The sequence below is a fragment of the Pongo abelii genome, chromosome 8 (genome assembly GCF_028885655.2).
Source record: "Pongo abelii isolate AG06213 chromosome 8, NHGRI_mPonAbe1-v2.0_pri, whole genome shotgun sequence".
Classification (NCBI taxonomy): Eukaryota; Metazoa; Chordata; class Mammalia; order Primates; family Hominidae; genus Pongo; species Pongo abelii.
The window spans coordinates 16,548,942-17,690,121 of NC_071993.2; the positions used below are offsets into that span (position 1 = coordinate 16,548,942).

Consider the following 1,141,180-nt stretch of genomic DNA (forward strand, 5'->3'; position numbering starts at 1 on the left):
GAGGGCGTGACCTCGGGCCAGGGGCGGGGAGAGAACCAGAGGGCGAAGTGGGAGGGAACAGGGGAGACTAAAAAGGCCAGGGAAGCTGGCCTGGCGGAAGTTCCAAGGGGAGAAAGCGGCGCGTTGTGACCCGAGGTAAGGCTCCTAGGAGTCAGAGCAGGAGCCGGAACTGTGGGCCCAGTAGGAAGAGTGGGGCCCGACGGCGGAGGCCGCGCCGCCGGGGCTCGCTGCGGAGTTCCACGGGAGGGTCCTGCCAGAAGGAAGGATTTTCTAGCCGCTGGCGCTTGGGCCCTGCCGCCTCTCCCTAAGTGCTTGAGGGACGTTGCAAAGAGCGCCAGTCCCGTGCGGCGCCAGCTCCCTGTGGCTCGACAGCAATGGCCGGGGGCGTCATCGGATAGCTGTGCTGGGTGGGGACGGCTATTCCCTGCTAAGCCTCCTTTAATAAGCTTGCTTTTTTTTTTTTTTTTTTTTTTTTAAGATTCAGGGTCTGGCTCTGCTGCCCAGGCTAGAATGCATTTGGCGCGATCACAGCTCACTGCATCCTGGAACTCCTGAGCTTAAGCGAACTTCCTGCCTCAGCCTCCTGAGCTTCCTGAGTAGCTGCGACTACAGGCATGTGCCACCATGCCCGGTTAATTTTTGTATTTTTTTATAGAGAGTGTCTCGCCATGTTGCCCAGGCTGGTTTCGAACTCCTGGGCTCAATCAGTCTGCCTGCCTCGGCCTCCCAAAGTGCTGGCATTACAGGTCTATATTTTTTGACAGTTTGTAAAAGCTAATTACTAGCAGTCATATGTCTGAGTCCTGTGCACTCTTGCTTAATCCACTCTGCAGCCCTGTGAAGGATTCTAGTGATAACGGCAAAGCTAAGGTATAGAAAAATTAGGCCACACTGCTGGAAAGTTTAGAGATGGAAACAAAGTTTAGAGGTGGAGTCTTTCTGACTCCATAGCCTGTGTGCTGTTACTCTCTTAGACTACCTCATTCTTTGTACATCACAAGTCAACAGGAACTAAAGGTATACCCTTACATAGGCAGTAAGAGGGGTTGCTGATTTAAAGAACTTTGGTCCCAGAAAGAGTAGACCCCTATTCTAGTTCTGGTTCCAGCTCAGTGACTTTCGACAAGTTGGTTTTCTTTTGCTTTTTTTTAAAACAGAGTCTCGCCCTTGCCCAGGCTGGAGTGCAGTGGTGCGAGGTCGGCTCACTGCAACCTCCGCCTCCCGGGATCAAGCGATTCTCCTGCCTCAGTCTCCTGAGTGGCTGGGATTACAGGCGCGCGCCACCACACACAGCTAATTTTTGTTATTTTTAGTACAGACGGAGTTTCACCATATTGGCCAGGCTGATCTCGAACTCCTGACCTTGTGATTCACCCACCTCGGCCTCCCAAAGTGCTGGGATTACAGGGGTAAGCCACCGCGCCTGGCCTCTTTTGCTTTTTAAGACTAGGTCTCATTCTTTCACCAAAGCTGGAGTGCAGTGGTGCTATCACATCTCACTGCAACCTTCACTTCCCTGGTTCAAGTGATCCTCCCAGCTCAGTTTCCCACAGGTGCACACCACCACACCCGGCTAGTTTTTTTCTATTTTATTTTTTTGTATTTTTGGTAGAGACAGGGTTTTGCCATTTTGCCCAGGTTGGTGTCAAACTCCTGGGCTCAAATGATCTCTCTGCCTCGGCCTCTCAAAGTGCTAGGATTACAGGTGTGAGCCACTGCGCCTGGCCTGCCTATGTTTTCTAGACACATTAAGGTGAGTGGTCTCAGGCCAAGCGCGGTGGCTCACGTCTGTAATCCCGGCACTTTGGGAGGCTGAGGCAGGTGGATCACTTGAGGCCAGGAGTTTCAGACCAGCCTGGCCAACATGTGAAACCCCTTTCCTTCAAAAAATTAGCTGGGCATGGTGGTGGACGTGCCTGTAATCCCAGCTACTCGAGAGGCTGAGGCAGGAGAATTGCTTGAACCTGGGAGGCAGAGGCGGCTGTGAGCTGAGACGACACCACTGCACTCCAGTCTGGGTGACAGAGCAAGACTCTGTCTCAAAAAAAAAAAAAAAAAAAAAAAAAAAAAAAAAAAAAGGTAGGTGGTCTCTAGGTCGCTAGTGGATCTAATAATCTACGGATTTATGAGGATAAGATCCTGATTTTACCATTTAATGACATTTTGGGCCAGTTTTTTTCCTTTTTAATTGGGCAGCCCTCAAACCAGAATAGATTGAGAGAGTCTTCCAGTTTTGGGTCATATTTGCTGCTGAAATTACAAGGTAGTCAGGAAGGGTCTGTTTATTCAATCAAAGATCAATAAATGTGTATTTTAGAGGTCAGTAGGGGAGTATCCAGCCAGAAGGTGGCTTGTGAGACAGGAGGAAAATCAGGACAGTGGCTCTTCTGGAGGGACTTATGGAAAGATCATTTTCACCGGGCAAATTTCCCCTTCCCTGTGAAGGACAGAAAATACCTTGAATATGGCTAAAGTGAGAAGCATTTCTGAAAAAAAATGCAATTTAATATCCTTTGAAGTGTCAGTAAATTTTGAGCCAAATAGAAGCAGAGAGCAAGAGAACACAAAAATAGATCATTTAGAATCTGGAGAAGTACATGACCGTGTACTCAGTGCCAGGGCTTGGCCATAGGATCCCTGTGACTATTTTAAGTTGAGTAAGCAGCCCTGATGCAAGGATTTTAGAGATTGTCTCAGGTTTAAGCTTAAAGACAGAGTGATGAACTGTATAGCATGAGAGGAGCTTGGTAAACGTCCACCTTTGCTTCCATGTGCTTTAAAGTGTTCATACAGGAGAAATGTTTATCCTTAAATACTTCTTTTAAAAATATTTGTTTATTTATTTTTGTAGAGATGGGGGGTCTTGTTTTGTTGCCCAGGCTGGTCTTAAACTCCTGGGCTCAAGTGATCTTCCCACCTCGGCCTTCCAAATTGTTGAGATTACAGGCGTGAGCCATGGCACCCAGCCAACTTCAAATCATTAAATACCCTAGTAAGCCATATAGTAACAATATTGAGAATTTCTGATCAAGCTCTAGTCTGCTCAGTATCCCTATGAACTTCACTGAGATAGTTGTTGAATATTTTTTCATACATCAAATGTGGCTTCTGTTTTCTTTAGCTGTTCTTTCTAGTGTATTTTCAGTGGTCCAGGTTTTCCTAATAAGATTTTTTTTTTTTTTTTTTTTTTTTTTTGTGGCAGAGTCTCACTCTATTGCCCAGACTAGAGTGCAGTGGCGCTATCTTGACTCACTGCAATCTCTGCCTCCCAGGTTTAAGTGATTCTTCTGCCTCAGCCTCCCAAGTAGCTGGAAACATAGGTGTGCACCACCACGCCCAGCTAATTTTTTTGTACTTTTGGTAGAGACGGGGTTTCATCATGTTGATCAGGCTGCTCTTGAACTCCTGACCTCAGGTGATCCACCTGCCTCAGCCTCCCAAAGTGCTGGGATTACAGGCATGAGCCACCACGCCCGGCCCTTAATGACACTTTTATAACAAAAGGCTTCTCATTCATAGACATCATCTCTTAAAAAAAAAAAAAAAAAAAAGAAAACAAGAAAAATAAAATATCTGGTTCCATTTGGCATAAACTGACTCTGTGGTTCTATCTATTTTGTCAAAACGATAACCACCTGAGTACAAATACCTCCCTGCCTGCTCAGCGTGAGAGCTGTGAGTGTTACCCATTTCCCTGTCTCCTTCCAGGCAGGTATGTCCACGTGATTTGTTTGGCTAATGAAACGCAAGTGGAGTGACCTGTGTCACTTCCAGGTAAAAGTGTGTTAAAAGCCAGTGAAAGATTTGTCACAATCACTTTCCCTCTGCCACAGTGACCATCCACATAGAGGCAGCAGTCTCAGCCTGGGTCATAGAGGACAGTGAGTGGAGCCCCCTGCCTTCCTGTGTTAGACATATTCGATGAGTTAGAAATAAACTTTTGTTGTGTTCAGACCCTGAGATTTGGGGATTTGAGTGTTACTGTGGCCTAGCCTGGTCAAGCCTGTGTAATGAATATTATCAGATAAGCTGCATGTATACAGGGATTTCTGGCTCTGGTTTACCAGATACCTTGGGAGCTCTGGGGAGGGCCCTGAAAGAGGCTTGTCCTATGAATCATGCTCCTTTTACTGTGTGGGAGATGGCAGGTGTGCTGTTCCCATCATGCTCCAGTCTGCTTTGTGATTTTAATCAAAAGTGGCAAAAATGGCATTTAGATGTTTAATTGCATTCTGTAAGGGCAGACCATGTTAAAGTGTAAAATAGGTAAAGGCTCTATGCCTGGAAGGGATAAGAATCAAGGCTTTCATTTTTACTTTGAAAAACACAATTTATATATTTTTAACAATTTTCAATGCACTTCCAAGTTTTCCAATACAGAGGATTGTTCGTGGGTGAGTTGTGAAAAGATGATTCTTCCCAAATGCAGTTATCAGTGGATACATTTCAGAAATTATTTTGTCACTGAAGGACATTTGAAATGAATCATCCATACTTACCATTGACTAATACATTTTTTTTCAGGCAGTTTCAAAGAGTATTTTAAATATGATTTCCTGGCTATCTGATTTCGGATCTAAGAGTATCAGACTTGGGTTTTGCTGTTAATGTCCTGGAGGCAGTGTATTCACTCTTTTATTCTGAGTTAAACAGAAGGCAAGCCGGGAGCATTGTGCTTTGGACAGAGCTGTGCTGCATTCTTAGGGGACACTGGCTGTAAATCCAGTCTCCCTAGAGGTTAACAATCAAAGTTCTCCCCTTCTCATACTAAGGCGAGTGATATGATGATGATAAATTGCTTGGACATGACTGCCCCAAGCGCTAGTGTGATGAATTATGTTGTTCAGGGCATGACTGAAGATCTCCTATTGTCAGCTGGCAATGCTAAGTATTGGCAGTATTCATAAATAGCCTTTTGCCAATGGTGGTCTCTGCTTTACATATTCTCAGTTTTCACAGGTTGTGGTTCTTAGTCATCTCTGTCCTCTGCTGAATTCACTTACATAATCAGCCTTTTTTTTTTTTTTTTTTTCCTGTTCCCTACTCATTAAAAGGGTGGGATGTGCTCACTTGTATATGGTAAACACTGAGTTCTTTCTTCACAGAAACTGTTAAAAGAGTAATTATTAGTTCTTTTTACTAAATCCAGAGTAATAGCAGCTTATCTTGCAGTGGCTTAATTGGGTAATTATTTGGTGTCTGAAAAGCAGTTTGAAGAGAATATTGGTAAATATTGTTAATTTCATGCTCTTGTGTAACTGAAAGCCCATTGTGACCACAAAATCCTTGGTGTTATTGTGTACCCACAAAATTTCTTTCCTTATGTGGCTTACTATTTTCAAAATTATTTGTGTGTTGATTTTTAAAAATATTTTATAAATTTTCATAAATTCTCAAAGTTATCTCATGTTTATGCCTTCACAATTCAACATGTCTCATCTCCTACATTCCTTGAGTATCTGAAGGGTTAGATGTATCAGTGTTGCTCTCTAACAGTTTGGAGGACAGATAAAGCCTGACCATGTAATTGAGTAATTGAAATAAAGATTTCTTTGGTCAGAGCCCATACTCTGAGCTGTCATCTGATTGCCATCAGAATTTGTTTAAAAGTGTTAGGTTGGCCAGGCATGGTGGCTCACGCCTGTAATCCTGGCACTTTGGGAGGCCGAGGTGGGAGGATTGCTTGAGCTCAGGAGAGTTCAAGACCAGCCTGGGCAACATAGTGAGACCCCGTCTCTATTAAGTAAGTAAATAAATAAAGAATTAGGTTGACTTGCATATGCCTTACCTGCTCTTTTAACAGATTTTCTTCTCACTTTGTAAATTCAGAGCCTGCAGGCCAGGCGTGGTGTCTCACGCCTGTAATCCTAGCATTTTGGGAGACCAAGGCGGGCAGATCACTTGAGGTCAGGAGTTCCATAACAGCCTGGCCAACATGGCAAAACCCCGTCTCTACTAAAAATACAAAAATTAGCCAGGCACATGCCTGTAATTTCAGCTACTCAGGAGGTTGAAGCAGGAGAATCGCTTGAACCCAGGAGGCAAAGGTTGCAGTGAGCCAAGATTGTGCCACTGCATACCAGCCTGGGTGACAGAGTGAGACTCTGTCTCAAAAAAAATAAATAAAATAAAATTCAGAGCTCCTAGGTGTAATTAAGGGCCATTTCTGTAGCTTAGATTAGATGACCTTCATTACTCACTATATTTGTTTTTCTAGGGCTGCCATCACAAAATACCACAAACTGGGTGGCTTAAACAACAGACATTTATTTTCTCACAGTTCTGGCAGCTGGAAGTCCCAGATCAAGGTGTCAGCAGGGTTGGCTTCTTCTGAGGTCTCTCTCTTTGGCTTGTAGATGGCTGTCTTCTCTTTATGCATGTCTGTATACTGATCTTTTATAGGGACACCAGTCCTATTGGATTGGGACCTACCCTAACAACCCCATTTTAACTTAATTACTTCTGTAAAGACTATCTGCAAATACAACCACATCCTAAGGTGCTGAGGGTTAGGGCTGCAACAGACAAATTTTGCAGGAAGACACAATTGAGCCCAAAATGCTACCCTGCGATAGTAATGGTCTGTTTGGAAGCTACTGTTTTGGAGTTATTTTCTTTGATTGTTAAATTTGATCTTCTAAGTGATGACTACACATCTTTGGAGAATCTCCGCCGTTCAGGAACTTCTTTTTAACTAACATTACTTGGAGAAGAGCTTAATGCTTGTGACTTTAAACATTTATGTAATTAGGTAAAAAGGGAAGCCACATTGTTAAATGAATTGGATAGAGTTCATCAAGCAGTTAAGAAAAAAATGTACATAATGAAGCATGCCTTGCAATCTGAACAACAAACATCCAAATATTTGCTATAACAACTCGCAGATATTTTTACCAAAAATTTCCTCTCCGAATCAGAAACTTACTATGATGAGTCCATGTGCTTCCGTGTACCATCAAAAAGGGCAAGAGGATCTCTAGAGTATGCTGTGGTCCTATCTGCTCTTTCTATAAAGTGGTATCTTGTGCTCATCTTGCTTAAATATGTTGTGTCTTATAATTGTCACGATACTATCAACTGAAAACAGAAAGGTCTCTGAGAATAGATGTGAGCCTAAGAAGCTAAAAAAGCTCTTTTTCTTTTTCTTTTTTTTCTTTTTTTTTTTGAGATGGAGTCTCGCTCTGTTGCCAGGCTGGAGTGCATTGGAGCAATCTCGGCTCACTGCAATCTCTGCCTCCCGAATTCAAGTGATTGTCCTGCCTCAGCCTCCCGAGTAGCTGGAACTATAGGCACTTGCCACCACGCCCAGCTAACTTTTATATTTTTAGTATATTTTCAGCATGTTGGCCAGGATGGTCTCAATCTCTTGACCTCATGATCTACCCGCCTTGGCCTCCCAAAGTGCTGGGATTACAGGCATGAACCACCGCACCCGGCCTCTTTTCTTTTTTTTGAGACAGTGTCTTGCTCTGTTGCCCAGGCTGGAGTGTGGTGGTGATCATAGCTCACTTGAGCTTCTGGGCTAAAGTGATATTCCTGAGTAGCTGGATTACCGGTGCTCAATACCACGCCTGGTTAATTTTTTTTTTTTTTTGGACAGAAGACCTACAGGGAACTTTATTCTCGTGCTTTTGTCTTCACTGGGGCACTACCCCTCGGGAAGACCAGGTTGGCTTCTGGCACAGGGATACGCCTGGTTAATTTAAAAGTTTTTTTTTTTGTAGAGATGGGGTCTCACTCTGTTGCCCAGGCTGGTCTCCAACTCCAAGGCTCAAGTGATTCTCCCACCTCGGCCTCTCAAAATGCTGGGATCACAGGCATGAGCCACCACACCCAGCTAGCAAAGCTCTTATATTCAAAGAAATATTGGGGAATGTGAAGGCACAGAAGGCCTCAGTTTGACATTATCTGTCCATATCTATAATGCATACTATCTTTGATTCTGACGAGCTTTTACAATGTTCCTTCAGAATAGAATAATAGGGTTTTTTTTTATCCTTAAAAGAATCTTGCATAGTAAATTGGTAGTCAGAAATATTAGAGGGTTGTTACGTGGGTATGTAAGAGTATATAAGTAAAACTTGGGGTTTTGAATGGGCTGTAAAACACTTTTCTCTTTAAAAGTGTTTTAAGTGGAAATGTATTGTTGAAGCTGTGTGATGGATGAGTAGGGGTTCACTATACTGCACTCTCTACATTAGCAAATTTTTGAGAATGTCTATTATTAAAAAGTTTAAATAAAAGTTATTTTTTAAAAAGGAGAATAAGTGAGTGAAATATATGGCCTCCTGTGATGCAAAATTCGATAACTATATAAGGGACACATTAAATGAGGTATGCATGCCTATGTTAGACAATAGTAAGTCGAGTATGGTTTTAACTACCAATGGCTCTGTAGAAAAGTATTGTTGAGGCTGGGCGTGGTGGCTCATGCCTGTAATCACAGCTACTCAGGAGGCTGAGGCAGGAGAATGGCTTGAACCTGGGAGGCGAAGGTTGCAGTGAGCTGAGATCGCGCTACTGCACTCTAGCCTGGGTGACAGAGTGAGTGAGATTCCATCTCAAAAACAAAAAAGAAAATTATTATTGAAACCCTTATCCAAGAGTAGCTGGAAGAGCATCTTTCCTAGTTTTGGCCTAGATTATTTGAGACATTTTTTATTTATGCTTCTCTGACATATGACATGTCTATTACTTCCGTGAGTCAGTGCCTTTCTCCCAGTTAGCGTTTCCCAGGCTCTTAGGCTGCAGTGTCTCTAAGTTCAGTCTTTGATTTCAGAGCCTATTAGCCATGGCGCAAATCCAGTGAACACAGAAACTTACAAAGGGGCCACTTGTCTCCGATGCACCGATGCACCATGCACAGCTAGTGCCTTCTGCTCAATATCTTCTCTAAAAACATTCCCTGCTGTTGTAGGAAGGATCCTACAGGCTGACACCAAGGAAGCCATGCTCTCTCCTGGGTGTTCTTCAGAGGACACTGCCTCCTGAGGGGCTGACATGGCCAAAGCCCATCCAAGTCCTCTCAGCCTGCATATCTAGGATTAGAAGTTGTCCTGGGCCTGTGAGTCTCGCTCACATTTCTGCATAAGTGTCAGGCCTGGCATAGATGATTCCCTTTCGCTTTGGTGCTGCTTTGAGCTTGCCCCATTATTATTTAGTAAAGTGCATCTTCAGGAGTGTTCGTCTTTCTCCTGTGTGCCAAATATTTCGGAGCAGCTCAGTGCATAAGTGGTAAAGAATTTGCTATTTCAAATACTGACATTACTGAGACTTTGACTTGCAACCATAGTTGATCTTGAATGTTCGGGGGTGGGGAGAAGGCTCTTACAAATAGAGGTGCAATGCATGCCACCCCACCCCAACTTTTTTTCTTTTTTTTTCTTTTTTTGAGACAGAGTTGGTCTGTCGCCCAGGCTGCAGTGTGGCAGTGTGATCTCGGCTAACTGCAACCTCCACCTCCCGGGTTCAAGTGATTCTTGTGCCTCAGCTTCCTGAGTAGCTGAGATTAAAGGCGTGCACCACAATGCCTGGCTAATTTTTTGTATTTTTACTAGAGACATGTTTCCACCGTGTTGGTCAGGCTGGTGCAGTGCCCCTTGTTGACGTTCATTCCTCCCAAGTGTTATCTTTTCACTCTTTGCCTGTTACTATAGTTGGATAGAGAGATCAAAATATTTCAAGCTAAAAGTTCAAGTTTAAAATGTTCTCCATGAAGACTCTACATAGTTCCATTTGTGTATTGAATTTAATTGTTAGATTTGTTATATATATTAAAGAACATATGCAGTTTCTTAGCATTAGAAACATTTCATGGACCATTGCTACTAGTTATTGTTGCCATGGTGAGGTCAAAAGGCTTAATTTTTAAATTCTTTCTGTTTTATTTTGATAGACCACCAAGACTGTAAAAGCTTTTTTTTGTTTGTTTGTTTTTTTGGTTTTTTTTTTTTTTGAGACAGGGTCTCCCTCTGTTGCTTCGGCTGGAGTGCAGTGGTGCAATCTCGGCTCACTGCAACCTCTGCTTCCCAGGTTCAAGCAATTCTCATGCCTCAGCCTCCCGAGGAGCTGGGATTACAGGCATGCGCCACCATGCCCAGCTAATTTTTGTATTTTTAATAGAGACAGGGTTTTGCCATGTTAGCCAGGTTGGTCTTGAACTCCTGACTTCAGGCGATCTGCCTCCCTTGGCTTCCCAAAGTGCTGGAATTACAGGTATGAGATAGCATACCCGGCCTTTTTTTCTTTCTTTTTTTTTTTTTTTTTTGAGTCAGAGTCTTGCTCTGTTGCCCAGGCTGGAGTGCAGTGGTGCCATCATAGCTCACTGCAGCCTTGAACTATTGGGCTCAAGCAATCCTCCCACCTCAGCCTCTCAAATAGCTGAGACGACAGGTGCATGCCACACCTAATTTTTTTTTTTTTTTTTTTTACTTTTGTAGAGATAAGGTGTCACTGTGTTGCTCAGGTCAATGTCTTGAACTCTTGGCCTCAAGCGATCCTCCAGCCACAACCTCCCAAAGTGCTAAGATTACAGGTGTGAGCCACTGCACTAAGCCTGTGAAATATTTTTTATGTGGAATTTTCATAATGCATTATGTAGTGACACCAGCATTTTGTTAACCTGTTTTCACTTCTCTGTTTTTATTTTTGTGTTAGTAATACCTTGGTCAAAATAGGTTTACATTCATTATTACTATATAACATAACAATTTCACATTAGCATTAAGGACAATTTTTTATAAGTTGTTTCTATACAAAGAACGATGTATTTTAGTGTTTTTATCTATAAATATTGGAAAGCTTTGTAAGTGGCTATACTATCTCTGACTATAAGGTCTTTGTCCATATTCTTTACACCATACATTGTATTTATATATATGCCTGCATATATTCATGCCTGCATATTGTGCGGAACCACCTGTGAACCAGATCCTAGTCTTCTATTCCTCTGTCAACTGATCATAGGGAACTCCCCATGATACCACTGGTGCAGGCTGGGGAGAGAAGGCAGTGTGGCCAGATTGGAGACCATGGGCATTTGAGCCACTTCCTCATATAATTTACTTGTGTCTTCAGGACCTTTTCAAGCCCAATCACTTATATACCACTTCCATTTGATGATGGAATGCTGCTGTGCACACCCTACTTTCTGGCTAGGTGGGTCAGAAAGCACTCAGTTCATGATAAGCAGTTCAGGTCACACGGCGACTTGATGACCCATAGTTAAACGTTCAGTTTCTACCAAAGCCCAGTAACAGGCCAAGAGCTGTCTCTCAAAAGGACACTGGTTATCTGCAGAAGATGGCAGGGCCTTGCTCCAAAATCCCAGAAGCCTCTGCTGTGATTCCCCTATGGGAGCCTGCCAAAGGCTCCAAACAGCATCCGCATCTGCCACTGACACCTCAGGCACCATTGGATCTGCTGGGTCATATGGTCCAAGTGGCAGAGGAGCTTGCATAGTAGCCTGGCCCTATTGCAGAGACTTCTCCTTTTCTGGACCCCACTCAAAACTGGCAGCCTTTCAGGTCACTTGATAAATGGGTGGAAGTAACACACCCAAATGAGGAACGTGTTGCCTCCAATAGTCTAAATAGGCCCACTAAGCATTGTGCCTCTTTCTTGGTTGTAGGAGGGGCCAAATGCAGCGACTTATCCTTCATCTTAAAAGGAATATCTCGACAGGCCCCACACCACTGGACCCCTAGACATTTTACTGAGGTGGAAGGCCCCTGAATTTTAGTCGGATTTATTTCCCATTCCCTGGCATGCAAATATCTCACCAATAAGTCCGGTGTGTTTGTTACTTCTCACTCACTGGGTACAATCAGCATAATGTCATCAATGTAATGCACCAGTGTGGTATGTCATGGAAGGAAAAAGCGATCAAGGTCCCTCTGAACAAGATTATGACACAAAGCCAGAGAGTTGGTATACCCCTAAGGTAGGACAGTAAAGGTATATTGCTGGCCTGGCCATCTGAAGGCAAATTGCTTCTGGTGCGCCTTATGGATAGGAATGGAGAAAAAGGCATTTGCCAAGTCAATGGCTGCATTCCAGGTACCAGGAGATTTATTAATTTTCACAAGCAATGAAACCACATCTGGTACAGCAGCTGCAACTGGAGTCACCACTTGGTTAAGCTTATAGTAATCCACTGTCATTCTCTAAGATCCATCTGTCTTCTACACAGGCCAAATAGGAGAGTTGAACAGGGATGTGGTGGGAATCACCACCCCTGCGTCTTTCAAGTCCTTGATGGTGGCACTAATCTCTGCAGTCCCTCCAGGAATGCGATACTGTTTTTGATTTACTATTTTTCTAGGTAGAGTCAGCTCTAATGGCTTCTATTTGGCCTTTCCCAGCATAGTAGCCCTCACTCTACCATTCAGGGAGCCACTGTGGGGATTCTGCCAGGTGCTAAGTATGTCTAAGCCAATTCTGCATTCTGGTACTGGGGAAATGACCACATGGTGAGTCCAGGGACACACTGGACCCACTGTATTTCAGACCTGAGCTAAAACTCTATTAAAAGATGTTCTTCCAGCTACTCTTGGATAAGGGTTTCAACAATAATTGTCTTTTTTTTTTTTTTTTTTTTGGAGACGGAGTCTCACTCACTCTGTCGCCCAGGGTACAGTGCAGTGGCACAATCTCGGCTCACTGCAACCTCTGCCTCTTTGCTTCTGCTGTCCATTACAGTAACAATGCCCACCTTGTCTTTGATGGTTGAGTGTTGCCACTTGGCCTCTGCCACTTTAGGATCCAATTATTCCCACTGTATTTAAATTTTGTAGTTGAGTGACTGCAGTTCCCACTGTAAGATCTGGCATACAAAGAAGAGCAATTACAGAGCTCTTCAAGGATGCAGGTGCTCCACTCACAAATCTATTTCACAAGGTATTGGTGAAGGACATATCTTCCCGGCCCTCCCAGCTGGGATGGGTAGGTCTAAAGTGACTAATCCACTCTAGCATCTTAATCTCCCTAAGCCCTTGGATCCCTTCCTCTACATTAAACCAAGGGAGATCAGGCATTTCTAGCTCACACACAATGGGTCATCTTTTGATCCACATTTCAGCTAACCAAACAAACTATTAGAACCTTTTCTAACATCCTGAGTTGCAACATTAAATGCAGAATCACTGCTTAGTGGGCCCAAATCAGTAAGTTCAGGCTGATCCAACTTTATGTTCCATCCAACATTATCTCATACCCTTAATATCCATTCTCATGCCTCTTCTCCAGATTTCTGCCTATATAAGTCAGAAAACTAAAGCAATTCTTTTGGAATGTAGTGCACCTCCTCATGGGTCATACTCTGAACCTCATCTCTAGGAGCCTACTGGGACTTTAGTTACATATCTAGAAGCAAACGGGTATTGGGAGTGGGTCCTGAGGAGAATCGACATTGTCTTGCCTGGCAACTGCCTCAGGAGAGGCCATCACTGTTGCCTCAGGTAGTGCATGGTTAATCTCCTCAGACAGAGGTGGAAAGGCTGATGGCAGTATGGGTGGAAGAGAGGATGTTGCCACCACTGGGGATGGGGAAGCTGTTTCCTCTGGTGGAAAAAAAAAAAAAAAAAGGCTCATGAGAGTTTATAAGCTCGGTGTCCCCAGTTTCATCTGGGTCCTCCCACATGTCCCCATTCCAAGTTGCAGGGTCCCATTCTTTTACAGTCAATGCCCTCACTTTGACAGCAGACATCTGATGAGACTGAGCATCCAGCTTTCATTGCAGATCAGCCACTCACATGATAAAAGCTTGTGTCTGATTTTCCACAATTTCAGCCCTTTGTCTACAGGAGATAAGACTCTCCCTCAAGGCAATCTTAGAAGAGGCTCAGTATGTGCTTCTGGAGCTGCAAGTTAGAATCCCTGAACTCATCCTTTACTTTCATTACCTTGTCCAGAGAACTAAGTAGAAACCAACCAACTTTATTGTATTCCTTGGTTCTCCACATATGGTCAAAGGTATTATGTACAGAGTCACTAAACCCCTTGCCCCTCATGAGTGGTGAATCAGGAGTATCAAATGCATCTATTTTGCATAACTCTTTAAATAGTTTGCACTAAGGACTATCAGCGTTCTCCATACTATTAGAAGTAGAGTACTTAGCATTTTTGGATGTCATTAGATGAAGCAGTCAACTCCGGAAACCCCAAAATGCACTAAAGAACTCCATCCTTAAAATTCTGTCTGTGACCAAAGGCCCAAGAGCCCCTGGTAAACCACTGGTGTAAGTACAAGAGTCCAAAAGCTGAAGAACTTGGAGTCTAATGTTTGAGGGCAGAAAGCCTCCAGCACGGGAGAAGGATGAAGTCCAGAAGGCTCAGCAAGCCTGCTCTTTCATCTTCTCCTGCCTGCTTTACTCTAGCTGCACTGGCAGCTGATTAGATGGTGCCCACCCAGATTGAAGGTGGGTCTGCCACTCCCCGTCCACTGACTCAAATGTTAATCTTTGCCAACACCCTCACAGACATACTCAGGAACTATACTTTGCATCCTACAGTCCATCAAGCTGATACTCAATATTAACCATCACAAGGGTTGAGAGTTAAAATTGGATAATAGGCCGGGCATGGTGGCTCACACTGTAGTCCTAGCATTTTGAGAGGCTGAGGTGGGTGGATCACTTGAGATCAGGAGTTTGAGACCAGCCTGGCCAACATTACAAAACCCTGTCTCTACTAAAAATACAAAAGAAAGTAGCTGGGTGTGGTGAGGCACTCCTGTAATCCCAGCTACTCAGGAGGCTGAGAAAGGAGAATCACTTGAACCCGGGAGGCAGAGGTTGCAGTGAGCCAAGATTGTGCCACTGCACTCCAGCCTGCGCGACAGAGTGAGACTCCATCTCAAAAATAAATAAAATAAAATTGGACAATAGTTTTCTCTGCCTAATTAGAAGTCAGTCTATATATCTGATGTGTTGGGAGGGTTATTACCCCCCAGAAAAGGACTTCTTTAATAGATGAAATAAAATGAATTCGTTACAAGACATTGTGGAGATGTTGCTAAGCCCTTTAATTTTTGGAAACAGTATAATTTTCATCAGTTCTTGTGAAATTTGATTTATGCTCATATCATCTTCCAGAGTGTTGGCTATGCCTGTGTACTACCTTTACCACTAATTACATAATAGTTTTTCTTTAAACCAATCCAGTTTTTTACTTTAGCTCCATCCTAAGCAATAATATCTATGAAATCACAGGCTTGCAATGTTGATTACTTTCTTTTTTCTAAAACACATTAAAATAAATAACAACTTGTTTAAAAAAGTTTTAAATGCCCATACATCACCTAAAATCAGTTTGAACCACCAGTGGGAGATATATATATATACACACACACACACACATACATATACAGATACATATATATAATATCACAGTTTTTGAAAGCACTGAAAAAACCAAGCAGATTATTGACTTTTTTTTTTTTTTTTGAGATTGAGTCGCTCTGTCACCCAGGCCGGAGTGCAGTGGCGTGATCTCGGCTAATTGCAACCTCCGCCTCTCAGGCTCAAGCAGTTCTCTTGCCTCAGCCTCCTGAGAAGCGAGGACTATAGGTGTGCATGACCACGCTCAGCTAATTTTTGTATTTTTAGTAGAGATGGGGTTTTACTATGTTGGTCAGGCTGGTCTTGAATTCCTGACCTCAAGTAATGCATCTGCCTAAGCCTCCCAAAGTGCTGAGATTTACAGGTGTGAACTACTGTGCCCAGCTGTGACTTTTTGTTTTCTCTCCTCCTCCTCCTCCCTCTTCTTCTTGTCCTGCTGCTGCTGATGACGACGATTCTCCTCCTTCTCTTTCCTTTTCCTCTTCCTCTTCCACTTCTACTTCTTCCTCATTTATTATTATTATTATTATTTTGAGACAGTGTCTTGCTCTGTTACCCAGGCTGGAGTGCAGTGGCATGGTCTTGACTCACTACAACCTCTGCCACCCAGGTTCAAGTGATTCTCCTGCCTCAGCCTCCCAAGTAGGTGGGATTATAGGCATGCCCTCACACCCGGCTAATTTTTGTACTTTTTTAGAGACAGAGTTTCACCATGTTGCCCAGGCTGGTCTCAAACTCCTGACCTCAAGTGATCTGCCTGCCTCAGCCTCCCAAATTACTGGGATTACAGGCGTAAGCCACTGTGTCCAGCCATTTCTTCTTATTTTTTAATGTAATAGAGATGGGGTCTCACTATGTTGCCTAGGCTGATCTTGAATTCCTGGGTTCAAGTGATTCTTCTGCCTCAGCCTCCCAAAGTGCTGGGATTATAGGCATGAGCCACTGCACCTGGCCAGGTTATTGATTTTTTTTTAACACTTATTTCACCATCTACTAAAGAATAAAATTATTCTTGGTTAAGTTGGTACAAAATTTTCAGAGTAGTTTCTGTACTTGTGTTGTGATTATTGGAAACTAAAAATTGTGCATATATACAGACACACATATATACATATATATAATATATATATATAAACACACACATATATACATATATGCCTAGATAAATAGTGGATTATATAAACTTTTATTTGGAATATAGCCAGCCGTTTTCAGTTGCTTAGGCAGTCAGCATCACGTATTTGAGGGCTACTATAAAGACACCATTATTTTATACCTGTGCCTTTATTCTTACAAGCAGTATGAAGAATGATAATAAATAATTAACAATCTGGAACTTCTGGGTTGTGAAGTATTTTTATTTTATGCATCTGTTAGTAATAATCTGTTGTTTATACTAAGTTTATAGTAAAGTAAATACTAGAATATGGTTCATTTAAGTATGGTTTGCCTAATGGGACATCAGAAAAAATTCATATAAAGAAAGATATCAATAGTTTTCACATTCCTTGTAACAAAATGATCTCTCTGATTTTCTACTATACATATATCCCCATCCATTTAATATTTAAACAGATGTGAACAAATGGAGAAGCTTCTGGAGAGGTCATTGAGAGCCCATGTAACATCTCTACACATAGACTCATAGAACTTGTATCTGGAAGGAAACTTAGAAATCACTTTGTTCCACTCCCTTGTTTTATTAATGAGAAAACTGAGGTCCTCAGACTAAGTGATTTGCCCAAATATGTGCTTCTGGCATATCCACTTTGTCATATTTATGCAGTTGGGAAAGTTTTAGCTTTTCTTCCTCTTGGGGAAATAGTGATATGTTCAGAAAGCATTATGTTGTCCCATCTGTGTCCATTTTTTTGTGAGGGAGACAATTTTTTGGAGTACAATGAAATAGCATCCACTTTTATTTTAAATTACAGAAATTCCATGGTCAACCAACTCCACTTCTAAGCCATTTTTGAAATACAGTCAGTTAACATTAATTTTTGGTGGCACAGAAGAGACTTTATAACTACTATTATTTGTATAAATACAAAATTAACCTGCCAAGCACAGTGGCTCATGCCTGTAATCCCAGCACTTTGGGAGGCTAAGGTGGGTGGATTGCTTGAGGCTAGGAGTTCAAGACCAGCCTGGGCAACATGGCAAAACTCCATCTCTACTAAAAATACAAAAAATTAGCCAGGCGTGGTGGTGCACGCCTGTAATCCCAGATACTTAGGAGACTGAGGCATGAGAATTGCTTGAACCCGGGAGGCAGAGGTTGCAATGAGCCAAGATCACACTACTGTACTCCAGCCTGGGTAACAGAGTGAGACTGTCTCAAAAAACAAAATTAACCTATTGAATTGGAGAATTAGCCTATTGAATCAGGAATTACATGTGTTTCTAATATACGTGAACAAGAGAGAAAAACATATTTTTCTAAGCAATGTCAAGACACAATATAATTTCCATTTTTATGGCAAGTAAGTATACGTACATTTAAACATTCCAAGTTCTTGATTTTTAATCTACAATTATGTCTAATAACAATAGAACAATAAATACTAATATATAATAATTGATAATAAGCACTATATAGTAATGAAATAATAAAAGCTGATAATCAAATGTAATAAAAGAACATTTTCATATTAATGCATAATGAAAACTGTATGAAATAAGTTACCTAAAGACTAAACTGGCCAGGTGCAGTGGCTCACGCCTGTGATCCCAGCGCTTTGAGAAGCTGAGGAAGGTGGATCACTTAAGCCCAGGAGTTGAAGACCAGCCTGGGGGACATGGTGAAACCCTGTCTCTACAAAACATACACAAATTATCTGGGCATGGTGGTATACACCTGTAGTCCTAGCTATTAGGGAGGCTGCAGTGGGAGGATCACTTGAGCCTGGGAGTCGGAGGTTGCAGTGAGCTATAATCATGCCACTGCACTCCAGTCTGGATGACAGAGAGAGACTCTGTCTCAAAACAAAACAAAGCAAAAAATGAATAAGCAGAGCTGTTCTCCTGAAGCATCAGACCAAGGGCCAGAAAAAAGAGAAACTTCTGTGCAGAAAAGTACTGCCCTGGCCGCAATAGTTTCCTTGGTTTGCTTTCCATATTTGCAACCGTGGTATAAAACGATTAGCATGTGTCAATGACAAATTAACAGGTGCAGTGACGCATGCCTATAATCCCAACACTTTGGGAGACCGAGTCAGGAGGATCGTTTGAGCCCAGGAGTTTGAGACCAGCCTGAGCAACATATCAATACCTCGTCTCTATTAAAAATAAAAAAATTAGTGAAGCGAGATGGCATATTTCTGTGGTCCCAGCTAGTAAGGAAGCTGAGCGAGGTGGATCACTTGTACCTGGGAGGCTGAAGCTGCAGTGAGCCATGATCATGCCACTGCACTCTAGCCTGGGCAAGAGAGCGAGACTCTCTCAAAAAATAAAAAGAGCAAGCCAAGAGGTAAAGGTTTAACTTCATCTGATACCTAAGCAAAAACTCAAGAATAGCATAGCAAGTGCCATAGAGACTTTACCTATGAAGTGAAAAATAATTTCAAAGGAAGGACAGCTAATTTTGTGTTTGTAATAGGTTTATACTGGATTGCTCCACAGCTTGTTGGTAAAAGTCACTTTGAGCACTTAGAGAACACATCTTTATACTTAGTGTGTTCCCATTTAAAAAGTGTTATTACTTTTTTTTTGAAACCGAGCCTCCAAGTAATTCTGAGTTCTCCCAGGCCAACAGAAACTGAGACAGGGAAAATGAACAACCATCATCCCCGGAATGCTGTGATTTGCCATAACCAAGAAGGCAAGTAAGTTTTCACAGTGCAAAAGACGTTGCCAGTTGTTCATTCTTCTGTTAATGCTACCAGAGAGTACATATTCTAAATCTGTTCACCTGTGTTTTGAGACTCAAAGCAGCTCTAAAACATGTACATTCTTTCCCGTCAAGTTCATTTATCCATCCATCCATAAACATTTATAGAATCCTGCTATGGGCCATCCATTGTACTAAATGCTGTCTGTGATGCTGTTCTCACTTAAACATTGAGCAGAGATGATTCTGTAAGAGTTATGATAATCCTTCTGTAGTTCTCCTGTGGTGTCCCCAGAGAATACCAGAAGATTAGAGGCCCCTCAAATGAACACAATATCCTGCCAGTCTCTGCAGTGTGCATCATTTGTCATTGACATAGGGTAGTCATTTTGCACCATTGTTGCAACTATGAAAAGCAAACCAAGGAGACTTTTGGAAGCTGGTCAATGCTGTTCTGCATAGGAGTTTCCTTTTTTCTGGCTGTTGGTCTCAGGCTTCAGAAGAACAGCTCTGCTTGTTCTTCTCTTAGCAATAAAGAACAAGGTCCCACCTTCAATTCTCTCCACTGAAAGCAGTAGAGGTACCCGCAGGGGAGAAGAATTCTGCGCATTACCTGTTCTTGCTCCCTTCTTGGATAGGGCTGTGGCTGTGTCCATTGCTAGTGTCTTTGGTGGCTGATATGGTTTGGCTGTGTCCCCAACCAAATCTCATCTTAAATTGTAGCTCCCATAATTCCCACATGTTGTGGGAGGGACCTGGTGGGAGGTAACTGAATCATGGGGGCGGTTTCCGCCATGCTGTTCTCGTGGTAGTGAATAAGTCTCACAAGATCTGATGATTTTATAAGGGGTTTCCACGTTCACTTGGCTCTCTCATTCTCTCTTGCCTGCTGCCATGATTGTGAGGCTTCTCTAGCCACGTGCAACTGTGAGTCCATTAAACCTCTTTTTTTAAATAAATTACCCAGTCTCGGTTATGTCTTTATCAGCAGCATGAAAACAGCCTTCTTTCTTCCCAGAGTGAATTAGTGAATACAAAGACTTCAGCGAGTTACATGCGCTTCATTTCTGCCTCATAGTCATTATCTTTAATACGTTTAACCCTTTAGTTGTTTTGTTTGTTTTTGTTTTTTTGAGATGGAGTCTCGCTGTGTCGCCCAGGCTGGAGTGCAGTGGCGCGATCTCGGCTCACCGCAAGCTCCACCTTCCGGGTTCACGCCATTCTCCTGCCTCAGCCTCCCAAGTAACTGGGACTACAGGCGCCCGCCACCACGCCTGGCTAATTTTTTGTATTTTTTAGTAGACACGGGGTTTCACCTTGTTAGCCAGGATACTCTCGATCTCCTGTCCGCATGATCCGCCCGCCTTGGCCTCCCAAAGTGCTGGAATTACAGGCGCGAGCCACTGTGCCTGGCCCCTTTAGTTGATTATTAAGCATTTCTTCTTTAGGAAAGCCTTGTTTAGTTACTGTCACCGCTGTGTAATGCCAGTTACTTCAAAGTACTTTGTTTTTGTTTTTTTGAGAAAGAGTCTCACTCTGTCACCCAGGCTGGAGTGCAGTGGTGCAATCTTGGCTCACTGCAACCTCTGCCTCCCAGGTTCAACTGATTCTCCTGCCTTAGCCTCCCCAGAAACTGGGACTACAGGTGCGCGCCACCACAGCCAGCTAATTTTTGTATTTTTAGTAGAGACGGGATTTCACCATGTTGGCCGGGCTAGTCTCAACTCCCAGCCTCAGGTGATCTACCTGCCTTGGCCTCCCAAAGTGCTGAAATTACAGGCATCTGTCACCATGCGGGGCCCTCAAAGTACTTTGTTTATCATAAGTGTATTCATTCCATTTACCTACATGCTGTATAAAATTTGTTATAAACCTGATTAAATTGCAAACTCCTTGAAGACAGGCACCATGTCTGCTTTTCCTGTGTCTATGGTAGAGAGGGTCTGACCCAACTTATTACTGTTGTATGAACTGTCAGCAAACAAAAATAAAAACAAAACAAAAGAAACCCTAATATCTTGTGGAAGGACCTTATATTCAATTAAGGATTGTAGGAAAACCTGACTGCAAAATGGTTTGAACTTTTGAGAAGTGAAATGCTTTGCTGCTGCCCAGCACTTTTTTTTTTTAAGCTCTCATATCACAACAACTTGGCTCCATCACAATTAATCTTATATGGTAATGCAGTGACAATGAGATGATTTCTCTGGAGAATCTATGCTAATACTATTAAAATGCTCTTACAATGTCAAAGTGATTGCAGTGTATGCATGTGGGGACTGTGCTTATGCGATTATGATATTATACTGATGGACGATTACCATAGGAAACTACTGATTCAACCCTGCAGGGACTTGCGTTATGAAGCCATTATAACATGAGATTATAATGACACAATAACTTGGATGCACATCCGTGATGTGAAAACCAAAAGCTAATTGGAATGCAAGTCATATTTCCATTAAATTGTAATTAAACACTGAAAGCAATGCTTGTTTAAATTTGAGACGGAGACGTGCAATCCAGGAATGAAAGTTGTGGGGAAGGAGTGCATGGCGAATGTAAGCTTAGAAGTATCTAGAAACCATTTGCAACTCTGCCCTTTAGTATTTACTGGATGTGAAAGCTGTCACCAAAGGTGCTTCTCCAGATTTGCTCCCTTTCTGCTGGTCCTCTAAAGCAAGCAAAAACAGCAGTACCAAGACACAAGAAGCATGGGTCCAATTTCCATTCCTATCACAACCGCTAACATTGACAGCCTTTTTGTTTCATTTTTGAAGTGGGCATAAAGCACCTTACCTCCCTCAATACAAGAAACTAAAGCACAATTTTTTTCCGTGAATAATAACCTTTTTTATATACAACAAAATTAGTCCATATTCAAAATCAGACAGAACAGATAAGTGAAAAGGGAAAAAAGATTTAAAAAAAACCTTAAAAATTCTATCCCCAGAGATGACCTATATTAGCATCTCTGGGTATTTTCTTTCAGACTATTCTCTATGCATAGTATCAATGTATTTTTCTTCAAAAATTTGCATTCTACAACACTTTTAAAACCTACTTAGTGATTCTTCTCACCCCTTCCAGTCGCAAGATCTATTTCTTATCCAAGAGATTCCAGTTGATAAGTTTTGTTTGTTTTTTAAAGGTCAGCTCAAGCTGGATGATTTTACGTGTCACTTGGGCAAGTATATTTTACTATTAGAGAACCATACTTGCAAAGGTTTATACTCTGCATATATCAGTTACGGGGTGGGTCTATAGTAAATTCTTCAGATTCTACTAGCAGTGCTATAGCTACTCCACATTTGTCTCTGTTTAAGGAATCAATGGGGCCTTTGAGAAATCATAGGGCTCTAATTTGTTCTCAAACTGATAATTATTGTATGGTTTACATAAACATAGATTATTTTTAAAAAACTAGGAACATTTAGGAACTACAGAACTTGTTAGATACACCCCTACATCTGCTAGTTCAGACGTTCTAAGGTCACACAGCAGCTCGTATGTATTCTCTCCTAATTATGACTCAGAGTAGTTCTTGCTCCTTAGTTTAAATATAGTTGAGTTTATGTTATTAAGTATTTGCTTTGCACTTAGATATGCTGTATATTTCAGAGTTATTTATTTATTTATTTATTTACTTATTTGAGACCAAGTTTCTCTCTCCTTAACCCAGGCTGGGGTGCAATGGCACCATCTTGGCTCACCACAACCTCCGCCTCCTAGGTTCAAGCGAGTCTCCTGCCTCAGCCTCCCGAGTAGCTGGGATTACAGGCATGTGCCACCATGCCTGGGTAATTTTGTATTTTTAGTAGAGATGAGGTTTTTTCCATGTTGGTCAGGCTGATCTCGAACTCCCAACCTCAGGTGATCTGCCCACCTCGGCCTCCCAAAGTGCTGGGATTACAGGCAGGGGCTGCTGCGCCCAGCCCAGAATTATTTTTATTACCCCTTCTTGCAATGACCAAATGAAGAAGACAATTTAAATTACTAGAGTCTTATTTTTCTAATTAGGAAAAGGAAAGCACACTGCAGTTAAAGGGCTTGCTTCGTGTCATTCAGTGAACAGTGGAATTGAGATTAGGTCTTCTGGTCCTGGGTTAGCATAGCCTCTTTTTTAGGCTAAGATGTGATGTTACCTTGGATTAATACTTCCGTATAAATAGAGACAAGAATAACTAATTTTGATGTTTATACTAAATACCTACATAGCTTAGTAAAACGAACATTGGACAAGTTGAGAGACTGGGTTCTAGTTTAGGCTATCTGACCTTCAAAAGATTAAGGATTCCATTTTAGCATCTAAAAATGAAGTCATGAAATTAAACGATCTCCATAGTTTATTCCAGCTCAAAAATTCTAAAATCAAATAGTATTTAACATTAATTGAAATGCAAATATTTTCATTTTAAGCATTATACATTTTAATATTTAATAATATATTGTACCTACTTTAGAAACCATTAATCTCAATTCAAAACCAGTTCTTACTTGGATGGCATTTAATAATTTGACATTTTTTAGCAGTAGATTTGTGATTTGACTTAAACTTTTTTTTTATTTAAGAAATTTATTAAAATCATTAAAGTTGCAGATATAAATCTAATCAAAAAGAGATGAAAATTACAGTCTTTTTATTTTAAATAGAGTCTCACTCTGTTGCCCAGGCATCCTACTGCAACCTCTACCTCCCAGGTTCAAGCGATTCTCCTGCCTCAGCCTCCCGATTAACTGGGATTACAGGCACCCGCCACCATGTCTGGCTAATTTTTGTAATTTTGATAGAGACGGGGTTTCACCATGTTGGCCAGGCTGGTCTCGAACTCCTGACCTCAGATGATCTGCCTGCTTCAGCTCCCAAAGTGCTGGGATTATAGGCGTGAGCTACCGCGCCTGGCCAAAAATTACAGTCATTCGATATATCAGCAATATTGTTAAATTACAGTTAAAACTACAGTGAAAGGAGATTTTTTGCTTGCATAATTATATAAGTATGTAGATAAATCATTGTGTCAAATAATATTTTAAATATATGATTGTGAATTCTTAGGAAGCAGGTGATAGCAATGATTGAGGTGCTCAATTAAGCTATGGTGCTAGACAAACCTTTCTAATATTTTACTGTGGCTTATTTTTATGGGGAAAATATATAAGCAAATTAAATTTAAGCAAATTAAATATAATTAAATTCCTTTATATTTAATTACATATATAATTATATATATATGAGTTAATAAAAATTTGTTATTTGATAGTGGAGATTTTTTCTGTTTTTGCGAGACTTCTTCTCTAGAGAATTTAGAATTCATTTAGAGTATTTTCTCAGCCATCTCAAAGACCAGGAAAGACTGATTATTGCTCTATGACACATGTAGTCGTTACAGATTTGCCCTTGACCCCATTGTAGTAAATCAGCTTTCAGGAGTTGAAATTAGCTGTTTGTTACCTTACTTTTAGTACGTCAAATACTAGTCTTTCCCCAAAACACTTCTCTCTGTTAGGTGCCACACTTTCTTAGGACCAGACAAAATTTGTTACTTTGAGTTCTTTCCTAGACCATTAATAAAGGCTACCTCTAAAGCAATTTTTCTCAAACTTGGAGTTCCACAAACTCTCAACAAAATTTTGATTTTCTTTTTGTTTTTTTAATCATCAAACCATTTTAAGCATATTCTGAATCAATATACCTATTTTATAACCATATATTGCCCTAGGGTTTCTTTATATGCATTTCCATTACATTTTAAGACTTGAGTGATACCAAATTATTACCTGAAATAACAACATTTATCTTTTTCATGACTTTTTTTTCCACACTGGGGTCTCTGTTTTACTGGAAGCCATGACCGTATTTCCTAGGACTTTTTTTTTTTTTTTGAGACGAAGTCTTGCTCTTGTCGCCCAGGCTGGAGTGCAATGGCATGATCTCAGCTCGCTGCAACCTCTGCCTCCCGGGTTCAAGCGATTCTCCTGCCTCAGCCTCCCGAGTACCTGGAATTACAGGCGCCTGCCACTCTGCCCGGCTAATTTTTGTGTTTTTAGTACAGATGGGGTTTCCCCATGTTGGCCAGGCTGGTCCTGAACTCCTGACCTCAAGCAATCCACCCGCCTCAGCCTCCCAAAGCGCTGGGATTACAGGTGTGAGCCACCATGCCCAGCCTTTTCCTAGACTTTCTGAGAGGTGGTTGGATTGAGAGAGCAGTGGATAATCTGTCAAAGTGGTTTACTTCCTTTATTTATTTCCTTTATAAGAAGTACAGTTGGTTTACAAATTAAATCATATATGATGGTGGCGTGTATGTTTGTTTTCCTGAGTCTGACTTTAGGGTTTGTTTATACCAGTATCCTAAGGGTAGAGTCAAGAGTTAAGACTTGTTGTGAGTTTTCTAGTCTTTGCAGTTTTTCCAGCCCTGCGATTTGTATTGTGTCTTCCACATAATCTACTCTTTTTTTGAGACAGAGTCTTGCTCTGTTGCCCAGGCTGGAGTGCAGTGATGCAGTCTCAGCGTACTGTAGCCTCTGGCTCCCAGGTTCAAGCGATTCTCCTGCCTCAGCCTCCTGAGTAGCTGGGATTACAGGCATGCATTTCCATGCCTGGCTAATTTTTGTATTTTTAGTAGAGACGGGGTTTCACAATGTAGGCCAGGCTGTTCTCAAACTCCTGGCCTCAAGTGATCCACCTGCCTCAACCTCCCAAAGTGCTGGGATTACAGGCATGAGCCACCGTGCCCGGCCACATAATCTACTCTTAACATTACCTCCTTAAGATTGACGCCTGCTGGGCGTGATGAGTCATGCCTGTAAACCCCAGCACTTTAGGAGGCCGAGGCAGGCAAATCACAAGGTCAGGAGATTGAGACCATCCTGGCTAACATAGTGAAACCCCGTCTCTACTAAAAATACAAAAAATTAGCTGGGCTTGGTGGCAGGTGCCTGTAGTCTCAGCTACTTAGGAGGCTGAGGCAGGAGAATGATGTGAACCCGGGAGGCAGAGATTGCAGTGAGCCAAGATTGTGCCACTGCACTTCTTCATACTCCAGCCTGAGCGACAGAGTGAGACTCCGTCTTAAAAAAAAAAATACTGATGCTCACTCATCTCTCAAGCTGAGGGAAACTTGGAGACAGAGGGAAGAACTCAGCCAAGCTCCTGATAAACCACTTAATTAAAGCTAAGAGATTATCATGATAAATTGGGATTCTTGTCCTGTGTTCTTTTATAAGAAACAGGTGATGCATATTTTCTTTTCTTTTTTTTTTGGAGACCAAGTCTCGCTCTTGTCACCCAGGCTGGAGTGCCATGGTGCGATCCTGGCTAACTGCAACCTCTGCCTCCCAGGTTCAAGGAATTCTCCTGCCTCAGCCTCCCGAGTAGCCAGGATTACAGGCGGGTGCCACCATGCCCGGCTAATTTTTGTATTTTTAGTAGAGATGGGGTTTCACCATGTTGGCCAGGCTGGTATCGAACTCCTGACCTCAGGTGATCCGCCCACCTCGGCTTCCCAAACTGCTGGGATTACAGGCATGAGCCACCACGCCCGACCAATGCATATTTTCTTTGGCCCACATTTTAGGTGTTTATTAATAAGTGTTGGTCGGCTCCCAAAGGAGAAATCTCAGAAGTCATGGTTGTTATACTATTTTTAAAGGTCTCCCGCGGGATGCTTATGGACCTATAGCAGTGGATTCTGCCTTTAGTGAAAGTGGAATACAGCTCATCATCCTTGTCTCAATAATAACCCCATTTCCTCATTGGTGAAATGGGAACAATAATAATAAAAGTGGATTTTATCTCAAAGTACATCCGATGATCTGGTCTTCCACTGTTTTTGATGACTCACCTTCTGTTGATCCCTTGCCTACTTCACCGGTACATTAGGAGATTTAATTAAAGTGTGTAGAGGATCTAAGCTCTTCAGAGAAACACAGCATTATTATGGCAGATAACACTTCTGATCTTCCATAATCTCTTGAAGGTAATGAAACCACCAATATAGAAAGCTGAGGGTTTAATATGGTCAGAGTTTTATGAAGACACATCCATACAATACTTTATTAATAGTGGTCATCGTTGTCAGCTTGAGAGTTCAGAATTCAATTCCTAGGAACTTTCTAATTGTTCTAAGCATTTTGATTTAACTTTTTTCCTGTCAATAAACACATTCGAGAGATCAGTTAAGTATTCACGTCATGCTGGTTTCACTCAACTTTGAAGGCTTTCCTATTTTGTTTTCAAACTATGATTATTACAGTACTTCTGTAAGTTGGAGCAGTGGGGAAAAGAGTATTTATCCAGGCTTGTGTTTCCCTTGAAACACAGTCCTGCTTTTAAGATCCCTGAGGAACAAGGAAAATTACTTTTGTTTCCTGACTCGTCTCCTGGTCTCCGGTTTCTCCAGCTTTCAACCTGTACTCCAACTGCCTAAAATGATCGCCCTAATATAGTTCTCATCCTCTGGGCCAAGCCCTTGTGTCAGTATTTTTCACTGTAAGCTAATGTGCAACCTACAATCAGCCTTTACGGGATGCTTTAAAGTCTGGAAACATGTTCCTCTTGCTCGTATCATCAGAATGTCTCTGTGACATGCCACCTCCTCCAGGAAGCCTTCTCATTCCTCCAGTATCAGTGAATGTTGTCAATACCGATCTCACAGGGCACTTGCTTTGTACCTGTATCCATCTATTTTTATGCTCCTGATAAAGACATACCTGAGACTGGGTAATTTATAAAGAAATGAGGTTCAATTGACTCACTGTTCCACATGGCTGAGGAGGCCTCACAATCATGTCAGGAAGGGAAGGAGGAGCAAAGTCACATCTTACATGGCAGCAGGGAAGAGAGAACTCGTGCAGGGGAACTCCTCTTTATAAAACCATCGGATCTCGTGAGACTTAAACACTATCACGAGAACAGCATGAGAAAGACCCACCCCCATGATTCAATTACCTCCCACTGGGTCCCTCCATGACACATGGGAATTGTGGGAGCTACAATTCAAGATAATATTTGGGTGAGGACACGGCCAAACCATATCAGTACCTCTCTCCTAACATTTACTGCACTCTGCTTTATATCGTAAGTATCCTATAAATATATAAAAAACAATGAGTGTCTCATTGAATGCTTCGCATATATGGGCTAGGCACTGTGTTGGTGGCTCCTCTCCTAGGGCCAGGATTGTTTCTTTTTCATCTTTGTTTCCCTGCATATCTTCAGTTGAAGTTATTAGATCCTCAGCAAACATTTGTAACATTAAATTGAAATGTATGCAGGTGAAATTAGCACATGTTTGGAAAGCTGATTTCCTTGTATTCCCTTCCTATGCCCTGAGAACTTAAGACCCAAGTTGCCCCCTCAGATCTGTAAATCAAAGCAGTTTTTCTTAATATTTCAGGAAGCATAAAGATCGTTGGTCACAAGCCTATTAAGAGGACATAATGCCAATGAAAACATAGGCTTGCTTGTGGCTGAAATTACATTCCATCAGTGTGGAATTGAAGGGTAGATGGAACAGAACCAAATATTTGCTTGTTGGTTGAGCAGACATTTATTGAGCATCTGCCTCTGTGCAATTGGTGTTTGTATTAGTTCATTGTCACACTGTTATAAAGATACTACCCAAGTCTGTGTAATTTATAATGGAAAGAGGTTTAATGGACTCATAGTTCTGCCTGGCTGGGGAGGCCTCAGGAAACGTAAAATTGTGGTGGAAGGGGAATCACGCATGTCTTACGTGGCAGCAGGAGAGAAAGGGCAAGTGAGAGCAGGGAAAACTGCCTCATAAAACCACAAGATCTCGTGAGAACCCACTCACTATCATGAGAACAACATGGGGAAAACCGGCCCCATGCTCCAATCACCTCCCATCTGTTCCCTCCCTCAATATGTAGGGATGATGGGGATTACAATTTGAGATGAGATTTGGGTGGGGACGCGGAGCCAAACCATATATATCACTGTTATAGCTTAGAGTTGTACATAGTGTTCCAAGTATGGGAATAGAGTTAGTTATCAAAACAAAATCTAGTTACAAGTACAACTCTCCTTTTCATCAATTATGGTGTTGAGTTTCCCAGACAGGTGTCCAGGCAGGCAGCAGACCAGAGCAAGGCAAGGGCTAGAGTCAGAATGGAAAAGTCTCTGAGCTCCCTGCTAGTGGCTGTCAGACCTTTTTCTGTTATAACTACCATTTTTTTTTTACACCAAACAGGCTAGGTTAGACCATCTAAAAACAGGTACCTGCACTGATTGTTTGTTTGAGGCAGAATTTTGCTCTGTCACCCAGGTTGCAGTGCAGTGGCACCATCTCAGCTCACTGCAACCTCCGCCTCCCCTGTTCAAGTGATTCTCGTGACTCAGCCTCCCAAGTAGCTGGGATTACAGGCATGGGCCACCGCGCCCAGCTAATTTTTGTATTATTAGTAGAGATGGGGTCTTGCCATGTTGGCCAGGCTGGTCTCAAACTCCTGGCCTCAAGTGATCTGCTTGTCTCTGCCTCCCAAAGTGCTGGGATTACAGGCGTGAGCCACTGCACCTGGACTGATTCTTTTAAACTCTGGATTAGCAAAACATAGTAGCTGAAATCGAGACTTTTCTCAGAGAGTCTACCGTGTGATCTTCAAAGGACCTGGGGAGACTTGTGTGGGAAATACCTTTTAGATATACTGTATTGTTATTTGTGCAACTGCATCATACAGCCTTTCTGGGATTCAAAGTTTATTTAAAAATTAAACGGCCTTAGCAAGAAATTCCTATGGATGGTCTATACATTTAAAACATTTGCCTAAGAGACATTATCCAGTTTTACTTCTTATAAACGAAGACCTATGGCCATGAGTCACCTGCAGTAATTTTACTAAGTATTTTTAGTTTTCTGATTTTCAGTTGACTTCCACCAATGCAGATAGGAAATGTCTTTGGAGATGAAGTCACTTGCTGTTATTTTTTTATATGCTCAAGATTCTGGCTCTTACACGTCTCCCCTTATCCATGGTTTTGCTTTTTGTGGTTTCAGTTACCTGTAGTCAACCACAGTCTGAAAATATTAAGATATTTTAAGACAGAAAGAGAGAGAGGAGAAACCACATTCACGTAAGTTTTATTCCAGCATATTGTTATAATTCTTCTATTTTATTATTAGTTATTGTTGTTAATCTTTTACTGTGCCTAAATTATAAATTAAACTTTATCATAAGTATGTATATATGGGACAAAAACAGTCTCTACAGGGTTAGATACTATTTGCGGTTTCACGCATCCACTGGGGGCCCTGGAACAGATTTTCTTTGGATAAGAGGGCACTACTGTGGATAGTAAGGGAAAGTTAAAAAAACAAAAACAGAACCAAAACATAAAAAGGCTATGTATTCCTATGTAGTTGGGTACAGAAGAATAATCTAAAATAGCCCATTTGCTGCCGGGCGCAGTGACTCGCCTGTAATCCCAGCACTTTGGGAGGTTGAGGTGGGTGGATCACCTGAGGTCAGGAGTTCGAGACCAGTCTGGCCTACATGGTGAAACGCTGTCTCTATTAAAAATACAAAAATTAGCCAGATGTGGTAGTGGGTGCCTGTAATCCCAGCTACTCGGGAGGCTGAGGCAGGAGAATTGCTTGAACCCGGAAGATGGAGGTTGCAGTGTGCAATTATACTCCAGCCTGGGTTACATGAGTAAAATTACATCTCAAAAAATAATAATAGTAAAATAAAATAGTATATTTGCTGCCTTCTGAGAACTTGGAGTGTGAAGATACAGTAAAGTTGAAAAACCTGGCTTCAAAATCCAGAGCCCAAACACTTTTGGAAAAACATTTTCCATGCTTGTTAATAATTTTTAGCTCTTCCGATTTGGGAAAATAATGTGATATTCCATAAAAGGGCTGTGCTGTGATCTCAGAATTATCTATTGTCAGAAATATATTAAATAAAGATTCCAGGAAAATGGCCAGGCATGGTGGCTCATGCCTGTAATCCCAGCACTTTGGGAGGCTGAGGCAGGCGGATCACTTTAGGTCAGGAGTTTGAGACCAGCCTGGCCAACACGGCGAAACCCCGTCTCTACTAAAAATACAAAAATTAGCCGAGTGTGGTGGCAGACACCTGTAATCCCAGCTACTCGGAAGGCCGAGGCAGAAGAATCACTTGAACCAGGGGGGCGGAGGTTGCAGTGAGCCAAGATCAAGCCACCGTACTCCAGCCTGGGTGACAGAGCAAAACTCCATCTCAAAACAAAAAACTTCCAGGAAAACGTTTAGCTCTTTTTTTTTTTAATAACTTTTAACCTCTATTGACTACACATTTATGTTGTTCTTTTCTAGTGTTAATTCCACTTCTATTTATAATTTCTTTGCTTCTGCTTTAATTTTTGTTTTCTTACTTTATTATATGCTTCCTTTGTGGATAAAGCTGGACTAAAACAAGCAAGCATCTAGATGTTCGTTAAATACATACTATGTACCAGGCACTGCAGGGAACTGAGGACTGAGAGGCAAAAAAGATGTGACTCACCCCAACGAGCTCAAAGTCTGATGGAAAAGACATAAAACAGAAGAAGGTAGCTGGGTGCAGTGGCTCATGCCTATAATCCCAGTACTTCGGGGGCCAAGGTGGGAGGATCCCTTGAGTCCAGGAGTTCAAAACCAGCCTGGGCAACACAGGGAGACCCCTTTCTCTATAGAAAATAAAAAAAAATAGTTGGGACTTGTAGTCCCAACTACTCAGGAGGCTGAGGTGGGAGGATCACTGGAGCCCAGGAGTTTGAGGCTGCAGTGAGCTACGATCATACTCCTGTACCCCAGCCTGGGTGACAGAGTGAGACCCTATCTCTTTAAAAAAAAAAAAAAAAAGCCAAAAAACAAAAATCAGAAGAAGTGCATTATTAAGGTGAAACTTGAGGTGCTATGAGAGTACGTAGAATTGACATCTTACCTGTATTGCTTGAGCAACAAGGAGGAACCACAGGACAGTCTTCTAGTTAGGAAGAGTGCTGAAGGCCGAGTAGAAGTTGGCCAGGACTGGGAAAGGGTTAGGGAGGCAGAGTGGGAGTGAGCTGGATTTGCAAGCTGGGAGCAAAGAGGCAGAAACCTGCTCAGAGACCTTGGGACAGGGGAAAAGATGTGAAATCCACGAAAGGGCAGGTGAGTGCAGAGTGCGTTCACAGGGTACTATCAGGCTCTGTGTTCAGATTTGTTTTTTAAGATTAGAAGAAGACTCAGGGAGAGACACATTCATGTCTGCGTTTTAGAAAGAGCACTGTATAGGCTTCCTAAGGTGGATTGCAAAGCCAGAGAGACTGCTGAGAAGCTTTTACTGGAATCCATCTGTGAGATGATGGCGGTTCCTACTAAGATCGTCACTGTGAGAATGAAGGGGAAAAGATGAATCAAAGAGCTATTAAAGTGGAATTTACAGGATTTAGAAACTGAGTGGGTGTGGGTGAGGCAGGAGTCTTGGATGAAATCTGAGTTCATTCTGTTGTTTGTTTGTTTGTCTCTGAGAGCGTGAACATGGCTCATTATAGCCTCGAGTCCAGGCTCAAGTGATGCTTCTGCCTCAGCCTCCTGTGTAGCTGGGACCACAGGTGCATGCCACCATGCCTGGCTAATTTTAGGATTTTTTTTTTCTAGAGATGAGGTCTCACTTTGTTGCCCAAGCTGATTGCAAACTCCTGGGCTCAAGCAGTCCTCCTGCCTCAGCCTCCCAAAGTGGTGCTGGGGTTATAGCATGAGCCACCATGCCTGGCTGTTTTTTGTTTGTTTGTTTGTTTGTTTTTTAATTTAAATAAGAGCATTTGTAGATGTTGCATCAGAGAGAATGTGAAAAATGTAGAAATGTCATGTAAATTACTAAGTGCTGGGCTTGGCACATGGTAATTTTACAATAAGGTTGCTATCTATTGTCACTGTCGGCTAAACTGGTCTAATTAATCTTAACAGAACTCTGTATGAAGTGCTGTTCGTAGTCAATATTTGGCATTCTCTAAGCAGACTCAGGTTGGAATTGCAGCCTTTCAGTCCAGGGGCAAGTTCCTTAACTTTTCTTGGCCTTACTTTCCTCATAGAATATCAAGCCAGCAATGCATTCGTGAGAATTTGAGATAAGAGATGTAAAGTGCTTTAAGCAACACAGTAGAAGCTTAGTCAATGAACAAAAGGCATTATTGTTGGTTCCCAGCCTCCAAGTGAGGCCACAGGACTCTTATCTATCTTTGTATCTCCCATAGACCTTACCTGCCTCGAATAGCATCTTACACTTATTAACTGCTTAATACATATTTATCAAATCCATAGTAACTTTTTATTTCATCTTGTTGAGGCTTTTCGCCCTCCATTAAAAAGGTTTCTTGGGAGGGAGCGGTGGCTCACGCCTGTAATCCCAGCACTTTGGGAGGTCGAGGCAGGCAGATCACTTGAGGTCAGGAGTTCAAGACCAGCCTGGCCAACACAGTGAAACCCCATGTCTACTAAAAATACAAAAATTAGCTGGGTGTGGTGGCGGGTGCCTGTAATCCCAGCTACTTGGGAGGCTGAGGCAGGAGAATCACTTGAATCCGGAAGGTGGAGGTTGCAGTGAGCCAAGATTGTGCCACTGCACTCCAGCCTGGGCGACAGAGCAAGGCTCCATCTCAAAAAAAAAAATTCTTCTTATGGTTCTATTCTTGAAAAAGGTTTTTTTCTATGGTTCTATTTTTATGGTTTATCTTTACTTAAAATTTATTGTTCTTGATTCTTTTTTTTTTTTTAACTTAAAAATGATGACTGACACTTCCTAATTTATGATTAGGAAGTTCCCTTCACAACACCCCCGCCTCCATTTCCGCTGCTAACCCCTCACATGAGTGTGTTCAAATGAGATCTTGTTCCTGGTCTGGCTTAACTGTGATAAGAATTATTCAGGCCCTGGAGCTTTTTCCAGAATTGTCACTGGGCTTCAAGACTTCCACCAAAGTCAAAATCAGTCAGCGATGGACTACCTCAAACAGCTTGAATTAAATTAAAATGAACCATAGCACTAGAAAGGCATGTAATTTGATCTGAAATATTGCTCAGGAACAGTATCAAGTCTCAGGCAAGACAGGCAATTAGCAACTTTGTGATAATAAAGAATTTGAAATAGCTCTTGAGTTCATAACTCGTTGCCTGCCTGTGTGTTTTGGTTGGGGGATTCAAAATCTATATTTTACTATTTTACCTGTGACATTAGTATAAGCATCTGATGGATTTACACTAGTAACATTGATCTTTTCCCATTTTACTCCCTTTTACTGATTATAAATGTTGTAAACATTAAAAACTGGAAAATACATTAAATTGTAATGAAGGAATAAAAATGGTCGATCTTCACTCCTCCCGCTCAAAGATAAGCTTAACATTTTAGTATCTCTGGCTGTTAAGTCCTATTTATGTGTAGATACATGCATTCCGTATAAACTTTTATTGCACTTAAAATACTTAAACTAGTTTTGTGTTTTGCTTTTTCAGGTAATAAGAGCATTTTTCTTTATTTTCCTCATTTTTTTCTTTACATCAAAGAGCATACAGAATATAAGAGCATTTTTCTATAATGACATAGACATTTGACATAGACACATGTCTAATGACAATGACATTTTTCTATAATGACAAATATTCTTTGCAAATATAATTGAATGGTTGCATAATGTTCCATCCTGTTTATATGTAAACTTTCCTATGTTATAAGACATTTTGTTGCCATTCTATATAATGCCATAATGGACTCTTTGAGCATAAATCTTTCTTACACGTGTCTAAATATTCCCTTAAGAAAGAGTCTCACCAAAAGAGTAATATTTTTAAGACTTGGGATCCTTACTGCTAAATTACTTTTCAGACAAGTTGGGCAAATTTGCACTTTTGCCAGCGTTGTGGCTAGGAGGTTGTCATACCTCCACGCTCACTACAATCTTCCTATTTTCACGTCGAGTCAGTGAACGGGCTGTATTTGTTGTAACTGTCTCTCAAGTGATGCTTTCTATTGGATTCCCACAATATGACTACTGCTAACTTTTAAGGACTAAGTTACAATTTTAAATGGAAAGATTTTTTCTTGAATGTGAAGCTGGATATCTATAAATAAAAAATCGCAATTGGTTATTTGGTGTTTCTTGCATTGCTAGTATAAGTTCCTTAAATATTATATAGATATTATTTTTATTATTTAGCATTTATCCCACGATAAAACTGGAATCATGTATGCCTGATACGGATTGACTGTGTCCCCACCCACATCTCACCTTGAATTGTAATGATCCCCACGTGTCAAGGGTGGGGTCAGGTGGAGATAATTGAATCACGGTGGCGGTTTCCCGCATACTGTTCTCCTGGTAATGAATAAATCTCACGAGATCTGCTGGTTTTACAAATGGGAGTTCCCCTGTGCAAGCTCTCTTCCCTGCTGCCATGTTAGTCATGGCTTTGTTCCTCATTAGCCTTCCGCCATGATTGTGAGGCCTCCCCAGCCATATGGAATTGTGAGTCCGTTAAACCTCTGTCCTTTATAAATTACCCCGTCTCAGTTATATCTTTATTAGCAGCCTGAGAACAGACTAATACAGTCCTTCTCCCCCACCATGTTTTGGGGCTTATCTGGGGATAGTAATTCCTAATAAATACTTTCTTCTTTGGCATTTGGACCTCTGGACAGCTTTTTGAAATTTGAACAGTTTTCTATTATGTTGTGCTCTCTGGAATTTATACAAATAAAATACACTGTGCTTCAGGTTTAGTTTATAGAAGTGAGAATTTTGTGTACGTAGCTTCTATTCTCTTCATTTCTCACTAAGAAGTCAACATTTAAACCAGACTTCATGTTTGTCTGGACATAAAAGATAAAGTAATTATTTGTAGAGTAATTTAATCGAGTAGGTCTTAGGGCATAGCTCTCCATATTACATACCCAATTTCCTTGCAAACTTCAACCAAAAAAAAAAAGGAAAAAACTTTATTGGAATTTTAGAGTTAGAGCACATTGTACTTTATTCACTTTGGAATAAACCGTTTGGCTCTTTCATTCTTTAATTAAGGTATAAACTAGTTATTACACTTTCCTTCTCTCTATTCAGCTCAATTGAGCCTCACTGATGCAAACTAAACACTAGATACTATGTAACTATTGGGGATAAAGGAGACCTTCTGCCCACCCCACCTCTAACCTGAGGAAGCCCCTGATGAAGTCAAAGGAAGACAAGTCCACGCAGTGCTGGGATGTACTGTGGAACCTCATGATGTATTTATTATGAGTCCTCCTCTCCACCACACCCGAGTTAGTAAGTTACTTAGATAAACGAAATCTATTCACAAATGAACTCACTATTAAAAATTAGTTCTCCTAGCGCTTGAACCCGGGAGGTGGAGGTTGCAGTGAGCCGAGATCGCACCACTGCACTCCAGCCTGGGCGATAGAGTGAGATTCTGTCTGAAAAAAAAAAAAAAAAAAAAAAAAAAAAGTTAGTTCTCCTGTAAGCATTCCTATGTCCTTAATATCACTTTCTGTTCCTGCCTTGCATCTCCGCGTGTTTTTCTTCGTCTCTGGCCGAATGCTGTAAATGCTCATAAATATCAAGTAATAAGATGCAAAGAAATTGCAAACTAAAACTGAAAACCTTAAAGATGCAGTTTGTCATGAAGCTGCTGAAACAGATACTGGAGAAATACCAAAATACCTCCAAAGCCAAAGTCTGCCTGTGTGACTATAGAGCATTTAAAAGCTTCTCATGGCTTAGTTTCCTCACTTGAAAACTGGAATAATATCTGCCTGATTAACCACATAAGATTTGAAATAAGAAGCAAGTAAAACGATACCTAAAAGCACTACTTAAATAATAAAGTGCCTGGCTGGGTGCAGTGGCTCAGGCCTGTAATCCCAGCACTTTGGGAGGCCGAGGTGGGCAGATCATGAGGTCAGGAGTTCGAGACCAGCCTGGCCAACACAGTGAAACGTCATCTCTACTAAAAATACAAAAAATTAGCCAGTTGTGGTGGCACGTGCCTGTAATCCCAGCTACTTGAGAGGCTGAGGCAGGAAAATTGTTTGAACCTGGGAGTTAGACCCTTAAGAGCCCAAGAGGAGAAATTGGTAGGAATGGTATCAAGACAAGTGCTTCAGAATAGAAGAAGCTGCATAACAGCCAGTTAATAGAGGACCTTGGTAAAAAAAATGATTGTCTTCAAAAATATTTTGCAAAACTTTTTTCATCACTGGGGTACAAAAGTCAAGAAAAGAATGTCACCTCACATAATTTTGTCAGAAAAATGATCTTCCCTCCCCACCAAATCTAACACTCAACTAATTCTTTGTTCTAACCATTAGGGCATATTTATAATGATGACTTATTTTGATTTTCTTTAGTGTAAAATCTTAAGCCCTTTAAAAATGACATATTATTCGGCATTACTCTCTATATTTTGATTATCTACTGCTATGTAACAAACCAACTACCCATTTGGGGTGCTCTAACAGAATAACATAGCCTGGGTGGCTTACAAAAAAAACCCAGAAATTTGGCCAGGCGTTGTGGCTCACAACTGTAATCCCAGCAGTTTGGGAGGCCGAGGCAGGTGGATCATGAGGTCAGGAGTTCGAGACCAGCCTGGCCAGCATGGTGAAACCCCGTCTCTGCTAAAAATACAAAAAATTAGCTGGGCATGGTGGCGTGCACTGTAATCCCAGCTACTCAGGAGGCTGAGGCAGGAGAATCGCTTGAACCCAGGAGGCAGAGGTTGCAGTGAGCCGAGATTGCGCCACTGCACTCCAGCCTGGGTGACAAAGTGAGACTCCATCTCAAAAAAACAAAACAAAACAAATTTATTTCTCATCATTCTGAAGGCCCGGAAGTCTAAGATCGAAGCCCTGGCAGATTTGGTGTCTGGTGAAGGCCTATGTCCTCGTTTGTAGATGGTCATCTTGCTGTGTCTTCACATGGTAGAAGGAAGGAGGAACCTCTTTGGGGTCTTTTTTATAAAGGGACTAATTCCATTTATGAAGCCTTTACCTTCATCAGTTGATCACCTCTCAAAGGCTCCACCTGCTAATACTGTTACTGGAGATTAGGATTTCAACATAGGAATTTTGGAGGGACATACACATTTATAGCACCATCCCTAAGCCAGAGGTTACAAACAACCACCATTTTATTGTCCCTCATCATTCTGTGGGTTGGTCAGACTCTGCCAGTTGCATTTAGCTGGGCCTGACATCATTTGGGATCTTGGCTGGACTAGAATGTCCAGGGTAACTCACTTATCTGCTACCTTCACAGGGACGGCCGCAAGGCTGAGATGATTGGGTGCCCTGGGATGGATGGAGCCTCTCTCTTTCTCTCCATATTGTCTCAGGGCCTCTTCTTCTCTATGTAGGAAGGTAGCCAGACTTCTTACATTGCAACTCAAGGTTTCCCAAGGCACAAAAGCAGAAGCTGCTTCCAATGATATGGGTCCCAAACTGCCTTTGCATCACTTTATTCACATTCTGTTGGTTAAAGTGATTCACAGACCAGCTCAGTACAGGGTAGAAGGGGGCTACACAAGGATTTGAGTATTGGAATGCACCGAAGGTCATCATGGAGACTAACCCACTGTAGGAAGCACATTCATCAAAACCGTCATTTCCAGTACTGCTTATCCATGGATAATGAGGACCTCCTGTAGCTGTAGTCACTTTGGTGCATCATTTCCAAAAACCTAATGTGTTGTGATGTCAATTGCAGCTGTCAATCTACTTTTAATAATCACAGGCCTTAAATGAAGAAATTCATTTATAGGATAAGCAAATTACAGCTTCAGTTTGGTTCATAAACTTAAGCCCCTTATTGCTTATTTTTTTGAAAGAACAAGTTTACGCTGATTTGTCCAAGGATACTCAGCAAATATTTGGAAAATAATCCAAAGTTTAATGTATAATCATAATCCTATCACTTCTTGGTCTTTTGGCTAATATCAAGTGTAGTGTCTGTTCTTACCAGTTTAATAATCACAATCCTGAACATTTGTATAATATTATTATTATTATTTTGAGATGGAGCCTCGCTCTGTTGCCCAGGCTGGAGTACAATGGTTCGGCCTCGGCTCACTGCAACCTCTGCCTCCCAGGTTCAAACGATTCTCCTGCCTCAGCCTCCTGACTAGCTGGGACTACAGACACATGCCACCACACCTGGCTAATTTTTGTATTTTTAGTAGAGACAAGATTTCACTGTGATGGCCAGGATGGTCTCAAACTCCTGACCTCGTGATTCGCCCGCCTCAGCCTCCCAAAGTACTGGGATTACAGGCCTAAGCCACTATGCCTGACCCGGTACTTTATTATTTAAGTGGTGCTTTTAGGTATCGTTTTACTTGCTTTTTATTTCAAATCTTATGTGGTTAATCAGGCAGATATTATTCCAGTTTTCAAGTGAGGAAACTAAGCCATGAGACGCTTTTAAATGCTCCACAGTCACACAACCAGAAAACATTGGAGCCAAGACTCCAAGTTTTGGGTTCTTCCTTTTTTTTTTTTTTTTTTAAGACAGGGTTTTACTTTGTTGGCCAGGTTGGAGTGCAGTGGTGTGATTAAGGCTCACTGCAGCCTCAGCCTCAACCTCGCAGGCTCAAGTGATCCTCCCACCTCAGCCTCCAGAGTAGCTTGGACCACAGGAGTGCCCCACCATGCCCAGCTAACTTTTGTAGAGACAAGGTGTTGCTATGTTGCCCAGGCTGGTCTCAAACTTCTAGACTCAAGCAATTGTCCCACCTCAGCCTCTCAACGTCCTGAAATTGCAGGCTTGAGCTGCTGTGCCTGGCATTGGGGTTTTGTTCAAACCATCCCTCCATCCTAGAATTCTCTTTTTTTTTTTTTTTTGAGACAGGGTCCCACTCTGTCACCCAGATTGGAGTGTAGTGGTGTGATTTTGACTCACTGCAGCCTCTGCCTTCCAGGTTCGAGCAATCCTCCCACCTCAGCCCCTCAAGTAGCTGGGACTATAGGCACACACCACCATGCCTGGCTAATTTTTGTATTTTTAGTAGAGATGGGCTTGCCTTGTTGCACAGGCTGGTATCAAACTACTGAGCTCAAGCAGTCTGCCTGTCTTGGCCTCCCAGAGTGATGGGATTACAGGCATGTGCCACCATGCTGGGCCTAAAGTTATCTTTTAAACTTTGAAGGACGTGAAATGGAAATTCATTCTGTCTTTCGATCGATCGATCGATCGATGGATGGATGGATGGATGGATGGATGGATGGATGGATGGATGGATGGATGGATGTCTGCACATGCATATAAAATACACATTTTATTTTATTTTTTTATTAGAGATGGGGTTTTACCATGTTGGCCAGGCTAGTCTTGAACTCCTGACCTCAAATGATCCACCCACCTCGGCCTTCCAAAGTGCTGAGACTACAGGTGTGAGCTACTGCGTCCAGCCTAAAATATACATTTAAAAATCCACTCTGCAAGTATAGCTTTCATTGTTTGTTAATGATCTATAGGTGGTCAATAATATCCATTTCAAGCTAAAGGAATCACAGATGCATGGATGCCATCTGGAAGTTATCTGGTCAACCCCTTCATTTCACAGACGGGAAAAACAGGTGTGGAGTGGTTAACTAAGTTGCCCAAACCCACACAGCTATTTAGTAAAGAGCCATGGATTCTTGCCTCTGAACCCATCATTTTACCAACTAGACCACACCACCTCAAGAATAGCCTTCCAGATGAAACTATGAGAGGAATATAGATATTTTACATGTTAAAACATTTGTCTATGGCTTGCCAGGACTTAAAAGTAATACAAATTTTAAGCACTTTACTGAACAAATACAGCTAAAGACCAGTTGTGCAGCTGGCTCGAAGTATCACTATTTCTGGGAGGCAACCTATGACTAGGGTTCCATGGGACAGAAAATCCCCTGTAGAAAAAGCAGAGGACAGACTTCAACGTGGAGAGTTCTTCATGAAGAAAAGCAGGTGATAACCATTGTATTTAAGTAACTTGGTGTATGTTTCACTCTCAGGAATATATGTTGCTAGCAAAATCAAGAATTTTACATCAAACATTCTTAAGGCATTGAGTGTGGAACCTTCTGAGAATGAAAAGGGCAGAGATGAGATATCTGTTTTTCAAATTAAGTAAAATTTAAAGGTCAGTTATTCCGACAGTGTCTTGACAATAATATTGCACTTGTCCCAACTCTAGGATGTTACTATAGTGAGTAATGTTGCACTTCGATCTGGGTTGAAATACTGTTTTCTTCCTCCCTCTCCCTTTCCTTTTTTTTTTTTTTTTTTTTGGAGTTGGAGTTTTGCTCTTGTTGCCCAGGCTGTAGTGCAATGGCACGATTTCGGCTCACTGCAACCTCCGCCCCCCGGGTTCAAGCGATTCTCCTGCCTCAGCCTCCCGAGTAGCTGGTGTTACAGGTGCCTGCCACCACAGATGACTAATTTTTGTATTTTTAGTAGAGATGGGGTTTTACTATGTTGGCCAGGCTAGTCTCAAACACCTGACCTCAGGTGATTTGCCTGCCTCAGCCTCCCAAAGTGCTGGGATTACAGGCGTGAGCCACCGTGCCCAGCCCCATTTAAGAAAAAAAAAAAAATGTTTTCATTTGGCCACTAAACAGAGAAATTTGGGAAGCCAGTGGTACTAGTTACAAGTTTGTAGACCACAGTCTACACAAAGGCCATCTGCTCAACCCTGGTGACTTGAGGTTGACTGGCCCATGTTAAATTGAAGAGTTAATGAAGCCACAAGCTGATTTTTTTCATTCAAGGAGCCTGATGTGTTTTCTGGGTTTTTAAATGGCTTCAGTGGATTTACTTACCAGTTTAAGATGAACAGCTCACATCAAGGAATGCAGGACGGCAAAAGCCTGAGCTGACCCAGAGGAGGAGACCTCTCCCAGGCTGACCTGTCTGCAAAGGCCTTTTCCCAGCGCTGTCACTTCCTGGGTGCATCACTGCCATAGTCTTCGTAATTGTTTAGAATTTGCAAATTTCCTCAGGTTTTCTTCTTACATTCTTAGTCAATTTGAAAAAAAAAAAAAAAAAAGGAAAGCTTGGGAATGAAACCCAACATTTTCCTCCAACGACAAGCTGCTCATTTGTGTCTCTGAGCAGTTTTGCTTTATTTATGTCACAGTTTAAAGAACTTGCTGGGTCCCTTTATTGCTCTGTATCCTGAAGTGGTGGGATTTCTTTCTCTTCATTCAGGCATGGTTATTGATTCTTTTGACAGTGTTTAATATTAAAAGTTATAAATCCACATGCAGTAGGGCCATTACACCATAAATATCTGAGAGAGTAGAAGCGTGGTGACTATGTCCAAGGAGGGACTCCTGGTGTCACCGTTGGTCAACGTCCAGGCCCAGGCTGCTTCAAAGAAGACACGTTGCAGGTCTGAACCTGCATGCACAATGGAAGTACTCAAACAAGCTTTAAAAAAAAAGAGGATGCATTTAAAAAATATTTTTGTCACAAATGTCAGTGTTAAGTGCAGTGTTTCTAGAGTGCAGCCGCGCTCTGTGATGTAACACTTCAAAAAATAGAAGTGCTGATCTATTTGGGCCAGACAGCACTTTTTTCTTAGAAGTCCATTTATTTGGAGGATACTTTTATAGTACCAGCAAGTCCAGTTAGAAAGTTCCATCTGCTCTGCCTCTTATTGTTTCTGGTTTCTTGCCATCTCCACTGGTGTCATCTCAGACAAGGCACTACCTGATTTTTTTCTGGATAATAGCGACATCCTATGGGGCTCCCTGCAGGTACAACGGCCCCCCTCCCTTCATCCATTCGTGCACGGCTGCCAGGCTCTTCACTTCATATCGTCTGCATAAAACCCTGAGATGCCTTCCCATTTTTTTGTCAGTTAGGGTTTCTTCAGAATCATAAAACTATTAGGTTGGTGCAAAAGTAATTGCGGTTTTTACCATTCATTTTACTCATAGTATTAGGTTGGTGCAAATGTAATCACGGTCATGGCAAAGACCATGATTGCATTTGCACCAACCTAATACTATGAGTAAAATGAAACAAGGGATGTATGATAAGAATTAGACTTTTCGTGATTGGGGGAGGAGTTGGGAAAGTCAACTGAAAACTGATCCACCAAAACTCAATTTTCTAATTTGACTATTGCATTTTTTTTTTTTTTTTTTTTTGAGATGGAGTCTCTCTCTGTTGTCCAGGCTAGAGGGCAGTGGTGCAATCTTGGCTCACTGCACCTTCCACCTCCCAGGTTCAAGCAATTCTCCTGCCTCAGCCTCCCGAGTAGCTGTGATGACAGGCGTGTGCCACCAGGCCCAGCTAATTTTTGTATTTTTTATAGAGACGGGGTTTCATCGTGCTGGCCAGGCTGGTCTTGAACTCCTGGCCTCAAGTGATCTGCCTGCCTCGACCTCCCAAAGTATTGAGATTACAGGCGTGAGCCACTGTGCCTGACCTAATTTGACCATTGCATTTAAAATTGTTAGACGAGTACCTTCAACCAGGTCGAGGGCTGGGTATAAAAGAGTCAGGGGTGGGAGAAAAGCCTATGTTTATGAAATAAGGACAGTGTATTGCAGTTAAGAGAAGCTCTCCTCATTCACAAGTAAAATAGAGTTCTGGAAAGTCCTACCCTCTGAAATTCAAAATGCCACTGAAAAATATATTCAATCTACACAGACAGAATCATCTTAAGTATAATGGCCAGGGTGAAATAGCTGTGAGGAACTGTCAGTGAAACTAAACTAAAATTGCCCCCAAACTACCATCCTGCACACCAAATCTTCAACAATTAGGTGAATTGTCTAAATATTTTGTAGAAGTTGATTTATTCATATAGTTTTAGAATATACATATTTTAAACCTGTGTATTTTAAATAAGACAAATCCTATTTATCGTTTCTGGCTTGCAGCTGTGCTGGAGGACTGTCCTCTGATTCTCTTCTCTTATCCCTTTTATTTTTTGTCTTTAAACCCTCTGTTCTTTTTCAGTTCTAGATGCATCAGAATTAGAAAGGTTATTCCCCTTGGCTAGGCTGTAATAGTAATTGCAGTCTATCCTCAGTCTCTCAGATTGTTCAAATTTCACATATGAAGTGCAACAGAACTTTTGACCCATGTGTTTATAGCTCTGGCTACCCACTTTCTCACTAGCTTCTGTGCCAGTGTATGTGAGTGATGCTTAAGCTTCTCAGGCATACTCTGGAAAATGCCAGAAGCCTGCTTTGTTTGTTGGTAACCAGTCCTGTTTGCACTATTGGGTATAGCTGCTCTCATCGTTCCTTACCTTCCTCCTTGTTCTGTGAACTCTCTTCTCTATGGGGGAAGGCCATGAATAGCCCCTTGCCTGTATGTTGAGAAGAGAACAACCTCCAAGCTGAATGCAGAGGGGAAAGGGCTCCCTCACTGCACAGGAAGCGTGTATTCTAGATACACACTCCACCCTACTCAAAGACATTCCAGCTTAGAGCAATGTTGGCTACAGTTTGTTCTTTAATCGTTTCTTATCCTTTGAGTGGAGGTTACATTGTGTGTGATCATAGGAAGTGCCAGCCAGTTCTGCTTGAGAGCATTAGAGGAATCTCCCAGAAGGGATGACATTTCTTAAGTGATTTTTTTTTTCAGAAAGACTCACAGCTTGTGAGCTTGAAACATACCAACATTGCTCTTTCAAATATACATCAATTAAATATGCAGTTTGGTACTTTTCTAGCAAAAGTGATAGCATTTTATCAATTTAGCTCAGTTTCTGCCCCTCTGTGACTCTCTGGAACATGTCTGTAAGATGGTCAGCCAGAAGGAAAGAAACGGCAAATTAACCCATATGGAAGCTTGCATCTACTATTAATGGTACTGTGATTTCATCAATGGAAGGCGTGAACTACATACTCCTTGCTCTCAGTAGCAAGGAATAAGACATTGAACAGTAAATTCCTATCTATCATCAATGGAAAATACTGCCCTGTATAGTGCCTGGCAGCTGTGTGGTGATTCTCTGAACAGACACTGCCTGCTTTTCTCCTAGCCACCATTTGAATTGCCTAGCTGATAGAAGTTTGGCTTCCAGAAAGGTACTATCAAACAAAATCAATGGCCATGTTAGCCACAAGTCCTAAGTTCTGTCCAAAAGTCTAAATCCATCATTTATGTCTTATAAGCCAATATATCTCAAACACCTGAGTTTCAGATAATTGCAGTGGCTTGTTATAAATTGGCATACAATTCTGTCACCCTCTGACCTGTGATGTTGTTTTCACCTTGTCTTACGTGTGTACTATACCCTTCACAAGTTTTCCCGTTGTTCCCCCAAATCATCTCCCCTCTCATCAGCCACTTCCTCTGAAAAGAAATAACCTAGGAAATACATGAATAGTTCCTAGAATTCGCAGAACAAAGCTATTTGTTGAATAAGGGCTGCGTGCCAAATACATCTACAGGTATTTTTACCTGTGGTATCTAATTTATTTTTACGACAGTCTATGAAATGTGCTTTGTTATTTTAATTTACAGATGACAAAAATGGAAGTCAAAGAAGGCTTTCAAGGGATATGGGGGAAATGATGACTTCAGAACGTTGTTTGAAGGAACAGTTTGAGAGCTTGGAAACACGTGATGCTCCTTTTCTTTAGTTCCCAGAGTGTGGGACTCGAATCCTGGTTTTGCTCTTGGCCATGCAGGAGTTTGTCCTCACTATTTTCAGTAGCTCTTGTTCCTTTATAAACCCTTCGTTTAGGAAATGTACTTTAAATTTTTTTTTGAGACATAATCTCGCTGTTTCCCTGGCTAGAGTGCAGTGGCGCGATCTCGGCTCACAGCAACTTCTGCCTCCTGGGTTCAAGCAATTCTTCTGCCTCAGCCTCCCAAGTAGCAAGGATTACAGGCACGCTCCACCACGCTCAGCAAATTTTTGTATTTTTAGTAGAGATGGGGTTTCACCATGTTGGCCAGGCTGGTCTCAAACTCCTGGCCTTATGTGATCTTCCCACCTCAGCCTCCCGAAAGTGCCGGGATTATAGGCATGAGCCACTGTACCTGGCCATTTAATTTTTACTTTAAACAAAATTTTTAAAAGGAAATGTACTTTTAAAGGAAAGCACTGGAATTGGCGTTCTTGGTATCACTGATAGACATTGGTGAACACTTAATTTGTGCTACAAATGAAAGCAAATCGAGAATAGAGAGGGCTTTGCTCTTTTTAGAGATAGCCGATTTCAGTTTCAATAAATCACAATCGCTTTCATTATGGCTAAGAATCTTTGCTTTTCAGTATTTTTGAAGTGTGTTTCTGTGTGCCCTAGACAATCAAGCATTCAACCTGAAGAGGTTCATTTGTTGTTGTTATTTCATTATTCAACCAAGTGCACTCCTCAGTTGTTTTGGGGAGGGGCGTATTCTATGAAGTCATGTGAGTCAGAGATCTTGTCTTTTGTTTCTTTATGGCTCTAATTTCTGACACATAATGGACCTTCAACAGAAATTTGTTTGTTTGGGTAGTGGAAGAACACTAGAAAGATCAGTTGTGGCCAGTCGCGATGGTTGACACCTGTAATCCAAGCACTTTGGGAGGCCAAGGCAGGCAGATCATCTGAGGTTAGGAGTTCAAGACCAGCCTGGCCAATATAGGGAAACCCTGTCTCTACTGAAACTACAAAAATTAGCCAGGCTTGGTGGCACATGCCTGTAGTCCCAGCTACTCAGGAGGCTGAGGCAGGAAAATCCCTTGAACCCGGGAGGCGGAGGCAAAAGTTGCAGTGAGCTGAGATCCCACCACTGCACTCCAACCTGGGCAACAGAGCAAGGCTCTCCCTGAAAAAGAAAATAAAAAGGAGGAAAGATCAGTTGCTTCGGGATATTTAATTTTGCTAAAAAGTGACAAGTGAAACAGTACTGATACATGGTTAGTTTGGATGTAAGTTATTGATTCTGAATACTTTTTTTTAATTACAATTACTGTTGATGTGTCCAAGAATGCATAGCTATGATTACAAGATACAATTAAGTTAAAGAAAAGTGAAATGAATATCAAAGAATATTTCCAGTAGATAAGGTTAGGACTAACTCAGGCAGAGGACTCCCAATAGAAGGGGTGGGAGGCAATTAACACCACGCATGTCACTTAGATCTGCAGTGGGGATAGATTCTGACGTCGGCGGGATCATGAGATCGTATCTCTAGTTTTATTGATTTGCCTTCTTACATGGATATATGTTCACAGCCTCCCATACCTTATGGACAAGAGTTTATGTGCGTGTTAAATATTCTGATTGTAGTTGTTTGTTTGTTTGTTTTTAGAAAAAAAGAAAAAATCCTCTTTTTAGAGCATCTGTTGGTGGTACCATCAGAAATGTCTTCCTTAAGTGGAAAAGTCCAAACCGTTTTGGGCCTTGTAGAGCCAAGCAAACTGGGCCGCACCCTGACCCATGAGCACTTGGCCATGACCTTTGACTGCTGTTACTGTCCACCTCCCCCATGCCAGGAAGCTATTTCCAAAGAACCTATCGTGATGAAAAATTTATATTGGATTCAGAAAAACGCCTATTCCCATAAAGAAAACCTTCAATTAAATCAGGAGACAGAAGCCATAAAGGAAGAATTGTTGTATTTTAAAGCTAATGGTGGAGGGGCTTTGGTGGAAAACACAACCACTGGGATTAGCCGAGACACGCAGACGTTGAAGAGGCTTGCAGAAGAGACTGGCGTCCATATCATATCCGGAGCTGGGTTTTATGTGGATGCAACTCACTCCTCAGAGACCAGGGCCATGTCAGTGGAGCAGGTAAAAAGCCTAAGTTCTTTGACAGTATTTGTTCATAAATTCAGAAGAGCCAGAACGTTGGAAATGCCCTGGGTTCAGAGGTAGCTGGGCATGCTACAGAAATTTGCTAGCTAGCAAAGACATCTGCCAGTTGGGGCCCCAGTTAGTAACACTGTATTTCATAAAGAAAGTGCCAATTTTGCAAGCAAGCCTTGTGGTAAAGAAAAAAGAAAATAATAATAATAAGTGTCAAAGAAAGAGATCTTCGTGCACTGGTCATTGGAAAATCCAACATGGTAATAGTTAGATTTGTGTATATCGTATCTGTCCTCAGTATTGGCACCACAGTCTATTTGTAAACCTCACTTTTCCATCTTCAGTTATGCTACCTCGATTTTTTTTCACCCTGGATTTTATAATAACCAGCAATGAAGATTCACTGTAGGGTGAAACTTGGCAGGCAAAGACTTGGCACATTTGTGAATATGTTTCACTCTCCTTTCACAAAACAGGAGAGGTGGAAGAAAATTCATTCCCCTGTGTTTTGTCATAATATGGTCTTAAGAATGGGCAGAAGGAAGTAAATTGTTTAGGGACAAAAAGAATAAGCTGCAAAACCTTTTTTTGCATGGGTATGTGTTCTTTTTCTAAACACACATGTATCTATTTATACATGTTTACACATATATGTATATATTCGTATGTATCTTCCATTGCCTGCATGACAGGCATAGGGTGTCAGCTAAGTCTTTGCAAAAGATCACTTACTCTCTAGAATATTTTTTATTTCAAAATTTTTTCTGCATTATTTTCCAACCAGGACTTTATTTTTTTTAATGTATTTATGTTGTTTAAAGACTATGCTGATGATGAGGATTATATATTCTTTCAACCACTCTTAGTGGTAACTATACATATGAACCCAAAAGTGTAATAGTAGTATAGTGTGCTGTGAATTTTCTGTGCTGTCTATGATAAAAGACTGAATAAATAGGAGAGAATTAAAGCATTTCTTGATGCCTTGTGCAGTGATGCAAGCCTGTAGTCCTAGCTAGTTGGGAGCCTGAGATGGGAGGATCACTTGATCTCAGGAGTTCAAGTCCAGCCTGAGTAACATGGTGAGACCTCTGCTTCTTTAAAAAAAAACAAAGAAGAAAGAAAAAGAATGAATTGATACACGGGACATAGATTCAATTGATTAGCAGTCTTGTATATTCTAGATGCTGCTCCCCAGGTTAAGTTACAGATTTTTTTTGCTTCATCCTGAATGTACTCTCGTTAAGTCACTTTGTCCCCCTCCAGCTTCCTAAAGCTATAAATTTCTTGTTAAATAATCACGGTATGATATTATCTAATCTTGGATTTAGTGAAACTTATTGATTTGCGATTTGGCCAGCAAAATGCCTTTTTCCTTGGCCAATATTAATTGATAAATATTGAATACATTTTTAAAAGAATGAATGACAAAATAAATAAATTCATTCCCATACTGTGGTGGATCTATTTTGATAAATTTCACAACCTATAAAATATGTTCCTTCTCACTCTTCCTTAGCTTACCGATGTCCTTATGAATGAAATTCTCCATGGAGCTGATGGAACCAGTATCAAGTGTGGCGTTATTGGAGAAATTGGTTGCTCTTGGCCTTTGACTGAGAGTGAAAGAAAGGTTCTCCAGGCCACAGCTCATGCCCAGGCTCAGCTTGGTTGTCCTGTTATTATCCATCCTGGACGGAGCTCCAGGGCACCATTTCAGATTATCCGAATATTGCAAGAAGCAGGTGCAGACATCTCCAAAACAGTCATGTCACACCTGGATAGGTAAGCAGGCTATCTTACAAATGAATGCAAACCACCATATAATTATTGCATGATCAAATTAAGAATCTACAGTAATCAGTCAATGCAATACTAATCATGTAGAGAAAACCACTAACTATATGGAAGGTAGTATTTATAAAGTTTCACAACTGACATGAATAAAAGTCAATGCTGCCATTTTTATGTCCCTCCTCTGTGTTAGATAGTATCCTAGGTATTTCACATAAGGTATTTTGCATAAGCCATTTCCTTTTGTTTACTCAATCCTTCATAACTCATAACAGGTGTCACTGTCTACTTCATTTCTTTGTCTCATGGGATGCTATCAAAGTAGCTGCCAATTCCACTTGCTCAATGTTTACCAGTAGTTGGAGTAATAAAATTATCACACATATAAAGGGAGGGAATGTCAATGGTTTCACCCAGAGAAGAAAACCGCAAATATAAGTGTTCACATTTGTGTCACTTGTGGTTTGAATCATCTGAATTTTGGAAAATACAATTATAAAAATAATGGTAATAAGTATAGCATTTGTTGGGTAGTATCATGCGTTAGTTTCCTATTGCTGCTGTAACAAGTTATCACAAACTGGGTGCCCCCAAACAACAGAAATTTAGTCTCTCAAAGTTCTGGAGGCCAGAAATCTGAAATGAAACATTGTCAGGGCCCCGCTTCCTCCAAAGGCTGCAGGAAGAATCTTTCCTTGCTTCTTCCATAGCCTCAGATCCAGCTGTTCCATGGTTTGTGGCTGCATAACTACAGTTTTTGCCTCTGTCTTCGCATAGCGTTTTCCTCACTGTCTATGTCTTCTCTTCTGTTTGTTACAACAACAGTTGCCATTGGATTTATGGCCCATCCAGATAATCCAGAATAATCTCATCTCAGATCATTTACTTAATTATATCTGCAAAGACGTTTTCCCCAAATAATGTCACTTTCAGAGGTTCCAAGAGTTAGAATATGGACCTATCTTGTTGGGGTTCACCATTTAATCCCTAAATATTATTTTCGATGCATAGGGGACAGTAAAATAAACGACGAAATGAAGAAATGCCAGCTGCTGTTAATTTTATGAACAAGTCTAACAGTGTTGCTAAGGCTACTCATTAGCCTTAAATTGAATTTATTACAGAATTAATACAGCACCAGTGAGACTAATAATATATTACAGTTACTTCTATCTTGCCTATTGGAGTAAAGCCATATTAACATATTGATAAATCCTGATTATCAGACCGGACACATTGTTATTTAATAAACAGTCCTACAAAATGTATTGATAAAATGCCTCTCCTTATGAGGCTGCAGTGAACCATGATCACACCACTACACTCTAGCCTAGGCAACAGAGCAAGACCCTGTCTCAAGAAAAAAAAAAAATTCTTCTACTTAATAAAAAATATTGTAAAATCATGTGCAGGAAATATAAACAAGTTGTAGTTATAGCAGAACAGAGAAGTCAGTATTAATGGGGAAACTGAGGCACAATAGGATAAAGGCAATTCTCCTGGCAACCAGGTTGGTATCAAGATCCATACTTGGCTATCTGGAGGAATCTTCTGGTTGCACTGATAAAGTAGAGGCATGCTTCTATATACTGGTCACAGAGGCAATGCATCAGACTGTGAAAACTAGACTCTTTGGACCCAGTGAGATCTTTAAATTCTGACTCTCATTGGTGGAAGATCTTGGACAGCTTAATTTGAATTTAAAACAATGTATTTTATAATGTTGCCTTGTATGATGTGGGATATATGTAGCACATTTATTGAGTAAGGATGATACTTTTTAAACATTGTGAAGTACTTCATACCTTCAAAAATGTATTACACTAATACTTTTAAATTTTATAAAATGTTTTAGATTCTTAAAAGCATTGCATTCTGCAGTTATTACACAGTGTAAGTGTTCTATGTCTATTAGAACATAATTGTTTATCATGTTCAAGTATTCTGCATTTCTACTAATTTAAATATATAAATACATAAATATATAATACATAAATATATATAATATATATAAATATATAAATATGTATAAATATATAAATATGTATAAATATATAAATATGTATAAATATATAAATATATAAATATGTATAAATATATAAATAAATATATAAATATATAAATAAATATATAAATATATATAAATATAAATATATATGTGTGTATATATATATGTATATATATATATATATATACATATATATATGGAGAGAGAGAGAGAGTCTCTCTGTCTTTTGCCCAGGCTGGAGTGCAGTGGCATGATTTTGGCTCACTGCAGCCCCAACCTCCCAAGTTCAAGTGATCCTCCAACCTCAGCCTCCCAAGAAGCTGGGACTACAGGCATGTGCCTCCACACCTGGCTAATTTTTATATTTTTTGTAGAGATAGGTTCTTGCCCTGTTGCTCAGGCTGGTCTCAAACTCCTGAGCTCAAGCAAGTCACTCATCTTGGCCTCCCAAAGTTCTGGGACTATAGGCATATGCCATTGTACCTGGTCATAAATTTATTTTAATTGCGTGCTTGACATTCCTTGGGATTCCTGAATGTAAGGATGTATCTTTCATTGTTTCTGAAAGGCCTCAGTCATTATCTCTTTAAATATTGTTTCACTCACATGTTGTTTATCATCTGTATCACAAACTCCAATTTGATATATGTAGGGCTTTCTTACCTATACTGTATATTTCTTAACATCTCTTTCATATTTCCATCCATGTGCATCACTGAGCTATAATTTCTTCAGTTTGATCTTCCTATTTACTACTTCTCTTTCCAACAGAATCAATCTGTCGCTTAGCCAATATATTTGGTTTATAATATTGAGAACTACATAGTTTTTCTGTTACCTGTTAAGTTCTAGTTGGTTACTTTTCATATCTGCTTGGTTAATTTTGATCATTTATTTTCCTTTCAACATGGTTTCAATTCAACCTTTAAAAAATATTAAACATACAATGTATAACTTGTAATTGATAAATCTAATTTCTACTGCCTTTGTTTTACTCTGATATAGTTTACTAGTTCTTCTGGCTGTCATTGATAGGAGGTTATTTCCTTATGTTTTAGAGTACAATTTTTTGTTGTGAGATCAGACTTCTTGGAAATTATTATGAGCGTTAGGCTGGTTTCCTCTTATCCCTGTTTTTTTTTTGGTTATTTATTCTTTATTTCTGGTAGGAAGTTGTGGCACTACTTACGTGGGACACTTTATGCTAAATTTTTTAATTGTGGTAAAATGTGCATAACATAAAATTTATCATCTTTTAAACATTTTGAAATGTACAGTTCAGTAATGTTGAGTGTATTCACTCCCCATGGCCTGTGACAAACGCCATTCTACTTTCTGTCTCTATGAATTTGACTACTCTAGGTACCTCATGTAGATGGAATCACATAAAGCTTTTTGTGACTGTTTAAACTAAATTTTAGACTTGAGAGACTTAGACCCACACAGGTGCTATGAGTTCTGACCCCTCAGCTTAGCAAGTGCAGGAATGGGGCTATGGATTCTCAAGGGAGATTTTTTCTCAACTTACCTTCCTTTCACTAGAAGACAAGACTGAGGAAGGTATATACAGATACCCATTGACTTAAGATGGGTTATGTTCCAATAAACCCATTGTAAGTCAAAAATATTGTAAGCTGAAAGTGCATTTAGTATACCTAGCCTACTGAACACCATGGCTTAACGTAGCCTACCTTAAACGTGCTCAGAACCCTTACATTAGCCTATAGTTCCACAGAATCATCTAACACAAAGCCTATTTTATAATAAGGTGTTGAACAGCTCATGTAATTTATTGAATACTGTACTGAAAGTGGAAAATGGAATGTTTCTCTGGGTACTTGAAGTACGGTTTCTAGTGAATGTGTATTGCATTCATGCCATTGTAAAGTCCAAAAAGCATTAAGGCAAACTAGCCAGGGACCATCTGTAATCTCCAAAAACTGTTTGTGGGGCAAGTTTTTACCTACTTCATCCTCAAGGATGTTGCCTTCCATATAAAGGGAGTAGCCCTTTATATGTCTCCAGTCTGATCTCCTACTCAGTTCAAGCCCAAGCTCTGTCTTACTTGGTTCATTAATTCCTTTTAGGCAAATGCTAGCTCTAGGTCTCAACTTATTCCTCATTTTCTCAGCTCTCTTGTTGTCTCTGTCCCCTGAGCAAGTAAGTGTTACTTTCCGATCAGCTAAACCAAACATTTCAAAATAGGGTGGTTTTTTTTCCCCTCTCTTCAATATAATGTAGTATTTTACATGCATTCTGCTGGAAAGTTTTTCTGTGAACATCTAGTCTGCCATACTGCTTGAAACTGGCTCAAGATGATTCGTAAAGAAGAATCTTTCTATCTCCATCTATTTACAGTTAGACATGTATGTAAGTTAGAAAATTATGCTTGGCACAAATAGAAAACAAGCTTTCATTGGAAAATGTGAAATAAACCTTTACTTCTACCACAGTAGTATTTCCCTGCTCATAAAATCAAACAATATATAAATTGCAAATGTTTTCTTTATTGCCTAGTGATATACATATATGTATACACTACACCTATATATACACATATGTATATATTTATGTATATACACACACATATGTATTTTTTTTCTGTTAAACAATAAAGATACATTACCAGATTTCCATTTGGCTGCAGTTTCAATATATCTCTCTAGAATGGCTCAGAACAGAATGGAAAGGTTGACCTGACATCAGACAAACTCAGAACATTCTAGAAAATTCTGAGACCATCGCTAGAGCAGCCATCCATTCTGTACCTATCTGATGGATTATTCAGGGTTCCAGTGCATGAAAAAGTCATACATGAAAGTATGAGCATTTCAGTAGGGAGGCGGCTAGGGAACATGGCTTTAGAAAAAGCAGTGCATTCGGAAAAACATACCAAATAAAGTAACAGAAAAAAATAATCAGGGAGGCAGATGCAGGCATTGTTAGCTCTTTGAAGTGGCTGTTCACAGCAAGACAGTGGCCATGCTGAAGTTTGACTGGGTCAGCCTCTCACAGACTCTCTGAGGTCTGCAGGGCTGTGCATACAATCTGAGCCGTACTGAACGGCCAAGGACTTCAGCTTTCTGTAATGGGGACAAATCACAAAAGGCATGTATTTCATGCAACGAAATGCACAGAAGCCTCACAAAACAGACCTGCATCCCCAAAACAAGGCCTCCAAAAAATAAAAACCAAGACAAAATGGCAAATCATTTCATTTCCCCCATCATGCCTTTTCAGACATTAAAAACCAAAAAAAGGCTCTGAGGCTACCCTGTGATTGGAAGATAATCAGGCGGTGGCTCTGCTTCATAGCCACCTCCAGAATGCTGGGACTCTCCAATTGGACTGACCCTCAGTCTTACCTACCCATGATCAGTTTATTTTTCCCCGTTAAAGTAGTATTTCCATCATTTGAGTATACAAAAATAAAATATTACAGTATGCCCCCAATCACATTGAAGCAGGTAAATATTTTTGAAGATATACAGTCTTCATTAGGATTCATGCATTTGTGTGGGTGCACACACACACACATACACACATTGCGACAACAACAACAAATTGCTACATGGCTATCCAAAAGGGGCATTTGGGACCCTGAGAGGGAAGAGTTAATGAATGGCCATCACCTTAGGAGACCTCCGAACTACATTATTGTCATGTGACCATTGGTGACCTGCTTAAGGTCATTTACTAGGAGATAACAGCTTGACAAGATAAATCTGCTTCTGTGTCTAGGCCGTCCCCTAACCATCTGCTCCCTTTAAGAAACATGGGCCTGTTGGCTGCTGTGAATGTAACCCTTGGGAACATTGCAGGGGGCTACCCTTGATGGTTACAGCCACCCAAAGTCAACATTTATTGGAAAAGAGCACCTGGCACTTAAGTGTTCGTGCTTGGTCTTAATCTATGAAGCCTTTCTACCTTTCAATCACTGATTATAATTTTACTACTTGTTAAAACTCTACCCACATGTCCAGGTGACGTGTAATGATAGCACTGCCTTGGCTTCCAGTCTAATACAGGCTAGATGAGATTGAAAAAAACAACACCCCACATATATCCTTTTTGCCATTCATCTTCAAGGAGATTTTATCCTTAATGGACTACTAGAGTGGCAATAGGTATTTTTATGACAACAAAATTCTTTACCTATGAAAGCTGAGTAAAACAGCATGGCTGGCAGGTATTTGGGTAGCAACTATTTACTGATTAAGTTTTTTAGCCCCCTGGAGGGGCAACAGACAGGTGCTGTGTGCTTGAATCTTTTTTCTACTTGGTTATCTATTCAACAAGCCAAAGGGCTTTGACAGAAATCCAGGGCCTAGAGTTTGATTAAGGGCACAATGATAATTAAGTGAAGGAAAATAGCGCATCACTGTCTTTGAAAATTCCTAGCTGAGGAAGGTAGAGGAATTGACCTAAGGGTTTCTGAAAGACAACAAGAGGGAAACATTTAGGGAACCGGCCAACAGCACATTTTATTCCCTTTGCCTCTGATCATTCGTGCCAAATTGGCCAAACTCTTGGAAAGCTATAATTTTGATATTTTTTTCATGCTCTTAATTAGATGAAAGAAGAGAGTGGGATATCACATCATTCATTCATTCCACAAATACTTGCATGTCTAATTACCATATACCAGATGCTGGGCTGTAGCCTGAAGAACAACCCACTCTCTGCCTTCAAAGTCATTATTTAATTATAATTATGGTGATTTTTAACCTTAAGGTTTTCTGTGAAAAGTCACAAAAAATAATTATGTGGTTTCCTTGGAACTTACACACATTTAATCCCTGTGAATATTCGTGAATTAATGGGAAGTCATTCAAAAACAATTCCAAGCAAATGTTTGACAAACTGAAATTGAGCAAAACATACTGATATAGTTAAGTAATACAGTGGTGTTTAAGAACAATTGGAATGCTATGTGCATGTATTTGTTTGTAACATCTAGAATCCTATGAATATGGCACTGAGTTTCTTTTATTCTTAAAAACAATTTTTTTTTTAATTTTTAAGAGTAAAAGAGATGGGGACTTGCTATGTTTCTTTCCCAAGTTAATTTTCAACTCCTTCCTCAAGTGATCCTCCTGCCTCGGCCTCCCGAAATGCTGGCGTGACAGGCGTGAGCCCCTGAGCCGGCCAGAAAAATTATTTTTAACCCTAAAGTGTTATGCAAATGTTTCCCACCTCTGCCCTAATTATTGCTTACTATGTATTTTCTCTCAACATGTAGAACCTATGGAAGGAAGAAAGGGAAAGGCGGAGGGAGGGAGGCAGAAAGGAAGGAAGGGGAGGGAGGGAGAAAGAAAGAAGAGAAAGAAAGAAGGAAAAAAGGAAAGAGAAAGAAATCCAGGCAAATATTTGACAAAGTAAAATGCACCAAAATTCTTTATATTCATAAATAGTGCCAAATAAAATGCAATAAAGTTATGGTGATAATTAATAATTAATTGTGGAGTATCCCAAATTATACCGTTTTGGACAGACTTGCCTTCCTGGTGAAAGGGAAATGCTGGCATGTGCTCTATCCAGTACATTCCACCCACCAAAGCCTTCCACGAGTAATTTTTTTTCTAAAGCAATTTTTCATGACTCTGACACCATTCCCATGAAATGTGACATTTTAACAAATAGGATTGCCATGTCTATGAGATTTGTCTTCACTCTCCTCAATATCGTCATTCCCTGAACCGTGTATCGCCTTACATGAAAAACGCAACCTCTTTTGTGCTATGTGGTAGCTGAAGAGTTCATATGGTAAAAAGCTCTTCCTGGGATGTATAAACTGTGAAATGCATTCTAAAATAAAGTTTTAATTACACTTTGTAATTCGGAGCCAACTTCTGGGTTTAGTCTAATTTAAACAAGGGTTTTTCTCTCTTGCAGCCATCTGTTCCTTTTGCTTAAGCCTACACTTAAGTCATAATATTGAAAGGGTGACGTCATTCCTTCCTATGATGTCATTAAACATTTCTTTAGCGACCCAAGCAGTCAGAGAACTGAATAAAGTGGTGGGGGGAGATGCTTGTTAAAATACAGATAATAGCATACTGAATTTTTTTATTATTTTTCGTTCCCAGTTATTCTCCAATACCAAAAATATTGTTCAATAAAAGTCATGCCTTCATGCAAAAAGAATCCCATAAAAAATAAATTTTTAAAATACCTACGTATTTGGGCATAAACTAGTATATTAATGCAAACGTACCACTCTCATTTATGGCTTGAGTCTGGATCAAACTAAAATTCTTGGCAAATTGTTAGTAGAAGTAGCAAATTATATATTTTTAATCATAGGCAATGTTTAGACCACACATTAAAAATTTACATCATCTCTATTTACTTTCTATTTTTGACATTTAAATTTATTTTTAATTGAGATCAGTTAAATTCCATCAATTAAGAATTTCTCAGATCTCATAGTTGCAGTGGAGCTGTCATTAGCAGTGTAAGAATATACAAGAATAATGTTTTAAAATTATGTTAATATCAGAGTATAGTAAATTAGGTTATAATCACTCAATTATAGTAATTTGCTTTTTTAAAATATTGCATTATAAACATTTTAAAATTAATTTTAGGTTATTAAGTGTATAATTCTAGTTGAGTTTAATAATTATTTTAAGTAGTTGTTGAAAAACTTAAAAAAAATAAGAATTCCACATAGTTGTACAAATATTCGTTGGTTCTAAATTGATAAACTCAAGGGAGAGGAGTACAAAGATTTTTTGGAATTACTTTTTTTTTTTTTTTTGAGACATTGTCTTGCTCTCTTATCCAGGCTGGAGTGCAGTGGTGCCATCTCAGCTCATTGCAACCGCCACCTCCCAGGTTCAAGTGATTCTTGTGCCTCAGCCTCCTAAGTAGCTGAGATTACAAGCATGCACTACCACGCTCAGCCAGTTTTGTATTTTTAGTAGAGATGAGGTTTTGCCATGTTGGCCAGGCTGGTCTCAAACTCTCGACCTCAAGTGATCCACCCACCTCAGCCTCCCAAAATGCTGGGATTATAGGCGTGAGCCACCGCGCCCGGCCTGGAATTACTTTTTTGGTAAACAATTTTTAATGATCAGTCATTGAAATTCAACAATTTTTTCAATAAATCAGTTGTATATATAAGCATTCTATTGTTATTTTATTTGTATGCCAATTTTTAAAACATACTTAATCAAGTCTGTAAGTTTTATCAGGGAATGCAATTTATGATTCTTCAGATGTCAGGGCCTGAGCTAGCTCCATGAGCCACATAGAGCTGCCCTCACAGGCCCACCACTTGCCCAAGGAATTCACAAAGTCAAATGGGTGATGAGTTACAATTAAATCAAAGCTCAGCACAATGGAAAGGGCACTAGATTAGGAGTTGGAATACCTGCATTGTTGATCACTTTAAAGAAGACCCATGTTTTTGTTTCTTTATTTGTGCAGTGACATTAATATGTGACATAATTATTTCACCAGTCTATTGTGAGTTTCACAACCTGCTCCTTGTTCTTGTTATTTAATGGTGCCAACATCTAACCAGTTGCCCAAGCAAGACAGGCTTGTGATTCTCCTCCTGCATGGCTGTCCCTGTGGAGCCAATGCCTCATCCTTCACTCTTGCTGCTGTGCTCCGTAATCTGGCTAATAACAGCGCTATTTACCCAGCTGTTAGCCTAAAGACCTCCAAATACAAGCTCTCCTATCCACTCCTCTGGTGTTCTCTGAATTCAGCCCCTCATTTATCATTTGAATTATTATAAGTCTCCAAACACAAATCCCTCCCTTAGTTTTGGTCCCAGATCTTGCCTCCACAATCCACCAGATCTTTCCAAAGGCCATTCTAATTATATCCCTGATCCTGACTTAAAACCCTCCAATGGGTCACCTTTGCCTCAGGCACAAAATCTGAAGGCCTTGGTCTTCTGGTTCCCTCGCCTCCCTCCACCTTATCTCTCGTTATTCCCAGTATGCGCACAGTCTCTGGGCCAAAGCCACACTGACCATGTCTTTGAGTGCCCTGTATTGGTTGTCCTTATATGCATCTCACACATGCTATTCTCTCTGCTGTGAATGTTCTATTTCCCCTTATCTATTTAGCAGAATCTTTCTTCAGAATGCAATTCAGCAGGGGTTTTCTCCTCTATGAAGCTTTTCCAGAACCAGCCAACCACTGTTTGATATCTCCTTCTCTTTGCCAGCCTAGTTCCTAGCAGCACTCTTACCATGACACTTGGTAAATTCTGTACAGCAAGTGTTTGTTTCCGTGGCTCTTTTCCGTAGTAGATACTGAACTTCTTCCCAGATGGGACTGGTGTTATTTGTGTTTGCTTTCCCCGCTCATGGCTGATTGCAAGTAGGTGATCAACAATTTATTGTTAAATGGATGGATGGATAGATGGATGGATGATTCCCCTCTCTTCTCCCCTTTCTCTGATAAACTACACCCTTTTTGCCTCTCAGCAGGTGATTCTCTGGATTTTTTTTTTTTTTTTTTTTTTTTTTTTGAGATGAAATCTCACACTGTCACCCAGGCTGGAGTGCAGTAGCGCAATCTTGGCTCACTGCAGCCTTTGCCTCCTGGGTTCCAGTAATTCTCCTACCTCAGCCTCCCAAGTAGCTGGGATTATAGGCACCTGCCACCACGCCTGGCTAATTTTTGTATTTTTAGTAGAGACAAGATCTCACCATGTTGCCCAGGCTGGTCTCAAACTCCTAACCTCTGGTAATCCATTCAACTTGGCCTCCCAAAGTGCTGGGATTACAGGCATGAGCCATATGCCCAGCCTGTCTGGATAGTTCATCTTGAACCCTGCCAACATTTGTCTAAATAGTGTCCTTTAAGACTCAACTCAAATGAATCAAAGTGAATCAAGTGAAAAAAATTAAGTGTTTCATTCTTCTTTTGTAATACTTTGTATTTATTTGTACTTAAATGTTTTTAGCACATTTAACTATAATTATTAGCTTAAATATCTTCCTTCTGCAGACTTTAATTTCCTTGAGATAGCATTTTAAATTTCTTATTCATGTCTATATTCCTAACACAGAGAATAGCACAAGACAGCTGATAGTAGATGTTCACTGAATTAATTTATGAAGGTGTGTTTCAATGTGTGAAATGAAATAAAGTACCTGAGAGTTATTTGAAACTGTAAAGCCCAAGACAAATGGTAGGTGCTTTCGTTATCTTGATCCTACCCACGGATCAAATTCTTTCCTCTGCTCCTCAGTTCTTTCTACCTAGGGAGCCCACAGACCCTTGTCTAAATTATCACTTCATGCAGACTTCCTTTCTCCCACACAGAGTGCATTTTGACATTAAACTAAACCCCTCAGCATACGGATAAGATCTAGAATATAAAAGGGGGTTGAAAATAGAATCACCTGTCTTGCATTATAGTACCAGCCTTAAGAAACTGGGTAAATGATAACTGTATTCTGAGAATAAAGAGCCAAATCACTTTGGACACCATTTTTTTTTTTTTTTTAGCTGATGGCAATTTATTTTCCCTAAATTTATGCCTGTTTCTTATATACAGAAAAGTTACTTACTAGTTGAGCAAAAGTATAAAATATGCAGCAGAAGAAATGATATCATATGAATGACATGAGCAAGTACTTGATACAAAAATCTGGTCTTCCTTCTGGGAAATCCCAGGATATTTTGTAAATGACATTGCAATCATTTCATCCACCTTGAAGATGGGACTTTTTTTCAGTGTGAAATGCGGTAGCTCTTCTGTGTGTCACAATCACTTCACTGACTCTTCAGGGGAAGAAGTGAAAAATACTGACCTTAAAAGCTGGGAAAGGTTGGAGTAAGAAAGAATAGAATTATTCATGGATGGCCGGGCGCAGTGTCTCACATTGTAATCCCCGCACTTTGGGAGGCCGAGGCAGGCAGATCAGCTGGCGAATCAGCTGAGGTCAGGAGTTTGAGACCAGCCTGGCCAACATGGCGAAACCCCGTCTCTACTAAAAATACAAAATTAGCCGGGTGTGGTGGTGGGCACTTGTAATCCCAGCTACTCGGGAGGCTGAGGCAGGAGAATCGCTTGAACCCAGGAGGTGGAAGCTGCAGTGAGCCAAGATCGCGCCACTGCACTCCAGCCTGTGTGAAAGAGCGAGCCTCTATCTCAAAAAAATAAAATAAAAAACAACTCTCAAGAAGTATTCATGGATATAGAATGCAGAATGAGGAAAACTGGCTGAGGTTAGCACCTCCACTCTTCTAAGATGTGCTATGAGATCATTGGTGACTGGGAGGGACAGGACCTCTGTTTAATCCTCATCTGCTGGATGGCACACAGAGTTCATTTTCCCATGGTAATATACTGACATTTGGGGTCAACCCTCTCCAAGTGAAAAAGAAAGTCACTTGCATAAATGCAACTTCAGTAGCGCTTTGGCAGTCCCTGGAAGCCATCCAGCTGAATGTCAATTTCACATGGGTAAGTCACCTTGTTAGACGTTCACGGTGCAAGGTGCTTGTTCCTGGGTGTTACTGCGATGGTGAGTGTGTCTCCGTGGTGTGAGTGCCTTGTAGGAGGAACGGAGTTGCCGTGGTGTTTGGGTGTTCTCACCCCTGGAGGGGCAGCCTGGTCTAAGAACATGGCCTCTGAACACAAAAGCAGTTTGGGTTTGTTTGAAGCTCTTCAGGCTGAGACCTGAGTTTATCTTTTCTGAGACTTAAAGTCCTCATCTGTAAGATGGGGACAGTCACACCTTCCTGATAGAGCTTCTGTAAGGATTAAACGAGCTGGGGCCATATTAAATACCTGATGACTATCAGGTGTTGATTTTCTTGTTTCTGGTCCCACCCCTTATTAATATCTCATACCACATTCTACTTATTTTCAGGACTTCCCTTTGAAACCCATGTGTGATCACTCACACTATTTTCTTCCCCTGAATTTTCCACTCAGTTTGTTTTGTCAATAAGAAGAATTTAAAGGAATTCATTCCCATTTTTATTTTTAATTTAATTATTTTATTGATTGATTGGTTGATTTATTTATTGGAGACAGGGTCTCACTTGCTCTGTCACCTAAGCTGGAGTGCAGTGGCTTGATCGTGACTCACTGCAGCCTTGACTTCCTGGGCTCCAACAATCCTCCCACCTCAGTCTCCTGAGTAGCTGGGACCCCGGGCGTGCACCACCCTCACCTGGCTGATTTTTTGTATTTTTGTTAGAAATGGTTTTTTGTTTTTGTTTTTTTTATTATACTTTAAGTTTTAGGGTACATGTGCACAATGTGCAGGTTAGTTACATATGTATACATGTGCCATGCTGGTGTGCTGCACCCATTAACTCGTCATTTAGCATTAGGTATGTCTCCTAAAGCTATCCCTCCCCCCTCCCCCCACCCTACAACAGTCCCCAGAGTGTGATGTTCCCCTTCCTGTGTCCATATGTTCTCATTGTTCAATTCCCACCTATGAGTGAGAATATGCGGTGTTTGGTTTTTTGTTCTTGCGATAGTTTACTGAGAATGATGACTTGCAATTTCATCCATGTCCCTACAAAGGACATGAACTCATCATTTTTTATGGCTGCATAGTATTCCATGGTGTATAGGTGCCACATTTTCTTAATCCAGTCTATCATTGTTGGACATTTGGGTTGGTTCCAAGTCTTTGCTATTGTGAATAATGCCGCAATAAACATACGTGTGCATGTGTCTTTATAGCAGCATGATTTATAGTCCTTTGGGTATATACCCAGTAATGGGATGGCTGGGTCAAATGGTATTTCTGGTTCTAGATCCCTGAGGAATCGCCACACTGACTTCCACAATGGTAGAACTAGTTTACAGTCCCACCAACAGTGTAAAAGTGTTCCTATCTCTCCACATCCTCTCCAGCACCTGTTGTTTCCTGACTTTCTAATGATAGCCATTCTAACTGGTGTGAGATGGTATCTCATTGTGGTTTTGATTTGCATTTCTCTGATGGCCATTGATGGTGAACATTTTTTCATGTGTCTTTTGGCTGCATAAATGTCTTCTTTTGAGAAGTGTCTGTTCATGTCCTTTGCCCACTTTTTGATGGGGTTGTTTGTTTTTTTCTTGTAAATTTGTTTGAGTTCATTGTAGATTCTGGATATTAGCCCTTTGTCAGATGAGTAGGTTGCGAAAATTTTCTCCCATTTTGTAGGTTGCCTGTTCACTCTGATGGTAGTTTCTTTTGCTGTGCAGAAGCTCTTGAGTTTAATTAGATCCCATTTGTCAATTTTGGCTTTTGTTGCCATTGCTTTTGGTGTTTTAGACATGAAGTCCTTGCCCATGCCTATGTCCTGAATGGTAATGCCTAGGTTTTCTTCTAGGGTTTTTATGGTTTTAGGTCTAACATTTAAGTCTTTCATCCATCTTGAATTAATTTTTGTATAAGGTGTAAGGAAGGGATCCAGTTTCAGCTTTCTACATATGGCTAGCCAGTTTTCCCAGCACCATTTATTAAATAGGGAATCCTTTCCCCATTGCTTGTATTTCTCAGGTTTGTCAAAGATCAGATAGTTGTAGATATGCGGCGTTATTTCTGAGGGCTCTGTTCTGTTCCATTGATCTATATCTCTGTTTTGGTACCAGTACCATGCTGTTTTTGTTACTGTAGCTTTGTAGTATAGTTTGAAGTCAGGTAGCATGATGCCTCCAGCTTTGTTCTTTTGGCTTAGGATTGACTTGGTGATGCAGGCTCTTTTTTGGTTCCATATGAACTTTAAAGTAGTTTTTTCCAATTCTGTGAAGAAAGTCATTGGTAGCTTGATGGGGATGGCATTGAATCTATAAATTACCTTGGGCAGTATGGCCATTTTCACGATATTGATTCTTCCTACCCATGAGCATGGAATGTTCTTCCATTTGTTTGTGTCCTCTTTTATTTCATTGAGCAGTGGTTTGTAGTTCTCCTTGAAGAGGCCCTTCACGTCCCTTGTAAGTTGGATTCCTAGGCATTTCATTCTCTTTGAAGCAATTGTGAATGGGAGTTCACTCATGATTTGGCTCTCTGTTTGTCTGTTATTGGTGTATAAGAATGCTTGTGATTTTTGCACATTGATTTTGTATCCTGAGACTTTGCTGAAGTTGCTTATCAGCTTGAGGAGATTTTGGGCTGAGACAATGAGGTTTTCTAGATATACAATCATGTCATCTGCAAACAGGGACAATTTGACTTCCTCTTTTCCTAATTGAGTACTCTTTATTTCCTTCTCCTGCCTAATTGCCCTGGCCAGAACTTCCAACACTATGTGGTTTTGCCATGTTGCCCAGACTGGTCTGGAATTTGTGAGCTCAAGTGACCCTTCCACCTCAGCCTCCCAAAGTGCTGGAATTAATAGGCATGAGCCACTGTGCGCAGCTGAATTCATTTCTTAATTGCCTTCACATTAATATTTAGTTACCCGAAGGAGGTCATATCAATAAATGGCAGTTAAAAAATCAGAAAAAAACCCTGCATATATACGTATGTATGTCTTGGTTTTTTTATGACAGCAAATTTCTCCTCCCCTCTTTTTCTTTCTATTTGTTTGTTTATGTTATAGAGGCAGGGTCTCTCTGTGTTTTGTCTCAAACTCCTGGGCTCAAGCAACCCTCCCAGAGGCTCATCCTCCCAAAGTGCTGGGATTACAGGCATGAGCCACTCACTGCATCTGGCCTTGCCCCTTTTTTCAACTGCGTTTTCCTGATGTGTAAAATATCAGCCTAATTGCTTCCCTTCTGAAGCAATCTCCCCTCGCATGTGACCGTGAAATTTTTAAGAGCATTTTTACAGAGGAACCAGCTTCCCCAAAGTCACACCCCTTTATATAAGCTTTTTGAGTGGATAAGCATTCACAAGGATTACTTTTTTTTTTTTTTTTTTTTTTTTTTTTGAGACAAGGTCTCACTCTGTCACCCAGGCTGGAGTGCAGCAGTGCGACCATAGCTACTGCAGCCTCAAACTCCTGGGCTCAAATGATCCTCCCACCTCAGCCTCTTGAGTAACTGGGACCACAGGCACATACCACCACGCCCTGCTAATTTTTAAAGTTTCATTGTAGAGACAGGGTCTTGCTTTGTTTCCAAGGCTAGTCTCAGACTCCTGAGCTCAAGGGATCCTTCCACCTTGGCTTCCCAAAGTGCTGGGATTACAGGAGTGAGCCAATGTGCCCGGCCAGGGGTTACTTTTGAAACTTACATGTGTGGATGAATCTTATTGAACAGTGTTAGTCTTCCTCTAGAAAGACATCTCTGCTTATTGTGAGATTCTTCAGTTAACTTTTATAACGTAGGTAACATTTATATTTCATTGCATCTGGAGAATTGGGTCCCTACAGTCCCCATTCATCTTTTATTTTTTATTTGTTTATATTTCTTTTTTTAGAGTAAGGGGCTCACTCTGTCTCCCAAGCTGGAGTATAGTGGTGTGATCATAGGTCACTGCAGCCTTGAACTCATGGGCTCAAGCAATCCTCCTCAGGCAGCCTTGCAAGTAGCTGGGACCACAAGCATGAGCCACCATGCCTGCCATCTCCTCATTCCTCTTTTATTTTATTTTTTTATTTTTATTTTTTGAGACACAGTCTCACTCTGTCATCCAAGCTGGAGTACAGTGGCACGATCTCGGCTTACTGCAACCTCTGCCTTCCAGGTTCAAGCGATTCTCCTGCCTCATCCTCCTGAGTAGCTGGGACTGCAGCGCATGCCACGAGACCCAGTTAATTTTTGTATTTTTAGTAGAGCCAGGGTTTCACCATGTTGGCCAGGCTGGTCTTGAACTCCTGACCTCAAATGATCCACCTGCCTTGGCCTCCCAAAGTGCTGGGATTACAGGTGTGAGCCCCCATGCTCAGCCAATATTTGTAATATTCATTTCTTAGTTGACTTCACACTAGTGTTTAGTTATCCAGAGGGGGTCATATCACTATATGTCAGTTAAAAAAATGAATAACTACACACACACACACACACACACACACACACCATAGTAAGAAAGTAAGCAGTTGTCATGATTACCATAGTTCCTTTCTCTTTGATCATGTCATTCAGATTGTCTAAAATAACTGTAAAGATTTAATCCTGCTTACTATATATAGTTACCCTCTGACTTAGCAATTAACAATCTCCACAAGCGAATCCTTTCTTACCTTTCTGGGCTTTTCACTTTCTTCCCCCCATACTATCCTTTGATGGTAAACTCTCCATTTTTCAAGTGCAGTTTGAGGGTACCATGGGGAGGAAATTTCAAATTAAAAATTAAAGCACACTCTGTCTACATTCAGTCATTGTAATTCTGGAAAATGTCCTTTGAGTAAAAAACAATATTTAGCAATGGGAGAAGCCATACAGTATGGTGGTTTACAGCGTAAGTTCTAACTTTGAGATGAATTTAAATTCTAGCACGTCACCTTGAGTGAGTATCTAATCAAGTCCCAGTTTCTCGGTCTTTAAAATTGAGAGCTGCTGGGATCATGGAGAGTATTAAATGAGATAATACATGTAATGCACTTCGCACAATGTCAGACACATAGTAAGTTCTCATAATTGTCATCATGGTGATAATGATGCTAAGTGACTTTACTTTTTATTTTCAATTGGAGCTAAGGCTAAGGAGTTTTCTAAGGCTTTACACTTACCACGGACTTTTCACTAAGTATATGCCTGGATATAGCACTGAAAATTTAGAAAAGTTATTCTCAAGGCATTGGCCCAAAGGACAGAAAAAGCCATGAGGAGCAGAAATAAGAGTATGATCCAACCTGTAACTGGTGGCTCCATTTCCCTGCTGACTCCTCCCCTCCCCCAGTACCCTGCCCATATTGGATAATTAACACACTGAATTTACTCAAAAGGAAAAATACTAAACTTACCTCTCCCCGCTTACGTTACTTTAATTGTGTATATTTTGTTTTTTTCAAGTATGGTTCTTTGGGGAAAACAGAATATGTTTTCTATAGAAAAACACATATTCTTTCAGCCTAGTAATTTTGGAAGCAAAAGATGGTCTCCATGGTAAGAAGATGGAAAATGAGTAGTATTAATAGAAGATAGCACAGAACTAATGTACATTTTATAGTATAAAGGAAAGATTTTTTAGCCTCCCTGCCTAAAACAACATCGTGAACTCTAAATTATGCTAATTTGGTGAAGAAAATGAAAATGAGCCAGCCAGGGTATGATAGCTCAGAATGAAAGTCAGTAGTCAACTCCCAGGAACCTCACAGGAAAGGAGAAACTTCCCGCACCCATGGCACACGGAGGCTTAATTGGTTCTCCTATGGTTTATAAGAAAAGCTTTGACCAGGCACGGTGGCTCACGCCTGTAATCCCAGGACTTTGGGAGGCTGAAACAGGTGGATCACCTGAGGTCAGGAGTTCGAGACCAGCCTGGCCAACATGGCAAAACCCCGTCTTTACTAAAAATACAAAAATTAGCAGGGAGTGGTGGCACACACCTGTAGTCCCAGCTACTCGGGAGGCTGAAGAAAGAGAATCACTTGAACCCGAGAGATGGAGGTTGCAGTGAGCCGAGATCATGCCACTGCACTCCAGCCTGGGCGACAGAGGGAGACTCCGTCTCAAAAAAAAAAAAAAAAACTTTGAAAATACTTCTGACCTCTTAGAAGTAGATTCATGGACACATGATAGGGCTTTTTTTTTTTTTTTTTTTTTTTTTGTATTTTTAGTAGAGATGGGTTTTCACCATGTTGGCCAGGCTGGTCTCAAACTCCTGGCCTCAAATGATCCACCCACCTTGGCCTCTCAAAGTGCTAGGATTACAGACGTGAGCCACCACGCCCAGCCACATATTAGTGCTTTTTGTTTTTTGAGATGGAGTCTTGCTCTGTCACCCAGGCTGGAATGCAATGGCACTATCTCAGCTCACTGCAACCTCTACCTCCCAGTTTCAAGTGATTTTCATGCCTCAGCCTCCCGAGTAGCTGGGATTACAGGTGCCTGCCACCACCCCCAGCTAATTTTTGTTTTGTTTTTGTTTTTGTCTTTTGAGATGGAGTCTCACTCTGTTGCTCAGGCTGGAGCACAATAGTGTGATCTCAGCTCACTGCAACCTCTGTCTCTCAGGTTCAAGCAGTTCTCCTGCCTCAGCCTCCCAAGTAGCTGGGATTACAGGCACCCACCACTATGCCCAGCTAATTTTTCGTATTTTTAGTAGAGATGGGGTTTCACCATGTTGGCCAAGCTTGTCTTGAACTCCTGACCTCAGGTGATCCACCCACCTCGGCCTCCTAAACTACTGGGATTACAGGTGTGAGCCACCACATCCGGCCATTTTTGTACTTTTAGTAGAGACGTGGTTTCACTATGTTGGCTAGACTGGTCTGGAACACCTGACCTCCAGTGATTCACCCACCTCGGCCTCACAAACTGCTGGGATTGAGCCACTGCACCCTGCCACAAAATAGTGCTTTAATCCTCACATCGTGGAGTTCCCAAAGTAATAGACATATCAACATGGATAAAAAGCCAGTAAGACAATGACTGTCTAATGTTCGCAACTCATCTCCAGGCCAATTTCCAATCCCAAACAATCCCTTACATTTCTCTAGGTCCTTCATTCCTTTCATGCAATGTCTAATGGGGTATACTTTTCCTTCATTCCCTTTGTGCAGTGTCTTCCTTCCCTTCATGAAATGTCTAATGGGTATATTTTTCCTTCACTTTTTTTTCCCATATTGTCTTCTGCTAGGATGTTTTTATTCCTTCTTAGCTCTCTGTGTGATTGGATCTCTACAGTGGTATTTTGGGGTTACCTTAGTTCATCTCTTTTTACTTGTTATAATGCAAATTTCTTGATATAATCTACTCTTGCTCTGTACTCTACTCTTGTCTGTAGCCTGTACTTGTCTTACATTTCTCTCCTTTCCCTTTCATTTACATAATCTTACATCCTAAAATAGTTTTATTCTTTATATGATATCTATTGAAATGAGAAGATATCCATAAAATTTATCATAAAATAATAAATTTTATTTAAAAAATAAGCACTCCAGAACATAAATATCTGTATGAGTATTGTGCCTTAAAGAAAATGTTGGAATGATATTCTTTAAAGGCTTTAGAATTAATTTTAGAACCACTTTACAATCTTCACAAGAAAATCACCCTGCTACCATAGGGCAAAGCCTCATGTGTTACCCAGATTCGCATTATTCACCTAATTCACCAGACCTGAGGCCAGATTTCCTTTGATAGTTTTTACAGTTCATAGCAGTCCTTAGAGGATGAAAATTTACCCCATTAAGGATTCTCAAAATAGTGTGGGGGCATATTCTGAACACAGTTCTGAGGGAGAATTCCAAACTTGCTTTGGAATAATGGAAGCATCATTAAACTAAGTCTGTAGTACCCAAGTACTTTAGAGGGGAAAACTCCTTTTTAGATGAGTAAGTTCTGTTGTTTCTAGTAACAAATTGAACTTACTGTTTTATACTCACATCATTAAGAGCCATTTCAGAAGTTTCTGTTACTTGACTTCAACTATGTTCTTGTACATAGTGTGCTTGAAACTTCTAGTATGTACATGTAGAAAACGGGCTCTTCATAATAACAATTTATCTGTCATATTGTTTCTAGGACTATACTTGATAAGAAGGAGCTCTTGGAGTTTGCTCAACTTGGCTGCTACTTGGAATATGATCTCTTTGGTACTGAACTACTTCATTACCAACTCGGCCCAGATATTGACATGCCTGATGATAACAAAAGAATTAGAAGGTAAGTATGGTAAAGTCTCTCATAGCATTCCCTTTCCCTAGCCCTTTTTGATTGTCATATCTAGGGAAGTATTAGCAAAGATTCAGAAAACAGTAAGCAGGCTGAAGCACAGACTTGCAGAGAAAAATATATCTATGCTGTTTCAGGGAGAAAATCTCTCTATATTATTTTAAGGAGAAAATGAGTCATCCTAAGTAGGCTAAAGCTTAGCAGAGCCTTAGAAGTTCAGTGCAGATGGGCAGCTGACAGGAAACACAGATAATACCCAACCCCTGCCATGAAAATCAGAGAACAAGGGACATTTTCCTCTTTTTACCCCTAATGAAATAAGCTGTTCCTCTGTCAGGTTGACCACACTAAAGCCATAACTTCCTACAAGTAATATTTGAAATGCTTTATCAAAAGTTTTCATTAAAAAGGTGATTTCAAGTTAAATGCTAAAAGTATAAGGTTTAAAGACTAAATATCATATAAAATGAATGCAGTCTTCCAAAATCGTATGTGTGATGCTAGCCAATAATTGCAGGAGTCATTCTTCGTAATCAAGTAGAAAGTTTTAGGCGTCAGTGACAGCTACCTAGTTTGGTCTTGGTCACATGGTGATAAGAAGATTGAATGAACCAAGTTAGAAAATCTAGGAGGAGAAATAAATTGGAGATTGACAAGGAAGACTTTCGTTTGGGAATATCTAAGTGTTGCTATCCAATGAAGCCCTAAGATATGGTTTGTATGTGATAGTCAAACCGTGGGAATGAATGACATCACTCAGAGAAGAGGATGAGGACAGAGACCTGGGGACAGAGACATTTAAGGAATGGAGTAGGAACCGTTGCTCAAGGAAAGGTCGAGGAGAAGTTTTCAAAATGATAACATGAGAGACATATGTTGTTATGGAAGTCAGTAGAGAGGAAGTCTCAGGGCAGAAGGGCTTGAATGCCAGTAATAAGTGACAAATATCAAGGGAAATAAAGACTGAAAAGCATCCATTGGATTTCACAATTAGGAGGCTCACATTTTATAAACAGTAAGTGCAGTCTCAGTGGAAAAGGCTTGAGAAATGGGTGGGCCATGAGGAAGAGGAGAGAGGATGTTGAGGTGACTCTTTCAAGAAGCTTGGCAGTGGAGGGAAGCAAGGAAATGGGGCTGGAGTTAGAAGTCAATAAAGGATCAAGGGAAGCTTCTAGTAAGAGTTGAGCAATGTTTATGTGACTTAAGAGCAAGAGCAGAGCCAGAGCCAGAAAGAATGAGTCCAGGGAAGTGGTGCCCATTCCACAGGGTTACTATAGAATTGACATGAAATAATGTTTTCCAAGTCTTTGTCTGAGTGTCTGGTGCAGAATATGGAAGTGTTCAATAGATGTTGACTTTAAAAACTCTGGATAGATAAGAAATATAGAGCAAGGTTTCTAAGGCGACAAATAGATGGAATCTGTGGAACAAATAGAAAGTCAATTAAAAGGATGCTTTTTCCATGGAAATGAGAGAGCACAACACAGCAATGGGGTGAATGCAAATAGAAGTCTTAGTGAGGGAAACAGGAGACTGAGGACACATGGCCACTTGTCCTCTAGTGTCTCTGTGAGGTGGACATGGTTATCTCCTGAGAAAAAAAGAGTGGATTTAGGGCAGCACCATGTAGAGCAGGAGGAAGGCTAGGAATGGCTGTCAGGTCAGTGAGAGAGATCTTGACATGGATGTGTTATGTACAAGATGTAGTTGAGTCTAGAAATCATGATTGCATGCCTGTGTATTGGCACCAATGCACATGATTTGGTGATTATTTTCCAAAAGCAAAACCGTTTTGCATTTTGGTAGTGGAACCAGAGAAGTTGTGTGCATACAAGCAGAAAATGGGAACAGTTCAAGAGATTGAGAGTTGGGATTCTATCTGAAAGAGATGGATAACAAAGGAAGGGTTGAGATGAGGGTCATGGGATCCAAGCTGGAGGGAAGAAAGCATAGAGAGGAATGGGCAGATAGACAGGAAAAGCATAGCAGGGCAAATAACTGGACTGCAGGCTTTAATGAAGTGGGTGGAGCATATATATGTGTTCAAATATATATACTGTATGTGTATGTGTATATATATATGTGTGTGTGTGTATATATACACAGTAGAAGAAGTGAGTGGAAAAAGTAGAAAAATGTAACATGATCAGAGTGGGAAACTGAAGATGGAGATTTCCGAGGGGGAGCAGTAGTTCCCTATGATAACAAGAACTAGAATATAATTATGAGAACAGAAAAGTGGTTGCAATGGAAGTAGCAAAGCGGGAATTGAGAAGTGATGTCCAGGAACCATGAGATTCAAGTATTGCTAGTTGAATAAGGCACGCTGGGTTGAGGGGAATATCTTGAGCCAGTGGTCATAGTTGGGACATCCTGAGGATCTTTCCCTGGGAAGTCACATTTATGTCTGTATGCCTTCTGCTGTCTCCAAGTACTGGCATTTGGCCTTGATCACCTCATTAATAGTACTATGCTTCAAGTTTAGTATCATTAGGGAAAGCTAGTTAATCAGTGTTGCGTTAGTTAAGTAAGATGGCAACTCTCAACTCTACATGAGCAAATGACTTCACCTGTCTTGACCAATGAAGCTGTCTTTTCTTTTAATACTCAGATCAGTTATTTGACAAGTAGATATATTGTTTCTTTGTTTATTTTTGTTTTATTATTTTAATGTACTTGCCGAGGAACCCGATTCAATACAGGTGAACCTGTTCCCCTAAAGCCCTACTAGTTAGTTTATACTCAGAGGAGACTATTCCTTGCCTAAGGGCATCTGGAATTTAAAATAGGGCAGTGCATTCAGTCATTCTCATCTTTCACAATCTCAAAAACATGATTTCCTGATCAATGCCCTCAACATATGTTTTATTTCTTTTTTCTTTCTTTCTTTCTTTTTTTTTTTTTTTTTGAGATGGAGACTCGCTCTGTCGCCCAGGCAGGAGTGCAGTGGCGCAATCTCACCTCACTGCAAGCTCTGCCTCCCAGGTTCACGCTATTCTCCTACCTCAGTCTCCCGAGTAGCTGGGACTACAGGCGCCCGCCACCACGCCCGGCTAATTTTTTGTATTTTTAGTAGAGACGGGGTTTCACCGTGTTAGCCAGGATGGTCTCGATCTCCTGACCTCGTGATCCGCCCACCTCAGCCTCCTAAAGTGCTGGGATTACAGGCGTGAGCCACCGTGCCCAGTCTCAACACATGTTTTCTAAATCATCTTGGAAATGGGAACTTTGCACTCTGGATTGCCTTTTCCCAAGCCCCTTTGTGGTAGTGAGGTGCATCTTTTGCACGCCTGTGTCTCGTATGAGGCTCCCAGACCTTCTAGAACAAGAGAAAGAAGATCTGTAAAGGAGCATCTGTGAAGGAGATAGAAGGGTCAGATGACCGATGGCTCCCCCAGCATTCCTTCTTAGCTCCTTTTGGCCATTTGTTTATCCTTTACTGTGCTAAATATAGCCATTCTGGATGTATGGAAATAATAAAAATTATTATAATATGAATGTGTGTGTATATATGTAATGCCTGTGTGCTATTCCATACATATGTATATGTATGTGTGCTTAATCTTCCTTAAATTAAACCATGCATTATCGTTTGACCCAAGGACAGCCCATGTTAAGCACTGAATGCCCTTTTGGGTTGCATGTGCTCCAGTACCCCACTGTCTTGCACACTTGGTTTTCATCATGCATCTGCAGTCCTTTTCTGAGCCATTGTAGTCTTAAACCTCTGAAGTGCATGAACACACAAGCACGCTTCTGCCTACCTCTGGTGTTCAGCACCAGAAATTCTGTGTCTAACACCTGTTTTCAATCTTCTGCTCCATTTCTCAAATCTTATTATATCTCTGCCTTTTCACACTTTGTAGTCTCTCTCTAATATTTGTTTGCAAACACTAACTCATTTGTATTTCTATAATTACCGTGATTTTTTGTCTTCTCGTCTGTAGTGGCTCCCCCTTTTCTGGCAGCATCTCTGTAACTCCTGTTCTTCCATATAATGGCACAACAGGAGAGATGATCTTTTAGTGTAAGCAGGATGGGGCAGGTTTTCTTGATAGTCAGGATATGATTGTGTGTCCAGAGCCATAACGTTATCTTTCTCATGAGATAAGTAGTCTCCAGATTCTTGACTTGATGGGCTCTAAGGATTCCCGGTTTTAAGTATGAGTATCTTGTCCTCTATACTCTTTCATTCTACTTCATGATTTGATAACATTGTGTTTCAAGGTCTTACACAAGACATCTTAGAGGAATTTGTTTATCCACATGATCTGCCTTTATAATATGAGAAATTGTATTTATCAGATAAGAAACATAGGCAAAAATTTTGGAAAATGCCCAGAAAATATCAGGGAGAAAGTGTTTCCTAAAACCTCCTATACCATGATACTTCTTTGCAGTTGTGGATCAAGGTTTGTCACCCTAAGCTTCAGCATTGTGCATGCATTCTGTCAAATCTTTGTCTTTTTATGTGATCATATAACTTATCTTAGATAATTCCCCTAAACTGAGTGTGTTCCAAAAGTAACTGCAGATCAGAACTTCAGGATATTATACAAATTTCAATGAGGCAAAAAATCTTAGTGGCACAAAAGTCATTACATGCACTTATAGGACAGGCATGGCTCTTCCCTGCTGGTGCTTGCATTCCTTTGACCTGCAGATACAAAGTCTATTCTTCCATTATAATTTATTTTAAAATATGTGTTCTCAGAGGGCAGGGCTTTGTGCTTCAGTTTTTTTGTGTGTGTAGTACCCCACGTTTTGCTCACTGTAGTAGTTATTAAATATGACTCATGTACTAGGACACCAAGAAATGCTTTTGAAACAAAAAAAGATACCTTTCAAATAATCAACCTCTGGAGGAAGGCACCGTCCATCCGTCTAGATCCACTTTAGATTCTAGACGCCAAAAAAACTATTCAGAGAATCCCATAGAAGAGCCATTGTCTGCGAGTGGCATCTTCTACCATCAAAGACCCATGGAAGTCACGACAGACACTGCCCAGAGTCCAGACACGTACAGATGGTGGCTGTCAGGAGGTGACTCACTCTACAGATTCCAGCATTTAACAAAGCAAAGAGGATTTCATTTTTAGAGAATAGTCAGGAAGCTGTTCTTTAGTCCACCGACTATAAATTTAAAGGAACAGCTTATTATTTTAGCAATCTTGCTGACATGGAAAGAAGACAGAATATATTTGTATTGGTCAGTTTCATCCAATGCTCAGAGACTACAACTAAATCAAAATTTCCATAGACTTCAAAGGGGCGAATGGTTAAAATACTGACCAACCTTTTTTCAGTGGCTTTGTAGCTTATCAAGTGCCCCTCACTTGCAGACCAACTGATTTTGCTCTCAGAATACTTTACTTGTAGTGACATTCCTTTTGTTTCCCTATTTTAATCGCAAATAGTCCTTGATATTTATTTGGTAGATAAAAGGAGAGAGCAAGAATGAGATCTGAAAAATGGGCCCACAGAGAGAGGCATTTGAGAGAGGATTGCTGAATACAAATCCAGAACAAAGTTATTTAGTGAAATGCCAAAGTGGTCATTCATCCCAACTGGCACATCCTATCAGAAGCTATCTTTAATGCAGTATTGCCAGGCGTTGTCATAAATATCACAGGTTAGAAATTTCTGTGTGCATGGAATAAGGATGTGTTCCTGCTAGGATGCAGCAATATTTTTATCATCACCACACAATATTTATTAAAGGTCTCTCAGTACACACGCCACAGTAGAAGGCAGTATCTTTACGACAAGCACAATAGGTTAATGAGTAAAAAGTCGAAAACACCCTGAAAAGCGAAAATGAAAGACAAATGCCATCTAATGAGTTAACATTTTTCACAGGGTGCGTCTCCTGGTGGAAGAGGGCTATGAAGATCGAATTCTGGTAGCACATGACATACATACGAAAACCCGGCTGATGAAATATGGAGGTCACGGCTATTCTCATATACTCACCAATGTTGTTCCTAAAATGTTGCTGAGAGGTATAACTGAGAATGTGCTTGATAAGATTCTGATAGAGAACCCTAAGCAATGGCTAACTTTCAAATAGGACGGTTGCTTATGAATTCACACCTTGAGTATAAAACTTGCAGAGAACATTCAGCGATTTCCAGTCCACTGTGAGATACTAATCAGTTACCTAGGACTAATGACTGATCATTTCCTTCTGATGAGAACTAGGAGGGTTTGCCTTCTCTGAGACCAGCTATTACAACTGTGCCTCTAGGGAGTTACTCAGCCTAATTGAGCCCTATTATTTTGCCTTAACAAAATAAATACAGAAGTACCTATTTCTAAACAATGATTTAAAGTCTATATCCTCTAAGCGGAGTTGTTGTTTTTCTCCCTAATCTATCAGCTGCACTACTTGAGAAAATTTAAAGTGTTTCTAGTTGAATTATTCCCTTCTTGAGCGATGTAATGTTTCTTGTAATATTGATGATCCTACTAATTATCCTGCGGTTCTTTAATTAATGGTTAATGAATAATATGGCACTGTAAAATAGCTTCTGCAACAAGGGAAGTTAAATTTTGAGACTTTTTCCCCAAAGGATACTGACTGTAATACGATTACCAATTCACAATGATAAAAATACTTTGAAAGGTTAATTTTATACTGTCCACCTATCTATATATTCTTCTAATAAAGTGATTTTGATATCTTTGGCTTTCTGGTATCTATTTTGCCATACATTTTGCTGTTTTGCAAAGTTTGTGTAAGAACACATAACACTACTGAATTATAAAAATTCAATCATAAAAGTCAAAATATATTACATAATATAGTTTAATGAATCATTACATTTATAACAAAGGCCACAATTTAATTAATTAGTAAGATATAATGCAAAAAAAAGAGAAATGTTTGCCTTATATATATTCCCTTTATTTCCTTTACCTTTTGTTTTTCCTTGGACCTAAACAGAGAAAATAATGCTTATTTATCTGAAGAAAAGGTCAGATCTATTGGAAATGACAGCCCGATACTAGAGCCTCCTCTTTAAAAGGTATCCAGCCCTGATATTTTGTGTAAATAAAACGTTTTTAAAAACTTTTAGTTAAAACACTTAGGTGATGGGCACTGCTGCTTATAAATTCATCTTTTGGTTGAATCCTCACTATGCTATTTGGTACCTAAAAATATTCTCCAAACCCTTGCTGCCAATTCCTCTTTGATAAATATATAGTTAATTTGAAATAAAATCCATTGCAATTCATTTATGAGTTATCTTACATATCACAAAGGCCAGTTAGAATTCGTCATTATTCTTGATGAAGAGTCTGTTTTTAATCATAAAAATCATGACAGTTACTCAGACCCAGGCATTTCAACAGAGCTAACACTACCTTCAGATAGGCACACCATGCATAACTCTTGGGAAGTTGAGCTTTGCTAAATAAAAGATATTTCTGCTGATCAAAGATGATCAAGCTTTCTGTGTATTGGAACAGAAAGTAACAAAGAGGAATGAGCCAGGAGAACAAATTAATTCCTTTAAATAAAAAAAAAAATGCAAATGTCCTTCACCAGTAAAGCAAGCAAATTTTTATAATCTCTGTTTTTGAAATCTACTTGTCACAGAGTTTTCAAAGGCAATGAAAGGGGAACAGATTTTTCATTGTAATAGTGAAAGTTGTGTGATAATTAGGAGATATCAACATGCATTTTTAATCTTTTCCTTAGATGAAAGAGATGGCTTTTGGCAGTGTGTTCTAACCAGAAAGAAAGGATTTGTATTACTCTCCAAATCTACTGTTCTGTCAGCTTCACTCCACCTGAGAAAAAAGAAAAAAAAATTGATAGCTCAAATGCATGTAATTCATAAACACTGCAAAGGAGAGCCACTTGGTGTCTGCAGTCCTCATATTAACAGTCTGTCACGGAATGCAGTTAAAGTATTGATTGGCATATGGTAATAGAGCAACTATAACCTTAACTTACAGACCTGTGAAATAAGGGGCATTTTAACCTAATACAATTAATTTTCTGGATAACTCTTAAAGAGAAGTCATTTTAACTGTTTTTGCTACTCCATATATTGTCATTCAAAATATATTTTAACCCAAAATAAGTTAAATAATTTGTGCATGTTTGTGTGTGTATATATGCATACACTTTTTTATATTAAAATTTTGAGGCTATACAGCCACTGTGCCCTGTGGAATAAAGCCATATATATATGTTTTATATGTATATGTTTTATACATATATAAAACATTTCATCTAACATATATATGTGTGTGTGAGTATATCTGTGCATGTTTAGCAGATATTTGTATAAAATATAAACACTCTGTTGTCATATCGGTTATATGCGAAATTGTTAATTTTGAAATAACCTCAGGCCACAGACTTGTAGTAATCATTTGAAGGCCTCACCTAGTGTCCCCTTGGTGACGTATGCAGCAGCTCAAATTAAACCTTTGTGCATTGGGTTATGAATAATCTTTTGTTCCAAAGATGGCAAAAGCCTCGGTTTGATTTGATACTAAAGAATAAATTTCTCTGACTTTCCCAGTGAATCTAAATGTATTCAGTTGACAAAATGGACACATAAGGGCTTTTTCTAAATACCGTACATAATTACACATTTTCACACTTAGAGGGTAATCCTATGATACACTGTCAATCTCTATTTTTAAAGACTATCACCAGAAAAGAGAGAAAAGAAAATTCATATAAGAAAAAGAAAATATGAAAATGATCATAGGCTTGGGAATTCCCTCAAATCCAGAAAATTCCAGGTTAAGGCTTGAAGTTGAATCATTCCCAGGTCTAGCTCTAAAGTTAACAAGAGTACAAGGCAAACAATTTCTTTGGGGACAAGCAGCATTATTTCAATTAGACCTTCTCCTGCAGGGTAAAAATCATTCTTCCCCACACTATGAATGGACTCCAAGTATCATAATAAGCAGGTAAACTCACAAGAACCAAAGCTGACATATGGATAAAAGCAGCAAGATCACAGTACACCAAAGTATCATATATATAGAAGAAATAATTCAATGTCTTAGATTTGTCTATAAAAATTTGTGATCTATATAGGACTTCATTCACATGGACACTAACGATAAGGAGTATTTGCTTTGGCGGTAGTGGATCACACATCTGCTTATCTTGCTTTGATATTTTTTACATAATGTTTCTGAGTGATACAGATGTGAGTCAGGTAGCATTTGATTTCCCCACATATACACAACTGAGGTGCCCTGCCATTGGCATCCCCTGGGATCCTTGATTCACTGACGTTAGCCATACGAATCCAGTGTTCAAACTCAGAATAATAATCTTAGTTTCTGCATTATCAGTCAGCATAAATAATAAATCCAGAAAACGTGCTGTATTTGTTGTTGTTTCCTCCATGGGCTTTCCCGCCATCTAATTTGATATAGACTTCGTCTCCCGGCTCCAAATGAAGAACCACACTGTTACTGGCATAGTCGTAATTCTGATCAGCATCTTGGGCAATTGCACTAGCACGCACCTATGTGAAACAGACAAGAGTTAGGATGCGTAAATGAGAATTCTCAAGTTTTCTTTTTTGCCATTCGTGTAGCATCACAAGCTGACTTGCTGCCATAGTACAGAATTTAGCATAGGAAAGTCCATGTTGACCTCAGAGCTTTATGAGGATAGTGCTGTGGCAGTTTCAGCTACATTAGTGAGAAGGAGGACAGGAAGGGACAAAATAGTGCTTCAGTGGGGACCATTCTGGCAGTCTAACTACACATTCTAAACCGTGCATACAATTTATTATCTTCCTGTATCACTCGTTTTTCTAACTCCTTCAATCCCTATGCCCAATCACATTTTGAAAAGAAACTAATAGTATTTTTTGCATTTTAATTTAAGCCAAATAGCAATATTCTAATCAGCTGTTTATGAATACAGAAGTTCAAGTTTAAGTTCAGCTGTTCACCACAATTATTAGAAAATTGAGGTATGTAATAGCTAAAAATACCCAGGAAAATACCAACTCCTCTACTACTTACAAAGAAAAAAAAAAAAGAAAAAGTCTTTTGATTTAGGGCTTTCCAAATCTAATTCATGTAAAGCCCCCTTTACCAGGCTGCTTCATAAGCTTAGCTCATTTATACATCTTTGATTATATCACCTGAGTTTTCAGAGTTCTTTTTTTCCATCATGTCTTTTTATTACTTAACTATGACATGTGCATTTAAATCAACAATTTAACCTCAACATATCTAAAAGTTAAAGGACTAAATTTTCATGCTCTGAGGCCTCTCAAGTTTGAAGAATTTTTTAATGATTTCATTGAATACCCACTTAGGAGATTCTAAATATGTGGCTTGATTTGAGGACAGAGGCTGCTTATAATCTGCCCATGGTAAGCCTGTGATCTCATTAGTGAGTTGATAGACATTTACAAACAGTCAAATTGCCTATCGTCTCATGCATTGTGGACATTCTGTCAGATCCTTAGCTCAAATTAGGCTTCATATTCATTTAGATATATTGTGATTCTGCCTTGGAAAATCTTTCAACAGGCAGACTTAGATTTGATTTATTTCAGTAAAACATCTTCTACTTTGTGGCTTGTTTCATTTCTATTCCACTATAATGATATTTCCCTGAATAACACAGCAAGTGATTTAGTGGTTTTGTAAACCTGCACTATGTAATAATGCATGATTTGGGGTACAATATGCTGGATTTTATCACTTGGCAAAATGAGAGAAATGAGACAGAAGTCAAGAATTTCCATGCATTTCTTTCAAAATTTAAATGATGAGTTTTCCAATTAAATTTTCTTGTGATATATTCTCACATTAATGCTGAAATGTTAAAAAAAAAAAAAAAAAAGGAGAAGACTCTTTAACACTGCTGAACTTGTAAAGTCATTTGAGTAGTATCTTTAAAATGTCTTTCTGGGTATCATATAGCAAAAGGAGAAAATGGCTTAAAGGATTTAGAATTGCTTAACACTGTACTAACAGGCACTAATATAATGAAAGCAATATACCATGTAATTATGCTTGGAAGCACTGACTCCAATGTATATGCCAATTTAGTAAAGTGGTCTGTTTTGACCATTAAATAATGATGCAGTCTGACTTCCTAATATTTTCTAAAGATTAATCATGAGTTTGTAGGAGTTGAATGCGTTGATTCATTAATTTCATCTAGCCATTAATTCCCAGGGAAACAAATCTACAAGAAGGATATTGCTATTATGACTTGTGTTTTTTTCTCATCTTTGGATTTTTAATGGTGAAAAAAATTAAAAACAAAATATTCATGAGCTATGTTAGTAATACATTAGTTATCAACCCATAATATACTCCTCAGCTATTACTAATAACCAGACACATTTTATTCAGTGCTTTGGGTATTTAGGACATGTTCTATGGTTACTGGGCTTTAACATGGTTTTCTACATGCAGGTACTGGAGAAACAGGACATATTAAAATTACTTGATTTAGACATAATAATCCTTTTAAAAATATAATGCCATTTTTATTCTCCAGGGTGTAACCACAAAACCAAGTGAACGTCACCATTTTTAATTCAGTAGGTGTAACCACAAAAACCTGTGAATGCATTAGAGTGATTCCACAGACTGAAAGGTTACCCTCACAGTTTCCACCACCTTTGTTGGATCAAGCCAGTGTGGTTGCTTTTTAATGAATGTAATTCTCTAAGATTTCAACCTATACTGTACCGTAAGACTGTCCCAATTAAATAATTGCCATACTCCAGTGTACCTGGCATGATTTTGGTATGGCTGCTCACCTGATCATACTCTAAAGATATAACAAGACTTGAAATTTCAAGCTCTAGTATCCAGCTCAGTGACTTCAATTCTTTCAAGCCATCAAACTATTGAGGAAGGTAATGTGTTCACCCTGGAGACTGTTTCCAGATTCCTAAATGTACAGTGATTTCAGCATTCTGTCTGGGAATAAGATCCATCCTTTCTTCAGCGCAATCTACCGATTTCTACCTAAATTTACTCCAATGTCTTTTCTTATTACAAGATAACTATTTAGATTCTGCTTTATCTTTAGTCCATATTTCTTTAACCCTAAAAAGATTATGAATTTGACATGTCATTGATCTCTCTAATAAGCGAATACCAACCCACAAACCACTCATCCTTTTAAAAATATTTCATGTTCATCGGTGCCATAACTAATAAATTTTTAAGAGTACCAACTGGTCTTTAATTATTTTATGCTTTTAATCCTGAAACAGTTTTAGTTTTCATTCGAGTGGCTTATTTATTATAGTGGCATTAGAGTGATTGTATTCAAATAGCAATTTTTCTTCATGTTTTCTGCTAAAAGGATTACCAACATTAAAGAGATTTCCTCTTTCCAAATGTAAAGCTATTTGAGTTGAACTTTTACCTTTAATATGCACTGTCATGGACTTTCAACAAATGGTAGGATTAAGTTTAGGTTGATGGCTTCATGGAGAGTATGAGAGCTTCGGTCATTTTAGGGGTATGTTTCTGTGTCTGCAATAGGTTGCATAGTTTTAGCATTATCTTATTAGTGAGGATCTATCATTAGAGATAATATTTATGGTGACATTTGTAATTTAATGAATTGCTACTGATGTTCTCGTAATTTCATTTTCACTGTACTTCTGTGGAATCATAAACAAAAGGTTAAGTGGCACATCAGGTTAATTTACTGGTCTTTGATGTTTCCATCTGTGATCTTACATTCTACACAAAGCATAAATAAAATGGCTCTCATATGGTTACAGTCCAGAAGCATTTCTCTCTCTTAGAGGGAACTGCATTTTTAGTTTAATTTTTGTGCTTCTCAAAATCCACTTAATCCATAGAACGTTACACTGACATGGATCTCTGAGTTTCTGTTTTATGAAAACAAATTAGATCAGCTCAGAGAGGGAACCTGGCATTCTAAGAAGTGATCAGACCAGAATATAATTGAAAAGCAAGAGTGAAGTATTATTTAAAATTAATAAAAAGATTTTATAAGATTTCTCATTTGTAACTGCCTGCAGACTGGACTTGACAAAATAGTTCTAATCTAGAGATAAAATTGCTTAACAGTAGTAGTGTAGTAACCATTTTCCAAAATAGTCCACAGTGAACTAAGAAAAAAATGTTTACCACTATAGATTTATTTTTCTGAATTACCTGTTGCATACCTTTTGCAGAAGTAGCAGCTTAATATTACCAATGAAAAGCATTATACATTATAAGGTCAGCTGTTTTACCTTATTATTTTTCCTGATCCTCATGGAATGTGTATGCTAGCGTGATACAAAGGAAGATTTTACACCCCAAACAATGAAATAATTTTAAAAACAAAACACACATAGAACACCTACATGGTGTTATTTTCTTCAAATCAGCGTAATATACACAGGCTCAGCAGTCTAGACATCAACACTTAAACTAATTTAAATGTATTAATCCCTGCTTTTTTCATGCAATTGCAATTTCCAGATATTTAAAGATGTGAGCATTTTTACACATTTGCTGATAAAATTGGAATCATTTCATTTCAACTGATACCTCTAAAAATCATCTCTTCAGCCCGATTGTATTTTCCAGACCTGACCTTTGAGTCAGAAGAGAGCCAATTTGCAAATAAAGGGGTGTCTCATGGCTGCCTGCTGAGGGGCTGTTCATAAGCCTTTTTGTGAGGGTGATTCAATAGCTCCATTCTGGTACAGTGAGTCCTGCCCGTTTTAGCCATTTGCCTATAACTGTTTTACTGCTCTGTGAATAATTTTTATTTATCTTAATATTATTTTCATGCATAATAACGATAATAAACAACCCTGTCAGTGCCTCCTGGTGGCCATTTTTCCTCTTTTTGTTCTGTGTCCTGAGGGTCCCTTAAGCTATTTGTAGGATAGGGTAGAGAACAGGACGTTTTTTGTCTTTTTTCTCTCTTACGAATTTAGGACTTTTTTTTTTTTTTTTTTTTTTTTTTGGTCTGTCACTTTTGAAAGAATTCTGGCCCTGAAGTAGGTCTTCCGAATCCTGCTTGAATGGTGCTTAACAGAAACCTGGGTTATAGCTAAGAATCTCTGAATGTCCAGGGGTCGAGTTACCTAAAGCCCAATAGACCTCGTTAAGTCAAAGTTGCTGCAGGAGAGGAGGTCTCTTGATGGCGATGCCAGGGTCGCGGGCCATCCCCTATGCCACTCAATAAGCAAAGTTAAAACCGAGAAACTCAGCCCACACCGCAGGCTGCAGGCTGCAAGGCCTCGCCTCAGTGGCTACTGATTCGGCGTGCACAGAAGGTCCCATTACACTTTTAGGTAGTTACAAATATTATTTTCCTCCTCTGACTAAGAGATCAGACAAGCTTCGGTTTTGCAATGGCCTCGAATTTCTCCACAGTAAAGTGGCCCCAGCAGAATACTGCAGACCCATGCGTAGCCCTTGTAGCGGCGCCGACCGGCTCAGGGAATCAAATCCTCTTGGCCGGCTGGTCCAGAGGCCCGATAGACCCGGGGCTGGGCTCGAACCGGTCGTCCCCCAGGCCACCTGCCTGAGCGTCCTCCGACTCCACAGAGAGTTTGGGTTCTGAGTCTGGCTGCGCGCTGTGTTTCACCGCATGAACCCCCGAATCTCAACTATTCTTTTTGTTATCAGCACTCCTTGACTCTCCCATCCGCTATTTTTTGGCTGAAAACGAAACTGGAGTTTGCACCTTGAAATTGACTATATGTGAGTTTCATGGCCTGGGACACCGCAAGGACTCGGCGACGGCGGGCCCCACGGTCGCTCCTCCGCTGTGGCTGCGCCCTGCTTGGACTCATTCCTTCGGGGCCCTTGTTTCTCCCTTGGGCCTTTGTCTAACCACCCCGGAGTCGGTCACCCTGCCACGCCCATTCCGGACTCCCCCAGCCCTCTCCACTCCCCAGAAAGCCTGTAAGCGACCCTATGCTGCGGAGGATCCCACGGCCAGGGGTCGCTTCCCGCGCCGGGACTCCCCAGCGCACGAGCTGTCCCGGGGACCCAGCTCCCGGCTTCCCGCCCCTCGAGGGTCGCGCTCGCAGGCGCGCGCACCGATCGAGGGTCCCAGACTCCGGAACCGCCCTCTCCAGGCCGCGGGGCGCCCTCCTGCGCGCACGACCCCCGCCTCTCCAGGGCGGGACGGCGTTCCCCCTCGCCGTCGCTCCGGGGAGCCCGGCCGCCGCGCCCTTCCTCCGCGGGCTCCCACCCCCATTTCCGGGGTCTCCTCCCTCTCGCTCGCACCTTCCCGCGCTCCCTCCCCGCCCTCCCCGCCGCCCGCCCGCGCTCACCTGGTTGTTTTTGCAGAGATCAGCCCACATGCTGGTGCCGTCCCCTCCGCGCATCAGGACGTGGTAGGTGAAGAAGTAGATGCCCGGGATGGAGCAGGTGAACTTGCCGGTGGTGGGGTCGTAGTGGTTTCCGAGGTTGGTGACCACGTCGTCGAACTTGAGCACCTCGTAGCCTTCGTGCTGCCGCTTGAGGCCGGCGTAGAAGGCGATCTTGGGCACCGTGCTGTAGGTGGCGGCGCTGATGGCCCCGGCCGCGTTCAGGCCGGGCGCCCCGGGCGGGCCCGGCAGGCCTTGGCGGCCCGGCTCGCCCTTCTCGCCCGGGGGCCCCATGGGGCCCGGTGGCCCGGGCTCTCCGGGGGGCCCGCGCGGACCCGCCTTTCCGGGCCGGCCGGCCTCGCCTTTGGGGCCCTGGATGAAGGTGGGCAGGGACTGCATGAGGCCGCGGTCGGGTGTGGCAGCGGTGCTGGGCGCCTTGGTGCCCCCGTAGGGGTCGCAGACCATGCGGCAGGTGCCCAGCATCTCGTAGTGCGCCGACGTGCCGGCCGAGCTCACCAGCACCGGGATGAGGATCACCAGCAGCAGCACCATCACCACCCCCAGCGCCCCGGCGGCGATCAGGCGCCTCCTGCTGCCCACCAGCCGGCTCAGCGCGGGGCGATCCTCTTGTCTGCTTTTGGACAGAATTTTGAAGGTTGGGCGGGGACCTCTTCAGAGCCGAAAACAACCCCCTGCGAACCCCAACTCCCCTGGGCGGGCGTGCGCCGGCCGCTGCTGCCGACTCCTGCTCCCCCCGCGGAGGCTGCGGCTGGGGAGGGATCGCGGGCGCCCAGTGACTTGAGCCGAAGTCCCGAGCCCGGGGTGGGGGCCGGGGGAGGGGTGCGCGGGGCGCCCTCGCCTCCCGGGAGCTCCTTCGCACCTGTGGCTGCAGCCGGCGCCGGCGCGGCCACCGGGAGGGCAGAGCCAGCCACCGCCGCCTCCTGAGCTCTCCCGGGCAGCTCACACTTTTATGCCGCCGCCGCCTGCGATCGACTTTTCCGTTTTTGCAGACTGCGCCAGTTCGCACCAACTTTCCGTCTGAAGTTGCCTTTTTCTGCCTCCTCCTCCTCTTCTTTCGCTCGCTCAGTTCGCCCGTCCGCTGCCTTTTTTTTTTTTTATTTCCTCCTTTCTCTCTTCCTCCTTTGCCACCACCACAACTCGAATAGACGCGCACCCCAAAGCCCCGCGTGGGCCCGGGCGTCCCCCGGGTGCGCCCAGCGGCGGCGGCGGCGGGCACGGTCGGCACGGCGAGGCTCAAAGCTGGGGCGGAGGAGCGAGCGAGCAGCGGCGAGCGCCTCACGGCCGGGAGCGGAGCGAGAGAGAGACTGAAGGCAGAATTCTGCCTGGGTACCACCTGCCAGGAGAAGAGGAGGCTGACAAACGCGCGCCGGAGCAATTTATAGGCACCCAAGGCACAGAGGAAGGGGAGCCGCTTTGGCATCTCATTGCAGCATCTGCTCTGCTCATCCCACTCAGAGAGAGTTTGGCATTACTCTGACAATGTGGGATTTTTTTTTCGGCCTCTCTTTTTTTCTCTCTCTGCACATGGATGAGCAGTGAGATTCTGAATACTCCCTTGCTGAACCAAGCGATGGCAGGTCCTGCTGGACCCACCTGGCGGAGGGAGACAGCTGTGCGACAGCTTTCAGGGCTCAAGGGTCACACCTAAGTCCCAGATTTCCCCACTGCCGGCAGCCCCAGTTGGAGGGTGGAGGTGAAGGTTGAAAGGAGGGTGGCTGAGTTGACAGTGTTTCTTTGCTAGCTCCTCTACAATCAGTGCTTCAGGTGTTTTCAAAATGCCACTGTTAACAGAAGGAGGGCCTTTTAGAATTTTCCAGATGGTAGATGTGATTTTCTTTTAACCTGATGGTTTTCCTCCTCTGCCTTCTAAATGAATAAGATGTTACCCTAAGAACAGTGAGGTATGTTGAAAAGCCAAAGAACATTTCTGAATGATTTTAAATGAACATGTCCACCGCATCTGGGGGAGGAGGGGGTTGGTCCTTTTTACAAATGCTGCACCGTGGTGAGCGCATACATATGTACTCTACTTACAGGCTTACAGTTCTAGCAGTCTTTCAGGGGATGCTGCCAATGGCCCTAAAGTTGCATTTACTTAAAGTCGCTAAATGTACGAGAAATAATCACTTGTCAAAATGGCGTCAAAAGATCAAGCAAGGAGCTTTTACACAAGTGCTGGGCAAGGTCTTTTCCTAGAATATGGAAAGAGTTCTATAAGCTCCATAGCAGATTTCCCGAATGTACATTGAGGGAGGGGAGAAGTAGGAGAAATACAAGAAAGAAGAGCCCCCATTCTCAGTGGGTGAGCTGCAGAAGACACAGCATGGTTTATCATATTACTGGAAGGCCTCCAGGGTAGATATCAGGCAAGTTACCCCACCAACAAATACATAAGACACACAAGAATGGCTTTAAGTAAATAAGTAGAATTGATTCCTAAATCATACTTCTGCATTCAGGAGCAACAGATGTCAATCAAACGTAGGTGACATTTGCTTGTCAATACGAGGATGATGGCTGGGAAGACGGCGACTTATTACATCAGGGTGAGAATCTGCAATGAGAAAAGCAGGAACAAATAAGACTACAGCAAGCAAACAGTAACATCCTGGGTGACGATCAGCAGCCTGTGATCTTGTCTGCGGGTGTCACAGCATGGACTTCTCCTTTCCTCCCTGTGCCTCAACCTCCCCGCCCCCCCAGCCTACTCCAGTCCATCCCACCAGTTTAGTTCTTTCTTTCCTTCTTCTCTGTTTCAAAACAAAATAAGGTCAAATGAGCAGACAGAAGGAAACAAAGATTGATTGATTCTTTTATGAGAAATGTCAGTAGCTCCTTGAGGCCTTGGCTGGGAGAATCAACCCTAAAAGATGTGCTGTGTGGCTCAGCGGGGTGGGGGTCTCCACCTCCTGGCTACTGACAGAGCCACACTGCTCCTGGTATTGGAAAATAGGCCTTCCCACTTCTCAAGCCCTTAACTTTTATTTTAGGGTAGTGGTTTTATAAATGCGCGCCTATTGTGCGGGCATAATTATACACATATTTCCATAATATTTTTGTTCACATGAGCTGCCTTATTTTCATATTTTTAAGGAGCAAACACAAAATAAGTTCTCTCCTGGCCATAATACTTACTTTCGTAACACACCTTCTGGATTGCTTCTTAAAAGTCACCTTCCTTTTGGAGGACAAAATGGTGAGGTTTGCTGCCAGCACGGGGCGGGGCGGGGGTAGGATATTAATAAAACTCTGATGCACCAAATTATCAAATTTCATAAGGCCTCTCTATTGCTATGAAGAGTTCTGTAGGTGACACAAAAGGAGTTTTTAAAAGGTAGAGATGTACAGAGAAGTTCTCATCAAAACCTCAAGCTATGTGGAGTTTTCCCATTGACTAACACTTAAGATATATTAGAGTCGAATGCTCATAAAATGCTCATCAATGTTTATAAAATATTAGAATTGAAATGGACCCTCTGTTTATGCAGATGATGAGACCGAAACAGAGAGCTTCCAGGAGGATCAGCGCCATTCAACGAGCTTGCTGCTGTACTCCCCTCTACACAATATGGATATATCCCATCCCAGCCAGAGACTGGCCATACTAGTTCTAGTAACTGAGGCTTTCCTCCTTCTACTTTCTCTGACGCCAAAGCAAATTTAATTTTGCAAGTGAGTGCCCTCACATTTTAAAGCTCTGCTGAGATTTAGAAAGGCACTCAGTAGTCATCATTCATCATGAAGGCACTCCCTCCCAGGCCACGTGGCTGACCCCAGACTTTCTATTAACTGCACAAGCCTGTGCAACGCATGGATATTTGGCTCTGTAGTGAAGCAAATTTAAATTCTTGGTCTCCTTCCTCTCCTCTAGAAGTGTCTCACTGTGCACTTTGGGGGAACCTTTTGGTTCCCCCACGATTTTCGAGGATGACTTGGTAGTAAACGAACTTATGGCTGGTTATTGACACTTTCTACTGCTTGAATTTCCCAGAAGCTTCTCTGCAAAGTTACTCGCGCTTCAGCTCTTGTTCTGACAGTTTGGATAAACCATCTGATATGGCATATTACTCATCATCTTTATATATATAATAATAGAAAATGTGTCAATTAAAAAAATATTTGATTTTCTTCAGTCCTCATTAGAGAACCAAGTTTTCTCTCATATTCGATAAGAATCTTGGAAGTGGGCCCTGGAATCTCATTTCTGCAGTATCTCCCAACCATCTCTCAAGAAAACACCAGGCCCCCTACTCCCATTCCACCTGTACCTGGGCCTTGAGGACCCTCCAGAGGATGAAATCTAATCCAGAAAGCCGTGATCGTGGTTGGATCACAATCCTGTGATTTTCATCTTCCCCACATCATTTCTGTTGCTTTCGGAGAGCTGAGCAGATCCTAAGCACGCGACTCCCACACAGACATTCACGGCCATCCATTAATCATTATTGAGTATCTACGGACAGCACAGCCCTACACTGGGCTCTTACCAGGCAGACAAATATTTAGTCATGAAAATGATTTCCAAATCCAGCAGCACTTAAGCAGAAATAGCATTTCTTAGAACAGGAAAAAAAAAATAATAAATTAACAAACCCAAGGACTGTCTAGAGAATCAGACATAAAAAATACAAAAAAAAAAAATTGGGACTAGATCCGCTATTTACCTTTAATTTTGTGGTCTCCAAATTGCATTTCAGAACATATACTCCTTTGACTGAAGAATTGTACATTTCTAACCAGAAAGCGTCTGCCTGGAGTTATGTAGTGAAGCCGTATATCCTTATGGCTTTGGAATCAGATGGGTCTTAATTTGAATACTAGCTTCCTCATTTAGGAGCTGTGAAAGTTACTTAATCTCCCAGAGGCTCGATTTCCATTTCTGTAAAGTGGAAATAACACTAATACCTAAATTATAGGGTTGTAGTGAAGATTAAGTGAGTTAATGCATATAATTACAATGGTACCCAACTTATAATAAGAGCCTAATAACTGCCAACTGTCAACTTAGTATATTGTAGGACTAATGAGTAGTGTATGCCTATGAATTGAGTGGAAGAATGCAAGGCTTAGTAAAGGAAGCTGAAACCAAAGGGCCTGACTTAAGACAAATGGCATAAAATGAATGGTAAGTATGTTAGACTTAGATAAAACTGAGGGGAACATGAAAGTTCTCCAGGAGAGTTGCTGAGGTGTACTCTCCTGTAATATCAAGCAAAACAAAACTCAAAACTCAAAACAAGGATCACATGACCCTTCTCCAAAGTAAGAAGACAAAGTTTTATATCAAGGTCATTTGAATTCATTGCGCTTTGATAGCCCAAGTTTTCAGATGTAAGACCTAGTAGGATGTATTAATACATGCTTTTTGTCCTCTAGGAATTCCGCAAGTCAACAAGTTGCAAATATACTTAAAAATTATTGAGGTCGTTATTCAGGAACTGTTTCTGTGGATAACAATTCTCAAAAAAGCAAACATACCAGAGAGGGCTGCTTTGTTTTGTTGTTTGTTTTTTGTTTTGGGGGTTGGTTTTTTTTGTTTTTTGTTTTTTGTTTTTTTTGAGACAGGGTCCCACTCCATCACTCAGGATGGAGTGCAGTGGCATTATATCGGCTCACTGCAACATCTGCCTCCCAGGTTCAAGGGATTCTCGTGCCTCAGTCTCCTAAATAGCTGGGATTACAGGCATGCACCCCATACCAGCTAATTTTTGTGTATATATATGTATTTTTAAATAGAGACAGGGTTTCACAATGTTGTCCAGTCTGGTCTCGAACTCCCGGCCTCAAATTATCCAACAGCCTTGGCCTCCCTAAGTGTTGGGATTACAAGAATGAGCCACTGAGCCCGGCCCCACTTTGTACATGAACCAGAAGAGCAGTCACTCTGAAAGACACCTAAGTCATAGACACATTTCTAGGGAATTTTCAACACGAAACTCTCCATAGAAGGCAAGTTGGAAAGCTAGCTTGGCAGGTGTATTGTCAAAAATTATTGAACCGCTAAATGGAGATGGTTACCAGCACATTACAGAAGACTCAATGTAAAATGTATGGCTTCATGTTGGTCCAAAATTCTAACTATATCAGTCAAGAGAAGGATGAAATCTCAAGTATGGATGTGACACTTTATACCTGCCGTAGGTAGAATGTTCAATCTGTTGACCTTACTTGATGTAGAATTAAAGGAAAAGTTACCAAGAATGAGATCTGAGAGCTTAGCAAGTCCTCCTAAGCTATAGCCATGATAACTCATCATACAAGGAAAATAAGTGAATTCGAAGAACTAAAAGCAACTGCCATTAGATTACAGGGAACTTTCAAACAAAAGATATATCATAGGAAGTCAGGTGAGAAGCTGTCAACTGGGCAGGCAGTGATGAGAATCGTAGTTGTCTTATTGTACTGTTCTGTTTTGTTCAAAAAACCTAAAGCATCAAGCATTTTGAAAGCAGAGTTTGCAGAGAGCCCCCAACAGAGCCAGAACTTGCCAAGAGCGACTGAGATTTCTAGAATCTGGCTCTTAAAGTAATAAGGCTGGAGGAGACATGAACACCAAGGGAAAGTATATTCAGCCCCACTCCTATGTGAACGTAGCTTCAGAGCAAGTCACCTTCAACGAGGAGCGGCACATCCTGTAAACAAATACCATGCCTCTTGGGTACTTATGTGCAAATAGACATACCAGCTTTTCCCTAATGCAGGCAGTCTCTTGGGGATAGTTCTGTAACATGTAAAAATAGATGTAATTTGAAACCATAATCCTAAAAGTAAATTGTGAAGGTATTTTAGATTTGTAATAAGTTGCAGGAGGAGAAGAGAGAAGACAAAAGTAACCTATTGCAAGTGGCTGTATGTTCCACATAAGTAGTTGTATACCTCAGTGTTTCCCATTGAAAGTAGCTGTAACAATTCATGCTTTAATTCATTAATCAATAATTTAATCTCTGGCTCTGGAAAGTGGAAAAATTCTGTAAAAGTTGGTCCTACTTAGGTGGAGATTTGGAGCTTTCGTTTTTCCCGGATTAGTCAAGATACAAGTGGAAATCCTTACACCTGCCAATACCCACAAAGGCATCTATGTTTTCACACAGGCCCCTCTAATTACATATCAGCAGTTAAGAGGTTTCTCCCATTCTAGCCACTTCTAAGATGCTAATGATCCTGGGAGTTTTAGCCTTTTGTTGCCTGCTGCTGCGGTGTTTGAACCATTCCAGTAAGCCAGCAACTTTGCAGGGACAAGGACAGAGGTAAGATTTGTTTGTTTGGTTGGTTGGTTGGTTGGTTTTTGTTTTGTTATCAATGGGTGAAAAAAAGTTAAAACTATCGATTAAATTAATGGATTACCTGAACATGTCTATTATCCAATAGGATATCCATTATCCATTATGTATTTACATTTGTGTGTATGCCTTCCATTATACATATGTATATTATTTCTTTTACATTTACTCTTAAGAATTTGTTTTTGTAGGTAGGCAGAGGGTCTCAATGGCTACATAATGAGGGTCAGATATTGAGTACCCATGATGGTTTCTTTTTGTCCAAAGCCCCAGTACATAGGAACATAGTTCTGTCATGACACAGACAAGCGACTGGCCCTCTGCCCATGTTCCCCGGGAATGAGGGTGCATTCAGCCTCAGTGGCAGTTTTTGTAAAAGTTCTTGAACAGAAAAGAGAAAAAAATTAGGAGCGAATTAAAAGGGATTTTAGGAGAAGTGTCCTCAGCAAAAATGCACTGGGCCAAGCACGGTGGCTCATGCTTGTAATCCCGGTACTTTGGGAGGCCAAGGCAGGAGGGTCACTTGAGTCCAGGAGTTCGAGACCAGCCTGGGCAACATAGGGAGACTTCATCTCTATGAAAAATAAAATAAAAAATTAGCCAGGCCTGGTGCTGTGATGGTGTCACTGCACTGCAGCTTGGGCAACAAACTGAGACCCTCTCTGTCTCAAAAATAAAACATTTTTTTTTAAAAATCATGCACTAAATCTAAACTACACAATCAAGCTTTCTTCAGAAATTCTGAAAGAGCCAGTAGGCCCTAATCCAATGTTTTAATCTCATGTTTGACTGCACTGGCTAGAATGAATTCTCTGGGTATATCCATTCTATTGTCTTCTCATTAATGTGTAATGTTTAGTTCAATTTAATTTAAAACATGCAAGAAGAGAAGTGGACTTTGCTGTCCATTTCCCTTCCTCCAGCCTTTCCCATCTCCAAACTGTCTCACACGGGGCACCAGTGGTCATCTTCCTATATCAACTGCTCACAGCCTGTGCCCACTCAGCTCAGAAACAATGATATCTTTCCTTGTTGTCAACATTGTCAGAAAGCCTGACTCCGTGTTGCCAAGCCCTGCACCATGGGCGCTAAGCTTCTCTAAATTCCCAGGTTTCATCTTCATAACTGGCCCTCTCTTCTACTCCATTGTTCAGTTATCGAGTATTTACACCTTAAATGACCTTGTCATTTCTCATTTTGCCTTCCCCTTGACTCTTTCAATCCACCTCCTCCCTCTCTCTCTTTTTTTTTTTTTTTTAAGACAGTGTCTCATTTTGCAGTCCAGGCTGTAATGCAGTGGTGCAATCATGGCTCACTGCAGCATCCAGCATCCAGCCTCCAGCATCCAGGTTCAGGCAATCCTCCCATCTCAGCCTCCCAAGTAGCTGGAACCACAAGTACTTGCCACCTCACCAGGCATTTTTTTTTTTTTTTTTGTAGAGATGAGGTCTTACTTACCCAGGCTGGTCTCAAGCTCCCAGCCTCAAGTAATACTCCCGCCTCCACCTCCCAAAGTGCTACAGTTACAGACGTCAGCTACCACGCCTGGCTCTCAGTCCTCCTGATCTTATTACTCTTTCAAGACCCTGCTGCAAAGTCACCTCCTTCCCCCATCTCTCCACCCTGAGCCCCGAACTGCCAACCACTGGATCTTTCTTCCCTGTGCTCCCAAGCACGTTGAATGTCTCCTCCTGAAAACACTTACCTCATTCTGCTTTTGCCGTATACCCTCATCCTTTTTCCTGTTATTGAGAGAAATACGAAGTCTCTTAATCTCTGGTCTCCAACCCCACCCTCACTCCCACACCCAGGCACCAAGGACACATTTACTAAGGCTAAATACATGTTTGTTTATTTGAATGGCTGAATTGGGAACAAACAGCCCAGCTTGCAAAATATTCTATAAATTTAAGAAACCTAGATGTAGTGAACAAGCCTGGACAGAAAATTAGGCATTTCTATGACCCACTTTCCCTAAAGGACTGGACACTCTTTCAACTCTGCCAGGGAGGTTAGATTAAGAGCCAGCTTAGTGTCAATTCTTTACAAAAGAAGTAAAGATAAGAACAGAGAGATAACTTGCACAAGAGTTGGAGTTTAAAATGTATTAGGGCCTTGGATGTCAGACCTTATATGTGATGGGAAGGGATGCTTGCAGATCCGCTGATATTTGGAACTGGTTCTAATAGTTTAAATATATGATTGGATTTGTTTCACTATCGTATTTTCTAAATGTCTCACACCGTGTGTGTGGTGGAAGCAGAGATTGCACTGTGGTCACTGGAAGAGAACATGACTTTCTCACAGATCTCTGCCCAAGATCGTGGCCGTATGAACCATCTAAATTATGTACCTCAGTGGATATTCTATGAGGTTCTTCATCTCATCTCTTTAAGGTTTGTGGACAAGTATTTTGTCTATACCCTAGACATACAAAATAGTTTTTTTTTAATAAAAATAAGAGACCTACAGTTATGTGGCTGAAAGAAGGGCCACAGAAAAGAAGGAATTGTACCAGAAGTGCTATGTCAAGGATGATAGCTGCTATATAGGAAATAAAAATACTTTCTGAGTTTCCCAATAGCCAAGGCAAAAAGGGAAACACTACAAGTTACCCTTATCTTATGATTTTTTAAAATAAACATTCCAGTTTTGCATGAGAGAGGAGATTTTTTCCTATCACAGAATTCTGGGAAGAATTTATCAAGCGAGGGATATAAAATAATATCATGGATACTAATTAAAGGTGGTTTTATAGAAAATAAAGAAATTACAGACGTCAGCTACAATTACAGACGTCAGCTACCATGCCCAGCTCTCACTCCTCCTGGTCTTATCACTCTTTCAAGACCCTGCTGCAAAGTCACCTCCTTCCCCCATCTCTCCCCCCTGAGCCCCGAACTGCCGACCACTGGATCTTTCTTCCTTGTGCTCCCAAGCACGTTGAATGTCTCCTCCTGAAAACACTTACCTCATTCTGCTTTTGCTCATTGCTTCTCAATGAGGAACTAAAGCAGTTCAAGTCTTACCCAGTTCACCATTTCCTAGAACACCTTGAAATTCATTCAAAGAAAGCTGACATGTTGAATAAGAGGCAAATACTACCCCAAGAAAATGCACAATTAGCAAGAACAGAATGGATGGGATAGATTGAAGAGCAGAGACTGAACTTTCCACCAGAAGGAGTGACAACTCGTTTTCAAATAAAAAGCAAAAGTGCAGTAAATGCTATCACTGGAGCGATGAGACTCAGCTAGAACGAATGCAAATAAATTCCACATTTCTGTTTCTCTTCAGTAAGTAATTTGAAAAGATCAGTCAAATGTGTGTGACTAGCTACAGAAAAAAAAAATTAAACAATTTGGCAGATTTGTTCCCAAGTCATGCCTACAATATTTTGACCCGTGAATTACTACAGATATAAAAATGTTACTACTCGCATTATAAAAACACAACCTTGAGCAAATAGGAAGTTAACAAAATCACACTGAAATCTTCAATTTTGAAAACAGAAAATGATTCTCAACACTATTTGATAATGATATTCATCACCGCTGGGAACTACTCTAATAAAAAATTAACAATTGTATGCACCCTCTTTGAATTTGCAAGCACTGATCTACTTACTGCAAATATAAAAGCCATTTCCCCCTCACATTTACTTTGTAACTTATAATTAGAAAATTTATTTCAACCGCAGTAACTCCTTAATTTGCCCTATAGTAAGTCATTGCATAATTACTCAAAGTCTCCAAAATACAGACAAGGATATGCAAGGTAAAGCCATCACCGTATTCTTGAGACAGCCAATGAATTTTCTGAAGATTTTTGAGCATTCAGTATAGTAAGAATTTTAATGATCTTCAGCTCCTCTTAAATCTAGACACAAATATGGAAATGTATATTGTGCAATGCAAATGAACTGGAAATGGGTTCAGTGGAAGGTACTGCCATCCCTGGGATGGTTGCATTAATACTCAGGACCAAAAACTGCTCAAAAGGTAACACTCTTCTATCAGCAAAAGAGAACAGGCAAACTGCTCTAACAAAATAATAAACTATGTGTCCAAACAGGGGAAGTAAATACTTTTACATAACACAAAAGAGAATGGAATTAGGGAGAAAAAAATGCAGGAATGTGCCAGGCATGGTGGCTTATACCTGTAATCCCAGCACTTTGGGAGATTGAGGCAAGAGGATAGCATGAGTCCAGAAGTTCGAGACCAGCCTAGACAACACAGTGAGACTCTGTCTCTACAGAATTTATTTTTTTTTTTTAATTAACCAGGCATAGTGGCATGTGACTGTAGTCCCAGCTACTTGGGAGGCTGACGTGGGAGGATTGCGTGAGTTTGGGAGGTTGAGGGTACAAGGAGCCATGACTGTGCCACTGTACTCCATCCTGAGTGACAGACCAGCCCCTGTCTCAAAAAAAGAAAATACAAGAATAAATATGGGTACTTTACATTAGTAAAGGAGAATCTAAATGAGGGAGAAAAATGATTTGGCTGCTGTATTTGAGGGCTTTACAGACAAGCTTTCTCAGAATAACTCAAGTTTCAAACATGGCAGCATATTCAAGTTCAGTGTTTGAATCCCATCATGGTCATGGAAAGATGCTGAAGCACTGTGAGCATATCGAAAAATTGGAACCTCTTTGAAACAACGGTTACACTATTTTTCAGTGCAATTAAAAATAATGAGTAGGGAGGCCAGGTGCGCTGGCTCACACCTGTAACTCCAGCACTTTGGGAGACCGAGGCGAGTGGATCACCTGAGGCCAGGAGTTTGAGACCAGCCTGGCCAACATGGCAAAACCCCGTCTCTACTAAAAATACAAAAAATTAGCCAGGCATGGTGGCGCACGCCTTTTATCCCAGCACTTTGGGAGGCCAAGGTGGGCAGATCACTTGAGCTCAAGAGTTCGAGACCAGCCTGGCCAACATGGTGAAATCCAATCTCTACTAAAAATACAAATTAGCTGGGCATGGTGGCATGCACCTGTAGTCTCAGCTACTCAGTAGACTGAGGCAGGAGAATCACTTGAAGCCAGGAGGCAGAGGTTGCAGTAAGCTGAGATTGCACCACTGCACTCCAGCCTGGATGACAGCAGGAGCCTCTGCCTCAAAAAAGAAAAAAAAAAGAAAGGAAAGAAAGAAGAAAGAGAGAAAGAAATAAAGAAAATAACCAGAAGGCAGGCACGAGAGGAAATGTGAAAGTCTGCCATGCTATTGTGTGCCAGTTTCTTCCACCAACTCAAAATCTACTGTCATCTTTAATGAGCGCCCTGGTGGCATGATAAACCACCGTCCTTTTTACTCATCAGAAACTTGATGGATGTGTGCTCTCAGTGGAGGGCTGGGAGTCGGCAACTCCAAATTAAAATCTCTGCTGTTTCGTTAGCCAGGAGATTCATTTTGGCTGTCATCCTCTTTATATACTCCTCCCTTTGTTTCCTGATTATTAAATTTGGAATCATTCATAATTTAATTTTTTAACCACAAATGCAATCATTTTAATTATTCACATATAATTTTTTTTTTTTTTTTTTGACAGAGTCTTGCTCTGTTGCAAGGCCAGAGTGCAGTGGCACGATCTCCACTCACTGCAACCTCCGCCTCCCCAGTTCAGGTGATTCTCCTGCCTCAGCCTCCTGAGTAGCTGGGACTACAGGCACCCGCCACCACACCCAGCTGATTTTTGTATTTTTTAGTAGAGACGGGGTTTCACCATGTTGGCCAGGATGATCTTGATCTCCTGACCTCGTGATCCACCCACCTCAGCCTCCCAAAGTGCTGGGATTACAGGCGTGAGCCACCGTGCCTGGCCTCACATGTGTAATATTTTTAAATTTAAAGTAGGAGAGAGTTTAATCTAAATTGAGTTCTCTGAAACGAACTGGCTTCTTTGTGGTAGATAGCCTGTTTTAAGGGGACTCGGAGTCTTTGGGAGGAATTTTGCTGCAATCCTAGAGTCCAAGATAGTGGGGTGATTGAGACGTATCTTTATGGACTTAACTAAAATGTACATGATTGGAGGTGGAAAAAGCTTTTTGGATGAACTATTCATGAAAGTGAAAAATGATAGGATTTTTCTCCATAACAAAAAATTGGGGGCTATGGGAGGAAAATATAAATACCATCGCTGATTCTGACAGTAAGATCTTGTTCAAGTAAACAGGATTCTTTGAAAGAAGGGCCTCAGATTCGAGGGCTGTTTGTTTTGTTTCGTTTTTCATAATGATGAAGCAGCAAAATCATAAAAATATTTCTTAAGGCTGTTAAAGAAAGAAGCAGCAAAGAAGCCAGCCTCCTTTCAGTTCCCACATTATTCAGTTTTGGATAGAAAAAGTCTGTATTCAGGGGTTGGATATATTTGCAAGAAAACATATCTTCTTCCCTTTTATATGTCCCAGAGCATCTATACCAGCACCTGTGCACCAAGTAAGGCCACAGTAATTGTTTTTTTCCAAATGAGTAAAAAGAAATAGCATGTTTGTGTAAAGCTAAGATCAAAGCATTTGCAGTTCTTATGGTACAATGAAGGGTTCTGGATCAGCCACTAAAGGGACACCTTCATCCAGTACCCTGGATCCTTGTGGAGGTCATGGCCCCACTCAGAGTGACTCCTCGTTCTCCAGGATCATTGGGAAGACACTGGGACGGGCAGCCAGTAGCCATGCTGTCCTCTGTCCTTGAGGACCCAGTTGCCACATTTTCACCAGCCACATTTGACCAAGTGAACCCTTGTCCCGACATGGGCCGATCAGATTCTCTTTCCTGATTTTTGACACTTGGAACAAAAAGACATGGAAACTTAGCCAGGTGCAGTGGCTCACGCCTATAATTCCAGCACTTTGGGAGGCCGAGGCGGGTGGATCACGTGAGGTCAGAAGTTCTAGACCAGCCTGGCCAACATGGCAAAACCCCATTTCTACTGAAAACACAAAAATTAGCCAAGCGTGGTGGTCAGCACGTGTAGTCCCCAGCTACTAGGGAGGCTGAGGCAAGAAAATCTCTTGAGCCTAGGAGGTGGAGGTTGCAGTGAGCTGAGATCACACTACTGCACTCCAGCCTAAGCGGCAGAGTGAGTGAGACTCTGTCTCAAAAAAAAAAAAGAAAAAAGAAAAAAAGAAAGACTTGGAAACTGAAGACCACTGGCAGCTCCACAGAGGAAAGGCCACAAAAGCCTGCTGCCAAAGTCATCAGAGCTGCCCTTGGTTCTTCCAGCTGTCCTTTTGATCTCGTGGGGTATTTATATCTTCCAATAAGGCCCACAACTACCTTCCTATTCCACCTTAAAAAAAGAAGAAAAATCTACCTCGAGCAGGTTTATGTTGCTTACAACTGAAAGAACCTTAACAAATACAACCAAGTTGGGGCTCTAAAAGAGGGGATTTAAGCTTTCTCCTATAGCATGTCCAAGAGAACTCTCTACGATAAGGAAAATGTTCTATATGTGCCATCCAATAAGTTAGGCACTAGTCACGTGTGGCTACTGAACACTTAAAATGTAGCTACTGCAAGAGAGAATCTGAATTTTGTATTGCATTTCCTCTTAATTAAGTGGAATTTAAATAACCATAAGTGGGCCAGGTGTGGTGGTTCACGCCTGTAGTCCCAGCACTTTGGGAGGCTGAGGTGGGCAGATCACTTCAAATCAGGAGTTTGAGACCAGCCTGGCCAACATGGTAAAACCCCATCTCTACTAAAAATGCAAAAATTAGCCAGGCATGGTGGCACACTCCTATAATCCCAGCTACTAGGGAGACTGAGGCAGGAGAATCACTTGAACCTGGGAGGCGGAGGTTACAGTGAACTGAGATCGCGCTACCGCACTCCAGCCTGGGCGACCAGAGCAAAACTCCGTCTAAAATAAATAAATAAATAACCATAAGTGACCAGTGGTTATGTATTAAATGATGCAGTATGATGAGGATGATACGAATTCATTTTCTCTACTAAAGGACAGGGCAAGAGAAAATGGATTTAAGAGGAAGCAATGAAACTGTGTATTGGCCGTGAGCCAAATCACTGGAAAAGAGGATCAAGAAAGGTTCCTGGAAGCCCCTGGCATGCTCAGAAGTGGCCATTGAGTAGAATGGTGTAATCTTTTGCTTGGGCTGCCTTAACAAAGTATCCACAGACTGGGTGGCTTAACTCCAGAAATTAATTTTCTCGCTGTTCTGGAGTCTGTACGTTTGAGGCCGAGGTGTCAGCAGGTTGGTTTATTCTAAGGCCCATCTCTGGGCTTGTAGATGTCCATCTTCTCCCCGTGTTCCCCTTCATGTGGTTTTCCATCTGTGCCTGTCTGTGTCCTGTTCTCTTCTTAGAAGGGTACCCGTAGGACCTCATTTTACTTGAATTACCTCATTAAAGACCCTATCTCCAAAAACACTCACATTTTCAGGTACTGGGGGTTAGGGCTTCAATGTATGCATTTGGGAGAGACACAATTTAGCCGATAACAAGTGGTTTAGGTGTGAATATGCCTGAGAGATGAAGGAATGATGAAAATTCCAATCACAGCATGGCCGGGAACTTGCAGTCTCCTGAGACCAGAGACCTGTTCAGCATTTTCCAATCCGAGTTTGGCTGCGCCTCATGCATTTTAATTGTGGCATCAGATGAGCTGTAGATATGGCATAGCTCCTTTCTAGGTTACCATTTCCAGGGAGTTTAATGAGTGTGACTTAGTTCAAGTAACTAAGAGATTTCAATGCCAGTTTTGACTCAGTCAATTCTTCCTTTGAAATTATCTCCAGTTTTGTATTTCTCCTGCTACAATTGCGATTTAAAGCAGCCCTTTATGACCATGTACACAGGGCCTCAGAATAGCTTCCTGCACAGTCACCTGGCCTTTCAGTTTATCCCAATTCTCATTCATTCTGTGTACCGAGATGAGATTCTTCTTCCCATGAGACCATGTTCATGATTCCTCCCATTTCCCTGAAACTTCAAAGGACTCTCTCAATCCAGTTGTCTCAAGATTAATCCCAAATCTCTAACTTCTCATTAATTGTACTTTATCACCTAATTATGACTTTATTTAGTCTTTGACTCCTGACTATAATTTCTATTGCTATAACTTTAGCATATCACCCTGCATAGGATGTTAATTTCTATTGCTACTAAAGACAAAATAATATAAAACTCTTCTATGACCTCCAGATCTATTTTCTTACTTTCCATGACATTTCTCACACATGTCAAGGCCCAGGTTCTTGTTTATGCTACTCATCTAGAATGCCTCCAAGAGCTCCAGGTCTCAAGGCACTTATTCATCACAAGAAAACTTTTCATTCATTCATTCATTCATTCATTATTGTTTGTAGAGACAGAGTCTTGCTATGTTGCCCAGGCTGGTCTCGAACTCCTGGTCTCAAGCAATCCTCCCACCTCGGCCTCTCACAGTGTGGGAATTACAGGCGTGAGCCACTGCACTCGACCAAAAAGAAAGCTTTTACTCAAATGTTACTTTCTCAGAAATGTCTTCCCTGGTCCTTCCGTGTAAAACAGTGCTCCGTCAGCCAAAATCCTATAACACTGCTTTCTTTTTCTTTATGATGTTATGGGCTGAATTGTACCTCCTCACCCCAAATTTGTGTGTTGAGGTCCCAACCTCTAGTTAGCTCAGAATGTGATTGTATTTGAAGAAAGCGTCTTTAGAGAGGTAATTAAGGTCAGATACGTTCATGTGGGTACCCTCCTAAGAAGAAGCGATTAGGCCACAGACATGCACAGAGGAAAAACCGTGTGAAGACACAGGGAGAAGGTGGCCGTCTGCAAGCCAGGGACAGGGACTTTACAAGAAAGCAACCCACAGACACCTCAATCTCAGATTCACAGCCTCCAGAAGGGAGGTGATTTGGTGATAGAGTCTTTTCTTATTTATTTTTATTTTTTATTTTATTTATTATTATTTTTCTATAACCCAATCTTGGAAGTAAAGGAGGTAGGGTCTTTAGACTGTATTTGGCACACACTTCTATGTGCCAGCTGTGTCCCATCCCTGCCTCATTCTGGGGTTTATTAAAGGAAGTCCATCTGCCTGCATCCAAAAACTGCATCCTCCAACCTAGACTTTGTTGATCACAGGGTCTTTAGAGAGGTGATCTTCAAATTACAATAAGCTCATTCTTGTGGGCCCTGATCTGGTATGACTGGTGTCTTTCTAAGAAAGAGGCGATTAGCACACACACACACACATGCACACAGGGCAGGCCGTGTGAGGATGCAATGAGAAGACCATCTACACACCAGGAAGAAAGCCCTGGAACAGACCTTCCCTCGTGACTCTCTGAAGAACCCAACCCCGCTGCCACCTTGGTCTCCGGCTTCCAGCCTCCAGAGCTGAGAGAAAATTAATTTCTTGCTTTCTTTTTTTTGAGACAGAGTCTCACTCTGTCACCCAGACTAGAGTGCAGTGGCGCCATCTTGGCTCACTGTAACCTCTGACTCCAAGGTTCAGGTAATTCTTGTGCCTCAGCCTCCCCAGTAGCTGGGATTATAGGCGCATGCCACCACGCCTGGTGAATTTTTGTATTTATAGTAGAGATGGGGTTCTGCCATGTTGGTCAGGCTGGTCTCCAACTCCTGGCCTCAAGGGATCCACCCACCTTGGCCTCCAAAAGTGCTGGGACTACAGGCATGAGCCACTGCACCCAGCTGAGAAAATGCATTTCTGTTGTTTAAGTTACCCAGTCCATGCTACTTTTCTGTGGCAGCCTGATCAAAGTAACACAGCTGTGTATATCACCATCCAGCTTTTTTTTTGAAGGGGGGTCTGTATTCCCTCACTAGAAATCAAGTTCACAAGGGCAGAAATATAGTTTTATTCACTGCAGTGTCTCCTTATCCAGAGCAGTGCCTGGCATGCAGAAGGTGCTCAGTGAATGGGTTTTGGAAGATCATTCTTTGTGCTCAGCTCTGCCCGTCCATTTGTGCCCAGCTCTGCCCATCCCGGCCTTGTTCTGGGGTTTAGAAAAGAAAGCCCATCTGCCTGCCGCTGTAAACTACATCCTCCAACCTAGCCTTTGTTGGTCATAGAGGTAGTGCTTTGGTCTCTGTTGGCTTTATCTCATTTCTCAATTGGTTTAGAACTTGGGCAAGGAGGAGGGGTGCTAGCGCTTAGTACTCTTGCTCCCTAACACCCTGCAGTATCTCGCCATTGGCAGACACTCAGTGAATATTTTCCTAAATAAGGTCCTATTTACATGTTTCCTGACAATTCCATGCATGCATGTTTTGATTCCCAGCTAGCATCCCAGCTTCTAAAGGGGAGAGTTGTCCCTAAGGCCTGAAGTTCTTCCCTCTTGTAGTAGTGGCTCAATAAATCTTTAATGAATGAATGACACATATACCCATTCTGTGGAGCCCTTGGGGAATATTAATTGAGCTTCTAACAGCTCCCTTCTCTGAGGATCATCTCACTTCCCTGTCTCTTCATTTCTCCTCCACAGCGTGCAAAGCATGGAGGGAAAGTAGGAGTGTTTGTACCATGAGTCTCTGCACACTCCTCATCTTGGCTATAGTAGACTGGACCACAGATGGACACTGTACCATGCAGATTACTTCTTCCAGGAACTTGGATTGAGACCAAGAGACTCACGGCATCCTCTTCTGGCTGCAAGACTTATATTTTTATATTTAGGCAATAGAAGAGGGGCAGCAGATGCCTACCTTGTGGAACAGTGGAAGGCAGGCAGTTCACAGAGAAAGAGGACTAGACAGTTGGGCAGAGGGGAGCAGGCTTGGGAGCTTCATGGAGCCAATGTCCATCTCTGTCCTTCTTTTCCACTCGATGCTCCTGAGTCCCTGCCTTCAACCCCCGCTTCTTTGCTTAAACTGGTTTGAGTTTGCTTCTGCTGTTTGAAAAACAACAGCAACAACAACAAAACCCCAAACAAAACAAACATCAAACGAAAACCAAAACAAAACCATTAACTCACTCATCCCTGTGATTGTATTTTGAGAAATAGAGGTGATTTCCTTCAGAAAACAAAGCGTAAAAACCCTGCCCTCCTCCTCTATCTCTCCGATCGCCTATTAAAGCCCATTTGCTCCACGGTAATGTAGGAGCTGTTCCCACACATCAGCTCATGTACGGTGCTGGACAGCATTTCTTTGCAATTCTTTCCGAATCAAAGATAGTACACCTGTGCTCCCAAATCTATCAGGAACGCTCAATGTTTTTAAATCTATCTCTTTCTAAATTGCCTCATAAATTCTTGCTGTTCTCAGGATCACCTTTCTCAACTGTACCAGCTGAGATCAACTCAGGCAGTTACCCTAACAGTTCCAAGATGCTCAATCGGAAATGCTAAACAAAGATCTTTCTGGGAAAAAGGGCGTTCAGAGTGTGTGTGCGTCTGTGTGTGTGTTTACAGCAACACTGTTCAAGAGGAAAATAGGGAGGAAAAAAATCCTTGTTCATTAAATTCACATTGCAGTGAAAGAACAAAATTGTTGGACACATCTTCAAGGACTTCCACCTGTCTTCATTAGTTTCTTATTGATAACCAGTGAGAAGGCAGTTGCTGTGGATCAAGTCAGATGGTGGCTTAGACCAGGAGGTCTTGGTGGAGACAGAGGGGGCCCAATGAGAGCAAGAATCAGAGACAGAAAAGGAAGAAAGAGGTAATAGATGAGGGAATCAAACCTAGCAATGATAAATTCAGTGAGGAAAATGAGAGCTGGGGCATTGTCCTCTGGGAGGACTGACAGGTAAACTGAGACCTGGAGAATCTGGGGAGAGAAAAAGATTCCAGGATGAGGGAACAACTTCGTGTAAGGCACTTGATTTTTAACAAGACTGGCAGGCTCTAGAAACAGAAGGAAAGTCACATGGTTGGTGCAGAGTGAAGCGAACAGGAGGAGGAGTCACACAAGGAAGGGAGCAACTCCCCAAGGTCCCTGGAGGCTCTGGTCATTGTAGCCAGTCTAAGGGCTCTTTTTTTCCGTTTACATAGGATTTTTCCTTTTAAAACAAGGGCTGGGCATGGTGGCTCACGCCTCTAACCCCAGTACTTGGGGAGGCTGAGGCGGGACAGATTGCCTGAGGTCAGGAGTTCCAGACAGCCTGGCCACATGGTGAAACCCCATCTCTACTAAAACTACAAAAATTAGCCAGACTTGGTGTTGTGCACCTGTAATCCCAGCTTCTCAGGAGGCTGAGGCAGGAGAATCGCTTGAACCCGAGAGGCAGAGGCTGCAGTGAGCCAAGATCACGCCACCGCCCTCCAGCCTGGGTGACACAGGGAGACTCCGTCTCAAAAAAAAAAAAAAAAATTAATAGACTATTGTTAAGAGCAGTTTGAGCTTTCCAGAAAAATAGAGCAGAGAGTACAGAGTTCCCAGGTATTTTCTCCCCTCTTCCTCTGCCTCAGTTTCCCCATTATTAAAGATGTTAATCTTTGCGTTAGTGGGCATATTTATTACAATTGGGGAATCAATACTGACACATTATTATAAACTCTATAATTTACATTAGGGTTCACTCTTTCATTGAAGGGATCTTAGTGTAGTCGGAGAATGGGACTGACTTGGTCTGATGTACAATTTTGGAAGACCCAAGTTCACAAAAGCTGTTGTTATGGGCTGGATTCTATTCTCCACCCCCCCAAAAAAAAATTCCTATACTGAAGTCCTAACCCACAGTATCTCAGAATATGTGAAGTTATTTGGAAATAGGGTCATTGGAGATATAATTAAGATGAGGTCACACTGGAGTGAGGTGGGCTGTAATCCAATATGACTGGTGTCTTTATAAAAGGGGGAAATAGGAACACAGACAGGCATATACAGGGAAGATACTGAATAAACCTCAAGATGGATGTACACAAGCCCTACAGAGAGACCCTGAACGGGTATTTCCCTCACTGCCTTTGGAAGAAACCAGCCCTGCCAACACCTTGAATTATGGGTTTCAGCCTCTAGAACCATGAGACAATACATTTTTGTTGCTTAAGCCCCCCAGTCTGCAGTACTTTGTTATGGCAGCCCTGGTAAACTCATAACAGCTGTGAAGACCTGCTGTAAGAAAACCTACTGAGGGCCTAGTGTGCCGGCTCACACCTGTAATCCCAGCATTTTGATAGGCCAATGTGGGAGGATCGCTGGAGGTCAGGAGTTCAAAACAGGGCCTCACTGTGTCGCCCAGGCAGGAGTGCAGTGGTATAATCACAGCTCACTGCAGCCTTGGCCTCCTGGGCTCAAGTGATCCCCCTGCCTCAGCCTACTGAGTGATGGGATTACAGGTATGTGCCACCATGCCCAGCTAATTTTTTAAAAAGGATTTTTAGTAGAGATGAGGTATTGGTATGTTTCCTACGATGGTCTCGAACTCCCGGCCTCAAGAGATCCTCCCAGCCAGCCTCCCAAAGTGCTGGAATTACAGGTGTTAGCCACTGTACCTGGCCTCCAAATTTATTTTTGAAATCAACTAAGTAAAAAGAACAGCCACAAGCAAACAAATATCATATTTTTTCTCACCATTCTCACTAGAGAAATCTCTAGGGGCACCTGGTTCTCTAGGTGGGTATGCACCAGGTAACTGTATTCTCTAGAGAACTGTTTAATCATCTATATAGCGTTGGTGTAGCAAAAAATACCTTATTACCAGAAGTCGAGTCTACAGACTACTAAGCGAAAATAAAAAGTGGTCTTTATTCTATACAGGTGATATGGTTTGGCTTTGTGTCCCCACCGAAATCTCATCTTAAATTGTAATCCCCAGGTGTTGAGGTGATTGGCGCACGGGGGCGGTTTCACTCATGCTATTCTCGTTATAGTGAGCGAGTTCTCACGAGATCTGATGGTTTTATAAATGGCAGTTTCCACAGGTTTCCCTTTTTTTCCTTCTCCTGCCACTTTGTAAGGAAGGTGTCTGATTCCCAGTTCGTCATGATTGTAAGCTTCCTAAGGCCTCTCCAGCTTTGTGGAACTGTGAGTAAATTCAACCTCTTTGGTTTCTAAATTACCCAGCCTTGGGTAGTATGTTGATAGCAGTGTGAGAACGGACTAATACAACAGGTTTAAAAGCACATTTATGAGATATTTAAAAATAACAGCACTCTCTGTTCCAGAGAGTGAACTGAGTTATTTACAGTAGTCCTCACCTGTGGTGCTAGGATTATTTGGAAAGAAGGAACACAGCCTCCCTTGAGCAACTTAAGCCAAGTGGCATAGAGCATAAAAACACACATGGGCTACAGCAAAAACCATTAAGAAATGAGGCGTGTTCAAAGAGACTTTCTGCTGGCTTTCTCATCTGGTCTGTATGTTCTCTCTTAAGTACGGCTTCTTGTTTCCCTGATTCTCAGTTCTCCTGTAGGTCCTAACTGACCCTGCCTTTATCTATTCTTCCATTCCAGAGAGAATTCATTTCCTTTGTTTAGTTCATTACCACAGCGACTTTGGGAGGAGTCCTTTGTATGAGGCCATATCAGGTCATTGCGCAGGTTTATGGCCAGACTGTCTAGGGTACTTTGTGGGACTTTGTGGGTTGTGCCCAGTGGCTCTGGGGCTGTCTGTGGGCCCCCGACAAGCCACTGGTCCAGTCAGTGGCCGTTCTTGCAGAAGGAACGGTTGTCTGTGACCACGATATGCACACCTGGGGTGCCTTGCTTTCATATTCTGTTTAGGTGACTCTCAGTTACCACCTGTGTTCTTCAAAGCTCATCAGTCTGAAGTGGCATAAGAACGCGAAGAAAGCAAAAGCAGGGAGCCGGGGCGTTGCTGGAACAACAATAATCTCTTCATTGGTTATTTTCATATCTATTAACTTTATTTAGTCTACTTTGCAAATTATATTTCATTTGCACATCGGATATGCAAAACTGAATCTGTTTGAAAACTTCAAGTATTCAATAACTTAAAATTTGAAAGCTTCAAATATTCCAATAACTTGAATGCAACATCTTCATAGTAATTTTTTTTTTAGACAGAGTCTCACTCTGTCCCTCAGGCTGGAGTGCAGTGGCGTGATCTCAGCTCACTGCAACCTCCACCTCCCAGGTTCAAGCGATTCTTTTGCCTCAGCCTCCTGAGTAGCTGGGATTACAGGTGGCTGCCACCACACTTGGCTAATTTTATTTATTTATCTATTTATTTATTTATTTTGTATTTTCAGTAGAGACGGGGTTTCACCACACTGGCCAGGCTGGTCTTAAACTCCTGGCTTCAGGTGATCCACTTGCCTTGGCCTCGCAAAGTGCTAGGATTACAGGCATGAGCCACCACACCCAACCCTGCTAGTAATTTTTAAATATCTATCTTGTCAACAAATGCCTGATAGCAAATATAAAATGTTACAGTGGACACGCTGTTCAAACATTGTGAAGAAAACCGTCTTTTTAAGAAACTGACAATGAAACTGACATCTCTAGTTCCCTTACCACATAAATAAAAGCCTTTAGTACAGAAGAATCTTTTGGAAAAAAAAATCTAAAAAGTAAATGAGAGGCCTGCATTAGCTCATGATTGGAAGAAAAATGGAAAGTTTTCAGGAACGATCAACATAACTCTCTGCCCCACCCCTGCCCTTTCCACTGAAGGAGGACACGCTGTCATTACACCTCAGACAAACACCGTTGCCCCAGTCCCTTGGGCTCATTGAAAGGTAGGCAAGGAGGGAACAGCCTGTCTCCTGATAAACAAGTGCAGAGGGTTCCAAATATCATCTCAAAGAGCCTAATTTATTTTCCAGCAACTTTTCATAAACCCAAGGGCTACATGGCTCACAGTAAAAAAAAAAAAAAAAAAAAAAAAAAAAAAAAAAAAAAAAAGACAGTGTACAAACCAAAGCATTGGGATTTTAAGAATTACAGAAACATTTAGTCATTAAAAAGCATAGAGACAGTACTTGATAGATACATAAATATTTTATACATAAAATCTTCTTGGTTATTGGAAAGGAAAAAGGTGCCAAACTTGGAAAATGGCAGCTTCTACCAAATGTGTGAATGAGGAGAAAAGCTGGTTTGCTTCTCAGTGACTTCGTGAATCTTATTTTCACGGGGGAAATCCTGCCCTGTTTCTCTTTTCACGATACACTTAGCAGCCCTGCAGCCAGATTTTTTAGGGAGGAATGAGGGAGATTGGTGAGAAGCAAAGAATGAGTTTTCCAGCCATTTGGCTGGCACTATGCTTTTTAAAATGGTTTATACCACTTCATATTTCCCAAGAACCCCACATCATCCATCTAAAAAAGACAAAGACAAGAATCAAGTATTTGGTTGTTTTTTCTTTTTTTTTCAAAAGAATAAAAATAGCAGGTGAATTTTAACTTGATCTGTGATAGTTGGACTTTGGTCTTAGATGTCCATTATTTTTTATATTTGAAAAATCACCCAATATAAACTATGAGTCGTGATTTTGTCTCCTTTCCTTCCTGCTTAGCTTGGATCTCTTTGGCAAGAACTCTTCTATTCCCCTTGGCTCGTGCAACAACATATGCCAGTTATGGTGTTTCCTCTGTATTTCCTGGTTGTCAGAAGCAATGTTGGTAGACTACATCTTCAAGCATCAGTGTTGTGTTAAGGGATAGAGTTGTTGATGGCAAAAAGTAAGCTCCCTCTGCTGGTTGAGGGCTTCCTCTGCAGAAACGAATGTCTGAATATCCATTTAGAGATCGCGTTCTTTCTTCTTCCTACCCAGACACAAACGCTTTTCTGTTATTGGAGGTGAAGACTGTCTATCAGCCTGAGACCTGGAAGAGCCCCACAGGAAATGCTGGAGTGGATTTCTCTGAGGATACTCCCTGAGGTTTTACATGCAAACCCTGAGACTCTGGACAGTGTTAAATGATAAGGCTTATCGCTCTGAAAGGGACAGATGGCAGACCTACCCTGAAATAGCTTTTCTGGAAGAGTAACACATGGTAAATTGCATTAATTGCAATAATTGCTTTTTATCCCTTGATAAAAACTACCAAAGACCTTCAAAGATCTTCTAATCATGGCAAATGAGCACAGTTTCCCCTTAGCAGTGACACAGCTACAGTGCTATGGCTTGGGGTTCTGCAGAGAGGCTGCAGAATTAAGAGCATAGGAACCCACAGACTTAGGAAAGAGATGGGCAGGTGAGGCCCTGGGTGTAGCACAAGCTGGAGGAGTATCTAGTCCCATTTGGGGGCCAAGTTGTGGGTATTTCTTGTATAACATGTATTTGGTTAATTCAATAGTCATGGGGGAGGCTGGGGTGGGCAGATCACGAGGTCAAGAGATTGAGACCATACTGGCCAACCTGGTGAAACCCCATCTCTACTAAAAATGCAAAAATTAACTGGGCATGGTGGCACATGCCTGTAGTCCCAGCTACTAGGGAGGCTGAGGCAGGAGAATTGCTTGAACCTAGGAGGCAAAGGTTGCAGTGAGCCGAGATCACGCCACTGCACTCCAGCCTGGGCGACAGAGCGAGACTCCATCTCAGAAAAAAAGAAAAAAAAAAAAAAGTCATGGTACATAAGGATTTAGGGAGGCTCCTCACTTAGCATGAACTTCAGGTGAGAATTACATCGGTGTCTTGTCTTCCTTCTTTCAAACTCAACAGAATAGCAGAGCAGGGTGGAGGGTAGACTTTCCTACTACATTTCTGTGATTTCCGTCTGACACAAACTAACCATGTAACTCAAGGAGGATTTATATTCTTCAACAAAGCTTTCCAGTTTTTCTCCTTTGAAATGATTTGGTTATGTGTCCCCTCCAAATCTCATGTTGAAATGTGATCGCCAGTGTCGGAAGTGGGGCTAGTGGGAGGTGTTTGGGTCATGGGGGTGGATTTCTCATGAATGGCTTGATGCCCTCCTCATGGTAATGAGCGAATTTTTACTCTGTTAGTTCACACAATAACTGGTGCTTTAAAAGAACCTGGCTTCTCTCTCGCTCCCACTCTTGCCATGTGACATGCCTGCTCCCCCCCTCATCTACCACTAAGCTTCCTGAACCCTCACCAGAAGCCAAGCAGATGCTGGCACCATGCTTGCACAGCTTGAAGAAGCATGAGCCAAATAAACCTCTTTTCTTTATAAATTACCCCGCCTCAGGTACTTCTTTATAGCAATGCATATGGAGTAAGACATCCTTCTATGAAGATTTTTATGTCTTTGCTTTATTGTACCTCCTTTATGTTGAGTCAAGCTTCTGCTTTGTGCATGGAATCAGTCTATGACTTTGGATATTTTCCATTATTTTAATCTTCCAGGAATATTTATATCTTTTTTCATTGACTCTGCCAACAAATGCAGGAAACTTTATGGAGAAGACACTAGATTTCAGGCACTCTACTAGTGTGGGCTACTTCCATGGTATGTGGGATAAAAAGATTACTTATCACTAACATTTTTTTGTTGTTGTTCCAGACGGTGTTGGAAGCACTTTTGGTATATCTCATTTAATCCTGTCAGTAAACCTTTGTTGTTATTATTATCCCTATTTTGCAAGTGAGAAACCAGCAGCCCAGACAGATTACATAGTTTTTTCAAGGCCACACAACTCATAAGTGGCAGAGCTGAAACTTGAAACTTTCAGACACCTTGTTCTTCATGGTCTATACAAGGAAGGACTATCACTGTTGGGGGGGGTGGGGGTGAACTTGTAAGTTAGCAAACAATCTCCATCCAGGATGACAAGGGTCCTATTGTACCTATGTAATGTGTTAGGGCAGGTGATATCATTTGCATGTGTGTACCTGCCCAGATCTCATGTTGAAATGTAGTCCCCAGTGTTGGATGGAGGTGGGGCCTCGTGGGAGGTGACTGGATTTCTCATGCATGGTTTAGCACCATCCCTTTGCTGCTGTCCTTGTGATAGTGAGTTCTCTTGAGATGTAGTCATTTAAACGTGTGTGGCACCTCCCTCCTACTTCCATTGTTGCTGCTCTGGCCATGTGACCTGCCTGCTCCTCTTTTGCCTTCCACCATGATTGTTAAGTTTCCTGAGGCTTCACCAGAAGCTGAGCAGATGCCAGCATCATGCTTCCTGTACAGCCTGTGGAGCTGTGAGCCAATTAAACCTCTCTTCTTTCTTTTTTTATTTTACATTAAGTTCTGGGATACATGTGCTGAACATACAGGTTTGTTACCTAGGTATACGTGTGCCATGGTGATTTGCTGCACCTATCAACCCCGTCAACTAGGTTAAGCCCTGCTTGCATTAGGTATTTGTCCTAATGCTCTCCCTCCCCTTCCCGCCACCCACCCCAATAGACCCCAGTATGGGATGTTCCCCTCCCTGTGTCCGTGTGTTCTCATTGTTCAACTCCTACTTATGAGTGAGAACGTGTGGTGTTTGGTTTTCTGTTCCTTTGTTAGTTTCCTAAGGATGATGGTTTCCAGCTTCATCCATGTCCCTGCTAAATCTCTTTTCTTTATAAATTATCAGTCTCAGGTATTTATAGCAATGCCAGAACGGACTAATACAGCAGGTGTCAGCAGTTTTCTTCTGTCAAGTGCCACATAATTAATATTTAGGCTTTGTGGGCCAAACAGTCCCTGATGCAACTGCTTAACTCTACATACTAGCAAGAAAGCAACCACAAACAATATGTAAGTGAATGAGGTAGCTGTGTTCCAATAAAACTTTATAAAAACAGGTGGTCGGCTGGATTTGACCCACAGGACTGTAGTTTGTCAACCTCTGTTCTAGGGGATTACAAGGAATAGAAAAACCAATTCTGCCTAAACATGAGAAACAGACATTTGAATTAATCCGTGGATATCAGGCCACAAAGGAGAAAGCCATTCCAAGCAGAGAGAAATGTGTTTATAATTGGGGAACTCTGATTGAAAATTGGTATTTGGGGAAAATATGACATGTGAGTGACAAGAAATGTATAGGACAATGGCAGAATCCAAGTTTGGAAAGGGGTATTTGTGCCTAGGTTAACAAATCATGTATTTTATGATAACCATTTAGTAAGTGCAGTTTGTTTATACAGGCTTTTTGTTTTCTTCTGTGGACAACTTGTTTCTCTTCTCCTGATACAACTTTGCTATTTTCCTCTTAATTTGTGACATACAAAATGCCTTCATATGCAATTGCATCAGCAAGACAAGAAAATAAACTGTAAGGGGTCTACCAGCTACATAGGGATAAATATAGTTGATGAAACATGGTATTTCAAAGATACTGGACTGAAACATTGTAGGAGATACTCTGATAGAAAATGAGGACAAATTTTTGTCTTTTGTAAAACCCTGTGGGTATAATTTTGCCATTAGTCGAGATGGATGTTTCAATGTTGAGACATGAGAAATCTTTGAAACACCAAGGCATAACATGAATGCTGCAGGGAAAATGAAGTTGATTTTTTTTTTTTTGAGCTGTAAGTCAACTAAAGTTGCTTATGACAGCTTGCTGATGAAACGTGATTTTTATAGTGCTCACAGACACTTGTCCAAGTTACTAAGTTTATTAGAATTCCTGCATAGGTGGGAAAGTTGTTGAGTGTGGTGCTGGATTCTAGTCTCTAAAGTCAAGTGATATCCCCAGGGCTGTATCTGGGATAGTTTCAGTATGGGAGAAAAAAGTAGAGACTGGAAGATCCATCCGTTTCTCTCAAAATGTGGGCATGTTCTCTTCATGCAATCAGGAGATTCCCTTAGTTCTAAGATTCCCCATCTGGAAAAAATAAATTGCAACTGATGCACTGAGATAAAATAGATGATATTCCTTAGTTGAGTGCCAAGCCAAGCTGCAAGTTTTTAAAAGAGAAAACCAAAAAGTATTATAAGATTCTTAAGCCCCTACCCACATTGAAGGAGTAAAAGGAGCAATTAGGGTGCTAGGTGTCCCCTTTTACCACACCCACCCTAGGAGCAGATGGAGAGGCTCTGCTCTGCACTTCAAGCCCAGTGGAGTTCCATCAGGACCCCACAGTTAGAGTGGCACGGTGGGGCCCACTGGCCCAGTGTCTGACTGCAACTCCTGAGAGTGGAAAGCAGGCTGGCAAGTGGAAGGGGGAACAGTTGAGCTGGGGACTCCCTGCTCCATGAGAGTTTACTGGAGCAAAGATTTCTTGCAGATTGGAAATGGATTATGTGGGAGGGTGCCGATGGGCTGGTCTTAATCCAGTCTGAGATGGCCACACACAATGTGAAGGAACTTCAGTGCAAAGAGGCTGGTGGTGACGTCCAGATTCACAGAGGCTGAGAAAGGAGCCTTTTAGAGACCAGCGGGAAAAGAAATTCCTTCTCCCTCATTAGGGGATGATGTGGTTTGCCTCTGTGTCCCACCCAAATCTCATCTCAGATTATAATCCCCATGTGTCAGGGGAGGGACCTGGTGGGAGGTGATTGGATAGTGAGGTAGTTTCCCCCTTGGTGTTCTGGTGATAGTAGGATCTCATGAAATCTGATGGTTTCAAAGTGTGGCACTTGTACCTTTGTGCTCACTATCTCCTGCTGCCATGTAACACGTGCCTTGTTTCCCCTTTGCCTTCTGCCATGATTGTAAGTTTCCTGAGGCCTCTCCAGTCATGCAGAACTGTGAGCCAATAAAAACTCTTTTCTTTATAAATTACCCAGTCTCAGCTCACTGCAGCCTCCCCGTTCTGAGTTTAAGCGATTCTTGTGCCTCAGCCTCCCCAGTAGCTGGGATTATAGGCACTCGCTACCACACCTGGCTAATTTTTGTATTTTCAGTAGATACGAGGTTTTGCCATGTTGGCCAGACTGGTCTCAGACTCCTGGCCTCAAGTGATCCATCCACCTTAGCCCCCCAAAGTGCTGGGAATACCGGCGTGAGCCATGGTGCCTGTCCTCAGGTAGTTCTTTATAGCAGTGTGAAAACAGACAAATACAAGGGAACTGTAGGTAGGAGATACTCAACTCTGGAAACCTCTCCAAGAAACCCATATACATGTCTACAAGAGAAAGGAAGCATTAAACATCTGCCAGGCGCAGAAAGCATGAAGCCAAGCTTTGATAGCACTGGTCAAATAAGATTCCTGCCCTACCCTCCATGCCCCTCTTTGAGGCTCATCACTTCTCTCTGCCCCCTTTGTGAAGGTGTTGGAAACTGCACTGAGCAACATGGAGAGGAAAAGAAGAGCAAAGCAGGGAAACAGCAGAAACTGATCACAGCCTTAATCCAGTCTAAGATGGTCTTAATCCAGTCTAAGATGGCCACACACAATGTGAAGGGACAGCTTCCTGGGCCTGAGTTAGGAAAAGGAGGAGAAACATCCACTTTGATCAACTTAAAATGTTGGCTCTGGGCCAGGCATGGTGGCTCATGCCTGTAATCCCAGCAGTTTGGGAGGCCAAGGTGGGTAGATCAGCTGAGGTCAGAAGTTCGAGACCAGCCTGGCCAACATGGTGAAACCCGGTTTCTACTAAAAATACAAGAATTAGCCAGGCGTGGTGGCATGTGCCTGTAATCCCAGCTGCTTGGGAGACTAAGGCAGGAAAATCACTTGAACCCAGGAGGCAGAGGTTGCAGTGAGTTGAGATCAAGCCACTGCACTCCAGCCTGGGCAACAAAGTGAGACTACATCTCAAAAAAAAAAGACGCTGACATGCAACTGGACAATCCAATCAGTAAATTGGCACAGTGTGTTGTGACCTAGGCATGAGTTTAACCCTTTAGTTGATTTTTTTTTTTTTTTTTTTTTTGAGATGGAGTCTTGCTCTGTCTCCCAGGATGGAGTGCAGTGGCGTGATCTCAGCTCACTGCAAGTTCTGCCTCCCAGGTTCATGCCATTCTCCTGCCTCAGCCTCCAGAGTAGCTGGGACTACAGGCCGGCCACCACGCCCAGCTAATTTTTTTTTTTTTTTGGTACTTTTAGTAGAGATGGGTTTTCACCATGTTAGCCAGGATGGTCTCCATCTCCTGATCTCGTGATCCTCCCGTCTCAGCTTCCCAAAGTGCTGGGATTACAGGCGTGAGCCACCGCGCCTGGCCTAAACTGCTTCTTTTTTAAAAACTCAAATGGTTTCTGATTCCCGGTTATATCCCAACCATAAGAGCATCCCATGAGTCATGCATCTCTCTATATTTGCGTGCATGTAAATATATATGACACTTTTAATATATGTGTGCATGAATAAATCTGTATATATAACTTTGTTTTAGTTAAACAGTGACCCAAAGCACATCCAGTGAGCTTCCACCACTTTAAGAATGCTTTTAGCTCATTAATAAATTGCTAAAGGAAAAGAGTGCTTGCATTTAGTAAAACAACATGTTAACTGTTTTGCTAGACAGATCATTGACCTAATTGAGAATCCCAAATCCAGCTTTGCCATCTAATCCATGACGCCACAAATCCTTGTGTCCTTGGTCCTCTGGGCCAGGAGCTGATCCAGTTCCAGGGACTCTGAAGAAGAACTCTACTTCCTCCTCCTTTACTGTTATGTCATGCATTCAATAGGTACTTGGCATCACTTGCCTAAATCTACAAAGCCAGAGTTAGCAAGCACTGAAAACAAGCGTATACCGAGTGTCCTGATCATTCAAAAACATATTTTATCCAGTTATTCAGAAACCCATTCATTTGGTCGCCTTGGCACATCTTGGTATAAAGTAGAGATACTTCCTCAAAGGAGTGAATTCCTAGACTGTTATAGAATATAAACTTTCTCGTCCTTTTTATGATATGCCATTTATGGCTGGAGTTTGCAGGAAAATGTTGAGGAAGGGATGCTGAAACGCAAAGACTCAACCCACAAAAGGGGAGCTGCTGTTCCAGCTCTTATCTAATATTTGTGTATGAATATGCATTAAAAAGCCAGTTAGCCTAGGCTGTGGATTAGTGCCCTAGGTGGGCCCTGTTTCTCACAGAGGTAACACTGTTTTATGAGTGCTGACTTAATCCTTTGATGTAGCTTGGTGCCACACCCATCAGTAGCCCAATGGTAGCCTTAGGCAAACAGAGAAGGAGAGAACAATTCAACGCAATAGAACTCACAATCAGGAGCCAGGAATAAATCTGCATGATGGAGGCTCAGTAGAGGTACCTTCTCAGAAGCAAGTTGAAAAAAAATTTTGTTTTTAGTTTAATTGGCATGATTAACACTTTCTCTATCACTCTCTTAAGCCTAAAAAGATCAAATAATTACTCAAGCTCTGGGCCAGGCACAGTGGCTCATGCCTGTAATCCCAGCACTTTTGAAAGCCAAGGCAGGTGGATCACCTGAGGTCAGGAGTTTGAGACCAGCCTGACCAACATGGTAAAACCCTATTTCTACTAAAAATACAAAAATTAGCCGGGCATGGTAGCGCACGCCTATAGTCCTAGCTACTAGGGAGGCTGAGGCAGGAGAATCGCTTGAACCTAGGAGGTAGAAGTTATAGTGAACAGAGATCATGCCACTGTACTCCAGCCTGGGTGACAGACTCCATCTCAAAAAAAAAAAAATTAAAAATAAAAATATAAAAATCCAACTCTGAGTTGGTGGGTTTCCCAGTTTCCATGGTGTAAATGTTAGTGTGTAACCCTCTAGCATTAATCACTAAGCTGGAAGCTTGATGTGGGGATGTGAGTATCTGCTATACACACAGCTGTGTCCCCCAAACTTCGTACAATTTATCCTGGTCAGCCTACCCAGAGTTGCTAACTCTGCTGCATATTCAGCCCCTGCCATTACTCACCTTGCACCATGGTAGATGTTTGGTTACAAACCAACAAACAATGCAGAGCATTTGCCCTTCTGTCTTTTGATTTCAAGATCATGATGATGCTGTGGATAGAAACAACAGTGGATTCTAATGTGAGCCAACTGATTGTTCAGAATGCTGCCTTCTGATGAATACCTGTATCTGTGGCCATGCTGTGTGAATGACAAAGGAGCATAGTTCTGACATGAATGTTGATGTTTTCCTTCACCTTAATGATTAAAAAAGTAAAACAACAAAGGAAATGTATATAGGAATTTCACTCATTTGTCAATGATGGGAGTGGCTCCTTTGCTGATTTAGGTAATAAACTTTTCATTAATTTCAATGATTTTTGGGGAATGGGTGGTGTTCAGTTACATGAATAAGTTCTTCAGCGGCGATTTCGGTGTACCCATCACTCAAGCGGTGTACATTGTACCCAATGTGTATTCTTTTATCCCTCACGCACTTCCCACCCTTTCCCCCAAGTCTACAAAGTCCTTTGTATCATTCTTAAGTCTTTGCATCCTCATAGCTTAGCTCTCACGTATGAGTGAGAACATACCATGTTTGGCTTTCCATTCCTGAGTTACTTCACTTAGAATAATGGTTTCCAATTCTATCCAGATTGCTGTGAATGTCATTATTTCATTACTTTTTATAGTTGAGTAGTATTCCATGGGGTGTGTGTGCGTGTGTGTGTATTACTCACTTTGGATCATGGTAGATGGCCCACACACACACACACACACACATATATATATGCAGGCCACGTTTTTTTTATGCACTCATTGACTGATGGGCATTTGGGCTAGTTCCATATTTTTGCAAATGTGAATTGTGTTGCTATGAATATGCATGTGCAAGTATCTTTTTTGTACATTGACTTCTTTTCTTCTAGGTAGATACCTAGGAGTAGGATTGCTGGATGAAATAGTAGATTTAATTCTTTAAGGAATCTTCATGCTGTTTCCCATAGAGGTTGTACTAGTTTACATTCCACCAACAGTGTAAAATGGTTCGCTTTTCACCACATCCACTCCAACATGTATTTTTTTTTTTTTATTATGGCCATTCTTGCAGGAGTGAGGTGGTATCTCATTGTGGTTTTGATTTGCATTTGCCTGATCATTAGTGACGTTGAGCATGTTTTCATGTCAGCCATTTGTATCTCTTCTTTGGAGAATTATCTATTCATATCCTTAGCCCACTTTTTGATGTGAGTGTTTTGTTCTTGCTGATTTGAGTTCCTTGTAGATTCTGGGCATTAGTCTTTTGTCAGATGTATAGATTGTGAAGATTTTCTCCCACTCTGTGGGTTGCCTGATTGTTTTGCTGATTGTGTCTTTCACTGTGCAGAAGCTTTGTAGTTTAATTAAGTCCCATCTATTTATCTTTGTTCTTGTTGGATTTCCTTTTGGGTTCTTGGTCATGAAGTCTTTGCCTAAGCTAATTTCTAGAAGGGATTTTCCAGTGTTATCTTCTAGAATTTTATGTTTTCGGTCTTAGATTTAAGTCTTTGATTTATCTCAAGTTGTTTCTTGTATAGCTTGAGAGATGAGGATCCAGTTTCATTCTACATGTGGCTTGCCAATTATTCCAGCACCATTTGTTGAATAGGGTATCCTTTCCCACTTTGTGTTTTGGTTTGCTTTGTCAGAGATCAGTTGACTATAAGTGTTTGGCTTTATATCTGCGTCCTCTATTCTGTTCCACTCTTCTATATTCCTATTTTTATACTAGTACCACGGTGTTTTGGTGACTATGGCCTTATAGCATAGCTTGAAGTTGGGTGATGTAATGCCTCCAGATTTGGTGTTTTTTGTTTGTTTTTGTTTTTTGCTTAGTCTTGCTTTGGCCATGTGGGCTCTTTTTTTGGTTCCGTATGAATGTTAGGACTGTTTTCTCCAGTTCTGCGAAGAAAGCTGGTGGTATTTTGATAAGAATTGCATTGAATTTGTAGATTGCTTTTGGCAGTGTGGTCATTTTCACAATATTGATTCTACCCATCCATGAGCATGGGATGTGTTTCCATTTGTTTGTATCATCTGTGATTTCTTTCAGCAGTGTTTTGTAGTTTTCCTTGTAGTGGTCTTTGACCTCGTTGATTAAGTATATTCCTAAGCATTTTGTTGTTGTTGCAGCTATTTTAAAAGGGGTTGACTTCTTGATTTGATTCTTGACTTGGTTGCTGTTGGTGTATAGCAAAGCTACTGATTTGTGTACATTACTATTGTATCCTGAAACTTTGCTGAATTCATTTACCAGTTCTAGGAGCTTTTTGGATGAGTCTTTGGGGTTTTCTAGGTATACAATCATGTCATAAGCAAACAGTGACATTTTGACTTCCTCTTTACCAATTTGGATGCCCTTTATTTCTTTCTATTGTTTGATTGCTCTGGCTAGGACTTCCAATACCAAGTGGTGAGAGTGGGCATCTGTATCTTGTTCCAGTTCTCAGGGGGTTGCTTTCAACTTTTCCTGACTCAGTATAATGCTGGCTGTTGGTTTGTCATAGATGGCTTTTATTACCTTAAAGTATGTCCCTTCTATGCCAGTTTTGCTGAGGATTTTAATCATAAAGCGATGCTGGATTTTGTCAAATGCTTTTTCTGCATCTGTGGAGATGATCATGTGATTTTTGTTTTTAATTCTGTTTGCTTGGTGTATCACATTTATTGTGGATGTTAAACCATCCCTCTATCCCTGGTATGAAACCCACTTGATCATGGTAGATTTTCTTTCTGATGTGCTGTTGTATTCTGGTAGCTAGTATTTTGTTAAGAATTTTTCCATTTATGTTCATCAGGGATATTGGTCTGTGGTTTTCTTTCTTTGTTATGTCCTTCCCTGTTTTTGGTATTAGGGTGATACTGGCTTCATAGATTTAGGGAGGGTTCTCTCTTTCTGTATCTTTTGAAATAGCATCAATAGGATTGGTACCAATTCTGCTTTGAATATCTGATAGAATTCAGCTGTGAATCTGCCTGATCCTGAGCTTTTTTTTTTGTTGGTAACTTTTTAATTACCATTTCAATCTCACTGCTTGTTATTGATCTGTTCGGAGTTTCTATTTCTTCCTGGTTTAATCTAGGAGGATTGCATATTTCCAGTAATTTATCCATCTCCTCTAGGTTTTCTAGTTTCTGCACGTAAAGGCGAACATTCATAGTAGCCTTGAATGATTTTTGGTATTTCTGTGGTATCAGTTATAATATCACCCATTTCATTTCTAATTGAGCTTATTTGGATCTTCTCTCTTTTCTTGGTTAATCTCACTAATGGTCTATCAATTTTATTTATCTTTTCAAAGAACCTGCTTTTTGTTTCATTTATCTTTTGTATTGTTTTTGTTTCAAATTCATTTAGTTCTGCTCTGCTCTTGGTTATTTCTTTTCTTCTGCTGGGTTTCAGTTTGGTTTTTCTTTCTCTGGTTCCATGAGGTGTCACATTAGATTGTTCATTTGTGCTCTTTGAGACTTTTTTATGTAGGCATTTAATGCTATGAACTTGCCACTTAGCCCTGCTTTTGCTGTATCCCAGAAGTTTTAATAGGTTGTGTCACTATTCAGTTTAAATAATTTTTTAATTTCCATCTGGATTTCATTGTTGATCCAACAATCATTCAGGAGCAGGTTAATTTCCATGTATTTGCATGGTTTTCAGGGTGTCTTTTGGAGTTGATTTCCAATTTTATTCCCCTGTGGTCTGAGAAAGTACTTGATATAATTTCAATTTTTAAAAATGTGTTGAGACTTGTTTTGTGGCCTATCATATGGTCTGTCTTGGAGAATGTTTCATGTGCTGATGAATAGAATGTATATTCTGCAGTTGTTGGGTAGAATATTCTGTAAATATCTGTTTAGTCCATTTGTTGTAGGGTATAGTTCAAGTCCATTTTTTCTGTGTTGACTCTGTCTTGATGACTGTCTGGTGCTGTCAGTGGAGTATTAAAGTCCCCCACTATTACTGTGTTGCTGCCTAGCTCATTTCTTAGGTCTAATAGTAATTGTTTTATAAATTTTGGAGCTCCAGTGTTAGGTGCATATGTATTTAGGATTGTGATGTTTTCGTGTTGGACTAGTCCTTTTATCATTATATAATGTCCCTCTTTGTCTTTTTAAACTGCTGTTCCTTTAAGGTTTGTCTGATATAAAAATAGCTACTCCTAGTCAATTTTGGTGTCCATTTGCATGGACTATCTGTTTCCACCCATTTACCTTAAGTTTATGTGAGTCCTTATGTGTCAGGTGAGTCTCTTGAAGACAGCAGATACTTGGTTGGTGAGTTCTTACCCATTCTGCCATTCTGTATCTTTTAAGTGGAGCATTTAGACCAATTACATTCCATGTTAGTATTGAGATGTGAGGTTCTATTCTATTCATTGTGCTATTTGTTGCCTGAATATCCTGTTTCTTTTTTTTTATTGTGTTTTTGTTTATAGGTCCTGTGAGATTTATGCTTTAAGGAGATTCTATTTTGATGTATTTCAAGGATTTGTTTCAGGATTTAGAGCTCCTTTCAGTAGTTATTGTAGTGCTGGCTTGGTAGTGGCGAATTCTCTAAGCATTTGTCTGAAAAAGATTATCTTTTCTTTATGAAGCATAGTTTTGCTGGATATAAAATTATTGGCTGATACTTGTTTTGTTTAAGGAGGCCTTCTAGCTTGAAAGGTTTCTCCTGAGAAATCTGCTGTTAGTCTGACAGGTTTTCTTTTATAGGTTCCTGATGCTTTTGTCTCAGTACTTAAGACTTTTTCCTTTCTCTTGACCTTAGATAACCTGATGACCATATGACTAGGCGATGATGTTTTTGTGATGAATTCCGCAGGCATTCTTCGAGCTTCTTCTATGTGGATGTCTAGATCTCTAGCAAGGCCAGGGAAGTTTTCCTCGATTTTTTCTCTCAAATATGTTTTCCAAACTTTTAGATTTTTCTTCTTCCTAGAGAACACCAATTATTCTTAGGTTTGGTTGTTTAACATAATCTCAAACTTATGGAGGCTTTGTTCATTGTTAAAAATTATTTTTTCTTTGTCTTTGTTGGATTGGATTGGGTTAATTCAAAAGCCTTGTCTTCGAGTTCTGAAGTTCTCACTTCTCCTTATTCCATTTTATTGCTAAGACTTTCCAGTGATTTTTGCATTTCTCTAAATGTGTCCTTGCTTTCCAGAAGTTGTGATTTTTTTTTATTTATGCTATCTATTACAGTGGAGATTTTCCCATTTGTGTCCTGTATCATTTTTTAAATTTCTTTAAGTTGGACTTCACTTTTCTCTGGTGCCTTTTTGATTTGCTTAATAATTGACCTTCTGAATTCTTTTTCTGGCAATTCAGCGATTTCATCTTGGTTTGGATCCACTGCTGGCAATCTAGTGTGATCTTTTGGGGGTGTTAAAGAATCTTGTTTTGTTATATTACCAGAATTGTTTTCGTGGTTCCTTCTTATTTCGGTTGACTATACCAGAGGGAAGATCTGGGACTCAGGAGCTGCTGTTCAGATTCTTTTGTCCCACAGAGTGCCCCCTTGATATGGTGCTCTCCCCTTTCCCTTATGGATGGGGCTTCTGAGAGCCAAAGTGCAGTGATTGTTATTTCTCTTTTGGATCTGGCCACCCAGCAGAGCTACTGGGCTCTGGGATGGTACTGGGGAGTGTCTGCAAAGAGTCCTGTGATGTGATCTGTCTTCAGGTCTCTAAGGCATGGATACCAGTACCTACTCTGGTGAAGGTAGCAGGGCAGTGAAGTGGATTCTGTGATGGTCCTTGGTTGTATTTTTGTTAAGTGTTATGTTTTGTGTTGGCCTCCAGCCAGGAGTTGGCACTTTCAAGAGCACTTTCAGTTGCAGTAGCATAGGGTGGATTGGGTGGTAGTATGGGGGGGGGGGGGGGGGGCCTTGAACTCCCAAGGGATTATGTCCTTTGTCTTTGGCTACCAGGAGAGGTAGAGAAAGACCATCAGGTTGGGGCAAGGATAGGTGTGTCTGAGTTCAGACTCTCCTTGAGTGGGGCTTGCTGTGGCTGCTGTGGGGGATGGGGATGTGGTTCCCAGGCCAATGGAGTTATGTTCCCAGGTGGATTATAGCTGTCTCTGCTGCATCACACAGGTCACCAAAGAAGTGAGGGAAAGCAGGCAGCCACACAGAGGCCTCACCCAGCTCTCAAACAGCCTGCAGCCAAAAGGTTAGTCTCCTCTCTTTCCAACTATGACCCGCCAACAGCACCAAGTTTATTTCCAGGTAGCCAGTGAGCGGGGCGGAGAACTTGCCCCAGGATAGAAGCCTCCCAGCTCCAAAAGCAAGAGGACTCACAGTTCCTCAGTTGTCCCACGGAGCCTGCAGCAGCAGTCCACCTCCTTCAAAGGGTGTGTGGATTCTCTTAGTTTTCCTGGTATGTTCCTGCAGTAGTCCTTGGAGCAAAAGTTCAAGACGTAGGTGTCCACACACTTCTCTATCCATCAAAGTGGGAGATGCAGATTAGTCCTGCCTTCTATTCTGCCATTTCTCCCCCTTTGGTCTTCTTATCCTCTCAGGTAATAGTTTTTGAATACTAGAATACTGCCTTATGCTTCTGTGCTGTATGAAACACAGCAACTACACACACAACAGATTTTTGTGTTGTGTGTGTAGGATTAACATTTTCTCCATCACTTAAAGCCTGGAAAATCAACAAATAAGACATGAAGCTCTGATTTGGAGGGTTTGCCTATTTCTGTGGTGTAAATCTAGTGTGTAACCCTCTAGCATTAATCATTAAGCTGGAAGCTTGATGCGGGGAGGACAGACACTTATCTGCTATGTGCACAACTGTATCCCCTAGACGTTGTACAGTTTATGGTATGTGCAAGAAGCTCAACAGGAATTTACTGAAAGAATGAATAAATCTTCTCTATCCTCTCTCTTCTGAAATGAACAGAAAACAGAAACTCCTAACCTTTTGGGAGTTATTTCATTAAAATTCCTTGGTTTAGAGAGGTGGTTACTTTTTGTTCCTATTTTGTGACTGAGATCTAGCAGTCCCACAGAGGGCTGAGAGGGCTTCCCAACATCCTTTCCTTCCTTGATCAGTACAGGGATGGTTGAGGGAAAGAAGTGAATCAGAAAATCCAAATTATATTTCTGCCACTTAGCTCAGAATAAATTCCCAGTTGAAGGTGGACTCCTATAATAAGAAAGAGATTAGATATCTATTCTAAGCTTGCTTTCTTCCTCCTCATGTTTGTATCAGTCACACTTTGTCTTCATTCCTTACCATCTTCGTCCTGGTCCTGAGTGAATGCTGCCTGATTGAGCTATTTTCTTAAATGTCGCTTTGCAGGTAAGGCTTTCCTTGGCCACCATATTTAAACAGTATGCATCTCTCATCACCATAACCCCTATGCCTTTCTTTAGTTTTCTCTGAAACACTCTACATACTATATATTTAATATATGGAAATTATATTTATTATCTCTCCAAAACACTGTACATACTATATATGTTCATGGGTTCATTTTCTGCCTCACCCTACCAGAATGTAAGCTCCATGAAGATAGAGATTTTTTGTTGTTGTCTATTTGATTTACAGTATCTCCAGTTCCTCAAACAATAGATATTAAATGCATAAGCCAATGTATTGAGCATCTACTTTGAACCACAAACTGTTCTGAGAGAGTGGTAAACAAGAAAGACAAAATTTCTACCCTTAAAATTTACATTTTAGAAAATTTCAACTTACATAAGACCATAATTCATCAATGATTTATGTGAACATAACAACATACAGCATACTTACATAAGACCATAACTCATCCATGACATGGATGTATACCACAACATACTTAAGTATACCATAACATACTTATTATACTTGTTAAGTATACAATAACATGCTTACATACAACAATTTACATAAGACCATAACTCGTCAATGATTTACGTGAATTCTTTTTTGTTAAGTGGCCAAATTATTGATGAGTTATGGTCTTATGTAAGTTGGAGGTAAGGTACAGGTTGATTAGCCAAATACTAAACTCATGGAAGGCCTCTGATATGGTTTGAATCTGTGTCCCAACCCAAATCTCATGTTGAATTGTAATTCACAATGTTGAAGCTGGGGCCTGGTGGGAGATGGTTGGATCATGGGGGAGGTTTCTCGTGGTTTTACATCATCTCCCTTGGTGCTGTCCTCACTATGCTGAGTTCTCATGAGATTTGGTTGTTTAAAAGTGTGTGGCACCTCCCACCTCATTCCCTCTTGCTCCTGCTCCGGCCATGTGAAGTGCTCATTTGCCCTTTGTCCTCGGCCCTCATTGTAAGTTTCCTCAGGCCTCCCCAGAAGCCAGGCAGATGCCTGCATCATGCTTCCTGTACAGCTGGCAGAACCAGGGGCCAATTAAACCTATTTTAAAAAAAATACATTTCCCAGTCTCAGGCATTTCTTTTTCTTGTTTAAAATTGAGACAGGGTCTCATTTTATCACCCAGCTTGGAGTAGAGTGGTGCAATCTTGGTTCACTGCAACCACTGCCTCCCAGGCTCAAATGATCCTCCCACCTTAGCCTCCAGAGTGGCTGGGACCACAGGTATGCACCACCATGCCTGGTTATTTATTTATTTATTTTTGTATTTTTAGTAGAGACGGGTTTCGCCATGTTGCCCAGGTTGGTCTTGATCTCCTGAACTCAAGTGATCCTCCTGACTCGGCCTCCCAAAGTGCTGTGATTACAGGTGCAAGCCACCATGCCCAGCCCTCAGGCATTTCTTTATAGCAATTAGAGAATGGACTAATGCAGCCTTACTTACCCATTTCCCATTTAGAAAAAGTGCAGCTTGCTGCCAGCACTCATTTAATTTTACATAAATATGCTCTTTGAAGTTGAAGCAAATCTGACTGATTTTCAATGTGGACATGACATATAAAAACATGGCTGGGCATGGTGGCTCATGCCTGTAATCCAAGCACTTTGGGAGGCCAAGGTGGGTGGATCATTTGAGGGAGATCAGCCTGGCCAACATGGTGAAACCCTGCCTCTACCAAAAATCGTTCGGGTGCGGTGGCTCACGCCTGTAATCCCAGCACTTTGGGAGACCAAGGTGGGCGGATCACGAGGTCAAGACATTGAGACCATCCTGGCTAACACAGTGAAACCTCATCTCTACTAAAAATACAAAAATTAGTTGGGTGGGGTGGCAGGTGCCTGTAGTCTCACCAACTCAGGAGGCTGAGGCAGGAGAATCGCTTGAAACCAGGAGGTGGAGGTTGCAGTGAGCCAAGATCACGCCACTGCACTCCAGCCTGGGCAACAGAGCGAGATGACATCTCAAAAACAAAAACAAAAATTCTATTCTTGGGGCTATTTGTAAACAAAACTAACATCAGAACAATCTGAATCATCAGAATTGTCTGTTTCAGAAAAATCAGATTCATGAAATGAATTTTCGGCCAACGGCTGTTAGAGAATCATATTAACATCATGCGTAGGAATGCTACGTTTTCTAGAATTTGACATTTTCAGCAATTGAGAATTACTATATTTTGTAAATGGAAATACCACTACTAAAAACAGAATGCTATAAATAGAATGATGTCTTTGGTTTCCAAAGTCGATGAAGTAGAGCGATACAATAATAATAAAAGTGAGCTATTTTGTGGCAAAGTTATCTCGGGGTAAATGCTGCATCCACAAGTACTGCCAGCGAGTATTCTCGGTGCAAACAGGAAAAGGGTTAAAAATCACTACTTTTTAGGCTGAGATTTCACAGAAGGTATGTAGACAAAACCAAGCATCAGGAGTGAGGGCAACAGAAAGCTATGTTAAGCATTCAAGAACCTAAGGAACAGAGTGCTGTGAGCCCTTGTTGGACAAAGTTGCTTGCTGACAAGATCCAGCAGCTCATGAATAAATACAAATTTAAAATTTTAGCTTAGTTACCAAATTTAGTGTACATTTAGTAATAAGGCCAGGTGCGGTATCTGATGCCTGTAGTCCCAGCACTTTGGGAGGCCAAGGCGGGAGGATCACTTGAGCCCAGGAGTTCAAGACCGGCCTGGGCAACATAGTGAGACCCTGTGTCTTAAAAAAATAACTAAATTTAGTAATTAAGATGGTATAGTGGAAGAACTAGCTGTGAGCACTGAATCTATTTAGATAAAGGACTAAGGATAAACACAATGGCAATTGTGGTTAGGGCCATAATGAAAACCTTATAAACCTTGACAACATAAAAATAGTAATAAAACTGCAAAACTAGAAAGAGGAGGGAAAAATTGTGGGAGAAAGTATGAATGCTAATTTTCTAATCTTTTGTAGCAAGGAGTCAACAGAATCTGTTAAAATCAAAACATCATTTAAAAATTATAATGGGTTGTTAGTTTACTTACTGAGTTTTAAGAAGTCTTTATAAAACTTGGATACCCATTATCAGATATGTGCTTTACAAATATTTTCTCCGGGTCTGTGGCTTGTCTTTTTTTTCCTCTCAACAATGTATTTTGAAGAGCAGATGCTTTACATTTGTGAGGAAGTCCAATTTATCATTGCGATAGCCCCAAGTTGGAAAGAACCCAAATATCAACAGGTAATGATAAACAAATTGTGGTACATAGGTACAATGAAATATTATATGGTAATTAAAAGGAATAAATTACTGATGCATGCAACAACACATCAAATAATCTCAAAATAATTACCTGAGTGAAATAAGCCAGACAAAATGAGTGTGTATTACATGATTCTATTTATAGAAATCCCTTAACAAATTCAAAGTAATCTATAGTTTCTAGATAAAGCACATCTGTTTGGGGAAAGGTGGCGGGGAAAGGTGGCAGGGAAGAGTAAAAGAAAGGAATCTGCAAAAGTGTACGAGGAAACTTTTGGTAGTGAAGGTGTGTTCACTCTCCCGAGTAGGGAGATGGTTTCACGGCACGTACAAAGACAAAACTTACCACCTTCGATGCTTGGAGTTTGTGCAGTTTACAATTTGTCAAGTACAGCTCCAGAAAGCTGTTATAAAACAGAAGTAGTCTATTTACTAGTCTGTGTTTTTATTAACTTTAGGGGGATTTTCCTTTTTTTTTTTTTTTTTTTCTTGAGACAGAGTTTTACTCTTGTTGCCCAGGCTGGAGTGCAGTGGTGCAATCTTGGCTCACTGCAACTCCACCTCCCAGGAGTGATTCTCCTGCCTCAGCTTCCTGAGTAGCTGGGATTACAGGTGCCCACCACCACACCCAGCTAATTTTTGTATTTTTAGTAGAGATGGGGTTTCACCATGTTGGCCAGGCTGGTTTCGAAATCCTGACCTCAGGTGATCCACCTGCCTCAGCCTCCCAAAGTGTTGGGATTAGAGGCGTGAGCCCCCCTGCACCCAGCTGCTTGTTTCTTACATGTGAGGGAAGCTGCGCTAGATACTGACAAATGCTTGGAGAGGTTGGGGGTGGCAGCCAGGCAGAAGAGGAACACTTGGGGGAAGTATAAAGAACGGTTTATTTGCCACACAGCAGTCATTCTTGCTCCTGCCCTTTAGCTGTTTATGAAATACAAACACATCCTTACAGAGTGTGCACAGTTCCTGACTTGCTCTTACGAGGCTTTGTTGTTTCTTAATTCCAAAGTATGACATGGATTGGGATTTTTTTCCCTTACCTCCCTTGTTAAAATAGAAAACAAGCATTAGTAATTTTCAGATGGTTCCATTCGGAAAAATTTATCAGAAGACAATTGAATTTTTTTGAGACACGGTTTCGTCATGTTGGCCAGGTTGGTCTTGAACTCCTGACATCAAGTGATCTACCTGCCTCGGCCTCCCAAAGTGCTGGTATTACAGGCATGAACCACCACACGTGGCCTTTTTTTTTTTTTTTTTTTTTTTGAGACAAGGTCTCACTCTGTCACCCAGGCTGAAGTGCAGTGGTGCAGGGAATACAGGGGTACACCACCATGCCAGGCTAATTAGAAAACAATTTTTTTTGGTAGAGACAAAGTCTCACTAAATTGTCCAGGCTGGTCTCAAACTCCTGGGCTCAAGCAATCCACCTGCCACAGCCTCCCAAAGTATTGGAATTACAGGCATAAGCCACTGCGCCCAGCAGGAAGTACTTTTTACATGTATATATGTGTGTGTATATGTATTATGTAAGTAATATATATCACATGAGCATGTATAAAATATATATACATACTTTAACATACATTTAAATGTATATACATATAAATGTATATTAAATATATTTTATGTGTATGTTTGTGTATATATTTAATATGTACTACATATTTTAAACATGTATACATATTTATGTATTTGTGTATATAAACAAGGTTTGAAATAATGTTCAATGTGAATGATAGTAATTAGTGGGGAACTGACTTTTTTAAGACTATTTTGAGCTCTGTATTGCTTGAGTTTGTTGATTTGAAGCATACTGCATTTTTGGTAAACAAACATAGTTATTAGTTACTATGAAGAAGGTGAGGGGCAGGAAGTCAACTGAACAGGAGGAGGAGCATTTCCGGAACTGGGAATTCTCATGGGAATAGTCTGAAGTGGGAGAGGCTTGGTGTGAAACAAATGAACAAGGAGACAACACACAAAAAAATCCAACAGTGGAACTTGAGGGAGTGTTCAGAAATGAGGGGAGAGCAGAGAGAGATCCAAATTCGACAGGACCTTGCAGGCTGCCTGAAGCATTTAGGACTTCAAGCTTGAAGCAGGGAAATGTCCTATCATGAGAAGATCACTATGTTTAAAGCCTAGAGAGGTGACTGCTGTTTTTTTTAGAGGTATAGTCATAGGAAAATTATCAGTTTTAGTAAACTTGAGAGAACAACAATCCAGAACATATTGGGGTTTCCGCTAAAATGAGGTGTGTTCTTCAGTCCCAGTGGACGCCGCTTGGCAGTCAGTATTTTCGCCCAGGCTGATATCTGTGCCTCTGAAGGGGAGTCTCGCCATTGCTTTGGGTCCTGTCACCCTCAGAAGATCATATAGATGTAATCACACATATATATTCCTGTACGACATGGAGATGAAGCTTTGATCAGTTACGAAAGGAGAGTTCCTCATTTAAGATAGGCAGACAGAGAGAGAGAGAAAGAAAGGGAGGCAGGGGTGGGGAAAGAGGTAGAGAGGGAAGTGGAGCATGGGGAGGGAGGTAAAGAGGGAGTTGAATGGTGGGGGACTGGGGAGGGAGGCAGAAAGAGGGAGGTGAGGGCACACACAGAGGCAGAGAGGGAGGGAGGAGGCAGAGATAAAAGGGAAGAGGCAGAGAGGTGGAGTGGGAGGAAGAGAGACAAACAGAGGGAAAGAGTGAGGGAGGAGGCAGAGAGATGGGGGAGAGGCAGAGAGAGAGAGGTGGAGTGAGGCGGAGAAAGGCACAGAGGGAAAGAGTGAGGGAGGAGACAGAAAGGGGGAGAGGTAGAGAGGTGGAGTGAGGGGAAGAGAGACACACAGGAGGAGAAGAGGGAGGGAGAGGAGAGGAAGAAAGAAATGGAGAGACAAAGAATTGCAGAACCGAGCACAGCTGAATGGAGTTCATACAGAACTGAAGGCAGACAAAAAAGAATAGAGAAGGAAAGAAGAGAGGGAAGGAGGGTGGAAAAAAAGAGAAATAAAATGAAGCAAGAAGAGTCAACAGCAGCAGACCTGGACGAATCCCTCCAGGTCCCAGCCTTGCTGTAATTATTTAGCTCAGTGAGTTTAGGCACCAGCGCCAGCCCCCAGAGGGCTCGGCTGAGACCCTTCACTGTGACCAATTAGTTTCACTGCATCCCCTGCTCTGCCTCAGTCATTTTTCATCACCTCGGGTCATGGGCTTCAGGTTTTCACACCTCAGGTTATTTTTCTATGAAATGGGAGCAGTCATATTTTTTGACCTCATGGGACTGCTTTTTAAAAATGTGCATAATTTACTTGAAGCAAGAATGACAATATTTAAAAAAGAATTCTCAATTCAGAGTGAATTTTTTTGCCTTTTCTAATTTGTCAATAAACAAAGATTAACTAAGCCTCTACTTTTGTGTTCAAAAAAGCCCAGTTCCAAGTTCAAAGCTGTGGAGGAGACAAAGAAGTAGATATTGAAAAGCGTCCCTTTTCATCAAAATTCACAACTTCTCATCTTCAAATGACAATGTTAAGAAAATAAAGAGGCAAGCCACAGATTGGAGAATCACAATACATATATCTTTTTCTTTTTTTTGAAAAGAGTCTTGCTGTGTCGCCCAGGCTGGAGTGCAGTGGCACATTCTTAACTCACTGCAACCTCCATCTCCCAGGTTCAAGAGATTGTCTTGCCTCAGCCTCCTGAGTAGCTGGAACTACAGGCACGAGCCATCGAGCTCAGCTAATTTTTTTTTCCTTTTTTTTTTTTGTATTTTTAGTATTTTTTTGTATTTTTGTATTTTCACCATGTTGGCCATGTTGGTCTCAGACTCCTGACTTCAAGTGATCTGCCAGCCTCGGCCTCCCAAAGTGCTGGGATTACAGGTGTGAGTCACCACACCCAGCCTAAAATACACATATCTGACAAAGGACTACATCTAAAAAATAAAAAGAATTATTGCAATTCAACGATAAGACAACCTGATTTTTTTTAATGAGCAATGATATGAATCAATATTCACATGCCTGAGCACATGGAAAGAAGCTTAACATCATTAGTCATTACCCACAACTACATCCTTCTACAGACCCACTGCAATGGCCAAAAGTTAAAAGATTGCCAACATCAAGTGTTAGCAAGTGTACGGAACAAGTTGAAGTCTCATACACTGCTCGTGAGGATATAAAATTGTTCAACCCCTCTTGAAAACAGTTTGATAGCTTCTTATAAAATCATATTATCATGTGCCATACAACAGGGCTCCCCAACTCTCAGGTGGTGGACTAGTACTGGTCCCTGGCCTGTTAGGAACCAGGCGGCACAGCAGGAGGTGAGTTGGGAGCTAGCATTACTGCTTGAGCTCCACCCTCCGTCAGATCAGCAGGGGCATTCGATATTTTTTTTCTTTTTCTTTTTCTTTTTCTTTTTTTTTTTTTTTTTTGAGATGGGAGTTTTTGCTCTCGTAGCCCAGGCTGGAGTGCAGTGATGTGATCTTGGCTCACTGCAACCTCTGCCTCCCAGGTTCAAGCGATTCTCCTGCCTCAGCCTCCCGAGTAGCTGGGATTACAGGTGCATGCCAACACACCCGGCTAACTTTTTTGTATTTTTAGCAGAGATGGGGTTTCACCATGTTGGCCAGACTGGTCTCGAACTCCTGACCTCAGATGATCCACCCACCTTGGAGTGGAACCCTATTGTGAACTGTGCATGCCCAGGATCTAGGTTGTATGCTCTGTATGAGAATCTAATGCCTGATGATCTGAGGTAGAACAGTTTCATCCCAGAAACATCCCCCACCACCCACAGTCTGTGGAAAAAGTGTCTTCCACAAAATGAATCCCTGGTGCAAAAAAGACTGGGGACTGCTGCCCTACAATACTCTTCCTAGTTGTTTACCCAAGAGAAATAAATATGTCCACAAGAAAGATGTATTTATGAATAGATAAAGCAGCGTCACTGATAATGGCCCCAAACTGGAAACAAAAATGGCCGTCATCAGTTGAATGTCTACACACGTTACACTATGTTCTCACAAGCCGAAAAAAGAAAATGAACGGCTGATACAGGAAACGTGGGTGAATCTCAGAAGCATTGTGCTGAGTAAAGGAAGCAGACACAAAATTCTACACTCTGTAAGATTGTTTGATATAAAACTCCAGAAAAGAGAAATCTAATCCAATTCATAGTGACATAAAATAGGTTAGCAGTTGCCTAGGGCTGAGGGGTAGAGGGTGTTGCCTGGGAAGCACCAAAAAGGAACTTTTGGGGTGATGAAATGTACCTTGATTGTGGTAATGGTTATACGAGTGTGCACATTTGTCAAAACTTATGGAAATGTATACCAAAATTGGGTGTATTATTTTATTGTATATAAAGTGTACCTCAATAAAACTGATTTAATTTTCTAAAAAAATAAAAGCTTACATCAAGGGGTAGCAAGACTAAGAATCATTGCATCCTTAGGGCATTTTATTCCAAATTATATCAATTTGCGGAGGTGGAGAATTTTCTAGTAGGGGATCTTAAAGGCTGTTCTAATATTAACATACTTTCTATATTAATGTTACCATCAATCATATTTCAATCTATAAAGTGACAAAGATGCTAAGTAAATCAAGCTGCATACCAAGTCCCTCTAGTGACATCTTGACTATCCTTTATAATGTCATCTGCCTTCAAACAAATCAGATTTTGTCCTAAGAGGTACTATTCATAATATTGATGCCATCGGTTTTACATTTATTGTGTGTACTGGCTAATAGCAAGGTTTTTTTAAGCTTAAGAGACTCAAGTGACATTTGAAAAATATCTGAGATGAAGAATGTAGTAGATGAATAATTTCCTTAATCAGTATAATTGCCAAGAAATTGATTATCACAGTTTATAACTGGTTCGTAGGAATATTTTTGAAGGCCTTGGACTACTGTCAAATTAAATGTGTTACCAATGATCATTTATATTATAAAAAAAGTGAATAATCAAAAGCTACTTTTTCATATCCCTTCTCAAATTGCTTCCAATTACTGTCACTCATTCTTCTGTGGAATTTCTTGCCATTACCTTTGCATGACACACTTGAGCTCTGGTGTACCCATAAGGGCAAGAATTGTTGCACAAATGCAAAATGCTCTGGTTATAGCAGAATGACGTAGACTTTGCTTACACAAGAATGACAACATTTCCTTGCTGCCTTAATCTTTGCAAAATGTTCCTTGTCTGGTTCATCCTAGACATGCAAGGCTTATAATTCTGTCAACTAACACCTGTGGAAAGGTCTCCTTTGGTTGTTTATTTCTTGTTGTTGTTTGTTTTTGTTTTGTTTTGTTTTCAAGATGGAGTCTCACTCTATCGCCCAGGCTGTAGAGCAGTGGTGCAATATCAGCTCACTGCAACCTCTGCCTCCCAGCAATTCTCTGACTCAGCCTCCTGAGTAGCTGGGATTACAGGCACCTGCCACCATGCCCGGCTAATTTTTATATTTTGAGTACAGACAGGGTTTCACCATGTTGGCCAGGCTGGTCTTGAACTCCTGACCTTGTGATCCACCCACCTCGGCCTCCCAAAGTGCTGGGACTACAGGCGTGATCCACCATGCCCTGCCTCCTTTGCTCTTAAGATAAATCTAGTTGCAGGGGAATCTAGGCATCTCACTTTCCACTTTGTTTTTATTTGTCATTAGTTAGACTAAATGTCATTATCATTTAGTTAGGGAAACTAAATGATAAGGATGATTTAAAAGTCTTCCAGGTTACCAATGCCAATTGCCTGACTGATGTGGACAGGGGGATTTTTTGGTCTGACGTCTGCCTTCTGGCAACTCATTTTGGATCATCTTCAGTTGATAGGTTTCATTCTTGCTTGAGCCATACCCGTTGCACCCTTAGAAGGAAACCAACCAACCAACCAACAAGCGTCTTTGCGTACTAGACACTGTAGAACGAGTTTTAACTCTCCAAACCTCCCTACAAGGTAGCGATTATTGTTGTCATTTCCATTTTTGCAGAAAAGAAAACCGAAACTAAGAGAGGTCATGTCATTTCCCCAAGGACACACAGCTAATGATTAAAAGAGGTAGGAGTCAAATGTAATCTGTCTGACTTCACAGTCACCAAGGTATACTACTTTTCTTATTGCAAACCTTGGTACCTACTTATGCAGACATCAAAGACATTCCAACTCTGTTCAATGGAAGAGAGATTTTGCACAGAGAATAAGGGATAGATTCAACCCAAAACTAAAAGTCAATCTGGTAGAGAGTAGAAAGATAGTTACCAGAGGCTGGGGAAGGGTAGCAGGGGGTAGGGAGAAGGTGGGGATAGTTAACAGCTACAAATAAACCCTGAAAGAATTAATAATACCTAGTATTTGATAGCACAGCAGGGAGACTATAGTCAAAATAATTTAATTGTGCATTTACAAATAACCAAAAAAGTATAATTGGATTATTTATAACACAAAGGATAAATGTTTGTGGGGATGGGAACCCCATCTTCCATGGTGTGATTATTAAACATTGCATTCCTGGATCAAAAGATCTCATGTACCCCATAAATATATACACCTATGTACTCACCATTTTTTTAAAAAGTCAATTTGGGGTATAATTTTGACCTTATACTGCAAGCAAATTAAAATAAGAATAGTAGTTACACATGTGAATCCTTTACTAAAACTCTGCTAATTTTCAACAAGTTTGATCCAAATAAATTCATTTTTAAGAGCTAATCAGAAAATATTTGGAGGGCAGATAGATAGTATCTTACAAAATTTAGATTGTACATTTTTGATTCAGTATTTCCACTTCTCAGATCTGTCTTACAGTAAAACTTGCTCAAGTATTGAAATACATGTGTGCAGAAACATTCTTGGCAAAAGCAATTGTCGGAGCAAAAACAAAGAATCCACAAGCCATAAATGGAGATTGGTTAAGAATCTTTTGCTACATTTATTCAATGGCATTACAATGTAAATTTAAAAGAAAGAGATAGAGTTATACCATGTAGGAAGCTATCCAAAATATATTATGTAGAAACATATATGATGCATAACAATATGTATGCTATTTTTGTAAAAATAAAAATATGTATTTGCATATGCATAGAAAAACCAGGAAAGATACAGGCTAATTATTAACGGGTTATCTCTGTACGAAAATATTGATGCGATGAATATAAGGAGGGACGATAATATTTTATTTGTCATCTTATGTACTCTCAGATGTCTGCAATAAAAATGTGTGTGTGTGTTTTAAATAAAAGCTAAGTAGGCCAGGAACGGGGGCTCATGCCTATATTACCAGCACTGTGGAAAGCTGAGGCCGGTGGATCACTTTGAGCTCACGAGTTCAAGGCCAGCATGGGCAACATGGCTAAACTCCATCTCTAATAAAATTACCAAAAAAAAAAAAAAAAATTAGCAGGTGTGGCGGCACACACCTGTGGTCCCAGCTACTCAGGAGGCTGAAGTGGGAGGATGGCTTGAGCCCGGGAGGCAGAGGCTGCAGTGAGCTGTGATCATGCTGCTGCACTCCAGCCTCGGTGACAGAACGAGACTCTGTCTCAAAAAAGTAATGGTAATAAATAAAAGCAAAGTAGGCCAGGCGAGGTGGCTTACGCCTGTGATCCTAGCACTTTGGGAGGCTGAGGCAGGCAGATCACTTGCTGCCAGGGTTTGAGACCAGCCTGGCCAACATGGTGAAACCCCATCTCTACTAAAAATAAGAAAATTAGCTGGGCTTGGTGGCGTGTACCTGTAATTCCAGCTATTCAGGAGGCTGAGGCAGGAGAATCACTTGAACCCGGGAGGTAGAGGTTGCAGTGAGCTGAGATTGTGCCACAGCACTTCAGCCTGGGCAAGAGAGTGAGACTCCATCTCTAAATAAATAAATAAATGCAAAGTATTTGAATGTATAGTGCTCTTCACTTTTTACAGTATATTCAGGTATATGTAGTCATTGTTTAATTTTCATTCTATGTTTTTTATTTCAAAAGCTGTAAGGGTATAAGTGGTTTTTGGTTCCATGATGAATTGTAGAGTGGTGAAGTCTGAGATTTTAGTGTACCCGTCACTCAAGTCGTATACGTTGTACCCAATATGTAGATTTTTTATCCTTCCTAGTCCTCCCACCCTGCCTGTATACTCATTTTTAAAAACTGAATGAATAAATCAATTTATTAAGTGATTATCCCTGGATGGTGAGACCAAGATTTATTTTTAATTTTGAGCACAAAATTATGTTTTTATATTTAACATATATGTATGTTTTTATATTTAAAAGTTTTCCCTCGTGAATGTGGATTGATTTTAGAGTCATAATAAACTGTATGAGTCCCTAGGGAGAAACGTTCTCCTCTCTGGAACTTGGCTCTATCAACATCCCAAGTAGACTGAGAGAGTAGGATGATCCTTTACCTTGTTGGGCAAAACAACATATTTACAACTTAAAATACTTGGTTCTACCAAACAGAACAGAGTGTTTTGGTTTTCTGAACATACATAGGCATGTTCTTGTGTCCCGAATGTCTGGAAATGTCATTTCCCAAGGCCTGTATCAGTTCTCCTGTAACAGTTGTTAAGCTCTTGACTGCAATTAACAGAAGTTCCAAAAAAATGTGGCTCAAATGATAATACTATCTCATATTAGAAAAACATCTCAAGATGGTTCTAGAGTTGGTTAATTCAGTGACTCAGTGTCATCATGAGAGACCCCGACTTTGTCTGTTTTTCAACCCTGATTTTCTTGGGAATATACTAAAACCAATCCATTAACAAGGACTAATGTACATGAGTGAATAGTAGAAAATATGGTTACATAGGAGAATTAGGATAGGACTGGAAATACAAATGTATTTAGATATAAAAAGAAATAAGTCACTGTCCTGATGAGTGTGTGTAAGGGAGTTGGCTTCCCTGCACCGTAAGGACTGATTTCATGGGGGACAGATTGGATTCGAGGAAACAAATTGGGAAGATATAACAGTGTCCTTGGCAGCTAGGGGACTGAATTAGGTGGTGATAAGGGGAACAGAAGGGAGTGGTAATAGATTAGATGAATTTTATAGGGAACATGGACAGAACCTGGCTAGATATGGAGGGTGAAAGATGGGAATAATTAGAAGATAAAGTTTTCGATCTTGGTGGCCTCAAGGATGGGAATAAAAGTGACAAGATTTGGGGGGGAAAAAAGCCAATTTTTGTTCACAGGTGATCGTGGGTTTTTTCATAACCATGTTGAAATAGAGGTAGCAATGAAACATTCCAATAGAAATGACCACTAGGCACCTGTAATCCCAGCTACTCAGGAGGCTGAGGCAGGAGAATCGCTTGAACCCAGGAGGCGGTGGTTGTAGTGAGGAGAGATCGCACCACTGCACTCCAGCCTGGGTGACACGTGAGACTCTGTCTCCAAAAAAAAAAAAACAAACCACTAGGCAATTGCAGATGAAGACCAGAGTTTTAAGATAATCATTCCACATTTACCAGTCCCAAATGTGGAGATACGACCTGAGAACAGTGTGAATACTCTCTCCACAACTGCAACTTACACAAAGTACAAAGGTCATAAACTCACAAACTTTAAAAAAAAATCTATGTGGTTCAGTCCACAGGTACAACATGTTTCCAATCCTATTAATTTCTCATTTAGCCATTCCCTCCTAAAGAGGATATAGGATATGGGCTGAGAAGAGAAGATTATTTCTCTGCGGAGTTCATTTTATGTTTTCAGATACCATCATCATCCAGGAGGATTTATTTATTGCCAAATTAAAGTTGAGCTATATCGGGTGTTGCACAGAGATAACAGCACAGATATGGTCCCTGGCTTTAAGACCATTACTTATACAAATGAGTAAAGTATTCACAGGCAGAAAAAAACAAAATTCTAAACAATGGACAAGTAGGAAGTATGCACGTCGTGTACAGGTTGAAAGTATTGCAGAGGAGAAGGAAGAGAGAATATTAGAGAATTATAGAGAACATTCCATAATTATACAAAATGGTAAAAGAGGCAGTGCAGTGTGAAAGTGAGGTGGTCACGGGACTCCCGCCCTATCATTGAATCACTGAACTACTGCATGATCTTCAGCAAATCAGTTAAATTCATGGAGTTTTCATCTCTCCATCTGTCAAACACCGCTGACATCTGTTTGAGGAGAAATTTACCTGTTTGCTTATTCAACAAATGCTGATTGAATTTTACCTCCATATGATGGTCCCTGTGGTTGGATCTAGAAATGTAAAAATTAGCATAACATAACCCTTACCTTTGGAGAAAGTTAGTAAAAAAACATTTACTAGGAGGGAACTGTATCAGTTGGTATGCTCTTGACTGTAAGTAACAGAAGTTCCAACAAAATGTGGCTTAAATAATATTATCTTGCATTTAAAAAGTCTCAAAGTATAGAGGGTTCTAGAGTTGGTTGATTCAGTGGCCCAATATCATGAGAGACTCAGATTTTTCTGTCTTTCAACCCTGATAGGTTCCGTATGTTGGCTTCAGTCTTCACACTTGTGGATAAAAATGGCTGCCACAGCTCCAGCCATCAAATCCTGATGCAACTGAAGATTGAAACGGTGAGGATCAACAGAAATGATGCATATACAATGCATAGGCCTTGGCACCTAGAAATTGCTTAATGGATTTTAGCTTTCATTTACTTTTGATATTATGTGATACTATCTTGCTCTAAAGAAATTTCTTATATTGGATTGCTAGAGCTTTCATAACAAAGTGTTACGGTTTGGCTGTGTCCCCACCCAAATCTCATCTTGAATTGTAGTTCCCATAATCCCTGCATGTTGTGGGAGGGGCCAGGTGGACATAATTTAATCATGAAGGCGGTTACTCATGCTGTTCCCATGATAGTTCTTATGAGATTAGATGATTTTACAAGGGGCTGTTCCCCTTTTGCTCAGCACTTCTTGCTGCCACCAGGTGAAGAAGGATGTGTTTGCTTTTGTTTTTGCCACGATCCTAAGTTTCCTGAGGCCTCTCCAGCCCTGCAGAACTGAGTCAATTAAACCTCTTTCCTTTGCAAATTACTCAATCTCGGGTATGTCATTATTAGCAGAGTGAGAACAGATTAATACAAAAGTCTCAAAAACTGAGTGGCTTAAGCAACAGAAATTTATTGTCTCATAGTTCCAGAGGCTGTAAGTCTGAGATCAAGGTGATAGCAGGATTGGTTCCTTCTGAGGGCTGAGAAGTAAGGATCCATCTTAACCTCTCTCTTTGGCTTTAGATTCGTCTTCTCCCTGCGTCTCTTCCCATTATCTTCTCTCTTTGTATGTCTCTCTTTTTAATAACATTAAAAGAAATAAGATCATCAGTCATATTGGATCAGTTGCTCACCCTATTCCAGTATGACTTTATCTTAACTAAATATATCTGCAGTGACTCTATTTCCAAATAAGGTCACACTATAAGGTTCCAGTGCTGAGGACTTCAACATATGAATTTTTGTGGAGGTATAATTCACCCTAAGAGCACTACTCATTTATGTGCTTTAGTTCACGTGTCTGTTTACTAAAGATTTTAAAAAGATTTTAAAATCATCTTTCCAGAGAGAGAAAATAAGTGAGGAAGTAAGAACTTGGCCAAGTGTTCAGTATACTAGGTCTCCCTTCTTTGTAGCACATTCCCTTTCTCTGACTACGGGTGGATTTCTGATCCACTTGGAGGTGAAAGCTGTTGTGGAAATTGTGCATATACTGAGCTCTTTCTATAAATAATTATGTTATCTTCCTTGGTTTTGTTTCTGTCACTCTTTTCCATTCCAACTTCATTTCACTTATTTTCTTGCTCTTTTTAAGAAAAGGGGAAAATCATATTGTATTCATTTGCATTTCTTCCCACAATGGGGGAAAATACCAATGGCCAGGAGCTTGTGAGTGCATTTTTGTCTTGTTGCCATCCTTTTCTTCTATGAGAGACTGTGGCTGGAAGTTGGCCATGGTTTATGTAGTCCACCAATCAAAGCAAAACATAATACCTTTTACCAACTTTCAAGCTCTTCTGGATGCAAGAAGGGTTTGTAAGCTATGAAAAGTTGAGTGAGCACCCTCGGCTGCTTTTGGGAAACACAAAGATCATCTGGGTGGTCATTTAGGACCACAGTCACTTTGCCCCTGGCCTGGAGGGAAGCTGGATGGGAGGGAGCCCTGGGTTTCATTGCTGAAAAGAGATGGAAACTGAGAGGAGACCTAACAAAAGACTCCTGCTCATCAGGTGGATCGCAGCCTTCTTCATTATGCCAAGCTGAGAAGCTGTCTGGTCTCGGCTTCTTCATTTACCCCAGCTCCTGGCTACTTTCCTCTTCCTTTGTCTTTCCCATCCACCAGACCTCTTACTGTTTGTGAACTGAAGCTTTTTAATTTTGTAACTCAGAGCCCTCCAACCCAGAGCCATTTCCACCAGTGCACACTGGCACTTTACACCCACTCGGTGGGATGGAGAACTTGGCACCTACCCTGCTGTTTGATAAAAATGATCAGGTTGGTTCACGGTGATTACTCACAGATGCTTGATTCACGGTGATATGAACAATTTTTAATTTCAAACTAAGCTGTCTGAAAACCAAATTAAAGACTTTTTGTTTCTTTTTTAATGCTTACCATTAATATTTTTAAAGGAGAAAAATGAAAAAAAAAGTTTTAACATCTCCAACAGTGTGTTCCATGAGTTTCCTGGTGGGAGGTGATAAAGGCATTTTTTTAACTGACTAAAAATGGTTAGCCACAACACCATGAAAATATCTCAGAATGTTTTAAAATGAAAAAATTCTGTGACATGGAAATAGCAATTTAGAGGGGGCCCAGGGGTTGATGGCAGCTTTGAATGGCAGATTTGATTCTTCTCTAAACCTCATGATTTCCACACCAATTTCCATCTACTTCAAAAAAGCAAGCCTCCTGAGATACAGAGCAGGGGGCGGGGGGGAAATAGGGGGACCATTTGTTATTTTGGACACAGATGATTCCAACTGAGGGACGACATTAAAATGTTTCAAGAAACACAGCCTTTGAAATACAGCAAGAGGTTCACATCTATAACAGACTCTTCCGTAATGTCAACCCCCTCCACCCAGTGCAGAACCCTTTTGTGACTCTGCAAGCTTCAGAGCTCACTCCCTAGGCACCTTTGAAGCAGTGGAATTTAGCTAGAGCCTGTACCAATGCTTAACAACTCTTGCGCCACACACAGATCTAAGCATAAAATTATGGTAGACAACATCATTCTCAAAACTTCTGCCATGTTAAACTTTTCTGTCGAAAAGAGGGCAGAAGTCCACTGCTTGGCTGTGTATTTCCAGAGGGAGGAGAATGAACACCCTTAAGAGGAGGATTTCAGTTGATCTGACTGGAAAACAAACAAAAAACTTTAACCAAATTTACGTGTCCAAAATAGAGGCGTGATGAAGGCAATTTAGGATGATTTGCCTTTACTTCAAACAATACTGAATAAAAATGTGACTCCCATCATTCTGGTTGTTAATGACCCAAATTATTTTATTGTCATGCAGATTTTCCACAACAATTTTTCTGCTACCTTCACCTGCCTCCTCCATGTTATTCTGGCAGTTCTAGGCTTTTGATGCCCATGAACAAGGCCACTCAAGGGCTATCCCTTGAACATCTTTCTAGATAATTAGTTATTCTGTGGATTCCTTATTTTTTGTGGATTCAAGCTCCCTCTTAGGGAGAGCTGCTTGGGGTTTGTATCCTTGTTTTAGAGGAGATTGAGGGTTTATAGGGGTGAGAGAGAAAGAGAGCAGGGGAGGAAAAGATGTAACAGGATGCTGCTGTTCATTTCATCCAGGTTTAATGTTTGTCCCACCCTGGGTGAATGAAAAAGACCAATGGGTGGAGAGATGTAAACATACAACTTAGCACTGCCATATTATGCTGGGGTTATTTGAATTTAGCTGAAACAATGTATAAGGAGCCAGAACATATCAGAGACCAGGTCAAACAATAGTTAGTTAGTTCTCTTCCTTTATCTTCTGGCTCTGTTAGCTTGGGAGAGAAATCTAGTTCCAAATGAACAGAATGGTCTACAAGAGACCTGCTGGAAATACATGTGTCTGCTGAGGGGATTGAGATAGATTTTTAACTCAAATGTAGTTCTCTGCTTCAGGCAGTCTTCAAAAAGTATAGAAAACCACCAGCTCTGTTTCACTAGCCCTTCAGTTTACTTGATCTTTCTCATTGGTTTTGAACAAATTACGCTCATCTTTGCATGAGCTCTTATGGTGCCTTTCTGAGATAATTAATGAAAGCGGGTTGTTTTTGGTCTTTTAGGTTGTATTTTCACCCCAACCTCAATCAGTCTCTGCCGTTATCCAAATAAACATCTTGTTATATCACGTTCCAGGTATCAGGGCTTTAACCATGTGGGCTTTGAATCAGCTTGACTTGACCCCGGTGGTTCGCCTTCAAATCCAATGGTGGGGCTGAGCGTTTTGCACTGTGGCACAATAACCATATTACGCCACGTTCTTAGGCTACTGACACTTTGCTGTTGGTAATTCCATGCAGTCTCCAAATAGCAAATCTCCTAAATCACTCAACTCCTCATAAAAGAAACAAAAGCTACAGATACCGTCATTCCCACTTTTCAGATGAGGAGAGTGAGGTATATATATATATACATATATATATATGTATGTGTGTGTATACATATGTGTGTATATATACATATTACATATATACATATATATTACATAGATTGATTGATTCATGTGTGCATAGGGTCCCAGCTACTTAGGAGGATGAGGTGGTAGAATCGCTTGAGCCCAGAAGGTCAAGGCTGTTGTGAGCTATGATCATGCCACTGCACTCCAGCCTGGTTGACAGAGTGAGGCCCTGTCTCAAAAAGAAAACAACAAAAAAAATGAAATTCTGAGGATAGACCACATTAGCATACATTTCGTTGGTTTGTTTCTATTCTTCTTTAGTATTTTACTGAGATGATTCTTTAATGATGTCTGGATGTCCAGATTCTTGTCTTTATTTTGCCACTAATCTGCTGTGAGACTCTTGAATTTCTGGGATCACTCAACTTGTCTCTGTGCTTCTATTTTCTCATCAGCCAAATAAAGGGACTGAACAAGATGTTCTCTGGAAGCCTTGCCTGAGCACATCCTTCAAGGTTCTCTGACATCCAGTTTTCAGACTATGATCTTTGTATAAGAGGAGGAGGGGGATGTGGATAAGATGATGACAGTATTTTTTTTTCCCAAAACTTTGATTAAATGAAATTGGCTGAGTAGGAAACTTATATCTATCTACTCTTGTCTCCATATATAATGGCATAAGTTGCTAACTATATGCAAGGAAGCATTTCTTGGGAAAATGTGAAAAATGTAAATGTGGTAAGAACTCTTTTATAATGTGTACATATGATCTCTATAAAGTTGGTGATCTCTGTTCTCTTGAAGTCAGAAATCATATAGAAAAAGAAATCAATGAGCAGCTAGGAGGGCTGCATTAGTGCCTTTGAAGGGTAAAATGGCAAAATAAAAGCTGTCTTATAACAGGAATGTCATTATCTGATTCAGTGTGACAATTTGGTGCCTGGACTCAGATTAGCGTCATTGTAAAGCTCTGATTTTATGACAGTTTGTTAAATGCTGGTGCAGTGGTGAACTCAATTTGTGCTAATTGGTCTTCATGCTGAAAAGAAGTTTATTACCCTTTTAAAAAGTTAGCAGTCAAAACCAATAACCAGATTAAAATGCTATCTTCCCAGTTCTTGGTTTTCTACAAGAATGGAAATGGGTACGGATATACCATTGCTGTGGAATAGAATGGCTGCCATTTTGCCATTTAAGGCCAGTAAAATAAATGCTGGTCTTGTTCACTTTGGTCTCCATGCAGCAAAATGGCCTGACACAGCTCATCACCCAGGGGCTACTGTGCCAAGACAGTCTGATACATCTATTCTCCACCTCCCCCAAGTGGTCTTTTAAATAACTATATGGGATCATATGGATTCTCTGCTTCAAATCCTTCAGTGGGTTCCCTTTGGCTTTGTAAGCAAATCCAACCTCCATAAGATGGCTGGAATAGCCCTGTGTCTGTTCACTGCAGTGTCCCTGGTGCTGGGAACAGCATGAGGCATGGAGTGCCCAATGAATGCTTGTTGAATGAATAGAGATCCTGCAAGATCTTTTCCCTGTTCTATCTTTCCTACCTCTTCACTCCGCTCCAGCCACACCGACCTTCTTCCAGTTAGAGAAACAGACCACGCTCCTGTTCTGCTGAAGAGCTTCATCATGCCACTAATTTCCTTCTTCTTGTCTAGTTAACTTCTGCTTTCTTTCAGATGACTCATAATTCCCTCAACAGTTTTCCATGATGCTCTGATCTTACTTGGTCCCTTTTATTGTGCATTCTTACAGTACCAAATTCTTCTCTTTCAGATAATTATCCAATTTTGAATGACAAAATTATTTTGTGAATATTAGTTTATAGTTTCTTCCATTAGACTAGGCTATTAAGTTCCATGAGGGCAGAGATTGTGTCTGCTTCATTTGAAACTATATGCTCAAGACATGGAATCAACCTAAATGTTCATCAGTGGAAGACTGGATAAAGAAAACCTGGTACATATACACCATGGAATTCTATGCAGCCACGAAAAAGAATGAGGTCATGTCCTTTACACAAACATGGATGGAGCTGGAGGCCATTACTCTTAGCAAACTAATGCAGGAACAGAAAACCAAATACAGCATGTTCTCACTTACAAGTGGGAGCTAAATAATGAGAACACATAGACACAGACACTGGGGCCTGCCTGAGGTGGGAGGAGGGAGAGGATCAGAAAAAATAACTAATGGGTACTAGGCTTAGTACCTGGGTGATGAAATAATCTGTACCACAAACCCCTGTGACAAGAGTTTACCTATATAACAAACCTGCACATGTACCCCTGAACCTAAAAGTTAAAAAAAAAAAAAAAAAGTGTATGTATGTTCCATAATCAGTGCAGTATAGACATGTAATAAGCACCTAATAAGTATTTATTTTAAAAATATTTTAGAGGGCTGGGTGTGGTCACTCACGCCTGTAATCCCAGCACTTTGGGAGGCAGAGGTGGGTTGTTCACAAGGTCAGGAGTTCGAGGCCAGGTTGGCCAACATGGTGAAACCCTATCTCTACTAAAAATACAAAAAATGAGCTGCTCATGGTGGCACACCCCTGTAATCCCAGCTACTGGGGAGGCTGAGGCAGGAGAATCGCTTGAACCCAGGAAGTGGAGGTTGCAGTGAGCCTAGATCATGCCATTGCACTCCAGCCTGGGCAATAGAGCAAGACTCTGTCTCGAAAAATATGTGTGTGTGTGTGTGTGTATTATATATATATTTTAGAGAAACCATTGCCATGTTAAAAACTTAAATTTTATTCTAAATATTTCATATACATACACATTGATGATTATCACAATGATGATTGTCACACTGATGCTTTTTTAAAAAGGATATACAGTAAAAATAAGTCTTCATTTTCTATCCCCAGATGCAACCTCTGTTACATTGCTTAGATCTCATTCTTGGGATAATCTGTGAATACATAAGCATATATTTCACATATGTTCAACAAATAGTCTTTTGATGAATGAATTCATGAATCGCTCTTATTGCAAACCCATTGTGAAAGTTTTTCATGGGGGCAATTAGATGAGAGCTTCTCATTCTGTTCATAAAACTGTTGAGTAAGCCTTACCTAGGCAACAACAACAAAAAACCCATAATTTAGCCAGCTCAGGAAAAAAAAAAAACATGAAAACAAACCTTTTCATATTGAATCTTTTTGTCTTTGTTTATAGCTCTGGATCAGAAAATCAACAATGATGATAGAATGTCACCCAACTCCTATAAAGAAAGGAGAATTCTTTAATGAGGTAACCAAAAAGATGTTGTTTCCACAGAAGAGATAATTCTGTTCTTAGACTTTATTTTAGCAACAGAAGCTACCTGGTGAAATAAGAATCTTTCAGGTTTGGTTTTGTTTTGTTTTCCCGAGACAGAGTCTCCCTCTGTTGCCCAGGTGGGAGTGCAATGGCACAATCTTGGCTCACTGCAACCTCCGCCTCTGGGGCTCAAGCAATTCTCCTGCCTCAGCCTCCCAAGCATTTGAGATTACAAGTGCCTGCCACCATGCCTGGATGAGTTTTGTATTTTTAGTAGAGACAGGGTTTTGCCATGTTGGCCAGGCCGATCACCAACACCTGACCTCAGGTGATGTGCCCACCTTGGCCTTGCAAAGTGCTGGGATTACAGGCATGAGACACAGTGCCTGGCCCCATTTGGGTTTTTAAATGGGGAGCCAGAAACACAAGGCTGGGGTAGGGAATGTCCCCAAGGCACTTCGGGGGATTCGCTGCCCAGGCTGATTTGCCGCATCCAAGGCAGTTGGTCACACACAGTTCTGCGCCTGCCAACAACGGCATGCAGAGCCAGACAGCCCCGGTTTGCTCTGGCTTCCCTGTTCTGAGTACAGGGGCAACCACTGCAGGCAACGTTTCATGTCGCAGCATCTGCTCTGAGCTCATTCTGGGTGCCTGTATTTGTTTCCTAGGTGCACTGTATCCAAGTACCGCCAACGTTGTAGTGGCTTAAACCAGCAGAAATGTGTTCTCTTAAATTTCTGGAGGTGAGAGGTCCAAAAATCAAGGTGTCAGGAAGACCACGATCCCTCTGAAGTCTTGAGGGAAGGACCCTTCCATGCCCCTTCCAGCTTCTCCTGTTTCTGGCTGTTCTAGGCTCTCTTGGCTTATTACTGTATCCCTCCAATCTCTGCCTCTTTCATCGCGTGGCCTCTTCCCTGCATGTCCAGGGCACACAGCCTTCTCATAAGGACACGGTCATTGGATTTAGAGCTCACCCTAATCCAGAATAACCTCATTTGAACATGGCTAACTGTATCTGCAAAGACTATTTGTAAATAAGGTCACATTCTCAGAGTTCTGATGGACACGAATCTTCGAGGCACACTCTTCAACCCAGAACAGTGTCCAAGGCAGGCAAGTGTTACAAACTCTCTGCTGGGTCTTCCCAGCCAGCAGGGACACCAGTATCTTTTACATACCTGAGGTTTAAATAACTACTTTCTCATACCATTTTTTTTTTTTTTTTTTTTTTTTTTTTTGAGCTAGTGTCTTGCTCTGTTACCCAGGCTGGAGGGCAGTGGCGTGATCATAGCTTGCTGCAGCTTGGGACCACTGGGGTCAAGAAATCCTCCAGCCCCAGCCTACCTAGTGATGAAGTTAACATCACTAACTACATCTGCAAGGACTATTTCTAAATATTTCATATGAGTGTCTTTGTAGAGCTCTGATTTTATGACAGTTTATGAAACATTGGTGCAATGGTGAACTCAATTTGTGCTAATTGCTCTTCATGGTGAAGAGCAATGTTAGAGAATACAAGCGACCACATTGGTGGTACTTGAATATAGTGTGCCTAGGAAACAAGTAGCTAGGACTATAGGTGCTTGCCATCATGCCTGGCTAATTTTTAGGATGTTTTTTGTAGGCCTGGCATGGTGGCGGCTCACGCCTGTAATCCCAGTACCTTGGGTGGGCCAAGGCGCATGGTTCACCTGAGGTCAGAGGTTCAAGACCAGCCTGGCCAACAGGCCAAACCCCGTCTCTACTAAAAATACAAAAAAATTAGCTAGGTGTGGTGGCGCATGCCTGTAATCCCAGCTGCTTGGGAGGCTGAGGCAAGAGAATCACTTGAACCCAGGAGGCAGAGGTTGTAGTGAGCAGAGATTGCCACACTGCACCCCAGCCTGGGTGACAGACCAAGACTGTGTCTCCAAAAAAAAAAAAAAAAAAGAATTTTTTTGTAGAGACAGTGTCTCCCTATGTTACCAAGACTGGTTTCAAACTCCTGGCCTCAAGAGATCCTTCCACCTTGGCCTCCCAAAGTGCTGGAATTACAGGCATGAGCCATCGTGCCTGGCCTCGTGTCTTTCTATGGCCTTTCATTCAAATCCTTCCAGTTACTGATCCTAACCAGCAACAGCAAAGCTCCACCTCACACTGGAGCGGCTAAATGGTTTGATGGTCTGCATCTCAGACCCAGCCAGCCTTCCTTAATGAAAATACTGGTTTCGCAGCTGCATTGTGCATGGCGAGTTAAAAAGTGGCTCTTTGTTAAAATCCTGATTGCACAATGACAAATACAGCAGCCCACACAAACAGCGAGATTGTCCACCTGGTGTGGCAGGGCTATTTTGGGTGGCACTCTGGGGGAGTTATGAATGGATTGTGCTTCTTTCCCTGCTTTCAGCTATTAGTCAGTGGAAGCGCTTTCTTCCTAGGGCAGGAAGGAGTCAGTTTTGCTGACAACATCTGTACACTGGAAATGGCAGCGTCAGAGTGTGCTGCACAGTAGATGTATGTAGAAGACTGTGTCTCCAGAGACAGATAAAGTTGGTCCTGTGAATGCAGCCAGGAGGCTTCCTGGGGTGGATGCTGGGGCACAGCACAATTCTTGACCCCAGGGAGCTGTGTGTATGTCAGCTATGTAACTGAAGGCTTGTTGATTCTAAGGAGGGTCTGACACATCCCCTAAGTAACTGGAGATGAGCAATTCTAATTACAAGTCTTTTCTGATAATGCTATATTTGTATCCAACCCTGATCGCTTAATTCACTCCCAATTCCTGGGTCTGAAAACTTAGAGATATTGGCTGTTGTATCCCATCACAGGACATGGTCTCTCCATTTATAGAGGGAGTATAAATGCTTAGGGAACAATGTCAGTAGGGCATTAGAAATATCCAGTGGAAATGGAACATGCATGCAATAATGTTTCAATGTCCAAGGTTTCAGGTACTCACTAGCTGTGAGACCAGGATGGATGAGATGGGATCTCTCCTCAGTCTCTGGTTTTCCTTTCCTTTTCCTTTTCCTTTTTCCTTTCCTTGATAGGGTCTCACCGTGCCACCCAGGCTGGAGTGCAGTGGCAAGATCACAGCTCACTGCAGTTTTGATCTCCAGGCTCAGGTGATTCTCCCACCTCAGCTTCCTGAGTAGCTGGGACCACAGGCCTGTGCCACCACATCTGGCTAAAAAAATTTTTTTTGTACGGACAGCGTTTCATTATGTTGCCCAGGCTGGTCTCTAACTCCTGAGTTCAAGCGATCCTCCCACCGTGGTCTCCCAAAGTGCTAGGATTACAGATGTGAGCTACCTCACCCAGCCCTCAGTCTCTGAATGACTAAAAACAAAGTCTTCAGGTGGTCTGATGATGCCAGCCCAAACCTGCTTCAAAACGAAATCCAAAGCCACTCTCTACCTATTTCAGGAAGCGTTGCTCTTTGGGTGGGTCATATGAGGGAATCCCCTTTGGAGTAAAATAGTTCATTGATAGGACAGTGTTGGAAGTGAATTTCTGGATGAGATGGGGAAAGGGCAAAGTTATTCTCAGAAGTGAGGCTTATCAGCTTTGGTCAATCCATCACTGAACCATCAGAAAGATGCTGTCGCCTGACCAAGCATGAGGAACAGAGACAGCGGAAACCAAAGGTTTCTGTCATTTATAGAAATGGGGTAAAGCTGTTATCATGCAGTAACTTAAATGTGTTAATAAAATGAACACTTCAGGAACTCAAAAGCAGAAACTTCCTTCATGGGAAGGAAAATTGCTGCCTTTTGGATAGGCCAAGGGAGTCTTGATTGACAGCAGAGTGTGATGTGGGATTGAGGAAAGGACATTAGCTCTACAGTCAAATGCATGTTCTTTTCCATCCTTCCTCTGCCACTTGGCAGCTGTGGGCTCTTGCGGGAAGTTCCTTAATTTCTCTGAGGTCAAATTACCCACAAAATGAGGATATCCATTGAGTGAGAATGAAAGGAAACAAAGTGCCTGATACATGAACAGGCTTCAATCAATGAGTGCTATTATTAGTAAAAGAAAATAGATTGAGGGGGAAATTTAACAGTGGCAAATCACCAAATTCTATTGTGTACAAAATAAGCATGCGGTAAGAAAGAAGTAATACACAAAATGTTTATGCAGTCATAACAGAAACATGATGTTAGAGCGCAGGAGTCTCCCAAAGCTGTTATTGATGGGAAGATCAATTATAAAAATAAGGACACACCATATGTGGTAGGATCACATGATACTATAAATGGAGAGATACACACATGAATGATTAATGCCTAATTTTAGGTCACAAAATGTCCAGAGAACAGAGACTTTTCACTTTACTTACCAGTTCTGCTGCTTCTAAACATCTGAATTGACTCACATTGACAAGGCCAGTTTGGATTTTGCCTTTGACACGAACCCTTCTTCTGGGTTCATACAGGTAAATTGGGGTGCCAGCCTTTTCTGGTTTTGTTACTGAAGAAATTGATGGTTGTTTGAGGAAGGCTAAAGGGTCAAGTATGAAACAACTGTGTAATTATAAGGAAAACCAAACATCCAGGTAAAGGTTTCAACTCTTACAGGGTTGCATAAACTCTCACCTGTAATAATATTCATACATTTTTTTCCCTTAGGAGAATTCAGCTTTGATAAAGTAGCCTAGAATGACGAAGTATAAAAGGGATGTCTAGGACTTTTTCCCTTCCCTCTACCTTAATATTAGCTTTATATCATCCAAATCACAAGTATCCAATTTGTAGTCTATTCAATTAAATAATTATTGAGCCCCTATTTTATACAAGGCACCATTCTGGGTGCTAGGGATGTAACAGCTGATAGAATAATCAGCAGAAGTTTCTCTGGAAAGGGCCGGATAGTAGAAACCTTTTTGCTTTGTGAGCCATAAGGTCTCTGTGTCAGCCAGTCAGCTCTGTGGTGGTCACATAAAAACAGCCACAGACTGGCTGGGCATGGTGGCTCATGCCTGTAATCCCCGCACTTTGGGAGACTGAGGCAGATGGATCACTTGAGGCCAGGAGTTCGAGACAAGCCTGGCTAACATGACAAAACCCTGTCTCTATTAAAAATACAAAAATGAGGCCAGGCGCGGTGGCTCAAGCCTGTAATCCCAGCACTTTGGGAGGCCGAGGAGGGCGGATCATGAGGTCAGGAAGTCGAGACCATCCTGGCTAACACGATGAAACCCCGTCTCTACTAAAAATACAAAAAATTAGCCAGGCGTGGTGGCGGGCACCTGTAGTCCCAGCTACTCGGGAGGCTGAGGCAGGAGAATGGCATGAACCCAGGAGGCGGAGCTTGTAGTGAGCCAAGATGGTGCCACTGCACTCTAGCCTGGGAGACAGAGCAAGACTCTGTCTTAAAAAAAAAAAAAAAAAAAAAAAGTCGGGTCTGATGGTGCACACCTGTAATCCCAGCTAGTTGGAAGGCTGAGGCACGAGAACCACTTGAACCCTGGAGGTGGAGGTTGCAGTGAGCTGAGATTGTGTCACTGCATTCCAGCCTGAGCAAGAGAGGGAGACTCCCTCTCCAAAATTAAAAAAAAAAAAAAAAAAAAAAAGAAGCAGCCACAGACCTTAAGTAAATGAATGTGAATGGCTGTGTTCCCACAACTTTATTTACAAAAACAGGCGTGGGCCAGGTTTGGCTTCTGGGTGCCTCTGAGCTGTAGTTGGCTGACCCTTTTCCTGGAGGAACCTCTACTTCACTGGGGGTGGGAGGCAGGTGACAGACAAAATAAATTGCAAATTTAGAGCAGGGTAATCAGGGGAGACTCTGTTGAGAAAGTGACTGTTTAACCAAGATTTGAAGTAGATGAAGGAGTTATAGGTATACATTTGGCAGAACATTCTAGAAAAGGATCACCTGCACAAAAGTCTTGATGGGGGAAGAACCTGGAGGAGTGGGGGGATCCTAGACCCTGGTAACCTAGGCTTTCACTCTGAGTGAAAGAGACAAGGGGACTTCACTAGAAGACAGTGGGCAGAAGAGCATCCTGATGTGATGTCAGCATATAAAGATTTGCTCTGTTGCATGGAGATCTCAGTGCAAGAGCAAGAGCAGGAGTCCCACCAAAGGATACCAGAGTGGAGCAGGCAAGAGGGCAGGGTGACCTGGGCCAGTGTGGAAGAAGATGGTGTGAAGTCTTCAGTTCGGGTTATGTTTTGCAGGAAGGGCTTAGAGGATTTTCTAACATGGTACTTGTGGGATATTATGACTATGAAGCTTTATTAGAAACTGAACTATTAGTGACTTAACTTTGCAATTGGAGGCAACAAACAAGTGTGTACAGAGTCTGTAGAAGAAAGTAAAAGTACAGGATAAAAACATGGACGGGGCAACTTCTGTTTTCAGTGAATATGGCCACAATGATTGGGACAACCCGGTTCTCTATGCAGTCACAGGATTTCTGTTCTATATTTAAGTTTATCAAAGTGAAGATTCACTTCTGCAGAGTGGTGTACAAGTCGCTTCTATTCCAAAGGGCGAACCTGATGTGACTGGGGGCCTGTTACTTCGTCCCACAGAGTATTTCCCAACGTGGGTTCCACAGATTATAAGGGCGGTACAAAGCTTAGAGAAGTGGTTCTGTGGCCAAATGGCCCATCCACTTTTTCTACTTGCTCCTACCTTAATTGAAAAAAAAAAAAAAAAAAAGGCTCCTAATAAACATTATATCACCTCCAGCAAATAAAGAGAAACACTTCTCTCCTAGATCTGAGAACCATTATACAGTTTATTCTCAAATAACCTGTCTTGCCTATCCCACAAGGCTCTTAGACAAACTGTAAGTGATTATGTGCATGAAAGTATTTTGCATAACATCTCAAAGATACCTAGCCACGTGGGCAAGGCCAGTGTTTTACATAAAGGGGAGAAACCCTGGGGAAGAAGTTTCAAATAAGGAATAAAAAAATATGCACGGGTTCCCATGTGGGCTCTTAGCAGTTGGAAGACCGACTGCAAGTCATCAATGGGGACAGTTGATTTCATCATTGGGCTAAAAAGGTTAGATTATCTTTGTGAAAAGGCCACCTTTCAGCTGGACGCAGTGGCTCATGCCTGTAATTTCCACACTTTGGGAGGCCGAGGCGGGCAGATGGATCACCTGAGGCCAGGAGTTCGAGACCAGCCTGGCCCACATGGTGAAACCCCGTCTCTACTAAAAATACAAAAATTAATTGGGCGTGGTGGCGGGCACCAGAATCCCAGCTACTTGGGAGGCTGAGACAGGAGAATTGCTTGAACCCGGGAGGCGGAGGTTGCAGTGGGGTGAGATCACGCTATTGCATTTCAGCCTAGGTGACAAAGAGAGACTCTGTCTCAAAAAAAAAAAAAAAAAAAAAAAAAAAAAGCCACCTTTCAAACTTTGGATATTTTGTTTGCTGATCCAGATATCAAGTAACTAAAAACTGTAGGAAAAGACGTGAAACCCATTTTGGTAACAACAAGAGAAAAAAACCCTCCTGACATTTTATATTATGTCTTGAGCTTAAATATATTTCCTGGATTGTATAATATACCATGACATACCAATTTCATTTTGAAAAATACACGCATTTAATATTTTCTGATTACAAAAGTATATGTGTTCATTAGAAAAAACTTAAGTACAGAATGAATAAGTGTAAAATTCTATAAAGTCTTCGTTCACAATACAGAGATAATTTATCTGCCTTAAAATTGTGTTCATCTCTATTTAATTTTTTATGCATACATATTACAAACAAGCTTCCTTTTGACACAGCTGGGACCATCCTTATATAGTTAGTTTTAAAAATCTTGCTTTTTCTGTTTAATCAGATGTTATGATTCTCTCCCTTTGCCCTTATTGTTGAACAATTTTTTTTTCTTGGAAATGGAATCTTGCTCTGTCGCCCAGGCTGGAGTGCGGTGGCACAATCTCAGCTCAGTGCAACCTCTGCCTCCTGTGTTCAATCAATTCTCCTGCCTCAGCCTCCTGGCAGCTGGGACTACAGGCGCACGCTGCCACGCCCGGCTAATTTTTTGTATTTTAGCAGACGGGGTTTCACCGTGTTGCCCAGGCTGGTCTCAAACTCCTGAGCTCAGGCAGTCTTCCCACCTTGGCCTCCCAAAGTGTTAGGATTACAGGCATGAGCCACTGTGCCTGGCCGTTATTCAACAATTTTTAATGTCATAAAAGCCTCATGCAGATACACCATAATTCATTGAACCCCTTTTTCATTGACAGGCATCAGGCTTTTCTCTGTTTTTCTTGTGTATGCAATGCTATAAGGACAATTCCTAAACATTGCAGTTTGTGGGGATCTCTGATAATTTCCTCAGGATACATTCCTAGAAATAAAAATTCTGGGCCCGAGTACACAATCTTAAGGTTTTGCCACCTATCGTCAAACTGCTTCGGCCTTTCTGGAGTGAAATTTATATTCCCAGTAGCCGTGTGAAAGAATGTTTATTTCATGTTACTCCTCTTGCACTTAGTAATGCCTTAAAAAATATTTGCACATTTCTCTTTGTTACACATGGCTTATTTTTGCTTTGATCTGTATACTTTTTAAAAATATTACCAGTGAGTCTTCGATGATTGCTTCACGTTTCTGGGAGGTATTTCGTTCCTGTGCATTTCTGGAGTTTTCATCTTTTGAAAAAAATGACTCATAAGAGCCGTTCATATTGTTAGATTTTTACTAGTGCTTTCTTGCTGGTTTAATTTTAGGTTAAGTCTTTCCTATTCACAACAGCAGAGGACTTGTTCTCCCTCCTGCAATCTCAAAAGCTCAAAAGTCAATTAAAAAAATTCAGGCAGAGGCAAACATGGCACCTATAAAAATGATATCAACTCTATCCCTAAACAGGGGATGGGACCTGGGGAAGCTGCTTCCCACAGTTAAATGTTCTATCAGGAATTTGTCTAGAAGCCAGAAGTTTAGACCTTGCTCTGTGGCCTTTCTGATTGAAATGCAATGTCTGTTTCCTAATTAACTCAAACTTGTTGTTTGATTTTGATTTTTGGCTTTTTATATGCCCCAGTGGGTCCTGGTCTTGGGAGCTCAACTGGGAATCCGAAAGGACACAGCAGAGAAGGGTAGGCCCCCTGTCCCAGGCCATTTGAAAAGACGGTGCATCTTCACATACCATTTTTTTGTATCGGCCTTCTGGGGTTGGCAGCCCTTTCAGTGAGCAAAAAACCTCAGCTTGCATTTATTTTCATTTTCATAGGTATCACTGTTGAGAAGAAGGAAAGCTGCCTATCACAGATGTTAAACAATTGATTGTTTAATGACTCTGCAACTGTGGTTTCCACCCTGGGTGTGGTGTAGCGCGTGCACATTTACACAACTTCCTTGGCATCGAAGTCGCTTAGAAGAATGCTTCGATATGAGCAGATTTTCTGCCGTGACAAAAAACATAGTTGAGGTTTTTTCTCTCTCTCTTTCACAGTTCTTGTCTACCAGCCCCTGGCAGAAACCACCATTTCTTCGGCGAAGGAATGCTACTTTCCAAAATCCTTTGGCAGAATCTCCTAGAGATTTGTTTTTCTGCTTCCTAATTTAGAAAGTCTTCAAAGAAAAAAAAAAACTTGACAAATTAATGTGAGAAGAAACGAACTGTGATTTAATTTTGCATTTCTTTCATGAAAAGTTTATCATGTATAACCAATAAAATTGTACAAGATGATTTTGGGGGAGAAAAGTAAATGAAAATGTGTTATACCCCAAGATCAGACTGTTCTTTTATTCTGAGTCAATAAGTAACATGTGATACAAACTCAAGATTTTATTAAAATCATTTGTAAGTTAAATTAACATATCTTGGTGGTGAAGGAAGACTTTTAATAAAGCAAAATAATGAGTTACGTGAATCAACAGAAAGAGTGAAAAGTGTTAACAGTGACATTTAAATGGTTACATGATTTTAATTATTCTTTTGATAATAAGCAACCTTGTGATGCCTATTCAAGAAAAGCCTGAGCCCACTATGGAATTTGCAGTTGAATAAGAGCTTTGTTCCCTGCTTTTGGTAATTTTAAAGAAACAAATGGAAATGGTTTAAAGACCTTATAACAATCTATCTCCCACCTAGCAAAAGAATCTAAAAGGTAAGGTGGGAAGCATTAGAGAGTGAAAAGAAAAATAAAAAAGGCAACACACGCATTGTGTTTATTTGAGAGACAGAGCAAGAGAGAATGAAGTGTTGGAGAGAGAAGGTGCTGGAAAGCCAGCTGATGCCAATCCCTTCCTTATCTGTTCTTGGCTGCCAGGGGTTTCCGGCTGATCTTTTTCGATTTGTCATTATTCTTCTTCGGTGGTTCTGGGTTGGCCTGCATGTGTCTGCCGTAGAGGCTGCAAAGACAGAGAAAGGACACTATCAGATCTATTTTGCCAACACAAGATAGCTTTCATTGGAAGAGCTTTCAGGAATAGAAGAATCTCCAAAAATACTCAGTAAGCCAAAGAAAACCAAAAGATCACTTCTGTGTTCTCTGGGTCCTACGCTGTGTTGAATATAAAATTCTCTTCCACATGCACGGCAGGCCATGCCGTCCGATCATGGACCAGTCTCTCGGGATTTCACGCTCACTGGGAGAAGTGGTCAGGCCCTGCTCAGACATTCTGGACTGAAGTTCAAAAGCTTATGAGTGTTTAAGTCGACAATGATAAAAATGGGATTGAATGGAAGAGACAGAGTGTCCATTTAGTGAAAAGCGAGCATGATGCTTGGCCTGAAAGCCCAGGGGCTGGCTTAATGGGACAGACAGCAATGGTGTCCAAATCTGTGCTGGCCGCTCACCCGTGATGGATAGTGTGGGGCTGGCTACCACACATCAATGCCACATTAATAAGTACCGCTGATTAAATGCTGACAAAGTGCCCTATAATTACGGTGGATGGCATTCATTGCGCAGCAAAGCTGACTCCGTGGCTGAGAGGATTTAACTGAACAGCAGAAGGTAATTAATCGATAATTTATAAGTAATTCTGATTAAACCAAATTAAAAGCCACCCTAAAATAAATACAGCTCAAACTTAACTCCTTTTATTGATATAACTGTGTCTCCAAGAGAGCCTGGTGGGTGTCTCAGGTCCTCTGCAGCAAGGGCATACCCGGCTCCACAGCCCGCAGTTGCTGTGAATGAGGGTTGGCACAGAGCCTGACGTCCCTGCACCAGGTGGCCCAGCTCCAGCATCCACACAAGGAATAAACACACTCTCTGGATGCTGGCATCTTGGGCTGTTTAGCATATACTGGCGTCCGGCATTTTTTTTTTTTTTTTCCTGAGTGTCTCACTCTGTCACTCTGTTCCCCAGGCTGGAGGGCGGTGTACGACACAGCTCACTGCAGCCTCAAACTCCTGGGCTCAAGCGATCTCATGCCTCAGCCTCCTGAGTAGCTGGACTACAGATATATGCCACCATGCCTAGCTAATTAAAATATATATGTATCATATATAATATATATATGATATATAATATATATGATAATCATACATATAATAGATAATATATATTATATATATCATATATATTATCTATTATATATATCACATGTATTTTTGAGATGGCGTCCTCTTCTGTTGCCCAGGCTGGAGTGCAGTGGTATGATCTTGGCTCACTGCAACCTCTGCCTCCCATGTTCAAGCAATTCTCCTGCCTCAGCCTCCTGAGTAACTGGGCTTACAAGCATGCACCACCATGCCCAACTAATTTCATGTTTAGTAGCAATGGGATTTCACCATGTTGGCCAGGCTGGTCTTGAACTCTTGACTTCCAGTGATCCACCCACCTTGGCCTCCCAAAGTCCTGAGATTCAGGCATGAGTTACCATGCCCCAACAAAAAAATTATTTTAATAGACATGGGGTCTCACTAGGTTGCCCAGGCTGGTCTTAAACTCCTGGCCCCAAGCAATCCTCCTGCCTTGGCCTCCCAAAGTGGGATTACAGGGATGAGCCACTGTGCCTGGCCTCCAATACTAGTGTTCTTGATGACATCTGCACCATGGCTGACAGGCAGAGAGGAAGGGCTGGCAGATAGAACTGCCCAATTGATTTTGTGATCCAGGAAAGCTGGACACTATGGTTTTGAGAGGCCATACTGTATTCTAACTATTCCAGTCTTCCAAGTGTCGCCTTGGAGGCAGTACAAGCAGGTTCCATCGGCAGTCACTCTCACGGAGTGTAGAACGCAGGGTTCACAGCTGGCCAGAGACAGACCCACGGGCCAGGGCGTGCACATCCAGCCAGGTGCTGGGATTGTGCTCCAGGAAAAGGCTAGGCCATTCTTTTGCATCAAGAAGGTTCCATATGTCCTAGACAGAGAACATAAGAGCCTGCAAATTGGCTTTCCACATCTCTAGGAATTAGTTTGGAGGCCTTTTTGCTTGTGTAATGGAGACAGTAGCCCTGTCCTGCCCAGCCTGGCCATGCCTCCTCTGAAGCCACAGAAGAAACATCTCCTTAACAGAATCTGAACTTTGGGAGGCTGAGGTGGGCAGATCACGAGGTCAAGAGATCGAGACCATCCTGGCCAACATGGTGAAACCCCGTCTCCACTAAAAAAAAAAAAAAAGAAAAAAAATTAGCTGGGCATAGTGGTGCGTGCGTGCCTGTAGTCCCAGCTACTCGGGAGGCTGAGGCAGCAGAATTACTTGAACCTGGGAGGCAGAGGTTGCAGTGAGCTGAGATGATGCCACTGCACTCCGGCCTGGCAACAGAGTGAGACTCTGTCTCAGAAAAAAAAAAAAAGAATCTGCTTCATGAAAGCGCATTTTTCAACCTATAGGGGCTCCCCCAACCTGCACTTTTAAAAGGGTCACAGGTCCCCCGAAGACGAGGCCATGGGCACCTGGGGGTCCTCGGTCTCGTGTCCCAGGTCCCAGGTCCCAGGCAGGAGACCACTGATTTAGATAGGGAGTAAAGTTCAGTGGGTCCCACCTTGTCTCTGTTGCTGCCCCTAATTTCCAAAGATATCTGTGTTCAAGTCCTGAAACCTGGGAGTATGTTACCTTACATGACAGAAGCGGCTTCTGTCGAAGTTAAGGACCACCCTGCATTAGCCATGTGGACTCAACCTGTGTTCATCCTTCTTGGCATCTCTCCCAGACACAACAACTAGGCAGAGGAAATGCTCAAAGTAGATCCCTCCATTCTATTCCTCATCCTCCAAGCTCCGAAACATGCTTACTCCTCTAATAGCACCTGCCCTTGTCCTGGGATGTTGATTTACTCAGGGCCACTGACTCAATGCTCAAGGGCTTAACACTGCAGAGTAATAAACCCTGGAGGCATCAAGTCTCCAAGCTCCCCTCACCTGGCAGGAAGCAAGGGTCTGACTCTGTTCTGTGTCTTCACGCAGGCACCTATGGCCTCGGCAGCTTCAGCTACACACACAGCTTCCCTACAGCCTCAGAGATCTTTCCTCTATTTCCCAATCCCTTATCTGCACAGAGCACAAAAATATGTATGTACGTGTTTATTCAACGATAGTTTCAAACTTTAAGGATTATTCTTTTTTCAGATGGAGTCTTGCTCTGTCACCCAGGCTGGAGTACAGTGGCACTATCTCAGTTCACTGCAGCTTCTGCCTCCTGAGTTCAAGTGATTATCGTGCCTCAGCCTCCCAAGTAGCTGGAATTACAAGCGTGTGCCACCATGCCTGCCTAATTTTTGTATTTTTAGTAGGGATGGGGTTTCGCCACGTTGGCCACGCTGGTCTCAAACTCCTGACCTCAAATGATCCACCCACCTTGGCCTCCCAAAGTGCTGGGATTACAGGCATGAGCCACGCACCTGGCCTCCAAACTGTAAGGATTCTAAAAGTTGACAGAAAGATGACTCCACTGTTCATGCCCATGGAAACCTAGCAATATCCGAGTGTAAGGAAAGGGTCTTGGCAATGATAAGAGGTCAGCAGACGGAGAGGAGCAGTAGGAATTGAGAGGATTGACAAGGCCCTTCTTCCAGTCAAGTGCTGAATGCGAGAAGGGCTGAGGTGGGTGTTCAGCTGGGCCCTGACGATGGGGATCCAGGCAAGCAATTTCAGAAGGGGTTGCAAAAGCTGCAGGGCTCTTCTCCTTTTTCAGAGCGAACTGGAATGTTCCAGTGTTTCAGTCTCTGCCTTTTTATATTCAGATCCCACTGCGTGTGTCTGGACATCCTGGGGCTGTAGAGCAAGTCACTACAAAGGGCCAGGTGGGAGCCGGTGGCCCTGAACTTGCTGTTCAAATCCTGCTTTTGACGTTTATTAGCTGATGACTCTGGGCAAATGATCAGCAATGTTTGCCTCCCTCTCTCTACCTCAGTTTCTTTATCTGTAAGCTAGAGATGTCGTCTGTCTTCCTTGCAGGGTGGTTCGGTAAGCCCAGCACCATGGTAAACCTACGGGAAGCAGTCAGCGAATGCTTGTTGAAAAGTAGGACAGACGTGGGGTTGCAGTCAAGAGTGATTAAATCAAGATAATTATATGATTACCTTCCTTCTTTAGGGCTGTTTCCCCTGCAAAATAACACGGTATTTTCTATCAACGCTAAATCCCCAAACACCTCTGGAACAAAGGTTTTAATCCTTTTTGAAGAAAGCAACTAAGACAGAGCTAAATGCATGGCCCACTTCCTCAGTGAGTCATCGGCAGGGCTGGATGACGCTGCTGTCCGCCGCACGATCCTTTAACTCCTCCAGCTGTGTGGGCAGATGAGAGCTGGCGTTTTACTAAGCGGCCATAAGTGGCCATTTTCACAGGGATGTGGCTATGGCAGTGGCGGTGCAGTCACAACAAGCTCCAAAGTCTGGTGTTCCATTCCTGGCTCTGCCAGTTAGGAGCCACGGGGCCTCAACTGGGCAAGTAAGTGTGGAAGATAGAATCACAGCTCCCAAAGATGGCCACATCCGATCCCTGAAACCTGTGACTGTTACTTTCCATGGCAGTGGGGACTCTGCAGGCCTGACTGACTTAGTTAAGAACCTTGAGCTGGGAAGAGAATCCTGGATGATCCCGTGGGCTCAGTGTCATCAAAAGGGTCCTTATAAGAAAGCAGCAGGTGAGACCAGGTGCAGGGGTACACATCTGTAATCTCAGCACTTTAGGAGGCCAAGGCGGGAGGACTGCTTGAGGCCAGGCGTTCACGACCAGCCTGGGCAACATAGGGAGACCCCATCTCTACAAAAAGTAAAAAAAAATTAGCCAGGTGTGGTGGAGCACAGCTGTAGTCCCAGCTACTTACTTGGGAGGCTGGGTGGGGAGGATCACTTGAGCCTGGGAGTTTGAGGCTGCAGTGAGCCGTGATCACACCACTGCATTCCAGCCTGGCAATAGGGCAAGACCTTGTCTTCAACAATCAATCAAAAATAAAAACAGGCAGGGGGTCAGAGTGAAAGAGATTTGGAAGATGTTACACTGCAGCCTCTGAAGATGGGGAAAAGGGCTATGAACCAAGGAACACAGGTGGTCTGTGTAAGCCAGAAAAAAACAGGGAAATGCTCTTCCCTAGAATTCCTGAAAGAGGCAACCTAGCAACACTGGTTTCAGACTTCTGACCTCCAGAACTGTCAGGTAATACATTCGTTTTGTTTTCAACTACTAAGTTCTTGGTAATCTGTTAGAGCAGCAATAGAGAACTAACACAGTAGGTGAGCCTCTCTGGGCCTGACAGGGTGGCCTGTCCATGAGGATTCTGCTTAATTTCAATAGGAAAAATGAGTTTCTGGGGTAAATTAAAAAGATGGAGAAATGAAAGAACCAAGATGCAGAGAGGCAAGGTGTGTCCCAAAGGAAAAATGGGTGTTGTTTCTATGAGAGGAAGTGCAAACAACTTTGCAAACTGTCCCCTTGCTACTACGAACTGGCTGGTCCCTGTCCCACCATCCTCTGAAGCTAACACTCGTGGCTTGTGTTTTGCATGTACCTGGATTGAATTTATAGCAGTGACTGACTACAGAGGACAGAACAGTCAGTGCCATTGAAAGACATCCTATTCCTTGCAGTTGCTGAGAGGAAAGAGTGTGATATAACACGCAGGGCCATGCGGGGAAGTGCCAGGATTGGTGAAAAACTTTTGTCCTGACCTCTTGTAACTTGTGCTTTTCCCCCAGGGCCTTGGTGAACAAAGCTTCTCCATCTCCTTCACCTGGGAAACGCCAACCATCCCTCAGACCCGGGCACCACTGTCCCCTCCTAGACAGCATGTGCCCTCGGGGCCACCGCAGCTCTCTGCTCACGTGGTACCTGTCTGGCCCTACAGGAGCCCACCACATCCTGCACCGGCGATTCCTGGAGAACAGTCTCTGGGACTGACAGCCACCTCTGCCTTCCACACCCTGCTCGGCCCTGAACGATGTGTGCCCTGGGGAACCTCGCTCACCTCCCACAGTCTGATGTCTCCATCTGCAAGAGGAAGATGAAGATTCCCAGCTACCATGGAGGGCTTGGGAGAAGATTAAATTAGGGAAACGCTCTTGTCCCTTGGGCACACAGTAGGCATTTCAGAATGACAGCTGCCGCTTCTAACCTCTCAGGAAGCTTCTCTGACGCAGGCTACCAGGGCCAGCTCCTTCCACCTCTTGCAGGCTGCTGCCATGCCCTCGTGCTGCCCGGAATCTGCACTGCCAGCCTGTGCCTTTGGTGTAGATCTTTCTGGGAAAGCTTCGGTGGGCACTGCCACTCGGCTATGACAGCTGGAGAGTGATAAAGGGAGCCTGGCCCAAGGTCACCCATGGGGCTGCAGTGGCTGGTGGGTAAAATGCTTAGCCCAGGAACTGGAGGAAACCCTTTGGCATGGAGCCCTAGAACATCTCTCCCCTGATACCCGGGGTTCAGAGAGGAGAATTGGGAGATGATTAAGAAGTGGGGAAAAAAACGAGAAAGCGCACTCTGAAGTGACACAAGAGGATCGGTTGTTCTTGAGAGTCTGATGAACAGGCTTGTGTCACTGAAGACGGTTTCAAAGATGAGATGCCTGCGATGCTCTCAGTGGTGGGAGGTGAGTGAACCAGTCTGCTAGGCTCACAAGGGCTCTTGATCTCACTGTGAAGCCCAAATGCCAATGTGGGAGTGGGCCCTGCCCTGAGCAGCCACCCCAGGAACCCATGCTGAAGCCCATCTCTAGAAGGATCATTGGGAAACGATACTGGAGACTGCCTGGGTCGGCAGGCTGGTGATTTCGGTGGCGTGCTGTTAAAATAGCCTGCAGACAGGCCGCTTCAAGTTCCGTGCAACTGACCACTACCGCCCAGACAGCTAAGATTGCACAGCAAAAAATTCCAGTGCTCAGAATAAATTCCAGTACTCAGAATAAATTTTGCAACTTTTTTTTTGATTAAGCAGATGTATTATGCATGATTTTCTGACGTGTTTTTTTTTGGGGGGGGGGTGGGTTTTTTTTTGAGACAGGGTCTTGTTCTGTCACCCAGGAATGCAGTGGCATGATCACAGCTCACAGCAGCATTGACCTCTGTGCTCAAGAGATCCTCCTGCCTCAGGCTCCCAAGTAGCTGGGACTACAGGTGCAGACCACCATGCCCAGCTTATTTTAAAATCTTATTGTACAGGTGGGGTCTCACTACGTTGCTAGGCTGGTTTCAAACTCTGGGGTTCAAGCAATCCTCTCACCTCACACTCCCAAAGTGCTGGGATCACAGGTGTAAGCCACAGTGCCTGGATTTTATTTAATATGGGCATCTTCATTTTTGGAAAAATTGAGTCTTATGTCATATCCAAGGGTCTCATATCCCTTTGCTGCAGCAGCAAGGAAGACCCCCACCCCGCGGAGCCATTCATTCTTAAAAATGTCCTCCCTTGGCTCTAGGATGTCATCCTGGTTCTTGTTTTCTCTCTGGACACCTCTTTGGTCCTCTCTGTCTTTGTGTCTTCTTCCCATCTAATTTTATAACTTTAATGATTGATTGTCTCTGAGCAGCTGCTCTCCAAGTCCTCATCCTTTTCAGCCCACTGGGACACTTTGGCTATGAATCCCCAAAAGGCAGGGAAGTGTCCCTCACCCCACCTTCCACAGGTCTGTCCCTCCATGTCTCCAGAACTTCAGGAGCAAATGCTAAGTTATTCTGACATTCTCCTCTTTTTGTTTTTGGTCACCATATTAATCAGGTCTGATAGGAATTTAGTTTCCTCTACAGTAGAAGTTCTTAGCCTTGGACCCTAGAAGTGTCTGAAACTCTAAGTAAAGTTGTATATGTATATTTTGGCAGAAAGGGACGACAGTTTTCATCAGCTCCTCAAAGGGCCCATAATTCATTAATTAGCTGTTTTATGGTACCTCATTTATTTAAATCATCCATTCCTTTTTTCTTCTTTAATCAGGCCCATGTCACATGGCCATTCAATTATTATAATGGTTCCCTTCTTGGTCTTCCTGATGCAGGTGAGTTCCCTTCCCAGTGTGTCCTCCACAGGATGTCTGAACAACTCTTCCTGGTGCATGCATGAAAAACAGCAACCTCTGGCCCCTGGATGGGGTACCTAGCCTGGCATCTGGCACAGAGCAGCCACAGGGCATGCGGCTGGGGGATCTGGCTTGGCTAATGTCCACTCTCTTTCTGCACGAACAGGCGTGTGCAAGGTAAGGCTGGGCTTGAGGCAGGCAGGGCAGAGTGCAGGAAAGATGGAGTGAGTGTCAGTTCTGCCACCTATTAGCTGAGTAGCCTCAGAGTCCTGTATCTTTCCAGAACCTCTGCCATCTGAACCGGAAAAGGGAGTATTTGCTCATTATCTACCTGGCAGGTGAACTGGTAATCAGGTTGCCTTGGGCTCACTCATTGAAAAATGAAAAAATGGCTAACTCAATCTGAGGCCTGAGATAAGCCTTTCCTGACAGCCAACATTCCTTTTGGCTTGTTTTTGTTGTTGCTGCTTATCTGTGTTATTACTGCCAGGAATGCCTGCTTAGGTCCCCTCTGCAACTGAGATCTCCTCTGTCCATATTCTGAGGCCCTGAGGACTTTCACAGCTTCCTCCTCCCCTTCTCCATTCTGCCATCACAAAGCCCTATGGGATGTATCAGGATCTCATCACTAAGTCCTTGATGATACATAAAGTGACTCCTGACCTTGGCGTGTTATCTCAAAACATCAGCACAGTGCCGTGATCATAGCACAACATTTCCAATGCAGCTAACGTGCATTCATTATTCACTGTCGCAACAACCCAACGAGGAAGCTCCTATTATGATCATTATTTCTCAGATGAGGAAATTGAGGCTTAGCAGCTTGAGGCTCCGATAAACCCAGGCAATGACTCCAAAGTTCAAACTCTTAAAGCACTAAGTTACCTCATCTCCCATCTTGGTTTTGTTTTCTTAAGTCGTCTACCATTTTCTGCAGGGCAGGGAGTGCAGGCTTAACTTCTTTTGTAGTCTATACACTCCAGGCACTGCTAGAAACACATTGTGTGCTATGTAAATATTGTCTTTCAGAATGCCAGGTATATGAGAGGTGCAATATGCTGTTCTGAAGTCGTTTGCTCGTGTCATATGTATCCCTACTGTTGTTTTGGGTGTTTCCATGGCAAGTCCTCATACAGACCAAGAAAAGAACCAATTTTAAAATCTCAGGATATGGCCAGTGAAAATAATGGAGAAAAATAATTTTGCTTCTAATCTGTAATCTTCTGGTAGGTTGCTAAATTTAAAATCTCTGCAAATAGATCTGCGGACAAAGTGTGAAGCCGAGATTATTAATAAGCACTCGCAATAGCTTTATTTCTCTTATCCGGCAGCTATCGGGCTGGTGACAGAACCTGAACATGTAAATTGCTGAGTCCTAAAGAAAAAAAAATTAACAGTTACCCTAATTCCTGCGAGAAGTCTCATTAATTCAAAAGGAAATGATTTTTTTTTTTTTGAGATCAAACCTCCAAGAGATGGTTCCATGCAATTTACGAATGGCAGCGTGTGTCTGTCACATTCTTCTCCATTATAACCTGCTTTCTGTTCCCAACATAGTGGAGAAAGAAAGTATAAACATGCATGCACAAATGGCATCTATATAAACAGCCACAAGGAAATGTGTAGTTGGCTTAAGACAGATAGCAAGCTATATGAAAAATAGGCTATAATATATAAGGCAGATTTCAAAACAGCCATATATTCTAGACTCACGATCTGCCCCACTGGAGGGGAGAAATGAGGATTCTGGCAGAGCAAAACTAACAATATCATGCACAAAACGTGCTCATTAAACTTCATCATCCTGTCTACTCTAATGATGCTTTTACTTAATAAAAATTCCCGGAGCAGTTGCAAGGATATTAGGCAAGGTCTTTGGTTATGTATCAGAGGTCCAAGCTGTCACCAGCAGGCATGCAGTTCAGGAGGTATGTTCCCTGGGGAAGGAGCTTTCATGGAATACATGTGGAGAAAAATCAATAACTGCAACTTGCTTCCCTGCTTAAGCATTTAAGAAAATAGGTAATCCTTTTAAACTAAACTGCAAAGTGCTAAATGTTGCAGTTTCCAGAATAAACTCAAAGGCAAAAGGAAATCAGTCCAAGGGCCCTGGTAAGTTACTTCCCTGATAGACTTCATACCTGGAGTGGATTTCTTTTATTTATGAAAAGAAAGAATCATTTTAGTACTTGGCATCTGCAGAGACTAAAAAGAGACATCCAACTGTATATGTATGTGCTTGTAATACAACGATACACAAACCTATTCATAAATATAAGGAAGTAAGTTAGGAATTATTTTTGTATGGGCAATTTACCCATTTAAAAATTATTCTTCAAAAACACTACTATGCAAATGCACTAACTTGAATCTAGCTCTCAGAACCTAGAGAGTAATCATCTAATGGACCTCTTAAAATGGCTAGCTGGATGATGATACGATATAGTCACCAATGATCACTTTGGTCCATATTAACATAACCTGCTTCAGATTTTATGCCCTGCCAACACAGAACTAGCTGGGGATGACTCTGGTCGGGGCAAGAGTGAGGCACCACCCCAAAACTTGAACGTATGGGGAAATAAGGTTTTCCCCTGGGTGTTAAGTAATAAAAATCAACACAGAATAGATCAAAGCAGAAACATGAAAAGTCACCCAAAATAACACCAGCATAACTCCCAGACCAGTGTGCCTCGACTATAAGCAGACCAGGGATATCAACAAAGCTGGAGAGAGAACCTGCCCATCAGAGTCAGCACTGAAAACGGGGGAGAAAATGCAGGCAGTGGGGACCAGCAGCTGTGAGTTCTGTGGATGCCCTGGCGGGACTATGTGTCTACGAGGAATCACAGAAAACAACACAGCACTGCCCACCCGGCACACGTGATCCACACCTGCACGGTCCAGCTTCTGGCCAGCTCCCCTCCATACCTTCTGCCGTGACCCTCCATGCCCTGATCCCAACTCCTTAGGGGCTTGTTTCCCATTGCTATTCACTCTGCCTGGAATGCTCATCTCAAGGTCCCCCTGAGACAGGCGCTACCACCATTCCCATTTGACAGGTGGGGAAACAAGGCATAGAGTTTAAATACTGTGATGTGACCGCAGGTGTTCAGACTCTGGGGTCTGGCTGTGCTTTCCTGATGTTCGTGTCAACATGACTCAGTCTTAGGTCCATCAGGGTGTCCTGTCACACCCTGGGTACCGTAACTGGTTTACACACAAGCACGGGGCCAAGAAGAGCCAACGAGAAAAACAGGCCTCACATCGGAGCTCAAACCGCATGGGAAGAAAAGTCCTTTCTTTTTTGTTTTACTTGAAGTAGGAAGGATGAGCCCAGATCTGCCGGTACCTTGTCCTAGCACTGTGGCAAGAGAGCCTGCTTGGGGGAGAAACCAGCACACAAAGCAGGAGTGAAGGACGGAGAGAGACTGGGCCAAAGGACATTGCGTGGGTCCCCATGCCTGAAGTCAGTTGTATTGCTGGATGATGTTTAGTGTAAAATCATCAAATAATCCCCCTCCCTCTTAGGCCTTGTGTTCCTTGTAATCAAAGTAATGCTGGTCCTGATGAACACATCACCACTCTGGTCTACTGCACATGTGAGTTCCCCAGCCAGGTCATCTTTGCCCACACTTTCTATCTTTGACTACGTTCATTTCCATCATACCACTCGTCACCATCTAGTTATTTATTTGATGTCTGTTTCCTGCCTCCCCTGATAGAAGGTTCATTCCTAGAGCACCAGAACCTTATCTGTCTTGTTCAGTGTCCCTGGGACACACTAGAAATGTTTGTTGATTGACTGAATGAAAGTGTGTATAGCTGTACTTACTAGGAAGTATTACAAATATCCAAATACATGGATCCCAACTGGATCATTAGTGCCTCTGAGACAGGGACTAGGCCTACATCACTTTTGTTTCTCCAGTGCCTGGTGCCTCGTACACAATTGTCACCCCAAAAATAAGGAGTGACTGAACATCTGAGCCAAGGATCACTTCCTGATGTCCTCAATTCCACGCTCATCAGGTGACTACCATCAGCTTCCCGCCTGGAGCTGTCTACCGAAGGGATGTGTGCTGTGCAGACTGAGGCAAGTGTTCCCATCTTTGGGGGCAGTTATCCTCTGTTGTGGAATTCCGGTTCCTCCAACAGCTTCTTATGTTTTTTCCTCAGCTGGCTGCAGGGTTTCATTTTTCTTGCCTTTTTGAGACAGGGTCTCACTCTGTTGCCCAGGCAGGAGTGCAGTGGTGTGATCACGGCTCACTGTAGCCTCCATCTCTTGAGCCCAAGTGATCTTCCTGCCTCAGCCTCCTGAGTAGCTGGCACAAGCAAATGCCACCATGCCTAATTTTTTTTTTTAAAAACACCTGGCTTCAAGTGATCCTCCTGCCTCAGCCTCCCAAAGTGCTGGGATTACGAGCACACCTTGCCAGCTTGCAGGGCTTCTAAGGCTAAAGGGAAGACCAGGTACTTAGTAAAGGTGCTGCAGCGCTGCTTCGTGAGGCCTTTTGGGAGCCAGGCCATTGTCCTCTTGTGGACACTTTTTTACAGTACCATGACCAGGGTGATTCTACTAAATTCCTTTAAGGTACAAAGGACTTTTATAGAATGTTAATTATTTTTAATGTTGATAAGAACTAGTTGAAGATAGTAATTTATAAGAGAATTTAGTTAAAATTAACATTATATATATATTTTAAACTTTATTTTTATAGATTGGATCTTGCTATGTTGCCCAGGTTAGTCTCAAACTTCTGACCTCAAGTGATCTCAGCCTCCTGAGTAGCTGGGATTACAGGGACAACTCACCAGGCCCAGCTAAAATTAACATAAAAGTAGTGTTTTCTTCCCTTTCTGTTGGAAAAAAAATCAGAATGAATTTTTATTATCATGGAAGGGTTAGAGTCATTCTGGCCTCACCAAGCTGCTACATGGGCAGCTGAGGGTCGTTCATGACCTCTGAGTCATTAGGCTGGCATCACCAGGGCAGGATTCCTGTAGTGTGCGCACAGGAAGCTTCTCTGCCACGTTGTATATACTAAGTCATTGAAGCCTTAAGCAATATCATGTAAAGGAAACCATGTGGAGCACACATTGTCCTGTGGCTCTAGATGTGATGACAGTACACAGATCTGGTGTCTCATGAAAAGGAATGCCAGTATCTAGAGAGAAGCCTTTGTTTTGTCTTGTTTTACGATAAGGACAAACGGTAACAGCATATCATACATAGTGGTATTAGTATCACCACTGATATTCCTCCTCCTCTCCCTATTTGTGGCTGTTCGCCATCTGCCCTTGGCACTGGCCCTCCATCTCAGTTTCTCTCCGCCCAGGTGACCTGATGATTTCACCACAGCAGGTGACACATGGCCGTGTGATATAGTTTGGATCTGTGTTCCCACCAAATCTCATGTGGAATTGTAGTCCTCAATGTTGGAGGTGGTTGGATCATGGGGGCAGTTTCTCATGAATGGTTCAGCACTATCCTCTTGGTGCTGTTCTCGCGACAGTGAGTTCTCGCGAGATCTGGTTGTTGAAAAGCATGCAGCATTGACCCCCTTACGCTCTTTCGTTCTGGCTCTGCCATGTGGTTTGGCTGCCTCCTTTGCCTTCCACCATGATTCTAAGTTTCCTGAGACCTCCCCAGAAGCAGAAGCTGCCATGCTTCCTGTACCTCCTGCAGAACCATGAGCCAGTTAAACCTCTTCTATATAAATTATGCAGTCTCAGATATGTCTTTATAGCAGTGTAAGAATGGACTAATACACCATGTCAGTGGAAACGTGGACCTCACGTTTAATCTAAGTTCAGGCCTATAGGTTTCAGAGTGCAGGGCAGAGAATGGTGAATTGGAATTCAGAAGGCTTTGGGATTAATCCACTAGCAGGGTGATTTGCGTTTCCCCAAACAGAAAAAGGAGGTGTCTGGATCTAAACAGGGGTGGTAACTATCTGGCCTGAGCACTGCTACTCCCCATCTCATATCCACGGCAGATATCACACACTGAGCAGGTGCTCTGTTGAAATGTGCCAGACCTCACTAAGATAAAGCACTCCAGGCAAAGGATTCAACCTGGTCAGGGTTGGGCATCTAAATGGAACTTACATGCTTTGCCCAGGAACCCTGTAGAGCACATCACTTTAATATTAACCAAATCACGTTATGTGAAACTCTACAGGGCTTGTACCTCTAAGATTCCTTCTGTGCTCCGGTTAGATTATGGCATGATAATCTATAATTATCATGAGTTTTTTTTAGACAGAGTCTTGCTCTGTTGCCCAGGCTGGAGTGCAATGGAGTGGTATCAGTTCACTGCAACCTCTGCCTCCCAAGTAACTGGGATTACAGGAACATGCCACCACACCCAGCTCATTTTTGCATTTCTTGTAGAGATGGAGTTTTGCCTTGTTTCCCACGGTAGTCCTGAATTCTTGGACTCAAGCCATCTACCTGCCTTGGCCTCCCAAAATGCTGGGATTATAGGCGTGAGCCACCACACCTGGCCATTATCATGAGATTTTAGACAGCATTGTATTATTTTCCCCTCCTTCATCGCCCATGGATTTTCTGGAAGGTGAATCATGTTCCACTTATGGAGTAGGCCAGGTGCAGTGGCTCATGCCTGTAATCTCAGCACTTTCGGAGCCTGAGGCAGGAGGATCCTTTGAGCCTAGGAGTTCAAGATCAGCCTGGGAAACATAGCAATACCCCATGTCTGTTTAAAAACAAAAACAAGTAGAGTAATGATATGTTAAAAATCCTTAGGAATCAACGCCAGAACATACCCAGCTACCCTACTACCTACATGTGCTTTATCCATGAGGCTCTCACCAGGTGAGCTTTAGGCAGAAGCAGCTCAGAGAAACTGCATCTGGTACCTTTTTCCACTTCCCTGGCAAAGACAAACTTCCCCATGTAAGCCATGTTCTCTTTGAAGTGGCAAATACTATCCACAAACACAGCATCTCATTTCTGCTGGTGTGCAGAAAGAGCAAAGTGGTATTTAGGAGCAAGTCAACACCTGGCAATGGGATAATGGAGATGGCATCTCCGAGAGCTCAACAGGAGATGAGACTTTGAACTCTATCCCTTCTTTTTTCACTTTCACATTTCTGAGTTTTTTGGGAAAAAAAATCGTGAAAAAGAATGAAGAGTTTAAAGTTTAAAAAAATACTTGTAGCCCTGGGTAGATTCAGCAGACTTAATAATTTTCATCCATTTCCTCCTAGTTTAGGGACAGGGTCTTGATCTGTTGCCCTGGCTGCAGTGTGATCATAGCTCACTGCAGCCGCAAACTCCTGGGTTCAATAGATCCTCCTGTCTCAGCCTCCCAAAGTGCTGGGACTACAGGTGCGCATCATCATGTCTGGCTAATTTTTAAATATTGTGTAGAGATAGGGTCTTGCTATGTTGCCCAGGCTAATATAGAACTCCTGGCCTCAAATGATACTCCTGCCTTGGCCTTAGACCTCCTCCTCCTCAGACCTTCTGGGATTATAGGTGTGAGCCATGGTGCCCAGCCTAAAATCCGATTTTTAAGAATCTCAGAAAAATGTATGGTCTGCAAGTGCAAAAATCTTAAAAGATGTCTATGGTTTAAGGTTGATGTTAAAAATGATCTATGAGAAGATTCCATGCATCAGCAAGGAATTGAGTGGGACCCTGGCACTGCCTCACCTAGGAGCTGCCTCTGGCTAGGGGAGAGCCTTAGCTGCTTCATGCCCCCAACAGGCCCCGTAGGCTGCAAGCAAAACTGTGGCTGTGGGTGGGGAGGGAAGAGCCGAAGCTTGTCATAACAGCCCCTAGCATCCAAGAATCCAAAGTGTTTCATCTAAGAATCTCACCCACAAAACACCCCTGGAAGGTGCTAGAGCATGCTAAATACAGCTGGTGAAAGCGAGGTGGAAGTAAAAGCGTGGGGTGGAGATGGCAGAGGAGCAGGTGTCTGCAAAGCCAAGCACCTCCCGGGCCTCGTACGATGACACTGGATGGAACATTCCAAAGGAACGTGTGCACCATGGTTATTTTCAAATGTCAACAAACCATGTTCTGTAACAATCGTCTCCTACTACCCCAACAATATTCTCATGGAAAAGTATTCTTCCATGAACAACGATCATCTAAGAAAATTTCCATCCAACGTATCTCCCCAAAAAGGTAAAAGAATCCCTCTTTTATTTAGTATTTGCTGCACTGAATACCTCGAGTGAGTTAATTTCTCTTCTCATAAGCTGTTTCTAAAATCTTCTTAAACACCCATTAGTACATCCAATTTGCAGAGACACATTCCATATTCCACATATCTCTACAGAATAGCACTGTCCAAAATATAATTTGAGCCATGAATGTAGCTTTAAATTTTCTCATAGCCGCATTATAATAGTAAAAAAGACTGGATGGAATTAATTTTAATATCATATTTTATTTAACCCAATATAGCCAAAATATCATTCAACAATGTCATCAATTTAAAAATGATTCGTGATCTATGTTATCTGTAATTTGATGATGAATAATTTAGTAAATTTATTACATAAATTTAATGATTTTTTGAGTACTATGTCTTTGAACTCTGGTGAGTATTTTAGAGTTAGGGCACACTGTCTGTCAGACAAGCTACAATTCAACAGCTCAGGAGCTACCTGTAGTTGGTGGCTATGCTACTGCACAGCAGATATAGACAAGCTGAATATGGTGGAGTTGAGCCACCTTCTTGTACTTAGATGAAAGACATTTTAAAGGCTGATGGCCCCTTTCCTGTCATCCTGGCACTTGGTTACTTTTAATACTTTAGAACACGGGTGGCCAACCCTTGGGCCGTGGACAGGTACCTAACTGCAGCCTGTTAGAAGCTGGGTCGCATAGTAGGAGGTGAGTGGCAGGTGAGCAAGCAAAGCTTCATTTTTATTTAGAGCTGCTCCCCACTGTGCATGCGAGAGATCTAGGTTGCACGCTCCTTATGAGAATCTAATGCCTGATGATCCGTCACTGTCTCCCATCACCCCCAGATGGGACTATCTAGTTGCAGGAAAATAAGCTCAGGGCTCCCACTGATTGTGTATTATGGTGTACTGTATAATTATTTCATTATATATTACAATGCAATAATAATAGAAATAAGGCACACTATAATGTAACGTGCTTGAAGCATCCCAAAACCATCTTCCCCCAACCCTGCTGGTCCATGGAAAAACTGTCTTCTACAAAACTGGTGCCTGGTGCCAAAAAGGCTGGAGACTGCTGGTTTAGAGTAAGGAAGGATACACACAGGAAATCTGTTATCTAGAGTCCCGTTTACCTAGAGATTTTCCCAATATCCTTATTTGTAATAGTTGTGATATTGGAAAGGTTTTTAAGCCAAAATGAATAACTCCTGAAGCCCGTAAATGCTACTTGGTTGGAGAAAATATGTTCAGTCCTTCTCTTCCCCCAAAGCACAAAAATATAAAAGCAGCTTTAAGAGCCAAAGGTCCCCAGTGCCCAGCTGGCTACAGTGCATTATCCATGAGGCCCTCCCTGGGGGCTGAAGCAGCAGTGACTACAGGCTGGGTGCATTCATGAGTTTGCCATTTCCAAGGTGGACCAGACTTCCTCACTCAGCTGTGATCCTTCTCGAGTGGCCATACTACGTCTAGCCCCTGGGCCCATTGCCAGGAAAGACGGGCTGCAGGAAAGTCTCCAGAATAGGCTGCAGTGGCCAGGAGGAGGGACGTCCCAATCAGGCTTTTATAAACAAGGCAATAAACTGCTTAGAAGTGATAGGAAACAAACAGGAAATCCCCTGGTTATAATAGGGCTAACTGTATTTTTTAACTTCCCCATTCTTTGTTGAGGTATTTTTTTTCCCCATAAAATTTAGAAATACACAACTGAAAACTAAAGAAAAGGTGAGATCCGAAGACGCTACTACCGAGTTCCCATAGATGTGTTCATTATTCTTTTGACAACTGTTGATTTGTTTCCAAATACCACTTTGCTTCTTTCCCTGCAACAAGACAGCCCCTCACCCACTGGCCTCTTTGTGTTCTCTTGCTCTGCTTCTAACTCCCATGTACTGAGGGCTGACACGTGCACCTCCAGCTAATAGTGACAGTAAACCCTTTCTCATGGGAGACACCTGTATAGAGTTAACTTTTAAAATACACAGCAAGCAATGCTGGTATGACTCATGAATACTGGTTGAAAGCAAGGCTTCTGGATAGACTTACTATCCAGGCTGCTTTTCCAGAGAGCGAGAGAGAGTGAGATAATGAATATGAATGAATCTCTCTTTATGTTCAGCACCTGTGTGGAAGTTATAATGTACAGCAGACTGGTAGAAATGACTTTGAAATTCATTCGTGATTCTTGGCAGCTGGGTACCCTTGGACAGGTTACCTAACCTCTCTGAGAGTGCTTTATCCTCCATAAAATAGGACTGATAATAATAGCACCTAAATCAATAGGGTTGTTGGGAGGACAAAATAACAGAAATACAGAGTGCTCGGCAGGTATCAAACAGGTGCTCAGTAAACCAAGGCAATGCCACACCACGCTCAGAACTGGGGTTGTCCATTCAAATGTGGTTGAAGCCATAGAGTAGCAATATGCCTTATGGTTGTGTGCCCAAAGTTTTAGACAAAACACAGTTTCTTTCCAAAGAGAGATATATTTTTTAAATGTTGCAATATGTATGCTTGAGGAAAATAGCAAATGGCAGAGAACATAAGGAGGAGGCCTTGGATGTGAAACTACCAACAAGTTTAGTCACTCTCTGAGCCTGGTTTTCACTGAATATTACACATGACCATGCCAGTCATTGCCAAAGACAATCACCAAGATTCTGCCTGGAGGAAGGTGTAAACTCTTTTTGCTCTGTCCATGGTCCTGAACAGGCAGCTCCCAAGGACTAATTGAAAACATGAATAAGGGGACTGAGTATATCTTCAGTCCTCTGGTGGCTGCAGCTCTCCCATTCACAGGCTAAGCTGTTCTCGAATCTATTCAGATGGGAACCATATTACGTAAGAGTCAATAATCTTATGGTAACTCTGCAGTGAAAATGTCATTTGTTGTAATGAACACTGATCATAAGTTAAGCCTCTAGCTACTCTCTCTGTTATTTTTCATTATACTGTTCCTTGCTCTGTTATATTTCAGGAGTACTTGGGGAATTCATCCAACTATGTTCGCTAGTCAGCTCTTCGTTACCCAGATTAGATTCTGCTAAGATGCAATGGAGCAATTTGCAAACACACTGATTCTTAAGGAAATGCATCAGACACTGGTTATATGTTCTCCTCTCCTGATGCCAGCAGGCAACCTTCCCCCCTCCTCTTCCCCCTGGTTATTTGTCCCCTTAATTTGCTATTTTCCTCTCTATTTATCTTCCACTCAGTTCACAGTATGGTTCTCCAGGCCCAAATCTGAGAGAGCATTAACAATGCATTTCTGGGTATTTTTTCCTTCAGTAATAACTCTTTGTTCAATTCAACACCCAGAATAATGTTTCCAAAATCATCATCGCCTCTCCCCCAGCTCTCACTTGCAAACACCACTCTGCTTACATTACAGTTATTCCCCCTTTGGCTGCTTGAAAGGACACTAACTCCAAAAGGCACACCAGTGAGGCAAAGCTGGAACTCTTCCATTTTTAAAAAAAGCCAAGATGAAAAATTCATTTTGCATGTTGTATATTAAGCATGAGAGTGGAATTTCCATATGTCTCTGTGCTTCCTGCTCCTGGAATTGCTTGTAAGCAGGCTGTGAGTCTCCACAGAGACCACCTTCCTGCCACGCCTTAGTGGTCATGACCAGCACAACGGTTCAGAGACTGTGTGGGTTCACGCCAACAGTCGGCACCTTGGTCAGAAACACTAGTGGACTTCACCACTCTAACTGGGTGTAGGGCTTCATCCCATCCCCATCTGAGCCTGGGCATCTTTCGTTTTGATTAGGCTATTAGCTCTGATCCTGGTTGCCACTGTGCTGGAGAATAAAATATTACAAAAATGACACCTGCAGACACCAAGAATCTGGGCTTGCCACCTTGGTTATGATTTTAGGGCAGACTTGGCTGGGAATGTTCCCTTTTCAGGGAAATCTAGCTCAATGAACTGAAATGTATTCAGACAGGCATGTTGCAGTAATGCTATATTCTCTGTTACTATACTTTCCTCCAGATACGCATCAGAGAAAAGCTGAGAAGAAACTTTTATTAAAATGTCTACAGCTCTTTAAAAAAAAAAACAAAAAAAACCTTTCCCCAGACATGACATCGTGCTTTTGGTGAGTGCAGAAGACTAACCACTGATGGATGTGAAGATCACACGTATGTAAAAATACATGAAACAATCTCTTACCAGGCTATATTCCTTGTGAATTTGAGGTTACAAGGCAAACTACTGGGTCGGATTCAGGGGTACTTGCAGGGATTGTGGACAATAACATTAAGGCCAGAAAAAAAAGTTCAAAATATGGGTAAGGAATAATGTTAGTGCTGAGATGAGCTATATAACCCTAACATTTAGGAACAAGAAGTACAAAGTAGGTAAGCAAAGCTCCCCCGTACTTAATGGAAATAATCGTGCTTAGCAGTTAATTCACCAATATCTAAATTTCAAATTAAGTATGACATATAAAAACTGTAAACAAGCAAAAATAATCTGAAAATGTTGTAGATGTTAAATCAAGAACCAGCTAGTCCATGTTCTCACTAACTTGTGGGATCTAAAAATCAAAGCAATTGAACTCATGGAGATAGAGAGTAGAAGGATGGTTACTGGAGGCTGGGAGGGGTAGTGGGTGCTGGGAGGAAAAGTAGCCATGGTTAATGGTTAAAAAAAAAAATAGAATGAACAATAATTAAATGATTTACTATAGTCCCCCCACAAGGGAATTATAATCAATAATTTACACTTAAGAGTATCATTGGATTATTTGTAACAAGGACAAATGCTCAAAAGGATAGACACCCAATATACCACGATGTGATTATTACACATTGCATGCCTGAGCCACAGTGTCTCATATTCCCCATAAATACATACACCTACTGTGTACCCACAAAAATTAAAAATAAGCTTTTAAAAGAGGAAACAGCCACTTTTTGATATGCACCAGAAGACAAAAAGCAAGCTCCCTTAGATGACAGACAATAAATAGACTTACCCCACATTCAAGAGGACTCACTAAGGAATACATCACCATGCAGAGCCACCGAGGCAAGAATCCTGAACTGGTCTGAGCCTCATTTACTCATACCTAAAATGGGCATTCCCTGCCTTACAAGAGCTCCTGAGGAAGCACTAAATATGGAAAGGAAAAACTGGTAACAGCCACTGCAAAAATATAACAAAATATAAAGACCAAGGACACTATGAAGAAACTGCATCAACTAATGTGCAAAATAACCACCTAGCATCACGATGGGATCAAATTCACACATAACAATATTAACCTTAAGTGTAAATAGGCTAAATTCCCCAGTTAAAAGACACAGACTGGCAAAGTGGATAAAAAGTCAAGACCCATTGGTGTGCTGTATTCAGGAGACCCATCTCACGTGCAAAGACATACAAAGGCTCAAAATAAAGGAATGGAAGAATATTTACCAAGCAAATGGAGAGCAAAAAAAAAAATCAGGGGTTGCAATTCTAGTCTCTGACAAAACAGACTTTAAACTAAAAAAGATCAAAAAAGACAAAGAAGGGCATTACATAATGGTAAAGGGATCAATGCAACAAGAAGAGCAAACTATCCTAAATATATATGCATCCAATACAGGAGCACACAGATACATAAAACAAGCTCTGAGAGACCTACAAAGAGACTTCGACTCCCACACAATAATAGTGGGAGACTTTAACACCCCACTGTCCATACTAGACAGATCAACAAGACTGAAAATTAACAAGGATATTCAGGACTTGAACTCAGCTCTGGATTAAGTGTACCTAATAGACATCTACAGAACTCTTCACTCCAAATCAACAGAATATACATTCTTCTCAGTGCCACAGGGCACTTATTCTAAAATCAACCACACAATTGGAACTAAAACGCTCCTCAGTGGGCAAAGGATATGAACAGACACTTCTCAAAAGAAGACATTTATGCAGCCAACAAACATGAAGAAAAGCTCATCATCACTGGTCATTAGAGAATGCAAATCAAAACCACAATGAGATACCATCTCACACCAGTTAGAATGGCAATTATTCAAAAGTCAGGAAACAACAGATGCAGGCAAGGCTGTGGAGAAATAGGCACACTATTACACCGTTGGTGGGTGTGTAAATTAGTTCAACCATTGTGGAGGTCAGTGTGGCGATTCCTCAAGGATCTAGAACCAAAAATACCATTTGACTCAGCAATCCCATTATGGGCATATACCCAAAGGATTATAAATCATTCTACTCTAAAGACACATGCACACGTATATTTATTGCAGCACTATTTACAACAGCAAAGACTTGGAACCAACCCAAATGCCCTTTGATGATAGACTGGATAAAGAAAATGGGGCACATACACACCATGGAATACTATATACAGCCATAAAAAAGAATGAGTTAAAGTCCTTTGCAGGGACATGGATGAATCTGGAAGCCATCATTCTCAGCAAACTAACACAGAAACAGAAAACCAAACACCACATGCTATCACTCATAAGTGGGAGTCAAATGATGAGAACACATAGACACAGGCAGGGGAACATCACACACTGGGGCCCATGGTGGGGTAAAGGACAAGGGGAGGAAGAGCATTAGTACAAATACCTAATGCATGCGGGGCTTAAAACCTAGATGATGGGTTGATAGATGTGGCAAATCAACATGGCACATGTATACCTAGGTAACAAACCTGCGTGTTCTGCACATGTATCCCAGAACTTTAAAAAAATTATAAATAAAATGGGCATTCCACCTGCTACCTAATAGAATAGTTATGAGGACTGAACATCAGGTACTTAGCATCTCATTGAGAATGATTCCCTTAGAGGACAATGTTTACAATTCTGACCAAAATACTCAAAATACGTCTACTATGAAGTGCTAAGAAATTAAAAATGAATGGAAAGACAGATGGAAGCCTGTTTCAGAAAAATATTACTTGATAGAATACTCACGTAGTTTACAAAATATTCTATGCCTTCTGCCAGCAGCAAGCATCTACCTGGCAGTACGTGACACAGAGTAGCATGTTTTCACCTCACAGTCTTCTCCATGTGGTTCCAGATACGAGTCTTCACTAGGGAGAGCTGATGGTGACATGATCTACCATCAATGTCCCCTCCGTGATGGCAACAGGAACAAGTGCTGTGATTCAGAGCAGGCACATCAGGTTCCCTGCCCTTTCTCTTGGGAGGTACCACTTAATCTCACCCCAGTGTAGCATTAAAACAGAAACAGAGGGAGCGAATCAACTGTCCTGCTTCCCATCAGTAGGTATCTTCACTGGGTTCCCTAAGGAAGTGCCTCGTGTGTTTCCTTGAACAAGAGGTGGCAGGACAGAGCCCTCAGCTCAACGGTACATCAAATCAACTCTGAAAGACTCCTGAGCCTAGACATACGGACACATGGACAGAATACGGTCATTTCCTAGCTAGAGTTACAGAGAAAAAGCAACTTTGGCAGTTATATTAGCTATATCTCCCTTCACTTTTAACTTATAAATTTCATTTTCCAAAGAAGTAAAAATATATTGCAACCCATTTAGAAATTCACAAGGGAGTTCAAAAGAAAACTGCAGAAGTATCCCACTTAAACACAACTTCTGCTTCTATTTTCGTATATTTCTTTCAAGTTTTCATCCAAGGTACTTAAAAAAACAAACCAGTAACAATCACAGGGTGCCAACAGGTTTATACACTTATATAAAAATTATGACATCAGTATACCACATACTCATAATTATTGACAGGCTACCTATGAATTCATGCTATGTTTCGTAATTAATGTGAACATTGCTCTGTTTTGGGGGAAACTGCTTCAAATATTCTGCTTTATCAGAATAGCAATGTCAGTGGTGTGGCTTTGAGCAGGTTATTTAACCTATCTAAGCTTCCGGTTTTCTCATAAAAAAGTAGGGATCAATAATATTAACCTGCAACATAAAAGTGTTGTGAAAGTTAAAAGCGAAAATGCACTTAAAGTAAGTATCTCGAAAAAATGTAGGCTGCTGCTGATGTCAATAGTGGATGATAGTGAAGTAATTTCTCACTGAGTTTTCTTGAAAGCAATCACATCTACATATAAGCAAAAAACACTGAAGAGGGGAGGGAGGATCTGGTCTTTCATTTACACATGAGATTTCTTTGGGAACTGACAGTCAGTGGGGAGACCTAACTCACCTCTACAGCTGGGGAACCTGGTGCGGCCTCAGCAGGTCTCATGAGAGGCCAGGACAATCTTCCATTTTTGGGGGAGGGGAGTTACTGGCATATGTACAAAATGTTAAAAAAAAAAAAAAAAAAAAAAGTCTCGCTCACACCTGTAATCCTAGCACTTTGGGAGTCGAGGCAGGCGGATCACGAGGTCAGGAGATTGAGACCATCATGGCTAACACGGTGAAACCCCGTCTCTACTAAAAATACAAAAAATTAGCCGGGTGTGGTGGTGGGCACCTATAGTCCCAGCTACTCAGGAGGCTGAGGCAGGAGAATGGTGTGAACCCGGGAGGTGGGGCTTGCAGTGAGCCAAGATCGCGCCACTGCACTCCACCCTGGGCAACAGAGTGAGACTCCATCTCAAAAAAAAAAAAAAAAGTCTCAAAAATTGTAGTGAATTTTATTTTGTAAAAAATTCCTCCCTCTCTTCTTTCCATTTTGAACAAACCACCATGCAAACTGGGCAGTCCTGAAACCAGAATAGGTGCAGAGAGACTCTAAAAAATTCCCTTGCAGTATTTTTTCAATCTGCATACTTAACCAAGTAACAGTTTAAGACCAAGGACACACAGAAGAATCAAAGCAACATAATGATTTATGTGTCACTTATGTGTGACACAGGCATAGTCGTAACCTGTGCAATTCTGCCCCTGCCAGGGGATATTTGGCAAAGTCTAGGGATATTTTTGGTTGTCGATTGTCACACCTAGGGGCGCCTGTGGGGGTGTGTTATTGGCATCTAGCAGGTGGAGATCAGGGATGCCACTGAACATGCCACGCTGCACAGGACATCCTGGCCCAAAACGTCAACAGTACTAAGGCTGAAAATTTCTGGTGTAAAAAAAACTTACAGGTAAAATTAAATCTGAGGCCCCTACGAATATGAACACTATGGTAACTGGCTCTGTTTCCCATACCCAGCCTCAGTCCCTGAAATGTAACATTTCCTACCAGTAGTGGTTCCCAAAGATGTTCTGTGAGAAGATTCTATGTGTATACAGATACAAGCTGTCAATTTTAATGACTCTATTAGTCTGTTCTCACATTGCTAAGAAAGACATACCTGAGACTGGGTAATTTATCAGGAAAAAGAGGTTTAATGAACTCACAGTTCCACATGGTTGGGGAGGCCTCACAATCATGGTGGAAGGTGGAGTAGGAGCAAAGGCACATCTTACATGGTGGCAGGCAAGAAAGCCTGTGCAGGGGAACCCCTCTTTATGAAACTATCAGATCTCATGAGACTTATTCACTATCACAAGAACAGCATGGGAAAAACCTGCCACCCATGATTCAGTTACCTCCCAGTGGGTCCCTCCCATGACACATGGGGATTATGGGAGCTACAATTCAAGATGAGATTTGGGTGGGGACACAGCCAAACCATATCAACGACTATGTATGTAATTTTATTGATAGCAAATGAAACCTAGTTTTCATTTAGAATACTGCTATAAAGTTTTTTAGACGTAAATCTGAGAACTGAACTTATTAAAGGAAAAACATTATAACAATACAGGTGCCTTGCTTGAGGGAATGGATACTCCATTCTCCATGCTCTGATTATTTTGTACTGCATGCCTGTATCAAAACATCTCATATACCCCATAAATATACATACCTACTAAATGCCCACAAAAATTAAAATAAAATTTTAAAACCCCAACATAGGTGCTGTTTGAATATGACAAAATACCTCCCCTGAAAAAGTGTTTCTGTGCTTACTTTGTGTTTTTGTATAGATATTATTCACACTGGCTGTTTAACAGATTCAGTTGGAGGCTGATGATGACATGAGGTCGACAACCTTCTCCAAGCTCCAAAATGAAAAACAAAAGCATAGATCCACCATTTCCAAGGTTTCTTTTTCTGAAGGGAACCGTGCTTGTAAAAATATATTCAGGGATTTCAGAACCATTGCATTAGGGAAGCGTTCTTAAGAGGGCAACTGATGTTGACTTTAGAATAGCAGGCAGAGTTCTGGAAAACACTCTGAAAAAGTGCTCACGTGGGAAAACAATTTCTCTGGATATGATTTTATTGAAAAAGGCTATAAACTAGGGCTACAGAGGGTTTACACACACACATACACACAGGTGCAACCTGAACTAAAATTAGCACTCAGTGAGAATAGATCTGCGAAAAAAAATGTTGAATGGCAGAGTTAGAGGACAGAAAAGCATATCAGACTGAGCTCCCAGAAAGATGAGCCTAAATCTACAAAGGATAAGCCTTTGTGAATCACCACGGCCCAGGATCAAGGTTAAGGATCCTTGCCCTTGAAGTGTTCTTGGATGATTTAAAATAATGCTACTCATGAAAGTTTATCAAGGAGCAAGCAGAGTCACAGACTGCCTGGCCTCGGGGCCCCTGAACAAGACCCACAGCGCTCTGGCAGGCAATCTAAAAGAAGTGCAATTTTGCAGATACAATTCAGTGATCTGAATGTCTAGGTATGAAATCAGGAGAGAGCTGCATGTGAGACTACAACTCAACTTGAAAAAAACTGTAATAATTAACCCTCTGTGTAAATCAAGAAAAAGTACATTCTAATATTTTTTCTCCCCCAACTTTCATTTTAGATTCAGGGGGTCCATGTAGAGATTTGTTACCTGGACAAAAGGTGTGATGCCGAGTTTGGGGTATGAATGATCTCATCGCCCAGGTACTGAGAATAGTTTTTCAATAGTTTTTCAAACCTTGCTCCCTCTCTCCCACCTGCCTCTAGTAGTCCTCAGTTTCTATGGTTGCCATTTTTTTGTCCATGAAGACCAATGTTTAGCTCCCATTTATAGGTGAGAACATGCAGTAATCTGGTTTTCTGTTTCTGTGTTAATTCGCTTAGGATAATGGCCTCCAGCTCCATGCGTTGCTGCAAAGGACGCAATCTCATTCTTTTATGGCTGTGTAGTATTCAATGGTATATATGCATCACATTCTCTTCATCAAAATCAGCACTGATGGGCACCCAGGTTCATTCCATTCCTTTGCTATTGTGAATAGTGCTACAACAAACACACGAGTGTATGTGTCTTTCTGGGAGAACGATTTCTTTTGGATATATACCCACCAATGGGATTGCTGGGTTGAATGGTAATTCTGTTTTAAGCTCTTTGAGAAATCTCCAAACTGCTTTTCACAGTGATTGAACTAATTCATATTCCCGCCAGCAGTGCATAACCATTCAGCGTTCTCTGCAGCCTCGCCAGCATCTGTTGTTTTTTGACTTTACAATAACAGCCATTCTGACTGGTGTGAGATACTACCTCACTGTGGTTTTAAACTTGCATTTCTCTAATGATTAGTGCTGTTGAGTATTTTTTCATGTTTGTTGGCCCCTCATTACAACTTATCTTCATAAAACCCTTCTCCAGTTACAAGAGATTCAAGAAACTAGAATTCAATGGATATTAACACATCAGTGTCAAGAGACATTAAAACACAGCTTTTGAGGTGCTTCTTTTTGAGCTCTTGCTCCTGGCTCCTTAGATCTTAGACCTTGGGCTCTGAAGTCAAAATGAGTATGAAACTCAGTTCTGCTTCTCAGTCTAAGGGCTCACATTCAGGCTTCTGTTTGTAAAAAGGGACTACCCACAACTAGGTATTGTTCTAGGTCCAATTTTATGACATGCTGGGTGGTCATGTCAGCTACACATAGTGTATTCAGTCCCCTCTTTAACCACTCCCCCGTCCTCTAGCTCAGGGTATCAGGTCCCTGCAGGAGGCCAAGCTTCCACGTGTGTGTGTGTGTTTGTGTGTGTCTAAGTGTCAACAGAGTCAACAGAATCGGTAATGTAATGGCTGGTAGCTGAGAATGAGAGCTGAAGGACTGGAGTGGACATCCCAGCTCAATGCCAGTTACTTCCCTTTCTGGTCCCACTGCCCTGACCTCTTTCCTTCTACGTCTGTGACTGCCCATCACTCCTCACCTGTTGGAAATCTGATCCCTCCTCCTGAGAGCCCAGTTCTAGCCATCCCAACTATTTCTGCCCAAGACTGTCAATCCTCCCTCTGAACTCCAACTCTTCAGCCTGCCGGGTGGTCCATAACCACCCTTGTGCCCCAGACTCCCAGGGGTATGATACCCTCCCATCACTTACACTGGCTCACTACTGCAACCCCGGAGCAGGAAAGGCACCAGTGTAGTTTGAAAAGCTCCCTGACCCCGCAGTGCGACACTTCTCTTATTCACTCATAGTGTTGTGAAAATGCTTTGACCTCACTCTCTGAAATACTGGCTCTCTATCTCTGCACACTCTTTGATTAGGTGGAGATTCGGAAGGCAAAGACAGAATCTTATAAATCTCTGTCCACACACTCTGGTCCCATGCACGCAAGGTATATTTAATAGGTAATTGCTCATGGGCTGATTGATTAAAAAAGGCTCAGACTGACTCCCGTCACAGGTTCCTAAGAAGAAATATACCATGAAACTGAAGGCTACAGCTGGCTTCCTAATTAATATTAGTCACTTGGCAGTTCTTAATTAAGAACTCTAAAACAAAGACCCACCTTTCCACCATGCCAAGTGGGTATCACCTTCATTAGTATTTAAGTGATGTAGCCACAACTTCATTTTTATGCTCTTTTCTCTGCCCTGCCAGATGGGAACATTAGCTGCATAGTATTTATTAATATAATAAACAAAGACAAGTGCAGACACTTGGGGAAATTCAGGCAGAATCCGTCACTTGTATTCTTTTACTGCAAGCTTTTCATGTAAGCTGAAGGAAGCCTTCTCTTGTCCTGTTCCTGAGAGGAAGTGAACCAGACTGGACTTGGGAAGCAGACTCTCTCCCAGTCATCAACTGTGAAGAGCTTCTGTCTCGTGGGGTCTGGTGTGTCCTCACCAGGCCTGCCCCCACCAACTCTCATGATGGCCCGAGGCTCCTCTACCCCTGCCTCATGAAAACAGTGGGGACTTTTTAAACTAGAAAAGATCTCAACAGAAAAATGTCACTATCCTCAAGATAATCATGCGTTCACTGAAAGAAGCAAAGCACTGTTCCTGGGACAGCAGGGTCCCCAGTGCGTTCTGATCGGGAAACCCACGACACGTTTCCCACTCTGTACAGAAGCATCAGCCATGACTTGGTAAGGCTGCTGCCTGCTTCAAGGCCCTGAAATAGGCATCACTGAGTGACCCACATCAATGTCCTGGTGGAAGTGTCCCCTGTCACTCTCAAAAATGTCCTTGCCTGGCCAATAAATTATTTGCTCACCTTACTTATCGGGTAATGAGAAAGAAAGTGGAGGGAAATCAAGAAGAGGTGGGTGAATGGCATCAATAGGTTATACACACCTGTTGATCTTCTTGAGGGCCCATTCTGGTCTAAGGAGTAGGAGCAAGAGGTTGGGCTTTGAAGTCAACACAAGATTGAAATCAATTCAGTTCTTCTCATAGGCTGGTTGACTTGGGAAAGGGCTCAAACTCAGGCTTCCTGTTTGTGAAAAGGGATTACCCACAACTAACTACACTGCAGGGCTGTTGCGAACATTCGGTAACATACGCAAAGCACCGGGGCATGGTATTACAGCTGGCAAGAGATGGGATGGGCGCTCAGTGCATTTCAACCAATCCTTTTCCTTTTTTCCTTCTTTTTGAGACAAGGTCTCACTCTGCTATCCAGGCTGGAGTGCCAATGATGTGATCAGGGCTTGGTGCAGCCTCATCCTCCCAGGCTTAAGCGATCCTCCCACCTCAGCCTCCTGAATAGCTGGGACTACAGGTGCATGCCACCACATCCAGCTAATTTGTTATTTTAAATTTTTTTGTAGATACAGGGTCTCCCTATGTCGTCTGGGCTGGTCTTGAACTCCTGGGTTCAAGTGATCCTCCCACCTAGGCCTCCTGAGGAGCTGGGGCCACAGGTGCATGCCACCACACCTGGCTAACTTGTTTTTTTATGTTTTGTAGAGACAGAGTGTCCATATGTTGCCCAGGCTGGTCTTGAACTCTTGGCCTCCCAAAGTGCTGGGATTATGGGAATGCGCCACCATGCCTGATCAATCCTTTTCCTTTTCATAAGCACAATTCTAAAAAATGATCCAGTAAGCCTACTCGGGCTCTTCTGTGGCAGTGCTGGCCTGTCTTGATGCACTGGGGAGGATAGAACAATGGGTTAAATGCAGAGATTCTGGGGTCAGACAGATCAGAGTCTGAATCCCAACTCCTCTACTTCCTAGCTCTTTGTCTTTGGGGAAACTACTGAAGGTTCAGTTGCCACATCTGAAAAGGAGAAATGAAAATCCTAGTAGCCTGGTCTTGTGGGGTGGCAACGCTTCACTGTAGACTTTTGGAAATCTATGGGGCGGTTCATTGTCAACATCATGAACGGGGGATTCTACTAGTACTTATTGAATGAAGGTTTGGATGCCAGATGTCTTTCGTGAACAAGCCAGGCCTGGAGCACTGGGAGTGGTCTCCCAGGCTGCATACCTTCTCGATGTCCCAGTGGGTAGTCGTGGAAATGAAAATCCTGTTTACGAATATTTGTGCCTAGAACCTAAATCTGTTTTATATGTGAAGGCAAAGCATTTTCTGGCCAGTAACAATGTATACTGATATTCCAGAAATGCAATTCCTGTGCAAATTGAGGTGAGACTGAATTTGGGGAACTTTTCTAAGAAGTATTAACCAATTTATAATATCACTTCACTGACAGGACGACTAGTTCTAATGTGAGTAGCTAGAACATCACTTCTCCATCAGTCTGCAGTTACAGCTGTTAGATTCGCAGGATTTCTATGCACAGATGCAAACGTCTATTACTTCCCTCCATTATAGCCAGAAACAAATAACTTATATAATGAATGTACTCAACAGTCAATTCTATTCCCTTTATTTCTTCATTATGTTATAGTTGGGGAATTATAATGACTTTTAAAACAATTACATGTAGAGTAGGTTATGTTAGCTACAAGATCTATTTCAGGATCGTAGTGGCATGACAAGAATGTTTGTAATGAAGGATCTGAGAGGTTGCAGAATCTTTCTCATAGGGTGAAGATTAAGAAATAACAATTATTGGCCAGGCGTGGTGGCTCACACCTGTAATCCCAGCACTTTGGGAGACCGAGGCAGGTGGATCACTTGAGGTCAGGAGTTCGAGACCAGCCTAACCAAAATGGTGAAACCCTGTCTCTACTAAATACAAAAAATTAGCCAGGCATGGATGGTGGTACATGCCTGTAATCCCAGCTACTCGGGAGGCTGAGGCAGGAGAATCGCTTGAATCTGAGAGGCAGAGACTGCAGTGAGCCAAGATTGCGCCATTGCACTCCAGCCTGGGCAACAAGAGTGAAACTCCATCTCCAAAAAAAAAAAAAAAAAGAAGTAACTGAATTATGGTACTGACTGCGGAGTCCAGCACATATAGAAGCAACTGCCTAAGAAATGTTGGCTTCTCTGATGATCATTAATATTATCAGTAGCCACCCTTCTTTCCGCCTCCTGTTGCTTGACTAACTGCTAGTAGAAAATGAAATTTACTTTCTGCTTCTCCAGTTCCTCCATCCAGAGGTGAGACCAGCGATGTTGAAGAGCACTCTTCCTTGAGTCAGAGGGAGACTAATAACGTATGGCAAACTGCCCAGAAGGGAGAGAGATTTTTCCAAACAGCTCTGACACTCATAGAGGGTACTTCATTAGCCTGTCTATTACAAACCACTTACGACACATATTTATTGACAACAATCTGCCAATTGATTAAACATCTCAATATATGAAGCTGACTTTTCATTAATTAGCAGTTTGGAGAACATGATCCTAGAAGTTAGGGTGTATAGTTTTGAACATTCTTGCAACACTTTGGTTTGCTTTGACCTTCTGTAAGAGTATCAACGCATTATAAAATCAAAGACTATGTAATCTTCCTCCATATCAGAACACATTATTCATACCACGTGTTAACATACTTATATGCTCACACTTCTCAGTAGATTCGATTTACGTTCTAATCAATTTAAGTCGTGTACCTAATACTTAATTTCTTTCAATATAAACCTTAAAAACATCACTGACCACATCATTTAACTTTCTGTAAGTGAGGTGTCAAGTTCACTTATTAATTAGAATAAACAAACTGCGAGAAATTTTACATTTTAAACTCAATAAACAACTACATGAGAAAGGAAAGGCATTTGTTAATGCATGCTATATTTTTTTCTCAACGAGACACAAGTAATTATTTTATATACACACGTTATATATACATACGATTTTTTTTACTTTGTAGTTGTTTTATAAGAAATATGAACTTACAGGGAAAAAATACACGGCAAAGTGCCCTGTAGTTTAGCTGAACATGAGAACCTTGGTTTATAACTAAGTTTTTGCCTCCCTCTCTCTCTCTCTCTCTTTTTTAATTAATTCTTACTTTTTATTCATTGTTTGACCTTCCAGTCAATCAATGTAGAATGAATTTCTTCTCCAAAGGTGGAAAAAAAATTCTTCCTCAACCACACAAGCAGCAAGGTCCATGAAGAGAGATTTTTCACTTTTACAGCTTTGCTTGTGTTCAGGTCATTTTCATCCTTCCTCGCTGTCCTCCGTTCCTCATATATTCCTCAAATGCGTCATTCGTGGCCACAGCACTATCAACACCGCTGCCATGGAGTGACACTCAGGCTGTGTTCCTCTGTCTGTCAGCTTGGGGTTTGCCTGGGAGCCTGCTAGACCTGCAGAGCTCTCCACACTTCACTGTGCATAGGAATTGCCTGGGGACCCTGTGCACGTGCAGATTCTGATGCAGTGGGTCCGGGGTGGGGCCTGAGGCTCTGCATTTCTGACAAGTTACCAGGTGATATCGATGCTGCTGTTTGGGAGACGCTACTTGAGTATCAGATGTTTATGCTGTTGAATTGGCCCCTACCCTCCTTAACCTTTTGAACAGGACTGAATTGGCCAATCTCTACCTGTGCCAAGAGGGGCTCTGCAAGGTGCAGCTTCCTTTCTGCAGAACTAGGACAGGCAGGAGGCTCTGAGTCTGTTTAAACACAGAGGGCTTTCCTTTCTGGCTCAGGGGAGGGAGAATTGAGGTCACTGAATTACTGCATGGTAAGAATTAAAAGTATCAAGGAAAAGCTGGATGAAGCAAAGAAAAATGAGATTTAATAAATATAATTCCCCTAAAATTCCTTCCTTGGATGCAACAAAAAGTATCTGAAAATTCAACCCTAAATGTAATTGGAGAAGAATCTCAGGGACTGTAAAGGAGTTTCTTATAACATCATTCCTCCCTCAACCATACCTGCTCTGCTCTGGAACAATGGAATTTATGTATCTGTCATTACCTCTGTGTAAATTTTCCCTGAGAAATGACTGTATTTAGAGTGGTTCACGTGTCTCTAAAGGAAGTGGGGGAACTCACTGACCTGCTGCATCCACCGGTGAAACTAAGGGGAAATTACTGTGTCTGCCACCAGACAGTCCTGTATGATGAATAACGATTGAGCTGCAACATTAGACAAAACTTATTTTTTATCTTGTTGTAACAGCCACCCTCATTTAACAAGAAATTATAAATTACTTAACTTTCTTTGAGAAAAAAATGACTATTAAAAAAATCCCATGGAATCCCCAAAAAAGTATTTATGGATGCTCTTTGTTTACTTTTTAAAGTTTAAAAAATTTTTTTTTATTTTTTGAAAGGTGGCTTCTCACCATGTTGCTCAGGCTGGTCTCAAACTCCTGGGCTCAAGTGATCCTCCTGCCTCGGCCTCTCAAAGTGCTGGGATTACAACAGGTGCAAGCCCCACCGCCCTGGCCTTTGTTTAGTTATTTATTAAAGATTACTCTAGAATGCATGCTTGGAATATTGCCTGTATCGTATCATATGCGTTGCTAAATAAAGCCACCCATTTCAAAACTACACGAAATGATTAGGAAGTTTCCATCGTGTTCTTTACTCTGTGTTCTTTCTCCACTAATATTTGATGTCCTTCCTCCTCTTTTGACAAACTCACAATAGATTATCAGCCCTTCTAATGATCAAGGGTCTGTCGGCCTCTTTCTTATTCGTTCCAATGAGAGCTGGCGACAGCATCAGTCTTGCATCACACAGCTCCATGAAGTTATCTGCCTGCCTTCATCTCTGTATCTCATTAATGGAACTGTTGATGGGAAGGAGTGAAATGATGCTCAAAGTCGGCATTAGCACAGCCGACTCCCAGACTGTCTCTTTGTGAGGCCGGCAACTTTGTTCACATCACGACCCCACGCTACAGGTGCGTTTCATGATTGCTTCTGCAGTGGTCACAATCCATTTAATTGAAAATAATTCTTCCTGGGTGGTACTTGCTAGAAAGGCTTCACAAACCCAGGACACAGTATGAAGGCAAATTAGATAATCAAACTTAGATATTCTGAGAACACCTCCCAAATGTCATCTCCAATTTAATCAATGCCAGTCTTTTTGCTTTACGTAGAAATAGCCAAGCTCAATCCCCTCTCTAACAGAAAGTAGCAACTAATTAACCACTTCTCTAAACCTTCTCACTGTGAGCAAGGGTTTGGGTAGATTTCACTCAGATCTCAGTTAACTCAGTCCAAAAGTTTCCTGGTTAATCTGCATTGTTTTCAGTTTAAAAACATTTCTTTCTTATTTTAAGGTTTTTCATTTTTCTCAGCAACAACAAACATCGACACATTTGGGTTCCAGGGTCCCTAATGTTCCAGTCATAATTAGCATCCAACTGTCTGCTGGCAAACCATTTCTAATAATTAATTTGGCCATCACAGAGAAAACTGTCACATTCCACAGGAGAGATCTGAAGGCAGGCTCTTGCATGAGAGCTGCAATGTCATCAATTGGGGGGACGGTTCCGAGCATGTCTCCAGAGGGAAGAATTCAGGGTGCTGAGATGATTTAAGCCACAAATAAGCCCAGGGCGCACTGGCACTGGGGCCTGTTAGCACGGCAGGGACACGGCCACACCTCAGAGAGTGAGCTTGTCCGGCGGCGGCCACCATCAGAACCTCGGCTGTGTGTGTCCATGAGCCTCACGAGGAGAGGAAACACCGCGTGACTTTTACCATGGGGGGGAAAATCACACAATTGGAGGAGGATCCCTGTACCGTGCCCTAGAACATGTTTAAACGCCAACTGGGCCACCACGACTTAATAACAACTCCATTTAAGTTTTGCCATTTTCACTTTAAAAGTGAAAAGTGTCACTCAATCATTATGCTTACAAGCCAGAAAAGAAAAAGAGGATTTCACCTGGTGGGACAATTCAGAATCTCACAGTCCTTTGTTTATACTGCTGGTCTTACGTTGCCAAGGCACATGGTGGGCCCAGGACTCCTTCCTTGCCCCAACTTCCTTGTCCCTAAGGAGCGCATACCTCTTGTTCCCATTCTGGGATCTTGCACCAAGCCACAGATAAGGCCAGCACAGATGGGGGAATCCCAGAAATGTTGATTTCATCCATTTTCAAGTTTGGATTGGTCTCGGTCACGGGGATGGGGGAAAAGGGGACCTGAACGGATGTTTGTGGCAAATGTGATTGATTCTGGAAGAGTCCAGAGAGTGCTGGAACTCAGTGAAATTAGCTGCTGCCTTGACTGACAAGCTCTTCTGCCTCCTCTCTCAGCCTGGGCCCTACCCCAGAAAGCGGGTGTGGGAATGACCCAGTGCCTCTGTCTGTCATCATCCCACCACCATATAGCAACACTTGCATCACTGTCTTCTAAAGTCAAGGAGAAAAAAAATGACCTCATGTGTTTTTTCAAGAAAAATATTTTTGGTCTCCCCTGGTACATACATGAGATCAACCAAAGCAAACCCCTATCAAGCAATAAGCAATTTACCAGATTTAGAATTCTCCATAAACTACAGCAAACAAATTGCTTTCTTAAACAGGATGAATAAGCTATTGAAAAAACAAGGCTTTTTAAAACTCTTTGACTGGGACTTTGTGATGTCTTCTCCTCTAACTGGAGGTAACAGATACCGCCTTGGTTTATTAGTAATAAGTTGGACGTGTCTTACAAAACCCGAGAGGCCTTTTAAAAATAAGCTCCTGATCATGATTCAAAGATATCCACCAATCTGTGAGGAAAGTTATGGTTGAAAGCTGGCAAACTGCAGTGCCCCTGCATCCTATCACAACCACCATGCCCCACAACACCTGATTTTCCACGAATTCTTTCTACAGCAAACTGCTTGCTTCTACACGAACTCCTCTGTAAGAACCCTGAAGAAAGGCCGAGTGTGGTGGCTCACACCTGTAATCCAAGCACTTTGAGAAGCCGAGATGGGTAGATCACTTGAGCTCAGGGGTTTGAGACCAGACTGAGCAAATGGCAAAACCTTGTCTCTACCAAGAATACAAAAAAAAAAAAAATAGCTGGGTGTGGTGGTGTACATCTGTACACGTCCTAGCTCCTAGGAGGCTGAGATGGGAGGATCTCTGAAGCCTGGGAGGCAGAGGTTGCAGTGAGCCAAGATCATGCCACTGCACCCCAGCCTGAGTGAGATCCAATCTCAAACAAAACAAAATTTAAAAAAAAACCCTGAAGACAAATATAAATGCAGATGGTCCTACTGGTTGGCTATTTATGGTCCCTTTAGACTAGAGTTTCTCAGCCTTGGCACTGAGATGTTCTGGACCAAATCATTCTTTGTTTTGGGGGCTGTCTTGTGAACTGTAGGGTCTTTAGCAGCACCCCCTGGCTGTTACCCACTGGTATCAATAGCACCCCCACACCAGCTGTGGGAACCAAAGTGTCTCCAGAGAGCGCCGAGTGTCCCCAGGGGGAGTGGGGGTGTGTGTGAAATTGCTGTGGCTGGGAGTCATTGCTTTAAAGTTACAAATAAATGGACTTTTGGGTAGCTATGGAGAGCATCAGCCGAACGTGGGAAACGAGTTGTCTCTATAGACCAATTTAAAAATCAGCGCAGCTTAGGGTATGATGGCCCCTGGGTAGGAAAAAATGTTAATTTGTATCTCCAAGAAAAAACAGAAATAAAATGCTTATTGTGTCCAACACCCATCCCCACCTAGGGAGAGAAAAAAAAACATCCAGAGCTGTTATCCCCAAGCTAGCTTTAGAGTCTTTCTTCTTTATCATGGAAGAAAGGTTATTCAGCATTGGTGTGGTGAGGCTGAGTCCTCAAGGAATGTTCTGGAATGCCTGAGTCCTATACAGTGACTGTTGAGGTGGTGAGTCCCAGGTCACTGGGGGTATTCAAGCAGGGGCCAGATGACAACCAGCTCAGAGAGGCCGTGAAAAGAACTCCACCCAGGGCAAGAGTTTGGCCTAAGTGACCTCCACTGTCTTAACTCCACGATTCCATGGGCTTCTGTGTGCTTTTCAATGCTCACACTCCTCAGAGTCCCTTCCAAAAAGGCAGTGACAAGCAGAGGGCATTTGTCCTGCCCTGGGTGGGTCAGGACCTCACAACCCCAGGACCCCGAAGGGTGACCGAGACCGATTGGACATCTACCTCCACCACTGATCACCACCTGGTTCGGGGCTATCTCCAACTGGTTTTCCCCTCCCCATTCCTAATTCTCATTAACCCGAAAGACAGATTATGGCAGTGCATGATCTCACACTGATGTTCAATCTGTCTTTTCCAGCATCCTCTATTTATCAGACAGCTTCCACCAAGTGAACCATGACTCCTCAGTCTTTGGCGAAGTGCACCTTCACTAGGCAGTGCTGAAGTTTGGGAACAGCTAGAAGATTAACAGAGAAAGATCTATAGCAACACTCATTTAGATACATTTACAGACCAGAGCTAGAGCAAAGATGGCCCTGGGGCTACCGACTCTGTCTGGTGGGAGGAAACAGAAATTTCTTCTCTCCTGGCTGGAGAGAGCCCAGGTAGACAAAACACTTGCCCAGCAGTACTACAAAAGTAATAGAGGCAAATGTTTTGTCACGCTGGCTTCAAAACAAGCCACAACAATCCAAACAGTGGATAGGCAACCTTTTTTTCCTCAAACCATCCAAATGCATCTCCCGGTATTTGTTATAATTAAAACAGAATTGGAGCTATTCATAGGTATATAACTTTTTACACAAGCGTAGAGTCCTGTATCACCTTACAATGGTTGTTTTTTTTTTTTTTTTTTTGGATACAGAGTCTGGCTCTGTCGCCCAGGATGGAGTGCTGGAGTGCAATGGCGCGATCTCGGCTCACTGCAGGCTCCGCCTCCTGAGTTCACACCATTCTCCTGCCTCAGCCTCCCGAGCAGCTGGGACTACAGGCGCCCGCCACCACGCCCGGCTAATTTTTTGTATTTTTTAGTAGAGACGGGGTTTCACTGTTAGCCAGGATGGTCTCGATCTCCTGACCTCGTGATCCTCCTGCCTCGGCCTCCCAGAGTGCTGGGATTACAGGCGTGAGCCACCGCACCCGGCCTGCAATGGTTTTTTGAAAGAATATGTGATTTTCACACAAAAGTATATACTTCGTAGAAGCCTCATCCTTTTGCCTCTGCATCTTATGTTCTAGATTTTTTCTTACTGTGTCCAGTACATTAAATGCTGCTCAACTCCCATGGGATAAAAATGTATACAGAGGTGCCTTTTTATCCATTATCATTTGGCACAATTTCACCAAAAATCAAAGAATGTGGGGTCTGGAAGGGACCTTACAGGTCACCCAGTTACCTCAATTACCTGTGGAAATTGAATCCATGGATGTTCGGTGATGTACCTAAGATTTGCTAAGACTTAGCTGTGACTAAGTAGAAACTATAGAAGCTGACTTTCTATAGTGATATAAATTCTATCTAAATTTCTAACTTCTACATTTCTACTTTTCATTTATTATAGCTAATTTTCTACCTTAATGGGTGAAACATTTGCCTGGTTACTTTTACAGAACAACTACTTCAGAAAATTGTTTGGCAGTTTCTTAGCAAGTTATTATACACCTATTCTATGACTCAGCCATTCTGCTTCTGGGAAGAAAACGGACGTCCATAAATGAATGTTCACAGCAGCTATATTCATAACAGCCTCCTACTGGAAATAACAATCATGCCCAGTATAGGCAAATGAAATACACAAATTGTGGTATACATGTGCAATGGAATATTGGCCGCTTTTGCCAATATCTACACCAAATTCTCCTGATGCAGCAATGAGAAGAGAAAGTTCAATTTTCTAGAGTTATCACCTCTTGAATTATCATCTTTCTACTTTTCTTCTTCAGTCTATTCTCTATCCCTCTGCTAACCAACTATTTCATATCCTTTCCTCTCTCAGCAAAACTCTAATATGATAATACGTTCTCCTCCATCCTCCCTCTCAGCTAGCTGATAACCCTGCTTCGTATTTCACTGAGAAAACCGAAACACTCCAAAGAGAACTTCTGTCTGGTCCCCACACCCTTACCAGCCTACCATGCTGCTACTATACATTCTGCCTTTTCCCCTGTCGCTGGGACTCTGGCCAAGGCCAGTCCCTCCACTGGCATTCAAGATCCCAATCCCTTTTCCCTGCACAATGATACTGCCCCAGCAACTGGGCCTATCTCCTACCTCATTGTCCCCACTCTGCTAGCCACCCGTAATTACAAAAGACACATTGTGCTACTGCCTGTCTTAAAAACACCATTCCTTAACCCAACATCCTCTTCCAGCGATTGCAATATCTTTGCCTTCACTTGGAATAAACTCTTCAAGGACTTACCCATGTTGTACCCATCACGGGTAAGCTTCTAGCCCCATTACGTTACCAAAGCCAGCTCCTGACCTTGCTAGGACCTCCACATCCTCAACTCAAAAGGCAACCTCTCCCTCTTAATGTTACACCAGTCATCAACAGCAGTGGGCAAAGCGAACAAGGTTTACCTTCTGGAGATACTCAACTCCCTTGGTTTCCAGGACAATGCGCCCTCTTGGTTTTCTTCATGACTGGCTGCTCCTCCTCAGTTTCCTGTGCTAGTCTCTTCTCCTGCTGCTGGTGTCTCCAGGCTCGGTGTATGAAGTACTTCTCTTCTTTTTATACTCACTTGCTAAGTGATCTCTTCCAGACTCATCACTATCAACCAACAACACATCTCTATCTCCAGCCAAGATCTCAATCCTGCCTCCAGATGCCTAGAGCCACCTGCCTACTGAATATCTCCACTTAGATATCTGGAGGCAGCTCACCTTTAACTATCCCCAAACTGCCCCCTCCTTCAAATCTGTTCCACTCTCAATATTCCCCATCTTAGTAATGCCAACATCATTCTTCAAGTCGCTCAGCTAAAATGTAAAGTCAGCCCTGACTCCTCTCCTTCTCTCCCATCCTACATCCAATTCTTTGCCAAACTCTGTCCCTCTCCCCTCTTTGAATAAACACCTAGCATTTTACGACTTCTCATCCCGTCTGTGGTTGGCACTCTGGGCCAAGCCACCTTCAGCTCTTGCCTGGATGATTGCAGTTGCCTCCTGTTTTCTGCGCTTCCCTTTTTACCTCCTTGTAGCAGTGATCATTTTGAAAAAATTACTCTGATCTTGTCACTCTTTTGCTTAAAACACACCCAGGCTTTCGGGTCTCCTTGTGAACAAAGGCCAAACTCCTTAAAATGGTGCAGGAGACCTCCTATCTGATCTGTCTCCTGGCTCTCTCCTGTGTGAACCTGCTTCTCCCTGGGGGGCAGGGTGGGTGCACTTGCCAGTCCCACTGTCTGAAACATTCTTTCTCTAAATTTCCGCACATCCTTTAGGTCTCTGAGGTCTTCTTTGATCCGCTATAAGTGTGCAATCTCCTCCCCCCACATCCCCTACCCCTCACATTCTTATCACCCACCATCGGGCACAATACACAGCCATCTGTTCACTGTTTGTCTCCCCACTAGACTCCAAACTGCATGAGGACAGGGATTCTGTATTTTATTCCCTTTTGTAAGAAACAGGCACTATAAATATTGGCTGAATAAATAAATGAATAATAAAAGAACGGCTATGCTTGTATTGAGTGGAACATGTTCCTTTACTTCCTGCAACCAAAGCATTACAGATAAACCACATTATTAACAAATTAGCTCGCTGAGGCCACTGCTCTCCAAGCCACCATAAGCAGTTTCAACTGCACCAAATCAAACCATGAAGAAATTCAATCTTGCCCCCAAATGAAATGAAAAGAGCACTTCTATGATATCCACAGTTATCTGTTAATTCAGTAAACGTTGATGAACACACCACTGTGAGTGTAAACTAGTTAGACAGGAGGAATCAGGAGGTTGGAGTCAGAAGGGGGTTTACGCAGGGGCCTGCCGTCTACCAACCTGTGCAGCGGGGAATCTGCAGTGAACTTTGCTCCCCCATCCTGACTCCCTTAGAGCGGACGCCATGCTAGTTTATACTTGTCAGTTTCCTATGGATTTTTTTTTTTAACTCATAAACCCCTGGGGTTTCAGTTCTGCAAAGTCTTTTGAGGCCATGATGTGTGATACTGGAGAATCCTTAGGCGGGGATGATCTGCGTAAGACACAAGACTCCCTGTTTTTTAGTTTTGTTCTTTTAATAAACCTTAGACCATTCTGGAAAAGCAGTGTATGGAAAACAGAGGGAACACACAGATAATTATAGGGCCCCATTATAAAGAGAAGCCATTGTAGGTATTATAAGAGTGAGCATTTAGATGACCACGTAAACATGACTAGTAAAGCCACTTAAAATGAGAACTCAAGACCAAGCACCAACTAACGGCAATTTTCTACAATTAGTAATATGGATCCTCAAAAAAAAAAAAAAAAAAAAGTGATTTTCCTAGCAAAGAGGAGAGTTGGATAGGAAGAATAAAGGAACACAAAGAACAGTATCCGCATCCTTAGACTCTGAACAATTAAAGCATTGGCACATCATTTCTTCCACACTGTTTCCAAAAAGATCAAAGGAGAAAAAAATCATCATCTGTTGCATTTTTATGGTACTTTCCAGCTTGTAAATCACCTGAACATACATTGTCTTTTCTGCCCTGATAAAATTTGTGTGGTAGCCAGAATAGTGTAGCGACGTACTTTTTCATATATTTTGATTTAGATTTATATATCTTATAGGCAAAGAACTTGAAGTTAAGCTACTCTTCCAAAAAGGGTTCTATGGTCAATTAAGTTTGGGAAATGCTGCAAGCTGGGTCGGCTCCCTGGACACTCATGATGTACAACTGCATATCAGAAAACAGTCTCGCCAAGGTTTCCAAGCTCATTTGAACATAACGCCTTTTTTTCGTGTGTGTGTGTGTGTGTGTGTGTGTGTAGTACCTTTTAACATCCTTGTGTCTTACGCAGACCATCCCCACCAAAAGATTCTGCAATATCACACATCGTGGCCTCAAAAGACTTTGAAGAACTGAAACCCCAGTGGGTTTATGAGTTCAAAAAAAATCCTTAGGAAAATGACAAGTATAAACTAGCACAGCATCTGCTGTAAAGTAGTCAATCACCGAATGTTAGTTTCTTTGCTTCCGCAGAAGGACAGGGGCCCCGAGGTGTCCTCACAGGGGGCTCTTTGAGAGGTTCATTTTGGATGAGATGAGACTGTGTTCTCGGAGACGGTAATGGATGCCCAGAGGCTAGCATACACAGAGGCTTTGCAAACCCTAAGCTAAACCATGACACACGTGTCATTAAAATACACACAGCTCAATCCCGTCCATATAACAGCTTCTGAAATGCGAGGAGGCCTGGCGGGAATGAGGGGGTGCACGGAGGAGGGCTGTGCTAGACGAGAAAATTCTACAACAGAGCATTAACTCAAACACATTATGGTTTTCACAACTTAAAGAATGGATGTAGACTTCAGTGGATAATTCATGCTTATTAAATATGTGTGAAATTATTGTGATTCATCTTCCTCCTGTGTTTTAAATGACTTTGTAAAACCCAGACTTGGCATCAACAGAAATAACACAATGCAGTGTAAAATGATCTCACTATTATAAGTATCCTTTAATGCAAAACAATCTCGGACAGTTATTTCGTTGTGATCCTGAAGGTCTTCTTTCCTGTTGATGAGTGGTAATGTATGGGGTAAATTATTTCTTGGATATCATGTAAATGGAACTTCTGAACTCATTATGTATAAATTATTAAGTTATAAAACACCATTGCTAATAAAACTGTGGCTACAGTGAGAAGTGTGATTAAAATCACACCTGACTCCGGCCTATTAAACAATAACGTATTAATCCATAAAGCTGTAAGCAGCTTATCCAGTTACTATAATTAAAATATGCTTCACTACTAATTGCCTTACCAATCCTTAAATTTACCTGAAACCATTTTCAAATGATGGCAAAACAGCAGTCCTTACTATTATATCCTCTAATACTGGTGAACTAAGAAAACCATTGTAATAAAGAACCTTTTATCTCTGTTCTAAGGCAATCCTACTGATTAGTATTAAATTTATGGCTGGCAAAATATTTTGGTACAATTAATGTGGGTTTAAAGGTAGAAAAAAATCTATGCACAGAACTGGAGGGGAATAACAATGTTTCACATATTTCTGCCAACATATTAACTAATACAGCAAAAAGGATCCTTGATATGTCATTTGTTGACTGATGAGAGCACGGAGCTGAGACTCGGGCATGAAATTTTATTGCCAAAGACATTTTCATCTGCAGCCAAATCACCAGGGAAACACTTTGTCAAACAACTTCCTTCTGCATGGAGACTTTGTGACAATATTGGCATCCTAAGAATTTGTTCGGGTTTTTCCTATTGCATCTATCTGTCTGTGCCTGGAAATATTTACAGCAACACTGCAATTCAAGCGGACATTTGGTTTAGCACCTAGAAACAACCCAGCCAGCTCATGTTTTATCTCACCAGTGAGCTTCAAATAAATGCTCAGAAGTTGTATCCTTTTTAATATAAATGAGACAATATATTTTAGAAAGGTTTCATATCAAAATCCCATTTCATATTAATGGGAACTGATCTAGCATTGGGTATCCACAAAGTTATGGGCCAAAGTTTACAAACTTTCTTTAGAAGTACCCAATCTTTCTGCCTGAGTTTAACCCAGAAAATTAGAAAAATTATGACAGGGGAAGAGAGGGAATGAAAAGGTGAAAGAAAGAAGGAGAGGGAGAGAAAGAGGATAAATGCTGGACTCCAATCATTGAGAACTGCATTTTTAATTTTAGATCCTGTATTTATTTTGCCTGTGGTGGGAGCATAACCCCCAGAAACAACCCTTGATATTTCACACCTCCTCTTACCTAATCATCACTTAGGTGCTGCCAGATTCTCAACTCTAAGTAACTTTGTTAACCTCTTCATCATCCCCCTGGTCTGAGTTACCACTGTCTCTGGTCTGGCTCCTGAAATAGCCTAGCAACCGGTCTCTCCACTTCATTCTATGCAGAGTCTAAAGCAATCTTTTTAAAAAGTCAATCTGATCATACCCCTGCCCTTTCACATTTGCTACTAGAGGATAAAATTCCTGAACATGGGCCACTGGGCCTGGAATAAGGTAGCCCCTGCTTGCATTCTGACCTTCCCTGGGACCACTGGTGACTACTCCAAGCACAGTCAATTTCTCAAATGGGCCTTGCCATCTGCTGCCACAGGGCCTTCGCATGTGTGCTTTTCTCTGCTGGGAACGCCTTCTAGGCTCATACCCGGATGGTACCCGCCTTGTCATTCCTTCACCTGGTTAGCTCCTGCCCCTCTTCAGGGGTTCAGTTGGCTGTTGAGTCCCCTGTTACAAGCTCTCATAGCACAGCCTGATTCACCATGCTTTGAGTTTACATCTATTTATGAAGCTCCCTGTCTTCAGGCACATTGAATCCCTTAGCCAAGGGCCTGTCATAAACATGAAACAGGTTCTGAGGCAGTGCTGCTGATTGAAAGAATGGAACTGAACAATGGGTCCTCCCACAGCATTATTATTAGGGAAGAAGGCTTGTAGTATCATCATTCCCACCACGGCCACCATTAAAGTCAGCCTCTACGTCAGGAAAACTAGCTAATGCATGTTGTGCTTAATACTTAGGTGATGGATTGACAGGTGCAGCAAACCACCATGGCACACGTTTAACTATGTAACAAACCTGCAAGTCCTGCCCATTTACCCCGGAACTTAAAATGACATAAAATAAACACTCAGGCTCTAGGATCACAAATGGAATCACCTGACAACACTACCTTCCACCAGCTAATTGGTTATGTTATCAGGTTGTTTGTTTCCTCAAAGCAGATTGAAGACTTTAAAAAGGTTCAGCCTGGCCAACATGGTGAAACCCCATCTCTACTAAACATACAAAAAATTAACCGGGCGTGGTGGCAGGCACCTGTAGTCCCAGCTACTCGGGAGGCTGAGGCAGAAGACTCGCATGAACCCAGGAGGCGGAGGTTGCAGTAAGCCGAGACTGCGCCACTGCACTCCAGCCTGGGCAACAGGGTGAGACTTCATCTCAAAAAAAAAAAAAAAAAAATTAAGAAGGTTATTCACACACCCACACTCACATCTGTATATGGAATTGGTTGTTGTAAGTACATCTTTATTAGGACAAGCACACAGCCAGGGCTTGGGTGGGCCCATTAATGAACCTGGCTGTCTCAAACTCTCAGGCCAAATTTCCATTGCCAACAACAGCCCCTGCCTTCCCAGAATGTGACTTGGAGCCTGAAAGCCTGGATAATTCTTCAACTTCTGCTACTACCCAGGGATATTCATCCCAGGTTCACATCCAGTAGCAGTCGTGCCCACTTTCACAGCAGACCGACTTCCCATCCAGGCAGGAGAGCAGGAAGGCACGGGCTGGGCTGGGCTGTGCAGTTTGGCTCTGAGCAGGGTAAGGCATCAGAAACCTGATCCATGTAGCAGAGCGGGCAGCAGGGTGTGGAACCTGGCCCAGGACCCTCTGACAAGCTGGCTGCTCCAAGTGTGAAAAGTGTACCACAGGATTCCTTTTAGCACTGACAATCTAAGATTCAGCTAACTTTTGTAAACTTGGTATTACAGGTTTATAAAAACATCCTGCTGCTCTTGATTTTTCTAGGATATGGAAACAGAGATGGAACTGGTAACAGGCAGCAGTCTGATTTCAGTCTGATTCTGATTTTCTCTGTTACCTGACACATCACCTGATAGACAGGAATACTGATATCCACTTTCTCTTTAATAATGTTACTAAGAAAACAGTGAGATGAACTAAGGCAGGCAGGTAGGGAGGAGGAAAAGAGGCAAGGGACATGGTAATAAATGTCTGGAAAACCAAAATGGATAATCCAGAAAAGCTGTAGAAAAACAACGTGCTGCTCTGGGGAGACCCACAGAGTGCGGCATCTTGCAGGCAGAAACTGCACCAATGCCAGCTTCTCACCTTGGACTCTGGTTAGCAATAGGAATCTATTACCAGAGATAGATTTTTGAGTCTCTAACCTTTCCTATCAGTGATTTTTCATAGACTGTCAGCTGCAAGCTGGGGGAAGAGCCACCTTCTTTCGTCTTAAGTTTTCTGGCCATTAATGATATCCAGGATGGCATGTTTTCATATTGTAGGTAAACAAAGAAACATCATTCTTGGCGTTAGGTAAAATTAGAGCATTATTCTTAAAATTCAATTTGTAACATTCTCTTCTAGTCATACAGATATTCTCTAAAAGTACCCTGAAATAATATATTATGTAAAAGCACTAATCTTAAACCTATTTCCAAAAGACTAACCACCGCGTCAAACAAAATCCTTGTAAATTCCGTTTTGAATTTCTGCATACTTCTTCGCCAGTCTCAACATTTCCAATAGTTATGCATTCCTTTGCCTTCTAAAAGTCAGGTTTATTGAGGTATAATTTATGTACAGTAAAATTTCATGTTTATTCTTTAAATAACAAGTCAAAACAAAAACTTACCAATGCTTATAATTAAAATGTTAATTTTAAGAGGTGAAATGTTAACAAGTCCTTTTTGATAAGTACAAGTGTTTACTGCTTACTTAGAAGACAAAAAAAATCAATACTTTCATAATGATGGGATTTATAAAACAGCATGGCTATGCAGTGATATCACCTTGAAGGACAGTTATGAATCTGTACAGAACTAGTTTATTTAATAATCATAATACAGTATAAGAACTCAGTAATGCCCAGCTATGGGGGTCATATGGATTTGTCTGGATGACTTCGAACACACAAATAACAATTTATAGAAAAGCATGGAAGATGTGATCTGTTACTGAGACATGAAATACCATCATTGCCTTAAAAATGATAGCTACCCTTTGCTTCAATGGATTCCTAGTAGATACTTTGAAGATGTACAAGTTATTTTCAGTACATAAATAATGCTCATACATTAAAAAATTGGCTAGATTATTAGCTTAGTACTTTGTAGGCAGAAGCTTTATTTATGATAATGAATGCAAGACTTAAAATATATAAATTATATATTACATACAAAATTAGGTTAGAAACAAGTATATGTGGAACTCTGGTTGCCTTACTTCTCCTCCTTCCAAGAATTAAAATGACAAACACCTTGTATTTCATATTCACTCTCACTCAAGTAACATAAAGTGATCAGTATGCAAAACAGCCCATAGAGTTACCTATCCCGGTGCCACCTTTATTAACTCTGTGATCTTGGGAAAGTTAGCTAACTTTTCTGTGTCTCAGTTTCCAAATCTACATAATAGACTTGGAACATGGTTCTCCAAATGTGCATACTAACAGCACCTGTCTTAAAGGGTTGCTGTTAAGGCTAAAGTAGAGAATGCAAGTATATTCAGCCCTTCATATCTGTAAGCCCAATCAACTCTAAATAAAAAAATACTCAAAGAAAAAACAATGGATGGCTGCATCTGTACTGAACACGTGAAGATTTTTTTTTAAAAAACTTGTCATTATTCTCTAACCAATACAGTGTAACAACTATTTACATAACGTTGACATCATATTGGGTATTATAAGTAATCCAGAGATGATTTCAAGTATAGGGGAGGACGTGCATAGGTTACATGCAAATACACCATTTTATTTCAGGGACTTAAGCATTTGCAGATTTTGGTATTGTAAGGTAGGCAGAGGGTGGAGGGGGGGTCCTAGAACCAATCCCCTATGATTACTGAAGAGTGATTATATAGTCCCTAGAGCTGTGTTTGGCACCTGCAAAGCTGTCAATAACTATAAGCTGGGGCAATTACTATCTACAACTCACTACTATGCTCCCCAATGAAAATGACTTACAAATTATATAGGAAGTTCATGTTTTCAAAGTGAGTCATCTCCACAACAAACATGTTTCTTGATAGTCTGAGGGATCTGAATTTAAACACTCCCCTTTCCTACCCTAAGTAGACATAACCACAAATATGGTGATTACAGGCTATATGAGTGGCATTTCCCACGTGCCAGATACCTGGCTGTGTTTTTCTGCACTATCTTATTATTCTTCAAAGTAGTCCTTGGATATATGTGCTATTACAGACTTTACATGTTACAGAAGAGGAAATTGAGCCCTAAGAGAAGTTAAAGGTCTTGCTCAAGGTCATACAGCTAAAAAGTAGTGACTCTAGAACAGAAACCAGGCTCTGGGTCTCCCAGACCTGTGGCATTAACTGCTACACATAGCACAGTGTTCTGATTTTGCCTGCTAAATGGATCTGCAGAAAGAAGAAAAGGAAAGGGAATATTTATGGTGAACAGTAGAGCAATATTCATAGCAGGAGGAAGAGTGAACATTTTCTCAATGCTATTAATAAAAGTGATTTGATAAGCAAAAATATGTATTGTGACAGGTTAAATTACATTTAAGAAAACACCAGTACAAATAATTGAGATTTCATTATTTCATGGCATTTCTGCAATCACCTATTTTTTCATGAAAGCATTCCAGAAAACCCTATATTCCTGGTCTAATTTTATCTGCAAGAAAATAAAATCAAGGAAATTGTATGATAATATTTAACAGCTCTGATTTCTCAGCACGCTTCTTCATATATCTTAAAGGAGGGAAAAAGCAGTCTTGTTGGAATGGGTCCAGAAGTTTCAAGATACAAATATATTTTTCCTTAAGCCATTAAACGCCATAACCAATGGGCAAAATCATTTTATATGGCTTTCTAAAATATCATGTCAGAGTTGCAAATTTCGTAAACATAAATAAGGATTTGGGCTAGCAAGGTTGGTGGAGGTCACTTCTACTCTCATCTTTTAAACCGTATCTTGGAGAGTTTTTAAAATGCAGAAGTATTCATTCTAGGTGAGATTTAGTACCAAAGATGGTTTTGTTTGTTTGCATGCTTCCCAAAAGCTCATCTTTTCCTCCAAAATGTCATAGAAGATATCAGAATAAGAATGAATCGTAATAATGAAAAACCCTGAAAATCCAAACATTTCATTGGAAAACAAACTTTTCCAAAAGACAAAATTTGTTTCATGTATGCAACAGACCTAAGATAGTCACTTCATATCTCATAAATCAAAGATTACAAGTCACATTTTGGCTGGGTGCGGCGGCTCACGCTGTAATCCCAGCACTTTGGGAAGCTGAGGCGGGCAGATCGCTTGAGCTCAGGAGTTCAGGACCAGCCTGGGCAACATGGCAAAACCTCATCTCTACTAAAAATACAAAAATCAGCCAGGCGTGTGGTGCACACCTGTAATCCCAACTACTTGGGAGGCTGAGGCAGGAGAGTCACTTGAACTCAGGAGGCGGAGGTTGCAGTGAGCCGAGATTGCGCCACTGCACTCCAGCCTGGACGACAGACTGAGACTCCGTCACAAAAAAAAACAAAAACAAGTCACATTTTGTCTAAAAGGTTTTTTTTTAAAAAAAAAAAACATACAAATGTGCATTCAAAAACAGAAACCACAACTACAACAAAAGCAACAGCAAGAAAGCAGTTTCTGGAACCACTGGGCACAGCCCTCATTCTGGTGTTTTGTGATATCCTGCCGCTTCTGAGTGATAGGAAAAAGCCCGTTCCCCATTTGGGAGGGTTTCAGTAAAGGAGAAAGACACCAGGTCAGGAATGCTGTGTTCAACTGTGGCCTCAAACATCTTAACTGTCAAGAATCAAGACTCACAACAGCCCCTGCTCACTATCCGTACAGTCAGGAGCCATGGTTTATTCATCCTGGTATCCTCCTTCTTGGTTCAATGACTGAAACATCATTGTTTACAGATGAACCATCACCTCCTCTCTGACTGTTTTGCCCTGATCAAGTCCCTGCTCTCCAGCAGAATCAAACCCTTCCACCCTGATGTTCCCATTGGTCCCTGCACGCACTTCCATCGTAGCTCCCCAAACACTTTATTTCATATATTTAAAGTGTTTTTTTCCTTCCTCCTACCCTGTACGTCACCAAGGCAGGGCCTCAAGCTCCTTCCAGCTCCAGGGGTTACTACATGGCACATGTCAGTCAATACTTCTGAGTAACAGTCTCAAAGATACAATGGTGGCAAGCATTAGCTTGCAAGGCATTGTAACTAATAATATTAAAATATGTGAGTAAGCACATGGATAAGATGTCCAGCATCAAAGCCCTTAGGGAAATGCAAATCAAAACCACAATGAGACATCACACTGGTGTGAAATGGGGCTGGAATCAACATGCAAACCAAAACCACAATGAGATAGCATTTCATACCAGTGGGTGTGAAATGGGGCTGGAATCAAAATGTCAGATGGTAACATGTGTTAGCCAGGATGTGGAGGTACTGCAACTTTTTGTTTGTTTGTTTTGAGATGGAGTCTTGCTCTGTCTCCAGGCTGGAGTGCAGTGGTGTGATCTCGGCTCACTGAAACCTCCACCTCCCGGGTTCAAGCGATTCTCCTGCCTCAGCCTCCTGAGTAGCTGGGATAACAGATGCGTGCCAACGCACCCAGCTAATTTTTTATATTTTAAGTAGAGATGGAGTTTCACCATGTTGGCCAGGATAGCTTCAATCTCCTGACCTCATGATCTACCTGCCTCCGCCTCCCAAAGTGCTGCGATTACAGGCATGAGCCACCGCACCCAGCCCGTACTGGAACTTTTACACATTGTGGATAGGTATGTAAAGTGGTTGCAGGTGCTTTGGAAAAGAGTCTGGCTGCTCCTCAAATGGTTAAACACAGTTACCATTTGACCCAGCAATTCCACTCCTAGGTATACGCCCAAGACAAATGAAAACATATGTCCATGCAAAAACTTGTATGGAAATGTTCACAGCAGCATTACTCATAATAGCCAGAATAACTCAAATATCCATCAATTTGTGAATGGACAAACAAACATGGTAAAACCATATAGTATGATATTATTCAGACATAAAAAGGAATTAAGTACTAACATATGGTATGACTCCATTTATATGAAATGTCCAGAACAGGCAAATATAGAGAGACAGAGAGTAGATGAGTGGTTGCCAAGGGCTGGGGGAAGAGAAGCTGGCGGTGATGCCAAGGGTTGTGGCATCTTCTGGGGGGATTATAAAATGTTCTATAATTGACTTTAGGGATGAATGCTAACTGTATGAATATATAAAAAGCTACTCAACTGTACATTTTGAATGAGTGAATTGTATGGGATGTGAATTTTATCTCAATAAAGCTATTTAAAAAAACTCTACCACCACATGAGCTCTTTGGCATCTGACTATTCTTTGACTGGCACAAAGGCAGGAATTGGGATGACTGCTAAACTGTGTGCTTTCTTCTTTCTCTTGTTTTTCTTTGAGACAAGGTTTTGCTCTGTCACCCAGGCTGGAGTGTGGTGGCCTGCTCAAGGCTCACTGCAGCCTTAACCTGATGGGTTTAGGCAATCCTCCTATCTCAGCCTCCCAAGTAGCTGAGACTACAGTCATGAGCCATTGTGCCTGGCTAATTTAAAAAAAAAAAAAAAAAAAAAAAAAAATTTTTTTTTTTTTTTTGTAGAGACGTGGTCTCATCACTATGTTGCCTAGGCTGGTCTTGAGCCCCTGGGCTCAAGCCATCCTCCTGCCTCCACTTCCTAAAGTGCTGGGATTACAGGCACTAGCCTCCACACCTGGTGTTATGTGCTTTCTTCTGAATGAAGTCTCTTTGAATCACTTTTGTCTTCCATCTCACAAAGACTGATCATTTTGGGGAAACTAAGGCAGTTCAAAGGCAGCTCAATCAACAAAAGTCAGATAACCTGATTTCTCAAATGCTAATGTGATAACTCTGGGCAGAGAGCTTATTGCTTTTCTCCTTCACATTGCCTGCGAAGATAGGTCAAAGCTTGCTATGAGCCTCCACATTGGAGACAGAGGAGAAGCTGTAATCTACAATTAGCCAAGTCTATGGCTTGTTTGAAAGAGCAGGAAGGGGACAATAGTGAGGAAGGGAGATGAACAGATGGCTAAAGTAAACAACAGGAATTCTTTTTTTTTCTAAACTCAAATGGGAAATTCAATTATTCACTATTCTACTTAAAAGCACTGCTTTCCAGAAAATTAAATGTACCTGGAACATACTCAGAAGATTTAGAACAAAGAGCTGCCAGCTTTCACAATTTATTGTTGAAAACCAAGATACTTAAAATAAATAAATAAATAAATAAATAAATAAATAAATAAATAAATAGCTTTGCTTTACTATTAAGAACAGGAAACCGTGGGCTGTAAAATGTTAAACAGTTTGCCCAAGTCACAAGTATAAAAGCATTAGTATAAAAGTCATTAGCAGATGACTTTAAGATTTCATTTATTTATAAAGAAAGACTTCTGTGGTATATTCACTTTCCTCTTTCCAGTAGATACTCTATAAAATGATTCTGTTCTGAGACTTTTAAATGGTTAGGAAAAATCCATTTAAATAATTCCCTTAAAACTGATGAGAATTTTATGAGCTTGCTTATTAATCGAAGATTTAAACAATCTCATCTTCATTTTTAATTTATTTTTTGAACCATCAACGCAGTCTTAACTTAAAAAGGTTTTCACTCTTTAGAATCAAGACAAATATGCTAACAAAATGCAGATTAGAAATGGCTCTTATGAATCACGAAGGCATATTCAGCACGTATGAAAACGAGGAATTAAATCAGTCTCCTTCTCTGAGATATGCATCTTATTTCTTTATTATCCAAACAATTGGAATAGCTTATTTATCCAAATCAAGTAACAAAATTAAAAAGAAAAAGCATATTCAAAGGGGAAAATCTTATCAGTCTTTAAAAGAGAAATATTGTACCTGACAGCTTTGTAACTCCTAAGAGGTACTCAAAATCAGACTACTAAAAAAAGACAAAAGCAAATAAAAATTGCAACTTTCCAATATGCAAGGGGCACACACAAAACAGAAAATGAACTCAAATGCCTTGTTACCACCTTGCAAATCAGCGACAAAAATGCCAAAGAGGAAAATCATTATCTTCCATTTTCCCTGTTAAGTTCTTTATAGGCACGTGATTTTTCTAGGGGGCGGGCGGCACAACAGAACTATTTACTGAATTTAGTATAAAAATTCTCCGTACAAAAAATTCAACCATCTTCACAAATCACTAATGTGTGTTAATGTCCAAATTTTACCAGAAATGACCCCTGTAATCTTGTTTGAAATGAGATTTCATAAGAGACATAAGGAGATTTAATTTTGGGGGGAGAAAAACCCACCATTCATACAGCAATAAAGTCCCAATTTATCACTATGAAAAACCAGGCCCTAACACTATACTAGGACTTTTGTTTAAAACCAAAAGTAAACACATCTTGCCATTTAAAACTCTTCAAATTCCACTCCTTCCCAAGGAACTTTTAGAACTAGGCATTTCTCATCACTGAGAAACACAGTTGTAGAGCGCTTTGTAAAATTACACATATGCAATTATCTCATTTATTTTGACAATAATTAATTCTCTCTTTCCCTCAGGCTCAATCTGTAAGAATGGAATCACGTTAACAGAAAGCTAAATTAAAAAACACAGGCATGTCCATGCTGTAAAAGCTGAGACTATCTCTTCAGCTCACTGAGAGGTTATTTTTTAAATTCTGTATATTTGCAGACATGTCAAAAGGTTGACAGGAGGAGGCAGGTTCATGGGGTCTCATTAATCACCTTTCTATTACAACAGAGGTTTAAATGAAGATTATACAGTAGCATAGCTAAGCACACTTCCAACAACATTTTCCTTCCTCCTCAAAATAGCGCTGACCTATTGTTACGTTTATCAAACCTGCCACACAGTAGGTCCTCCATAAAAGTTCACTGTTATTCATAAAGACAATGATAAAGGCATCTTTTGAGAAGAGACTTACAAGTACACAGGCAAAGAAAAGAAAGAGGCAGAAGAACAAGAAGCGGATCTAACTAAAACTGGAAGTCAGCACTAATAAGGAGTCCTGAAAAGCTTTTTTTTTTTTTTTTTTTTTTTTTTTTTTTTTTGTGAGACAGAATCTCCCTCTGTCGCCCAGGCTGGAATACAGTGGCACGATCTTGGCTCACTGCAAGCTCCGCCTCCTGGGTTCATGGCATTCTCCTACCTCAGCCTCCCGAGTAGCTGGGACTACAGGCGCCCGCCACCACACCCAGCTAATTTTTTTTATTTTTAGCAGAGACGAGGTTTCACCATGTTAGCCAGGATGGTCTTGATCTCCTGACCTTGTGATCTGCCTGCCTCGGCCTCCCAAAGTGCTGGGATTACAGGCATGAGCCACTGCACCCAGCTGAAAAACTTTCAATGTTTTTATCCAAAAAGAGAAAGCAGTGAGTATTTCATAATGTATATTTCATTCATGTTTTTAATATTTATAACGGATGCACACAATTTATGAAAAATGTGGACTATGGGATTTAGATTTGATTTACTTGAATCATCTTTATTAGATAAATTAATTTTTTATTGTCACATATCCAAGATGATCTGCACATGAATTTTTACTATGAAATAGTTTAAAAATTTAAACACCATATGCATCAACGTTTTTGTTACTGAGCTATCATGTTCCTTTTTATGTATTTATAAAACTTATTTTTCAAGCTGATGTCAAACAAGGCATACAGGATTGAATCAATGATATGAAGCAACCTCTTTATTCTCTTGTTTCTAGGTTAAAAGGTGTTCTGTGTTTAATGATGAAACTTATTCATTTATTTTGCCAACTTTTCATCTAAAATTTATTCAAGGAATTGTCAGTTCAAATGTACTTTATTTGAAAGAAAAATGTCAAATGCTCAACCTTCAAGATTTTATTTTTTTTACCTTAGTTTAGCATAAGCAGATAAATTCTCAGTGTCACCACTGCTGTGTTTCCCTGCTATTTTTATTTTCCACTGACAGAATATTCAAAGCTGACAAATGCAGTAGAAAAGACTTAGTTATTAAAAGCTTCAATTTACAGCAAATAGTGACAGTTTCTTTTGCTCCTCATAAAGCAAAATCGAAGAGGTGTAAATACACAAGACAAGGTAGAACAAACACACTTTGCATACTTTCAAAAACAGTTCTAGTAAGTAGTGCTCATTTGAAACATTACTCTAAAGGTACTAGTTTAGGTCTTGATTCAAAGAATAAAAATTGAATTATGGCTGACAACTCTCAATAGTACTTTAAAAGCTTGACTTACGGATAGCTTTTGTACCTAATGAAGCCTTTAAAAAATAACAAATAACTGACTTAAAATAATAGACATAGTTTAAACTAACGTAATATTATGTGTTTGCCAAGACGAAAACAAAATAAAGTAAGTAAATGAAATATTTATTTCTACTTCAAAGAAATGGCTGGTTTGGTATTGAGTTAAATTTCCTACATATCCCAAAATTGACAGTAACTCAGACTTCTACATTTTACTAAATTTGGGGGAGGAGAGAGCGCATTTATGTACACAAAAACTACGTAAATTCTGAGTGGTGCAGGGGGAGAGTAAAAAAATTTCAGAGACAACACTAAAATGTTTCTTATTGGAAAGGACCCTTAAATGACCTCTTTGGAGTCTCAAGGTTGTGCTAAACTGTAAAATATGTCGCCAGCACCACCTGGAAATGAGGAAGAGAGATGCTAGGAAGATAATAAACAAAACAAAACAAAAAACTGGAACATTCTCATAGAAAAAGAAAGCAAACTTTTTCCTCTTCAAGAAGCATGTCATCAGTAAAAGGAGGCTGATTGAGAAATACTGTAGCTCTGAAGCTACAGGAGGGGCGCTGATAACAAGAGAGATGATTCACCTGCCCCAAAGCAAAAAAAAACCCCAAGAATCTGGAGAAATGAGCCATTCTTAAGTGGAAAAAACATTTCCCAAACTTTCCAGGATGATCAGAATGTTCTATACCTAAACTGGTATACTGGTTATACATATTTGTCAAAACTTAGGGAACTATATTATACACACACACACACACACACACACACACACACACGGTCTGTACATATGTATGTAAATTACACTTCAATTAAAAAATAACTCATAAACATGGCAAATGTATATAAGTTTATTTTAATGTATTAGATACAAAATTAAAAATCTTATTTTATTTATTTATTTTTGAGACAGGGTCTCACTCTTTCACCCAGGCTGGAGTGCCGTGGTGTGATCACGGCTCACTGCAGCCTCAACTTCCAGGGCTGAAATGATCCTCCCATCTCAGCCTCCCGAGTAAAGGGGACTACAGATGCACCACCATGCCTGGCTACATTTTTTTTTTTTTTTTTTTTTTTAAAGAGACGGAGTCTCACTCTGTTGCCCAGGCTGGTTTGAAACTCTTAGGCTCAAGTGATCTGCTTGCCTCAGCCTCCCAAAGTGCTGAGATTACATGCATGAGCCACCATGCCTGGCCTAATTAATTTTTAATGAATCTTTCTTTACACAGAGAACAGACAAATATAAAAGGGAGAGCTAAAAAAAATTTAGGGAAAAAAATACAAGTAGAGCCAAGAGACAAACCACTAAATCTTGCATTGCCATTGGAAAAGAAGTATCTTTCCAAAGGTTCTAAGAGTGCTCATGAGGCAAGCAAAGAAAGGGAAGAAGCAGGCTTCAAGTCTGTGTAACTCCGACATATGTTACCTACTTTTAATAAACAAGTTCCTGTGTTACAACAGGCTATTAACACTATCTCCATTTTAAAGTTGATGAAATATACAGAACAGTTCAGTGACATCCCTAAGAATATACAATTAGGAAAGAGCTAGGATACAAATAGATCTCTAAAACTCCTACACATAATTCTTCTCACAAAACAATACTCTGTTGTGTGTGTGCAGAGGGTAAAAATAAAAACCACTGCAAGTTTCACATGGTAGTAACACGGCTTTCCCTCCTCGCCCACACAGGATGGATGAGTATAAATGTGCTGGGATGTGCTTTGACTAAGAGCATGAACTGAAACAATCGAGATTTTTTTTTCTTAAATATTCATTCACTCCTTGGTTGAAAATTCTGCAACAAGTAATACTTGTACCTGAAAATACATATAAGCTAAATACTTAGGGCCAAAAGGGGTCTCTGGCTGCAAACACTGAGTATTATTTTTTATTTCAGTATGCAATTTGTATTATGATTTGATTGAAGCCAGCTGTACTAGATTTCAGACGAGCAGAAAGAAGATAATATCAGACAAGAACGTACTACCTGTGCATTAACAAGTGGGATATGCTTTCTAGAAATCTTATGAAAATTGGGGAGAGGGGAGATTGAATTATCAAAGGAATTTCACAGAATTTCACTGACGCCCAATGTGACACCAGAGCTAATCCCTAGATTTGTAAACACACAAGTAAAGACTCTACATTAATAATGCCTGTCTCTCCATACACCCCCAAGTAACCCTAAGTGCCTACAGTAAGAGGGTAAGTGTGACTTCTTTTTTATTTTTTTTGAGATGGAGTTTTGCTCTTGTCGCCCAGGCTGGAGTGCAATGGTGTGATCTTGGGTCACTGCAACCTCTGCCTCCCAGGCTCAAGCGATTCTCTTGCTTTATCCTGAGTAGCTGGGATTACACGCGCTCACCATCATGCCCAGCTAATTTTTATATTTTTTGTAGAAATGGGGTTCCACCATGTTGGCCGGGCTGGTCTCGAACTACTGACCTCAGGTGATCAGCCCACCTCGGCTTCCCAAAGAGTTGGGATTACAGGTGTGTGCCACCGCTCACAAGGTATGACCTTGAAACACAAATGTGTGCCATATTTGGTTTGTTGCCTACACCTAAATTTGCAAAAAAAAAAAAAAAAAAAAGGAAATTGGCCGGGAGTGGTGGCTCATGCTTGTAATCCCAGCATTTTGGGAGGCTGAGGTGGGTGGATCACTTGAGGTCAGGAGTTTGAGACCAGCCCGGCCAACATGGTGAAACTCTGTCTTTACTAAAAATACAAAAATTGGCTGGGCATGATGGCGTGTGCCTGTAATCCCAACTACTTGGGAGGCTGAGGCACGAGAATCGCTTGAACCCGGGAGGTGGAGGTTGCAGTGAGCCAGACTGCACCACTGTATTCCAGCCTGAGTGACACAGTGAGACTCCATCTCAAAAACAAAAACAAAAAAAAGGAAATGATTTAGTGTGAATTTAAGAATCACAACCTTTGACACAGCCCAAGTGCACCTTTTCCTTTCTAAATAGAGAAATAGGCCCAGCATAGTGGCTCATGCCTATAATCTGAGCACTCTTGGAAGCCAAGGCGGGAGGACCACTTGAGGCTAGGAGTTTGAGACCAGCCTGGGCAACATAGTGAGACCTCATTTCTACAAAAATTTTTTTTTGAAAAACAGGTGGGTGTGGTGGCACGTGCCTGTAGCCCTAGCTACTCAGGAGGCTGAGGTGGGAGGATCACTTGAGCCCAGGAAATCGAGGCTGCAGTGAGCCATGAATGTGCCTGGAGTGCTGGGCAACAGAGCAAGACTTTGTCCCTTAAAAAAAAAAAAGAGAGAGAGAGAAATGCATTCTGTATCATTCAATAAAATAAGTGAAATGCAATCTAATAATTAGTCAATAGATATTTAAAAATACCACTTGCTTCAATTCAATTGTGACAATCTTTATAATTTTCTCTCAAATGAAATTGCATCTTCTTCTGCAATGAGAAATGGAAGACAAGAAATGGATAAAGGCAAAACCACTGCTACTATTTAACAACAATTAAATAAAGTAAAAGACAAAAGGGCAATGCTTAAGAGCATGGGCTTGGGACTTAGGCTCCAGGTCAAAGCTGGGATCTGTCACTTAGAGGTTAACACTACTGAGGGCAAAGCACTTGATCAAATCCTCAGTTTGCTCACCTACAAAGTGGGGATGATTATGTTTTCTGCCTACCTGAAAACTTGTATAAAGAGCTTAGCAGAGTATGTGATATACAATAACAGTTTGATAATTCTATATTATATACAATTTGCATACGTATGCAGTAATATAATTGCTTATTATACAATTCATATTTATATAATTGTTAATTCTATATGCATTTAAAGCATATGCTTATAATACAGGCATACCTTGTTTTCTTATGCTTTGGAGATACTGAAAGTTTGTGGCAACCCTATGTCAAGCAAGCTTTTGGGTGCCATTTTTCCAACAGTAGGTGTTCGCTTTGTATTTCCATGTCAGCATCTTCAGCAGCACGTATTTTAAATTAAGGTATGTCCACTATTTCTTTTAGATACAATGCTATTGCATACCTAATAGATTTTAGTACAGTATAAACGTAACTGTTACATGCACTGTGACTTGCTTTATTGCACTATTTGCCTTATTGCTGTGTTCTGGAGCTGAGATATCTTTGAGGACTGCCTGTAATTATACTGAATACTACTGTGATAATAAAAATACAAGAAATGTGATGTTCTTTTTTTCTTAATATATTTCTCATCATGAAAGTTTATTAAAACATTTCTATGTTTTTAGCCAAAATGATAAATTATTGAAATTTACAGGTTGTTAGAAAAAAATAAATTAGGTTGCACATAATAATTAGAGAAAAATTACAAAGTACTGGAAAGCATAAAGAGAGAAAAAACCCACATACAATCCTACCACTTAAGAAAACTATTAATATTTGAGATGTATCCTTCAAAGCTTTTTTTTGTTTCCATACAGATTTGCCTTGGGATATAGACTCTTGGCTTTTCAAATTTATAGTATGTTATGAAAATTCTCAAAGTCATTAAACCATCTTATACATGACAACTTGAAATGGTTGCCTAGGATTCAATCATATTGTTGCATTGTTATTTACTTAATCAATCAAATCTCACAGGGCATTCTGTTGTTTCCAATTGTTAGCATTACAAATGAGATTAAGTTTTTGTTTGCTTGTTTGTTAAGAGGATTACCTTATGGACAAAATAAAGGGAACACCAGCTAAAGAATTCTATTTTATTTTAAGGTGTCAACCAGGGCCTGCAGAGTGAGATTGTATAAAATCAATGTATTTAAACAAGCGATTCTCAGGTAGCTTCACTATTCCTTTCCATCATACATCCTTGACCAACCAAGTATACACAAGCATATGTACAATCATGTATCGAATTAACAGAGGTAAAACTGGAAGGTCTTATCTACCTAACAGAATCGGCTTATATATATTAATTCTTCCATAAACACAACACGTAATGCACAAAGAAAAGTGGCTTTAACAAAAGTCGGACATTTTATTCAGGGTTTTTAAGAAAACGTTTTTGAAATATGCCATCTAATTTAAAAAATTCCCCACTTCTACTATTGAATCAACAAAATTAGTAATCAGCAGGAACAAAATGAGAGACAGTTTGGTAGCTGTCAATGTTTTCCAGTACAGTACAAATAGAAGAACCATCCACACAAGGAAAACACTGTTCTCTTTAAATCTTGGAAATATGCAAATACAGTATAGCTTTAGAGGCTCAGAAAATTGGTTCTTTATTCTGCAGAGATTTTCCTGTCAGTGTAACAAGCTGAAAACAAAATATGAATGACACGTGCACATGCTTAGCTGATGGAGAACACAGAGTGGAACAGGAGCCACATTAATCTCTCATAGAGGTTATATGACTTCCAGGCAGAGATACTGATTCAGATCTAGTCCACTGCTACCAAGTTTCACAAGTATTCAAATCCAAGCATGGAAATTTTTCCCCAAGATGGTAACTCCTAGTACTTCCTTTAGCTTCCCTGGCTAATTAGGTAACTTACTTGACTATTCAGTTTAGTTCAAGAATTAAGAATGTTTAATAAATAGGCTGTCTGGTAGTAAGAGTATGTACAAATACGTCTCACTAAATACTGAAAGTTATTTGGATACTAAGAATTTAAAGAACAAGGCAATATGATCAGTGCAGTTATTCTAGGTTAGACTTTTGGGATTTTTTTTTTTTTCATTTTTAATGTTACCATAACACCTCAATCATACTAAAAAAAAAAAAAAGCAATTCTAGGGTACATTTTATTCTTTCAGAGTAGACATCTGTGTTTGTTTGCATAGATAGACTTCAGAATATTTTCTTTATTATTCCTTTCTCATAATCTTGTTCAGTTGCCCCGGAGGTTATCCTCCAGACAGCTTTGAACCGGTTATCATCAAATTCTGTAATTCAAAGGGCCAGCTGCGGTGGCTCACACCTGTAATCCCAGCACTTTGGGAGGTTGAGGCGGGCAGAACACTTGAGGCCAGGAATTCGAGACCAGCCTGGCCAACATGGTGAAACCCCATCTCTACTAAAAATACAAAAATTAGCCGGATGTGGTGCACACTTGTGATCCCAGCTACTCGGGAGGCTGAGGCACAAGAATTGCTTGAAACTGGGAGGCGGAGGTTGCAGTGAGCCGAGATCGCACGACTGCACTCCTGCCTGGGGAACAGAGTGAGAATCTGTCTCAAAAAAAATTAATAAAAAATCCTGTAATCCTGTCTCATTGGTTCATGGCAAGATGCAACTTGATGCCCCGGGGGATTCTTCTAGGGGATAACAGGGCTCCATTGCTTGATTTCTCTCTCAAGCATGGAGAATTTTAGCAGTTTGTGCCCTTTCCTTTATTCCAATCACTATATATTTTGTGTTTTAATTTTTCATTTTGTATGTCAATTTGTCAATTTCCATTTGCAATACAAATAAAAGCAGAATATATCTAAGAGGGCTATTCCTTAAGGTTCTCTTTTGAATTATTTAACCTTGGAAATTGGGATGAAGACAAACAAAACTGGTATCCATCTGGGATGCAGGGGATTTTTCTCTGCGGGTATTTATTTCCCCTTGAAAATATAAAGCACATCTATCTCAATATTCAAGGTTTGACCAGAGAACAATTTGGCTTGAAAATATTTTGGTGTGGACGGGCACAGGGGCTCATGTCTGTAATCCCAGCACTTTGGGAGGCTGACGCAGGCAGATCACCAGAGATCAGGAGTTCAAGACCAGCCTGGACAACATGGTGAAACCCCGTCTCTACTAAAAATACAAAAATTAGCTGAGCGTGGTGGCAGGCACCTGTAATCCCAGCTACTCAGGAGGCTGAGGCAAGAGAACTGCTTGCACCCGAGAGGTAGAGGTTGCAGTAAGCCGAGATCGTGCCACTGCACTCTAACCTGGGTGACAGAGTGAGACCCTGTCTCTAAAATAAATAAATAAATAATAAAAATATTTTGGTGCTCGTTAAGAAGAACAGATAAGATTTTTGTTAAATCAGCTTCTCCTTATGTTTGATAATACCCTAGAGAAGTTAGACTATACACGTCTGCCTTGGTCTTTGCAGGGAATTAGATTGAGACCATCAGAGTTCCTGTGGCTCCGTATCCTTGCCCACAAACTGTATTGTTCCAAATGTTAATTTTGCCAACCTGGTAGATATAAAATGCTGTTACTATGGTTTTAATTTCTAGCTCTTTAATTACAACTGAAGCTGAACATTTTTCATGTATATTAGCAAGTCATGTTTTCTTTTCTTTGAAATGCTTGTTCATACCTTTTATCAATTTTTATTTATCTTTCTTAAATGTTTTAGATACTAATCAGCTGTCAGCAATGTGTGTGTTGCAGATCACTTTTCTCAGTTGTGGCTTGCATCTTTTCAACTTATTAATGGTATCCTTTGATAAAGAGAAAGTTCATTTTAATGTAGTTGAATTTATTAATCTTTCCTTTACAATCTGTGTTTTCTTGAGTTTGGGGTAAGAAATCCTTCTCTACTCTGAGGTTATATTCTCTCTCTTTTTTTTTTTTTTTCAGTTCTTTGAAAGTTCTATTGTTTTCCTTTCCTTTAAAACCTTTCTTTTGGTGATTTAAACATACAAATATTTAATATATCTGGAACCGATTTTTTGTGTACTTCAGGATCTGGTTTCATTTTGTTTCTCCACATGTATGATCTTGTAACTGCCTGATTTATTGATTAGTTTATTCTCTCCCCATTGATCTGCAATACTCCTTCCATTGTAAGTCAAGTGTGCATATATGCATGAGATTATTTACGGGCTTTTTATACTGTTCCATTGGTTTCTTTGTCTATAACTATACTGGTACCCTAATACCAGGCTGTCTTCGTTATTATAGCTTTATAACAGACCTTGATGTCTCTAAGGCGAGACAGCCCATCTCTACTACTCTGGTTCTTCCTCAGGAAGGTTTTTGTTATTTTTGACCCTTCACTCTTCCAAATAACTGCAGAATTAGCTTGTCAATTTGAACTCTTTTCTTACTGGCTGCTTTTAATGTCTCCTCTTTTGTTTTTGGTGTCCACCATGGTAGGTCTAACTATATATGTATTAGTGCTGCTTGGTATACAAAGTGTAAACTGTATCAGAGGATTCCAATGTTGTAGCATTCTGAAACGTCTCAGTCTTAAATTGTTTCTCCACTAGCGGGAAATAATTCTCCATGGGACTCACAAACTTTTGCATGTTTTGTGAGCAGAGGCCCTGACAGCATCAGTTCTGAAAAAACTATTCAAGGATATTTGGAAGATAGAGATAGTGTCTCTCTGGAGCAGACAGCAGATTTGTTTACTGTCTAGTAAGGTAATACTCTCTACTACGATAAATAATACTAAAGATAATGTCTCCCTCCAAGGTAAAGAGCACATTTGCTTACAGACCATTTTAAAAGGCTTGGGCTTCCGAAGCTCAGGTGTCTTTGGGCATGACTCAAATTCACTGCACGCCCAGTGTGTATCAAGGCCACATCATCCCCATGGGACTTGGGGAGCAGGGGGAATTGGCTTGAACATAAAGTTCATGCTACCTGTTGTACAGTGAGAAATAAAGTCCTTTGTGTTTGACCCAGGAATGTCGTGTCTTCAAACAGCATCCATGAAACTGTGGGAAGCTAATTTATGAGCTTGGAAGGAAGGTAAAATCTCAAACCTTTCCCAATTCTTAACTTCTCTCATTTTCAGTATTTTAATATACTGGATCTTCAATCAACATATGTTAAATCTTTTCAATCTGTCATCCCTATGTCTTTCTCTCTCTTTAGTGTTTTTCATCTCTTGTTACTCTGTGTTTTGTGTTGGGTTATCTTTTTCATGACTTTCCAGTTCATTTATTCTTGAACTCTTTTTTTTTTTTCTTCTTTTTTTTTGAGGCAGGCTCTCATTCTGTCACTCAGGCTGGAGTGTAATGGCACCATCTTGGCTCACTGCAACTTCCACTTCCTGGGCTCAAAGTGATCCTCCCACCTCAGCCTCCTAGTAGCTGGAATTACAGGCACACACCACTACGCCCAGCTGATTTTTGTATTTTCAGTAGAGATGGGGTTTCACCATGTTGGCTAGGCTGTCCTCAAACTCCTGGCCTCAAGTGATCCACCCACCGCAAACCTCCCAAAGTGCTGGGATTACAGGTGTGAGCCACTGTTCCTGGCCCACTTATTCTCTCTTCATTTATGTGTAATACCCTTTTTAACCTATCTACTGAAATTTTAATTGCGATGATTATATTTTTCATTTCTTGTTATTCTATTGAGTTATTTTTCAGATCTTTCTGGTTGTTTTTGATGGTTGCTGACTCTTTGCTCAACGTTTTTCTCTATATAGCTCACATGTATTTTTCTATATGCAGTATTCTGCACCTCAATGTTATAAGGCATGGGGGATGTAGATCTGTGTTTCTTGTTTCTGCTGAGTCTTGCAAATTTTGGTTTATGTTATTCCCTGTTTGGTAATTTTTCATTGCTTTCTTGAGAGTGTATGTGTGATATGTAGAGTGTGTGTGTGTGTGCGCACGTGTGTGTGTGTGTGCATGTGTGTGTATTTATGATGACTTCATATCAGCTGAATCTGTAGGAATTCTTAGGACATGATTTTGTTAATGCTTTGCTCCAGATTTATGCTTATCTCTACCAAATGCCACAGAGTTCCACCAATTTGGAAACAAGTTATCTACATTTTTAAGATTAGAGTTTCCATGACCTTGCAAGTAGCGTATACTTATACTGCATGCCCATCCAACAATAAGCTTATAGTCACAAATGGTGAGGAGAGGAGAGAAGATGACTATGATGACTACTATTTTTCCTTGATGTAGAGCAATGGCAAAAGCAGACACATTTTCCCATCTGCTTCCTTTCTTGGTAGGCTAATTTTTTCAGCTTTGACTTTCTCTGAGGGGGTAGCACCTTTGAATGTTCTAGCTTTGTGAAAGAGTTTGGTCCTCCAACTGCACCCAAACCCCAGGCCTAGTCATCTTTTTCCATAGTGGTTAAGTTCTGAGTTCCTTACATGGGCATTGCTATTGAGACAGTCCTGGTCTCCTTTAGCACATTTCTTTGGTTTCAAATTATTATAAGGTCTTTCTGCCCCTTGAGGATTTTCCTCTACTCTTACAAGTTCAGCAATATATTTATAAAGTACATTTCTCTGACTCATTCTGCATCTAGTCTACCATGGTAAGAAGGTTTTCAGAATATCTGGTCCTCATGAACTATCATTTCTATATGTATATTTTGCCCATGCACCCAAGAATCGGGCATTTTTCCCTTTTTACAAGTGCCTTTTAGAGATGGTTAAAATTAGTTGACCATACAAGTGGGCAGGAGAGACTGCAATTATAGCTTTTCTGTAAGTTACAAAATTGAGACCAAAATTCATTCTGTAACACCCTCACAGCTGGTATAACCCAATACATTGATCAGATTGGCACTCCTATTTTTACAAGACAAAGAATTTTCACAGATTATTTTACTTCATGCGCCCATGGTGTCTACAGACAGCACTTCTCTTTGAGAAATACTGGTAAATTTTTTGAATGGATTTCTGATTAATCAAAAAATCATAAATCCTTGTGAACTAATATGTGTTTCTCTGAGATACACACTACACACCTAAAAGAGAAGTTACCATATATTTTTGGTAAACAGCTTGTTCCTGACTGCCCATAGACTTCTCTTTTTCACTTTCCTAATAAAATTACACTGACACCTTTTGCCTGTCCTTATATACATATTGTAGCCTACTTTAACCCTGATGGACTCTTGGGTGTCTTAACTGTGGCAAATTAGGCACAGCATTAGAAGTATATTTTTGGTGACTTCAAACACATTTTTAAAAACTGTGAAATACAGGAAAAGAAGAATCAATAAATGAAAATGGTGCTGAAATTCTATTTTTGTTTAAACGAAAGGAGCTTCCAAACTTCAACTGGTTAGATATTATCTGATCATTCATATGCTAATTCATACAGACTTATTTTAATTACAGAAAAAAATCGGGTTATTTTTCTCCTGCCATTTTAAAAGTAAAAGACAAAATAATCCAAGAAATCAAGCATGTGATAACATTAACTATTCTGTGAAGTTAAAGATAAGATTAAATTTGACTATAGTCCATGACTGAGTGAGAAACTGGCTGTGGTAATCATAATTTCGGGGGCATCTCTCAGCAATCTTTCAAAAAAAAAAAAAAACACCCTCTAAGTTTGAAAGGATGAGAGCAAATTTTTGCTCAGCATAAAAACAGAAAGGAGCTAGAAATAATGACGTAAAGAAAAGCCCATTCATGGTGTCTCAGATGGGTGCTTTCCCTTCACGTTGTCTGAACACCTTTAAATATCTTCCAACCAGATCTGTATGCGCCATGAGAGCCTGGCAGACATGGTTAGGATTGTTCTGAAAAATTTTTTCAAGGCAGTCCATTCAAAGGCATCCTGTTCTAAACAAAGGGCCCTATGCGCTCCTGTACGCCAGGAGGAAGAAGCATGTGTGATGCTCTGTCTGGATCTGCCCCTTTTCATGCTCTCAGAGTGAAGAGAGGAGTCTTTATCCTGGAAAGATGAAGGGATTGCAAATAAAGATGGATTACTATTTAAGGTTGTAATTTGCTTACTTGGGAGTCTACTTTCTTCAATTGAAAGAGCTGTATCAAGCCAAGACTCTTTGAACATTTCCTCCTAATGCTCTTGATAATGGGTTAAAAATATTCTTCAATTAAGCCTCAAAACTGCTCTGTGGAACAAGCCCAGGGCCATTATCTCTGCCATTATACAGTGCAGGAGGCTCTGCAGGCTGGGAAGCTACGCCTACAGCCAGAAAGGTCACATGAATAGCCACTCGCCGTGCAGAACAACTACTTGTGTCGTCAGTATGCAGAGGTCACCCTTGCGTTCTCTTAGTTTCACATGTGATCACCACGAAAATACAGAAGGAGGACTCCACTCTGCATATCCCACAGATCAGCATGATGACAATCTTTTCACTTTAACCTCAACTACAAAACTGTGGCTAAGCCAGAAGGGAAGCTTCCACTCCCATGCTGTGAATGAGATGAAATCCACCCTCTTTTCAGACTGCCCTTCGGTGACAGGTGGGTCCCAGAGCCAGGAGCAGGTAGTGCCTCTAAGACAAAAGAGTGCTGGGTAGTAGTGGGGTCTTTCTTGGGCAGTGATGGGTACAGGGGCGTTTTCAAAGAAGAGTAGTTCAATTACTCTACACTCCAGGAATCACAGAAGAGACTAGGGTTAAATATGACTCCACGAACACTGTTTATGGTACCAACACTGACCTTTCCTTTATTGCAAATTTTATAGAACCCACTAAAATATACTGCACAGAAGCATCTAATGCATCTCCTTTAACACATGCCTCTATTTTATAAGGAAGAAAGGCTTTATGTTAATTTTAGACGTTTATGAGGTCTTGAGGGAAATTACAGATCACTCCACGGACATTCCATTTTCTGTACCCATACCAAAAACGATCACTACTGTTCCAATGAGGAATTCAGGGAGAACTGCTCACACGCACTGATGATGGCCCTAGCTCTGCGACAGTCAATCACTTTCTGCATGACTTTTAGGTATGTGGAAAGATATTTCTGGAGGCTTAAAAGTCACTAGGACACCAAACCCAGAGAAGCAAGGAAGTGTTACATACTGGCTAAACTTTCACGTACTGCTTATTTCCCAAAATAACTGCTGCATCTAAGACAACATCAATGAATGCTTCTTGCTAATAAATGAGTGTTTCAAAACAGGCCGAGTAGTATAGGCTTTGAACCAGGAGACCTAGGTTAGAGTCTGCAGTCCCAGATGGGTGATCCTGCAGTGGTCACTTGACCTATGGGAACTGCACTTTTTACCTGCGCAAAGAGAGGTCATTAAACTAGATTATCTGAGACTTCTTTGAACTCTACTATATTATAATTTAATTAATATTCTAGCTTAAGAGTTGTACAACTTTTCTTTCCTAACATCATCTTCTAATGAAGTCTTTAGCAGTTTAGAGACATAATACCGGAAATAAACTTCTCTTTACCATATATTCTTGCTAAAACTCTAGCCTATGCTTGCTGAGGGATTCCATGATATACTATTATTAACACTGACAGCACCTAGTATTTATTGAATGCTTATTATGTGTCTGACTCAGTTCTTTTTTCTTTCTTCTTTTTGAGACAGAGTCTCACTCTGTCACCCAGGCTGGAATGCAGTGGCACAATCTCGGTTCACTGCAACCTCGGCCTCCCAGGTTTAAGCAATTCTCCTGCCTCAGTCTCCTGAGTAGCTGGGCTTACAGGCGCATGCCATCACGCTCAGCTAATTTTTGTATTTTCAGTAGAGATGGGGTTTCGCCATGTTGGCCAGGCTGGTCTCAAACTCCTGACCTCAGGTGATCCCACCTGCCTCAGCCTCCCAAAGTGCTGGGATTACAGGCATGAGCCACCACACCTGGCCGTGTTCTAAGTGCTGTTATATGCATTATCTCATACACTCTTTCCTAACAACTCTCCAAGACGAACACTATTATCATCTAATTTTACAGATGAGCTAACTGGTGCTCAAAAAGTTAAACAACATAAACACTAAGTGGCGGGCTCAAGATTTGAACTAAAGGAAGTCTGACTCCAAAACCCACCATCCAAATACACTGTTAAATTGAATGACCACAGCAACGCATTAAATTCTCAACAAATAATACTCAAAGCAAACAGAGTTATCTCAAAATCTGCATGAAGAACACAAACTTCTATTCTTCCACAAAAGCATTCACATCTTGTCCAGATTTTTAGGTAACAGAAATATTCTGACACATAAATATTAACGATATATAATGACTTTTCGTATTGAACAAAGACTTCTGTCTAAAATTTATTCCTTAAAAAACTGCATTTTTTTCCCATGGCGATATCTTCTAAACCTATGTAAAAGGATCACATTAGGCAAAATGGAAAGAATAAAATATTTAAGAGATGCTGACACTGAAGATATTCCACGGATCATCCTAAAATTTAGATAAATTTCTATTACAGTGCTATGATAAATGGACAAGATAATATATTGGACAAAGGAACGAGGACTCAACAGTTCACCTAGACAGCTATGCAGTTATGAAAAATTTTAATAAATATGCAAAGCTGGTATTCTGCCACATAAAATAGCTAGTCAATTGTGAACCTAAAATATATTTTGAAAGTATACTGTGTCCTTGGGATTAAATAATTAATCATAACTTTCATGAATATCACTATTTTTGACCCTATGATATCTGCATTTTTGGCTTATGCTTTTTTAAGATTAATTTTGATCTCTTCACCATTTTATCTGTGACTATTTTACAGGTTATTAATATAACTCAATTTTTATTCTACAGCTATTCTAGTTCTGTATACTAGAATACATTGATGATCCCTTACTACATGTACTTTTATACCTAGAGATAACACTGCTGAACTAACTTCAAGGATATGATTTGAAATAATAGATCATATCTACATCTTTGAAATATACACAGGAAGCTACGGAATGCGTGTAGAAACAAATACATCTAAAAGGTCAAAGAAAGGGTAAAGAAGCAAGTGCCCTTCTCTTGTGGTAACTGAACAAGGACATCACAACTGCACTCTCAAATAACATGTTGATCTGAAGATACTTACTTTAGACTTTCCTAATGGCCAAAGCTTGAGATGCTGGTTCAGAGAGTTATCTGGGCCGGGCGTGGTGGCTCACACCTGTAATCCCAGCACTTTGGGAGGCCGAGGCAGATGGATCACATAGTGTTTGCACTAAAGTATTTAAAAATAGTCCAAAACTATTATAACAAGCTTGTGTTTTCCAAGGATAGACCTAACTGCCCCTGGGAAATCTCTAGGTGGGCTCGCAGCCACCTCAAACTCAAGGTGTTCAAAAATGAGCCATCAGCCGGGTGTGGTGGCACACACCTGTAATCTCAGCACTTTGGGAGGCCAAGGTGGGTGGATTACTTGAGGTCAGGAGTTCAAGATCAGCCTGGCCAGCATGGTGAAACCTCATCTTTATATAAAAATACAAAAATTATCCAGGCATGGTGACGCATGCCTGTAATCCCAGCTACTCAGGAGGCTAAGGCGGGAGAACTGCTTGAACCCCAGCGTAGGGGGGCGAAGGTTGCAGTGAGCCAAGATCGCGCTACTGCTGCACTCCAGCCTGGGCGACAGAGTGAGACTCCGCATCAAAAAAAACCAAACCAAAACAAAGCAAAACAAACAAAAAAGGAAAAAACAAGTTATCTGTTAATTACCACTGAGTCATAAAGACTCTGGGTCTATCTTCAGCTCAAGAATAAAGCTGACACCAAGGAGGGAACTTACACTTTAGCTGTCTGTTAGTTAATCTGAAATCACCTCTGGGAAGCAATATATTTTCTAAGACTCACTTTTCTAATTATGTTCATTATAGGTACCCAAAGGGGTAGGGAATAAAAGTTAAGAGCACTGAGCATTTGGATTCAGATTCTGTCTTGTGATCTTAAGCTAAATCTATTTATTACAATTAACCTCCTTTCAGTTATTGAGTACTAGCGAGTGACATGAACTAGTGACTACTCTGTATATATTATCTGAATTCTCCAAACAATGCAGTTAGTACTAGGGAACAATTAAATAGTACCATAAAATATGCTATTAACTCTATTATTTATTAATTATTTTTTGAGACAGAGTCTCCCTCTGTCACCCAGGCTGGAGTGCAGTGGTGCTATCTTGGCTCACTGCAACCTCTGCTTCCCGGGTTCAAGTGATTCTTGTGCCTCAGCCTCCCAAGCAGCTGGGATTACAGGCGTGCGCCACCACACCGGGCTAAGTTTCACATTTTTAGTAGAGACAGGGTTTCGCCATGTTGGCCAGGCTGGTCTCGAACTCCTCACCGCAGGTGATCTGCCCACCTTGGCCTCCCAAGGTGCTGCAATTACAGGCATGTGGCACTGCGCCTGGCCAAAATATGCTATTATCACCTCTAGTTTACATATGAACTATATTCAATGAGCCTGCCAGATATCAGGTACTTAGGCTCTAAGCAAAATTTGGTGAATCAAAAAGATATGTAATCTGAGCCTAAAAGTTACACTCTAGTAGAAAAAAAAAATGTATTAATCAAATAACCACACAAATAAATACAAACATATGAGAACACTAAACGCTAAAGGAGGATCAAGGTATTCTGAGAATAGAATAACTGGTAGACTAGGACTGAGCTTGGAGTTTGCAGTGAGAAATGCTTGGGTTTCAATTCTGGCTCTACCACATATTAAAACTGTAACTTTGAGCAAGTTACTTAATCCCCCTGTATTTCAGCTTCTCCTTTGAGAAAATGGGGATAAGCAGTATTCATCTCATAGAGTTATCATGATTAAATAAGTATTCAATGAACATGAGATGTGGTTGTTTTCTGTTATTATCATTATTTGACCTTGATGAGATGTGGGGGCAGTGGTCAGGGTAGACTCCCAAAAGAAAGTGATAAAAGACCTAAAATCTGCAGAACAGTGGAAATTAACTGTGCAATGAAGGAGGATGAGTATTGTATAGGAGAAACGTTTCAGACAGAGGGACCGGTGGTTGAGAAGATCCTGTGAGCAAAATATATTACCTAGCTAGATCATCTTGGGTTGGTCATTTAATCATTTTGGAATTCAATTTCATCATCTAAAAAGTAAGAAGGAAAATGAGATCATTTGTATGGTTTCCTGAACTTTATAATTCTATAAAATTTGAACATCATAAAACATTTGAAATAGGATTTAATTGAACATGTTTTTTTTTTCCCCCCCAAGTTTTATTGCTTTCCCTGGTTCTCAGTGCAGTCACAAAGGTCCTCAGATATAAATTTCAAGAGCATTCCCATTTTGTCTCCTTTCTACTCCCCTTCCTCTGATCTCCTTCATTATTAACTTTCCTAGATCTGTAAATAAAAGGAGGCACACTGCAGTGACCTCATTTTCTGTCTTTGATGGTGGTTTACACTTTTCCCACTGTGATGTCAATTTGCCGTTTCAAGAGTATCAGCCACTGACATGATTCCAGGGAACTATGTCTCCTCAGAAAGCCTGTTGTGTACAAATATGGCTGGTTACATGTTTAAAGTTAACAAACTTCTCAGAGAATCTTATATATAGTTATGGTCATAAGACATGTTCATTCACCAAGAGGTGGTGCACTTTTCCTTTAACACTATTGTGCTTTCTGTAGCGGTTCAAGCCTCACTACTTTGACCTGCAGTCTATTACAAAGAGTGTTTGTAAGTTTCTGTTGTTTAAGAGGAACATTTATATAAATGTTAGAATTGTGCTATCAGATCTTATTTTTCCCAAAACAAATGCTAGACCAGAGCTGTGCATAGTGTGACCTACAAACGTGCAACTCCTAATATGTTACAGGAGAAAAAAAATTCAGGGCATTAAAATAATGCGCTCACAATCATGTGACCACCGAGAATGTAGAACTGTCATTCAAACCCAGGCCTGCCTCACTCTAAAAGGCCCATGTGATTTCTGTTGTATTGTCTTCTTGAAATTAACATTTTCTTTTATGTTTCCCCCCTCCCCCCAAAGCACCACACTGCTTTTTAACCATTTTTCATTAATTCCCCTTTTGGAATTTCTACCAGCTGCTGATCTTTCACCATGTTTGGCTACTTACCCACCCCAGGGAAAGCCAAGCCAATGTCTTCTTTCCACATAATCAAAGAGAAACCTCCCTCTTCCTGTCACTTACACTCATCTACAAAAGCTGCCATTTCTTCATCTTCTCTTTTTTTTTGTTTTATGTGTGTGTGTTGTTCCCCTCCCTGTGTCTATATATTCTCATTGTTTGGCTCCCACTTACAAATGAGAACATGTGGTGTTTGGTTTTCTGTTCCTCTGTTAGTTTGCTGAGGATAATGGCTTCCAGCTCCATCCGTGTCCCTGCAAAGGACATGATCTCATTCCTATATTATGGTTGCGTAGTATTCCATGGTGTATTTTCTTTATCCAGTCTATCACTGATGGGCATTTGGGTTGATTCCATGTCTTTGCTATCGTAAATTCATCTTCTCTTCTTTATTCATACTTACATGCCCAAAGTCAGAACAAGAAGGCAAAAGTGCTGGTATTTAATAGGATATAGTATGTCTTTCTTACCTTATAGACTGATTAAGAGGAGTTCATAGAAACTGTGGTCTCTCACAAATGGTGTCTAGGTCCATTTTTTCCCCCAAATTATAAAACTAAGATCTAGATAAAGTTTCTACTCAGGCCCATGTAGTGCAAATCAATTCAGTAAGTTGTTTTCTAAGCTGACCAGGTGAATTGTCTACTTCCCATTGCTTATGCTGGAGAATAACTAAGGAGGAAAAATGTAGAACATTTTAAATTACAGAAGAAAGCACAGGGGCTAGCAAAGTTGGCTTGGTGCCTAAAATGAAAAGAGATAGATTTCGACAGTGTTCACTGAGCTCGCTACATAATTGTACGTGCTAAAGACTCCTTTTTATTCCATGGTAAGATCCAAGATATGGCCACTCATCTGATAAACAAAACTCCTCAAAGCAGCTAGCAATGCATACCCACAGACATGAATTGATAAACTGAGATCCTACCTCTTCAAAGCAAAAGGCCCTGAAGCTAGAATATTCTGTTGCTGCAGTGTTCTGGGCTGCACCATAATGAGGGGTTGCCACGCTGGTAACTAATCAAAGCAGGGGTTCTGGGAGGACTTGGCCACAGGAAGATAAGTTCTACCTCCAGTCTAAACTTGCTTCCTGAATTCCAAGCCCATAAAACCTTCTCGACTAGATATCTGTCCACTTAAGGGTCTCCCAAAACCTCAAATTTAGTGTACATAAGACCAAACTCATCTTTCACGCTCCCTGCTTTGCCTCTTTTTCTTCTGGCGTTCCCTTGGTCAGTACTGGTCAGCACCATGGACAGCGCCACCGAACCTCTTTTTTTAAGCCTGAGTCTTGTTCTTGTCACCGAGGCTGGAGTCCAATGAAACAATCTTGACTCACTGCAACCTCCACCTCCCAGGTTCAAGTGATTCTCCTGCTCCAGCCTCCCTAGTAGCTGGGATTACAGGGGCCCATGACCACACCTGTCTAATTTTTTGTATTTTTAGTAGAGAAGGGGTTTCATTCACCACGTTGGTCAGGCTGGTCTTGAACTCCTGACCTCAGGTGATCCACCCGCCTTGGCTTCCCAAAATACTGGGATTACAGGCATGAGCTACCACACCCAGCCAGAACCCTTTTAAAGCTCCTGAAATGACTGAAATGAAAGAACCTTGTGGTAGAACAATTTACACCTACTCCTATGTTCATCACGGCACTATTCACAATTGCAAAGACATGGAATCAACCTAGGTGCCCATCAATGGTGGGCTGGGTTAAGAAAATGTGGTAGAAACAGGGTCACACTATGTTGTCCAGGCTAGTCTTGGAACTCCTGGGTTCAAGTGATCCTCCTGCCTTGTCCTCCCAAAGAGCTGGGATTACAGGTGTGATCTTTTGACAATGTTTGATAGCTCCCTTGCTTTCTGGATTGGTAAGATGTTTGAGGTTTTGTTCTACATTCTCCTGATAGGGACCTGCAATTAGTCATTTCCTCAAAGGCCCCAAACGGGGTTGTTTTGTTTTTGTTTTGAGGCAGGGTCTTGTTCTGTTGTCCAGGCTGGAGTACAGTGGTATGATCAGAGTTCACTGTATCCTTGATCTCCTGGGCTCAAGCGATCCTCCCACTTCAGCTTCCCAAGTAACTGGGACTACATGCGCATACCACCACACCTGGCTCAAAGGTTTTTTTTTTTTTTTTTTTCTTTTTTTTTGAGATGGGTCTCCCTCTGTTGCAAGGCTGGAGGGCAGTGGCATGATCTTGGCTCACTGCAACCTCTGCCTCCCGGGTTTGAGCAATTCTCCTGCCACAGCCTCCCAAGCAGCTGGGGCTACAGGCATGCACCACCACGCCCAGCTAATTTTTGTATTTTTTTTTTTTAGTAGAGATGGGGTTTCACCATGTTGTCCAGGATGGTCTCAATCTCTTAACCTTGTGTTTGACCCCCCTCAGCCTCCCAAAGTGCTGGGATTACAGGCGTGAGCCACCATGCCCGGCTGGCTCAAAGGCTTTTAAGTGAGAAATTGTATATGAGATAATCCAGGATTATCTTATTTTACAGTTTTGCAGTTACTTAAAAAGGTAAATCCGGCTGGGCACGGTGGCTCATGCCTGTAATCCCAACACTTTAGGAGGCTGAGCGGGGAGGATCATGAGGTCAGGAGACTGAGACCATCCTGGCTAACATGGTGAAACCCTGTCTGTACTAAAAATACAAAAAAAAAAAAAAAAAAAAAAACAACAATTAGCCAGGCGTGGTGGTGGGTGCTTGTAGTCCCAGCTACTGGGGAGGCTGAGGCAGGAGAATGTCGTGAACCCGGGAGGCGGAGCTTGCAGTGAGCTGAGATCACGCCACTGCACTCCAGCCTGGGCGACAGGGCAAGACTCTGTCTCAAAAAAAAAAAAAAAAAAAAAAAAGTAAATCCATACCTGCCATGTGACCCACCCATTCCACTCGTAGGTGTTTACCCAAGAGAAACAACAGCACATGTTCAACAAAAGACTTTTACACAAAAGCTCACAGCAGCTTTATTTCTAATAGCCCCTAACTGGAAATAAGCCTAATGTCCATCAGCAGGCAAAAGGATAAACAAACTGAGTTATATCCACACAATGGACTACAAATCAGCAATGAAAAGAAATCAACTACTGATGCATGGAACAAGAATGAATGACTCTCAAAATACTTATGCTGAATAAAAGGAGCCAGTTGTTTTTTTTTTTAAATAGAGTACACATTATATGTCTATATTTATCGAACACTCTACAAAATGCAAACATACAGTCAGAAAGTAGGTCAGTGGTTGCCTGGGGATGGGGGAAAAGAAGAGAGAGGCACAAATGAGAAATATGGTTTATACATGGGCACAAAAAAACTCTTGGGAATGAGGAATTTGTTCACTCTCTTAAGTTGATTGTTTTACAGATGTATACATTTATCAAATGCATCAAACTGTACACCCTAATTGTAGTCTGTTGTATGCCAATTGTTGTTAAATAAAGATGTTAAAAGAAAGACAAATCTATCTGGCCCAATGTCACAAAGCTAGCAAAAGGTAACGGTAGGGCTTGAACCCAGGCAGCCTGTTTCCAGGGCCACGCTTACACCCACTGGTCTACAGGTAGAAGAGAATCCAGCACGTCTCCTAGGGCCAGCTTATTCTCCAAGGCTATACCTGCTTCTCATTAAAAGGCACTTCATAGTTTTTGTACATTTCCTTAGGGGGTATTCAGAAGTCCTTTGGCCCCATAGAAATGCTTCTTCAGGGTCCATAAGTCCCACTGGCAGAAGCATGCATCTCCAGTACCTGGTAGGACTCAGAGACCAGAAGCGCTGTGATACTCACTGTGGTTCTGACAACTGCTGTGGAGTCCCTGTTTCTCTTTTGCATAGCACGCAGCCACACTTATTCTCAAAAGCAGGAAATTTGCTCCAACATAAACAGAGCAGCTACAAATTTTTCTTTTTACTGGTGCCATACATAATTAAAATGAAATCATGTTATTTCCACATTTTAGGAGAAAGAAACAAAATACCAATTTTCTCCTCACCACTTAATTAACAATGGGAATTTGACTGGGAGAATTTTTCTTAGCAATATAGAAAATTAATTCCATCTGTGAGAAAATTTAAGCTCAAATGGAGAAGCCGTGTCTTGACAGGATTCTTCTGTGTGGAGAGAAGCCAAATGTTTCTTGAAGCACATGATTATGCCTGACTGTCGCTGGGTGTCCCCGTGTTCAACAGGTCAGGCTCCATCTCAAATGACACAGGTGGAAGGATGAGCAACGGCACAGCCTCCTGCAGCACACAGCTGCTTCTCAATGGGGCTGATCAGGAGACCCCTGGCACCCAAAGACTGCGCGATGACTGAGGGACTCTATGCTCCCTTCTGCCTAGGTCCTTAGGTTCAGAGATCAGGCTCTAAGTAGTTTTTCTGACTTGCCAATGTAACCCGCACATATTTTAAGGGCTGGGAAGAAGAGCTGCCTCCCCTCCCCTCTCCTCTGCTGTTTATTTTCAAGCAATTACTATAGTTCAAAGCCTGCCAATTTACCTTTTATAGGCTCTTTCACACCATCATGATGGAACACAAAAGCAACACCTGCATCCTGAGGCTCTCAGCAGCCAATATCTAGGTCCCACACACAGAGGTGTCTGTTAGGGGATGGGAGTCCTGGCTGACTCAAAAACAAAACAAAATATAAGGCAAATGCGCTGAGTCCAGGTCAAACAAAGCGTCTGTTTTTTTGTTCCCCCCGCCCCCAGCCCCCGATAATGCCCTTTAAAATTCTGTGTGCAGGAGTTTCTTTCAAAGCCTAGCTAAAAAGAGTGACTAGATTTGATGGGAAATAGCTGGTTGGGAAAGGCTGCAGCCTTGGAAACATCAGAGCAACATTTGTGGTGATGGAAGTGTCACTAATAATATCAAATCTGAGCAACTCAGACACAAGGAAAAGGGAAACACTGAAAATGTGTCACGGACGTGTCATGGAAGGTTTTTTTTTTTTTTAATCCTCTAACAGAAATGTTTACACTGCAGGTGACAAAGTATGCTTGAAAGAACAACAGCTCTCATTTATCGAATATTCAGAGTCCACTAGGTGCCAGGTAATGTCTGAGGCTCCCGAGGACAGAGCAGTGTACAAAACTAAGTCTCCCCACTCTTGCAGGAGCCTCCATTCAAAGCATAAGAAAGACGATAAAATTGGAGGCAGGAGTGGGTGGTGGGCGATGGGGTCCACTCTAGATAAAGTGATATGGAAAAAGTGTTGTTGAGATGGCATTTGAACTAAAACTTGAATGAGATAAGAGAGCAAGCCTAAGGCCATTTAGAAATTGAATATAAGTGTAAAGCTGGTGAGGTGCTGTAATCCCAGCACTTTGGGAGGCCGAGGTGGGCAGATCACTTGAGAGACCAGCCTGGCCAACACGGTGAAACCCCGTCTCTACTAAAAATACAAAGATTAGCCAGGCGTGGTGGTGCATGCCTGTAATCCCAGCTGCTCGGGAGGCTGAGGCAGGAGCATCTCTTGAACCTGGGAGGCGGAGGTTGCAGTGAGCCGAGATTGTGCCACTACACTCCAGCCTGGGTGACAGAGCGAGACCCTGTATCAAAAATAAATAAATAAAAATAAAAATTAGCTAGGCATGGCGGTACACACCTGTAACCCCAGCTGTTTGGGCGGCTGAGGCATGAGAATCGCTTGAATTCAGGAGGCGGAGGTTGCGGTGAGCTGAGATTACACCAGTGCACTCCAGCCTGGGTGACAGAGCAAGACTCTGTCACCAAAAAAAAAAAAAAAAAAGTGTAAAGCTGTTAGTGTTAAAAGACAAATATTAGTGCCCAAGAAAATCAGGAGGTAACAGACTTCAAAAGGTTTTGTAGTTATGTCTTCCCTATGTCACTGTTATTGTTCCATAATTAAATGGTATTCTATCTAGACATCAGGTGACCTAAGGCTTTCTACTACTGAGTGGCCCACGCTTTTTTTTTTTTTTTTTTTTTTTAAGTATAAAACCTACAGCGAGATCGCTGTTTCTTTTTCTTTTCAGGCAGGTATTGCTCTGTGGACAGTAACAAGGGGAACTTCCTGAGCTTACACACTTGGGAGCCAATTCCAGAACACTAGAGACCAGTGTCAGGAAGAGAAAAGAAAATAAAAATTTGGAAATATGGGATCACTATTCACATAAACACATGGTTTCAGTTAGTACGTATGGCTTGGCAAAGGGGGACTGGATTAATAAATTCTGGTAATATAGTAAGGACAAAATAAACGTAAAAAAGATAGAAGTAAATGGAGAACATCAACATGAACGCATGCTCCTTTGAGTAGAAAGTAATTTTTCTGCTTTGTCATTCAAATAGCTGGCAGACCTGACATCACCCTGCCTCTACTTCCATGCTCTAAAACTTTCTTGGGCCTCAGATTTGGATTCTAATACGATTTTCCACTTAGTGAATAAGAGCTCCCTGGAGAAGAGCTCATTCTTGGATGGGCAACAGAATTAGAGCCTGAGTCTAGAGCTAATAAAGCAAAGACAAAGAAGGGATCACGGAGAAAGCTTGGTAGACACTGTCCTGGCCAATCTGATTACAGTCAGTTGGTACATGATAAGCCAAGAAAGGCCAGGAGTCCATCCTCAAGTCCAAAAGAGACAAGTACTAGTAAGTATTCTAGAGAAAGGTCATACCCTTTAATATGCATTAACAGACTGAAGCCCGACTACAAAATAACACAGGTTGATCCCTGTGTTAGTCCATTTTCATACTGCTATGAAGAAATACCCAAGACAGAGTAGTTTATAAATTAAACTTCTTACGAAGAAAAAGAGGTTTAATGGACTCACAGTTCTGCGTGGCTGGGGAGGCTTCACAATCATGACAGAAGATGAAGGATGAGCAAAGGCACATCTTACATGGTGGCAGGCAAGAGACTGTGTGCAGGGGAACTGCCCTTTATAAAACCATCAGATCTCATGAGACTTATTCACTATCACAAGAACAACATGAGAAAAACCCACCCCTATGATTCAATTATCTCCCACTGGGTCCCTCCCACAACATGTGGGGACTATGGAAGCTACAATTCAAGATGAGATTTGGGTGGGACACAGCCAAACCATATCAATCCTTTATCCAGAATTCTTGGGACAGAAGTGTTTTGGATTTCAGATTTTTTTGGACTGACATATTTGTACTCTATTTACCAGTGCAGTATCTCTAGTCTGAAAATCCAAAATGTTCCAATGAGCATTTCCTTTGAGTGTCATGTCAGCACTAAAAAAGTTTCAGATATGGTGCATTTCAGATTTTGGATTTTTGGATTAGGGATACTCAACCTGTATAAGTGTGTGTTATATATCCACTGTGGGCTGCAGTTATACAGGTTGAGTATCCCTAATCCCAAAATCAGAGGGTGTATCTAGCAGAAAGATAGATTTGTACTTGTTGTACCAGAACCACTCAGATAAGGGGTTGTTAAATTAGAATCAGGGTAAATTGCAGGAAGATAGCCTTGAGGGACTAAGGAGCTGGCAGTAGGAATACTGTTAGGGACCCTTGAATGTCGCATGTGCCTGCAACCCTAGTATAAGAATGAGGCCTTGTAGTAGGCTGAATTTGATTCAAGAATCAGAAAAGTCAAATGATCATGTACATTCCGCTAAACTTCATACACCGGCTTCCCTTTGAGGGTATCAACATAAACTTAACATTTTCTTATTTTCTTCCCAGATGTTACTCAAAGCAACATGGAAAATGAGACAACATTCTTTTAAATTGGCCAGAACTTGATTTCTGGCATAGTCACCAGTTGTTTTACTTAAACGGTGACTGTCCATTTTCTCATCTGAAAGCAGAGGCAAATCATGAAACTACAGGAGACGAATTCTGTAAAGAACTCACCAGGGCCTGGATGTGCATGGCAGAACATAGAACTCAATAAATGTCAATTCTCTCTCCTTCGTGTAATTGAGGCAAACTGTATCACACACTAATCTACATGAAGAAAATAAAAATGGGGGTAGGAAGTTGGGAGTAGCTGACTTTATAATGCAGGTCCTGAATTTTTCTAGTAAAAGCCACTCAATACTCTTAGTACTGAAACCACAGTAAACCCAAGTCATCTTGTATCATGCATGCGTACAGTGGCCTGCAAGGAGCTGTTTCCCCATTTGCAGTTCTCTTCTAACCATGTTCCAAAAATTTATAAAGAATATTTTTACTTTATGGCCAGTATTTTTTCTTGTTGCCCTGTCTCAACTAAACTTAGAAAAATGAAGCAGAGACTGTCTTCAGAAAACTTAAAATAATATAGCTCCAAGATTGTAAGTATTTCAAAACAAAAACTTTTATTGACAACATTTACATTTCTTAGGAATTATCCAGAATTTAGCACCAAAATACATTTGTTAGTTGCAAGACACATTCTATTAAAAGATCACACCACTCACGCAGTTTCTATTGGGAATGCACAAGAACAGATTAAACATGCTCATAATCCCACATAAACAGTCTGAAACACACACGTCATCTTAGTTGACAGCTTAAAAAAATGAAGGAGAGAAGAAACAAAAAAAAAATCCTTGTCTCACTGTAGGAATCCGAAGCGCATTTCCATCCTTTAAGACACAATCAATTCTTTCAAGATCCATTCCTCCTTATTTCAAACCCTCATGCCCTTTCAAAAATAGAAAAGCCTTTCTCTCACTTAAAGTCTTAGGTGGGAAAATACCCCTAACAAAACAAAACAAACCCAACATTGAAATTCATTTTCTTGCTTTTTCTTTATTCTTCTCTTTTGTTAGGTCTTCATGAATGACCATCTTTTCTCATTTGATTCTCAAGGAAAAACAGACCGCCACAGATTCTTCCAAGAACACAGGAAAGCCTAATGTTATCTGACAGGTGTTATAAACAGTGGAAGATTTCACAATGCTTCAGCCAAGAATTGGGATGGTCCACGCATTAAGCAAGAAACCTTCTCTCAAGCTGTCTTTCAAATCGTCTCTTTCCAAGATTCGGGACTCATTTTATGAGGTGATATCACCTTGAAAATTTTTAGTGTACCTGATCAAAGAGAGAGTAAAAAGGAGGACTTCCACACAATCTCCAAATGAATGAAAATAGGAGATAGTGTAGAAAAAACCAGTTACAAAGCCACATTCTTTGTGGTTTCTTCCTTTATACCTTCATGGGGAAGTAAAAACTTCCTACTGGGGAGTATTTTCTTTTTTTAAGAAATAATCTTTTCAATAGTGAATACATGTAAAAATAGGACATTCAATATGCACCACAGGATAAAGAGTGAAGAGGATGTGCCCATTCCTCCCTGTCTCTTGCCATCCAGTTTCTTTCCCTAGAGATAACCACCATTACTAGTTTATTGCCTATCCTTCAGGAATATTCCATCCACTTACAAGCACAATCACACATTCTACATGCCCCATGGACTACTCCATCAATGGAAAAAGAGAAGGCAGACAAATGAATCACAGGTCCCTCAGATTTGAATTTAAAAAAAAAGTCTTACTTTCAAACATAATTAGTTTACTGGTTAAAGAAACGTTTCATTTGCACCTTAAGAGTAGTGTGGTAAAAAGAAAGATCTATAAAAATAATGAAGTACCATAGGGAAGACATAATCTAAACTGAGTATTAGATATTGAGAACACATTTTAATGTTTCCAGTACTGTTTATTACCTACCACCAAAAACAATGAACTATATAACTTGGAACACTCCAGACCCCAGAATGGTCTTACTTTTCAGAAATTAGGGTGACCTGTCAGAAGTTATGTAAGACACTGGGGATGTCATGTTCAAAGCTCAGTCAAGAAGGAATCTTGCTTTCAAAAAGACTTCAGTCTCTTACAGGAGAAAAAAACACATACTTAACTACTAAAATATTCACCCCAATAAATATTGAGTGAGAAACCTACATACAGTACATACAAGGCATATAATGTCTGACACCTGGGAAGTAAGTGATAGCTACTGTTATTATTAAAATTACTACTAATGATAGTAGAGGCCCTAAAGAAAGATGATAAAAGGAGCCTAGAGTTGATGGGCAGTAGGGAAACCTTCCAAGAAAAGATCTCTGAGGAAGCGATGTTTAACCTGAGACTTGAAGAATAACTGGGCATTCAATAGGTAAAGATGTGAAGAAAGAGCATTCCAGACAGACAAGGCGGCACACATGGATGTGAGGTGGAAAGCAGGTTGTATCTCTGCTGGGATGTAACCCGGCCTTGTCTTTCTGGGTCCATTCCCAGCAGCTCTGTCTGAAGGCTCTCTATTGCCAGCTCAGCTCCCACGTGGCCCACCATCACCATCCTTCTGCCCTAGAGGATACTATGATGCAGGAACACTCAGGGCAAAGATAGGGTGATGGAAAAACTCCCCTCATCTGGCACAATAAAGACCCAAGTCTTTTTTTTTTTTTTTTTAATAAGACAGAGTCTCACTCTGTTGCCCAGGCTGGAGTGCAGCGGCACAATCTTGGCTCGCTGCAATCTCTGCCTCCCAGGTTCAAGCGATTCTCTAGCCTCAGCCTCCGGAGTACCTGGGATTACAGATGTGCACCACCATGCCTGGCTAATTTTTGTACTTTTAGTAGACATGGGGTTTCACCATGTTGGCCAGTCTGGTTTCAAACTCCTAACCTCAAGTGATCTGCCTGCCGTCGCCTCCCAAAGTGCTGGGATTACAGGTGTGAGACATTGCACCCAGCCAAAAACTGGATTTTTAAGAAATCTGATCTCTTATTACACCTCTAACAGGGTATCAAAAACAGTGCCAAGAATACAGCAGACACAGGCCTGTGTCTCATGACAGAAGGTACACGTGAAGCCTGGACATAAGAAAGGCAATCTGAATACCATTTTCCCATGACATTCCAAAGAGCTCAAGTTTAAAAAAATAGTACGAAGAAGAAAAATAAAAAAACAAGGACTGTGTTAGTTCATTCTTGCGTTGCTATAAATACCCGAGGCTGGGCAATTTATACAGAAAAGAAGTTTAATTGGCTCATGGTTCTTCAGGCTGTACAAGAAGCATAGTGCTGGCATCTGCTTGCTTCTAGGGAGACCTCAGGAAGTTTACAAACATGGCAGAAGATGAAGGGGGTGCAGGCATGTCAGGTGGCAAAAGCAGGAGCAAGAGGAAAGGGAAGGGGAGGGAGGGAGGTGGCACACACTTTTAAACAACCAGATCTTGCGTGAACTCAGAGCGAGAGCTCACTCATCACCAAGAGGATGGCAAAAGCCATTCATGAGGGATCTCCCCTCTGATCCAAACACCTCCAACACTGGGGATTTCATTTCAACATGAGATTTGGGTGGGGACAGATATCCAAACTATGTCAGGAAAAAACAAAACAACAAAACAAAACAAAGATCTCAAGTTTAGCACCTTGTTCCCAAGGGAAAGGGCTGAGCTCAGTAACTCTTAATTTTGGATGACAACTCTAATAAAATCCAGAAGAAAATGGAGATACTGCTTTAAAATAAATACTACAAGCTTAACATTGGGAAACGATGCTTCCTACTGTGTATCTGTTTAACAGTGTTAGCCTTATAGTTGCACCAAACACAACATTCTGCTGGAGAAAAAGAGAAAAGGTTTACCTAAGACAGCAACTACAACCCTGCTGACTATTTGCATGAAATTATGAGTAAGTTCTTAGATACTGGTTGTAAATATAACACACAACTGACAAAAAGCACCATCTTAAATGATCCTTTACATGCCACTTTCTCTACCCTATTAAGATGCTCGTTGTTTCTTTGATTTATCTGATAATAAATTTTTGATGACTGGTAAGTCTCATAAAATTGCTCTGGTGCTGACTACACTGACTAATAAGTCTGAAGAATCGAAACTGTCAGGAATTCATGTGTAAGAATAAGTTACTGCCAAACATCTATTAGATATTCCATAAAATATGGAATAGAAAGGTTGATCCGGTAATTTTATCTTGGATCCATTTTCCTGTAACAATTTGTATTCAGGGTCATCATTGTCTTCTATTGCCTTAAAAAAATTGATAAAGTAAATCCAGATCGGAGGCAAATTTAAGAATTAAACTGAATTAAAAAAATAATGAATTGATGTCAATAAAATATGTTTCCCGGAAAAATAAAGAACTGAGGATTAGAAATCATTGCTAGGATGACCCTCAGAGATGATCTAGTTTGAAACTTGAGCTGTGCAGACAGGGAAGCTGAGGTGGGTGGGATGAGGTCATTTGCCATGAGAAAACTGACACTAGAAGCCACTTCTAAGATGAGTAATCTAAGAATAAGTCCTATGTATATGCCATATATATGTGCTGTATGTTTTTTAACAATGTTATTTTGATTTTAAAAAGTTCAAATTTAGAATAAAAATCAATCCATCTCTACCTGGAGCCTTTTTCCTCTAACAAGTCCTATATTCCTTATTTCCCCTTCTTTTTCCTTGGTGTTTCACGGAAGAGTCACTGTGTCTTTACAGCATGGTGCACCCTAGGAAAATAAGCACTCCATCTTTGATACCCCTCTCAGCATGCTGAGAAAGCAAGCCAGCTTTAACTACATGAGAAGATAATTCTGTGCCTCTTGATGCTACCCACCAATCCATAGATCTCCTGGGACAAGGTAGGAAAAATGAGACAAAAATCATGAAGGCTGTAGATGTGGTGACCAGAGTCCCAAGATGGGACAGGGAATCTCTGACTCCACACTCTATAGGGCAAAACCCTCAGAGGCGTACAAACCAGAGTGACTCCATCTTGAGTGAGGGCTAGGAAAATGAGGCTGGGACCTGCTGGGCTGCACTCCCAGAAAGCTAGGCATTCCTAGCCTCTAGATGCTTATAGTTACGGGAACAGACTGATAATGTTGACTAAACAGACCCAGAATTGGGGTGTCCTGATATCCCGATACCTGGAGAACAAAGGCATTCCTAATTTTGCTTTAAAGATAATATTGATTCTTGCAAAATATAGTAAATAAGAAAATTAATCCTTTATCAGAGACCCTTGTAGCAGAAAACATCTCCCCATGGTCTTTTAAAATCATTCATATATATACACATATGTACATACACACACACACACACACACATACGCATGTTACCTAGGGTGGACATGCGTTCCTCCTCTTACTTTTGGGAACACTCTACTCTGTCTATGGAGTAGCTGCTCTTTCACCACTTTACTATCTTAATAAACTTACTTTTACTTTGCACTGCAGACTCACCCTGGATCTTTCTTGTGCAAAATCCAAGAACCCTCTCTTGGGGTCTGGATCGGGACCCCTTTCCTGTAACAAAACTCCAACAGCCATCACACAGGACCACACAGGTCCCAGGTTCCACACCTACTGGAGAGGGTCCCATCACATGACGCAGACACAAAGACCCTCCACACCGCACATGCCCTCCTTACGAGTGAAGGAAACAATGGGGGTTGGTGCTCTGTGGAACCCTCCCTTCATGAATTCTCTACCAAATAGGACAAAGAGGCGGTTTGTTAGGTACCTTTCATTCCTAACGCATCTTCAAATTCGAAGCAGCTTTTGTTTTAACAGGGTCCATTCTTAAAAGATTAACAATAACAGACCCCTCTGCCATTCCTTACAATGAAACAGTGGTAAATGTGCATTTTTGGAGAATAACATGATGTTGAAACCCAAGCCTTAAGAGAGGGATGGGTGTGTGTGTGTGTGTGTGTTGTGGTAGTGGCTTGGATCAAGACTTAGCCACTTAAACGCATTGGCTCATAAACAGAATGTGCCTCCCTGTGAAGGTGTAGAGGCTACGGATGAAGAGAGGAAAATGAAGGAACAAATTCATAAAGAACTGAATGCCATTTCTGGGCATCTGCGTAACAATAAATATTTCATTCTATTGTGTTTGTATATTATTTCATATGTGTTTATAAGCCTCATGGTATTAAAAAATAGCCCAGAAAATACTGTTTTCCACTATAATGGTTAATTTTTAAATCATCTCATTGGGAAGACAGACAATTCTATCACCTTTGACATGCACGTACTTTTAATTGATGGTGTTTATATCAAGATTGGGTAAATTATCATTGAAGTTTTGGTTATTTTACATGGCAAATTTACCAAATACTTTTTTGTTGAAGTCCTAACCCCAAGTACCTCAGAATATGGTGTCAACAAAAAGAGTACAAACTCTGTAAAATATTTGGAGAGATTTATTCTAAGCCAAATATGAGTGACCATGGTCGTGACACAGCCCCCAGGAGGTCCTGAGAACATGTGCCCAAGGTGGTTGGGGTGCAGCTTGGTTTCATGCATTTTAGGAAGGCATGAGACATCAATCAAATACATCTGAGAAATACATTGGTTTGGTCCAAAGGCAGTTCAACAATTCAACTTCAATTCAATTGTTCAACTTCGAACAATTCGAAGCTGGGTCTTCCAGGCTTTAGGTAAATTTAAACATTTTCTGGTTGACAATTGGTTGAGTTTGTCTAAGACCTGGGATTAATAGAAAGCAAATGCTCAGGTTAAGATAAAAGATTGTGGAGACCAATATTCTTGAAGTGTCATAGTGGCTGTCCTTAGAGACAACAGATGACAAATGTTCCCTATTCAGACCTATAAAAGGTGCTAGACACTCAGTTCATCTCCTCAGGATTGGGAGGGCGGTGAAAGAAAAAGATCTAGCTATGCTAGTAGAGATTCTTTACAGATGCACATTTTCACCCACAGAGGATGGCTTTGCAGGGCCATTTCAAAATATGGCAAAGAAACATGTTTTGGGGTAAAAGATTTTTATTTTCTTGTCACATAATGTTATGCCAGAATCAGATTGGAAAGTAAGTCAGGATATGTAGGGTTAAATAAAACCCACCTGATAAGAATTTATGGTTTGTAGGGCATGACTCCCCAACTCTCTAAACAGGAATTTTGGCAAGACAAAAAAAACACAGCTTAGTCCTCAATGGTCATATTTGGAGACAGGATTTTTACGGAGATAATCAAGTTAAAATGCAGTCATTAGGGTGGGCCCTCACCCCGGATAACTGATATCCTTGTCAAATGGGGAGCTTTGGACACAGAGACAGAGATACCTAGAAAGATGATGATGTGAAGAAGCACAGGGGTAAAAGAGCCAAAGAGAGAGGCCTTAGACAAACCCTTCCCTAACTGCCCTCAGAAAAAACCAACCCTGCTGACACCTTGATCTGGGACTTCCAGCCTCTAGAACATGAGACAATGAATTTCTGCTTTTAAACCACACCGTTTGTGGTACTTGGTTACGGCAGCCCAAGCAAACAAATACAAATAGTAAAGACAAAATCAGCTGTCACCAGGAAAAGAAAAAGAAACATCCAAAAGCCACTGTACTTATTCATTAACCTGCCATAAAAAAATAACCGAAACTTCAATAATTTAATTTCTAAATAGACATTACCTAATTGGATACAGAATATAAAGTATGTGCATTTTGACAATGACAGTATTGCATATGTTCCAAATGAGATTATTTAGGCCGGGTATGGTGACTCATGCTTGTAATCCCAGGACTTTGGGAGGCTGAGGTGAGTGATCACCTGAGGTCAGGGGTTTGGGACCAGTCTGGCCAACATGGCAAAACCCCATCTCTACTAAAAACACAAAAAAATTAGCTGGGCATGGTAGTGTGTGCCTGTAATCCCAGGTACTTGGGAGGCTGAGGCAAGAGAATCGCTTGAACCTGGGAGGCAAAGGTTGCAGTGAGCCGAGATCGCACCACTGCACTCCAGCCTGGGCAACAGGGCGGGACTCCGTCTCAAAACCAAACAAAACCACATGAGATTATTTAACAATGAACTGTTACAGGAAAGGGGTACCGATCCAGACCCCAAGAGAGAATTCTTGGATCTCACACAAGAAAGAATTCAGGGCGAGTCCACAGAGTAAAGTGAAAGGAAGTTTATTAGTAAAGTAAAGGAATAAAAGAATGGCTACTCCATAGACAGAACAGCCCCAAGGGCTGCTGTTTGCCCATTTTTATGGTTATTTCTTGATGATATGCTAAACAAGGGGTGGATTATTCATTCCTATCCTTTCTAGACCATATAGGGTAACTTCCTGACATTGCCATGGCATTTGTAAGCTGTCATGGCACTGATGGGAGGGTAGCAGTGAGGATGACCAGAGGTTACTCTCATCGTCATCTTGGTTTTGGTGGATTTGACCAGCTTCTTTACTGCAACCTGTTTCATCAGCAAGGTCTTTATGACCTGTATTTTGTGCTGACCTCCTATCTCACCGTGTGACTTGAATGCTTTAACCATCTGGGAATGCAGCCCAGCAGGTCTCAGCCTCATTTTACCCACCTCCCATTCAAGATGGAGTTGCTCTGGTTCATGCATCTCAGAGAGAACTATTAAAGTGGAAAATAATACTTTCTTCTTGACTACATTTTTAAAAATATCAAGAGTCTTATAAGCAAATAATATGCAAACACAGTAGAACAAAATATGGAAAGTTATTTCCTTAATGCTTGATGAATACATTGAGGCATGGATAAATGCCTGTGAACATAACTCACATTTAAGTTTTTTATCTGATAAAGTTGATTGAAACTCCTTTCATAGCATTTTGCATTTTAATCTAAAATAACTGACAACACAGAACAACCCTTAAATGCCCAAAATTAACAATTTAAAAAACCCCACAAAACCTCCAACAATGCCTGGCCAGAATAAGAGACCAGAGCTCAATAAAACACCAGCATGTAATAAAACAAGATATTACCGTGTAGAGATTAGAAACCACAGACAGTTTTGTTTTATTATAAAAGCGCCACTTTTAAATTTATCTCTCAAATAAAAACAGCAAATGCAGGCAATAATTCATCTTAGCTGAAGAGAAAGCATCAAGCATTGAACTTTTAAGATTCTGGGAGTTAATAATCAACATGTAGAGTTGACCAATTTCACTTCATTGAGGTCAATATCCAATAGTTCAATATGATTATATCAAATGAATAGCATCCAAAAAAAGGAGCTCAGAATAGCTCCTCTTGAAGAGAACGTAACCTGACACATTTTGGGTTTTTTGGAGTATGGATGGAGTCTAGCTGATATTTATTTTCCTTCTGTCAAGTGAGACAAATTATCTATATTCTGTTTACCTTAAATTGATACTGTAATGTATCATGCTCCACTTTGGGAGCTGTATAAGGCATGCCAAATGCAGGCTTGATAGTCAACAATCAAGCGAGGGGGATGGAGAAGGGAACAGGGGAAAGGGGACTGGAATAGGAGGAGAGAGACACACACAGAGAGAGACTGAGATAGTTTTACTCTTTAAAGTCCTACGGAAAAGCCTTTTGTAGTGCAAGGTTCAGGATAAATCTCTCTTCTCCCTTTGATGTTGCAGCTGTAGTTTTTTTCCCCTATGCCCCTCTAATAGTTATCCACAACTCTTCAAAGACAAGTACACTAGTCATTGAATAAAATGCAAATTGCATTGAGTAAAAAAGGCAAGGAGCATAGAGTTTTTTTTCACTGGTCAAACCTGAGCCTACCAGGTCCCAGTCAAAGCTCCCAGGCAAGCACAGAGTGCTGGAGGATTGACCACATTAGAGGACCAGAGGGAAGTAGTGGAGAAAGCAACGTGGATACGGGAGGGTACATTTTCCAAGTCTTTGTTTGCATCTATTGCGTCTCACAGTGAAAAACACTCCAGAGGAGGACACGTATAAAATGGAGTCTTACTAGATGCCTTCAGGAATACAGCTAGTCTCCTGAAGCTGGTTTTTAAGCCCTAGTAGAGTTTCACCTTTGACCTTCATAGGATTAGGGGATGGAAGTTCCCAACTTAACTCACAGAATCCAAGTGTCCTGGAAATATCAAATGGGAACAAGCACCTTCCATTTAAAAAACTGAACCATTTTGCATGAGCTATAAAATTACAGAAAAGTAAAGCCTCAAAAGCCTGTGAAAACATCATATATTGAATAAATTATGAAAATGCAAAAAAGGGAAAAATACTAGTTACCTGTAAAGTATATATGAATAATAGTGTTAAGCAAGTTACAAGGCAGAAAAAAAAATCCTTTAAATGCAAAATACACTAAGCAATCTATCACAACACTTGGAAGAGAGTAAGAACTTATGTATTCTTCCTTACATCCTCTGTATTCCTCCTGTCATATTAAAGAGGGAGGTATCAATTTAGCAGGGTAACTGATACCTCATGATCACATACAGGAACAGTTGAACAATTAAACAAAAAATCAAATTATTATTATTTTGAGACAGGGTCTCAGTCTGTCACTGAGGCTGGAGTGCAGTGGTGTGATCTTGGCTCATTGCAACCATGACCTCCTGGGCTCAAGGCATACCCCCACCTCAGCCACCCGAGTAGCTGAGACTACAGGCAAGTGCCACCATGCCCGGCTAATTTTTTTTCATTTTTGATACAGACGAAGTCTCACTATGTCGTCCAAGCTGGTCTTGAACTCCCTGGGCTCAAGTGATCCTCCTGCCTAGCCTTCCCAAAGTACTGGAATTACAGGCATGAGCCACTGCACCCAGCCTTCAAAAGTTAATATTACATATTGGCTTACTTTTATTCAGTAAAATAAACATTCTGGAGTTTTTTGTGTTTTAAAATGTGAGGCTACCTAATTTTGTCACCGAAGTTAACATGAAATAAGAGATGTGACACAATACAACCCAAATATGACATATTATATGGGATTCCCTTTTCTCTGATACTTTTTAGCAATACTGGTTAAATGCAACATATTTTCTTGCAAATAGGTCCAGACATGCCAAAACTTTGAGTCACATATTATGGATAAAATGTGATAATGCATTTTCAACTTTAAAAAAGAAAATATAGGCCAGGCGCGGTGGCTCAGGCCTGTAATCCCAGCACTTTGGGAGGCCAAGGCGGACGGATCACAAGGTCAGGAGATCGAGACCATCCTGGCCAACACAGTGAAACCCTGTCTCTACTAAAAAAAATACAAAAAATTAGCCAGACGTGGTGGCAGGCACCTGTAGTCCCAGCTTCTCGGGAGGCTGAGGCAGGAGAATGGCGTGAACTCAGGAGGCGGAGCTTGCAGTGAGCTCAGATCGCACCACTGCAGTCCAGCTTCGGCGACACAGTGAGACTCCGTCTCAAAAAAACAAAAAAAGAAAAAATAATATAAATATGTAGCACTTATAAAGAAAACATATATCACCAGGAAGAGAATACACAGTCAACTTGTAAAATGTAAAAACTACCTTTATGTTAAAAGCCAGGTGCGGTGGTGCAAGCCTGTAATCTCAGCGCTTTGTAAGGCTGAGGCAGGAAAATCTCTTGAGGCCAGGGGTTTGAGAGTAGCTTGGGCAACAGAGCAAGACCCCGTCTCCACAAAAAAATAAAATAAAAAACTAGTCAGGCGTTGTGGTGTGTGCCTGTAGTCCCAGATACTAGGGAAGCTGAGGCAGGGGGATTGCTTGAGCCCTGGAGATCAAGGCTGCAGTGAGCTATCATGGTGCCACTGCACTGCAGCCTGGGTGACAAAGTGATACTGTGTCTCTAAGAAAAAAAAAAGCTTTAAAGAAAAATGGTTCTTCATTTTCATGTCTACTACACAGAAATATTGTTCTTCTGTGGCTTAATTTGAGCTATTTTCAGACACAGCAATGAAAAAGAAGAGTCTACATTGTTCTACATACTGATTGTCACTATGCTCAATTTACTAACCACTAGAAAGATCCTGGAAATTTCACCCTCTCCTCCATCTTTGTGAAGATATTGACAAAACCATCTGCTAGCTCTATGCACCCATTTACACTTCATGAGATGTTTATTAAGTTTTTCTTAGAGATAATTTCCTACAGTCAAGGGCTGTTTTAAAATGAATGGGCTCACCTATTAGGTTTGAAATGCCCTAGCCTTGTGGTGGACCGGTTGTATCAGTGAAGTTATTTAAAGAATTTCCAGGCCACTGACTCAGCAGTCACTAGAGGATAGTAGTTGTTTAATAAAGCCTGTGTATGTCCATTATAGCTTGTAACAGGTTTGCACAGAGTGCAGAAGAAAAATAAAACATTACTTAGCTTTAATTCCACAAGTAAAACAACGTGAAAAATAACCAACAGCCAAAAGAATGCTTCCTTATAAATCAAACAGGATGATTTACTTGGCTAGATTTCTAATAAAGAGGAATTCTCAGCTTTTATCTCATGGTTTCCCACCATTCACCAAAGACTGCTTTGTTAAAATGTTTCTGTTAACTAATATGAATAATAGTATGGCTGGTCTTTCATTTAAGGTTAAAAAAACGGAACACACAAAAAAACAAATGAGTGGGGAACTTTTCCGGAGAGAGAAAAGAAAGGTGAAAAAGACGGGCAGAATGACAAGGAAGCATCTTTTGAGTGATGCCATGCTGGAAATGAGGCTTTAGGACGGCCATGCTTGGCAAATTGCAGTTTTCATGATGACGCCTGTTTGCCAAATACCTCTTTCAATGGACGCATTTTCAGCCTAACATTTGTCAAATCTCTTCTTTTGTTAATTCGTTGACAAGAGTTAACCTGTCAGCTTTTAAAATGGCTTGCAGTTGCTATCCACGTTCCTTGATGGAAATGTGCAAAGTGTGAGTTACGCCCTTTCACAAAGAATCTTGTCAAGGGTGCTGACTTCAACCTGACTGCCTCTCCTAGGGGAGAAAAAAAAATCTACCTTCTGGAAACTTAAGTGTTGAGTATTCCATCATAATTCTGCTTCAAAGAAATAAAAGAGATCGAAGAGACAACCACCATCAAATAAAGAGTTAACACGTAACTGTATAACTCAGCAACAGTTTAAAAACACAATGGAGCATGTAGGATGTGAGCTTCAACGACCCAACCAAGCACATCATTTTATGTGAACCGGCAACTCAATGACACCAGCCAACACGTTCCCCTGTGGAAGGCACGAAAGATGAACAGAGAGCAGCTTCCACCTGAGACATGATGAAGGGGCCGTGATTAATGCCCAAAATGTTACTCCAAAGAGCAATCTCTGAAGAACTATACCTCACCATCCTACCAGCCACACCCCTCCTGCTTAATGGAACAAGTTCCCGTCTTCATGAAGCTAAGCCATCTCCAAGTATTTTAATTCTGCTGACACACTGAATTCATTGTTTTGTTTCAAGCATCCATGTGTCCTCTTGGAGTCCATTAGAGCCTACAAATCAGATCATCCATCTCCTCTGCCCTAGACTCAGAAGAAGTTGAGGATGTGCTCTGAGGAAGGTCACCGTGAACGCCGATCATGGATGTGAATGAAAAGAAAACATTCCAGTAAGTTTTTTAGTTCTTTATTCCTCTCATTTAGGTAATGGGTTAACTGGTTAGAAAGAAGGGGTTGGGGTTGGGGAAGGAGGAGGAGGTTCACAGGCATTTTAAGTGCCAAAACCAAAAGTATGCTTTCATGGTAGTTTAAAGATAGACAGATAAATACACATCCGCAACACACAGACACTGATAAATATATAAGTAAGGATTCTTTTTAATAAAGGGGAAGTATGTGGCTTAAACAACAAAGAAGTGAAAATTAGGAACTATAATAAGTTTTAGACTAGAACATCAAAAACTAAGGCAATGAATGTGAAATTTGCTTTTTTAAAAAAACCATGAGTATCATGAATAAACTGCCTCCCCCGAAGGATGCCACATGTAAAACTTTTTAAAAAGTAGCCAAATACCTGCTAATTCACATAATATTTTTCAGATGGGATACTAAAAATCCCCTAATTATGAAATGGCTGCTTCAAAGAGTTGAGTTGGGTTCTAATTACATGAGGATATACTTAATACAGCACAGATCTATTCATATAAAGGAGGCCCTTAATTTTGAAAATCAGTGTGTGTTAATCTGGTGAAACACAATAGTGGCATTTTTGTACAGTTATTATTTTTTTGTAATGACTAAGAGTTTGACTTATTGTCTTATCAGCTAACAGTCCATATTTTGGGCTAGTATGTTTGAGGAGAATGAGAGAAGGACAAAAAAACTGAAATACACAAAGTAACCAACCATCTTCTCCTTCCCAAGGAGGAGAGAAGAGAACTCACAGCAGGCCCCTGCCCTAGCACAGCTCATGTACCTTGTGACCTCCCAGCAGAGGATCATGTAGATGCCCCTAAAAGCAGCCATTATGGAACCAGCTGGTCCCTGTGGAAAGGGGGCAATGGCCCTCCTGCGCTTACTGAAGCTTCTTCTTCTTTTTTTTTTTTTTGAAACACAGTTTCACTATGTCACCCAGGCTGGAGTGTAGTGGCGCCATCTATCTCAACTCACTGCAACCTCCACCTCCCAGGTTCAAGCGATTCTCCTGCCTCAGCCTCCCAATTAGCTGGGATTACAGGTGCCCACCACCACATTTGGCTAATTTTTGTATTCTGAGTAGAAATGGGGTTTCACCATGTTGGCAAGGCTGGCCTTGAACTCCTGGCCTCAAGTGATTCACCCACCTCATGGTGAATCACCCCACAATTCACCCCAAAGTGCTGGGATCATAGGCGTGAACCACCGCACCCAGCCTACTGCAGCTTTTTAATGTGGACTTAACTGCATAAAAAGTAATCCAAGGCTCCATGAGGAAACGAAACAGAAAAAGTTAGCAGACACACTGCTTAGACTAAGCCAACCCCCCAAAATAGGATGCTAATAACAGACATAAAAACAGATACATCAATTATGTTATAGATACTTCTCATTTATCCAGAATCCTAACCACGTTCAAATAAAGTTAAAATAGTCTGTAACAGTGCAGAATGGTGATTAATTGCCTAATAATTACTTTGAGGTAATACAAAATCCATAAACTCACAATTTAATCTTTTAAAATTAAAAGCACTTTCATATGAAATGTATTCTCATCCTCTGTAAATTTTAAACTGATCTATGGAAAATTAAAAACTGTTAACCAGAATAATAAACTAATTCCAGATGGCTAGGAGTTTGTTCATGCATTTTTCTGTATACTATCATATACAGAATGACTTTTTTCAAGATACCATACAAACCAAGCTCTAAATAGCTTCCTGTTTACTAAGAAAAAATTAGAGCCCCATCTAAAATTCATGATAGCAATGATTAACAATTTCATAGGAAAAAGATAAACAATCATCTGCTAATTTGTGACTACATTTTCACACATTTTCATAATTAATTTCTAAGGGTGAGCTATATTCATTTTTTTTAAAAAAAATTAAATCTGTAATAACTGTATATATCTATATGGCTTATGAAACAATTAATACACATCCTATACCTATCTCATTTGATTCTTAAGGTAAGTCTTTAGACTTATACTGTAAGTGTCATAGTATTGTCTAAAATAATCTAAACCACGCTTTATGTTGCTTTTATATAGGAGGATACGGTATCATTTTGGCAATTTTAGTGTATTTCATTTTAAGGCCATTGTTCTTTTTTCTTTTTTTTGGGATGGAATCTTGCTCTGTCACCCAGGCTGGAGTGCAGTGGCATGATCTCAGCTCACTGCAACCTCTGCCTCACTGGCTCAAGCGATTCTTGTGCTTCAGCATCCTGAGTAGCTAGGATTACAGGTGCCCCTCCACCATGCCTGGCTAATTTTTTTATTTTTAGTTTCACCATGTTGGCCAGGCTGATCTCAGTCTCCTGACCTCAAGTGATCCACCCGCGTTGGCTTCCCAAAGTGTTGGGGTTGCAGGTGTGAGCCACCATGCTCAGGCCGGCCATTATTCTTTACAGCTTGTCTTCTCTGTTTCTGTCTGGTGGAAACATGGCCACTGCAAGCGCTAAATGTCTGACCAGGAGCATGGCGCTCAGGCTGCAAGACTACAGAAACGCAGCCAGCCATTTCTGGGAAGAGGCTCTGCCCTGCCAATCAATCCCGACCCACTGGCCTGGCACAGATTCACAGGGTTTTCTTGAGTGTGGGACATATTTCTGACACCAAAAAAAAAAAAAAGAAAAGAAACTCTTAACTAAATGTGACCTTTAGCAATCTTCTAGCTTTCTTCCAATAGTTGGGATGTTAAATTCTCAAAAGTTGGTGCCAGGCTGGGCATGGTGGCTCATGACTGTAATCCCAGCACTTTGGAAGATGAAAGCAGGATTGCTTGACACCAGGAGTTTGAGACCAGCCTGGGCAACACAGGGAGACCCTGTCTCTGCAAAAAATAAAAAAAATTAGCTGGGCATGGTGGTGTGCTCCTGTAGTCCCAGCTACTTGGAAGGCTGAAGTGGAAGGCTTGCCTCAGCCCAGGTGCTTGAGGTTGCAGTGAGCCGTGATCATGCCACTGCACTCCAGCCCAGCAATACAGTGAGACCCTGTCTCTTAAAAAAAATTAATTAATTAAAAAATAAATTTTAAAAGTTGATGTCACACACAAAAACAGATTACATTTGACTAGGGATGTTTTTTGTCTTTTTTGGGTATGTTTAAAATTATACTAGATCTCAGCATTTGGGGTCAGGCAAGTATTTGATAAATGACAGTTTGTTTTGCAGCTGGGGGCTGGGATAAGGTAGGAAAATAATGATGGTACATACAACAACAGAAGCATGTGGAAGTGGCAGAATTCCTTTCAACCTTGACACACGGAGGAAGAAAGAAGCAGGAATGGTGAGGTTTTTAGGACAGTTTTGCATAGACTCCTTTCACCTCCAGTGAGGACTTGAGGTATTTTGATGTTGTGACTTTAAGCTGGCAGATTCCGCTTCCTCTCCTGCCTTTTCCTTTTCTCTAAGAGATTATCATCTCACTAGAGTAAAAGCTTCTCTGTAATAGAATGACGCATTGCTAGTACTCTCTACTGATTTTATAAATAAACTGCTTAACAATTTTGTTCAGAACACTTGTAATTCTTTGCAGTCACAGAAGAAAAAAAATATGTTCTGATCTGAATGGTGAATTTCCTTAGTGCCATGAATATTCAACTAATTTAATACCTCAAAAATTCTCTAAAGAAAATCGGTAAAAATCCCGTTGAAAATATCAATAAAAAACAATTTACAAAGAGAGACAATGACCACATGCTGTTTTTTCTTGTTTTTGTTTTTTTCTTTTCAGAAAGGGTCTTGCTCTCTCATCCAGGCTCGAGTGCAGGGCATGACCACGGCTCTGTGCAGCCTCAATCTCCTGGGCTCAAGTGATCCTCCCAACTCAGCCTCCAGAATAGCTACAATGACAAGCATGCACTACCATGCCTGGATAATTTCTTTTTCTTTTTCTTTTGTAGAGACGGGGTCTTGCTATGTTGCCCAGGCTGGTCTCAAACTCCTGGGCTCAAGCAATCCTCCAGTCTCGACTTCCCCAAATGCTAGGATTACAGGTGTGAGCCACACCACACTTGGCCGACATGCAGTTTTTAATAAAACATTTTAAAATGCTAAGTGTTAACTGCCACCAATAGGATACTGTCACACAATATTTTTAAAGGCATAATTATAAATACTATAAAATCACAGTCTACTATTTCAGAAAATCAGAATCTACTTACTATTTGTATGTCTCAGAACGGATATACTCAAAAACATGGGACACGCCAAGCTGGAACTGGTCTGCAATGGGGGTCACCCAGGGATTGTTCTCTGCTTTGAATACCTGCTTCTGGCCAGTTAAATCCAAGTTTCCTGGAAAAAAAAAAAAAAAAAGTGAAGGTCACTTCATCCAATACAGATCAGGTCTAAGAAGTCCTTCTCAGTAATCACAGCCTAAGTACCCTAAATCAAACCCTAAGTACCTCTTGGATCATTTGATGTCTTTTAAATTTCTTTTTTTTTTTTTTTTTCATGCCTAAAGAACTGAGGGTCCTTGGAATTTTATCATGTCAATGCAGTCTTTTTTGCATTATTAACTGAAGGAGAATGGGTGCCCTTTACAGATTTTTTAAGATTAGGAAACAAAGAGAAGTCAGAAGGAGTCAAATCAGGACTGCACGGTAGATGTCTGATGATTTCCCACTCAAACTCTCACAAAATTGCCCTTCTTTGATGAAAGGAATGACCAGGGGCATTGTCATGGAGGAGAAGGACTGTCTGATGAAGTTTTCCCTAGTGTATTTCTGCTAAAGTTCTGGCTAACTTTCTTAAAATACTCTCACAATAAGCAGATATTACTGTACTTTGGCCATCCAGAAATAGAACAAGCAACATGCCTTGAGCATCCTCTAAAACTCTTGCCATGGCCTTTGCTCTTAACTGGTTCACTCTTGCTTTGCTTTGACTGGACTCCTTCTACCTCTTGGTAGCCATTACTTGGATTGTACTTTGTCTTCAGGATGGTACCAATGAAGCCATATTTCATCTCTTGTTACAATTCTTCGAAGACATGCTTCAGGATCTTGATCCCACTTGTTTAAAATTTCTTAACCCAAGTCATCACAGGTACACAGTCATGACAGTACCTTGGCCCAAGAAATTAAGAACAAAGGAAGAAAGAAGACAGATGGAAAAGGAAAGCAGAGCAGAGGGAAGGAGGTATTTGCTGCAGGGACAAAAATGACTTGTTCAAGATTAAGAGAAGTGATAATACGAAAACCATTTGAAATTCTACTTTGACCACATCAGTATTCATCACACCTTGTCCTGGCTGATCTGGGCCCAACCTGATCAACACCACTTTTTTCACCAATCAACACGGCGTATGAATGGAGAAAGACAGGAATATTACCCAAGTCAAACTGTTGTTACTCAAGTATAAGAGCACAAGCACATCTCGGAATCAGCCCTAAATGAATCTCATTAACATGGCAGTGATAAAGACTAATTACCTTTTAAAATCATTCCTCATTTCATTCTCCAGCAATCCGGAAGGTCAGATACTAATATTACTTTATAGGTGAAGAAACGGAAACTTAAGGAAATTAACTAATATGCCCAAGATCAGAAAAAGCCAGTATGAAGATTTCAAGCTGATGCTCAATCTCATACTCCTTCTACAGTGTCTGCTGAGGCCATCAGGTTACATATCAATCTAGATAAGGTTGAGTTAATGAAGGTAGCATAAAAAAGCCAGCAAGCACCCCTCATCTGGATATCCTCTGTTGATGACCAGTTGACTGTTTTTTTTTTCTTTTTGATATATTCAAAAATGGAAAAGGCAATGTGTAAAAGAACTTCCTAAAATGCGCTCGCCTATGAAAGCAAGAAGCAGAGAAAGAGAAGTTAGGCAGCAGGGATATATGTGAAGGTCTGTCCCTAAAAGTCCTACTGAGGAAATCAATTTTCAGACTTCTCGTCCATGGCCTGGCACTGTTTGAACCTAGAGACACAGCAAAGATTCTTGCTAAGACACAACCGAAGTTATGTGCTGTTGCTGTTCCCAGGCTCTACCGCCTATGTTTTCATAGGTGGTAACTCAGGACAATGAAAACATATTCTGGGACGCAAGTATAGGACAAAGCAAATCATTGCCTAGCTGATCTGAGCTTTGGAAATGAAAGGATAAATGAAATTTTTTATGAGGAAGATAATGCAATATTGCTTCTTAAAACAAAATAATAGATACTTTGAATCTTTCTTTTTTGTTCTATGAACTTGCAACTATTGAGAAAAACAAAGAAAAGAAAAACAACTACAATTTCACAAAATCTTTTTAAAGAAAACAGACACTACTAAATATCAAGAGAGAGTAATTCATCATCTTTCCAAAGCTACTAAGAATTTGTTGGCACTTGGTACAAAAACAAGCAGATCCATTTCTCTCCAAGATTATCAATATTGTCAATTTCCTCATCTTAATGGTTAAACATCGTTAGTCAGATATTAAGTCACTTGGGAAATCAGTGAGCTTGATTCTCTAAACCATGAGTCAGAAAGCTGCCTAGGGCGAATGAAAACCCAGGGGTGGTATGCATTCTGCTTAGCTGAGTATCTCACCTGGGTTTGATCTTGTTGGCAAGGGGCTGCCATTGATCTTTGTTTTTATCTTTACTTAGGGAGGGGGTTTTTAGAGTCCCAAGAATGAAACTGACCCCTTGTTTACATTTCTCTATAATTCTTATTTCCTCTTAAAATCTAGTTTGCTGCACTCAATTTGTCTTCCATATAATTCCTTCATGGTTTTTTTCTCCAATTTTTCCTTTTCCTAAAAATGAATATAATATACATTCCTGGAAAGAAGCCATTCATTTAAAAACAAGTCTATTTCTGATGTGTCGTATTTTATGCGCACGATGGTATGTTGCCCATCGTGCTTAGGAGGCAGGGCTAGTAAGGGAAGGGGTTACAAACCGGACAACAGTGACCACGGTGCAGCAATGCCCTCATCAGCTGGGAATGGCAGTGCTGGAGCTCAATATATCTCTCTTAAACATTCACCTGAGAAACAACCTATGCTTACATCTCGTCATCTTCCTGCCTCTAATCTCTGCCCACAGACATCAGCATGAATCAACTATGAAAAAAATAAACTTGAGGTGCTTGGAAAAAATATGTGTATTCTTGGCCAGGAGCGGTGGCTGACGCCTATAATCCCAGCACTTTGGGAGGCAGAGGCGGGTGGATCCCTTGAGGTCAGGAGTTGGAGACCACACGGCAGTTTGGCCAACATGGCAAAACCCAGTCTCTGCTAAAAATACAAAAATTAGCCAGGCGCAGTGGTGCGCACCTGTAGTCCCAGCCTCTTGGGAGGCTGAGGCAGGAGAACTGCATGAACCCGGGAGGCGGAGGTTGCAGTGAGCCGAGATGGCACCACTGCACTCCAGCCTGGGTAACAGAGCAAGACTGTCTAAAAAAAAAAAAAAAGAAAAGAAAAAAATATTTGCAAAGTAGATGAGAAAAAAGAAGCAGAAGCCATGAAAAGTATAAACTACATATTTATGGAATAGGACAGAAATGAATTCCTAAGCTAAGGGGATTTTCTAGTTAGTGAGTATTTTGCCCTAAATATCTTTCCTTCTGCAAAATTGGTCATCCTAATGAGAAATATAGTCGAAACTTCTAGTTGGTAGAATTTTATTCTGTTGAAGAAGCGTCCAAGATTTTCAATCATTTACACAACTGCTTTGCTTTTAACATCTGGTTCAGAGGGGGGATTGCAGGAACACACCTTTTTTATTTTTATTTTTTTTACTTTGGGAAGAGCGAGAAGAGGAGGGAAGTCAGCTACATTTGGTCACAGAGCATTTCTCACCACACTGTATTTTCAGAGCCCTTGGCGAGCATGAGAACAACGTGGAGCAGGGAAAGGATCCGGGAAGGATGACACATACAAGTCTCAGCTATTTCAAATTTTCCCTGGGAAGACTTGTTTGGGATAATGAGGGGAAGAGACTCTTCTTTTCTAGCCTGCATCAGAAGCTCCCTTCTGCCGAGTCCCAAGCCTTGCCCGATCATCCGAAACTGGAGGTATGTTATGAGTAAAGCTGGTTTTAAAGACCTCTCCTTGAACTTAAGGAATAGGTACGTATTTCTGTGGGAAAGAAGCACTCATGTTCTACTACTGACGGCCTGCAAAACCACTCTGGAACGCACACAGCCTCTTGTTAACTTATTAACAGCATCTTACTAAGCGTGCAGTCTTTTCAGTGGTAATCCTCTGAAAATAATGTACTAAAGTTCTATGCTCCCTGACTGCCACTCATGGAAGGAGAATAATGCCAAGAAAGGTCAGCCATGTTCTCTGGGCCCTTTTGTCTGAAGCCTGTAACCCCCTGGAGATCTGTCAATCCCAAGTGATGTCTCTATTTAGGTGCTGTCAGTGGAGATGGCAGAGGCATCACAGATTGCTAATGACGGCTGCTAACTGGAGCACACAGGAGATGCTGGATGCGAGCTAGACATACTCCCTTAAGGGAAAAGGAGTCACACGCTGATGTCTGCAAGTCAGAGTTAACATAAAGGACCACAGGCCATTCACGATCATCTTCACTTATATCACTTTCAACCCATCTGCACATTTTAGCTGGGATGGGGAGTGCGAAGGAGGGGACAGATGACTGGGTTACCCTTCCCGCCCTCATTTGCTTACTTCAGCATCAAGCAATGCTACTAAATTAAATTCACAAGTGCTTCCTAAAGCTACATGAACTTAAGAGCCTAATAGAAAAGAGTGATTAGGGTTCACCGGGGAAAAAAAAGGAAAGAAAAAAGCTTCCTGTATGATGTTGTTCTTTCTTTTTAACAAAGAGTCATGAAACCCAGGTATAATGTCCGTGGCAAACCTTAAAGGAGGAAACTATTATAAATGACAGAGATGGAAACTGTGCGAGCGAAACAGAGCAATGTCTCTTTGGAGTTAGAACTGGGACTTGCTGTAATAGGGCATGCTTGTTTTGTTTTTCAACTTAATGTCACCGGTGGATAACACAATACCTGTTTCTGTAGTGCTGCAATCCTCCCAGCAAGCGATTTGTCTCTGGCTTCTCTTGCCTCACTCTGCACCAGTCGGGGATGAAGCAATTTCAGAAGAGGGTTAATATAATTAGAGTAAAGCTGGCCATTATATTGTGTGAAAAGATGACACCTGACTCATATTGGCCTAGCAACAAGTTACCATTGCCTCGGCAGAGCTCGTCTGTCAGCTGTCGGAGGTAGGTTCCCTTTTAAGTAATAACATGCAGGAAGCATCTCACCCCGCTGTCAGTCAGCCTGCAATCGCCCTGACGCTGCACGCTTCAGTGTGTTGAGTTAGGAGCCCTCACCCATCCCCTTTATTAGAAGGCTGAGCGGCGCTCTGGTGGTGTTCTAACAAGGATCAGGCAGCAGGATTAAGCACTGTGACAAAGAGGATCTAATAAGCTAGAAAGTGGTGCATCTACAGACACGCTGGCTGGCTCCCAGACGCAGATTCACTTTGCTCACTCCTCAGTCGGAAGACGCAGGCCACTGGGGAAGCCAGGCAGCGCCGTGATTAGCAGTGACCCTCTGACCGATGCTGCTATGAAGATCGTATATCACTCAGAGGCTTATTCTGCAATTGCAAATTGGATTTTCCATTTTATTACCTGCAAAAGGACCACATATGCTTCTTTCCAAAGCCTCTAGTACAGCAAGCTTTGCCATGCAACTGCAATTGTGTAAACACTAAATCATGCAAAACACTTATTCTCCTTGCTGGTTATAAATGTGATGGAATGCAATAGGCAACTGCAGCCCCATTAATAAGCATGCTCATTTCCACTTACGGAAATTGGTTGTTTCCATAATCACACTCTAAGAATTCTTCCTGAGTATTCAAAATCCTGAAACATGTGGCCAGCAGCACCATTTATCACATAGTAAGCAATCGAGGCGATCTGGGCAAATTTTTCACATCATCAAAGTAGCATTCCCTCCCTTCCTAATTTCAAAATACTACCACAGAGAGCTTTTTTAAATTAATGCACTCCAAAAGCCACACTCTCTCATTCACTCATAAATATCTAAGATTGTGGTCTAACAAGATAAAACTAAAAAAAAGTGGCTGATTGGGTATAGTCCATCATTACTATACTAGATTTGTCCAAACCCAAGCAATTGATTTGCTCAGAAAGGATCGAGATGGGACATAATAACAGCTGAAAGATCACCTCCTCTCTGCAGCGAATCCTCACATGGAAGCTAACCACAAATGACTCCAATACAAAATAAAAGCTACATTTAGGGACTCTCCCACATAGACAAAGATTCTACACATAAGTCTCCATAATTCTCATTATCATGTGCTAGGCTACTAACTATAGCAGTGCATGATTACAGACAAATGGCTGACTCTGGAAAGTTCCTACTTTTTCACTTCTTTAGGAACACACTTTACTGAGTGGAAAATGATCAGAAGGCCTATAAAATGCTCATATTGTAACAGACAGTGTCTGCAGTAACTAATCATTGGAAACAACCGGAAATTTCATTACCAGGTGATAAGCAGAATAATGTGCTATAGCCATACTATGAAATGCTATTCAGTTATTAAAACAGAGTTATTTGTATGCACTGACCTGGAGGGATGTCTGTAACTATAGTGAAAACAATGAGATCTACTAAGCTTGCTATCAACCAATTTTTGAAAAAAATACAGAAGATGACGAGTTGGTGGGTGCAGCGCACCAGCATGGCACATGTATACATATGTAACTTACCTGCACATTGCGCACATGTACCATAAAACCTAAAGTATAATAATAATAATAATAATAATAATAATAATAATAATAAAAGAAAAAAAAATAAAAATAAAAAAAATAAAATGTTTATGCAATTACGTTTTAAAAAAAAAAAAGAAAAAAATACAGAAGAAATCCATATATGTATATGACTAAATGTTTATGTGTAAAAGAAGAAAAGGATAATATTAAGTTATTAAGGTTGATTTTCTCAAATAAGGGAAATATTAATGTTGGTTTTCTCAAATTAAGGTAGGGCAGGAAGTTGAACTGGCAGAGCAAAGGATAAACATTAATTATCGATTTGGAGAATTCCACGTTAACAGTATGGATTATTCTCATAATTTAAAAAGATTAAAGTACATTGAAAGAGAATGGTCAAAAACAAATTTAAAGCACATGGTGCACCCTAAGTGGTACAAAACAGTATCCCTTAATTTAAGTACAGCCTATTGCAGTGAACATCACGCTTGCGGCCCATTCTCTTCTGTCTGTGTAATAGATGACGGTCTATAAACCTAAGTGGAATGAGAATCTAGGTCTGAGGTTGCTTTTCTTTCTGTGCATCATCAATGCAATGAAAGCTGGGATGTCTCATGACAGCTCTCAAATTTATTCTGTGGGGAACGCAAGGCCACACTGTCATTCTGGCAACTGCCTGCTTGGCCTTTCCAGCAACACATTTTTAAAAGAGGCATTCTGTACATTTAATACATGCATTGCATTGCTGCTTTAAGATACATACTAAAATAAATGGTTACTCTTTGGATCTAGTCAGGGAAGATAGTACAACTTACATTAAAAAAAAAAAAAAAAAGGTTTAAAAAGAGAAAACCACCACCCTACCAAATGGTTCCAACACAAGCAGCACCTGATTTAAGTGTGTGCTGGTGTGAAGAGGCCCAGAAGTCCTTATGCCAATGAAGAAAAATAGCATTTTACATTGCTTCCATCTGATGCTCTTCTTGGCCATTTGATATCTGTGGTCCAGGTTAAGAAGGGATAGAAGGAGCTCTCAGTTGCTTATAAATATAATTAACCAGCAACAGAACAGTGCCATCCTCAACGGTCACCTCCAAGGTTGCCTTATGTTGCAAGTTGAAATGGCTGTTAAGTAAATAATTTATGTTTTAAACCTGGCATTCATTTAGGATTTCTCAAGCATTCTTCTAAATGTGGGAGGCAATCTTGTTTTTCCTTGCCAGATTTCCTTTTCATTGCTCAGGTAATGTTAGGACATAACGGACAAAAGTCTGGAGGATCTCGCTCCTGATCCCAAGAACCATTCACTGACTTGGGCAAATCCCAGAGTGAAAGAGTTGAAGATTGGAAGCCTCTGCCTAGATTTCAGAGAATGTAGGGAAAAGCCTGGATGTACAGGCAGAAGCCTGCTGCAGGGGCAGAGCCCTCATGGAGAACCTCTACTAGGGCAGTGTGAAGGAGAAATATGGGGTTGGAGCCCAGACACACAGTCTCCACTGAGGAACTGCCTTATTGGAGCTATCACAGGAGGGCCACCAACCTCTAGACCAGAGAATGGTAGATCCACTGACAGGCTGAACCCTGCACTGGGAAAAGCTGCAGGCACTCAACGCCAGCCCAATAGAGCAGTCACAGGAGCTAAACACTGCCAATGCCACAGGGAGCCATCCAGGGCTTTGGAAGGCCATCTCTTGAATTAGAGTGTCCTAAATGTGGAACATGGAGTCAAGGGAGATAATTTTGATGTCTTAAGATTTAATGACTGCCGTGCTGGGTTTTGAACTTCCATGGGAGCTGTAGCCCCTTTCTTTTGGCCAATTTCTCCCTACAGGAACAGGAGTATTTACCCAATGCCTATACCTCCATTGTATCTTGAAAGTAACAAACTTTTTATTTTAGAGGTTCACAGATGGAAGGGACCAGCCTTGTCTCAGGTGAGACTTTGGACTTTTGAGTTAATGCCAGAATGAGTTGAGACTTTGGGGGACAGTTGGGAAGGCATGATTATATTTTGCAATGTAAGAAGAATACGAGATTTGGAGGGGCCAGGGGCAGAATGATATCGTTTGGATCTGCAACCCTGCCCAAGTCACAGGTCGAACTGTAAACCCCAATGTAGGAGGTGAGGCCTGGTGTGAGGTGGCAGGATCATAAGGGTAGTCCTTCATGAATGATTTAGCAACATCCCTCTGGTGCTGTTCTAGTGACAGCAAGTAATCACAAAATCTAGTTGTTTAAAAGTGTGGGGCACCTCCCCACTTCCTTTCTTGCTCCTGCTCTTATGTTTTCAACATAAGTGTTGCTTATGTCTAGGGGGTTGGTTCATAATTATGAGACACTCAGAGCATGGTATAATATGTAGCCATATGATTAAAAATGTTTTCAAATACAATTTAATGACATGGGGCAATGGTCATGACATAATATTGAAGGTCAAAACAAAGGCTATAAAACTTATATGGCATGATCATAACTTTTTAAAACACCATAAATATATACACAGGTGTATAGGAAAAAGACTAGAAGAAATACACATATAAGTGTATATGCATATGAACAGAGAAAAAGCTGGAAAAAAATCTCAGAATTTAAAGTGGTTATTTTTGGATGACAGATCATAAATGCTACCCTTTTCTGTTTCCCAGATTTATTGAAGCAGGGGTCCTTAAACTTGAGTGTGCATCAGAATACTTTGTACAGAATGACTAAAACTTCCAGAGTTTTTAGTTTCATAGATCTTGGGTGAAGCCCTAGTGTTTGCGTTTCTAACAAGTTCTTAGTGGATGATGGTGTTTCTGGCCGAAGGACCACACTCTAAAAAAATCCCTTTTCTTTCACAAGGATAAAATTTTTAACATTAGAACTTTAAAATTTTAAATAAAAGAAAAAATTAAATCTATTTTGAGTACTGAAAAAGAAATCTGAATTTTTAGATACTATCACAAGTTCTACAAAGGATAAAAACCCACCAACTAGAGAATCATCATTATCATAATAATATCCGTTTTTATTAGTTATACATGTACCGTGTACCAGGTATCATTTCAAGAGCTTTGCATACATTATTCCAGCGTGTCACAATAATCTTGCATGGAAGGCATTATTATGATCTCATCTTAAAATTAAGAAGCAGCAACTACCATTTTGGGGGTTTAGGATTCATACTCAAGGTCATGTGACTAGTAGGCAGCCAGGCAGGTATTTAAAAACCAATTTATCTGGCTCTTTCAAAGGCCTTGGTCTTTCCAGTACATGACACTTAACAGATTTTCTCCGTCCTGTAAAAACGTATTGAATATTGTTGGTATAATCAATAATGTGACATGATTTAGGAGCACTGGGGAGTTATACACAAAAACAAGTCACTCACCTCCCTCATAGGGCCCAGAATTCTGTCATCAGAATCATTCCCTTTGGGCTGAAAGCCCTATTACCTCCATTACCTCCAGAAATTTTATTTTTAAATTAAAACACCCCAGTGGGGTAATGCATTAGGTGAATACACTTTCTTTTCTTTTTGTTTAGTTTTTTTTTTGGTTCTACTTTAAATTGATTATTTTTTAAAAAATAATATCCTCTGCTTTTATTAGTTAGTTGACTGGTTAGTTTTTCCCCCACTTTTTATTTGCGTTAAAATACACATAGGATAAAATTTATCATTTTCATGATTTTTAAGGGTATGGTTTGGTGATATTAATACATTTGTAATTTTGTGCAAACACCACTGTACCATCTGCCTCCATAACTTTTTTTCATCTTGTAAAACCTGAACTCTAAAACCATACAACAATAACTCCCCATTTCTCCTTTCCCTTATCTCTTGGCAACCACCATTCCGTTTATCACTGTGATTTTGACTGTTCTAAGTATCTCATATACATGGAATCATACAGCATTTTTTCTTTTGGACTGGCTTATTTCACTTCATATAATTTCCTCAAGGTTCGTCCATGTTGTAGCATATGTCAAAATTATCTTCCTTTTAAAGGCTAATATTCAACTCTATATACAGTCATCTCTCAGTATCCATGGGGGACAGGTTCCAGGTCCCCTGTGGATGTCAAATCCACAGATGCTCAAGTCTCTCATATAAAATGATGTAAATCTTCATATAACCCATACACATCCTCTGTATGCTTTAAATAATCTTTACATTATTTATAATAAATGTAAATGTGACATAAATGATTTTATACTATATTTTAAAATATGTATCTTTAAAATTGTTGTTCTGTTGTTTTTTTACCCCATACATTTAATTTATTTTTTTGAGACAGAGTCTCGCTCTGTCACACAGGCTGGAGTGCAGAGGCGTGATCTCAGCTCATTGCAACATCTGCTTCCCAGTTCAAACAATTCTCCTGCCTCAGCCTCCCAAGTAGCTGAGACTACATGCGAGTGCCACCACACTCAGCTAATTTTTGTATTTTTTAGTAGAGATGGGGTTTCACCATGTTGGCCAAGCTGGTCTTGAACTCCTGACCTCAAATGATCAGCCCACCTCAGCCTCCCAAAGTGCTGGGATTACATGAGTGAGCCACTGCACCCAGTCCTCACACATTTTATTTTTATTTATTGATTGGCTGATTCTTTTTTGAGAGATGCTGTCTCTCTCTGTTGCCCAGGCTGGTGGTGGACTTCTTGGCTCAAGCAATCCTTCTGCCTCAGTCTCCTGAGTAGCTGGGATTATAGGCGCACACCACCACACCCAGCCCAAATGTTTTTGATCTGTGGTTGGTTGAATACGTGAATGCAGACTCTGTGGATACGAAGGGCCAAATGTAAATGCCGTATTTTGCTTATCCATTCATCTGTTGATGTACACATGTACTGCATTCACATTTTAGCCACTGTGAACTATGCTGCTATAAATATGGCTGTACACATATCTTTTTGAGACCCAGTTTTCAATTATTTCGGGAATATACTCAGAAGTAAAACTGCTGGGTCATATGGTAGTTTTAATTTTTCGAGAAACTGTCATACAATTTTCCATTTCCACCAACAGTGCACAAGTGTTCCCAACCTCATCTTTTTGTTAATACTTGTAATTTTTTTATAGTAACCACCCTAATGGATATGAAATTATATAACATTGTAGTTTTCATTTGCACTTCCCTAATGACTAGAGATGTTGAACATTTTTTCATGTGCTTATTGGCCATTTATGTATCTTCTTTGGGAAAAAGTTATTCAAGTCCCTTGCCATTTTTCAATTGGGTTGTGTTTTTTGTTGTTGCTGTTGTTGAGTTTTAGTTCCCTATATACTCTACATTTTAATCCTTTATCAGATATACAATTTACAAATATTTTCTCTCATTCTGTGGGTGGTCTTTTTAGAAAAAATATATTTTAATTGACAGTGAAATTATACATACTTATGGGGGTACAATTTGATGTTTTGATACATATCTATGCTATATAATTATCCAATCTGGGTGGCTAGTATACATCACCTCATGCACTTATTTCTTTGTGGTGGGAACATTTGAAAGCCTCTCTTCTAGCTGTTTCCTAATATACAATATTTCACTGTTAGTTACAGTCACTCTACTGTGTAACAGAACATCAAAATTTATTCCTACTGTCTAATTGTAACTATGTACCCACTGGCCAACATCTCTGCATCCTTCCTTCTCTTCCCTCCCCTCCCAGTCGCTGGTAACCACTATTCTACTTCCTGTTTCAAGGATACCAACTCTGTTTTTGTTGTTGTTAAGAAAAAAAGATCTCATATGAGTGAGATCATGTGTTATGTGTCTTTCTGTGTCTGGATTATTTCACAAAACATGACTTCCTTCAGGTTCATCCAATTGTGGCAAATGAGAAGGTTTCATACTTTCATGGCTGAATAATATTCCACTATGTATATATACATTTTCTGTATTCATTCATGCATTAATGGGCAGTTAGGTTGATTACGTATCTTAGTTATTGTAAACAGTGCTGCAATAAACATGAGAGTTGAAGTTTTCTCTTCAACATACTAATTTCTTTTGGATATATACCTGGTAGTGGAATGGCTGGACCGTATGGTAGTCCTATTTTTAACTTTTTGAAGAATCTCCATACTCTTTTCCATAATGGCTAATTCACAATCCCACCAACAACGTGATTCCCTTTCTCCACATCCTTGTCAACACTTATTTTCTTTTCTCTTTTTAACAATAGCCATGCTAACTGGAGTGAGGTGGTATTTTATTGTGGTTCTGATTTGCACTTTCTTGATGATTACTGATGTTATTTTTTCATATACATGTTGGCCATCTGTATGTCTGCTTTTGAGACATGTCTATTAAGGTGGTTTGCCCATTTTTTAAATCAGTTTTTTTTTTTTTTTGCTGTTATGATCCTTATATATTCTGAATATTAACCTCTTGCCGGATACATAGTTTGTAAATATTTACTCTCATTCTTTAGGTGACTCTTCACTCTGTTAATAGCTTCCTTTGCTGTGCAAAAGCTTTATAATTTGACATAATCTTGTTTGTCTAGTTTTGCTTTTGAAGTCTTATTTAAAAAACCCTTCTCCAGGTCAATGTTGTGAAAAGTTTCCTCTATGTTTTCTTCCAGTAGTTGCATAGGTTTCGGTTTTACATTTACATTTTTAATCTGTTTTGATTTTTTTTTAATGGTTAAGAGGTAGAGGTCTAGACTCATTCTTTCGCATGTGGATATCCAATTTTCCCAGCACCATTTACTAAAAAGATTTGTCTTTTCCTTAATGTGTGTTCTTGGCACCATTATGAAAAATTAGTTGGCTATAGGTGGGTAAATTTATTTCTCAGCTCTCTATTCTGTTCCACTGGTTTATGTGTCTGTTTTTAAAGCCAGTACCATGTTTAGGTTCCCATAACTTTGTAGTAGCATTGACCCTTGAACAACAACTTTTGACTTCCCCCAAAAAACTATTAATAGCCTACTACTGATCAGAAACCTTACCGATAACAGTCAATTAACATATTTCGTATGTTACATATATACTATATTCCTACAATAAAGCTAGAGAAAATGTCATTAAGAAAAACATAAGGAAGGGTAAATATATTTATTATTTATTAAGTGGATGTGGATTATTATAAAGGTCTTCAACCTCATTGTCCTCCTGTTGAGTAGGCTTCCTGTTGAGGGATTGGTCTTGCTGTTTCAGGGGTGGCAGAAGCAGAAGAAAATCTACATAAAAGTGAGCCTGCACAGTTTAAATCTAAGTTCTTTAGGAGTCAACTGTACATTTTGAACTTGGTTGGTGTGATACCTCCAGGTTTTTCTTTTTGCTCAGGATTGCTTTGGCTATTTGGGTCCTTTTGTGGTTCCATATGAATTTTAGGATTTTTTTTTCTATTTGTGTAAAGAATGTCATCAGTATTTTGATAGGAATTGCATGAAATCTGTAGATCATTTTAGGTAATATGGCCAACTTAACTATATTAATTCTTCCAATCCATGAAGACAAAGTAGCTTGCCATTTGTGTCCTCTTCAATTTCTTTCGTTAAAGTTTTAGAGTTTCAATATAGAGAGCTTTCAATTTGGTTTTGTTTCTATTATCTTTTTTTTTTTTAGCTATCATAAATGGAGCTGTTTTCTTGATTTCTTTTTCAGATAGTTAATGAACTAATATTAATAATGATTAATACATAGAAAGACTACTGATTCTTGTACGCTGATTTTGTATCCTGTAACTTTACTGAATTCATTTATTAGTTCTACCAGTTCTTTAGTAGAGTCCTTTGGGTTTTCTATATCTAAGATCATGTCTGCAAACAGGACAACTTGACTTCCTCTTTTCCAATTTGGATGCCTTTTATATCTTTCTCTTCCCTAATGGCTTAGGCTGGGACTTCCAGTACTATATTGAAAAGAAGTAGCAGAAGTTGGCATCCTTGTCTTGTTCCATATATTAAAAGAAAGCTTTTCCCCATTTAGTATGATGTTAGCTGTGGGTTTTTCATACATGACCTTTATTGTGTTAAGGTACATACCTTCCATAACTAATTTGTTGACAGTTTTTATGAAAGAATGCTGAAGGATGTCAAATGCTTTTTCTGCATCTACTGAAATGATCATATTGTTTTTGTCTTTCTTTTTGTTAATGTGATGCATTACACTTATTGACTTGCATACGTTAAACTACCCTTGCATCACTGGTATGAGTAATACTTCATCACAGTGAATGATCTTTTTAATGTGCTGCTGGATTCAGTTTGTTAATATCTTATTAAGAATTTCTGCATCTATGTTCACATTACAGATATTTACCTGTAGTTTTTGTTGTTGTTGTTGTTGCTGTATCATTGTCTGGTTTCGGAATCAGGGTAATGCTGGCCTCATAAAATTTTAGAAATACTCCCCACTTATCAATTTTCTGGAATAGTTTGAGGAGAACTGTTATTAGTTCTTCTTCAAATGTTCTGTAGAATTCAGTAGTGAAGCCATCAGGTCCTAAGCTTTTCTTTGATGAAAGAATTTTAAAATTTTTTTTTATTTTTATTTATTATACTTTAAGTTCTGGGATATATGTGCAGAACATGCAGGTTTGTTACATAGGTATACATGTGTCATGGTGGTTTGTTGAACCCATCAACCCATCATCTACATTAGGAATTTCTCCAATGCTATCCCTCTTCTTACCCGCTACCCCCCAACAGGCCCCGGTGTGTAATGTTCCCCTCCATGTGTCCATGTGTTCTCATTGTTCAACTCCCACTTATGAGTGAGAACATGCAATGTTTGGTTTTCTGTTCCTGTGTTAGTTTGCTGAAAACGACGGTTTCCAGCCTCATCCATGTTCCTGCAAAGGACATAAACCCTTTCTTTTTTACGGCTGCACAGTATTCCACATGGTGTATATGTGCCACATTTTCTCTATCCAGGAAAGACTTTTTATAACTAATTGTCTCACTAGTTATTAGTCTGTTTAGATCTTTAATTTCTTTATAATTGAATCTCGGTAGGTTGTATGTGTCCAAGAACTTACCTATTTCTTCCATGTTATCAAATTTGTTGGCATATAGCAGCTCATAATATTCTCTATAATTTTCTGTATTTCTGTAGCATCAGTTGTAACATCTCCTTTTCCATCTCTGATCTTGAGTCTTGTTTTTTTTCAGTCTAGCTTAAAGTTTGTTGATTTTGCTTATCTTTTCAAAAAAACAACTCTTCGTTTTGTTGATCTTTTGAATTTTAATTTATTTCTGCTCTGAGCCTTATTCTACCTTTCCTTCTATCAATTTTGGGTTCAGTTTGTTCTTGTTTTTCTAGTTTCTTGTGGTACATCATTAGGTTGTTCATTAAAAATCTCTCTTCTTTTCTAATGTAGCTGTGTATTGCTATAAAAGTCCCTCTCAGAACTGCTCTCTCCCTGTGTCTCACAGGTTTTGGTATGATGTGTTTGTGTTCTTGTTTGTCTCAAAGCAATTTTTCATTTCTCTGTTAATTTGTTAATTGACCCACTGGTTGTTGAGGGCCATGTTGTTTAATTTCCACATATTTCAAAGTATCCAAAGTTGCTCATGTTGTTGTTTTCTAGTTTCATACCATTGTGGTTAGAAAAAAATACTTGATAGGATCTCTATCTCAAATCTGTTAAGACTTGTTTTGTGGCCTAGCATGTGCTCTATCCTGGAGAATGTTCCATGTGCAATTGAGAAGAATTTGTATTCTGCAGCTGTTAGAATGTTCTGTAAATGTCTGCTAGGTGCATTAGGTCTTTGATGCAGTTTTAGTCTGATATTTCTTTGCCAAACTTCCCTTTTATGATTGTATTGCAGTTGATCTGTACCTTTATGTGCAATTATGTTTGTTTTGTACATCTGTATATTTCAGGGTTGAGTGCATATGTATTTATAATTGTTACAAGTTTCTCTTGTTGAATTTATCCTTTAATCATGACATAATGACCTTTTTTCTTTTTCCAGTTTTTGACTTAAAATCTGTCTTATCAGATACAATTATAGCTACTCCTGCTCACTTTTGGTTTCTGTTTGTATGGAATATGTTTTTCCATTCCTTCACTTTCAGTTTATGTTTGTCTTTAATGATGATGTGAGCCTCTTGTAGCCAGCAGATAGTTGGTTCTTATTTTTAAAACCTGTTCGGCCACTCTGTATTTTTAAATTTGAGACTTTAATCCATTTATATTCAAGGTTATATCAATAAAAATTTATTCCTGCCATATTGTTGTTTTCTGCTTGTTTTGTAGATCTTTTTCCCCCTTCTTTTACTCTTGTTATTTTCCTTTGCGGTTTGGTGGTTTTCTGTGCTGCAAAGTTTTGTTTTCTTTCTCCTTATTGTTTATTATTCTGTAGTAATTTCTTTCTTTGTGGTTACCATGGGGCTAACATAAGAGTCTTATAATTACAATAGACTACATCAACCTGATAGCAATTTAAATCTGGTTGCATGAAAATATTCTAGACTTAACCCCATATACAATTAATATTTTTGTTGCCTTAATTTACTTATTTATTATATATTTGTAGCCACTAAGTGTAGTTGTTGTTTTTGACCATTTTGACTTCTAAGTCTTCATACTAGAGGATTGAGAGATTTACATACCACCATTAAATCACTAGAGTATTTTAAGTTTATGAATTTACCTCTACTAGTGAGTTTTACACCTTTACATGTTTTCATGATAATTACTATCCTTTCTTTTCCAGTGGTAGCACTCCCTTAAGCATTCCTTATAAGGCCAACCTACTGGTGACAAATTCTCTCAGCCTTTGCTTGTCTGAAAAGGTCTTTATTTCTCCTTCATTTCTGAAGGATAACTTTGTTGGATATAATATCCTTGGCTGAGAGTTCCTCCTCCCCACAAGCCCCCCTTCTTTCAGCACTTTGAATATATCATCCCATTCTCTTCTAACCTGCAAGGTTTCTGCTGAGAAATCTACTAGTAGTCTAATGGACATTCCCTTGTGTGTGATGTGACACTGTTTTCTTGTGGCTTTTAAAATTCTGTCTTTAACTTTTGAGAGTATGATTATAATGTGCCTCAGAGAGCACTGAATCTAACTGGGGACCTCTGAACTGGCTGAATTTCTATGTCCGTATTTCTCCCAAGACTTGGGAAGTTTTCATCTATTATTTCATTACATAGGTTTTCTGTGCCTTTCTCCAACTCTTCTCCCTACGAAGTTCCTACAATGCAAACATTTGTTCATTTAATGGTGTCGCATGAGTCCCACAGGCTTTCTTCACTTAAAAAAAAAAATTCTTATTTTTTTTCCCTCTGACTGGGATAATTCAAGAGGCCTGTCTTCAAGTTCAGAAATTATTCTGCTTGATCTAGTGTGTTGTTGAAGCTTTCAGTTGCACTTTTTATTTCATTCATAATTCCTCAGCTCCAAGATTTCTGTTTGGTTCTTTACGATACTTATCTTTGTTGCATTTCTCATTCGGATGATGCATTGTTTTCCTGATCTCACTGAATTATTTGCTGTATTCTCTTGTATCTCCATGAGTTTCCTTAACATTATCTTAATTTATTTTCAGGCATTTCACAAATGTCTTTTTCTTTGGGGTCTTTTACTAAAGACTTATTGTGTTCCTTTGGAGGTATCATGTTTCCTTGCTTTTTCACATTTCTTGTGTCCCTATGCTGATATCTGAACATATAGTGGAATAGTGACCTTTTCCAAGTTTATGAAGTAACTTTCATTAGGAGATAATTCTTCCTGTAGATAGGTCCCAAGGTGTCATCTGAGTGTGGTGAGTTGGCTTTAGTTCTGGGTGGACTCAGTAGCATGGTCTACATGTAGTTTTTTCAGCTGCAATCTTCATCAGCAATGTCTGCAATTGCCTCAATGGCCTATGCTGTAGGTATTTGTGGTAGTTGTAGCGTGTGGTTTTGCTGGGAGCAGGGGTGTTGGGCTGGCTGTTGGGCTGAATGTGTGGGTGTGGAAAGCCAAAACGCTCTCCAACAGGCTTCTCGGGGAGGTGGGGCCACCACTAGTCTGGCTGTTGGGCTGAGCTCAGGTGCATATAGGTGTGGCTAGCTAAGCAGCTATGTGGCTGTCTCTTCAAGAGGATGGATGAAGAGTCTATTGGTCTGATGCTATGCCAGCTGCACATAGGTGCAGCTGTGTCAGGTGGCCCTGTAGGAGTCTGTCTAGAGGAGCAGGTCCACCACTGGCCCAGCTCTTGGGCTGGATGCCAGTGTGAAATGGGGTTGGGCAGCCCTACAGTTATTTGGGAGGTAGGGCTGCTGCTGGACCAGCTGTCAGGCTAGACATAGAGTAGCATTCAGTTGCTCTTTGGGTGTCTGTATGGGGGAACAAGGTTGCCACAGGACCAACAGTTGGACCAGCTATGGGTGCACCATGCTTGGTGGGACAGGTGGCTATGATGCAGGTATGTGCAGGAGAGGTAACTGGCTGACTGTTCAGTGACTTCAGCACCATACAGATCTGCCTGTTCCCTGGGGGGTGGCGGGATGCAGTGTGTCACTTGGGTTTGAACACTGGGGTCTCAGTCATTCCATGTGACCTATGCTTTGGGTAGCTATGGTCATGGTGCGGCAGGTACCTGTGTGAATGTGGTATAAGGATAGCTGGGCCTCCAGGATGACGAGAGTCAATTGCTACTGGTGTGCAGGGCAGGATGCATTCTAGCAGCAGGAAAGGTTCAAGATGGGACAGAGCTGAAGCTGCTTAGGTTGCGGGTCCTCAATGTGGACTCTGAGGCATCGCATCTGTGTGAGTTCCTGGCTACTCTCCAAACTGGACTGGGGGCCTGTGAAGTTTAGGGGACTTCTATATCAAAGACTGCTAGCATTTCTGGTGGCAATGGGGACTGCTGGCAATCACCAGCATACCCTTCCCCATAAACAGCACCCCATGACTGCCAAGTCTCCACTGGGGGAGACTGTGGCAGAGGCAGGATGCCTCGCTCACCTGTCCATGGTGCTGTCCTGGCCTTCCATGCACTACAGGAAGTTCGCTGCTCCCCTAGTGCTGTCCAGCATACTTCCTCAGTCACTCTAGTTGAAATACAGTTGTTTATTTGTTGTTTAGATCCCCTTTTTGGGGAGGAATGAGCAGTACGCAACTCTCATTGGCCATATTGCTCTGGGTTGCCTTTTCATTGTGTTGATATTGTCTTTTGATGCACAAAATTTTTAAATTTTCATGAAGTCCAATTTGCCTATTTTTTCTTTTGTTGTCTGTGCCTCTGGTGTCATAGCCAAGAAGTCATCTTAAAGTCCAACATCTTGAAGATTTTATCCTACGATTTCCTCTAAAATTTTTATAGTTGTAGTTCTTACATTTAGGTTTTTGATTCATTTCGAGTTAATTCTTCTATATGTTATTAGGCAAGGGTCCAACTTCATTCTTTTGCATATGGCTATGTAGTTTTTCACTTCATCATTTCTTAACAAGACTGTCTTTTCCCCATTGAGTGGTTTGGGCACACTTGTCAAAAAATCACTTGACCATATATGCAAGAATTTATTTCTGGGCTCTCTATTCTATTCCATTGGCCAATATGTCTGCCTTTAGGCCAGTACCACACTGTTTTGATTACTTTAACCGTAGCAAGTTTGAAATCAGGAATTGTTAAATCCTTCGGTTTTGTTCTTTCTCAAGATTGTTTTGACTACTTGAGGTCCATTGCAATTCCATATGAACTCTAGGATGGGATTTTCTATTTCTGCAAAAAACATCAGCGAGATTTTCATAGCGAGTGCATTAAATCTATAGATTGCTTTAGATAGTGTGACATACTTTCACTAACAGGACAGAACAAATATTTTTAGCAGGTTGCATTTAAATATAGGCAAGCATTTCCCTATTCAAGAGTCAAAACAAAGTAGAAAAATTTTTCTTAATCAGATAATTTATTTACATAGTCTTTAAAAAAACAAAATCTCATGTAATATATGTTGAATGAATCTTTTTAAAAGAATAAAATCTCCTTAGTTGGAATTCTTGATGAAAATCATCACAAAGAGATTTTGGAAACCGAAACTATCTCAGAAAAAGTTCAAATGTAGGAAAAGGAAGAACAGGTCTAGACAGGGCATCAGAGAGACGCCTTCACAGGCAGGCTAAGGGAGGTGGGTGCCAGGGCCAGGGCATAAATGTTCAACTGAGTGTAGCAGGACTACGATGTTCTGTGGGAGGCTTGGAGCTCTTGGAGTTGAGGTGTTATATTTTAATCTATCTTTATTTTTAAGAGTAGAAACGTCTACACTATTGCAGAGAAAAAGCCATGACTCACTTTTCACAATGTACATGGCTGATCCTAAGCAGTTCTGAGAGCCCTCACATATTTCTGCAAGTTTGAAAATGCTGCTTTCTCTGGGAAGTTGAGTAGAGAATGAGAGGCAAAGGGGATATGCCCTCCTGATCCCTGCCACCTCCCTCCACACATGATATGAGCCCCAAAAGACCACACTCATCAGGTGAGATAAGAAGACTCCAGGGGACTGCCTCTTCAGTAGGCACTGATAAGTGTACTTCAACCTTTGATCTATAACCATGTATACAAATACACCATTGATAACATTACTTAGAAAAGGAGTCTGACCATGATCTAGATGCCTGTACAACTAAAGAGCCCTTTCAGAGAAGTTTGCAGGGTATGAGAGATTATTAAATTTTAATTTCTAAAATATGTAACTGGAGGAAATGACTTCTTAGATACCTTCATAGGAGATAAGAGGTCAAACAAATAGAGACTGATTTAATCACTGTGAATATGATCACATAACCTTAATATTCATCTTAAGAACCTTCCCTTTTTAATGTCTAACCTCAAAAACTGTTGCTAAAAAAGTATGGGAATTTTTTCAGCCAATAGGACAAATACTGAAGTTTAAATGTCATTGTAATACATTACTAGACACTTGCTCATAGGGAAGTAGGAAACGAAATTAACTTTATTTTTTTATTTACATATAAATACCCTTGAATCCAATTTTATTAAAGGTTAAGTAAGGGATCAACCTACTATACAGAACCTAAACTTAAGTTATATGTAAAAATGGCTTGTTTCAGCTTTGCTTCCCGCTCTGGGGCTTATATTTTTATTACTTTGGTGCTATGTGTTACATTCTCTACAGAGGCTGGAAATGGTGAGTGTGCAGATATTATGTCATATAAAATATGTACAAAGATAATTAAGAAGTATGAGTGACATAACTGCCAAGTCTACATAAAAACTGCAACAACTGTAACTTAAATTCCACTGAATTCAAAATTCTTCATGCTAAAAATAAACCAATCCAATTGTTTTTAGGTTACATGTTAACAATGCATTTTAATGCATTTTCATGAAACATTTTCACTTGTTCTCAGGTTTAACAAGAATATTTCAGAAGAAGCAATGAAAAGAAAACCACAACTATCTGAAAGCAATTATTTCCATACAACCATGTATGTAAACACACAGATAAATGAACATAACTTTCTTTAGGACTGGAGAAATCTGAGAAAAACAAAAACTACATGCCAAAACTAATATAAATAAAGGATGCCTTATTGTCTAGTATTACTCCACAGTCAAGCACAGGCCAAGGACATAAACTGTTGTACTTCAAAAATTTAACAGTAGGACTCAAGAAAAATGAAAGCAAATTAACTATATGACTCAAGGGAAAAAATGTCTATCCCGCCTCTCAAGGATCTACTTAGACAACTTACCAGTCCTAACACATAAAAACGCATTACTATAAATAACAGAGTGAAAGTGGAGATCTACCACAATTTTGGACGCGGGTGAGGATGATTACATCATGCATTTGTTTCCAGTATTTTTGGAAAGCCAACTGTCTTGGGTTAAAAATATGAAATACTGTCACAGTAACAAATAACAAAAAAAGAAAGTACTATGATACTCTACTCAAGAAAGAAAACAATCAACAAACACAAAGTCATTTTCAAATGTGAAGGTGTTTCCAAAGCTCAATTTATTTAAAAAAAAAAAAAAAAGAAAGAAAAGAAAAAGAAATAGAGCTTGAATTATCTGGGCCCTGGCTTGACTCCAAGCATTGGCACTTCTTGTTACTGGTTTACACAGCATTTTCCATCCCCAAATTCCAGCTTGCTACTATCAATTCCCAAATTCCAGACTATTCTAATATTCCTTAGCATTAATATAACAAAAACTGACACCAAAAAAGGGGACACAGAATTTATACTCCGTAGCAAGAATTATTTTAAACACAAAATAGTAAATAACTATTAGGCAGTAAATAAACTATATGTGACATGTTATGCATTATTCATATTTATCATTTTACTTGATTATCCTGATCCGGAAAGTCAAAGAGATGGTCACAAGGGAAAAAATTTTTGTTTGGTAGTAGTCTGACATCAACAAATGTGAACAAATGGTGTCCCTTAATCAAATGGAGAGCAAGGTCCCCTAGCCAACGATGAAAATTTAAAACGGTAAATGGTACATCTTAGGAGAAACAAAAGTAGGCCTCTCAGAATGGTCAGACTCGTGGCTCAAATTTTATACAACTGTATTTAAAAATTATAAAATAAAGTAACAAAAAAAAAAGTGGCAGCCCGGCATGGTGGCTCACATCTGTATTCCCAGCACTTTGGGAGGCCGAGGTGGGCAGATCACCTGAGGTCAGTAGTTCGAGACCAGCCTGGCCAACATGGTGAAGCCCCGTCTCTACTAAAAATACAAAAATTAGCCGGGCATGGTGGCGGGCACCTGTAATCCCAGCTACTTGAAAGGCTGGGACAGGAGAATTGCTTGATCCCTGGAGGTGGAGGTTGCAGTGAGCTGAGATTGTGCCACTGCACTCCAGCCTGGGCAACAAAGAGCGAAACTTCATCTCAAAAAAAAAAAAAATTATGTTGGCTGGGCGTAAGGCTCATGCCTGTAATCCCAACACTTTGAGAGGCTAAGGCAGGAGGACTGCTTGACGGCAGGAGTTGAAGACAAGCCTGGGCAACACAGTGACAACCTGTCTCTACAAAAAGATAAAAAATTCGCTGAGTGTGGTGGTACATGCCTCTAGTCCCAGCTACTCAGGAGGCTGAGGCAAGAGGATCACTTCAGCCCAGGAATTTGAGGCTGCAGTGAGCTAGGACCGCAGCACCACTGCACTCCAGCCTGCGCAACTGAGGGAAACTCCATCTCAAAAACAAAAACAAACCAGAAAAACCCCAATGTCATTCAAGATCATTCCTACGGCAATCCAGTTTCTTTTCCAGTCCCTTTCCATCAGACAACGGTGGCTCACTTGTATCACCCAAACACACTATGGGCTGTCTCACTTCTTCACCTACCCAAATACCCTCTTCTCCCCTCTGCTTCCTAAAACGTAACTTATTTGATGTCACCTCTTCAGAGACACCTCCTGGATGTCTCCACTAAAAGTTGCTCCTTCTTATTTTAGTTTCTCCCAGAATCTATTGGTTTGTTTCACAGTACTTACTATATTTTGCAATTATTTTGTTCACGTTTATTCCCTTTGGTCTGTTTCTCCAACTGCACTGTAAGCCCCATGGGCACAGGGGCCGCACAGACTTGCTCAGTGTGGTGCCTGGTAATGACACCTTCTCTAAGCTCTGTCTGCATCAATGGCTGCTATGTCTGCGCTGCTATCACTTGGCCACATCCCACCGTTTCCTTACCAGCTTCTCTCACTCAGTAGGGAAAAAGAAAACAAAAATGTTTGCCTTAAATGAATATCTAACAATTCAAGATTGGGGACAACGCTTTTTGCATATATACACCAGAGACTAGCCCACACGCTTTATGTATATAATCTCAGCCCTCAAAGGAACCTGCAAATTGAGGTGCTTTGCAGCTGAGGAAAATGTGGTGCAAGGATCAACTCATTTCCCAAAGGTCACAGGGTCAGTACACAGTGAGACTGGGATTCAAACCAGGGTCTGATCCTTCCTATGTGGCACAATCACGTGTCTGAAGGGACATTTGCTTTCCTTCCCTCAACTCTTTCCAATCTTTCCTTTTTCCCCATCTCTTCCCTTTAAAGAAACATGACAGTGGCAATGGCAAATAAATCTTGATGTTCTTTGGAGTCAAGGCAACTGGCTGATTATCCCTAAACCAGTACCTAAGCATAGTTATGACAAAAAACATAGAGTTTATTACATAAAATATTCTGGATAGCAGTGAAACATCTATATCTCAGAAATAATTCTACAAATATAAATACTGAACAGAAATAAATTATCAAATAGAAATTAAATGTCCAACAGAAATGTACATAATTACTAAATCATGACAGATAGTGGCAGAATTACTTAGATAATCTCTGAATATTTTACAGCAAAAAACATGTATAATATTAACAATAATATTTAGGGAAGAACTCTAATTTTATCGTTAAACTCAGGGTAAACAGAAAACCCTCTTAAATTCTTGTTCAACATTTTCTCATGCACTAGAGTTTCTCATATAAATAAGTATACTACACAGAATATATAAATAAGTATACTACTCTTAAGGATTGCAATGCCCTCTTTCACACGTGTGGATGTCTTGTGTGTGTGCATGTGTGCACACACAAATCCCCGTCCAGCTATCACATGGTTGTTAGCAGTTATTTCATATGCCACTGGATTCATCTGTTAGGGCTGCCATGACAGCCTGGGCACCATGGTGAAACCCCATCTCTACAAAAAATACAGTAATTAGCTAGGCATGGTGGTGCATTCCTGTGGTCCCAACTGCTTGGGAGGCTGAGGTGGGAGGATCACCTGAGCCCTGAGAGTTTGAGGCTGCAGTGAGCTGAGACTGGACCACTGCACTCCAGCCTGGACAACTGAGCAAGACCCTGTCTCACATAAATAAATAAATAAATAAATAAATAAAGTATCTGGTTCTGGTTCATCAAAGTACATTTTCCTTCACAAGCATTCCATTAGTACAGTTTGTGTCACGAAGATAAATAACTTGTCCGTCAGGTGCTCTTGGTCTAGTGGTTCACATGGATACTGAAGAAAGAGCTCATGAGAACACCATAGGCTCTTGACCCAGTGTAGAGACAGCAGCGAAGAGGCTCGGAATGACTTTCTGGAGAAGGAGATGCTTAACCAGATCTTAGTGAATACAGCAGAGTCTCCAAAATCTCTAGAGGTGGAAAGCAAAAACCACAATGCAAACAGGGAAGCAGGGGAGATGAGTCCAGAGAGGCAGGCAGGGGATGCACCATGAGCTGCCTTTCTGGCTGGGCTAAGCAGCTCCAGCTTTACCTGGACACGCCAAGAAATAATACAAGGGTGACAGCGTGAAAGCCACAAGGTCCAACTGCTTCTAACAGAACACTTGAGCCATTCTGTACAGAGCAACAGTCATTGCTATACACAGGCTTCCTGGCACGTGGCTGGGAGGCCTAAGCCACTTTCTCAGCGATTTGTTACTCGTGATAGTTGAGTGACTTATAAAATATTCTTCACAAATTAGGCTAGATCCAAGATTAACCCTTTAATGGTATCACGCTCATTCTCTTGCATTGCAATAGGCTTTTCTGAGTGGGAGAGATGTGGGTGGCAAATCACTTGATAACTGCAATGGAAAACCAAAGCCCTGGTACTCCTTCTCCATTTCCACACATTGCCATTAGAATCCCGGATGTACTAACAATATGAACTTGGACAAGTTCATATTCACCCTCTCTGCATCTCAGTTGCCTCATCTAAAAGATAAGGGTTATAAGTGCTTACCTCACAGCATTACTAAGGGATTAAAACATTAATGTAAAGCTGTTAGAACAAAGCCTGCTACACAGCAAGTACAACAGAAATTTGTACTATGAATTACTACCGTGACTATTGCTACTGCCACTGTACTATCATAGTAGTTGTCTCTTATCTGTGGTTTCATTTTCCTGGTTTTAGTCACCCATGGTCCAAAAATAAGTGAGTCCAGTATGAAGAGATATTTTGAGAGAGATACTATATTCACATAGCTTTTATTACAGTACATTGTTATAACTGATCTATTTGATTATTATTGTTAATCTCTTACTGTGCCTGATTTATAAATTAAACTTTATCACAGTTATGCATGTATCAGAAAAACAGAGTACTGTTTATCTAGGTTTCAGTACTATCTGCAGGTTCAGGCATCCACTGGGGGTCTTGGAACATATCCCACACTAATGAGGTGGGAATAATGTTTCAGGAAACAAATGAAAAGTAAGAACCGCTGATCCAGGAAATGGATTTGATGAAGCATGGGAGCTGACACCCAGGCTTCTAGCTGGTGGATGTATGAATGGTAGTGTCACCGACCTAAGCACAGAATTCGAGAGGAGTGGAGGAGCCCAACCTCAGGCATGTTACAATGTGAGGTGCCTCTGGAACATCAAAGTGAAAATATCCACCAAGCAATAAGATTTATCATCTGGGGTACCAGGTGAGAGGACTAGCTAGGTTGGGGATATGGAGTTAGAAATCATGAGTGAAAAAATCCAAAATTAAAGTTAAGGATATTATGGGTCTATATAGCATTTATAAAAGGGCCAAATAGACAATATTCCAGACAATGGAGGTTAGAGAAAAGCAAGCTATCTGTCTTAAGAGCACATTTTTTATATAACTCAAACTACATATGTGTGTATCTGTATATATGTGTATGTGTGTGTCTATATACATATATACACATATATACATGTATACAGCCACACATACACATATACATATATACATATGTGTATATATACACACATATACATATATACTTGTGTATATATACACACATATACATATATGTACATATACACACACATACACATATACATATATGTATATAGACACAAACACACATATATACGTATATGTATATAGACACACATACATACACACATATATATCACGTGATATATATGTACACATATATATATCATACGATTTACTGTATTAGTTGGCACATAATTTGAGCTGGGAGAGCAAAGTCCACCGCAATGTGAATTCATTATTCTTATGAGTGTTTTCAACTGTGGGTACCATTTCGGTGAAGTGGAAAGCAAAGATACAGTCAGACATAAAGGTTACATTTCTCTTTAATTATGTAAGATCCAATGTTTTTTCAAGCTTCAGATAAAAAACGTTCTCAAAAATGTTGCTGTCACTTTAAATCTTAAACCTGTGTCTCTTTTTAAAGAGATACTATTCCTTCTGTAAAGTTATGGCTCTGATTTGAAGGGGCTGCCATGTTGGCACCAAATTATACACACTAGAACAAAAAGCACCTCCCTACAGTTCAGTGAAGCATTTGAGCAAGAGCTCCAAAGGCAGATTCCAGATGCTTTTTGATGATCAATGAGAATATTAAGCTCATACTCAAAGGCAGCACAGCATACAATAATTCTCCATTCCCTGTTATTAAAAACCTATAAAGGAACATAAAGCTAGCCACATACTATAATTTACCCCCTCTGGTTAAAGCATTCTGAGTTAACCAGCCTCCGAGAAGAATGGGAAGCTTCAGATGGGTTGGCAGGTGTCAGGGCTAACACAGGACAGTGGATAGCCAGGCCTGCAGAAAGATGGACTAGAGGGTGGAGGGCAGGACACTGGGACAAGGGAGGGCGAGGAAGGCGACTGAGATGGCCCCAAAAGGAAACTCAGTCCACCCGTGCAGAGATATAACAACATGGCAAATACTCACCATGTTGGTAAATCTCTGCATTATCAGTCCTGGGTTATTAAAAAATGCACTTATTCTTAAGCTAATTTATGAGACATGCATTTTTATTTATTTATTTATTTTTGAGATGGGGTTTTGCTCTTGTTGCTCAGGCCGGAGTGCAGTGGTGTGATCTCGGCTCACTGCAACCTCCGCCTCCTGGGTTCACGCGATTCTCCTGCCTCAGCCTCCCGAATAGCTGGGATTACAGGCACCTGCCAGCATGTCCAGCTAATTTTTTTGTATTTTTAGTAGAGATGGGCTTTCACCATGTTGGCCAGGCTGGTCTCGAACTCCTGACCTCAGGTGATTTGCCTGCCTTGGCCTCCCAAAGTGCTGGGATTACAGGCATGAGCCACTGGGCCTGGCTGAGATATGCAGTTAAATAGGAAGGAATAAAAACATTTCTGTATATTCTCCTTCCTTAAAATCTACTGGGAAAGAGAAGAGAATAAAATATAACAAAATGGTTTCATAAATAGTTATTACTCCAACACCACAAACTATAATGAACACTAGCTGAATACAGGGAAACTGGACCAAAATGAGGGCGGGCATTAGCAGTGACCACACGGCTCCTTGGAATGCAAGCATGACACAGATTTTTCTCAGTCCTAAAAGACCACTGAAATGAGCCATTGGCTAAAGGGCTAACATCTGAGTGAGAACATACTAAAAGGAAAGGGGCAGCAGTGGATATCCCCAGAGAAACTCTGCTAACAGCACATGGCAGAAGAGGAGCAGAAGGGGGAATCACGAGCAGTGACTTTACTGTCCGTGAAGGAAGTGACAGGAACGAAGGAGGGGACATAGTGCTCACTCATCAGCCCACTGACAGCCTCTATTTCACTGCCAGTCCCAAAGTGGGGAATGACTCAAAAGTGACAGGGCTGTTGCTTAAGCCAGTAAGTAGCTCAAACGAGAACTAGGGCTGACACATAGATAATTCGCATATCATGGGAACAAGGAAAATGAATGAAATACTGCTCTATGCAACAATCAGGATCAATCTCAAGAAGCAATGCTGAGTGAAAGCAGCCAGAATGCATACTGAATGGTCCCGTTCATGTAGAATCCCAAAACAGCAAAAGTCAATAATATTAGAAGTTGAAGAAGTAGCTACATTTGAGCAGAGAGGAAGGCCTGCCTAATGACTGAAAGGAGACCAGAGGAAACTCTGAACCTCCAGTGGTATTCTATTTCTTCACCTGAATAGTTGTCGTGAGTTTTTGCATGTTGATCATTCACTGAACTATAAGCTTATGTTATATGCGCTTTTCTGTACATGTACAATGCTTTAATAAATATAGCAGAGATGGGAGGAGAGAGAATATGAATAAATAAAAATAACTAATCCTATGTACATCCTAGTAGAGAAAGCAAGTCATCATTAAGTAGGAAACTCAAGTTAGCCCCGAGTGTCACATTAAGGAAATTCAATGCCCAAAGACAGTATCTATAAGGTTCCAGTAAAAGAAAAGGTGACTCCAGATTTTTATACCCAGACAAATTATCTATTAAATGAGAAAGGAACAGATACTCTGAAGTGTTAGGGTCTGAATGTTTCTGTTCCCTCTACAATTCAAGTTCAAACTTAATTATCAGTGAAAGCATCTTGAGAGGAGGGGCCTTCATGATGTTTATAAGCACACCTAAATCCTTGTGAAAGAGATTTGGTGCGCTTATAAAAGGGCTTGAGAAGGGAAGTTCCTTTCTCTTGCCTTTCTGCCTTCTGTCACGGGAGGACACAGCATTTCTCTTCTCCAGAGGATGCAGTGTCACCAGATGGAATGCAGCCCTTGCCAGACAACTGAACCTGTCGGCTCCTTGATCTCAGGCTTCCCAGCCCCCAGAATGGTAAGAAATAAAGTTCTATTATTTATAAATTACTCAGTCTCAAGTATTTTGTGAAAGCAGCACAAAATGGACTAAGACATCAAGTATGCAGGAACACAGGACATATAACATAAACCATATTTGAAAAAAACAAAAATAAAATTCTTGGCAATTACATCTAGCCAGATAAGCAACCAATAAAAAAGGTATCAAAACGATTTTGAAAATTACAGTTTAAAAATACAGTTACATATGTACAAAACATACACAGAATGCAGATACATACGCACATATATATGTGTATATACATATAAAACTTCTCAATATTGTCAATAATTGTTATTTTTACTTTACAGTAATATTTTAGGAAGTAATAGCTTAATATTCTTGGACTCACATAGTAAAAGTTCAGTAATTACTTCATCTGATTTTCCTTTCTTAGATTCAAATTTACATTTAAAAATATTATGTTTCTTCATTTGTGAATATAGTTACCCACTTCTTGACCTACCTTTCTGTCTATCTTAGGAACGTATCTTTTTTTTTTTTTTTTTTTTTTTTTGAGACAGAGTCTTGTTCTGTCACCAGGCTAGAGTGCAGTGGCGCAATCTCGGCTCACTACAACCTCCGCCTCCCAGGTTCAAGTGATTCTTCTACCTCAGCCTCCTGAGTAGCTGGATTACAGGCGCCCACCACCACGCCCAGCTAATTTTTGTATTTTTAGTAGAGACGGGGTTTTACCAACTTGGCCAGGATGGTCCTGATCTCTTGACCTCGTGATCCGCCCATCTCGGCCTCCCAAAGTGCTGGGATTACAGGCGTGAGCCACCGCGCCCGGCCAGGAACGTATCTTGAATGATAGTCACCAAAACATACTTCTGATTATTTCAAGGTGGTGGGAATTTGACTGAAATGTTTTTAGCTTTCTGGATGTTTCAGTTGGTTGAAAAAATGAATATAAATTATTTTTATGATAGCAATACCATCTTTTTTCTCATATTGAATTAGTTACCAAAAAAATGGCCTGGCTGCCTTCTGCCCACCACTCTCCTACTCTACCTCCCCTCCCAAAATTTGTAGCATTTAATGTACCTAAAAAAATGGACCTCTTTATTTACTATCTGTAGGCACTGGATGAAGTGAGCCAGTAGGTTCAAGGAACAAAACAAAATCCACCATGCAGAAGGGCGTTGCATATGGTTTGACTGTTTTATAAACAAGACGACAGATTCTGATGACTAAACTTGTTTTCTCATTATCAAAAGCAACACTCCAAACTCCAGAACATTTGCTTTAACAACTTACCTGGAGTTAATGAGGCAAGAGCTTCAAGGAACTAATTAATGTGCATTCCTCACAACACAGGCTGCCAGTTGGTGGTTTTTGCCAAGATGCCTACCACAAGGGAACAGGATGTGGCCTCCCATCTTACCTACAGTGACAGGAGTCATTGACTTCAGGGTGGACTCACCTGGGCGGAAAGAGTGACGATGTTCCGCCTGGCTGCATCTTTTCTTATAATTTCACAGAGGAGATAACTTGATTGGAGGCAAATGGATACAAATCCTCCCAAAGCACCCAATTCAACTTTTATATCAAACTTAAAAACAAACATTCTACCTTTTCTGAGATAAATACGTGTTTCTGGCAAATTCACGATCACAATGAAGGCCAATTAAAGTTCAAACAGAAGCTGGCAGGAATTTCATTTCCCTCAGAAACAGCAGAAGGCTGTTCAATCGTGGACTGCCGCTACCAATATGCAAGTATTACTGATCATTTAGGTAATAACGGGGCTGGAACTTCAAAGTCTGTGTCTCTAAAAATATACAAAATGTCCAACTCGGGCCACTGTTTTTGGCACAAGTTATGGGAGACTCTTAGGGAGAACATTTCGCATTTTTCACTCCGGATCCATACTGTGAACCAGGCCCTGAAATTTCCAGTGATGACATGAGTAAACAGTAACAGTAAAGTGATAAAATAAGAAGATTTTTAAAACAGCATTCAAGACACCACTAGCCAAACGGCGTCGTGCTAATGACTTCTACTTTTAGATGACAAGTCGTGCTATTTAGACAACCAAATTTCATTGCAGACAGCCTTCAGGAACAGGTACCAAGGCAACCATACTGCTGCCAGGCTGTGGGTAGCCGTGGGGGACTAGAGGAGGGAGAACACACGGATGAAGATCCAAAACACCACCACAAACTTAAAAAAAAAATCTACAGAAAAACTAAAAACTGGACTTCATTCAACATCCATCTGGCATCTCGGAGAGAGAAAGAAATCACTTAGGGCTCCCTGTCTTCAACAAATTGTATCTTTCAAAACTGCAAGTAAGGCAGATTCCAACCCTCTGAATGAGACTATTTGCAAGAGATTTGGGTGGTTGACATTTTAGTGTTATTTCTGGACCTGACATCTTTGGTTGATTACTTGGGTATAAAATAATGAGCGAGTGGCCCCTGTCATTTACTCCGGTTAGAACAGCGAAAAGCATGCCATTGCTGCTCTCAAAATACGTCATAAAAGACTCACATTTCAAAATAGTTTGGTGTCAAAAGCTATTAATCATAATATCAATATATAGAATGAGGGAGGAGAGCAAAATAAACTTCATTTCTCCCCAATATGAAGAATAAAAGTCAGTCACATATACACCTACACCCTTCATCATACCCAGACCCAAATCCCCGTGGAATCAGGATCAGGAAGTAAGGCAGAACCCTGCAGACCAGCCAGCTCATCCAGAAGATGACAGGTGGGCCCATCGTGAAGCAGGGGAAAGAAACCATTTTCACAAACACAACGGAACTATGAGGTTCATAGGTGTGTTACTATGTGTGGGAGGTGGGGTGACGGCTCCCCAAATATATTTCTGTCCCAATCCCTGGAACCTGTGCATGTCAGCTTATGAGGCAAAAGGGACTTTGCCGAAGTGAATAAGTGAAGGATCTTGAGTTGGGGAGCTTATCTGGGTGGCCCTGATATAATTACAGTGGTGCTTATAAGAGGGATGGGAGAAGAATCAGAGTGAGAGGAGAATGCAATGTGATGACAGTAGCAGAGAATGATGTGGTAGGTTCTGAGGATGAACGAAGGGGCTGTAAGCCAAGGAATGCAGGCACTCACTAGAAGCTGAGAAAGGCAAGGAGCCATTCTCCTCTAGAGCCTCCTGAAGGAAGTGACTTGGGTGACATGTGGAGTCTAATTCAGTGAAACAGATCTCAGACTTCCGCCCTCCAGAAGCGTAAGAGAATAAATTGGTGCTGTTTTCAGCCACTGTTTGTGCTCATTGTTTATAGCAGCAACAGGAAACTAAGGCACTATGCAAACATATGCCATGTATTTATCTCCATTAGCACTTTCAGCTATTCTGCAACTTATTTTTCTAGGCCTCAAAATACTATTCATAAAGCAGCTATGGAAGCTTTTGCCTCCTGTTACACAAAGTGAGAGTAGAATAATCTACTTTTGTCTTGGCACAGAAAATCTGCAATGAAATGCAACACGTTTTAATTCTTACAGAAAGCTATGAAACATTATTAGCAATATTGCAAAAACAAAAATACACTTCCAATTCAGACCCACAAAATGAGCACTCTTCGATTATAATTCTATTCACCTCCCTGTGTGTACCATGCCATTGGTTTTCTTCTGGGTGTGGCAGGAAGTTTCAGTGAAAGAGAAAGAAAAATTAACAGATAAGCCCAAGTACCTGGCCACTCAGGCTGAACTTTTCAAAGGGAGTGGTAGGGTAACTGAAGGCTAGACAGTCAAGGAAGGCTAACTGTAGGCTAGATGGCCAAGGAAGGCCAAGGAAGGTGGTCAGTGATCTGCCCGCCCCCCTCTTCCCTACTCCTTATAACCACAAAGGCATGAAAAGATATGGAGACCTCTGAAGCAGTCAAAACATAAAGATACTATCACTCTCAGAAGGCTCTGCACTAGGATTCAGACGAATTAGGGGTTTATTTTTCTTTTTTATGGCATGGATATCACTGTTTATGTCAAAGATTGTTTGCAAAAACAGCTGCGATCATCCCTCCCTCTCCCCTGTACCTTCCATGCCCTTGGTGTTTCCTTGTACACTGGCTCTGGGCCTAATCATGTGAATTGCTTTGGTCAATAGAGAGAGCATTAGCAAATGTGAATGAAACAGACTTGGAAAGTGCTTGTGTACCTGGGCTTATGTCTTAGTCCATTTTTGTGTTGCTATAATGGAATACTTGAGGCTGGGTAATTTATAAAGAAAAGTGGTTTATTTGGCTCCTGGTTCCACAGGCTGCTCAAGAAGCATGGCGCCAGCATCTGCTTCTCGTGAGGGCTCCAGGAAGCTTCCGCTCAAGGCAGAAGGGGAACGGGAGCTGTTGTGTATAGATGACACGGAGAGGATGGAGGGATAGAGGGAAGGGAGGTGCCAGGCTCTTTTTAAGAATCAGCTCTCCTGGGGACTCATAAAGCAAGACCTCACTGATTACCATGGGGACACACCAAGCCATTCAAGAGGGATCCGCCCCAATGTCCCAAAGACCTCCCACCAGGCCCAACCTCCAGCACTGGGGATCAAATTTCAACATCAGATTTGGAGGGGACAAACATTCAAACTGTATCAACTTGCACCTAATGCATGTGAGCTGTACCTTGTACTGTCTCTGGAAGAGACCACCATGTGAACAATCCCAAGTTAGCACATCAGAAGGCATGAGAAGCCACCCGGAAGAGAAACGCAGTGCCTTGGACAACAGTCTGCCAACCATCACACATGAGTGAGACCATCCTAGGGTACCCTATTAGCCAACCCCCCAGCTGACCCCACATTCAGGAGAGAGCCCAGTAAATATAATCTTAGACAGTTCAAACAAAATTGCAAGATGGTTTTGTTTTAATCCACTAGGCTTGGGGTTATTTTGTTGTGCAGCAAAAGGTTACTTGTATAATCTATAAAGCTAACACCAACACACTGGAGAAATAATAAAAAATAAAAAACAAATAGAAAAATAAAATCACTGAGAATCTCAACATACAGAGACAGTAACCAATAACTTTTTCATTTATTTATGCAGCTATGTGAATATTCTCTGTAACTGGAATCACACTGTAAAGCAATGTTGTTTTGTTTTTTTCAGTGAGACTGAGTTTCACTCTGTCGCCCAGACTGGAATGCAATGGGGTGATCTTGGCTCACTACGACCTCCGTCTCCTGGGTTCAAACGATTCTCGTGCCTCAGTCTCCCAAGTAGCTGGGATTATAAGTGCCCGCCACCATGCCCAGCTTATTTTTGTATTTTTAGTAGAGACGGGGTTTCACCACGTTGGCCAAGCTGGTCTAGAACTCCTAATCCACCCGCCTTAGACTCCCAAAGTGCTGGGTTACAGGCATAAGCCATGGCACCCGGCCTTGTAAATGCAATCTTATATAATGTGTTATTGTAAGTATTCTCATGTCATTTTATGTTCCATCATCTACTAGTTAATTTAACCATTTTTATATCAAGGTGGCCTCAAAGCTTCTACTGTTAAAAATACTGTGGCAAATGAAACCCCGTCTCTACTAAAAAATACAAAATATCAGCCAGGCATGGGGGCGGGCACCTGTAGTCCCAGCTACTCGGGAGGCTGAGGCAGGAGAATGGCGTGAACCTGGGAGGCGGAGGTTGCAGTGAGCTGAGATAGCACCACTGCACTCCAGCCTGGGCAAAAGAGCGAGACACCGTCTCAAAACAAAAACAAAAACAACAACAACAAAATACTGCGGCAAAAAACATATTTATACTAATCTTTTCTGAGTTCCTGATTATTTCTTGATGATAGAATTCCAAGGGAGCTTACTGCAACAAAAGGCTGGAAGCTTTTACAGTGCCTGGCATATACTCCAAAAATGCGTCTAGAATTAACAGGCTAATTTACAATCCAACAGCAATGCACGAAAATGTCTATTTCACCAAACCTTTACTATCACTTTGCATTATCATTTTCTAAAATCTTTGTTAATCGATATTCTAAAAAATAGTAACTTGTTTTAATCTGCATTTCATTGATTGCTACTAAGGCTGACCAGTTTTTTATAGGCTTTGTCATTGATCTTCTCTTGTGAAATATCCGTTCTTACTCATTTTTCTTCTACTGAGGTATAAAAAGTAGCTTTCTGCCATTTATCTCCAACACTTTTGAGAGTGGTTAAGATAAGCTGATATTGCAGGGACAGGGCAGAGATATTTAATCCCAGGTCCCATGGTCAAGTATATACAATTTTTCCTAAACAGAATCTATGGCTTTCATTGACTTTCTTAAGGGGCCGATGGACTTATAAACTCTGAGAACCAACTGGGCTAAATGAGGAAGTACAGTATCAGTAGCTTCCACCAAACTGATGCCTCAGTATTACCCAACTAGTCACAGAAGACCTAACTGAATGAAAGGCAGAGGAGTTCTGATGAGTGCTCATGGAAAATACACAAAGGGACAGAGACTATAGCCTAATTACAGTTTAAATTTATATTCAAGTCATGATATGTAATATATACCACTGCTTTGCGTTTTCTTACCATTGTTGATTCTGCTATGTGCCAGCTAAAGTCTCACCTCTACTTGCTGTGGACTGAGTATTTATGACCCCTCCAAATCCATATGTTAAAGCCCTAAGTGCTAATGGGATGGTACTTGGAAGTCGGGTCCTTGGAAGAGAATTAGGTCATGATGGTGGAGCCCTATAAATAGGATTAGCACTCTTATAAGAACAGACACAAGAAAAATGATCTCTCTGCCATGTGATGATACAGAAAGGATGTGTCACCTGGGACCAGAAAGAGAGCCCTTGCCAGGAACTGAATTAGCCAGCGCTTTGATCTCGGATTTCACAGCCCACAGAACCATGAGAAATAAATTTCTGCTGTCTAAGTCACCCAGTCTATGGTATTTTTGTTATAGCAGCCCAAGCGGACTAAGATACTGCTGAAGCTTTTTTAGACTATCTCAAGCCATGATGATTTCTGCCCAGGCTACAATTCTACTGCAGTGATACTTGGTGTTCTAATTTAACAGGTTAACTATTCTTCAGGTTTCACTAGGTTAATAGCTCTGTTAGAAACAGAAGTGGGTCATACCTTTTGTGCCTTTCAGAAAGGCTTACAAAGATATTAGATAAGAATTTAATAAATATTTCATAGGTTATTAACCACTTCTGCAGAAGTGGTTAAAAGCTCTTGGTTAACTTCCAAGGTTGAAAGCATGGATGGAGTTTGATAAAGTCTACCTGCAAGGCTTTGACAGGTTACTCTAAGCTTAAGGTTCCTCATCTATAAAATGGGAAAAAAGTAACTCCACCTCATAGAAATATCTTATTTAAGATGACCTATCTTAGGGAAGATAAGCACTCATAAATGGACTATTAGTATCATCAGCCATCATCATCACTAGGCAAATACTTTCACCTATATTCATTTCTAAAAACTGGTCAATTTAAGGCACTGAAATGCAAAGTTATATAAACCTTATTAAAATAGAAAACCCGGCTGGGCATGGTGGCTCATGCCTGTAATCCCAGCACTTTGGGAGGCCGAGGTGGATGGATCACCTGAGGTCAGGAGTTCAACACCAGTCTGGCCAACATGGTGAAACCCCATCTCTACTAAAATACAAAAAAAAAAAAAAATGAGCCAAGCACGGTGGCAGGTGCCTGTAATCCCAGCTACTCAGGAGGCTGAGGCAGGAGAGTTGCCTGAACCCAGGAGGCAGAGGGTGCAGTGAAGTGACATCACACCATTGCACTCCAGCTTGGGTGACAGAGTGAGACTCTGTCTCAAAACAAACAAATAAAAACAGAAAACCCAATGTTATTCAAAGTGGTGTTTGCTACAGTTCAAGTAGTGATCAGTGAAAACTCTCATAGTCTGAAGCAACAGAAAGCTGTGATAAATTAGGGTTCAAAGAACTGTTATAAAGTCTGTAACACAGACCCAAAAATTTTTGTGAAAGAAGTAGGTGAACAGCTAAAGTAAAAAACGTATATATACTGAGCATGCAGAAATTCTAGAATATCTATTAAAAGCTTGAATGAACTTGAATGAGAAGAACAAGCTGAATCTTTTGGTCACTGTCCTAGGAACACAGCAAGTTGAGAAATAACAGTCTCCAAGATGTTATAAAGTTGGGCAACTAACTTTTCTGCATTCTCTTATAGCAAATTACAGCTGGCAAAGTCTTTTAGATAGCAATTGCTTTCAATTCGGTCAACCAAAATGACCAAACAATGAACCTTTAACACTAACCATTGATCTTGCTAATTGCGTCTGCCACTATATCAGCCTCTTTTGTTCCCCATCAGCCCTCTTCCAACACGATTCCAATTGCTAAATTGTCGGAACACACAAAGTGACAGATTTAGTGTTTCATTGGCAATTTATATACCTGACTGCAACACTGTTGTAGTGAATCATGATTTATTTGTCTCACAATGCAGCACATAACCTTTTAAATGCAAGGGGGAAGAAAGCCAACACCTCTTTAAAGTTTAATATGTGACCATCTACCACTACATCCTATGATCTGAGAGAGCAGATCAAATGAGTGATGTATTGCTTTTCCCTTTCAATAGCTGTAACTTCCTACACTACGCATTCATGCATCCTGTGCTCACACACTCTTATTTGCATGTGATTCAGAGGGAAATCTGGTAGATATACATGAATGACATCTGTATCAGTCAGTGGATGGAACCTAGAATAAGGGGTTACAATGATGAATATTTGGGGTGGGAATTCTGTGCTAAAGGGCACATGCGTGGATATGGGGGCATCTTAAAACTCTCCAAATTAGATGTAAAATTTCATATGTGAAAATATACATTGGGGGGGTCACCTCCATAGGTTTCACTTGTTTCTCAAAGATTTCTGAAAAGATTAAAAACAATCGTTTAAGGAAACTTGACTTATTGTTGCAATAATGAAAAAGGATGATGACATGAATAAGCAGGTGAACAATGAAACAGTATCACAGGATATCAAGTTTTACACCAAGGCTTAGAAGCAAAAAGTAAGAAACAAGAGAAATGGTTGGTGTTATGGGCTGAATTCCATCCTAACCCTCAATATCTCGGAATGTGACTGTATTTAGAAATGGTGACTTTACAGAGATTATTTAGTTAAAATGAGGTCATATGACTGGATCCTAATCCAATATGACTGGTGTCCTTATAAGAAGGGCAAAGCTGAACACAGACAGGTACTGAGGGAAGGCACAGTGAAGACACAGGGAGAAAATGGCCACCCACAAGCCAAGGAGAGAGGTCTAGAAAAGATTGTTCCCTTAAGCCCTCAGAAGAAACCAATTCTGTTATTTTGACATTAGACTTCCAATCTCCACGAACGCAAGAAAATTTATTTCTGTTGCTTAAGTTACCCAGTCTTTGGCACTTTGTTATGGCAGACCCAGCAAACTAATACAGTTGGTCTTGGCTATAACAGTGCATTAACAGACAAGTTAAAAAGCAACAAAGACCAAGAAATTCCTCTAGGGGTTAAAAACTTGATACTACCAAGAATAAAGATGAAAATGGTCTTAAAGAACACGTGTACATAACATGAAGACTGATATGCATCCTAATACTGCTATGTTTGCTATGGAATCCAGCCAGTGAATGCAGGGTTGAGGGGATGACCTGAGCAAAAATAACCTCTGGAGGTTGTGTAAATGGGTAAGAAAAGAGCAGAGAAATAATTATACCTTTCCACACTAGCAGTTATCAAAAATTAATCCAGACTTTTGCTTCTGGCATTCTGAAGTAACTGGACAAAATGTATAATAGATGCTTCTAGATATTGGGCAATGTATTAGTCCATTCTCACGCTGCTAATAAAGACATACCCAAGACTGGATAATTTATCAACGAAAGAGGTTTAATTGACTCACAGTTCAGCATGGCTGGGGAGGCCTCAGGAAACTTACAATCATGGCAGAGGGGAAGCAAACATGTCCTTCTTCACATAGCGGCAGCAAGGAGAGGTGCCAAGCAAAAGGGGAAAAAGCCCTTTATAAAACCATCAGAGCATGTAAGAACTCACTATCACAAGAACAGCAGCATGGACTAACAGCCCCTATGATTCAACTGTCTCCCACTGGGTCCCTCCCACATGTGGAGATTATGGAAACTACAATTCAAGATGAGATTTGCTTGGGGGCACAGCCAAACCATATCAGGAAACAAGCAGCACAGGACTATGATGCATGAGGGAAGGGAAATGAGTAAAGAAACCTCCACAATCACTCTGGTTTTCTCTGAGAAGCATTTCCAGACAGCTGTGCAAGAGTGGATCAAACAATACAGTGGCGATGCTGAATTCAAAGGACAGAAATCAGAGTTTGACGCTACTCAATGAGCTGGAATTTGTGGGGCAAGGGAGCAGGAAAGAAGGAGCTATGAAGAAAAAGAGGCCCAGAAAGCTGCACAGGAATTCCCATGAATCTTTGCCAAAATATTAACTGCAATGTTCAGGACAAGACTCCTCAAGGCTGGGAAAGAAAAAACAAAAACTACCAGGGAAAGACCAACTACAAGGAAGATATAAATACCAGGGAAAGACTAATTACAAGGAAGATATAAGCTAAACAATAACTGGAGTTTTCACAGAACTAGAAAACACTCACACTCTGATCAGTGAGAGAGTAACGATGTTACTAAGCACCCTGGTCATGAGGTAGTAATCCCAGAAGTCTTAAGATTAGGGTTAATCTAGCCCAGGAGTAAAGACTAGTAAGGACCAAGTCTAACAGGCATTAAAAACCAGCCCTGAAAGAATCAAGCTAACAAAAAATTAACGACCTGCTAGAATGAAACCCAACAGACCATAAAAAAAGACAAAAAGAATTCATACAACCAAAAATTTACTATTCTTAATGTCTATGATACAGTAAAAACCAAAAACCAAAAAACAAAAAAACCCACAAAAAACTAGACATGCAGAGTAAGAGGAAAAAAGTGGTTTATAAACAAAAGAAAAATCCGTCAATGCAAACAGAATCAGAAATTACATTACCAGATAAAAATGTTAAAACAGCAATTTAAAATATGTGCAAAGATTTAAAGAAAAACATGAACATAATAAGGAAATAAATAGTATCTAAGTTGAGAAATGAAATTATAAGAAGAGCTATACCTTGGATACACTTGAAAGTGAAAAATGCAACATCTGAAACAATAAATCTTACTGAATATGCTTATCAGGAGATTAGACACTACAGAACAAAAAAAATCACTGAACTTAAAGACAGCGCAAAAGAAACTATCCAAACTGAAGCCAAAAGGGGGATGGCAGGTGGGGGTAGGGGGAAGATACTGAAAAGAAACAAAACAAGATAAAAAGTTTTGTATAAGTGACCTGTGGAAGATATCAAGTGATCTAACATAAGAGTAATGTAAGTTCTATGAGATGAGAGAGAGACAGGAAATCAATCAATCAATTAAAAAAAAGGCTGAAAATTACCAAGCTACCAACCAATCAATTTTTAAAAATAGCTGAAAATTTATCAAATTTTATGAACACTATAAACCCATATGTCAGACAAGCTCCATAAAACTGTCAAAAAGAAATAAAGAACATGTTACATATGAAACTGCTAAAACCCAATGATAAACAGAAAATTTTACAAGAGGCCACAGAAAAATAGACACAGAGAACAAAGTAAGAATGACACTAAAACAATGCAAACCAGACAAGAAAACACCCTTGAAGCAAGGTAGAAGTAAAAAAAAAATAAAAACCTGTCAACCTAAAACTTCTCATCCTGAAAAAAAATTCCTCCAAAAACTGAAAACAAAATAAAAATATTTCAGATAAACAAAAGCTAATTAATGACCAAAAAGAACTGTACTACAATAAATACAAAAGAAAAAATTCTTCAGGATAATGATAATGATACCAGATGGAAGCGCCTATCTACATCAAGGAAAGAAGAGTGTCAGAAATGGTAAATAGAGAGGGTGCAGTCAATGCAAAAAACTTTTTCCTCCTCTCTAAAGTTATTTAAGATAACTAACTTAAGGAAAAAAAATATATATTATTGGGAGTTATATCAACTAATGTAACCTAACATTTATGGAACACTGATAGGGCACATAAAATTTTTAAGTGTGCTTGTAAAATTCCCCAACTGGAGAATATGCAGGCCCATAAAACAAGTCAACAAATTGTGAAGGATTAGAATTATATAGATTATGAATTTTGATCAGGACACAATTTAAATTAGAAATCAGTAACAAAATGTTTCCGATATCTCCAAATACTTGAAAACAAACAAATTCTCTATTTCTCAATAACAGGCCATGGGTCTTACAAAAAAAAAAATTTGAAACTGAATGATAATGAAATTACAGAATGTGTAAGATGCTGCTAAAACAATGGAGAAAAATTTCTAACTTGAAATGCTTATATTAAAAAAGAAGAGGCCAGGTGCGGTGGCTCATGCCTGTAATCCCAGCACTTTGGGAGGCTGAGGCAGGTGGATCACGAGGTCAGGAGATCAAGACCATCCTGGCTAACATGGTGAAACCTCATCTCTACTAAAAAAAATACAAAAAATTGACCGGGCGCAGTGGCGGGTGCCTATAGTCCCAGCTACTTGGGAGGCTGAGGCAGGAGAATGGCATGAACTCGAGAGGCGGAGCTTGCAGTGAGCCGAGATAGCGCCACTGCACTCCAGCCTGGGTGACAGAGCGAGACTCCATCTCATAAAAAAGAAAAAAAGAAAAAAAGAAGAAAAACAAAAAACCAACCATTTAAGCTTTCAGCTAAACAAGCTAGAAAAATCAAAGCCAGCTGCACTCAGAATGTGAAGAAGAAAAGCAAATCATTGAAATACAAAACAAAGAATAAAATAACTCAGTGAAACTACAACTGGCTATTTGGACCAATCAATCAAAGGGGGGAAAAATGGAAAACACAAATTAACAAATAAAAATGGGGACAACACAGACTAACTCAGAAGAAATGAACTTTAAAAAAAAATTATTTTAAGTTCTGGGATACCTGTGCAGAACTTGCAGGTTTGTTACATACATATACATGTAGCATGGTGGCTTGCTGCACCTATCAAACCATCAACTAGGTTTTCAGCTGCACATGCATTAGGTTTTTGTCCTAATGCTCTCCCTCTCCTTGCCCCCAACCCCTCAACGGACCCCGGTGTGTGATGTTCCCCTCCCTGTTGCCGTGTGTTCTCATCATTCAACTCCAACTTATGAGTGAGAACGTGTGGTGTTTGGTTTTCTGTTCCTGTGTTAGGCTACTGAGAATGATGGCTTCCAGCTTCATCCATGTCTCTGCAAAGGACATGAACTTATTTTTTATGGCTGCATAGTATTCCATGGTGTATATAGACCACATTTTCTTTATCCAGTCTATTATTGATGGGCATTTGGGTTGGTTCTAAGTCTTTGCTGTTGTAAATAGTGCTGCAATAAGCATACATGCACATGTGTCTTCATAGTAGAACGATTTATAATCCTTTGGGTATATACCCAGTAATGGGATTGCTGGGTCAAATGGTATTTCTGGTTCTAGATACTTGAGGAATCGCCACACTGTCTTCCAGAATGGTTGAACTAATTTACACTCCCACCAAGAGTGTAAAAGTGTTCCTATTTCTCTACATCCTCTCCAGCATCTGTTGTTTCCTGACTTTTTAATAATCACCATTCTAACTGGCGTGAGATGGTATCTCATTGTGGTTTTGATTTGCAAGAAATGTACATTTTCTTTCTTTCTTTCTTTCTTTTGAGATGGAGTTTCACTTTTGTTGCCCAGGCTGGAGTGCAATGGGTTGATCTCAGCTCACTCCACTTCCTGTGTTCAAGCAATTCTTCTGCCTCAGCCTCCTGAGTAGCTGGGATCACAGGCATGCGCCACCACACTCAGCTAATTTTGTACTTTTAGTAGAGATGGGGTTTCTCCATGTTGGTCAGGCTCGGCCTCTCGAAGTGCTTGGATTACAGGCGTGAGCCACCGCGCCCGGCCAAAATGTACATTTTTAAGACATGTGAATTACTAAAAGATACTAGAGGAAACAAGATCTGAAGAGCCTTATATCAAAAAACTGAATTCATAATTCAAAACTTTCCCACAAAGAAAATTCAAGACCCAGATGACGTCAATAATTTTTCTTTTTTGAATGTTTGAAAGAATTCATTATCAAATTTTACTCATTTTATGAGACTCGATATTCCTGAAACAAAAACTATACAAAGATACTATAATACCAGAAGAAAACTACAAACTAATATCCCTCATGAACATGGAAAAATTTTAAGTAAAATACTAACAAATGAAATCCACAAATATACAAAAAGGAAGATACAAAAAATAAAAGCCACAAAGACATAGAAAAGGCATTTGACAAAATTCAACATTTCATGATAAATCATTCTGCAAACAAAAAATAGAAGAGCATTTGTAAAACCTGACAAAGGTTACAAAAAAAAAACTTACAGATAACATAATATTCTAAGGTGAATGACTGGACGCTTTCTCCTTAAGATTTGAGACAAGGATGTCTGCTCTTGCCATCTATATTCCACATTGTACTAGAAGCTGCAGCCAAAGTAATTGCCAAGAAAATAAAATTAAAGACATCCAGATTGGAAAGGAGGAGGTAAAATAGCTCTTATCAACAGAAAATTCTAAGGAATCCGCTAAAAAACAATGAGAATAACTGAGTTCATAAGGTTGTAAAATACAAAATCAATACAATATCCATTGTATTCCCACATACTAGCAACCAACAAACCAAAAGTAAAATTAAGAAAATTAATTTCATTTATAATAGCATCAAAAATAATAAAATGCTTAGGAAAAAACTTAGCAAAAGTATAAAACAAACTCTGAAATCTACAAAACATCACTGAAATAAATCGAAGGTCTAAATAAATGGAAAAAACATCCCATGTTCATGGATCTGAAGCCTTCATATTGTTGAGATTATGATAATCCCTGAAATAATCTACAAATTCAGTGCAATTTCTACCAAAATACAAGTTGGCTTCTTTGTATAAATCAACAAGCTGATTCTAAAATTCATATGGAAACTCACAGGCCTCAAAATAGCTAAAACAATCTTGAAAAAGAATAACAAAGTTGAAACTAACATGCCCCAATTTAAAAACTTACTACAAAGCAACAGTACTAAAGATAGTGTGGTACTGGCATAAGGATAGACATATAAATAAATGAAATAGCATTGAGAGTACAAAAATAAAACTATGTATCTGCTGTCAATTGGTTGTTGACAAGGGTGCCAAGACCATTTGATAAAAAGAGAACAGTCTTTTCTACACATGGTGCTGAAACAACAGGACAGCCACAGGCAAAAGAATAAAACTGCATCCTTATCTCATATCACATACAAAAATTAACTCAAAATGGATCAAAGATATAAATGTAAGAGCCAAACTATAAAACCCTTAGGGCTAGGAGAGATGGAGGGATTGGAGCGAGAAAGAAAAGGGTACGGCGTTTCATTTTGAGGTAATGAACAATGTTCTAAAGTGGTAATGGTTTTACAACTCTAAACATACTAAAAAACACTGAATTGTACAGTTAGAATGTATGAATTGTGTGGTATGAGCTGCAAAAATATTCAGGTGAAAATTCCAAAGAGAGAGCAAAGATCATGAAGAACTGAGAGGAGGTTATTGACAGCAGCTCATGAGTGAGTGAGGGTGATAAGTAGCATGGAAACCATGGGTGCCAGATGGGCCTCAAATATTCCTAGGGAACATTAAAGAGCTCTAATTGACAAAGGCATACAATCCACTCTAATTTTGTAAGATCACCTTGACTACGGGGTGAAGAATGGATTGTAAAGGGAAGGTAGGAAGCAGGAAACCAGTTGGGAGGTTATTCCAGCAAGCCAGGTGAGAGATGAGGGTGGCTTAAACCAATGTCTTGGGGAAGCGTACATTCTAGCAGCCATTTTGTAATGTTTAACTATTTGTTTAGTTGTTTCTTTTTTTCAAAGATTTTCTTCATGAAGGTAAGGGTTATGTATGTTTCATTTAACCAGTGTTTCCCAAACTGAGCTGATTACAGAAATATAATGTATATGGGGTTGGAAGTCAGATTCTGATATGGTAAGATGGATTCAATAGGGGCTGTCCAAAGAGAAGAGCTGATATTTTTAAAACAGCAAATATAAAAGGCAACAGAGATAGTACTGGGCGTGTTAAAATCACTCTATGTATGTTGAAAAAATGAGCATAAGCTTATTTACTAATATTAGAATGCTATCACCTAAAACTTCACAGGAGTACAAATGGTACAATGAGATGCTTTTATGTAATAGGTAGTCAACTTATGGAATTAATACTCAGTTGAAAATGTGAATTCTGGAAAGGTCTAAATATAAATATGAAAGACTGATCCATGATGTCACGGTAAGGCCTAGATTTCTGGTGTTGACAACATGAGGGACAATTGTCACCCACTTCACTCCTTTCAAACTCCCACTGCACTCTGAAAGAAACTCTCACACTCACACACGCATGCAATACCATTTGGGTCTGACTCAGTATAACCTCGCTTTTTTTTTTTAACATAGGACAACTATAATATATAGGAGATGCCTCAAAGGGAGAGGCTACATAAATGTAAGATATTATATATGTATTGAGGTGATAACAACTGTATTTACAGACATGCCTCTGGAATTAAAAAAAAAAAATTAAATCTGGAACGTTAGCACTGCCGGCATTTCTCCCAGGGCAAAAATACATTTAGCATCCTATTAAATCAAAGGAAGTCCACTGCACACAGTGGCAAGCTTTTCCAGCTGGTGTTAACACAGATTGATGCACATGTTCAATCACACTGAACCTGACGCTGGGCTTCCTGAAATTTATACTAGAAAACGGAAACGTTTTATGTGTTGCAACTTCCCACCCCCTTTAAGGCAATAACTCACCAGGCAGAAATATAATTCACTTAGCATTTTAAAAATCCACGCTGAAAACATTTTCTGGGGCTAAAGATTTCACTGAAATAGAATATATAAAATGGAACTTGTTAAAAAATATCATGTAGGAGACTTGACGGGAGTCATTTTTGATTACCAGCGAAGGCCAGGGGAATCAAAGTATATGGTATGATTTTTTGTGAAGTATGGCAAAAGAAATATTAATGCAGAAATAAAATGTAAGAGCATGCAATAAAATCCAAGTCAAAATTCAAAGTTGGGTACAAATATTCTATTCCCAACATTTTCTTTTTCAAATAAAATTAAGGCATATATTTGGAATCACAGCAATCTGTCATCTAATAATAAATTAGGCCTTTTTATTGGCTCAGTTTTGACATATTGATGGGTATACCATTGGGAGGAATGCTTACTTTTGAATTAGAAAGATCTGAACTAAAAACTGGATTCTGTCTATAATAAGCCATGTCAATAATGTGACCTTAGGCAAGTCACAATCTCCCTTGGTCCCATCATCTTTAAAAAGACGCCGGAGAGCTCTCCTTGCCTACATTATACAACTGAGATTAAGGCATGAAACTCTTCTGCAAATTACGATATTCTGCATAAAAACTAAGATATGTCTGTAATTATATCTAGCTTAAAACTAATCTGAAAAATGTTAGTGATCAGTTGACAAATTCAATCTTATTCATGCGTAAGTGGCACAGTTTACAATTCCATAAAGAACATCCTTGTCACTTAGTGCTCTATCTATTCAGCTAGATCTTCTTTTCATAGTAATAGGATGTAGGCAAGAAAACCAATTCTGATAACAACATAAAGCTGCCTTGGGTTAGGGAAGGTAATTACCCTGAATCAAAAATCTAGTCTAAAAAAATTAACTTTTTTATTATGTATTTGGAGTCTGCTTATTCTAGATGTAGTTAATAACCACACCACGTCTTTTCTTAAGGAAATAGTTAAAAGATTTAGCCAGGTGGGTGGCTCATTCCTGTAATTCTAACATTTTGGGAGGACAAGGTGGAAGGATCGCCTGAGCTCAGGAGTTTGAGACCTGCCTGGGCAACATAGGGAGACTCAATCTCTAAAAAAGTTAAAAAATTAGCTAGGCATGGTGATGCATGCCTGTGGTCCCAGCTACTTGGAAGGCTGAGGTGCAAGGATCACTTGGGCCCAGAAGGTCAAAGCTGTAGTGAGCCATGATCACACGCCACTGCAAGCCAGTCTGGGTGACACAGAGCAAGACTCTGACTCAAAAAAAAAAAAAGAAAAGAAAAGAAAGAAAATATGTCATATGAGAGCTAAACTACTTTGTCCAACTCCAGAAGAGACTTCTTTTTCTATAATGCTTTTAATTTATAATAAAGATTTCAAAAGATGGATTTATATAGTGTATTTTAAACATGAAATAAATTACTAATATGTAGACAAGTGACAAAAGCATTATAGTGTAGGCACACAACTGATATTAACAAATGAAGCAATTGGTTCAGAACAGTGGTTATCATGAATTCTGGGAGAAGGAAAAAAATCCCCAATGAAATAAGTGCTGTCACAAAAGGTAACGTTAAGGCAGTGAGAAATTAAACAATTAGAAAATAATGTTGTCACTTGCAGAGAGGTAGTTTAAGATCTTAACATGGATAAAGAAGTGAGTCTAATCAGTTAGTGCAAGTCCTACAAAGTATCCAACACTTACTAGGAACAAGTTAATAATCCTATAAAGGATGTCAAAAAGAAAGAATTGAATGAATGGGCGAATGAGTGAATGAAACAATCAATGGTCCAACCAAAAAGCCAATCATAGAGCTTTTTATATAGAACAACCAGAACCTGCTCCCAGCCTCAATATAAAATTCCCAAGAAAGGCATAGACTTGGAAAATCGCTTGTTATTATAAAATTCTTAGGATTGGTGGACTGCAGGCATACTCTTCTTGCTATGTCTTTTGTCCACCCTGAGTACCGGCCATGCAGAATCTCTTCATCTGAGTTCCTCCCTCTTGCCCCTTCTTTTCCCTCGCTTTTCTCTTCTGACCCTTCCTATGTGCCTCAATTTTCACACAGGAGGATAATTCCCAGCCTTTCTTTTATCCACAGGATACACTGACCAATCCCACTGTGTGAGGTGAGACTTTGGCTTTGGATCTACTCTGTTGTTTCTTTCTCACTAGGCACTCGGTAACTAACTGCCTCTTCCCTGTCAAAAGGGTGGGGCTGGGGTGACCTCTCTGCTTAGACTGTTTCAGAAGAGCCCAGGTTTCAGAAAGCTGGCCTCTAAACAGTCAAAGTTTAATAGCATAAAAATCCACTGTGCCCGTATATGTATGTGCGTGTGTGTGTTCATTTACCTAACATTCACTGAGCAGCTGTATCCTTCCTGAATCAAGGCTAAATTCTTTAAACAGATTATCTTTTTAATCCTCACAAAGACACCACGAGGTGGGAGCTGTTATTACCCTCATTTTACATGAGGTATAGAAGGGAGGTAAAATAAAGTATCTGTTCTAGTCCGTTTTCACGCTACTGATAAAGACATACCCGAGACCGGGCAACTTACAAAAGAAAGAGGTTTAATTGGACTTATAGTTCCACGAGGCTGGGGAGGCCTCACAATCATGGTAGAAGGCAAGGAGAAGGAAGTCACATCTTACATGAATGGCAGGAGTCACAAGAGAGAGCCTGTGTAGGAAACTCCCATTTTTAAAACCATGTGAGATCCTTTGAGACCCAATCACTATCACAAGAACGGCACAGGAAAGACCCGCCCCCATGATTCAATCATCTCCCACCAGGTCTCTCCCACAAGACATGGGAATTATGGGAACTACAAGATGAGATTTGGGTGAGGACACAGAGCCAAATCATATCAATATCGGAAGGTCACAGAACAAGGCAGTGGGAGAGTGAGGTTTGAACCCAAGCCTAGTGATGGAGAGTCCAGCACTTAACCTATATCCCCTACTGTTTACATTTAAAAAATGTTTTAAACCTCTGGATAAAATAAATGGGAACCAGTTGACAGAATGACAATAACAGAAGAGAAGATAAACAAGACACTTATAATCAGGGACTTAATTGACCAAACAAAGAATACTGGATTTTCTTCTTGCCTGCCTCAGTAAAGAAAGTTATTTTTCTTTAGCTTCTTAATGTCCACAGGAAAAGGATTAAGAGATATAACAGAAGAGATTTTTGACTGTACATCCACTCATTGTTAATTCTGTTTATTCTGGAGAATATAATTGAGAGGAAATTCTCAATTCATAACATCCTTTACTCTCTGAAGGGGATTAGTATTTGTTTCCACTCTTCACAAGTATGCTAGGAAATACTATGCTTCTCACAGTTACTGTAGTAAAAAATGCTATCGATTGTGGGCACATATTGTAGGGCACTAAGCTGGCTAGCCCCAGGTGTACGCAGCGTTGCAGACATACGTCCCGTAGGCTGCTGGGATTGGTGCAAATAAGGTTTTGATGTCTATAGCACTTTGTTTTGTTGCATGCCGGGCAGACCGATGTGATTTTTTTTCCTCTTCTCCAAAGGCAAAATTATTTGGGTAACAAATGCGGGAGAAGAGGTCCCATTATTGCCTAGAAGCCAAGAAACCAGAAACGATTCCAATTCAGAACAAGCAGCAGAAACCATGGAATGCTCAGGAAAGAGAATTATGCAAAACACAGAATCCAGATCTTCAGCTCACACAACAGCGGTCTCATCGGCAGGTGAGAAAATGCAGAAGTGGAACAGAAAACTGCTAACAAACCCCAGGTGACACCACCAGCTCCCCAGTCACCCTTTTTTTTTTTTTTTTTTTTTTTTTCTGGGGCTGTTGACCTATTCTGAGGATTGGTCAAGGTATATAGAGTTTCCTTTCTTCACTACCAATGCAGGATTTTCATCCTCTCTACTAATTAATTCTTCCAAGAAATAACATATAAAAGAACAAAAAAGGGGTGAAAGTTCAGTTAGCCACATGGCTGGCTGCTTTTTAGGAGACTGGATGCTGGCTGCAAGTACTGGGCAAAAAGAGACTTCTACATTCAGGCAGGCTCTAGAGGGTATTTCAATTACGTGCATTCCACTGTCCTGCCCTGGCCGAGTTAACTGTATATGTCAGGAAAAAAAGAATAATCCCCCATCCCCCATTTGCCTCATAAGAGAACCCCTTTTTCCTATGAAGCTAAAACACACCACACAGCTCCAGCAATGGGGAGCCATCTGTAGTGTCAACCGAGGTGGCCACAGTCCCTGACTGGCCACGGATGTCTGCCTGGGAGTCAGTTCGACCCATAAACATCCTCGATCCTTCTGGCTTCAGTGTTTAGGAACCACAGTGCTTCAGGCTCAATCTTTCACTCTGCAGTCACACACAAGGGATCTCATCCAATCTGTAGCCTTAAATGTATGCTGACAATGCCCCAAACTATATATGCAGCCTAGGTATCTCTTCTGGACTCCAGATTCTTATACCCCACTGCCTTCTCAATGAGATACCCCAAAGGCATCTCAAATTTAAGATATCTGAAACTCAGCTCAGGATGACCTCCTCTCCTCAATCCGTCTCCTAATCTACTCTTCTTATAATCTTTCCCAGCCTTCCAGTTGCTTAGACCAAAACCTCAGTTAACCTTAACTCTCTCACCCCTCATCTAAACTGTCACCAATTCCTACTAGTTTTGCCTTTGAAAGAGATCCAGCGTCCGACCATTACTTGTACCACTACCACTACCATTTGGATGAAGCCAGCATCTACTCCCACCAGGATTGCTATGATAGTCTCCTATCTCTCAGACTCTCCACTTCCACCCTTGCCCTCTGCCCTCCAGCCTATTTTCAGCACAGCAGCCAAAGAACTCCTCTGAAAAACAGTCAGGGGTTGCATACCATGGCTCATGCCTGTAATCCAAGTGCTTCAGGAGGCTGAGGCAGGAAGATCACTCAAGCCCAGGAGTTTGAGACTAGCCTGGGCAATACAGCAAGACCCCATCTCCACAAAAAACTGAGAAAATCAGTGGGGCATAGTGGTGCATGCCTGTAGTCCCAGCTACTTGGGAGGCTGAGGCAGGAGGATCGCTTGAGCCTGGGAGACAGAAGCTGCAGTAAGCTATGATTGCACCACTGCGCTCCAGCCTGGGTGATCACATGAGATTCTGTGTTCAAATAAGAAAGTCAGATCATGCTATGCCTTTGCTCAAAACCCTTCAATGTCTTCCCATTTGTATCAGTTTCCTTTTGCTGCTCTAAACAATGACTACAAGCAGTGGCTTAAAATAATAGAAATCTAGTCTCTTACTGTTGTAGAGGGCACAAGTCCAAAAAACTGGATTTTATGGAGCTAAAATCGAGGTGCCAATAAGGCTGCATTCCTTCCGGAGGCTTCCGGGTTGCAGGGGGGAAATCCGGCTGCATGCCTTTCCAGTTTCTGTAGGCTGCCTGTACTTCTCGGCTCGTGGCCCCTTCCACGAGTGACTCTAGCCTCTTGCTCCTGTCACCACGTCTTCTACTCCTACGTCTGACCCTCCTTCCTCCCTCTTAGGAGGCCCCTTGTGATTACACTGGGCTCACATGGGCAATCCAGGATGATCTCCCCATCTCAAGACTCCAAAGCCCATAAGCAAAGTCACTTTCTCTATATAAGGTAACAAATTCTCACATTCTGGTGATTAGGACGGGAGCATCTATGGGAGTGCCCATTTCACACAGAGTAAAAGCCCAAGTTCTGACAACGTCCTACTAGTTCCCATGTGAACCAGACCCCATTTCCTGTCTAAGCTCATTGCTTACAACTCTCTCCCCTTCACTCCCTCTGTTCCAGCCACACCGGCCTTGCTCTTCCTCAACACAAGCCCACCCAGGACCTTTGCACTTACCATTCTCTCCGTCAGGAGACCTCCCTCCTTCCTTTAAGTCTCTGCATAAAGGGCACCACCCTATGAGTGAGGGTTTCTCTGACTACCCCTTTCCCAGCCGGACTCTCCCTTCCATGCTCCATTTTTTTCCCAAAGCTCTTAATACCACATATCTGTCATTCATATTCTCTCTCTCTTTCTTCTGTCCTCTCCCACTAGAACATCATCAATAACGCGTGTTCTGTCTCTTGTCCTAATCCCTAGCAAATACCAGGGGCTCAACAAACAGTTGTTGAATAAGTGACTCCTACTTTACCGGAAAAGGCAAGTTCCTCGGACTCAAAGATCTGCTCTCAAATAGGAACTTAACCTGAATGAATAAATGAATGAATGGGTACACGAGACTCAACCTACATCTCATTTTTATAGGTATATAGACTAATATGAAAGCAAGTGCTTTACTACTTAAGATCTAGACATAACAGTTTAAATAGTTTATTCAAAGACACACAGTAAAGGTAAAGTAATACAATCACATATTAAACCTCCAGCCAAGCCCCTGACTTTATTTTGCTGTGTCCCTGTATGTTCTCAGACCTGATAAATCAGAACTCACCTGGATTCTCTTGCTTGGCTGAAATACCAGTACCAAAAAGGTTACAAGGCAATAAACTCTGGATTTATTACCAAAGAAAATTTCACAGAAATCTCGAAAGCATTTATCTCGTGTATTCAGATATGTAAAAAATACACAGGGAGAGATCATCATCCACACTTTAAAACACCCCCAGAAGCAAACCCGCAGCATAAGCTTCATGTGCATCACCAGTGCCCAGCACTGCCCATCAGCCAGCCCGGAGCAGCATCCAGATGGTCACCTCAGGTGTTGGGGACACAAAGAAACCAAAGACGATCCCATCCTGGGGCATGTTTACTGAGGGGAAAGAGACACAGGGACAATGCAACTGGCTTGGAAAGGGCCAGCAATTTGTCTTGCAGAGGCCACCTCAGCTGCATTTTGCAAAGTGTTATGCTAGCCTTGCTCACATGCCGGCAAAGCCCACGCCAACTCACCATCCAGCAGCATCTTTCCACCTGCCTTTTCGGGAGAGTGTGCTGGGGTTGTGTTTTGTTCAAACGTGGAAACTGCATTTCTAGGAATCCTCTTACCAGCAATGGGTGGGAAAAAGGACCTCACCGTGATCAGGAAGCTGGACCCAGAGGAGGGACTGTCAGGTTCAAATCTCACCTGAGTCACTAGCTGTGTCCCCAAAGACTTGTCACCAACCAACTCTCTACGCCTCAGTGTCCTCACCTGTAAAAAGTCTGCTTACAATTCTTATAATTATAGGTGACATTGCAGGAAAAACATTTACAGTGCCTTGCAATTCCAGGCCTTAATAGATACTACCTATTATTATAATAGCTGTTACTGTATTAGTATTACATTAATCTTGACTTTTTTTAAAAAAAAATCACCATTCAAAAATAAATAGTCCATTTGCTTCATCTTGAGTTTTGCTTGTGACAGTGACTTCTAAAAGCTTATCACTTACTTACAACTAAGTGTTTGTCCATAATCAGGAAAAACTGCTATCAGGCAAATGTTAAGATTAAGCTTTTCTACATACGGCTGGCAAAAATAAAGTCATTTAAAGCCTTCCCCCTCAATTCTACACCTGAATAAAAATATACATGATTTGTTAATGGAAAGCCTTACAGAAATGTTGAACAAATATGACCTCATGCAGTATTTAAATAAGATAAGCAAAATGAGTAAGATTTTAAAATATATACATAGGCATGTGTAGGTTCAACTAGACATTTTTGTGGCAAATTACTGTCTGATAAAATAATTCTTTAATATCCTACGTTGCCTCACTGCTTGAAAAATGAAGTAAGATCAAATGACATCAAAATACACATTTATTTTTCCGTTTCTACTAACCACGCTAACCAAGGATACATGTCAGAGGCATTAAGTGAGCTTTACACCAAGTTACACAACAATTCACCTCACACATGGAGATTCTGATTTAGTAGGTTGGGGAGGGAGCAAGTGTTTGAGTTCTGCAGAAGCTCCCCAGCTATTACTAATGCTAACATCCGTGGTTATTAACCACTGTACAAGATCTCTTTTTTTTTTTTTTTTTTTCCTTTCAACAGGGTCTTGTTCTGTCACCCAGCCAGGAGTGCAGTGGCACGATCACGGCTCACTGCAGCTTTGACCTCCCAGGCTCAGGTGATCCTCCCACCTCAGCCTTCCGTGTAGCTGGGACTACAGGCATGCACCACCATGTCCAGCTAATTTTTTGTACTTTTTGTAGAGACAGGGTTTCACCACGTTGCACAGGCTGGTCTCAAACTCCTGGGCTCAAGCTATCCGCCTGCTTCGGCCTCCCAAAGTGCTGGGATTACAAGTGTGAGCCACCGTGCCCGGCCCAAGATCTCTCCTTTAACAAGAAGTTTTTTGCCTTGAAAATGTTTGCAAAAAGTGTTTCTTGATTCTGTCACCCTGCTCCCAAAGCAACACTTGACTACTTGCAACTCAGTAAAGAGAAGTGTTGAGTCGCTCCTCAGCCCTTAAAAAATCATTAAATAATCCTTTGGGTGGATTTTTAACACTAGCAAGAGAGCTAAGGGAAATAGGAGGAGAGGAGGCGGGACTTCCCAGCTGGTCCACGAAATCACGTGGCTGCCAACAGAACTCTAGGTGCTGATAGGCGTGCTCTGTGTCTCAGCCTTCCTATGCATAACCATTAGCCACAAGAGCCTGCTCATAACCTTCCTAACATCCTGTCATCCAAGGTCCTTGCTTCATTAATTCATTCAGTCAGTGTTTCCTGAGCACCTACTGTACCCCAGGGAACAAATGCAAAAATGTCCCTGCCCTCCTGGTGCTTGCATTCTAATTTCTAACAAATGGCCTCTTCAAACCGCCAGACTTGTTTAAAGAACTGCTTCCTCAATATGTTTCTTAAAAATGATGGTATTTTGATAGTAAATAAATACAGTTTGAAAAGTAAATAACTGCAGTTTGAGAAAACAATGTGGTTCAAAGGATTAAAGAAATGAGAGGCTATGAAGGGTCTGCACAAGAAAAGTAAGGGAACTCGTGAACCTTTTGCAGTGGAAAGAAGCAGTAACAGAATTACTGGCTTGGAGGTTATTTCTGGCGGGGGACAAAAACCCACTCTGGAAATAGGAACGACCTGGCAGAGGAACAGGATTAGGATTCAGCGGCCAGGAGTAGGATCCATTCCCAACAAGAACATATTTAACAATTCCTACTAGAGATGGCATCAGGAGAGAGGCAAATTCACGACCCACAAAGGTATTAACATGTTCAAGTAGCCGTTAACAACTACTTTAATTATTTGGTAAAAGTTTTTCCAGGTCAATAAAAATTTAAGAGGTTGAAGAGTAAGAGTGATACTTAAAGTTATTAATAACCAACCAAGACCCAGAAAGCTTATCCAGCTAGTCAATGAGGAGCCACAGATAAGGCTCTTACTACTAATCCCATGCTTTTTCCACTACATCACGCAGGCAGCGGAGCGGGGTCATCTTTCATCAGCAGTTTCTAAGACACGGGACACTAGAGCTGCAGAACACAGGATCGGGGAAGGTCGAACCTGTAACAGCTAACTGGTCAATGACAAATGGTTCTCAAATGATGAGAATTGGGTGCCTAGGTGGAGAGTAGTTGCCAAGAAGAGGAGACAGGTTGTTCAGAATTGCTACATTAGGATAATTGTTATTCATGAAACCCAGAGGTAAGTTCATTCATCAGCAACCTTACCTAGTTCTGGGGGCAGAACGGTGAGGCGGTTCCCCTGAATGTGGAGCTCTTTCAGCTGGGTAAGCTCCCCGATTTCCTTAGGCAGCGAGATCAGGTCATTATCCCTAAGGCTGAGCTAAACAGAAGAAAACAAGGAGTTGTCAACATATTTACACATTAAAAGGTGCTCCACAGAAACTCTCATCCTCTATGTTCTCTCTTCTACTAAAGCTCAATCCTTTCCATTTATTTACAAGTGCCGGCGGATAATCAAGAAACACTATCAGGAGTAGTGGTTTACTCCCACAAAACAAACCTTACTCCTGCTCAAATTGACTTGATTCTACCCCTACAAGACTGCAGCAGTGAATTGATTTTCTAAGAATTTAGATAAATTACTTACTATCTGCAACTTTGTGAGCTTCCCAATATCTGGCGGCAGGATTTCAAAATCGTTGTCACTTAGATAGAGTGCACGCAGGGTGGCTGCAAATTAAACAGCAATATATAAACAGGGTGGCATGGAACCCAACCATTAGAGGTCTGATCAATACGAGGGAGTCAGCTTTGATTAATAACCCTGGCTTGGTGAAAAGCCTTTGACATACCTAGGGCTCCCAATAATAACAAGCAGGTCAAACTTAGATTTACTGGCTTATTGTGTAGCTGGTGTGTCCAGGAAAACATCTACATCCAAGAAGAATGACGCAATTAACAACTGTGGGCGCCAGCATTTTGGGGCACAGAGTTTCAGCACATTTTCAGAAAAGATTGCTATTTTTCTCATAGATTACTTTTGATTCACATTTATTTCTCCATTCTCATCCAAAGTAAAACAAAGAACACTACTGTGCCACTTTTATGGATACCTAGGGCAAAAGGGTTCTTTCAAGAGAATACAACTCTGTTAAAATAGACCTTTTCCTATGTAAACAGCACTGTGTTACAAATTAATGAAAGGCTTTCTGGTGATGGAGGCCATAACCACAGCTCGTCAGTTCCATAATCTGACTAATTATTATTACTTGTTTCTACAGCCTTAAGGACAAAAGTAAATGAAGACAAAGAGGCTAAAATAATGACATGAAGTTAACAGAGGAAATCCTAACTTAAGGAGAATATCAGTAGTCAGAAATTTGTTCATAATTATTACACAACGATAATACGATTCCAATCTACTGAAGGCTAAAATTCTAAAGCATCTGTTTATCCTCAACTAAAAAAGCTGAGTATAATTAGATACATGTTTTGTTTACCAGTATTTATTTTTCAGAGACAGAGTCTCGCTCTGTCACCTAGGCTGGAGTGCAGTGGGTCACTGCAGCCTCAAACTCCTGGCCTCAAGCACTCTTTCTACCTCAGCCTCCCAAGTAGCTAAGATCACAGGCTCATGCTACTATGCCTGGCTACTTTTTAAATTTTTATTTCTAGAGACAGGGTCTCTCTATGTTGCCCAGGCTGGTCTTAAACTCCTAGCCTCAAGTGATCTTTGTAGCTCAGACTCCCGAGAACTGCATGTTAATATAACACAATAAAAATAGTTGCTCCACTGCCCAAGAAAATGTTTTATAGTTGGTTTCATGTGCTTGAGAAAGTCATAGAGAGGTAATGTACATAAGGTAAAAAATAAAATTTTAGAGACCAGCTCTGAAAATTCAGATTTTCTGAATGCCACACAAGTTACTATTTGAAGAAACAGAACAGTAATCTAAGGGAAGCGAACCTTGTCCAAAACAGTGCATGAGTTCCCAGAAGAAATCATTTTTTAATGTTCAAAAGCATCTCCAGCAAGAAATTTGTTTGCATATCAAAGAATAAAGTGTGTTCACCTGTGGCCAATAATTTCTTAATGCCTGTGTACTGGATAAATAGGTCAATAAGAGTACTTTTTAAAAGGCTGAAAATAAGAATACTGGCTGGAAAATTTAAAAATTCTGTTAGTGGTTTATTAATAAATTTTTTAATAAAAAATTGATTGGAATATCCTGGGCAAATTTCCTACAAAGAATTAATAGCAACATAGGAAGATACTTTTTTTTTTTTGGCATGCTATTTAAAATAGAAAGTCAAGTCTCTTAGCTAAATGTGAGGCTTGATCTCATTTAGGTATATAATCTCTCTCAGAATGTTAATATGACATTACTAAGTCCACTTCAGTCCAATGGTGTCACATAACGATATATCAAATGCACATACTGCTGAGCTACGAAGGAATATTCAAAAGGAGTCTCTAAAGAAAAAATTATCTCTGTCCAATAATTTCTCTTGGAGTCTGGGTCCTGGCAAATAAATTTCCCTCTCAGAACGCAAAGTACAAGGTTGAGGAGATTTATGGAATTGAAAGTTTCTTACTCAGGTAGAAGAAGTTTCCAGGAAGAGAATTTTCGCTCAAGTTGTTGTAAGTCAAGTCCAGAACCTCAAGAGCTGGCAGGGAGCCGAAGCCTCGTGGCAAAGTGTTCAGCCTGTTCATGCTGTTGCAGGGGGACAGAAATCTATGTCACGACACCAAAGACACGTTCATACATACTATCAAGGGCACCTCTGTTTCAGAGGCTGAAAGTGTAAGACAGTGCCATGATCCCAGAGTCACTTTATACTTTATTTTTATTTTTTATTTTTTTGAGACAGGGTGTTGCTCTGTTGCCTAGGTTGTAGTGCAGTGGCAGGATCTCACCTCACTGCAGCCTCAACCTCCCCAGGCTCAAGCAATCCTTCCACTTCAGCCTCCCAAGTAACTGGGACCACAGGTGCATGCCACCACGCTCTGCTAATGTTTGTATTTTTTGCAGAGACAGGGTTTTGCCATGTTGCTCAGGCTGGTCTCAAACTCCTGAGCTCAAGCAAATCTCTCACCTAGGCCTCCCAGAATGCTGGGATTATAGGCGTGAGCCCCCATGCCCATTCTATCTTTTTTTAATTAAAAAAAGCATTTATTTAATATTTACAATGACAAAGATTGTACATACTTATGGTGTACAACATGTTACTTCTGATACATGTGTAATACATCGTGGAATGGCTTAAATCACACTATTTAACATGTACTGCCTCATATGCTTGTCATTTTTTTTTTGTCTTTTATGGTGAGACTGCTTAAAATTCACTCTCTTAGCAATTTTCAAGTATACCACATATTGTTATTAACTGCAGTCACCAATGATGTACAATCCATCTCTTGAACTTATTTCTCCTAACTAAAATTTCATGTCCTTTGGCTAACATCTCTGCAATTCCCCTCTCCCTCCAGCCTGTGGTAACCATTTTATTTCCTGTTTCGACGCAGTTTACTTTTTCACATTCCACATGTAAGTGACAAGGTGTGGTATGTTGTCCTATTTAGACTAATAATTTCAGTCAGACAGCTTATACGTTCTTGAAACACTTGAAAATTTCTTAGTTGTTATTTTTCTCCAATGGTGAAACTTAACCACTGTTTTACACAAAAACTCAAACCATTACAAAATATCTTCCCTTGTAAAGAACAACTTCCTTATGAACATAGTGATAACATCTCAAAATATACACATGAAGCTTTGTAGTTTTCAGACTTTTGCTTGATTTCATTCCATTTATTCCTTTTTGGAGGGAAAATCATGTTTTTCTTCTACAACTGCTAACACTGAAAATTATCTTCAATTAGAATGGTGATGGCCAAGGGCTGGAGGGAGGGGGAATGGAGAGGTGTTGTTTAATGGGCGTAGGATTCAGGTTTGCAGGATGAGAAAATCCTGCGGATTGGATGAACAACAATGTGAATACGCTTAACACCACTGAGCTGTCTACTACAAAGACAGTACATTTTGTGTGCATTTATCACAACTTAAAAAATTCTTAAATGATACAATTGACCCTTGAGCAACATGGGTTTGAACTGCCTGGGTCCAATGACACATAGATATTTTTATTCTGCCTCTGCCACCCAAGACAGCAAGACCAACCCTCCTCTTCCTCCTCAGCCCACTCAACATGAAGAGGATGAAGACCTTTAAGATGATCCACTTCCACTTAAAGCACAGTAAATGCACTTTCTTTTCCTTATGACTTTCTTAATAACATTTTCTTTTCTCTAGCTTACTTTATTGTAAGAATACAGAATAGAATACATATAACACACAAAATATGTGTTCATCAACTATTTCTAGTTTTGGTAAGGCTTCCGGTCAACTGTAGGCTATTAGGAATTAAGATTTTTTGGAGTCAAAAGTAATGTGTGGATTGTTGACTGCATGAGTCACTGTGTTGCTCCCTCAACCATGTGTTGCTCAAGGGTCAATTGTGTGTAAGTGTGTGTGGGGGGGGGTGTGTGTGTGTGGTGTTATGTGTATGTGTATCTGGGTGTTTCGTGTGGTGTGTGAGGGGTGTGGTGTGTGAAGGGCGTGTGGGGGGGCTGTGTGTGGGGGGTATGGGTGTGGTGTGGTGTGTGTATGGGGTGTGTTTGGGGGTGTGGTGGTGTGTGTGTATGCAGTGTGGGTATGGTGTGTGTGTGGTGTGTATGTGGGTGTGTGTGTACACGATATGTGGGTGTGGTGTGGTGTGGTGTGTGTGGGTGTGTGTGGGTGTGCGTGTGTATGCGTGTCTCCAATGAAGTCTAAGGTCATTTTTTTCTACACTATCTTTTATCCTTTCTTCAAGCCCCTTATTTTTCTTAATGCAGTTCCCTGTGAGCATACTTAAAAGCCAATTTTTAAAAAAAACTTTAATAAAAGTTGACAGATATTGAAAGGCGGAAGGGACTGTGACAATAAAAATCATTCTAGCCATCGATCCTTCTCATAACACATCCAGCTCCATCCAGCCTTACCAAGCCGGCCTCACCAGAAACAGCTGACAGCAGAGGGGGGCAACCAAAAGGGAAACGCAGGTTCCCCCTCTCAGGCAGAAAACATCCCAGACAGACTACACCCAGCAAAACTACCTCAACGACTATCTACTGCCATGACAGCAAGAACAAACATTCTCCATGAAGTCACAATTTGTGGAGCACATTATGGCAAGTACTTCGCTTGTTCACTAAAACTACCTTGTAATACAGGCAAGATGGAGCTTATCATTAATGCTATGTTGAGATGAAAAAACAGCCTAAGAGAGGGTAAGGAGCCAAGACTTCAGAAGTGACTGATGAAGGTGACATGTGTCTGGAAGCACCCCGTACCTCATGGAGGCCAAAGCCACTCCAGACCCTTGGGCTCCGATACAAGGATTCTGAGAAGAATTGCAAGTCAAAGAGAGGACAGCAGAGAAGCACACACTAGGTGCTTCTGTCTTTAAATGCTGCTTTAAGTTGTTTTTGAAAACTGCTGATTCCTTAACATTTTTCTCTGCAAATAAATACACTTTTGCAATATTAGATAGAGGAAATCCACGGTTAGACAGGCTTAGAGGGAAGAGGCATCTCACCTGAGAGAGAGCTCCCACTCAATCTCCAACCCAGAGCAAGCCTGGAGCCCCTCCACCTCCTGGTGGCAAGAATCTACTTAATTGCAGATTCCTTTTTCCTTTGAGTGACAAATCAATACCCACAACATGTAAGGAATACAGCAGAGTCCCATGTGTAGCTGACAGCAGTAAGTAACAGTAGTAGGCACACTACCCTGGTGGGCAGAAAGGAAACCCTTAAACAAATGCTAAAACTTCAGAAGAACTGCTAGCAACAGCCCCAGCTACAAAGCGTGCAAGGAACTGCAGAGACTTCTGGCCACCTCTCCGGACACCAGTCCAGGTGCATGGTGACCTGGTGGCATCTCTCTCTGCAGAATGAAGGATGGAACATGCTGGCTGTCCCCCCTCCCACCAGCAGGTGCTAACATCCATCTCCATCCATCCACATTTCCACATGTAGGAATTCCGTGCTCAGGGCCCCACTCTGACACTGCTAGCAATCAAGGTTTCCATGAGAGGCTACTAGTGGGGGTAGGACAAGTATGGAGCTTTAAGGTAGGAGACAGCTAGGTGAGGAGACCGGCTCCAGCACTTGCTAGCTGCGTGACCTTCACCAAGTTACTCAGCTTCTCTGAGACTCAGTTTCCTCAACTATAAAATGAGGCTGACAACACCTTCAGGGCAAGATCACTGAGAGGATAAAAGAGAAAATATCTGAAGCACCCAACACCCAATCCATGGCTCCCACGTGGCTTCTCAGGGAATGAGAGCTGTTGCTAGAATTATTTTTCAAAAGATTTGAGAGAAAATTTTGACTCAGCCCTAAGCGAGCAAGCTCACCTCATGACAAGCCACTCTGGATAGTCCCAACTATCAAGTGTGGTTTTCTATTTGTGCCACACTTGTTTAATCTCAGGTGACTTCAGGTGTTTAAACATAAAGCTTCGCAGGGCTCAACTATGCCAAGTGGTATCAATTCTTTTGTTTGCATGGGAAGATTTTTCAAATGCGTGTTGGAAGTGGGCAAATGCCTGCATATGATGGAGAAATTGATAAAACCAGGGGGTTTCAGGCTATTTCAGCATATTTTTTCCTTTTCTTCTAAAGCCCCAGAAAGGTCTGTACTAATGCCTCCTTTTCAGAGCAGTTTCTTCTCTGCAGGATGTCCTGAGCACCTCCCACTTCAAAGAAACCTTCTTGTCTAAAGGCACTAATTTTTCTCACCTCCACAGTGACCTACTCACACTTATCAAAAATAAAAATTAAAAAAAATCCAGGCCGAGCCCAGTGGCTCACGTCTGTAATCCCAGCACTTTGGAAGGCCAACACAGGCAGATTGCTTGAGCTCAGGAGCTCGAGACCAGCCTGAGCAACATGGCAAAAACCCATCTATACAAAAAAAACCCTACAAAAATTAGCATGGCATGGTGGTGCGTACCTGTGGTCCCAGCTACTCAGGAGGCTGATGTGGGAGGATCACTTGAGCCCAGGAGGCATAGGTTGCAGTGAGCGGAGAGCATGCCACTGCACTCCGGCCTGGGTGACAGAGCAAGATCTTGTCTCAAAAAAAAAATAAATAAATAATCCAAATCCATTAATACCCAACGCGGGACTTAATAAAAACTTCTATGTGTTTATGAGACAAGCTCTAGCAACAAACGAGGTCAAACGTTATTCCCGAATAGTTGGGCACGGTGGTCCTGCAGTGAAGTTACCCTAGAAATAATCATCAACATGGATATTTGTTGAAGCCACATCAACCTATGTGGCTTCACACTTTTTGGAAAATAACTCTATGAAATAAACCGCATTTAAGGAATTGAGAACACAACTAAACTTTCTTTTATTTATTCAGGTGGCCTAAAATTCTCTCATGTCTTACAATCATGAGAATAAACTGTAAATACTGTAAAAACTTTGAAAGCCAACTCTGATGGAGGGTGCCTTTTCGATCACACATACAAGTGGCTTCCCATCTCTGCTTTGTGATCTCTTGTGTGTATGCTTTTCACCCTGGCTCCTTAGAATAAGGAGTCCTCCCTATAACTCGCCTCACTGTGTGAGTACAATTCTTTATGCCATTTGAGGACAGAGTATCCTTTAGTGAAACCCATCTTAGCTCCTTTCTCAAAGAACTGGGAGTTTTGTTCAAACTTTGACATCTCCGTCTATGTAGCTATGTAATTAAATACAAAAAGCTTTACACAATCAATACAGCACCGACAGCCAAAAATACAAACAACTCCAAAGAGAACAAGAAGGCAACTAAGATGCACTCGTTGAAAAAGAAAAGTTTAGGACCGGGCGCAGTGGCTCATGCCTGTAATCCCAGCATTTTGGGAGGCCGAGGCAGGTGGATCACCTGAGGTCAGGAGTTCCAGACCAGCCTGACTAACATGGTGAAACGCCATCTCTGCTAAAAATACAAAAGTAGCTGGGTGTGGATGGGTGCACTTGTAATCCCAGCTACTTGGGAGGCTGAGGCAGGAGAATCGTTTGAACCCGGGAGGTGGAGGTCGCAGTGAGCCGAGATCGTGCCATTGCACTGGAGCCTGGGCAACAAGAGCGAAACTCCATCTCAAAAAAAGAAAAGAAAAAAAAAAAAGAAAAGTGTACGACTCTATCCTCTGCTGCCTCAAACCAAAATGTTATTAGGAAAGTCAAAAAAGAACAAAATCTGAGCTTACTGTCTTCTTCCCAAACCTGTCTCCATCTGTTGTACTTTTCAGCTGCCCAACACAGAAATAAAGGTATCATTCCATCCCATCAGTTACTGTCTGTCAACGTTACCGCCTGTATATTTTTCATATAAAATACCCCCCTGCCTCCACTGTCACTGTCCTAGTTCACATGGGACATGAAGCTCGTGTTCTTACTGGTCTCCTAACCTCTAGTTTACCTCCCTCCACCCTCTTCTCCATAGTCTTTCATAGGGAAATCTGACCATATCTCCTATCTGCTACTCTGCTATGCAAATTTCTCAATGGTCAGTATAAAATTGGAGCCCGTTTATTTATTTATGTGTGTATTTATTTTTGAGATGGAGTCTCACTCTGTCACCTAGGCTGGAGTGCAGTGGTGCAATCTCAGTTCACTGAAACCTCTGCCTCCTGGGTTCAAATGATTCTCCTGCCTTAGCCTCCCAGGTAGAGGAGCTGTGATCACAGGCACGTGCCACCACACTTAATTTTTGTATTTTTAGTAGAGACGAGGTTTCGCCATGTTGACCAGGCTGTTCTCGAACTCCTGGCCTCAGATCACCTGCAGCCTCAGCCTCTCAAAGTTCTGGGACTACAGGTGTGAGCCACCACGCCCGAGAGGAGCTGGTTTATTTAGCACAGAGCGCTTTTCTTAGCACTTTTTACTCCCTGTCATTATTATAAACATTTATTTGTTTATAGTTGGTTTCCCCAACTGTAGTGGAAGCTCCATCAGGGCTGGATGGCCAGTAGCTAGAACAATGCCTGGTACACGGTGGGGAACTTGATAAATCCTCATTCACCGAACAGTAGACATCCAGGATTCCCTGTCTAGCCTGACCTCTGACCTTACAGCTGCCTGCCTCACACTTTATACTCAACAGTACCAAAAAACTGACAGTTCCCAGGCCCCAGGCAGGCAGTGCTGTGAGCGTTTAGTATGTCATTCTCAGCCAGGCATGGTGGCTCACGCCTGTAATGCCAGCATTTTGGGAGGCCGAGGCAGGCGGATCATGAGGTCAGGAGATAAAGACCATCCTGGCTAACAGGGCAAAACCCCATTTCTACTAAAAATGTAAAAAATTAGCTGGGCATGGTGGCAGGTGCCTGTAGTCCCAGCTACTTGGGAGGCTGAGGCAGGAGAATCTCTCGAACTCAGGAGGCGAAGCTTGCAGTGAGCCAAGATTGCACCACCGCACTCCAGCCTTGATGACAGAGTGAGACTCTGTCTCAAAAACAAAACAAAAAAAAGAGTGCCATTCACTCCATCTAAGACGCCTTCCTTCGATTTTAAGTCTGAGAAATTCTCACGCATCAAGTCTCGGCTCCTGTGCTACCTGCTGAGCTTGTGCTCCTGAAGATCTCACCTGTGGACTAAAGTGCTCCCCGTCTTGCTGTCCCCCTGCCGGTCCACAACCGCCAGCACATCTGTGACCTCACTGGTCTGTTCCTGTTTATAACCAGCCTTGCCCCAATAGGTAAGGTCAGGGACCATGACCTTCACCTTGGCTCCCTGGTACTAGGAAGATTCCTGACATAGAATAGTCACTTACATAGTCATGGAATCAATGAAAACGTAAATAAGACGATTATGATGATAACAATAGCTAACTAATACTAGGTACTGCTCAGTATGTGCCAAGCACTGTTCCTAGTGATTGACATTATATATATATATTATATATGTAAAAAATATATAATGTGTATATGTATTTAATAAATGAACAAATTAACACTAAGAATATACATCTATATGTAGTTTTAGCTTCTTTCTCACATACAAATTAAAGATCAGGATAGAAAAGCCTGTAAAACCAAGATATAAATGGAGAATCTTTTCATTTCTGCTTTGCCAGATGGGTATACAGGCTCCAAATTTGTAGGGAGAAAAAAAAAAATCTCATCTCAAGTGATGTTTCTCCCTCCTTTTAACTTCACTTTCCCTCAGACGTAAGAATAAAGGCTGCCCATGGATCTTACAAAGTTGGTCCCTAAGCCCAAGTGAACTTCAAAATAATGTGTCTGACCAAACTCCTTACGGAAAGAATAAACTAAAAATCACTCCATGAATGAGATTTTTTTTCATAACTGCTACCTATTAAATTGGCAAATACAGCCAGATGCAGTAATCCCAGCACTTTGGGAGGCCAAGGCAGGCGGATCATGAGGTCAAGAGATTGAGACCATCCTGGCCAACATGGTGAAACCCCATCTGTACTAAAAATACAAATAGTAGCTGGGCATGGTGGTGTGCGCCTGTAGTCCCAGCTACTAGGGAGGCTGAGGCAGGAGAATCGCTTGAACCAAGGAGGCGGAGGCTGCAGCTAGCCGAGATAGCCTGGCGACAAAGCGCGACTCTGTCTCAAAAAAAAAAAAAAAAAAAAAAACCTGGCAAATACCTGGCCAGCATCTATTGCCATTCCACGTCAATCACTAACTTAACCAGAGCATTTAGTGGCTACAATTTAACGAATATATGACTTTGCACAGAGACTGAAGCATGAGTGGGCAGTTTCATCTGATAGCTGCGCCAGTGAAGATGGAATTCTGATGCTGCAGTTCCAGTTGGGGTCTATGGATGTATTTGTCTGTTCTCCCATTGCTATAAAGGAATGCCTGAGGCTGGGTAACTTACAAGAAAAGAGGTTTAACTGACTCATGGTTCTACCGGCTGTATAGGAAGCATGGCAGCAGCTGCTTGTAGGGAAGTCTCAGGGAGCTTTTACTCTCGGTGGAAGGCAATGCAGGAGCATGTATATTACATGGCAGGAGCAAGAGAGCACGAGGGGGGAGGTGCTACACACTTTTAAACAACCAGGTCTCACTATCATAAGGATAGTACCAAGAGGGGATGGTGCTAAACCATTCAGGAGAGCTCCGCCCCCAAGATCCAATCACCTCCCACCAGGCCCCACCTCCAACACTGGGGATTACAATTCCACATGAGGTTTGTTGGGGACACAGACCCAAACCATATCAGCGGAGTCTGAAGGAGCCTTTAGACCCAGAACCATCTTCCCAGCTTGGTCGCTAACCTCAGGGGTGACCAGGAGCCAGGCCCTTAGCCCCTTTGAAAAGGCTTGGCTTCCTCTGTATACAATGAAAGCACTAAAACCTGCCCTCCCTACCTCTCAAATGTTGAGAGGGTCGAGTGCTGCAACGCAATACAAAAAAATAGGTTATCATTATTATTATTTACTGCTCCCTGGTTCTGCAACCTCAGCTGAATCAAAACTCCTCTCTTCACCTTTGCATAAAGAAAGACAGAGGATTGTCACCTCTCAGCTAAAGAGAAGAATTGCAAAAATGAATGAAGCATCATTAGGGAAAATATTCTTCCCTCCATGGCACGAAGGTGCTTTGTAAACTATTCCAATTTAACACAGAGAGAAAAAAAAATCAGCCATATTACCACTTGTCTGCCAGTTCATGCTATGCAAATAAGTCCCTTCTCGGTCAACAGAAGTGAGATAAAATTTTACTGGGCACAAAATACAGTAAAAATTTAGCTTCCTTATTGCGCCAACAATTAGCTTCTCAATTAGCTCTCAAATATTCACTAATGTAGGCCACCGAAAGAATATATTAAAACAATAAAATTTTTTTAAGACCCAAAACATAAAAAGAAATTAGAAATCCATTTCTGTGCAATAATATAAAAGGAATCCCTCCCCTGGCCCTACCTGGCACGCCCCTTCCACTCTCTTCCTCTCCATCCTTTCCCTTCCACTGATACTCACCCAAGGTTCAGGTGTTTGAGTTTTTGAAGGCTACTGATCTGTGTGGGCAGCTCCTCGATCTGGTTATTAAAAAAGTTGAGCACTTCCAAATTCTTCAGTTCTGCGATGTTTGGTGGTACCGCTATGGAAACAAAAATGCTGAGTGTGAATCTGGGAATGGAACTCCTAGCAAGGGATGGCAGCCGCACATTTTGTTTTTCTTTCAAAGCAAAGAAAGATATAACTTCCAAAGGACCATCGAATTCACCTACGGGTCTTATTTACTTTTTACAGGTTTTTCATAAGCAGTCGCTCACTTCTGAGTGGCCGCTTAAATGCTTCTTCATATATGGTTAGCTAAGTGCTTGGCACAGTTTGTTTCAGATGGACAATGAGGGGGGAAACAGAGCAAAAACGCACAAAAGAGAATTTCTGTACCATAAACAGCCTATAAAAATGAGTATTATAAAGCATATATCCTTATGGTTGTCATATATGATCTTGTAGGTGCAACTTTTTTTTTTTTCCTTTTGGTTTTCTTGCATTCCCACCAGAAGAAAGATGGCAACCTCCAAATCCCTTCCGGGGTGATGTACATTGAAGCTGCTTAAATAACCCAGTATCTGAAGAACTGTCCTCTTAACATTGCGTTAATAACAATATAAGCTCAATTTTAAATGATGAAATATTCAACCTCCCTAGTTTCTGATTTTGGCCTCTGGAGTAATTTATCTTGATCAATAACACACACACACACACATACATGCACAAACATATACATACACACACAAAGGTTACTTCAGATTAGCAACAGATCGATACACTGTTATTATATAGAAATACAAAAAAGTCAACTCAGTAGCATGCTATGAATACTAGTATTCAGATCAAAGGTGAAAATCAACCATTGGGGACCTGAAAGGTTCCTCCTTCCCTAGCATATATACACTTGAAAATACAAATGTAAAAGCCAAAGGCATCTTTATGTCAAAAGCACAAACTGTAAATTGGCAGCAGCAGGAGTTTCCATAGACTGTAGTTCATCTATCCCATTTGCTATTCAGTCTTTCTACAAACATTTCTATGGGTGATAAGCTTGGCCATGGTTCACGTAAACTCTGATACCAAGACTATCCAGGTAACTAAGAACATGAACAGGGGCGTGGAACCCAGCCCGAGAAAGTGTGATGTTTCTTATCAGTCAGGTTTCATACCCATCCCATGTGCTTCCTCCAGGGGTGCCCCAGGAGTCTGGGAGACCAACCTGCTTCCTGCAGTCAGACCTAAACTCAGACCCGGGAGCACCTGTGATTAGAACCACCACAAAGGTGTGTGTAAAATGCCAAACATACATCTAAAATATTTAAGCAGCTAGCCATTTCAAGAAGACCAAGTGATAACTCCCAGGGGAACAAAAGTAAAGGGACAGGCACATTGCTCATTATAGTTTTGAGTCATCATTTTCAGCTTTCTGAAATGTCTAAGGTATCACTGGCCTTTTAGAGGTAAGGTTTGGTGAAAGGTAAAAGAGATGCTTTCACTGGAAGAAGGGTCTGTGAAGAATGCAGATTACTGTGAACTGGGGCACACGGGCAGGGAGCAGTAGTCTAGTGAGCAGCCCCTGGGTGAGCTCCTGAAGTGGCTGTTGATAAAAGAAGTTTTCATTGCGTAATCTAGACAGCTCAAAGTTCCTCCAGAACCCTCCCTCTTGGATACCTGCAGGAATGCAAATAAACCCTACCTGTACAGTGTGGCTGCAAATGCACATTCTTTCTTAGGTGCACAGTCCATGGAACACTTCCGTGCAAATGAATGGTATTCACTGTGTGTAAGCGATTACCAAGAAAATCACCAGGGCCGGGAGCGGTGGCTCACACCTGTAACCCAGCACTTTAGGAGGCCGAGGTGGGTGGACTACCTGAGGTCAGGAGTTCGAGACTAGCCTGACCAACATGGTGAAACTCTGACTCTACTAAAAATACAAAAATTAGCTGGGCATGGTGGCAGACGCCTATAATCCCAGCTACTCGGGAAGCTGAGGCAGAAGAATCGCTTGAACGTGGGAGGCAGAGGTTGCAATAAGCCAAGATCATGCCACTACACTCCAGCCTAGGTGACAAGAGTGAAACTCTATCTCGAGAAGAGTAGAGAAGAGAAAAGATTGACCTGGTGTGGTAGCTGACTCCTGTAATCCCAGCACTTTGGGAGGCCGAGGCAGGTGCATCACCTGAGGTCAGGAGTTTGAGACCAGCCTGGCCGACGTGGTGAAACCCCATCTCTACAATAAATAAATAAATAAATAAATAAATAGCTGGGCATGGTGGCGCATGCCTGTAGTCCCAGCTACTTGGGAAGCTGAGGCAGGAGAATCGCTTGAACCTGGGAGGCAGAGGTTGCAGTGAGCCGAGATCAAGCCATTACAATCCAGCCTGGGTGACAAGAGTGAAACTCTATGTCAAAAAAAAAAAAAGAAAAAAGAAAAGAAAATCACCAGGCTGTGCCTTCTGGGTCACAGGATGTCATCTTCTCCCCCCAGATCATAAAGTATATATAGTATAGCGGCCCACAGACCTCATCCCTCCCCTGTCTACCTTCCAGCTACCACTAAGCCTTCATCTGATTAGTTTGAAAAGCACATTCATCTGATTAGTTTGAAGAGCAATAACGAAAGTTAGTGAAACCAGGAGAAAATGATGATCTCAATTTAGCCACAAACCAAGAATAATGCAGCCAGAATTACTGCCGTCTTCCCGAAGTTACTCTGCCAATGCAATTAAATGCTGGTCTAAAGGTATCGCCTTTTTGACAGGATGAGAGATTATTTCACTCTCCTTGCTAAATCAGTCCAATTTAAAACCACAAATTATGCTAAATGTGATTTAGGGCTTTGTTTTGTGAACGCAAACAATAACCCCATATTCAATTTACAAAACCTCTCCCAGCCTTTTGGTGAGCATGTGAATTTTTCGTTTAAGACTCCATTCAAGCTAGACGAGGAAAAAAAAATAATACACAGCTAACAGTCTTCCTCAATATATGGAATTTTTTTTAACCCCCAGCCATAGTGAAAATCTAAAGAAATTAACATGCAGACCCTTCTAGATGGGATGGTATTCACTCTTTGAACCAATATTTAGAGAATGCTGATTAGGTGCACAGTGCCATACTTTGCACACACAGCATCTCAATACTTTGGGGATAAAGTAGGAGAGGCATGTTATTTAAAGAAAGTAAGTTACAAAAGACAGGGTATCAAAGTCAATCAACTGAAACAGGCCTAGTGCTTGGAAAATAAACTACTCCCAACCAAACTCTCTGAAAAAATAACCACTTAGCGATATCAATTGTGCTATGACTAAATCCTATACATACGTGGCGGGAACAATTTTAGCTATTCCAAAAAGGCCACTGCAATACTTTACCAGTCAAAATATTCTATTGGAATTTTCTAGATATCTACAGGATGCATGAGCAAGAAGCATTTTAAAACCTAACAGTGCGTATCAGTGTATTTCTTAGATCTTTGAAACGATCCTTTTTCATCAATCTGTCCAGCTTCTGATCTATGACCCCAGCTGACCTATGACACCAAAGGAACTAAAGAGCAACGTGGTCCCTGACCCTACAGTGCTGTGTGTGCCCTCACTCAACTCATAACCTCTCTGGGCCTCTGTAAAATAAGAAGGCTGGATTATGACCATTTCCAAGGTCTCTTCCACCTCGTTTTAACATTCTAGGATTCTAAAAGGAGATGGATTATGAAAATCAATGATATGGCTTTAAATAATTCAACAAATGGGGCCCTCAATTAGGAAGCTTAGTCATGTAGAACTTTGCTTCTGACAGAGAATTGAGTATCATTTTCTGCCTAGCCAAAGATGGCTGTTTTAATTTTGAGACTTCAGTTGCTAGGTTTGCAGGAACAGTCCCAAAGGACTCACATATCCCCTGGCTCCTCAATGTTCCATTTCGCTCTGGCCGCAGGATCACAGGACTGCTGAGGATGCTCTCGTCCCAGAGCCTCTGCTGGTGTTTTGGAAAGGTGACAAGGATGTGGTCACATCACCCCAGAGACAAATCTCAAAGTTTCTTCTGGACTTTGCAGCAGCAGTTCCGCCTAACACACCCGGCATGACCTTCTTTCCTTCAGGTCCTCCTAAACTGAAGAAACTGAACACGATTCAAGAGTTTTTTCCATCTGATGTGCCAGCCCAGACTTGGCAATTCAGCACTCCCATCTCCCCCAGCAGTTTCTGGAAGGTTCCACAAGCAGCCCAAAGTGCCTGAAGGGTTCATTAACTTCTCTTTGGCCGGAAGCACCTCCACTTTGCTGGACAGGCTGGATAAACCAAAGTCCATCTGTGCGAAACACTGACACAGCCCCTTCCCTGAGCAACAGCTTTACTCCTAAAAGGACATGTATCTACGGCCATCGGTTATATCTGCAACAGGCATGAGCCAGCCGGTACTGCACCACTGATGCACATTCACAAAATCAACAATCAATCAGCTCAAGAATAGCCTTCCCCCAACTGGCCAGCAGCCCGCAAACTGTCTCCCCTCCACAGGAAGAATCAAAATCACCTACTGTTATATAACAATCGCAGTTGCAATTCTGTTGAATTGAGTAAGGAAGATTCTGTTCTATGATCTAAAATTAATAATTCCACAACCAACAACTTAAAGCATTTTAGGCGTTTACACAATAATAATTAGCAGGGTATGTTCTGGGGCTGGGCTATCTGATGGACAGCCACTAGTTACATGCAGCTGTTTGAATTTAAACCTAGATTAATCAAAGTTAAATAAAATGATGAATGCTATTGTTGGTCACAGCAGCCCCATTTCAAGAGCTTGACAGCCACATGTGGTGGCTAGTGGCTCCACTACTGCATGGCAGGGATACTGACCGTTTCCATCACCGCAGAACATTCTATTACAGAGCCGTGCCCGATGGCAGTGGGTCTCAACCCACAGAGACGTCAGAATCACCAGAGGGCTTGCTAAAACACAGACGGAGGGGTATCCCGGAGTTTCTGATTTAGTAGGTTTGGGGTAAAGCCTGAGACTCTGAATTTCCAACAACTTCCCAGGGGATGCCGATGTTGCTGGTCTGGGAACCCTATTTTGGCTCAGAAAACTTTTAATTCATTGGCAGCATCACGATTATCAATCCAACACATATGTCCCTTACCCCATGCGATAATGCAATGAGTATAATAATCAATCTGATCCAAATGAAGATGCCTCTTGAGCCTGGCGAATTGATGACACGTGAAACAAATGATACTCTAGGTAGCCTAACACGTTCAACGTGGATGCCACAATCAAACCCTTTCTAGTCAACTTCTGCTTCCCCACACAGGATTTTATGGTGAGATCACTATTGCTTAAGATGGACAACTTTCCAGAGGAGAAAAGCCTTGAATTCCCTAGCACACTGAATTAAGTCACTCAGTGGCAAATTCATCACGACCAAGGGTAGTCACACAAAGAGACGTCACCTGCTCTACTGCTCGGCTTCAAAACACTGAGCCCTAACGGCAGGATGCTGGGTGGTAGTGATGGTACAGACAGATCGGCTTGGGTGCAGCTGATTTGGGGGCTTTTTGAGCAAAAGCATCTTGTGGCCCTTGAGGCCAAAAAAAAAAAAAAACGAAGCTGTAAGGAGCGACAGACTCTGGGAGCAGCAGGCACCACGCAAAAACATAAGGACAGGAGCTCTGCCTGGGTGCAGCCCACGGGAGGGTCAGGGGATCACACTTTGGTCTTTAGAGCCATATGGTTACCAGCGACAGCCAGGCCCTCTTCAGCTCCAGAAGGGCAGCACTAGAGCCTGCACCATGCTAACGCACACCCACGGCTGCCAGGAAGCCAGAAGCTGCTCCAAACACATGGCGCTTTCCCTCTGCAGCACAGGCATGAAATCTGGAGGTGACCTCCACCCACCATCTCCACCAAACTTCTGGGGAGGTGGGGGCTGCACTACACCCAACTGTTTTTGAAGGAGCACCAAAGGATGTTTTTAGAGCTGGTGATTCCTGAGCTAGGGCTGGCCCAGGGCATGAAAGCCAGGGGACCCAGCCTCTTTGAAACAAGTGAAGTGATAGCTCAGCCTCTGCCTCCAGTGATGGATTGTGAATTACAGCAAGGGAATGAAGAGGAGGACTTAAGGCAGGTATTTCGTGGGAGGCAACTGCTCACAGCCAGGGCCAGGACAGCAGGTGGCACAGGGGCATGCCCGCCCTTCTGCTGCAATGGAGGCAACGCTACTGTCTCGTGCCCATTTCCAGGAAGCAAAAGTGCCACCAATCCTCAGAGTCCCCAAAGAAACCACATAGAATGAGTCACAGCAAAATGAAACCGAGTAGCATTGCTTCTAAAAACCTGACATACTGCTATTTAAAAAAAAAAAAGAAAAAAAAAAAAGGAAGTTTTTGTCTGTTGTCATAACAAATGAAAATGCCTGGGCAGATGTTCACAATGTCATATATTTCTACAGCTTTTTTTATAAAGCATAGAAGGATAGAGGATGGTAGAGGATATTAAAATTAGCTTGTTATTTAGATAACTTAGTATGTTACATTACTACAAACAAGTTACTAGAAAAATTACTAAAAACATGAGAATAGGTGAAAATGAGTGAGATTCTTCATTATATATATGGGAGGGGGGACGGACCATTTATGAGAAAATGGTGAAAGCAAACATTTCCTTGCCCTAGCATTTGATGAATATGATACTGAAAAACAAGTGTCCCCCTTTGGCCTGAATGAAGTAAGCGAGGAAAAAACCAAATTAGCAGAAACTAGATGAAATATGACGTGGGGCATCCGTGGTTCAAGTAAAGGCACAGCCTTTTTAATCTCTAGCTGTAATAACTGGAGAACATGAGCCCATTCATAGCACAGAGGTGGTGTCTAGACTAATTACATACATGCCAATTCTTTCAGCAAATCATAGTTCTCAATGCCATTTTAATGATTATACATAAAGAAGAATCTTCTCACTCTCGCGTAGGAATAATTACACTCTTCAGCACTTTACATGCCAAAAAAAAAAAAAAAAAGGTCATTTGTAGTTATAGTGATTAATTACCTTTGTTTTCTGGCCAAAAACACAAGGTGGATAATAATGAACTAATTACATATTACCACAAGAGTCTGATGTTCAAAAGTATACTAATGATAACTGTCTTCACAGATTTTATGGGATTTCCCCCAAAGCAGCTATTAAGCAGTGAATTACAGTAGTTCCAGGTTATTTAAAAACATAAAGTTTATGAAACGGTAAAGCAAATTCTCATTTAAAAGGTTCTACATGTTCCTCAAGGTAAACATAAAATAGCAATGTATCTCAGCATCTACCCCAAGAAAGGCCAACATCCTCCAATTATTAGCTTTATAAATAACAATGGTAATGTACTTTTGGTTAATAAACAACAAGTATTTACTGAGGACCTGTGCCCCAAAAGCACACACTCACTCTATGCTATCATAAGCCACCTCAGGATTCTATAGCCTAAGTCATTTTAGTAAACAAAAAAATCCCCTGGCTTAACTCACTGCAACACAATGGTCCTACTCTTTCAGCAGCAATGTGAAAAATCAGTTACGTGAAAATTAGAGGAAAAAAAGGCATAAGCAAGTGATAAGGTCGTTTTAGAGTATAAAGCCAAACATGCAAAAATATACGTTCCTGAGCTATAAAAAATATGTATGCATAACCAAACGAATTCCTAAAAAGCTGACAAGTATGGATTTCTTCTCCTCTGAGGATATAAAAATTAGTTAATGCCTGAATCCTGTGTTAACTCCCAAAGAATCTTCAGGAGGATGTATGAACTCTAAAATCTTGCAGGAACACCGCTTCTAAATTGCACTCCAGTTCTGATGTGCGGCCCCTCCAGCTAAGCCATACATCAATAAAGAGCTTTAATTGGGGAGCTGGGAGGGAGAAGCAGCACTGAGAGGAAAGGAAATGGCATTCAGTGGCCTGGGGAGGAAGTGACATCCAGCGAAGGGTAAGAAAAGGAAGGGTAGGAAAAATGCCTAGACAATTCCAAAATACTGGAAAGAGAGAGGAGAATATGGAAAAAAAAAAAAAACAACAAAACACCTTCAATCCATCAATGGGGAAAAGCAGGCTCAGTGTTATAAAAGGAGTGATCCAGGCTCTTTTATATGAGTACATGCCTTTACTATGTATAATATATATGGATGTATATCTACACATAAGCCTCGATTGTTAACATTACAAGGTAGACAGTAAGCAAGTCACATTCTGTCTTGCACTCTTTTATATGCACAAAGGAAAAGCACGTTTTGTCATCAGTTTCTGTCGTCTTTCACAATTAAGAATTAATCTAGGCTGGGTGCAGTGGCTCACACCTGTAATCCCAGCACTTTAAAGAGGCCGAGGTGGGTGGACTGCTTGAGCCCAGGAGTTTCCCACCAGCCTGGGCAACAGGGCGAAACCCCACCTCTACAAAAAAATTAGCTTTGCATGGTGGTGCACGCCTGTAGTCCTAGCTACCCAGGAGGCTGAGATGGGAAGATCACTTGAGCCTGGAGGTTAAGGCTGCAGTGAGCTGAGATTGCACCACTGCACTCCAGCCTGGGCAACAAAGTGAGACCCTGTCTCAAAAAAAAAAAAAAAGGAATTAATCCATCAAATCCATCAAGAGGCCACAACTGGACTGCTTCTCTTCCTACCGGCCCTTATGTTTAGGGTCATTGCATGAGGAGGGCAGGAAGGGGAGGGAAAGGAAGAGGCCCAGGGCTAGGAAAATCCACCAAATCCACATGGGAGCTTTGATCATTCTCTTCGAACTAACACTACTATGGCTTTTAACCTTAGGAATTCTCCCGTTCTTCAATTGGAAGGAGTAAGGATCCAGAGCTACAGGAACGCTTCGTCCATGGACTTCCTAGACTGACCTAACGGGACATCAAGTGCACACACAGATCACTTGCAGAGGCAGCAGGGGACACGGCGGAGCAGCCACTTGGAAGCCGTACAGAAAGCTCTGTCGCCTCCTCATTCTGGTCACTTAACCACTTTACACCTGTCTCCTCCACGTGATACAGAGTGGGGGTTCAACAAATTCACTCTTTTCTCTTTCACTTCCTGCTGAAGTTATTATATAGGTGTTGTTCTTGATGGTCCCACAGCCTGTGGGGTGCCTTGTATTTCTTTCCACACAGTACTGGTTCAGTTGGATGAAAAGGAGGGCTTCACAGAGAAAGATAAGCATTCATCTCAACTTTCTGAATAGGATAAGCCAAATTCAGAGAGAGGGGTAGGAACATCAGTTTTTTTAAAAAAAAATCAGGTGACTAGAACAAAGAATAGATAGGCAGGGGAAAAAAGCTAAAGAAACAGCAAAAAATTAGACAAAAGACGGTTCAGACTGAAAACAGCAAAACGCAAGGTCAATGAGTTTGTTAACTGGTTATCAATTGTATTTGAGTGGTTTTGGTCTACGAGGCTGACTGACGAACAGAAAGAAAAATAGAAATGGGAGAGGTATTCCATTAAAAAAAAAAAAAAAAAAAAACTGCATATTCCCATATGCCCACACACATGTCCTGTTCAACCCTGGGAGCTACAGGATTACAAATTCTTATTTAACAAAATGTAAATTTAAGCAGATTAATAAGGTGGCACTGATCAACATTTTTTAAAAAGTCATCAAGAATGAGTTCTGTGATGCATTAAAAATCATCTAAAGTTTTATACAAATCTCCAAGGAGCATCTCCTTTAAGAAATAGCATCATTAGGCCGAGGCAGGCAGATTGCTTGAGGCCAGGAGTTCAAGACCAGCCTGGCCAACATGGTGAAACCCGTCTCTACTAAAAACAAAAACTAGCTGGGCATGACAGTACACACCTGTAGTCCCAGCTACTAGGGAGGCTGAGGCAGAAGAATCGCTTGAACTCAGGAGATGGAGGTTGCCGTGAGCCGAAATCACGCCACCGCATTCCAACCTGGGTGACAGAGTGAGACCCTGTCTCAAACAAACAAACAAAAAAATAGTATCCCTATGTCCACACTGCATGCAAACATACTAGTGTTATCTTCATCCTATTCTGGAGTTTCTAAAGCTGAGCTGCGTGGACCTCTAAAGAATTCATGGATGAACACAATGGGATCCACAAGCCTCTGCTGGAATTACAACCATCACGTGCACTTCTCTAGGGATCGGGGTTGTAGTTTTCACTCTATTATTTAAAAAGATCAGTGACTTAAGAAAAGTTAAGAAGACTGGGCACAGGGGCTCACAGTGGCCTGTATTTCTGGTACTTTTGGAGGCCAAAGCAGGAAGACCACTTGAGCCCAGGAGTTTGAGTCCAGCCTGGGCAAATTAGCCAGGCGTGGTGGTGCACATCTATCTAGGAGCCTTGCTTGAGCCCAGGAGTTTCAGGTTACAGTGAGCTAGGACTGTGCCACTGTACTCCAACCTGGGTGATAAAAACACTATCTCTAAAAAATAAAAACATAAAAAAAGAGAAGAGATACTCTACAAGAACGTATGTACCTAAGTATCGCACCTCTTAGTATATCTCCTCTATCATTCTGCACACATACTCAAATGTACACACACATCAAGTGATTTAGGAGAGAGTACATCAACTGAAAATCTATGTATAATATTTTGCTATTAAATCAATTCTGTTTGATAAACGTTCTATCATCAATAGCAATAGAAACCTTTTTCAGGATCAGCCCCGCACATGGGCTAATGATGAGTTGGGAAGTGACAGGCTTACACTCCCCCGTCTTATTTTCTCCACAGCCTGCCACCGTTCTGAAGTTCTCACGATTGGGGTGGTTCCATTTAAAAATATATTGTGGAGGAATTAGCACGTTAGCTGGCTTCCACTTAGCACAAAACAGGACCTCTAGAAAAAGGATTCTAGAACAGGTACATTTTGGTTGGTGGGGCTGACAACAAAAGGAATGGGGGTGGGGGGTGGCCACAGTCTACAAGCTGAGGACAGAAAAGATGCCACCGGGAGGACACGTCTTCGACTTCATTCGCTGGCCTTGGCTGCATTGGTTCTGGGTCCTGGGTCAACAGACCCTCCCATAGCATAATCTCAGGTGCTCACTCAGTAAAGCCGAAAAATAGCAACATGTGCCCAACTGCCAGTGATTTTTTATAGTAACCTGACTACCGGTACCATCAGCTACATATTGTTTAATTAATAGCTGTTAGACTCAAAGATACTATGTATATTTTTTTAACTCTCATCTTTTAATGATGGCACAGAAGCAAACTGATAAATGTGCAGTAATTTAAAAAATAAGTTATTGATCAAAGCCTCTGTATTATAAATACATTTACACTCTGTTAAAATGCAAACAGCAAGTTGTTTTGATACTGTCACAAGATAAATTCATGACACAGAGACCATTTATTTTACATATTCCCCCCTCATGGTTTAATTTCATACAAGCCATGCACAAGAACTTTTGCATAAAGCATGACAAATAATCTATGAAGGAGGGAATAACTACAGACTTAAGAACAGCAAGGTCTGAGAAGAGCGGTGAAGGTCGTCCTCAGGAATTCAGACAGTTAATTTTTCTCAATCATCCCAACAATCTATTATGTCCGTATAAAAAGGTTTCAAAGTATTATGCTTTTTAAAACCTGCTAAATTTTCATTATAATTGGATCTACAAATTTTAAGAATGCAGTATTTTCACGTGAAATATGCTGCTTAATTTGTTTCTAATACGACTTATGGTAGATAATCAATATACACATCTGCATAAAATTTAAAAGTATTAAATTCTATGTACTTAGAATATTATCTTTGATAAATAAATTATTGAAACCACCAAAGAAGGTATCTTAGTATTTCTTGTTTGCTATAATTCTAAATTCATACATAAGCTATAACTAATAGGAAATAGTGTATATTAAAAAAAAAAAAACCCCATTTTGCCTTTATAAAACTTAGGTTTACTACCTGCCTAGCCATTTCCTATGCATTAAATGACGAGATATGGTCACAGTGAGGACCTGAAATTGTAGGCAAAACTGCCAATACCTCAGGAAAAGGTTTTACATGGCAGTTAAAAGTTAAAAGTATAAAACTAAACAATTACATTCAGAGACCCACACTTTTGAAAGGTTTTACATAGATGTCAGCTTCTCAATGTTTGCACAGAGCAAACAGATATCCTTGGTTATTTTTTTGCACAAAATGATGAACGTCTAATCCTCAACACACATGGGTCGCAAAATTAAAAAAAAAAACAAAAAACTACTGTCACATTTAAGCCCATCATTCCTTAGCTCTATGATTGTAAAGATGAGAGGGCCATCATTTACTGGACATAAGGTCATCTATCTTTTTTTTTTTTTTTTTGAGATAGGGTCTTGCCCTGTCACCCAGGCTGGAGTGCAGTAGTAGCTTGCAATGTTTACGTATGGGTTTTGCTGTTGGAATAAAATTATTTTTAAAACTTAAGGAAAACTTCACTTAAAGACGTAATGCCCAGAGCTTGTTTTATCACTGGTACAGAATGCAATTCATTTCCTGTTGTACATTCATTTCATATTCTCCCCAACACAATGGAATTGAGCAGTATACGAATCAGCATAAACATGCATGCACAAAATAAACATTTTCTTGATTTTTACAGTTATTTTTGAATTAAAATCTGGTTACATAAATACTTCAAACTTTCTTCCACAGATTTTAAAAAAAAATCTCATATATGCCCAATACAAAATACTATGGAAAGCAGTATAATTCTTTCAATGTAAGGATATTGGAGGAAAAGAAATGTTTCTAATTTGAGAAAGTAGCCATAATAAATACTAAAAAATGATACGTGAAACTGGATTATTTTCATGGTAGAAGAACAAAAAACACAGCGTACCTCCTTCTATAAGGATTTACCTTAAATGTGGTAAAAAACTGCACTGTGTAAGCAGCAATAGCAACATGCCCTGTGGTGCAGGGCTGGAGCGCCTGCACAAAATTTATTCTCACCACAAACTTGGTTTCTAATCTTTAGGTACAAAACCTGGAGGAGACATATGTGTCTCAACAGTGACCTCTAGTGGACAAGTCTTAAAATGGTTGTCCCCGAAAGAAACTCCTTTTTAAAAACAAAAAACAAGTAGGAAGGCATTTACAAAGCTCACCCTTCCAAACACCATAAAACCTGGGGATTGGATTAAGGAGCAGACTAACAAAGATTCAGCTGACAGTGGCTTGAAAGGGAGGGTAACCACAGAGGCCAGAGGCAGGAAGGAAAAGCAAAGAAACACAGGAAGATGACCTTCGGCATTATTGCTGCCTTCCCACGCATCTGAGTGGTCGTGATACCAGTTTCCCCGGCTGCGAGTCCTTTGTGTCCCTGAGTAACACATCACAGGCCATCATTCCTTGGCTCTATGATTGTAAAGATGACATGGCCATCATTTACTGGACATAAGGTCACATACCTTTTTTTTTTTTTTTTTTTTTTGAGATAGGGTCTTGCCCTGTCACCCAGGCTGGAGTGCAGTAGTATAATCACAGCTCACTGCAACCTCAAACTCCTGGGTTGAAGTGATCCTCGCACTACAGCCTCCAGAGTAGCTGAGATGCCTGGCTCTTTTTTTTTTTTTTTAAGAGACGGGGTCTTGCTATGTTGCCCAGGCTGAAGGTCATGTATCTTTAGAGCATCACGCTCTACCATGTTTGAAATGAGCACACAATGAGTAAGAAACAGAAGTCTGTGGCGGCCACATCTACTCAAGTCCCTATACCAGTTAATCCCAAAGAAACCATCTGATCCCAATGTTCTCCACTTTCTCTCCAGCCAGCAGTTTCCTCTCTGCCCTTCCCTGTCATTCACATACCTCCTGGGAGCAATGAACACTCGGTTTATACAGGTAATTACTGGGAAGCGACTAAGTGCCCAGTCACAGGCATTGAGGAATAGTATGACATGATCCCTGCTTCCACAAAAGCTGACCATCTATTTGGAGAGAGAAAAAACACAAAGCAAGAGAAGGACAGGGAATGCCTTGCTGGAGTTAAAGAGTGTACATGCAAGACAGTTTGGGGAGGAAAGGCTTCAGATGGGCCAGAACAGCCAGGGGGCTCCCAGGGGAGGATGGGGAGAGGCTGGTAGGGAGGAGAAGGGAGGAGGAAAGGAAGGTAGGAGTAGACCCTAGGCCCAGAGGCAGGGCTATGGGGAGACAGAAGATGATCCATCTTCCTAGAGCAGCATATGAAGAGGAGAGGCTGGCATGGGATGTGGGGCAGATTAGGGCAGTTTCTGAAAGGCAGAGAGAGACAGTGAGCACATGAGAGCGAGCCAGCCTTCTGCCAGGTGCATACTGCATCACACGCAAGTGCTCAAAGAAAGCATTGTTTCTGAAAGGATCTTTAATCTGAAACTCTTCCCATTGGGCCAGAATGGCTATACATTCTGACTTTGCCAATGACTTTGTTGCATTCAAAGTCAGTATCTGCCCATTCATGGCAAAAAGGCAGAAGAAAAAAATTCACTTGCAACTATTCTTCCCGTCTCCTTAAATACATCATGCATATATACATATCTAGGAAAGTTGCTACAGACAGATTAAGTCCCCCGCTGACTTCAAAAACCCATCAACGCTGCCCCAAGCTCCCAGGTTTAAATTCAAATACTGTCACCATAATAGTCTTGGAGCATTAACAGCAATTAGCTTGACAATACATAAATATTTTTATGAACTGCAGTGTTTAAAAGTTCAGGAATTTCTGCTCCCAGATTCTTGAGGAATTTCAGAATCACAGATCCCACTTTCAGCTTCCTCGTCGCCTCGCTTTTACTGCCCTGGGTGGACACGTCGAGGCCAAAACCACTGGCAAGAAAAGGGAAGTCAACCGCGTGCCACACTGTTTCAATAACTCTGTAGATCTTAAGTCAGTGGAGTCAACAGTGTCCCCAAATCAATGTCCCAGTTTGAGTAAACCATTCATTCCTTCCATGAGTACATAAGTGGAAATGTCAGACAACGGTGTAATTGGCATACTAAGACAAAAACATGAATACTTTTGCAAGATAAAAGCAGCGCCGGGTGAGGGGGTGGGGGAGTTATCTTTTGAGTCCCTGTGGTTTTAATGTGGCGTTGTCAGCTGGTCCCTATTAAAAACAACAGAAAGTGAAAGACACTGATTACCATAAAAAGTGACAGCAGGGTGTGCCTAGCCACTTACATTTAATGCATATTTATATTTCCATCAAATGGACATATTTACTATAAACACTTGAAAAACCATAGCAAAGTCATTCATTTAAATGCCAGAAAAATAGTAAAGGATGCTAATTTGACCTTACTGAAACAGATCGGGTGTCAGTGACACTACTCAGGATGGCTTGAAACAGAATTTACCAAGACCATTAATTAGAGTTTACTGGATTAAGTCAAGAGTGTCTCAAATGGAGTGAAGAAAAGGAAAAAAAAAAAAACTGGCAAGGCAGAAATATAAAGTTTGGATTCTTTCACAGTCAGTCTCCCGAATGGCCAACACAATGTAACTCCACATATAAATATGCCCCTCTAAATTAACCTAATATTATAATGCCTGGAGGAAGAAACTGATCCATTGACTCCTGAGATTTCTATCTTTGTGAAGATGTAAAAAGAAATAAACTACAGCGATCTGAAAGATGTTTTTAAAGAGATCAATGAATGACATAATAGAAATAAAGGTTTTGCTTTCTTTCTGTTGGAGACAGGGTCTCCCTCTGTCGCCAAGGCTGCAGTGCAGGGTCGTCATTATGGCTCATTGCACCTCGACCTACTAGGCTCAGCCTCTTGAGTAGCTGGGACCACAGGTGCTGGGCCCACTATGGACATAGTGGCTAATTTTTTGATTTTTGGTAGAGATCGGGGCCTCAGTATGTTGCCTTGGCTGGTCTCAAACTCCTAGGCTCAAGCAATCCTCCTACCTCAGCCTTCCTAAGTGCTGGGATTACAGGCATCAGTCACTGATCCTGGCCAGTTTTGCTTTCTTGTGTAAACTGGTTTGCACAAGATAAGCAAAACAAGGTATCATTGTTGTAACAATATAAGCTTCGCAATTAAGAAATACTTTAATAAACTATACAACAGAGCATGTCAGTTATTACTGCTCACAAATCTTGGGGGATTTAGGAATCACGTGGTCCACCCTTCAAAACAAACCACGAATCCCTTCTGAACTGAGAATCGGGTCTCTGTGGACCACGGGACCATTTCCTAGAAAAACAATGGAACCGGCAATAAATTACCTATTACAACAATGACCACACATGCCTTGCAGGTCTCACTTTTGACTTCTGTGGCCACCACTACTTAAGTGTGACAATTGTGCCGTCACTCTGCCTTTGCCTTACAAATACGCGCTTTGGCTAACAACGAACTAATCCGCTTGTTTCTTGCGCATGAGGGGACCTCGCTGCCACTCTTAATTGTCAATAATCAACAGCTCTGTGACATTGCTTCAAGCTGTATATAATGCACATACACACATAAATTCACGACACAAATCCCTCAACATGACATTCTGCTCAGTTTCACTGGACTCGGAAAGCTCCTTCACAAATTCTTGCCACATGATTAGAAAATCATTCAAGTCTGCAAGAAAAATGGCAAGCAAAAAGAACTGACAGTCATTAGGAATGGGAAAGGAGCGTGGGTCCCCGTCACTAAAATCTTTAAAGCCACAGCTCTATGAAGAAAATGGCCCATCATACACACAAGATAGTCATATAAAAATAGGCATTCATCCTACTGTATGCTAAGCAGATACTTCTACTGTGGGGCTCTATGGATGCCCAGCAGAATTTTTCTTTTGGGGAAGCCAGACTCAAAAATTTGAAAAATGCAGATGTAAAGGTTTATCATGTATACAATCTTGCATCTTTTCCCCCATCAAGCAGGGACGGAAAGTGTATTGAACAGTTAAATCTTTTCCTTTTGAGGAGGAAATATAAATGAAAACAAAGAACTCGTTCTAATAATTTCAAGTTTTCAATGCTTTCAAGTAAGTTTTGCTCATGAAATGCTCACCAATGGTCTGGCAGTTCAGGTCAGCATAGCATTCACCATCTCTGAATGGAACCACTTCCAGAGCAACAATGTCATTTTTTTCCTCTTTGGTTTATAAACATGATAAGAAAGAATGTCTAGGCCAGGCGCCATGGGTCATGCCTGTAATCCCAGCACTTTGGGAGGCCACGGCAGGAGGATCGCTTGAGCCCAGGAAAGACCAACCTGGATAACACAACAAGGCCCTGTCTCAAAAAAAAGAAAAGAATCTTCAAAGTAGAGCTAACTACAAAAGGACAAGATACAGGATGACAATATTCCCATCTTAGTGTCACCAAAATAAACTAAAGTTTCTGCAAATAATCATTTGTCATGAGTTTCTTAGCAGGAAACAGTAACAGACTCAGCAGTGCCATAGGATTACCTAAATGTCAGAAACTGTAACAAATGAGAAACATCACTTACTTGTTAGCTTGTTATGGCTGAGGACCAGTTGTGTGATATGGGATAAGGTAACTAAAAAGAAAAAAAAACAACAAAAAACAGTCAGTAAATGTATCACTGTATCCGGATTCTACCTATACTCCTACAAAGCAAACAGCAAAGTTATTTTCACAGGTTGAAGCATTATCGCTCACCAAAATAGAAGCTAGGATTCATGTAACACGATCTGTTCAATGTTAAACCAAAGGAAGAAAAGGCATGCAACTAACGGTGCAATTAGCTCAGCAAGTTAGAGCTAATGAGATTAATGTCATAGAATCCAACATAACGAGGGCCAGTTAGCTCTGCGTGGCGCCCCGGCCTGCTTGCCCAGCCGTTAGTGATCCATTTCCATTATCTGTGCCAGTCAGAAAGACCAGCCAAGGGGGCAGAGGTGCACAGGGGCCTTACCTTGTGCTAAAAAATTTTAATTATTATTATTTTTGAAGCCACTTCATCCAAACAGAAACTTTATCTAGCAGAAGGCCGCCAGTGTTATTGCTTCAGCTATGTTCCATGCCCATCCAGAAATTCTCCTCCATGCTATCAGATGATAGGAGTTAAAACCCTTCACAATTTCTTCTAAACATATTTTGGTTGACATTTCAAAGCACTGATTTGAAATGCAGATGGCTCTCCAGCTTCAAACATTATCATGGCGGTTTAATCTGCTCAGTAAGATTAGGTTTGCTTAAAAAATGGTTTTTCTAACTATAAATAAAGAAAATATATACAGAGGCACAAAAGTAAAACAGAGAAATGATCTGCCGTCTACTCTGGGGTCTAAAACTTTACTGCATGTGTCAGCATTTACACACATATGCATATACACGTGTGTGTGTGTGTGTGTGTGTGTGTGTGTAAATTTTTCCAATTTTTTTTTTTTTGAGACAGGGTCTCACTCTGTTGCCCAGGTTGGAGTACAGTGGCACGATCTCAGCTCACTGTGACCTCTGCCTCCCAGGTTCAAATGATTCTCCTGCCTCAGCCTCCCGTGTAGCTGAGACCACAGGCGCATGCCACCACGCCCGGCTAATTTTATATTTTTTGTAGAGATGTGGTTCTCGTTATTTTGCCCAGGGTGGTCTCAAACTCCCGGTCTCAAGTAATTCTTCCACCTTAGCCTCCCAAAGTGCTGGGATTACAGGCATCAGCCACTGTGTCCAGCCTCCAATATTATTTCTATAAGAACATTCTATTAATGCAGTAGAGGTTTTTCCTTAAATGGATAAGACAAAAATTTTTCTTAGGAAGGGTCTCGATGGTGGGGCTCCGCATGCTTTGAAGAAAATATGCATCACTTCTATTGGCCACAACTTTTGCATTTTTTTTTTTTTGAGACTGAGTCTCACTCTGTCGCCAGTTTGCAATACAGCGGCACAATCTCAGCTCACTGCAATTTCTGCCTCCCAAGTTCAAGCGATTCTCCTGCCTCAGCCTCCACAGTAGCTAGGACTACAGGTGCGTGCCACCATGCCCAGCTAATTTCTGTATTTTTAGTACAGATGGGGTTTCACCATGTTGGCCAGGATGGTATCCATCCCTTGACCTCATGATCCACCCACCTTGGCCTCCCAAAGTGCTGGGATTACAGGCGTGTGCCACCGAGTCCGGCCGCATGTTTGTTTGTTTTTTTTTTCAAACCACTGCAAACTTATAGACAAGTTCAAAATGCAATACAAAAACCTGTTTTCCCAGCTTGAACCACTGAGATTAAGCTACTGGCCTGATGCCCCATAAACTCTATGGTATACCTCCTACAAGCAAAAATGTACATGACCACAATACAACCATTAAAATAGTTAACCCAGTACATGAGGACCATCTAATCCTAGCCCCCATTCAAGTTTCTCCAAATGTCCCAATCATTTATTTTAGGGAAGAAATAGGATCTGGTTGAGAATTCACGCTGCAGGTAGCTGTCAGGTCTTTGTCGTCTCCTCTAAGCTGAGAATTTCTCTTTCCTTGACTTTCATGACCTTGGCAATTGTGAAGATTGCAGGGGCAATTGTTTTGTATTATGTCCCTCTATGCAGAATTTTTTTTTTTTTTTAACATGACCTTGCTCTGTTGCCCAGGCTGGGGTGCAGTGGTGCAATTACAGCTCATTGCAGCCTCAGCGTCCCAGGCTCAAGCAATCCCCCCACCTCAGTCTCCCAAGCAGCTGAGACTACAGGCTCACAGCACCATGCTTGCTTGATTTAAATTTTTTTATTTTATTATTTTTTTTTTTTTAGAAATGAGGTCTCACTCTGTTGCCCAGGCTGGAGATTTGTCATTTGTTGATTCTTGATTCATTCATCTGTATTAGTCCATTGTCACACTGCTATAAAGAAATACCTGAGACTGAGTAATTTATAAGAAAAGAAGTTTATATGGCTTACGGTTCTGCAGGCTGTACAGGAAGCATAGAAGCATCTGATTCTGGGGAGACCTCAGGGAACTTATGGCAGAAGGCAAAGCTGGAGCAGGCATCTTCACATGGGGTATTAGCCTGTTCTCACACTGCTAGTAAAGACATACCCAAAACTGAGACTGGGTAATTTATAAAGGAAAGAGGTTTAACGGACTCATAGTTCCATTTGGCTGGGAAGCCTCACAATCACGACAGAAGGCAAAGGGGAAGCAAAGGCACATCTTACATGGCAGCAGGTAAGAAAGTTTATGCAGGGGAACTCCCCTTCATAAAACCATTCCATCTCGTGAGACTTATTCACTGTAACAAGAACAGCATGGGAAAGCCCCATCCCCGTGATTCAGTTACCGACCAGGTCCCTCCCATGACAGGTAGGAATTATGGGAGCTATAATTCAAGATGAGATTTGGATGGGGACACAGCCAAACCATATCACATGGCCAGGGCAGGAGGAAGTGGGGGGTTGGGGGGAGGTACCACACACTCTTTAACAACTAGATCTCATGAGAACTCTATCACTATACAGTACAAAGGTGGTGTGATGGTTAATACTGAGTGTCAACTTGATTGGATTGAAGGATGCAAAGTATTGATCCTAGGTGTTTCTGTGGGGGTGTTGCCAAAAGAGATTAACATTTGACTCAGTGGGCTGGGAAAGGCAGACTCACCCTTAATTTTGGGTGGGCACAATCTAATCAGCTGCCAGCATGGTCAGGACATAAAGCAGGCAGAAAAAGGCTAAACTCTCTTAGCCTCTGAAAAGGCTAAACTGGCTTAGTCTCCCAGCCTACATCTTTCTCCTGTGCTGGATGCTTGCTGCCCTCGAATGTTGGACTCCAAGTTCTTCACCTTTGGAACTTGGACTGGCTTTCCTTGCTCCTCAGCTTGCAGATGGCCTATTGTGGGACCTTGTGATCGTGTGAGTTAATACTACTTAATAAACTCATTCACTCTCTCACTCTCTATCTCTCTCTCTCTCTCTCTCTCTATATATATATATATATGATATTAGTTCTTTCCCTGTAGAGAACCCTAATACAGGAGGGATGGTGCCAACCCATTCATGAGAACTTTGCCCCCATGATCCAGTCACCTCCTACCAGGCCCCACCTCCAACAATGGGGACGACAATTCCACATGAGATTTGGTGGGGACACAGATCCAAACCATATCAGCATCTTTGGTACGGATATCGCAGAAACACTGTGCTCTTGTCATGGCACCCTACCTAGGACACACGACTTCCATTTATCCCATTGATAAGGATCTTCACTTTGATCGCTGAAGTCTGCCTGGCCTCTCCATTGCCAATGTCTTGTTTTCCCCTCTTGTAATTAGTAAATTTGGGAAAAGGAGGAAGGGTACTTTGACACAATGTCAATATCCTGTTCCTCAACAAACTCTAAACTTATTGTGTCTTTTGGTCCCCAATCAAGGCAACTTCCTCACCCCCCACCCCCCCACCCCCAACTGGGATATCTGGCAATGTCCAGAGACATTTTGGATTGTAACAACTGTGGCCACTAGAAAATCTAAAATTTCATTGGTGACTGGCATTCTCTGTCTGCTGGATGGCACTAGCGTAAAGCACTGGTATAGTGGATGGAAGCCAGGGATGCTGACACACATCCTACATCACGCAAGGCAGCCCAACCCGTGACAAAGAATCTTCCAGTCCAAAATGTCTACAGCATTGGTGCTGGGAGATCATGGTGTATTTAGTTATACTTGCATGGCTTTGCGGCTTGCTATTTTAGTTGATGGGTTGTAATCTATCATTATTATTTACAGTGATGGTTAAATTGTCCCTGATTTGGCCAGTATGAGTCCATCCAAGCTGGCTTCTTAGTCCTTTCGACACGCCCCCTCATTCTTGCAGCACTTTCTTGCCTTCTGACACAAGATATTCAGGTTCATCTTGTATTTTTTCTGCCACAGCCCTGGAATCAGCCATTTATCCCATGATCTCTGGTTCCTTTTTGTGGGAAATAATATTTATAAGCCAAAATTCAGGCACTAGATGTGCTCATTGCCATGGGGTGCAGAGGAGTTAGGTACGCTCGGCCCCTCTGAGTGGTCAGAGCTAGGGAATAACACACTCCTAACACCTGTATTGATTTCACTGTCTATTTCTATTTTTAAACACCCTATGTTCACCCCAATGTACCCAATTCCAATACATCTCAGGGCTCATTCTAGTTTTCTCCCTTTCCGTATTTGTAATTCTCTCCTCTAACGACGAGAACTCCGCTTCCATGGTCTTTAAACCATTTACTTATTTAATAAATACCCCTATATAGAGCTGCATAAAACGGTTATCTTACAGTGAAACCGGGACAGCTCTGTGCTCATCTGCAAGGACACCTGGAAGTTTGGTACTGATTCTTAATCAAGATAAGGAGGAGTGGGCCCTCTTAAAGTTAAAAACGTCCCCGGTGGTCCCCAGAGCCAGCTTGCTTAGACCATTCAGGGAGGTGAGGATCGGATCAATGCCTTACACACAGGGCCTGGGTTGGCTTGGTGACTGGCCAAGCACAGAAGACAGCGCTCGATGTTTTTGCCCAGGCTCTCCTGACACCAAGATTCCTTGGACACGTCCTGATGGTTCATAATCTGGAGACAAAATGTGCCCTGTGGAGCCACACCAGTGAGTCTCTTGGGTCACCAATGCTGGCTTGTTCTTTCTTCCTCCAGCTGAACCACCTCCTGTGCTTTTATTAAGTCTTCAGGTGAGCAGGAGCTGTGGAATCTTGCGAGCCCTTTCAATTATCCAACACGTGTTCCACTACGTAGAGCAACCAACCTCCCCATCACCCCTTCCTCCTCACTCTGCCCTGATACTACACTCCATGCCAGGCCACCTCCACCAGGACACCCTCCTCACTCTGCCTGGGCCCCGACTTGTCCAACCCGCATGGCTGCTCTCCTCACCAAGGCGCCAATGCTCCCCCAAAGGCCACCCCTGAAAGCCTGTCTTTTCCTGTCCCACTGATATGGTTAGGCTGTGTCCTCGCCCAAATCTCACCTTGAATTTTAATAATCCCCACAAGTCAAGGGCGGGGCCAGATGGAGATAACTGAATAATGGGGGGTGGTTTACCCATACTGTTTGCGTGACAGTAAATATGTCTCACAGGATCTGATGGTTATATAAACGGGAGTTCCCCTGCACACGCTCTCTTACCTGCCCCCATGTAAGATGTCCCTTTGCTCTGCCTTCGTCTCCTGCCATCATTGTGAGGCCTCTCCAGCCATGTGGAAATGTGAGTCCATTAAACCTCTTTCTTTATAAATTACACAGTCTCAGTATGTCTTTATCAGCAGTGTGAAAACAAACTAATACACCAGTTAATGGCTTTAGGACCGAATTGTTACAGAATGGGACAGAAAGAGGCCAAGGGGAAGACGAAAAGCATTTTTGTGGCTTTTAAACAGAATCCCGATGTTGGTTTCTCACATGATGGTTAAGATGTTATACACCGCAGAAATCTCACACATTTTTATTTCTAAGAGTTCAGATTTTTCTGTCCACCAGACAAAGCATTGCTCTATCCCTGAGATGTATATTCTGACATGAAAAAAATCTTCCCAGAAATCCCTGATAACAAACAAGATTATTAAATAGATTCATAGATGTATCAGTTAAGATTATGCTCAGCTTCATGTAAGTGCAAACCACACTCAACAGGAGTTACACAAAACAGGAGTTTCTCTCTCACAGGCAGTCCAGAGGCCCCTGGTTTCCCGTTACCAAGCCATCCCCTGTGCATGGCTCCCATCTTGCTAGGGACTGTACATTTGGAAATTTTCCCCAAAAAATTCACATACAGAAGCCCTAATCCCCAGTGTATGGTAATGGGAGGTGGGGCCTTTGGGAGGTGATTACGTCATGAGGGTGGAGTCCTCATGAATGAGATTAGTGCCTTCATAAGAGAAGACATGCGAGACACGATCTCTTTCTCCACTGGGTGAGGATACAAGAAGGTGGCCTTCCACAAACCAGTGAGACAGCCCTCACCGGACACACTGCATCTGGCAGTACCTTGATCTTGGATTTTCCAGCCTTCAAAATCACGAATAAAAAATTTCTGTTAAGTTACCCAGTCTATAGTATTTTTGTTATAATGGACAGGGCTGACTAAAACACACCTCATGGTCCAAAATGACAGCCTGAGCTCAGCCATCACATCTACATTCATCTCAGGAAAAAGGAAAGGATCAAGACAGCTTCCTTCTTCAGGATACTTCCAAGAAGTTGTACAAGGTATTTCCGCTTACAAGCAATTAATCAAAATTTAGTAACACAGTGATTCCTAGCTACACGGCTGGCTTCTGAGTGACCACGTGCCAGCTAAAAATTAGAGATTTTATTACCAAGAAAGATGGGTGAGCCGAAACTGGCAGACAATTGGCAGTCTCTCACATCTGCAGACCATCCATCTGAGAGTCACTGAAATCAAAAGAAAACTGAAGGTACTCCCATCTTCCCTTCCTTAATTTCTCCGAAAACAGCACAAGCAACTAATTAGCAAGGAAAAAAAAAAAGGTTGCTCTTCTCAAAAAAGTGCAAAGTTCACAAGCTCAGGTTCACAAGGACAGATTTAATGAGGGAAAACTGGTTCTTTTCAGTCATTTCATTGTGTCCTTTCAACAAACACTTAGGAGAGAAACTAAAAAAGTTCACAAGTTGTGTTTTCTTTTTTTTTTCTTTAATGGAGAAGAGAAATTCAGTAGTTGCTTCACCCGATCACACCACTAGAACGTATTTTTCTTTCTCACTCTTGCCACAGGGCTACATGCTAAAGTAGGTAAGAGGAAGAAAAACAAGAGCAGAAAAGAAAAAGTTAATAAAAGATCTTTGAGAAAAATATTTAGGGCAACAAAGGACTCCAGGTCGGGTCTGCAGGGAAGGCAGTTACGTTGAAAGAATCAACAGACCCCCACAAAGCCCGGACAGGCAAAGACCAAGTGGAGACAGACGTATTTATACAACCAGTCACTCCTTTCCACGCGGGAATGGTGAGTTCATTGTGAGTCTTGTATGGAAACTGCACTGTTAGAAAAGAAGGGAGAAAAGGTCTACCAAAACAGAACGGGTTATTTAAAAGTACAAAAGCTGCCCCCATTGAACATGTCGGGAAAATGGGAGCAGGCTGTACCACTGACCCACTACCGGTGCCTTGCTGACCGTAATCACACCTGGTAGATTTTCTGCTGTGTTGATAACATCCTCTAATGCTCCTGCTAACCAGACACCGTTCAGAATGAGCTCCCCCAAAGCAGTGAGAACAAACTGTTATTAAAATTCCTAAAGCAATATTCAACTATGCTTTGCCCGGGCATTTTCAGAGTAGAATACATTTCAAAATTCAACTCAGTAACTAAGAAAATGTGTTGACGTGCACAGTTAAATACTACAGTGCCTTGGTTATCATTCTATCTCTAGTCTCTTTAGGAATGTTATTTAGGTGAACGTTGGATCCGGCCAAACTAAACAGTGGGAAGCAAAATCATTGGGAGGGAAGCATTTGTGGGGTGTGGGGTCAGGGTGAGGTTGCTGGCACTGTACCTGTGATTTATGATGTTTTTATTCTTGAGCCAGGAAGGGAATCAGCAGGAAAATGCTCAAAAGGAACTAGATGGTTCAATAATTTCACAAGAAAGACAATCAAGGCCTCACTCAGGCACTTATTGACTGGATATTTACCGATCACACTCAGAGCGCCGGCTGTCTCTACCCTGGTCTCTTAGAGGCAGCATCGACCACACATCCTGATTAGCCTGGAATGGTCCTGGATTATACCAACTGTCCCTCTTAAAAATGTCCTCGTTTGGAGGATAAGCTACATGACCACTCAACTTACGGAACAGAGAATGTGGACCAACCACCTAACACGCTAGGTACAGAGGTGGATTTACAAGGACAATGGCAGTTCAGAAAGAGATGTTACTTATCGTAGCATGACAAATTGAGAAATGCTTTAGGGTAGAGAGTACACCATGCACCCAGGGGACCTATACAACTCATGGGTGATGGAATCAATCCCAGGTTTATCTGAGCACAGAGATGAAAAACAGGAAGGCATATGATAGGGTATGGCTGTGTCCCCGCCTAAATTTCATGTTGAATTGTAATCCTCTGTGTTGAGGGAGGGACCTGGTGGGAAGTGACTGGATCATGGGGATGGATTCCTCCTTGCCTTTCTCATGATGGTGAGTGAGTTCTCACCAGATCTGGTTGTTTGAAAGTGTGTTAGCACCTCCCTATTTGTTCTCTCTTTCTCCTGCTCCCGTCACGAAGACGTGATTTCTTCCCCTTCACCTTCCACCATGATTATAAGTTTTCTGAAGCCGCCCAGCCATGCTTCCAGGTACTGCCTGTGGAACTGTGAGCCAATTAAACCTCTTTTCTTCAGAAACTACCCAGCCTCAAGTAGTTCTTTATAGCAGTGTGAGAACGTACTAATACAGGATATAACCTGGAAGGAGTGGTATTTTAATGGAGTAAATTCAGAAAAATCAAAGAACTAGCTGGAGTGCAGTGGCGTGATCTTGCCTCACTGTAACCTCCACCTCCCAGGTTCAAGCAATTCTCATGCCACAGCCTCCTGAGTAGCTGGGGTTGCAAGTGTGCACCACCATACCCAGCTAATTTTTGTATTTTTAGTAGGGACAGGGATTCACCATGTTGGCCAGGCTGGTCTTGAACTCCTGACCTCAGGTGATTTACCTGCCTTGGCCTCCCAAAGTGCTGTGATTACGGGCGTGTGCCACCTGTCAAAAAAAAAAAAATCAAAAAACTGGGCAGATGTGGTGGCTCATGCCTGTAATCCCAGCACTTTCGGAGGCCGAGGTGGGCAGACTGCCTGAGCTCAGGAGTTCGAGACTGGCCTGTTCAACATGGTGAAATCCCATCTCTACTGAAGTACAAAAAATTAGTCGGGCATGGTGGTGCATACCTGTAGTCCCAGCTACTCAGGAGGCTGAAGCAGGAGAACTGCTTGAAACCAGGAGGCAGAGGTTGCAGTGACTGACATCACACCACTGCACTCCAGCCTGGGCGACAGAGCGAGACACAGTCTTAAAAAAAAAAAAGAAAGAAAAATAAAAAACTAAAACTGCTAGAAAAAGAATCATTACGTCTAGATAACTCATGGAAGCAGGTATCAGTATTTGAAATAGGTCCCGCTTTTTCCTCTTCTTCAGGATAAAGTAGACAATATAAGGAAGGAAAAATAAGTAGGATACGATCCACAGCCCTGTAAGATGACATTACAGACTTGTTCCCAAGGTGGCCCAACATATCACAAAGATGTGGAACTCTGGAACTTGTCTCCATAGTTTTCAATCTGGCATATTAGGAAGCAAATGATTCCTTTAGTAGCACTTCAGAGATGGGAAAAAGTTCTAGTGTCACAGAATGGCACTTACATCCAGAGAGATGAGGGGGAACAAAGCCAGGAGGAGACACAGGAAATGAGGACTGAAAACACACAAAATGATACGGAACTTGGAAGTTTCTAAGATCTTCTCATGGGTGAGCACTGGCCATCTTCGACTCTAAATGAAAGGTTCTGTAACGCTGGTCATAAAAACTAGACTGCAATCACCAGTTCAGCTCATAGACTGTGCATCCCGAATGGAAGCCACTAAAAAGGCCTTTGCTATCCGCAAAGGGTTCATCACTTTTTTGTTTGTTTGGAAACAGAGTCTCACTGTCGCAGGCTGGAGTGCAGTGGCACAGTCTCGGCTCACTACAACCTCCACCTCCCGAGTTCAAATGATTCTTCTGCCTCAGCCTCCTGAGTAGCTGGGACTACAGGCACGCACCACCACAACTGGTATTTTGTATTTTTAGTAGAGACGGGGTTTCATTATGTCGCCCAAGCTGGTCTCGAACTCCTGACCTCGTGATCCACCCGCCTCAGCCTCCCAAAGTGCTGGGATTACAGGCATGAGCCACCGTGCCCGGCCAGTGCTTTTTCACACCTCTTGTGGTTTCAAATGTAACATACTGGAAGAACCACCATACCTTCTGGGATATTCAAAGGAGGCCGCCTTGTTTTAGCACTGCAGGCTGCACTATTCCAATTCTGCAAGATTCTACAAATTGCATTGTAGACAGAACCCCTCGGCAGTTGTGCACGGAGACAGCCATGTTAATGCAAATCATCCCAGAGTTCTAGACCACAAAGAATTAACTGGATCTTAACATGTAGCAGGGTGTAAATGGCTTTTCCATTTTGGCTCCCTGGTGGACTAGAAACAGCCACGGCTTTAAATAACCATCATCAGAGGCTCCACAGGAATATGGAAGCTGGCCAGATGTCAGCACCAGGCAGCAATGCTGACCAACTTGAGGTCTGCATCTCCGTGATGCTGCTTAAAATGCCTGTCCATGTCGCATGGCTGAAGTTATTTCACCCTTGGTAGTAGGACACAGATTCTGATCTACTTACGTATGCAGGTTCTGACAATGTATTAAAATGAAGACAGACAATAAAATATTTGATATCAATAAATAATAAAAATATCATATTCATCAACACACTCAGAATCATAAAAAGCTTTCTTCTGAATTTTGTTCATAAGTTAAGACTTTTGAAATATCACTGTGGGATGAAAGCTTTTCCTTATTTCACAACTAATTATTGTGCAGTCATTGGATGGCATTAACAAAACTTGGTGAGCTACAACTACTCTGCAAGCCACTGTACTTCTTTGGTGGGACAGGGATAGAATATGAGTGAGATGCAGCTGCTGCCCTCAATGAGCTTCCTCTGCAATAAGGAGATGAAATAAAACACTAGGATACAATACAGAATGTGATGGTGAATGTTATTTGTCAACTTGACTGGGCTACGAGATACTCACATAGCTGGTAAAATGTTCTTTTCCAGGGTCTGTGAGGGTGTTTCCAGAAGAGATTAGCATTTGAATCAGAGGACTGAGTAAAGAAGACCTACCCTTGCCAATGCAGTTGAGCAATAACCAATTCATTGAGTGCCTCAATAGAATAAAAAGGCAGAGGAAGGGAGAATTCGTGAAGATCCATCTTCTCCTGCCCTCAGACATCAGAGTTCCTGGTTCCTGGACCTTCAGATTCTGGGACTTGCATCATTGACACGCACCCCTCCTGTGACTCTTCAGCCTTTGGCCTTGGACTAAATTACATCACCAACTGTCCAGGTTCTCCAGCTTGCAGACAGCACATCATGGGACTTCTTAGCCTCCATAATCACCTGGGCCAATTTCCATAATAAATCTCCATATATATATAGCCTATGGATTCTGTTTCTCTGGAGAACTCTGACAGGCAGAAGACTTGTACCATAAAAGTAGTAAGCTGCTTTGAAACTCCCATTAAAAGGGAAGTGCCTGAAAATTTTTTTAGGATTAATAAAACCTTCAAGGACCACAGTCCATTTTATTTTATATCTAACTACCTTCCTCCTCTGTCTCTTCCTTTTTCTTTTTGGCTTGTTTGTATTGACTAATTTTTCTAGCATGAACTATTTTATTTGTGTAACACAAAACGTGTGTAGTTTTAGAAATCATGGTTGTAGAATGTTGGAGCCAAAGGAACCCTAGAAATCAAAGAACTTAAGCTCCTCAATTTACAGATAAGAAAACAGTGGGCCAGAGAAGTAAAGGTATTCTTCTAAGATTCCACAGGCCACCAGAATCAGAACAGAGTACAATTAAGGTTTCCAGATTCTAAATCTTGAGCTTCTTCTTTGCAAACTGGAAAAATATTATTGACACCTGGATGGAATGTCCTTTATGACAGCAATTCCAACCATAATAAAAATAATATAAACCTGAACGGAAAATTCCTTCCTATCTAGAATAAAATAAGACACAAAAGCAAAGCAAAGAATGCACAGTTCCTAGGAGATGAGACCTGCCCTGTCATCCCATGAGATCCTGAGAAAGTCACTGGATTGTTCTGGAGCACAAATTTCTTATCTTTAAAATGAAACAAACAAAAGACAGAAAAAAGATTTATATAATGACCACTACATCATTGTGTTGTGCTGAGCACTTTATGTATCTGTTCACTAGAATCAAAAATGTTAAAGCAGTCCCGGCGTGGTGGCTCACACCTGTATTTCCAGCACTTTGGGAGGCCAGGGCAGGCGGATCACCTGAGGTCAGGAGCTCGAGACCAGCCTGGCCAATATGGTGAAACCCCATCTCTACTAAAAATACAAAAATTTGCCAAGTATGGTGGTGGGTGCCGGTAATCCCAGCTAATGGGGAGGCTGAGGCAGCAGAATGGCTTGAACCCAGAGGGCGGTGGTTGCAATGAGCCGAGATCACACCACTGTACCCAAGCCTGGGTGACAGAGTTAGACTCCATTTAAAAAAAAAAAAAAAAAGTTAAAACAAAATAAGGTTAATAACAAACAACAATAGCTAATGTTTACCAAATGCTTAAAACATGACTGACACAGTTCTAAGAACTTTATCAATTCACCTATTTCTCACAATAACCCTACAAGGCAATAGTAGTATCTTCTTCCCTCTCAATTTTAGATGAGAAAAATGAGACACAAGAGATTATGTAACTTGCCTGTGATTTCAGAACTAGTAAGCAGAGAGAACCCCCTAAAAGCTGTTTCCAAACAAGAAGTTGATTAATTCTGATACTGTTTTACTGGCTAAACAAATATGCCACTTGTTGCATCCACAGTTTGCCAATTGCATGGCATTTTATGATGTTCAAAAGACAAGAAGGAGTTTAAGTACATAGGTTCTTTTTTTTGCCAAAGTTAAGACATGAGCGGTATTAACTGTGCACACTTTACATTTCAGAAAATCGGGTGTATCTTCAACCCCCAGGACCCCTAGAGATAAACAAGCCACCCAGGTGGGGTGCCGGCACCCTCTTCCCAGGGTCTGATGTCAGACGCTTCTCTACGACTCTCCATTCTCCCCTTGGGCAGCAGCTCTCTGCATCCGCCTCAACCTTCCCCCATACTTCTCTCCTGAACCTGGCCCCACATTTCCCTGGGAAAAGTAAACCTCCTTTCCAAGCAGGAGGAGCTGGAATCCTAAACCTGCTGCCTGTACAAAAGCCACATGACTCTTGGAGCTCTAAGAGTTCTAAGTCCCTCAACAGTCACTAAATATTAGAAGACCATGGTGTGCCACCTGCTCTTACCCGAAGGCAAAACATGATTTGGTCTCGTAGGCAGCTCAACCATTATTTTTAACCTTGGATTTTGATTCTCTCCCCACATGTCATCTCTTATCCTGGCCTCCAAGTGTTGCCTTCTCCAATCCTGTAACCAGTCACCTAGATTGACACTGATCATCAACTGGCCCCTAAGTCAAACTTAGGTCTGTTTCTTCTGATCTGCTCCAGGGCCTCGCTAGATCTTCACCGTGTATGATGTCTTTTCTCCCAATCCTGCTCCAGTTCATTCCCTCTGGCTTTCTCTCAACACTGTTAACAAATCTGCCATCAACGACACTCACAAATCCTCATTCTCTTGTTCCTTCCTCACCCCAAAGGCCCATTAGACTCTTCACCCCTAAATCCCCCTCTTATCAGAGCTCCCACAATGGCAGCTTCAAAACAGACTATGCCTCAGCTCAACAAGTATGAAATTGTCAAACTGTTCATCACAATGATCATTTTTTGAGTACCTGGTCTGCATCAGATACTACATACACATTATCCTTCATGTGAGGAGAAGCTTATTTTTCCCACTGTACCAAGGAGGAAAAAGTGTAGGTGCAGGAAACGTGGAGGCAGCATGGCAGATTTTAAGAATCCTGAAACCCTACATCAAAATAGAGAAACTAGGCAGCAAGAAAAAATTCAAGGACACGATTTACAACAAAATTAGGTTATAAAGTGTCCCCACAAAAAACTCCGAAATACACGTAGATGAGGACAAGCTACCGGTAACCCAAAGATTGGCGTGATATCAGCGTGCATGTGATGAAAGCAGAGAGAACCCAAGGAGCGACTAACAAACTTGACAACAGAGAACCCCCAAATAGCTAAACAAATTCACCAGAAAGCCCAGAAGACCTCTGTGAGAACAGCAGCTGAAATTAGAAAGGGTTTGTCCATTCCAACAGCGAGGCCTGCAATAGGGTCTGATGGATCAGGACAAGTCTAGGCCCTGTGACCTGGAAACTGACCACCTAGGGTTCCCTTGCAGGATAGGGCCTAGAATCAAAGCTGGATAAGACAGAAATAATAGAGACCAATGACAGAAGCACACTGCCTATAGGGTAGCCCTACTCCACTAGGAGCAGTAAGTAAAAATAAAACATTTTTAAAAAGAGAGAAAAAAAGAGACCAAGGATAGAGAAGATCCAGATAAACGTGGGCAGAAGGACTGAACCAAGTCATCTGAAAGCAAGCCACTGTATTTCTGAAAACTACATAAAATCAACCAGAGGACAGAGCTCTGTAAAGTTAGAAAAGCTATCTAGAACTAAGCCTTCCTCTGAATGTTTAGGAAAATTAATTTCATTTAAAAATGAGCAACATAAAAAATATTGGGAGCAAATCCCTTAACATTATTATGGAATACAAGGAAAAAGAAAGTGTAGAAGAACATCACTGACCATGAAAACTCACTAATGAAAAAGATGCCCAGAAAACAGGGCAAAACTATAACTGACTATTTCAAAACAAGGTAAAAAGACATTACAACGATACATGACATAAAACAGAAACATAAATCTGATTTCCAAAAATTCAGCAATAAAGGGACAAAACTTGAGAAAAAAATTAGAAACAAAAAAATTATTTCAGAAATGAAAGCTAAATTCAAAGACATATAAGAGCAAATAAACACAATACATGATACTTTACAAGAAACAGAAGTTAAAGTGGGGATTTCTTTTTTTTTTTTTCCTTTTTTTTTTTTTTTTTTGAGACGGAATCTCGCTCTGTTGCCCAGACTGGAGTGCAGTGGTGTGATCTCGGCTCACTGTAACCTCCGCCTCCCGGGTTCAAGCAATTCTCCTGCCTCAGCCTCCTGAGTAGCTGGGATTATAGGCGCCCACCACCACGCCCGGCTAATTCTTGTATTTTCAGTAGCGACGAGGTTTTACCATGTTGGCCAGGCTGGTCTCGAACTCCTGACCTCAGTTGATCTGCCTGCCTCGGCCTCCCAAAGTGCTGGGATTACAGGCATGAGGGATTTCTTTTACAACAAAGAAATGAAGCAGGAACAGGGATCTGGGCGAAAGTGACAAATATTAAACATGGGCAAAAAGATCAACATACAGACCCCAGAAAACCATAAAGAAGAACATAAGGAAAGAGTTCATAGAGTAAAAATCACAATACAAATACTTTCTTGAAATAAAACATATTTAAAAGTTTTGATATGGTTAGGCTGTGTGTTCTCACCCAAATCTCATCTTGAACTGTAATCCTCATAATCCTCACATGTCAAGGGAGAGACCAGGTGGAGGTAACCGAATCATGGGGGTGGTTTCCCCCATACTGTTCTCCTGATAGTGAGTTCTCGTGAGATCTGATGGTTTTATAAGGGGCTCTTCCTCCTTCGCTCAGCACTTCTCCTTCCTACTGCCTTGTGAAAAAGGCACCTTGCTTTCCCTTCCACCATGATTGTAAGTTTCCTGAGGCCTCCCCAACCATGCTGAACTGTGAGTCAGTTAAACCTCTTTCCTTCATAAATTACCCATCTTGAGCAGTTCTTTATAGCAGTATGAAAACAGACTAATACAATTTTCAAACTTTAAAGAGTATACTGCATACCTGGGAAATAATCAGACCGGAATGACCTATACCCTACACCAAGTCATACTCCAGTAAAATTACAGGAAATAAAATTATATCACCAGACTTTCGGACAACACTTTATGCCAGAAGAAATAGAGTAACACATCGACAACACTCCAGAAAAGAAACTGTGAGTCTCTATACCTGTAAAATTGACTTCCATGTAAAAAGAACACACATTTTTACGTACTATCCACAGGAAAAACTCTGGGATTATTCTCTTGACACCCTTCTGAGGAATATTCCAGACTATAAGCTTCAGACAATCAAAATAACTAGAGATACATTGTCCTAAGGACTCCTAATGCGCATAAAAGATAGAGGTGCCTGTAGAACTAAGACTACATGAGGGCTAAAGGAGAGACTGTATCATAGGAAATGGCTATATGTGCTGAAAATCTAGATACAGTTCAAATTCTAAAAAGCAGGGAGCCATATTTCCAAAATTAATACCAGATTAGAGATGTATCGGGTTTCTGGTTAGCAAATAGAGATTCTGGAAGTTGTCACTACCATACTCACAGTAAGAAAAATGCTTAGCAAACAGAAAACAAAAAACTCTTCCATAGATTCATCAGAAAACTCAGGTCACAGGGCAAACCACCGTTCCGAAATCTAGAGACAGGCAAACACAGAGAATCAGCATACTAGGAGCAGAAATAACTGCTGGAGCCAGCAACCGGTAGGGATGCCTCAAGGGTAACTGCCTAATTGCCAGAGACTGAGTGGTAGACTAGTTTGAGAGATTAAAAACAACAACAACAACAAAAACAACAACAAATTCCTGGGGGCCCAGTCTTAAGGGGTCTCCTGTACTTTGCTGAGTTTTACCTCTAAGAGCCCTACCAGGTTCTAAGGGTGAAAAAATTAGATAGAAAAAAAAAAATCCCTCTGTGCTTCTTGGAAGGGGAGAAGAGCAACCACTGTCAAAGAAGCCCAAAGCATTCTACTCTCCTTAACAAAGGAGAAATGATTTAGCAAAGCCTAGGCTACCTGGGATTTACCAGAGCCTGATCAACAGGAACCAATGGAAATACCCAACTCCAGCCCGCTCACACCTTCCTGTCTCAATTTGTTGCAGGGGGGATGCGGGGAAGTTGAGAAACAGATGTGAAGGTCACAGCCAAGTGGCACAGGCTCACTAGAGAGATCTAAGTACAGGTTTACAGAACATTTCCCTTTTCCCGATGCCTTCTCATCAGAAGGGATCCTATAAAATAATACGGAATTACGGCAGAAGTTCAACGCTCACACAGTATTTAAGGATTCAACAGGGAAAATCTAAGACGAAAGGGGAGGAAAAAACAAGGAAGACACAAGAGAAAATTTTACCCTCTGACACTCAAAGCTACAAAAATGTGAAAACTCGCACTAAAAGCCTATTTACCTCAGTTCCTTTTATCCAATGCATCATGTCTGGCTTACAACAAAATTACAAGGTACTCTAAAAAGAAGAAAGGCTGAGCAGAGAAATCAAGCAAAAGAAGCACACTCGCATAAGGCAGATATTTTAAAGTTATCTGACTGGGACTTTAAAATTAATATGATTGATATGCTAAGAGCTCTAATGGAAAAAGTAGACAACATGCAAGAAAAGATGGGTAATGTCAGCAGAGACAAAAGCCCTAAGAGAGAATTGAAAGGAAATGCTAGAGTTCAGAAACACTGTAACAGAAATAAAGAGAGCCTCTGACTGGCTCATTAGTAGAATGGATACAGCCAAGGAGAGAATCAGTAATCTTGAAGACATGTCAACAGAAACTTCCTAAACTCAAAAGCAAAGAGAAAAAAGAACAGGAGAAAAGTAAGACAAAATATCTAAGAACAATGGGATAATTACAAAAGGCGTAACAGGCATATAAAGGGAACATGAGAAGAGAGAAAGGAACAGGAAATGATATTTAAATAACTCGGAATTTTCCAAAATTAATGACAGAGACCAAACTACATATCCAAGAAGCTCAAGGAACACAAAAAAGGGTAATTATCAGAAAATCTACACCTACACATACCACATTCAAACTGTAGAAAGTCAAGGACAAAGACAAAATATTGAAGGAAGTCAGAGGAAAAAAAAAACACCTTACCTATAAAGAAACCAAAATAAAAATCATATTGGACTTCTCTTAAGAAACCACGCAAGCAAGAAGAGGAATGGGGTAAAATATTTAAAGTGCTGAAGGGAAAAAACCCTCCAATCTAGAATTCTGTATTCAGTGAAATTATCCAACAAATATAAAGAAGAAATACTTTCTCACCAAAGTAAGAACTGAAAAGACATAAAATGTATTAAAACAAGCTCGTCACAGAGAATAAAAATGATACAGCAGAAAATAGGATCTACATAAAGAAAGGAAGAGTTAAAGAATAAATGAATAAAAGTAATATAAAATGGTTTATTGTTCTTAATCTAACAGATCACAGATTGTTCAAAAGAGTAACAGCAACAATGTGTTGGTTGATTATAGTTTACAGATAACTGAAATGAATGATAGCGATTCTATAAAGGACAACAGGAAGGAACTGGAAATGTTTGATTTTAAGTTACCCGCACTGGCTCTGAGGTGTCACAGTGTTATTTAAAAGTGAGTTAAGATTAATTGTAAATGCATATTGCAAACTCTAGGGCTATCATTAAGAAGTTTTTATTCCTTGCTTTATCCTCCTAGTAAAAAAAAATAAATTTTTAAAGGTAAATTTGCTGAAAGAAGAGAAAATGGAATATGTTGTGAGAAGAGAAAATGCAATCACATTAAATGCTCAATTAAAGCCATGGAAAGCAGAAAAAGAGCAGAAGACAAAAAAAAAAAAAAGAACAAGGGCAAGAATAGAAAACACTTATTTTGTAGGTATTAATCTAAGTAATATCAATTATCACATTAAATGTTAATAACCAAACATATCAATTATAAGACTATCAGGGTGGTTTTTTTTAAAAAAAAAAAAAACAAAACAGGATCTAACTATATGTTATCTATGAGAAATCCATTTTAAATATAAAATACAGGTACAACTAAATTAAAAGTAAACAGATGGAGAAAGATAGATGACACTAAACACTAAGCAAAAAAAGCAGGAGTAGTCATGTTAATTTCTGACAAAGTTGACTTCAAAGCAAGGAAGATCACCAGAAACAAAAAAGGGTATTACATAACGATTAAATGGTAAACTTTCCAAGAAAGACACAGTAATCCTTAACGTGTATGTATCTAACAATGGCGTCAAAATACGTAAGACAAAAACTTACAGAAATGCGAAGAGAAATAAACAAATCTGCTATTATATTTGGAGACTTCAACACTCCAGTCTATTAGTAATTGACAAATCCAGCAGGCAGAAAATCAGTAAGGACAGAGTTAAAAACACACCACCACCATCAATCAGCTGGATATAATTGACATCTATAGACTACTCCATCCAAGAGAAAAATACACATTCTTCTGAAGCTTGCACAGAACATTCATCAACACAGACAACATTCTAGGCCATAAAACACCCCTTAAACTTAAGAGAATAGAAATTATACAATACATGCTGTCAGTCCACATTGGAATTAAACTAGAAATCAAACAGAAAGATAGCTGAAAAATTCCAAAACATCTGGACATTAACAACATATTTCTACATAACATGTCAAAGAAATGTCAAAAAATTTTTTAAAATATTTTAATTAAATGAAAATGAAAATACTACTTATCAGAATTTGTGAACTGCAGCAAAATCAATGCTAAAGGAAATTTATAGCATTAAATGTATGTATTACAAAACAAGAAAGTTCTATTAGGTTGGTGCAAAAGTAATGGCAAAATGGCAATTACCTCTGCACCAACCTAATAAAATCAATAATCTAAACTTCTACCCTAGAAAACAAGAAAAATGAGAATGAATTGAACTACAAGTAAACAGAAAAAAATTAATAAAAATTAGGGCAGAAATCAGTGATACTTAAAAGGGGAAATAATAGAGAAAATCTCTGAGTTCAAAAGCTGGTTTTTGGAAAAGATCAAAAAAACTAGTAATCCTCTAGGGAGGCTAAACAAAAAAAAAAAAAAAAAGAACGAATTACTAACAGAAATGAAATAAGGGCCATTACTACTGATTTCATGGATGTTAAAGAGATAATAAAGTAACATTATAAACAACTCAATGTCCAAAAATGTTATAACTTAGATAAAATAGACCAACTGCTGGAAAGACATAATCTACCAAAACTCACACAGGAAGAAATAGATCATTTGAGTAGGCCTATGTCTATTAAAGAAACTGAATTATAAATTAATAACCTTCTAAAAGAGAAAGCACTATGCCCAGATACGTTTACTCATGAATTCTACCAAACATTTAAGGAAGAAATTATACCAATTCTCTACAATACCTTTCAGAAAACAGAAGCAGAGAGAACAATTTCTAACTCATTAAGCTAAAGACATTACAAAAAGGAGAAACTATAGACCAATCTCTCTCATGGACATAGATACAAAAATCCTCAACAAAGCATTAGCAAATAAATTCAAAAATGCACTAAGAGTACACACAATGACCAAGTGGAACTTACTCCAGGTATGCAAAGGTGTTCAAATTCAAAAACAAAAGCAATCCGTCACTTCAAACAGGTGAAAGAAGAAAATCCATACGATTATACGTATAGATGCAGAAAAAGCACTGGACAAAATTCAACACCCAAAAAAACTCTTAGCAAACTAGGAATAGAGGAAGAACTTTCTCAACTTAATAAAAAATATCTACAAAAAACCTACAATTAACATGATACTTAATGTTAAGGAACTAGTTGCTTTCCTACTACAGTTGGGGACTGTAGGAGGATGTCCCCTCTCACCACTTCTAGCCAAAATCACATTGGACGTCCTTGTTAACGCAGTAAGGTAAGAAAAAGCAGCAAAATGTATGCAGATTGGAAAGGATGAATTAAAACTGTCTTTGTCCACATATAATACGATGTCTATGTAGAAAATCCCAAAGAATCAACAAAGAAGAACTGAAACTAATAACTACAGCAAGTTGGCAGGATACAAGGTAATATACAAAGGCAACTGCTTTCTATATAAAAAATTAGAATTTTACATTAAAAACACATCATTTACATTAACACTAAACAAATGAAGTATTTAGATATATAGCTAACAAAATATGTGCAAGCTGTATATGAGAAAAGCTTCAAAACTAGTATGGAAGAAATCAAAGACCTAAATAAACAATGAGATATTCCAGGTTCATGAATAGGAAAACTCAACATTGTTATGATGTCAGTTCTTCCCAAGTTGATCTACATATCAATTCCAGTCAAAATACCAGCAAGTTTATGGATATCAACAAACTGAACCTAAAATTTACATGGAAAGGCAGAACAGCCAATGCAATATTGAAGAAAATACAGTTGGAGCACTGACACTGCCCAACTTCAAAACTTAATGTTAGTTATAGTAACAAGACAGTGTGGTGTTGGTGAAACAACAGACAAGTAGGTCACTGGAATAAAATAGAAAGCCCAGAAATAGACCCACACAAATATAATCAGCTAATCTTTGGCAAAAGTGCAAAGGCAATTCAGTGAGAAAAGGAGTCTTTTCAACAAACGGTGCTGAAACAGATGGACATCAACACACACAAAAATCAATCTAGACAAAGACCTAACATCTTTCACAAAAATGAACTCCAAATGAATCACAGACCTAATATAAAACACAAAGCTATAAAAATTTCTAGATATAACAAAGGAGAAAAATCTAGTTGACCTGAGATTTGGCAATGACTTCTTAGATACAATACCAAAGGCACAACTTACGAAGGAAAAACTTGATAAGACTTCATTATAATTAAAAATTTCTTCTCTGTGAAAAATATCATTAAGGGAATGAAAGACCAGCACAAACAAGGAGAAAGTATTTGTTAACACACATATCTGATAAAGAACTGGAATCCAAAATATAAAAAGAAGACTTAAAACTCAGGAACACCAACCCAATTAAAAAGTACGTGAAAAATCTGAATGGACATCTCACCAAAGAAGATAAACATATGGCAAACAAGCATATGAAAAGATGCTCAGCATCATATGTCATTAGGGAATTCCAAATGGAAACAATGAGATACCACTGCATACCCACTAAAATGGCTAAAATCCAAAACACCAACACCACCAAATGCTGGTGAGGATGTGGAGCAACAGGAAACCTCAATTCTTTATTGGTAGAATGCAAAATGGTACAGCCACTTGAGAAGACAGTTATTAGTCTCTTATAAAGCTAGACATAATCTTATCACATGATCCAGTAATCACATTCCTAGGTATTTACCCAGATGCGCTGAAATTTTCTGTCTATACAAAAATCTGCACAACAATGTTTACACCAGCTTTATTCATAATTGTCCAAAGTTGGAAGCTGCCAAAATAGCATCCAATAGGTCAATGGATAAGCAAACTGTGGTACATCCAGACAATGGAATATTATTCACTGCTAAAAAGAAATGAGCTATCGAACCACAAAAAGTCATGGTGGAATCTTAAATGCATGTTGCTAAGCAAAAGTAGCCAATCTGTAGAGGCTATACACCTTATGATTCCAGCTATATGACATTCTGGAAAGGGTAAAACTATAGAGACAAAGGCAAACTGTAACATTTCAGTGGTTGTCTGAGGTTTTGGAGGTAGATAATGAGGGAGAGGGGATGAAGAGGTAAAGCAGAGAGGATTTTTAGAGCAGTGAAACTGTTCCATATAATACTATAATGGTGAATACATTACATTAATTTGCCAAAACCCATAAAACTACACTATATACAGTGAACCCTGATGTTAGCTATAAACTTTAGTTAATAATAATGCATCAACAGCCTAGCTAACTTGGTGAAACCCCGTCTCTACTAAAAATTTTAAAAAAAATTAGCCAGGTGTGATGGCACCTGCTTGTAATCCCAGGTACTCGGGAGGCTGAGGCTGAGGCATGAGAATCCCTTGAACCTGGGAGGCAGAGGTTGCAGTGAGCCGAGATCACACCATTGCACTCCAGCCTGGGTGATAGAGTCAGACTCCATCTCAAATAATAATAATAATAATAATAATAATAATAATAATAATAATAATGCACCAATATTGGTTCAGCAATCACAGCAAACGTAACACACCAATGCAAGATGTTAATATGGCAAACTAGGAAGTGGGGATGGAGGAGAGATGTGGATCTGTACTTCCTGCTCCAGTTCTCTGTGAATCGAAAACTGCTCTTAAAAAAATAGCCTTTTTTGGCCTGGCGCGGTGGCTCACGCCTGCAATCCCAGCATTTTGGGAGGCTGAGGCAGGTGGATCACGACTTCAGGAGATCGAGACCATCCTGGCTAACACGGTGAAACCCTGTCTCTACTAAAAATACAAAAAAAAAAGTTAGCCGGGTGTGGTGGAGGGTGCCTGTAGTCCCAGCTACTCGGGAGGCTGAGGCAGGAGAATGGCGTGAACCCGGGAGGCAGAGCTTGCAGTGAGCCGAGATGACGCTACTGCACTCCAGCCTTGGCGACAGAGCAAACCTCCGTCTCAAAAAAAAAAAAAAGCTTTTTTTTTTTTTTAAGAGGGAGAACGAAGATAGCATATGCATAAGACAATTGTTTTTAGCAATACTGGCATTAGTAATATTAGTATTGTTAATTGCGTGTCAGGTACCAAATCTAAGAATGTGAGATATTCCAATTCTATCATCACCCGTATCTGTGAGAGGCACGGTTCTGAGAGGAAGGGAGGTCAAGATGAGGACTAGGAGGAGGAGTTAGGTAAAAGCCTTGCATCCTGTTATGTATTTCCACTGGAACTACCAGTGTAAGCTCAGGAGGCTGGCAGTCTCAGCACTTAAAGGGAGAGTGACTAGGAGGAGCACCAGCTCGCAACCTACTGATAATGTTTCTTGTTTTGAAAGTCTGTCAACTTGTACTGTCATTATGCACTTATCGATATAAATACTTCGATAATGTTTTTTGGAGTAGATTTTTTTAAAACTATGTATAAGTATTTTGGGAAGATGAAGGTTCCTGTTGTCCTGGTTCAAATGGGATAAGCATAGGTAGTATCCCTGAATGCATTCCTAAATTGTTACTGAATTATTAGCCCAGACAGGACAGCTACCATGGCTTCTAGAACATGACCAGGTGGCCACAGGCACTCAGCATGCTCTCTGAATTAGCCGTTATCTTCATCTCCTCCACAGGGTATGTGCATATGAGTGTCAGAAACAAGTAAGGCAAAACAGGAGAAGCTGACAACACTGCTTCTGAAGTCTGCAGGTGGGGCTTCAAATCTAAGCTCTACCACTTATTGTCTGGGTGACTTTGAGCAAGTTAATGATGCTCCCTAAATCTGTTTCCTTAACTATTAACTATATAATGACAATACATTGTGAGGTTTGAAAGATGAATCCATAGAGAGGGCTTAGCACAATGCCTGGGACGTGGTAAATGTGTGTGTGTATTATATTAATACACTCCATGCATAGATGGCATGGTACTTCAATCATATTATTATTTTCATCCTCCTAACAAAGCATGCACAACTTTGTAGAATACAAACACATAACAAATTACATAGGCATCTTTGACACACCCTAAAGACTTAAGCATTTACAGCTGTTTTATTATTTATTTATTTTGAAAGAGTCTCACTCTTGTCACCCAGGCTGGAGCACAATGGCATGATCTTAGCCCACTGTAGCCTCCACCTCCCAGGTTCAAGCGATTCTCCTGCCTCAGCCTTCCAAGTAGCTTGGATTACAGGCATGCACCACCACACCCAGCTAATTCTTGTATTGTTAGTAGAGAGGGGGTTTCACCATGTTGGCCAGGGTGGTCTCAAACTCTTCACCTCACTCAGGTGATCCACCCACGTTGGCCTCCCGAAGCGCTGGGATTACAGCAGGCATGAGCAACTGCGCCCAGCCTCACTTACAGCTGTTAAGAAAACCAAGTTACATAGACCACCATTCAAACACTGAGATTGCAAACCACATTACCATTCTCTGGTCTGCACTGTGTCCTGAAAAACTAAGAGGCGAAACCTTCTTGAAAGTAATTGCTTGTTCTGATGTGTGCCTTTCATTAGGCCTCACCCTAAAATTATAAGCTACACAGAGTCCAGAGGAATAATTAATAGATATGCAGAGAAATGGATGAAATAAGAAGGATCTTTATGAGGTATGGATACTATAACCAAAACTACCATTTAATGTACTTCAGGTTTATTCTATGTGATACATGAACCAATATTTCCCCAAAACAATCTTTTCCAGCCCCATACTTTGTAGTGTTTTAAGCTAATGTTCTAAGTTTGAAGACAAAAGAAAATGAATTAATATACGGTATACAAAGAGCTCACATCTGATCATTCCATTCTGTTGAGATTAATAGTTTTTCAGGAAACCATAAAGAAAGTGGGGAGGGTTCTGCTAATATTGATCAGATGGAGATTAAGTTGCTTCTAATGTTTTCTTCAACAGTTAAAGCTCTGCAGCCATCCTGTAAACCCAAGTTTCCAAGCTGGCAGGGCTAGCCCAATAACACGTTTTTTATATTTGCCCAACACAGTGTTTTAAAGAATTCTGAGACCAGGTACGGTGGCTCACGCCTGTAATCCTAGCACTGTGGGAGGCTGGGGCGGGCGGATCACAACGTCAGGAGATTGAGACCATCCTGGCTAACACGGTGAAACCCCGTCTCTACTAAAAATACAAAAAATTAGCCGGGCGTGGTGGCGGGTGCCTGTAGTCCCAGCTACTGGGGAGGCTGAGGCAGGAGAATAGCATGAACCTGGGAGGTGGAGCTTGCTGTGAGCCGAGATCACGCCACTGTACTCCAGCCTGGGCAACACAGCAAGACTCTGTCTCAAAAAAAAAAAAAAAAAAGAAAGAAAGAAGTCTGAAAATGAATGCCTTGAGGTAAGGCAGGCCCTAGGAGTCACCCCACCTTGGCATCCAAGCCTGGCCCTGGTGGGCCCTTCAGGGCTAGGATACAACACAGCACAGTATCACACAGCAAACCTTTCAGACACACTCAAGAGTGAACTCCAACCGGGCGCAGTGGCTCACACCTGTAATCCCAACACTTTGAGTGGCCAAGGCAGGTGGATCACCTGAGGCCAGGATTTCAAGACCAGCCTGGTCAACATGGTGAAACCCCAACCCCATCTCTACTAAAAATACAAAAAAATTAGCCAGGCATTGTGGCAGGCGCCTGTAATCCCAGCTACTTGGGAGGCTAAGGCAGGAGAATCGCTCGAACCTGGGAGGCAGAGGCTGCAGTGAGCAGTAATCATGCCACTGCACTCTACCCTGGGCAACAAGAGTGAAACTCCATTTCCAAAAAAAAAAAAAAAGTGAACTCCATTTCCACCACTTCCTGAGTGACACTGGGGACTTTATAGAACCTCAATAGCTCTCTACTTTCTCATCTATAAAATGCTGACGATAATCAGGTGAACCAAAGAGGGATGTTATGAGTGTGAGAAGCACTTACCACAGAGTAGGCACTCAGGTCTGTATCATTTGAGAACCTCTAATCTAGATGTTACGGAATGAACTATGTCTTCCAAAACTAATATGCTGAAGCCCCAACCCCAAATACCTCAACATGCGACTATATTTGGAGATGGGGCCTTTAATGAGGCGATTAAGTTAAAATGAGGTCCTTAAGGTGGACCCTATCCCAATCTGACTATTGTCCTCATGAGAAGAGGAAACTGAACAGACTGAGGGACACCAGGGACGCAGGGGGAAGATCACGTGAGGACAGCAAGAAGGCGGCCACCTGCAAGCCCAGGAGAGAGGCCTCAGGAGCAGCCAGACCTGCTGACACTGTGATCTTGAACTTCCAGCCTCCAGGACTGTGGGAAATAAATTTCTGTTGCGGAAATCACCCAGCCTGCGGTGTTTTGTTTTGCAGCCCTAGGACATTAACGAAGTAGGTACTATTAATCCTATTATTGGCCTTTTGGGCTTTGCTAGCACCTCAAACCTGAAACACTGTTTTACATCATTCAGCATCACACGCTGATGGAATCTGCTCAATGGGGACACTGCAAATTCCATTTCCTTTGACTGGAAACAAACTCTGATCAGCACTTCTCTATCAGAGGCCACATGCAATGCAGCTGTGAAACATGCCAACCTCAAAGATGCTCTATGGTTGACTGTAACATACTTGAGATTTCTTTCACTGTGAGCTACACAGACGAAATGCCATTAAGACTCCATCTCTCTACCCAAAGATAGAACCTGGCGAGTGAAGGTGGAAGAACTGTAGAGGCAGCAAAGGTCTGTGTGGAGATGAGATGCGCTGTGTCCAGCCTCCCAAGAAGCCCAGGAGCAAAACGCAGAGGCTCAACACTGACCCCTGCTGGTCACACACTTAATCTAGACCAACTGCTCCTTGGCCACATTTTTACATTATCTTTTGGTTTAAAAGATAAAAAAATTAATCCACCTGCACAAACTTGCTACCCAAAGAAGAGGTCTTTATGCTGCATTAAAAAAAAGTCATCTCTAGTCTTTTCTCTAACAATGGATCTCCTGTGTCTAGACTGTGTTTTCTTTCAACTTGGTTCATGTGAATTTATGAACAAACAATAAAGGGTATGGTTTTCAATTATTAGCCATACCAATTGTAGCACTGGTTGTAATGGCAAAGCAGTGAGTGTTATAGTTTCTTATGGTGAAAATATAACTACTTCACATGTAATAGACACCTTACAGTCATCTTAACATAACAAATAATAATGTATCACTAGATAATTTTAAAATTCAATGTAAGTCCAGGCACAGTGGCTCACGCCTGTAATCCCAGCAATTTGGGAGGCCGAGGGGGGGGGTGGATCACCTGAGGTCAGGAGTTCAAGACCAGCCTGGCCAACACAGCAAAACCCTGTCTCTACTAAAAATACAAAAATTAGCTGAGCATGGTGGCTGGCGCCTGTAATCCCAACTACTCAGAAGGCCGAGGCAGGAGAATCACTTGAACCTGGGAGGCGGAGGCTGCAGTGAGCCAAGATTGCACCACTGCACTCCAGCCTGGACAACAGAGTGAGACTGTGTCTCAAAAAATAAAAAAAAAGAAATTAAAAAATTCAATATAAACTCCCAAACGAACTCTGGTTACATAATGCCTATCATAAAAAAATTACATTGAATAAACAGTTACTGCAGGACACAGAGTATTTTAATTATTAGTGGAAAAATTCCCAGTTTTCAAAGCATGTCTGCCATTCTCAACAGAAACCTGGCCACAAGCACATCCCAACGAAAATCCTGCTGCTGTTCCCCCAGCCCCCCGCTGGGCTATGCACAGCTCTGAACTCTCCAGTGTGTGGCCATGACTGTTCCTCTTGACCCCAGCACACTGGGCCCAGCCGCCCAACTTCTCCTGGGAATTCTGACTCAGGTGAGGAATAAGGCAGTGGGTGTGCTGGTTCGACAAGACCATGGGACAGGTGGGCAAAGACCACTGAGAAGTACCATCACCAAGATTTCCAAGAAACAAAGATATTGTTTTGCATTTGTTACACCGTCACAGATAAAATGGTTTTTACAATAGTCATGCACCGCTTAATGATGTTTCACTCAACAATGGACCACCTGGGAGGCTGGGGTAGGCAGATCGCTTGAGTCCAGGAGTTCAACGCCAGTCTGGGAGAAATGGCGAAACCCCATCTCTACAAAAATTACAAAAATTTGCCGGCAGTGGTGGCATGTCCTGTAATCTACACTACTTGGGAGGCTGAGGTGGGAGGATCACTTGAGCCCAGGAAGCTGAGGCTACAGTGAGGCAAGATCACACCACTGTAGTCCAGCCTGGGCAACAGAGTGAGACCTTGTCTCAAAAAAACAAACAAACAATGGACCACAAATACGACAGTGGTCCCGTGAGATAACAATAATGTACTATATTTTTACTGTACTTTTCTATAAAGACACACATACTCATCACCGTGTTACAATTCCCTATGGGATTCCATACAATCACATGCTGTACAGGTTTGTAGCCTAAAAGCAAAAGCCTGAGTCACAAGCACACCATCTAGCCCAGGTATGTGTAGGGACATTCTGGGATGATCACACAATGACAAAATCTTATTATGCATTTCTCATAACATATCCCCACCATTAAGTAATGCATGACTGTTCTAATAATAGCAAGTATTAAGACCATCAGGTACCAGGTGGTATACTAGGCCCTTACAGATATTCACAATGACCCTATGTGGTGCTCTTATTATTCCCATTTTATAGATGAGGCACCTGAGGCACAGAGAGGTCAAGCAACTTGCCCAAGGATACACAGCTAGTAGCAAACAAAAAAGATGCTTACAAAAAAGCCACCAGGGCCACTAGCGCCGGAATGTCAGAGGACTGACAAACAGTCAAATGCCACTACTGATTCAGTCATCCCAAAGGGGCTACAACTCTTCTTTGTTTCAATGAAACATTTCCAGTTTTAACCCTATCATACAATCAAAAATAGAAGTTGTCAGTTCCATCTTGTTCCTGATAGCTGGAAACTGCTTCCCTCCGGAAACCGGGGAGAAGCCTACAGGAAGGAGACAGAGTACATGCTCTTTCTCCAGAGCTATGCTTTCTCCCTTAGCCAACCTGAATCTCTTAACTAAAAGCAGTAACATTCCTTCTTCAACAAATTTTTCCCAAGCACTATGCCAAGTAGAGACACTTCAGCTAGGCTGGATGGGATGGTGGGTCAGAAATGAGTATTCTCAAGGGGCCTCCTGGAGGAGGTGACAGGAAATGGAGTCATGGGAACAGTTAAGTCCTTCCTTCTTTCAACGAGCACTAACTGACAAGGGGGCAAGGGCTAGCTGGAGAGAGAAAAAGGAAAAGGGCTCCCTAGGCCAAGATGCAGCGTGTTTAAAAATAGAAAGGTGGGCATATACACACAACCTAGAGGAGTGAAAACATAAATAATTTTAAGGCCAGGCATGGTGGCTCACGCCTGTAATCCCAGAACTTTGGGAGGCCAAGGCGGGCGGATCACTTGAGGTCAGGAGTTCAAGACCAACCTGGCCAATATGGTGAAACCCCGTCTCTACTAAAAATACAAAAATTAGCCAGGTGTGGTGGCGCACGCCTGTAATCCCAGCTACTCGGGAGTCTGAGACAGGAGAATCGCTTGAACCCAAGAGGTGGAGGCTGCAGTGAGCAGAGATCACGCCACTGCACTCCAGCCTGGGCAACAGAGCAAGACTCCATCTCAAAAATGAAAAAAAAATTAAAAAATAAAAAAAGATTTTAATAAAGATTATAGCTAAAATTACAGGGCCTCCCCAGCTCTTTAATCTATCCCCCAAAGAAGGTAGACATGGATAGCATGTGTTCCAGGTTTAACAAGACTTTTGAGATAGCTCTTCCAGATAACCCATGATCATATTTGTTTATTATTTTTCCTGGTCCTTTAGAAAGACCACTCCTTTGAAAGTAGGTTGTTTTCAAGATTTATCTGAAAAATATTTTAGTCTAACTTGGAAAAAAAAATGATAAAGGCTTGACCACCCAGAGAAGGCAATACACTTGAAGAGATTAAAAAATCAGGAAACACTTAAATAAGAGAAATGAAAGAAAGTTCCTCCAGCTACAGCTGGGATTCTGTCTCCATGGAAACGGAAGCTGATTACAGGGCCCTTCAAAATCAACTTTATCAACCAGATGAAGACAGCTGCTGCTTGGGAAAGAGTTTCTGCAGTGAAATCTCATTAATAAAAAGAATAAAATCAGCAGCATTACGATTATGCTGGGAAGCTTTTTTTTTTAAGAGACAAGGTCTTGTTCTGTCACCTAGTAACACGATCATAGCTCACTACAAACTCAAACTCCTGGGCTCAAGCAATCCTCCCACCACAGCCTCCCTGAAAGCTGGGACTTGCACCTCACCCTCAGCTCATCTTTTAATTTTTTGTAGAGATGGGGTCTCACTCTATTGCCCACACTGGTGTTCTTGGAAGCTTTAAGGAGAATGTGTGGGCAAATTACATGCCATGTTAAAACAAAATGATGGAAAAGAAATAAATCAGGACAAATTTTAAATAAACAGCTATCTAAATCAATTAGAACCTTAGGCAAAAGTACCAAATACTACAGGTTCTAATAAGCCACACAAAAAATTCCAACACCTCATACAAATGCCTTACCCAGTCGAGTTAACAAAGCAAAGTTCTTGGTTCAGGCTGTTGACTATGTTGGAACTCGGTATGTCTGAGGCATATGGGCCTATAGCTGGATATTCATATTAATAGTTAACATTTAATGTACATTATAGGCTCTAACACTAACTAGTTAATAACTAACATTTAATGTGCATTATTGCATTTAACGCAAACCATTAAACCAGTCTTATGAAGTGGTTACTTAGGTTACCATTTGTTAAGGAACTTGAAGATCAGAGAGGTTAAGTAGCTTCTCTAAGGTTACACAGTACTAAGTAGCAGAATTTGAATCCACATCTATCCAAATCCAAGTTCCCCTGCTATGTGCTGTACTCCTCTGCCTCTCATGATAAGAAGTGAGCATTTCTAGAATCTGGCTGGACTACTAGAAAACTGTAGAACCTGTCTGATATCTGTCTCCAGCCTAAGAAGTTTTTCCCATCAGAAAGTTCTTGGTAACTAAACTCCTCAAAACATCTTTTAAAGGTAATTTGCTGTCTCTAAGGAAGGGCTGCGTTAGAAGGTGGGGGGAGGGGGGAGGGATAGCATTGGGAGATATACCTAATGCTAGACGACGAGTTGGTGGGTGCAGCGCACCAGCATGGCACATGTATACATATGTAACTTACCTGCACATTGCGCACATGTACCATAAAACCTAAAGTATAATAATAATAATAATAATAATAAAAGAAAAAAAAATAAATAAAAATAAATAAATAAATAAATAAATAAATAAAAAGAAGATACAACTCTCCCAGGAAGAAAGACAGGCACCTCATATGCTTAGTAGTACAAAACCTTACTTTTACCTTCAAAGCTTAATTCTAACCTCTTGAGAAATTAAACAAAGTAAGAATCATAAAGGGAAAGCTTGAGATGCAAGAAACAGCTATTCTCTGTACATACAAGTTAACTGTTCCCTGTGTTTAAGCTGGATACTAATATATAAAACTTCCTGGGTACAGCTAAAATTTTATCAGTAAAGAAACATGGAGGTTGGGTGTGGTAGCTCACATCTGTAATGCCGCACTTTAGGAGGCCAAGACGGGGGCACTCCTTGAGCCCAGGAGTTTGAGGCCAGCCTGGGCAGCACAGCAAGACCCCATCTCTACAAAAAAATGAAAAATAAAACCATTAGCCAGGCGTGGTGGTGTGTACCTATAGTCCCAGCTACTCGGGAGGCTGAGGTGGGAGGACTGCTTGAGCCTGGGAGGTTGAGGCCACAGTGAGCTGTGACTGCACCACTGCATTCCAGCCTGGGTGACAGAGCGAGACCCTGTTTTCAGGGGTAAAAAAAAAAAAAAATTCTGACACTTATAATTAAGGTAGCCATGTGAAGTATTTTAATACTTGTGTATATTAAGCACTGTGTCACTGTGTGTGCACTGCTGAGAAGTGAGCCCTGGTGGAGGCTCCGAAGAGCATCCTGGAACCCCCTAGGCTCCGGGGAGTCTCGAGGTCAGGGAGTTTGCAGAGAGCAGCCTTGGGTCAATGCTACAGAAGCCAGAGGATGTGGAATCTGGAAATCTCCAAATTCACTTTCACCCAACTTCCTAAAAAGTACTATTATCCTTTGGTAGCTACTTCTTTAGGAAAATTTAAGAATGATCTCGCTTTTCACCACCCAATGTTATACTGGAAATATATTTCAGGAAGCAAGTGGCTATCTTTTCTTCCTTAATAAAAGCCAAGGCTTCAAAGAGATAACGGAGCTGAACCGAAATAGCTAAGCCATTCTCCCCATTTATAAATATTACATAAAGTCTCCTCTTCAAAAGCCGAAGGGTATAAAGCTCCTCTGCTGAAAGCAGCCTCTCTTCTACCCGGTGAGAATGAGTGCTGCTGGGAGGAAGGCCATGGGGCCAAGGGTCCCGCCATGCATCATCTTCCCTATCCCCTTCTCTTTCTCCGCCGTATCAACAGTGCCCCCAATAATGACCATGGTCATGGCAGAGCCGGGCAGCGGCAGCAAGGGGCAAACTCAGATATCCAATTCCAGAGGCATCTGCTCAGTTGCTGACAGCAAGGACCCTTACGGAATGCAAGAGAACAACACACACCAAGCCTGAGAGGCTACCTAGTACACAACCTAAGTTTAATGGCACGTATTTTCATAAAGCCTATGAAACGCAAATCTACGTTTCCTCCCTTTTCCTTCTGCCAAGACATATCAATAGCATCAACTCCAACCTCTGGACCCAGGCAGGTTTTCAAACCGTGAAAACCATGAATCCACAGTAAACCTGACTCTGCCGTTCTCTCCATGCCTAAATGGCTATCCATCACCTTTCAGGGTCTCCTGAACATCTCCCTTCTTCTCTCTTGTCACATCCTGGACCTGATATCCCAAACTCACAGACCTAATCCATCCTTCTTTCATTTTCTTCATTCCTCAACTATTTTTGAGCATCTACTGTGCTCCAGGCACTATTATTTTAAAAAAAGCAAGCATGAATATTGCACAGCTTTTGTCTTCCCAATGTCCCAGCGGAGAAGAGAGACTTCTAGATTAAAAAAGAAAAAATCAGTACAATCCTGTGTGACAAGAGTCACAAAGCAACACACACGACCACCTTTACAGAGGAGGGAAGGGCTATGTTAGCTTGGTGCAGACGGATAAGGTTTTACACAGGTGGTGATGTCTAAGCTGACTCTTAGAAGTAAAAGGATTTCAGGTGCAAAAGACTGAGAAAGAGGGAAAACAGAATTTGTAAAGGCACCAAGATCTGAACGAGTAGGCTCTGGTCCAGGAAGGGCAATAGGTTCAGAATGGCTGGAATGGTAACTGCATGGAAGGGTAAGGTTGTGTTCAGATTCAGAAAGGCCTTTTACATCACGACAAGAAACGTGGAGCATTACCGTCGATAATGGACAACCTGGAGAAGTGCGGAGAGGGCTTAAACCAAAGCCACGTCAGCCTGAAGACCTGCTTTAGCTCACTTTTCACAGGTTTTTCAAATATTAGAATTAGTAGCCAACATCTAAAAATGAGCAAATTTCACATAAAAATATAGAATCTTGGTTCCTTTAAGAAAATAATCTGGCACACTGGGCCAACATTCCTATGGTGACATGTGTCTGAGTAGCAGGTGCAGCAGCTGGCCCCTTCAAGTGGGACACCTCTCATCTAGTTCATAACCGCCCCAGGCCGCCCTCACTTGGAGGCACGTTAATTTGCAATCCCTGATTTTAAGGGAGAGGGTAACACCATAGACGCGGGTTACAGGAAAATAACACTGAAAGTGACCCAGTGATTAAACTGGGCAGTGAAACTGAAGACAAGAGGGCAAGTTAGGAGGATTTCACCACAGCATGAGGAGGTGACAAAAGCCTGAACCAAGTTCGGAGAATAAATACTCAGAAGAATGTAAAGATTCAAGAAATGCTTAAAATGCTCCAGGCACAAGAATGCTTATTAATCATGGAACTTTCCTGTGCCATTTGTTCACGGACAAAGACTGTATTAGGAGACAGGAAGAAGGACTCAAAATTAATTTTCAATTTATAATTAAAGTGACTATTAAGCAAACTATGTGGAAAATCCACCTCAATGCCATACAGCAGAGACAACCGATGAGGCACAGCTGTCTGTGTGATTCTCATCGTGGACTCTCAGGATCGTTTTCCAGGTGGAACAGAACAAATCCTACTGCAAACCCTCTGCGCGAAGCCCCTAACAAGTGATGTTTACAAGCAGGGGCTGGGGTCTAAACCAGTACAATGGCTCACAGCAGGACCAGCAGTGAATTGGCAAACTTAAAAAGCCTTCCAGCTCATTCACGGGAGGGTCCTGCCCGAGAACTCACAGAGGCCGTTGACATCCAGCATGTTGGAGATGCCCCGGTCACTCATGTCCACTTCGGGCTGGTTCTTCTCCCGGCTCTCCTCCACCAACTTCTTCAGAGACTTGGACATGGTCTGCACCAAACAACAACAAAGCACGTGGGCGATGACAGCAAGCGCAGGGGCGGAAAGGAAAGGGCCTTCGCTGTCACTCTGGGGTTTCCCCAGGGTTGGAGCGGGTGGGCGTTCGAGGGCGTCCCAGGGGCTGGTCCGGGTGCGGGGAAGGGATGGGGTAGGGTAGGGGAGTGGGAAGGGTTCAGCCCCGCTGCGGCCACGCAGCGAGAAACAACCCCAAGTGCAACGCCGCACACACTCACCACGGAAGGTAGTCCCTAAGAGGGTGGGCGTGCAACCACAGGCTTCGGCAGGACGCACTCCGGGTGCCCTCACTCCCTGCAACACCGGCACTGAACAGCGAACACGCCCTGTCTCCGCGCCCCGCGCAGGCGCACACAGCGCCGCTGGCAGCTCCACGGCCGACCCTACCCATATTAGGAGAACAGCTCTCTAGACGTGGCTCCAGGGCCAGGCTCCGCCCTTAAAAGTCTGCGGAAGAGGCTGGCCAATCACGTTCGCTATTCGGCTTCGAGACCCCGCCCCACCCTGAGGATAGTTTATCCCTGTGGCGTCCACCCCACGGTTTGGGACGCTGATTGGGCCGAAGTTGGCGCGTGCGCACTAGACTTGGCGCAAGCTCAGTTGATGGGTCGAAGCCTAGAGGGCTGTGGGCGGAAGCGGGGAAGTTTGTGGCGTGACTTCTTAAGGGAGGGTGGTGGCTGAGGGTGGGTGTTGCGAAAGCTGGAAGTAAATTGCTTCCGAATGTTTCGCTTCTGTAATAGCCGCTCCACTCGCCAGAAGTTGCTACCCTGAGCCCGTCTCCACAATGTGCCTCTGAGGGACCTTGTGGGGCACGCAGCTTCCCGCCCTATTAAGAGCTTCTCCAGGCCGGGATTCCGGCGCGGTCTGCGTTTCCCCAGCGCCCCGCTGGAAATCTTTTTTGACAGGTTTCTAAGGCTGGCTTTTAGCCCTGACCCTTTTGCTCTTGAGCAGCAGGAACTACCCTCAGGGCTAGAAGCTACAAGTAAAACCATACTATTTTAAAAGTCATTTGAAAACCCCACTAAAGCGATGTGTCTTTCCCAACTAGGACTTTTACATCTGTGAAACATGACGTTCTGGCTTCCAGGAATCTCCCGCTTTCTCTTCCAAAAGCAACCAAATTTTAAATTCTAGCGAAACTGCTGCCCTCTGCCTCCCTATTTCCTGACCCAGTCTCAGTCACCCAGCAATATCCTGTGCTTCTCTCACCAAAAACCCTGTCCTGAGAGACTATTTCATACTATGGAATAAAGACTGGCACCAGGCACTTTTCTCCTATTGGTCACCTAAATTGATGATAGACGGATACCACACATATGCGTTTATATATTGTAGATTGTAGCAGGGATCAAAGCCTTAAGGAGATGTGGTAAAATAATGTAATTATAGCTCCGAACCAATTGGATAAAAAAAGGATCTGCACTCTTAAATTCTAAAGCAGGTACTTCTTGCTTGAAAAACATTCTAGATGAAAGAGTTATTCCTGCATTAGTCTTCTTTGATCTGGAACCGTCCTTGGCTTTTAAGTTTATTGAACTAGACATTATTTAAGAATACAGACCAGGTATTGTGTGGAATATCCTTTAAAGTAAATTTGATGTTCCCTTTCAGGTTATGAATTTTTGGAAAAACACCACTAAAGCGATGTGTCTTTTCCAGTGCATGATATCAAGGTACAGATGACATCGGTTTCTCCCAGTATAGGTGGTATTCACTAAGGTAAGGTAGTGTCTGCCAGGTTCTTTCACCATAAAGTTACTATTTTTTTCTTTATGATTAAAAATAATGCTGGGGGGGAGGTGCTACTTGATTACACCCCATTCCTCATCTAATTTTTACCCACAAGTTTTAGCATCCACTCGATGATTTTCTAACTTCATAATTTCATCTATACGTATTAGTTGGTAATCTCCTAATACATTTATTTCTTGAATCATTAACTCTTTTAAAGCAAAAGTCCTGTTTTGAAGCAATCAGAATTTTTCTTATTCCATCCATTTCTAATAGTGAATCTTGCCTATGTAGGCTGAAGACATATAGTACCTGTGTTAGTCGGCTAGGGCTGTCGTAACAATATGCCACAGCCTGGATGACTTAAACGACAGAAATTTCTCACAATCCTGGAAGTTCTAAATCAAGGTGCCAGCAGATTTGATTTATCCTGTGGCCTTTCCCCTGCCTTATGGATGACTGTCTTCTCTTGGTGTCCCTCCAGGGCACTTTCTCTACGCAGTCACACCCTTGGTGTCTCTTCTTCTAAGGACACCAGTCCTGTTGGACTGCCGGCCTATAATAACACCCTGCATTTGTTTCATGAATGTACTCTCTTCAAGTATCACCGAGGATAATAGTTTTTAAACCTCTCTTCTGTTCACTCAATTATGTTTCTTCAAGGGTGCATTCTTATGTGTACTTATCTAGTCTTTCCCCTAGAAAAGAAAGATTCTTCCCCTCTCTGGTGATTGATTCTTGGTTGTCCTTTTGAGTTCAAGTGTGAAGATTGGAACTGGTTTTTCTAGATAGCTGGAGTGGTCTCTTGTTTGCGTGTATTGTTTTCTTCCTAGATCCCTAGACTGATAGTTGAGTTTCTTTAGAGGCAAGAACCCAGTGTTATGCCTGCAGGTCATCACCCGGCTACCTTTGCAGGTGGAGGGAAATGGTGGATTGTGAGTGCCAGTTAGGGCAACTCCTTGACTTTGGCTTTAGCCCCTCACAGTGCACCTGCCAGCCCCACATCCAGGTAACACCTGGAACAGAGAGTCCCAGCCCTCCTGCATGTCTCTCTCGAAGTTATTTTGAGCTGCATGCCTCCATTCACTCCTGTTTCATAGGAATTTGTTTTCACTCCCATTTGAGATAGGAAAAACCAAACTGTTTTTGCTACTCTCCATTGGCTCAACACTTCTGACACCAGAGAATCCCCCACACATGAAACAGTTCTCCAGCAGACACCAGCTCGGTGTCTTACAGTTTAACTTAATTCTGATCCTGTCTACCTCAACTTACAGTCAAATCCCACAAGTTAAGGGTTCATTTCCACAAGACTTTAGTTTGACTGTCACCTATACTTCTGACTGACCAGCTATAAATCAGGGTTCCCACACCCCCTTCTCAGGTTTGATTAATTTGCTAGGATGATAGTTAGCCTGTCCAGGGTCCTGATTGCTAGCAGTGAAACTTCATGGTGACACAATTTGAAATCAGGAAACTTATCCCTTGGCCACTAGATCTGGGAAGTTGGCTCAGTGTATGTTTCACCAGATAAGAATATTAAGGTTTTTGCCTCGCGACTGGCTCAGGAAATCAAGCAAGATGGAGCTGGGAAGTGTGCTTTGTGAAGTCGGGAGGCATCAGCTGATAGTCTTGTATGGCTGTCTTGTTCTCGGCTTTATCCTCAGTGCGCTGCGTACATATCACATAGCTGATGCTCAATAAACATTTGGAAACAAGTGAATTAAATGTAAAGCAGAACCAGACGATATACGATGGGTCTTACTAATCAGAGTAGAGTCGACTCTTTTCTCCTTCTTCCAGCTGAATTACTCAAAAACTGAATTACTCAATAACTACTTCCCTTTGCTCTACATGAAAATGTCATACTCCCAAGCCTGACCATCCCTAACCCACTAAAAAATCACTGCTTATTTCCTAGATGCCCAGCCTGGAAGATTTTGTAAAGCTTCATTTTGTCTCTTTTTTTTCCTGCATTTTTAATTTTAAAATTATAAAATAATATTAACTATGCTTTCCTCAATTTCAGGTACACACCTTCCGGATATTCCAATATGCCTCCTAGAAAAGCATGCCCTTCTGAGTGGAAATGATACCATTACTCTAATGATGCAGTCCATAATCAAAGCATCATTTTTTTGACAGTGATATCATGTTAATCTTGCTTTTAGAAAAGTACTATGTCATTTCATGTTATTGTTAAACTTTCCCTATATTCTGTACCTTTGCAATTCATTTTTTGATAAAAGAGGAAGATCTTATATCTGTCACATTTCGTCTGTTACAATTGGCCCATTGTTCTAGCTTATCAAGACCTTTTGGATTTGATGGTGTTATGTATCGCATTCACCGCCCTTTCCAATATAATTGTCACCCATAAAGTTGATATATCTATCCATAATACAAAAAGAGAGCAGGAATTTTTGTTCTTGTTGTTTGTTTTTTTGAGATGGAGTCTCACTCTGTAACCGACGCTGGAGTGCAGTGGCGCAATGTTGGCTCACTGAAACCGCATCCCAGGTTCGAGCGATTCTCCTGCCTCAGCCTCCCGAGTAGCTGAATTTTTAAGGTGAGAGTATTTTGTTTATGTGGCTCCATACTCTGTCCAGAAATATTTATCTGGCATTTGAGTATTAGAGTAAGATGAAGTAATACATTCCTCAGCTTCTTTCATTCACATGGTCTCTTGTTAATGACCCTTGATTTTGCATAATTAACATAAAGCAAATCTCCTTTGTAAAGGCTTCCGCTTTTCTAGAGGCACTGAAAAACTTTATAAAAGCATTGAATTTTCTTATGAAAAGGAAGCTAATAACTACCTCAGTTACATGTCTGGCAGCATTGGAGATAAGGCTGTGCTACTGAACTTTCTACTTCTTGTTAAATGGCAAACCGTATTGTTGATTTATAACAACATATTGTGTTAAGGAATAGGCAATGGTAGTGCTTATGGAAACTTTGTACTCTTGAGCATAAATATATAATAGAGTTTGGATATTTGTCCCTGCTCAGATCTCATGTTGAGTTATAATACCCGATGCTGGAGATGGGCCTGGTGGGAGGTGTTTAGATTGTGGGGGTGGATCCCTCATGAATGGCTTGGACTATCACCTTGGTGATAAGTGAGCTCTTGCTCTGAGTTCACATGAGATCTGGTCACTTAAAGGTGTGTGGCACCTGCCCCGTACTCTCGCTGTCTTGCTCGTGCTTTCACCATGTGACATGCCTGTTTCCCCTTCGCCTTCTTCCATGATTATAAGCTTCCTGAGGCTGCCCCAGAAGCCAAGCAGATGTCAGCACCATGTTTCCTATAAAGCCTGCAGAACTGTGAGCAGATTAAACCTCTTTTCTTTATAAATTACCCAGTCTCAAGTATTTCTTTATAGCAATGCAAGAATGATCTAATACAGAAAATTGGTACCAGGAGTAGGGTTTTGTTATAAAGATACCTGAAAATGTGGAACTGACTTTGGAAGAAGGTAATGGGCAGAGGTTGGGAGAGTTTGGAAGGCTCAGAAGACAGAAAGATGAGGGAAAATTTGGAACTTCTTAGAGACTGTTTAAAAGTTGTGACTAAAACTCTGGTAGTGATATGGATAATGAAGTCCAGGCTGCCAAGGTCTTGGATGGTAATGAGGAACTTAATGGGAACTGGAGCAAAGGTGACACATATTATGCCTTAGCAAAGAGCTTGGCTGCATTCTGTCCATGCCCTAGGGATCTGTGGAAGTTTGAACTAAAGAGTGGCAACCTGGGGTACCTGGTGGAAAAAATTTCTAAGCAGCATAGTGTTCAAGATTTGGGCTGGCTGCTTCTAATAGCATGTACTCAGGTGTGGAAGCAAAGAAATGACTTCGAATTGGAATTTATATTAAAAAGGAAAGCAGAGTGTAAAAGTTTGGAAAATTTACAGCCTGGCCATATGGCAGATAAAGAAAAAGCTTTTTCAGGAGAGGAATTCAAGCAGGCTGTGGAGCATCCACTTGCTAGAGATATTTGTGTAACTAAAAATCAGCTGCTAATATCCAACATAATGGAGAAAAGGCCCCAAAGACATTTCAGAAACCTTTGCTGAAACCCCTCCCATCACAGGCCCAGAGGCCTAGGAGGAAAGAATGATTTCATGGGCCAGGCCCAGGGCCCTGCTTCCCTGCACAGGCTCAAGACAGGGCTCCCCACACCCTGGTCACTCCAGCTCCAGCTATGGCTCAAAGGGGCCCAGGTACAGCTTGGGCTGCCACTTTGGAGAATGAAAGCCATAAGCCTTTGCAGCTTCCACGGGGTGTTAAACCTGCAGGCACACAGAGTACGAGAGTGGTAGATTCTTGGCAGCTTCTGCCTAGATTTTGGAGGCAGTATGGAAGAGCCTGGGTTTTCAGGAAGCAGCCTTCTCCAGGGGAAGAATCCACACAGAGAACCTCTACTAGGGCAGTGAAGCAGGGAAATGCGGGGTTGGAGGCCCCACACTGAGTTCCTCCTGGGGCACTGCCTAGTGGAGCTGTGTGAAGAGCGCCACCATTCTACAAGAGAGTGGACAATACTCAGAGAAATTAAAATAACCAGGAGAGTACAGGGTCCTGGGGATAAATGAAGAAAAGGTTCAGCATGGCCAGGAGAAACAGAAGTTTGAGGCAAATGGGAGGGAAATAGAGAATTCAGAGGTTACAGCAAATTTCTCTGTAGTTAAGGTAAGGTCTTTGGAGAAGCTCAGATTGACCTAGGGGCATGGCAAAAGGTAAACATAGGTGAGACTTGGGCCTGGCTTTGGAGGAGTATAGGAAAAGCAGGTACATCTGTATGGTAAGGAGGAGAGTCATACTACTACTAATTGACATAGAAGCTAGCATTTACCGATTACTTAATATGCACCAGGTATTGTTCTGAGTCTTTACACATATATACTTAATTATTGCAACCCTGTGAGACAGGTAAAATAATCCCCTTATACAAATGAAGAAACTGAGCACAGAGAGATTGTGTAAGCACTTAACTAGTACAGTTAAAATTCAAACTCAGGCAGCTTGGCTCCAGAACTGAAGCTCTGGAAGATTCATATATATGTTGAATTCTTTGCCAAAATGTAAAAATTAAACTTGAAAATTTATACATGCCCCATAGTGAAAGACAGAGTTTTAATAAGTCAAAAAATTAATGCAGCATAATGGTATACAATTCAATAATGTTTATTATGCCTAATTGAACATTCACAGGAAATTTATGTTTCTATATTATCATTAACTTTTGTTGTTCTTGTTGTCATTTTTGAGATAGGGTCTCAGTCTGTCACCCAGGCTGGAGTACAGTGGTTAATTCACAGGGTTTCACTGCAGCCTTAACCTACTGGGCTCAAGTGATCCTCCTGCTTCAACCTCCTGTGTAGCTGGAACCACGGGTGCATGCCACCATGCCTGGCTAATTTTTTGATTTTTTGTAGAAATAAGGTCTGACTTTGTTGCCCGGGCTGGTCTCGAACTCCTAGGTTCAAGCAATCCTCCCACCATGGCCTCCCAACGTGCTGGGATTATGGGTATGAGCCACTGCCCCGGCTATTATTATTAACTTTTAAAAATGTATGTCACATATGCCATAATCATTTCCAACTCTTTCAAAGTTTTTTTAAATTTCAGCTCAAAATATTAGAATGAAATGCACACTCAAGACTAAAGAAGCTATATTCTATGTTTGAGAAAATGTACAAATATTGATTCTTTTCTTTTTTGAGATGGAGTCTCACTCTGTCACCCAGGCTGGAGTGCAGTGGTGTGATCTCAGCTCACTGCAACCTCTGCCTCCTGGGTTTCTAGCAATTCTCCTGCCTCAGCCTCTCGAGTAGCTGGGATTACAGGCACCTGCCACCACGCCTGGCTAATTTTTATATTTTTAGTAGAGATGGGGTTTCACCATGTTGGCCAGGCTAGTCTCAAACTCCTGACCTCAGGTGATCCACCTGCCTCGGCCTCCCAAAGTGCTGAGAATACAGGGGGGTGAGCCACCATGCCTGGCCTACAAATATTGATTCTGTCCACGGTTTGGTGAAAAACCATACAAGTTCAGCTTATTCTCTGTGGCATCAGCAGGGGTCATGTATAAAGATGGCAGAGTCCTGTCCAGTGTGCTGCAGAGGGAAAGTGCTGAGTGAACACAAGTTGTTACCCACTTAGCTGTCCCAAGTTAATCGGAATGCGGATGGATGTCGTGCATAATCAGCATGAAACTTTATGAAGACCTGATTTGAGGAAGCCATGAAGGGAGCTATGCTGGTGTCCTAAAATTGAAAAAAAAAAGTATCAAATTAATATATTTCACATATTTGAACGTTTTTCTAGAAATGTTAGCCTAGTAACAAAGTACCACATAAAGAAACTTTATAGAATTTATGGTGAACCTGCATATATTTATTGAAGTAACCTTGCAAAGAACGAATGCAAATGCTTTATAAAGGAATATTTCTGGGCATGGGGAGTTGAGGGAAAATGGGGAAGGACTGCTAATGGGTACAGGGTTTCTTTTGGGGGGTAATGAAAGTGTCCCAAAATTGGCTGTGCTGATAATGGCCACACAGCTCTGTGAATCAACTAAAAACCACTGAATTGTATACTTTAAGGAGATGAATTGGATGGTATGTAAATTGTATCTCAATAAAACTGTTATCAAAAAACTTGAACTTCTTATTCAAGTTCTTACTGCAAATTTAATTTTTCTGAAACAAACGTATATAATTAAAATGATCATATTAAGTAAAATATAGTATTTTCATTCTCAATGTTTATAGTTTCCTCTTGAGATTTATTTTCATATACTTCTGTGGAACAGTATGTGTTTGTGTGTGTGTTGGGGGGATAGATGGGTCCCCGTTGTCTTTCACTTTCTAGTCACTCATTTGGCAAATATTGATCAAGGCACTGCCATGCTGCAGGTATTAAGAAGACATTAAAAAATGAGCAAAATAGGCAAAAAGCCCTGCTCTCATGAGGCTTACATGACTGGCTTTTCCTCCCTCAGCCGCACCCCAAGTCATCAAAACACAGGCTTATTTCCAAGATACTCACTTACTCAAGTGAGTGTAGATTTTTTTTTCTGTAAGAAATACATCAAGGAATATACAATATTTTTATTCCTATGCACATCTACTTTTTACTTCCATTTTAATCTGCTTCCAAATTTCAACAACTTCTTTTATATTGACAAACTAGTATGTCAACAGACAGTCAACAGAAGTTTTAGAATCTCCTTTGATTCTCCTTGTTTGTCCCGTTATTCTTTCATTTGCTAGATGTTCATTTTCTGTAGCTGCAAGGGATATAAGATTTCCCTGCGAACAATGGTATTTACCATAATATAAAATATCTCCAAATCAGGGTTTGTGTTTATATTAGCAAAATAAGGAGCTACCTCTGTATGTACATTGTATTTATTTAAATACTGTATGTATATAAATATTACAAATTTAACAAACATTTACATGCATATTTACATACATAAAAAGTTGAATTGTATACTTAAGGAGTATACATACAAAAGTATACAACTTTTGTATGTATGTAAATATGCTTGTAAATATGTATGTATGTAACATGTAAAAGTTGTATGTATATAAATATTAGGAAAATATTACCACTTACAAAAAGTTGTAAGTATGTAAATATTAGCAAAATAAGAGCTACCTCTGTATTTCATGTTTTATATTTTTTCATTTATGTTTAACATTTATAAAGTGTTAAATCAGTGGTACCTTTAAGAAAAAAAAATTACATATGAAATTCTATCCACATTTATAAAAGAAAATGTAAAACTAGGAAAATACTATAAACACCAACAGTTAAAAAAATTGATGTACCTCACTGTATACTTCACCTTAACATGGCATTGGATTAAATGGCCGTCACTTCTCTCAGTAACTCGGTTTATACTTGTTCAGTATAAACCTGGACTCGGTTTATACAAGTCCAGGATATACTTGTTCTTTCCACCTTATGGGAGTGTCACTGTGGGGATCAAACGGGGTTGTATGTTTGCAAGCCACTGAAAACCATGCCCACAAAAAAAACCCTACCAATATAAAGTCACGGTATTGTTAAAATTGTCTCTTTTCCTACCTTTTGAAATGTCTGTAAATTTCGATTCAATGTCTAAGAGCTGATGAGCTTCTAAATCTGATGTGTGGTACATTTACTGGGGTCTGTCTCTCTGTGGGCCTTCTGTGCATCCCCGTGATACAGTGTCTGCTGGTCCTGTGATTACCATTTCTCACCAAGTAATGTGACTGTATGTATAAAGATATCACTACCAAAAAGTTTATTAAGTGTTGTCTGTAGTTGCAAAAAGTTCAAGAGACCTAAATGTCCACTTAGAGGGGCTTCATTAAATAAATTAGGCCGCACTTATGCAATGGAATACTCTCCAAAACTTAAATATGATGCACCAGTGTTTTTATTGATATAAGATGCTAATGATTTATTGGTAAGTGGAAAAAACACACCATCAAACAGTAAAAAATATACATGTAAAAATACATGCAAATATATTCAAAGAAAGTTGTTAAGAATATATGAGAATGCCTAGGGTTTTAGAAAAATTAGACTATTTTCTGATACTTCTGAAAACAGCATTTATCCATTTTATAAATAGTAAGTTATATTTTAAAAACCATCTGGATTTCCAGCTGATACAGTTCTCTGTCTAGTTTGATTACAAAGTCTAAGTGATTAAAGGGCAGAAAAATCAGAAACAGATACCCGCTTGCCAACAGCCAATTTTCCCTTACTTACTCTCTTGTTTTCTGAGATGGAGTCTGGTTCTGTCGCCCAGGCTGGAGTGGAGTGGCGCCATCTCGGCTCACTGCAACCTCCGCCTCCCGGCTCAAGCAATTCTTTTGCCTCAGCCTCCGGAGTAGCTGGGATTACAGGCGTGTGCCACTATACCAGCTAATTTTTGTATTTTTAGTAGAGACGGAGTTTCCCCATGTTGGCCAGTCTAGTCTCAAACTTCTGACCTCAAGTGATCCACCTGCCTGGGCCTCCCAAAGTGTTGGGATTACAGCTGTGAGCCCTTACTCTCTTTAAGTATCTACTTGCACATCAAATGAGAGGATCGTAAGCACAGATGCCTGCAATATTTAATCAACGTCAGATTCTGAGTTGTTTAGGGAAGATATCAGAGCTTTACAAAAACAAACTATCAGTCACCATTTCTTCAAAGAATTCCTGCAATTTTCAGCAAGAAGTAGATAAAGTAGAGCCAAGTGTCCAAATTTTCTATAGTTCTATTTATGCAGAAATAAACATGGGTATTCAACCTTAGGCAGTGCACTGACGTCACAAAGGGAGCTTTTTTAAAAAAACAGCATGTTGGGACTCCTCCCTGGGAAATCCCGATTCAGTGGGTTTCCATGGGAACCGGAAGTCTGATGTAAGTAACTCCACAGGTGATTCTGACTCAGAGCCGACTTTGGTAACTCTTAATAGTAATTTAAAGCAATGTCCACCAGATGGCACTCATGCTCCCAGAATAGAAAGGCAAGTCGGAAAACTGCTCAATTTGTTAAAGGCTGTGCTTCCACCTCTGCAAGTGTCTGCCTTTAGAAGTCTACACTAGGCCGGGCGCGTGGCTCACGCGTGTAATCCCAGCACTTTCGGAGGCCGAAGCGGGCGGACCACCTGAGGTCAGGAGTTCGAGACCAGCCTGGTCAAAATGGCGAAACCTCGTTTCTAATAAAAGTACAAAAATTAGCTGGGTGTGGTGGTGGCGAGTGCCTGTAATCCCAGCTACTCAGGAAGCAGAGACAGGAGCTTTGCTTGAACCCGGGAGGCGGAGGTTGCAGTAAGCCGAGATCTCGTGCACCACGGCACTCCAGCCTGGGCGACAAGTGTGAGATTCCGTCTCAAAAAACAAACAAACAAAAAAAAATTCTACACTAAGTGACTCTTATCATTGTCTAAAAATAACAAATGAGAATATAAAATGTTTGTTTTACTCACGCTTCCGCAGTATGGTCCAGAGGATGGAGAGCTGGCATTGGGCCCATCGTAGAGTGTGAGATAGTTCTGGACACAGTCTCCTGGATCGTCAATGCTGATGAAGTAGAAGTTGACGGTGACAAGCCTTCCAGCAGGAGCAACGAGGGCCCACTCGCAGTGCGTGTTGTTTGGGTACGTGCCTGGATAGCCGGGGCTGGTGAATGAGCCTCTGTCTCCATAAAGAGTTCCACCACATCCTGCAAGGAAAACAGGACAGGAAGTTTGATTCAACAACATATAAGCCGTCCAGTCTGGCTTGTTAGGCAATAAGACTTTATTTTCTTAAGGTGCTGACACTCTGCAAGAATAATGGAGGCAGAAACCCCTTTTCGTGTTCCTCTTCTTTGGGCTACACCCTTTCTCCTCCCTTCGCCTCTCTTCCCATCGCCACCTCCACCTCTTCCATCCTCCACACACGTGCCTTTGCCTGCATATCACAACCCAGGGACAGCTTCCTCCAGGACTGTACTTTGAAAACTGGGGGTTGAGAGCAGAATGGAAAAAAAAAAAAACAAAAAAAAACAACGTGATAAAGTAACTGTGGGAGAAAATTGAGTTGTTGTCTGTGTGCTTTCAATGGTGTAGAGATCTTTGCATGCCCAGAGTTGACGCTAGTGATGTGAGTGAAGTAAAATTAGAAGTAAACTTCAGTGCTAAACCAAGAGGGAGTGTGTTATTGTAGGTGATGGCAGGAATGACTTCATTATAAAAGTGACTTTACCAAGCTAATCACTGACATACTTAAGGTCAAATACTTCAAGTTTTGGTGTTAATTTGTTCAATTGGTTAATCTGTATACGAAGGCTGTCATGATTTAGACTACATATCTGTGGAGATCCAGGTCATCTCTGGGACAGGAAGAAGCTGGCTGGCACAGTTACAGAGCACGTGGCTGGGCCTCTGACCACCGAGGTCTAATCCCGCCTCCACCTCAGTCTAGTGGAGTATTTTGGGCAACTCATTAATCTTGGTGGGTTTTGTTTTGTTTTTTTTTTTTTGAGGTGGGGTCTTGCTCTGTCGCCCAGGATGGAGTGCAGTGGCACGATCTTGGATCACCACAAGCTCCACCTCCCGGGTTCATGGTGGATTTTTTGTTTGTTTGTTTTGAGACAGTCTTGCTCCGTCACCCAGGCTGGAGTGCAGTGGTGTGATCTCGGCTCACTACAGCCTCCATCTCCCAAGTTCAAGTGATTCTCCAGTCTCAGCCTCCCGAGTAGCTGCGATTACAGGCATGTGCCACTACACCCAGTTAATTTTTGTATTTTTAGTGGAGATGGGGTTTCACCATGTGGGCCACACTGGTCTGGAACTCCTGACCTCAGGTGATCCACCTGCGTTGGTCTCCCAGGGATTATAGAAGCGTGAGCTACAGTGCTTAGCTTAATCTTGGTGTTTTATTTGCTCGTTGATAAAATTTGAGCATTGGAGGCCATCTTTAAGCTTCCTTTGGGTGCCAAGATTCTGTTACCCATGATTGTCTTAATAGAACCCTTCTCTGAAGATATTTAAAGTGAGTTCTGTTTATCTTTCTTATTTTGAAGGTATTTTGGTATTTTGGGACGTTTCATAAAGGTATTCCTCCTCTCTTGAATTAAATGTATTGACATGACTTAAATTTTCTTTAGTTGTTTGATAAATAGCCAACCAAAAATGTGAGAAGATACTTACTACCCTAAAAAAAGCAATTTCTCTCCAGGACTGCCAAGAAATGTCAGGGCCTGCGAGAAGCACAACCACTCATATATATGCCAGAATGTGTTCATAAGTTGGATTTTTGGTAAAAATTTTTCTTTAAATTCTCAAAGAACTTCCTTGATGTTCAAGCCAAAGTCAAAAAGTCTAACAAAATTTAATTTCCCAAGGAATTTTTGAATCTTCCTACCTTACCTTATATATGTTTCATATATAAATACATATTCTTTTATAAACAGAAATAATGAATAAATGTAGAATTTAAAGTAATCTGGCTGGGCGCGGTGGCTCATGCCTGTAATCCCAGCACTTTGGGAGGCTGACATGGGCGGATCACCTGAGTTCAGGAGTTTGAGACCAGCCTGGCCAATTTGGGGAAACCCCGTCTCTACTAAAAATACAAAAATTAGCTGGGCGTGGTGGTGCGTGCCTGTAATCTCAGTTACTTGGGAGGCTGAGGTAGGAGAATCACTTGAACCCGGGAGGTGGAGGTTGCAGTGAGCCAAGATCACGCCACTGCACTCCAGCCTGGGTGACAGAGCGAGACTCCATTTCAAAAAAAAAAAAAAAAAAAAGTAATCTGTACTTTCATTGTTAAAAATCTCTTTTCTTAACATAAACTAATCAGGTACACAGGTAGGTAAAAATATAAAGTTACTTTGCCTTTTTCTATTAGACACCTCATGTTTTTCTCACACTGCTTTCCCGTACAAAGTGCAAATGTCTTACCAGAGGGTGATGAAGTCCAGATGATTTCATATCCACGATCAGAAGTTACACTATCACTCTTAAATCGTAGGTATAGTTCATTATTTTGAGAGAAGACAGGGTTTGGCAGCAGAGCTCCACAGTACTTGCCCAGTAATGGTGAATTGCTGTTACTTCCATTTCTCACCTTCAGGAAGGAGTCATTCATGATTAACCTTACACTTTCTTCTCTAAGGTATATACATTAAAATGGGAGACAATGTGAATGATGAAATTGTTTGGAAAAGCTTTGTCTTTTTATACAGTTAAGAATGAAGGGTCTTCTGAAAATACATGCAGAAGTCACCTTCACTTGCAAGGGGGAAAAATGTTCCATGTGTAGATCAAAAAACATTTGCATTTGGATTCAAAAATATCTATTAACCTATAGCAATTAAAACACCAGGCAACTTTTTTATACCATAGTTTGTGCTCTGATCCTGCAGCCTTTGCTTCCGGGGAAACAATTTGGAGAATGTAGATAAAGTGAATTTTTAAAAGGTGGAGATGGTTGGGGGCAATGTTGCCTGCTCTGTTTCCAGTCAACTATTATATGTTTTTCATTGTGTTTGTGTGTGTGTGTGTGTGTGTGTGTGTGTGTGTCTGTGCACATGTTTCCCATTGAAAATTACTTGGCTGTAAAGAGGCTATGAAAAAATACAATGCAAAGTATAATAAAGTTCAGAACGAAAGGAATTTCTGTATGGGCAAAGGACAGAATTATAAATCTATACAATGTCTGTTGTTAAATGTGTTTTACAAACACATTCTGAGGCCTTGTTGCTTTTTTGTTTCAACTCAGTTTTGAGTAGACACATATAAAAACAGGAGATGAGTCAGTGTTTTAGGGGGAGAGAGAACCACACTGTGAACTGAACCCCTTTGTCTCCCCCAGCCTGGCTCCTACCCTGTATTCACAACCAGCCCTGCTTCCGGGAGGGCTCTTGAGGCTTCTTAGGGAAACGTTACACAGGCAATGTATGTTGGAACCAGCTGACATGCGGAAATGCTGATTTTACTGATCTATGTATTCAAAATACTGGAAGTTCCTCTGTTCCTTTTATAATTCCATGGTTTAAACTTTGGTTAATTGCTGGTATCTTAAGTCACAGAGTTAAGACACCTTGCTGGGCTGTGTTGATCAGGTGAGATTCCTTTTAGGTCTATGTAGTAGCCCATGGGAGAGAATAATGCCTTTCTAGTGCTTTGGGGATTATTCTGCTAAGTGTTTAAACAAAGTAACCTTGCCATGACAGAGTAGCCAGTCATCCACTAGTAGATGGGAGGGCTGCCATAGCCAGCACCACGCTCTTGAGTTTGGGCGTTTTTCCCTCAGGGCCCTCTTTTAAAATGCCGTTGCTCTGAGAGAAGCAGCGAGATACTAATTTCCACTGACACTGCTGACAACTTGTCTTATTCACTTTCCTCTCCTAGGAGGAATGGGGCCACCTAGCGCAGTGGGCATCTCTGGGACATCAGAGGATCTTGAAAGGGGAGGTGAAGGCATGAAAACAGATTTCAAGCATGGTCTAGAGCTCGGCCCTCGCTTGGTAGTAACACAGTCAGAATCCTCAGTCAGACATTTCCGTTCCCACCGCAGTTCACAAGAACGGAATGCTGAGGCTTCCTGGTACAGCTGCCAAGAAACTATGCCCACAGCCTTCCCACTGAGAGCCAGATGGAGCTACATTTTACAGGCCTAAGCGGTGGTTTCCTTTCTTTGCTTATGGGACAGGAAGTTTCAGATCCATTCTGTGGAGTAATGAAGGACAGCTAGGAGGAGGAATTCTCACTCTCCAGGCTGGAAAGCAAGGCTTTGCTTCCCAGCATCTATCAGGCAAATGGCAAATGTTGACTCTGCTCAATAATGGTCCATTCACGCTGGAGTGAGTTGAGAGTTAGTTGCACCGTGACTCCAACCTAACGGGATTATTCCATCTTTCCTCCAGATCCCACTCCCCTCATTCTTTCTGCTTTACACTTCATATAAATATTTGGATCTCCATGGTGGGGGAGGTACACAGGTCCAAGTTGAATAACCTGACTGGCACAAAGAATAACTGTATTTGCCTCTTCATTTCCTCCCTGCTATATACATCTTTCGGTCTCCTGTCGTGGCGAGTATTCCTTTAGAAAAGGCATGAGCTTCCTCTGAGTGTTATTTATGGCGCTGTATGTTAAGGCTATTGATTAATAAAGGATTTAGATGAATTCCAAAGGGGAGAGCTTTCCAGGATGATAAAACTCCGCATCAGGCATCATGTTGAAGCTAAACCCATATGCAAAGACCATATGCCGGAACACCCTTCCTGGCCAGGCTGGGCAGAAGGTGCCAGCAGCCCTAGGAGCCAAATCAGATGAGGGGGGTTGCAGGGGAGAAAAGAAAGAAGAAGAAAGAAAAGAAAGAAAGAAGGCCCTTGGTGCTAAGAAGCAGAAGATGTTTTGTTGGGAACAAAGGCTGAAACTACCAAGAAACTATCAGCTGAGCAGAGGCCCGCTAGAAAGAATCCTCCCACAGAAGGAAAGGAGCCCGCTGCATACACCAGTACATTTGTTTATGCTACAAAGGTCAAATCCTCTTGGGCAGCTTATTTTGAATGAAGACCTGATTAAAGAGGCAGTGAGAAAAAAAATAAAATAAAAAATACAACTCCAGATCAGGGGTAGAGGAACAAGCATACTTTTTGGAAACTTTACTGAAGACTCTTGTGTGGTACAAAGCCAGTTTAGAGAAGGTCAGGATGAGGTTTAGATTTAAACTCTACTCACAGAGGAACTCAGCATCTTTATGCTCTTGGTTTTTAGGTTCCACCTAAGTATATTTCCTAAGGATGAATGCATTTTTGACAGAGCTTGCAAAGCTCACAACCCCATGAGCTCTGGGGTTTTTCTGGCAAAACACAGGGGCTGAGTTCCACACACTGGGTCCACATCAGATGAGGCTTTTTCAGACTGTCTCCTGCCTATGAGCGATGATGTTCTTGTTCCATCTCATATGCCCAATGCAGGCGATGGGGCAGAAAGAGCACAGAGGGAGCTCATCGGGGGCACTGGAGGACCCCAAAGTTTCAGGCCCACAAGGCGCATGGCTCTGCCTGCTCCAGGCACAAGGGGGCTTCTCTCTCAGTGTGTCCTGGGGTGGGAGTGGAGGGTGGGTGGGTGGAGGATGGGCAAACAGCGAAGTGTCTTCTGTGCCCAAATTCAAGCTCTGGAGTTGTGGTGGAGAAAGAACAGAGCACACCCCCTGAGACCAGGAAGCACTTATTCAAGGAAACACTTGTCTTCAGAGGATGTTGACGATGCCCCAAACTTACTGTAGCTGTCAGGGAAATTAGGTGAGCTATTTAGTATCATTGAGTTTCACTTTACAGAACCAGCATGTTGTCCTTAGACTTCCCTCTGATCCTTTTAGGTCTCAACTTACATATTGCCCTCTTGAGCCTTCTAGTTCCCAGATTGAGTTAGGGACCCCTACCCATGCTGGACCCAGTTAGTTCTTTCCACATTGTGCTGTAATTGGCTATACCCCATCTGTCCTTCCTGCCAGACTAGGAGTCTCCTGAGGGCCCTGAGGTTCCCAGTTTCCGGTGTTTGGACTGGTGCTCTGTAGATGTTTAGGGAATGAAAGGGTAAGGAATAAATTAATGAAACAAATAAGAATTATATAGTATTAGCAGCACTAGAGAAAAGGTGTAAAATCTGAAGTGATCCACCATCTTTTAAATAATTCATTCAAATGATATTCAAATGCATGTTACCTCCAAGAAATCATTTCTGCATTCAACTGAGTTCTCGATGCCAAATGAATGAAAAAAGAGGGAAATGGTGTGGTTCTGGGGGGCCGTGAGAGTAACGGTGCAATCCTTGTCATTATCATAGTTGTCTGGCCATCCAGGGCTCCTCAGGTTGCCAAATGCCTTGTGATAGTCTCTATTGCAATCTTAGAGGAAAAATATGCATAATTAATGTATGCATTCCAATATTTAGTGCTCTTTCAACTTCACAGGAATCATTCAAAAAGATAATTACATTTGATAAACTTTAGAAAAAAGTAATCCAGATTCGTCGTTTACCTTTCAGATAATTGAGACCCTGAGCAGTAAAGTGAATTGCTCAAGCAGCACACACAGGTGCAACGCAACAGCTCGTTCACACAAACACCCCTACGGGAAGCATGACACAGGAGGCTTCTCCTTTAAAGACGAATACTCGAGCATCCTTTGAACTTTTCTGATCACACTGAGGTGGAAGTAGCATTCAGACTCTCTTTTCGACAAGGACGCTACCTCCAAGACAGAGTTTTGCACAAGGATTTTAAATCCATTGTTATTTGTGGCAAATCGTTCTTTACCTTTTTTTTTTGGTAAAAAAATACCAAAAGTACTTTTGTTTGTTTTAACCAAAGGAAGCTTTCATTTGAGTCAATTCAAAATAAGTACTAAATAAAGTGTTCTGCAAAAATAAACTTCTTAGTGATAGTAATCAGGTAACTCTTTCAAGGCTCTTTGATTTTTACAAAATAATTTTCTAAGATTTTCAATTTTGTGAAAATACTAAAAACCTCTGAAATATAAACTTTAAATGGGTAAATTGTATGATATGAGAATTATATTTTGATAAAGCTTTGTAAATAAATATGTATGTTTCTTGTAAATAAAAATGTATATTCAATGTGGTTAAGTGGATAATTAATAAGATAACGGTATATTTTTAAAATCAACTACATATACTTTGAAGAAAATGCTAGCATTCTAACCATCTTGGTTAGTATTATATTCTCTTTATCTCTTTAGAAACCAACTTTAGTAATTTGCTAAATTGGGCCTGGGTTCTAGTTAAGAGAAGGGTGTGGTTTTTGTTAACAAATCCAAATTTACTCACAGGAGTCAATTCTAGAAATAATTGTAATTATTCTAGGAATAATTGTAATGATGGCAGCTTTTCTGAATAAAAGATGAAGTTCCAGGGCTCACCTGCGATCTGATAGGTGAAACTCATTCTAGAGTTTCTGTTTACAATTCCTGATTTGAAAATGACAATTGCAGTACTCATAGAAGAATAAAACACTGGCACAGCTGAAGCATTTCTGCCACAGAACTGAATTCTTGAATTTCTGTGACCCTGAAGTGAAATGGGAGCCAAATCATGTTAGATTTAGTTTTACAAGAGAACAGGCCATAACAGAAATTACACTGCATATAAAAGTATGGCTTAAATATTTAACCATGGAAACTAGCTCTGTTGTTGGAAGTGCTCTGCAAGAAGACTCACGTTGGGCTTGGAATCGACACAAGTTGTACCTTCCCAGAGGGCGGGGGGGGAAGGGAGGCAAAGCTTCTGCTGAAACCACAGACACTTCCCTGCTAAAAACAAGATCCCTCGCCTCTTATGCGACTTCCTAGCTGAGGCCTGTGCCGTTGCTCTGAGGATCGCTAGGCTGTTTGAGAGCTCACTGGATCTCGCCTCCTGGGCCTTTTGCCATTGTCCTGAGCTCCATGGGACTAACAACCACCATTGCCCTGATCCAGCCCTTGCTACCCCTTAGCAAATCTAATCAGATCCTTTGGTTCCTCTGTACATCCCCCAAGCCAGCCGGGGCCTGTCATGAGGTACTGGTTTCCCTTTGTAACACTAGGGCAGCCCTCATCACCTCTCAAAAGCCTGGGGTAAATGCAGTCGAATGCCCATCAGTTCTTGGGTAAAAACAAGTTGTACCAAAGTCAGGGTATTTGCAGCCTCCCTGTCACAGGAATGTCTCTAATATCTGCAGTCCTTAGGAACCTACTGAAAGACCCCACCCATCTCTGCTTGCAAAACTCCTGTAACTGCTTGGGGCTTCCACTCCTCCTCCCCACCACCTCCTGCTCTTGGTCCTTGTCTAACTTTGCTGTATCCTGTGAACTTTAACCACACTGTCAGTCATTTTCGTATACATTCCCCACCTTTCCACTCTGTGGCCTTAGCAAAACCTGGTTCTCCAGCAGCCTCCTGGTAGAGGCTGTTCTTTCCCCATGCTCCACAGTTCATTGAGTGGGAAGGGTTGGGGGCCAGCCTTGGGGGAAGGGAGGGATGCTCCACATTGCTACTACAGCTTCCATCCTCGTCTCAAAGCTGGTTCTCCTTTGAGGGTCTCTATGTCTGGCCAAAGATATTCTCACCATTCTCATAACTCTCATTTGCTTTTCTCCCAGTTACTTCCCTTCATTTATGAAGGACTTGAGGTGTCTCAGCTCATAGTCATCTCCTGCTCCCAATTTCCTTTCTGAACCCTTTAGGGGTTTCGGTGTTTTTATAGACAAGACATTAAACACCCTCACTTTGTATTTCTTAACACCAGTGCCTTCCATCTCTGCATCTCTGCTCATCTCCAATGCCAGATAGCCACTGTGCATCCTCTGTAACTGCCCTACACATCATTCCTTCATGATCTGCCAATTAGGGCTGCTCTGTCTACTCTTGGATACCCCAAGAATCCCAGTTTCTCCCAGCTCATCCGTCAATGTTTGTCTTTCCTCCCTACCTACCCAGTCTGAAACCCTTGATTGTTTCCTGTATTCATTCAGTGGAAAATATTATTCAGTCATGACAAACACTGGGTCTTACTCGAGGCTGCTCCAGTGGCTGTTATGTTCCAGCCGGTGCCTTGTGCCCTGAAAGTGCCATTCTGTACCCCGCTGAGTGGTCCACCCTGATCCCCATTATCTTAGCTTCATGAAGCCGGGGGAAATTGAAAGAGCTTTCACCCAAAGGGCCTTGTTCCACTTGGCTCTAAGTCCTCTAGGGTACCACTGGGTAATAGAGATTTTGTCCTGAAAACCATTACCAATGGAATGACGATAATCTAGCATCTTGTCCACCTTGGGAGCTCATCTCAGCATCTATGCTTTGCACAAAATTCAGCAAGTCCAGGGCCTATTCAGCTGCCAGGACATCTCATGCCTCTCCACACTGGAGTCAGACAAACTGGACTTTTCTTTCCCCAGCAAGACCACGTGAGAAGAAGGGGACCCCAGATTTATAATGAAGGGGACCCGAAAACTCAGAAGACAACAGATATTCTACTAGTCCAGCATATGGGGCTTTGACCATGACATTTTACTGGAATGAACTGGGGAGGATTAGTTGCTCCCCAAACTGCAGAAAGACAATCCAGGTATTCTCAGATGTTCTCCCGGTATCCATCCTCAGTTCATGGCCAATCCCTTTACATATTTTCCCCAGATAATCTCATTCTTCTCATTTTTCAATTACTTATCATGATAATGATGATGCACAAAAATCTTTGGGCCTTCGGTCAACATCCCACTTTGTGTCCAACTGTATCCTCAACATCTTATTCCAGAAGAAATTCAGACTCAGCATTTTTTAAAGCTCAAAATGGATTTTGTTGTTGTTGTTGAGATGAAGTCTCACTCTGTTGCCCAGGTTGGAGTGTAGTGGCACGATCTTGGCTCACTGCAACCTCCGCCTCCCGGGTTCAAGCGATTCTCCTACCTCAGCCTCCTGAGTAGCTGGGATTACAGGTGCGCACCACTGTACCCAGCTAATTTTTTGTATTTTCAGTAGAGGCAGGGTTTCACCACGTTGGCCAGGCTGATCTTGAACTCCTGACCTCAGGTAATCCACCAGCCTTGGCCTCCCAAAGTGCTGGGATTGTAAGCATAAGCCACCACACCCAACCCTTTTCTTTTTATCTGTCTTATATTACCATGAATATAAACCTATGAGACTAGTGCCAAACGGCCTCTTCACTGATTCTCTTGTGTTCTGTATTGACCCTTTCAATTCAACCTATAGGTAAATCCCACTAACTAGAGGTATTTCTCCAAGCATGGTCCATGGAGCTCTGGTATTGGCACCAAAACACCAGAGGTGTTTGTCAAAAATTCAGATAAATGGGTGTTATATGGGGGATTCAGTCTCTGAGGGTGGGCCAGGGAGGATGCACTTTTAAGATGCATCTTAATGCATTCTTAGGCACATGAAGCTTTGAGAGCTCTGGACCTACAGGACCAAGTTCAAGTTTCTCGTCACACCTGATTGGAGGGCTTTGTGTACGGACGAAAAACACATTAAGCTGGAAGTAACTTAGAAAATTGTTTCATCATGGCTTCATTACTTCAAGTGTTTTGCAAATACTGGTGAAAAGGTCACTAGATGCGACTGCCATTCACCCTATACTTCACCTGTGGTGAGTCCTGAAGCTGTAAGTAATTCTGCGTGCAGTCTTGCGAGGTCAGCTGTAACGCCCACACAGTTATCCTGACCTGCTGATGCCGAGGGGCGTCAATGACCCAAGTACAGATGGAAAATGGGACATCTGGGTCTGATGAATTGGGTGATGAAATATTTTGTGGGGTCCAAGTTGCATTGTATGTTCCACCACAAGGCACTGGGGAGGGAAGAAAAAGCAACACAGGAGACATTTTATTCATGTCTCATCTCAGGCAATCTTTAAAATTCTGTCTTCCCTGCCTCCCACCCCAGAGGAGCTATATTTTCATCACTCTATTAAGAATTCAGGGTTTATATCCTTGACTAAAGATTGTATCAAATTTGTACCACAGATTAAACATACAGTAATTAACATGGTGTTTAGCAATTTACATTGAGTTTAGATAGTAATTGACATTGAGTTTAGTAATTAACATTGAAATTTCGATATAATAAGCAGGGCATTCTTTTCAGTGCATAAACACATGTGTATTTCATAAACATATAAAAATGCTTCTATTTACTCACTGTCCATGACGGTGTATGTAGCATTAAATCCTTCCCTTTCTAATGTTAAGTCACTGATAAATTGAACCGTAAGGAAGTTACCAGAAGAGATAAAAGGAGCAGGGACTGTGGAACCACAAAACGTTCCAGCCAAGTTCGCATTTTCACTATCCCCATCGTATAACTGAGAAGAAAAACAATTCATTACTTCTCCATTTCTTACAAAAAAGTTGCATATTTCACACTAAATTGGACGTGAAGTCACAATAGGTCACGATTAAACATTTTTCCATTGATGTTCTTAGAGGTAGTCTTAATTTAGGAACAGAATTATAATTGGATTGATTATATTATGACTTTCAGGAAAGACCTGTTACGATGCTTAACATTTTTTTCCTCTTTGGGAAATATATGATTTTTAAAAGAAGGTGTTATGAGAGTCCGCTCATCCACTGCTACCTTAACCTCTGCACCCACTCACACTATGGCCCCAACTGCTCTGATCTCTTCCCTAGATGATCACTGCAGCCTCCCATGAAGCCATGAAGCCCCTGATTCTGCTCGTGTTCCTCTTTAGTGAATTCTCAAAATGTCATCGAGAGGATACTGTTAAAACCTAAGTCAGACCAGGTCACCGCTCTGCGGAAATCCTCCTAACTGCTTCCCATCCACTCAATAGAACAGCTAAAGGCATCACAATGGCCTTCTCTCCTCTCCCACCCCTGACCTTTCTGATCTAATTTCAGGTGTGTTCCTGCTTCTTGGGTATGGCATTTGCTGTTCTCTTTGCCTGGAATGCTCTTCCCTGTATATCCACATAGTTTGTTCTCCAGCATTCCTTCAGGTCTTTACACACATATCCCCAACTCGGCCGGGTGTGGTGGTACACGCCTGTAATCCCAGCTACTTGGGAGGCTGAGGCAGGAGAATAACTTGAATCTAGGAGGTGGAGGTTACAGTGAGCTGAGATGGTGCCACTGCACTCCAGCCTGGGTGACAGTGCAAGACTGTCTCAAAAAAAAAAAAAAAAAGATATCCCCAACTCAATAAGACCTTCCGGATGTAAACTCTCCCAACATTCCCATCTCCTTTCCTGCTTGATTTTTCTCCACAGCAACTGTTACCTTCTTCTATATACTACATATTTAGCTTTTTTTTTTTTTTTTTTTTTTTTTTTTGAAACAAGGTCTCACGCTGTTGCCCAGGCTGGAGTGCAGTGCTGGAATCATAGCTCACTGCAACCTTGAAATTCTGGGCTCAAGTGATCCTCCCACCTCAGCCTCCCAAGTACCTGGGACTACAGGTGCATGCCACCATGCCTAGCTAATTAAAAAAAATTTTTAGAGATAGGGTCTTGTTATGTTGTCCAGGCTAAACTTGCTTATTTCATTATCTTTCCCTCTGAAGAGAATAGAAGTTCATGAATGCACAGATTTCTTTTCTGCTCACTGCCATGTTCCCAGTTTTTAGAAAAGTGTCTGCACATAAGAGGCTGTCGATAAATATATAATAAAAAAATAAACAAGTGCTTTGATTCCTCTGTCCCACTAGCCCTCCCAAAACTGTTCTCCCCGAGCCATCTTTACCTCAGTGTTTCAAGGCTACAAATGTAGTCATCTCTGATTCCTCTCTCTCTCTCTTCACTCCACAACCACTCCATTCTACCTTCAAAATATATCCCAGAGGGCTCCATCTCCAGGTGACCTCCATCGTCCTTCACCTGTTCCCACTGAAACATCTTCTTAATAGACCTAATTCTGGAGCAGCCATAGTGTTCTCCACTGAACTGCCTGCATGTCTGCAAACTCCAATGAGATGACGCTCCTGCTCTGTCTAAAATGCTCCGGCAGATCCCCGTTGCACCTAAAGTAAAATTCCAGCTCCTTCCCACGGTCTGCAAGCCCCGGCTGCTCTGGCCTGTGCCTCCTTCCCAGGCCTCCCGCACCTCACTGCTAGCTGCACTTCCTCCATCCCAGGAGGACTCCTGTCCACAGCCCTGTTCCTGCTGCTCTTCCTTCCTCAGGTGAAGCTGAACACACACAGCTAAGGACTCCTTGTCATGGGCCCTCACCTGACATGTCACCTCCTCAGAGAAGCCAGTGCTATTGAATGTTGCCCTCCCATAGCATCATCCTGTTTTATTTTCCTATTATAATCAAAACTGATCTTATTTATTGTTTATTTACTTTGTCCGGTCTCTTTCCCAAAAAGGATGTAAGTCTCACGGGTGGGGAGACAGAGACTCTGTCTGACTTCTTCATTGTGGTGTCGCCAGCACCCAGAACAATTCCCAACCATGGCACCCTTCTAGAAACATCCATTGAAATAGTGGGTGCTTGGATTTCTCTGAAACAAATAACTAGGAAACATTTTCTTCTGAGTAGTCTTCATTGTGTTTCTAAAATGAGTGTCTGTGTGTATCTAACTCCAAATATTAAATTCATAACAGAGCTATGATGTGTTCAAGGCCTCAGAACAGCCATGACGATGACCACTGACATTATTCTCAAGTGCTAGGATTATGTAAGACAGGAATGCCTAAAACCAGTCATTGGCAAAGAAAAAGAAATGCACCACTAGATGGCACTGTCTTTCCAACTTAAACATGATTTTAGTTAATTCAGAATCAGATGAAACTCGAGTTTTCTAATCTTCACCCCTTTGTTTCATGGAAGAGCACATTTGCCAAGTTTTAGGTCATGCACTTTTTCTAGTAAACAAGTTAAAATTTCATGATAATCATTGCTGTCTTTATGATCACATTTATATTAGCAAGCATTTTTATTCTGGGACCTGAGTGCTAGGCCTCTGTGCTAGATCCCATGCATACAAGGACGTATAAAGCCCTTTCTAGACCTTCAAGACATAAGACCCCCTCACGAACAAAGGAGAGTAAAGGTCTACAAATTAAATATACAAATACATATATCTGTGTATATATGCACGTACACTATATATGCATACACATAAATATATGTGTGTATATAAATTATATACAAAACAGAGAAAAATAAGTGCTACAATAAAAGAATGGGAGTGTATCATGAGAACCCACATGACGGAGACAGACATTCGGGTTGGTCCTTAAATGGAAGTAGAGACCTTCCAGACCTGCCGGGCGTGGTGGCTCATCCCTGTAATCCTAGCACTTTGGGAGGTTGAGGCGGGCGGATCGCCTGAGGTCAGGAGTTCGAGACCAGCCTGACCAACATGGAGAAACTCCATCTCTATTAAAAGTACAAAATTAGCCAGACGTGGTGGCGCATGCCTGTAATCCCAGCTACTTGGGAGGCTGAGGCAGGAGAATTGCTTGAACCCGGGAGGCAGAGGTTGCAGTGAGCCGAGATCGTACCACTGCACTCCAGCCTGGGCAACAAGAGCAAAACTCTGTCTCAAAAAAAAAAAAAAAAAGACCTTCCAGACCTACAAAACAGGAAGGGTATCCCAGACAGACAGACATAAATGCCAGGCCACGAAAGTGTGAAATGCATGGCACGTGTCAACAACTTCCGACCCCCTTCATTGGCCCTGGAGGCTAGGGTGAGAGAACAGGAGAAATGATGAAGTCCAACAAACAAAGCTGTGAAGTTCCATACATTTCATCCAAGGAGTCTGGATCCGATCCTCCGTGATGTAAGATCAGATTTGGGTTTTAAATGGATAACTGGTAAATGTGAAGGAAGGTAGGAGGCAGAAGCCAGGGCTGGATGGAAGGAAATGACATGCATGCCTGGCCCCAGGCTGGTCTTATGTTAGTTCATTCATTGCCACAGTAAGATTTCTCCTAAGTGAGTTGAAATAGCTTGTGGCCTCGGGATAACTGACATAGGAGGCTCTAAACTCCTCTGCGTCAAACCCAAGATCTCTATCTGCTCTCTTATTCTCTGATAACACTAAATCTTCACTACAGACTTTTGCCAGGTTGCCCTACAGTGCATTGCAGGGGGTGCCCTATCCAATGATGAGGAGGGGGAATCATATATAAACTGGGATATAAATGGTGCCTTTAGGATCTACACCATTACATGCAGCTATGGGCCACATTCTGGGAGCAAACATTTCCTGGCACAACTGCGATGGACCTGGAGCTTGAATTACGTTCTAAGTCTTGTGGATGCGGGTAAGTGCTGAGAAGAATGTTATATTTTCTCAACTTTTAGAAATCTGATAGTTTTAGAATCTGCTAAAGATCCTGAAGGCATTGTACAAATAACTTAGTGGCAGGCAGGCTCTGCTACAACCACGGCAAAATCCCACATTTCACCCAGCTATTGACTTGAGCAGTTAGAAAAACTGGGAAAGAAAATTTTGGGATTTTAATTTCTATGAACTTTTAATGCACAAGGGCAATAGACTTTGATATTGGACTATAATTCTTTTCAAATGTAATAATTTCATACATTAATATCCTTAGGACTTTATCTTTTAATATTTTCCTGGGAATTTGATCACAAGAGGATTTTGATATTCTTACTGGGAGCAGAATCTTAGAGTATCTTCATGAATTCTTTGATCTTATTGCAGAACCTCTGATGAGGTCTGCTGGGCAACATGCCAGGGCATAATTTACTATGGGAAGAAGAATAGAGTGACTTTTCGGGTTTGGGGCTAAACTCTGACCCATTTCAGAATCTTCTGGAGAAAAAAGTTATACTAGTCTCAGATGTCTGGGAAAAAGCCACAAAGAAGCAATGATTAGAATCAGCTCTACAAGAGCAGGAGTTTTCCTAGTATTGTTTTCTAAAATCTCGATGTTCTCTTCTAGTTCTTGGAGCAATGCCTAGAATATAGTAGGTATGCTAATTAACACTGAATTGAATGAAAGAATGAATGAATAGTAGATATGAACTCATGTGCATAGGAACGTGATGTCTTCCATAGACTGCTGATCCTCTCCCCAAAGATGGACAGCCCGTCCTCAGCTCCAGTGTCTGACACAGAGCGAATGGTTAAGCCTGGTGCATTAAGTCAGACCTTCTCAATGAGATCAGTACCACCCTGTAGGGAGTGTTTTGCACAAGTGTGGTGGTTTTTGGGTCATCACTATAATTTGGGCCTATAACTGGCATTTAGTAATTCACAGGACAGTTTTGCAAAGTGAAGATGTTTGTCCCACCTAACTTTTGAATGTCCTGTCAGACATTTGTGTAAAAAAAAAAAACTTGCTTATAATTATTTGATCCCAGAACCTAAGTCCATTTTATATATAAACACAAAAATATTTTTGCACAGATTTGATATGCACCAAATTTCCAGAAATGCAATTATTGTGTAAGCTGAGGGAAGACTGTACTTTGTTTGGTTTAGAAATGTTTGTTTTGAGTTTTTCCACCATTTTGGGAACTTACGTTGCAGATGGTGATGCCGCTATTGGCATGTGGGTTGCAAATACAACCCACCCGTATTTGTTTACATTTATACTTTTATTCACCACCATTCTACATATAAAAGGAATCTATTTTATTATGTGACTTTGTGTAGCAGTGTTAGAGTACTTACATATGCGAAGACACACTATTTTATATACTTCCCTTTTATTTCTCCTTTTCATTGCCTTTGGGATAGTATAGTGATTTTCTGAAATTACATTATGGGTAGGTTATAGCATAGATGACATTCACTTCAGGTGGGAAAGGAAGGATTACAAAATATTGGCTATGAAAAGGGGCAGTGACACCTGTAATCCCAGCACTTTGGGAGGCCAAGGTAGGTGGATCACCTAAGGTCAGGAGTTCGAGACCAGCCTGGCCAACATGGTGAAACCCCGTCTCTACTAAAAATACAAAAATTAGCTGGGCATGGTGGTGCATGTCTGTAATCCCAGCAACTTGGGAGGCTGAAGGAGGAGAATCACTTGAACTCGGGAGGCAGAGGTTGCAGTGAGCCAATATCGCACCATTGCACTCAAGCCTGGGTGACAAGAGAGAAACTCTGTCTCAAAAAAAAAAGAAAGAAAAACAAAAAGAAAAGGGGCACCGATGGGGTTGAGGAAAAACTGGGCAATGTTAGGATGAGGACATCTCTCTGCTGGTTCCATACTTCCTGGCAGAAAAAGTCAGCTAGGTTCATGCTCCTCTCAGTTTTGTAAAGGATAACAAAAGGGAGTGAGTTTCTGTTCATTTTGTAAATCCCAGCTCAGCCATCACCCTCTAGAAAGGCTTTCCTAGCCAAAACAAAGCCAATCAGAGCCTCTTCTGCTCTGCCCTTCTATGTTGTTTCTATTTATGATTTTTGTCATGTTATACAACATGTTATACAATGTGAAAAAAATGTCCATTATTTAAATGTATTTTGGCCGGGCGCGGTGGCTCATGCCTGTAATCCCAGCACTTTGGGAGGCTGAGGCGGGCGGATCACAAGTTCAGGAGATCGAGACCATCTTGGCTAACACAGTGAAACTCCATCTCTACTAAAAATACAAAAAATTAGCTGGGCGTGGTGGTGGGCACCTGTAGTCCCAGCTACTCAGGAGGCTGAGGCAGGAGAATGGCGTGAACCTGGGAGACAGAGCTTGCAGTGAGCCGAGATTGCACCACTGCAGTCCAGCCTGGGCGAAAAAGCGAGACTCCATCTCAAAAAAAAAATGTATTTATTTGTACTTTAAATGTAATTATTTAAATGTATGTTTTTTGTTTACATGTCAGTCTCCTACACTTTACTAGCAGCTCTTCAAGAAGCTAGAACTCTTCAAGATATGTCTTTAACTCTCTACATCTCCAGTGATGCTGGTACAGGACCTGGCACATACCCTTGCCAAGTAACTCCTTCTGCAATGGATGCGATGTGGATTTCAACAGAGACCGCTCAGTGACATGCACAATTCACTAGGTGATTCAGTTACCGTAATTACTCCCCAAGTCAACCCTTTCACAAACAATCATGATAGAATTATGAATGAATAATGGAATTGGTATGATTTTACTTGTATATCTACCACAGAGTTCAGTTAAATTAGCTTTTCTAAAAAGTCATTTGATTATAATCTCTAAAAAAAAAAATCTAAAAGGAATCAAATGTCCCATCTATTACAGAAAAATCTCTTTAATAAAGAAAGCACCAAGCTCCACATTCCAAGGGCTATTCTTTGATCTGCCAGTTTACTGGTAGTTGGAAACGTTGCCAATGGAAGGAAATTGCTTTTTCAAGGGGGAAATCAAGAATAGTTCTGAACAGAATTTATTTGAAAAAAACAATATTTTATTTTGAAGCAAGAAAATAACTCCTTGTTTTTGATATTGCGGTTTCTGGCCTGAATGAATTGCGGAAATTCAGACAATGACAGGCTGTTTTGATGACATTATCAAATCACACTCCATAAAAACGGATCTTGAGAGTAAATCCAATCAACTCTCCTAGCAGGGTCATACTCAAAACATTCTATAAGAATTTAAAATTGTAATTTTATATGCAAATCCATTATTTTTAGTTTTTAAGAAAAAGAAATTCCGTAGTGCTCATGCCTATTTGGAATTACTCCAAGGGGGAAAAAAAAGGAGGTAAATTTGTTTACAATGTACATCAGGCACAGTGCTAAACACTCTAGTCCTCAAAACTGCCTTTCACGGTAGGTACTATTATGTGATTTAAAGAAAAATTGATGAAATGATGAGGAGTCGGGGAGATTAGGAAATTTGTCTGACAGCAAAATTGGGTTAGAGTCCCCATACTGTCTGTCTCTAAACCTTATTACCTTTCTGAAAAGCCAGGGGAGCTCTCAAACAGTTTTGAATTCAGCTTTAGGACTGCTCTAGTCATTTTGGTCTCTCCCAGCCTTTCTTTTTTTTTTTTTTTTTTTTTTTTTTGGCGAAAGTATCTCACTCTGTTGCCCAGGCTGGTTTGCAGTGATGCAATCACGACTCACTGCAGCTTATACCTTCTGGGTTCCACCTCAGTCTCCCGAGAAGCTGGTACCATAGGTGCACACCACCACACCCAGGTAATTTTTTTGTAGAGACGGGGTCTCACTATGTTGCCAGGGCTTGTCTCAAACTCTTGAGCTCAAGCAATCTGCCTACCGCTGCATCCCAAAGTGCTGGGATTACAGATGTGAGTCACCGCACCCGGCCGGACAGGTCTCATTTTAGGAAAGGAGAATTAAACCGGAATTGACATTCCTTGCTATCTTTAGTCTTTCATGAACTCCTCTGATCCAGCTTCTGTGCCAATACTTTATTAAAATGGTTGTCATCCAGTGCAATGAGGCTGTTCTTCATCTTTCCCTTCTTGGCCTCTACTTTACAATTTAATAGTACTGACCACCTATGCTTTGTAAAAGAATCCCCCTGCCCCTTGACTTCAGGGATACTACACTATTCCTGGGCTTCACATTTATTTTTTCATGACGCATCTGTTCTTTTCCTGCCCCTTTTGCTTTCTCCAACTGCCTCCCTGGGTACCTTTCCTGGAGCTGAGAGCCTGACTCTCTGGAATCCATGCTGACTCCCTCTAAGAAAGCATCCTTTCTCCTGATGGAAGGAAGGCTCTTTGCTGCATCCTCTCTATTCATGGAGCTGTCTTCTCACTGAAGCCCCATTCCATTCTCTGCCCACTGCAGTCTCACTTGTCTGTCTTGCTTTCACCAAAACCACACTGTTATTTTTCTGGTCTCCAAGCCTTAGCCCTTTTCATAGTAAAAACATAAGCATATAATTAAGTGCTCAAATGGGTATTCCCTCCACAGATTTTCCTTACTTCTCTTTTAAAATAATTTTCTTTAAAGTTTATTGCAATCCTAGAACTTAAGTTTCTCTTGCACCCCTCTTGCCATCGCTGCCATGGCTGCACACCTGATCCAGGTCTAAGACTGACCTTCTCACCTAGGAGGGACCTCTCTCTGGAGCCCTCCCAGCCTCCTCTCCTTCCAGTTCCCACAGCTGCTGATTTCAGGTTAGTCTTCCCTAGCTACTGCTGTTGTCACATCACTCATTGGAAAACCTTCAACCACTCCTTATTTTCACCCACACAGAGTCATTAGTTTGACTTTCAGGATCCTTTGTAATCTCTGTATTTCTCTATGTAGGCCATCTCATTTCTTGCTACTCTTTAGCACTATTCTGCTTCAATACAGCCAGCCTCTTTACTCTTTCGAGAACATGCACATATCAAGTTCTATGCCTTTTTGAAAATGTTCACCTTGCCTGAATTCTTTCCTGTCCTGAGTAAGTTTTCCCTTGCTCTGTGAAGTCTTTCTTGATCATGCCAGTTTCACAAACTTTCTTTCCTTTCAAGCTTGCTCATTGCTTCAAGCCTGCATCGAATGCATTCATTAGCGCTTAAATGCTGACTACCCTGAATTATGCATTCTTAATTTGCATGTATCATCCCATAATTTTCTAATCAGACTTAAGCTCCTCATAAATATAAATCTTGCCATACTTTTTATTTTTCCCCTGAGAGTGCAGTAGCAAATATTGATTGATGCTACTTAACACTTGTAATCTGAACCCATATAACCTGATAGGTATAATAATTTAATATTAAAGAGTCATTAAAAATTGAACAGAAGTTTCTTGATTTACTTTTTTATTTTATTTATTTATTTATTTTTGAGATGGAGTCTTGCTCTGCCACCCAGGCTGGAGTGCAGTGGCAAGATCTCAGCTCACTGCAACCTCCACCTCCCGGGTTCAAGCGAGTCTCCTGCCTCAGTCTCCAGAGGAGCTGGGACTACAGGCGCCCGCTGCCACACCCGGCTAATTTTTTGTATCTTTAGTAGAGACAGGGTTTCACCATGTTGGCCAGGCTGGTCTCAAACTCCTGGCCTCAAGTGATCCTCCCACCTCAGCCTCCCAAATTGCTGGAATTACAGGCATGAGCCACTGTGCCCAGCCTTTATTTACTTTTAATGGGATTTCACAACCATTTTAATATCTAAACATAATGTGATAAGCAAATCTATAAGCCTAAGAAATAGACAAATTAAGAGGTGATTATTTGTGTCACTGACATTGTTTATTTTAGGATTTGCCAAAGGTCCTTTGAATATCTCTCTCCAGAAAACCGACCTTCCTATAGATCGTCTCTTGCAAGACATTGATGAATAGGAGATTTAAATGCTGATGTTGGAAGCTAGTCACACAAAATATTTGAGTCACCCATATTAAAGATTAATTTGATATGAAGATAGAACATCTATAATATTAAAGGTAGCATCACTGAAGAATAGGTCATTTTAAAAAGAAGTAGCACCTGTACTCACAATTTTCAGGACTTCCTGTAATGATATAAACTGGAATACACTATATTAGAGTCTGGGATGAGTAGACTCTGTTAAAAAAATAAAACAGCCTTACCTTTACATAATCATAAAGGCATCTTTGCCTAGTACTTGCTGCCTCCAGAGCAAATGTATTGAAGGTGAGGTGAATTACTTTGTTTACAGGTGCAATTATGATCCATACACAGTTTAAATTCTTGTCATACATTCCATTCGAATCAGAATCAGGAGAGGCAAAGGTATTATTCGAGCCTGTCAGATAACCACCACATCCTTGCTGAGGCCCTGCATTAAAACAAAGACACATCACTATGCAGACCAAACAGAACCGACCTTACATTGTACATGGAGGGTTTTTAAAAAGAACATAGTTTCCATTTTCTGTCACACTCTGAGAACATGATCAGATCATTGCCTCCTGGGCTCCCACCTTTCCTTCCTCCCTCCTTTCTTTTCTTCCTTCCTTCCCCCCACCCTGCCTCGTCCCTCCCTCCTTCCCTCCCTCCATCTTTCCCTCCCTCCATCTTTCCCTCCCTCCCTCTATCTTTCCCTCCCTCCCTCTATCTTTCCCTCCCTCCCTCTATCTTTCCCTCCCTCCATCTTTCCCTAACCTCCCTCTATCTTTCCCTCCCTCCCTCCATCTTTCCCTCCCTCACTCTATCTTTCCCTCCCTCACTCTATCTTTCCCTCCCTCAATCTTTCCCTCCCTCCTTCTATCTTTCTCTCCCTCACTCTATCTTTCCCTCCCTCCCTCTATCTTTCCCTTCCTCACTCTATCTTTCCCTCCCTCCATCTTTCCCTCCCTCACTCTATCTTTCCCTCTCTCCCTCTATCTTTCCCTCCCTCACTCTATCTTTCCCTCCCTCACTCTATCTTTCCCTCCCTCCCTCTTTGCTTCCATAACAGAGCCTTCAGGTGTCTCCTTCTTACTCACAGAGTTGCTGAAAGAAGTGGGAAAACACATAGGGTTCTATATACGTTTTTGGGATTGCTGATGTGATTTATTGAAGACTTTCCTAGCCTTGAAAAATCCAGTTTTATATAAAATCAAGTATTTTGCATAATAAAACTGGTGGAAAATGTGCATATGTTTTACTTTTATGTTCCACTTTTATGAACACTGTCAGACTGAAAACTGAATTTATGAAGAATTTACCCAACAAACCAAGAAAATTGCTGCCAACAAATCTTTTATTTACATAGTGTGAGAGAAAGAGGCTGAGAGGCATTTAACACTGCAGTCCAGTTTATATTCAGCCACACTCTATATTTAACTTTTTCTTTTCCAAAACATGAGAAGCTAAAGGAAAAAATCTTTATAGAAGAAAAAGGCCTTCTTTGAGATAAAAATTTTATAATTCAGAATAAAAATACAAAGGAGAGATAAAGAATAATCTCAAGATGATTAAAAGGTCTACCATAAAAGAATACAAAAAAAAAATCCTCCGAACATAAGATTTAGTTTTGTCTACTCCATGGCTTAAGCAGATAGCTCAGAAATGATTTAAGAAGAGCATAAAGGGATGAACAATTTATTGATAATTTTGAAAGAAATGGTGAGGATGAAATAAGCTCAAAATAGCCCTAGTAGGAACAGGGATTAAATTGGTGCTGAAACTAATGTCTGTAAAGTTTGCATTCTACACAAATATAGGTCATGGCTAGTTCCAAAGTTAAACTTCACTGGGATTGGCCTTCAGTCTATTTTTCTCATTCCATTTTCTGCTCACGGTGAAAAGACTGTTTTCAACATTAGGGGGTGCTAATATTTTGTACTTGGACCTTGGCAGTAAACATGAACAATGGTGGCTCTCCTGAACTCTGTCTGTAAATCTAACGGATAGCAAACGTGCAGGGTGATTTTTGTTACAGGTACATTACTTAGTAGGTCAGGCTTGGCCTGTCCATAGCTTCTAAGTCAGGTGAAACTATAGAGTATTTGCACAGTCAGACATTTCCCAAAGTTGAAATGCTTCCAAAGGCCCAGTCCCTGATATATTCACAGAACGCATCTACGACAAAATTATTCTGAAACGTAAGCAATACGCAGTGCTTCACCATGTGTTGCTAATGATTCTGCTCATCTGAAATGGGCCTGCGAACTAAAGAGAGGGTTGGAGTTTGTGGAGTTTGAGCAGCTTTGATTCCAGTGTGAACTGACTCACTTAAGGAAACCACTTAAGCTTATATTGGCATGCATAGTACAGAAGAACAATGACTGAGGGTATGAATGGATTGATAAATTTATTTATTACATATTGTTTTAATATTCAAGAAAGTATATTTAGTACTTAAGTAGAAAAAGATAAATGATAGTCCATTAGTAGTAAGACACAGATAAATAATGATGACGCAATTTAGAAAATGATAGGTTCAGTAAAAGAGGCAGAAAAGTCTTATAATTTTGCAAAAAGATGAAGATTACTTTGGGCTATGAGGATCTCAACCGTTCCAAGGAGGAGGTGATTTGGATCTGGGTCTTGAAGCATAAATAGAATAAAACCATGTAGAAATGGAATTGGCATTGGCAATTCCAGCCTGAAAGAATCTCTTGATCCAAGGCTAAATGGGCAAGAATTTACATTATATGCATGGGCAAGCATAACTCTGAGAAAAGAATAGGGCACATGAAGGAGAATAATGAGAACTAGGATTGGGAAAACAGGATGGGGTCTTCTATAGAGGGCCTTCAATGCTGGATTATACAGAGTTTGGCTGTCAGACTGTGTTCTGTGGCTAATGGGATCCAGCTGAAAGATTTTTAATCAAAGAAGTGGTAGAATCAGGATGCACTTGCTAATCAAGTCTTATCTAAAAATTGATCCAGAACCAGCATTTTATATGTAAGGGAATGGGACTGAAGGGGATGAGACCAGGTGAAAGGACATTGCTGTGGCGAGGGCTGCAGGTAGGAGCGCTGAAGGGTTGGAGGTGGGTAGACAGGAAAATGCTGTTGCTGGGCATTATTCTATTAATCATCAGCTTCAAAAACTAAATGTTATTTTTAAACATTCAAGCTATATTTATCACTACTTGTTTATTAATTGTTACTAATAAGTTCATAAGGGCAAGATGGCAATTGTACTTGGGCCCAGTGAATGCCATTACACACACTTATTATGTAGTACTACTGCTATGACTAATGCCATAAGGCAGTGCACCCACATTCCAGGGAACCCCAGAACAAGCATCCTTAAATCACTGATGTGTTTGCCATGGATTGAGTGGTAAATTGGGTGATCCATCCTTGTTCCTTTCCTTCCTTCCTTCCTTCCTTCCTCCCTCCCTCCCTTCCTCTCTTCCTCCCTCACTCCTTCTTTCTTTTTTCTTCCTTTCCTTTCCTTTTCTCTCTCTCTCTCTCTCTTTCTCTCTTCTTTCTCTCTATCTCTCTTCCCCTCCCTTCCCCTCCTCTCTCCTCCCCTCCCCTCCCCTCCCTCCCGCCTTCCCTTCCTTCCTTCCTTCCTTCCTTCTAGATGAGGACTTGCTATGATGCCCAGGCTGGTCTCGTATTCTTGGGGTCAAGCAAATCCTTCCACCTCAGCCTCTTGAATAGCTCAGCTTACAGGTGCATGCCACCATGCCCTGCTTAACTGGCTGATTTTTAATTCCTCAGTCTCTCTCTTTGCTCTGCACTAAAATGGAGAGTATATTTTTCTGTGCACTTGATGTTAGGCTTGGCCCTACGACTTGCTTTAGAATGAGTGTTCGTGGTCATGAAGCAGCAGACGCCTTAAACGTGCTTATGTTTTGTTCTTGTTTTTATTGTTGTCTAGGACTTTGTGCTCCTGTGATCCACTAAGATATCATGCGCTGAGTAACTGCTGGTTCAAAGAAAAAGTGGATTCATGTGGAGCAGACTAGAACCCAGACTCAACTTTACAGCCAACTACAGCCAACCCGCAGCTTGGAACGGAGGCAGGCAAGCTAGTCCGTGGACCCATAAGTGATAAAAACAAATGCTTTCATTATAAGACACTGAATTTTGGATGGTTTGTTATGTAGCACTGTCATGGTAATAGCAGACTAATACACACACTAATATTAATAGCTTGTTTGAGCTATCAAACTATAATAGAGCTCATTGTTCAATTCATACAATATACACGCAGAATAAAGAACATGGAGAAAAATTATCATGAGATAATCCTGGCCAAAATAGTCAAATATTTGAAGGGAATATCGTATTACATGAGTGAAGAGGTATTTGTGTAGTGCAGGGAATAGCAATTACTCTAATTCCCCCACTTTAGTGCTTAAAAATAGCAAAACTTCTCCATGCAAAATGAAATCGAAGTGTATATGTCTTTGAGAAAATGTAATGATCAATATTAACCAAAGAAGGGTTCTTTCCCAAAAGGAGCTATTGCCACATTGCTCTTTCTGTGTTTCAATGGTGGAGGAATATAAACAAGGGCGACCTCTGTGACTATGAAATAGACTCCCACGCATCAGAAAGTCATATATATTTACCATACTGATATTTTGAAATTGCATTTTTTTAATGTATAAGCCATCTTAACCTTGATATGTTTAGCATAACCAATCCATCATTTCCTCATTACCACACATTTTTGGGCCACCTAGACAGCTCTCATCCATCAGCACCTGCCTCATCAATCAGGTGTGTTAGTCACTCTCTGATGACACACCATGTGTCCAAGAACAAATGTCACTCTAACTTTCTTCCCTGAATTGGAAATATCTCTCTTACACAGAAGAGCCATTTCTTCAGAGAAAATACATGTTTTGGCTAAAGAAATATTGGAAATAAAACCCCATAATAAGGGGTGAGATCCAAGTCTAAATCTACTTAATTAAAAGTCAGTAACCGAATCCTGAATTATTACCTTCCAGTGACTAAACCTCAGAGTGAAGCTTAAGCCAAGATCAATCTGATAAGGGAAAAAATAGTTACATTCTCTCAGATAAAACATCTCGAAGGCTTCAGTGGAGTTAGATACATTTTAAAATCGTTATTTGGAGAATTGACATTTTTGTGGCTCACATTCTATATGGCTGACATTTTCTTGAGGTTGTCTGGATAGTATCTCTGCCTGTCTCTGGTTGACCACTACTGAGAAGGTGCACAGCGTGCTGTAGCAGCAGATAGACTGGCTTGACTTCAGGCGCTCTCCTGTTTCCAGCAAGCCATCTGTAGCTTTAGGTTGCAGCTGAAGGAAGCTTTCCTGGAAACTACAGGAAGCAGAATACAAAGACATTTAAAGCTGGTGCCTTAGGGAAATGCGAGCACACCTAGACAGCTTCCTTTCTACCACCCAGGGATGCAGGGCTAGAAATGCATTATCCTTTTTTGGAATCAGCCTTACTGTGATTTATAAAGCTGCAGATACACAATTGCCCCAAAGCAGTGTATTCATGTAAAAACATTCAACTAGGTTTCAGATGAACCTGTTTTGTCTTTTTCTCTAAACGTAAACAGTGTTTATTATTTTACTCCCTAACCTCCGATGTGTATAATACTTTAGGTATAATATTTATGTTATACAAGAAAAAATATTAGTAGTTTTTGTAATGAGGTTTTTTATTGTTTTGTTTGTTTTTAGTAGCTTCACTCAATTTGACTCACTTTAGTTATCCTAATTTGAAACCCAGCTTAATCTAAATTAAAATGTGTATTTAGTCTGGTAATATTTAGGAATCATAAAACTAAAAGAATGGTAATTTACTAAAAGAAAGGTAATTTCAGCAAGCTAATCAGTAGCTATAGTTAATAGAAAAAGAGCAATACTTGTATAAAGAACTTAGGAGAAGGAAAATTTTATCATTATCTTTTAATTTATCTTGCATTATTTAGATATCACTGAAAATGCTCTATGTATACATCATTAGCCCCAGGGCATTTTATGAGAATCATTCTTTCCAACTCGGAAATTAAAAAAATAATTTACTAAGCAAAATGACATGATCATGTCAGTTGATGCTGAAAAAGGATTTGACAAAATCCAACACACATTCATCATAAAAACTCTTGGCAAACTAGGAATAGAGGAGAAATTTCTTGACTTGATAAAAACCATCTGCAAAAACCTACAGCTCACAGCATAACTAATGGTGAAATACTAAATGCTTTCTCCCTAAGATCAGGAACAAGGCAATGATATTGATTTCACACACCCCTCTAACTCAGCATAGTATTAGAATTCTTGCCAGAACAAAGCAAGAAAAAAATATAGAGAGAGACTGGAAAGGAAGAAACAAAATTGCCACTTTTGCAAGTAACTATTAGATGCAGAAAATCCCAAGTAATATAGAAAAACATTCTTACAACTAATATGTGAGTTCAGCAAGAACTCAGGAAAAAGGAACAATACACAAAAATCAATCAAATTTTAATATACTAACCATTAACATGTGGAGACCAAAATTTAAAAATACCATTTATAATCATTCCAAAAATATGAAATATTTAGGTATATACTTAATGAAGCATATACAGGCTTATGTGATGAAAATTACAAAATAATGAAATAAATAAAAGAAGGCCTAAATAAGTCTAGGTACATATATGTTCATGGATTGGAAAACTCAACATAGTAAAGACATCAGTTTTCCCCAAATTGATGCATAGATTTAATGCAATTCCTATAAAAATCTCAGCAAGGTTTTTCTGCAAACATCAAAAAGCTTAACTTATTTTTATTTTTATTTATTTATTTTTTTTAGGATAGAGTCTTGCTCTGTCACCCAGACTGGAGTGCAGTAGTGTGAACACAGCTCACTGCAACTTTGAACTCCTGGACTCAAGGGATCCCCCTACCTCAGCCTCCCAGTTAGCTAGGACCACAGGCAAATGCCACCATGCCTGACTAATTTTGTTATTTTTGGTGAAGACAGGGTCTTGCTATATTGGCCGGGCCGGTCTTGAACTCCTGTCCTCAAGAGATCCTCCCACCTTGGTCTCCCAAATCTCTGGGATTACAGGCATGAGACACTGCACCCAGCCTTTATTTTAAAATTTATATGGAAAGGCACAGGACTTGAAATAGCTAAAACAACTTCACAAAGAAAAATGAAGTGGGAGGAATCACGCCACCTGATATTAAGGCTTACCATGTAGCTATAGTAAGCAAGACAGTGTGATATTGGTGAGGAGTTAGACACATAATCAATGGAATAGAATACAGAACCCAGAAACAGACCCATACAAATATGCCCAACTGATTTTTTTCAAATGTGCCAATGCAATTCAATGAAGGAAGGACAGCCTTTTCAACCAATGGTGCTAGAGCAATTGGACATCCAGAGGCAAAAAACTGACTTCCACCTAAATCTCATTTCTAAACCAAAATGAGCTCAAAATGGATCATAGACACAAATGAAAAATGTAAAATCATAAAACTTTTAAAAGAAAACAGCAGAATAATCTCTGTGACCTTGGGGTAGGCAAATAATTCTTAGATTTGGTACCAAAAACATGATCTATAAAAGAAAAAGTCAACAAATTTAACTTCAAAATTAAAAACTTTTGTTCAGTCAAAGGCCAATATAAGGCAAGAAAATTAAAAGGCAAGATATAGACTGGGAAATAACATTTGCAAACCACATACTGACAAAGGATCATCAATTGAGAATAGATAAAAAGTTCTCAAAACCCAACAGTAGAAAAATAAACAATTTAATTAGAAAATGGGCAAAAGATATAAATAGATATTTCACCAGAGAATAGATATATAGATGACAAAAAGCACATGAAAATTGTTCACCACTAGGGAAAGGCAAATTAAAACCACATGAGATATTAATACACACCTACCAGCATGGCTAAAATAAAATTAAATAACAACAACAGCAACAATAACAGTACTCTACAATGAGATGACCAGAGGAGGGATGGGGGTCCCCAGTTACAGAATGCCATGACTTCCTAATCAAAATAATACAAGCCAGAGCATGATGGAATAGCATTGTAAAGTCCTGAATGAAAATAAATGCCAAACTAGAACTCTATATTCAGAGAAAGAATCCCACAAAATTTAAGAAAATCAAGTCATTTTTGAAAAACAAAAACAAAGAACACTTTTTACCAGAAGATCTCCATTAAAAGAAACACAGAAGAGAGGTCTTCCAAAAGAAATACATTAATCCCATATGGAAGCATAGAATTTCAGGAAGAAAAGAAAAATAATAGCAATGGTAATTTTACATTATTAATAATTGTGTAAAATAATAAAAATGTTTTGCATACCTATTATGTGTGTAGAATTAAAATGCTTGGCATATATAGCATAAAAGACAGGAAGTGGGTAAATGGGTTTAAAATGTTCCAAGGTCCTTGGATTGATTATTGATTATAACACGATAAAAGTATCAATTTTAAATTAGATTCTAACATATTAAGGTTGAATACTGTAATCTCTAAGGTAACTACTGAAACAGGAGTAACAGGATCTATAAATAATACTTTCGAAAGGGGAGTAATAAAAAAGGGATTAATTTTAAAAAGAAAAGATAGTTAAAGGAAAATAAAAAGAGGTGGGACAAACAAAACACAAATAGTACAAAGGTCTATTTAAAACTAATAATGTTAGTAATTTTATCAGATATAAACACATTAAATTCTCCAACAGAAAGACACAGCCAAACAAAAGCCAAATATATTCTTCAGGATAGAGAAAAGTTGAAAATAAAAGGGTTTAAAAATATATCACGCAAATATGAACCAAAAGAAAGCTATGGAAGTTACACTAAATCAGAACAAGTAGAAATTAAGGCAAAAAGCATTTAAAAACGTTGTTACATAATGGTATGAGTCAATCCACCAGAAAGATATAATAATTATAGATGTATATGTGCCACATTACATGGCTTCAAAATAAAAAAGAGCAAAACTCTAGCCAAGATGTTTCTACCGAGCTTCTCTCTTATCTGACTACCTATTGAACACTAGCTGGATATCCTAAAGGCACCAAATTCTCCAGACAAAACCCAAAATTTTTATTATTTCATTCTGCAAAGCACTGTCCTCTCTTAGTAATTTTCTATTTGAATAGTGGTGTCACAAGATATTGTCCAGAAACCTTAGGAGCATTATTATTTCTTTTTCCCAAGCCACTTCTCTCAAATGGAACACTGTGTTATTGATTCATTGTCTTGAGGATTTTTCCTTTCAGTCTCTTTATTTTCATGGTACCACTGCTCTTATCATCCCACGCCTAAACTATTGCAATACTTTTCAAACTTTTTCCCTGAAATGCTGCTTCAAAGCATCATCCCTACAGGTGCTGGGATGTGCTTTCTAAAATAAATTTGACTAGATGATAGCACTCTCCAGCTCAAAACAATTACTGGCTCCTCTTTGCACATGATACAGAGCCCTCCATGTCTGACCTTTGCATATCTCTCCTCTCTCAGTACCTATTGTTCTCTGCCTTATGCCCCGAAGCATTAGCAGTGTTCATGTTAGCCAGCATCCATTGAAATGGGATGCACCTGTAACTTTGTGCATGTGTTTTATTTCTCCATGGATTATCCATTTTCCCAATGAATGCCTTTTTTTTTTTTTTGAGATAGAGTTTCACTCTGTCACCCAGGCTGGAGTGCAGTGGTGTGATCTCCACTCACTGCAACCTCCACCTCCCAGGTTCAAGTGATTCTCCTGCTTCAGCTGCCCCAGTAGCTGGGACTACAGGTGCGTGCCACCATGCCCAGCTAATTTTTGTATTCTTTAGTAGAGATGGGGTTTCACCATGTTGGCCAGGCTGGTCTCAAACTCCTGACCTCAGGTAATCAGCCCGCCTCAGCCTCCCAAGCGCTGGGATTACAAGAGTGAGCCAGCATGCCTGGCCAATGAATGCCTTCTTATCCTTCCAAAATAATACTATTTATAGCTAAAAATTCTTGCATGTGAAATGAGTGACAAGTATTTTCTAATGTAATCACTGAACCCTATAAGGTCATTATCATTAGTGTACTGTTTTTACAGATAAAAAAAATCAAGACACAGAGTGGATAAGTAAATTGTCCAAGATCAACCTCATTGAGATGTACAAACTGAGTTTGAATCTGGGATGTGATACTCCACGTTTACCCTCTTACCCACTGCACCATAATTCAGGACTCACATTCTCTAAGGTGCATCCTCTAACAATCCTGTGTCCTTTCTTCTACTGAACATCCAAGTACCATAGATCCCTTCTTTCGTGCTTCCAGTGCCCTTTTGCATACACTTCTGTTAAAAAGCATCCCAGGGGGCCAGGCGCAGTGGCTGAAGCCTGTAATCCCAGCACTTTGGGAGACCGAGGCAGGTGGATCATGAGGTCAGGAGTTCGAGATTAGCTTGACCAACATGGTGAAAGCCCATCTCTACAAAAAATACAAAAATTAGCCGGGCGTGGTTGCATGCACCTGTAATCCCAGCTACTCAGGGGGCTGAGGCAGGAGAATCGCTTGAACCTGGGAGGAGGAGGTTGCAGCAAGCCAAGATCGCGCCATTGCACTCCAGCCTGGTGACAGAGGGAGACTCCGTCTCTCTCTCTCTCTCTCTCTCACACACACACACACACACACACACACACACACACACACCACATCCCTGGGTATATTTATCAATTGCCACAGAGGCAATGAAGGCTTACTAAGAAAATCATGAGTTGAGTTTAGGGGACAGTCAAACCTAGTTCAAAGCTTGGCTTTACCTCTTACAAACCCTTTGGACCACAGACAAATTACTTAATCTCTTAAATTCTTCTTTCTTCGTTTGTAAAATGGGATAATTCCTGTCTCATCTGGTAGCTCTGAGGATTAGATAAAGTAATATACATCAAGCAGCTCATGCTACATCTGGTAGGGCACAGGCTCAGGGACAGGCAGTGATTTTCACGATGCCCTGGGATTTCCTGACAAGTCTTTACTTGTGAGCGAGCAAAATGTACAGCTACCATGTAATGTTAACAGACTTTTCACACATTAGAATGAAGAGAAGAACACGGTCCCGCTATTACATTTCCTAACAATTTATTTATAACAAAAGAATGTTTTAAAATTTTTATTGCTGACTGCATATATTTTGTTTTTATGTTCCTGGGAATGCTATAACAAAGCCAGGCTGATCTGAGTAAGGATGATGATTATTATAGGGAATTTATGGGTACAAATAATTTAACCCAAAATAACCAGTTACCTGCGACAAAACTAGGTTGCGTCTTGTGTTTTAGATTACACAGAATAAGTGCTTCTTCCTAGCACCTGTTCCGTTCAGTGTTTTTCAAAATGTTACCCTATAATTTACCATTAACCCAATTTTATCACTTAGTTTGGTCTCCACAATACCATCTGGTTTTATTTTCACAAGGACAGCCCCACCCTTCAAGACCAGGAGTGGCAATCTAGTCATCGGTGGGGGCAAAGACTCCAGTGTTGAAATATATTTAATAAGAACCTTTCCTTTCTTCTTGCTGATTTGGTATTTAACTCCTGTGTACTTGCTTTTGTAAAGTTTTGGTGAACTAAGCATTTGTTGGTTTCTTTATCCCGTTCCCACATTCTCAGCTCAGCAAAAAACCTTTCCCCATAAAACCCACAGAGAATAACCTGAAGATAACCTTGCCTTTAATATCATCCCCCAAGATAAGTCTAATCACCAGTAAAAGGTACAGGGCTTAAAAAGGGCGGAAATAAGCTTAGTTGGGTTTTTCTTTAAATGGGTTTACAGTTTCAGCTCATCTCATTCTCTGACTTCATCACAGGGAGCAAATGACATTAGGAAACCAGAAAAATGACATTCCTTGGTTGCTTTCGAGCAATACCCTCATTATTGCTAAACTGAGAGTTATTTGATCAGTGATTTATCTAATTATTCCAGTTATAATTCAACTTCCTTATTACATTTGTACTTCTAACAGTAACGTGAGCTGACAACTTCAAGCAGGCCGCCAAGAGGTACCTAGAGACACATACATATATTTTTGATGCCATTGCATTTTTAAGTTTATTCTTGTATTGTTTAGCTATTTTAGAATGCCTCACAAAGTTTAAATTTAACACAAAACTGGGAAACTTAAAAATAACTAGAAGCAGAAGTCTGAATTGGACATGTTCGATTTTTTTTTCCATTTGTTGTGACCATGTTTTCCATCTTTGTGGCCCTAGACTCTCTTCAGCTTTCTCCGTCTCCTTCTTTCTTTCTTCTCTGTTTCCTTCTTTTTCATCCCCCTCAACTTCGTCCTGCCACTCCCACTGTCTTCCTTTAGTGTGATTGAGAGACATTTTCCAGATGTTAAGGTAACAGGCGAAAACCCACAGGCGAGAAACACAGATGACCTAAATATTGAGTGTGATCTGGTATTCCTAATTCTCTGAGGATGAAAGTGATTCAATTTACCTCCCTGTTTAGAGCTTACCCAACAATTATATAAACCAGGATTGAATTTTGAGAATGAGTTGAATCTAGATAAAATCTAATGGGTTCTATATGGTATATTATTATATCTCATTATAAAATATGATTTTGAAGTAGGCACAATTTATCCATTTATTCTGTAAATCACTCATATGGACAATATCGATGGAGTAACAATTGTGCACCAGGCCTCTGCAAGGCCTGAGGATTTAATCAGAATGTAGCTTTTGATTTCAGATTTAGGTTACGAAATGTACTTTAGGATTTGACAGTTAGGTATCACTGCAAAGTGGGTAGGAAAGAACAAGAAATCATTGTAGCATGATGTGGTCCTGTTGAGAATGATGATCCCTGCCCACCCCACCCTCAGCCACCCCCCAACCTTGGAAATAGGGTCGGGGGGGCTTGAAAATTTGAGATTTCAATATTACTTTCTAATACATAGAGTCTTTCACTCTGACAGCTAAGGTGCTTTCTAGAAATTATCTGCTTTATCCCCATCACATTCTTAAAAGATAAACAGTTGTAATATTTCAAACTGATCAGTTTTTTAGTAGATAAAAATTGAGTTCCAAAACATTATAGGGCTTTTCTAAAGCCATATCACCAAGAAATGATATTATGCATCAATCAGCTCTTTCCATCTGGCCATATTTCTTTCTTTTTTTTTTTTTTTAAGATGGAGTTTTTTGTTCTTGTTGCTCAGGCCGGGCACAATCTCGGCTCACCACAACCTCCACCTCCCAGGTTCAAGCAGTTCTCCTGCCTCAGCCTCCCGAGTAGCTGGGATTAAAGGCATGTACCACCATGCCTGACTAATTTTGTATTTTTAGTAGAGACGGGGTTTCTCCATGTTGGTCAGGCTGGCCTCGAACTCCCAACCTCAAGTGATTCACCCACCTCGGCCTCCCAAAGTGCTGGGATTACAGATGTAAGCCACCATGCCCGGACTTTTTTTTTTTTTGAGACGGAGTTATGCTCTTGTTGCCCTGGCTGGAGTGCAATGGTGCGATCTCGGGTCACTGCAACCTCTGCCTACTGGGTTCAAGCAATTCTCCTGCCTCAGCCTCCCAAGTAGCTGGGTTTGCAAGCATGCACCACCATGCCTGGCTAATTTTTTGTATTTTTAGTAGAGACGGGGTTTCACCATGTTGGCCAGGCTGGTCTTGAACTCCTGACCTCAAGTGATCTGCCTGCCTCGGCCTCCCAAAGTGCCAGCATTACAGGCGTGAGCCACCACGCCCAGCCTACCTGACCGTATTTCTACATTTGTTGGACTAATTCATTCTGTCCTTGTTATATATGTGCTTGGGTATTTTTGCTTGGTCTCTTAGCAAAGGTCTCTGAACTGACCTTAATGCAACCTGATTCATTCTTCATGTGACAAATACCCTAGGTGGAGGAAGGCAGACAGTGGCCCTCATCATCAGCATGTGTGCTCTGGGCAACAGGGGCTGGCTGGGAGCTTTGGGTCCAGGTGAGAGGTGAAGCCAGCTGGACTTCCTGGATCAAGTGGGGACTTGGAGAACTTTTCTGTCTTAGAAGAGGATTGTAAAATGCACCAGTCAGCACTCTGTAGCTAGCAAGAGGATTGTAAAATGCACCAATCAGCGCTCTGTAAAAACGCACCAATCAGTACTCTGTAGCTAGCAAGAGGATTGTAAAATGCACCAATCAGCACTCTGTAAAATGCACCAATCAGCAGGACCCTAAAACTACCCAATCGCAGGGAGGATTGAAAAAAGGGCACTCTGATAGGACAAAAATGGAACATGGGAGGAGGCAATAAGGGAATAAAAGCTGACCACCCCAGCCAGCAGCAGCAACCCTCTCGGGCCCCCTTCCATGCTGTGGAAGCTTTGTTCTTTCACTCTTTACAATAAACCTTGCTACCACTCACTCTTTGGGTCCATGCCAACTTTAAGAGCTGTAACACTCACCATGAAGGTCCGTGGCTTCATTCTTGAAGTCAGCGAGACCATGAACCCACTGGAAGGAACCAACTCCAGACACAAAGGCACTGCCACCGCTTGTCCCTGAGGGTGCATCTTCCCCATCTGTCTTCCTGTGCTGTCCCCCTGCTGTCTTGCAGGGGACACCCCTCAGTCTCTCCTTGGCAACTCATTAATTGAAATGCCTCCAGACCTCCCATCTAATAGAGCCAAGTTCCATTTTCTACACTGAAGTTTTGCTGAAGTGTTATAGAATACATCATTTTAGAAAAAAAAATGAAACAACGATGGTACTGCACAGTAAATAAATAAGTTTACTGAAAGCCCCTGATCTAACTCTGTGTGTAGAAGTTTGGTGTGTAGTGTGACGTGCATATTGTGAATAGACCAAGCAACTCTCTGGTATGAGACCCCCTCAGGAAGAAGAACTGGAGGCTCTGATGGTTAAAAACACGTTTGCAAGTGTGAAGTGCTTTGTGCGGGACACACATAAGCAGAGTCAAGGCTGGAGCTGACCCTGCTGGTAAAGGAAGGGGCAGCAACTAAACTAGCCGAAGTTAACAGAACAGAAGGTACTTAAAAGCATCCGTTCTGCCTACAGGCCATGCCCACTTAGCCAAATCCACAGAACCAACAGCTTTTTAAACTTTGTAGGAGCATAGAAGCCATTGACAATCTGATGCAAACTATGAACTCGGTTAAGAAAAATGCTCCGATTTGCAGATTATTTCAGTTTCACAGATTGCTGCAGCCCAGTGTGATCATTTTGCTGGTTGTCAGCCATTCAGGATCAATTATTCATATAGCGTTGGAGCACATGGGGGAGACAAGCAGGCACATTTCCATTGCAGTTAGAGATCTGCTCCTGCTTGCCAAATATGCTTTCTCCTTACCCCACATCCGTGCACATGGGCCTCCAGCAGCAGAAGTTCCGAGGAGAAAGGAGACCCAATTTCACTACATATTTAGTAAATAGCAACTAGGGATAGTTCCCCCAAATTTGCTGTGACTCACTAGCAATACAAATATAACAAATGCACAAGGCAAAATTAACCTAATAGTCACATAATTATATAAGCCAATCTCTTCATCCTGAAAAATTGAAGCAGATGTACGTAAAACATTGCCAAGCGTATAATCTAAATAGCAAATCTGCAAAACCTTACTTAGTGTTTTAGTTAAGATCGAAACAGAAATGTCATAGACTAAAATGGTCTTCTCTTTACATCAATTAATTACCAAGTGAAGATATTGTTTTCCAGGCTGAACAAACAGCTTTGCAAATGAAAATCCACTATCTGGTCCACAAAGTTGCTTTCCCTCTCTTCAGGGGAAAGACAGGGTTGTTTGACATAAATGAGTTGGAGGTAAAAGGGGCATCCTATTAGCCAAGTTTGTTTTCATCCAGAGCTATAACTAAAAGACTCTATAAACCTTACAGTCAAAGCTATTCTTATTGTTGCTTCCCCCTCTCCTCACTACAAACAACAAAAACCAAAATGCAAAATCATAATACTTAGGTTTTCATTTAAACATTACCATCAAAGAGTAGTTACAATGACTTTTAAAGTATTTCCAAGTGGCTGATGGCATCTATGCAGATGAAAAAGAGGTAAAAATCATCTTCATGAAATACAGGGGTAACACAATGCTGGCAAGGAATTCCGTTTCTACATTCTCCACTTAAACCTTTTCTCTAACTGTAGCCAGAGGAAAACAGTAAGTGACTGTAATAGTTCAATGACTCATGCGTAGACAATGCTTCTGACAGTGTAAGACTTTTCCTTCTGTTAAATCACAATAGGTCTAAAAATGTCTTCTTTGTGACTTGGAAAGACATAGTAATTTAATGAGGCTAGGGAACCCTGGCTCACTTGAGAAGCTTCATGCAGGTAATAGCAGTGAGGAGAGTGTTAACACAACAATTACCATTTTCTTGGGAGAATATATTAGGAAAAAGAAAAACAACTTGAAAGGTAGCAAAGCAAATGCAGACATAGGACATTTGGTCCAAAGTCTGTGCTAAAGGCAAGAATATATCCCTTTTTTGTGCAAAAAAAAATCTCCACAGGAAAATTACTTTTTCTTTCAAAATAGCCTTCTGGCTTTTGTATGCTACTTCACTTACACAATTCTGTTAGGGCAACACTCTTTGACTGCCCATGAGACTTGCCTTCAAGTTACTGTGGAGACAGCTAAGTAGGGGAGGTGGCAAAGGGATTTTCTGATACAATTTGTCTTGGGGTGTGTGGTTTACCGGGAAGCCTTCAAAACACAATGTCTAATTGCTTTCCTCAAGTACTGCATGGAAAAATTCACATGCCCAATATCAAGAAGTTGAAGGTAAACTCTGTTTTGCATCAGAGAAATGAAGTTTATCCATACTATGGGAGAAAGAGAAAGTTTGAAAAGTGAATCAGGGTTATTATTACAGAAAACTGCCTGGATTTTTCTGAGTCTTCACAGAGTATGAGATTTGTTTGGAGAGTTGTGCATTTTTAGAACATTAATCACATCTATATTCAAAAGGAAAAGGATCAAAACACTTTCCAGAGTCGAATATTAATGATCTTAGACTGTGTCACTGATGCTGTTAGAATAGTCAAACAGGTAATTGATTAACTACCTTTTATTTTAAATTATTCAAAGTTCTGAGTTAATTTGATCTGGGTATTTCTCACAGGCAGTGTTTGATGTGGATAATTTATTTCTCACATGCAGTGGGAGTAATCTGGGGCATATTTTCAGTTTATCCTCTCACCTAACTTTACCTACCCCCCCTACATCACCCTCTCCAGTCCAAATTCCTTCTAAAGCATCAGCTTCCAACTAGACAGCTCCATTTAGACAGGTCTTCCAACTTAAAATACTCCAAATTAAATATAACATTTCTCCCTTAAATCTTAGTCTCCTAAGCCACCACCATCCAACAAATTACCTATAGAAAGTCATCCTCAATTCATGTCCTCATTAAAATATCATCAGAGTCCAAACACTGCGCTTCCAACGTATTCTGCCTTCCATCTCTCAGATTTCTGCCCTTCCCTTTATCTCTTTCCCCTCTGGGTCCGTTCAAGGCTTTGACACTTCCCATCCAGATTTCTATCATAAGCTTCTTCCTTCCCATGTTGTAGGTTCTTCTAGCCTTCCTCCACTGTGCTACCAAAGTGATCCTTTTTTTTTTTTTTTTTTTTTTTGAGACAGAGCCTCACTCTGTCACCCAGGCTAGAGTGCAATGGTATGATTTTGGCTCACTGCAACCTCCATCTCCTGGGTTCAAGCAATTCTCCCACCTCAGCCTCCTGCGTAGCTGGGATTACAGGCACACACCACCATGCCCAGCTAATTTTTGTATTTTTGTAGAGATGGGGTTTCACCATGTTGGCCAGGCTGGTCTTGAACTCCTGACCTCAGGTGATCCACCCGCCTCGACCTCCCAAAGTGCTGGGTACATTTGTTGAGTGATTTTTTTACAACATTAAAATATGTCATACATAATTTTTAAAACCAAGCCCTTACATGCCATATTCTTCTAAGCTTCAAGGAAAAGCAACCATAGTCAGGTTGGGGGGCGGGGAGGAATTAAATAAAGCAGAAAGGTAACAGTCCTGAAAAATAGATTTACAAGTCCAGAATTCTTACCCAATGTCTGCCGGAAAGATATCTTCCAGCCTTTTGCTGTCTGAAATGAATCTGTCTTGAACACCAGGAGCATACTGTTACTGCTGCTCTTCACATTTGGTGGGCGCTTGGAACCGCAGAATTTGCCAAGAAGGGGATCGCTGGTATTGGCACCATCGTAAATTGCCAGGTAATCATGGGAGCAGGAGGTGGAGGGAACCACATCAAAATCACTGAACCTGTGAAATGTACCTTGTTAATACTGATGTTTCCATCTGGACTTCTATTAAATTGTAGCTTTAGCTCTTGCAAAAAATGAAAAGGAAAAAACTACCAGTAGAGCATTCAAAACTCACTTGATAGGAAATATTAGAAATCAAACAGTACTTTACTGATCAGTTCAAAAGTTTAGCCAAATTTGTTTTTAGTAATTACAATATACCAAAAACTGTGACAGCAGCTGGGGATGTCAAGGTGAGTAAGATACAGTCTTACATTTCAAGGAATTCACAGTCTAGGGCATATTAAAGTCCATCTGAGATCAACTTTTGACAAGTTGAACTGATATTGATTATCCCAGCAATACTTTAGTTTTTTAGGTCTCATTAAAAATACCATATTTACTCTTCCCTTGTTATTTTATGAGACAAAGTAGAACTTACGGGAAGCATGTTAATATAATAGAAGAAATGCTGGATTTAGAATCACAGCTCCATTCTCCTCACCGTCTCATTTTCCTCTTTTAAAATGAAGTTTATATTAAGGTCAGGTGAAGAACAGGAAATTCACATTTAAGATCTCTGAGGTGGTGGCTGACACTCCTGCACATGGTCCCAACTCTCTGCCTCCCCAGCACTGGTAGGATTGCCCTAGGTGCACACTTTGAGGCTTGACATGGCTCCTAGGAGTTGCTTTGACCACAGAAATGTAAGCAGAAGGGATACATAACTACTTTACGGAAGAAGTTTTACAAACGACTACTTGCTTTGCCCACTGCCTTCTCACTGCAGTGATGATCATGGAAGCAAATGTAAAAATGAAGCTTCCATCAGCCTGGGTTGTTGGATGACCACGATGAGCACAGCTTCCATGCCAGGCCACACTGAACATGCTCGTTAGAAAGAGAAATAAACTTGTTGAGTTAAGCTGCTGTGAGGTGGAGTTGTTTGTTACTATGAGCATAACCTATCCTGACAGATGCATCCCTAACTTTTCTCTGTCTTATACAGTGTTTAATTTAGGCCTTATTCTTTGTGATTTTAAATAACGATTTCTAGAGTTCCTGAACAAGCAAGGCTTCTTACATGGATTTACTTTAGAGTTTTATGGTGGGTTTATTATAGCTTATTTTTAAAACTTGTTTAAAAAAATAATATTTGATATCCTGTCCTCATTTTTGTAGGTTCTTCTGCTTTTTCTTTTTTTCTTTTTTTTTGAGACAGAGTCTCACTCTGTCGCCCAGGCTGGAGTGCAGTGGCGCAATCTCGGCTCACTGCAACCTCCGCCTCCCTGGTTCAAGTGATTCTCTTGCCTCAGCCTCCCGAGTAGCTGGGGTTACAGGTGTCCACCACCATGCCTGGCTACTTTTTTAAATTATATATGTATTTTTTAGTAGAGATGAGGTTTCTGCTAGTTGGCCAGGCTGATCTTGAACTTCTGACCTCAGGTGACCCGCCTGCCCCGGCCTCCCTGTGCTGGGATTACAGGCATGGGACACCATGCCCAGCCTGCATTTTCAATTTATTTTGGCAGTAGCTCTAACAAACAACTCATAATATGGAATAATTTTGAAAATATATACTAAATAATATATATTTATATATAAAATATATAATAAATGCTTCCTTTGAACAGCCTTGAGAAAAAAAATTGTTAATTTTTTTTCTAAAAGGTTTTGGTTGGTTGAAGGTTTTCAGACTGATGATGAGGAACGGATGAAAACCGTATTGATTTTCTTTTACCACATTTAACATTTAATGTTATTGTAAAAGATCAGGGAAGAACAATAGCTAGATAATTTCCAACAACACTGTATTCATTTTAATTCTCTACAGACAACACATTTATTTTCCACAACAAGAATCCACAAAGAGAGATAAAATCTGAGTTTCTAAGAGGACTTAAATCTGCTTTGGCTTTTTATTTTACATCATTTTCCCAGGAGAGCACAGAAGAGATCTGAAAAGCCCATTGACAGAAAAGCTTGCGTAGCCAGAATCTTTTGAGAGCCTTTTATTAATGTCTGCATCTTCTACCATACCTAGAATCCTATCTGTTTCATAGAATGTAGGCTCTCAGTGCACAATAAATAATTTTCTAAACCTGCAGATGTAGGCTGGGTGCGGCGGCTCACACCTGTAATCCCAGCACTTTGGGAGGCCGAGTCAGGTGGACCACTTGAGGTCAGGGATTCAAGATCAGCCTGGCCAACATGGCAAAACTCCATCTCTACTAAATATATATATATATATATACACACAAAAAAAAATTACCCAGGCTGGTGGCACACACCTGTAGTCCCAGCTACTCGGGAGGCTAAGGTGGGAGAATCACTTGAACCGAGGAGGTGGAGGTTGCAGTGAGTTGAGATCACGCCACTGCACTCCAGCCTGGGTGACAGAGTGAGAGCTAGTCTCAAATAAATAAATAAGTAAAATAAAATAAAATAAACATGCAGATGTAAATTTGATTATGGTGAGCTCCAGGATCCAGGCTGAAAACCGAAAACATATATTTAGATTATATACATACATATATAGGTAGAGATAGAGAAGAGAGAGAGAATATATAACATACCTCTATGAGTTGGTATGTATACCATGGTTGGAATGTTTGTGTTCCCCTAAATTCATATGTTCCCTAAGCTAATGGTATAGGAAGTGGGGCCTATGGGAGGTGATTAGATCATGGGGGAGGACCCCTCACAAATGGGATTAGTGTTTTATAAGAGGCCCTTCCAGCTCATGAAGACACAGCAAGAAGGTGCCTTCTATGAGCCAGAAAACAGGAGCTCACCAGACAACGAATCTGTGTTGACCTTGGACTTTTGCAGCCTTTTGTTGTTTATAAGCCATCCAGTTTATGGTATTTGTTAAAGCAACCTGAACAGAACAAGGCAATAATCGACCTTACACATATGAGAAACAAATAGTGAGTCACAGTAGCAAAAGGCTCCCCCTTACACTTCCACGCCTGTGCAGGCGTACTTCACAGACCTCCTGCTCCTGGCCATCTGACAGTTTCTGTTCTTTTGTCCCCAGGACCTAAAGGACACTCTGTTTTCCTACAAATAGTCCAGGTAAGAGCTGCAGTTTTCTTTGAGGTCCAGCCTATAGAACGCCTGATACAGGAACCAAATCAGGCTTGATGAGAGATGTCTTTTATCAAGACGTCTCTTGTTCACTTGGAGAGCCAACTGATACATGAGGCCTCTAGAAGTAAACTGCAGGGAGTAAAGAATCTTTAGGGTAGAAAATGATCACAGACAAATAGAGGGGAGGTAGGTAGGTAGGTAGGTGTGGTCTTAGCCCATCAGGCTTCTATATGGAAAGTCCTACATGACCATAAACTATATTACCGTTCAGAGTTTCCCACCACATGCTGTACGTATATCACTGAAATAGGCTGTCAGGTGAACACAGTCTTGAACTTTATCATTCTGGAGAGTGGGAGGTTGCATCGCCCTCATCAGTCTTGTTGGGAATAGGTAAGACTGGGGTGAAAATTGACCATTGACGCAAGCCATCTCTCATAGCATCAGTTTAGAGGTGTTCTGACACAGAAATAAAAATAGATTTCTCAAGTAGTTAGAAAATGTGTCCTTTGAGGCTGGGTGCGGTGGCTCATGCCTGTAATCCCAGCACTTTGGGAGGCCGAGGTGGAATGATCACTTGAGGTCAGGAGTTTGAGACCAGCCTGGCCAACATGGTGAAACCCCGTCACTACCAGAAATACAAAACTGAGCAGGGCATGGTGGCGCCTGCCTATAATCCCAGCTACTTGGGAGGCTGAGGTAGGAGAATCTCTTGAACTTGGGAGGCAGAGGTTGCAGTGAGCCAAGGTTGTGCCACTACACTCCAGCCTGGGTGACAAAGTGAGACCTTCTCTCAAAAAAAAAAAAAAAAAAAGAAAAGAAAAAGAAAAAAGAAAAGGTATCCTTTGAGAGACAGTATTGGGAAAGATTGAGGACGTGGTGTTTGGAGGAAGCCTGGCATGAACACACATTTCGACTCTTTATGTGTGTGTTACTTTTGGAAAGCGATTTGATCCTTCTGAGCCTCAGTTTCGCCGTCAGTGAAATGGGAATAATCCATACAATTCCCAATCTAGAATCTATATATACCTCATATGACTGTTTTAAGAATACAATGAGATAATTATGGCAAGTGTGAATCAAAGTTCTTTGTGTATAATAAATACCCAACACACGGCAACTGCTTTCTCTTGCCCTTCCTCTCTCCTTTGATTTCAAGATGGGCTTATTATACCCTGACAATCCATTTTATGATGCTCCTTCACAATTGTTGGGAAATTATAACGACTGTTTTAACTGGTGAGTGCTTGTTTTTCGCCCTTAGTTACTACCGGCTTGTGTGGAGAAGGGGAGTGTCATTTCCCAGGTTGAACTATCATCTAGGAATGTCACTCCTCCGTGTAGATTTCCCTTCAGACTGCCGATGAGAATGAGTGCTCTCCATCAATAAAGGAATGGCTCTTCTATAAATAATGCTGAAAGGATTTTCTTAACAAAGCCAATTTGTCTTACGTACTTGAGCTCGATCACTTTGTCATCACTAACGGTGATGGTATACAGACAGTGCATATCATTTGGGTAGTCCGTGTATGAATAGGCAGGACTCGTGATGATTCCAGAAGAGAAATTGAACACACCACCACAGGCTGCGACAGAAGACAAGGGAATATGAAGAGAACAATGATTAGTCCCAGCATGGAAAAATGATTTTAAGAGATTCTATACTATTGTACATTTTTCCCTAAGAGAGGTAATAATTATTTTTCTTAAAGTGACTTACATCTCCCTTCATTGTGTTTACACATAATTCTGATTTTTCCACTAGGAAGGAAAATGAAAGACAGCAAGAGAGTAGAAATAGGGAAGAATATTGAAAGGCACATCTTGGAAAGGAGTCAGTCTGAGTCAAATTAATGGCCAGAGTGAGAATGACGAGAAGGAACATTTCACCATCACTTCGCTGTATTTCATTGACAGGTTGAGAGAGGGATGACAAAAGTAATGAAGTATGGAAAAGGTGGCCAGAATGATGTTCTGGGCATACAGATCTAGGAAAGACTGTGATATGGAAATCTGAAATAATAGAGATCCATGTCTCTTCTGTCAGGGACAGAATATTATAAGGTAAACTACTGGAAATCATTTTTGGAACTTTCCAGTTTAGTTCCTTCTGTGGGCTCAAATGCATAGCTCTCCAGTCTGGTGGATTTGCAGTCAGTTGTGAGACTGGTAAGGACTAAACTTGCCCCAGTTTGTATTAATATCACTGATCCTCAATCCTCAACAAGCAGGAGGAGGCCAGGCCCATTCCTCTCCAGGATTCCAGCAATTAACAGCTTAGAGCCTTGAGCTAGACCCATTAGTCAATAAAACAACAGACATAAAAATGTAATAAAGCCCTCTTATCCACAATATAAAATGATTGTTTTTGCTTGGGTTTACATATGAGGATCAGATTGTACCTCCTGATGATCACTCTCAATGCAGTGGAAAGACCTATCTATGTATATTTATGATTCTAAAATTATAATGGGGTTAACGCATTTTGAAGTATTTCCATGGTTTATACACTATCAATGGACACGTTCCACTTTACATCCTCAGAAATGAGGCACAAATTGGGGCTGCCATGTCAGGCACTTTATTTCTTTACTGTTTTTGCCTCAGCTGAGCCCACCTTGCAGGGAGCACTCTTCTCTATGTGCCTGTAAGTACTTGTGTGTTCAGAACCCTGCGTCCATCTGTAAAAGTGAATTACATGTCAGATAAGGGTAGCAATCTCTCCTTTTCACTTGATACACAATTACGCGGTCTCTGGAAGTTTATCAAGGCCTAAATAACTCCCATCTTTGCACAATATCAGCATTTGAAGTCTTAACATCAACGACACTCTTTAAGTGGGATTCTTATACTAGAATATATTGAATCTTGACTACTTCCTTGTAGGAAAATGAGAGATTAAAGAGAAGAAGAATATAAAGCAGGAGTTTACCTCTCCAAAGCAGCAGTTGTGCCAAAAGAATAAAACAAATCCATCGTTCTCTTTATTCAACAAGACGACGGGAGAGGAAATGTTAATTGTGTGGTTCTATTCTGCTTGAGCCAATAGAGCTACACAGCCATACGTAATCATACTTTACAAACTGTGGGAGTCAGGATGCAGATAGCAGTTAATGTGAACAAATTATGGAGGCCCTTTTCAGAAGTAAATACATGTTTTTAGTCTTCTCTGGGGACGGAAACAGTAATTTATTCCAAGAGAAACTATTTAACTTTCTACCTTTAGCAATGGGTTTGGTGGAGCAAAGATGAAACAGACTCAAGAAAGATGTTACAAGATTTGTGTGCCAGTTTGACTGTAGCTGAGATGTCTATTAGATAGTGCATAAATATTGTCAGCAAACTAACCAGGCAGGAGGGGAAAAGACTATTCAAGATCGGGAAATGCAAGCTTAGAATTTTCTGGGTAGCAACAAATACCTCTGTCCAGTCTGTTGCTCCTCTTTTCTCTTTGCCTTTGATGCAGAGAAGTTGTAAATTATAGCATAATTGAATATATCAGTCTTTTCCATTAGGGCTTGTGCTTTGTGCATAGTGTTTTAAAAAAGTCTTTCCTATCAGATTGTAAAGACATTCTCTTATATTTCTTCTAAATATATAAAATATTAATTTTTGTATTAGCAAAATGACTTGGGGAAACAAAACAGGCATCTGGATAATTTGGACTAACAGGCAACCTTGTGTAAGGTAAGAAAAACAAAAAAATAGCAGTAGTATTTATTTAAATTAAATCACAAAACAAATGTCAATTCTTCATTTGATTTTCAGAGTAGTTCTAGTCAAAGTTCCTGAAAAAGGTCCTCTTCTTTTTAAGAAAAAATGTGTATATATATATTTTTAACCACGAACCTCATTGACAATTTTTGTCCCTTAAATTCTCTGAATCTTCAAGTTAGTGCTGTATGAATCACAGTGAAAACTCCTTGTATACATTACTCAGAAAAGAAGAAAATTCCAAACTCTGTCATTATGGCTACTCACAGATTATCCTATAGGAAAACTTGAATCCGAAGTCTGTGATTTGCTCGTTGGAGTAGAAGTTAAGCAGAACCGGCCCGGCGATGGTGAGGGGAGCTGGCATCTCATCCCCACACACAGTAGCAAATGGGGTGGAGGCGACGCTGTAACCTCTGATAATGTGCACGCCATCGTTGACACAGCTTCCCGTCACAGCAGAACGAGCTGGAAAAGGCATGGAACAACCACATTATGATCAGAACCAACACAAACAATTAATGCCATAAACGTAAAAACAAAAATGTGATGATGATTAATGCAATTGCTATAAAAATTAAAATGAGAAACGAGAGATATTTAACTTAGTTTCCTGTTGAAACGATGTTTACTCTAACTACAAAACAAGCACAGGTATGAGAAAACAGGTAGGACTTCACAATAGACACATTCCACCTTGAAACAATTCAGAATTTCCTTTCTTTAGATAATGGTTCCTTTAACTCAGTGACTGTAAACTGGGGACCGTGTTGCCTCCCCAAGAACACCTGGCACTATCTGAAGGCATTTTTGCTGTCACACTGTAGAGTGGAGTGGAGAACAGGGATGCTGCTGAAGATGCTGCTATACACAGGGCAGCCCCTACACCCCGGACCCTCTGGGACCCACAAAAAACTACCTAGCCCAACATGTCAATAGCGCTGCTACTGAGAAAACTTGCTCCAAGCTTATGTCCAGATAAGGGACTCCTATCATGGAGATATCATTAGAAACTCCTTAATGTTCATTGAACAACCATTTTAGATGTTCACACAAACACTATTAGTGTTTAAGGACTATAAAATATATATTGTTGTTTCATTTGCTAATTATAATGTGAATATATGCACCAGCCTACCATCCCCCAAAGAAAAATATAAAACAAAATAAACAAGAAATTAAAAAGATATTTGTCCACTACAACATATCCAGTGATTTTTGTAGGTGAACACATACTGTTAAAATATTAACTTGGATCATACCTAATTTGTATTAATATGAAATGACACCCATATGGTAACCTAATTTGTATCAATATGAAATTACATCCATCGTGCATTTGTATGTGATTAAATATTCTTCTAAAACATTATATTAGGGCCAGGCATGGTGGCTCATGCCTATAATCCCAGCACTTTGGGAGGCCGAGGCGGGCGGATCACCTGAGTTCAGGAATTCGAGGCCAGTCTGGGCAACATGGCAAAACCCTGTCTCTACTAAAAATACAAAAATTAGTCAGATGTGGTGGTGCGTGCCTGTAGTCCCAGCTACTCAGGAGGCTGAGGCAGAATCGCTTGAACCTGGAAGGCAGAGGTTACAGTGAGCTGAGATTGCGCCACTTCACTCCAGCCTGGGCGACAGAGCAAGACTCCATCTCAGATAAAATAAAACATTATATTATTATGAAAGGAAAGGAAAAAAAACAAAAACGCAATAACTTTTGCACCAACATAATATATTAATGCCTATATCAAATTCCAACATATAGATGTGCCATCCCACGTTCCATCAATCCCCTATTGCTTGAAATTCTACATTCTCCACTTTTCTGTAAATAAAAATATTGCTGAAACAAACATTCCTGTACACAAATATTTGAGGAAGTTTTTCATCATTTCATCAGAATAAGTTTTTAGAAGTTAGATACTGGCACTAAGGTAAGATTCTTTTTCAGGTTATCAAATGATCCCTAGACGAGTGTTGCCGACTTACTCTCCCACAGCATCTTTGGCATCTGACATTCTTCCCAATTCTACGTTTTCATTGCCCATAGGCAAATGGTATGCCCATTAACAATCACTCCAGTATCATTCTTTCTATATATGGTCTCCCACCCTACACAATTACTAAACTACTTTCTGCCTCTATGGATTTGTCTATGCTGGACATTTCACATAAATAAAATCATGCAATATGTGACCTTTTGTGGCTGGCTTCTTTCACTTAATGTAAGTTTTTGAGGACCATCCATGTTTAGCATGTGTCAGTATATCATCCCTCTTTATGGCTGAATATATTCCTTTTTATAGCGATAGCATATTTTGTTTATCTGTTCATCAGTTGACAGACATTTGGTTTATTTCCACCTTTTGGCTATTATGGATAATGCTGCTATGAACATTCATGTATGAGATTTTGTGTGGGCATATGCTTTCAGTTCCTTTGGGTATATAACTGGGAGTGAAATTATTAGCCCCCAAATTAGGTATGTATTTAATTTTATAAGAAACTGCCAAACTATATCTCATAGTAGTTACATCAGTATACATTCTCACCAGGGATGTGTGTGACTTCCAGTGCTCTGCAGGGATGCCAACATTTGACATTGTCAGTCTTTTTAATTTTAGCCATTCTGGTGCATGTGAAATGAAACTTCATTGTGATATTTAATTTTAATTGCTCTGATGATTAACAATGTGAAATATTTTCCCATTTTCATTTACAAACCAGAAGAACAAAATACTTTTATTTCACGGCGATGCTAACTTGAAAATATATCTAATGATCCACATTACCCCAACACACAAAATTTACTTACTTACAAATGCCCCATTGGGAATGACCAAAACTATATTATTTTATGTAAGCACATACTATGGCACAGTGGACTCTGAAATCAGACATCCTGTTTGCTGTTTGCTGTTAGAATACTCTTCCTATAAGAGCATGCTGACAAAATCATTATGCACACTTACTTTATAATTTCAAGTCCCCTGGCCATAGACCTTGGTTCAAAGGTGAGTGTGTGACCCAATCCAATCCAATAAAGGTGAATTTCAACACCCTTGTTTGACATTTGGAAGTTGGAATAGAGGCAGTAGTATGCTGGTAAATATAACAACCAACTCTCTGAGAGATTTGTGGCATTTGCCAATTTCTATCATATAAATACTCCCACGATAGCCAATTTCAAGCTATTAACAACAAGTCATTAAATGCAGAATAGGAATAGATGAGCAAAATTGACTCTTGCAAGATGGTGCAACCCAACTCTAGCATACCACGGGGTAGAAGCCATCTCTCTTTCTGATGTGGGTGAGGAGTACCCACTGTGAGAGCAGCACCCCTACAGCAATGAGAGGAGCCAGCCTTAGGATGAGGCTCACACTGGAGTAACACAAAGTAAAAACAGAAACAGTTGAATATTTGATGACATAATTAAAATGCTGAATTGAGAGATTTGAGGCACACCTAACTTTGAAACCTTCCAGAATTAAAAACCAACGAATTGCTCCTTTGTGTTTAAACCAGGTTGAATCACATTTCCTGTTAATTGCGCCATAAAACCTCCTAATAGATATGGTAGATATTTTTATGATTAGAGTCACCGTTGCTATTGTTTATACAACCCCACCATCCTGACCACGGTTGATTGATTGATTGATTGATTGATAATTCCAGTCAATCAATGGCAAGGCATGGCATCAGACCCAATCCAGGCCAATCAGATGTGTCCAAACTGCAACTGAGTAAGAGTCAATGGTAGGAGCCAAAGATACTAAACTTAAAAAATGTCTGCAGCCATGTTTCCTGACACATTAAGGAAGCCAGGCTGCCATAAGGGAAAAAGAAGTTGTTGTGCAGAAAGCAGCAAAAAGAGTGGGGAAGAGAGAGTATGCTGACAGATTCTTGTCCCTGGTTTCCTTTGTTCTAGAAGCCCTTCCTTTGATGAGATGAAATCACCCAGTATCCTTCTTATAAACCCTACTTTGTATCTAAGCTAACTTTTGAAGATAATTTGCCATTCAAAGAATCTTGACAAATACTTTTAAAAAGTATATCTGTGCATTAAAGAGTTACCACACATTCTTAAATCATTTTAAGAATACATTCAGCTCCTTCGCTAAGTTTCTATTCAGCCTGCAGAAATCTTGAGGTATCAATTCAAGATATACATTTTTAAATTAATCTCAAAGAATTCCCTTATTTTGAAAATGCTGGAATAGAAATATTTCTAATTGGGCACAAATCTATAAGTTGAAAGAGTGAAAGACTGAACTTCAATGGCCTTTTCATGTAATTAGAAGCAATATGATGTGGAAAAAGAGGACAAAAAAAGAAATAAATTAAACTCAGATTCATGGTTTGAATATTGCCAAATTATGTACCTTAGTTATAACCTCAGTATTTGTCTTTAAGACATCAAAATCTCCAATGGAATTTAAAAAAATTCAAAGTAGATGGGTTTGAGAGTAAAACAATTGTGCATTAGTTATAGAAATTATTTAGCAACAATATTTCAAGTTATAAAACCAAAATCACAGAATGTAGGGAAAAATTGCTGATGCTGGATTGAAATCTTGGTCCCACATTTGATCAAATAGGCTGCTATGCATGTGTTAAGTATTAAAGAGTTAGTTGTTAAGTTGTGGGTTAATGATATAGATGATCACAGTGGCAGTTGTCTTAGAAAACAGTGAAAAGGCTGTGAAACATAACGTATAGTGTCACTTATACTTGATTATGTTGACAAATAGTTGATTAAAGGAACTAGTTGAAATACAGAAAGTTCATTCATGAAATGGCAGTGGTACGAGACATAATCAAAACTCATCAACAATTTATTAAATGTCTACATTGAACAACAAGGAAGTTTGTTGGGGAAATGCAGAGGAAGTTGAGAAGGGATTTTAGATTTTTTGTAGATGGCAATAGAATATCAACTAACTAAACAAATTATGTAAGACAGTCTGCTTCTCAAAGCCTAATTCAGTGAAATGTAGAAGTTATAATATCTGGCAACTTATTTCATGGATTAAAACATTCTTGTATCCTTTCTAGTAGTAATTTCTTTAAGGTAGGATGTTATGCCCTTTCAAATTCTCTCCAAAAGAAATCAAACATGTACATAATATTAGAAGCTGGTAAAATTAGCTAAAGTCTAAGAAAATATCAAAAATTAACATGAACAAAGTAATATGCAAGAAAATGGACATGTGTGTCACTAGGCATTAAGTACTTTACACACATATATCATATTGTAAAGTTTTATATATCCCATCACTGCATTAGATCAAAAATATCAGCCTGATTCTTCAGTAAGAAGGTGCTTGGTGACAGACTAAAGGCATCAGAAAATAATTATATTAAACACTTTCTCATCATTATTGGAAGAGCCAATTGCATGTATAATCAAAACATACACAAAACTCTCATAATCGGGGTGATTGTCTTCTAGGAAGAGAAGGAAACTTAGTTGAGGTTTGGAAAAACTTCTTCAAGGAGCAAGATGGATATCAAAGTTTATGACCAAGAGGCAGCATTTGATCAGACGTATGCAAACTTGTGAGGAAGAGAAGCACCCTGAAATTGAACAATACTTTCTCTGTGGACTAGAGTCCACATCATGGGATCGGGAGCTCAGTAATTGTTAACTCTATTTTCAACAAGTGACTTGATAGACATTTACTACTGAAATCTCTGAGCTGCAAAACTGTCCCCTATTATTTGTTTTTATGACTATTTTCCATCCTTCCTAAAAACTTTAAAACATATTCATTGTTTGAAATGGGCAAGGCTCTATGCCATGCGGTAAAATTTAATTTTTTGTTCTATTTTTCCGGGATTTATTACTTGGCAACGTCTAATTCCAAACTTCATCATAGTTCTAAGAACTATGAGAGAACTGAAGGAAAACTAAGGATGAGAAATTCCACAAATAGAATTAACTTGTGGGATTTAGAGTCGGAACACAATTTTTCTCCAAAGTGGGGGGAGGGCATGGGCAGAGACACTAAAGACGACTAGAGATGAGGGGAAGACCCTTTGTTTGGGATATTTCCATGTTGTAGATAAGATCAAGTATTTTCAGGAAATAGAAATGGGTTCTAGGGGCCAGGCACAGTGGCTCATGCCTGTAATCCCAACACTTTGGGAGGCTGAGGCAGCCAGATCACTTGAGGTCAGGAGTTTGAGACCAGCCTGGCCAACAAGGTGAAACCCCATCTCTAGTAAAAATGCAATAATTAGCTGGGTATGGTGTCTGGTGCCTGTAATCCCAGCTACTTGGGAGGCTGAGCCACGAGAATTGCCTGAACCTGAGAAGCGGAGGTTGCAGTGAGCCGAGATTGCACCACTGTAGTCCAGCCTGGGCAACAGGGCAAGCCTCTGTGAAGAAAAGAAGAGAAGGAAGGAAAAGGAAAGAAAGGAAAGGAAAGGAAAAGAAAGGAGGAAGAAAGAAAGAGAAAGGAAGGAAGGAAGAGAAGAAGGAAGGAAGGAAGGAAGGAAGGAAGGAAGGAAGAAAGAAATGGGTTCTAGGCAGAGACACACGAATTACCAGGCAGCAGTGACTGAGACCTGTCATCTGTCTTGTTAACTTTACCCTGAGTAGCTGGGAGACTGGTCTTCTCTATGGAGGCATGCTTCAGAGGAGGAGGAAGCATGTACTAGTACACAGCTAAGTTCCATTGTGCACGAAGGCCAAACAAATTAAAGCAAATTGGAGTGTAACACAGGCAAACAAGGGATTTCACAGAAACGACACCATCTGCTCCAGGGCTTTGCCAATTGAATAAAATATCAATAGGAAACATTTCAAAAGGACCACTGCCCACTTTTTTCTAAAGTAATGTGGAATGCGACCACATTCTGAGTTCTTTAGAAACAACTGAGAAAGCAAAGAGAAGAAACAGTAGTTGAGCAATATCAGTTTTTAAAAAATTTAAATAGAAGGAAATAAAGAAAACTGACAAAGCTCATTTATTGTGCTTCTTGATGGCGAAAAAAAGTCAAAAAGAAAAATCTAAAAGTAAATTTTTTTTTTACTTTTTTTCTTTAAGCTTTCTATTAGGTATAACCCATAAACTGGGACTTCCGTTAATCCAAGAGAATTTAGTCAAATATTAGGTGTGAATCTGGGCCCACTTCCGTTGGGGCTTTGAAGCCATCTCTAGAGGACAACAAGCAAAGTCATTTGTCCCTTTGGTGCTTCCATCTCATGAGCTAAGTGCTGCTCCACCCTCCAATGCTTGTCAAGAATTACTAGATCTGAGAAACACTGAGTTTACAGTTTACTGCATGTAGAATTTTTAAATTGAGAATTTCTAAATTCCTCATTATCACCAAGGTGAATTAATGTTACTATCCAATTTTTTTTTTTATTTTTTAAATTTTATTTATTTATTTATTTATTTTGAGACAGAGTCTTGCTCTGTGGTCCAGGCCGGAGGGCAGTGATGCAATCTTGGCTCACTGCAAGCTCCGCCTCCCAGGTTCACGCCATTCTCCTGCCTCAGCTTCCCAAGTAGCTGGGACTACAGGCGCCCGCCACCATGCCTGGCTAATTTTTTGTATTTTGTTTAGTAGAGACGGGGTTTCACCATGTTAGCCAGGATGTTCTCGACCCCCTGACCTCGTGATCCTCCCACCTCGGCCTCCCAAAGTGCTGGGATTACAGGCGTGAGCCACCATGCCCGGCCTACTATCCAATTTTAATGAAAGAATAATCAAGGTTTAGAAGGCGCTGGCTTGCTTCATTTTGCCTCATGAAGTTCTTTATCTATGAAGTAAGAAAACTGGATCTATAATTTTTTTCTTTTTTGTAGCAGATTGAGGGCATCTAGTTGGCCACATGAATAATGAGAACACAAAATTTTGGACTGTTTAATATTTGGGAAAATAAAATAAGCAGTTACTTAATAATACCAGATTCCAAAATGAGGACAAACATCAATGGTCTGTAGTTCATGGAATGTCTAGTATTGGAAATGTAAAAATAATGAGAAAGTTAGAGAAATTTAGACCAGCATTAAACTTGGAGCAACTTACTTTGTGGTAAGCAGAAAGTAGGTCACTGAGCCTTTGTAACCTAAGAGTTGCTTGTGGTTCAACAATCTGTATTTTTCCCTTCATAGTAAAACCTTCCCTAAGCAGTTGTCAATGTTTAGTAGACGCCATATAGGGACAAGTATGTTTCCTCACAGTATTTTGTAGTCTGGGATACCACATCTTTTCCTTGCCAATCCCACCTTCTGTGCTAATGGCCCACCAAGATGACAGATCTAGAACCTTCATCACCACCTAAGTCAACACTGGCTCTGCTGGGATCCTGGGCTCAGAAATGCTTAGCCATTTGAACAGAGTCTCTCAGAAACAGTTCCAAGTGCCTATAGCAGCTAGAAAGGCCAAGGCTCCTTCAATAAAGCTATGACCTTCCTTGAGAGCAATTCTCAGTTTCATCACGATATATTGCACGTGAATCCCTCAGGTTCGCTTTAGAAGGGCTGGTGAAAGGTTACTTTTACTGTAGCTAGAGAATCTCTAGCTTGGTGACGGTATTCAATAAATGTCAGCATTGATATTGTTAAGGATAAGGACCTAATTATAAAATAAATTTGATTAATGTCACCGTTTTGGGGAATCATCATAATTCGATGAATCTGTAGCCAGAAATTACTCAGGCAGCAGTTTGAAAATGCTGAACACTTAAACACTGGAAATGACCAAGGCATTGTCATAAGGATATCATCTTAGAAAAGAATCAGTCTTCAACTGAGTGAAGACTGATTCCATTAGCGGAAGCAGAAATCAATCTAACATTATCTGACTTTCAGAACTACTATTATACATATATACATATATATACTAGACACACACACACATATAGCAAAGTGCTATATATATAAGTAAGTATCAGAAATAAAAGTGAAGTAATTTGCACAAAGCCACTTCAATAGCAGTAAGTGGCTGACCTGGCATTAAGATCCATCCTAAATGCTGTGCTCACTTTCCCTGTACTACACTGAGATATTCCAGAGTTGCTCCCCTTTATCTCACCTGATCAACTGAACTCAGGGAGCTGTCTCAGGTCACTATATAGTCTCTTATAATAATACATATACCACTGGTATCAGCAGTGCTTTCTGTGGCTTTATAGTACAATTACTAGAGTCTCCTTTCTTAGTCTGAATGATATGGTCTTGTGAGATGCACTGTTTATTTAACTTAATGACCACAAACACAAAATCCAAGCCACATGTTGTTCCCCTGCTATTAAAATAATTGTCCTAATTATAAAAATAACATAAAAGTCATAAAGAAGAAAATAAGCATCTCGAATAAATCTATCACACAGTGGTGACAACTCTTAATGTACTGGTTAATAGCCTTATAGATTTTATTCACAAACATGTTATTTTAAAAAGAAAATTGGATCATCTTATACAAAATATTTTACCCTCCCTCAAGCCTTCATATATCATGGGCATCTTTTTATGGTACTGGGATTTTGTGCTAGCAAATGCTGAAAAGATGACACTTTACTTTATATTCCGTTTTTACAGTGACATACATTGATTTACACTTGGCATTGTTTTAAGCAAACACATGTGCTAAAAATTACAACTGCAGAGATGTATGAAAAGGTAGTGAGGTCATAGGAAAAAGGATTAAATGAGACAAGCTTTGTTAAATTTATCCATTTATGAGTTCTGACATGTCATTTTTATAAACCACACATTTCCCAGATGTTGAATGCTATAGAACATTTTGCAAAGTGTAACTTTTCACTGCCATGAGAGACTAACCCAAGAGTAAGAAACCTCGAATATACCGAGGTAGCTTGACAAATCTGCAGATAAATTGTGGTTTAGAAATAGAAAGCTGATACGTAAAAAGAAAATTAATATGGTTATGAGTGGTTGAAAATATCCGTCTATTTGAAGGAATTTCCTTTCCACTGTGTCAAAGCCTCCATTAAACACCAAGTTGTGTCTATTGTCAGTCAAAGCCCAGCCCAAATTGGCATCTCTACTGCTCCCTCTGCCAACGGCCCATTCCCTAGAGTGGGAGAATGAATACAGCGGGCACTTGTGGCCAGGAAGTCAGGCACTGAAGAGTCAGGACTGAGAAGATGAAGATGACCGAGATGGAGCAGAAGAAAGAACACCCAATGGTAGTATTTACTAAAAGCAGGGCACATATATTATTATTATTATTTTTTGAGACAGAGTTTCGCTCTTGCTGGCCAGGCTGGAGTGAAATGGCGTGATCTTGGCTCACTGCAACTTCTGCCTCCTGGGTTCAAGCGATTCTCCTGCCTCAGCCTCCCGAATAGCTGATGTGCCACCACACCTGGCTAATTTTGTATTTTTAGTAGGGACAGGGTTTCTCCATGTTGGTCAGGCTGGTCTCGAAATCCCGACCTCAGGTGATTTGCCCACCTTGGCCTCCCAAAGTGCTGGGATTACAGGCATGAGCCACTGCGCCCAGCCTATATTAATTTTAATTTACTCACTCATTCAATATTTGTCGAACACCTGTGTTGACTCAATAAGACAGTTTCTCTCACTGGTTTGGTTAATGGTGTGTGCATGAATGTGGGTGTGCGTGTGCACATGTATGTGTATAAACTTTAAATACAAGTGGATTAATTAAAAACTATGTTAACATGAAACGTTTCAGACTTATTTTCTTTAAGCAATTTATGCAATATTTGTGTTGTTAAAGTTCTTTCACTATTGTTTTACTTCTAGATGGAATACATAGAATAATACTTGTATTCTTTAAAAATTGGATGAAATTTTAATCACGTTTACATTAAATCTACTCTGTAACATATTTTCAATATTTTCTTTAAATGATGAGTTTTAGACTTCTGCCTCTACTTACTCCTCATTCATTTCTGAAGGACCAATTAGAGTTTACTTAAGAATAAACTTATCTTCCAAGGCTATTATCAAAAGACAAGAGATAAGTTTTGGCAAGGATGTGGAGAAAAGGGAACTCTTCCTTGTACACTCTTGATGGGAATGTAAATTAGTGCAGCCGTTATGGAAAAATGCATGGCAGTTTCCCAAAACATTAAAAATAGAACTACCATATGATCCAGCAAGTTCACTTCTGGGCATAGATCCAAAGGAAATCTAATCAGCATGTCCAAGAGATTATCTGTACTGTCGTGTTCATTGCAGCATGATTCATAATGGCCAAGACATGGAATGGATCTGAGTGTCCATCAGTGAATGAATGGATAAAGAAAATGTGGTAGATATTCACAATGGAATACTCTTTGGCCTTAAAAAAGAATAAAATCTTGTCATTCGTGACAACATGGATGAACCTGGAGGACATTACGCTAAGTGAAATAAGCTACACACAGAAAGGCAAATATTGCATGATCTCACTCGCATGTGGACTCTAAAAATGTTGAACTCATAGAAGCAGAGAGTAGAATGTTGGTTATCAGAGGCTGGTAGGGTATGTGGGAGTGGAGATTTAGGATATGCTGGTCACAGGATACAAAATTTCAGCTAGGAGGAATAAGTTCAGGAGATCTGCTGTACAACATGGTGCCAACAGCTAATAACAAGGTTGAATACCTGAAATACTTGATTACTTGCCGAATACTTAAAAATTGCTAAGAGAGATTTTAAATGCTCTCCCTACAAAAAGTGGTACATATGTGAGTGAGTGGACATGTTAATTAACTGGATTTAGCCACTCTACAACATGTACATATGTCAAAACATGTTGTACACCATAAATATACAATTTTTGTTTGTCAACTAAAAGTAATTTTTTTAAAAGAATAAACTTACCTTCTAAGTGGAAGGACACAAAAGTCAAGAGGACCACTGACAGAGGATTAGCCTCTATGACATAGGCACAATTCATGTTGTTGTCATATTGTTTTGGGTAATTTGGAGAAATGATGTAACCTGAAGGGCCAGTGAAATTACTTCCACATCCTATGTGGGAACAAAAAGTCATCATCAGACCACTTTTTTCTCATGTATCTATTTTGTCAGTGAAGGAAAGGGGCATTTTCCTAAATTATCTATAGACATAGTTCCCTGAGATATTCCAAATGGAAGAATCAAGAACGAAGAGAATAAAGCTCTGATTTAAAAACATACATATGTGCATAATAAGAACATTATATATTTTTAGAAAATGCTGCAGAGTTTTATGGACTGAGTCCTCAAAATATTACCACAAATCTACTGCAAATCCCTTAATATTAAGATATTAAGAAAGGACAAATGAGCAAAGATCGAATATGGTTCATGTAGATAAAGAAATAAAATGGATAAAAAATAATTTGCACCTGATTAGTACTTTACACAATTAATGTTTTTAAAATGTCTTATTATTAGAAAACTGCTATTTTCATTACCATTGTAATCTAGCCAAAACAATGGTTGCTTTTTAAAACTAGCTGGATTTATTAATCCCAACTCTTATCAAATTCTTACATGCATACCTGTTTTTCGAAACAAAAAGAAATATCTTTTCACCACTAAAATGATTTGTTTTCATATAACCATTGACTAGTTAATCCACTTCACTCTCTGATCTACCAAGCATGAAAATATCTCTACCCTTTTAAATTGACATTAAAACACACAGAAGTACACACGTGTACAATTACACAGTGGACCACATGCAGACCTAAGATTTGGTCTGGGGTTGCCGTTCAGTACTTCCTTTCCAGCACTCTCTGATTCAGTCTGAAAAACCTGTCTATTGTATTACTTCCTCTAATTCCTTTCCTCAAACTTTTCCCTAAACAGTGGTTTGCCATGAGTGGCTACACTTGATTTAACTCAGCCAACAGGCACACACCATTGCTTCTCTGACTTGAATACTGCTACATTTCCCAAGAATCTAATAGTGTACAGTAGCTAGAAAAGGAGATCCATCCTTCCTAATCAAAATTAGGAAAGAACATTCCCAAAGAAACTGGCTCCCAAAGTTGGCTGAGCATGAGAACCCTCTGGATGACAGTTAAAACATGCAAGACCGGCCGGGCACGGTGGCTTATGCCAGCACTTTGGGAGGCCGAGGCGGGCGGTTCATGAGGTCAAGAGATCGAGACCATCCTGGCCAACATGGTGAAACCCCGTCTCTACTAAAAATACAAAAAAAAAAAAAAAAATTAGCTGGGCATGGTGGCGCACGCCTGTAGTCCCAGCTACTCGGCAGGCTAAGGCAGGAGAATAGCTTGAACCCAGGAGGTGGACGTTGCAGGAGAATGGCATGAACCCAGGAGGTAGAGGTTGCAGTGAGCCGAGATTGCACCACTGCACTCCAGCCTGGCAACAGAGTGAGACTCCGTCTCAAAAAAAAAAAACATGAAAGACCTCGCTCATGGAAATTCTGAATTCAGACGGGCCTGGAGTGAGGCTCAGGAATCTGCATGTGTTTCAAGCCCCCCAAGGGATTTTGTGGTCAAGGTGCCACAGGCCAGCCACACTGGTTGTTTGCTAACGAACTAGCCACCTGCGCTTCTGCCCGATATCAGCCCACTCTGGGTGCCAGGCTTATTTCTAGACATTGGCTAGTGCCCCGCATGGCTTTTATATCACTTCTCAATTCAGTTCTGTTCTCGCTGCTATTTGGAAGAAAGGTGTCTTCTCGGGATTAGGTGACTCATCCTCCCCGTAGACCCCCATGCTCCTCCCCTAGACCCCCAGGTTTAGCCAACCCTGCCTGCCTGTGACAACCACACTCCCTCAAAGACCTCTGGGTTTGGTTCTTAGGGCTACTTACGGCTAACAAAGGACGCGGAGAAGCCCTGAGCTGGCGCCTCCTGAGACTGGAAGACGGCAGTGAATGTGTTACTTGGTGTGATAACGGGACCCGGAGCCACGTTCCCACAGCCGGTGGCTAGCAGGGCTTTGTCGACCTCCTCAGTTCCTGCCCACACCTAGCAGGGACATACACAGAACTTTAATGCTCAACGGTTTCCCATCAATATTTTAAGGCACTTAGGTTTCAGAATAATGGCACTCACACGTATACAGAACTAAGCATAAGAGTAAACAAAACACGGACAAATCTGTAGTATTTTCTTTTGAGGATAATTTTTTTAAAGCTGCTTTTAAAATAGCATGTCCCATTCTTGAGTTCTCTAAGGAGATGGCGTTCCTTTTTGCATAGCTGGGTGATGATTTTTTAAAAATACAGCTTCCTGGATCACTGTTCGGTTTCCTCATAACTTCTAGTTGCCCTGACCTAGCCGAGCTTCCCGGGTGCTGAGGGAGACGGAGCAGCCAGGTGGAACTCAGCCCTGCTCCTGGGAAGATAGCAAATTGTGGTCGCAGCTGGACAACACCAGCAAGCAAGAGGCACATTGTGGTGCATGAAGAAAGCGAGCATGAATTCCAAGTATACGTATAATCAGCATGAACTGGAATAAATCAGAACACTTCTTGGCTGTGTGGAATTGTAGGGTCCATTTTGATGAAAAGCTGACATCCAGTCAGTGTGTGCTATTCACCAAAGATTCGGTTGGCAACTTCCAAGTAGACCTAGGCTGTCACTTAATTGGTCTGGCCACCTCGAATGACTGAATTTATATACTCATGCAAAAAAACAGTTGCTGGGAAATAAATGGTGAGCACCAAAATTCCAAATCAAACCAATTCTTATCAGTCCAGGGAAAAACAGAGACATGAATCACAGAATCATAAATTTACATGCAAAATTCCAGCTATAAACAAGGCATTATGATGGGGCTGTTGAGAATATATAATTGGTGGCTTTACCTAATTGGGAGAAGTGAGCCTGTGCCGAGGGAACCCTGATCGCAGGAAGGGCCACAGCTAGTTCAGAGAACAGAGAGAAAACCAAGGAGGAAGGGGTGAGGAAGGCTGCAGAAGGGGCTGCAGGACACGTTAGAGACTCGGGCCACTGTCCTGAATACAGCAAGGAGACACCAGGCAGCTTGGTTTTTGGAAAACATTACAATTTGGAAAATAGGAGTCAGAAGGGATGCCGGAAAACAGTCAGGTAGGTTTTGCCCTAGTTCAGTTGAGAGATCATGGTTATCTACAATATTGAGTCACTCAAGGAAAGTATGCATATTAGGTAATGAATATACATAACTTGGGGAAAAAAAAACATTAAACATATTAACCAGAGAAGCTCATCCTAGTTCAGAGGTCTCAACTAGGAGCAATTTTGGGACCTCTGGCAAGGTTTGGAGTCATTTTTCTATTGTCACATGTGGTGTGATGGGTAGTATCTAGTGGGCAGGGGCCAGGACTATTCCTAACCATCCTACAGTGCACAAGACAACCTCTCTCCCAACAGAGAATTATCTCAGTCAAGGATGTAATTGGGTGTGTATTAATCTTACTTGACTATTCAACATTTTTTTCACATGGAATGATACAAAATTACTCATTCCAAATACATCTTTTTTCAAGGATATTCCTCACTCAGAGCAATAAAACACCAAGTCATTAAAAACATTTCTATTGGGAAATCAGTCCATAGGAAGAGATGTGAAATAGCACTGATTCATAGCATTGGTTTAATAATTCTCAGCTCTTTAAAGCCATATCGTTTCAATTGATTTTTAAGCACTGGGTATCCAGCTGCTAGTCAACCTACTGAAGACAAATTATATTAACCATTTATTAGATAAGGGAGGTGCCTGGCGCTGGACCTACTGAGAACAAAATTGCAGATATTCTGCCAAATGCCTAAGATCAATAAAAATGTCAGGAAAAAAATGCACAACTCAATTTTACTTAATGACCTCTAATTAGATTTCCCCCTAATAATCTATCCAAGGAAACAGTATATGGCAGTTTTTTATCCACATTTCATAAAATTATAAACACAATTTATTAATAGATAATCTGTATATATATTTTATATATATATATTTTTTGAGACGGGGTCTCACTCTCACTCAGGCTGGAGCACAGTGGCACAATCACAGCTCACTGCAGCCTCGACCTTCTGGACTCAGGTGATCTTCCCACCTCAGCCTCCCAAGTAGCTGGGACTACAGGTGCGTGTAACCATGTCTGGCTAGTTTTTTGTATTTTTTTGTAGAGATGGGGTTTTACCGTGTTGCCCAGGCTGGTCTCAAACTCCTAGACTCAAGTGGTCTGCCTGCCTTGGCCTCCAAAAGTGCTGGGATTACAGGCATAAGCCACCATGCCTGGGCCATATACTATATTTTTACAAACATTACTAAACAGGCAAAGTAAGAAGGGCTAAAACTTAGTAAAGAGCCTCAAGTTCTTTAATGAAGGAATCCAAGAATGCTTAAGTGCTTATACTTTTCTGAAGTCATTAATTATAGATCTGACATCTCTACCTTTTGGCCTAGGAACATAAGTTTAATAATAATGATGATAATGGTGATGACGATGGTAAAGAGTTATTCAATATTCATTTCTGCCTTGCCTATCAAGAACTCATTTCATTGGCTATATGACAGAGGACTCATCAAAATTATATTGAACCTACAAAATGTTACTTAATTGTCATCAGGTCAAAAACTTTCTGATTTTTCTTAGTGTTCCATACAATTCAGTCAGGTTGTAGGTTGTATTTTATCATTCAACTATTTTTTTAAACAAATGTTTACTGACATAATTGCAGATTCACATAGATTTGTAAGATATAATATGGAGAAATTCCTTGTACACATTTCTGAGTTCCTCCAATACTGACATCTTGCAAAACTGTAGTATACTATCACAACCAGGTTACTGGCATTGATATAACTCACCAATTTTACTCAGTTTCCTAGTTTTACTTGAACTCGTGTGTGTGTGTGTGTGTGTGTGTGTGTGTATTAAGTTATATACAAGTTGTACACAATTGCATTCAAGATACTGAAATTCCAATACCACAGGAATCCCTAGGTTGCTCTTGTTATTTATAATCACACACAATTTACTCCTACATTGCCTTCTTTCTAATCTCTGGCTCTCTGTTTTCCATTTCTAAAACACTATCATTTCAAAATATTATATAAATGGAACAGCAGAGTATGTAACCTTTGGAGGTTGCCTTTTTTCACTTGGCATAATCCCTCAGTGATTTGTCCAGATTGTTAATCTATGAATAGTTTGTTTTCATTCAGGAGTTATATTCCACGGTAAGCAAGTACCACAATTTGTTTAACCATTCACCTGTTGAAAGGCCTTAGTGCTGGTTTCAACTATTACAAATAAAGGTGCTATTTATATAGATTCGTAAACAAGTTTTTGTGTAAACATAGTTTTCATTTCTCTTGGATAAATGCCCAGAGTGCAATTGGTAAATATTGGTCTTCGAATAGGTGTGTAGTGATAGCTCACTGTGGTTTTAATTCATACTTCTCCAGAAGTTAATGATGTTGAACATCTTTTCTGGTATTTATCATCTGTATAGTCTCTTTGGTGGAATATCTGCCCATGTCTTTTTCCCATATTCTAATAGAATTGTTTGTATTTTACTCCTGAGTTTGAGAGTTCTTCATATATTTTACATAGTAGTACATTGCCTATGTGAAGAAAATGAACAGACCGGCTACACACTGGATGAAAATATTTCACATGGCATAAGATTTTTAATTTAAATGAGGTAAAATTTATCATTTTCTTTTTTCTCTTATGAATCATTCTTTTGCTGTTTCATCTAAGACCTCTTTGCCTATCTCCAGGTCCTGAAGACCTCTGCTACTTTTTTTTCTCTAGAAGTTTTATATTTTACTTTTCCGTCTATCATCTATTTTGAGTGAGGTTTTCTACAAAATATGAGGTTTAGGTTGAGATTCATATTTTTTGCCTGTGGATGTTCAATTGCTGTAGTACCATTTGTTGAAAAAACCATTCTTCCTACATTGGAATGTTTTTGCACCTTTGTCAAAAATCAATTGAGGATGTTTGTGTGAGTGTATTTCTAGGTTCTCTGTTTTCATCTGGGTTTTCAACCAATACCACATTGTTTTGATTACTGTAACTAAGATAAGTAAGCCTAGGTAAATAGTAAGGTAGAATTCTTCCTCCCATTTTATTCTTCTTTTTCAAGATTCTTTTAGCCATTGAAGGGTCTGTGCCTTCATATAAGTTGTGGAAAAAGTTGTCTATACCTACAAAAGACTTTGGAGAAATTTTGATAGGAATTGCATTAAACCTATCCATCATTTTGGGGAGAAGGGACATCTTTACTATGTTGAGTCTTCCAATTCATAAATATAATTGTCTCTTTGATTTAGGTCTATGCCAGCATTTCATTATTTTTAGCACCCAGATCCTGCACATATTTGTTTGGGGCTTACTTGGCAATGAGACCATTTCTACATCTACACTGATCCATCTGATCATTACCAGGCACTTCCCATGGGAAAGAATGGACGATTGAGGGAGACAGAGCTTTCTCCTGTTTGGCCTCTTACACCACAGCAGAAAATGATGAAAGACAGGACTGTTACATTTTGGCCTGTTGTTTTAATTAGCTGCTCCAACACTTGGCAGCTCAGTTCTCTCCAGCTCAGCTCAGTGCTTAGTAAGGTATTCTTTCTGTTATTGTTTTTTAGTTCAGTTTTAATATAGTCAAAGAACACACTCTGTATTTCAATTCCTTGACTTGGTTGAGGTTTTTTGATGTCTCAGGATATGATCTACCTTGGAATGTTACAAGAGTTCCTAAAAAATTGTGTATTCTGATGTTGCTGTGTGGTATATTTTACATATATATATTTATATATATACACACACACACACATATATATATATACACACACATATATATGTCAGTCAGATCCTGTTGACTGATGGTTTTCTAGAGTTCTTCTATATCCTTGTCAATTATCTGTCTAGTTGTTCTATCAATTACTGAGAGGAGAGTGTTGAAGTCCTCAGCTATAACCGAAGATTTGTCTACGTCTCTTCTTAGTTCTATCAGTTATTGCTTTATGTATTTTGTGTCTCTGTTGTTTGGTGCATACACATTTAGGAGGATCATTATGTCTTCCTGGTGGATTGATCCTTTTATCATTATGTAAGATTCCTCTTTTTCTGTTGTAATTTTCTGTACTCTAAAGTCTACTTCATCAGATATAAATATATCCACTCCTGCTTTTTTTGGTTAACCTTTGCATGACATCCTTTTCCATCCTTTTACTTTTCATGTACCTATGTGGTTGAATTTGAAATCAGTTTATTATCACTTAGATCATGTTTTGGCTTGATAACCTCTATTGTGATTGGTCTAACTAAACTATTTACAATTATACTGATATATATCAGTTCTGTGTCTACCTTTTATTATATAAATTCTGCTTACTTTATCTGCTTTTTGGTCCTCTATTTCTCTTTTCTTTATGTCTTGGGGATTCCATTTTGATTGATATTAGCGTTTTTCTGTACATTTCTTCACACAGTTTTGGTAGTGGTTGTTCTGGGTGTGACAATATGCCTATGTGATTATAATAGTCTACCAGCATCCACATCTGACCACTTGTGGAAATGTGATTTCCATATAGGTCCCCTTTCAACTTTTCCATATCATTATACTGAGTATCAGAGGGCATTATAATTTCTTGTTTTATTAAATATGATTCACAAGCTTTATGGGGAAAAGGATATTCTATTATATGTATACATATTTTTGCTTTTTCCACGTTCCTTTTTCTTTTCTCGTGCTCCATGGTTCTTTAATAATTTCATTTTTGTTTGAAGAACTTCTGTTTGACCATCTTTAACAGTAGGTCTCCTAGTGATAATTTTGTTTAGTTTTCCTTCCTATGAGAAGTTTTTATTTTCTCTTTACTCCTGAAAGATAGTTTTCCAGATATAAAATGTATGGTTGACAATTCCTTTGTTTCAGCACTTGAAAAATATAGTGTCAATTCATTAGGACCTCCATGGTTTCAGACAAGAAATCTGCTTTTGTTCTAACTGGTCTTCCTCTCTAGGTAATGTCCCAATTCTCTCTGACTGCTTTCAAGACTTTTTGTTTGCCTTCAGTGTTCAGAAGTTTAATTAAGATATGTCTGAACTTACATTTCTTTGTGTTTATCTTGGTTTAGGTTCACTCAGCTTCTTGAACCTATAGGTGTGTTTCTTTTGCCAAATTTGGGAAAGTTTACAGCCACTAGTTCTTTGACTGTTCTTTCAGCTGCACTCTCTCCTCTCCGTTTGAGAGAATGTTGAATCTTTTGTTATTGTCCATGAGTCCCTAAGTCTGTGTTGATCTAGTTTGTTTGTTTTTTCAGTCTATTTTCTCTTCGTTGTGCAGATTGGGTGAATTCTATTGTTCTATCCTCAAGTTCACTCATTCTATTCTCTGTCATCTCCATGCTACTATTGAGCCTATTCAGCATGTTCTTTATTTATGTTATTGTATTTTTCAGTTCTATAATTTCTATTTAGTTCTTTATTGTAACCACTATTTCTTTGCTGATATTTTCTATTTGTTTCAAGAGAACTCGTCAGTGATTGTTGAAGCATGTTTATGGAAGCTACTTCAACATCCTTGTCATATATTTGAACATCTGATTTATCTCACTGTTGACATCACTTGATTCTTTTCTCTTTCAAGTTGTGATGTTCTTGATTCCTGATACGACGTGTTCTTTCTGATTGTACCCAGGACATGTTATTTATTATGTTAGGAATCTTTGGGTCCTATTCAAATCTTTTATTTTAGCAGGCTGTCACCCTGTTTATGTTTACCACGTGGCCTTGCACATTTTGTGGGCTACAGTTCCAGTTGCTCTTCAATATTCAGAATCTGTGTGGTGGAATTCTGGTCTGCTTGGTTTACACGGTACTACCAGGGCTCTCACTGGTTCTTGCTGGTGCTACCTGAGGGGCTCTGTGTGTTTCTCAATTGGACGCAAAGGGTATAGTAATTTTCCCCTACCAATACCTCCTGGGTACCTCAATGTCTCTGGGTGGAAGAGGAGCATGTCTGGCCTGTGGAGACAAAGACGCTTCCCAGACTGGGCCCCTTTCTGTGACTGGGACCCATTTTTCCAGTCCCACCTACCCTGGTGTCTCTGGGTGGGTAAAGAGAATCTCAGCTTTACAGGTGTTAAGTGGCTTCCTGCAGGGGCTGCTTGCTGAAGCTGGGTCACTTTACTGGTTCCGTCCACCCACACAGCATTTCTTGGCAGAAACAAGCATCTCAGGCCCATTAGGAAAAGACGAGTGCTTCCCATGGCCACTTATTTTTGGCAGGGTTCCTAATCCATCCCACGCGCCAGCAGCGTTGGGCTTGTCTGATGTTGTCAGAGGGACCCCCATTCAATCCAGAGGAGGAATGAGCCTAGGCCATTTTCCACATTCCAGTTTTACAACTGGAGCACTTGAAAGTTTTACTTAAGTCTGAATACTTGATATTGATTCATTTCATGAGAAGAGAGTTCATTTAGTTCATGGAAAAAGCCATTAAGAAAAGTGTATATTAAATGTATTTTATTATATACATATGTTATACACATATGAGATTTTCATTTAAACAGTAAGCATGGGTCAATGAGATATAAAACATCATTTGAGAGTTGATAGGAAGTAATAACACTGACAATAAAAGCCACTTTGACTCATCAAGTGACTTTAAATTCCAAGTACTTAGCACTACCTATGTTATTACATCGTATTACCTCCAATGCTTAAAACAGCCCTACTAAAGAAGGAATCATGCTCTTCATTTTACAGTTGAATAACTTAAAGGCCAATTGTTTAAGTAGCTCAGAGAAGAACATGCAGGTGGTAGGTATGAGAGACATGAATGGAGGGGCTAACATGACCAGTGTTATTTCCACTGGAAAGGCACAGTGGAAATAAGGCACTCTTTCTCTAAAAGGCACAAACTTTTAGAGATATAACTTGGAAGATGTAAAACAGTACAGATGAAATGAATTTCTAAGACAGTTATCATAGTCACAAGTCAGTGGAAAGTGACAAGCCACTGCCACACGAGCAGCATTTATAACTTTAGATTTTGAAAGAGTCTTGCTCTCCTGATGCCCCATTCCCATCATTTTTACAAGGGTTTCTCATGGTTTTTTCAGACTGTGGGGTCTTAAGGCCCAAGGTGAAGGCTGGCATTAGCTGCTTCTTCAACGTTCCGTAATTTTTGTGGCATGCTTTAAATTTTGCCTGTGGCAGTGCCCTACATCATAAAGGGCATTTTCCCTTTAGGATCTATTAGAAAAGTAAGAAAGAAAAGAAATTCTACTTCCTAACAGTCGAGGTTTCTCACTTTCTCACTTTTCATCCAAGGAATCCAGGCAGCAAAATTTTCTTTCTTTGAGAGACAATGAATCATTTCTAGCTTAAACACTAATGTTCACAAAATCAACTTGGCTCCAATTAAATGAACAAGCGTACTAACCTTCACGAAGCTATTCTGACATTGTCCATCACCGCTGGGGATTAGGAAGTTGTTGTCAAAGCTGATCTCCAAGTGTTTACTTTTGTGAGTAATGGCCGTCCAGGAACATCTGCTGTTTTCGGGAAAATTCTGAGGCCAGTGAGGGGATCTGATTGTACCATTATCGGAATGAAATATTCCACCACAACCTGAAATATTGCCATGTAAAAAGCCATCAATTGGCAAGGAAAGTAATTTTGGAAACTCAAGACTGCCACAGAAGGAACATTTCTAAATGTGAGATTTCAATTCATCATTTTTTACAAGTGATCATCTTCCAGTCAGGTGCACAGCAAGCTCTCTCCATAAATGGAAAGGTGAGTTAAATTGAGAGAAAATTTCAGCTGTTACAGTTGTGTTACAATGATATTGAATTCAACCAAGAACACTAATCCTTGCCATAGAGAGGATAGATTTCCATCCTGTCTTCAAACAAGAGCTGTATTTTTATTTGAGCCTATGTAGTGTATGTAACCTGGCAATGCTACTTTGAGCCTATGTAGCATATGTAACCTGGCAATGCTAAGTTCTGTATTTTATTACCATTCACACATGGGAATATCACTCTACACTCCATTTGCAACTTTACTCTAACTGGACTAGAGAAAGTGATTTTGAGTTGGGGAAAATCCTTTTATTAAGCAATTTGGCTCATTCATATTGAAACTGACTGATGGATCAAAATTAATTATGTAGATTCAAAGGAAGAAAAATCTAGAATTTTCATACTTTTAAAACACGTAATTAAGAGATGGCAAAGAAAAATATGAACTCAAAACAAAATGAAGTTAAAGAGGCATTCTCTGAATCTTTTGCTGAGAAACCCCTGGAAATCAGGATTCACCTAAAACTCCCTTCGGACTTCAACAACAGCCAGTGGTTGTTAACCAGGGAAGTCTGACTCAGTCAACAAAGAGCTTCATAATAACTGTGACTCTACCAGAAAGAATTGCCTTGTGTGATATATCAAGATTTACAGAAATCCCTAATAAAGTATCTGATACAAGTCCTTGTATTTTCTGAGAATTTTCACAATGTTTATACTTTCTATGCACAAAAACTATTCTTTTAAAATGAAATCTGTCACATTTTGACTCAGGACCCATTCACTACAGCATTTGTTCTAAATTACAAATCTCATCTTGTCACCTTCCTTTTCAAAACTCTTCAATAGTTTCCCATTGCTCAAGGGATAACATATAAACCAAGGCTCTTTATGTTGTGGACTTATTTTCCTGCCCCCAGCTCACCATTCAGCATTCTGCTTTTAGGCTCCAGATATTTTCAAGCAATTGGGATTCCAACTCATGCTTCTATTACTTGAGATTCCCAGGCTGTGCCATACCCTTTTGCCGATGAAGGCAGAATCATGAAGTGTTGAGATCAAAGTTTCTGGACTGAATTGCCTTTATTCAAATCCCGACCCTACCAATTATCAGCTATGTATCTGGTCAAATGATCAACCCATGCTTCCTCAGTCTCTGCCCATGCAAAATAGAGATGCCAGGTATTGATATTGTGTTATCCCACCAGGGTTGCTGCATGAGATGACATGTGCAAATATTTAGAATTAAGCCTGATGTAAAGTAGGTACAAAATGTACATATTATGAGTTCATAATATACATCACTAAAAAGAAAATCAAGTGCAGCAAACATTTCTTTTACCTAAAGTTTGTGTGTTCCACATAGCATAAAATCCACCACCTTGCAATGAATGGTCTGAGTTAAAAGTCATGACCAGCTGATTGGAACCCGACTGTATTGTCCTGGGGTTTGAATTTCCACAGTATTGTCCTATGATGGGTGATTCAGGGGACCCACCATTCCTGACAGTGACGGAGTCCCAAGCACAAGTTGTATGGGGTTCAATATCAAAGTCACTAAATGTGAGCTGCAGGAGAAAAAAGAAAATGGTTGTCAGTGAGCTTTTATCAACCTTTACGTAGATAAGGCCCTTACAAATCCTTTAATTTTGTTTTAATTTTTATACTTTGTATTTTTGTCTCTTATTTAATTCTCCTTTCCCCTCTATTTTTTTTTCCTTATTGAAGGTTCTCTTGGAAATTTTGAGAAAAGACATTTCCCTAGTTTGGGATGGCAACTCATATTAAGAAACTGAATATACTTCTCTCTAAGATGCAGAATTATCTTCTATGTGTATCTTTCCCTATGCTTAAAAAAGAGATTTCACTCTTCATTAATAATAAATGCCCATGTATGTGCTCCAGTGAGAAAATGTTAGGGAAAAACAGTGATCTCATTGCAGAATCAAAGCCTTCTCTAATCGCTTGCTTACTAAAAGAGCTCCATTTTCATGCAGGACAGGCTATTGTGGTTCTATTGTCTCAGAAGCATTTCACCCAGTCATTAGCACTCACAGTGATGGTGTGCCCTTGTGGGGCCTCCAACAGCCAAGAGCAGTGGGTCAGGCTGTCATAAGCATTTGGATAGTTGGGGCTTGTGATCACTCCACTCTCACCTATCTGTATTCCGCCACAGTCTGAAATGAGATTGGTAACCCTCTCAATAAAACAGAAGTAAAAAAAAGAACCGATAATGCCAAAGTAAGTAGTAATCATAGCCATCAGATTTTGTGATTAAAAACATAGTAAGGCCAGGCATGGTGGCTCACGCCAGTAATACCAGCACTTTGGGAGGCCGAAGTGGGGAAATCACATGAGGTCAGGAGCTCAAGACCAGCCTGGCCAACATGGTGAAACCCCATCTCAACTGAAAATACAAAAATTAGTTGGGCGTGGTGGTGTCTGCCTGCAGTCCCAGGTATTCAGGAGGCTGAGGCAGGAGAATCGCTTGAACCAGAAGGTGGAGGCTATAGTGAACCGAGATCGTGGCACTGCATTCCAGTCAGGGTGACAGAACAAGACTCCATCCCCAAAAAAAAACATATACATATATATATATATATTGCATATATATATATATATTTATGTATATATATTTTGCATATTTTTTGTATACTTATATTTTGTATATGTATGTATAAAATAAATGAAATTAAATAGAAGAAAAGTAAAATTGGGTAGAAGTTTAGGAATAACAAAATTCCATAAGGTATTAGCATAGAAAATTGAAAATTGAAAAACAAATACGTTTCTGAAGCATAATAAGGTCTGATGTTCAATACAAATAATACTGCTTACTGAAACCTGACTGTTTTCTTTGAATCTGATGAAGGAAAATCAACTAGCAAGATGGTTGAGTGAGTAGATAATCAATTTCACTCCTTCTTCAACCAGCCATTTGGTTATAACACAAAGGAATGTTAGATAAAACCATAACTAAAACATATTTTGATTCATAGCCAACTCAATGGAAAGAAAAGCAGCTCTCCAAAATCTATCAGCAGTAAGTGTACTCAAAGTGAGAGGAGTGAAACTGAAAGAGTGAAGTCTGAGAGGGTAAAGAATGCAGGTTTGGGTCCCAGGGTTGGGCTCTGATGTTTTGGTGACTGGGTAGGAGGAGAAGATAGGGCTCTGGGTGGACTGGAATTGAGACTTTTACATGAAGTTGGGAATCTAAACAAACTGGCATGCTCGTGAAAAGGGACTAGAAAACCTCCCATAGCCAAGGGAAGCAGTCAAGAGTAGGGCTGGGTTTTCCAGCACAAACTCTGAATGTTGCATATGCAAATCCAACACAAAACACTAGCAAATAATACCCATTACATGTAAAAAACACACATCATGACAAAATAGGATTTATCCCAGAAATGCAATGATGGTTTACCAAGAGAAATAAATCTTTCATATAATTTGTCACATTAACTTATGAAAGGAGAAAAAGTCGAATCATCTCAACGGATGCAGAAAATCATCTGATAAAATCTTATGCCCGTTTACATTTTAAAACAGCTTTTGCACACTAAGGATGGAAGGGACTTTCTTTAACAAAAGACATTTATTGGAAACTTAAGAGCAACCAATATATTTAATAATAAAATGTCATAGACAGTCACATCCAGGTCAGAAACAAGATGCTATCATTCCTTCTGTTCAATATTCTGATGGTGGCCCTAGCTAGCAAAAGGATGCAAGAAAATGAAATTAAGTATTATGACTGAAAGCAAAAAGAACTAACATTTGCAGAAGACATGATTGTTTACACAGAAAGATCAAAGAGAATCTATAGACAACATATTAAAACTAATGAGGATACCTAGATCTTTGGACTAAAGTTACATGTATGCAAATTATAAAATTTCTAGATATCAGCCACAACCAATTAAAAAATGTAATTTAGAAAATCTCATTGATAATATTAACAAAACTAATAGCTATGTAGAAATAAGTCTAACAAAATATAAAAGAAACCTTTAAGGAAAAAAATCATTAATCTTTATAAGTAATTTTATCAAGATCTTAATTATAATTCTTACCTGTAAAGGAATACTTTGCATGGAATCCAATGTGTTCTACACGTTCGTTGGTGACAAAGTGAATCCATACCTGAGAATAAGGTATAACCAATGGCAATGTAGGCTTTGAAGGACCACAAAGTCTCCACATCAGGGGCCCATCAGCATCACCTGAACAAAATAATATACCAAGTGCCATCATTGATACATCTTTTGAGAAATACATTCAATGAATTTGGTAAAAGCAAATTTCAAGATATTCATTGACACACATTTAAATTCTGATTTAGTAGCAGACGTTGCACAACGTTTCTCTGTCTCTGTTAACTGCAAAAGAAAGTCCCTCCAAGGGGGTAAAACAAACACAAAAAATCAAAGCAATTTTGAAATGAACCTCTATGATGGACACCATTTTGTTCCAACTTGTGTTTTCATAGTTATTTCAGCATATCTAAATAGAGATACAATGAATTAAAATAGCATTTTTGGACACACCTTTTGTAGGGTGTAAGAAATATAATACCAACAGTGATAAAATATATCCTCAAGATAAAGTGATCATTGCCTAAAATGTGAAAGATTTCTTCACTATATTCAATCAACTGAAGTGGACTCAATATTCGGCATTCAGGCCAAGAGCTGTCAGATCTGAGCCTAATATTTTTCATGAAGATTACTTTTCATGGGTTTGATGAACATGTACAGAGCACCAACAGAGCTCTCATTTATCTGCTTTCTTTTTATTCTGTCAGATAAACATCACTGGTCTTCTAAATCAATGACATATAGTATTTTAACTGCCTCTAAACCTGAGCAAATAAAGAGAAGACAGCATTTAGCTGACTGAAATTTGAGATACCTCTGTTCTGCTTACCACCACAAGCCTGTGGTTTTGAACCAGGTAGAGGGGGTGAGGGTTTATCAGAATTCCATGGAGAACATCCTCAAACCACAACTTCCCTTTCCCTCATAAGCCTTTTTAGACTCTTCAGCCTCAGAGAGGTTGGAGGACTCTCTGGCTGAGGCCCTTGGTCCATGGGCACATCCTCTATCAAATCCTCCTTCTTGAAAATTCTGTTGCTCATGTTCTCAAAGGTAACTAACATTGACTTCTCAGTTTCGCAAGGACTTCTCCACCAACTAACTGATGAGCTTCTGCTGCTTTCAGCCTCCTTTTCTTTAAATTTTGGGATTACACAGAACTCAGCAAAACTTTGACAGTATGGATGATTACGTACTATTTACAATATTATTGTCTTCCTCTATCTACTTGTTTACTTACTGAGAAAAAAGTGTCAGCATAATCATGGAAGCAACCTAATGAATAACCTACATCTTGACTATAGGAAAGAAAGAAAATTGATTCATCCTCTTTGAACACAGAGTTTTAAAAATTCTTAAGAGAATTATGGTTTATTGAGTACACCGCAATCCTTTTCCATCACGAAAACCAAGACAAATGACTGCTTTGGGGTTATTTCCCCAAATAGCTTCCATGTGTCTCTCCATCTGGTGTACTGCAAAACTTCTTTTAACTCCTAAGGCCTCAGGAGAATTTCGCAGCCCCTTCATAAATCCTGGAAGTTCAGGAAACTGCCAACACATGCTGAGCATGCTAAGTCCCAGTCTCCTTGGAAAGGAGTTTTGATAGTAGTGGACACTCCCTTTGGCAAAAGTCACACGCCAGGAAACGAAGTGACTGTAACACAGAGTCTAGTTGTACAGTGATCCACCTCACTCACTGTTCCTGGCGTTCATTTTCCTCAGCTGGGCACCCACAGAATTATGGCTCTGAACAGAGCTCTTTTGGATCGTGTGTACCTATGTTAGAACCATTTGACTCCCTTCATTGTTAGTAGTCTCCAAGCATAAGAAGAATATTGTAGGCCAGGCGTGGTGGCTCACGCCTGTCACCCCAGCATTTTGGGAGGGCAAGTAGGGAGGATCACTTGAGGCCAGGAGTTTGAGACCAGCCTGGACAACATAGGGAGACCCCATCTCTACAAAAAATTTTTAAAATTAGTTATATGTGGTGATGTACACCTGTAGTCCAAGCCACTTGGGAGACAGAGGCAAGAGGTTCACCTGAGCCTGGGAGGTTGAGGCTGCAGTGAGTTATGATCACATGACTGAACTCCATTCTGAGCAAGAGAGCAAGCTTCTGTCTCAAAACAACAACAACAGCAGCAACAACAACAAAAAAGATAAAAAGAATATTGTAGATAAATGGGAGAATGTGTTCTTAGATAGAACTCACCCACTCGAAACTCGAGGACATCAAATTGACAGTCCTGGTGACTTTCTAGGTAAAAATTTTCAAAATGAATGGAAATGGATGAATTTTCCTGATTTGGATTGCTAAGAGTCCATTCGCAGTTCAGGTTTCTTGAGTAATTCCTGACTCCATCATAGCCAGGAGAAGTAAAGTTTCCTTCAGGAGTATTTGGAAGAGACCCACCACACACTAAGAAAACAGAAGGCAACAGAGAAAGTAGTAGTAAGATTCAGGCCACAACAGAAGAGATAAACAATACAGGAACAGTAACTAAAACATCAACATTACTGCTTTGATTTGTTTTTCTAGATGCAGTCAGAGTTATGAGTAAAAGGCATGCAAATTATGGAAGTTTCTGCAAGTTTATAAAGGAAAGATGTGCAAAAATCAACAACTTCTCTATTTTCCTGTTGCTGTAGATTAAGTGGTGGGGGTTTGGCTCTGTATCAATAGGTCCAAATATTGAGGCCTACTGTTCATTCATATTTAATTTAGAGGAATACATAAATATAATGGTGGCAGGTCCTAATGGCTTGATTAGCAATTCTTCACTTGATCTAATAAATTATTTTAAATCAAACAGATAATAGGACATTAATTTGCCAATGAATTTGCCCCCTTTTAATAAAGGAACAGATGCTTCTGGTACCAATGAAATAACTTAGTGTTTTTCTTTTAATATTCACTCCCACTTCTAAATTTTAAAACCCTTAGATAATAGCACCAATGCAGGAAATAGGAGGATATTTATAATTAGAGGCCATATCTTGCTTAATTTTGGAATATTCTATTCAAATCAAACCTCCCATTTATTTTCACTGGAAATATGTGTGTGGATAGATGACTAGAAACAATAAAGCCTGTTCTGTCGCCAGCAAAATTAATTACTCTCTGAGACTAAGTTACCCTCTAGGAGGTAGATGGTTTCTTTCAGCACAAAAGAATTGACCAGGGACTACGGAACAGGTCACCAACCCTCATGGTAACATGACCTGAAACTGTGCTAGAAGCTCATCTAATAGCATTAAAAGTTTTAAATTCACTATAGCAGTTTCTTCCTGAAATCAGAAAGCTTTTTTTCTGTCTGTAGTGCGTTTTTGATCTGCTTATGTGTGTTTGTCTTATGTCAAAGATTCCAAGTATCACTAAAGGGAAAATGGATAGCTCTATTGCCACTGGCAGTAGCTGGGGGCATCTGCAGTGCCCCTGATTAAAATGGGGTGCATTTACAACATCCTACATTACCTGCATCTTCACTGGAGGCATAGGAAGCAGTGAAGCCACCATATGGCCTGGATCCATCCGTGAAAAAAATGACTTTCATTGTGTTTCCTGAAGATTTAATCTCATTGTTTACATTCACACTACTACACAGCTTCTCTAGCTGGGGTGAGTTACTTCTAATGCCATTGAATACCTGTTGGAAAAAGAGTTTAACCTTCAGGCATACAATCCATCTTACTGCATATTTCCTAGGAGGTGATATTCCCAGCCCAGACCCACTCCCTTGTATAGGAACCCTGCCCCAAAATGAATGACCTAACAATGCAGGTTTCTATCGCAGTGCCACAAGCCACTGTTACCCTGAGCACATTTTGTGACTTCAGGGTGATTTCACTAGAATGAAAGTATTGCAGTAATGCCTTCCTGCCACGTGGTGATAGATTAAAAGCTGCTATACACTTTGCAACTGGAAACCGTGCTCTCAATTTAAAGGAGATGAGCCATTGTGCTTACAATGTGGTCTGCAGAGCTCACTGATGGGCAGTTTTTCTTAACAATGCATCAGGACATTTGTTACTTGGAAGGAAAGCTTAAATATCAGTTTCTGATGATTTCATGTATATAATAAAGCAGATATTTTTCTTTATTTACTTTAATTTTTATTTATTTATTTTTTGAGACAGCATTTTGCTCTTGTTGCCCAGGCTGGAATGCAATGGTGTGATCTTGGCTCACTGTATCCTCCACTTCCCAGGTTCAAGCAGTTCTCCTGCCTCAGCCTCCCAAGCAGCTGAGATTACAGGCATGCACCACCATGCCCAGCTAATTTTGTATTTTTAGTAGAGATGGGTTTTCACCATGTTGGTCAGGCTGGTCTTGAACTCCTGACTTCAGGTGATCCACCTGCTTTGGCCTCCCAAAGTGCTGGGATTACAGGTGTGAGCCACAGCACCCAGCAAGTAGATATTTTTAAATACCTTGAAAAGTAATTTGAAAAATCAATCTCCACCTGCAATTAAACATAATAGTTCTTTCCTCATTAGTTATGGATTCAAAGCTTCAATTTTCTTACTTATTTGAATTTCTAAGAATGGATTATTACTGACTCTAAAATATTAAATAATAACTGTAGTCATTCACATAGTTACAATAATTGGCAAACTATTCTTCCAATGCTTTACAAAATCAAATGAATTTGCATGCCTGGTTTTCACAGTTCAAAAAAAATCTAGATGAAATAACTGAACAATAATTCATTGATTGAATGATTGATATTCCCATTTTTAAAAGGATTTGAATGACTCAAGATTAGAAATAATGACTCAGACTATGGCACTAACAGTTATGCAGAAAGGGAATGCACTCCACAACAAAAGATGTCATCTCTTTAAATTTACTATAATTAATCAAATTTAGCTCTCTGGGGGCTTCTGGTGTAAAGTGTCTTCCAGCTCACTGGACCAGAAGAAGAGTTTGCTATCAGGTACTGAGCAGACAAAACTGCCAGTCTTTGCTTATCATCCACGCAGCCTGTGTTATCCAATCAACACAACACCCTCCCAGGCAGATAACAGTATCCCTGTTTTCCAGATTAAGATACCAGAATCCAGAAAGATGATGTAATTTGCTGAAGTTCAAATAACTAGTAATAATAGAACTGGGATTCAAACCATCCCTCTGATTCCAAACCATGAAGTAATGCATAAAGAAACAGATGAGGAAAAATATTTCTATAATGCTGAAAACAGGAATGGGCACCACATTGCCAGAATCAAAAGGGATTAGAATCAACTATAAGGTTGATGGGATATGTTGGAAACAGTGATCAATGGCTGTTATCCTGCCTCTGAGTCTGCCTTTGGCATAGAATCACAATGACTGAACATGTTATAGTCATCCATTTATCACATGGACTTCTGCTGTTAGAAGCAACCAGAATGCAATTCCCATCATTGTCCTCTAATCCCTTTTGTACTCAGAAACTACAACTCTCAGAGTACAAATGGATAGAAAGCAGGCACGTGAGATTTAGAATCTGCTATGAGCAGGGACAAAATCAGACACAGGTCTTATTGTAGGACACACTGGGTGGCATAGCTTTTCATTTTCTCTATCTGTACAGAGAGTCAGATAGGCAGGTGGGTTTAGAGAAATTTTAGGCTCAGTCCAGCTGGAGAAGGTATTAGCCGGGAAGCAGTGCAATGAAAGTTAAAGCTGCCTCCTCTGCACCAGCAGATCTTCTTCTTTCTTCTTCACTCTTTTCTTTTTTTTCTTTCTTCTTCTCCTTCTTTTCTCTTTCTCCCTCTCCTTCTCATTCTCCTCCTCCTTCTCTTTCTCCTTCTTCTACTTCTTTTCTTCTTTTCTCCTTCTCCTTCTTCTTGTTCTTCTTTTTTTCTCCTTCCTCTTCTCCCTCTTCTTCTTTTCCCTCTTCTCCTTCTCCCTCTTCTCCTCCTCCTTCTCTTTCTTCTTCTTCCTCTTTCATCTTTCTTCTTCCTCTTTTCGGCAAGTTCTCAGTCAAATAGAGTGGGGGCAAAGGCCAACCCACATGCCCTTGTTTGGAGCAGAGTAAAGAGGAACCAAAATAAACATTGAACATATAAAAATACATTTCAAAAAAAGGAAAGTGGACATTATACTAAAGATTCAAAAGAAAAGTTAATTCTGAAAGTGATTCGTTGCTGGAGTTTTAACCTCCGCAAGAGAAAAGACCTGTGGATATGACATTTGTAGGTTTGTAGGTTTCCCTAATGAAAGAGTCAGGACCCCCTCATGCATACAGAGATGCCAGTCATCCTTTCGGTAATTCATTCTTAAATATGAATGAATATCAAAGGATCAGCAGACATTTAGGGAAGTAACTAGTGTAAAAGGCAGAGATCAATATTAGTAAACAAGAGATAGGAACATGAAGAAAACTGACCCCAAATAAGCAATACAAAACTTCAAAATTACTACTAATATATTCATATATATATTAATATATCAAATATATAAAATATTTAAATATATACTTTTCAAAGATTTATGGTAAAATAGAGATAATTTCAGGTATACCATTTTTCAAAAAATTTATTGCCCTTGCCCATTTCCTTGAGGAGCTACAAGAGGATATGCCTCACCAAAAGGGAAATTAACCAAGAAAGGGACATGCATAGCATCACAAAGCCAGCTTTCCAGCCCAGGAGAAGAATGAAGGAACTTGCACATTTGATGGCAAAGGGAAATTCTGAAATGACAGCTAGCATCAGGCTTGCAGCTGATGTACACAGGCTCAAGGAAGGATATTACTGAGAAAAAGAAATGGAACTGATATGTTTTACTACAGAAGGTAAAGATGCACATCTGGGGTGGAGAGGGTGTGGATGAATTGGTGATCAATGCATAAAACCCAAGAAACTGTAAAGAGGACCCAATTATTATTATTCCTTAGGAAAACAAAAGCAAATGTTGCCATAGTACACTACTTGGTTCAGTTGTGAATGGTGTTTACATAATCATGGTAATGTCAACTGAATGGCGATTTAAGCAAAAGCTGTGACATATGTATTTTGGGAGACAATTGGGAAAGTATATAAACTGTGCATACCCCATGTGTGTTTGTGGTGGCAGAGGGGTAATTCTCATCTTCTAGAGTAGTATGTGGATAGATAACGTCCAAAAAAAGCAAGGAGTAGTAGAATAGGAATATTATTTAGAAATAATGACATAAAACCGACCAGCAGTAGCTGCAAGAGTTATAAGTTGATAATTAAGGGATAGGGAGATGACAAGTAAAATCTGCTTTGGAATTTGTGGTTGTGACTATAACTTTTATCTTTATTTGAGATCTAAAACTATGACTGTTCATATTCTCTTTCCTAAAGGACATGTGACTACTCTGCTTGTAAAGTTCCTAATAATCATTATGTTCAGTATGATTTAAACTATGAAAATAATTTCAAAGGTAAAAAACAACTGTTAGCATATACCTCAAAATTTTAGTAATACATGAGTAGAATTAAAAATATCTTTTTATTTTTTATTTTCTGAACTCTCCAAATATTGCTCAATAAGCATCCATTATATTTATAACCAGAAAAATAGACTAAAATCAGAATTCAGGTGGATTTATATCACATGATAACAAGTACATAAAGTATGCTTTGCCAAGAAGAGATGAGAAAATGAATCAAACTATGGTATAGTGGGAATGGTTAGTATTTTTTCTACTTCATCTTTGTTTACATAATTCAATCAATAATAGGAAAAAAAGTTTCTTTATAATAAACAACCTTAGTCCAAAATTTCCTGTCTCTCAAGTAAAAGAAAACACACTTGGTTTCTTATTTTCAAGATCTGAAAGACAACAGTTCAGTCCTTCAGATATTAGAACTTGGAAACAAAATCTGAAGGCTGAATGAGATCATTTTACGGCAATACAAAGTGGTCATAAGATACAAAGATATTTCATATTTTTGAAATTCACTACCCAACAAGAGACAATTAAACTGAAAACAAAAGTGGCTTGTTATAAAAGGGATAATGATAGTACCTCTACTATCCATTCATTGAACAATTATTTATCTCTATTATGTACAGGCACTGGGGATTCAGTGAATCCCCAGCAGCGAATGAAACTATGGCTTGACCTCAAGGAGCTTACATTCTAGTAGGGGAAGCAGACAATAAACTGATGAACAAATCAAAATGATGTATGGCAGCAGGTGTGAAGTACTGTAAAACAAATGGCACAGAAGGGTCAGGCCAGGGTGGGGTCTGTAATATAAGGTACTTAGACGTTACGGATTAAAAGGCATTCCAGGAGATAGCACAGTGAAGTGAGAGTGCAGAGCAGGCCGCCATCTCGGGAGGGGCATTCCAGATGAAGGCAACACCCAGATGGGGAGCATCTCAGCACATTCAGGGAACGGAATGGAGGCCAGGTGGCTGGATCCCAGAGAGCAAAGAAGAGAGGAGTTTGAGATAAGACAAACAGGTAGAAGAGGGAGGGGCAGCAGAGAATGTCAGCCAGGTGGGCCACAGGTGCAGTTTGGGATTTTCCTCTGAGTTAGATGAGAAGCCATTAGAGGATTTTCAAAGGGAGCAACATGATCCAATTGAGGTTTAAAACCATCACATGCTGCTGTGTTCAGAATGTAGGGAGATGAGAACGGAACCAGGGGGACCAGGTGGAACTTTCTAAAATAATCCAAGTGAACAGCGGGGGTATTAGTAGTAGATATGATGAGAAGTAGATCAATTGTGGATATTTTTAAAGATACACCCAATGGGACTTGCTTATAGAGCAAGGAAGGATTCCAAAATAGACATCAAGATTTTTGAGCCAAGCAACCAGAAGTTTGGAATTATTTACTGAGATAACAAATACTGCAGAAGGGGCAAGTTGGGTGGAGAAATTTACTAATATTAATCCAATCTACCTATCTACACACACATATGTGTGCATAGTACTTCACAGTTAACAGTCTATTTGTTATTCACACTCAGGGATCTCATTTGCTTTCTTTCACTGCAGGAAGCTGAGAGTGCTGAGGGCACATCTGAAACCACTGGAGGTTGGCGACATGGAGGTCATGTAGCAGTGCTCTCCCACCAAGAGTCCCTCTGCACCCCTGGAGAGAGCAGTGATTATGCAGGACCACCCACCTGCTCAGAACTTCCGTGGTGGTTTGTGCTGTGACTCTGGTCCCATTCAGCTATGTGCTGCTGTAGGCTTAGCTTCCCACAAGCTCACCAGTTTTGCCATTTGTCATGATCATTCACTCTTAAAATTTATCCTATGACCCTGATGCACAGAGTGATAGCTGATAGTCTCTTAAAACAACTTTTACAATTATTTTGACAGGTTACTATGATTTTGTTCCCTCAACAATACTTAGAATTTGTCTGAGTTATAGTTGCATAGATGGCAATTTTCCTGACCTAGTTTTCTGACTATGATTTGTGGGTCAGTAAACTCTTTAAACGATGGAATATAACATCTCAGGCGGCAGGGAACACTTACTGTCACATGCTCATTGTTGCAAGATGGATGCGTGGCCAGCCTCAGGTTGTTAAACATTAGGGTGATCCGCCTTCCCTCCGGGGCGGTGATTCTCCACTCGCAGATCCGGCCATGAGGATTTGGGTTCGGGTAGTTGGGAGAAGTAAATGTTCCAGTAGAGCCCTGAAGATCCCCACCACACTCTGATGTGGGGGGAAAAAAGCCAAGAAACTTCCAATCAAATCAAAATGTTTCCTTCCATGAGGAGAGCTCTCAAAATTCAGGTATTTAAAAATAATCCTTCTAGATAAAATTATTCTCCGTATTTATTTATGTGCATGAGGATTTTAGTGAACATATACATTCACTTTTTGTCTCTATTAATATTTAATCCTGCCTTCCATGGATGATAGTCCACAGGCAGCAATTTAGTTATCATCATGGCTCAAGAAATGAGAGACCAATGAATGTCATGAACTTAAAAATCAGGAAAATTGGGCCAGGCGCGGTGGCTCACACTTGTAGCACTTTGGGAGGCCGAGGCAGGCAGATCACAAGGCCAGGAGTTCAAGAACAGCCTGACCAACATGATGAAACCCCGTCTCTACTAAAAATACAAAAATTAGCTGGGCGTTGTGGCGTGCACCTGCAATCTCAGCTACTCAGGAGCCTGAGGCAGGAGAATTGCTTGAACCTGGGAGGCGGAGGTTGCAGTGAACTGATATCATGCCATTGCACTCCACCCTGGACAACAGAGCGAGACACTGTCTCAAAAAAAAAAAAAAAAAAAGGAAGAAAAGAAAAAAGAAAGAATCAAGACAATTGGCCAGGAGTGGTGGCTCACACCTGTAATGCCAACATTTTGGGAGTTCAAGGCAAGACCCCATGTATACAAAAAAAAAAAAAAGGAAAATCAGAAAGTTAATATTAAGTACCCAGTTTTTCTGAACAAGATCTTTATTTTGTCTGAGTTTGTTGGTTTTGCAGTAAGACAAATTCTGAGTAACTACAGGACTCTCTTAAGGTGGGCATTACAGTATAACTCTCATCCTCTTATTATATCTCTCGTGATACTAGTTATTTTCCCTTATAGCCTTGATCACAGCTGTGATTTTTCGTTTATCACTGTGACTTTTCGATTAAGGCCCAAGAAAATAGGGGTCATGTTTTGTTTTGTTTTTCAAATATTTTAACACCGGTGCCTAGCATAGTGTCTGTCCAATGCAGGTGCTCAATGTTGTGTTGAATGAATCAATGAACTCACCTTCCATACTGGATTCAAATCGCAGTCTGAATCCTGAGGCAGTCAGAGAGCCGTCTGTGACAAACCTGACCACAGCAGTATTGCTAGAAGTGTCTACGCTGTCAGGAATAGTGTTTCCACAGTATCTGCCCAAGATGTTTCCTGTGAGAGACAAATAATTAAATATACATGTCCAAGTGATTGATTTCTTTTAACCTCTATTCAAGGTGTCCTGTGTGTACAAAGAAAATAATAAAAAACAAGACCCTGCCTATGAAGAAATGTTAATCTCTGTCAAGACAACAGGAAAAGATGAATAAAAATGAACATATTCAAATACATGAAGAAATGAAAAAAATGCAACCAATTAGGGGAAGGATATCTCTGCACAATGAGGAAGGCTTGCTCATTTGGTTGAAAAAAATGATCTGAGACAACAGAGTGACAAATATCTGCCTTATGCTACCACTAGGAGACATGCATGACCCCTTCCCCATCTCAAGCTATAAACACCCCTCAAATAACGGCATGTGGCAATGGGATGTCTCAGCAGCAAGAGGTGCCTTCCCACTACCGTTGCTCTCCCCAGGTGGCCTCCAGGGTGGGCTATATGACACCTGGGCTCCGGGCATCCATTGTTAATGGTAGAACCGAGGGAGAGAATCACCAGTACTGCCCAAAGCTCATTAGTCTGCACTTCTCTGCAGAGTATAGACATGTTTTTGCCTTTCTTGGAAGTGAAGAAACTTCAGAGGCTGAATAAGTACATGTGAAAATAAACACCCAAAAGAGAGCAGATATATTTTACTAACCAGAGGTATGATTGTCCCAGATCTCCACGAAGTCTTTTTCACAGCCAGAGGAATTCTGAAGGTTAAAATCTTCAAAAGAGATGGTGAGATAGTGTCCAGAGAGCCCCTGGAGATGCCACTCACAGAATAAGTTGTCTCTATATGGAAGTGTTGGATGTCCAATGCTTTCAACAACACCACTTTGCCCTGTTACTCTTCCCCCACACTGAGCTGCAAAAATAAAAATAAATAAATATAAGAAAGCAAGCAAGCAAGAAAGATTTATTCTATTACAAATTTTTTCTTCATTTCACCAGCACATTTGAAAACTTTTAGGGCCAAGTGACTCTGAATTGAAGTTTTTAAGATTCCGAAAATGGTTAGTGCTTTCCACATTATTTGAGTTCTACCACTGATGTAAACAGAAATGACACAAGTCCAGTCCAATAATGGGAAACAGAAGATGACGACTAAATGGAATATTCTGTAATGTCACATTAATTCTTTTTGGGACACTATGTAAGAGCTACTAGTCGCAAGTAAGTTTCATCTCAAGAACCAACTGATAGGCTGATCTGGCCTGCCTAGTACTCTGTGTTGATCCTAAAGACTGAACCCAAGCTCAGCTGGAAGGAGTACTGTGGGGACACCTGCCATTTCTAGTTTTACTCTCAACTAAACAGTTCACTACAGTAACCGATATCTCAGGGCCTTGAAAATTACTATTCAATTATGTCTTATTACCTGGGTGTGATAGCTAATTGAATTATATGCAGCTTGACTCAGGATATAACATGATCTATGTATGTAGTTAAACATTGTTACCACTAGGCTTTCTGAATTTTCGCTGTATTAAATATTTGTTTGGTTTGTGTCTAGACCTATTAGATACCAAATTATGTGCTATTGTGACCATATTATAGTGAATCTTCAACAAGCAAAGTTACCGCTCATTTTTAAATAAGGAAATCAAAATGCTGAAGAGGCATATTTGCTTTCTTTTTTTCTTTTCTTTTCTTTTCTTTTTTTTTTTTTTTTTTGAGACAGAGTCTCACTCTGTCACCCAGCCTAGAGTGCAGTGGCGTGATCTCGGCTCACTGCAACCTCCACCTCCCGGGTTCAAGAAATTCTCTGCCTCAGCCTCCCGAGTAGTAGGAATTACAGGCGCCTACCACCATGTCTGGCTAATTTTTGTATTTTTAGTGGAGACAGGGTTTCACCATCTTGGCCAGGCTGGTCTTGAACTCCTGACCTCATGATCCACCTGCCTTGGCCTCCCAAAGTGCTAGGATTACAAGCATGAGCCACCATGCCCCACTGACACATTTGCTTTTTATCCAGTGACTGATTTGGCACTAGAGACTCAGAGAAAAAAAAAGCTTAATTATTTTATATATGATGAGGAATTCAAAGATACTGTTCTAAATATAGTTATCTGGTTCTTAAATAGTTTTATTACTTAAGGTAATAAACATACTGCAGTTCTTCCTTTTCCTTGGGGGATACATTCCAAGACCCCCAGTGAGTGCCTAAAACCTCGGATAGTACCAAACCCTATACAGACATATAGACTATTTTTTTCTCTATATATGTACCTATGATAAAGTTTACTGTATAAATCAGACATAATAAGAGATTAACAACAATAACTAATAATAAAATAGAATAATCATAACAGTATACTGTTATGTATATGTGATCTCTCATATAAAAAGAAAAGTTATGTAAATGTGATCTCTCAAAATATCTTGCTATAGTGTACTCACCTATTTTTGGGCCTCTGTTTACCAAGGACATTGAAACCATGGAACATAAAACCATGGATAAGAGAGAACTATTGTATTTCATAGTAAGCTGAAGAAACAGGAGTTTGATTTAACTACATATATTTCTTCACAAGTTAGAGAAAATACAAAATATTCAAGTTTACTAGGAATATGTTTTAAAATGAAAATTAAAAGAGAAATTAAAGTTGATTAATGACTGTGGTTTCAAACATTTACACTCCTTACTTATTTCTAGCATTAAAATATTTTTAGAATTAGGCAAATAGACCTATTTTTAAAAAGTCATTGTTTTTAAAAAAGTTTTAACATATTCATTCTACAATAACTCTTTTATTTAATATAAAAATGTTTCCCAGTGTTTTGTGTTTTACAGTTAAGTCTTTACTCCATCTTGAATTAATTTTTGTATATGGTATAAGGAAGGGGTCCAGTTTCAATCTTCTGCATACTGCTGGCAAGTTCTCCCAGCATCATTTATTGGCTAGGGAATCTTTTCCCTATTGCTTGCTTTTGTCAGCTTTGTTGAAGATCAGATGCCTGTATGTGTGAGACCTTATTTCTGAGCTCTCTATTCCATTCTATTGGTCTGTGTGTCTATTTTTGTACCAGTACCATGCTGTCTTGGTTACTGTAGCCCTGTAGTATAGTTTCAAGTCAGGTATTGTGATGCCTCTAGCTTTGTTCTTTTTGTTTAGGATTGCCTTGGTTATTTGGGTTCTTTTTGGGGTCCATATGAGTTTTAAAATAGTTTTTTCCAGTTCTGTAAAGAATGTCATAATAGTTTGATAGGAATCACATTGAATCTGTAAATTCTGGGGAGCAGTATGGCCATTTTAATAATATTGATTCTTCCTATCCATGAGCACGGAATGTTTTTTTCATTTGATAGGGTGGAGGGTGGGAAAAGGGAGAGGAGCAGAAAAAATAACTATTAGGTACTAGGGTTAGTACCTGGCTGATGAAATAATCTCTACAACAAACCCCCAAGCACAAATTTACCTATATAACAAATCTGCACATGTACCCCTGAACCTAAAATAAAAGTTTTAAAAAAATTATTACCTATAGAATACTTGGCCTTGAATCCCACATGTGTGGGGCTGTTGTCAGATCGAAATCTCAAATACATAACCTCTCCTGAGGACCACTGACTGCTGGGCAAAGATGTCCCACAAAATTTGGAAAGTATTGGTGCATCTGAATCCACTCCATCCCGCAACTCAAGGTAGTTGGAAGTACAGCTGAAGTGGAAACAAAATTCTGTTAAATTCACATGGTCAAATGGCTTATTTTGATAATGACAACCTCACTTACTTTCTTTGAAGATATTAAATCATCATTTCTTAGCATAAAAAACTATGATAGAATCAGCATAAGCCATGTCACTTTAAAATGCTGTATGATATTTTTTCTAATAATACGTTCTTTTATTAGTAGCTCAAGAGACAGGTTTTACATGTTCTACATTCAAGAATATTTACTTCCCTTCCATATTCTGTATTGGTTTTACAAATATAAATGTTGTTTTCAAATTAGTCCCTATGAATTTCAAAAAACAACAAGTATTTTGTTCCACACAATGATTTGATACATTTCACATGACAAAGATAAATTCTCTAACAGCTCTGTAACTGGGACTAATGGAGGGTCCCCACTGGAATTTTCTGTGTCCATAAAAGTAGATAAGCATGTATCCAACATTTCTTCAGGAAGTCACATCAGCCAATTAATGCTCCATGAGTGGAAGAGTAGTATTAGACCCAGTGCCAGAAATAGCAACAAAAGATCTTATATCCAAGTGTTGCACCACAGCTGCCTTCATGCAAATGTATACACACTTTTGTTCAAGGAAAGAGGACAATGTTTTCTACAATCAATGTAGTTTTTCTTTCTCTTCAACATAGTAAGACTTACTCTCTGTTTTGTAATCCTTTCAGAACTCTTATTAAATAAAGACTGAGAAATTATACTGTGCATGCTTTAGTACTGTTCCAAAACTGGTGACCCCTGATGACACACCACACAAATTCCCATTTGTTAAACAGACATTTTATCATTTGTGACACCGAATATGAGGCTGGGCAAATAAATATTCATCTATCAGAAACATGATATATTTCCTGTGGGAGGAAGAATGGATAACATCATTCTCAAGTAGCCACCCTCAGTGTCCCTTGCAGGAAGTGTCTAGGGTCACAAGGGACAGTATCCATGTACATAACCGGCTCAGCTGATGGGAGAGTGGCAGGCCGACTGTGTTTTCAGGCCTGAGCCATTAAGCATTTCCCTTTTCCCCTAGATTTCCTTGCAGTATGTGCTACTGAAAGAAATGGACTGTTTTGAGACACGACAGTTAAAAAATACTAACTTTGGGTAGGAAAAAAATGAAAATGGAAGTGACATACTTGGGTGTTACTTCAATATCGAATTGATCTTCAAATTGCAGCTGTATGTGTGTTTCCGGTGGAGCCGCTAAGATCCAAATGCAATCAGCGTGTGGGGGATAATTATCAGGGTGGTTGGGGGAGGTCACATACCCAGCAGAATCAGCATCATGGATGTAGATATTGCCCCCACAGGCTGTGAGCAAACACAGTTAAATCAGTCTACGATCTGCTGAAGGGGATGCAGTCAATAGCCACAAATCATCTTTTAAAGTCAACTTCTCTGTATTTTGTCTCCATTTCCTTTCATCTGTTATGATTCTCATTTTCTTTTCCAGCAAACAAATTCTCAATTTGCTATCGAGGGAGCTACCAGGTGTGACACTTTTTAATTTGCCAGACCATCTATCTATTCTCATTGGAAATTTCATTCTTTCTTAAAGCCAACCAAATGATTATGGCACATGGTGCATGGGGCAGAACATCACAGAAGCATGGATAAATATCCACCACTTCGATAAGCATGTAAGTATGCTAGCAGTTACAGCTTCCCACTGAGCATTCAGTACAGCAGAACGATGCAGAGCTATGATCTTAGTATATTTAAAAGACTAAGCAGATATATCTTTGCACAACTCTGGGAGCATTCATTCATTACATTTCTTCAGGATTTAGATGCATTTGAGAAACAAGATCAATGGCATGAAACAATTTACTAGCCATGTTATGCCAGAGGATAAAGGAGCTTTTTAATATTTGTTTTCTAAAAAACCAAAGTATTGTCACAAAATATCTTTCTATTATCAGTAAATATTCTTTGGCATTTTCAACAAACAAACCAGATAGGAGTAAAAGTACTTACGATGCCAATGAAATTAACCTGTCCAATCACTTAGCCATACACATGCTTGATCTGCTCAACTCTAGAACATTTATGTCCACTGTCACTCATCCACTTATAGTCACATCCTGAATTCTGTCAATACTTCCAACTCCCCCATCTCTGAAACTCTAAATTGCAAATCCCTTTAATGAGCTCCAACTCCCTTGCTTCATGTCTTTCCTTCAAACTTCCCCTGCAAAACAATGACTCCGTGGTTGTGTTCAATTCAAGCCATTCATTCATGGAAATTGATGCCCCTGCAAATATACTTTCTCCCATCTCAACACCGCCGAGCAATTCACCCATTACTTTTCATATAAACTACAACAGCTGTTTGGAACTTTACTCCCTAAACCCTTGACTTTCCCAATTTCCTCTTGATTCTAAGCACATTACATTAGGCTCCACTTTACAAAGAAAGTAGAAGAAATCAGATGAGAATCCCTTCCATTTGTTACCCCTAATTTGTTACTATCCTCAATAAATTAATCTGCATCTTTACACTCTATTTTTCCCTCTGTACATTAACTTCCTGTATCTCTGGATCAAGTTCCCACCCTACTATCTCCTCCAGGATCTTGCCCTATTTAATCTCTCTCTCTCTATCTGTCTGTCTGTCTCTCTCTTTCTCTCTTTTCGCCCTTCCTTCTTCAACCCTATGAAAGCACTCGTTCTCCCAAGTCACCTCACAGTTATATGCCCAAAGAACTTTTTAAATTCTTATTTTATGTCCACAGCATTTAACACGGTTGATCACATTGTCCTTCTTTACATTTTTGTCCCTTGGCTTCTGACCCCATGCTCTTCTCCTCCTTTTACTCTTTGCATCATTCTTCCTCTGGCTCTTGGGCGCATCTCTCCAGGGCTTCCCTGACATTGCTGGAGGGCCTCAGGAATCCTCCTGTAGGCCTTTCATCTCACTCTGAATAATTTCCCAATTGCTGTCATACATCCTCATGACTTAAATGATAAGCAGTCTTGATTATTCCGTATTTACAGATTCAGTCTAGATCCCTGTTCTGACCTCAAGACTCCTGCTCCGACCACTTACTGGGCATCTCCAATGGAGGTAATTCAGAGATTTCAAATTGAACTTGTCTCAAATGAACACTCTCATTTGCTCGTCATCCAGAGCTCCATACCCGAGTCTGCTGATGACAGCATCAGCCCCTCTTCCTATGGACACTCTGTATCCGCTCTTACTGCCTTATTTTTCTCCTTGATACCTTTCACCATATGGCATATTATATATTTTACTTATTTATTGTCTGCATCTTAACACTAGAATTAGGTTCCATGAGGACATGGATTTTGTTTGTTTACTGCCACGTCCCCGATGCCTGACACAGTGTCTGTCCCGTGGAAAGTTCTTGATAAATGTCTGTGGGAAGAACGGATCCACCCAGCCAAAAACCTAACAACTGCTCCTAAGGCTCCTCCCATCCCTTCCCTCCTGCCTCACATCCAACTGACCTCCAAATTCACTCAATCCCGTATTTATATGTTTGATAAGCCCTCTCTCCTACCTTCTTACTGCCATTGCCTTAGCTCAGGGAGTAATTTTTTTCCCTAAATTACTCTTTCATCTAGTCTCTCTCTCTTCAGTCTTCCCCGCCTCCAATGTTTTCCGTGTTGCAGCTACATTAGTGTTTTTAATCTGATCATGCTGTTCAGGCTTTGGAGCAAAATCTTCCAGTGCCTCCCATAACCTTTTGATTAACATCTTAACTAACTTAGGGTGGCATCCAGGGCCCTGAGCACAGTGATTCCTGCCTGCTTCATCACTATTATGACTCTGTTCTCTAGCAGTAGTGAATTCTTTCAAACTATTGAATATGACTTATAACATTGAGACTTTCTATGCATTCACATCTCTTTATCACTGATTGGCAAATCTCTTCATCCACTTCCCCTGGAGCCCTCTCTGATGTCCTGGGCTGAAGTAGGTGTTTCTCTTCTGTGCATTCCTCTTTCTGGCACTTATTATACCATACACCATGTTGTTTTTTTTTTTTCCTTTGAGACAGGGTCTTGCTCTGTCACCCAGGCTGGAGTGCAGTGGTATGATCATGGCTCACTGCAGCCTCAACTTCACGGGCTCAAGTGATCCTCCCAACTCAGCTTACTGAGTAGCTGAAACCACAGAAGTGTGCCACCATGTTCAGCTACTTTGAAAACTTTTTTGGTAGAGACAAGGTCTTTCTATGTTGCCCAGGTTGGTCTCAAACCCCTAAGCTCAAGTGATCCTCCTGCCTTGGCTTCTCAAAATGCTGGGATTACAGGCATGAACCACCGTGCCCAGCCTTATATCATGTTCTAATTGTGCCTTTGCTTGTCTGTCTCCTCTACCACACTGTGAACTCCTTGGCAGAACTCGGTAGTTTGCATGATGTGAAACACCTTGTAAATGTTTGATTAATTAATTAATAGGCCTATTAATCAGGTGAGAATAAAAGGCAACTACCACAGGGTCCTAGAAATCTCAATCAACCATAGCAAAGGAGTGTCTCTGGAGAAAAATGGTATAAAACTAGGTGATTTGATGTCGAAAAATGTTCACAAAAGGACCTAGGTTAAAGGCTGAGAAATGGGAGTGGCATGGAAATAGATATGGTGGCAAGATAGCCAGATAGATGTGGGAGGCAGAAGGCTGGCTATAGTTATGGAACATAGTTGAGTTGGTAAGTAGAGAGAAATAACAGTGATGCTGTTGTTTCAGGTTGCCAAGAACAGGTTGCGAAATCAAAAGACTTTTAAGTCTGATGTCAACAGCAGTCATAACAAGCTTCAAGAAAGACAGGGAGAAAGTAATGGCCATAACCATACTTGCATGAACAGTGAATCCACAAAGGAACAGAAGAGGTGCAATGTCAAACACACCCTTAGTGTATCTCTTAGTGTATCTCAATTACCACTAAATGTTGACTTTAAAAATATAAATCAAACTGAGTCTATTGGCTGAGGATAGTGGCTCACTCCAGTAATCCTAGCACTTTGGGAAGCCGAGGCAGGTGGCTCACCTGAGCTCAGGAGTTCAAGACCAGCCTGGGCAACGTGGTGAAATCCCATCTTTACCAAAAGTACAAAAATTAGCTGGGCATGATGGTGCATGCCTATAATCCCAGCTACTAGGGAGGCTGGGTCAGGAGAATCACTTGAGCCTGGGAGGCAGAGGTTGCAGTGAGCTGAGATCGTGCCGCTGTACTCCAGCCTGGGCAACAGAGAGAGACCCTGTCTCAAGAAAGAAAAAAAAAGACTGAGTCTATTATAAACAAAAACGAAAAGTAGAGTTATGTAGGATGGGCTGACATCTACTCACTAGACTCAAGACACTGCTACTCTTGAAATGCTTTGGTACCAGGTGAAAACTGCCCATTCATGACTCAGCTGCAAAGCTCAGCATCAAGAGAGGGAGGGATGAGAAGGTCTCAGCTTAGAAAGCAATGGTGCAGGTGCCCACAGAGCTGCATTAAAGCTCCCTCCTTCTGCCAGAGCTCGGGGAAGTGACCAAAGCTCCTTCCCTGGTGTTTTGGACCTTACTCAAGCTATTCGCTCATTTTTGTGTGTCAGTTGGTGAAGACTCTTATTCATCTCTTTTACCAAAATAAAGAAACCATGTTGACTTTAAATCTCATACAATGTGCAATAAAACATATGATTTCATTTATATATATATATATATATATATATATATATATATATATATGAATCTGAGATTCAAGTCATGGGATCATTTTGAAATCTATATTATCTAACTTCTGGTGGGACAAAGCAAAAATTTATTATTATATTACTTTCTTCTGACATTACTCTCTTTTTTTGAAGTGATGCCTATTTATTTATTTATTTATTTATTCAATTAAACATTACTAAAAAGCAAATGTCATCAAAATCAAATCATTACAGTAGAATTAAATGCAATTATAATCAAGTACAATTAAGTACAAGCAATTAGTGATATCATATAATATATAATTAAATCAGTAATAATAGAATCAAAAAATTATGTGTTCTTTTAAAAACAGCATACAAATTATTACAAAATAAGACAAATGTAATTCTTATAATGTTTCTGTAACTAGAATTAACTTACAGTTAGACATCTTGTAATGGAAAGGTCTAAGGAATTTCAGGGATCAAGAAGAAGAGTTTATCTTATACTCATGGAAAATTTCACTTTGGTCACTAATTAGGTATGTGGTCTTGGAAAAGTCCAAGCCTCATTTTACTTATCTTTAAAGTGGAAATAATGATACTCTACTTGAAAAGTAGTCACGATGAGATATTGAATGTATCAAATATAATAAGCACTTGACAGTAGGCATTCTTATTAATTCTATTACTGTTAGTTCAGAAAAGAAAACTTGATGTCAAAGAAGATCAAGCAGTTGCAGGAAAAGTAGATATAACTCTCAGTGAAAATACTTACCTAAACTCTTTGCCTCATATTTGATCTTAAATCCTTGCCCTTCATTACTGTGATCAGAAATAAACTGAACAAACATTTGATTATCCGAGGTGAACAGAGTTGATGAAGCATGACTGCCACAAAAATGACCATTTCCTCCAGGGGGTCCCAAGGGTGGAGAATAGATATCAGGACCATTTCTTAGCTGGAAAGACAAATTAAAATTGCATCAACTCCTTTAGACTGCAAAAGAAGGAGTACATAATTCTTATCCATTTACATCCCAGGAGAGAAAAATCATCATTTTGTTTTCTGAATGAAGTGTATGGAAAATGTAATTAGAAAGGGTAGCAAGCAAGACCTACCACCAAGTAATCCCCCTGGTTGCAAGAAGAATCTCCATTTGGAATCTGGAAAGGCTGTTCAAAATGGACAGCAATGGTCAGGCCACTTTGGACCAGGACGTGCCAAGAACAGTTGAGGTTGGATGGGTAAGTCTCTGGATACTTGGGGGATGTGATGATCCCTCTGTCTGCATGCAAATATCCACCGCAGCCTTCCCACAAAGAAACAAGGTCGGTTATTTAAATAGCATTGGCAACTGGATTTTTATGCTTTCTTAGTTTTCTTGGGGGGTTTTCACAGTGGAGGCAATAAAAATGCTGAAAATAAAGCCAGAGTGCAGGAAATGATTATTATAACAAGCAGGTATTGAGCACATGCTATTGGCTACTTAGTTTGTGGTGGTTGTTGAGATCTGGGATATAGAGGTAAGTAATCAAGACAAATTAACTGCTTTCATAAAGTTTTTTTATAGATGGGGAAGACATACAATAAACAAATACTTGATATGTGAGATGGTGATAAATTCTATAAAGAAAAATGGATGAGAGGAGGGAGAAGGGTACTTTATTGTTAGAGTTAAGTTAGAAAGGCCACGTCATTGGAGTAACATCTTAGCAGAGACATGAATGAAAAGAAGGATCAAGCCAGATGGTTATGGGGGAGAAAACATTCCAGTTCAGAAAACAGTGTAAAGGCTTGATGTGTTAGAGGTACATCATGGAAGTCAGAATGGATGAGGCAGAATGAGAGATTCCAAAGGCAGCATGGCTAGGTCATGCAGGAAACTGAAAAGACTTATTCTGAGTAAGAAGAGGAAGACGTTGAAGCGTTTTGGGCATCAGAATGGCATGATCTCACTTAAGTTTGAAAATATCACTCTATGTGCAGTCCTTAGACTGTAAGGGGTGGAGGACAGGGAAGGGCAGGGGCAGAGTGTCCAATAAGGAGGGGACCGCCTCAGGCCAAGGAGAGATGATAGGTGCATGGGCTAGGCTGGTAGCAACAGAAATGGAGAGGCGTGGTTGGAATCTGGATACATTGTGAGGGTAGAGCCAGTGTGATTTGTTGATGGTTAAGTGTGAGACAAACAGAAAAGTCAAAAATAACATCAAGATTTTTGACTTAAATAATGACAAAAATGTACTTTCCATTTGCTAAGATTATGAGGAGTGTAGAATTGGGGGGTGGTGGCGTGGAATAGGGTGGGAATAAAGTGTTCAACTTTCAAAGGTGAAATTTTTTTGTTTATCTATCTATCTATCTATCTATCTATCTATCTATTTATCTAATTGGGATACAAGTGGTTTTTCATTACATGGATGAATTGCATACTGGTGAAGTCTGAGATTTTAGTGCATTGGTTCCCTGACTAGTATACATTACACCCAATATGTAGTTTTGTATCCCTCATACCCCACCCATCCTCCCCACTTCTGAGTCTCCAAAGTCCATTACACCACTCACAGGTTAAATTTGAAATACATTCTAGACCGGGAGCTGCCAAGTATGTATATATACATAGATACACAGATATATTTATATATATTATATACATATATAAACACACATATACATACACATATAAATCAATTACAATGGTTCTACCCTTACTATATACATACATATGTATACATGTATGTATGTATAATGAGTTGCGATACATATTAATATATACATGAGAGTGAGAGGGCAGGAGATAAAGGAAGAGGATAAAAGGAGGAGGCATTAATTCTCCAGTTGTCAGGGACTAGAAGCCCATCGGTAAGGGCAGACATCTCACACAGCTAGTTAAATTGTAGAGGTGAAAATGTATCTTAGGTCTAGTTCCAAAGCCCATGCTCTTAAGCCACCATGCAGCCTGCCTCCCTTGAGCGTGAGGAACACAACTTATCTTCAGTTGCTCCCTACTTTATAAAAGGTATATATAAGCATGGAGGAAATATTAGATTAATTTTTAATGTTAGATTGAGAATCTACTTTAAAATTATGTTTTTCGATTAAAAACATGAGAGTCTTTCACTCTTCCTTGGACTACTTTATTACCTTTCATTTAGTTTGGATTTAAGGCTGTTACTGGACTTCATATGTCAAGTTTGAAAAGTCTCAATCATACTGTGCATGATGGTATCCCATATATGGTGCCTGCTTTTGACTCATCAAATTCATATTTCAAGAGCAACAAGCTCTTCCTGCCAACCCTCAGATGGATGACTTCAACCAAGTAATTTATGAGGATAAATGATGACATTTTGCTCCTTCGATGAGTTATGGATATGAGCTGTGCTCTATCTAGTTCCAGCCCTCAGCTAGGCTGAAAAATTGCTTTAAAGCTCTCTCTCATGCACTCCCTGGACACACCTCCTTTGGAGCGAAGACGCCCCACCAGAGACCTGAAGGCAGCACACTTTTGTACGACTTGGCCCCAGTGCTTTGGATCAGGACTCAGCATTGACGTAAGGGGAGCCAGCCATCCAGAGCCTGGGCAGAGACCCATGTCCTCTGACTTGTCTCATGTCCTGGTGCCCAAAAAAATTATATTAGGAAGAGAGAAAGAGAGAGGAAAAGAGAGGAGATGAGATAATACGGGATTAAAAAAATATTTGAACTCATTACTCTTGTGAAAGGATGCATTGAAGCCTGCCCTGGTTACACTGGAGTCTGAGGTGAAGCGGATGAACATGTACTCTCCAGTAGACCGGATGGGCCCAGGGATCTCTCTGCCACAGAGAACTGCTAGCTGCTGGGCCAAGTTATTGTCTCCTATGTTGAAACAAAGGGAACAACATGAAAATACAGTCTTGAGAATCTACTCTACAATCATTTGCAGTTTAGCCAAAGCAGCTCACACATTTTTCTCAGAACATCAGGACTCGTAGGAGATAATGGGATTCTCAAAAAGAAGGACCCCTCAGGGGTGATATCATTCTGGCTCCAGCTTACAGTGGTGCTTCCTGCCCTTTTCTTCACCCCCACCCCCTTTTTTTTTTATTTTTTTTGAGATGGAGTCTTCCTCTGTTGCCCAGGCTGGAGTGCAGTGGCACAGTCTGGGCTTAATGCAACCTCTGCCTCCTGGGTTCAAGCAATTCTCCTGCCTCAGCCTCCTGAGTAGCTGGTTTTACAGGGGTGAAGCACCACTTCTGACTAATTATTGTATTTTTAGTAGAGGGAGGGGTTTTACCATGTTGGCCAGGCTGGTCTTGAACTCCTCATCTCAAATGATCCACCCTCCTCAGCCTCCCAAAGTGCTGGGTTCCTTACCCTTTTTGATAAAGATGTCTTTGACAGTTTCCACTGTCTTTCTAAAAACTGGCTGCCAGTTCTCCCTGTCACTAAAACTCAAAATCAGAGTACCTGGGATTGGGAAGCGATGGAGGCCCAGTGATGATATATGTGTCGATTAGAGACTCTGACCTCAGTTACTCTGATTGCTGAAGGTCAAGTAGGTAAAAGAAAAAAAAAAAAGTTGGCTTTTTGACCTCAGATCCTACACTAATGTTACAATATCATTCACCAAAAGGTATGCAATTTTATATGCCCTTTCTTCAGTGCCAGTAGGTTTTTTTTAAACAAAACTTTTCATCTGTGTTTGTTCATTGCTTTTGTTTGTTTTGGTACAAAAACAACCACACACTTGTGTGGAGGGTGAGAGAAGAGTTCCAGCAACTGTGCCCCATCCCCATAGAGACACAAAGGACAGCAGGGGCACCTCAAGTCTCCTTTCATCTTGATTATCTTGGATACAAGCTTTGATCAAAGCCCCTGTGCTGGCTGAAACCAAAATGGAGCAAAGGGGATTATAGCAGACTTGGATGCCGTGGCTGGGAAAATACGTTGTTTTTTTTTCTTTTGTCCTAAGGCAGAGAATTAATAAATTTCAAGTTTATAAAAAAACAAAAGTAGAATATGAGACATGAGTAAATATGCCCTTTTATACAACCAGCCACATGGATTCTTTGTGGCACTGACTACAACTTGAAACTCATTCATTATTAACCACTTTAGAAAATAAGTTATTTTCTATTCTTGTGATTACAAATGTAATGGCAGAGTTATAAATATAAAATCTCGAAATGGCATTCTTTGGAGGGTTTCTGATCTCTGGAAACTTTTGCATTCTTTATAATTCAAAAGTGTATCTCTTATACTCTTTTGCATTTATAATGAGTGCACTTCATTATGCTATTTTGCTACACATTTCACCCAATATTATTTTTGTTGACTTATTCTCTGATTATCTGTACTACAAAATTTTGAGGTTTATTATATGTTATTAGTTCACGTTATATTTTATCACTGGACGAAACTGAGTTGAGTCTATTGATTTTGATTTCTTTTCTAAAATTCACTCCAGATCATCTGGTGAAACAATGCTTATCTCAAAATAAGTGCTTGTTGATTAGCCTACTCATTAGTGGGAAGATGACCCAAAAATCACAGATGGTTTGTTACTTGCCCACCCACCCCTTCAGTCTTCATACTGAGTACTGGGGTATTTCTGGAGCCTTCCAAAACCTCAACATATAGATTGCAGAAAGATTGAGCCTAATCTTTAAAGAGGAGGGGAAGTTAAAGAACAGTAAAGGCTAGCACTAGAAGGCAACTTGGGAATTCTTTCTCTAGTCCAACCTCTTCAATTTACAGATATAGACACTGAGGCCCCAAGATTATTCAAGACTGACATTTATTGAGCAATCACTATATACCCCTTTAAGTGCTTCACATGTACTATCTGATTTTATCTTCACAGTGACACTATTAGGTAGGCATTTATTTTTATCCCCATTTTGTATATGAGGAACTGAATCTTATAGGAGATACAAGTCACTTTGCTGTATGCAAGGGCATAGAGATAGAGGTTAACAGTGATGTTAACCTTTGCAGATTAACCTCAGATGCCCCAAAACCATGCTATTAAATGATTTATCTAAGGTCATGAAGAAAGTACACTTAAGATCTGGAACTAGATTAAAGGATTACTGATTTTTTATACAATTTCTTTTCTATTTAAAAGTTTTGCTAGGACCAATGTAGTTTCATGGAATCTCAGTTTGGAGGGATCTTTGGTATGCAGAATGGGTAGGTGCGTGGTCTGGAAGAAACTGATTCATTTTGAACCATGGCAACTCTATAAAATCAATAAGCAGGTGGGACAGTGACTCAGTTCTCCCAAGAATGCTGCATGACCCTCTCTGGGGTAGCCCAGGAAGGTTCACAGCCTCCATACAGCCAAAGGCCTGAGATGACAGGCCAATTGCATGAGCAGGAATAGCCTATAAGTATCTTTGTCTGTGGCCAGTTGGCTTCAGAATGTTACATGCTTCTGCTACTCAGAAGCAAAAGGCTGGCTGGGCGAAGAACAAATAATTGAAGTGGGATTTAAAATTTAGTCATAGGCCAGGTGTGGTGGCTCACGCCTGCAATCCCAGCACTTTGGGAGGCTGAGGTGGGCAGATCACGAGGTCAGGAGATTGAGACCATCCTGGCTAACACAGTGAAACCCCATCTCTACTAAAAATACAAAAAAAAAAAAAAAAAAATTAGCTGGGCGCGGTGGCGGGTGCCTGTAGTCCCAGCTACTGGGGAGGCTGAGGCAGGAGAATGGCATGAACCTGGGAGGCGGAGCTTGCAGTGGGCCAAGATAGCGCCACTGCAGTCCAGCCTGGACAAAAGAGTGAGACTTCGTCTCAAAAAAATAAAATAAAAAAATAAATTTAGTCATAAAAATATATTAACAATGTGTAAATGACTACAATACCCACCAACTGACACAGACTAGGCACTCAATAACTATTTCTTGAATAAATAATTAAACAAATGAGGAAGGACAGAACCTTATTGAGCATCTACTCACATTGCCAGTGCATAAAAAGGAATCCATATGGAAAGGCTGCATAACCAATTTAAAACATGTGTGTTGTTTTGGCACGCACCTTAGTTTCTTTAGCTCTTTCAAGCCGCCCTGTGCCTGAGCAAGGACATTGATTAAACCTCTCTTAGAAATTTCCATCTAAGTAAACTTAAATCTAAACTATTCCAAATTCATCATCTACAAAATGCTTGTACTTTTGCTAAAAAGATTTCATTTATTACTTTCCTTAATCCTCAGAAAAAGCCTGTGAGGGAGGTATTTGTTTATCTCACAGATAGAACGGGTTTGGAGCCACTTGGTGACCTGTACAAAGCCACACAGGAAAAAAGGACTGCTCCCCAGGCCTTCTGCTTCCAAGAGAAGTTAGTGATGGAACAAAAACAACTCAATGGAATGTGATTTTAAAAGAATAACCATAATTTACTTCATAGATGCAGTTACCTACTTAAGATTTTTTCGAAGATTTTTTTAAAGCTTCTAGTAGGTTCTGAACACTAGAATATGTGTGCAAGGACACACATCCTTTCCATTACATGAAAAGTTTTAAATTTCAATATGCACAGGAAGGCTTAGATGCGAAGAGAGCATTCTGGTGCTTTGATGCTCCTCTGTGCAACGTGCTGATAGCCGATTGCTGATGGGAAAATGGGGGAGTGTCACGCTTTGACATCTCATCATGTGTGTATGATTGACTTGAGTCTCTACTTAGTGTCCTGCCTCTACAGAAGGGACATAAAGCACCTCCACCATTCGATTTTTCTCACTCAGCAGGGGTCTAGGGATCAGGGATAAGGGAGACAAGATCTTGCACACTAGCAACCTGTGGGCCAAAGGCAAACACGTTTCTTTTTGCTGAGAATGTGCACATCTAACAAATGATGCTGTGGATCTGGGGGCCACAGTGAGAAATACTGACGTGGAGGATGTGGCCTTTCTGCTGTCCTCCTTCATTCCAGTCCATGCAAACTGTGAAGCCCAATTTTGTATAAGGCATACATTAGCAATATTTATGTCTCTAACTTTATGTCACATAGCAACAGCATGGCTGTGTACAGAGGAAAGAATACAACAATATCACCCCTTAATTCTACCTGTTCTACCCAGATTCAGGGGACAAAGAGAAATGAATACATTACTCTTTTATACTCTTATTATTATTTTAGAGACACGGTCTCATTCTGCTGCCCAGGCCGGTCTTGAACTCCTGGACTCAAGTGATCCTTCTGCCTCCACCTCCCAAAGTTCCGGGATTATGGTGTGAGCCACCATGTCCAGTCACATTACAAGTATTTTTTTCACTTGGCTCTTAAAGCCAGAAATATAAAATATCAATATTTATCTCAGAGATATCTCAATAGGACAGGTGAACAATGTTGACATTCAGACTATTCTTTCCTTCTTAAGCCTCTAAAAAAGCCTTTTTTCCTTATAGAAATGTGCTATTCCTGACATTTTGTGACAGGTAATTTAATACTTTCCTATGTCCTTCAGAAATTGTAGCCACTTCTGGTACTGATGCCTTCCTTGACCATAATATCTGTGTAATTCCAAACCAAACGGGAGGAGGCAGTACGCAAGTATGATGATAATGGACTAGAACTAAACATGTGTCAGGGTTGAAACTCAGCATTCTTTATAATGTTCTCACCATCTCGTATCACAAGGCTATCATAGGCACACGTTCGGTGAGACTCAATGTCCAGGGAAAGGATGTTGAGTTCTACGGTAGAGTCGGGAGCCTGGATGAGCCACGTACAGTCCACTCTATTACTGTAACTGTCAGGCCAGCCCGGGGAGAAGAGAAACACGGGTGCATCTCCTGTCCTCAGGAAGCCACCACAAGCACCTGTAGAATAGAAAGCAACACCTTTGACACAGCCCTAATGGAAAAGATGCTAGCTAGCACTTTTTCACTTGAAAGTGACAGCCCTCTACTGAAAAGAAGCAACCAATTGAAGCAATTTCTCAGAGAAATCAATGAATATTGTATGTAACCCACTGATTCGGAGAGCTGCAATTTCCGTAATTGATCTTTGATGTAAAAAAAATGCATTGTGTTCTCCATTTTCACCACAATTTTGCTATATAACCCGTTTAATATTGAGTGCTGACTATTTAGGCATCAATAAAGACACGTTGAGGATCCCCTGTATTACTGAGGTAGAACTGTATTCATTCCTGTGTTTCTCATGTTTCTTTATCATTTTTGCGTAGTTACTTATGTAATTTATATCTAGGCAATTTTAAGGTGACAGATTAGGGCCTTCTCGGGGTCTATTTTTGGGCATGTGTACAGCTGGGCTTATGTGTGTGGCCTTCTAGATTTCCAGAAACATGTCAGAGCTTTTCAAAGCCCCAGTGGGCATCTCCTCCCCCATTTTTTCCTTTCAAGTTTACTGGTCAGTTTCTCATTAGCTGTAATTGGTGTCACTGCCTCGCACGATTGTGATGTGAAACAGCTGTTGCTAATTGTGTTCAGCAAAGACCCCAGGGACAGGGCTGTTTACACAAGAGTGAGCTCTTGCCCAGGTCTTGTGAAGACAAGACCTGAGAATGCAGTTTTCCAGGAAGTCGCTAAACTGGAATAGTGGCAATGCTGAGGAGATGGGCTGTTTTCTGGACCTCTGTGGCCCCACCACCCACGGCTGTTAAAGCTGCTCATTTTCACAGCTACTGGGGTCATGTGGCTACTACAAAGCTAGGAGGAGAGAGAGAGAGAGATGGGAATAGGAAGAAAATGCCACAAAGATGACTCTTACTGAGATTCAGTGATTTTTCTTGAATAAATATGCCGCAGATTGTTGTAAGGCTTTGGTCTATTTCCAGCGTTCTCAAAAAGTTGATTTTAACAATTATTTTTGCCATCACTTTTATGGAGGAATAGATTTCAGAGATCCAATCTTCACCATTTCAGAAGTTTACGACTTTTATACCATAATATGTTTGAATCTTATCAGGGCCAACAGGAAGTGAATATAAAATGTTGTAGAACTAGTTCCTGATTTCTTTATCCTATTACTGTGTAGTCTACAGATTTTTTTAAAGCAATTTCACATAGAAAATCTGAATGCTGAATGTTATCCAGTATCTTCAAATTTTAAGGTTTTCCTCTATGTGAAATATTTCTTATCTTGAATTTATAAAATATGGTTATAATGACTGTGGGTCATTAGTGCTGTTTGCCAAATATTTCCTTTGTCTCCACTTCCAAACACATGGTAGAACTGCATTCTGCAAGTGGCTGAGAGAGGCCATTTGACCAGTTTTGGCCAATGAACTATGAGCAAAAGGCATGTGTTACTTTACACTGAGCACTTTTAAACCAAGACATCCAAGGGCTCTTTTGCCTTCTACCATGGTCTCAGGCAATATCGCAGACAATGGCAGCTCCAACAGCCTGAGTTAGGAAGTGACAGATGATGAGAGGCACCCAGTTAACATAAGAGGAACATGTAGAAGGAAACCTGCTGTTTTCAGCCCCTAAGAGTTTGAAATTGTTTGTTACCGCCATATGGCTGAACTTTTCCTGACTGACACACTGACTGCTTTTCCTGCTTGACACATTGAATTTCCTTCAGTTGACCCTAGTCCACAGTAAGCTCATTTTTCTTCCCTTGCTTATTTGCTACTGTTACCACTGGCTTTTGTCATGTACCCATTTAATTACGATACCATTACTTAACTCACATATGAGTGTTTTTTCTTTCCCAATTTCTTTTATTTATTATTTATTTTTACTATTTATCTATTTATTTATTTATTTTTAGGACAGGGTCTCACTGGAGTGCAGTGTCATGATCACTGCTCACTGGCAGCATTGAACTCCTAGGCTCAAGCAATTCTCCTGCCTCTGCCTCCTGAGTAGCTGGGACTACAGGCATACACCATCATGCCTACCTAATTTTTTTAATCTTTTGTAGAGATGGAGTCTCCCTCTGTTGCCCAGGCTGGTCTCAAACTCCTGGGCTTCAAGCAACCCTCCTGCCTCAGCCTCCCAAAGTGCTGGGATTATAGGCATGAGCCACTATGCCTGGTTCCCATTACTTTTAAGCTCCTGGAGAGTAGAGATTGTATCTCATTTTCCTTTCTTAGTCTCCTCGGTGTATCCATAATAAATTCTCAATAAATATGCGTTGATTTAAAATAAATATATGCGTGTATAAGAAATGCTGATAGGACAGGATGGACGCAGTGGCTCACGCCTGTAATTCTAGCATTTTGGGAGGCCGAGGTGGGCAGATCATGAGGTCAGGAGATCAAGACCATCCTGCCTAACACGGTGAAACCCCATCTGTACTAAAAATACAAAAAATCAGCTGGGTGTGGTGGCGGGCACCTGTAGTCCCAGCTACTCAGGAGGCTGAGGCGGGAGAATGGCAAGAACCCAGGAGGCGGAGCTTGCAGAGAGCCGAGATTGCGCCACTGCACTCCAGCCTAGGCGACAGAGCGAGACTCCATCTCAAAAAAAAAAAGAAATACTGATAGGACAATGCTCAATAAGTTGACATATTTCAAAATATTAAGTTTTTTTTAGTTTTAATGACACTTTCACAGTGTGGTATCATTACAAGATAATCACTTATGCCATCTAGATAATTAGTAAACTCTAAAATTCTCTTGACCCCTTACTTTCCTTTTTTCTTTTTCTTCTTGACTAAGAAAAATAAGGTTTATGGCTCTCTCTTCACCTGTCCACTTACATCATATAATTATGGAATTTCATAAAAAAAATTAGAAGAAAATTTGTTGGTATAATATTTTACACAAGTAAATAATTCCTTTTCTACCTTGAGGGTTGTAAATATAAAAGAAAGCTTAACTCAAGTTTATTTCTAAGAGCTCTGGATATATCCATCCAGAATTAAATGTTGCCTCTAAATTGCATTTGTCAATCTTGCTGATGGTTCTTTGCTCTTAGATAAACAGATCAATATTTTAAGGAAGAGATTTGTATTCAATGTCATGAAAGCACCTTATTAGAGAGGTAAGAACAACATTTCAGAATGGAATACTAAGGGACATTAAATAAATATAAGTACAAATTATCTTCATTAGTGGCTTCTGACGATATAAGAAGTTAGAAGCAAATAGGCTAATCTTTTAAGTCATAGAACAAGTTCAGAGTTCGAATATTCTTCAATGAGATAGCATGATTCTGTGCTCCAATCAAGTATTCAAGGACTTAGAATATCCTCCAAGAAATATCTGATGAATTTCTTCTATGTCAATCCTCAAATCCATAAGAAACGCTCAAATTCATTTAAATAAATTGCTTTTCTTTTCTTTTCGAAACGGAGTCTCACTCTGTCGCCCAGGCTGGAGTGCAGTGGCATGTTCTCGGCTCACTACAAACTCTGCCTCCTGGTTCAGGCAGTTCTCATGTGTCAGCCTCCCAAGTAGCTGAGGCTACAGATATGCTCCACCATGCCCAGCTAATTTTTGTACTTTTAGTAGAGATGGGGTTTTGCCATGTTGGCCAGGCTAGTCTCAAACTCCCGACCACAAGTGATCTGTCTACCTCTGCCTCCAAAAGTGCTGGGATTACAGGCATGAGCCACCGCACCCGGCCTCATTTAAAAATTTTTCAAGAAAAGTGTCTCCCCAAACAATGCTAGCTCAATATTACTTTCACTGAGGGGATTAGGAATGTAAAAAAGTAAAATAAAAGTTTAAAATTCGGCCCATTTTACTTCGAAACATGGAAATTTACAACCAGCTAAGGATAAACTGAAGCATTTCTGAAGGTACATTTGAAACAAAATGCAGAGGAAAAATAGTTCCTTTTATGAGTTGATCCTTAACTAACTGATTGTGTGTGTGTGTGTGAATGTACATGTGTAGTATCTGCAAATGAAATTTTCAGGGATTTCTAAAGTGGTCTCTAGAAATTGTAAGTAGACGAGCTTATGGATATCAAGCCCCTAATTATTTAATATAAACAATATAATGGGAAACCTGCACTTTTTAGAAAGAAACGTACAATTTCTACAAAAGGTAGTGTTTAATGAATTTAAAATAACATCTGAACATATGGTGGAAGGGCTTTGGGGCTGTACTTATTCTTGTTTTTATATCTGGCCCCTGTTATGATGGGACCCTTTGAAACAATGGCCTGCACATACCGGTCCTAAAAAGAACTTCATTTATTACCAAACACACCTGGAGCAATGGTAGGTAAAACACCATCAGGTGCATCCACTGCAAACCACTCCAGAAGGAATCCCTTCCCCGAGATTGAGGAGTCAGAGTAAAAATGAAATGTCAAAGAATTTCCAGTGGAGCTGAAAGATTCAGTCTGGGTACCACAGTAAGCTCCAATTAGGCGGGCGTGAATGCTAGGCCCATCATAGATCTGCACATAAAAACAGATAATAGAGCATTGTATTTAGTCAATCATCTATATTTTTCTTCATAAAAAGATAAAATAAAAAAGATGCCTTATATTATTACAATGTTATCATAACAAAAAAATGACAAATGAGTATACATTTTATTTTAGCTTAAAACAGATACTGCCAGAAAATATAAAATATTATCGAAGGTAATTTAATGTTTTGAAAACATTTGCATCTTTGTTGCAGAATTATATTAATAAACATGCACTGTGGGAATCACTCATAAGATGATTTACAGTAAAATTTGTGGATGGAAAAATAGGATCGAGGATGGTTGCCTACCAACAGTACTTAATAAATGTGCTTTGGGGCTTCAAAGGGAGGAATTAGGAAGAAAGAAGGGAAAATAACAAGAAGAGAAAAGCCTTAATGAGAGAAAGTGGACAGGTATCCTAAAGGAGCCCGTATTTCCACAGAAGGAAAGAATAATTAATGGCAACAAAATAACCAAAACTTGCAGGGCTCACCATGTTCAAAGCACTTAGTAAATCTCCTACCTTTGGTTTTAAAATCTCAAATTACCTATTTGGAGGCATATTCTGTGATAATTTTTAAATAGCTCAGGACAAATTCATATGAACAGTTATTACAAAATCCTCTACCAAACAAATTATGTAATAGTCATTCCCATACGTATTGGGCACCCATCAGGCACTGGGTTCTATTCATGACCAAGAATCCAAGATGAATAAGGTAGGGTCATAGCCTGTAAGAATCCGATTGTGTTTCTGGAAATGATACAGTAGCCAATGTCTGGATAGCAACGATCACCACGATTTTTATATTTATATTTATTTTTATATGATCCTTAAAATTTTTAATACTCTAACATAAAAACAAAGAGGTAGTAGGAAATAAGACAGAATAAATACTTATTTAGGACATACATGCATGCTTAGACAAAGCTCAACAGGAAAATTATAATAATCCTAAAAAACCCCTTAGATATGAAATGGAAAATAATAAATACAATACTGAAATTGCCTTTGTCCATGTAATCTAGAGGCAGTCTGCTCTAAACATGATTTAGAGCAGACTATCCCACATGATTTGCAAATGCTTGAATAGACGTTACCTTGGATTTATTTTTACCAATAGCAATTCACTAATATTTATGAACATTGATTGCATGCGGAAACTCACCCTTAATTTGTCATAATAGCAGTTTTGTATTTCTTCTATGTCCATCTCCAAGACTCTACCATGGACCACGTGAGATGCATTCACATTTACTGTCCATTGGTAATTGGAGTTATGTGGGTAGTTTTCAGGCCAGAAAGGAGAAGCGACTTTCCCATGAGTTCCCACAATATTGTCATTGCCAAATACTAGGAGGGAAGACAGAGTAGTAAATCAGACCCACTTAGAATTGCTCTTTAATCAAATGAAAAAAACAAAAGGCAAAGGATGTTGAAAAGGATGGACTTTCAATTGACTCTGATTTCTTTTCTGACTATTGAAAGAAATACTGCTTCCTTTTTGGTTTCTGGGCTATCACTTCCTCAGAAAAGGTCCTTAAAACATTGCATGGTGTGAAAAGAGGCCACAAATTCTCATGTGAAAAGGGGGTTCCCAGCCCCTAGGGGACTTGGGGACATGGGAAGGTGGGGTGAGCAGCCCCACTCTCTAATTTTGGTTTATCTATTTTACTTTGTTTTTCAAAAGAATGGAACATTTTAAAAATTTTACAAGAAAAACCGATAGTTTGAAATCACATACGAAATAGCCAATAATGGAAAAGTTGAGCTAGAGAATAAAAATATTTAACATTTTATACTATTAGAAGAATAACCTATCGTTATATTTGAGCACTTAAGCCAATCCCAAAGTAATACTAAATGTCTTAAATGTGAAGAATGCAGTTTATGAAATCAAATGAAACACACTTGATATAAATACACCAAACCCAAACTATAATATATTACAAGACTCTACCACAATATCACGAAAAAAACTAATTTAACATTAGGTAGAAATTAGAGCTTAAAAATACAATAGAACCATTGAGAGTGCTCTCCCTTGCCCTTATTGAGCCATTCATATATAATTCAGTTTTTCTAATATGTTATAAGGTAATTCACAAAGACAATGTAGGAAAATAGTGTAGAGTTTAGGATTGTTCTTGCTTAATATATTACTGAGAAAATTATTATTTCTAGTTTGTAAGACATATTCAGAAACTATCACTAAAATAGAAACAACTTACTCTTCATAAATGTGGCCTGGAAGCCTGTGCTGCTGCCAGAACCATCCGAGATAAATCTGACCCACAGGGTATGTCCAACGATGGAAGAATAATTGAGAGGGAAGGAGTTTCCACAGTATCGGCCTACCAAGTGACCCGTGGCATTTCCTTCACGGATCTCCACAAAATCTCTGCTGCAGTCCTGAGAGTCTTCCAACTGGAAAGATCTGATTTGGGGAAAAAAATATTTATAGGGATTAAATTGAGAGAATAGACTGGGATTCTCCTGGATCACATGCTAGGTTAACCCGTTCACTTTTTTAAACTTTCTTTAACTTTGATCACAAGATTATTTGGCTGTCTCAAAAAATTTCTTTCACTAGGATTTGTTGAAATGTGTATTCAATAGCTACAAAGACAATGAATACACTTCCGTCAAGGAGTTTTCTTCCTAGTGGGCAAAACTGGGCGAGAATACAGAAAAAAATATATAAGGCAGAATAGTGTGAGTGCCATCAGAGCTATAAAGTGGCATTTAAGAATTGCAAAGCAGAGGCATCACATCTGATTGTGGTGCTCTGCAATAGCTTGATAGGAAGACTTTTTGAGATGGAAATATACATGTTAGCTGGATGTAAGGAGCATAGATGTTGGGCAAAGAATCATGCCACCAAGGCACATGTGCAGAGAAGGGTGGGACATATTCAGAAAACTGCGAGATACCTGGTTTGTTTAAAACACTGAGTGCCTCTAAGACATGGTGTGAGTTGGTTGAAGGTAAATAATAAAAAAAAAAGAAACCATTAAAACATGTAACTGGGGCAATATGATGGGATCATTTAGGTGGCACTTAAATGCCCTGCAAAGGCGTATGTACTTAATTTCTGGAGAGGCAGCAAAATTATGGGATTTGTAACAACACACGCTAGTGCTGGAATGTGACCTATTCAACTTGTCTTATATTCTGCAACTATGATGTGATGGGGAGTCAAGGATAGGAAATAGTATCTACCTCATATGATGTTCATAGGTAACATATCTAAAGAGTCTGGAACATGTAGGTGCTAGTTGAGTACTTTCAAAACTTGGCCTTACTGCTTAAAAACACGAGCTACTCAAGATAAAGTGGTATTGGTGTAAGGGTAGACAAATGGATGAATGGAATAGGAAAGAATTTCCAGAAGGGGACCCACAAATATGCTGTCAATCCAATTCAATCCATGGTGCCAAGACAAATCAAGGGGAAAACTCATTTTAACAAATGGTGATGCAATAACGGATAACCTTATGGAGAGAGAGGAAAAAAAGAACCTCTACTTCTGCCTATCTTCGTACACAGAAACTAATTTAATATTTCTCAAGGATGTAAATATAAAGGCTAGAAATATAATGAGCCTAGAAGAAAACATGCAGAAAAATCTTTGTGACCTTGGGATGGGCAAATATTTCTTAGACAGAATGCAAAAAGCACTAACCGTAAGATAAAAAATTAATAAATTTGAATTCATAAATAAACATTTCATTAAAGACATGAATAAGAAAATAAGTAGGCTGTGTTTGGTGGCTCACAACCATAATCTCAGCACTTTGGGAGGCTGAGGTGGGAGGATCACTTGAGCCCAGGAGTTTGAGACCAGCCTGGGCAATACAGTGAGACCCCCTCTCTACAAAAAATAAAATGTAGGTATGTATGGTGGCCTGTGCCTATAATCCCAGCTATTTGGGAGGCTGAGACAGGAAGATTGCTTAAGCCTGGGAGATCCGGGCTGAAGTGAGGGGTGATCGTGCCACTTCACTCCAGCCTATGCGACAGAGTGAGATTCTGTCCAGAAAAATAGATATATTTAAAAAAACGAAAAGGCAAGTTACAGACCGGGGTGGGGAAAGGGGAGATAATTGTAAAGCATTTATCTAGCAAGGGACTCATAGTTGAAATATAAAAGGAATTCCTACAGATAATGAAAAAACAACCAAATTAAAAGTGGTCAAAGGGCTTGAACAGATATTCATAAAAGAAGACAAGAAAATGGCTACTGAGAATGTGAAAAGTACTCTATATGATTAGTCACCAGAGCAATGCAACTTAAATACCACAGTCAGATATCATTCCACACCCATCATAACGGCTAAAATTAAAAGACTGACAAGATCAATTGTTGACAAGTGTGCAAAGCAACTAAAGTCTTATATATTCCTGGTGGGACTGCATACTGACATAGCCACTTTGAATAATTATTTGGGAGTTTCTGGTAAAATTAAATGCACATCCAATTAACGCCCAGAAATTCTACCCCTAAATATATACCCAAAGAAAATAAAAACACATGACCAAGCTAGTATCCTGAATATAAAATAACTCCTGCAACTCGAAAATTAAAAAACAAATAACCCAATTAAAATGGCAGAGAAACCAAATAGATGTTTCTCCAAAGAAGATTTATGAATGGCCAATAAAAACATGAAAAGATTTTCAACATTATTAGTCATTAGAGAAATGCAAATCAAAACCACAATGAGATAACACTGCAAACCACTAGGAAGACTATTATTTAAAAATGGAAAATAAGAAGTGTTGATGAGGATATGGAGAAACTAGAACTCTTATGCATTACTAAAGGGGAATGTAAAATAGCCCATCCCTATAGAAAAGTTTGGTGGTTCCTCAAAAAGTTAAACATAGTATTATCATATGAACCAGCAATTTCACTTCTAGGTTTATACCCCGAGGAAATGAAAGCACGAACTCAAACAGGAAAGGGGAAAGGGGAAGGGAAAAAGGGAAGGGAAGGGAAGGGAAGGGAAGGGAAGGGAAAAGGAAGGGGAAGGGAAAAGGAAGGGGAAGGGGAAGGGAAAGGAAGGGAAGGGAAGGGAAGGGAAGGGAAGGGAAGGGAAGGGGAAGGGGAAGGGGAAGGGGAAAGGAAAGGAAAGGAAAAATGTACTTCTCTGCCATGTGTATCCTTCTGTTAATGCTCAACATTATCCATTGCAAGATTTTACTTTATGCTAAGTATAATGCTCCCCTGGGGCTCTATCTCAGCTAATGGAGGAGAATGGTTAGAGATAACCAGCCTGGAGGCTCTGGCCACCTCAAGCCTTACCACTAATCAGTACACCAGGCACATCTCTGGTTATTTCCTGCCTACCAGACCACAGGGGTGAAGTAACTGGTCAGCTCTGCTCTACCCTAGCTCTCATGCCAGATACTAGCATTGGTAGGTCTCTAACCAAATCGGTAAGCCTGGTGGTAAGCTGGTGGCTCTCACAACCCCACCAAGGTGGGTCAGTACAGTATAGACCACCTGGACTAGTATAGATGGAATTTTTACAGCAAGCTATAACTGATAATCTAAATCAGGATATATCCACATCAGACAAAGCAAACCACATATTTGTCTCCTTTGACAATCTGATGATTTATAACACAATATTTGTATCTTCAATCATTTCTTTATTATCTAAATCCATCTTTGGGATGGCTGCCAAGTTTCATCCATACATTCAGGCTCAGTTTTATTACCCATAATATGATCAACAGTGTGAAATATGCTAAAATTGTCTTCTTCTGCTTCTCAGAAAGCAGAAAGGGAAGAAAGGGAGATCATTTTCCTCAAAAGGTAAATTACACAGAGTTGCCTCTAAAATCTTTCTATTCAAAGTGCAGTGCATAATCCAGCAACATGAGCATCACCGGAGAGCTTGTTTGAAACAAGGAATCTGGCCCCACCAATCAACTCAGTGAGAAAGTCAATTTCAGCAAGATCCTAGGTGATCAACATGCACGTTAGCATTCTGTCCGACGCGCCAGAAGATTACAAAGTGAAGGTCTTTTCTAAGTACTTGACTAGTGTAATCCAGTGCTAGACGGCAGAAAAGACATTCCATTGGACATGGTGGTAGGGAAATACCTAGAAGGATTAAATTAAACTTTAAAAAAAGCTTTATTATGCTTGGAAGTCTTTGCTTTAGGCTGGTACATTTTATAAGCAACTACACCCTTTGGCTTAGATCTGTTAGTAAATGTAGGATGTGGAACAAAAATAGTACAATCACTGTTTCTTATTATCTCATTCTGATTCTTGAACCGAGACCTATCACTTTCTAAAAGCACTCTGCAAGTATAAAATACAATTTCTGTCAATTCCCTGCCTACCAAACCGCAGGGGTGAAGTAACTGGTCAGAAAGATTGCACTGCACTTTGAATAGAAAGATTTTAGAGGCAACTCCATGTAATTTATCTTCTGAGGAAAATGATCTCCCTTTCTTCCCTTTCTGCTTTCTGAGAAGCAAAAGAAAACAGTTTTAGCATATTTCACATTGTTGGTCATATTATGGGTAATAAATGGTTAAATATATGTCTTACAAAAAACTCCTTTTTAGGTTTTATTTCTCCCCGTTCCTTTTTGTTGCAGATTCAACCAGAATTTCTCCAGTCTTCTTCCCTACTCAGTTTCACCACAATCCCAGCCCCATGTTTTAGAACTTGATGTGATACACATGCTTCTCATATGCTCTCACACACCCCAGGGTAATGTTTCCAAGCATCCATCTGGATAGAATTTAGAACAGGGCAGAAATAACTCACAGGCCTTCCCTTCTCATTAATCAACTGCAAAAAAAGAGGCATCTTGCAGCCTAAAAAATCCGTTTTAAAAATAAAACTCAAGCAAGTAACTCAGAGTAATCAAAATTAACTTCTTACAGGCAAGAAAGGAAATAGCTGAGTCATTACGATGTTCTATATGGTAATTAAAATGTAATGTCTATTAAGCACTGAAATAGATGAAACTTGCTTTCTGTGTGTGTAATCTCCCACCCTCTGGAAGGAGAGCCTAGTGATGCCTGTTTGGATTTATTTGTGAACTATCACAGAAGATACTTCAGAAATGGTAAAGATTGAGAGAATTAAGTCACTGAACATTTGCTATGCACTAGCTGTGTGGTATGCGTTTCAAATTTGACATCTTCTTTAACATTCACAGTCCTAGAAATTTGAAATTATTATAAATTTGTTTATAGAAACTTATTATTATCCCACAGAAATAAAATGAATTTAATTAAATAGCTTTTTAATGTTGGTTTATGAGTAATTTGTCAAGACCTGAAATCTTATCTGTCTTGAACACCTAGCTCAGTTCCTGGCAACCGCTGAATGAGAGCAGTCAACAATGTGAATGTGGTAGAGACAAAGAGGAAAAGACCAAAAAAAAAAAAATCATTTTATATGGCAATTCTGATAAGCCTACTAAAACTGTGCGAAGGGCTTTGGATTTTATTCTAAGGACAATGATGGTGTTTTATTGATCAATATATAGAAAGCACCTCATAGGAGAGTAGCATGTGCCAACTACATGCCTAGCATATATTAGGAGCTCAATAAATATCTTTTGAGTAAAAGAATAAATATATGTCTGGTAAACATTATAAAGTACATAGATTTCTTCCCATCCAGAACTCTGTGCTCTTAGTGAAGACAAAGACAAACCAGGCCAGGCACGGTGGCTCACGCCTGTAATCCCAGAACTTTGGGAGGCCAAGGTGGGTGAATTACTTGAGGTCGGGAGTTCGAGACCAGCTTGGCCAACATGGTGAAACTCCATCACTACTAAAAATATAAAAACTAGCCTGGCATGGTTGCATGTGCCTGTAATCCTAGCTACTCAGGAGGCTGAGGCAGGAGAATAGCTTGAACCCCGGAGGTGGACGTTTCAGTGAGCTGAGATCACTTCACTGTACTCCAGCCTGGGCAACAGAGCCAGACTGTGTCTCCAAAAAAAAAGACAAACCAAAACCTCCTTCCTGTGAGGCAGCTTAAACTTGCATTGCCTTTCGGCACGCAGAGGGTGTCTTTGTTTTAACACAAGGCCACTTATACCCTGAAGAGGTTCTGTCTGATTGATGGATTAAAAAAAGCAACTTGAGATGTTTGAACTTGGTCCACAAATAGGATGGTTGTCCCATATTTTTAATCAGTTCCTGATGCACAGATCAGCAAGTCTTAGAAGAAAAGTAAGACTTTTAAATAAACAGGCCAGGGTCCTCAAACCAATCCTCCTCTCTCAACAATAAGTTACTTATATTCTCTTCAAAACAGAATTAGCAATCCCAACCACAGCCTAGTAATATGTAACATAGACTGGTAAATAAATTTTAATTCAAAATGGCAATTTAAATTCCAAGATCTTATCTCTTAGTATATAATAAGCATCCATTATCAGTGTGACGTGTCACATATACCTCTCTATCAGTTGATTAAAATGTGTGCTTTTTACATCTACTGTAGGAGATATTATTGTTGCTGTCTAATTTAATCTAAGACCACCGAGAATGTGATAGGATCCTACTACTAAGTCCATGTTTATAGTCCATTTCAAAAAGTGTTCTAGTGCAATGAGGAGTATGAAAGTGTTCCAAAAAATTAAGTTTAAAGTTTAAGTCAGTTTAAGTTTGGAAGTTAAAAAACCTTCCAAAACCATTCTTTTTTTTTTTTTTTTTTTCAAGATGGAGTCTCACTCTGTTGCCCAGGCTGGAGTGCAGTGGCTCAATCTCAGTGCACCGCAACGTCCACCTCCCAGGTTCAGGTGATTCTCCTGCCTCAGCCTCCCAAGCAGCTGGGATTACAGGTGCCCGCCACCACTCCCAGCTAATTTTTGTATTTTTAGTAGAGACGGGGTTTCGCCATGTCGGCCAGGCTGGTCTCAAACTCTTGACCTCAAGTGATCCACCCGCCTTGGCCTCCCAAAGTGCGGGATTACAGGCATGAGCCACTACACCCAGCCCCAAAACCATTCTTCTGACAGAAATAGAAGGAAAGGTGGATTGAGGTGGGGATAAGATAAAAGTGTAAAGAATGCTTAATTGAGATGGGAGGTCTCTGCTGGAATAAACAATACTAGTGATTCCCTGGAAGAACCTTCATGTGTCTAATTCCAAAAAAAAGATAAGATTCCTGTACTCTGAACATGAACGGGCCACAGATTCATTCATTCACCAAGGACTCAAGAACGTACTTTTGGGAATGTTAGACAGGACTCAAGAACCATGGTCAAGAGAATCTTCATGCTATTTATAACTCAAACTATGACTGAAACAGAGGAAATTTGGAAAAATACTTCCTAAATTTCACGTACACTGTGAGTTGCCCATCCTATTAGCACCAGAACTTCTTTCCTACAGATTCATTAGCACTGAAACAATACACCATAAAAAAGGATTTACATAAAAGACAGCTGGAGCCGGTTGCCAGGGGAACTGACGATGTTCCAGACACATTCCACATTAGGGGGATAAACGTCTGGGTAGCCAGGGCTGTTGAAGATGCCTTCAGCCATGTAGAACGTTCCACCACAAGCTGGAAGAAAATAGAAATTAAGTGAGTATCAGAGCAAAGACTGCATCAGACACTATAAAATAAAGGAGAAAGAACGCTAGAGCCATTATCAATGTAAAAGTATAGACAGTATTTCCATCTCACATTTTAAAACATTCATGTCATATAAAATAAGGGAACGATTCTGCAAACTGAAGACCAAGGGCCATGCAGTGTGGTGGATTAGAAGAAATTTCTGCAATGTCTTTTCTCAAAGCCTTTTCTCCCTATGAACGGTAACTTTGAAGAATAAAAGACTTGTTTACCATCCTACAGCCACTTGGCTTTTGTGACCCGGATTCTATTCAACCCTGGCCTAGAACCCAAGGCAGCATGCTTGCTTTTCCCTCTCAATAGAGCACTGAAATGCACACATCAATCTTCTAGGTGTTCTGTAGCTTTTAACCACTAAAAACAAGGAAGATGGCAGTGACCAACAGCACTCTCAGGGCTAAGAGGCTAAGAAACCCAGTCCTGGGCAGCTCCTCGTTCCTCTCCTCCCCAGGTTGGAGCTGCCTTAACAAACAAGCCAAAACGAAGAACACCAGGGTGAGCGCAGTGGCTCACGCCTGTAATCCCAGCACTTTGGGAGGCTGAGGCTGGCGGATCACGAGGTCAGGAGTTCGAGACCAGTCTGGCCAACATAGTGAAACCTCGTCTCTACTAAAAATACAAAAATTAGCCAGGTGTGGTGGCGGGTGCCTGTAATCTCAGCTACTCGGGAGGCTGAGGCAGGAGAATCGCTTGAACCGGGGAGGCAGAGGTTGCAGTGAGCCAAGACCGTGCCATTGCACTCCAGCCTGGGTGACTGAGTGAGACTCCATCTCAAAAAAAACAAAAGAACACCAAGTCTCTGAGGGCATGGGGTGTAGCTGAAAAGACAGCTACATTTCCAACCAATCCTCCACACTTCCAGAGTTCATTATTGCTAGAATTGACAACACGATCACTTAATTGGGAAGAAGGTAAGATTTGGCCCAGAGGTGATCTCAGGAAACTAGCTCCCAACTACGAAAGTCAGAGTCCCCAATAACAAACCAAGAATTTCTACCACATCCCTGTTAACTGCTAGAGCCCAGGTGCTAAGGTTTCTTACCCGACACTGATGCAGTGACCGTAGCGTGGAAACCCCCAGCACTCATGCTAGAATCAGAGATGAACCTCAGCGTCAGGGCGCTGCTGAAGGATGTGATAGGATGGGGCATGTCAGTGCCACAGTAACGGCCTAAATAATGAAGATAACAAGGAGAATGAATGACAACATGGCAGAGGCCGCTATTTCTAGGAAACACATCTTTACTCGAATTACAAGAGACCAAAACAAAGGGAAGAAATTGCCACTAGGAGAACCACTTCATTCAGGGTCAGTGTTTGAGACAATACCTGATGATTTAAAATAAACTATATATAGGAGCTATATACAGGAGAGGTGATTTATAAACATGATCAAGAACAATAAGAACAATAGGACCAGAAGAGAAAATTAGATGACCAAGGGACACATGTATCTAAAGCAAAAATCTCCGGCCCAGTTGGACCCGTACAAATAAATGCACTAATATTCAATATGTTGTTGCACAGAAAAGTGTGGATGCTGGAGCCAGGCTACCTGGATTCAGCTCCTGGCTCAGCCATTTGCTAGCTGTGTGATCCTAGGCAAGTTACTTAAGTGCTTGGTGCCTCAGTTTCCCCACTTGGCAAAAGGGGCATATTGAAAATAATGAAATCTATCTCATAAGATTACAAGGATTGACTTGCTCTTTATAACATATTGAGAACAGTACTCAGCACAAGGCATTGCTATGTAACAGCTTGTTAAATAACATAGACTTATCCTTAGTCAAATGCTTACTAACAAAGACCTCAGGCAATGCTGTTAGAGGTGTGCATAGGGTGTGGAGAATTCATTGATTGTTCACTATTGTCTCAGACACTGTCCTGGGCACTGGGAATTAGGCAACAGGCACAACAGTCTCCTCTCTGACAGACCTTGTCTTCTAGTGCAGGATGAGAAGTTTTTACAACAAAATTCAAAAGTTAGGAAGTTTATGGAGAAAGCTTAAATGACCTGATGTGTGTGTGTGTTTTTTTTTTTTGCCTGAGAGTATTTCAGAAACTAGATAGTGGCACTCTTTAATTTTATTGGGATGTCTAACAAACGAAATGACAGATTTTTAATGGAATTAATTAATTAATTAACTAATTAAGTGCTTTTTTTTTTTTTGCTTCCACTAAGGACAAGGCTGAAAGAAACATGCTCCATGTGAATGTAAGAACTTGGTCAAATATTAACAAGAAATTTCTGACAGAATGCTATGTAATGCTGGGATGGGTTGCATTCCACTATTCTTTAAAGCAACTGCAATTTTTAAATGTTTGAAAACATATACACAAACTATTCACATGTTTGAATATATTAATAAACAGGCTGAGTTCCCTGAACCCCATATTCAAGCCTACTTTCTTACCCTCTAATCATCTTTACTTGGCTTAGGCTGCTCTTTCTATTTATTGGAAACATTCTAACCTAGAATGGCAGCCTATAAATATGCAGATCTATAAATAAAGCACAGCCAAGACCACAGACGCAGATGAGTGAGCGCTGAGGTACCTCGGAGGGGTGCGTCTTCGTGGCCGCCGTCCAAAATTTCTACAAAGTCACGTGCGCACGTTGTGCTTCTTTCAAGTTCAAAGTGGGTAAAAGAGATGGTGATATGATTTACTGGAAGAAAAAAAAGAAGATTCTCTCATAAAGTGCTGGCAAATAAAACATACAGGAAGATGGGGTAAGACGGGGAGGTGGGGATGGTTAATGAGTATAAAAAATAGAAGGAATGGAGTGTGCATTACATTTGGAAAAAAATGTGTATCAGTCACTACTGGAACTGCACAAACTGGCCACTGACAAAAATGACCCCCCATTTGTGTGACTTCATTAAGACACATTACCTGAATGAGCAGGTGAAAGCCATCAAAGAATTGGGTGACCATGTGAACAACCTGCGCAAGATGGAAGCACCCGAATCTGGCTTGGCAGAATATCTCTTTGACAAGCACACTCTGGGAGACAGTGATAATGAAAGCTAAGCCTCAGGCTAATTTCCCCATAGCCGTGCGGTGACTTCCCTGGTCACTAAGGCAGTGCATGCGTGTTGGGGTTTCCTTTACCTTTTCTATAAGTTGTACCAAAACATCCACTTAAGTTCTTTGATTTGTACCATTCCTTCAAATAAAGAAATTTGGTACCCAAAAAAAAAAGAAGGAATGAGTAAGACCTGTTTGATAGCACAACAGGGTAATTGTAGTCGATAATAACTTATTGTACATTTAAAAATAATTAAAAGAGTATAATTGGATTATTTGTAACACAAAGGATAAATGCTTGAAGGGATGGATACCCCATTTCCATGATGGGATTATTTCTCATTGCATGCCTATATCAGAACATCTCATGTACCCCATAAATATATACATCTACTATGTACCCACAAAAATTAACAATAAAATTTTTTTACAAAATAAAATTAAAATTAAAAAACATACAGGGAGATAAATTTTACTTCTGGTAATTTCATGTAAGGGTTCTCCAGCAGAGAAGTAATGTATGAGGCGGATTTGCACATGGTTGAAGGGATAAAGCAAGGGAAGGGGACAACTTCTATGCTAGATGGTTTCCTTTGAAGAGTAACAGAATAGATGGTTTCCTTTGAAGAGTGATGGAATAGATGCTTTTGAAAGTGCCTGTGGCATCTCAAACACTGGCAGTGGTAAATAAGAGGACTCCTGGGTAGGTTCATTCCAGGCACTATAAGAGAATATCTTGTTGGAAAATGCCATCTTTCCAGTTTTTATATCACCATTGCTGTGTTCCTTGCAGAAGCATTTTTCTCAATAGACTCATTTCCTTAAATTCGGATTCTTTGCATGTGCTTGTAAATAAGGCATTCTTTTCTCCCTGGCATGCACATTTTAGCTCACTCAGTTTTATTTTCAGGCTAGAGCTAGTGCCCTAAGGTTCAGAGACATTTATCAAGAAAGTTTTGAATTACTTGCAGAACAGCAAGCGCCTGGATACATTTTCTTTTTGTTGTTCTTCAAGCTCCCTAATCTTCAGAATAGGATCTTTTCCTATTGCTGTTCTTGAACCAGTGAGATCTTTCATCTAAATGCTTTACAACTCATTAGAAAATAATCCTCAGGCAAAAACTGCTCCGTTCAAGGGAGGGGGCTTTTTTATCTACAGCTCAGTTTCTAGCTGGCTGGCAACTTTCTTTGGGGCTCCACCTCCCCGTTTGAATTGGCTAAGGATGACATCATCGGCCGCCACATCTTATGCATGTCAATAAAGATACTAGCAATTTGTTAACTCCTGACATCCCAAGGGAAAGTGCTAGAGAATATTTAAGCCAAACTCTTCATTTTGCAGATTACTTTTTCATGGCCTGATTAGCTTAAGTGACTTCCCTATTTTCACACAGGCGATTAATTACTGTGCAGAGTGAAGAACTTAAAGCCTTTCCTACATTATGCCTGAAACCGTATTTTCCTGCAAACCGCAAAGGAGGGCAGGGCTCCTCTGAAACAGGATTCAGAAGGGCCCCAGGATCACCCGCTTTGCAGCTATTCCGTCATGTCCTTGAGGGGCATTTCCTGATGTTCTCTGTCTGTAAAATGAGGACAGAAGTCCTTACCATCGGACTGTTACCAGGTCAGAAAATAAGATTCTAGGGTTCCAAAAAAGAAAAGAAAGTAAGCATTTATTCAATGTTTCTTCTAGGCCTGTGCTGGAATAGTACCTTGCAGGACAGCCCAGGTTTTATGAATGTTTGCTTTGATGGTTAGGTGCGTGAATTGCATTCTGGCCCGCGAGTCACTGACTCTCCCGTCAGTGGCTGTTCTTCATTTGTTCACTCAGCAACTGTCTTGAGCATCAGCTATACTCAAGGCACAGGTGTCAAAAACCATTTATCGATTATTTTGGTTTACCCCCAATCTCATACAACCGCATACGCCTGTTAATACAGTAAGATTGTAGGTGTGTTGTGTTGTTGTTGTATGTGTGTTTTTTAACCTTTGCTAGGCCTTGAAATGAAAAAAGAAATTGTTTTTAAATTTAGAAGCAACTGTAAAAATGACTTCCCTATCAGATTAGGAAATGCTTGTTCTTGCGCACATCAGGAATCGGGACTTGCAAAAGATGAAGAGGAAGGCCATCGATTGTTAGCACTGAGATAAGAAGGTTACTCATAGACTGACCTTCCCACAGACACCTTCTCTCCTGTGTGCCTTTTCTTTTTTATTTTTGTTACTTACATGGAGGTTGTGCTTGAATGATCCAGCTGCAGTTCTGATTGTTTGGATAGTTGGCAGGGAACCGTGGAGAGGAAACAGTATCAAATGAGCTGGTGAGGATGTGGCCTCCGCAGGCTGGGGAACACACAAACACACATACATGTCATATGCTTTTCATTTCTACTGACCGTACAAACAATTATTTGATGAATAAAACAATCAATGATTTTTCTTCTTATTTCTAAAATGCATGCCAAGAAAGTTCTCCGTAAGGAGAGCTGTACATAAACCATGAGAAAACAGGAGCGCAGTTTATATTTTTAACAATTATTCTTCAACTACAGGAAGTAGGAAGCGGCAAAAAGCAACAGACTAAATGGCTAGGAATTGCCCAACTCATTCAAACAAAATTCTTGCATGGATTCACTTACACTGCCCACTCATAAATCATAGGTATAGGGATAATCTGCTTATAAACGACCTCTTTTTTTCAGAAAAATAAATACTCAATTGAACAAGGCTTCATAAGGATGACTGCAGATTACCAGAGAAGAGCAAAATTCGATGTGAGTCCTGAAGAGGGAAAGGCGGTCACCGCTGGAGGGCGTAAGAGGAGTCTCGCCGAGGAGGAGGCCAAGGCTAAACTAGGACTTGGAGGGTGACAAAAGGGAGGCCAGGGAGGGGACCGCCTGAGCAGACACAGAGGAGCATCTATACAGGTTCAGCTGGAGCATGGGTGCCCCAGGGATGTGGGTGACTGACGCTGGAGAGAGGTCGGGGTGGGTTCTGGGGCCCTTGGTTAACATCTGCAGGAGCTTGAGTTTCATTCTCCAGGCCAGGTGGACACAGGACAGACATTGAGCATTCCAATGGCATGATCAGAGCAGGGCTTTCACGGGTGACTTTGGAGAGAGATGGGGTAAGGGTAGGTGACTTTGAGGAGGTTGTTATAGTCCAGATGAAAGCTAGCAGGGACTTTTTACTATGAAGCAACATACAAGTGAATAATAACATGCAAAAGAACTATTAGGAAACTAGTTTTTCTGTAAAATCAACAAGAATACAGTCTGTCCTGCTCCAAAGTCTAAAGGTCTGTGGTGCATATTTGGGAGACCACGATCCAGGCACTGTTCCTATCCAGAGCTCTTCACTACAGAATGTAAGTGAGTTGACTAAGATAGACATAATGACTACACAGACTAAATATATTTGTAGTGAATGTTCTGAATCACCTGAATACAAGTCATCTCTGACTATGGGATAAGGGGTTCATCTCTTAGAACGAGCAGATGAAAGGCAATGGGTAAAAAGGTCTTGGAGAAGTGGTGATTTAAGAACAAAAACAATGGCCGGGTGCGGTGGCTCATGCCTGTAATTCTAGCACTTTGGGAGGCTAAGACAGGAGAATCACTTGAGGCCAGGAGTTTGAGACCAGCCCGAGCAACACAGCAAGATCCCATCTCTAAAAAAAAAAAAAAAATAGCCAGGCATAGGGGTGCACCTATAGTCCCAGCTACTCAGGAGGCTGAGGTAGGAGGACTGCCTGAGCCTGGGAGGTCGAGGCTTCAGTGAGCCGTGATTGCACCACTGCACTCCAGCCTGGGTGACACAGTGAGACCCTGTGGAAAGAAAGGGAAGGGGAGGGAAAGAGAGGGGAGGAAAAGGAAGGGGAGGAGAGGAAAAGGAAGAAGAGGGGAGGAGGGGAGGAAGGGAGGGAACAAAGAAAGAAAAATAAATGGAAAACAACAGTGACTCCTCAGTTGGACAATGGCAGGATTCAGAAATGAGGGAAACCTCTGCTTCCGGGGGCTGGAATCTGATTACATTACAAGCAAGTCTTATAATTGATAGCAGTGTATCCCATTCTAGTGTAAAGCCTTGGGTAGTGCTAGATCAGTGAATTTGGATAAAAACTTTTCTATACTGTTTCTAGTCTTAAAAACACTTTTAAAAAGTATTATTCTGAAAACTTGTTAGAGATGCAGGTCCAAAGGAAGTCAGAGAAGGAGAAAGTTACAAGCATCAGGAGTTTGGATAATTGTAAGTCACAGTTCTTTTGTTCTATTTAATTTTTTACATGTTAAGTAGAAGGCTGTGATCAATTTCTGAGCACAGGTCTCATTTCACTGTTGCACCAAACAGAGCACTGAAGATTTCTCTTGTGCTTGGGAAGATCCACAGGGTACTTGCCTTGCCTGAATTGAGCTCGGAAGCCTCTGTTCTGTCTGGAAGGGCCAGACTGAAATCTCAAGAAGAGGCTGTTTCCTGAGGAGACGATGGGGTTAGCCAGCTGCTCCCTTCCACACGTCCTGGCAAGGCGGGACATTGTGGAGCTTAAGCCATCGTATGCCTACAAGAAAGGAGACAGGGCAAACAGTGGTTCAGATTCACATCTAGAAGGCCTGTATTCCATGAACTATCTGCACGCCGATGTGCTAGTGGAAAATCACACGTTTGCTGGATCTAGGGAAACTGGCTTTATTTTCTTGTCTTGTCTCACAGCTGTAACAAGTCTTTGGTCATTTCTAGGGATGCTGACGTGAATTTCGGCAGGAGTTCCTCTGTCAGAGCCACTATTAGATCTCTTGATATCTTCATAAATGCCATCCCTTCCACACTCCTCTTCCTCCCCAACCCCAGTGTAGTCACCTCACAGGCCATGCCCACAACATGTGCTGGAAATGTGTAATGCAAGAATAGACACATGAGAAAACAGATGAGAAATAATGATGAGTGATGAGCATTTGTTGTCAGAATCCTGACATTTGTTGGATCTGTTTGTTCTTCATAGGGTTCGTGATAGGGTAATGCTCAAGAGAAGAGAAATGGCAGAATTCTTTTCAAATGATAGGGGTGATATGAGGCTGATTTAGAAAATTACCTCTCTCTCTTTTTGGCCGTGCATGGTGGCTCACGCCTATAATCCCAGCATTTTGGAAGGCTGAGGTGGGCGGATCACCTGAGGTCAGGAGTTCAAGACCAGCCTGGCCAACATGGTGAGACCCCGTCTCTAATAAAAAATATAAAAATTAGCCAGGTGTGGTGGTGTGCACCTGTAGTCAAAGCTACTCCAGAGGCTGAGGCAGGAGAATTGCTTGAACCTGGGAGGCGGAGGTTGCAGTGAGCTGAGATTGCACCACTGCACTCCAGCCTGGGCAACAGAGAGTGAGATTCCGTCTCAAAAAAAAAAAAAAAAAAAAAAACGGAAAAGAAAATTACCTCTGTCTTTTTAACTATTGGTCTCTGTCTTGCCTAGTGCCACAGTGGGACCTAGCTGACCCTCCATGCGTGTAATGAAATGGAATCTACATCACATATACCTGAAATCTCTGTATTGATTTGTAAAAATTGAAGCTTACTAATTTGCTTGGAACTCAGTGTGTAGATGAATTTTTGAAAACTCTTATGTGTAAATCAAGGGGAAATGAGTTCCTTTGCTTGGATGATTCATCATAACTCCCATTCATTAGTGCTTACTATGTGCCAGGAACTGGATTCAGCCCTTCACATACACTGTCCCATTTTATCCTCCCAAATTTCTTTCCATTTTTAAGAACAGGACAACAGATGCACAGAGAGCCTAAGTAATGGGCCCAAGTCACACAATTCCTAAGAGAGAGCAGGTCACATTGAATCAGACCACTAGATTCCAGAGTCCAGAATTGAAATCCTTTCCTCTTGTTCACTGCAAGGTATCAACTGAGCAGGATGCATGCATCAACCTGCCAACCATTAGAATGTGACTGAAAGTATGAAGGTAAAATATGGCCGTTTCATTCAAAACAAATTGCCACTTATATTTCTTAAGAAAATCTTGGGGAAAAAAAATAGAAAGTTCAAAGATTCAATGTAAGGAAGGTACTTGCAAGTGACTTTAAAAATCTGGTGATGATTATAATCAGTGTTCTGTTTAGCACACAGGTATGATTCTGCATGTTCTCTTTAGCCACAGGTATGATTGGCAGGATATTCTCAGTTTGGCTTATACAAGCCCAAGAATCAAATATCAATAGGATTTTTAACTTTCTGAGGAGCTAAAGCTATTACAATAATAAGTTTAAAACAAATGTGGGTCTATTCTGGAGCAACAAATCTTTTCTTCTTTATTATTTAATGTTCAAAATTTATATATATATATATGTGTGTGTATATATATATCCAATAAATGAAACCTGATGACTGATTTTCATTCAACAAAGATTGATTAAAAACTAAATTCCATTTTTTAACCAATTCAAATTATAATTTCTAATCTAGTATGAATGCTTCCTTTGAACACGTTGAACACTGTAAACAGTAGACAAAATGACATTTAAACCATCACTACGAAACCTCTTACTACATTCACACTTGAGTCTACTCTCAAATATCACCACCATTGGTTTAATTCAAGTCTTTATTATCTCTATACTTGGTTTTATGCTGTCCTAAGGTTATAGATACGGCATCCTAAGTTTTAGTAATATTCTATTAATACTGTCTTAGTTTTAATATCAAAGGATAATGAATACCTTCTTAGAACATCTGTGGTTACGGAGTATGAAGAATATACTAAATGAATCTTAAGGCACAGACTATTCACTTCTCGCAAGATAATTTATTCATTTATTTGTTTAGAATAGCATTTTTTCATTTTTATAAAATTTTAAGATTCAATTTTATGAATATATATAGTTTATATTTATTTTTTATTTTGGTTTTAACTGATGCATAATAATTGAACACATGTATGAGGTATAGTGTGATGTTTCAATACACATATACATTGTGTAATTATCAAATCATGGTATTTAGCGTGTCCATCAATTCAAACATATATCATGTATTTGTGGTGAGACCATTAAGAATCCTCTCTTCTAGTTATTTTTAACACACTATAATATTTATAAACCATAATATTGTTTACTGTGGGTGCCCTACTGTGTTATAGAACATCAGAACTTATTCCTCTTACCTAATTGTAATGTGTACCCTTTGACAAATATCTCCCCTATAATTTCCTCCCCGCTACCGTCCCCAGCCTCTGGTAACCACTATTCTACTCTGTACTTCTGCGAGATCAGCATTTTTACACTCCACAAATGAGTGAGATCATGCAATATTTAATCTTTCTGTGCCTGGCTTATTTCCATTAACATAAAGTCCTTCAGGCTCATCCATGATGCCACAAATGACAGGATTGTATTCATTTCTATAGCTAAGTACTATCCCATTGTTTATATATATCACATTTTAAAAATCCATTCATCCATTGATAAGTCTTTTTGTCTTCAAAAGAAGACATACAAATGACCAACAGGTAAATGAAAAAATGCTCAATATCACTAATCACCAGTGAAATCCAAATCAAAGCCACAGTGAAATACCACTTTATCCCAATTAGAAAATAAAAAGGGCTGGTGTGGATGTGGGGAAAAGGGAACATTGATGGGAATGTAAATTGATACAGCCATTATGAAAAACAGTATGGAGGTTTCTCAAAAAATCAAAAATAGAACTACCGTATGATCCAACAGTCTCACTCCTGGGATAAACAGACAAAGGAAATTAAATAAGTGTGTCGAATATATCTGCATTTCCTTATTAACTGAAGCACTAGTCACAATAGCCAAAATATGGAATCAACCTAAGTGTCTAGCATTTCTTAATTTTTTAAACTAGTGGAACTATGGGTTCTATGGTGTTTATAGACTTCTCCTTCTGAAAAAAAAAAAAAAAAAAAGACAAAACTCTAAGATTTTGCAAGTCCATGGACTCACAAAACAAGACTCTTCTGGTTTTAAAAAAATTTTCTCCGAAATTCAAAGGTCCAAGGAGTAAGTACATATTGTTTCTTCCCTTTCAAAGTCCTTGTTTTCAGTCTGAGTGGTTGGAATCCTCTCAAGTGACAGGAGGAAATAAGGGGAACAAAAGTAAACTAAAACATTAAGGCTGAAATCTTCAGAAAATCACCCGAATGACCCATTTCCTTGGGGATCTTTGAAAGGGGCACATCTAGAAGCTTTACAGACTTCCCAGCTATTTCCCCTGCCCCCAACCCCTGAGGTCCTGGAATTACAAGACCTCTGCTAAAATTCATCTGGCTGAAGTAATACTTCACAAGGAATGGATCAAAAATAGAAGGTTTTCTCGAGACCAGCCTGGCCAACATGACAAAACCATGTCTCTGCTAAAAATACAAAAAAAAAATTAGCCAGGCATGGTGGTGGGCGCCTGTAATCCCAGCTACTCAGGAGGCTGAGGCATGAGGTTTGCTTGAACCCAGGAGGCAGAGGTTGCAGTGAGCCGCGATTGCCCCACTGCACTCCATCATGGGTGACAGAGTGAGACTCCATCCCAAAAAAAAGAAGGTTTCCATGTGTCCTGGAATTGAAATTATATACCAGTGACACCCCAAATGTGATGAGCATGTTAGAATTTTACAAGCTCCATCACAAACATCCTAACCTATGTGATTTTCTATAAAAATAAAGACAGGGAGGCAAGTGAGTAAGCTATTAAACTACTGTCTCATTCAATGTAAGCTAGTAAGTCATCCCAGTTCACATCACTAGTGAGTAGTAGAGTCTTCTCTCTCCAAATTCTAGATTTACCATGTTACTTCTCTTTAAAATGCTCATGACACATCTCAGTCTGCTTCTTTGTGATACCATAGAATACCTGAAGCCAGGTGATTTATAAAGAGCAGAAATTTATTTCTCACAGTTCTGAAGGCTGGGAAGTCCAAGAACAAGATGCCAACAAGTTACAGCCGGGTCTCTCTGCTTCAAGATGGCACCTTGAATGGTGCATCCTCTTGGGGGGAGGAACATCATGTAGTCAAGTGGCGGAAGCCGCTCTTGCAAGCCCTTTTTATAGCAACATTAATCCATTCATGATGGCAAGGCTTTCAGTACCTGAACTCCTCCCAAAGGCCATACCTCCTGACACTGTGGCATTGGGCATTAAGCTTCCAGCACATGAACTTTGGAGGGGACACATTCAAACCGTAGCATGACAGTTATTAAGTTTTATGTAACTAATTGTCATTTTATGAAATTTTAAAACCTCAGGCTATCAAGGAAGGAGAATATTTTTAACAGAGTTTGAAAGGTAAATTCTTTTGAGTGTTTTTGACACTTATAATATCAAATCGATATTCTCAGGCTTGGTGCAGTGGTTCACGCCTGTAATTCCAGACTGTGGGAAGCCGAGGTGGGCAGATCACCTGAAGTCAGGAGTTCAAGACCAGCCTGACCAACATGGAGAAGCTCCATCTCTACTAAATATACAAAATTAGCCGGGTGTGGTGGCACATGCCTGTAATCCCAGCTACTCAAGAGGCTGAGGCAGGAGAATCGCTTGAACCTGGGAGGCGGAGGTTGTGGTGAGCTGAGATAGTGCTATTGCACTCCAGCCTGGGCAACAAGAGCGAAACTCCGTCTCAAAAAAAAAAAAAAAAAAAACCTCACATTTAAAGTTTCAATTTTATAAAATTCCATAAGAAAAGCACTTCAAGAAAGAAAATATGAGAAACCTTGTTCCCATTCATTTACAATTCTAAAGTCATAAAAATTATCAGTATGAATTTCCCCTTAACTTCCATTTAGTTCCCAAGGCAAAGCTAGCAAATGATATTACTATTGGATACATATATATTAATAAAACATATAATTCTTACTTAAGTCTACTGCCAAGAGTTTGCTAGGCCTCAGCATTGATTTTCCGATCGTTACTTAAGTGGTAAAAGTCAGGGCAATATATAAACAAAATAAAACTTTGTACATGTCAACTAATTCATTTCTAGATGATAGTAATAAAATAAAAATTTGAAGTTGAAGCCACAAAATAAAAAGTGGCCACTGTTCCCCGGAGAATTCCAACTACAAAAGCTCTTAAAACAGAGGCAGATCTAGTGGAGTGGTCATTTAATTTCTACAGAAAAGTTGACCAGTCTTTTTGTAAAATATCCAGAATTTTATAAAATATCAAGATACTAACACACATATTCAAAATACATACCAGGCCGGGTGCAGTGGCTCACGCCTGTAATCCTAGCACTTTCGGAGGCCGAGGTGGGTGGATCACCTGACGTCAGGAGTTTGAGACCAGTCTGGCCAACGTGGTGAAACCCCATCTCTACTAAAAATACAAAAATCAGCCGGGCGTAGTGACGTGTGCCTGTAATCCCAGCTACCCGGGAGGCTGAGGCATGAGAATTGCTTGAACCCACGAGGCAGAGGCTACAGTGAGTGGAGATGGTGCCACTGCACTCCAGCCTGGGTGACAGAATAAGACTCCATCTCAAAACAAAACCAAAAAACCCCCACAAAAACAAAAAGCTTAACTTTATTATATAAAAATAGGAGACTTTTTAAAAAGTACAGAACCCGGCACATAACAGGCAACAAATGTTTGATGAACAAATGAATAAATGAATATGTATGACAATTGTTGGTCTCTAAAAATTGAGGACTAGGGTTGAGCAAAACCCTGAGTTCAGAAAAAGCTGTCCTTGCCCTCATGGATTCAATGGTATAAACACATAGTAGACACAATTGTGGGTAAGAGGCTATTCACAGGGGGAAGGAGGTCAGCTCGGCTGCTTTCTGGGCAGGCTTCCTATATGTCAGGTCTGAAGGAGAATGAAGGGGCCCAACCACAGGGCACAGCCAATGTCATGCACTCTGCTCCCAGGGGCCCTTCACCAACAGGGTGAAAGAAGGCAGAGGCAGAAGGTGGGCAGAGGACATTGGACCCATCCCCAAGGCCCAGAGTATTCTGAACACATGATATATTATGGTGCTATCAAGTCCCCTCCACATCCTAAGCTGTAGCCAGAAGTGAGAACTAAGCCAAACATTTATGAAATTTCTTTTAATTATTATTATAATTATTATTTTTGTAGTCAGGGTCTTACCCTGTCACCCAGGCTGGCATACAGTGGTGTGATAGCTCACTGCAGCCTTGACCTCCTGGGCTCAAGGGATCCTCCCACCTCAGCCTCCCAAATAGCTGGGACTACAGGTGTGCACCACCACGCTTGGCTAATTTTTAAATGTTTTGTAGAGAGGGGATTTTGCTGTGTTGCCTAGTGTGGTCTGGAACTCCTGGCTCAAGCGATCCTCCCACCTCAGCCTCCCTAAGCGCTGGGATTATAGGCATGAGCCACAGTGCCCGGCCTTAATTTTCATACTTGATGCTTCAATACCTTGAGGAGATTTGCATAAATGTCCATCATTTCTAAAGTTAACATGTGTTCAACTTTGTCACATATCAAGTGACACAGGAGGAAAACCATTCAAGTGAGAGACCAACATCCCCTCCTGGTGGCATTTCTAGTTCTGGAGGCCTGTGATCATAGTTCTAAAGAACGGTAATGGGGGAAAATAAAGAAGCCAAGCAAAGGGAACTTTTTACTTCTCATACACACCTTTGTCGTATAAATAAGCATTATTTAAAAGTATGTTGCATTATTCAAAAGTGGGTGGCAGGATTCCTTTTAGAGGGAAAAGCAATGTCTTTTTTTTTTTTTTTTTTGATACGGAGTCTCGCTCTGTGGCCCAGGCTGGAATGCAGTGGCGCGATCTCGACTCACTGCAACCTCCGCCTCCTGGGCTCGACTCTGCAACCTACGCCATTCTCCTGCCTTAGCCTCCCGAGTAGTTGGGACTACAGGCACCCGCCACCGCGCTCGGCTAATTTTTTTGTATTTTTAGTAGAGACAAGGTTTCACCGTGTTAGCCAGGATGGTCTCCATCTCCTGACCTCATGATCCGCCCGCCTCGGCCTCCCAAAGTGTTGGGATTACAGGCGTGAGCCACGGCGCCCGGTCGGAAAAGCAATCTTTATTGACGAAAATATCTTCATAGGCTCTCAGAACATGAGTACAGTAGGGGAGGTGTTATTTTATGTTGTTGGGGACAAGTTGCCCCCCCCCTTTGCTTCCTCATCTGTTGCTAAGTTTCTTAATCTGCAAAATTGGATTAATATGAATGTATAGCTCATACTGTTCATAAGAACAAGTTAAAAGATACAAATACTTAGGAGAGTGGCTGGCATGTGTAAGCGTGTGATAGATGTTAGCCTCTACTATTAAAGTGAGACAAAGTGGGAGCTAAATTGCTGTGTAAGAAATGAAGTAGGGAATTAGAAAGCTATGGAGGCAAAAAAGAAAAGAGAACCAAGGGGTGGAGGTGGGGGGGTGGGTTGTCCCGAAATATGGGTAGGTAGGAGTGGGAGAGATAAGAAATGAAAATTTTCCAACTGGAGATTGTAGGGATGGGGGGCGGTAGGCAACTTCTGACCCATCTCTCAGTGATCCCCACGTCCTGGTATTTCATGCGTCTGTGTAATCTCCTCCCTGGGGTATGGGATAGACCTCGTGATTTGTTCTAATTAACAGAATACAATGGAAGTGATAGTCTGTCACCTCCATAATGAGGTGAGAAAAGATGGTTCCTTCCCTCTTGCTAGCACTTTCTGTCTTGTAGGATTCTCTCTTCCCTCTCTATTGCTTGCCCTGGTGAGCAAGGTGCCGTGTTCTGAGATACTCCGTGGAGAGGCCTGTGTGGCAGGGAGTCAAGGGAGGCCTCAGCCAACAGCCTGCAAGGAACTGAACCCTGTGTACATTCACATGAGTGAGCCAGGAAGCACGCAGGTGAGTGGCACCTGGCTTCCTGACCCACGGAAACTGTAAATGTTGTTGTCTTAAGCCAGTAAGTTCTGGAGTAAGTCTGCGGGTGTGGAATGAAGAACAAAGGCTTCCGAAGAATGAGGCTGTCCAGGGCTGTATTCAAGTCACATGCTGTACTGCTCTTTGCAGTAACCACCTCAGAGACCTCATCTAAAAATGAGGGTAAGTAAACTCCCCTTGCAGCCTCATAAGTTTATTGTAAAGATCAAATAAGACAATGTATTGAAAGTTTTGTGGAAACTGATTACAAGTATGAAGGTAAGTTTTTCTCATTTCGTTCCAGAAATTCTCATATATACATTTCTTTTTTCTTTTCTTTTCTTTCTTTTTTTTTTTTTTTTTTGAGACAGAGTCTCACTCTGTCACCCAGGTTGGAGTGCAGTGGTGCTCACTGCAACCTCTGCCTTCCAGGTTCAAGCGATTCTCCTGCCTCAGCCTCCCGAGCAGCTGGGATTACAGGTACATATCACCACGCCCAGCTAATTTTTTGTATTTTTAGTAGGGACAGGTTTTCTCCATGTTGGACAGGTTTTCTCCATGTTGGCCAGGCTGTTTTCAAACTCCTGACCTCAAGCAATCCATCAGCCTCAGCCTCCCAAAGTGCTGGGATTACAGGCATGAGCCACTGTGCCCGGCCTCATATATAAATTTCTAACGAAATTTAACAACATACAGAAAAGTTAAAAGCTAGCAATTCCACTTCTGCAGATTTACACTAGAGAAAGTCTTAGGTGGTTACGTACAGATATTGCTACAAGAATATTCGGTACAAAAAGCTGCTAAGGAAAAATATTGCAAGCAACTTAAATGTTCATTAACAGGAGAATGGGCAAACGACTTGTGGTGCATATATAAAATACAATGTGTAGTGACTAAAAGAATGCATTAGATCTGTATGCCTTACAATGTAGAAAATGTGAAAAACAGAATAATGAGTGAATAGAGCAAGTTGAAGAAGGATATGTAGCGTGTGACATGATGTACATAAAGTCTTAAAATATGCAAAATAATATTTCATAGTGTGTATGGATATATGCATATAATGAAAAAACTATAAAAACCTTCATGGGAATCACAAACCAAAAATCTCATTAGCAGTTTCCTCTGGGACGGGGAACAGGGCATGGGATCAATGATAGGAGCACGTGGGACTTTACCTGTGTCTTGAACAGTTCATTTCTGTTTGGGAGAAAACAAAAGAACTTGAAGCAAATGTGGCAAAATATGAAAATTTGGCCAGTCTGGACAGGGAGAAGTTTTTGTATGTTATATACTTTGTATGAATTATATAGTCTGTATTTCTCTACATACTTAAAATATTTCATAGTAGAGTGTTCAGTGAAGAAAAGAAAAGCTATATAAAGGAAATAATAGGAAATGTACTAAGATTCACATATAAAGATACTCCTCATAGCATTGTTACAACAAGAAAAGAAAAAACCCATTAATAATCCAATGATTAATAATAAATCTGTGGCTAACTGAATTACAGCACATCCATTTCATTGACTAGCCAAAGAAACTATGTAAGAAAATTTCAAATAATATGAAGTGAAAAAGGCAAGATATAAAATTATATATAATATTATCTTAACTATACATGTTTGTGTGTACATGAGTGCGTGTATATATTTGTATGTGTGTGTTTGTGAGGGAAATAAACCAAAATTTCAATAGTTTGTATCTATATTGTAATACTAAGGATGGCATTAATTTCTTATTTCTTTTCTGTATTCTACAAATTGAATATGAGGAGCATGTAAGATTTAAAAATAAAATCTATATTAAAAGTTCTTTAGTGTTTCATCACTCAGACGCATAAGTGATTACATACAGACATGAAAGGGCACTATTCATGTAACAGCACTGCAGTACCCAAGCCAGATGGCTACTAATGCCAGTTAATCTAGCCTCTTGCTGCCGCCAGGAATGTATCAAGTTTAATGGACGCGGCTTCTGTTTTAAGATCTCCAAAGCATCTGTTCATTGCCTAATATCTATGACTGTGCCCCAGTCCTCTCCCCTAAGCCCTAGGCTCATATAGCCAACTGTATCGTAGACATCATCTCTTCCATGTTCCACAAACCCCGAAAATCAGTGTCTCAAACTGAAGCCCTCTTCCTGTCCCTCTCATTTCTCCTTTACCTACATTTCTTGCCACAGTAAATACCGGAAGCATGTACCCAATGGCCAGATCGTTTTGGGAACCCCCCCATCCCTGCTACATGTAATGGATCAGCATGTTCTAACCTCTCTTTGTCGGATGTATCGCTTGGCTCCTTCCCTCTACTTCATCCATGTCCCTCTCTGGTGTCTTGGTGTGGGGCCTCATTACATCTTGCCTAGGCCACTACAACAGCCTGAAATCTCCCCTGCCTTCCATTTGTGTCTTCCTTCCATTCAGTCTCAAAACAACTGCCAGTGCACAGTGTGCGCTTTCTAAAATGTAACATCAAATACAAAAGTAAAGCTGAGCATACATTTTTAAATTGCGCGAAATAAAGACCAGTAATCACGCATGCTTTGCTTAAGAACTAAAGACCACGTGATTGATGTGGACGTGATGCGGAGCACTTCAGCGGCTACCCCTCTCTGCTGTAATCAAAACCTGGAGTGATTAAATGGCTCGTGACCACCTGACTGAAATGTCAGTCATCGTTTGCACCCCTCATGACTGAGGAGGGAAAATGAATTGTAGCTTCCGCAGTAATATCTGTATTTTTATTTCTAAAAAAAAAAACAGGAATATATTCCCTGAGATAGTTGGAAAGTAGGAAATGAGGAATTTTTTTCTACTGGATTTTTTATCTTCTTGTTTACTAAGTTTCATCTCGCTCAGGGAGAAAATTTTTTTAAAAGATTACTTAAGATCTTTAACACAGCGTTAATAGTAATAGAAGCAGGAGTCATTGTAATAGAAAAATTAGGAATAGCAGCAAATACTTATCTGAACCAGACACTGATAGGTACTCTAAATACATTTGTTTACATTTGATTCTTACAGTTCCACTTTGCAGCAGGGAAAACAGCTCTGAAAACATACATGACTTGCCCAATCACATGCTTAGCTGTGCGGAGCCAATATACAAACCGCATCTGTCTGACATCCGACCAATTGTGATTAAACCTAGAGAAAAGGTGAAATCAAGTTGTATTCATTCAGTTAGAATATTGAGAGACCACGATTCTGTGAAGCTAAGTGAGATGTTCACGGTCTCCAAGAAAGAAGACCACAGCAGCTCTGGAAATAGGGTGGGAGTCCCCGCTCCTTTGTGTCTGAACCTGCAATGAAGCATCCTCAGTAGCATTTGAGAGTCTTGTATTGGGCTCCTGTGGCTTTCCGAGTGGTTGGCATCTGTCCTGCATTCCATTCCACTGAACGTGCATGGGATTCCCAGCATGGCTCACTTAGCAGAATGGGTAACAAAGAGCACAGTGTCTGGGGTCAATAAATAAACCCAGAACTTCTATTGTTGCCACATAAACTTGATTCTATTCCTGGATTCAGATATGAAGCTCCTCCTTGTCCTTCTCTGGTCCAACCGCCATTCTCTGATCTAGTGTGGCCTCTTTCTCACCTGGACCCTTATGCTTTACTACAGTTTTTTTTTTTTTTTTTTCTGAGACAGAGTCTCGCTCTGTCGCCCAGGATGGAGTGCAGTGGCACGATCTCGGCTCACTGCAGCCTCTGTCTCCCAGGTTCAAGCAATTCTCATGTCTCAGCCTCCAAAGTAGCTGGGATTACAGGCATGCACCAGTACACCCAGCTAAATTTCGTATTTTTAGTAGAGACAGGGTCTCACCATGTTGGCCAGGCTGGTCTTGAACTCTTGACCTCAAATGATCCGCCCACCTTGGCCTTTCAAACTGCTGGGATTACAGGCATGAGCCACTGCGCCAGTCCCACTATGCTACATTTTTAACTCCAGATGGTAACACAGGTCTCCTGCCCTGGATTGCCTTTGATCTTAGCAGGGTGCAAAAATGTGGTGAAGGATAAGACATTTAGGGCACAGGAGAGAGAATTCACACGGAGGTGCAAAGTCCATTTGAGGATTGAGAGTCCACGAGGTATTTTCACATGTTATAATACGGCGGTATAGCTGCTAATGGAATTCCCACTTTGGAATATGAACTTCTCCAAAATAGAGGAAACATTAAGTGATAGGGAGGGAAATCCCTCAGGAAATTATACAAGCTGTTACAGTCATAAATGTGAGTGCGGAAGGAAATGAAAATATTACTCATTATAGCATCTTTTCTTGGGGCTGGGGAAGGAGGAAGCATCGGTTTCCTTTGTCAGTGATTTTTTTCCAGTTATGCTCCTTGGAAATTCAATACTAAGTTCAATTCACAACCCCACATCTCATATCACAATGCGTTCACCCCTATTTCTTTGTTCTACACTCTCCCGCTCAGTCTTCACATCTTACAAGAGACTATAAACTCTAAAAATTTGCAGTTGTTGCGAGCACTGACTCAAAGATTCCTGGAAATGTTGACATGAGAAGAAATCCAAGATGCTCGTTTTACTTTCACAAATAAACATTTAAGGAGAGTCTGAGCTGAAATGGAAACCAAGCCAAACCAAATCCATGTCCACAGATTGAGAGCGGTGGCTTCAACTCAACTCTTTCTTCGTCTTGCAGATGCAAAGCGCTGGCTCAGCATTTGGTTGTTAATAAGACACCCGCACCAGGAAGCAAAGTAGCTAAGCATGTTAACAAATGCAAGTCACAAGATAAACGTTTGAAAAAGATCATCCTCAAGTATCAGATGGAAACAAAAATTCCTGTGGTGGGGCATAAAAGAGGGAGGGAAGAAAGAGAGAGTGAGAGACAGAAAGAGGGAAGAGAGAGAGAAAGAGAGAAAAAGGGAGAGGGAGAGAGACAGGGAGAGAGAGGAACAAAGAAAGACAGGGAAAGATAGGAGAAGGAGGGAGAAAGAGAGAGAAGGAGAGACAGAGGGAGAGAGAAAGAAGGAGAGACAGAGGGAGAGAGAGAGAAGGAGAGACAGAGGGAGGGAGAAAGAGAGGAGAGATGGAGAGAGAAAGGAGACAGAGGGAGAGAGAGAGAAGGAGAGACAAAGGGAGAGAGAAAGAAGGAGAGACAGGGAGAGAGAAAGAAGGAGAGACAGAGGGAGAGAGAAAGGAGAGACGGAGAGAGAGAGAAGGAGAGACAGAAGGGGAGAGAGAGGGAAAGAGGAAGAGAGGGAGAGAGAGGAAGAGGAAGAGGGAAAGAAAGAGGGACAGAAAGACAGGGAGAGAGAGAGAGGAAAAGAGAGACAGGGAGAGAGGAAGAAGAGGGGAGAGAGAGAGACTGGTTTCTGTCATGGATTTGTTTGTAAAACAGTAAATATTTAAAGAAGACTTGTTTCCATCATCTCTTTGAAACCCTGAGTTCTATTATTCCTGTGTCTGTTTGCTCTGCTTTGGAAACGATCAGTGTTTTAAAAGGAAACACATCATGGGTGGTGTATTACAAAAATACAACAAAAGAGGATGCTGCGTTAGGTATCTGCCCTGTTCCACCCTGCATTTTATTGTCGAATAATGGAACAACAACAGACACTGCAGCTTTGGGTGGGAGCACAGGGAATTTTTTTTTTTTTTTTCCGGATCACATCAGACACTTTTCTTTCTTTCTCCTAGACAGCCACAAAAAGCTTCAGAAGTTACTAATCATATTGCTTTTTCTTTTTCTTTGTGGTACCAGGCTCTGTTAGCCCTCGTTTGTGTTTTCCTCCAAATGAGAGGCAGGACCTGGACCATGGTCGGCTTGCTTTGAGCTGCTCCTTGCTGATTCTCACAAGGCAGACATTCCAATGAGCTGAGCAAAGAGGATGCTGGAAGCAGAGGTCAGGAATCTCCAGGGGCCAGCTGGTTCTGCTGAATGGACTTTCCTCTTCCTGCTCTCACACTGAGCTACAAGCAGCCTTTCTAGGAGATCAATAAGAGCTTGCAGAGCTACATGAATCGAAGACTTAGAAGAAAGGCTCTAATTAAGCAATTAAACTGTCAGTCGGAGGTCACTTTAATACTCAGCCTTCGTGAAAGGAAACGTAATGAAGCCACTTGCGTGCTGACCAGACAAGGCCATGCCCAGCCAATGGGTCCCACAGCTTCCTTAGCAAGAAATGCTCCTGATGTGTCATTGAGGAGAGCCCAAGGTTAATTACACCAGTCACTTGAAGGTGACTCAGCAGAAAGTGCAAATATATTACCAAATGTGTTGAAACCTGCCTGCAAGTCCAGCTTCCTGATTAGCTCCCCACGATGCCATCACCATTTCAATAGAAATGAAAAAATTCAGTTTTTCCCTTTTCTCATTATAGCAGCATGCAATTCTAGAAAACGCACTTCTGTGATGTTATCTAAATCCTCATGTGGCTCACAACATGAAGATTGTATATCAATAACAGTGCCAGGGAGTGAACGCAGTACAGCACATCCCCGATGGCGTCCTCTGAGATTTTCCACCAAAGCACTGATCATTGCAGGAGTAGAGACGACAAAAATTCATTTATTCAGCCACGCATCTATTAACAATTCATGCATCAAAAAGATTGGTGCTTTGGCGATATAAAGACTACTGCTGTGGGTTCTGTGAAAGAGGATGGAGGCTGTGTATTACTGTTCCATTTTTTTTTTTTTTTTTTTTTTTTAGATGGAGTCTTGCTCTGTTGCCAGGCTGGAGTGCAGTGGCATGATCTCGGCTCACTGCAACCTCCGCCTCTGGGGTTCAAGTGATTCTCCTGCCTTAGCCTCCCAAGTAGCTGGGACTACAGGTATGCGCCACCAAGCCCAGCTGATTTTTGTATTTTTAGTAGAGATGGGGTTTCACCATGTTGGCCAGGATGGTCTCGATCTCTTGACCTCGTGATCTGCCCGCCTTGGCATCCCAAAGTGCTGGGATTATAGGCGTGAGCCACTGCGCCCAGTCTACTGTTCCATTTTTACATGTTCATTTGTTTCTTCTACTTGGCGAATTTTGCCTTTGTTTCCATGACACCAAGAGTAATGGCTGTTACATCTGGGCTTAGCTTGCCTCAATTTGGAACCTGTGGGGACTAGGCCTACTCTAAGAAGAGCTCTCTGTTGTATTCCCAGAAGAGTATGGGGATAGTCTTGTAACCCAGAGATGATGTGAAGCCTAGTGGCTGCCTGAGGCTGACTTCAACTTTGAGGATGAAACTACCACTGACGTCACTGGGCCCTCAGTGGCCATTTCATCTGTCATCTTGTCCTCCTTTTCTTACCCACAAATGCAACTCCTAACTGAATCCTCTTCCTTAGTTTTCTTCTTTCTGCTTGCGTTCCCCAGGCACCTGATTTTCTAAATAAGCAAACTAAGAACCCCAAGCCATGAAGAGGGTGAGGGGTGCTACATGTCCAGAAACAAGCGCCTGGCGGTGTCTGGTACATATTTGGCACCGAAGAAGAAAGTAATGAAGGAAACCCTGACCTCCTGACTTCAAAGTAAGGAACTTTCCATTTCATATTTGAATTCTTAACACTTTTCCTTCTATTGACAAATGAAGGCTGGGTTCATCAGATATAGAAGCCAAAGTGGGCTCGGCACGGTGGCTCACGCCTATAATCCCAGCATTCACACCTGTAATCGGAGGCCGAGGTGGGTGGATCACCTGAGGTCAGAAGGTCAAAACCACCCTGGCCAACATGGTGAAACCCCATCTCTACTAAAAACACAAAATATTAGCCTGGCATGGTAGCACATGCCTGTAATCCCAGCTACTTGGGAGGCTGAGGCAGGAGAATTGCTTGAACTTGGGAGGTGGAAGTTGCAGTGAGCTGAGGTCATGCATTTGCACTCAAGCCTGGGCAACAAGAGTGAAACTCCATCTCAAAAAAAAAAAAAAAAAATCAAAGTGGCTCCAGCCTGACCCTAAGTTTATTTTCTCCCTCTATTTTTCCAGTCTGCCATTCCGTTTCCTGTACATAACTGCAATTTTTATATTTTACCAAAATACTTATTCACCTCGTAGGAAGCATAGGGCTTTCATTTTAGTGCTGATCCTGCTGTTAATTTCTACTTAGCCTTGACCCTGACATTTCTGGATCTCAATATCTTTTTTATTTTTTTAATTTATTTTTATTTTTTGCACTGCCCCACCTCCAGCCCACTGTCTTTTTTTAAAAAATTAGGAGACAACAGCAAATGAACTCTAAGCTTTCTTCTTCCAACCTTAACATTCTATGTATCTATAGGTTTATGACAGTTAATCATATGTTAAATCATATTGAACATACAGCTAAATTACTATTTCTTCTTCTAACAACCCAAATTGTTATAGAAGTTTTGAAAAAACAGGATGACTGGTCCCATTCCAGCATAATTTTCACTGGTATTTAAAGAGTACACTTGAACTCTATTAAAAATCTCCTGAACCCCAACATTATCTGACAGCATCACTGGCGACTGAATATTTTTCTCTTTGCTAATAACTCTGTCTAAGCAACAGGACCAGGACATTAACTTGTATGTCTCCAAAATGAATGATTGGCTTTGTATGAAATGAGACTGCATAGATATTATGTAAGATGTTGGACTTTGGGGTACGTTTCACGTCCAGTGTCCATCTGGCTGTAAAGATAGAGGGCTGGTGCTTCAATGCCGGCCTTCATGAATCCCTGGACAACTAACTGTAACTGCAAGCCAAGCTTCCAGCCTTGCCAGGGCATTGCCTGGTCTGGTTCCAAACCTCTGCAGAACTCCTGTCCCCTTAAGTGGGTCCATTTGGCAAATATACAGCAGATCTCCACCCCAACTTACCTGGACAGTCTTGTTTCCTTTTTAAAACTTCCTTATCTTTTTTGTAAAGTTGATTTATAAATCATCCAAGAAAAAATGACTTGGTTTGTATACAATTTATGCAATTTTTAACATAATGAATTTATAAATCAGAAAAATCTTGTGCTAAGCCATGTGTTTCAATTTCTTGTTCTAAAAAATATGAAATTAATAGAACCAATCTGGCGCTTCTTGGTGTCTCTGTCCTGAAAACATGATTTTCTCTATTGTTCGCCTGGCTCTTACATTCAGCTGCTCTTTTTCCACCCTTCCCTCTTGACACAACTTAGATTTCTCCATTTTTTTTTAAAAAAAACCAACTCTCCACTGATTTTGGTTAACCCATTGGTTACTGCCCATTTTCTCCTCATGCCACTCATTTCCATAACTCTGGGGAAAAGCTCAGAAGCTCCTGCACCTCCTAACTGCTGTGACCTTGAGTCTTCCACCACCACCCACCCCAATCCTGCTCCTTGCAGGTTATGAAAGACGGAATCCAGGGGCTTCGTTGCAATCCTCATGCTCGTTGGTATCCTGCATGGGATTTGATACCTTTGATTACCCATCCTTGACATTCAGCTTCCCTCATGGTTTGAATGCTAACACTCTCTTCTGGTTCTCTGCCGAGCACTCAGTGCACCTCCTCAGCCTCCTCTCCTCTGATCCTTCATCCACCCCTTACATGGCAGTGCTTCCCGAAGAGTTGGCTTGGCCCCTTTCTCTTGATGAAATACTTCTAAAAGTGATCATACCTCCTCCCACAACTTTAATAGCCACCCAAATATACAGAAATTATTCTCAATTGTATATGTCTAGCTCAGATCCTATCCCAAGCTCTGAACTCTTATGTCAAACTATATAATATGTAAACCCAAAAGTTTACAAGTCAAACTCACTATCATCTACTCCCTTTACTCAGTTAATGGCCTCATCATTCACCTTATTATTTTTTTTTTTTTGAAACAGGGTCATGCTGTCACCCAGGCTGGAGTACAGTGGTGTGATCACAGCTCACCGCAGCCTCAACCTCCCATGCTCAAGCCATCCTCCCACCTCAGCCTCCTGAGTTACTAGGAATACAGGTATGTGCCACTTTGCCAGGCTAGTTTTTTTTATTTTTTCGCAGAGATGGGGTCCAGGCTAGTGTCGAACTCCTGAGCTCAAACAATTCTCCTGTCTCGGCCTCCCAAAGTGCTGGAATTACACGTATGAGCCATCACTCCCGGCCATTCATTCATTCTTCAAGCAAACAGCCTTCTCCCCACCATCTCTATCACCAGCCCCACCCACCACCATGTAATTAGCCTCTAATTCTAGTGACTGCCACCGTGACAATTCTCCACGTGTCCCTGCGCTCTCCATGTGTCCCAAGACCGCTGCCTACTATGAGACCTTATCACCTCTGATCCAAGCTTTTTCCATTGCTTCCCAAACAGACATGCTACCATCTTTCTTTTTCTCTGCCAACCCATTCTTCACACACTGATGCCTGTTGTCATTGTAAAATACAGCTCTGAGTATGTTATTCCCATTTTACAGAAAATTTTCACTAACTCCATACTACCTATAGGATAATTTCAAATTCTTAACTGGAGCAGAAGACAGCTCAGATGTCTTCTGTAGCCCCTTGGTCTCCACATGCTCCCCAGCATTTGTTCATGCTCCAGGGACAACACTCTCATTTTTTATTCCCAAATGTGTGTGCACCATTTCCCCATCCTTCCCTTGCAGCCTCCCCTCCTGGCCTCACTGCTGCATTTCTACTGGCGAGACTGCCACTTAAATGTCGCCTCCAGTGTGAAAGCTTCCCTGGCTTCCAGGCCCAAATGAATGATGTCAGCCATTTTCACAATGATTCCAGAGCACTGAATCCTAGATACACTAAATCTTAGGCGCTATACTACGAGAAAGATTCAAAAGTAGGCTCTTCTACTTAAGAGCTTGACGCCCAGAATTACAGATGGCAAGTCCTGACCCTGACTTCTTTTTTAAAAAACTTTCATTTTAGGTTCAAGGGTCCATGTGCAGGTTTGCTATACAGGTAAATTGCCTGTCATGGGGGTTTGGTGTACAGTCTATTTTGTCACCCAGGTAATAAGCACAGAATGTGATAGGTAGTTTTTCAATCTTCTCCCTCCTCCCACCTTCCAACCTCAAGTAGGCCCTGGTGCCTGTTGTTCCCTTCTTTATGTCCATATGTACTCAATGTTTAGCTCCCACTTCTAAGTGAGAACATGCAGTATTCAGTTTTCTGTTCCTGTGTTACTTCACTTAGGATTATGGCCTCCAGCTCTACCCATGTTGCTGAAAAGGACATGATCTTGTTCATTCTTGTGGCTGTGTTGTATTCCCTGGTGTATATGTACCACGTTTTCTTTATCCCATCCACCACTGATGGGCATCTAGGTTGATTCCATGCCTTTGCTATTGTGGACAGTGCTGTGATGGATACAGGTATGCATGTCTGACTCTGACTTCTAAGTGCATTTCTGCTCCTAGTATTTCACGCTGTCTCTTCTTACAGTCCTCATTAAATGAACCTCCCCCAAAACACTCACATCAGCAGCATCATAATGGCTAGCACAAGTGGAGAACTTTCTATGTGACAGCAAGCAGGTCATCTATATTATCTCAAATACCTAACAATAAATCTGACCCAGGTCCTCTTATTATCCCCATTTCCATTAAGGAAACTGAGGCTGAAATATTAACTTTCTTCCAAAGAACACAGCTAGAATATCACAAAGTCCAGGCTCAGCCCCAGATCCACCCTATATCAGAGCTAGATTTCTTAGCTGAGGCACTGTGCTGACTCACACTATCGGTGTGGCTTACTTTTTATTTTAATGTCTTACCTGGGTGCTTAGAGGTATCTGCTTCTAATGTCTCTTCCGCCCACTGGCTGGGATTTTCCAACTACAGTTCACTCTTTTTTTTGTTTTGTTTTGTTTTGTTTTTGAGAGGGAGTCTGGCTCTGTCACCCAGGCTGGAGTGCAGTGGCACCATCTCGGCTCACTGCAAGCTCTGCCTTCCGGGTTCACGTCATTCTCCTGCCTCAGCCTCCCGAGTAGCTGGGACTACAGGCACCTGCCACCACGCCCGGCTAATTTTTTATATTTTTAGTAGAGACGGGGTTTCACCGTGTTAGCCAGGATGGTCTCGATCTCCTGACCTCGTGATCCCCCTGCCTCGGCCTCCCAAAGTGCTGGGATTACAGGCATGAGCCACCGCGCCCGGCCTACAGTTAACTCTTGAACAACACAGGTTTGAATTGCCTGGGTCCACTTAAACACAGATTTTCTTCCATCTCTGCCACCCCTGAGACAGCAAGACCAGTGCCCCCTCCCTCTTTCTCTCCAGCCCACTCAATGTGAAGATGATGAGGATGAAGACCTTCATGATGATCAACTTCCACTTAATAAACAGTAAATATATTTTCTCTTCTTTACAATTTTCTTGATAGCGTTTTATTTTCTCTAGCTTACTTTGTTGTAAGAATACAGTATGTAATATATAAAACATATAAAATATCTGTTAATTGACTGTTTACGTTAATGGTAAGCCTTCTGTCCACCATAGGTATTAGTAGTTAAGTTTTGGGGGACTTGAAAGTTGTATGTAGATTTTTTACTGCACGTCAGGGGAGCAGGGGGCCAAAGACCCTAATCCCAGCATTGTTTAAGAGTCAACTGTACTTCATACAGCATTATCTGATGTGACAACTTGTTTGGACTATTACATTTTATATTTTGCCTTACCTACCAGCCCAAAGTCCTTCCAGCACTTGTTTTTGAGTTGAGTTTCCATCTCCATGCCTAAGACCCGATCACATTTGAGGTTTCACTCCTGCTGCCTGTTTCCTCCTGCTGCACTTTGTTAAGCCAAGCCCGGCTGCAAGCTGAAATATGGCAGTGTTCATAGAAAACCTTGTCTGTGTGTTTACGTCCCACGTAGGTGGAAAACCCTCCTCATGACCACAAGAGGGAAAAACCTAGCCATGCTGGCATGCAGTTGACCTAGGCTTTGGTTTGGTGACACACTTTGTATGTTAAATTCCATGGATTATGCACTGTAGCAAAGAAAAGAACACCATGCAGATGAGGGAGGAAACAAGGGGTAGAGCAATAACCACCATAGTCAAAACTATGAGTAGCTTTGTCTCTGCCCCATTCAAACTTCTCTTAAAGACCCTCTTTTTTTTTTTTTTTTTTTTTTTTGAGACGGAGTCTCGCTCCGTCGCCCGGCTGGAGTGCAGTGGCGCAATCTTGGCTCTCTGCAACCTCCACCTCCTGGGTTCAAGCGATTCTCATGCCTCAGCCTCCCAAGTAGCTGGGATTACAGGCACACACCACCACACCCAGCTAATTTTTGTATTTTTAATAGAGATGGGGTTTCACCATGTTGGCCAGGATGGTCTCGACCTCCTGACCTCATGATCTGCCTGCCGCAGCCTCCCAAAGGGCTGGGATTATAGTCGTGAGCCACCACGCCTGGCCAAGACCCTTCTTTTGCTTCAATATTTATTTCACCTTTACTTCTTTTTTTTTTTTTTTTATTTAACAGACAGGGTCTTGCTTGTTGCCTAGGCTGAAGTGCAGTGGCAAGATCTGTGCTCACTGCAACTCCTGCCCTCCACCCTCAAGTGATCCTTTCACCTCAGCCTCCCAAGTAGCTGGGATTACAGGTCTGTGCCACCATGCTTGGCTAATTTTTTAACTGTTTTGTAGAAACAGGGTCTCACTACATTGCCCAGGCTGGTCTCAAACTCCTGGGCTCAAGTGATCCTCTTGCCTCATGCTCCCAAAGTGCTGAAATTACAGGTGTGATCTATCATACACAGCCTCACCTTCACTCTTAAAGGAATTTTAGGAGAGCATAGAGTTCCTGGCTGGTAGTTACTTTTTTTTTCTTTAAACTGAATATATCACTCAATTGTCTTTAAAAATTTTTTTTTTGCTTCCAATCCTGGTTGAAAAGTCAGCATTTAGTCTCTACATTCTAAGAAGCAATCTGTTCCCCACCTACCTACTCCTCTAGCTGACTGTAACATTTTTTCTTTATCTTTGTTATTTTTTTTTTTTTTTTAAGAAAAGTACGTCATTCTATTTATCCTGCTTTGCTGTTTGGGTTCCTTGCGATTCTATTTTTTTAATGATGACTTCCACCAGTTTTGGAAAATTTTTAGTCAGTAGCTCTTCAAAGTTTGCTTCTGTTCCATGTATCTCTGTTTTCCTCGTGAGACTCCAATTAAGTGTGTGTGATATATTTTCTGAGTGTCCTCTATGTGTCTTAACCTCTCTTATATATTTTTCATCCTTTTTTTATCCATACTTTTTTCTGAGTAGCTTCTTGACTTATTTTCCAGTTCACTATTTCTCTGTAGTCACTATTTCTCTCTTCATCTCTGCCTAATCCCCCCAGAAAACCTTCTGCTGAGGTGTTAATTTTAGCTATGGTATTTATCAGTTCTCAAATTTGTAGCTGGTTCTTCATACTGCAATATCACTTTCTATAGTATGCAGTTCTTTGCTGAAAGTTCTCAGTTTGACTTTTATTTCCATGAGTTGAGTAATCACAGTTGTTTAGCAAGTGTGCCAGGTAACTTTAGTATCTGGCATATTCGTGGATTTGTTTCTATTGTCTCTTACTCATATCACATCTCATTTTTGTTATATTGTCCCCTCAAGTACATGACTATCTTTGATAGTGTGTTGGTGATACACAGAGGATACAAGGAAATACTGGGTAGAAGAGGGCAGTTCCCCAGCAAAGGCCCCACTCTCAAGCCTGGAAACCCATGGCCCTAAATGGGAACAGGCATTCCTGTTTCCATGCCCAAATTTTGCATTTTGGCCTGCCACACCCCCCTATCCTGTACTCATATAAACCCCTAAACCCAGGCTTCACAAGTAGACAAGCAGATGAGCAGATAAATAGAAGAGCAGAGGAGCAGAAGAGCAGTACAGCAGAGAAAGAGAGAAGAGAAGGAGCATCTGAACACTGAGAGGAGTTCAGCCAGAGTCAGTCAAAGAAGAAATCGGCCATGGGACAGTTAACTCCAGGGGGAGGATCATCTTCCCATTTCATCCCCTTTCCAGCTCCCCATCCATCCCACTGGGAGCCGTCTCCATCATCCAATAAAACCCCTGCATTCACCATCCTTCAAGTCCATGTGTGACCTGATTCTTCCTGGACACCAAACAAGAAGACAGGTACCAAGAGGACACTGAGCTCATTAACACTTAAGCTATCTGAGGATGGCAGAGCTAAAAGAGCACTGTAGCATGCCCACTAGGGCTTTGGGAGTTGTAGGCACCCACCCCTAGATGCTACCATGGGGCCCGGAGTCCAAAAGCACTCTCCCCGGCTCCTGCACTCCTGTCTGCATGCTTCCCTGCCCATAAGGGGTTTGAACATGCAGCGGTTGAACAGATGAGACACACCCCTGTTGCATGTCCTGCAAGGGAGGTCAGGGAACTCTCTTATTTAATCGGCTATTACACATGAAAAATTATAGGTAGAAATGATGTCTAGAATGTTAATATCTCTCTTTGAAGAAGATTTTAAATTGCTTTTGCTGGATGTCCAGTGCCTACATGCACGAGAAATACAAGATTCACTCTCATTATTTCACAGCTTCAGATTCTGGGGATTCACTCAGGTAACTCAAACATCGAATGCAGTCTCAGTGAAGGCCGTTTTCCTTTCATTTTACCTAAGATATGAATGGCTTACCAAGACTGCCACTCTAACAAAGCTCTGGACTCAAACTTTGGTCCTCTTTGTCCTGAGAGGCTCTCAGAAGAGCTGCTAAACCTTTGTGGATCAGTAAAGCCCTGCTGGCAAAAATGGTCCCAAAGACTGGACTCACACCTCTCTCAGATATTCACTCAGAAACTTCACACTACCTCATGAGCCATTGGCTACTTTTAGAAAGATGTTTGTAAATGTCATCCAAAATTTTGAAATGGTCTTTGTCAGGAGAGTAGCTGGATGTTCTACACTTTCAGTCTGCATGATGCTTAGCCAACTTAGACTCTGAAAAACTCATTTGGATGGTTAATATACAGTGATAAATAAACTTAACTTTCATTAATAACCTAATCTTGTAAAATAATATTGAAATTATACCATTAAAATGGACTACTTGGAAAAATGTAAAACAACCTTTGAGTTTTCTTGAGATAAATTTGAAAGAAGCTAGCCAGTTGGAACTTGTGTGGGAAACTATCAGGAAGCTAACAATGAAAGATCCAGTAACCAAGAGAATCTGGTTTGTATTTGAATGAAGTGTTGATATATACAAATGAAAGATGAAAAACTTTTTGTTAGAAAATCAGGTTGCCCGGAATGAGACAAGGCCGCCCTCTCTAACCACTTCTATTCAACATAGTATTGGAAGTTCAAGTCAGAGCAATCAGGCAAGAGAAAGAAACAAAGCATATTTGAATAGAGAGGAAGTCAAATTGTCTCTGTTACAGATGACATGATTGTATATTTAGAAAACCCCATCGTCTCAGCCTAAAATCTTCTTAAGCTGAGACAGAGGCAACCTCAGCAAAGTCTCAGGATACAAAATCAATGTGCAAAAATCACAAGCATTCCTAGACACCAGTAATAGCCAAACAGAAAGCCAAATCATGAGTGAACTCCCATTCACAATTGCTACAAAGAGAATAAAATACCTAGGAATACAGCTTACTAGGGATGTGAAGGATCTCTTCAAGGAGAATTATAAACCACTGCTCAAGGAAATAAGAGAGGACACAAACAAATGGAAAAACATTCCACGCTCATGGATAGGAAGAATCAATATCATGAAAATGGCCATAATGTCCAAAGTAATTTATAGATTCAATGCTATACCCATCAAGCTACCATTGACTTTCTTCACAAAATTAGAAAAAAAACTCTAAATTTCATGTGGAACCAAAAAAGAGCCTGTATAGCCAAGACAATCTTAAGCAAAAAGAACAAAGCTGGAGACATAACGTTACCTGACTTCAAACTATACTACAAGCCTACAGTAACCAAAACAGCATGGTACTGGTACCAAAAGAGATATACAGACAAATGGAACAGAAGAAAGGCCTCAGAAATAATGCCACACATCTAAAACCATCTGATCTTTAACAAACCTGACAAAAACAAGCAACGAGGAAAGGATTCCCTATTTAATAAAATGGTGTTGGGAAAACTGGCTAGCCATATGCAGAAAACTGAAACTGGACCCCTTCCTTACACCTTATACAAAAATTAACTCAAGATGGATTAAAGACTTAAATGTAAGACCTAAAATCATAAAAACTCTAGAAGAAAACCTAGGCAATACCATTCAGGACATAGGCATGGGCAAAGATTTCATGACTTAAACACCAAGAGCAATGGTAACAAAAGCCAAAATTAACAAATGGGATCTAATTAAACTAAAGAGCTTCTGCATAGCTAAAGAAACTATCACCAGACTGAACAGGCAATCTACAGAATGGGAGAAAATTTTTGCAATCTATCCATCTGACAAAGGGCTAATATCCAGAATCTGCAAGAAACTTAAACAAATTTACAAGAAAAAAACAAAGAACCTCATCAAAAAGTGGGCAAAAGATATGAACAGACACTTACCAGAAGACATTTATACAGCCAACAAACATATGAAAAAAAAAGCTCACCATCATTGGTCCTTAGAGAAATGCAAATCAAAACCACAGTGAGATACCATCTCACACCAGTTAGAATGGCAATCATTAAAAAGTCAGGAAACAACAGATGCTGGCAAGGATGTGGAGAAATAGGAACGTTTTTACTCTGTTGGTGGGAGTGTAAATTAGTTCAACCATTATGGAAGACAATGTGGTGATTCCTCAAGGATCTAGAACCAGAAATACCATTTGACCCAGCAATCCCATTACTGGGTATATACCCAAAGGATTATAAGTCATTCTACTATAAAGACAGATGCACACGTATGTTTACTGCAGCACTATTCACAATAGCAAAGACTTGGAACCAACCCAAATGCCCATCGATGACAGACTGGATAAAGAAAATGTGGCACCTATACACCATGGAATACTTTGTAGCCATAAAAAACGATGAGTTCATGTACTTTGAAGGGACATGGATGAAGCTGGAAACCATCATTCTCAGCAAACTAATGCAGGAACAAAAAACCAAACACCGCATATTCTCACTCATAAGTGGGAGTTGAAAAATGAGAACACATGGACACAGGGAGGGGAACATCACACACCGGTGCCTGTCGAGGGGTGGGGGGCTAAGGGAGGGATAGCATTAGGAGAAATACCTTATGTAGATGACGGGTTGATGAGTGCAGCAAACCACCATGGCACATGTATACCTATGTAACAAACCTGCAGGTTCTACACATGTATCCCAGAACTTAAAGTATAATAATAAGAACAATAATAAAAGAAAATCAGGTAGCCAAAAAATTTAAAAACAGAAAGAAAAAAGAAACCTTCAAAATAAAACTTCATTCACTCTTATATTAAGCGCAAAGCATTAGTTTCAGGTAGGAATGCATTAAAAGTGTTGGTAGTAGCGATGGGACAGAAGGCAGGAGAATGCTTGGCAGAAGAGGTTGAGGTCCCTGGTGAGTGCTCCACCCTCAAGCCTGGATCTGCCACTCAAAGCGAGAACCATCCCTGTTTTCCCACCCAAATGTTGCCTTTTGGCCTAACCTGCCCCCATCCGGTGCCCATAAGAACTCCAAGCCCCAGACTCAGCAGACACACACGCACACACACACAGAAGAGAGAAGTGTCTGAACGTCAAGAGGAGAAGAAGGAGCTGGACATCGGAGACTATGGTCAGAGAGGAGTTCAGCCAAGGAAGGCCAGACTCCTGCAACCCACTTCCTCCAACCCCTTTCAAGCTCCCCTTCCTGCTGAGAGCCACTTCTACCTCTTAATAAAGTTATCCACATTCACCAGCCTTCAATTTGTTCGTGTGACCTGATTCTTCCTGGACACTGGACAAGAACTCGGGTACCAAGGGGTCAGGGTGTAAAAGGCTGTCACCCTGACCCTCCACTGAGCTGGTTAACACTTAGCTGTCCATGGACGGCAAATGCTAAAAGAGCACTGATTGTAACACATGCCCTTTGGGGCTCTGGGGGTTGCAGACACCCTCTCCGAGATGGCAGAGCTAAAAGAGCATTATAACAAGCTTGGACGCTGCCGTGGGCCGTGCACAGAGCCTGCTCCTACCAGAGAGGAGGGACCAGCCAGTTCTAGGGTTCGTTCACCCCAGTTCCTGCATTTGTCTATTCGTGTGCTCCCTCCTGAATTCAGCTAGGCAGCCAAGCAAATAAGCCACCCCCTTCGCAAGTCCTGTGAAGGAGTCAAGGAAACTCTCCCATCTCAGTAGCAGAAACTTTTTTTGTCATCTGACCAATTCATAGCCATATTCCTCCTCCTCCACTCCCATCTCCCAACCTGTTCTATCAGAACATGGATTTGTTCAAGTAGCAAATCAAGATATCCTGGTCTCAAGAGAAGCAGAATCCTGTGAAAATCCCAGAGCCTTAATAATAATAGATCTAAAACATTTATGATAAATCTATTCCATGATACTTTCTGTATCTCTTTTGTAGTCAGTTCTGGCTAATGATATATGGGGGGCCTTTGTGGAAAATTTGCTTTCCTTATTAAGAGAAACACAAACAAAACAGAAATAGTTAACACTATTGCTTCTTCCTTTTTTCAGAGGTAGACTCAGGTAGGACATTCAGATAAAAACCACTGCAGCCATTTTTTGACCACGAAGTAACAATACAACGAAAAGCCAACATGCTAATAATGGTAGAGCAGAAACTGACTTGCTAAACAAACCTAGAGATTATCTACTTCCTGATTTGTTTTTAGGTAAAAAATAAATGTCCTTACATTTTAAGTTGCTAATAGTTTGGTTTCCTATGATTTGACATTAAAAACACCCATAAGTAATACATTCACTAAATATGCTTATATGGCAGTGTTTTGACCCAGGTTTGACTGGAGACAATGCTTGAAATTTATGTCACTTACCATAATACAAGAGTCCTGTGGTTCAAGATCAAAGTCAGTGAAGTTCAAGAGAACACGATGATTTCTGTCAACCCGAATGACCCAAGAACAGTCTGTGTTGCTCCTATAAGGACTGGGGTAATTTGGAGAATGAATCTCTCCACTGGGAGCCTGGAAAATCCCACCACAACCTGGAAGTGGGGAACACAATTATTTCATGAGAGGAATCATGGATGCTCTAAAATAATCCATTACCTGGTTGTGTAGATCAATACATTACTTTGCTTGACTATCAGTTTTAGTTAGTCTACGCTAAAAACACTGAAGAATTTGATATCCACATTAAGTCATTTATCCCAACAGAATAAGAAGGGATGACATGGATGATACTAAGAAAATACTTCAAACACTTTAAATACAGATGCCAAAATTTATTTTTAAAAATAATTAAAAGGAAACGCAAATGAAATCACGTTTTCACAAAGCCATGGAATGCTGCTTCTTCATTGTCCTCTAAAAATATAGCATACTGGAAGAATAACATGTTTCCTTCCAAGAATTGTGATAATCTAGTAGTGCATGCATTTAAAAATAATTTACTATCTACCCTTTAAAAATTTAATATTCTGGATATAGTACAGTTACTTAGGTTTTTAAAAATTCCTTTGATGTTATCAAATACCTGTTAGTGCAATGTCTTCTCTATGACCCACCATTTCTTGGATTTATGATAATATAAACCAATAATAGAAAAATTTGGCACTATTTTCTAATAATGGAGAATCATTTAGGGGTAATCTAAACACTAAATATGTGTGTGTGTGTGTATTTAAATTACTACATAATTAACTTTAGGGGAGAGCTCTTACATAGCTACCTTGGTTATGATAGAGTTGAAGAAGTGTGGCCATAAGGTAGCCTGGGATCACATATGTGCTTTGACATTTTCTAGCTGTGGAACTTCGGGCAAGTCACTAACCTTTCTAAACTTCAGTGTCCACATTGGTAAGATGAGGATATGAAGCAGACTTCCCTCATAGGGTGGTTGTAAGGACTAGAGGTAATCCTCATAAAATAGTTAGAAAAGTGCCTGGTACACAGTAAGCATTCTGCAAATGTGGCTATCTCTTGTAGTTGTATATGCTAACATCTGTTAAACTATTTTGTGCCATAGTTTGTTGTTATAGTTTAAAAATATACAACAGGCAATTTATTTAGACTACCTAAAATCTTGGGCAGAAAGTCACCATAGAACACACAGTAATTCCTTGGGATTCACAAATTTAATGTTTGCAAGTTTGATAATTGCCAAGAATCCAAAGGTCTGTACTATGGCATGAGGTATGGAGGCTGGTTAAGAGGTATGAGCCCTTGGAGAGTGGGTTTGGCCGATCACCCTAGTTCCACTCTCACCATGGACTTACACACTTACATTCTTGTTTTCACGTATGTGGTGACCCTTAGGAAGTTAAACTTTATCACGTATTTTAGGGAAGGGTATATGTCAGGTCTCAGTAGGCTGCCCTTTGGGATGTCACTAAGTTATCAATCAGTGTGCAGCCTTCATACGTTTTCCCAAGCATTTCATGAAATTTAATGAGGGCTCGGCTTAAGTACTTTAGGAAGTACCTTTTTTTTAAGTACCTTTTTTTACTCACCTCCAGGGACTGCTTGCCATGAAGCATTGAAGCCTCTCCCATTTATAGACAAGTCGGTCTTGAATCGAATTGCTAGCTCATTTCCAGTGCTGGAGACCTGCATGGGGTTCTCAGGTGATCTCTGGGTACACAGTTGGGCTATTCTGGGAGAGTGGAAATCGGGGCCTCCATAGATCTAACATGGGATGTAGGAAAAAAGACTTTTAAAAATATTTTAAGTAATTACAGGCCCTTCCCCTGGCTCATTTTAACCCCCGGCTCCTTGGGTTCTGTGATTATTAGAGATTGAAATCTCAGCCTCCCTGGGTGGGGATGCACTATAAACTCAAGCTGAGTTTTCGAAGGCACTCCCTGTGCCTTAGGAACACACAAGTTCAATCACTCATAAAACGCCTGCTTGTTTCATCAGCCAGAATTGCAGAGGAGGATGGAGTAGATTATTCCAGAATCTTCCCTGTCTCCTCTTTTTGTCTTTTTCATGTCTTTGTGGGCTTTCCTGCTTTCTCTAGCAAAAACATTACAGATCATACAATATTAAGTCGATTTTCTGAATTTTAGGGGGACCTTCAAAAAAAGAAATGTCTGATTTTCTAACTCTGGCACATATGATTAGCCTTAGCATAAAGCCATTTTGTTATGAAAGTTGAGTTCACTGAAGGCTACCAATATCCCAGTTATATTTTTAGGAATTCCCACCTACCCTGCAAACTGAATGTTTTCTAAGACCACATATTGAATATAACACGTATGCTTCTTTAGGAGGAGTGGAAATACCAGCTTTCTGGGTGTGTTTTGGAGCCTAAGGAAGGGGATGCTATGCATCCTCCCTATGCCTGCTCCCAGCACGCCCATGCCCAGGAACCTGACTAAGTGCATCCCACTTTTCTGCTCAGGGTTTGCCCTAGACTCTGCCTTAGACTCCAGATGGCTCCTTCTGATATAGACAGCAGACAGGGAAACACTGGGTAGAAGAGGGCGGTTCCCTGGCAAAGGCCCCATCCCCAAGCCTGGAAACCCACAGCCCTAAATGGGAACAGGCATTCTTGTTTTCACACCCAAATGTTGCCTTTTGGCCTGCCACATCCCCATATCCTGTACCCATATAAACCTCCAACCCCAGGCTCCATGAGCAGATGAGCAGATGAATAGAAGAGCAGAGGAGGAGAAGAGTGACATGGCAGAGAAGGGGAGAGAAGGAGCATCTGAACATTGAGAGGAATTTGGCTGGGGATGGTCAGACAGTTGATCGTCCGTGGCACAGCCAAACTCTATGGGGAAGATCATCTTCCCACTCCATCCCCTTTCCAGTTCCCCATCCATTCCACTGACAGCTACCTCCATCACCCAATAAAATCCCCACATTCACCATCCTTCAAGTCCGTGTGTGACCTGATTCTTCCTGGATGCCAGACAAGCCGGGTACCAAGAGTCACTGAGCTGGTTAACACTTAAGCCCTCTGTGGATGGCAGAGCTAAAAGAACACTGTAGCCTGTCCATGGGGGCTTTGAGAGTCCCAGGCATCCACCCCTAGACCCTACTGTGGGTAGCATCTTGCCTGGGTTCCTGCACCTGCCAGTCTGCATGCTCCCCCTCCCATAAGGGGTTTGAGGGCACCACAGCCGAACAGATGTGCCACACCCCGTCACAGGTCCTGCGACGGGGTGGTCAGGGAACTCTCTTCTTTCACTTCTAGATCTATCACACATGACTTCAGACCACGTAGGCTCCTCCAAATCTGCCAAACTGTCTGTCTGACTGGAATCCAATACCCCAGTGACATAGTCATCTGGAAAGGGTCTCCTTGGGCTCACAGAGGGCATCTTGCAGGCAAGGATAGCCTAGGCCAGGCCTCCAGGAGGCCTCACGGACAGGTTTCTCAGTCTCCTCTGGGTACTGTTTATCTCCTGTGTGTATGTGTGGGGCTAGGGAGGGTGGCGAAGGGAGGATGGGAATCAAATAGAAGATGCTGACTCCTCATCTTCAGGTCTTTTCAAACTTCAATTTGTAAAAGAAAGACCATCTTTGGGAGACAGTTTTCAAAGAGTTGGTATCTGAGACCTTCACAACTGCAACCGCAGCCTTCCACGTACAGGCACTCAGGGCCAGAGCCAGGAAGGCGGCTGTCAGGGGGATCTGGGCACAGCGCCTTCCCACCCTCCCTCTGTGCCTTTCCACCTCGGGACACTCTGCCCCCATTCCTCAGCACCCCCAGCCCTTGCCCACCCTCAGGGCCCACTGCTGACTGATAGGAAAATCACTCAAGTGTTCTCTGGGGAGAGGGAGTGAGAACAAGAAGCCTACTTTGGGGAGGAGTGTGTGATTTGAATCTATAATGATTTCTTTGTCTGATTAATTCCCCCCAGCCATCCGGGAAAGGCCAAAATGAATGAAACTGCTGTTCCACAGAGGGCTGAGCACAAGGACAGTAATTGCAAAGGAATGAAGCATACTGACTGCTTCAGGCTTATTTTTATTAGGAGGAGCTGATGTTTGTGCACTCCCCCCCAAGTCCCATCAAAAGCAGGACTTTAGGAAGAGCCCTGTGTGGCCCCTGACACGTACACATATGCAAATGGCAGAAGCAAGCTTGCATGGTGTGTAGAGCCAGCTTTCTTTCCCATTTTCAAGATCTCCCTACCCCCTCGCCTAGGGCACAGTCCCCACAGCATGAAACTAACAGCATGTGCTCCCAATCACCCAAGCCCAATCAACAGCACATATTTGGAGAGACCACTGAACGCAAGTGTTAAGTTCTAACAAAGAAAACTCGCACGTCGGCAAAATATTCTTTGTTTTCTCTGCTCAAACATCCCCTTGAGATCACAAACATAATGGGTATGAGTTGGCTGGACCCAGAAGCCTCTAGAAGAATAAACACTGCCACTTTGGACATTATTTGCTTCCCTTCTTGCAAGGCTGAGCTCACAAAAGCCTATCGCAAAGAGGCCAGACTGAGCTAACTGTCCACACCAAGCAATTGTCCTGGTTTACTGCTCCAAGGAGTGGATTTCCTTTTCTGCCTAATGCCAGTTCGGAATCTCTCTAAAGACTTTCTCAGAGATTAAAGTAAAATCAGGCAGAGTGTTTCCATGACCAAAACAATGGTCCTTCTGGCTTCCACAAATAAAACCGATAGCACATGACTCTTCAAAAGAAGAAAAAGATGGAAAGAATTTCAGGGCGTGGTTCATTCAACTACAGCATATGACTAAAGTTTGGGGGAAAAAGAAGTGGTCTGATGATCAGAGATTTAAAAATGTGTTTTAGCGAATGCTCAGGATGGAGAACAGTTCAAAGCCTATGGTTTTAATCTGTTTTGAACATTTCTTTCTGCTCTGTTGGCTCCATTTATTGTTACAATCAAGTCAGCATTCCGGGGTTATGAGTAACCAAACAGCTGCTGCTTTTCGCAATGGGCCACTTTCCAGACTTTGATTTTTCAGGGGAAAAATGGCTTCTGAATAAATTTTGTGAAACCCAGGTAAGCCCAATACTTAGTGACTGTAAGGCCCCACTTGACTACACTCACGTGCAGGCTGAGAAATCAGCAAAGTTTCTAGATCACATGCCCATCATGGGTAACAAACTTTTAAAGCCACTACTAACATGTTATCAGCAGCTAGGGAGGGGTGAAAAAACCATTCCACCACCATTAGCCCGATTTTATTACAGCATTTTCCAAATGAACATTTGCAGAAAAGCAAAACAAGGCTTTTGACCAAAATGTCAGAGGGTTGCTCATTTTAGCTTTCAGAAAAAAACTTTCCCCAAATATTTAAGGGCCTCAAAATAGTCCCCCAAACCCTGCTTTTGGTGGAACGTGGGAGGCCACTGCAATGTCAGCTTGTCATAATAAAAATAAGCCCCAAGCAGACCATGCGTCTTCTCACAGCCATTTTTGTCAGGCATAGGGCTCTCCTTGAAAGCTCCTTCTGCCTGGAGTCCCTGATTTCGTCCCTCAGGCCCCAGGCCTGCTTGCAGGAAACAGCCCCTGTCTCTACTTTCTCCCATAATGGGTGTGACACAACCCAAAACACAATTGGCCCATTTATAATTTGCCAAGTGGGCAACAATCACATGCACTTTGGAGTATGAAAATAAAGGGTTTGGAACATTGCACATAGCTGTGGAAGATCCACCGCCAGCCCTTTGTAAGTGATAAGGGGTTTTAGGCAACCAAGCAATATCCTTGCAGGCGAGCGAGGCCATCTGAACATTCTGCATGTGGATGCTAGTCCTACTTTGTGCTGTGAGTGTGAATTTCAGGAGGCACCTTGATTCTCCTCTGACGTGGAGTCATGACTTGGCAACAGTCCTTCCGTGAGGACTTTCCAGGTCTATGTGATTTCATTTACAATCACAATAGTAAATTGTCTGTAAAGCTACAGTAAATGAAATCAGAGATAGAAATGGTAAGTCTTTTAGAGCTACTAAAAGTAATTCCTTGTGACTCTCACTGAGAAGGATGACTTTACTAAATTACTAAAAGTGATGAATTACTAAAAGTAATTCCTAGCGACTCTCACTGAGGGGATGACTCCATTTCTTTTCAAGGTAAGGACTAGTTTTATAATTAAAGTTTTTGTTAAAGTTTCCTGTAACGTCCATACTACTCATATCGAGCCCTTGCACCCTGCACCCATCTATGGTGTCAGGATTTACTGGAGTGTTGAGCAGTGACTGGCTTCAGTTACTAGCTCTTCCACTCCCCTTCCATGTGGTCATGGAAAAGCCCATTAATCTTTTTGAGCCTTAGTTTTCACCACTGGAAAATGGGAATAAAATTCCCCTCTTACCTCATGGAACGATTTAATGTTTAAATGAGAACATGGAGGTAAAAAATTCCTCTGTAAAGTGCCCTAAATGTGCATTATTACGGTGTGACCATCAGAGACTTTGATGCTTTCATTCATTCCACAAACATCTATTGAGTGTTTACTCTTTGCCAGGTACTCTGTGGAGCTGGGAATATAGCAGTAAAACAAAGCAAACAAACATCTAGCCTCATGCAATTTAGGTTCTACTGGATATAGAATCCTTGTCATGCTGTGCTACAGCAGTCCCTAGAGCTGAGGTGACAGGATTTTTGTGTGTATTTGGAAGATATTAAAGTTTGCAGACAGGTCAAAGTTCAAAGTATACATAATAAATGTGTTACACACATGTAACTATATATAACATATTACATAATTATGTAGTGTACTATATACTTACATTAAAATATATAGTAATATAATCTATTATAATAATAAATATTAATTATTGTAATTATTAATTATAATTTATAATGTAAGTATATAATATACTACATAATATATTACATATACCTGGGACATATCTATATATGTTATAAAATTACATACGAATATTACACAAATAATGTAATTATATAGTATGTTATATAATTATAACGAATTATATTTATATAATTTTATAAACTATAACAAAATATTTTAAAGCTATATATTTAAAAAAATACACATACACACACGCACATATTCTAATGACTAGATTCCTGCAATTAGACATTGATTATAATAAACTTTTGGGCTCAAGATTCTCAAAGACTATTTTAATAATCCAAGACACACCCTTTGCAGTAGCGCTGGGAAAATTTTCATCTTCAAATGCCTCATGCTACCTAGGTGGCCATTTTTTTACAAAAGCCCTCTGCGGCAGATGGCCCTGGCGGCCCCTTGAAGAGCAGCGGCAGCCCTGGTAGGCCGTCCCTGTGCCTGTTGGCAGTGCCCAGTCTCTATGCTCCGCCACATGAATGCTCTTTCTGGGGGAGCTTTCTCAGACTGCAAGTGTGAGGTGTTAGCCATCCCAAGTGCAGTCCTTACCAATGGGAACCAGAGTTGGGGGACCAGTGCCTCCACTGTGGTCCTTCAGAGGGTCCCAGCGGACGGAGCCCAAGTTGCCCCCAGGGGCTCCCTCTGCTGGTTCCCCCTCCTCCTTTCCTTCACTCACTCGCCCTGGGCTCCTGCTTCCTGGCATCACCTCCTAACTCAGCTGCAGCAAGGCCCTCAGGCATTGCTTCAGGAAAACCCAAACCACATATTAATCCCGTGTCTACCAAATGATCACCGAAGGGCTGATGCTCATTAAAATGTCTAAGAATAGAACACTGCTGACTACTGGAAAGAATTCGGAATCTTGGCAGAGTGATTTCCTGTTCTACCCCAAACTTCGAAATGTGCTGAAAAAACCATTTCACTTCCTACCTCCAAGACATCAAAGTTGCACCTTGAATGATACTCCACATCGAAGTCATGGATGGTGAGCTGAATGCTACTCCCGGGGGCCGTCCTAATGTACCAGATACACTCCTTGTTTGGTGGATACCTGTTGGGGTACCCGGGGCTGCTGAAGGAGCCTGTGGCCCCAGACAGCTCTCCACCACAACCTGTTAAAACAGCACGGCTCAGTCAGTTCAAAGTGGGCAACAGCCCGTGGAAAATAATTCACAAATTCAACTCACCAAAAGGTCATCAAAAATATACAATGCCTAATTTAGGAGAAAACCGTTAAGTTACAATAAAGTTATAATTATGCAGTTATAAAACAATGAGAAAAAAAATCATGGCTACAACTTATTAAGTTTATCCTTTCAAAAAAAAACACTGATTATATATAATTTAGTACAATAATGCTCGATCGATACTTCTTCTTACCATATCAAAAGTTTGTACTTTAAAAAAAAAAAGTCATTCTAATTTTAGATTTTCTTTTATAATGAGGTAAGAATTACATAACATAGTAGGAAGTACAATGGACTGTGTGAGCCGGGGTCGCGAACTTCAGGTTCCTGGGCCTTCAGTGTCCTTGTAGCTACTACATTATTCCGCAGTCCCGTGCAGATCTAAGAACTAGAATTTTAAGGGCTAAAAATCCTTAGCTTTGTACCAAAGACTGTAGGAAATAAACACGTAAATTATATAGGTCCTAACTCAGCAAATTTATATTAAAAAAAATACAATGGATATAGAAAAATCCAACCAAGGTAAAAGACAACAGCGTGTGTTTCAGAATGTTGATATGTCATGCCTTAGAAAGCCATTCAGACAGACCATGACAACAAATAATCAAATGCTGCAGCCTGCGGCACACAGTAGAATAATGCCACCTTTCATTGAGTGCTCATATGGGCTTTCCATGTATTTTCTGTTTCAATACTCATAAGGACCACATGAGGTAGGTACTGTTAGGATCCATTTCTTAAATGAGCAAATCAGTGCAAACAGAGGTGGTGTGGATTTTCCAAGGTTAATTGATACTAGGACACTAACTGAGGTGATCTGGTTGTATCTTAATACTTCATTACTATACCGCACAGGCTCTCAAATCATTTGCAGGAATTCAGACAGAGATTTCAGTATGGAGAGGAAGAGAAAACTTTGCAGAAGAGGTAAAATTTGAGGAAGGCTTATGAGAGACACAATTAGAAAAGAAATTATCTTGTTTTCCAACAGCAATGTTTGGTGATTAACAAAACATTTTTTGCTCTTAACATTTCTGGGCCTCTTTTTCTGTTTTGTTTTTTTTTTTTTTAATATTCTTTATTGGTTGGTAAATTCTTCCAATTACCTGCTCTTATTCTTCATCAAGGCTTTTCATGTGCGATCATTAAAAAGTCAGGAAACAACAATTGCTGGAGAGGATGTGGAGAAATAGGAACACTTTTACACTGTTGGTGGGACTGTAAACTAGTTCAACCATTGTGGAAGACAGTGTGGCGATTTCTCAGGGATCTAGAACTAGAAATACCATTTGGCCCAGCCATCCCATTACTGGGTATATACCCAAAAGAATATAAACCATGCTGCTATAAAGACACATGCACACATATGTTTATTGCGCCACTATTCACAATAGCAAAGACTTGGAACCAACCCAAATGTCCATCAATGATAGACTGGATTAAGAAAATGTGGCACATATACACCATGGAATACTATGCAGCCATAAAAAATGATGAGTTCATGTCCTTTGTAGGGACATGGATGAAGCTGGAAACCATCATTCTCAGCAAACTATCACAAGGACAGAAAACCAAACACCACATGTTCTCACTCATAGGTGGGAATTCAACAATGAGAACACTTGGACACAGGGTGGGGAACATCACACACCAAGGTCTGTCATGGGGTGGGGGAAGGGGGGAGGGATAGCATTAGGAGGAATACCTAATGTAAATGATGAGTTAATGGGTGCAGCACACCAACATAGCACATGCATACATATGTAACAAACCTGCATGTTGTGCACATGTACCCCAGAACGTAAAGTATAATAATTAAAAAAAATAAAAAAATAAAACAGCGCCTCCTCACTCCATTATGAGTAAATGTGCATTTTTCACACGAATAACATTAAACTACCATGGCTTCTAAAGTAAGACACCAAGTCTGAGATCTTGTCTACTATCCACTCTATGCAAATTCCTCCTGTACAGTGAGTTAGAAGAAAAGCTTTTAAAAGTTAAGGAGTTTTAAAAAAAATCTCCATGCAGAATTCCCCACTGCACTGAGAAGCACTGAGAATTCTAAGAATCTTGATTCGGCAGAGAAATCTGACTCTAGCTCAAAGCACTACCATCTTCTTGACTTCTCAGTCTCCTTGCACTTGAAAACCTCTGCGTTTTTAGACTTTAAATGTATTGCAGAGCAACATCTTTCCTGTGTCCTATAAAGTTCCCGCTTTTATTTCTAAAGCCTACAAAAAAGCTGTTTAAAATTAGATGTGCTGACGTTGTTTACAGACTATGGTGAATCTTAAAAAAACATAAGTATGATAAAAGATGAGAAAATATTTGTCCCACTACAACAACACATGGCAAATATTCCTGAAGCCAAAATCATCACAGATTGTCCATATCTCCTGTACCAATGCCCAACTCCAGGGAGCACCGTTCACAGAACATTCTATAACGTGATGCTTCTGGAGTGGTACGACACAGTGCCTCGTAACTCGTGTTAAGATGTACCATCTTTTACTAAAATACATTGTAGGTAAGCAAAGCCTGTTACGGAAATTTTTTTCTCAACCTGTATTTTCAGCTCTGCTGGTTCTTTCTATCAGTGGTATCGAATAAATTATCCAATGGAAAAAATCCAGAGACAAATAACTTTATGGCCACATGATATAAAAGATAAGAAGGAAATGAAAGTTTAGATAGCTCATTTCTGCATTTTTATTTAGCATTCGTTCATCAGCCAATCTGATTCAATTTTTTTATCTCAGTTGATTCATATAAAACTCTGTGTAACATTTTTCCATTGTCTTTTCCAATTGTTTTACGTTTCCTTGTGAATTCCTTTGCAAATAACAGGATACTAATACCCTTAAATTAGTCGCTGTAAACTGGAATGGTAATACAGACTCGTGGCATTCAGTAATGTTTTAAAAAAATGACAGTACAGTTATATGGACCCACGATGTCTTTTTTCCTAGGATTTAAAGCAAATAATCAACAAGGTTTTGTTTAATAAAAAGAGCAAAATTTTATTTTTAAGTATATCTTGTTAATAGCATATGTATGTATGTTTCTTAAAGAAAAATTTATTTTTCTTTTTTTTTTTCTTTTCTTTTTTTTTTTTTTTGGAGAGATGGGGTTTCATCTGGTCTTGAACTCCTGACCTTAGGTGATCCACCCGCCTTGGCCTCCCAAAGTGCTGGGATTACAGGTGTGAGCCACCACGCCCAGCTGAGAAATTTCAATTTTATAAGTGATACTCTGTCAGGAAAAATATTGTATGGTTATGAGAAAGAGGGAAAGAAACTGTTAGGGCTTGAAATCTCTGAAGTTTTCTTTTTCTCCTTCATGCTCTCACTACCTCTGAGGATTAACATATCAAAAGGAAACATTTGAATTAAAACTTCACAGCAAATGCAAAATAGGATAGATTAATTTAGTGGTACTTTTTCGTCAAAATTGTAAAGTACTAGGAGGGTGCAGCACACCAACATGGAACATGCATACATATGTAACAAACCTGCACATTGTAATTCTGGTAATTATGGTAGAAACTTAATTCTCTTTGTATTTCTAAAATTTGAAAGAGGTAAAATAGCTTCCCAATTCCATTTATTTATTCATTCATTCACTCATAAGTGTTTATTGAGCATCTGCCCATAATACAAGCAGTGCTATAGAAGCCAAATGTATTTAATATGTCTTGAAAAAAAGAAAGATATTTATAGACATAAAAAGTGTTATTGCCCACATGTCTTCTTGCAAGTTATTAAACCCTTTTTGCTTCTCCTTCAGTTTACTAAGAGTGATTTCAATAAGTTTTTATTTGAAGAAAACAATCTGAATTCTATTCTATCCTTTACATGTTAATCACTGGTAAGTTACAAATAAGAATAAATAACTCATCCTGCCATTACCAGTCATATTTGCAACTCTGGATGCATGACAAAGGGATCACAAACAGGGAAGGGAAAAAGAGATGGAGAATACACAAGTCTGGAGAGGAAAGAAGTTATATCAACCAATACCCATCAGGAAATAACACAGGCAGGGATGTTTAGACCACCAACATCCTTGTCGTCATCCGGTTACCTGTCTGGTTGAATGAACAATAAAATGTAAAAGAAATAGAGAAGTTTTTAAAACTGGTCATTCGTAATCTAAAATAGATGACAATGATTTAGAAAAGCCTTTCAAAAGAAGATAAAAGAAGATAATTTAAAAGATGAAAATACCACCCAGGCATGGTGGTTCACACCTGGAATCCCAACACTTTGGGAGACCAAGGTGGGCAGATCACCTGAGGTCAGGAGTTCGAGACCAGCCTGTCCAACATGGTGAAACCCTGTCTCTACTAAAAATGCAAAAATTAGCTGGGCTTGGTGGTATGCGCCTGTAATCTCAACTATTCAGGAGACTGAGGCAGGAGAATTGCTTGAACCCAGGAGGTGGAAGTTGTGTTGAGCCGAGATCACACCACTGCTCTCCAGCCTGGGTGACAGAGCAAGACCCCGTCTCAAAAATGAAAAAGATGAAAATGCCAACCAAGAAGGGAACAGTGACATGAGGAATAAAGAGTTTTGAGAGAAATAGACACAGTGGCTCTTTGTCACTTTGGTAAGAGAAAGTTTTCATGGAGTAGACATGATTTTAGAACTGCTTAATTGGCATGTTAGATTGCAAAACTTTTGGAAACATTATAGTGTAACAGAGGAAGCATGGGCTGTAGTTCAGACAAATGGATGCCTAAACTGGCTGTGATAGTTCCTAGGTAAGTAATCTAACTTTTCTTTCATCTATAGCGGTATGAATACTTACTTCATAGGGTTGTTACATACAATAAATGAAACAATCCAAAGTTTTTAGCTAAATGTTGTGCATATCATAATCCTTTCATACATGCTGTGTATTCTATCTTTACATTTTTTTTTTTTACTCTTTTCTTTTGAAACAGGATCTTGCTATATTGCCCAGGCTGGTCTTGAACTCCTGGGCTCAAGTGATCCAACTTTCCCTCCCAAAGTGCTGGGATTACAGGTATGAGCCACCACACCTGGCTGTGTTTTGTATCCTCATAAGACTTTATCCCCAGATTTGAGAAAAGACTTGGAGCTAGAAGAGGAATTACTGGTTAAAAAGCTATCATGAATAGCTAGAGAAGAGGTAAGAAATTGGTTTTTCATTAAGGTGCACAAAAATTTTTAAAAAGAAAATCCATATTTGTATGGTAGTTCAGTTCTCAAGTGCTTTTATTTTATTTGAATTATTTTTATTTGAAATGCATTATTTTATTTGAAATTAATCATGACAACATGAGGCAGGTGACAATGATAATGTCAGGCCCATTGTAGAGGTGAGCAAAGTGACGTTCAAGAAAGCTGTGGAACATGCTCATATCACTTAGTGAATGGCAGATGTGGGTGCAAAACCCTATTCTGACACCAACCCTCCCCCATCCTGACCTCCACTTCTGTGTTCTCTCTCCCCTGCCTTGCCGAGAACTTCGGCTCAAAGCCACTGAACTAACAATGTTGAATGCTGCCCTCATTACTGTCCTGTCCCTCCACTGAAGACAATCACCATAGCAACCTGGAAAATGTAAACAAAGCAAAAATGTTTTAATTGACTTTGAGGCAAAATCTAACAGAATACATCATTAGACATCAGCTGAACTGGAATAAAATAATGCCCTGAAGAGAAGCCTATGTTTTTCAGTTTTAAAGAGTTAATCTTTATAAAAGTTTTAGTACTGGTGACTGATCATCTGTTTGACTTGATTTTCCTCCAAACTCTCAGTCATCGGCTGAAAGGAAGTGCTTGCTTTATCTGCAGGAAGCACATTGATCTGCTGAACTCATAACAACCAAGAGTTACAAGCTGTTGCTAAACCTGCTTACTTGTGTAGATAACTTAAAATACCTTCATAAAAGAACTTCACTAATATTGTTTTGGTTTTTGTCCAAAACAAGCCATGAGTTATAAAATTCCAGTACTGAAACATTTAATAATAATCTCCTATGTAGGTACTATCTTTAAGTTCATATCTGTGTGTTTTTAATAAGAGCTTTAATAAAAGCAAACCAGTAATGAAACAGCTAAATGGAATCCAAGGCACAAAATTTAAAAAGTAAATGCTGTATTGCCCGGTGACTGCTCAAATGCAGTCAGCGCTTTGCTGGCTGGCAATTTCCTGAAACTATATGCCATAAACCGATGGCATCAGGAGGAATAACGTCTTGAAATTGACATGGCTAAAGCCCAAAGAGGATGGGAGAAAAGGAAGAGAGAAGTGATCCAACACGGACACCCTCCCACCCTTATCCCTTCATTCCTAAAGGAAATGCCTGGGAAATCAACAGTTGCTGTTAAAATGAAGCCAAAAGCCAAGGCACAGTGAAAGAGAATTAAATTTTAAACGTAATTAGTGACAATGTTCACATGCTTCATTAAAATGGTCAATTTATATTTTAATAGCTTTTTTTCTATAACTTAACGATAAAAACTCTTTCTGCTCTATAAGACCTTGAGATGTGCCTGTTTGGCGAGGCCGGTTTGCCTTCATTGTGTAAAAATGCAGTTTGTGGGCGGGGCGCTGTGGCTCATGCCTGTAATCCCAGCACTTAGGGAGGCCAAGGCAGGTGGATCACAAGGTCTGGAGATCGAGACCACCCTGGCAAACATGGTGAAACTCTGTCTCTATTAAAAATATAAAAAATTAGCTGGGCATGGTGGCAGGCACCTGTAGTCCCAGCTACTCAGGAGGCTGAAGCAGGAGAATCACTTGAACCCAAGAAGTGGAGGTTGCAGTGAGCTGAGATCACACCACTGCACTCCAGCCTGGTGACAGAATGAGACTCCATCTCAAAAAAAAAAGGCAGCTTGTGGAGGAAGGGAGGACACAGAAGAGAAACTGCAAGCAAGGACTCTTTTGGTAAGGCAGGTGTGATGTGAATTGGTAACTAAGAGCTCAGAATCTGGGGAAGGCCCAACCCAAGACAAAGTGAACTATTTCCTGTAGTGAGTATACAGGCCTCACTTCTGATATATCTATGAAACATAAAAAAATGTAATTACAAGGATTTTGAACAGAAACTTTCAGGTCAGGGAGGGTGGGGAAGTGGACAGGAATACATGCTCCTTAAAATGGCCAAAGTTGTCCAAAGGCGACTGGCATGTAATGAGAACCACAAAAACTCAGTAATTCCTGGTTTGATGTTACCAGTTAATTCCCCAACATTTCACAGGTATGTGGCCAAGTGATAGGCATCTGTCCTACTAGGGTCACTAGTCCTCTCTGAACACAAGGCCAAGGGTGGAGCTCCTCAAATTCATAAGGACATGAAGCATGTGCAGATGGATTTTTCTGCGGGATTTGGTCAGATAGCATGTATTCTGTGAGGATGGAGACACAAACTGGAGTGATCGCAAGATGAAATCAAAGAAGAAAATCAAGTAATATAAAGGCCAAGGAACATAAAATTTCCTTGAGAAAAAAGAAGGAAGAAAGAAGAGAGTAAAAAGGAAGAAGAGGACAAAACATCGTGACTCCAGGAGAGGAGAGAATTGTCCCTGTATTGGGTTGAACACTGTCCCCCCCAGACTTATGCCTACCAGGAACCTGTGACTGTGGCCTTTTTGGAGGAAAGGGTCTTGGCAGATGTAATCAAGTTAAAATGAGTTCATACTGGATTGGGGTGGAACTGAAATCCAATATTCTTGGTATCCTCATACGAAGAGGTAAATTTGGTCCCAGACACCAAGAAGGAAGAAGGTCATGTGTGGATAGAGGCAGAAATCGGAGTTATGCATCTACAAGGCTTAGAAAGCCAAAGACAGCCATCAATCAACAGAAGCTAGAAGAAGCAAGGAAGTGTCTTCCCTAGAGCCGTCAGAGGGTGACCCTGTCAACACCCTGACTTTGGAATTCCAGCCTCCAGAATAAAGAGAATAAATTTCTGTTGTCCCATGCCACCCAGTTTGTGGTACTTAGTTACAGTAGCCCTAAGAAGCTAATATATCCTCATTCTTTTCCTGATAAATGAGGTGGCCAAACTCCCAGGTAGGTACAAAATGGTAACAACTATTTGTGTGGTATTTAAGGTGTGCACATTTGTAAACCTTCTGTATTCCATCTTGTAATTATTACTTCCTATTTGTCATCTTGAGGTTTAGGGGATGTTTGGTCAAGGATAAGATTTTCATGAAAATAGAAAAGGTCTACTGTTGAGAAGACTAGCAGCAAATACAGGGCCGGGTATCACATCAGGAAAAAACAGGTAAACCCAAGAACCAGGGAGTTAAGTCATAACGATTTTTAGCGTTGGAGAGTCAATGAACGTTTAGAAAGTTTCATGTTCCATGGAGACTTCATCCTTGCCCCATATTTTGTGATAATCCATTTTATTCGACTAATTTCTATACAGCAGTGGATATAAAGTAGAGCTTTGGGTTTCAATGGTAGAGATACAATAAAAAAGAGTGAAAGAATAAGTTATTGCATGGTCAGTGACTTGGAAAACAGATACAAGAAGCTTAGAAATCAATGCTGTTGACCGCTATAAAATGACCTTTACATTCCTATTCAAGATGTCATATAAATATTCAAAGTTAAGACTGTCATAGCCGTCTGACTATCTAAGATGGCCTAGATCTAAATACTGATGTGTTTCCCTTTAGTATATCATCAAACAGAAAGAAATCCAAAGAAGCTATAAATTTGGAGTTTCTGTGTAATATAAATTTTAATTTCCTGTATACAAAAGGATACTATCTTTCTTCTTAACCTAGAGAAGTTAGCCAATTTTGTCATCTTTTCACTTTGATTAACCTTATCAATTTCCTTTTAAGCTACTAATTTCAATCAAATTAAAAAATGGTTTCCCAGTAGAAATCCCTTGCTTAGACTTCTTCAGGAGAAATCAATCATTTGATCAATCTCTTTTCCCTCTCCTTAGATATTTTTGAAATGACTGAAGACTTCCAAACAAAGTTTAGTATAAAAAGATACAAGGAAAGAAATGAGACTAAGATAACTGTACTAATCTCCCCTGAAATAAGTAGTCATGCCTAAGGCTACTGAAAGCTTCTTTATGAAATCTCTCAAACAAACAAAGACAGAGAAAACATGTTCTCTGTAGGCAGTTTCCAAGTTCAACAGTCATACTTCTATTTAGAAATATTATTCAGACCTGCATTCCTTCAATTTCATTATTTTGGTACACAGGGCTCTTGCAGGGAAAAGCTCAAAGAGCCTCCAGGGACGTACATTGCAGGCCTCTCCCTGATTCCTTCCCTCACCTCCTCCAACCTCTAACCTTCCCTCTGCAGGGAGTGGACTCCACCCGGGGAAATGTACACATGTGGGCAGCACCACATCCATGGCAGTGGTGTTCTGTGACCCTTTAAACTCTGTCCAAATCTGAGCCTCAAGGTTGTTTTCTATGATTACAACATCCCATGCTGCAGGCTCCTCGCAGGGCAAATCCTGCATCCAGCCAGCCTGGGTCCTTAGCTTACGGGAAGCAAAACAACTAAATTACCCAAATCCTCACATGCTCCACCCCATTCCCATGGTCCACCCCAGCCCGTCCAAGCTCTTCTGGGGGCAGATACCCTTTCACTCTTTACTTTAATATAACTTCTCCCTCTTGTAAGCGAGTTTGTATAACTAAACCTTGGTAACTGACTAGATGACCTCCGTGGTTTGTCCCAGATCGGTGGATTCCATCAGCAACGTATAGCAGCTCCAGAACAGCACTTTATAAATGAGTAATAAAGCAGAAATTGTGTTTAAGGATTGCAAATACCATCAGCTATTTTGAACTTGTCTTTTGCCAAGCAATGCGCCCCTCCGCCCCAACCCACATATTATTGCCACTTGAACCTAAAGAAAGAATGAATTGTGTCATTTAGTGGGAAGCCTTTGAAACTGGATCACCACTTACTTGGGAAAGATTGCACATATCTCTTTAAAAACATGTATTATTCCGGGAATTTATAAAATTACCTACTATAAGCTCTAACCTTCTTTGCATTGCAATATCATTTGACCTTTTTTTGCAATGAAAAGTTGTGGGGAAAAAATACTTGCTTTCAGGCACCGTCGTGCTATTTATTGCATGGCCTTTGAGTTTGACACCACACACTGAGTTTTGTGTTCTGATTCCATTGCTTACTGGATTTGTAAGTTTGGACATGTTACTTAACTTCTCTCAGGCTCCTTCCTCAGTTTTCTCATCCATAATAAGGGAATGATAACGCTCATTTAAGAAAATTATTGGGATGAGACATGAGATTGTGTCAGGAATTGGTTCCTTCCAGTGGGTTCTTGGTCTCACTGCCAGTGGGTTCTTGGCTTCAAGAATGAAGCCGCGGACCCTCATGGTGAGTGTTACAGTTCTTAAAGACCGTGTGTCCGGAGTTTGCTTCTTCAAATGTTCAGATGTGTCCAGAGTTTTTTCCTTCTGGTGGGTTCGTGGCCTTGCTGACTCCAGGTGTGAAGCCGCAGACCTTCACAGTGAGTGTTACAGCTCTTAAAGGTGGTGTGTCCGGAGTTGTTCGTTCTTCCGGGTGGGTTTGTCTTCTCACTGACTTCAGGACTGAAGCAGCAGACCTTCACGGTGAGTGTTACAGCTCATAAAGGCAGCACCTTCAGAGTTGTTTGTTCCTCCCAGTGGGTTTGTGGTCTCACTGGCTTCAGGAGTGAAGCTGGAGACCTTTGCAGTGAGTGTTACAGCTCATAAAGGTAGTGCGGACCCAAAGAGTGAGCAGCAGCAAGATTTATTGTGAAGAGCAAAAAAACAAAACCTCCACAGCATGGAAGGCAACCCCCAGTGGATTGCCACTGCTGCTCGGGAGGCCAGCTTTTATTCCCTTATTTGGCCCCGCCCACACCCTGCTGATTGGTCCATTTTACAGAGCGCTGGTTGGTCCACTTTACAGAGTGCTGATTGGTCCGTTTTACAGGGTGCTGATTGGTCTCTTTTTACAGAGTGTTGATTGGTGCATTTACAAACCTTTAGCTAGCCACAGAGCACTGATTGGTGCATTTAAAATCCTTCAAGCTAGACAGAAAAGTTCTCCAAGTCCCCACTGGACCAGGAAGTCCAGCTGGCTTCACTTCTCAAGATCGTATTTTTAAATTACATATGTTGAGTCATATTTTAAAATGATAACATCAACAACAGTAATAGTGAATGAGATGTCAATTAAACCAATGCACTAAGCATTTAATCATATTTTCATTCACTATATGGCAAGATAGTTTATTTTTATCATAATTAATATCTTCAGACAAATTTAAGATTACATTTAGGTGGTAAAATCTATATTATTTATCCTGCATTCCTCATTATTTTGGTACACAGGGTCAAAATAGTCTATATTTGAGTAGCCTGTGAAACTAGGAGGAGAAAAAAATCAGAGACAAAGTATATTATTGTCATTACTGATCTACAGATTATCAAATTCTACTAACTCTTATAAGTGGTAGTTACTGTCCTCCACCAGATTTGTTCTGTTTGTGAGACAATGCTGCTGCCGCCTGGCACTGCTTCCTCTGTTCCTCTGAGTACACAATGCATTCACACAAAACAAGTCCTTGGATATGTAATGTTTGAGACAAATATGGCAACATTTAAGTCAATGGTCAAAAAGAGAAACCTCTGGGGACAACAATTCAGGTTCTATGCTAAACGTCACATTTGTTCTGAGTTGGCTTAGAACTCAAGTTTCTACACTTCATTTTTGGCTGCTATGATATTTGAACTGAAAAAAAAAAGTATGGTTTCGGTTTTTGTGTCATACGAAAAAGTGTGCAATCCCCTGCAAAGTACATGCATTTCTCTATTGGGGATATTGTTGCCAGGGAACCAGAACACAAACAGAAGTTTCGAGAAAGCCCTATCTTTGGCCCAGATCTCAAGGACTGTTATTACAAATTGTGCAATCTATGATTTGGGAAGGTCATGGTGGTTTGAGGGTTATTATTTTTTTTCTTTTTATAACTGTTTCAAAGAGTGGCAATAGAAATAGAACTCCAACTTTTTCAAACAGTGGCGACATGGGAATGGGGAGGCGAAACTCCTGAGAGGGCCTTGCTGGTGAAGAGTCTCAGAGCCAACATGAGATGAAGGTCAACTGTGTGGATGTGTATTTACTGCTGTCGTCAAGGAGGCAGAAATGTCAGAAGTGAGCTTTTCCACTCATTCTGAAAGGTCTGCGCATGCACAGCTTTAATGCTGCCTCTGATCATTGGGACCTTGCTGGAGAAGCTCTGAAGTCAAGGCCAAAAGAGCTGCAGGATTTTCTTAGTCATTATCCCAACTTTACAACAAGGAGTTATTTAGAAACAGGTTTCTTAGAAATGAGCATCGTCCATTAAGAATTCCTTTGCAGAAAATATATAAATGAAAATTTGTCATAAATAAAAATCAGACTCAGTATCATGACGCAAAAACCTGTGCTTTGGTTCCACACTAAGATGGAACTCATTCCCAGTCTCCATGCTTAAAAATATTTTAAGAGTATCACAAAGACAAAAGCCCAAAATATCAAATAGGCTGAAAAAGCCATCATAAACAGGATGGGATATAGCATGTATAAATGTCAGAGAAAGAATAGTCAGCATTTAGGGAAATATCTCTTAACTTAAACAGAGCTAGTTGTATTTAAAAGCTTCTCTTTTACTTAAATTTCTACCAAAACCAAGCAGGATTTCCTTATCTGACATCATATTCGTGAGGTTACTTTGGAGGCGGAAGGATGGGTGCTTTACCGTTTCTCTCTGTGTGACATTATGTCTATCACAGCCTAGCAGGAAGCCACACTGTGAAAGCAGTTCCATCACCTATGGAGAGAAGGTCTCTGCCTGAGATTAGAACCAGACAGTGTGATTCACAGCCCAGCCCTGTGAACCTGCCCTAGAATCTTTGCTGACCACAATTCATAAATCACTTTCATTGCCAACATCATACTTCCAGATTGTTGTGAATTTTTTCACCATGTGGCAGCAAGGACACACAATAATAAACATTTTAAATTGAACATTTTATGTTCAATAAAATTTTTTTGTTCAACAAAATTTTTTGTTCAATAACAAAAAAGAGTCCTAAAATCATTTTCAAACTGGAAAACTTAGGTAATCACGAGTCTGTATTTCAAAGTTATAACTTTGAAGAAATTATTAAGAAGATAGAATGTGGCAATTGGTCTAATATTTTCTGTTCCAGGATTTACCACAGCACTGGCCACATAGCCCTTGAGTGTCTTTGCTGAGGATTCATCAGAATGTTACTCACCTTGGATCGTCAGTTGTCTTGTCTTTGCAGACCGCTATTCCCTGCTCTTAGTAGCCAGGGCCCAGAAAGGTCCCCTGGGGTTGCTTCTGTCACTGCGATCTATGATTTCTCCAGTTGTAATCTCCTCCCTTGACATTTCCCACTCCATTGTCTAAAACAACAGTGGTTCCCTTTTCCTTACTACATTAAGTTCCCACTAGTCTGGCTGGATTTGAGAGTTCTAAAGAATCTAGCCCAGGAGGTGTACGAAGCCTCATATCCCACTGTCTTCATTACATCAGGCTTGTTTCTCTCTCTTTCTCTGCTCATGCTTATCCAGGCACCATCTGTCATTTCTTGTCCTGATCATTCTTCAAGGGCTCTGAAATCTCACAGAGTCCGTGAAGATTTTCCCCAATGACTTCCAGCCTCCTTACTAGCCTTGCAGTAGGCACCTCACAGTTCAGCACTTCTATTAGTTTTCTACACCTGCTTCCTAACTGATCATGCACAGCTTGAAGACAAAGACTAACGTGGTATTTCTTTCATACGCCTAAAAATACCTTGCACAGTTTTGGATATATATTTCATCATGCTCACAACTCCGAATTCACCAACATGTAGTTTATTCCAAAGTCTTTCTCTGGCCCAAATCCTCACCTAATTTTTATACTGACACCGGCAATTGCTGAAAGGATACATCCCCTGAACATCTCAAATTCAGCATGTTCAAATAGAAGCTCACAATTTTCCCCCAAACATGGTCTTTATCTGAGATTTCCTATCTATGAATAATGGCACCAACATGTGCCAAATCATATACCACAGGAAAACGGGAGCTATCCATGATTCCTTCTTCTGTCTCCCAGATTGACACACATCTACTCCACCATCAGATCTGCCCATCCTACCTTCTAAATAGCTCTTTTTTTTTTTTTTTTTTTAGCAGAATCTCACTCTATTGCCCAGGCTGGAGTGCAGTGGTGCCATCTTGGCTCACTGCAACCTCTGCCTCCCAGTTTCAAGCTATTCTCCTGCCTCAGCCTCCTGAGTAGCTAGGATTACAGGCATGCACCACCACAGCTGGCTAATTTTTGTATTTTTAATAGAGATGGGGTGGGCCAGGCCAGTCTCAAACTCCTGACCTCATGGTCCACCTGCCTTGGCCTCCCAAAGTGCTGGGATTACAGGTGTGAGCCACTGCGCCCAGCCCTAAACAGTTCTTTAATACACTGCCTCTCCCACTACTCACTTCCTTTCTCCCTGCTCTGATTTAATAGCTCCCTAACTAGTCACCAAACTCTCAGTCTCTTCCTCTTCTTGGGCATCCCTCTACTTACCAGAACTCTTATTCTAAAGTGTACTTCTATTTGCATCACTAGATTTCCCACTTAAAAATCCATCGGCGGTCTTTCCCTGATGGCAGAATAAAATCCAAATTCTTGTGATGTTTCTTATCAATTGGTTTCTGATAACCTGTCCTGCCTCAACTTCTATCACTCCCTTTCCCTAGTGTTTCTCACCTTTTGTTAATTATCAGCCCCCTAAAGAGGTTGTTCAGACATTTTTTTCTAAATTCTCAACCATGAAAACTTAATACCACAAGTATATTGAATATCTGTTATGTACTGTATATCTTTATGCTTTATACATTAAAGAGTAAGAATTTCTTAATCCCCCTACGGAGAGCCAATTTTACCTCCTTGGAGTTGATACTGCCCCAACGGAGAATGCAGAGAATGTGTGGTCTAGCTGAAGGACTTGCTCTTTGCAAAACTTTTGTGCCCTCACGCCTTGCTGCTTCTACTTAGAAATGCCTTCCTCTCCCAGATATTTGTCTGGTCAATTCTTGCCCATTCTTTAAAACTCAGTTCAAATCTCAAAGCTGCCTGGAGAGCGCTTCAGACTTCCGCAGGCTGTCCTAGCTATTTTTTTCTGTGTTCCCTTGGTGTCCTGGATTATGTATATATTTCTACACTTGGTTTACCTGCCTTGCCTACTCGATGGCTAACTCCCCAAAGTCAAGAATGTGATCTCCTTCCTTCCTGGTATGGGCTGAATTCTATCTCTGCCAAAATTCATATGTGGAAGTTCTAACTCCCAGACCTCAGAATGTGACTGTCTTTGGAGATAGGGCCTTTAAAAAGAGGTGATTAAGTTAAAATGAAGCTGAATGGACTCTAATCCAATCTGACTGGTGTCTTTATAAGGAGCAAATTTGGAAACACAGAGCTATCAGGATGAGCACACACAGAGAAAACACCATGTGAGGACACAGGGAAAAGGCAGCGTCTGCAAGCCAAGGAGAGAGGCCTCAGGAGAAACCAAACCTGCCAACACCTTCACCTTGGACTCCCAGCCTCCAGGAGACAGCACACTTCTGCTGCTTAAGCCTCCCAATCTGTGGCATTTTTGTTATGACAGCCCAAGCAAATTAATACTCTCTATATTTAGACACCAAGCCCAAAATATGTGCTGGCTGGTTGGTTGAATGAATGAAAAACTTCTTCTCAAAAAATATCTGCTGGCAGAGGTTATGTGCAATTGACATGTAAATAATCATGTAATTAACATGATTCACAGTTGTAGCTGCCGTTCATTATAGGCTGGGCCCAGCAGATCTTCTCCTAGAGCCCAGCTTACTCACCCTCATACCCTAAGGCATTCTCTCTCACACAAGACAAGTGGATAACGGAATTACGAAAGATAAAACCTTTGTCTTTAAAGGGTGAACCTCCCAGAAATCCTACTACATGTACTCTAAGTCACAAAAGGAATAAAATTTTTGAATGAGAAGGAATTCCCCTGAAAGACCAGTGATAAACAAAGACTAATGAAAGACCACTCGAGAGAAAGAGACCTGGAGCGAAGATCTAACTTTAAGAGAAACACTGCTGACCTCATGGCAGTTTTCTGCCAGTGCTCTAAAGATGTTTTTTAAAAACCCTTTGGTATAGTGCCTCATGCCCACAGGTAGTCAAGAAGGCACTGGCTTACATCCAAACCGAGCCAGTCATAAAAGATGTTGACACGGTTTTTAAAATGTTCTCTTCTAACTAATTTCTGAAACTTCTCAAGGTTTGAGAAATCTACTTAATAGCTAAAAGGAAGATAAAATGGACCCAGCCCCCATTTGAGAGGCTGATGTCATCTATCTTCCCAAAGAAAAGGCCACTTTTTCCTTTGTGGAAATCCTGGGTGACATCACCTCCTGATCACATGCCCCTCAGCCCTGTCCCTGCGAGCTCCCAGCTGAAGGGTTCGCTCCATTTGCAAATGTCACTCTCTCTCTCACAAAGCTCCTTGACCTTGTTTGTATGCTGGATTCCATCACTAAGTGAAAGAAGGCCTCTGGGAGCAACGACCAGAAGAGGAGAGGGGGTCTGTGCAGCTGGTTGGGAGGCCACTTTTCACACAGCCTGCGGAAACTTCTGTATTCCCCACCCCATCACCCACCCCCTCCCCCTGCAACCCAGACAGAGGGCTCCAAGGCCGAATTCAGCCGCTGGACAATGCTGTCAAGGCTGAATACCATGAACCGATTAGAGACAGGGCAACTGTGGCCATTTCTTTATTTCCAGGGTGGGGCCCTCTTTGAGGACCCGCATAAAAGGCCCTGCAATGTTACTTTGTCTCACGTCTACATGGCCATGTTCAGAAAGAGCCCACAGGTAAAGCCTGGTTGTAGATCTGTTTTCTTAAAGCCAATAGAAGGTTTGTGTCGTTCACAAAGAAGCATATTTTGTAAATGCGTTTATGTATGAACTGGGGAAATGAATGGAGTGCATAGGAACTCTTCCTCAGAAGCAGTGCTCAGGAAATGATGTCGCTGCAGAGTTTGAACTCTCTGCTTGGTGTTTGGAGATCGTACTGCACAGTTTAGAAAAGAGTCCAGTGGGGAGGATGGGGTGGGGGGAAGGGATTGCAAGGTGATAGGATTCTGAGGAAAAGAGGCTAGGAGTTTAAAGCCACTTGACCTGGCCAGGGCAGGAAGAGCAACTCCAGGGCCAGTGTTAGGGGGGCTGTCCTGAGCCCTCCACCTGATTCTGAGAACATTCCTTGCAGGGCTGTGCAGGGAGGAGCCTTTCTAATTCTTTTCCTTCTGATATGTTACACACACTCACACAAATGCATTTAAGAATATTATGACCAGCTCAGTGGCTCATGCCTGTAATCCCAGCATTTTGAGAGGCCGAGGTGGGCAAATTGCTTAGTCCAGGAGTTTGAGACCAGCCTGGAAAACAGAGAAACCCTATCTCTACAAAAAATACAAAAGTTAACTGGGTGTAGTGGTGCAACCCTGTAGTCCCAGCTACTCAAGAGGATGAGGTGGGAAGATCACCTTATCAAAAGGCTGAGGCTGCAGTGAGCTGAGATTGAGCCACTGCACTCTAGCCTAGGAAATAGAATGACACCTTGTCTCAAAAAAAAAATAATTATAATTACACTTGAGCATTGAGAGTAATTTTTACATTTATTTAGCTCCATAGCTGCAGAGTCCCTGCCCGTGTGTGTGTGTGTGCGTCTCTTGAGCATTGAGAGTAATTTTTACATTTATTTAGCCCCGTGGTTGCAGAGTCCCTGCCCATGTATGTCTGTGTGTGTGTGTGGTGTGTGGTGTGTGTGTGTGGTATGTGTGGTGTGTGTGTGTGGTGTGTGTGTCTCTTGAGCACTGAGAGTAATTTTTACATTTATTTAGCCCCATGACTGTAGAGTCCCTGCCCATGTGTGTGTGTGGTGTGTGGTGTGTGTGTGGTGTGTGTCTCTTGAGCACTGAGAGTAATTTTTATATTTAGCCCCGTGGCTGTAGAGTCCCTGTCCATGTATGCCTGTGTGTGTGTGGTGTATGTGTGTGTGGTGTGTGGTGTGTGTTGGTGTGTGTGGTGTGTGTGTGGTGTGTGTGTCTCTTGAGCACTGAGAGTAATTTTTACATTTATTTAGCCCCACGGCTGTAGAGTCCTTCCCTGTCTGTGTGTGTGTGGTGTGTGTGGTGTGTGTGTGTCTTGAGCATTGAGAGTAATTTTTAAATTTATTTTGGCCCCATGGCTGCAGAATCCCTCCCCGTGTGTGTGTGTGTGTGTGTGTGTGTGCTTAGCCACATTATATGCTTAGCTCTGCAGCCACCTTGGCAGCGCTGTTCCTCTTCAACTCAGTTCCAGCCTCTTGAGTTTTCAGGTCCCTCGGGCTCACCCTGCTCCCTCCTATCACAGGGTCTTTCTTCTACCTGGAATCCTTTTCCTTCTCCTGCTTGACTAGTTAACTCCTGCTTATTTTTTAGGTTTTGGTTCAGCGGTCTCATTTGCATGGAGATCATCCCTGACCTCCTGCTGGGCCCAAGTCAGATGCCCTGTGTGTGCCCGCTTGGCACTACTCATGGTTTTGATTTTCTATTTATTTAAGTGTGTTTTTGCGTGATGTCTGCTTCTCCCACCTAGCCTAGCTCTGTAAGAGTAGAAACCAGGCCTGCTGGTCTGAGTCACTCTGTGTCCCCCGTCTCAGCACAGTACCTGGCACAAAAGACATCCTTAGTGTCTGTGGAATGAACAAATGCGTGAATGATACATCATGATTTACGTCTTGCATTTACCTCCAATGGATCAAAAATGGCGAGACCTCTCCCATGGAAGAGCTCGCCCTCTCTGTGGGCTCCCCTTCTCAGGTTATCTCAAACTAAAGACCTACTTCAGATGCAGAGTATTGAACTCTGTGTACCTGCGGCATTGCATACCTATAGAATATGACAGTCAATTTTGCACAGATCTAAATGACTAAAAATTCCTTTCCAGAATTTTCCTCCCAGGTATAATTTACATATTGTGAGCAGCACAGAGTTAAAAAACAATTTTATATTTCAGTTCTGGTCCCAGCTGGCAACATTTTGTTGCATAACTCTGGCTCCGAGTTTCCAGCAACTGGGAGAAAGTTTTGAAATAGTAAACAGGAAAGGAGAATAGACAGAGGGTGCCTTTGACTCTCCCAAAGGAAGACAGATTCCAAGTAGAACTGGTAGAAAAAAATGGTCCCAACATAAAACTCAGAGCTTTCACCAGAAGATTCAGCATGTTGGCTGGAAGAGCCCATTGATACAGTAATCTGGGCGCAGCCTGCCATGACCGTTCAATCAAGCTCCTTAGAGTGGCCTTGGGTTAGTAAGGCTAGAACAGCCTGGAGGGGAGAGGAAGCAGGCACTTAGGAGAAAGTAATCAGCAAAATCACTGCCCCCCCAAACTCTCCATCCTGACTATATGGATGAATCACTTAAGGAGCATTTAGAAATTAGCAATAGTCAGGGCCCCACTGCAGACCAACTGAATCATATCTCTGGATATTGGAACCCAGGCATGGGCACTTTTTAAAACTCCCAGGCAATTCCAATGGTGCATCTAGGACTGAGAACACTCTCCAGGGCCCTGAACCCAGGCTTCCTGGTTAACATTTCTTACCTTCTACACTTCTGTCCCTGGGGAAAGTTCTCTCTGCTTTAGATCTTGCTATTATCCTACTGTCATTAAAACAAACAGTACAATGTGCCCTTTCAACATCTCAGAAAGATTCTCCAGTCTCTAGGGATACTGTCTTTCTACCATCTCATTTCTCCAGTCTCAACACTTGCTCTCACCTTGTTCCTCAGAGCGGTCCACAGAGCAGCACCAGCAGCATTACCCGGGAGCTCGTTAGAAATGCAGATTCATGGGCCTTGCCCCAGACCCCATTCTCTATCCAACAAGATCCCCAGGGTTCGTGGGCACAGGAGCATCTGGGTAGCACGTATGCTCTGGAGAATGCCCCAGCCCTTGAAAATCTGGGCCATTTCCCAGGATTCTCCTGTCCTTTCTGTCTCTTTTCACACTGTCTCTAGTTAGAATCATGTGTTTCAGAATCATGGAATACCACAGATTATCTGTATTATAGAGATGAATCAATCCAATTCCAGCATTTAATGGATCAATGAGTTGACTTAGGTTGAATCTACCCACTTGGGCCAGGTGCAGTGGCTCACACATGTAATCCCAGCACTTTGGGAGGCCAAGGCAGGAGGATTGCTTGAGCTCAGAAGTTCAAGATCAGACTGGGCAACACAGCAAGACCTCAACTCTACTAAAAATAGAAAAAAAAATGCCAGGTGCGGTGGTACACACCTGTGGTCTCAGCTACTCAAGAGGCTGAGGTGAGAGAATCACTTAAGCCTCAGAGCTCAAGTCTCCAGTGAGCTATGATCAGATCACTGCACTCCAGTTTGGATGACAGAGCAAGATCCTATCTCAATAAATAAATAAATAAATAAATAAATAAATAAATAAATATCTACTCACTTGATGAAGAGGAAGGTCCAGAACTTCTACAAGCTTAATTATCACAACTCATTTACTTTGGGAATTCATAATGCATGCTTCAAGCTGCAAGTAGCTCTGTGGATGACTACTGACTATTTTTAAATACTGAAAGCCCCACACATATTTTAACAGACATACACTCAGAGCCCAGTTTATAATCTCAGAACGCCTAGCACTCCTAAGTGTATAATAGGGCTATTCAGTTATACGTAGCTCTGACATTCATACAATGAGTGCACCAGAATGTGAACAATGTTAAGAGTCAACCACTGCACAAATTCATGTGTGCTCAGCTAGAGCTCAGCCCTGATTTTGACAGCAGGGCCACAGCTTAGATGTCTATGCTTGATTCCTGGTATAATCTTAGAACTCCACTTCTCTTTCCAGTTGATTGAAATACACCAATGAGCTCTAGCATCGTGGTTGAGAACTACTGCTATGAGACCCACAAGGACTACATGTTCCAGGGCTAGATCACTCTAAGACAGTAGTGTGTCCAGAATTTATTCCTTCCGGTGGGTTCTTGGTCTCACTGACTTCAAGAATGAAGCCACAGACCCTCGCAGTGAGTGTTACAGTTCTTAAAGATGGTGTGTCTAGAGTTTGCTCAGATGTTCAGATGTGTCCACAGTTTCTTCCTTCCAGTGGGTTCGTGGTCTCGCTGATTTTAGGAGTGAAGCTGCAGACCTTCACCATGAGTGTTACGGCTCTTAAAGGTAGTGCGGAGTTGTTTGTTCCTCCCGGTGGGTTTGTGGTCTTGCTGACTTCAGGAATGAAGCCGCAGACCTTCTCCATGAGTGTTACAGCTCATAAAGGTAGTGTGAACCCAAAGAGTGAGCAGCAGCAAGATTTATTGTGAAGAGTGAGAGAACAAAGCTTCCACAGCGTGGAAGGGGACCCGAGCGGGTTGCCGCTGCTAGCTCGGGTGGCCAGCTTTTATTCCCTTATTTGGCCCCACCCACGTCCTGCTGATTGGTCCATTTTACAGAGCACTGATTGGTCCATTTTACAGAGTGCTGATTGGTCCATTTTTACAGAGTGCTGATCGGTGCGTTTACAAACCTTTAGTTAGACACAGCGCTGATTGGTGTGTTTTTACAAAGTGCTGATTGGTGCATTTACAAACCTTTAGCTAGACACAGAGCACTGATTGGTGCATTTACAAACCTTTAGCTAGACAGAAAAGTTTTCCAAGTCCCCACCTGACCCAGAGGCTCAGCTAGCTTCACCTATCAATCCCTCCTCTAAACAGGACACCCCAGCTGCTGCTGGGAATTGGGTGATGACCACTCTAGATACTTCCTGCTGGATAGGGGCAAAGAAGGGGCCCTGCAGTTGCAGTGTCCTCCAGAGGGGAACTCTTTAGGCCAGTGAAAGGGCCAGTGGGTCAGTCCAGGGGTCCTCGATAGAAGTTGTTAGTTGAGCTCATTTGGGGTTCCATTTGTAAGACCATCTGTAGCTTGATGGCCTTGATTCTAGAGGAAACAAATTTGACAAGGAGGTTAAAAATACAGGGCCCGAAGGCAAGTAATAGCAAGATGGCTGCCATGGGACCTAGAAAGGGGAGAAGCCATGTTGCCCAACTCCAGAGGTTGGTATAAGAGTTTGGAAGGCATTGTCTGATATCAGAAGTCTTTTCCTGTAAATGCTGGGTGGCATCTCATACTATCCCTGACTGGTTAGTGTAAAAGCAACACTCTTTCCCTAGGAAGGTGCAAAGTCCTCCTTTCTCAGCGGTGAGGAGGGTCTAGGCCTCAGCGGTTTTGGAAAGTCACTGCTGCCAAAGAGTCTATTTGGGATTGTAGTTACTATCCTTACTGGACAGATTTTGTTATTTCTTGCAAACTGTCTGAGAAATGCTTTGAGAGTGTGTGGTAGTAGGATAATGCATGTTACACTTAGCAAACTACTTTAGTAGAAAACCTTGTAAGTTTGGGATTTTAATTTTTCTTTGCTATTAATAAAACCTCACTCCATCCATATTAACTTAGAATTGGTATAGATGGCTCCTTCCTGATTCTGTAAGTACTTTAAGATTTGGCTGAGTGCAAACAACTTGCACGTTTGAGCAGACCAATTATTAGGCAATTTTCCTAACTCTGCTTCTATAAGAGTTTCCTGAATACCCATTGTGTCTTTTTCCTTAATCACCTGGGAGGAACCATCTATATCCTGTCCTGAAGGGAGTTCCTCCTATGTCTGGTGGGACCTTTGTATGGTAATTAAGATTTAGATCCCCTGTTAGGAAACCTGCTGGCTTAAGGATTTTTGATAGGAAGGCTACAGGTTGTCAGTGGCCTCAGTGCTTTTGGGCTATGCCCTTGTTTACACTGACAACAAGGTGGTATTGGAGTGTTATAGGGTTACAGAGAAGACCTTCAATTATCAATTATAGGTTTTAAATTTACCCTGGCTTTTAAAGGAATAGGGTACATTGTTTTTTCTTTACTACTTCTATCTCTTTCTCTCTCTTTGATTCCTTTGTCTCTTCCTCTCTTTCCTTCTCTGACTTTGTCTGTCTCTTCCTCTCTGTCTCTCTCTGACTTTCTGTCTCTCTGTCTCTTCCTCTCTGTCTCCTTCTTTTGACTTCCTATCTTCCTCTTTCTCTGTCTCTCTGTCTCTTCCTCTCTCTCACTCTCTTTGACTTTCTATCCTTCTTTCTCTTCCTCTCTGTCTTCTTCTATTTCTTTCTTTCTCTGACTTTCTCTCTGACTCCCTTTGTCTCTTCCTCTCTCTGTCTCTCTGTCTGACTTTCTGTTTCTTTCTCTCTTTCCTTTCTGCTGGTCTTTCCCTTCCTCTGCCAGCCACTTATGCTGCTGTTCTCCCCTCTCCTTCCCCTTTTTGATGGCTTCGGCAGTGTAAGACTGCCACCTCCTTGGGTTTTGGCACTGAGTGCAATAACTCCATGATTTCCTTGTGGTATTTAATTGGGGTTCCCCCAGAGGTTAGGAACTCCCTTTCTTTCCATATTGCAGCATGGGCATGTAGGATTAGATAAGCATACTTGCTATCTGTGTACATATTTATTCTTTTTCCCTTTCCCAGTTCTAAGGCTCGAGTAAGTGCCACTAGTTCTGCTAACTAGTTGCTGGTCCCTGGGGGAAGAGGCTTACTTCAGTATGGTTACATCACTAACTATGGCACAACTTGCCCTTCGTATCCCATTTTCCACAAATGAACTTTCATCAGTATATAGGTTAAGGTCAGGATTAGCTAAGGGGACTTCTAAGAGATCATCTCAGGTGGCATAAATCTGGACTATAATTTGTTGGCAGTCATGCTCAATTGGTTCCCCATCCTCTCGGAGAAAAGTGGCAGGGTTGAGGGCTGTGCATGTATGTATCTGAAGCACTGGTCCCTCAAGGAGTAGCACCTGGTATCTAAGTAGGCAGTTGTCTGATAGCCATAAACTTCCTTTGGCACCTAGTATGCCATTTACATCATGAGTAGTCCAGACAGTGAGATCCTTTCCTTGTATTATTTTGATAGCCTCTGACTATTGCTACTATATCAATTTTCTTACTTAGGTATGCCACTGGTTGTGGGGTTGTCCCATGAGTCTAAGGACCCCAAGAGCTATTCCTGCTCTCTCTGTGATGTATAAAGAAAAGTTTTGTCCTGTGGGAAGGCTGAAAGCTGGAGCTTGTACTAGGGCCTGCTTTAAGGTTTTGAAGGCTGTTTCTGCCCCCGGTTCCCATTCTACTAGATGAGTATTTGCCCTCGGGGTCTCCTTGATTAGTGTATAGAGGGGCATGGCTATCTCCATGTATCTGGGGATCCACAGTCGGCAAAAGCCGGTGATTCCAAAGAACCCCCGCAATTGTTTTAACATCTTAGGCTGAGCATAAGCCAGTGCAGGCTGTTTTCGTTCCTTGCTGAGGGCCCTGGTCCCTCTGGCTAAGATTAGGCCTAGATATTTGACCAGCTGTAGGCAAAGCTGGGCCTTCGACCTAGATGCCTTACACCCTTGATTAGCTAGAAATTTCAAGAGATCTAGAGTAGCCTGATGGGATGAGGCTTCCAAACTGGTAGCCAAAAGTAAATCATCCACATATTGAAGGACCAGAGTGCCTGGACTTGAGAAGTTACCCAGATCTTGGGCCAGTGCCTGAGCAAACAGACGAGGGCTATCCCTAAACCCTTGGGGCACAACTGTTCATGTAAGTTGGGACGTGTGGTCTGTGGGATCCTCAAAGGCAAAGAGAAACTGGGAGTCAGAGTGCAGGGGAATACAGAAGAAGGCATCCTTGAGGTCCAGAACAGCAAGCCAATCTGCCTCCCTTGGCATTTGAGAGAGCAGGGTACAGGGGTTCGGTACAACTGGACACAGAGGAACCACCACCTCATTGATGAGTCCAAGATCCTGCACTAGTCTCCAATGACCGTTTGATTTTTGGACTCCTAGAATTGGGGTGTTGCAGGGACTGCTGCATTTCTTTACTAAGCCTTGAGCTTTTAAATATTTAACAATATCCTATAATCCTTTATGAGCTTCAGGCCTTAAGGGATATTGCCTTTGATAAGGAAAAGTGGTGGGGTCTTTTAGCCTGATTTGGACTTGGTGGGCAGTTTTTGCCCTTCCAAATTGTCCTTCCAGTGCCCAGACTTCAGGGTTGATTCCCTCTTCAAGAAGGGGACAACAAATGGGTAACTTGTTCCCCATATTCATGTAGATAATAGCTCCAGCTTTGGCTAATATATCCCTCCCTAATAAGGGTGTGGGACTTTCAGGCACAACAAGAAGGCATGTGAAAAGAGCAAAGTCTCCCAATTATGACTGAGGAGGTAGGAGAAATACCTTGTTACAGGATGTCCCAGGATTCCTTGGATTGGTAACGGACCTTGAGGACAGTCGTCCAGGACAAGAGATTAACACTGAGAAGGCCATGCTAGTGTCCAGGAGGAAGTCAATTTCCTGGCCCTCAATGGTTAAATGTACCCGGGGCTCAGTGAGGGTGATAACATGAGCTGGCACTTGCCCCAGGCACCCTCAGTCCTGTTGTTGGATCATCTGGTTGGGGGCTTCTGGCCCAGAGAACCATTGCATTCTGGGGCAGTGTGCCTTCCAGTGATTGCCTCAGCATAGTGGACATGGACGACGGGGTGGCTTGTTTCTCACTGGACGATCTTTTTTAAAGTGTCCTTGTAAACCACACTGATAACAAGCCCTCCCAGGTGATAGGCCTGCTCCATTTTTTGTCCTTTCTGAACCACCAAGGTTTGTTTGTCTGAGGGCCATGACTAAGGCCGTGGCCTTTCTCTGATCTCGCTTTTCCTTTTGGGTCTGTTCCTCTTGGTCCCTATTATAGAACACCAAGGTTGCCACATTTAATAACGCCTCCAGCTTTTGTTCAGGGCCCGGGGCTCACTTTTGGAGCTTTCTCCTGATATCTGCAGCTGATTGGGTAATAAACTTATCTTTTAGGATCAATTGACCCTTGAGTGAGTCAGGTGACAGGGGAGTATATTTTCTTAAGGCCTCCCATAGCCACTCAAGGAAGGCAGAAGGATTTTCTTCCTTTCCCTGAGTTATGGTGGACATCACTGAATAATTCATGGGCCTTTTCCTAATTCTCCTTAGTCCTTCTAGAACACAGGTCATTGGATATTTATGACTCCAGTCCCCATAATCTGAGTTGAGGTCCCAGTGGGGATCCATACTGGGGAAGGCTTTTTGACCAGTAGGGAATTTGTCCCTTTCTTTGGCTGTCATTCTATCATTTACTTCACTAAGATACCAGGTATCTCCAAACTCTTGGGCTGCAGCTAAAGGCGCATTCTTTTCATTAAAGGCCAGGGTTTGATCTAACAATAGCACGACATCTCTTCAAGTGAGATCAAAGGTTTGCCCTAGACCCTGTAGGACATCTATGTACCTATCAGGATCATCTGAAAACTTCCCCAGGTCTGCCTTGATCTGCTTTAAATCAGAGAGGGAGAAGGGGACATATACCTGGGTTGGGCCAAATTCTCCTCCCCCTACATCTTGAAGGGGACATAACCGATATCCCGGGGGTTTTTGTGGTCCCTTGGAGATTTCTTTGCTTATTTCCTTCTGGGCAGGGGAGATTAGAGGAGGCTTATCATTAATAGGGAGAGGAGCTATAGGGAGGCTAGGATATGGGGGTAAGCTGAAAGGTCCTCCTGTGGGATGTAAATTGCAAGCTTTGCATAGTTGTGTATTCACCTTCAATGAAAAGAAAGCTTGGACATAAGGTATTTTGCTCCATTTGCCTTCCGTCTTACAGAAAAGGCCAAGCTGCAGGACAGTATTATAATTTATACTTCCCTCAGGTGGCCATTTTTCCCCATCAGAGAGAGAATATCGGGACCAGGCCATAGTGCAGAAAAAAATGAGCTTCCTGTTTTTCAGGGTTTGCAGGCCAAATTGGTCCCAATGGCTTAGGATGCATTTCAAGGGTGAGCCTGTTGATGCCTGAGTGTTTCCCATCTGAAAGACAAAACTGCCCATGGTTTTGGTTTGTTTTGTTTCTCCCTGTGCCCAAGAACCCACAACAGTCCCTGGACCCTGCTGATCGGAATAGTTGCACTCACCGATGCAGCAGCAGAAACACTAGTTTTCCTCCTAGACCACAAGGAGGACTGAGGAAGGTCAGATTTAGTGGCCCTTACCAATGTATTCTCCAAAACCTGCACCCTTTCCTGTCCTCCTAGACCACAAGGAGGACCAAGAAAAATTGGATTTAGTGGCTCTTACTGACACATTCTCGAAAACCTGTTAGAGTCCTAAGCATTCTCTTGTTAGTACTGGGACCTTACCTGCATCGTATAAAGATGTTATGCCCCAAAAATGAAGTAGAGGGCCATATCCTGAGGGAGGGAAGGGATCTCCAGAGTTGGAAGAGTGATGCCTTTTGTCCTCACTTATATGAATAGGAAAGATACAATTTCTGAGGCTACCCATATCCTAGCTTCAGGAATAGCTTTTGTTAGGCCTGCTTGTCTGAGGAGGGATCCTAAGATTCCAGATAGTACCCCCTATGATGGGGCTTTGGGCAAAAATTATGTCTTTCTGATTGGTGAGCCCAGGTGCCTAAAGAAGATAACAGAGTCCTGGAGTTTATATTAGAAATCATTCTTACAGGAGAAACTAGAAAAGCACCAGAGACAGGGAGTGGTTTTTAGAAGCAGGACTAGCCTCGGAGAAGAGAGGCGAGAGGAAATTTGTCTGACAGGCATTAGGACCCAGGAGGCAAGGGTCAGGATAGATAGGATAGATGGGCAAGTCTTGCCTGGGTGACATGACTTTGAGAGTTCCACTCATGGCTGCAGGGTCAACCAACTTGTTGTTGGGACCCTGGAGCTGAATGGCTTTCCTCTCTGTCAACCCTCAGTTCAGCCCAGAAGTACAAGAAAAGCAGAAGCTGGTTCCAGGCCAACCAACGCTCCCAACTCCAAAGAGTTGGGGGTTGTTAGAGAGCCCTTTCCCAGAAAGCCTGACACCCGTGTCTTTAGTCCGGCAGCCATGCTAGTCACTTTTAACTGGCTGACAGGTGCCCGGTATTTAGCCCCCAAATTCTAAGGAAAAATAGGACAGAATAGCAAGCGAAAGGGGTCCAGTGGTACTCACCGCTTGGTGATTGTCCCATGTGGGTCACCAAAATGTGTCCGGAATTTATTCCTTCCGGTGGGTTCTTGGTCTCGCTGACTTCAAGAATGAAGCTGCAGACCCTCGTGGTGAGTGTTATAGTTCTTAAAGATGGTGTGTCTGGATTTTGTTTGTTCAGATGGGTCCGCAGTTTTTTCTTTCCAGTGGGTTCATGGTCTCGCTGACTTCAGGAATGAAGCCGCAGACCTTCGCAGTGAGTGCTACAGCTCATTAAGGTAGTGTGGACCCAAAGAGTGAGCAGCAGCAAGACTTATTGTGAAGAGTGAAAGAACAAAGCTTCCACAGTGTGGAAGGGGACCCAAGTGGGTTGCCGCTGCTGGCTAGGGTGGCCAGCTTTTATTCCCTTATTTGGCCCCGCCCACGTCCTGCTGATTGGTCCATTTTTACAGAGCACTGATTGGTCCATTTTACAGAGCACTGATTGGTCCGTTTTTATAGACTGCTGATTGGTACATTTACAAACCTTTAGCTAGACACAGAGCGCTGATTGGTGGGTTTTTACAGAGTGCTGATTGGTGCATTTACAAACCTTTGGGTAGACACAGAGTGCTGATTGGTGCATTTACAAACCCTTAGCTAGACAGAAAAGTTCTCCAAGTCCCCACCTGACCTAGAACCTCAGCCGGCTTCACCTCTCAGTAGTTTCCAAACTTTAATCACCAGGGAGACCAGTTAAGACACAGATTATTGGGCTCCACTTCAGAGTTTGTGATTCTGTAGGCCTGGGATGGGGCCCAAGAATTCGAATTTCTAACAGGTTTCAGGTAATGCTGATGCTGCTTTCTAGGGACCACATTTTGGGGACCACATTTTGGTAACCACTGCTCAGGGGCTCTCCACTTGCAGATTGGCCCACCTGAGATTTGAAGACATTTCAGATCTCTTGTTAAGGAAGACCTTTCATCTTCAAAGGAATGATGATCCCTACCTGCTTCCTGAACCACCAATTCATAGGTGGGATCCAGATGTGACCCTTCCTGTTTGACAACTACAACACATGCCCCTGGCTTTGTGCATCGCAACTCAAATTCTCCTCCTCTCAGGCCAACCCTGCCCCTTCCTTTTCCCCAACCCTGTCTGACTGACTTTCATTCTTTCTAGTCTATCCCTACCCTTTCTCTGCTTAACGTCAAGGTGAGCCTTAAGTCTCATTCTATTCCATTGCTGAGATACTCCCACCCCAACTTGCAGTTAGCTTGCTATACCCAGGTTCAACTCTTCATCCCTAGAAACTTCATTCTGCTTCTTTCTTCATCTAAGGCAATTTATTACTACACCTACAATTAACCAAATTCTTTCCACTTTGATGTCACTTCCTCTCTTAATCCTAACAGACTTAACTCTCCAAGTTCCATCAATGTCTAAGTATATTTCTTAAACCCTTGCATAAGATTACTACCAGGGTTCCATTATTTGTTCATGGTATTGTTTCTAAGTTTGGAATTGAAAAAGAAAAAATTCTTGGTCAAATAGCAACTGCAAATACAACTGAGATCAGCACCTGGCTTACCGTAAACAAACCACTGCATCTGAAATCCTTTCTCACGGTGGCCAACCCCATCTGTAAGGAGCAGCACTTGAAGCTTGGAGCTTGTAGTACTCCCTGGAGGGGGCAGGTCTACTCCACAGTAGCGTCCCATCCGCCGTGGTCCATCATAGAGCTGAAATCAAAGAGAAACTTTCCCATGTAAAAACACATGTTGGTCGGATGGAAAAATCCAAGTCTACCCAAGTAGCAAAAGCTGTTCCTTGGTTCAAAAGTTAGAGGTAAATCTCCTGAGGAGGGTTGAGTACACAGAACTCAACATAAGAATTAAAAATTGATAATTGCATAGAGAGGGTATTAGAGATGGATCTGATTCCTAAGCCAATAAATTTGGAAACCCAACTAGTAACTTTTGGTTTTATGTCAACCTAGCAAGTCCAAAGTATAATTCAGGCTCAGAATAGGGAAATAGTAGGCATTCACATATTAACAACACATAGGGGGGCTCAATGAATAGCAGCTATTATAATTGTAAGATATAATTTTAAAATATTTTTAAATGTTTATGGGTACATATTAGGTGTATATATTTATAGGGTACATGAGATACTTTCACACAGGCATGCAATGTGTAATAATCATGTCATAGAAAATGGAGTAGCCATCCTCTCAAGAGGTAATTTTTAAAATAAATGCTACCTGTAAAATAATCAGACATTTTAGAAATATATGAAAAAGGAAAATACAAACATTGATTCGACTAAAGACAAACACTGTTAATATTTCATTAAATCCAAAAATTTCTTGATACTTTTTTCATTTGTATATATGTGTAATATACCTATTTGTGCAGGTTTATATATGTGTTTATACATTTGAGCTATGTATTTAGTTGTGTTTCTTGTTTTTCATTGAACATATCACTTAATTGTGTAACCCTTGGCATAAAATGCCACAAATATAATGTATTTATATTATAATTCTATTGTTGTTTCATTTATTTCCAATCTTTTGCTGATATAAATAGCTGTTTGATACTTCAAATGTGTCTTTTAAAAGATTCCTAGAAAGGGAATAACAAACAGTATAATCATATGGCTTTTTATAAAATATTATTAAATTTCTTACCAGAAAGTTTATACCAACTTGTCCTCCCACCAGCAGTTAACAGAGGTGTTTCTTTCAGCAGAGCTTTGTCAGTTATGATGACGATCATGTTTTAAACTAGTACTGATAGTGAAAAATTGCCTTTTTGTAATTGTCTTAATTTGTGTTATTTTGATCACTTTGACATTGAAGGATTTTTTTTTTTTCATGTTTAGGGGCATTTAGATTTCTTCTCTTGGAAATTGTTTACTGATGTCTTTGCCCATTTTTCCATTGAGGTATTTATACATCTTCAAGGAGAAATGGAGGGTGCAAGGTTGTGTCCCCTTAACCTACCTCATTTAATGATTTTATCAGCTGTATATCTCCAAACTGAAAAATAAAAATTAAAAAACACAAAAATCTCTCTAGTATATCTCTTCACTTGAGAAAGATAATGGCAATCCAAAAAGACTGGCTTCCTCAGGACTAAGGCCATTACATTGTCACCTAATCGCCTTCATGTTCCCTTTAAACACTTTGTTCCAGTTACCCTTGGGATAAGCTGCCCATGACAATGAAACAGAAAATACCTGGTAATGGACTCATGGATTTCCTCGAGGATTCCCTTGGAGAGTACATCTACTTAAGAGTATGTGTGAGTGTCTGTGTGTTTGCACACGTGTCCGTGCATAAATGTATAATCTGGATTCAATAAATTCTGGACTGACCAAATTATTTTCATTGAAAAAAACGTTATGACATGAAATATTGTTTGAAATATATTGATTTGAGTGTGGAGAACTTTACCACCAAATGTTACAAAGCACCTCATGGAGCCGCCCCTAATCCCTGCAGTCAGGCATAAATTAGTCTGCCTTTGAAAGCCCTTAGCTTTTCGTCTGTGCTTCTTTTGTGGAAATGGTCACATCCCCAGGCATTCTTGTTATGGGCTTGTGTGTCTTACCTCCCCTACTGATTGTGAGTCGCCTTAAAGCACAGACCACCTCTGGCCTTCCCCTCACTGCCCAGAGCAGGGCTTTGATAAAGGCAGTTTCCCCGTGCATCTCCAATGAATGAAGGCAGTGATTTCCCCCGCCAGCTGTATTTATTTTACTTAGGACCCAATCTGCATGATGACTTGCACTTTGTATAGTTAGAGAGGTAGTAGTGCCATACAATCCTCAATTTCAACAGGCTCCTCTCAGACCATAAAGGATTTGGACCCTTTGTGCCACTCCGTAGAAGGGAGAACCAGGTGAGGGCCTTGTTTAAGGTCATGATAAATGGCAGATTTTTAAACCTTGGCCTGTCTCGTTGAGTTCTCAAATTGGCTGCTCAACATAAGTGCTTGTGAGATTTCAGGGAAGGTCAGCAGACATTTTTAAAAAGACAAGCTCAGAAGCCCATTATGTCATTCACCCCAAAGTACTAAACCTAAGCATTTTAAGCAAATGAATAAAGATGAGTTTTATTTTTCAGGCTTACTGCTGTAGCTTCCTTTTTTTCTGTTTTTCGTACTGCTGCTTTGAATGTGTATATTTATTACCAAGTTTCTAATATTCTACACATTTATCAGAAGCCTCCCCTATAATGAATAGGGGAGAATGAGAGAATAATAAACAACAGAAAATGAAGAGAGAAACGAAATGGAACAGAAGCTTTTCACCTTAGCGCTCAGTCCCACCCTCTCAAGCAGGCAGAGAAACGGGAGGGCGAGAGGCCAACCTTGCAGTCTGTGCTTCTAAATCCCTGCTTCCCTGCAGGAGATTCATCTCAGCTTTAGAGTTTTTCTTAATTCTAGGGCATGAAGTCCAGTTTTAAACTAATTAGCACAGAAACAAACATACTGCTCCCAATTAGTGGAGTAATTAGCAAGCAAATGCTCTACCATCTTTCACTCCCAAAATCTTAACCTTTGGATTGTAATTTAGTGACCAAAGCATAAATTATTTCATTTTTGTCAGGCCTCTGAGCCCAAGCTAAGCCATCATAACCCTTATCCAACAAAACATAAGGTAAGATTTCTCCATAACTATAATCACCCTAAGCTCGATGGGTCTTATGGAATACTAGGTCGCAACATGTTGAGGAATCATATTTTAATTCTGCACAAGGTCATGAACAACATAGCATTTTTGCCTCTCAGCTCTGCAAGGTTAAGAGACGTGGCATTTTCACATGACTTAGAGGGATTTTTTTTTTCCTTTCTTCCAGATGGGATTACACATTGAAGGAGACCCCTGAATCTCGGCTGTTCAGTGGTCTTTAATAACACATTGTAAAAGTAGTGGGTGGGGGTGGGGGTGGGGGTGGGGGTGGGGGTGGGGGTGGAGGGGCGAGGCAGTAGGTTTGGGGGGCAACACTGATGAATGACAATTAGTTTCTTTTTGCCTTTGAGGGGGAGAAAATTATGCATTAAAATAAACATCAAATAGACATTTATGAAAATGCTTAAATATCCAATCAAGTAATAAATGTGTAGAACAATGTCTCGAAAAGGGGAAAAAAAACCTCATACCTCGTTTTTTAAAGTTTGCCGTTAATAAAATCAGGTTTTTTGTTTATATTCCCACAGATGGGTAACGTCACCTCTACAATTCATTCCCGCGCAGATTGACCACCCAAAACCACACAAAAAGGAACAGTCATTTTTCAAAGTATACAAATACAGGTTACCATGGAAACCCGTCTCACTGATTCTGATTTTGTTTTCAGAGCAGAATGTTAACCACAGGACGTTCCAGCTGTGACTCATTGAGACTACTGACAAGCTCGCTGGAGTGGCCCTGCTTTTAGAAAGCCTAAAAGTTCACTGCTCAGAGTGAACAATACTTGAAGTTCTAATTGAGTTACAGAAAGGAAACTAGTAAAAGCTAAGAAAGATTGCGATTCTCACCTTGAATATGCAGATCTAATTTCTATAACTGTGTTTAGGGGTGTTTTTCTAAATTACTAAAATAATGCTTACATTTTCAAATTGGCCATTAAATATATCTTCAGATGTGGAGATGTGTATATTACAAAACCTTCCTCTGTGAAATCTTTTGTTATTCTCTTAAAGAGATTATTCATTTAGGATTTTCGTGGTTTAGGTCTCCCCACCCCCACCCTACCCCCAAATATCTCAACTCCTCTTGACACACTCAGAGAGGAAGGAAATCTCTTGCCTTAGCCACACTTACCAGTTTCTATGTACTTCCTTTGTGCGGGTTTGATAATTTGGCACATAGTTTACAATACCATTAGTGAATTCAGACTCCAGTTGCAATAGGAAATGATCTGTGGACTTCTAAATAGGAAGGACCCATAACAAAGGGGAGGATATAACACTGAAGACACCAAGTGTGGTCAATCACTGATAGAGATCCAATTTCTTTGTAAGACTGAGGGTACTTAGGAGTCACTGACAGTCAAGTTCTAAGTGAGCAGAGACCCAGACACCCCACCTGTCCCCTCAGTAGAAATCAACTTTATGAATTGCAGGATCTCCAAGAACAAAAATATGCCTTTCAAGTGCCTTGCTTGCTAAATTGTTTTATGGCTAAAAATTTAAAACTGTAATAAATTAAAATTACAAGTAATTATATATATCAGCTTGGGATGTAGAGATTAACTATTTTTTTGTTCGTTGGTTTGAGATAGGATCTTGCTCTGTTGCACAGGCTGGAGTGCAGTGGTGCAATAAGGTTAACTGTAGCCTCACCCTCCCAGGCTCAAGCCATCCTCCTGCCTAAGCCTCCTGAAGGCTGAAACTACAGGCATGCAGTACCATGCCCAGCTATTTTTTTTTTGTATTTTTTGTAGAGACAGAGTTTTGCCATGTTGCCCAGGCTGGTCTCGAACTCCTGGGCTCCAGCAATCTGCCCACCTCGGCTTCCCAAAGAGCTGAGATTACAAGTGTGAGCCACCATGCCCAGCCCCAAACTCACTTTAGAATCACAGTAAGTGACAATTAAAACTCAGCCCTTTCTGTTTTAGATTGACATCTAATTCATACTGTTTGTAAATGTTGTTTCTTTTATTTCCTGGAAGGTTTTCTGGAAGAAAATTCTTTTTAATAGGAGAAGATCAATTTTAAGAATTAATTAAATATAGTCCATGTAGAAAAAGCAACTCAAGAGTTTCTTTAGGATGATATCATTAAAACATGGAGAAACTTCTGGAGAATAATTTGGTCGATTTCCAATTATAAATCTTTGCAAATTCCAAAAAACCTCTATTCTTTAGAGCTTAATATGTAATTGAAATAATTCATCTGCTGTGAGGAGAAATTTTGGGTGTAGTAGAGAATCCCCTATTCTTTCTACAGAATAAAAATTCTACTTAATGAAAAGACGATCGTTAAATTTTTGAGAACTATACTCAATGAGTTTATAGAGTGGCATTTTGAAGTCAGTGTCACTAATAGAAGATTATATTTCAATCACAAGCAGGAAAGCCATTTTACTGTAGAACGTACTAGACTAATGTCAATGTAGCCAGAGCCAGGCTCTGTGTTCATAGCCCAGCTCTAAAATTTAGAGAACACAATTTTGTGAAAATTATTGAACTTCTTCAAGCTAAAATGTCTTTATCTATAAATCTGGCACCATAATGGTACTTATAATATTGTTGCCAACAGCAAATGAGATAAACAATGTAAAACGTTTGCTATGAGGCCTGGCATATGGAATGTGCTCAAATTGTTACTCTAACTCTTTGTCAGAGGCAAAGGGAATCAACATTTTTTCCAGAGAAACCACCCAAAATAGCTATGAGAAAAGAAAGATGTTGGGGATTAGAGAACAGGAGCTGACTCACATAAAAGAGTTCATAGAAATCATCACTGGTAGGGCAGATGGGGAAGTGATGAATTCAGTGAGGAGGTGGAGGCCATTCCTTGCAGTGTGTTGCTATGACAACTTGGGCATTGTGGAGACTGAGGCATCCCAGATAGCCATGCAGAAACCAAGGAGAATCATCCTGTGTGGGGTGGAGATAAGCATGCTGTGTGTGTGGAAGGGATTGCGGGAGGACAGACCATGCAGGGGGACAGAAGCAAAGAGAGTTAGGAAACAGAGGCTGTTAAGGCTGCCACGGTGAGGTGGAGAGAGTCCACTGGCAAGCAAAGTGGCTCTCATGCTAAAAGTGAGAAGCATTTCTTCCTGCTGCAGCCTCCCTTCCCCTTTGGGTCCTACCCAGCCCTGTAGTTCCTGCTGCTGAATCACTGGAGCTCCAGAAGGATGGGACCTAGGGAATTCTCAGGGCATCTGCTCACATGTTCCCCACCCCCAACAACCACCACAGCAGGATCTATGGAGAGGCTTCATTAGGGTGATTGTTAAAAATGTTGTTGCTGAGGTTTGCACTCACATCTCCTGGAGAAACTTGGAACTTTATCGAAGTTTAGGTTACTTTACATTTGAAGGGCTTTGAAATGTTCCTGTAACAACAGTAGAAATTGCAAAACAAGAATCACAGAGGCTGGGCGTGGTGGCTCACACCTGTAATCCCAGCCCTTAGGGAAGCCGAAGCGGGTGATCACTTGAGGCCAGGACTTCAAGACCAGCCTGGGCAAAATGGCAAAACCCTGTCTCTACCAAAAATACAAAAAATTAGCCGGGTGTAGTGGCATACGCCTGTAATCCCAGCTACTTGGAAGACTGAGGCAGGAGAATCGCTTGAACCCCAGGAGGTGGAGCTTGCAGTGAGCCAAGATCGCACCACTGCACTCCAGCCTGGGAAACAGAGCAAGATTCTGTCTCAAAAAAAATAAATAAACAAAAAATAAGAATCACAGAGGAGACACAGCGCTCCCATTGTGGATAAGCAAAGCCCAAGGGGGCAAATGCAAAATCAAATCATGGTGGATAAATGAGGCAAATGTAGAGGAAGGCTGATAAGCAGAGCATGGTTGATCCCAGCTGACTCCAAGATGGCCCTCAGGAGGCTAAGTCCCCTCCATAAGGCACATGGCCACTCATAGCACGCTCCCTGCCATAGGCACAGAAAAAGCCTCCTTGCCATGTGCTGACAGGGTGGCACAGGAAATATGAAATATCATCTAAAAGTAACAATTACTCATAATGTCGGGCTTTGCATGAGAGCAAAAAACCCATCAAAAGACCACATTTTGAGTTACCTGGTGTCACCCTGAGTTACAGGTCTGTCTCATACAAAAACCAGTGTTTCCTTTCTATGTGGTAGCTAGTTGCTGTCTGCTTTTACTAGTGAATTTACATTTTTATTTTTGCTTTCTATATATTACTCCTATTAGAAGCCACAATTTGGGTCTTTTTATTTTTTAAATCATTGTCTAATCATGGATATGGGAAAACATTTAACTACAAAGATACTTATCTCAGAACTGTTTATAATGGTGAAGATTTGAAAAGATTCTAAGTGTTTCACAACAGGAATTGGTGGCTGTATTGTGATGATGGAATGTGCAATGTTGAAAAGGACACAATAAATAACATGCGGAAATAGTCACAAGCTATTGTTAGGTGAAAAAAATCATTATGGGTTAGTATGTACTGAATAATCTCCTTCGCATATTAAAATAAAATAAATATACAAGGAGCGATGACAGGAAATCAATACCACCAAATATTAGTAATAGTGATATAATTTAGGATTTTTTAATCTAGCTTTTTCTACATTTTCCCAATTTCCTATAATGACTATAAATTCCTTTGTGATCTGATAAATTTGTTTGTAAAGCAATATCTTTGGGGACCTATTGACATGGCAGTAGAGATATGCATTAGTAATGCTTCTCCAATCTCAGAATTTCATACCCTTTTAGACTGTCAAATAAACACCTGGCCTACTAAAAATATTATATTGTCTATCTCCATAATCTTTTCTTATGTATCTCAAGGTTATATGTAAAAATTAATCCACTGAAATGTTACCATGTAAGGTAATCTGCTCCAGCATTAATTTAAAATCATATTTTGCCTATAATGCTTCCTTTTATCATAACTAGATTTTTATTATTAATTAGGCTAATTATTTATAAAAAAATATTTCTTTATTCCCATGATGTGACTATTATGCATTGCATGCCTGTATCAAAACACACCATGTACCCCATAATATATACACCTATTAATTACCCACAAAAATTAAAAATTTTAAAAATAATAATGTCTTCAGATGTTCAGGGACTGACGGCTTCATGTAAACATAAGTTTCGATAGTCACTGATGGAGCAAGGGCTCCTAAATCCCTCCCTAGTGGTAAGTGAAATGCTTTGAAAGCTAAGCATACTCTCCTGTGTATACATGAAAATTTAATTCCATAAACCTCGGCCTTCCCTCTGCCAATTGTCCTGCTACAGTAAAACACTAAACATTTATTATTATTATTATTATTATTATTATTATGCCTCTTAAAATTCTCGCCACCTGCTGCAGATGGTCTCAGGAACAGAGAAGAACCTGGTTCGTAGAACAATGTGAAATCATAGGCCTTTGAGCTGGAAGAAGCCGGAGGACAGCCATCCGGGATCTCCCTGAAGACAGTGAGAGCAGGAAAAGAAAGTCTATTAAATAAGGAGCCTGCCGGGTGCGGTGGTTCACGCCTGTAATCCCAGAACTTTGGGAGGCCAAGGTGGGTGGATCATGTGAGGCCAGAAGCCCGAGACCACACTGGCCATCAAGGCGAAACCCTGTATCTACTAAAAATACAAAAATTAGCCAGGCGTGGTGGTGGGCGCATGTAATCCCAGCTACTCAGGAGGCTGAGGGAGGAGAAGGGCTTGAATCTGGGAGGCGGAGCTTGCAGTGAACTGAGAACGCAACACTGCACTCAAGCCTGGGCAACAGACTGAGACTCTGTCTCAAAAAAAATAAAGAAAGAAAACATAATAAATAAATAAATAAATAAAGAGCCAATGTAGGAACTGCAGGGTAAAGATATGTTTAAACAAAATTCTGTAATGTTGCAATTGGAAATCTTTCCCATTTTAAAAAGTAGAAAGTCAATATAGTTAGCTGAAATCCACAACTGTGATTACCAGTGTTTAAAATTTAGCATTTTGCTCAATGCATGCTTATTCATACCATGAGCCTGTCTGATAGTGGAAGAGACCTTTCGGTCGCCCTGCCTTTGGCCAGTCTGAGGAGCAGAGCAACCTGAGGTCAACCAGCAAAGACAGTGTGCATAGGGCAATTCAAGTTCTGAGCATCTAATGGAATTTTTACTGCTTCAGAGTAGTTCAGAAATTATTTTAGGTTTGATTATTATTCATCCTAATTCTGTCCTTCATGTTTGAAGAGAGGAAACACGCAGAGTTTCTTTTGAATCTGAGAGCAGAGGCTCTTTTGAAGGTTGGAACATTTGGTTCATTAACTGCTGCAAATTAATGCAATCATATGAAAATCCTTCATTGTGAAAGATGGTCAGAAAAGATCAGAATTTCTTTTTAAGGAAAGGGATTCTGATCACACTGAAATAACATTTCTTCTTTCAATTTTTTATAATTAAAAAATCACATTTTACTCAGGCCATCTTAAAACTAAAATTTCTTCTAAAATGCCTCATGCTAAACTCAATGACACTATAAAGCATCTGGCTTCACTAACTAACGGATATAGTTCATTCTAAACTTTTTTTGAATCTAGGTATCATGCTTAATATGGTGCTGGACTCATATCTGGTATCAAGGTATAAATTGAAATGTTTGGTAAACTCTTCCCAGCTTTTATGCATGTTTTTAAATAGCAGCTGAACTTAGAATTATAATAGCTTATCTCTAAGCTCTAAGCAAAATGCAAAAGTGCCAGAAGCAAACTTCCTCTGACAGACAGTTCCAGGAAGCATGACTCATCTGCCCAGGAAGCGTTGGCGGTGGAGCCATAATCAAAGTCGGCTCGGATCCACCGCTGCTCAGACAAAATCTCATCTGCTTCTCTGCATCTCGCCAACTGGAAAACAGGATTTTATCTACAGTCCCATTGGCTTTTGTAGGAAAACTGGGAGGCAGGAGAAGCAGCACTGCTTTCAACACAGTGGGGCCAATTGATGTTAATTACAATTGGGAAGACTGCTCTGAAAACCACAGATTTATTTCCCACAAAATGCTATAGAGCAAGGGCCCCAATCCCCAGACCAGTACTGCTGGCATTAAACTCTCATAGGAGCACGAGCCCTATTGTGAACTGCACATGCGAGGGATCTAGGTTGTGTGCTCCTTATGAGAGTCTAATGCCTGATGATCTGTCATTGTTTCCCAACACCCCCCAATGGTACTGTCTAATGCAGGAAACCAAGCTCAGGGCTCCCAGTGATTCTACATGATGGTGACTTGTATAATTATTTCATTATATATTACAATGTACGAATAATGGAAATAAAATGCACAATAAATACAATGCACTTGAATCATCCCAAAACCACCCTCCCACCCCACCCCTGGTCTGTGGAAAAACTGTCTTCCATAAAAACGGTCCCTGATGCCAAAAAGATTGGGGTCTCCTGCTTCAGAGCACAAAAAATAATCCATGAGACTATGTTTATGTTAAAATAACCATAGATAATATGTATTAGCACTTATTCCATGCTGGTCATTATTCTAAGTTAAAACTCCTAGCAGCTATGTAATGAAGGTAGTATTGTTATCTCCATTTTAGAGTTCTGGAAACTGAGGTAGGTAGAGGTTTAGTAATTTAATACTTTGAAAGGCATCAACTACTCAAAAAGAATTTTTCCTATTTCCTTCAGTGGCAATTCTTTTCTTAAGAATAAGCATTGTTGGTCGGGCTTGGTGGCTCATGCCTGTAATCCCTGCACTTTGGGAAGCCGAGGTGGGTGGATCACCTGAGGTCGGGAGTTCGAGACCAGCCTGACCAACATGGTGAAACCCCATTTCTACTAAAAATACAAAAATTAGCCAGGCGTGGTGGTGGGTGCCTGTGGTCCCAGCTACTCGGGAGGCTGAGGTAGGAGAATCATTGGAACCTGGGAGGCAGAGGTTGCAGTGAGCCAAGATTACGCCACTGCACTCCAGCCTGGGCGACAGAGTAAGACTCTGTCTCTAAAATAAAATAAGAGTTGTTAAACTCCAGGATACAGCAAGTCTTTATTCTCTGTAATAATAGAGAGTAACCAAAACAATTTTTAAAATGATAGGGACAATACGAACACTCCTGTTAGTCACTGAAATTAAAATTTTTTTCATTATTTTTCTTAATGGAGCTTTGAGTAAAATAAGTGGACAAAAATTATTGGATTTACCATTTGTCATTTATCCTTAGTGAGAAGTGTCAAAATGCGTTAACCATGCAGGCTGCCGGCAGAAAACAAGGGGAAAATTAAATGTCTTGAGAAATGAATCATTAATTATATCTCAGCCTAAAGAACTGAAGGCTCTCTATTTGTGAATTTCTCTACACCTTACTGAGGTGTTTCTCTTACAACAGCATCAGTGCAAATAATAACAGTGAACATTTATAGATGTGTTCGCTATGTGCCAGACTTTGTTTTGGCTCTTTACATATATGGACTCATTGACTCTTATTACTCTGTTTTACAGAAGGGGAAAGTGAGGCACATAGACACTAAGGAACTTGTCCGAGGTCACCTAGCTACTAAGTAGTGGAGTTTGGGTTTAAACTTCATTCTGAAGTTACCTGCTTCACTCTGAAGCAGGTACAGACACTACCAACTTAGCACATTCTATCATGTGTCTGGGTGCCTAGAAGACATTCTCTTGCGAATGAGTGCTAGAGGACTTACTATATCTTTGTCATTAGCATCCCATGGTAGTCAGCAGATAGAAGAGTGCTGGCTGAGGCAGTTCTAATTCCAGTGACTCCCCTCTAGAACAATAGAAAGCACAGTGCCTGGAGTTGTTTTCAATAGGGAGCTAAAGACTGGCGTTTACCTTATACCAAGCAATTTGGAAATTGAAGAACCATCCCTGGCACCTGTTTGGAATCTGTTATGCCGTCATGTGACCAGCAGTGATGTGCACTGCAAACACAAACATTGATTTACGCTTCACTTATTAGAGCGGATGCAAGGTCTTTACAAGGACAGAGGAAATTTGCCTTTAAACAGATTCTGAGAGCACAGAGAGAAAGCAAAGCCCTTATGGAGGAGTCCATGAATCGAGTTAGGGAACTCAGAAGAGAAAGAAAACAAAATGTGAACTCTGCCCGGAGAGAAAGAAAGACCTCGCTAGGGAGGAGCCACCACTCCTAACTGGCAGGGCACAAGGAATGGAGATGGCATTTCCAAGATGTGGAGGTCGGCTGGTGTAAGGGTGAGAAACCATTTCCTGAAGTGTCCCAGGAAGAAGCTGAATGACCAGGCAGGAGCTGGGCTCTCTCCAGAAGGGGTGTGGAGGGGAGTAATAAGCATTTCCTGAGGACTCAATATTTTCCAGGTGTGGGGATTACTATCTTCATTTCACACACGAGAGAACCAAAGCAGCCAGACGTTAAATTCCTTGCCCAAGATCACAGCTGGTAAAGAGCTTTGGAACCAGGTGGACTCCAGAGCCCACACTGTATTCATGCAGCACTGAGTGTGAACATAATTTCATCACTTCCTGTAGTGATGACACTTCCTGCACTGAGTATGGTTCCCCATCTCAATCCCTGTTCTCCTGTGAGCATAATTATATTCAGTTACTGGACTATTATAAGGATAGACAATTATATCTATCAAAGTATTGGTAATAGTGTCTAGCACATGATGGGCATTCCATTAATGACAAATATTACTGTAATTCTCAAAATAAACATCTGAGATGCGAATAACTCTCTAATGCCTCATGAACTTCAAAGTTTGCTTGTTTGTATGGGGGGAAATGAAATAAACTGGGAAAATATCTCTAGAATAATGTTTTCCTGAGTATGTTCTATGGAATACAAATGTCCAATAGATGTTCATTAATCAGACTTCTGGGCAAGGATAATCTCTTTGGGACTAATCTCCCCTGGTGGTTGTCCCTGCATGCAGTTCTATCTATCAGGCTATATTCTGATGTCTCCCTTTCCTTCAACCTGTTGTTCATCCATCTCTGTCAATTGTACCTCCTAAGTGCTCTGAAATCCTTCGATCACATGCTTCCTCCCCAGCAATGGTGAAAACCTGGAGCTCTCTCTCCCTTGGCCTACAGCAATCCCCTTACTGGGTCTCCACTGTTACTCTTACCTCCCTCCAGTTTATTCTGGTAGCCAGAGTGATTGTTTCAAAAGTGCAGATCTGACAACGTCCTTGAAGGACCTCCTGCTGCTCTCCGGGAGGTCTCTGAAACTCTTAACGTGCCCACCCTGCTCTGCAGGCTAGGTCCCTGTCCACCTGACAGCCTCACACTGCTCTCCTTCCAGTCCCTCACATCTCAAGCCTCCTGGCACCTGGTGTGTTATTCATCCTCAGGGAGGCCTTTCCTGACCCACAAAGGAGCTCAGTTCCCATCTCATGCCTTCTGGATATACTATAACTTTCCCTCCCAGCACTTAACACTGCCTGTGGTTAAATTTTTATTGTGTGATAAATTGATTAAGGTGTGTTTCCTCCATCATGACAAGGAAAACTGATGATAAAACAGTAACATGTCCATAGCCTAAGTGTCTAAAATATATCCTACTGACTGGATGCATGGAGAAAGGAATGAAGAATGCATATTTAGGGTAGTGACAGCCTGAGGAAATACCACAGCAAACACAAAACAAAACAACAAACCCTGCTTAATTGTGTTTTAATTTGGCATATCCCAGATTTATTAGAATATAGGTCTCTATTTGTGAAACATCTATCAACATTTGTGGCAGAGACAGTTATGTGGCTTCCGCAAATTGACTTCCCCTTCCTTTGGTTTCATGAACTACCACATGGAAGCCAGGAACACCTGCCTTTGACTCTGATGTGATTAGAAATAACCTTGTGTTGCAGTAAGCATCTGAGAATGTATGAGTTCTCCATAACAGCTAGCATCACTTTAAGTATGGACAATATCCCATGAGCCCGATGTTTCTCAGTCATGGTATATAGAATATATTGTTTAGGCTATAGACATGGAGAATATGGATGTGAAACTGCAAGATTCAGGGATACTGGTGATGTTTTTTATCCATTCTTCCACTTGGAATGCATTATTTTGCAACCGAAAGGAGGATACGGGAGTGCAACAAACTGTGATATAAGCATCTGGGGTGAACAGGATGACATCAGCAAGGATTTGGCAAGAGATGAAATGTATGTTATACAGACTGGAGGGAAATGCCTTTGATTGAAGTCCCCCACACTATCACGAGGACTTGAAATGGACTTTAGTGGAAAAGGGGAAGGAATAAGAAAATGATTTAATGGAAGATGATAGTGGTCAAGGTGCCCGATAAGGAAAAGGGGGAGAAAGTTTAGAATCAGAATACAAAAACTGTAAAGTGAATCTGACATTTTTAATATAATGAGGTAAACATAATATCAACAGTATGACCAGGCCTTGGTGAGATAAAATACATAACTCAGCCATAGCAATGGAAGAGTAAGTCCTCATTGGAAAGTAACATTTAATAGCAGGCAAATGTATGTTAACAAGACACCTATTAAGATACTTTTCCCTTCCCAGGAGAGAGCATTGAAGTGAGGATAAAACAGGCTATCTTGGTGGAAGTGGGCTATGAACGGTGGTCTCAAGTGCTGGACCAGGGGCTTGTGCAAAGCTTGCTCTTGGGGAATCCTCAAGGATTTGATTAAGTCTGGGATGAGGACTAGGAATAAATTTTTCTAACAAGATCCCCAGATGATTCTGGAATGCAGCCAGATTTGGTAGCCAGTTATAAGGACTTTATCCTCCCACCTCAGCTTCTTTTCAGTAGAGACTGCAATCTTTTGAAAAGGAAATCTATTAACACTAATGTACCAAAAGAGATCTACAGGAGTGGTGACAGGGAGACTGTTTCAACCATCTCGACACCTATGAGATGTCTTGTTCCCCCAAAAATATAGCATTTGTTGAATTCTTTATATGCTTTCCTCATATAAAGGAGACAAGTACAACTCTGGACTAACTCTGGCTAGCAAAGAATTGGTTGTTAATATGGAAGTGACCAAAACATTAGGAGACAGTGATCGCCTTGCCTTAACTTAGAGCCCGTGATGGCTGACCACTTAACCAGACTAAGGTTTTGGGGATTCAAACTTCAAAACAAGATATAAACCTATGGATTAAAAAAATAAACAAATGAAAAAGCAATTGAAAAGGAAAGAAAATTCTAGAAAATTGGCAAATTCTGAAAAACTAAATTCTCACTACAAAATCAGAAATAATTTTGGGGGGTGCAAAAAAGGAGAACCCTCTAAAGAAATCAATCTAAGCAGAAACCCAAGAGGCTCCATGGAACATTCTGATCATTTTATGGGTACACATATGAACTAGCTAAACTTTGGGAAATGGCACAGAAAAATATCATTGAACATTAGAAAAAATGTCTAATTTTAAGTCTGTGACTAGGGCAAATGAAAGATGGAAACATGGATGGGATGGATGCTTTCAGAAGAGAGTGTGATGTCAATGAAGAGGAGGTAGAAATATGCCTAGTTTGATTTTGACACTGGAAGAAGAGACATGGAATTCCAGTTTAGAAGATAAAAGAGTCAACTCATTTCAATGAAATTTCCAGGCTTAAGGGAATTATGTTCCACAGCACTGAAAGGTATAGTCATTACAGAGCTGATTTTCTAATCTTGGTGAATTCATGGGTGCTTAGTTCATGGTTAATGTTTTTGACGCAGCCATAAAAAAGAGCAAGATCAGGTCCTTTGCAAGAATGTGAATGAAGCTGGAGGCCATTTTCCTTAGCAAACTAATGCAGGAAACAGAAAACCAAGTACTGCATGTTCTCACTTATATGTGGGAGCTAAGTGCTGAGAACACATAGACACATGACAGGAAAACAGCACGCACTGGGGCCTACCTGAGGGTGGAGGGTGGGAGGAGAGAGAGGATCCAAAAAAATAATGAGAACTAGGCTTAATACCTAGATGATGAAATGATCTGTGCAACAAACACCCATGACACAAGTTTACCTACATAATAAATAAGTTCAGGGTATGTGTACTACTATTAGGGTAGTGCACATACCCTGAACATGAAAGTTAAATTAAAAAAAAAGTTTTAGCATTCCAGCAGAATCTATGCCCCTGCTCACGAGTTCTGCTTCTGCCCAGAACATAATCTGTGAACATCACTGGCGAGAGGGCTTGGCTACACTGCCCTAATGGGTACTGTCCATAGGCAGGTTAGACCCATGCATTTGCTGTCGAGCTTAAACACATGAGCTCCCTGTGCTGGGGATTTGTCACCAAGGGAAAGTCTGGTTGTATGTAAGCACTTGAGGTAAATGATCCTGTAGGGTCAAGGCTGGGGTGGTCATGTTGTTGAAGCTAAAATTCTGAGGTTGCTGAAGCTCAGAGGAAGCCTTTGGGAAGAGAGATGGGAATGGATGGGAATCCGGTCAGGGAGCAGTAGCAGAGCCTTAGGAAGTGGGAGTGGAGAATCCGCCTCACTGTCTTGGCTTCCCACTTTCTCCCGGCTTCTCAGCCTCTCCTGTGTGTGGGGAGGTGTGAGCCTTCTCAAAGTAAGCAGCCTGTCACACGCATCTGATCTCTTCATGTGGCTCAGATTGTGTTTCGGTGCCGCCACCAAGAGTGCAAGCCCAGTCAAGGAGAACCAGCAGGGCTGCCAGGGGGCTGAAGGGAAAACGTTCCAGCTTCCAAGATGGGGAAAGATTCATTCTAGAATCTTGTAGATCAGTAAGAGTAACAGTAATTTTTGGAAAAATTCTAAACTAGACAGTAAAAATAATTTGTCAACATGAAGCAAAGAAAGAGGTGATTATAATAAATGACACCTGCTTATCTATGGAGTCATGCAAAACACTGATTTCTCTTTGCGACAGTGTCAATAGAATGGTAGACTTGGGGGCTGCAGGAACACTTCCCCATGATCCCTGTGAGGGTGACAGGAAGCTGTGAGAGTGCTCCCGGGGTATGTGGTGTAATGGCTGAGAGCACTGGTGTGGAGTCACAGTGCCTGCTAGAAAGCCTGCCTTGACACTTTTAATCTTTCTGAATATGAACAACCTATATCTGCCTCATTTTTCTCACCTAACGAACGGGGATAATATTTCTTACAATACAGGGTTGCTGTGAGAATTACCTGGCAAATAATACATGCTGAATAAATATTAGCTTTTATTATCTAGTGGTTTGAATAGTGCTATTCCAAAAGCACTTAATAATAGATCAATTTTAACCAAAAGAACTAATCGTTTAAGAGTATTTGAAATAGACGCAATCTTGTTTGACATTTTATCAATTATTTTTGAAGAAGTACTAGGTCAGTGGCCAGTGAGTCTATATGCAAATGAATAATGCTCTGAAAAGCAATGAATGAAGATTTAGGGAGGTCATGATGTGTTGGGATTTTCAGTCAAAATCAAATCTGACTTATTAAGAAAAATATCTCTGTTTAGATTTTTTAAAATCATATAAACTACGTCTATAAAGTCATAATAATTCATGTAAAAGTGATATGGAGATTATAAATCTTGATACAGGCCAATATTATGACTTAGCTACAATAAACCCCATTTAACTTCAGCATACAACACCAGAAATATATGAACTGGATAATATAGTTCTAACCTACTTGGGCCTAGCCAGGTTTAGTTGAACTGTTGCATCCAATTCTGGGGCCACGTTTAAAGAGGCACTGACATACAAGAGAACATGCAAAGGAGTGTGTCCCACACACGGGAACTAGATGAGGACCAGTTAGGGAAACGAAGGATAAGGATTGGAGAAAAGAAGCCATCACCTACTCTGGTTTGTTATAGACAGCCTCAGAATTCAGGGACCTAGACTTCAGTCTACACTAACTCTCCTCTTTGTACCTCTTTACACTGTCTGGTTCCTGCTCTCGCCACCCCACAAACACTGCTCTGACCAGAGTCACACTGATCTCCAAGGGACCCTTCTGAACCACGACCTCTCTCAACTGCTCTTCCCTTGGCTCCCATGACAGAATCACCTCTTTTTTTTTTTTTTTTTTTTTTGAGACAGGGTCTCACTCTGTCACCCAGGCTGGAGTGCAATGGTGCGATCCCAGCTCACTGCAAACTCCGCCTCCCGGGTTCAAGTGATTCTCCTGCCTCAGCTTCCTGAGTAGCTGGGACTATAGGTGTGAGCCACCACGCCCAGCCACAATCACCTCTTAGTGTTCCTACTTCCTCTTCTCACTACACACATGCTCCCTGTTGACTTAACAAATACCCTGGGCTTCCTATACATCTCCGTGTTGATTTCTCCCAAATCTATCATTTCCATTTCTATATTCAATCACGCGTTTGAAATCTCCTCTTCTGCATGGAGATTCAGACTCAAAATAAAAATGGAAGACTGAAATCAAGTTGTAAAATACAGCCAGAACTCTTCAGGTTGATTCCCCATGTTTGCATGGGCAAACGCTCTTACTCCTTTAAGCAAATGGTCCCTTCTCCCACTGCATACTTTATTTCCAGATCTGAAACATTTTGTTTTGCCCAGAGGGTGAAATAATAAAGGATGGATTTGGTTTCCAATGGGATCTTTACCAACCCATACTTCTCATCAAGGCGGGATAGTGTCTGATCAGCACATAATGAAGTCTTTTTATAGTTTTCATTTTATTAATTCAGAATAACTAAATTCTGTCTCTAGTAACAGGCGTCCAATAGGGATTTGGGGAAGTCAGTTGAAAAACTCAGAAGCGATTAAAATAATGGAAGCTAGATTTCTGTGTTTGTGAGTTTTCTCTCTGTAAATGGTTGTTTTTGTGTTAAAATTTCCATCATAGACCAGCTATTGCAGCTATTGCTCTGGTCTGGCCTCTTGGCTCACAGAGATGGAAAACAATCTCCTCCCTCTGGCAACAGCGCCGTTTTTTGGAAGGCCTTTCTGAACTTCTGGTTCTCATTTTGTATTTTTGCTCTTTCACCATCAATGTTGCACAAGAGAAATGGCATGATCATAACATGACAGACACGTCATCCATAAGGGGCTCTAATGAGCTACTCTGCAGTTGCCGGAAAAAGCATTTTTTAATTTGAATTTTAAAACACCTTTTATCCTCAATGATTTTAAAACACCTTTTCATCCTCAAATGAATCCAAAGAAGTGGAGTTCAGGTCCTGGAAATGTTTCATCTCTTTTCCTCCGCCCTCTTTCTGCCAAAGCCTCCTTTAAAGCGCAATCAAAAGCATCCTCCTTTCTGTAGCTTTCTCCATTATGCTTTACCAAATAATGATTATGCTGCCAAGCACACTGTTACACGTGCAACGCTCGGCAAGGTCATGAGTTCTATTTTGGTTTGTGCTCCAATTTGTAGGATTGCACTGAATGTGTAGGAGGTCATACAAAAACGCCAGTTTGGAATTCAATCTTTCCCATTCATTAGTAGTTATCATTAGACTGACTCTAAAATATGGCTGTGATATTCAATTCAACTTGAACTTATTGAACTCCTATAATGTCCCACCTGTATAATAAGTGTCTGGGTTACAAAGTTAGTAGGAGACAGCACAGACCTTTGAGAAGCCCACAGTCCAGTAGGGAATCAGGATAGTCCTAACTGGTAAAAAGAGGTATGACCAACTGCTGTGTTCACGGTATAAACAAAGGGCTTTGAAAGCAACTTTTCTGCTTTTTCTAAAACATGAACAAGGTCTCACCATGTGAAGAAATGGATGCCTATTCTATCATCAAGATACCAGCCTGGTATCATTAAGCTTGTGAAGACCAGTTGAACTCCAGGTCAAGGAAGATGGACTTTAAAACCATTGCCAAGTACGTGCTTGTAAGTTTGTTTCATATTGTGTCATATTTTCTTAGAATACTGGTAAACAAAACTTTCTAATGGGTAAACACTATGGCTAATATTTCTATAATATTGTACTTTTGTAAATATAAGGCAAAATTTTTTCCCAAAAAATTCTCTCTGAAAAACAAGGGAATCTCCTTATAGTTAGGACCTCACAGAGTCTCTCAAAGTGCAGAATGCTTTGTTGTCACTCTTTGTTTTCATAAACAAAAGTGCTATTTGGAAAATATATGTTAACCTCAAACAACCTCAACCAATGCTAGTTTTCCTATAGAACTTGTAAAAACACAATTAAGAACATTTTACAAGAATAACATTTTTTCCTGGGAATATGACCCCAGAGTTGCAAGCAATGGATGTTGAAGTCTTTGCAAGTAAGACTTCTAAAAATCACTGACCACCTTAAAAACAACTACCTTAAGTCACTAGGCTGCAGGCAGGTGGACAGGTGGAAAAAAATGTCCTATTGTCAGAGCAAGTACTTATCGCTTCAGAAAGGGTATCTAGTGAAAACATTATATGTGGATTTTTTGAAGTATTATATATTAACAATATAGACAGAAATAAAGATAATGTGTTAGATGACTCAAAAAGTGATTTTACTGATGACGAAATGTAGATACCAAAATAACCTCCCAATTTACAGCCCTAAAAGTTACTTATGCAAGTTATCAAAAAGCTTTTTAAGATAAAATTTCTTATTGCAAAAATAGCAGATTACCTTATATTCAAGGTTGCCTAATATTTAAGCAAAATTTATTGCCTAAAATTGCATACAGACAGTTGAATAAATGTTACTAGTGGACATGATTATAACAATTGAAACTTCAATTTTACAAAAATAAAAATACACTGAAATGAACTTACATTTAAAAATAAAAACAACAATTAAAACCATGATACCTCATACTAGGCAAATGACATCTTAAATAAATCCAAGATACCCAAACATTTTCTGATCTCTTATACACAGAGAACAAACAAAAACAATCAACAAAAAATAGAGGTTATTACTCTCCTTCCACGTAAGTTAAGTAATATGAGGTCAACGAGTCCAGAAGTTACACTGAAACCTAAAAACATAGATAGTTCTCTGTATTCACAATTTAATACATTAAATATGAAATATACCTGTTCAAATACCATGGGTGGTTGGTGTGTTATAGATGCATGGGGCAGAGTTAGGGATTTGATTCTAAAAAGCATGATGGATTCTAACTTGACTTGTCTCCCTTGATCTGAAAATGCAGTGATCAATTAAGCTTTATAATACATACCTCTAAATAATCTCTGGAGCAGTTTATATGATGTTCCAAGTCGAATGCTAAAAATGTGTAGTTCACAGTGTTGCCTGTTGTTGCCCGGATGGTCCAGTTGCAATGCTGATTTTCAGAATAAGGATTTGGATACCCTATACTCTCTAAGATGCCATAGGTTTGATTGACTATTACCACATTCTCACATGCTGGAAAAAAAAATGACTGTTAAGAACCACTATTATATACTTTATAATTGCTCCAAGATGAGATTTCCCTTTAAAAAAAAATAAAAATCATCTGTGTGTGTACACACACACACACGATGTGTATATATGTGTGTGTATATATACACACACAGAGACACACACACATATATATTTGGTGCAGTATTTTCATAGTGAAAGGTTTTCCATTTAGAAGAAATGTGAAATCATACTGAAGTGAATTCATACTAAAGAGTCATGAAAATTAAATAGTCATGTTAAAATAGGCATCAGATTCCCTTGAATTTGTGGAGAGCAGAATAACTTGGTTATATTCAGGGATCAGTCTGATTTGTTTGTTAGAGAAGCGCATTCAATGTTCTGTGCTGCTGTTTTTTTAATGTTAACATTCAGAAGGGACAGAAATTCTGACTTTTAAATTCAACAGTTTAAAAACTCAAAATCCTATGTGAATGCTAAAAACTAGTAACAACATGGCTTTGTTGAACATTCAAAAGTCTGCGTGAAATTCACAATAAAGACTCCGTTCTTCCTCTGGTTAGTCATCAGGAAGTACCAAGCGAATAGACAGAGTATAAAGGATTTAAAGAAGAAATGAAAATGTGAATTTAAAGAAAAAAAAGTCTTCAGTCCAATGGTGGCATTTTCTTGAGCTGAGCTTTCAACAAAACCAAACCAGATACCTCTAAGTATGTCTAATCCTGGGTGCCCAATTCAGCCAATCCTAATGACTTAAACAAGGAATATATTATCTCTATGATGTGCAATAAAACAGAATGGGAAATAAACATTATATGGAATGAGCTGTCTCTGAAAGTGTGATTCATAGATGTATTCCTACTACAGTATGCTTTCTGAAGGTGGGTAGAACATCATTTATAACTTTGGTTTAAAAAAGTGTACATTTGTGGCTCTTCAAAATATTGCTTTGTTGGAGCAGGGAGAATACTTAAACCCATTCTGTTTGAAAATCTTTAGGTCACAGTTTTGTCCATAAAGGATTTTTAAAGAATAATCTTATTGTTTTAGAAGCCTGTGAGAAGGTACACCTATTAGGCAGATAGGTATCACGTGCCTCGATGACTAGGGGCAACACAGGGCCCAGGAAAATACATTCCAGTAAACCACACGGGCCACTCTCAGCACTCAGACCTTACACAATTTGTAAATCTCCAATTTCCCATGGCAAATTTTACAGATAATCTCACTAGTTTGCTCTGATTTTGCCTCTTATGTTCACTCATTTACACTTTCAGGATTCTGAAATTATGAGAGAAAAATAAAATATCTCAGAAATAAAAAGAAAAAAAAGAAACCCTTAAACAATCTGATTATAACCAGAAATAGATTAGCACAGCAGTAATAAAATTAGAGAAATGATTATATAGTCAAACAGATGTATCTCTGATAGAACTTAGGAGACCTTTTTATATACTAGTGATACATTTCTGAAGAACAAAGCTATATATTAAAACTCAATATTCAAAACTATCTAGGATTCAGCCTAATCCTCAGATGTAAATCAATGTGAGTCTTAAAATTCATACATAATCAAGGTTAAATGTTATTACTCTTTCAGTTAATTCAAGGGATATTGTGTATTCAGTTAATAATTTGTGACTTCTAATTCCATTTTCAGATAATTACATAAAATTATGGATACATTTTGATTCTGTGGGAAAAGACAATTGTGTAAAATTATGGATAAATTTTGATTCAGTAGAATTATGTTTCCAAAACCTAGACTTTACTTTGATAAAGTAAAAGTCTCTATCAAATAACAAATTCAAGAAAATATTGTTTTCTTGAATGTCCATTTTGGAACTAACTTCAAAAAGCATTTAATTCTAGAGCTAGAAGGCAGGTTTAGAGACCATCTAATTTAATCTCCTTTTCTAAAAGAAGAAACCGTGGGACCACAAGGAAAAGTGACTTTCTCAAAGGTTAGGAGCCAGAACAAACCCCAGGCCCCTTGACATTTTGCTCAATGTTCCTTTAAATCCACCATGTTGCTATATGGGAAAAGTAGATTTAAAATGGCATCTGTACAATGGCCAGATTTTTCTACTGTAAAGAACATGCTTATTCCATGCATGACTCACATGGACCACAGCTTTCCTTAATAAAATTAAGGTACCTTTTAAGGTAGAGACTAGTGTGATAGAATACTATGTACATTGGAATACTATAAGGTACACTGCAAGATTGCAATGTGTGAGGCAAATGAAAAGCTATTAGTCATTAGTCTGTTACACTGATCTTTCGCTGAATTGCAACTCTCTCAGCATATTAAATACTCTTCTAAGTTTCTATAGTTTGCCAGATGTTTTAGTTATATGAGATTAAATTTAATACGTAAGTATTTCTCCCTTAAATGGAATTAAACTATTCATAGAAGAAACTAAGATGAAGTTCAATTGCTCACACCAATGCGTTACACTTATTTCAGTTTGTTTCAAGAATTTGAAGGCCCACTCTAGGCACTGAACAGCCAGTATAGATACTTACTCTGCCGGTATTCACACTTACTCTGCCGGTATTCACACTTACTCTGCCGGTATTCAGCCTCGAAGCCACGTCCTTGCTGACCTTCATCTGTCCTCAGTTTTATAAACATGCTGTCTCCACTAGAACGAATAAGAGGGGGTGTCTCATCCCCACAAAGCTGAGTTAGCAGATGAGAGTTGCTACTTGGGCCATCATACACCTTTAAGAAAACATTTTGAATGTTAGATGGTTGAGACTATAAACATTATGTAAAGGACTATAATCCAGAAGAAGTGAGGAAGAAAAAATATATATATTTACTATGTATATATATTATAAATAAATATATTATATGTAATTATATATAAAATATTATAAATATTAATTATATAATATATTTCTAAAATAAATTTATTTAATACATATATTTGTATATATGTATTAAATATATATTTATATTTGTATTAAATACATAAATTTATATATGTATTAATACATATTTATATATGTATTAAATACGTATATTTATATATGTATTAAATACATATATGTATTAAATACATATATTTATATATGTATTAAATATTTATATGTAAACATAAATATATATAAAATAAATCTATCTTTATATATAATAAATATATATTTTTTGTTATATATATGACATCACAAAAGAATAGCCATGAAATAAAATAACCTTACAAATTATATTTAGGTATTTATAAATTCAGGCCATAAACTCAGGCAATTAAGCTGTGGACACGTGCAGCATTAATAAGCATGTGAGCTTATGCTGAAGGCTGAAGATTGAAAATGAAAGCCCAATACATATTGTAATGCCATAGCTGATGTCAATTGTCCTCCTTGTTCTTTGATTCCATAGTTTATGATTCATGACACTTCAATACATTTTTATTTAGATTTTTAACAAATGAACAATGGTGAATTGTTGTACCGTGAAAAGTCCTAGTTGAATGACTCAAATTATCTTCTCTACTTAGCCAAAACTGTCTTCTAAATTGTGATTTTTTCAATGCGTATGTGGAAATAACATAAATAATGATTATAATAAATCCTGTAATCCCTTTCAGGAGATTTTCACCATATCTTAATAGTCTATCATCAATATATTTTAAACACTTAGTGTATCAAGCCATTCAGTACTTCGAAGATAGTCATTTTCACCAAATTTCTTTTATGTTTTTATTTTGTTTGAATTTTTATATGGATGTTTGGTTTAGACACTCCCCTTTCCTGAATCTTGAAAATAAAAATAAGTGCATTGTGTGTTGGGTGAGATGGGAGCAGGGAACGATACAACGGAAACGTTATACATACAGCCAGGTAATCTAAAGTGCAGTTTGGATGATGCTCCAAGTGAAATTCTTTGAATTCCAGTTCAAATGCGCTGCCGCGGCTAGATTTCAACCACCAGTAGCATTCAGAGCTGTGGTAATAGGGCATCGGGTAGTTGGGAGATATGAACGTGCCGCTTGAAGTGGTGAGATTACCCCCGCAACCTAGAGGAGAAAGAAATGGAATGACACACACCCTTTTCCTTCTGGGGAAATTGAATCTTTTTGTCTGCATTAAACGGGTGCCACTCTACTAGCCTTTAAATCAAATTGCACAGCAAAATGGCATCACGAAAGAGTAGTTAGCCTACAAACCCAATTTCTATTTTTTTCTTTTTTTTTTTTTTTTTGAGATGGAGTCTCACTTGGTCACCCAGGCTGGAGTGCAGTGGCATGATCTTGGCTCACTGCAATTTCCACCTCCTAGGTTCAATCGAATCTCCTGCCTCAGCCTCCCTAGTAGCTGAGACTATAGGCACCAGCCACCACGTCCGGCTAATTTTTGTATTTTTAGTAGAGACGGGGTTGGCCAGTAGAGACTATGTTTAGTAGAGACTATATTGGCCAGGCTGGTTTCCAACTCCTGACCTCAGGTGATTCCCCTGCCTCGGCCTCCCAAAGTGTTTGTGAGTACAGGAGTGAGCCACAGCACCCAGCCCCAATTTCCATTAATGCAATTTCCTTATTCTAACCAGGATTCTTATTTATTGGTAAAAAGAAACTAGAACTTTCTCCCTTTGTCTGTTAAAAAGGAATGGCTGCTGTTAATTTAAAATTATTTGCAATATTGAAGTTTAAATACAGCTGGGCAAACAGGGATGAGTGATGGACAGAGCATGACAATCCCAGAATCCAGAAACCAATCAGATTGGCTTCTCCAGTCAAAGACAGCTCTTTGCTGTTTACCTGTTGATGACCCATCCCAGTAAGCTGAGAATCCAGACCTTGTGTCTATTTGGTCACTCTTAAATTTTAACCATAGTTTGTTACTATGAGAGATGATTGTTGGGGGTAGATTTGAGCCATAGAATATTCCCAGCACTGGTGATTTTTCATAGCCTCCATCTCTGGCAGAATACAGAAATTAAAATTTATTGGGTTACTGACAATATTACTGTGTAAACATTTAACATAATTTGAACTTTGGGAATGCAAACATTAGCAGTTTATTGGATGAAGTAATTTCTCTCAAACACTACACTTACTCTAAAAAACACAATTTTAACTTTTAAATTTTTTAAAATCGTATTTGAATGACTTAACAAAGAATAACCTTCATTCATGGTTGGCATGGTGTTTTATATAACCAATCACAAACTGAGAGAATGTGTTTAATCTTCACCCTTTCAAATAAAGCCTCTGGCAAATGTGTCAGAGAAAACACGATAAAGAAACTATACTATTAACAATATAAACATACTGCTGTATTTTACAGAGAATCTTTCAATGTTTTCCTTCTGATTTGGAAATTTTTGAAATGTGATATATCGTATTTGATATATTTAGCAAAATTCTGGAAATAGCATTTTCCTAAAAACTTTTGGGGCCTTAAATCTAGTTTATAATCTGCAGCTTTTTTCAAACAAACAACAAAAAAAGGGATTTATTCAACAACAAAGTCCAGTGAGTAACTGCTGTAAATTAAGAAAATTATGTCATTTTAGCATGATAGGGTCCAATTATGATTTATTATTTTAATACCTTACTTTATATTATAGAATAACACTTATTATAATACATAAGATTCCAGATTTAAAATCCCAAATGAAATATTTGATATAGACGCCCACCAGAATGATTAGCCTAATTTGACTCAAAGTAGTGCCATGGAGAGATAGTAACATATAAGTTAACTTACTTTTACTGCAAATATAACTTTTTAAACACATTCTTTCAGAGTGATGATAATGAAAGAATAATGCCTTGTATTGAAATTCACAAGCCTAGCCTTTTATTACCTGAACATGAAAACTTTAAGATTGCTATCCTGCCATCATTTTATAATATAATTAGATTAAATGAACAGCAAACAGCCTAAAATTTACATCGATTTTACATAATTAAAGTAGGTATTCAACAGTAGCAAGTTATGTCATTTCAGAGTAGTAGCACATCTGTTTCTTTGCCCACATAAAATCTGGAGTTTATTTTCAAGTATTTCCAATAAAATAATCACTTCAAAATAACCACAGAATCTTATGCAATTCCTGTATGTCTCCTAAGTCAGGCTCCAAATGACAAACTTTATTTCTTGCAAGAAAGTGCACAGCAGGGAGCTTTGCGGAGAATTTCCATACTTTTTTTCCTTAATCTTCCTAGGAAAGATTATTAATGAGAATAAATTATGAAAAGATTATAATGAAATAAATAAAAATGCTGACCTGATTTCCAGAAAATCTGTATAATAGTTTCCAATGGCTTCCTCCAAGGAGAAGTTTGTGAAGTGCACTGCAATCAGTTGGCCAGTTCTCACTGTGATCCTATAAATGCATTCCCAGTTGTTGGGGTAATTATTGGGGAAGTTTGGAGAAGTGAATGTCCCCAAATCATCTGTGTAGTCTTGCAAACATGCTGTGAACAGAAACAGACCATAAGAGAGAAAATAGAAAATATTGATGCGTTTATAATACATCCAGTAACATGTATTTCATTAATTTGTGCCTATACTTGATTTTCAATAAGCCATTCTGGAATGTGCAAATAAAGATTTCATTCTGAAACAAAATTGTTGTAATCTTAAAGACAAAATAATTACCAACAGTAAATCTAAGCTATGGAGTGGAAATTGTTACATATATCTTGAGTAAACAACCCTTTAAGTCTTGAAAGTGTTACGTTTTTCTAATCCTTGCAAATTACCATAAACGTTAAAAATTAGGATCCACTGCAGGAGGTCCTAGAAATAATTCAGTCTTGTCTTTTCTTAAGCTTCCTTTAAAGTGGTTTTCACCAAAGCATGTATTTATGAGAAATGACAAAGCAGGTACCTCCACCATGGGGTGAAGATTAGGGGCCCAGGCTGAAGGATCAGAGTGATCTCAAATGAAAACCGTCTCAAACAGTGACAAGCTCTGCAGCCTTGGGAGAGTTACTATACTTCTCTAAGCCTTAGTTCTCACATCTCTCAAATGAAGAGGGTTGCTACCTTTGAGTGAAGGTTTAAGAGTTAAAGATAATGCATTACGAGGGCTTGGCCCATGATATGCACTCAGTAAATGGTGGTCATTTACGTTATAAGGAAGACATTAGGTCATTTATAAAACATTTAGCATAGTACCTGGACAATTTTGAAGTCCTAAATAAATATCTTCTTTAAAAACTTTTCTAGTTTAACAGTTTTAACATCACCTATTCAGTTGATTCTGTGTTTACTACCACCCACTCAATCTGCTATGCCCTCCAAATCTGAAATATTTTACAAAGAAAATCTTGTTTGAATGCTTTTGTTTTTGTTTTTGCTTTTGAGAAAGGGTCTTGCTCTGTTGCCAAGGCTGGAGTGGAGTGGTGGGATCTTGGCTCACTGCAACCTCTGCCTCCCGAGTTCAAGCGATTCTCCTGTCTCAGCCTCCCCAGAGGCTGGGACTACAAGCATGCACCACCATGGCCAGCAAATAAATGCATTTTTAATGTATTTCCAATTGCATCCAGCCATAACCTAGATCTAGGGTATAGGAGTAGACAGAGGTCTCCTACTAAAAGGTTTTGGATACAGTAAAAGTGTTTCATTGTGAGTCAAAATAATAATAATAATAAGGATGTTTAGTTATGCTGTTTCCCTAGTTGCTGCTATATAATCCCCATACTCGGAAAAGAAGAATCACTGGTATTGAAAACATAGAGATGCATAGAACGTATTATAGGTTCTACCATCTGTGTATAGCTCTCAAAGTAATGGGCGTTCGCCAGATATTTGATTTTACTCTATTTTAAACAGCAAGCAATCAAGGCTTTACTTTATTGAAGGAATTCGCAGTGACATTTAACGCCAAAGATTATGTTTAACTCCCAAAGTATAGAAAAGTATGCTTTTCTGTAGTCTGCCAAAATATTTCCACAAGTGGAAAGGAAGGTAGAGAGGAAGGGAATAAGAGAGACAGAAGGGAGACAACAGGAAAGGTAGAAAAGAGGGATAAAGAGAGCAGGGAGGAGTATAGCATTGGTCTATTAATATTTCAGACCCAGTAATGAAACTTGCTAAGCTAAAAAAAGGACATCAAATGAAAGCAATGACCCAGTATCCCTGAGTTGACAGAATAGACAGATTCATTTACCCACACTCAGAGAGCTTTAGCCAGTATATCAAATATTTAGAGGAAATTATCTGTTGTTGTTTGCTCTTAAAGAGACAATGCTCCTTGCTTACTCACTGTACTCCCAGAGGGGAAATACAATTGTCTCGCATATCTCTAATGCAACTTGTCTGCGGGAGAATGTTAAGTGTGATCAGGTTCTCAGGTGGAGGAACCTGAATTAATGACATTTTGGGGCAATAATGATGGGTAGTTTCTCTTTATCTTGCTTACATGCATGTGATTATTCTGGAACAACTGGTGGGAGTCTGTTAATCTTTACTGAAATTTTGATTTACTCACCAAGCTCCTTTTATATTGCTGGCACAAAAGTAAACTACAGTTCCTGATGTGTTCCAATGATATTTACACCATTCACGTTGTCTGAAATGCTTTACCCTTTACCTAACCTGCCACCCCACAACCCCTGACAATACACAGTTTTACATATACACTCTTACCCATTATTTAAGGTTGGCTGAAACCTTTCCCAACCAAGCAGAATTAATTTATCTCGCATAATAAAATTTTATGCAAATAGCAATTTGAACCCCACACATATTTTGTAATTGTTTTTATGTGAGTATATTTACCTTACTAAACCTTGGGATATGAATAAGACCTTATTAACCATTATTTACTATCACTGTAGTACCTGGCCCAGATGAGGTCCCTGTAAGTAGTTATTGAAATATTATTACATGATGTGTTGGAAACGAAGGGGACTGGTACATGCATCTAAGTTCCTCCCACTCTCCCTACTCCATTCAGTTCTTCTCTTTCAAGCTACCCCGAAACCCCAATCCTATGACTTCTATTTTTCTCACCTCATTTTTCCTCTCTCTCTTCTTCCTGTACTCTATCCTGGTTGGCTGAGGTTCTTTAATTTTTTTTTTATTCCAGCTATGACAAGCAACTGTACTAAACTAGCTCCTCTCTTTAAGAACTGTAAAACTGAACAAAATATTGGACAATCTGCAGTACAAGATTGTGATTCTTGACAGAAAGGAAACTCGTGATGTACGACTCTTGATTTCCTTGACTTTCTACCTGGGCAGAATTTCCCGACCACAGAAGGGAGCTGAAGCCCAGGTAGTGAATGACAGTCCTACTGAGCTGATGATGCAAAGATTAGGGTTGCCAAAGCAGCTGGAACTATATGGAAATTCTACAGAGAAGAAGTATATAGAGAGGAAAGCCGGACATCTGAGTAGGGCTTCCCATGGATACTTAGCTAAGCCTGGGCTGAGAATACATAAGGTGAGACTTCAGAAAGCATGTCAGACAGGAGCTGCTACTAGGCTGGAAGCAGAAATAAGATCATTTGGAGTTCTCTCCCATTCCAGAATGGGGATACCTCCTTAACACCTCAGGCATTCAAATAAGACAACTAAAAGGCCATATCTTACAAGGGAAGACCATGGCCAAGAGTAGGGCTCTCTAGAACTTCCCTACCAAAGGATAAGTCTTAACAAGACCTGCAGGAATCATAGAAGTTGGAGGTTGAGACCTACCAAGTTAGAGGGGCTTGAGAAACAGGGATGTTCACAAATATTCTTTAGCAAGTAAAGATATAAACCTATGCAGATACAAAGTAATCAGTTAGATATCAAACTAGCTTCAGAGGAAGATAATAGAATACAGAGTGTCTACAACACATAATTTACCCACATGATATGGGACACCTATATCATGTCCCAACCTATCATGTCCACTATAAAACCCAAAATTATTACAAATGTTAAAAAAAAATGAGAAAACATGGTCCGGGTGCAGTGGCTCACGCCTGTAATCCCAGCACTTTAGGAGGCCAAGGCGGGTGGATCATGAGATCAAGAGATCAAGACCATCCTGGCCAACATGGTGAAATCCCATCTCTACCAAAAATACAAAAAATTAGCTGGGTGTGGTAGTGCACACCTGTAGTCCCAGCTACTCAGGAGGCTAAGGCAGGATTGCTTGAACCTGGGAGGTGAAGGTTGCAATGAGCCGAGATCGTGCCACTGCACGCCAGCCTGGCGACAGAGTGAGAGTCCATTTTAAAAAAAAAAACAAAACAAAGCAAAACAAAAAATGAGAAAATATGAATCAAATCAAGAAAAGAAATGTGATCAGTAGTCAAGAAAAATGTGGTCATAATCGAGAAAAAAATGTCATCTCGTGATTCAAAGATGATCCAGGTGTTAGATTTAAAAGAGAAAGACTTTAAAGCAGCCATTAAAAATAAGTGCAAAGACTTAAAGAAAAAGCCTTAAAAAGAAAAGAGATGAGAAATTTTGGCCCAAAAAGGGAGAAAATTATTAAAAGGAACCATGGAAATTATATAACTTAAAATTACACTAATTCAAATTAAAACTTCATGATAAGTTTAACAGTAAACTGTAGGCAGAAGAAAAAAGGTCAGTAAACTTTAATATGTATTAATAGATGTAATTTAATCTAAAGAACAAAGAAAAAAGAACTCCAGGAAAATGAACAGATATTTAAAAAAACAAAGAAAAAACAACAAATAGGTTAACATGCATACAATTAGAGAACCAGAAGGGGAAGATAATAAAAATGCGTCAAAAAAAGAGAAGGATATAGGGGCTAAAATTCTCCTAAATTTTATGAAAAATGTCTAGTAAGATATAGGAGTTCAGTCAATACTAAACAGGAGAAATAAAAGAAAACCACACTTGGACATGTCAGAGTGAATCTATTAGAAAACAGAAACAAGGAAAACAGAGGAGCCAGTTGGGGCGGGGGGGGGAAGCCACATCACATACAGTGACATCATGATAAGGATGACAGCTGGCTTCTAATCAGAAGCAATGGAGGCAAGAAGAAAATGGAAAACATCTTTAAAATGTTGAGATGGGGAAAAAAGGTTTAAATATCCAGCAAAACTACTTTTTTAAAAAACGAGAGTGTAACATTTTTAGACAAACAGAAGCTCAGATAGTTTGTCACTGGAAGACCTGTACTGTATGAAATAATAATATCCATTGGGCCAAAGGAAAATGATACCAAACAGAAAATATCTCCAAGAAGGAATGAAGAACACTGGAAATGATAAATCATTGTATAAATATAAATGCTAGGCTTTCTTTTCATTATCTCCTTAAAAGAGAATTAGTGATTTAAAGCAAAAATAATAGTAAGGTGAATTTATAATACAGAGAGAAGTAGGCTGGGTGTGGTGGCTCACACTTGTAATCCCAGCACTTTGGGAGGCCAAGGTGGGCAGATCACTTAAGGTCAGGAGTCTGAGACCAGCCTGGCCAACATGGTGAAACCCTGTCTCTACTACAAAAAAAAATACAAAAATCAGCGAGGCTTGGTGGTACATGCCTGTAGCCCCAGCTACTCGGGAGGCTGAGGCATGAGAATTGCTGAAACCTGGGAGATGGAGGTTGCAGTGAGCCAGGAGCATGCCACTGCACTCCAGCCTGGGCGATAGAGTGAGATTCAGACTCAAAAAAAAAAAGAGAGAGAGAGAATTAGTGATTTAAAGCAAAAATAATCATAAGATGAATTTATAACATACAGAGAAGTAAAAGATATAACTAAAACAGCACACAGAAGGACAGGCACATGGAATTACACTAGTATGAGATTATTACACTTGTGAAGTATAAAGGCGAATGTGTGTAATATGAAGTGTCAGGTATGAATTAGAAGGTATGAAATGTAAAGCAGCTGCATATTAACTCTAAGAAAACTTGCTTATTAAGTTAAGGAGTATATTTTTAGCCTTAATGTAAAAATACAAAAAAAAGGTATCATTAAAAAGACAATGAAGGAAATAGAATGGAATACTAATAATATTCTGTAAACCAAAATGAAGACAGAATAATGGCAACATAAAAAGAGACGAATGGAAAACAACTACCATAATAGTATGTTAAATTCAACCATAACAATAATTACATTAGTTGTAAATGGTCTAAATACTTCAACTAAAACACAGAAAAAGCAGGAACCAATTATATGTTTTTTACTATACATGCACATTATATGTAATGACACCATTATATACAATGGTGAAGTTACGTTGTAAGCAAAAGAATGAAAAAAGATATACCATATGAACAGTAAATGTAAGAAAGCCGAAATCACTGAAATAATATCAAACAAAAGTGACTTCAAGAGGGATAATATTATTAGATTTATAGAAAGACATTTCATAATGACAAAGGGGACGATTTATCAGTAAAACATAATAATCCTAAATGTGCATGCACAAAGTAATAGTTTCAAAACACATGAAGGAAAGTGAAAAGGCAAAAATTAAAGAAAAAAATAAAACCATGATTAGAGTTGAAGATTTTAACACCTTTCTCTCAGTAAGTGAAAATGAAACCGATAAAGATGAATACGGGTATGGAAAATCTGACCAACACTATCAGCCGACTTAAGCTAATTGACAGAGAGCACTACACTTAATAACTGCAGACAACACAGTTTTTCAAGCGTACATGAAACAGTCAGCAACATAGACCACATGCAGGGCTGTAAAGCAATTCTCCATAAATTTTAAACAATTGAAAACTTAGAAAGTATATCATTTAACCACAATAAAACTGAAATTATAAATCAATAAGGCATCTAGAAAACCTGCAAATATTTGAAAATTAAATAATACATTTGCAAATAATCCATAGAACGAAGAAGAAATCACAAGATAATTGGAAAATATTTTGAACTGGAAGTTAGTGAAAATAAAACATTAAAATTTGGGAGGTGGCCGGGCACAGTGCTCACTCCTGTAATCCGAGCACTTTGGGAGGACAAGGTGGGTGGATCACATGGTCAGGAGTTTGAGACCCGAGTGACCAACATAGTGAAACCCCGTCTCTACTAAAAATACAAAAATTAACCAGGCATGGTGGTGAGTGCCTGTAATCCAAGCTACTTGGGAGGCTGAGGCAGGAGAATCACTTGAAACCAGGAGGCAGAGGTTGCAGTGAGCCGAGATTGCACCACTGCACTCCAGCCTGGGCAACAAGAGTAAAACTCCATCTCAAAAAAAAAAAAAAAAAAATTGGGGGAGGTGAAGTGAAGTAGTGCTTAAAGGCTATATCTATATCCATCTGCAGTTAATTTTTATCTTAAAAAACTAGAAAAAAGCTAACTAAGGCAATAATTAAATGAAATAATATAAGAACAGAAATCAATTAAATGGAAAATGCAATAGCAATAGAGAAAATAAACAATGTCAAAAATTGGTTCTTTGAGAAAATTATTAAAATTGATAGAATTCTACCAAAACTGATCAAAGAAAAAAGAGAAAAAAAACAAATTACCATTTTCAGAAATGAAGAGGGGATGTCACTATAGAATCTTTGGACATTAAAATCATAGAAAGACACCATTACAAAAAACTGTGCAAATAAATTTGACAACATACATAAAATAGATTAATTCTTTCAAAATTCCCATAACTGACTCAAAAGGAAATATAAAGCTTTAATAGTCTCTATTAATTGAAGAAATTAAATTTGTAATATAAAACCTTCCTACGAAGAAAACTACAGGCTCAAATAATTTCACTGGTGAAATTGTATCAAACAATTAAGAAATTGTTTATATTCCACAAACTCAGAAAACAGAGAAGATATTTTCTAACTAACAAGACCAATATTACTCCTATACCAAACCAGACAAAGAAATTCAGAAAAATTACAGTTCAGTATGTCTTACATTGATGCAAAAATCCATAAGAAAATTTTAGCATAACAATTCTGAATATACATAAAAATTGTAATAGATCAGAACCAGGTGGAGTTCTGATGTATTATACAATATTGGTTTGACAGTAGAAAACTAAATCAACATAATTTACCACCTAAACAGAAAAAAAAAGGAAAGCTTTGAAAGATACCAAAAGATGCAGAAAAATTCAACACCCATCCAGGATAAAAACTCAGCAAATATGCCCAGAAGGGAACTCCACAAACTGATAAATAGCATCTATGGAAAATCCAAAGCTAACATCATACTTAAGTGGTAAAGGACTAAATGCTTTCCTGTCAAGAGTAAGAAAAAGGTCAACATTCCAACCTTACCCTTTCTGTTCAAGAATGCACAGAAAGTTCTAGCCATCACAGCAATACACGTACACAGAGAAAGAGAGACAGAGAGAGAGAAGGGAAAAAATAAAACTTATTTAACTTATTCACAGTTATTGTCATCTATATAGTATATACTAAAGGATTTATTTAAGTTATTAGGACTAATAACTGAGTTTAACAAGACTGCAGAATACAAGATACGTATACAAAAATCCATTTATGTTGCATATATCAGCCAAACAACCAGAAAGTAAAATTTTAAAATAGCATATATAATATGGCATGTCATTTTATAATAGCATAAAAACACGAAACACTTGATAACAAGTTTAATAGAAATATGCACAAACTCTACACTGAAAACTTTATTGCTGAAGGAAATGAAGGAAGATCTGAATAAATGGAGAGGTAAAATATGTTCATGGATTGGAAGGCTGAATTTAAGATGACCTTTACCCCCAAATTGGTCTGTAAATTCAACGCAATCTCAATCAAATTCTCAAGTTTTTTATATATTGAAAAGCTGATTCTAAAATGAATATGGAGATACAAAAAATCTAGGATAGCCCAAACAATTCTGAAAAGTATCAATCTAGAGGTTTTATACTTCCAGATTTTAATAAACAATATGAAATTATGTAATATTAAGTAATATAATGTTCTATTGTTAAAGGGGTAAATATGTACATCAGTGTGATGAAATAGAGATTCCAGAAGCAGACCCACACATGAACACAGGCAGGTGATTTTCAACAAAAATGCAAAAGCAATTTCGTGGGAGTGGGAGTGAAGGAGAATCTTTTCAATAAATGGTGCTTGAACAATTAAATACCATTTGCTAAACACACTTGGACACACAACTCACACCATATAGAAAAATTGATTCAAAATGGATCATAGAACAAATATAAAATCTCAAACTATAAAACGTCTAGAAGGAGCCAGGCGCGGTGGCTCACGCCTGTAATTCCAGCACTTTGGGAAGCCGAGGAGGGCGGATCACGAGGTCAGGAGATAGAGACCATCTTGGCTAACACGGTGAAACCCGTCTCTACTAAAAATACAAAAAACTATCCGGGCGTGGTGGCGGGCGTCTGTAGTCCCAGCTACTCGGGAGGCTGAGGCAGAAGAACGACGTGAACCCGGGAGGCGGAGCTTGCAGTGAGCTGAGATCACGCCACTGCACTCCAGCCTGGGCAACAGAGTGAGACTCCGTCTCAAAAACAAAAAAACAATTTCTAGAAGGATGTACGTGGGAGATCCTGATAACTTCAGTAGTCAAATATTTCTTAGACAAGATACAAAATGCACTAACCATAAAAGGGATAAAAGGATATGTTGAACTTTTGTTCTTCAAACGATACCATAAGGAAAAGAAAAGTTTAGCCACACACTGGAAGAAAATACTTGCAATACATTTATCTGGCAAAGGACATATTTGTATGCAGAATATATAACATATGACTCATTAAGAAGAAACAAACAAAAATGAGCCATATGGTTTTAATGAACACCTCACAAAAGAAAATAAGTGAATTGTCAAAAAGCATGTGAAAAGGACTCAGCACTATTAGTCATCAGGGAAATGCAAAATAAAACCATCAGATACTACTATGCAACTACCAGAGGCTAAAAATGAAAAGATTGGCAATATTAAGGATTGGGAAAGATGTAGAAAAGAACTGCAAGGCAGGCAAGCCCCCAAATTGGGACTCCACCCAGGAAGGTTTTAGGCTTTGCCCAGGAAAGAATACAAGGGTGAGCCAGTGGTAGAAAAAATCAGCTTCACTGAGGTATCAGTGTTCCAGCTCCGTGACTGCTCCTGCAGAGCAGGTCTACCCCATAGGGAACGTGTTGAGAGTAGCAGCTTGGCGCAGTCGTGCAGTCATATTTACACCCACATGCAAATTAAGGGGTGAGTTATTTGGAAATTTCTAGATAAAGGATGGTAACTTCTGGGTGTTGTCATGGCAACGGCAAACTGTCATGGCACTGTTGGGCATGTCTTATGCAGAGGTGCTTCTGTCTCTTCCCTGTTTTAGCCAGTCTTCCATCTGGTCTGGTGTTGAGCCCCAACTCCTATTTCAGAATTGTCAATCATATAGGTGGGAATATAAAATGGCATAACCACTTTGGAAAACAATTTGGCACTTTCTTATAAAGTTAAACATATCATTACCATGCGAGACCCAGAAATTCTACTCCTAGGTATTTTACGCAAGAGAATGAATAAGTCCACAAAAAACCTGCACGTCGATGTTCATGGTAGCTTTTTTTGTAATAGCTAAACACTGGGAAAAGCTCAATTATCTACCAACAGGTGAACAGATAATCAAATTACGATACATCCATGCAATGGAAGGCTAGTCAGCAATAGAAAGAAAAAAAACAGATAAATACAGCAACATGAAAAAATTCCAGACACATTATGCTAAACGAAAGAAGCCAAGCCGGGTGCGGTGGCTCACACCTGTAATCCCAGGACTTTGGGAGGCCAATTTGGGCAGATCACAAGGTCAGGAGTTCGAGACCAGCCTGGTCAACATGGTGAAAACCCGTCTCTACTAAAAATACAAAAAATTAGCCGGGCATGGTGGTGTGCGCCTGTAATCCCAGCTACTCAGCAGGCTGAGGCAAGAGAATCGCTTGAACCTGGGAGGCAGAGGTAGCAGTGAGCCGAGATCGCGCCACTGCACTCCAGCCTGGGCGACAGAGAGACTCCGTCTCAAAAAAAAGAAGCCAAACACAGAAGAGTACATACTATGTATTCCTGTTCACAGCTGCCTGTTGCACAGTTAAAACTATTCTATATTGGTAGAAACCAGGTCTGTGGTTGCTGACATAGAGGGTGTTGAGGAAACTAATCAAAGGAACACGAGGATCCCTCCTGGAGGGACAGAAGTATTCGACAGCTTGAATGGAGAGGTGGTTAAATGGGTGTACACAATTCTGAAAATTATGGATAAATTTACTGAAATTACAGGAAAAAAATCCATATTATGTTAAAAGCTTGAAAGTTCTGTGCACAGACAGTCTGCACTCTCTAGAGAAAGTCCAACAAATAACTCAGATATCTAATAAAGAATACATAAAATTGAAATAGAGAAATAAAATATCATATTTGAAGGGACCCCTGCTATACATATTAAATAATAGAATATTTAATCTTAAAATCTGATGGTAGTTTTATGTGATTCAAATTTCATAGAGAGAAAAATTATTATTCTCTGAACTTAATGTATCTATTTCTTGAAAGATTAAAAACCCCTCTTAACTATCACTGAACTCTATAGATGTTTACATTTCTTCCCTTGACAATATAAATGGCTCCTAGAATAATAGTAATACTGAAAAATATCAATACTAAGTTTTGGTTTCCTCTTGTGATTTTCAACAAAGCACAAATGATTAAATTAGAATGTGTTTCCATACAAGGATATTTATGTGTTGGCATGATGCTTATTATTACATCAATACAAAATGCAAAGATAAAAATGTATCTATGCCTTTTATTTTATTTTATATTGCCAAAGGAAAATTCATATCCAATGTCAGTTTAGCCTTTTATTATGGTCTAAGAACATTTACGAAGAAATGAAAAATGAAAGTACATTTTTTCTATCCCCTAAATTTAACTGAACTAGCAATGGAAAAGCATGTCTCTGAGGATCAAAGACAACTGTTGGCAAAACTCACATATTTTTCTCTCTGACCAACCTCAAAAAAAAAAAAAAAGAAAGAAAGAAAAGAGAAAACATACAAATGCCTTCTGTGGACCATTACAAAAATCACAAAACGAGACTTTTCTAAACCTCACAATGTATCTTTGCCTTCACTAAACATTTTCAAATAAGTTTTTGTAACACAGGACTTGGCTCATTATCAAAGGGGAAAATGAGAAACATCTATAACCTTCCAAACCACAAAGCAACAATGATACAGTCCCATAAAATTTGAGCCACATAGGATAAACTGATCCTGTGGAGAGAGGAATGCATCTCATAGGGAGACTCTAGATTATGGGGAACTGCTCCAGCTCCTTCCTGCTTTGCATTATGGGATGATTTATGTGATTATCCAATTACATTGAGGCTCAATCTTTAGGCTATGCTTTCTGAAATCACTTATGAAACGTTTGGTTTGTGAATGAATCCATATGACCTCAGATATTCTAGGAATGTGCTAAAAAAACAGCCAACCCAGGAGCCATCATCTGCTTCCACAGACATATTTGGTTTAGCATCCTTCAAAGTGAAGACCCAAGGGAAGATATAATTACAGGTTCAGTTTCTTCCTTAAGAAAGAAGAAGCCTTCTCAATCAAACCCAACATTTTGCTACAATTTTCTGCTAGGTGGTCATCGTCATTGCTTTTTCTTTTCCCTCTCAGATGACCAGTGCAGATTCATATAAAAATAAGCAAAGTAGCTATTGTAAAATTGTCCTTGGATATTGAGAACCATATTTTATATCTGGCAAAGTCATGTTCCTTTACAACTATAATGTAATTTTCACATTGAATATCTCATTTTGTCTTCCTCAACTTTGCAAAACAGCCAGGCATTATCACCACACTTTTTAGAGAGGTGTAGATGAGAGATCTCAGTTTCCTGGAGATTAAATTCTAAAAGACACTTACTTCAGACATGGCCAACATAAAATATGAACCCAAGTCCCCTCTTTCCAAATCTTATTCTCTTTAACAATCCCTGGTTTTTCTTTTCTTTTTTTTTTTTTTCATGGAGTTTCGCTCTTGTTGCCCAGGCTGCAGTGCAGTGGTGCGATTTTCTCTCACCGCAACCTCCGCCTCCCACGTTCAAGCAATTCTCCTGCCTCAGCCTCCCAAGTGGCCGGGATTACAGGCATGAGCCACCACGCCTGGCTAATTCTGTATTTTTAGTAGAAACTGAGTTTCTGCATGTTGGTTAGGCTGGTCTCGAACTCCCGACCTCAGGTGATCCAACTGCCTCGGCCTCCCAAAGTGCTGGGATTACAGGCATAAGCCACCCTGCCTGGCCACAATCCCTGGTTTTTCTACACAGGAAATGTTAATTTAAGGATGAAGACAAGTAGGGAACTCAGAATATCATGATTAAGCATTTTGTTGCATTTTTATTCTAAGGAGTAAGAAATATAACAAACAAGATAAATGAACTGAGTGGAGAAGTGCTGGGACACCTGTACATACAAAATTATGAGAAAACAGTAGACAGTAAGAAAGTAAATCTTTAAAAGACAAATCGACTTACTACAACACCTTTTCCAGAGGGAAAATATCTGAATCTCTCATAGCAAAGAATACAGAATTCAAGGTGGATAGAAAGAATCAGAGAGGCTTGTGAGTTGTCCAAAGTATTCCAAATTATGGCCGGGTGCGGTGGCTCATGCCTGTAATAACAGCACTTTGGGAGGCCGAGGCGGGGGGATCACCTGAGGTCAGGGGTTCAGGACCAGCCTGACCAATATGGTGAAACCCTGTCTCTACTAAAAATACAAAATTAGCCAGGCATGGTGGCCATGCCTGTAATCCCAGCTACTTGGGAGGCTGAGGAAGGAGAATCACTTGAACCTAAGAGGCGGAGGTTGCAGTGAGCCGAGATCTTGCCATTGCATTCCAGCCTGGGCAACAACAGCGAAACTCCATCTCAAAAAACAAACAAACCAACAAACAACAACAACAACAAACCCAAAAACAAACAAAAAAAAGTATTCCTAATTAGTATCAAGGCTGAGAGTAGGACCAAGACTTCTGACCTCCCTACAGCATCCCCTTTCCCTGTGTCATGAATAGTACTTTCCATCATGAGCAGTTACAGTCCAATCCACTATTGTATCTCCCTTGTAATTCTACAGCAATTCACATGCTAAGGCTTGACTTTTAGAGTCCTCGATAAACTACAAAGTTTCATTAGAACCCCTTGAATTGCTTGGTAAACATGCACCCTAGACCTATTTTAATCAGAATTTCTGGGTGGGGCCCAGATGCCTGAATTTATAGGAAGAAAATCCCCCATCTCAAATTTCTTATGAACACTAGAATTTGAGAACACTACACTCCCAAACTGAAGTTTTAAAATAGAACAGAACTCTCTTTACCCATTTAGTGTAAAGAAGGCCTCTTTGGGCATGTTTGTCATCATTTCTTAACTTTGCACTCCTAGATGCCTCTTCTGAGCTCATTCCAGGATCACTGATAAAAAACAGCACTAACCACCCACTGATGAGTAGGTGGGAATCCTGCCTTGGGAAGGAGGGAGGCCAAGAAAGCCCAGTAGGGCTCATCTCTAATCCTGTGTTGTTGTTGTTGTGATCATCCTTGGCCATTTCCCTGGACAATTGTGAAGGTTTTCGCTTTGCAGGAAATATGAAAAATCCACCACAGTTTGATGATAGCCCTGAATTAAATGTTACTAACTGTTATATGCAGTTCATTCAGAGTGTTTCTAAGAGCTAACCTAGACATGGCAAAAGAAATGGATTCTAAGACTGGACTCAGTTGTTTAGTCTGACTTTCAAACCAATTAGCTATGTATTCTTGGGAGGATAAATTCAACATCCTAGACTTCTATCTCCCTCATTTAAAAATTAAGGTAACTGGAATAGATTTGTGCTTCAAACTTTCTTGACATACCCTAAAAAATACATTTACATTAACCACCCATGTGGGCAGAGATACTGCAAACAGGTCTCATGAAGCGGCACCTTACTTTGTATGATAAACTCTGATACTTTCTCTCCTATTCCTTTCTATTCTACTCCATACTTTTAACAGTCACAAGTAGCAACCGAATAAATTAATTTCATGACTCACGAATGAGTCATGAATTGCAGTTTGAAAAACATTGGACTAGATGTTAAATAGGTTTTCCTCTAATATTAAAGTTGAAAATGAATCAGGTACATTTATCTGTTCCTGTTTATACTTTTAAAGTTCCCTCTTAGCAGGATTATATATTAATGTATATGCAATACATGTTATAGAATATAAAATTTTACTTTAAATTGATAACATTAGTCAATTACATTCTCTCAGGATTCAAATATTTCGTAGTTTGAATGAGCAAAATCTAATACTTTAAATTAAAGCTTAGTCTTGTAGTTCCTAAGAAATTCATAAGAGTTTTAACCTGTTAACCTTGTACTTGTTAGTTCTTTTCTTCCTGTTTTCCCAGGCACATCTGGATAAAGGCAGAAACAAACTAACAAGGGAGGAAGTCCGAGTAATCAAAAGAAGCCAATCTTTTTTCTCCCAAACACATATTTTGGGGCTGACATCATAGCCACATGGCACAGACTACAGATGGAAAAGTATCTGAACTCAAATCCGGAAACTTAACCTTTATCAGATGAAGCCAGGAAAGACTTCAGCAGGCAAACGCACACCTGTTGGGCCGAGGAGCTAGAAATCAACAACCAAATACCAACATTACTGCTCTGGAAATAACTTCTGTTAGAGCAATAAAGTAAGATGAGGGCCAATGACTGAGCTTCCCTTGATGCTTTTCCCTGATGCTATTTTATTCTGCAGAAAATATCCAACATACAATGACACCTGAAAAGAATGAGTCCTAGCATCTCTGTGTTTCCACACCAGCAGCTCACTCTGACTCTGGCTGCCTTCCAGGTCTAGCCACTGCGCTAGAGGACTAGCCGACCACCTGGTGTCACCAGCCCAACCCCAGCTCAGTCTCCTGACACCAGCCCTTCCCTAAAAAATGCTGCAGGACCCCCCCTCAGCAATGCATGTGAGCCGATCTCTCGGGTCTTGATCTATGGGAAACTGTGACAGGCTCCAGAATTATAAACAGAAGGTGTGTTGTGTCTTCCTGGATCTCGTCATCTGATTGCTATTTAGAATGGCTTGACTGTGTTAGTCAGACCTATGAGTTCATCCAACAACAAGCGGGCACAGTGACCAGCCAGGCTCAGCCCAGGGACAGAAAGCGAACACTCCCTCGTCTGTGATTTCAGCCTTATGCAGACCAAATAGAGGCCAAAGTAATGATTATCACACAGGGAAGCTGGCTGGAGAATCTTTTGAGTTTCTATGAAAACATCGTCTCCCCTTCACTTTTATCGCTTGCTTTTACTTCTCTCTTTCTTTATAGTTTCCTTTCCTGTCCAGTTTGCTTCCATCTCTTTTCCTGACTCATTTTTATTTTACCTGTATCTTATCTTTCTGAAAACTTTTACAACTAAAATCTAATATCCTCTCTGCCCAATTATTTTAACTGCTCTGGGTTCTTTCTGCACAAAATATTGCCTTACAAGCTAGGGTGGTAATAGAATTGCTTTACAAAGGTATGTCTTACTTTGCATATCATTACAAAGATTTCCACATTTTTAGGAGGCCCTGCCTGTATTATATGTTATCTAAGATACAGCCAGTTTATTCATGCAGCAAATTAAAATTATGTTCATAGATGATTAAAGCCAGAAGTCATCTCAAAGTTTACCAAATCCAATTCCTTAATTTTACAGATGAGAGAACTGTGGCCTAGAGAGTTCAAGTGACTTGCTCCAAATCCTGATCTAATATTCCGCATGCTTTGGGGCCAAACATACGAGACAGATAAAACTACAACAGCATGAAAAATGGTGTGCACCCTATAATTTCTTAAGAAACCAGTTTTGGTCACTGGATATTAACCACTGAATGAAGTCCAGTGAATACGTCAATCACACACCATAGCCTGTTGTAACTGCCAGAGATTCCATTTCGCATGCGCTTGCGCTTGAGCTGGATAATGAACTGCTCCTGCAGAGATTCCCACCTGGGAGAAAAGTATTGATTGATTCTGTCACACTCAGGATTCTGGAGCAAATCTAAAGCCATGCTTTCAAACATACAACTTGAACTGCTGCAGAGTTTTGCCTGAAATCAAGAGTAGTGGCCAGCCCCTCTGAAGGAGAAATAAATGGGAAATTGGGTAAGATTTTGAGTGGGAGATGTTTAAACTTTTATTTACTCTAGGGAGTGGGGACTTTAAAAGATAAGCATCTGGGGTTCTGAGGATGCAAGAGTGTGTCAGACGGTGCATGTCCCAACATAGGAAAAGCTACCAGTTCTTTCTGGAGGGATCTCAGTGAATTGTACCATGCTGCTGGGGTAATCCCAAGGCTGAGAAATGCTTGGAAGGCATGGTCACCATATGCCTACTATGGGTCTATACTGGATGTTATTTGGGTCCTTTAATACAATGATGCAAAAGGAAAGCTCAGAGTCTCTAAAAAAGAACACATCCTAGGGAAACATGAGCCTAACGAAATATGACTCCTTCATCAATCCCATGCACAGGCTCTTGGGGCTGGGATCATCTCTGGTTCATATGTTACCTCAAAGACTGTGCCTGCAAAAGGGATTTGTTTCCTATACCTCATTTGCAAAGAGCATAGTAATAATGAGAAATTAAGTAGTAGGAAAAATACAATGAAAGGAATAAATGCTGAAAAGATTAACTTCATTAGGTGAAATTGAGAAACGCATATTTTGCCAAGAAATCTTCCATTCCTTTCCCTGGAATTTCATGCAGTAGTCTCTAATTTTTATATGTTGTTGTTCTGTTTCTAATTTCGTAACATAAGTATTCAGTCTCTTTGGTAATTTTTCATTCTGATAGAATTTTAAAAGATGCAAGAATGAGCTCCTGAATTCTTTTTACCCAGATTTGTTATGTATTTGTACTCTGCTCCCATTACTTTATCATTTTTTTTCTCTCTCTCTCTCACACACACACACACACACACACACAGACACACAAACATTCACACTTATTATCTCAGCCAATTCAGAGTACTTTGGAGACATTATATTTCTTTACCGTCTAAAAACTTCAGTGTATTGTTCCTAAGGGAAGAAAAAACATTCTTTTAACAAAACCACAGTACAATTACCAAAATTAGAAGATTTAATATTGATACAATATTCTTATCTAGTCACTACTTTCAATAAGGAAGGTATTTAAGTCAGTACCCTTTATTCTAAATATAGCTCTCATTGTGTGCCACAGGTTTGCGGATGATGTATTCTCATTGTGTTTTAGCTATTAGCACTGTTTTGCATGGAGTCAATAAAACCGAGTATGCAATGCTGTTTTGTTACCTGTTGCTGCACTGATTGCTTCATAGTTTATTAAGAAGCCTTCATAAGTGAGGTCGGAGTCAGTCACAAACACCAGCATCAATGAGTTACCACTGCTTGTGAGAGAAGGCGGGATCGATTTTCCACAGTATCTATTCCAAACAAAGAAAGGACAGATATGTGTATTTTAGTTTGGTATATTGAAAATGATGTACCAAAAATTAGGACATGTAAATATAATAATAGGTTTTGTTCTCTACCTCTCATCAACCTTAAAACACAAATATATTTCAGGCAAAAAAGATTTGCAAACTTACTAAAGATTGTCCTGTTCATGATTATATCTCTGAAATGGTTTTAGGTATGTGACTGGCTATGTGAGTTGTCATGTATGAGAAGTTTAGTAAAAGCTACACTAGATTGCCATATAGCATATTAATACACTTTTTAATAGAAATGTAATAAACATATACAACAAAGGGAAACAATATATCATAAAATCATAGTCATCTCTCTAATCTAAACTCATAGATCACTTGATCCTTGTGCCTTGCCTTCCTCATCCCTAAAATGGGAATGATGACAGTACCTACATCATAGAGTTGTTTTGAAAATGTGATGAGTTAATACCCTGTATATAAAGCACTTAGAACAGTGCCTGGAATCGTAATCCCTATAGAGGGAATCTATTGTCCTTAAACAGCTCACTTATAAAGAGATAAGAGTGATGATTCAGCCATGCCATGTTTCTGCTGAACAAAAGCAGTTTAGCTCAGAAAAACTATTCTATTAATGTTAAAAAGAGAGTTGTGATAAAAGACAGAACGCCTTGAGCTTTTATCTGAAGAAATACTTGTAGGGAGGAGTGACAATAAAATAGGAATCTCAAATCAAAGCACACTTGGTAAAATTAACCAAAAGAAATGATAAAGAAAACAAATACAGAAACCAAAAAAAGAGGAAATGTTGAGTATGGGAAATGGATAAGTTAATTGCTAAAGGAGAAAAAGAAAGAAACTTTGGTGTATAATACCATTGCAATGTGAAAAAAAATTTAATATCTTGATCAAAATAAAGGTAGGTGAACTAATTGATATTTTAAATGCCTTCATATATGCCCATGTATATGAAATTTGGGGAAGATCATTATAGTTTATGCCATTCAGCAAACGTTCTGTATTTTGCAGTGGTGATATGTTAAGTACCTTCCCAAAAAAGAAAAAGAAGAAAGTTAAGAAGATGAAAGATTAGGACAAGAAAGATGTTTAAAACATGAATGAGAAATAAAGAAAATAAAATGCAAGATAAATTTTAAAATATCAAAAGGTTTCCATTTCCAACAGAAATGTAATAACAGGGGCTAGATTTAACTTTGCACCTGAAACAACAAAAATCCTGGACAAAATGTATAATACAATGGCTCTCAAAACACTGGATATCAAGCAATGTAGGACAACAAACCTTCGGAGACAGGAAACAAATGAGTTTAAAGGCAAAACTGAAACGGATCAACCTGTTTCCAAGTAGCTTAACTGCTTTCCAGAACAACACTCAAGAATACTTACAGGATATGACAATGTCCGGCAGCCAAAAACATAAAATTGAAAATGTCTGGTATCCTATTGAATATTACCGAGACATGAAAAGACGTGAGAAAGTATAACACAGAAAGAGAGGAAAAATCAATCTATAAAACCATAGCAGGAAACAATCCAAATGTTTGAATTAGTAGATAAAGTCATTAAAATAGCTACAACTATATCTCATAGATTTTTTAAGCTAGAGAAAAAAAATTCATGTGTAAAGTAGAGACATAGACTATATATAAAATGACTCAAATTGAACTTCTGAAATGAAAACTACAATATCTAAGATGAAAAATACACTTGGTAAAATTAATAGCAGATTAGACATTGCAGAAGAAAAGATGAGTGAACTTGAATATATAGTAATAGAAACTTTCCAAAGTAAAACACACAGAGAACAGAGGCTTGAAATCAAACAGACTATCAAGAGAGTTGTAGAACAATTTCAAGTGCCTAATATACATGAAATCAGAGTCCCTAATGGGGAGGAAAGACAGAAAAATATTTTAAGAACTTGTGGCCAAAAATGTTTAAAACTATAAATCTTCAGATCCAAGAAGCTCAACAAAAAATTATGCTAATTGAGGAAAGTCAGAAAAACATTCAATATGTATAGTACGATTCCATTTAGATGATATGCAAACGAATCTACAGGGATAGAAAGTAGATTCGTGGTTTCCTGTGGGTGGGGGTGAGGAGCAAAAGCAAGGAATTATAACGGAAAGGAAGAAAGTTTCGTGGGTAGTGGATATATGCATTATTTCAATTTTGGTTTTGACTTCATGAATATATACAGATGTCAAAACTTAATGCCTGCAGGCCAAAACTACAGAGTAGTTATGTAGAAATGGTCATTAAGAAGCATGAGGACCTCACCTGGTTTTCATAACACAACGTGGTCGATTTTAAGATCCTTCACTGAAGCAGGAAATCAGTAAAGTTTTATTGTTAAACAAACAAACAAAAATAACCTTACCTTCCAAGGGATGTCTCAGAGTCAGTGTCATAAACTTCCAAGTAGTCATTTGTGCAATTGTAATGAAACTCTAGATGAAATGTTTCGAACATTAAACGAATCAAGTGATTAGGTGGGACTAATATATGCCAAGTACAGTTGATACCGTGGGGGTAGACATTTGGATGGCCAGGACTTTTAATGGTCCCTGTTGATTCTGTAAGAATTTCTCCACAAGCTGTTGAAATAAAAATTATAATTACCGCAGCAAGTAACCAAGCTACCTGGATTTCAAATTAAAAGGCTCTGATAATAACCTCTTCAAAGATTAAAAGCAAAAATGTTTCTTAGATACCACTTAAGATAACTTGATTTTTCTCTTGTTAATAAGTAACAATTAACTTTTGATATAAATGTTGATTAGAAAATATATATTCTTTGTCTTTGAGTGTACTTTAAAATTTTTCACAGTATAGATGATTTTCATATAATTTATTTCTATCATTCACTTATTCTGATACAAGCTCAAGAGGAGGAAAAAAAAAGAGACAATCTCTTACCCAAATCCTCAGCACTGAACTTAGCCATGAAACCATGGTTTTCAGTAGAAGAACTTTTCACGAATGTGACATAAAGAAAATTGTACACAGATGTTATAAATGAAGGTATGTCTGTACCACAATACTTTCTGTTTTCAGGAGAACCCAAAATGGAACTGCTACCAATCTAAAATTAGAGAAGATATGTTCAACTATGTTGTGTATCAATTTTGAAAACTGCTTCAAGAATAATTATTTCTGAAATGTTTTTAACAGAGTACAAATCAATTTGAGAATACAATCGATTTTAGCACATTTTAGTCACCCCCCCAAAAAAAACTCATATCCTTTAGCGGTCACTCCTCATTCCCCTGAAACCAGAGCCCCAGGCAGCCACTAATCTACTTTCTGTCTCTGTAGATTGCCTATTTTGGACGTTTCAAACAAAATGGGATTATACAATATGTGGTCTTTTGTGACTAGCTTCTTTCACACTGTATAACATTTTCAAAGTTCATCCACGTTGTAGCATGGATCATTATTTCATTCTTTTTTAATGCCATATAATATTCCACTGTAAAGATATACCACATTTTATTTATCTGTTTACCAGTTGATGGACACTTAAGTTGTTTCTACTTTTAAAATTAAAAATAATGATTGCATTTTGCTATTTGTATATGTTATTATAGATGATGACTGTAGATACATTCACATACAAATTTTTGTGTGGACACATAATTTTCATTCCCCTTGAGAATATATCTAAAAGTAGAATTGCTGGATCAGATGGTATCTCTATGTTTAACTTTTTGAGGAACTGCCAACTATTTTTCAAAGTGGCTGTACCATTTTACATCTCCACCAGGAGTGTATAAAGGTTCCAATTTCTCCATATCCTTGTCAACACCATTATCCGACTGTTTTTATATAGCCATCCTATGGGTGTGTCCTTTTGTTTTTGGCATTTTTTTTTTTTTGATACAGGGTCTCACTCTGTTACCCACGCTAGGGTGCAATGGCACAATCATAGCTCACTGCAGCCTCTACCTCCCAGGCTCAAGTGATCCTCCCACCACAGCCTTCTGAGTAGCTGAGGCTACAGGCGTGTATTACCCCACTCAGCTATTTTTTAAATTTTTTGTAGAGATGGGGTCTCACTATGTTGCCCAGGCTGGTCTCGAACTCCTGAGCTCAAGTAATTCATCCACCTTGACCTCTTAAAGTGCTGGGATGAGGTGTGAGCCACTGTGCTCAGCCTCCTTTGCCCATTTTAAAAATCAAGTTATTTGTTTTTAATTTTGAGGAAGTTATTTTTCTTTTTTCTTTCTTTCTTTGTACTTTTTGTGTCATATTTAAGAAGGCTTTGCCTAAACTGAAGGGCATAGAAACTACTCCTAGGTTTCTCCTAAGAGTTTCATGGTTTTAGCTCTGACATTCAGGTCTATAATCCATTTTTAGTTAATTTTTGTGTATGCTATAAGGAAGGGGTCCAGCACCATAATTTTGCATGTGGCTATTGAGCACCATTTGTTGAAAAAATGATTTTTCTCCATTGATATGTTTTGGCATCATTTTCACACATCAATTGGCCATAAAAGTATGTGTTCACTTCTGGACTTGCAATTGTGTTCCATAGATCTATATTTATATCCTTACTTCAATAAGATACTGTCTTGATTATTGTAGCTTTGTTCTAAGTTTTGAAATCAGGAAGTGTGAGTCCTTCAACTTTTCAAGAACATTTTGGTTATTCTGGTTCCATTGCATATTCATATGAATTTTACAATCAGCTTATGTATTTTTTTTAAAAGAGGCAGCTGTGATTTTTATGGGGATTGAATTGAATCTTTAGCTCACTTTAGGGAGTACTGCCATCTTAACAATATTGTCTTCTAATCCATGAACATTAAATGTCTTTCCATTTATTTAGGTCTTTTTAAATTTCCTTCAAGGACGTTTTATAGTCTCAGAGGACAAGTTTTACACTTATTTTTATAACTGTATTCCTTGATGTTTATTATTTTTAATGCTATTGTAAATGGAATTGTTTCCTTGATTTCATTTTCAAATTGTTCATTGCTGGTGTATAAAAAAAGAAAGATTTCTATATTTTGATCTCATAACCCACAACTTGCTGAACGGATTAGTTCTAATAGTTTTTTATGTGTGTGGATTCCTTATGATTTTCTATATAAGAGGTCATGTTATCTGTGAATAGAGAGAATTTTACTCGTTCCCTTTCATTCTGGATGCATTTTATCTCTTCTCCTTACTTAATTGCTCTAGCTAGAATTTCCAGTGTAACGCTGAATAGAAGTAGTGAGAACAGACGTTCTTGTCTTTTTGTGACCATAGGGGCAAAGCACTGTGTTTCATAATTAAATACGATGTTAGATGTGGGTTTTAAATGAATGTCCATTATCAGATTAAGGAAGGTTCCTTCTATTCCTAGTTTGTTGAGTGTTTCATCATGAAAGGATGTTGAATTTTGTCAAATCTAGCAAAATCCAGATCTCAAATCTATTGAGGTGATCATGGAGTTTTTGTTCTTTATTTTATTGGTACCATCTATTACATTAACTGATTCTGGGGTTGTATATCAACCTAGAATTCTAGGGATAAATGTCACTTAATCATGGTATATAAATCCTCTTTTTAGGCTAGATTCACTGAACCAGTATTTTGTTGAGGATTTTTACATATATATCCATAAGACATATTGGTCTACATAAACTACTTTCATTTCCTATAACAGATTTGAAGACAACAACCCATAATATTTTTTATAATATACAACCAAATACAAATTCAAAGATTTTTTCCCTCTTACCTCAATATAATCTGTTTCACAGTGGGCAGAACTTCCAATTTCAAAGACAGTGAAGTTGAGGAGAATGACTTGGCTTTGGGGCTGGTGGATGGTCCACCTACAGATTCTTTCTCCAGGATACACGTTAGGAAAAAAAGGCGAGCGAATGAACCCTTCTCCAGTTAATTCACCCCCGCAAGCTGTAAGCATAAAAATTATAGTAGTGTTTGTCCAGATATTAATAATTTTATCTCGATTTTATTGCAAAATCTAATACTGCCTGAGGAGATAACCAAATATAACATTTCTATGAGAATATTTTCCACTTAACACTTGAGGACATAAAATGACTAAATTATTTCGAAGAATTAAAATATTACAATCAGGCAAATCAGACATTTAAAAATTATATATGTTTCCTTACCGACTTGATAAACAGCTCTGAAACTAGCTTTTTCAACAGAAGCATCTATTTTAAACCTGATCCAGACACTATTAGTAACGGATTTAATGTGAGAGATGGTTCCATTGCCACAGACTTTTCCAAGTAAGGTTTCACCATCTCGAACCTAAAGAGAAAAATAAAACAGAGATGTAATTCTAATAAAGAAAGTTACATCGGCAATGGTGGCATTACTTGGAGATGAAAAAATGGCCGATTCAAAATGAATGATAATCTAATTTGAGTTACATATTTCTATTATTTTCAAAAGCAGTAGGTCGTTTTTAAGCACAATGCAATAACATGAAATGCTGATAAAGTCTTAAGCCAATAAAGTCCCAAAGCATAAGAATTTAAACAATGTTCTCCTAATAATTTTCACAATGTCAAAGAGGAAATAAATTCACAATTTAGACTACTTGGAAAACAATAAAAAATGAGAATATTACCTATGAAAAAACACACGTGTTAGCCAAATCTGCAATCAAAGAAAGTTATGGACTAAACTATTTTTGCCATTGAAAGAAAAAAGGAAAAAAAGAAAAGTTGATGAAAGAGAGAGAAAGTAAAAGAATGTAAGGAGTCAACTTAAAAACTTAGAAAAAAGGCCAGGGACGGTGGCACACACCTATTATCTCAGCACTTTGGGAGGCCAAGGCGGGAGGAATTGGAGACAGCCTGGGCAACATAGTGAGACCCAGCTCTATGTACAATTTTTTTAAGTTAGAAAAAAATCCTTAAAATGAGGAAGAATACAGTAAAAAGGAGAGCAAAACTTAATAAATGAAATACAAAAGAATGTGGTATTCATAAATATATTCAAGAACTGTTTTTCTGAGGAAGGTTATGGTTGGGGATATAAAAGACAAATCTCTGGCAAGTCTAATAAGAAAATAAATATATAAGCACAAATATACAAAATTAAAAATGACAAAGACATAGATACTAAGATTTTTTAAATATGAAATCTATGTACAACTCTATGAATGTTTTTAATGGGCTATTTTCAGAAAAAGTATAACATTAAAATTATCTGAAGGAGAAGAAAAATAAGATTTGGACAGACATAAGTTATAAATAAAATTGAAAACATTATCAAATAATTATTCCCATCCCACCCTCAACCCCCAAAAAGAAAAATCTCCTATAAGATGCTCTATTTAGTACATTCTTTAAAACTTCTAAGGAAGAGATAATTCCCATGTATAATTTATTCTAAGCCATCCTCAAACATAGAATAATTTCCAACTAATTTTTGTCAGAACGCTGTTACCAAATCCCAACATAGATTATAGAAATAAAAACTATAGACTGATGTCACCTATTAATATAGATACACAAATCCTAAACACAGTTCTAGAAAAGTAAATTCACAGTCCATTGCCAGCTTATATACCAGATCAAATACGGGAATAATAATAGTGCAAGAAAGGTTAGAAATTATAAACTATAAATTAACTTCCTCAGTAGATCGGATAAGATAAGCCATATGATAACTCCATAAATTCAAAAACCATTGTTAGCATTCCTGTTTTATTAGAAGAAAAAAGAAATTTCCTTCGTATAATAGACTACTGATTTTAAATCAATAACCAGCTCTTTTTTTTTTTTTTTTTTTGAGACAGAGTTTCACTCTTGTCGCCCAGGCTGGAGTGCAATGGCGTGATCTCAGTTCACCGCAACCTCCGCCTCCTGGGTTCAAGCGATTCTCCTGCCTCAGCCTCCCAAGTAGCTGGGATTACAGGCATATGCCACCATGCCCAGCTAATTTTGTATTTTTAGTAGAGACGGGGTTTCTTTATGTTGGTCAGGCTGGTCTCAAACTCCCAATCTCAGGTGATCCACCCGCCTCGGCCTCCCAAAGTGCTGGGATTACAGGCGTGAGCCACCGCGCCCGGCCAAATAGCCAGCTCTTATAGTATAGTGGCCATGAACACAGTCTGTGGACTTGGGTTCAAAACCTACCTCTGTCACTTACAAACCACCTCACTTAATAGCCTTGAGCAAGTTTCTCTATCTAAGCTCATGGGGCTGTTGAAGCAAACAGATGAAACAATAGTGTGAATTCCTTAGCCAAATGTTTGGTAACAGAAAATGTTGACTAAGGATAGCTGTTGTTATTCTGGACATTTTCAGAGGTGAAACACTGGAGGCTTGCTACTATGAGCAGGAATTATTCAATGGATATATATACCCCCGCTGTTCAGTACAATTATTCTGAAGGATATAGCCATCCAAATATTAATTCATTCACTTCATTAACATTATCAAGGCATGAATAAATGCCAGGAACTGTGCAGGTGACAATACCATGAAACAGTCACTGCTCACAAGGAACTTACAATAGGCAGGAACATTTTTGAAAAGCATGATGACTGTGGTTTTGGGGGAAGCACAGGATGCTTCATTGTTACCTAACCAATGGTTCTCAGCAGGGACCACAATTTAGCATTTGGGAAATGTTTGAGAGTATCTTTTTGGTTTTGTGTTAATTATTATCACAGCAATCATGGGGCATTACTGGCATTTAGTAAGTAGCAAGGGACCAAAGACACAAGGCAGCATGAAATATGAGAGTCACACACAACAAGAATTCTCCTGAACCTGTGTGACATTCACATAAGTGAAAGTTCTGTTATTGCATGTAAAATCTCGCTCTATTTTACATATTAAGCACAAAGTATTTTTGTGCAATTTTAATGCATACTGAATTTTCCAGGATTACAAGTAAAGTGTAAATTGAAGATTCTTTCTCCTGGAAATCTGTCAAGAGTTGGTCACTATTTCTGAAAAATTAGTCACCAACCCACATAACTATGTCATCCTGCATTTGTACTGTCATACTCATAGCAATTTGGGGTCCAGACAATCAACTACTTTATTTTGTCTTCAAGTACAGCTTGCCTAGCTTTTCAGATACTGAAATAAATGTGATTTTATTCTGTTACTTTGTTTTTTCTTAATGTTATTCTTACAACTTTACATATTTTTAAATATAATGTGTCTAGTGGGGTTATATCAGTGAATTTCATTTCTGAATAATCAAGGAATGATATTAAAAAGTCTTAAAATGTAGAGAACCACTGGGTTAACCAAAGACTCTGAACTCACCCAGGGTATTATGGAAAACTCAGTGGAAATAACATTTAAGCGGAGACTTGAAAGCTGAGTAGGAGTTATCTAGGCCAAGGCATACAGGTAGTAAAGAGAAGATTTTTCCTTGTTTTCTTTTTTTTTTTTGAGATGAAGTCTCACTCTGTCACCTAGGCTGGAGTGCGGTGGCACGATCTCGGATCACTGCAACCTCTGCCCCCCAGATTCAAGCAATTCTCCTGCCTCAGCCTCCCAAGTAGATGAGACTGCAAGGGCACGCCACCACACCAAGCTAATTTTTGTATTTTTAGTAGAGATGGGGTTTCACTATGTTGGCCAGGCTGGTCTTGAACTCTTGACCTCAGGTGATCCGCCTGCCTTGGCCTCCTAAAGTGGTGGGATTACAGATGTGAACCACCTTGCCTAGCCAGTAAAGGAAAGATTTTAAAAGGATGATATTCGAAGTTGGTAGGGATGTGGCGACACAGTTACTCTCATCCGTAACTGGTGGAAGTATAAAGTTCTGGAAAATAAACTGACGATATGTATTAAGGGTATTTCACTTCTAACACTGTATCACAAGGATATTCAAGATGCAGGAAAAGACACATACAGATCCACATCCAAGTCTGCTCTATAATAACAATAATTGAAACCATTCTAAAGGCCTAATAATAGTGAGGTGATTAAATAAATCATGATTCAGCCATATGATAGAGTCTGACACAGACACGAAAAAATCACATGCCTCTCCACTGACTCAGGCTCATACTAGTTCCTTTCTCTGAGCTCTTACAACATCTGTAACACAAATTTCACATATTGTAGTAAAGTTATGCTAAATTTATCTCTAACCAAACAGTAAGTCTCTGACGGAAGGGAAAAATTTCTGTTTGCCCTTCAGCATTTAATAAGAAAAACTTTGCAAATAGGTATTTGACAAATTCTTGTTGATTCATTAATTTTAAGGTACAGTATGATGGTTCGGTTTTTGTTAGAGATAGAGACATACTGCAGTTCTTGAAAACTAGAAAGCATGGAACACAGAGTAAGCTATCTTCCTGCTCGCTAATCCTCCAGGGTTCTATTTGCTTCTTCGAAGACTGTAGTCTCTCTTTTCTATTTTGCCCATTAGAAGATGACAAGAAGGAAAAAAAAACAGCCAAATAGCATCGCTGCAAGCTAAAGTGGGCCATTCCCCTGGGCCCCAACTAATGAAATTCAAGGATTTTAACAAAGAGAAAGGCAGCTGTAGTCCAAATGTTTTAAGAGGAACTTATAGGGCTCAAGGGCCCTGAACCTAGAAGGTGCAATTGATTTTGGCTCTGTTTCTCTCTCTCTCTGTGGAAATGAAACCTTATTAATTCTGAAAGCCTGTATTCTCCCTGGATCCTAGACATGGCAATACTTTAACTACGACTCCTTTGAAAGAGACACTAGAATAAAATTCATGAGATGTTCTAAAGTGACCCTAACTACCTCTGTAGCATGTATTGCATTCAATAATCTAGGACTTGATAAATTTGCACCCCCACCAAAAAAAAAAAAAAAAAAAAAAAAAAAACCTCTTTCCTTTATGCTCATGAACTGGGATGGATGGCATTATTTTACATAGTTATTCACTTCCCTTCCTGTAAAAGGATTGACTGTCTATGCTTTTTGCCATGTGACTTGCAATACCGCCATAGGGAGAATTAATACATATTCTTCCCATTGACTATGGGCTTAGCCATAGGACTTGCTTTGTCCAACAGAGTGTGAGCAAAAGTGATACACCAATTTCCAAGTAGAAGCTTTGGAAGTCACTGCGTAATTCAACCATCTTTTACTTTTCCCCTAGCAAGCTCTAGAGCCTGGGTCTCAGGACGGTGAAGTCACAGGAAACTGACATAGGAAACAGAACTGCAATGGATCCAAAACTAACGTGCTATTGCGAGCAAAGAATAAACACACGTTGTTGAAAGCCACAGATGCTTTTGGTTTGTTATTGTTTTTGATTTTTCTGGTTGTTGTTACAAATTGTTTGTTATTGCAGCATAACCTAGAGAAAGATGACCAATATCTGAGTATGGTTTGTGCAGAAAAACTGAATTTTTCTAAGTCAGGTGAAGCCATGCCGTGATCACTTGCAGAGGAGTCACAGTGAATTCATTCGTTTTAGTGAAACGCATTTGCAAGGAAACAACAAGGACCAGTTCAAAATTCTAGTGTTTCATGGACCAGGTTCAGATTTCTTGTGGGTTGCCTTACTCGTCCAGGAAACACTGAAGGTTTCAGGTTCCAGGATGTTCAGCATATGGTGTATTCCAAATGGCTTCCAATTTTTACATTCATCAGATTAAACTAGTTCCAGAAGAGAAACTACTCATAAAAAAACGAGTTTTTGTAAAGGAATGATTTTCTTTAGAAAGAACTAAAATTTACTGGGCTGAGAAACACCATTTACATGAAATTTTAAATGTGGGCTCTTGAGCCCAGTGAGTCGTGAGCTTTAACATCTGGAATGAGTCAAGTCCCAAAGCCATGTCTTAATACGCACGCTCATTTGTCTTCCTCCACTATGAATCCAGGTTTGGTTTTATACTATAGTTTCTAAAATAAGAAGCATTAAATTTTAATTCAAAGCCAATCAAATATGCTGGCACTTACACTTAGTCCATCTGAGAGCTGAAAACAGAACCAAACCATATGGTAGTGTTTAACATGTGGCTTTCTGTGAAGTGAGCTTCAGGTTGACATACATCTTAGCTAAGTAAGGACTGGATCTTAGAGAGGAGCCTTGGGCTAATCTGGGTGAGCAGGAGAGGAATGAGGCACTGCCCCAATGAGAGAATAAGGGGTGAGGAGGATAAGAGATGAGGGAAGCCATTTAGGATCTCAAAATCATTTACTTTGGTTATTATCCTTTGTTCTTTATTAGTATGTTTCATGATTTTTAGAGTTGATATTTTAAACCTTTTCATGCCTTGTGAAACAGTGTCCCTTCTAACATCTCTATTAATAAATATATCCTTTATCTGATCTTTTAAGAACTGATATTCTAAAATAAAGAACACGTGAATAAGTTTTACCTAGAAGTGTCTTCCTTCATGATTGCAAACTCCAGTAGGTCACCTTCTCCTGCCCTCTCTTCTCCCCTTCATCATCATCATCATCGTCATTATCATCATGATGTTAACTTTAGTGAGCATTCATTGTGTGACAGTCACTGTACAAGGAACATTCTAATTGTTTATCCTTGCATATAGAATATAACTCAGGCTCTTTATCTCAGCCTACAAGACCCTTCAGGGTCTAGCTCCTGCCTAACTCATATTTCTCTCTTCCATCCCTGTGTGATTCCAGCAACCCTGGTCTATTTTCAATTATTTTAGTTTATTTTTTCTGATTTCAGTCTCTAGGGCTGGGTTAGCACCACTACCTGGAGTCCTCCTTCTCTCAGTTCTTTGCATTGCTGACTCCCCATCTGCAGATCCTACATACAGGGTCTATAGATGAGAACGAGTTAGCCATACAAAGACACTTGAGAAGCAAACTCAGACTACTCCACTGAAGTCAGTAGCCCTGTTCTTTTCTCTTACGGTACTGTTTCTTTCCTGCCCATACTTATCCCCTCTTGAAATTATGTAGTGTGTGCTTACTTATTTAATATCTATTTTACATACCCATTCCCTAGCATGGTGACTGGAACCTAAGTGGTTTGATAAATATTTAGAGAATAAATAGATAAATGAATGAATGGTCTCTTTTAGTCCCTTTTGGGAAAGTACTATTGCTATCCCTATTACACATGAGGAAGCTATGGCTTACAGGTATCTTGCCTTTAGTAACACAGGGAGCTGAAGGGTTTTATCATGTTTCCATGCAATATTGTTTCCATTTTATATCAGAAAAGTACTAGCCATACCCTCTATTTGACTTAGGAATTTGTAATGTTCTTGATAATGGTCCATCCATATCCTCGTATTGCTGCTCACTGCTCTACATCACGCATGTTCAATGGGTTTGCAACTTCTACATGAGCATGCAACTCCTTCAAACACAGCAAAAATGTATTCTCTAAAAGCTCTCACAACTCCAAATTAGGTGTTCTATCATCTCTCAGTCTTTTTCCTGCCTCCTACTACTCCGACCTACAGAATTATTTCACTAGAGGAATGGCCTATCTTCTTCCTTTACTAAAAAGCATCAGGATGGCCCAGGAAATGCTTCCTTTACTAAAAAGCATCAGGATGGCACAGTTGTGGAAAAACTGTGCTGACAACAAGATAGCTCAGAGTCTAACCAAATGTTCCTAGTCTCTGTCAAAACCCTAAATCCAATATGCTCAAGAATGTGAACTCTTTTTTTTTTTTTTTTTTTTTTAAGATGGAGTCTCACTCTGTCACCCAAGCTGGAGTACAGTGGCGTGATCTCAGCTCACTGCAACCTCTACCTCTTGGATTCCAGTGAGTTTCCTGCCTCATCCTCCCAAGTAGCTGGGATTACAGGTGCCCACCATCACACCTGGCTACTTTTTTGTATTTTTAGTAGAGATGGGGTTTCACACCATGTTGGCCAGGCTGGTCTCAAACTCCTGACCTCAGGTGATCCACCCGCCTCAGCCTCCCAAAGTTCTGGAGTTGCAGGCATGAGCCACCATGCCCAGCCAAGAATGAAAACTCTTGAGGATCTCCCCCTTTTCCCTTTACCCTACCCTCTCTAGAAAGATATTTTTCTGACCTACAATTAATTTCAATATGTACTTACCTGAAAAACACAATACTATTCAGCCTATGTGGTGTGTTTGCTTGCTCCAGGCCTTATTCTTTTTCCGACATTTAGGTGTGTATTCTGTGAATTGCAGCCATGAGACTCTGAGCAGCAGGTCCACTTGAAGGAAGCAAGTGCCTCATGCATTCCACAAGTCCTGGCTCTCCCCCACCCAGTCCCAAGCTCATAGCGAAATCATCTCAATGCCCAAGAAGTCACAAAAGGAGGTCCTTTGTGGATTTGCATTCATCTAAAGACATGCAGGAGATGCGGGAGGGCTGCTTAGGCCGAAGCAGGAGTGTAGCGGGGAGGGAGAGGTAGAGGGAAGGATGGAGGGGAAGGTGGTGAAAGAAAAGGTTCAGACGGAGGACAGACCTTCCTGCCTCAGCTTCTGCTCTCCCACTTTCCCAATTATTTTGGTTCTCTTCTTTTAAATCTTAAAGATTTTACCAGGGAGTTGAGTTTCATCACATCTCACAGGTTTTGATACACAGCATTTCCTCTTTGTCATTTTCTATACAGTCTTTCATTTTTTATTTCTTTCTCAATCCAATGATTATTTTGGAGAGAGTTCACATACTTCCACACACTTGGGCATTTTAAAATGTTTATAAATAATCTTGGGTTATGTTATATTGTGAAGAGATGTACAATTTCTGCTTTGTTAATTTACTGGGATTGTCATAGAGGTCTAAAATATGATGAATTTGGGGTTCAATGCCACTTGTAGAACAGGTATATTCCCTAGATTTCAGAAATAAAATTCAATGTAAATTACTCCTTCCTGTCTTATTGATTATATTTTCCAACTTTTCTGTTTGTGTTTGCTTTCCACATCTAAGAAAGAACAACTTCTCGAAAGCCCTTCTCTTTCTCCAGAAGGCACATCACTCTCCCTGCCTCTCTTGTAGAGCTCCCTTTCTGGTTCCTCAGTGTCTTCGGGGAGAGGAGGCAGATACTTTGGGATTGGTCAAGGAGATTTGATGGGTAAACAATTCTACTCATTTCCCTTCGTATCCTACCTCAAGCCTTCACCTTAACATCCTATAGCCTTCTGAATTTATTATTCAGCCTACAACTTCCCTTCTCTGGGATTTAAAATTAAACTTTCATTATTACCTATGTGTCCTTCACTCAGAGTTCTGATGGCTTAAATCACTTATGAAATATTAATGAGAGGTGCTGCTTTTTATTCTGGAAAGATGCTTCCATCACCTTCATTTGAACTATTCTATACAATTTAAAAGCTCTCTTCGACAAAAACAGATGAACTAACAATTGATCTGTTCTTGTATTCATTCATTTGTAGCCATGTCACATCTTCCATAGGTAATGTATATCTTTAAAAGTAGAAACTTCACTTAAGAGAGATATATAAATCTAAGGATTAATATGTTAATGTGTGTTTCTTGTGTTAAAAAAAAAAGAAAGATATGCTACACTGGGTCAATACATTCTTATCTTTTGCAGTTAAAATCTATTCTTTAATGAATGCTTATGGAACTCTCTTACTGAGCAAAAGTAAGTCTTTCAAAAGCACAGTATCTATGAAAGATACACACTCAGCAATGGTACCTTAATCTTCATTTGAAGGATATGTTTGCCTGGCAACCAAGGCACCTAAAACAACACAAAGAGAAGATCTAGGATTCTTAAAAGTACACCTATTCACACTCAAAGTAAATGTCATTAGGATCATTCTCCCACATCTCTGTAGAATTTCTTTTCTGTTCTCCACTCTTTCTAAAATTTTGGGTGGACTGCTTTTACTCATCAATGGAGTCAGTAAAGGACAAAGTCAACCCCCCTCTAAACCACCAAAGTATTCGAAATACCAACATTCTTTTTTTAATTCTTTTTCATAAATATTTCACTTTTTAGAGATAGCTTTAAAAAATGAAGACATCATTTTAGGGAACAATATATTGAGTCACAATAATGTCATTAGAATTTGGTTCCAGTATCACTTTCTTCTATGACCACTATCTGAAGAGCAACAAGAGAAGTGAATATACTTTTTAGAAAATGGGTTCAGTTCACAAATTTTCCCAATGGATAGAGATGATTTAAAGACAAGAGCTTTAACCAAAGTCAATGTATGTCTATCTAGAATCTCATAGAGGTACATCTAAGTTCTACTTTGACAATAACTAGAGTTTGACCTTTGTGAGCCTCAATTTTCTCATTTGTAAAATTAAGGTCCTTGCTGATGCCAAAATTCTACAGGTTGACTGGTTTTATTCCTTTAGGTTGGTTGGTCAAAGATATAATAGAAAAATTTATCTAACTATTAATATTTAAATCACTGTATATGACCTGTCCTTCTGAATAATACAGTTTTTTTTTCAATAAACAATCCTTGAGGGAAATTTGGTCAAGACTTTGAGGATATGTGGTTACATCAGAATGTAGATACCTCGCTGGCCAACTGTGACAGCCACATCGGCTGTCTCTGAACTGATAAATTCAAGGCTAGAGTTAAAACTTTGTTCCAGAAAAACCTTGCACTTGCATTATTTTTTTAACACTTCAAGATTCTTTTTTCATTTATTTCCTTGATTTTACCCCCAAAGTTTAGAGAAATAGATAGGACATCTTACTGAAGTAGGAACTGAAAGATCCAGATAAAGAATTGTCCAAGGTTTTATGGTCATCTGACAAATGAACTAAAATAAGAAGTTAGGTGAACTAACTTTAATCCCCTTCTGGCTACAAAACATTCCACCATTCTACTTTATAAAAATAAGCCTTCCAAAGCCAGTTTTATGATTTTTTGTGCGAACTTTTCAGAACAATTCAGAGGAGTTCATGGCACTGCTCACTGAAATTCAGTTCTAGTGTTCTGCAAAGCCTGAGAGGATGAACCATTCAGAGGTACTGATAGTTCTTTAGAACCACAGAAGTGCCATGAAGGCTTTAATAGAAAGGGCCCCAAATTTCCCTGAAAATTATAATTACATTCTTGCATATCTGAGAAAATCATGATGCTCGGCTTCATGTTTTAGTCTCATGATCGGAGAGCCAGGTATGGAATTGGGTAATTCACAAGACCTTCCTCCCTATGGAAGATGAGACACTTCTTGTAGTCAAAGTCGCACAATTGCATTTCTGTTTTTACTGAAGATCAGTACAACTAGATCTCCCAAATTTGAATCCCAGTCCCATTACTTGCTAGACATGTAACTGTGGACAAGTAACTTCTCTGGGCTACAGTTCCCTAAGATTAAAACAGAAATAATAATGGTTGTTGAGAGGATTCAATGAAATAACTCATGAAAAGCACTTATCACACATGGCAGGCAGTAAGCCGACAAAAATCATTATCTATTTAATTTGTTATGCTATTTTAAAGTCTTATAATAGTGCCTGGAGTATAGGAAGCACTCTCTAATTGAAAGCTATTTTTGCTGTTCTCAAAAGCTAAAAAAAAGGGTTAATAATTTAATTTTGATTTACATAAAAATATTTGAAATTCTTCCATAGTGTAAAACTTTAATATACTTTATAAGAGACTTTAGAAAACCTAAACTGAATAAATATACCCATTCTGAAATGATCTGAAATAAAAATTTCTGGATTAAAAAAAATGCAGGCCGGGTACAGTAGCTCACGCCTGTAATCCCAGCACTTTGGGAGGCGGAGGCGGGAGGATCACCTGAGGTTGGGAGTTTGAGACCAGCCTGCCCAACATGGAGAAACCTCATCTCTACTAAAAATACAAAATTAGCCAGGCATGGTGGCACATGCCTGTAATCCCAGCTACTCAGGAGGCTGAGGCAGAATTGCTTGAACTCAGGAGGCAGATGTTGCGGTGAGTTGAGATCACGCCATTGTACTCTAGCCTGGGCAACAAGAGAGAAACTCCATCTCAAAAAAAGTAAATACATACATACCTACATACATACATACTGCTGTAGTGCTCTGGTCAATGCACTTCAACTAAGTCTAGCTAGATCTCATGCTAAAGTTCTGTTTCCTCTGTCTAAATGCAGAAAGAAGAGGACAGGAGGTCACATAGGTTTTTCCTGGATGAATAAATGGATTTAACTTGCACAAACAAACAAAATTGTAAATTCTTCTCTAGTTTATGTAAAATGATTATGCCCAAAAAACAATGTTTTATCTTGCTCAACACTTTAATCTGTGGCTTGACCAATAATTTAGCATAAGAAATACCAGGCCCAGCAAACAAAAACAGCCTGTCTCTGTTTCAAATATTCCCTGTATTACAATCATTACCCACACTTAAATCAAAATTAAAGATTTCTGGAGAAGAGCGAGCAGAATAAAGGAAGGAAAAACCCTAACCTCCAAAACAAGGGTCATTCAACACAAACTTTATTACGACTGACTAGCTGGGTCATCTGGGCAAATCCCTTCACTTTCCTGGGTTGAGTTCTTTCCTGTATCAATTATTCTAGATAATAAATCTGTATCTTATTAGTACATCCTATCAGCCTTATTTGCCTGCACCTTAGTCATTAGAGCTTAGTTATTATTGTATTTCTAACAAACTCTCAGGTGTTCTGGCTGCTGGTGGCCCAACAATCTTTTGAAGACCACCACTCTGCAGAATATAAAAATGTTGATGAATGTCATCTAAGGGCGATTGAGTAGTAAAAGTTACCTCAATGTAATTCTGAGAACTGTCACTCTGGCATTGCAGCTCCACGTGGGTGAAGTTGATTTGTATTTGTTCTCCCTGGGGCTGCTTTATCATATAGATGCATTGCCTGGTGTAAGTGAAAGGCCCAGACAACTCAGGCAGGAAGAGTTCACCCTCTGGGTCCGTGTAGTTCCCACCACAATGCAGATCCGCTAAGAACAGGGAAGAGATGAACAGGTCATGCCAATGGCATTGCTCTGGCTTGCAGGCATTGGATCCAGTTTCTAAAAATTTACACACACACACACACACACACACACACACACACAAGCACATACCCACTTTATTCACCCTCTATAGGCTTGTGCCTCTAATTTTAAGATTTTCAATTTGATGTGTTGTGGGACATCTCTGTAGTGGCTTAAAGAAATAGATGCAGAGATGTGTGATCTAGCTTCCAATCTGCCATTCTCTTCTATAAGTTGCTTTTTAAATACATTAATGCTCTGCTTCATTCCAATAAGATTTGAGATGGTTATTAAAAACATGTAACAAAATAAACTACATAACTGTATACATGAAGCAAATTAAAGAAAAAATGAATACCGAATAGCAAGATGTAGCCAGGGGGAGTTGATTTGCACAGAAAACAATTGAAAGGGAAACAGGAGTTTGGCACCAGATTCGGTGGAAACAAAAGGAAATGAAGAAAGGGGACAAGTAAAGATGTTCATTGTTACTCTTCCTGATATTGAAATTAAAAGATACTTTTTCTGAGAACACTTATTAAGGGCACAACAATAGATGTCATAAACAAAATCCTCCACTTCCCTAAAAAAATCCAAATCATATAGTATTTCCTGTGTTTTGTTGTTTGTTTGTTTTAAAGTATCAAAGCAAGTGAGGTCCTAACAGCTAATAGTATTTGGCTGGAAGTGAAGCTCTAGAGTCTAGGACACTGTGATGCTGGAAGCCAGCCCCAGCCCCTGTGCAGCTGGACTTGATCCAAGGATAAAATCCAGAGAGACTGCACTGCTCACATGCACAAACCTCTCTCGCAACGAAACATCAAACACCACGAGGGACCTGGGGCTTGGAATTATTTAAGTTTGTGTATCTCATACATCTTTATCATGATGTGGATCCCATAATTTAGGGATCAAAGGGTATTGCAGTATTAATAATAAAGCATTGGGAAGATAAAGAAAAAATCTGAAGCTATGAGAGAAATATTTATAAAAAAATGTTCTTGGTCTAAGACAGTCAGTCATCCTCTGAATCACATTAAAATATAAAACAGATGTAAGCATAGCATTGGCCTTCAAATCTCTCTTAAGCTCCCAACTGGTAGGTTACTTACAAGGTGATGTTAAGTAGGTGATATGGAAGCCTTGATCACTAATCTGGGAGTCTGAATGGAAGTGAATTCTGGCAAAGGGGCCAGTAGTCTGGAGCGGTGGGACAGAGAAAGTGGTGCAGAACTTCCCAAGAAGGGGGTCCTGATACAAAGGACCATCTCGAATCTAAAACAAAAGGATGAATCATTAAGCTCAAAGTGGTCAGATTTTTAACAAACTAGGTCACTCTGGATATTAACTTCATAAAATCTGTCATTTAAAAGTGATCGCTCAAGGAAGCTTCTCCATCACATCCAAATCTAACTCACGGCTGAGGTTCAGCAAAGGGTGTCTTCTTCTCCCATCACCCCAATGCCTTCTCTCTGTCTGAATTTTTATTTTATTTTTTTGAGATGGAGTCTTGCTCTGTCACCAGGATGGAGTGCAGTGGCGCGATCTCAGCTGACTGCAACCTCCACCTCCCAGGTTCAAGCAATTCTCCTGCCTCAGCCTCCCAAGTAGCTGGGACTACAGGCGCCTGCCACCACGCCCAGCTAATTGTTGTATTTTTAGTAGAGACGGGGTTTCACCATGTTGGCCAGGATGGTCTCAATCTCTTGACCTCATGATCTGCCCGTCTCGGCCTCCCAAAGTGCTGGGATTACAGGTATGAGCCACCGCGCCTGGCCTGTGACTGAATTTCAACTCCAAGGCTGGACATATAGTTTGAATTTTTCTCATGATGTTACTAATCAAATATCTTTCCCCTTTGATTTTTTTCATTATAAATTCTTAGTGATCTAGAAGAAAATGAATATAAGCAAAGAAAACAGAAGAAGGAACACCACTGATGCCAACTGATTCATAACTTGGTCCAGGTTTTCAGAAGGGTCAGAGGTAGAGAGGAAGTGCCGTCAGATAAGACACAACATAAAGACAGGTTAGTGAATTTAAAAATGCAACTTTGATAGTAAGTAAGTACTACAATGATAATGATGTGACCTTAGAAATCCTTTTTTAATTGTTGGTTTTTAATCTATTATGTAATCATGTCAATCTTTCTATAATTTTGTTGTAATTGCAAATTCTATACTATATAGACCACCGAGGAGTCAATGAACTAAAGAATATTTTAATATGGTCAATTTTGTCATTCAAATTACTTTTCTTACTGAGATCAAAGTTATATGGCAGCCTTACTTTATTCTAATATTTGACTGGTTCTTTGAAATACTGTAGTTTAAAGAGAAATGAGAGACATTTCAATATTGTCAGAGTGGTTGACACTTTCTACCATATGGTCTCCAGAAATGAATGTGTAGGAATTTTTTAAAGCCTCTAATTTTAACTTGATGGAATTTATTGAAAATTAATTTCAAGATAACTCACTTTTCTGTCAACATTTAAATGACCATTTTGCAGAAATTTTCCAGAGAGAGACAGATCTTCCAGTCATTCCCAAAGGTTTCAAATCCATTATTGCTGAATTACTAATGACTTTTACTTGCGGAGCCCCTTTTTGACACCACATCCTTCTATCCTTTATGAATAATTCCATCGAACTCCATTTCCCTCTAATGGACTTGGAAATGCATATTGTCTTTTTAGCACTACTGAAAGGGGTGCTAAAAAATGGTGATAAAAAATACAGGACAACCTAGGAACTCAATCTTCTCCATTACCTTGTCAGTCTACAAATGAAGAGCAACACTTTTTGATGCACCTATGTACAAATGGCATTTGAATATAAGAGCCTTTTCTACTCCTCCATATTTTCATCTTTTACTAATGGGTAGGCAGAAGGAGCTTTGGCTGATACCTCTCCTCTCAGTAATAATGATTAATTTATTCCAAGAACTAACCCAGTTCAACACAATCACTATTATTTTTCTTTCTCTTTTTATTTTTTTTTAGACAGAGACTCACTCTGTCACCCAGGCTGGAGTGCAGTGGCATGATCTCAGCTCACTGCAACCTCCACCTCCCGGGTCCAAACGATTCTCCTGCCTCAGACTCACGAGTAGATGGGGTTACAGGCACCCGCCACCTCGCCCAGCTAGTTTTTGTATTTTTAATAGAGATGGGTTTTCACCATGTTGGCCAGGCTGTCTCCAACTCCTAACCTCAAGTGATCTGCCCACCTCGGCCTCCCAAAGTGCTGGGATTTCAGGCTTGAGCCACCACGCCCGACCTCTTCATGGAATACTATAGTTAAGTTGTGAAAGACCTTGCCAGTTTACCACAGACAACTGAAGGTTTGAATCTGCATTGAAGGAGATGGCTATTACTGAGTGTTTATTTCATAAATTCTGCATTCTCATGGCAGGGGTGTGGGCTTCCAGGTAACACCATAGCTGGGCAAGGTAATCTGTTTCCCAGATTCAAATGGAACCCAGAAGAAGAAGCAACAAACAGGCACAATTAAAAATAGAGACTTTGCAAGAGTTAGATATTGACTGACTATTGAGAAACACACCTAACTACTGCTAATATTTTGGGGTCATCCATGGGCATGGCTAGACCATAGTGCCCCGAGTCCTAATCATATTGTGATATGTTTTATCTAAATATAATTATTTACCTCAAGGTAATCTTTATTGCAGTCATCATGGTGCTCGAGGCTCAAGGTCCCAAAAGTAAATGTTACCAGGAGGTCAGGACTAGTTACAACAATCCAGACACAATCTCTTCCTGGGGGATAGTTTCCAGGATACCCCGGAGACTTAATAGAACCATAAGGACCAGTCAGTATACCTCCACACTCTAAAATAAGAGGGAAAAATAATGTTACATTTGTATAGATGTTATAATTCATGGAGAATGATCAGAGCCCTTGGCGTAAGAAGCCAAACTTTGTTTAAATAACTATGAGCAGTTTTAGACACCCTCATAAATTAAAAAAGACTTACATTTTCCAGTTTTACAAAGTTACAAGTCTAGAAGTATCAATTGATAAATAAATGAATCACCCATGTGTCAAGCTCTGTGCTTGTGAGCCATCACATGCTGACACAATTTAAACAGGGCTGAACCATCTGAGGGATGAATACCAGGATTGTAGAGTCATCTTTTTCACTTTGAGGGTATTAATTTCTGTATGTGAAATTGTAAAGAATTCCAGAACTTCTGCCAACCTCTATGTGTTTCAGCAAACCAGATCACTTTGCATATTAAAATGGTTAAGCGCTACATAATTTTCATTTGAGAAAGTTTCTTAATACTATCATATAGTTAAAACATTCATTTTATAAATGAAAAAATTCAAATGTCTGTGGTGATCGAGCCACTCTTCCAAGAATGGAGCAAGTGAGGGACCGATCCAGGCATTCTGATGCTGACCCCACTACCATCCTCATTATACCACACCAGCCCCCTTACGTTGCTGACCAGTGACTGGAAAAACCTGTTCTTCATTAATACCCACATTTACTTAACAAAGACTCTACAGTGGCTTAGATTTCTATGAGAAATGCTACTGTAAATCAAACGATAGAAACACTAAATAATAAAAATCTAGACTGTAGTAATACAGACATTAGAAATAAGTGAGAGGGTAACATTTTAGATGTGTAAGATATGAAATTTACATAGCTATACAGGTTGTTCAAATAAAAATTTTGCTGCCAAAGTAAAAAATGAAACAAATTAGTTCCATAAGTCTCATTGTTCCTACTGAGAAAACCTCTCAGTTCCTCAGAAAAAGAGGCATTTCCCAGTGTAATACTTTAAAAGTTACCAGTTTTAAACACAGAAAATACCATAAGCAAAGTAAAAGATTAATGACAAAATTAGAAAAAATGCAATATGCAACAAAGAGTTATTATCTCAAAATATACAGAATTTCTAAAAAGAACACAGATATGAATAGAGTGTACTGAGAAAAGTTCAGATGTCTCTTAAACATATGAAAGTTCAACCTCACTCATCACAAAGAAGGTGCAAATAAAACCTTCACTGAGATGCCATTTCTTACCTCTCAGAATGTTAAAAATCCAGAGTTTTGAAAACAAATTATTGGAGAGGCTGTGGGGACACAGGCATTCTCACACATTGCTAGAGAATGCAAGATGGTACAATCACTACATAAGAGAATACGGCAATACCTAGCAAAAACGTATGCATTTCATTTTTTTTTTGACCAAACAATACTACCTTTGGAAAGATATCCCAAAGGTACATTGGCAAAAATACAATATGACAAGTGAATAAGGTATTTTGTTGCAGTAACATTTGGAATTCCAAAAGATTGGAAACAAGACTGGGTGTGGTATCTCACGCTTGTAGTCCCAGCACTTTGGGAGGCCGAGGCAGGAATATCATTTGAGCCCAGTTTAAGAACAGCCTGGGCAACATGGGGAGACCCCATCGCTACAAAAAAATAAAAAAATAAAAATTAGCTGGGTATGGTGGTGTGTGTCTGTAGTCCCAGCTACTGGGGAGACTGAGGCAGGAGGATCACTTGAGCCTGGGAGGTTGAGGCTGCTGTAAGCCATGATCTCACACTGTCTCAAAAATAAAAAAAAAAGACTAGAAAGAAAATGGCCAAAAGACTGGAAACAAGCCAAATGTCCGTCAATAGAATACTGATTGAACAGAAAATGAGACATTGCATGGTGACATACTATGCTCTGATTATGGAGTAATCTCCAGGATATATGATGTGAAAAAAAGCGAATTATAGACCAGTGTGTATATTATGCTCCCTTTTATCTAAGACAGAGGAAAATACAATTATATGACATCATTTGCTTAATTTTTAAATAGAAGGATAAATCAAAAACTAATAAAAACTGTTCTCTAAGAGGGGAGACAGAACAGAGTGGAAGGGACAGGAAAAAAAGCTAGAGCTCTCTTAATCTACCATGCCCATTGATTTGGCTTTGGAACTATAAATATATTTTACATAATTATAAAGCAAAATTTGAGAAAAATGAAAGAAATCTTTAAAATCACAACTGAAGTGAAACTGATGAAATAATTGCATTGAGCTGACAACCATAGAGAGTAGAAATATTCCAAGGGACCTTAAACACTGTAATTTGACTATACCGCTCAAGCAAAACATATTTTAAATACACAAAAAAGAGCAAAGAAATCTTAAATGGTTTCCAGTTATCATACTATTAGTAATAATATTAGTATTGTTATTTTGAAAATGTGTACAGTAGGACTAAGTACATAAATAATATGTTCATGTCATTAGGAACCAAGATTTTTACTGTATGATAGAAGAGGTACAAATGTAAAGTAAAAAAAAAAAAAAAAAAAAAAAAAGAAACAAAATATGCAACTCTGTAATCTTAATATTCCAATATAGTGTGAGATCACTATGACTATATAGTGTATTTTTTCTTTAAAAACAACAAGAAAGTGTTTTCTAATTCTGTCCACTGAAAGGTCTAGGGACAATGACACACCCAGTACCAATAGCCATCCGTAGCACCCAGATTGTGAGATCTAAATACCATTTCCCACAGAAAGAGTCAGAGCTCTTTAGGGAAATCAGGGTTTTCAGTCCTGAGAGTAAATAATGTGCAGGAAGAGCCTAGAACATTTTTTCTGACCAGAAAGCAAAGAAGCTTTCAAAGGTAACTGGAATTTGGTTAAAGAAGTTCAGAAACTAACTGGAAAATTTTCCAGAGTTTTGAAAACAAATTATTAACAAACGTAACAAACAAAATATAGAAAAATGAAACATTTTTAAATGCCTAGAATTGATTAAAGCACATCAAGTGTGATATAATATATAAATATACAGATATCAAAAACAAAATAAAATAAAATGGAATAAGTGACCATTTTGAAGAATGCTAAGGAACCAAGTTATTAATTTGAATACTTTTTAAAAAAAGAAAAGGAGAGAAAATCAAGCACTTATCCTATCTTTCCTACATGATCTCTGTATGAGAGCAACCAAATAGCTGATATGAGCAAGTTCTATTCCATTAAAGAACTTCAAATAATAAATAAATAAATAAAAAATAATAAAATCAAACTATGATCATGTTGTAGGTCTCAGTGAATAACTCATCTAAATAATGAACCTAAAGAATGCTAAAACCATTAGAGAAAGTGCAAAAGAGGCTTTTAATGGGAAGTTCAACCTGAGGAGATCAGAACACTTTGACCAATGTTAACGTCATAATAGAAAAGCAGATTTCATGTAGCTACTGAAAAGATTATTTTTTACCAAATAAAACCCCCTGGATTTAACCAAACTTTTTGGTATAAGTACCAGTTTACAAACAACATGACAAATGGCATGTAGAATATAAACAGCAAAATCCAAGATGTGGGATGATCTACAGAACAAACAATCCATTTCTTTCACAAATAAATTTGAACAATGGGCTGCTCTGCCTATGGAGTAGCCATTCTTTATTCCTTTACTTTCTTAATAAACTTGCTTTCACTTTACTGTATGGACTCACCCCAAATTCTTTCTTGCGCAAGGTCCAAGAACCCTCTCTTGGGGTCTAGATCAGTACTCCTTTCTGGTAACATCATCCTGGCAAACCCCATAGGGACGATACGGAGGAAACCCCTGACCCATAGGAAGCAGACTGCAGCACCAATTGGCCGACTGTGGATATCACCTTTTATCAGAGTTATGAATGGGCCTCACCATACTGACGCTTTCTGACTAAGCTCCTCTCTACCCTGAATACAAGAGACCCTAATAGTTAGGCAGGAATATCATCACCCCATTCATCCTGAAGGAGTTACAGAAAATGGACCATTGTCCCTCTACAACCCTTAGGAGTAAAGGTCCCCTTTAAAAGATAGTGGGGTAATAAACCATAGGCATTCAAACCAGAGCAACTCCATCTTGAACAGGGGCTGGATAAAATAAGGCTGAGACCTACCAGACTGCATTTGCAGGAGTTTAAGGTATTCATAGTCACGGGATGAGATAGGAGGTCGGCACAAGATACAGGTCGCAAAGACCTTGCTGATGCAGTAAAGAAGATGCAGTAAAGAAGCCAGTCAAAAACCACCAAAACCAAGATGGTGAGGAAAGTGACCTCTGGTCGTCCTCACTCCTCACTATATGCTAATTATAGTGCATTAGCATGCTAAAAGACACTCCTACCAGTGCCATGACAGTTTACAAATGCCATGGTAACATCAGGAAGTTACCTCATATGGTCTAAAAAGAAGAGGAGCCCTCAGTTCCAGGAATTGCCCACCTCTTACCCAGAAAACCGATGAATAATTCACTCCTTGTTTAGCAAATAATCACAAAATAACTGTAAGTATACTCAGTCAAGCAGTCCATGCTACTGCTCTGCTTATGGAGGAGCCATTCTTTTATTTCTTTACTTTCTTAATAAACTTGCTCTCACTTAAGAAAAAATGAACAATGATTAATGTTTGATAATAGTAAGGAATTATTGTTTGTTTGTTTTAGTTTTTATCATTTTTGGGCATTGAGAACAAACAGCAAAGGACTGTAATCTCTGAAAAGAGAAGCATATGAAGTATGTCCCATACACACTCAAGAATCCAAAGGAGTGAAGCCCAAGGAGACAGCAATACCCTTGCTATGGTAAACAAACAACTCACGATTTAGGGCTACCAAACATCTGGGGATTTTGGAGCTGCATACTATAAGGAAAGCAGCTGCATGGAAATGGCACCTCAAAAATGTACAGGCATTTCCATGGGTCCTTAGCTCACTCCCAAGCTGCAAATGCACAGAGAAGACAGCAGGTCTAACAGAGAAAAGTTTCGGAGGGGAGGGAGGGAAGTTGCTAAGAATTGAAGAGAGACTGCATAATAAATACTGAAGGGATGTGTTGCCTCATTCACTCAGAAAGGAGATACTTTTATGAAAACCCTGAGAATTGAATTGAAACGTGAGAAAAGTATGCTACAGGAGTAAGATTCATGTTCTAGGAAATATGGCAATCCACCAGGATTCATGGAAAATTTGAAATAGGTCCCCTGCAAATTCAAGCCTTGATTGAATGAAAGTGATCTGCCAGGAACATAAGCGCCTAGTAGAACAAAACCCAACCCTTCTGAGAGGAAGATAATATAATCCAGAACCCCTGCAACATATCACGTATAATGTCCTGCTCACAATAAAAACTGACTAGGCCTGTGAGGAAGTAGTAAAAAAATAAATAAATAAATAAAATAATAAATAAAACAGGCAATCTGAGCAAAGCCAGAAACATTCCAGATACTGAGTCTACCAAACAATGACTCCAAAATAACTATGATAAAACTTAGAGGAAAAGGTTGACAAAATAGTTGAAGAACATTTCAACAGCACTTACAGACTTTCCAAAACAAAATAACCAAATGGAATCAAAGCAAAAAAAGAAGGCAAGGATATAAAACCATAAGAACTATTAGAAACAGTCAAAACCTTCAGCATGTGTGTAATTTGAGTCTCAGAAGGAGAAGAAAGAGAAAAAAAGTGGCAATGCAATATTTAAAAAATATTGGCTGAAATTTTTCAAAATTGTATAAAAGAAAGCAACCTATAGATTCAAAACTCTCAGTGACTCTCAAGCAGGACAAACACAGAGAAAACTAGATCTAGATACGCCATAATCAAGTTGTGGAAAATTAAATATAAACAAACAAAAAAAGCAGTGAGTGGGGAGAGAAAGACACATTATCTTCAGGAGAACAACAAGAATTACTGCTGAGGTTCCTCTCCCCAAAAAAATTATGGAAGTCACAAGACACTGATGTGGCATTCTTAGAGAGCTAATCGGAAATGGTCAACCTAAAATTCTGTGTGTAATAATATCCTTCAAAAATTAAGGTGAAAAATGCATTCTTAAACAAAAGCTGAGGGAATCTGACTTCAACAGACATGCTCTGTGAGAAATATTAAAAGATGTTCTTCAGGCTGAAGAAAAATGATCCCATTAGAATGTAAAATGGTCTGTTTGCAAATGGCGTGATCTTTCATACATAGAATACCCTAAAGACTCCACAAAAATACTTTTAGAACTAATAAATGAACAAACTAATTCAGTAAAGTTACAGGATATAAAATCAACATATAAAATTAGTTGCATTTCTATACATTAACAACTAACTATACAAAAAGGAAATTAAGAAGAAAATCCCATTTACAATAGTGTCAAAAAGTTAAACACTTAGGAATGAATTTAACCAAGAAAGTGAAATATCTGTATTTTGAAAACTATATCACATTAATGTAAAAAAGAATATATTTGGTGTTCACAAATTGAAAGAATACTGTTAAAATGTCCATACTATGCAAAGCAGTCTACAGATTCAATGCCATCTCTAACAGAATTCCAATGGTATTTTTCACAAAATAGAAAAATAATCCTATAATTTATATGACCACAAAAGACCCCAAATAGCTAAAGCAATCTTGAGCAAAAAGAAGAAATCTGGAGGCATCCTGATTTAAAAATATATTTAAAATAAAAATACACTACCTGATTTTAAAATATATTACAAAACTGTAGTAATCAAAACAGTATGGTATTGGCATTAAAAACAGATATCTAGACCTATGGAACAGAATAGAGAGCCCAGAAACAAGTCCATACATCATGCTGAATTGATTTTTGACAAACATGGCAAGAACACACAACATGTAAAGGATAGTCTATAATAAATGGTGCTGAGAAAACTGGATACACATTTGCAGAAAAATGAAACTGAACCGTTATCCCACACCACATACAAAGTCAACTCAAAATTAAAGTCTTAAACATAAGGCCTAAAACTGAAGAACTAATCCAGGAAAACATACAGGAAAAGCCCTATGACATTAGTCTGAGTGGTGATTTTTTTGGATATGACCAGAAAAGCACAATTGAAATATATAAAAAACTCAACTCAATATCAACAAAACAAACTAACCCAATCTTAAAAATGGGCAAAGGATCCAAATAGACATTTCTCAATAGAAAAAATACAAATGGCCAACAAATATATGAGAAAATGCTCAACATCACTAATCATCAGGGAAATGCACATCTAAACCACAATAAGATGCGACCTCATGCTTGTTAGAATGGCCATTATCGAGAAGATAAAAGACAACAAGTATTGATGAGATGTGGAGAGAAGGGAACCCTTGTTGAAAGCATACTGGTACAGCCATATTTAAAACAATATGGAGGTTCCCCAAAAAATTAAACACAGAACTACCACATGATTCAGCAATCTCACTTCTGGTTATATATCCACAGAAAATTAAATAAATATCTGGAAGAGCTATCTGCACTTTCATGTTCATTGCAGCATTATTCACAATAAATTCACCATAGCCAAGATATGGAATCAATCTAAGTGCTCATCAACAGGTAAATGGATAAAGAAAATGTGCAATATATAAATACACACAAACACACACACAGACATAAATGAGATATTATTTATCCTTAAAAAGAAAAGGAAATCCTGTCATTTGTGACAACATGGATGAAACAGGGAGATATGCTAAGTGAAATAAGCCAGACATAGGAAGACAAATACTGCATGCTCTCGCTTATATGTGAAATCTAAAAAAAGTTAAACTCATAGAAGCAGAAAGTAGGATGGTGGTGGCCAGGAGCTGAGAGGTGGGGGCAACAGGGAAATGTTGGTCAAAGGGTAAAACGTTTATGTTCTCTGGAATGAATAGGTTCTGGAGATCTAATGTACAGCATGGTGACTATCATTAACAATATTGTATTATACACTCGAAAATTGCTGAGAGTAGATCTTAAATATTTTCACCATATTGACTAAAATGGTAACTATGTATGATAGATATATTAGGTTGATTGTGGTAATCATTTCACAAGGTACACATATATCAAAATATCAAAACATTACATTGTACATCTTATATATATATAACTTTCATTTGTCAATTAAGCTCCAATAAAGCTGGAAAAACATAAACGCTTGAAAGATTGGGAAAAGAAGATAAAAATAATATAAGAAAATATATAAAGCAAAAGTTTCAGAAAAAAAATGTGGCAAATCTATAATCATGGTTTGAGATTTTACTATAACTTTCTCACTAAGTAATAAAGCAAATATTTTTTAAAATCAGTAAAGAAATTTAATATTTGAAAAACACTGTTTACCAACTTGACTAAGTTAATATATGTAGAGGACTACATCTAACCATTGCAGAATATACATTCTTTCCTGTCCATATGATAAATGCACCAAAATAGACTTTAGTCTATAAAGTAAATCTCAACAAATTTTAAAGACTGAAATAATATACTGCATGATTAGTGACCACATCAGTAAATAAACAGTATAATTTTCATAAAACCTATAGTCACAGAGAATTCAAAATAAAAATGACAAAATACTTTCAGCTGAATGCTAATGAAAACATACATATTAAAACCTGTGGGATGCAAATAAAAGTTCTCCCAGGAAAATGCATTAGTTTTAGTGCATACATTAGAAATTCTAAAAAGTTCAAACCCATTTGTCAATGCTTCCAAATCAAGAAGCTAGGAAAAATTTTTAAAGTAACAGTACATTAAGTGCAAAATAACACAAGGGAAGAAAATGATAAAACCATGAGGAAAAATCAATGAAATAAAAATCAACAGAAAACATTAACGGAGCCAATAGTTGGAATTTTGAAAACATTAGTAAAACTAACAAACCCTTAGTAAGACTTATCAAGGTAAAAAAGATAACATAAATTATCAATATCAGGAATGAAAAGAGACGACATCACTACAGAGCCTACGAACACTAAAACATAGTAAGAAAATATTCTGAAAGTACAGATGGGTTTCTTGAGAAAAAAATTACCAAAACTGAAAAAAGAAGAAATGTAAAGTCTGAATAGATCTATATTAAATACATTGAATCATAATTTAAAGCCTTCTCACAAGGAAGCCTGCAGGCTCAACTAACTTTATGGTAAATTATTTCAAACATTTAAGAAATATTGTCAATCTTACACAAATCCTTCCAGAGAATATAAAAAGAGAGGACACTTTTCTATTAATTTTAAAAGATTGACATTACTGTAACTTGACAAAATTACAAAAGAATATCTCCCAAATATAGATATAAAAATCCTAAAAATATATATTAGCAAATAAAATCTAGCAATGTATAAAACGCATAACTTGCCATGAACAAATGGAAAATATTTGACGAATGCAAAGTTGATTCACCATTCAAAATCAATCAGTTTAACTCACTATATTTACAGAACAGAGGACAAAAAACATATGATCACCTCAATAGAGTCAGAAAAAGTATTTTATATGTTTCAACATTCATTCATGATTTTTTAAAATTCTTGGCAACTAGGAACAAAAGGCATGGTTTTTTTTAATTGTTTATAAATTCTGACACCTCTCCCATTTAGAAGTGGGCCTATGTCCCCTCCCCTTGAATTTGGGTCAGCTTGTGACTAATTTAACCCATTGAGTATGGCAGAAATAACACAATGACTTCCAAACATAGGCTGAAAATATCCCATGCAGCACCTGTCTGGTTCTGTTGTAATGCTTGCTCAGAGAGAAGCCAATTGCCACGAAAAAAGTTTCACTATTCTAAGACAAACTTTTTAGAGTAGCCACATGTAGGCACTCAGGTCCATAGCCTAGTTGAACTCTCATTGAAAGCCAGCATCAGTTGGTAGCCATTGGAGTAGGCCATCTTGGATATTCAGCCCAGTCCAGCCTTTAGACAGCTACAGTCCCAGCTGACACCTGCTTATAACTGCTGAATAGATTTCAAGTAGCAACTGTCATGTTAGGTTCTTTCCAAATTCCTGGCCCACAAAATCAGAAACAAAGTCAAATGATTAATGTTCTACAACACTGAATTGGTGGGAAATTTGTTATACAGCAATAGTAGTTGACATAGGAAAGAACGCTCTTCATCTGATAAAAGTTAACTATGAAAACTTACAGCTAACATCACATTCAACAATGAAATATTGAGCATTTCCCCATGCAGCTGGGGAAAAGACAAGGATTTCCTTTTTACCACTTTTATTCGGCTTGGTATTGAAGGTCCTAGCCAGGGCAATAAGTCAAGGAAAAGAAATAATAGTTACAAAGACTGGAAAGGAAGAGGAAAAATATCCTTCATTCACAGATGATGTAACTGTGTATGTTTAAAAAATCCAAAAGAATCTACAAAAAATAATTAGAGATGATGAATGAATTTAACAATGTATATAGAATCAAAATCAAATATTTTAAAAATACATATTTTTACATAACAAGTGAAAAATTAAATTTTAGAAAATTAATATTTCACTAAGCATAATATATCAAATATCTATAAATAAATCTAGCAAAGATATGGAATACTTAGACACTGAAAGCTATAAAACATTGCCAGGATAAATTAAAAGAGAACTAAATTTAAAAATAGTTTATGTTCATGCATTGGCAGGCTCAATATTTTTAAGAGGTCATTTCTTCCAAAGTTAATTATAGATCCAATGTAATTCCCATAAAATTCTTTGGGAAAACTGACAAGTTGATTCAAAAACTTATATGGAAATGCACAGTGTCCAACATCATTGAAAAGAACAGAGTTGAAATTACACTCTCAGATTTCAAGCTTCAGAAGTTAAGCCTAGGTAGCATCAGGATAGATAAAAACACCAGTAAAAAAGATGAGAAAATGCTGAAATTGATCTACAGATGTATTGATGAATGAATTGGGGGCTTGGTATAGTGATCTCTTTACTTTTTATTTGTTTAAAACTTTCATAGTAAAAACTTAAAAGAAAATAGAATAATCAAAACAAAATAATAACAAAAAGAAAAAATTATTGAGTGATCATTAAGATGAAGGAATACTACATGAAGGGGTGGACAATGTCCTCAATATTTCTGCAATAAACTACTAGCAGAGCTTATAAAAAGGCTGTTCAGTAATTTGATAAGGGACCAACTAAGACTCATGTTTTTTAATCCCTTCTATTTCATGCTAATTTTGTTGTCTTTAGACACAAAATAAATTCTAATTCATTCTAGATTGATTTGATTTTAAAGTAATTATGATTGGTCACAGTGGCTCATGCCTGTAATTCCAGCACTTTGGGAGGCCAAATTAGATGGATCACTTGAGCCCAGGAGTTTGAGACCAGCCTGGGAAACACAGAGAAACTCCGCCTCTACAAAAAGCACACAAAACATTAGCCTGGAGTGGTGGTGCACACCTGCAGTCCCAGCTACTCAGGAGGCTGAAGTGTGAGGATCACTTGAGCAGAGGAGGTCGAGGTTGCAGTGAGCCCTGATCAGGCCACTGCACTCCAGCCTGGGCAACAGAGGGAGACCTTGTCTCAAAATAAATAAATGAATAAAATAAAATAAATTATAAAAATATTATATATCTTCAGATCCCAAAACATCTCATGTATCCAAAAGTCTAACACTGATTAAGAAAACTTAATAACCTCAAAATTTTTGCATGTTTTTTTCTCCAGGTTCACACATACCTGGTTGCCGTGTTTCCCATCTTACTGTAAAGCCTCTCCCATTTCTTAAATGTTCAGAATAGAGATGAAAATAGAGAGCATTGTCACTGCTGAGGAGTTCATGAGGGAGGCTGGAGCCACAAAATCTTCCAAGTTGAAAAGCAGAGGAGGAATCTCCATCATACACCTGAAGAAACTCGTGTGGACAATTGTCCATGGATTCTAACCGGAAAAAAGTGAAAGTGATACGCAGGACCTAAAAACACAAAGGCCACATATATTATCTTTTACTTCCATGTTAATTTTAAAGTATTTCTCCCACTTCCTAGGCAGCATTCATACTGAGGCACTTTCAAGAGCTAGATCTATCATTCCCTAATTATCCACCAGTACATATGGCAATCTATATATTAAATAACTTGTGCTAAATATTGTTAAAAACAAACTCCAACTAATATCAAAATATATCAAAAAATCTTAATGTTAATAACATAGATTTACCCCAATTTCATTAAACTTGTCAAGTCCACCAGACCAAGGTATTTCAATCGTATAACTGACATTGTTTCCAAAGCAGTAAAATAAATTGGAGATTTGAAAATCTACCTGAATTAAGTTTAACTGGCTAATATTACCATTCACAAGAATGTACACCCTGATTCCCTGAATAACCTGTGGCCTGTATCAAACACACAGACATTCATCACTGCCCGCCAGGGATGTTGATTCCAGAGGGGCTAAGATTCTGATGCCAGCCCAGACCGACACGCTCAGGTGTGGGCGGAGTAGGCGGGATGTAGACAAGCAAGGCCTGGAAGGCTTCAGGGACTGGATATAATTAAAGGATGAGTAATACCAAGAGTAGAGAATGAGAGGAAGGTAACAGGAAAAATACTGAGCATACAAGTAGAAGAGAATAAACACAAAAATGTGTCCGAGTGGATTAGAATACAGACTTCAAATATAGTAATATAACTTACGAAATGTACTGACAACCTCATTTGAGATAAACAATCAAAAGAAGGCTGTCGAATTTAATTTTCATCAGAACGTAAAATCACAACAATATTCAGCTAGTGAAAAAGAATATAAGGAATTTTTGAAATTCTGTGCTAGGGTATTTTAAGATCAGTTACCTATTACTACATGACTTTCTTAAAACAGTTTAAATGAAACTCAAATGTTCATTAATTGAACTATCCTGATTTGTATATATTTTCTACCATATTATGTCCATTATGAGTGAGAAGATATAAAATCACAATAATCAAGAAAACAAACAAGATGAATTTTCTTACAAATTGGTCATAAAAGTATTACAAGTTTCTCACCTAAGAATTTTTTTTTCAAAAGAATGTTTTCAATGCAAGGAAACAGAATTCATGAAAATTAAATGGAAGGAAGGAAATTCACATAGCATACCCACTGGGAAATTTATTTTGGAGTTTATTTTAGTGTGAGGTTACCAGGTCGCAAATAGTCCTCCCTCCTCAAGGGAAAAAAAAATGTTTTTGACCCTTGTACAATGCCCTCTGTAATAGTTTGCTGGAAAAAGTTAATAGGGATTTCAAGGGAAAATTTTATCTCTTCAGACATACCACTTTATTTTTATGAATGCAGGAGGTGGTTGAGAAACAATATTTAGAAATGCCTGGGTAATTAATGTCGGGTATAAGAGCACTAAAAACCTTGGACTTGGATCTTAATTTGAAGAGCGTTCACGGAGCGGCTCAGAGTGACAGGCTGTGGAGGTGACCGGCCTGTGTCTGAGTCTCTGCATGCCACTTTGGAAGCACATGCACCCGGACACACTTCTCAATGGCACTAGGCTCTGTTTCCTCATGTGTAAAATGAAGATAATAATTTCTATCTTTCAGGGTTATGAGAGTTAAAAATGGAATGCTGTAATGTATATGAAGCACTTAGCATAGAACATGGCAGAGCAAAGACATTTGATAAGAAAACTATCTTAATATCAGTGGCCATTTTTGCATAATAATCAACATAATACTGAGCGACCATCTTCTAAAATACTGTCTCAGTAACAACATGATTTTACAAATTAACTAGTGGCTTGCAGTCAATCAACCAGTGTAGAGAATCATTCATACTGGAGAAAGCATGGACTTTGGAACCAGACAAACTTGACTTTTAAATTCAACTATTACAATTACAAGCTAAGAAGTGTTAACAAAAAATGTTTAGCTTCACCTACTTTTCATTATTTCATCTATAAAAGGAGGATCCTCTTATTTATTTATTTATTTATTTATTTATTTATTTATTTATTTATTTTTGAGACAGAGTCTTGCTCTGTCACCCAGGCTGGAGTGCAGTGGCACAATCTCAGCTCACTGGAACCTCTGCCTCCTGAGCTCAAGTGATTCTCCTGCCTCAGCATCCCGAGTAGCTGAGATTAAAGGCACCCATCACCATACCTGGCTAATTTTTGTCATTTTAGTAGAGCCAGATTTTCACCATGTTGGCCAGGCTGGTCTTGAATTCCTGACCTCAGGCGATCCGCCCGCCTCGGCCTCGTAAAGTACTAGGATCACAGGCGTGAGCCACCAGGCCTGGCCTTGTTACTTTTTTTTTTTTTTTTTTTTTGTGAGATGGAGTCTCACTCTGTTGGCCAGGCTGGAGTACAGTGGCACTATCTCCGCTCACTACAAACCCCGCATCCTGGATTCAAGCAATTCTCCTGCCTCAGCCTCCCAAGTAGCTGGGATTACGGGAATGTGCCACTACACCTGGCTAATTTTTTTTTTTTTTTTTTTTTTTTTTTAGTAGAGACAGGGTTTCGCCATATTAACCAGACTGGTCTGGAACTCCTGACCTTAGGTGATCCACCCACCTCAGCCTCTCAAAGTGCTGGGATTACAGGCAAGAGCCACTGCACCTGGCCCCTGTGACTTATTTCAAACAATTAATGTAAGGTTATAAAAGGGTAGGTATATGTCTAGCCAAAATAATGGCACTCCGTACTTAGTAAACACTCAATATATGATAGTTGAATTATCATTGCATGTATTTTATGTAATGTATACACATACTCCATATTTATATATACAAATATCATATGCATTTGGGCAACAGTTACTACATTTACCTTTCCAATTTCAGTTTTGATAACCCAGAAGCAGTTAACATCATGAACATAACCAACATCCGGGCTCCTGTAGCTGAAGCTTCCATTTATTCCTGAGAGGGACTCTCCACAGACTGCAAAGGAAAAGATGAACTGTGCTTTTCAGAGGTTTCTAAAAGGAAGAGGTTGGGCAACTGTAACCCTGCTGCTGACAAACTTAGAGAAAATTTGAGTAATGAAGGTTGGAGACAAAAGCCCTGCCATTCCCTCTCCTCTGTCCCCTTTTTCTGTCAACTTCCATGGAAATCCCACCTCTTGTTCAAAGCTCAGCTGATGCCTCATCACCTGCTCCATGAACTGCCATGTCTTATGTTTTCACTGATTCCCATTCTCTATGTCCCTGTGACACCCAATTTCACCCCACACAACGTAGTTCATATCTTTAACTCTTGTATCTGTTCTCCCATTGGGGTTGGTCTTGTCTCCTCAACTGCAAGGTGAGCAGTTCATAAGTGGAGACAGTATTTTATACTTTCTTATTTTTCCATAGGGCCTACTATTGTCCTAAACATATAACAACCTCTCAATAAGTGTTGATTCCAAATCAGGAGTTTAAGTGAGGGGCAGAAGAGTCAAAAGTGACTTTATGGAGGAAGCTGAGGGGGAAGTGCTCCTGAGGGACAGACACATCTGGATGAGAAACAAGGAAGACGTGTGAGGAGGTTTATCGGGAGAAACATTCCAAATAAATGAACACAGTGGAAAAAACTCATGGTGGCACACGGAGTCTGGTGATGAAAGAAAACTTGCTTGAGTGAAGGTATTTCTAGGGAACTAGTGAAAAAAACGTTAGATGGATCGAGTGAGACTTGGTTCTAGAAGATCATTGAAAAATAATCCCAGTCTCTATTTAACAGGCAACGGGAAGCCACTGTGTATCCTGGGAAGGGAGAGTGACTTGATTCAATGCAGTACTCTAAGGGAAATTAAGTGACTGCTCCTCAGAAAACTTCCATAAAAGACAATACCTTAGCATGTTTTATATTCAAAAAGGACATAGTGAAAATGGCAAATACTAATGTAATTATTCTTTGGAATAAAAATTCTTACGTGAGATTTATAAATATTTACCATGTGAATTTTGTACCATTTCTGCAAGGAAAGACTTAGTTCTCAGTATCTGAGCAACTGGACAAGAAAGTGGGTTCAGCAGAGGAATCTGCTGAGGGACTCACTAAAGGATGCTGCTGCTATGCTGTGAGCATCCGTGGCATAAGAAATGCTGACTGTACCTTGCTGGGGAACCTGACAGAGAGCTCCAGTCCAGAGACGTGTGCATTCACAACTGAAAGAATTAACGCCATCAACACAAGTTCCTCCATTCAAACAGGGGTGGCTCAAACACTCATTGATGTTTTCTGTACAGTTGACACCTGTCCAACCTGAGTCACACTTACAAAAATAACCAGAGACTGTGTCCTAAGGAAAAAAAAAACACATAATACCATAAAACAAATGGATGCACAATAAACTTTAATCAATCCAAATAATAGGAATGTAGTGCCATGGAGTATATATAAAAAATAAATAATAATTATATATAATTATTATATATAAAATAATATATAACTATTATATATTAAAAATAATAATTATATATGTAATAATTATATATGTATAATTATATAGACAATTGTAATATATACAATTATCTATATAATTATTATATTGATAATAATAATTTTTTTTTTGAGATGGAGTCTCGCTCTGTCGCCCAGGCTGGAGTGCAGTGGTGCGATCTCAGCTCACTGCAACCTCCGCCTCCCGGGTTCAAGTAATTCTCCTGTCTCAGCCTCCTGAGTAGCTGGGATTACAGGCACGTGCCACCACGCCTGGCTAACTTTTTTTTAGTAGAGACAGGGTTTCACCATGTTGGTCAGGCTGGTCTCAAACTCCTGGCTCGTGATGCACCGGCTTCAGCCTCCCAAAGTGCTGGGATTACAGGCGTGAGCCACCATGCCCGGCCTACTGATAAATTTAACAGGTGCTACAAATATATATATATATATATGTGTGTATATATATGTATATATGTATATATATGTATATATAAGTATTTTCTAGTGGTCTAGCTTGTTATTAATAAGTTTAAATGTAATTGTTAAGTATAAGTCAGATTTATTTAGATCAAACTGCAGACATAGTTTAGTACTTCGTAAACCACTGAGACAAAAAATTAACTCAGTGTTTTTTCCTGAGAACTAAAATCATTATTTATCTTTTATCTGAGAGTTCTCAACAGTTCCTTATCTGAAACTTGACTCATTATCTTAACATTCCTGAATCCTATAATGATACATTTTATAGGTGTGAAACTAAAATTATTCTCAGGTACTCTCTGTCCACAGGAAGAACAAAGGACTCACGATGCATTGTCCATTTAGACAAGGGTGACTTAGGCAAATATTACTGAGCTGCACGCATCCATTTGGCCCATAACCATTTCCAGTATAACCCGGGAGACACGTGCAGAGAGGTAAGGAACCTGTTCAGAAATAAAAAAAAAAATGTGTAAATACAGGTCTGCTCCTCTGTTCAGATGCAGTATCTAAACTCAGAATCTGCTGTCTAGACAAGGATCCACCAACATCCAGTCTGCGTATTTTGATGGGCAGACAAAACAAGGTATGAGGAGAAAATATTAGAATCTTTATTTTTGTATTTCTTATCTTAAAATAAGAAAGCCATTAAATGCCTTCCATACATTATTGACGTACTGGGTTGACATGGGTGCTGTCAGCCCATATGTCAGATGGTCGGTCCTGAGCTATGCACAAAGGTGAGCTGCATCTGCGGAAGACAGACATTCCTCATCATGGAGGAGTTAACGCAGAAAAGGAGATTCTTAGGATGAAACTATCTGTTGCAAGCACTGGACTTTGACTGATTTAATCCTCTCAAGAGCTCAATAGAGGGCCGGGCACGGTGGCTCACGCCTGTAATCCCAGCAGTTTGGGAGGCTGAGGCAGGCAGATCACTTGAGTTCAGGAGTTCGAGACCAGCCTGGCCAATATGGAGAAACCCCATCTCTACTAAAAATACAAAAATTAGCCGGGCATGGTGGCGCACGCCTGTAACCCCAGCTACTTGGGAGGGTGAGGCAGGAGAATCACTTAAACCCAGGAGGCAGAGGTTGTAGTGAGCTGAGATAGTGCCACTGCATTCCAGCCTGGGTGACAGAGTGAGACTCCATTTCCAAAAAAAAATTTTTTAATAATAATAAAGAGCCCTATGGAATCTGTAATCCCTGTACTTTGGGAGGCCGAGGCAGGCAGATCACCTGAGGTGAGGAGTTTGAGACCAGCCTGGCCAACGTGGTTAAGCCCTGTCTCTACTAAAAATACAAAACAATTAGTGGGGCATGGTGGCCTGTAGTCCAGGCTAATCAGGAGGCTGAGGCAGGAGAATCGCTTGAACCCAGGAGGTGGAGGTTGCAGTGAGCCAAGATCCTGCCATTGCACTCCAGCCTGGGCAACAGAGCAAAACTCCATCTCAAAAAAAAAAAAAAAAAAAAAGCCCTATATAGGTACTCTTTTATAATCCCCATTTTACAGATGAAGCCAGAGCACAGACAGCCTGTCCTGGCCAAGGATACAAACACACAGCTAGAATGAGGAGGAGCCCAGAGAGCAAGCAGCCCCCTCATGTGTAGGGTGCGTACAGCACATCTGTACAGGAGTGTAGCTTACACAGGCAGGCCACATGTCCCCAGTTATTTGGATGTGCAGATTGCATGCTGCCAGTTTTAAACAGGCTAAATAGCCATCACAGAATGAACTTAAGTCTCTAAAAGATGTTTGCAATAAAACCACAGATTGAAGATAATACAGTAACATAAGTATATGGGGACATCAACAAAACACTAGCACGAAAACTTCTCCTACACTTCTGATAAGCTCCTCATCACCATGGTACAAGGTTAAAACAATGGCAATCGAACTGGGTTGGGAAGGAACTTGGTCAAAAGGAATCTGAAATCATTGAGTCTATTTAAAACATGAATTAACATCCATGATTAATTATGATGTACATGAGGTAATAGCTAATAATAGTATTAGAGCATCCAGTGTCTTGACAGTTTTCTTACGCAATGTTAAGTAAAAAACACTCATCATAGACATTACAAAAGTTTACTAAATTTAATATCCAGAGACTTTTCCAGATTTCTCACTTAATAGCAAAAAGCCACATCTCATTGCAGAAATATATGTTCTTTCTACTACTGCACAATGATTGAAATAAACAAGGAAATCAATGTGGCAGTTAACTACATTCCTCCATCAGCAAGAACTGTTTAAGATGGATAGAAAAACCCTGCTGAATAATTTTAAAAATAGAACAAATTATACAGTGTGACAGATTTACAGTAGAATTGAATGACAATAAGTTTTTTTTTTTTTTGAGACGGAGTCTTGCTCTGTCGCCCAGGCTGGAGTGCAGTGGCGTGATCTCAGCTCACTGTAAGCTCCGCCTCCCGGGTTCACGCCATTCTCCTGCCTCAGCCTCCCCAGTAGCTGGGACTACAGGTGCCCGCCACCACACCCGGCTAATTTTTTGTATTTTTAGTACAGACGAGGTTTCACCGTGTTGGCCAGGATGGTCTCCATCTCCTGACCTCATGATCCACTCGCCTCGGCCTCCCAAAGTGCTGGGATTACGGGCATGAGCCACCGCGCCTGGCCACAATATAAGTTTTGTTATATTCTCAGCTTATATTACTTGCAAGATTCCATTTCAATATTAAAAAACACAAATGTTTCTTTTAAATAAATAATTGCCTAGAAATGCATTTTTATAGTTAATTACTTCTTTTAAAAATATTTATAGGGAAAAATGGAGTAAGTAAGCTCTAAAACTGTTGCAGCTCTGCATAGCAATGTTTTAGGATTCCCAGGGTAAGCTTACAGGTTGTAGTAAAGAAGGGCAGCCTAAAAGTACATAAAATGTTATTAATACTTCATGTCATCAACATTATGACTGTCTTCCATATTAAAAAAGAGTTATTTTTGTAATAATATTTGTTACAAGCACTTTACATATAAGGACTCATTTAATCATCTGAAGCACCCTGAGGTAGGTGATATTATTATCCTCATTTTACAGATGAAGAACTAAAGCATAGAGATTAAGTGTCTTGACTGAGGACAAGCGGCTAAAATATGGTGGAGCCCAGGGAAAAATGCAAGCAGTCTTTATCTAGAAATCATGCTCCTAACCACTTTGGTATGTTGATAATCATTTCATAAGCATTTAGTCACAAGTATATATGTGTGTGTGTGTGTGTGTGTGTTTACATACACATATATGTTCTTCTTTATATATGCAAGTATATGACAAATTAATAAAAAATAAAGGTGGTATCTTGAAATAGCAAGAGATATGATTATTCAAGAAATGGAATTGGGTCCACTTATTTGAGCAAAAATACCAAGCCAGATCTCTATTCGATGCTACAGATAAAAAATACATTCTAAAAATATAAAATATCTTACCATAAAAAAAGAAACCATAAAAGTATAAAAGAACATGTACTTGACAATTTTTAGAGTTCAGTAAAGAAAGCCTTCCTAAACATCACTGTGAAGGGAGAAATAATAAGAGAAAAGATTTATCTTTTTGACTACATAAAAATTCTAAACTTCTGAATAGCACTACCACTACATGATTAAAACAAAAACAACATGCCAGGAAAAACACTTATAAAACATAAGACAGATAATGAGATAATGTCCTTAGTGCATAAAGAAATTTTACCAATCAGTAAGAAAGAAAGAGAGCAAAGGGGATGAACAAGTAGAAAAATGCCCAGTGAAAATATGGAAAGTATTAATTATTAGTAATCAAAAAGTATAAATGAAAATAATGGAAAAACTAATTTTGCCTATAAAACTGACCAAGACAAAAAATAATAATAATATCTATTATTGTCAAAGATGGAGTAAATATGTATTCTTATACACTGTCGATGAATACATACATGGATACAACCTCTCTTGGAGAAAGTTTAGCAGTAGGTATTTTGTTAAATTACAGGGTTAAACCCTTTTATGCAGCATTGCAAACACTGTTGGTTGTCACCCTAGATCTATTTTCTACTTCCTTCGTTCTGAACTCCTTATTTCAGCTGGACTTAGGATGCCTGAAATATAGACTGTACTTCCCAACCTCCCTTTGCAGCCAGACTCAGTTCTAAGCAACGGCCTAGAAATGTAAGACTCCTTTAAAAGAAGGTGGCATTGCCTTCTTCCTCCTTTTCTCCTGCCTTCTTGTTGGAATACAGTCATTAATTAGCTGGCTTAATTACCTTGTCTCCTAAATCAGAGCAGACCATTAAAAAGCATAGTTTATTACATTTTTAAGAAAGCCAAATGTGTAGTTGTATGACATGGATTAATTTTAGGTTTGAAGGTCAAAATAACAATTTTTGAGAACAGAGGATTTTGTGTGTAAGATGCTGAATTGGTTTAGAAGGTCATATTACAGTACCCAAAGCCAAAGAGAGAGATGAGTCATTACCTAGAGTTGAGGAGCATGAGGCATCTGGGTGGCAGCCTCCATTACTGACTGAGCAGATGTCTATGAGTGTGCACACTCTTCCATCACCCTGGTACCCTGATGAGAACAAGAGCCAGGGCATAAGAAACAATGTCAAGAAGATGGGAGGACAATGCCTGTCTGGGATTCAAATATCATGAAACAGACCAATCAGGGATCCTCTATCATCAAAACAAAAAATGTAAGTATAAAATGTCATCAACAAATGAAATTTCATAAAAAAGAAAAATAACAAGAATTAGTAACCTGATTTCATAAACAATGTTCTGGGTTGTTTCTAATGAAAAAAATATGTATAAAACTACTGGTAGACTTAGAAAGTGCTGACACTAAGAAAGTTAATATTTTTACATTACAGTGACTCTGATGTTCTTAGAGGTCAATTATTATAGAAGCCCAAAGTACTGTAGTTCCATGTTATTAAAACATACAAGGTTTCAGTTTATCCCTTAGTACTCCCTGAACTTCTTGGGTAGTAATTTAATTTAGATTAGAGAATAGCAGAAAAGACTTCTTTCCAGAAAAGGAGGGAAACCAACAATTACGATATATGCCTACTGTGATGCCTGTGGTTTAGTAAACTTGGTATATGCAAAACAACTCAGGAGTGCACGACATTAATAAATTATTCGTGAGGGCAACGGAACAGTAAGTCTGTGATCCACTCAGAAAACTTTTCAAATTCTGCATTATCTCTGTAGCTATTTGACAGTTTGTAAAGCTTGTTGTTTTCTACTGATATTCAAAATGTTTTTTCTTTCTTATCATAGAGTTGTACTAATGTGTCCTGAATTCACAAGATAAGCAAAACTTTCTGTACTATTTTCTCTCCTAAGACAGAAATCGTATTTTATTTTTTATTTTTTTAAGACAGAGTCTCACTCTGTTGCCCAGGCTGGAGTGCAATGGTGCGATCTCAGCTCACTGCAACCTCCGCTTCCCAGGTTCAAGCGATTCTCGTGCCTCAGCCTCCTGAGTAGCTAGGATTACAAGCATGCACCATCATGGCCAGCTAATTTTTGTATTTTTAGTAGAGACAGGGTTTCACCATGTTGGCCAGGCTGGTCTCGAACTCCTGACCTCATGTGATCTGTCCACCTCAGCCTCCCGAAGTGCTGGGATTACAGGCGTGAGCAACCACGCTCAGCCAGAAATCATATTTTAAATGGAGCACTAGATTCCGTATTCATATGTCTGTGTTCCCTGTACTGGGGTCAGGAGGTTGACATTGAACTGAGGCAGCACCTGGTGGACAGGCCTGGCAGTGGGAAGACCCAGGTGTATTCACACACTCAACAGGTGGAGCCACAGAACAGCCGCCATTATTTATCTCACATTCATTGATATCTTCGCAAACATATCCATTGCCTTGCCAGCCTAGAAAAACAAGAGGATTTAAAAGTTTAGCTCTATAGACAAGTCAACAAGGAAGAAATACAAGAGTCAAAACATATAAAAACCTTCTCCACCTAAGGAACTATAAAATAAAAAATGAGATATGCTTATCAGATTGGCAAAAGTTGTTTTGAATTCTTAAAATCAAATTCTGACAACAAAGTGGGCAAATGGGCTCCTCTTATATGCTGATAGTTAGACATTAAATTGATATAACCTATTTGGAAAGAGCTCTGGCAGTATTCACTAAAATTTTTAAAATACATAGACTTTTACTACCAATTGCACTTATTAAAACTCAGCCTATTGTGATAAAACTACCAGTATACTAAGATGGTAGTATACTGGTATAAGTAGGTAAGAGGATGTCTACTGCAGCACTGTTTAATAGGGAAAAACCCCTCAATTATCAATAGAAGCATAGCTGAACACCTTATGACTCATCTTTGTGACCGAATACTAAAAACACTTTTTAATATCATGTGTACACCTGTGTACCTACAGTTGCATACACACACATTGAAAGAATTTTTGTATATACATTAATTAAAATACTAAATGTGGCTGGGCAAGGTGGCTCATACCTGTAATCCCAGCACTTTGGGAGGCCGAGGTGGGCAGATCACCTGAGGCCAGGAGTTCAAGACCAGCCTGGCCAACATGGTGAAACACCATCTGTACTAAAAATAAAAAAATCAGCCGGATGTGGTGGTTCACACCTATAGTCCCAGCTACTTGGGAGGCTGAGGCAGGAGAATCCCTCAAACCCGGGAGGTGGAGGAAGCAGTGAGCCAAGATTGCACCACTGCACGCCAGCCTGGGCAACAGAGCAAGACTTTGTCTCAAAAACAAAAACAAAAACAAACTAACTGTTAAAATCATATGGAAGATTGGGCTCATACTCCTAATTTTGGGAAAGAATTTTTTAAACTCTTGCATATGTGCTTGTATGAATGAAGAATAAGGTAGAAGAGGAAAGAGAACATGACTAACGGTATCATTAGGAAGATGAGATTTAATAATTTTACTTTAGTGGTTCCCATTTTATTCAATGGTTGTAGATTTATAATTCAAATTGCTAAAATTACTAGAATCCTTAAAAACCTTTAAAGACTTAAAAATATTTATATTCTTTGATTTAAGTAGAATCCTCTTCTAAGACTCTACCTAAGAAAAATATCATATTTGTGCATGGCAAAATGTGTACATGAAAAAAAGTTGGAAGAAAAAAATGCCCAAATGTTCATCATGGCCCTCTGTGTGATAAGATCAAAGGTATTTTTTTCTATTTTTTCCGTATTTTTGTAGTGATATTTTATAAGCAGCATATATTGCTTTGCTGCTTATAAAATATAATATTATATATTTCAGGAAAAATAGGGTGGTAAACAAGAAAACAAAAAAAATTGTTTCTCTTTTTCCTCTCCAACAATAAAAAGAAGAATGTAAAAACACATTGCGAATCCTCTAATTTAAACAACTTATTTTTCTGATTTATAGTTTTTAAAGATGGTCCATGATAAATTACCTTCAAAATGTGATTGCTTGCAAATTGTGTTTGCCCCTGAGAACTAAGACGGAAAAAGTCTTTACAGGTTTTTTTTTTCCATTTCTTTCCAGTTTTACAAGATCTAAATATATACACGCAGAAAACCGCTAAACCAAAAATCACTACATGGGGCAATAGGTGTGTGGGCTATCTTGGCAAGAAGAAACTTGCCAAGAAACTTGGGTTTCAATTCTGGCTATCTGTAAAGCTATGCGATCTTGGGCCAGTAATTCAACCTCTTCAAGCTCAAGTTCTCATATTGTAAAATGTGAGTAATACTTATTCTTACCATGTCTTGGTTTGGTTGTAGTTAAAAGAATTAAAAATTGCTTATACAGTGCCTTAATAACACTTTTATTAAAAATAAAAACCAGGCTGTGCGTGGTGGCTCACACCTGTAATCCCAGCACTTTTGGAGGCCAAGGCGGGCAGATCACTTGAGGCCAGGAGTTTGAGACCAGCCTGGCCAACATGGCAAACCCTGTCTCTACTAAAAACACAAAAATTAGCTGGGTGTGGTGGTGTGTGCCCGTAATCCCAGCTACTCAGGAGGGTGAGGCAGGAGAATCTCTTGAACCCAGGAGGTGGAGGTTGCAGTGAGCTGAGATCATGCCACTGTACTCCAGCCTGAACGACAGGGAGAGACTCTGTCTCAAAACAACAACAACAACAACAACACAAAATCAGCTACTATTATTACATTATCTTTGCGGCTCCATTTCTAAGAATACCCCTGGAGCACAGATGAACCTGAGGTCTGGCTAATTGCCTACCAATGCACCCAACACAGTGCTTTGCTCATAGCAGGCATCCTACCAAAAAAAAAAAAAAAATGTGTGGAATGTATGATGACTATCTCATAAAACAAAAGATGCCCTCGGATTCAAACCCAGGCAGTCTTTGACTCATGGAGCCCATGTTTTCCTTGACTCAACATATGGCATCCCTTGAGATTCAGTCACTGAGGGGCTGTAATGGAGCTGGATATCTGTTCATGTCAAGGCCGCAAGATACTCTAATGACACACCCAGGCAAGAGCTACTAGACTGTGGTGGAGATGCAAAGAGGTCAAATAATTTCCCCACGTGTACAAACATCTGGTTAGTATGAAAGGTGGGACTAGAGTATCTCTTCTGATCTCAAATCTGGTCAGTTGGTGGTCACTGCAATGCAGTGTCTAACTTACAAATTCTATGGCTAACCTTGCCCCAAAGTCTGACTCTAGCACAGTTTTGGACAAGCCTCCCCCTTTTGACGTGGAATTGTGATAGCAGTGAGATCGTCGAGCAGAAGCTAGTGAACCAGGACACAAAATTGGACTTGAACATCTCCTAAGAATGGTCTTCTTACTCATCAATAGTGAAAGAAAATTGGTTCTGGCACCTCGCCAACTCGGCATGCAGAGCCCTGGCACGTGGCCCTGAGAATGTACCTGTTGGACAGGCCCCACAGTAGAAAGAGCCTGGAGTGTTGAAACACTGCACAAGTGTGGAGCAAGGCCCAGGCTGCAAGCTGCACTCGTCTCTATCCAGCGTGCAGGCAGGGCTGTTCGGTGAAGACATCCACCCAGCATCACAGATGCAGCTGTACTTGGGCTGGCAGGATGACAACAGCGTGAATAAAGACAATCATGAAAATCAGCAAGAAAAGCCTTTGAATGTTTCATCAAGCCCCAAACTGTTTATCCTCTAACGTTCATTTCCATAAGGCCATCCGCTGGCTTCTCTTTTTCTTCCCATATGATTAAGCATTTAGACCGGACCATGCAAAAAGGGAAACATCTTTATTTCAGAGTAAAAGCAAGCTATAATTTCTCCCGAAGATGCTAGGGAAAGAGTAACAACAATCAAGAACTGTAAGTCAATATAATTAAAGTCTATCAACTCAGCCTGCTATGTTTTTAGAGGGAAAAACACCCATGTAGGCACAGACCTTGGAAAACCAATTCTGTTTGTTTTTCTTTGGAAAGTTCTTCCTCCTACCCACCTCCTCAACCCTTCCATCCCCATCATTGGACGGGAACTATTTTCCATCCCATGGGTAGAAAAAATACAACTAAAAATAAAGAATTAAAGTTCTCATGAAGAGCCCAGTCAGCCAAGACTGGACAACCTTGAGGGTCAGGAGTCAAAGTCATCAGGACCCAGGGCATGGAGGGGCATTCTGGGGAGTGGGCTCTTAGAGTCTGCAGCAGTTCCAGAGACTCAGGCCAGGAAAAGTCAGACTCCTTGAAACCACATGTTGCCAACAAGACTGGTCCTTTTATAGTCCTGTGTTTTGTCACTGTTCAAATAAAACTTACAAGGCCAAGAGAAGGTCTTATCTCAGAGAGAGTCATGACGGGATAATAAAAATGGTCCTATTTCGGCCAGGCATGGTGGCTCATGCCTGTAATCGCAGCACTTTGGGGGGCTGAGGTGGGTGGATCACCTGAGGTCAGGAGATCGAGACCATCCTGGCCAACATGGCAAAACCCCGTCTCTACTAAAAATACCAAAATTAGCCAGGCATGTTGGCATGCTCCTGTAATCCCAGCTACTCAGGAGGCTGAGTCACAAGAATTGCTTGAACCCAGGAGGTGTTGTGAGTTGCAGTGAGCTGAGATCGTGCCACTGCACTCCAGCCTGGGCGACAGAATGACACTCCGTCTCAAAAAAAAAAAAAAAAGATCCTATTTTACATAATGACATCTTAATCTCTGGGTCCTACTTCCTGCATATTTCATCTCCCCTCCTTGCCTACATCCCACTTACAGACAGGAAGTGACTTCACCTCTGCAAGCTCTAGGCAGTGCTTGTATACAGTGGGCATAGGAGGAGGAGGAGCTACTAACCATGGCTCTCTGCAAGGAGGCACATTTGGGGAAGGGACCCACCTCTCCAGCTTGCTCTCGGACTAAATCCTCACAGATGCCATGGACACAGCGTGCCACAGAACCCCCTTCACAGTCATCATATTTGGATGCACACTGGGGTCCGTATGTCTCAGGTGGGCAGTGACAACTGTTGGTTACAAAAGAGCACGATGTCAGGTCATGTGCTTTGGGGCCAGTGCCTGTCTCTTAATATCAATGAGAAAAATAATTCAAATTACAAATCAACGATGTTAACATGGAATCGTCAGCCAGCAATGCAAATTTACTGACTGGAGTCTCGGGAGAAAATCACTCTGCTCTGCTCCAAGTGGTGGATTGAGTAAATACAATGTTGGTGAATCACAACTTATTATCTGGTAAGCCTAGCACTATAAATTCTTGTGCTATCAGGTCATCAAACAGCATTTTCAAAGGTCAGATGTGTATAAGCCAGAGGTAATAGAGTTAGTTCAACAAGGTAAAGGGAGAGATCAGCAAAACCATTCATCATCTGTCCAATTGGACCTGCCACAAAGCACAGGCAACGTGGGCTACACTGATAACTCCCAAATGCTCTCTAGGATTATATAACCCCACAAGCAATCCAGTGTCCACATCTCACAGTCTATGATCGTTATTATTATATTACAAAGGGCAATATGTCTTCTATCCATAAAAGGTGTAGTTATATAATATAATATAGTGACATTTCTTTCATAGGCAGATTTGAGTTTCCAACAAAATGTGGTAATTATTACATTATGCCTAAGCTAGCAGTGGGTGCTTTGTTACTAGAAGATTTTAGTTCAATAATAATCAAATAAGCAATGTTGTTTTAAACCCTTGTCATTGTTAAAGCTGCTTAAGCCTTATCTCTGCAGCTTAATGGGAACGTCTATGATCTGAGCATGGGAGCTAGGGGAGGAGGAGGGTAGAGGAGTCCCAGAAGCCTAAGCCTATCCCCACATGCCAGGGCACATCTGATGGAGAGGGAGGGCCAGGCCCAGAGGTTGCTGATTGCCCGACTTGAGCAGAATTGGCAAGAAAAGCTCTCATGGGGGAAATGACTGTTGGTGCCAGGGGTCAGAGACAAGGAACAGGGCATGCCTGCGTGGTCAGGCCTCCCTCCCATGCCATTCTACAATGGAAAAAAGCTATTTTAACAAGACACAGTGAGGTACAAGGAGCTTAGTAATGCCCATGGATGACAATGTATGAATGACATTGTGGGAAATTAGCATTTGACTGTTTGAAAGGCATCAAGAACCAAACTCCAGGCACAGGATTCGGCTTGCCCGTGGTGGGCCACAGAAGCAATTGCTGGGGTGGCAGCTTTTTGGCAGTTTCTAAGGAAGAGGAGAGCAATGACTGTGGCCAGAAATGGAGAATAAGAATGCAGGGAGCACCATCCATGCATTCATGTCGGGAGGCCAGACTTAGCAAATAAAAATACAGCATGCCCAAATAAATGTGAGTTTCCAATAAATGAATATTTTTTGGTATAAATATGTTCCATGCAATTTACAACATCAGTATATATTTACATAAAAGCTGATTCATTAATACATGACATTTCTGAGCATTCCAAAGTTGCCTTTGGAATGGCTCATTAAGATAAAGTCATAGGAAAATAACAATAAATAATTAAACTTAAGGAGAAATTGAATTATCCATCCCCCCCATAGCCATTTATCTTCCCTGCATCTCTCCCTACTTTCCTTCTCATATTGTTTTCTTTCCTCTTTGTCCTCCCATCTTTACATAGAATATTTGTATAGAGAATTTAATTAGACTCTTGAGGATTATGGAACTTTAAAACAGTTCATACACATATTTGAGCATTTGATCCAGGAGGCTTCATTACTAAAAGTTTATTTTGCCACCTGTCCCAACACCTGCCAAAAATGTTTAAGAATCTTTTTTGTTTTTGTTTTTGTTTTTTTGAGATGAAGTCTCACTCTGTCACCCAGGCTGGAGTGTAGTGGTGTGATCTCAGCTCACTGCAACCTCCGCCTCCCAGGTTCAAGCAATTCTCCTGCTTCAGCCTCCCGAGTAGCTGGGATTACAGGTGCATGCCACCACACCCAGCTAATTTTTTATTTTTGTTTTAGTAGAGATGGGTTTTCACCACGTGGTGAAACCAACTGATTAGTTACTGATTTAGCAGAAGTCTCTTTTCTAGAGGTAGAGGCTGGTCTCGAACTCTTGACCTCAGGTGATCTGCCCACCTCGGCTTCCCAAAGTCCTGGGATTACAGGCATGAGCCACCACACCCTGCTGAAGAATCTTTAAACCAACTGTTACTAGCTTTCTATTTTCTATATCTGGGAGATCTGAGTGTTTGGAAACCCCTGGGCTTAAATTGCCTAGGTCTAAATTTTGGTCCTTCCTGTTAACCGTTCACCCAGACAATGTAGTAACTCCCTCTGCCTCAATTTCTTATGAAATAATTGTGGTAATCTCTGTGAATTATGGTCATATTGCAGTACAAAGGCATTCCCCTGTAGGAAGTGCTAAGAAGATTGTCTTTATTTTATCACTAAGTGCTTAACTATTGCAAAATTACGTAAGATTTGGGAGGAGATTCTGGTCCATGGACCTACAGTTAAATCCTTTCTCTTTATCTCTCTCTTCCTTCATCCTTGCTATTATCACTGGGAGATGAGTAGGCATTAAGCCTATACTGTTCTCTAAATAGCTACAGAGTATACTTCTTTCACTTAAGTTTAGATGATGTGAGAAGATAGAGAAAGGGAAGAAGAAAGTCAAGTAAACCATAGGATTCCTTCCTATGATCCTCAAAGACAAGTATTATTAATCCCATTTTACAGACTAACATTTCCCAAAACCACAAAATGAATAATTGGCAGAAGATAAATAGACACTTAGGTCTACCAAACTCCTGCACCATTGTTCCTGCATGTTATATTCTTACATTCTGATAAGTAGAGTTATATGAAGATGCTGCATTTTTATACACCTTTTTGTTTTGTTTTGTTTTGTTTTGAGACAGGGTCTTGTGTCCAGGCTGGAGTGCAGTGGTGCAATCTTGGCTCACTGCAACATCTGCCTCCCAGGTTCAAGCGATCTTCCCACCTCTGCCTCTCAAGTAGCTGGGACTACAGATGTGTGCCAGCATGTCGGCTAAGTATTGCATTTTTTGGTAGAGACAGGGTTTTACCATGTTAGCAAGGCTGGTCTCGAACTCCTGACATCAGGTGATCCACCCACCTCAGCCTCCCAAAATGGTGGGATTACAGGTGTGAGCCACCGTGCCCAGCCTCATGTACCTTTTAAAAATAACAGGGTTAACAGGCAAAATATATTTTCAAGGTGTCTTGATATGGCCTTTAAAAATGAACAATTACTTACATACCTCCCTAAGTGAAAATAAAAGCCATATATTGTATTTTTAAAACCAACTTACTACTATTCCTGCTTTAGTTATTAGTTACTGATATAGCAGAAGTGTCTTTTCTATGACTTTTTATTGCCAACTTGGTTCCAGTAGAACAAATCTAGGTTTTTCTTTGAAAACACTGCAAGTGCATTTTGGCAATTGAGAAGAGGTTAAACACACTTTGATAGTCATAGTTTAACTTGTGTTGGAGTCCATGGTTCAATACTAATTTTACTGACTGACTGAAAAAGGTAATAAGTTTAATATCTAACTACCACCTGAGCTAAAACCAGATTATCCTCATTGTTTAAGCTCTGTATGATGTAAAATCTACCAGTGATATGAATGGAAATAAATGAAATAAAATTTACTAATCATCATGTTTCTGGAAAACCAGACAAACTCAACTTTTTGTTTTTCTGGAAAGCCTTCTAGATCTGAGCCTTATATGTACAATACACACCATCCATGCAAGGCAAGTTCAGATCCCAAGGGCTGTCTTAAATCCAAAGTAAACAGGGGAGGCTGGGCGCGGTGGTTCACGCCTGTAATCCCAGCACTTTGGGTGGCTGAGGTGGGCAGATCACCTGAGGTCAGGAGTTTGAGACCAGCCTGGCCAACATGGTGAAACCCCATCTCTACTAAAAATACAAAACTTAGCTGGGTGTGGTGTCAGGTGCCTGTAATCCCAGCTACTCGGGAAGCTGAGGTAGGAGAATTGCTTGTACCCAGGAGGCAGAAGTTGCAGCCATTGCACTCCAGCCTGGGTGACAAGAGCAAGACTCCGTCTCAAAAACAAACAAAACAAAACAAAGTAAGCAGGGAAACAATAAGAATCAAGTCTTCAGAACAAAGAGGCAGTAACAGCATGGAGAAGTGGCGAAATATCTTGTGTTAGTTGTCTGAAGCTCTGGGTCTAGACCTCAAGCCAAAAGAATCAGTGGAAACAGAAAATGATGTTTCTTGTGCTATAATCATTGTTCTAAAAAAGAATTTCTACCAGAAGTTTACCTATGAAACAGGACATCCCATGAATGAGTATCTGCACCTTTTCAGAGGTCTTTACAATGGCAAATTATTAATCCAGTTAAAGACTCCTTTTTCCGTCCAAGTAAAAGAGCTCAAAGAGTTAAAGAAACTGAAGGAGGTCCAAACTCCAAAGCGAACTTTGATGCCATGACTACATTTTTGCAGGTCCAGATGATTCTGAAGCTCAAGTTTTCTTTTAGCTAATGTGTGTTGAAGTTTCCCAAAGGGTTTTCTAGCCTCAGTGAATATCCTGATTAACAAGAATTTAACCTCACATAATTAACAGAACTCAAGAAAGTATCTAAATGTTCACTTGTTTCATTACACATGGATTCCACAAAGCAATAATTTAATCTTACGCTCATGCACCTTTTTTCATTTTCTTTTATTCCCTCAAAAAGTCTCCAACATATGCCTGAATTAGGGGACTTAAAGTGTAGATAATGAAATGGAATTCATGAGGTTTCAGAAACTGTTCCCCTATTAAGAGAACGAACCCTGATTTAAATGCTCTGTTCTCTAATGTCCTCCAGCAAATCCATGAAGGGCAGAGACTAGGAATCAAGATCATTTCCAAAGCCATCCACACATCATCAGTTCTTCTGCATTCTTGCTCTCCTTTATAAAAGAGTGCAAGAGAGAATTTGGTACTGTTCCTACAAAGTTGAATCTGTCATTTAGAAATGCAGCTTTCAACAAATAAATGGTTCCTTCCCTCCTAGCTCTTATTCTATCATGTGTGTGTGGATAAAGAACTCTAACCTCTGACATGCTGCAAAGAGTGGTGAATAGTAAAGGGGTTTTTGTTTTGTTTTTCATTTTGCAGGGGGCAAAAAATAACGTGCTGAAAACAGCAACAGCCTTTATCTTGGTCTATGGATCTCATCGCAGTTTGCCCATACTTGTCGCTCTATTGGCCCACAAGACTCCAAAAGACAGTGACGATAAAGGAAGACTAGGAGTGAAATCTAATCTCTATAACATTCCTAGATATCACGAAGGTCAGAAAGCAGAAGTTCTAGGAGCCTGGACATTTGCCACCAATACCTCTACGTAGCAATCCTCCTTGATAAATGCCCATAAACAGAAATCAGGAGATAATGGGTTCAAGGAAATGAGAGACTAGACTGCATTTTGCTTCCAGCCCAAGCCTAACAAAGGCAGGCAAAAAAGGCTTCATTTAAATGAGAAACAGAGTCCTGGAATCAAAAAGCTCTTTAATAATATAACACTAAATTTAAGTCAGAAGTGGTTAATTTTAGTTTTGCATAATGATTGAACTCATAGACATATCTAGTAGAAGTTTGAATGATTTGAGTTTATAAGCTGGAATGAGTAAAAGTTTTAAAGATTAGATCAAAAAAACAAAAGTATCAAATAAAAAGAGAAGGCTTGTGACTGCATTTTTAGGAGTGTGCCTTAATAGTGATGGTTTAACATGGAATACTATGCAGCCATAAAAAAATGATGAGTTCATGTCCTTTGTAGGGACATGGATGAAACTGGAAACCATCATTCTCAGCAAACTATCACAAGGACAAAAAACCAAACACTGCATGTTCTCACTCATAGGTGGGAATTGAACAATGAGAACACATGGACACAGGAAGGGGAACATCACACACCAGGGACTGTTGTGGGGTGGGGGGAGGGGGGAGGGATAGCATTAGGAGATATACCTAATGCTAAATGACAAGTTAATGGGTGCAGCACACCAACACGGCACATGTATACATATGTAACAAACCTGCACATTGTGCACATGTACCCTAAAACTTGAAGTATAATAATAATAAAATTTAAAAAAATAGTGATGGTTTAAAAAACAAAATTACTGCACTCATTTTGGCTGGAAAGACTAGAATGGATATTGTTATGAGGAAATTGAAGAACAAGATAGCAGAGACACCAGTAAGAGAGCAAATAATTGCTCTTTAATCCAATGAGATTCTACTCCAGAGTATTGAAAGGATTTGTTCATTCTATAGCAGAATTTATTTATTAATCTTTTAAAAATCACACAATAAAAGAGACCAGCCAAACTATAAGGAAACACAATGTCTAGTTTAAAAGGTGACTTCAAAGAACTGTACAAAGGTAAGTTTGCCATTGATCTGCCTTAAATTTTTGGACTTCGTTATTAGAAAGACAATGTGTGTGTCATCAGCAAAGCTTTGATGATGGATATCCCTAGAGCATGATGGGAACATAGAGGCCCTGAGATGCCTCACTCTGCTTAAAAAGGGAAGGGAAGGTTTCCTGCAGAAAGTGATGCCTGAGCTGAGCAGGAGAATTCTGTGGACAAGTCATTTGACAGAGTAAGTCGGAAGAGAAGATAGAGCTGTAATGATAATGATGACTGTGGTCAGAGACAGTTACTTCATTCATTGAACCTCAGTTTAATCTTTGACCTTGTTATGGTCACATTTTGACATAGCATTGAATAAAGCTCTCTTTACTCAAAACTATGAGCTTGCTAATACATGGAACGAGTGCAGCTGGGGGCACTGGTGTGGTGGGGTGTCCCCTTTTCTACTTAGGGCCACTCAGTGGCTCCCCTTCAATGCTCCGGCTCCTCCTAAGTCTTCAGCTTCTCTTGCACCAGGCCATGCTTACTCTCTGTGCCAATCACGGCAGCCTTCCTCCAGTTCCTTGGGGATGTTAGAGCAAGGATTTCTTCACGGGGTGAGAGTAAAGGACTCCTGAGCTTTTCTTCAATTAAGTAAAAATAGCTATGCAGACATTAAGCAAGAGCTAAATATTTCCTCATGGAGTACCAACTTTTGCTGGAATACAGATAGTTAATTTAGGATGCTCCTAACTATGGGACATTTTAGGCCTTCAAAAATATACCTGATATTTACCAAAAAAAAAAAAAAAAAAAGTTACCTGTAACTTCCCATTGTATTAACACATGTGCCTCCATTCTGGCAGCTCAAGGGTGTTCCTGAGTAAATCTCACATTCGTTAACATCAGCTGAGCAGAGAGGACCCTGTGATCATATAACAAAGTCAGGTGCCAAAGGTCACAGAGGTATCTGGAGCCAACATTCACATGATACGTTTAAGGATTTTTACGTGGACAGTATATAAGTCCTCATAAAGCCAGATACAATAATACTGATATTAACCCCTGGCTATTCTTCCTCTGGAACTCAGATTTCACCTAATAAAACCCAAGAGCTCTTCACAAGATCGCAGCAGTCACAGGAGAGGAATCCTTATCTAAACATTATAGAATCCTCAGTTCACAGTGGTGCTACATCTGGGAATACTTACTTTTTTTTTTTATGTGCATGCTGGAGACAGTTTCCACCGTTATCAGAAAAAATAAACAAACAAAACAAGAAAATTTGCATAGGTATATCAAGATTTGTTTGGTACTTTCCAATGCTGAACAATTTAAATTCATGTTAACAGAAATATTGTGTTCTTCCAGGCAGTTATCCAATCAAGTGAAACTCTCCTTTCAATGGCTTTAGTATTCAGTGGGTTATACAATCAAACTCACCACTGTTTGGGTTTTAGCATACCTGGTATACTTAAATCTGATTTCGGAGGTCACAGAATCCTAGAAACTTTAGATGGAGAATTAAATATTCCTGATGATTCCAAGGAAACCACAGATGCTGACCCGCCATCATTCTTAACCAAAGAGCAAGTGACTCACCTTCCACTGTGGGGGACAGATACAAAAAAAGGAATCATGCAGATTGAGGCAGGTTCCACCATTCTGGCAAGGATTGCTGCTGCAAACCTTTTTGTCAACAGTCTGAAACAAAAACAGGACAGTCAATGAGATGGCTTGCAGTCAGCAGCAACAAAATGCGTGTTACCGTGCACGTGGGATTACATTTAACTCTTAATCAGTGGGGGTCTCCTTCTACGCTTTAAAGCCGTTACTTATGTTCTTCTTCAAATCACCTCTCTTGTGAAAAAACAGAAAGCGTTTTCTATTATCAGTCTTGTTCCTATTCCTTAACTCTCAACATGCTTTTGACCATGGCTGGGATGAAGTCTGAGGGGAGAAGATTCTCACTTTGTCTTGGAAAAGTATTATTCACCTGAGAAAGAGACCTCAGTAGACAAGAGTAAAGGTTTCAGGTGTGGAAATAATAACGGATGTTGCTATTGCACAAAGAAAATAAAATGGAGATTCCGGTTCTTTTACCCGTGATTCTTATCTTTGGTCCCTCAAGGTGAGCCTTTGAAATATAATCATCTGGTGCTGCTGCTGCCCCTCCTCCCATGGGTTAAGGTGACTGAACTCCTGCTCCAAGTCCCTTTGTTTGAAATGTGGCCAGCTAAGACATACCCTTCACGCTGGTGCTCACCTGACTGCTTTCAGCCCGGATCACAAACAGACCTACCTTTGTCTACATCTACATCTACATAACCTGGGGAATCTGTCCCTATGTCAGCTACCAGTTTGAATCTTGTTAAGATTTTTATTGCCTTTGGGTGCAGAGAAGACTTCTTTTTTTCTTTTTTTTGATTTTTTTTTCTTTTTTTTTGAGATGGAGTCTCACTCTGTCGCCCAGGCTGGAGTGCAGTGGCGCGATCTCCGCTCACTGCAAGCTCCACCTCCCGGGTTCACGCCGTTCTCCTGCCTCAGCCTCCCGAGTAGCTGGGATTACAGGCGCCCGTCACCATGCCCAGCTAATTTTTTGTATTTTTAGTAGAGACGGGGTTTCGCCGTGTTAGTCAGGATGGTCTCAATCTCCTGACCTTGTGATCCACTTGCCTCGGCCTCCCAAAGTGCTGGGATTACAGGCGTGAGCCACCGCACCCAGCCAGAGAAAACTTCTTTAGAGGGAACAATTGATTATGCAATGATGGCCATTTGATGAATTTCACTCATAGTCCAATTATCTGGGTTTTTGTTAGTATTGTTGTTTTGTTTGTTTGTTTCTTTGTTTTTGAGATGGAGCCTCGGTCTGTCACCCAGGCTGGAGTGCAGTGGTATGATCTCAACTCACTGCAACCTCCACCTCCTGGGTTGAAGCGATTCTCATGCCTCAGCCTCCTCAGTAGCTGGGACTATGGGCATGTCCCACTACGCCTGGCTAATTTTCCTATTTTTAGTAGAGACAGGGTTTCACCATGTTGACCAGGCTGGTCTCAAACTCCCGACCTCACATGATCCACCTGCCTCGGCCTCCTAAGGTGCTGGGATTACAGGCATGAGCCACCATACCCAACCTAATTATCTGTTTTTAAAAAGTTAAAATAGGGGCAAACTGTTCATTACATTTCATATATATGTATACACACACACATACATATATATTATATATGTGTCTATATATATGCACACACATACATACACACATACAAACACAACATACTATACACAGTGACTCACAAAAAAAAATTACATCTGTTTCCTTCATTTTATGGGTGAAATAGAAAGCCAGAGGATAGCCAACTGACTCAATACCATTTTCTGCAAAGCACATTCCTTCTCCACTTTGGTCATAAATTAGATGACTATACATCTGGGGGTCTCTTTATGAACCCTGTTTTATTCCATTATTCTATTTTTCTCTTTGTGCTAGCACAACAATTGGCTCTGTCCATCATAGAATGCTCTTTAGAACATTAACCACAAACTCATTCAAAGGTTTTCTGTCGGACAAAAGCAACACTGTCTGGGGACTAAAAACTTAAAAGCCTGCAGGGGCCCAGTAGAAAATGAAATCAGGAGTCAGGAGGAAGACAATAGGGAGCGGTGGGGACTGTGGTGGCCAGAAAGCACTTGCCCTATCCAAAGGCACAAAGGCACTCACATTTGAAAATCATTCAATGTTCCTCCTGAGGGAATGGGGGGTAGGAGGACCAGCTGAGTGAAAATAATGAAGCCCTCCAGGAGACAAAACTTGAGTGCAGTGTCATGGTCCACAGCACGATTCTTTACTCATTTTCTTTCGCTCAACTACTCTCTAAAAAATGACAGCTGAGGGGTCAATGTATTATCTAAGTGGAGAAAAGGAATACACGAACTTGTTCATCAAATGACAAAAGGGTTTGCAGCAGCAATCCTTGCCGGAACGGTAGGACTTGCCTCAATCTGCATGAGTCCTTTTTTTGTATCTGTCCTTCACAGTGGGACAGATCAAACTTAAAAGTAGAGGAAAATGCTTGAAGCATGAGCAAAACAGATGAAGAATATTTGTGCAGAAATTCTTACACTGGAATCCCCAGGCTTTTATGCAAAATTTTAAATATGAAGAGATTCTGCACATTTCTCTGCATAGAAGGTTACGGCTTCCATGAAAGTCTTTAAAAGGTCAGCTTCCTACAAAAGAGGTAGGAAGCCTAAGTTTACACAGATCAGTCTACAAGCATGTAGTACAGTTACAGAATGTTTTCTGTAAGAAGCTGTTCAAGTTTAATTACCAGCAAATGTCGTTTTAAGAAAATTTGGACTATTTTGTGATACACCTAGACTTCCGAGCTTAGTGTCAGAGAGGATGCTTGCTTTCCAAGCCTCAGTCCCTGATGGGAGAATTAGCAAGTTGGGAGATCACTAGCTGACCAAGCACAGCACACAGAGCTAAAGGGCAATGGTGAAGGATGTGGGCTGCGGGCTACAAACTCAGGGTCAGAAGCCCTAACAGGCTCAGAGACCTCAGCCTTGTCATTTCATCTGTCTTAGACTCAGCTCTGCATCTGCATCCTGGGAAGCATATGCTGGGAGGAGAATTAAATTATGGGAAAAAGCAAGTTTTTAATATTAATCATCCATTCACCTTTAAAATAAGAATAGCAGCTCTATTAATGATTCTAGTATGTTTTCTGTGAAAGATGTTGGGTATGTAGTAGGATGAGACGTACCTGCTTCAAGCCTTGGAATTTTCTCTCAAGATCCACCAGCTGGCGATAGGGAAGAAAAAGCTTCAGTTAGCTGGTTCAAAGGCATTGCACATGTGATGTTATATCCTTGACATATTGTCCTAATGCCCTCTGCTAGGGACACACTTTGTTCATTCCTCCTTTTACTCTCTTTTTCCTCTTCATTCCTCTCCCCTCAGGATTTTCTTCCTTCCTATTCCCTCCTATCACATAGATTTCTGGTTTTGTTTTTAAGTTTTTTTTAAAGTACAACCCACTGATGAGTTGACTGATTGCTTCTCTGTACACAGTGACTACGGGAATGTTCATAAATGTCAGTGATACATCCACTTCCACAATAAGAAGGTTGCTCTCAGAACTTCAGCAAGGCTTCTTTTCTTTCTTCCTTCCTTTCTTTCTTTCTCTCTCTTTCTTTCACTCTTTCTTTCTGTCTCTCTCCCTTTCTTTCCCTTTCTTTCTTTTCTTTCTTTCTTTCTTTCTCTTTCTTTCTTTCTTTCTTTCTTTCTTTCTTTCTTTCTTTCTTTCTTTCTTTCTGTCTGTCTGTCTGTCTGTGTCTCTCTCTCTCTCTCTTTCATTTGTTTTTTTTTCTGGCAAGGTCCCACTCTGTTGCCTAGGCTGGAGCACAGTGGCATGATCATAGCTCACTGCAGTCTCAACCTCCCTGGCTCAAGCCATCCTCCCACTTCAGCCTCCCAAGTAGCTGTGAGGACAGGCTCATGCCACCATGCCCAGCTATGTTTTTTGGTAGAGACGGGGTCTCACTATGTTGCCCAGGCTGGTCTCAAACTCCTGGGCTCAAGTGATCCTCCCTCTGTGGCCTCCCAAATTGCTGGGATTATAGGCAGTTTTTTATATTAATCATCCATTCCCTTGCAGTGAACCACTGCGCCCAGCCCAAGGCCTACTTCTGCAACAAGTGCTTGCACAGCATTTCCTGCCTTCTGTCCATCACTTCTACAGCCTCCATTATAGCTGTGTCATTTAACCAAACAGTGCGTAGTTACATGCTAAGTCTCTAAAAAGCACGCAAAGTTGGTATATCCCCTACAAAACAGTTACTTATAAAATAGAATTAGGGAGAACTCATTGGTTCTTATGATGTGGATGTCAGACTTACCTTGGAATTAAGCTGATAGATTTGACTAGATATATTTTGAGACAGACCAGTTGCGCTCCCTTTTAACTCTATAATATCATCTTTGTTTTTCTGGATCTAATTTTAGAAAAAGAAGAAGAAATGAAGAGCACTAGTGAAAATATCATATTTATCTTACAGTAATATAATTAAAAACTTGAGTAGTATTCTACTTTAAGCACTAAGATCTTGCCTATTATTATAAAAAGCAAAACAACACCATGTGTAATAAACACTGGGCTAAAATAGCCACAGCATAATTCCACTTATGCTTTTCAGTAACAATAGATCAAGGTATTTTCCATTTCTATGTTTTCCTATAATACCAGTTTAGGGTGCTTATTAAGAAACCTGGCTTAGAAGCAGACTGTTTAGGTTTTAAGTCCTGGCTCAGCTATTTATTGCACGTCCTGGGCAAGTTACTTAACTGCTTCAGGGTTTCTTTACCTCTCATAAAACTAGGGTGACAATAAAGGCCACCTCATAGGACAGCCGTGAAGGTCAAATGAGATAACATCCATATGGTGCTAAGCACAGTGGATGGCCCACAGTAAGCTCTGAATAATGCTGACTTCTAACATTATGACTGAAATATGCAGTGATTATTGGGAACTGAAAACACCCAGTAAGGCAGGAGAATAACTGGCCAATTCTGTTCTGCGGCAAAAGCAAACTGGTCACATGTCCACATATCCTTGATCCCCTCCTTCCTCGCATCCCTGTGGAGGAGTTTCAGTTCTACCCTCTGTGCCTTCTCTGGACTAGGGTGCATTGTCTGGCACAATGAGCTTCCATCTTTTAGCATACTCCCTCTACCCACCGTTAACCCCAGGCCATTGTCCTTTACAAGAACGTGTCTGATGCCCAGTTACGTTCTCTATGCTAAAGATTCAAGGTACACCAGGAAGGGGGAGGGAGGTTGAAGACAGGTTGATTAATGAGTACAATATATAGTTAGATAGAAGAAATAAGACCTAGTGTTTGACATACCAGTAGGGTGACTATAGTTAACATTAATCTATTGTACATTTCAAAATAACTAGAAGAGGACAATTCATATGTTCTTAGCATGAAGAAAAGGCAAATATTTAAAGTGATGGATATCCCAATTACCCTAATTTGAACTTTACACATTATAGGAATGCATCAAATTATGTATCAGTAAAAAATAATAATTAAAAAAGATTCAAGGTACAGATTAATCTAGACTTGTTCAATTAAGTCACCATATATGGATATACAAAATGACTTCAAGATATTTCCAGTATATTACCTGATGTAAACATTCACTGAGATCTTCATCATTTAATTTAATTTTTCCCAGGGATCCGGTTCTAAACTCAATGTTTTGAGCAGACCCCGTAAGAAACACCAAATTTCCTCTCTCTGTAGCCATTCGAGGCCTATATAATTCAAACCAGAGAATGCCTCAGTAATTAGCAGGTACAATTTTTAAACCAAAATAACAAAGTTTCTTACTGAATAATTCAGGCCAAATACATCTTCACTTTTTGATCAACTCAACCCAACTGCCCCTGCTCATCTGCCACTTTTTTCTCTGCACATTTCTTGGAGATACCTCCTGGCAATTACAAACAGATTATTTGCAAAATGACAGATAATAATTTGTGCATAGGAAAGTAATTTCATACCTCAGTCTAAATGTTTTTCCCTGTTTGCTTCTCAACATAATTTGCCTCAAGAAAAACTGCACCTTTGTTTATCTGGCTATTTGGGAAAACTGGTGAGGAATTAGCCTAGTCCCTAAGCAGGAATGACCCATGTGTTTACTTACTGTTGGAGATTGATGCTTCTTTTTTGTCTCTGCAGCTCAAGTCCTCCAGCTTCGCCATTTACTTCAGCAAATGTTAATAAGGTAAGCAAACTCCAAAGAAAAGGTAAAGACATGTTCATCACCAACCTCCCAGGTTGGCAGGTAAGAGTGAGGCCACTCCAACCAAGTATGGGATTTTGCAGAACAGCAAACCAGGCAGGTGTACTTTGAACCATGGAATATCCTGTAACTGTTGAGTTTTTTCTTCTTTGCCCTAGAAGCCTATGTTATTTTTTCTTCCAGAGGGATGTAAATGATCTTAGATCTTCAGTACTCTTCAACTTGTGAGAGGTCAAAATCTACCTTAAGTGATGTGCAACTTAATCATTATCTATTTGACCTTTGAAAGAGTAACAAGCAGCTTTGAAAACATCCACTTAAACAATCTTTGCTTAAGAAGTAACTAGGTTTCAACAAAAGTAAACTGGTCATTATTTACACCTTTCTCTGTTCCCCTCCTTCCTCACCTCCCTTGCAGAGGAGTCCCAATTTTACCCAGTGCTAGGAAAACTAGATATCCACATGCAAAAGAAGTTGGAGGCTTACCTCATACCATACACAAAAATTAACTCAAAAAAGTTCAAAGATCTAAATCTAAGAGCTAAAACTATAAAATTAACTTACAATGGTTCAAAAAATCTAAAACTATAATATAAAACTCAGAAGAATAGGAGAAAAATTCATGACCTTGCATTTTGGATTTGGCAATGATTTCTTGAGTATGATATCAAAAGCATGGGCAAAAAAAGAAAAACACACAGACAACTAAAAGATACAAATTGGAATACATCAAAATTAAAAACGTTTGTGCATCAAAAAAATACATCAACAGAGTGAAAAAGCAACTCACAGAATTGAAGAAAATATTTGCAAATCATATATATATGATAATGGGTTAATATCCAGAATGTACAAAGAATTTGTACTTTTTACTTTTCATCATCCCTGTGGGACCTATGGACGGCTGTGGAATCCATTCCCACTTTCCACACTGCGCTATACACCCTTCCAGCTGGATATATGGTTTGAGGACATGGAGCATTGATGTCCCCACTGACTCTGTGCTGGGACTACAGAAACCACTGAGAGTGATGAAAATATCCTACATTTCGATTGTAAAATCAACTATTGATGCACTCAGACTTTCCATGAGCACACAGACAAAACTGAATTTGAGGGAGAGCTATGAAATCTCACTTCTAAGAAAAATCTCTAGGTAATTACCATTGCATTGGTTAATACCCATGCAGGCTCTTTCAGGACAAGCCTCTTTGTGTTTAACTTATTTTGTGTCTTACTTATGTAGGCTCTTTGAGGATAGGATCATTATATACTATAGCATATAATACTTTACTTGTGCCGGGCGCAGACGCGGTGGCTCACGCCTATAATCCCAGCACTTTGGGAAGCCGAGGCAGGTGGATCACGAGGTCAGGAGATCGAGACCATCCTGGCTAACATGGTGAAACCCCATCTCTACCAAAAATACAAAAAATTAGCCAGGCATAGTGGCGGGCGCCTGTAGTCCCAGCTACTCAGAAGGCTGAGGCAGGAGAATGGCGTGAACCCGGGAGGTGGGGCTTGCAGTGAGCAGAGATCGCCACTGTACTCCAGCCTGGGCGACAGAGCGAGACTCCGTCTCAAAAAAAAACAAACAAACAAACAAAAAAAACTCTTTACTTGTGATACTCAAATAGTCACTGCTTTTTAAAATTTTTTTAAACCTTCCCAATTTCTTCTATATGTCTTTTGTATCTGCTTCTTTCACTCAATATAACGCTTTTGTAATTCATCTGTGCTGTAGTGTATATCAATAATTGGTTCCCTTTTATTATTGAGTATTATTTCATCATATGGCTATCCCATAGTTTGCTTCTCTACTCATCAGCTGATAAACACTTGAGTTGTTTCCAGTTTGGGACTATTATAAATAAAGCTGCTATGAACATTTGTGAACAGGTCTTCGTGTCAACATAGGTATCTCACTGTGATTTTAATTTATATTTCCCTAATGACCGAAGATGTTGGGCATCTTTTTATGTATATTTGCCATTTGTCTATCTTCTTCAGTGAACTGTCTGTTTAGATCTTTTGCCTATTTTTAAAAATTTTGTTGTTTGTCTTTTATTGAACGTAAGAGCTCATATATTCTAGATACAAGAATTTTCAAATATATATTTTGCAAATATTTTTCTGCCAACCTGTGGCATGTCATTTTGTTTGCTTAAAAATATTTTTCAAGGACAACAATAAGTAAGACACAAAAGATTGCTTCCTAAGTGATTCTATATCGTATGATTCTATATGAAAATCTAAAAAAGCCAAAACTACATTGATAGACAACAAATCAGAGGCCAGGAGTTGGGGAGGAGATTGATTGCAAGGAGGCATGAGGGAATATTTAAGGGTGATGAAAATGTTCTGTATCATGATTGTGGTTGTGGTTGCATGACTGTATAAATTTGTCAAAACTCATAAAGCTGCACACTTAAAATAGATAATCTTTGGTAGATGTAAATTACAGCACAATAAAACTGATTAAAATTATTTCTCTTCTATATTTGTAAATGTCTTCATATATCAGGATGATACAAAATATTAATTTGGTATTAAATTAAATGCTAAGAAAAGATATACAATAGTCTTTACATCAATAGAGATGAAATTTATCATAATAAATTTGTTTATTTGAAAGCTTAACAACCTGGCATGGGGTGGAGGGAAAGCTTGACAATACGAAATTTTTGGCAAGTTTAGAATAGGATAAAATAGTCTGGGCTAGAATCTTCCAACCAAAAGGACAATTCAAACTCTCTGAGCTCTGGACGTAACTACTTTCATCATTATACTTTCTTAAAGACCACTGAACTCGGCTAATCTTTCCAGTGCAATAGAAAAGGCCTCCAGCATGATCTTAATAAGGACTTCCTCTTTGACAGGATTTTCCTGTTTTGTTAATTGATGTGTTTATTACTCAACAAAGTAAAGATAATCTCTCAGCTCCCAATCTAAGCATTCAATTGCTCATTGTCCCCCATGTTAGAAAAAAAAATAAAGTAACAGTCTTTCAAGGTCTGACTGACTTTTAGTGATGAGTTAGGGAATTTTACATCCAGCTCATTCACTCAACTGTAGTTCAGATCAATAGGCAAGGCAGACTGTCTGCATATGTTGACTCTGTGAAAAGCAATATAAAAATCAATTGCTGTTTCAAAGGCATTGTCACTCATTCTGTTTACTTACTCTATTCAGAAATACTTCAGGAAAGATGAATTAAAGTAGTTTTCGAATCTATGACTTTCAGATCTATATGGTAAATAACCTCTCTTCTTCTCCTCCCCCAAGGTAAACATTCTATAGACCTGAGATTCTATCTTTCATTGACTAGTAAAGCTCCTGTCTGTTCACTAATCTAGAATGCATTCCACTAATATTCTGCATGTGCCCTTTACATATTAGCCATCTATAAGATGATAGCAATACGAAATGTAATAAATTGCAGATTCTTCCCTCTGAAGGCTCCAGTGTAGGGAAGACCACATGGTTGAAGGTTAAGAACATGGGCCTGAAGCTCATTTATGTGCGTTCAAAGTCTGACTCCATCACTTACTGACCATGGAACCTTGTTTTTTCATCAGCAGACAGATAATAACAGCACTGAAGTTATGTAAAATGTTTAGCACATTAGGTTTCTGGCACAAAATAAGTGTTCATTGAATATAAGCTGTTATCAATATCATGTAAAGAAATATAATAATCCTCACCCTCCTCTATCCTCTCTTGGGTTTAGGTTCCTTAAAAGAAAAAATGACAAAAAGAATTCATAGCTGTCTTTATAATCTTGGGTACAAGGAGAAGCAAGGGTGTCTGATCACTTCTCCTATAAAAGAGGATTTTGGAGCAGAGAGATGAATTGGGGACTTTGAGTGAGGAAGATGATTGCTGACCTGGAGTTAGAGGTGTGAGGAAAAGGTAACTGATGTCTAAGAACAAGGCAAGGTGACTCCAGGAAGCACACAACAACTCCACATTGGTGGGTGGAGAGCAAGATTCCATTTAAATCCAAGAGTTTTGAAGAGCAGGCAATCCAAAAGAAATGGTATCGTCCTTGAGTGGAACTGAGTAACCGGGGTGAGGAAGCTTTTGTATGGGGTGGTAGCAATGGAGCCGTCAAACAGGGAGGGTCTACTCTGGGGGCTGCTCAGTATTTGGAAGAGGGCACCTAGGTGGACAGTTTACCTAATGAACCCTTATGCACATTTGTATGCATTCATTAAAATAAAACCCTTAGGGCCGGGCACAGTGGCTCAAACCTGTAATCCCAGCACTTTGGGAGGCCAAGGCAGGTGGATCACAAGGTCAGGAGATCAAGACCATCCTGGCCAACACCGTGAAACCCCGTCTCTACTAAAAATACAAAAAATTAGCTAGGCCTGGTGGCGGGTGCCTGTAGTACCAGCTACTCAGGAGGCTGAGGCAGGAGAATGGCTTGAACCTGGGAAGCGGAGCTTGCAGTGAGCTGAGATCATGCCACTGCCCCCCAGCCTGGGTGACAGAGTGAGACTCTATCTCAAAAAATAAAAATAAAATAAAATAATAAAAAATAAATAAAACCCTTAGGTCAGAACACTGATAACATCAATGGCATGTTGTAGACTTTAAGTTTATAATGGTGTCCGCTGTACTCTTGATTTGCACTCATCAGCCTTTACTCTCTTTGACTTCTTCAGCAAGATGCATGTAAATGTATTTTGTATTGTTGCTGATATCATACATGGTACATGGAATGAGGGTGGTATCCAAATGTTCAGTGTACTGCTCATCCATAATTCATGACCTGCTGACTTCTGCTCCGGTCCTGTCGCATGGTCTCACCTTTCTCTTTCTTCCTCATCCTGGCTCCACAGCCTTTCTCACAGAAGTCTTAGGTCCCTTCTCTCCCTCCCTCCCTCCTTCCAAAACCACCTGAAGGTGGTTGTAAGAATTAGAATGAACTACTCCTTTCTCCTGTTTTTTATGATTTTCAAGATATCTCTGTGCAACCTTTTCTCCTTCTGTGACATCCACTTTTCCTCCCTTTATATTCTGAACGCTCAGTTCTTTGCTCCTCCTTTAAATAATTCCCACAGACTTCACAAATAAAAATTCCAATGGTCATCAAAAACATACATGAAAGTTAATCCCAGTATACTAGAATTTCACGAGGGGAATTTAGGGTTAAGAAGGGGTCATGGTAATCAGAATATGGCTAAGGACAAAAACAAAGGGATAGAGAGAGAGAGAGAGAGAGCTTTATTGGAGAACAATGGAGGAGAGAATTAACTCTGCCTGGAAGGGGAATGCAGGCTTCCCAGGAGTCCATCTGAGTAGTTCCCAGGTAGAATAGTGGAGTGAGGAGTTTCAGGCAGAGTAATGGCATATACAAAGCTTTCCAGTAGAAAGTAGCTCAGCAGGGCTACAGCAGTGTGTATATGTGGGAGATGAAGTTTTAAAAATGAACACGAAGCCAAATCAAGAAGGACTTTGAAATATCATTTTAATGAGCTTAGATTTTATTTACTTTTAATACTGCAGAATTATGAGAGTCTCTTAAGGAAGAGATTAACATGGTCATGTTTGCATTTTACAAGCATCCCTGTGGAGCCATGTCTGAGACCCAGAGTTAGAAAGGAGGTTAGAGTACATGTTTCCCCCCGCAGACGGAGTCTCACTCTGTCACCCAGGCTGGAGTGCAGTGGTGCGATCTCGGCTTACTGCAACCTCTGACTCCTGGGTTCAGGCAATTCTCCTGCCTCCACCTCCCGAGTAGCTGGGATTGCAGGTGCACACCACCACGCCCGGCTAATTTTTGTGTTATTATTAGAGACGGCGTTTCACCATGTTGGCCAGGATGGTTTCAAACTCCTGACCTCGTGATCCACCCGCCTAGAGTACATTTAAAGAGATGTGACCTGGGGAGACTTAAGGCAATGGACAGTCAGATGAGGAGACAGTGAGAAAGATATTCAGAAAACAGGCTAAAGAAATACTTGGGCAGTTAATATTTCATTAGAACTATTAGACGGGGAAGTTGGCCGGGTGTAGTGGCTCATGCCTGTAATCCTGACACTTTGGGAGGCCAAGGCGGGCAGATCACTTGAGGTCGGGAGTTCAAGACCAGCCTGGCCAACATGGTGAAACCCTGTCTCTACTAAAAATACAAAAATTAGCTAGGCGTGGTGGCATGCGCCTGTCGTCCCAGCTACTTGGGAGGCTGAGGCAGGAGAATCACTTGAACCCGGGAGGCGGAGGCTGCAATGAACCATGATTGCACTACTGCACTTCAGCCTGGGCAACAGAGGGAGACTCTGTCTCAAAAAAAAAAAAAAAAAAAAAAAAAAAGAGAACTAGGGGGAAGTTAATGAGTTAATGCAGAGGTTTCTTGCTTGGAAAATTGGAAGGAAAGAGATGTCATTAATTAAGAGAATAATCAGGCGAAGAAGATTTTGGAGGAAAGACAGTTCAGATTTGGATACCTAGAGCTCTAAGGAATATCCACCACTCTTTGCTGCTTCACAGGCCTCACTCTCTGCAAGTGGTTTAACCATCTAAGATGGGAGTGGGCAAGATGTCGAGATGGCGTAGACTAGAACCTTGCTACTCCAAGTGTGCTCCACAGACCCAGCACAGGCATCACTCAGGAGCATGTCAGAAATGCAAAATCTCAAGTGCTACCACCAAGCTGCTGAATTAGAATCTTCATTTTACAAAGATCCCTCTCCCTGCCAATTATCTGTACACTCATTAAAGTGACCTAGGAGCACAAAGACACCTTCACTCATGAAGAGAGTCAAGAAGTCCCTGCCACTGCGTCTGCATTTCCATTTCCACATTTTTCTTAGATTGATTCTCCAATTTTTAAATAATTTTCTATTTTCCACCTCTTTGTCTTGTTTTGTTATACTTTCTGAGAAAGTATCTTTTAATTTTCTAGTAATTTGTTTTAAAATGTTGCTATCATTTTAAATTTGAAAACCACTTTTTTTGTTCTTGTTTCATAGTTGTAACATCATCTAGTAATTTTTAGATAGTTGCTTTTTGACGTTTTCTTGTTTCCTACGTGGGCTCTGTTTTCTCTAAGTTGTTTTTCTCCCATTTGTTTGCTGGTTTAGGTCTTTCTATTTCATGCTAAAGGCTTTCCTCAAATACCTATGGATCCTTATACGTTCATTGACATTTAAAAATATTACAGAGCGGATGATAGGCTCTGTGTGCATGGGTGGTGTTTATAACTGGTAGGCTTTGCCACAGAGCAACTGAATGGCAAACTGACAATTTCACTGGAGAAACCCAAATGCCCATCTTTGAAGGGATTTTCCCCTGGAGACGTTCACTTTGTCCAGAAAAAATTTCTCCAGTTTTCTACCTGGACTAGTAGAGGTGACTGGAGATTTTATACTAAGTGTACAGACTTTACTTACCCTCTTATTTTCTATATTTTTCTCCAAATTCTTGAAGAGCATCTCATTGCCACATTAGTATATTTCACTACTATTTTTTATACCAAGGTTCACTTTTTATTCCTACCAGCTTTATCTAAATTACATTGTTTTAGAGGCTTCATAAGCATTTAGTGAAGATATATGAAGTCCTTGACCATGGGGGAAATTTCAAAGAAGTAAATTTATTTTATTGACTTTCTCTGATTTACAATAAAGTCATAATGTACAAATCTGGAGAGCCGGAGTTAGGCAACATTACAAAGACAAGTGTGACAAGATGGCACAGAATATACAGTAACATGCTGTTAAGTAAACAGCAGGTACCCAACTAGGAAAGATGTCCAAGGCCCAGTATGGGCACACTATAGAAAGTGGTTCCACTGGCCGGGCGCAGTGGCTCATGCCTGTAATCCCAGCACTTTGGGAGGCCAAGACAGGCCGATCATTTGAGGTCAGGAATTTGAGGCCAGCCAACATGGTGAAACCCTGTCTCTACCAAAAATACAAAAAAGTTAGCCAGGCATGGTGGCACACGCCTGTAGTCCCAGCTACTCGGGAGGCGAGGCTGAGGCAGGAGAATCGCTTGAACCCAGGAGGTGGAGGTTGCAGCAAGCCGAGAGCCACTGCACTCCAGCCTGGGTGACAGGGCGAAACTCTGCAAAAAAAAAAAAAAAAAAAAAAAAAAAAAGGTTGTTCCACTTGTCCAGCAGGGTGACTTTGGAAGAAAGTGGCTGGGTAAAGGAAGAGACATCGACAGAAGGCCTTAAGTGGCAGGTTAAAGAATGTTGATTTAATCTTTTTAATAGGGGGATGTTCTTTTATCTTGAGTGCAATAATCCTTATGTGATATTTCTGCTAGGCCAGCTGAATTTATCTGGAGGACTGGATCAATGTGGGAGTCATAAAAATGAGGAGAGGGTTGAGATGCAGAGGTGCATTGGAGGATGGACAAATTGGCAAGATTTTCAACCCCTAATGCTAGCTCCCATTACGTGTTATAGTTTCAATCTGGCTTTCATGCTTTTTTTAGTCCCTTTTCATTTTCATATCAGTTTAAAACAGAACACTGTAGAATTAATCTGGTTTTTAGTCGTTAATGGAAACATTTGTGAATATAACGCTCTTTTAACCTTCATGACACTTAATTCATTCTCTTTTTCAGGGATGTAACGTTGCTTAAAGGATACATTTACATATGTCAGTTTTGCGATTTTCTGCAAAATTTCGGGGCAATATAACATTGTTCCAATTCATTCATTTTCCATGAAGGCTTACATAAAATAATTATGGAAATCAAGGTACCTTTAAAACTATTCTTTTGCTCATTTCATGGGAAGTGCATTACCACCTAGGAAATTACCAAGTCTACTACTGTGATGAACTGATCTTTTTGAAAGCAGTGTGGTCTTGGCTCAAGGCACATAAAGCAGACATTTGTTCTCCATGCTCATTATTACAATGACTACAATTATCTTTGAGTAGAATGAAAAAGAATTATAAGTTAATCATTACCATTTAAATTACTGAGGTTTGGCAGAGCTTTTCCTGAGAAAGCAGATTGTTGAGAGTTTGGAGAACTTTTCCACTTTTTTCAAGTTATTTTTTTAAGTAATATAATCCCTTCATAAACAATGAGAATAAAATAATGAAATTCAAATCCAGAGGGAGAACCGCAATAGGGGAATAGGGCTTTGGAGGAGGAGCACAGGGGTGTTCATGGCACATGTATACACACATGTGCACACACAGCTTCCTAATTGTAACTCAAGCAAATGTTACAGAAAACATAAAATATGCACTGGAAGGTCTTGCATCATTATGAGACAGGGAGTGGTTAAAAGCTAGTAAAAAAATCAACAGAGCTTTCTCTACCTCCAACAGCTCCCGGAATGGGGACTTCAGCAACTCCATTAGATTAATCCAAGCTTGGTTTCCAAGAAGGTGTGAAGAAGTGAAGCGGAGTTTACCATAGGTGAACCCTCCTGCCATCCTGTTCCAAATCAACCTAAAAAGGACAAAATGAGTTTTCTACTTGGTGACTCCTAAAATTCCCCAAACAAGGCGGTGAAGTTAAATATTTAGACACCATTCATACAATAATCAAAGGAAAATGTCTGATTGCACTCAGACTTCAGCATGAATGACAGAAGAAATGTAGGTGGTAAATAACTGCAAACAACTTATATTGGATCTGATCTTAGGAAAAGGGGAAAGTACATCTTTGTGACAATATTTTGTGTTCTATTAGGGGAGGAGAGCAAGAGAGGTGAGGATGTCACCACCGAACAGGGGAAGAAAAAAACAGTTTGGTTCTCTTCTGGGAAGGAAAATGAAAAAAAAAAAGAAAAGAAAACAAAGTTTGGGGATACTTGGCACTCTTCAGACTCTGCCTCTTGTACCTTTAATTGGGAAGATAGACGCAGAAGCAGTACACACAGGCATCTTTATCTTGTGAGAGGAAGCTTTGCATTATGGATGTGATTTATGGCGGAAGGAGTGATTTAACAAGGCTGATGCCTTACAAAGGGACATCATTCCCAGGGGATTTGTTAATTGAAGTGCCACATAGATCTGTGGGAAGATTTAAGGTGCTGTCATCAATGGCAGAAAGGATGAGATGACCTCACTTCTGTCTTTTTCAATGCCATTATTCTAAGATCTATAAAAAACAACACCTTTGTATGTTTTCTTTATAGTGACTTGGACTATATTTATTACGGAAGTACTGCTAAATCAAGCTTCGTCAACAATTCCTAGACTATGTTTAGAAGAGACATAAACAATACCCTAGGAGTTATACACAATTTTGGCATTAAATATTCTTCCAGTAACATCTAATGTGCTTCTCTTTTTTTTTTTTTTTTTTTTTTGAGACGGAGTCTTGCCCCATCACCCAGGCTGGAATGATGCAATGGCACGATCTCGGCTCACTGCAACCTCCGCCTCCCAGGTTCCAGCGATTCTCCTGCCTCAGCCTCCTGAGTAGCTGAGATTACAGGCACGTGCCACCACGCCCGGCTCATTTTTCTTTTTTTTTTTTTTTGTACCTTTAGTAGAGATAGGGTTTCATCATGGCCAGGCTGGTCTTGAACTCCTGACCTCATGGTCCGTTCACCTTGACCTCCCAAAGTGCTGGGATTACGGGTGTGAGGCACCATGCCCAGAGCTTCTTTTCTTTTTAGCTGACAGAATTATTCAAACAATCCCCCAAGCCATGAAAGAATCTACAATTCCATTATCATACTCAGCATACTCATATCTAAGTCAGTTAATTGGACAATTATTTATTAGGTACCCACTATCTGTCAGCATCTGAGAAAGGTACTGAGGATACACAAATGGGCAAGATGTAGCTTCTGGTCCGGAGGAAAAAAGTCAGCAGGGGAGGGGATTATATTACATAGCATCAAGATGCAAATGAGGTAGCAACTTACAAGCTTACAATGACCAGACTCTACAGTAAAGACTTGAAATGGAGTGTTTTGAAAGAAAGAACATTTTAAATTATAAAGCTAATATTATGCCACATTGATGAAAACAAAAACAACAAAAAAGATTACATTCAATTGAAAAATATAAACAAGAAAAATTAAAATGCTATTACTCTAACATAACTATCATTATTTTATTCCAATCTATTTTTAGATGAATAATTTCACAGTTATAATCATTAGCTATACGTTAGGTCTCTTCCTTTCATCTTTGATTATTTCACATATCACATAAGCCTAATTCCATGTAACCACCTGCTCTCCCTAATAATTGTAAAGAGCTGCATAGAGGTATATGTGTATCTATACATATATAGATATAAGAGAGATCTCTTGAAGGATAGTTTGGCTAGATATAGAATTCATAGTTGACAATGCCACCTCCTTCTGGTCCTCATGGTTTCTGATGAGACATCTACTGTCATCCAAATTGTGTCCCCCGCCCCATAGCAACGTGTCATTTTTCTCCAGCTGCTGTTATTTTTATTTTTTTGAGACGGAGTCTCACTCTGTCACCAGGCTGGAGTGCAGTGGCATGATCTCAGCTCACTGCAGTCTCCGCCTCCTGGGTTCAAGCCATTCCCCTGCTTCAGCCTCCCGAGTAGCTGGGACTACTGGCATGCACCACCATGCCCGGCTAATTTTTTTGTATTTTAGGAGAGACGGGGTTTCACCGTGTTGGCCAGGATGGTCTCTATCTCCTGACCTTGTGATCTGCCCACCTTGGCCTCCTAAAGTGCTGGGATTACAGGTGTCAGCCACCGTGCCCAGCCTCCGGCTGCTTTTAAGGTTTTGCCAAATTTGGGATGTTTCCAGCCATTATTTGAATGCTCTTTCAGCTCCATATTTTCCCCTCTACTTCTGGCACCCCAAACATATAAATGTTGGTTCTTTTGTTATTGTCCCACAAGTCCCCAAGGCTCTGTTAATTTTTTTTGTCAGCCTATCTTTGCCCTACCATTTAGATCAGGTAAATTCTACTGATCCATCCTCAGGTTCATTGATTTCTATCTTCTGTCATTTCCTCTCTACTACTGATCTCAAATTTAGCAAAAGATATAAATGTACAGATTCAAGAAGGTGAATGAACACCAAACAGGATATTACATTCACTTAGAAATATCTGCCACTTTGAAAGAAATTCACGCCAAGACACATCATAATTAAATTTCTGAAAATAAAGTTAACAGACAAAATGTCCAGGATCAAATCAGATTATCTGTTACCACAGAATGTTTTCTATTTTGGTTGTATTTTTTCAGTTACATAACTGCCATTTATTTCTATTTTTAAAAATTGGCATATAGTGCACCTACCATAATGGTTCTTTTGTTAACTTCTATTTCTTTGCTGAGCTTTTCTATTTTTTGTTGCAAGACAATTTGTAATTACCCGTTGAAGCATTTTTATGAGAGTTGCTTAAAATCCTTGTCAAGTAATTCCAACATCTGATTTGTCTCAGTGTTGTCATCTGTTGACTATCATTTCTTATTCAAGTTGTGATTTTTCTGGTTCTTGGTATGACAGGCTATTTTACATTGTATCCTGAACATTTTGTCTATTATTTTAATCTTTTATTTTTAGTAGGCAGTCACTCCGTTTATGTTTAGCATGCAAGCCCTGGCTTAGTTTTTGTGGGCTATGACTCCAGTGGTAATTTAGTTTTTAAAGCCTTTGCAGTGTTATTTTGTTCTGCTTGGTTTATCTGGTGCTGCTGGGGCTCCCGAATGGTCCTTCATGATGCTTCTTTAGGGAAAGAAGGATTTTCCCCCAAGCCAGGTCCCATGGTACCTCTGGGAGAAGGGAGTCTCGGGCTCAGGGTAATAAAAAATCTTCCCGGGTCAGATGCTTTTTGCCAGAGGCCCCTGGATGCTCATCTCTCAGCACAAAAGACAAGTCTCAGGTCTGGATGTTTGTCAGTGGGGTTCCTGATATACCCCCATGCTGGTAGAACCAGACTCATCTGGTATTACCGACCAGACTTCAGTTCCCTCTTCTGTAGGAACGAGCCTCTCTGGGCTGCCTTCTATTGTGTGGTTGTAGGTCGGGAAACACCAAGCCTAGGTAATCTTCCTCTGTTGGATGAGGGGTCAGATGTCTTGGAACCATGTTGTTCCTCGAGTCCTGGGGTCCCTCCCCAGTGTGTCTTCCTGTTCCCACCTTTCAGAATTCTCTGATTCCTCTTGCATTATTTTATAATTATACTTACGCAGAGTTTATAATTGTACTTTTCAGGAGGAGCAGGGAGAAATAAATCTACACTCTCTTGTCAAGAGCAGAAGTCAGAATACAGTATTTTAAAAATTTTTATTTGCACTACTTTCCAAAAGCCAAAAGCCTAACCCAGAATGATTTTTTAAATCATGTGTTCCGGACTTGAGTAACTTTGGCTGTTCCTCTGGGCATGGAAAAAGTGGCAGTAACAGACAAATTAGTTTTCAAGAGAACAACTTAAAGACATTGTTTGAACTCCACAGTGTGATGCTTTCTATGTAGCTTCAATATTGATTCCAGTATGGTTCCTACATTCACTCATTCAACAAATATTTATTGAGTGCTTACTATGTGCCAGTAATGTTTTAAGTCACTGGGGGGAAAATGTATTAACAATCTCTGCCCTTGTGGAAGTTTACATTCTCTAAAACATGAAACATTTTCCATTTTTAAAACTCAGATCCTAACAACTATTCAGCTTATTGTCTACTCATTCATAGGATCAGCTCTTAAATATGAAACTCAACTCATTTCTACTACACAAGGAGTATCACATTCCATTAGGTGTTTTCAGTCATTTTTTTCACATGTGATATTTAACTGGACTTGTGTAAGGAACCAGCTAAGTGAGTAAAATAGCAAATATTTTAGTAAAAATGACATTCATGCTGGATTAAATTTAGAAGGCTCAAATCTGTTAAATGTCGACATGTTTAACCAAGCACACAAATATGATTGCAAATATATGTGTGGATGTTTTTAAATCTCAGTGACTTTTTATAAGTTTTCCTAAAAATCAATGATTGTTCAGAGGCCTGCCTTAGGAAGGCCATTTTAACAGAAGCTGACCAATGGAATGCAGAGTGAGAAGGAAGGTGAAGATGATCTTTGGTTATGAGGCTTGAACTTGGAAGATGTGGAGACTAACCGTACCATAAATATTAAAGTCAAGAGCAGAACTGACTATAGAATGGAGTGTGCTTAGGTTGCAAGCATGCTAAATTTGATGCAAATTCGATACAACTTGAATAGCAAGATATCCAAGTTAAGAATGTCCCAGCATGAAGATTCTAGAATAAGACTTAGGAAAACAGCAGATTTAGAGTCATCTGGGTGTCATCGGCAAAATGGCTGAAGTTGTAGGAAAGGGTGAGAATCTCTGAGAAAAATGGCATGAAAAGTGAAGGACAGAATCTTCAGATAAGTCAGCTCCAAGCCTCTGCTCTTCTCTTTCTCTCTTTCACTCTCATCCTCTGACCCTCTGGGTGATCTCATCTGATTATAGAGCTAATTTAGCTAAACAAACATGTTCTCTATGTACACTCTTATAATTTCAATCTGTCCTGATAAAAATAGAAATCAAAATGCAAACAAAATACAGAGCAAATATTTGAAGTAAACACTGAAGCCATGCTAGGTACAAGCACAGAAATGAAAAAACTCTAGGGTTATTCAGAAAAGAGTTCCATGGGAGAACTCAGTTCCTATATCGTAATTTTTGTGAAAATTTCCAGTCTCATATTTATAGGAAAAATGAGATTTTGGAAGCTTTAGGAGTCAAGTGTGGAGTACTTGAGGGAGACTTCAGTAAGTGCTGGATGTGGCTGAAAGTAAGACTCAGAATCTATGGTAAGTATAAAGCCAATTTATATGAGAACTTGGGGAATACAAAGCCAAAACAGCTCGTTGCACATGCTCATATTTCTTGAACAAATATATTTAAAAAGAAAGAAATTCACGAATGGTGACGGAGTTTGGATCTTGATTGTGTAAGATTTTGAAGAGCATGAGTACCCTAAAATGTTCCTAGACAGCCTAAAGAGAGAAACAGAAGCTAGAAACAACAACAAAAAAGACTTTTTTTTTTTTTTTTAAATGAAGCTTTAAAATTTTACCAGCAAAGACAAGAAATAGTGAAAGGGAAAATGATGCAGACAGGTTGACTCATGCAAACTGAAACTAAAGAACATGTGCAAGATGCTTAATGCCTTTTTAAAAAACATGCAAAGGGAGGCCGGGTGTGGTGGCTCATGCCTGTAAAACCCAGCACTTTGGGAAGCCAAGGTGGGTGGATTAACTTGAGGTCAGGTGTTCGAGACCAGCCTGGCCAACGTGGTGAAACCCCATCTCTACTAATACAAAAATTAGCTAGGTGTGGTGGCACATGCCTGTAATCCCAGCTACTAGGGAGGTTGAGGCAAGAAAATCACTTTAACCCAGGAGGGGGAGATTGCAGTGAGCCAAGATCACACCACTGCACTCCAGCCTGGGCAACAGAGCGAGATTCAGTCTCAAAAAAAAAAAAAAAAAAAAAAAACAGCAAAGGGAAACTCTCAAATGAAAGGCACAGCTAGACATCTTGGTGGGTGTGACGGAGGACCAGAAAAGTGCTTGCTAAGAAGTTGATATGATAGTTGTATATAGCACATTTGAATGGTAGATGGAAGAGATTAACTAGTAGACAGAGGTCCAAAGGCCATGTCTTTAAAAATTATATAATCTCAGTGCAATCACAGGCTACAAGAAAACTGCTGAGGCTATATGACTCTCACACAGTTTCAAAGTCCAAAGCTATTAGTAAGTCAGTGTCATAACTGGTGGCCTAAAACAGTTAGAATCCCAAGCCAAAGGCCAAATTATGACAAGGTAACCTTCTGTTCATAACATAAGCAACTCAGGAAAACCCACTTTAATCTCTTTGTCTATGTGGGATTAAAATTTGGTCCTTATTGTGTTATCTTGGCTTTTTTAGAAACCTCTTGTTTCTAAACTCTTAAGTTATCAAAGCAAAAGAGCAACCAGAGTGAATTTGGTTTGGATGCAGATGCAGCTGGCCTGCAGAATGCATCCTTTAGTAGGTGCTTGATGTTAGATGAAATGTGGTTGCTTCTTTGTTCTGTTCTGCTATAGCTAAAATCAAATCAGTTGTATTTATCTTTAGTTCATTTCTCTCTCCTCAGAAGTCTCCAACTTAATCACTCTAGACTTGAACTAGGTTGAGATGGGAGCAAAACCCAGATGGTGATTTCTGCCAAGGAATTCCACCCCTACCAATGCGTTGAATTGCCTGCACTCATCTCTAACCCCATCCAATTTTACATCCCACATGGTAGCAATACAGCCTCTCAGGGCAACTTAAAAGCCTCTCTACTAAATAACTTTACCTCTTTGAAAAGTTGGATCATTTCAAGCAACAGTTTACCCTCAAATTTCTAAAAAAGTTCTGGGTGGACCCTCACTGTTCACAATTTCAACTACTGTTTTTGCTTCTTTAGAAGGCTCTACTTTTTGAGGAAGAATAAGTTGGCTGAAGGTTGGAGGTATTTTCTCATCTTTCCAGACATAGGGCAGTGCCCACGGTGCAGGTGTGATTTAACAGCCAGAACACCATGTCCAGGGTCCTCTGTGCAGGTGATGCTGTCATTCCTCTCTCCTGCCTGCCACTGAGGATTGTCAGGCTCTGACCCCTCCTAAAATGACTACCCACCTCTTCAAAATCATTTTCCAATTATGACTCATTTTGTTTACATTAATTGATTTGGTCATCTTTTAGTTTTGGATCCTGAAGACATACTAAAAGAGCAGGGATGATGGGAAAAGGAGAATGAAAAATCAGTTTACTGTTAGGTATGGTGAAGACTGAATTACACATAGTTCTCCGAAAATGAGAAGCTATGTTTTCCAACATCTGAATAAATGTACAAGTCCAAATATCAGGAAACAGAATTTCCAGTGCAAATTTTATATACAGCATTATTACCAAAAGCATATAGCAGACATTCCATAAAATAACATTTTCCAAATTAATTATGCATACATATACATCTGCTAATTGAATGACACTGGTAGATACATCTTCATTAAGATGTGAGTTTTATGCTTGTTACTGTATATTTTCAATTATGAATTAAGGGCAAGAATCACCGTCTTCCTGTGAATACATTTCCATAATTTAAGAATTCCACTAAGCTACATTCTGTCTTCCAGTTTGTAAGCAAATGTCTCTACAGACCTTTCAAGTGTTTATAGTTGGTGCACAGTAACTCGACACTTATTTTGTATAATGTTGCTCAACTGAATGTGGGATACTATAATTATAGCATAATTATTCGTAGTTACAGTGAAACTCTAAACCATTTTATTTAGAATATTTCAACAGTGAACAGAACCTACATGAAAGTGTGCCAAAATAATTTGCGATTGTTTACTGAAATTTATGAGACTTGTAATAGGCTCTGTCTGAACACATATGAAAAATGTAGATAGTGATAGTTTCTGTATATGGGCTGTCTTACAGCTTCCCTATATTCATATTTATCTATGAGTCCTGAAAAATTGGTAATAAAGTATGATTTTTTCAATTGCAGTAAAATATACATAATGTAAAATTTATCATTTTAACTATTTTTAAATATACAGTTGCAGTGGCATTAAGTACACTCACACTGTTGTGCAACCATCCTCCCCATCCACCTCCAGAACTTTCTCATCACCCCAATCAGAAACTTTGTATCCACTATGCACTAACTACCCATTCTCCCTCCCCGCAGAGTGGCTTATTTCACTTCGCATAATGTACTCAAGGTTCATCCGTGTCACCGCGTATGTCAGAATTTCCTTCCTGCGGAAGGCTGGTACTATTCCACTGCATGCACGGAACACACTTCCTGCATCCACTCATGGGTGAATGGGATGACACTTGGGCTGCTTCTACCTTTTGGCTACTGTAAATAATGGTGTTATAAACACTGGTGTAAAAATATCTGTTCAAGTTTCTGCTTTCAATTCTTTTGGGTCTATAGCCAGAGATGGAATCGCTGAATCATAGGGTAATTCTATGTTGAATTTTGTGACGAACCTCTATAGTGTTTTCCAACAGCAGCTGAACCATTTTACGTTCCCACAAGCAATGCACAAACTTCCAATTTATCCACCTCAAAATAGTTGATTTTTAAGAAGAAAAATTTGAATTAAAATCTTGTAATACGATTTCTGGACTTGTTTCTTTCCATCTCTCTTCTCTTTGTCACTTGCTTTTATCACAAACCATAGAATTTATGATGCAACACTTAGTTTGATTAGAAACCCTAATTCCAAGAGGTCTGCTGAGGAAGAGAGACAGAGAAAGTTAAAAGTCATAAAAGTTAATTCACAGTGTATGTTGCCACAGTAAAGAACAACTGCGGGGAGGGGAGTAGTGTCATATGACATGGGATCAGAGGGCAACTTCCTCCCTGAAATCTTAACGTCATGCTACATTCCTCAGTGTGCAAAGGCAAATTCAACTCAGAAGCTGAGAAGACAAAAACAAGCTTTGATAATAGCCAACTAAAGGAAAGTACATACAAAATGAAGAAGGAAAAATGAGTTTTGTCCTTCAGATGAGAGGCTGAGGAAAATGTAGATAATGTGCACCAACAGTTTCTGTGGCCGCTTGATGGAGAGGTAATCAAACATTTAGGATTATTTTTCCTGACATATTCTTCAGACTGCTGTATAAATTGAATAATGATAATTTGGTTTACATATCATATGCATTTGTTTAGATGAAATAAAGAAATATTTACAGGATTGGAAATTAAGTAAAACATTCAATGGGCTAGAATTAGAATCATTATTTTAAAATTAGAAATAAAAAACTTCTTTAATTAACATAAAAATGTTATGCCTGTTATGACACTTCACAAGATACTCATGTAGAAACTAAAGCTCTAGTGCTCCTTGATTTGTTTATAAAATCATTTTTAAAAAGAATATTCCACATATATATTTACCAGTTTCATATGAAAATATACTCTCCACAAAGCATAACAATAGTTCGTATTTTATAAAATACAGTAATATAAATTTGAGGAAACACGTGGTTTTTTTTATAAAATCCAAATTTCTTATTAAAGACAGATTAAAATAATTTAGTTAAATTTCACCAGAATTCAAAATAGAATTTCAGAATTACTCTCTGAAAATGAAGGAATATCATATGACCATCTTTCAGAGTTATTTCAAAATTATTCATATAGGATTTTGATTAGTTTAGCTACTACATGCACGTTGAGACTATTTCCAAGTAGGCGATAACGCTGTTTCACTGTTATCTTCTCAGGAAATCCTAAAAAGACAAAGAACAATTTAAAGAAATCATTTGTAATCACAATTTCCAGAGATGAAAGGATGTATCCTTTAGTAAGGGCACAGTGGTCATTTCATAAATAAATCACTAAGGTCTCCATGAAGTTTTATTAACAAAAGAGAATTTGGAGCCAAAAATATTCTATAACATTATATTGCCTACACAGTGAGATAGTAACACATCACATTATGTGTTATGCTCAGCACACACACACGTACACATATAATATCCACAGAACTCAGAGAAATGCATGTATTAGTGCACTTTTTTAAAAAGCTGTGGCTGCCATTATTTCACAGTTCTTTCTCTGATTTAATAATCATTTTATGGATATAATTTGCATAGCATAAAAATCACCCATTTAAAGTGTACAATTAAGAGGATGTTAGTATAGTCACTGAGTTTTTCAAACATCTCCATTATCTAATTCCAGAATATTTTCATTTCTTCAAAAAAAAATTTCGTACCTATTAGCAGTCACTCCCTATTACCTCCCTGCCCCCAACCATTAATCTACTTTCTGTTTCTAGGGGTGTCTACTGGATTATATTTCATATAAATGGAGCCATAAAATATGTTGTCTTTTGTGTCTGGTTTCTTTCACTGAACATGTTTTAAAGGTTCATTCACATCATAGCATGTACTAATACTTCATTCCTTGTTGTCGGTGAATAATATTCTATTGTATGGATTTATCACATTTTATTTTTCCATTCATTCATTCATAGACATTTGGATTGTATCTACTTTTTTGGCTGTTGAGAATAATGCTGTTATGAACATTCATATATGTTTTTGTATAGACACATATTTTCAGTTCTCTTGGATGTATACATAGGGGTGAAACTGCTGGGTCACACAGTAACTCTATGTTTAATGTTTGAGGAACCATTAGACTTTTTTTCAAAGCAGCTGCACCATTTTACATTTGTACCCAGCAGTGTATGAGGGTTCCAATATCTCCACATCTTCATCAATACTATTATTGTTTGTCTTTTCTATTTTAGCCATCCTAATGAGTATGAAGTAATATCACATTGTGATTTGATTTACATTTCCCTAATAACTAACTAACATATTTTTAATGTGCTTATTGGCCATTTATCTATCCTTTTTGGAGAAATGTTGACTCAAATCCTCGCCCATTTTAAAATTGGATTTATCTTTTTTTAATTGTTGAATTGTAAGAGTCCTTTACATATTCTGGATACAAGTCCCCCACGGTTGTTTTTACACTCTGCTTCCACAAATTGCCTTTCTCATACTGGACTTCCATTTGCTACATTCCTTTCTTAAAACAAAAAGGCCCATGGATCCCTCATATGCTGGAAGAAGGCCTTGCAAACAAATATCAGCATAAAAGACTGTCCACGTACAAGAGTGTGCACTATAATGTTAGTTATAATGTCAGGATTTCACATTCAGCATACTCTAGCATAGCAAGGAAATAAAGGAAAAATAACTTAGATGAGAAAATGAAAAAAAATTAGGAGCATTAAGAATAGCAAAATTTCACATACTCGTGAGGAAAGTAAGGTAGAATTAGTTACAATAAAGTTTTTTCATTGACACTTGACATTTTATTAACTGCAATAAAATAACAGCAATTACTGTTGCAATTAAACATGATCATAAACTTTCTATTCTAAAGATAATATCTTAGGCAAGCACATTACTTATCTAAAATTATTTACTTCAAAGTAGCCAGAGGTACAAATGTAACTACAAACAGGCTTTTAGACTATCCAAGAGATGATCTTTTGCAATATTACAGTTACCTCAGAAGGAAAGAAAGGTTTGAAAAACAAACAAGTAAGATTTGTACAAATTATATCTATGTGTATGCACGCGCATGTGTGTGTGTGTGTGCGCATTTGTGCATATTTCTTTAAATCTAAATTATTAGGTTGGCACAAAAGCATTGCAGTTTTTGCCACTGAAAGTAAAGCATCTGTGCACATTTCTTTAAATCTAAACTATTAGGTTGGCACAAAAGTAATTGCAGTTTTTGCCATTGAAAGTGATGGCAAATTACTTTTGTACCAGCCTAACAACTTGTAAAAAAATGACATAATTTTTTAAGTTAAAAGACAACTTTTAAAAAACTTAGATACATTAAAAATAACAATAATAATCCTCAAAAACAAAGAAACACGGGATGAACAAGGTCAAGATATCAGCTTTCACCCATAAGGGCAGGTTAGTGTTTTTCTTCAAAAGCCCGCTACCACAGAATACACACCACCAGTCACAGAACCAGGACAGAGCGTTTGGAAGGATTAATGCAGATCCATCATTGCCAGTAGACAAACAGCTCAAACAATGCCCATTTTTGGACCCAAGGTCAATAATGTTGGAAACACACAGGAAGGACAGTTGTGTCACGGTGCTGCTCAGTGGCGACAACAGGGTAAGCTCAACTCCACAAACATATCACGTATTTCAAAAGGAGGTTCAGTAATTTCAAAGGCTGTTTTTCTAAGTATTATACATATATATTCAGAGAGCTTTGAAAAATTCTATTTTACCCACTTAAAATTTTTAAAAATGAGAAAATATTTATGAAATAAAGATTATAAAAGTAAATAAATGGCTCATTCTAAAAATGAAAGCTAAAACAAATTTTACATTATGTCTCAGATATTATATAAGAATTTCATAAACATTAACTCATTTAACTATCACAATAACTCTATGAAGCAGGAGTTATGATTATCCTCATTTTACAGAGAAGTAAACTAAAGAAGGGAATGGTTAAGGTGGGGCTGGGATATGAAATCACTCAGTCTGACTCTGGGCTCTGTGCTCCTTACCAAGGTTCAGTATTACCAAAGTGACTACTGCCCTTTGAAAACAAAAAAGCCCTAGAAAAAAGCTGAGGAATTCATTTTAATTAGATAGTTAATCTCTTTTCTGTCTTCAAGAGTATGTCTGATTGCTCATCTGAAAAAAGGAAAAAAAAATAGTAGCTAGGAAAGCAGACTAGGAATGAGAATTCTTGAGTCTAATTCTCAGCTCTTTATTTGTTTTGTAATGCTGTCACTCGTTGCGTGACATAAACTAAAGGAAAGTTTGTGTTTTTCTTAAACAACTCTCCCCAGGATATTTGGGACAAAAATGAGATCACCAAGAAAGAGGCAGGGAGTACAAAATAAACCTGGTTGCTGCGACTACGCTCAGAGAATCAATTACCAAGAGGGTAGTCAAATTATATTGGCAGTTTGTTCCCTATGTACAAAATGGTTGTGTTCCAAAACCTCAGCTTAAATCCATTATTTAGAATTTGAAACATGATCTATTAAACCCATTATTTATTTGAAGGATAGTGCCATATTAATATTACAAAAGTATTGGACTTAACCAAGTTTGACTTTTCTGCATTCAAACTCTCAGAGTCCTCAAAAGCACATTTCCTCCTTCTCTAGCCAGGGAAGCATGCTAGGGAGGTCAGTCTTTCTCCCAGCGCATCAGCCAGGTACTGGGAGCATGCCCACCCCAGGCCTAAGAAACCCGCAGCCTCCTCAGAGCTGAGAGCACTGGCCCTGGGAGTGGGATCAGGGAGAGGGCTGGGGCATCTCTGAGAAGGCCAAAGCAGTGTGTCCAATCTCTTCAGAGCACCAATCCCTGGACTTCCTGGACTGCCAATGGAGTTAGGCCTTTGACTTTATCACTCTACAACTAAATCTTCCCATTTGTTCTTGAGATTCCTTGCTGTAGGTCCCCAATCTTTCATCAATTCTGTGTCAATTCATCTCCTGTGTCAATTTCATCTTCTGAGTCCCCCTTTCGTTCCATTAGGAAAGCTCCTTCCTAGACAGCCTCTCCACCTCCTCTTTCTCCACCTACCCCTTGTAGGGAAGGATAGGGGCACGCAGCTGACACAGGTGTATCTCTGAGGAGAATAAATACCAATACACCCCCACCCTTCCAAAATAATCCCTCAACTGCCTTTTAATTTATAAAAAAGGCAATCGAAAGCATTATTTCGCAAGCTCTAGCGTGGGGTGATTAGGAGAGGACCTCTGGAAAAGAAAATAAGCTGGAAAGGGGATGCTATGCACAGCCATCTGTGGAAAGAAGCGAGGAGTTGCCAATGTGACCCTTCTAGCCATGCCAACCTCTGTGGCCCACTAGTGGAGTTAGAGAGAGGGAGAATGAGTCAGGAGAGAACTGAATGAGGCAGTTATGAGGGGAAAGAGGGCAGAAAGTTGCCATAAATGGCATGATCAGGAAAGGAAAGAGGTTTCTTGATCCTATTTGTTTAGGCAAGTCCTAGACACACAAGTCCCTAAAGATTTTTGAGAGTTTTAATACATGAAAGCTGAATTCTGCATGTATCCCACATACCGAACTCTGGAGGAAATCCAAGGAGATTTGCTATTTCTTTAGGAGTGAAATATCGCAGTTTAAGCATTAACAGCTTTGTTATCTGTTCTTCTTGTGACAAATTGGTAAGGGATTTGTAGATATTCTCAACCTGTAAGAAAATACCCAAGATAACTAAAAAAGTAATGTGCAACTAGATTTAAGATCTCCTGCTGTGAGATAGTTTAAACTCGATGGACATACAGTCTGCTGTAACACACAGTGGCAAAGCGCACAGGGCAAAATGGCTCTGTGCAATAGACTACATATTGGCTCGATAAGGGCAATGCAAACTTTGAAACGAAAAAAAAGGTTACCATTCAACAGATCAGGATATTTTTCAGGGTGTCTGTCATTTTTGAGCCCTTAAAATAAAATCATAAGAGTATAAACAATAAATGACAATATAAAAGAAATATAATGAAAAATGCAAAAGAAGCTTGACAAAACAACGAAGTCGATTTACAATAAAACAGGAGAATCATTAAAACTTTTATTTTTTTATACTCAGTTTCATCAAGATACTTCCTTAAAATGATTAAATATATTAAGCAAATACAATTTCTCAAATCCAGACATTCAATTGCCTATAACAGAATTTTTACCATGGGTAAATTTTATTAGTAGTTAAAAGTTTGAATCAGTATAAAAGATAATGTGATCTCACTTTAAAATTATTCAAAAAAAAAAACTTGCTCTATATTAGACTTGTATTCAACCATGACACCATGAAGAGTTAACAACTGAAGTATTCATAAAGCACATTGCTAAGATTATTTTTTTCCTTAAAAGGAAGTTTTATAGTGTGTGCTGCAAAGGAGGGCTCCAATATTAAGATGTTTGTACAACATTTTAGAGAACATTAACTATTGTAGGCTGAGTTTCAACTACTATTTATGGAATAAAAGAAAAGCAGAAGGTAAAAATAAGAAAAAGAAAAACATAAAACATTCCTTGTGCATATACTCATGTAGAGCAACAAGAAAAAGATTTATTCAACAGTAATAAAATATTATATATATGAATATACATATGAATGAATAAAATATATATTCACGGCCAGTTGAATGCATAAAATTATTTTAATGTTCTCAAAGTATTAAACAATTTTAGTTAAAAGTTTTAAAGTGTTTTAGCTTTAAAACATGCATAGTACCTGCACATCCTCTGCAGTCTGTAACACAGACCCTGTCCCTTCTATGTAGCTTCCATATCTGAAAAATCAACACAACTATTATGTGGCACCTGATGTATGTGTTAATGCTAAATTTCTTAAATATTTATTGAATGAATTAATCAATCTACACAGTTACATCCTTCTGAAATATCTTGAATAATGTCACATAAATATCCTTTGTAGGTAAAAAATTACTGGGAAAAAGACATAATATAGTTCCATTTAGACGTCTCATCAATGGGCCAGGCACAGTGGCTAATGCCTGTAATCCCAGCACTTTGGGAGGCCCAGGCGGGTGGATCACCTGAGGTCAGGAGTTTGAGGTCAGCCTGGCCAACATGGTGAAATCCTGCCTCTACTAAAAATATTTAAAAAATTAGCCAGGCGTGGTGGTGCGTGCCTACCTCAGGAGGCTGAGGTAAGAGAATCTCTTGAACCTGGGAGGCGGAGGTTGCAGTGAGCTGAGATCACGCCACTGCACTCCAGCCTGGGCAACAGAGTGAGACTCTGTCTCAAAAAAAAGATAATAAATAATAAATAATAAATGTATCAGAAATGAAACATGGCACAGTTTTTTGAGTTGAGTAAACACTACTGAATGATGAACTATAAATTGTCATTTCTTTTTATTAATTGTCTTGTCTTGAATGTTCATCACTGGAAAGGACACACTTCATATTCAAATATAATTCAATATTGGCTCTCTTGCCACATTAACCTAAATGTTGTATAGATGAAAAGAAATTGCTGCCATTTTTGTCATGCCTGAACCATCATTTCCTCTCAGGAACCCACCACCCTGCTCTCTAACACCACAGCAAACACAGTGCCACTGAGCCTATGTCTGCTTGTCATTTAACACAGTACGATTTTATGATCACTTTCATAAAACAATCAGACCATTATATAAAAAACTGCATAGAAAGTATAAAACACTTCAGAAATGCAAGTCATTAGCAGTATTTCTCTCTCTAAGACTATTGCCAAGCTGGCCGTTCAACATATTAGCATTATTTCTTTTTCACAAAGAAAACAGTTTAAAATAAGAATTAGAGGGAAAAAGTCAAACCAGGAAAAAAATAATTTTTTTCAAACTGTCTTTTTCATATATATTACACATATAAATATGTGTGTATATACACACAGTATCTATACCAAAAATAAATTTTACCATCAGGCTTCTTTTATGCCATCTTTACAATTAGAAAAGAATTTCAAGGTTGTTTTTTATTACAAAATTGCTAAGTCTTATTTTATGAGAGTCCTAAACAGAACCTATTGAACTGGTAATTGACAACAGCCCAGTGAAGTCTTTCAAGGTAATGGAAAGCAATAAACCTTTCCCCTGAAGTACAAGGGCAGAGTATAATAAACTCAGAATGACTCTGGTATGGTTCTATTGGGGTACAGTGTATCATACAAGATATTAATAGCCTAGAAGGTAAGAACAGAAAGCCTGAATTGACAAATCATACAACTACCTATCAAATGAGGTTGAGTAGCATTCAGAAAACAGAGATAGAGATCCTAGGCAAAATTTTTCTTTTTTTTTTTTTTGAAACAGAGTCTCATTCTGTCGCCCAGGCTGGAGTGCAGGGGTATGATCTCGAATCACTGCAACCTCTGCCCCCCAGATTCAAGCGATTCTCCTGCCTCAGTCTGCCAAGTAACTGGGATTGCAGGTGCCCACCACCATGCCTGGCCAATTTTTGTAGTCTTCGTACAGACAGGGTTTCACCATGTTGGCCAGGCTAGTCCCAAACTCCTGACCTCAGGTGATCTACCTGCCTCGGCCTCCCAAAGTGTTGGGATTACAGGCATGAGCCACCGTGCCCGGCCAAAATTTTTCTTAAAAAGGTCTAATTTTCCCCTTTCTAGGTTTAAAAAAAATTAGTGAGAAATGTATTAAATGTTCAAGAAATAACCCAAAGGAAGCCCTCTAAATGTTCATGAATAGGTAACCAGTAAAGTAAATTATATAATATACCTATACCATGAAAACAGAAAGTCCTTTAAGTACTAATATGCAATAATATTCTATTTATATTGTGCAGTGAAAAAAGGGGCATATATATAGTATCCTGCCATTTACTTATAAAGGGGGATAAAATATACACTGATATTTAAATACACTTTCAGATACAATACCTCTGGAAGATTATACAGTAAACTGATATCATTGGTTGCATGTAGGGAGAAGGACTCAATGGTCAAGAGACAGAAATGGAAGGGAGTCTTACAATCTTAGTTATCTTTTGAATTGGAAACCATGTGCATATATTACTCATGTAAAAACCTGAATAAAATTTAAATTTAAAAGTTACCCTAATATTCTCCAGATGACTCAATATTACTTCTTTAGCTTAAAATTTAATTTCTTATTATACATTGATCATAAGAGTGAACACAATTCTTTGAGGTATGATGTGCCACAGAAGTGCTAAAGAATTAGCAAGTAATAGTCTATAGAAACCATGTTTCCACTATGGGTATTTAAGTTCCTGTGAAGGTCACCAAACAAATGACATTGTCTTTTATGAGCACTTTTGTGGGTGGTGCACATAATGTTCTGCCAAATGGAATTTTTACTTGTGTTCTATTGGAACATGAAGGAGGCAATTAAGGGAAAATACATCATTCTAGCAAAAACATTTTATAAAATGCTCCTTGTTTTTAGAAGAACTTAAAGAAACAACAGCTTTAAAAAACCTGGTTATTTTGGATACAGGATGAATAGATCTTTAAAACCTACCCTTTGGTAAAGCACACGGACCTTCTACAAGTGGGCTGAACAATGTCTAATAGAAGCGCATATCGCAGCAATGACTTTGGTGGCAAAAGATACTGGTTCATGTCAGTGTCATCTTCAAGAAAATCTTTTAGCATTTTCACAGAGAGATCACTATCCTGTTGATTTTTCCTGTGAATTTCTTCTGCAGTTTCAAGCTTAAAAAGAATGGCATCTTTTCCAGAACACTGTATGCTGCTATCAAAGCTAATATTTGGTTCAATGTTCTTTTCTTCAATTTTATTTTCTACATCCATTGCATATTTTTGTGGATGTACAGATTCAATTTTGGGGAACTCCATCAGTACCTGGCATTACATAAAAATATACAAATTGTCAAAAGTTGCATTAAAAATAAGAGAAATTAATAACGTCCAGTCAACATTACGAAAAAAACCTCATTAGTTTTTATGGGGTTGCCATTAAAAGATAGAAATTGTGGTTTACTTGTATTTGTACAAGTTATTACAAGTTATTAATCATATAACTATATTGTCATCAGGCTACAGATGATTTATTTCATGGATTAGTGTTTACAGTATTTATTAATAAAAACATTCAATAAACTAACAGTAAGTATATACTGAATATAGATAAATCATATTTGTATCCTATTTGGAAAAGAAGTTTAGAAAGCAACACCAACATTTCCAGAAAACGTGTTTTGAATCAAGTTTTGCCATACTCCTTCATTAAAAAGGAAAAACCGAAACATAGCTATGATCTAAAGGAAAACTAGCAATTAAAAAAAGAAAAGCGCTTTTCACTGTGAAAGGTTATTTCTACTCATGAGTCCTATGGGAAAAACTTGTTTCTGCAAAACATATAACCATGTATAAAGTCCTATTTTGTAAAAGGAAAACCATTCCAGGAATTTTTAATGATGAAGTTTTTGAAGTCAATGTATAAAGTTACTATTAACTTAATACAATGTGTAAGGCATATTAACTTTACATTGGAATTGGCTACTATGGAAAGGGAGCAATATTAGTATTATATTATAAAGGGATTGAGGTGACACTACCAATCCCTTATTAGTAGACATGACTTTTGTGTCCTTACCTATGAAAGTTAAGGAGAGTTTCGCCAAAATGCTGAAACTCAGTTATCCATCCCCATTTTTTGACCTAAGCATGTAAAACTGCTCGCGTAATTAGAGATTCTATCTGCAGCAATTAAGCATTTTATTCTAGCTTGTACTAATCATTACTATATTTTAATCAATTAAGCTAAATAGCATTGGCTTTAAAGAAAATGCAACCCATGTATTAAAATATTTGTAAGCCACTTTTAAGATAAAATATTAAATTTTATCAAAAGTAACCAATGGCTTCTATGGGAAGGATAAAATGATAAATGCAAAATAGTCAACAGTCAAAAGGGAAATTATGGGGGAAGGAGGAAGATAACAATACTAATGATAAGTTTTTTAACTCATTTGTTTTCTAATGAGGAAAAGAAAAATTGTTTTGTTTTGTTTTTGTTTTGTTTTAAAACAATAAAAGTGGCAAGAGGAAAACGGCCTTGAAGATGGACGTAGGGCATGGTCTATACTTTAGATTCTATAGGACACAGAGACACCTACACAAAGTAGTTCTTGAAAATAAATTAGCAGACTAATATATATTTATAATAAATAAGCCATAATACTCATAATAAAATTCCAATAATAATACCTGACCAGGGGCTTGAAAGGGTAATGGCTCTGATTGAAGCTTTGCAATAAGAAAATATCGTAGCCTTGAATTTGGAATGCCAAGCTGTAAGCAAAGCAAAGCAGTTAGTTACTCTAGAAAATTAAAGAGAGCGGTACTAACTTTAGCACCAAGTTAAACAACAACAACAAAAAACTCATATGAGCCTACATTTAGCTTCTACCACAGCAAAATTTGCTAAGGATTTGTAGAAGACTCCATTGTAGTACATTCTAAACTATTAAGTTGCTACTTTGTACTTTTATTTGAATGAGTTAAAGATTGAAGCTGACAAATATATCTACAAATCACTTCCATTTTATATTTCCCAACTAAGACACAGCATAGATATTTTTACATTCATTATTGATAATATATTAATAATTTAAAAATTCAAATATAGCTATTCTTGGCTATTTATTACCTCATTTTGTTAAAAAAGGATGATTCACTATGTTTTACAAGCTAAAAGGCAATAAATATGAAATAAATTTAAAGAGATCAAATATGTCGCCAATTTCCACAGCTTGTATCTTGAATTTTTGTAATGGGTTTTCTATTAATTTCTGGGCAAAGAACAATATAATATGGCTAAAGATGACAAGAAACTAACAAGAACAATAACAAAAAGCTGACAGCAACACTTGCAAAATTCAAATCTGTCAAATAACTTGTCTTATCATGATCAATTACTTAAATTTCTTATCCATGAAGCAGTGTTTTCAACTTAATGTTATGTCCCCAAAGCAGTAATTAGAAAGTTACTACATGTTTATTTTGTTTTCTATTTTGGATTATTCTGAAACATTAACATTATTAATCATTAACATTATTAACACCGAGTTTGGAAATACCAAACTTGACATATTTTCAAAATATGCTATCCTTTGCTCTCTAAAAGAGAAATATAGTCTCTCTTTCAAGCTATATAATTTTTTTCATAAAATATGTATGAATGAATTTATATGCACGCACTAAATTCTTTGGGAAGGAAGACCCATAATCTAAACTATTTTCAGAGTTTACCTATAATATTATCCAAAATAAAGCCATTCTGCTTATCGAATCAAATTTCTTTTGGGAAAAAAAGCCTTTAAATTATAATTCATATAAGCATTTATAACTGTGGTACCTACAGAGGTTGGAGATAATAGAAACTCTTGGTACTGAAAGCCACAATTTTCTATTGTTTGTATCAAGAGGTCTCTAAAAAGAAAAAAAAAAAAAAGCTTTAATTCTTTACTTGGAATGGTGGTTCTTATTTAAATAATGTACACAAAAACTGGGTTTCTTTTGTTTGTTTTCCTGTTTTTTTTTGGTTTTTTTTTTTTTTTGAGACAGAGTCTCACTCTGTCGCCCAGGCTGGAATGCAATGGCGCAATCTCGGCTCACTGCATCCTCCGCCTCCCGGGTTCAAGCAATTCTCTGCCTCAGTCTCCTGAGTAGCTGGGATTACAGGCACCCACCACCACGCCTGGCTAATTTTTTTGTATTTTTAGTAGAGACGGGGTTTCACCATCTTGGCCAGGCTGGTTTTGAACTCCTGACCTCATGATCCACCCGCCTCGGCCTCCCAAAGTGCTGGGATTACAGGCGTGAGCCACCGCACCCGGCCCACAAAACCTCATTTTAAGTGAAAACTGTAACTTCACTTGTTTAGAAAGATAATGACCCTACGTTTTTACTAAGTTCAGCACCTCAGAAATAATATTGAATCAAAAGATATAGATAATTCTTTATTACAAATAAATAAAGCTGCTAGATAAATTATTCAAACTGATGAAAGTCAGAATTGCTAATCTAGTGATGATCAATTTCCCATGGGAACTAGAACTTTATATTCAAGGTGGCCAGTCAGATGGGAGCACTGTTACAGACAGCAGCTGACTCAAGGACTCGGGTGGATGCTTTCTCTCCAGCTGAGCCACCATCTGAAAGAACCCCGACACAGGGATTCTTCCTGCATCCAACTGTAGGGCAGAAAATACTTGTCAACAGGACCAATTCTTACTGAAAACATTTCTACTTCCACAGAAATAAGCACCAATATAAATGACTAAAATCGAGAAATGCCATTCTTACCAACCACTTACTCTAGAAAAATTCGAAAATACAAAATAGAAGAGAATCAGTTGAACAAAACTTTGTAATACTTTACATTATTAGTCAAAATCAATACTGATGAATAAGACATTTAATACATAAAATGTCAGAATGTATGCACTGGTTTTTAAGATTTTTATTTCACAACAGTTCCCACTATAAGATATACCAAGTCTAAGATGCATGCAAGACAAATACATTTTTTTACCTTGTAGAAGACACTTCAAAACCTTTAACATTTTCCAAAAGAATATACTTTGGTAATTTTTGTAATCTATAAAAAAAAAAACAAATGGAATTCTAAATATCTCATTACTAAGAAGAAAAAGTAAAGAAAATCATTACTTGTGGGAAATATGAGGTAAGTAATTTTCTGAACTCTTTTTAAAATGGAATTTTATAAGGCCGCAGACAACTTACATTTTATTCATTTTTCCCTTAAACACAGCACACTTGATAAAGTTAACATTTGAAATGTTGATTTCCATTGGAGTTTATCTCAAGCATGGGTTCACACAGAGCCTCTGTGGTGACAACTGAAAGGGCTGCTACTCACATAGAAGGGTGGCTTTAAGGGTTTGCACATATTTCCAGGCCATGGGTAACAGCATTCACTAACATTAGCACCATCTGCATCAACACTATGAGCAGAGGCAGCAGAATCTAGCTAGTAGGCTGTGATTCCCTGTCACTCACTGTGGTGGCAAGCATGGAATTGTGAAACATTTGCAGTTACTCTATTAGTCATGGCAGGAGAAGATAAATGACATGCCCAATATCTCAAGGCAGCATGTATAAATGGCTATGCTCTACAAAATGACAAACGTCACATTCTTCCAGACCTGGAGTTTCAAATTAAAGGTAAACTTGTACAGGAACCTAAGTTTTTACCTTGGGAGAATATCTAGAATATATAAGAAGCTATTCGTCCTTGAATCAGTCATATCACCCTGCCGGCCAATCCTAAAGGGGTAAAAAAAAAACCACAAAGTTTATTAAGAATCTGATAAAAAGATGTCAAATCACTTTTTAAGTCAAAACAGAGAATAAAAATAAGTTGGTCCTCACAAAAAATAAGGTCATCTTTGTTGTTACAGAGAAGAAAATACATTTATTCATTTAAAAAAAAAAAGGGGTCCAGGCACAGAGGCTCACGCCTGTAATCCCAGCACTTTGGGAGGTGAGGCAGGTGGATCACTATAGGCCAGGAGTTCGGGACCAGCCTGGTCAACATGGCGAAACCCCGTCTCTACTAAAAATACAAAAATTAGGCCGAGCGTGGTGGCTCACATCTATAATCCCAGCACTTTGGAAGGCTGAGGTGGGCAGAACACTTGAGCCCGGGAGCTCCAGACCAGCCTGGCCAACATGGCAAAACTCCATCTCTATTAAAAATGCAAAAATCAGCCGGGCATGGTGGGGTAGGCCTGTAATCCCACCTACTCAGGAGGCGGAGGCACAAGAATCACTTGAACCTGGAAGGCAGTGGTTTAAAAGAAAAAAATCCTTACATATCTAATAAATACACTTAAAATTTATCTTTATAAAACAATATGACAAATGACTTACATTAATCAAAAAAGAACAAGAAGTCAACGCAGAATAAAACCAACTGCTCTCTTAAAATCACTTTGTTTAGGAAAACACACCCACATGTGCTGGCTGACTACACTTTTTGCTCTCCCCTTGGTGATATAACCAGAGTTCAGATGAATGAGCTGCTGAATGGAGTAGCAACCCGAAGCTAATGGCACTGGTGGCCAGTCTAAGCCAATCAAAGCAGTAGGTAAAACTAACACAATTTTGTCCAAAGTAAATAGGAGAGACTTAAGCTGAAGTCTAGATTCTATAAGCAGGAGGTGCAACTTGGTTAGAGTAACTAGGGTCAAAACATGTCATGTAAACAGGCAGTATTTGGGCTAGCAAATAGATCCTACAAGTAAGATTCACAACATGACCAAAGATAAAGCAGAAATGAAGACTTGAATTGAGCCCGAGCAGCAGGAACAGAGGATAAAGCAGAAATGAAGACTTGAATTGAGCCTGAGCAGCAGGAACAGAAGACCAGGGTTCAAAAGCATGTGTATAGAGGGAAATTTATAGCACTAAATGCCCACAAGAGAAAGCAGGAAAGATCTAAAATTGATACCCTAACATCACAATTAAAAGAACTAGAGAAGCAAGAGCAAACACATTCAAAAGCTAGGAGAGGGCAAGAAATAACTAAGATCAGAGCAGAACTGAAGGAAATAGAGACACAAAAAACCCTTCAAAAAATCAATGAATCCAGGAGCTCGTTTTTTGAAAAGATCAACAAAATTGATAGACCGCTAGCAAGACTAATAAAGAAGAAAAGAGAGAAGAATCAAATAGATGCAATAAAAAATGATAAAGGGGATATCACCATCGATCCCACAGAAATACAAACTACCATCTCAGAATACTATAAACACCTCTACACAAATAAACTAGAAAATCTAGAATAAATGGATAAATTCCTCAACACATACATCATCCCAAGACTAAACCAGAAAGAAGTTGAATCTCTGAATAGACCAATAACAGGCTTTGAAATTGAGGCAATAATTAATAGCTTACCAACCAAAAAAAGTCCAGGACCAGACAGATTCACAGCCAAATTCTACCAGAGGTACAAAGAGGAGCTGGTACCATTCCTTCTGAAACTATTCCAATCAACAGAAAAAGAGGGAATCCTCCCTAACTCATTTTATGAGGCCAGCATCATCCTGATACCAAAGCCTGGCAGAGACACAACAAAAAAAGAGAATTTTAGACCAATATCCTTGATGAACATCGATGCAAAAATCCTCAATAAAATACTGGCAAACCGAATCCAGCAGCACATCAAAAAGCTTATCCACCATGATCAAGTGGGCTTCATCCCTGGGATGCAAGGCTGGTTCAACATATGCAAATCAATAAACGTAATCCAGCATATAAACAGAACCAACGACAAAAACCACATGATTATCTCAATAGATGCAGAAAAGGCCTTTGACAAAATTCAACAACACTTCATGCTAAAAACTCTCAATAAATTAGGTATTGATGGGACATATCTCAAAATAATAAGAGCTATCTATGACAAACCCACAGCCAATATCATACCGAATGGGCAAAAACTGGAAGCATTCCCTTTGAAAACTGGCACAAGACAGGGATGACCTGTCTCACCACTCCTATTCAACATAGTGTTGGAAGTTCTGGCTAGGGCAATCAGGAAGGAGAAGGAAATAAAGGGTATTCAATTAGGAAAAGAGGAAGTCAAATTGTCCCTGTTTGCAGATGACATGATTGTATATCTAGAAAAACCCATCTTCTCAGCCCAAAATCTCCTTAACCTGATAAGCAACTTCAGCAAAGTCTCAGGATACAAAACCAATGTGCAAAAATTATAAGCATTCTTATACACCAATAACAGACAAACAGCCAAATCATGAGTGAACTCTCATTCACAATTGCTTCAAAGAGAATAAAATACCTAGGAATCCAACTTACAAGGGACGTGAAGCACCTCTTCAAGGAGATCTACAAACCACTGCTCAATGAAATAAAAGAGGATACAAACAAATGGAAGAACATTCCATGCTCATGGGTAGGAAGAATCAATATCTTGAAAATGGCCACACTGCCCAAGGTAATTTATAGATTCAATGCCATCCCCATCAAGCTACCAATGATTTTCTTCACAGAATTGGAAAAAACCACTTTAAAGTTCATATGGAACCAAAAAAGAGCCCACATTGCCAAGTCAATCCTAAGCCAAAAGAACAAAGCTGGAGGCATCATGCTACCTGACTTCAAACTATACTACAAGCCTACAGTAACCAAAACAGCACGGTACTGGTACCAAAACAGAGATATAGACCAATGGAACAGAACAGAGCCCTCAGAAATAATGCCACGTATCTACAACTATCTGATCTTTGACAAACCTGACAAAAACAAGAAATGGGGAAAGGATTCCCTATTTAATAAACGGTGCTGGGAAAACTGGCTAGCCATATGTAGAAAGCTGAAACTGGATCCCTTCCTTACACCTTATACAAAAATTAATTCAAGATGGATTAAAGACTTAAATGTTGGACCTAAAACCATAAAAACCCTAGAAGAAAACCTAGGCAATACCATTTAGGACACAGGCATGGGCAAGGACTTCATGTCTAAAACACCAAAAGCAATGGCAACAAAAGCCAAAATTGACAAATGGGATCTAATTAAACTAAAGAGCTTCTGCACAGCAAAAGAAACTACCATCAGAGTGAACAGGCAACCTACAGAATGGGAGAAAATTTTTGCAATCTACTCATCTGACAAAGGGCTAATATCCAGAATCTACAAGGAACTTAAACAAATTTACAAGAAAAAAACAAAGAACCCCATCAAAAAGTGGGCAAAGGATATGAACAGACATTTCTCAAAAGAAGACATTTATGCAGCCAAAAGACACATGAAAAAATGCTCATCATCACTGGCCATCAGAGAAATGCAAATCAAAACCACAATGAGATACCATCTCACACCAGTTAGAATGGCAATCATTAAAAAGTCAGGAAACAACAGGTGCTGGAGAGGATGTGGAGAAATAGGAACACTTTTACACTGTTGGTGGGACTGTAAACTAGTTCAACCATTGTGGAAGTCAGTGTGGCAATTCCTCAGGGATGTAGAACTAGAAATACCGTTTGACCCTGCCATCCCATTACTGGGTATATACCCAAAGGATTATAAATCATGCTGTTATAAAGACACATGCACACGTATGTTTATTGCGGCACTATTCACAATAGCAAAAACTTGGAACCAACCCAAATGTCCAACAATGATAGACTAGATTAAGAAAATGTGGCACATATACACCATGGAATACTATGCAGCTATAAAAAGGATGAGTTCATGTCCTTTGTAGGGACATGGATGAAGCTGGAAACCATCATTCTCAGCAAACTATTGCAAGGACAAAAAACCAAACACCGCATGTTCTCACTCATAGGTGGTAACTGAACGACGAGAACACAGGGACACAGGAAGGGGAACATCACACACCAGGGCCTGTTGTGGGCTGGGGGAAAGGGGGGAGGGATAGCATTAGGAGATATACCTAATGTAAATGATGAGTTAACGGGTGCAGCACACCAACATGGCACATGTATACATATGTAACAAACCTGCACATTGTGCACATGTACCCTAAAACTTAAAGTATAATAAAAAAAAAAAAAGCATGCTATTTATCTTCAGAGTCTTAAATAAGTTACCTGGCATCATTGGTCAGTTTCCTCATACCTGATGGCAGGACCAAAACCATCAGTGGATCTGAGGTTCAGCTATGGGATTAGACTGGATGTGAACAGACTTCTCAGAAATCTTCAGTTCTTATTTGTCCTTTCCTGTCACTTTCACATGAGGACTACAGAATCAGTTACTCCTGCCATCAGCAGCGGGAGCTGTGCTAAGACAAGGGGGAGGTGGGAGTAGGAAAGCTACGGGGCCCTCTGCAGTATTACCTGAGGCTTCACAGAGCTGGAGCTGCATTCCGCTGTGTATATCCTGCTCACTGTACTCCACAGGCCACACTCTTGCACATGCCTAGAGCCACCCTGAGATGGAATGGCCTCTGCCTGCTCTGATAAACTCCTAATCTACTTCCAGACACAGTTCAGACATCACCTCTGAAAGAATTCCCTTCTCTTGGTATGCAGAAAGCCCTTTTCTCCTCTGTACTCCTGTGACACTTTCAGCATTCTTTTATTATATAGCTTATAAGATAATTTGAGATAACATTATAAGATAATTATTTGTCAGCCATTCCCATTAGACTATGAGCTCCCAAAGGACAGGAACTACAGCATCAAAAATAATGCCTGGCTTGTAGGTGAACAACAAATCCTTGGGAAATTCATTTCCTAGAGAACTGTTTAAATAAATCCAAACGTAGATGGAAATTTGGCATTAGAATATTCATTCACTGAATTAGACTGGTTATTACATATGATATTCTACTTAAAATCATGGAATATATAAAATGATTGACAAATCTTGGCTCTGACATTCTTTAATTGTATATCCTTGAGAAAGTTAACCTTTCTATGCCCCAGTTTCTCATCTGTAAAATCATTATAACAGCAATGGCTACCCCATAAGCTTGTTAAATGACATCCTCTGCGTAAGACACAGACACTTAGAGGATTACTATTGCTATTATCATTTAAAATAATTCAAAATACTCTTATTAAAAATACCTAAATGAAAATGAATTAGTCAAGATTTGGTCGAAGATATAATTTCCTGAAACATATAGCCAAATATATATACATATACACATATATTTAATTTTTTAAATGAAGAGATTGTAATGTTGCTATGAAAAGTCAGAATTATTCATATGAATTTTTCAAAATTCATATGAAAATACATATGAATTTTAAGTAATGTAAAGTTCACAAGTGCATGCTTAACTAGCTTTTAAATTGTACAATTAAGCAATTTAGGACTTGAATATTTATTGTGGAAATTCACTTTGCTTAATCAGTATTAGAAAGATATTCTTGAATGCTCATTAGTTTAAATGAATTAAGGTACTTTGGGCTGGAAATAAACATTGTGTCTTAGGTAAGTATAAAAGAGGCATCCTACAGTCTTGCGTATCTACTTTTGACCAAATTAATTTGCTCATCTGGTAGCAACTGCTATTTCCTTTGTGATTAATGCTTAATTATAAATATGAATGGAGGCTGGGCATGGTGGCTCCGCGTATAATCGCAGCATATGGGGAGGTCGAGGTGGGAGGATAGCTTGAGCCCAGGGCCAGGCCAGCCATGGCAACATAGTGAGACGCCATCTCTACAAAAAATTTAAAAATTAGCTGGGCATGGCAGTACATACCTTTAGTCCCAGCTACTCAGGAGGCTGAGGCAGGAGGATTGCTTGAACCTAGAAGATTGAGGCTGCAGGGAGCTGTGATCATGCCACTGCACCGCAGCCTGGGTGACAGAGCAAGACCCTGTCCCAATAATTATTATTATTTAAAAATAAATAAATACATACATAATAGATAAAAGGATTTATGAAAAAATTTCCAAACCATGAAATGCAGCTAATAAACTTCAGAGTGTCCATGTTTGACACTACGGTATGATCTGATTTAGTAAGTCCTTCAGAAGCACTTTCTCTACACTTGATATGGTTTGACTGTGTCCCCATCCAAATCTCATCTTGAATTTCCACAAGTTGTGGGACAGACCCAGTGGGAGGTAACTGAATCATGGGGGCAGGTCTCTGCTGTGCTGTTCCTGTGACAGTGAATAAGTCTCATGAGATCTCATGGTTCTATAAAGGGCAGTTTCCCTGCACAACCTCTCTCTCTTTACCTGCTGCCCATGACTTGTTCCTCCTTGCCTTCTGCCATGATTGTGGGGCTTCCCTAGCCACATGGAACTGTAAGTCTAGTAAACCACTTTCTTTTGTAAATTGCCCAGTCTCGGGTATGTCTTTATCAGCGAATGAAAACGGACCAATACAACAGTGAAATATTTATGACACATACCTTGTGAATGGCTGGCACGGAGGGCTCATTAAAATCATATTGAAAGATAATCTGTCAAACTCTTCGAGTGTAATGCCCTGAGGAATGAACATTCAGGGGGAAAAAAGAACATAAAAACATGGATAGAATGGGGAAGAAGGAAAATACAAGTATAACTAAATATATCAGAAACTGAAACAGTTATAATACAATGCTTGTCAAATCAACTTTGGTTAACTAACTTCTCAAAGCAATCCTGTGAAGGAAGTGGGGCAGTAAACTGAAGCTACAAAAAATTAAGTGACTTCCCCCAAGGTCCCAGCACCAGCCCAGAGCTGGAACAGTTGTTTCCTGGATCCTAAGCACATTTGGCCTGTATCACGCCTCAAGTGTAACATTGTTTTCTGGAGCAAAATGTGGAGAACCTTATTTTATAATTGACAATTTTCATGGGGATGGGGTCTAGGAAATTTTTAAATACCTACCTGTCAATAATGTTCTTTATTTAGCAAATGTGATATGCAGACCAGTCACCATCCCTTTCATATACATCTGTTAATATATTATCAAATGGAAAAGGGCCTCATTCTCAGATATCCACAATTATTTTGTTTTGCAGTTGTGTGCAATGAACTTCAAATGACTGTTGACAAGATGAATCAAAAGAATTCCTAATGGGCTAAGTAGCTGAAAACTGTGCTATGTTGCTCCCTTTCTATATCTCAGAAGACAAACACAGGGAAGCACACGTCAGGGGTTTGCCAACTCACATTAAGCACTCTCAGTGCACATCTTTAGCTAGAAACTTAAAGAAATGAGCCCAGAATCAAAACCTTCCTAATTACAGCCCACTTCTAAGAAGTTCAAGCACATGAATAAAGCAGGAAAAGCTTTACTCTGAATTCTGTGAAGAATGAGTTAACATGGGAACATGTTAGTTGTCTCCATTGTATTAACGGTTTGAATGTGCATGTCTATCAGTTTTTGATCATAGGATTTTAAATAATTAAAGATACATCTGTGAAAATGAAATCAAAATCAGATATTGAAAATTTCCTAAAGCACTTCTCGACTCCCCAGTGCTAAGGAAAGCAATCTGAAAATCCTACAGTAAGCAGTCTGCCAGAACACACGGGCAGGGTATTAGCACATCACATTCAAGTTCAACAGCCTGTACATACAGGGCCATTATGATAAGCAACTGGACGTGGAATGATAACAGCTAAATTCCTAAAACTAAAGTAAAAATAAAACAACAATTTCTCATAGCAATTATTCCAGGGGCATCCTATGTCTAGAATCAAAAGGAAGTAAATAGAGTCAACGTCTCTAATATAGCTAGCCACTAAAAAAATTACAGCTTTAACAGATTCTTGAAAATGGTGATTTTTTTTAATAGTGTAGGCCAACTGATAAGGCAGTTAGGCAAAAAATTCATCACTAAATTGAACCATTCACAACTTATTTAACCTGGTATTCTAGGTCAATGAAAGTGTATTTGTATTAAATAAAGTAGTCATGGAAATACACAGGTTATTTTTAATGACTAAATATTTTAAAGCCAATGGAAATTGATTTTTTACATTATATGACTATACAAGTTAAGGAAAATACTTTTGCTTTCAGATAATATTAGATCAAGTTAGTGTGCTAACACTGTTCATCCTGTATTGACTGGCAGGTGTATTTGTCCCTCTGCCTGCCTTATTGCTTATTTTCTCAGAAAGTTTTCTGGCTATTCTTAAACTTAATTTTCATTTGAACTTTAGGAAGAACTTGGCAGATTAGAAAACAACAACTTTTGACTATTTTATTGAAGTTATAGTGAAAGAGAGCCAATATTTTTACAATATTCAGCCATCCTATCCAAGACCACAGTACGCTTTCATCATTTTTCAAGTCTCTTTAACTCCCATGTGAGTTATATAGATTTCTTGTTATATAGATTCTTGTGTTGTTACTAAAAATAGGAACTTTCTCCTATTATGGTTTCTAGTAGGTTTTTGTTAGTATATAGTATGCTATAGGTTAGCATGTTTTTGTAGACAGCCTCCTTATTAAAGCACTAATTGTTCCTCATATACTATTTTTGCTTAACTTGTTGGTGTTTCCGGCATACTCAATCACATTTTTAAGTCTTTATTTCTATTTATATGATATTTCTCTGTGTAAGTACATTAGTTAACAGATCCATAACAATATCAAGTAATAGTGCTAATGGTGGACATCCTTGTCTTTTTATTATTTTAATGAGAATACTTTTAAAGTTTCACCATTTGGTATGTTACTAGATTTAGACGTGTGTGTGTGTAGTCAAGGTCTCAGGCAACCAGGCCAGCAGTCATGCTCTTAACATTTGCATTCTTAGTCCCAGAGCCTTTATTCTGAGGTCTCCTTGTTTGAGGCCTTGAGCAGAACTTCTCTGCCAAGGCCTCCTTATGTGGGGAGGTGTGGGAAACCCTGAAGACACTGAAGACACCTGAAGAGTGTGCCATTCTGACTCAGTCCCCAGCACTTTTCCACTGCTAGCCCTCCCTGCTTTCCCTTCCTTTAAGGCCAAGATTCCCTCAACACTGAGAGGGCCCTCACATATACACTGATCCATGGGTAAATGGAACCGGGAGAGTGGCATTGTCTCTGCTTTTAGATTCTTGCCAGTAACACCACCGTAAGTGAGTGAAGGCTTAACTCTTTCGTTTTTGGTTTGTGGCCTTAATCAGCTACTATAACACTCTTGACAGCTGAGCTTTCTCTTTCCCATCTCTGCTGAGACCCTTACAATAACACTGAATAATGTCCTAAAAAATTGATAGTTTCATTTATCTGCAAAGACATATTTTTTGTGTCTCACTGCCTCTTCCCACTGCGATTACATTATTATTTCTACACTGCAAAGCTTTACAACATTTTCACCTATTTTCTAACCATAGTTTTCCCCCTAACATGGCAGCTTCACTCCTGGGTTTTCTACTTTGATTCATCTCTTCCTCAGCTAGATGAAGTGATGCAGTCATCTGTTCCAGAAGGGCTCATGGATGTTATATTGTAAATTTCATTCTAGAAAAATTTTTATCTATTTTCATTAAGAGTTTTTGTTCCACTGGAGTCATTCTCTTCTTCAGAGGCATTAATGATATTTATCATGGATCACTCTGTCTTCAGTAGCTATCATTTACTCTACAGTATGTAACTGGAGAAAGTGAAGAAAGAGAACAGAGATTATTTTTGAAGCATTAATGGTCAAAACCCCCAAATTTGATGAAAATTATAAATAAGAAAAGCACCACGAGGTCCAAGCACTACAAAAAGAAAAACATAAAGAGCACATCAAAATAAAACTTTTCAAAACATGTGATAAAGATAAAATCTTAAATGTAGACAGAGAAAGACACAATATATTAACAGGAATGAAAACAGAAATTATTACAGACCTTAAGTCAGAAATTAAGTAACCCAGATAACACTGGAAAGTATTAAAAGAAAACAAACAGATTTTTACAAAAATATCTTTCAAAATGAATGCAATCAAAGATTCAGTGGGCCAGGCACAGTGGCTCATGCCTGTAATCCCAGCACTTTGAGAGGCTGATGTGGGAGGATCAGTTGAGCCCAAGAGTTTGAGACCAGCCTTGGCAACATAGTGAGACCCTGCCTCTCCAAAAAAGAAAAAAAAAATCAGTAAAAATTATATTTCACAATGAAGACAAAATAAAACACTTTTTTACTCAAAAGCACCAAGGTAATTTGTCCCTTTCCACATATAGCCAACAAGAGACACTAAAAAAGGTTTTTCAGGAAGAAGAAAAATTATATCACATGCAAACTTTGATTTAAAACACAAGGATAAAAAGTGCTGAAAATTGTAGATATATAGATAAATGTAAAAGACTTTTTGTGCTTTTTAAAAGTTCTTTAATAGATATTTGACTACTTAATCCAAAAAATAGTAACAATGTATGTTGGTGCCTATAACATTTGTAGCAGTAAAATACAAGACAAAATATTAAAATAGACCAGTAGGGGAAATTGGAGGAATACTGTTAAAATTTAAACATAAAGTGGTATAATGTTATTTGAAGGCAGGCTTCCACAAGTAATAGATGCATATTGCAAACCCTAGAGAATCCAATAAGAAAATAAAACAAAGATAGATATAGATTATAGATATTTAAAAAGAAATTTCAGTTTACATTGAATAAATATTATGACTAATTGTGTTTAAAAAGACATTAGTGAAGAATAATGAATTTTTTAAAAATCCAAATAGGCAAGAACAGAGGAATAAAGAAACAAAAGACAGATTAGAAAAATAGAAAACAAGTAACAAGGTAGTTAAATTAAGCTCAACCATATTGTAACAAGATTAAATGTAAATGTTACAAGACTCCAATTAAAAGGCAGAGATTATTAGAATGAGTAAGAAAAAAGATCCAACTATATTCTGTCTACGATAAGCCTAACTTAAATATAAAAACATAATTAGGGTAAGATTAAAAGGATGAAAGTATATGTGCAAACATTAACAAATAGCCTCAGTAAACTTAAAGCAATTTAAAAAGTTAAATTCATAAACACCTTCCCCCCAAAAAAACAAAACCCCAGGACCAAGAGGCTTTACTAACAAAATTCTATCAAATGTTTATAGAGGAACTAATATCTGTTCCTCACAAACTCTTCCAGAAAATATGAGACTACTATTATCCTAATACTGAAACCATACTAAAACATTATGAAGAAACCACAAAAAAAACACTATGCAGGTAAATGCAAACATTCTTAATAAAATACTAGCAAACTGGATCCAGTACTACATTAAAAAGATGATTCATCATGACTAAGTAGGATTTATTCCAGAAATGCAAGATTGATTTAATATTCATAAAAGTAATTAATATAGTTACCATATTAAAGCATTAAAATGAAAAATAATATAGTCACATCAAAAGATTCAGAAAACACATTTGACAAAATTCAACACCAATTCATAATAAAAAATCTCAGAAATCAGATGTTAAGGGAACTTTTTTAACCTGATAATAGGCACCTATGAAAAACTACACCACCACACTAAATGATAAATGACTAAATACTCCACTCCTAACATTTGGAAAAAAGCAAAGATATCCACCTTAACCCTTTTTATTTAACATTGTACAACAGATCCCAGACAATGCAATAAGATAAGAAAGAAAAGTCACAAATTGAAAGGGGAAAAGTAAAATTGTCTTTCAGACAATATAATTGCATATGGAGAAAATCCTTTAAAAATTCATATTAAAGCTAGCAGGACTAATAAGTGAATATAGAAGACACAGGATACAAAGCAATAAACAAAAATAAGTATATTTTTTATATGCTAGCAACAAACTATTGGAAAATGAATTTTAAAAAGACTCACCTATAATAGCACCAAACCCCAAAAATATTTAGGGAAAAATTAACCAACATATGTGTGAGACTTATATACTAAGTATTAGAAAACATTGCTGATAAAAACTAAAGAAGACCTAAATAAAAGGAGATACCATATTTGTGCATTGGAAGACTCTATTTTATTAGGATGTCAGTTCTCCCAAAATGAATCAGTGCAATTTCAATCAAATTTTTTTTTTAGAAATTGGCAAAATGATCCTAATATTTACACAGAAGTGTAAAGAACAGTGTAGCCAAAATAACTTAGAAAAAGAGAAACAAAAGTTCAAGAACTTAACACTGCCTGAATTTAATACATACTATAAAGCTATGGCAATCAAAACAGTGTTACTGGTATAATAATAAACATAAATACTACTGAAGAGAGAGTTCAGAAATAGACCACACATACATGATTTTTTAAAATAAAGGCATCAAAGAAATTGATTAGGGAAAGGACATTCTTTTCAGTAAATGGTTCTGGGACGATGTTATGTCCCCTTGTAAGAAAACAAATAAATCTTGACCCATACCTCACAATCTACACAAAAAAGTAACCTTAAATGTTCAAAGACCTAAATGAAAAACTAAAACTATAAAATTTCAGAAAACAGGAGAAAAATTGAGTAAGCAAAGATTTCTTAGGACACAAAAAACATGTCCTCTACAAGAAAAAAAAAAAAAAAAGGTAACATCTGTGTTTTGACAGACATAGTTAAGGAAATAAAAAGAAAAGCTACAGAATTGGAGAAGATATTTGTTATGCATATTTCTGACAACTTAAATCCAGAAAAGATAAACAACACTTACAATTAAATAATAATAATACAAACACCCAAATAATAAAAATTGGGGAAGAAATTTATTGACAGAGAAGATATACAAATTGCCAATAAGCACATAAAAAGATACTCAACCTCATTAGTCATCAGGGAAATGCAAATTAAAAACCATAATACCACTACATGCTCACTAAAATGGCTAAAATTTAAAAGACCAGCAATATCAAATGTTGGCAAGGATGTGAAATTTCTCAGTTAAACATTAATAGTGACAATGTAAAATGGTAAAAACACTTCAAAAACTTGGAAAATTTGGTATTTTCTCATAAAGTTTAACAGATGTAGGTATTTATCTACAATAAATGAAAACTAAGATCCACACAGATTTGTACATATATGTTCATTGCAACTTTACCTGTAATGGTAAAAAACTAGAAACTACTTAAATGTCTATAATAATGTGAATACATACACATATTGTAGTATATGATATTCTATTGTACAAAATATTACTCAACAATAAAAAAGAGCAAACTATTGATATACAACAAAACATGATGAATTCCAAAACCATCAACACTAAACAAAAGCAGTTCCACTCAAAAGAATTACACTTTTATGATTTTATCTGTGATACACTAGGAAGGGAAAACTTAATCCATAATGAAAGGAAGCAGATCCATTGTCGCCTGGGTTGGGGTTGGAGACTGACAGAAATGTGGCACTAAGAACAATTTAGCATGATGGATATGTTCTAAGTCTTGATTGTGGTGGTGGTAGTTACACAGTTAATGACTGAGTCGAAACTCAAACTGCCCACTTAAAATTACATACAATAAACTACATGTTTATTGCATGTAAGTTATGAGAAATTCCATGAGAAATTTGTTTGTAAAATTTTTCATGATAAATTAGGAGAAACAACACAATTTCTTTCTTTTTTTTTTTTTGTGACAAAGTCGACCAGGCTGGAGTACGGTGGCGCGATCTCGGCTCACTGCAACCTCCGCCTCCTGTGTTCAAGTGATTCTCCTGCCTCAGCCTCCCGGGTAGCTAGGACTACAGGCATGTGCCACCACACCTGGCTAATTTTTGTATTTTTAGTAGAGACCAGGTTTCGCTATGTCAGCCAGGCTGGTCTTGAACTCGTGACTTCGTGATCCACCTGCCTCGGCCTCCCAAAGTGCTGGCATTACAGGCGTCAGCCACCACGCCCAGCCAATTTCACATTATTTAAAAAATAACTCAACATAAATCAGTGTTTCAATACTTGGGCTGAAGTCACCACGGGTGAAAAAGGTTAACCTTGACAGGTTTGCTAAAATAAGAAGCATTCAGTAATAGCCAATGATTTTCTCCCTTGTTCTTACTGCATGCTATATATATTGCATAAGTATTTAATAAAAGTAAATACTTTTTCGAAGTTCAATATCACCACAGAACCAAGCATTTAGAAGTCAAGCATATCCTTACTTTTCAATTATTTCTCTGAGAGACCAAAATATTGATCTCCCTGTCTGTAGCTGGGCTTTTTTTTTAAAAGCATGCTATCTTCTGATAGGATACAAAATGTTAATTCCCTTCTCCTGAACTCTTAAATTTATATATGCTTTATCTTCCAATTAAGCCAGCGGAAACCAGTATTAGGCAGTGTTTTTCAATCACATTTCCCTTGCTACATACTTATTAAAACAATGACAATTACTCACTTCAATTGTCTTGGCAAGTAACTGTGTGTGAGGAAAATTATACTTGTATACTTCATTAGCGACAGTGTTGACATCAATGGCAGCCACCACTTGTGCAGGTATACAGCTTTCTGTAATGATAAATGGAATATCTTGAAAAGAAAAGTCCTTAAGTTCATTATAGAAAGAAATCAAAATAGCAGAATTTAGTAATCCATTTCCTTATTTCCTCATTTATTAGCCTCATCTCAGACTGTCAGTGGAAGGTCAGGCCTGGGGAAGCCAGGCAAGAAGTGAAATATTTGAACACGGACTTCCGGTTCATCTCTCTAAACAGCATTCCAATGCTAAAGATAAGATTTAAATATTTTAGCGCTTACCTCTTATATTTGCTTTCCTCCCTCATTAAGAGACACACTTATAAGTCAAATAGAAAGTTTTCCTAAGTTAAAAAAACCAAAAGTTGAAAAGTGAGATATATTCTAAAAACCCTATGATTTGGAACTTTATATAAATAAACTACCATTTGTTCTGCACCTTCTCACATTAATACAAAGTTGCTTCACAGTACCATTGAAAATGCTTTAATTTTTTTTTTTAGTAACAGCTTTATTGAGATGTAATTCACATTTGACAAAATTCACCCAATTAGAGCTTACATAAGTTTTTAAATGAGATGAACAATTAATTGGTATCCAAATGTAAATGGTTCATTTACCAACATTTTAAATGTTGACAGACCAGGAGAGAATATAAGAAGAATAAGGGAAATAATTATAAAGGAACGCCTTCACTGCCTTTCTGTCTTGCTGGTGAAAAAAACCATTTTCAAAATGTTTTCAGATTCAGAGAATTCCAGCATATTCTTTAATGTTAGCCAAAATTGCAACTCCACAATTGTAGCAGTAGCTATATTTTACAATGATCACTCTCTTTCCCCAAATATGTATAAAACCAATTATGTGCATGCCCTGACCCAAGTCAGGAGAAAGTGTGAAGTTTTAAAAATAAAAGTATTTGAGACTTAAGAAAATCATCAGAGAAAGCAATACAATATTACATAGTAGATCCAAGTAGCCAATTCTTTAATACCACTAGCTGATTAATAGTTAGCTGATTAGCTTATCCCAAATATCAAAAAAGGAAAAAAAAAAAAAAAAAAAAGAATGGTGTGACGAACTAGGACTCATGCAGCAGGCACCCGGAAATAAAAGCAGACCACAGGAGACACGGCAAAGAGAAAGGCTCACACACGCTCAGAAAACAATCATCACCTTCCACTGAGGCCTAGAAGAGATGAGGCCAGGAATAAAAGAAAGGCACAAATGTCTCCAGGGATTTATACTAAATGGCTGATAGGCTCAAGACACTCAGCAGGTACCCTGCTGAAAAGTAAGATCCCCTGCATGCTGCAAACTTGGTGGTCTAATTAGTAATGCCATAGACAGCTGCCTCTTCTGCATTTAAATGCAATAACTAGTTACTGGCCTTAGTATAAAATAAATTTAAGGTTATAAATTATATCTGTTAAAGCCATCAGATCTTGAAACATACATCAAGAAGGCTTCTAAACAAAAGAAAATATTAATATATAAGGATCAATTTGCAAACACAAAACTATCATAATTCAAGTCAAGAATTAAGCTACTACTAATCACTGTAAGAGAGCTGAAAATTAAATAAACTTCATTGTACTATTTTACTGTTTTGTTAAATATGTTGTAATCAGCATGATGTAGCCTGCTTGTATTTCCACCATATATGAAGCAAACTGGGATTGCCTGATATCGATTAATAGGACTTGTATCTTTTTTTTCAGGCAGAGTGAAAACGTACAGTGATGTGCTGAATCTGTACTGTAATCAATAATTAATTTTATGTTCTTGTGTTATATGCCTGGAGGTCACAAAAACTGACGAAAATCAACTGCCAAATGAGTATTCCATATGGTGATCCAAAAACTGAAGAACTGAAAGTTCTTTCTCAGGAAAGAATAGATTTTCAAAGCCAATAAGCAAATGCACTGTTTGCATGGATTGATGCACATATTTTACACTGTTATAAAATTAGGACCTACTGCATAACTTAAAAAGTTATTTCCATTAAGAGAAATGGATGTACTAAGATATTACTGACAATAATTCAACTTGCCTTTTCAAAATAGAATTGGGGGGCGGTTATTGTTTCTAAGGAAAAGGTTAAACTTACAGATAAGTTTTAAAAAGCAAACCTGTCAATTCTATCAAAATCTTAACTTGAATTCCAAAGACTAGTTGTCTTGATATTTCTTAGTATACAGTTTAAATCTATAATCTCCAAAATTCTTTACTTTTAAGTTACATATATAGATTTTGAAAATGTATAATTAAAAATGTCAAAGTGAATATAGTTCTATAGAATTTTGCCTATGTGAGCTCCATCACTTGAGTGATCCAAGAGTAGTAATTCTCAAAAAGGAGGCAGAATTTGGGAAAGGGATTCGTGAGTATCTTTTCATTGAAACAGACGAAGAGGATGTGTTTTCAGTACTTTGACGTATTACTTTGCCTAGACTTTATTCATGATATTTCAGTTATTATTCAGGATTTCATATTTATTAACAGGAAGCCTGATTTTAAAAAAAGAAGGTGAGATATCCTACTTAGAGAAACACGATTATTTTATTTATTTATGTATTTATTTTTTGAGATAGTGTCTCACTCTGTTACCCAGGCTGGAGTTCAGTGGCATGATCTCGGCTCACTGCAACCTCCACCTCTCAGGTTCAAGCAATTTGATTCTCCTGCCTCAGTCTCCAGAGTAACAGAAACTACCGACACGTGCCACCACACCCAGCTAATTTCTGTATTTTTAGTAGGCACAGGGTTTCACCATGTTGGCCAGGCTGGTCTCGAACTCCTGACCTCAAATGATCTGCCTGCCTCAGCCTTCCCAAGTGCTAGGATTACAGGTCTGAGCCACGACACTTGGCTGAGAAACACAGTACAAATTATTTTAAAAGGTCGTCAGATTGGCTCCGAAAGGAAATACATAAGGACATCACACTTCCATTTATATGAGGACTAAATTTAAAAGGTAGATTTAGTTATTTCAAGAGAGACTTCTAGGTAAGATGTTAGAAATGTCACTGAGGATACATACATAATTCTTGCTTTCAATATGCTTCTTACCAAAATAGATAAGAAACACACACACATACACACTTTGAATAGCAATACTTTCTTTTTCTGATGATTCTTTCTGGAAAAGCTGTAGGGAAGAACTTTTTGTTGGTAGTAGTGAAAAGCTTTACAAGTTCACACTCTTCTTGACTTTCCTAACCAAATAAATAAAAAAATTTAACTGTTCTTGTGCAGTTATTAATGTGGGAAAAAAATCAATATTTACAAAATGTAAATGCAAATGTAAAAAATGTAAATGTAAAGATGTTATGTTAGATAATATAATGCAGTTTGAAGTTTTGAGGAGGACCTTGAGAAAGAAAATTAAGGCATAACCAGTCCACTTTGAAATAAGGAAAGAAATTTTTAAAATTCTATTCCTTCTTTATTATTTATTTTCTAATCTATATCTCATATAGGTGAGTAACTACTGAATTACTCATTATACTCACACCTGAGACATTTAATCAGTTATGTTAACACTGACATCTAGTTGTAAGATGAAAGATCAGTTGAATACATCCAATGTCCTTTCATTCAAAGTGCTGGCTTAGTTAGGAATAAAAGTACTAAAGAACGTACAGATCTATAAGGATCTGAACTTAAAATTGCTGCCAAATGTTTTATCACTATTAGTAAAGTATATTGCTTGGTTCTTTTTAAAAGTTCTTGTATTTTGCTGGGTGAGGTGGCTCACACCTGTAATCCCAGCACTTTGGGAAGCCAAGGAGGGCGCACCATTTGAGGTTCGGAGTTTGAGACCAGCCTGGCCAAAATAGTGAAACTCCATCTCTACTAAAAATACAAAAATTAGCCAGGCATGGTGGCACGTGCCTGTAATCCCAGCTACTCAGGAGGCTGAAGCAGGAGAATTGCTCGAACTCTGGAGGCGGCGGGTGCAGTGAGCTGAGATTGCACCATTGCACTCCAGCCTAGATGACAGAATGAGACTCTGTCTCGGAAAAAAAAAAAAAATTTCTTGCATTTTAAAAATTGCTGATAAATTATTTCCAAGAATAAAATAAAAAATACATTAAAAATATTTTTCAAAGATCCAATTTCCTTAGAAAGTTTCCATAGTCAGCTAATAGTCAAAAAAAAATTTACTTTGTGTCAAGACATACCTTAGATTATTATTGTTACTAACACCCAACTAAATATAAGAGACCACCAGCCAAAATATGGATAGGAACTGCTGGGATCTACGAAATTATCACGTCCTTGACACTGTATCTTAGGAGAATTTATTTTTCAACAAAATACCAAAAGACATACCAGAGCCAGAGAAGTGGTGTAAGAGAGAAATAGGCAAATTAATGTAAAAAAAAGGAGCACACTGAAGGAATTTACAAGGAATGGAAAAGAAAGATGTTATGTCAGATAGTATAATGCAATTTGGAGTTTTGAGGAGGACCTTGAGAAAAAAAATTAAGGCATGAATAATCTTTCCGGAATGTCTCTAGGAAAGCCTATTTAAAGTCATGTTAATGTCATGAGGTAGCTAATACAGTTTCCCCAGCCCCTCAACCCACAACTTCGCACCAGGTTTCCTTGGCAGAAGAGAAGAGAAAAAGCAATTTAGTTATCCACTTTCAGCAGGGGCTACAGAAAGGCCACATAGCCCAGCAGTACCCTTAGTCCTGAGGATGCAGGGACCTCAATTTCCAGGGGCATAAACTGGTCTCTAAAAAGCATATAGGTAACGAACGCCTAGGATATAGTAAATGCTCAATAATTATTAAAATTCATATTCACTGCTTGGCATTTATCTGGAATATTATAGATTAAATAGATAAAATAATAATGATAATGATTATTTTAATTAAAATTTAAAAATCAAAATTACAACAATCATTATCATTATTATTAAGGTTAGAAAATTAGACCAGTGACAAAAGCTTAAGACTGATACTGTTCATCTGGGAGATGAATTGCAGGAGAAATATTTTTGAAAGACTTTCAAGTAATGTAAGAAGAGATCTTCACAAACGATAAAAACTAGCTGATTCCAATCTCTACTTTAAAAAAAAAAAAAAAAAAGGAAAAACCGAAAACGGGCTAAAATTTAATCCCAAGAGACTAGTATTGATGGGAAAAGCTTTCCTGACCTTGCTATCAAACCCTAGAATGAAAGAGAGAAATCGGAGGTATTGGGGAAAGGATTTTTTTAACACAGGGCAGAAAAATTTTCTTCCCAGGATATTTATTACTTCTTTTATCCAATTTGGAGGAGGATAGTCCCACTAAGCAAACCTCTAAAGACACTTTCTAGCCCTAATACTCTATGAGCATTTAGGTAAGAAGTGTAGGTCTTCAGATCATCTTTTACTACCTGCCATCATTGACAAAGATCTTGGCCTTTTCACCCTAATTCACTGGATAGAAACTAAAGAACCGATACAAGAGAAATGCTCTTTTATGGTTATGTTTGTCTATTAATTTGCCTTTCCTAGATACTACGTTTAAAATAACTATTAAGGAATAAAAATAGTAAGTCTATAAGTAAACTATGACAAACAATATAAATTTTCTCTTTCTGCCGGGTGTGGTGGCTCATGCCTTTAATCCTAGCACTTTGGGAGGCTGAGGTGGGTGGATCACCTGAGGTCAGCAGTTTGAGACCAGCCTGGCCAACATGGCAAAACCTCGTCTCTACTAAAAATACAAAAAACAGCCAGGCATGGTGGTAGGCACCTGTAATCCCAGCTCCTCGGGGCCTGAGGCAGGAGAATCACTTGAACCTACGGGGTGGAGGTTGCAGTGAGCCGAGATCGTGCCACTTCACTCCAGCCTGGGCAAAAGAGTGGAACTCTGTCTCAAAAAAAAAAAAAATTTCTCTTTCCATATTCGGTACAGAGAAAACCTGATTTGTGGGAATCAACATGAAGTAACATTGCATTAATGCTTAATTTTTTCCTTCTACTTATAACTGTCTATCAGGAGAGAAACTAATATTTCCCAGACAAAGCCGGACGTTAGGTGAAATAGTGCCGTGCCTTTTTTGATGATATCAATCTTCAATTCCCTTGTCAAACTCTCTAGCAATATGCTAAACTCAACACTAAGCAAATGAGTACTTAAGAAACAGTATGAAAGATGGATAGCAAACAACATATTTTTCCTATTATAGAACTCAAGGAACTTCACAATTTCTCCTTAGTGCTCAGTCTCTTTGAAGTAAATTTTACATCAAATTAAAATTTTACTAATGAAATTTTACTAATATGTTTTACTAATGACTCAAAAATATGATTTCTAGTTATACTATCTCTGCAAAAATTATTTGCATATCCCATCATTTATTTCTTCCTGCTCTTCAATAACCAAACATCGAATTTATTCAATGTGGCAATGCACCCTGCTAAAAGGATATCTGCCACCTCTCTACAGCTAGATGCAGCCATGGACTAAGGTCAGACTAATGAGACAGAATAAGTGCATCAGACTCTCAGAGAGTGTTCTATAAAGGAAGAGAGTGGTAGTTCCCTATGCTCTCTGGCCTTTCCACTGGAGGTCTGAAAAGCAGATGTAATGACTTGAGCTCCGTTTGCTGTGACGGACCATGAAGGCTGACCTGTGCACTCTCATCACACTCCAGTTCACTCTACTGTCACATTTTTCCCAGGACAGTGGCTCCCTCACTAGACAACCATGTCTCATTCATATGGGTACTGACACCATGTCTCATTCACATGGGTACTCTCAGCACCCAGGCATTGCAGTAATTGGCACAGAATAGGCCCTCAATAAACGTCTATTGACTGAATACATACAAGAGAATAAGTGAATTATACTTCCTAAAATCAACTCCTGATTATTACTGATTATCCTCCTTGTTCTCCTGTTTCTGAGAACACTGCTAGCTTAAAAAGTATTTAATATGTCTGAACTTATATGATTATCTATCTGAATGCTCATTTTTAAGTAATTGTTTGACATTTAGGTCAAATTTTTTACCTTGGAAACACCTACAATGAAGTTCCCAGGAAACCTACAAAATTCTATTTATGTTACAAATATCTTAAATATAGTCCCAATAGTGCTATTGTCAGGCAGTAAGTAAGTATCTGTGAGATTACCTATCATGTACTGAGCACTCTACTGAGGATACAAAATGAGTGGACAGTTGTTTTCTGTTTTACCAGCATCTGGCCCCTCCTTTTCTGGCAATAGTCCCAGATTTTCTTTGGAGGAATCTTACCTCACTCATGCTCTGTTGAAGTGGTTCAGATGGCCTCACATCCCCCTCTCCTAGCTTCTAGAAGCCCGGGTCAAGTGCCTGAGCCAGTAAGACTAGCCAGACCGGTTTCAGGATGGGCATGCAACTCAAAACAAGCCAATTAGGCACAATAAGAGGTGACCCCTGGCTTTTTCTTGTGTAACTATTAATAGCAAGAGTTGCGTGATCTTTCTTACCAGGTTAAACCTTGGATGGAGATAAGTTCAGAGGCTACTACAGCCATTTTGATGCAATAAGGGGAGAACATATATAAAAATGCACCCAACCTAGAAGAAACAAGGCTGAGATACATGGAGAAAAAAACTGGTTTCTGGTGACATGATTTGAGCCCCTGCTTCAGACTCTACCCCTAACTGGGCCTACATTTGGACCTGGTCAATTAAATGAGTCCGTATTTACAACTTTTAGGAAACCAGTCTGAGCTAAGTTTCTGTCACTTGCAAATAACACTTCAAAGTGGCATTCAAGTGAACACAAACTAATATGCCATTTGTTCCTGCGAGGAGAAGCATTTCAAATTCCAAACTGGCAAACAGAGCAATATGAATGCAAAAGTCCTGTAAATAAGTAATTAATTAACCATGCATCTACAAAATAGAAGTATTCTTCTTGATAAAACTGTTCTAAATTGAAGAAAGAAGGTCAAGAGTCTTCAATTTGGGGAGTGAAGACTTCCTTATGGTAATACCCAATTACCTATTTCTATATATGGATACTAAATACAACAAATACAGAGAGAGAGCTACTTATAAACTATAGCTCCCACGTCTTTTAAGGAGCACAGAATATTTTCAGTTGCCCAGTCTCATCAATTCTTACAAAGCTCAAGTCCTGAAAGTAAAACAGTTAAGATAGAAATTTCATTACAAGCAATTCAAAAATACCAAATTTTAAATGATCGATAAACATATAAAAGATGCCAAACCTCATCAATAATGACAGAAATCCACATTAACCAGTTTTACCCAGCAGCTTGGCAAAGATTGAATAAATGAACACTGTCTAATGCCAGCAAGGATTTAAGAAAATGTGCTGTCCCTCTTGTCATTTGTGGTATAAATTGATATAATTCTTCTGATTATTAGACCTAGTTATACTATATCTGGAAATGTTTGCTAAGGAAATTGTAGACAAGTATGTAAAGATAAGAGTGTAAGATTACATACATGTATGAAAATAGAGATGTTAAAAAGATAACATCCATATTTACTGTCACAAAGCAATATCCATATTATTTACTACATAGAGAAGTTACAGAATATCTTCAGTAAAAATCCAAGTTTTATAAAGTGTATGTGTATGTGTATATGTATGTGTGCACCTTAAGACAGAGAAAACAGCAAATATCAACAGAGGCTATCTCCTGGTGGTGAGATTTGGAGGTAATTCTTCTTCCTTTAAACTCTTTTGAATAATTTGAATTTTTTTCTCATTGAGAATATACTATTATTTTATTTATATCTTTATTTATTTTTTTGAGATGGACTCTTGCTCTGTCGCCCAGGCTGGAGTGCCGTGGCATGATCTCAGCTCACTGCAACCTCCACCTCCTGGGTTGAAGTGATTCTTCTGCTTCAGCTTCCTGAGTAGCTGGGACTACAGGTGCGTGCCACCACACCCGGCTAATTTTTGTATTTTTAGTAAGAGACAGGGTTTCACCATATTGGCCAGGCTGGTCTCGAACTCCTGACCTCGTGATCCACCTGCCTCGGCCTCCCAAAGTGCTGGGATTACAGGCATGAGCCACCGCGCCTGGCAAGAATGTACTATTTTTATAATTGGCAAAAAGCAAACAAAAAATGACTTTTATTTTGGAACGAAAGAATTCAATGCTGCTCTTGGTTTTGACCCTGAAAAACAACAAAAGGAAAGTAACGAGGACAGACAAGAAAGGTTTGGCTCTTTTCTCAAAGCATGCCAATTGCACTGTGACCTGTCACAGGCACATACACACCAGTAAACAATTATAACTCATTATAATTAAAACAATTATAACTGAGTGCATTATTTTATCTGCCAACTCAACAATAATCAAAAGAAAAACTAAAAATTTAACTACTTTATGAAAGTAGTTTAAAGATCAGCAAGTAGCTAGCATATGCCCAAAAAATGTAGAGCTGAAAGTAACCTATTCACATGCTTATAGAAGTCGAAAGATATAAACTACTTAAAAATTCAAGAAATAATAGAAACACACGTGATCCGGTCAATTACAGGTGTGAACAACAAAGACTTTGATTTTGTTTTACATAAATTTGTTTTGAGTGAATGACCACTCATGAATGGTTCCTTACTATAAAATATTTACGGTCCTCTTCACTGATGCTTTCTCATAATTTATAAGGTGATCATTTCTGACATATTTATGGAAAAGTCAATGAAAAAATGAGAAGTGATATAAACATTAGTACTCTATATCTAGTTAGCTGAATTTTTTTAAGTCTTGTAAAATTATAATTATTTTAATATTTTATAACATATACTATAATATATATAATAATTAACTCACAAAGATCCCTAAAATTAGCCTAAGAAAATCCTCTCTAAATTTGTCTTCCCATTTTGAGCCTTCTTTGCTTTATAATTAGCCCTCCTTGAAAGCTTCTACTTTTCATCATTATTGACTCAATAAAATTTCAAATCCTATTCTGCAAAACACTAGCAGTATAATTTCTGCTACAGATACCTCTAAAAGAAGAGTTAAGTTTTACAATTTGCACTAGGCCAGAAAGTATAGGCTTGTCATAAGACCTATGCAATTTCAACTGCCTCACTCATTTCCCCTTTCCAAGTCTCCTCCTAACTATATCATTCTCTACAAATCTTTTTCCACTAAGCCACACAGTATTCAACATTAGGCATTATGATTTTATTTTTTATCAAAGCTATCTTAGGGACATTCTTATGGAATTTTTTTTGTGTGTGTGTGTGTGTGTGTTCATACGTCCTGATGAAGATTTAGAAAATGGATATCTGTTTGTGTATTTCTTTCTCTCTTTCTCTGCTAGAATTCTGCATTTAAATCCTAGCGTGGCTATTTCCAGTTGTGTGATTTAGGCAAGTTTCTTTGTGTCTTTAATAAGCCTCAGTATCTTCACCTATTAAGAGGATAATAAAGTACCCATGCCATAAAGTTTTCAGAGGATTAAATGAGTTAATAACTATAATAGGATGGGGACATCTTTGGAGATTATTATTTGATTAGTGTCTGGCATATAATAAATCTTTGCCATTATTATTATTGAAAGTGCAAAGACTTTTTAAAAATGAGAATATCAAATGCTAGAAAGGACCAGGTGTGATTTAAAACTCGTCAGTACAGCACTTCTCAAAAGAAGACATTTATGCAGCCAAAAGACACATGAAGAAATGCTCATCATCACTGGCCATCAGAGAGATGCAAATCAAAACCACAATGAGATACCATCTCACACCAGTTAGAATGGCGATCATTAAAAAGTCAGGAAACAACAGGTGCTGGAGAGGATGTGGAGAAAGAGGAATGCTTTTACACTGTTGGTGGGACTGTAAACTAGTTCAGCCATTGTGGAAGACAGTGTGGCGATTCCTCAAGGATCTAGAACTAGAAATACCATTTGACCCAGCCATCCCATTACTGGGTATATACCCAAAGGATTATAAATCATGCTGCTATAAAGACACAGGCACACGTATGTTTATTGCGGCACTATTCACAATAGCAAAGACTTGGAACCAACCCAAATGTCCATCAATGATAGACTGGATTAAGAAAATGTGGCACATATACACCATGGAATACTACACAGCCATAAAAAAGGATGAGTTCATGTCCTTTGTAGGGACATGGATGAAGCTGGAAACCATCATTCTGAGCAAACTATTACAAGGACAGAAAACCAAACACCACATGTTCTCACTCATAGGTGGGAAATGAACAATGAGAACACTTGGACACAGGGTGGGGAACATCACACACCGGGGCCTGTTGTGGGGTTGGGGGAGGGAGGAGGGATAGCATTAGGAGATATACCTAATGTAAATAACAAGTTAATGGGTGCAGCACACCAACACATGTATACCTATGTAACAAACCTGCATGTTGTGCACATGTACCCTAGAACTTACAGTATAATAAATAAACAGATAAATAAATATCGTCAATGCAGTTGTGAGCATCAATTAACACTCAATATTTCAATGAATATTTGGCGGTATACATTTAAAACCTTAAAAATTACTTTGCATTTTTTAGTTTTACGTTTTGGCACATTTCTTAAGGTTTGATAGGCAAAATAATAATCCCCAAAGATGTCCACATCCTAATCCCTGAAACCTGTGAAAATGTTACCTTACATGGGAATCAGGATTTTGCAGATGTGATTAAACTTGAGATGAGATTATCCTGAATTATGCAGGTGGGCCCAGTATAATCACAAGAAGGACTGAGGAAGGTTAAAATCAGAGAAGGGGATTTGGAGATGGAGTAGAGGTCAGAGAGAAGGCTTTGGGATGCTACACTTCTGGCTTCAAAGATAGAAAAAGGGATAATGAGCCATGTAGTATGGGCAGCCCCTAGAAGCTAGAAAAGCCAAGCAAATGAATTCTCCCCTAGAACCTCCAGAAGGAATGCAGCCCTGTCAATACCTTGATTTTAAGACTTCTGACCTCCAGAATTATAAGATAATAAACCTGTGTTGCTTTAAGCCACTAAGTTTATGTTTATTTGTTACAGCAGCAATAGGAAACTCACACATAAGATAATAATTAGAGATGCAAAGAAAATATTTATATATAGGGTAAGTGATGCTATTTTATTTATAATAGTGCAAAATTATGAATGATCTAAATGTCCCAGAATAGACGATTAATTCGAACAAATACTGTACTTTCATAAAGTGGAGTATCATACAACCATTAAAAGTTTATAAATTCTACATTTAATGGCAAGAGAAAATATTCAAGATATTCTAAGTAAAGAAAGAAAGCTATAATTTATTTTAATGTTCATGGTCACATTAGAATAAAGATTTAAAAAATATAATCTAAGCCTTCACCAGTGTTTGTGTCTGCATTAGCATCATTGGTGATTTTTTTAAATTTTCTTCTCTATTTGTGTAGCATTGGTATTGCCCAGTAGAGCATAATCTCTGGAAAAAGGAACATGACTGTCTCGTTCAATGCTGTATCCTCACCATACAACACAGTAAGCAACAAAGAAAAAATCACTCCATAGTTACGTACTGAATAAATGAACATTTTCGTGTGTCCCAATTTTTTAACAAATGTATTATTAATATTGCTAAAAATAAAAAACAAGAAATGCACATAATAATAATTTTTAAATATTCAACTTCACTAGTAATCAAAAATTAAGATAACAATTTCACCTAGTAAATTATATAGGTTAACATATTATATTGGCATATTTATGCTCACAGAGACATTATTGAATATAAACTAGTATGTCCTTTTAAGAAAATAATTTGACAATCATCAACAACCTTTAAAATGTTCAGGTACTATAGCTTATTCATTAACTCTACAAATATTTGTTGAGCATCCACTATACAATGGTGCTTTTAGATCCAAGGATACGATGGTGAACAAAACAGAACAAAATGCAACAAAAAAATCCCCACCCTCATGGAGCTTACATTCTAGAAGAGGAGGCAGTCAATTATAAAGATAAACAAGTACAATACAAAATATGATAGGCAGTAATAAGTGCTAAAGTGAAAAACAAAACAGGCCAGAGGATAGGCAGGCAGGGCAGAGGATATAAGTGTTGGTACTGAGAACAGTTCACTGTGCATCTTTCCTGACCTTTTTCTGTGTCTAAACACAAATACATTACACACATACCCACTGTATGTGCCCAAATATAAGACAACTAGAATAAAAGTTAATCCCCTATTTTCCCCATGAGAATATCCAAAATTAGATTTCTGGCCATTTTCATTACATAAATGTTTAAGGATGTAGCCAAAATAGTCAAATGACTTCATATTGTATAATTTATAATTTAAACATATTTTATTTTTTATATTCAGTTTAATTACTATTTTTATATTAAAATTAAGTCCTACATTAGTAAAACAAACTCTGTTTTTTGAACTTTTTTTTAACTGGCATGAAGAATTACAGCTCTTAAGTGTTAACATGGGAAGGGAAAAGGGTATTTATCCCATTTAACAGGTCTGGCTAGCTTGTATTCAATAAATATGTGCTTGAAGAAGCCATCTGAGGTAATCTTTAGGATCTGTTATGAATTTATAAAGATATAATTCCGGGTAATATCATTAAAAAATAGAGAAAGGATTTCTTATCCCCTGACTACTGAACTGGACAATGCTTATGAAAACCTTTTACCAACCCTGTCAAGTTTTTATCCATGCTCTGCAAAATATTTTCAGCAAGTATTTCCTGTGAGTTTATAACCAGGTTCATTTATGAATTCAAGACATATTTATTGAGCATGACTGACACTGGCTCTGGCTCCAGGCAAAGACGATAAAACAATGAATCCCTGCTCCCACAGAGCTTCACACAAGGAGAAGCCTCCAACATATTTTATATAACACTACCTTAGCATGTTCATTTGGAAATATTGTATATTTTCTACTCAAAGTTCATGAAATGATTTTATTCTACTTTCTCATGTGCATCTTTGAAATCAGGGTCACTATCATCAACAGAGCTACCTTTTAAATCATCTAACAGTGTTCAAGGACACACCAACTTTCCTTCAGTCAGAGTTACTTGAGAACTAGCCCTTTTTGAGTTCGTGTATAATGATGTCGCTGGAAATTTTATGCCCACCACAAATACCCAGTAGCTATTTGTGATTTCCACAAAGTAATCACCTACTGTATTGCTTTATAAAGTAATTTTCAAAAGGCTTGTTTACAATAACATCCAACACTTGTAATTGTGAGGTCATCCTCCTAAAAATTACTTCTAGATCTTTAAATTCATTTGTATGGTTTTTGGCCAATTCCACTGAGTGACCTCAATAAGCATGTAGAACTGGTATTAAGTTTCTTCAGGCTAATGTAGTTTATCCAAGCAGTACTTTCTTGATTTGCTATTTTTGAAAAGTTTAGTAATTGAGTAATACGAAGAGATTTCCTTTCTGAAGACTAAATTATAAGGCAACACTCTCTTTCTGAAGTATAATTTTTCGGGTAAAATGAATATCTCATATAGAAGAGTTTATGCCAAACATGTCTATAAGAGTATATGTATATACGTTTGTATTTTGTTTTTGTTCTTAGTTAAAATAATGGGATCACAAACCTTTTGAATTTACAGTCATGAAGGAAATGCAAAAGATGATGTCTTCATAGCGAAAAATGCTTGGATTTTAAATATACTGCCTTTGCCATATATTGATACGCAAAGCCATAAAAAATTTAGAAAAATGGTAGATTCACATCTTTTTCTTCAAACCATGGTACCAACATTCTGACAGTTCAAAATTAATGAAAAGAAATCTCACTGGATGGAGAACAAGCTAGAGATTAAGTCACAATCAACAAAGAACATCATTTAATTTGAATATTCAAATAATATGGTTTTAACAATTATCTCAGCAAACAATAACACAAAAATAAATTGAGAACACAAGAATAACATCTGTTCTGAAGAAGCAGAGAAATTATTCTGGTGCTTTATTACCATCTAAACCTTAGCGATCTATTAAAGTTTAGCATAGTTTTAAAATTCTAGTTAATTTAAAATCATATGCTAACATGATGTTAAAATCATATGCTAACATACGACTTAAATTTAACTAGAATTTTTAAACTACAAATCCTTTGAATTATAGGTTCTTTTTGAACCAAAATTCAACTCTAATGAAGGCATCTGCCAAAGTCTATGGGGTCCTGTATGTGCTAAAAGACTCTGGCATTTGTTTCTTAAGTCTCATTCATTGAGTACTAGAGGGTAATTAACTTCATTATTGAGTTCGAACAAAAATCAGTAATGGATGCACAAGAACTATTTAATATTCATGTTCAACTCTCTAATAGAGCTGTTTTACTTTAGACAAAGGGGTTTGGCTAGGTTTGTGGTGATTTAAAGTCTCAGAATGAAAATAATTAGTGGATGTAAGTAAAAGAAATCATTGGTCCAGGCGAAGTAACGGTAATTTTTAAAATTCCAACATACACTTTACCTAGTCCCTAAAAGTGAGATATAATTTTATGCTTTTAGACAAAATGAGAGCTGGTTGGCACTATTCCTGGGTAGCACTTTTCACCAATATTTCTGATAATGTTCCATGGGAAAGCAAAAGGCAACAGAGATTCTAAAGAGGTTCCAAACACCAAACTGTACATGTAACCTTGACCTCATTTATCATTATGATAATAATCACTGTGTAATTATGTGTAGACTTGCTCTCATACATCAACTTCTTTTCAACTTTGAAAAATAAAGAGTTCATATTTCTTGACAGGAATAAAAGAGCAAAGAAAAACCACTTAAGCTTAATTATTTTGGCCATAGCTCACTGTTAGCATATGATTTACATTTCACAGTGAGTAAAGACCAACTTATTCTCAAAAGCCCTGATTATTTTGACAATATTTAAAATGTTTTAAATAAAAAGAACAAAAAAGTTTTATCATGTATTACAGAAAAATATTTGTTATCTATTAAAATCTCACACACAACCATGCCTACAAAAACTCTTCATGATTGACACTTAAATACTTAAGTTTAAACTTATCACAGTAGGATGATATCTACTTCAAGCTGCAGATATTTCACAGCAAACATGCCTATAGTTCATTTTTTCATTTGTTCATTCATGCATTCAACAAGTATATATAAGGATTATTCCAGACAAAGCCTATCCTATCATGGAGGCTACATTCTAGAGGAGAGAGACAGACAATAAACAAACAAGTTTAAATTATGCCTAACAATAAAAAGTACTATGGAGAAAACTAAAAACCAGAGCAAGACAGCATGGGAGAAGAGAGTGGTTCTAGTTTTATGTAGGTCAGTTACAGAACGTCTCTTTAGCAGCAAACTGGAAGAGATGAGGGGATGGGCCTGACAGATATCAGGGAGAAGCACTTTCTAGGACAGAGAGAAGAGCCACTGCAAAGGCCCAGAGATGGGAACATGCTGGTTTTGTAGGAAGAACAACCAGGAGGCCAGGGAGCCTGGAGTAGAGTGGGCAAGGGGACAGCCACAGGAGATGTGGCTCCAGAGAGAAACGGGCTCTAGACCAAGCAGGCCTGGGGACCCATTCAGGACTCTGGTTTTTGAGTGGTCGGAGAAGTTTCTCAGGAGTTTTAATCACAGTAATAACTTATCAGATATATTTTTTAAAGATCACTCTGGCCACTCTACTGAAAACAAACTTGCGATGCCAGAGCAGAAGCAAGATCAGTAAAGAGGCTACTGCAATAATCCTTTGTCCAGGGTCCCAGAAAAGTTGCTCAGGCCAAGCTTAGCTGCAGATGCTTTATCTGGAAAGAAAACTCCAAAGCGGCAAGAGTTAAGGCAGTGAGGCAGAGAAGGAGGGAGTGCATCAGCACGTCGGTCAATGCTTCCCAGAAACCCAGCCAACTGCTCTGGCGTGAGGGATTTGGTAGAGCCAGGCTGGATGGGATGACCACACCTCAGAGCTGTCAGGGGAGGGCTGTCTCTGCTGTGGGAGATGATGAGATGCCCTGCAGTAGAGATGCTACTGGGTCTGAAATAGCACTTCCCATCTTCTCACTGCATTTGAGCAAGGAGCACCATAGGGGGAGGAAGGAGAGAGTTGTATCTGCTGGCTCCTTTCTCATCCTGTCTGTTATTGGTCAAAAGTCCCCCCAAAGCGTGATTCCCCACCTCCCTGCTACCTACACACACAAGTCAGGTTTTGTGATCTGACTCCTCAAGACAGCTACTGAGCAGCCAGAGTGCATGCCCACAGCCTGATGCTTCACCTGAGTCCAGGTACAGGGGTCGACAATCATCCTGAGGGTCATGCTCGGCCATCACCCCCTGACAGTGTCAGATGAGGCAAGGTGGCATGAGTAAGGGTGTGACACTGAACAAGCAGCCCCAGGCCAGGAGGTAGGTGGGGGCAAGCAAATCTAGGCAGTGCAAAAATTAAGTCTGACAAGACAGGAGAAAGATTATAGATCAGGTGGTAAAGGTGAAAATGGAGAGAAATTATAGAGTTATAAACATAGTCTGAAGGTAGAGCCTGTAGAACTCGCTGATATGGGTGAAAAAGAAGAAACAAGATAACTCCAAGGCTCAGGTGTGGGCAACTAGAAGAACAAAGCCACCTGTTATTGGGGTGAGGCAGGTTACAAGAGTGCCAAGTTTTGGAAGGGACCAGAGACCAGTAGTTCAGCTTTGGGCATTCTAGGAGAAAACAGAGATAGTAAGAACGACAATACCTGCTTAATAGAAAAATTACAGAGAAGCTTATTTCAAAGTTCGTCCAAATTGTGAACATAGTTGGCTAATATGTATGGCCCTGGCGCCTCTTCTCTTTCACAACCCCAGCCTCCCAAAGCTCCATCACTACCCTTTTGTTGCCTATCAGACATTTCCTGAAACACGCACTAAGGAACATTGTTTTCACAATGTAGATGTGCTCTCCTTCCCCCCAAAACAAAAGGGTGGGCGGGAGACAGGAGCAGCAGGGTCCTTGCCCAAATATAAATACATATGAAAAGCACTGTTTTAAGCCTAACAGCTTCTTCACTTCTCAAAACCTCTGATACATTTCACGTGTCTTGAGAAGGTCTCAAGGAAAGATGTTGTGTGGAGAGTTTCTAAACGTATTTGAACATCAAGGTACACTGAATAAACAAAATCCATATGATCCTCTCAAAAGATGTGGAAAAAGCTTTCAATAAAATCCAACATTTCCTCATGATAAAAACCGCTCAAGAAAGTAGGCATCAAAGGAACATACCTCAAAATAATAAGAGGCATCTATGACAAGCCCACAGCCAACATCATACTCAGTGGGCAAATGATGGAAGCATTCCTCTCGCGAACTGAAACAAGACAAGGATGCCCATTCTCACCACTGTATTCAACATAGTATTGGAAGTACTAGCCAGAGCAATCCCTCAACAGAAAGAAATAAAGGAGCCAGGCACAGTGGCTCACACGTGTAATCCCAGCACTTTGGGAGGTCGAGGTGGGCTGATCACCTGAGGTCAGGAGTTCGAGACCAGCCTGGCCAACATGGTGAAACCTCGTCTCTATTAAAAACACAAAATTAGCCAGGCATGGTGGCGCATGCCTGTAGTCCCAGCTATCCAGGAGCCTGAGGCAGGAGAATCGCTGGAACCCAGGAGGCAGAGGTTGCAGTGAGCCGAGATTAAGCCACTGCACTCCAGCCTGGGTGACAGAGTGAGAAGAATACTCTAAAGACTCCACCAAAAGTCTACTGGAACTAATAAATGACTTCATCAAAGTTTCAGGATACTAAATTAATGTGCAAAAATTAGAAGCATTTCTATACACAAATAATGTTCAAACTGAGTGTCAAATCAAGAATGTGATCCTCTTTATAATAGCCACAAAAAATATATAAAAATACCTAGGAATACATCTAACCAAGGAGGTGAAAGATCTCTACAAGGAGAATGACAAAATACTGTTAAGAGACATCATACATGTGACAAACAAATGGAAAAACATCCCATGTTTATGGATTCAAAAAATCAATATTGTTAAAATGGTAGTACTGCCTGAAGCAATCTACAGATTCAATGCTATTCCTGTCAAACTACTAGCATCATTTTTTCATAAAATTGGAAAAAAACTATTCTAAAACACATATGGAACCATATAAAAGCCTGAATAGCCAAAGCAATCCTAAGCAAAAAGAACAAGGCCAGAGGTATCACATTACTGGACTTCAAACTATACTATAAGACTATGGTAACCAAGACAGCACGGTACTGGTGAAAAACAGACATATTAGACAAATGAAAAAGAATAGATAACCCAGAAATAAAGGCACACACCTACAGTCATCTGATCTTCAACAAAGTAGACAAAAAAAAATGGGGAAAGGACTCACTATTTAATAAATGGTGCTATGATAGCTGGCTAGCCATATGCAGAAGAATGAAACTGGACCCCTACCTTTCACCATATACAAAAATTAACTCAAGATGGATTAAAGACTTGAATGTAAGACCTCAAACAATAAGAATTCTAGAAGAAAACCTAGGAAACACCACTCTGGACATGGGCCTTGGAAAAGAATTTATGATTAAGTCTTCATAAACGATTGCAACAAAAACAAAAATTGACAAGTGGGACCTAATTAAACTACAGAGCTTTGGCAGAGCTAAAGAAACTATCAACAGAGTAAACAGACAACCCACAGAATGGGAGAAAATATTTGCAAACTATGCATCTGGGAAAGGTCTAATATCCAGAATCTAAAAGAAACTTAAACAACTGAACAAGCAAAAAACAAACAACCCCATTTAAAAACCGGGCAAAGGACATGAACAGATACTTCTCAAAAGAAGTGGCCCATCAACAAAATGAAGAAAAATAGTCATCATCACTAATCTTCAAGAAATGCAAATCAAAACCAGAGTGAGACAGCATCTCACACCAGTCAGAATGGCTACGATTAAAAAGTCAATAAAAGGCTAGGTGTGATGGCTCATGCCTGTAATCCCAGCACTTTGGGAGATCAAGGCAGGTGGATTGCCTGGGATCAGGAGTTTGAGACCAGCCTGGTCAACATGGTGAAACCCTGTCTCTACTAAAAATACAAAAATTAGCCAAGCGTGGTGGTGCGCACCTGTAATCCCAGCTATTAGGGAGGCTGAGGCAGGAGAATAGCTTGAACCCGGGAGGCAGAGGTTGCAGTGAGCCAAGAGTGCACCACTGCACTCCAGCCTGTGCAACAAAGCAAGAATCCGACTCAAAAAAAAAAAGTCAAAAAAAAAAACGCAGATGCTGGCAAGGCTGCGGAGAAAAGGAAACCCTTATGCACTGTTGATGGGAATGTAAATAAATTCAGCCATGGTGGAAAGCAGCTTGGAAATTTCTCAAAGAACTTAAAACAAAACTACCATTCAACCCAGCAAGCTCATTACTGAGTATATATGCAAAAGAAAGCAAATCGTTCTACCAAAAAGACACATATACTTGCATGTTCATCACAGCACTAGTCACAATAGCAAAGACGTGCCCATCAATGGCAGACTGAATAAAGAAAATGTGGTATACATACACCATTGGAATACTATGCAGTCATAAAAAAGAACAAAATCATGTCCTTTGCAGCAACATGGATGCATCTGGAGGCCATTATCCTTAGCAAATTAACACAGAAACAGAAAACCAAATACCTCATGTTCTAATAAGTGGGAGTTAAACATTGGATACTCATGGTCAAAAAGATGGCAACAGCAGACACTGGGGACTACTAGAGGGAGAAGGGGGGCAGCAAAGGTTGAAAAACTAACTGTGGGTACTACGCTCAGTGCCTGGGTGGTGGGATCATTGATACCTCACATCTCAGCATCACACAATATACCTAAGTAACAAACTTGCACATGTACCCCTTGAATCTAGAAGTTGAAAAAGAAAAAAAAAAAAACATTTACCCCAACCCCAAAAAATACTTTCCAGTGAAGTAAGCACACATTACTCCTCACAAGAAAAGATAAGTAATTCAATTGTCTAATGGGAAGTTAAAGTTCTCTTTTACAGAATACTCAAAATTCATCTTACATATTTCTTTTTTGTATTTCAAGTTTATTAACTTCCACAGGTGCCAGAGAAGACATGATAAATTTATTTTAATAGGACAACTTTTTACGTTGCTTCACTTTAAATCTGACATGCTATATAAGAGTAACTAGAAGGAAATAGGCATGAAAAGGAAAATTTTATAATCCCAAAGACAGGTATGTATAAATGAAAAAAAAATTAAGCGGTTCATATGCCAGCCCCTAACAACTGATGCTATAAAAATATCCTTAGGTGACATTCATATCTACATACAAATACACTTCATCATAATGTAGTTGCCTGATTCAGTTACAAACACACCCAGTTACAAACTGGTTTGGTAGACTCCCAAGTTGGCATGTAAGTCGTTGAGGAACAAAGACAAAAGAAATTCAGAAAATGAATAATTAATACGTGACAAACGAGAGGCTTAGCATTTTAAAAGAAAATATTAAGGCTGAGTAATTCTTATTAAACACAATGAAGTATTATGGGATAAAACTCAAAGCCAATTCCTTGGAAGAGCTTTGGAAGCTATTTGGCAGACAGGCCTTTTTTGCTTTTAAGGCTGACTCCAATATTTGACTATATAGAAAACAGTCATCCAGCTAGAGCTTTCCTTTATTTGCCACCTTAAACCACATTTTACTCTTCTCCTGATACTACATTTTAAAATGAGAAAAATACAGAATCTTATTTGCATATATTTGCAGGTGACCTTGCAGGCTCCACTGATATATAACCTATGACACTACTTCTTCCACTGCTTTCTGAAAGAAGATATTTTCACTTGGAAGATTCTCATTAGCCAAAACTTTGTAGACTGTGCAGACATAAATATCAAAGTGCGCATAAGTAGTTTCTGTATAGGTCAAATATGTATTTAAAAATGTAATAGACATTGTTATGCTGTGGCCATCTAGAATCTTTGCCTATGTTTCCTGTGTTTGAAAATTTGCCACAGTATGGATCCTTCCTTCCCCAAATAGAAGCCAGAACTCACCTTCTCAGCTTCCCTTGTCTGGCAGTGGGATCTAGTGCCTACCAACCACCTGCATCCACATGATAAGACCTCAGTTTAGAGTTCGCAGTGTGAGGAGAGACTTCAATTCAGAGGTAGCAATGTAAGGACTTAAACAAATGAGGAAACCCATCTTTCTGGCAAGGGAGGTGGTAAGAGGCATCCACCTCTCAAGGGAAAACTGCAACAGCACTTCTGGCTTCCAGACCCCAGCACTGTTGGTGTAAGCTGTGATGTCGGGATAAAGCTTCACTGTGGCAATACCCACACTATAGTGTGGGCAGTGCTCCTGTTCACCTAACCTGTTTGTTGGGTGTCCTGGAGATTCTGTGAGTTTCCAAATGTTTTTAATTTTTTTTTTCCTGATTATGTTAGCTAGAATGGATTCTGTGGGTTGCAACTAAGGACTACATATAATACAAAAAAAGAATCTGGGCTAAATAAACCTTCATCATTTGATAAAACGATAGCAGAATGATTATCAATTCAATAGTAATCTGAATAGTAAGCTAGAAAGAGTGTGGTACTGTGCTAGAGGCTGTTCAGGAACAGAAGGGAACAACAAAGGATGTTACATTTAAGCCATGTAAATACATGGGAATATCGATACAAATAAAGTTAAATGAAATTTAGAAAATACAGAAGCATCTATGTAGTGACTGTAAAAATGCAACAGCATATTGGATATGCTGATAAGGATGAAAAACTTTTATTGACATTTTTTTTAAATGTTCACTGGGTTTGAGGCAAATCTATCATGTTGCTAAAGAAATTAAATATACTTTTTATAACTTAAAATTCAGTAATGTGGGGAAAAATATTTGCAAATCATATATCTAATAAGACATTAAGATCCAGAATATATAAAGCCTACAACTCAACAACAACAAAAAGAAAATTCCAAAATGGGCAAAGGCCTTGAAAAGACACTTCTCTATATTGAAGAAAACAAATGACTAACAGGCACATGAAAAGATGCTCAACAACCCGGCACAGTGGCTCACACCTGTAATCCCAACACTTTGGGAGGCCAAGGTGGGTGGATCACCTGAGGTCAGGAGATCGAGACCAGCCTGGCCAACATGGTGAAATCCCATCTCTACTAAAAATACAAAAAATTAGCCAGGCATGGTGGCAGGGACCTGTAATCCCAGCTGCTCGGGAGGCTGAGGGAGGAAGATCGCTTGAACCTGGGAGGCGGAGGTTGCAGTGAACCGAGATCACGCCACTGCACTACAGCCTGGGCAAAAAGAGCAAAACTCCATCTCAAAAAAAAAAAAGAAAAAGAAAAGATGTTCAACATCTTTACTTATTAAGAAAATGCAAATCAAAACCACAATAGGATATGATTTCATATCCATCAGAATGGCTATTATTTTTAAAAAATGGAATAACAAGTGGAGAATATGCAGATGGAGGAAACGGAGTGCTCATGCAATGGAAAATTGTGCCGCTGCTGTGGAAAACAGTCTGGTGGTTCCTCAAGAGTTAAACAGAATTATCATATGATCCAGCAATTCCACTGCTAGGTCTATATCCCAAAACTTAAAAGTAAGGACTCAAACAATACTTATACACCAATATCCAAAGCAGCGCTATTCACAATGGTCAGCAGGTAATTGATACAACTCAAGTGTCTATCAACAGATGAATGGATACACAAAATTGTACAGCTATACAATGGAATATTATTCAACCACAAAAAGAATTGAGATATTGATACAGGCTACAAAATAAATGAACCTTGAAGACATTATTCTAAGTGAAATAAGCCAGACACAAAAGGACAAATGTATTATTCTACTTATGTGTGGTACACAGAGTAGACAAGTTCATAAAGACAAAGCAGAATCAAGGTTACCAGGGAATGGGGGGAAAGGGAATTTGGAGTTATTGTTTAATAGGTACAGAGCTCTGTTTGAGATTATTAAAAAGTTTTAGAAACGAACAAGGGGGATGGTTGCACAACATTGTGAATGTACTTAATGCCATTGAACTATACATTTAAAAATAGTTTAAATGATACATTTCATGTTGTGTTTTACCACAATGAAAAAAATTCCATGATGAACCTTATCTAGAAATCAGTCAAAACTGAAGTTCAATATTATTCCTTTTGTGCTGCTTGTTATATTATTTAATATATAGATCCAAGGAAGTTAGTAGATCTAACCAGAACAATGGCAACATAGCATGGTTAAAAGGTCAGGTAGGTAGACCTAGGTTAGAATACTGGTTCTACTGCTAACTAGTTTATTACATACTTAAAAAAGGACCTGAATTTAAAAGATCCCTAATAAACACTAAAGTTAGCTGCTGTTATTAGTCTTTATTATTATATTAAAAACCACCTGGAAAGGAGCAATGCATTTCATTACAGGTAAATTTTAAACTTTAGTACATCAAATAAGTGAACATTGGAAGGCAAACAAGTGTGGAAAAATATTTGCATCAATATGATGAAGAGTCTATATCCCTAATATGCAGATTTCCACCCAAAAGATGAGAGAGCAGAGAGATACAGGGAGGCAGGAAAGTTGCTTTGGATTACATTGTCAGCCAGGGAAGACCAATATATGAACTAAGACATGAAATGTGAACCGAAGCTAGAGTGAAAAAGTCTGGGGTTAGGGAGCACTCTAGATGAGGCAACAGCAAAAGCAAAGGCCAGAACATCGAAGAACTTCGAGGGTTTGAGGAGTAGAGAGAAAGAAAACCAGTAAGCCTCGACAAGAAAGTCTGAGGAAAGAATTCAGGGAATCGTTTCATTAGAATTTCAGCTTTGGGTGTTGACGGTGAAGCGGGATGAAGTGGCAGATAAAATTGAAGAGACGACAGAAGCCAGAACTCACAAGCCTGTTAAGAAGATGGGACTGTGATTACAACCTCAAAGGGAACCATTTAAGCAACGAAGTGACGTGATCTGGTTTACTATGCAAATGATCATTCTGCCTGCTAGAAGGAAAACAGATGGAGTAGGAGGCAGAATGGAAGTAAGGAGAGAAGCTGGGAAGCTATGTTAATAATTTAAATTAGAGAACATAATAGCTTAGAGTCACAACAGTAGCACTGGCAATAGAAAAACGTGTACAAATTCACATTGCATTGGCTAATAGGAGAGAAAATATTTTACTCTTTCATTAATCCCAAAACTGTCACTTAAAATTACACAATTTCCCCTAACAAATTAGCAAGGATTAGAAATTGATAATACATAACCCTGATGAATATGTAGTTAAGGCACTCAAAAATCTCTGAGAAGCAATTTGCTATCCTCTCTCTCAAAAGCCTTAAAAATTCTCATAGTTTTTCACTTAGTAACTAGCACACAGTTAAGTCTTACTATTGAATTAATTCCAACAGTTAGGAAACATGCTTAAAGAGAAAATCGGCATTATGCTCAAGAATGTAACTGTAGCACATTGTACTTGCAAAAAAACTGAAGAATGATCTAAATATTCGACACTTAAGGAGTGGCTGAATTACAGCTTATGATAAAGTACTAAGCAATTCACTAAGGAGTTTCAAGATATGGGAAAACGCGCACATTATATCACTTTAGAGAATTAACAAAGAGTAAATAGTACCTGAGTTTTGCTTTGATGCTGCTAAGTTTTAATAAGAGAAATAAAGATAGAAAGCCAGCAAACAAGTACTAAAAACTTAATGATCATTAACCTAGTCTAGAATTGAAACTCAATAAATCTGCTCAAAAAACTTATATGCTAAACCCTTTAAATATTGTCTGTATCTTACAGTTAGTCTCTTGTACTCTTGGTCCTAAATAAGGAAGCAAGGAAGTTTCAGTTTAGTGGCTGTCTTAGTAATTTAAGAATAAACATGCACCTTCAAAGCCTGTTTGTCCCTTTATATCCCCAGCTCCTAGCACAAAATCTGGCACAGAATAGAAGCCCAATAAATAATTTTGAGTGAATATCACCAAAAGTAAACCTTCCAGTTCCAACTCAGCACGAAAGAAATAAAAAAACCTCAAAATCAAAGACGTGCATAAAAGTAATAGTTTGCTTGATAATACCTCGTGATGTCGTTTTAAAGTAATAGAGATAATAATGTATAATATTTGGAGCGGTTACAATGTATCAGGCACTAACAAGCACTTGACAGACTTTAATCCTTATAATAATCATTCTCTTTTAAAATCAGGAAACAGGTTCATTACTGTTGACGAACTAGCCCAACGTCACACTGCCACCAAGCTGGGACTCAGTTCTCTGGCATCTAAACGCAGAACTATAGAAGACATGTTTCTTTCCAACGATCAGACTTCCAAGTTCTTCAAGCTTCCTCTACCGTCCTATTTAGCATTCGCAAACTTCTACCTTGAATTGTAGCTATTACCCCTTCCAAGATCCATCTCTCACCAGGGGGAGCCCCTGCTAGCTCCCTCCCTCCCCAGCTGGGAAGCCCCCCAGGATGAAGGACCGAGTCTCCATGCTTCTCGGTGGCTGCACACTTAGAATGGGGGGGCACCGGGCGAGGGTCTCGCCCCTTTGATACCCTTTGAGTTCGATTTACTGCCTTGCGAATCCCGACTCCCAGCCGAGCCCTTGGAGGCGCCATGTGCTGCCCCTCGAGCCAGACTCGGCGCCAGGAGAAGGGAGTCAGCGTCTGGAGGGGTGGACGGGCCGGCGCGCAGGAGCGGTTTCCAGGACAACCGAGGGCCTCCCCACAGTGTCCGCCCCACAGTGTCCGCCCCTAGCGTCTCGCCGCTCCGCCCCTTCCCGGCGCGGGTGCTCCGACCAGCCCCCGTGAGCGAATATAGAGAGGGGTGCTCGATGGACTCTCACCTCTCAGCGCGTGGTGCATGCCGCCCACGCCGCTGTACAGCTCCAGCACCCGCAGGGGCTCCATCCCCGCGCCTCAGCCGCCGCAGCCCCGGAGCTAGGCCTGCCGGTCCGTCGCTCCTCCTCCCTTCATCGCGCCGCTCCCTCAGCCTCTGGTTCCGCGGCGTTTCAGTTCCCCCGTCTCCTACTGCTCCAGGCTCAGGGCTTCAGAGGGCCTCGCGGCCTGGGGGTTGGCAAGGGTGGAGAGGGGAACAAAGGACGGAAAACAGTAAGGCTTACCGAATGAATGGCAGCCACTCTGTAGCCTGATTTACGCTCCATTTCCTTCTTTGGTGTCAGGGGCCTTGAGTGGAAAAGAAATCCGGAGTTCAGTAAAGGGGAGAAAACTGCCTTGGTTTCCAAGTGAATTAACACTGGTTAGAAGCCAGAAAAAAATCATTTTTCAGACAAGCTGCTTTTCTGTCACTTATAAGCCTGAACATTCAAACATTCTTTCCAGTGTGCCTTGTGTCATGCCTGCCCTGGGTCAACAGAGATAAATTAGACCAGCCTCTCTCCTAGAGAAGGTTCCAGAATTATAAGCAAGGACACAAGTCCACTCGCAGCAGAGAAAGCCCTGTGTGCGTGCTAATAATACAGAGGATGTTTGTTGTGTCTATTAGTGGGGTTAATTATGTTTTAGCTTGGAAATTACACCTACATAGAATACACAGTGAATATCATGCAGGATTATTTATGGGTCTTTAAGTGCTAGGGCCTTGATTCCTCAGGATGATCCAGTAACCAATTGTTAGAGGCTCATGTTGACGAAAAAAGCCAAACTCCGTAAAACGTTTGAAGAGGTTTATTCTGAGCCCAAGGTGAGGACCGTGACCCACGACACAACCCCAGGGGGTCCTGAGAACATGTACCCAAGGTGGTTGGGCTACAGCTTGGGATTATATGGTTTAAAGGAGACATAAGGATGTTAATTGATATATGCAAGGTGTACTTAGTTTGGTCCATAAAAATGGGACAACTCAAAAAGGGGAAGGATTCCAGGTTACAGGTGGATTCAAAGATTTTCTGATTGGCAGTTGGTTGAAAGAGTTAAGTTGTGACCTAAAGACCTGGAATCAACAGAAAGGAATGTGTCTGGGTTAAGATAAGGTGGAGACCAAGGTTCTTATTATGTAGATGAAGTCTCATAGGTAACAGGCTTCAGAGAGAATAATTGGCAAACGTCTCTTATCACGTGTAAAAAGATGCCAGACTCTTAGTTAAATCTCTCTTGGATCAGGAAAAGACCTAGAAAGGGAAAGGGAGTCTCTATAGAATGTAGATTTTCCCCACGAGAGATGGCTGTGCAGGGCCATTTCAAAATGTGTCAAAGAAATTTATTTTAGGGTAAAATGCTTTGATTTAGGGCCTGCTATCTTTCATGTGATGCTATACTAGAGTAAGGTTGGAATTTTGGTATCTTATTGCTAAGAAGAGTCTGTTTTGTCTGTATGAAGATCTCTTGTTTTAATATTAATACTGGTCAGTTGTGTCCGAACTCCAAAGAGAGGAGAGTATAATGAGGCATGTCTGACCTTCCCCTTCCCAGCATGGCCTGAACTAGTTTTTCAGGTTTCTTCGGAATCTGCTTGGTGGAGGTGTTCACTCAGTCAGTTGGGGGGAGCTTAGAAATTTGGTGGGGGGCGGTGTTTACAGTCAATTATAAATGAAAATAATGTACCCATATGGAGGATGGAAAATGTTCCCGTTGTGAAGTGTTCTTCTCTTTGTTCCCAACACTGCCACAGGCTTTTGTTAGGGGGAACTTGGGGGTACCACTTGTAGTAACAATAACTGATTTGTTAGAAATGTTTCATGCCTGCTGATGTAATACTGTTAACAAATAAAAGTATAATGACTGCATCCAAATTATAGAATTCACTGGTTCATTTTGATGTGGTCTATGAAATTAACTTTTTAAATTGTACATGTGCATTGGCCACTGCTTTGCTTTTTGTTAGTCACTTTCCGATAAGAAGAGGTGTATGGTAGAAAGATACCAGCTAACCCAGCTTTAGCCCTGGCATTGCCAGTTAACTGATTGTGTGACTTTGAGATGACCCTGGTTTCCTCATCAATAAGATAAAGGAGAAGGGAACAGAAAGAGATGGATTGTTGAGGGTGTTTTAGTTCCAAGAAATGAATTCATGGCTGAATTCAAATTAGAAAAAATGAGACCTGATTTGGCAACCTGTTAATGATTTATTGAATTTGAAATATGTAGAAAGAAGACTTGTTACCTGCTTTAAGCAAATGTACTCTTAAACTAACTCAACTTACAGAAACCATGTATATACTGACATATGTATAATGCATGAAGCAAACTTTTCTAATATTTATTACATATAGTACCAGAAATAAACATCAGTACATAAAATGTAAAGGGAGCTATGTAGTCATAGTGATTTATATATAGCCAAAAACCAATATATTAAATAAATCTGGAATTTTCAGCATTCATACTATAAATCAAATAAATGTGACAAAAGACCTTACCTACAGGGAAGAGACAGTACAGAAACGTGGCAGAGTTAATGAAAAATACCAACTTCCTGAGAGGAAGGAGCCTCAAACCCCTTCCCCACACAGGCTGATTACAAACTGTTTACTCTGATACCTAAGGATCTTCACAGTATAGCCCTGAACTTACTTTTCTTCCTTAACTTTTTTCTCTTCTTGAACTCTGCTATAAATGAAACTACTTGGTGTTCCTCAAACATACCCTTCACTTCACTTCTCTGCTTGTGTTCTTTCCCTTCTCTAGAAATCTTCTAGACTTCTTCAAGACCTATACTTCAAGTGGAACCTTCCTTCTAGACTCCCAGCCTAAAATATCCTGACACATTACAACTCCTAGGTCTCCCTCATCTTCTGAAATACAGATCACCCTTGTACTTGCGATTCAATCCTTCCAGTTCTTCTAGCCCAATTTTCACCTCATATGTGCCATATCTTTATATATTATTTCCTCTCTAAGGCTTATCTCGTGATAATTATTTCAAGAATGACAACTCTCTCCATAATCATCATCTACAACTATCTCCATGGAAGCATCTGTAGATATTAGGCCCCCTGGGATTATGTATGCAAACGTCTTCCAATCACCGGCACAAATCACATGATGTGGTGGAAGAGTGGGAGGGCTGGTGGAGGTGGTACAATAGGGAGTAGTTGAGGAAAAAAGTGAGGTGAGCAGAACGAAAGTATACATTGATTACTTTTTCCCAAAGCAAATCCTGAAGGCTCATAAGAGAGAAGAAAAGCTCTTTAGTCCCATAGTTTCCCATAAAGTCATCCTCAATGATATGTACAATACTATTTATATTTTAATTAGAGAAACTAGACATACTTTTAAAAAAGCAAGCAAATATCAAAACTTGAATGTTAGTATATTTACTACATTTTCTCTAAAAGCAGAAAATGCGTTTCTTTAAAAAAAACACATTAATTAACACCTGGAAAATAAAGGCACATATAAAGCATATCAGAAATAATTAAGGGGCACATCACAATACTAAGGATCGTATTAAAAGTAATAGCACACACACTCAATTATTGAAGGCACTGGGCTTGGAATCTAATGACATTTTTATCTTCTTCCCTTATGTGTTCTTTCACTGATGATTAATATCTAATTAAAAGAAATAAAGTTTTCCAAGTGCTGAAAATGCTTTTGCAATCGTCTTTGAATTTCCATGATCCAGGCCCCTCTATTTCTCAGCAAAACATGATGTGGATTCCTATACAGGCTCGCTTACAGGCTGAGGACACCCTGCTTATGCCAATTTCAGTCATGAATAAGTTGCATTCTGGTTTTATACCGAAAAAGAAAGTCTTTATGAATTGCATGGAAAAAGAAAAAGCCATATGAGAAGAAATTGACAATAAGAAATGTCCTCAAGAGAGTAAATTTTACAAATTTGAATTGGAAAGGCCCACAGAGCTCATTTACCACTTCTGAGCTCCCACTTATTTGAGAATGCCTTCTACTATTTTCCTGATCCGTGGGCAATAAGCCTTAGCTTGCAAACTGCTAATGAAATGTTTCATGGTGAACAGCTGGAATTACTAGAAAATTCTTCCTTATAGTCTCCTAAATTCCAGTTTCTTTTAGATTTGCCCTCTGCACTGATTTTAAAGAATTATTCCTCTTCTGGCTGGGCACTGTGGCTCATGCCTGTAATCCCAGCACTTTGGGAGGCAGAGGCGGGTGGATTACCTGAGGTCAGGAGTTCAAGACCAGCTTGGTCAACATGGCGAAACCCATCTGTACTAAAATTACAAAAATTAGTCGGTTGTGGGCTGGGTGAGGTGGCCCACACCTGTAATACCAGCACTTTGGGAGGCCGAGGCGGGTGGAGCACCTGAAGTCAGGAGTTCGAGACCAGCCTGACCAACATGGTGAAACCCCGTCTCTACTAAAAATACAAAAATTAGACACACGTGGTGGTGCATGCCTGTAATCCCCTGCTCCTCGGAAGGCTGAGGCAGGAGCATCGCTGAACCCAGGAGGCAGAGGTTGCAGTGAGCCGAAATTGTGCCATTGCACTCCAGCCTGGGCAACAAGAGTGAAACTCCATCTCAAAAAAAAAAAAAGATTTTTTTCTCTTCTATAATGATTTGCTTTGTGGTTAAGAATGCAAGCTTGAGAGCCACTGTAGACAGGAAGCACACATCTGCTGCTGCTGCTCCCTAGCTAGGTGACGTGGAGAAAGTCACTACATCCTTTTGAGCCCAAGTGCACCTCTAAAATGTATAAATAATAGGACATGCAGTTGCTATGAAGATTAAAAGCACTTAGCCCAGTGCCTAGCACAATACAAATAAATGTGTGTTAAATAAAGAGTGCCTGTACAATGACATCCTCTAAGTGATGCATTCTCAGTCCTGTCGGCTATGAACTATCACATGGCATGATTCAGATCCCTCACATTGCTCACAGCCTAGCTTGGTGGTACCCATTTTAGGAGCCAACACTGCATGAAACAAACTGAACATAGTCAGATCAGCATATGGTAGAGCGAACCAGATGGCTACAGACATTTAAGGGCTCTAGGGCAGCTTTGGGCCCTGTAGGAAGTGTTCAGGGTTCCTTGGCTTAGACCATCGTGGAGTAAAGACTGAAAGTCTGGAAGCTGCCTCAGCATGGAAATAAGGAAGTCAGAGAATAGACAGCAGAATTCATAGTAAAATAGACACCGCTTAACCCTTAACTTCCAGAAGAACCAAGATTGCTGTGAAGGCCAGAGCTACAGCTCTGACAATCTTCCGGGAAAATTTTTTCAGTGACCTTAACCAGGATGCATGAACTGGGGAGATCTGGGGTGCAGAGGAGGGGAACCTATTAATAGCAGCTAGTCATGTGTTGACTCTTTCATATACTAGGCACTGAGGAGATTTGCAATTAAAAAAATTTAAAAAGCAGCCGGAGTGATGGATCATGCCTGTAATCCCAGCACTTTGGGAGGTCTGGCTGACAGAGCGAGACTCCGTCTCAAAACACAAACAAACAAGCAAACAAACAAACAAAAAACTTACAAAGTGCAAAACTTTGTAATCTATTTCAGACCATAAAAGTGCCAATAGTAAAAAATGCAATTGAATACTTTCATTTCCTAAGCATAGGGCATTTTTTTCTAATTTAATTGATTCTCACCATCCAATAGGATAACCAGTAGCCACATTTGGTAAATTAAGTTTAAATTAATTTAATTAACATTAAAATTGAATTAATTATACTAGGCACATATCAAGTGCTCCGTATTGCTCAGCACACATGTAGAATATTTCCATCATCACAGAAAGTTCTATTGGGCAGAGCTGCTCTGCAGTGATGGCCCCTTTTAGTTACAGCCTTTATTAATAGCCCATCAATAAATGACCAGTGTTGGAATGTGTGCATCAATTATTGGATACTGAGCACCAATTTTAAATAAATGTCCCCCAAAATATGGGGCAAAACGAACTCAAAGCAAACCTTGCAGCTAAACATTCTTTCTCTTTCTCTATTATCCAGTCACCTTACTGATAAACTGTCATGGAGGAAAAGAAACAGGAACAGCAGATGTGTTCTGTCAGTGGATGTGATAAACTTTCAAGAGAAAAAGAACAGATGGAAAATGAACCTCATGACGTCTTTAAGTAGTACTTTTTTTTGTTGTTGTTGAGACAGAGTCTCACTGTCACCCAGGCTGGAGTGCAATGGTGCAATTTCAGCTCACTGCAACCTCTGCCTTCCCAGTTCAAGTGATTCTCCTGCCTCAGCCTCCCAAGTAGCTGGGATTACAGGTGTGCACCACCACACCCAGCTTTTATATTTTTAGCAGAGACGGGGTTTCGCCATGTTGGCCAGGCTGGTCTCAAACTCCTGACCTCAAATGATCCACTCGCCATGGCCCCCCAAAAGGCTGGGTTACAGGCATGAGCCACCGCGCCCAGCCAGAAGTAGTACTTTTCTGTTATAAAGTATATTCTAGTGACTTCTGACTGTGAATAATGTTATCTTACACTTACCTCAGAAGGAATAAAAAGAAAACATGTTTTTAAAAATCAGGATCATGAATAAAGTTAATTATACATTTTCTGCCAAATAAAATAGAAACCATGCAGTTTGCCTCATACTTTGCCATTTCAAAGTACTCATAGATTTTTAACATGGATTTTGCTCTTGGACACTCATTCTGAAATTCCCAATTTAAAAATATTTTGCAGCAAATTTAAAAGATGATGTTTCAAAGTAAATATAGTGGGATCCATTCTTTAAAACTGCTTTCTTAACTTCACAGAAAGTTAGAACTAGAAAGTTTCTTAAGGACTATTTGATACACTGTTTTTTAAACTATTTTTAGAGATAAAGCCTTTTGTTCAAACAAAATCTCCTCTGGAATGGGGAGCAAAGATAGAGAGGTAGAGCAACAGCTACACTGTAACTTTCTATAAAAGATAACTAAGTAGACTCAGTTGGTCCCGCCTGCTGCCCCTCTACACCCAGAAGCAAGGCTAGGGGTCTAAACCAAAGCAATCCTAGGAGCCACAATATGTCACTTCCTGAGAACAGGCTGACCTGAGGACTGAGGGCAACTTCAGAGATCCATGAAGCAAACTTGATCTGATATGGCAATGCATGTTATAAAAGCCAGACAAAAATGTTAACATAGCTGCACAAAATAGACTATCTCACAAACTAACGTTTAACATTTACAACAGATCCCCTGCGCAATCAGTCCTGCAAAGACAGCTTGATACAGTACAAAGAGTATGGTCCTTAGAACTAGATGGATTACCATGGATCCTGCCTCAAATACTCACTTTCTTCACATATTAAACGGGTAATATTTGATAACAAGGTAATATCTGATAACAAGGTAACTGTGTGTATATATATATCATGTGTATATAATATAATTGTACATGTATCAATTATATATGTGTACATATCAATATATACATATATCATTTATATGTGTACATATCTATATATACAATGTGTGTATATAGACAATGTATATATGTACATTTCAATATAAACACAATGTATATAAGTGTGTATATATGTATATATATCAGTATATACATATGTACACACACACACTGATAGATATATATATCAATAATGTGCCTAGAACAATAAATACTGGTTTCCTTTCACTTTCTGAACAACTTTGTCATAATATATAACCCATTTCTTCTAACAATAGAGAGAATTTTTTTCCTAGTATGTTTTCATAAAGGGTATATTACCAAGAGATTAATTTGCATATTACCTAACAAGATGTCTTTCCTTATTGTTTTCTATTATAGCCTTCAATCTTTTCAGGTGGAAAAACACAATCCATGTTGAGAATATAGGAGACAGAATTTAGTACCTTGGAGAGCTGTTAGTACTTTGCTTCTTTTCTCATGTAATTTATCTGAACATTTAGAACTGCTCAAGGTAACCAAAGAACACAAATCAAACCTACTCACACCAGGAAAGGGAAAACACACATACACATATACACATACACAGGCACACACCCCTTCATAGTCTTTTTTCTGCATTGCTACATCATCAGAACTGATAAACTAAAACCCAGAGAAAATTCAAAGACAAAGACTTTTAATTTTACCCTACTTAGGTACTAGTTTAGGTAGACAACAGTATCACTTAGAATTGTTCTCATATGATCCAATAATGACAAATATAACTAAAATGTAGTAACACTTTCATAGTACTGCCATGACTGTATCTATTCACTCTATAAGAAAAAAACTTCATGTTATTTAAAATTATTAAAACGTTTCTTATCAGTTTCGAAGTCACTTATGTGAGCATATTACAACATACAAGCACATTTCATATTTCAAACTTTCTCCTCTAGCCTATCAATCTTTACTTTAGAGAGTTAAACTTATTCCTGCAGATCAAGACTAAAATGTTTTATTTCCATTTAAGGTAATTACTGCTAAGTTAAAATATATAAATCCTCCAATGGGATTGGTACTATGTTTAGTCACTCAGAGAATACTGGCTGATGAAAATAGACCACATTCCAAAAGACAGAAAAAGTATGTTTGACTAACAGAAAAATATCAATAATAACACAATAATGACTTGAATGTTTCAAATAACTTTATAAATGTTTAAAATGCTTATGAGACCTATTTATGAGACCTAATGCATTTGAGACCTATCAGCTTTTCTTTTTTAATATTCACTTTTTTACAAATAAAAAGTAGAAAACTTCACGTCGTTTGCTCAAAGTCACAAAAGTTAACATTGTTCAGGTTAACAGATTTATTTACAAATCACACAAACATATTTTTAAAAGAAGGGAATTTAGACGATAACTCTAGTTTTTTGAGGAAAAAATAGGCTGGAAGTCATCAAATAAAAATGAAAGGGAGTTAGTATATATTTTGAGGAAGAATTTCATATTAGGAGTTAGACAGGATTCTGGTTAGGAAAGAATGTCAGGAATCTGCATGTCTTTTTTTTTCCTTTCATTTTAGGACCAAATCCTAGAATAGAGTGAAAAAAGAACGCAACAAACAGCATTATTTATATATCTTTGTAGAGTTCACAGTTTTAAAATCAAAAAGCAGTTTTATCATGTTACTTGTTCCCTAGAGAGATGAGGCATTATTATTTGGAAAATAAATTTTTGATTATCACCTAAAGTGAAAGGGACTTAATAAACAAACACTGGAAAAGCCCAAAGTACTGAAAGCTCAACATAACTGCAAGAGTCTCTCTTCTGACCATTTTTTCTCTTTTTTGCTAATAGTAAAATATGCATGCAGTTGTGCGATCTCAGCTCACTGCAACCTCCACCTCCTGGATTCAAGTGATTCTCCTGCCTCAGCCTCCTGAGTAGCTGGGACTATAGGCATGCACCACCACACCTGGCTAATTTTTGTATTTTTGGTAGAGACGGGTTTCATCATGTTGGCCAGACTGGCCTTAAACTCGTGACCTCAACTGTTCTGCCTTTCTTGGCCTCCCAAAGTGCTGGGATTACAGGTGTGAGCCACCGTGCCTGACCATAGCTAACATTTTGAGGTTTCTCCCCCATAGTCTTTCAACTAATTGTGTTTTACCCAAATCAGAATCTTATTGCATATATGTTTTATACCTAGCTCTTTTTCACCTAATATGTTATCATTATCAGTTCTGTACTTCATTAAACACATCAAAGATATATACCCTTTTTAAATGCTGACTTTATTTTTCTGAATTTTAAAAATAATGCATGCTAATTTCCAGGGGTAAAACAAATTACAAAGGTATACAAAAAATAAAGGCACTTCCTTCTGTTAACCTTGATTCCATCCTCCCCTTAAAAAAAATTTTAAGTTTGTTGAATGTCTTTTAATAAAGATGTTCATCTCCAAAACTATGACAAGGCAGTCACAGACATTTTTGACATGAGCTCAGAGTTGTATGCATATGTTTATGTGGAGTTTTCATATTTAAAAATATTTATGCCTGAAGTGCAAAAAATAATAATTTAAAGAAAATACATAATACATTTTGTTTAATTTGTCTTAAGACTGATGTATTTTATATACACGGGAATCTGGAATCATCTCACAACTGAGAAAAGTTAGCAGTTAACTTCCTCTGAAAGTTACATTTTAAACACATTTTAGCTCCCAAAACAATATGGCAGGCCTCAGATAAGCACTCTTTCAAAATTCTGCCTATGAGGAAAAAACTAAATATGAACATTTCAAAAATAATTCACCTTTAAAGCTCTATTTTGTGATTAGACTGAGTACCATGAAAGTCATAATTACAACCCTTGCGTGTGTAAAGCATCTTCTCCTCAGCAGCCTCAGCTCCTACAGGATGATGCTCTGTAAAGTCAGGGCATCCACAAAGTGATTTATTCCCCCTTTTACCTTTAATATGGTGCTACAGACCACATTTTGGCCATTGCAGTGCAGTAGCTCATGTCTACAATCCCAGTGTTTTGGGAAGCCAGAACAGCAGGATCCCTTGAGGCCAGAAGTTAAAGACCAGCCTTTAAACAAAACAAAACAAAACAAAACAAAAAAATTTAATTAGCCAGGTGTGGGGGTGTGTGCCTGTAGTCCAAGGCACTCAGGAGGCTGAGGCAGGAGGATCACTTGAGCCAAGGAGTTTGAAGCTGCAGTGAGCCATCATTGTACCACTGCACTCCAGCCTGGGTGACTAGTGAGAACTGTCTCTCAAAAAGAAAAAGGAAAAAAAAAATGAGTATATTTTGCCTAAGATATCCAAACACTAGAAACATATTCCAAAGTGAAATATAGAAGTATAATGCAAATTTTTCAAAGGAAGGGGTACAGAAATAGTTACGTAATTCTTACAACCATACACTTATGTTGAAGGTATAAAAGAGTTGAAGATTCCTGAAGACAAAGAGAAGGTCTTTGGAGAAAGTTATCAGCATGCTATAGAGGCTGTCTGCTTCTCACCTCAAGCCTGAGACAAGGAGATTCAGAGAACCACCCAGAGAGTTTAGAATGTAACCCTCTAACCTTTGAGTTTGGGGAGGCAAAGTAATTCCCTTGGATAGATCTGAGCCATACAAGACAGAAAGCTGTTTTAAGCCCTGTTCAAGTGGTCACTCACAAGAAAAAAAGGTGTCATGCAAAAAGGAACAAGGCGTATACCACTGAATGACTCCTAGGGGCTGTGGCAGCAGTCACAGAGAAGCAGGACACAAGGGCATGTCTGCATGTCAGGGAAGCTTTGAGAAAGAGAGAGAGAGAGACAGAGAGAGAGAGAGAGAGAGAAATCGAGAGAGAGAGAAAGAGATAGAGAGAGAGAAGAAAACCCCAAAGAAGCACCTGCTAGAAAAAGGGCCAGCTTTAAGCATATGCCAAACCTCGAGGTGTAAACACCAGATCACCAATAGCCCTTGTCAAGTAAGAGTTTTCTTATCTCCTGCACCTCTTTCCCTCTGTGAGCTCTAACCCTGCAGTGGCAAGAAACCTTAGCAAAATGAGGAAGGAGGAAGGGAGGCACCTAAGTAGGGAGAGTGAGACACCCAGGACTTCCCTTTCCTAAGGCACAGTCAAGCCACGGGAGGGAGGATATTAACTCTTGGGCAAGATTGAAATTTTGAAAGTTACATACATGTGAGCATTGTAAATTGCTATGATCACTTTTCTCCTTAGAAGTGATCAAAGAATGGTTTGGTTTTAATAAATGACTGGAAAAGTCACAGGAGCTGCACGAATTTTCATTTGTAAAATGATTGTTTAGCAACTGCTCTCTTGTCTTCTTATTCCTTCCTGCCTTGGTTTTTGGACACAGGTTCTTTCTTCTCCTGTTTATGCCATAGTTTTCAATAATACCATCACCAACCATCAACACTTATTGAGGATTTACTCTAGGCCAGACAATCGATAATGTATTTTATATACATTTCTCATTTCATGCACATGCAACTGTTATTATCACCTCCATTTTTTATGTCAAGAAAATGAGGCTCTTCCAAGGTAGCATAATTAGTAAGCATAGGAGCTGAAAAATTTAGCTTGGGTACTCTGACTCCGGAGCCCCACTTTTTTCCCTGAAAGAATGAATGAAATGTATTTTCTCAGTTCAAAGGATACAAAGTATCAAACTTGCCTTTTTTTTTTTTTTAAACAAACAGGGTCTTGCTCTGTCTTCCAGACTGGAGTGCAGTGGCATGATCATAGCCGATTGCTCACTGCAGCCTAGTCCTCCAGGGCTTAAATGATCCTCCCACCTCAGCCTCCTGAGTGGCTGGTACTACAGGCATGCAACACCATGCCCAGCTAATTTTTAAAAATTTTTCATAGAGATGGGTTTTTGCTACGTTGCCCAGGCTGGTCTTGAATTCCTGGGCTCAGGTGATCCTCCCACTTCAGCCTCTTGAAGTGCTAAAATTATAGGCATGAGCCACCAGACTTGCTTTCTTTAATAAAACAGAGCTCTCAAAAAAATGGATCTCCCCCATTTCATGAGAAAATTGAAACATTCCACTGAAGGAGAATTAACAGAAAAGTAAACATAGCTACTTTTTGTAATCAGAAAACTTGCTGATGTATACTCTTATTCCAAACCCCTGGATGATGTCATTATGTCAACAATCCTTTAGGATTCCTCACCCAGACATAAAATAACAGTCACAGCACTAGCATATCCAAAAATGGTACTGCTTTATTTTTTAAAAATATATTTCCTTTTTTTTTGGCAAATCAATCGAATCAATTTTATTCTCACAACAATCCTGTGAGTAAATATTATTAAAAATATATTTTTGGAGGAAACAGATGAAAAGCTTTAAAAAATGTGATTCACTTAAAATCATATAGTGAATACATGATAGAGTCAGCACTAAAAAGGCAGATATATCAAAGAGAGACTGAAATAAGCAACTCATTTTTTGTATCGACTTCGAAACACCTCTTTACCATCAGTGTTTGTATTAATAATTCTTGATCTTTATACTTCACATTTCTTGGTAATCCAAATGCTTCATAAATTCTCTTACACATCCTGAATCTCTTGCTTCATTCAGCGAGACAATTCCTGGTGAGCAGAAATGCATATGGTTTTCAGATGTAGAAACTGGGACCTCCAGAGACAAACAAGTTGGGCATGGCAATAGGATACAATAATCTTATAAGATTTTACAAACCTGACTTGAAGTTTTGTCCTAATATGGAAAGGTATGCCTTTTCTCAGTAGAGAGATTATTCTAGAATTTTAGAGCCATACCAATATATTTCACGGTAACCTAGTGATCTGGATTGCCCCTCTATGAGAAAGCAAAGATTCTGCAAGCAATTAGTCCTTCAAATCAAATTCCTGGCTTTACAAATTGCTTCTTTTTCGAATTCCAAAAGTTAACTAATTCTTTTCTATCTATTCTTCATTTCCTCATAAGTGAACACTCATCAATTTCCCCATTTTCCAACCCTATACTTTTGTTATTCTACGTGGCCACAGACAGGAACAATTCACTAGCACAGTGGTTCTCAGAATCACCTGGTAAGTCTTGTAAAAACACAAATTGCTGGGCCCCACATACTCCCAGTTTCACATTCAGTTGGTGTAAAGTGGGGCCTAACAGTTGGAATTTCTAACAAATTATCCAGTGATGCTGATGCTACAGGTCTGAGTAGCACATTTTGAAAATCACTTCACTAGTACGCCCCCGATGTGTTGTCTTGATGGATCCTTCCAAAAACCTGTTCAGATGCCAAGGCTCATGAATCGCACACATGGTACTCAATGCCTGGGCCTCACATCGAAGGCTTCTATATCGAGAACAGAAGAAATATTTGTCATGACTCATTGCCTTTTTCAAGCTGTTCCAGCTACAAAATTAAAGCCAGAAAAGGACTCGATTGAAAGCAAAATAAAAACAGCTCAAGTAACACTGTACAAGTTTTGAGATTTATGGCATGATTTCTGGAATTAGGACAAAAGGTATACTAGTGATTCAGGTAAGTCCTAGGCTGACCACACTGGAAGCTGGCATCTCCAAGGCTCCCAACAAACCCTGGAACCCAAGCCAAGTTGCTCCTGCACTACCCCAGAAGCCAGCTCAGGTCCTTGGCTTGTGGCTTGCTTTTTCTGTCAACAGTAAGTTCTTCCATATAGCTCTCCAAACACATTAGCATCCTATAACTCTTTTAATTAACTAATTTTTCTACAACTCTTCAGCTATTTTTAACACAGAAAAAAATGTCAGTTGTCAAGAAATAAATGCTGTTGGGCCATCAGCAGGTAGGCTGTAAATCTGAACTGAGAACCTAGCCAATGAATTTCCTTAGCATTTCTTCCTTTTGTAATGGCAACACTCAGTGGAGATTTTAATTCCATTTTTCATATATTTGGGGAAAAAAATAAGGCATTCTATGTCATAGCATAAAATTCTTCAGCATTCCATTTTAGTTATTAAATAATGACTAGTATTTGAAACAGCACTGTTACATTAAGTAAAAAATAATTGGCAAGAAATGTCAACTTAGACATTTAATAAGATATGTTAATAAGATAATATTTCTGCTTAGAAAATAAGGTGTTAGTTCTACCTTTAATGTATCAATATATTGTAGGAAATACTGACCTTTTCTTCTGATCACCACGAGTCCATTAAATTTCAAAATGTGGGACGGCCAATACATGATATACTACTAAGTAATAAATCTATGTCATCCAAAGGGAGCTTTGCTGTCTGAGTCCAAAAAAAGAAAACAGAAGCATAATGGTAAGGTTACTGAACACTCAGGTCTTGAAATAAGTCATTCTGTATGAGCATGAGTCACCAAAACTACTTCCTTAGTGATAAAAGTTGCCTAAGTAACATCAATGCCTCCCTATGCTAAGAAGGATATGGGCAGTGTGTTGGGTTTCAAACCCACTAGTCACAGTCATTTCCTTTACTTAATTGCTAACTGTCCTTCCTGGCTGTAGTTTGGGGCCTGTGTTTTAGGTAGTAACCCAGCAACTAGTTATTATGCTATATTTTATCAAGGAGAACAAAACAGTAAACTTTGCATTTCCATGGATTTCAGAGTAAAAGTCAATGTTATTTCACCAAGGCCCTCTGACTTAAGGGAATTATTGTGAAACTGTTCAACTAGGTCTCAATGTGGCCACATCATTATGCAAGACTCAAAGGCAAAATGATTTAACAGAGAAAAGAGGAGCAGATTGGGAGCCCTCTGCGAGGAAGGGAGGGGTGGTATTCATTTCTGTGTCCTTAGCACCTAGCAGGGAACCAGCTCACCTAAAGACTCAAAGTGCAGGCCGCGCAGGCGCAGTGGCTCATGCCTGTAATCCCAGCACTTCGGGTAGGCCAAGGAGGGGTCACTTGAGCTCGGGAGCTTGCAACTAGCCTGACAACACGGCAAAACCCTGTCTCTACAAAACATATTTTAAGAAAATTATCTGGGCATAGTGGCATGTGCCTGTAGTCCCAGCTGCTCGAGAGGCTGAGGTAAGAGGATTGCCTGAGCCCAGGAGGTCGAGGCTACAGTGAGCTGTGATGGAGTCACTGTATTCTAGCCTGGGTGATATTGCAAGATCCTGTCTCAGAAAAAAAAAGACTCAAAATACGTCCACCAAATGGAGTTTGCTGGTTCTTTTCAAAATAATCCAATCTATGAAGTGATTGTGCCACTACTGAGTTAGGATTTCATCAGGCTTTGTCGTTATTGTTGTTGTTGTTGCTGTTGCTGTTGAGACGGAGTTTTGCTCTTGTTGCCCAGGCTGGAGTGCAGTGGCGCGATCTCAGCTCACTGCAACCTCCACCTTCTGGTTTCAAGCGACTCTCCTGCCTCAGCCTCCTGAGGAACTGGGATTACAGGCGCCTGCCACCACGCCCAGCTAATTTTTGTATTTTTAAAAGAGACGGGGTTTCACCATGTTGGCCAGGCTGGTCTCGAACACCTGACCTCGTGATCCTCTCGCCTCGGCCTCCCAAAGTGCTGCGATTACAGGCATGAGCCATTCATCAGACTTTTTAACACATATATGCCTTTCTTTTTCCCTTATATTTACCATGGGAGTGTGGTATTTGCTGCTCTTGCCCTTGCAGACATGTGAAGGACATTAAGCATGCTCTATTTTAAAATAAACCTGGTGTTGATGAGCACTACTTAGGAAAATCTGACATACAAAAGCAGTGAGATTAGTATTGCATGAGAAAATTTAAAAACTAGATAGTAAGCACATAAATATTATCAGTAACGCTGTTGGGTTTGGCCTTGAGAATCTTGCTTGCCTATAATTCCCTGAGTCTCCTCTCATTTCCAAAAACTCCCCCATAATTCTTGGATTGCACAATAGTACTACCATGAAGGACTAAAATGTTAATAAATCTCCCTAAAAATCAAACTAATAGGCGTTAAGTATAGGGAGAAGTTGTTTTTAACTGATACAAGTATTGCATTCCAAAAATGTGCTTTTATTTCTTTTCTACTAGCAAATGGGGCAAAGCATTTTTATTCACTTAATCGTATGCAAGATTCAAATGCCATAATTATCCATTCATTCTGGTGGGTTGAGTCAGAATTAAGAAATGAGATCTCCACAGAAAACCCCTAAAACTGTCTATGGACTTCTTGATGATTCATTAAGGGCACCATATTCTCTGAATCAAAACGGGTCCTGTTGCTGCATCAGAACAGGAAAAAAGTACACCAAAGAGATAAACACGGTAACAATGCCAAAGAGATTTGGGGACATCTCCAGTGGTAGCACAAAATTACCATGGCATATAAATTACCACAGCACAGTGAGGTTTAGAGTTTGGGGACTGGAGCCAGAAGTCCTGTGTTCAGGTCTGCCACTTCTTGGCTGGATAAACTTGAGTAAGCTACTTACCTTCTCTGTGCATCAGTTTCTTCATATGTCAAATGGGGCTGTCATGAGGATGAAATAAGTTAACCCATGGGCAGTACATAATGATTGCTTTCATATGTCGTAGGCACTCAATATATGAAAGCAGTCATTATGGTTACCATTAGCCTTTCTATCCAGGTCAGACTCCAGTTGTAGCAATGATATCAAAGTGTGCCTGGTGATGGTTGTTTGGGGTTCACTCAAGGACCTAGTATTAGTCAAGGACTGTGAAAGCTAGCCTAGAGTTAGCAAAGGAAAAACCCTGGCCTGGCGTGGTGGCTCACACCCGTAATTACAAAACTTTGGGAGGCTGAGGTGGGTGGATCACTGGAGGTTAGGAGTTCGAGACCAGCCTGGCCAACATGGTGAACCCCCATCTCTACTAAAAATACATTAGCCAGGCATAGTGGTGGGCACTTGTAATCCCAGCTATTTGGGAGGCTGAGGCAGGAGAATCGCTTGAACTTGGGAGGCAGAGGTTGCAGCCGAGATAGTGCCACTGCACTCCAGCCTGGGCAACAGAGTGAGACTCTGTCTTAAAAAAAGAAAAAGAAAAACCCTGATCAAACACATAAATATCTCTTCAGTGTATTCTATCACACCTGTCTGAAGTTCTAGAGATGCCGTTCAAGTAAATTACAATATTGTATCGGAAAAATTTCTCATAATTTATGTTACAAAGAACATGTACTTAATCTATATTAAGCTTGAGTACCACAGAATTTTTTTGTCCGTATGCCACATGTCCATATGAGTCACATTAGAGAACATATTTCTAGTACTTAGCTAATTAGAAATATAAAACCTTATTCAGTGGTTTGGAAATCGTCACGGTAGAATTACAAAGAGGGCTGCCAAATCCTTTATTCTGCTACAGTTAACTCGGAATGGTCTTTCTTTACTTATATCTCATTGTAATGTTAATGAATTTTCTTATCTTTTCATCCTTGTATATTGTCATTATGTCATTTTATATTTCCTTCCATTTGCTACATGGCTTGATTTAGGGTTACTTTGTGTTTTTTTTCCTAGAATTTGTCTTTGATTTTCATTTCCAACCTCTGCAAATCATACTGATCTTTGTCACCATACACAAAAACCAAAGCTTGAGAGGTTTATTTTCAACTCTGAGTTCATCAAACATATTCACAATTAAATATAATATTTAATATACTGAAGAAAATCATCTCACTGGCTGAGTGAATGTGATATGCCAGAGTTAAAGCATCTCCCAATTGTCCATTTTTGAAAATATCAGTCAATTCATTAATCAGTTTTGAAATACATAAGATGGAGTTCCATTATATTTCGCAGATTTATAGGAAAGAGACTATGACTATATAGATGGTCAATAATCCCCTTCCAACATCACAGGTTACCATGAAGGCAAATAAAAATTTATACTATAAATTTATCTGTTCTTTAAAAGAAAATTAATCAACTGATATGCACATCAATGGGAGACTGGCTAAGGAAAATGGACCATGGAATACAATGCAACCATGAAAAAGAACATCAGCCGGGCACGGTCGCTCACGCCTGTAATCCCAGCACTTTGGGAGGCCAAGGTGGGCAGATCACCTGAGGTCAGGAGTTCGAGACCAGCCTGGCCAATATGATGAAACCCCATCTCTACTAAAACAGAAAAATTAGCCAGGCATGGTGGCATGCACCTGTAATCCCAGCTACTTTGGAGGCTGAGGCAGGAGAATTGCTTGAACCTGGGAGGCAGAGGTTGCAGTGAGCCAAGATCATGCCACTGAATGCCAACCTGGGAGGCAGTTACACTCTGTCTCACAAAAAAAAAAAAAAAAAAAAAAAAAGATATCATGTCCTTTGCAGGAACATGGATGGAGCTGGAGACCATCATCCTTAGCAAACTAATGCAGGAACAGAAAAGCAAATACTGCAGGTTGTCACTTATAAGTGGTAACTAAGATGAGAACACATGGACACAAAGAGGGGAACAACAGACACTGGGGCCTACTTGAGGGTGGAGGGTGGAAGAAGGGAGAAGATAAGAAAAAATAACTATTGGATACTAGACTTAGTACCTGACTGATGAAATCATCCGTACAACAAACCCACATGACATGAATTTACCTATATAATAAACCTGCACATGTACCCTTGAACCTAAAATAAAAGTTAAAAAAGAAAATTGTGCTATTAAAGAAAATTATTATTAGCTCCCTTACCTAAATATCTTGAGAAAAAAAACTTCTACCACTGGGGAACTACATGACCTCCTCAAAGTAGGCAGGGTAAATTCCCAAGATGCCAATTGCACTTGGCAAATTTTCTAGCTGTGGCATAACCTTTTTCTCACTACAAAAAAAAAAAGGAAAAACAATATTATAGGCCACTGGGCAAATACCTGCTAGTTTTCTTACGGTAGTCTCACTCAGCCAGTAACCAAACTGAGATGATGTCATTTAGGGCTCTTTCAAGTGACATGGGGTTTTTATAACTGGATTGATGGGTTTTTTGTTTGTTTTTGGTTGTTATTGTTTTTTGATCAAGTGAACTAATACTGAAAATCTGGCTTTAATTCTTTGTCCAACATCAGCTGGAACTTATTTTTGCACTAGATTTCTCATCCATGTGTTAATTAAACTCTTGTGTTCTCCCTACATACTTGCCACCTTCTCTTTCTTCTGTCATAGACTGTGAATTAGACATTGATGAAGTTAAAAATCACTTATAGTCTACAGGGAATTGTTAGCTGTGTTTTCCCCTTCAAATGTTCAAAGATACCTCCCAGAGAGTGTCTTTAAGGTTTTTCTTTCCCTTCTGATGTTTTAAACACTGTTTTAGAGAATCGTGATGAAGTTCATGATTTTATACTAGCTGTGCGAACAAGACTAACACACTCAAAGCAGCTAAATGACAATATAAGACCATCTACTTTATTCCTTTAAGTGAACAGATTAGAAGTGCTTAGAAATGCTGTAGACCCTGGGCCATGGTCTGATAGTGGTCGGTGGGCATTAGATTCTTGTAGGAGAGTGAACCCCATTGTGAACTGTGCATACCAGGGTTCCAGGTTGTGTGCTCTTTATGAGAACGTAACGCCTGATGATCTGTCATTGTCTCCTGTCATCCCCAGATGGGACCATATAGTTGCAGGAAAACCAGCTCAGGGCTCCCACTGATTTTACATTATGGTGAGTTGTATAATTATTTCATTATATATTACAATGTAATAATAATAGAAATGTTTGAATCATCCTGAAACCATCCCCCAGCCTGGTCCGTGGAAAAATTGTCTTCCATGGAATCCATCCCTGGTGCCAAAAAGGCTGAGGACCACTGCTGCATAATGTAAAACCACACTATCCAATTATAGCTCACCTTCATGAGACTATAATTTATATAGACTAGAGAAGGGAAGATACATCCAGGTTAAGGGACCTGAATTAAGCGTCTTTCAACTCAAATTAACTTTCCAACTAATTATTTCTGTCTGGAAGGCAACTATTCTTTATTTATTTATTTTATTTATTTTTTTTTTGAGATGGAGCCTCTTTCTGTCGCCAGGCTGGAGTACAGGGGCACAATCTCGGCTCACTGCAATCTCCGCCTCCTGGGTTCAAGCGATTCTCCTGCTCCAACCTCCCCAGTAGCTGAGACTACAGGCGTGCACCACCAGGCCCAGCTAATTTTTGTATTTTTAGTAGAGACAGGGTTTCACCATGTTAACCAGGATGGTCTCCATCTCTTGACCTCATGATCCACCCGCCTGGGCCTCCCAAAGTGCTCGGATTACAGGCGTGAGCCACCGCGCCCGGCCGCATCTATTCTTTTAATTATCCTGTTCACAAGGCTCAGAGCCCACTCGATTTTGCTTATCCCCTTGCCCTTAAACATCACAATTCCTAACATCATCTCCGCGTCAGGCTCCCTTTACCATTCACTTGTTCTACCTCAAGCAGACCTCAAATCAGCCTCATTCTCAACCCCTAAAATACAGCTAAAAGCATGTCTTTCTCCTAGTTGAAATTCACAGTGCATTCCCACTGCCCACCACATTAATTATCAACTCCTCTTCCGGGCATTTACTCATCCAGCGCATGGCCCCACGTTAACTTTCAGTTCCCTCTCTCCCCTACAAATACTCCATAATCCAGCAACCCTGGGATTATTCCTGTTCCCTAAATGTCCTCAGCACTCTGCCACCCACACAGTTTTTGCTTATACTGTTTGGTCAGCACTAGAGCAACCTTTCTTTGCCATGATAAGCTGTAGAAATTGTACTCATTCTTCAAATACTATCTTTTCTAATGACATTTTCTGTTCTCCTCCAAGTAGATATGATCATGTGTTTTCTCAACAATATTTAACTTATTTTTAGGTATAGTATTACAGTTTTTTAAAATTTAGATTTAGGGGGTACCTGTGCAGGTTTGTTACACGGTTATGTTGTGTGATACTGAGGTTTGGGCTTCTAATGATCCCATTGCCCAAATAGCGAACATAGTACTTGATAGGTGGTCTTTTAATCCTTGCCTCCTCCCTCCCTTCCCACTTTGGGAATCCCTAGTGTTCATTGTTTCCATCTTTGTGTCTGTGTATACTCAATGTTTAGCTCCCACTTAGAAGTGAGAACATGCAGTATTTGGTTTTCTGTTTCTGCATTAATTTGCTTAGCTTTATGGTTTCTAGTTGTATCCATGTTGCTGCAAAGGATATGATTTCATTCTTTTTTATGCTTATGTAATATTCCACAGTGTATATGTACCATGTTCTCTTTATCCAATCCACTGTTAATGGGCACCTGAGTTGATTCCATATCTTTGTTATTGTGAATAGCACTGCAATGATTATTTCTCCATCTAAACTCTTCAGCATTTTATCCTATCTGTGCAACAGCACTCACTTACCACATTCTGCTATGTATTCCAACTCTTTATCTGCTTTCTAATCCTTATACAAGGCTATGAGATCCCTAGAGGCATAAAAAGTATCTTACTTACTGAAATATACTAAGAAACATTGCAGGTAGTGCAAAAAAAATATGAATACATCTATCTGTTGAATGGAATATGAGGAAAGACCTGAGGGTGGGGGAAATGTACTATATTCATGGAAGAAGAAGGAGCTTAGGGTTCTACTGAAATTGCTGCCTGGGGGGAACAGTGGAAAATGAGGATGGATATACTTACTTAACATAGCTTCCAAAGGCCACCAGTTAACTATGATCCTCAACCTCCTCCGCAGGAAAATTTCTGTTTCCCTCATAGTATTTATCACCAGTTGCAATTATTTTGTTTGTTCCTTTATGAATATCGTCTCTCTGTATCATATACATATACACAGACTCAACACTATGTTCCAAGAAGCTTTGGGCAATACCTGCTTTGGTCCCTTCCCCAGTGTCTACCAGACTGCCTGGCACATGGCAAATATTCAATAAATATGTTTGGAGTAAATGAGTAAAAGTTGTGTATCACGATACCTTGTGAAGATTAAATGTAGTCACAATGCTTAAACATAATAAGCACCAGTAAATATTAGCCCCCCACACTATATTTCTTCCTTCTATGAACTACACATGTATGAACGTATATATTCAACAGATGTGCCTGGCTTTTCTCTAGCCAGTGGGAAGACAATAGTCAACAAAAGAGAGAAAAATTCCTACCTGCCCTTAGGGAGATTACATTCTAGTGAGGAGATGAGCAATTCCTGCCAAGAAGTTTAAAGAAGGAAGTTTTTGGCCAAATGTGGAGGCTCATGCATGTAATCCCAGCATTTTGGGAGGCCAGTGCTGGAGGATTGCTTGAGCCCAGGAGTTCAAGACCAGCTTGGGCAACATAGCAAGATCCCGGCTCTACAAAAAATAAAAAGTTAGCTGGGAATGGGTGGCACTCCCAGCTTCTAGGGAAGCTGAGGCAGTAGGAATGCTGAGCTCAGGAGTTAAGAGGCTGCAGTGAGCTATGACTGTGCCACTGCACACCAGCCTAGGCAACAGAGCAAGACTTTGTGTGTGTGTGTGTGTGTGTGTGTGTGTGTGTGTATATATATATGTAAGTTTTAAAGAAAAAGGGGTGATGGCTTGAAGATAGATGCATTGGTGGGAGAAAAGAAAGCATGGAGGGGCCGGGCACGGTGGCTCACGCCTGTAATCCTAGAACTTTGGGAGGCCAAGGAGGGCAGATCATGAGGTCAGGAGATTGAGACCATCCTGGCTAACATGGTGAAACCCCGTCTGTACTAAAAAAATATAAAAACTTAGCCGGGCGTGGTGGCGGGCGCCTGTAGTCCCAGCTACTCGGGAGACTGAAGCAGGAGAATGGCCTGAACCTGGGAGGCGGAGCTTGCAGTGAGCAGCCACTGCACTCCAGCCCCGGGGGACAGAGCGAGACTCCGTCTCAAAAAACAAAAAAAGCAAGCAAGCAAGCATGGAGGAACCGAAGCCAATTGCAGTATTGCAGGAAGGAGGTACGAAATGGCTTGGATCTGAGTGACAGCAACGTAACAGAGGAGTGGATCCAGGAAGAGCAGGGCATGATACCCATTGGATCTGAGATGGAAGAGTTAGGAAGTGGCAGTGATGAAAGTTTCCAATCTTGTTGTTTTGCTGTATTGCCCTGAATAGACAGGGAAGCTGGCAGGGGAAGCGACAGTGGTTCATGGGTTTTAGGGCGTGAGATGAGCTAAACCCAATCTTGCATATGATTCCTCCTAAAAGGCAAAACGGAATCTAAATGAAAATTTTTAACTCACAAATGAAAGTAATGTTTTAGAATGCAGGTGAAAACAAATCTCCCTTCTTATATAGTATGATCACTGTTACATCATTTGATTTTGTTTTTTACACCATTTTACATCGTAAACATGGTGTTATAGCTGTCTGCCAAATTCCTCTAAAAATCTGCCCCTTCGCAGCAAGATCTGTGTTAATCATCCCATCTCTTCAGTTCCTGGAACACAGTAGGTCCCTAAATAATAAGTCTAGCACTTAATATTTGTGAATTGAACTGGTTGATAGTAAGCAAAATTTTGTTATCAAGGCAAACAGAAAAGAGAAGTGCATTTAGAGGCAGAAAGGCCTCGATTCAAATTCTTGTCCCCTTCTTCCCGCCCCTGCTAGTCATACAACCACAAGAAAATTGCTAGCCTGCATCTTAGGCTCCTCATTAGTGAAATGGATGATCAAGTCTATCTTGCAGGAGGGTGTGAGTGCATTAAGTTAAATTAAATATATACACAGTGCCTGTCATTCAGTTGGCATCAACATCACTTATTATACTATTTATTATTACCTGTATTTCCATGGAGTTTAGGTTTTGCTATGGTTTTCATGCTCTCACTGTACCCTCCTTCTTCTTTCTAACATTCCATCCAAACAGTCCTGCTAGATGCTGTTCTCTTGGCATGGATAGCCAGCTTTCCCAAAGCCTCCATACGCCACTAAGCTTCTGTCCACACGGCTGGCTGGTCCGTCAGTTTAAGTCACCCAGTTCAACTGACATCATGACAGCTTGCAAATTCCAAAATCACTGTTGGTAATTTATATGTGGTAGTGTTTATGCCTGGCCTATGAATTATACCACCGTGTCTTTATTTATACGCAACTTGCATCATGCTGTGTTGAAAGCAGCTTCCTAGTCCAGCACTTAAAAATACTTCTCAGATAGGTTTTCATAGCAATCAAAAAATAACCACAAAACCCGGGAAAGCTATGTCTGTGTACCCAAAAGATAGCTAAGAACACAGTAGCATAGAGAGCAGGCTGAGTTGTCTCACTCGAGGATGTGAGTTCAGATTCATTGACCTCCCTGACTGATGACTATCACCCATTGATTGAGGCACTGTATATCTTATCTCAGAATGAAATGAATTCTTTAGTCTCATGAATTCTACGTGAATGAGTGAAAGTGTTTCTGTAACTTTCACTTCTCTTACAGCCCACCAAAAACAATGGTATTTTCTAATAGGAAAGACACATTGAATGCTGTGTATGTGTGTATGTAGATGTGTGTGTAGTACATACATATACTTTATTTTGAGACAGGTTCTCACTTTGTTGCCCAGGGTGGAGTGCAGTGGTGTGCACAGCCCACTGCAGCCACAATTTCCCAGGCTCAAGCAATCCTCCTGCCTCAGTCTCCCAAGTAGCTGGGACCACAGGTGTGCACCACCATACCTGGCTATTTTTTTTTGTTATACACACACACACATATATATATATATATATATATTTTTTTTGTAGAAATGGGGTCTCACTATGTTGCCTAAACTGGTCTAAACTCCTGATCTCAAGCAATCCTCCTGCTTTGGCCTCCCAAAGTGCTGGGATTACAGAACACCTACGCTTTTACACATTCTATATGCATCAAACAAACATATGTCTGTGGCAACAGAGCAGCTTATCACAGCCCAGAGACTTCAGAATGGGGACAGGTTGGAAAGAGGAGCCACCTATCCCTGAGATGATGAAGAAGACCAGTGCCCGTTCCAGGAGACATCACCACAGCCCTGAGGAATCAGCTATGGGCACCAGGAAGGCACAATGCCACACCGCGCCAATGCCCTGTCCTCCTTTTCCATAGTGAGTCAGTCAGCAAGCGTCCCCTGACAGTGCCGCCGCATTGCCCTGGGATCGGCACTGCATGTAGAAGTGAGTTCCACACTCTCTTCCTCCCATAGGGAGATCACTTTTCTCATTCTAAGGGTTCCAGGCAAACTCACAATGGTGACATTTGCTGATCAGTGGCTTGAATAAAGGGCTCTCAGAAAGCAAGATGTAACTCAGAGCATAGGCCTGTCCTCCAGGGCACCCAGCCCCAGGAATGCTCTTGGGGAATGACCTGCAGCCTCCCAGTGAAAGAGAGAATAAAAGAAAGCCCCAGCAGGCGAGCTGGACAGTACAGAGTCCTGTAATTCCACCTTGGCAAGCACCATTTGCAAGAACGAACTGGGATAAGGTAAACAAAATATTGCCTAAAAGAGGCTTGTCCAAAGAAGTCAGAATAAGCTCTTCATTTGCCTCTAAATTATTTTTCTTAAATACCAGGTAACCTGCAGTACTCCCTGCCCTCACCAAAAAAAAAAAAAAAAAAAAAAAAGAGAGAAATACTTTTTTTTCTCCTATCCACTGCAGAATCAATTTTACAGTGGTTCTGCAGTTAATCCTTTCAGTACACCATAAATCTAAATACCCAAAAACCTGTGCTTTTTCAATTGCTACTAAATCACAAGAAGACTGATTTACATAGGCTCCTTTTATCTCCCTTGGCGGGTAAGTGCTCAGCTCTGCTCGTTACTAATATTGAAACAACAGCCCTTGAATTGAGTGATTTCCCTAGAAAGGTTAAGGTGACCGAATCTGAACACTCCCTCCGTGTCTTGGACAAGAAGTTTTTTGCTCCGTAGACAGTTTTATCCCCCTCACCCCAAGGTCAATTGCACGAAATCTTTTGGAAAACTGGACCTGTGACATTTCCCAGACAAATCACCGTGAACCCTGTACTGTGTGTGCATTGCTGTCCTAAAATTAACACATAAATCCATTGCCACCAAACATTCTGTCATTTGTGTTATATAATTGCCTTTCATTTGAACTCATTAATCAAATTGGGATTTTTAAGCAACACCTAATTAATTCTTTAATTGGCTCACATTATACCTTTAATGACTTCCACCAGGGTAAAAACCACTGATCACTGAGTTCGATTTTGAAACTACGGACGTCGAGTTTCCTCTTTCACCCAGAATTTTCAGATCTTGTTTAAAAAGTTGGGTGTGGTTTCATGGGGGGAGGGGGAAGAGCGAGAGGAGATCGCAGGGACGGGGGCGGGGACTCTGCAAGAAAAACCTTCCCGGTGCAATCGTGATCCGGGAGGCCCACGTATGGCGCCTCTCCAAAGGCTGCAGAAGTTTCTTGCTAACAAAAAGTCCGCACATTCGAGCAAAGCCAGGCTTTAGCAAGTTATTAAGAACTTAGGGGCTCTCTTGTCCCCCACAGGGCCCGACCGCACACATCAAAGCGATGGCCCAGCTCTAAGTTGGTAGCACTGAGAAGTAGCAGCGCGCGAGGAGCCCGCGGAGACTTGAATCAATCTGGTGTAACGGTTTCCCCTAAACCGCTAGGATCCCTCAATCGGCGGGACAGCAGGGCGCGGTGAGTCACCGCCGGTGACTAAGCGACCCCACCCCTCTCCCTCGGGCTTTCCTCTGCCACCGCCGTCTCGCAACTCCCGCCGTCCGAAGCTGTACTGAGCCCGTTAGGTCCCTCGACAGAACCTCCCCTCCCCCCAACATCTCCCCGACAAGGCAAGTCGATGGACAGAGGCGCGGGCCGGAGCAGCTCCCCTTTCCAAGCGGGCAGTGCGCGCGGCTGCGCGAGGCTGCGCGAGGCCCGAGCCCTGCGTTCCTGCGCTGTGCGCGCCCCCACCCCGCGTTCCAATCTCAGGCGCTCTTTGTTTCTTTCTCCAAGACTTCAGATCTGCTGGATTCCTTACTCTTTCCTCTTCCCGCCTCCTTTGCCCGCGGGTCTCCCCACCTGACCGCAGCCCTGAGGCCGCCGCGCGCCTCCTCCCACGCCCCTTTGGCGCGGTGCCACCGGACCCCTCTGGTTCAGTCCGGGGCGGATCCCCCCCTCACCGCATGACCCCGCCTTTTTCAGCACCCCAGGGTAAGCCCAGCTCAGACTATCATCCGGAAAGCCCCCAAAAGTCCCAGCCCAGCGCTGAAGTAACGGGACCGTGCCCAGTCCCAGCCCCCGGAGCAGGAAGACTCGAGGGCGCCTACACCCCACCCGCCCACCCTCCCCGCTTCTCGCTAGGTCCCTATTGGCTGGCGCGCTCCGCGGCTGGGATGGCAGTGGGAGGGGACCCTCTTTCCTAACGGGGTTATAAAAACAGCGCCCTCGGCGGGGTCCAGTCCTCTGCCACTCTCGCTCCGAGGTCCCCGCGCCAGAGACGCAGCCGCGCTCCCACCACCCACACCCACCGCGCCCTCGTTCGCCTCTTCTCCGGGAGCCAGTCCGCGCCACCGCCGCCGCCCAGCCCATCGCCACCCTCCGCAGCCATGTCCACCAGGTCCGTGTCCTCGTCCTCCTACCGCAGGATGTTCGGCGGCCCGGGCACCGCGAGCCGGCCGAGTTCCAGCCGGAGCTACGTGACTACGTCCACCCGCACCTACAGCCTGGGCAGCGCGCTGCGCCCCAGCACTAGCCGCAGCCTCTACGCCTCGTCCCCGGGCGGCGTGTATGCCACGCGCTCCTCTGCCGTGCGCCTGCGGAGCAGCGTGCCCGGGGTGCGGCTCCTGCAGGACTCGGTGGACTTCTCGCTGGCCGACGCCATCAACACCGAGTTCAAGAACACTCGCACCAACGAGAAGGTGGAGCTGCAGGAGCTGAATGACCGCTTCGCCAACTACATCGACAAGGTGCGCTTCCTGGAGCAGCAGAATAAGATCCTGCTGGCCGAGCTCGAGCAGCTCAAGGGCCAGGGCAAGTCGCGCCTGGGGGACCTCTACGAGGAGGAGATGCGGGAGCTGCGCCGGCAGGTGGACCAGCTAACCAACGACAAAGCCCGCGTCGAGGTGGAGCGCGACAACCTGGCCGAGGACATCATGCGCCTCCGGGAGAAGTAAGGCTGCGCCCATGCAAGTCGCTGGGCCTCGGGAGGGGGCTGGAGGGAGAGGGGAACGCCCCCCCGGCCCCCGCGAGAGCTGCCACGCCCTTGGGGATGTGGCCGGGGGGAGGCCTGCTCAGGGGACAGCGGAGAGCGGGGCCGTGGTTGTGGCGGCGCAGCCCCGCCCAGAACCCAGACCTTGCAGCTCGCATTTCCCCCTCTGGCCCCACACATTGCCCAAGGACGCTCCGTTTCAAGTTACAGATTTCTTAAAACTACCACTTTGTGTGCAGTTGAAGGCCCTTGGGCACAATGAGAGCGAGTCCTCCAAACTTTTAGAAAGTTTCCTGCCCCTTCTGGCGGGCTGCCAATCACCGGGCGGGAGAAGGAAGGAGGGGAAGGCGGTGGAGGGAGCGAGACAAAGGGATGGTCCCTCGGGGGCGGGGATGGCGGGGCTGTCCAGCAGGTCTGTGCGGCCACCGTGATTGCCCCTCTGCGCGGTGCCCGAGGTTCCGCTGAAACCTGCCGAGGGCAGCAGGTCTGAAAGCTGCAGGCGCTAGTTGCGCGGAGGTGGCGCAGCTGCTCTGCAGGCGCAGAGCGAATACGTGGTGGTTGGGTGTGGCCGCCCCGCCCCTGGCGGTTTCCCCGTTCCCCTTTGGTTAATGCGCAACTGTTTCAGATTGCAGGAGGAGATGCTTCAGAGAGAGGAAGCCGAGAACACCCTGCAATCTTTCAGACAGGTTTGTAGACTCTCTTCCCACTCGCAGTTGCCTGACCCCACCCAACACAACCCACGAGCAATTCTAAAAGTTGCTTAACTGACGTCTAAAAAGTGCAAAACTTCAGGGCTGCGCGTAAAGCCCTCTAGTGGCGGGAAGACCACAGATTGGAGCTTCTCATGATTAGAAAAAATATTAATAAAACCCCTTGAACGATTTTTTTTTTTTTTTTTTTTGAGACGGAGTCTCACTCTGTCGCCCAGGCTGGAGTGCAGTGGCGAGATCTTGGCTCACTGCGACCTCCGCCTCCCGGGTTCAAACGATCCTTGAATGATTTCTAAGCAGTTCCTTGGGACATAAAAATCTTTTAACTTTTTACTTTGTTTCCAAAATGTTGCACAGTTTTGCAACACATTGACCTTCTGGTTTCGAACGGTTACAATTTTAGATTGTGGTTTACCAAAGTCAAGTTGCTTAATTTTTACAAGGCCACAAAAAGCGCAGTTATGCCCTGCAGTTTAAAATGGAAAACGTGTTGGAAGATAAGAAAACTTAGTTTCTAACTGGAATGGAGCCAGCAAGTTTCTTTTCTTCTTTGCAACTTCTATTGTGGCATTAAAGTTCGGTGGAAGTATCACTGTGCACAACTATTTTGTGATCTAATAAGGGTGAAAAGGAGCCATCTGTCCCCTCGGCTGAGGGGTATTAATGGTTTCTATGGGCTTCACTATGGAATGTAGATACAGACATTCTGGCAAATGTGGCTCTGGACAGAAATAATAGGAGTCTTTGTGTTCCCAGGGAAGCTTTGCAACAGGCTATATTCTTACTGAATATGTAATGATGTAAGCACGGTTCTAATTGGACACAAGTATTTGCTAACATCCGTTATCTAATATCTGGCCTAGACTTGAGAAGTATGTAATGTAAAAAGTTTTTAAAGCTACAAGCATACCTCACGTTTTGAAAGTCCTTTTTTGATTGGGTTCTTGTGTTCTTTAGCACTCTCGCCATAAAAAATAGTAATAGTAATAAACCCAAGGCTGAAAAATTGAATTTTAACTAAAGGGTTTTTGTGCGTGTTTTTTTTTTTTTTTCACCAAAATTAAATGGACTTACAGAATTTTTAACTTAAAATTGGAATCCAAAAAGCCAGAAGATCTCCATTATAGTTTATAGTTTATTCCCTGGAATATTTACTGGGATTAACTGCAAAGCACTCTCAGATGAATAGTGTAGTATAACATTTTGAAACTGAAATACATTTACCAAATTAATTTAACCACAGCAATGTGTGGTTCGTTTTAGTCCTTGAGCATTTTTGATTATCATACCTGTCATGTTTTCTGCAGAGTAGTGAGTTAATGTAAAACAACATCAGTACAAAAGATCCTCTGTTTCGAGATTAAGCAAAATTTCTCATTCTCTTCAATGTAATAGAATACCACATTGATCTTTCTTTGGAGGTTAGTAAAATATCTTTTATGGTTTTTTTTAGGGCTTAACAAGTAAAAATGAATGTTTTCATCAAGTCTGATCTTTTTATCACCCACTCTTCATTCATTTTTCCACTAAGGTGATAGAAAAGTCTCAACAGTTTAAGACCATAAGGCTATAAACTCCAAATATAGTTGCTGACAAGATAAGCAATCCTCACGCATCTGTTTGAGAGGAAATAAAAATCTTAGTTGCAAGATTACATATTCTGATTTGGAATGTTGAGCTTTACAAATGGAAACATAGAAGGACAGCTGAATCCGCAAAAATCCTTCATGTAGTTTCATTCTCTGCAAGCTTGACCAGTCATTCTGAAACAGGCTAACTGAACTGATACAGTGGCCAATGAAAAAGACACGCCTTTATAGGATGAGTCAAACGAGTTTTAGAAGAAAAATCCACCAGAGAAAGCAAAGCAAATACAGTTCAGAGTTACATTTCTTTTCCATTTTTTCCTGAACTGAATCTTTGGTGTGCATATTCTGAATTGGGTCATTGAATATAAATCTAGCCTTGTACAATGGATGCCAGATGACTACATATTTGCTTGGCGCCTAAGGATAAGTTTCAGAAGATTTGAGTGGAGAAAAAAAGCTAAAACTCTTGAAGCACAAGTTTCTGTTCTCCATGTACTCAAGTGTACATGAAGTTGTGAAAATTTGTCCACTTCTATCATCATGTTATTCCATGAAATTACAAACCAAATCTTAAAAATGTTGTGGCATAGATTTTCTGGATTTAAAAAGTAATTACATTAAATGAATTACTTTATTTTTTGAGACAGAGTGTCACTCTGTTGCCCAGGCTGGAGTGCAGTGGCACTATGACGGCTCACTGCAACCTCTGCCTCCTGGGTTGAAGAAATTCTCCTGCCTCAACCTGCCCAGTAGCTGGGACTACAGGTGTGTGCCACCACACCCAGCTAATTTTTGTATTTTCAGTAGAGACGGGGTTTCATCATGTTGGCTAGGCTGGTCTCGAACTCCTGACCTCAAGTGATCCACCCACCTTGGCCTCCCAAAGTGCTGGGATTACAGGCATGAGCCACCATGACCAGCCTTAAAAAGTAATTTTAAAATGTCACTGGTAAAATGTGGATTCGGTCGTGATTGAGTGCAGTTTACCGTGTGTGGACATTTATTTATTTTAAAATTGTCCAATCACCACCTTGAGTAAAACACAAGGAGTCACAATTAAAATATATTAGTGAGCAGGAGAAAGCACAGCATATTATAGCACTGAATGATTTATAAACCTATTCAAGGGTCATAAAATATGTCAACACCTTTTCTATAGTAAGAAGACTAGGTTCAGATGGTTAATCTAAGACAAATAAAGGAGATAAGCCATAGACTTTTACATCCTCCATGTCCTGTCTTTTCTCTTTTCAAAATAGGATGTTGACAACGCATCTCTGGCACGTCTTGACCTTGAACGCAAAGTGGAATCTTTGCAAGAAGAGATTGCCTTTTTGAAGAAACTCCACGAAGAGGTTAGTGGAGTGACTTTCAGAGAATGAATGGGGTAAGGCAGCCCCCACGGTTGGCAGAGCTGACCGTCTGTCTGTTCTTTTTGCAGGAAATCCAGGAGCTGCAGGCTCAGATTCAGGAACAGCATGTCCAAATTGATGTGGATGTTTCCAAGCCTGACCTCACGGCTGCCCTGCGTGACGTTCGTCAGCAATATGAAAGCGTGGCTGCCAAGAACCTGCAGGAGGCAGAAGAGTGGTACAAGTCCAAGGTAGGAAACAAATCAGTGCGGCTTCAACCAAAGAAAAGCATTGTGTTCTCAAAACCCCATACCTGTGTGTGATTCCTAAATATCCTCTAGCTCCAATGCAAAGCTGGCTTTGACTTCTTGCTCATATTGTGTTTGTTGCCACAGCCTCCCGACCACTCACATCACCTCCTTTATTTATTTATTTATTTTCTTATTTATTTATGAGACAGAGTCTTGCTCTACTGCCCAGGCTGGAGCGCAGTGGCATCATCTTGGCACACTGCAACCTCTGCCTCCCAGGTTCAAGTGATTCTCCTGCCTCAGCCCCCTAAGAGCTGGGACCACAGGCAAGCACCACCATGCCTGGCTAATTTTTGTATTTTTAGTAGAGATGGGGTTTCACCATGCTGACCAGGCTGCTCTCAAACTCCTGACCTCAGGTGATCCACCATCCTCAACCTCCCAAAATGTTGGGATTACAGGTGTGAGCCACCACGCCTGGCCACATCACCTCCTTCAGAATAGCAGACTCCCCTCCCCCCTAACCTTGCCTCCAAGTAAACCCCAATGCCATACCTTTGACCTCCACTGTGTTGAAATGAGCACTGTAGAGTGAACTCTGAAAATACTAATGTCAGTACTCCACTGCTCTTTCCCTGGCTTTCAAAACAGACATTTAAACCTATACTGGAAGACATTCAGTGAGAAATATGATTTTTTTTTCCAAGAGAGTCAAAAGACTTGAATGTGAGCAGTCTACATTTCTGTTTTCTTCTCGACAGTTTGCTGACCTCTCTGAGGCTGCCAACCGGAACAATGACGCCCTGCGCCAGGCAAAGCAGGAGTCCACTGAGTACCGGAGACAGGTGCAGTCCCTCACCTGTGAAGTGGATGCCCTTAAAGGAACCGTGAGTACCAACTCTGCAGTAAAAGAGGGAAAATAATGATCCATTCTGCTGACTAAGCTCATGGTGATACCTGAACAAAATGTTGAGTGAGTAAAAATTTATACCATAATGCAAAGAAAATGAGTTATCAAGACAGACTCAAAAGGGACTTGATGGAACTCCTGAAGGTTTTAGCTTGCATATATCATTGCTTCTAATATGAAGGACTTGGTACTTGCATTCTCCACCTAAAATTAGAGTGGTCACCATTTGCCGCTAATGGAAATTATTGCAGAAGGTCTGTAAATGGTTCTGGGAATGGCTGGGTTTTTCTGAGAAATAACACCAGACATCTTTATCACCTCCTGCAGAATGAGTCCCTGGAACGCCAGATGCGTGAAATGGAAGAGAACTTTGCCGTTGAAGCTGCTAACTACCAAGACACTATTGGCCGCCTGCAGGATGAGATTCAGAATATGAAGGAGGAAATGGCTCGTCACCTTCGCGAATACCAAGACCTGCTTAATGTTAAGATGGCCCTTGACATTGAGATTGCCACCTACAGGAAGCTGCTGGAAGGCGAGGAGAGCAGGTAGGGAACTCAGACTTGGATGCGTGAACAAATGGTGACCATTTGTTAGGCCCTGTGCCACTGGGCTCTAAGCACAGTGTCACATTTAATCTTTAGAAAGTTTCTTTGAGGTAACTACTTTCCACTTTTTGTAGAGGAGGAATTTGAATTGAGAGAGAGTAAGTGACTTGCTGGGATTTGAACCCACAACTCTGTCAAAGCCTCCACTCCTAACGCCTGTTCATGGCCCTGTGGAGAAAATGCTTGTAGTAACATATTTTAAATGTACTAACAAGACCAGTCATGGGAAAATGTTTCTGAAACAAATCTCTATGATTTAAAACAGTACGTTTTCTTACGTGACAAAAACAAAAAGTGTGTTAATTTGTTCCTAGTGGTTGAAGTTATTTGCCAAGAATTTTACTGTTTCTCTTCATCTGTTTATAGGATTTCTCTGCCTCTTCCAAACTTTTCCTCCCTGAACCTGAGGGGTAAGCATTTTATTTCCCCTTAAGAAAAACATCAGCAGCTTGTAACCACTGTGTTTATGTCAAAGCATTCATTTTTTTTAGGATATCTGAAAAATGCCATAGAAGAGAAAACTCTATAAAACATCTATAATTTTCAAACCCAAGTACACTGTTGCATTCTATGCTTTACGTTAAATGCAAACTCCTTTTTCCTTCTTCCTGCTGCAAGTACTATTTCATCCTGATGCTCAAGTGTGTCAGGGCCTGGGTTTGCAAACAGAGACTACTCTATAATTATTTGGGGAGCAGTACTTTACACAGTTGCCTCTCCCCCACAAATCATAATTGTTTCAGTAAAATGGTTACTTGGTTTTTCCAAGAAAAAACTCATTTTTACTCATTTTTGGCCTGTTTGTTTATTTAGAAACTAATCTGGATTCACTCCCTCTGGTTGACACCCACTCAAAAAGGACACTTCTGATTAAGACGGTTGAAACTAGAGATGGACAGGTTGGTATCTTTTAAGTAAAAAATAGAGTAATCTCAGACAGGAGTTGATATATTTTTAAATCAATGAATCTGCATCTCAGATACAGCTGGCTAATTTGAGAGGTTCAGGTTTCATTCATGCCTACTAAAAAAAGAATAGGCTCCTTCTTCCAGCAGTAGACACAGCCAACTAATTATTTGGCTCCTGGATGTGAAGTTGAGACAGCAATCTTCCTGCGCTTCAAAATTAGTGATTTGCTTTGGTGCTTAATTTGAAGTGGGAGTAAGCTTCCTTAAACCACTTCCTAAAGCAGCTACATGAAACAGCTTCACTAGACTACCTCAATATGAGGAATGTTTTGATCCTGGACAATATGGCGTCTTCCTACCTCCATACTTTATAGATTCCTAAATCCATCTATATAATACAAGCATGTGCCATATGATCACTTAGTTTCTTATTACTTCCCTATGCCAGGAAAGAAATAGTTGCAATTTATTGTAGTCATCATGAAATCTTCCCTTGCACATAAATTTAAAATGTACCTGCTGCACATTTTAATATGTTTTAATTGCTTTTAAACTTGGCTGTGTTGTGTACAACTATTATACCATCTTTTATAAACACAGTTTTTTAAAAAATTTCTTTTTGTAAGTTACAACATTCCATTGGATCCTTATATTGCCTGTAATGGAAGAGGGTCTTGTGTGTCTGCCCCTTCTAGCGTTCACTCATGCAGAAGCAACATAGGCTTCTGATTTGCACAATAAATTACATATATTTAGCAGGATTTTTATTTGCCATGATATATAGGATAATTTAATCTTTGGCATGTGGCATTATATTTATTTTGGTTTTTTTTTAAAACAGGTTATCAACGAAACTTCTCAGCATCACGATGACCTTGAATAAAAATTGCACACACTCAGTGCAGCAATATATTACCAGCAAGAATAAAAAAGAAATCCATATCTTAAAGAAACAGCTTTCAAGTGCCTTTCTGCAGTTTTTCAGGAGCGCAAGATAGATTTGGAATAGGAATAAGCTCTAGTTCTTAACAACCGACACTCCTAAAAGATTTAGAAAAAAGTTTACAAAATAATCTAGTTTACAGAAAAATCTTGTGCTAGAATACTTTTTAAAAGGTATTTTGAATACCATTAAAACTGCTTTTTTTTCCAGCAAGTATCCGATCAACTTGTTTCTGCTTCAATAAATCTTTGGAAAAATTCTTTTGTTGTGTTATTTATTGGATAATATCTAAACAATTCTCTACTTGGTCCTGTTAGTTAATTTGTCATTACAATCGTGTAACTTGATAAATTCAGGTTATTTATGCTTGAGATGTAGTTCTTAATTTTGTCATTTTTGATAGACCTCACTTCTTTTTATTATTACTTAAAAACATTTACAAATAAGTGCTGTCGAATAAAATAACTTGTACCAAAATGAAGATAGGTCTCTATAAAATGAGCTCAGCTCTGTGATTTTAATCATAACAAACAGACTTCCTAAAATTAAAAAATAAAAACTTTTTCAGTACATACAGCATATGAGTAACACAAATTCCACTTTGGGAGTTAAAGCATAGGAAGTTGCCAAGATATAGGGGCTTATCTTCCGCTAGCAAGATGCAGAGAAATGGAAAAAGTTCACCAAGTTTTTCTTTTATTTAAGACAGGATCTCACTTTGTCACTCAAGTTGGAGCAAAGTGTCTCAATCATAGTTCACTGCAGCCAGCAACTCCTAGGCGCAGGCAATCCTCCCACCTCCGCCTCCTCAGTAGCTAGGAGTACTCAAAACAAATAAACCAATGTCTAACTTTAGCCTAAAATGTGAGTTGTCTTCCCACAACTAGCCACACACTTGGCTAATTTTTTTAATTTTTTGTAGAGATGGGGTCTCGAAGTGTTGTCCAGCCTAGTCTGGAACTCCTGTGCTCAAGCAAACCTCCCTCCGCCTCCCAAAAAGCTGCGATTACAGGCATGAGCCACCACTCTCAGCCTAGTTCACCAAGTTTTAATATATGAAACCACTCTGCTTTATTGTGTGTGTGTGTGATATCTATATCTATATCCATCTATCTATAGATACAGATATTTTTAAAGACCTTCGTGTTTGGAGAATGGCATTAGGCACAAAATAAAACCCCCTACCTTTTCTTCCGGGGAGATGAGATTATTACATGTGAATCACATGGTGCTAACTGTAGGTGTAATAAGGTTTCAAAGTCTGCAGCAATAAAAATGAAGTGGGGCAGTCATGGAAAGCTCCCTAGAAAGCACTCAGTGTGAGCATAGAACTTATATAAATAGACGAGAGAAGGTATTGCCGAGAGGCAATAGCGTAGTAATGGTCAATAATGTGTGTTCTGGAGTAAAAACTCCTTCGAGTACATTCTCGGACTTCTCTAAGTTTCAAATTCTGGAAATATTATTATCTTCTCTCCTCTGAGAATGATGTGGTAGACAGTGTCATAATTTTTCTGTGTTTGCATCTGCCTCTCTCTGGAGTTGCCTAGTAAGATGGTTCTCACAAAGCCCTGCCCATTTGCTGGAATGTTCACTGTGATTTTCATCATTTTGGTTACTGTGAGTACTGCATGAATAAAGAAAGGATGGGGGCTGGATGCAATGGCTCATGCCTGTAATCTCAGCAGTTTGGGAGGCTGAGGCGGGTGGATCACTTGAAGTCAGGAGTTCCAGACCAGCCTGGCCAACATGGCGAAATCCTGTCTCCACAAAAAATACAAAAATTAGCCAGCCATGGTGGTGCATGCCTATAATCCCAGCTACTCAGGAGGCAGAGGCAGGAGAATTGCTTCAACTTAGAAGGTAGAGGTTTCATTGAGCCAAGATTGTACCACTGAACTCCAGCCTGGGTGACAGAGCGAGATCCTGTCTTAGAAAAAAAAAAAAAAGAAAAAAAGGATTGGCTGCTGAAGTAACTCCTAGCCATTCTAAATGTAAAATTAAACTTTACATTCTAGTTTACTTGGGACACTCTTGGTTTATGACTGTTGTGTAAGCATAATTATTAATAATAACAGTTTGGACAATAGATTGTATGTGGTCAGGTCATGCTACCCTTAGCATAATCTTACAGAAAATGTGTCTGTCCCCTCAGCCCCCATATTCAAACAACTGACATGGAAAATGGCATAATTAATTTTATTAGTGTAAACATCCCGGTCTTTGGGCCCTTACAAAACTTTTTCTATTTGATTTTTCATTTTGTTTTCTGGTCTTTAGCCATAATCACCACTGTTCCCCACAGCCTCCTAACCCTATGATCCCTGTCTCCTCTTCCACTTCTATCCCACCTTTGGCTTATAAGGGTCATCCAGGGAAGACCTCAGCCCCATATTGGCTTTCTTCACACACCAGATTCCAACAAGCCACAGTTTTCTTTCAGGCGAAGAGAACCAGGACAGCAAGTTCTGCTCATACCTATTGAGATTAGTAGACTCCCACCCTTAAAAATCGTTTACAGATGGAGGCCAGGCATGGTGACCAAGGTGGGTGGATCCCCTGAGGTCAGGAGTTCAAGACCAGCCTGGCCAATAAGGCAAAACCCCGTCTCTACTAAAGACACAAAAACTAGCCAGGGGTGGTGGTGCACACCTGTAATCTCAACTACTTGGGAGGCTGAGGCATGAGAATTGCTTGAACCCAGGAGACGGAGGTTGCCGTGAGCCGTAATTGTGCCACTGCACTCCAGCCTGGGCAACAGAGTAAGACTCTGTCTCAAAAAAAGAAAAAAAAAATCCTTTACAGATGGAAACAACAGACACTGGGGACTTAAAAAAGTAGGAGGTTGGGAGGAGGGTAAGTGTTGAAAAACCACCTATTCAGTACTATGTTCGCTCTTTGGGTGATGGGTTCAATAGAAGCCCAAGCTCTAGCATTACACAATATATCTATGTAACCAACCTGCACATATACCCCCTGAATCTCAATTAAAAAAAAAAAATCTCTTACAGCTCTTTCTAAAGTCACATCCCAGAAATGGAAAAGAGGAGTGGGCCTCCGTTATCTGTGACTGTCAGAAATTAGACCATAATGAAAAGCTTCTCAGGGGCCCCGTCTCAGAAGAATTCAAATCTATTTCAGTCTTCTTTTATTTTATCTTTAGTTATACTGTTAGTGTTTTTCCTTATCTTCCACTTTGAAAAATTTATAAAAAGAAACTATGTTCTCACCACCTATGGTGAAAGAGAGATTAATGCTTGGTTCCTTCATGTATAATATTAATCCAAGATTAAAGGAGATGGAAAAAAGTAGGGGGATGGGGAGAAGGAAATGGTGGCATAAAGTGTTTAAGTCTGAAAAAAGTTACTAAGGGGATGGTGAAATCCATGGAACTCATGTGACTGTAAAGTCCTGCTAAGTTTTCTCACAGTGACAGATGGAAGAGGCTGCTGGTGAATGAAACAAATGTCTGCTTTTAGCCTAAAATGTAGTGAGTTGTCTTCCCACAACTAGCTGCTAACAAAGGCGCTAAAAAAATAACATCTCTTCCCAGGCTATGGGACTAACGGAGTGAGTGTGTGTAGTGTTGGGGGAGGGAGACAGACTTTCACTCCAACTGTGGTCTGAATGTTTGTGGCTCGCCAAATTTCTACGTTGAAACCTAACCTGCAATGTGATGGTATTCAGATATGTCTCTTGGGAAGTGATTAGATCAGGAGGCTGAAGCCCTTATGAATGAGATTAATGCCCTTATAAAAGAAACTCCAGGGTGGGCGTGGTGGCTCACGCTTGTAATCTCAGCACATTTGGAGGCTGAGGCAGGTGGACTGTTTGAGCCCAGGAATTTCAGACCAGCCTGGGCAACATGGTGAAACCCTATCTCTACAAAAAACAAAAAACAAACAAACCAGGTGTGGTGGTGCACACCTGTAGTCCCAGCTACTCGGGAGGCTGAGGTAGGAGAATCACTTAAGCCCCAGAGGCAGAAGTTGCATGAGGCAAGATCATGCCACTGCACTCTAGCCTGGGTGACAGAGTGAGTCCCTACCTCAAAAAAATAAAATAAAATAAAATAAACCCAATAATCCCAACACTTTGGGAGGCTGAGGCAGGAGGATTGCTTGAGACCAGAGTTCAAGACCAGCTTGGGCAACAATATGAGGCCCCATATGTACAAAAAATAAAAATATGAAAAAACAGGCACGGTGGTACATGCCTATAGTCCCAGCTACTTTGGAGGCTGAAGTGGAAGGATCACAGGAACCCAGGAACTCAAGTCTTCAGTGAGCTAAGAAGGTGCCACTGTACTCCAGCCTGGGTGACAGAGGAGACCCCACCTCAAAAAACAGAGACCCTTAAAAACCCACTTGTCCCTTTCATCATGCGAGGACACAGCAAGAAGGCACCTTCTATAAACCAGGAAGTGGCCCTCACCAGACACGGAATCTGCTGGTGCTTTGATCAGGAACTTCTCAGCCTCCAGAACAGTGAGAAATGTTTCTGTTGCTTAAAAGCCCCCCAGTGCACATGCTTTTGTTACAGCACCCGAAACAGCCTGAGACAGCCCCATCCTAAGGATTACTCATGAGCTTTTTGAAGGAAGCAAGGATAAAGCAGACACTATGCCCACACGAAGGCTCCCTCTCCAACCTGCCAGACCAGCTACATGAAGAAGGGTCTATACTACTCAGCTAGTGTTACTGTAACAGAATACCACAGACTGGGTGGTTTAAACAACAGAATTTTATTGTCTCACAGTGACAGAGGCTGGAAGTCCAAGATAGAGGTGCTGGCAGGGTTGGTTTATTCTAAGCCTCTCCCCTTGGCTTGCAGATGACACATTCTCCCTGTGACCTCACATGGTCACCCCTTAGTCTGTTTGGTCTGTGTCCTAGTGTCTTCTTCTAAAGACACTAGTCACATTGGACTAGGGTCTACCCATATGGCTCCCTTTTACCTTAATCACCTATTTAAAGGCCTTATCTCCAAATACTGCTACAATTTTTTTTTTTTGAGATAGAATCTCACTCTGTCACCCAGGCTGGAGTGCAGTGGCACAATATTGGCTCACTGCAACCTCTGCCTCCTGGGTTCAAGCAATTCTCCTACCTCAGCCTCCCAAGTAGCTAGGATTACAGGTACACACCACCATGCCCAGCTAATTTTTGTATTTTGAATAGAGAAGGGGTTTTGCTATGTTTGCCAGGCTGGTCTCAAACTCCTGACCTCAAGAGATCTGCCCACCTGAGTCTCCCAAAGTGCTGGCATTACAAGTGTGAGCCACCATGCCCGGCCCAAATACAGCCACATTTTGAAGTACTGGAGGTTATGGCTTCAACATATGAATTTTGGGGAAACACACTTCAGCTCATACTAGGATCACCATTAAACATTGGGAAACACTCTGCTTGTCTGTACTCACAATAGGTCTGTGATACAGATTTTCAAAAGCTGTAAATTTGCAAAATCATTGATAGGGAATGCATGGCTTACAGATTTGTTGATCGTTTGTGACTGCTCGGCTTCTCCATTTTTTTTTTTTTTTTTTGGTCCCTTGTCTAGAGTCAGGGCAATTTGAGGTCAGTTCCATGGAGTCTTTCTACAAAGATCATTCATGTCAAGCAAATACTTCTTTTAGGGCACTGTAGGAGGTGAGCAGGCAGCTGTCAAAGACCTTGGAAGAGTCAACAAGTAGGGTACCCGCCAATGAAAATTTTTCTCATTCCACAATACCAGAAGGCAGATTTCTTAGGAAGTTTCAGTTTCTTGTATGTATCAGGCGCTATGCTAGGTGCTGGCTGTACAGTGATAAAGTTTCCTCCCTTACTGAGTTCACAGTCTATCAGCCTAGTGGGAAAGAACAGAGAACATAAGGAAAATGCATGAGGTGTACTATATATATATGTTTAACTGTACATAGTACATACAAAAGCCATACAGCACAAGTAAAGCCTACAGGACATGCTTACAGGCAAGCACTGTCTACTTCTTAAACCAACTGTAATCCATTAATTCCAGTCTCCACAAAACAGCTATCTTCTCCAGGAATGTTGACCAGTACGGCCTACCGGTTTTACTTGGTAAATGTGGCAAAGCAGGCCACCAGGTCAGTTCAGTTCAATTCAATTCTCCATGACACAAGGTAACCTGAAGGAGGGTCAAGTTCTGTCCTCGGAGTTCAGACAGTAGATTCCAGTCCTGATGCTGTTCATAACTCAATATAGGCCTCTGTCTCTCCAGAATATGAGATATTTTTTCTATTACCTTCTCCTTTATGTTGTTAATTATATAAATTGTACTTATATTATTTTATCTATTTATTTTTCATAGTGGCTTAAATGCCCTTCTCTGCTAATGTCAACATGTGAATAATATGTGAATTACGTTTATCCATCTTCTGTTTTTGTTATGATCATTTGGTCTCTCTTTTTTTACTTTTTAGCACGTCTCATAATTTCTCCTTAATGCTGGACATTTTAAATGAATGCTTATGTAGGACCTGGATGATGATTTCTTCCTCTAAAGAACAAGAAAAGTTTTCTTTTTTACAGGCAAAGGGAGAACCAGGCATTACCTCAATCCTGGCCAGAGTTAGTTTTAGCCTTTCTTAGGGCTGGTCTATTTTAACATTATCTTAGTACTGGTACTTACTTCCCAACTGCGTTCTTTAGCCCTAGTGTGGGGTATTTCTTGGCCTCAACTACAACCTGCGTGCGTTTATCGAAGCCCTTCCACCTTGGCAGAGCTAAACTCTAACTTCTGTTTCTCTAACACTACTCAGGTGCTGAAATCTCTGCCCAACTTTTAGCTCCCTGGGTGCTGTTTTCTGCTGTGTTTCTTGGAGTCTCTTCCTGAACATGCAGCTTAGGAGATGGCCAATAATTGGAATGAATTCCTGTCCCCTCAGCCCAATAAGAATTCCATTTTATGTTTGAGTTCTCTCTCCCTCGTTTGGAAATTACCCTCATGGGAAAAGCCAGGCAAACATGAATTTTACCTTGGATAGTTTTCTTCTTTCAAGGAGTATAACTCTCCAACTCAATTCATGACTGCATTGTTTGCTTTCATAGGCATTCAAACAGGTAAGGGTGTGTGTGTGTGTGTGTGTGTGTGTGTTCCAAACACTACAGTTGTTTTTATGGAGGGGAGAGGTACAGGTGTCCCCAGGTTACAATGGTTTGATGATTTTTCCACTTTACAATGGTGTGAAAGAGATATGCATTGAGTATGCTCCTTGACTTAAGATTTGTTTACTGGGAGTTAACCTTATCGTAAGTTGAAGAGCATTTGCATTCCAGTTATCTATTGCCACTCTGAAACATCTAACTGCAAAACTCAGTGGCTTAAAACAACAATTTATGGTTCTATGAGTTGGCTTAGCTGGAGAGTTTACTTGGGAATGTTCATGCAATTACAATGAGATGGCAGCTGAGCTGTGGTTATCTGAAGCAAACTGTACTGGACTTGTAAGATGGCTTCTTCATTCTTCTGTCTCATTCTTCAGTGCTCCTTGACTTATTTAACTTTCTACTAATTATCTCAGAATCCAGGGCCTAGGCATCTCACAGCAAGATCTCAGGTTATTTATGCTTCTGGCATTGTGACTTACTGCTAAGAGGCAGAAAGCAGAAATGTCCAGGTTTGATAAGGGCTGCATCTGTAAATGGCACAGGATAATTACCCTTATATTTTGTCAGTCAAATAAGTCACAAGGACCACCCAAATTCAAGGGTAGAGAAACAGATTCCACTTCTTCATGGGAGAGTGGCAAGGTCACACTACAGAAGAGCATGCGAGATGAGATAAGATTGTGTGCAATTTTGGCAAATACAATCTACCATAGATACAACCTATTCTTCCATTGTTTACTTTATGATTTTTCCACTTTATGATGGTGCAAAAGTAACATGCATTTGGTGTGCTCCTTGACTGAAGGTGAGTTTATTGCAGGGTACCTCAACTAGGTTAATGAAACACCATAAATCTTTTAAATGGAAGTCTCAATCAAAACTGACTGAAGAAGATACGAAAAATCTAAATAGGGTGGGAGCGGTGGCTCACGCCTGTAATCCGAGCACTTTGGGAGGCCGAGGAGGGTGGATCACCTGAGGTCAGGAGTTCAATACCAGCCTGGCCAACATGGTGAAACCCCATCTCTACCACAAAAATTCGCTGGGCCTAATGGCATGCACCTGTAATCCCAGCTACATGGGAAGCTGGGAAAGGAGAATTGCTTGCACCCGGGAGGCGGAAGTTGCAGTGAGCAGAGGTGGCGCCATTGCACTCCAGCCTGGGCAACAAGAGCAAAACTGTCTCAAAAAAAAAAAAAAAAAAGAAAAGAAAGAAAAATCTCAAGAGTCTCATTACCATCGAGTTAAGTCAATAATTAAAAGTCTTTCTTAAAAGAAAATACCAAGATGACCTAACAGCTAAGTTCTGCCAAGCATTTAATATACAAAGTCAAGTCAAGTGCTTCCAGATCAGAAAATGAGGAAACATTATCAAACTTACTATATTTGTGAATCTATTTGTGCTACTGTCACGAAATATCTGAGACTGGGTAATTTATAAAGAACAGAAATTTATTTTTCATAGTTCTGGAGCTGGGAAGTCCAAGATCAAGGCGCCAGCAGGTTCCGAGTCTGGTCAGGTCAGCTCTTCATTTCCAAGATGGTGCCTTGTTGCTGTAATGTTCCCCTCTGGAGGAACATTGTGTCTTCAGACGGCAAAAGAGATGGAAGGGGTGAAAAGGGTTGTACTCCCTCTGTCAAGACCTTTTATAAGAAACCTAATCCCATTCATGAGAGTGTAACTGTCATGGCTCAATCACCCCCTCAAGCCCACGCCTCTCAATACCGTTGCAATGGGGATTAGGTTTAAACCTGAATTTTGAAGGGGACAAAAACAGTAGCATAACCTTCATTCCAAAACTATACAGAGATGCAACAGGAGACGAAAATTGCAGCCTAACTTTACTCAGGGATATTGAGGCAAATATCCTAATGACGTATCAGCAAAACAATTGTGTTGGCTAAGGTTCTTTGAGAAGCAAAAAGTGGGCTTAGATGTACAAGAGACTTATAGAGAAGGATAAATGGGAAGAAGTAGGAGTAGGCAGTTGAGACTTCAGGTTTTAATTTAAGTCTGACACCAGCGAAAGGAGAGAGGGAAGGATGGAGGAATAGGAGTACCTCAGATTGCAGGGCAGACTCAAGAAAATTTTGGCCAAGTCAATCAGGGGGTCCTTAAGTCAGTCACAGTTTAGAGGAATTATATGTCCCATAGGAATGGGTCAGTAACATGATCTTTACCACATGTAGTCATTGGTTGGGAGGAGGCTGGGGGAAGCATGCTTTTGACCTAGATGTAGTGATGAATCCAGAAGAGTGGCAAGTGGAGCTGTCAGTTAATGATGCTCCCTGAAACAAGAGATGTTCATGATCTATTTTCCTTGCCACTACACAAATCTATCAATATATTTTAAAATGTTTAAATGTATTATCAGTGTATAAAGATAATACACATGTTGGATATAGCTCAGAAAAGTAATATTATTTTAATATTCAAAATTGATTCACACAATTTAATACATTAAGAAATTAAAGGAGAAAAATGGTGAGATGCAATGGCTCACACCTGTAATCCTAGTGCTTTGGGAGGCTGAGGTGGGTGGATCACTTGATCCCAGGAGTTTGAGGCCAGCCTAAGCAATATAGTGAAATCTCATCTGTGCAAAAATTAAAAAAATTAAAAAGAAAATAATTTAAAAAACAATTAGACGGGCATGGTGCTGCATGTCTGTAGTCTCAGCTACTCAGGAGGCTGAGGTGGGAGGATTGCTTGAGCCCCAGGGGTTGAGGCTACAGTGAGCTATGACTGCACCACTAGACTCCAGCCTGGGCAACAGAGTGAGACCCTAGCTCAAAAAAAAAAAAACAAAAAAAAAAAAAGAGAGGAAGAAAAAAAATTAAAGCAGAAAATCATGTGATGGAGAGAGGAAAAAGGAAAAAACCTGTCAGGCAGGCAGTTAGGGTGGGTCCTCAGTTGAATTCTTTCAAACAAAAGAACAGCCTGAAAACTCAAGCTGCAGGCACATATAAGGAGCTTGCATAAGGCAGCTTGCTTGAGACATGCCTACAGCCACACAGGTAAGAAACACTACACAGGTGACTTTTCCAGACATGCCTGCAATGGAAAATTCTGTCCCCTAACATGTGCACACTAAGGGGAACAAAGTAATAGGGAGTAACTCAACCTAATGGCCTGCATGCGCATTAGGAGGACAGGGTGGAGCTACCAGAAATTCACACCTTATGCAAATGAGATGCCTAGCCCTCATCGGTTTTTTTATAAAAGCTCTTGCATTCAATTGTAAAAATGGCAACCCTTTTCCAGACCCCCTCTCCATGGCAGAGAGCTTTCTTCTTTTGCTTATTAAGCTTTTGCTCCAACCTCACCCTTGGTGTCCACACTCCTTAATTCTCTTGGTCATGAGACAAAGAACTCCAGGTAATACCTCACAATGAGATACTGCTTCATTGTGGTGCATTGGCGAGGCTGTAACATGATCAGCTTGAGATATAGAAAAAAATGTTCCCTAAAATTCAACATCTAATCATTATAAACAATTTTGAAAAAATAGGAATATAACGAATTTTCTTAACTTGGTAAAAGGACATATAAGAAACCAAACTTTGGGAGGCTGAGGTGGGGGTTCATTTGAAGCCAGGAGTTCAAGACCAGCATAGCCAACATGGTGAAACCTCATCTCTACTAACAACATAAAAAAAAAATTTAGCTGGGCGTGATTGTGCATGCCTGTAATCTCAGCTACTCAGGAGGCTGAGGCAGGAGAAACACTTGAATCCAGGAAACAGAGGTTACAGTGAGCAGAGATTGTGCCACTGCACTCTAGCCTGGGTGAGGGACTGATACCCTGTCTCAAAAAAAAAAAAAAAAAAAGAGAAAGAAACCAAGAGTAAATATAAAAAACAATAGTGAAATAATACAACTAGTCCCTATAAGATCAAAAGAACAAGAATATCCACTAACTGGGCCGGGTGCAGTGGCTCACGCCTGTAATCCCAGCACTTTGGGAGGCCAAGACAGGCGGATCACAAGGTCAGGAGATCAAGACCATCCTGGCTAACACCGTGAAATCCCATCTCTAGTAAAAATACAAAAAATTAGCTGGGCATGGTGGTGGGCGCCTGTAGTCCCAGCTACTCGGGAGGCTGAGGCAGGAGAATGGCGTGAACCCGGGAAGCGGAGCTTGCAGTGAGCCGAGATCATGCCACTGCACTCCAGCCTGGGCGACAGAGCGAGACTCCATCTCAAAAAAAAAAAAGAATACACACTATCCATTCCCGCTCCTATCCAATATTGTACCATAGGGGGAAAAAAAAAAAAGTCAGGCACAGCGGCTCATCCCTGTAATCCCAGCAATTTGGGAGGACAAAGTGGGAGGATTGCTTAAGCCCAGGAGTTTGAGATTAACCTGGGCAACATAGTTAAAACTTATCTCTACAAAAAAATTAAAAATTTAACTGGACGTGGTAGTCCACGCCTGTAGTCCCAGCTACTCAGTGCAGGCAGGGCTGAGGCGGGAGGATGGCTTGAGCCTGGGAAGTTGAGATTGCAGTGCACTATGATCATATAACTGCATTTCTGCCTGGGTGACAGAATGAGACCCTGTCTCAAAAAAATAAAGAGTTAAAAGACATAGTAATAAAAGAGATTAAAATGTCATGAAAATCCAAAACTATTTACAGATAAGTTATATATAAAGAAAAGCAAAAGGCCAAGAGGAGATAAGACACCCTAGATAAGATAAGATAAGACAAGATGAGATAAGATGAGATAAGATAAGATGGGGTAAGATAAGATGGGATGAGATAAGAATAGAATAAGATAGGATGAGGAAAATATCAAGACAGAAAAACACATCCTACCAGATAGGGCTGTAGTAAAATGTAATAGTGTAGATTGGTACAGAAACAGGCACCAAGGAAACATAATAAATTACTCAAGAATGAACCCATGTGTATGAAATTTTATTTTTGATAGAGCAAGCATTGCTCTAACATGTGTTAATTAGAAAATTACCTTGAGGAGGACCCTTAAAAGGGAGATGCCAGCATTATATACCCAAAAGTTTTTCTGACAGTTTGCTATAACACGTATCCAACATTCTCTTTCTGTCCCCTGTCTTCTGACCTGAAGCAATGTGTTCCTTCTTTAAGGAAAAAAGATGATGAATGGATGGTTTTAATGTCCCTTTATGACTTTTCAAAGATTTCTTTGACAATACACAAATGTCATATCTAATTGTCCACCAACTACAAACAAAATTAATTTTAGATAAATACATAGTCTGAAGTTAATTCTGGAAAGCCTGTATTATGCTTGACAATCTTAAAAATGTTTCTGTTCCTATTTGTTGCCAATTTCACCTCAGAAATCTTATCTTTGAATTCCAATTAAATATGGATAAGATAAATTACCATTGTAAAATCCAGTGTATATAGGGTTATGGGTATAGTCAGATAACTGAATGTTCTCCTTACTACCTCCAGATAAATTCTCTTCCCCTCTGTGATTCACTGATCATAAACTGCTTTACTGTGAGAAAAAAAGAAATGGATAGGTTGACGTTGTCCCCAGGTGGTAGGTAGGATGAACTGCCTATAAAACAATGCAAAGGGCTCCAGACAGTACACATTTCAAAATGCTTCTCCCTATGGGGTTTGACAGATAGAGACAATTTTTGTTCCAATTGCCATGTGCTTTAGCAAATCATTCTGCCTATTCTGAGTAGTCACCTTTCAAGCCATGAGTTACTATTTGAGTTTTTTTTCCTCAAACTGATGGAGCAAAATGAAAACAGAATGTCACCCAGGCAGTTCCAGTCTGTTGTATTCAAGAATTTGATATATTCAGACCTATGCCTGGCTTTCAGTACCATGAGCTAATGACGTTTCTTGGCTTGACTATAAAATTCTCTTGACAATATTGTGTGGATGAGATTTTACCGTTTGTGCTAAAGTCAACAACAAAAGCAGGACCTGGTAATGCCAACAACTATCTAAAGAAGGTCCATCAGAAAAACGACAAGGCGGCCTATTCCAAAGCAACTCTGCATTCTTATAATTTTGTTAATGCACCTTCTTTTTAATAGGTTTCTGCAAATAAACTTTGAGGTTATAAAATGTGAGCATAGTAGAATGATGCAAAGTTGAATTTCAAATATTGTTTTTTTGGATGTTCTAAAAATATGTTGTAAATGGATTTCTGCTAAGGATGGACTACTGTCTTCAAAGCTAGAGAAGATAAATTGTGGAATCAAGCCAGCTGCTCAGAGAACATAGAGAGATTTGGGGGTCTCTGGTTATGCATACTAAGTGCAAAGCTATCACGTGGCCCAGGGGCGGGCAGGCCTGCTTGACTTTAATAATCAGTGCCTGCGGTAGGTACCCTGTCCTTGGGAAATGGGTGTCTATAGCTTTGGGCCCATGTGTAACCTCTGGTTTGCTACCATGCCCACTCCATTTTTATGCTCATTTTCCCAGTTCCAGAGCGATCAATGCTGAGGCTGGCTAATATTAATTGGCTGTGTCATTTTGTCCACTTGGCTATTCAGTGTGACTTCTGTGGTGGGATGCTCTCTGGTGGCCGTTAACATGTGATACAAAAACCTTGTGTACAAAATTTTTTGGATCACATGTTAATGTTTTTATTGCTGTGCATCTCCATTTTGTCCATCCACCTGCCTCTACCCCAGCTCTGCTTGTGTCTAATGGTCTGGTCCTTTTCTTTGCAGGCCTTTGACCCGCTAGCCATGCTGTTGGTCTCAGCCTAGGGATATCTATATAATCTTACCTTGGGCTCCTTCTCCTTCTATACCAGAAGCACCACTTGCATCCTGCTCATTAGGAAACTTTTTTCCCCTGCCCATTATCTTTTTTTTTCTTTTTGAGATGGAGTCTTGCTCTGTCGCCCAGGCTGCAGTGCAGTGGTGCAATCTCGGCTCACTGAAACCTCTGCCTTCCGGGTTCAAGAGATTCTCCTGTCTCAGCCTCCTGAGTAGCTGTGATTACAGGCACGTGCCACCGTGCCTGATAATTTTTGTATTTTTAGTAGAGACAGGGTTTCGCCATGTTGGCCAGGATGGTCTCGAACTCCTGACCTCAGGTGATTCACCCAACTTGGCCTCCCAAAGTGCTGGGATTACAGGCCTGAGCCACTGAACCCAGCCCCCATTATCTTTTAAGGCCACCTCTGAATATGTCAGCAATGGAACCGCCAGATATTTTCATCATTTACCCACAAACTGAGCCGACCCATATATAAACCAAACTCAAGTTGTTCCTCGTTCATCTGGTTGTGTGGCATCTCTCCCCATAGGGCCACGGGTGTGAGCTGGGAAAGGGAGATTAATGCAACCATGGATGGTGACTTGGGGACCTCTGGGCTGCCTGATCCTGCAGCTTACCTGTGCTCTCTGGCCCTGTTCAGGCTTAACGTGGGATGTATCATTTTCATCTTTAGTAAGATGCAGTAACGGTAACTATTCCTCAATGATGTGATTCTCTGCAGATGATGTGGCCTTCCTTCAGAATCCAGGGGTCTGCCTAGTATTTTTCCTGTTTGGGCTTTCTATAAATGACACACTACATCTTTTCTCACCGAGGACCCCTCCAACATCAAAACGTCAGCTGGATGTTATGGCCAATGAATCAAGGCTGTTCTTTCCATGGGCTGGACCTGCTGCAGAGTCCTTCCTTGCTCTGGACTCACAAAGCAGACAGCCCTCTGTGTTACCTGGTGTATGGACCAGAGCAGCATTCCATAAACCAAGAAGGTTCCAAAGAGGTTTAACGGGCTTTGTGCTGTTCTTTGGGGAAAGGGATGCAAGATGCAGCAATTATTTTTCACTTTGGAGGGAATAGCCAGTCATTTTCCTAACCTCTGACCCCTAACACTTTACAAAGCGGCAGGTCCCTGACTTTTCACAGGGTTTATCCTCCACCCTCTGCTGTGCATGTTTCTTACCAAGGCCTTCAGTGTCCTGGCCATCTCTTCTTCCTAGTCCTGCTCAGTTAGTATGGTGGCATTGATATAGGGAATGGATATGATATTCTGTGAGACGTCTAGATCTCCTTGGATTCCACCATGACTGAGAGTGGGGAATTAACAGAAGCCTGGAGCAAAACTGTAAATGAATGTTCCTCTCCATTCCACGTGAATGCAAACTGTTTCTGATACGAATAGAGGCTGGGCGCAGTGGCTCATGCCTGTAATCCCAGCACTTTGGGAGGCCGAGGTGGGCGAATCACCTGAGGTCAGTGGTTCAAGACCAGTCTGGATAACATGGCAAAACTCGTCTCTACTAAAAATACAAAAATTAGCCAGGCATGGTGGCACACGCCTGTAGTCCCAGCTACTTGGGAGGCTGAGGCAGGAGAATCACTTGAACCTGGGAGGTAGAGGTTGCACTGAGTCATGGTTACACCACTGCACTCCAGCTTGGGTGACTAAATGAGACTCCGTCTCAAAAAAAAAAAAACAGCACAAACCCACATTTGACAAATCAATGGCAGCACGCTGTTACTGGAGACATTATTAAGTTGTTCTAGCAATGCCACTTTCAGCACTGCAGCCAAAATAGGGACTACTACTTGGTTGAGTGTGCATTAGTCTACAGACATTCTCTTGGATCCGCCAGTTTCTGCAAGGCTCAGGCTGGTGGTAAATTGAACAGAGATCAGATACAGCCCACCACTCCTGCATTCCTTTGGTTTTTAATGGTGGTATTTATGTTTGCCATCCCCCAGGTATGTGATACTGTTTGTGATTTACCATCTTGACCAGGGAGTGGGGCAAGATTCAGACTTCTATTTGACCTTTTCTACTGTGATAGCTCTTACCTCGTAAGCTAATGTCCCAAGGTGGGGTTACTCCTGTTGTCAAGTACATTCATTTCAACTGTACACTTACCAACTAGAAAAATGATGAGTGGACTTGTCTATGCACCCAGTGGGCCCACTCTGAATTAGACTTTACCCAGCACCCTGTTTGTTTCCTTGCCCCAAATCCTCCATTCTAACAGAGGGGCCATATTGTTGCTTCAGATTTCTGGGTACTATAATCAGTTGAGAGCCTGTGTCCAAAAGTCCCCAAAAGGTCTAGACATTCCACTTACCCCGGTGTACAGTTGCTCAGGTAAACAGCTGCAGATCTCTCTGGAGACAAGACTTGGGAATCATTACAGGAATTATTGCTGCAGCATTGCAGAGTTCTTTCTCTTATGGCTCCAGCTACCTCTTGAGCCAATAGCTTCTAGATCTGAAAATTGACTAAAGTCTGAGAACTGAGCAAGGTATGAGAACTTTTTATTAGGTGATCACCAGTAGTTTTCTGCTTCTACATTCTTGCCTTTTTTCTTGTTGTAGAAATTAAGAAGCCCCCTTGCTGGTTGACTGTCTATTTTTCCCCTAAAGGAGCTAGGTTCTATTAACCATCTTCACAACTTTCTGTAGGCCAAGACTTTTTGGCTGCTTTTCCAAGATTGCTGGTCCCTATGGTCATCGTGACTCCCTGGCTTCTAATGGTTAAGTGACATCCCATCCTGCACCATCAGTCCAGGCCTGTAGACCTTATCTTACTAGCTGTTTTCTCTGATCACTCCTGATTCCAACTGTGTCTGTTCAGGTCTTCTAAGAAGTAGAAGCCAAGATAGGATTATATGTACAAAAGATACATTGGATGAAATGTCTGTGATGTGGTTTGGCTATATCCCCACCCAAATCTCATCTTGAATTCCCACGTGTTGTGGGAGGGACCCAGTGGGAGAAAATTGAATCATGGGGGCAGGTCTTTCCTGTGCTGTTCTTATGATAGTGAATAAGTCTCACAAGATCTGATGGTCTTCAAAATGAGAGTTTCCCTGAACAAGCTCTCTTTTTGCCTGCTGCCATCCATGTAAGACATGACTTGCTCCTCCTTGCCTTCCACCGTGATTGTGAGGCCTCCCCAGCCATGTGGAACTGTAAGTCCATTCAACCACTATCTTTTGTAAATTGCCCAGCCTTGGGTGTGTCTTTATCAGCAGCATGCGAACAGACTAATACAGTCTGTGACAGATAAAGGAAGCTGGAGAAGAAGTAGGCAGGACAAGTCTTCAGATCACAGTGTAAGTTTTATATCTGTAAAAAGAGAGGAAAAAGGAAGAATTGATCTGGAAGAGTCTGAGCTTACAGAGCTTCTCTAAGAAAAGTCTTGGCTAGGACTATGGGGAGTCCTGAACAAAAGTTGCCCATTAGAGGAATCTTTCATCAGGCAAATGGTCCTATGCCAGTGTACATGCCAGGCTACATCATTGGGTGGGAACAGCCTAGTGGTATAATTGGTTTAGAAAGAATGCAGAGGTATGACAGCTTGAGACTCTCAATCAGCTGTATTCCATTTCTCAAAGGGAGCTCTGAACCTCCATAGTCATCTGTTTGGTCATCAGGGCCACACACTACTTCTTATTAAAGAAGAGTATTTCCGTAAATGCAGCAGAATCTGCAGATTCCTCTGAGCCTCCAATGAGGAGAAAATATTACATTTTGAGGCAGAACAGTGTCTCTGTTTATTCTCTTTTTTTCAGACTGTGCCTTGGCTCTCTCTGCATTTGAGAAAAGGAATTCATTACATATCCAGCCATCTTTTGATGGCCTCCTCAGCTACACGAAGGCCCAACTAAAGTTTTAAAATTATTGTTTTCCTTTAATGTTATTAATATGGTTTGGCTCTGTGTCCCCAGCTAAATCTCATGTCAAATTGTAAACCTCATGTGTTGGAGGAGGAGCATGGTGGGTGGCGATTGAATCATCGCCAGGGGGGACGGTCTTCCCCCTTGCTGTTCTTGTGATAACAATGAGTTCTCAGAAGATCTGGTTGTTTAAAAGTGTGTAGCACTTCCCTCTTCATGCTCTGTCTCTCCTGCTGCTGTGTGAAGACATACTTGCTTCCCCTTCCCTTTCCACTCTGACTGTAAGTTTCCTGAGGCCTCCCCAGGCACCCTTCCTGTACTTCCTGCAGAACTGTTAGTCAATTAAACCTCTTTTCTTTATAAATTTATACTGGGTAATTTATATAATTACCCAGTCTCAGGTAGTACTTTATAGCAATGTGAGAAGGGACTAACACAGTCATTTACTCAAAGTGACTTTCCTTGATCTTCTTCTTTACTTTGTTTCCTTATCCTACCTTACTTTTCTTCTACACACTCAATACTATCTATGTTATTCTATATTTATGTATTTGTTTACTTTATAATTTTCTGTGTCCTCCATTAGAATGTAAGTTTCACGCCAGTAGAAGCCTCTTCTGTCTTGTTCACTGGAGTATCTTCGGTGTTCAGTTCATACTGCCTGGCACAGAGTATGTGCATAATTTGTGATTATTTTGAAAGAGCAGATAAAATCTGTGATAGGCCAGCCTCCCCCATACATACTTAAAACCAGTTCTCAGAGTGGAGGATGGGGATAGAGAACCAATAACATTATAGGCAGTTCACAATCATCCTACAAATAAAGCGTTATCACCCCCATTATGCAGATAAGGAAACTATGGTTTATAGAAGTTAAGTAATATTGACAAGGTCATTCGGCTAGTAAATAACAAAGCTGGGCTCTGAATGCAGTTACACACTATATGTCCTCAACCACAATAGAATATTAATAGCAAAAAAAAAAAAAAAAAACCTCTATCTTGTAAATAGATGAGGTTCTGGGAAACACTGAACTAGTTCAATTTCCAAACTTCTTGAACATAATGACTCTCACCATCAAGCTACATAATCGCTAAATTATAAAACCAGCATTGTCAATAATCCTAAAGCACTTCTGAATTGTCTACCTAACAACTGATTACATCCTCTTCTGCAAAGGGGAATAAAACTGTTGGCTAATCAGGCTTCAGAAAGGCTTAAGTGTTCCACACTGAATATCAGAAATCGAGAAAACTATTAAGTCATTACCTCGTGCAAAATTGAATGCTACAGTGTACTTTTCTGGTATTTTAACCTGTCTAGCATCTAATGACTCAGAAAGCATTTCTCTTATTTAATCCCTCTCAGCGTTTTTTTTTTTTCCTCACTGAGAAGCTACTATTAACCTCCCTTGTCAAGGAAGTGAGTCTCTTCAGATACCTGTCAAATAATTTTATGTGGTTAACCTAGAGCAAAGGTTTTTCTAAAAAAAATAGAAGGATCGTCCTGAAAAGGAGACAAGAAAAAGCAGTCTAGTGGGAAGAACATAATTGTCTTAGCATACCCGCTGCTGGCAGATGCATGAAAAAGCCACACAAATGAGACACCAACATCTAAAATCAAATGCCTGTCAGCTTAAATTCTAGTCTTCGGTTAACCTGATCAATTATTCAGCCTTCTTACACATTTAATAAAGCTCCAGAACAGAGCCCAGAAAATAGTTGCATATAAAATATTCTTTGAGAAATAAATTATGCCTTAGTAGAAAGCTACAGTCTTTACCTAAGCTAACTCTGATGATACTTCAAGTGAGCTATCATTCCTGCTAACTTCTGACTTTTTTTCTTCAAAGGGCAATCCTTTTTGAATTGGCATTTAGCATGGTAGTATTAGGTTGGGGAAAAAAATCGTGTTTTTTGGCCATTAAAAGTAACAGCAATAACTTTAGCCCCAACTTAATAGTTGCTTCATTCCTGGAGAGTGGGATCTGCTTGGTTTACCAGCCAGAGGGCTTGACAAAATCTGACTTTAGTGTCTTAAATGTCGTTTTCCAACATCTGCACAGACATATCTTCATGGGAGAAAATCATCTTTTTCATTAAAAAAATGTCAGTGTAGGAGTATGGGGAGAGGAAATAGGGAGAGAAAGAGAAGGAAAGAGGCGCACACATACAGAGACAGAGAGAGACAGAGAGAGACAAGGAGAGAGAGAGAGCAAGAGAATATTGCCTTGGGGTCACTAACACCCTTGAAGATATCTCAGAAGATTGTTCCAACCAAGTAAAAATGTAGAAAAAAAGTCGCTGCTCCTTCTTCACACACAATGGATCTTATGAAGAGCCTGGTAGGGCAAAAACTTGAGTGGCCATTGTGGTGTCCAAAGAAATACTGACATCTACTGGTGGGTTCGGAAGTCACAGGACTTTTCCAAGGGCCACATTTAGTTGCACGGAATTGAGAGAATTAAAATCCAATGGATACAATTAGGCATTCCTGAGGATCCCTTCTAAACAAATTTTAAAAATTAACTTATGACCATCAAGACCATTTCTGAATTGTCTGTTCTTTAACCCACCAGATAGATAATCATTGACTTAGTCTCTATACCAGAAATATTTCACACAGTCCAGGGAAGAGTAAAATGAACAAAATTCCTTTCTCTTTATGACCCCAGGACCTACCTCATCAAAAACGGTGCTTTGAAAAACAGCAAGAAGAATGGGAAGTAATACTGCTCAGTCAGAAGATAAACCTGTGTTCATATCCAGGAACTTTTACTTATTGGCTGTGTAATTTCTACCAAGTTATTTAGTCCCCCAAATCTCATTCTTTCTCAGCTAGAAATGAGAATTGAGGATACCTGCCCTAAATGACTCTGTCGGTAATTATAGACTACAAACTCAAAGCACCTGTGGTTCACATTACACACTCAGTAATGGCCAGGCATGGTGGCTCACACCTGTAATCCCAGCACTTTGGGAAGCCAAGGTGGGTGGATCACCTGAGGTCAGGAGTTCAAGACCATCCTGGCCAACATGGCGAAACCCCATCTCTATTAAAAATACAAAAAACATTAGCTAGGCATGGTGGCTCGTGCCTGTAGTCCCAGCTACTCGGGAGGCTGAGGCAGGAGAATCGCTTAACCGGGGAAGTGGAAGTTGCACTGAGCCGAGATTGCACCACTGTACTCCAGACTGGGCAACAGAGCAAGAGACTCCCTCTCCAAATAAATAAATAAATAAATACTAAAAATTTACTTAACATCCATTCCCAATACACAGATTCTACTTATCATGAGAGAGAAGAGGTGTTTGAGTTCTGGATCAGAAATGCCCCCATAGGTTAGACATGGTAGATCACACCTGTAATCCTAGCACTTTGGGAGGCTGAATTGGGAAGATTACTTGAGCCCCGGAGTTTGAGACCAGGCTAGGCAGCATAGCAAGATCCTCTCTCTACAAAAAATTTAAAATTAGCCAGGTGTGGTGGCACATGCCTGTAGTCCCAGCTACTCAGGAGGCTGAGGTGGGAGGATCGCCTGAGCCCAGAAGTTCATGGTTGCTCCAGCTAGGGTGACAGAATTAAATCCCAGTAGTTAATTTGTTCTGTTTCAGCTTTAGGCTTTCTGTAGAATCTGGCAATGGCAAGCAATTAAGCTAAGGGGATTTGGAATCACAGGTGAATTTGCATCCTGACTTGGTAACTTGCCATCTGGCAGGTCATAGACAACTTCCTTAACTTTTCTAGGCCTCAGATTTCTCAGAGTATATTGTGAATATTGTGAACAGTTCAATGAGATAAGACAGATAAGACATTAGCACATAGACTGCTCAATAATGATTGTATTATAATTGTTTTTAGACAAAATAATGCAGCTGTTATTTCTCCCCAGCACACTTTTTTTTTGAGAATGGATTCTTTCTGTGTTGCCAAGACTGGTCTTGAACTCCTGGGCTCAAGCGATCAGTCTCCGGAGTAGCTGGTACTACAGGCAAGAGTCATCCCTTAATTTTTAAGCATAGCACTGTAGCTTTGGGGAAGAGTGTGGTAGAGCAAGCAGTGGAACATCACAGAATGCTGTTTTGCAGGAAGTAAGATGCAGGTTTAAGTGCTAGTTCCACCACCAGAATGATGGAGGACTTTAGGCTGGGTTATATAGTATCTCTGGGCTTCAGGGTTCACCTGCACAATAGAGAGATGACAATGTAGGCAGTGTGAGGATTAGAAAACTCTGTCAAGTCCTGCTATGCAATCAGCCCTCAAAATTAGTTGCTATTAACAACAGTGGGCTTTTTGGTTTATGTTTTTGTTTTTGTTTTGAGACGGAGTTTTGCTCTTCTTGCCCAGGTTTTAAGTGCAGTAGCGCAATCTCAGCTCATTGCAACCTCTGTCTCCCGAGTTCAAGTGATTCTCCTGCCTCAGCCTCCCAAGTAGCTGGGATTACAGGCGCCCACTACTGTGCCTGGCTAGTTTTTTGTATTTTTAGTAGAGACGGGGTTTCACCATGTTGGCTAGGCTGGTCTTGAACTCCTAACCTCAGGTTATCCACAAGATCTGAAGTGCTGGGATTACAGGCATAAGCCACCGTGCCCAGCCATACAGTGGGATATTAATATTGATAAAGTGTTTTCTGACTTAGGTTCGGTAGCTCCTTAGACTCCGCTGACTCCTCTACCTAGATTCTTGCTTTTTTTTTTTCCCCCCCAGGCTGGAGTGCAGTGGAGTGATCTTAGCTCACTGCCACCTCCCCCTCCAAGTTCAAGCAATTCTCTGGTTCAGCCTCCTGAGGAGCTGAGGGGTCTGAGGGACTGCAGGCGTGTGCCATCATGCCCGGCTAATTTTTGTATTTTTTAATAGAGACAGGGTTTCACTATATTGGCCAGGTTGGTTTCAAACTCCTGACCTCAACTGATCCACACGCCTCAGTCTCCCAAAGTGCTGAGATTATAGGCATGAGTCACCATGCCCAGCCCAAAGTCGTGTTTTAATTATTGTAATTAGTTAAATGATACTTTAAAGTATTTTTACCCACAGATAATTTTTTATGGTAAAAAAATGTTTTCCTTACATATTATCATCATCATTTTGTAAAACAATGGTGTAAGGTAGGAAGGGTGAGTTTGTTTTTATTTATTTATGTATTTTACAAGCAAAGCAACAGGAATTCAGAGAAATTAAGCAATTTGTTTAAGACCATGTAGTTGACAAATGAAAGGTATTCTCACTCCCACAGAACTTAAGGTAGAGCCTCATGGAGCAGAAAGTACTATCTAATTGGTGAAAATGCTCTGTGTTTTTGCCACTATTGGGTGATTGAGACTTGAGCATGATTGATGGAAAAAGTCACTGTATATGGGCTCAGAAGAAATGTGTTCAAGGCCCAGCACTGTTACTTTTCACTGGTGGTGTTGAGCAAAACTATGGTTATCTCAGATTCTTGCTTTACCTGTAGAAGGAGGACTTTGAACTAGATCATAGCCAATAGTCTTCTTTGCTTTTAAACTGGTTGTAGGGATGGTGGGGTTAAAAGAAAAACTGTAGCCAAGTTAAATTTAAAATAATTTAATTGAGCAAAGAATGACTCATGACTCAGGCAGCATCCTGAGCCAGAGTGAGCTCAGATACTCCAGGACAGCCATGTGTTGGAAGAGGATTTATGGACAGAAAAAGGAAAATGACATACAGAAAATGGAAGTGAGGGACAGAAACAGCCAGATTGGTTGTTGCTTGGCATTTGCCTCATCAGAACATGGTTTGAACAGTTGGCCAATGTGATTGGCAAAACGGTGACTGGCGCAAGAGTAGGCTACAGTCTGTTTACAATTCCATTTAGGTTATGGTTCACTATGTACAGAGAAACCTTTAGGCTGAACTTAAAATATGTAGGGAGGTAACTTTAGGCTAGACTTGATTTAACAGTGTTCATTGCCAGAGGAAGAGAGATGTAGAAAGTAAAAAGTTCCTCTTCAAATTATCCCCTCTTGTTAAAGAATAAATCATAAGTGTTAGAAATCATAGTTTCTTTTAAAGACTAACTTTCTTCAAACCTCCTTGCTTCATACTAATAACTCTTTTTTAAGCCCTATATTATGTAGCTGTTAGATATAAAGGAATGAGTACATTCTATGTCCTTGTACTTTAACCAAGATATCTGTGCTGGATGTGCTCACAGGCATGTCCCAGCTCGCAGCCTATACCCCTTCCTTATTTAGGAATGTTACACTTTTCTAAGTCTTTTCATAAACAACTTCCTCTTTTCCTTTGTTGTCCATTGCTTTTATCTATTTAGAAAAGTTTTAAGTTGTTAGTCAATCAGGTTCAGTTTAGATTGTGCTGTCTGGCTCCAGCCAATGGAGACAGGACACAGTAGCGAGGACAAGCTGTTTAAGGGATAAAAATTGCTTCCCTCCTTCCCGCCATTATTCCATCTGCGAGGAGCATCCTTTCTGCAGAAAGTAAATTTGCCTTGCTGAGAAAACTTTTTGCCTGAATGGTGATTTTTCCTTGCAGTACCAAGGAACAAGCGTTCTGTTTCTGAATAAACATTTTACCTATAACAAAAGATAAGATTAAATATAAGAATATATTATGTTCTCTATTTTAGATAAGCTTGTCCTTGAATGTTGAGGATATAATGTCATCCAAAGCATCGTCCAACAGCGACATTATTCTTCTGTTAGTACCCTATTCTCCCTTTTAGGAAATCTCCCATAGTGTGGAAGTCTTTCTACTGAAATCTAAGTAACAGACAATTCCTCTTTCTACCACAAAGCAGTCAGGGATGGAGGACTCTTTCCTTGGACTTCAAATCTTCAATGAGTGTTAGGAAGGTAGAGACATGTCTGAGGTTCATGTTCATGGCCACATCGTTGATGATTCATGGACTAGACACAGCGTGTTCTTTTGTGTGATTCCAGCTCTCTAGCTTCCCCAGGCTTCTTGGCTGTTTTTTCCAAGCCTGGTCCTCCAACTCCCATCTCATTCCAATAAATTGGAAATGCAGTTCAAGATAGCCAGAGTTGGAGTCTGTGGTATTGGGGGAACCTGCCCCCAATATTTCAATGTAGGTTCTTTCTATTTTCCCTAAGTGTCTGTGGGTCTGAGAAATAAAGAGAAAGAGTACAAACAGAGGAATTTTACAGCTGGCCCGCTGGGGGTGACATCACATATCTGTAGGACTGTGATGCCCACCTGAGCCTTAAAGCCAGCAAATTTTATTAGGGATTTTAAAAGGGGAGGGGGTGCAAGAACAGGGAGTAGGTCACAAGATCACTTGCTTCAAAGGGCAAAAAGGAGAACAAAGATCACATGCTTCTGAGGAAACAGGGCAAGGACAAAATCAGGAACTCCTGAGAAGGGTCTATGTTCAGCTGTGCACGTATTGTCTTGATAAACATCTTAAACAACAGAAAACAGGGCTCAAGAGCAGAGATCCAGTCTGATCTTAAATTTACCAGGGTGGGGTTTCCCAATCCTAGTAAGCCTGAGGGTACTGCAGGAGACCAGGGCATATCTCAGTCCTTATCTCAACCGTATAGGACAGACACTCCCAGAGTGGCCATTTATAGACCTCCCCCCAGGAATGCAATTCTTTTCCTAGTGTCTTAATATTCATATTCCTTGCTAGGAAAGAATTTAGTGATATCTCTCCTACTTGCACGTCCGTTTATAGGCTCTCTGCAAGAAGAAAAATATGGCTCTTTTTGCCCAAACCCACAGGCAGTCAGACCTTATGGTTGTCTTCCCTTGTTCCCTAAAATCGCTGTTATTCTGTTCATTTTTAAGGTGCACCGATTTCACGTTGTTCAAACACACATGTTTTACAATCAATTTTTACCGTTAACACAATCATCACAATGGACCTGTGGTGACGTACATCCTCAACTTATGAAGATAACATGATTAAGAGATTAAAGTAAGACAAGCATAAGAAATTATAAGAATATTATTAGGGAAGTGATAAATGTCCCTGAAATCTTCACAATTTATGTTCCTTTGCCATGGCTCCAGCCAGTCCCTCCGTTCGGGGTCCCTGACTTCCTGCAACATCTGGCTTGCCACTAAAACCCTAATGAACCAAGCCTGCATTTTATTTTTTCCCTAAAGCTACTGTCAACCTTCTTGTGATGATCTGAGGGAATACAATTTAAGCCGTGATTCATAACTGTGCAAGGTACATGAGGCACCAAGAAAGGCAGGGTAAGTAATTACAAAGTAGTTATCTCTCCTTCCAAAATTTTAAATTGAATATCACTGTATTCTCCATTTACAGACAGAGAGATTACAGGCAGTAATCTTCCTTTCTAAAGCTGACAGTAACTCCCACAGTAATAAATGGAAGCCTGTTTGATAAGAAATATTTACATATGTGACTGTGAGCACAGCTGAAAACGTGGTGTTCTTTGTAAATTTAGAACTGCATTTTCTAAATGTCAAGTGTTTATTACCTGGAAAAAAGAAAGGAAAAACAACTCTACATCTTAGACGTGTTCCACAGTTTCCTTGATGAGGCATTTTAAGGACCATTAGTTGTCTAAATAGACATTGTATTTTAGAGTGGAGAATATGAAAGAGTGTTCTCTAGTTTAAGGTTATATCCTTTACCTTGTGATAGAGTCAAGCTGTAAACTCAAAGCAAGCATTTGGCATCCTGGTTATTCTAAGTCATCTTTCTTTGCTCTCCCTTTTAAGCATCTTTCTTCACTTTAAAAACAAACACAAATAAAAGCACCGAGCACAGGGAGGGCCTCAAATGAGGGCTTAATAGGTGTTGCTTCGCTTCCTCTTCTCTTTTCTTTAGTAGGCAGACTAAATTCTATGACTCTGATCTGAGGGTTAACAGTAGTCCATCTATGGATTCTATGGACTTGATGTATCTTATACTGTGGTTCCTGAAAATTCATTTTGTCAGGAGTGAATGATCTTTTCAGAAAACCTGCTCAAGCTTGAGCCCGGGAGGTGGAGGTTGCAGTGAGCTGAGATCATGCCACTGTGCTCCGGCATGGGCAACAGAGTAAGACCTCATCTCAAAAGAAAAAAAAAATCTGCTCCAGATTTTCAGAAAGGAAAATAAGATTACACACACACACACACACGGTTTTTATGTCTGGTAAACTAGCAAACTGTCTCATCTGATTTCTTTGCCATTGTTTCTGCTTTAAATTAGAACTCTAGAGAATGTAAATATCTAATTATCTACAGGTCAGCTTCAGAGCTTTCAGGCTTCAAAGAAGTTCAGTGTGGTTTTTGTGTGATAGTTTATGATATGGATTATTCAAGGAATTCTTTCCCTACTGCCTCCTTTATTTTTGCTTTTGTTTTGCTCTGCAGAATCTGGGGTGTGGCCAGGCTCAGAGCTGATATTGCCTAGAAATTCATGTCAAGACATGAATTCCATGAGATGTACCTTCATGAGTTAGAAATACTAAAGAGAGTCATTTCTTATGGAGGTAGGCATTGTAGAAAGAATTCTCATGGATAACTAAACAAACCATTGTTTTGGAAGAAGAAAGCAGCCTGAGTTGGCTTCTCCCGACCTCACTTGTGTAGACTGCAGCATTGATTCCACAGTGGGTATCTCTCAGTATTTTTTTTTTTTTTGAGACAGAGTCTCAGCTTAAGAAAAGCATTAGCAATTAAGATAGTGGGAGAGGCTGGGCGACGTGGCTCATGCCTGTAATCCCAGCACTTTGGGAGGGTGGGGCAGGTGGATCACTTGAGGTCGGGAGTTCAAGACTAGCCTGGCCAAAATGGGGAAATCCCACCTCCACTAAAAGTACAAAAAAAAAAAAAAAAAAATAGCTGGGTGTGGTGGTGCGCATGTTTAGTCCCAGCTACTCGGGAGGCTGAGGCGGGAGGATTGCTTGAACCTGGGAGGCAGAGGCTGAAGTGAGTCGACATCATGCCACTGAACTCCAGCCTGGGCAACAGAGAGAGACTCTGTATCCAAGAAGATAGCGGGAGATAGGGCCAGGCACAGTGGCTCATGCCTGAATCTCAGCACTTTGGGACCAATCCCACATTTCCCTTCTGCACTGTCCTGGCAGAGTTTCTCTATGAAGGCTCCAACCCTGCAGCAACTTTTTGCCTGGACATCCAGGAGTTTCCATACATCCTCTGAAATCTAGGTGGAGGTTCCCAAACCTCAATTCCTGACTTCTGTGCACCCACAGGCTGAATACCACATGGGAGCTGCCAAGGTTTGGGGCTCACACCTTGGTCACCAGGCTGGAGTGCAGTGGTGCAACCTCAGCTCACTGCAACCTCTGCCTCCCTGCTTCAAGCAATTCTCCTGCCTCAGCCTTCTGAGTAGCTGGGACTACAGGCACGCATCACCACACCCAGCTAATTTTTGCATTTTTAGTAGAGATGGGGTTTCACCGTGTTGGCCAGGATGGTCTCGATCTCTTGACCTCGTGATCCACTGGCCTCAGCCTCCCAAAGCCTTGGGACGTGGTGCCTTGCATCCTATCTGTGCCAGCTCTGGCTGTGGCTAAAAGGGGTCAAAGTACAGCTCGGACTGTTGCTTCAGAGGGTGTGAGCCCCAAACCTTGGTAGTTTCCATGTGATATTCAGCCTGTGGGTGCACAGAACTCAGGAATTGAGGTTTGGGAACCTCCACCTAGATTTCAGAGGATGTATGGAAACTCCTGGATGTCCAGGCAAAAAGTTGCTGCAGGGTTGGAGCCTTCATAGAGAAACTCTGCCAGGACAGTGCAGAAGGGAAATGTGGGATTGGTGCCAAAGTGCTGAGATTCAGGAGTGAGCCACTGTGCCCGGCCCTATCTCCCACTATCTTTTTTGATACAGAGTCTCTCTCTGTTGCCCAGGCTGGAGTGCAGTGGCACCATCTTGACTCACTTCAGCCTCTGCCTCCCAGGTTCAAGTGATCCTTCTGCCTCAGCCTCCTGAGTATCTGGGACTACATATGTGCGCCACCACACCCAGCTAATTTTTTTGTATTTTTAGTAGAGGCGGGGTTTCACCATTTTGGCAAGGCTAGTCTTGAACTCCCGACCTCAAGTGATCCACCTGCCCCGCCCTCCCAAAGTGCTGGGATTACAGGCATGAGCCACGTCGCCCAGCCTCTCCCACTATCTTAATTGCTAACACTTTTCTTAAGCTGGTGCTTGCCAGCTTCTTTGCTCTCCCCTTTAAGCCTCCTTCTTCTCTTTTAAAATAAACACACATAAAAGCACCTAGCACAGGTGCTTGCCAGCTTAAGAAAAGGAGCTGGAAAGTCTTAGAAGAATCACTACTCCATCAGCTGACATTTACTATACATCCTGCATGTGATGAACAACAGGGTAGGGCAGGGCCCTTTATAATAGTGATACACTTTTGCAAAAATGCACAGTTCACATAGGCAAAGTGTGCACGTATCACAACAATCCAGGTGTTAGGTACACTTCAGTGGCAGGAGACAGGGACTCCCTTTTATGGGATAATAAGCACAAAAGGGTGCAGCATGAAAGCCAATGGCAGGCAGCCCCCTGCTTTCCCAGAGAAGAAACAGTTTACCTCTTCATTGGGAGAAACGCAGGCTCTCAAAGCAGGAGAATGGAAATGAGGCAACTGGTTGAGGACTTCAGCTTTCAGTGGCACAACACGGGGCTGGAGGCTTAATTAGCTTAGCAACCGGCTTGCTAAGGTGGTGGTTTAAAACTCAGCAAATTGTTCCATTATCCTTCCACATTAAACTAATCTTTCAAGTGGTTCCCTCACTCTTCTCAGGGCAGCTTTTCAGTGGCTTAAATAATTCAGTATCTTCTGCAGAATCTCTAGTATGAAAACTTCTAGTTCCTGAAGTACACCAAAAGATGAAATAGAACCCTTTTGTATGATACACTAGAGCTCCTTTAGAGGCAGTGGTTCTAGAAAATTGAAGCTTCAATCCAAGATCTATGATGATTACCATAGATTATTGTTGCTGGCATTTTATGATGGACATCTTAAAAACTCATCCCATGTGGAATGAGAGCTCTACCAATCCTCAAGGCCAGAAATACAACATGGCTTTTGGCTCTGTCATTCATCCACGGTGGGTCTACCTGGAGCCATTTGATTCTGCTGAGCTGTGGCCTTCCCTTCTGCAAAATGAAGAAGAATGCCCCCTTGGGCCAAATGGGACAACGTATAAGAAAAATCACTGAAAATTACCATGTTCCACCCATCTATAAATGTCATAATTATTGATGACTAATACATTGGAACAAACAGACTCTGATTTATAATCAGTGGCAGAGCAAAAACTCACAGAAGGAAATTAACACATAATAATGGTTCAAATAAGGTGAGATTTGCCAGCACAGGCAAGCTTTCATGTGCCTTTCAAGTTCCATGTGATTATGGTATATAAAACATCTCAGAAATAAGATAAAATCCATTTAGCTAGGTGACATGCAGGGAGGGCAATTATTTTCCATCAAATATGCACAACAAAGCTGGCCAGTCTCAATTTGAATCGGAACACACTGCTGTTCTATTAGCTGGAAAATTAACAGGAATTTTATATCAAAACACTACTAACATAAAAAATGAAGCCAGTGTGTTTTACTATGATATTGCAGAGCTTATAACATGGGTAAAGAGGAATCAATATGCTGAATTTTTCTTTTAAGCATAAGAGTTTCATTAAAACCTGAGAAATAAAACCACGTTAGCATGATATAATCTATAGTTAGCAATCAAGAACTCCATAAAAGTATTCAATATTTTGAGAAAGTCTTAAAGCGGACTGAATAACAAACCACACGGCCAGAAGATTAAATCCAAATTATAGCATTATTCAGAAACTGGCTCAGTCAAATAGCTATTTCCTGCCTCTGCTCCAAACCCTCTAATTGCTTTCTTAACCTTGAGCTCTGTTTCAATTTATGGTGATTTTTTCGAAATTTAAAGTTTATGTAAAATAACTTCAAAGTGTGAATGACATGAACTTGATGATTCTTTTTAACTTTTCTTTTTTTTTTTAAATACAGAAGCCCAGCAACTTGATAGGACCCAATTCCCACCTTGTTTTGATACTCCAGAAATAAGTGAGTTGAAGATCATCAAACAGAAAAACTCAAAATAATAGTGTAACCTCCTTTTATTTAGAAATATAAACATCGTACAACTTTTTAATTAAAGAAAATGATAATTTTTATTCAGTTCCTTAAAACTCACCCTATAGTCTCCAATTCAATGTTAAAATAATATAAGTCTTGAAGCTGAGGTGGGAGGATCACTTGAGGTCAGGAGTTTGAGGCCAGACTGGCCAACATGGTAAAACCCCATCTCTACCAAAAAATACAAAAACTAGCTGGGCATGGTGGTGTGCACCTGTAGTCCCAGCTACTTGGGAGGCAGAGGCAGGAGAATCACTTGAACCTGGGAGGCAGAGGTTGCAGTGAGCCGAGATCCCATCACTGCACTCCAGCCTGGGTGACAGAGTGAGACTCCCTCTCAAATAATAATAATAAAGTCTTACTTTTGGTTATTTTCTAATCTAAAGTCTTCCCCACTCACTAGTCTAAGAATATGACACAATTGTCCCCTATTAAATCATCACCTTTTGCTGATTCTTGCTCTTTCCAGCTATCTTGAGACATAAATATAGAAATATCAGGTTAATGGATATCTCAAATTTGAAGGCAAATGAACACTATGTATAGCTATAAAAGAATGATGTACACCAGGCTCAGCTATGGTGCACACCATCCCTCCTATAGAAGCCTAAAATATCTATGACTTGTAGTAGACCAAAGTTATGAACCTATATTCCTTCTCGTACTTACTTCAAATCTTCTTGAAAGAACTTTAAAAATGTGAAGGTTATATTATTTCTCTCTTACCAAACAGATGGGATCACAGTACTTCTAAAATATTAACCTCATTCTAGATTTCACTTTTATTCATTTCTTGTTAAAGAAAGAATATAGGGCATAGTGAAGGGTTTTGGAAGCCTGAGGAAGTTATTTTTATATTTACCTCAAACTCATATAAATGCCCTCTTTTTACACAAAGTCCTTGCTGTGTAAAGAGTACATTGTGGTTGCCACTTCTTCTTCTTCTTCTTTTTTTTTTTTTTGAGACTGAGTTTCGCCCTGTCACCCAGGCTGAAGTGCAGTGACATCATCTCAGCTCACTGCAACCTCCACCTCCCAGGTTCAAGCGATTCTCCTGCTTCAGCCTCCCAAGTAGCTGGTATTACAGGCACCTGCTACCACGTCCAGCTAATTTTTTTGTATTTTTAGTAGAGACAGCATTTCACTACGTTGGCCAGGCTGGTCTTGAACTCCTGACCTCAAGTGATCCACTCACCTTGGCCTCCTAAAGTGCTGGGATAACAGGCATGAGCCACCTTGCCCGGCCCACTGCTTCTTTTTCCCTAAAGAAACAGTAGCTCCCCCAACCTCACAGGCTCCCCTGTGAAAATAAACACTGAGATGATATCTTTGAAGTGATAAAGCAAAATAAATAAGATGCAACAGAATAAAGTAAGGGAAGTAAAGGAACACTTTCTTGAGAAATCAAATATATATAAAGTCTACTTCTCTATTCTTGTTTATTCACATCTTAAATTTGATCTGCATAACATCTGGTATAGTGCTCCCTGTGGTTGCAGAAAGACATTCAGAAATCAGAATATTTGACTTAAGGAGTTAAAACTACAGCAACACAAGAAAAAAAGTCTGTTAAGAGTACAATTTTAAAAGTACTTAGCCTTGGCCAGGTGCAATGACTCATGCCTGGAGTCCCAGAGCTTTGGGAGGCCGAGACAAGAGGATCACTTGAGCCCAGGGGTTTGAGACCAGCCTGGGCAACATGGTGAAACCCTGTTTTGACAAAAAATATAAAAATTAGCTGAGCATGGTGTTGTGCACCTGTATTTTCAGCTACTTCGGAGGCTGAGGTGGGAGGATTGCTTGACCTTGGGAGGTTGAGGCTGCAGTGAGCTATGATTGCACCACTGCACTCCAGCCTACCAACAGAGAGAGACCTTGTCTCAAAAGCAAATAAATAGGCTAGGCACAGTGGCTCACACCTGTAATCCCAGCACTTTGGGAGGTTGAGGCGGGCAGATCCAAGTCCAAGGCCCAAGTGGGCGACAGAGCGAGACTCCATCTCAAAAAAACAAAAAAACAAAAAAAAAAAGAAAAGAAAAAACTTGGTCTCTTCTGTGTGTCAGATAAGATTTTATGTTCTGGGGATACACAATGAACAAGATAAAGACTCTGCCCTCCAGGTGCTTAAATTATATACTACTTATGTGTATATATATATGTATATATACATATAGATGGTGAATTTTTCCCATTTTCTATTTCTATTGTATACATACATGGTATATATGTCATATATATACACACACGGTATACTTATATACATGGTATATATCTATGGTGTATACATATGTATGTATGTATACACATATGTGGGTATATATATACACACACACACACATATATATATGGTGAATTTTTCCCATTTTCTATTTCCTTTCTGAGCCCATAAGTGTAAGGGGGAATTTGGAACAATACGTTTATGGTGGTAGACATCAAAAAATATTTCGGATCTCACAAATGAAGCACCAGCTTCTTCCCCCACCTCCAGGAATGAAATCACTCCTCCATATTAAACACCTGGATAAGCATTGCTCAAATTTGTTAAATGACCGTTTGTGAAGTGTCTGTGATTAATTGCAATCAACTCATTGATTGAGTGCTATCTGGCCCTAGAACAGATGCATTTAACATGAGATAGGATAAAGTCCCAACCTTTAAAGCATATGGAATTTACATATATGATTTTTTAAAAAAAAAACAAGACTAAAGTAATCAAGACAAACTCAAATATCTTTCTATGTAATCTAAAGCAGGAGTCTGCTTTATGAAAAAAATGACATATTTTGACATAAAGCTTCTGTTTTTCCTGGTTGAATTGAAGGTAAATAGCTCAGCATTTCATAAAATTATGAGCTTCAAAATTCCTCTCCCCAGATCCCGTCTCTGCCTTCAATACCTTCCCAGGTCTGCCTTGGGAAAAGTCTGTGACGTTCTACTTTTTAGGAGACCATTTTGCCATTATTCTTTCCACCTCCTTCCACTCCCCAAACCAGAGAGAATCTGGTATCAGTTAAGTAGGGACTAACAGAAAGCGATTCTTTCAGGTGTGAGCCCCAGCTGAGGTTTGAGGAGGGTGGGTGGATGGGCAGATAGCTGAAAGAACACTCAGCGGGGGCATAGGCAGGTGAATATGGTTTTATGCAGCAGCTCTCTCATCAGCCGCTTACTCACACTGTCCACCTTTATCTCGGCTATTTGCTCCAGCTCTGTGGCTCTCGCCCACCCCACGCCTGCAGCTGCACTCTCTGGCCTACAAGGCCAGCTCTCCCTTACAGGGAGAGCAGCTTAACTCTTACCCTCTGAGCACAAGCTGGTTCCTGGCTCCCGACTGCCTGCCTTCAAGGTGACGCACTCTCCCTTACAGGGGTAAGTAGCCTTACTCTCTCTCTGGGCACCAGCGCCCGAGCCATGTCGAGCCATTCCGTTCCGTGCTGGGCCGAGCCAAGCCATATGCACAGTGTCAGCCGGGCAGTTATACCTTTTCAAACAATAATGGCTCAAAGACAGGTATGAGCTTACCCAAACAGGTTATATAACAAGTGGAGTATTGCGCCTGTGCCCTAAACTCACTAAGTCATGCAGGCCTGGATGTCTGCCTCAGCCTAATTCTTGACCAAAGCACGTCCATGTAGCTTACAGATTCACTCTTAGGTATTTGCTCAATCACACATTGCATTTTCTCTAAACCTCTCATCCTGTGTCCTCAACTCCATACCCACCTCCCCACCACCCTCACCACCCTAAACTTCCAACAGAGAGAGTAGAACATTTTTAGGATACAAGGAACACCTGAAATCACCTTTAGGCCTTTTCAGTGAATCGAAAGGAAAACCTGATGTTGACCTTTGGATGGACAACCAGGAGGGAGGGCTGTCAAACAGGCAGCCCTACGATGACCCCTGAATCAGAGCTGGAGGACGCAAGGTGAGCCTCGTAGAGGTTTAGCTCAGGCTGTGCTGCTGAAGAAGAAAGGTCCTCTAGGTCTCCTCATCACTGACACCTTTCTCACACACACACGCATGCACGTGCATGTGCACACACACACACACACAAACTTTTCCCCAAACCCTTAATTCAGGCTTCTCTAGGGAAGCAGTTTTCACTTTGTGTTTTCAGCAGGTATTCATGATAGATGTGAGTCATGTCTACCACACGACTCACTCAAAAGGAGTGCTGGGATTAACCCTGAGAGTGAGTCACGTGATAGAGTCTCACTTTCATTTCATGTCCAGGGAACAGAAGATTCTGCTTGGTAGCTGTAACTCTCTTTCCTGGACATATAGAATTCTGCTTGCTAGCTGTAACTCACTTTTTCTTTCCTTCCTTCCTTCCTTCCTTTCTCTCTCTTTCTATATAAAATTCTGCTTGATAGCTGCAACCCAGCCTGCCTGCCTTCCTTTCTTTCTTCCTTCCTTTCTTGGAATATAAAATTCTGCTTGGTAGCTGTAACTCCCCTCCCCCTCCCCTTCCCCTCCCCCTCCCCGTCCCCTTCCCCTTCCCCTCCCCCCTTCCCCTCCCCCCCTTCCCCTCCCCCTCCCCTTCCCCTCCCCATCCCCCTCCTCTTCCCCTCCCTGTCCCCCTCCCCTTCCCCTCCCCCTCCCCTTCCCCTTCCTCCTTCTCCCCTCCTCCTCCTCTCCTCCTCTCCTCCTTCTCCTCCTCCTCCTTCTCCTCCTTCTCCTCCTTCTCCTCCACCTCCTCCTCCTCCTTCTTCTTCTCTCTCTCTCTCTCTCTGTCTCTCTCTCTCTCGCTTTTATTTTTTGAGACAGGATCTAACTCTGTCACCCAGGCTGCTGTGCTGTGGTACAATCATGGCTCACTGCAGCCTTGACTTCCTGGGCTCAAGCAATCCCCCCACCTAAGCCTCCCAAGTAGTAGGCGTTACAGGTGTGCACCACCTTGCCTAGCTCATTTTTACATTTTTTGTAGCGTTGGGGGTCCCACTGTGTTATCTAGTTGGTCTTGAACTCCAGTCTCAAGCAATCCACCTGCCTTGGCCTCCCAAAATGCTGGGATTACAGGCATGAACCACCACACGTGGCCTACTATCTCTTTCTTTCCCAAGGAGAGTATAGGAGAGCTGTTCATGGGGATAACTTTGCATCCGCTCTATTTTAATTTTTAAAAAGTGAATCATTTGTCAACTTGGGCCATTAAATTGTTATAAGTTACCACTGAATCCCAATGTACCTCACAACTAATCTCAGTGCTTCTATGGAGAGCTATGACCAGAGACTTTCCTCTAACCAAGGCTCAGCAAACTACTTTTGTAAAGGGTGAGGCTGTAAATATTTTCAACTTTGGGGGCCATATGGTCTTTGCCACAACTATTCAGCCCTGCTGCTGTAATACAAAAGCAGCTGTAGATGATGATGACTCAACCAATGGGTGCTAGTTATGTTCCAATAGAACTTTATTTGCGATGATGAGCAGGCTGATTGGGCTCATGGGCTGTAGTTCCCCAATCCTGTTCTTACCACCTGTTGTCCACTCTTGGACTCAGACAGGACCCTCATCTCCCTTCATCATCCAGTGTTAGCCCATCCCTGGTGGGTTTCTCTCTTCTGCAATTCACCATCCTCTCCCCTCCAAACAAAATCCGATGTAGCTTATTTTTCCTTGAACATTTGATGTTATTTTACTTACATTTCTTAAACTGCTGTCTGATATCTAGAAACATTCCTGTGCCTTTTATCTTATTTTTGCCTGTGGTAATATGTACTTTTGACAGAGAAGTGTGTTTGAGAGTGCATTGCCTCATTAAAAAGAGTACTGCTGCATGTATACATTTTCCAGTCAGCAATAATTATTGCCAAATAGAGCAACGCTTCTAATTAACAAGCAAATTCCAAATTCCAAATGGTGTACCAGACTACTTAATTAGATCTGTTGCTTTTTAATTCCCTCACTGAAAGTCTCAGGAATGGCTTTAACTCTATTTTGTCAGTTATTTTCTTTAGCCTAACCCTGGTCTTACTGTAGGTCATGCTAATTATTCTCACTAATTTATTTGTTTACTGTAGTTAGAGGCTCTCTTACCCTACACAGTTCAGGGAATGTCAAAATCTCTGTGACCCATAACTCTGGTTTTATCTCCCAGACAACAAGAGCAATACCTGACAATGGTTTTGTTTGTTTTTCAGATCTAGGTGTTTTTTTTTCCCTCTCTCTTGCCTGCAACCTCTATGTTTGTTACACAATAGAATATTTCAACTCAAACAAATGGCATGGAAAAACAGTATGTAGCCTGGTTTTACTAGAGAAACGAAGCCCAGGGCTAACATGAAGATACGGTGCTAGGGAATGGCAGGAGAGAAAGTTGAAAAGCTTAAGTAATGAGGATTTTACCGAGAGGACTCCAGAGTGCTTTCCTCCTGTCCTCTTCTCTGGACTCCAATTTCCAGCTGTTTCTCTGTAGTTTGGCACCTGCAAGGCATTAGCAGACCTGGAGGATGTCAGCAAAGCCTCTACCCAGGCCCACAGGAAGTAGCTTAGGCAGGATTTGTTTCCCTCTTGATGCCAGATCAACTGTATGAGATTTCTATTACTGCTGTTACAAATGACCATGCATTTAGCAGATTAAAAACAGCACGAATCTATTATCTTACAGTTCTGGAGGTCAGAAGTTCAAAATAGGTCTCACTGGACTAAAAGAAAATTGTTGGTGGGGTTGTGTTTTTTGAAGAGGCTTTAGGGAAAAACTCCATGTCCTTACCTTTTCCAGGCCACCTACATTCCTTGGCTCATGGCCTCTTCCTCCATCTTCAAAGCCAGCAAAGGAGCCTCTTCAAATCTCTACAGGACTCTGACCCTCCTGCCTCTCACGCCTAGATAATCAAGGATAACCTCCCCATCTCAAAGTCATCTGATTAGCAACCTTAATTCCATCCACTATCTTAATTTCCCCTTGTAATAGAACATATTCACAAATTCTTGGGATTAGACATCTTTGGAAGACCACTATTCTGCATATTTTCCCAACTGAGTCTAAAATTCAATAATTGAGAGTTCTGGGGCGTCTCTATGCATTTTGTCAAAATTACTGAATTCCAAAATGAAGGATAAATTTTTACAACGTTCTAGACATAAAATTTAGTAATGTATACATACACATATAAGATTAGCATTACGTTTATCTATGGAATGAATATGGAAGAGTTTGGACACCCACAGACTAAAATCCAGGAAATGTGTTTCCATCTAAGGTATCATTCACCCATCAAGGAAAACAAAGATATTTATAAATATGCCAGAATTCCAAAACTATATAATCTGTGAACATTCAAGGAGAATATTCAAGAAAAAACTTTTAGCCAAACAACAAAATATCTCAGAGATCAGAGGACAGAGAAAGGGGAAAAGAAGATTAAACAGTGACCAATAATGAACATTTCAAAAAATGTATACATTGTTAAGTCTAAACAGAGAATGGTAGGATATAAAAAATTAGAAATTATGCATTTAATTTTTTTGACTGATCTTAGTGATAGAAATCTAATTTGCCATTTTATTTGATGAGAAGCCTTGTGAGGAAACTAGGCTTGGTGACTTAAGTCCTTAAGGGCTGTGCTAATATTGCGTTTCTTAGTGTTAGATACAGCTAGGTTCCTCTTCAAATAGCTTGCCCAGTTCCTCCGTTTGTTATTCTCTCATTCCAAGTACCTGCCCCCCACCCCCACTTTTGCTGCGCCTTAACCTGTCTAAATATACTTAGACATGCCGGAGTCCCAGTCCATATTCCTTTCCTTATGTGGGAATAGGTTAGCTTTCTAGTCTCCTGTAGTTGACACCTTCCTCCTCTCCCTCTCTCCTCTATCACTTGCCTACCTTATCTAAGAAAGTTTAAATGTTTAGCCAATTGGGACTAGTTTACATTGTGTGGTCCAACCCCAGCCAATGGGGGAAAGACACAGAGGCAGAATCTGCATTAGGAAGAAACCCCCCTACTCTCCTTTGTTCTGCTTGCTCTTGTGGCAGCCAGGTTTATGAGCAGCACCCTTCTGCAGAAGTAAATTTGCCTTGCTGAGAAATTCTTTGTTTTAGTGCTCATTTTCTTTGTGACCCCGAGCTCTTACTTCCAACATTAGCAAGATAACAAAAAAAAGATAAAGAATATTTATTTCCTGGTGACCACAAGAGCACTCTAAACAAACAAACAGTGCTAGAAACTAAAAGCATTCATGGTCTGGGAGAACAAACCATATGCTAGCTCAGTTAGAGGTGCTGTCCCTAAATTTACTGATAGTTATAAGAAAAAAAAAAACCACAAAAATTCCTGAGAAATGGTAAGTGTTTGACAACAAGGCCTGTAAATACAATGGTTTAATCACAAAGCTTTAAAACGTTTGTTATGGGAAATTGATTTTCTTCACTTCAGCTGTAAATTAACTCATCACTTTTGTGATAAGTAACCTACCACTCAGGATGTGAACTTTCTGGCCTTGTGATAATGAATCCACCACACTGTGCCTGTTCTCCTATTTTTTAGAGAGCTTTTTCTTCCCTTACCAGTTCTATTCCCAACAGGTATAGAAGTGATTTAAGCTGCCTCTGACAGATCTGATCCATATAGAGTACAAAGCCTCTTTCTTCCATGCACTGTGTGTGAAATACTAACAACAGTCTTGTACTAAAAGTTATAAATTTAGCAAAAGCTAGGCCCTGAGGGGATGGGAGTGAGTTAAGTAAAATTAAAAGTAGTTTAAATTTATTTTCTTTCTGGTGTATGAATAAAAGCAATAGGGAAATAGAGTATCTGAAGTATATAGGAATTCTATCTTGCTTTCATGTAATAGTCAAGAAACAGTATTTAATTATGAAGCTGCTTGTTCAAACAAAGAAAAAAAACTAATACATTTTCAAAAGAAGAAATTTTAAGAGACCACATTCCTTGATTATAATCTGACACAGGCAAAAAATAAAACTATGCCTCTATTACTCAGAAAATAATAAATCCACTTCTACTTAAATCTCTGATAGAAGAGAAAAGTCAAAATCATCAACTATAGGTAGACCAGTGAAAGGAAGGCCACTACATTCTAAAACCTCTGGCACACAGGCCGTGCATGGTGGCTCCTGCCTGTAATCCCAGCACTTTGGGAGGTCGAGGCAGGCAGATCACTTGAGGTAAGGAGTTTGAGACCAGCCTGGCCAAAGTGGTAAAAACCCATCTCTACTAAAAATACAAAAATCAGCTGGGTGTGATGGTGCGCACCTGTAATCTCAGCTACTTGGGAGGCTGAGGCAGGAGAATCGCTTGAACCCAGGAGGTGGAGGCTGCAGTGAGCCGAGACCACGCCACTGTATTCTAGCCTGGGCAACCGAGGAAGAATTTATCTCAAATAATAATAATAATAATAATGAAAGCATCTGGTACACAATGAAAACTATACTGAGTGGGAGATTACAACCTTGAAAGCTATGTTGGGGGTCCCCAAGACCACCCTCAGGCTTGTCAATGTACTAGAAGGACTCAGAGGACTCAGAAAAGCCATTGTGCTCACAATTACAGTTTATTGCAGGGAAAGGATGCAGATTAAAATCAGCAAAATGCCAAGGGTCATGGAGCAAAATCCGGGAGAAACCAAGTGCAAACTTCCAGATATCCTCTCCCAGTAGAGAAACACAGATGCATTTAATTCTCCCAGCAAGAATGTGTGGCAAAATATTGCCAGCCAGGGAAACTTACCTGACGCTTGGTGTCCAGGGTTTTTATTGGCAGAGTCAGTAACATAGACGTAGTACATGCATGATTGACCTCAGCCTCTCAGAGCAAAAATAGCAAAAATAAGTATCACCATAAATGACATTGTTAGCATAAATGATCTGACTAAACTAGTACCAGGTAGCCCCAGGCCTCAGTCACGCAAAACTCTCTGATCCTGCAGAATATTTCAACATCTCAGAACTCAGCTCCCAGGAGCCAGCTAAGGCTGATCCCAAAGGCAGGCCTTTTTTGGGAACATGTGGAGTTTAGCAGCCAGACCTGTAGTTAGCACCTTCTCCACAAATGCCTCCATGATTATAGAAGAAGCAATAAATTTTTTTAAAAATGCAATGTTTGGTTTAAGAAATTAGAAATAAAAAAACAAAAAGTAGCACGAAAAGGAATTAAGATAACAAAAAGAAATAAAACGTAATAATAGGTTAAATATTTCCCAAAGCCAATTCTTCCAAAGGACCAATAAAATAGACAAACTTTCCTGAGTTTAATCAAGAATTAAGGAGGACAGAAATATCCAAGCTTAGGAATGAGAAAGAAAACAAGACCATAGATAAGGCATTAAAATAGTTTTAAGAATATCCTAAATACGATGCATAGAAATAAAGGTCAAAAGCTGGAGGAAATGTGTATTTTTTTTAGCAAAATATAAGCTGCCACTATTGATCGCAGAGGAAGGAAAAACCATGAGTAAACAAATTACCATGGAAGGGATGGAAAAGATAATGAAAGATCTACAATTAAGAAAGACAACAGTATAAGATATTGTCACAGCTGAGGAAAGCCCTCTAGCAAGGAGATGCAGGTGTTGGCAGCTGGAAGTCCAGCAGGCATTCACAGAAAAAGGTAAGAGTAAGAGGACCTGACAGAACACTGATAGTATCTGCAACAACTACTAGGGCAAAAATATGTTAATTGCCCTGGTAGGCAAGTAAATGCACATTAAAACAATAGACATCATAGTGCCCCATAATATTGGCAATTACAAGGTGGAATTACAGATGCTTATGGCTGGAGGCCCACAGGAAAAAAAGATTCTCTTATATTTGGTGGTGGAAATATGAATTGTCACAACCTATTGAGAAACAATCCAATAATATCCATTTAAGTTCAAGTTGTGTGTGTGTGTGTGTGTGTGTGTGTGTATAATTTGTTTAGTAATTCCAATTCTAGGGATCCATCCCATGGATATAAAAGCAACAATCTATAGGGATATATGATCAGGGAGGTTTTACAGCAATATTGTAGAAATTTTTAGAAAAGAAAATCCCATCAATAGGAAAATGGCTGAAAACATATTAATACCTCCATACCATGTACAATTGTTCAGCTATTAAAAATGAGTTATGGCCAGGCATGGTTGCTCATGCCTGTAATCCCAGCATTTTGGGAGGCTGAAGAAGGAAGATAATTAAGGCCAGGAGTTCAAGAGCAGCCCAGGCAACATAGTGAGATCCCACCTCTACTAAGAATTTAAAAAACTTTAAACAAATTTGTAAAATAAAATTTTAAAATGAGTTAGATCTAAATAGATCAAATCAGAATAATTTTTCAATGTATTAAGTGAGAAAGCTAACATATGGAGGAATTTCCATAATATGATTTCATTTTAGTAAAAAAAAATTAAATCACACTGTATCTGTGTTTATGCTTGTATAAAAGCATGAAGGAAGGTCCAGAAGAATGCTCTGTAGCTTGGTACACAAGGTACCCTGCTTCTGCTGGTGGTGGAGAGAGATAGTAGTAATGCCAATGTTTGGGAAGGAAAGAGAGAGAGAGACCCAAGATTAAAAAATATGTATGATATCTCTGTTAGCCCATTTTCACATTGCTATAAAAAACTCTCTGAGACTGGGTAATGTATAAAGAAAAGAGGTTTAGTTGACTCATAGTTCCATATTGCTGGGGAGGCCTCAGGAAACACAATCATGGTGGAAAGTGAACGAGAAGAAAGGCACTTCTTACATGGTAGGAAGAGAGAGAGACTGAGGGGGGAAGTGCCACACATTTAAACCATCAGATCTCGTGAGAACACCTCACCATCACAAGAACGGTGCGGGAGAACTCTGCCCCCATGATTCAATCACCTCCACCAGACCCCTCGCCTGACATGTGGGGATTACAATTCGACATGAGATTTGGGTGGGGATGAAGCGCCAAACCATATCAATATCTATGCATCATTCTATATGTGTATGGATATAAAGAAATATATGAAAAGCAGGTCTCCAAAATTAAATAGTATCATGTGACAAGATATCAGAGATGGTTTTGCCTCTGTCTTTCACATATTTTTGAGTCTTGATTTTAATTAATGTCTGTTTGTATTACTCAGGGTTCTCCAAGGAACAGAACCAATGGCAGAGAGAGAGAGAGAGAATAGATGATTTGATAAACAGAGAGACAAATAGATGATTTAATGGATAGTTTGATAGAGAGATAGGTAGGAAGATAGTGGATAGACATAGATAGACAGATAGAGATAGATGTTTAGGTAGATAGATACATAGGAAGATAAATAGTTAGATGATAGATAGGGAGATAGATAGGAAGACATAAATCATAGATGATTTGATGGATGATAGATATATGGATAGGAAGACAGATAGTGATATGGTTAGGCTGTGTCCCCACTCAAAATCTCATCTTGAATTGTAATCCCCATGTGTCAAGGATGGGACCAGGTGGAGGTAATTGGATCATAGAGGTGGTTTCCCCCATGCTGTTCTTGTGATAGTGAGTGAGTCTCATATGATCTGATGGTTTTATCAGCATCTGGCATTTCCCCTGCTTGTACTCATTCCATTCTGCTGCCCTGTGAAGGTGTCTGCTTCTCCTTTGCCTTCTGCCATGATTGTAAGTCTCCTGAGACCTCCCCAGCCATACTAAACTGTGAGTCGATTAAGCCTCTTTCCTTTATAAATTACCCATTTCTTCATAGCAGTGTAAATTGGTACCAGGAGTGGAGTGCTGCTATAAAGCTACCTGAAAATGTGGAAGTGACTTTGGAACAGGGTAACAGGCAGAGATTGGAACAATTTGGAGGGCTCAGAAGAAGAAAGGAAGATGTGGGAAAGTTTGGAACTTCCTAAAGACTTGTTAAATGGTTTTGACCAAAATGCTGATAGTGATGTGAACAATGAAGTCCAGGCTGAGGTGGTCTCAGATGAAGATGAGGAACTTGTTGGGAACTGGAATAAAGGTGACTCTCACTATGTTTTAGCAAAGAGACTGGCAACATTTTGCCCCTGCACTAGAGATGTGTGGAACTTTGAACTTCAGAGAGATGACTTAGGGTATCTGACAGAAAAAATTCTTAAACAGCAAAGCATTCAAGAGGTGACAGAACATAAAAGCTTGGAAAATTTGCAGCCTGACAATGCAACAGAAAAGAAAAATCTATTTTCTGGGGAGAAATTCAAGCCAGCTGCAGAAATTTGCATAAGTAACGAGGGGCCAAATGTTAACCACCAAGCCAGTGGGGGAAATGTCTCCAGGGCATAACAGATAACTTCATGGCAGCCCTACCCCCATGACAGGCCCAGAGGCCTAGGAGGAAAAAATGATTCTGTGGGGCAGGTCCAGCGTCCTGCGGCTGTTTGCAGTCTTGGGACTTGGTGCCCTGCATCCTAGCTGTGCCAGCTCCAGCTGTGGCTAAAAGGGGTTAAAGTACAGCTTGGGCTGTTGCCTTAGAGACTGTGAGCCCCAAACCTTGGCAGTTCCCATGTGGTATTCAGCCTGTGGGTACACAGAAGTCAAGAATTGAAATTTGGGAACCTCCACCTAGTTTTCAGAGGATGTATGGAAACTCCTGGATGTCCAGGCAAAAATTTGCTGCAGGGTTGGAGCCTTCATGGAGAAACTCTGCTAGAGCAGTGCAGAAGGGAAATATGGGATTGGTGCCCCCACTGAGTCCCCACTGGGCCACCACCTAGTGGAGCTGTGAGAAGAGAGCCACTGTCCTCCAGACTCCAGAATGGTAGATCCACTGACAGCTTGCAGCATACACCTGGAAGCCAGACACTCAATGCCACCTGTGGAAGCAGCTGAGGTGGGGGACTGTACCCTACAAAGCCACAGAAGCAAAGCTGCCCAAGACCATAGGAGCCCACCTCTTGCATCAGTGTGACCTGGATGTGAGACATGGAATCAAAGGAAATCATTTTGGAGCTTTAAGATTTAATGATTTCCTTGTTGGATTTCAAACTTGCATGGGGCATGTAGCCCTTTTGTTTTGGCCAATTTCTCCCACTTGGAACAGGAGAATTTACCCAAGGCTTGTACTCCCATCATATCTAGGAAGCAACTAACTTGCTTTTGATTTTACAGGCCCATAGATGGAAGGGACTTACCTTGTCTCAGATGAGACTTTGGACTTGGACTTTTGGGTTAATGCAGGAATGTGTTAAGATTTCGGGGGACTGTTGAAAAGGTATTATTGCATTTTGAAATATGAGGACATGAGATTTGGGAGGGGCCAGAGGCAGAATGATATGGTTTGACTGTGCCCCCACCCAAAATCTCATCTTGAATTGTAATCCACATGTGTCAAGAGCAAAACCTGGTGGAGGTAATTGGATTATGGGAGCAGTCTTCACCATGCTGTTCTAGTGATAATGAGTGAGTCTCATGAGATCTGATGGCTTTATAAGCATCTGGCATTTCCCCTGCTTGTACGCATTCCATTCTGCTGCCCTGCGAAGAAGGTGCCTGCTTCTCCTTTGCCTTCCATCATAATTGTAAGTCTCCTGATGCCTCTCCAGCCATGTGGAACTGTGAATCAATTAAACCTCTTTCCTTTATAAACTAGTCAGTCTCAGGTATTTCTTCATAGCAGTGTGAGAAACAACTAAGAGAGATAGATAGAGATGGTAGAGATCAATGGATAGATAGGATGATAGATGATAGAGATAGATGATTTGATAGATAAATGAGAGAAAAAGGAAGGAAGGAGAGAGAGAGAGAAAGAAAGAGAGAGAGAAAGAAAGAAAGAAACTAAGAAAGAAAGAATAATTATGAGGGGAATTGCCTCACAAGACTATGGAGGTTGCAAAGTCTTACAATGGGTTGTCTGCAAGCTGGAGAGCAAGGGGAACCAATACTGTGGCTCAGCCCCAGTCGGAAGGCCTGAGATCTGGGGTTGGGGGGCCACTGGTGCAATCCCAGGGTCTGACAGCTGCAGATGCTGGAGTTCTGACGTCCAAGGGTTGGAAAAAATTGGCATCTCAGCTCCAGGAGTGAGCAAGGAAATTGACCTTTTCTCTTCCTTTTAGTTCTCTCTGGGCCCTCAGTGGATTATAAGGAGCCCACCCACGTTGGTGAGGGCAGATCTCTCTTCCCCAGTTCACTGACTCAAATGTCAATCTTTTTTGGAAACACCTGAACTGACATACCCAGAAATAATACTTTACCAGCTATCTGGGTATCCCTTAGCCCAGTCAAGTTGACACCTAAAATTAACCATCACAGTGTTCTTTTATGACTAAAAAAAAATAAATAAAACTTTTATGAAATAAAATAAAAGAAACTTCCAAGCCAGAATTTCTCGAAGAGGACAAATTGTGTGAGATATTTATTAGGGGTAGCTGAATTAAGAACACTGTGATCAAATAAGTTTGGCAAACACTAAAGTAAATGAAGTTGAATGTTTTCTTTGCTTTAGAACTTCCAGGACCTTCTCTGTGTATGTGCATGGTAAATCCCCCTCAGTGTATGCTATGGTACAAACTATTTCTAGATCTTGTTTAACCATAGGATGCCCAACACCTGCCCTGTTTGTGAAGTGGAAAGCAGTTTGAGATTCTTGTATTTCTTGGACCTTCTCTAGGGAGTGAAGAGCCACAGAAGCTTTTGGAGCAAGCTAGTAAATGTTTTAGGAAAATTAATGTAGAAGTGAGGTGCTAGATAACAATGGTTTCTCTTCTCAAAGACATAAATCCCAGTGGGGTAGTTGAGTATTTTAAGGCTGAGATCATTAGTGGAATATTTTTTCCTTCGCTTTGTCCCTCGGCTGCCCCCAGTGACTTATGCAACTTTACAACTCTGTAGTTCTCTCATCTACAGCATAGGCAGGGAAGGCAGAAGGGGTCAAGGTAAGCCATTTGCTAGAATACCTGGTGGGAAAGAGATGTCATGGAATCCCAATGATGAATTTTGCTGCAGTTGGTGTATTAGTCTGTTCTTGCACTGCTATAAAGAAATACCTGAGATAGGGTAATTTACAAAGAAAAAAGCTTTATTTTTTTATATAGATATTTGCGATGGAGTCTCGCTCTGTCACCCAGGCTGGAGTGCAGTCTTGTGATCTTGGCTTACTGCATGCTCACTGCAATCTCCACCTCCCGGGTTCAAGCGATTCTCCTGCCTCAGCCTCCCGAGTTGCTGGAACTACAGGCACCTGCCACTATGCTCAGCTAATTTGTTTGTATATTTAGTAGAGATGGAGTTTCACCATGTTAGCAAGGCTGGTCTCAAACTCCTGGCCTCAAGTAATCCACCCACCTTGGCCTCCCAAAGTGCTGGGATTACAGGCGAGAGCCACTGTGCCCAACTTAAGAAAAGAAGTTTAATTGACTCATGGTTCTGCAGGCTGTACAGGAACCATGATGACTTCTGCCTCTGGGGAGGCCTCAGGAAACTTACAATCATGGCGGAAGGTGAAGAGGAAGCAGGCACATCTTATGTGGCTGGAGCAGGACCAGAGAGAAATGAAAGGGAGAGGTACACACTTTTTTTTTTTTTTTTTTTTTTTTTGAGACGGAGTTTCGCTGTTATTGCCTAGGCTGGAGTGCAATGACACGATCTCAGCTCACCACAACCTTCGCCTCCCGGGTTCAAGCAATGCTCCTGCCTCAGCCTCCCAAGTAGCTGAAATTACAGGTGCACACCACCATGCCCGGCTAATTTTTGTATTTTTAGTAGAGACGGGGTTTCACCATGTTGGTCAGGCTGGTCTCGAACTCCTGACCTCGTGATCCATCCGCCTCGGCCTCCCAAAGTGCTGGGATTACAGGCATGAGCCACCATGCCCGGCCAGAGGTACACACTTTTAAACAACCAGATCTTGTGATAACTTACTCACTATTATGAGAGCAGCACCTAGAAGATGGTGCTAGACCATACGTACCTGAAGGATCCACCCCATGATCCAGGCAGCTCCCACCAGGCCCCACCTTGAACACTGGGGATTATAATCCGACATGAGATTTGGGAGGGGATACAGATCCAAATCATACCAGTTGGTGTTGAAATCAATGGATCACCACTATGGCAGTCTCAAAGAATGGTCTTAGAATTCATTCATTAATATAATCTATTTTATATTTTTAAATGTGCTAAAGACTCTGTTTTACTTTTACTCCCATCTGCCTCATAGAGAGGCCCAGCTCAAATGTTCCCTTATCTTTGTCTTCTTTCCTAATCTCTGCAAATGAATGAAAACTGATCACTTTTCCGAACCTTCAAAGACTTTAGCTTTCAGTATCAGTTCATGTCATCCAGGAAAGAGATATCAATATAGAATAACACATGCAAGAAATTTATTAGGGGAATTGGAATCCCCTGTAGAAGGTAAAGGAGAGGAGGAACAAGAGTTGGCAAAGCTTCCAGACCAGGCTTGCAGTCTGACACCTGCGAAAGAAGAGGAAGGAGGAGGAGTCAGGAAGAACCTCAGACTCCAGTGCAGCTCTGAGAAAGTCTGGCCAGGGTGATGGAGTGCCCTGGAGCAAAGATTGTTAGAGTCCTGCACTGGAGCAGAATGGTTTGGCTCAGGTGTCCCATCCTCACTGGCTGGGAGCAGCCCAGAGAGTGTATGGCCCTGGCTGAAGTCTGCAGTGGGTCCTGGAGGTGGGCTGGTGGAGCTCTTTAGCTAACTCCACTCCCCACAGCAGGTCTCCTCCCGGAGGATCCGCAGGAAAGTCTGCACAGCACAGCTGAGCTATCCCCCTCTATTTCTCACACGCTGTGGCTCACTTCCAGGCTTTATTAGAATTGCTTCTTACATATTTTACTTCCCTAACTAGTGTGTTGCATTCTTGAGCATAGGATCCATGTCTGATTTATTCTTGCAAATGTGCAAAGCTGGGATGTACTTGGAGGGACCTAGAGACTCGTATCTCAGGATCCCAAAATTATTAAGCCGTAAGGAAAAGTCAAGCAGAGAACGGCATCAGGCAAAGCTGCCTCCCATTTGATTTCTAAATAAAAAAGCTACAAAGATAAACAAGCTACCTCCCTCCGTCACGATTTGCCCACAAGGAAATTCCTTGTGGACAAGGGACACACAGAACTCAAAGTCATCCCTCTGCTCACATGAGGCAAATGCATATCTGATAGCTTCCTCTGCGTTGTTTCACTGAGCCACACTAAGGCTTGAGTGACTATTCCTCTACTCTCATCTCACAGGTAAATTGTGTATTCAGTGAAAGGCTAATCAGAGACTCAAAAGAATGCAACCAATTGTCTCTTAGCTACTTATGACATGGCAGCCCTCTTCCTGGCTACAAGTTGTCCGGCCTTTCCAGAGCGAACCAGTATTCATCTTACACATATTGACTGACATCTCATGTCTCCATAAAATGTATAAAACAGGCCGGGCGCGGTGGCTCACGCCTGTCATCCCAACACTTTGGGAGACTGAGGAGGGCAGATCACGAGGTCAGGAGAGCGAGACCATCCTGGCTAACACGATGAAACCGCGTCTCTACCAAAAATACAAAAAATTAGCCGGGCGTGGTGGCGGGCGCCTGTAGTCCCAGATACTTCAGAGGCTGAGGCAGGACAATGGCATGAACCCTGGAGTCGCAGGTTACAGTGAGCTGAGATCGCGCCACTGCACTCCAGCCTGGGCGACAGAGCGAGACTCCGTCTCAAAAAAAAAAAAAGTATAAAACCAAGCTGTTCACTGACCACCTTGGGCACGTGTTTTCAGGACCTTTTGAGGCTGTGTCATGGGCGTGTCGTTAACCTTGGCAGAATAAACTTTCTAAATTGATTGAGATATGTCTCAGATACTTTTGGGTTCACATAACACAAAACGAATGGTCAGAAATGGGTTTCCACAGTAATAATTATTTCTTGAATACATCATGGTGTGAAATTGAGGGTTTCCTCGGCTTGTGCAATTAATTGCCCTTAGCATCTTTTGAATAGAACAGTTTCCTATCCTGACAGCCTTCTCTGGTTTACTCAGGAGTTCAAGTGTTCACCCGCTTCCTAAATGCTTTTCCTTCCTTGACAGCGACATGAAGTTAAGTGAGACCAATCATTTGCAGGGGCAGGTACTCACTCCATAACGCATTTCTCTTCCACTCTGTGCAACACTCCACCTGCTACTATGCATGTATGACATTAATTTTATACATTTATCATGCACCTTTTACAGGTAAGTTTATATACATTTACTCTGCACCTTTTATAGGTAAATTTGTATATATTTACCATGCACCTTTTAAGGATTCAAGCTGTATGTGCAGGTGACACAGACTACAAAATCATTTGATAAACAGTTCTAGTGTGAATAAACCAAATTCAACTTAGTATAATAATAATATGCAAAAAAAGAGGCTGCTGCTAGGCATACCAGGTCAAGCCTAAATAATCTCTCTTCTCAACAATCTCTTTTTGTAATATTGGGTCAGTATTGTTTGGGTGGAGAGTTACTTTTTTTTCTTTTTAAATCAAAATGTAAACGTTGCTCTTTTGAACTACTGGTTAAGAGCTGCCACCCTGAAGACCTCATGGAAAAAAGATAAAAGGGAAGAAGTCATAATTCTTTTTTATAACCTGGTATCACTATTACTCAAGCTGATCAAATGGCTTGTGGTGGCACTACGATTGCTCTTTTGCCAGTAATTCAGAATCAGTTGAAAACACTGAAGGTAGCTTACATTCATTCAAACATACATATGTGCATGGAAAGAAAGAAATATTTCCTTTGGATTACTGTATTTCAGAATGCCAAGAACACCATGGGATTAATGTCTAGCCTGAGAAGGGAGAGAAGAAGAACTAACTTTTTATCGAGTGTTATTTTATTTTAAAAGAAACACTATTTTTTCGTTTTCCACAGTCACTTGCACCACATTTATGAAATTGTGAACCAATAAATATTTTTGAGTTCCCACTAAATGATTTATAACACAGAAGACCCACTTCATAAAAGAGATCCAGGCTAGAATTTTTTAAATTGTCTACAATAAAGATTACATGAGCTGAAATTTATGAATACTGGAGGCTTTACAAGTTGAATCCTGAGCAAGTTGGAGTATCTCCACTATTCCCCACCACCTAATTTTTTGAGGATGAAAATTCTTCCCAACACCCGGGAGGTGAGAATTTTATTTCCCTATGAAACAAAAAGAAGAGGAACATTGACCCGTGAGCAACCCAAAGCACCCCCAGAAAGCTTTGAAAACCAAAAGCTGAAAATAACTATCAGCCCAAGTCACCATTTAGCAATCTGGAGAGCTTGGTTTAATTTTTTTTTTCTTTTTTGGGACGGAGTCTTGCTCTGTTGCCCAGGCTGGACTGCAGTGGCACGATCTCTGCTCACTGCAACCTCCGCCTCCTGGATTCACGCCATTTTCCTGCCTCAGCCTCCTGAGTAGCTGGGACTACAGGCACCCGCCACCACACCTGGCTAATTTTTTGTATTTTTAGTAGAGACGGGGTTTCACCGTGTTAGCCAGGATGGTATCGATCTCCTGACCTCGTGATCTGCGCGCCTCAGCCTCCCAAAGTGCTGAGATTATAGGCGTGAACCACCGCGCCCAGCCGGTTTAACTTTTAATGTGTCCTGTGTTTGTGATCTAACATTTTGACTCTCTGTAGTTTATAGCTTGTGAGTAGCATTCTGTGTATAATGAGAAAGAATCATCTATTAGAGCAGATGCATTTCCACATGGCTGTCAGCATTATGCATTCCACTGGACACCTTTATGTCCCATGCAGTGCCAACTGTTCTCACCTCTGTTAAACTGTAGAAAATAGAAGCTTCTATTAAATTGCCATTTCAGCACCTGCAATTCTGCTAATCCTTCATTTCAGGAGAAGAGCAAATCTGATGTAGCCACAGTGCAGGTTATTAGGTAGTGGTGATTATGAAACTTCGGTTCCCTGATAGCTACTCTCCACTAAAATAAATAATCCTTTAAGAAAATATGACGATGCACCTCTTCCTTCCTCTCTCACATATTAGTTTTGTACCTAGTGAATGAAGTCAAATGACATATTGCAGAAAATCTCTTTAAGGCAAGATTGAGCTGAAGACGTGGGTCACCTGAACACAGTGGTTTCACCTCTGGTTCTCGGGTCTGATTGAAACGAGTTTTGGAGATTACAGTTCAGTCCCTAGAGGGCCCTACAGGATAGTCAATCCACATCAAAAAGCCATTGCATGTGTGAATTCATGCTGATTTTATGTGACAGCCTGTTTCCATTTAGACAGGTTCAAGCACCACAAAGCGGAATCACTCCTCTTCCGGTAAGATTAAAAGCTTACCCATTTTTTGCACAGAATCTTTCACCAGGAATTGCTCTTATTACTTTTTGTTTTCTCAGAATCATAAAATCTTTATTTTCTGATAGCAGAAAACATTTTACCATCCATTCACCTTGACTTCTTGCAGAACAGAAGTGTCATAACTAAGATACCAGCTGGTTCAAGGGGCGCTCCTTTATTTTGGTTATGAAGAAGAATTACAAGGCTCTAACTACAACTAATAGCAGGCCTTAAGAATTTAAAAATGTCAGCCGGGTGTGGTGGCTCATACCTGTAATCCCAGCACTTTGCGAGGCTGAGTCAGGCAGATCACTTGAGGCCAGGAGTTTGAGACCAGCCTGGCCACCATGGTGAAACCCTGTCTCTACTGCAAATACAAAAATTAGCTGGGGGTGGTGGTAAGTGCCAATCCCAGCTACTCGGGAGGCTGAGGCGGGAGAGATGGAGGTTGCAGTGAGCCAAGATAGCGCCACTGTACTCCAGCCTGGGCGACAGAGTGAGACCCTATCTCAAAGCAAAAAAAAAAGTCACCTCCGGAGGAACCATATTATCTACTCAATGGGTCTCTCATTTCTGCCTATCAATGAGTAAATATTTTTTCCTAGAAGATTCAACTTCTGGGAAATCTACTGGATTTAGTGGGAAAATAAATTAATAGAAAGGCTTTTTAAATTTTACTTATTTCTCCACTGTGTATTCATGTTGGATAAATCCTTAAAGAGAAGACAGGTTAACTGAAAATTTATTAAAATTTCTAAAGGAGTTGAGGATTATGATGATCATGGGTTATTCATTTACTTAGGAGTTGTATGTATCTGAATTCAGATAATAAAATCAGAAGATGGTGATTCAAAGAACTGCAGTGAATGCTCTACAGGAAGCTGAGAGCAAAGCTTAACAATATGGGCTTAGGAGTCACACAGACCCGAGTTGAAATCCTGCTGGCTTCTCCTCTTTTTAGCAGCTTTGGATAAATTATTCACCTTCTCAATGTCTCTGCTTTCTTATTTTTAAGATAGTGGTTGTAGAATATCTCCTTATGGTGTGTGCTTAGACCTCATAGTATCCTTCCTCTAAGTAAGTCCCCTCCTCCTATGTTCCTGCTCAGACTGGAGTGTTGGCAGCCACGTGAGCTTTTTTCCCCCAGCTTTATTGAGAGAAATAAAACTTTGTCGATTGACAAATAAAAATTGTGGCCAGGTTCAGTGGCTCACGCCTATAATCCTAGCACTATGAGAGGCCAAGGTGGGCAGATTGCTTGAGCCCAGAAGTTCAAGACCAGCCTAGGCAGTATAGTGAAATCCTGTCTCTATTGAAAAAAAAAATACAAAAAATTAGCCAGGTGTGGTGGCATCAACTGTAGTCCCAACTACTTGTGAGGCTGAGGTAGGAGGATCACTTGAGCCTGGGGAAGTGGAGGCTGCCGTGAGCCATGGTAGCACCACTGCACTCCAGCCTGGGCAACAGAGCAAGACCCTGTCTTCAAAAAAATTGCAAATACTTAAAGAGTACAATATGATGTTTTGTATATGTTTATTTTGTGAATTGATTGCCACAATCAAGCCAATTAATATATGTTAACATATTAAAATATGCTGTGTGTTTCTATGAGGGCTGAATTAACATATCCATCACCTCACAGTTATTATTTATTATTTTCTATGTGTGTGTATGGGTGTGTGTGTGTTGAGAACACTTAAGATCTCCTCTCAGCAAATTTCAAGTGTACAATATGTAATTATTAAGTGTAGTCACCATGCTGTACATCATGTCTCCAGAAGTTATTTATCTCATCTATAACTGAAAGTTTGTACCATTTGATTGACATGTCCCCATTCCCCCACCTCTCCTTCTACTCCCAGCCCCTGGCAACCATCACTCTACCCTCTGCTTCTGTGAGTTTGTCTCTTTTAGTTTCCACAATAAGTGAGATTCATGCAATGTTTGTCTTTTTTGTGTCTGGCTTGTTTCACTTAACATAATGTCCTCCAAGTTTATTCATGTTGTTGCAAATGGCAGGATTTCCTTCTTTTTTAAGACTGCATAATATTCCATTGTGTATGTATGTATATTTCACATTATATCCATTCATCCATTCACCACTTCGGTTGTTTCCACATGTTGGCTATTGTGAATCATTTAGCAGCCATGTTTGTTACTGCATGACTGTTATCTGGAGTGGATGTGATGTGTGACCCAGACTGAACCATTAGCTTTCCTCTCCAGGGAAGTTGTAGTTGACAAGAAATAGCTGTCACTGAATCTCTGTTTGTGACTGCCACCAGAGAATGGTGGGGTAGCAGGTGCGAGAAAAAGCTAAGAAAGTCAGACAGCAGAGAACTAGAAGCCATATGTGGAAATCAAGGTCAATGTGGTTCCAGACATAGGGAGCGTGACCGAAGAGGGGGCTGTCTTGGTATCCCATGGCTTTTCGTTTCTTGGCTTAAATCACACAAGAGGTCAAACTGCTCTTGACTGAGGCAGTATATTTTAGTCAATTTCCATTTTTTTTTTTAGATATTTTAAAGTGAATTTCCTGTTAGTAGAAAATAAAATACACCCACTACAAGGCTAATAGTACCTAAATATGGGGGCAACTGTGAAAGTTAGAGGATATGTATAAAATGCCAGCAAGTACATTCAATAAATAGTAGCTACTGTTTTTATTTATTTAGAGACAGGGTCTTGCTCTGTCACCCAGGCTGGAGTGCAGGGGCGGTGAGATCACTGCAGCCTTGGCTTCCTGGGCTCGAGCGATCCTCCCACCTCAGCCTTCTAAGCAGGTGGGACTACAGGCACATACCACCATGTCTGGTTAATTTTTGTATTTTTGGTAGAGATAGGGTCTTGCTATGTTGCCCAGGCTGGTCTTAAGTTCCTGAGCTCAAGCAATCTGCTGGCCTTGGCCTCCCAGAGTGTTGGGTTTATGGGGGGAGCCACTGCACCAGGCCGGTAGCTATGGTTATGTCATTTTTCCTATAAGTAAACTGTGAATATACTTGCAGTAAAGACCATTATTGGGGAGATTTTAAAGTAAGTGCAGATAACAAGGAAACTGTAAATTGGTAGAAAATATCATTGTTATAACTTATTCTAATGTGCTTTCCTAGAAACCCAAATATAAAGTTTCTGTCATCTGTGCTTCCCAGTGGCACTGCCAAGGAGTCACAGAGTTCTAATTTAGGTGTATGTGTGTGTGTTGTTGTGTACTTGTGTGTGAATATGTATGTGCTGTGTATGTGTTTTATAGATGAAGATAATGCATTTTCATCTCTTACTGAATTCAGATTACAATTATAAGAGCAGTTGAATATCATCTAATAAAGATTACGTTACATTTTATTACATGCTTTTTCTATTTTTTTTCTTTGTTGAGAGAGATCTCACTCTGTCACCCAGGCTAGAGTGCAGTGGTGCAATCTTGGCTCACTGCAACCTCTGCCTCCCAGGTTCAAGTGATTCTCCTGCCTCAGCCTCCCAAGTAGCTGGGATTATGGGCACCTGCTACCACACCTGGCTAATTTTTGTATTTTTAGTAGAGATGGGGTTTCACCGTGTTGGCCAGGCTGGTCTCGAACTCCTGGCCTCAAGTGATCCACCTGCCTCAGCCTCCCAAAGTGCTGGGATTACAAGCATAAGCCACTGTGCCTGGCCTGATTTTTCTATTTATGCAATCACTTAATAAGCTGGGGACTGCCAGTTATATTTATGAATGCTAGAATTTTCAACTAAAACAAAGGAGTTAGCAGTAGCATTTAGTACTTTAGAATTATGATGCTTGGTCAGTGGCAATCTCAGGGAAAACTTTTGGGGGTCTTCCTCTTTTGCATAGGATCCAAAAGCATCCCTTGCATAGTGCAAAGCATGGATTTTTCAACAGTTCATATCGCCAGATGGATGGTCTCACTCGGTTCCCTTCTATCTGTGTCTCAAAGCAGCCATTTCTTATGTGAGCTCATCTCATTCTTAAAACACTTTGCTAAATATAAGTGATAACAATGAACACTTCTAATGTTCTGATTTCCAAGTTCTTTCCTCAAAGCTAGAGTTTTAGTAGGCACGTGGTCTTCTTCCCAATTTGTTGCAGTGACAGTTTTGCCAAAAGTTTGATTCAGCATGACAACTTTTCCAAGCCTTCCCTCCTGCCTTATCTACATTGCACGGCCTTAAGGTAATTTTTTTTTTTTTTTTTTTTTTTTTTTTTTTTGAGACGGAGTCTCGCTCTGTCTTCCAGGCTGGAGTGCAGTGGTGCGATCTCGGCTCACTGCAAGCTCCGCCTCCCAGGTTCACGCCATTCTCCTGCTTCAGCCTCCCGAGTAGCTGGGACTACAGGCGACCGCCATGACGCCCGGCTAATTTTTTTGTATTTTTTTTTTTTTTAGTAGAGACGGGGTTTCACCGTGTTAGCCAGGATGGTCTGGATCTCCTGACCTCGTGATCTGCCCGCCTTGGCCTCCCAAAGTGCTGGGATTACAGGCTTGAGCCACCGCGCCCGGCCGGCCTTAAGGTAATTAAAAATAAGTGGAAAAAAAGAGGCAGGAGAGATAGAAAAAAAAAAAATTAACTGGTCTTGATGATTACATCTAGGAAAGAACACAGGTTTGGTTACTAACACAAGCAACTGATTGGAAGTAAAATTTCAGAGGCTTTTATTAAGTTTTTGAAGAAATCACATTGGCAGAGAAACCATAAACACAGAATAAAAAGATGTCTTTGCTCGTTCCTTAAAACATTACTTAGTCGCCAAATGAACCAAATGCATCTTTATACTTTTTCAAAGATTTAAACACAAAGTAGTTATTGGATTTTTTTTTTAAGATGGAGTCTCGCTTCATCGCCCAGGCTGGAGTGCAATGGCACAATCTCAGCTCGCTGCAATCTCCGCCTCCCGGATTCAAGTGATTCTCGTGCCTCAGCCTCCCGAATGGCTGGGATAACAGGCACCTGCCACCAGGCCCAGCTAATTTTTGTATTTTTAGTAGAGACGGAGTTTCACCTTGTTGGCCTCGAACTCCTGACCTCAGGTGATCCATCTGCCTCAGCCTCCCAAAGTGCTGGGATTACAGGCATGAGCCACCACACATGGCCTGGATTTTTTTTTTCTTTTTTTTTTTTTGAGACAAGGTCTTGTTCTGTCACCCAGGCTAGAGTGCAGCAGTGTGAACATGGCTCACTGCAGCCTCCTGGGCTCAAACAATCCTCCCTTCTCAGCCTCCAAAGTAGCAGGGACTACCAGTGCTTGCCATTACACCTAGCTAACTTTTTAATCTTTTGTAGAGACAGGGCCTTGCCATGTTGCCCAGGCCGGTCTCAAACTCCTGGGCTCAAGTGATCTTCCCATCTCAGCCTCCCAAAGTGCTAGGATTACCAGCATGAGCCACTGCACCTGGCCTGACTGAAATAGCTTAACAATACTTGACTTATACTTTAAAAACAGTGCATTAATTTTGCCTCTCTTGAATGTCGATTAATATTTTAAAAATCCAGTCATTTGAATATATCTTTGAAAACACTTACTATTATTTTATTTTGAAAAATGACTTCATTCAAGTATAGATTTCTAGAACCTATGAGAAGCTGCATTTCACCGGAACAAAAATAATGTAGGGGAAGTCCAGGGTACCTACTAAAAATTTCTGCACTTGGAAATCAAAACTAAGAGACAACCATTTATATACCTCAAAAGAAAAAAGAATAAGATGCTTTACAATGTAGTCTTGATTAATTGCAGTTTAAATATAATGGCAGAAGTCTCTTTACATATATAATATTGACTTTATTTCACTAGAAGTTACATTTGCATACCGTCAGCTTTTAGGATGTTCTCATTGACACATCTCTGTTCCATACATTTAGAGGATATAAAAGGAATGTGTAGGCCTGGCACAGTGGCTCACACCTGTAATCCCAGCACATTGAGAGGTTGAGGCAGGTAGATTGCTTGAAGCCAGGAGTTGGAGACCAGCTTGGACAATATAGTGAGACCCCATCTCTACAAAAAAAAAAAAATAATACAAAAATTAGCTGGGCATGGTGGTGCGCACCGGTGGCCCCAGCTACTTGGGAGGCTGAGACAGAAAGATTGCTTGAGCTGAGGAGCTGAAGGCTCCAGTGAGCTGTAATTGTTCCATTGCACTCCAGCCTGGGCAAGAGAGCAAGACCCTGTCTCAAAATAAAAAAAAAAAAGAAATGTGTGTGAGATGATAATAATAGTAATAAACAGCTATGGCTACATGTGTTGAGACCCTATGCGCTTCTCACTTTTCCTGGCCATTTACCCCACAGCCCTATGGGGAAGGCAACTCAAAGAAATAATTAACTGCATCTAAAATTAGTATTTATTTATTTAAATGTAGAGACAGAGTCTTGCTCTGTTGCTGAGGCTGAAATGCAGTGGTGCAGTCGTGGTTCCCTGCAGCCTCAAACTCCTGGGCTCAAGTGATCCTACCACCTGGGCCTCCCAAGTAGCTGGGGCTACAGGTGTGTGCCACCACAGTGGGCTAATTTTTTAAACTTTTTGTGGAGATGTGGTCTCACTACATTGTCCAGGCTGGTCTCGAACTCCTGGGCTCAAGTGATCCTCCCATCTTGGCCTCCCAAAGTGCTGAGATTTCTGGTGTGAGCCAAGATGTCCAGCCCCATCCTGCCTTTAAAATGTCCTCCCCACCCACCTTGTCTTGGATAAAGTAGTCATCACTGGTTTGTTGATTTGGGGGAATGAAGGAAAGAACTTTAGAGATGAGGACAGCAAACCTCTTAGGGCAGGAATCTCTGAGCTCTCTTCTGAGACCTGGCGGGTGGCTAAGCAGGCAGAGCCCTCAGCATGCCAAGGGGCTTGAGTTCATCAACTCTGTGAATCTGACATATGGTTGAAATATTGGGAACAAAAAAGTATGCCAGCTTTAAGCTTTGTGACTGTAGATCTATGAAAAATAAAATGGGAATGAGATTGTCTCATCAGGAATCTAGCTTCCATGAAGTGTCTGGGGAAAGATGGACGTTATGTTTAATGTCAGAAGTGCCAGTTCATACTGCTCTTTATTAAACGGAGGTGCTTTGCCATCCCCATTGTCTCAGAGGTTGACAGGTCATACCTCCAAGTGCCTAATATTATACATACAATTTTGCTGCCTATCTGCTGAAGAACTAGGATGAAAAGTCAAACTTGTTACCTGTGATGGGATGCTGTAATGTGGCTGGTTTGTTTTTGTGTCTGGCTGTAGTAGTCTGTTTTCATGCTGCTGATAAAGACATACCTGAGACTGGGTCATTTATAAAGAAAAGGAGGTTTAATGGACTCACAGCTACACGTGGCTGGGGAGGCCTCACAATCATGGCAAAAGGTGAAAGGCACGTCTTACATGGCGGCAGACAAGACAGCATGAGAACCAAGTGAAAGAGGTTTCCACCTATAAAACCATCAGATCTCATGAGACTTATTCACTACCATGAGAGCAGTATGGGGGAAACTGCCCTCATGATTCAATGATCTCCTCCCAGGTCCCTCCCACAACACAAGGGAATTATGGGAGCCGCAATTCAAGATGAGATTTGAGTGGGGACACAGCAAAACCATATCACTTGCCTTGCAACAGTGCCAAGGTTGAGAGCTCACAAAATACTTCCAGGTTCGTGGCTCGACCAGTAAATGTAGTGAAGTCCTTAAGGTCAGAATTCATTGATTCCAAATTTTATTATGCAGAAGAAAGAAAAACATCCTTGGAATACATGTCATAGGAAGCCTACAGAGTCCTCTGCTTGAAGATGTTTTAAAAACCAGTGTTCACCCCTTTGCTGGAAATGAAGACGGGAACCCTAAAACCTTCCAGTGTTTTGTAATAATCCTCAGAAAGGCTGTGACAAAAATGAATGACCCTAACATTTTCTTAAGGCATACAGAAGAAACCAAAGACTTGTGAAGACCAAAGTGTTCTGTTTTGTTTGATTCACTGCAGTAAATGTATTGAATGATATTTTGGAAGAGAAAATCTGCTGACTCTCAAGTCTTGCTCAGTTTTCTAATTTGCATCCAGAGGCTATGTAGGCTGCTTAAAAGCTAGCTAAAAATGAGTTATAATAATAAGATTTTTGTGAAGTATTTTCAGACTGTATTTCCTAACAAGTAAAATACCACTCACCAGTTGCCTACAAATATGCCAAAGAATAGCAAAAACACTAGAAAAATTCTTCTCAGGAACCGAATAAATAACTGACTCAAGGATTGCAGACATAAATAATACTCTTGTTCTTTACCCAGATGGAGGAGGCAATCGAGTATGTTGGTAAAGAAGGAAGTTGGTTTTCTGCAATTCATTTCTAATTATATTGTAGTTATATAAGCAAATGATACTGTTCCTAGAAAATACTTGGTGAGGCCAGGCTCAATGGCTCACACCTGTAATCCCATTACTTTGGGAGGCCAAGGTGGGAGGCTTGCTTGAGCCCAGAATTTCTAGACCAAACTTGGCAACATAGTGAGACCCTCTCTCTACCAAAAGATACAAAAGAAATTAGCTGGGCCTGGTGGCACATGCCTGTAGTCCCAGCTACTTGGGAGGCTGAGGTGAGAGGACCACTTGAGCCCAAGAGGTGGAGGCTGCAGTGAGCCGAAATTGCCCCACTGCACTGCAGCCTGGGTAACAGAGCAAGAGTCTGTTCAAAAAAACAAAAAAGAAAGAGAGAGAGAGAGAGAGAGAAAGACAGAAAGAAAGAGAAAGAAAGAAAGAGAGAAAGAAAGAAAGAGGGAAAGGAAGGAAGAAAGAAAGAAAAAGGAAAGAAAGAAAGAACAAAAGAAAGAAAGAGAAATAGAGAAAGAAAGAAAAAGAAAGGACTTGCTGATTTAGGAATTTAGGATGAAGAATCATAGTCTCATTCATATAACCCCAAATCAATTGGTAATTTCATGTAAAGGAGCACATGGGAAATTTATTATACTATTCTTGAAAATATTATTACTAGGAAATTTAAAATATTTCAAAATAAGAAGTTATTAAACTTTTTTTTAGTTTCCACTTATCAGCTGCAAATCTAGCTCAAGTTTTGAATCTTTAATTTTCTTATCTATAAAATGAGGATAAAACACTAGTGACAACCTCAAAAAATTCAATAAAATGGCAACTCAAGAAAAGTTGGTGATAGTTTATACAAATCTCAAAAGTTATTTATAAATAACAGATTATGTATTTTGGTTTTAGTCAGTTACAAGTAGCTGAGTCCTTATATGATATCTACTATGATAAGAAAATATGCTGATACCATGTTTATTACATTGCCATCGGTGCTCAATGATATTCAATATTTACAAATGCAAACATTGTAAAACAGGCTATTTATCACAGAAGCCCTCTAGTTATAAAACAAACATATTCACCCAAAGATGTATTAAATGAAATGGAAAGAACTGGAAATTTATCAGACATTAAGATTTATTTAGAAATGGTATGGAATTTTTAGTAGCTTCTCAAAACACAGAAAAGACAGACAAAAAGCAAGAAGCAAAGAAATGTTTTCTTAAGTTTTCCAGTATACCATAAAAATGTTAATAATTGGCTAGGCGTGGTGGCTCATGCCTGTAGTCCTAGTGCTTTGAGAGGCTGAGGAGGGAGGATGGCTTGAGGCCAGGAGCTCAAGACTAGAAAACATAGTGAGACCCCCATCTCTACAAAAACTTAAAAAATTATCCAGGCGTGGTGGTACACACCTGTGGTTCTAACTACTCAGGAGGGTGAAGTGGAAGAATTGCTTGAGCCCAGGAATTCGAGGCTTCAGTGAGCCATGATCACACCACTGCACTCCAGCCTGTCCAGCCTGGGTGACAAAGGGAGACTTCTGGTCTTAAAAAAAAATAACATTAATAATTGTCTCTGGCATGTATAGACAAGGAAGCCTGTTTACTGTTATTACTGTGCTATGGAGATGGGAGGAATATTTTGTCAACAGGAGAATAAGTATTGGCTCCTCCTCTTGAGTGGGCTGGTACCTGTGTTTAAATCAGGACCAGTTTTATTTTTCTTCTTTTTTTAAATTATACTTTCAGTTCTGGGATACGTGTGCAGAACATGCGGGTTTGTTACATAGGTATACATGTGCCATGGTGGTTTGCTGCACACATCAACCCGTCATCTACATAAGGTATTTCTCCTAATGCTATCCCTCCCCTTGCCCCCACCCCCCAAAAGGCCCTGGTGTGTGATGTTCCCCTCCCTGTGCCTATATGTTCTCATTGTTCAACTCCCACTTATGAGTGAGAACATGTGTAGTTTGGTTTTCTGTTCCTGTGTTAGTTGGCTGAGAATGAGGGTTTCCGGCTATATCCATGTTCCTGCAAAGGACATGAACTCATTCTTTTTTATGGCTGCATAGTATTGCATGGTGTATATGTGCACATTTTCTTTATCCAGTCTAACACTGATGGGCATTTGGGTTGGTTTCAAGTGTTTGCTATTGTCCATAGCGCTGCGATAAACATACGCGTGCATGTGTCTTTATAGTAGAATGATTTCTAATCCTTTGGGTATATACCCAGTAATGGGATTGCTGAGTTAAATGGTCTATCTAGTTTTAGATCCTTGAGGAATCACCATACTGTCTTCCACAATGGTTAAACTAATTTACACTCCCACCAACAGTGTAAAAGCGTTCCTATTTCTCCACATCCTTGCCAGCATCTCTTGTTTCCTGACTTTTTAATGATTGCCATTCTAACTGGTGTGAGATGGCATCTCATTGTGGTTTTGATTTGCATTTCTCTAATGACCAGTGATGATGAGCTCTTTTTCATATGTTTGTTGGCTGCATAAGGTCTTCTTTTGAAACCTGTGTTTAAATTAGGACCAGTTTTATTTTTCACACAGTGAATTCTTTTTCTGATCTTCAGGAGAGCTGTAATTACTCTGGTGACTACAATGTCTAGCTTTAATTGTATCCAGAAATATTTTGACAAGCTGACAATAAATATGTTAAGATATTTAAGTGATAGGTTGCTTTTGCCTTTAAAATGCTGAACGTATTAATCTATGAAGATATTTTGTGGTGTGGGTACGTCCATCTACATTTCTTAGAATGAAGCAAAAGAACAAGAGAGATTAAATATATTTATGACCGCAATTGGAAGCTGGTACTGGAATGAATCAGGGAAGTACTGGAACTGACCTCATAGTTTTCTAATTATGCATCATTTCTAGAGAGTTGCCCATTCAGAAAACAAAATCCATTCACAGTAGAGATACAAAGCGTTCAAAATTCAGGCAATTCCCCTAAAGACCTTTACACACCCGTGTGACCAGGTATCAATGTCCTCTTGAATCTCAGAGAGTTAGAAATATGCCATTTCTGGTTAAGAGTTTTAAAAACCTGAACTTTAAACCTTTCAGTAATGATATGGTACATTCTTACTGAATTCTGTTTATGAAATTCTAATTTCAAAGAACCTTGGTGACTATATACTTTGCCATTCAAACTGGACAACTTTGAGAATGAAAAAGGATAAACTTAGGACTGTCTGGGCAAACTAGGACATATGATTACTCTATTAAATAGTATCTTTATAAAATAATATAATATTGCACATATTCTTCTACTACTTGCAAATTTACTTTAAAAACCCTCCAGACTGTGTTTTTGAGATTAACCCATTGAAACATATACTTTTTAAATTTAGTTAATTTTTATCTTCTCGTGGTATTGTAGTGTATAATATGCAGTTTATTTATCCACTATCTGGATTAATGTGTCTTTTTTATTTGCATTTATGAACAATGCTAGTTACCAGTACATATCTCTCTTTGAGCACATGGGCAAGAGTCTCTCTTGGGCGAATACCTGGAAATTCATTTTCTGAGTCTCTGGCGTGTGCGTGGTCATCTTTACTAGATATTGTCAAATTGTTCTCTAAATTAGTGATTCTAATGTACATTCTTACTTGTAGATTGAGATTAATCATTTAGCGTTATTCATAACTTCCCCCGCAAGTCTCTTGGACTGAAAATGGTATGTCGGTGTGATTTCAATGATTACATTTTCCTGAGTATACATGAAGCTTAGATTTTTAAAACTGTGAATTACTTCTTTTTATTATTAACTTTTTTGTATTAAAATGTTTTGTATTGATTTAATGTCAGTAATTATATAGTCAGGAGAATAATCCTTTGTGTACTATATTTTCATTTTGTTCATGGAGTTTTTTTACTCCATAACTTCTACTTTTTACTCTATACCTTTCTTTTTAATTTACTAATTCAAATATATGACTTTTAAAATAAAATCAGAAAACAAAACAGAATAAACTTTTATAAGCTGTTGACTTACTGATGCAAAATGAAAAGATGCATTCTCTTCAGAGATGTTTATTGCTAGGAAACAAACCATTGTCCTATGAGTAGAACTACTATGGTGCTGCTAATGTACAAGACATTGCATCATTCTTAGAAGAGCAGCTTGGGTGAATACTGAATGAAAGGGCAACTATTTTAGGAAGCCATCAGCATTGAGCTCTTTAGACAAACTTGTTAAAATATCACTATCTTTACCCAAAGATCAGTAGGTCCAGAAAGTCTACTACAAAGTCTAGTCTTAATAGCTATTTCTAAGACTTCACACATGAGCACACGTTTCATTACACTTGTTTGATGAAAAAACTAATCAAGATATTATCTTATGAAAAAGAAAAATAAGAATATCAAATCCTCCACATTACATTTCAATTTAATACAGAACATCTAGTGTTAACACACTATGATATTAATAAAATATCAATGATATTTATATATCATCTAGTGATACTAATAAATATGGATGATATTTATGTAATATCATCTAGTGTTGACACAGAGTTGACACACTATAATACTGATGAAATAAATCAATGATATTTCTATATCATCTAGTGTTGGCACACTATGATATTGATGAAGTACATCGATGATAGTTGTATAATTTCATCTAGTGTTAACACACTATTATTCATAATATCTTAGGGAGATATTATTCCTAATATTACAGTTGATGTACACCATGTGTGTACACCAACTGTAATATTATTCATAATATCCTAGGGAGCTATTACTCCTAATATCAAAGTGAGTATATACCCTGTGATATTATACGTAATATCCTAGGGAGATATTACTCCTAATATCACAGTGGGTGTACACCCTGTGATATTATGTGCAATATCCTAGAAAGCCATTTCTTCTAAATCACAGTAGGTGTACATTCTATGATACTATTGTAATATTCTAGGGATCGATTACATCTAATATCAAAGTGGGTGTACACCCTTGTGATGTTATTCATAATATCCTGGGAAGGTATTACTCCTAATAACACAGTGGGGGTAGGCTCTGTGATAGTATGGTAATATTTTAGGAATATATTACTCCTAATATCACAGTGGGTGCACACCTTGTGAAATTATTTGTAATATCCTAAGGAGATATTAGTACTAATATCACAGTGAGTGTACACCCTTTGATATTATTTGTAACATTCTAGGAAGATATTACTTTTAATCTCACAGTGGGTTTACACCAAGTCTGTGCACCCCGTTTTATTATCCATGATATCCTAGGGAAATATTACTCCTAATATCACAGTGAATGTACACCATGTGTGTACACCCTGTGATATTATTTGTACGTATCCTAGGGAGATATTACTGCTAATATCACATTAAGCATATACCATTTATGTAAACCCTGTGACGTAATTTGTAATATCCTAGGGAGATATTACTTCTAATATCACAGTGGGTGTACGTCATGAGTATACACCGTCTGTGATATTAGGAATAATATTTAGGAGTAAATAATTAGGAGTATTATTTGTAATATCTTAGGAAGATGCTACTCCTAATATCACAGTGGATGTACACCATGTGTGTACACCCTTTGTGATATTCGTGATATCCTAGAAGGATTTTACTTCTAGTATCACAGTAGTTGTACACCCTGTGATATTTTTCATAATATCCCAGGGAGATAATATTCCTAATATCACGGTGGATGTACACCCAATATCACAGGTAGTATGAAAGGTGTAGACCCACCGTGATATTATTCGTAATTTCCTAGTGAAATATTACTTTTAATATCATAGTGGGTGTAAACCCTGTGATATTATTCACAATATTTTAGGGAGATATTACTCCTAATATCACAAGGGGTTGTACACACTGGGATATTATTCTTAATACTCTAGGGAGATATTACACCTAATATCACAGTTGGTGTACATTCTGTGATATTATTTATCGTATTCTACAGAGACATTACTCCTAAAATTACAGTCCACGATACTGGACGTAATATTCTGGAGGGGACAGGATGATAGTACCCACAATATTGCAGGGGGTGTGTACACACCCCTGTAATACCGGTCGTAATAACCAGGGAGAAGCAGGATAATGCTACGGGTCGAAATATCAAGGGTGGGACAGGATGATAGTACCCCTGACATCGCAGGGCATATATACACCACCCTGTGATAGTGGTCGTAATATTCAGAGGGAGATAGGATGATAGTACCCCTCATATTGCAGGGGATGTATACACCCCCCTGTGATACCGGTTGCAGTATCCACGGGGGGACAGAATGATAGTATCCCCCATACCACACGTGGCATTTTCACTCCCCTGTGATTCCGGATATTATTTCCAGGAAGGGACAGGATGATAGTGACCCCAATATAGCGGAGAGTTTGTACACCCCTTTATGATACCGATCGAAAAATCCAGCGGGGGGAAGATTGATAGTACCCCCGATATCACAGGGCGTGTATACACCCTATGATAGCGGTCGTAACATCCAGGAAGAGAAAGGATGATAGTACCCCTATATCACAGGGGGTGTGTACACTCCCCTGTAATACTGTCTCGCTGTTGTCGGCGTGGGCTGGAGTGCAATGGCATGATCTCGGCTCACTGCAACCTCCGCCTTCCAGGTTCCAGCAATTCTCCTGCCTCAGCCTCCAGAGTAGCTGGGATTACAGGCATGCACCACCACATCCGGCTAATTTTTGTATTTTTAGTAGAGACGACATTTCACCATGTTGGCCAGGCTGGTCTTGAACTCCTGACCTCAGGTGATCCACTCGTCCTGGCCTCCCAAAGTTCTGGGATTACAGGTGTGAGCCACTGCGCCCAGCCATATCATCTAGTGTTAACACACCGTGATATTAATAAAATATATCAATGATATTTATCTATTTCATATCATCTTGTGGTAACACACTATGTTATTAACACAGTATCGATGATATTTATATAATATCTTCTAGTGTTTACACACTGTGGTATTAATAAAATATTGATGATTTAATTTAATCAGTGCATAAAAGGAATTTTTAAAAGGTATCGATATAAGCATTGTTTCTAGAGTGAATGCATGTCGTGTCCAGTAACTAATTTTATGGGGGAAAATTTAATGTCACCTACAGCGTATCTGCTCAGTGATCAGCAGGATGGCATTCTAAGAAGCTTCAGGACTTAAGATCATGAAATGCGGAGACCGAACTATTTGAGCTCAAACTCTAGTTCAGTCACTTAGGAGATAGGGGAAGATACTTAATACTAACTATGGTTAGTTGCCCATCCAACATCATTTATTCCTCCCTTCCTCCTTCCCGACAGAACCCTCAATTTGCTCAGGTACATATGTGTCCCCTTTAGAACCCCTAGGGATGAGACTAAAGGTGAAGGTTACACCCCAAATCCCTTTGCCAATGGCTGCTTTAAGAATAGGCATGTGGGCCGGGTGCAGTAGCTCAGGCCTGTAATCCTAGCACGTTGAGAGGCTGAGGCGGGTGGATCACATGGTCAGGAGTATGAGACTAGCCTGACCAACGTGGTGAAACCCATCTCTACTAAAAATACAAAAATTAGCCAGGTGTGATGGCTCATACCTGTAATCCCAGCCACTCAGGAGGCTGAGGCAGGAGACTCGCTTGAACCTGGGAGGTGGAGGTTGCAGTGAGCCAAGATCGCACCACTGCACTCCGGCCTGAGTGACAGACCGAGACTCCATCTCAAAAATAAAAACAATAAATAAATAAATAAATAAATAAATAGAATAGAATAGAATAGGCATGTGGAAAATTTGAACCAATGAGAAACAAGCAAAGGTTTGTAGGGGCTTTAAGGAAAGTTCTTTCTTCTGGGATAGTCCAGAAGTGACCTTCTCCTCTACACTGCAGATATACAGATGTACAGATGTGAGACCTGCATGTATGACACTTGTTCAACAGCTGGTCTCAGCATGAAGTCATCACACAGAGGTAAACTGGGCTAAGACGCCACAGGGAAATGAAGCCAGAACCAAAGGGTGAAGGCAACTGTTAAGCTTCCCTGTCTCTGGACTTCCAGATCTGTGAGCCAAGAATTCCAAACAGTGTAAAAGAATTTGATGGGGCTTTTTGATATTTGTGGCTGAAAGCACTCTAATGGTTCTAAGCCAGTTTTTTATCTGTGAAAGTCAACTGGATAGCTATATTGCATTCTTCCAATAACTCATGATAATACATGTAAAGTATTAGGCACAGTGCTCGACACAGAGCAAGCTTTTAGTAAAGGACACCAGACGTGGGGTGTTGGTTGTCTACACACTGAATACCTGCTACTAACTTAGGGAACAATTAAGCAAATGTTTAACAGCCTGGATTTTTGATTGCTTGCATTTTCACATCAGATGAGTTGGTGATATTAGCGTCCAGGGAAGACACTGTAATCGCTGAGGTAAGGGTTTTCAAGCTCTTTGATATCCTCAAAAGACAAAGAATAGAATAATAATGCAGTGGTATTTTATTGGATGTCGCACACACACACATACGCACACACGCACACACATGCATACACACACACTCTTAAAGCCTCAGAAAATAAACTAATTTATCAGAGTACAACATATTGGATAATTCCAAAATTAATTAAACTTTAAAATAAATCCAGTAGAATAAACCAAATTTATAGTATAAGCTTGAGTGATAATTCCTTAATTGAGAAAAGTTAAAATTTGGAACCAATCACAAAGAACCAGACAATTTAAAAAAACAAAAAACCAATATAGTGATGGTAAAATTCCAAAAGTTTAAAATTTTAGATGTTATTTTTTTCAACCATCAACAACAATGAAACTAAAAGATATTGATTAAGCACATGGGCTCTGGGTATACAATCGGAATTTGAAACTTGCCCCTAACGTTTGTAACTATATAACCTAGGGCAAGTTTCTTAGCCTTTCTTAACCTCAGTTTTCAGATTTATAAAATGTAGGTAGTAAAACTCTACCCTGACTTAGGTTTAAATAAGATAAGATAATCTAGGCCAAGTGCTTATATAGGTTCCAAATATATAGTAAGCACTTAATAAAAAAAAATTTTTTTTTGAGACAGGGTCTCACTCTGTTGACTAGGCTGGAATGCAGTGGTTTGGAAGGCAGCTATGCTAACCACCAATACCTCAGCAAGTGGTGTGATCTCTGCTCACTGCAGCCTCTGCCTCCTGGATTCAAGTGATTCGATTCTCGTGCCTCAGACTCCCAAGTATCTGGGACCACAGACACGCACCACCATGCCGGGATAAGTTTTGTATTTTTAGTAAAGATGGGGTTTTGCCGCGTTGCCCAGGCTGACCTTGAACTCCCAACCTCAAGTGATCTGCCAGCCTCTGCCTCCCAAAGTGCTGGGATTACAGCAGGAGCCACTGCACCCGGCCAATGAAATGTTTTTATTAAAATAAAACTTTCTTCTAATAGAATTAGTGCCGTGGGATCCCACTGACTTCTGGTGGTCTAAGTTGAAAGTGATCACATAATCTCGGGACTAAGAAGACAGGCTCAAATTTCAGATGGGCAAAGAGAACTACTAGAAGATATTTGCAGCAACCCCAATAAAGACAAGAGACAAACACTGTAAAAATAAAATCAGAAGGTAATTTCTCCTTCTGAATAAGGTGGAGTACCAGGGACTGGATTTAGCCCCATCTAAACAAGTGCAAAAAGGAAAACCAGACAAGCTATATGAAACAATGGTTTTCAGACACTGGACATCAGGCAACTCAGGACTGTGATCCCCAAGAAAGAGAAAAGAAATGAGGTGAACCTACTGATGCCCAGCCCACTGCCTGGAGGGTTTGCAGGCTACAGCGCAGGCAGGAGGAACTCAGTGGGGTCCAGAGGTCTCTCTGAGTAGACAGGTTACAGATCTAGGAGCCTGGAACACCAAGGGAGCTGCAGAGGGAAGGCAGCTTCATGGATCTCAGCAGAGGGTTCCCTCTAGTCTTCAACTGAGTCCTGACCAGCACATGTGTGGGAGGAAACTACCTGTATTAGTTTGTTTTCCTGCTGCTGAAAAAGACATACCCGAGACTGGGCAATTCACCAAAAAAAAAGAGTTTCATGGACTCACAGTTCCACGTGGCTGGGGAGGCCTCAAAATCATGGTGGAAGGTGAAAGGCACATCTCACGTGGTGGCAGAAAAAAGAAGAGAATAAGAGCCAAGCAAAAGGGCTTCCCCCTTAAAAAACCATCAGGTCTCGTGAGACTTACTCACTACCATGAGAAGAGTATGGGCGAAATTGCCTCCTTGATTCAATTATCTCCCACTGGGTCCCTCCCACCACACAGGGGAATTATGGGAGCTACAATTCAAGATGAGATTTGGGTGGGGACACAGCCAAACCATATCACTACTTGAGTCTGGGAAAAGTCACCCCAAAGGAGCAAAGGGAACATCCCCTGAAACTTTGAAGACCAGCAATAATTCATGCTCCCACCCAACAGAAAGGACAGCCTTGCCCAGCAGGTCATTGAACAACATGGGTTCATTCAACATTGTTCTGTTATATTGTTGATGAGAAAAAAAAAAAAAAACCTTAATTGCTGGCTGGGGCCACTGTCCGTGTAGAGCTTGCATGTTCTCTCCACACCTGCCTGGGTTTTCTCCGGGTACTCCAATTTCTCACTATATACCAGAAATGTGCACATTACGTGAATTGGTGTGTCAACATGGTTGCAGTCTAATGAGAATACTGGGTGTGGGGTGTGGGGTGTGGGTGTGAATGTGTCCTGGGATGCAGGGGAATCCTGCCAGGGTTGGTTCCCTCCTTGCCCTGAAGCTGCTCGAATAGGCTCTGGCCACCTGTGACCCTGAACTGGAGTAGTGTACTCACAAGGGTATTGTCTGAGAACGGGAAAAAATTAAAATAGATGCAAGAGAAAACTAAACACCAAAAAACTAGAATAACCACTGCTCTCATTCCAACAAAGACTAAAAGTAAGCCTCTGAAAGAAACAAATTGTTTCTAAGTCTACAAGTAACTCAAATGCTTTGGGAATAAATTTTAAGATATTTGTCAGAATATTAAAATATCCAGCATCTAACAAAGTAAAATTCACAATGTCTGGCACTCAATAAAAGAATTACCAGACATTCAAATAAGCAGGAAAATATAACCCATAATGAGAAGAAAATTAATTAGTAGAGACAGATCCAGGAATTACACAGATGATGAAATTAGTAGAAAAGGACATTAGAAGAGTTAAAACTATATTTTATGTGTTGAAGAGGATAGAAGAATGATAGTGTATGTCAAATAGAGATGCTATAGACTAAATGTTTATGTCTCCCCTAAATTCATATGTTGAAACGTAATCACCAATGTGATGATATTTGAAGGTAGGGCTTTTGGGAGATGATTAGCTTATGAAGCCAAAGATCTTATGAATGGGATTAGCGCCCTTATTGAAAAGACTCCAGAAAATTCCATTCGCCCTTTTGCCGTGTGAGGACACAGTAAGAAGAAGGTTATTTATGAACCAGGAAGTGGGCCTTCATTAGACCAAGGCTGGTGCCTGCATCTTGTACTTCCCTGACTCCAGAACGGTGAGAAAGAATAGATTTCTGTTATTTGTAAGCCAGACAGTCTATGATATTTTTGTTACAGGAGTGCAAATGGACTAAGACAATAGACAAGGAAGATAGAAAAAGACACAAATCAAACTTCTACAGTGTTTTAGATTAAAAACACACTAGATTGAGATTAATGGAAAATTAGACATTGCAAAAGAAAATACTAGTTAGGTTGAAGAAATAGGAACAGAAATGATCCAAACAAAAATTATGTAGTATACAAAGATAACAGAGGTTATCTAAAGAATTTTCTTTGGAAAGTTCTTTTCCAAAGGAAAAAAAAACAGAAATAAAATGAACAGAGAATCAATGAAATTATCTAAAGAATTTACTTTGGAAAGTTCTTTTCCAAAGAAAAAAACAAATAAAATGAGCAGAGAATCAGTGAATTACAGAACAAATTAAAGTGGCTTCATATGTATGAGTAATTGAAGTCCCTGAAAAGGGGAAGGGAGTACACAGAAAAGATTTAAAAATAATGGCAAAAAAACTTTCCAAATTTAATGAAAGCTATAAGCCCACAGATCTATTAATGAGAAGCTCAAAGAATTCCAAGTACAAAACACATAAAGAAAATGACACCAATAGATATAAAAATAAAAGTGCTTAGAACCAGTGGTAGAAAGCAATATCCTAAAAGGAACAATAACAAAAAGATATATGATGTATCTGGGAACAAAAATAAGGATGACAACAGACTTTGCATTGAAAACGATACAAGTCAGAATAGCACACATTTGAAGTAGTGAAAGATGCCATCAATCTAGAATTCATAACTAGCAAAAATATCACTTGAAAATGAAGAAATAAACACTTTTCAAACACACAAAAGCTGAAAAAATTTATTACCTGCAGTCTGGCACTGTAAGGAATGTTAAAGAAAATCCCTCAGGGAAATGATAATCATTAAAAGTCTAAATCTTCACACAATATGAAGAACACTGGAAATGGTAAATATAAGTAAATATAAATTCTTTTCTTAACTGGCTAGTCGTATGTGGAAAACTGAAACTGGACCCCTTCTTACATCTTACCCAAAAGTTAACTCAAGATGGATTAAAGACTTAAATGTAAAACCCAAAACTATAAAAACCCTGGGAGAAAACCTAAGCAATACCATTTAGGACATAGGCATAGGCAAAGATTTCATGAAGAAAACGCCAGAAGCAATGGCAACAAAAGCCAAAATTGATACATGAAATCTAATTAAACTAAAGAGCTTCTGTACAGCAGAAAAAACTATCATCAGAGTGAACAGGCAACCTACAGAATGGGAGAAAATATTTGCAATCTACTCATCTGACAAAGGGCTAATATCCAGAATCTACAGGGAACTTAAACAAATTTACAAGAAAAAAAGAAACAACCCCATCAAAAAGTGGGCAAAGGTTATGAGTAGATACTTCTCAAGACAGGACATTTATGCAGTCAACAAACATATGAAAAAAAGCTCAACATCACTGATCGTTAGAGAAATGCAAATCAAAACCACAATGAGATACCATCTCATGCCAGTCAGAATGGCAATTATTAAAAAATGAAGAAACAATAGATGCTGGCAAGCCTGTGGAGAAATAGGAATGCTTCTACCCCACTGGTGGGAATGTAAATTAGTTGAACCATTGTGGAAGACAGTGTGGCGATTCCTCAAGGATCTAGAACCAGAAATACCATTCAATCCAGCAATCTCATTACTGGATATATACACAAAGGAATATAAATCATTCTACTATAAAGACACAAGCACACATATGTTTATTGCAGCACTACTTAAAATAGCAAAGACATGGAACCAACCCAAATGCCCGTCAATGATAGACTGGATAAAGAAAATATGGTACATATATACCGTGGAATCCTATGCAGCCATAAAAAGGAATGAGATCATGTCCTTTGCAGGGACATGGGTGAAGCTGGAAGCCATTGCCCTCAGCAAACTAACACAGGAACAGAAAGCCAAACACCATATGTTCTCACTGATAAGTGTGAGTCGAACAATGAGAAAACATGAACACAAGTAGGGGAACAACACACACCAGGGTTTGTTGGGGGGTTGGGGGCTGAGGGGAGGGAACCTAGATGACAGGTTAATACGTGCAGCAAACCACCGTGGCACATGTATGCCTATGTAACAAACCTGAATGTTCTGCCCATGTATCCTGGAACTTAAAGTAAAATAATAAATAATTAATTTAAAAAAACCAAAGAAAGATAAGAGAAAAAAATATTTTCTTTAAAAAGAAAAAAATATTTTTGAGACACAGTCTCACTCTGTCACCCAGAATGGAGTGCAGTAGCATGATCACAGCTCACTGCAGCCTCGACCTCCTGGGCTCAAGCGATCTTCCCACCTCAGCCTCTCAAGTTGCTGGGACTTCAGGTGTGTGCCACAATGGCTGGGTTTTTTTGTTTTTTTGTATTTTTTGTACAGACAAGGTCTCGCTATATTTCCTACACTGGTCACGAACTCCTGGGCTCAAGCGATCCAGCCTTTTCGGTCTCCCAAAGTGCTGGTACTATAGGTGTGAGCCATCATGCCCAGCCTTAAAAAAAATTTTTGAAAGGTAACTGACAGTTTAAAGCAGAAATATAATAATGTCATGGGGGTTTACAATATATGTATAAGAATAATGTATGGCATTAATTACAAAACACCAAATAAAAGGCAGATTTCCAGGTTGTATCAAAAAGCAAAACTCAACTATATTCAGTTAATTAAAAACACTTTTAATATAAAGAATCAACTTAAAAGTAAAACAACGAAAAAAAGATATGCTAACACTAACATAAAAAGCTGGAGTGGCTATAATAATATCAGACAAATTAGATTTTAGAGAAAAAATATTAGTAGGGATAAAGAGGATTATTTTATAATAATGGGTCATTGATCAAGAAAACATAACAATCCTAAATATTCATGCATATACTAAACAGAATTTCAAAATACATGAAGCAAAAATTGCTAGAACTGCAAGAAGAAATAGAGCCACAATTATTGTCAAACATGTAGCACTCTTTTCTCTATAACTGACAGAAGTATACAGAAAATTAGGAAAGATAAGACTTGACTAACAGCATCAATCAATCTGATCTAATTGACATTAGTAGAACACTCCACCTAACTACAACTGATCACACATTCTTTCGAAATGCACACAAGATATTTACCAAGAAAGGCTGTATTCTCGGCTGTAACAAAGTCTCAATAAATTTAAATGGATTTAAATCCTACTAAGCATTTTCACTGACTACAGTGAAATTAATTTAAAATGATCTACAGTAACACATATGAAAAAAATCAGAAATATTTGGAAACTAAATAGTATACTTCTAAATAACCCTTTTGTCCAAAGAAGATTTCAAAAGGCAGTTAGAAAGTATTTAGAAAGGAATGAAAATGAAAACATGACATATACAAATTTGTGGGAAACAGCTAACAGTTTTTAGAGGAAAATATAGCACTAAATTCTCAAGTTTAAAAAAAGGTATCTCAAATCGATGACATTAGGAAACTATAAAAGGAAAAGCAAATACAACTAAAGAAAAGAAATAATAAGGACCAGAGAAGAAATCAGAGACCAAACAACAGGTTCTCGAGACAGTCAATAAAATTGATAAATTTCACAATGGACAGACCAGGGGCAAAAGAGAGAAGACACAAATTACCAATGTGAGAAATCAGACAGGGGGATCATTGCAGACTCTACAATATTAACAGATAAGGGAATATTATGAACAACTTTATTACGATAAATTCTACAACTCTGATGAAGAAGATAAATTTCCTGAAGAACACAAACTACCAAATCTCACTCAAGAAGAAATAAACCGTCTGAATGGTCCTGCATCTATTAAAGAAATTGTTCAATATTAAAAATCTTCCCTCAAGGAATATTGTAGGTCAGATGGTTTGTCTGGTGAATTTTTCCAAATGTAAAGAAGAAAATGCCGAACTTATGCAAATTCTTCCAGAATAGCAAAAAGCAAAACATAAACACAAACAAAACCAATACCAGCTTTGAAAAAGAATTAAGATTGGAGTTTTATCTCGAGACTTATAAAGCTACAGTAATAAAAATGGTATGATATTGGCATAACAACAGACAAATCAATGCAACAGAATAGAGTCTACAAATAAATAAACCCAAATATAAATCAATTGATTTTCAACATAGGTGCCAAGCAGTACAACAAAGGAAAATCTCTTCAACAAATTCTACTGGAACAACTCATCAGATATATGCAAAAATATGATTTAATCTTTACCTTACACTATGAACACATATGTAAAATAATTAACTCAAAATGGCTCACAGGCTTAAATATAACAAACTATAAGTCTTCTAAAAGAAAACATAGGAGAAAATCTGTTACCTTGGATTTGGCAAAGATTTCTTAAATTTGACACCAGAAACACAAACTATAAAATTTTAAAAATTAATAAACTAGACTTTAGTAAAATTAAAAACTTCTGCTATTGAGAAACACTGTTAACAAAATGAAAAGGCTGAGAAAGTAGTTGCAAAATACATTCTAATAAAAGACTTGTATCTAGAATATATAAATATCCTTTATAAGTCACTTATAAGAAGACAACCCAATTAAAAATTGCCAAAATATTTCAGCAGACACTTCATCAAAGAAGATATATGGAAGTCAAATAAACACATGAAAAAATAATAAGGGAAATGAAAATCAAAATCACAATGAGATACAGAGATAAAACTGTGTACCCAATAGACTGTCGAAAATGAAATACTACTCAAACCAAATTTTGTCAAAGATGTCAGGCAACAGCAACTGGCATAGGCTACTGATAGGAACATGAAATGTTATAACCACTTTGTAAAACAGCATGGTAGTTTTCTAAAAGTGTTAGACATACATGGACCATGTGACCTAGTCATTCCAATCCTAGATATTTGCCCCAAGGAAATAAAAATATGTTCACAAGAAGACTTGCACATAAATGTTCATGATACCTTTATTTGTAATAGCCAAAACCAGGAGATATTAAAATGTTCATCAACAAATGAGTGGATAAGCCAATTGTGGTCCATCCATATAACATAATTCTACTCAGTAAATAAAGGCATAAACTACTGATACACAATCAACATGAATGAATTTTAATATTATTGTGTCAAGCAAAAGTGCAAGACAAGAAATGGATACAGACAGTAAGATTCCATTTATATAAAATTCTAAAAAATGTAATCAGTCTATAGTGTAAAAATGTAAATTAGTCTATAGAAAAACAGATTAGGAATTTTCTGGGGACCAGGGTGGGATGGACAGAGAGGAGGAAGAGGGAGGGATTACAAAGTAGCACAAGAAAACATTTTGGGGTAATGAATATATACATTGTCTTAATTGCAGAGACGGTTTCATGGGTATATGCATGTACGTAAATATGTGCCATTTATTACATGTCAATGACATGGGATAATACTGATTTTTCTTTTCATTTTTAAATTGCATAATGGAAATAATATTGGCTTTAGAGTCAGACATATGAGTTGAATACTAGCTCTGCTCTTATATATAATGCAACCTTATATAAGTTACTTACCATTTTGAGTCAGCTTCTATATTTATTTATGTAGTAGTAAGAATATCGTATGTGAGTATAAGAATATATATGTCAAAGGCTTGCTGTATTAAATATAATAACATGTATATTTTTCTTCTTTATCCCTAAACCCACTCCGATTACCCTCTTCTTAATGGGTACCCTTCTTGTATTTGACACGTAGCCTTGAATATGTTTGTATGTATACATGCATATGCTTTAAAGTAATTAAATGGCATTGTGCTAAAGCTCTTGTTTTCCCTTTATGCTAAATTTAAAGGACATACCCTTATTTCTGTATATATGTCCAGTAAGTTGCTTCTAACTGCTGTATTGTATTCCACACTATGGATCCAGTCAAGTTAGTTCACTGACTTGTGAAGAGACAGACATCTGTGTGTCCAATTGTCTACTTACTACCGCAAACAATAATGGAATAAATATCTTAGTACTTGTTTTTTTGTGCAGATCAGAACAGGTACTCTTGGCTGTATATGCAAAAGTGCAATTACTGGATTATAGGACAGACATATGATGAATTTTACTAACTCAGTACTCCTAGGTTGCTTTCCAAAATGATTCAATCCGCTTATACTTCCACCAGCACTTGAAGTTAATGACCTTACTAATTTTTACCAATGCAGTGGATGTAGTATCTCACTTTCATTTGCATTTCTCAGGTTACTGGTAAATTTGAGTATCACTTCCTATTCTTATTAGCTACTCAGCTTTCCCCTTTCTAAATCACATTCTTATCTTTTGTTCATTTTTATATTGAGTTTCCTGTCTTTTACTTGTTGATTTACAATTCCTTGGAATGTCTCTCTATTAATGTCATTAATTTTATGTATTACTAAAAGCTATTTCAGTCTGTCCCCAGCCTATTAACTTTAAGGTGTCATTCACTGACTAGAACTCTTTCATTTTAATACAGTCATAGCCATCCTTTCTTAACCCAATTATTTAAAAAAATATTTTCGGGTCATGTTGAAGAAGTACAGTTCCTCACCTAAATCTCAAACATAATTCTCCTACATTTTCTTCTATGAGCTTTAAAGTTTTCATTTTAATCCATCGTTTTCATCCCTCTGGAGCCCAACTTTTTATTTGGTGCAATGTAGGCATTTATTTTTCTCCATAGAGTGAGCCAATGTTTCAATATTATCTGCTAAAGAGTTTGCCCTGTCTCCATTACATAAGTAGTGCATCTTTATCATATATCACCCACATTTTTTTTTTATAAAAAGAAGAACGCTTCTGGAAGAGCAATGACCCAAAATAAGAAAGAGCATGAGAAATATTCTTGCCTTTCCACTCTGAGGAGGGTGCTGGTGGCACTGTTCCTCACTATGGGATCAGCTTTCTGAAGCCACAGGTAAATAGGAAAACTTCAACACTCCTAGCAGCCTCAAGTGGATTTTTTTAATCAAGTATAAAGAAAGAAATAATCGTATTAGATCTGATATATCAGATGAATTCCTACAATGCCTTCAGTTTTTAATGGCATAATAATGTCATGTTAGATAAATGAAACATTTTGAAGGTCACAATATATTATATATCACATCTTAACTATACTTCTGCAGTAGCTGTTTAGGATGTTAGTGGACCTGTTTTCCACAAAATTTTCCAATTTTCCCAAAGCTTCCTAATTCATGGATTGATTTAGGGTACTTGACATTACATAATACTTAATTGCAAGGAAAAATTTAGGCAAACACAGGTCTGATTTACTGCTTAATTTTGTATTCTACACAGAGTCCTCAAAAAAAGACTTTTTGACTGATTACCTGGCTGAGAGCCCACGCAGTTACTGGGTTAGGACTTACATGAAGAAGGAAATCTCCTTTAGTGAAAGCCATGATCTATTTGTCATTGCCTTTTGTTCCAAGGGAAAAGCACCAGAGACTTCAAGGATGTTCGAGGATTATTATACTGCACAAAAATTAACACTATGCAATTGATCATGAAGCCCTTTGCAGGGACCACAGAGTACTATGGACTATATACTTAAATGAATATTTCTGCCTTGCCTTTGGATTTGGCTGAAAATGATATTGGAATCTTGTTATTCTGTTTCATTGCTCAATGAGGCTGAACAACAAGTGGAAAATAGAATCCAGCAAGCTAGTATTTCTCTTAGAAACTGGTAGTATGTAGCATTATGAGCTAGAATCCTAACTAAAGGGCTACTCTTTTTGTTTTGTTTTGTTTTTGTTTTTTGAGACAGGGTCTCACTCTGTCACACAGGCTAGAATGCAGTGGTACGATCACAGCTTACCGCAGCCTCTACCTCCTGGGCTCCAGTGATCCTCCCTCCTTAGCCTCCCAAGTAGCTGGGACCACAGGTGCACACCACTATGCTCAGCTAATTTTTTTGGTTTTGTAGAGAAGGGTACTCACTATGTTGCCCAGGCTAGTCTCAAACTCCTGGCCTCAAGTGACTCACCCACCTTGGCCTCGCAAAGTGCTGGGATTACAGGTGTGAGCCATTGCGCCTGGCCTAAAGTGCTACTCTTGTCTAGTACCAGAACTCAGACTTTCCATTCTCAATGCCCTTAGATGTACTTGAGTTTTAAGAGCAGAAGATCACATTAGATCTAACAACATTTAAGCAATGCTGATTATATACAGATTTCTTGGGAGTGTCACAGTCAGACTTGGTTGTGGTGAATCTACAAATCTGCAAGATGGAGTTTATAGTTTTTCTTTTTGTTTTGCTCTTGGTGAAAAATTTGCAATGATTCACCAATACAGAACAAAAAGAACTGTGACTTATGTTTTACAGTTTACATAGCTGACATGCTGTATTGTCAACATTCATGTTCTGTCGTATTTTAGAAAGTTCTAAGTAATGTTCTGTTTTGGAACAAAAGAACATTATTGGCACCACACAGCAGGATATATGGAAGGTGGGGTATATGCTCTACCAGGAAGAAAGTGTTAGGATTGAATGAGGCACTGTGTCTTTCACTCCCTTTAGTTCTCTGCAACACACTGACTATGCTAGAAAGAGAGTAGGAGAGCTTCAAATAATGGCCAACAACCCCAGTCTGCTGTGAAATCACAACTATAGACCCACTTGAGAAAAAGATAAAAAGAATGCACATATGTGTCACAATGAATGTGTCTAAATATGACAGAATATGGATATCGATAAATACACCACATCAGCTATGTAAATCATAAAACATAAGTCACAGTTCTTGTCGCTCTGTAATGGTGAGTTACTGCAAGTTTTTCACCAAGATCAAAATAAAAAGAAAAACTATGAACACTATTTTGCAGATTTGTAGATTAATTACCACCAGTTCGGACTATAACACACTGTATGAAATCTCGGGGTGTCTGTTTAGCCAAAGATTTTTGGCTAACATGAATCTGGGTAGGATTGTTATAAAATTTCAAATGTGCTTTTAGGACGGCAACACAGATGTCGAACCAGAAACTTCGGATGTGTTAACTTGGAAATGTCTACAATTTTCTCCACAAAAGAAAACCCGCAAACATGTTTTTTCTCCTAAGCTTTTACTGGAACATGGGTATCATTATGCTGTTTGATCTCACACCATTTGGAATATTTCTGAAATCCATATCAGTGACACTAGAGATTCTGTTTTGATGTTCTAAAGAAAAATTTTTAAGATAGGATATTATATGGGAAAAAAACTTAAGTAAGCTCTAAATGTCCTAACTATATGTAATTTTTATTAAAATAGCATATAAAGTCCCCACATTGTATATTTAATTATTTCAGTATGTTTTGTTACTTTTACTAATCAATTACATATTTCTAATATCATCAATGGTTTCAGGCATCCACAGGGGGTCTTCCCATATCTGCAGATTAGGGGAGACTATTGTACACTGAAATAGATTCCACTGAAATGGATTTAATTATCCCTGCTTCTGTTCCTTGTAGCACTTTATTCATAGCTTTTGTCATTGTAATACTTATCATACCCCATCATAATTAATGATATGCACATCTGTTTTTTCCTACAAGAGGCAATAATCCTTTTTGTCCTCTCACAGAGCCTGGTGCAGGGCCTGGCATGAAGTAGTTATTCAGTAATTTTAAAACAAAATTGAGTGAGTGATCCCACAGACAAGACAACAGGTAAGAAAGACTGGGTATTGTAACTGTTCATGTCCTTGAAGTACATCGTATAAGTGAGAGAGAAAAAAGTGTAAGAATGAGGCAGGAAGTTAAAATAAAATTATTAAGTGATGAAAAAATGTAGACATAAGAGGAAAATAAATGGCTTAAATCTGACCAAAATATCATCACAGCTACTATTAAAAGTGAATTTAATCAGAAGCAGGCATACTGCCATACTCAGAGAAGAATTTCATTCCCAAATGATCAAGAATTTTTTGCTTAAGTATATAATTTTCTTGCATGCAGTCTTTGAGACAGAAAAATGGAAGGATATTATTGATAGAGACCTGCCACAGACAGAAATCCAATGGATACTGGTAATGCAGCAATTCTCTTTAGAAGAGATCTCCAAGAAAGCACGCTTTTATTATCGGTCTGGTGAAGTTGGAGATGGCTGGTATAAATAGTAACAAAGAAATATTCTTTGAGTCTCTACCTCACACCAAAGGCCATGCCAATAATTTTCATAAATTATAAAAATTTTTATGAGTCAGATATCATGGTGTCCATGTTATAAGGAGAAAAAATGAAGATGAGAAGGATTGAATGACTTGCCATCGTTGCAAAATGAGTGGGGAAGCTGTGGTCAAACCAAATTTTGGGGCTCATCTAAGAATACTCTGTAGCCACCTCCTTTGGTGTTTGGAGACATTGTTAATCACCTACTGCATTATATTAAAATTATTCCCATTTTAAGATACTTTGTTTAGGCGACTTCACATTTGCTAAATTGCAGTTTGAGGATTCCTTTCATGTGAAGTTGGAGGATCTGGCTGTATTCTTTGGGCATCTGATGGAAACCACGTTTAGGGAGCTTGTTGTCATAATAGTGATGGCTGACAGGTGTGTCTTCTACAGTTTTAGAGAAGGGCCAGAATCCATATAGCTTCACATTTTTACACAGTTCCACTGCAACACTTGTGATCATCAAGCCGGTGGACAAGCGGTATGCAGTCACACCTTTAGTTCTCCAGAAAAGGGCCAGATCTTTCAGGTACTTGGGATGGAAAAATAGAACCTTTTGTCTTGCTTTAGACTCTTCGAGTGTGTAGTACACTTTAAAAGAGGTACCTGTGTTGGCCCTGAAGGAAAATGCTGGCAGAAGAAAAAATGCATCTCCATAGGTTGCAATGTCCTCCAGAAATAGGGCTTTTTTTTCTTTTAAGTTCCCATATCTGCCAAATTAAAAAAAATTATATTAATCCCAAGAATAATAATCAAAGTAGCAGTTTTGATAACATAAAGCTGAATTTACCATTGGTCAAAACACTGAACGATTTGTATACTGTATATAAAACAGATAAAGTGTGGACTCAGAGAAAACTCATTCAAGTAAGCATCATGTCAATATCAACGGCTAGCTCTTCATCTCTCTTTCTTGGAATCCTTTCAATTTCTGCTTTCTTACTGGGCTATACCCTTACTGAACAGACATTTCTTGTATTATTTTCTATTCTTATTTGTTAATTTTTCCTAAAGTTACTTTTTGTTATTGAAACACCTTCCAAATGTATAATGATAAAATATTTTTTCAAGCATAGTATGCATATCAATACATTTTAAAAAATTCATTGAGCTGCATACTTATGATTTGCGCATCTTTTGCACATATTTCATTATAAGTTTCCTTTAGAAAACCTAAAATAGACCGGGCACAGAGGCTCATGCTTGTCAGCACTTTGGGAGGCTGAGGCGAGATCACTTGAGGCCAGGAGTTCGAGAACAGCCTGGGTAACATAGCGAGACCCTGCCCCACATCTCTATAAACAACAAAAATATTAGCTGGGAATGGTGGTGCATGCCTGTAGTCCCAGCTACTTGGGAGGCTGAGGTGAGAGGATCCCTTGAACCCAGGAGTTTGAGGCTGCAGTGACCTGTGATTGCACTGCTGCACTCTAACCTGGGTGACAAAGAGAGACAAAGAAAGAGAGAGAGAGAGAGGAAGGAAGGGAGAAAGAGAGAAGAAAGAGAGAAAGATGGAAGAAAGAAGGAAAGAAAGAGAGAGAGAGAGAAAGGAAAGAAAGAGAGAGAAAGAAAAAGAAAAGAAAGAAAAGAAAGGAAAAAGAAAGAAAGAAAGAAAAGAAGGAGGGAGGAAGGAAAGAAGGAAAGAAGATTTAAAATATCTAAATGCAAATATAGATATACATATAGGTTATTTTTAAAAATTTCCTCCATGCATTGTAGTATCTATATGTATGATTTAAATAACTTAGTATCCTTATAAGTATAACTGTGACTGTTTAGAAAATATACTTTGAAAGGCAAGTTCAATATTTATTTTATTTTCTTTCAAGGGATGCTATAACTATTAGCATGAACATATTCTATTACTAATGCTAATCAGTCACTTTTGATGAAAACAATGGAGTAAAAACTTTGTATAAGATTATTTATTAGCCAACAATTTTATGGTAGTTACACTGCAGAAATGAAAGATGGTAATTATTTTTTAGTAATAAACTCTTCAACGTGATAACTGTATTTTGCCAGGTTGTCTTAGCCCTTACTCTCCGAAGTTTCTAAATAGAGTAAGTTTTATCAAGAAAGTGCTACCAAGATAGAAGAGTAATGCTAACACTCTAAAAGAAAATGGAAAAAAGTGGCTTCATTATTGTTAAAAGAGATGAAATAAGTATGTTCTCATTTGATTAGCTTATGACATTGAAAGTACAACTGAATCATAACTCTTATGAAAAAGGACCTTGACAGAATGCCACAATTTGCAAATGAATTCTTATATATTTTTCCAAAAACTCATTCCACCTGTATTGCAAGTCAGCCTCAGAAACAAGATTAGTGCTTAAGCTGAGAATCATGTTGAACAATGAAAAAATGTTCTTGATCAGTTATGTAACTTGCAGCTACTTACTTCAGAGTTATGATACTAGGATTTATAGTCACAAGATTTGTTTTACTGCCAACATCTTTACTAACATCTCCTGTGGTTGGGGGGAGGTTACACCTGAAATTTGAAAAGAAAATCATTTTCAAAATAGAACTTGTAGAAAAAAGATTGTATACACACATATGCACACACACACACATACATACATATCTATAATAATTGTTCTTATGTTGGAGAAATCATTGCTGTTAAGAGACCCTCAGAATCCATTTGGTTTCTATTTTAAATTATTTACTTTAGTAATTACTCAGTTCTTAGTTGACATTTCAATGTTGTATAAAATATACACTTTTTTTTTTTTTTGAGACAGAGTCTCGCTCTGTTGCCTGGGCTGGAGTGCAGTGATGCTATCTGGGCTCACTGCAACCTCTGCCTCTCGGATTCAAGCAATTCTTCTGCCTCAGCCCCCTGAGTAGCTGGGACTACAGGCATGCACCAAGCTAATTTCTGTATTTTTAGTAGTGATAGGGTATCACCATGTTGGCCAGTCTTGTCTTGAACCCATGACCTCAAGTGATCCACCTGCCTTGGCCTCCCAAAGTGCTGGGATTACAGGCATGAGCCACCCTGCCCAGCTAAAATATAAAAATTTGATAGATGCTTTCAATATGGATAATAACTTTTATAAGTATCAAAACCAGAAATGACAATTACACCTTGTCTAAGTTTAGAAGAGTTCCCAATCCTTTTATTAAAATTGTTATTTATATTATTTCTATTGATTATGTTCCCATAGTGGTATGATCACCAATTTGCATATTCTTAAAAATTTGATGTGCTGTGACTAAAGTTATACAGTCTGCCAGAAGCAAAGACTAAATTAAAAAAATCAAAACCTCCCGATTCCCATGTGGATAGTTTTGCCACCAAATTATGGTGTTAATAAATAAAATCCTAATGTTCTTATAGAGATGTTTTCATACTGATGTTCTCATCTTCCTTTGAGTACTAATTTGCTTTTAAATTGGAAAACAAATTAAGAATTCTAATTTTGAGTAATTATATTCTTGTCACAAAAAAGGAAAAATCGGTTATGACTTTCTAAGTATCATTTACTGAATTTCAAGTAGTAAGGCTAAACATAAGAAGGAAGCATCTCTGAGTGCTTCCTAAGGAAAGTTGTTCAAAGTTGATATGGTCTATAACATAACGGAAGATGAAATAAGCCGTACCATGTCCTATAAAACACATGACTGAATGTGAAACATGAACTTCCCTCATTGATATAAAAGCTATGTCAGAAAATAAAATAAATATGGCACCTTGGTAAAATAAATATGAATCAAGTATTAACAATAAATATTAAATGATAAAGATTAATCATAGCTACTAGGCCATAAAGGTGATCTCAGTAGTGGGCCTCCCACAACAAATGTCCTTTCTAGAACAGTCTCACATTCTTCTGAATAATCAAAAGTGATTTCTAGTAGAATATCATAGGAGATTCCATAGGGAAGGGTATTTTATAGAGGAAATACAATAAGTTTGGGCTTAAAACTTAAAAGAGAAAATCTCAGAATATATTTAATTTATGAGTCTAAAATGCCCGTGTTTCTAGATTCTACTTTTGCTGATGCCAGGTATTTTCCTGAATATGGAGTATACACACACACACACACACATACACACAACACACACAAACACACACACACAGTAGTATAGGTCATGGTATGTACTATACATATATACATATATGTTACATTTAAATTATATAACAGCATTATATGTTATTATATATGTACATGCATACATATAGATTATATATTATATATAGTATTAGTATATTATATATGTATATATGTAATAGATATGTATATTATATAACATGTAGGTAGAGTATGTAATATATAATATGCATACATATTATATACATATGTAACACATATGTATATAATATGTAATATATAATATGTATACATATCATATATAACACATAATACTGTTATATAATTGTATTTATTATATATGTATATATAATATGTAATATATGTATACATATTATACATATATAATTATATATAATACTGTTATATAATTTTATAAAGAATATATGTATATATGCTATTATAGATGTATAAAATGTATGCATATTATGTTATATAATATGTATATATGTAATGTATACATATTATGTTATATAATATGTATATATGTAATGTATACATATATACATATATAATTACATATAATACTGTATTACATAGTATATAGTATACAATATACTATTATATATTATATACTATACAATGTACAATATATTACATACAATCTATAATACAGTATTATATATTTATCATACATATGTATAATATGTATATATAATATGTAATATATGAATACTACTGGATTATATGTATTACAGTATACTACAGTATATATGTGATTATATATATTACTGCTACTGTAATATATATGTGATTATATATATTACTACTACTGTAATATATATGTGATTATATATTACTACTAATGTAATATATATGTGATTATATATATTACTACTACTGTAATATATGTGATTATATATATTACTACTACTGTAATACATATATGTGTGTATATAAACTGGTATAGTCATATATAGCAGTAGTATATATAGTCATTGCCTATTTTTGTTCCTCACACACTTAATTCATAGTTCCAAATCTTTTGAGATGAAAAATAAAAGTTTGTTTTATGAACTATTAACCTGAAGCACCAAAATAAGTACAGGCTTAAAAAATTAAATATATTTTAATGACACCAAACACGTCTAGCCCTCATTTTGCCTCTCAGTTCAAATGGCTATTTTTAAAGGAAATTCAATATTCGGGAAAATACCTGTCATCAGCAAATGTGGAATCTAGAAACATAGACAGTTATTTTAGAATTATAAATGAAATATCTGCTGAGATATTTTTCTTCTGGGTTTTAAATCAAAACTTACTGTATTGCCTATACTTGCTATAAAGTATAATGAATGTTTAGGCCTGATCCTCATCACAGATGTTTTGGGAATTTTAAGACTATGAAAAGTCTACTGCAAGAAGAATGATCTTCCTTATGGCTTTTTCACACTGGGTACTTGAACAAAATGGGTAAACCACTCAGATATTGGCCATTTTCACAGTAATCATGAAGAACACATTCAATAATTGTTGCACTGTCAGGTCTGTTGTGGCTTCATCATTACCTGCAGCACAAAATGTAAAAATGAGATTAAAATTGGGAGGGAGCTGTTTACTAGAAACCCTGTTTCTTTTTCAGTTGCTTAAAAGGGCAGCATTAAATCAAGAGGGATCAAAGCATCTCCTCTGATGTATGAAATCAGTGCTCCTAAAACAGGAAGAACCAGACTTCCACTCACTCTTTGAAAAGGTGCATTTCAATTGAAACCCATCCTCAGAAGGATGAATTACCTTTCCATTACACTGAGACAGTGGAGATGCTTTGGTATGGCTTATTAGTACAAGGCACGCAGAAAAACCATTTTGTTTCTATTTTTGCACGCTAGCTGATATTCAGATAGAAAACATTTTAAAAGACCAGAACTTAGAAGCTGTACAAATTTGTTTTTTAAATTGCAAGCCAGAAAACGAAATAATGATATAGTTTGCAGGGCTGAAAAATGTCTTGATCAGCATTTTCCCAAGTATTGTATAAGAACAAAACATCCTTGAAATGCTCTGTTAAACAAAAACAAAAACAAACAAACAAATGAAAAAAGATCTTCAAGGTCAGGTGAGCCTGAGACATGCTGCCCTCCGGAGTCCTCCCAAGGTAGCCATTAACATACTGAACGCTCTGAAAGGTCCTGCACTCCCAAACCCTCTTTCAGCACAACTTCACCCAGAGTTTCCTAAACATATATAAACATAGCACATTTTGATTCTTCTGGTATTGAGATTCTGAGGAACTCATGAGCCATGTAACACTTCAGGAAAACCTTCCCGGGTAATTAGTAAACTTTTGTAACAGAGCTCAAAGGTGAAAATATACAACAGATACCTTTACACTATCCCCCTCTGAAATACCCAACTGATCTTTTGTTTCAAAGAAACCAATTTGACAGGTCTTACCTAAAAACGAAGTCGGATTTATCTATTTCAGTTCCACAGAGAGACTTATTCAGAATTCCCCCATTTCCGACCACTGCACACTGATTATAAGGGTACTCCACAAAAGGCTGGGACTAGCAGGAGAAAGTGGAAAACTACCATGAAATAACGTTAATTTTGGAACCATAGACAACAGCTTAATTCTAGTAACTTAACTCTTTATACATGCTAAGGAGAAGAATAAGAACAAGAAAAAGCAGCAGCCCAGTTTGCTAATCAACTTATTACGGCTTAGTATAAAAAACCAGCCGGGGCTGGGCGCAGTGGCTCACACCTGTAATCCCAGCATTTTGGGAGGCCAAGGCGAGTGGATCACAAGGTCAGGAGTTCAAGACCAGCCTGGCCAAGATGGTGAAAACCCGTCTCTGCTAAAAATACAAAAAAAATTAGCTGGGCGTGGTGGTGGGTGCCTGTAATCCGAGCTACTCGAGAGGCTGAGGCGGAGAATTGCTTGAACCCAGGAGGCAGAAGTTGCAGTGAGCCAAGATGGCACCAATGCACTCCAGCCTGGGTGACAGAATGAGACTCCATCTCCAAAACAAAACAAAACAAAACAACAATAACAAAAAACCAGCCGGGTGCAGTGGCTCGCATCTGTAATCCCAGCACTTTGGGAGGCTGGTGTGAGAGAGTCACTTGAGGCCAAGAGTTTAAGATGGGCCTGGGCAACAAAGCAAGACTCTGTCTCTACAAAAAGTAGAAAAATTGGCTGAGTTTGGTGAAGAGCGCCAGTAGTCTTTGCTGCTTGGGAGGCTGAGGTAGGGGAATCACTTGAACCTAGGAGTTCCAGGCTGCAGTGAGCCATGATTGCACCACTGCCCTCCAGCCTGGGCGACAGAGTAAGACCATGTTTCTTAAATTTTAAAAAATGTGTAAGTAAAATAAAATAAAATAAGTCATAATGTGAACCTAAGTTTCATTTCTCTTCAGAGAAATAGACATCATAGGATACACGGCATAATGTAATAATACAAAATACAGTGTCATGTATTTTTCGTCACATAATTAAGGAAAAAAGTTAGAATGGCAAAACCCCATATTCTGCCTTTCTGATAAACAAGGACTTTTTCAGCAAGAAAGAGAAAATAAAGAAATTAGGAAGCAGCATTAAATCTATTCTAAGGCATACAATTAATAGGTGATTTAGCAAAAATTTCCTCTGCTTCTTAAATAGTTATACCTTCAGGCTCAGTAAGGCGTTAGATTTATGCCTGCCGTCTCTGCGAATGACCAGCCAGCATGCTTCAGGGAGGCCTAACCAACTGGATTGACATATTTCAGATTAATTTCCAAGACCTGAATCTTTTTTATTCCTTTTAGGACCCGGCCTGCTTACCCCAGAAGGTTTCCTATTTTCCCCAAGTTCTCTGCAGACTGAAATCTAACTTTTCAATTCATTGGTGCACTTTCCTTCCCTTTCTTGGTCAGTTTCCATCAAGTAATGATAATATGACCTTCAGCCCACAGCCAGGGTGCCAGCTCATGCTTCCCAGTGATGAGGTCCTGATCTACCGATTTTGTCTGTAGGATTAAGGTGTAAGTCCTCAAAAGCAGAGAGGCTGTTTATTATTTTTTAATTTCCCCTCATTTTTCCCTCCCGATCTTGCGTAGTGCAATGTGCACAGCTTTCAATACCCATCTCATGGGCTTTAACGAGCTCTCCCACCTTCTCACTAGGTGGCTTTGTGAATAAATCTTATTTCTTTTGCAAAACCTGTATCACGGTAATTAATTGACTGCACGTGTGCAGAACGAACCTGACCCTGGCCTGTAACCATTGAAGGGTCCACTGGTAAACATTCAGGAATTTTGTGAGCTGGTTTTTTAAAGCATTGGTAACTAAAAATTGCCCAGGGTTGGGGTATTGACACCACTGAATTTGGCAAAGGTTACAAAATCAAGGCACATTGCCCTTGTCAAAGTCAGTTTACCAGCCCTACTGGCAACAGCCCAGGGCCGATGTGGTTCTGAGCAGCCCGGAGTGACAGAAGATGCCCCAGAACCGCTGTGACTGCTGTCTGCCCCTAATGCTGGCTCTGGGAGCTGCCCAACTAGCAAAGAAACTCGGTTTCAGTACAACTCTCTTTGTAGGTTTGTCTTTGAAACATAAAAGTCATATTGCACTTTTTATGCAAGAGGCACTATTTCAAGTACATACTTTATTAGCACATTTAACCTACACAGCAACCTTTTGAGTATTTCACAGATGGGAAAATGGAGGCATGAGTCCAAGTAACAGCTAGAAAGTGGCAGAACTGGGATAGGAACCCAGACAGTTTGCTCCAGAGTACCTGCTCTAAACCACTACACATTATCGTTTCTTACAATTCCATGGATTAAAATGATAACTTAATTATGTATAATTATGTATCTTATTGTTATATCTGCAATGGCTAGCAGAGTGACTGGCTCTTAAATGAATGGTTCCTAGATACCTCAGGCTATTTCATGTCACTGAACTTCTAGCTCAAGATGTCTTCAGCCAGTATCTACTAAATGGTGCCACCATAAATTCTGAATTTTATAGATAGGGTAGGATGCAAAAATGCAAATAGGCTCATTATGGTATAAAATAGAAAAGATTACTGAAGGAAACATATCTCAAATTATGCACTCACAATAAGGAATGTTTTTCTCTGGTTTCTTGGTCAACTGGGAGGAAAACATCTATATGCTTTAGTATCTCATGTTCAGTATGCATTTAAATAAATTACAAATCTCAACGTTTCCTTAAATAAACCTCCTAAGAAAATGCAAATGTGCACGCTCCACTGCCTGCTCATTGCCCACTCTGGTTGAAAATCAACTTTTGTTTTTTTCTCTGCAAGTAACTTTGCAAAGTTTGTGGAGGAAGTAGCTCCACATCATTTCATTAAAACATTTAATGCGATCTTCTTGTGTGCCCAGCAGTTCGTCCTGGAGAGTTTTGTGTATAAAGGCAGAGTAAGCAACATGGGAAAGAGGACATCTCCACCACGAGCCCCGTCCATGAAAGGAGAAGGCTGGAGCAACACAAAAATAGGGACCTGGCTCTGCAATTGCTGCTGTATTGACTGCAGAATTTCCTCTCCTCAGTTTAAAAAAGAAAATCAGTATGAATTTGGAAAGCAGATGCAGTTCCCAGTTGCATACATAATTATCAGGCCTATATTAAGTTAATCCTTTCAAAGTGCCAAATGAGGGTAGTTGCCGCTCCTCTGTTCTGGTCAGTCGAAAACATGGCAGACACTGGCAAAACCTGCATGGATGAATGAGTGAAAGGGCTCACTGTCAAACTTTCCAAGGCTTTCCCTGATAGGAAAGATAAATACTCTTTCCTTATCATCTTTTCAATCACTGGTCATTTCAGGGCATCATGAGAAAGCTTTATAAGTTATATTTTTTGTCCCCTTTTCCTTCCAGAAAATTTACAGTATTTTTTCTTTATCATTTTCTATTTATTTCTCACTCATGCTCAGCAAGTTATTCTTCCTCTGAATCCTAATATAAAAAAAATTGGAACAATTTACGTGAGCAGCAAAAATTAGCTGAAAGAGGTCAAAGCTGCAACAAAACAAAACTGTAAGAATCTCATATCCTACAGTTAGTATACTGCATATATAAAGGGATCCTATTTTGACCATCTTGATATGGCCTAATTGCTTTTTAATGGAATCATAGAAAGATGCTGGAGAGTGTATGTTTATAAGCAATGAGATGTTTATGTTCCTCAGAACCAAAACTTCCCCACGTGTGGATTTGCATTAAGGGTCGAGTTTCTCCTTACTGTGTGAAGTGGTTTTATATCATATCATTACTCATTTTTCTAATTTTAAAAATAGGTAGTGAGTGCATATACGTACTGGGAAATGTTCTAGGGGTTTGGGATATATCAGTGAACACAGCAGACAACAATCTCTGTCTTATGTTGGGTACGTTTATTGACTATAAATTCTTACATATTTACTTCCCAAAGATGAGCCACATAAACGCACCATTTCTTGTGAAGGAATTGATTTAGTCACCACAACTGACAATTGGAAGAATCTTATTTGAGGTGAAAAATGGCCGTCTTCACAAGCCTCAGTAATTACTAAGCTGGAAGCCCAAGTGTCTCATCTCATTCGAAGAAGAGTCTGGAATACTCACAACTGGAAGAGCTTATCATTTAAGATATAAATAATCCTTCCCTACAGAGCCACATTGCATTCAAAATGGACCTTTTAAAAAACAGCCCACTATCCAAATTTTATACAACATAATAATATGGTATTTTAATTGATTCCATCATAATTATAAGTTACAGCTTAAAGTAAAAGAAAATTCACCTGGAATGGTAACACAAATAACCCACCACAAATCTTTACTCACCACTGGAAACATATGAAAAATGTTCTTCTTAATTGGGATTTCTTTTTTGCTTTCCACCTCATAACTCATATTAGTCCCAACTGGAGTGTTATTCTGAGAAACAACAAAGTTTTGAACAGCATCACAGCAGGAAGCAAGTTTTGCTCTGCAAAGGAAAAGAATAAAAAAGAAGCCAAGGTATAAGATTAAGAAACCGAAAATACAGACCACAATGGACAATGCAAAAGAGGATTTTGCCAAACTGACTTTCAAAAGGAAGATAATTATTCACAAACGTGACTTTGATTTTTGTCCTCCAGGCTTTATATCCCTTGAGGATTGGGACTGACTCTCTTTCTTTCTTTTCTTTCTTTTTTCGTCTTTTGTTTAATCCTATTTTGACTTCTTTTTAAAATTTTTTTTAATTTTACTTTAATTTCCGGGATACATATGCAGACATGCAGGTTTGTTACATAGGTACATGTGTGCCATGGTCGTTTGCTGCACCTATTAACCCGTCATCTAGGCTTTAAGCCCCACATGCATTAGGTATTTGTCCCAATGCTCTCCCTCCCCTTCCTCCAACAGGCACCAGTGTGAGATGTTCCCCTCCCTGTGTCCATGTGTTCTCATTGTTCAACTCCCACCTATAAGTGAGAACATGTGGTGTTTGGTTTTCTGTTCCTGTGTTAGTTTGATGAGGATTACGACTTTCAGCTTCATCCATGTCCCTGCAAAGGACATGATCTCATTCCTTTTTATGGCTGCATAGCATTTCATGGTGTATATGTACCATATTTTCTTTATCCAATCTATCACTGATGGGCATTTGGGTTGGTTCCATGTCTTTGCTATTGTAAACAGTGCTGCAATAAACATACATGTACATGTGCCTTTATAGTAAAATGATTTATATTTTTTTGCCTATATACCCAGTAATGGGATTGCTGGGTCAAATGGTATTTCTGGTTCTAGATCGTTGAGGAATAATCATACTGTCTTCCACAATGGTTGAACTAATTTACATTCCCACCAACAGTGTAAAAGCGTTCCTATTTCTCCACAGCCTCACCAGCATCTATTTCTTTACTTTGTTTTTTTATTTTTTGGGACAGAGTCTCACTCTGTCTCCCATGCTGGAGTACAGTAGCATGATCTTGGGTCACTGCAACCTCTGCCTCCTGGGTTTAGGTGATTCTCCTGCCTCAGCCTCCTGAGTAGCTGGGATTACAAGTGTGCACCACACATGCCTAGTTAATTTTTTTAGTAGAGACAGGGTTTCACCATGTTGGCCAGGCTGGTCTCGAACTTCTGACCTCAAGTGATCTGCCTGCCTCAGCCACCCAATGTGCTATTTCTTGACTTTTTAACAATTGCCATTCTGACTGGCATGAGATGGTATTTCACTGTGGTTTTGAACTGCATTTCTCTAATGATCAGTGATGATGAGCTTTTTTTCATACGTTTGTTGGCTGCATAAAATGTCTTCTTTTGAGAAGTGTCTGTTCATATCCTTTGCCCACTTTTTGATGGGGTTCTTTTTTTCTTGTAAATTTGCTAAAGTTCCTTGTAATCTTGGATATCTGACCTTTGTCAGATGGGTAGATTACAAAAGTCCCATTCTGTAGGTTGCCTGTTCACTCTGATGCTAGCTTCTTTTGCTGTGCAGAAGCTCTTTAGTTTAAAATCAATGTGCAAAAATTACAAGCATTTATATACACCAACAACAGACAAGCAGAGAGCCAAATCATGAGTGAACTCCCATTCACAATTGCCACAAAGAATAAAATACCTAGGAATATAGCTTACAAGGAATGTGAAGGACCTCTTCAAGGAGAACTACAAATCACTGCTCAAGGAAATAAGAGAGGACACAAACAAATGGAAAAACATTCCATCCTAACGGATAGAAAGAATCAATATTGTGAAAACAGCCATACTGCCCAAAATAATTTATAGAGTCAATGCTATTCCCATCAAACTACCATTGACATTCTTCACAGAATTAGAAAAAACTACTTTAAATTTCATATGGAACCAAAAAAGAGCCCATAGAGCCAAGACAGTCCTAAGCAAAGAGAACAAAGCTGGAGGCATCATCCTGCCTGACTTCACACTATACTACAAGGCTACAGTAACCAAAGCAGCATGGTACTGGTACCAAAACAGAGAGATAGACCAATGGAACAGAACAGAGGCCTCAGAAGTAACACCACACATCTACAACCATCTGATCTTTGACAAACCTGACAAAAACAAGCAAAGGGGAAAGGATTCCCTATTTAATAAATGGTGCTGGGAGATATATATATATATATATATTTTTTTTTTTTTTTTTTGCAACAGAGTCTTGCTCTGTCCCCCAGGTTCAAGTGCAGTGGCACAATTACAGCTCACTGCAAATTCTGCTTCCCGGGTTCAAGCAATTCTCCTGCCTCAGCCTCCTGAGTAGATGGGACTAAAGGCACCTGCTACCATGTCTGGCTAATTTTTGTATTTTTAGTAAAGACAGGGTCCAACTATATTGGCCAGGCTGGTCTTGAACTCCTGGCCTCAAGTGATCTGCGCCCTCAGCTTCCCAAAGTGTTGGGATTACAGGCGTGAGCCACTGCACCTGTTTTTTTTTTTTAAATCTCACTAGACTTAACTGGCCCTAGATTGTAGCATGGTGACTTGGCAAAATAAATGGCAAAGCAGTTAAACACACTTAGGTAGGGACCTACTCACCAATACAAAATGCTCATGAATATAACATTTTTAAAAATACAAACTTTCTTCTGATGATACTGTTGTAACGCTAAAGACAAAAAATGAGAGGATTCATTGTAATGATTTTATAATAATTATAAAATACAGGCTGGGCACGGTTGTTCATGCCTGTAATCCCAGCACTTTGGGAGGCCGAGGCGGGCGGATCACGAGGTCAGGAGATTGAGACCATCCTGGCTAACATGGTGAAACCCCATTTCTACTAAAAATACAAAAAGTTAGCCGGGCGCAGTGGCAGGCACCTGTAGTCCCAGCTACGGCACGGTGGCAGGCACCTGTAGTCCCAGCTACTCGGGAGGCTGAGGCAGGACGATGGTGTGAACCTGGGAAGAGGAGCTTGCAGTGAGCTGCGATAGCGCGCCACTGCTCTCCAGCCTGGGAGACAGAGCGAGACTCCGTCTCAAAAAAAAAAAAATTATTATTATAAAATACAGAAACTAAGTTAAGAACAGTATCACAGTCACTAAAACAATACATAATCATTTATTATGAGAAAAGTCCAATGAAAAAAAGAAATATCTAATACAGTGAATTTTTAAGTGGGGCGAATTTAAATTTGCCATTCCTTATAGAAAGCCCAGCGAAGCTTAAATTAATACCAAGCTACGTTTCAAAATGATTACCATGGAGTGAAACATTATTATTAGAATGTAGACCTAGGAAGTGCTTTCAAGGATCATCTGAGTTAACCCCCAACCTCTGGCAAGTGCATGTAGAACCACTTAGAATTCATATTTCATTTCTTTAATTCTCCAATGATGTAGATGCCTTAAAGTCTCTTGATAATTGTTCCAGGGTTTAATCAATCTTAAAGTCAAAGAGATTTCTGCAGTTGCACAACGAAACTATGTTTTAACATAAATCTATTTTCCTTGTTAGGTTTTCATAGAATCTCCTTATGAAAATACTTCAGGTACTTGACAATGGAAATCAAGCAAAGCTTTAGCCTTTTTCAATCTTGAAGAGTTTACAGAATTTTCTCTTCTCCCAGGTTTTCCTCATAGGACCAGTTTTTCATGATTTTAGTCATCACGTTTCTCTTTCAACCTCAACTTATTTCTCCATATTACTTAAAAATCTGTATCCAAGCCGGATCCAGTCGTAAGACAAGAGTCAGTGAACATTCAGCAAGAAATGTTGGTGATAGTGAGTCACTAGATAGTCCTTCCTCAGCCCACACTTCTGTTCTTGGTTTGGTCCTGAAGAGTAAGCTTCCAAACATGTTTCTACTGAATTTTGTCCTTTTGAAGAAGTACAATGCTCTAATTTGTCAAGGTCATCTAAAAGTTAGTCTTCTGAATTCCAACAATTCTCAAGGCATGAAAAGTAAGGGTAATATTTGCACCTCAAAGTTAAAAATACTTCTTATCAGTTAACTTAAATATGTTAAAATATTCATTAAAATAGTATATCCTTCTTAATTGGATTCTGTCACCCACTTATTATTTCTTTCTGTATTTTACAACCTACCATTTAAAAAAGATGGTTCATGGAGATTAACAAAAGAAAAAAATGAAAATGAAATGGTGTGTAGTCAAAAATATGATACTAAGTAGTTTTTAATTATACATTTAATTTGATAAAAATTTGTGTGACATATTGCAAATTCAGAAATTCTTACGTGTATATTATTTTTAATGGCTCTTTTATCTAGCATTTTGAGAAAAGGCAACATAATAAATTCTCATTTACCTTTGGCAAACAATTTCTCTAAGGATTTTCAGTAACTACAAGAATACTGCATCATCAAAAACACCAAATCAGATCTCCCCTTATGCTTTTTAAAAATATTAATAGAGTTTTTGCTGAATTTTTTTTTTTTAGATAGAGTCTCACCGTGTTGCCCTGGCTGGAGTGCAGTGGTGGGATCTCGGCTCACTGCAACCTCCATCTCCCGGGTTCAAGCAATTCTCCTACCTCAGTCTCCCGAGTAGCTGGGACTACCGTCATGCACCGACACGCCCGGCTTATGTTTTGTATTTTAAGTAGAAATGGGGTTTTACCACGTTGACCAGGCTGGTCTCGAACTTCTGACCTCAAGTGATTTGCCCGCCTCAGCCTCCCAAAGTGCTGGAATTACAGGCCTGAGCCACCGCATCGGGCCTTTTTCTGAAATTATATATTTCAAATATCGTATAAAATTTCCAAACCTATAGGAAAGTTAAAAGAACTGGACAATAAGCACTTGAATAACCAGCAGCTAGATTTGACAATTAACTTTTCACTATATTTGCCTTATTGTGTATCTGTCCATTAATCCAATTTTATAGTTGTACTTGTTGCAATTCAAAGTAAATTATAGATCTGAGTGCATGTCACCTTCAAACACTTCCTATCTCCAGACCCTACACCAAGCCCCAGAGGACACTTTTGTGATGATTTTTCACCACAAATTCGTTTTTCGTGTTCCTCTTCTAGTATATGAACAGAATTATATCACATGTATGCTTTTTTTTTTGAGATGGAGTCTCACTATGTCACCCAGGCTGAAGTGCAGTGGCCCGATCTCAGCTCACTGCAACCTCCACCTCCCAGGTTCAAGCGATTCTCCTGCCTCAGCCTCCCGAATAGCTGGGATTACAGGCGTCTGCCACCACGCCCAACTAATTTTTATATTTTTAGTAGAGACGGGGTTTCACCATGTTGGCCAGGCTGGTCTCGAACTCCTGACCTCAGTTGATCCGCGCCCCCCTCGGCCTCCAAAATTGCTGGGATTACACGTGTGATGAGCCACCATGCCTGGCCTACACGTATGCTTTTAGGTAAGACTTCTTTCACTCAGCCTAAATGTGTTTTGAGATTCATATATGCTACCATATGACATGGTTTGGGTCTGTGTCCTCATCCAAACCTCATGACGAATTGTAATCACGTGTTGGAGGAGGGGCCTGGTGCGAGGTGACTGGATCATGGGGGTGGATTTCCCCTTAGCTGTTCTGTGATAGTGACTGAGTTCTCACGAGATCTGGTTGTTTTAAAGTGTGAAGCACCTCCCCCTTGTCTCTCTTCCTCCTGGCCCGGCCATTTAAGATGAGCCTGGCTCCTCTTTGTCTTCCGCCATGATTATAAGTTTCCTGAGGCCTCTCCAGCCGTGATTCCTGTGCAGCCTGCAGAACCGTGAGCCAATTAAACCTCTTTTCCTTATAAATTACCCCATCTCAGGTATTTCTTCAGAGCAGTGCAAGAACAGACTAATACACCTTGTGTAGCAGCATATTGTTTTTTATTGCTGGAGTAGTATTCCATGGTATGGATGTACCAGAGTTGGTTTAGCCATCCCACTTGCAACTTTTGAAGATCTCACTATCAAAAATCAACATTCAACCCCAAAGCACTCGTTATAATCTCCCAGGAAAAATATCAGAATGATAATCTAAGATGTCACAGGCTAAGGGGACTTTTCTAGCTTTTGTGTGCAGTGGCGGAGTGATAAGCATATGCTCTTTGTCACTTTCCAGCTCATCCATATGACAGAGAGTAAGAGCCAGTGTTGGTATAAAGCTGAGCTGCTTACAACAAATAAAACAAAATGGAATTTGTATCTCTATTACGCTATTTCCCATCACCCCTAAAGTCAGAGTCAGTTCTGATCTTGGGTGACTCTAAAGTCAGCTAGACATGTTCACAATAATGGGTATGGCCATTGTCCCTTCTTGGGTAAAAAGAAGAGGATACATTAAGAAATGGAGGACACTGTGAGTATTCATCAGAAATCCTGCCATTTCCATGACATCTCAGTTGTCTATAATGCAAGGTTTCACCTTCCATAGCAGTAAATATCCCCACCAGATTAGTAGGCACAAGGCTTAACCTGGTAAAACACTGTACACTTTTGCCATTACCCCCACCCGATTTCCACAGCACACAAGGCGGCAGAAAATACTATTAGTCCTTTTTTTTTTTTTTTTGAGACAGAGTTTTGCTCTTCCCGCCCAGGCTGGAGTGCAATGGCGTGATCTCAGCTCACCACAACCTCCACCTCCCGGGTTCAAGTGATTCTCCTGCCTCAGCCTCCCAAGTAGCTGGGATTACAGGTATGTGCCACCACACCTGACTAATTTTGTATTTTTAGTAGAGAAGGAGTTTCTCCATGTTGGTCAGGCTGGTCTCGAACTCCCGACCTCAGTGATCCGCCCACCTCGGCCTCCCAAAGTGTTGGGATTACAGGCGTGAGCCACCGTGCCCGGCTATTATTCCCATCTTAAAGATGAGAAAATTGGGGTTGAGAGAGGGTAAGTTATATGACCAAAGCGTACAGTTTGTAAACAACTCACACCTTTGTGTTTTGACATCCACTTGTCTACAGTTTACACTAGAGTATGTTGTAATTGGGGAAATGTCATTATCTAAGCCTGTTCCCCTTGGACGCTTTCCAAAATGGTACCACCATAGCATAGGTAGTTGTTCCCAAAGTAATGCTGGTAGCATCTTGCTGAAAACCTACCTAGACTCAATTCAAAGGCTACCATACAATGTACATATAAATGCTTCAAAGCCTGTATAACTGAGACATTTGAGGCTCCCCTTTTACGTGGAAGATGTATAAGCTGCCCTATGGGAGCAGGATTATCAGGTGACCCGAACAATGCGCCCTAAAAATAAATTGAAAAGAAGCCTCTGGCTTGATGAGAGTCTAACTCTTGCTGCGTCCTACCTTCAGCAGTTTCCTCCATGCAACCCAGGTTCAAAAGAGAATACACTGCTCATCCATGTGGCATCCCCCAAGGAAAGAATTGAGACTTTCTGTACTGCACCAAGTTCTAGAATTCAGGAGAGTTCATACACTTTGAAAAATGCTTAACTTTCAAGGAGTAGGTTGGTTCTGGGAGAATCTGACTTAATGCTTTTCACCTGGATCTATAAAGATGCAATCGAAGCTCTGCAAAATCACCTTTGCATCTGCATCCAGATGTCAAATCATCTTTGCATTACAAGTTCCTTTTGAGAAAGGGATCTTTATTAAAATTGTAAAAATTCCTTTTTTTTTCACTGTAGGTGCTATTTTCTTTTTCTCTTTCTTTTGTTTGTTTTTATTTGTTTCAAGTCTCAGGTCAAAATTCTTCTTCAGTTCTAAATGCAGTGCTTCCTGGATTTCCATGAAGTGTTAACAACTATTTAAGGCTCACAGTTTACAGAGCGAGGCTAACGACCTAAAGGCCCAAACCCATGGCTCCCAGGCACCTCTTCTGTTTATTAAACTCTGAGCCTCCTTAATGAGATGTGAAAAAGTTCCCATAAGGTAGAGGCTGCAGACATTTTCCAGGGTTGATAAAGAGCTACCTTTCCAGAATTCATTCTCTATGATTCTAATGAGGGTCCTAGGAAAAAAGAGTTTTAAAAAGGTAAGCACAGCAGAAAGTCAAAGGATTTATTTACCATCCAAACCATTTCTAAAATGGCCACATTTCTTTTTCTTCATGAAAACATAACATACATAGGCCAACAATCCAGCACTTGCCTCTCTCCTGTTGAGGCCCCCTTTTTTTGCCTCTCTTCTTGCCTCATTTGACATGTAATTCATGGATTGACCAATAATAACAATAACCAACATTTAGTGCATTCTCACTGCACGCTAAATATTTTACGTAGATTATTTCACTTAAACCCTACAATAGCCCTATAAAATAGATGCAATTAATATTCTCATTTTATAGATGAGGATAACTTAGGATCATAAAGTTAAGAAGGTCACATATGACACATTTTCATTCACTCATTCATATTTATTTAGCACCTATTAAATATTGAGCTCTATGAGAAGTGCTGGCTACACATTGGTCAATAAATCAAGCATTGTCTCTGCCTTTATAGTGTTTGTGATCCAGTAGGAAAGAAAATAAAAAGGTTTAGAAAGATGACTTGTAAAGCAGTAAGTAGCAAAGCAAAGATTCAAACCCAGAATTCAAACTATTCCTCTAAAGCCACTGCCGGGGCTTGCACTGCAAAGAACTGTTAAATACAGTGAGTTCTAAGTTTCTCTTCAAAGAATCAGTATGTCGATATGTTCAGTTCTTTGTTCTCCATTTTAAAGTTTAACTTCCTTATACTCTTCGTCTCCGTGCCCCTAGTTTCAGTAAACAACCTTCCCACCAGTTGTCATCAGTAGTTCACATCTGTTCCCCTGGTCACCTGCTCTGTCCTGAGTCACCCCGGTCACCTGCTCTGTCCTGAGTCACCCCTGGTCACCTGCTCCATCCTGAGTCACCCCCGGTCACCTGCTCTGACCTGTGTCACCTTTAGTCACCTGTTCCATAACTGTCTTTCCTGCCAAAACTGCTCACCCCGCCACTCTGGCTCGTACCCCTGCTCTCTTTAAAACAGCCAATCGGAATTAGCTTAGACTGTGTGGTCCAACACTAGCCAATAGGGGAATGTCACAGCAGTAGGAGCTACCTGTGTCAGGGATAAGAACCCCTTCCCCTCCCTTGTTCAGGTGTGCTCTTGCTATTGCTCCCTTCAAGAGACACACCCTTCTAGAGAAGTAAAATTGCCTTGCTGAGAAAATTTATGTTCAAGTGCTATTTCTTTCACAGCACCGAATATTTATTTCCAACAAAACCATGGTGTGCAATGGGTGAAATTAAAATGTTCTTATCTGAGCCACTGTATCTTAACAACCCAAAATATTTTTCTAGATTTCTCAAGTTCGTATTTGGAAGAACTTCTTTATCAAAAAATAAAAGAGCTTTCTGGGCTCAAAGGGCCTTTCCATTGCTGTCACATATTGTAGAAGACCCATGCCCTGCACCCTAGCTGCCCAGGCTCCACACACAGTCTTCATGTCCCAGTGACTGCTCTAGACTTTGCAGGAGTCTGTGTGTTTGCCTGTGGGCTTGTGTTGTACAGCTATGGGAGGCAAGGCCTGGAGAAGGTGAAAGAGAAAGAATAATTTGGTATTACAGGTTGAGAACAAGTCATCTCTGGTTAGAGGCCATTGAAGGCAAGAAGAAGATTTACAGGCTTTCACTTGACTTTCTAGAACCCAGCAGTGTGCACTGGCTTTCCAAGATTCAAGTGTGATCTTAAATTGCATATTTAAAGGAATCATGGCTACAAAGGGAAGAGAGAGATACATACTACTCTATAATGTTCAAAACCATGCCTAGTGTGCTTGGATCTGTTGTGGAAGCTTACTTTCAAAGGCAATTGACAAACCAGGGCCTGTCTGGAGGGAACAGATTGAAATCCATGGTAGGTGAAGAACTAATAACGTCCCGGCTGGAGAAGAGCAGATTCGGGGGATTCAATAGCTCTCTTCAAATATTTTAAGGACCATAAGGTAAAGGATAATTAGATTTAACTTCTGTAGCTTCAAGATACAGAATGAGGACTGATGTGGACTGAATGCTTGTGTCTTCCCAAAATAAATATGTTGAAACCCAAAGCCCCAGTGTGATGGTATTAGGAGGTGAGGTCTTTGGGAAGTGATTAGGGTCATGAAGGTGGAGCTCTGATGAATGTGAGGTTACAGTAAGAAGCTGGGGCCAGGTGCGGTGGCTTATGCCTGTAATCCCAGTGCTTTGGGAGGCTGAGGCAGGAGGATCACAAGGTCAGGAGTTTGAGACCAGCCTGGCCTGGTGAAACCCCCATCTCTACTAAAAATACAAAAAATTAGACAGGTGTTTTGGCAGGCACCTGTAATCCCAGCTACTCAGGAGGCTGAAGCAAGAGAATCGCTTGAACCGAGGAAACAGAGGTTGCAGTAAGTGGAGACCGCACTACTGCACTCCAGCCTGGGCAACAGAGCAAGACTCCATCTCAAAAAAAAAAAAAGGAAAGAGAAAAAAAAGAAGCTGGCTGTCTATAACCCAGAAGAGGGCCCTCACAAGAACTTACCAGAACCATGCTGGCAGCCTGATCTTATACTTCACGCCTCCAGAACTGTGAGAAATAAATGTGAGTTGTTAAAGCCACCTTGTCTATGGCATTTGGTGATAGCAGCCCAAGCTGACTGAGACAAAGACCAATACATAGAGCAATTCAGCCCACATTCACTGAGCAGCCAGTGGTGATGTCCATGGCCCAAGGTCATGGTATTACACTTTGCAAAGTATTAAATACAAATATGAATAAAACATGGATGGGCCTTGCCTTCTGGGAGCTTAAGTGTATTAAGAGAGACAGACACAAAGCATCACTGGCATTTAAGTATCATTTCACTATAATATGAGGCTATGAGAGCAGCACAGGGGAGGGGCACTTAACCAATCTGGAAGTTAGGGGAGATTTTGTGATGGAGCTGTTAACACAGAACCCAGCGCACAGGAGGCACTTGATAAATATTTCCTCATTGAATGAATAAACTTGTGTTTGAGGATAATTATTTGGGTCGTATAGGATGGATGGCAGTGGAAGGAGATCAGAGGGAGGAAAGCCAGCTGGGACATGGCTGCCAGGTTTTTACTAGAGTCACCTAATTAAAGATTAAAAGGGCCTACATGAAACAAGTAATTTTAAAGTTGAAAAGAGGAGGAAGGAGACTTGAGATATATTTAGTAGGTGGAAAGAACAGCCTGGGCACAGTGGCTCATGCCTCTAATCCCAGCACTTTGGGAGGCTAAGGCGGATGGATCACGAATTCAGAAGTTTTGAGACCAGCCTGGCCAACATGGTGAAACTCCCTCTCTACTAAAAATACAAAAATTAGCTGGGCGTGGTGGTGGACGCCTGTAGTCCCAGCTGCTCAGGAGGCTGAAGTGGGAGGGTTGCTTGAGCCCAGGAGACAGAGGCTGCAGTGAGCTGAGATCGTGCCACCATGCTCCAGCCTGGGTGACAGAGACACCCTCTCAAAAAATAAAAATAAATAAGAGTGACAAAGGCAGCAGGGCGTTATGATAATGGCTCGATATGAGATGCTCTTCTTGGTCTTCCCCTAAATCTCAGTACTCCCAGAGCAAATCATTCTTTTCACAAATATTCATCAAGGGCATCCCGGGTGCCTTGCACTGTGCTAGGCTCTGGGGGTATGCCAAGCAATGACCCAGACCCCCAGCCTGTCCTCTTCTTGCTCCTGGGACAGCACAATGTAGATGAGAAGCAGAAGGTGGAAGAAGCCTCTGAACAAGGTAACAAAGGTGAACAACGGTTGTTAACTATGGTCCAGAAAGAAAGGTCAGCAAGACAGAGGGAATCTTTTCTCTACAAAGGGTCACTGAACCACAGGAAGAAAAATCAATAGATGCAAACAACAATTTGATTCTCCCCTAGAGAGGCATAGAAAATATTGTATTCATAAGCTCATAAATGTTTGAAAAGGGAATAGAAAACTATTTAATGAGCTCAGAGGTTAGTTTCTAAATTTCAGCTCTGATGTTATTGGTACCTGCAGAAGAGAGGTGGAGAGGTTAAAGAGAAAGAGCAAACTAAGACTGCAGAAACCAAGGGAAAAGAAGAAGAAGAAACAGGTGAACATTGCATGAAACAGAGGAGGAAAGAAAAGTAATGGACACATGAAATAAAACACAGAAAGAGAGCCCTGAGAAAAACAGAAGAGATGAAGACAGAAGGCAAAAGACAGTCACCCACAGAAACCAAGGATATAGAGACATTAAATAGATAGAAATGCAAACACGTGATCACAGAGGAGCAGGTTTACACAGACAGAATGTTCCACAGAAAGTGCCCAGAAAGAGAGACGCCAGACAGTGGCTCAGGTAGGAGCATAAAAAGGGAAATGTGTGTTTGAAGCTCATGTCTATAGATGCATAAATAATAATAATAAATACATGCATGGCTTTTACTGTCTCAAGCACTCTTCCAAGCACTTTATGTATTATTTAATCCTTATAAGAGCCTTATGAGGGAAGCACTATTATCATCACAGTTGTTGTCCCCATTTTTCAGATGTGGAAGCTGGGTCAGAGCGGTGAAGTTACTTGCCTGAGGTCACACAGCTAGCTGATGACATGACTGAGACTTGGACACAGGCAGTCTAGTCTTAATAGCTGTGTACTCTTAATACTGCCGTATATCCCTCTAATTGTTGTCTAATATATGCACAAATAAACCATGGCAAAGATGTACAGAGGGGAAAAAGTCAAGAAGAAAGCCCACACAGTCACTTTCACAAGACATGAATAAACTCTGTTGTATTAATAAGTTTTCACGCTGCTAATAAAGACATAGCAGAGACTGGGTAATTTATAAAGAAAGGAGGTTTAATGGATTCACAGTTCCACATGGCTGGGGAGGCCTCCCAGTCCTGGCAGAAGGCAAGGAGAAGCAAAGCCACATCTCACATGGTGGCAGGCAAAGAAAGAATGAGAGCCAGGTGAAACCACTTGGGTCTCTTTTCTTATAAAACCATTGGATCTCATGAGACTTATTCACTACCATGAGAACAGTATGGGGGAAACCACTCCAGTGATTCAATTATCTCCCACTGGGTCCCTCCTACAACATATGGGCATTAGGGGAGCTACAATTCAAGATGAGATTTGAGTGAGGACCCAGCCAAACCACATCATCTGTCCTTCGTGGGAAAATATCTACATCTTTGGAAATTTTGGAAATTGTGATTAGATATTCTTAAGCTGTGCCGAATGTTCACAGCTATATGCATAAGAAAAGAGGGAAACAGTGTCCAAATCCCTCTCTCGCAAGGGCCAGGGAAGACCCAGCCAGATACAGGTTAAGGGGCTGCAGGTTGGAAACTGGAGTGCATGGAGTCAAGGCTAAGGGTGAAAATCCCTGCCCAGGCAACAGATTGCTTGGGGCTGGGTGAACCAAGACAAACTCCTGCAAAAATGATAGGATGGAAATACTCAGATGAACAAATACAATTCACGTGGACATGAGTGGATAAACAAATCAAGCACTTACTACTATTCTCACTACCAGAAATATAACAGAAAAAAAGATAGAGAACATCCCATGGAGAACTCTTAGCTGGTGGGAGAGAGACAACAGTAAATAATTAGAACATGGTGCCGTCCGTCTGCACTGCAACAGGAGGAGGAGGAGGGAAGAGCTGGGCTAGGCCAGGCCTACTATATGCTTCTGAGGCTTCGCAGAAGGAGCTGGGAGGGGTGAGACTGCAGCACAAAGGCCCGTTTCCTCTTGTGACAACAGTGACCCTTTGAGACTGAGACGCCTGGAGCACTTCAGGTGCTGCTCTGAGTGGGACAATCCACTCCCTCATCTTGTGTTTATATTTTGCTGGTTCCGTAATTAAAGCAAACTACAAGCAAGTTTGGCTGAGTCCAAATCCACAATCATGCAAGCCCAAGGAACTGGGCCAGCCATGGCATCAAGAGCACGTTGGAAGGTACCTAAGCCACCCAAGGTTTGGGGACTCAGCTCCCTAGAAGACACAAAGCTTAAGCCGAACACTTAAACAGAACTAGCCAGGTGAGGCAGGAGAAGGAGATGGAGGGGCAAAGACTGTTTGAGAAGCAGGAAGGAGGGAATGTGAAAGCCTGGAGGAGAGAGAGAGAGAATAGAATGTGCAAAATTCTGAAAGAAATCCTGTGTGGCTTGGCAGATGGAGAACTAGGTGGAGAATGCTGGAGAACTATAGCAAGAGTCTTACAGGCATCACAAAATCAACAATGTGGCTTTCTTCTATGGGAAAGGGCAAAGCATTGAAGGATCTTAGTTATGGAAGTGACACATGGGATATGCATTTTAGGATGTGCACCCTGGCTTCAGTGAGGATAGATTAGTTGGTCTGCAGAAAGATCCCACTAATCAGTTAGAAGGATAGGCAATGACCCAGTGTTGCAGTGGCCACCATCAACTCTTTCTGTCCCTACATGCACGTGACAAGAAATGAAACCTAAAATTCCTCCGCTTGAATCGGGGCTGGCCTTAGAAAGTACTTGAACCAGTAGAATGTGACAGAAGAAGTGACATTCTGGGATTTCCAATGCGAGATCATAGAAAGTGTTGTGGCTTCTGCCTGGATCTCTTTGAATGTTCATTCTCTGGACACTTCCCCAAGGAATCCAGCCATTCCCCAAAGGAATTGAGCCTTCTTGAGCTGCAAGAAGCTCAAGTCACATATGGAGTTTCCTTTGAAGATCCTTTAGATGGCAGCTGTAGCTGAATTCCTAGTAAGCAGTCAATGGTAACTTAACTGACATGTGAGTGTCACATCTTGGATGTCCAACTCAGGCAAGCTCTCAGATGACTCCAGTGGACTGCAACCCTATGAAAGCCCTCCATTAAGAGTTCCCTGGGCTGGGTGTGGTGGCTCACATCTATAATCCCAACACTTTGCTGAGGTGGCAGGATCGCTTGAGCCCAGGAGTTGCCTGGGTAACATAGGGAAACCCCATCTTTACAACAATTTCAAAAATTAGCTGGGCTTGGTGGCATGCTCCTATAGTCCCTGCTACTCAGGAGGCTGAGGCAGGAGGATTGCTTGATCACAGGAGGTCAATGTTGCAGTGAGCTGTGATGGTGCCATTGCACACCAGTATGGGTGACAGAGTGAGATCCTGTCTCAAAAACAGTAACAACAACAACAACAAAAATCCCCAGCTGAGCCCAGGCAGCCCACGGAACTGAGAGAGAATATGAAATCACTGTTTTAAGCCATCAGTTTGGGGGCAGTTTATTATGCAGCAATAGATAACCAACATGCCAGTTAAGAGAGAACAATAGCTATGTGTGTCTGGGCTCTCCAGAAAAATACAATCAACAGTCTATCATCTATCTATCTATCTATCTTATATCTATATTATCTATCTATGTATGTATCTATGTATCTATGTATTTATGTATCTATGTATCTATCTATCTATCTATTTATCTATCTAGCTATCTATCTATTGAGACTTAAGAATTGGTCCACACAATTGCAAGGGCTAGCACATCTGAAATCTGCAGGGTAAGCCTGCAGATTGGACATCCAGGCAGGAGTTGATTCTGCAATCTCGAAGCAGAAATACCTCTTCTCTAGGACACCTCAGGTTTTGCTCTTAAGGCCTTTAATTGATTGGGATGAGACCCACCCACATCATCAACGGAAAGCACCTTTACTTAATGTCAATTGATTGTTGACTTTAAACACATCTACAAAGTACCTCACAGCAAAACTTAGATTAGCATTTGATTAAATAACTGGGTACTATAGCCTAGCCAAGTAGACACATACAATTAGCCATCCCAGTAACCCAGACCAGAGATGGATGGTGAGATTGCAAAAGGATAGATTTAAAACATATTTAGGGTGTGAGACTTTAGCAAAAGTTTGGCGATGGACTAGAAGTGGGCACTGAAGGAGAAGACGGCAAGGGTCATGCAGGGGTTTCTGATTCAGGCCACTGGGAGAAGGATGCTGACTTCTCTGACACACAGAGTAGCGTAAACGAGAGGGGAAAGGGCAATGATAATAATGAAGGTGGTGACCTGTTGTGGTTTTAATTCATGCTAAGACTTGTAAAGAAAAAGATAAACGGGATCACGTTGCAGAATCGGAGTGAGACTGAAAAAGCAGGACTGTGAAATCTTTGGAAAGAGGTAAGGGGTGCACCCATCCGGCTGCCTTCAGGTGCCATTTGCAATGAGCATAAAGCTGTGACAGGAGTGACTTGCAAGGATCCCCCCAGGGGTCTAATTGCATGAGTGTCCTTTGCCTGCCAAAGCGGGTGGATCACGAGGTCAGGAGATCGAGACCATCCTGGCTAACACAGTGAAACCCTGTCTCTACTAAAAATACAAAAAATTAGCCATGTGTGGTGGCTTGTGCCTGTAGTCCCAGCTACTCGGGAGGCTGAGGCAGGAGAATTGCTTGAACCCAGGAGATGGATGTTGCAGTGAGCCAAGATCGCGCCACTGCACTCCAGCCTGGGCAACAAAAAAAAAAAAAAAGAAAATTAAAGCCGATTGTGAATTGCTAAGTGTGAAAAACACAAGTTCTAAAAATACAAAATCAACAGTTAAGATGAATGTTAAGATTTCAGAATATATTTTAGTTTGCAGACAAAAAAAATCTAGGTCACTGCCACTATTGTTCAACTGTGAAGAAGAGAATGTAAAGAAACCAATTTTTGTTGACAGATTATAAACTTTTATTTAGTTAGATATTTTTAGGGAAGGAAAAGGGAAGAGTAGGAAACTTTTTTTTTTTTTTTTTTTTTTTTTGCAGACGTTGTCTGGCAACATATTGAGAGCCTGAATTAACACTGAATCCTATGAAAACAGTTTTGTAATTATAATGCTGAATCAGTGTTATGTGTAATTACACCAATATGCTACTCTGTGAAACATTTCTTAAAGGAAATGTTCCTGGTATATTTTGTATTTATGCCACCCTCTTTTATAAAAGGTCTCATTATTTTATGAACTTCAATTTACCAGACCAAGTCCTAACTGTAGGCTTCGGCGAGGGCCAGCAATGCACATTTATTTCAAGGAGCTTCGTCTGTGCTCTGAGAAACTGTGTCTTGCACAGGTGGAGAAACAGGTAGGCAGTTCAGTTCTGCTCATGGCCATTTAATGAGGCGGGTTCACATACCTAAAGGGGCCCTAACTGCTCCCAGAAAGCCAGCGCACATCTCAGGCATTGTTCCAGGACAGCTCCCACGGTTCGCTGTGGAATTCATCATCTTCCGCTTTTTGGCTTCAGCCCCACACTCAGCTTCTGTTTTTGCCTGGCCTCTGGGAACTGCTTTTGGCTTCTGGCTGCCTTCCAAATCCTAACTTTTCATCTATGCCCTTAGGCTTCACCCAGCAGAATCTCAAATAAGAATGATCCCTTCCTACCCTGGGTTCGTCAGCCCTTACTTAGCCCTAGTGAAGGGCTAAGTAATCTGGGGGCGGGGCGGGAAGCGTAACTCTTGGCTCTGCCTATACTCGAGCTGATTAATTTTCAGGGAATTCAGAGCGATTCCTGATTAGACCTCAGAGCACGTGGTTTGACCGGCCAACTGGAAAGGGAGGGAGAAGCCGCAGACAGTTCATATAAAGGTAAATCCTTTTCTACGGAAAATAATGCACAGAAAGACGATAACCTAGAAAGTTGAAGTTTAATACTTTCTGCTTCGTGTGGTGTGACCTGCTTTCCATCATGAAAAGACCAAAGAAAGTTCAGACAGAACGAACTGAACAGGAATAGTTGGTCCTTACCAAGCACGTGGTATAATCCATAAGAAATGGTCACAAAAGCAAAACCGGGGTTTATAAATGTTTACACATCTCCCTAGGCAGAGGACTGGAACAGAAACTATTATAGCGTTATTGCTCCATCATAGACTTGCTGTATTTATTGCAGATACCAAGAGTTTAAACTAGTTAGTAAAATATTAATTGTAAGCCAGAAAAATGATATTAAACTGGAAATAATCAGAATAGCTACCATGTGCTGAGATTCTAATATATAATGGACTCTGTTCTGAGCATTTGACATATTGAATACTCATAAAAACTCACAGAGGTAAGTATTGTCTCCATTTTACTGATGAAGACACTGGCTGGGAAAAGTGACTTAGCCTAATAAGAATAAAGACGTTGCCATCAATAACCAGCGGCGAAGGTAAAATGGTGCCTTTAAGATGTTTTAGTAGGAACTCATTCACTTACAGGGGAGACCGAATTTAAAAGAAAATGAAAGATTAGGGATAACAAACAAGAAACATCAATAATAAGATGCCTGAAACAAACAAGACACATGGAGTCAACTTAAAGCTGAGCCTAGAAACCAGACTGTACTCCCCAGCCCTTTCCAACTCCTGGTTCCTATAGTGAGTCTTGACCTATTTTCTGAACCACCTAGAAAGATCCTTTGTTCTTCCTGATGCATTACATAAAACACATGACTCAGATTAACCAGGTCTGTAAATTAAATAAACACACACACATACACACAAAAATGAAAATTTATTAATTGTGGCTAGTGTAATGAAGGTGAATTTCAGGATAATACATCAGCAATGACTTAATCAGGTTGTCCAGGGAAGGCTTCCCTGAGGAAGGGATAACTGGTTCTAAACTGGTTGGGGCAGGGGTGGAAGTGGTTGGAGTGATGTGGCCAAAGTCCATAGTCCCTCCAGTTATTGGGCAAGAAGTAGATGAGAAGGATTCATCATGGTTCATGGTGGTTCATGGTGACCAGTCTGAAGGTCATGGAATAAGTAGAAGGTACTATAAGAGAGTGGGTATAGACAACTCCTGCCAGGATTTGGCTGTGTCATGGAGGACAAAGCAACTTCGAGTATTTAAGAAATGAAACAAAAAATAAAATCAAGATGGCATGCTGACATACTGTGATTTTAGAATCGACTGGCTCACAATGAATGCTTGCTTCATACTAAAGGAGTAGTTTATATTATTAAGAAAACAATGGTCTAGCCCCAGCTACTCAGGAGGCTGAGGCAGGAGGATCATTTTGGCCCAGGAGTTCAAGACCAGCCTGGGCCATATAGTGAGACCCCATCTCAACAAAACAAAACAAAACAAAAATGATCGAAGAAATCCAGTGATTTAGGGATTCCAAAGGCAGGAAAACATTCCACTTCAGCCCCAATAGATTGGAGGAAAACTAAGAGCTTCAAATAGACACCACCCTTTTTTTTTTTTAGCAACACATCTATACCTCAGTTAAAATAGAGTTGTCTATTGAACTAGCCACTTGGTACATGGGGAAAAATCCCAGCAACCTACAGGGGAGCTGTCTGTAGTCTGCGTGATCATCAGGCTGACATCACACTGACAGGTAAGATACGGCCATTGATAGTTATCCCTGCTTCAGGTTAATCCATGACACTAATCTCAGAGTAGAGTTTGATCTTCAAACTCCTGGCTCCCTCAAAAAATTGGGAAGGTGGCATGACCTATACATTTAGAATCGGAAAGTCAGACATCAGTGATTGCCCCTTAATGAATCTAGTGAGATACAAAATGGAAGACATGGTATTCAGAAAAGCCAAGAATGAGACCGCAACAACTGGAGAAGCCTCATGTCATCATCTTGCCACTTTTCCCTTTCCCTGAAACTGCTGAGTTTCCCTGCCCCCACCCCAGCATCTCTCCTCTAATTGCTCTACTGGGCTTCTCAGTCCAAGTCTTCATCACTTCACACCTGGCCCAGTGCAGAAGAGGCCACCTGTCCTAACTATCCTGCACAAGTCTACTGCACTAATCATTTTGACATGTGATGGCAATGGATATCGAGAATTCCAAGACTAGATATCCAGTTCCTTCATTTACTAGTGATGACACCTTGGAAAATTCACCTAAACTCTCTGAACCTCTACCTCTTCATTTGTTAAATGGCGTTAAAAAAAAAAAAAAAGTTAAATTTCTTCCAGGATAAAAGTAAAAAAAATTTTTAGTACTGTAACCAGGACATCTATATTTAACCTTCATTTTACGTTAAATTATTCCACCATCACATATTAGATGAAACCCAAACTCCTAGGGCCCCACATAACATGACAGCTAAAGAAAGAAAATGAATAGATACCCAAAGGAAATGAAATCAATATGTTAAAAAGATATCTACACTCCCATGTTTACTACAGCATGATTCACAATAGCCAGGATGTAGAATCAGCCTAAGTGTCCATCAATGGTTGAATGCATAAATAAAATGTGGTATATATACACAGTGGAATAGTATACAGCCTTAAAAAATGAGGAAATTCTGTCATTTGCAGACAACAAGAATAAACCTGGAGGACATTATGCTAAGTGAACTAAGCTAGGCACAGAAAGACAAATACTGCATAATCTCACTTACATGTGGAATCTAAGAAAGTTGAACTTATAGAAGTACAGAGTAGAATGGTGGTTACAAGAGGTTAGGAGGAGATGATGGTCAAAGAGTGCAAAGTTTCACTTGGGCAGAAAGAATACATTTTTCAAGATCTGTTGCACAGCATGGTGTCCATAGTTCCTAATAATGTATTGCATATTTCAAAATTGCTAAAAGAGTAGATTTTAAATGTTCTCACTAGAAAAAAAAGTTAAGCATGTGAGCTGATGGATAGGTTAATTAGCTTGATATAATTATTCCACAATGTATGCATATATCTAAACACCATATTTTATTCCATAAATAGATACAATATTCATCAATTAAAAATAAACATTTAAATTTAAAGGAATAATAAGTAAAACTCTTCAAAAAGTCCAAATTCAATCAGCAACTCAGATGTCTAAGTTTTTCCCTTAACAGCTAATGTGTATATTGATATTGTTAAGTTTATAAAAGATCAGCTCACATATTTGAGTAGAATGTCAGAACTAACGCAAGGTAAAATGAAATATAAAAGAATATGATGATTAAAGCAAAGGATAGGAAGTCAATTGAAATATAAACTCATGAGTGAAGGAACAATGTTAAAACACTAGAGAAAGATCTATCTACTGGGATATTGTACAGTGTAAACAATGTAATGTACCAATGAACACATCGCAAGCAATGTTATAAGGAAAAGAGAATTTGAAACACAAGGCAGGCTAAAAGGGAGCTTATTTGACATATGAACATAAAAATATATACCTAATATTAAGTACAACTTGGGAGATAAATTTTGAAGTAGAATTTAGAAGACCAGTGAACCCCATGTGAGTTCCATATACTTTGATGGCAAAGTTTATATTCCGAAGACCAAGGAGAGGAGCTAGTCCCTAAATGTGCAAGAGTTAGTTTCTGTTATTAAATACGGCAGAAGTAATGACATGGTGTGGTTTCTGTTGCTTTTTCTAAATGCACAGCCTTGCTGTGTGGCAATGACAAATAGAAGATGATATGACAGTATATTAATGATGAAAAATGGTCTTAATGCAGAGGAAACAAAGAAAAAAGCTTTTTCAATCTGACAACTGACCCAAATCACCTATCATAAAGTACACATCTTCTTAAATTAAAAAAAAATAAAATATGTATTGCTTTCAGCTGTCAATGTAGTCACCCTGTATGAATTGTAAACAGCAAACATTTAGCGGCTCAGAAAAATGAACTTAGTCTTGTATTATCGAAAGAAGCCCCTAGCAGGGATGATTTTTGGTTTTCTCCAAGAACTTTGTTCCACAAAACAAAATGCCTGGGACATAATAAGGTTCAATAAATGTTAACTGAATGAAAAAGTGTAAGCTCACAGAACACTTACCAAAATCAAACAATACTGTTGCTTTTGCAGAAATGATTCAGAAAATAAGTGAAAACTTTGTGGTCAAACTAAGTGTGGTTTTCCAGTTTTATGATCTAATGCAAAAATTTGATTAACTTATCCCATCTCTTTTCATAATTTATATCCTTTCACAAAATTAAATCATTAAATGGTATGGTTTGAATAATGTAAATGTCATATAGCTAAAACAATTAACATAGGTGGTAGATATGCATATGTATTTTGTTTAACACTATTTTCTTCAAAGAACATAAATAAAAAAGCAACACGGTGACTGTTATTTTAGAAATATCAATGAATCTACAAATACAGCACTGGAATCTTTTCTTACATATTCAACACAAGAAAGACAAAGGAATAACTTTCAAGAAATTTTAATCAAACCTGAGGGGATAATACAAGATTTAATAAAATTGCCACAGTGTAATAGTTATCTGTAACAAAGTAATCAGGCATGAAATACCTGTTTTATAAGTCATTTGAAAGGTATCTCATTTGCATGAGTCATAAATGTGTGGGTTGACATAATAGCACTGTTTCCTGCCACTAAGTTTTCAGTAAATATGTGATTGATAATATTCAGTCATCTTGGATTCCAGCTCATCTCTTTGAAACATGACGATGTCTATAAAAATCAAATGGTATTAGTGGCTCCAAAAGAAACTAAGAAACAAAATAATAGTGTGTGTATTTGTGTATTTCGGGTAGGGGGGGAAGAAAGTAAAATAGAAATTAAGCACTGTTACTGTGTACCTATTAGTTTTCTGTAATTGGTTACACAAATGAATACGGTTCTTTTAAGTTAGAAAACCATTCAAGAAAGCTAATGCAGTAATTACCATGCAAGTTACCTAGGGAATCTAAGACTAATTACTGGAGCTCAAAGATCTGTGGGGATAAAACCTGCTTACCAGAAGTTTCCAGAGCTTCACAAACAAGCCTTCAAGGGTGAAGCAGAAGAAGTGGGGAAGGAGGAGTAGAGGGCATCTCATATCATGTTTAATTTAAATTTAAGCATCTCAATGTTATTCTCAAATAGCTGGGTGTCACGCTCAAGCAAATGATTATCCATCAGTTTTCTAAAAATCAGAGGGAGAGACTGTGAAGAGCAATAATTTCTTAGACTGAAATCCGGGTAGATTTTTCACAGATTATTCTGTGCATTAGCTTGTCCTTGGAGGGAAGGGGGTGGGGACCTCTTATAGGAGAATCAATCAAGCTTTTAAAAGCAGAAAAGGCAGACACCTCAACATTGTTGACTTTGTACAGCTACACCTAAAAGAAATTAGATACCAAGAAAGAACAGAGAGCAGGACATCTTCAACTCTTACTTAAATCTCTCTTTAACTGAGTTCAACTAGTATCTCACAAAATGCAAATTCATAGCGGAAACTTAGAATCTGTGGTAAATTTCAGGTAAATCTGAGCCAGATTCACACTTATGCTTGGGATAACCATGCCATCTTGGAAGGTGAGTGGATAGGCATCCTGGATAGGCAATTGAATCCCAAACAGAGTCTCAGGGCCAGAAAAATCCTTAGAAATACATTAGTCCATGTGGAAGGTCCTAGACTCCTTGAGAATCTGATGAAAGTCACAGATTCTTTTCTCAGAAACATGTACAAAATCTCACAGTTTCGAGTGTTTTAGGAAACCACTTTCATGGACTTCAGATTAAGAATCTTCCTAGTTAGGCCTTTCATGTTTCCGGGTAAAAGCTGAAGGAAGTTTGAGACTCAAGTGCCAAGCTGCCAAGTTCTCAGACCCACAATTAAGTGCTGAATGAGTAAAAGCTCAGGAATACATAAAAAGAGGACAAACCCCCTCGTAGCACAAAAAGAAAGTTAAAATAAAATTGCTGAGAAGATAGACTTGGAGAAGCCCTATCTCTTACAAAAGCCAGATTTAAACTGCAGTTGCTTTTCTTTTTTGAGAGAATTCATTTTCTCTTAGCATTTATATTTTCCCCAGACCAAGGAAAAGGTCTTCTGTATCCAGTTGTCCTAAAGTCAGCTCAAACACATCCTGTCCGAGATGCTTTTATCTTCTCAATCCAATTTCTCTTTGAAATCTTTCTGTCAGTAGCAGCATGAGTATTCCAGATGCAAGATTTCTCATTTGACTTTATTTTTCTTCTCCTTCAATGAGAGAACTGGAAGTCAACAAGTAACGAAGTCCTACCAAGTCTTCAGTCATAGAGCAATTTATTGGGTACCATCTATGTGATAGGCACTGGAGATACAAAGATAAACAAGATAATGCCATGTCCCCAAAGGGCTCATAGTCAAGCATCTCTCTCTTGATGTTTTCATAGCTACCATTGATGTTGTAGGTGGTCACCATTCTGTAGTTACCTGTCTACATATAAATTCATATTTATATTTCTTGTCTTTCTAAAGTGACTATGAATTCTTTGAGTTCAGTAAGAAAACATTACACTTTTTTGTTTACTTTCATGCATCCATTTCTTTAATATTTTTTTTATTGAGGCCCTATTTTGTGCCCAGCACTCTACCAGGAACGAAAAAAGGCTACAGTGCTCTGACTTAGTAAATCTTAAATATTTGTGGCTGAGTAAACTTTATCTTTTTTGATGGCAAGTGACATACTTACTTAAGAAAAATAACTTTTAAGCTCTCTCATTGTTAGATCATTTGACCACCGGAGTCCTATAATTTTCAAATAATCCCTAGGTGTCAACTGTTGGAAGTTTCAACAATCAGGTTGCAGATGAGTTTAAAATATATTGACTTGTCTGTATTCTTACAAATTTAATGTAACTTTTGTAATTGCTGCTTAAAAATTACCACGTTTGAAAAACTCACATTCTACTTTTTTTCAATTTGGTATAAAATGCTCTAAGTAAATAAAAGAAAATTAAAAATAATTTAGCTACCTGACATCTATAATTACAGGGAACATATCTATAATACCAGCTTTATAAACAAGCCCGAGATTCCCCAGATTTGGCTAGCTATATTGGTAAAAATTTAGGAAAGTGGGTGGTTTATTGTTATTTAATTGCATAGACTTCTGTTGAGGGTTTCTATAATTTAGTTTAGAAATATGCCCATAAAAAGAACATTACAATATAATAAATATTCAAGTCAATAAATAAATGTCTGTGTGCCTGTTCTCTTCTCTGACAACAAAGTGTATTATAGCCCCAGATGTTTACTTTTTTTTTTTTTTCTTTGAGGCATAGTCACTCTGTCAGCCAGGCTGCAGTGCAGTGGTACAATTTAGATCACTGCAACCTTCGCCTCACAGGTTCAAGTGATTCTCCCGCCTCAGTGATTCTTCTGAGTACCTGGGATTACAAGTATGCCCCGTTATGCCCAGCTAATTTTTATATTTTTAGTAGAGATGAGGTTTCACCATGTTGGCCAGGCCAGTTTCGAACTCCTGACCTCAAGTGATCCACCCACCTCAGCCTCCCAAAGTGCTTGGATTACAGTTATGAGCCACTGCGCCTGGCCTAAGATGTTTACTTAAATTGGCCCTGAAGGGATGGATAGGCCATTGGGAGTAATTGTCATGCATACTGATGCATTTTTTTTAACGTGAAAATGGTACTAAGGTAAGAATGGCTGTACCCTCCAGGGACCAGCCATCTATACAGATTCTATACCTCATAATCTGCAGCAGTGACTCTCATACAACTCTGGATTTGAAGAGACTGATTTTTGTCAAAAAAAAGGAAAGGAAGACAAAAGATTTACAGATAATATAGTTATTAAATGGAGCCAGACATTGTGAGTGAATACTTATAGAGATGATTTAAGGCTCTGAATAAAGTTCCCTTCCCCCAAGGGAATCCCCAAGAAGGGATTTCCTTTTGCTCCTATCCGGCATCTAAGCTAAGGGCAGATCTAAATCCAGCTCGGGATGGAAATGTTTCGAAGTTGGCCTTCAGTTCTTTTTTTTTTTGAGACGGAGTCTTGCTCTGTCATGTCACCCAGGCTAGAGTGCAATGGCGCGATCTGCAACCTCCGCCTCCCGAGTTCAAGCGATTCTCCTGCCTCAGCCTCCTGAGTAGTTGGGATTACAAGTGCGTGCCACCATGCCTGGCTGATTTTTTTTGTTGTTGTATTTTTAGTAGAGACCGTGTTCCACAATGTTGGTCAGGCTGCTTTTGATCTCCTGATCTCGTGATCCACCAGCCTCAGCCTCCCAAAGTGCTGGGATTACAGGCGTGAGCCATACGCCCAGCCCCTTCAGTTCTTTTAAAAACTGGTTTTTCCAGGGATTCAAAGTTGGCCTTCAGTTCTTTTGAAAACTGGTTTTTCCAGGGATTGCTGGAAGCTCTGCTCAGCTTCTCTGCCTCTCAGCCAAATTTTGCTTTTGTATTCGGCAAGTTCTTTGTGAGAAAAACCAGCCCAAATTGATGGGTTCCCTTCACCTTCTGGGCTTTAGTCCTTTAAATTCTCCCTGCCTTGGTGGCAGGGAGGACCTGCGCCAGTGTCCTCACACAGGTGTTTGGTAGATTTTGTTTTCTTTTCGTTACTCTCAAGAGGCTTGGTCTGAACTTAACAGCCAGAAGTAAAAGCTCCTATACTCCCTACTTTGATCATTACAGTCATTACAAATCTATCTTTCCAGCTAATTATCTTAGATTGATCCTCAATAGCTCACTACCTGAATCTCTTCCTCTTCTTTTTTTGTCTATTCTGCATATGCAGAAAGGTTTCTCAAAATCAGACTCTGTTATCACTTGTTGACCCTGTGATCATCTAGGTTATGATTGTGCAATTTTCAATCTCATCTTCCTGCCACCAGGACCTCTCAAATGCAGTCTCAAATAGGTTGAATTTGGCATAAAATGTCCTGGAAATGAAATAGTTAAACAGGAATCCCCTTTCCAGCCTCTCTTCCTAAAATATCAGGTAGGAAAGATGTTTAATGCTATCCTGCAGGAAGTCATGATATCCATGTGTCTACCCAGTGGAGGGAAGATACACCCATTTTTAGCTTTGACACCACCAGGAAGGCACTCTTTCACCTACTGGAGGTGGAGCAGAACCCTCCTCACATTGGCAGCAGAATCAAAGGCAGTTGGTCTAATCATACCAGCATATTCTGACTAAAGAAGGATCAGGCAGAGCCACTACATAAGGCAAATGAGAAGAACTGCCTTCCCACATAAAAAAAGAGAACCATACTGCAGGTATTTCTTAGAGTATTTTAGGGGAAAGCAAAGTCTCTTTAGCAATATTTTTTACAAGTTTAATGCTTCAAGTTAACTTTGAAAATAATGAGTAAAGATAAAGACATGTCTCTGGATTGTAATAAGATAAAATAATTTGGCATAGGACGAAATTGGAATGGGATGTACAGGAAAGAATCAGAATGTGGAAAAGAAGGAGGAAGAGGAGGAGGAAAGGAGGAGGGAGAGGGGGAAGAAGGAAGAGGAGAGGGAGGAAGGAAGGAAGGAAAGAAGGAAGGAAGGAAGGAGAAGAAAAAGAATAAGAAGGAGGAGGAGGAAAGAAGAAGAGGAAGAGGAAAAAGGAGGAGGAGGAAAGAAGAAGAGAAGAAAGAAGACGATGAAGAGGAAGAAGGAGGAGGAAGAAAAAGAAAAGAAGCCCCGCCCCCCCAAAACAAAAACCAGAGCAATCTAGACCAAGCAAGCACAGAGACAACTGACCTTGATCTATGATATGTGGAGATATGGGGGTAAGAACTATCAGATAAGTACTGATGCTCCCTCACTGCATACTGCTTTAACAAAGTTTATTTCTGTCTGGATGGGCTTCAAGTTTTCCAACCACAGCCCTGTAATGGTCAAGTGATAACCTGGTTTTGCCAGTTGACACCTCCTTCCTGGGTTATTACTTAGAGCAACTCACGCCCCTGAATGTCACTTGTGTTAAAAAGTCAATGAGGAAAAACTGGAAGAGTGTACACAGAAAACAAAAGTTGTTCTAAAGTGATGGGATTATAGATTATGTTTTCCAAACATTCTTTAATACGATGACATTTTATTTACTAAACAAATAAATACCAAATGTAAATGGTACCAAAAAACACAACATCTTCTAAAATATAACTTACAAACATACTAAAATCTTTCTTGTTAATTTGGGAATTTTTGTAATTAAAACAGTAACATAATGCAAATTTCTACACAAGAGATGGAGATGGAATGCCCTGTGCCTCATGAGAGGGTCTTAGAATTCAGTCGGCCTCATTGCCAGCTGGGGTTGGTTCCACTTCTCTTTTTAATAACATACTGCCTATTTTTCTACAAAGCAAATGAACAAGACATTTTTAAAATCTCATATTATTTATGAAAAAAATTACCTAAAATTTGCGTATTCTTCTGCTTGCCGTTTCCATGGACAACTCTGTATATCTGTGATAATCTGAAGGTAGTCGTTCTCTGAATACCTAAAAATTAAATGTCAATATAATTAGAAAATAATGATCTCATATGTAAGTCTTCTTAGAAGATACTTCTATAATCTACTCACTTTAGTCTATAAATATTTTTTGATATAAGGTGAGGCAGAAATAACTAAAATCATACTCATTTCAAAACACCGAGAAAATACAATTAGTAAATGATTATTATGTTGGTTTAGGGATTTATAATTTGCACATATCATAAGCCAAGTGTAGTATTAAAAACCATGACAACACACCAACTCACATATGTATCTTATGGACATTCCACTTTGGCTTAAAATAATTGACAAATAAATATATATTTATAGCTGTTTTATAGATGTTTGCCATAAATATGTACTCGATAGATTTTTTCAGACTCTAAGTTCCCATATTTACCTTGGAATGTATAGACAAAATTTTCCTCCAAATAATTAAGTTATAATTTGGAACTGTACATTCAACACCCAGATTGTACTATTGAGAGAGAAGTTTACTGACATAAAAATCTATAGGTAGAGTGGTATAGTTTGAGAAGCACTGAGCAGGATCCCAGTCCCTGTTAGATCTCTCCCTATCTGAAATTCCACCATTAAGTATTAATTTCTAAAGCACAGAATATCCTTTAGTCTTTGTGTTCTCATTTGAAATGCAAATATCCCTTTGAGTGAGAAAACTCTTAAATTTTATTTCAATTAGTAACTTACTCATTAGTTGCCAGCTATTAGTGATAAAAGGCTCTACAACAATGAGATAGAATATATGTTGAAGACGTAATGGAGAAGAAAAATGAAACCAGACCGATACCTAGATTGACAAATGTGATAAAGAGTACTGGGAATGGAAAATATTAAAATATATGTGAAAGACTTTTTCTTATTTTTTAAGTCGTCTTGAAAGAAAATTGTTTAAAGTGACTATAATAATATTTGAGGTGGGGTTATAAATGTAGACATAAATGCATGACAGCTATAGAACAAAGGCCAGAAAGAGGTAGGGGCGGGAAAGTGGAAATAGGAGTGATATAAATCATTTGACAACTGACAGCAATAAGAAAAAGATGAACACTCTTCACCTAAAACAACGAGCAAAACCAAACAAAATCATAAAAATGTTATCATAAAAATACTCAAGCCACAGGCAGGCAGAAAAAGAGGGAAGGGAACAAAGAACAGGTAAATAGAGAACAAATGGCAAGATGGCAGATTTAGGCCCAACTGTGTGACTAATCTCAATAAATATAAATGATCTAGGCATACCAATTAAAAGGCAAAAAATGTCAAACTGGGAGAAGAAAGAAGAAGAGGAAGAGGAAGAAGAAGAAGAAGAAGGGAAGAAGAAGAAGAAGAAAGAAGAAAGGAAGAAGAAGAAAGAAGAAAAGAAGAAGAAGAGGGAGAAGAAGAATCAACCAATCCACATATTGTCTACATGAAGCATATTTTATATAAGTAAGCAAATAAAAGTAAAAACAATCATTAAAACAAAGTTAGAAGGGCTATATTCATAGTATATTTCTGAGCAAGGAATATTACTACAAGAAAATAATATTCCCAAGCAAAGAATATTAATGAAAAATGAGATTAGAGTAGAAATTGATAAAATCTTTAAAATTCAATGATATCAAAAGCTCGTTCTTTGAAAACATCAATAAAATTGATAAAACTCTTGCCACACTGATTAGAAAAAAGTGAGAGAAGATATAAATGACCAGTACCAGAAATGAGAGAGGATGGAGCACTAAGAATCCTTAAAACATTAAAAGTATAATAACTTTATGCCAAAATAGTTGGTGACTTAGATGCAATGGCGATATGTGTTGAAAGACACAAACTACCAAAGCCCACTCAAGAAGAAATTAATAACATAAATAGTCCTATAGCCATTAATAAAATTGATTTTGTAATTAAAATTCTTCCTACAGAAAAACAAACAAACAAACAGAAAAAAACAACAACAACACACACACACTAGGCCCAAATGGCTTCACTGGAGAATTTTATCAAACATTTAAGGAATATTAATACCAATTATGTGCAAAGTCTTCTAGAAAATTCAAGGGGGTAAAACACTTCCCAACTCACTATATGAGAACAGGGTTACCCTGATACAAAAATCTTCAACAAGGCCGGGCTCGGTGGCTCAAGCCTGTAACTCCAGCACTTTGGGAGGCCGAGGCGGGCGGATCACGAGGTCAAGAGATCAAGACCGTCCTGGCTAACATGGTGAAACCCTGTCTCTACTAAAAATACAAAAAAATTAGCCGGGCGTGGTGGTGGGCGCCTGTAGTCCCAGCTACTCAGGAGGCTGAGGCAGGAGAATGGCATGAACCCAGGAGACGGAGCTTGCAGTGAGCCGAGATCGCACCACTGTACTCCAGCCTGGGCGACAGAGCAAGACTCCATCTCAAAAAAAAAAAAAAAAAAAAAATCCTCAACAAAATATTATTGAATTGAATCCAAAAACAAGAAGAAAGGATAAAGCACTGTGACCAACTGAGGTGTATATCAGGAATTTGGTTTATTTTAAAATTGATCAAAGCAGCTCACCATATTAACAGAATAAAAAAAACACAAATAATAATCTCAGCACACAAAAGGATTTGACCTGATCCAACATTCAGCAATGACAAAACCCTCACTGTAAAACAGAATTTCCACAATTTGATAAAGGACATTTACAAAAACAGCTATGGCTAGGATCATACTTAATGGTGAAAGACTGAATGATGAATGCTTTCCCCCTAAAATCAGGAAAAAGACAAGAATGTCCACTTTCACTATCTCTATTCCACGTTGTATTAGAGGTCCAACAAATGCAATAAAGAAGAAAACGAAATAAAGCCATCCAGATTAAAAAGGAAATAGTAAAACTGTCTTTATTCAGAGATGACATAATCATCTAATGATTGCAGAAATGATGTATACGTATGCCAACACTTGACAAATTAATTATACACTTAAGTTCATTGAACATTACTCCTCAAAAAACTTTTGTTTATTACTAAACTAAAAATTATATTTTCAATGATGCTATAACTAAGATAATAAGCATTACATATCAGCCATTTTTAAGGATCAAATATCTAAAATTTGAAATTTGATTTATTATGAACCTACAGTATATTTAAATTGATATGCTTTTTTAAAGAGTTCCCTGGATAGCTAATAAGTTGCTTCTTCCTATGAGCTCTCAGACTGCTTTGACCAACATTTCTATAATAGCCTCTCTCACGTTAAATTTAATTATGAGTTTACATGTTGGTTTCTTGGTCTCTTCTTTCCCCTCAGGACTTTGAGGACTGACCATTTCTCACCCAGCACAATCCCTACGACATGCTGATTTGTTTTTATTAACCTAGGAAATGCATTTTATTTATTTATTTATTTATTTATTTAGAGATGGAGTCTCGCTTTGTTGCCCAGGCTGGAGTGCAGTGGCGGGATCCCGGTTCACTGCAACCTCCGTCTCCCAGGTTCAAGCTATTCTCCTGCCTCAGCCTCCTGAGTAGCTGAGATTACAGGCGCGCATCCCCATGTCCGGCTAATTTTTGTATTTTTAATAGAGACGAGGTTTCACCATGTTGGTCAGACTGATCTTGAACTCCTGACCTTTTGATCCACCCACCTTGGCCTCCCAAAGTACTGGGATTACAGGCCTGAGCCACTGCGCCTGGCCTGGAAATGCATGTTTAAATATAAATACAACATGTAATGAGGTCATAAACTATTCTGAATAAGCTCAAAGCTTGAATTATGATTTCCACTTAAAACTTCCCTCAGTACTGACTTACTTCCACTGACTTTTCCTATTTACACATCTCCCCATTTAAAGCCCAGCCCTCCTTCAATGTATCTATCACTTGAGAATTCTCACATTAGAGCTCAATAACTCATTAATCAATTTTCTCAGTCCAGTAATCCAATTCAGCCAGTTTCTTAGCATTAAAGGCATGCATGCGTGTGTGTGTGTGTGTGTGTGTATCCTGTTAAACTACTACCCCCTTTTTCCATGAGTAACTCATACACTAACTGTACCCATCTTCCTTTTTGAGCTCCCTCAATAGTGATCAATGTAGAACTTGCCAATTAGTTCACATAGGAAATGGAGAAAGGGGTTTATATTGCTTGGTAGTAGTGATCTAACCTCTGCAACTTAAAGAATACAATAAATCCCTCTCTTTTTGGCTGACTCTTGGACTTGAGGGTAATCTCCTTTCTCAGCCCTCTTTGTTGGCATGGCATGGGTGTGAGGATCCTCTCTTCCTTTCCTCCATACTTTATCTTATTAATATACTGGAGTTGGCTCATACAAGCTTATGGGAGCTGACTGTTAAGTTTTCAGGAATGTTGTGAACAGGTTATTAAACCATTGGTAGCTTGAAATCAGCCAAAGTGGAAGCATTTATACCACAGGAACTGGAAAATTTGACAAATCAGGTTTCTCTGCTTCCCCCCTCCACCCAAGCTAATAGTAAAACATGGATGAGCTCACCATAGCTCCTATACTTCTCATCCCAGCTGCGAGCCTGTTGGCCTGGCTCATACTCATTCATTATCCCTATAGTTTGAGCTTCACTGAGGCTTGCTGAAAAGGCCAGGTAAGACTTTGCTGCCACATCTAACTCATCAAATAAGACTGATCCAGAGAGGTTCTGGGTTATACAAAACTATCATATAACATCCAAACAGCAAGTACTACCTTGGGAAATTAAAGATGACTTTATTACCACCAAAATTGTGTGCAAATGCTCCTGAGGATATGATACTTTTACTTTAGCTTACTTGAAAAGCAGAGATTTTTTTGCAATCATTCTTGCCTGTATATTGAGCTTAGTCTGGAACATTAAAATTGCCATCCATGGACAATTGGGAAAAATGTGCATTGTAGAATATGGATAGTCTTTAAAATATTTTGTTTTAAACATCCCTCCCCCAATATATTGTAGCTGGTTCCAATTTAACCTAATATTGAAAGACGCCAATCATAATGTATCTAAGCTTACTGGTAAGTTAGCTGAATAAAATGGCCTTTGACTTTATGGTCACTGATAGGTAAAACCAAGTGAATACCTTATAGCAGAGCCATCTATTATTAGATATACTTCTGGCCATTTTACAATTGGAAGACAGTACTCAGGGTAATTTCTCCCTGAGATTAAATGTTCAAAAAGTCATTTTTACATCCAATCTGGAAATGAAGCCTTATCCTCTGACATTATAGAGGAGAAGTCAAAAGAATAAGGGATATCGAAGGAAATTTTTTTCTAAGCGCTTGTCCTTTTTAGTGAAAGTTAAATCACCAACAGCTTTTTGAGAAAATTAAGATTGCCACAGGATCATCGCAATTATAAAATGGAAGCATGGTTGCAACCAAAAATCATTTGAGGAGGAAAAACCACATGTGTGCTCCAGCTTTGAGCCAAGTTGGGGATAGGTGTGTCTCTGCAACAGCTTCCTGTCAAGTAAAATTGTTCTAAATCACATCATATTTTCTGCACACTTACATATATAATTGATTTTCAGTTTATAAAGCCCAGATCTCACCCCAAAATCTTGGGAGGTAGCTCTGCTTCAGATATCATTTCTGTTTTTCTGGATGACAAAACTGAAAGTTCTGAGAAGATAAACAGCTTGCTCAATATTGCCTTGTACATAGTTGAGCTAAGAATTAAACTCATGTCTTTTGATTCACTTTCTGGCTCTTTCCAATATATCATGTTGTATCTCATCTATTTTCATAATGAAACTGAAAATTAATCCCATCAGAAATGTTTTCTGTCCCAAGCCATACAATAAATCACACTAAATAATGTAGCAAGTTATGTTCAAAAGAATAAATAATGTCTATTTAAATCATTATTAGTAATACTCAAAATGAACCACAAATTATAAATAACCTACTAAATGACAATAAATGTCATATTAAAATTTTAAACATTTTTCTGGAAACGTCTCTTTGAAGATGAAGACCCACATGCTGTGACTAGTTTTATCTCAATTAAGATATAAATAGGGCTTTTCAAGCACTATAATTTATGGTTAATTAATTAAATGGTTAAATATTTACAGTAGTTCCCCCTTACGTATGGTTTCATCCTCTTGGGTTCCAGCTACCCATGGTGAACCACAGTCCAAAAATATTAAATGGAACCTTCCAGAAATAAACAATTCGTAAGTTTAAAATCGTGACTACTCTGAGTGACCTATGAAATCTCACATCGTCCTGCTCCATCCTGCCTGGGATGTAAATCATCCCTCCGTTCAGCAGATCCACCCTGTCTGTGCTACCTGCCTGCTGACTTAGTTATTTAGTAGCCATCTCAGTTATGAAACTGAAAGAACATAGTATATATAGGGTTCTGCACTATCTGTGGATTCAGGCATCCACAGAGGGTCTTGAAAAATATCCCATGCAGATAAGGGGGACTACTGTATTGGGTACTTACTACATACATAGAAGTTATCTTGGAGATACTCATTTACTAGTCTTACGTAAGCAGCTGAGATACCAATTTGGTTTCCTATGACATCTCTTCATGGTGAAAGCCAGCCATTTTTCATCCATTGAAACAGGTAGGGACAACACAGTAATATTAAGTCAGTAGTTTTCTGAGTGATGTTCTGTGTAGATCAAAAGTCTTTTGCAGCATTTTCACCAAGCCCCTGAAGAGCTCAGTTATGCTTGAAAATAAATTCTGCAAACGAATACAGTGCTACAAGACTTTCAGTCAATACAGTCAATCATTTCCACTGGGTAATACTCTTTAAAGGAATAGCTAATGAGTGTATGAAAGCTAAACTAGAAGAAGTGTGTGGCGGGTAGACTGAGTTGAGCTAGGCAGTGGCACCGACATTTTATCCACTAGAGGTAGAAGAGTTCAATTTACATTGTTTTCAGCTATGCATGATGGTAACTTCTAATTAGAGTGTCATGGGTATTGTCGACTGGCATGGGAAAAAGGGATCTGCAACTTTTATTTTCTCTGTATCTTTTAATGTCCCTAAGACAAGTTAAATAAATATTAGAACACAGCTTCAGAGATTAACTCCTGAAGATGCCAATGTACTTCTTCACAGCCCCAATGAAATCTCCAAAGTGCTGTACTGTATTATTTGAAAAAGCCAGGCGTTCTTTTTTTTTTTTTTCATCGGATGCTTCCTTTGTTCTACAAAATTAACTTGTTGGGTACTGGTATTAAGTATATACTCAAGATGGGCTAGGAAATGCTGTGAGCAGTGACTAACCTCAGCCAACCAAGAGGGAATGGTGTATCTATTTACAAAGAGGTGGGATGTGATGCAGCAAAAGCTATAGATGGGTGGAGCACACTAGGGCTGTCAACAGGATAGAGTAAGAGAGCTGTTACCACCCCCAAATCTACAGGTTACCCAGAAAGAGCTGTGATTGTAGGTGAAGACAAGGGTGGTAGCCTTTGGTAGAAGATGCAGTCATCCCTAATCCCAGCCCACAGAGAGGGATCCATGGGAGTAAATCCCCCAAACTGTCTCTCTTTCCACCTTCCACTCTCCTGCCAATGACTCCCATAGGCCAAACCTAACCAGAACCCAAAGGGTAAGAGAAAGAGGGTCCAACTAATGTAGTCCAAGGAAGTCAGCCTCAAGGACATGCAGCAAGAAGAAAAAGCACGGATGGTAGATCCGAATGATCAGCCAAGAACTTATAGCACAAACAGCAATCTATTCATGATGTTACTTCTCAGCATTATTTTGGGGTAACTGAATTGTACTTCAATGGAAAATTTGATACAATGCCAAAATCAAGCAGTAGCTCACAGCAAAATACAAAACAGAATTTTCAGTATCTTGAAGCTTCGTGTATTAGTCCATCTTCATACTGCTATGAAGAAATAGCCAAGACTGGGTAACTCATAAAGAAAAAGAGGTTTAATGAACTCACAGTTCACCATGGCTGGGGAGGCCTCACAAACATGGAGGAAGGCAAAGGAGGAGCAAGTGTACGTCTTACACGGTGGCAGTCAAGAGAATGTGTGCAGGGGAACTGCCCTTTATAAAACCATCAGATCTCTTGAGACCTATTTACTATCATAAGAACAGCATGAGAAAACCCACCCCCATGATTCAATTACCTCCCACCAGGTCCCTCCCACAACACATGGAGATTATGGGAGCTATAATTCAAGATGAGACTTGGGTGAGGACACAGCCAAACCATATCACTTCTTCTTCACAAATATCTGCAACCTGCAAATATATCACCAGGATAAAGAGAATCAGTAAACAAATAAAGAGTCTGATATTTAAGAGTTTTGTATTTCCTCTTGTCATACAATCACTGTAAGATTTCTAAAGATGAAAAAAATGATGACCCACTTTTCAAGTTTCAATGAAATCTCCAGACCTATAAGAGAATATTCAGAGATGAAAGTGACAATTTAGTGATCTTATACCATCAGTTTTTACAAGTAAGACCTATAAATTGCAGAGTTTGATAAAACCAATAAATTCACTATTTCACCATTTCTTGAAGTTACAACAGTGAATGAGCAAGCATGCATAGAACACCTGCTAAGATTCTTAAGCCATATATGAGTGGCTATTAACCTTTCGCATCTTTAGTTGTCCGAACACACATAAGCAGAGCTGACCCTTCCCTCCCTCCTGACTCTCCTTTGCACCACCCCTATATCTATTACATATCCCTACAGCACTTATCCTTTTATTTTCATGTATTTATTGAAAAAATATTTATTGGGCATTTGCTATGCATGAGACACTGTTCTATGCATCAGTAATAATCAACAAAACACAAAAATCAATGTTCTCCACCAGGCGCAGTGGCTCACACCTATAATCCCAGCACTTTGGGAGGCCAAGGTGGGTGGATCACCTGAGGTCAGGAGTTCGAGACCAGCCTGACTAACATGGACAAATCCCATCTCTAAAAAAAAAAAAATACAAAATTAGCCAAGCATGGTGGCACATGCCAGCTACTCATGAGGCTGAGGCAGGAGAATTGCTTGAACCTGGGAGGCAGAGGTCGCAGTGAACTGAGATCGCACCATTGCACTCCAGCCTGGGCAACAAGAATGAAACTCTGTCTCAAAAAACAAAAACAAAACAAAAAAAACCCTATGTTCTTGTGAAGTTTATATTGTAGTAAGGGTTGATAGCAAACTGAAATAATACATACATTAATAGCATGTTAAAGTGCTAGGCACTTCAATGTACTAAGTAATACAAAAAAAAAAAAAGGAAAGAAGGACAATAGGAAAGAAAGTACGAGGAATAGTGTTGCAGTTTGTGTAGAGTGGCCACGGTAGCCCTCACTGAGAGGTGATAATTGAGCAAATACTTGAAAAATGTATTAAGTAATTAGTAAAGTAATAAGTAGGCTGTGCAAATAGAAGGGGGTGCAAGTGTGGGGAGAGCATTCTGGGCAAAATGAAAGAAATTGTAAAGGCTGGAGGTAAAGGCAGGCATGGTGTGTTTGAGGGACACAAAATGATGTGGGTGGCTGTAATCCACCTCTGAGTCACTCATGAATCCAGTCATGAAGGTGGCAGGAGATGAGATCAGAAAGGTAATAGGAAGTCTGATGCTATTGGCCTTCCTATTCAAAGGGTGGACCTGAAACTAGTGGTACTGGCATCACATAGGCTAGGCTTGTTAAGAATGCAGTATCTCAGGCCCCATCCCTGACTCACAAAATTAGAATCTATATTGAAACAAAATCCCACAGGTGATATGTAGTTAAGAGTTTTTAGTAGCTTGATTGCGATATAATTTGTATGCCACACAATTCACCCATCATATGTGTACTGTTAAGTGGTGGTTATATTCACAGATATGTTCAAACATCATCACAGTCAATTTTACAACATTTTAATCACCTCAAAAAAAAATCCTGTATCCTTTATTACCCCCTGCATCTCATAAGTTTTGGTATGCTATGTCTTCATTTTCACTCATCTTAAAGTATTTTCTGATTCTTCTTTTGATTTCATCTTGGATGCACTGGATATTTAGAAATGTGTTATTTAATTCTCACCCATTTGGGAGTTTTCCAAATTGTTTTTCTGCTATGTATTTCAAATATCACTTCATTGTGATCAGATATTGTGCTTTGTATTATTTCTATTCTTTTAAATATACTGCATTTAAAAAAATGATCTAACACATGGTATATCCCGGAGAATGATTTGTGTGCATTTGAGAAGATCATCATAGTCTGTTGTTACATTGAGTGCTGTAAGTCTGGTGGGTTTATGGTGTTCTTCAGGGTCTTCTATTTCCATGTTAATCTTTTTCTCATTGTTCTATCCACTACTGAAAGTGGATATTGAAGTTTTGAATTATTATTGTTGACTTGTTTCTCTCTTTATTTGCTTCATGTATTTTGGTGCTGTTATTAGGTGCATACATGTTTATAATTATTATATATTGCTAATGGATGACCTTTATCATATAAAATCTCCTTTATCTCTTAACTTTATTGTTTTAAAAGTCTATTTTGTCTGATATCAGTAGAGCCACTCCAGCTTTCTTGTGGTTGCTATCTGCACAATGTACCTTTTTCCATCCTTTTACTTTCAGTCTATTGTATCTTTGAGTCTGAAGTGTGTCTTCTGTAGACAGCATAGAACAGGATCATGTTTTTAATTCAGTGTGACAATCACTGACTTTTTGGGGTTTTTTTGGTTTTTTTTTGTTTGTTTGTTTGTTTTTTGTTTTTTTCTTTTGGAGACAGAGTCTAGCTCAGTCGCCCAGGCTGAAGTGCAGTGGCGCGATCTTGGCTCACTGCAAGCTCCGCCTCCTGGGTTCACGCCATTCTCCTGCCTCAGCCTCCCCAGTAGCTGGAACTACAGGCGCCTGCCACCATGCCTGGCTGATTTTTTTTTTTTTTTGTATTTTTAGTAGAGATGGAGTTTCACCGTGTTAGCCAGGATGGTTTCAATCTCTTGACCTCGTGATCCGCCTGTCTCAGCCTCTCAAAGTGCTGGGATTGCAGGCCTGAGCCACTGTGCCCGGCCTGACAATCTCTGACTTTTGACTGGGTGATTTAATCCACTCAAATTTAATGTTGTTATTTATATAGTTAGATTTATGTCTGCTATTTTACTTTTTGTTTGCTGTATGTTTCATGTTCTTTTTTGTTTCTCTGTTCTTCTTTTATAGCTTTGTTTTGACTTAGGTAAATATTTTCTAATGTAGCATCTTACATCTTTAATAATTTTAACTATTTTCAGTGTGGTTGCTCTAAGGTTTACCATACACAACTTATCAGAATCAGCTTCAGATTTATACTAGTTTAATTGTAGGGAGGGATACATAGAAACATTATTCCTACATAGCTCTATTCTTTTTTCTCCTTAATTATGATATTATTATTATAGGTATTATGCCTATTAATGTTACAAACCCAACTATACCTTGTTATCATTATTACTTTATCATCTCTTGTCATTTCTATAGCACAGTATACCTTTGCTCCAACCCACTTCCTTTGTGCTGTTAATGGCAAATATATGCATATATATTTGAGACGCACTTGTAAGAAACTTGTAGGTCACTGGAAGAACTTTGTCCTTTATTTTGAGTGAAATTGAAAGACTTTGGAGCAGAGAAGTTATCTGTCTACTTACAGAAATAGGATCCCCCTGCCTACTTTGTTGAAAATAGTCCTTAAGAGAACAAGAGGTGGAAGCTGGGAGAAAATTAAGAGATGTTTGCCATAATCCAGCAGCGGGATGAAGGTGGCTTAAACCAAAGTGGGATTGGTGAGGTTAGGAAGAAATCAGCAGTTTCTGGATTTGATTTGAAGGTAGCCAGTAAGATTTAATTATAGATTGGACATGGTATGGCTAAAAAGAGAGGAATCAAGGATAACTCCAAAGTTTCAGGCCCAAGGGGCTGACAAGATAGATGTGTCATTAACTGATACAGGGAAGAGTGCTAAAGTGCAAAGTTGAGAGGGAATTCCAGGACATCAGTGTGAGACAGACTAGGTTTGAGATCCCTTATAGACAGTCCAGGAAAGCTCTGACTGGGCAGAGATACATACAAATCTGCGAAGAGGTTCAGGTGGGAGATAGAAATTTGAGAATTGTCAGTATGGTATTTAAAACCATGAGACTAAATGAGGTCCTTGAGGGATGAGGATGAAGAGAAATGAGGCCTGAGGATTGAATTCTGGGGCATCCAGTGTCAAAAATAAGGAGACATGAGAAGGAATCTACAATGAAGAATGAGAAGGGGCTGGGCACATTGGCTCATTCCCGTAATCTCAGCACCTTGGAAGGCAGAGGTGGGAGGATGACCTGAGATCAGGAGTTTGAGACCAGCCTAGCCAACATGGTAAAACCCCTTCTCTAGTAAAAATACAAGAAATTAGCGGGGCGTGGTGGTGCATGCCTATAATCCCAGTTACTTGGGAGGTTGCGACAGGAGAATCGCTTGAACCCAGGAGGCAGGGGTTGCAGTGAGCCAAGGTCATGCCATTGCACTCCGGCCTGGGTGACAGAGCAAGACTCCATGAAAAAAAAAAAAAAAGTAAAAAATGAGAAGGGAAAGCCACTGTATGATAAATATTTGTTTAAATATACAACTCTCTTAATATACTGTGGACTGCTAAGAAATAGAAATAATATATTTATTGTCATGTTCCTTATATACAAGAGTTCTAAATCCATTCTCAACTATGTATACTTTGAAAAAGCTCACCAGTGAGTCTAATGCACTCTCCAGGTCGAAAATAACTCTTCCTATGCTTGCCATGGTATTGGGCACTTAGTAGTTGCTTTGTATTTCTGAAATTAATATTTAATATATGACTAGAACTTAAAAATGTCCAAAGCTTTCAGACACCAATTTTAAACAATGACAATAATTAGCCATCAGCCAGGATCTTACCAAGAGAAACCATACTGATACCCAAGCTGCAAGTAGAGTACTGCTACGTAAGATAATGCTATCTAAGTATATTTCTATTATGGACGCTTGTGTAAAATAAGTAACAAAAAGTGAGGAATGTGTGTTACTATTTTGGAGCTGGATCACTTTTGAATAGCTTCACATTATAAAATCAAAATCCAATGCTTTCTGTTTTCAAATTTCTGACTTAAAATTCTGCTGTCATTAAGAGTGGTGCCTCGGAGTAGTGAAAAGAGAATAGTTAGAATTTTATCCAAATCCCAGCTCTGCTATTTGTAACTGTCTGATATTCTGCAAGCCAACCTCAGAGCTCATTTGTCTCATTTGTAAAATTAAAATAGTAAAACCTACTCTGAAGAAATATTGCAAGAAGTATACATACATTTAAATTACCTGGCAGAGAGTCAGCCCACAAAAATGGTAATTGTGACTATCACTATTGATAATTACAGTAATAATAATTATCATCATTATGACAAAAATATAATAATGTAAAGGATTATGAACTGAGTAATGGGCTAGTTACCTATGACTATGTAACAAATTACTCCAAAACTTCGTGGCTTAAAATAACAGTAAACATTCATTATTGCACAGAACTCACAAAGTCTCTTATGACCTTTCTTGAAAGTCACACATTATTTCTGCAATATTCTATTGGTTTCATGGGGCAGCCCTCTTTAGGCTGACAGGGACTATAGAAGTGTATCAATACCAGGAAGAGAGGATCTTTGAGGCTGTGATCTGAGAGACCAAAATAGATGCCCTTTTATGAACTGGAAAGGACCACAAGGTTAGGAAAACAAAAGTTACCTACAGATCGAGGGTACAGGGCATCCAGCATGGCAACTCCATAAATTCCCATGGCTGCAAGAAAAAACACACTCTTTCTAAACTCCCTAACAGGAGCTATCAGGCAATTTATTAGGCTGATTTATAACCCAGATAACCTCACCTCTGATTGGACGGAGGACAGCCTTACATTGTTTTCTGACAAACAACTCCAGCAGACCTTAAGCCAATTTCGGCAGCTTATAGAGGCTGTGCACAAACTGTCTTTGTGTCCTATAGTTCACCTTTTGACATAAAGGAGCCAAATTCCACCTCATTTAAATGCTAAAACCCACCCCAAAGTGAATATGGGATGTATGTTACATATATAGCACATGCATTTGACTCCCCCTTATAAATATGCATAACTTTTCCCCAAAACCTGCTGAATATGTTTGACTTTACCATGTAATACAGACCCTGCGAGGCATAAAACCCAACCTGCTCTTCCTCTCTTTAAAGAGAGAGCACCTATGGTCCACGCTGGAGACTCTCTTCCCAGTTTGCAAACTGATACTGCCAATCAAAGCCCTCCTTTCTACTATTTTAGCCATTCTGATGATCTTTTGGATGACAGTCACCTTGCAGCTCTGGCTACTACAAATAGCAAATAAACTATACCTTTAACATTGTCTGTTATATTTGAAGACATTGAAAACAGCAACAGATTTGCTATCTTTCCCGGTGCCACTTTTAAAATAGAAAATAATTCCAATTATTTCTCAACGACTTTAAATAAGTTTGATTATTTTTATTGCCATGATCTTCCCAGAAAGGCTTCGTTCAAATGACTAGTTATTTGAGGAACTATGAGGAAGCCTTCTGATATGAATGCGTAATCAACATTGTAGTCTAGCAAGCCAGCGTTTCCATTTTTCTCTGAGAGGAAATTCAGTTTTGTTTCCACTGACAAGTACTTATAATAAAATAATACATGATTCCAATCTTCAGCATAGTAAAAATGATAGTAAGGAAATCTTACCAAGTGTTAATTAAGGAATTCAGATTAGGATTATGCTAGTTATCTTTTAACATCAACAACCACAACACACACACACACACACGAGAAAAATAGTCTTTTATTTCTCATCCTCCCACTAACAGATTGCGTGACTTTGAACAAGTCATAATCCCGTTTTTTTATCTTTAAACTGAGGGAGTTAAAAAAAAAAAGTTATACATGCTCATAGTTGAAACAGACAATATACGAATTCAAATAATTTAAGAGAGACTATGCTTTCAAACTGTTAGACTGTGATTATTTTTCATGTACTCTTTGAAGTACAGAATGATTGTTAAACCACCTTTTAATAAATTTGACATAACTTTTGTTTAAATGCGAACATTTTCAGAGGCTTCTATCACACTCTCATATTATTAGCTTGGCTGGGTGCGGTGGCTCATGCCTATAATCCCAGCACTTTGGGAGGCCAAGGCGGGTGGATCACCTGAGGTCAGGAGTTCGAGAGCAGTCTGGCCAACATGGTGAAACCCATCTCTACTAAAAATACAAAAATTAGCAAGGCATGGTGGCAGGCACCAGCTTCCTGGGAGGCTGAGGCAGGAAAATCGCTTGAACCCAGGAGGCGGAGATTGCAGTGAGCCGAGATCGTACCACTGCACTCCAGCCTGGGTGACAGAATGAGGCTGTCTCAAAAATAAATAAATAAATATATATATATATATATATATATTTAGCTCAACTGCCCTTCCAACTTGAAATTTTGTATCAGCAAACACAGCCTTTGCTTTGATTACCAAGAAGAATTTCCCAAAATACTAAGAATGTAGTGCGTTGGTATGAATGGCTGTTTTGTGTTGATGTGTTATTTTCTGATCTATAGCTCCTTTTTTTTTCCAATTTCATATATATATATATATGCTTTTTTTTTTTTTTTTTTTTTTTTTTGGAGACTGGGTCTCACTCTGTCACCCAGGCTGGAGTGCATGGCTGTGATCATAGCTCACTGCAGCCTCAACCTCCTGGCCTCAAGCGATCCTCCAGCCTTAGCCTCCCAAAGCAATGGAATTACAGGTGTGAGCCACCATGCCCAGCTCTGGAACTCGTAAAAACTGATGAGAAAAGGCAAGTTAAAAGGTCAGAGGTGAGTATAAAGACAAAAATGTACACATCGCTTCAAAAAGCAATCAAAGCACCATAGATTTAAAGCAGAATGGAAACAAGTCATGCACCATTCTAGGCCAAGAAAATCTTGTCTATGACCAAAAATCTTTCTTCCTGATGGACAACTTGAAACTTAGGACTGCTTGCATAGTTAGCAGGCTCTCAAGTGATATGCTCACATTTGGGCTTTTTGAAGTTTGATTGGCCATAATTTATGCCTTTTCTTTTCAAGCAGCAATCACGTCATGTTGTTCTCTCCAGCATGATAGAGTGAAGAACACTTAGGGCAAGTCTTCAGTTCACTTTGCATTTCACCCTGCAAAACGGTGCCTCCCAAGTAACAACTTTGTCCACCCCATGAAGAAGATATCTTTCAGAAAATTCAATTGTTCTCAGTGATTTTAAGTGGTACAGCATGAAATAGCTCATCAAACATAGACACTCACCTATGGCGTAAGCTGCACTTAGTCTGTGCAAGCCAGATGTTCCAAATCTTGATTCTGAGCATTTGTATTTTACCCCAGAAAGCTATCTGAATACAAGTGAGCCCACCATGCCCTAGCAATTGTGCAGAAAGTTACAGGGCAGTGGTTTACATGCTGTTCCTTAGAAGACATCTCAATCCCTTAGTAGAGGATCTATTTAAATGCTCTGGTGCCCAGAAGATGTACAAGATTGCTGTTGTTTTTAAAAAAATGTTTCTTCCCACCTTTAACAGACACCCTAGAGGCCTATAATCAACAGAATGATCAAAATGGTAGAGCTATTTAATACACACATGGCAGAGATGCCTGGCGGATTACCACTGATTGGTGCTCCCTTTCTGTAGTACACACTTGTTGCTACAAGCAGCTGCCCAGCCAGACACTCCATTCCCAAACACCCACCGCACATCAATGCCGCTTGCATTTTATTAGTCAAAACCCCCAACATGTCTCCACCATCTAGAAGGGCCAGTCCCAGATGGCAGAGTGAGAATGGGGGGGGAGGGGGGGGGGGTGATGTGCGCCCCCTGCAGGCTGCGGGCAGTATCTGCTTTCTCTTTATTAGTAGCCACTCTGAGCAGCAAGATGGTTGAAAATGGCTTGATCTTAAGATGGAAGGAACCAGTATCCCTGAATCAACATCTGGGGGGAAAGCCACCCAGGAGAGTTGCCTGATAAAGAAGGAATATTTTACACTGTGCGAGAGAGAGTAAAATTTTGTGCTCAGACTTACGAGTTTTGAGAGCTTTTGTTAGAGCAGTGTGTCTAACTCAAACCAAATGGTAGAAACTGAACAAATCTAATGGTCCATTTTCTTGGGAGCCAACTCTTGGGGGAAATGAAAGAAAAGCATAAAAAAGAGAAGGCAAAACAACAGAAGCAGAAAAACCCAAGAAAAGGAAATGAGTTGATTTCCTGGCTCAGCACCTCTAAGTATCTGCTCTTAGAAAAATCATTTCATTTATCTGAGGCAATGAGGAATAAGATGGACAGCTTGGATATCCATAGAGACATTTTTCTAAAAATATAAGCAAGAAAGATTACAAGTAATAAGTTTGCCATACTGAAAAATGAGCAAACTAGCAGCGATAAGATGGCTATAAAGCATTTTCAATACAGTATAATATTTTATCTGGGAGATAACCTACTAGAAAGAATAGAGCTGCAGAAAGGCAGAGAAATATTCAAGGGAAGAGGATGGGGTAGAAAAAAAACAGAAAAGTACAGACTCAAAGTAAGAGAAAGAGTCAAAGAAGTTAAAATAGTTTTCAAAAAAGTATTGGTTTATTGATTTATAATTTTTTTTAAATCTAGGAATTAGAGTTTGTCAGGCCTCTGAGCCCAAGCTAAGCCATCATATCCCCTGTGACCTGCAGGTATACATCGAGATGGTCTGAAGCAACTGAAGAACCACAAAAGAAGTGAAAATAGCCAATTCCTGCCTTAACTGATGACATTCCACCATCATGATTTGTTCCTGCCCCACCCTAATTATCAATTTACCTTGTGACATTCCTTCTCCTGGACAATGAATCTCAGGAGCTCCCCACTGAGCACCTTATGACCCCTGCCCCTGCCTGCAAGAGAAAAAACCCCTTTAACTGTCATTTTCCACTACCTACCCAAATCCTATAAAACTGCCCCACCCCTCTCTCCCTTTGCTGACTCCCTTTTCGGACTTGTTCTGCCTCTACCCAGGTGATTAAAAAGCTTTATTGTTCACACAAAGCCTGTTTGGTGGTCTCTTCACATGGACACGCCTAACAGAGATGGTATAAAAATGCTTTGAAAACCTAAGAAAAACATTCATTCAATTATTTGTTTATTCAACAAAAATTAATTGAGCAACTGCTGTGTGCTGAACCCTTGTGATTGGCACCAGGGGATAGACGTGTGAACAAGAAATTGTCCCATTCATTTTGGAGCTCAAAATCGGAAACACAGGACAAAGAATTATGGCACAAAAGACCCTATCCCACTTGTTCTCCTAATGGCAACTGCCTAATTTTCGTTTATTCAAAAAATATAGTTAAGACTAGGGGAGAAAAAGAGCACTTTTCCCTCCCACTGTAACTCCATCTTTCTAAATCCTATTTTAGCAATGTGAAAGGGACAGATAGGCTGAAGAAAGAGAAAATTCTAAGTCTTTAACAGACCATGACAAAAATAGGGCCAGATAATTATTTCTAAGAAAATGAAATTACTTTTTTATTGCCATACACTGAATGGCTTTCCCCATTGTGCTCCCTAAGTCTGTAATAGCACTGATTATGGAACACACAACCCCTGACCATAGACAATACAACCGAAAAAATCAGTCTCCTGTGTGCAAAACAACATTTGTATAACAACAGGCAATTCATGCCTGCTCTCTCTAGACCTTTGCGGAACAGAATACCAGTGCAGGCTAATTATATAAGCTAGCTGAAAATTGCGTGTGTTTAATGGAAAGGCGTCCCCTTAAAGAATAGCTGAGAAAAGGTCTTAGCACCAAAAAACAAAATAACAGAGAAGGAGTGAGAGGGCAAACATGGGGGTATGGGCAGCTGGCATTCTCATTAGCATACTGCAGTTAACCACTTTTGTTGATGCACATCAAAGAGTTGTCAAATTCCCTGCCTTGAAAAAGATGCCTTCCATGATTAAAGAATTTTTTCCCTCGCTCACTCAGGTATTTTGCAAAAACACACAGCTATTTGTCACTCTCAAGTTGAGAACTTTTGTCACTTTGTAAAGCAAAAGCAGGTAATGTCAGAGACCACTGAAGAGAGTCAAAGGCAAGTTTTACTCACTAATTTGCACATCTGTCAAGGAATATAGCCAGCTTTCCACAGAGTCCGGTGGAGCAAAGACCAATTTTCCCGTTCTACTTTTCCTGCATCATTTTGTCATATGTCTGACGTGTGGAGGGTGCCACAAAAGGTTTGGAACTCAAGTCCCTAAAGAAAAGCTTCATAAAGATCCTTGTAATACGCACATACCCAACAAACAACAGACAAAACAACAGCTTCAACATCAAAACCGGCAGGTAGTGCATCTCCAATGCATGAACTACTTTAAGTCCACCCCCAAAATCAGTGGCTTTATCATGAAAGCGGAGAAGCATTTGCAAAAGTGTCTGTTCCAACCAGCCTATAGAAACCTAGAGTCCTGGCAAGAATGATGGCCTGCTCCAATCAGGGAATTTAAGAAGGGATTAAAGGAGGGACTTTTCAGCCAGGCACAGTGGCTTAGGCCTGTAATCCCAACACTTTGGGAGGTCAAGGCGGGCGGATCATGAGGTCAGGAGATCAAGACCATCTTGGCTAACATGGTGAAACCCCGTTTCTACTAAAAATACAAAAAATTAGCCGGGCGTGGCAGGCGCCTGTAGTCCCAGCTACCGGGGAGGCTGAGGCAGAAGAATCCCGGAGGCAGTGGTTGCAATGAGCTGAGATCCCACCACTGCACTCCAGCCTGGGAGACAAGAGTGAGACTCCGTCTCAAAAAAACCAAAGGGACTTTTCCCAAAATCTAGCTAGGCAGGTTGTAGAGAAATACAGGTACAATCGTAGGGGACTATTAACAACTTATCCCTAAGTTCAAGGGTCCAGTGGAGGGAATGGAAGAGAGGGAGAGAGAGAGGGAAAGCTAGAGTGAAAGTGAGAGAGAAGGAGTAAGAATGAGAAAAGGAGAGGGTGAGAGACCTAATAATCACCTTAGCGTTTGTTCTGTGATGCAGCACTTCATTCAGTCAAGGATGTAGGCCAGGAGTGTTGGGTCACACCTGTGAAAGGAAAATATCTTGGGCCCCCAAAATCACTAAGGAAAACTCAAGCTGGGAACTGCTTAGGGCAAACCTGCCTCCCATTCTATTCAAAGTTATCCCTCTGCTCACTAAGACAGATGCATATCTGATTGCCTCCATTGGAAAGACTAATCAGAAACTCAAAAGAATGCAACCGTTTGTCTCTCACCTATCTGCGACCTGGAAGTTCCCTCCTGGCTTGGAGGCTTCCTGCCTTTGCTTCAAGTTGCCCCACCTTTCCAGACCGAATCAATGTACTTCTTATATTGATTGATGTCTCATGTCTCCCTAAAATGTATAAAACCAAGCTATGCCCGACCACCTTGGACACATGTCATCAGGATGTCCTGAGGCTGAGTAACAGGTGTGTCCTCAACCGTGGCAAAATAAAAACTTTCTAAATTAACTGAGACCTGTCTCTGATTTTCTGGGTTCACATTTGGTAACCATGAAGGGATTCTGAGTGGAGATGTCCCTCACCTTTGACAAATCTCCTTTTGGTGCCTGGTACCAGCATGAGCTAACTTTATAGCTCAAACCAGTAGGACAATTTGCTGAGGTCTGAGAGCACCCTCCAGAGAATCTCCGATCTCCCAAAATTTGGTTGAGATCTAAAGTTTATTTTTCTGTACAACTCCTTTTTGGGGGGACTTTACTTGCTTCCAACAGGAAGGCAAGTTTTGCTGCTTCCATGTCGATAGAAGTCAAGTACCTCCTTTATGGACCTTGAGCTCGCTTCCAACAGGGAAGATAAGTTTTGTTTTGTTTGTTTCCTGCTTCTAGGATGGTAGAGACAGTCTACAGCTTGAGACCCATCACTAAGTAAGAAACTGGTTTGGGATTCCGTCTTGCCAATTATTTTAAACAACAAAAGTTAGTATTTAACAACCAACTGGTGTTAATTTCTGCTTTCACTTGCAGCACGCAGAAATCATATAATTTGTGTGATCATTGTTAGTTTTGCTTAATGGTTTTGTTGTTTCTTTCTGTCTCGGTCAAATCCGAAGGGGAACCCTAAATTATGGGTAACAGGGTCTCTGAAGTGGGAGGAAAATGGCCATCAAAAGGAAAAAAAAGATTTTTAATTTTAACTACAAAAGGGGCTTTATTTACATAACAAGGCCACCTTTTTGCCAGCCAGACCAAACTGAAAGAGTAATGGCTGTACTTCTGAAATAGCAGCATTTTGTCCTAGCTGAAATATGGTAATAAGATTTAAAAAACAAATTTGTGTAAGGCGCTCCATGATTAAAAGTCAGCTTAATGAAAAGGCTAACAGCCAAGATGTGTGTGTGTATGTGTATGTGTGTATGTGTACATGTTTGTGTGTATGTGTGTATGTGTACATGTTTGTGTGTGTGTGTATGTGTACATGTTTGTGTGTATGTGTGTATGTGTACATGTTTGTGTGTGTGTATGTGTACATGTTTGTGTGTATGTGTGTATGTGTACATGTTTGTGTGTGTGTGTATGTGTACATGTTTGTGTGTATGTGTGTATGTGTACATGTTTGTGTGTGTGTATGTGTACATGTTTGTGTGTATGTGTGTATGTGTACATGTTTGTGTGTGTGTATGTGTACATGTTTGTGTGTATGTGTACATGTTTGTGTTTGTGTGTATGTGTACGTTTGTGTGTTTGTGTGTATGTGTATGTGTGTATGTGTGTGTGTGTATGTGTACATGTTTGTGTGTGTATGTGTGTTTCTGTGTGTGTGTGTGTGTGTGTGTTTGTGGGTATGTGTACATGTTTGTATTTGAAAGGGCTTCATGTTTTGAGGGGTTTTTTTGTTTTTCTCTCCTAAGATCTTGTCTTTTTTTGAGCAAAAGTTTTTTTTTCTTTATCTTCTCAGTTGACTGAGTTCTGTTGTCACCTGATTTTTTGACTATCATAGTTATTGCAACAGAGGTTACTTGGGTTTTTAAGGAAGAGTGTAGTTTAATTTTATGTTTAATTTGACTCAAATAAACATGAAAGTGTCTCCCTCTAGTACCACCAGACTTTTTCTCTCTATACCTTATGATGTAAATTTTGCTATTTGATTTTCATCTGAGTTGTTTCCTTTAATGTGCAAACTTAAGGCTATTTAGCTGACGACTACCTAGGGTTGTAAAACAGATTATCAAGAATTTGAAAGTCTATAATAGGAAAAAGGGGGTGGGGTTATAAATCTATAAAATGTACTTCCATTGGCATGCCTAATACGTCTTTATATGTATTTAGGTGTTGTGTACACAGTGTTTCACTACTAAAAATACACAAAAGAGCTCTAATTAATTGGCTTTTAAAAAAAGTGCTTAAATCAAATACCAAAAAAGACTAGTCACATGCTTTTAAAGGTTATATAGCTTAAGTAAAATCTTTAATAAATAAGCTGGCTTTAAAATTATTGGTAAAGTAATATTATAAGTGTCTTAAGAATTGCCAGCATACATTTTTGTTTGCATTTATTAATCAAGCAATTTCATACTTATCCTTGCCAAATACTATGAGGTGTCAGAATTTGGCATGGGTTACAAAACTGTAAACCCAGCCCCAAACAGAATGATCTTTGCTTGTGTAATTTTTAATAAGTAAGACATTGATTATGGGTTTAATGAAAATAGCTGTATCTCAAACTTAGTAAGATTATCATAACTTCTAATCCCGTGGCTTTAGGCAGCCTAGTCCACAGACAATAAAGAGGTTTGTTTTGGGAAAGAACTGTTATCGTCTTTGTTTCAAAGCTAAACTATAAACTAAGTTTTTCCCAAAGTTAGCTTGGCCTGTGTTCAGGAATGAACAAGGACAGCTTGGAGGTTAACAGCAAGACAGAGTCAAGTCAAAATTTTTTCACGGTCTCAGTTATAATTTTGCAATGGTGGTTTCATAACTTTAAATCATGACTATCACGGTTTTCATAAATAATCTAGGTAAACTATTAAAATAAATAATTAGGTAAATGTAATGGGATAAATACTTGTAGACAAACTGGTCATAATTTAGAATATAAAGTTGTAATAAATTAAATAATAGACATTTCATTATTTGGGAATTTTCCAATAAAAGAAGTTTCAGTGATAAATTTTTTTTAAAATTAAGGTTATTACATCCATGTATCTTCTTGTAGGTGCTTTTTGTTTTGTTTTGTTTTGAGAGAGAGTCTTGCTCTTATCACCCAGGCTGGAGTGCAATGGTATAATTTCGGCTCACTGCAACTTCCTCCTCCCAGGTTCAAGCAGTTCTCCTGCCTCAGCCTCCAGAGTAGCTGGAACTTCAGGTCTCCGCCACCATGTCTGGCTAATTTTTGTATTTTTAGTGGAGACAGCGTTTCACCATGTTGGCCAGGCTGGTCTTAAACTCCTGACCTCAGGTGATCTGCCTGCTTCAGCCTCCCAAAGTGTTGGGATTACAGGCATGAGCCACTGCACCTGGCCCCTGTATATGCTTTTGAAGTCCTTGTAACATTGAGTTACAGGGCTTTAACTCCTGGGTTTAAAAAGGACATCAAGTCCTGCTAAATCTTAAACACTGATAGCAATTAAAGCCTTATCTTCAGGCCCCATACAAGATGCCAATCAAAATAAACTGCATGCCTGAGATACAGGGCAAGAAATTAAAGCTATTCAACGCCTCAAGGCCCAGGGACTACTGTGAAACAGGTGGGCCCATAAGATCGTAAGGGCCGATTTTGAAAGTTAAAATAAGTTCAGTTTCTCTATAAATTAATCATTAGTGTCAAAGAAACACTGATGCAAAACTAGTATATGGATCCCTGTGTCAGATTAACAAGATTTTCTAGAAGCATTAACCAACTCCTTAATAAAGGTTATAAAGGTTATAAAAAGCTTGTGGAAGTTATATTTTATAATCAAGATTAAATTTTATAGACTGTTTACAAAATTTTGAACAAATGTAATTGGCTTCATGCTGTTTTTATTAGGGCTTCTTGTTTAGAAAATTAAGTCTCTTCTCACAAAGAATGAAGGTTTTCACTTTTTTTTTTAATACTTGAATTATCACTTTGGTTAAATAAATGACTTCACAATGACCTGTAATCCTATTTTGTAATATCAAGTGTTTTAAACCTTGGATATATGACAAACTTTCTAAAATCAAATTATAAATTGTGTCTTTTTCTAATCTAATTAATCCTTTAAGACATTAGGTTCCCTAAAGTCCAAAAAATGACATAATTTGGTTTATTTGGTATAAAAATTATACGGGAAGCATTGTCAAATATAAAGTGGTATTTAGTTTTCTTAGGGCTGTATTTGTATAAATATGTTATTGATATGCATTCCAAAATTATGGGAAACTCCTGTAATTCTGATTTAACTTAGTGTACATTATCAGTAATAATCATAATTGTTATAATCATTGTGTGCCACAGAGGTAACAAATTTTCTTGTCAATTTTGTCTTTTGACTATGGCTGTGTGAAAACTTCTTTTTCATCCATGGACAATTGTTGTCTTGTTTTGTTCCTTTTTAGAGGGTGGTTTTATAATCAGCTATAAAACTTCAACAGGTGCTTTTAAATGCAGGTTTCTAATAACTTTGTAGATTGTGATATCAGAATGCAGGAAAAACTTTCAGAACTCATGGAGAGCTAATATATTCATGAGTATCAAGCAAAACACAGGAATTAACTGCATGGACTAAACCAATCTTTTTGACTTTTTGCTTAAAATGTTTACTGATCCTTTGTTTTGTTTTTCAGAGTCTTAAAACATTTCTTTTGAGCTATTGACAGCTTTTAACAATTTAGTATACTCCCATGAACGAAATTTGGAGCATGTTTGTCTCTAACTGATTTCTCTGGAATTTGGAAACTATTTGTGAATATTCTTAACTTATGGCAATACAGTTATGTGCATAAGCGCAATAGGAATGTGTTTTCATTTGTAACAGGACACAATTGGAGAAACTGGTTATTTTACCAAGGCTTTGACTGGAATGCTGTGCTTTCCTTTAAAGAATCAAACTTGATTTATGGAGCCAATAAAGCCCTTGGAAAAACTGGCCTCAAATTTTGTGTACACAGTCCCTGTACAGGGTTTCTGACCTGTGGTAAAAACAGAATGTCACTTTCTGACAGGCACAGAACCCCCAGGTTAAACTTGGAACCTCAAGAGGAGAGGAAATTCACGAAACTAGTTAAGTATTTGATGGCACAAATCCATGGCTGGGCTTGGCTTTTAAAAAGTCTTATCTGAGATTCTGTCTATGGAACAGAGTTCCATCAAAGCCAATTTAAAAAACTACGTAAAAAATAATTATTCATGCTGCACTGTATACAAATAATTAGGCCAAGTATAATAAGCAAACCAGTGCTACCATGATTTGTCTTTAGTAACATGGGAAACTGGAGAGAGAAAAAAATTGTGTTTCAGAACGATAGTACACGTGTTAGATTCTAGTCTCACCTAATGTTTTATTTTCCATTTTTATTATTTTCTACAGTTTCAACCAAATTCTAATTTTTCTTGGCTGCAAGTCTTCAAAATAATGTTTTCCATTTTTTTTTTCCATTTTTCCTAATTTGGAGTCACTAAAATCTAAGCTGTGCTTTCTTCAAACCATGAGAACTGAAGCCAGACAATTTAAACTTAAGAAGAAAATAACAGCAACCAATTTACATACATAAGCCACTTTCATACCTACCTACTAATGTATGGACTTCTGAGTAATGTGGCCTATATCGATTTTTCCAGGATTGTTCTTTTGTTTGTTGTTTTTTCCCCCTTCCTCCTCCTAATTTTCTTTTCACAGGACAGGAGACTAAACAACCTGCTAAAATGAACTTTCCGGACCGACCCATCTAGGAATAAACCATCCTAGCCATGAAAGATCAGATGAAACCTGAGACCAGAGACTCTTTTTTTTTTTTTTTTTGTAAAATCCTTTCTCCAAAAGATTTTAAAAAAGAAAAAGGGTGAAATGTGAAAGGAAAATATTTGGGCCCCCAAAAATCACTAAGGAAAACTCCAGCTGGAAACTGCTTAGGGTAAACCTGCCTCCCATTCTATTCCAAGTTATCCCTCCCCTCACTAAGATAGATGCATATCTGATGGCCTTCTTTGGAAAGGCTCACCAGAAACTCAAAAGAATGCAACCATTTGTGTCTCACCTATTTGTGACCTGGAAGTTCCCCCCACACTTCGAGTCTTCCTGCCTTTGCTTCAAGTTGTCACCCCCTTTCCAGACTAAACCAAGTTACTTCTTACATATAATGATTGATGTTGTCATGCGTGACTGTGTGAAGAGACCACCAAACAGGCTTTGTGTGAGCAATAAAACTTTTTAATCACCTGGGTGCAGGCAGAGTGAGTCGGAAAAAGCAGTCAGCGAAGGGAGATGGGGTGGGCACAGTTTTATAGGATTTAGGTAGGTAGTGGAAAAGGACAGTTAAAGGGAGTTGTTCTCTTGCAGGCAGGGGCAGGGGTCACAAGGTGCTCGGTGGGGAGCTCTGGAGACATATTGTCCAGGAGAAGGAATGTCACAAGGTAATGTCATCAGTAAAGGCAGGAACTGGCTATTTTCACTTCTTTTTGTGGTTCTTCAGTTGCCTCAGGCCATCTAGATGTATACGTGCAGGCTTGGGCTCAGAGGCCTGACAGAGGTCTCATGCCTCCTTAAAATGTATAAAACCAGGCTGTCCCCCAGCTACTTAGGGCAAGTGTTGTCAGGACTTCCTGAGGCTGTGTCACGGGCGCATTCTCAACCTTGGCAAAATAAACTTTCTAAATTAACTGAGACCTGTCTCAGATTTTCTGGGTTCACGTGCCTGTAAACACAACACTTTGGGAGACCAAGGCAGGAGGATCACTTGCACCCAGGAGTTTGAGACCAACCTGGGCAACACAGAAAGACCCCATCTCTACAAAAAATAAAAATTAGCCAGCCATGCAGGCATGCACCTGTCTTCCTGGCTATTCAGGAAGGTGAGGCAGGAGGATCGCTTGAATACAGGAGGTCAAGGCTGCAGTGAGCTGTCTTCTCACCACTGCACTCCAGCCTGGTTGACGGAGTGAGACTCTGTCACACACACACACACACGCGCACACACACAGGCCGGGCACGGTGGCTCGGACCTGTAATCCCAGCACTTTGGGAGGCTGAGTCGGGCAGATCACAAGGTCAGGAGATCGATCACAAGGTCAGGAGCCTGGCCAATATGGTGAAACCCTGCCTCTACTAATAACACAAAAATTAGCCGGGAGTGGTGGCACGCGCCTGTAGTCCCAGCTACTCGGGAGACCGAAGCAGGAGAATCACTTGAACCCGGGAGGCGGAGGTTGCAGTGAGTTGACATCGCGCCACTGCACTCCAGCCTGGGTGACAGTGAGACTCTATCTCCAAGAAAAAAGAAACAAAAGCATGTAGTGAACCTGCAACGACACCAAAAACAGAGTTTCTTCTCCTTCCTCCTGCAAGGCTTTTGTATTGGTTCGAACCCTGAGAGAACGCCAACAAACAACACAAGGCAGTGTGGAGCAACAGGCAGTTTTAATGAGTGCCTGACGGCAGACAGGCCGACACCTAAAATGGCGTCAGCCCCAACTGAGGACGGGCAGGGGTTTTATAGTCTCCTGTAAACAGGAAGTCAGTCTGATGTAACTGCTACGTGGTACCCGGTCGGCCTCTCTCTGGGTCTTCAGAACAGCTCTCTCCCGGCTTCTGCTATCTTGCTGACGCACGCTGATGACGTAAGTGGCCTTGCGCCCTGGGACTGGGCCTGAGAAGGGAGGAGTTATTCAGGCCTCCGCCAGCTTCAAGGTCCCGGGAAAAGTCTTTCACCTCCCTCTTTCTGATCTCTTTTTCATGCTCCTCCTTGGTCCAAAGAAAAACCGGATGGCAAAAGAGCCCAGAACCTATTGGTAAGTTCCACGTATGTCAGCCTCCCTGGGAAAAGTCAGGCAGAGATGAAATGGGGGGTGAAAAGCTATGAGGGTGAAAGTGGATTGAGTGGGGCCAGTGGAAGACACACAGCACCGTGGATTCCCCTCGCAAGCTTAAGGCCCGCTAGTTGGACTTTAAGGAAAAGAAAACAAGAACTTTTTTTTTTTTTTGAGACGGAGTTTCACTCTTGTCACCCAGGCTGGAGTGCAATGGCACGATATTGGCTCACCGCAACCTCCGCCTCCTGGGTTCAAGAGATTCTTCTGCCTCAGCCTCCCGAGTAGCTGGGATTACAGGCATGTGCCACCACGCCCAGCTAATTTTGTATTTTTAGTAGAGACGGGGTTTCTCCATGTTGGTCAGGCTGGTCTCGAACTCCCCACCTCAGGTGATCCGCCCGCCTCAGCCTCCCAAAGTGCTAGGATTACAGGTGTGAGCCACCACGCCCGGCCCAGAAAACAAGGATTTTAATAGGGCTATCCTTCTGTGAGAAACGGAGCTAACATACAGGACTGGAATGCTGTCAAATCGATTAACTCAAATCAGAGATCTTAGCCAGTATCAGGCTTTCCTAATCATTTCAAGGATCTGCAGAGAAATGAGGGGAAATGGGGCTAGAGGTGAAGTGAAAAAGTTAAGAGGTTTGTGCTGAACTCTGGGAGAGAGATTGCAACTCCTTTTACTTGTCAGGATAGAATAGACTATGATATGATAACAACGCCAAACTCTCAATTGCTTTACAAAACAAAGGTTTGTTTCTTGCCCATGAAATGCCCACTGTATATCTGGAGGGCCATCTAGGACAGCTGTGTTGCATGTGGTTTAAGGCTTGCAATGGTTCATTTTCTGTGTCGACTTGACTGGGCTCAGGCATGCCCAGATAGCTGGTAAAACATAATTTCTGGTTGTGTCAACAGACTCAGACAAAGCAGAGACAGGCTTGGGACATCAAGGGTGGACACCCCAGTCCTGTCTTCCCACACTGCACATGGCCCAGGATAGTAGGTGAGGTTTCTAGGTGAGGTCAGTGGGCTTCCTCACACAGCAGGAACCTTTGAATTGTTCAACGGTTTCTCTTTTAGACCCAGGGAGTTCCACAGCCTTTGAGCCATTCTCCAGGGAGTCCTGCCTCCCGGATCCTGGATGCCATTAACTTTAAGCAGGACCTCAGCCAGAGATCAGCCTGGTAGGGACACTCAATGGATGTGTCTCTTCCTCTAAGCAAATATCATTAGTCTATTTACCCAGAGGCTCAGTGGAGAAACAGGTTAAACCAGTTTACCTACCTTGGTTTCTTTATCCCCAGGTCAAACTCCAACACCCCCAGGGAAGGGAAGGAATGGATTAGAGGCAGCTGCATAAACACTGTTTCTAACATTAAAAGAAGAGGCGTGTGTGTGTGTGTGTGTGTGTGTGTGTGTGTGTGTGTGTGAAAGAGAGTGAGAGAAAGAGAATTATTATTATTAGGAAGAGAAAGCGAAAAACATGAAGGCAGGAAGACCACTCACTGGGTCTTCCTTGTATAGGATTGGCATGTGGAAATCAGCAGTATCTCTTACTGAAACCATCTTTGAAATTATAACTGAGGAAATTATGACATGAAAGAAATCAGACCTAACCGACTCCATCTTGCTTCTAATCTTTAAGCTGTCCTCGTTTATTCCTGGGTGTAGGCAGAACTAACTTTGAGAAGGAATTCAGTTCGTGGTTTGACTCTGAAACAAAATTGATAATAGCCTTTTCCTGAAAGGACCCCCTTCTGCCAGGGGACCAGTCTGCCTTTGCAGGACTAACAAATTAGCTACAAGATTAGAAATTGCAGTTTAGGGGTCATGCGGACTCTGGCTCCAAGAGTCTGAACCTCCCCATGTTGCTCCTGGGGATACCATCACTATTGTAAAACCTAAGATCAGTACTTGAGATATTTTTCAGACCCTAGACTGGATGGATCAGTTGACACCCCCCAGACTCGTAATGTGGCTCAGCCAGTTCTGCCATCCCACCCAGGAACAGAAGATGGCAAGAAAAACTCACTTCAACTCCCTGATTCGCTCCAACCTGACCATCAGCACTCCCCACTTCCCAAGCGCCTATGCTCCAAATTATCTCTAAAAACTCTGATCACCGATCCAACGCTCAGGGAGACTGATTTGAGTAATAAAACTCCGGTCTCCCACACAGCCAGCTCTGCGTGAATTACTCTTTCTCCATTGCAATTCCCCTGTCTTGATAAATCGGTTCTGTGTAGGCAGTGGGCAAGGTGAAACCATTGGGCGTTTACATTATCCTGAACTATCTTCAAATGTTGTCAGGCAAGCATAAAGCAAGATGAAACTCGGATTACTTCCTTTCAGGGAGGTTACAGGCATAACCTCGTGTCCCTGCCCGACACACACACATCCTTTGTCCAGCACCATTGGACTGGGCACCTACTAGGAACAATCAGCACTGTGCTTCTCACATCAGAGTCTCAGGCCACCAGTGCCTCTTCCATGTAGAAGAGGCATGGAGCACTTGGATTTCCTTTTTTTAAAGGAGATGATGTAGCAAACCCTCTAAAATCTAGGACTGTAAGCAGCGCAGGGGAAGCTGAGGGAGTGTCACAGCTGAGAATGGGGGTAAATCATTCACCTGCTGAAACTGTAAGCACAATTTTGTACAAGTGTGTATTTTTCTAGGATAGCGTTCAGAATACACATCAGGTTCTCGAAAGGATTAAGGGCCTATAAAAGTTTAGCCAGTAAAACTACATGGTGGTTTGAGGAGTTTTTTGGTTCATTTTAGAGACAAGATCTCGGTCTGTCACCCAGGCTGGATGCAGTGGTGCAGTCATAGCTCACTGCAGCCTTGAACTCCTGGGCTCAAGCAATTCTTCCTCAACCTCCTGAGTAGCTGAAACTACAGACCTGATCCACCACTTTCAGCTAAATTTTAAAAATTAGTTTTAGAGTCAGGGTCTTGCTCTGTCCCCTGGGCTGGAGTGCAGCGGTGCCATCATAGCTCACTGCAACCTTGAATTCCTGGGTTCAAACGATCCTCCTGGCTCCGCCTCTTGAGTAGCTGGGATTACAGGCACATGCCACCCAACTTTAATTATTTTTTGTAGAGATGGGGGTCTTGCTATGTTGCTAAGCCTCGTCTCAAACTCCTGGCCTCAAGCAATCCTCTAGCCTCTGCCTCCCCAAGCACTGGGATTACAGCCATGAGCCACCGCACCTGGCCCCTACATGGTATTTTTAACAAATGCGGATCCAGGGACAAATAAGTTGAGTCCCACTGCCAGGGTCTGACCCTGGTACACATTGTTTGGCCCCGGGTCCATCATGCTCATTAACAGGAGCTTCAGAGCCCAATGGTAAGCCTGAGAGTGAACACAGTCTCATATTCCAAATGACTTCAGAGACACTGTCAAACATTCTGAATATAAAACCCTTGTAAAAGGAAATTAAATGTGAAGAGTAGAACTTACCCTTTCGTTTTGTTAGAGAAAGACTCAATGCCATATTGCAGATTTTTGCATTTCTCCGTCAGTTGGAGCGACTTCTCATTCAGATATGTGCTGTTTCATGAAAGAGATTTTTAAAAAGATTGATTTAAAATGAGAGCTTATAAGATATTGTTAACAAAAATCAGATTTAATTGATAAAGTGTGTCCAAATGAAGTCTGATTTTTACTCCATTATTGGATTTCTCCATGGAAAAGGAAATTAATATTTTCACCTCTGATGGGTCTAAATGAAAAAAAAAAAAAAAAAAAAACTTATGCTGTAAAGTCAAACATAACTCTATTTTGAAGACTTTTTTTTTTTTTTTTTTTTTTTTGAGATGGAGTTTCGCCCTTGTTGCCCAGGCTGGCGTGCAGTGGCACGATCTCAGCATACTGCAACCTCCACCTCCCTGGTTCAAGCGATTCTCCTGCTTCAGCCTCCCGAGTAGCTAGGATTATAGGCGCCTGCCATCACACCCGGTTAATTTTGTATTTTTAGTAGAGACGGGGTTTCTCCATGATGGTCCGGCTGGTCTCGAACTCTCAACCTTAGATGATCCATCCGCGTCAGCCTCCCAAAGTGCTGGGATTACAGGCGTGAGCCATCGCGCCTGGCCTTTGAGGACTTTATACTGCTAGGTTTTCATATCCTGAGGTTAGTATTTACAATGAACAAGTTACTTAATAGTTTTAATCACTGTGCGTTTATTTTATATTTATTTATTTATTTATTTTTGAGATAGAGTCTTGCTCTGTCGCCCAGGCTGGAGTGCAGTGGTGCATCTCGACTCACTGCAAGCTCTGCCTCCCGGGTTCACGCCATTCTCCTGCCTCAGCCTCCCGAGTGGTGTGACTACAGGCGCCTGCCGCCATGCCCAGCTAATTTTTTGTGTTTTTTTAATAGAGACGGGGTTTCAGCATGTTAGCCAGGATGGTCTGGATCTCCTGACCTCGTGATCTGCCCACCTGGGCCTCGCAAAGTGCTGGGATTACAGGCGTGAGCCACCGTGCCCAGCCGCGTTTATTTTTAAAGGATGTTTTCTTTGGTAGAAAATATGCAGATGTAGGAGATCATTAACTCTCTCCATAATGAACACAAATCTGGCCTTTAATTATTCCGATAGCTGCAATATACTGGCCTGGTGCTATTTGTTTTATAAACTTTGAAAATTGGAGGTGGAACAAAAGAAAAAAAATCCAAAGTCAGGTTAAGGACATGGGTTACAAAGTTAGCCTGCCTAATGAGCCTCATGGACATAGGCATGTTATTTAACCCACTCCAGGCATAGACTTCCATATTTCTAAATCAAGGATAATTGTGCTTACCTCATAGTGTTATTGCCATGATATATGTATGCTAAGAAAACAACGTAAACCACTTGTAACATGCGTCACATATATTAAGTGCTAAAAAAAAAATCAACTATCTCTTTCCTTAGACTTAGAAAATATATGTGCAACTCTAACTTGCTGTTAATGCATTTATTTCATCATCCTGAAGGTATTCGTCGATAGCCTAATATGGGTTGGGCCCACACACAGGTTATTTAGGACAGAGAGGAGGAGAAAATAGACATGGTCTCATTCCCTAATGGAGCTTGCAGTCTGATTAAGGAGAAAGATATCAATCCACAAATAACCACACAAATGAATATGGAATTGTGAACTGTGATTGGTTATGGTTGAACCAGAGTAGGCGGCTCAGAGGAGTAGGTCTCTACTCACACTGAGGGGTCAGAGGAGGCCTCCAAGGGAGTGTCATTTAAATGGAGACACCCAAGGATGATCCAAACAAAGTGGGTAGTGCGTTCAAGTCAGAGGAAAAAGTGTGTGCAGGCCAGGCGCAGTGGCTCACACCTCTAGTCCCAGCAGTTTGGGGAGCTGAGGCAGGCAAATCACTTGAGCCCAGGAGTCCAAGGCTGCAGTGAGCCATGATCGGGCCACTGCACTCCAGCCTGGGTGACAGAGTAAGACCCTGTCTCAAAAAAATAAATGTGCAATGGTTCCAAAATGGGGAGCAGCCTGGATTATCTGAGGAAATGAAAAGATAATAGGATTCAAGGCTGAAGAGCCATGGGGTGATTGCAGAGAAATGAGGAGAAATGGGGCAAGAGAGGAAGTAAAAAAGTTAGGAGGTTTCTATAGGATTCTAGGAGAGAGCTGATGGCAACTCCTTTTACTTGTCAGGATAGAATAGACTATGATGTGATAACAAACAACATCAAGCTCTCAATTGCTTTACAAAACAAAGGTTTGTTTCTTGCCCATGAAATGCCCACTGTATGTCTGGAGGCATGTCTACGGCAGCTGTGCTCCATGTGGCTTAGGGCTTAGGGTTCATTTTCTGTGTCAACTTGATTGGGCAAAGGGGTGCCCGGATAACTGGTAAAACATGATTTCTGGGTGTGGCTGTGAAGGTATTTCTGGAACAGATAAGTATTTGAATCAGTAGGCTGAGTAAAGGCTGCCCTCACCAATGTGGGTGGGCAGCATCCAATCTGCTGAGCACTTGGATAGAACAAAAAAGTGGAGGAAGGGTGAGTTCACTCTCTCGAGCTGGGACGTCGTTTTCTCCTGCCCTTGGACATCGGTGCTCCTGGTTCTAGGACCTTCATATTCAGACTGGAACTTATACTGTTGGCCCCATGGTTTCCATCAAAGTCTTTTCAGCCTTTGGGCTTAGACTGAACTACATCACTGGCTTTCCTCAGGCTCCAGTTTGGAGAAGGCAGGTCATGGGACTTCTCGGCCTCCCCTAATTATGGGAGCTAATCCCTCGTAATAAATCTCTTGCTATCTCTCTATTGTTTCTGTTTTTCTAGAGAACTCTGACTAATACAGGGATCTAAATTGCTTCAGTCTTGTGGCACCTTCATTTCAATAACCTGCTTCCATAATTGATGTGGCAGGAGAAGAACATGCTGGAAGGTCTTGCCTTGTATCCACATGTTTGAACCAGAATTACAATGCATCATTGGCCAGAGCGGGTCACATGCCCCACCTGATTGCAATGTGGGAGTCAGAAATGAGCCACCCTCCTGTGTCCCCAGAGAGGAGATCTGACACAGGTGTAACTGGAGACTTCACCACACCTGTGTCCATCGGCAGGAAGAGAAGTGAACAGATTTGGAGATCCATTCTAGAGGCAAGACTGACGGGATTTCCTAGGAGATTGGATGTGGGAAGTGAGGGATAGGAAGACATAAAGGTAAAGAAATAAACAAGACAGATTCATAATTAATTCTCCAATATTTCTCAGAAATCCTTTCTAAAAACACTGCCTGCAGAGTACACATGGGCTCACAAAAGTCCCTCTTAATCCTGATAGAATATCTCCCCCGCTACTTCCTTCCCACCTCCCTCTAGTTCAGTCTCCTTGCATCACCCTCTGTGCTTTCTGAATGTATTATACTGTCCAAGGATTTGTTTCCCGTTTGCCTTGTATTTTATGCAGGCAGGACTGTTAATGAAGTGAATTACCAAGCCAGCAATGCTTTGAATTATGATGGCGCTGCAGTATTGAATTGTGAAACTGTGACCAGTACGCACCAATAGGATTGTGTCTCCTATGCCTCTTCTTAAATCAGAGAGGGTATCTTTTTAAATAAAAACTCAGAACAGGTTTAGTTGGGCAAACAAAAATCACAGAAGATACGTGGAAACAAATGAGAGGATCTGGGGTAGAAGTGGAGGTGACAGAATGAAGTCCTGGGGACCAGACAGGGTCTTCGGAGTCAGCAAGGCCAGTCTCTGAATCTGGGCTCCACTCTCTGACTTTAGCTCTTGAGATTTGGGATTGCCTTTAAGAAAAAAAAAAAAAAAAAAAAAAAATCCTTACCCAATAAAGGAATTTTAGGAATTTAATGGGATGTATATAAAAACACCTGACAAGCAGAAGTCAGTAAATAAATGTGTTCTTACTCTCTCAAAGTTGTTATTGCATTACTTCCTCAAATCAGTCATTGTTATTGCCATAGAGGTAGGAAGCATCTCACACTGGTAAGAAGTCACCCAGTAATGAAAGGTACAGACAGAGAAGCCCTTTTAGTTATCTTTGCCTCTATACCTTCCCTGTCCCCTCCTTTTCATTTCAAGAGTCTTCAGAATTTTCTTCCTTTTTTCATCTAATGTCATTCAAACTTGCTCCAGAAAGAGACCTTCTCAATTCTGGGATAAGAGAGGACACTAGCTGTGAGCAGATCCCATCTAAGAGGTTGGGGCACACCACAAGTGAAGACATTGGGTTGAGTCCTTTTTTAAAAAATGCTGATGTGGGGACATCTCTCAGACAAGTCATAGGGGATTGAGAGAAATTGCTCAAGGTGAAAGTAGGAATTGCAAAGACTCTAAACCAGGAACAACATGGTGGCACAAGAGATGGCTGCAAGACAAGCGTGGGCTGATTTGTAAGCCCAGGAAGGATTACTGGATGATATGGTTTGGCTGTGTCCCCACCCATATCTCATCTTGAATTACAGCTTTCACAATTCCCACGTGTTGTGGGAAGGACCCTGTCGGAGAAAATTGAATCACAGGGGGGCAGTTTCCCCCATACTGTTCTCATGGTAGTGAATAAGTCGATGGTTTTATAAGGGGAAACCCCATTCGCTTGATTCTCATTCTCTCTCTTGTCTACCACCATGTAAGACATGTCTTTCGCCTCCCCAGCCACGTGGAACTGAGTCCATTAAATGTCTTTTTCTTATAAATTACCCAGTCTTGGGTTTATCTTTATCAGCAGCATGAAAATCGACTAATATACTGGGGATCATATCACATCCTGCTGCAGGAGAACTCCTTTCCAGGTAGAAGTCCAGCATATGAATGCAGAGGGACCCACCTAAAACTAACCAAGTTAGAAGTCTGAGCAGTTGAGTCTAGGGAGAGAAAAAGAAGAGGACTCAGTAGGGTTGCCAAGCAAACTCTAAGAACCAAAACCCTGAAGCCAGACTCTTGCAGGCTCAAAGTATGAATTCTGTTTCAGTCAATTCTGAGACTAAAAAAAAATTTTAAATTTTATTCCAATTTTCTGTTAAAAGCACTTCTTAAAAACTTGCCGGGTGTGGTGGCTCACACCTGTAATCTGAGCACTTTGGGAGGCCAAGGCAGGCAGATCACCCGTGGTCCGGAGTTCAAGACCAGCCTGACCAACATGGAGAAACCCCACCTCTACTAAAAATAAAAAATTAGTTGGGTGTGGTGGCACGTGCCTGTAATCCCAGCTACTCAGGAGGCTGAGGCAGGAGAATTGCTTGAACCCAGGAGGCGAAGGTTGTGGTGAGCCGAGATTGCGCCATTGCACTCCAGCCTGGGCAACAAGAGCGAAACTCAAAAAAAAAAAAAAAAAAATAGAAGCACTTCATACCAGAATTAGCTGAAATAGAAATAATGACCTGTTCACATCAGAACTGCCAAACTATACAGTTGAGAGCACCCCCAAAGACACAAGTCATGGGAGAGACCATGGCGACCCTCATGGTGTTCTGCAAGAACTCTGTAGTCGGGTTAGCATGAGAAGCCTCCGACCGATGAGTGGAGATGGCTCTAACTGTTCTGCCAATACTTCTCTAATTGCTCCATTAGAAGATCACAATCTCTGTTCACATGTCACTGTGCAAGATTATTTTTCTGCCCACTTGTAGCATTTGTCACATCTTGACAGCCTTCTCAATTCCCTGATCCATTGACATCTTGTCACCTGGCAAATCTGCAATAATGTAGCAATACAGCCACTGGAATCCTGTATTCCTATACCTGACCCATGAGGAGTGCTGGAAAAAAAATCATGCGGCTGAGTTAGTGCCTTGGTAAATTCATAGTGTCCAATTTGTAGGGCCTTTTATATACCTTGGCAATTCTATTACATGCCCAGTTCCCTCCATGGCTACACTAGGCATCCACTGTTTCTTATTGTCTTTGCCTGTTCTCTGGACTCCTAACTTCTCATTTAACTGTGCTCCTTTTTCAGAGAAACATGGTACAGCTGGGTGAGCATTGGCCTGTAGGTACAAGCCACCTTGACTTTCCTTCTCAGAGAAAGAAATGTCTCTCCTCTCACAAAAGAATAATCCACCTGCCATCACATCCCTCTCTATCTCCTCTGAGATCCAGCCCATCCCTTGATTTTTCTGTCTCCTGAATCTTTCCCCTTTCCCTACCACCGTCTCCTTTCCCAACTCAATTCCATCTCAAAATCAAAAACAAACGAAATCACCCATTCTGCTATGCTCCTCCATCTATTGCCTTACCTTTCGTTCAAAGTGCAACTAACTCTTGTCCTTTTTCTTTACCTGCAAATCCACTAAACCATTCTTGGAAAGCATCACCAAGTCCAAGAGCTATTTCAACATTTGCCATTTGACCCCCGAGGGTATCTGAACCACTGACAACTCACTCAGTACCTGGCTTCCACGGCAGTCCTCTCTTCTTGTCCTTTGACCTCCGACTACTATTCAGGTCCTTTCGCAGGTTCTTTCTTGGGCCAGTGCGTAAGAGTGGGTGTTTCCCATGAGTCTTCTTTTTCTGATGTGAATTTAAAGTAAGTGGCTGGTATTCAGTTTACTGGTGTTCCCCCATACACTGCCTCCATGTCTCGTGTCTTAGTCTGCTGGCTTCCTGTAAACACCTCTGCCAACCTCTTTCCCCTTCAGCTCCATCCTCATTTTCTCCGCGGGGGGTTGTCTCGTGTGCACATTTTTTTTTTTTGAGACGAAGTCTCGCTGTTGTCCCCCAGGCTGGAGTGCAATGGCGCATTCTCGGCTCACTGCAACCTCCACCTCCTGGGTTCAAGTGATTCTCCTGACTCAGTCTCCTGAGTAGCTGGGATTACAGGATGCCTGCCACCACGCCTGGCTAATTTTTGTATTTTTAGCAGAGACAGGAGTTTACCATGTTGGCCAGGCTGGTCTCGAACTCCTGACCTCAGGTGATCCACCCGCCTCGGCCTCCCAAAGTGCTGGGATTACAGGCGTGAGCCACCGCGCCTGGCCTCCTGTGCACATTTGATCACATCATTTCCCTGCTCAAAGACCTTCCATCCCCATCACTCTTGAGATGTGCTCTGTACTCCTTATTAACTGGGCATGCAAAGCCATCTACCACCTGGCCCCTGCCTGCATTTGTTAACCATTAATTGGTACACATTTCCCTTTTTTAATTCCTTCCAGTCTTATATTATGGCTTCTGGCTGCTTTTATTATTTGATTACAGAATTTGTTTGTTTGGTACTGGCAACCAAGACTTTAGGCATGTTTTCATCACTTCAGTATGTTGGGGGGAAAAATCTTTAATAAGGTTGGAAAGAAAAGATACACAAAAACAAGCAGTTCTGCTATTACTGTTATCCACATATGGTTGATGTACTTTTAAAAAATTAGATCTGTATAAGTCATTCTTGAGTTGAAAGTGATCACTTTACAAGCCCTGCTGATAAGATTCCACAGAATAGCCAAAAGCTTAGAGACTACAATGGCTACTGCCAAGTAAGAAAAATTAAGACTCTGGGCTGGGCACAGTGGCTCATGCCTGTAATCCCAGCACTTTGGGAGGCTGAGGTGGGTGGATCACCTGAGGTCAGGAGTTCAAGCCCAGGCTGGTCAACATGGCGAAACCCCATCTCTACTAAAAATACAAAAATTAGCTAGGCATGGTGGCGCATGCCTGTAATCCCAGCTACTCAGGAGGCTGAGGCAGGAGAATCGCCTAAACCCGGGAGGCAGAGGTTGCAGTGAGCTGAGATTGCACCATTGCACTCCAGCCTGGGTGATAGAGCAAGACTCCATCTTAAGAAAAAAAAAAAAATTAAGACTCTGATAGTGTGAAGAATGCCTCTTGAAGGAAACAAACTATTCAATCCCTACAAAATAATGCCATCAGTGCTTACCGATCATCCACACAGACCTCTAAAACATAGAATTAATGTCACCCTCTGCATATGACTCGTAATTAATACAATCATGCAGTCAGTCCCCTGGCCAAGTAAAACATCCCGAAGAATAATCTGCACATGGGCGACAAAGGAGTTTCAAGAATATCCCAAATTGTATTTACAGTGACTGTACAGGGGCTAAAACTGGATTGTGAATTTAAATGTAAAGCTTAAAACCAAATCAATGTTACTGTCTCTGAAGAAAGAATGTTTTAACAGACAGGGAATATTATCAAAGAACAGAAAGCCCAAAGGGTTATAAGGTTCTTTCCATATACTTAGAAACACTCTGTCCTCATTCCAGGGATGAGGAGCCAGGAGAGCACCCTAGCCACCAGCATCCTGAGCACCGTAGAGGGATGTAACAGGCTGACCTGCCCCTGGGACAGATGCCACAGTCATTAGCTGTGCACCAACTTCCAGCTCATTAAGCAAACTTCTAATTGTAATGTAGCCACCACCCCCCCAACACACACACACCATATAGTTTTCCTGAGGGAGAAAGGCAAGCATCGTAGTCTACTGCATGGTTTGAATACTCTTTTTAATTAACAAATGAATATTCTGGTTTATAAATCATCTTGTATGAATCTGGTTAACAAGAGTCTGCCTTTGTATATCCATTATACTCAAGAACTGACAAAATCAAGTCACGGTGCCTACAAAGATGAGGGGCAGATTCTGGCTGCCTTTTAATTTCGTCCTTCACCTGATATCTGTGCCAGAGAATGGTAAATTCTGGAGATAAAACAAGGTAGAAAACAGTTTCTTTGCTGCCTTGAAGCAAACAGCCTGGTGGGGATGACAGACAAGTAAACACACAATTACCATCTGAGCTTGCAGAATGAAAGCCGGCTATCTTCCATAATCATATTAATTTCAAGAAACCATGATTCTATGTTTTGGTGAATGCCATTTAATTCAAAATAGAGGAACTTTTCTTAAAATGACTTCATAGAAGTTCATTCTTTTATACACAAACATTGCAGGCAGCTTAAAATGGCAAAAATGTCTGCAAATAATCTCTGCTTAGTTGGCTTTTATTTGCCTTCAGTTACCCTCAATGAAGATTAATTAGCTAGCTCTCTGCTTCTGAGTCAGTTACCATAATGTATTTTGCCCTCCTACCATAGTTGCAAGATACTTTTCAACAATGTAAAATCAGCCAGGTGAGGTGGCTTACACCTGTAATCCCAGCACTTTGGGAGGCCGAGGTAGGAGAGGGTCTTGAGCCTAGGAGTTTGAGACCAGCCTGGGTAACATAGTGAGACTCCTGTCTCTATATACAATTTAAAAATTAGCCAGATGTGGAGGTGCGTGCCTGTGGTCCCAACTACTCAGGAAGCTGAGGTGGGAGGATTGCTTGAGCCTGGGAAGTGGAGACTGCAGTATGCTTTGATTGCACCACTGCCCTCCAGCCTGGATGACTGAGGGAGATTCTGTCTCCAAAAAAAAAAAAAAAAGTAAAATTGTAACTCTCATGCACATATAAAATGAACATGTGTGAAAGCTTTTATTTTACTCATAAGGAGGGAAGCAGTTCAAAGGAGAATGCAGAGCACCACCACCTTTGCAGATCAGGAATATTGAGATGAATGTGCCAGTAAAAGAACTGGCAAAGTGAGGGGCAGGGTGAGTCATTAGGACCTCTACCACACAGGACGTAATTTGCATATTTATGGACAAGAATTATTTTGCATTGCTATCAGTTAACTGCAACTTGGAGTTATAAAATAGCTCCCACAGGATCAGAATCAGGTAACTCAGAGGTGTGTGATCTGGCCAGGTACAGTGGCTCATACCTGTAATCCCAGCACTTTGGGAGACTGAGGTTGGTGGATAACCTAAGGTCAGAGTTCGAGACCAGCCTGGTTAACATGGTGAAACCCCATGTCTACTAAAAATACAAAACTTAGCCGGGCATGGTGGCGCATACCTGTAATCCCAGCTACTTGGGAGGCTGAGGCAGGAGAATTGCTTGAACCCAGGAGGTGGAGGCTGCAGTGAGCTGAGATCATGCGACTGCACTCCATCCTGGGTGATAAAGTGAGACTCTGTCTCCAAAATAAAATCCTGGCAAACCAAATCCAGCAGCACATCAAAAAGCTTATCCACCATGATCAAGTGGGCTTCATCCCTGGGATGCAAGGCTGGTTCAACATATGCAAATCAATAAACGTAATCCAGCATATAAGCAGAACCAAAGACAAAAACCACATGATTATCTCAATAGATGCAGAAAAGGCCTTTGACAAAATTCAACAGCCCTTCATGCTAAAATATCTCAATAAATTAGGTATGAATGGGACGTATCTCAAAATAATAAGAGCTATTTATGACAAACCCACAGCCAATATCATACCGAATGGGCAAAAACTGGAAGCATTCCCTTTGAAAAGTGCCATGAGACAGGGATGCCCTCTCTCACCACTCCTATTCAACATAGTGTTGGAAGTTCTGGCCAGGGCAATCAGGCAGGAGAAAGAAATAAAGGGTATTCAATTAGGAAAAGAGAAAGTCAAATTGTCCCTGTTTGCAGATGACATGATTGTATATCCAGAAAACCCCATTGTCTCAGCCCAAAATCTCCTTAAGCTGATAAGCAACTTCAGCAAAGTCTCAGGATACAAAATCAATGTGCAAAAATCACAAGCATTCTTATACACCAATAACAGACAAACAGAGAGCCAAATCATCAGTGAACTCCCATTCACAATTACTTCAAAGAGAATAAAATACCTAGGAATCCAACTTACAAGGGATGTGAAGGACCTCTTCAAGGAGAACTACAAACCACTGCTCAATGAAATAAAAGAGGACACAAACAAATGAAAGAATATTCCATGCTCATGGATAGGAAGAATCAATATCGTGAAAATGGCCATACTGCCCAAGGTAATTTATAGATTCAGTGTCATCCCCATCAAGCTACCAATGACTTTCTTCACAGAATTGGAAAGAACTACTTTAAAGTTCATATGGAACCAAAAAAGAGCCTGCATTGCCAAGACAATTCTAAGCCAAAAGAACAAAGCTGGAGGCATCACGCTACCTGACTTCAAACTATACTACAAGGCTACAGTAACCAAAACAGCATGGTACTGGTACCAAAACAGAGATATAGACCAAGGGAACAGAACAGAGCCCTCAGAAATAATACCACACATCTACAACCATCTGATCTTTGACAAACCTGAGAAAAACAAGCAATGGGGAAAGGATTCCCTATTTAATAAATGGTGCTGGGAAAACTGGCTAGCCATATGTAGAAAGCTGAAACTGGATCCCTTCCTTACACCTTATACAAAAATTAATTCAAGATGGATGAGAGACTTCAAAACCCTAGAAGAAAACCTAGGCAATACCTTTCAGGACATAGGCATGGGCAGGGACTTCATGTCTAAAACACCAAAAGCAATGGCAACAAAAGCCAAAATTGACAAATGGGATCTAATTAAACTAAAGAGCTTCTGCACAGCAAAACAAACCACCATCAGAGTGAACAGGCAACCTACAGAACGGGAGAAAATTTTTGCAATCTACTCATCAGACAAAGGGCTAATATCCAGAATCTACAAAGAACTCAAACAAATTTACAAGAAAAAAACAACCCCATCAAAAAGTGGGCAAAGGATATGAACAGACACTTCACAAAAGAAGACATTTATGCAGCCAAAAGACACATGAAAAAATGCTCATCATCACTGGCCATCAGAGAAATGCAAATCAAAACCACAATGAGACATCATCTCACACCAGTTAGAATGGTGATCATTAAAAAGTCAAGAAACAACAGGTGCTGGAGAGGATGTGGAGAAATAGGAACACTTTTACACTGTTAGTGGGACTGTAAACTAGTTCAACCATTGTGGAAGACAGTGTGGCAATTCCTGAAGGATCTAGAACTAGAAATACCATTTGACCCAGCCATCCCATTACTGGGTATATACCCAAAGGATTATAAATCATGCTGCTATAAAGACACATGCACACATATGTTTATTGCAGCACTATTCACAATAGCAAAGACTTGGAACCAACGCAAATGTCCATCAATGATAGACTGGATTAAGAAAACACATATACACCATGGAATACTATGCAGCTATAAAAAAGGATGAGTTCATGTCCTTTGTAGGGACATGGATGAAGCTGGAAACCATCATTCTCAGCAAACTATCACAAGGGCAAAAATCCAAACACCACATATTCTCACTCATAGGTGGGAATTGAACAATGAGAACACTTGGACACAGGAAGGGGAACATCACACACCGGGGCCTGTTGTTGGGGAGGGGGGAGGGGGGAGGGATAGCATTAGGAGCTATACCTAATGTAAATGACGAGTTAATGGGTGCAGCACACCAACATGGCACATGTATACATATGTAACAAACCTGCATGTTATGCACATGTACCCTAGAACTTAAAGTATAATAATAAAAAAAAAAGAAAACAACAAAGTCAAAGAAGTATGTGATCTCAACAGTGCAAACCTATCCATTGTGGCACAAAATTTTCCCTACACCATGAACACTATTGCTGCCCATCACTCTAATGTTAAGGGAAGGATTCACAGGAATGAACCTCACAGACTCACTTCTTCTGAAGTTCAGTCTCCCCCCACCCCACAGATTACCCCAAACAGGGAAACAGATGGACCTGGCTCAGGCGTGAGTCCTTTGGGCAGTCAGAAAGTATTGGCTTGCCTCAGTTGCCTGAAGTGGGAGTTATCAAAAGGACAGATTTGATATGGAGATTTATAAAAACCTCAAATTCGGTGTGCAAAATTAGGACCCTAATTAGGAAATGGTGTCTTTAGGCGAGTAGAGATAAAATAAAATAGATTGAAAACAAGTTGCAAACATGAGCATCCGTGTCTCATTTCACTGGTCCAGGAGTGACAGGTCCTTGGCTGTAGGAAGCAAGCCTAAAAGTGTAGAGTCAGTGTGGAATTCACCCACAGTGCAGTGTTTCTGTCTTTTTTAACCGACTTCCAACGATATTCTCTTACTCTAGGCTGGTCTGAAGGTAGTGAGTTATCTCAAGTGATTGTTCACCATCATTTACAGATTGAATTCCTCGTTCTACTCTTTTTCCCCTTCTCATTACTGCACTTGTCTGGTCTAAAATACATATTTTTTCTTACTCTAAACAGCTAAGATTATTTTGATCTTTCTTGAGTGTGCCTTGAATTTGAAAATCTTGGATACGCTAATTATTTTTTAATATTAATATCCACATTCCCTGATGTAAAAATCCTCATATGCCATCTTAGTTAAGAATGAAGGAGCCGGGCACGGTGGCTCATGCCTGTAACCCCAGCACTTTGGGAGGCCAAGGCAGGTGGATCACCTGAGGTCAGGAGTTCGAGACCAGCCTGGCCAACATGATGAAACTCTGTCTCTACTGAAAGTACAAAAAAAATTACCCGGGCGTGGTGGTGCATGCCTGTAATCTCAGCTACTTGGGAGCCTGAGGTGGGAGAATCGCTTGAACCCGGGAGGCAGAGGCTGCAGTGAGCAGCAGAGAGATGGTGCCACTGCACCCCAGCCTGGGCGACAGAGGAAGACACTGTCTCAAAAAAAAAAAAAAAAAAAGAATGAAGGTCATAAGAGTGAAGTATATCGAATAGTCATTAGGTGCCATGTGTATTGTTTTAAGAAGTTTACACATGTGTCATCTCATTTCATTTACTTCTCACATTGAACATATAGGTTAGGTACTAGGTCCATTTTATAAACTGAGGAAATTGAGACACTGGAAGATTAAATAACATACCCGAAGTCACTGTGCGAGTTGGAAGTGGAGTGGAGTTTTGAACTCAGACATTATGCCGTTCTACCTCCCTCATAGGGGAAAGTTTGCCATTCAATGGAGAACCATCTCATTGTCCATAGCACCACCAGCCCCTCCATTGTATCGAATTCTGAGTCTATGGGAGCTGACAAAGATTTTCTCCTTAACCAAGCTACCCCAGTTCTTTTTCAACAAGGCCTCATCCTTGGACACAGCCTCAATAACTCATCTTAGCAAAGATCTTACTAAGTCAGTTTGGCCAGAATTCTCTACGCTTAATATCTGACCATCTTTGATTTCTGATAAAATTCTTCATCCCTCACCATGCCCTAGGTGATGTCTGATCACCCTAGTCAGCCTTACCCAGAATTGCACCTTACCTCTGATGTTTCCTCTTAGTGATTTTCCATCCACTGAGCTCGCTGCCCTGCTCCTTGCCTATAAATCCCCACTTTTCCTTGCATTCGAAGTTGACCCTAGTCTCTCTTCCCTACTGCAAACCCCATTGCAGTAGTCTCTACACCTACCACAATAGTCCTGAATAAATTCTGCCGTACTGTTTTAACGCGTGTCATGAATACTTTCTTCTTTAACAGAGCTATTTTACAGTTCTATAAATTGTGCATAACTGATAGCAATACAAAATAATTCTTATCCATAGGTATGCAAATGAATTGTGTCCAGGGGAGAGGCAACTCTCCCTCTCCCACACCACAAGGAAAAAGTAGTTCTGCCTCCATTGACACACTCATCTCAATAGTTCTGATCTGTAATGTAAATGTATCTATTCTGTGGATTCCCCTTTGAACTGGTTATAACACCTTTCCAGTTTTCTCACTGATGATTTAAATTAAATCTTTACGGTTGAGCCCAGGAGTTCGAAAGCAGCCTGAGCAAAATTTCAAGAACTCATCTTTATAAAAAAATTTTTAAAAATAGCCAGGCATGGTAGTACATGCCTGTAGTCCCAGCTATTCCAGAAGCTGAGACAGGAGGATTGCCTGAGCCCAGGAGTTCAAGCCTGCAGTGAGCCACGATCACACCACTGAACTCCTGGCAGCAATGAGACCCTGTCTAAAAAATAAAAATAAAATAAATATTTAAAAAGTGATCATTTTCGTATCTGTGTGAAATACATGGTTTTAGCTTTATATGAAAATTATCCTTTAACACCTCAAATGAGGGTGCTGACAACATTTTTGAATCAAATAAACAAATTACAGTGATCAAGAGGATAAAATTTAAAGGCAAGTGGACAATCACTCAGATTCCTGCTCTGATACACACTAGATGCTTAACTTTAAGAAAGTTATTGGCCGGATGTGGTGGCTCATTCCTGTAATCCCAGCACTTTGGGAGGCCAAGGCAGGCAGATCACGAGGTCAGGAGTTCAAGACCAGCTTGGCCAACATGGCAAAATCCTGTCTCTACTAAAAGTACAAAACTTAGCCGGGCATGGTGGCGGGTGCCTGTAGTGCCCCCTAATCAGGAGGCTGAGGCAGGAGAATTACTTGAATCCAGGAGGTGGAGGTTGCAGTGAGCCACGATCGTGCCATCATTGCACTCCAGCCTGGGCAACAGAGCAAGACTCCATTTCAAAAAAAAAAAAAAAAGGAAGAAAGTTATTTAGCCCTTCTATGATTTCAGCTTCCTCGGGTGCAAAATGAGAATAATCCTCTCTTTGATTCATTTGATGCAAAATCTGTATGAGACAATGCATAAAAACACTTAGCACAGTCATTGGAGTGGAGACCCTGCTTAATAATCAGTATTCAGGAGTATTTGTTGAAAGAAACCAGAATGTGTCACCTCAAAATATGCCTCTGTGATAAATGTTTTTTGAGCTAAAGGCAATTAAGAAGCAGACAGAAAAGCTCTCTGCCTTCCTTCTGTTTGCCTAAAAGCAGGGCAGAGAATTGCAAAGACAAAAGGTCTTCTACCCTCCCCCTATTTTGCACCTAAAGCCAGGATGTAAATTCTCCTTTACAACCTTTTATCAGCTCAGCAACAAAGCCAGGAGGTTCTGCCAGTGGACTTCACTCCGTTCATTTCCCATAAATTTGCCTTCCCACATTTTCCCACTTCTAGGATCCTGGGACAGCCTCCCCTTTTTCTTGTTACTTCTCTGAACTGTATTGTTCTTTGTCGAATATACGACATAAGCCAGACTCCTAAAGCCACTGCTTTGAGTTACTTTCCTCCCATGGGACATGCACTGCATGCATTCATACACTTGCTTGTTTTTCTCTTGTTAATCTGTCTTTTCTTGTGAGTCTATCCCAACTACAAACATACGAGGGTTGAGGAAGGGTTACTTTTTTCTCCCATTCATAGTCTATACAGTGGCGGTTGTTACTGTCTTGGCAGGCCTCTTAAGGCAGCACTTCTTCAACTGCAGTGTGCCCATGAATCACCTGAGAAATGTGTTAAAATGCAGATTCTGGTTGAGTAGATCCAGGGTAGGCCCTAATATTCTACATTTCTGAAACCGAGGGGTAATCTTTTTTTTTTTTTTTTTTTTTTTTTTTTTGGTTGGGGGATGGAGTTTTGCTCGTTGCCCAGGCTGGAGTGCAATGGTGTGATCTTGGCTCACCGAAACCTCTGCCTCCCGTGTTCAAGTGATTCTCCCCCCTCAGCCTCCCAAGTAGCTGGGATTACAGGCATGTGCCACCACACCTGGCTAATTTTTGTATTTTTAGTAGAGACAGGGTTTCTCCATGTTGGCCAGGCTGGTCTCAAACTCCTGACCTCAGGTGATCTGCCTGCCTTGGCCTCCCAAAGTGTTGGGATTACAGGTGTGAGCCACTGCGCCCGGCTACTGAGGGCTAATCTTTTAAGTTGCTTGCACCTTGTTGATTTTTGCTGCTTGTTGATTTTTTAAACCCACATAGCTTAAAGTCAGGCTGCTAAATGCTATAACTGAGCTTTCACTAGCTTCCCTATAAATAACACTCTGACATATATGTCACCATAGTAACAATTGCTTAAGTTGTCTTTTAGGAACTTGGGGCGGCCCCTGTCCAGTTCAAACCAGCTGAGACCACCAACCCTCTGAATGCACCTGCATGGATGTCCGAAAAGTGACACTTGCCATCAGAGGGCCAAAACTCCACCCTCAGATCATGTTAACACTGCTATTTTCTGACCATGTGTCCTAGGAAGAGCCATGCGCCCAGACTGCACTTGCTCAGATCACCAGTTATCTCACTTCTCCCTACCCTCAATCACCTTTCCCCACCTTAGACCATCCTAATTCTTTACTCCGTAAATATCCCTAAGCACTATCCTTGAGAAGGTAGATTTGAGAGCTGTTCTCCCATCTCCTGGCTGGGTTGCCCTGTGAATAAATCTTTTCTCTTTTGCAAGACCCACTGTCACTGTGATTGGCTTACTGTGTGCAGGGAGAATGAACCTGGTTTGGTGTCATATCTACGAGCTCCCAGACAATGCCAATCCCACTGGACTAAGGGTCTCACTTTGAGTAACAAGTTCTTAAAAGTCTCCTGGATCAAGTTCTGCCCTGACAGTCTTTTTCATAAGAGTCTAGAACAAGACTTCACACACAAGAAAAGTGGGACTGTCTCATAGGCAGAAGGGTTTCTGGGAAAAGCAATGAGTCCATTTAAAAGCTACAAAAGTAAAGTGAGCTAAGTCATCATGTCACCAATAAGTGTTCTGTTTTGTTTTTAATTTTCAGATAAAAACCATAACAAAGGAAATAATGGAAGAGGAGACTTATGTTACTGGGAACATTTAACATAATTATTTTCCTGATTCAGTGGCATGGTTCAGTCTCCCAGGAGTTCTGCTACAGAGAAGAGAATAACCCCCATCCATCATGGCCAAAGCCCCCAGTCAGGCTCCACTCTGGGTCCAGCCCGACAAATGCAACCCTTGAATAGGGTTTGTGCAAGCAAACTGGATGACGACCGAAGAAACCCTGTCTCTTCTGAGAAAACACCCAATCCAAGAATGTAAGTTCTGGAAATGTCATTAAATGTCAGTTATATCCATGCTTACATGTCCATATTAGCTATGCAATCACCATCAGCAAGCTGTTTTTCCCAACCAAAAAAATAAGTAAATTTCTCTGCTAATTAAATATTTCCTCAGGCCGGGCACCGTGGCTCACGCCTCTAATCTCAGCAGATGGGGAGGCCGAGGAGGGTGGATCACTTGAGATTTGGAGTTCAAGATCAGCCTGGCCAACATGGTGAAACCCTGTCTCTACTAAAAAGACAAAAATTAGCTGTGCATGGGGGCATCTGTAATCTCAGCTACTTGGGAGGCTGAGGCAGGGAGAATCGCTTGAACCCGGGAGGTAGAGGTTGCAGTGAGCCGTGATCGTGCTACTGCACTCCAGCCTGGGCGACAGAGCGAGATTGTCTCAAAAAAGAAAAATATAAAATAAATAAACGAATAAATAAATATATCTTCACTAAAACTCAAATAAGTGAATTTTGAGATAAGAATTTTATTTTTTATTCTTTTTTTTTTTTTTTTTTTTTTTGAGACGGAGTTTCGCTCTTGTTACCCAGGCTGGAGTGCAATGGCACGATGTTGGCTCACCACAACCTCTGCCTCTTGGGTTCAAGAGATTCTCCTGCCTCAGCCTCCCAAGTAGCTGGGATTGTAGGCATGTGTCACCATGCCTGGCTAATTTTTTTTCTTTCTTTCTTTCTTTTTTTTTCGTATTTTTAGTAGAGATGGGGTTTCTCCATATTGGTCAGGCTGGTCTCGAACTCCCAACCTCAGTTATCTGCCTGCCTCTGCCTCCCAAAGTGTTGGGGTTACAGGTGTGAGCCACAGCATCCAGTTGAAATAAGAATTTTAATGGGAAAATATATTTTATCTGTATTCAATGTTGACTCCATGCTAATTTAAGTGTTTGAGATGGCCATTAGGTGCTGTAACATTAAAGAATGTACAAATACTTAACTATTTGAACCATAACTACAGTTTTAAAATAAGTTTACTCATCTAAGAGTGAAGATTCTCTTACAGTCTGGAAGTCTATAGCTCAACTTTTACATATTCATATTTTATATTCATTTTCAGGAAAGCATCAGGTTCAATACCTAGGAACTCCTATAGAGGGTGTTGGGGAATCTTCTTTAAAAGAACAAAACAAGACAAAACAAAGTTTAATAGGTAGAGCAGCCAGGTTTGTTGGGTCATGCCTGTAATCTCAGCAATTTGGGAGGCCAAGGCAGGTGGATCACTTGAGCCTAGGAGTTCAAGACCAGCTTAGGCAACATAGCAAGACCCTGCCTATACCAAAAAAAAAAAAAAAAAAAAAAAAAAAAAAAAAATTGGCCAGATGTGATGGTGCACAGCTGTAGTCCCAGCTTCTCAGGTGGCTGAGGTGGGAGGATTGCTTGAGCCTAGGAGTATGAGGCTGCAGTAAGCTGTGGTCGTACCAATGCACTTTGGGAGGCCAATGTGGGTGGATCTTCTGAGGTCAGGAGTTTGAGACCAGCCTGAACAACATGGAGAAACCCCGTCTCTACTAAAAATACAAAATTAGCCAGGCGTGGTGGCACATGCCTGTAATCCCAGCTACTCGGGAGGCTGAGGCAGGAGAATTGCTTGAACCTGGGAGGCGGAGGTTTTGGTGAGCCAAGATTGCACCATTGCACTCCAGCCTGGGCAACAAGAGCAAAACTCCATCACAAACAAACAAACAAAAAACAAAAATCATAGAGTGATTTCTGGCCAACAGAGCAAGGAAGAAGTGAACCAATGAAAACTGGTCCAAGTCTGGGAGCCAATATGGAAAAGCTGCCTAATTAATTTGGAAGCCCCACGGAAATGATATACCATGAAAACCTAACCCTACAAAAACTAGTTGTCAGACACATGTGAGCAGTGAACAGAATTCTAATGTGCTGGCTTAACATTCAAAACTGGAGAATGTTTGTGTATCTTCTAAAGACTGTTTGGGGCTTATTTGTGGAGTTCAGCTGAGGGTCATCAGAACAAAGATTAGTGCAAAAAATCTTTCAGAAATCATGCCCAAACATTTGCATGCACCTTAAATAAGAAATGAAATGGCAAGAAGAGTATGTCACAATAAAGTATAAATAGCAAGTGAAATGTCTCATCATACTGAGACAGTTTTATAAATGAGGCTCAGGCCCTGTCAAAAAATAATGATGATTTTCAAAATTCTGAAATGCAAAGGGGGAAAACTACTTCATTCAGTTAACAGGAAGCACACAAGAATCTCCCCATCAACCAAGATTTTTTTTTCTATGACCCACGCTTTGTAAGACAATAATAACAAAAACTATAAACTAGAATTTGTTGAAAGAACAACTTCTAGAGTTTGCCCTTTATCTGGTATTTTACCGTTTTCATGTCTGTCTCTGGTATGACTTCCTCATCTATTAGTAGCCTCCTAGTAAATTTGAACAAATGAATGAATGAATAAGAGACAACTAAGCATGAGGTATTGCAAGATGGTAACTCATCCAGGGAAAATTAAAATCTGGAGTGGATCAGGTGGAAAAACAAAATAAGACACTAGAAAAAAATCACCAGGAGGGTTTCAAACCAAAAGATCCCCTGGTTAACCTTCAGCTAATTATAAGATTTAATTAGCTAGAAAAACTCAATCCTTGTTTATTCTAGTTAATTGAGATTTTACTGTATTTAAAATGATGTTACTCAAGTGTTCTCATTAATATTTAATGAAAGTGTAAGAGAATTGGCTAACCAAATTTACTGTGCTTAGGTAAACTGTAATTAGCAGAGCATCCCAAGGGACCTATCAATCACAAAATGAAGTGATACAATTACAGATGAATTTCAACAAGGAAACACACAAAACAATGATCCTCAAAAAAGATGGAATAAAATTACTTGAATGTGGTGGTCGGTTCTGAGAAGTGCAATCAATCACGTGTCATTTCAGACAACTCAGAAGGAATAACCCTACCCAACAGACTTGAACTCTGTGTGTGTGTGTGTGTGTGTGTGTGTGTGTGTGTGTGTGTGTGTGTATGTGAGATAGAATTTCACTCTTGTCGCCCAGGCTGGAGTGCAGTGCGATCTCAGCTCACTGCAACCTCTGCCTCCCAGGTTCAAGCAATTCTTCTCCCTCAGCCTCCCTAGTAGCTGAGATTATAGGTGCCCACCACCACACCCAGCTAATTTTGTATTTTTAGTAGAGAAGGGGTTTCACCATGTTGGCCAGGCTGGTCTCGAACTCCTGACCTCAGGTGATCTTCCCACCTCGGCCTCCCAAAGTGCTGGGATTACAGGCATGAGCCACTGCACCTGGCCCAGACTTGAACTCTTGATTGCATGAAAGTGTATTAATCTTCTATCTGCTTATTCCCAATTTCCCAGCTGATAAAATGCCCCACTGTTATTTCACTTAAATTTGGAATAATCTGCATCTAGTTAAGTTGGAGCTACTTTGTCTTGTTGCAGATTTTCTTTTGCTTTGCTGTCTTCATTCTAACTTGGCAGAGCCCAGGCGCTTTGTCTGTATTTGCCTGCAAGACCTCTTTTCCAAGACATCTCAGGTTTCCCTCTAAAGCACCTTCCACCTGGAGGATATCTGTTCTTGTTCTTTAATTCCTGGCCCTATTTCCTATTCAGCTGAAAAACTAGTCTTTGTGAGCAGGATCATGCATGGCAATGAGTTCTAATGAGTTTTTAACGTTTCACACTTCATGATGAACATATATTTGCATTTCAGAAAATGCTTTTAAGGAACGTTTTTTTTTTCTTCCCTCACTCCCAACTCGGTTGCCTGTAAGCAAAACCAAAGAGAGCCATGGCCAGCCTGTTCAGATGGCTGCAATCACTTAAGCCCCTCTCGCTGCACTCTGGCCCCTCTTGCCTCCCTAGCCTGCCCATGTCTGCCCCTGTCTCAACTTCTACCCCCACTCCAGCTGAACAGATTTGCCATTCTCAGCTTTCACCTTTGGGGATCCCTCTTGACCGTGGTTAGCAATTGCTGTGACCATCCTCACATCACAGATTTTTGGGCTTCTGTTTCTTAGGACAATGCCGGCTCTCCCTGCTAGCCTATCCCTCACCCCAGGCCCTCCAACCTCCAGCCACCCCAATTCTAGAGCCACATCCTATCCCACTGACTAACCCAACTGCCAAGCCAAGCCCAGTCCCCAGACTTGGAGCTCAGAGAAATTATTAATCCAATCAAAGGCACTAAAGTTGGGATTCTGACTCTGAAGCAGGTACCAAATTTTGGACAGAGAGGGCCTCCTGAAACCATAGTATTCCTGCATTAAGTGTCTGGCAATAGGCAGGGGATATGATGTGATCTAACAAGGCCACGCACTGGAATTAACCTGCGTGAGCTCCACTTGACTGCCCTCCAAAGGTCAATGCATTGTTTGAGCCTAGGGGAGCCAGTCACTGCTACATCAATGGCTGCATCACCGTATCCTTTTTAGGACTAAACCTGCATTTTTCCTAATATTCACGTCTGTAGGAACTTTGACTACAAGAATTTTACAGGAATGGGTAAATATCTGTAAGTACTTAAAAGTATATATGGTAATATACAATATGATAGAAGAAATAAGACCTAATGTTAGATAGATCAGCAGGGTAATTACAGTTTACAACCATCTATTGTACAATTCAAAATAGCTAAAAGAGAAAAAGGTGAATGTTTTTAGCATAAGGAAAAGACAAATACTTAAAGTAATGGATATCCCAAGTATACTGATTTGATATTTACAAATTATACAAATGTATTAAATTGTCATGTGTACTCCAAAACTATGTACATCTATTTTGCACCAATTAAAAAAAGATAAAAGTATGTATGGCTCAGTAAGTACTTCTAAGTACCCGTAAATCCATATAAGTGCATATTAGTGTAAGAGAACTAAGAAGAATTTGAGATCAATGTTTACACAGTGCTAGCATTTTGTTATCTAAAACACCTCTTTTTCAACTCTATCAAAGATTGAATGCATTTTTAAATTCAAGGAATATAATATTCAGGATGATTATTTTTATTACAGCTATGGGCTTTTTCCTTGGGCATTGAATGCTTCCATGTAGTTCAACTACTTATTATCTTTTCTTCTCCTCTTCTTTTTTTTTTTTTTTGCTTAACTTGCTGTTTCTTTCCCAGTAATAACATATATTTTCTCGACTTCTTAAATCTCTTTATTAGATACAATTGAATGTAATTTGGAATTTACGAGTCTTATCACATTCTCATTCTGCTTGAGCAATTCAAGATATAAGAAAAACAGACTGTCTACATTTCTTCAGAGTTCCTCCAACTATTTGCTTAAAATTCCTGAAATTGAAATTATAGTTCTTTGACATCGCTTCTGTCTAATCATTGCTGATACCTGGAAGACACCAAATGGCTTACTTACACGGCATCCCACTCTGAAATTTCTCACATAAAGGATTGTCTTACACAGAAATACTGACCATTTTGACAAAGGAATGGCCCTAGAATTGGGCCAGAGCTAAAAATAAGCAGAATAAACAATTTTGATATTCTTCGTCAATGGTCATAGTCATAAATCTAGTTAGCATGTTATCATTTACGTATTATGATTGTGTTCATGATAGTTGTAGTAGAATGGCCTAAAGAAATCCAGATCTGTTTTATCTTCTACATTACTTTAGTTAAGAGACTGATAACTCACATTATCGTTTACCACGTATTTCCATTTGTTCCTTGGAATAATGCTGTGAAGTGGGTATTTTTTATCACTAGTTTCATATAATGAACATATTACTGTTGATGTCAATACATTCTATTTATCCAGCTCACTTACTCTAGTATTCTCTCTGCAGTGATTCTTTAATCTCATTGAGAAGCCCCCATGCCCAACACATGCATCCTATCTTCATACGTGCCTCCTATCTTCATTTCCCTCCTTCTCCAACTCACACCCTTGAAAACATTCTTATCTCTCTTATTTCTTTTTCTGTTGTCCTTGACTGGCAAATTTGGAGCCATGGGTGTACCCACCTCTTTGCCATTTGGGGCTACCCCTGACTAGCCAAATACTGCTAGAGAAACTCTCCTGAATGATTTCACTCTAAACTCAGCTCTATGAACTTCAAATGGGCATTTAAGGATACCTGGCAATCCTACTATGTTTTCCTAATAAATTTCATTTTCCTCTTTCAAAATTGTTATTTATTCTCCCGTCTCCTCCAGCATTCCATGTCGCCACCTCCACACTGACTCTCTGCCGCTGATGACCTCACTTCATGCTTTATTGAAAAAATAGAAGCCTGCAGAGGAGCAACACTTTCATACTGCTCCCACTGTATCTAAAAATCTCTAAGTTTCTGTGCCTGTCTTAGTCAGCTTGGGCTGCCATAACAAAATACCATAAAATGAGTGGCTTACACAACAGAAATTTTTCATCTCATATTCTGAAGACTCAAAATGTTGGCATGGTTGGTACCTGGTGAGGGCGCTCTTCCTGGCTTGCAGACAGCTGCCTGCTGGCTGGGTCCTCACATGGTCTTTTCTTGGTGCATGCATGAGGGAGAGAGTGCTGGTGTCTCTTCCTCTTCTTATAAAGACACCAGCCCTATCAAATTAAGGGATAGCTCTATGACCTCGTTTAAATACAGTTATCTCCCTAAAGACCTTATCTTCTAATATAGTCACATTTGGGACTGTGGCTTCAACATGAATTTTGGGGAGACAGAATTCAGTCCTTCATAGTGCCTGTGTTGTTCATCTTACCATATGTTACAACAGAAAAAAATGTCCCTGCTCTCATCAAAAATCAATAACCCCCAGTATGTTCTGGCCCCTGCCCGTCTCACTCTCTTAACATTACTGACCCCCTCATCTCTTCCTTCTCTTACATAACTAGGGTTATCCTTCTCACAAGCACACAAACACGCCCCTCCCTTGACTCCATAATCCCTCTCTATCTCCCAACTCATTTTTCTACCCCCGTAAGCACCAGTTCTCTAACAAATTATCTAAAATTACTGCTTCCCCTTCCTCAACAATTTATTCCCTCATCAGAAGACTTAAAACTGGCTAATGTAGCTTCTGGGACTCAGAAAATGAAAGCCCAAAATATGACACTTCAGACTTCAAACTGAGAGCACATGGAGAGCAGCAAATGCAGAGAAGGGCTTTCCCCAAAGGTCCCTCCCTACCTAAACGCTGGATTCTCCTAAGATACTCAATCGTTATCAATCACTTCCCCATGGTATCTCATCAAGTGGGAGGAGACTGAAGCATATCCCAGGAAAAGAAGACTAGAATTGATGCCCCACCAGGACCCCAGATGGGCTTTGTCTCAGGCTACCATCTGTTCTTCAGGCCCATTTATCTTCCCTAAAACTCATTTACTCCTCTCTAAATTGTCTGCATCCCACCCTTCCCCCTCCGTGTGAAGAAGGGTATATAAGCTTCTAAATCCCATTGGGTCATTGGGCACTCACCTTCCTGGGATGCACGCGTACACATAATATATGTGTTTGCCTTTTCTCTTGTTAAGTGATCTGTTAGTTTATTTCTCAGACTCAAATATCGAACATCCAGAGTGGAAAGAAAGGGATCTCTCACCCAACATGGCTCATCTCAAGCTCATCAACAGCCCCCATATTCCAAATTCAATGGACTCCTCACTTATCTTTTTTTTTTGAGACAGAATCTTGCTCTGTCACCCAGGCTGGAGTGCAGTGGCATGATATCTGCTCACTGCAACCTCCACCTCCCAGGTTTATGCGATTCTCCTGCCTCAGCCTCCCGAGTAACTGGGATTACAGGTGCACCACCATGCTCAGCTAATTTTTGTATTTTTAGTAGAGACTGGATTTCACCATGTTGCCCAGGCTGGTCTTGAACTCCTGACCTCAAGTGATCCACCCGCCTCAGCCTCCCAAAGTGCTGGGATTACAGACGTGAGCCACTGTACTGGGCCGCACTTATCTTACTCGATCTTTCAAGAACACCTGACCCAGTCAACTGCTCCTCTTCCCTGAAAGTACATCACACTCTCCTGGTTTTCTTTCTGCATCCCCGGCTGCTCCCTCTGCCTCTCCTTTGCTGGCTTCTGCTCATCTTTCAAGCCTCTAAATGTGGGAATACCCTAGAACTTGCTCCTAGATCCCCTTTTCTTCTCCACCTATCTCCAGAGCTAAGTGAGCTCATTCTACTCTCTGGCTTTGAGTCCTATCTCTCTGGCGATGACACCCAGATTGATATGTGCAGCTCTGACCTCTCCCTTGAGCTCCATACTCATTTATATGGTCGAAATGCCCATCTGACATTTCCAATTGGAAGTCTAATAGTCTTGTCAAACGTAGCATAACCAAAACATAACCTTTGACTTCCTTCTCTCTTTTCCAGTCTTCCCCATCTCTATGGATGGTAATGAACTGCTCAAGCCAAACATTTATCATTCTGATTTCTCTCCTTCTCTTCTCTCCTATACCCGGGCTTTTGACGATTCAGCCGTAAATCCATCTACTTCTTTATCGGTACTTCTATTGCCTCATTTAAGGCACATCAGCTCTTGTCTGGATGGAAGCCATGGCCCCATAAGTAGTCTTTCTGCTTCAATTACCTGACTGCCACACATTCTCTATGTGGCTATCAGAGTACTCTTTTAAAAACTTAAATCATACTTGTCATACATGACATATTGTCATGCCCTTGCTCAGAACCCTTCTGAGGCTTCACTTATTATTAGAATAAAACTCAAATCCTCACCAAGGCTTGCATCCTACAACATAACCTGACAGTAGATCTATTTCTTCCTTTGCTCTCTGTATTGGTCCATTTGCATTGCTATAAATAAATGCCTGAGACTGGGTAGTTTATCAGGAAAAGAGGTTTATTTGGCTCACAGTTCTGCAGGCTGTACACAAAGCATTGTGCCAGCATCTGCTTCTGGTGAGGGACTCAGGAAGCTTATAATCATGGCGGGAGGTAAAGGAGAGCCAGCACATCACATGGATAGAGAGAGGGAGAGAGAGAGAGAGGAGACAGTGCCAGGCTTTTTGAAACAACCAGATCTTGTGTGAATTCAAAGAATAAGAACTCACTCATTACTGCAAGACATTCATGAGGGATCTGCCCCCATGACCCAAACACCTCTCACTAGGCCCACTTCTAACACTGAAGCTCACATTTCAACATGAGATTTGGAGGGGACAAACATTCAAACCCTATCACCCTCCATCATCCATTCTTTCTGCTTCTCAAATATGCCACGTTTAGGGCTGCCGTTCCCTCTGCCTTGAACATTCCTCTTCGTCCTTCAGGTCTTAACTCGAATGTCAGCCCCTCAGAGTGACTTTTGCTACTCCCTATGGAACGCTCACCTCCCATCCTTGCCCTCAGCATTTATTTCTACTTCTTTCCTACCACTTAGCACAATGAGCTCCAGGAGGGCAGGCTTTTGTCTGGCATGCTCCCTGCATATTCTCCAGCACCAAGCACAGACCTGGCACACAATGAATGTTCACTGAAAGAATGAAATTGATCTCAGACTCTCCACCCAGCTCCAGGCTGCCAAAACAAGCCCCTAATTGCCTTCCCTGCTTCTCCTTTTGTTTCTGCCCCATCTGTCTCCTAGGGAGAACTGTCTCAGCTAGACCAGTCCTGGGCTCTTCACACATCAGAGTTAGAGAGTTGACAGGGAATTAATAGAAGATAGAACCTGAAAGGCTTAGGAGGGGAAAGACTTGGAGAAATCCGTTGTCAGTCAAAAATAATAAAGTACAGAGATGTATGTGAGGAGGTAGGGGAGGGAGTACAGGAAGGGGAAAGAAATCTATATAGTCCAGGTGTAAGTGAGAAAGTTGTTTCAGCATTTGTCAAACTTGAGTTTGGGAGAGGGTGTGGGAAATAAATAACTGAGAAGAGTAAAGGCGATTGCAGCATAGATGAGGATTCTGAATTAGGGCCACTCTGTCACCCAGGCTGGAGTACAGCAGTGCGATCAAAGCTTACTGCAGCCTGGAGCTCGTGGGCTCAAGCAATCCTCCCACCTCAGCCTCCCAAGTAGCTGGGACTACAGGCATGTGCCACCAAACTCAGCTAATTTTTTTTTGTATTTTTTTGCAGATATGGGGTCTTGCTTTGTTGTCCAGGCTGGTCTCAAGCTCCTGAGCTCAAGTGATTCTCCCAAAGTGCTGGGATTACAGGCATGTGCCACCATGTGCAGCCTGGTGCCCTTTTTATGTACTTTAAGAAGAAGGAAAATAAGGACACAATTTTTTTTTCCTGGCATATTGAATTGTGCTTCCTGAAATACCAGCCTGGGCTGAATGCCATGGGCCTGTGATTTCAACAAGGTTACATACATATGAGAAAACTGAAGCTCTGAGTGTTCATAGGACATGACCACTGTCATTCAGTTGATAGATGACAAAAGGAGGATTCAAACCCATGGCTTTTACCTACAGGGCCCTTGTTGTTATAAGCATTCTCCTTGCTTCCCTCCAAAGCAAGAAATGAGGTTAGCCAGACATATGGCCTCCAATTGTTAGCATTTTCCTTTCAAATTGTTTACAGTAATTTAAGTCAAGCTGGCTGGGCGCAATGGCTCATGCCTGTAATCCCAGCACTTTGGGAGGCCGAGGCAAGTGAAACACTTGAGGTCAGGAGTTTGAGACCAGCATGGCCAGCATGGCGAAATCCCATCTCTACTAAAAATACAAAAATTAGCTGAGCGTGGTGGCAGGCGCTTGTAATTCCAGCTACTGGGGAGGCTGAGGCAGGAGAATCGCTTGAACCTGGGAGGCAGAGGTTGCAGTGAGCCGAGATCGTGCCACTGCCGTCCAGTCTGGGCAATAAGAGCAAGGCTCCATCTCAAAAAAAAAAAAAAAAAAAGAAAAATTTAAGTCATGCTCACCAATTTATGGTTTCCAAAATAAATCTTTATCTTCCCTTTACATATCAAAATAACATTTTTCCCCTTGTCATTTTCTATCATCTCTCAACTTCTCTGTGATTCATTAATGATCACCAATAGTAAGTATCGAATTATATGTGTAAAAAACCTTTAGTACCAGGCTGTAATTTGTCTCCATCTGGAGAATGAAATTTGCTTAAAATGACTGAAAGAGCTGGGAACAGTGGCTCACACCTGTAATCCCAGCACTTTGGGAGGCCAAGGCAGGAAGATTGCTTGAGCTCAGGAGCTCGAGACCAGCCTGGGCAACATGGTGAGACTTTGTCTCTACAAAAAATTTTAAAATTAGCTGGGCATGGCAGTGTGTGCCTGTGGTCCCAGCTACTTGGGAGGCTGAGGTGGGAGGATGGCTTGAGCCAGGGAGGATGAGTCTGCAGTGAATCATGTTTGTGCCACTGCATTCCAGCCTGGGCGACAGAGTAAGACTCTGTCTCAAAACAAACAAAAGCAAAAAACCAAAAATAAAAAGCGACTCCACACAGTCACGTTTCCATTGCCTCCTTTATGGCTAGATGTTTCCAGTACGAAGATCATTGTCTTTGAAAAGGAAGTCATAGACAGAAGGAAAAACGAGCTGTTCTGATTTCCCCACCCTCAGGGAACAATATGCAATCTGCTCCGAACAATGAGCATTTTATCCCTTTCTTGTTTTTGTTTAAAACATAGCTATCAAAAAACATGGGAGGTTCTTGTATCCTTTAGCTTTTTTCCTATGATCTTCTTACAACTTCACAGCCATTGATTTGCACACATTTTTTTAACACACACTTTATCTTTCCACCTACCCTTTCTGAATCTGATATCATGCAGTCATGCTAATTTGAAAGATGCTTTCCTATTTTTTCATTTGCATTTATATCATCAGAGTTTCCTCAAAAAAATATTACCACCTGGTGGAGCCTTAAATAGACACAGATTTTCCAAATAGATAAGAAGGAGGTTTTAAAATGATAACCATGATATAGTTAACTTTTTAAAAAAATTATTACCTCAAAGACTAAAGACTCTAAAGTGCTTTATAAAAAAGATAGTGGGCCGGGTGCAGTGGCTCACGTCTGTAATCCCAGCACTTTGGGAGGCCGAGACAGGCAGATCACAAGGTCAGGAGATCGAGACTATCCTGGCTACATGGTGAAACCCCATCTCTACTAAAAATACAAAAAATTAGCCGGGCGTGGTGGTGGGCGCCTGTAGTCCCAGCTACTTGGGAGGCTGAGGCAGGAGAATGGCGTGAACCCGAGAGGTGGAGCTTGCAGTGAGCCGAGATCGCGCCACTGCACTCCAGCCTGGGCGACAGAGCGAGACTCCGTCAAAAAAAAAAAAAAATAAATAAATAAAAATAAATAAAAGAGCTAGTGCACATTTTTGTTATGGTGAAAGTCATGTGAATATTTGCATTACATGTGATCATACCCAAAAACTCTATAAGGGTCGTCTAGAGACTAGATGCTGATGCGTATCTCCTGGGGCTGATTTAGGCACCATGTAGTAGTTGATAACACCTGTACAGAATGCTGTGGCATGCCACGCAGGCCCTCTACTTTCATCCTGCGAGCTACTGGGAGTTTTGTCTGCTGATGGCCCACACTGGATCCTTCCCACACAGGTGTCCTCTGTGGAAGGAACTGTCTCTTCCAAGGTGACACCTTGTATTGGTGTCACACTACTATAAAGAACTACCTGAGACTGGGTAATTTATAAAGAAAAGAGGTTTAATTGACTCACAGTTCCACCTGACTGGGGAGGCCTCAGGAAACTTACAGTCACGGCAGAAGGCAAAGGGAAAGCTGGCACATCTTCTAACAGGGCAGCAGGAGAGAGAGAGCAAAGGGGGAAGTACCCACACTTTTAAACCATCAGATCTCATGAGAACTCAGTCATGAGAACAGAACAGGAGAACAGCAAGGGGGAAATCCAGCCCCATGATCCAATCACATCCCGCCAGGCTCCTCCCCTGATACATGGGGATGACAATTTGACAAGAGATTTGGGTGGAGACACAGAGCCAAACCATATCACAGCTCCTGAGAGGCAGCCACGTCATGACTGACTGATGCCTAGCTCCTTACCTGGGGTAGAAAACAACTGGGAAGGGCCATGCCAGCCTCAAGCCCCCTGTGGAACTGGCTGAGTCCTCTGCTGCAAGTGCATTAGGATCTATCTGTCTTCTCCTGCTGCTTAGTCCTGTTTTCCTCATGGGCATTGTTCCTGAGAGCACTTCCTAATAAGTGTCCTATATACAAATCTGTATCCCAGAGAGTGTTGCCCAGGAAATCCAATTTACAACAGTCCATAATACAAAAGAAACTGTATAGTATGTAGTTTAATTGACCTGTGCTTCTAACAGGCATGCAAAAAAATTGTGTGTATAAATTGCCCAATTAACTAGCCCTGAATGAGTGAGATCTTAGAACTAAAAGGATTCATACAAATTAGAACAAGTCTTAAACTTAATTTTTTTTTAAGACTGGGTCTTGCTCTGTTGCTCAGGCTAGAGTGTAGTGGTGTAATCACAGCTCACTGCTGCCTCAACCTCCTGGGACCAAGGGATCCTCCTGCCTCAGCCTCCCCACTAGCTGGGACTACAGGAGTGTGCCACCGTGCCCTTCTAATTTAAAAAAAAAATGTTGTAGAGATGGGGTTTTACTATGGTATCCAGGCTGGCCTCAAACTCCTGAGCTCCAGTCATCCTCCCTCTTTGGCTTCACAAAGTACTAGGATAATAGGCAGGTGCCACTCTGCCTGGCCTTCAATTTTATTTCCTTTTGATGACAACATTTTCCATGGGTACGCAGCCATCAAAGTATAAAGGAAACAAGTAGAGAAGAATAAAGATTCTGCAAGTGTTTGCTTTATACAGCCCTTTTCAGAATTTATTATAGACTATACTATAGATTTTATTTAGTATAATATAGAATTTATAATTTCATACATAAAGATAACTTCAATCCTAAATCTGCATCAATAAAGTAGAACACCTAACAATGATATTAGTAGAACATCTAACAATGATCTCTTTCACTTTTAATCAAGAGGACAATCTTTAAGCCAATAGAAACAGTCTTTAATCACGCTAAAAGAGAAAAAAACTGAATATTGAAGAGCAAAATAAATATAAAAATCTTTAGGGAAAAGCTTACATTTGAAAGAGTCAACTGTTCTAAAACGTTTGTGAAATACCATTTTCAATGTCCAAAATAATGAATTTATTCCCTGGTCCACATTTTTGCCTGAAGCACCTCCCCCTTCCCACAAGTAATTAAGAGTTATTTTATGGGACAAGAGTTAGCCGGTCAGATCCAATTACTTTGAATCAGAAAGACAAAATGTATATATCCTTTTCTGTCCTCCCATCATACTGATGTTCTCTTTACCAAATGTTAGCCAACAGCTACTTTAATCATAAGCCTGATAATGTGCTACTTCATGGCAAATAGACCTCAAGAATTCTGCTCGTCTCTTGCTGCCAGTCTTGTACTGAACAGTGAGAATACGTTGACATTGTCATGGCTCAAGACACATTGATTGATCAGGTAACACACATTCTAAACCCTTAGTGAAACGGACTGTAAAAAAACTATTTTACTGACTCTGAGGGGCAACAATTTGTCTTCTTCTACTTTAATGACGATGCTGTGTCTATGTCTTTACAGTCAATGGTACTTAAAATTACCTGGAATGACTGGGTTTCACTGATTGAGTATCACTTAAAAGCCAACTGAATTTTGCTAAAATTTCCAAAATTCAATAAGAAATACTGAACAATTTTCAGCATGCTAAGAGATAGAGAAGCGAATGATAGAAAGGATAGAAATTATTGAACAATACGTTCTAGATAGGATGATGCACAAGGCTAATTTCACTTTGAATACAGCCAAGTGGAAAATGATGAAAATCCCGTTCAACGTAACAGAAAATAAATGTGCATGGGTGCAATTTTTAATAGAATAGTATTGCCATTCATTTGGCTGCACCGGAGCCAAGGAGACACTCAGGGAATGCTTGGTAACAAAAAATATGGACCTGATAAATTATGCAGCCAAATTAGCAAGTAATTAGACAGAAGCATTGAAACTGCACCAGGAACAGCAGCTATCCCAGAAATTCCAAACATGTACTAAAACAAATAAGTGGAAGCTTGTAAAATTCACTATATTTACAATTGCTCACTCCTGTTTTCGAAATCCTAATAATTAATTTCCTTGGGGGAAACTTCTGGAATCCCCCAGAGTTGGCTTCCTTGTCATCTGTTTTCGTAGCATCTTATTTTCATTTCCTACACGTAACTTAATATTCCTGGGATTCAGTAATTTGTGTTTCCCTCCTCCAACTAGCTTATGAGTCCAGAGACCTCATGTCTGTTTGGTTCTTTGCACTCCTAGCGCAGTGTGGGTTTATATTACAGGTGCTCCAAATATACTTTTTAGTAAATTAATAATCTTCTCACACACCAGCAGTTCTCTTCACTTTCCAGTCTTTTCTGGGTTGTTACTTGCATTGTCTCTAGATGCTCTTCCTTTCTCTTCCACCACCACTCTGATGAGAATACAATAGCAGACAGCATCCCTAGAACAACACGACATCTACAGAAAAGGGGCATGCCCCTCCCACCCCTTTGTACTCTGCACACCAAAATAGATCACTTGTTCCAGTGCAGTCGGGCATCCCTGATGGGCCCCAAAATACATAGGCAATAATCTCACAGGAATCTTACATCTCTGTCTGAAATCATCTTCAGAACCACACAGTATATATCTTACTAGGTGCTCTGTAGATAACAAAAGTGATGCAGAAACCACACATGTTCATCCAGTACCTACCACGTGACATTTATTGCAAAATTATCCCACATCAAGGACAGACAGATAGCAAATCTCCCTTGAATCCTTCTGTCCAGCTATGGTCATGCTCACACTTTCTAACTTTCCGCCTGCAGCAACATTCTCTCTGTCACCCCACCTGATGCCTTAACTGCCTTACCTTTGACCTCTATAACATTATTTCCAAATTCTTTTTTCTTTTTTTTTTTTTTTTTTGAGATGGAGTCTCGTTCTGTTGCCCAGGCTGGAGTGCAGTGGCACAATCTCAGCTTACTGCAGCCTCCTCCTCCCAGGTTCAAGCAATTCTCGTGCCTCAGCTTCCTGAGGAGCTGGAATTACAGGTGTACACCACCATGCCCAGCTAATTTTTGTATATTTAGTAGGAATGAGGTTTCAACATTTTGGACAGGCTGGTCTCAAACTCCTGACCTCAGGTGATCTGCCTGCCTCAGCCTCCCAAAGTGCTGGGATTACAGGTGTGAGCCACCGTTCCTGGCCTATTTCCAAGTTCTGTTGTTGCATCATTATCATTGTAACAGACACCATATTTCAATCCTGCCTGTGCCCCTGCACAGTGTGTATGTGAGTATATGAGTGTGAGTGTAAGCCTGCCATCTATTAATGTATTCATTTAAAGACTGTGCTCTGATTGTCAATGATAAAAGACAAACCGTATTTTCATTATACAGGATATTTTGACAGGTCTAATATGAGATTTCTCCTCACTCCATTTATTCATACTTATTTCATTATCTCCCCGTTTTACTTGCAGCTGTGCCCATCAACCACTAATTATTTTTCTTTTAGGAAGAAATAATACATGACATCATAAATTTTTTTTTTGAGACAGAGTTTCAGTCACCCAGGCTGGAGTGCAGTGGCGCAATCTCGGCTCACTGCAACCTCTGCCTCCCAGGTTCAAGCGATTCTCATGCCTCAGCCTCCTGAGTAGCTGGGATTACAGGCACAAGCCACCACACATGGCTAATTTTTGTATTATTTAGTAGAGACGGGGTTTCTCCATGTTAGCCAGGCTGGTCTTAAACTTCTGGCCTCAAGTGATTCTCCTGCCTCAGCCCCCAAAATGCTGGGATTACAGGCATGACTCACCACACCCAGCCACCCGTCAATGTTAACTCTAAAAAAAGTGCTTCAACTTACCACCAGCTATTTGGGACTCAAAATTGGAATAATAACCTAGGAATATTCTATAAAGTGAAATGACTTTCAGAAATTACAAACATATATGTATATATTTGTAATATATATATATTACATATATATAATATATATAAAATATATATATTTATTTACATATACACACACACATCTCAAGTGGCAGGATATGCTTACATATATACATATAGTTGTCTCAATTTGGGTTGTCCCAAAAGCAGACCACAAGACAAGGACTGAAATATAAGCCAGGCATGGGTGGCTCACACCTGTAATTCCAGTGCTTTGGGAGGCCGAGGAGGCTGAATCACCTGAGATCAGGAGTTCAAGACCAGCCTGACCAACACGATGAAACCCCATCTCTACTTAAAATATAAAAATTAGCTAGACATGGTGGTGCGCCTGTAATCCCAGCTACTTGAGAGGCTGAGGTGGGAGAAATGGTTGAAACTGCGAGGCGGCGCTGCAGTGGGCTGAGATCATGCCACTGCACTCTGGCCTAGGCAGCACAGTGGGACCCTGTGAAAAGAAAGAAAGAAGAAAGAAAGAGAGAGAGAGGAGAGAGAGGAGAGAGAGAGAGAGAGAAGAAAAAGAAAGAAAGGAGGGAGGGAGGGAGGAAGGGAAGAAAGAAAAGGAAGGAAGGAAGGAAAGATAGGAAGGAAGGAAGGAGGAAGGAAGGAAGGAAGAGAAAGAAAGAAATGTAAGTAGGTTGTTTAGGAGATAATCGCAGGTAAAATGGGAGGGGAGCGGGAAGGTGGAGATACGGTGGTATAAGGCCTAAAATTAAGATCCAATATTATGCATGCTTTGACATCTGGGAAAAACTGTGAGGGCCTCAAATGCCCTAACTGCAAGTTCCCATCCCCACTCTTTTTCCACAGATAAGGTACCCTAGCCAAGCCATCCTCCTTATCACAGGAACCAGTCATGGTTCCTGCTTATCTCTGAGTAGTGGGGTTCAGTTGCCTGCCACCCTGTAGCATTATTCAAACGAGACAGTCACATCCTCCCACAGGCACTAGAGGAAGCTCCACCCTGCTGATACTACAAAGCCAGCCTCCCACAGCCCCTGCTTCTTCACTCTGTTCCCAAGTGCTGGTGACCCTGTGTGGCATACGATGTCCTCTTCTGCCCTGCTGTGAACATGTGGGACTAATACATTGCCATCCATCTCCTTATCCAGTGCTGGGTGTCATGTGTCTAGGCATCCCCATAATCCTGGGGTGAGAATCTCCCTTTACCAATGGGGTGACTAGGAGGCAATTAAAACAGATACATAAGGAAATGCATGTCATAAAATGCATGCTATCTAGCAAGTTTTTACATGGCTAACTGAGAAACTGCAGCAAAAAAACGGTGTGGAGAGTTCTGGGAGCCAGTGAGAACCAGCTTCAGAGATACCCAAGTGGGAAAAAGAGCTGGCGTTTTTAAAAGCCAACACTTGTCAGTCATTGATTGAAGGCTGCTCCCAGGGACATTAATTCTCCCACATCTCAAGGAAAGTGGTTCAGCCAGCCAGAGAAAGCCCTCAAGCAAAGAAATGTTCAGGCTGGCAGGTGGAAGTTGACTTGCAAGCACTTTCGTTGTAAGACCTGAGGGGCTACGGGCTGAGCCTGGCTGCTACAATGTAAAAGCGTGGTGGTCTTTTAGACCAAAATCCTGTCCCTTCTTGATATTTTCCACAAAATTCATGGATCTACTGGCAGAAAGACTTCATCTTTTGCTACAGAAAAAGTTCTTTGCATGGGGCCAGGCACAGTGGCTCACGCCTCTAATCCCAGCACTTTGGGAGGCAGAGGTGGGAGGATCACTTGAGGCCAGGAGTTCAAGACCAGCCTGGCCAACATGGTGAAACCCTGTCTGTCCTAAAAATACCAAAATTAGCCAGGCATGGTGGTGTGCACCTGTAGTCCCAGCTACTTGGGAGGTTGAGACAGGAGAATAGCTTGAACCTGGAGGTGGAGGTTGCAATGAGGTGAGATCCCACCACTGCCCTCTAGCCTGGGAGACAGAGCAAGACTGTGTCTGAAAAAAAAAAAAAAAAGTTATATGCATGAAAGGGGGAAAGGGGGATAAAGAAAAAACAGAAAAATGTTCAATGCCACGGTCTGATGATCAAAGATACTGCTAATACCTCCAGCATTGAGGAATGAGAGTTCTCAGATGTTAGCATGTATCAAAGTCATTAGGAGGGACTGGGTTTCAACTGGAGGGTCTCTCATTAAGTCTTCTGGGGTGAGATCTGAGAATTTGTGTTTCTAAGGAGTTCCCTGGTGCTGCCAATGCTGCTGGTCTCGGGACCACACTTGGCTCTAGGCCAAGCTTCTACAACCAAAGGTTTTCAAATGTAGAGCGATGGAGACCTGATTGAGACCTGGGATGGGGATATGACAGAGTCAGAATGATTCCAGAAGAGGCCTCTTCAAAGTGCGCTGCACCATCACAGCATGAGCTGAAGCCATAGAACAATCAGCAGCTTTGTCTTTGCTGCCTCACAGTGAGAGAGGAGAAGGTGATGGGATTCCCTTTCTATAGATCAAGGCCAAGGAGACAGGCAAGTGAAAACAAGAACTTGAGGATGGCAGCTGAATGTGAATTCAGCCAAAGTCCTGATATACGTGGACATTCTTCTCCAGGGACAGGATGACAAGGGGTTTCCAAAAAAGACAATATTGAGAACTGAAGTCAGACTCAGTCTCACAGAGGCAATCATTGGACACTTGCCTATTGATAAGGGGATGCCTTGCCCTTCGTCCTTTATTCCTGAAGGAGCAGGAGCGATGTCCTATTGGAAATCGCCAGGTATCTTGGATTCATGGAAACACACTTGCTGATGAAAAGAGGACAGCCCTGACTAGCAGTTTCTCTTTTTGCTTCTGAGTTCGAGTAGGCAAGAAGTACACAAGAGTCCTTCTATTTGTATGAAGAAAAAGAAACAAGATCATCGTGTTTATTGTCAGAGCATTTTGAGACATTGTTTTGACTTCATTTTAAGCCCTATTAACTTTTAGTATTATCTCTAGCAGATTTCCTCACTAAAGTGAGTGACCAAATCTCCCTCAAAGTCCATTTCTTTAAATGATATCACATAAAAACTGGAACATGTATTCCATAGGTTGCTGTGATGATAAGCAGATAATATGTGCCAAGCACCCAGCTGGGTGTGTCCTGGTGCAGCCGCCATCAGCCCTTCCTCTCCCCTCCCCACACTCTGTCGTCCTCCTTGTCTTGCTGATGGCTTCCTGTCTGTAGAGCACATTACAAATCCTAATACTTTCATTCATTCACTCATGTAGCAAATGCTTATTTTTATTCGATATATGACCCTCCATAAATGCTGGAGATATAAAAATGATGGGTAGTCCCTGCTGTTGCATTGTTCTCAATCTACCCAAGAAGTGGGCAAATAAAGTCAGTCGACACTGGCGTGATACTGACCTATGTGGAGAAACACACAGGGAGAAAGTTAGAGAGAGGAGAGGCCGTTGGAAGGGCTTCCCGAGGAAAGCAGCCGCTGAGCTGTGTCTCCAGGGAGGAGCTAAGCAGCCAGCTAGGTAGAGGAGGAGGCGGCCAAGCAGAAGGAACAGCAAGTAAAAGGGCGCAGAGGCCAGACAGAAGAATGTGTCTGAATTGATAGAAAAGGGGACAGGAAGGTGAAGAGCGGCGCCAAGAAGCAGAGGACAGCCACAGAGCTGGCACTGTGTGATGCGGAAGGCGTGGTCAAATTCCAGGAAGGAAGTAATACAAGGATAGATGCCTGTTGGCTACGTTGCCGACCATCTCGGCAGAAAGCCTGCTGGGAGAACAGTAGGTGGGGCAGAAGTCAGTCCGTGATAACCTGAGACATGAATGGGGGTTGAACGCTGTCAACATGTTATGTGGCTTTTGTGGCCTGAGCTGCACCACCACACCCCCTTCCTGTTGTGTGTGGGGATTCATGATGCTGTTAGTAGCACATACGGTAAGCGCGATCTGGGGCTTCATTTAACATCTTGTGTTTTGTTCTGTAGTGCCCCCTCCTTCTGTTGGTTTATATCTAGTATTAGTAGATATATCTCTTTAAAACTTGGTTTCATATTTTGGACTACATCAATTACCCTTACAATTTATGATCGCTTATTCATTTATACTGCCAGTTTTTCACTTTAGGGGTATTAATAGATCATCACCACGACTAACCCCACCACCAGCACCCCCACATACTCCTCAGTACTTTTTCTACCTTTTATTTCTATTTTTCTTTTCTGTTTTCGAGGCAGGGTATCACTCTGTTGCCCAGGCTGGAGTGCAGTGGCATGAAATCAGCTTTTCTTTTACTTGCCGTTCCTTCTGCTTGGCTGCCTCTTCCTCTACCTGGATGGTTGTTTAGCTCCTCCCTGGATACACAGCTCAGCGGCTGCTTTTCTCGGGAAGCCCTTCCAACTGCCTCTCCTCCCTCTCACTTTCTCCCTGTGTGTTTCTCCCTGTGTGCCCATGAAATCTGCAACCTCCACCTCCCGGGCTCAGGTGATCCTGTCACCTCACCCTCCTGAGAATACCTGGGACTACAGGTGCGTGCCACCATGCTCAGCTAATTTTTGTATCTTGTGTAGAGACGGGGTTTCACTATGTTGCCCAGGCTGGTCTTGAACTCCTAGGCTGAAGCGATCTGACCGCCTCAGCCTCCCAGAGTGTCAGGATTACAGGCGTGAGCCACCATGCCTGGCCTTACTTTTTCAACTTCTATTTGTACTTCACGTTTTACCATTTGGAGCTTCATTTAGCATCTGGTACCTTCTTCTATAGCATCGCTTCTCTTCCAAATATTGATATTCTTTGTTAAAATTTTTTTTATTTCAATAGTTTTTGGGGTACAAGTGTTTTTTTGTTACATGGATGAATTGTACAGTGGTGAATTCTGAGATTTTAGTGTACCCATCACCCGAGCAGTGTACATTGTACCTATGTGTAGTTTTTTGATCCCTAGCCCTCCTCCCATCTTCCCCCTTCTGAGTCTCTAAAGACCATTATATCCACTCTGTATGCCTCTGCATACTCATAGCTTAGCTCCCATTTATAAGTGAGGATATACAGTTTTTGGTTTTCTACTCCCGTGTTACTTCATTAAGAATAATGGCCGCCAGCTTCATCCAGATTGCTGCAAAAGACATTATTTTGTTCCTTCTTATGGCTGGGTAGTATTCCATGGTGTATATACACCACATTTACTTTATCGACTCATTGGATGGGCACTTACGTCAGTTCCACATCTTTGCAATTGTGAATTGTGCTACTATAAACGTGTGTGCATGTGTATTTTTCATATAGACTTCTTTTCCTTTGGCTAGATACCTGATAGTGGGATTGCTGAATTGAGTGGTAGATCCACTTTTAGTGGAATCTTCATGCTGTTTTCCATAAAAGCTGTACTAATTTGCATTCCCACCAGCAGTGTCTAAGTGTTCCCTTTTCCCCACATCCTCGCCAACATCTGTTGTTTTTGACTTTTTAATAATGGCCATTTTTTGCCAGAGTAAGGTGGTATCTCACTGTGGTTTTAATTTGCATTTCCCTGATGATTAGTGGTGTCAAGCATTTTTTCCTATGTTTGTTGGCAATTTGTACATCTTCTTTTGAGAATTGTCTATTCATGTCCTTTGCTCACTCTTTGATGGGATTCTTTTTCTCTTGCTGATTTGTTTGAGTTCCTCGTAGATTCTGGATTCTAGCCCTTTGACAGATGCATAGTTTGCAAATATTTTCTCCCATTCTGTGGGTTGTCTATTTACTCTGCTGATTATTCCTTTTATATTCTTATTAAGGTTACATGAAAGACTTGCTTAGTGTGATCTGGGGCTCCCTCTTGTGGTAGACAGTGGCCCAAAGCCATTCCCAAACCCCTTTCCTTTCCCTGCCTTCAATACACAGGCACCAAGCCAGACATTTATATTTCTAGACTTCCAGAAGCCAAGGCTGAGCATGTGACACTTATGGCTAAAAAGATTTAGGCAGAAATCTTTGAGTAGGGATTTCCTTTTCAACTACAAAGGCAAAGCCTCATTAGGAAGAAGCCCTCTGCTCTTGTCCTTTTTTTTCCTTCTCAGCTGTGATGCAGACTGCCCCAAGGGCTGCCACCTTTGGCCAACATAAGGATGAGAACTAGCCGCTGAGGATGGCTGGAAGTCACCTGAGAATCAGGTAGCTCCCACCCCGAGATGGAGAGTAAGAGAAAGTCAGGGCAGGTCTTTTGAACCACATTTGTAACATTTATATAAAAGAAATTTCTTCACAGTACTGTTTTAAGGGTATTTCAAGCACATCATTTCAAAGTGTGACCGGAATAATGATATACCGATTCGAAAGCAGTTATTTTAGTGAATAAAAGTTTCATTTTAAAGGGGGGGAAAGGGTGTGACTGTAATATAGATTTATTTGGATTTCTGAAAAATATAGCCCGCCCGGGCTATGGTAGAAAAAGCATAAACTGTTAGAACAACAACGCAAAGCCCGCTGCAAAAACAAGGAAAGAATTCAGAAAGCCAGCGTGAGATCCTCTCTGTCCTAAAAACAACCCTGCAGGAAGGCATCCTGGGTTCAAGTCCCAAGTTGTATACCTACTAGCTGTGTGACCTTAGGCAAATCACTGCAGTTTCTCTGTGCCTCATGGTCTTCATTTGGAAGAAAAAAAAAAAGGAATTTGCCCAACAAATAGTCACTTTCTACTATATGCCATTATTATTCCAGGCACAACTGTAAAGGAAACAGACAAACATCTCTGTCCACATGGAGCTCGCTGCCTAGTAGGAGGAGATAGATAAGAACAAGTACTGTGAAATATATGTGGTGTCATATGGTGAAAAGTGGTACAGGAAAAAATAGGGCAAAGAAAGAGGAAGCAGAAAGTAGGGTTAGGAGTGGAGCCTGAAGGGAGAGACAGCCGGAAGCCAGAAGCCGAACACCGGAAGCAGGAAGTAGACTAGGTGGGTATCTGGGGGATGCTCATGAAAGAGCCTTAGTCCAGGAAGAGAACACGGTTGGAGACAAGGCGCCAGAGCATACTATGTTCTAGAAATAACTGGAAGTTCCATGCAGCTGGAACATAGTGAGCAAGGAGGATTGAAAGAGATGAAGTCAGAGAAGCAGTGGGGACCAGATTTTTTAATGACTTACCAGCCTCGGAAAGGACTTCGGCTTTCACTGAGTGAACTGAGGAGTCACTGGAGGAGAGGACAGGATGGAGTTTGTATTGAAAAGGACCACTCAGTGTGCTGTTTTGAGAATAGATTCTGGAAGGGAGCACTAGTTCCGAGGCAGTTACAACAATCCAGGCAGACAGGAGGAGAAGGTCCTTTTCCTCCCCACGGATTTGCCGTGATATAATGCATACAAATGTGAATTTCAAGAGACTGCCTGCGTTTATGATACATTATTATTGCCCGTTTATGACCTTTATGCTAAAAACATGCTAGCAGGAAAAAATATAGCCAACAAATGCAGTTGCATATGAGCTCACGGACAATGATAAACACACTTTTCAGCTTTTCAAAGAGTTGACACCAAATTGGTGTCTGATTTAGATCCTACTTAATGGCTCAAGGAAACAGATGAGTGAGACCTGTTAAAGCAAACTAAATATGGCCTGAGGACTCCGTACTTCTATATTTGGGTCCTTGTGGACGAACTGTAACCTAGCTTAATAGTCAGACAAGATTGAAAAGCTAACTTAAAAGTATGTGACTATAACAGTAGCTGAGTTTTGGCCAATCCCAGCGGCCATACTTCAACCACTCATAGACTGCTAAGTGTTCAAACTGTGTTCAAATAAGACAAACGCCAACCTGTAACCAACCCAGCTGTTTCTGTACCTCACTGCCAATTTCTGTGTGTCATTTCCTTATTTTTTTTTTTTGTCTATAAATTCGCTCTGACAATGAGGCATCCCTGGAGTCTCTCTGAATCTGCTGTGATTCTGGGGGCTGCCCGATTCATGAATCATTTGTTGCTCAATTAAACTCCTTTAAATTTAATTTGGCTGAAGTTTCTCTATTAACAGACCAATGACAGGTCACATCCCAACTTCTCTGGCTTCTTTATATGACTCAGGAAACTAATGAACATTTTAAATCTGGGGGGAAAAAATAACCTGTACCTTTCCTCAACGGGACAATAACACATTTTTATATCAGCTTGTTAAACACACGTGACACATCTATATCAAGTTGTTACACACACCCTTGCTTAAATAATTGTTAAACACCTGTGGTCCAAAAAAATAATCACAGGGCATCACTAATTTATTTGCCAGATTAAAGATCTAAGATAGAGCTTTAATATCCAAACCATTGGTAATCAAGGAAATGCCAATTAAAACAAAGAGATACCATTTTCGCCCATCAAGCTAACAAAAATATAATACTTAATGTTCATGATAGACCCCAACTGATCAGAAACAGATGCTGGGCCCATGGTAGGCACTTCCCCAGTGTAGACAGCCACTCAACCAGGTATCCACCTCTGGAGTCCCTGGAAGGAGGGCCAGGGGCTGGGGACAGAGCACCTGGGACTCAGGGATGCAGCCCTCTCGGCACTTTAATAACTGGTATGGCCATCCTGGCTTGAACATCAGCTCTGCCTCACTGTAGCCCCAGTAATCTCTCCAGATTACAGACTTCATCAGGTCATTCACCTGAAAAGCCTTCAATAGAGTCTCAAAACCTGTGAGATAATGCCTGAATTATTTAGCAAGGAGTGTCCCTTTGTTTTCTAGCCCCCCCATCTACTTTTCCAGCCTCACATTCACCTGTCCTCAACGCATATCCTGGGACCCAGCCATCCCGAGAGATTTTTCAGCTTCACAAACCCATCTTGTTCTTATATCCTTAAGCCTTTAGATGTGGTGCAACTGTCTTCTTCCCTCCTTGCCTGCTCAAGGAATTTCTACTTATCCTTCCAAGACTCAAAACAGGCACTTGTACCTGTTTAGCCTCCCCTGGCTTCTCTCCCCTGGGCTACCCCCTCTTCATGCCTAGACATATTTCAAGGACAGCATTTATGCAGAATGGTCATTACACATGCTGCTTCCCATTCTGTAGATGGGGGACTCCTTGGGAGCAGGGACAGATGCTTTCTTGGGACTATGTCCACAGATTCTGAAACTCCGGCTGACCAGGGCAGAGTCCCAGAAAATCTTCTAAGATTCGACAATTGACGTGCTTTGCTACAAACACTGCAGAGCTGGACCTAGCACCTGCCTTCCTAAGGAAAGAAGGATGTTTTTACCCGATCAAATTAGGTACCACCTGCATATTCACCCTGTTGGTATCCAGGCTCTAAGATAAGAGCACAGGTTTCCTGCAGCATAAATATCCACTGAACGGATGAATGAAGCCATTAATAATCTTTTGACTGTGTGCTAGAGTCAGTACTGTGCTGAGAAGAATATTTTCAAAAGAAAAGAAAATCATCTTTTTGAGTGAGTTGGGATAGAATCTTTGGATATAAATTCATTCTTTTCTTAGGGGACTTGCTCTTAATGAAACTCAGGGTGAATGAAGCGGATGTGCTTATTCCCTGGACCTTCCTGAAAGTACAGTGCAATCGCACAAATACAGCCTGCACTCAGCAGGAATGAAGGGTGAACCTGTGTCTGTAGGTGTTGGGAGGACACACACACACACACACGGGAAAGGGAAACTGAGTTGGTTAACTGCAACTTGGGTAAAGTAAATAATGAGGCCTCAGTGCATGTTCACTGGCATGGTTTATGGTTTCTCTTGTGACACGAGAGGGCAAGTTTTTGGAGGTGGCCACCAGAACACCAGCTTCCGCCTTTAAGGCTGGGCACAGACTCTCCGACCCACCCACACAGATTGGGGCAGCTCCAAGCTCCCAGATTCGGCAAGGACTCCCATGCTGAGAAAGCTCTCCAGGTTATTTTCAAAAATGGCCTGGGGCCTAAATTACACCTAGGGGGATGCCAGCCCCCTGAAGCTGACCATGCGTGGCTTATTCTGCATTCCTTGTTGCTCCTGCATATCTGAATTCATTAAGTTTGACTTCATAATCTGAAGAGATTCAAAGATCTGAGCTGGTCTCTTGCCTCTCAGTATGGTATGTGGCTTCTAGGCCAAATTCTATCACTTCCGGGTCTCCCCAAGGCCCTCTGTCCCCAAAAGCCTGTCACATGTGCTCACCTCCTTCTTCCAAGTCCCCTAAATGTCCAGAAAGCTTTATCTCCATTTCCTATGAGACACACTGCAGCTTATCTCTGTTTCACCATCTGGAGCCTAATTCCCATGAGGGCAAAGACCATGAGGAGCACAGCCTTCAGCTTTGTGGCCTGGGACAAGTTACTGACCTCTCTGTGTTTTGGCTTCTCCTTTGGTAAAATGAGAATATTACCAGTTCTACATAATAACGTTGTGGTGAGAATTAAATGAAATCATACAAAGCTGCTGAAACCTGGCACTTAGGAGCAGTTGAATAATTGCTAAACTTCCTTGGTTCTGTTGAGCTTGACACAAAGCCCCATACATCACAGGGACTCCCATTTGGGTGACTATTCTCTATCTTAAACAAACAGCATTTCAGCCCTGACTTGAACTGCTTATAAAATGGGGGGTGGGGGGTGGGGGGTGGGGGGCGGGCAATGCAAGAAATCTGAATATTAATGGAGAATTTTGCCCATTCTGTGTCTCACCTCAAGATATTTTTTATAACAATGTGGATTCCCTAACGAGACTTCTTAAAAGCTGATGCTCTTCAAAAACAGTTACATCCTCTCGTATCCCAAAAACAAAATTACTTCTGTGAAAGTTGATTATGTGAATTGGGCGATTCTTGCCATACCCAAATAAATCAGAGTCTAGGGACCAGCGGAGGGAAAAGCACTCCACACATAGCACCTGTTTCAAAAATTATCCACAAACCCAGCTACTAAAACAATGTGCTGTAACCCTAAGATGAGTTTTACTTAGCAGCTGCTGGAATCACCTGCTGTGACTCTAAGACTAGTTTTACTTACCACGGTCACTCACCAGTCAGAGCTTGCCAGCTCCCAAAACCTTCTATCGTACCAATGAGCTTTCTTTCAAAACAATACGTAACACTTCTCTTACTGATAAAACTCCAGTATTGTTTGGCTGTGTCCCCACTCACATCTCATCTTTAATTCCCACGTGCTGTGGGAGGGTCCCGGGGGGAAGGTAATTGAATCATGGGAGCAGGTCTTTCATGTGCTATTCTCATGACAGTGAGTAAGTCTCACTAGATCTGATGGGGTTTTTTTTGTTTTGTTTTTTTTTATACTTTAAGTTTTAGGGTACACGTGCACAACCTACAGGTTAATTACATATGTATACATGTGCCATGCTGGTGTGCTGCACCCATTAACTCGTCATTTAGCATTAGGTATCTCTCCTAATGCTATCCCTCCCCCCTCCCCCCACCCCACAACAGTCCCCGGTGTGTGATGTTCCCCGTCCTGTGTCCAAATGTTCTCATAGTTCAATTCCCACCTATGAGTGAGAACATGCGGTGTTTGGTTTTTTGTCCTTGCGATAGTTTGCTGAGAATGATGGTTTCCAGCTTCATCCATGTCCCTACAAAGGACATGAACTCATCATTTTTTATGGCTGCATAGTATTCCATGGTGTATATGTGCCACATTTTCTTAATCCAGTCTGTCATTGTTGGACATTTGGGTTGGTTCCAAGTCTTTGCTATTGTGAATAGTATCTGATGGTTTTATAAAGGGCAGTTTCCCTGCACAAGCCTTCTTCCCTTGTCTGCCACCCTGTGAGATATGCCTTTTACCTTCCACCACGATTGTGAGGCCTTTCCAGCCACGTGCGACTGTGAGTACATTAAACTTCTTTCTTTTGTAAATTGCTCAGTCTCGGGTATGTCTTTATCAGCAGCATGAAAACTAATACAAACTCCCAACCTTCTCTTTGTTCTTCAGGCACACCCAAGACCACTCCATCTGTGTGTATGCGCCAAATTGCAATTCTGTGATTCCCAAATAAAACATTTCACTTACAGATTCATTTCTGTCTCTCTCTCTCTCATACATATTTCACATATATTTGAGGTAGGGTCTTGCTCTGTTGCCTCAGGCTGGCAGGCTGGAGTGCAGTGGCGCAATCACAGCTCAATGCAGCCTTGAACTCCTGGACTCAAGCAATTCTTCTGCCTCAACCTGCCAAGTAGTTGGGACTACACATGTGCCATCACACTCAACTAATTTTATTTTATTTTTTAATTTTTAGTTTATAGAGACATGGTCTCACTATGTTGCCCAGGCTGGTCATGAACTCCTGGCCTCAAGAAATCCTCTTGGCTTGGCCTCCCAAAGTGCTGGGATTACAGGTATAAGCCACCATGCCTGGACAATCTCTATATTTTATTTTGATTTCAGCATACTTGGTGTCAGAAGTGGGGTCTGAAGCAGACTCAACTTGGAGAGATCAAAAACAGGCCATGGAACTATGGCTTGTGGTACCCACATTCAGGCCCCTTGGACCCCCTGTTTCCATCCTTCCTTCCTTCCTTCCTTCCTTCCTTCTCTCTCTCTTTCTCTTTCTCCCTTCTCTTCCCTTCCTTCCCTTCCCTCCCTTCCCTCCCTTCCCTCCCTTTCTCTCTTTCTCTCTTCCTTTCTTCTGTCACCCAGGCTGGAGTGCAGTGGCCCAATCTCAGCTCACTGCAATCTCCCCCGGGTTCAAGTGATTCTTCTGCCTCAGCCTCCCGAGTAGCTGGGACTACAGGTGGGCACCACCATGCCCAGCTAATTTTTGTATTTTTAGTAGAGATGGGGTTTCACCATATTGGCCAGGCCGACCTCGAACTCCTGACTTCGTGATTCACCCACCTCAACCTCCCAAAGTGCTGGGAATACAGGTGTGAGCCACCATGCCTGGCCGTGCCCCCCTGTTTCTGTAGGTTGCCTCTTTTACTGCCTGTTGAGTCTCTCTTGGATTAAACTCTCTTTTTATTTTATTTTACTTAGCTTGATTTTATTTGGGAATTGGTTATGAGAGGTCTTTCCCTCTCCTAGTTATGAGATCTCCTGTTTAGAAAGGGTTTTTTCCTCTCCTGGTTACAGGGACTTTTCCCCACTGGAGTAGAGTTATCATCTTTCTTGATAAGTATGTACTTTATACTCCAATTCATTTGCACACTTAGAGTTTAATTTGGCTTTTGTGTATTCGGCATTAAACCGAATCACCTAGATAAATTTATTTACAAATGGGCTCTCAAAGTTCAAAGCATGCCAATACAGCTCCCAGCTCTGGGACCCCAGCTGGTAACATATACAAACATTATGGAGATCATTCAAAGAGTCTGTTTTTCTGAAAACTAAACTAAAAAAAAAAAAAATCACACCTATAAAATCATACAGTCCAAATAGGACACATATCTCAATTGGTATCTGAAGGCTCCAAAACACATTCAGGACTCAAAGACTGCCTCTGAGCTAGCTAAGACTTTCCAGTCCAAAGCCTTTCCCTTCCCTTCCTACACCTCCTCCTCTTTATCTTTCTCTAAGCTAAGCTCTCTTTCTCCAAAACCCCTCAGCTATTCTGTCATACTGACTATTTAAAGACACTTGGAAACCAGAAGATAACAAAGAAAATCATTTTGACCTTTGCGGTATTTATTAAAAGCAAAAGATTAAATTCCCATGTAAAAGACACTTCCTCTGTACTAAAAGGAAAGGCAAACTCTTATCTTTGAGGAAAAGGGGTTGAGACCAAGAGAATAGTGCACAGAACTTGTTAGAATAACTCTTACCTTTTGAGCCTCTTCACATTTAGTCACATTTTCAGAGTTAACAATTCTTTTTCAACCCAGTGTGTTGGTCACTGATTCAAACAGCTTTACCCAAAAGGTGCTTCACAGCCTCCCTAAGATGACATATCATGGCAAATAAAAAACACAAACCACCTTCCAAACTATAGCTTTTTACAGTTTTACAGTTTTACAGTTTCTACTTAATTTCAAGTTGAAAATGCTATCTTCTTCATTTAAAATGATAATTTCATTTCTTGAGATAGAATTTTCCTCTTCCAGCTTTTCAGATTCATATCTCAAGTGTTCAGGTATTCAGCTTTTTACACATCTCACTACATGTGATTTACAGGTCATGCATTATTACTTTCTGTGCTTCTTCCTTCTCTCTTTTTTTTTTTTTTTTCTTGGAGGTGGGGATGGAGCCTCTCTCTGTCACCCAGACTGGAGTGCAGTGGTGCAATCTTGGCTCAGTGCCATCTCCGCCTCCTGTGTTCAAGTGATTCTTGTGCCTCAGCCTCCCGAGTAGCTGGAATTAGAGGCACCCACCATCACATCCTGCAATTTTTTGTATTTTTAGTAGAGACAGGGTTTTGCCATGTTGGCCAGGCTGGTCTCAAACTCCTGACCTCAGGTGATCCATCTACCTCGGCCTCGGGAAAGTGCTGGGATTACAGGCATGAGCCACCATGTCCAGCAGATATTTAACTTTTTATGAAACTGCCAAACTCTTTTCCAAAGTAGCTGCACTTGGACCTCCAAGTATGTCTGACCTAGTGCCAGCAATCTCTAAGCCTCATCTCCCCGCCGTGTCTGTTGCCTCCTGCACAATCCTAACAAGGCTCACTTTACCCCAACTTCCCACGTGTCAATTTAGAGACTTCCAGGCCAACGGAACGTGAAGAAGAGGAATCACTACAAGGCATGCTGAGACTATCTCCCAGGAGGAAATGGCTCATTAGAAATCATTAGAGCAATAAAATATCTATGCAGTTGTTCCTGCAAAGTGCATGAACACAAATGGAGGTATTTTCAATTGTACAACAAAGATTCAACACTCCCTAGAACTACGTGGATCTTCCAATGAGGAAAGGAAGACCTTAAATAAACTCCCAGTGCCAACAACCTTAAATCGGATGCCAGCTCTGGCTTCACTCCATTACAGCAATTTGAATGGGGTATAACTATGGGATTCAGGATGACAATGCCTATGGCTTTCATAATCATAAGCAATAGGAAATTACTCCACAACTCCTGGAGGCAAAGGGATACTGATTTTTAGTCAGTTTTGTAATAGTTTGTCAACTCAATAGTTTCTCAAATATATATATATATTTTTTGAGACAGAGTCTCACTCTGTCACCCAGGCTGGAGTGCAGTGGTATGATCTCAGCTCACTGCAACTCCGCCTCCCAGGATCAAGCGAGTCTCCTGCCTCAGCCTCCCAGGTAGCTGGGATTACAGGTGCCCGCCACCATACCCTGCTAATTTTTGTATTTTTAGTAGCGACGAGGTTTCACCATGTTGGCCAGGATGGTCTCGAACTCCTGACCTCAAGTGATTCACCTGCCCCGGCCTCCCAAAATGCTGGGATTACAGGTGTGAGCCACCACGCCCAGCCTCAAATGTAATTTGTAATAGTTTCTCAAATGTAAAACTTTGCCTCAAGGTCTTAGGGCTATCCATAGATTCATAAGGAGTAGACAAAACTACTGTGCACTACACCGGCTATGCACTCTCCCTGTTCTGAAACTTCTTATCCTCCTCTAACCCTACCCCAGGACTTCCTGCCTATGTAAGTAATGAACCTTTCTGTGATCCCACTAAAGAACCACTGTCAGGAGCTTCGGCAGTAGAAGCTAACCTTGGGAGGAAGCCTTCTCCATGTCACGGTGGCATTGCTACAAAAGCCATTATAAAAGGCATGGAGTTATATCTTATTGTGGTTTTGGTTTGCATTTTCCTAATGATTAATGATGTAGAACATTTTGTCACATGCTTATTAGCCATCTGTCTATCTTCTTTGCTGAAGATAAGTCTTCACATCTGCCCATTTTTAAACTGGGGTTGTCTTCTTGTTAATTGAGTTGCAAGAGTTCGTTACATATTCTGGATACAAGTCTTTTATTGGATGTGTGATATACAAATATCTTCTCTCAGTCGATGGCTTATCTTTTTATATTCTTAATGGTGTCTGTTGAAGCACAAACTTTTTTTTTAATTTAGGAAAAATATAATTTATCAAATTTTTCTTTTATTGATTATGCTTTTGGCGCCACATCTAAGAACTCTACCTGATCCAAGGTTCTAAAATTGTTCTTGTATGTTTTCTTTTGGACATTTTATGTCTGTAGCTTTTGTCTATGATCCATGTGGAAACCATTCTTCTGTGTATGGTGTAAGGTAAGCATCTAAACTTACATTTATTTATTTATTTATTTATTTGAGATGGAGTTTTGCTCCTGTTTCCCAGGCTGGTGTGCAATGACGCGAGCTCAGCTGACTGCAACCTCCGCCTCCTAGGTACAAGCGATTCTCCTGTCTCAGCCTCCCAAGTAGCTCGGATTACAGGCATGCACCACCATGCCTGGCTAATTTTTCTGTATTTAGTAGAGACCGGGTTTCACCATGTTAGGCTGGTCGTGAACTCCTGACCTCCGGTGATCCACCCGCCTCAGCCTCCCAAAGTGCTGGGATTACAGGCGTGCACCACTGCACCCGGCCCCTGGATCTAAGCTTATCTTTTTGCTTATAGAGATCCCATTGTGCCAGCACCATTTGTTGAAAACTATCCTCGCTCCACCATCTGGAAGTCCCACCTCTAAATTTGTTAATTAATTTAATTAAGTTTCATTGGAAAGAATCTGTCAAACTCAATAAAATTACATTTATTAAAAAGACTTATCTGAAAGTTCCACATTTGAAATTGACCCTAAACACAAGCTGTAATTTTTATTGTTTTTATAGTAAAGATGATATAAAACAATTTTTTTTTTTTTTTTTTTTTTTTTTTTTTGAGGTGGAGTCTTGCTCTGTCACCCAGGCTGGAGTGCAGTGGCGTGATCTGGGCTCACTGCAACCTCCACCTCCCAGGTTCAAGCGATTCTCCTGCCTCAGCCTCCCAGGTAGCTGGGATTACAGGTGCCTGCCACCACACCTGGCTAATTTTTGTATTTTTAGTAGAGATGGGGTTTCCTCATGTTGGCCAGGCTGGTTTCAAACTCCTGACCTTGTGATCCACCCCCCTCGGCCTCCCGAAGTGCTGGGATTACAGGCGTGAGCCACTGCACCTGGCCAAAACAATCTTTTAAAATGTTATATGTGTCTCATTCTGCCAAAACACACTCTTAAGGAAAATGGAAGAAAACTTATACAGTGGGCATACAGTGGGCAATGTTTGGTAAATGCAATATTTTCCAGGTTGTTACAGCTTTTTCCAAGAAACCAGCCCAAGAAACCAATATTACTACTCACATATGTGAGTAGTGATATACTACAAAATCAAAAAATTTATGTGAATACTTTTTAGCTTAGAATATGCCATTTTTCTTCAGAAGGATTGTCTAGCAGCAGCCCAGCATAAACCTGAGTAACACTAATTTCTGCCTTGGAGATGCATTTTTTTAAATCATTATTTTTCTAAAGTTACATTTCTATACAAAGTTTCCATTGATCTGTAGCTTTTCAAAGAGTGTTCAAAATCCTCCAGAAGCAAGTGCTAGCATTGACTGAAGAAATATGTGATCATTAATCTCCAAATTGTTTATTTGAAAAAATTCTCCTAAGTACAAATATCATAAGACTTCATACCAGCTTATTATTCAAATTCTTTGTTAATATACAGTCTGCCTTTAAGAAATAATTATAGATACGGGTTTTCAACTGTGCAGGTTTAAATCATCCTCTTCCAATTAGAAAATTTTATTTTATATGCTCACACATAAGCACACAACTATAAACTCAGGCTATTTTGTCACGTAAATCTCACTATCTGTCTATCCTGTAATACAACATGGTAAAGTGCACCTCCAAAAACCTAGACAAGGCAACAAAACTCAAATCCCAAAAAGCTGCTGTTCTAGATTATAATTGGGGTACAGTGGTGAAAAAGATAGACAAGGCTCTGACTTTCCAGAACTACAATCTATTGCATGTATAATATTCCCTAGATATAGGAAGCATAAATACTTTGGTATACCCAAAGTGAACATGGTGTGTTGGATGGACTCCCAGCTCAAAAACACAAAAATATGCCCACAACTTAATGTGCAAACAGTAAAGCGACATTGGCAAATATAAATATGTAGGATATAGGTGTCCTCCTGAAATAGCAAAGTACCAACAATATTATAAAATACATATTATAGACTTAGAAGACACCTGGCAAACACCAGGTTTTGGAATCACACATTTATAGAGTTGGGAAATAAGGGGATATAATCTCAAAAAAAGAATATATGGAATCCAAATGCAGCTTCTAAAGACAGCATTCCAACAGAGGTTCCAGCAACCAGTGAGAGACTTTAATCATTTGCAAAATTAATGGTCTCTTTACAACCTCAATTTCTTGGAATGCTGCATTTAAAAATTATACGGTAGAGAATTTCGGTGTATTTTACAATAACAACAATAACTAGCAAGATAACAAAAATTGTTTTACCATAACTGCAAAAGCACAGGTTATGCCCTATAAAATTATCTTTAGAAATAATTATGCCCATGGATATGAATGTTCCCGAGAATTAATGACTGATTATCTACAGCATGTACAAATCATTCTTAGTACTTGGTGAAAAATCATAATAAATTTGTTTAAATCTGAGGACATAGAAAAGATGGGCTTAGCTGCCCTGGACAAGCTAAACTCCTAAGTGTATGTAGATAAATATACTACAGCAATGATCATCTTCCTAATGGCAAAGGAAGCTATAAAACAAGGCATCGGGGAAGAAAAGAGCACCTTTCTCATGTTTACCAAACCATCAGTGGCTCTTTAAAGGGCTTCTCTTTTTGCCCTGCAAATGAGAGATTTCGGAACCCTCGCACCCTTGCAAAGGGGGGATGTATTTCTTTCCTTTTCTTCCTTGCATGTCCCTTCTGCTGTAACCAAGCCTCTGGTCTCATTATTTCCAGCGTTAGCACCTAATAGGCCAAAATGTCTGTGTTTCTCTATAACCACCCCTCCAAAGATATCCTTCCTGCCTCCCCTGGGCAGTCAGGTTTTTTTCTTCTTTCAGATTTATGCTAATGCCTGTTGCCTGAAAGGAAATGTCTAATAAGGAGACGCTTAATTAATACACAAGACCAGACAACACTACCCCACTAAGGAAGTCTTGATTTTTGTTGCAGGGAAACCACCTTTGCTTTGACATATGTGTGTAAACGGTATTGTCTGCCGAACGTTGCCTCGTGAGTCATAAAAAGAAACATCCCAGCCTCTTTGTTAAGAGAAGTGCTGTCAAGTAAGTAGTAGAGTTATATGAGTGAGACAGAAAATAAAATTCCACCTCCAACAACCTCTGAAATGGGAGGTGGGTCATTCAGACACCATTTCTTCATGAACTGCTGCCCTGTTCCTCTACCCAGTCCATAGAGGAAAGACAAATAGCAGGGCATTTCCTTGTGTCCTTCAAGCTCTCCCTAGCTCTCCTGTCCATGTGAAAAGACACCCATAGAAGCTCAGGGGTGACTGCAGCCCATACTCTATAGCCCTCTACCTGGGTCAGCTGCCCCAGACAATTGCACCCGATAGCTTTTCCAGAGCAGAGCAGCCAGAGAGGTGACAGAGAATGAAGGCACTGAAAAATGTCAACCTGGGAAGCAAATGTGAAACCCATTTCCAAACAGGGAAGGCAAGGAGAAAAGCAAGTCACATCAGAATAGAGATGGGGGAGAAACCCCTCTGAGTCTTAAAAGAGAATGGTTGCAATTAAGATAGAATTAGGAAGTAGAAAAAGAAGCAGAATGCAAAATTTAAAGCCTATTTCAAAGCCTTTCAGAAACCAGACTCAAGGCAACTTTAAAGCATTCTGAATTTTTAAAATGAGAACACATATTAGTATCATTACTTCAAAAAGCAAAGACACAACAGTGAAAAACCTTTTATTGCTCTTGGAAGTAAAATCTAATAGCCTTCATCTATTTGGAGCATGAGGTGGAAAGGAAAGGGGTAAAAGGGTAAAAATCAAGTGTTCTAGAGTTAGGTTTAGTTTTCTTTTTTCAAGCTCTAGTTCACACTCATCTTGAATTTTCTGAAGCCTGTAGTTATGATCCCATTGTGAACATATACAACAAAAAATGTCAAATAAAACATTATTACAACTTTCAATATAAGACAGCAGAGAGTAAACAGTGCCTGATTTTCTCTCTTCCAGACTATTTACATTCTTACAAACAGACACAAGTCTACACAAAATGACAAGCGCACATTTCGGTGGCAACAGATCAGCTGCTTCAGAAATTTATCTGGCTTGGGGAAGAGATATTATTAACAAGAGCAAATATGGAACCACTCTGAGGAATTACCAGCACCTGATGTAAATTTTCACCTCAGAAACAGACCAGGTCCAGGGAGAAAAAAACTAGAGAGGTTTTGATTCTCCTCCCACGGTCTGCCTTTCTTTTCCAAAGAATAGAGAGCCTGCCCCAACTGGAAAATCAGGTAGCTTCTCCCACACAGAAAGGGATCTGCTGCCTGAGGCAGAAAGGGCTGCTTGGGTGCCTCTGTCCCCAGTGCCCCTTCATTTCTCTCTTCCTACATCCTTTTGAGATTACGTGTTGATTACATTATATTCTATTGTATTGTATTATATAATACAGCAACACTGAAAGAATGAAAGGAAACGGGAAAGGGAGTCAATTGGCCCTTGCACCCTGAGGATAGGAAGAGGGTGGTGGATACTGGGACAGCACGGTGGACCCAGCCCTCTCAGGGTTATTAGATGACATTTGTTGTGCTGCCAGGTCAGGGTGACCAGGATCACCTAGGAATGCATGTACTTCTGACAGTCATGAAACCAAGGCACGAGAGCAAGAGATAGTTTTGGGGTCTGGTATCCAAAAACTCAAATTAGTAAATTTCATGTTATGTGTATTTTATCACAATTAAAAAAAAACTCAAACTTTAAACATTCAGAGATTTGTTGAAGGGGTATATGGCTCTGGTGGCCATAATGCTGTGAAAAGGAAAATCTTTTAGTCCCTGAGGTGGACAGCAGGAAGTCCTAAGTCCTCCAATCTGATAAGCACAGTGCGACAGAGGACTCCTCACTTGAGGACATCTAGGTCGAAAACAAACAAAAAGAATCACAAAACTTATGAAAATATTCTATAATGTAGGAGGAGGCTATTGCTCTTAAAATGCAGAGAAAAATCATACTTTCGAAAAACGGTTAACTACAAGAAACAGGAAATCTTTAGAAAACAGTCCCTTGGTGGACTCAATGAAATATAAGAAAACACAAAATAACAAATGGAAAGTGAGATGTAAAAGGCTACTTAAATGCTTTCTGAGATGTAAACTGATACAGTGAGGTTCAGGCTGAGAGAAGAAAAGAATTGTAAAGAATAAGAATGTAGCCAATTTACTGTTTTTGATAGAGCACAACAGAGAAGTGACACTTTGCAAAAGTAATTCAGTAACATGGAAGACAAATTTGAGAAGACATCCCAGAAAGCAAAGGAAAAAGAAAAAGCCAAAATCTGAAAGAGAAATAAAGTTATTAACTTGGGGAGGGGATGGTGGAAAAAAAAGGCAGAATAAGAACTATGCGAGACATAAAACAAAGATTCACTTCACAAAATAGAGGAAAAATGTCTACAAAGCTTTAAGAATAAAAAGAAAGAAAGGGCTGGGCGCAGTGGCTCATGCCTGTAATCCTAGCACTTTGGGAGGCTGCAACGGGTGAATCACCTGAGGTCAGGAGTTCAAGACTAGCCTGGTCTCTACCAAAAATACAAAAAAAAAAAAAAAATTAGCCGAGCGTGGTGGCGGATGCTGCCTGTAATCCCAGCTACTTGGGAGGCTGAGGCAGGAGAATTGCTAGAACCCTGGGGGCGGAGGTTGCAGTGAGCTAAGACAGTGCCATTACCGACTGTGTCTCAAAAAAAAAAAAAAAAAAAAGATAAGAAAAGAGAAAAAAGAATAAAGCTGTGATCAAATAACAGAATCCATGTATGAAAAATAAGAATTGTAGTCGGGAGCAGTGGCCCATGCTTGTAATGCCAGCACTTTCGGAGGCCAAGGGGGGCGGATCACGAGGTCAGGAGTTGGAGACCAGCTTGGCCAACACAGTGAAACCCTATCTCTACAAAAAATATAAAAATTAGGTAGGTGCAGTGGCGTGGGCCTGTAATCCCAGCTACTGAGGAGGCTGAGGCAGGAGAATCACTTGAACCTGGGAGGTGGAGGTTGCAGTGAGCTGAGATTGTGCCACTGCACTCCAGCCTGGGCAACGAGAGCAAAATTCTGTCTCAAAAGAAAAAAACAAAAAGAATTTTGTCCTTAAAATAAAATAAAAGCTTCCATGAACTACCAAAAAAAAAGTGCCCTCAAATATCTAAAGTTTCATGACTATAATCCATATTCCAATGTTAAAACTATTAGACTTTTGCAAATAAATACTAAGCTTATGACCAAGAAAGAAATAAAGAACAAAGAACTGAAGAAATGAGGAGGGGATCATTTAAAATGATAAATTCCAAGCAATGAAAAGATAATCTAAATAGTACTAGGTTGTTAAGCAATAACTCAATTCAAATCAAAAAATAATTTTCATAGGAAAAAGTGTATAATAAAATAATAACTACTAACTAAAAAGCCCACCCCTTTGCCACATGACCCCAAAAACTATGTAGATTCATTTAACTAATATTAAAAAAAAAAATTTTTTTGAGATAGACAAATATCCTCTGTCGTCCAGGATAGAGTGCAGTGGAGCGATCTCGGCTCACTGCAACCTCCACCTCCCATGTTCAAGTGATTCTCATGCTTCAACCTCCTGAGTAGCTGGGATTACAGACACCCGCCACCACATCTGGCTAATTTTTGTATTTTTAGTAGAGACAAGAGTTTCACCATGTTGGCCGGGCTGGTCTCAAACTCCTGACCTCAAGTGATCTGCCTGCCTTGGCCTCCCAAAGTGCTGGGATTAAAGGTGTGAGCCACTGTGCCTGGCCTAGTTTGAGGATTTCTAATTAGCTTTAGCAATTAGCAAGTAGAGGCCAAAGTCCTTCTGCAGAGAAAAAGGGCCACAGGAAAGGGAGAGAAAGGCCATTAAGATAAATAGCAGGCAAACCTCTATGGGAAAACAGAGACATGAAGGTGAGGTCCCCTGTCTCTGGTAAACTCATGGTTCAATCATCCCAGATGGGATAATGAAACAGACACCAACTAACCAGGACATTCAAAGAATAACAGCAGCTGCTGTCCAGGACGTCACAACCAGCCACACAATCCCAAATCATCACTATAGATGTTTAAAGCCAAAGTGGACAGCTGCCACCAAAAGGTGCCAAATCATAGCCAAGACATGGATGTTCCCATGGAACTCCAAATTAGCTAGTTACACAAGATTATGTGGGCCGTTTCATTAATCTCCCAATAATTCAACCTCTCATTTCTAATGATTGGATATTTGGGTACTCACTTATGGCATTATGGCAGGGTTTGTTTTTTGTTTTGTTTTTGTTTTTGTTTTTGAGATAGAGTCTCGCTCTGTCACCCAGGCCGGAGTGCAGTGGCGCAATCTCAGCTCACTGCAAGCTCTGCCTCCTGGGTTCACTGCATTCTCCCACCTCAGCCTCCCTAGTAGCTGGGACTACAGGTGCCCGCCACCATGCCAGGCTAATTTTTTGTATATATATATATATTTTTAAGTAAAGACAGGGTTTCACCATTCAAAGAATGGTCTCAATCTCCTGACCTTGTGATCCGCCCGCCTCAGCCTCCCAAAATGCTGGGATTACAGGCGTGAGCCACTGTTCCCGGCTGGCAGGATTTTATTGAGCTTCTTTCATAATCAAAATGAAATTAATATTATTTAAGAAAATAATATTTTGGAATAAAATATTCAAAGTCTTCACCTAAATGACTCTGAAGATAAACAAAAAGTTCTAAAATGTAATTACAAATAGTTTAGAATGTATTTTTAAAAATCTAAACATTATATATAGAAACTGAAGAAATGAGTCCAAAGCTGCATTCAATGGAAAATTCATAGTATTAAATATTTTTGTTACAAAAAAGGAGGAAAAATAATATAAATAAATCAAGTATTCATTTCAAGATATTAAGTTGAAAAAATAGAATATTTTAAAAGATAAAAGTACCACAAAGGAAATAGAACATGGAAATATATATAAATTGAGAAATAAATCCAAGAGCTGGTTATTTAAAGAACAAGAAAGCCAATGAAAAACTTTGACAAAGCTTATTAGCAAGAGAAAGGATCCATTGTAATGGGGTAATATTTTGAAAACTACTAGTTTATTTTTCTCTTTTGACTTTCTGAGTATATGACCTTACCCTAGCCCACTTGAAACATCTTTGCAGGGAGGAAGAAGAGATTAAGGCTTTTTCCTGAAAGAATGCAAAAAGAGAAGATAAGGTAATAATCCACTTTAGACAAGTAAAATAAAATTTTCTGCAGCCTCAAGAGAATATATTCCAAATTATTTTCATTCTCCCACTTTAGCACATTAACCATCTTACCTGGAAGACACAGCTCCTTGAACTTTCCCAATCCTTTTCCTCTAGTCCCCACAATTTATCATTAAGGCTTGAGTTTCAGTTAGACCTGGAGGTTTGCATCAGGGCAAATAGAATATGAAACAGAGGGAAGCCTGCAAATTTCTGGAACTGAGTCAGTAGGAGCAGAAGAGAAAAAAGAAAGAGGAAAGTTTTGGCTCGGAGAGAGAGAAAGATGGGGGCAATAAAAAGCTAGTGACAAGAGTGATAACAAAGACAAAAAAGCTTTGCTTCCTCCTCCAATTAGGATTTTGAAATAGATCACTTCTATGGCAATATCCATCCTGAGATAACTAAGAGTAGGGTCACATCTACTTGGTGGAGCAAGTAGAGGGAGGCCTTAATATTTAGTTTTCTGAACTAGTTTTGGTTCTTATATGTTTAGATGAGGCCCAGAAACAGATGAGAGGTGGCTGTGGAGCTAGCTAGCAACAGCTGAGGGAGTAGCATCATAGCAAATGTCACAGAGAGACAACCCAAGATAGGACCAAAAGAGAATCTTTGCTAGATCCCTGAAAGGTAACATCAGTAAGATCTCAGGTGAGGCCAAGACTAGCCAGGAGCAACAGCAGGTGCAACACCTGAGGGAATAGAAAGAGCCACAAGCTGCAGAACTTATCATTGGCTCTCAACAGGGTGCCTGGCCACCAGATGGAAAAGGATCAACATCACCCTGTAGATTAGACAGAAAAGATACCATAATCATGAGCTCCAACTCTTGACTGCTGCATCACCTAAGGCCCCCTCCCTAATATACCTGAATGTCATCTTTTTTTTTTTTCTTTTGAGACAGAGCCTTGGCCTGCCACCCAGGCTGGAGTGCAGTGTCATGATCTTGGCTCACTGCAACCTCCCCTTCGTGGGTTCAAGCAATTCTCGCCTCTCAGCCTCCTGAGTAGCTGGGACTACAAGTGCACACCCTCATACCCAGCTAATTTTTGTATCCTTTAGTAGAGACAGGGTTTCATCATGTTCGTCAGGCTAGTCTCGAATTCCTAATTTCAAGTGATCCACCCACCTCTGCCTCCCAAAGTGCTGGGATTACAGGCATGAGCCTCCGTGCTCGGCGTACTTGGATGGCATCTTAAAGTGAGATGAGATGGTAGGAGCAATCCGAGAGCCTGGGCATTTTTCCTCAGAAAGAACAAATATTGCCAGAAAGAGGCTCTTCAATTGTCACCTCTAAGCTTTTGCCTGGATTGAATATTTGAACACGCACACACACACAAACACATACACACAGCATCTTTCCCAGCACCTACGGCAGGCAACACAGTGGGAGATTAAACGTGTGGGATTCTGGATTCCCCAGGCCTGGGTTTCACTCTGGGCTCCACAATGTGTTAACTCTGTGATTGCGGACAATTTACTTAATCTTTTTGCCTCGATTTGCCCCTCTATAAAAATTAGGATAACAATAGTTTCTCTTAGTATTTTTTAAGGATTAAATGAATTAAATGTAAAGTGCTTATTCCCAACAGCAAAGTAATGGAATCAACCTAAGTGTCCCTCAACAGAGGACTGGATAAAGAAAATGTGGCATATATATACCACATACTACAACTCAGCCATAAAAAAGAAGGATTTAATGTCTTTTGCAGCAACAGGGATGGAACTGGAGGCCATTCTCTTACATGAAATAACTCAGAAACAGAAAGTCAAATACCACATGTTCTCATAAATAGGAGCTAAATAATGTGTACATATAGACACAGATTGTGGAATAATAAACACTGGAGACACAGGAAGGTGGGAGAGTGAGAGTAAGGGGAGAGCTGAGAAATTATCCACTGGGTACAATGAGTACACCCTATTTGGGTGATGGTTGCACTAAAATGCCAACTTCACCACTAGGCAATATATGCATGTAACAAAAATGCACTTTACCCCCTAAACCTATTTTGAAAAATTTTTTAATTAGAAATGTCAAGTGCTTAGATCAGTGTCTGGCCCATAAGAAGAGTTCATAAAGTGTTGGCTCTCCTTATTCCTACCAGCATCATTACCATGAGGCTCATGTGGGAAGATCAGACTAGCTCCAGAAAAATGAGGAAATTACAATTTCTCTATACAACTAAGTAGTATGGTGGATTAAAACTTGCACCCCTGCTCCATAAATAACCAAAATCATAAATGATAAAGGGGACATAAAATAAATCAAAACTTAAAGAGGCTTTTACAAACACAGAAAAATGGTATAAATTTTAAAAAGCTTAATAAAATGGGCCATATTCAGAATTATGAGTTACCTATATTAGCCGAAGAAGTATGCCAAGTAGAAAACAAGTATGTCAAAAGAAAGTGAAAAATTCATCAAAGAATTACCTCTAAAAACGACCTGAGATCAAACCATTTAATGAGTACATTCTTTCAAACTTTCCCAAAGGGTCAACCCTCGAATGTGTAATAGCCACAGGACTTGGGAAAAGATGGAATGCTTCTCAGTTCATCAAGAAAGCTAGGCTACCTATAGTACACCAACCTGAATAGAATAAAACTATAGGACACTATTTTTCTCAAAAGCTTTTGTTGCTCCAGGAGGTCCTAATGCCTCTAATATGCTGTGAAATTCCAGTGACGGGGTGGCAGGCAGTGGTATTCCTCACTTCAGGGTTTATCCAGCCACTTCCAGACCCTTCTTAGAGCCGTGCTAGAGCTTCCTGGAGTCATACCATCAGAAGATTAAGGTGGATCCAAGAGCCAAGAATATAGAGAAGCATACGCAGAAGAAAAGGGATTTGCAAGAGATGAAAAGAGGAAAAGAGACCGTATACAAGATTGCAATCATAATAGCAATGCTAAGGCAGGAAGTAGTGCTTGTGAAAATGTAAATTGATTCAACCCTTCGAGGAAGCAACTGACAATGCGACTTAGAATCTAAAGAGTACATACTCTTTGACTTAATAATCTCAACTCCTATCCGTCCATTCTGGGTAATTAATTTGAAATGAAGATAAAGATTTACATACAAGGATGCTTACATACATAGAATTACTGATGGCAAACAAAATAAAACAGAAACAAGAAGCAACCTAAATGTCTGAAAATGGAAACTATTAAATAGATTATGGCACGTTCAGATACTAAGTTATGCAACAATCCAAAGCAATGTTTTTGTGGGGGGAGGGGAACGTAATGACAGGTATAGGTCTAGGATTTTTAGAAAAAAGTCAGAACATAAACTACAACGTATAATCTAAGTTATATTTTTAAAATATATGTATATAGAAAAGACTACTGGAAGAAATATAGACCAAAACCACCCTGAATATGGTCTCTGAGAGGTAAGGACTCTGAATGAATAACATTTTCCTTTATACAGTTCTATTTTCTAACTTTCTGCACAAAGCTGTATTACTTTTACAATCAGAAAAAAAAACAATTACTGCCTATGAATAAATACACATATGAATGATAAGAAAAAAAAATTTAAGCCTCCAATCACTAAGGACAAAATCATTCCTAGCACGCAGAAGAAACCTGAATCTTAACACTGGTGCACTTTAAAGCATAGAAAACAAAAAGCAAACCAACCAAATCCCTCCATAAAGACAGGCAGAGCTGCTTCTCTCGAAAGGTGGCGGGGTGGAGCGGGGGGCGGGGTGGGGGGGTGGTTTCAACACACCATTGTCGAGAGGAAAACTCAGCACCCATTTTTCAAATGCAGCTGTTGGAGGATCCCCCTTGATTCAAAGACCGTTCACATCGAGGCTTACAAGGTTGAGGGAGTGTGAAGGGTGCCCCCCTCAACCCCGCGCCCTCTTCAAACACACGCACACTCTCACACTCAATCGCGCTTTCCCAGCCTGCCTACCCCCGGCGAGTCCAAGCCGGTGCAGCCGCGCCCCATGCCCGGCTCGCAGCTCCCGAGCCCCAGTCCGCTCGCGCTGGGCGCCGCTGTACCTGTTCGTGGCGCGCGGTACCGCGGTCGCCGGGCTCCGGAGCGTCCTCAGCGCTGCGGGGGTGCCGTGGGTGGCCTCCCTGCTTTCCTCCACCGGGATCCTGCATAGCCGGGGAGAAAACTTAAGTTGCTACACCCCGCCGGGAGCCGTTGGCTGACAGGCTGGGAGTCGCGCTCCTTGCCTGGCAGGGAGATCTCGCGCTCCCCGGCTTCCAGGCCAGGTCCCCAGCCCCAGAGTTGGAAGAGCCTTAGGGCGGGAAGGAAGGGACAGCAAGGACCAGAATGGGGAGCCCGGGATCCTGATGGGGAACCCGACGGCAGGTCCCGCTCCACAGCTGCCTCGCCCACAGCGATGCGCGCTAGAGCCCCCGCAGCCCTGACCGGTCCCTCTGCTCCCCAGCCGCTGTCCACCGGTCTGAGGGTCGCCTCTCTGCGACCCCCTCCCCCACTCCACTCTCAGGCCGTCGCCGCCCGTGGGCTGCTCCCCGCCGCGGCCAAAAGTCTCCGCGCCCGAGGGGAAGTGATGGGCGGCTTGGGGGTCCTGGGGCGCCAGCGGAGCGCGCGGCGCGGGGCGCGGCGGGCGGGTGGGTGGGTTACCTGGCGCGGGCGGGCGCGTCTGCCGGGCACCAGAGCAGGCGCAGCAGCAGCAGCAGCAGCAGGCTGGCGAGCAGGGCGAGCAGTGCGCCCCCCGGCCGCATCCTGAGCCACAGGCGCCGCCGCCACCGCTGCTGCCGGGGCGAAGCACAGCCCGGGCGGCCCCGACTCGCGGCTCCCGCCGCCGCCGCCACCGCCGCAGTGGCCGCAGCCCCGCGCACTCACAGCGTTCACAGGCGGCAGCGAGGGGCGCCCGCAGCCCACCCGTCAGAGTCTCCGCGGCGGGCGGAGAAGAAACCGCGTTCGGGCTCGCTCCGGGCTCCCGGCCCCGGCCCGCCGAGCGCCGCGATCGGCTGGCAGATAACGATTCGCCGAGCTCGCCGCCTGTCCTCCCGGAGGCGCTCCGAGCTGCTGCGGGCTCCGGTCGCCGCTGCCACTGCTGCTGCCGCCGCCGCCGCCGCGCGGGGTCACCTGAAGGTTGGGGCGCGGAAGCTCAACTCCGTGCTGATTGGGCTCCAACTTTTCTGCGCCCTCGCCTCGTCTCGAGTGCCCGGGAGTCCCCCGGAAGCCCACGCAGACCACCCGGCCACACCACAACTCTGCCTGCGGAGAGAGGAGGGGAGAAAGGGGCCGCTTCCAAAACTTTCAAAACTCTGCGGTCGCTCGGCTGGATCCTCCCACGCATGAAGAAAGCTGGGGACTGGGGAATTGCTAGGTGGATCACGACACTGAACAGAAGCAGTAACCTGTGTTTACTTCAACCCAGATTCAGAGGGACAGTGAATTGGTATGAGGGGCTAGGAGACCTTTAGGCGTGAGCACATTACTACTCCTCGGAGACCCGTTTAGCCCCTGCCTGTATTTGCAAACAGTTTTATTGGAAAACCTCCATGCCCATGGCTTTGTATTATCAGTGACTGCATATGGCTGTATGATCTAGGGCTGCAAGGGCAGAATTGAGTAGTGATGACAGAGGTGGCATAGCCCACAGGGCCTGAAATATTTACCATTTGAAACTTTCCAGAAAAAGTTTGCATACTGCTCTTAAATAAGCAAGAGGCCATTAGCTTGAGGCTGTCTCTGTGCCTTGAGTTCCCACCTAACAATGGAAACCTACATTAGGCTGTAATGAACAGGGGGCTACTGGCCAATCACAGGCAACCAACTCATTATACCAGGCCCCACAAGGCAGCCTGCATAGCTATAGTCAATCAGTTTCTCCACTGTGCTTGTGAGTTTGTCCTATCAGGCTTTGCTGCTCACACCACGGGGTGGACCTTACTGGACCTCCTCTGGTTGTGCATGCTGCCCAATTCATGCATCCTTTGCTCAAATAAACTGTGCTACATTTAATTTGTCTGATGTTTTTCTTTTAACACTGCTATGGGCTGAATGTTTGTGTCTCTACAAAATTCATATGTTGAAACTCAAATCCCCAATCTAATGTGGTGGTATCTGGAGGTAGGGTCTTTCATACCTGATTAGTTCATGGGGTGGAGGCTTCCTGGTGGAATTAGTTCCCTCATAAGAGCAGGCAGCAGGGAATTTGCCTTCTCTCTCTCTGCTCTGTGCAGTGTAAAGACACAGCACGAGGGCAGCTTTCTGCCAAGCAGGAAGAGGACCCTCACCAGAACCTGACCATGCTGGCACACTGATCTTGGGTTTCTTACCCTCCAGAACTGTGAAAAATAAATTTCTGTTCTTTCGGTCACCCAGCCTATGGTATCCTTCTTATGGCCGCCAGAACTAAACCACGGTCTAGATCATATTGGTTAGTATCTCATCTGTGGCAGGAGAGTGATCCAATGACACTATGAAACAGACTGGCTCTCTATTTATTTAGAAGTGGGTCTCAACTCTTTATGCCCTAAACTATCCTGACTGCCCAAGCCCCCACTTAGCCACTTCCCTAGGTTTTAATTCCATTGTGGTTATATGCAGGCTTATAAAACTATTCACTCTTACTTTTGTATAGTTTTGAGATTTTTCCAAATGCAACACTTGGATTCCACCATCTTCGGAGTACCTTGATAAGATCTTTTGAAATGACTTCAACTTTGAAAAGGCTTTCATGAGTTAACTTTCCCAAGCAACAAAAATATGATATTTCAACTGACATCTCCTAGAAGCATATGGTCTTCACCTGAAAGAGGCCAAAGTGAGAGCCATTTGGGAGCAACCAGTCCAGACAGCTAAATAAAGCTGTCACCAAAGATTCCATCACAAGAAAACATATATCAAGGAAAGAGATACCAGTGTCCCTAGTCTCTTTCTGCTAATTCTGGATTTACTCTAAAAACATCTTGTTGAATACAAAACAGAAGTTTGCACATAATAATTGATCAAAAAATGTTTGATCAATGAATAAAAACACATAAGAACTACAGTCATTTTTAAAGAGAAAATGGAGCAAAAAAACTAAAAATAAATGTGACTAGGTATATGATTTCCTTCTATAGCTCATCACTGCTGTTAATATATGTACTAATCAAGAATAAAAATAGGCTTCTACTTTTATGTAAAACTAATATTTATAGGGATTCAGTTGCTTCATCTGAGTATGACATAAAGTAATGCTATATTCAGGTAGTGATAGAATAATATAGTAATCTAATTCTACATATTTCAAAGTTTAAGCCGTTTGTTAAATAAGTAGAATATGGCACAATTATCTAGAAAATGAAGAGTTGCCTGGATTTGAAAGATATTCCAATTTTTATCTCAGTGCAGAAAATTGTGCAGAAAACTAATGCTGAACATAGTTTGCAGAAAAAGAAAAAGGCATTATTGTATCAGCCAGGAAGCTGCAATTTCACCTAATTTACTAAAGTTTAATATTTCAGCACAGCTGGGCTCAAGGCAACAGCAGAAGAGTTAGCCTTGCACTGGGTTCCCTAAACACCCTTGCTGCAAATGAAGTTACTTTTTATCAAGCCAATGGCTATCAGCAGGGGACTCACAAAAGCCCATTTTAATTGGAAAAACAAGTGTAAATTTGCAATGGGAATTCTGAGCCCAGTGTTAAAATTTGACAGTAGGGAACTTTAACACAAGCTTTCTAATTTAAGACCTGGGTGGGTAAGATATGAATTATCTTGCTCATCCTTGAGAGAGAAAGAAACCTGACAAGAACATGATACTTTAACATTATTAGCCATAGAACCACTACTGGAAAAGTGTGCATTTGGTAGCTTAATATTTGCAGGCTTGACTTGCAACCCTAAAGATCTATGCCATGTAGTAATTTGAAATGCTGCTGAGGCCAGGAATTGAAACGTAAACTCGGGTTGACATCCAGACGCTGCTCCCAAGCCTGTGGTAAGTGGCGAGCCTACCTCACTCACCCAGTCCACTCCACATGGGCCTCCCATTTGGTCTTTGTTATTCTTTATTCATCATGATGAATCTCTTTACCTTCATAAAATAACTTTTAAAAAATGATTGGGAAGTTTGATATATAAAAATTCTCCAGGCCTATGGAAATCTTGAAAGTCGAAGTTTCTGTTTTGGAGTGTAAGGTTTCTTATTCGGCTAACAAGTGACTTTCCACAAAAAAGATGATTCAGGGGAAAGCTAGAAACGTGTGAGATTTCCATAAGTGTGGATTTGGGGATTCAGAAAGATGAATCACAAATATCAAGTGTCTACTTGACATTTGATACATACATAACATATATGTATATACACTATATACATAATATATATGTATATACACTATATACATAATATGAAATGTACAGAAGATATACTGTGTATATACATATTGTGTATATGCATGTATACACATATGTATTATGTATACATATTATGTATCTATTATATACATAGTATATACTATGTATATACATAATATATAATGTATATATAGACACTAGATACATTATACTATATATGTATGTATATATACATTATATATTATGTATATTATATATACTGTGCATATACATTCCGTATAATAATTATGCATGTGCAAATTGTTATATAATATTATGTATATATTATATATATTATATTATATTGTATATATACATGATTATATATTATGTATATAATATAAATGTATAGAAACTATATATACATATATTTGTTTATAGTATGTATATATAGTGATATCTATAATATATCTACATAATTTTTTTCCTTATATTGAAGATTCTTACTGATACATAACAGTGAATGAGTGTACATCAATATGCTATATCTCTACATAGATAATATGTATATATACACACGCTATATAAACAAATATGTGTATATAGAATGCATATAGATGTATACTATGTATATACACACTATATACATAGTAGATACAAATATATCTCACTGGTATGTATGAACATCTTCAATATAAGGAAAAAAACGAATGCTGTGAGAAACGCACAAAAAATTGATGCACCAAAGACTCTTTTCTTCATTCAGGAGACATTTTTACCTCTCTGTTTAGAAAGGATGATTTCCGATGTTTCAGACTGCTTGATTGGTTTTTGTAACATTAAAGATTTGTGAGGACTACAGGACAATAGGTCATTTATAACATTAAACTATACCTTGGGGAGGACGTTTATAAGACTATGATAACCAAGACTACGTATTTTCAATAAATCATAGGATATAAATAAAAGTAGAAATGACTTGAAGAAATCAATGACCTCAGTATCTCTCCAAGTCTGTCTTATTACAGATTTTTGACCGCTGTTAGTTGAATATTAAAGAATGGGGGCCAGGCGCAGTGGCTCACACCTGTAATCCCAGCACTTTGGGAGGCCGAGGTGGGCAGATCGCTTGAATCCAGGAGTTCGAGATCAACCTGGGCAATATAGCAAAACCTTTCCTCTATAAAAAATACCAAAAGAAAAAAAAATCAGCAGGGCATGGTGGTGCACACCTATGGTCCCTGCGACTCTAGAGGCAGAGGTGGGAGGATCACTTGAGCCCAGGAGGTGGAGGTTGCAGTGCGCTGAGATGGCACCACTGTACTCCATCCTGGGTGATGGAGTGAGGCTCTGTTTCAAAAAAAAAACAAAAAAAGTAATTCTACACATAAAGTAGTTTTAATTTAAAGAGTACTATTAAAACTACAGGACAAAATATAAGAATTATTCACTTTATAAAATAGATTTTTAACATATAAACATTCAAATTTCCAAAATCCCTCTCTTTGGAATACACTTAAAACACTATAAAGGACTAAAAGGGGAAATGCACACTATTTATTAGTATCTCAAGACTATAAAATGGCAACAATCCCATTTCACAAACTTCCTGCTGAAGGTGAACTAATTGGACAAGAATGCCAATTTCAAGACATGTCTCCTCTATTTATGATCTTATATTTGTGGGAAACAAGTAGAAAAGTTGGTTGGGTGTGGTGGCTCATGCCTGTAATCCCAGCACTTTGGGAGGCTGAGGCAGGAGAACTACTTGAGTCCTGGAGTTCAAGACAAGCCTGGGCAACACAGCAAGACCTCGTCTCTACAAAAAGTCTTCTTTTTTTTTTAATTAGTCAGGCACAGTGGCTCATGCCTGCAGTCCCAGCTACTTGGCAGGCAGAAGTGGGAAGATCACCTGACCCGGGGAAGCGGTGGTTGCAGTGAGCCAAGATCATGCCACTGCACTCCAGCCTGGGTGACAGAGAAAGACCCTGTCTCTTGAAAAAAAAAAAAAAAAAAGTAGAAAATTTGTTAAGGCCCTACTAATTCTCAATTTGAAAGGGCAAAGGCTAGGAGTAGACCACAGTAAAAACAAATAATAATCAGTGTGAATAGCCAGGGCTGCAAGATTAAAAAAGAGTTGGAAGCTAACATTTCTGTTTTCAGCAAATGTAGTGTTCTTGCCAGAGGAATGCTAGTTACCTAGAGATGCTGCTAAACTTAGGGAGAGATGCTGCAAAAGAATGTTGTGGCTACTGACTAAAGTCAATTTACCAAGGAAAAATGAGTACCTGTTCTACCTATCTGATAAACAAAAAGTTTTTGAGTTACTGATTTTCACACCAAACTGGCCTCTCCCAGGGTCAGAATATCCTGCCTAATTCTAAACCCTGTCAGACCAGGCAAAACTTCAGTTGTTTCAATAGATTGAGGGATGGAGAGTGAGCATGCAGAGATAATATGTCAAACTCTGTCAAAATTTCTTCCTCCAATTTCTCTTCCCCACCTCTTCATTCCATATAACCTAAACTATAAACAGATAACCGAAAAAAAAATCGACAGCCAGCCCATAATGCAAAACTAAATTTCAACAAGTACACAAAGAAAAAAGAAGGACTGCCAGAGAATTTCCATTCACAATATTCCTAGCAAGTAGCAGAAAGAAACAGGCATGACTTATTTCAAAGATGACCAGACAGGAAAGGAAATTATGCAAATGTTCTGGAAAATATAAGATAAAAGGAAAGAAATGTAACCAGTAAAAAGGGAAGTGAAGAAAATGTGTTGGAAGAGACTTACTCCAGGAAACAGCAGAAAAATTTAAGCAAGATCACTTCATACTCCCCAGGAAACTAAATATAATGTAAACACTATGGTAGGAAAGTCCAAAGAAAGAAAAACTGAAAAAGAGGTAGTAAGGCAATAGAATATGTTGAGAAGTGAACTGACAACATTAAAGCAAAACAAAACAGAAAAATGTTGCAGAACTTAGAATATCTGGCGGAACTTATATGGCAAAAATCTGAATCAATGTCAGATTGAACTGGTGACAATTGCAAAAAAAAAAAAAAGAAAACGCACACAGGAAAAGGACAGGGAAATTACACTGATCAAAAATATATATATGTATCAGAAACAGATTTTTTTTTTTTTTTGGAGATGGAGTTTCACTCTTTTGCCCAGGCTGGAGTGCAGTGGCATGATCTCGGCTCACTGCAACCTCTGCCTCCCAGGTTCAAGCGATTCTCTTGCCTCAGCCACCAGAGTAGCTGGAACTATAGGTGTGGGCCATCATGCTCGGCTAATTTTTTTGTATTTTTAGTAGAGATGGGATTTTGCCACGTTGGCCAGGCTGGTCTCGAACTGCTGACCTTAGGTGATCCACCCGCCTCAGCCTCTCAAAGTGTTGGGATTACAGGCATGAGTCACCGTGACTGGCCCAAAGACAGATATTAAATATACATCTATTTTTTCTTTTTGAGATGGAGTCTCACTCTCTCGCCCAGGCTGCGGTGCAGTGGAGCAATCTTGGCTCACTGCAACCTCTGCCTCCCGGTTCAAGCGATTCTCCTGCCTCAGCCTCCTGAGTAGCTGGGATTACAGACAAGTGCCACCACCCCAGGCTAATTTTTGTATTTTTAGTAGAGACGGGGTTTCACCATGTTGGCCAGGCTGGTCTCGAATGCCTGACCTCGTTATCTGCCTGCCTCAGCCTCCCAAAGTGCTGGGATTACAGGCATCAGCCACCACGCCTGGCCACATCTATTTTTTTTTTTTTGTAGGTATTAGATGTTCTTTTTAAAAAAGCATTACAATGAAGCATTAAAAACACTAAGGACATAATAGAAGAAAACTTTCCTGAAGCAAAGGAACATGTGAATCTGCAACATTTCTTCTTGTTGTCTGAACTCACTATGTGGACTCATGGTGTTACAGACAAATTTAATAGAGAATGACTAACCTCATGACTTATTGGTTGCAGACATTATTCAAAGACAAAAGAATTCTAAAAACATCAACAAAGAAGAAAAAGGTAAAGATTAACCTGGCTTCCAACTTCACCTCAGCAACTTTAAACAAAAGGATCAAAATCAAAATCATATTTACAGAGTTTTTAAGCAGAAAAGATGTGGCTCACACATTCCATGCCCAGCCATGATGGTTTTCATAGGGAAAAGCAAGTGTTTTTAACTATGAGATTTTCAAATACTTTCAAATATTTAAGAACTCAGAATACACAACACTTACCTGTGTATCCTAAAAAAAGAAAAATCAACTTGAGCCATAGCTCGGCAGTAAAACGTGAATCAAAATAAGGACTTTACAATGAAGTCTTGTTCATAAATAATTCAGATGAGAAAATAAGCAATGTAAAAATAGAATTAAGTTCAAATATTAGAATTCCACAATATAAGTATAACATTTTGTATAAAAATAGCTAGGTAAATATGAAATAATACACTGAAGTAATAAATCTTGAAAGGAAAATTCCAGTTTCTGGCAAATAGTGGAAAGGATAAAATAAGAAGGGAAATGATGTAGGTAGTAAAAGCGCATTATTTTCTTTATCTTTCAGCATGCATAGATATAATTAAATCATTAAAAATCCTGCTAGTCAGAAAAAGTAATTATTGTTTTATCCTCCTCCTCCCCAAAAAAGTATAAAAAGCTTTCAGAGAAGGGAGAAAGAAAACTCAGACTTGTAAGCAAATGATAGAAAGAATACCGATTCCCCAGGCATAGTGGTTCACACCTGTAATCCCAGCACTTTGGGAGGCTGAGGCAAGAGGATTACTAGAACCCAGGAGTTTCAAGCTGCAGTGAGCTATGATGATGCCACTGCATTGCAGACTGGGTGACAGAGTGAGACAGAAAGAGGGAAAAATGAAAGGGAAAAAAAAGGAAAGGAAAGGAAGAAAGAGAGAGAAAGAGATAGAGAGGGACAAAGAGCAAAGGAAGGAAGGAACAAAAGAAGGAGGCAAGAAGGGAGGGAAGGAAGGAGAGAGGGAAGGAAGGAGAGAAGGAGGGAAGGAAGGAGGGGACCAATAAGTGTTAAATAAAGTCTATAAGAGGCTATGGATTTGGACTGAGCTCCCGTACTAGGCCCCAACAGATCAAACCAAAATGGCATGACTCTTGCTACAAAACTAAGCAGTTTGACTTTCTAAGAAATCAGGTGAGAGCAATAACAGCCAAATCTCCAAACAGACCAGTTCTAGCTAGCAGGATAAGGAAATTCCCTCTGCCCTAACCCTTGCAAGGAGGTAACCAAAAGTAACCTGATAGTAACTAATTTCCTTTGCTGTTTCCTGGTTCCAGCTTAAGCTATCTTATGAACACCAACTGTTCTGCCACATCCAGTGTGGCACCTCCTTATTTTCAGATGACATGCTGCTGGGTTAATGACTCCCAAATAAAATCCAACTAGATCATTTAACTAAATTTATTAAAATTTTGTCTTTTGACACAAGCAATGTAGGGATCTGTTACAAACACTTAGCAATGTTTTATAAAATATGATAATTAGAAATGAGTGCACAGCTAACCTCTTAATAATGAAAGAGAAATCCACGAGTACCAGAACTGAGGAATGAACAGAAAAAAAGATTAGCAAGTGTATTACCTGACACAGCTGCTCACATGGGATGCATTAGCATCCTGGCAACCTGGAGGTTTCGTTTTGTTTGTTTTCATTTTTACTTTTTTAGAGATGGGTTCTTGCGATGTTGCCCAGGCTGGAATACAGTGGCTGTTTACAGGCACTATCCCATTACTAATCAGCAAGGGAGTTTTAACCTGCTCTGTTTCTGGCCTGGGCCAGTTCACCACTATTTAGGAACCTGGTGGTCCCCCTGCTCCCAAAAGGTCACCATATTGATGCCAAACTTAGGGTGGACGCCTGATCAGCATAGCACAACACAGCCCAGAACTCCTGGACTCAAGCAATCCTCCTGCCTCATCCTCCCAAAGAGCTGGGACTACAGATACATGTCAACCTGCCCAGCCAGTGTTCACATCTATGCACAGAATGAAAAAAGAAGATTGTGTTCCTAGTGAGACAGAGTTAGAATTGAAATTCATGCATGAAGCTCTTTTGTTGTTAAAAATTAATGCAAAATATCCTTGATAGCCAAATATCAAAATAAGCCAGTCGTGGTGGCATTCGCCTCTAGACCTAACTACTCAGGAGGCTGAGGCCAGAGGATGGCTTGAACCCAGGAAGTAAACCTGTAGGGAGCTATGATTGTGCCACTGCACTCCAGCCTGGGCAACAGAGTGAGACCCTGTCTCTAAAAGAAAAGAAAAAGAGAGAGAGAAGAAAATATCATGTTCACAAAATGCAATACCCAAGGATACAGAGGACCAGCTTTTCATGTACATGGGTTCCACAGAGCTGACAGTAGGACCTGTATAAACACAGACTGCTTTATGCAGGAGGGCACGGAACCAATCCCTGGGTATACCAAGGGATGGCTGTAAATGGTACATTCTAAGAGAAAGGAAACTGACCCCAGAAAGAAGGAGTGAGATGCAAGAATAAAAATGAAAAAGGAAAATGGCAAACCATCATTGACTACATAACACAAAACAATGATGACTCATCTGTAACGGGAACTACAAAACAAGACTGAACTGAAACCACAGACAATAATAACGTGGAAGACAGACAGGAGGGATCAGAGCTCAAGCATAATAAGATCCTTGTATTATTGTGAAGGTGGGAAGAAATAATCATTACCTTTATGCAGTATTACGTCAAATAGGCACTTTGTGAATGTTAAGACATCTACTGAAAAATAAAGTTATAACTCTTTTTTTTTTTTTTTTTTTTTCTGGGAAGGAGTCTGGCTCTGTCGCCAGGCTGGAGTGCAGTGGTGCAATTTCGGCTCACCACAACCTCCAACTCCCTGGTTCAAGCACTTCTTCTGCCTCAGCCTCCTGAGTAGCTGGGATTACAGGCATGCACCACCACACCCAGCTAATTTTTGTATTTTTTAGTAGAGACGGGTTTTCACCATGTTGGCCAGGATGGTCTTGATCTCCTGACCTCGTGATCCGCCTGCCTTGGCCTCCCAAAGTGCTGGGATTACAAGCGTGAGCCACTGTGCCTGGCCTTAAAAGTATAACTCTTAAACCAGTGGAAGGAAAAAAAGAAATAGAAAAAAAAATTAATCCATTCAACAGAAGACAGAAAAGCAAGGAAGAGGTAGGGAATAAGAAGTCAAAAAAACAGCACAAAATAAGATAGTGTAAATAAATACAAGTACATCAGTTATGACCGTGAAATAATCAGTTAAAAGAAACTCACAGATTAGATGAAAATAAGAAAAATGACACAGAAAAAAATTGAAAGTAACAGTATGTAAAATGATATACAAAGAAAATCTTAGCCAAAAGAAAGCTAAAATAATATCAGACGAAACAGATATGGAGGTGCAAAGTATTGATAAACACAAAGAGGGAAGGCCAGGCGCAGTGGCTCACGCCTGTAATCCCATCACTTTGGGAGGCCGAGGTGGGCAGATAACTTGAGGTCAGGAGTTTGAGACCATCCCGGCCAACACGGTGAAACCCCATCTCTACTAAAAATACAAAAATTGGCCGGCCGTGGTGGTGCATGCCTGTAATCCCAGCTACTTGGGAGGCTGAGGCACGAGAATTGCTTGAACCTGGGAGGCGGAGGTTGCAGTGATCCGAGATCATGCCACTGCACTCCAGCCTGAGCAATGGAGTGAGACTCTATCTAAGAACGAGAGAGAGAGACAGAGAGAGAGAGAGAAAGAGAGAGAAAGAAAGAAAGAGAGAGAAAGAAAGAAAGAAGGAAAGAAAGAAAGAGAAAGGAAGGAAGGAAGGAAGGAAGAAAGGAGGGAGGGAGGGAGGAAGGAAGGGAGGAAAGGAAGGGAAATTTCATAATAATAAAAGGCACACCACAGTAGATACAGTCCTGTATCTGTGTGAAACAACCAACGACGTAACTTCAAATTATCCAAGACAAATTTGATAGATTCAACACCTCTCTCACTCAAAGAGACGACAAAATAGCAGAAAACACAGATTGAGCAACACAATTCAAAAGAATACATGTTTCCCAAACTAATCTGGATTATTTTTGAAAACTAACCATATTTCAGTTCTCATGGCAACTACCAACAAACCCCATGTTCTCTGATCAGAAATCAGACAAATTATAAACCAATTTTTTACAGATTAAGATGATCCCCATACTAACACACTCAGATACAGCGCTCCTTTACTTATGGTGGGGTTATATCCCAATAAACATGTTGTAAATTTAAAATATCTTAAGTCAAAAATGCATTTAGTACACCTAACCTACCAAGCATCGTAGTTTAGCCTATCATCCGTTAAAAGGGCTCAGAACACTTACATGAGCCTACATTTAAGCAAAATCATCTAACACGAAGTCTATTTTACAGCAAAGATTAAATATATCTCATGTAGTGTATTGGATACTGCACTGAAAATACAAGTCTGGGCAACACAGAGAGACTCAGTATCTGCAAAAAACATTTTAAAATTAGCTGGGTGTGGTGGTGCACACCTGTGGTCCCAGATACTCGGGAGGCTGCAGTGGAAGGATCACTTGAGCCCAGGAGGTGGAAGCTGCAGTGAGCCATGTCACTTGAGCCTGGGTGACAGAGTGAGAACCCAACCCCTCCCCAAAAAAAGACAGAAAGAAAAAGCAAAGTAGAATGGTTGTATGGGTACTTGAAGTATGGTTTCTACTGAATGCATATTGCTTTTGTATCATCATGAAGTCAAAAAATTGTATGTCAAACTATCATGAACCAGGGACTGTCTGTAATTCATAGGTCAAAGAGTTATCTTGATTAAATCTAGAAAATATTTATAAAACACCAATAATGCAAAAACTACAAACCAAATTGTGGACTGTAGTGAAAACAGGAAAATGAATAGCTTTAAATGCAAATATGAAAAATTGAGCTTTATTGAGCTAAGCATCCAACTTAAAACACTAGGAAAAATACAGCAGAATAAACCCAAAGAATATGAAATATGCTCCCCAAAAATGGAATAAAAAAGTAAGAAAAGGTCCAGGTGTGGTGGCTCGTGCCTGTAAGCCCAGGACTTTCGGAGGCCGAGATGGGCGGATCACAAGGTCAAGAGATTGAGACCATCCTGGCCAACATGATGAAACTCTGTCTCTACTAAAAATACAAAAAATTAGCTGGTCATGGTGGTGTGTGCCTGTAGTCCCAGCTGCTCAGGAGGCTGAGGCAGGAAAATCGCTTTAACCTGGGAGGCAGAGGTTGCTGTGCGCTGAGATCGCACCACTGCACTCCAGCCTGGTGACAGAGCAAGACTCTGTCACCCACACACACACAAAAAAAAACAAAAAAAAAGTAAGAAAATTGGGAGATCAATCTAAGGAAATTGTCATCTAAATAATAGGTTATCTTAGCCTGGCTCTTCCCCACAATCTCCAAAAGCAAAGCTGAGATGGGGATTTTTGTACAGGTAGTTTATTTTTATTTATTTATTTTTTATAGAGACAGGGTCTCACTCGGTCACCCAGGATGGAGTGCAGTGGCGTGATCACAGCTCACTTGCAGCCTTTTCATCCCGGGCTCAAGTGGTCCTCCTACCTGAGCCCCCCAAGTAGCTGGGACTACAGGTGTATGCTATGTAATAAAAAACAAATTATTTTTTGTAGAGATGGTGTCTCACTATACTGCCCAGGCTGATCTCAAACTCCTAGGCTCATGTGACCCTCCTGTATGGGCCTCCCAAAGTGCTGGGATTACAGGCATGAGCCACAGTGCCAGCCAGGTGGTTTATTTAAAAATAATCCCTTGGAGGAGAAATGAGAAAATAGACAAAGAAAAGCAGAGGAGAGAAAACCAGTGTAAAACATATCATCAAATTGGACATTCCTGAGAGTAACAGACTTGATCATGCCAGGGAGTCTGTGATGAGCTTCGTAGAAAGTGCCTCAGTATTCTCTGCTTGAGAGCAGGTTAGCATTACTCCCTCAGGTCCCAGGGCACATTGCATTTTCGGGTTACACAAGAATGAGTGACAGGCATCCTGCAGAGGGACTGTGTCCCCACATTAGACTGATTCTCAAGACAATGTTCCTATGTTAACAAATTCTCCCTTCTTCAGTCTTATATTCTGCCTTGTCTGTCCCAAGGCCTTCAAGGTACATGCCCAAATATGCCCCCTCAGTTTCTGCTACTAAGTGCTGCAATTCTTTTTGGTTTGTTTGTTTTGAGACAGAGTCTCACTCTGTCACCAGGCTGGAGTGCAGTGGCGCATTCTCAGGTCACTGCAACCTCCGCCTCCCGGGTTCAATCAATTCTCCTGCCTCAGCCTCCCAAGTAACTGGGATTAGAGGCACCCACCACCATGCCAGGCTAATTTTTGTATTTTTAGTAAAGACACTGTTTCACCATGTTGGCCAGGCTGGTCTTGAATTCCTGGCCTCAAGCAATCTGCCCACCTTGGCCTCCCAAATTGCTGGAATTACAGGTGTGAGCCACTGCACCTGGCCAGTTATTTTGGTGTGTATGCTCTTTTCTCCCGGAGTCCAGACTGCATATTCTTTCTTAAGCCATCCTGTGACTGACCCTAGTTATTGGTCTGGAGGCAATGAGAGAGGTGGAACCACTTCTTGAGGAGGACATTATTAAAAGAAGTATCTGCCTCTGTTGAGGTCTTCGAGGTATACCCAGATAAGATGAAGCTGCTCTCATCAAAAGGAAAGGGCTGTTTCTGCCATCCCAGAGAGTTAAGGGAGCCTGGAGGTTCAAGATGCTCAGGCTAATCCACCCAAATGTCTCCACGACAGCTCTCAAAGTCTCATTCATTTCCTGTCATAACCTTGCCGTTTGCATAGGTGACCTGTCAAGGCTGTAGGTTCCATCCTTTTTGTAGCGCTGCCACCCATAAGATTAAATCCTGGGCCAAAATGATCTGCAGCTGCAAGTGATAATCCCCTCTTTCAATGCTGCCATAGAGGTCTTCCAGCTTTCAAAGCCAGCATTGAGTGGATATTTAGCTAACCTAAGGCTGGTATTTTTACATTTAAAACTTCTAAAGCATTAACCAAAATCAGGCAGTTCATGATTCATTTCATTACCATTGCCCTCAGACTATTGAAAGGACTTGCCTGTCTCTCAATGGGATGGTTCATCTCTACCTGCACCTCGCCTGATTTCATGTCAGTGAGACTCTCATTGGGATGTCAAGGGTTCTTACCACTCCACCCACCACCAACAAAGGGATCCTTATTGCTATCTAACTGCTAAGATTCAATTCCAGAGCCCCCTCCTAAGGTTCTGCTTTCCAGGGCCACTTCTGATACCAACGCTTGACCGGCTCACCATGTCCCATATCGCCAAGCGAAGCTTCAGGCAAAGGCTTACAAGCAGGAAGCTTATTTGAGAAGTGTTCTCCAGCAGCAAGAATGAGGGATGGCGAAATGGTTCATCTGGTCCATTCTATGGGAAACTGGAGCCCAATCCCTCTAGGCACCCACTGGAATACCATATGGAATAAGTCTCAGAATCTTTCACCTGAAGGGCAGAGAAAAGGGGCCTTTATCCACCACTGTTCCTCATCTGTCAGGGGTTGTCTCCTGAGCTGTAAATTCCCTCACACTTTCACATTGCACATGTGTGAGGACCAGGTCGGTTCCTGCAGAAATATCACCATGACACCACGGTATCAAAAAAGCTCCAGGAAGAAGAGGTATGCTGGGAAGCTGAAGTTTACAACAGCACTAATATGGAAACCTAAGCATTGGACACCAGATAAGAGGTCGCATACAAAGAATCGGGAATTAAACTGTCATAAGAGGTGGTGATATCTAGTGATTGAAAAAGAACTCTCAAGATGCACTACCTGGGTTCGTATCTCGGTCATTTCACTTACCTGCGAGGTATTTTACCTGCAACTGCTTAGCCTGCAAGGTATTTAACTTTTTGTGCCTCAATTTCCTTATATTTAAAATGGAGATAATAATAATAGTAATATATACTTCATAATACTATTGTAAAGATTAAAGAGTTACTCATATAAAGAGGTTAGGACAGTGTCCGGCATGTAATAAACACTAGATAAGTGAATAACTACTATATTCTCAGTAGCAATACTGGAAGCTAGAAAACACCTTCAAAATTATAAGGCAAAATTACTTCCAACCTAGAATTTTATACCAAGAAAGGAAATAGAAATTATGCAATTATTCCTCAGTAGAGCAATAATATTGTGTGGCTTGTTTATTCAGCAATTCAAATGAAAGAACAAAGTTTATATACCATAAATCCCCAAAATTACAATACAAGAACCATTACTATTTATTCTTATGGTGTAAGGACGGTTCAACATGAGAAAATCTAATTTTATTTACCATATTATTGGAGTGTTGGAGGAAAACCTTTATCATCTTAGAAAGGATATATTTAGCAACCTTTCCTAAATTTAAAAAAAAAAAAATCTGAGGCTGAGTGCAGTGGCTCATGCCTGTAATCCCAGCTACGTGGGAGGCTGAGGCAGGAGGATCACTTGAGCCCAAGAGTTCAAGGCCAGCCTGGGCAACATAGCGAGATCTCATCTCAAAAAAAAGAAAAGAAAAGAAACTTTAGTAAAACAAGATGAGTTTGACAGCATCTTCAAACAGAATGATAAAACAAATTAACATCTTAAATCAAAAAGGAGCCAGATGCTTAATTGCTTAATAAAAACAATTTCTTTCAAACCAAGAATGAGACAGGATCTTAACAATTGTTTGAGTGAAGTGTGTCCATGGTCCCGTGCAGGTTTTTGACATGCCATTTGACTACTCAACATACTAAAAATAAGTTTCTTAATATCATTGAAGCATTAAACCTAAATAAAACCATGTAAAATACTCAACACTTTTATCCATAGCTTAAGAATCAGTATAACTGAAAAGTATCAGTTGTTCCATTTCTATATTTAACACTAAAAATTAGTATTGATTTTGTACCTATCTCTGACAACAGAGAACAGAAAATTAGCAAATAGCTGATTCTACAGTCATTGGCAACTAACCAGAATAATAATCCTCACTACTGATTTGCAGGACCAATTTTGTCCCTACTTATATGCATGTAGGTTTTGGACTTGGTAGAAAATTTCCAGGTCTATTGACACAAGCAATCCAACTTTTTCTTTTCATTTAAAGCCCTCTTTTTCCCAGGCATCTTTCTAGACCATGATCTGATATTTCAAGATTGAGGATAAATATTTAGGGATATTTGGGAATCAGGCATAAACTTAAGATCATTTTCTGATTACATCCCTTCTATCAGTTCTGTACACTTGGGAAGGAAATGTATGATGTGATTGTAAAACACAGGGTCAACATGATTTTGTCACCGTGCCTTTGCTCTTGCCATTCTGTTCTCTTTGCCATAAAAGCTCTTGCTCCAGGTATGTTCTGAACTTATCCCCTCTTTCTTTAGTCCAATCAAATATTGCCTTAATAAAATAAGAACTACCTTTCAACCCTAGACACTCAACATCTCCTACCTCCCTACATTGCTTTATGTTTTCTCTAGCACTTGTTACCGTCAAATACATTATGTATTTATTTGTACATTGCTAGAGACTTCTCCCAATTACAATGGAAGCTCCATGAAGGCACAGACTTGGTCTATTTTGCCCTATTCCTGCGTTGCCAGTGCCTAGAACACATGGAAGGGACAAAATAAGCATTTGTTAAATACAGAAATGAATGTAAATGCCAAAGTGTTTATAATATGCAACTGACATTTTTCTGTAGCTAACCTAACCACTGCCTTTCCTCTGAAAACTTCAGTGGCCTTCAGAAATGCTGGGTACAATCACAGTAATGATAGAAAAGTAAATATAAGGAGAAGCTTGCGTCAGTAAACAGTGCAGAATAAAGCAGAATGAAAGGGCAGATAAATGTGTCAGCCACAGACTGAAAAATTTCAAGCAAGTTGTTTTCCCATGAAAATATTTTTTCCCGCTAAAAATTTCACTTGGTCATAATTCTCTGGAAAAGATCACGCGTAAATATAGTACTGAGATTTTAATAGATTACTCCGCGGTCTTCCCATGCTGGTACTCAGAGCACCCTGTTGTAAGATACAGAGCATGACGTTTTTATTTAAGCAGGTTTGGTGTGGATTTTGGCTGTGCCATTAACTGGGTATGTGACTCTGAGTGGGATGTTTAATTTCTCCGAGTTTCTTCATCTGCAAAATAAGGGTGAAGTGAACCTACTAGGGACTCTGTTCCTCCTCCTGGGTTTTCTAAATCAGAGGTCTCCAAGCCCCAGTACTAGTCCATGGCCTGTTAGGATCAGGCCACACAGCAGGAGGTGAGTGGCGGGCCAGTGAGCGAAGCTTCATCTGTATTTACAGCCGCTCACCATCACTCACATCACCGCCTGAGCTCCGCCTCCTGTCAGATCAGCAGCAGCATTAGATTCTCATAGGAGCACGAACCCTATTGTGAGCTGCGCATGTGAGGGATCTAGGTTGCTTGCTCCTTATGAGAATCTAATGCCTGATGATCTGTCACTGTCTCCCATCACCTTCCAGTGGGACCATCAAGTTGCAGGAAAACAAGCTCAGGGTTCCCACCAATTCTACATTATAGTGAGTTGTAGAATTATCTCATTCTATATTATAATGCAATAATAGTAGAAATAAAGTGTGCAACAAATATAATGCACTTGAACCATCCCGAAACCACCCCCACTCCATCTGTGGAAAAAATGTCTTTCACAAAACCAGGCCCCGGTCCCAAAATGATTGGGGACCATTTCTCTAAATGAAGGGCACCCTCAGCCAGCAAGATGCCAGAGCCAGACATGAGTGTCACCCCTCACTCCCTGTTCTTCTTCAGTGCCTCCAGCCACCACATCCAACACATCAACACACTTTCAATGTCATCAATACCTCTTGAACCCATTCCTTTCTCTCCATCCACACTGCCATTTGCCTTTTCCATGGTCCAGGCCACCACTCTCTCTCCTGTCTGGATTATTGCAACAGCCTCTTATCTGATTTTATTGTGGTCAGTTTGCCCACCACCACCACTTCCCCTCCATTCCCCAAGCAGAAAGAATGATGGCCCTAAAAGACAAACGTGCAGTGATCTATTGCACAACAGTGTCTGTAGCCGACGCCTGGTGGGATTGTTTCTGTTGCCTGGCCTCCTTGGGTTTATGTCTATTTCCCAATCCCTGTTCTCTAGTCCTCCTGATGTTTCCAGAACTAGCCAATAAATATCCTCCCATTAAATTCCACTGCTGCCCAGGTCAATTACTTGTAACCAGGAGCACTGACTGGCACATCATGAAATGTCTGCTCCCTCCATCCCTTTCAAACCCACCTATGCTTCCAGTGGCCTCCTGTTCATGCCTGCATCCTTAGCATTGCTCTGGGAGTCAAGCATCTCTCACCTCTCCAGTTTCCTCATCTCATTTTGTATTCCAGCCACATTCATCCTCCCGCAGTTGAGCTAGCGTGACATACTCTCTCTTGTTTCTGGACTTTTGCATATGCCGTGTTTTCTCCAAGACCCTCTCCTGTATGCTGTATACTCAACACCCCCCAACACCCACCCATCCATCCTTCACTTGGCTAATGTCTACTTGTCGTTTGGATCTCAGCTTCAAACTCCCTCAGAAAGCCTTTCTTGAACACAATGCACGTGAACTTACTTCTTTCTAATGCAAGAGAGCTCTCTTCATCTAGCAGCTGTAGGCAGCTTCACACCTATTGCCCTATATTGTCCCGAAGAGATGGCTTTCACCCCAGCTTCAGTTAGAAAAATCCTTGCACAGGACCCAGCTGGAGTCAGAAGCTCATCTTTCTAGTAAGAGGGATAAGGCTGTGGCTGTCTAGCTGCAGTCACATGCCGTCACCTGCAGAGTTCTTTGATCCCTCCCTTTCCCCTTTGTGGGGTACTTTCCCCAGAGAGCTCAATACTTAGCTATTTTATTTAGAAAAAGAATTTCTGATCTTGAGTGAGAGGTGTCAAGGAGAGAGAATTGGAAGGGGGTGCATTAGGCATTTCTGGAGAAAACCGTAAGGATAGAGAGCTATAATAAGGACACAGCTAAAGTAGGGCATTGTGAGTTGTATGAAGGCACCGGAAGCTTAGGGCTGGGAGAGAGAGTTCTGGGAGGTGGGAGAAGAATTCACAAAGGAAGGGGAAAAGATGGACTTCCGGTGCTTTGTAAATCCACCCAGGCTTGGTGGCAGTCACTGCTATTTATAGATGAAAAGGCATCCCTGTGCTTTCAAGTGTCAACAAGAGAGAAGAAAATAAACCTGAGACGTGGGTCAGAGAGACCTGAATTCTCAGTTCTGCTCAGTTTGCTAAGACAACTTAACCTCTCTGAGCCTCAATTTCCTCATTTATAAATTAAGGACAAAAATATCATTCTTGATACTAAGTGCCCAAAGCAAGGTGCACAACTATGTATAGTGCGGTCCCATTTGCCTTGTTTAGGAAAAGTAGCGTATTACTCAAGTATCACTCTGTATACACAAAGCGAAGCGGTAGCCATGGTTATTTCAGGAGAGGAAGCATTGGAGTGGCATGAGACTTCACATTCCACTGTATATTCCTCTGGCCTTTTTAGAATTAAGTGGAAGGTATGTGTTTTAAAGATTCTAATGAATTCATTAATTGAATAAGAATATCTCTCTCCCAGAGTTGTTGCAAAGAAAACGCCTGTAATCCTAGCACTTTGGGAGGATGAGGTGAGTGGATTGCTTGAGGTCAGGAGTTCAAGACTAGCCTGACCAACATGGTGAAACCCCGTCTCTACTAAAAGTACAAAAGTTAGCCGGGCGTGGTGGTGCAGGCCTGTAATTGTAGCTATCAGGAGGCTGAGGCAGGAGAATCCCTTGAACCCAGGAGGCAGAGTTTGCAGTGAGCTGCGATCTCACCACTGCACTCCAATCCAGCCTGGGTGACAGAGCAAGATTCCGTCTCTAAATAAATAAATAAATAAAATATATTGCGGGTCTAAATATATAACACATTCTGTGCAAAGGTATTCTGAACAAACAGTGACCCAGGGACCTATCTCATGTTTATGTTGTTCTTCTAAATATATATTTTATTTACTGTAAAATGTTTACCTTTTTTCCTAAAAAGATACTATAAATTATTCGAAGCCCAGTACATTTCACCATTGCTTTCCACAGGTAAAATAGGTTTCTTGGATCACTATCAAAGTTTTTAAAAAGCAAGCCTGAGAGCCCAGAAAAGTACAATTCAGTAAAATCAAACACTCATTCAAGAGACTTATTTGTTCCAAAAGCTAAATATGGAAAATTGGATGTCCAAATGAAATATCAAAGGTTGTCATTTGGGGATTAACAAATAGTACTATTGTGATTAGGAAATTGCACAGAAATTAAATCTCTCTTCTTCTGTACCCTACAAGAGTAGGAGGTGACAAATTAAGATCTGGAGGCATTTTTGATCTAGAGTCACATGAATAGCACAGGAATCGTTATTTAAAGCCAAAACATTCTGATAATTAAGAAAATCCTTGATGAATAAAATGCCTCATTTCAGATCTCTTCCTTTTAGACGTTGTCCCTTCCGTTCCTTCGTATTTGGCCACGGAAATGATAATCCCTCAGAAGAATTTTCGATGAGAAGACCTCTGTTTAGCATTTCACATCATCGTACTCACCATGCTTCCAGAGAGCATTTTCTTTTTTTTTAAATTTTATTTTTATCTGGAGAGACAGCTACGGCTATTTTTTTTTTTTTTTTTGAGATGGGCTCTTGCTCTGTCACCCAGGCTGGAGCGCAGTGGCACGATCTCGGCTCACTGCAACCTCCGCCTCCCAGGTTCAAGTGATTCTCCTGCCTCAGCCTCCCGAGTAGCTGGGACTACAGTCGCCCGCCACCATGCCTGGCTGACTTTTTAGTAGAGACGGGGTTTCACCATGTTAGCCAGGATGGTCTTGATCTCCTGGCCTCGTGATCCACCCGCTTTGGCCTCCCAAAGTGCTGGGATTACAAGCGTGAGCCACCGTGCCTGGCCTTTGGAGAGCATTTTCTTACACTCTTACATTCGCTGAATTACTTAGGATGGCTCCATCCCAAGGACGCTGATCACCTCACTGTTCCAAATCGCTTAGGTTATAAACCAGAATTCTTATTCTCCCAGATTCTACACGAGGTCTAAGTGGTAATTTCACTTTTAAGTTATGAGATAACTGTATGTTTATCCAGCTTAATTAGTTTTCCCTTGGAAAATGTTCCTTTAATTATGTTTTGCATATTTGAATGAGTCCGATTTTGCACCTGTGTTCAGAGGCACCTGATTCTAATGAATTGATTATCTAGGCTAGAGAATGAATATAATTATATTTTGCCTATTTTGATGATGAACTTTTCATGTCTGACCTAGCTGGCATTTTTGTACCCTATCTTATCACCTCTATTTTGTACCCTATCTTATCACCATCTATTAAGATGTTTCAGTGATATTTAACATCTTATAGAAATTTAGTCAAATTTATATTATAACTAATATTATAGAGCCAGGACAACTTGGCATTCTCTTCTTGCTTTCTCTGAGAAACTTACTAACTTGGAACTTCTCGCGGCCAATTATTTTCACTGTTTTATTCCCACACAGGCATTTTTATTTGTTTTGCTTTGACAATTTTTCTTTGATGACCACTTTGTCTGTTCAATCAAGTCTCCAACATACACACAAAATAAAAATTTGAAGGAGTTATTCAGATCATTTGAGCCAATATCATATTTTGTGTTTAGATTATTGGGCTAAGGAGAGCACGGCTCCAATTTTCTTTCCTGCCTTATCCAAACAACAGTCTAATTACCCTTTCTATTCCAGCTGTGAAAGCCAACCAGTGGGAAGAGAAACGATTCTTTTTCCAGGTCCCAAAGCAAGTTATTAGCAGCTGTGAACCTAGGAATCTCTACTGTCTCCACAGGTGCCCATCAAATATGACCTCATGTTGCCACTGAATTGGAAGAAGATATTTTTCCTTTCTTCTGAGAACTATGGCATGTTATTGCTGCTACTGATTTCATTCCACCTTAGAATTACTGATGTTGTCCTAGTTATTTTAAATCTGTTCTGGAAAATAGTTTAAATAAGTGCAATAATATCAGTGGTATTACTGGGACTCACGTTTTCAGAGAAAATGCCTTTAAAATGAAACAACTTTTACTTAGGAGTATTGTTAAGTAAGTATAAATTATAGGCATGTGTCAATGATATAATAGGATAGAGATATAGGAATAGACAAGTGTCACCACACACACACAAAAAATGTTTAGAGATTTAATTAGAAGAAAGGACAGCTAGATAATAAAAATTTAATACAAAAGACTGCAAAATCTAAAATTACAGACTAAAGATGAGTTGACATTTTAAGAATGCGCCTTTTTATATAGCTGGTCATCAGGTTTAAGCAGAGCTGAACAGATGAATATTATCCAGCCTAGGAAAGGAAGATTCCTTCTCTCTGAAACAAACAGCACTTAATAGACACCTGAGGGAAGGAAAATTCCGCATGCCTTTTTCTCATCCATTCATTTTTACATAAAACACATATTGAGAATTTATAATGTTTCAATACAGATATTGAAATAATAAGACTTATTTTGAGCCCCACATAAAAGTAACAGATAGTTCTCCCATACTTTTTTTTTAAAGGAATGACCAATTAACCTTTTTAAATTGATTTTTACTTGTCTCTATATTTAAGAAATTTAACTTTACCTTTTTCTTTTCTTATTTTCTTTATAATTGTTCTTTTCATTTAAGGAAACACATTCAAACTCACAGTTTTCCTGTTTGGTAGTCAACACTCTTAGTGGACAGGAATGTTGACTGTCTTGTTCACACTGTATCCCGAGCACTTTGAACCATACTGTTACTTAAGTAGGTGATAGAAAACATTTGCAGAATGAATGGATCCATAACATATTAAAGACACAGATTAGGAGTTCATTGGCAAAATATGCATTATGATGATGTCTCATAAATATAAATAAATTTCATAGTATTGTTGGGACTCAGAAAATAATACCTCAAAATGAAGATCTCAGAAGCAAAAGTTTTTCTCTTTTTCCTGCCCTCCATCTCTCATCCCATTCTCTCCCAAGGCTAGCCATGGAAACCAGAATCTTCTTTCCCCAAGGCAGGTCATAGAAACCAGAAATGCTTTTTCCCCCAAACCAGCTAAAAAACCTAAAAATACCATTCTAACTCTCCCACCATAAAGTTTTCACGTAAAATCCAGCCATAAGGGCTGGTGTGGTGGCTCTTGAATAATCCCAACATTTGGGATGCCAAGGTGGGAGAAGCACTTGGGTCCAGGAGTTTGAGACCTGCCTGGGACCCAGACTCTACAAAATATTAAAAAATTAGATGAGTATGGTGGTACAAGTTTGTAATCCCAGCTACTCAGGTGGCTAAGGCCAGAGAATTGCTTGGGTCCAGGAGTTTGAGGCTGCAGTGAACTGTGATCGCACTACTGCACTCTAGCCTGGGTGACAGAGTAAAACCCTGTCTCAAACAAAACAAAACAAAAAATCCACAAGCCATAAGGAAATTCTTTGATCTACCTTGTTTGACTGATACGGTTGGCTGTGTCCCCACCCAAATCTCATCTTGAATTGTAGCTCCCATAATTCCTTCATGTTGTAGGAGGGAGCTGGTGGGAGATAATTGAATCATGGGGTTGCTTTCTCTCATACTGTTCTCATGGTAGTGAGTGAGTCTCATGAGATCTGATGCTTTTACAAGGAGAAACCCCTTTTTGCTTAGCTCTCTCTCTTTGCCTGCTACCATCCATGTAAGATGTGACTTGCTCCTCCTTGCCTTCCACCATGATTGTGAGGCCTCCCCAGCCATGCAGAACTGTAAGTCCATTAAACCTATTTTTCTTCCTGGTCTCGGGAATGTCTTTATCAGCAATGGTAAAACAGACTAATACATTGACTATAGGTCATAAGACCCTCATTCCAGAGAGGGTTGTGCCCCATTCCCAGATGGAAAAATTGCCGCTGCACAGAGAGGCCAAGAAGAATCTAGATAGACATTCCTTGCTGGGTTTCCCCACTTAGTCCATTAGCACTAGATCAGACCTTTTTGTCCAAGCCTATTTCTACATGGCTGTTCATATTCTGTTGCACCTAAGTAAAAAATTGACAATTACCTTTGTATCTTTGGGTCTTCACTCTGAAGGCACTCATGTCACATAAAACTAAGATCAAGGCTGGGCGCGGTGGCTCACGCCTGTAATCCCAGCACTTTGGGAGGCTGATGTGGGCAGATCATGAGGTCAGGAGATCGAGACCATCCTGGCTAACATGGTGAAACCCCATGTCTACTAAAAATACAAAAAATTAGCTGGGCATGGTGGCGGGCACCTGTAGTCCCAGCTACTTGGGAGGCTGAGGCAGGAAAATGGCACGAATTCGGGAGGTGGAACTTGCAGTGAGCCAAGATCACACCACTACACTCCAGCCTGGGCAACAGAGCAAGACACTGTCTCACAAAAAAAAAAAAAAAAAAAAAATTAAGATTAAATAAATGTGTATGCTTTTTCTCCTTAATCTGCTTCTTTTCAGTGATTTCCAGTGAACCTTCAGAGGGTGAAGGGAAAGTTTTCACTTGGCCCAGACAGTATCTTGGGATTTTTTTTTAATTTCAGAGGCTTCTTGAATTTGAAAATGGCAGATCTATGGAATTCACAAGCATGATAAACACACAGAACATAACATTTTCTCCTTCTGAAACCCCTGGCAAGCCAGACTAAATTCCATTTTTACTGGGGAAAGGAGGCGAGTTCTCCAGTGATGTCCTCATCTGCAGCATTCTTTCAGGAACAGAAAAAGCAGAAAGTATACAATAATAGCTGGGTCCAGGCACAGTAGCTCGTGCCTGTAATCCCAGCACTTTGGGAACCCAAGGTGGAAGGATCATTTGAGGCCAGGAGTTCAAAACCAGCCTGGAATACATAGCGAGACCCCATCTGTACAAAAAAATAAATAAAACATAAAATAATAGCTTATTGATCAAGATCCACAGCTATAATAAGTGGACCCACTACACCCACTCACAGCATAGGAACAAGTGGTAGAAGGCAGAAAGAGAATCATTCTTAACACAGAAGCAAGAGATTTTCAGCCTCAACATCTGAGAGTGGCCTTCCCAGAGGCTCTGCTTAGGCCGCCTTGTCGTAAAGTGATGTTGAGTCCTGTAATAATCAGTTAAAGGGTTTGTTAGTGGCATGAGTATGTTATATGGCTCTGGATTTAGCGGGTGGAAGAAAGTCAAAAACCTTCGAAAAATATAGGCTAAAATGCTTTTCTCTGTGGTCCAGTTCTTAGTTCTGTCCCTCTGCTGTGATTCTCAGGGAACATTTCGCATGCATGGATTGACTTCCTTGTTCCTTAACTGGATGACTCCTAAATTTGATCTCCAGCTTTGTCCTCTCTAGTGAACAGAAAACACTCCTATTTCTGGAAGCTTCCTGGATATCTCGCCACCGTGATTTCCCACCAGCACCTCACTTAAGTTCTTGTTTAACTGCTCCTCCTGCCCAAACTAAACCTTCCTCTCGGCCTATTTCCTATGATGATGCTATTGAGCCACTGTCAAGCCTCTCAGGTTAGATTTCCTAGATTTATCTTTATCTTTAATTTCTCCTCCTCTCTTTTCACCTCTTCAATATATTTTCTCTGTCACCACCTTCCCCTCTTCTAGCATCCAAACTGGTCCCTTGAATTCACTTACTTCCTAACCTGATTGATCCTATATGGAACTTCCAAAATATTTTTCTTCAGAGTTGTCATATGTCGGTCTCATGCCATGCTGCTGTTCCAAGAGCAAATGTGCAGTTTCTCTCAATTGCAAGGCAATGAAGTGAAGAAACTAGGCTGCGATCACACCTGTAACCCCAGCACTTTGGGAGGCTGAGGCAGGAGGATGGCTCGAACCCAGGAGTTCAAGACGAGCCTGGGCAACATAGCAAGACCCTGTCTCTACAAAAATTAGCTGGGCATGTTGATTTGTGCCTGTGGTCTCAACTACTCAGGAAACTGAGGTGGGAGGATGGCTTGAGCCTGGGAGATCAAGGCTGCAGTGAGCTATGATCATGCCACCATAGTCCAGCCTGGGCAACAGAGTGAGACCCTGTCTCAAAAAAAGAAAAGGCAAAAAAAAAAAAAAAAGGAAAGAAACCAACCAGCAGGAACCAGCAGAAGATGAGGAAAGTGATCACCAGCTATCTTCATTGCTTACTAGCACAAGACACTCCCCCCAGCGCCATGACAGTTTGCAAATTCCATGACAGTTTACAAATGCCATGGCAACAACCCAGGAAATGACTTCTCCTTTCCATGGTAACAACCTGGAAGTTACTGCCTCATTTCCTAAAAGGTCAAAGTAACTTCCCCTCAATTTGCATGTAACTGAAAGTGGGCTCACGTGAGTATAAATACAGTGGCCAACAGCCCAGGCTGTTGCTGATTGTGGTGCCCTGCTTGTGAGTTAGCTCTACTCTACAGGAAGCAGTAGCATCCTATTAAAAGATTGCTGTCTTAATTCCACTGGGTTATCCTTGACTTTTTTCCTGGATGAAGCCAAGAAACTTCGTGGGCTTAGCCTCACTTTGGGGGCTCACCTGTCCTGCATTAACTCCACAGTCAATATCCAAACTACAAACTATGTCCTTGTTATTATCAGCACCGGGTCACCAAAGTTCAACATCTGTGTGAGCTCAGATATCAACTTTTTATGTGTCAGTAACTTTACTTGAAAAGTGTTCTGTTAGGGTTGTGTAAAGATTGAGTTAATATATGTATATTAGGCACTAAGAATAGTACCAAGCACTTAGTAGGTATTATATTGGTGTTTCTTGTTATGACCAGTCTTAGAACCTAACAAATAGAAACACCATTTCCCAAACATGTCTTCACTTTTATCATTTCTCAACTGATACAGTTTGGCTCTGTGTCCACACCCAGATTTTATCTTGAATTGTAATCCTCCTGTGTAAAGGGAGGGACCTAGTGGAAGGTGATTGGATTACGAGGACAGTTTCCCTCATGCTGTTCTTGTGATAGTGAGTGAATTCTCACGAGATCTGATGGTTTTATAAATGGTAGTTTTTCCTGCGCTCTCTTTTGTGGGCCCCCACTTAAGACGTGCCTGCTTCCTCTTCCGCCAAGATCGTAAGTTTCCTGAGGCCTCCCCAGCCATGTGAAACTGTGAGTCAATTAAACCTCTTTCCTTTATAAATTACCCAGTCTCAGGCAGTTCTTTATAGCAATGTGAAAAAGGACTAATATGTGAACTTTTGTTCCAATTGTTCCCTCTGCCTTCAGTGACCTTTTTGTCATTTAAAGTCTACCCATTTTTCAAAATCTACTTCAAATACCAATACTTCCCTTGAAATTTTCACTTAAAAGACTTGTCTTTTTTTGAATTCAGGATAATACATCTGCCCCAACTACCTTTATTCATAAGAAATAAAATAATATACTTTTTGGTATTTTAAAGTCTCTATATAAGATGATATTCTATAGAGCTGTTATATTACTAAGTTGACCTTTTTGTTACAGCCATACTCCAAAAATTTTCATTATGTTATTTCGTTTGTTTGTAAATGAATTTGAAATCATTTTCAAGAGCAAAATTAGAAACAAAATCCCAGCTTTAGGAAGAAATAAATCAGAGCTTTCCAAAACTAATATTTTAGGATTTAGGAAGGCTTTTAAGAGAGAAGAGTTTAAATATTTTTAAAGTATAGACTCATAAAGCATTTCTGGGGAATCTGAAGAAACAAATATAGCATTGCACCAGTATTATGCTATTTAATTTTATTTCGATCAGGTGATGTTAAGGTTTGAATGGCTATTTTTTTTTCTTTCAACTGTACTTTCTCTGCTATATTTGATGCATTGTAAGACTTTGAAGGTTGGCCCCTTGTGGAGACAAATTACACCTGGGGAAATCAGCCCAGGTGTTGGCAATTAATTGTGGAGCCAGAAACTCCCCAGTGTCGTGAAAGGGAGCCTTCCCACCGGGTTCTCTGGACTCCTTTTTCTAAGATGCTGGATCTTCAATTTTAATAAGGGAAAAGTGCCCCCCTGTTGTTTGTACTTGGCCTTGGATTTTTTTTTTTTTCAACATAAATATTATGTGCTTTCCCAAGGAAAAGCCGGCAAAACTAGGAAGAAGGCGCTACTCACCTGGATTCTAATTTTCTCCTCTTTGGGATCCTTATCAGTAGCAAATCACCTTTCAAGTCATCCGTTCACCCATCCACCAGCCTCACATCCATGCCCTCACACTATCCCTCATCCATTCTCACCTACGTGCCTTCAGAGCCAGGATCCCTCCAAGGGCTCACCCATCCTAATGTTTTCAGGAGGGAAACAAACAGAAAACACTTTCAGTAATGGTCTGTGCTGGACTCCTCCCTCCTTTCTCTAGTTATTCTCTTCTTTTCCCACTCCCACTCCTCCAACCTCCCTGCGACACCAAACTTTCTAATATCTCTGATGCATATCCTCTCATCTGTGTTTATTCTTTCAAGAAGTTTATTTTAGGTTTGTGTGCATTTATTTTTTTTCTTTTTTTGAGATGGAATTTTGCTCTGTTGCCCAGGCTGGAGTGTGGTGGTGCCCAGGTTGGAGTGTGGTGGCACAATCTCAGCTCACTGCAACCTCTGCCTCCCAGGTTTAAGCAATTCTCCTGCCTCAGCCTCCCGAGTAGCTGGGATTACAGGGGTGTGCCACCACACCCGGCTGGTTTTTGTGTTGTTAGTAGAGACGGGGTTTCACTCTTTTGGCCAGGCTGGTCTCGAACGCCTGACCTCAAGTAATCCGCCCACCTCGGCCTCCCGAAGTGCTGGGATTATAGGCATGAGCCACCGCGCCCGGTCTTGTGTGCATTTCTTACTGCATTACGTAAATGGTCTTGAGCTACAGGTAGCATTCTTTCTTCCAACTGTTACTCAGCACTCTGTCTTTGAGAATGAGCCATGTTGCTGTGTGGACGTTGAGTGCATTGCTTCTAAGGGCTGCCCTGTGTTCCACAGCAGACATACAGAACATAATACCGATCCTCTATCCCAGAGATGGGTACCCTGATGGCCTCCACCTCCCACAAACAATGCTATGATGAATATCCGTAAGCCTGTTCCAACGTGGGCCTGTATGTGAATTCCTTCCAGAAATACCAAGAAAGAGAATTCCTGTATCCTAGAAATATGCATACTCAGTTTAAAGATTTCCTGCCAGGATGTTCTTCAAGACTGCAACACCAGTTTATACTTCCACAGCCTATTCATGAGGGTGCCTGTAATTCCACATCCCTATCCTTTGCCAGGCTAATGTGTGGAAATGATACTTCATTGTATGTTGACTTACAATTCTGAGGAATAATATATTGGAGCAACTCTGCTGTTTGTTAACTTTTCTTTGGATTTTCCCTTCTGTAAATCACCTATTTGTATTCTTAGATTTTTTGTTTTGTTTTGTCAGGGTTCCTACCTTCTTCTGGTTAATGTGCAGAAATCCCCAGTTCCTTGCGTTTTCTAGGTTTTGATTCCTTGTCAGCTTTAGGCCTTGCCAATGATTTCTCAATATCTGTCACTTCTAAGCTTGTCTGTGGCATCTTTCATTGCATGGAAATCCTTAGTTGTTTCTTTATGATATATCTTTTGCAAAAGTAGAAGAAGCCTTCTCCTATCCCTCATGTAAGGGGATATTCTCATGCTATATTTTCTATTAAATCTGATATGTCTGTTTTTCATATCCAAGTCTTTATCTGGAGTCCAACTTTGCACATGGTAGATAGGAACCAGTTTCATCTTTCTTTATATGGGAGTCAGTGTTTCCAATGTCATCTGCTAACATGTATGCTTTCATATTAATCTGTAGAGCCATCTTCATCATATATTAAGTTGCTGAATTGTCTGTTCTGTTCCATTGTCTTACTGTCTGCTTGTCTACCAATATCACACTGTTTCTAGCACTGTGAGGCTTTGTAGTATGTCTTAGTATCTGATAGAACAGAAGCAGCCACATTTCTCATTTTTCTAAAGATCAAATTGACCATTCATGGACCTTTAGTCTTTTACATGAATTTTGTAGTAAATTTAACCCTGAATTTCATTGAAATTTCCTTGACTGTATAGATTAATTTGAGAAGAATTGACATCTTTATAATATTAACATCCATCCAGAGACATTGAAAGTGTATTTAGTTGGATTAATTGCTATGTCCTTTGTTCAGTTGAAAATTTTTTTCTCAAAAAAGGTTTATTCTTTGTTAATTGCTAAATACCTTTAGTTTTTATTGAAATTGTAAATCATGCCTTATTTTTCTTGTATTTTCTAGACAGTTAATACAAGTATTAAAAATTACTGATTTTTATGTTGATCATATATGCAGCAAGCTTGATCAACTCCCTTAATTGTTCTAGTAGCTTATCTATTGATTCCATTCCTAGGTAAATTATATTATCTATCTCTTTCTTGACCAAGCTTTATACACCATTTGTTTTTCTTTTTTTTATGGCATTCACTGGAATTATGTTAAGCAGTAGTGGTGTTAGAGACATACATTGTTGTCTTTTCCTCTATTATAAACTGAATTTTTTTGTTTTGGGGTATATAGTGGTAGGAAAAATATCTCCTTTTTTCACTTTTTCATTTTGTTACAGAAACTCTGAATTTTAACTAGTTATATCCATCCAGAATTAAGACTGCCTTTACCATCCTCTCTTGCAGCTAGATGTGACCTCGTAATTAAGTTCTGGTCAATGGGGTATGAGTAGAAGTGATGTGATCATCTTTTGCTTGTAACTTTAAAAAGGGCCACCCTATCAGGAATCCCGTAGATTGCTTCTGTAGGTAGAGAGTATGCATGTAAGAAGAGAGGTTAAATGAAGCTTCCTTTCCTGTCACCCATCTCACAAATGGGTATATCTTCCAGTTCCTCATTTCTGATGGCTGAAATGAGGATATAATGGTGGTGTCCAGAGTAACAACAGTGGATCATACAGATGAGGCCAGCACCTCGGGATGACACATCAACATAATCGAAGGAGAATAGGCCCCCATACCATGAAATTGCCACATTAATCCTGAACTGCTGTTGTATAAACAACACACACTTGGAGAAAGTACTTAAATTTTTATGTATACCCTCATGTTTAAATGCCATATGGCTAGATATAAAGATCTTGGCTCAAAGTTCATTTCTCTTTGTTTTAAAATACTAAGCCATTGTTTTCTTGTATCCAGCATTGCTATTGAAAAGTTTGATTTTTGTTTATCTGTAGATGATCTGCTGTTTATCTCTAGAAACTTACAATTCTCTTTGTCTTTGATGTTCTGAAATGTGACTACGGCATCTAGGCGAGGGAGTTTTTGTTGCTGTTTATTTATTTAATGTATTCATCATGCTTCACACTTGGTGAGCACCTGCTCCAGTCAAGAATTCATCTTTAAACTCCTCAAAAGAATAGGCATTGTGAGTAGATAGTCTACCTCAGTTACAACCTACTTGCCCTAGAGAGACAGAGGTGAAGAAAGTGCCAGAGTGTGGCTAGTCATTTCTCATATACTGTTATAAACTCTTCACTCTTGGAAGGCTTTTGTTCTGCTCTGATGTTAACCTGAAGACCCAGGCTATAATGGCTGATTCCTGCAGTGAAGAGTGTAGCAACCATTAACCCAAGATCTTGGAAGAAAGAAGCAACAGCAGAACATAAAAGCTTTTTTCAAGCTGTGCTCTCACTGTGCCTGTGAGATCCTTCTACTCAAGCTGTCTCTGTCTCTCCAACCTGGCCCCCATTTCACCCACCATGCACACACAGGAGTTCACCCCACTGTTCACATTCCCCAGGATGTTCATGCCATATTTATGTTAGTTTCTCAGCTCCAAGCTTCTGTCTTACTACTAGATTCTCCAAGGTTGATTTGGGAAAAGAAAGCCAGCAACCCATCGTGGCTCACCATCCTAACGAAAAGCCAAAAATCAGATACAGGAATTGTTTAAGAGGCTTTGGCTGGGTGGAGTTATGCACACCTGTAATCTCAGCACTTTGAGAGGCCGAGATGGGAGGATCACTTGAGCCCAGGAGTTTGAGGCCAACCTGAGCAACATAGTGAGACCCCCCCCCCATCTCTAGAAGTAAATAAATATAAAAAGAAGTCTTAACAATTGGCAATATTGACACATTGATAGTCAGACTTTTAATCTGGAAGGAAGGGAAGTTACCCTCACTAGAGCCTGGAGAAGAAAGTAAATTCATCCAGATGCGACGTTGCTGGACTACTTGACCACTTTTCCACACTCTGTAGGTGGCTACAAGGTACTCAGACAATCCCTGAGATCATCTCTGGTGAAAAACATGACCTGGGGAAGGGTAATATTTGGAAATTCCCTGGGAGGCCACTGTATCAGGCATACCGTAGATCGAAGGTGAAGAGTATGCACGTTAAGAAGGGAGGTTAAATGAGGCTTCCTTTCCCATCACCCGTCTCAGAAGCATATCACGCATTGAACACAACCAAATAGGACTGTTCTGGGTATGCTGTGGTTTTTGGTTTTTTTCCCCCAAATTTGCATGGGTTGTTCATTATCTAAATAGGGATTGCCTTAGGCGCCTAAGGGAAGGTCATCCTCTAGGCTACTTTTTAGCATGTAGAAAATGCAGGGTGAAATCGTCAAAGGACTGTTAATGCCTGCATAACTCATGGCTGCTGAGTCAACTTGACTTTGGCTGAGCCCAAGGACCATTTAGAAATCACAGCCTCCGGACATTGTCATACCCTGATGCCCAAAAGAAACTGTCTGGGACTTCCATTAAACTGATGGATGTCAGGAATGGGTATAAAAGTTCTAAAATCTTGCATGAGAAATTGGAAGGGTCTGAGTTTGTTCTCCTACATTTTCCAAAGAAAAAAGGGAGAGATATCTAATCTTTTAAAGTAAGCATTAGAAAACTCCAAATCCAAATGACAGAAGAGCCGCTTCTAAAAAAAAAAAAAAAAAAAAAAAAAAGGCAAATATCAACAGAAGGTAATATTGTTAGTAATCCAACTGGATTGATCCAGATATAATACTATCATACTTTATTATCTGCTTCTTAAATTTCCTTCTCCCTATAGCATCATCTCCCTCTAGGGACACTTTTGCCTATCATTATTAATTAAATGTGAATGTTAACATGTAGGAAGATTTATAACTTCCTTGGCCTGACAGCTGTGCTGAAACTGAAATGCATCAAAGAGGATGAATGGCCCCACCTGCCACCCATGAATGATGATCACTTCTCCAAATTGGCCAGAGAATTTGAAAAAGTATTTTGGGGAACTTGCCAGCTAAGACTTTTCCATTCCACCTCCTCACCTCTTTCTAACCACTGCCACCATCATAAAAGAAGCACATCTATATGAAGCAGTGTGGAAAATTGGGGGCCAGGTGTGAAAAGTGAAAAAAGTGGAGTGAAGACTTGGTGATCAAATGCCAAATTGCAAAGTTGCAAAGAACAAATATTTTGGCCTAGAATCACCCCTATTTGAATCACAGCCAATTTAAGCAAATAGAATAATATGTGTTCATATAATCTATCTAGATTTTAAATCTAGATTTAAAATGGGTCAGAAACACCATTTTTGTCCTATTTCAGACTGTGGATCCAGATGACAAAAAGAATGGATGTCAAAACACCTCAGAAGTTTCAGAACAGAAAATAGAGAAAACAAATTTGACACTGACAATCATCTCCGATCATGACATTTCATACAGTTCCCGAAACCAACTTTTCAAAAATTTAAAAATGTATCTATGTTATGGTTTATAGGAATTGCATGAACTTGTTTTATTCCACTTTTACTATGCATGCCATCTATTTATATATTCAAAGTGTTTACATTAACATGACTTTACTATGTTGTCTTTGTACCTTATAACTCGATTGGCACTTGACTCTTCCAGGGTACTCTTGCCCTGGGAAATGACTTGATTGCTCATTACTGGAAGTTCCCAAAAGATCTGTCAGCTTTTCACTGGGAAGCATCAACTGTTGGTTTACAATTCTGTCAGACTCTTGAACCGCTTGCCTCAAATTCTTCGCTATGCTGTTTCCACTAACCCTAAACTGGTAAACATGATCCTGACCCAATCCTAGTCAAACTCTTGCTTTGAAAGCCCCACCTTAAACCAAACTTCCAATTGTCAATAAAATGTGACCTTGCCTTTCTCCCTGAAACCCTGTAGAAACTCTGCCAAGGCAGTGTTCTCCCAGACCGTGGTAAGCAGTAAACTCAGCTTTGTCTTACCACCAAGCTGTGTTGATGAGAGCTGAGAAACATTCAACAGAAGAGCATGCAATATTGCTATATATTCATTAAAAGCATTTAGAGCATACAGAAAAAAGAATGACATAAATGACAAATTATTTTTCACTTTAGTAAAGATTTATGTGGGAAAGAGGCTGATGGAGAGATTTTTCTATTGTAATAAACAGTAAATATGTGGGTCTTGTGCTACATATATGCATGCCCTGTATAAAGCAGCAAACCTCTTGCCCAGCACTCCCTGTTCCTCAAATCTTGTTGCCCTTTTTGGTGGGTGGAGGAATGATGGTGGGAGCTTCAACACTTACCACCACCTGACACACAAACATACAAATTTGCTTATTTGTTTATTGTCTGTCTCTACACTCAGTCCTAATGTAATTGCCCAGTGAGTTCTTCCTGACTGATGTACAGGCAAAACCACTTCACTTAAACTGTGGTATTGCAGTAGAGAAAGAGTTTAATTAACCCAAGGTCTCCAAGTGGAAGGACTGGAGTTATTACTCATATCAGTCTCCCTGAGAACTCAGGGGCTAGGGATTTTATGGATAATTTGGTGGATAGGGGGCCAGGGAATGGGTACTGCTGACTGATTGTGGGTGAAACTATAGGGGTGTGGAAAGCAGTCCTCCTGCACTGAGTCCATCTCTGAGTAGGGGGCCACAGATCCAGTTGAGTCAAGAATCACAAATCCAGGTGGGGTCAGTCAGTTTCCAGAATGCAAAAGTCTGAAAAACATCTCAAAAGACAAATGTTAGGTTCTACAATAGTGATGTTGTCTATGGGTGCGCCTGGGGAAGTCACAAATCTTGTGACCTCTGGCCACATGACTCCTGAGCAGTAAAGGATCATAGAAACTACACCCACATTTTAGCAGATTTCAGGCCCCTCTTGTAATCCTAATCTTGTGGCCTTTTATTAGCCTTACAAAGGCAGTTTCAGTCCCTGAACAAGGACGGGATCAGTTTTAGGGAGGGTCTATTATCATCCTTCCTTCCAAGTTAAACTATAAACTAAATTCCTGCCGTGGTTAGTTTGGCTTCTGCCCAGAATTGAGTGAGGACAGGTGGCCTCTGAGGCTAGAAGCAAGATGGAATCAGCCATGCTAGATTCCTCTCACTGTCATAATCTTTGCAAAATTGGTTTCAGTAACTCAAATATAAACTTTATGAGGGCAGGGACTTGGTTTATTCTGTGCTGTATCCTCAGCACCTAGAACACTGCGACATTTACAGTGAATATTTGTTTAAAGAAGGAAGAAAGGAAGCAAAGAGGGAGCAGAGGGGAGAGGAAGAGAGGAAGGGAAGGCAGGAGGGAGGGAGGGGGGAAGCTAAATTATGGGAGGCGACATAGTCTCATTACAAATGCGCAGAGTAGGAAGTTAGATCTGATTCAAATTCATTCACCAACTTACTAGCTATATGACTTCAAGCAAAATACTACAATTCTTGATAGCCTGTTTGCAGGTTCTAGCAGGGGAATGCAGCTACTCATATACCCTTAACGAAAGACCTGTCCTTCTCTATCGGGGATGGTCATCCTCTTCAACCTAGCACACAGCTTCAGGAGGAATGCACATGGGGCAGTGAGTGAGGAAGGGGACACCCATCTAGCCAGCCAGATCAGCCAAATCAACCCTGGCAATCAATGGAGTGACAGATGCCACAGCCAGATCCGCCTCACATCCAAAATACTTTAAGCCTCAATTTTCTTATCTATAAAATGGAGGCAATAATATCCATATTGCATAGTTGCAAGAACAGAAAATGTATAAAAATATTTGAAAAGTATCTAGCATAGTTCCTTGCAAGCAGTAAACTGTTAATAAATATAAGATCCATATGTAAGAAAAGAAAATTCATAGTTATTTAGGAAAGAATGATAGCTAAGCTTTGCATTCTAAGAGAGTGGAGGCATCTGCTTACATATTTTTGTAGAAAATGGGATATTCGTTGGCAAAAAAAACACCTAGATGAACTTATTCGGTTTAGAAAATAGGGGTCGTTGGGCAAGTCATAGAGAGAAGAATTTAGTCAAAGGTGCTTGCTTGTTTTGCATAATTAAATGATGGGTATGAAAAGTTTGTGTTTTCTGGTGGGAACTGAGGAGATAGTACAATGTGGACAGAGTGATGGGGAATTCCTTTTTCCTCTACTCACCTTAGGTTCATTAGCTGGATCCCTGCAAATTAGACTGCTGAAGGTCAGATGAACAAGAGAAAGGCCGGGCACAGTGGCTCACACCTGTAATTCCACCACCGTGGGAGGCCGAGGTGGGTGGATCAAGTCAGTAGTGCAAGACCAGCCTGGCCAACATGGTGAAATCCTGTCTCTACTGAAAATACAGAAAGTAGCCGGGGATGGTGGTGCATGCCTGAAATTCCAGCTACTCAGGAGGCTGAGGCACGAGAATTTCTTGAACCCAGGAGGCAAAAGTTGCAGTGATCCGAGATCACAACACTGCACTCCAGACTGGGCAATGGAGTGAGACAGTGTCTCAAAATAACAACAACAAAAAGTTTATTAACACGTGCATCCTTCATACACACAGGAGAAGTTAGTGATGAGGGACTCATAGGGGTGGTTAGAATCTGGGCTTATATAGCATTATAATGAAAGAACAATGATTTTACAGAGAAATGACAAGACAAAGGAAAAGGGCTTTGGGCTTTTAGGAACAACAGACTCTAAGAAGGTGAATGCATGGAGGAAACTAATGGAACTTAAAATAAAAAATAAAAATAAAAATTTAAGGGTGCTCCAGAACACTTGGTGATCCAGACAAATAGTGTTTTCATACAATATTTATATATTTTTGAAACAGAATCTCACTCTGTTTCAAACAGTGTTCGTGCAGTGGCACGAAAATGGCTCACTGCAGCCTCGTCCTCCTGGGCTAAAGCAATCTTCCTGCCTCAGCCTCCCAAGTAGCTGGGACTATAGGTGTGCACCATCATGACTGGATAATTTTTAAATTTTTTGTAGAAATAAGGGTCTCATTATATTACCCAGGCTGGTCTCGAACTCCTGAGCTCAAGTAATGCTCCTGCATTGGCCTCTCAAAGTGCTAGGATTACAGGCGTGTGCCATGGTGCCCAGCCTTCATACAATATTTTAATAAATCAAAATTAATGCAAAAAGACCCACAATAGACAAATATCCAATTTTTAAATAAAGCCAGGATCATTATGACTGAATTTTTTTTTCTTTTGGCCTCAGGCTGCAAATCTGGCTCAATGCAGCACTGTGACTGTTTCTGACTTTATCTGGAATTTTTTTTTTTAGACAGTGTCTCACTCTGTCCCCAGGCTGGAGTGCAGTGACATGATCATAGCTCACTGTAGCCTCAACTTCCTGAACTCAAGGGATGCTCCTGCTGAGCTCAGCCTCCTGCAGAGCTGGGAATACAAGCACATGCCACCATGCCTGCCTTATCTAAAATTTTGATATTTTGTTCATCATGGATATTTTTGCATTAATTTTGATATCTTAAATATTGCATTAGTCAGGGTTCTCCAGAGAAACAGAAGCAATTTAGATAGGAGAATCAATCTAAATCTTTTTTTAGATTTATTATAAGATACTGGCTCATGTGATTATAGAAGTGAAAAATTCCTCCCTTCTGCAAGCTGGAGACCCAGGAAAGCCAGCGGTGTAGTTGGAAGGCCTAAGAGCCAGAGAGCTAATGGTGTAGATTCCAATCTGAGTCTGAAGGCCTGAGAACCAGGAGCATCAAGGAGAAATGAATATTGATGTGCCAACTCAGTGGTCAGGCAGAAAAAGGGCAAATTCCTCTTCCTCTGCCTGTCTGTTCTATTCAGGCCCTCAACGCATTGGGTGGTGCCTGCCCTCATTGGGCAGAACCATCTGCTTTACTCAGTTCCTCCATTTAAATACTAATCTCTTAGTATTTAAGAGATTGGGAGGCTGAGGAAGGAGGATCGCCTGAGCCCAGGAGTTTGAGGCTGCAGTGACCCGTGTTCATGCCATTGCACTCCAGGCTGGGCAACAGAGAGATGGCTGTTCCAAAAATATATTCAACACCTTCACAGACACACCCAAAAATAGTGTTTAATCAGGTATCTGGGCATCCCGTGGCCCAGTCAAGTCGACACAGAACATTAACCACCGTAAATATTATGTATCCTAATTACTGAGTGTTTTTTTTGTACCCTCTGAGATTTTACACCAGAAGTGAGTGAGGCCCTGGACCAGCCAAATTCTAGCTCTGGGCCACGGGTATTGTGTTATGTATGTGGATTTCATGGCAGTCCAAGCAATTTAAGAAATATTGATTGAACACCTGCTGAGTATCAGGCACGGGGTTCAGTTCTAGGGAGTGAGTAGTAAGCAAGACAGTCAGTCCCTGCCCTCATGAAGCTCACCGTCCAGTGAGAGAAATGTACATGAAACAGTCAAGATGATAAGTGTTATGGAGAAAATACAAAGAACATGGAGAACCTACAGCAACAGGGCTTTTTTTTTTTTTTTTTTTTTTTTTTTTTTTGAGATGGAGTCTGGCTCTGTCACCCAGGCTGAAGTGCAATGGCACGATCTTGGCTCACTGAAACCTCCGCCTCCTGGGTTCAAGAGATTCTCCTGCCTGAGCCTCCCGAGTAGCTGGAACTACAGGTGCGTGAGACCACGCCCAGCTAATTTTTTTGTACTTTTAGTAGAGACAGGGTTTCATCATGTTGGCCAGGCTGGTCTCAAACTCCTAACCTGATCCTCCTTCTAAACCTCCTCCTAATAAAAATTATCTGGGAGTGGTGGTGCCTGCCTGTAGTCCCAGCTACTCAGGAGGCTGAGATGAGAGAATCACTTGAGCCCAGGAGGCCAAAGCTGTAGTGAGCTGTGATCATGCCTGCACTCTACCCTGAGTGACAGAGCAAAACCCTGTCCCAAAAGTAAATAAGTAAATAGAAAATTAAAATTTGGAGATGGTATAGGAGGAGAGAGAAGGTGCATATTACAGTGGCCCAGGCAAGAGAGACAGTGGCCTGGGGCTAAGTGGTAGCAGCGAGAAGAGAGAAGTAGAGACATCTCTAGATGAAGTAATCAGGATGTGATAGCTCATTTAAAGGAGGGGTGAGGTGTAAGAAGGAGTCTAATGTGATACCTGAGTTTCCAGCCTGGGCAACTGAGTGGTTGGCAGAGTCATTTCTGGGAGATTGGGCATATCAATTAAGGTAGTAGCTGTATACACAATAGAAATTGCTAACTGAAATGATTTTTTTTTTTTTTAAGAGATAGAGTCTCACTCTGTCGCCCAGGCTGGAGTGCAGTGGCGTGATCTCAGCTCACTGCACCCTCTGCCTCCCAGGTTCTAGCAATTCTCCTGCCTCAGCCTCCTTAGTAGTAGCTGGGACTACAGGCACATGCCACCACGCCCAGCTAATTTTTTTTTTTGTATTTTAGTAGAGACGGGTTTACCCATGTTGCCCAGGCTGGTCTTGAACTCCTGAGCTCAGGCAATCCCACCTGCCTCAGTTTCCCAAAGTGCTAGGATTACAGGATTCAGGGCCACCGCGCTTGGCCCTGAAATGATTTTGTATGTTACATACTGTACTTAGTTACTCCATGAAAAGAATCAAATTCTTTTCAGACAAAAACTACAACAACCCAGAAACAATTATATAAGTTAATTGTCATACCATGTGATAAGAAATTATGGGTTATTAATCATTTTGAATAGAAAATAAGTGACATAAGATGTTGTCAGCTGCATATTATATGGTAACAGACAGATCTTGAAAGTCTAGAAATTGATTTCATTTTCATTCATCCAGTTTGTGTTTCTTGGTTTATTATTCATACATTCTTTATTGACTTTCTAAGAGGCTTATCATAGGGGAGAAAAGGTCATAATTCTCAGTACTTATTTTGAAGGGGATTGGAATGTTATTCCATAATGTTACAAACATAGACAAAACAGCGTTCTCTCCTGGGATCTCTGAGATTTTACGGGTCCTGTTCAATGATTTTTATCGTATTTTCCATCAGTATTATGTTTATTATCTGATAGGTTTAAGGAGAGGGAAAGGATAATATTATTATAAAGAAAACATATAAAACATCAGCTTGGGTTTAACATGCTTCAAAATGTCTACAGCGCCATGTTTGCTCCAAAATTACCCATAGGCAAATAAATAGCAGCAGCAGCTAAAAAGTTTTAATCTCCCCCAATTCCCCTACAAAAATAGACAGAACCACTGATACAGCAAAGCAAAATCTTGTGGACATCTACAACAAAAGTGATAAGATATTCCCACGAGGAGCAGGGGTCAAACCACTAACAGCAATAACATATGTATGGTAACGGCCATAGGAAGAAACAGAAGAAAGAAAAATGACTTCCAAAAAACCGCCTAGAAAGCAAATTAGCAACAGGCAACCACTCCCAAAAGGAAAAGTCTTTTCTCCACATGGAAGCTACCCATTCCCAAAGGGAAGAGTCACTCTCGGCATGGAAAAATACCATTTCCAAAGGGAAGCTTAAACTCTCAGCCTGGAAAAATACCATTCCCAAAGGGAAGAGTAAACTCTCAGCCTGGAAAAATACCATTCCCAAAGGGAAGAGTAAACTCTCAGCCTGGAAAAATACCATTCCCAAAGGGAAGAGCAAACTCTCGGCATGGAAGGTACCCATTCCCAAAAGGAAAACTCCACTCTCAGCTGGAGTACCCATTCCCAAAGGGAAGAGTCCACTGTCAGCATGGAAGCCACCCATTCCCCAGGGGGTGAGTCCACTCTCAGACCATCAGGTCAATCTGACAAGAGCAGCCAAAACTGTTGGTGGGGGAAGGGGGTGCCTTTGCAGGCTCCAGATCTCCTGCAAACTCTGTGATTGCTCAGATGAAAATGTGTTTAAAAAGAGAGAAGTCTTGGCCGGGCGCGGTGGCTCACGCATGTAATCCCAGCACTTTGGGAGGCAGAGGCAGGCGGATCACGAGGTCAGGAGTTTGAGACCAGCCAGACCAACATGGTGCAACCCCACCTCTACTAAAAATACAAAAATTAGCCAGGCATAGCGGTGCGTGCCTATAATCCCAGCTACATGGGAGGCTGAGGCAGAAGAATTGCTTGAACCCAGGAGGCAGAGGTTGCAATGAGCCAAGATCACACCACTGCACTCCGGCCTGGGCAACAGAGTGAGACTCTGTCTCAAAAAAAAAAAAAAAAAAAAAAAAGAGTCTTTTTAATTCTAGAAGTTAAAATTCACAAGGAAGAGAAAACGGTTAATATTGATGCACCGAAATGCTCAACACCGCTTTCATAAAGTAGGACAAATCCCCATACTGAGGAGAGACTGCCAGGCATTGAAATGAAACAGAACAAAACAGGGACACCAAAACTTAAGAAAGAGGAGAGCCACACCAAGCTGGAAAGGGAACACATCTCAGAATGTGGTGTGTTCAGATCTAAGTCTGTGTTTGGATCTCAGTTCATAGATCTCAATGCAGCACAGTAACAACAGAAAATGAAGCCCTAGAACACTGGCCCTAGGGAAGATATTCCTGGCATCCTCATCTCTAAGAGGATAGGAAAGCCATGAGCTAAAGCGTAATTGTGCTTGAATATCCCATATGATGTAATTAAAAAAAAAAGATTATGTGAACAGAGAATATTATTCCTATAGATAATGAAATCATGTCATAAAGACATGAACTTACAATAATAAAAATATTAGCCCAATATTTCCAAATGAGCTTAGAGAATTTCAGAAAATGATTGTAGCTATGGAAGAATGCCATAAATCAGAATTAGAAAATGAGTCTGTAATCTTAGCATTTAGGGAGGGGGAGACAGGAGGACTGCTTGAGACTAAAAGTCCAAAACCAGCTTGGGTAACATAGCAAGACCCTGTCTCTACAAAAAACAAAAAATAAAATTAGCCAGGCCTGATGGTGTGCTACCGTAATCCTGGCTACTTAGGAGGCTGAAGTGGGAGGATGGCTGAAGTCCAGGAGGTCAAGGCTGTAATGAGCTATGATTGCACCACTGCACTCCGGCCTGAGTGACACAGTGAGACCATGTCTCTAAAAAATATTTAAAAAGAGGAAAAAAAAAGAAAATGAGATTATTGGACAAAAGAAAAGTTTGAAATGTGAGCTAAGAGAATTTTAAAAAGAACTAGGAGTAAAAGTAAAAATAATTTCAGAAATGAAGACCAAAGTAGGATGAGCTTAAGGACAAATAAACATCATAAGAAGAAAAGAGAAAATAGAATGAGAGGAAAATAAGAAATTAAAACAAAATTTTAAAAAAAGATAAGGGTTGGAGAAGCCAGGTCTGGTGCCTCACACCTGTAATCCCAGCACTTTGGGAGGCCAAGGCAGGAGGATTGGTTGAGGCCAGCAGTTCAACACCAGCCTGGGCAACATAGCAAGATTCTGTCTCTATAAAAATAAAAAACATATTTTTAAAAATTTTTGAAAATGGTTTGGAGAGGGAGTAATAGATTATTACTTATATATTAGCATACATGTAATAAGAGTCTCAAAAGAAGAAAGCCAAAGCAAGGGGAGTGAATACAAACTGGAACTATAGTTCAGAAAAATGTTCTTGATATCAAGTACATCAGAATCCACATCTTTAACGGGCACATGAGGTACCTCAGAAAATCCATTGATAGTGGCCAAAATGAGACTTTTTTTTAAAGTAAATTTATTGAACTGAAAGAAAAGGGAAAAACCAAATGAAATCTTTAGACATCAAAGTAAAACGACCAAGCCACTCATTAGGGAAAGAAACTAAGACTGACAGATTTCTCAACAGCAACATTTTATACCATAGGGCAATGGAATAAAGTATATTACAAACAGTAAGAAAATGTAGTCAAGGCCGGGCGCGGTGGCTCGCGCCTGTAATCCTAGCACTTTGGGAGGCCAAGGCGGGCAGATCATCTGAGGTCAGGAGTTTGAGACCAGCTTGGCCAACATGGTGAAACCCAGTCTCAACTAAAAATACAAAAAATTAGCCAGGCATGATGGCACACAGCTGTAATCCCAGCTACTCGGAAGGCTGAGGCAGGAGAATCGCTTGAACCCAGGAGGCGGAGGTTGCAGAGAGCTGAGATCATGCCACTGCACTCCAGCCAGGGCAACAAGAGCAAAGCTCCATTCCAAAACAAAAAAAAAAAAAAAGAAAAGAAAAGAAAAGAAAATGTAGGCAAGAATTTTATATCCAGTCAAGTTTAAAGTCATGCAGAAACTGTTAAGAATATGCCAGAACTCATGGAGTATTGTTCTCTGTGCCCTTCGTAAGGAACCTACTAGAAAAAGACAAACAAATGACTGAAGAGGAATTGGCATAAGGATCAGGTGGGCGTTGAATATATATATTTACATGTATAACAATGTATAACACGTATAGCAACTACATGATGGACACAAGGGTGACCCTATAAAATGTAGTTGATGTACGATACAATACTACTGTAAACAATTAAAACACAATTGTTTTTAAAAGCTATCTTTATAAAGCAAGGCAAAATGAAATGAATAAACCTAACTGTTCCACGAGTTGGTGGCATAAGCACAGACAGAGGAAGTATTTTAAGTCACTTTAAAATACAGTAATCTGAGGTTACATCCCTAATGGTATGTACCATAAAATCAAACAAGCAGAAAGTCTTAAACTGTTTTTTTAGCATTCAAATTTCTACTAATACTATTGGCACGGCTATTCTGAAACTATTACTTTGTTAAAATAGAGACAGGGTCTTGCTATGTTGCCCAGGCTGGTCTCGAACTCCTGGGCTCAAGTGATCCTCCTGCCTTAGCCTCCTAAAGTGCTGTGATTACAGGAATGAGCCATCATGCCTGGCCAAGCTGTTACATACTATATAAGAGAAATGAAGTAAATAATTATGTGCATGCTGTTAGGAACCAGAATTTTTGGCATGAGAAAACAAAAGATAGAATCAAAGAAATACATTAAAACTTTATAATCCTAAAATTTCAATTGGAAATGTAAATATGAACTAATAATGTAATTTTAAAATATATACACACACATATAGATGTCAGTTCTGTTCTTTAAAAGGGCTTACTAGGCCCGGCGCGGTGGCTCACACCTGTAATCCCAGCACTTTGGGAGGCCGAGGCAGATGGATCACCTGAGGTCAGGAGTTCAAGACCAGCCTGGCCAACATAGTGAAACCCCACCTCTACTAAAAATAAAAAAAATTAGCCAGTTGTGGTGGCATACACCTGTAATCCCAGCTACTCGGGAGACCGAGACAGGAGAATCGCTTGAACCTGGGAGGTGGAGGTTGCAGTGAGCCGAGATCACATCATTGCACTCCAGCCTGGATTACACAGTAAGACTCCATCTAAAAAAAAAGGGGGGCTTAATAATAATAGGCCAAGTAGCAGTGAGTACCCCTGGTGTCTACGTTGTGGAATATAAGTACTATTTTGCACTAAAAGAAACCAGAGCTTCGTGGACAAATGGCTAATTGCAGGTCTAGGGCAAGAAACACACAAATATTTTGTAACGCCAAAATATTTGGCATTAAAAATGCCAAAAATTTGTAAATCTGAAATATTCTGTGCCAAAACAAGCCTAAATCATCATGTCAAAATGCCTTAAGGAGTCAAATTGAAGAGTCTTCAACTAGCCAAATATGGGACCATTGGAATTTTGAAGGAATATTAACCACCCTTAATTGAAATATGCCAGATATGTCTCAATCCTTTAGTCAGTAATGATACTGAAAGACCTCACTGGTCACATATGGAAGATGCTAGGAATCAACTCGTTATTTTGAAAACTGATGCAGATAAAATGAAATCAAGCCGTTATCTTGCCTTATATGTTTGAACTGTACCTGAGACAGTAACTGATGAGGGAAAAATTTGAAAGTATTCTAGCTAATAAAGAAACGTGATAGAATTAGAATATCACTCTATTGCAAACCTTAATGAAACAGTAAATCATTAATGGCCATTGAAATCACAGAGAGCCAACCAGACATATATGCCTCTGATAGAAATATACAACTGCACTTAGGAAATATTACCATCAAAAAATTAAACTGGACTGCTCAAGCTTCTAGCAAGGACAAATAAACATCATAAGAAAAAAGTGGAAAATGGAATGGAAGGAAAAATAATAAAAATAGATTATTATTTATATATGAGCATACAGGTGATAGGAACCTACCCAATTTAAAGGAAATGCAAGAAAAAGAAACATGTTAAACCATACATATAGGGATGCAATCAGATAGTTTTAGAATATGGGAAGCTTGACAGAGAAGTATCCTGCTTTCCTTAAGAAATAAGTTATAGGCCGGGCACAGTGGCTCATGCCTGTAATCCCAGCACTTTGGGAAGCTGAGGTGGGCGGATCACGGAGTCAGGAGATCGAGACCATCCTGGCTAACACGGTGAAACGCCATCTCTACTAAAAATACAAAAAAATTAGCCAGGCGTGGTGGTGGGCGCCTGTAGTCCCAGCTATTTGGGAGGGTGAGGCAGGGGAATGGCGTGAACCTGGGAGGCAGAGTTTGCAGTGAGCAGAGATGGCGCCACTGCACTCCAGCCTGGGCGACAGAGCGAGACTGTCTCAAAAAAAAAAAAAAAAAAAGAAAAAAAGAAATAAGTTATAACGAACAAAAAGAAGGGGAAAGATGAGAAATCTATAGATAGAAAGGACTGTAAGAGACATATTAACAAATTGCAATGTATGAACCTTATTTGTATCTTAATTCAAACAAGTCAACTGTAAAACAATTATGAGATAATCAAATGTGAACACTAGTTGAATAGCTTAGAATATTAACAAATTATTGACGTTTTAAAGTTTAATATTGATGCTTGGGTTATATTTTAAAAGCGTTCTTATGCTTTACAGATTCATACAAACATATTTTTGGAGCAAAGAATATCATAAGACTGTTTTAGATTTTAAAAATGAGCTTGCCTCAAAATAATCTGGTGAGGCAAGAAAGTATAAATGGACCAAAATTGGCCTTGAGTTGATAATTGTTAAAATCGCGTGATGAGACTTGGGGTTTGTTGTACTATTGTCTATACTTTTGTATATCCTCAAAATTTCTGGTCGGGGGAATTTAGAAAACACACACGGTTCTGCTTTTTTTGTTGTTTTTTTCTACTCCAAATTTATCTCCACCAGTCAGTGCATCTACTATGAGTATGCTAGATTAACTTTCCAGGTTACCCAGCCATTTGAAAATGGGCCCTAAGTTAAAAGAATAAATCATACTCTAAATGTGACATATTTCCCTTGATGTTGGTTTATATCATTTGTCAATGAATTTTAATAAACACTCAGTGACATACTGATTGCTTTATACTAAATAGGCAAAAGAGAAAATGGATTATACCACTGGCATGAATAACACCATCTATCAATGCTGTGTGGCATGGTGACATCACTTTTGAAGTTATCCCATTTCTTAATAGATGAAAATATCTTTTGTCATTTAAAATTATTATCCTGCCTCGGCAGTACACGTTCACCTAAACATAATTTATTAAAACCTCTACTTATGTAATAATTTTTATTCCTGCATGTTCTTCATCTTTCAGTTTATTTTAACAAGGCTGCCCCCGAGCAGGAAAAAGCGAAATTGAACTTTGCATAGCTAAGTAGGAGGAAGAATGTTGTGTTCTTCAAACTGGATTGACACAAAGTATTCCACATGATGCAAAAATTAATAAGAAGTAGCCCTGGGCTTTTCTTTCTTATAGCTGCCTATTGCTTCTAGCTTTTCATTCTCTTGTTATTAATTGGTCGCAAATCTTGTTTTAGCTATCTCAGTGTTCCTCTCAGCTGATTTTTTTCTTAACCAAAATAATATATCATTCTATTTTTACAGTACATGACTAATTTAGGCAATCACTGCAGTTTTAATTAATGGATTATGATCAAAGTGTTTAGCTTCAAAACCCATTATTTTAGGCCAGAAATAAACTTTATAGCCAGTGATACAGTAGAACAGTGGATCTGGACATCCGAAGACTCACTGCCACATGGCATGTTCTCTGGGTCTCAGTTGTTTCTCATTTCTCTAGGTATCAGTTTTCCTCCTTCGATCTTTCATTGAATAATTATTTACATACCTTCTAAGTGCCCAGATTTTTGTGCTGAAGTTAGCAATACAGGGGTAAGTGTGATATCACCTCCTTACAGTGGTGTTTGAATTGACACCAGAAAGATGGTTAAGAGTTAGAAGAATGACAAGTCAAGGATAGGAGTGTTTTGAGCAAGGAGAAATTCAATGGTGCTTAGGAAAAGGATGTGTATACAATGAGGATGTAGGATTTAGAATGAAGGAGGACTTTGGGAGGCCGAGGCTGGCAGATCGCCTGAGGTCAGGAGTTTGAGACCCACCTGGTCAACATGGGGAAACCCCATGTCTACTAAAAATACAAAAATTAGCTGGGTGTGGCGGCATGCCTGTAATCCCAGCTACTCCGGAGGCTGAGGCAGGAGAATTGCAGAAACCTGGGAGGCAGAGGTTGCAGTGATCTGAGATCGCACCACTGCACGTTAGCCTGGGCGACAGAGCAAGATCCCGTCTCAAAATAAAAAAATAGAATGAAGGAGAAAGATAAGAAAATAGGCATACTTGCGGAATGATAGGATTAAACTAAATGACCCATTAGGTCCTTCCAGTTCTAAATGCTTACATAACTGGCCAGGCATGGTGGTTCACTCCTGCAATCCCAGCACTTTGGGAGGCTGAGGGGTTCTGGATCATTTAAGCCCAGAAGCTCGAGACCAGCCTGAGCAACCTGGTGGAACCTCGTCTGTACTAAAAATAGAAAAATTAGCCAGGCGTGGTGGCATGTCCCTGTAGTCCCAGCTACTCAGGGGGCTGAGACAGGACGATCACCTGAGCCTTGGGAGGTCAAGGCTACCGTGAGCCATGATTAGGCCGTTGCACTCCAGTCTGGGTGACAGAGTGAGACCCTACCTCAAAAATAGAATGAAATAAATAAACTAAATGCTTACATAACTGTGTAGCAGTTGTTGAATCAGCGAATCCAACTTTATCCTTTATTACCACCATTTGCAAATTCTTAGCCTCTATAAATCTCAGTCTTTTCTATAGAATTGTGAGTATACTTACCTTAAGTTTGTTGTGGTGCTTAAATAAGATAATATATTTAAAGCCTGTGTCTGGTATACTCTAATCATTGTGTATAAATGGTAATAGAAATGTATAAATGGTATAAATGTGTATAAATGGTAATAATCATTGTTAGCTTATATTTTACATTACTCAAAGAAGCTTCTGCACCTACTACCTTACCTCATTAAAAAAAAAAAAAAAGTCCTGTGAGAGACTCATGAGAGTCTTTATTACTCCTGTTTTACAAATGAGAAAACTTGAGCTCAAAGAGGTGCTTTAGGAAATGAATGGTGGAAATTGGTCTCTTGGTTTCCTGTTCAGCTCTTTTCTTCTCCCCATCACATATTATTTTTCTATTTTAGCTTCTCTTTGAACAAGTAAGAAATATTAACACAGACTGGGGGCTTGTACAGATTTGTTTATCTTATGGCTGAAGATTTTAGGTTTTCCTTTGAGTCGTTTTTCTATTATTCTAACAGATGGATCTTACACAAAAACAGTTCCTCTCATGCTAACCCTTCTTTTTGGAGTGTTAAGATTCTGAATGTCCTGTCACTCAATGACCTGTTAGAATGAAGACCAGTAAGTGTTTTTAATCATTTTTAGGAGCACCATAGTGTCTGCTCTGTCATTCTTCCATTACTTTAGATACGTGAGCTAAAGATTTCTTTGCAAGCTATCTCTCAGGAAATCAGTAAAGCTTCCACTAGAAATTGCCTCAATTGGATGACATATCTCAAATAAAAAGTCACACCATTTGGGACCATGAGCTCATCTTCCCTTGACAATTTAGGAGAAGTAGGCTCATTCCTAGCTTTCTTTTTACTTGAATTACAGATATGAAAAACCTAAAAGCTATTCCAATCTTTGGAAGTGGAGGAAAAGAGGAAGATAGACCTGAAAGAACTTGTTGTCTGCCAACATTTAAACACTTCAGAGCTGAACTGTCTATTATTTAAAACAGATTAAACAGAAGTTCTCTTCAGCAGCTGTGCAGTCAAGTGTGTGTATATTGCAGCTTAGTTCTTTTCCAGGCAGAGTCTTTATTTCATCCAGGAACAGGAACGAGACGTTTTATGACAGCAACTCGAACTGAAGGGGACATATAATTTATTGGTTTCCATAACTCTGTTAAGGAAATGTTTCTTCTGCTATTCACCTCCAATTTGGCTGGGTGTTAAATCTGTAGTATAGCTAAAGATGTTTTCTAAATATTAGATATCCATTTTGAGTGTGATAAGCGTCCCTTAATTTTTTTTTTTTTTTTTTGAGACAGAGTCTTGCTCTGTTGCCCAGGCTGGAGTGCAATAGTGCAATCTTGGCTCACTGCAACCTCTGCCTCCCAGGTTCAAGTGATTCTTCTGCTTCAGCCTCCTAAGTAGCTGGGATTACAGGTGCGTACCACCATGCCTGGCTAATTTTGTATTTTTAGTAGAGACGGAGTTTAACTGTGTTGGCCAGGCTGGTCTCGAACTCCTGACCTCAAGTAATCGCCCACCTCGGCCTCCCAAAGTTCTGGGATTACAGACATGGGTCACTGTGCTCGGCTGGGTTGTTTTCATGATGGGAGGAATCTATCGAGAGACTTGGTGCTGCCCGCTGTCTAGTCACTACCACAGAGTACGGGGCTGTCAAAGGTCTTGTTTTAAGTCTGTTTCCCTGAAAATTATCCCTGGCCATTTGTCTTGAATAGTTACATTTCAAAAATAAGATCTTTATCGAAAAAAGCAAAGATGAAAGTGAGAGGGAGTGAATAGCAATGCCATATATCACACTGGTAAAGTTTCATAGAATAGACACGGTAGCACAACCATTGGCTTTGTAGGTTTCCTGACTCTTTTCATGGCCCTTGGAACGGTTTTTACCCTACGGCCAAATTTCACATTTAGGGTGCCTTCATCAATAGGGTTCTTTGCTACAAGTCAATTAATTAAATTGGTGGGTTCTTTAATATCTTAGATGCTATCAATTAAATATGCACATAATAAAAGGCCTATACATTCCCATGAAATACCTGCTAAAATGTTTAAAAACTGGCCGGGCACGGTGGCTCACGTCTGTAATTCCAGCACTTTGGGAGGCCAAGGCGAGTGGATCACCTGAGGTCGGAAGTTCGAGACCAGCCTGACCAACATGGAGAAACCCCGTCTCTACTAAAAATACAAAATTAACCGGGCGTGGTGGCACAAGCCTGTAATCCCAGCTACTCAGGAGGCTGAGGCAGGAGAATCGCTTGAACCCAGGAGGTGGAGGTTGCAGTGAGCCAAGATCGCACCATTACACTCCAGCCTGGGCAGCAAGAGTGAAACTCCATCACACACACACACACACACACACAAAAAGGTTTAAAAACTGGTGATACCATGGAATACTAGGCAGCCATAAAAAAGAATGAGATCACGTCCTTTGCAAGGACATGGATGGAGCTGGAGGCCATTATCTTTAGCAAACTAACACAGGAACAGAAAACCAAATAGTGCATGTTCTCACTTACAAGTAGGAGCTAAATGATGAGAACACATGAACACCTAGAGGGGAACAACACACACTGGGGCCTTTCAGAGGGCGGCAGGTGGGAAGAGGGAGAGAATCAAGAAGAACAACTGATGGTACTAGGCTTAATACCTGGGTGACGAAATAATCTGTACAATAAACCCCCATGACACAAGTTTACCTTTGTAACAAACCTGCACTTGTACCTCTGAAAAACACAAAAACTGGTGATACACGTTTCAAGTGTGTGTGTGTGTATCTATAGTCTTTCTGGGAGCTGCAGAATGAGAGTAAGACTCCTCCTTGTCTATTTTGACCTCCCACTGTACCCTGACCAGGACCTGCTGTAACAAATTTCTTCTCTTTTTAGTCTACAGCTTTGTATCTCATTTACCTCTTTCTCCATGTGATGCTTGAGGCACAGTACCGACTTCACTTTTCTCAGTTTATCAAAATCTATTGGGCACAGTGGCTCACACCTATAATCCCAGCATTTTGGGAGGCCAAAGCAGGAGGATCACTGGAGGCCAGGAGTTCGAGACCAGCCTAAGCAACACAATGAGACCCTGTCTCTACAAAAAAAAATTTCTTTTTTTTTAATTAGCCGGGCATGGTGGCACGCACCTGTAGTCCCAACTACTTGGGAGGAGGCTGAGGTGGGAGAATTGCTTGAGCCCAGGAGATCAGGGCTGCAGTGAGCTGTGATTGCACCATTGCACTCCAACCTGGATGACAGAGTGAGAACCTGTCTCTGAAGAAAAAAAGAAAAATCTGGCCAGGCACAGTGGCTCACATCTGTAATCCCAGCACTTTGGGAGGCTGAGGTGGGTGGATCACTTGAGGTCAGGAGTTCGAGACCAGCCTGGCCGACATGGCAAAACCCGGTCTCTATCAAAAATACAAAAATTAGGCAAGTGTGGTGGCATGCGCCTGTAATCCCAGTTACTCAGGAGGCTGAGGCACGAGAATCGCTTGAACCTGGGAAGTGGGGGTTGCAGTGAGCCGAGACTGCACCACTGCACTCCAGCCTGGGCAACCCAGTGAGACCCTGTCTCAAAAAAAGAAAAAAGAAAAAAAAGAAAAATCTACACAAATGTGCTCCTTCTATTACTAAAACCAGGATCAAATGACTAATTTTATTTGACTATATGTGATAACTGCTTTCAAATTCATGACCGTCATTCACTCTGCTTCTCCTTAGGAAATTTTTGTCTCATGGGTGGCATACGTTTTGTAGGAGTTTGTGTTTTCCTTTTTGCTTTGGCTTCCTGGATGCTTAGGCTCAAACTTGTAACCCAATTTAGTAAACTCCAATGGCCTTATGCCTTGCATTGCTGCATAATATGTTCTTTCTTCCTCTTTTTTTTTTTTTTTTTTTTTTTTTGAGACAGAGTCTTGCTTTGTCACCAAGGCTGGAGTGCAATAGGCTCAATCTCAGCTCACTGCAACCTCCACCTCCCAGGTTCAAGTGATTCTCCACCTCAGCCTCCTGAGTAGCTGGGATTACAGGTGCGCACTACTACGCCTGGTAATTTTTGTATTTTTAGTAGAGACGGGGTTTCTCCATGTTGGTCAGGCTGGTCTCGAACTCCTGACCTCATGATCCGCCTGCCTCGGCCTCCCAAAGTGCTGGGATTACAGACATGAGCCACCACGCCCGGCCCATAATATTTTCTAATTTGTTTTATCTTGCTAATGAATGTAAATTTTTCTCTGGCCTTGATTTTTTAAATTACTCTCATATTATATATAGCTTTTAAACCCTCATCAACATTTTTATAGAATAAATGAAAGTATACACATATGTATGCATATAAATGCATATTATTTATATGTGTAAACTTATACATATAAGTTCCTTCAGTTACAGAATGCTGTTGAGAAAATCAGAGGTATTTTTAGGAGGGTACAACTAAGACAAAAGATTAATGCCTCTTTAGGAAAATACGTCTGAAATAAAATAACATCATGCCTAATAATTATCCTCCAGTTATTTTCCTGCAGCCTTACCACACTCTAATCCATCTATCTTCTTGAAATTAATTATCTGTCTTAAACACAGATTAAATCACATTACTTATATAATTTACATAATCATAGTACTTACATAATTATCTGTCTGAAACAAAGATTTGATCATATTACTTTTCTGCTCTAGAACCTTAGATGACACGATTACAGAATAAGGGCTGAGTTCCTAGGCATGGCATTCAAAATCCTTATAAGATTCCACCCTCTTGGCTCGGCATGGTGGCTCACGGCTGTAATCTCAGCACTTTGGGAGGCCGAGGCGGGCGGATCTCCTGAGATCAGGAGCCTGGCCAACATGGTGAAACCCCATCTCTACTAAAAATACAAAAAATTAGCCAGATGTGGTGGCGGGCACCTGTAATCCCAGCTACTCAGGAGGCTGAGGCAGGAGAATCGCTTGAACCTGGGAGGCAGAGGTTGCAATGAGCCGAGATCACGCCATTGCACTCCAGCCTGGGCAACAAGAGTGAAACTCTGCCTCAAAAAAAAAAGATTCCATCCTCTTACCTGTCAAGCCTTTGCTCTCTACCTAGATCTAACGTATCCTCCTCACAGAAAAATATGGACTACGTGTTTCTGGACATGACCTGCCCTTTTTTCTCCATCTTTAAGACTTTTTTTCCTCCCCTTTTTCCAAAGCCCACAGAAAATACCTCTTGCCTTCCTTCCTTCTGACCTGACATACTTCCCAGCCTGGGTTAATTTTAAGAACATCAACATGTTAACAATCCTCTTAATGAACATATGATTTTAGAACAACAAAACAAACTGGTGTTCTCTTTTGTATTGACATGGAAAACATTTTGTATCATCACTTCTTCCCAAGCTCACCTCAAGAAGTCTATCTTTTAGCCCAATATGGTCTCCCTTCTGTGACTGGTGCTTATTCTCTAACATATTTGGAAGCAACAGACCTTAATAATTGAGAGGTGTGGCTTTGAAGTTAACTCAACTTCGGTTCAGCCCACTTACTTCACCTCATCTGCAAAATAAGATGATAATACACAAAACTTTAAAATACATCCATAAATTATTTGACAATGCTCTCATGAAGAGGCAGTGTCTATGTGCCCTCCTATTGAAACTAGGTACACTTGTGGCTTGTTTGTAAACAATGAAATGCAGGAGAAATGACACTCGGTAACTTCTAAGACTAAGTAAAAAAAAAAAAAGTTATGCAGCTTCTTCCCTGTTCACTGAGATATTCACTTGTGGAGGCTTAAACTAGCATTTAAGAAGTCCAATTACTCTGAGGCCACCAGGCTATAAGGAAAGCTAGGTCTTACAAAAAGGCCCTTGGCTAAATGTCTGGTAGGAAGCCTCAACTGAGTTCCCAGCCAACAGCCCGCATCCATTGCTAAGCATGTGACTGAAGACCTGTCCAGGTGATGCCAGCCCTCAACTGTCAAGTTCTCACTTGTTCATTGAGTCTTCCCAGTTGAGGACCAGCATTCATGGAGCAGAGACAAGCCATTTCTGTTTTTCTCTGTCCAAATTCCTGAGCTACAGCCTACAAGAGCATAATAAAATAGTTTCTTTAAGCTACTAACTTTGGGGATAACTTGTTATGCTGCAAAAATAACCAGAACAGAAATTTCATACCTAGAAATAGAGTGCTACTATACCAAAAATCTAAAGCATGAGGTGTTGGCTTTGAAACCACTGTCTAGCAGCAGCTGAACAGGCTTTGAGGAGACTGTTATCATCTTAGGCTGGAGAAGGCTGTTGGTGGGGACTTGCAGACAAGTAAGGAAAATGTCATTAGAAGCTAGAGGAAAGCAAAATCATTTTGCCTAGTGGTGAAAGTCTGGCCACACTGTCACATGTGGTAATGTGAAAAAAATAGAAAATGTTGCATGAAAAATGTGGTACATATACACCCTTAATACTACTCAGTCATTAAAAGGAATGAAATCATGTCTTTTGAAGAAACTTGGATGGAGCTGGAGGCCATTATTCTATGGAAGTAACTCAGGAGTGGAAAACTAAATATTGTGTGTTCTTACTTATAAGTCGGAGCTAAGCTATGAGGATGCAAAGGCATAAGAACGATGTCCTGGACTTTGGGGACTTTGTGGAGGAGTTGGGAGGTTGGTGAGGGATAAAAGGCTACATATTGGGTACAGTGTACACTGCTCTGGAGATGAATGCTCTAAAATCTCAGAAATCATCACTAAAGAACTTATCCATGTAGCCAAAAACCAACTGTACCCCAAAAACTATTAAAATAAAACCACACACAATGAAAAAATAATAATTACAAAAAAATTTTAAAAATAGAAAATATACTTAAGGAATTCGATGATCTAGCTAAGCAAATTTCCCCAGAAAATATTAAAACAGCCACTTGACTTTTTCTTTCTGTCTGTGATAAAATGCAAGAGAAGAGAGATGAGCTCAATTCTTGACCCATAGAAGCTGCGAGCATGACAAAATGGTAATTTTCAGCTACCAAGTTTTGGGGTTATTTGTAGCACAGCAATAGTAACTGGATCAATACCTTGAAGGATTATTGAGAGGGCTAAATGAGACATGTACATAAAGCAACAAGCATGGCGTTTGGCAAAATAAATGCTCAATGAATGGATCTTAAGGTTAACTCTTCAAATGATTTGGCTTTGCTTAAAATATTTAGCATGGCACTGGAGTGTGCAAGAGGTGCTTAACATATGCTTGTTGACTTGAATTGAGGACAGACTCGAGGACAGAAAAGATGAGTTTGCAAAAAAAAACCCACGATCTTATTTTCCTGACCTGAGATAGAATTTTTAAAATGTTATTAGAAGTTGAATTCTTCTTGTTACAGTCTATGAAATTCTAAAATTTATCTTGGGAGGAAATCAGACTATACAATTCATTTAATCCTTGCCTTTTCAACTAAGTCTAGAGTAATAAAATTGTAAATGCCTGGATTTGGTGAATAATAGTTAATTTGGGCCCAGGCATGGTGACTCAATCACATAATCCCAACCCTTTGGGAGGCCAAGATGGGAGGATCCCTTGAGCCCAGGAGTTCAAGACCAACCATAGGCAACATGGTAAAAACCCATCTCTGCAAAAAATTAGCTGGGTGTGGTGGTGTACATCTGTAGACCTGGCTACTTGAAGGAGGGGATGCTGAGGTAGAAGGATAGCTTTGAACCCAGGAGGTTGAGGCTGCAGTGAGCTATGATCATGCCACTGCACTTCAACCTGGGTGATACAGTGAGACCTGGCTAAAAAAAAAAACAAAAAAAAAACAGTTAATTTGGGAAATGAGGGGTCTTGACTATCAACTGTGCATATGGATATTGCAGTGGGCCACATCTGATTCAACCTTCACTGCAACTATAAAGTTAGTGAGATTTTCTCCCCTCTCATTGAATCTTATACATCCTTAAACCCTTTCCACAATCTAGCCTCATCCCTATCGTCCTCTGTCCACTACTGTAACCTACTACATCCCATCCTGTAGAGTCAAACACAGGAAGGAATTTTTATACTTAAAGCATTTAAAAATTTTCCTGGAGACAAAAATCCCACTTAAAACGTGGCAATATATGAATCACAAGTATGAAAATCTCTTACTATAAAAACAGTCACTAACTTCTCACATACTTTGTCATGGTTGGTGCAAGAGACAATGCACTGCGACCGATGAGGCTTGCAGGGTCCCTAATCTGTGAAGTCTTCACTTCTCAGGAAGGAGGCCAAGTGGCCACTGCAGACAGCTCACTTGGAAGGAATTTGAAGAGTTCAAACTCAAGCAGTAAAAATGCATTCTGATGCCTCTGTTGCATGTCTGATAAATGGTCTCTTTCTCATTTCCCAGTGAGAAATCTTGTCTAGAAACTTAGCTCTTCTTGCACTAACATGCTGTCTTGCTCCTGCTAATGAACTGCTTGGAAAATTTTAACCTCCCCCTTGAAACCCTTGTAGTGGCTGGAGTCCTCGCTAGCTATGACAGACTTCTCTAACAGTTCACAATTAGGGCTCCATAAATTACTTGTGCCAGCAATCTCCATCACCAAGCCAGACAAGTGTTTCAGAGCACTCTAATACTTTCACCAGACCCCCCCAATTAATGCTTGCCCACTTGGCCAATGGTATCCCTTCAGAACATCTGCTTTACATGGACATTTCCTGGCATCTGCCTTATCTGGTGAATGAGACTAGTTTTGTTCTGGCCAAGCAAGTTATGTGGAATCAAACGATAGTAACGTGAGGATGAAAAGCTTCCCTGTCATTTATGTATTTATTATTTTAGAGACAGGGTCTCACTGTGTCATTCAGGCTGGAGTGCAGTGGCTGCAGTCATAGCTCACTGTAGTCTCAAACTCCTGGGCTCAAGTGATTCTCCTGCCTCGACCTCCCAAAGTGCTGGGATTATAGGTGTGAGCCACCATGACTGGCCTCTGTTCTTTAAATGGTTCTATTTCATAGCTATAAAAGAACACATGAAATAGGCAAATTCCTTTTCTCCTTGAACTGCTCCTTTAGAGAAGCAAAAAGAGGTTTCAAAATATCTGTTAAATGAGGTGAAAGGCCGTACCGTTCTGTCATCTGAATAATGATATTCCTGCTGAGAAAAGGGCAAATAGTAAATAATATCTTTTCATACTAAAGATATATAAAACATGCTTTAAAATTTATCTCTGCAACACTGTCCCAAAATTCTCATGGCGCTAGGGAAAATCTTTTCCTAGAACTAAAATAATAACAAAAAGGAAGGGGAATAGGCCGGATATAGTGGCTCACGCCTGTAATCCCAGCACTTTGGGAGGCCAAGACGGGTGGATCACCTGAGGTCAGGAGCTTGAGACCAGCCTGGCCAACATGGCAAAACCCCATCTCTCCTAAGAAATACAGAAAAAAAAATATTAGCCGGGCATGGTGGCGAATGCCTGTAATCCCAGCTACTCGGGAAGCTGAGACATAAGAATTCTTGAACCCAGGAGGCAGAGGTTTCAGTTAGCTGAAATCATGCCATTGCACTGCAGCCTGGGCAACAGAGTGAGACTCTGTTGCAAAAATAATAATAATAATAAATAAATAAATAAAAAGATAAAAAAGGAAGAAACACTTCTACATGAAGACTGATCTCCTACTTGTTTTTAATTCAAGAAGCACTCTCTCAGGAGAGGGGGTGGGGAAAGAAGGATAAACCGTTAAGGTCCGTCGTCCTATTCCATTAGGAGAAAACTCTGAGAGATAATGAGACGGAAAGCCTCAACAGGTCTCCCCAAGGACAAAGCCAACTAGTTGCTTCAAGCAGCAGCTCCAGAAGTGCAACTATAAATTTCTTAGATCTCGCACCCATTAAAATTCTAGGAAAAGGAGGCTAATTTTGCAAGTAGTCAGCTCGAACTTCCTGTTATGTGTGCCTCTTATAAAATGACAAGAAGAGGATTATATGACAGGAACAGTTGAATAGCTACAGCAAAGTTTCCAGGTTCTTGTAAAGACTATGTAAACAGGTTCATCTTGAGATGTCTACAGTTTTTCTTGTTTTGTTTTGTTTTTAAATAATTAATTAGATTTAAGCACAAAAGGAACTATTTAAATAATTACCAAAGGTACTACCAATGCTGTTACATAAGCGATATCTCTGCTGAGGTACCCACTGGTACTGCTATGTCCTGTGGAATATGTATAAAAGAGGCATATTATCAAAAGAGGACTAGCTTTGGTAGATTGAAGACCCAGTGACAATGGGAAGAAAATCTCTGGCCAGAGTAGTCAAAGTCATTAGGAAAGGAGAAGAAACAAGATGTTGACCAGCAGTGAGGGCGATTAGGTGCAATGGTAGATCATTTCCAAAGATGGCTGCCAATAATTGCCACAGTCCCTGAATGTGCAAGCCACTCCTTTCATCAAGATTCATCAATCTATCTCTCTCCCCCTTGAATCTGGGCCAACCCGTATCTTGCTTTGACCAAGAGAACGTAACGGAAGTGATGCGATGTCACTTCACCCAGACTTCTAAGCCAAGGCCTTAAAAGAACTTGTAGCTTCCACTTTCACTTTCTTGGAAGCCATTTATCATAGGCTAGATTATAACGTGGCGAGAAACCACATGGAGACAGTGGCCCATGCCTGTAATTCCAGTGCTTTGGGAGGTCAAGGCAGGAGAATCGCTTGAGGCCAGGAGTTCCAGACCAGCAAGACCCAATCTCTACAGAAAATGAAATATTAGCTGGACATGGTGGTGTGTGCTTGTAGTCCCAGCTACTTGAGAGACTGAGGCAGGAGGATCACTTGAGCCCAGGAGTTCAAGGCTGCAGTGAGCTATGACTGCACCACTGCATTCCAGCCTGGGCCATGGAGCAGACCCCTCTCTCCGAAAAAAAAAAATAAAAATTAAAATTAAAAAGAAAAGAAAGAGAGGCTGAGCCAGTCCCCTCACCCAGCTGAGGTACCAGACGTGTGAACGACCAACCTGAACTTGAGTGTTGCTGCCTCAGCAGAAACTAAGTGCAGCTACAGGAGTGACCACAGCCAACACTCAGCACAGCAGAAGAACATCTCAACTGAGCCCAGCGAATTATGAGAAATAACCGTCTTTAATAATAGATGGAGAATTGAAATAGGTTCTCTGTCCCCAGTGACAATGAAGAGCTAGTTTGACAACATATGTGCCTTGATTGGTGAGTAGACCAGATGTGTGGACAAACTTCTGGGTAAGTCAGTGGCTTCCTGAAAGGTGTGCAGTTTATTAGTCCATTTTCATGCTGCTGATAAAGACATATGCGAGACTGGGTAATTTATAAAGAAAAAGAGGTTTAATGGACTCACAGTTCCACATGGCTGGGGAGGCCTCACAATCACGGCCGAACGTGAAAGTCATCTCTTACATGGCGGCAGACGAGAGAAAAATGAGAACCAAGTGAAAGAGGTTTCCCTTATAAAACCATCAGATCTTGTGAGCCTTGTTCACTACCACAAGAACAGTATGGGGGAAACCATCCCTATAACTCACCTCCCACCAGGTCCCTCCCACAATACATGGGAATTATTGGAGCTACAACTCAAGATGAGATTTGGGTGGGGACACAGCCAAACTATATCAGGCAGTAAAGCGGTATCCATCCAAGCCACCAGAAAGCCATTGCCAGTTCTGACAGGATGAAGAAAGAGCAGACAAACTGGGATTGAGTTGAAGGGTTTTCTGAACACTTCTAAACTTAGACCATACGGCAGAATCCCAGAAAGCCGAATGATACAACACAGAAACAGTAGCTTTTTCCTGTTTGTAGGGTTGCGGGGAAGGGAATAAAATGGCAGTCTGTTGAAAGGTGCAAGGAATACAGATAGGTGATGGGAGAAATTGATACAGAGACATGGAGGCAACCAAAGCTAATAAGCCAGTCATCAGAGGGGCGCTGGGGAATCTCTGGGAAATCTCTGGAAATACACCACAGAATGATGCAAGCCACTCGAAAAGGAAGCCAGAATGAATGACTATGTTCATGCATATGCAAACATGTATACATATGCATGGACTCCGATGGTTTTCTGGGAATGCTGCAAAAGGAGTAGAATGTGCCCCTTGGTATACTCCAGGAAACTGATTTTCCAGGGAAGGCAAAGTAAGAAGTGCGTGGAATAGGCTGGGTACGGTGGCTCACACCTGTAATCCCAGCACTTTGGGAGGCCAAGGCGGTGGATCACAAGGTCAGGAGTTCAAGACCAGCCTGGCCAAGATGGTGAAACCCCGTCTTTACTAAAATTACAAAAAATTAGCCGAGCGTGGTGGCAGGCGCCTGTAATCCCAGCTACTCGGGAGGCTGAGGCAGAGAATTGCTTGAACCTGGGAGGCAGAGGTTGCAGTGAGCTGAGATCGTTGCAGTGAGCCAGACTGCACTCCAGCCTGGGCAACAGAGCAAGACTACATTTCAAAGAAAAAAAAAGTGCATGGATTAAAGTTTACAGGTGAGATCCACGGACATTTTTGGTGAAACCAAACTCACAAGCTGTGATCGTTGCCAACTAAGCAGTCAGACATGAAGCAATCTTATCTCAAAACTGCAGAAAATTTCCTGACAGAAAAGATAAACACAAGACTAATGGATGGGAAGCTTTGCAGTGAGAAAGCCACATCTTCTCACTTCTGCATGTCACACCACTCTATGGGCTAGTCAAGTGACAAGCTAATTAATGCATCAGAGTTCCCCAGAAACTGCTAAGACACTGAAAACTGTTTCATGAGGGCACAAATTTTATTCAGTAATGAGACTAAATATAATAACTGAGAAGCATGTCATTGCAAAACATCAGGCAAATGAATTATTGTTTTCATGACAAAGGTCTTCAAAGTGACAAAAGAGAGATTGTATATTAACCAACTTTAGTAAAATATTCTGTATGAAATGAAATAAAAAAATTTAGATTGGGATTTGCACATCCTTATTTTTGTGTCTAGATCAGGTTCTTGATAAACCAACTTAATTGTGTATATAATTGATGTTTATTAAAGTATAGATTTTAAAATATTACCCTGTTAAATTGTTCACAGTGTTGAGGCATTTCTACTGCTGTGTTGTCAAAACACATGTCTAACTTCTAATAATTCCTTAAAAGTTTCCATAATTTTACTTTCCCTTCTATATTTCCACACTAGTGAACAAATTCATTTGGTAGAAATGGTATTTTAGAGGTGAGATTCAAGTACGTATTATACTTGGATGAAAACAAACAAAGTAATGATGACTTGTTTTTGATTGTTTAAATTTTTTCATTCTTACTGTGTCTAGAGTACAACTATTCTAATAAAAACATCCTGTTTTAAAGAATCGAAACATAGCAAATGTATCACATTATATCGAGATTTGAATTTACGATAATGAAAATTATTACAAATAAAATAACAGCTTGTATTCGTCAATCTGTAGCCAGAGACTATGATATGACAAATAAAAATATTTTTAATCACAGAAAAAAATATTGGAAAAGAATTTTCTTCTGTTAGCACAATTAATTTATAAAATGCTGATAAATATCTACCCTTTATAGAGTGATGCTATCTATAGAGCTTTGCAGTTATTTAATTCATAAAGCATCTCTCCTTTTACAGGTAGCAAAAAAGAGATACTAAGAAACTGGCCTGTGGTCTCACAACCCACAAGGAACTTGGGACTCTAAAGTTTAACCTCTCATATCACTAATCGCAAATAAGAGTTTTGTTGGCCTTTGTGATACCAGAGAACAGCTTCTCTTTTCTGTTCTAGTGCTTCAAGTTGACAGTGTTGCTAATGATTTAGGATCAAGATCATTAATTCTACACATTTTACCACATTAAAAAAAAATTTTTTTGAGACAGGGTCTCACTCTGTCATACAGGCTGGAGTGCAGTGTCACAAATACAGCTCACTGCAGCCTTGATTTCCTGGGCCCAATCAATCCTCCTGCTTCAGCCTCCTGTGTAGCTGGGACCACAGGCACGTGCCAACATGCCCATCTGATTTTTTATTTTTTAGAGATGTGGTCTTGCTATGTTGTCCAGGCTGGTCTTGACCTCCTGGGCTCAAGTGATCCTCCTGCCTCAGACTCCCAGAGTGCTAGGATTGCAGGTATGAGCCACTATGCCCAGCCCATTTTTAAAATAACATATGGAAACCAGATTTATGTTAGCAAAAATTCTTAAATTCGTAATGCCAACATTTCAGCAATTCTTTAGCTGGGGGAAAAAAAAGAAGTACTAATAGTGCAAATTATTGGTTAAATAATTTTAACTAGCAATAAATTCTCATTGTATAATATTTGAGAAAAGAAGGGAATGTTAAAAGACAATAATCCTGCCCAGAGACATCGTACAAAATTTTAACAGCTGGATAGAAGTATTGCTGTTTTGCAATGAGCCTAAGAGATTATTTGGTCCAGCTCCCATCTTGAGTAGCGAAGGCATTTTTTATCTAGTAAGGTTAAGTGACTTATCCAGATTACGTGGCCACTAAATGGTGGAGAGAAGATAAGAACCTCAGTCTCTTGCTTCTCCATGTACTTTTCCTTTCTGTGCTTGACAACATCCTTTTAACTTCTCTACAGAGAGGGGACCCAGCCTGCTGGAGGAAAGGCCCAAGAGAAGTCGCTGATCCCAGCTAAGGGGAGTAGACATGTAAGCCCCAAAGAGAATGCTTGCAATTTACAGACTAGCCAGAAATCTATAGCTTTCATCAAATACATTCAAATACGTTTGAAAAACAAGAACATTCACAGTCTGGATGGGTGATCATGAGTTATATTAGCCCATCTTCCTGATCACCACACTTCTGATATGACTCACTGTCACTTCAGAAAGTATTTGTTATGCTTTGAATTTCTACATCTGTTTCTGGAAGTTGTAGGGGGAAAAGTTGAATTAATTTTGAATTATCAATACTACTGCAGAACACTAGAAAATGATTTGCATTTATTTTATCTTATTTTATTTTATTTTTGAGACAGGGTCTCACTCTGTCACCCAGGCAGGAACGCAGTGGTGTCATCACAACTCACTGCAGCCTCAACCTCTTGGGCTCAGGCAATCCTCCCACTTCAGCCTCCTGAGTAACTGGGGCAACAGGCACGCACCATCACATCAGGCTTATTTTTATTTTTATTTTTTTAGAGATGTGGTCTCACTATGTTGCCCAGGCTTGTCTCAAAGTCCTGGGCTCAAGCAATCCTCCCATTTTGGCCTCCCAAAGTGCTGGGATTGCAGGTGTGAGCCACTGGACCCAGCCAAGGTTTGTGATATTTTAAAACAAGGGCTAATACAAATTACTTGTAAAACAAGTCTCAAGTGTATTTTTAAATTCTAGATTGGTTTTCTCCTTTATTCCCCAATCCTAGTGCCACTTCCAAGGTTACATATAATCACAGAATTAAAATAATTATAATATCCATCTAAAGAATATTTTTAATAGCATCACTATCTTGCTGCATTCAGACACAAACAAGGTTATTACACATCTTTAATTTTATCACTTAAGTGCCCACTTGCCCAGAATTGCCCCCAAGAATTCTGGAAGTTTTTCCAAGAGGAGAGAAAACTGTGAATCTGATTAGTCCTGACTTTCATTTTCATTGTTTAATGCTGCTGCCAGATAGTTTCTTGAAGACCCTGTGTCATTGTCTACTCTGGTCTCCAATGATCCTACTGCTCAGACCGTGAAGTTTCTTAAAAGGAGAACGATCCCTCTCTCTGTGGTACTTCACAGCAGGGCCCTTATGACTATAGTTCTTTTATTTGCATTCACCTACTCAATGCCCTAAGCCCATGCAGACTAGCAGAAGCAGGAGCGATTTCCAGCCTCATCCAAAGGTTGCCCTGAAACCAACAAGCAAGGTCCTATGTTGATCCTGGCCACGAGCCCAGACAATCCCTTCCTGATATGAGTTCTGTCTTGGAAATTCCTGGTATCCATGCAAGCCAGCCTCAGACATTAGTCAGCACCACCTCAGTTCTCAAAGCAGTTCTTCAATAACAGAAACAGTAATGACACTAATACTTAAAAGCCTGTTCTAAGTACTTTGTTCATTTAATTCTCATAGGAATCCTATCAACTTTTGTCACATTTTTCTGATGAAAGAATGGAGATATCAAGAGATTAGGTAGCATAGCTAGTAACTGGCAGGGGCGGGAGGATTTGAACCTAGGAAGGCTGGCTCCAGAGCCTGTGCTTGTAACCACAGCTCCCTTAAATTCCAAAGGGAAGAGATTGAAGTCTCTGCTTCCTTGGAGGTTCCCTGATCCCTGTGTAAGGATGTCCCTCCTCTCTACTTCCCCAAACCCAATACCTTAAAGATTATAGAGCAGAGACTTTGTCAAACAACAAAAGGTATTGCATGATCCACTCCACACAGCAATTAGGCACCTCCATGTCTGGGTAGACAGGCCACCCAAGTGATCCTTCCAAGAATAAAGAATAAAAGTCACTTCCAAAGGTGATTTTTGGTCTCCATCTGAGTGAGAAATGTCTGGAAACTTTTAAAACAACGGTTTAGGCTTTTTTTCTTTGTTTGTTTTTTGTTTTGTGTGTGTGTGGTTTTCTTTGTTTTTGTGTGTGTGTGTGTTTTTTTTTTTTTTTGAGATGGAGTCTTGCTCTGTTGCTCAGCAGGTTAGAGGGCAGTGGCACAATCTTGGCTCACTGTAAACTTGCCTCCTGGGTTCAAGCCTTTCTCCTGCCTCAGCCTCCCAAATAGCTGAGCCATTTGGCATGAGCCACCACACTTGGCTAATTTTTGTATTTTTAGCAGAGGACGGGGTTTACATCATGTTGGCCAGGTTGGTCTCAAACTCCTGACCTCAAGTGATCCTCCCGCCTCAGCTTCCTAAAGTGCTGGGATTACAGGCATGAGCCACTGCACCCAGCCATGGTTAAAAACCCATATTAAAAACCCAACAATGGTTTTTAATATGGCAATCATAAAACTTGCATCGGGGAGAAATGACATCTTTATTTTCACTATCTGTTCGCTGAAATCTAGTATTTTCTTCAGCTATAAATATTGGTAACAAACTGTAATAGTATTAGCAATACCTGTGGTTTTATGACCACTTGAAATCACATATATTTTCATATCACAGCAATTTGCAGATTATCTCTAAAGATCACTTCTACCTACTCACTACTTTGAAATTCTGTTAGTCACAAGACTAACATAACTAAATCTTACGTTCAGACGTCAATAGAGAAGCACCTATATTGCTACATTGCAAATATATTTTTAATAGTTTGGTAACTACGTTTCTTTTCTTTTTCTTTTTCTTTTTTTGAGATGGAGTCTCGCTCTGTTGCCCAGGCTGGAGGTGCAGTGGAGTGATCTCGGCTCACTGCAAGCTCCGCATCCCAGGTTCAAGCTATTTTTCTGCCTCAGCCTCCCGAGTAGCTGAGATTACAGGCGCTCGCCACTACGCCTGGCCAATTTTTTGTATTTTTAGTAGGGACGGGGTTTCACCATGTTGGTCAGGCTGGTCTCAAACTCCTGACGTTGTGATTCCCTTGCCTCGGCCTCCCAAAGTGCTGGCATTACAGGCATGAGCCACCACGACCAGCTGGTAACTACATTCCGATAGAATGGGTGTGCTTTGTAATCCTATGTATCCTGTTTAATGCATTTTAAAACATCATTCTGAGAAGAGATCCCTAGGCACAAAAAGATTCAGATCCCTGTTTAAAATGGATTTCTCTCTCATGCTCCAGAGCTTTAATCCCTTTCAAACAATCGCTGTGTGTCCCGTAGGCATTGGTTTCATTCATTCAACACAGCAGTTCCTGTCTTCCATCTTTAAGGTCAGCTCTACACCCTCCCAGAGAGCCCAGAAACAGCGGATCAAATTTGGACGTCCTGCCACAGAAAGTTCTATTACCTGGGCTTAGAAATCAAGCCAAAATATAGCTTTCTTTGAGGGTAGAGGAGGAACTGGACAGGGCAGGTGTGTTTTCTGGGCCTCTGGAGAAGATAGGAGGACACATAGGCCAGGGCTCCCTGGCCTATCTGGGTGTGGAGGGAAGACAACAAGCTGAGCAGAGGAGACCGGTGCCTTTACAGCAGGCCCCACTGAAATGTAGTGGGCGTCATGTCATGTCACGTGCGGCTGCATGACAGGCCATAGGATGCCATGGTTAAGACCACGGACTCTTGAACTTTACCACCTGGGTTGGTTTTCTACCTCCACCACCTCCTAGCTATAGATCTCAGCCATGCTACATAACTTCTCTGTCTCAGTTTTCTCATGCATAAAATGGGAACAACTATGCTCCCTTCATAGAGTTGTTAACTGCAGATTCAAAGCGTTATACATGTAAAGGCCCTAGCACTTAGTAAGTGCTCCAAAAAGAGTACTCTGGCTACAATCTCTCCCTTTCCCAGTACTACAATCAGTATTATTATTTATAGTTTTCCCCATCATTAGGAGGATGCACCGCGTTGGCAGATAAGGTGTTTCATTGTAATCTACCAAGTACTTCAATTAGTCACCATTTAGGATTGTGCACATTATGAATCCTGACTATTAGGAGGCTGTATCAGTCAGGGGTTTCCAGAGAAACAGAACCAATAGCATGTGTGTATCTACATGGGAGAGGGAAGGAGGTTTATTTTAAGGAATTGGCTCATGTGATTATAGGAACTGGCAAGTCTGAATTCTGCAGAGTAGACCAGCAGGTAGAGATCTACAGAGAAGCTGATGTTGCAGCTCAAGTCCAAAGGCAGTCAAGAAGCAGAATTCCCTCCTGCCCAGGACACCGCAATCTTTCTTCTCTTCCGGACTTCATCTGATGGCATGAAGCCCGCCCACATGATGGAGGGTATCTAATCCGTTCTGACTGCTACAACAAATTATCATAGCCTGAGTAAGAGAGTCTATAATAAACAACCACCAACATTTATTTCTCACAGTTCTGGGGGCTGGGAAGTCCAAGATCAAGGTGTTGAGAGAGCTGGTGTCTGCTTCTTGTTGTGCAGACGGTTGCCGTCTCGTATCTTCTCATGGTAGAGAGCAGAGAGAGACATTTTGTGTCTCTTCCTCTTTTTTGTTTTTTTGGTTTTTTTTGAAACAGAATCTGCCTCTGTTGCCCAGGCTGGAGCCTAGTGGCATGATCTCAGCTCACTGCAACCTCTGCCTCCCCATTTCAAGCAATTCTCCTGCCTCAGCCTCCTGAGTAGTTGGAATTACAGGCAGTTGACACCACACCCATATAATTTTTGTATTTTTAGTAGAGATGAGGTTTCACTGTGTTGGCCAGGCTGGTCTTGAACTCCTGACCTTGTGATCTGCCGGCCTCAGTCTCCCAAAGTGCTGGGATTACAAGCATGAGCCACTGCACCTGGCCTCTCTTCCTCTTTTTATAAGGGCACTAATCCCATTCATGGGGATGCCCCTCTCATGACCTAATCATCTCCCCCAGGCCACACCTCTAAATACCATCACAGTGGAGACTGAGGTATCAACATATGAATTTGTGGGGGTGCAAACACTCGTTCTCTAGCAGAGGGTAATCTGCATTCTTCAAATCTACTGATTTAATCACATCTTTAATAATACCTTCACAGCAAGATCCAGACTGGTGTTTGAGCAAATATCTGATTACCATGGCCTAGCCAAGTTGACACATAAAATTAACGTCGCAGAGCCAGGATCACAATGGATTTATCATAGACAAATGCTACTTTTTGCTCTGCTGAATGAAAATCCATCTTCACCAAGGCCTAACAGTTGTAGACGAGGAAAGAACCATCTACCAGATAGGTCGCCAATTCTGATGAGGCAACATGTTGCTGCAGAGAGCACACTGAAATTCCTGAGAATTGTGTTTCAGCACCTAAGTCAGGGCCTTGAATTCAAACAGTTGAAATTCTGCTTTCTCTTCTCCGTACTGGAATTTCCCAAGCATGAGAGTCATCCATGTAACCACCAACCACAAAGCCAGGACAGTCCTGCGGCCATTACAAAGCAGCCCATCTATTTAATATTATTTCACTGGAAGCCAGGTTACAAACAAGCCCAGGATGGAATCCTCTCGCTGAGGATTCATGAAGTGTTTTTCAGGATGAAATGCATCCTTGCGGGTAATTTGACAGCTCGTCCACTGAATGCCTGCTTGGAAAAGGAGGAATCTCCCAGTTATGAAGAAATGCCTGCCTCTTCTTCCACTGGGCTGTGGGGACCTAGCCAAGATGCAATTTCCAGAGACAAACAATAGAATTGAAGTAAATATAATGGTAATTCAGCAAATACTATTTTTGTCCTTTTGCAGGTTGACCATAGTGGTAGCTACAGAGGTATGCCTCTCAGATTTCCTTCGAGAGCGTCTACTGCAGGGAGCCTCTACTTGCTGCCCCTTGGGACCCATCATGACATTCGTTCTGAGCACAAGAGTCCTCTGTATTGCTTCCATAGTGGGGATACCAGAGCTGGCCTGTGCGGGACTCCTCCAACAGGTGAGCTTGCTTGGGGCTTTCCTCAGCCTGGTCAAGTCTCTGAGAACTGTGCTGCAATCTGGGCCTGGCGTGGGGGCTCACATCTGTAATCCCAGCACTTTGGGAAGCCAAGGTCACTTGAGGTCAGGAGTTCGAGAGCAGCCTGACCAATATGGTGAAACTCCGTGTCTACTAAAAATACAAAAAATTAGCTGGGCATGGTGGCATGCGACTGTAATCCCAGCTACTGGAGAGGCTGAGGCAGGAGAATTGCTTGAGCCCAGGAGGCAGAGGTTGCAGTGAACCGAGATTGCGCCACTGCATGCCAGCACCTGGGTGATAGAGCAAGACTCCATCAAAAAAAAAAAAAAAAAAAAAAAAAAAGAAGAGAGAGAGAACTGTGCTGCAATCTGAAGCTCTTCCTAACCAACCAGCCCTCCCTCCCTTCCTTCCTCCTTTCTCTCTTTTCACAGGTATCAGACCTACATTACCATCTGAAGCTCTCTCCATCCCCTTCTGTTCCCTCTCCCTTTATCCTTCACAGAAGTTTCACACAATAAATCTATTGCATGTCTACTCTGATTTTGGTACCTGCTTTCCTGAACTGACCCAGCCTACTCTGTTCTGTTGCTTTTATATTGATGTACAGAGAATAAGTGCTATTGTGACATCCCTTGTTAGCTATAACTAGTAGAATCACGCATCCTGATTTGCCCAAGATAATCCCAGATTATATTTTCTATCAAGCATAATTATTAACAGCCCCCTGCATACTCTCAAAGTCTCCCACTTTGGATAAAAAAATATTGTTAACCCAGCTGTAGGCTCTATCCAAAGATTAGTCTAATAAAATGTTTCCCAAAGTGTATTTTGTGGACCATAACTCAGAAAATGCTCTAGGAAAAACAGCTCGCTGGACAAATAAACTTGGGAAATACTCTTATAAATTCACCACTCATATTAGTGTGTTCAAATCTTGGACTAAATCTTAGAGTAGTAAATCCTGCAGTAGAAAATCTTGTTTAACTTTGTTGTTACTCAGTGTTTGGTAAGCTTATTTGACTACAAGACTTTTTTTTATCTTGAATCCATAATACCACTGAGTGAACCACTGCCAAGACTGAATTCTCTCTACTCGCTCAAAGTATCAGGGTTTCAGAGTGCAGCAGCTTGTTCACTTAGAGGTGCTGGCTTGATGCAAAAAACAACTGGGCCCCAGTCTGTTCTGGCTCTGGTTCATCTCCGAGAGCAATTCACATTAGCAACTGTGATACAAAAAGCCATGTGGGCCCTTGGTTAAGTGAGGTCATTTGCTTTTAAATGTTGCTTTCAATGGCTTCTAATTTTGCTCATAAAATTTTTCAATCATAAAAATCCTCATTTTTAGTACCAAATTGGAAATGTTGTCAACAAATCACTTCATCTACCGTCACTGAGGTGATTTCAAAGAACCCCTTCCATCTGGCCAGTTCTCCTGCTCTCAGCCCTGCCAAGACCACACCATAAACCCAATTTTTTATTTCGGAATGCTAGAGTTGGCTGCTTCCAAATCTAGTGTGCACTTTCAGCTCACTCAATCCCTTGGTTTCACCTCTTACATTAGGTACATGTATATCTGTCCTCCCCAACTAGATGTAGGTATTTTAAGGGTACACATGTACCTTAGGCATCAACATATCACCTACATGGTAGGGTTTGAATGCAAATGTTCCCCCCACATTCAACTGTTGGAACTTAAAGCCCAATATGATAGTATTAAAAGGTGGGACCTTTTGGAAGTGATTAAGTCATGAGGGCTCCTGCCTCATGAAAGGGATTCATGTCCTTATGAAAGAGGTTTCCGAGAGGTCCTCGCCCTTCTATGTCTTCCGCTGTGTGAAGGCACAACATTTGTCCCTTTTTCCCTTCCATCTCTTCTACTATTTGAAAACATGGCATTTGTTCCCTCTGAAGGATGCAGCAACAAGGTGCCATCTTGGAAGCAGATAGCGAAGCCTTGCCAGACACTGAATCTGCTAGCACCTAGATCTTGGACTTCCTGGGTTCCAGAAATGTAAGCAATAAGTTTCTATTATTTATAAATTACCTAAGTCTAAGGTATTTTGTCATAGCATCAGAAATGGACTAAGACATGACATATTTTGGGAAAATAGTTTTGTCTAGTGCTTTGTTGAAAGAAAGGAAGCAAAGGAGAGAGGAAGGGGGAGAGAGAAGGGGGGTGTGAAAAGGAGGCCAAGGGAGGGAGAAAAAGAGGAAGGGAGGAAATGAGGAAGGGAGGAAGGAGGAAAGGAGGGAGGGAAGGAGGAAGGGAGGGAGGGAGAGAAGAAGAAAGGAAGGAAGGAAGGAAGGCAGAAAGGGAGGGAGGGAGGGAAGGACGGAGGGAGTGAGGGAAGGGAGGGAACGAAGAAAGGCTTTTACCAGCACAAAAGAAAACTATAAAAGATGGCCTTATGTTTGTACTGAAAAGACTAACTTGATAACTTGATATTTGGTCAAAATAGTGTCTATGTTCTGTTGACACCCTAACATATTTTACACATTACAGTTAAAATATATTCCTTTAAGTGTTCATAAGGTGAGGAGCCCAGGGAAACAAAAGAAATGAATGAAGTGCAAGGGTCTACTGTGCTTTCATTAAAGAAACCCTGATTCAATTTATTTCAGCTTTATGTTATCTTTTTCCATCTTTCAACTGACTGAATTAGTAACTTAATTATGAATTAAACTGAAAGCTATCTTGAGTACTCTTGATATGCAGGAAAGAACAAGAGCCTAAATAATGTATATATTTTAAATCCTTAGGTAAGGATATAGTTCTCTTGCTGCTCTGTAAATACCATGACCCTTATTTTTAAAATGTAATACCAAATTCCCTGACTGGAAAGAAACGTAATGGTCCATTATATTATCATTATATTTTTTATTCTGGGTCCTAAATCATTCAATGAGATAAAACAAAATGCCCCATTAATGTTAAATATTGATCTATTAAAATATAAATTTTAAAAACTAAAGGACTTATTCAGTTCTTATCATCACTTTCAATTTTCTGCCTTTAAAAATTGGGGGAGTCTGGGCATGGTGACGCATACCTGTAATCCCAGCACTATGGGAGGCTGAGGTGGGAGGATTGCTTGAGCTGAGGAATTTGAGACCAGCCTGGGCAACATAGTGAGACCTCGTCTCTACTAAAAATAAAAATTTTTAAAAATGGGGGAAATTATTTAATGTAATATAGTACCATTTTTATACATTTCTGATTCTATTTAAAAGGAAATGTCCTAAACAATATATTGTTTATGTAGACTCAACTAAATCCAATTATTATTATTTTTTAATCAGAAAGCAAGAAATTTAAAATTAGCCGGGTGTGGTGACTGGTGCCTGTAATCCCAGCTACTCGGGAGGCTGAGGCAGGAGAATCACTTGAACCCAGGAGATGGAGGTTGCAGTGAGCAAAGATCGTGTCGTTGCACTCCAGCCTGGGCAATAAGAGTGAAACTCAGGCAAAAAAAAAAAAAAAAAAGAAAGAAACAAAGAATGAGAGCGAGAGAGACAAAGAAAGAAAGAAAGAAAGAAACAAACAAACAAAGAAACAAAGAAAAAGAAAGAAAGAATTTTAACCACCGGTTTGAAATGGTTTTTGTCTAGTAACTTCTGGTGTAGCATTTTGAACTTCCATTAAAATATGGTAAGCAACAACAGAAAAAAAAAAGACAATACCACCAGAAACATCTAGTATTGGGGATAATTTCAACTTAATATAAGTCCAAGAGACTTGCAAACAAAATGAGCCTGACTAACTGAAGAGAAAAAGGAAAGACTCTCTTCCTGCTCCAGTATTATTTTCCGGGTCTGATATATAAGACCTGCACCATGGAGAAGACTGAGCAGCTGCTCCTGTTCTGCATGTGTAGAAAGAATGATGCTATCAGTCTTTCCTCACCTTCACTGCACCTCTTCAACCAGCTCCTCTCTTTCGCAATCCATTTGGAGGCTGCAATCACCATAAAATAAACTGAGCCGAAAAGTCAGTGGAGGTCTGGAAGTAATGCTTTTAGTTCTAAAAAGTTAGTCTGTCCAGATTAAATCAAAGACAAAACATTTTATACAGCAGCAGCTCAGCCCACGCTCCTCACTTTACACTGTCTACTTAATATTGCTCTCCTTGTATGTCCTGCTGACATAGTGAGTCCAGAGTGGACTCATAATCTTCCTCCTAGAACACACATGCTCTCTCCCAACAAAAGGCAATGTCATTCACCCAGTTAATTATCCTACAAGTTGCTGGTAGTTCTTACTCCTCCTTCTCCCTCATTCATATCCAAGTCTGTCATTTCTGCCTCTTATTCATTTGTCAGAAGCATTCATTACTCTCCATCACCACACTACTTCCAGCCTTCGCCCTCTCTTCTTTTTAGGAGTAGTTGTATGATGGTACCTCTTTTAAATTTTATTTTATTTTGTTGAGACAGGATCTCACTCTGTTGCCCAGGCTGGAATACAGTGGTGCAGTCGCAGTTCACTGCAATCTCCACCTCCGGGGTTCAAGAGATTCTCCTGCTTCAGCCTCCCAAGTAGCTGGGATTACAGGCATGCACCACCACACCCAGCTAATTTTTGTATTTTTAGTAGAGACGAGGTTTCACCATGTTGGCCACGCTGGTCTCAAACGCCTGGCATCAAGGGATCCGCCCACCCTAGTTCCCGAAGTGCTGGAATTATAGGCGAGAGTCACCGTGGTTACTTTTTTTTTTTTATTTTACTTGAAATTCTGGGATACATGTACAGAATGTATAGGTTTCTTACATAAGTATACATGTGCCTTGGTGGTTTGCTGCACCTACCAACCCATCATCTAGGTTTCAAGCCCCACGTGCATTAGGTATTTGTCCTAATGCTCTCCCTCCCCTTGACCCCTACCCACTGACGGGCCCCAGTGTGTGCTGTCCCCTCCCTGTGTCTATGTTTTCTCATTGTTCAACTCACACTTATGAGTGAGTACATGTGGTGTTTGGTTTTCTGTTCTTGTGCTAGTTTGCTGAGGATCATGGCTTCTAGCTTCATGCATGTCCCTGCAAAAGACATGATCTCATTCTTTTTTATGGCTGCATAGTATTCCATGGTATATATGTACCAGATTTTCTTTATCCAGTCTATCATTGATGGGCATTTGGGTTGGTTCCAAGTCTTTGCTATTGTAAATAGTGCTGCAACAAACATACGAGTGCATGTGTCTTTACAGTAGAATGATTTATAATCCTTTGGGTATATACCCAGTGGTGGGATTGCTGGGTCAAATGGTATTTCTGGTTCTAGATCCTTGAGGAATCGCCACACTCTCTTCCACAATGGTTAAACTAATTTATTTTCTCACCAACAGTGTAAAAGTGTTCCTATTTCTCCACAGTCTTGCCAGCATCTATTTCTTGACTTTTTAATAATTGCCATTCTGACTGGCATGAGATAGTATCTCACTGTGGTTTTGGTTTGCATTTCTCTAATGATCAGTGATGATGAGCTTTTTTTCATATGTTTGTTGGCCGCATAAATGTCTTCTTTTGAGAAGTGTCTGTTCATATCCTTTGCCAACTTTTTGATGGGGTTGTTTTTTTCTTGTAAATTTGCTTAAGTTCCTTGTAGATTCTGGATATTAGACCTTTGTAAGATAGGTAGATTGCAAAAATTTTCTCCCATTCTGTAGGTTGCCTGTTTACTCTGATGCTGGTTTCTTTTGCTGTGCAGAAGCTCTTTAGTTTAGTTAGATGCCATTTGTCAATTTTGGCTTTTGTTGCCGTTGTTTTGGTGTTTTAGTCATGAAGTCTTTGCCCATGCCTCTGTCCTGAATGACATTGCCTAGGTTTTCTTCTAGGGTTTTTATGGTTTTGCATTTTACATTTAAGTCTTTAATCCATCTTGAGTTAATTATTATATAAGGTGTAACCATGGTTACTTTTGTGTGTCCACTTGCCTGGGCCACAGGGTGCCCAGATATTTGGTCAAACAACTCTGGGTGTCTCTGTGAGGGTGATTCTGGGTGAGATTAATGTTTCAATAGGCATATTGACCAAAGCAGATTGCTCTGCCTCATGTGGGTGGACCTCATCCAATCAGTTGAAGGCTTGAATAGAACAAAAAGGCCAACCATCCTGTGAGTAGGAGAGAATTCCTCCTGCCTGAATGCCCTAGATAGGACATCAGTCTTTTCCTGCATTAGGACTCAAACTGAAACCTCAGCTCTCCTTGGATCTCAAGCCTACCGGCCTTTGGCCTGGAACTTACACCATTGGTTTTCCTGGTTCTTGGGCTTTCGGACTCAGACTGGAACTACATGCTCAGCACTACTGTGTCTCCAGCTTGCCAACTGCAGATCTTGGGACTTGCCAGCCCCTGTAATCACATAAGCCAACTCCTTAGAAAAAACATCTTTCTCTCTCTCTCTCTCTGTTTATATATATATATGGATATATACATCCTATTGGTTCTGTTTCTCAGTAGAAAACTGATTAATACAAGTAACCCTCTAATCATCTCCTCAGGGTCACTGCCTCCCCACCCTATCCCATTTTCCACAGAGCATCCAGGGTGATCTCAAACTACACATCTGATCATGGCACCACCCTGCCTAAAATCCTCTAAAGGCTTTTTATTCATCTTAGGAAAACATCCCAAATCCTCAACAAAGGCTGCATGGTCTGTGCAGTGGGGCCCCTGCACTTGGCTTTAGCCACTGTAGGCTTCTTTTTATCCAAATGCCCTAAACTCTTTTCTGTCTCTGTGACTTTGTACATTCAGTTTCCCTGCCTGAAATAGTTTTTCTTCCACCATTTATGATGCTAACTCGAATTCATCCTTTATTGCCTCCACTTGAAGAAATTTCCACAAGTTTCCCAACCTGCAATTCAAGAACAATGGTCCCATTATATGTCACACCCTGCATTTTCCTCCATGACCATGCGTGTTGCTAAAGGTTGCTTATGTAATGGTTTGTTTGACGTTTATTCCACCACTGCTCTGTAATTCCATGCCCGTGGGGGTGTCTGCAATGCTTGCAGGAACTGCCCATAGGAAGCCCTCTAGCAATATTTGTTGACAAAAATGAATGAATATGTTATTTGCAGTAAACCTATATAAATAGAGTTCTTTTTTTTTTTTTCTTTTGAGATGGAGTCTTGCACTGTCACCCAGGCTGGATTGCAGTGGTGCAATCTCGGCTCATTGCAACCTCCGCTTCCCGGGTTCAAGCAATTATCCTGCCTCAGCCTCCTGAGTAGCTGAGATTACAGGCGACTGCCACCACTCCTTTTTTTTTTTTTTTTTTTTTGTATTTTTAGTAGAGATGGGATTTCACCATGTTGGTCAGGGTAATCTCGAACTCCTGACCTTGTGATCTGCCCGCTTTGGCCTCCCAAAGTGCTGTGATTACAGACATGAGCCACCATGCCTGGCCAAACCTATATAAATAAAATAACATGAGTAAATATAAAAGCATGGACAAACACAGTCTTTTTTGTAAAAAAATAAAGGCAAAACCATTTAAGTACAAGAACATACTCCAAACTGCTATGCCTCTCCCTTAATATCAGACAATTTGTATGTTAAAATTTAGTTTGTAAAAGTGAAATACTTTATTTTAGAAACCTGAATTAGCATTTTAATACATAATAATATGTGTTCTCTAATAACTAGGTTGCAATATAAAAACGATTTAATTTCTTCATATAATATAATGGGTGCCAGTGGGATTGTGTAAGGGAGATGGAGGTACCTGTGGAACTAGGAAGGAGAGAGAGACAGTAAGGGAAATATCAGCAGAAGTAATAAAGCGCGATCCTCAAGTGCTTCCAGAAAACTCAAGGGAGATGTCAGTACAGGGTCTCAGAGCTAACTGGGTAGGTTTGAAGCGGGGCTGGACTGTGCTGTCAGTTTAGGGGCATGAATTCATGAAATAAGATCTTTAATATCACTAAATTTGTACTCAGAGTCATGGGGAAATTTGGATTCCATATGTAAAATACCTGGCACATTATGGCTGAATAAATTTTAGTTTAATCACTTTTGGTTTTATTTTTTGTGTTTTGTTGTTATTGATGTTTTGTCAGTTAAAAACAAAACAAAAATGACTTGGTTTAGGTTAAATTTCACTTAGAATATATTAAAATGATGCTTCCTTTACAGCTCAGATCTGAGTTGTATCATTACGTTTTTTCCTAAGCATGGGAATATTTTGAGTCATATCTTCCACCCCTAGTGAACTTTTTTTCTCTTTTTTTTTTGTGGTGGAGTCTCACTCTGTCACCCAGGCTGGAGTGCAGTGGTGCGATCTCAGCTCACTGCAGCCCCCACCTCCGAGGTTCAAATGATTCTCCTGCCTCAACCTCCTGAGAAGCTGGGATTACAGGCATGCGCCACTGAGTCCAGCTAATTTTTGTATTTTTAGTAGAGACGGGGTTTTGCCATGTTGGCCAGGCTGGTCTCGGACTCCTGACCTCAAGCGATAGTTTGATCACTTTTGAATGACCTCAGTGATTCAATTCTTTTCACTGGAGAAGGCTAATAAGCCAGACATCTGTATCTAAGTTCCTCTTTATATTGGCTTCCACCTAGATCCTATTTTCAAACTTTACTGTAAGAAAGAGCTGAGAAGTTTGTAGAAATACCAGCTCCGGGGCCTACCGCCTCCCCCAGAGACTTTCATTCAGTGGGTCTGAGGTGGGGCACAAAAATCAGGATTTCAACAAGCTCAAGGAGTTTCTGATGTAGATGGTCCGCTGGCCACAGTTTGAGAAATGCTGATGTTGAATCTGTGAACAGACCTGTGGTAACTATACTTTAAAACTACTGCACATGGTTGATATGGTTTGGCTGTGTCCCCACCCAAATCTCATCTTGAACTGTAGTTCCTAAGATCCCCACGTGTCATGGGAGGGACCCAGTGGGAGGTAACTGAATCATGGGGGTGGGTTTTTCCCCATGCTGTTCTCGTGATAGTGGATAAGTCTCACAAGATCTGATGGTTTTATAAATGGGTGTTCCCCTGCACAAGCTCTCTTGCCTGCCACCACGTAAGACATGCCTTTGTTCCTCCTTTGCCTTCTGCCATGATTGTGAGGCCTCCCCAGCCATGTGGAACTGTGAGTCCATTAAACCTCTTTTTCTTTATATATTACCCAGTCTTGGGTATGTCTTTATTAGCAGCATGAGAACAGACTAATACAATGGGATACTGTGGTGTTAAGCCAATAAATAAGATAGACTTCAAGAAAACACATAAGCCCCTGGGTGGTGAAGTTCTTACCAATCTTAATTACTTTTCTATATTCCCTGACTTTTATGTTGAGATGCACTTTTTTCTTTAACTTTTATTTTTAGGTGTAGGGGTACAAGTACAGGTTTGTTACATAGGTACACTTGTGTCATGGGGGTTTGTTATACAGATTATTTATCACCCACATATCAAGCCCAGTACCCGTTAGTTGTCTTTCCTGATCCTCTTCTTCCTTCTACCATCCACCCTCTGATGGGCCGCAATGTGTGTTGTTCCCCTTTTTGTGTCTGTGTGTTCTCATCATTTAGCTCCCACTTGTAAGTGAGAACATGTGGTATTTGGTTTTCTGTCCCTGTGTTAGTTTGCTAAGGATAATGGCCTCCAGCTCCATCCATGTCCCTGCAAAGGACATGATGTCATTCATTTTTATGGCTTCATAGTATTCCATGGTATATATGTACCACATTTTCTTTATCCAGTCTATCATTAATGGGTATTTAGGTTGATTCCATGTCTTTGCTATTGTGAATAGGAGATGCACATTTTTAAAACCAGAAAGAAATGTTTTAAAAATGATGAGTAGCTGGACATGGTGGCACATGCCTGTAGTCCCAGCTACTCAGAAGGCTGAGGCAGGAGGATCGCTTGGGCCCTGGAGTTTCAATCTAGCCTGGGCAACATAGCAAGACCCCGTGTCTAAAAATAAATTAATTAGTTAATTAAAAAATAACAATGAGTATATGCTCTCTTGGTTTTAGTCTATTGTTCACTCATAGCAGTGGACCAGTATGAAACAGAAAATATTTGAAGGAAATACACTAAAATATTAAAGGTAGTAATAGGTTTTGGCGGAGAAAGAGATCCTTTTCTTGCATTACTTTTTAGCTCTTTACTCACCTTTTTGGTGGAAGAACGTTAACTTTATCTTTAAAATATAACAATGATGTTTTCTATCCAAAGAGTTATCATCCATTCTCAAACCATTTTATAAAGTGCCTGATAGTTTTGACAGAAGTAATGCGAAGTATCCATCACAGTTCCTGCTCAGATACAGAAAATAAACCAACACAAAACTGGGAAGGCCCTGAAATTGTTTCGATTGAGTCTCAAATGTCCTCCTTTTGTTATGTTCTTCTTCCTGTGCTGACTTAAGTTCCTCCAGCCTCACCCCACCCCATATTTTCTGGCATAGTCATTTCCTATTCTTAAATCCCCTGCCCCTATCCAAACAAACACCAAGTATTGCTTCATTTTCATCTTTAAAGTATTCACAGATGTTAACTCAAGGAGTCCCTTGTGCCTACAGAAAGCCCACCTGCCCTGACCCCCTTACTTCCATACTTCCTCGCTTTCTTAGGCAGAAATAATGAGGGTCCAGAACTTCAGCCCTCCTGACTCCAGCACTCACAGCCTGCAGCCACTGTCGACCTTGAGACCACAGTACTAATCCCATTTTACCCTTTGCCTCTAGTTCAGTCCCAGCAGCCCCTGACTCCCAGATTCACTTCTTATATCTTGCGTTCTAATGATTATTAGATCACAGTTCTGGCCAGACACAGTGGCTCATACCTGTAATCCCAGCACTTTGAGAGGCCGAGGTGGGTGGATCACTTGAGGTCAGGAGTTCGAGACCAGCCTGGCCAATATGGTGAAACCTTGTCTCTACTAAAAACACAAAAAACTAGCCGGATGTGGTGGCATGTGCCTATAATCCCAGCTATTTGGGAGGCTGAGGCAGGAGAATCACTTGAATCTGGGAAGTGGAGGTTGCAGTGAGACAAGATGACACCGTCATACTCCAGCCTGGGTGACAGAGTGAGACTGTCTTAAAAAAAAAAAAAAAAAAGAAAGATTACAGTTCTGCCTGTGCCTTTTCTGTCCTTCCCTGTAACTGCTCTTTATCTCCCCAAAATCCCCCTCCACTGTGTTCGTTGAAACTTACGGTCCATTCATGAGCATAATCCACTAAACCTCAACTTCTCTCTCAAAACAGTCAGTTTTGCCATGGTGCAATATGATCATTACTAAAACCCACCATGCTATTCAAAATGACCTTATAAAAACCACAGAGTTTATGGAAAAAGTAGCATTGGGGCACAATACTCAAATACTTTGCCAGAGACACCTTAAAAAAATAGTAACCTAATTAAAAGAGCAGCACACTTTTCCATATGTTAAATGGTTAGGAAGGATATTACAAGAAATACGGCACTTTACCTTGAAAAAGACATGAAGTGTGCCTATGGAAGTGGGTCACAAGGAAATCAAACCAGAATTAAATAACAATAAAGTAACTAGGAAACCCCCCAAATAACTGAAAATGATATAGTACACTTCTCAGTAAACCATGGATCAAAGAAGAAATCACAATGAAAATTAGAAAATGTTTTGAGCCAAATGATAATAAAAATGATACATCAAAATCTATGGTCTGCACCTAAAGCAGTGCTTAGAAGAAAAGTTATTTAGTTTTAAATGCACATATTAGAAAGAGAATATTCAAAGTCAATGATCTAAACTTTCACTTCAAAAAGCTAGAATCCAAAGAGCAAAATAAACCCACAGAAACTAAAGGATGGAAATAATAGATGAAAGAAGAAACTTATGAAATAAAAAAAGACAAAACATGGAGAAGATCAACAAAACCAAAGTTGGTTTTTGGAAAGATTAGTAAAACCAGTAATCCTTAGAAAGAAAAGAAAGAGAAAAAACACTTATAACAAATATCATGAATGAATAAAAGGACAGCATTCTGGATCCTATGACATTAAGGAAATACTAAGGGCCAATGCCTAATTTAAAGAAAATTCCAGGCCCAGAATTCACTGGTGAATCCTAGTTAACTTTTAAGGAAGACGTTATCACAATAATACATGAGCTTTTTGTGTAAAAATGAAGACAGAACATTTTCCAACTCATTTTTTTTTTTCCGAAACTGAGCCTCGCTCTGTCGCCCAGGCTGTAGTACAGGGGTGTGATCTCAGCTCACTGCAGACTCCGCCTCCCAGGTACAAGCGATTCTCATGTCTCAGCTTCCCGAGTAGCTGGGATTACAGGCGTCCACCACCACGCTTGGCTAATTTTTGTATTTTTAGTAGAGACAGGGTTTCACCATGTTGGCCAGGTTGGTCTCAAACTCCTGACCTCAAGTGATCTGCCCGCCTCGGCCTCCCAAAGTGCTGGGATTACAGGCGTGAGCCACTGTGCCCGGCCCCAACTCATTTTATAAGGCCAATATAACATTGGTGAAAGGACATTACAGGAAAACTACAGACTAATAGTCCTCATAAATATAAACACAAAAATCCTTAATAAAATATAAACAAGTCAAATTTGGTAATATTATAAAAAGGATAATATGTCAACAAAAAGGACAATTTATTCTAGTATAGAAAAATACTTTAACATTCAAAAAGCAAGTAATGTATGCTATGATTTTAATGGGTCCTCAAAAATTCATGTATTGGAAATTTTACCCCCAGTGCAATAGTACTGAGAACTGGTACCTGATGGGAGGTATTTAGGACATGGTGCTTCCACCCTCATGAATGAATCAATGCTGCTATTAAATGGGCTTGCTGGAGTGGGTTCCCTTTTCCTCACCCTTTCACCTTCCACCCTGAAAGAATAGTGCTTTCATTTTGAACCTCCCAGCCTACAGAACTGGGAGAATACATTTCCATTCTTTATAAATTACCCAGTCTGTGGTATTCTGTTATAGCAGCACAAATGGACTAACACAATGTAATTCACCACATTAGCAGAAGAAAGAAGCAAAACATTCAATTATCTCAGTGTCTGAAAATAAAGCTCTAGATAAAAGTCAATACTGGGAAGGTGCGGTGGCTCACGCCTGTAATCCCAGCACTTTGGGAGGCTGAGGCAGGTAGCTCACTTGAGGTCAGGAGTCCGAGACCAGCCTGGCCAACTGGTGGAGGTTGCAGTGAGCCAAGATCCAGCCTCTGCACTCCAGCCTGGGCAACAGAGCAAGACTCTATCTCAAAAAAAAAAAAAAAAAGTAAATGCTGGGTCATAGATAAAAGTCAATGGTCCATCAACAAGAGAATGCATAAACTAATTATGCTATATTCACAAGATGGGATACTATTCCATGATACCCACAAACCAGTAATAGAGGGAATTTTCTCAACTGGATAAAACTTGGCAACAAAAAACGTGCAGCTACTATCATTCTTAATAATAGACTATTGAATGTTGTCCTCCTAAGTCAGAAATACAATGACGATGTATACTCTTACCACTTCTGTTCAATATTGTACTAGTGGTTCTAGCCAGTGCAATAAGGCACCAAAAAGAGATAATAAAAATTGGAAAGAAATAGTTTAGACTGTTATTCAAAGATAACATCGCTTTGTATGTAGAAATCCTAAGGAACCAACAAGTTGCTAGAACTAATTTGAGTTTAGCATGATTGTGGGTTACAAGGTCAACAGAGAAAAATCAATTATATCTGTATATACCAAGAAAAAACAATTAGAGAATTAAATTTTTTAGTTACCACTTAGAATAAATGACATTAAATACTTTTGAGTGGAAAGTACTCAAACCTAAAAATTAAAAACATTGCTGAGATAAAGGAGACATAATGAAAGGAGTGATATACAATCTTCATGGAATGGATTAGCTTAGTGGTATTAAGATTTCAATTCTTCCTAAACTAATATTTAGATTCAGTGCAAGCCCAGCAGATGTTGGGGTAGGTGGGAGGCAGTGGAATTATATTGCTGATGTGAGTGTAAAATAGTGCAACCTCTTTGAAAAAACTGGCAATTGCTGATAAAGTTAAACACAGAGTTACCTGTGACCCACAGATTCTACACCTACCCAAGGGAAACAGGTAAATGTGTCCACTAAAAGACTTTTCCAGAAATACTGACTAAAGCTTTATTCATGATAGGTCAAAAGTGGACATAACTCAATTGTCCATCAACAAGAGAATGCATAAACTAATTATGGTCTATTCACACAATGGAATACTACTCAGTGATAAAAAGAACAAACAACAGATACATTTTAGAACATGAATGAGTCGCGAAAATATTATTTATGGTGATTGAAAGAAGCCAGACCCAAAACAAGTACATATTGTAAGATTTCATATGAAGTTCAAGAATATGTAATACTAATCTCTGCTGTTGGAAATCGGAACAGAAGTTGCATGTAGGGCGTGGGCACTGACGAGAAAAGGGCACGAGATAATTTTCTGAGATAATAGAACTATCTTATGTCTTGATGTGAATGGGGATCACACTTGTGTCTGTGTGTGTGTGTGTAGGCATATCTCAAGCTGTACGCTTAAGATTTATGCATTTTAATGTGTATAAATCATACCTCACTAAAGTATTAATATGTATATATATATATTCTCCCCCTCGTGCCCATCTCCCTTCCCGCTCTATTTTTCTTTTTTCACACTTACCCTATTCTGAGTTAGTACACTATTTCTTACTTGATTTTTCCGTTGTCTGTCTTCCCTAGTAGAATGTAAGTTCTCTAAAGACAGGGCTTTGTTTGGTTCATTGCTGGATTTCAGCGATGAGAACATTATCATATATTAGACAGTTAAAAATATTTGTTAAGGGGATAGAAGGTATCCACATTTTATACCTTATATTTATTTATTTATTTTTGAGATGGAGTTTTGCTCTTCTTGTCCAGGCTAGAGTGCAATGGTACAATCTCAGCTCACTGCAACCTCCGCCTCCTAGGTTCAAGCATTTCTCCTGCCTCAGCTTCCCAAGTAGCTGAGATTACAGGTGTGTGCCACCATGCCTGGCTAACTTTTGTATTTTTTTAGTAGAGACAGGGTTTCACCATGTTGGATAGGCTGGTCTCGAACTCCTGACCTCAAGTGATGCACCCACCTCAGCCTCCCAAAGTGCTGGGATTACAGGTGTGAGCCACTGCACCCGGCCATATGCCTTAAGGTTCTGAATGTTTAATTAAAAGCTTTCTTTCCCATTAAAGGAATGGCCAACAAATGGAAGAAACAATGGCTTTCCTCTCACTCCTGAAACCAAAATGGTGCTGAAGGTAGACCCCTTTAATTCACATAGGCAGCCATTCTCTGAACAAAACAAAGATTCGGAATCACAGAGTCACCACTAATCCTCTTCTACTTTTCTTTTTTCTATAATACTTGTTCTTCCTCTTGTCACTTTATCACTAAACTCAAATGCTGAGTCTTTTAGCAGTGGCATACTTAGCATATTTGACATCAAGAGCGTATCATTTTTAGCCCACCCACCCCCTAATAGGCCAAAATTATTTTTAGTAATAGCCATGCAATGAAATAAATCATAATAATGGCCAGAAAATAAGCACAGTGAAAATTTATTTTAACTCTCTCTGCATGATTATGCCAGAAAAAACATTGTTAATAAAATTAAAATTAATATTATGATACAAAAAAAGAAAAAGGTAATGAATTAATTCTTTTTAATTGGATTTATATTTTCATCTTGAAAATGAGGGGAAACATTTTTATCTATGTTCAATCTCAGTAATGAACAATAACATGTTCTATTTTAAAGTCTAAATGACTTCATCAAAACTGGTCTTTTCTGGCCAGATGCAGTGGCTCACGCCTGTAATCCCAGCACTTTGGGAGGCTGAGGCGGGCAGATCACTGGAGGTCAGGAGTTCGAGACCTGCCTGGCCAACATGGCAAAACCTGATCTCTACTAAAAATACAAAAATTAGCCAGGTATGGTGGCGGGCATCTGTAATCCCAGCTACCCGGGAGGCTGAGGTAGGAGAATGGCGTGAACCCAGGAGGCAGAGGTTGTAGTGAGTCAAGATCGTGCCACTGTACTCCAGCCTGGGCAACAGAGAAAGACTCTCCATCTGAAAAACAAAAAAACCTGATCTTTTCTGCATATATAGTCATGGAACAGACAGCTGAGTCTCTCAGTCTATGTATGTATGCTCACCGATGACCAAAGTACACTTTATTCACTTTAGTTTGAAAGCCTTTGTTTCACATAAAGCAACAGATACATGAATAGTTTGGAAAAGTTTTAAAGACAAAGATAAGTTTGGCAGAGATTTTACAATAAATCCCAGAACTTGCAATACTGTCTATGTGTTTGTTTCTTCAGGATAAATTCTAGCAGGTTTCAGATGTGCCCACAGTCAAGAAATCTTAAACAAAATTAAAAATCTCAAGTGGTCACATAGAATGACAGATTGAAGCAATTCAATTTCTGGTTTCTTTGTCTTTACAATCACTGTGCTGTCTTTTTAAAATTTTAATCCACTGTTTAAACACAGGGATACATATGAGTATCACAGGGTTTGGAGGCCTAAACCACTCCTGAAGTGAGCACCAATGATTCTAAACCATGACAAACTGACTCTCAAAGCAATCATTGTGTAGCTGAGTCCACGTGCATCTTAGTCTGTGTGCAGTTATGTAACTGGACGTTCTCCAAGTTAACTTCTATGTAGACTTCAGTGTGTATGAAAACAGAAGCTAAAATGTTCTTATTTGAGACATACATATATAGCACTAAAATTCAGCAGGAAATCATGGTTGTTCAGAATCTAAAACAATAAAAAAAAGAGGGGGTGGGATATTTTATCAATTTTACATAAAATTGCTCCTCCACGGTGATGATAAAAAGCCAAACCCCTTTCAGTCACTTTTCTCCTTGCTTTTCACTTCTCTACAGACAATGCATCCTCTTAGTGTCTGTTCCCAGGGCTGACTGGTCCCACTGCCCTGCCCCTGGGTTGCTACTGAACTTCAGAGAAAATTTTTACAGTGTCCTGTCAAAGTTAAATAAAAATATACAGATGAGGCTGGGCACAATGGCTCATAGCTGTAATCCCAGCACTTTGATAGGCCGAGGCAGGCAGATCACCTGAGATCAGGAGTTTGAGACCAGCCTGGCCAACATGGTGAAACCCCATCTCTACCAAAAATACAAAAATGAGCCAGCCATGGTGGTGGGTGCCTGTAGTCCCAGCAACTCGGGAGGCTGAGGCAGGAGAATTGCTTGAACCCGGGAGGCAGAGGTTGCAGTGAGCCAGGATCATACCACTGCACTCCAGCCTGAGTGACAGAGTGAGACTCCATCTCAAAAAAAAAAAAGTATATGTATATATATATATATATATATACACACACATATATAATTTATATATATATATAATATATATATTCATCTGTATATATATGTATATATATATGGCCACACGTATATACATATACATATATACACACACACACAGATGATTCTCTAAACAAAACATCTTGTTTGGGAAAACAGAATTGCAATTGAGGGCATACACACAGATGGAGGAGGTCTTCAGTATGCTTGAAGAACAAAGGGAAGATTGGAGGTTTTATGAGAAAGTTCGGTGTTAGGTATTGTTTTGGAAGAAAGCTCATTGGCACTAGAGCTTTGAGGAGCTGGCAAGGCCTGATTGGTGAGTGACGACAATAGGTAAAACTACTCAGGGTGGTCATGGCAGGGCGTTTCAGCAGCTACCAGGTGAAACTTATTTTAGGGTAACAGCGGGTCATTTCAGCAGCTGGGCTTGGGGATGATTCCTGAAGCAGGTGCTATGTGCCTTGAGTGCTTCCCCCCTCCCCACCCCCAGGTCCCTTGACTTTTAATTAGATGGGTATGACAAAAATAACTCAATTTCTGTAATCAATTCTCACAGCGCTGGCTCAGTGTCTTCTGACACCCCACCCTCCCTAACTTATGCATGCAGAGAGCAAAACAAAGAGTCTTGGCACCAAGTTTCACTGCCCAGAATGCTCAGGTCAGCAACTGGGAAGCGTCATGGAAAGAGGATGTTGTGCGAAGGACTTCAGCCCCTGAGTGACAGTGCAGGGCGAACGTTGGAGGAACTCAGGACCATTCATTGCCTTTCAGTGTGGGTCTGTCTGATGATTTACATAGAAAAGGGAGCATGGAATGAGAAGCAGTGATCTGATTCTGATGACAGACACTGGAAAACTTGGAAAATGAAAAGAGGAAAACACATGTTTAAAAATGGCTCTTGTGCTGGGCACAGTGGCTCATGCCTGTAATCCCAGCACTTTGGGAGGCCAAGATGGGCAGATTGCTTGAGGTCAGGAGTTCGAGGCCAACCTGGCCAACATGGTGAAAACCCATCTCTACTAAAAATACAAAAACTAGCTGGGCATGGTGGCGGGCACCTGTAGTCCCAGCTACTTAGGAGGCTGAGGTAGGAGAATCACTTGTATCTGAGAGGTGGAGGTTGTGCAGTGAGCTGAGATCACACCACTGCACTCCAGCCTGGGTGACAGCGAGATTCCATCCCAGAAAAAAATTTACAAAAGGCTCTTTCTGTAAAGAATGCCAATTACAGTCATTCATGTGGACACGCAGCCATTTCACTAATCACCATACAGCCTATTAACAATGGTCCACATCACCACATATGTGTCACAGTAAGTGCTTTTAATTGGACAATGTGTACTCTGTCTTTCTATATCACAGTTTATAACTCACGTAGCCTAACCTAGCCTATCTGCCCACAGGTTGAAAGAATCTCACGGAACGTTAGTCCCATGAATTTTTTGTCCCCAGTAAAAATCTGAATGCTGGGAAGCTCTGGGCTTTCCACAGTTTGGAATGAAATTCCTGTTACCTCCTTTTGTTTACAAGTCTCTCTCCGCGGCCATCATGGCCACTGCTACTGTGCTTCTATCTGTTAGGATTCAGGCTAACTTTGAGAGGCAAGATGGAAACTTCCAGTGCTTCAACATGCAATTATTTGGGATTGTTGCTTGCTCATTAATGAAGAAGGCAGGCACATGAAGTTCTGCTCTCTGAAGTGCTTACAGTGTTATCCACCAATTAAGGGGATTATGAACTATCCCTCACTGACTCAGATGTATGACAACAATAGGTTCCAGATTTCCCAAAAGTTCTGATTTCAAATATTCTGTCTCCCAGTGTTTCACTCAGAAAATAGGGTTTCTGTACTCAGGGTTTGTGACTGCCCAGCTGTGTGTTACTCGAGTAATGATGCCTGAGACAACAATGAAGTTTGTTTGCAGTGGTGGACGAAGTGCTCTCTAGTACTGTTCAATGTTAAGCTTTCTTTAGAGAGAAGAGCAAGATGGTGGTGTCAGTGGACATGGCCCCAGACCACCCTGATGGCCGACATCATGGAAGTTGGTCACTCTCTGCAATCAGGAACCAAACCTTCACACATAGACTTGGCTGAATGGATTAAATTGCTGTTTTAAGATGTTTGCTCTTTCCAAGCAAAGAAATGATTGGGAAATTATGGTTCCTTATGAAAATAATAGACAACAATTTTTTTTAAGAGTCAGGGTCTTGCTCTGTTGCCCAGGCTGGAGTGCAGTGGTACAACCACAGCTCACTGTAACCTCAGACTCCTGGGCTCAAGCAAACCTCCTACATAGCTGAGACTGCAGGTGCACACCACCATGCCTGGCTAATTTATTTATATGTTGTGTAGAGATGGGGTCCTGGTTTGTTGCACAAGCTGGTCTTCGACACCCAGCCTCAATGGATTGTCCCGCCGTGGCTTCCCAAACCACTGGGATTACAGGAGTGAGCTACCACACCCAACCAACAGGCAACATTTTAAAATGATGATTATGTTAGTTTTCTATTGATACTGTGACAAATTACCACAAATTTATGGTTTAAAACAACACAAAGTTATTATCTTTAATTCCGGAGGTCAGAAGTCCAAAAGAAATCGGTAGGGCTGTATTCCTCCTGGAAGCTCTAAGAGGCAATCTGTCTTCTTGCTTTTCTGGTATTCACTCGCAGCCCCCATTACTCACTCTGATCCCTGCTTCGACTGTCACATCTCCTCAATTTCTCCCACCTCCTTTTTTCTCTCATAAGAACCGTTGTAATTACATCAGGTTCACTCAGATAATTCAAGATCATCTCCGCATCTCAACTGCTTTATTTAACCACATTTGCAAAGTCTCTCTTGCCACAAGGTGACATATTCCTGGGGGTGAAGGGAAACAGGTGATTATTCTGTTTACCACAATGATCCTGACGCCGTGCCATCACACAGAAGAGCATTCCTGATATGATGTTAATTGAAGGAGAATATACAATTGAAATTATTATGTGGCATATAAAAATGTACACATGGAATGCAAAATCAAAATTAAATGAAATGCCGGGTCCCGTGGCTCACACCTTTAATCCCAGCACTTTGGGAGGCCAAGGTGGGCAGATCATCTGAGGTCAGGAGTTCGAGACCAGCCTGGACAATGTGGTGAAACCCCATCTCTACTAAAACTATAAAAATTAGCTGAGCTTGGTGGGCGCCTGTAATCCCAGCTACTCAGGAGTTTGAGGCAGGAGAATTGCTTGAACTCAGGAGGTAGAGGTTACAGTGAGCCAAGACTGGGCCGCTGCACTCCAGCTTGGGCAACAGAACAAGACTCTGTCTCAAAAAAAAAAAAAAAAAATTAAAAATTAAATGTGAAAAAAGTTCTGTAAAAATTGCAAGAATACAGATGCTTTTCTTTCCCCTATCCCTCCTCCTCTGGAGAATATAGCACTTTTTTAATGGTATATTCGGGAGAAAAAACAAGATGTGACATTTATCAGAACACACAAAGATAGTAGTTAAAAATGGAAAAATAGTACATATGTTTTCTTTATCTCAAGAATTAATTAAAAGTCTTATTTCCCTTCCTAATTTGTAATGAAATGGGAAATAAATAAATGAATGAAAGCAAAGTCAAGATTGGTTCAGTCACATGACAGAATAGTTATCACTTCAATTTTACCTTCATGATTCAGTCAATAAATAAAGACAGCGTAGTTATTCACAATATGAAAAGAGAAAGAAAAGGTAAAATATAAAGCTAGAGACCTGACTCTGTGCTGATTCTTTAGAAATTCAGTGTTTATAGTCTAAATGTAATTGTTATCAATTCTTATAACAGTTTTCTTGAGCTATAATTCACATACCATAAAATTCACGTTTATAAAAGTGTGCAAGCTGGGCGTGGTGGCTCACACCTGTAATCCCAGCACTTTGGGAGGCTGAGGCGGGTGGATCACCTGAGGTCAGGAGTTCGAGACCACCCTGAGCAACATGGTGAAACCCCGTCTCTACTAAAAATAAAACAATTAGCTAGGTGTGGTGGTGGGCGCCTGTAATCCCAGCTACTAGGGAGGCTGAGGCAAGAGAATCGCTTGAACCCAGGAGGTGGAGTTTGCGGTGAGCTGAGATTATGCCACTTTACTAAATTTAGCCTGGGCAACAGAGCAAGACTCCATCTCAAAAAAAAAAGTGTGCAATTCCTGGTTCTGAGTACATACACGGGGTTGTTCAAGCACCACCACTGTCTAATTTTATGACATTCCATCATCCCCTAGAAACAATATCCATTAGCAGTCACCCCTCATTTTCTCTTTCCACCAAACCCCTGGCAACTACAAATCTTTCTCTCTCTATGAATTTATATATTCTGGACATTTTACATAAATGGAAGCATACAGTATGTAATCCTTTTGACTGGCTTCTCTTGCTTAGCATGTTTTCATGGTGCATTCATGTTGAGGCATGAATCTGTATTTTATTCTTTTTTAGGGCCTAGTAATATTCTAGTGTGTGCATGTATCTCCTTGTATTTATCCATTCACCTATTGATGGACATTTGAGGTATGTCTACTTTTTGGCTATTATGCATAATGCTGCTATGAACATTCGTGTACAAGTTTCTGTGTGACATAATTTTCATTTCTCTTGGGTATATACCTAGGAGTGGAATTGCTAGGTCATATGGGAACTTTATGATTAACATTTTGAGATGCTATGGCCATCAAACTGTTTTTGGCCATCATACGGCCAAACTGTTTTCCAACCTGGCTGCACCATTTTACAGCTCTACCACTGATATACTTTGGATATTGGTCCCTGCCAACTCTCGTGTTGAATTGTAATCCCCATTGCTGGAGGTGGGGTCTGGTGGGAGGTGTTTGGGTCATAGGAGCAGATCCTTCATGGCTTGGTGCTGTCTCTGCAGTAGTGAGTTCTTGTGATTTATGGTCATTTAAAAGTGTGTGGCACCTCCCCCCTCTTTTGCTCTTGCTTTTGCCAAGTGACATGCCTGGTCCCCTTTCACCTTCCGCCATAATTTTAAGCTTCCTGAGGCCTCCCCAGAAGCTGAGCAGATGCCAGCACCATGCTTCCTGTAAAGCCTGTAGAACTGTGAGCCAATGAAACCTCTCTTTTCTTTATAAATTACCCAGTCTAGTATATTTCTTTATAGCAAACCAAGAACGGCCTAATACAGCCACCAATGTTTGAGGGGCCCAATTTTTAGATATCCAACCTTGTCAACACTTATTATTGTCCAGGTTTTTTGTTTGTTTGTTTGTTTTTGTTTTTGCTTTTTGAGACAGAGTCTCACTCTTGTTGCCCAGGCTGGAGTGCAGTGGCACAATCTTGGCTCACTGCAACCTCTGCCTCCTGAGTTCAAGTGATTCTCCCGCCTCAGCCTCCAAAGTAGCTGAGATTACAGGTGCCCACCACTATGCTCAGCTAATTTTTGTATTTTAGTAGAGATGGGGTTTCAGCATGTTGGTCAGGCTGGTCTCGAACTCTTGACCTCAGGCGATCCACCCGCCTCAGCCTACGCAAGTGCTGGGATTACAGGCATGAGCCACTGCACCTGGGCTATTGTCCAGTTTTTAAAATTATAGCCACCCTAGTGGGTGTAAAATGATGTCTCATTATGACTTTGATTTGCATTCCTGTAATCATAACGAGGTTGAAACATCTTTTCATGTGGTTATTGGCCATTTGCAAATTTTTTTTGGAGAAATATCTATTCAACTATTTCTTATTTTTTATTGTTGAGTTGTAAGATTTATTTATATATTCTGAATACAAGCCCTTTATCAGATATATGATTTACAAATATTTTTTCACTCTGTGCATATGTTATTAATTTTTTTAAAACCAAACACATTCTATGTTTGCTTATTTGAGATTACAACAATGCCAGAAAAAGTTCCTCTGGATATAATTCCTTTCACACTGGTATTTTTCTCTCCATTTCTTTCCTTCTGGTTTGAAGATCAATGTTACCATTCTAAAATTATTTAAGATGTGATTGTCAAAGATATTACCTTGACATTGAATGTGTAGTTTATTTCTCTATAAACTATTTCTCCTTTTTATCTTGCACTGCAGTTTTCATTGCCTTTTATCCATAAACAACCCAAAATAAACGGTTTTCCAATAAGTGCTCTCATCTCTTGTGTCTTACTCATAAAATCGAGGCTAATATTCCATCTTGTAGCTCCAGATAGTCCCCACAGGCTGCCAAAATTCAGAATAACCAGGGATAAACTTCCTGCTTTATTTAAGGGCTGCTTTTTCTTCTTGCCTGCTGTCTTGGCTGCTGTGCGTTTCAAACATGACAATCATTTTAGGAGCCATAATCCTTAATTGTGTAAGTGATAATGTCCGTCTAGGCTGTCTCCAAATTTTAATAACCCAGAAGTTTATATAAAAGGGGACATCAACCAAAGTAATTGTCCTGGAATAAAATAGACATTGCTCTTCTGTGACTCTGATTATCTTTCCTTTTAGAGGGTATTGCTTTTGCTTTCTTTCTTTTCCTTCTTTTTCTGGCTGTGTTCATTCCCCTCTCCATCTTCAGGAAGCCATTGACATGCCCTCAACTCACACCACCTGTTTCTTTTAGCTTCTTCCTTGAAGCTTTTTCTATGAGAAGATAACCTTAACCTGACCTGAGTTTTTCATTCTGCTTTTAATGTAATTTTCACTCTTTGGGTCTTTCTTAAAACCTAAACTCTTACCATTTAAGATCCTCTTCCAACACTCTTAGAAGGCATTTTGATAAAATATTTTTCAGGGCAAAATACATTCTTACTCTGAAATGGGAGTTCTGTGTATCTTTTGGTGATCGTGCAGCATGGGATAGTATTATTTCATAAGGCCAGGAAAGAGTGTTTGCGCTGCAAAATCTGTGAATAGCTTAGGTTAGTATCTCAATTTTTTTTTTTAGATAGGGTCTCACTCTGTCACCCAGGCTGGCATGCAGTGGCATGATCACAGCTTACTGCAGCCTTGACCCCTTGGGCTCAAGCCATCCTCCCACCTCAGCTGCCCAAGTAGCTGGGACAATGGGTGTGCACCACCATAACGGCTAATTTTTATATAATTTTTTGTAGAGACAGGGGTCTCACCATGTTGCCCAGGCTAGTCTTGAACTCTTGGGCTCAAGTATCCTCCCACCTCGGCCTCCCAAAGTGCTGTGGTTACAGGTATAGGCCAATGTGCCCAGCCTCAAACTGTTATTAAAGATTCTGAGAACTTTTTTTTTGGCGGAGGGGAAGCCTTGAAAGCCGATATAGTTGATTTCATTTTCCTTTCTACCTGACCTCATTCATTTAAAATTATCTGGAAATTCAATTGTGGCTTACAAATTTGATTAACTAAATGATCAATTAGATAATAAAGCACATTATTGGACATCCACATAATGGAATACTCCATCTCTAGTAAATAGAGCAATATGAAATAATGCTCATGTTAATGGAGAAAGCAGTTATAGGTTTGGTGTGATTGTAACTATACAAATAAAAATGTTCTTAATACTGAAAGGAAATACAGCAAAATACTAATATAAGTAAGAGCGCACATTGTTCTTTCTGTTTGTCAGTAATTTCCAAGTGTTCTGCAAATACAGATTTCATCGATTCTAAGATGCACTTTTAGGCCAGGTGCAGTGGCTCATGCCTGTAATCCCAGCACTTTGGGAGGCTGAGGCAGGTGAATCACTCGAGGACAGGAGTTCGAGACCAGCCTGGCCAATATGGTGAAACCCCATCTCTACTAAAAATACAAAAATTAGCTGGGTATGGTGGTGCACACATGTAATCCCAGCTACTTGGGAGGCTGAGTCAGAAGAATTGCTTGAACTCGGGAGGTGGAGGCTGCAGTGAGCCAAGGTCGTACCACTGCACTCCAGCCTGGGTGACAGAGTGAGACTCTGACTCAGAATAAATAAATAAATAAATAAGATGCACTTTTGCACATTTTAATATCTCTGAGATTGAGATGTACCTTGCAATTATTCTCATTCATGCAGCAACTGCAACACAGTTATCATTGTGTGTGGATGAGCATCAAAACTGCCAAACTCTGTGTCTGTGCCAGCCGCTTGGAAGGCTATCCCAGAGTCAAGAGTGGAACAATCATTTAAGAAATGCTGCATCAACAACACCCTTGTTGGCACAGAGGACAAGATCTTTTGCAAAACACACATCTTGATGATTTCATGTCAAAACTCATTTAGAGGAATTTGACTACAAGTTGAAGTTTTAGTAATACCCTAACCAATTTGTTTTGCTTGTATTTCTTTAAGCATCTGTATGCCTCATGTATGCAGAAGAGGGATATATAATTAATTTATTTAACCTCAGCAAAAATAAGCCTATAAGAGTTTTTTTTTAAATGTCCTTTAAAAATCTTTTAAGTGATAGGAAAGCATAGGGGAGTTATATACATGTATACATATATGTGTGCACACACACGCACATATATACACACACACATATGTATATTCTTTTTTTGAGACAGGGTTTCACTCCCATCACCCAGGCTGGAGTGAAGTGGTACAATCGCAGCCCACGGCAATCTCTGCCTCCTGGGCTTAAGCGATCCTCCCACCTCAGCCTCCCAAGTAGCTGGAACCACAGGTGCATGTGCCACGTGCCTGGCTAATTTTTATATTTTTTGTAGAGACAGGTTTTTGCCATGTTGCCCAGGCTGGTCTCAAACTCCAGGGCTCAAGCAATCCTCTTGCCTCAGCCTTCCAAAGTGCTGGGATTTACAGGCATGAGCCACCGCAGCTGGCCATAGGGAAGTAACATATTATGAAAGCGTATTTTCTTCCTTAGCGTTATATAAACTAATGGTGCATATAATCTATGGCATCTTAGATTTGGCTGCATGTAACACACTCCAAATAACAGTGGTTTCAATGAAATGCAAAGGTATTTCTCTCTCCCACAACTGTTCGTGGGTGAGTGATCTGGGGTTGGTATAGTAAGTACTCAACAAAGTCACCTAGAGATTTGGGCTCCTTCAGTCATGTCACTTATCCATTTCTAGGTTGTTCCTCTAATCCATGTGGCTTGCCATCATACTTGTGCTCTTAGTGGTAAGAAAAACAAGGTGAAAAAAAGGAACATGCCCTCTTCCTTCAGCATACACCCTAGAAGCACATACATCACTTCCTTACATAACCCATGAGCCTAGGCACATAGACCCACCCAGCCAGCTGCAAGGGAGGCTGGGAAATGTCTCTATTCCACCTTAGAGGTCAGCAAACATTTTCTATGAAAGGCCAGGGAGTAAATATTTTAAGCTTTGCAGGACACAGAACATCTCCATTGAATATTCTTTTTGTTTGCTTGTTTCTAAACCTCGCCTTACAAATGTAAAAACATTCTTAGCTTGTGGGCTGTACAAAAATAGGAAACAAGCTGGGTTTGACCCACAGGACAGTTTGTCAATCCTTGTTCTAGACTGTCTAGACACATATAAAGCTAGAGTTCCATTCTTTTTTTTTGAGACGGAATCTCACTCTGTCACCCAGGCTGGAGTGCAGTGGCGTGATTTCAGGTTCAAGCTATTCTCCAGCCTCAGCCTCCCCAGTAGCTGGGATTACAGGTGCCTGCCACCACACCCAGCTAATTTTTGTACTTTTTAATAGAGACAGGGTTTTGCCATATTGGCCAGGCTAGTCTCGAACTCCTGACTTCAGGTGATCCACCTGCCATGGCCTCCCAGAGTGCTAAGATTACAGGCGTGAGCCACCACACCTGGCCTTTAACAATTGTATTTAATGAGCACATATTACTAGTTAAATATCAACATTTTAGAGAATAGAATGTTCTCTATCCATTCACAAGCCTTTGTTTTTCATCAAATGTGATTTATAGCATAGTGATACATTACAAATAAAATAACTGTTAAAAGTTCAAAGCTGGCCAGGCATAGTGACTCACGCCTGTAATCCCAGCACTTTGTGAGGCCCAGGCACGTAGATCACGAGGTCAGGCATTCAAGACCAGCCTGGCCAACACAGTGAAACCCCGTCTCTATTAAAAATAGAAAAACTTAGCCAGGCGTGGTGGCAGGCACCTGTAATCCCAGCTACTCGGGAGGCTGAGGCAGGAGAATCGCTTGAATCTGGGGGGTGGAGGTTGCAGTGAGCCGAGATGACGCCATTGCACTCCAGCCCGGGTGACAGCGCAAGACTCTGTCTCAAAAAAAGAAAAAAAAAATTTCAAAGCTGTCACCTCACACAAACTAGAAAATAATAAGTGTTGGTAAGGATGTGGAGAAATTGGAACCCTTATGCTCTGGTGGTGATGTTAAATGGTGCGGTCATTGTGGAAAACAGTATGGCAGTTTCTCAAAAAATTAAACATAGAAATGACTATACGATCCAGCAATTTCACTTCTGGGTATACCCAAAAGAATTGAAAGCAGAGTCTTGAAGAGATATTTGTACACTCATATTCATAGCAGTACTATCCCTAATAGACAAAAAGTGGAAGAAACCAAGTGTCTATTAATGACTGAATGGGTAAACAAATGTACTGCCCACATACAGTGGAATATTATTCAACCTTAAAAGGGTGATACAGGCCAGGAGCGGTGGCTCACGCCTGTAATCCTAACACTTTGGGAGGCTGAGGCAGGCGGATCATGAGGTCAGGAGATTGAGACCATCCTGGCTAACATGGTGAAACCTCGTCTCTACTAAAAAACACAAAAAGTTAGCCGGGCACGGTGGTGGGCACTTGTAGTCCCAGCTACTTGGGAGGCTGAGGCAGGAGAATGGCGTGAACCCGGGAGGCAGAGCTTGCAATGAGCTGAGATCGTGCCACTGCACTCCAGCCTGGGTGACAAAGGGAGACTCTGTCTCAAAAAACAAAAAACAAAAAAAAAGGGTGATATATATGCTATATCCTTTTTAGGGTAATATGATATTCTGATATATGCTACAAATGGATGATCCTGAAGACGTTATGCTAAGAAAAATAAGCCAGCCACAAAAGGACCAACACTGTATGATTCTACTTATATGAAGTTCCTAGAGTGGTTAAACTCATAGAGACAGAAAGTACAATGGTGGTTTCCAGAAGCTGGGGAAGGGAACAGGGAGTTAATGTTTATTGGGTACAGAATTACAGTTTTGCAAGATGAAAAAGATCTGGAGGTGGATGATCGTGATGGTTGTACAACAACGAGAATGTGCTTAATGCCACTGAACTGTATGCTTGAAAAAACATTAAGGTCTCCAGCTTCATCCACATTCTCAGTAAACTACCACAAGAACAGAAAACCAAACACCACATGTTCTCACTCATAAGTGGGAGTTGAACAATGAGGACACATGCACACAGGGAGGGAAACATCACACACCGGGTCCTGTTAGGGGGTGAGGACCTAGGGGAGGGAGAGCATTAGGAGAAATACCTAACATAGATGACAGGTTGATGGGTGCAGCAAACAACCATGGCACGTGTATATCTGTGTAACAAAACTGTAGGTTCTGCACATGTACCCCAGAACTTAAAGTATAATAAAATAAAATAAAAACACTGACCAGGTGTGGTGGCTTATGCCTATAATCCCAGCAGTTTGGAGGCCAAGGCGGGCGGATTGCCTGAGGTCGGGAGTTCGGGACCAGCCTGACAAACATGGAGAAACCCCGTCTCTGCTAAAAATACAAAATTAGCTGGGTGTGGTGGCAGATGCCTGTAATCCCAGCTAATCAGGAGTCTGAGGCAGGAGAATCGCTTGAACCCGGGAGGCAAAGGTTGCAGTGAGCGAAGATTGTGCTGTCGGACTCCAGCCTGGGCAGTAAGAGTGGAACTCCTTCTCAAAAAAAAAAAAAAAAAAACAAATTAAGGTCATCGATTTTAGGTTATGTGTATTTAACCACAATTTTTAAAAAATCCAGGGCCAGGCAAGGTGGCTCACGCTTGTAATCCCAGCACTTAGGGAAGCCGAGGCAGGTGGCTCACAGGGTCAGGAGATCAAGACCATCCTGGCTAACACGGTGAAACCCCATCTCTACTAAAAATACAAAAAATTAGCCAGGCATGGTGGCAGGCGCCTGTAGTCCCAGCTACTCGGGAGGCTGAGGCAGGAGAATGGCGTGAACCTGGGAGGTGGAGCTTTCAGTAAGCCAAGATGGCACCACTGCACTCCAGCCTGGGCTACAGAGCGAGACTTCATCTCAAAACAAAAAAAAATTTCAGACCTTAAAATCATTTTTTAATTCCTATATAACATTTTATTTTGCATTTATAACAGTTCAGTGCTAGATAAAGAAATGACTTTTTGTTGACTTTTGTTTTTCAATTATATGCAGGAATTAGTTGTAATTTCTCATCATTGGTTTAAAGGCAAAGGCCTCAAAAATGAAGAAAAGAATGTCCTAATCAGTGGTTCTCCATAGCAGGCCCACCCTGGGCTTTGTGGGGGAAATCAAGGTGGGGGAGTTTAAATTGTCACAGCAACAGGGAGGATCGCTGGCATTGGCAGGGAGGGATCAGGAATTTGAGAACTTCTGCAATTCAGGGAGAGTCCTGTCCAGCCAAGATTGTGCCTGTCTCTCAGGACTTGCATGAAGATGAAAACCTACTGATGACTCACTGAGCTCAACTTGGATAAAGATGTTACCCAAAAAAAGGGGTCTTGATCCAGACCCCAAGAGAGGATTCTTTGATCTGGCACAGGAAGGAATTCAAGGCAAGTCACAGAGCACAGTGATAGAAGCGAATTTATTAGAAACTTACAGAGAAAGGCATCCTCAGAAAGGAAGTAGAGGAAAGCCCTGGCTTTAAGTCTTTCTTACACAGGGATCTTGCCCATGTAAACACTGAGCTGTGTCCATGTGCAGGTGAGCAGGCATCATGACAAATGTATTACTCTATTGACTTAAAGAGAACTAGCCTCGGCTGGGCGCAGTGGCTCACACATGTAATCCCAGCACTTTGGGAGGCGGAGGTGGGTGGATTACCTCAGGTCAGGAATTCAAGACCAGCCTGGCCAACATGGTGAAACCCCGTCTCTACTAAAAATGCAAAAATTAGCCAGGCGTGGTGGTACGCACCTGTAATCCCAGCTACCCAGGAGGCTGAGGCAGGAGAATAGCTTGAATCCGGGGGGCAGAGGTTGCAGTGAGCCAAGATCACACTATTGCATTCCAGCCTGGGTGACAAGAGTGAAACTCTGTCTCAAAAAAGAAAAAGAAAATAAAAACTAGCCTTGACAGTCTAGTGTGTGAGTACACCAAAGCATACCAATTATTACCTAGAAAGCATATATTCTTATGGGTTTTGGGACGTCTGGATTTTCTGATGTTGTAGGAGTTTGTCCTTGCAGGGATTACCAAGCTGCTTTCTTAGCTGTAAGCATCTTGGAACCATGGATTGTGCCTGGCAAGAAATGTGCCTTGCTGGTTTAAAGATGGAGGTCTTCTTAAAATGGTGTCACCCTGGGTTTCCTTGGCTCCTGCTTCCCTAATATACCTATAAACCAAATTATTACTTTTTTTGCCTATTTTTATACATTGAATTTTCTAGGACTGCAATGACCATAGGTGAGGGACATTTAAAATTTGTTTTGGAACTTTGCCAAGAGTGGTTCACCATTTGGGGAAATCGCAGGACTGATTGCAGCACCAATGCAACATACTTGAAGCTGGCTGTACCTGCAGCGGTTACATTCACGGTGGGCCTACAGGGAGGGGCAGGCATCCGACAGCATTATCTCTACTAGTGTAGTCACGTCCAAATATTTACATAGGAAAGGCTTATTTTCAGTTATTCTCTTATTATTTCTTTTGCTCTTTGGATCTAATGTAGAGAACCTATATTTAAACTGGGAGTTGTTTCAGATAGGATATGATCACTAATTGAAATCCTTGAAAAATTAGAAGATTACTTGGAAAAGTGAGTCCAAAGCCAGCTGAGGTTAGAGAAGGAACAGCTGGAGATCCTTCAGAAGCCCAGGGTCTTCTTTGACCAGCTATTTACTATGCATTTTCCTCATTCCTGAATTCTTGCTGTTGATGAAGTTCTTCAGGGCTAAGAAGGGAAAAGGGGTCTCTTGAAGGCAGTTGTGGCTTTATAAGAATTGCAGTTAGGAGTACTGAGAGAGAGAGAAAAGAGTTAAGAGAAAAAGATTTATGTTAAAGAATTGGCTCATGAGATTGCAGGACTGGCAGGTCTGAAATCTGCAGGACAGGCCGGTAGGCTGGAAGATTGATGTTGCAGCTGGAGTCCAAGGGCAGCCTGGAAGCAGAATTCCTCCCCTTTCCAGGACCTCAGTCTTTTTCTCTTAAGGACTTCCAGTGATTGGATGCGTCCCATGCACATAATAGAGGATAATCTGCTTTACTCAAAGTAGACCGATTTAAATGTGAATCGTATCTAAAAACACAGCTCCACAGCAACATCTAGACTGGTGTTGGACGAAACATCTGGGTACCACAGCTTAACCAAGTTGACACAAAAATTAACCATCACAATAACCAAAAAGAGCTTGGAGTAAAGGTGTGAAGGTAGATGTGGGTCCCTGGAGGTGGGAACGCCTCTCCCTCTGAGCTGGAGACAGCAAGCCTAGAAAGTCTCAGTGGGCAGAGGAAAGTGGCCTCTTCAAACTTGACTGGAGGTTAAGATTCAGCCAGGATTGGCATAGAGACCCTATTTCCAGTTTTCCTTGGAGCACAACAGAGTGCCCCAAAGCCAGGTGTCCAGCTCCCCAGTCTTCATCTCCTGGTGTTTTGATCAAGGTGTTGGGGACGGTTAGTGGCCAGTCACTCCCAGCAGGCACAGATTCCAGAGAAGGCACAGTCCTGTTCTTTCTACCTGAGACACAGCCCTTGGATTTAGTGGAAGAGGATTAAGCCCTAGTCTTGGGAGACTGCAAACTCGCCTAGGAGGCACATGGAAGCAGAGAGACCAGCGGAGGGTGAAAGCTCCCCAAGAGGGTCCCAGAGGACTCACACTCACCCCACAGAAGAAACACAGGACAGGGTGAAAAGGTTAGATTTTGAATGGAAAAAAAAAAAAAAAAAGGAGACTGAGACCTTCTCAAAGGAGTCCCCAACACTGTCTTTTTGTTGTTTTTTTTTTGTTTTTTGGTTTTTGCTTTTTGAGATGGAGTCTCGCTCTGTCGCCCAGGCTGGAGTGCAGTGGCACAATCTCTGCTCACTGCAACCTCTGCCTCCCAGGTTCAAGCGATTCTCCTGCCTTAGCCTCCCAAGTAGCTGGGACTACAGGCATGTGCCACCACACTTGGCTAATTTTTGCATTTTTAGTACAGCCGGGGTTTCACCATATTGGCCAGGCTGGTCTCAAAACTCCTGACCTTGCGATCTGCCCACTTCGGCCTCCCAAAGTGCTGGGATTACGGGCATAAGCCACTGCGCTTGGCCAAGGAGTCAGCAACACTTTAACTATATCATGTAACATGGTGTAAAAGGTCTTGGTATTGGTTTATTTCTTAGGAGAAAAGTAGAATGGAAGAGAAGAGAATTACTGAGCATTGACTGTCTACCAGTTGCTGTGTTAAGCACTGTACGTTGTATTATTTCAATTCAATCTTTAATTCTACCCTGTTAGGTAAGTAGGATTATTAATCCATCTTATGAAGAAATTAAGCTTAAATAATTTGGCCAAGGTCACAGAACAAGTAAGTGGAGGGGCTCCAACTCAGATGCAGAACATCTCATTACGAAGTTTATGTTTCTGATGTGGTGCCAGGCAAGTCCCAAAATTGGGGCTTAGCCTGGGAGGATTCTTGGCTTTGTCCAGGAAAAAAATTCAAGGATGAGCCAGTGGTGTTAGACAGCAACTTTTCTTGAAGCGTCAGTGTACAGGAACAGCAGAGGGACCGCTCTTTGCAGAACAGGACTACCCCCTAGGCAGTGTGCCCAGAGTAGCAGCTCAAAGGTAGTTCTGCAGTCTTATTTATACTCACTTTTAATTACATTCAAATTAAGGGGCAGCTTATGCAGAAATTTCTAGGAAAAGAGTGGTAACAGGCTGGGTGCGGTGGCTCACACCTGTAATCCCAGCACTTTGGGAGGCCGAGGTGGCTGGATCACCTTAGGTCAGGAGGTCGAGACCAGCCTGACCAATACGGTGAAACCCCATCTCTACTAAAAATACAACAATTAGTCAGGCATAGTGGTGTGCACTGTAGTCCCAACTACTTGGAAGGCTGAGTCAGGAGAATGCTTGAACCCAAGAGGTGGAGGTTGCAGTGAGCCAAGATCGCGCCACTGCCCTCCAGCCTCAGAGACAAAGCAAGACTCCGTCTTAAAAAAAAAAAAAAAAAGGTAATTTCTGGGTCCTCAGGTCGTTGCCATAGAAAGGGGGTAACTTTCACGTGTTGCCAAGGCAATGGTAAACTGACATGGCCCACTGGTGGGTATGTCTTATGGAAAGCTGCTTCCCCCTCCACACTATTTTAGCTAGTCCTCAATTTGGTCTGGTGTCCAAGTCCTACCTCCTACCTCACTTCTAAGCCCTATCTTACACTTCTTTCCAGTAAAAGGAAGACGAGGCTTGTGGTGTTATGTTGTACATTGGTTTTCGTCCATGGTTACTGATTCATAACTCCCATAGCCCTTGTTGCAAGTCTTTTGTTATGAGGTTGGGTGTGTTAGGCCTCAGGCAGGGACCTCCAGAAACAGAATCTCTTTTCTGCCCCCCTTTCACCCGCCCAAGGCAGGACTCTAAGAGTCCCCTGCCCTTCTGACTGGGGGTCTTAAGACCCTCCCATGAGAAGGTCCCACCCAATACCCTGGGGGAAGGAACACTGATGGCATGAAACTTTCATAAAAACCCAAGAGGACAAGGTTCAGGGAATTTCCGGATAGCTAAACTTGTGGAGGTTCCTGGAGAATGGTGAGCCCAGGGAGGGCGTGGAAGCTCTGCACCCCTTGCCCCGTATTTCACCCTAGGCATCTCTTCATCTGCATCCTTCACAGCAGCCTTTATGATAAATCAGTAAATGCTAGTGTTTCCCTGAATTCTTTGAGCCGCTCCAGCACGTCAACTGAGTTGAAACAGATCACGGGAACCCCAACTTGAAGCCGGTCGGTCAGAAGTTGTGGAGGCCCAGACCTGCAACTAGAGGTGTGTTTGGGGGAGGGGTAGTGTGGGGGACTGAGCCCTCAACTCATGGGATCTGATGCTATCTCCAGGTAGATAGTGTCAGAACTGGATTAAAGGATGCCCAGGTGATGTCTACTGCTTGGTATGTGGAGGGAAAAAAACATTCGGTCACAGAAATCTTCTTCTGTGTTGATGATTGTTGTAGTGTGAGGGTGGAGGAAAAGCACAGTTGGGAGGAGTTTTCCCTAGATGAGGCAGCCTTCCCAGGAGACTGCACATGGAGGGAAGGATCCTGTGCAGAATTCCGGGGAGGAGGGTAGGCTGGAGCAACAACAAAAGCAGTAGAGAGACTGAGAAGGGAAAAGGAAGAGACCGATAAAGGAGGGGAGTTTTAGTGGCTGCCGCAAGAGGAAAATCTGGGGAAGTGAGAGGTAGCTAAGTAGAATGTTTAGGAATTCTTCTGTGTGCGATGCTGAAGGAAACTACTAAAAAGGGAACTTACAAGAAAAACCTATGTTATTCTCAAGACTTTTGGAGTCAGACCGCAGCTACCATTGCCTTTCTGTTTCTTCTTCCATTTTATGAAATACAGGACTAGGTCACATGGGGCCCCATTGAGGGTTTCTTTCGTTTTGTTTCAGATTTTCTAAGATTTTGTTTTCCTCTTCTCAGTGTTTTTCAGACAAATCCCTTCCTTTCCACCGTGACTCAAATCTTCTTTATCTCACAACTGCATGTTACAAAGACTTAATTTGCTTCTCTCATGGTTATCCTGAACATGATCACCATATTAATATCAAACGTTGGCTGGGCACAGTGGCACATGCCTGTATACCAAGCACTTTGGGTGGCCGAGGCAGATGAATTGCTAGAGCCCAGGAGTTCAAACCAGCCTGGGCAACATGGCAAAACCCCATCCCTACGAAAAAATACAAAAATTAGCTGGGGGTGGTGGTGTGTGCCTGTAGTCCCAGGTACTTGGGAGGCTAAGATGGGAGGATCACTTGACTTCAGGAGCTGGAGGCTACAGCGAGTCGTGATTGTGCCACTGCACTCCAGCCTGCGCAACAGACTGAAATTCTATCTCTAAATATATGTGTGTGTATGTATAATATATATAAATATGTATATATGTATACATGTGTGTAATATATAAATGTAAAAATATATGTGTGTATGTACACATATATACACATATACACACATATATTTTGTATATAGATATATAGTTTTATATATGTATATATAATTTAATATCTGCGTGTAATTCTCTGTTTCAAAAATTCTCAATAGCCTCGTTTAAATTCTTCAGCCTAGATCCAAGACTTTCAGAATTGAAACCTGTAAATTATTCAACAGTGTCTGCCAAGACTGTGGGGACAGATCTGCAGATCAGCTAACATCCTCTCTAATCCCATTGCCCTCTTCCCATTCCCCACCCTACAACTCACAAGACAGTCCTACCACCACACTCCTGCTCATAGCATTTCAATCTGGAATTTCATCCCATTGCATTCCTATGCTTTTTTTCAGGACAAAAATCAAATGAAATATTTTCTTAACTTTATTTAGCCCATAATTAGCATGTTGTTCTCTAAATGATTATCTATTTCACACAGTTGTTCAGTAAACAGGGTATAATTGGCTGCAAGCTCAATAAGAAGAGGCGGTTGATACATGTAACTAAATAAAAAGTGAGTTAGTCACTACTCTTGCACCCCTCAGTTATAAAATAGTGCAGGCATCTTGGTGAAGAATGACGTTATTACATTTCCCAAGCGGCATTTCAATGAGGTCTGGTTCTTGGTATGAGATGCCTATCCTTGTCCTTAGATATGTTAATGGTCTTTACTAACAAGAGCTATAAGATGAATGGCACAGGAAAAGAAGAGGGCTTATTTTGGTAGAATGCAGTCCTCTCCTTTGCAAAGGAGCACAACTCTCAAAAGAGTTGAATTTATGGTTATATGGGCCAGATGCTATGGCTCATACCTGTAATCCCAGCACTTGAAGAGACTGAGGTGGGAGGACTGCATGAAGTCAGGAGTTCAAGACCAGCCTGGGCAACATGACAAGACTGTAGCGCTACAAAAAATAATTTTTAATATTAAAAAAATTATGTGGATAAGAGGAGGAATTGGCATCTCACTCACTGGGCCACATAAGTACTGCTAGAGTAGAGAAAAAAGCCTGGTATGGCCAGGCAGAGAAGACATAGAGACTGAGAACCCACCATACCTGCCATCACTACCATCACCTCTTCCACGTCTCCCTCCATCTCTGTCTCACGTTGGCTTCCCCAAAGTTATAGATCCAGGGATAAGAGGTGTAAATGATGAAAGTGGGGATTGCACGCTTCCTGGCAATACTTTCATTAAAGGACAGAGAAGAATGTGCATCAGAGAAATTCAGTCTAATGCTATCAGCTGCAGGCTGGTTGGAAATACAGGCAAATCTCCAATGATGTGACCAACAACTAGGGGATACAAGGAAGGAAGACTGAGCTCTTCAACAGCATGAGTTCCAAACTGAGTCTGCAGGCAGTTAATGAGATCCGTGGGTATGGCCAACAGAGAAGACAGAAACCTTACCACCACCGAAGTAGGGTTTCTCATATAAGGGGATGACAAAAAGGGGAGGGCCAGCTAGCTCTCTATTGGCAGTTACATAAGGATGTGTCATATATCCTTGTGATGGTTATACTGAGTGTCAACTTGATTGGATTGAAGGATATGAAGTATTGATCCTGGGTGTGTCTGTGAGGGTGTCACCAAAAGAGATTAACATTTGAGTCAGTGGGCTGGGAAACGCAGACCCATCCTTAATCTGGTAGGCACCATCTAATCAGTTGCCAGTGAATATTAAACAGGAAGAAAAACGTGAAAAAGAGAGAGACCGGCTAGGCCTCCCAAGCTACATCTTTCTCCTGTGCTGGATGCTTGCTGCCTTTGAACATCGGACTCCAAGTTCTTCAGTTTTGAGACTCAGACTAGCTCTCCTTACTCCTCGGCTTGCAGACAGCCTATTGTGGGATCTTGTGATCATGTAAGTTAATACTTAATAAACTCCCATATATATAATATATTTAATATATATAGATTCTCTAGAGGGACAGAACTGATATATGTATTATAGATAATATAGATAATATATGTTATATATATTAATATTATCTATATTATATATATATATTATCAGTTCTGTCCCTCTAGATATATATATGATATATATGTATATATATCAGTTCTGTCCCTCTAGAGAATATATATATGATATATATATATATCAGTTCTGTCCCTCTAGAGAATATATATAATAATATATACAAAAATATATACATCAGTTATATATATTATATATATTCTGTCCCTCTAGAAGTGATGAATACAGTCCACCTCTTTGTCTCCTCTCCACATCAATACCACAATACCACAATGAGACATTCCCAAATCCTCCATCCTGGAATCCTAGTGTCTCAAAAACAGAGGTATAGTGGCCACATTACAGAAATTAACAGTCTCATCCTGTGAATCACCGGTAAGAACATATGTAGAATATAGTTCTTAGCCCTGTGCATCAGATGTTAAGAGATTTTTAAAAACTAAAGTGTGTAAAAAAATTGTGTAAAGTATAAATTAGATACAATAGTGTCTCAAAATAATTTCCTAAAGAATATTTAAAGAAACCAACCAGGCACAGTGGCTCATGCCTATAATCTCAGCACTTTGGGAGGATGAGGTGGGCAGATCGCTTTAACCTAAGAGTTTAAGACCAGCCTGGGCAACATGGTGAAACCCCATCTCTACAAAATATACAAAAATTACAAAAATTAACTAGGTATGATGACATACAACTGTAGTCCCAGCTACTAGGGAGGCTGAGGTGGGAGGATTGCTTGAGCCCAGGAGTTCAAGGCTGCAGTGAGCCATGACTCCACCACTGCACTCCAGCCTGGACAACAGAGCAAGACCTGTCTCCAAAAAAAAATATATATATATATAAAATATATATTTTATATTTTTATACATATATACATATACATATATACATATATTATACATATATACATATACATATATACATATATTATACATATATACTATACATATATACGTATATACTATATATATACACTATATATGTGTATTATTATACTATATATTATTATTATACTATATATATATATATTTAGGCTGGGAGCCATGGCTTATGCCTGTAATCTCAACACTTCGGGAGGCCAAGGTGGTTGGATCACCTGAGGTCAGGAGTTCGAGACCAGCCTTGCCAACATGGTAAAACTCTGTCTCTACTAAAAATACAAAATATTAGCCGGACGTAGTGGTGCATGTCTGTAATCCCAGCTACTCAGGAGGCTGAGGCAGGAGAATTGCTTGAACCTGAAAGACGGAAGTTGCACTGAGCCGAGATTGCACCACTGCACTCCAGCTTGGGCAACAGAGCAAGGTTCTGTCTAAAAACAAACAAACAAAAAAGAATATTTAAAGAAACTGATTGTCTTTAACCTGAAGGAATAGGTAACTGTCTTTAGACATTTGAAGAGATGCCATGTGGAAAAATTAGACTTATTCTCTATGGTTTTAGAAAGCAGACAAGGAGTAAATGTGTGAAAGTTACAGGGATACAAATTTTGTCTTAATAGTGGAGATGGATGAACTTTCAAAAAGGTAAGGATGGCCTGCCCCAAAATGGATGGTGCCGTCACTTGTATTTGTGCAGGGGCTTATATTAATCCACTAGGGCTGTTGTAGAGGAAAGCCCAGCACTAGAGTGAAACGGAACCAAATGATCTTCAAGTTCCACCTCCCATTCCACTTTACGATTTATATTCAATGATTTCTTATGTCACCCAATTTTTAACTTGGTTTCTCTTTGTTAATTCTTATGTATGTAAATCTTGTTCTCTCATTTAATATAAATCGTCCGCCAGGAAAATGTTCTGTATATATGGTGCATAACGACAGGCATACATAAGATGATCATTATGTAATTAGGTTCCTAGGATTATTATCTTGTGATCAGAAAAAACTTTCAAGAACATCTGGTCTTAGCCTGGCCAACATAGTAAAACCCCGTCTCTACTAAAAACACAAAAATTAGCTGGGCATAGTGGCATGTGCCTGTAATCCCAGCCTTTCGGAGGCTAAGGCAGGAGAATCTCTTGAACCCAGGAGGTGGAAGTTGCAGTGAGCCGAGACTGCACCGCTGTACTCCAGCCTGGGTGACAGAGCAAGACTCCGTATCAAAAAAAAAAAAAGAACATCTTGTCCCCTCTTCTGATATTTAAACTTCTTCTACATTATTTCTCCCAAATGATCCTCCTCTTTCCCCCCCATTTGAATACCTTCATTGATGGTGAACTTACTAACTCACAGGAGCTCCATAACATTTTTACGACAACTTGACCACAAATTTCACTATCTCAGTGATCTGTTACTGAGTAACAAACCACACCTAGAATTAACGTCTTAAAATAACAGTGACTTTTATCTGTAGATTGGCTAGGTGGTCCCCTACTGGTTTTGCCTAGGCTCGATTAGGTGGCTGCTTTCAACTGAGGGACGGTCTGAGCTGGAAGATCCAAGATGGCCTCACGTGCCTGAATGACAGATGTCACTGGCTATTGCCTAGAGCTCTTTGTTTCTCTCTCATGTGACCTCTCATCCTCCTCCACACTAGCCTGACTTCATTATATGTCTCAGGATAGGGTTCTAAAAAAAATGAAGGCAGAAACTCAACAGCCTCTTGAGACCTAAGCTCCAGGTTGTATACACATCACTTCCGCCATATTCTTTCAGTTAAACCACAAGGGTGATCCAGACGCACAGGGATGAAGAAAAAGACCCCACTTCTGAAAGGAAGGGACGGGAAACCCACACATATGTGTGAGGACATACATAATAGGAGGGGTGAAATGTGACCCTGTTACACAATCTAAAGTATTTAAAGAAGGCTGGGCATGGTGGCTCATGCCTATAATCCCAGCACTTTGGGAGGCCGAGGTGGGTAGATCACCTAAGGTCAGGAGTTCAAGACCAGCCTGGCCAACATGGTGAAACCCTGTCTCTATTAATAATACAAAAATTAGCAGGGTGTGGTGGCGGGTGCCTGTAATCCCAGCTACTGGGGAGGCTGAGTCAGGAGACTCACTTGAACCCAGGAGGCAGAGGTTGTAGTGAGCTGAGATCATGCCACTGCACTCCACCCTGGAGGGGACAGAGCGAGACTCTGTCTCAAAATAAATAAATAAATAAAATGAAGTAAAATAAACAAAATAAAGTATTCAAAGAAATTATACAGAAGTCTTCCTGCCTCTAACTCTTCCTATGGGTCCTTGAACCTCTGTCTTGGTCTGTTTCCTATTGCTTATAACAGAATACCTGAAACTGTGTAATTTATAAAGAAAAGGAATTATCTTTTACAGTTATGGAGGCTAAGAATCCAACATCAAGGAGCCACATCTGGCAAAGTCTTTTTTTTAATTGAGATAAAATATATACCTATAGTTTACCATCTTTACTATTTCTAAGTGTACAGTTCAGTGACAAGAAATACGTTGATGGCTGTTGTGATACCTCAGTTCTTGCCTTCTTAGTTTAAAAGAATTTAAACAAGAGACCGGGCGCGGTGGCTCATGTCTGTAACCCCAGCACTTTGGGAGGCCGAGATGGGCAGATCACTAGTCAGGAGTTCAAGACCAGCCTGGCCAATATGGTGACACCCCGTCTCTACTAAAATTACAAAAATTAGCTGGGCGTGGTGGCGCATGCCTGTAGTCCCAGGTACTTGGGAGGCTAAGGCAGAATTGCTTGAACCCGGGAGGCAGAAGTTGCAGTCAGCCGAGATCGTGCCACTGCATTCCAGCCTGGGTGGCAGAGCGAGACTCCATCTCTGAAAAAAAAAAGAAAGAATTTAAACAAGAGACGTACAGTGTAGGGGATGCAGCATAGAGTAATTTATTGCAAAGGAAAAAGAATATTTTGAAAGTTAGGTACAGAATAGACAGTACATCCTCAGGGAGAGAGGATTCAGGGCGAGCTGCTCATAAGGATGAGACAGCAAAGACCGTTGCTAGGGAAAGGGAGTCTTACATGATTATTCATAAGGGAGTGGGAAGAGGCATTGCTAGTAAGCATGTTCTGGGTGGTCTTCTGGGTGCACATGTGCAGTAGCTGTACATGCTTCTTCATACGTCACATGTCTTATTAGCATCTTAAATCTCCACCCTGGGGTGTGTTTTTTACTATTATAATGATCAAAGGGTGAGTTTGAGGACAGGTAAAATCAAAATATGTGTGCACTCTCAAGGAGAAAGTCCCTACTGAAGATAACTTTGCTTGAATGAGCTCAACTACAGTGCAAATGCTAAGGCTTATTGTGTTGACTGTACAGTCACCACGGTTGCTACGTCTGAAGAAAGTGGTCATTTCCTTGACTACCCATCTTGCCTCAAATACATTTTTTTTTTAGATGGAGTCTTGCTCCGTCGCCCAGGCTGGAATGGAGTGGCATTATCTCAGCTCACTGCAACCTCCACCTTCCTGGCTCAAGCAATTATCCTGCCTCAGCTTCTCCAGTAGCTGAGATTACAGGCACACGCCACCATACCTTGCTAATTTTTGTATTTTTAGGTGAGACAGGGTTTCACCATGTTGGCCAGGCTGGTCTCGAATTCCTGACCTCAAGTAATCTGCCTGCCTCAGCCTCCCAAAGTGCTGGGATTGCAGGCATGAGCCACTGCACCCAGCTATGCCTCAAAAACACTTATATCCTTATTTTTCCCTTCATCCCCTTTCCCTGCTCCTTCCTGGCCTCTGGTAACCATAAGTCTGCTCCCTATCTTCATGAGTTCCACTGTTTTTAGCTCCCACACATGAATGAGAACATGAGCATCTGCTTTTCTGTGCCTGGCTTATTTCACTTAACATAATGGCCTCCAGTTCCATCCATGTTGCTGCAAATGACAAGATTTCATTCTTATTTATGAAAAAATATTCCATAATGATATTCCATTGTGTATATATACTACATTTTCTTTTTTTACTTTTCTCTTTTTTTTTTTTTTTTTTTGAGATGGAGTCTCGCTCTGTCTCCCAGGCTGGAGTGCAGTGGTGCGATCTTGGTTCACTGCAACGTCCACCTCCTGGGTTCAAGAATTCTCGTGCCTCAGCCTCCCAAGTAGCTAGGATTCCAGGTGCCTGCCACCAACCCCCTGCTAATTTTTGTATTTTTGGTAGAGACAGGGTTTCACCATGTTGGCCAGGCTGGTCTTGAACTCTTGACCTCAAGTGATCCGCCCACCTCAGCCTCCCAAAGTGCTGGGATTATAGGCATGAGCCACCACGCCAGACTGTATATATATATATATATATACACATATATATATATACACACATACACACTACATTTTCTTCATCTGCTCATCTGTTGATGAGAGGCTTCTTTCTGGTGGGGACTTCACAGAGTCCCAGTGGGGCAGAGGGTATCACACAGCCAGGGGACTGAGCACACTAACGTGCTAACTCAGGTCTTTCTTCCTCTTTTTGTAAAGCCACCAGCTCCCCTCCCATGACAATCCATTAATCCATTAATCTATGATGGAGTAATCCCTTCATGAGGGCAGAACCCTCATGATTCAAACACCTCTTATAGGGCCTACCTCTCAATGATGCCACATTGGGAATTAAGTTTCAACATGAGGCCAGGCGCCGTGGCTCATGCCTGTAATCCCAGCACTTTGGGAGGCCTAGGTGGGTGGATCACCTGAGGTCAGGAGTTTGAGACTAGCCTGGCCAACATGGTGAAACCCTGTCTCTACTAAAAACACAAAAATTGGCTGGGCACGGTGGCATGCATCTGTAGTTCCAGCTACTCAGGAGACTGAGGCAGGAGAATCGCTTGAACCCGGGAAGCAGAGATTGCAGTGAGCCAAGATGGTGCCACTGCACCCCAGCCTGGGTGACACAGCGAGACTCCATCTCAAAAAAAAAAAAAGGATAAATTTCAACGTGAGTTTTGGAGAAGACAAATATTCAATATTGAAACTGCAGCAACCTTTAAGAACCACACTAAAAAGGCAAATCCTTTTTTCAAACAACAGCTTTTCCACTCTTTGAAGAAAGTTGAAATAGGAATGCCAAGTCCTTTCTACCTTTGTTCTTTTCACCATTCCTCAACTTGACTTATTGCCTTTACTGCAGAATTACAGAGTAAATGCCAACTCATACTTACTAATTCAGAAATTCTGCAGCATGGGCCCCTGCAGTCTGTGTTTCAACAAGCCCTCTGGGTGATTCTGATACATGTGAAAGCGTGAGAACCACTGGTCTGGTTCTCTTTGCTTGATCATCTCTCCATGGTCTTTAAAACTATGATTTTTATCATTCATCTGCTTGCTCTAATTGTTGCAGCAGAAACTATGACCTGCTGCTACTTACTGAATCCTGTAAAGAAGCAAAAGTTTTCTGTACTTGTTCTTAATTGTTAGCAAGGTATAAATGCAATGTTGCTATTTGATAGCAAATATTATCTCCCTTTATTATGACACCAACTTTTTTTAAGGAAACCTTGTTGTCAACCGTGTGGTTTGGGTGACATAAATTCCACCTCTAGCCTCAGAAATGGACCCTGATTTGCACAACCAAATTATTTCATGCACTCGTCCACAGTAATTGGTTCAAGAGCAGATACACAAGCTCACTGAATCCTGTGATGTTCAAGGGTTTCTGAAGAGAGTTGTTTTCCCTACTTCCACTGGTTTTAATGGAGGAAGGACATGTTTGAAATTGGACTTCTTTTAACTAAACTGAGAAGCCTGAAACCATCACTGGTCACTTTTTTAAGGCCTGAAAACACAGCCCACCCTGCAGTAGACCAGAGAGGTGGGATGCAGATGACATTATTTGAGCAGTGAAGCAAGCGACTCCTGAACCCCACTCTACCTATGGAAATTTCATGTGCAAGAAGAGCGACCAGCTGGGTGCTGTAGTAGAGATGGGGGTTTCACCATATTGGCCAGGCCGGTCTCGAACTCCTGACCTCATGATCCGCCGCCCTCGGCCACCCAAAGTGCTGGAATTACAGGCATGAGCCACTGTGCCTGGCCTTAATTTGCATAATGTCTTTAAAATGCGAGAATAAATGTTTGTGATGCCTGTAGAAGTAGTAGAAGTGGTACCACTTGTAAAATTAAAGGTTAAGGATGATAGTTCTAATTTTTATTCTGTTCGTCCATGCGACTTAACCTTTATTCACATTTGTAACCTTAGATGTTGAATAGAAATAATGTTCACGACCTGTTGCATCTGGTCACAATGAAGCAAAAACTACGTATTGTAAATCACAAGATGAATACAAATTACTATGTGCAGTTGGCTGGGCTACATTTCCTATCCTGACACCTGAGGTTCGTAACATTACCTTGGAGGAGCCTTTTGGTACCTTTAAAAAATGGCAATATAACTCAAAAGTGTGAAGTTGCAAAACCCATTATCTTAAGAGCATGATCCTAATATAGTAGCACAAAATAAACTCTTACCTTTCCTTTTCTGTGACACAGCTGTCATCTGGGCTTTGACCGTGGCTGTTAATTTAGTCTATGACTACTTAAATTCCAGCTGAGCCGAAGAAACTGTAGTTCATTAAAGTCCATTTCTCAGTTCAAACAACTGCCAACCACACAAGCTGTCCCTGCAATTAAGAAAATGTAAAGTGATCCCCCACAGAGAGGAATGAAGTCAAGTCAGAAGCTAGGCCAGCAAATCATTTTCTTCTTACGGCTTCCCAGAAAAGCTTTGGCAGGGGACATGACCAGACCATGAACTATGATAAATAGATGAAGGCTTGTTTGTATCATGCCTCTATATATTCAGCACCCGAAAGAACATTTTTCCCTGGACTGTACTAGGTTCTGGATTCCGTCCAGATTTCATACACTGCCAATATTTCTGCTGCAAGCAAGTTTTATATGATCAAGAAACCCGAAGAGTTTTAGGAAGGGTCACAATATTGGAAATACCAAGTCTACACCACTTTACTTCTGAATTTCCTTCATTATAAATTCAAATAAGCTTCAGGAAGCTTTAATTCCACTTTTCAATGCATACTCACAACTGAGCTATAAATTTCTTTGCACTCAAAGTAATTCCTTTTTTTTGTCTTTCAGCATGAAGAAATATGAATTCTATACACAATTATTGCAGTGTTTATTCAAAAAGTCATTTATCCTGTCTTCCTAAGAAGCAAAATTATTGTATTAAACACCACACTGCTACCTTCCTGACAGCATTTTTACATGTCCTTAATTTTAATACCTCTCTAGGTTGTTCGCTTGATTAGTTTTAGGGAAAATATGAGAACCTGAATTTAGTTCACTGCCATTGATGACTCGTTTTGCAAACTTGTTTAAGTCAGATATTAATAATCAAATACAACATTGTGCTCCAACAAGTCTGACGATTCAGAAGCTGTTTGGAATTCATGAAATCAATATACAAATATAGAATCATTATTGCATTGCCAAATGAAATTTAATAGGAGGGCGTTGTTTTGGACTGAGCTCCTGCGCTAAGCCCCAACAAACCAGAGCAAACCAGAATGGAGTCAGTCATGCTAAGTACCACATAGTCAAATTGAACTTTAAAATGGTTTTCCAAGGAATAGGAAACTCACCGCAGCCAGTCAAAAGGAGCCCAGTCACCCTGAATAGGCATGATGAGAAAGTTCTCTCTGCCTGAATCCTAGAAGGAGAGTAACTTGGAAATGACCAGTTGGCTTTCTGTTCCCTGTTTCTGTTTCTGTTTCTTCAGCTCTGTATGCCTATAAAGCCCACCTCCTCTGCTCAGCCCATTGGAGGGTCTTTTCTATTTCATAAATGAGACGCTACCTAATTCATGAATTGCTAATAAAAGCCAATTTGATATTTTAACAAAATATGTTGAAATTTTGTTCTTCGACAGCATGAACCCCAAACAGTTTAGCAGCTCACAGCTTTACTAGCTCTATCTCAATCCTCCACAATCTCTCACTACTTCATTTGTCCATCCCCACCTCCTCATCTTCCTGCCACCGTCACACAGACACACACGCTCAGCTGTTATTTGAGAGACTGAAATAAAATCAACTGAATATGGAAATTGAACGCAAACTTAAATGGTTGATTCTTTTTTTCATCATATACATTGTTCCCTCATCTCTGTAATACCTTTCAACTACCTCCTGGGCAGGATTGATGGAAAAAATAAACATGTAGATCAATGGCATAAAATACAAAGCCGCATATAGATCCCTCTAAATGTGGATTTCTATAGTTTCAAATTATAGACAGAGACATCACAAAGCAAAATATAATCAGCTTGCATATGCCAAAGCACGTGTGTCCGCTGCGGAGGGGGTGTGGGAAGCCCATAACTATAAGGAATAAGAGAGAGGAAGAAAACTTGCAGGAGAAGCAATAGATAAAAGATAATGTCCCTATCAGATAAACAGCTCTTTGAAATTTATTTTTAAAGCATCCACAATTCCATAGATGCAAACACTGAAAAAAACAGTCATCTTAGTAATCACTGTCAATGCATTTCTTTTTGTTTTGTTTTGTTTTGTTTTGTTTGAGACAGAGTCTTACTCTGTCACCCAGGCTGGAGTGCAGTGGCACAATCTCAGCTCACCACAACCTCTGCCTCCTGGGCTCAAGCAATTCTCCTGCCTCAGCCTCCCAAGTAGCTGGGTTTACAGGTGCGTGTCACCATGCCCAGCTAATTTTTTTGTTTTTAGTAGAGATAGGGTTTCGTCATATTGGCCAGGCCAGTCTCAAACTCCTGACCTCAAATGATCTGCCCGCCTCAGCCTCCCATAGCGCTGGGATTACAGGCATGAGGCACCACATCTGGCCATGTGAATGCGATTCTAAAGTACCATTCTATACTTTCCTGGGCACCAGCATTGTATATAATTTGTTTTAGCTATGCAGCTATGTTTTTGCCAGTGGAACATCCATGAATACCACTTCCACATCTGGCCCATAAAAACTGCCTGCATGCAAATCTGTGTGTCTCTTCTGCTGTGCTAGAGTGATAAAGACAGGCATGTTGACCTTGAAAGGCATATGTTAAAGACAGTACAGCCATAAGTTAGAAGGAGCCTAGGTCCCTGGATCCACTGCACGGAGGTGGGTTATACACCCATCCCTTTTGATTTTATGTTAAGCTGCTGAGACTTCTGGATACATTGGTTAAAGTAGCTAGCTTTACTCTACTACCTGCTTTTAGTTTGAGGAGTTCCTTTTTTTTTTTTTTTTTTTAGATGGAGTCTCACTCTGTTGACCAGACTAGGCTGTAGTGCAGTGGCATGATCTTGGCTCACTGCATCACTGCTACCTCTGCCTCCCAGCTTCAAGTGATTCTCATACCTCGGACTCTGCAGTAGCTGAGATTACAGGTACCCGCCACCACACCCAGCTAATTTTTGTATTTTTAATAGAGATCAGATTTCACCACGTTGGCCAGGCTAGTCTCAAACTCCTAACCTCAAGTAATCCACCCGCCTTGCCGCCCAAAGTGCTGGGATTACAGGCGTGAGCCATCACGCCTGCCCTAGTTTGAGGATTTCTAATTAGCTTTAGAAAGAAATTAGAAGGAAACAAGTTGGAACGTGACAGGAAAGAAAATCTCAAGTTAAAATGTTGTAGCCCCCATACAGAAAACCTTGATTCCATTCTTTCTCTTTCAATATAAACTCTTCTATTCTCTTATCTGTCATCTCCCTTCTTCCTGTTTAGACTTCATTTTTTCATCTAAGAAAAAAACTTCATAGGTTTGGTTTCAAATTATCATATCAATAAACACCGAAAATACCCTACGCAATATCATAAAGAAAAACAGAATTATTAACTACTCTACAGCCAATAACAGCAGATTTCTCTTTGGTGGATACATGTAAACTATCTCACAGCCCAAGATCAAACCAAAGAAAAGAAAGTCTGAGAGCTTATGGCCATAGGATGCATTCACGTGTTAAAATTTAGTTGTTGTTGTTGTTGTTGTTGTTTTTGAGACGGAGTCTCCCTCTGTCACTCAGGCTGGAGTGCAGTGGTGTGATCTCGGCTCACTGCAACCTCCACCTCTCAAGTTCAAGTGATTCTTCTGCCTCAGCCTCCCAAGTAGCTGGAATTATAGGCGTATGCCACCATGCCTGTCTAATTTTTGTATTTTTAATGGAGACACGGTTTCACCATGTTGGCCAGGTTGGTCTGGAACTCCTGACCTCAAGTGATCCACCCACCTTGGCCTCCCAAAGTGCTAGGATTACAGGTGCATTTTTTTTGTTTGTTTTTGTTTTTTGTTTTTTGTTTTTTTTTGAGATGGAGTCTCTCCCTGTCACCCAGGCTGGAGTGCAGTGGTGCAATCTTGGCTAACTGCAACCTCTGCCTCCCAGGTTCAAACAATTCTCCTGCCTCAGCCTCCTGAGTAGCTGAGACTGCAGGCACCCACCACCACGCCCAGCTAATTGTTGTATTTTTAGTAGAGACGAGGTTTCACCATGTTGGCCAGGACGGTCTCGATCTCTTGACTTCGTGATCTGCCCACCTCGGCCTCCCAAAGTGCTGGGATTACAGGAGTGAGCCACCGCAACCGGCCCAGTCGCACTTTCTTGATGCATTTTTACAAGGGCAGAAAAGGGACAGACTCACTCCTTCCAGCCCTTTTATAAGGACACCAATCCTATCCAATCACCTTCCAAAGGCCCCACCTCTTCATACCATCACCTTGGGCTTTATGTAACAACATAGGAGTTTTGAAGGGACTCACATGCAAACCACAGCATTTTCCCCATCAAACTCCTTCAGAACCCTATGCCTTTGGTCAGGCTGCTGTTGCCTCTGCCCAGCACAGAAAAAAATTTTAAAAATAGATTAACATCTATTTATATTTTATGTAAATAAAATCTACGTAATCCCTCAAGACTCAGCTCCAGCCTGCCCTCCTTTGCAGAGTCTCTCCTGAGTTAATTGGCCCTCTTCTGTTCTCCAGTAGCATATTTGCAAAGCACTTGACATGTACCTTTTTAATTGCAAGTTGATTTGTCCTTTAAAAAAAAATGACTGTAATCCCCTTGAGAGCAGGAACAACCTTTCATGCCTCCATGCCCGGAGCACCGTGTTGGCATATGGATAGTTCCTTAATAAAGTTGTTATATGGCTGAGTGAATTTTGTAGCTTAAAAGCTCTTTTGAAAAATCATGCCAAAATCACTTGTTAACTTAACCCCACACCGCGAAAATTTTTGTTTTGCTAGAAAATAGTTGAGTAGCATGGTACTAAGATATGGTAGAGAGTAGATTTGTTTAGACTAGGTATTTTTTTCTGTTGCCGGTTACAATTTATAGTTTATCAGAAATTCTCATCAGGTGCTGTGTTACAAACAAGTGTTAACAACGGAAGTATCCAGTATATACTTCTGGAATTCAACCTTCTGTTGATAGGATTCATTGATTCATTCATTCAATAAATATTTCAATACCTTGGGAGGCTGAGGCGGGCAGATCACTTGAGGTCAGATGTTCGAGACCAGCCCGGCCGACATGATGAAATCCCGTCTCTACTAAAAGTACAAAAATTAGCCGGGAATGGTGGCAGGCGCCTATAATTCCAGCTACCCAGGAGGCTGAGACAGGAGAATCGCTTGAACCTGGGAGACAGAGGTTGCAGTGAGCTGAGACTGTGCCACTGTACTCCAGCCTGGGCAACAGGGACTCTGGCTCAAAAAAAAAAAAATACCTATTCTATGCCAAGCTTCTTTAGGTGTTGTTGATGAAACAATGAAAGAAAGGGAAATAAAAAGACCAATAGGCCTGCCCTCATTGAGTTTATGATCTATACAGGGGGACCTACAAACTATGTAGATATGTGTTTTGTCAACTGTTATTTAAAAATTAAGTTGGGGTTAGGGGATATAGAACACAGTGGAAGGAGAGGGTTGCTACCTCAGAGGGTAGTCAAGGAAGGCCTCTGTGACAGAGTGACATTTTGAGCAGAAACTCACAGGGAAGCAGTGCCAAGGGCATTGGCCTTGAGGCAGGAGCATGGTTGGCATTTTCTAAGCACAGCAAGGTATCAAGTGTGGCTGGAGCAAAATAGCAAAGGACAATAAGGTAGAAGGTGATTGTGACAGCAGAGGAGAAGCAGCAGATTACGGAGGGCTTAGCAGGCTGCATAGTTTGGACGCTGACTTACTCTGATAGTAAAAGTAGAAGTGGTTAATTACTGGAAAGTTTTGAGAAAAGGAATGACATGATTTCACATTATTTATTTATTTTTGAGATGGAGTTTTGCTCTGTCACCCAGGCTGGAGTGCAATGGTGTGATCTCGGCTCACTGCAGCCTCTGCCTTCTGGGTTGAAGCGATTCTCCTGCCTCAGCCTCCCGAGTAGCTGGGATTACAAGCACCAATTTCACTTTAGTTTAATAAAATAATTACTATGTTAAGAGTAGTCTACAGGGACCCAGAGATTAAATGAGGAAGCCAGTTAGGAGGCAATTGCAGTGATACAGGCAAAATAAAACGATGGCCCAGCCCAGGATAGTGTCAGCCAGGGAAGGGTGAAATGTCTGCATCTGGATATACTTTGGTTTTGGTTTTGTTTTATTTTGTTTTTTAGACGGAGTTTTGCTCTGTTGCCCAGGCTGGAGTGCAGTGGCGTGATCTCAGCTCACTGCAACTCCTCCATCTCCCAGGTTCAAGCGATTCTCCTGCCTCAGCCTCCTGAGTAGCCAGGACTACAAGCGTGTGCCACCACGCCTGGCTAATAGTTGTATTTTTAGTAGAGACGGGGTTTCACCACGTTGACTGGGCTGGTCTCAAACTCCTGACCTCAAGTGATCTGCCCGCCTCAGCCTCCCAAAGTGCTAGGATTACAGGCCTGAGCCACCATACCTGACCGCGCATCTGGGTATATTTTGAAGGTCAAACCAGCAAACAGAAATATGAAAGAAAATGTCACATCAACAATGACTGCAAGGTCAGGGGAACAGCAAAATAGATTTGCCATTTACTGATATGTGGGAGTTTATTAATGTGTATCTTTGGGGGAAATACAATGCTTTCTTTATTTTTGTTTCATGTTAGATTATAAGGTTATAGTTATAACTTATATGCTTAAGAATTCTGAGGACTATTTTAGGGTGCTCCTTTTTTTCTTCCAGTTCTTCCCAGTAACCAAACTCTGAAGCTTCTTTTTCAGGAATGTCTCAAACACCTCATCCACCTTTGCCTTTTTACTCGTGTTTCTTCTGTTTGGCTCTCAGGGCTTCTTGCCTGGAATCATGCAACAGCCTCCTAAACTGGTCTCCAGCTTTCAGTCTTTGACCCTTCCAGTCTTTAACACACTGACTAAAGGACAGACAGGATCGTCACCACCAGGTTCAAAAATCTTTGATGGCCTTCGTCTTCTAAATGAAGACCATGCCTCTCCGAGAGAGGCCCAGCATGTGCCCCTTGTTTTTTTGTGTTTTTGTTTTTGTTTTGTTTTGAGACAGGGTCTTGCTCCATCACCCAGGCTGGAATGCAGTGGCCCAATCTCAGCTCACTGCAACCTCCACCTCCCGGGTTGGAGTGATTCTCCTGCCTCAGCCTCCCGAGTAGCTGGGATTACAGGCGTGCACCACCACGCCCAGCTAATATTTGTATTTTTAGTAGAGACAGGGTTTCCTGTCAGGCCAGGCTGATCTCGAACTCCTGACCTCAAGTGATCCACCAGCCTCAGCCTCCCAAAGGGCTGGGATTACAGATGTGAGCCACCATGCCTGGCCCACCTTGTTTTTATCTTGTATGCTCCTTGCCTCTCTTTGCACCATCCACTCCTCCCAATCCTGCTCCAGCCCCCATACTCATTTCTAACTGTTCATGTCAAAATGTTACCAATCCTTTCATAGCCATCACTCCAATGAAGGCTTCAAGCTTCTCCCAGTGAGAATAATCCTTTCCTCCCTTACATATTCACAACCTTTGGGCCTCTACTTAACGCTGTGTATTAGTTATTTATTTTTATGTTTCTATGTCTCCTTTTGGGTAGTGACTTACTATATGAGAATACAGAAGGCCAGGCGTGGTGGCTCACACCTGTAATCTCAACACTTTGCAAGGTTGAGGCAGGAGGATTGCTGGAGGCCAGGAGTTGGAAACCAGCCTGGGAAACAGCAATATAAATTTTGCTATAATTAATTAAAAAAATTTTTTTTTAGATAGCTGGTGTGTGGTGGCACACATCTGCAATCCCAGCTACTTAGGAGGCTGAGGTGGGAGCATCACTTGAGCCCAGGAGTTCAAGGCTGCAGTGAGCCATGATTGAGCCACTGCACTGCAGCCTGGGTGACAGAATAAAACTCTGTCTCAAAAAAAAAAAAAAAAAAATACTGGGCTGGGCGCAGTGGCTTACCAGTAATCCCAGCACTTTGGGAAGTTGAGGCAGGAGGATCAGTTGAGCCCAGGAGTTCAAGACAAGCTGGATGACAAGGCAAGACCTCTGTGTCTACAAAAATATTAAAAATTAAATTAAAGGGTATATACCCAAAATAATATAAATCATTCTATTACAAAGATACACGCACAGGTATGTTCATTGCAGCACTATTCACAATAGCAAAGACATGGAGTAAACCCAAATGTCCATCCGTGATAGACTGGATAAAGAAAATGTGGTGCATATATACCATGGAATACTATACAGCCATAAAAAGGAGCAAGATCATGTCCTTGGCAGGGACATGGATGGAGCTGGAAGCCATTGTCCTCAGCAAACTAATGCAGGAACAGAAAACCAAACACCACATGTTGTCACTTGTAAGTGGGAGCTGAACAATGAGAGCACATGGATACAGGGAGGGAAACAACACACACTGGGCCCTGTCGGGGGAGTGGGGTGGAGGGAGGGAGAGCATTAGGAAAAATAGTTAAAGTATGTGAGGCTTAATACCTGGGTGATGGGTTGACAGGTGCAGCAAACCACCATGGCACACGTTTACCTATGGAAAAAACCTGCACATCCTGCACATGTATCCCAGAACTAAAAATAAAAATTAAATTTAAAATAAAAATTTTAGAAAACATCGAATTTGTCTTATAAACCAGACATCCACAGGGTTCAGTAGAGTCGTTCTCCTAATTGGTCCCTAAAAAATATTAGTTGTGGGTTTTAATAGCCAAATGCTTCTGCAATGAGAATGGTCTTAATATTGAGAAAAGATTCTGCAGGATTTGGGGTTGGCCCTCATATAAGCAGTAAACACATACACGTTCATTTTTCAACTGCATTTTCCCTTATATTATTATCATAGTCTGTTTAAAACAAAACTACCCAACCAATGTATTTTAAAGGTCATATTCAAATACTAACATAAATATAAGCTTCTCTAGAGTAATATTTAGAAAACATTGTAAAATAAATGAGATGTTTTGTTCCTCTGAGGCCAAGCAGGTTTTCATTTTCTTGTGCAAATAAAAAATATTGATTTTTCCTTTTTGTTTGAGGAAAAAAACAATCTTTAAAATATACTAGGCAGACTGCTTATGTGCTACAGAAGCCAGATGTCTCAGGGCACTGAAATAGAAAAATTAGTGCTGAATCTCATAATGTAAGAATATCTTAAGGGAAAAGTGACAAATGTTGTGATTTGTAAACTTGAGCCTAGCTAGTTAGATTCTGCTTAATATCAGGGGCACCTCCAGGATTTGCTTCACTGCTTATATTAATGTTATCAGTCTGAATGTCTTTTTCTTACTAGACTGTTGCCTGTAAAGCCACACCTTATTCCTGTGTATTAACATTATTGGTATAGAGCCGGGTGCAGTGGCTCATGCCTGTAACCCCAGCAATTTGAGAGGCCAAGGCAGGAGGATCGTTTGAACTCAGGAGTTGGAGACCACCGTGGGCAAGACCCTGCCTCTGTAAAAATAAAATGAAAAAATAAAATAATTGAGGTAAATATATTTTTCCGCACTAGATTATACATTTCTTGAGGGTGATATTCCATAAAATTATTGGCATAAATGTTTGTCCCCACTAGATTTTAAGTTCCTGGAGGGCAGGAACTGTGCTTTCTTTATACTATGCATGGCTCTTACCATAGTGCTTTGCACTCAGCATTCCCTCAAGCAATCTTCACTTCATCTTGCCCCTTGACTGCTACTACTTTCAACTTTTCTTCCTTTGCTAAAGGACACTAAAACACCCAAGTTGCTATCTATGATTTAAAACCTTGTATTTCTTGTAATATAGGTTCAGAAGCTGAAACAGAGATCCAAAATAATAGTAGTTTAAACAGCCCAGGTGTAAGCTTCCCAAGACTTACTCCTCCAGTCTATCCTACTTGCACAGGTGATTCTAGGCTACTGTGTATGGTTGTGCAGGATGTGTACTGCACAACTCTATGGAGTCCCATTCACACTGTGGTCTATGGGAATGGTGCTCACAACTGCACAGCTGTATTCAGCAGCCCTGGAGCTGCTCCATGGTGGTAAATATCCATGTTCCTTTATTTTAATTGCTCCATTATTCCTAGGGAGTGTCAAGATCCATCATGTCCTAAGATGGATCACTGGCATGACATC

General features: G+C 40.3%; 7 protein-coding genes, 4 long non-coding RNA genes and 1 pseudogene across 19 annotated transcripts; 7 read left to right on the plus strand and 5 right to left on the minus strand.

The window, feature by feature from the left end:
* Positions 1-39,096: 39,096 nt before the first annotated feature.
* Positions 39,097-39,261, plus strand: LOC112135366 (U2 spliceosomal RNA; annotated as a pseudogene).
* An 8,182-nt stretch (positions 39,262-47,443) lies between these two features.
* Positions 47,444-77,145, plus strand: PTER (phosphotriesterase related; the record flags this gene model as incomplete). The annotated part of the gene is given in 4 exon segments (NM_001133311.1): positions 47,444-47,927; positions 49,462-49,727; positions 70,307-70,447; positions 76,316-77,145. Coding segments are annotated over 4 exon segments (1,050 nt in total). The 3' UTR covers positions 76,527-77,145.
* C1QL3 (complement C1q like 3) lies at positions 77,138-87,281 on the minus strand. Its single transcript, XM_024254116.3, has 2 exons — positions 85,741-87,281; positions 77,138-79,962 (listed from the first exon to the last, which is right to left on the minus strand). Exons 1-2 carry the CDS (start codon positions 86,326-86,328, stop codon positions 79,783-79,785), a joined length of 768 nt encoding a protein of 255 aa, XP_024109884.1. The 5' UTR covers positions 86,329-87,281; the 3' UTR covers positions 77,138-79,782.
* Positions 87,282-157,727: 70,446 nt separating this feature from the next.
* RSU1 (Ras suppressor protein 1) lies at positions 157,728-379,263 on the minus strand. Of its 2 annotated transcripts, XM_009245150.3 has the most exons (9): positions 379,063-379,263; positions 378,709-378,820; positions 343,491-343,541; positions 326,011-326,131; positions 316,545-316,663; positions 314,596-314,678; positions 314,214-314,328; positions 257,562-257,694; positions 157,728-158,478 (listed from the first exon to the last, which is right to left on the minus strand). In XM_009245150.3, the coding sequence occupies exons 2-9, from the start codon at positions 378,815-378,817 to the stop codon at positions 158,376-158,378; spliced, it is 834 nt and encodes a 277-aa protein (XP_009243425.1). In that variant the 5' UTR covers positions 378,818-378,820; positions 379,063-379,263; the 3' UTR covers positions 157,728-158,375.
* On the plus strand, positions 174,569-178,801 carry LOC129048178 (uncharacterized). Its single transcript, XR_008510296.1, has 2 exons — positions 174,569-174,690; positions 178,695-178,801. It is a non-coding gene; the product is annotated as an uncharacterized LOC129048178 (long non-coding RNA).
* Positions 379,264-385,739: 6,476 nt separating the features above from the next.
* On the minus strand, positions 385,740-693,014 carry CUBN (cubilin). 2 transcript variants are annotated; one of them, XM_024254068.2, is made up of 67 exons: positions 690,447-693,014; positions 689,925-690,054; positions 688,634-688,729; positions 687,499-687,537; positions 684,332-684,433; positions 683,551-683,654; positions 676,254-676,380; positions 674,811-674,973; positions 671,680-671,811; positions 670,396-670,491; positions 666,246-666,364; positions 665,112-665,298; positions 663,841-663,953; positions 660,753-660,987; positions 648,897-649,078; positions 646,339-646,501; positions 645,000-645,190; positions 632,510-632,654; positions 632,107-632,285; positions 629,295-629,460; positions 628,756-628,972; positions 626,215-626,345; positions 608,150-608,339; positions 606,675-606,835; positions 605,752-605,933; positions 604,477-604,633; positions 601,721-601,908; positions 580,523-580,673; positions 550,521-550,702; positions 544,296-544,470; positions 542,659-542,828; positions 514,316-514,475; positions 512,147-512,260; positions 509,445-509,555; positions 507,930-508,058; positions 506,683-506,815; positions 499,488-499,693; positions 498,425-498,609; positions 497,046-497,238; positions 492,535-492,732; positions 487,631-487,777; positions 485,038-485,228; positions 484,694-484,877; positions 479,403-479,577; positions 478,060-478,238; positions 475,232-475,441; positions 474,441-474,581; positions 473,198-473,379; positions 467,215-467,386; positions 465,952-466,158; positions 463,716-463,865; positions 461,698-461,819; positions 460,985-461,210; positions 459,279-459,466; positions 450,696-450,852; positions 448,742-448,891; positions 437,193-437,393; positions 434,668-434,797; positions 429,920-430,137; positions 412,044-412,252; positions 401,773-401,935; positions 401,217-401,422; positions 398,004-398,151; positions 396,789-396,970; positions 393,013-393,178; positions 390,553-390,788; positions 385,753-386,840 (listed from the first exon to the last, which is right to left on the minus strand). In XM_024254068.2, the coding sequence occupies exons 1-67, from the start codon at positions 690,659-690,661 to the stop codon at positions 386,733-386,735; spliced, it is 10,965 nt and encodes a 3,654-aa protein (XP_024109836.2). In that variant the 5' UTR covers positions 690,662-693,014; the 3' UTR covers positions 385,753-386,732. The 2 variants fall into 2 exon arrangements, with proteins under 2 accessions (XP_054377975.1, XP_024109836.2); XM_054522000.1 differs by having other exon boundaries at positions 385,740-386,840; positions 689,925-693,014.
* Positions 693,015-707,397: 14,383 nt separating this feature from the next.
* On the minus strand, positions 707,398-780,229 carry TRDMT1 (tRNA aspartic acid methyltransferase 1). Of its 5 annotated transcripts, XM_024254139.3 has the most exons (12): positions 778,918-780,229; positions 764,306-764,525; positions 737,378-737,487; positions 729,496-729,572; positions 722,820-722,891; positions 722,137-722,202; positions 720,962-721,031; positions 719,808-719,891; positions 718,096-718,439; positions 715,323-715,380; positions 714,149-714,278; positions 707,398-709,780 (listed from the first exon to the last, which is right to left on the minus strand). In XM_024254139.3, the coding sequence occupies exons 2-12, from the start codon at positions 764,367-764,369 to the stop codon at positions 709,680-709,682; spliced, it is 1,176 nt and encodes a 391-aa protein (XP_024109907.2). In that variant the 5' UTR covers positions 764,370-764,525; positions 778,918-780,229; the 3' UTR covers positions 707,398-709,679. The 5 variants fall into 5 exon arrangements, with proteins under 5 accessions (XP_024109907.2, XP_024109909.2, XP_063583566.1 ...); XM_024254141.3 differs by lacking the exons at positions 764,306-764,525; positions 778,918-780,229 and adding an exon at positions 764,016-764,222; XM_063727496.1 differs by lacking the exons at positions 764,306-764,525; positions 778,918-780,229 and adding an exon at positions 764,016-764,082 and having other exon boundaries at positions 718,117-718,439.
* Positions 780,230-789,416: 9,187 nt separating this feature from the next.
* VIM (vimentin) lies at positions 789,417-800,366 on the plus strand. Its single transcript, XM_024253816.3, has 9 exons — positions 789,417-792,796; positions 793,461-793,521; positions 796,394-796,489; positions 796,576-796,737; positions 797,499-797,624; positions 797,975-798,195; positions 798,622-798,665; positions 799,069-799,154; positions 800,005-800,366. Exons 1-9 carry the CDS (start codon positions 792,234-792,236, stop codon positions 800,044-800,046), a joined length of 1,401 nt encoding a protein of 466 aa, XP_024109584.1. The 5' UTR covers positions 789,417-792,233; the 3' UTR covers positions 800,047-800,366.
* Positions 800,367-877,055: 76,689 nt separating this feature from the next.
* On the minus strand, positions 877,056-1,017,011 carry ST8SIA6 (ST8 alpha-N-acetyl-neuraminide alpha-2,8-sialyltransferase 6). Of its 3 annotated transcripts, none has more exons than XM_002820564.5 (8): positions 1,016,542-1,017,011; positions 1,015,947-1,016,045; positions 952,878-952,967; positions 921,303-921,389; positions 893,176-893,320; positions 888,787-888,899; positions 884,693-884,785; positions 877,056-882,998 (listed from the first exon to the last, which is right to left on the minus strand). In XM_002820564.5, exons 1-8 carry the CDS (start codon positions 1,016,640-1,016,642, stop codon positions 882,530-882,532), a joined length of 1,197 nt encoding a protein of 398 aa, XP_002820610.1. In that variant the 5' UTR covers positions 1,016,643-1,017,011; the 3' UTR covers positions 877,056-882,529. The 3 variants fall into 3 exon arrangements, with proteins under 3 accessions (XP_002820610.1, XP_054377983.1, XP_054377982.1); XM_054522008.2 differs by lacking the exons at positions 1,015,947-1,016,045; positions 1,016,542-1,017,011 and adding exons at positions 941,436-941,504; positions 959,297-959,414; XM_054522007.2 differs by lacking the exons at positions 1,015,947-1,016,045; positions 1,016,542-1,017,011 and adding exons at positions 941,436-941,504; positions 955,988-956,075.
* LOC129048180 (uncharacterized) lies at positions 949,202-956,040 on the plus strand. The gene is made up of 2 exons (XR_008510299.2): positions 949,202-949,386; positions 955,805-956,040. It is a non-coding gene; the product is annotated as an uncharacterized LOC129048180 (long non-coding RNA).
* Positions 970,482-1,007,620, plus strand: LOC129048181 (uncharacterized). Its single transcript, XR_008510300.1, has 3 exons — positions 970,482-970,595; positions 1,003,651-1,003,699; positions 1,006,646-1,007,620. It is a non-coding gene; the product is annotated as an uncharacterized LOC129048181 (long non-coding RNA).
* A 26,560-nt stretch (positions 1,017,012-1,043,571) lies between the features above and the next one.
* LOC129048182 (uncharacterized) lies at positions 1,043,572-1,066,626 on the plus strand. Its single transcript, XR_008510301.1, has 3 exons — positions 1,043,572-1,043,682; positions 1,053,739-1,053,846; positions 1,066,521-1,066,626. It is a non-coding gene; the product is annotated as an uncharacterized LOC129048182 (long non-coding RNA).
* The last annotated feature ends 74,554 nt before the right edge of the window (positions 1,066,627-1,141,180 follow it).

Coding starts and splice junctions, on each gene's coding strand:
- C1QL3 (XM_024254116.3), bottom strand. CDS start 86,328: ATGGTGCTGCTGCTGGTGATCCTCATCCCGGTGCTGGTGAGCTCGGCC. Junction 79,963..85,740: donor ATCTCTGCAAAAACAACCAG/GTGAGCGCGGGC, acceptor TGTTTCACATAG/GTGCGTGCTAGTGCAATTGC.
- RSU1 (XM_009245150.3), bottom strand. CDS start 378,817: ATGTCCAAGTCTCTGAAGAAGTTGGTGGAGGAGAGCCGGGAGAAGAAC. Junction 257,695..314,213: donor CGTTCTGCCCCCAGAACTAG/GTAAGGTTGCTG, acceptor TTTTTTTTCCAG/GAAACTTGGATTTAACTGGC. Junction 158,479..257,561: donor CGTTCTGAGACATACAAATA/GTAAGTAGATTC, acceptor CTGTCTTTGCAG/CCTCTACGGCAGACACATGC.
- CUBN (XM_024254068.2), bottom strand. CDS start 690,661: ATGGTTCAAAGTACACCTGCCTGGTTTGCTGTTCTGCAAAATCCCATA. Junction 629,461..632,106: donor GTGAAACAGATTATATTGAG/GTAAGAGGGAAA, acceptor CTCTAATTTTAG/ATTGGTAGCAGTTCCATTTT. Junction 401,936..412,043: donor GCCTTTATGATTATGTAAAG/GTAAGGCTGTTT, acceptor TTTTCTTCTCAG/TTATACGATGGGGATAGTGA.
- TRDMT1 (XM_024254139.3), bottom strand. CDS start 764,369: ATGGAGCCCCTGCGGGTGCTGGAGCTGTACAGCGGCGTGGGCGGCATG. Junction 721,032..722,136: donor TTTGAAGTGTCTTCTACAAG/GTAAAAAAATGT, acceptor TTTTCTTTTTAG/AGACCTCTTGATACAAACAA. Junction 715,381..718,095: donor TCCGTGTGCTTTACCAAAGG/GTAGGTTTTAAA, acceptor TTGATTTTTCAG/ATATGGAAGCTACATAGAAG.
- VIM (XM_024253816.3), top strand. CDS start 792,234: ATGTCCACCAGGTCCGTGTCCTCGTCCTCCTACCGCAGGATGTTCGGC. Junction 796,490..796,575: donor TGAAGAAACTCCACGAAGAG/GTTAGTGGAGTG, acceptor TTCTTTTTGCAG/GAAATCCAGGAGCTGCAGGC. Junction 796,738..797,498: donor AAGAGTGGTACAAGTCCAAG/GTAGGAAACAAA, acceptor TCTTCTCGACAG/TTTGCTGACCTCTCTGAGGC.
- ST8SIA6 (XM_002820564.5), bottom strand. CDS start 1,016,642: ATGCGGCCGGGGGGCGCACTGCTCGCCCTGCTCGCCAGCCTGCTGCTG. Junction 921,390..952,877: donor TTCTCTAACAAAACGAAAGG/GTAAGTTCTACT, acceptor TTTAATTTTTAG/GTATTCAGAGAACGACTACC. Junction 893,321..921,302: donor GAAGAATACGCAAATTTTAG/GTAATTTTTTTC, acceptor TTTCCTTTGCAG/AGCAAAACTTGCTTCCTGCT.